The sequence below is a fragment of the Cetorhinus maximus genome, chromosome 12 (genome assembly GCF_964194155.1).
Source record: "Cetorhinus maximus chromosome 12, sCetMax3.hap1.1, whole genome shotgun sequence".
Taxonomy (NCBI): Eukaryota; Metazoa; Chordata; class Chondrichthyes; order Lamniformes; family Cetorhinidae; genus Cetorhinus; species Cetorhinus maximus.
Genome location: NC_135890.1, coordinates 27,314,434 through 28,467,866, shown reverse-complemented (window position 1 = coordinate 28,467,866; position 1,153,433 = coordinate 27,314,434). Strand labels below are relative to the sequence as shown.

Genomic DNA, 1,153,433 nt, shown 5'->3' with positions numbered 1-1,153,433 from the left:
TAGGGAGGAGGTGCATACTCCGGGGCCATCCACCCAGGTCACTCCAAGTGTGTCCAGCTGATCCGAAACCCCTCTTCCTGTGACCTCAGCAGCTCCAGCTCCACAGCCTGAGGAGGGTGTCATTGCCATACAGCAGGGCCCCAAAAGCAGGCAGGGGCCCTCCAAGTCTTTGCCCACCAAAGGACGCCCGCCAAGGTCATCACAGACAGGGTGTCGCAGTCATCAGGCTGCCCTCACCTCCGCTGTGGAAGTCTGGAAAGCACCAAGGTGTAGCAGCAGGGTTAGGAAAGTTAAGAATTAGTTGCACAGCCTGGGCACAGGCGTTAATCACTTGTACATACTGTTCACTATTGTCAATAAACTCTCAAGAATGTCTCCCTGCCTATGGCTCCTTATTCTGATGAGCAGTGTTCTTGTCACTCAGATGTGAAATCTTTCTGCACAAGACAAAGACAGGTGTCTCAGTCCAGGGTCTCTTCCCTGTGCTCTGTACAGCCTGCAGACCAAAGTGATAGTCCAGCCTCACACTCCCTGGAAACATTACTGATGCCTGCACCTTGGCATTGCTTGTCATTGCTGCCAGAATGTAGTGGGCAGGCACCACAGAGTTCTCTCATTCTCTCTGTGTGCTCTCAGCACCTTAAAGATGGGGCTGACCCCCATCCCTTCAGCATCTGTGACCACTGATGCTATGCTCCTGAAGGGTTCAAGTGCTGAAGGCGGACAAAAGATCAAATGCTTCTAAAGTTTCATGCCTGCGTCTTGGAGATGGCCCTGATCACAGAGCGCAAGCGAGCTGGCCTCGGCCAGACAGGAGTCAGACATTCTCAGAGGCTATGTGAAGACCTATGGTGTGTCCTCTCTGCATGTCATCATCATCCTCATACAATCGAGCGGCTATTAGGGCCTCCACTGCGTCTCCATGATAGAAGCATTCTCACAGAGGGTATTTGCGCTGCCGTAAGCCAGACTGGAGTCAAACATTCACAACTGCGATGTGAGGATCTGTGGGGGCACCTCACTGCATGTCATCATCATCCTCCACAAATCTAGCAGCTATGAGGGTCTCCCGAGCAAGCCTGCCTCATCTATGCAGTGTGAGGGCCTCATTCCCATCATCGCCTCCTCCGTGGATCTCCTCACCCTCATCCCCGTCAGCGTCCTCCTCATCAGAGGAGACGGGCAGCTCCTTCAGCTCCTCCTCAATGGTCACTCTCACTTTCCTCCATGACCCCATGGCACCAAATCCTGCAGCCAGTGGCTGATGTGACCGACCAGTTCCCTAGACATGCACAGTCCTCGGTGACACTGGTTCTCGGTCATCTGCAGGAATGACAGGCGGCATCTATAGAAACTGGGTGTCACTAGGTGCCGACCAGCAATGGCTCGCTGTGGCTCTTCAGCGGTGCGTGCGGGAGCCCCAGCTGCCACTTCTTCCTGAGGTTTCTGCTCCTGCCTCTGCACAGCCAGGAGCCTCAGTCGCTCTCTCCTCCATCGTCTTCGCTCTCTGTAGACCATCAGGCATACAGCTAGTTCACCAAGCTCCATGATCCTGATGTAGTCCTCCTGCAGGATGGAAGAGAGAGAGACATATGGTTAGCAAAGGTATACTAAGAACCTGGCTAGATTTTAATGAACTGTAATCCCATTAAGACAATGGAGGCTACACTAGAGCTGGTTAAGTGTGAATGCCCCTTAACACATCACGGAGAGTGCTGGCCAACACTTGGATGGCCAGAGATTAGTGCGTTGTATGGATGCCCGAAACCTCGCCCACCTCCGCCCCTCTCCACCCAACCGATCAGCTCAGTCACAGACATTCTCCTAACCTACGCTGCAAGGCTGCACCGTTAGCATGAACCATGGGGAAGACTGGTCCAAACCAGAATGCTAATATTGCAAGCGGCTGTGAGCTGCTCTAGCAGTGACTGTTCCACGTCTAGCTTTAGCGAGGAGATTGTACAACATGTGCAGTCATCCAACTATTCTGCCATCCACTAAAATGCTCATGACTTTGCAGTCTGTGCCCAGTTGTTGCGGGGGGTGGGGGGGGTGGGGGGGGGGGGGGGGGGGGGGGGGGTGGGGGGGGGGGGGTGGAGGGAGAGGGGCAGGGGTGGGGGAATGAAAAGCTTTGAAGCACTTGGTGGCTCTTTGCTGCCTCTGCATTGCTCAAGTGGGCAGATAAGCTAGAAGCCTGACTCCAATCATATCAATGTGGCTGCTTCTGAACTGTCTGAGTTGCAGAGGAATAGTCACTTTATATAAGTTTCCCTAATGCGTGGCCAATTCCCTCACCCACCCTACCCTCCACCCCAAATGCTTGTGCACTATATACAATGGCAGCGCTGCCCTTGTCCCCCCGCCCCCTGCCCCCCCCACAAGTCGCCTCAATGGCAGGGTTGCCCTTACCCCGACCTCCCAGCGCCCCTCAAGCTTGAAGTCCAACAGGCGACCCTGCCAAGTGCTGCACAACATTACTCTGTACTCCCCTCCGAGTTCCCCTTAAAGGGCAGCCCGCCAAGTGTACGTCGCCTATATGCTGTTGTGCAACACGTCGGCGTGCTTTCCCACCAACGTGGATGAACGATCTGGTGGGGGGGGGTGGGACGATTCTGGCGGGCAGGCCTAATAATGATACGCTGACGTATTACAATGAGGCTCCTGACATCTGATGGCAGGAAACGAGGACCAGGCTGAGCAGACGATAGTGAACTGGTTTCATGCCGTCGTAAAACCGATCGCGCCATATTGTCCACTCACACCAGCAAACACACCAGGCGCCAGTGGCACGGAAAATTCCAGCCAACGTCAACAAAATCTCGAGGTGAATACATTAAAGCCTTTGAAGTAATTGAAATAGCTCAATTGAAAGATCTGTTCATGTTTTGAAGCAGTGTAACAGATGTATGAGCTGTCAAGCCATGAAAGGATTAAATCATAGGGGATAATTGACACAGTCTAATCAGAATATTGTTATGAGGATGTGCTTTTTTTTAAACCGTAAGATACAATTTCTAATGCCTCTTTTTCTGGCTAGATTTTAATAAACTGTAATCCCATTAAGACAATGAAGGGATTGCCAGCCAGCTACACTATACTACCTCACATTCCTCTCAATCAGGATGAAAAGGAACTGACTCTCAAACCCCCTGACGAACATGAAAGATCCCATCTCCTGTTGGCTTTTACACTATTCAGAAACTCTTCAAAGGCTTCTGAGATGAGATATCAAAATGTAATTTTGGTCAACATGGTTTTGTGAAAGGGATATCAATTTATTGGAGTTCCTTGAAGGAGTCACATATGCTGTGAGTAAAGAGGGACTGGCAGATGAACTGCACTTAGATTTCCAGAAGGCATTTGATAAGGTGCCATATCAAAGGTTATTGTACAAAACAAAAGGTCATGGTGTAGGGGGTAACATATTGGCATGGATAGAAGATTGGCTAATTTATATAAATGACTTTGATGAAGGGGCCGAAAGCATGGTTGCTAAATTTGCTGAAGACACAAAGATAGGTCAGAAGGTAAGTTATGAGGAAGACATAAGGAGGATACAAAGGGACATAGATAGGTTAGCGAGTGGGAAAAGATCTGGCAAATGGAGTATAATGTGGGCAACTATTAAATTATCCATTTTGGTAGGAAGAATAAAAAAAGAAGCTTATGATCTAAATGGTAGGAGATTGCAGAGCTCTGAGATTCAGAGGGAGCTGGGTGGCCTAATACATGAATCGCAAAAGGCTAGTATGCAGATACAGCAAGTAATTAGGAAAGCTAATAGAATTTCATTGTCTATTGCATGGGAATTGAATACAAAAGGTTATGCTTCTGTTGTATAGGGCACTGGTGAGGCCACATCTAGAGTACTGCGTATCTCATTGGTCTCCTTATGTAAGGAAAGATATCAATGGTTTAAAAGCAGCTCGGTGAAGGTTTACTAAACTAATACCAGGAATGGGCGAGTTGTCTTATAAGGAAAGGTTGGACAGGCTAGGCTTGTATCCACTGGAGTTTTGAAGACTAAGAGATGACTTGATTGAAACCTTTAAGACCTTAAGAGGTCTTGACAGGGTGGGATTGGAGAGGATGTTTCCTCTTGTGGGACAATCTGAAACTAGGGGTCGATGTTTTAAAAAAAGGGGTTGCTTATTTAAGACAGAGATGAGGAGAATTTTTTTCCCAAAGAGTTGTGAGTCTTTGGAAGTCTCTTCGTCAAAAGACAGTGGAAGCAGAGTCATTGAATATTTTTAAGGCAGAGGTAGATAGATTCTTGATAAGCAAGGGGGTGAAAGGTTATCAGGGGTAGGTAGGAGGTTACAATCAGATCAACCATGACCTTAGTGAATGGTGGAGCAGGCTCGAAGGGCCAAATGGCCCACTCCTTCTCCTAATTCATATGTTCATGGGAAATTACTTGTTCTACATAACAATGACAACAGAGAACATGGTAATCAAATTCCTCTGGAATATACAGCCAGTAGGACTTTTAAGAACTGTTTATCAAGCCAGAGAGCAGAGGTCTGAAGGCAATGCTGAAAGGCTGCAAAGAGCCTTCTCTCTCTCTCTCTCTCTCCCTTGGAATAATTGCACACAGATGTGCAAAGTAACCATCCTGAGAAGAAAAATCTATTGCAAACCAAGATTAATAAACATATCCTGATCTTTATTTTAAACTCAGAACACCTGTCTGATGAATTCTTTATGATCTGAAAACATACATAATGGGTCTTCTGCAGTATTAGCAAAGCATGTCCTCACTAAATTCACAACAAAACCCTGTTACTGTCAGATCTGGAGTGGTAAACTAGGGGAGCAATTTTTTACCCTTCTTTATATGGTCATAACAATATCAAGATTGTTTAATGCAGAAAAGCACTTTATCCATGAATAATGTACTCTAATACATTTGAAGACTTTTCCACTTTCACAATGCTGGTCAATTTAATGGTCACTTACCTTTTCAGAACAAAGTCCTATAATCACTGTATTAAAGACATATTTACCTTTGCATACACCATTTTATTATGACAGTGAAATTGGTTACGCCTTTTGAACTTACCTGTCAAAAGCTTCCCGACTCAGGAACACGATTCCCATGGTTCAGGACACCTCAATGTATGAATCACATCACCTTCAGAAGCAACCTAACTCCATCAATATTGTGGGGGTCTGACATGCCCAATGCCACAATGAAGCCAGCAAGGTAAAGGCTGCTACGTGTAGTCTTGCTACCCGCACCCTTATCCTGCACCACTGAAAATTGGCGGTGACGGGAATGGAAGTGGGAATCCTGGAATCAGGTCCTGTCTGCCATATTTTTTGCCGGCAATGTGGAAAAGCATGAAATAATGCACTTTGGGCTGATGAGTATGGAAAGATAAAATACTACATATGGTGCAATTTGGAAAAGTGTAAATGAGCAGAGAAACCTTGAACTTAGGTTTTACTTTGGTTGAGTTTAAGCATATATTGACATAGACCAGAAGTTTTAGCTTGGCGGGTGGGCATGCGCCCAACCCAACCAAGCTTGAAGTGATGGGTATTGACATCAGCCGAGTGTGCCAACCTCAACATGCAATCGTGTGATAGTTCGGTCGGCTGGCGCATGCCGGAGTTGGCACCGCGCCTGTCGACAATTAAAAGGCCTATTAAGACCATTAAATAATCAATTGTCCTGAATTTTTCACTGCCCGTTCAACCTAATGGTTGACGGGCAGGCGAAAAGGCCAAGCGGTCTTTGCATTTTTTTGGAAACCTCATCCATGGGCAGGATGAGGTTTCCAAAAGCAAATACCAATGAAACAAAAACTTTAAATTTTAATTAAAAACATGTCCCTGCACATGTGACAGAGTCACATGAGCGGACATGTTTTATTAAATTTTTCTGATATTTAATGACGTTTTGAATATTTTCTTCATCTCCCTGAGGCAGCTTCGTGCCTCAGGGAGATTACTCAGCGCTCTTACGCGCATGCGCAAAGTGTGCCCTAGGCCTGCTCACCCTCCTCCCTCCACCCGCACAGGCAGTGCTGAGCGCTGCCACTCGTGTATCACTCTGGGCAGACTTTAATTGGCCCACCAGTGCAAAATCGCAGCGCACTGTGGATTGCGGGCAGTGGTCGGTTTCCTGACCGCCCCCGCTGATCCCACAAGCCAAGGGCAAAACTCTGCCCATAAAGAACCTTACAAAGGGCAAATAGAAGACCCAAAGAGAGTTTCGTATTACTTCTAGAGTATTGTCTATTCCTTCACATTTATATGCCATGCATTTCAAAAACACTGCCACAAATTTCATTTTAATTTTGTTTAATGCTAAAAACAAACTTATAGCCTTACATTATTTTTCTCCAATATCTCTTACTAATTTGTTCATTTCATTGAACATAAATCAATTAAATTAAAATATTAATGAAATATCAGTAAATTAAAAATGACCATTTTCATATGCAGTCTATTCATTTGCTACATACTTTATGTCTTGTTCAAGTTTATTTTTGCAGAATATCAATTTAAGATTAAAAATGGTAGAATGAAGTGTAATAAAAGTAAAATACTGCCGATGCTGAAAATCTGATATAAAAGCAGAAAATGCTGGAAAAACTCAGCAGCATCTGTGGAAAGAGAAACAGTTAACATTCCGAGTCTAATATAACTCCTCTTACAAGGACCTGAATTTTTCGCTTACCCGGCACTTGCGATCAGCGGATCGGGAGCAGATGGGAAACGGGCCCCCGACCACAAAAGGCCCCAACCACAGTTTCACGCTGGTTGGCCAATTAAAAGCTAGCCAGCGTGAAACGCGCACTGAGAAAGGATCAGCATTGCCAATGGGGCCGGGAAGAGGGTAGGCGCCGACATCACCGTGGGTGCTGGTGGGCGTTTCCAGTGAGCTCCCTGAAGGCAGACAGCTGCCCAAGGGAGCTGCAGACTTCCACAGAATAAACGAAACAACAAAGATGCTGCGAAATATGTCCACACAGCACAATCAGGCACCTGAAAGCATACCTCATACCCAAGATATCACTTTTTATTTTATTTCCCCACAGGGATTTCATCCCACCCTGGATTGATGTTTGAGCAAAAATGTAAAGGCCGCCTGGCTGACTGGCCCCTCTGCCAACCGTAAAAATGGACAGGCCACTAAAAACCGTATTCAAGTGTCTCCTTAATGGGCTTAATTGCCCGATTAATTGTTGGCAGGCGCGCTTCCGACTGCCGCGCGCACCCACCCAGCAAGATATCGCGCAAGTGCACGATGACACTGGGACGTTCGCCCAGCATCATCTCGCGCTATTTCGCGGCCGGACGAATCAGGCATACGCCCACCCGCGGGACGTAAAACTCTGGCCAAGGTTCCAAAGGAGCGTCATATTGGATTCAAAACGTTAACTCTGTTTCTCTCTCCACAGATGCTGCCAGACCTGCTGCAATTTTCCAGCATTTGCAGTACAAAGAAGTATGTTCTGTAGTATTTAAAGGATTAAATGGGAAAATGGGCCTAGTATAGTTATTCTACTGAATTGCCTTATGATGCAAAATGGTCTTGACTTCCTAAAGTTTGCCAGTCCATTGTTATTGCCCCTCCATCTTTTCAACTGTTGATCTTATATAAAGTCTTTGAGCTAATCTCAGTGCAAACTTTAGGAATAGCACCCTTCTCAGCAGTCTGCAGCCCTCTGCTCTGAACTTTGAAGTTACCAACTTCAGACTTTAGCGATTTACACAAATTAGCTTTCTTTTTTATTTTCTCTTTTTTTGGAGCCTTTTTACGAGCCTTTTGTCTCTCTAACCCGTTATCCCGACTGTGAGGATTATCATATAGCATCAACAACAAGTTATCGCCATTTTCCAGGATAGTTGAGTGGGTGAAGAATGAGCGGTGAATGATTTGATTGAAGTATGCAAGACCCTGAACGGCCTTGACAAGGTGGATGTGGAAAGGATGTTTCCTATTGTGGGTGAATCCAGAACTAGGGGGGCACTGTTTTAAAATTAGGGGTCGCCCTTTTAGGGCAGAGTGAGGAGAATTTTTTTTCTCTCAGGGGGTTGTGCAACCTTGGAACTCTCTGCCTCAGAAGGCGGTGGAGGTGGGATCATTGAATATTTTTAAGGCGGAGGTAGATAGATTCTTGTTAGGCAAGGAAATCAAAGGTTATTGGGGGTAGATGGGAATGTGGAATTCAAGACACAAGCACATCAGCCATGATCTTTTTGAATGGCAGATCAAGGGGCCGAATGATCTACTCCTGTTCCAAGTTCTTATGTTGCTTACGAGGGGATGAGTAGGTGAGTGGGTGAAGGGATGGAGGGGTGAGTGGGTTAATGGGTGAAGGGGTGAATGGATGAATGGGTGAGTGGGTGAGTGGGGGAGAAGATGGGTGGATAGTTGGATCGGGTCAGCGGTAGTCTGGTCAGGTCTGGGGGGTTAGTTGGGTTGGGTCCAGGGTTGGTTGGGGTGTAGTCAGGTGGCCAGGGTGTAGTCGGATGGGGGTGGGCAGTCAGGTCAGATATGGGAGATAGTTGCTTTGGGGGGAGCCATGTCAGGTCGGGAGGTAGCAGGGGTGGTTGTTGATCAGGGGAGTAGTCGGCTAGGGTGAAGGGGTCATCGGGTTGATGGGGTAGTCGGGTTGGGTTGGTTTGGTGGGGGGTGATTGGGAGAGCTGGTTGTGGCATTAATCACTGAGTTAGACCAGGTGTTAACTGACAAAATATTTCCAAGGTAAGTACGCAGGTAAGTGCTGCATATTTGGCTAAGCCTCTGACCCTGAACTCAGTATTGGAGACATTTGCAGACACTCCAGGGCAGCAGAAATCAATCCAGCTGAAGTTTAAACTTCCTGGGCTATCCCAGCACATTTGTGAGTCAGGACTTCCATGAGGTCCTGACACACATCTCCCAACTTAAATTCAATCTCCGATGATCTTAGATATCAGAAAATTTGGGCCATAATTTATATTTATAACTCCAAATCCTTTAAAATGCTCGTTACACTGAAGCATATTAAATCCTGGAACTCCTTACTGAACAGCACAGTGGGGGCACCTTCACTGGGGGAAATCTGCCATCCTTATCCAGTCGGGCCTATATGTGATTCCAGGTCCGCAGCAATGTGGTTGACTCTTAACTGCCCTCTGAAATGGCCTAGCAAGCCACTCAGTTCAAGGGCAATTAGGGATGAGCAACAAATGCCAGCAAGACCCACATGCCATGAAAGAATAAAAAAACCACAAACTGCAGCAGTTCAAGAAGGCAGCTCACCACCACCTTCTCAAGGGCAATTAGGGATAGGCAATAAATGCTGACCCGGCCAGCAACATGCACATCCTGTGACTGTGTGAATAAATAAATAAAAATAACATTATTTGTTATGATGACTGAGGCCTGAGAAGATGCAGCTGCGTTGTTTTCAGGTTCATGAATTTGTAGCTTCCATTAACTTGTGCAGCAGTGCAAGGAAGCAGAAGTATTTATTTGATTCATTATATCTGAGCAAAGGCAGCTGAGTCAAGCTTGGTTTTCTATATCGACAGGATTGCTTCCGACGTGGAGCGTGGACTGATCAAGCAGTACGGCTAACTCCGATCAATAGGCTGCTTTTATGTCTCAATAAATTGTTTCAGGTTTTATGAAGTCTATTTGAACTTTTCAACAAAGAAAGGGTCAGGGCGCCTTGTAGCAGAGACATAGGATAGAATTTTACCCCTGTCGGGAGCGGGCGCGGGCGCGGGCGGGCGTGGAGCTGATCGCTGCCCGCGATCAGCTTCGCACCGCCATTTTGCGTGAGTGAGCCAATTAAGGCCCACCCAGTGTGACCTGCACCCCGATGCGCTGTGCGCTGCCTGTACGGGTGGGGGGAGGAGGGAGAGTCGGGGCCTGGGCTCTTTCTTGCGTGCGCGCGAAAGAGCGCAGAAATCTTCCTGAGGCACGGAGCTGCCTCAGGGAAATTAATTTCATAATGTGAGTTTTAAATAAAGAAGCTAAAAAATCATTTACACATGTCCCCCCATGTGACAGCATCACGTGAGCTGGAACATGTTTTTGAAATATTCGAAAAATAGTTATTAACGTTATAAACCCTTCATGAAACCTCATCCCGCCCGCGGATGAGGCTTCATGAAAAATGTGAAGGTTGCTTGGGCTCTTCGCCTGCCCGCCGACCTTAAGGTTGAAGCAAAAAAGATAAAAGCAAAAAACTGCGGATGCTGGAAATCCAAAACAAAAACAAAAATACCTGGAAAAACTCAGCAGGTCTGGCAGCATCTGTGGAGAGGAACACAGTTAACGTTTCGAGTCCGAATGACCCTTCAACAGAACTATGTAAAAATAGAAGAAAGGTGAAATATAAGCTGGTTTAGGGGGGGGCGGGTGGGACAAGTACAGCTGGATAGAGGGCCAGTGATAGGTGGAGATAACCAAAAGATGTCACAGACAAAAGGACAAAGAGCTGTTGAAGGTGGTGATATTATCTAAAGGAATGTGCTAATTAAGGGTAGAAAGCAGGACGAGCAAGGTACAGATAGCCCTAGTGGGGGTGGGGTGGGGGGAAGGGATCGATGTAATTCTAAATTAAATTAAATCTTGGCCCTTATCAAAGCAATACTGTTGTCTCCTGGGACAACCTTGCTTTGTAACAATGATCGTGATACAAAATTGAGTGAAGATGTTAACAAGGATCTTTGCATAATTAGGAAAGTAGAATCGCTGACTTTAGAATCACAGGGCAGAATCTTGCCCTCGGATGGCGTGCGGGCCCCACCAGCTCGGCGGCAGGCGGACAGCCGACCCCCGCCACTGAAACGGGGCCCACCGCCATTTTGAATGGGTGGGCCAATTAAGGCCCACCCAGCGGCATCCCCAACAGTGCTGGGGTTGGGGGGGTAGGGTTTCCCCATCTGTCAACGTGTGCTCTTTCGCGCATGCGCGTGAAACAGCGCACTTCTCCCTGAGGCAAAGTCCTGTCTCAGGGAGAATACTGACAGTGGAAAAAACTTTAAAAATAGAAACATTAAAAAATTATTAACGTGTCCCCCTCATGTGACAATGTCACACGAGATGGGACATGTTAATAAAGACCACATAAACTTTATTAATTTTGTACAAAACGAACATGAAAATTCATCCCGCCATTGGATGAGGTTTCATGTATTATCAGAAGCCCGCTGGGGCTCCTGGCCTGCCCGCCAGCCTTAAGGTTGGACGGGCAGGTCTTTAATTACTTTAACTAGCCTGTCAGTGGCCTCAATTGGCCATTGACAGGTCGGTGGGAGGACAGCTGATTTCACTGTCCGCCCGCCTTCCTAAAAATTTAAAGGGACCGGGATGACGTCGGGGGTTCCTCACGATGTCATCCCGCATCACTTTCCCCTCGGTGACCGGGCCCCGCCCCCAAATCGCCGAAGGGAAAATCCTGGCCACAGAATGGTCACAGCACAGAAGGAGGCCATTTGGCCCATCATATCTGCGCTGACTGTCCGAAGAAGGAATCTCTTCTATCATACAGTGAATTAATAATTGATTTAATTATATGGTGGACTGGAACTTATCAGTAAACCAATACAGCTTGGGATTATTAGAATAATTTGTGGTGAAAATACAATGAAATAGAGACATTATTCAACCCTGTGGGAAAGCTGAGTAATTGTAAGATTACAGTTTCTTTTCAGAAAGCCCTAAATTATCCTTAATAACGCTAGGAGCGAAGCAGCTCAGCACAGAAATATCTATCTGGAGGTCAGATACTATAAGAGCCAAAAATTGCAGTGAGATGGGCCTGAATTTTCAGCTGGGTGGGCGCGCGTGATCGGTGGAACCCCCGATTGGCCCCCCCGACCACGATTTCACACTGGCTGGCCAATTAACAGGCAGCCAGCATGAAACGCGCGCTGAAAAGCCCAGCGCTCCCGGACTGGCAGTGGGAAGAGGGTGGCGGACAGCATCTACGCGGGTGCGGGCCAGCACGGACAGAAAGCTGCCTGAAGGCAGAGAGCTGCCTCAGGGAGCCGAAGACCTGAAACAGCAAAAATAAAGGTTTCAAAAGCTGAAAAAAAAGTGTCCTTGCATCATAATCAGTCACCTAAACATTTAGCTAATGAAAATGCTGTCCAACGAAATTTATTTATATTTCATTTCATCGTGGGAATCTCTCCGGCCTGTGGATGAGGTTTGATGGAAAATGCAAAAACCGCCTGGCCGATTCACCCGTCCGCCAACTGCTAGGTTGGACGGTCTATGTGAAATGATAGGCAATTGCATCGTGAACGGGCTTAATTGCCCTCTTAATTGTCGGTGATCGAGCTTCTGACTTTTGCACGTTCCCACCATCCAAAATATCGCGCGAGCGCAGGATGATGTCGGGACACTTGCCCGACATCACCTCACGCGATTTCACGCCCCCGCCCATCAGCATAAAATTTAGCCCAAGGTTGCAGTAAGTTACAGTAAACGCAATATTGAAAGCTTCTATCAGTGAATTGCTTCTTTGTATCAGGAATTCCATAAGTTACAAGCCAGTTATTTAAGAGAGAAATGCTACTTCAAGATTATTGGCCTATAGACCCTGAATATATTATTGTTTGGAATTATACCAACGTTACTTGTATGTCAGTATGAGTATACACTTGTTTTCTCACTTGGAAGGAACATTGCAATGTCTTTCCAATAAGCACAAAAAAAACCCGTTGCTTTTTTCCAAAGTGTGCAAAGTGCTCAAGGTGCAGAGAATAAATGTCATTTCAGTCCTGACTGACTAAATGTGCCAGCTTTATTTTAGAACCTAATGCAATTGCTGTTTGCAATTCTATGCTATCAGTGCATTATTTGTCAACCTATACAGTACATAATACAGAGGACAAGGAATTTCAGAACTGGTCAGAAAGGCAATTAAACTACAGAAGTGTGTGTATTTGTCACTAAACCCTCCATTGGATTGGAATTCACAGTAGGTAGCTGAAAACTTGCTACTGATTTAGTGTGGAGACATGTGATTCTGGGGTGGTAAACAAATATTTGGCAGGGATCATGATTATGCCAAACTGGAAATGTGCATTAAATATTTCATAAGAAGTTATGGAGAAGGATTTCTTCTGTTTGTTGTTTGTAGTAAAACTGTAAACACAAAGAGGAAGAATGTGCTTACAATTTCAATTCACATACTAAACATAGGCCTGAATTTTTCCCACGTTGGGCGGGCTCGGCGAGAGCGGGCGGGGGTGGTCGCAGAACCGACAGCCTTCCGCGATCGGCTCCACGCGGCCATTTTACGTGGGCAGGCCAATTAAGACCCGCCCAGTGTAATATGCGAGTGGTAGCGCTGAGCGCTACCTGTGCAGGCAGGGGGGAGGAGGGAGAGTCGGGTCCAGCGCATGCGTGAAAGAGCACTTCAATCTCCCTGAGGCACGGAGCTGCCTCAGGGAGATTGAAGCGATTGCTAAAAAAAATCTGAAAACACTAAAAAATTAATGAAACATGTCCCCTCATGTGACTGTGTCACATGAGGTGGGACATGTTTTGATTTTTCAAATAAACATTTTCTTTAAGTTGTAAAAGCTTTAGGAAACCTCATCCTGCTCGTGGATGGGGTTTCCTAAAAACCATAAAGGCTGCTTGGCCTTTGCGCCTGCCCACCAACCGTAAGGTTGGACAGGCAGCATAAACTTGAAATTAATTACTTCGCTAATGGCCTTAACAGGCCTTTCAAATATCGGCGGGTGCGCAGCCGACTCCAGCGCGCGCCCACCGAGTGAAATATCGCGAGGCAGCGTGGTGACGTCAGGATGCACGCCTGACATCATCACGTGTCATTTTACATTCCAGCGTGTCAGGCCCACCCCCGCACGCCAAATGTAAAATCCTGGCCATAGAAATTTGTTCCCCAATGTCATATTTATGAAAGTCACCCAGTTTGTAGCTAATATCCCAGATTATTTGTGTAAACCAGTAGAGATCATCAGTTGAAAACATAGCAGTGATTACTTCATGACCAATAACCCTTCCACCAATAAATCCTTACATAACAATGGTATGATGTATCGTATCATGAGTCACTAATTACAGAGAAAAACAGGCATTGTCCCATTTTTCATTAAAGGAAGAACTTCAGGTCCCTTGTAATTCCCTTGCAATATATTCAATACCCGCCTAGAAGCAAAATTCAGCTGGTTTGCAGAAGAAGGATAAACTATACAAGATGACAAGATCAACTGGTAACACTTTATTCAGTGTGTGGCCCCCAGCAAGCCCCTGATGAGTCTCCAGGCAAAAGGAAGCAGCTGCTGAGGGACCTGTGCTTGATTTAATTTCAGCATATACTCAATCTTTTCTGACAGCGCTAGGGCCCGATGATAGAACTATATTCTATACAGGTGCAGTGTCTCAAATCCGTCTGTCCAAAAACAGGAGTTGACTGAAAACTGGACACTTCGATAGTGTTCCACGCATCGATTTTAATTGAGCAAATTTTTTTTTAAAAGCTGGACAATCCACTAGGTGCTGCTTTGGCACGGTATGGCCCCAGACTAATTATCAGCTTTGCCTCTTCACGCGCCACTCTATCCCGGGCTCCAGGCGACCCTTGATCCCATCCGACCCAGCTTGCCCATGGCCCAAACCACCTTATCTGAAATCTGGCAATATCCAAAATCTGGCATGGCCTTGGTCCTGAGGTTGCTGGATTTGTGGTACTGCACCTGTAATATGTTACTGTCGAAATGAGAGGTGGAAGTGTGGCACCAGTTTAGTGCTGTGCACCCATACGATATAGGCAGAAAAAACACAGCATTCCCTTCAAACTTTGGTTAAAAGAGATAGTAAATAATTATCCCAAAATGCCTGCAATTATTCCCAATTATTCTGCAAAGGCCTTTCCTAAAACAAATGAAGCTGAGCAATGTTTCCATTCTCTGTAAGTAATTGGCTCCAAAGGTTGTATTCCTAGATTCTCTCAAAAGATGTGTAAAATAGAAACAACTTGCCCAAACTTCCACCAGGAACAATTTGGCACAGCAGCAAGGTTCCAACTGTTCAACAGTGCGATAGAAGAGGGGGTTCTTTGTGGTATCCATGCTTTTCATTCTACCTAGCAGGATTAGTAACACAATACATTACAAAATGTTAAAAGAAAGCTGTCCATGAAAACTCCAATGATGATTTTGCTGCCTTAAATATGGTTCCACCCTACTAGGGTTGTCTTCATGCTGAAAATAAACTGCAGCTGTTAATAACCATCACCTATTGACTATCTGAGAGGAACACCTCCATAATCATTGTTGTGGTCATTTTCACTTTACATTTGAGTGTGTTTCACATAATTATATAGAGAATTTGTTCCAACTGTACAAACTCTGGAAAGACTGTGGGCAGAATTTTCTGCTCGTTGTTTGGGCAGGCCTGTGCCAGACCTAAATGAGTGTAAAATGATGCACGATGACATCGGGCGAGCGTCCCAGCGTCATCGCGCACTCACGTGATATTTCGGTCGGCAGGCACGCACAGGAGTCAGCAGCACGTCCACCAACAATTAACAGGCCTATTAAGGCCATTAAAGTTCTAATTAAATGAAATTTTCCGCTGCCCATCCAACCTTACGGTTGGTGGGCAGGCGAAAAGGCCAAGCGGCTTTTGGATTTTTTGCGAAACCTCATCCACGGGTGGGATGAGGTTTCGTTCAGTGATTTTTAAAAAATTTAAAATTTCCAACCTAATTTCTAACATGTCCCTGCTCATGTGACAGTCATGGGCAGCGAAAAATTTCATTTCAGAGTCACACGAGGGAACATGTTATTAATATTTTTAATTAATTTAGTTTTTATTTTCAAAATTCTTCAGCTCCCTGAGGCAGTTCTGTGCGCACCGAGGCGCATGCGCGAACTCAGCGCTCGCGCTCCTCTTGCTCCTACCCCAGCAGCGCTGCAGCGTGCATTTCACACTGGCTGGCCATTAATTGGCCAGCGTGAAATCCATGTCGGGGCCCAATCATGGGTGGTGGGCAACTTCGCAACTGCTCCTGTGCCCGCCTGCCATACCCGCCTGACGAGGACACAATTTTGTCCTATATGTGGGTGATTTTCAACTGCCACCCACCCATTTCTTGCCTGATAAATGGGCGACTGGCAGCGGAAGATTGGTGGACATCTTCAACGCCCCTTTGACACCTAAAGTGCACCTGATGCAATTTTCAGGCAGGTCTTTAATGGACGGCCAGCACTCCCACACAATTCAAATATTCCAACTGGCATCCTATGCTAGTTATAGGCCTCCGATTGACCTCTTTATATACAAATGGGCAGAATGAGTTTTGTGCACACTGGGCCCAGTTGTAAGGCATTGAGTGGCAAAACTAATGGTATTTAATGGCTTCAATCAGGCACTGAATTCAGAAAATGAACATTGTACAAACAGCTTTCAGAATTGGACAGATTGACACCAGTGCTTTGCATTCAATAGATATTAACTTATCAAACAATCTCTTTTAAAATAATATTATGATTTTGTAAGTGACCTGTTACCACATTCCTAATGACATATTCCGACATTTTCCAGAATTCCCTAGATTTTAGAATCATCCCAACGGATTGGAAAGTAACGAATGTAATCCCACATGGCAAGAAAGAAAGGAGAGAGTAAACAGGAATTATAGGCCAAGTAGCCGGACAACTGAGTAGGGAAAATGCCAGAATATAATGAGGGGTGTGGTAACAGGGCATGTACAAAATTATAATATTGTCGGGCAGAGTCAACATGGATGTCAAATCTGTTACAGTTTTGTGACTTGTAGCTAACCGGGTAGATAATGGGGAGCCAGTGGATGCAATGTATTGGACTTTCAAAAAAACATTTGATAAGGTGCCATGAGCTCATTACACAAAAATAGGGTTCATGGGATTAGGTTAATGTATTAGCTTGGATTGAGGATTGGTTCACAGTCAGAAAACAGAGTCTAGAATTAGGGGTCACAATCTCAGATTAAGGGGTCAGCCATTTAGGACTTAAATGAGAAATTTCTTTAGTCAGAGGGTTGTGAATCTTTGGAATAATCTACCCAAGAGAGCTGTGGATGCTCAGTTGTCGAATATATTCAAAACCAAGATTGCTAAAGTTTAAATACTATGGGAATCAAGGAATATGGGGGTAATACGGGACTGAACTCTACAAGCTCTACGGCCTGTAAAAACAGCACAAACCAATTTTAATTCTGTGTTTGCTGTGCTCAGTGACAAAGGAAACACATCGAACATGAACAAGTGCATCTTAACTCAGTGACCTAAGTTTTTGACAAATTTGAATAAACATCCATTTAACCAAAACTGGATAAGGGTGGTAAAAGGAGGAGTAGGGCCGACTTGGGACCTAAAAGGGAGTTTACACATGGACGAAGGGGCATCCGTCTTTACCAAGGAGGTAGATGCTGCCCAGGCTATGATGACAGATGAGGAAACTCTGTCACATTTGCTTCTTTTGCAAATCACTTTAAATCTGTGCCCTCTCATTCTTGATCCTTTCACGAGCATGAACAGCTTCTCCCTATCTACTCCGTCCAGCCCCCTCATGATTTTGAACACCTCTATCAAATCTCCTCAGCCTTCTTCTCTCCAAGGAGAACAGTCCAAACTTCTCCAATCTATCTTCGTGACTGAAGTTTCTCATCCCTGGAACCATTCTTGTAAACCTCTTCTGCACTCTCTCCAATGTGTTCCTACACTGCAGCACCCAGAACTGCACACAATACTCCAGCTGAGGTCTAACGAGTGTCTTATATAAATTCAGCATAACCTCCTTGCTCTTGTACTCTATCCCCCTATTAATAAAACCGAGGATACTATATGCTTTGTTAACTGCTCTCTCTACCTGTCCTGCCACCTTTAATGATCTATGCACATATACACCCAGGTCTTTTTGCTCCTGCACCCCTTCAAAATTTCACCCCTTATTTTGTATTGTCTGTCCATGTTCTTCCTACCAAAATGCATCACCTCACACTTCTCCGCATTGAGCTTCATCTGCCACCTATCTGCCTATTCCACCAATTTGTCTATGTCCTTTTGAAGTTCTACACTGTTCTCCTCGCAGTTTACAACACTCTCAAGCTTCATATCATTTGCAAACTTTGAAATTGCCCCCTGCACACCAAGATCTAGGTCATTAATATATATCAAGAAAAGCAAGGGTCCCAATACCAACCTTGGGAAGCTCCACTACAAACCTTCCTCCAGCCTGAAAAATATCCATTGACCATTACTTTCTGCTTCCGATTTTTCAGCCAATTTTGTATCCATGTTGCTACTGTCCCTTTCATTCCATGAGCAATAACTTTTTTCACATGTCTGTTGTGTGGCATGTGTCAAATGCCTTTTTAAAGTCCATGTACATCACATCGACAGCATTACCCTCATTGACCTTTTCTGTTACCTCTTAAAAAAACTTCAGCAAGTTAGCTAAACATGATTTCCCCTTTAGAAATCCATGCTGGCTCATCCTTATCAACCCATATTTTCCCATGTGACTACTAATTCTATCCCAGATAATTGTTTCCAGAATCTTGCCAACCACTGAAGTTAAACTGATTGATCTGTAATTGCTAGGCTTATCCTTATAAGCTTTTTTGAACAAGGGCGTAATGTTTGCAATTCTCCAGTCCTCTGAGTCTAGGGAAGACTGAAAAATTATGGTCAGTGCCCCTGCAATTTCTACTCTCACTTCCTTCAATATCCTTGGATGCATTTTGTCCGGTCCCGGTACCTTGTCAACTTTAAGTACCGAAAGTCTATTCAACAGTTCCTCCTTATCAATTTTGAACCCTTCTAGTGACAGAGTTTCCTCGTCTGTCACCATAGCCTGGATAGCATCTACCTCCTTGGTAAAGACGGATGCAAAGTATTCACTTAGTACCTCAGCCATGGCCCCTTCATCCATGTGTAAACTCCCTTTTAGGTCCCAAGTCGGTCCTACTCCTCCTTTTACCACCGTTTTGCCGATAGAAGACTATGGGATGCCCCTTTATGTTGGCTGCCAGTCTTTTCTCGTAATCCCTTTTCGCTTCTCTAATATGCTTTTTCACCTCCCTTCTGTATTCCTTTTGGTTCTCAATTGTATTTTCTACCTGACACCTGTCATAAGCGCACTTTTTCTTCTTTATCTTAATTTCTATCTCCTTTTTCATCCAGGGAGCTCTGGATTTGTTTGCCCTACCTTTCCCTTTCGATGGAATATACCTTGACTGTGCCCGAACCAATTCTTATTTGAAATTAGCCCATTGTTCAGCTACGGTTTTTCCTGCCAATCTTCTGTTCCAGTCTATCTGGCCCAGCTCTGTTCTTGCCCTATCAAAGTTGGCTCTTGTCCAGTTAATTATTCTTACTCTGGACTGCCTATCATCCTTTTCGATCATCATCCTAAAACATACAATACAATGACTGCTGTCTCCTAACTGTTCCCCCTCTGACACTTGATCTACTTGGCCCACCTCATTTCCAAGAACCAAGTCCAACAATGCATCTTTTCTTGTTGGATTGAACACATTCTGCTGTAGAGAATTCTCCTGAACACAACCTAGGAACTTTTGCCCCTCTCCACCCTTTATACTACCACTGTCCCAGTCTACATTCGGGTAATTAAAGTCCCCCATTATAATAACTACTCTATAATGCTTGCATCTCTCTGCAATTTCCCTGCAGATTTGTTCTTCTACATCCTTCCCACTAGTTGGCAGTCTATAGACTACACCGAGCAATGTAATTGCACCCTTTTTATTCCTTAGCTCTAGCCAAATTGATTCTGTCCTTGAACCCTCTGGGGCATCCTCTTTCTCCAGCACTGCAATGCTCTCCTTAACCAATACCGTCATCCCTCCTCCTTTTCTACCTTTTCTATATTTTCTGAACACCTGGTACCCAGGAATATTTAACACCTAGTTCTGCCCTTCCTTGAGCCAGGTCTCTGTTATTGCCACAACATCATGAGCTGAATTTTCCCCCCGTTGGGGGTTGAAGGTCGGGCACGCACAGGCGCGCTTCCGATCTGCGCCCTCCCATTGGGGGCGCAGCACCATTTTACGTGGGCGGGCCAATTAAGGCCCGCCCAGCGTGACGTCCACACAGAAGCGCTATGCACTCCCTGTGCAGGCGGGGGGGAATCCCAAAATTGAGAGTACGCTCTTTCGCGCATGTGCATGAAAGAGCGCACTCATCTCCCTGAGGCTAAGTGCAGGCTCAGGGAGATCGGCTCAAAAGGTAAAAAACCTAAAAATAGAAAAGTAAAATTTCCCTAACATGTCCCCTTATGTGACAATGTGACATGAGTTGGGACATGTCCATAATTTTCACAAAAACTTTATTAAAATTTTTAAAAACCTACATGAAACCCCATCCCGCCCTTGAATGAGGTTTCATGCTTTTTCTAATTCGCAACGGGGCTCCTGGCCTGCCCGCAACCTTAAGGTTGGCCGGACAGGTCCTTTAATTATATAATTGACTCTGTCAATGGCCTCAATTGGCCATCGACAGGTCGGCAGGCACGCAGCTGATTTCGCTGCGTCCCCGCCTTCCTGAAAATTTAAATGGGGCGCGGTGATGTCAGAAGTTCCCACCGATGTCACCGCGCGTCATTTTATGCGTCGGCGAGCGGGCCACATCCCTGCTTGCCAACGCGTAAAATCCTGCCCCCCATATTTCCACATGGCAATCTGCGCCTATAACTCCCCAATCTTATTTACTATACTCCATGCATTCGCATACATGTATAGTAACCCTGATTTAGATTTTGTTACTTTCTCCCTCGCCCCAACTCCACCTAATAATTCTCTATTCTAGTGTTATCTGTCTCTTCCAGTATTTTGTGCACCCTGGTATTCCTCTCTAATATCCTCTCCTGGTTCCCACACCCCTGCCATGTTAGTTTAAAGCCCTCCCAACAGCACTAGCAAAACGTCCCACAAGGAACTCAGTCCCAGGTCTGTTCAGGTGCAATCCGTCTGGCTTGTACAGGTGCCATCTCCCCCAGAGGCAGTCCCAGTGCCCCAGGAATATAAAGCCCTCCCTCCTGCACCATCTTTCCAGCCACGCATTCATCTGCCTTATCCTCCTATTTCTGTACTCATTAGCATATGCCACCTCTGTAAAAAAACCAAATTACATTTACTTCAGCTATTATGAAGCGTCCAATAGATCTATGGAAGGATTCTGTGCTACATCAACAATGATAAGATTAGCATTCTTCAGACAACTCTTCACGTATTCCCTTTTTAAAAACATAGAACTATTTTTCATGGACTTGTGTTATTATAGATCTAACATTTCGCTAACACTTAAATGATTATAAATGGTTGAGAAAATAAAATTAAGGCTTGGATTTTCATCCTAGAGACAGGTAGCGGGAGTCAGGGAAGTTCTCAGCTCGGCCCGTCCATCTCGGTGGGAAGTGTCTGCAACGGCGAGATTTTCATTGCCAGGATTGGGAGGGGTGGGGGCAGCATGGTTGTGGCTGGGGTCTGGCCTGCTAATCTGGGAAAATGTTTGAAGGCAGACACAGGAACTGCCGGATGTGGAGGTGCGCTGTTTAAAAGGCCTGCCTCAGTGCTTTGGGACTTTGTCCAAGTTGAAAGGAAAACACAAAGGCCCTCCACCCCTCAGGCATCATACCCCTCACCCTCCAAACACTCGCTCGTCCATGCCACCTCATGCTCCCAACTCACCCCTCATGGCCCTTCACGCCAAGCTTTGCCTTTCCATCCATCTCCCATGGTCCCTCATGCCCCTATGTCAAGCCCTGCCCTTCCACCCACCCCCTTTGGCCCCTCATGCCCGCTATGCCAAGCCCTGCCCTTCCACCCACTCCCTTTGGCCCCTCATGCCCCCTATGCCAAGCCCTGCCCTTCCACCCACTCCCTTTGGCCCCTCATGCCCCCTATACCAAGCTCTGCCTTTCCACCCACCCCCTTTGGCCCCTCATGCCCCCTATGCCAAGCCCTGCCCTTCCACCCACCCCCTTTGGCCCCTCATGCCCCCTATACCAAGCCCTACCCTTCCACCCATCCCCTTGGGCCCCTCATGCCCCCTATACCAAGCTCTGCCCTTCTTCCCACCCCCTTTGGCCCCTCATGCCCCCTGTGCCAAGTCCTGTACTTCCACCCACCCCCTTTGGCCCCTCATGCCCCCTGTGCCAAGCCCTGTACTTCCACCCACCCCCTTTGGCCCCTCATGCCCCCTGTGCCAAGCCCTGCCCTTCCACCCATCCCCTTTGGCCCCTCATGCCCCCTATGCCAAGCTAGGGCACTTCTACACCCACTGACCCAATACACACCATCTAGAACCAATGAACCCAATAGCATTTAGTTGCATGGATATAATTTTACCCTTGGCAGGGGTGCTAGGCGGGGGTGGGCGGGGGCAGCGGGAAGCCAACCGCCGCCCGCGATCAGCTCCGCACCGTGATCTCACACAGGTGGGCCAGTTAGGGATCACGGGCAGTAGCACTGAACGCTACCTGTGCGAGCGGGGGGAGGAGGGCAAGCCGGACCCAGCGCACAGTTCACGCATGCACAAGAAAGAGCTGCCTCAGGGAAATTGAAGCTCTGTGTAAAATAAATAATGAAGAGAATAAAAGTTTAATAAAACATGTCCCCTCATGTGACTCTATTACATGAGCTGGGACATGTTTATAATTCAAAACGAAGATTTTAGTTTAATGTTTATTTGCTTTAGGGAACCTCATCCTGCCCGTGGATGAGGTTTCCTAAAAAATGTAAAGGCCACTTGGCCTTTTCGCCTGCCCGCCAACCATAAGGTTGGACAGGCAGCATAAATTTTAATTCAATTCGATTGTTAATGGCCTTAAAAGGCCTTTTAATTATCGGCGGGTGCACAGCTGACTCTGATGCGCGCCCGCCGAACGAAATATCAGACATCATTTCACATTGGGCACGTGCCTGCATACCAAGTGTAATATTCTGCCCCATGTGTTAAATAAGGGGCCAAGAAGGCACAAAGTGGGTGGGTAAAAGGGCAGAGCTCAGCATAGTGGTCATGAGAAGGACCCTTTGAACTTATCTTTCAAAAGGTTCCCTCATGGGAACTAGGGTTCACCACTCCTCTGAGGGACCATGGACCACAATTTTTTAAAAACCTGGCCCAACGCCATGAAAATTGCGGAGGAGTTTAGGACATTCCTATCTCCGCAAAGGAGCCAGGCTGGGAGCACCAGCTGTGGGCTTTTGACAGGAACCAGTCACACCCTTTAAAAGTACTCCCAAAAATCAGACAGCCTAGGAATGGGGTTGGGAATCTCAGAATCGGGATCAGCCCACTATTTTTAAAGGGCTCCCGAGTCATCCCAACTCGGTGAAAATCCAGGCCTAAATGGATTTCGCTAGAAATTAAATCTAGGAGATCCAGGTGTGGCCATCAAAATTAGAAACACAGTTGAGAAGATTGAAGTGTCAGCCTCTAGAAAACACTCAGATTTGCAGCTGCTTCACTTTGAAGGAAGATGTTGTCTTTTAGGACACTTACGTACACAGTTTTTGGCAATTGCATCTTCGCAAATTGAAGATGTAAACAAAGCACTATTCCTCACTCATAAAGATGAGTTTGGCTGTGCCTCCAACAGCACCATAAATGCCAAGTGACGTGAGGCATAATACTAAAGAGAACACCAGGAAATTGCACTGTGGTCATTACTTAAAACTTTAAAATATTAGATAGACTAAAGTTGTTTCTTTGGAACAGAGAAGGCTGAATGAAAACCGAATTGAAGTGTATAAAATTATGAGTGCTCTAGATAGAGTCAATGGAAGGCCCTGTTTCCTTTCATTGAGGGGTCCATAACAATGGGCATAGATTTAGGGTAAGGGGCAGGAGGGTTAGAGGGGATTTGAGGGGATTCAAGGGGTTTTTTTTTACCCAGAGGCTGGCAGGGATCTGGAACTCACTGCCTGAAAGGTTGAAAGAGGCAGAAACCCTCATAACATTTAAAAAGCACTTGGAAATTCACTTGCAGTGCCGTAACATACAAGATTATGGACCAAGAGTTGGAAAGTGGGATTGGGATGGATAGCTCCTTGCTGGCAGGCATGGGCATGATGGGCCAAATGGCTTCCTTCTATGCTTGAATTTTCAATGATTCTTGAGTTGTGTGCATTTGCTTTGAACCTGTTGGGGCTTCAGTTGAAATTGTCCAGTAATAAAAGATGTTGTTATTTTACAGTGGGGGTATTGATTCTTCATACACAGGCTCATTCAGTTAATAGGAGTCCTTTGTGTAAATCACTGACTTGAACTTATTATGACACACTGACAATCCACTTTTTCATTCGTCTCCAGATGTGCCTTTGGAACCACCTCCTCCATGGATATAAACAGCCTACAGGAAATCAGTTGCAGGCGTCATACATAATAAGAATGCACAAAACCTGTTTTTACATTGCCCTTGCAAGACCTGAGCTGCACCAAGCAACAATATAAAAGTACCTATATTTCTACAGCAGCAAGGCTAAGTACTGCTATTAGAGAGCAGCTTCAGGATAAAAGTACTCCAATGTAAACTCAGAAATTATATAACTAATTGAATGTAAGTCTTTGAAATATCTGGTAACCAGGCTTAGTATTCTAATAACTCGTGTGCATATTTATTAATATTCCATTCACAGCACCCAGCTTTCCTTGGTCAACAGCATTATAATGACAGGCTCCCAGTGCTATTAACACTCACCATTGAGATTGAGGATCAGGAAAGCTGCATTGGTGTTTAACTGGATTCAGCAACCTGAAAGAGCAGGCCAACATTAATACATCAGGGCCAAAGAGCAGCTGCAAGTGTGTACATGTGCTGCAACAGAGCCCAGGACCCTCAAATTTACAGACTCTACCTTTGAGCTTTTATTGGACCAAATAAGAGAAAAGAAGCATCATTTGGGACCTAGAGAAGGAAGCCCACCAAAGGTCCTGGCACAATGGGAGGACACAGCCTCACTAGCACCAGCCAGTACAAAATTACATTACAAAAACATCATCACTGTGTGAATTACTGGCTACAACTTACTAGATTTTTTTTTCCATTCATTCATGTGGGCATCACTGGCTAGGCCAGCATTTATTGCCCATCCCTAATTGGAATTGTGACTTAGAGTTTAAGAGTCAACCACATTGCTGTGGGTCTGGAGTTGCGTGTAGGCCAGACCAGGTAAGGACAGCAGATTTCCTTCCCTAAAGGTCATTAGTGAGCCAGATGGGTTTTTAGAACAATCATGGTCATCATTAGACTTTTAATTCCAGATTTTTATTGAATTCAAATTCCACCATCTGCCGTGGTGGGGTTCAAACCTGGATCCCTAGAGCATTACCCTGGGACTCTGGAATACTAGTCCAGCGACAATACCACTAATCCATCGCCGCCTCCCCTATGGGTATGAAATAACATGATATCCTTCATACTCCTTTTCCCCCCTTGAACGTATTCTTCCACTCTCAGTTTGGCATAAACAGCAAGTAATAAAAGCTTCACATGATGCATATTTGCTAATTTCCTGCACCTGCTATCACTCCTCTAAAGAAGATTTATTGACCCGTGGGTTGCATGCTATATGTTGGCAAGTATCTACCTGAACAGTCCTTGTGAATCCTGAAAAATTAAATGCTTGCACATGCTCAAATTGCACAATTCAAATTCAACTCAAAGGCATCGTTCTGGCAAAAATATAAACTCCAGGCCCATCCTTTGTGATAAACAAAAAGGTCTTCAAGTGACAGTACTTAAAACATTAAAACACAGAAGACAATTCCGTGGATAAACTTAAACAGTTGTAAAATTTGTAATGTTGATTTCAAAATGTTGTTCAAATTCTCATTTTGGACATTACCAGTAAGATTTTCTTTGTACCATTCGTTTTTGGGGTGTGTTGAGGCAGTAAAACCAGTGTGGCCAATGGCCTCAATACCTCCCCATAAAGGTTTCAGCAAAATTCTCCTCATGGAAACCTGACAGTCTCCAGTACTGCACATCAAAAAACCTGCATCATCTCAAATGCTTGAGGGAGACATTTGGCCTAATTTCCAACCCAAACCCAACCTTGGGAATGCCACCACCATATGTGGTAATACAAACAATACAGCAGGATCCCTGAGGCAGGCACTGCACTGAGGAAGCTATTTTTGATTTCCAGACTGTAGCTTGCAGAAACCCTGACGACCTAATGCTTTTTGTTTTTTATTTTCTCCGGAACTTAAAAGTCTATGGTGAATAAATGCATTCCAGTGAACTAAGTTACCATAATTTGCAAAAGAGCAGCTTTAATAGTTTACAAGAGGCATTCAAATCCTGAGAGTGCTTTGAGCATCCTATTTCTGTGTTACTTATACCATATACAGAATTTATTTCTGAAGTAGCCTTCCACCAACTCAATTATGTTTTTGCGACTTAAAGAACTGACAGGTATGCTTCAGCAAAGAAAAATCACCCACACATCCAGACACCTGGACATTATTCATCTCAGTCATCCGACATGATATTGATAGTTAATTAGCACAGAAAAATTATTATCCACTGACATGTGTTCAATATAGGTAAATCAGTTGTATTAATCATTGTTCACAGGTTAGAATCTCAGCAAAGATCAAGCTCAACCTCAAGCAAGTGTAGAGCATGTGTCAGAACTCTGCGTCAGATACACGGCCAGACGCCCACTTGTATTAAATTAATAACAATGGATTTGGCAACCTAAGCAAAGGGTGAATGCCCACACATTCATAACCACCCAGCAGATTGGAATCCTGATACATATGCTCAAGAGAGTCCTGATATAGTTGTCTGTAACACCACTGGGCATAGTCCCTGTTGAAAAAGCACCAGTGCAACTGCTCATTATATTCAAAGGAACACAAAATCATGATTTTATTATTTGGCAAAAATATGCCACAGTGCTCCTGCTGTATAAATGTCGGTAGAGCAGTTCTTATCTTGAACGGGTAGAACTGTAGGAAAGCGAACGACAGTACACTACTAAATATTAATTTAATAATATAGTTATAAGGCTATTGTATACAATTTTACATATAAACTAAGAAAATCAAGTGGTGTAATCATTCCAAGGTTTTAGTGGATATAAAATCACAACTGATGGTATTCTAAGAATAATTTGTGAAAAATCTATCATGATCTATGTCATGAACACTTTAATCACAGGAAATAGTTCATCTACAAGGACTAAGGATATTCTGGAAGAATCTGTGTTTTAAAAGACACTGGCCAGAATTTTCCGGCTGATGTGCAGATGGCGTAGCCCGCACGACTGTGCGTAAAATGACGCGCGCTGATGTCGTGCGAGCGTGCCGATGTCAGCACGCGCCATCGCGATATTTTGGTGGGCGGGCGCGATCAGTTCGCCCGCCATTAATTGAAGGGCTCGTTAAGCCCCTTAACTTGCCAATTGTGTACAATTTTGAGGGGCCCGTGCAAATTTCGGGTCGGCGCACGGGCCCAATGGGAAGGCGGGTAGGAGATTATTTAAGAAAACTTTTGCAATGTCAGGATATGTGGACTCAGAGGGGTTGTTCATGTTTTTCACGAAGTTATAATTGATTAAGTGTTTAAAACTTGCCTGTGTGATTGTTAGTAGTTCTCATCGACGTCCAAGAGGTTTTTGTGTAAAGTGAAAGCATTCTGCAGACAGCATTCTTTCTTGGGCCTGCAGCTTTCCAGAGGCCTCCAGTTAGCCTGGGGCTATGGGTTCTGACCTCTCCAGTGGAGGCAGCTCCCCTGAGGAGGAAGAGAGGGATAGAATCAGGAGGAGGCCAGGACTGGACAATCAGCCTCCAAGGGAGGCACCTTTGGGTGTCCAGGCACAGGCACAAGGGGCGCAGGGCCAAGAGGTTGTCCAAGGTGCAAGGGGCCACAGACGATGCCACTATCTTGCTGCCAGGGTATACAGGTGGTGAAGCAGCTACCTCAATATGACTGAGGTGCAGTGCCGGAGGAGACTCCGACTCTCAAGGGAGACAGTCAACTATATCTGTCAGATGATTGACCCTGAGATCTCCCCTAACTGTGTGGGCGGATACCCCATCCCAGCGGCTCTGAAGCTCACAGTTGCCCTCCACTTCTATGCCTCTAGCTCCTTCCAGTGCTTGGTGAGTGATCTTTGCGGTGTCTCCCAATCAGCTGTCCACGCTTGTGTCAAGCAGGTTACAGACGCTCTGTTCAGACAGGTATTGACCTTCATCCACTTCCACTGCGACCAGGCAAGTCAGACACAGCGAGCCAGAGGCTTTGCGGCCATTGCTGGCTTCCCCCGTGTCCAGGGTGCAATAGATTGCACACATGTGGCCATCAAGGCGCCAGCAGGTGAGCCCAGTGCCTTTGTCAACAGGAAGGGCTTCCACTCCATGAACGTGCAGATAGTGTGTGATCACAGGATGCAGATTTTACAAGTCTGTGCAAGGTTCCCAGGCAGCTCCCACGACGCCTACATCCTCAGACACTCCCAGGTGCTGGGGCTCTTCAGTGCTCCGGCTCAGCTGGATGGTTGGCTGCTGGGTGACAAGGGCTATACCCTGCGAAGGTGGCTCATGACGCCTCTCCGCCATCCAGGAACAGAAGCTGAGCAGTGCTACAATAGGAGCCAGGGCACCACAAGGGCTGTGGTGGAGAGAGCCATTGGTCTTCTCAAGATGCGCTTCCATTGCCTGGACCGCTCAGGGGGCGCACTCCAGTACCCCCCAGATCGCGTCTCTCTGATCGTGGTAGTTTGCTGCGCCCTGCACAATCTTGCGCTGGAAAGGGGGGATGGAATTGACGATGAAGACCTTGAAGCCCTGGGTGAGGTTGCGCATGATGAATCCAGCACTGCCTCAGAGGATGAGGAAGCACAGGGCGATGATGAGGGGTAGCACACCGACCCGCTATTACACCAAGGAGGCAGGGACACCCGGGACAATTTAATCCAAAGAACATTCAGCTAGTTCCACACACATGGATCAGCAGGAACCGCATTGCCTGGAACTTCCACACGTGGCACTTAGGTGCTACATCTTCCACCTGTTCAGCTGCAAATAAGGCCTTAGGACAGAAACATCAATCTCCACTATAGCACTCATAATTATGTGAAAATGAAAAAAGCACCACAATGAAAAGACGCTCAGCCATGGTAACAAAGGTGGACTTTATTCTGTCCACAATTAAAGCCCACATTATTATTTGACAATGTTACAAAAAGCGGTCTCTATTCTAAGGCCAATACAAAATTACCAGTGACATACCCGGGGAATGCCTAAGGTGCCTTATGCTTACGTTTTCGGGTGCTACATCTAGGTGCCGCCCCATCGCTCGGAGTGGCTTGAGACACAGCCTGCTGACTCTGCTGTCCTGTTGGCCTCGATGACCTTGGCGGGCGTCCTCTGGCCCGTGGAGCCTGTGATGGCTCCGCCTGGGAGGGAGTGGCCAGTTCCTGAACTGGCACCTCCCCAGTTGTCGCAGCCTCAACGGAAGAAACGTTGACTGGCAGAGGGGCGGAGGAGCTGCTGCCCTCATCCGGAGCGCCCTAGAGGAGCTCACAGCGACGACAGGCAGCTGCTGCACCGACGTGAGATCCCTTTCGACCTCCCAGCTCACTGCAGATGCATGGGCACCGAGCGCCAACGCTTGGTGTCCACAACATCTCCCACATTGGGAATGACCACCCGTGGCCAGTACCGCTGAGCAGGCTTGCAGATCAGAGCGTATCCCAATCATGAAATATTCCATTCTATTGAAGCCCCTCTCTATGAGAGTCGCCAATCTCTCATTGGAGGAAGCCAATGCTCTGCCCTGAGGGCCAAACCTTCATGTGCACTCTGCCTGGACTCCTCCATCGCAGAGAGCAACTGGATCATTCCCTCATGCAACCCTGCCAGATGCAAACGCACTTCTTGCCACCTGTCCTGCAGCTGCTGCATTGAGGACAACTCCAGAGGCATGTCATCAGTGCCGGACTCAGCATGTGCCTCGTCCCCTGCAGCCCTCCGGCTGCTGGCGCCATCGGCACTCTCTGCCCCTACCATCTCCTCCAGCGATCGTGATGTGCCCTCTCCACTGTGACCCGGGACACTAGCCAACGGTAAAGTCCCCACCCACACCAGTGTGTGTCTGCCCTGGTGCCTGGCTGGCTGAAATGATGTGCCGCAAGTTGCACTTGTTGGCCCTCAGGTGTGGACGGGGGGGCCGCGGGGTCAAGGTGCAGGTCACTCTGGTGGTGATGCTGAAATTAGCAACAAGGACAGTGCATCAGTTAGCATAGATTCAGTTCAACCTTTCATCCCTTTCCCCCCCAGCCTCATAAGTCGCTCACCCTTCAAGACCCTAAGCAGAAGAACATTGGTGAGGTGAAAAAGAGTCAAGATGAGTCCTAAACATGAAACGCACATGCAGACAGGCTGGTCAGATGGCCTCAGGAATGCCACATGGCATGTTATGAACCATAGGAGTGGGGAGAGTGCAGAGGTACCTGACCTGGATGCATTGTGGCCTGGATAGTTGTGGTGCTGAGGAAACATCGCAAACAGTAGCGACATTTGCCATTGATCACAGGAGATTGAGAGGTCACATTATTGGCCTTCATTCCATTAGGAGGGGCATAGACCGGGTGGGCAGAAGGCAACATTTCCCATTGGAGCAGGGATGAGTAACATGGTGGCATTCATCTAAGTTGAGTGCCATGAGGTTCACAGCTGAGGTGCTGAGGACCTTTTGGACAAAGTAATATGGGGCACACTGGCTGAAAGGGTGCTGGAGGTCCCAAACCCCCTTAGATGCAATAACTCTTTGGCTGTGCAGCAGTGATCCAATGGCATGTTAGACCATGGTGATAGTGGTCACAAATGGGATAAGGTGACTTTGGAAGGTGGTGGAGACGCGATTCTTCAAGGGGACGAGGGTCCCTTCTGTATGACCCACACGTCAGAATGCCTCAGTCTGTGAATGAGCAGTGTTTCAGCATTAACAATTGCAGCAACCATCAGTGGTTTGGATGGTGGGCAGACAGAATGGATGGGATTGTGGACCTCAAATACCTGGCCACTGGACCCCAGCCTCGCCGCCCCCAGCCGCCCTGGCCTCCTGCCTCCTGCCCAGCTCCATGGCCTGCTCCTCAAAAGGCGTGAGGCGCTGCAGGAGGATGAGCCCACCTCCAGTCCTCTGGTGCTCCCGGGCACTGTGGTGACTTTTTGCTTGCAAAACAGAGAAGAGGATTTATTGGGGCTGATCGCTCATGTACTCTGCACACGCACGCCGCACCCCAACCACAGTGGCCCAACTGAGGCCTCCAGCGGCTCCTGTCCACACTAATGGTGATCGGTCACCAAAAGATAGCACGGCTGGTCCCAACCCCCTCCCCCAACGGCCACCTTGGACACATTCGGCGTCCATCACTTTGAATATCACATGGCCCTTAGTGCCCATGGCAAGGAGGTGCAACTAGGTGCGGCACGATGCCAGCAGATGGCACTTGCCCAAAACACCTTGAGGCACCCCTTGCACCATCTCATTACCATCAATATGACATGTGTTGGAGTTCTGATTATGTGTCTAGCGGCCTCCCCTACAGGTTACCCCCAGACTACTCAAATGCCACAAACACCAACATATCCTTCGGGGAGAACCCTTCTTCACCTCAACCACTAAGGCTGATGTAAGCATGGTCAGTACCCGTTTGCCCACCCAGCGTGCGACAGATGCCCGATGCAGTAACAACAGCAAGACATGGTGAGGGCGGGGGGTCAAAGGTTAAGGCTGCCTTCTGGGTCGAATGGCCAAGACAGACATGGTACTCACCCTTCCAGAGCACAGAAAATCATTGAATCTTTTTCTGCACTGGGTGCCAGTGTGCCACATATCATCATGGGCACATACAGCTTCACCCACCTCCTCCCACACCTGGCTGGTGACATGGGGGGCCCTCCTCCTCCCATCCTCAGGATACAGAAGGTGCCGATGGATAGACACCTCTTGGAGGAGGACAGCAAGGCATGCATCTGAAAATTGGGGGGCACAATGGTCCCCCCGCTGGCCTCTCCCGCAGCCTACCACCCTCCTCCTGCTCATGCTGCTGTCCAATCGGTCCTCCCTCCCTCTCTCCACGAGTGGCCATGGTGCACTGCCTCAAGCAGGCTGCCCGGCCACTCTTTATACAGGCTGCCGGTTCTCCATTGGTACCGGCAGTCTGAGGCCGCCCGCCCCTGCGACTATTTTCCCTTTCTCCACGGGAGTCGCTTACCCTCTGGGCGGGCCTTAATTGGCCGGCCCACGGAAACTGGCGGCACGGCCCATTTCTCCAGCGGCAATCGGCCGCTCGCCCACCACTGAGTCAGTCGGGCCCGCCCGACCGACAAACGTAAAATTCTGCCCACTGTCCCTTAAAGGGTTAATGCAGGACTCTGATTGCTAATCCTGGAGCAGAAATTTCCACCCATTGTGGGGGGGGTTGTGCGGGGGTGGGTGGGGCCGGGCACGAACCCGATTGGCGCCCCCGATTGGGGACGCACCGCCATTTTACGCAAGCGGACCAATTAAGGCCCGCCCATCGTGACACGTGTCCGCATGCGCGCGAAATAGCGCAGAGATCTCCCTGGGGTGTGGAGGTGCCTCAGGGAGATCAGTTTAAGGTTTTAAAATTTAAATAAAGGACAAAAAAGACTTTTAAAACATGTCCCCTCATGTGACAGTGTCACATGAGCTGGGACATGTCAATTAATTTTTTCAAAAGTTTCAATTTAACTAATAAATCCTTCATGAATCCTTATCCTGCCTGTGGATGAGGTTTCATGAAAAATGCGAAGGCCGCCTGGGTTCTTCGCCTGCCCCCCGCCAACCTTAAGGTTGGACGGGCAGCTCAGTTAAGGAATTTAATTAGTTTTTAAATGATCTTAATAGGCCTTTGACAGTTTAGCGGATGCGCAGCCGACTCTGCTGCCCGCCCGCTGAACCGAGGATCAGAATGACGCGCAGTGACATTGGGATGCCCGCCCAACATCACCACGCATCATTTTACATGTCAGCAAGCGGGCCCCCCCCCCCCCACCCCACCTCCGCTCACGGACAGAAAAACGCTGCCCCTGGAAAAAGCTTCCTTGTACAAGTAAGGGTAATTATGCAGTTGAAAAAAACTGCAAACCTTTTGACCCTGGTGAACTGTGTACAAAAGAGGTCACATGTGTTTTATGGCTCTGGAAAAAAAACCATGCCTGGAAGACTGTGTTTTAAAAGTGGGTTTTGGTTTTGCTTCAAGAAGAGAAGGACCAACTGCTTGAGAAGGAAGACAGCAGCCTTTTTGCAGTCCCAAGCCCATCCACAGCCAGGAGTGAAGATAAACTGCCCCTGATTCACTCTACATGCTGGAATAGAGTACCCACGAGTATTTCATGAGTCTGCCTGAAAGGCAGTGCCAGCGTCATATATTTGTTTTGCAGATCAGTGCTAAGAGATCAACCATATAACCTGGATGCCATTTCAAGAACTCCACCATCTATCCATTGCCTTTGAACCATTTAACCTTTAGCTGAATTCACCATTCCCATTTTTATTTAATTGTTGTGTGTGTGTGTGACTTAGGGCATCTCGAACGAGTAAGAAGTATAATTTCGTATTCCTTGCTGTGTGTTGATAATCTTTGCCTTTCAATTCAACAAGTCTGGTTTCATAATAAACTAATAAGTTTGTTGCTTATTGAAAGGATCCTGATTAAAGTCTCTTTTACTCTGGGTAACAGTAGTGAAGGTAAATAATTGGCCATTTTGCTGAGTGAATTGAACTTTTAAACTAATGGTACGACCTGTGGAGTAGTGGGGCTAGATCAGCTGTGCACTCCTCTATCCCAGTTGTAATGTCTTGATATAAACATGGTACAGAAGAGATGCTTCGTTATTTAGGATAAATTAAAATGTTGATTCTTTTTTGCAATGCAAGGATGAAGAATAAACAGAATGTAAATGATATATTAATTCATCACTGTTCCCTGATTGAGGTAGATCAATGATTAACATATTATCAAGAAGTATACATTTGGCACTGTTTTGTTGTGTTGCTGTCATAAGGTTTTATCTCCAGCTACACAGACACAGTCAAATCCAATTTATTATGGGTAAGGAAAGGCTCCCTTTGGGGATAATTAAAGTGGTAACATCAGAAATAGGTTGCAGTTAGAATGTTGCTCACTACGCCTTAATTCTCCATATTCTATAGTAGCTTTCCTCTAGCCACATGACCCAGATTAATAAATCTTTTCTGACTAGGCTAGCGAGAGAGATCACATTACTTACCATATATGATAATAGGTGAATTTGTTCCAATAGTTGGCACTATCGTAAGAAGAGGTAACTGAGGGTAACAGCACTGTACAGTAAATTAACTGCTTTCCATCACCCTGTGTCTATACAAAAGATCTCGCTGTGACGTGCTGTGGTTTTGTGAAGCTTTATTGAAGTTTTATTTTTAACTTCCAATTAATTGGATAAAATTCCCTCATGAGTAGGGTTCAGAAAACTCTTATCAACAAATTTTATTTGATGCTATAAAGAAATGTTAAACTTGCACGAATATATCTTAACAGAATAAATGGACTGGAAATTTCCAACAAAATTTCAATCAATCTTGGTGACATCTTGGTCTCCGTGATGTATGCCGAGAAATGTTTTATTATAGAAATTAATATATTAAATTATAAAGTTGAATGGAAATGATTTTTAACTTATTACCAAATATGTCAGCGTGTGCGGGAACAATGTCACATCTTATACTTACAAGGTCAGGTTCCAGTTTAATCCATTTGCACAAGAACTGAACCTTACTGCACTAGCACACCTCTTCCATTTAATACAGCTGTTTATGAACTTGCCTGAATTATGTTGCATTTGTTTTTCAATTTTTCTAAATGCAGCTAAGAAACTCTTACAAGAATTGTAAGTTGCTTACAATAAACTATGATTTTACACTTTGACAAGTTAACCATGGTAGTGACCTGATCTGCCTAGGGAAATAACTAAGCAACCACGGTTAATCAGTCTAACTCCAGCAAAGTCAGTAGTGCTGTAATTGGTTCTTAATATAAATACATTGCATCGTGAGTTCACAAAATAAAGAGCTAACACAAAGGGTAGCCTATGGCAACCAGCAGTGTACCAAAGCCTGGAGCAGAACAATGTGATTTTCCACCGGAAAAGTTTCTGATCTGTGTTGGACTATCAGGTGGTGGTATCTTTGTGCAACTCCCAATAGATAAGTGTAGAATAACATAGGCAAAGGCTAGGGGTAATCATTATAGACAAAATTTTTAGCTTGGTGGGTGGGCACACGCCCAACCCACTCGAGCATAAAATGACGCACGTTGATGTCAGGCAAGCGTCCAATATTTCATTTGGCGGGCATAAAGGCCACTAAATTATCAATTAAGTTGGTTGACGGGCAGGCAAAAAGACTAAGCAGCCTTTGTACTTTCTAGGAAACCTCATCCATAGGCGGGATGAGGTTTTCTAAAGCAAATTAAAATAAAATAAAAATTTTAAAACTTAATAAAGAAAATAAAAATGTAATGAACACTGGAGCAGGGGCTTGTTCTTAATTATTTTATTTTTACAATGCTTCCATCTCCCCACCCACACGCATGCGCGAAGTTTGTGCTCACCCCACTCGCACCACCATCACCACCACGCCCGCACAGGCAGCACTGAGCGCTGCCACTCGCCTTAATTGGCCCGCCAGCGTGAAACCGCCTTCCGGCCTTGGTCGCAGGTGGCGGTAGTATTCCCGCCCACCCCCGTCGAACCCAACCAACATGGGTGAAATTCTGCCCTATGTTTTTTTTTCTCAAGCAAGGCATGAGATGTGGGGTTGGAAAGAACCAGAGACAAGAGAAGTATAACTTTCAACTGCAGGATAGAATAATGAATTGTTACTGTGTTTTTTTTGTGAGAAAAAGATGAAGAAAATGTGCAGAAGCTTTGACATGGCACAATGTAAGGTAGTCCAAAACCTCACAACACAGAGTTATAGGATTTGGATTTTAACCTTGAATTCATGATGAAATAGGTTCCCAGTTTTAGTGTTGCCAATAGGGAGTCTACTAAGCAGATAATCAGAGCTACCCCACATCAAGGGTTGTAAAATTGGAGGTTGAAGCACCCCGGGCTGCCTTCCTAGCAGCCAATAGCATTGGGATAGTTTTGGGAACATGTTACATGTTCACCCTCTTAACTGGGTTATGGTAGCAGGCTCAGGAAAACCTAAAATAGAATTTCAAGAAACAAAAATTGCACTTGACAGCACCTCTTCACGTTGAAAGGAAACCAACTGATAAAAAAACAATGGTTCCAGCTGTGGTTTTGCATGTGTAATCATCCACATTATAGATGGTGCAAAAACAATCTTGTGGACAGTTATATCCTGTCACACCTTAATACTACAGTGAAGTATTGAGATGGGAAACTGAATTTGAATTCAATCAAGTCTAAAATTTGCATAAGAGTTTTGTATCTTCACAGATCTATTAGAAAATTACCTAGGTGAAGGGTACAACTGCAATGCAGACACGGTATAAAAATCACCAGCCAAACTTGCGAAAACCTCTAAAGTAGTGACGCAGGTAAGTAAGGCCATAAACAAAGCACTGTGGTTCATTTCTAGAGGGATAGAATTAAAAAGTGGAGAATTTATGTTAAACTTGTATAAAACATTGGTTAGATCACACTTGGAGTGCTGTGAACAGTTTTGGTCTCCAAAGGGCATGCAGACACTGGAGAAGGTGAATTACAAGAATGATCCCAGGGCTGAGAGGTTATATCTATCAGAAAAGACTGAACAAAAAAGAGAAAACTGAGGGGTGACTTGGTAGAGGGCTTTAAGATTATGAAAGAGTATGGTAGGGTAGACAAAGAGGGGAGAGCACAGAATAGGGACCATAAATCTAAGATAGACACTGAAAAAACCAAAGGAAGTTCAGGAAAAAACTTCTCTAGCCCGGGAGTGGTTAGAATGTGAAACCTTGCTAACACAAGGAGTAGATGCTGTGACTAGCATGGATGTATTTAAGAGGAAGCTAGATAAACATGTGAGGGTGAAAAGAATAGAAGGATATGTTGTTAGGATTAGATAAAGAAGGGTTGGAGGAGGCTGGTGTGAACTTGTCTGGTCGGATGCCTGTTTCTGTGCTGCAAATGTTATCTAAGAATATATCAGCTAGAAAATTCGAGCAAATGGCCAAACAATATAGTTAATTTGGGGTCAAGAAAAAATCCAATGGTGTCTCCTCTCTTCAAACTCCATCCAGCTGTACTGGTGATATCCCTGAACCTGAACTCATTCAACCTAGTATTGACAAATCTCTAGACCTACAACCTTCACATCTACATGGCTGTAAGTGAAGCAGCAAATCAACAGATTTCATAGAGGATTGTTGCAATGTCCCTATGGCAAAAAATACACAAAATGACTGACTTCTTACTGTGTACCACTTTGCATTCTGTGAAAAGTTCAAATAAAACTCTACTGGAGACATACTTCATTTTAACTGCAAACAATATTATGGATATATTGGACACACAAGTGCTGAAATTGAAATGCAAGATCATACCAAACAGAACTTGGAACTTTAACAAGAATTTTAACAAAAGTGATTCACAGAATCACAGAGTCACACAGTGCAGAAGAGGCCCTTCGGCCCATCGAGTCTGCACCGACACGTGAGAAACACCTGACCTACCTACCTAATCCCATTTACCAGCACTTGGCCCATAGGCTTGAATGTTATGACGTGCCAAATGCTCATCCAGGTGCTTTTTAAAGATGTGAGGCAACCCGCCTCCACCACCCTGCCAGGCAGTGCATTCCAGGCCATTACCACCCTCTGGGTAAAAATGTTTTTCCTCACATCCCCTCCAAACCTCCTGCACCTCACCTTGAACTTGTGTCCCCTTGTGACTGACCCTTCAACTAAGGGGAACAGCTGCTCTCTATCCACCCTGTCCATGCCCCTCATAATCTTGTACATCTCGATTAGGTTGCCCCTCAGTCTTCTCTGCTCCAACGAAAACAATCCAAGTCTATCCAACCTCTCTTCATAACTTAAACGTTTCATCCCAGGCAACATCCTGGTGAATCTCCTCTGCACCCACTCCAGTGCAATCACATCCTTCCTATAATGTGGCAACCAGAACTGCACACAGTACTCCAGCTGTGGCCTCACCAAGGTTCTATACAACTCCAACATGACTTCCCTATTTTTGTAATCTATTCCTCGGTTGATAAAGGCAAGTGTCCCATATGCCTTTTTCACCACCCCACTAACATGTCCCTCCGCCTTCAGAGGTCTATGGATACACATGCCAAGGTCCCTTTGTTCCTCAGAACTTCCTAGTGTCATGCCGTTCATTGAATACTTCCTTGTCAAATTACTCCTTCCAAAGTATGTATCACCTCACACTTTTCAGGGTTAAATTCCATCTGCCACTTATCTGCCCATTTGATCATCCCGTCTATATGTTCCTGTAGCCCAGGACACTCAACCTCACTGTTAACCACCCGGCCAATCTTTGTGTCATCTGCAAACCTACTAATCCTACCCCCCACATAGTCATCTATGTCGTTTATATAAATGACGAATAATAGGGGACCCAGCACAGATCCCTGTGGTACGCCACTGGACACTGGCTTCCAGTCACTAAAGCATCCTTCTGTCATCACCCTCTATCTCCTACAACTAAGCCATTTTGAATCCACATTATCAAATTTGTTTGAGGTCAGAACAGATTAAGAACTTAAAACTTATACCAATGTCTGCTTGTACATGGTAAGATCAATTGTAAATCGTTCATCTTGCAGGTAGAAACTATTTTTAATTATTGTTTCATATCCTTTTTAAAACAAGGTGGAATAGCTGACAAATTTTAAAATCATCAACATATCTTGTGGAAATAAATTAATATTGTAGATATGAAGAATTAGTCAATGCATGAAAATGAGAGTAGAGTGTTGAGGTAATTGATACACATACTTGATTATAATAAGCATAAATTCTCTTCGAATTTCCAGAACAAATTACCTTGAACAACAATTGTTTGCATAATTGGCAAAAGTGGAAGCATGTTTTTTCTGAATTTATAATTTTCTACAGGAACAAAACAAAGTTAAGCAGCAAATCAAACACATGTTTGTCTTTGTGCCAGCTATTCCCTTCTGAAAATTAATATTTTTCCAATAAAAATAGTTGTTTGGTTGTACAGAACTTGAGTATTGCTGTAAAAGAGCCTCTTGATTAACAATTAAAATTCAAAAAGAGTCTCTTTGTCAATAATTTTTCCAATACTAATTGAGCTTCAATCCATTTATCCCCAGCTTCAGCCAAAATTCACCATTCTGTTGGCAGTCCTCTATATAGTTTCTCCTAGAGGCTTAAACTAACATAAAATTAAGGTTGCATTTCTTGCCAATGCCATGCATGCTTCGTGCATGCACAGTTTGAGCGTGTTGCTTTGTGACATCATTTGAAGCAATGAAGTAGGCAGCAGCCAGGGCCAAAGATGGTGTGGCTGAAATCATCAGTTGGGCAGCAGTGTCCTATTAACGTACATTCGGAGCAGAATTGTGAAACGTGTGAATTTGTAATCATCCAGAACAAATTTGGTTTTGCAATAAATCCTCATTCTCCTTGATACTCTTTCGAGTTATCAACAGTCACAGATTGCAACTCTTTTCGAGTACAATCACAGTTCTTGGTTTCCGGGAGTGGGACATGAACCCATAACCCTCTGATTCAAAGGCAAGGGTGCTATGAACTGAGCCACAGCTGACACCTCCCTCATTCTCCTTGATCCTCTTTCGAGTTATCAACAGTCACAGATTGCAACTCTGTCGAGTACAATCACAGTTCTTGGTTTTCCAGGAGTGGGACATGAACCCACAACCCTCTGATTCAAAGGCGAGGGTGCTATGAACTGAGCCACAGCTGACACCTCCCTCATTCTCCTTGATCCTCTTTCGAGTTATCAACAGTCACAGATTGCAACTCTGTCGAGTACAATCACAGTTCTTGGTTTTCCAGGAGTGGGACATGAACCCACAACCCTCTGATTCAAAGGCGAGGGTGCTATGAACTGAGCCACAGCTGACACCTCCCTCATTCTCCTTGATACTCTTTCAAGTTATCAACAGTCACAGATTGCAACTCTGTCGAGTACAATCACAGTTCTTGGTTTCCAGGAGTGGGACATGAACCCACAACCCTCTGATTCAAAGGCAAGGGTACTATGAACTGAGCCACAGCTGACACCTCCCTCATTCTCCTTGATACTCTTTCGAGTTATCAACAGTCACAGATTGCAACTCTGTCGAGTACAATTACAGTTCTTGGTTTCCGGGAGTGGGACATGAACCCACAACCCTCTGATTCAAAGGTGAGGGTGCTATGAACTGAGCCACAGCTAGAGTAAGTCTTGGAAGCAAGAGTTAATGAGCATGAAATATTTAGCAGCTGAAAACACAGGCTCCAATTTAGGAGCAATGAAGAATGCTAAAGAGGCCAGAATTGTCGTAACACACAAATCACAGGTGGTTGCAGGAGTTGGAGGAGGTCACAGATATAGGGAAGGTTGTGGGGTCTGGGGCAGTTTAGTGATGCTTGTAGGGCTGGAGAAAGTATCAGTGATGGGGAGGAACAAGAGGACTCCCCATGGAGTGTGTCAGATTTCATGGTGGCTGTGTGTGGTGCCCATTGTCAGCTCGGTTGCACCATTCGGTGGCCTTTTCTGTCGTGGACTTGCAGGGAGCCTGCCGGTGAAGAAACAAAGAGAGACAGCAGGCCACTGTCTCTCCACAGCTAAAAAACTGCCAAATTTTGAAATTCGCACATGCATGATCTTTCTGCCATTAGCACGCCTGTGCACAGTGACGTCATCGGTGCATGCGCAAAGTGCTCCAGGCAGGCTGGGCGCAGCAACGACAACATTGGGTTTCCACGCACGCGCGAAGCAGTCTGCATGCGCAGAAGTGCTATCAGCAGCCATCTTGCATGGCTCACTTCTTCCAGCAGTTTCCTGTGGGGTAGATATGAAAGGCTCCATGTCCCGGGCCCCGGGCAGCACTGATACCACCATCGGAGGGGTTACCTCTCTGATCAGCCCCAGGACAGAAATACATTTTTCTATTTTTCTGCTTGCCTGCACATTGCCTTAGTATGGAGGTGCCTCTCCTTCCCTTTGCAGCCTCAGTAGTGGCCATTTCAATCAGTGGTTCTGCCAAGGCTGCAGACCTGTTGGCTGTCTGATTGAGTAGAGCGGAGAAATGCAGCCCACTGTCCTTAATTGTATCCTTGTAATTAGCCACAGCCAGGAAGATCGCTGCCGCAATCCCACTGACCTCCCGTGCCGGCTCAGGACCCAGTATTGTGTCCCATCAGGACTTACCTCACTTACCGGCAAAACCCTGGCCTCTGTTTTTCTCTCTCCACAGATACTGCCAGACCTGCTGAACATTTACAGCATTCCTCAATCCTAGTAATTTGTTGCAGAACAGATTTCTGGCCCAGTTATGACACCCTAGTGGCCCCTTTGAACACTGGTTTCCAGAGGCATGATGGCAGCATTCTGAGCTTCCTTTGCAACATTTCAGACATGGGGGACTCATGGAGTAATTGTGGCTGCCAGTTTTCCCTTGGTACAACAATGGACGTTATTACAAAATTTTCAGTGCTAAATCTCAACAATTGCGGCTGAAAAAATATAAAATGATTTTTGCGCCCCCCCCCGTTACATTTTTCCAAATCTTGGAGAGCAACTTTAATTCCAAATTGCATTCCATTTGAAATGAGTTTCATCAGGTGGCCCAAGGAGACAGAAAGGAAAAAGTGAAAGGGAATTAAAGGAACTTACCTTAAAAATAAATTAAGTTAACTTTAAGACCACGTTGGATGGTTTATTTCCTAGCATTCTGCCGTTCATCCGAGTGGATGATCCATCTCGGCCTCCTCCGGAGGTCCCCAGCATCACAGATGCCAGTTTTCAGCTAATTCAATTCACTCCACGTGATATCAAGAAATGGCTGAAGGCTATGGGCCCTGACAATATTCCAGCAATAGTACTGAAGAGTTGTGCTCCAGAACTTGCCACACCCCTAGCCAAGCTGTTCCAGTACAGCTTCAGCACTGGCATCTATCCGGCTATGTGGAAAATTGCCCAGCTATGTCCTGTACACAAAAAAGCAGGACAAATCCAACCCAACGAATTACCGCCCCATCAGTCTACTCTCCATCATCAGTAAAGTCATGGAAAAGGTCATCAACAGTGCTATCAAGTGTGGCACTTGCTTAGCAATAACCCCCTGCTCACTGATGCCCAGTTTAGGTTCCGCCAGGGCCACTCAGCTCCTGATTTAATTACAGCCTTGGTTCAAACATGGGCAAAAGAGCTGAACTCCTGAGGTGAGGTGAGAGTGACTGCCCTTGACATCAAGGCAGCATTTGACAGAGTGTGGCATCAAGGAGCCCTAGCAAAACTGGAGTCAATGGGAATCAAGGGGAAAACTCTCCGCTGGTTTCAGTCATACCTAGCACAAAGGAAGATGGTTATGGTGTTGGAGGACAGTCATCTCAGCTCCAGGACATCACTGCAGGAGTTCCTCAGGGAAGTGTCCTCAGCCCAGCCATCTTCAGCTGCTTCATCAATGACCTTCCTTCCATCATAAGGTCAGAAGTGGGGATGTTCGCTGATGATTACACAATGTTCAGCACCATTTGCGACTCCTCAGATTCTGAAGCAGTCTATGTCCGAATGCAGCAAGACTTGGACAATATCCAGGCTTGGGCTGACAAGTGGTAAGTAACATTCGCGCCACACAAGTGTCAGGCAATGACCATCTCCAACAAGAGAGAATCCAACCATCGCCCCTTGATGTTCATAGAACGATAGAACCATAGAAAAGTTACAGCACAGAAGAAGGCCATTTGGCCCATCTTGTCCATGCCAGCCTGAGGACACCCAGGTGCCCTTTCTAACCCCACCATCCTGCACCCGGCCCATAGCCCTGCAGCTTACAGCACTTTAGGTGCAGATCCAGGTACTTTTTAAAAGAGTTTAGAGTTTCTGCCTCTACCACCAACTTGGGCAGCGAATTCCAGATACCCACTACCCTCTGCGTAAAAAAGTTCTTCCTCATGTCCCCCTTACACCTTCTGCCATCTTGAATCTATATCCCCTGGTTCTAGAATTCTGCACCAAGGGAAACAATTTTATCCTGTCCACTCTATCTATTCCCCTCATAATTTTGTACCCCTCAATCAAGTCACCTCTCAGCCTTCTTTGTTCCAAGGAAAATAACCCCAACCCATCCAATCTCTCCTCGTAGCTACACTTTTCTAACCCTGGCAACATTCTTGTAAACCTTCTCTGCACTCTCTCCAGAGCTATTACGTCCTTCCTGTAATGTGGTGACCAGAACTGCACACAATACTCCAGTTGTGGCCTCACCAGTGTTTTATACAATTCCAACATTATATCCTTACTTTTATATTCTATACCTCTGCCAATGAAGGAGAGCATTCCATATGCCTTCTTTACAACCTTGTCTCCTTGAACTGCTGCCTTCAGCGGCCGGTGTACTTGTACGCCAAGATCTCTCACTTCATCTACCCCTCTTAGTATATTCCCATTTATTGTGTAATCCCTGTAACTGTTTGACCTCCCGAAATGTATGACCTCACACTTCTCTATGTTAAAATCCATCTGCCACTTTACTGCCCACTCCACCAGCCCATCTATATCATGTTGGAGATTATGGCTATCCTCTACACTATCCACTACTCGGCCAATCTTTGTGTCATCTGCAAATTTCCCAATCGTGCCCCCCACGTTCACGTCCAAATCGTTAATATATAATACAAACAGCAAGGGTCCCAACACCGAGCCCTGTGGAACACCACTTGAGATAACTTTCCATTCGCAAGGGCGTCCATCGACCATTACCCTTTGTTTCCTGTTACAAAGCCAACCTTTTATCCAGTTTGCCAAATTACCCTGAATCCCATGGGCTTTTCCTTTCCTGACCAATCTGCCATGTGGGACCTTATCAAATGCCTTGCTAAAATCCACGTACACAACATCCACTGCACTACCTTCATCAACCCTTCTTGTCACTTCCTAAAAGAATTCAATCAAATTTGTGAGGCAAGACCTTCCTTTAACAAATCCATGCTGACCATCCCTGACTAGTCCATGCCTTTCCACATGACAGTTAATCCTATCTCTCACGATTGATTCTACTAATTTTCTCACCACCGATGTAAGATTAACTGGCCTATAATTGTTTGGCATTTCCTTTGATCCTTTTTTAAACAATGGAACTACATTTGCATTTCTCCAGTCCTCTGGTACCTCCCTTGGATCTAGTGAAGATTGGAAAATCATCCTCAGAGCATCTGCTATCTCCTCCCTGACTTCCTTCAGCAGCCTCAGAAACAATCCATCTGGCCCTGGTGTCTTGTTGACTTTAAAGGATTTCAGCCCTTCAAGCACTTCCTCTCTCTTTATGACTATCCCTTCCAATATCTTGCAGTGTTCCTCCTAGACTACTATATCTACATCCTCCCTTTCCTTTGTAAACACGGAGACAAAATATTCATTTAAAACCCTTCCCACAGCCTCCGCATCTACACACAAGTTTCCATCTTCATCTCTGATAGGTCCCACTTTTTCCTTAACTAACCTTTTAGCATTAATGTATTGGTAAAACATCTTTAACTTTACTTGCTAATCTTTTTTCATGCCCTCTCTTTGATTTCCTTATTTCCTTTTTTACTTTGTATCGGTTATCTACAGTGCTTAGTTCTTTGTGCCTATCGTATGCTTTCTTTTTCTGTTTGATCTTCCCCTGTATTCCTCTAGACAACCAGAGGAGTCTAGATTTGGCAGTACCACTCTTATCTTTGTAGGGGGCATGTCTACTTTGTACAATTAGGATCTCGCTTTTTAGTGCTTCCCACTGGTTTTCCACTGTTTTATCCTCCAGCAGTGCTGTCCAGTCCACCTCAGCCAAGTTCCTTCTCATTTCTGCAAGATTTGCCTTCCCCCAATTCAAGGCTTTTACTCCTGCCTTATCTCTGTCCTTTTCCATGGTAATGCTAAATCTAACTGAATTGTGATCGCTGTCCCCGATATGGTCGCCAACTGTCACTTCACCCACTTGCCCTTCTTCGTTCCCCAAGACTAGGTCTAGAATTGCATCTCTTCTCGTTGGGTTTCAATGGCATTACCATCATTGAATCCCCCCATTATCAATATCCTGGGGGTTACCATTGACTAGAGACTGAACTGGACCAGTCATACAAATACTATGGCTACAAGAGCAGGTCAAAGGCTAGGAATCATGTGACGAGTAACTCACATCCTGACTCCCCAAAGTCTGTTCACCACCTACAAGGCACAATACAGGACTCTGATGGAATACTCCCCACTTGCCTGGATGAGTGCAGCTCCCACAACACTCAAGAAGCTTGACATCATCCAGGACAAAGCAGCCCGCTTAATTGGCACCACATCCACAAACATTCACTCCCTCCATCACCAACGCACCGTAGCAGCAGCTTGTACCATCTACAAGATCCACTGCAGGAATTCGCCAAGCCTCCTTCAACAGCACCTTCCAAACCCATGACTACTACCACCTAGAAGGATAAGGGCAGCAGATAGATGGGGACACCACCACCTGGAAATTCCCCTCCAAGTCAGTCATCATCCTCACTTGGAAATACTGTTCGTTCACTGTCATTAGGTCAAAATCTTGGGAATCCCTTCCGAACAGCACTGTGGGTGTACCTACACCACATGCACTGCAGTGGTCCAAGAAGGCAGCTCACCACCACCCTCTCAAGGGCAACCAGGGATGGGCAATAAATGCTGGCCCAGCCAGCGAAGCCCATGTTCCATGAATCAATATTTTAAAAAATTAAATTTTATTTATTTATATTTTCATAATTACATGAAAAGTGTACTGGACTGGAAGATACACAAGTAACTAGGGTAGTGTACCATTTCTATTAATTAATATAATGTGCAGCAATTAATTTATTGTATATAGTAACTGTTTAACTATGAGCAGATTTAATATTTTACGAAATGGATAAAACATCTCCATTAATATTCAGCTTCTGAAAGTTCAGGATAATCTCCTGACACATTGTTGAACTGTCAGACATTTATTTATGTAAAGCCAAGCTCACTGCATAAGCCTCATGTTTTAAATATGATGCCAAATTCAAGATGGATTAAAAAATTCTTCTTTTTTGATAGTCAAGCACGTTTGAAAATTTTGCAAGTAACATGCCAATTATTCATGCACTTCAGATATCTGATAGGTGAGCTGGTATCAGAATACAATGAAAAAGAAGTAATTTACAATTAAATATGCAGGAGACTGCTGCACTGTATCACCAGCAAGGAGACCCAAGTTTAACTTTGAAGTCTTGGTTGACATTTATATTCAAGCTTCCTCCATATGGTGAGTTATCAGTATCAATAAGGTTAATTTACACAGCAATAAGCACAAAGCATGATGAAAAACCAGTTTTATAGCAAAATACAATTTGATCAGCACTTTTATTCACACTGAAATAAAACAATATTAAATTGCAGGTAGAATTATTTGTATACCTCATATTCAATTGGACAAGTTATCTCAGATTATTTTGGAGAAAAAATCTGGACTATTTTTCTGCTAAATGATGAGCATTAATATGGAGGGTATCCAACATCGGCCTATACTTAAAAAGCTTCTTGTAAAAATTCCTGGTATGGAGCATTGCACTGTACGTGTGCAAGAGCTGGACCCTCAGTAAGGCTGTTTAGAAGAGGATTACAGCTTTTGAAATCTGGCTCTGGCAAAGGGTCCTTAGAACCAGCAGGAAATGAGGAGAACCTATGAATTTGTCCGCAGTAAAATCTGAATCCGAATATCTCAGGCTTTTAGCTGAATGAAGAAGCAGAAATTGAGAAAGTATAACCACTGGTAAAGGCGGGATGAGAGCCTGGTGTTGGTGACAATAGGATGTGAAACATCAGGAAAGAACAGGCTAGGTCAGAGAAGGACTGGATAGATGGAAAAGATCAGAAACTGGACAGAGGAAGGAATGACAGTGGCACGCAGAATGGCAGTGAACAGAGACATATACCTATGGCCTACATGGACTATAATTGTGGATGGATGGATTAGTATTTTATATACCTGTAATATGGTCAAACTAATTTATAATGGCCCAGATCTTCTGTTCTCTGGGGGGTTCGTACCCTGGAGATACCCCAGAAGACCTTTCAGAGGTCCCCTAGCAAGGATTGCATGGGAATTGCCCAGGAAGTTTAAACTTCTGTTGGGTAATTACTCTGCTCCTGGAACCATCCAATACTCTGATTTAAATCAGAGACGTCGAATGATTCCGGCTCTCTTAGCAAAATAGTTACCCAAGAAAGGTTAGAAGGATTAAAACCAGCTCTAACTCCTGGGTAACTTTCATTCTGACAGCATCCCCCTCCACCCCCCCACCCCCACCCCCCACTGGCCCACTCCCGGCTATTTTCCAGACTGCCTCCACATCACCCCTAACTACCACCCAACCACCTCCCTACCCCTAGACCACCCAAACCTCCCCACCCTCCAACTACCTCCCCACCCCCTGGCCCCCGACTGACCCCCACCCCCTCACCCCCGACGATCCCCCCCGACTACCACCTAACCCTCTGACTACTCCACCGACTACAACCCAACTACTTGACACCCCTCCCACCACCGTCCATGCAACCCATCCCCTGAAACCCCCCAACCCATCACACCCTCATCTTACACACTTACTTTATCTCCTGTCAAAGTGGCTGGGACCTTTAATCTTACCAGTTTACAAAAGGGGGCATGGCTTCACAGCCCCCCCCTTGAAACAGTTGCCCTGCACAGAAAGGATTCCAGAGCTGCTGCGCTGCACATTTCTTACCAGGACCAGGTCAGAAGATTGGGTGAGGAATGTGCAGCTCCCAACCTGGGTAAGTGAAAGGGGCAGCGTTGGCGATCCAACAGCGATTGCCACTCCACAGAAGTTCTGGGTCAATGTCTTCACACTAACATCATCAGTGTCTTCTTTTCTGTTCTTGGAAACCCAGATTACATGTTGATACAAACTCTTTAGTATGAATGGCTGTTAACCATCCTAATTAGAATAGTACATATTCATTTGTGGAATGTTTCATTCAATATGGTGGCCTTCTCTCCTTTAGTCCTGAGAATATATTTTTTTTATTCATTCATGGGATGTGGGCTTCGCTGGCTGGGCCAGCACTTATTGCCCATCCCTAGTTGCCCTTGAGAAGATGGTGGTGAGCTGCCTTCTTGAACCGCTGCAGTCCATGTGGTGTAGGTACACCCACAGTGCTGTTAGGAGGGAGTTCCAGGATTTTGATCCAGCAACAGTGAATGTTTATTGAAGGTGTCCTGCTGATACTAATTGCTAAAATAAAATTTACTTGTACCACATAGATGTGTGTGCATTCATTTATGGTGTGAACAAAAAATAATGCACTCCAATACAATGAGCAAATAGATATGAACAAAAAACCATATTCAACTGTGTTAACCATTGAGCACACAGAGACATTCTGTATCAGTTGAGCATATCAATTTCTTTTCACTAAGATATCTTGCAGGATAATAAAAATCAATTTTCATCTTGTCAATTTTGCACCATGAGCATTAAACTGAAACCTGGTACAAATGTGATTTATTACTCCAAATAAGTGTATAATTTGAGTATAATTTGGTAGCACCAGCACTAATAATGTTTATTGGACCAGCCTCCAAATGAATAACTTCAGGACGTTTTAATTTTCATTTTATTTTACTTTTATTTTTCTTTCCAATTTTTTCTAATATGCTTATTCAGAAAGCTGTGTGTATTTAATAAAACTTTGTTCTTAGGTTATTCAGAGTCCTCTAATACCTCAGCCAAGTAACCATTATTTATGAATGATCTTTGACCATAAGTGGTCAAAGCTGTTCAAATGGTGATAGCATTAATGCCAGTTCAGATTCTGTCCACGTACATGCATTTCCAGCAGAAATTAATAGTCACAAGTGGGATCCCTAGCAAATTTTCTGCTCTCTGACACATTGGCATTGAGGCCACATGTTCTTCAACACAAACCATATGCTAAGCTTCCTGGTCTGTATGGCTCAGGTACCCACAAGATAAACTAAATGACCAGACAGCATTCTGGGTGATTTTTTAATCCTCTGTCTTTATATTTTAAAAAATGCTGAATTTAAACTATGCCATAAAATGCAGATTTTAATTTTATCCATCCTGCTCTACTTTTACACCTAGCCGGATGTTATCGGCCAGGGTCTTTGTTGCAGTTAAAACTGTCACCCTTCAAATTACAAGAAAATATGGTTAACATTCTGTTGTTTAATCCAATGAATTTTTGCATGACATTTGATTCAATGGTGAGTACTCAACAACAAGAACTTGCATTTATATAGTGCATTCAATTAGTAAAATGCCCCAAGGTTCTTCACTGTTGTCAACCAAAATTTGGCACTAAGCCACATAAGGAGCCACATAAACCACATTAGGACATGTGAACAAAAGTTTGGTCAAAGAGGTTTTAAGGAGTGAAACAGACAGTCAAATAGGTTTAATAAGGGAATTCCAGAACTCATGGCTGAGGCAGTTGAAAGGACAGCTACTAATGATGGACCGATGAAAATTGTGGGCAGAATTTTGCCCTTGATGAACGGGTGGGCCCCGCTGCCATTTTAAGTAGGCGGGCCAATTAAGGCTCACCCAGCAGGCCGCCCGATGCGAAGTGCTATGTGCTTCCTGTGCGGGGGGGGGGAGGGATTCCCCAACTGCCAGAGTGCGCTCTTTCGTGCATGCACGCGAAAGAGCGCACATCTCCCTGAGACTAAGTGCTGCCTCAGGGAGAGCGCTGAAAGTTTTTGAAAGTTTAAAAATAGAAAAATGTCACACAAGATGGGACATGTTAATAAATATCACAGAAACTTTATTAAAGTTTTTTAAAACCGACATGAAACCTCATCCCGCCGGTGGATGAGGTTTCATGTATTATCAGAAGCTCGCTGGGGCTCCTGGCCTGCCCGCCAGCCTTAAGGTTGGACGGGCAGGGCCTTTAATTGATTTAACTACCCTGTCAATGGCCTCAATTGGCCATTGACAGGTTGGTGGGCGGACAGCTGATTTCGCTGTGCCCCCGCCTTCCTGAATATTTAAATGGGGCTGGTGACGTTGGAGATTTCCCCCAACATCATCCCGCGTCATTTTTGCGTCGGCGAGCGGGCCCCGCCCCCAACTCGCCGACGGAAAAATTCTGCCCTGTGGGTATGCAAAGAGCTAGAATTAGGGGACAGTATTGTAATAAATTTGGACATGTTGGCTGAACAGTTACTAAACCTGGCTATGGAGGAGCAGAATTAAGAGTCACAGAGATACAATCAATAATGCAGTGCTGATTTAGCATTAGCCATGATGCTGAATCATCACTAGATTTATGACTGTAGCTGTCAGTGGGAATCAGCTTTTTCATACTAGAAGGAATAATAGCCTTCATAAACTAATATTCACAATAGGGATATCAGCTTTTAATTTAAATACACATAATTTTGAAAACTATCAACGATGAGGAATTCAGAATTAAGAATGTTAATTTTTTTTTTAGCTGATCTTTGAAAGGATCAGGATGGTTAAATTCCCTCTTTAAATGTCAGTCCTGGTGCTTACTTAGTATTTTATTGAGTAACTACTTTTGATATCTTCTCAATGGAGCAGTGCAGTACATTTTTGGCCAGTAACAAGCTTTCAAGGTATATATACTGTAGTTGTTTCCCAGGAAACGGATCAAATGATTAGTTTGCACATTCTTGGCATCTCTGAAAGGATTTTAATTACCCCTGACCATATCAGTAACATTTTGTCATATTCCCACTGCTTATGGAAGATTGATACTTGGCTTTTCATTAACCTTCAGCACATTTGCAGCTTGTCTACATTTCAGCTAGCCTGCATAATCCTCTCATATATTAAACAGTGTAAGCAAAGCCGCCCATGAAAGTTAAGGCACAGTCTTAACCCTGTTCGTCAGACAGAAATGCAACATTTTGTATTGATATAGCGCCTTTAATATAAAAAAAAAGGTCCAAGGAACTTCACGGGAGCATTATCAAATAAAATTTGACACCAGACCACAAAAGCACACATTAGGGAAGGTGACCAAAAGCTTGGTCAAAGTGGTAGGTTTAAGGAGCATCTGAAAGGAGGAAAAAGAGTGTAGAGAGGGAATTCCAGAGCATAGGGCCTAAACAGCTCAAAGTGTGACCACTAAAGGTGGAATGTTTAAAATTGGAGATATTCAAGAGACCAGAATTAGATAAAACAGATATCTCAGAGGGTTGTGGGTCTGGAGGAGATTATAGAGATAGAGAGGGATGAGGTCATGGAGCGATTTGAACACAAGGATGAGGATTTAAAAATTGAGGCATTGCTCAAATGGGAAACAGTGTAGATCAGCAAACAGAAGAGTGAGGAGTGAATGGGACTAGATGCGAGTTAGGACACAGCCTGTAGCAGGATTTTGGATGCCCTCAAGTTTACAGAAGGTAGAATATGAGGTTCTGGCCAGGAGACTTCGATGCAAGTTTCAGCAGGGCTCAACTGAGGCAGGTGAAGAGTAGGATAATGTTATGGAGGTGGAAATAGATGATCTTAATGATTGCACAGAATGTGGCCGGGAGCTCATCTTCCCTTGGCTCTTTTACCAATTATCTTCAATCTATGTCCCTGATTATCAACTAATCTTCCAGTGGAAACAGTTTCTCCCATATATGCTCCATCCAAACTCTTCAATGTTTTGAAACCTCTGTTACATCTGTACAAAATTTTTTCTGCACTCAGCAATGTGTGGTACTCCTGATGTGTGGTGCTTCTGATGTGTGGTGCTCCTCACGTGTAGTGCACAACACGTGTGGTGCACCTCATATGTGGTGCTCCTGATGTGTGATATTTCTGATACCCCTGATATGCGTTATTCCTGATATGTGGTACTCGAAGTACAGTGGCACTTAGATTAACTCAAGGCAATCGGGAAGAGTGAGCATGGTTTTGTGAAAGGGAAATCACGGGCAGAATCTTGCCCTTGTCGGGCGGGCTTGGCCGAGGGCAGATGGGAGCGGCCGGGAAGCCGACTGCCGCCTGCAATCGAGGCTGGAATGCGAGTTCACGCTGGTGGGCCATTTAAGACCCGCCCAGCGTGAAGTGTGAGCAGCAGCGCTCAGCACTGCCTGTGCAGGTGGGGGGAGGAGGGCGAGCGTAAACTTCACCCATGTGCACGAGTGAGCACTTCAGAATCTCCCTGAGGCATGGAGCTGCCCCAGGGAGATGAAGCATTTTCAATAAAAAAATAATCATGTAATAAAACATGTCCCCTCATATGACTCTGTCACATGAGTAGGGACATGTTATTAGTTAAATTTTAAAATTTTATTTTATTTTGATTTCGCCTGCCCGCCAACCGTTAGGTTGGACGGGCAGCAAAAAATGTAACTTAATGAATTCTTTAATGGCTTTAACAGGCCTTTGAATTGTTGGTGGGCGCGCTGCCGACTCCGGCATTCCCGCCGACTGAACTATCGCATGACTGCGTGCTGAAGTCAGGAAGCTCACCCTACGTCACGTGCCCGCCCGCCAAGCTGAAAATTTTGCTCCATGTTTAACCAGTTGATTGGAGTTCTTTGAAGGAGTAACAAACGCTGTGGATAAAAGGGAGCCTGTAGACATGCTGTACTTGGATTTCCAGAAGGCATTTGATAACATGCCACATCAAAGGTTATTGCGGAAAATAGATGGTGTCGGGAGTAAAATATTAGCATGGATAGAAGATGGCTAGCTAACAGCAAACAGAGGCCATCATCTTCCGGTCGGCGAGCGGGAGAGGGGCCCACTCACTAACACGTAAAATGGCACAGGGTGACATTGGGCATACGTCCAGACGTCACCCCGCGTCATTTATATTGTCAGTTCGGCGGGTGTGCGTCCGAGTCGGCTGCACGCCACACAACCTGTCAACGGCCTATTGAGGCCATTAAAAAACCAATTGAACTCATTAATGGACCTGCCCGTCCAACCTTAAGCCCTGGCGGGCTTCTGAAAACACATGAAACCTCATCCACGGGCAGGATGAGGTTTCATGAGTGATTTTAAAAATGCAGAATATTTTACAATAAAAGTTATGGGCATGTCCCAACTCATCTGTCAGTGTCACATGAGGGGACATGGCAGGGAATTTTTTTCTAATCTTTATTCAAAGTTTTAAATCGGAGTCGATCTCCCTGAGGCAGCACTTTGCCTCTGAGAGATCTGTGCGCTTTTTCGCTGAAGGAATCCGCACCCCTCTCCCCCCCCACCCCCACCTCCCGCCCACACAGGGAGCACATAGTGCTTCCTGGAGCATGTCACGCTGGGCAGGCCTTAATTGGCCCTCCCACGTAAAATGGCAGTGTGCCTCCGACCGGGGGCGCCGAACGGAAGCTTGCCCACTTGCGTCCGCTCCTGCAATTCCCCCCCAACAGGGGGAAAATGTTGCCCAGAGGTAAGGCATAAATGGGTCTTTTTCTGACTGGCAGGACATGATGAGTGGAGTCCCGCAGGGGTCTGTGCTGGCACCTCAACGTTTCACAATTTATATCAATGACTTAGATGAGCGGAGTAAAGCCATGGTAACTATATTTGCAGATGACTTGAAGGTAGATGGGAAAGTATGTTGTGAAGAGGACATAAGGATGTCCTCAGGCAGATATACATAGGTTGAGTGAGTGGACAAAAATCTGGCAGATGGGGTATAATGTAGGAACACGTGAAGTTGTTCAGTTTGGTAGGAAAAATAAAAAAGCAGAATATTACTTAAATGGAGAACTGCTGTCAGTTTTGGTCTCCTTATTTAAGCATGGGAGATGGTTCAGAGGAGGTGTACTAGATTGGTTTACTAGATGTGACTCTGTCACATGAGCAGGGACATGTCATTAATGAAATTTTAAAATTTTATTTTATTTTTATTTGCTTTTGGAAACCTCATCCCGCCAGTGGATGATAGTCGTGTGATAGTTCGGTCTGCGGGCACGCACGAAGTCAACAATTAAAAGACCTGTTAAGGCCATTAAAGAATCAATTAAGTTAAATTTTTCACTGCCCTGGAATGAGCATGTTGTCTTATGAGGAAAGTTTAGACAAATTGGGCTTGTTTCCATTGGCGTTTAGAAGAGTGAGCTGTGGCTTGATTGAATTATGTAAGATCCTGAACGGTATTGACAAGGTGGTCATGAGAAGGATATTTCCTCTTGTGGGTGAGTCCAGAACTAGGGGGCACTATTTTAAAATTAGGGGTCACCCTTTTAGGGCAGAGATGAGTAGAAGTTTTTTCTCTCAGATGGTTGTGCGATTTTCCAGCTCTGCCTCAGAAGGCAGTCGAGGTGGGTGTCATTGAATATTTTTAAGGCCAAGGTAGATAGATTCTTGTCAAGCAATTGAATCAAAGGTTATCAGAGGTGGATGGGAATGTGGAATTCAAAACACAAACAAATCAGCCATTGAATGGCAGAGCAGGCTCAAGGGGCCGAATGGCCTACTTCTGCTCCTATTTCATATGTTTGTATGTGTAAGAGAGGGGTTGCATCTCTCACAGGCGGGTTCACTGCACTCTTTAGAGTGACTCATCCTGTATTGTTTGTCATGACTGCAGATCACAGCCACAAATTACTTACGGACATATTGAACTTTTCAAGTAAGACATGTGTTTTTAGAAAAAGACCTACAAGCAAAAGCTGGCTGAAAATGTAAAGTAACCAGTTTCTGGAAAATTCCTATGTAGATTATACTTGACTGACAAGCCCAGGCAGAACATGGAATGTCGCACCTAAAAACGGTGTCAAGGCCTACTTCAGACAGAGACACTAGAAAAGGAGAGATGCAATCTCCTGTAGTTGCAGAGACAATGGTGACTGATTACCACATCTAAGCAGAAACCATCTCTTGTTGAGTTATATCTCAGAATGTGGAAATGGTCTGAGTTGAAAGAAAGCAGATTCTGGGTGAAAGACATGATTGCTTTTCCCTTCCAGGGATACAATTGAAAATGGGTTAAAAAGCCGGTTGCAAACCTGTGTGTTCTCGTCCTAGTGTGCTAGCGTGTGCTGTGAACGTCACAGCAGAAGAATATCAAAAGACATCCCTGCAGCTTCAGGTAAAAGTCTAACTCTCTTTCTGGCTGGAGACAAGTCAGCAAAGCCACAGTCAAAAAGGAAACAGGGCAACTCCTTCAGCTAACCTGCAGAACCAAGTGTCTCCAAACCAACTACTCAATTGCCAAAGTCAGCTCTACCAGAATCACCCAACATAACGGTCGTAACATTTCACCATCCACTCCTCATGGACAAGCCAAAGACTGATTAGTATATAATTTTTAACTTTTATTTTTGGACTCATCTTCTCACTTTTGATCTCTGTGTATGTGTGCTGCAGTTTTACTATTTTTTCTCGGGTTTTTAGTAACTAATAATCTTACTCTTTCTTTGACTCAAGAAATCCTGGGTAAATTGGCTCCTTCTAAAACATAAATACATTTGGACTGGGAAAAGATATCCACGAGGGAAGGGATCCCTTTTAAATTAAACCTTGTTACGACCAACGAGGGGTTGAATAAAGAAAGGGAGCCAGCTCATTCCTCCTCACCAGGGAGCATAACAGAATTGGGGTCCCGTTTGGGAAGTTAAAAATTTGGGGTCTCTCGTCTGGGATCATAACAAATTAGAGACCTCACCCGGGATCTGGTCATAACATGGTCCTCACCTTCACCCAGCTCTCAGCTGCGGCTCTGAGTAGTTGTTAGCATGCGATATCAACCACACCCCAAGAAACCTCTATGACGGGCAGGCCAACCCAGGGTAATGGAGAAATTTGGCAGCCCTGAGAAATTCATCACAATGGTTCAACAGTTCCATGATGGGACACTAGCTTATGTCTTGGCTGATAGTGAGTCTTCTGACTCGTTCCGGTCACTGAAGAAGTTAAGCAGGGCTGCATGCTAGTACCAACCCTCTTCAGCATGTTTTTCTCTGCCATGCTCTCCAATGCCTTCCATGATGATGATCCTGGCATCAAAATCAGATATTGCATGGATGGGAAGCTGTTCGATCTGGGACGACTCCAGACAAAGACCAAGGTCTCCAAGGACACACTTTGCAATTTCCTGTTTGCCAATGATTGTGTGCTAGTTGCTGGCTCAGAGCTGGACATGCAACATAGCACGGACTTGATCTCCAATGCATGCAATAACTTCGGCCTTACGATCAGGGTGAGGAAAACTGAAGTAATATACCAGCCTGCTCCAGGAAAGCCCTATCTTGAACCCAAGGTTTCAGTCCATGACCAGAATATGTCGGCAGTAGATAAGCTCATTTATCTCAGCAGCACTCTCTCTCGAACTGTCTTTATTGACAACAAGCCACAGGTAAGAATTATGAAACCAAGTGTAGCCTTCAGAAGACTTCAAACATCAGTCTGGGGGGAAGTCTGCCTACCAAACTGAAAGTCTATAGAGCAATAGTCCTGCCCACTATGCTCTATGCATGCAAGACTTGGACTGTGTACCAGCATCATACCAATAAACTCAACCGCTTTCACTTGAGCTACCTTTGGAAGCTTCTGAAGGTCAGATGGAAGGATAATATACCAGACACTGAGGTGCTCACCCAAGCTGGCATGCCAAGCATCCACACCATACTGAGACAGTCACAACTTGCTGGTCATGTAGCTAGAACACCTGACACTCACTTACCAAAGTGAATCTTCTATGGAGATCTTGAGTCTGGGTTGCGCTCTCATGGTGGTCAAAGGAAGTGCTACAAGGACATTCTGAAGGCTTTACTTAGGAGTTTTGATATTGACTTCAAGTCCTGGGAGAAACTCACCCAAGATTACTGCACCTGGCACCAATAAAAAATGGTGCAACCTCCTTCAAAAGCAAGCACATATCAGAGACAGAGAGAAAACACAAGGAAAGGAAATCCTGTGCCAGTAATTTGTCCGAAACTCAATTGTCTTCATATCCTTTCCTATTTGTAGGAGAATCTTCCAGGTGCAGATCAGCCTTAGCATTCACTTATGTACTCACCAGAACCATATCAAAACCCCAGAGGATGAACATAGTCACCTGCACTTAAAGGACGAACAAAACTCAAAGTAATGGTTTTCAAGTTAGAATGCATTTCACTGAGTGTCAGCTTCCATCATAGTCCCAATGATAGGCAGCTATGACATTTCTCAAAAAATAAGACATGCCAGTTGACTATAGTTAGGTCAGTGATACAGACACTGTCTACTTTTTCTCCTTTATGTTTTGCCTCTCCGGTTAACAAAGCTAGAGATAAGGCCTAATAGAAACTGGTTTGATTTCTTCCACCACTCCCTGTGACTGTCTAATCTGTAATAGAATCATCAAAGTTCATAAATCATAACATTTTACAACACAGAACAATGTCATTTTGCCCAGTACATCTGCACAGGATCTCTGAAAGAAGCACCCACTCTCCGAATCCCTGCCCTTCTAATTTTCAGTTTTTCAAATACTTTTACAGTCCCTTTAAAACCTTTCATAGATTCCGTTCCGACCATTGTTTCTGGTGGGGCATTCCAGCACAAACTCCATGAACATTTTTTTTTTATCTCTCCCTTCATTCTTTTCACAATGATCTTGAATTTGTTCCTCTGGCTCTCTTTTGAAAGATATAAAATTCTGAGAGGGCTTAACAGAGTAGGTGCTGAGAGGCTGTTTTTCCTGGATGGAGAGAATAGAACTAAGGGGCATAGTTGTAAAATGTATTACCTCACAGTTCACAGTTAACCAAACCCCATAACTATGTAAAATTTCCCGGGTTTGGGGGCCACAGATACCTAAATAGGCAGTCGACTAGTCATAAGTAATTTTAAGATGGTTTATTAAGTCTATTAAGAACCAACTGTTTAGATATGATATATTAACTAATTAGACAGAAAAAAGTATACGACCTGTAACAGCTTGTGATAACAGCATTCTGCTCTCTTGTTGAAGTGGTCAGAAACTCTTTCCTCGATTTTTCAATCTTCTTCCTCCTCCTCTGGTCCATCTTCCATCTGAAGAAGGCAGCTGCCCAATGAGCGCTGCCACCTTACCAGCACCTCAGCCCAAGACCTCACCAGTATACAACCCCACCAGGACATGGCCCCTGTGCCAGAACATTTGTTAATATACTCTTTTTTTGGGGGTCAGGGGGCTTACCAGTGTCAATCACCTATTCAAACTATTCTGACCAATGGACACAGGACAGGTACTCAAAACGTCAGGGTGGCTACCACCGCCTTGTGTGTCACCCTGCTCGAGGTCACCTTTTTAGTTTATATCCTACTGAGGGTCATATCATGGTTCTTTCTAAACAAGTGCATAGATAAGGGGGTACACAAGACGCCACCTTAACAATTGAAGAATATCAACTTGAACTAAGCGACCTTGCTTGTTTCCATACACTGCTTAAAAATTGTTGCCTTTTTAGAAAGCTTTTTAGGGGGTGTTATATTATGCAGAAAATATCTGTTTATTCAAGACCCCAATTTCTTACAGCTGTGTTAGCTGAAATATGGATATCATACTTTCTATGTCATGCTTTCCATATTTGAATCCAGATCATTTATTTACAGTCATGTTGTGGTTGAAACAATACAACAGTCAAATCAGATGGGCAATTTTGCTTCTAAGTATAAACTTCTTTTATATAATAAAATCCCTTACTTCATTGGTAGGATTACTAGCTGAGAATAAATAAGAAGAGACTTTTACACTGAAAACGTTACTTGGTAGATCTTTGCATGTTTAGGCTTATGTTTACTGTTGCAGTCCTGAATGACATTTATGAACAGAGGGTTGCCACTGATAAAACTGGAGGTAAACTCCTCTTTTGACCATTCATTTTGTGGCCTTTCCTGGCTTGTCAGTCAAATCCATTTACACATTCTTTCCAAATGTTGAGTGGTGGCCAGATTTGATCAAGTACATTTGGACTTCTCCACCTAGTACAAAAGGAACAATGTGTCAGGGGAGGAATAGGACAACCTGAGGTTCAGCTCTTTCATCTATAACCTCTGAAATCTAAAACCCCGCATGGCATGAACAGTTGTTCTTGGCCAGCCTGTTTCCTGATGGAATTCAGTATCTACCTTGGCACATTAATTAAAAGTTTGAGAGTTCATCCATTTTTGGATATACATGTAATATTTCACTATTTTTCCTTCTTATTGGAAAATAAGTTTGTGAAACAATTTCTCCACACAATCTGATTACAGGGCTCAAGTTGTTGTAACTTGGTTTGCTGCTCTCCTTCAGTGATCTCTTGCAGTAAGGCATCAATTCGATCTAAACTTGCTTCTGTTGTTCTGGGTGGTCTGTTTAGCTAGCTAATTGATTTCTCTCTAGATATTTTAATCTTCATTTATCCTCTTGACACTAGTCCACTCTTTTCTACGGTCTGAACCTATTCTCTTTTGCTGATTTTTTAAAATTCATTTACCGGATGCGGGCTTCACTGGCTGGGCCAGCATTTATTGCACATCCCTAGTTGCCCTTGAAAAGGTGGTGGTGAGCTGCCTTCTTGGACCTCTGCATGTGGTGTAGGTACATCCACAGTTCTGTTAGGAAGGAAGTTCCTGGATTTTGACATAGCAACAGTGAAGGAACAGTGATATATTTCCAAGTCAGGATGGTGACTACCTGACTTGGAGGGGAACTTCCAGGTGGTGGCGTTCCCATTTATCTGCTGCCCTCGTCCTTCTAGATGGTAGTGGTCATGGGTTTGGAAGGTGCTGTCTAAGGAGCTTTAGTGAATTCCTGCAGTGCATCTTGTAGATGGTATACACTGCTGCTATCGTGCGTCGGCGGTAGAGGGAGTGAATGTTTGTGGATGTGGCGCCAATCAAGCGAGCTGCTTTGTTCTGGATAGTGTCAAGCTTCTTGAGTGTTGTGAGAGCTGCACTCATCCAGGAAAGTGGGTAGTATTCCATGACACTCCTGACTTGTGCCTTGTAGATAGTGGACAGGCTTTGGGGAATCAGGAGGTGAGTTACTCATCACAGGATTCCTAGCCTCTGACCTGCTCTTGTAGCCATAGTATTTATATGGCTAGTCCAGTTCAGTTTCTGGTCAATGGTAAGCCCCAGGATGTTGATAGTGGGGAATTCAGTGATGGTAATGCCATTGAATGTCAAGAGACGATGGTTAGATTCTCTCTTGTTGGAGATGGTCATTGCCTGGCACTTGAGTGGCACAAATGTTACTTGCCACTTGTCAGCCCAAGCCTGGATATTGTCCAGGTCTTCTGCATTTGGATACGGACTGCTTCAGTGACTGAGGAGTTGCAAATGGTGCTGAACATTGTGCAATCATCAGTGAACAACCCCGCTTCTGACCTTAGGATGGAAGGAAGTCATTGATGAAGCAGCTGAAGATGGCTGGGCCGAGGCCACTACCCTGAGGACCTCCTGCCATGATAGCCTGGAGCTGAGATGACTGACCTCCAACAGCCACAGCCATCTTCCTTTCTGCTAGGTATGACTCCAACCAGTGGAGGGATTTCCCCTTGATTCCCAATGACTCCAGTTTTGCTAGGGTTCCTTGATGCCACACTCAGCCAAATGCAGCTTTGATGTCAAGGGCATTCACTCTGCTCTTTAACTCAGCACTACTTTTATTAACATCATTTTTACACCCTCCTTCACATCATATCACATTTTTTCTACAGTCACATACTGTCTGTTTTTGTGCAAGACAATGCCAAAATTTAAGGTTATTTAAAGACTTGCACATGCCAGTGAGGAAGCAGCTGCATTAGCTGGGGCAAAGTGAGTTTATTTCATGCAGCAAACTGTTTTTCCTGTTTTGAAGCATTTTTTTGGAAGAGGAAGATAACTTATTTATCGAATGAAATCATGTTCCAGAACTTCTCTGGTCCTTATTCTGCCAACAAAGTTTCTACTATACTTGCAGCTTTTTTGTTTTTTCAACCAGTATTGCATTACATTTCAGATAATTTAAAAGAATATATGGCACACATTATAAAATGGCTAGAATTGTTACAGCAAACCTAATTATTCTGTCTGAGCCTGAATATAATATTGACAATATTGTGGTTACAGTTGGGAATAACCCTATTTTGTTGCATAAGTCTATTAGCGGTTAACGATCGTCAAATAAGAGAAATAAGTTTAATTCCCATTCCCCGATTTTAGTACATATTTTAGGCTGACATTTCAGGAAAGCACAGTAGGACTTCTGCTTTGTTGGAGATGCCACCTTTTGGATGAGATGTTAAATGTATACACCATCTGCCATTTCAAGGGATGTTAAAGATGCCATTTTCTCATGAACATCTCTTGTTCAACCCAACAAATTAGCTGACGATTCATCATGTTGCTGTTTGTTGGGATTTTGCTGTGTAAAAATTATTTATCACCTTTAACTGCATTAGCAGCCGACATCAGACTCTAAATTAATCCATTCCCTATGAAACACTGTGGGGATATCTCCGAGATGACCTGGAAGGCTTTCAAATCATGGGAACATATTTCTGATTTAATCAGAGAATAGAAATTCTGGAATGAGCCCGAATTTTCCTGGATGTTCAATAATGACTACATAGATTTCCCCTCCCACATGAGTGTTGTAATTTGTGTAGCAAATCAATTTCGGGCAGAATTATTACCTCCTTGCATTTTGCAGTGTAGATTAATGGCTGGGAATAACAATTACCACCCAATCAATAAAAAGATAAAATGCCAAGATAGTACTTTCATTAAAGAGCGCTTTTCCCATAACACAAAAAATGCTTTTGAAAAATCATCACATAAAAAATGTGTACTTACAGTATTCATTTCTTCTCCCATTGTAGTTCAATGCTTCAAGTCTCTCTCTCTCCTCTCTCTGCAGGAAACTATTTAGCTGACATCAGTTATTAGGATGTCAGGGACAAGCTCTGTAAGAAATCTCACACAGCATAATCAAAAAGCATCTAATCTAGGAACCTTTAGGACAAACCAAGGACACAGCAGAACCAGCATAAGATTGAATATTCTCAGGCACGCAGGAGTGAAAATCTTACATGTTCATGTCTTCTGTTTTTTCTTAATATATACATAAGAACATTTCTGGCAAGTAGGGATGTTGCAAGGACCAAAGCACTCAATTCTACCTCTCTGCCACCTCCATCAACCTCACAAATGTTGCCACCTTTTCCACCTAGCTGTCCAATGTTAAGACTCAATGAACAAAAACTTCCTGCAAAGCTATTGTCTTCAGCTCCCAAAAACATCTGAGTGCCAGCATGCCATCATCTACCTCCATTTCAGACTAAGGCCAAGGTTCAATACCTTGATATACTATCGCTTGACCTCTAGTTCAGTTTTCTTCACCACATTCAATCCATCATCAGCACCACTTTAGTTCACCTGTTAAATATTTCCCATTTCAATACCTATGGGTCTCCCTCTGCCGTCAAATTCCTAACCACGTATCGCCAAAATTCTCCATTGCTCTTCCCATTTGCCTCCCCATATCGATAAATGTCAAGTCAATCAGAATACAATGGTCCGCAATCTCACCAGTATGAAGGTCTGCATCGTCATTATCAACAGCAGCTCGAGCCACTGTGACCAGCCCCTGGAAACTCCCTTCCTCAGTATTTCCATATTACCACCTCCCTTTCTGCCTCCAAAACTCTAATTTAAACCTTTCTCTTTAAACATGCTTGTTTGTACTCTTCCTTTTCTCCACATGCTCGCTGAGCTCAGGGGAAGCACTCTCACCTCCGAGTCAGAGTGGTTGTGGGTTCAAGCCCCACTCCAGATTCAAGATGATGATTCCATGCAATGCTGAGGGAGTGCTGCATTGCTGGTGACAGCATTTTTCAATTGAGATATTAAAACATTTGCCTGTTAGATGGATGTAAAAAAATCTTACAGTGCCATTTTGAAAAAAAAGCAGTGAGTTCTCCAGGTATCCTGGCCAACATTAATCTTCAATTAATGCCCCCTGCAAAATAGGTTTCCTGATCATCTATCACAAATACTCTTTGTGAAACTTAACATATGCAAACTGGCTGGTGTGTTTGACAATGAAATAGTGCTCAGACTTCAAAAATAATTAATTTACTTTGAAGTGCTTTGGGATATCTTGAGGACATGAGGAGCACTGCAAAAATGTTAGACTTTCATTCCATTCCTTTCCGTCTTTCTTTGATCCTGCATTAATTCTATTTTAGTAAATAGCTTTACACCCTGGAAAATTAACCAAATGCAACTAGAAAGAATAGGACTTCAGATACATTTAATCTAATATTCTTGACATTTGGATAAAACGAGGAACAGAGTTGGATAAAATAGAAACAATTTATTAAGACACAGATAACAGCTTGGTAATCAATGCTGCAAATCACACAAATCATGGTCAGTTCTTAATGAACTTTGATTACTGACAGAAACTGCTGGAAATACTCAGCATGCCTAGCAGCATCTGTGGAGAAAGAAATAGAGCAAACAAGTGGAATTTTGCCGATTGAGTGATGATCCCAGCATCAGGGCCAAATGCAGGTCCCGAGCCCACACTAGCTGGCAGTGTGCCCATCAGTGAAACTTTATGGGAGGCAACTAATTAAGAAACCACCTCTGTCTTCACTGTCCTACTAAGTGTGGCAGGGGAAGTTTACTGAGGCAGTAGCCAATCAGAGGGCGCACAGCACAGGATGACTGACTGTCCCACCAGGAGAGGTGAGCACTGCTGCAGCAGGAAGGTGAGTGTGAAGCTGTCACAAAACGGAGGCACTTTTGGGCACCTTCCGAAAAGTCGAAAATGGAGAGGTCCACAGCTGGTAGGACTATGGGTGTGAAGGGAGAACCCCTCCACAGGTTTGACTTTGGCCACATTTGCATCTTTTCCTCTCTGAAATTTCTTCACTGGTGCATGGGGCCACTGGTTCTGATGGCCTCCACAGCCTGTCATCGAGAGGCTACCTCCAAATTGGAGCTGCTAGGCTCAACAACAGCAGAGAGCTGTTCCAATGGCAGGAAACTGCTGTTGCATTGGGAAAATGGCCTTTAAGTGGGGCCTTAATTAACCTAATTGGTTTCCAGTTTCTGTCGAGCAGGCTGCCGACTTTATTCCCAGTCCACTCCTGGGAAATGCTCTCAGATGCAAGGCATAAGGAAGATGTCCTGCGCAACTCTGCCACCACCCTGCCCTGCCGCCCTCCCCTCCCCCCCATTTTCCTGGCCCTCCACCTCCAAATAGATCTCCACAAGACCAGGAAAATCCCTCAACTTTTCTGGCTGATGATCTTCTGTCAGATTTGGAAGAAGAGAGATGTAACAAATTTTAAGCAAGCAAAGAAACAGAGTGAGGGGGATGAAGAAAAGAGTAAATTAAACAGCTGGATTCCCTTCAGAAAAGTGAATCAGGTGAGTCTTTTGAACTTCAAGTACAGCCAGCTTGGGTAAAGGGGCCTACCCACTCAAGCGTGAAATGACGCATGTTGATGTCAGCCGAGTGTGCCGACATCAACGCGCAGTCACACGATAGTTCGGTCGGCTGCTGCTGACTCTGGCACGTGCCTGCCGGCAATTAAAAGGCCTGTTAAGGCCATTAAATAATCAATTAACCTAAATTTTTTGCTGCCCATCCAACCTCACAGTTGGTGGGCAGGCGAAAAGGCCAAGCAGCCTTTGCATTTTTTGGAAACCTCATCCACAGGCGGGGTGAGGTTTCCAAAAGCAAATAAAAATAAAATGAAAGTTTTACAATTGAATTAATAACATGTCCCTTCATTACATGTTTATTTATTTTTTTTAAACAGCGCTTCATCTCCCTGAGGCAGCTCTGTGCCTCAGAGAGATTATGAAGCACAAACCCATGTGCATGCGCGAAGTTCGCACTCAGCCCGCTTGCCCTCCTCTGCCCCGTCAGCACAGGCAGCGCTCAGCGCTGCCGCTCGTGTTTCACGCTGGGCGGGCCTTAATTGGCCCACCAGATGAAACCACAATCTGGTGCCAATCGCGGACGACAGTCGGCTTCCTGACTGCCCCTGCCCGCCCCCACCAACCCCCACCGATGCTGCCCGCCAAGGGCAAAATTCTGCCCTATGTATTGGATGAATCATTGCACCTCTAAATTTAGTGCCACATACGAATATACGAATTAGGAGAAGAAGTGGACCATTTGGCCCCTCAAACTGGCTCTGCTATTTAATAAGATCATGGCTGATCTGTTTGTGTTTCTAATTCCACATTTCCTTCCACCCTCAATAACCTTTGCCTAAAAATAATTTATCTACCTCCACCTTAAAAATATTCAATGACCCCGCTTCCACCGCCCTCTGAGGCAGAGTTCCAAAGTCGCACAACCCTCAGTGAAAAAAATTCTCCTCTCTCTGCCCTAAAAGGGAGACTCCTAATTTTAAAACAGTGCCGCCTAGTTCTGGACTTGCCCACAAGAGGAAACATCCTTTCCACATCCACCTTGTCAAGACCATTCAGGGTTTTATATACTTCAATCAAGTTGCCCCTCACTCTTCGAAACTCAAGTGGTAACAAGCCCAGACTGTCTAACCTTTCCTCATAAGACAACCCTCTCATTCCAGGTATCAATCAAGTAAACCTCCTCTGAACCACCTCAAATGCATTTACATCCTTCCCTAAATAAGGGGACCAAAACTGCACACATTATTTGAGATGTGATCTCACCAATGCCCTGTATAACTGAAACATAACATCCTTACTTTTATGTTTAATTGCTCTGGTAATAAAGGATAGCTTTGCATTAGCCTTCCTAATGACTTGCTGTATCTGCATTCTAATTTTTTGTGACTCGTGCACTAGGTCATCTAGATCCCTCTGCACCTCGGACTTCTACAGTCATTCTCCATTTAAGTAATATTCTGCTTTTTATTCTTCCTGCCAAAGTGAACAACTTCACATTTTCCCACATTATACTCTCCATCTGCCAAATATTTGCCTACTCACTCAACCTATCTTTATCTGTTTGCAATCTCCTTTTATCATCTTCACAAAATACTTTCCTACCTATCCAACCAAGAGAAATGCGTCACTGGGATAGAATACATACTGCAATGCTAAATGGAGTTTTTGTGCAATTACATTCAGGAGTCAGAGAAAAATGTCACAGTTTTTAATGCAGTTGAAATAGCCATTTTCCTGCCTTAGGAGATTAGCTCTTTAGGTTAGGTATTGGCTCAGAATTTTCTGAAAAAAAGAACAGTGTGTGAATGATGCACATTATTAACGTGTAAATCAGCCAATAACATGTGGTGAGGAAAGGATACTTGTGAAGTGCAAATTCCCACAAGTTGCTGGACGATTTGCACCACTTCGACATTAACTTCATGAAAACGGCATCACAAGCCAACCTCCCCGTGAATTTCATGAAGATGCTGCATTTGCACATTAACTGCTCATCAAACTCTTCACAGAGACCCAATTCTAGTCATTAATGGAATAAAATGCCTTTCAAATGATTTGTTAATTGTGAACAACTGCCAATCAACCTCTTTGGCCCAAAGTGGAAAAATTAAAGGTGTCATCCCTCATTCCTTCAGGTAATACATTTTTATGAAAGAAATTGTAAAATGTCGCATTGTAATTTTTTTCTTTTTTTTGCCTCATTTCTCTGTCTTAATCCAGCCTTTCTTTTCATCTCTTTATTTCTCTTTCTGTACCCGATTTGAGATTGGATTCACCCACTTTAATTCACCCTCCTTCTCAGAACTTCCTCTGTTTGTTCTCAATCCTTCTATCCCATTAACAAAGGAGATACACTGTTGGACCTGTCATTCCCCAAAGTTCAAGATGCCCTGTCGCTCTCACTGCACTGTTATCAGCTCACACTTGCAGCAATTTACATGGCAAAACAATTTTGAGCTGAAGGGTGCAGAGAACTGTTTAACTAACTGGGCATGCTGTGAGATATCCTACTCCAACAAATTCTGGGCCATTATAATGCTCCAAATTGTAAACATCTCTTGGATAGTTTGGATCTAATCAACCAAATGGCCTTTTCTCCTTTAACTTTGTTCTTGAGTTCCTCAAATACAGAAAAAAAGGTTTACTTTAAAGGAACAAAATTCAATATTCAAAAATTGTAGGTTTGCACCATAGAGCTGCATTTAATGTCATTTTCTACTCTTTCCCACCTGTGCTAGCTGAAAACTGCAGTACAACTTGCAATTAGCCATTCATTAAACGTACTACAGCAATGATGAGAGAGAGTTTCCCCAGTGCCATTCTATTATCAGTCCTAAACTGGAGTGGACTGCTCCTGCTACACTTTCAACAGCAATGGGGTTTGTCATGCATCTCAAATTATTCACTGACCAGGGGCCATGCGTCATGATGTCATTACTTCAACCTGTCAATCTCTAAATTCATTCTCCGGTGTCATTCTCTCTGGCGATTTTTTTTTTGACAGAAATTATTTGAAATTCTGAATCAACAGCAGAATAATAACCAATTATTATGCCTGTTATCCAAAATAAAAAAGAAAGTTCTATTGCGCTATAAACATTTGCTACTGCTGGTCAGAATTAATTAGGAAAATAGAATGCTGTCTACAAAATAAATGGGAAACAGATGCTTGATAATTAAGAATACCCAGGTCATGAAAAGACAGTGCTAACAGCGTATATGTCATTAAGCTATTACATGCTGTGGTACTCTGTGTTCCTGTGGTACAATATAACATTTCCTAAATTAATTTAAAGTAAGGCACTGTAAAAAGAGTATAGGTAGCAGAACACAAACTGAGTTCTTCATATTCTTTTTGTGGTAGCTGAAACGCATAAAACAGCTCACACATAAGTTGTAGATGATAAAAACTAGAAGATGTGCAGCCAGTGTTGCAAAGTACGTCCTCAAGGACAAATGCTGCTGAATTGCCAACTAATGTATCACAAAAAATTATATTAGCAGGGGTGCTCACCTGTATGTTTTCACCAGAGTAATTTTGGCTATTCCATAACTAGAGAACGTATCAACTGAACTGATAAAAACAGAGACAAAAATTATTTGCTTTACCATATTGACATTTTCACAGTGTAATGCACATATATTTTACATGCACATTATACCCTTGGGGAAAACTAAAAAGCTTTCTTTGTTTTATCCTGTCAGACATGTCCCTTGCACCCCATTACTGATAAAGCATTAGGATAAGCTGCTCTCAGAATGTATTAGCATTCAATATCCTGTCTTCAAGGGCAGCAAAGTAAAACGATGCAGAATGCTTCAGAATATCACATAGGAAATCATTTCAAGGTATGACGGGGAAAAATGCAGTGGCTTTGTGCAAGGAATATTTATTCCATACCTGTGCATTTGGAAGTCAGAAAAAACAGCAGATCAAATCGGTGTCACATTCTAGCTGTGCAGGAAGCATAATTAAGATGGAGTTCTTGAGTAAAGTGAAAACACTGTGCTGCTGCTCCCATTTCACAATGTGCATATTTAGAACTAACTTGACAGGATATAGACTCCAGCCTGAGATGGGTTTGATATTTATTTTTGTACATATGCAATGAATTTCTTATTTCAACTTCTAATTGGAGCACACTACACAAATTCAGGTGACTGTGTGTCACTTTCATTGTTTCACCATCTGTAATATTTCCTTCCACATCTGGAAACAGGATGTAAAAATAAAGTTTGGTGACAAGTAGTCAGAATTTAGCTCAAACAGGCAGCTGCCATAGGTCACGAGTATAATGAGTTGCTGCCGGTATCGGTCAGCATTCCAGATGGCATGACTCCTTGAACCCAAATGTCTTTTAATTTGTGTAAACAAATGGTGCAGTATATGCTTTGTCATCTATACTGTGGCTTGTGAAATGGGTAATGCTGTACTGATTCAACTTCGAGAAGGTATAATGTATGCGCAAATGGAAACGGTCCAGGGGTACTCCTATGCAGCAGCTTGTACTAATCTGATTTTGTGATCAAAAGAAAAATGCAGTCACGACATATAATGGCAAGTAGGAATCGGTTTAGTGCAGATCTGCACAAATGAAGCTGTGAATAAATCCAGATGTATAGCACATAGATTTCCTCAATCTCCAATAGATTTAATTTTTTGATAACATATACATTTAATCAGCTGAGAATGTCTCAGGGAGTATTTCCAATAGAAAGTAAGTCCTCTCTCTGTAACATTGAAAAATATTTGAGGAATTTACAGGCAGCTTGAATTTATATAATGCTGCTCACATAATGCCTGAGAACACTGAATGGGTGGGAATGTTGAGTAGAAGGAAGGAATTTGGGTGGTAGCAATTTAGGGAAGGCATTCTAGAAAGCAGGTGGATACTGATTGAATGATTGGCTCTGTAATGATACTCTTTTGAGTTATCAACAGTCACAGATTGCAACTCTTTTCGAGTACAATCACAGTTCTTGGTTTCCAGGAGTGGGACATGAACCCACAACCCTCTGATTCAAAGGCGAGGGTGCTATGAACTGAGCCACAGCTGACACCTCTTGGCTCTGTAATGATGGAGTAGAAGGAGCGAGGAACAACTAATAATTCAATCAGATGTGAAACAGTGTGGGTAGAAACAAATGGCTGAAGGAGATTACTCAGTCGAGTGCAACGAGGTCATAGAGAGATTTGCAGATGAGAGTGAGGATCTTCAAGTCAAGCTGTTGCAGTAGAGGAGGCTAATGAAGCACGGCAAGGACAAGGTGGTGCTGTGGGGCACCTAGATGCAGAAGGAAGGCGTCCCAGATCTGCTGAAGCTTGTGATGACTAGAAATGAGAAGAAAAGGCATGAGAGTGTTGGAACAAAACCTCAAGGTGGTGAAGATATGGACTCAGGCTTCAGCAATGGTGGATGAGAGGGAAGGACATGACCAGATAATGTTATAAAGGTGGAAGAATGAAGTGTTGGATATGGAGTAAAGGACACAGCTCAGGGTCAACAGAACAGTAGGCTGCATTGAGCTGGGGCCAGGGTATCTTAGGTAACAGTGAGACAATTTTGGATAGGCAGTCAGAAAGTATAGTCAATGATATTGGCAGTGAAAAAGAGTTTTATATTTTCTGCATACTTATGGAAGGTGAACACATGTTTTCAGGTGATGTTATTAATGGGTGCCATGTAATGATGAATGGGAAAGGATGAAAGATGGAGTTCTACAGCATAATGGAGGTAATAGTGTGAATATGGGAAGACAGACTGCTTAAGAAGAAATAATGGTTGTCTTGGCATAAATATGAGTGTAACCGTGAAGGTGCGAAATCATGGGGACAGGCCATGAATGAGAATAAAATGGTTACTGTTATGACGTGGCAGGTGATGTATGCCAGGTGGACCACATCCACAAGGGAAATCTGGTCACGCTATCACAGGTTTTGCAATTTGTATTTATTATGAGAAGATGTGTGCATTGAATTTAGAATTAACGAGTCCACTAAGACTTTTAGAGATTTAAAAAATTAACTTAAATATTTATTAACAAATGAAAATATTTCAAACACATACATAAGAATACAGTTACTTAGTACTATAATCCTTAAATTCTTAATTAATCTAATTCCCAACTTCACACCCCCTTTAAGGCAACAGTCCAAAATAGATTTTAAATTTAAAAAGCAAGCCAGCAAGTTACCACAGCACCCTCTCAACAGTGGAATTCCAAAAGCTTTACTCCAACTTTAGTTACTGGACACAACATACTTTTTCAAACATGGCTGGAGGATTCCCCAAGGCTGTTTCACACACTCCTGTTAGATCTTACAGGATATTTCCCCCCCAAAAAGCCTTTCATTCCTCTTTATCTATGTTTCTCCCTCTTTAATCTGTAAATTCCATTGTTCTATACGTCTTTGCAAATTTACTTTTCCCATAATATAAAAAATCTTTCATGTTGCCAATATGACCTCTTTCCTTTTGGGAAAAATAAACACACTGATTGGCCTTGCTCATCTTGCCAGTTGTAAACATCCTGCCATCCTTTTAAATCCAAACAACTCCTTCATTTATCTAAAAATGCAAATGTCCTTCAAATCTTATATGCATCCATGTTTACTCATTAGCATTTCAAGTATCCTTCTACATCTAACTCCTTTTGCTAATTTCAAGCTTGCAGTCTACCTGACTCCAATTCAATTAAATCACATAGAGAGAGAATCATCCATACTAACATTTATAAATCTATTTTACAATAACCCACAATAATATTATGAAAATTATCATAGTTTTGTAACATTACCAACAGTGAAGGCACCAGAGAGGCTGAGGAGAAAATGGAAGGGAATAGCCTGACGGAGTGTAGGAGATGAGTACGTGGTAAAGGCTAGGAGAGTCAAAAGTAGCTGCATAGGTGGCCTAACCTTTAGAATCCTTTGTTCCATGTAATAAAAAGTGATCTCCTCATATTTAGAGCAAGAGTATGGATGACAGTTGCAGGGTCATAAGGTTCGAGAAGGGAGATTTTGGAGGTTCTGGGCAAAAAATTGGGTTCAGTAGCACCTATTGTTGTGGTGCTATGAGTGTCACTTGGGGACCAAAATTGTGTAAGCTGTACATGGGCTCATTTCTGCTGTAAATTATGCCAGATGCCATATTGGTAAGTGTGCACATGATGAACATCTGCCAGACTTATGCAGAGCAAGCAGATCATGACATCAACAAAGTGCAACACTGATTTGATTCCAGTGGTGCCATTTTGCAACTCAATGCTTCACTTATGGCTGTATCTTCCAGTCGGTGAGCAGGGGCAGGGCCCGCTCACCGATGCATTAAATGACGCAGGGTGACGTCGGGCGTGCATCCCGATGTCACGGCGCGTCATTCAGACTTTCAGTTCGGCGCGCGCGCACCCAAGTCGGCTGCGCGCCCACCAATCTGTCAACGGCCTATTAAGGCCATTAACAAAGTAGTTGAAGTCATTAATGGACCTGCCCATCCAACCTTAAGGTCTGGCAGGCCGGGAGCCCTGGCGGGCTTCTGAAAAAGCATGAAACCTCACCCACGGGCGGCATGAGGTTTCGTGAGGATTTAAAAATCTCACAATATTTTAAAATAAAAGTTATGGACATGTCCCAACTCATGTGACAGTGTCACATATGAGGGAACATAGCAGGGAAATTTTTTTCTCAGCTTTATTTAAAGTTTAAAATGTGAGCCAATCTCCCTGAGGCAGCACGTTACCTCAAGGAGATCTGTGTGCACTTCCACGAAAGAGCGCACTCCCAGCTGAGGGAATTCACCCCCCCCCACCCACACAGGGAGCGCATAGCGCTTCCTGGCGGACTTCACGCTGGGCGGGCCTTAATTGTCCCACCCACGTAAAATGGCATCCGGGGGCGTCGATCAGAAGCCCGCCGACCCACGCCCACTCCCGCACTTACACACCGACAGGGGGAAAATGTTGCCCTTAAGTTAAACATATATTAAGCAGCAATGTACCTTGCCCCCAACCCCCAGCCAGGTCCATTTAATGGGATCATCAACTTCTTCCAAGTTAGTTGCTGGTTGATTTCTTCTGGCTATTTGTATGATTGTACTCATGTTTGGTGCTTTGAAAAGCCCTTTCAAGTTGTATAAGTCTATAGGGAGTTGTGCAGCAGGTACTGAAGGATTTTTGCTGATTAGGCTTCTGCACAAACCTGTTGCTCCTACACATGGGTGCATTAGTATGCATTCTCCTTCAAATAGCATGACTTGGACAATGACCAAAGGAAATTCAGAATGTAATTATTTTAACACTTCAATTTCTCTCCATCACCACCATCACAATGTCTGCATGGTTACGATGCAAAAAAGAAAGCCACCACAAAATAAACATCCCAAATTAAATGCCATAATACATTCAGATATCAACCACTCTTGTAATCTAGCATGACAGAATCAGAGTTCCATTCCAGCACTCAGATGTTGGGTGACACAGCTTGTGCTGTCATGGAAGTTGCAACATTAGTCACCATTATGCTGCATTATGGTGCAAGTGTGCAAATGGAGTTGGCTGTCACTTCCACACTGAAAGGTCTCCATGTTGTGTGCAAAGCCCTGTACAAAATTGGTGCCAGGCTACCTCATATTCCTTGATATTGAGCAGAAGATCACCCTTCAGCATTCTTCTGTAGGCTTCCCCTATCTAAGTCCTCAACTTTGCAGCGGAACCTGTGTACCACCTTGTCCCTTGGTGAGCTGGTACCCACAATCTCCTTGCCTCCTGTCCTGGCCGCAGTCCACTCATGCCCAGTGTCTCATCACATTCAGATCTCACCTCCAATCTATTCTCTAAGATATGCACAGTGTCAGTATCTGAGCTGGTGGCTGTGAGTGTGAAATCAATTAATGACTGCGCTCTGTTTTCATCATTCTTGCTGTTCCTCAACTAGGTTGCACCTCTAGGGTATCTGAAAGGAAAAAAAAGCACAAGAGTAAGGATGTGATGAGGGGAGGTGGGAAGGAAGTAAGAGGTGCATATTTACACAATTTGTACCTTGTAAATCGGAAGAGATGGTGGGATGAGGGATAAGTGGGACATGAGAAGATGGATAAGTTATGGGGATGCTGTCATCTTCACTGGTTTCAGCCCCACCATTGTCCAGGATCTCAGCAATTGCCATTCCAATAATGGCCAGCACTGTCACCTCTACTGGCATCATGGCCTGCAGGGCCTTTTGAAACCCTCTGATTAGCTCCTGCTACCTATGCACCACCTTACCCAGCAAGAGAGGGAAGTGTGTTGGTGAGTCCAATCTGTTTGGCTTATGTGGCTGCCATGGTTGAACTGCTGGAAGTGTGTGCATGCAAGCTGTGAGATGTGGGCGTGAAGCTTGCAGCAGTGCTAAGTGTATGAGGGTGAGGTGAGGCATCAATGTTAAGCATGACTGGTGATTTATAGAGTTTGCTGGTAGATTGAGTTATCGGGATGTGGTGAATTGAGCAGTGCCTGAGGCTAGTGGTTCAGTTGGAAGTTGCAGGTCCAGTGGTGTAAATAATGTCTAAAGAGTAAATTAGTATTTTATCTGTAATTTATCTGTAATTTAATTGTGTTTTCCCTCCATTATTCTGTTTGTTCCAATAAAAATTGAAACTTAGGCCAGGATTTTCCCGTTGGCGTGCGGGGGCGGGCCCCACATGCCCGCGTGTAAAATGACGCCCGGTGACGTCCCGAAGTCACCGCGCGCCATCGCAATATTTGGGAAGGCGGGCGTGCTATAAGTTCGGACTCGCGCCCTCCATCAATTAACGGGCCAGTTAAGGCCTTTGAGGCAGCAATTGATCTCAATTTTTCACAGCCCGTGCGATCTTCAGGACGTCACACGAGCACAACAGGCAGGCAGGTAGGAGACATGTGTATAAACCTCATCCACAGGCGGGATAAGAGGGGCGAATGGGGTCACGAATCTGATGTTTTGAGGGGTTTAAGTATGAAAGTAACTTTTACTTGCCTGAGTGAGCAGGAAGACTTCAAAACTCATAGCAGCTGCTTGGACAGGAGTAAAAGCCTTCGGGTCAGGACTCTACAGCAGAAATCATTTCTGGGGGCTGCAGCTTTCAGGGAGCCTTCCCTTAGCCTGGGAATGGGAGGCACTGAAGGCACCTCCTCTGAGGAGGAAAGGAGGGCTAAAAGGGGGAGGAGGCCAGGAGTCCACATTCAGCCTCCAGGGAAGACACCTGTGGGAGGAGAGGCGCAGGCACATGGGGTGCAGGGTCAACAGGAAGTGCAAGGCGGAAGGGGATGCAGAAGACGCCAACATCCTGCTGCCAGGGTATACAGGCAGCGAAGCAGCTACCTCAATATGCCTGAGGTCCAGTGCTGAAGGAGGCCCCATTTCTCAAGGGAGACAGTCACCTCCATCTGTCAGATGATAGGCCCTGAGATCTCTGCAAACTGTGTGGGTGGGCACCCCATGCCAGTGGCTCTAAAGGTCATAGCTGCCCTCAACTTCTATACTTCTGGCTCTTTCCAAAGGTCAGTGGGTGATCTCTGCAGAGTCTCCCAGTCAGCTGTCCACACTTGTGTCAAGTAGGTGACAGATGCTCTGTTCAGGTGTGCATTGACTTTCATCCACTTCCGCTGGGACAATGCCAGTCAGAAACAGTGAGCCAGAGGCTTCGCGGCCACTGCTGGCTTCCCCTGCATCCAGGGTGCAATAGACTGTACACATGTGGCCATCAAGGCGCCAGCAGGTGAGCCTGGTGCCTTCGTCAACAGGAAGAGCTTCCACTCCATGAACGTGCAGATAGTGTGTGATCACAGGATGCTGATTCTACAAGTCTGTGCAAGGTACCCAGGCAACTCCCACGACGTTTACATCCTCAGACACTCCCAGGTGCCTGGGCTCTTCAGTGCTCCAGCCCGGCTGGATGGATGTCTGCTGGGTGACAAAGGCTATGCCCTCAAAAGGTGGCTCATGACGCCTCTCCGCCATCCAAGAACAGAGGCTGAGCAGCGGTACAATAGGAGCCACACCTCCACAAGGGCTGTGGTGGAAAGAACCATCAGTCTTCTCAAGATGCACTACCAATGCCTGGACCGCACTCCAGTACCCCCCAGATGTTGTGTCGCTGATAGTGGTTGCATGCTGCACTCTCCACAACCTGGCGCTGGAAAGGGGCGACGCAGTGGACAAGGAAGACATCGACGCAGTGGCTGTGGCTGCACACGATGAGTCCAGCAGTGAGTCCAAGGATAAGCATGCACAGGAGAATGCTGAGGGGGTAATCGCTGACCCGGGCACACTCCAGGGAGGCAAGGACACCTGGGAGGCTTTAATCCAAAGAACCTTCAGCTAGCACAGCACAGATGGACCTTCAACACATGTCAGGGCTGCAGGCTCCACACTTGATACCTGAGTGCTAAATAAGCCTGGATAATAACATTAACTAAAGCCCTTGTCAATAAAGCTCAATGTCAAACAACTCACTCATAACATCATGGCTTCCCATACACCTGCAAAAGTAATGAATCACCCTGAGGCATGGCAACATGTCAAAATTTATTGAGCAAACAAAAGTAAATTCATAAAGCAAAACAAAAATGGTGTTGGACATCACACCAAGTCTTTGACTAAGTACTATGGGCCAACATAAAAGCGCCAGTGAGAAACCCATGGTGTGCCTAAGGCGCCTTAAACTTACGCTTACAAGTGCTACGTCTAGGTGTTGTCCCCTGGCTGGCACTGGCATCTGAGGCAGCCTGTTCACTGTGCTGTCCTGTTGGCCTCGATGACCTTGGCGGACATCCTCTGGCCCACAGAGCATTTGATGACCCCGCCTGGGAGGGAGCTCCACAGCTGGCTTCTCCTCAATCGTCACAGCCTCAACAGATGCCACGGTCACTGACAGGGCAGGCGGAAGAGCTGCTGTCCTCATCCGGAGCGCCCTGAGAGGAGCCCGCAGAGATGATAGGCAGCTGCTGCGCCGACGTGAGGTCGCTTCGGACCTCCCTGCTCACCGTAGATGGATAGGCAACGAGCTGGGATACTTGGTGCCCAGACCATCTCCCACACTGGCACTGATCAGCTGCAGCCAATGCCCCTGTGAGGGCTTGCAGATTCGAGCGCAACCCCAGGAGGACCTGATTGTTCTCCTGGAGGTGCCTCTCCCTGAGAGTCGCCACTCTCTCCATGGAGGAAGCATGGCGTTCATCCATGAGGCTCATTGCATCAGTGATGCTCCATGTGGACTCCTCCAGCATGGGCACCATGCCATGCATAGCCTCATGTATCTCTGCCAGGTTGTCCCGCATACCCTGCCGCACTTCCAGCGTTCGCTGCCTCATAGATGACTCCAGAGGTACATCATCAGCTACCGGCCGAGCAAGTACCTGGTCCCCAGCAGTGATGGCGCCCTGGGCACTCTCTGTCTCTGCCCACACCTCAAGCAATTGTACAGTGCCGTCACCATCATGCCCCGGGACACGAGCCAAAGATCTAATTCCCACCGAGGTGCTAGTATCTGCACTGCTGCCTGCAGATGTTTGAGATGGTGTGACGCTGGAGAGTGCATTTACTCGGGGGCTTCAGGGGTGAGAGGTGGGCCCTCTGTCTCCTCCTCCCGGCCCTGCTCCGGTGATGCTGAAAGGAAGAAAAAGGACATTTGATTAGTTACAGTGCAGACAATGTCAACTTGCTTGCCGCTCCCCCAGATCATTATACGCTCATCTTTCCACAATCAAGGGTAAACCTATGTTGCTAACTTCAATCATGGAGCATTCAGCAGTGCCATGGCTTCTGGGACACACATGGTGACCTGAGTGCTTACCAAACATACCTCCCCGTGGCACCCCAGCCTCACCATCACCAGTGGACCTGGGGGCATGGCACCTCTCAAGGTCCATGGCCTGCTGCTCGAAAGCCGTAAGAATGGCAAACTGGGCCTGCCCTCCGCCAATCCGCATTCGTTCCGAAGCATTGTGCACTGTCTTTTCCTGAAAAGGAGAGAGGATCATTGAGTAGTCCAACCTGCACCTGAATTCCCATCACATCCCTGCCAAACCAGCCAGAGTGGGACATTGCAGGACTCCAGCAATTTGTCACCCCTCAGCTGCCGCATACTCACCCAAACAAGCCAGGGCTGACCCCACCATTGCCCAAATGCTGCCTCCTTCACATGTGGCACCACAAGGTGCTACTTTGCTAAGCAAGGAGATACAAGCACGTGGAGTGCCAACACCAGAAGATGGATTGGTCCCCCGCCAACTGGAAGCTCCCCTCCCAGCATGTTAGCACCCTGACTTTGACATGCTTCGCAGTTCCAGCACTCTGCCTAGGTGCAGACCCTTGAATTTCAACCCCATTCTATACTCTGGGTGTCAGTGTCACACATGCTGCATATGCACAACTCATCCTAGCTCAACCCTCTCAAGGTGAACTGGGTATGGGCAATCTCTGCTGTCACACCCAGCGAGGGATACATGCCATGAGGGATTCAATGATGTTACTGTGCTCAGAGTTGACGGGGGTGTGGGTGGTGGTTTGGGGGAAAGGGGGATGGCTGTATTAAGTGACCTGAGGCAACATGCTACTCACCCTTCCTGAGCGCAGGAGGTCGTTGAATCTTTTGCGGCACTGGACCCATGTGCGCCGCACCACATCATGGGAGCTGATACTCTCGGCCACCTCCTCCCATACACGTTTGGTCAGGTGGGGGGGCCTCCACCTCCTGTCCTTCGGAAGAAGGACCTCCTGCCATGCTGCCACCTCCTCCAGGAGGGCAGCTAGGCACTCGTCTGAAAAACAAAGGGCACGCTGCCCCGCTGGCCTACCCTCCGGCCTGGCCTGCCCCGATGGCCTACCCTCCGGCCTGGCCTGCCCCAATGGCCTACCCTCCGGCCTGGCCTGCCCCGATGGCCTACCCTCTGGACTTGCTTCACCAACATTGCCCCTCTGCAGAGCCCTTCGCCCAGCCAATGCGAGCAGCCTTTCCAAGGCTGTCAGGCCATCCTTTATACAGGCCGCCGGGTCACCATTGGACCCGGCAGGCTTAGCATGCCCGCCGCCGCCCGCCCACTCCCACTATGCACAGGAGCTGTGAAGTATGCTGGGCAGGGCAATTAAGGCCCACCCACGTAAAATGGTAGCGCGGACCTGATCGCAGGGAGCAATCATGTCCACACCCGCCTACGCCCACTCCCGACCGACCTACCTGACATGGGGAAAACTCTCCCCTTACAACTACAGTCAAACTTTCTCTTTCAGTTTTTAGGGCGTTTTAGTTTTTGGACAATTGGACAATTGACCAAGATTACACTTGACCCACCCAAACTACCTTTCATCGCACATACAGACAAGTAATTTTGTTTTTACTTGAGTACACATCGTATCATGCTGGTGCCCATGAATAATACTTAGACCGAAATGAATAAAATGGAGTGGATCAATTATGTTCTAAATTTCCCCTTACACACATTTTGGATTAGAATCAAACTTCAGATGCCTCAACTTGAACCAGTTGACATGGTTTCTGGAACCTGTACTAAGCTGGTAATTTTTACCAGGTTAAGTGGTCTCAACTGAAACAAGTTGAATTAGTCTCAAACTGGAACCAGTTGACCAAGAACCCGTTGTCTCAATTATCTGCCTTCAGTCGTTGTCTTCTATCCTTAAGCCCCTCTGCTTCTCCACCTCTCTTTCCTCCCTGCTCTTCACATACAACTCTTTGGCCAAGCTTTTAGTTACTCATCCTAATATCTCCTTCATTTGCTCAAGTCCAATTTTACCCCTTACACATCTAAAATACATCAAATTTTTTTTAAACATTAAAATATATATAGTTGTTTTCTGACTATCTGATGAGTTTTCCCAGCAGATCTCAAACAGACTTACGTTATTCTTAAATTATTCATACAGAACACAAGTAAATCAACATTTACATTGTACAGGATCAACAAAGAGGTTCAGTTGTAACTGAAGTGGATGTGGAATCAGAGAATGATTCAGCACAGATGAAGGCCATTTGGCCTATCATCCCCGTGTTGGTTCTTTGGCAGAGCTCTTTTCCAATAGTCCTGTTATATCCCAGAGCGCCAGTTGGTGAAGGATGATACTGGAGCCAATCTTTCCTCAGTCTACGTTATTTGCACAATGAAATATTACAAGCATACACCTCCTAACGCAACCACATCAGCTTCAGTAACTGTCTATTCATACATGCTCAAGCGAAACCCCATACCCTACACCTGCATAGAATTAAACATAATTAATATACAATTAATAGCCCTGTAATCTTTCCCTCCAAGTATTTATCCAATTCCAATTTGAATGTGTGTATTGAATGTCATTAAGCACCATGATATTAAAAAAGATAGCTCACTAAGGAGACCAAATGGAGAAGGTTATTTATCATATGCAGGACACAGCCTACATTAAACAATACTTAAGGAGTGGTGTATGATCATTAAGTGCAACATTAAGGTGATCTACCATTTCGTGGAACCTGTTACATTTAATATAAGACAGTTGAGCCTTGTTGCTGAAGATAACAATATAACCAATGCCAAAAAGCAAACTCCCTTATTTATTTTAGCCAGCCTAGTTGTATTCAATTAAATGAAGACCTTCAATCTGCTCAGAATTCGCTGAGTTTTTATACACTGGAAAATATGCAGGGCACAGTATGAGGCTTATAATACAGTTCTAACGCAGCAATGTCAGGAGCATAATGAATTGTGTGCTGCCAGTGTCCGTGCCTGACTGAGCTGACTTCATCCAATAATGCTATTCAAATACTTTTGTGATACACAATGTAGCTAGCACATAGCACACTTGGAGCGCAGTGGACATCAGGGACAGGGTGTTGGGCACGTGCAGTTGTACAAAGACTTGTCAGCCTATATTGTAAAAAAAACCTTGGAATAAACAAATGCTTTACAGAATTACCCTCAAATGAGATCAATTAACTCAGCATAGAACCGTGTTTGACAGGAAAATTCCTCTGTAAACTTCTTTCGTTCTTTTCCGAGTTCCATTAATTCTATAAACAGGGAGCACATACAAGTGGGATCAGTTCCTGAATGCTAACATAAAGCTAGCACAAACATAATGCACCAAATGCCCCCCTTCTTGCTTTAACCTTCCTTGGTGGTGCCATTCTACAAATATTTAAAATAGGAGCAATATAAATCCTTGTAAAACTGCATTTTTAATGCTTGAAAAATAATTAACTAAACATCAAGAACTTGAATAACAATTAACAAGGAAGGAAATAGATACCTTAAGATTTTGTTTTAAGGTGCTTAGGAGTGAAATTGGTATTTGGCTGTTCTTCACTCAGAAGGTTATGAACCTTTAGGATTGTCTATCCCAAAGGGTTGTGGATGCTCCATCATTGAATATATTGTGATGACCTTTGACCCAGGAGCAGCATAGTAAGGAAAACTTGTAATTTCTTTAAAATGTCTGTGTAATTGTTTTTTAAATGCTTGAAAAGGACTTTAAAGAGTTTGCATCAATTGTAAAGGGATCAATTGCAATTTTCTTGCATAATAAGAAATACTGGTCCATGTGAGCAGGCAACTCTTGAGCTGGAAGCAAGTTAAGAAACAAGCTGTGTGGCTGGCAGACACAAAGGAGAACTACAAGCAGAGGAGCTGGATAATGAAGGCAATCAGCACACAGATGCAGACATAAAGAGAAAACAGACAGAGGCAAAAAGGGGAAGACAGAATTTTAGCAAGGAGAAAAATCACTTTTGGGGAAAGGTCAGTTTTTCTGTTTGGCAGAAAAGGAGACAGGAGCTCTTGCAGGTACTGTGCAAGCTGGCTAAAATGGTCTAAAACCTGTAAAGCTGTGTGAATAGCTCAGAGCCACTAAAGAGCTAGGTGTTTTCCCAAAAGTGGCCAAACCACAAACTGGGGTATTATTGGTTAGTCCATTGAAAAGGGATTCTGGAAAGCTACACCATCAGGACTGTCGTGATCTGAGGGAGAGCGGGTCATAGAAATGGGCCCTGCTGATGATAATCATACCCATGAAACTTGGAGGTGATAGCTGTAGTCAGATAGGACTCCTGATCTACGCTGTGTGAATAAAGAACAGAATATTGTGGAACTGTGTAGCTACATAGTGCCACATTTGTGCATGGAGTGATATGAATGCTTGTGGTTGGGTCTGATGTTTCTTTGCTGTATCGACTATTTAAAGTGAAATTTACCTTTTTATTTCAAGTATCATTTTCCTGCTAATTCATGTGTAATTTGAACTGGTTCTGATTTGTGTCAAAGTAAAAAGTTACAAAAAGTGGAATCTTGTTCATTTCTTCATTTGGGAGTCACTCAGTAAATTTGGTTATTTTGGTTTACGGTTTCCCCACAGAGACTGTAATAATATTTATGGCTGAGATAGACAGATTTTTGGTCTCTCAGGGAGTCGAGCGTTATGGGGAGTGGCTGAGAAAGTGGAGATAAGGTAGAAGGGAGAATGAGGAAGATGAGATTTTGTCTACACCTGCTCCTATTTCTTATGCTTTGACATTCTTATGCTGGCAGAGGCACAAAACACGCGATAGCAAATCAGCAGCCTTTTACATCCTGACTGATTTTGTTTTCCACAATGGAAAGGAAAAATCAGGCGGCGTGTGAGCAGGCTTCCAATTTGTTACTGCCCATTTTATGCAACTGCCAAATACCAATTTCACTCCCATTATCTCATGTTGTAAGTTATAAGGTTATTATTTGCAGTTATGTCAAGTAGTTAATGCTAAGCTACTTCCCTTAAGGATTCTTGGGGAAATGGCTTTGAGAAGTGGATCAAAGATTTAAGTGATAAGGTACAAAGAAAATGCTAAACATTCAAACGAAACAAGTTGCGATATCAAACAACCAACTTTGTAAACAAGTTAGAAAGACAGGAAGACATTCTATAATTAGATTGGAAAACAGTGCAGCAAGGTTATTTTTTACAGAAAGCTGGATTAATGTCCAAAACAATCTTCCTTTGATTTATCAAACTTGGCCTTTTCAATATATGAAACATTCAGATCAATTATCTGAAATCTACCTCATATTACATTTGGAATCTGCCAATTAAATGGAATTATGTCTCAACCTTCTTTGATATTCTAGGGCTTGCATTGTTACTGGAATCTTAGTGCATTTCATGATTGCTCAATGTGAATTTCACAAGAACACAAGAACGAGGAGCAGGAGTAGACCATATGGCCCGTCAAGCCTGCTCCACCATTCAATATTCATCTCCATTTTCCCACCCACTTCCCATATCCCTTAATTCCCTGAGAGACCTAAAATCTGTCTATCTCAGCCTTAAATATGTTCAACGATTGAGCATCCGCAACCCTCTGAGGCAGAGAATTCCAAACATTCACAATCCATCGAGCGAAGAAATTTCTCCTCATCTCAGTCCTAAATGCTCAGCCCCTTATCCTGAAATTGTGCCCCCTTGTTCTAGATTCCCCAGCCAGGGGAAACAACCTCTCAGAATCTACCCTGTCAAGCCCCTGTATAATCTTGAGTGTTTCAATGAGATTACCTCTGATTCTTCTAAATTCCAGGGAATATAGACCCAATTTACAAAGCCTCCCAACCCTCTCATTCCAGGGACTAATATAGCGAGCCTTTGTGGTACTGCTCCAATGTAAGTATATATCTATCCTTCCTTTAAATAAGGAGACCAAATTACACACGCTATTCTAGGTGTGGTCTCACCAAAGCCCCATACAATTGTAGAAAGACTTCTTTATTCTTGTATTCCAATCCCCTTGCAATAAAGGCCAACATATCATTTGCTTTCTTAATTGCTAGATGCTTTCTTACATTCCTTGTACAAGTGCACCCAAGTCTCTCTGAACATCAATATTTATGGGCAGAATTTTGCCCTTGACGTGCGGGGTCAGCGGGCAGGGGCAGTCAGGGAGCCAACTGCCTCCCGCGATTGGCAGCGCACAGCAATTTTACGCCTGTTAAGGCTGTGGAATGAGGGCAAAGGGGCAGGCGGGGGCGGGTGCTCAATGTCCGCCGGCTCCAATAGCGACTGGCGGCTGATTCAAGTGCGGCCTCAGCAGCCCTTGGAAGGCTACCACCGAAGGACGCGGAGGTCGTGATGGAGGGTGTTGCGGGTGGACACGGCAGGCGGGAGGGCAGGTCGGCGGGGCATTTGGCCCCATATTCCTCCGATGAGTGCCTCGCTGCCCTCCTGGAGGAGGTGGCAGTGCAGAGAGAAACCCTTGTCCCCAGGGACGGAAGGAGGAGCCCCAGCCCCCACTTCATCCAAAAGGCCTGGGAGGGATCCAGGGTCAGCAGCCACGACATGGTGAGGCGCACATGGGTGCAGTGCCAGAAGCGCTTCAACGATCTCCTCCAATCAGGAAGGGTGAGTATGGTGTTGGCATGGGTCACTTTGCAGGGCAGTTAAGAGCTGCCCATCCCCCTGTGGACCTCAGAGGTGTTAGAGTGTGAGTGGCAAATGTCAATGAGGCAGCATCTGGCCAAGGGGGTTGAGCCCTGGCTGCTTGGACTGAGCGTCCTGCAGCTCCAGGGTCACGAATCGGCTGAGCCCTGTGAGGTGTTCCTCAGGTGGGGTTGGCCAGGCTGCAATGGCGCTGCAGGTACAGGGTGGACTAATCAATGCTCCTCTATCCTTTCAGGAGAAAACATCCCATAACAATGCAGAGAGGTCGCGTACTGGTGGGGGACCCCACATCTACTAATCCTTACTTGCTATGAGCAGGAGGCCCTGGAGCTGGAGAGGCGCCATGCGCCAAGGTCAACCGTCCGCGGTGAGGTTGGGGTGTCACAGGGAGGTAAGGGTGCAGTGCACTGAGGTGAGAATGTCGGTAATTGCAAGCATTCGACCGTAGTCTCTATATTGATGTGAGCTTCGAACATGGAATCCCCACTGATATTGGAAAGATGAGGGCCCCCTGATGTATATCTCTGTCTCATCCAGGTGCCAGGCATGCACAGTAACAGTGTAATGACTACAACTAATGACATGTCCTTGTTCTTCCTTTCAGGCTCACCAGCAGCCCATCGGGATGAGGAGCCTGAAGACCCACCCCTGACCCCTGAGGACCACACTGATCAGAGCGCACCTGCGTCACACCCACTCTCTCAAACAGACACCAGTGCAGACAACAGCACCTCAGTGGACATTATATCACTGGCTCCTATCTCGGTGCACATTGGTGAGGGCATTTCACACTCACTTGAGGTGCAGGCGCAGGCAGAGAGTTTCCGGGGCACCGGCAGTCGGAGGACAGCTGGGAACCAAGACAATGCTGAGTCAATGGCTAATGATGGGCCTCTGGAGTTGTCCATGAGGCAGCAGGTGCTGGACATCCAGCAGGGTGTGTGGGAGCATCTGGCGGAGATACACAAGGGAATGTGTGCCATGGTCTCCATTGTGGAGGAGTCCTTGCGGAGTGTGAGCAATGCTTTGACCCTCATGGCCAAGCACAATGCCTCCTCCATGGAGAGTGGTGACTCTCATGGAGGCTCCTCCAGGAGCTGAATCAGGGGTTCCTGGGGATGCGCTCAGACCTGCAAGCCCTCACACCGGCAATGACCTCAGGTGGTCAGTGTCAGTGTGGGAGATGGATTGGGCACCCAGTATCCCAGCTAGGTGCCCGTCCATCAATGGTGAGCAGGGAGGTTCAGAGCAACCTCATATTGGTGCACGAGCTGCCTGTTGTCTCTGCAGGCTCCCCTCAGGGCGCTCCAGATGAGGGCAGCAGCTCCTGTACCCCTCTGCCAGTGACCATGGTATCCAATGAGGCTGCGGCAACTGGGGAGATGCCAGCCATGGCACTGGCCACTCCCTCCCTGGCGGGGCCAGCACAGGCTACATGGGCCAGAGGACATCAAGGCCAACAGGACAGAAAAGTGAGCAGGCTGTCTCCAATAATGGTGCCAGCGAGGGGGAGCACCTAGACGCAATCAAAAACTTAAAGCACCTTAATCACAACACGGCCTGATCATGAGTGATATTTGGTTTCCCCATTTTTCCGTTCAGTGTTTATTGGTACGATGGAAAACACCTGTCAATGTTAACTTATAGGATGTTTGCCAGGCACCAATTAATTAAATGTGTTTTTGTGTAAATGGCCTCTGGATGCTTCATTTGTTCTGCAGGTGCAGGGTAAGCCATGATGTTATGATGGACGTGTTTCTCCTCACACTCTGTGCCATTTCAATAAAGTTTATGTTGTTGACCAAGGAACTGGTCCTTTCAGGGATGGAGTATGGAGCCTGCAGCACTGTCATGTGGTGGTGGCTCTTATTTGGTAGGCTCGCTGAAGGAGCATTGGATCAAAGTGTCCCGGGTGTCCCTGCCTCCCTGGAGGTTTCCCAGCTCAGTGTCTACCCCCTCAGCGTTCTCCTGACCGTGCTTGTCCTCGGACTCACTACTGGACTCATCGTCTGTTGCCTGTGCAGCTGCATCAAGATCTTCCTCCTCCACTGGGTCCCCCCTTTCCAGTGCCAGATTGTGGAGAGTGCAGCATGCAACCACTATCAGTGACACATAATCCAGGGGGTATTGGAGTGTGTCCCCTGAACGGTCCAGGCATCGGAAGCGCATCTTGAGAACACCTATGGTTCTCTTTACCACCGCCCTTGTGGAGACATCACTCCTATTGTACCACTGCTGGGCCTCCGTCCTTGGGTGGTGGAGATGTGTCATGAGCCTCCTTTTGAGGGGATAGCCCTTGTAACCCAGCAGCCATCCATCCAGCCGGGCTGGAGCACTGAACAGCCCCGGCACCTGGGAGTGCCTGAGGATAAAGGCCATGGGAGCTGCCTGGATACCTTGCACAGACTTGTAAAATCTGCATCCTGTGATCACACACTATCTGCACGTTCATGGAGTGGAAGCCCTTCCTGTTGACGAAGGCACTGGGCTCACTTGCTGGAGCCTTGATGGCCACATGTGTGCAGTCTATTGCACCCTGGACATGGGGGAAGCCAGCAATGGCCGTGAAGCCTCTGGCTCGCTCTGCCTGGCTGGCCTCGAACGTACGGTAATGAATGAAAGTCAATGCACACCTGAACAGAGCGTCTGTCACCAGCTTGACACAAGTGTGGACAGCTGATTGGGAGACTCCACACAGATCCCCCACTCAGCCTTGGAAAGAGCCGGAGGCATAAAAGTTGAGGGCCACTGTGACCTTCAGCACCACTGGCATGGGGTGTCCACCCACACAGCCGGAGCTGATCTCAGGGCCGATCCTCTGACAAAAGAAGGTTATTGTCTACCTTGAGAGGCGGAGCCTCCTTCAGCATTGCACTTCAGACATATTGAAGTAGCTGCGTTGTCACCTGTAAACCCTGGCAGCAGGATAGTGATGTCTTCTGGGGCCCCATTCACCTTGGACTTCCTGTTGGTCCTGCACCCCATATGCCTGCACCTCCCCTCCCACAGGTCGCTCCCCTGGAAGCTGCATTAAAACACCTGGGCTCCTCCCACTTCTGGCCTTCTCTTACTCCTCAGAGGAGGTGCCTTTAGCAGAGACCACAATCCCCATTCCCAGGGTAAGGGAAAGTTCTCTGATATCTGGAAGGCCCCAAGTGATATGAATCCTCCAGGGCCTGGAAAACAACACTGAGTCCTGAACTGAAGCCTCTTATTTCTGTCAATGCAGCTCTGAAGCGAAATGAAGATGTCCTGTTCACACAAGCAACCAGCAGCAAGTTATATCCTAAACTACAAACTACTCACATTTACAAGCCTCCTGACCCCTCTTATTCCACCCGTGGACAAGGTTTTTGAAATTGTGGCCTGCCCGTCTGCCCGTTTGGCCCTTGTGATGGCCTGAAAATTGAACGGTTTACGTAAAATCTGAGACAATTGGTGTCTCAAGGGCCTTAACTGGCCACTTAACTAATGGCGGGCGCGCCTCTGTCTCCATTGTGCACCCGCCTACCAGAATTTCGCAAGAGTGCGGGTTGATGTTGGCACGTTCGGCCGACATCAATGCACTTTATTTCATGCCCAGGCACGTCCGGCGCGCGCCCACACACCGAGCTAAAAATATTCTGCTTTTCTATCTTAGGACCAAAGTGAATAACCGCACGCTTCCCCACATTATATTCCATGGGCAGAATTTGCAGGTGAGGCACCCATAATATTTCTCAGGTGGCCTTCCGCACACCCTGATCTGTCCACAATTTTATGTGCGACGGGCAAGGCTTACGGTGGCTCACCTTCCCTCACCCCAACTGAGACCCTCAAGTGGTCAATTGTTGTCCACTTAAGGCTACTTCCTGCCCAGCCTAGAAGGAGTTCAGGTGCATGGGAGAAGCTTGGCAGATCACTCTGTTTGGGCCTCAGGAGGGAAGGGAGGCCCCCTTTCCACATTGGGTGATACCCTCCCTCCAGCACCCCCCTCCCCACAATGGATTCTTCCTTCCCTCCTGGCCTCTCCATCAAGATCCCTACTTCCCTCTCCCACCCCACCCCCACTCCCACCACCCCGGGCCTCACCTCCCCTCGCTGCCAGGAGATCCCCTGCACTTATCTCCAGCTGAACTCCGGGACTTAGAAACTGGTGGTCCTTATAGTCCCAGCCCTGGCCACTGCTGGTACTGGCGCTGCTGGGACTACAAAGCTGCTGGCCAATCTGCTTGGCTGGTGGCTCTCTGAGGCAGGACTTCAGCCTGAGTGAGAGGCGTAAGCCCTGTCTCCAGCCAATAAACACTCCATCGAGCGGAGGGGCTGTTGTAATTGGTGGGGATGTGTTCCCCACTGACTCTTTGGCAGGGTGGGAAATCCTCCCATCTGAAAAATCCTGCCCCATCTGCCACCTTGTTGCCCACTCACTTAACCTGTTTGTATCTCTTTGCGTCCTCATCACAGCTTGCATTTCCACCTAGCTTTGTAATGTCCACAAACTTAGATATGTTACTCTCCTCCTTTTCATAATAATTCACTAGGCACCCTCCTACTGGCATTAATTTGAAACAACCTAAATTACATTGAGGTTCTATACCCTCAAGCAAAAGGAACGTAATTCATATTTTCAAGATGTTCATGAGTCTTGTATTTTGAATTCTACCTTAACAATATCAAAGCGGTCTCCGAGGATTTTTTAGTTATTAAGTTCATTTTAGAAGTTTTAAAAGTACATAGGCCAGGATTTTCCATTGGTCAGGCAGGCACGATGGGCGGGCTCGGGAGCAGCGGGGAAACAGTCTGCCACGTACGATTGGGCCCCAACCGCGATTTCACGCTGGCTGGCCAATTAACGGACAGCGGCATGAAAGGCGCGCTGAAATGCTCAGCGCTTCCGAGGTGGGGGCGGGAGGAGCGCGAGCGCTAAACTCTGCACATGTGCGGTGGAGCGCGCATTGAAAGATTCCTGGAGGCACATAGCTGCCTCAGGGAGCTGAAGAATTTTACAATTAAAAATAAAGATTTTAAAAATGAGGGAAACATGTTCCCACGTGTGACTCAGTCACATGAACAGGCACATATTAAAAATAATATTTACATTTTTTTTTCTGATTACTGTTGGAAATTTCACCACGTCCGTGGATGAGGTTTCCTAAAATATCCAAAGGCCGCTTGGCTGATTCGCACACCTGCCAACCATAAGGTTGGACGGGCAGCGAAGAATACCGCTGAATTAATTGATTAATGGGCTTAATAGCCCTCTTAGTTGTGCTTCCAACTCTTGTGTGCGCCCACCAACCAAAATATCGCGCAAGGGCGCGATGATATCGCGACACTCGCCTGAAGTCATCGCGCACTATTTTGCGCCCAATCGGGTTAGGCACACGCCTGCCCGATGAATGTAAAATCCTGCCCATAAACTCACAAGGACAAGCAGATAAGTGATTCTTAGTTTGTGTTTCATGAATTTGTTCCAGACTATTATGGTGTATTGATTCAAATCAGTTTTTCTCTAAGAACAAACTGGGAGTGATGGCATTAATAATGATGAATGCATTCTATTATTTTTTTCAGGCTGTTATATTTGTCTATGTAAGTGGTGTGTGCCATAATGGATGTCAAAGACAGAGGTGATCCATGGTATTGGAGATGCAATGACAAAACATGGATCATTCGTGACTTAAGGTTCCCCCAATACATTGTATCTGAAGCTCACCTGCTGCTGACTGTTCTTCTGTTATGCCTTCATATGTTTCACCTGTGTTCAATGCTTCCAGCCACTCCCTACTTTCTTCCTTGGGAGTATCTATTTGCAGGCCTTTTTGCAGAAAAAATTATGGAGCATACAACAAATTCTGAATATTCTGGACACGGTGTTAGCAGTATCCTGTAATGAACATATGCTCTGGTTAAGCACCTGAGCAGTCCTTTCAGCATGCCAACAGTTAACTGTAGATCAGACATGAGCTGCATTATAATGCTTTCCTGCTTCTTTGACGTTCTAATGCAGTAGGGTCATGAGCCAGTGCAGTTCTGGATATTTCTTGTCAACAAGTAGCCATTTGGGACCTTACCTTTTAATAGTGAAGAAAAGCTACTGAAGGGACACTAGACTACCTCAGACAAAATAGGGGCAGTAGCTCCCCACAAATTGGCACCAACTTAAAGGAACTTGCCTATTGTTAAACAGTAGTCAGACTCAGATCACATACAGTTATTGAAATGGTTAGGGATCACATTTGGTGCATATATGGGTATGTTTGTGCAGTTAATTGCATCAACAATTTTAGGGAAGACTGAAATTCTAAAAAGGCTAATGTGCGCTCATTCGTTTGTCTGGAGGGTAAAAGATATGTAATGAGGTGCTGGGGTCTGAGGTAACCTGCCTAATGCAGCAATGCACCATAAATGAAACTTGGTGAAAATCTCAAGTAGCTTCCTAGAATGGCCAAGTAGCAAAATAATTAAGAGCTGCTACTTTCTCTTGTACTATAAGCAACACTTCACTTTTGATGTGGTCCTCAAGTCACTCTGAAGGATGAACCAGAAAGCCTCCTGCAACAGAAGAGACATTGATAGAGGACCCTGGTAGTTTTTAAGCGCTAGTGGTAGAGTATCTCTGTGATGGTTGAGCTATCTTTCGATGCTACTCAATCTTATTTGCTTTCGTGGCTGCTGCTCATTCATCTTCCTCTACCACACACAAGCAGTGGGATGCCCATTGAGAAACCAGTCATAGTTTAGATGGATTGAGTCAAGGGCGTAAATGGCATTCTGCCCTCCTGAATAGTTAATCATAAATATGAATATTGCACTATAATCTTTAAAAAGCATATGACGAACCATTCCATGTATATTTCAAATGGAGTCTACTGGTGTGGAGAGTACCTGATTTGGATCATTGGGCGGAATCATCCAGTCCAATTGGCAGCAGGTGTCATGGTGGGCGTGAGCGGACAATATGGTGAGAGGGCCAAAAATCAGTTTCACGCCGTCGTGAAACCAGTTTACAGTCATCTGCTCTGTTCAGCCCATCAATGGTGGGCTGCATTTCCTGCCGTCCAACATTGGGAACTTAATTCTAATGCATTTGTCTCTCCACATTGTGCCCTCACGCCGGAATCATCCCCTCACGTCAAATTTACCACCCACGTCGGCAGGATCATCGAACAGTGTGCTTCACAACTGCCTTTAAAAGGCATGCACCTGGTGAACTGAACTTCGAGGAGAACTCAAAGGTGAGCGTACACAACCTTGCACAGTGCTTGCGAGCATCACCCGTAGGACATCAAGGAAGCCTCTCATTCGGTGGAGGCACAGGCAAGTTGCTTTTTCTAAGCTGGCTTTCAGTGTGGTGCCAGGCCAAGTGCCCCTGTGTGGGTGAGGCCGTGGGTGGTGGTGGGGTGCAAGGCATCACAGACTGAAGGGAACACACAATCACATGCCAGGGGATGGGGGAGAGAGGCTGAGGGAAGCGGCCAGGCACTTGGAAACTCTTCTCAAAGGTGAGCATTCTTCTGCAGCTGAGACCATTCAGTAGCAGCTCCATTGACATGCTTAGAGTAGGGTCTCTGAAGCTTTAGTTCCCACTCAAGCAACGCAAAAGCATGGAAGTGCCACCAAATGCTCCAGAACTGTTTAACCCCCTCAGGCGCAGACTGCAAATTAATGTCTGTTTTAAGGACAGCAGAACAACTGGCCAGCTGGGAAAGTTGTAGAAACCCCTTGCAAAAGGTGGCCATGGCGCAGTCACTGTTGGAGGTGCTCAGAGCCCCTTTCAATGTCTTTATTAAGGTTTGGACTAGTATCCCTCATAGTTTTACATCTGAGTGTCACTCTGGAGCGCCAAGACCTGGAGAGCCCCGGCCTGCTTTGGGTGTCCTGCTGTGGGCAAGCTGCACTGTCCTCGGTCTGTGAAGCTGTAGCTGCAGTGGTCACAGCAAGAGGGGGTTTGAATCACCGGACATTCCCGGAATCACCTGGGTGAATGGCCCCAGGATGTCGAGCTGCTGATCCTCCTCCCTATGGGTGCCCAACAGCCCCTGGCTGATTTCTTAAGGGGAGGAGGGAGCTGGAGTGAGATTGAACTGCCCAGCACCCTTCTCACCTTGATACTGTTGGAGGCCAACTACAGCATCAGCAATGGAGTTCAGCCCATGCAGCACCGATGTCCTGGACCAAGGTCTCCATAGCAGCCACCATCCTGACAGTGTTGACCTCGGTGCATCGGCAATCACCTTGGACTGAAGGCAGACAGACTCCTCCATTGTCCCTTGCAATCCGAGGAGTGCACCAGACATCCCTTCCTGATGTTCCCGTGATTGTCTTTGCAGCTCCACCAACTGATTGAGGACCGAGTACCCCAAGGCTCATCATCTGACTCGGACTCAGCAGATTCCTTGCCTCCAGCGCTCCTCTGAGTGCCGACGACAAAGGATGTCCTACCTCTGCCAGCTGTGGAACAGATTGTGTGCTGTGCTCACCAGATTGTGATCCTGAGGCTGCTCTACATCTAGGTCCCACTGAGGTGCATGTTGCTGTGCTGGTGGAGGGCGTGGGTGAGCGCCGTGACAGGTGTTCAACGGTGCTGCCCTCAGGGTCCTGATCTGAGGTGCTCTCGGTGCTGGGGTCGGGGTCAAGGTTGCCTGAGAGGGAAGTGCCATCCGTACCTAGGACAGAAATTGGCGATTATTAGTGCTTGGCAACTGTGTTGAACAGAGAACAGGGGACTCAGAATAGTGGTGAGAGAGCAATGATGTGGTGCAGGATCCTCACATGGGTGTTCACCGCTGACCTCACCATCGCCGTGGGAACGAATCACGTCCTCTCTGCCCAACTCCAACACGCGACTCTCGAACAGAGTGAGGAACTTGATGTTCAGCACTCCACCCCCGGTCTGGGACCTGTCCCGTTGACTGTGTGCAATCTTGTCCTGCATAAAGACAGATGGAGAGACCATGAGCAAGGCACATGCCAGGCCAAATGAGGAGAATGCCAGGTGTGTGCATGTGCTGAGTAGTGCCAATATTAGGATGAGGAGGCTATCTCCAGAGGTTTGAGGCCAGATGGAGATGTGAGGGTTTGTGTGAGAGAGTAGGTGGTGACGTCCCTTGAGCTGACAGTAAGTGAGATGCCAGTGAATGTGTGATGGGCTTGTGAGTGGGTGAGCTGAGGTTGATGAGACGGTTGACCTACCCTGGCGGCACGGGTGAGATCATTCATCCGTTTTCTGCACAGTTGGCCAACCTCTTGTGTGCAGCATTGGCACTGACCACCTCTGCCACCACCTCCCAAGCCAGAGTGACGAGACTGATGGGCCTCCTGTGGCCAGAGTGAGAGTAGAGGGCATTACAGCGGACCTCCACGGCATCCAGGACGCATCCCAGGGATGCATCATTGAATCGGGGGGGCTGCAGTCTTCTTGGATTTTGGGGCCATGTCTTCACTGGAGCAGTCCTGGGCTGCATCGAGAACTATGCGCGTGACTGTGGCTTAACTATGACGCCCAGCGTGAGGAAGCGGCGAGGTAATGGCATGGCAGGCAAATCAGAGGCCGCCCACCAGCGATCTGACGTGTTTCCTGTGACTGTATAATTTATGAGGTAGGAAGCAGACGATACAGTGTGAAAACCCACCATTGCGGCCGGTGGGTAAAACATCTTTTTTCACACCAGTTACCACACCTAGTGCAATTCTGGGACAATTCCATCCAATGTTTCATAGCCCACAATGCTGTGAAACATGCACAGTACAGGTTCAGACAGTGGATCATGAACAGCAGGCACTTCCACTGCAGCAACAGAGGTTCAATTCCTTATCATTACTGAATGCCAATCCAGAACTGCCATTCATTTCATAATCCATCACAGACTGAATGCACAGCAACATTAAATCTGAATGAATGGCAGTCCTGTGACAGTATTCAGCATGCAGAGGATTTACTAATTTTTGTTCTGTCAGTGCAGATATTTGCTAAGTTTCTGCTGAGCATGAGCTGAAAGCTTAAATTTTTCAAGGGTTTGAGGCACTGGTTTGAATCAGAATTTTCCTTTAACAAACAAGAGTATGAGTGAGGCATAAAAAAGTGAAATATTTTGGAGGTCGTATTGAGGAAGGGGTGAAAACAGGGTGAAATGGGTACTGTGCTAACAAGATGGGCCTGGCTAAAAGTCTGATTTTAACCCAGAATTTATGGCTAGTTGCTGATTGCCATGATCTGAACATGCCTGGAGGCTCTAGACTGGAGACATAATCAAAAGCACTCAACTGCTGATTAGGAATGATTTTCCTGCAGTGGTATGTGTCGCCTCCATGCACACACTTTCAGCTTGGCATACACTGGCTGACAGACAACAGCACATATCAGGATGGCCTAGGGACAAAGGGAGAGGGCTCACAAGTTCTCAGAGGTGGTCCTGGAAGTCCGAGTGGAGGGGGTACAGTGGAGGATGGATATCCCATGCCTACAGGGGGAAGGATGCCACAGAGTCAGCTAATACAGCAGATGAAAGAGGAACTTGCCATGGAGGTCACAGCCAAGAGCACTGTCCCTCAGAGATGGCTCCAATGCCACAAAATTTTCCAAAATTCCCTAGATTGGCAGGATGTGACAAGTGGTGTGCCACAGGGATCAATGCTGGGGTCTCCATTTTTACAATTTATATAAATGACTTGGATGAAGGGACCGAAGGAATGGTTGCTAAATTTGCTGACAACACAAAGATAGGTAGGAAAGTAAGTTGTGAAGAGGACATAAGAAGGCTACAAAGGGACATAGATAGGTTAAGTAAGTGGGCAAAGATCTGGTAAATGGAGTATAATGTGAGCAGGTGTGACATTGTCTATTTTGGCAGTAAGAATAAAAAAGAGGCATATTATCTAAATAGTGAGGGATTGTAGAGCTCTGAGTTTCAGAATGATCTGGGTGTTCTAGTGCATGAATCACAAAAGGTGAGTATGCAGTACTGCAAGTGATTAAGCAAGATAATAGAATGTTATTGTTTATTGTGAGGGGAATTGATTACAAAAGTAGGGAGGTTATGCTTCAGTTGTACAAGGCATTGGTGAGACCACATCTGTGTATGGTACTGGTCTCCTTATTTAAGGAGAGATGTAAGTGCATTAGAAGCCATTCAGAGAAGGTTTACTAGACTAATACCGGGAGTAGGCTGGTTGTTGTATGAGGAAAGGTTGGATAGGTTAGGCTTGTATCGCTGGAGTTTAGAAGAATAAGAGGCGACTTGATCAAAACCTTTAAGATCCTGAGGGGTCTTGACAGGGTGGATGAGGAGAGGATGTTTCATCTTATGGGAGAATCTAAAACTAGGGGTCACAGTTTAAAAATAAGGGGTTGCTCATTTAATACCGAGATGAGGGCAAATTTTTTTCTGAGGTTCGTGAGTCTTTGGAACTCTCTTCCTCAAAAGGTGGTGGAAGCAGAGTCTTTGAATATTTTTAAGGCAGGGCTAGGTGGATTCTTGATTAACAAGAGGGTGAAAGGTTATCAGGGGTCGGCAGGAATGTGGGGATGAGGTTACAATCAGATCAGCCATGATCTTATTGAATGGCAGAATAGGCTTGAGGGGCCAAGTGGCCTACTCCCCCTAATTTGTATGTTCGTATGTAAGAAATTTAACTATTTGACACAAGTGGTCAAGGCAAGGCCCCATCTCACATGCTTCTCAATAATTGCACCACCTGCAGCATCACAACATCAACACAACCCCAACTAACTATACACTGACATTCACACAACCCCCACTACTGCATTATTCACAGTCACTGCTCACACCACAGGCACATCTCAGAGCTTTTCAACCATCTGAGGCATCACACATACATGTAAATACACTTGCCAATACACTCATTCACAATCACCAATCTTACTTTACCAAGCCAAGATGGTCCATAACGTGCTGCAACAAGGGCCGTGATTTTCACTGAGATGGGATGGGTTGGGAACCCGTTAAAAATGGCTGGCGGGACCTAATTCCAGGATTCCCGGCCCCATTCCCAGGCTGTCTGATTTTCGGGAGTGCCTTTAAAGGATGCAGGCTGGTTTCTGTCAAAAGTCCCCTTCCGGCACTCCTGAGCTGGCTGGCTCCATTGTGGAGATAGGTATGTCCTACTCCTCTGCAATTTTAATGGAGTTAGGCCAGGTTTTTAAGGTGTTCACACCTTAGAGGAGTCATGAACCCTTGTCTCCATAAGGGAACTTTTTAAAAAGTAAGTTCAAAAGGTCCTCCTCATGCCCTTTAATGCTAAACTCTGCACCCCCATCCACCTCCCATAGGCCCTCATGCCCCCATGCCAAGCACTGTCCTTCCATCCACTCCCATGGCCTCTATGCCAAACTATGATGCTTACATGTCCACTAACCCACCATACACTGTCTAGAATCAATGAACCCTATAGTGTATACTGATATCTGTTAAAAAAAATCAAAAAGTAATTTATTCATAATTTTTTCCTATGTTAAAAAAGTAATTTTACTACTAGCTATTAAAGGATCAATCAACCAGACCCTTTAAAGTATCAATAACAAAAATCACAAACCCTTGAAAACACTTAACTTGAGTAAACAAACATTGTGAAATTGACAGCAGAGATCAGGAAGCCTGAGCTGTCAATCAAACAATGCTTCTCCAGTGCATAAGTATTTTAATACTCTAATGGTTATCTGGGCTCTCAGTCAAGCATACATAATGAAGTTGAGGCCAATGCATAATATTGTAAATTTACTCCTTAATGATCAGCTTTCTAATTTTGTAACTAATCGTGCACAGGAAATTTTACCCTCACATTGGCTTTGTTGTGGGCAAATTAAGCCTATGGATTTCTTCACAAGGCTGGCACATTCTGCCAAACTAAAGAATTTAACTTGTTGAAGCATTACAATTTATGCTATGCTTTCTAATGTAATCTAAAAAGCTACTAACATAAAAACGCTGACAAAATTGGAAGCTCTTAAGCGCATTCTTCCAAAAAACATTTTCACCATTCAAATTTTAATGATTTAAAAGAATGGAATAGCTGCTTAGTTTTCTATCATGAAAAATCTCACTGGCAGAGGTAGATGAGCAGTGTGCTGTGCCTACATTAAAGTGCATGAATGCAGAGCTCTGGCTCTTTACAACTACAGTGTTGCTGGAAAAGAGACAGTGCAAATAAGGCTCATAATACTCATATCACTGAAATAAATATTGTGCCACTTGATTCATTATCAAAAGTAGCATTAATGTCCTTCCATCTGATTTTTGTTTGGTTTCATGCCAGTTTGCAGTACTGTTTCCTTAGTGTTTATTTCTTTCAATATTTAGGCATTCATTTTGCTCCCTTGATCTTCCCAGTGCAAAAAAAAGCATTTTTACAACTCTCTGACATCTACAAGATATTCCAAAGCACTTCACAAGAAGTTAGTTTTGGTGCAGTTCCTGGGGTTTGGTGCTGCAGTTTCAAGAATGCATGTGAGCCAGGACACTTGGAGAACTCCTTGCCCTTTTACTGATGGCGCATTATCTTTTACATCCACCCAGATAGACAGTTTAACATCACATTTGAAAGATGGAACATCTGACAATATAGTACTCTCAGAGTTACACTGAAGTTTCAGCCTAGGTTTTGTGATCAAGTCTTCAGTCAGTCTTGAACCCACAAGCTTCTAATTCATAGGTGTCAGCCATGGCTCAGTCAGTTGCACTCTTGCTCCTGAGTCAAAAGGTTTCTAGTACTTCTTGGAAACTCTTTCGAGTTATCAACAGTCACAGATTGCAACTCTTTTGAGTACAATCACAGTTCTTGGTTTCCAGGAGTGGGACATGAACCCACAACCCTCTGATTCAAAGGCGAGGGTGCTATGAACTGAGCCACAGCTGACACCTCAGTACTTCTTGGAAACTCTTTCGAGTTATCAACAGTCACAGATTGCAACTCTTTCGAGTACAATCACAGTTCTTGGTTTCCGGGAGTGGGACATGAACCCACAACCCTCTGATTCAAAGGCGAGGGTGCTATGAACTGAGCCACAGCTGACACCTCAGTACTTCTTGGAAACTCTTTCGAGTTATCAACAGTCACAGATTGCAACTCTTTCGAGTACAATCACAGTTCTTGGTTTCCAGGAGTGGGACATGAACCCACAACCCTCTGATTCAAAGGCGAGGGTGCTATGAACTGAGCCACAGCTGACACCTCCAAAATTCTTTAGAGTTATCAACAGATCGCATGTAACTCTTTTCAAGTACATTCATAGTTCTTGGTTTCCAGGAGTGGGACATGAACCCACAACCCTCTGATTCAAAGGCGAGGGTGCTATGAACTGAACCACAGCTGACACCTCGGAAAGCAATGAAACTCTTTTGAGTTATCAACAGTCACAGATTGCAACTCTTTCGAGTACAATCACAGTTCTTGGTTTCCGGGAGTGGGACATGAACCCACAACCCTCTGATTCAAAGGCGAGGGTGCTATGAACTGAGCCACAGCTGACACCTCAGTACTTCTCGGAAACTCTTTCGAGTTATCAACAGTCACAGATTGCAACTCTTTCGAGTACAATCACAGTTCTTGGTTTTTCCGGGAGTGGGACATGAACCCACAACCCTCTGATTCAAAGGCGAGGGTGCTATGAACTGAGCCATAGCTGACACCTCAGTACTTCTTGGAAGGTGAACTTATAAGCATATCATATGAGATGAGACCAATTATAAACCAATAAAGTGGTCTATTTAACATGAAATACATGAATGAACAGAATGCTGTCTTCTGGTGAAGTACAATCTATTACACATTACTTCTTGCAATATGGAAAACGCAAAGTACACGATTTACCTTTATTAACAGGCTCAATGTACTTTTCATGCTAGCTACCTTTCTAAAGTGGCCAACCCTTACAATTATAAACTGCATGCGTTCTTGTAAATTATACTAATTTTGGTAAATGCCAGGTCATTGAAAGTCAGTTTTTGCCTTGCACACTGTTTTCAAAAATTGGTAACATTTTACTTAAATAAAGAAGTCACCTGACATTGCTGCTGGATGGGTGTCAGAATCTCTAAGCACCTATTTCAATAGCTGCATTGTTAAAATCTTGGAAGACAGTTGGCTGCTCATTCTCTGAGCTTGGAAATTGCAGTATAAAAGAAAGCTATGTTTCTGTTCTACCTATATGTTAGCTTTTCAATTGGAACTATCAACACTAATCCCATTTCCATGCTCATTCCTCATACCCTTTTGTATTCTTTGTCTTCAGGTAAAGAATTATAAAAAAATCTAGACGGCTGTAGACATGCATTAAATTAACAAATGAAAACTGACAATCCAATAATTATAAATTTCACTGCACTTGGAGACCTGAGAGGGCTAAAAATTAAGACCCCGAAACTTTGTCAGTAGGCAATACAATGCCTTCCTCCAGGTGCAAAGCAAATCTCCCGCTAAACTGCACAGCCATCTATCAACCTAAAAGATCCCCCACAGGCTGAGCACATTAGCTTCTTTAAGTTACTATGTGTGCAGAGCAGCAAAAAAAATGTAAAGGTCCCACCCACTCAATTAAATAGGTCATGCACAACCACAAAAAAAAATGAGATGGGACATTGGTGCTAAGTGGGTTGATTACCCAATGGAGGCAAGAGCTGCGCAATATGTGACAGAACCTAGATCTGACAGGTTTTGTGCATGCATCATTAGCTGAAATCGTGGTTGAGGGAGCAGGAGGCAGGTGGCTATTCTATTTAACACAAACAAAAACAGAAAATGCTGGAAAAACTCAGCAGGTCTGACAGCGTCTATGGAGAGAGAAACAGAGTTGGCGTTTCAAGTCCATATTCATTTTCTGTTTTTGTTACAGATTTCCAACATCCACAGTATTTCAATTTTACCTTATATCTTATAAGATAAGATCTTATCAAGTGGCTATTCTATTCACCCTCTTAAGGTCCATTGTCTTAGGAGTGTTCATGGGTTACTCCAGGAAGTCCTCTCCATTGCTCTTCCTCAACTCAAATGAGGCCACATCTGCAGGAGCAGGAGTAGATTCCATTGACCTTCAATAGGCCCTAAATTAGCAGAGGAAGGAATGGTAATCATTCAGCCTCCAAGTACGTATATTGCCTACTATGACCACAATTTTCCCCTTTGGAGAAGAATATTTCTAGAAAAGTCCTCTTCAGCCCATTTTGGCAACCCCAGTCAGAGCAACAGGTTGGCACTTCAAATCCCAGCATTCATTGAGGCAAACACTTTTATAGGTGCAAGACACATCCTTTGCTGTTAGTGGTTGGGAGTTTTGCTCTGCCACTACCGTGGCTTCAGTCAATTTGAAGAAGAGTACACAGAGAGGATTTCCTGGGGTAACCCATAATGACCCTAGACACATTCCCAATTGTTCAAAGGAACTTGCGAGGCTGAAAGGAATAACTTCCTTCCTCACCCTTCCTCGATCAGGATTTGAGACATGGGATGCAGGTGCAAAACCTATTTTTGGAGACGAAACATCTATTCAAACAAAGAAAAATGTTTTTTTTAATAGAGCATTAATCTCTCTCTCATAGACATTGAAGCTTCCAGTTAATACAATACTTCAGTGGATATTGTTGCCGGTCACTGAGCCACTTAATTATTTATGCTCTAACCTTTTCAGGAAATGTCAAAATCCAGTTAGGATACAGTAGAGCAAATCAAAGAAAATACAGCCAGTCAGGCAAGAGGAATAATAAGATGGCCAGAAGGTTTTACTGAATTTGATTGACATTCTATCTCTACCTACTCATTCTTTATATTCCTTTTACGGAGCAATGCTCTGTGGAGCTTTGTCATGGTTACTAGTACATCTTGACAAGTAACTTCTGGGAGTACAGAAAGCAAACAGCTGCTATCAAAAGAAATGTCAGTGCTTTCCTTAGAAGAAAATACAGAGGATGTGCAGGCTGTCGTGAAAATATTATCTTATACATGAACAATGCTGATAGAAGAGGTAGTTTTCAAGTTTGGAAAGTTAGTTCAAATCAAAATATTACCTCAACAAAGTCAGCGAACAAAAGGTGAATTATTCTTTCCTGATGTTCAAAATACTACTGACAAGTGATTTAATTGAAAATAGACAAGAACTATTAGAAAAATGCCTGCCTGGATCACTGCTGAGTGGTAGGAAGCAAAGCTCATCTTTACTCTGATACATGTAGAATGGAGCTAAATGCATTGATTTCTGACAGCATATCTGATGAAAAATAATGATCAAATAGTTGGTTTTTTATCATTGATAACTTAAAGACAAGTCAGAAAGCAACCAAAGTTATTCTTAAATATTAATCCCTTTCTTTTAAGTTGGAGAAGGCAACAATATACTGAATATAATAATGCAGCAGCCAATCTAGTCTGGTTGTCATGCTAGGCTATTTTTTTTTGTAAATGAAGTTATAATCAGAAACATTAGATACAAATCTTGAAGAGAGTGGGTGGGCAAGAGGCGGACGTGGAAGATGTGCTCTATCAACTGGTTGATAGAATTGAAGCAAAAGATCTTTTAAAAAGTGCTATCTGCTGAAGAGGTCAAAAATTGAAAACAGGTAGAAATAAATAGAAGATGAGGGATCAGCTAGAGTTGAACCAGTAGTCGAACCAAACCATTTCACGGACATAAGTCTGAGGAACTGACAAAGGAATTTAACTATATGGTGGCCAAGTGTAAAAGGAAGTGAAACAAGGCAAGCCAGAAGTTGTCTTCATTGGACCGCCACCCCTTGGTGTGCCAAATATGACCTTGTGGCTAGACTTTTAGTCTGAATAAAGTGTTCTGCACAAAACATACAAGACTTTGGCCAGAATTTTCCATGCCAGCCAGCATCGGGTGTGCTTGGTGGCATGAGCAGACATTATGGCACAATCGGTTTCACAACGGCGTGAAACCACTTCGCGATCATCCGCACAGCCCACCAATGGGGGGCCACATTCTCTACCATCGAACGTCAGGAACCTCATTGTAATACATCAGCATATCATTATTAGGCCTTCCCACTAAAATCGTCCCTCCCATTGGATCGTCCGCCCACGTCAACAGGAAAACACGCCGGCTTGTTTCACAACAGCACAGAAGCAACGTGCACCTGGCAGGTTGCACTTCACTCGGGACGTCAAGGTTTGTTTGCCTACCCTGTTACCTTGCCTAACTTGCACTCGCAGTTATCAGCGCCAGGCTTTACAGCCAGCACCACATCACTTTTAGGGGGCCTCACAGCAGGTCTCTACCCACCAGATCAGCCATAAAGGGTGGCTTTTCAATGGCTGCAAGGCTGAAGGGGGAGAAGTGGCCTCAGGCAAGGGAAGAGGCTGCAGGACGAGGGCTGTACTGGGGAAGGGGGATTAACCAGAGTGTGTGTGGGGGCACATGTTGATCTGTGCAAGTGGCCTCAAGATGGTGATGGCTGTGGAGGCAGTCTCCAGAGGAGGTGAGGCCAGATGGCCATGGGAGGGTATGTGTGTGAGAATGGGTGGTGATGTCCCTTGAGCTGGCAGTGAATGAGATGCCAGTGAATGTGTGATGGGTTTGAGTGTGTGAGTTTTGATGATGAGATGGTTGCCATACCTGGGCTGCATGGATGCGATCATTCATCCTCTATCTGCAGTGGATGGCCAACCTCTTCTGTGCAGCATTGACACTGATCACTACTGCCACCACCTCCCAAGCCTGGTTGGTCACGCCGCAGCCCATCCTGCGGGCAGAGCAGGGGTAGAGGACATTGTGGCAGGCTCCCACGGCATCCAAAAGGTGTCCCAATGACGCGTCACCAAACCTGGGGCTAGAGTGTTTTTGTCTTTTGTGGGCATCTTGCCTGCAGTAGTTGTGGGCTGGAAGCACCGTGATGTATACTCGCGGCTGGACTTTAAATATGGCGCCCAGCTGGATAAAGCGACGAGGTGATGGTGTGGCGGGTGAATGAGATCCCGCCCGCCATGGAAATAGCGTGTTTCCCAGGAATGCATAAATAATGTAGCGGGTTTGGGACGACATAGCGTGAAAACCCACCATCACCTGCCCGCTACCGCACCTAGTGCAAATCTGGAAAGATTCCGCCCTTTATTTCAATATGAAAATGAATGGGTAATCAGCACTGGCACATTTTTGTGGGCATTTAGATTACCCATTTGAAACTATTATGCTGGTATATTCTGGGCTGACAGAAAGTCAATGCTTGAAGGGGAAATTAACTGTCTTTTTATTTAAAGCATATACAAAAGTTCACTTTAACTTTTTGATCTACACATTTTTATTCCTGGCTTTCCTTCACTTAAATAATCTGTCATAGGAATTACAATGGATATTCCTCTGGGTTAGTTGGAGGAGGATGAGGATTTAGGGAAGAATGGCAAGGTAGGCTTGTTTGCAGCAGAGGCAGACCGCCCAGCACTCATACCTATGCATCAATGTCCATAACACAAAGCATAACTTCTCAAGAACATCAAAGAAAACTATCTTCTCAGGCTTTGCTTAATCAGGAATGCAGCAAAAGTGTTTCTAGTATCTGACCTAGGGATAATATCCACCATAGGGACAATGCTACCAGTAGTAGAAGAGGCCACCACAACACTGTTCTCTATACAGTTTATTTCCATTCCAAGCTGCCACAGGAGACATCAGAAAAATCAGTCAACACTGTAGTGTGCAGTTGCATTGATTAAGATGCAACAGTTAAATAAAACAGTTTGTCAGTACTGGACTAAAGCCATGAAAATGGAAAACACATTCCCAAGAGCAAAGAAGATGAGTGCAAAACATGTCTAGCCTCTTATCCTCCTGAGAAATGAGTCCTTTCCTATAGATAGTAAAGCTGGCAATGGAATTAGGAGAGAAGCAAGTGAGATTAAGAATTTTCAAAATGGGAATTTGGAGACAGTGGGGGTTCAGTGTAGGAGGTGAAGAAAATGCCGGGTAGACCAGTTGATATTATATGCAAGTAGTATAAACTTTAAATTATAACAAACTAAACACGTCAGCACAAGTTGGGAGAGTGGGATGTAATTCTTGCAAGATATAAAAGTTTTAAGCATTAGATAATGATTAATAATGTGTTGTTTGCTTAGAAACCCAGGAGCAGAATAAGAGGTGACCGAAACATTTTTGCCAGCATTCAGGACATTGTTAGCATTGTGTGGCCATCTAGGCCCCTGCATGCAATCTCATGGCCTTCAATCAGTCACTCAGTTTTGGGAGTTGTGGAGGGAAAGGAGTTACATAAACCAGTTGTGCAGAGAATATGTCATTAAGGCAAAGGTAACAGAAGTAACACTACTTCAGGTTAAGTATGGGACGCAGTTCAGGAGGTGACTTAATGGGAATTTTAATTCCTTTGCAAAGCAAGTTAACAGCAATCTGGAAAAAAATATGACCAAAAATTTGGTGCTCAAGATAGAAGAGGGATTAATCCCATTTTGTTTAATTTTTTAAAGCATCATTATGTGACTAAGATCTTAATGCAAATTATGGCATTTTTAACTGCCTGGAAAATCAATTGCAATTTTATTTAAGCAAAACCTTCTCTAGATTTACAACTGGATTACAATTTTGAATTGCCAAAATATTAATTTATCATAATCCTCTAAATGTGATAAAATATATTTAACTAGCAATGTAGTATTAATACTAGAGAAATGAGCCATTATTTTTTATCAAAAAGCATGAAAGCATTAAAATAGAACATCTACAGAAGAGAATTTATTTCAGATATCATTGTGTTAAATAAAATACTTTGTCAGTATTGGACTAAAGCCATGAAAATAGAAAACACTTTCCCAAGGGCAAAGAAGATCTGAGTACAAAATATGTCCGGCCTCTTTATCCTCCTGGGAAATTAGTCCTTCTTTCCTATATATAGTAAAGCTGGCAATGGAATTAGGAGAGAAGCAAATGAGATTAAGAATTATCAAAATTGGGAATTTGGAGACAGTGGGGGTTCTGCATAGGAGATGTCAGGTTGACCAGCTGATACTATATGCAAGTCAAATAAACTTTAAATTATAACAAATTAAACGTGTCAGCAATAAAAGGGAGAGCGAGAAGTAATTCCTGCAAGATATAAGAGTTTCTTGCACCAGATATTGATTCAGATAAACACACCTGTGGGAAGTGTCGCTAACTCATATTGCTCAAAATCGCAGAGAAAGAGATGGTGACTATTCAACACCCCGAGGATAGATGGCGTTCCTTGGAATCAAAATTTCAGAAGGTAGTCAGTCGCACTGATGAACATGCACTGGAGGAGTAGAAATTAGTGACTATCCCGATGGCAAGGAAACATAGGCAGGAAAAGCTGTAATAGGAACGCCTAGAGCAACTTGTGTCTCAAACAGATTTGAAGCTTTAGCTTCCTGTGGTGAAGATAAGGCTCCTGATACTCTGTTCATTATTTTAGGCTGACTGAAAGTAAGACTAATGGGTCTGTAGTGTCTGTGTTTGTTTTGTCAACATTTTTATTAGCCTGTTTCCAGTCGACTGCTTCCTCCTTAATAGGCTCTGACTTTCTCATAATGATCACCATTGCATCATAATGCTTTTTTGCCGTTCTGAGATAAATGCCCTATATGCCAGGGATGGTTTTGTTTCAAATTCTTTTAAATTGACTGAGGATTTCATTCTATTTGTATCTATGTCAATTATTCCACTTAGGACATGTTTGGGGAAGAAGGGTTGCTCCTGGTTTGCCTTGTTAATACTTGAAAGAAGTGATTATGTAGATTATTACTATTTTTTGCTCATCCTAAGTTTCAAGCCAGTTTGTACTTTTTAAGGTTTCTGCCTCTGCACTGATTGTACTCTTGCTGCTATAGTACTGAAGTATTTTTACTGTTATGTTTAACCTTCCACTGCTCCCATTGCCCCTCAGATCATCCTTTAATGTGTTTCTATGTTTTCTTAAATTCATCCTGGTGAACTCCTAACTGTTTCTTCTGGTTTTATGGAATTATTTTTATCATTTTTTATTTCACCTTTGACTCTGTTAATCAACTTAAGCTCACATTTGTTTAGCGGAGTTTATTTATTTTAGGTATGTGTAATTCTGCATGCTCAGCATTATGCCTTTAAGGGTTTCTATTTTGTCCCCTGCTATTTGTTCTTATTTCTCCTCCACAGTTTCTGCTAATTTAGTCTTTTTAACTTTATGCACCTGTCCACCTGTCTTAGGTATATCTGACTCACAAAAGATGTTAAATTTGATCAATCTGTGGCTGTGAAGGAATTCCCTATATATGGAGTTATAAGATTAAAAACAGTGGTTCTCCTATGACGTAGGGATAAAAATTAAAAGCAGAGTTCACCTGCTGGACAAAGGTTCAGAAGTTTATAAACATGCCTGGGCATAACTGTGTGCTCAAGGACACCAACATCCTGTGGCATAGGATATAGTATATCCTCTAACACAAGGCAGTTCCTGAAAAAACAGGAACTGGCCTCTACATCACCTCAGCATGGCATTGATAAATTGTAAAATACCACAATCTAACAATGGATAACCTCAAGGATGCCCCTAAGTCACTTGTCAACTGAATCCTGGAAACTGTGTGTAGCAAAATATTGACAACCATCTGCACCTCTCAGTATCCTAATTACAAGAAGCATGTTGACTAAAACAAAGAGTATTGTCCAGCATGTGTGTTCAACATGCTTCCTGCTGGTTCAGCTCTTTTATGGTATAATTATTGAATCACACAGTAGGATTTTTAAATTCATTGGACTCACTCCAGCACCTCTCAAGGTAAAAGTATAGCTGCTGTAGTGTAGCGATGATAGTTCTCCCCTTAATTGGGATAGAGGTATGTCGCTAGACTGTAAATTTCTACTCGGGGATTTAAGGTAAATACTACTTTAAGTATTGATGGATATCTTAAATATTACTCTGCTACATTATTTACACTTAAGACTTGGATGCTCTAATAGAAACAAGATTACACTTTCTTTTCCTAGAACTATCAATGTTGCAATCAATTTACCATCAAATGTGAATTACATATTTGGCTCTTTTATAAACTTTTATATAATTTAGAACATATATTGTCTCATCCAGTCTTCTGTATCCAAATTTAAGAACCCATCTCCATACAGTAAAGTCCCGCCGTTCACAAGGATTAAGTTCTTGTGAAATTTCGCAAACGGCAAAATCGTGAACAGGGAACATGCTTCTGACTGGGACTCAATTAGATAGGTTCCAGCCATGTGAGGGCAGTACTGGGTGGGGCAGTTACTCTCCAGAAAAATTGTGGAGCAGTATCTGTATAGAACAGACAGGGGAGCCTCTGAGAAATACATCAGTGAAGATTCAAAATTGAACAGAGCCGTTATTGCAGCTACGGACAACAGCAATTCAGACATTTCCGGGTTAATCCCTTCATTCAGGCTGCACTTCAGCTGAAACCATTCCAGTCTCTGCTCCATCATGGCTGCCATCCCCCCCATGGAAAGAAGAGAGAGGGAGAAATATACATTCCTCTAAGGCACAAAAACCCAACAGGAAAGGTGAATCAACCATGGCTAAGAAAAGAAGTTAAAGATTGCATTAGGTCAAAGAAAGTAGTCTTTAAGGTTGCCAGAAACAGTGGTAAACCTGAGGATTGGGAACAATTTAGAATCCAGCAAAGGATGATCAACAGCAGGATTTTTCAACCAGCGTGTGGGGGCGGGACCGACATGCCAATGCATAAAATGACGCGCGATGACATTGGGCATGTATCCCAACGTCATCACGTTGAGTTGTGATGTTTAGTTCGGCGGGCGCATGCCAGAGTTGGCTGCACGCCCGCCAATATGTAAATGGCCTACTAAGGCCATTAAGGAACTAATTAAGGTAATTGTAAACGCTGCCCGTCCAACCTTAAGGTTGGCGGGCAGGCGAAAAGACCAAGCGGCCTTCACGTATTTTAGGAAACCTCATCCACGAACGGGATGGGGTTTCCTAAAGCTTTTATTTTAAAAATTTAAAAATTTTCATAAATATAAAAACATGCCCCAACTCATGTGGGGATATGTTTAAATACATTTCTAAACGTTTTATTTAATAATTTCAAAAGCCGTTCAATCTCCCTGAAGCAGCTGTGTGCCTCAGGGAGATTGCTGCGCTCTTTCGTGCACATGCGCGAAAGAGCACAGGCCCGCTCTCCCTCCTCCCCTCGCCCGCACAGGTAGCGCTGAGTGCTACCACTCGCGTCTTACAGTGCACGGGCCTTGATTGGTCCGCCTGCGTAAAATAGCGTCACGGAGCCAATCGCGGACAGTGATTGGCTCTGTGACCACCCCTGTCTGCTCCCGTCAAGCCCACCCACCACCTGAAAAATTCAGGCTCGAGAAATTGATAAAGGGAAAAGAATGCAAGCTAGAGAGTAACATAAAGGCAGACTGTAAAAGCTTCTTTAGGTATGTGAAAAGGAAAAGATTAGCAAGGGCAAATGTGGCTCCATTACAGGTGGAGACAGGAGAATTTATATTGGAGAATAGGGAAATGGCAGAGAAACTAAACAATTACTTGTGTCTGTCTTCACAGAGGAAGATATAGAAAATCTCCCAGCAATATTAGGTAACCAAGGGACTTGTGAAAATTGAGGAACTAAAAGAAATCAGTTACGAAAGAAGTAGTATTCAAAAAATTAATTGGATTGAAGGCTGATTAACCCACTGGACCAGATGAGCTATATCCCAGAGTATTGAAGGAGGTGGCTATAGAGTTAGTGGATGCATTGGTGGTCATCTTTCAAATTCTATAGATTCTGGAAGGGTTCCTGCAGACTGGAAAGTAACAAATATAACCCCATTGTATAAGAAGGGAGGGAGAGAAAATAAGGAGAACTACAGACCTGTTAGTTTCGCATCAGTAGTATAGGGACAATGTTAGAATATATTATAAAGGATGTGATAACTGGACACTTAGGAAATAATGATATGGTTGGACAGAGTCAACATAGGTTTATGAACGGGAAGTCATGTTTGACAAACCTGTTGGAATTTTTTGAGGATATTACTTGCAGCATAGATAAAGGAGAACCAGTGGACATGGTGTACTTGGATTTTCAGAAGGCTTTTGATAAGGTCCCACACAGGAGATTAGTAAACATAATTAGGGCACAGGGGATTGAGGGTAATATACTAGCATGGATTGAGGATTGGTTAACAGACAGAAAACAGAGAGTAGGGATAAACAGGTCATTCTCAGGATGGCACGCTTTTACTGGTGGGGTACCACAAGGATCAGTGCTTGAGCCACAGTTGTTCACAACCTATATAAGTGATTTGGATGTGGGGACTAAATGTAATATTTCCAAATTTGCTGATGACACAAAAATAGGTGGAAATGTGAGTTGTGAGGAGACTGCAAGGCAGCTTCAAGGGGATTTGGACAGGCTAAATGAATGAGCAGATGGAATAAAATGTGAATAAGTGTGAAGTCACCCACTTTGGTAGAAAAAACAAAAATGCAGAGTATTTCTTAAATGGTGAGAGGCTGAGAAGTGTTGATGTCAAAAGAGACCTGAGTGTCCTTGTTCATGAGTCAGTAAAAGCTAGCATTCATGTGCTGCAAGCAATTAGGAAGGCAAATGGTATGTTGGCCTTCAATGCAACAGAATTTGAGTACAGGAGTAAAGATATCTTGCTGCAATTGCATAAAGCCTAGGTGAGAACACACCTGGAGTATTGTGTACAGTTTTGGTCTCCTTATCTAAGGATGGGTGTCCCTGCCATAGAAGGAGTGCAGTGGATGTTCACCAGACTAATCCCTGGGATTTCAGGATTGTTTTATGAGGACAGATTGGGAAAACTGGACCTGTTTTCTCTAGAGTTTAGAAGAATGAGAGGTGATCTTATTGAAAATTATAAAATTCTTACAGGGTGTGACAGGTTAGATGTGGATAGGATGTTTCCCCCGACTGGTGAGTCTACAACCAGGAGACACAGTTTCAAAATAAGAGACAGGCCATTTAAGACTGAGATGAAGAGGAGCTTCTTCACTCAGAGGGTGGTGAATCTTTGGAATTTTCCACCTCAGAGGGCTGTGGAAGCTGAATCATTGAGCATGTTCAAGTCAGAAATTGACAGATTTCTGGATACTGACAACCTCAAGGAATATGAGGGTAGTGGTGTAAAATGCTGTAGAGGTAGATGATTTGTTCGAATGGTGGAGCAGGCTCGACAAGCCGAATGGCCTACTCCTGCTCATATGTTCCTATGTTAAGTGAGAGCGATTATCCAAGGAGCATGCCTGATCCAGAATAGTCCCAAAAAGGAGCTAGGATTATAATCCACATCATGGTCACTGCTCCCCTGGGCTGCTATGACTCCCATTTTCTGTACATTCCCAGATTTGGATTCAACCATTAAGGGTGTAAGTAATTCCTTGAACTTCAACCCTATCACAAGATATGATAATTCAGGATACAAGTGGTATCCTATGCAAGTTTTTAATGGCTTATGTGGAGTCCTGTGATTTATTCACAAATACGATCTATAGATTTTTCCAGTTCTTGTATAAAACTGGATCTGTAAATTTTACACAAATGCATTGAATACTTTAAATTTTACAATACGTTCACTAAATACAAGTAATGAGCAGTTACATCTTTGGTAAAAACAGATACATGTGAAAAAATTATTACACAATGCACAGCCTCTCAAATCTGGAGTTTGTAGGTGTGAAGAAGCCTAGATTCAGACATTATTGCTGCGCTTTTCCTCCTTTTTTACAAAGAAAACAGGACATTTATTAATACTGTGACATGTTTCTGCTTTGGGAGACGTCAGTCCTTGAACAATTAGAAAGAGTTTTAGCCAAATTATGAACCTGCCAATTACAGAGCCGACAAGTACACTGTAACAAAGGGATTGCCTCTCAAGTCCAGGATATAACAACCCCCCACAATATTCAGATAAAATGCAAAATACAATTTTGATTGTAGGAAAAACAGTTAATTGAAATACAGGGCAGGATTTTCCCTTCATCGAGCCAGCGCGGCAAGTGGGCTCAGGATCAGCCGCAAAATGGATCAGCCCCCAACTGCAATTTCATGCCAGTGGGCCAATTAAGGCCCGTCCAGCGTGAAATATGGCTCCTTAATGGCAGGGAAGGGGCAGGCGGGGGTGGGGGCCTGATGGCCTCTGGGTCCAATGGCGACCCGGCAGCCAGTTTAAAAGCAGACCAGGCAGCCCATGGAAGGCTGCCAAGGAGGACATTCCCTCAGCTGGCACGATGGACCCGAATGCAGCTGGGCACAGCAAGCGGGACAGCAGGTCGGGTGGGCACTCGGCCCCCTGCTTTTCTGATGAGTGCCTCGTTGTCCTCCTGGAGGAGGTGGCCATCAGGAGGGACACCCTTGTCCCCAGGGATGGGAGGAGGAGGCCACCGCACCTCACCAAGAGGGCATGGGAGGAGGTGGCAGCACTGGTCAGCAGCCATGACATGGTGCGGTGCTCCTGGGTGCAGTGCCAGGAGTTCTTCTATGATCTGCTGCGCTCAGGAAGAGTGAGTACCATGTTGGCATGGGTCAGTGTGCAGATGTGTTAAGGTCTGGCCATCCCCCCCATGGACCTCAGGGGTGCAAGAGTCTGAGTGCCAACTGTCAATCACACCAGGGCTGCCAAGGGGGTGAGCCCTCACTGCTTGGACTGAGTGCTTTGCGGCTCGAGGGCCATGACTTGGTTGTGCCCTGCCAGGTGCTCCTCAGGAGGGCTTGGCCAGGCTGCAATGGTGCTGCAGGTACAGAGTGGACTAAACAATGCTTCTCTGTTGTTTCAGGAGAAGACTGTCCACAACAATGGAGAGAGCTGGCACACACCACATGCAACCGGGCATGGAGAGGGGGAGTGCCAGATGAAGGTAGGAGTGCGGTGCACAGGAGTGAAGGTTTCGGTTTGTGTAATCATTCATTGATGTGAGCCTTGAGCCTGGAGTCCCCATTGGTCATTGGAACATAAGGGCACCATGATGCAGATCTCATCAGTGTGCCTAGCACGCACAGTGACAGTGTGATGACTTTAACTAATGACATGTCCTTCTTCTCCCTTTTAGGTTCACCAGCAGGCGTTTGATCTCCAGACCCCGAAGGGGCACCCCTGATACCAGAGGATCACCAGGCATCATTTGCACCTGCAACACACCCGCTTTCTGAAGCAGGAACCAGCGCAGATACCAGCACCTCATTGGGCATTAGATCGGTGGCTACTATCTCGGTGCATATTGGTGAGGGCACTTTACAATCGCTTGAGGTACAGTCAGAGGCAGAGAGTGCCCAGGGCGATGGCAGTCGGAGGACTGCTGGGGACCGGGATGATGCTGAGTCGAAGGCTGATGATGAGCCTCTGGAGTCATCCATTTGGCAGCAGATGCTGGATGTCCAGCGAGATGTGCAGAAGGATCTGGTGGAGATCCATGATGGTCTGCGTGCCATGGTCTCTGTGATGGAGGAGTCCATTCGGAGCATGAGCACTATGTTAACAATCATGACCAAGCACACTGCCTCCTCCATTGAGAGAGTGCCGTCTCTCATGGAGAGGCAGCTACAGGAACAGAAATAGAGGTTCCTGGGGTTGCGCTCAGACCTGCAAGCCCTCATACAGGCACTGAGTTCAGGTGGTCTGTGTCAGTGCAGAAGAGGGATGAAGCACCCAGTATCCAAGTTAGGTGCCATCCATCTATGGTGTGCAGGGAGGTCCACAGTGACCTAATGTTAGCGCATGAGCTGCCTGTCGTCTTCGCAGGCTCCTCTCAGGGTGCTCTGGATGACAGCAGCAGCTCCTCCGCCCCCCTGCCTGTGACCGTGGCATCTGATGAGGCTGCAGCAACTGGGGAGATGCCAGCCATGGCACTGGCCGCTCCCTCCCAGGCGGGGCCAGCACAGGCTCCACTGATAAAGGGCAACCGCCAATGTCATCAAGACCAACAAAGCAGCAGAGTCAGCAGGCTGTCTGCAATGCCGGTACCAGCGAGGGGGGAGCACCTAGACATAGCACCCGCAAATGTAAGTTAAAGGCACCATGAGAACAAGAGGGACAGGTCACGGGTGATTTTATGTTCATTTTTGTTAACTTTATGTATACTGGTCTGATTTGAATACCAGAAACGTTTCTGTTAACATTATTGAATAGACAGGATGACATAAATTGTGTTTTTGTCATCATGGCCTGAGTAAGCTTCACCTTCTTATTTCTTTGGCACGGGCAACACCAGTATGTAATGCTGGATGTAGGTGGCTCTGAACTTTATTGCACAGGCACTGAGTGTTCTTTGTGTTCAAATGAAAGGGTCCTTTCGGACATCCGGGATGGAGGCAACAGCCCTGTCATGTGTTTGGAGCTGATCTTTGGTAACCTAGCTGAAGGAGCAATGGATCAAGGCATCCCTGGTGTCCCTGCCTCCCTGCAGCTTACCGAGGTCTGGCTCCACGCCCTCAGCATCCTCCTCATCGTGCTCCTCTTTGGACTCACCACTGGACTCACCATCTGTGACCTGTGCAGCTGCCTGAAGTTCCTCTCCCTCCAGCGGGTCCCCCCTTGCCAGTGCCAGATTGTGGAGAGCGCAACATGCAACAACTGTCAGTGACACCCACTCTGGGGGGTGTTGTAGTGCTCCCCCTGAACAGTCCAGGCGTCGGAAGCGCATCTTGAGAAGACCAATGGTTCTCTCTACCACCGCCCCTGTGGAGGCATGACTCATATTGTAACACTTCTCTGCCCCTGTCCTTGAGTGGCAGAGAGATGTCATGAGCCACCTCTTCAATGGACAGCCCTTGTCACAGCAGCCATCCATCCAGTCGGACTGGGGCACTGAACAACTTCGGCACCCGGGAGTGTCTCAGGATGTAAGCGTCATGGGAGCTGCCAAGGGCATCTGCATCCTGTAGTCACACACTATCTGCACGTTCATGAAGTGGAACCCTTCCTGTTGACAAAGGCACCCGGCTGATCCGCTAGCGCCTTGATGGCCACATATGTGCAGTCGATGGTACCCTGCACGCGGGGGAACCTAGCAATCACTGCAAAGCCTCTGGCTCGCTCAGCCTCGCTGACCTCATCCGTACGGTAAAGAATAAAGGTCAGTGCCCGCCTGAACAGAGCTTCTGCCACCAGCTTGACACAACTGTGGACAGCTGATTGGGAGACTCCACACAGATCCCCCACTGACTCCCGGAAAGAGGTGGAGGCATAGAAGTTGAGGGCCACTGTGACCTTCAGAGCCACTGGCATGGGGTGTCCACCCACATAGTCAGAACTGATCTCGGGCCCAATCATCTGGCAAATGGAGGTCATGCTCTCCCTTGAGAGGTGGAGCCTCCTTCGGCATTGCACCTCAGACATATCGAGGTAGCCGCATCACCGCCTGTAAACCCTGGCAGCAGGATAGTGACGTCTTCTGCTGCCCCTTCCACCTTGGACTACCTGCTGGCCCTGCGCCCCTTGTGCCTGTACGTCTCCTCCCACAGGTCCCTCCCCTGGAAGCTGCACTGGGACACCTGGCCTCCATCCCTTCTGCCCCTCTCTACCTCCTCAGAGGAGTAGAGACCACAATCCCCATTACCAGGGTTACAGAAGGCTGTCTGATACCTGGGAGGGCCCACAATGTCTGAATCCTCTGGGGGCCTGGCAGAGAGCAATGAGTCCTGAAATTAAGCCTGGAAATGCTAAGAATGAAGCCCCGAACCGAGATGAAGCTGCCAAGTACCAATGAGCCACCAGTTGCAAACTATCTTCAAAACTCCTGACTACTCACACTGGTAATGCTGCTGACTCTTATATCCTAGTCTTGGATGAGGTTTGTGAAAATATCGGCTGGCCACCTGCCCATTTTGCCCAAGCGACGAACAGAAAATCGCAAGGAAAAATCACAGTCGATTGGGCTGTTAAGGGCTTTAAGTGATCTGCGTGTGCCCGCTGAGCGAAATATCGTGCGAGTGCACAATGACGTTGTGATGCTCACCCGACTTCATCACGCACTATTTTACTCCAGTTCGGGTCAGGCATGGACTGGCCCACGGGACGAAAAATTCTGCCCGCGAGGTAAACAGATAATTCATTCAGAATCCATGATAGGCATATTTCAGATGAGCTGTGCTGACCACCAATGAGAATAAAATGCTTCTCTAATCTATTTCATAGCTGGATTTTCATGAACACGGGGCAGAATTGTCCCCGATATGCACAAAGTGTGGTAGCGAGAGGAAGAAAGGACATTTTGCCTGCAGGCCGCAATGGCAGCTTTTCACGCCTTATCACCAATTCCCAGCGCATCCTGCTTCATTAATAATGCATTCCTGGGGTATTTGGTGGGGTAGCCTCTGATTCACCCGCCCACCCCACCGTCACCTCAGTCCGTCAGTAATCTGGGCGCCATATTTAAAGGGTGCCAGTAAACAGAGATAGCACTCCCTCAGGGATCGGAAGCTGCTGCAAACTCGTGGCTGCTAAAGGGAGGAAATATGCTGCCCCCAAATTTATCAATCCCTCCCTCAGGCTCCTACTGGACGGAGCAGAGGCTCGCTGTGAAGTCCTCTACCCCTGCTCCGGGCGAAGGCCAGCAAGCAAGGTCACCAATCCAGCATTGGAGGCGATGGCAGCAATGGTCAGCGCCAACACCCTGCAAAAGAGGACAGCCACACAGTGCTGAAAGAGAATGAACGATCTCTTCCATTCCACCGGGGTAAGTCACTCTTCTCATCGCTCTCAACTCACCCACTCACAAACCCATCACACATCCACAGGGATCTCACTCACTGCCAGTTCAAGGGCCATCACATAGAAACATAGACAATAGGAGCAGGAGTAGGTCTTTTGGCCCTCACTATTATCATGGCTGATCCTCTATCTCAACGCCATGCTCCTTCTCTCTCCCCATACCCCTTGATGCCTTTGGAGCCTAGAAATCGATCTACTTTCATCTTAAATATATTCAGTGACTTGGCCTCCACAGCCTTCTGTGGTAGAGAATTCCACAGGTTCACCGCCCTCTGTATGAAGAAGTTTCTCCTCATGTCAATCCTAAATGGCCTACCCTGTATCCTGAGACTGTGACCACTTGTTCTAGACACCCCAGCCAGAGGAAACATCATCCCTGCATTCAGTCTGTCCAGTCCTGTCAGAATTTTCTATGTTTCAATGAGATTCCCTCTCATTCTTCCAAACGCCAGTGTATACAGGCCAAGTCAACCCAATCCCTCATCATTTGACAATCCAGCCTTTGTTGAATCTTTGCTGCACTCACCCTAAGGCAAGTATATCCTTTCTTAGGTAAGGAGACCAAAACTGCATACAATACTCCAGGTGTAGTTTCACCAGGGCCCTATACAGCTGTAGTAAGACATCCTTGCTGCTGTACTCAAGTCCTCTCGTAATGAAGGCCAACAACATACCATTTGCCTTCTTAACTTCTTGCTGCACCTGCAAGCTTGCTTTCAGTGATGGGGTGTGCAAGGGCACCCAGGTCCCTTTGTACATCAGAATTTCCCAATCTATCACCATTTAAGTAATACTCTGTCATTCTGTTTTCCCTACCGAAGTGGATGACTGTTACGACACTGTTACATGCTGCTAGACCTGCTGAAGTTTTTCCAGCATTTTCTGTTTGTGCTCCCTTTACAGATGTTTAAATATGAAAAATACAGTAATATCACACAAGGCAAACTGCTGTAGCTTCAATAAAGGTGTTTCACATGACCTTTACCCTGTTCCACTTTATGGTATGGAATCCACTTCAGAGTAAAACTGCTTGCTGCAGCCCAAGACTTCTCAACAACTCAGACAGCTCTAGTTATATCCAGCCATCTCCAGTTTAACAGCTATACAGCCATCTCTCAGGCCCAATAGCTAAAAACCAGCTATCCACAGTAACTCTAATACACCTTTTGTCCCTTTCATCTCATTTCCATTGTTCTCACACCCCTTTGAAACTCAAACCCTTCCAAATATAAGATCTTTCATGTTTCTATCTTGTCTTTGCTTTTGAGTCAATTAAAATATAATATTCCCACTGCTATTTACCTATGGATAACAGCAGGCTGCCTCCACCTCCATTGTGGATATCGGGGATGCACCAAGACGAAGCTGTAGGGTCAAGAAGATCAAGAAATACTAGGAGTATTACTAAAATAATAGTGCTGGAAAAATTAATGGGATGGAAAGCCGATAAATCCCCAGGGCTGATATTCTACATCCCTGGATACTAACAGAGGTGGCCATGGAAATAATGGATTAATTGGTTGTCATCTTCCAAAATTCTGTAGATTCTGGAACAGTCCCAGCAGATTGGAGGGTAGTAAATGCAACACCACTATTTAAAAGAGGAGGGAAGAGAGAAAACAGCAAATTACAGGCTGTTTAGCCTAACATCAGTAGTAGGGAAAATGCTGGAGACTATTATAAAGGAAGTGATGACAGGGCAAGGATTAGATAAAGTCAACATGGATTTATGAAAGGAGAATCACGATTGACAAACCTACTGGAGTTTTTAAAGACATAACTAGCAGAATATATAAGGGAGAACCAGTGTATGTGGTATATTTAGATTTTCAGAAAGCTTTTGATGAAGTCCCACACAAAATGTTAATGTGCAAAATAAAAGCACATGAGATTGGGGGTAATATATTGGCATGGATTGAGAATTGGTTAGCTGACAGGAAACAGAGAGTAGGAATAACCGGGTCTTTTGCGGAGTGGCAGGCAGTGACTTGTGGGGGTACCGCAGGCATCAGTGCTTGGGCCCCAGCTATTCACAATATATATCAATGATTTGGATGAGGGAACCAAATGTAATATTTCCAAGTTTGCTGACGACATGAAACTTGGTGGGAATGTGAATGATGGGGAGGGTGTTAAGTGGCTTCAAAGCAATTTATACAGGTTGAGTGAGTGGGCAAATCCATGGCAGATGCAGTGTAACTTGGATAAGTGTGAAGTTATCCACTTTGGTAGGAAAAACAGAATGACAGAGTATTATTTAAATGGTGATAGATTGTGAAATGTTGATGTACAAAGGAATCTGGATGTCTTTGTACACCAATCACTAAAAGCAAACATGCATGTGCAGCAAGCAGTTAAGAACGCAAATGGTATGTTGGCCTTCATTGCAAGATGACTTGAGTACAGGAGCAAGGATGTCTTACTGCAGCTGTACAGGGCCTTGGTGAGACCACATCTGGAGTATTGTGTGCAGTTTTGGTCTCCTTGCCTAAGAAAGGATATACTTGCCACAGAGTAAGTGCAGCAAAGGTTCACCAGACTGATTCCTGTGATGGCAGGATTACCGAACAAGGAGAGATTGTGCTGACTGAGCCTGTATTCACTGGAGTTTAGGAGAATGAGAGGGAATCTCATTGAAATGTATAAAATTCTGACAGGGATGGACAGACCGGATGCAGGGATGATATTTCCTCTGGCTGGGGTGTCTAGAACAAGAGGTTACAGTCTCACGATACGGGGTAGGCCATTTAGGACTGAGATGAGGAGAAACTTGTTCACTCACAGGGCGGTGAACCTATGGAGTCCTCTACCACAGAGGGCCGTAGAGGCAAGTCACTGAATATATTTAAGAAGGAAATCGATAGATTTCTAGATTCTAAGGCATCAAGGGGTCGCAACAGAGCACAAGACTATGGCTTTGAGATAGAGGATCAGCCATCATCATATTGAATGGCGGAACAGGCTCGAAGGGCTGAATATCCTACTGCTGCTCCTATTTTCTATGTCTCTATGGGCAGAATTTTACGTCCTGCAGGCAGGTGCGCGCCTGACCCGATCGGGGATAAAACAGCACAAGATGATGTCGGGTGAGCGTCCCGACGTCATCGCGCACTCACACGATATTTCAGTTGGCGGGTGCGCACGAGAGTCGGCAGTGTGCCCACCGACAATTAAGAGGCATATTAAGGCCATTAAAGTATTAATTAACAGTGATTTTTCACTGCCTGTCCAATCTTACGGTTGGCAGGCAGGTGAATCAGCCAGGCGGTATTTGCATTTTTCTGGAAACCTCATTCAAGGGCGGGATGAGGATTCCATAATTAAGTTTTTTAAAAATGTTTGGGCAGAATTTTTATAATGCATATGTTTAGGTGAGTGAGTCCAATGTGTGGACATTTTTTTCTGCATTTATAAATCTTTATTTGATGGTTTTATATTCTTCAGCTCCCCGAGGCGGCTCTCTGCCTTCAGGGAGCTTTCATTGCGCACTCCCCCGTGCCTGCGCTGACTTCAGCGCTCACCCTCCTCCCGCCCCCACCCTGGTAGCGCTGGGCCTTTCAGCGCGCATTTCACGCTGGCTGCCCGTTAATTGGCCAGCCAGCCTCAAATCATGTTTCGGAGCCATCGCGGGCAGCGGGCTGTTTCCCGGCTGCTCCCAGGCCTGCCCGCCCCGACCTCCAAATTCAGCCCGATGTTTCTAGGAGCACAACAGTTGCAAGGGTGTTCACCAGATGTACATAATTTCCAACAACGTAAATAGAATTGCACCCATTCCGCATCTCTTGTCTACGCCTCCTCTGTATGTTGAGCTGGTGGTCGTCAATCAGGTCTCACAACATTTTCCCTCCCCCCACTTATTGCAGATGTCACATCATGTGGTTCAAGTCACTGTTCTATGCAGCCATCTCATAACAGTGAGTGCCAGTTCTCAACTCATTCCAGACATCAATGAAGTGTCACCCTCAATGTAATGTGAGCTTGTGCAAGGCATCTCTTAGACATGCTTTGCAGATTCAAGTGATGTTTATTCCTGGCTGTGTAAGATGGAGGTTCATATAGTCGCCTGACTCATCTACATTGTGGAAAAGTAAAGGTGTAGTGTTGAAGGAGAGATTTAGATGCATTTGGAGATGGATAATCTTTCCTTGATCTCCATGAATTCTCCATCAGCCGTGAAGGTGTACAATCTATTAGCCCACACTCTGAGTTCCTGTGTGTTCATGTCTGCCTTCATGGTATCAACTCTGAGTGAAAATCTTCACAGCTCCCCAATATTTGTGCGTATCATCCCACCTCAATGTTCCTGAGCTCTGACCCTCACCGCCCCTATTTCGTCCTGATGTTCAAAGCTGCAGCATTTACCATTAGCAACGTTGGAGTTGTCCACATTGCACCCACAAGGCTATCATGGACATGTAAGGATTCAGCACTGGGCCATAAGTTCTGGAATGCGTCTCCTCACCTAAACCCTTGGCGAGCTCAGTGATGGTCTGTCTATATTTTTGGACTAGCTAGGGGCATGGCTGGCAATCAGGGGAAATTTACTGTATTAAAGAGGAGGCATGTTCCTGTGTGAAGATAGGCCTCATGAGGTCCTCTGTGCCCAGTGAATGGTAAGGCTGACTGCAGTCCTGCATCCCTCACTGAGAGTGCTGGATGTCAATGTTATGTGGATTGAAGTAACACCGAGGACTCAGTATGATTAACAGGCATGAGCACTTAGAGCATGTCGTCAGCTGGCTTGGCCCAAATTTCACCTTGCATTTTCACCATCAAAGTCACACAGTGTGCGCTATGCTGTCCCATAGCTGGAGATTGCTCTCCTTGAGGTGTCTTGTCAGGCTGAAGGCTGACAGCCACGAGTGCATTGAGGATTGTATTCCAGCTTCTGTCTCTTGTAGGCTGCCATAGTGACTGGGATGCTGGAGAGATGCTTGAAGAGGCTGCACCATCTGACATGTGATGCCGAGACGCCTTCCTGAAGTTAGTACCACCTTTCATCACGACAACATTCTCCCGAGGGTTCATCATCCTTCAAAGAATGGGGACATGGTGACCCTAATGAAATGGATGGTTGAAATGAGAAGGATAGCAACACAGGTGGTTATGTGGGCCCAGAATGGAGGCCAGTGACCTGAGAGCATAATCACTGCATCTCGTCATAATCTTCCTGGAACCTGAAGGCTATTAGTACCTCACATGCATGCCTGTCTCATCTGGCCCATGCTATGGCCTCTTCCCCTGCAGCTCAACTTCCTCGCCCTCATCGCCCTCAACCCTCTCAATGTCCTCACCTTCAGAGGAGACGTGCAGCTCCTCCATCTCATCATCTGGCAAGTCCTTCCCCCTTTGCAGCACCAGGTTGTACATGGCGCAGCAAGCCACCATGGTCCATGAGACCCTCTGGGGAGTGTACTGGAGTGGGCCGCCAGATCTGTCGAGACATCGGAATCGCATCTTCAATGTGCCAATGGTTTGCTCTACCAATGTTCGTGTGGTGGCATGAGCATCGTTGTACCTTTCCTCAGATGGAGTTTGTGGCCGCCAGACGGGTGTCATCAGCCACGTCCTTTGCGGGTAGCCTTTGTCGCTGAGGAGACAACCCAGGATGTGGTTTGAGTGCTCAAAGATGTCCAGTAACTGCGATTTACTCAAAATGTAGGAGTGGTGGCAGCTTTCTGCGTATCCTGCATATGCCTGCATAATGTGCATAATGTGTTTCTGGCAGTCGCAGACCAGCTGTACATTGAGCGAATTGAACCCTTTCCTGTTAATGTATTACATTGGCTCTTGCCAGGGAGTTCTTATAGCCACTTGAGTGTAGTCGATGGCACCTTCCACCTGTGGGAATCCTGAAACAACAGCAAATCCCATTGCTCAAGCTGCTTGACTAGCTTGATCTCTAGTGAGGTGCATGTAATTGTGTGCCTTGGCAAAGGAGGTGTCTGTCACCTCCTGATTGCACCTGTGAGTGGAAGCTTGAGAGATCCTGCATAGGTCCCCAGTGGAGCCCTGGAGGGAGCCACTTGTGTAGAAGTTAAGAGCTGTGGTGACTTAATTTGCAAAACCCCATTCGCAGGCAGGTTAAGAAGTCAGCAGCATTGTCAATGTGAGTAGTGAGGAGTTTTGGAGATAACTTGCGCTGGTGGCTTATTGAGATTTGGTAGTTTAATCTCTGCTCGGGCTTCATCTTAACATTTCCAGGCTTCATTTCTGAAATTAGTGTCTTCCAGGCCCCCTGAGGATTCGGACCATTTGGACCCTTCCAGGTATGAGACAGCCTTCCCTTATCCTGGTTGTGGTCTCTGCTGGAGACACCTCTCCTGAGGAGGAACTGAGGGGCATAAGGGAGAGGAGACCAGGTGTCCCAATGCAACTTCCAGGGGAATAACCTGTGGGAGGATAGGTGCAGGCACAAGGGACACAGGGCCAGCAGGAGGTCCAAGGCAGAAAGGGCCACAGAATGATTGGGCTTGAGATCAGCTCCAACTGTGTGGGTGGACAGCCCATGCCAGTGGCTCTGAAGGGCACAGTGGCCCTCAACTTCTATGCCTCCGGTTCTTTCCAGGGCTCAGTGGGGGATCTGTGTGGAGTCTCCCAATCAGCTGTCCAAGGCTGCATCAACTGATGACAGAAGCTCTGTTCAGGCATGAATTGACTTTCCTTCATTTCCATACGGATGTGCCAGCCAGGCTGAGTGAGCCAGAGGCTTTGCAGCGAGTGCTGGGTTCCCCCATGTCCAGGGTGCCATTGACTGCACACATGGCCATGAAGGCGCCAGCAGGTCAGCCGGGTGCCTTTGTCAACAGGAAAGTATTCCAGCCCATAAACGTGCAGATAGTGTGTGACCACAGGATGCAGATTCTGCCAGTCTGTGCAAGGTACCCAGGCAGCTCCCATGACACATACATCCTGAGGCACTCCCAGATGCTGAGGCTCTTCAGTGCTCCAGCCCATTGGATGAATGGCTGCTGTGTGATAAGGGCTATCCTTTGAAAAGGTGGCTTTAAGCTTACATTCACAGGTGCTACTTCTAGGTGCTCCCCCCTCACTGGCACTGGCATTGGAGACAACCTGCTCACTCTTCTGTCCTGTTGGCCTTGATGACCTTGGCGGTTGGCCAGTGGAGCCCATGCTGGCCCCGTCTGGGAGGGATCGACCAGTGCCATGGCTGGCATCTCCCCAGTCATCGCAGCCTCTTCAGATGCCACGGTCACTGGCAGGAGGGCGGAGGAGCTGCTGCCGTCATCCAGAGCACCCTGAGAGGAACCCGCAGAGACGATAAGCAGCTCATGTGCCAACATGAGGTCGCTGTGGACCTCCCTACTCATCATTGATGGAAGGGCATCTAGCTGGGATACTGAGTGCCCAGTCTATCTCACACACGGACACTGACTGCCTGAGGTTAGTGCCTGTGTGAGGGCTTGCAGGTCTTGCACATCCCCTGGAACCTCTGATTCTGTTCCTGGAGTAGCCTCTCCATGAGAGTCGCCACTCTCTCCATGGAGGAGGCATTGCGCTCGGCCATGTGGATCAACGCAGTGCTCACACTCCGCAGGGACTCCTCCACAACGGAGACCATTGCACGCATAATCTCTTGGATCTCCACCAGATCCTCCTGTACATCCCGCTGGACATCGAGCATCTGCGGCCTCAAGGTCAACTCCAGAGGTCCATCATCAGCCTTTGACTGAGCATCACCCTGGTCTTCAGCAGTCCTCAGACTGCCGGTGCCCTGGGCACTCTCTGCCTGCAGCCCAAGCAAGTGTGAAGTGCCTTCACCAATATGCACCAAAATAATAGCCGCCAAACTAATCCCCACTGAAGTGCTGGTATCTGCGCTGGTGCCTGGTTCAGAGAGTGGGTGTGATGCAGGTGCTTGGGGAGCATGGCGGTCCTCTGGTGTCAGAGGTGGCCCTTCAGAGTCCGGAGAGCAATCGCCTGTTGAAGAACCTAAAAGGGAGAAGAAGGACATGTCATTAGTTAAAGTCATCACACTGTCACTGTGCATGCCAAGCACCCTGGTGAGACAACGGAGATCTGCATCATGATCGTCTTTCAATGATCAATGGGAACTCCAGGTTTGAGCTCACATCAGTGAAGGGACTACACTAGAATGGTTGTACAAGTCGAAATTACCCACCTCAGTGCACTGCACTCTTACCTGCGTCTGAAAGCCCAACCTCACTGCGGCTGGTTGATCGAGGTGCATGGCGCCTCTCGAGCTCCAAGGCCTCCTGCTTGTATCGGGAGAGGATGAGGTGGTGTAGGGGTCTTCTGCCAGTCCGCAGCCTCTCAATCATGTTATGGGATGTCTTCTCCTGAAAGGATAGAGGAGCATTGATTAGTCCACTCTCTACCTGCAGTGCCATTGCATCCTTGCCAACCCCAGCTGAGGAACACCTTGCAGGGCACATCCAGGCCATGTCCCTCGAGCCGCAAGGCACTCAGTCTAAGCAGCCAGGGCTCACCCCCTTGGCCAGTGCGGCGTGATTGACAGTTGGCACTCAGACTCTAACACCCCTGAGCTCCATGGGGGGATGACCAGCCCAAAGCAATTCAACACACTGACCCATACCAACACAGTACTCACCCTTCCTGAGCGCAGCAGGTCATTGAAGTGCTTCTGGCACTGCACCCAGGTGTGCTGCACTACGTCATGGCTGCTCACCTAGGCTGCCACCTCCTCCCATGCCTTTTTTGTTAGGTATGGTGGCCTCCTCCTCCCATCTCTGGGGACAAAGGTGTCCTTTCTGGCAGTCACCTTCTCCAGGTGGGGAACGAGGCAGGTGGTCGGAAAAACGGGGGTGCTGACCTGTCCTCCTGCCTGGCGTTTGCTGCCACACTCAAGTCCATCTTTACAACGGCAGACAGACGTCCTTCCCTGGTAACCTGGGCCGTTTTTAAACCAGCCGCCGGGTCGCCTTTGGACCCTGCGGCCAACAGGGTCCCACCCCCGCTCGGCCCTTCCCGGCCAGTGACGAGCTGCATTTCACGTTGGGCGGGTATTAATTGGCCCGCCAGTGTGAAATCGCAGTCGGGCCCCGATCACGGGCGGCAGTTGGCTTCCCAACCGCCCCTGCTCACCCCTGCCGAGCCCGTCCGCTCAGCGAAAAATCCTGCCCATAATTTCATTTTCTGCTGTGCCATAGTTCGAGTTTGCAAGATGGTGCTGCTGAGGTCCCACTACTAGACCAGCTTCAACCCTCCCTGCATGACTGTGGAAATCCCTCCCGTCATCCTGGAGAAGCAAGTACAGGTTTCCCTCCCTCCAATAACTCTCAGTCTTCCCCCTGTAATCCTTGATCCCATTGTCACTGTGGTGGATATCCCTGTCTTACCCCCTGAATCGTTTGAGGTGGATGTGCCTATGCCCCATGTGGACCTTACCCCTCCCCATCTTGAGACCTACTGCACAGTGACATATAGAGACACCCCCCATGAGACCATTGAGTGCCCGTCCCTACATTACCTGTTCCAGATCTATAGGCTGCAGATGTCTCCCCTGACTGTAACTGTGCCACTTGTAGCCCAGTATTATGCCCAAAACCCCCGAGCCAACGTGGAAGAGGTGGTGACCAGGCCCTGCACACCTTGTTGGGTACAACTGACAATGGACTGTCGTGCCTTCCCCCTCCCTGGACTGGGACAAGGGTAGTCTTAACATGCTCAGCAATCCAAACGGAAGCGCTTCTGCATTCAGCTCTCCGTCCATTCTGGATTCAACTCACTTTTGGACTTCTGGCCTAGACTCACTTCCTATTTTGACCCCAAGGATGTTCCCATCATCCCCCCGCCACCCAATGTGTCTGAGTTCACCCTTCCCGAGTATACCCCACCCCCGAACCCAGTCAGACCTTTGCCCTCCAGCCCCTTCCCTTGTCTCTGTCCTGCCTTCCCCACCACCCCATTCAAGCCTTTGCCCTCCAGCTCATTTCAACCCCCATCCTCCCACTTTACCACTGGTCTGAAGCGCAGAGCCTTGGCTCTGAAAGCACCCTGAAATCACTGTGTGCCTACACAGGTTGGAAGAGCCGCGAGCAATGCGCAATGTAACATAGGTGAACATACCTCAAAGTCACGAGTGAAGTGCAGTTCGCCAGGTGCACGTTCCTTATACCTGATCGTGAGTGATGTCGGTCTAATTAGACGCCAGCGTGGCCTTTTGATCCAGCATGAGGGCGTGATCCCGGCAAGCCGCCTTCATGATGAGCATTCATTCGTGATATTCAAATGTATTCAAATGAAATTCCCAATAAGGTGCAGCAGGAAACACGCACCACCATTAAAGTCTGGAGCGGCTGCTCACAACCTGTTTTCACGCCAACATAAACCTGACTTTTACACTCCTACGATATTTTCCACCCTGCCACCGTTATACTGAAGGGACCAGAAAATCTTGCCCATAGTGATGTGACAGACCAGGTTTCTGGCCAGTTTAATCTTTTTCTTCCACTGCTACATCTAGTCACAGACCTAGGAGACAGAGCATGGGTTTTACCGGCCCCGCCCACCACCGGGATCGTCCAGTCCCGCCAAAGGTCAATGGACTTTTAGTTGGGCTGCCGAATCTCTCACATTGGGTCCCAGTATGATGGGACTGGAAAATCCCGGCCTCTTTGTTGGATTCATATCATACAGTGAATCAGTTATCCATTAAGCTTCACAAAGAATCATTTCCAAAATGATTTGGCAAAAGGCTTTGCCAACACAGATGAAGTTGCATCGTTATTTCCCCAGAGCTCTTCCAATATTTGGTATGCAATTTTAAATTGGCTTTCTTTCTGCCTGCTACATATTGTTTGCTTATGTGAAAAAGGGCTTATTCTTTCTTTTTATTCTTATATACAAAGCCTCCTAGGTTATTATTTCATATGTGATGATTACTAACCTTGTTTTTCTTGTTGGCATAACAAAGCAATAATACTTGAATAGGGCTGTAATACTACAGTTAACTTCTCTGTGATTACATATTTCTATCCAATAGGGCAGGGGTGAGTAACCAACGTTTTAATAACTTCTTGAGATGAGGCAGTAAAGATTTGAAAAAAAATGATTATTACAGTTGCGATAAATGAAGCATCTTGTTTCATAAGGAATGAATTTTGCATTTTACAGTATCCTTCACATCAGCAGCACATGCAAAAGCATTTCATGGCTGATTAATTACTTTTGAAATATTGTCACTTTTTTTTCCGCAAACGCTGCAGCCTTTTTATTTACAGCTATTTTCCAATAGCAACTTGTGAGACAAACAGCCAGGGTAATTTATTTCATCCTATTCATCTTCAAATAGTGCCAAGGACCTTCTCCGCACTCTTGAAAAGACAGACTTGTCCTATGTTTTATATCTCACCTCAGATAATGCAATCTCCAACCACATAGCAATCGTTTACTATTGCACCTGAATGCAAGCCTAGAGTGGAGGCTTAAATTCTGGAGCAAGTGTTGAACTAATAATTTTCTGACTCAGAAGCCAGAGTACTACCAACTGAAGTAAATTAACGCTTTGTAACAAAATGCAGTCTCTACTAATTTTCTTCCTTTGGATTTGAGATATTGAGGGTAACTTTCAACTTTGCCGCCTGGATGATAACCTGCTGGAGTTGACTGTCCCCTCATTATACAGCCCACATGACAATTCATCCCAGGGAAATTAATGGACTGAAAGTTAAGTGGGTTCTCCCATGGGCAGGCAAACTACTCTGCCAGATTACTACCCAGGTGACAAAGTTAAATATTACCCTTGTTAATTCAGGACTTCAAGCACTATTGATTTTCATTTTTCAAAATCATCACCTCACACCCCTGAACAGGATCCCTAGTTGGTGAATTTCCTTGTTTTTTGATTCTTCATTGTCTGTGAATTTTTTTTTCTTCAAGGGAAGAATAATAAATATTAATAATGAATATATTCAATTAATTTACTTAGAACTAACACATATTGCAAGATTCAGACTAACTGTATGAGGATATGCTGTAGTTAATAAATACACGTGCTATTAGTTCTGTTAAATATGAATTTCAATAAATATTTATGTATGCTTCCACAATCTATTTTTACTAGTGCCATAAGTATATATATATATACATGTTAACTAATATTAATTAAGTAATATTAACTCCTGAATGCTCAATTGATTAATGAATATGGGATTTCTGGCTTCACGTTAATATGTCATTAGAAATGCATTATGATCCAGCTTGATTAATTTATTGAACATTAAAATAAGTCTTTAAGTTCCTAGATTTGCTGACCCAGAAAAATAAACAATATCTTGCCTCAATGAACACTTTGCAAATAAATAATTAATTGGGTGCTCTAGATAAACAGCTTCAACAGTTAGGATTTATTGTTGTTGATCTCAAACTATTAGGTGATGAAGAAGAATCAGTAATGTTGGATTCAGTACTCCTTTTGAAGAAACCTTTTTATCTACCCTAAACTTCCACCTTGATTATCCACTTCATAAACTCTTGCTCCCCCTATTCCCACTCATTTTATTGCAGAAAAGAATTACTATATATGAACTTCACCAAATTTGATAATATAACTTCATATGAAAGGTAATAAATCAATTTTAAGTTGCTTTGACATCACCTTCCAAACCCATGACCTAAACCACCTCAGAAGACAGGAACAGCAGTTACATGGGAAGACCACCACCTGCAAGTTCCCCTCCACACTACACACCATCCTGATTTGGAACTATATCACTGTTACTTTGTTGTCCCTGGGTTGAAATCTTGGAGCTCCCTTCCTAACAGCATTGTGGGTGTACCTGCAGTGGTTCAAGAAGGTGGCTCAACAACACTTTCTCAAGGACAGTTAGGAATAGGCAACAAATGTTGGCCTAGCCAGCAATGCCCACAGCCTGTGAAAGAATAAATATTGAAAAATTCAGTGTAACCAGGTTCCAGACACATTCCACTATATTCCCAACAGAGAAACTAAGAAATATTGTACCCTATTAGAATCACAATGAATGATGATAATTATTGGATGGAATTTTAAGGGAGACAGTTCATTTGCTAGCATATTTTCTGTTGGCAATATTGTGTTTTTGTTGATGTATGTTCTTAGGATTATTAATCCCTTATGTGGATATTAGTGTTATTCGTAGCTGGCAGCAACTGCTACCTATTTGTACCAAAATTTTTGTACCTTTTCCTGCATTGCATGAAAGAAAATAGCTGGAAAAGGGGGCACCATGACTTGCTTAGGTGCATGATAAGGCCATACACACATACATCTGAAACAATCCCCCTGTATACCTTACCATTAACTGTTTTGCTTCCAAAGCTGATACTTCCAAATTATGAAATAAGATCATACTGATAAACCAGCCTAAATATACAGCAATAAATAGATGTTGCTGGCAAAAGAATAATCAAGTGATCCTATAAAATGTTTAAAATTCATTAATTTCAATCAAGGACAACCTTTCTGTTGCAATTAATGTATATAGAATATTGCTCTCATTTGGAGAATTCCAAAATAATTCAAACCTACACTTATGTTAATTCACCCTAATAACCTATCTGGAATGTGACTCATTGCTGAGAATTAGCAGAGTTTCCTGTTTTACTTTTATCTTGTATCCGGGTTATTTTTTGTAATAACACTTACCAATATAAAATTGTCCTCATACTATTTAAACATATTAAGTCTCCTTCCAGGATTTTTGAAGAATTGTGGAGACTGCAGAGCTTCCAAAATGGCAGGCGAGACCCAGATGTGGAAGTCCAACCCTTATTTCTGACAGATCCAATTTTTGCCAGTAGGAGAAAGGGAAACTCTGTGCTGAGTTCAAAAAGACCCCATTTTGCCTGTTTAAAGGGACTTGACCCACAATGTGGGAGTCACAAATTGATGGAGTAGATGTAAAGGCTCTTGAAGGGCACATAAAGTCTGTATAACTGTCATGTTGTGAAAATACTTAAATACACAGCCCTTTCAAAATAAAAAAAAGGCCGCAAGCGTCAATGAGAGTTAAAAAAATCTCTGTTCCAGCGGTTTTAATAGCTGTTTGCTGACATTCCCCCCACAGCCCCTTATGAATGCTAGGTTGATTTCCAAAAGCTACAATTATCTCAACAGGGTGTTCTGAGTTCACAATTTTATTGACAGCTTAATGAGGTTCTTAAAGGGTTAGCTGTCTTTGATGTTGGGTATGAAAAGAAGATTGTTTTTATAAGAGATTAAACAATGGAAATTTTAAAAATGGCTTTGAATGGGTTTTCATGAATGAGATTTTTTTAAACTATCAAGTCTTTATAAAGAAATCTGTATTAGATTTTTAGAACTTTATTTTATTTAATCTACACATGGCTGCTGAGGTCTGCCCAGGGTCAATAATGGGTGAATTGACATAAATTGGCATGGAGTTATAGGGGCCATGGGGCTGGGGTTGGGACATGAATTTGCATGAGGTGGCATGAGTTGTCATGAGTTGACATGGAAGTTGTAAAGGCCATGGCGGGTGGGGTGAGGGGGTGTGAGGTATGAGGGCTAGCAGGCCTAAAATCTCATAACAGAATGGGGACGAAGTCCCAGAGGACTGAGGCGGGCCTTCTAACCAGCCCATCTTGGCAGTCAGCCACCCCCATGGTCGCCTACGCTTTGCTTCCGAGATCAGTGTGCCTGAATCTATCCCACACCCAGACCCTCCAGAGTGAAGAGTGCGACATTCAGAGGCCTTTCCCCTAGCTTGGAAATTTCCGAACTCAAGCTACCTGCCTCAATAACGAAAATCAGAGCCTTTATTACGAGCGTAAGCATAAATTAATAGTCGAATTCTAGGCATCAATTATATCTATAACCCATATTAGCAGAATTGTGTTAATTGTACTGAACTGTCGAGACCAATTAAGTTTTAGGCTCAATCCATGGCCTGCATTAATTTGGTGATCTGGGTACAGGAGCGGGGGAGGGAAGTAAGAGTTACAATTAGGGTCAGAATTCCTGAAAGAAGTGGAAAGGTCAGGGTTCCTGTTCCTGATTGTTCTCCATCTGCCCCAGGTTCTAATATGTATGCATACATGGCAAAGAAGAAAGACAGAAATTACTTTGGCTATAATGGCCTCCCCTACAATTTATTGACACTCATTGTCTGCACCAGCAGAAGGGAGACTTGCTAGAAGGCCATAGTTTCCAATGGAACAATATCGTAGCATAATTCACCACCATTTGGAGAGATGGAATTAATGGGATAAAAAGTCTATTAATGTACTGAATGGGTCAAAACATTTCATCTCAAAGAATACTTAAAAGCTCTATATCAGTTTCTGTTAGCATTTCACCTGCCCTGAGAATGGTATTTATAATGTTAAAGAGCTGTCACATGATACTAGGTTCAAACCAAGATATTCTGCAACATCTGGGAAAAGATGAAAATTAATATAACATAAAAATGTAGTCTGTGACATAATGTTGGGTTATAGGTTAAAATCCCCGTTCCATTAAGTTCCTGACTTCAATCATGTTGCCTTGAAAAAAAGTTTAGAAGAATAAAACACTAGAACAAGAGGGTCAGTTATCAGGAAGCATATAGTTATTTGTATATAAAATGGGGATCGGATGGTTGCTCATTAATCTTGACATTTTTGCAGGGAATTAACTCCTTTAAAATTTACAAGTCAATCAAAGTCCATTTGATTGCTGGAACAAACTCATTATTTGACTGCTGATGTGCAGGGCCTTTCTGAAATCCATGCTTCTGAGTAATTCCAAAATTATTTAAATTTTATTTATAAAGCACCATGCTCAGAACTCAAAAAATGGAAAGGCTCGTTAAAAAATTAGTCAGTTCTATAGCCTTCACATTTATTACTAGAAGTGCATTCCAGAAATTAGGTTGCACACTGTGCACAATTTTTCAACTATTAATTTAAATGAGTGAAAAATATGCACAGCAAAATGCAGATTTCTGAAATGAACTCCTGCTAGGCAAAGCTTCTCACAGGAATCATAAGGTTGCAGAGTTACCTTTGATTTCTTAAAACAGAAACCGTGAATGGGGGAGAAATTAAAATTGTGCCCAAAACTGGTGGGAAGTTAATAACTGACTGCTCCATGCTTCTGATCCAGGCTGATCTGAGGCCTGAGCCAAATCCAGTTTCGGGCTTCATTTAAATGCCACCAGTGAGCTGCAAATACTAAGCGGGTGCCGTGCTGCAGCTTGCCAGTTGGGAAATCAGGCAGCAGTCCTTGGAACTAGGCACTAGGAAGTGATGGGGGAGGGGAGGAGGAAGAGATGGACACAAGAACAAAAGAAATTTGAGCAGGAGTAGACTATATGGCCAATCAAGCCTGCTTCGCTATTCAAGACGAATATGACTGATCTTGGGCTTCAACTCCATTTTCCCGCCTGCTCCACGTATCCCTTAATTCCCTGCGAGGCCAAAAATCTGTCTATCCCAGCCTTAAGTATATTCAATGATGGAGCATCCACAACCCTTTGGTGTAGAGAATTCCAAAGAATTATTTCCAGGCAGAGCCTGGAATGCACCAGCAGCTGGCTGGAGCCCTTCTATGTTTTTTTTATTCTCTCACAGGATGTTGGCATCACTGGCCAGGCCAACATTTATTGCCCATCCCTAATTACCATTGAGAAGGTGGTGGTGAGCTGCCTTCTTGAACCACTGCAGTCCTTGTGGTATAGGTACACCCGCGGTGCATAGGGCTGGTGTTCCAGGATTTTGACCCAGCAATAGTAAATGAATGGCAATATATTTCCAAATCAGTTTGGTGTGTGGCTTGGAGGGGATCTTGCAGGTGGCGGTGTTCCCATGCATCTACTGCCCTTGTCCTTCTAGGCGGTAGGGGTCACGAGTTTGGAAAGTACTGTCAAAGGAAGTGAGTTGCTGCAGTACATCTTGTAGATGGTACACACTGCTGCCACTGTGCATCAGTGGTGGAGGGATTGAATGTTTAAGGTGGTGGTCCAAGGAGGAGGCTTGGTTTTTCTCTGTGGCAGAAGGTTTCACCCCTGCAAATTTGTTCACAACCCCTCCACCAAATCTGAAAGCCTAGACAGTGATCTTTAATCATCTGTAACAAAGCTCAACAAAATTACACTTATGATATAAGTTTGTGACCTTCAATTGCCCTCAAGAGAAATTCACATCAGTTGTCAACCAAAATGAGTTCTACTGAGGTCTTTCAAGAGTGTAAATAAAGAAATTCCAATGAAAATGACCATGATGAGGATGGGGAACATGTGAGGAGGATCCAGACACATGTCCCATCCAACAGGAATTTAATATTCCAGTCTAAATGGAATGGGATCCTGGTCTATTCAGACATGTTCCAAGTTCCACAAGAACTTATTCCAGGAATTTTCATACAATAATAAGTCTATAGATGGCTACAGTAGATCTATCCCATGGTGCCCATCTCAATTTCTAATCACCTAAAGTATATTTGGATATGCAAGATTATCCAGTAGGTAAGTAGAGGTAAGTAGTTGGGGCGGGGTGGGGTGGAGGTGGAGGGGTAGTTGCAAAATATGCAAAATTCAATTCTATATAATCACTAATTCAGTGTTTCCAAATGCTTTTCACTTAGACACTTAAAAGTGTGGAGTCTTACAGCACAGAAGAGGATCATTGGCCCATCACGCCTACATCAGCTGTTTGAAAGAACTACGCAATTAGTTCCACTTACCTGCTCTTTCTCCATAGCCTTGAAATTGTTTTCCTTCTCTAATATATATCCAATTCCCTTTTGAAAATGGCTATTGAATTTGTTTCCACCACCCTTTCAGATACAGCATTCCAGATTATAATAGCTCTTTACATATAAGAATTTTCCCTCTTTCCCCTCTGGTTCGTTTGTCAATCATCTTAATTTTGTATATTCAATGAAACATTTTTCTTTAGTTATTGAATCTCAACCCCTCATAATTTTGAACACGTCTATTAAACAGCTCCTTAACCCTTCTGTTCTAAGAAGAACAATCCCAGTCTTTCTAGTCTCTTCACATAACTGAAGACCCTCATTCCTTAACATTCTGATAAATCTTTTTTGTATCCTCTCCTGTGACCTAACATCCCTCCTAAAGTATGGTGCCCAGAGTTGCGCACAATATTCAGCTGAGGCCTAACCAGTGATCTACAAAGATCCATGATTTTGTAGTCAATGTCTCTATTTATAAAACCAAGGATCCTGTATGCTTTTTAACAGGATTATCAATGTCCTTTCACCTTCAAAGATATTTGTGTCTCTGTTCCTTGTGTCCCTTTTAAAATTATACCAATTAATTTATATTGCCTTTCCTCATTTTTCCGCTAAAGTATAACCTTTCACATTTCTCTGTATTAAATTTATTCTGCCATGTGCCTGCTCATTTCACCAAGACAAAAAAGGAGATAAAGCAAATCAATGTCAATAGCTCATGAAGATTCTTTTTACTATGATGGAAACAAATGATCAGGCTTCACTGTTTTACAAGGCCATCTAACTATTCTGTAAGCAAGTGTTTCAATATGTAGGGCAGAACTTTCGAGATGTCGGGCAGGCGCAGTGGGTGGGCCTGGCAGCGGCCGGGAAATGGTCCACTGCCCGCGATTGGCTCCTGACCGCGATTTCAGGCTGGCTGACCAATTATTGTCCAGCCAACGTGAAATGCGCACTGAAAGGCTCAGCGCTGCTGGGGTGGGGCGGGAGGAGGGCTGGTGCTGAAGTCAGCACAGGCACGGGGGAGCGTGCAGAGAGCTGCCTCAGGGAGCTGAAGAATTTTAAAATCAAAAATAAAGATTTGGAAAGTCTGAAAAAAATGCCTCCACATAGGACTCACTCACATGAACATATACATAATAAAAATTATGTCAAAACATTTTCATTTTTTAAAATTAATGTCAGAAGCCGCTTACCTCCTGTGGATAAGGTTTCCTCAAAAATGCAAAGGCCGCCTGGCCGATTCACCCGTCCGCCAACTATAACATTGGACGGGCAGCGAAAACCTCCCTTACGTAATAAATTAATGGCCTTAATAGGCCTCTTAATTGTCAGCGGACGCACTGCTAACTCTCGCACGCACCCGCCGACCAAAATATCACACAAGTGCATGATGATGTTGGGACGCTTGCCCGAAGTTATCACGCACAATTTGACGCCCGATCGGGTTGGGCACGCACCCACCTGCAGGTGTAAAATTCTGCCTGTGGGGTTTGTTTGCATTGGTTAATCTAGTTGATGCCTGGTTAGGAAACAGCAGGCTTACATTTTATGAGCATTCGCTATTTATTTTGTTGTCAAAACAATACAGATTATATTCAGTCAAGATAAAAGTTGATATGCAAGTAATTTCTAACAAATACTGTATTAAGTTAAGTCAAAAATAATGTGTCCAATGATGTATTAAAGCAGTAATACAAAGTGTAAACAAATTAAATTCAATGAATGTTATACATATGGAATTTCAGAAGGCCTTCAATAAGATGCCACATAAAAGATCTATGACAAAGATCAGGCCATGTGGAATCAGGTAGCAGAATTGATTGAAAGATCACAAGAAAATAGAAAACAGAGGGCAGAAGTAAAAGAAAGTTGCTCTGTCTGGCAGAAAATGGGAAATCCCACCCGACGTGGGAAAAATTAAGGCCATACATACCTGAATGCGAAACTAACAGGTGGTCACTACATGCCTCTCTTCCAATCTCATTTTCGACACTGAATTCACTGGATTCTCACTGACCAATATTTGTCCTCTTCAGGTTTGGCATACTCTCTTGGATAGCCACTGAAAGATCAAATAAAGAATTTAGCACAGAGGACGGTGAGAATACAGAAATTACTACCATGTGGAATGGTTGAAGCAGATAGTAGTGATGCACTTAAGTAGATGTTTGATGACTTGAAGGGGATGATAATAGAGATTCTGGGACAGACTGAGAAGTGACAATTAGAATGGGAGGAGGGTCGTGTAATGTGTAAACAGTGACAAAGACCAATTTGGCCTGTAATTAATCATTTTAAAAAAGAATTGCCTGCTTCTGTGCTGTATTGTCTATGTAATTGTGTGATTTGATAATCAACCACATTCCCAATCACAACATTAAGGCTACTTTAAATTTAAAGGATCATTATTTGCAACGGAACCAACAAGCAGTGGCGGTAAGTTCCAGATGTTCATTCGCTCAAGTGAGAGACTACAATAATTCATTCACACTAGCAATTCTTCTGAGTTATGGATCTTTCACACTGAGGAAAGAACAGCAGTATCTCACTGTCAAAGGCAAAAAAAAATCCCTCAATTTATCTAATGATCTACATTTGCAGGAGGTCACCTCTTCTCACTAGGCCATCATTTATTTGTTTTCAAGCTGATTTTCACCTTCTTTCCAATTTATTTATTTGTTCATGGGATGTGGGCATCACTGGCTAGGTGAGCATTTATAGCCCACCCCTAATTGTACTTGAGAAGATGGTGGTGAGTCAAGAGCTGCCGCCCATGTGCTGTAGGTACATCCACAGTGCTGTGAGAAAGGGAGTTCCAGGATTTTGACCCAATGACAGTGGAGGAACGGTGATATAGTTCTAAGTCAGCTTGGTGTGTAGCTTGAAGGGTAATTTACAGATGGTGGTGTTCCCATGCATCTGTTGCCCTTATCCTTCTAGCTGCTGGAGATCATGGGTTTGGAAGGTGCTGTCTAAGGAGCCTTGGTGAATTCCTGCAGTGCATCTTGTAGATGGTACACATTGCTGCTACTGTGCGTTGGTGGTGGAGTGAGTGAATGTTTGTGGATGGGGTGCCAATCAAGGGGACTGCTTTGTCCTGACAATGTCAAGCTTCTTGAGTGTTTTGGGGGCTGCACTCATCTAGGCAAGTGGGGAGTATTCCATCACACTCCTGACTTGTGGCTTGTAGATGGTGGACAGGCTTTGGGGAGTCAGGAGGTGAGTCACTCGCTGCAGGATTCCTAGCCTCTGACCTGCTCTTGTAGCCACAATGTTTATATATCTAGTCTAGTTCAGTTTCTGGTCAATGGTAACCCCCAGGATGTTGATAGTGGGGGATTCAGTGATGATAAAGCCATTGAATATTAAGGGGAGATGGTTAGATTCTCATTTGTTGCAGATGGTCATTGCCTAGCACTTGTGTGGCATAAATGTTACTTGCCACTTATTAGCCCCAGCCCTGAATATTGTCCAGGTCTTGCTGCACATAGACACTGACTGCTTCAGTATCTGAGGAGTCGTGAAGGTGCTGGACAGTGTGCAATCACCAGCATGTTATGACGTGGCAGATGATGTGTGCCAGGAGGACCAAATCCACAAGGGAAATTTGGCCATGTTATCACAACGGTTTTGTGATTTGTATTTATTACGAGAAGGTGAATGCACTGAATTTAGAAGCAATGAGTCCACTAAGACCTTTAGAGATTTTAAAAATTAAGTTGAAATATTTATTAACAAAAGAAAATATTTCAAGCACACACATAAGACTACAATTACTTACTACTTTAACAAATCCTAAAATTCCTAATTAACCTGACTCCCAATTACACACCCTTTTAAGGCAGCAAAATTGATTTTAAATTTAAAAAGCAAGCCACAGTTCCCACTTGACAGTGGAATTCCAAAAACTTGTCTCCAACTTTAGTTACCGGACATAGCAGACTTATGCACAAATGGTTGGAGGCTTCCCAAAGGCTGTTTTACACACTCCTGTTAGATCTTACATGGCCTTCCCAACATAGCCTTTCATTCCCCTTTATACATGTTTCTCTCTATTTAATCTGTCAAATCCATTGTTCCATATGTCTTTGGAAATGTACCTTTCCCATAATATAAAAAACTTTCATGTTGCCAATATTGTCAGTAACTTTTGGGAAAAATGAACACACTGCTTGGCCTTGCTTATCTGGCTAGTTGTAAATATCATAACACCCCTTTGAAATCTAACCAACTCCTCCCCTTATCTAATATGCAAATTCCCTTCACATGCTAAGACCCCATCCATGTTTACTCATTAGCATTTCAAGTACATTTCTACACCTAACTTCTTTTGATAATTTCAATCTACCTGACTCCAAGGTAATTAAATCACACAGACCGAACCATCTATACTCACCCATAGACCTACTTTACAACAAACCAGAATAATATTATGAAAATTATTATACTTTCATAACAAGCGAATATCCCCACTTCTGACCTATGATGGAGGGAAGGTCATTGATGAAACAACTGAAGATGGTTGGGTCTAGGACTCCTGCAATGATGTCCTTGGACTCAGATGATTGACCTCCACCAACAACAACCATTTTCCTTTGGGCTAGGTATGACTACAAACAGTGGAGTGTTTTCCTCCTGGTTCCCATTGACTCCAGTTTTTCTAGGAATCCTTGGTGCCACACTTAGTCAAATGCTGCCTTGAAAGCAGTCACTCTCATCTCACCACTGGAGTTCAGCTCTTTTATCCATGTTTGGACCAAGGCAGTAATAAGATCAGGAGCTTAGTGGCCCTGGCAGAACCCAAACTGAGTGTCAATGAGCAGGTTATTGCTGAATAAGTGCTGATTGACAGCACTGTCGACAAACCCTTCAGTCAAACCCTGATGATCGAGCGTAGACTAATGGGGCGATAATTGACTGGATTGGATTTGTCCTGCCTTTTGTGTACAGGACATAGCTGGGCAATTCTCCACATTGCTGGGTAGATGCCAGTATTGTAGCTGAACTGGAACAGCTTGGCTAGGGGTACAGTTAGTTGTGGAGCACAAGTCCTCAGTACTATTGCCAGAATGTTGTCAGGGCCCATAGTCTTTGCAGTATCCAGTGCCTTCAGCCATTCCTTGATATCACGTGGGGTGCATCAAATTGGCTGAAGTATCTGTGATGCTGGGGACCTCAGGAGGCTGAGATGGATCATCCACCCGGCACTTCTGGCTAAAGATGGTTTCAAATGTTTCAGCCTTGTCTTTTGCACTGATGTTCTGGGCTCCCCATCATTGAGGATGGGGATATTTGTGGAGCCTCCTCCTTCTGTTAGTTGTTTAATTGTCCAACACTTTTCACAACTAGTTGCATCTAGAGCTTAGATCTGATCCATTGGTTGTGGGATTGCTTAGCTTTGTGTATTGCCTGTTGCTTCCGTTGTTTGGCACACAATTAGTCCTTTGTTGTAGCTTCACAAGGTTCAACACCTCATTTTTAGGTATACCTGGTGCTGCTCCTGGCATGCCCTCCTGCACTCTTCATTGAACCAGTGTCGATCCCCTGGCTTTGTGGTAGTGATAGAGTGAGGGATATGCCAGGTCATGAGGTTACAGATTGTGGTTAAATACAATTTTGCTACTGCTGATGGCCCACAGCGCCTCATGGATGCCAAGTCTTGAGATCCTAGGTCTGTTCAAAATTTATCCCATTTAGCACGGTAGTGACACACAACACGCTGGAGGGTAGCCTCAGTGAGAAGGCAGGACTTTGTCTTTAAAAGGACTGTGCAGTAGTCACTCTTACCGATCCGGTCATGGACAAATGCATCTGCAACAGGTAGATTGGTGAGACGAAGTCAAGTAGGGTTCTTCCCTCTTGTTGGTTCCCTCACCACCTGCCACAGACCCAGTCTAGCATTTATGTCCTTTAGGACTTGGCCAGCTCAGTCAGTAGTGGTGCTACCAAGCCATTCTTGGGGATGGGCATTGAAATTCTCCACCCAGAGTATATTCTGTGCCCTTGACACCCTCAACGCTTCTTCCAATTGGTTTTCAACATGGAAGAGTACTGATTCATTGGCTGCATGAGAGCGGTAGGTGGTATCAGCAGGAGGTTTCTGTTGGGATGGTGTTGGTTAGAAAACGTTTGTGTTAAAGAAGTCTTTGTAGTCTTCTGTATGTTAACAGCAAGTCTTTATTAACTATTTGTAACTATATACATTAATACAGTAAAAGGTACACATCTCTGTGCAACACCTCACTAACCCTAGGTCTGGGTCTTGTGCCTTCTTGCATCACTGTGTGGATGCTGTACTCAGTCCTACATTACACTAAATGTGCCAGACTCTTATACTACACCGCCTCAAGTCTTTATCCCACGTATATGGAGCTATGTTAGATTACTTCAAATCTTACATTGTTATACATCTTATGCATTTACCTTGTTGTTAGTGCCTTAATGAAATTCCTACATTATTGCGATTACTGTATTAGCATTATTACAAAATTCTGACTATCCCATCTCCCCTCTTCAAGTCCTTGAAGTTAGAGGTTCAGGCAGACTTATAACTCTTCCACATCTTGTTGACCATTCTGTCGGAGGAGTGGTAGGCTCTGTTGATTCTGGTTCTTGCCGTTGGCTTGGAGGCTGGACTGGCATTTGGGTATTCTTTCATTCTTTTTCTCCAGTACTTTATGTTGAACCACGTCGGTTTGCTTGGCTGTTGCATTGATCCATGGTTGCTGTACTCTCAATCGTGTCTTGTGGGCTAGATGAACATGGTAGTCATCCCCTTGGCACTACTCTTTCTTCTTCTTTCTCCATGTGGGCCATCTCGAAGCCCTCTGAGGCTGAGGAAGACCATTCCTCAGTGGTCCAGGATCATGCCGATGACCAAGATTTGGGCTCCCCCTGCCCTGTAAAAGTGGAGTGTCCGTTGTTTGAAGACAGAGGCCTTTGAGCCATGGTGCGTGTCTGACAGGACTCTCATACTGGCACCTGAATCTAGTTTAAAATTTATTAGATGACCAATTACCAGGATGTCAGCATTCCAAAATGAAGAACTACAATCTTTTACCTCACCCAAGAAGCATGGATGTGTGTCTTCTGTGTTCTTGTGGATTTGGGCTGTCTGTGCAGTGCAGGTTGCACAATTTTGCCAAAGTGTCCCTTTCTGTTGCAGTGGAAGCATTGGGCTGTACTCGCAGGACACTGGTCTCTCCTGTGAAGGCGCTTCTCACCACAGCATGGCAAGGTCACTCTGCTTTCCCTGTCTTGGATTGTCCCTACGTCTTTGTGACCCGTTAAGCTTATGCCCCATTGGTATTTTCTACCCTTAGTATTGTCTTGTGTTACTCACATAGCTCAGACAGTCCAATTATCTGAATTGCCTTGTCTAGGGTAAGGTCATCTTTAGCTTGTAGGAGGTCAGAGAGTGAATCATTTGCAATACTCACCACTATTCTGTCTCTGATGAGTTCAGACTTTAAATCTCCATCTTGCAGAGATCATTTATGAAGGAATTGACAGGATCCTCAGGCAGTTGGACTTTCTTATTGAATTTGACTCTCTTGTTAAATTTAGCTCTCTCCAATATTTTGTTGGATCATAAGTTAAAATAAATGTCAAAGGGTTTTAAAACCTCATCAAATTTGACAGATAACTCATTAATATCCTGCCGTGTAGTTATGTTGTCTGCAATTGGCTCTATTGAGTGAAGAAGTGTGTTTATTTGCTCTTCTTCTGACTTTTTATTAAAACCAGAAGCGATGTTGTATCTTAAAAATCTTTTCCTCCAAAGTCCTCAATTTAGTGACTGGCCTGGGCCTTGGGTTGGTCCAGATGGAATTGGAAGTATGGAATTGTGATCCATGTGAAAGATGTTTGAAGTGTGATTACAGCTTTAAGAGCTTACAGGTTTTCAAGATGGTGTCACCGTTCGCTGCAGAATAAAGGATTTCCTGCGCTTGCCAGTTTTGGTGGGCTCTGCAAAGTGGTGGCTGCGTACTTTTGGAAAAAAATTTTAACAATGGCTGTGTGGGTTGGCTGTTTGCTGATTTATTTCATTCAGCAATTTACTGTTGTGAGTAGCTAGATGTTCAAATTTAACACATGCTCGCTGTTTTAAAAACCATAAGGTTGCGACCTTCCCAAGAGGCTGAGTAGTTTAATTAATAATACTTTTCCCTTTTCGATCTCGGAAGCCACGTGTTGAGGCTCGGAGTTGGGGATCGGGTTCCGTAATGGGAATCGTACAAACGGCGCTTCTGGCTCTGGATTAGTAAAAACGGTTCCCATGACTAGCTGCAGCCTGGGACTTAAAAGGATTTAGCTCACACTAGCAGGCCCTGGATTCTGCCTGTTGAAACTGGACTTCCAAGGGAGATTCTATGGAGTCTTCTGCTGCAATAAAATCTCTACCTTTAGTTTCCAGGCTTTTTTCTCTGGAACCTTTGCTGGTAAGTTTTCTCTGCATCTTCAGCTCCATTTGGGAGCTCCTTTCATATCAGAATTCCCATCAAAAGTTTTTATCTTTTCTTTTTCTTTCAGTTATTTTTTGAAGTTAAAGGTTTTGATCCTGAGCTGCCACCATGTTGGGATGGTGTTGGTTATAGAATGTGTCTATTAAAGAAGCCTTCATAGTCTTCTGTATGTTAACAGTAAGTCTTTAGTAATTACTTGTAACCATATACCTACATACAGTAAAGGGTACAGGGAAGGGAGTATCTCCATGTCTAGGCCTTAACATGTCTCTGTCCAGCACCAAACTGACCCTAGGGGCAGAATTCTCCCATTGGCATGCGGGGGCGGGCCTCGCATGTCCGTGCATAAAATGATGCGTGGTGACATCAAGCGAGCATCCCAACGTCACTACGCGCCATTGTGATATTTCATTGGGCGGACGCGCAATGATCTCTGATATGCGCCCGCCATTAATTAACAGACCACTTAAGGCCCTTAACTCACCAATCGACGCCGATTTTTCGGCACCCGTGTAATCTTTGGGTCGGCGCAACAGGCAGGCGTATAAACCTCATCCACGGGCAGGATAAGAGGGTTCACTGAGGTCACAAGTGTGCTCTCTCAAGTATTGATTTTTCAAAGTTTTTTAAACTTGCCTGTGTGATCTGCAATACTTCAAAATGCATACCAGCTGCTTTGTCTGGACTCTTAACCCTCAGGTCAGTACTCTGCAGTGAGAAATCTTTTTTGGGCCTGCAGGCTTCTGGAAGCCTTCCCATAGCCTGGGAATGGGAGCTGAACTCTCCACTGGAGGCACCTCCTCTGAGGAGGAAGGGAGGGCTAGAAGGGGGAGCAGGCCAGGAATGCACATTCAGCCTCCAGGGGAGCCACCTTTGGGAGGACAGGCGCAGGCACAAGGGGCACAGGGCCAAGAGTTAGACCAAGGCGGAAGGGGCCGCAGAAGATGCCACTATCCTGCTGCCAGGGTACACAGGCGGCGAAGCAGCCACTTTAATATGTCTGAGGTGCAGTGCCGAAGGAGGCTCCATCTCTCAAGGGAGACAGTGAACTATATCTGTCAGATGATTGGGCCTGAGATCTCCGCTAACTGTGTGGGTGGACACCCCATGCCAGTGGATCTAAAGGTCACAGCTGCCCTCAACTTCTATGCCTCCAGCTCCTTCCAGGGGTCGGTGGGTGATCTTTGCGGTGTCTCCCAATCAGATGTCCACACTTGTGTCAAGCAGGTTACAGACACACTGTTCAGGCATGCATTGACCTTCATCCACTTCCTTTGGGACCAGGCAAACCAGATGCAGCGAGCCAGAGGCTTTGCGGCCATTGCTGGCTTCCCCCGCGTCCAGGGTGCAATAGACTGCACGCATGTGGCCATCAAGATGCCAGAGGTGAGCCCGGTGCCTTCGTCAACAGGAAGGGCTTCCACTCCATGAACGTGCAAATAGTGTGTGATCACAGGATGTTGATTTTACAAGTTTGTGCAAGTACCCAGGCAGCTCCCACGACACCTACATCCTCAGACACTCCCAGGTGCCAGGGCTCTTCAGTGCTCCAGCCCGGCTGGATAGATGTCTGCTGGGTGACAAGGGCTATCCCCTCAGAAGGTGGCTCATGTTGCCTCTCCGCCATCCAAGAACAGAAGCTGAGCAGCGGTACAGTAGGAGTCACGGCACCACAAGTGCTGAGGTGGAGAGAAGCATCGGTCTTCTCAAGATGCGCTTCCGATGCCTGGACCCCCCTCCAGTACTCCCCAAATCATGCGTCCGTGATAGTGGTTGCATGCTGCACTCTCCACAATCTTGCGCTGGAAAGGGGGGACGCAGTGGACAATGAGGACGTCGACGCAGTGGCTGTAGCTGCACACGATGAGTCCAGCAGTGAGTTTGAGGATGAGCATGCACAGGGAAAGTGCTGAGGGGGTAGACGCTGACCCAGGCATACTGCAGGGAGGCAGGGACACCCGGGAAGCTTCAATCCAACGAACCTTTAGCTAGCACACCACAGGTGGACCTCCAGGATAAGCCTGGGCTGTAGGCTCCATACTCGATACCTAAGTGCCAAATCTTCCAGGTTAGGAGCAGTAACTAAGGGCCTTGTTAATAAAGCTGAATGTCCCATAAAGCACTCCTAACATTTTTGGAAACCATACATATGCAAAAGAAAAGAGGCAGCCTCAGTCATGGTCACATGTCTGAATTTTATATCACAGGCAAAGAAACGTAATGAAACAAAATGACAAGGGTGTTCCAATTCAAAGCACCTCATCTTGGGCCAACACAAACGCACCAGTGATAAACCCCTGCTGTGCCTAAGGTGCCTTATGTTTACGTTTCTGGGTGCTATGTCTTGGTGCTGCCTCATCGCTGGGAGTAGCATCTGAGACAGCCTGCTGACTCTGCTGTCCTGTTGGCTTCGATGACCTCGGCAGTCGTCCTCTGACCCATTGAGCCTGTCCTGGCCGCACCTAGGAGGGAGCTGCCAGCTCTACAGCTGGCATATCCCCAGTTGTCGCAGCCTCAGCAGACCCTACAGTCACAGGGAGAGCAGCGGAGGAGCTGCCACACTCATCCAGAGCACCCTGAGAGGTGCCCGCAGAGGCAACAGGCAGCTGCTGTGCCGATGTGAGGTCGCTTCGGACCTCCTTGCTCACCATGGATGGATGGGCACCAAGCTGTGAAACTTGGTGCCCACACCATCTCCCACACACTGACCAGCTGAGATCAATGCCGATGTGAGGGCTTGCTGGTCAGATCACATCCCCAGGAAGCCCTGATGGGTCTCCTGGAGGAGGCTCTCTTCGAGAGTCACCACTCTCTCCATGAAGGACGCATGGCACTTGAACATGAGGCTCATTGCTTCGGCGATCGTCCGCGTAGACTCCTCCACCACGGAGACCAAGCCAAGCATAGCCTCATGTATCTCACCCAGATGCTCCTGCACACCCGGCCGCATTTCATGCCCCTGCTTCGTTGCGGATGACTCCAGAGGCACAACATCAGGCACCAACTGAGCATATGCCTAGTCCCCTGCAGTCCTCCAACTGCTGGCACCATGGGCACTCTCTGTCTCTGCCAACTCCTCCAGTGACTGTGAAGTGCCCTCACCGCTGTGCCCCAGGACACTAGCCGATGTTCTAACTCCCACCGAGGTGCTAGTACTTGCGCTGTTGCCTGCCTGGCAGAGATGGTGTGACGCTGGTGAGACTTCAGGGCCCTCAGGTGTGAGAGGGGGCCTCTGCTGCTCCTCCTCCCAGTCCTGCTCCGCTGATGCTGAAAGGAAGAACAAGGACATTGGGTCAGTTAACGTGGAGACAATGACAAAATACATCCCTGTCCCCCGGATTATTATGCGTTCATCCTTCCATAACCAATGGTCAAGCCATGTTGCAAAATTAAATCACTTAACATTCAGCACTGCTACGGCTGTTGGGAGAGCAATGCTGACCTCACTGCTGGGCAAACATACCTGGCTGTGGGACCCCAGCCTCACCGACACCAGTGGACCTGGGCGCATGGCGCCTCTCCAAATCCAGAGCCTCCTGCTCAAAGCGGCTGAGAATGGCAATCTGCACCTGGCCTCCGCCAGTCCTCACACGCTCTGCCGCGTTATGAGCATTCTTCTCCTGAAAATGAGAGAAGAGCATTGATTTGTGTAAATTGTACATGGACTCTCTTCGCACACAGCCCACCCCAACCAGAGTGGGACATATCAGGGCTCCAGTGCCTCCTCACCCCGCTGCTGCCGAACACTCACACAAAGGTGCTAAGGCCTGCACCCCACCCCTCCACTCCCCACCCCCCCGGACACATGTTGCCTACATCACATTAGGCATCACACGGTATATCCTTCCATCGCAAGAAGGCACAAGCATGTGGAGCGTAGAGGGCAGCAGTTGATTCGTTGCCACGCCACCTTGAAGCTCCCCTCCCAGCATCTCATCACCCTGATGTGGACATGTCCTGCAGTTTAAGCACAGCATCTAGGTGCAGCTCCTCCAGGTTGCTCCCAAAACAGTCATGTGGGTCTCAGTTTACACATGCTGCGGGCGCAGAACCCATCTCATCACCACCCTCTCAGGCTGACCTTGGCATGGGCAATATCTGCTGGCCCATCCAGCAAAGGACACATGCTGTCAATGATCCAATGCAGTCATTACACTCAGACTTGGGGAGGGTGGGGGCAGCAGAGAGGAAAGCCGACCTGCTGGGTTAAGTGACCAATGCCAACATTGTCCTCACCCTTCCAAAGTGCAACAAGTCATTGAAACACTTGAGACACTGGATCCATGTGCGCCACGTCATAGGAGGTCACCACCTCTGCCACCTCCTTCCAGGTACATGGGGGGGGCCTCCTCCTCTTGTCCTGGGGAACTAGCACCTCCTGCCGTGCTGCCACCTCCTTGAGGAGGGCAGCAAGGCAATCATTGGAAAAACGAGGGGCACACTGGCTACCTACCTACCTACCTTCCGGCCTGGCCTGCCCCACTGGCCTACCCTCCAGCCTGGCCTACTCTGATGGACTTGCATAACCTCCATTGCCCCTCTGCAGAGTCCTTCGCCCAGCCATTGTGAGCAGCATTTCCAAGGCTGCTAGGCCTTCCTTTATACAGGCTGTCGGGTTGCCATTGGGCCTGGCAGGCTGAGTGTGCCCGCCGCCGCCCGCCCACTCCCGCTATGCACAGGAGTCGTGAAGTACGCTGGGCGGGCCTTAATAGGCCCACCTGCGTAAATTGGCGGTGCAAACCCGATCGCGAGCGGCGATTGGGTCCACGCCCGCTCCCACTCTGCCCCCCGCCATCCAGAAAATTTTGCTCTCGGTCTGGGTTATGTGCCTTCTCACATCACTGTGTGGGCAGTACTGTATGCAGTCCCACATTAACCCTGTACATGCCAGGCTCTTACGCTGCAGTTTCTTTGCCCATGTTCAACCTGATATCATGTGACTTCAGGGGATCCAGGATTATTGCTGAGGATTATGAGGCAACTCCCTTCCGGCTGTATACCAATGTGCCACCAGCTCTGGTGAATCTGTATTGCCAGTGGGACAGGACATACCCAGGGATGGCGATTATCTTCTTTTAAAGCCAAAACAATTAACTAAATTAACAATAACAAGGGATAAATCAGGCACAGCCCCTAAGTCAGGTCAGCTGTAAAACCAAGGACAAAGTTTAAAGGAACCTTACAAACATTAAACCAAAATGTGATTAAAGGGGTCAACAAAACACCCCAGTCCCCGCGGTGCCCACCGGGCACGGAAGGCCTCGATGGTGCCAGCAGACACCGCGTGCTCCCTCTCCAGGGACACCCGGCCGCGAACGTAGCCCCGGAAGAGGGACAAACAATCGGGCGGGACTCCCCCCTCGATCACCCGCTGCCTGGACTTTTTAATGGCCAACCTGGCCAAGCCCAGGAGCAGGTTCACGAGAAGGTCCTCCTCCTTCCCGACCCCCTTCCGCACCGGGTGTCCGTAGATCAGGAGCGTGGGACTGAAGTGCAACCAAAATAGTAACAAAAGGTTTTTTAAATAACTAAAAATGGAGTGCAACCTACAACACCCTATATACACGTGGTCCACGGACTCCACAAGACCACAAAAAGAGCAGGTGTCTTGGGAGTCCGTGAACCTACACATTTTACGGTTATAGGGGACTGCTGCATGCAACACCCTCCAACCCAGGTCCCCGATAGAAAGAGGGAGAACACCTCCGTAGAGGGCCTCCCATCGGGGGCCTCCGCCGCCGGACGGCAACAAGGCACGCCAGGGCGTGTCCGGGCGGCGGACCAGGGCAAGAAAATGGAAGGTGTGCAGCAGCAGTCCATACAGAAAACCCCTCCGCACCGTGCCAAATGGCACGGAGGGCATGTCCCCGAGGCGGCTCATATTATTGCGGGGCAGGATGGCGATTATGGTGTCTGGGACATTGTCTGTAAGGTATTATAATATATCTATAATTTTACAGAGCAGTTCCACCTGATCATTGAAGTTCAATTAATTAAATGCAAAATTGCTGTTAACTGATTATGGGCATCATTCTCCATTGCTCTGTAAGTTTCTTTACATCACTACCCGCAGAAAGACTAAGCAACTAACAAAACTGTTTCCAAGGAACACTACAGGGTAAAGTTCTAGATGATTTTTATCTTTCAGTTCTCATCCTTAAGTTTTCTACAATTAGTTTCTAAAGGGGAATGTGTTTATGGCAGTGTTGCAAAGCAAGGGTTAATACAATCCATGTGATAATGTCTTATAACACTCCTTTTCAATGCAAATTGCAGCTCATCAAGGGTTTTTTTGTAGCTTTTCTAATTTTTTCCCAACACCATGCATTTAAAAATTTCTTAAACATTTCACTAGTTCACCTTCCAATCAAAATCCATTGATGTTTTGCAGGGGAATCTAGATAGGTACATGAGGGTGAAAGGAGTAGAAGAATATGTTGATAGCATGTAATGAAATAAGCTGGGAGGAGGATCATGCAGAACATAAACAGCCACATAGATCTTTTGGGCCAAATGGCCTGTTTCTGTGCTGCTAAGTTCCATGTAATTCTGTGTATAACTGCCATCTTTGCCACAGTTCCAAGTCTCAAATGTAGAACATGTTCAGTTGTCAAACCTCAACCACCCCACCCTTCAGTGTAGGCTGAAAACAATTGGAAACAAAGAATGCTGGGAGCCAAGGTTTATTGGGTGGTCACAATTATCTGGAATACCCATAAGGATAAGCAATATAAGTGTTTCCAGCCATTTACGCTGTTATCTGTCACATTAGTGCACCTACTATCCAGACTACTGCAGGAGATGCGGAAAGCTCCTGTGGATTTTTAGGGCCTATATTTCCAGACTCAAAATTCAGAAAGATTGTAAGGATGACAGTTTCCTTGGAAAATCAGTGGCTTATAATGATTTGGTAAAATATATTGGCCCTGAGTTTCTGGTGTGGTTGTCCTGATGTCCCAGTGTAACTTTGGCAAGGATCAGCAGAACCTTATCACTCCCTCCCCTGCCCCAGAATTTCAGGGTTGTTGATTTTAATTAACTGGGGCCTTTGTGGTCCATAGTTTAGTTTGCAAGCTTTTCTTTTCGTACTTTAAACATACAATTTACTGCTGTTAGTACAGATGTGAGACTACAATTACAGCCTCAACCCCACAGCAAATGATTTAGTGATCAATTAAGTAACAACCACAATCACTTTGACTTGTTTATCAACTTAGCTGAAATATTATATAAGGCAGCTTACTGGTAATCCTTTCCAATACTAAAACAGAGTTTGAGAATCAACATATTTGTAACCACACAGGATTGGGATAAGAATGGAATCAAATGCAGTTACCTAGTGGTACTCATTTTCCTTGATGTACTGCCCAATGGGAGAGTGTTTTACTTGGCAAAGTATTGGGCACATTTCAGATGCCTTTTGTGTATTGGTGGTACAAGGTTTGGTCTCTCAGACCCTACCTATTGACTCTTGCTGCCTAAGTTATTTGTTGGTCAAGGAAGTTTTGGTCTCATTGTCAAGTTTTCTTGGTTCTTCTCCTGTCTTTTTTTCTCCTGCCTGTTCTATGGTTACTTTGTATGACAAAGTTTTACAAAGCATGGTAGGGCACAGTAATCTTTGAGACTTTGACCAGTTTGTTCAGTAGAATTCCCATTGATCTGAATCAGTGGCTGAGGATGGTGTGCATGACCCATTTGTTCATCCTTCAATATTGAAGAAGACAGCAAAAATAGTATTTCATTTTCTGCAGCCAGATTTTTGCTGAGATCCAGGATACACCAGGTTGAGGATTTTGATATTTTGGGCAAAGCTCCGTCAGCTGGAGTTGACATTTAGTGTCAGCAAATTGTTAGATCTAGAAAGTGCCTCTAAGGATGGTTTTACACCATGCTTTCTTATCTTCAGCAAATTGTTCCCATTTATAGATCTCTATTTCACACTGGTTCTGAATTGCCTTTAAGTAGTTATTATCTCTCACTGTCCACCATGGGATCGCTTCACAGTAGTCAATATGCCATAAGAGATCTTCTTCCTTTTTCATTCATCAGATGTTCGCCTCAGATGTCCTGATCAGCTTAGCTGTGCCTTCAAGATCAGAGCATACTTGGCATGTTTGCTTTAAGAGTTTCTGTGTCGGGGATTTTGTCTGGCTGTTGATCATCATTAGTCACCTCAGCAAGGTGAAAGTAATTCAATTTTTTTTTAATTGGGTGTGCATACATTGTCCAAGTTGCACAGACATAAAGAGGTGTCAGCTGTGGCTCAGTTCATAGCACCCTTGCCTTTGAATCAGAGGGTTGTGGGTTCATGTCCCACTCCTGGAAAACCAAGAACTGTGATTGTACTTGAGAGTTGCAATCTGTGACTGTTGATAACTCAAAAGAGTTTTCACAAATATAAAGCAACTTGTTAGAATGACAGCCCTTTATACTTTGAGCTTGGCCTGCCAGTTAATTCCTCTTTTGTCCCTAAGGGGCTCACAAAGTTTGCCAAAGGTTAAACTGGTTTTGGGGTGCAGCTCAAATGGTTGTATCTGTCCATAACCTGAAGCTTGTGATCACCTATTCTGATGATAGGTTAAGTATAATCCTTGCCTGGGGCTAGTTGGAAGATTACCACCATCTTTTTAAAGCAGATAATCATGCCAAATTGCAGGCAAGCTGTTGCAAAGTGATTCATGTTTGTTTGCTTTTCATCTTGGGTGTGGGCCATGAGAACAAAGTCATCAGTAAACAAGAATTCACAAATAACTTCCTCAAGCACCTTTTGTTTTGACTTGTAGTCCTAAATTGAAGAATTACCACCTGTCCTGAATTTAATTGGGGCTGGTGAGCGGAACTAGCTAAATTGCTCTTGCAGAAATTTGGCACAAGACATGACAGGCTGAATGGCCTCCATTTGTATTGTAAGCATTCTATGATTCTGTGATCTTGACTCTGATTGAGAATATTACAAGCCACATAAAGCAGAGCAGCAAACAAAATGCTGAAGAGTGATGGTGCAAGGATGCATCCTTGCTTAACAGCATTAGTAATGAGGAAGGAGATAGAATTGTCCCCATTTTCATTATGCTAGCCATCATGGAGTTGTTTGACCATTTCAATGAATTTGTCTGGACACCCAAATTTGGAGACTCTTCTGACAGTGTTGAATATCTTTTCCAGGTCAACAAAGACAAAGTAGAGCTCTATATTTTGTTCACCACATTTTTCTTGGAGCTGTCTACCTGCAAAGATCATATCAGTTCCCTTCGTAACCCAACATTGATTGTTCAGTGGGATTTTTTTTTCAGAAACGTATAGATTAAAGTGATTGAGCATCACTCTTGCAAGGTAGTTATCACAAAGAGGTAGGTAGTACCTCTTGTTATCACAAAGAGGTAGGTAGTACCTCTTGCAATGTAGTAATCACAAATAAAACAATTTCTCATTTCCTTATACAGTAGAAGCATTTTTGAACTTCAAGGGGATTTTTTCCGAGCACTATATATATTATAATAGTCCATTGAGGAGCTGGACTAAGTAGATCATACCAACTTTGTATATCTCAGCTAGGATAGTGACAGAGCTAGGTGCATCCCATTTGAGACCCACCAGATTGCCTTTTCAGTCTCTAAGTTAGTAGAATCTATTTCAAAAATATAATTGATTGCACACTGAGGTAACTGGTCAATAACCTTATCGTTAATAGCTGAATTCTTCAAATGTACTTTTTTTATTTGTTCATCAGATGTGGGCATCACTGGCAAGGCAACATTTATTGCCCAGTCCTAATTGACCTTGAGTAGGTGGCAATGAGCTGCATTCTTAAACTGATTCAGTTCATGTGGTACATCAACAAGTGTCGATGTAGGAATGGCAATTCTTCAGAATGATTTGGGACTTGGAGGGGATCTTCCAGGTAGTGCCTTTCCTAAGTGCCTGCTGATCTTGTTGTTCTAGGTGGTAGACGTTGCGGGTTTTGGAAGATGTTGTCGAAGAAGCCTCGGAGAGTTGGAGCCCTGCATCTTGTAGATGGTACACACTGTAGTCACAGTGTGCCAGTGGAGGAGGGAGTGAATGTTTAACATAGTGGATGGAGTGACAATCAAGTGGTTTGCTTTGAGCTCAGTGTCGAGCTTCTTGAGTGTTCGAGCTGGACTCATCTAGGAAACTGGGGAGTATTCCATCACGCTCCAGACCTGTGCCTTGTAAGGGTGAAGAGGTTGTGGGAAGTCAGGAGGTGAGTTACCTGCCACAGAATGCGCAGACACTGGCCTGCTTTATTTATGTGGCTGGACCAGTTAGGTTTCTGGTCAATGATGAATCAGCTCCCCCTCCCCAACCAGATTACTGACAGTGGGGAAGATTGCAATGGAATGCTGTTGAATGTCAAGGACAGATGGTTAGACTCTCCCTTGTTATAGATGGTCATTGCCTTGTACATGTGACACAAATGTTATGTACCATTTAATAGCCCAAGACACAATTTTGTCCATGCCTTACTGCATGGGACATGGATTGATTCATGAACTGAGGAATTGCTAATGGAGTGGAACACTGTGTAATCATCAGTGAACATCCACATTTCTGCCCTTATGATGGAGGAAAGGTTATTTATGAAACTGCTAAAGATGGTTGGGCTTAGGGCACTCCTGATGAATTCCTGCAGCAATGGCCTGAGGTCTCCAACAACCATAGCCATCCTTTGTGCTAGGTATGACTCTCACCAGTGAAGGGTTTTCCCCCTTTACTCCCATGAATTTTCATTGGTTGTGAAGTGGTTTGGGATGTCCGGAGGTCATGAAGGACATTTTATAAATGCAAGTTCCTTCTTTATCTTTTCAAATGATAAAGCATTTTATTATGTGGATTAAAATATAGTTTGTTTAACAACACTAAAAGATGCTGCCAGACCTGCTGAGTTTTCCAGCGCTTTTTGTTTTTATGACAAAAGAAATTCAGGTTGGCTCCTTACACTCTAAATGCAGTAAACTGTCAGAATTTACTAAACTAGGTTACAACAGTGATGAACTCTAAAATTCACAGAATCGCAGAATCACACAGTGCAGAAGAGGCCCTTCGGCCCATCGAGTCTGCACCGATGTGTGAGAGACACCTGACCTACTTACCTAATCCCATTTACCAGCACTTGGCCCATAACCTTTATTGTTCTGACGTGCCAAGTGCTCATCCAGGTACTTTTTAAAAGATGTGAGGCAACCTGCCTCCACCACCCTCCCAGGCAGTGCATTCCAGACCGTCACCACCCTCTGGGTAAAAAGGTTTTTCCTCACATCCCCCCTAAACCTCCTGTCCCTCACCTTGAACTTATGTCCCCTTGTGACTGACCCTTCAACTAAGGGGAACAGCTGCTCCCTATCCACCCTGTCCATTCCCCTCATAATCTTGTACACCTCGATCAGGTTGCCCCTCAGTCTTCTCTGCTCCAACAAAAACAACCCAAGTCTATCCAACTTCTCTTCATAACTTAAATGTTTCATCCCAGGCAACATCCTGGTGAATCTCCTCTGCACCCCCTCCAGTGCAATCACATCCTTCCTATAAAATTCTTTTAACATTTTTTGTATGTGGTGTAATGTCAGGGTTAGCCAGAAATAATTTAATGATATTTAATGTTCATTAAATAAAATTTCATAAAATAAACCAGTTGGTCTGTTTGGCCTGCTTCTGTGATGTAAATATAAACTGAAAGCTAATGGCAGCTAAGAGAATTGGGATTTCCCAGAGGCTGGATATTTTAAAAGATATTCTACTTTCATTTCAGCCAAGTTGCAATTTGAAAAGAAATGTTGCCTTGCAGCATGATAGGTTGCACTGACTGTTGTGATCCACCCTAATATCTCTGGAAAAGTATTGGAATAGCTGATTTTCATTTTAATTGATTCAAGCAGTGCTGAAAATATCTAAAATATGAGTATTAAGCTTAATGATGCGTAGGTCCTTTCTTTTCCCACAGTAGTCTGTATCTCACCAAATCAGCTTTAATGTATCAGAAAATATAAGTGTGAGCCAATCAGTGAGATATTTTATAGGCCATTTATAAACCAAAAACAATTGACATAATTTACAATTACTTACATAGCCTTTTGTCAATCTACCCCCCGCCAAGGGCGGAATTGTCCATGCCCGCTGGCATTGGGCGTGCTCAGCAGCTTGAGTGGACAATATGGCGAGAAGGCCACAAATCGGTTTCACAATGTCGTAAAACCAGTTTGTGATCATCCGCTCAGCCCGTAGAAGCGGGCCGCATTGCCTGCCATCGGACATCGGGAACCTTATTGTAATACAACTGCTTATCATTATAAGGCCAGCCCGCCATAATCACCACCCCTCTGCCGGATCATCCATCCAAGTCGGCATGATTGCACACCACACCGCTGCAGAACACATCTTGACAAGTGTGACGTGCAGAATTCATGACTTACTGCCAGGGTCTTGCTCACATTGCGGACATCTGAGGAGCAGAAGATGCTGGAGCCTGACATCAATGGCATACTGGAGGAACGTCCATGGCATGCTGGGTGGATTCTCATGAGCATAGTTCTGCTGCCTACGCAAGTTGGAAAGTTACTCTTGAGGGTCTGCTCACAACGGATGATGGTCGAGGGGGTGGAGAGGAAGGGCCATCTCTGTTTGGGAGAGGAAGAGGTACCAGAGGTTGGGAGAGGAAGGTCTAGGATCGACTGGGAGAGGAAGAGGTGTCAGGATGGGGTGAGGTTGGGAGAGGGGGAATGAAGGTCTCAGGATGAGGTGAGGGTCGGAGGGAGGGAATGAAGGTGTCAGGATGGGGTGAGGTTCGGGGGGTGGAATTAAGGTGTCGGGGGGAGGTTGGGGGCAGAGGGAGTATGGAGGGAGGAGGGGGTAGTAGGGGAGAAGATGACAACTGGGGAGGTGTAAGGGGATTGGAAGGTGTAAGGGAAGGAGTTCAGAGGGGGGAAGGAATGTGAAGAGGGGAGGCAGTCCATGGGGAGGAAGGAGTGCGGAAAGGGGAGGGCGCAAGGGTGCTGGAAGAAGGGTGGAGGAAAGAATCGGAAAGGGGGAAGGACTAAGGGTGGAGGCAGCAGTAAGGCTGGAGGAAGCAAGGGTGTCTGAAGGAGTCAGGGAAGGGGAAGGACTAAGCGGGGCTGAAGTCCGGTGGGGGGCAGGATCAAGGGTGGGGTGGAAGGGGTTCCAAGCAGGGAAGGGGTTCCAAGGTGGGGAGAGGTTCCAAGGGGAGAAGGGGTCCGAAAGGGGGGATGTCCAGGTGAGTGTGCAAGGGAGGGCTCTGATGAATGAGTCCATGACTGCCTCCTGGGGAGCAAACTGAGGGTGGGTGTGTAACAAGGGATTGACGAGAATGACCAAGGGCAGAGTGAGGCAGTAGAGTGGGAGGATGAGGATTTGACAATAGTGGTAGAAAGGACAGCAAGGGCGGCTGGTGGGGACCCGGAGGCAGACAAGAACCCTGGGGGTGGGAATGAGGAGGTCAGGGAGGTGAATGTGGACATGGGTGGGATTTTCAGGAAGGAAGGGAACGTGCATGTTCACCTGGACATCCCTGAAGGAAAAGGATTGTGGCTGGTAGGTCACGGAGGGGAGGTGGAAGGTGAAGCTAGGGAGGTCAACAGTGATGGGGGAAATGAAATGAGTGAATGGCAGAGGGGAGATGATGGGGGAGTTTACAAAAAACTGAGTCAAGACCATGTTGTCTAAATCGAAAGTAAAACGACAGTCATGGTGGGCAAGATCAGGTGCTGCACAGGGGTTTGATAATTGGGTGTGTGGAGATGCAGGTCAGCTCAGATGGACAACTGAAAATGAACCCCAGCAGGCAATATTCAAAAGGTTCAGGACATTGAGGTGAGTATGATACGTGAAGGGTCCAAGTGCGTGGGAGAGTGCCTGCATGGGGCTCCAAAAGGCCCCGCCACACACAATTCTCCCTCTAGAATCACTCATTGATCAGCTGCTCCCTCTGCAGTGATGGAGGACGAGGTTGAGGGGCTCACAGGCAAAGGCGACTCAGAGGCAGAGGACAGCCTCTGAGATTCCAGTGTGGATGACCCAGGGATGTCCAGCTGCCACTCCTCCTCCCTTCGGATGGCTGGGGACCCCAGCCTGACTCCTTGAGGGGAATGAACAACTGGAGGGATGACAAGGTGCCCCATTTCCCTCTTGCATTGCTGCCACAGGAACTCACCCAAGGCTCCCACGATAGAGTGCATGTCTGCACACATCTCCATGTTCTGCTGGACCAGGATCTCCATGGTGTCTGCCACCCTCCCCATGAGACCTCCATACACGCACATGTGGGCACCACTTCATCAGAGGGCGAGCAGATGCATTCCTTCGATTCATGTGCCACTCTTTTGAGAGCTTCCATCAGCTCTGCTTGATGTTCCCATGCCTTCTCCTGACTCTCCAGGATGAGCCGAAAGGCCAAATCCAGAGGCTAGTCATCTGACTCGGACCTCACAGATGCCTGATCGCCAACAGTCCTCCAAGTGCCGGGGAGCTCGGCCGAACCTGCCTTTTCCTGCTGCAGACATGTGTCCGTGCGGTGACCACCAGATTGTGAACCCGAGCTTGCTCTAAATCTAGCTCCCACCGAGGTGTGTGTCTCTGTGCTGATGCAGGGTGTGGGTAAGCGCTGCAACTGGCCTTCCAGGCTGCTTATTTTCAGCTCTTCAATGGAGGAGGTGACCTCTTGGCTGGAGGTGAGGACCTGGGTGGAGCTGAGGGACTGGCTGGCTGAGCGTGTCAATTGCTTGGCAGAGCTCCCTGTGAACCAAAGTAGAGATAAGTAGTGTGTTACAGCAGAGTCAAAAGCAGGAGAGAGCACTCACATTTGCGTTGAGAGAGGGATGATGTGGTGCAGGATCCTCACAAGGGTGTTCGCCACTGACCTCACCGTCACCGCAGGCACGGTCCACATCCTCACTAGTCAGCGCGATGGCGCACTCCTCAGTGTGAGGGGCCTAATTTGGCCCCGGTCTGGGACCTCTTCCTGCTGATGTGAGCAGGCTTCTCCTGCATCAAAACGGATGGAGAGGATATGAGCAGAACACATCGCACTGCGTGAAATGTTTGTGTGGTGAGCAGAGCCATGAACAGGATAAGAAGGCGAGTGTGAGAGGGTATGAGCCTGATGGAGATGTGAGGGTGTGTGTGAGTTAGTGGTGTTACCCCTTATGGTGTGAGATCCCTGTGGATGTGTGATGGATTTGTTAGTGTGTGAGTTGAGAGTGATGAGAAGAGTGACTTACCCTGGTGGAACGGATGAGACCATTCATCCTTTAGCAGTACTGGATGGCTGTTCTCTTTTGCAGAGCATTGACACTGACCACCACTGTCATCACCTCCCATGCTGGAATGGTAATGCAACTGCCCAACCTGCGGCTGGAGTGGGGGTAGAGGGCATCACGGCGGGCCTCCACACCATTCAAAAGGCGCTCGAGGGACACGTCACTGAAACAGGGGGGGGTGCAGTCTTTTTGCATTTCGGGTCTATCCGATCTTCCATGCACAGCCCTGGGCTGGAAGCACTGAGAGACAACTGCGCGCGGTTGTCCTTTTAATGTGGCGCCCGGCGTGATGAAACAGGCGAGGTGAAGGCGTGGTAGGCGAATGAGAGCCCGCTGTCATGGAAACGGCGTGTTTCCCAGGAATGCATAATTAATGTGGGGGGGGTTTGGAACGATATGGAGTGAAAAGCCGCCATTGTATTTGGCAGGTAAAAAAGTCATTCTACCCACCCGCTACCACACTTAAGTGTAAATCCGGGATGATTCCGCCCAAAATCTAAATGCAATGGCAAAGGTTACCAATTGAGGGACTTAATTTGCTTAAGATGTTTATTAAATAATACTTCAGGATATAAAATATTTTGAATTTTATAAAGCCAAGATAATTTTGATTAAACTAAAAAAATACAAGCACTCTATATAGTCTGAAAAAGATTATTGTAATTTGCAATGATTCATGTTTTTATAAACCCATTCATACTACCTAAATCACAAACATTTAGTTGGTACAAAAAAACGTCAATTGAATTCATGAGAAATGGTGTATTATCTACCTACACTACAGCATTAGTCATCAATAGGGTTATAATAATAGAGCTTTATCACAGAATGATGCTGCTAACCCTGAAAGTAGATGTTCAAAGCAAATTTTCAAGTTTGTCTTTTCTTCAGAATTTAATGTCGTAGCTTGAGCCTCATCCATCAAACAGACACTATAATCTGAAATGCCAAGATTTTTACAACCTCAGGATACCAACTAATTTGACGATATTGATAGCCTTGCAGACTACACATTGTTCGTTCAACTAGGAAATGTTTTAGTAAAGATAACAGCTTGTAAAAAATATGTCTTTCATGAGTACTGAAATGAACACCAGAGAAAATACATTTCTTCACATGCACTGTATCCCTCACCTTACCAAGAAGATAATAAACCAGAGTGTGAAAGTTCAGGATTAAAGCATCTAAATAACCTGTTTAACATAGGTTTATACTGCAATGCTAATGTGGGCTATTTAATTTATCAATGATAATTCTGCAGTACTACGACATGCAGTCTAACCTTATTCATGAAAATCCTGATGTTAAAAATGCAGTATAAGATGCATTACAGTCTCTGACCAGCATGTCTGAAGGAAGATGTTGTTCTGGCCACAGACCCTCCAGCAGATTTTGACCTAATAACGACGCAGGGACAGTAATACTTTTCCAAGTCAGAATGGCATGTAACTTGGGGGGGAAATTAGATGTTTCCATGTGTCCACCTTCTATATTCTTCTAGCTCTTAGATGTTGCTGGTTTCAAGGTGTTGTTGAAGAAGCCTTTGCGAATTGCTGCACTGCATCTTGTACAGACTGCAGCCATGTTGGTGGAGAGAGTGGATGTTTAAGGTGTTGCAAAGGACTGTACAGTGGTCACTCCTACCCAGGCTGTTATGGACAAATGCATCTGTGATGAGTAGCTTACTGAGGACAAGGTTTTTCACTTGTGATTGTTTTCTCACCACTTGCTGCAAGCCCAGTTAGTAGCTATGTCTTTCAGGACTCTGCCAGTTGTGCTGCTAACTGAGCACTTATGCTAATGGACATTTAAATCTCTCATCTAGCGTATACTCTGTGCCCTTGTTACTTCAGTGCTTCTCCCAACTTGTGTTGAACATGGAGGAGTACTGATTCATCAACTGAGGGAGGGAAGTAAGCAGCAGGAGGTTTTTTTGCCCTGATGCCATGAGACTTCATGAGTTCTACAGTCGATGTTGACAACACTTCCAGTGCCACTTCCTCTTGACTTTTTACCACGGTGCCACCATCACCTCTGGTATATCTGTCCTGTTGGCGGGACAGGACATACCCAGGATTGGTGGTGGAGGAGAGTGAAACACTAGCTGATAGAATGCTTCGGCGAGTATGACTATGTCAGGTTCTTTCTTGGCTAGTCTGTGGGACAGCTTCTCCCAATTTTGGCACAAGGCCCCAGGCGTTAGTGAGGGGGACTTTGCAAGGGCAACTGGGCTGTGTATACCTTTGATGTGTCTGAATTGATGTCTAGGTCAATGTCAGTGGTCCATCCATTTTATTCTTGTACATTTTGTAGCAATTTGAAACAACTGCTAGACAATTTAAAGGGAAGTTAAGAATCAGCCACATTGCTGTGGGTCTGGACTCTTATATAGGCCAAGTCAGGTAAGGGCAACAGGTTTCCTTCCCATAAAGCAGTGGTTCTCAAATGTTTTAGTTGTCGGACCCTTTTTCAAATGGATTAGTTATCAATGACCCCTAATCTAAATTTTATCCTATATAATACTCATAATATGATAGTAAAAGATTGTTTTAATAATGCTTTTAAGAAAACAGGTAATGATTTAGAGCAACAATTTGAGGACTGTTACAGAGACATGCTTGCAAAATGACCACGCCTGGTATCTGAATATTAAAGGGAATTTAACATTTCAGAAGGACAGGAAGAAAGGAAAAGGAGGTTGGGGGTGGCTCTGTTAATAAAGGATGAGTTAAGTACAGTAGTGAGAAATTATCTTGGTTTAGCGGATCAAATGTAGAGTCAGTTTGGATGGAGATAAGAAATAGCAAAGGAAAGAGTGGTTTATAGACCCCCTGACAGCAGTTACACTGTAGGACAGAGTGTAAATCAAGAAATAATGGGGACTTGTAAGTAATGTATTGCAATAATCGTGTGAGATTTTAATCTTCATATAAATTGGATGAATCAAATTTGCAAAAATAGCCTGGCATGAGTTCATAGAGTGTATTCTCAGTTTCTTAGAACAATAAGTTCTGGAGCCAACAAGGGAGGAGACTATTTTAGACCTGGCAATGTGTAAAGAGGGAGAATTAATTAATGACCCCATAGTAAACAATTCCCGAGGTAAGAGTGATCATAACATGAAACAATGTCACATTCACTTTGAGGATGAGAAATGTGGGTCTGAAACCACTGTCTTAAATTTAAATAAAGGCAATTGCAAGGGTATGAAGACAAAGTTGGCTAAAGTGGAATAAGTTAAAGGTAATACGGGAGAGAAGTGGTGGCAGACATCTAAGGAGATAAATCATACTACCAAATTGAAAGAAAACAAATACAATGTTGCAAAGGTTAGTGATAGCCCAGAAGATTGGGAAAAGTTTAGAAACCAGCAAAAGATATCGAAAATTATAATAATTAATCCAGATGTACTGTCAAAAACTTCAAAGACAAAGTTGAAACCAACAGAAAGAAATGTTCTAATGACACTGGATGCTGATTTTAGAAGAGATACAGTTCAATGGGCAACAATATTCAGTTCTGAAACACAACCAATATTCATATCTAAGAAAACAATTCTCAGAGGTCACCAGTCTGATGCATCTTTTGTAAAACCTGGCAACAGGCCATTTAAAGATTTTACCATGTCAGATAAAATAAAAGTTAAAGCTGATAATCATCATGAACTTTATACATAATCATATAACTGAGGAAAGCGTTTCTTGTAAAAGCTATACTACTTTCCCATCAAATGTTCTCAATTCCCTACTAATTTATAAGATTCACATAACCCCTACTCATATTGATAACAGCTACAACTTGTCAACTTGATAGAGCAATCACTGTTGTATGGGTGAAAACCATCCCTGCCACTAATGTTTTTATACTCTGGCCAAATATTTGCAGTTCTTCACAAACTTTAATTAGCTGACACAAATTCAATTAACTGGATGTGCTACAGGAATTTTAATTGATGGTGATTTATGTATGTTATTTAACAATAATCATGGGAAAATATGTACAAATATAACACAATATGAAAAGAAAAATCTTCAATTTTTAATACTGGAAAAATGCACCACTCTGAAAACACTGCTGCTACATGTTACGGCAGTTATTCAAACACTAAGTAATGTGACCTTCACTTGACATATTTAACTTAATTGATCAGAATTGAAAATGCACAAGGGAATCCATCTAGAATCCTTCCTGGAAAGGTCAACAGTTCAAACTTTTCTTTATCTAGTTAACCTCTTCTTCACCTTTGTTGACTCAGTTGTTTAGGGTTTTGCTATTTTATTGAAGTATTTAGGATGTTTCCTATATAGATTACAATTTTAGATAATAGCAATACCAAGGAAAACCATATGAATTTTGGTTAGAACAACTTTTCATTTGCTAAATTTCATTAGAATTCTTAGTCTGCCAGGTTGCCAAAAATATGCTGTATAACTAGAGCCATGTATTCTCAGCTTTTATTTTTGAAAAAAATTCCAGGGGCAGAATTTTACATTTGGTGCGTGGGTGTGCACCCAACACGCCGGAATGTAAAATGACGTGCAATGATGTCGGGTGTGCATCCCAACATCATCGTGCTGTTTTGCAATATTTCATTCAGCGGGCGCACGCCGGAGTCGGCTGCACACCCGCCGATAATTGAAAGGCCTGTTAAGACCATTAACAAGGTAATTAGCCTGAATTTTACGCTGCCCGACCAACCTTACGGATGGTGGGCAGGTGAAGAGACCGAGCGGCCTTTACATTTTTTAGGAAACCTCATCCACGATCGGGATGAGGTTTCCTAAAGCTCTACTACAAATTAAATAAAAACCTTCCATTGAAATTAAAAACATGTCCCATCTCTTGTGACACATATTTCATTGAATTTTTATTGTATTTAATAATTTTTTCAAAAAGCGCTTTAATCTCCCTGAGGCCGCTCCGTGCCTCAGGGAGGTTGAAGTGCTCTTTCGCACCATGCATGAACTATGTGCCCGGCCCACTCTCCCCCCCTCCCCCACCCGCACAGGTAGCTCCACAACCGCCCCCACCTGCTCCCGCCAAGGCCTGCCCAACGACTGGAAAATCCTGGCCCAGGGAAATTTCTATGGTTTATTTTGGTTTATTTTACTTCTCGTTAACATGAAATAAATTGGGCAACTTAAAACAAGTCAAAATTTCATTGTAAATCAGAGGAATATTGAAAAATAATTGTTCCACTATTCATAAGAACATAAGAAAAGAAATAGGAGCAGGAGTAGGCTATTTGGCCCCTCAAGCCTGACCTGCCATTCAGTAAGATCATGGCTGATCTGCCCCAGGTCTCAACTCCCTTATCGTGTCAGTTCTTCATAGCCCTCAACTCCCCGATATTTCAAAAATCTACCTACCTCCTCTTTAAATACTTTCAGTGATCTAGCCTCCACAATTCTCTGAGATAGAGAATTCCAGACATTCACTACCCTTTGGGAGAAGAAATTCCTTTGCATCTCAGTTTTAAATGAGTGTCCCCTTATTCTATATCTATGTCCCCTAGTTCGAGATTACCCCACTAGTGGAAACATCTACTCAACATCTACCCTGTCAAGCCCCCTCAGAATCTTGTACATTTCAATAAGATCACCCCTCAATCTTCTGAACTCTAATGAATAAAGGCTTAACCTGTTTAGCCGTTCTTTATAAGTCAACCCCTTCACCCCAGGAATCAGCCTAATGAATCTCTTCTGAACTGTCTCCAATGCCAGTGTATCCTTTCTTAAATACGATGACCAAAACTGTACACAATATTCCAGGTGAGGCCTCACCAACACCCTGTACAGTTGTAACAAGACTTCCTTATTTTTAAACTCCAACCCCCTAGCAATACAGGCCAAAATTCCATTGGCCTTCTTGATTACTTACTGCAGCTGCATGCTAACTTTTTGTGTTTCATGCACAAGAACGCCCAGATCCCACTGTGCTGCACTTTTTTGGAGTCTTTCTCCATTTAAATAATAGCCTGCCTTTTGATTTTTCCTATCAAAGTGCATGACCTCACACTTTCCTACATTAAACTCCATCTGCCAAGTTTTTGCCCACTCACTCAACCTGTCTATATCCCCTTACAGATTCCTTATGTCCTCATCACAACATGCCCTCCCACCTATTTTTGTATCAGCAGCAAATCTGGATACATTACACTTTGTCCCCTCCTCCAAGTCATTAATACAAATAGCAAATAATTGATGCCCTAGGACTGATCCTTGTGGGACTCCACTAGTTACGTCTTTCCAACCTGAAAAAGACCCATTAATCCCGACTCTCTGTCTTCTGTGTGTTAACCAATCCTCAATCCATGCTAATGCATTACCCCTAATACCATGAGCTCTTATCTTGTGCAATAACCTTTTATGTGGCACCTTATTGAATGCCTTCTGGAAATCCAAATACACTACATCTACTGGTTCCCCTTTATCAACTCTGCTTGTTATATCCTCAAAGAACTCTAGCAAATTTGTCAAACATGATTTCCCTTTCACAAAACCATGTTGACTCTGTTTGATTGTGTTAAGCTTTCCTAAATGTCCTGCTATTTCTTCCTTAATAATGGACTCCAGCATTTTCCCAATGACAAATGTTAGGCTGACTGGCCTATAGTTTCCTGCTTTTTATCTCCCCCCACTTCTTGAACAGGGGCGTCATATTAGCGGTTTTCCAGTCTGCTGGGACCCTCCCGGAATCCAGTGAATCGACCAATGCCTCCACAATCTCTGCAGCCACTTCTTTCAAAACCCTTAGATGCAGGCCTTCCCGTCCTGGCGACTTGTCTGGCTTTAGTCCCATTAGTTTCTCAAATACTTTGTCCCTCATGATAGAGACAGTTACAAGATCTGTCTTCCCATTAGCTCCTCACTTATTGAATATCTTTGGAATGTTTATATTGTGTCCTCCACCGTGAAGACCGATGCAAAATATTGATTTAAATTATCTGCCATTTCCCTGTTTCCCGTTATCAATTCTCCAGTCACATCCTCCAAGGGTCCCAACCTCACTTTAGCTACTCTCTTTTTATATACCAGTAGAAGCTCTTGCTGTTTGTTTTTATACTTCTTGCCAATTTACTTTCATAATCAATTTTCTCCCTCTTTATTAGCTTTTTAGTCATCCACTGCTGGTTCCTAAAAAATTCCCAATCATCTGGCCTACCACTAGTTTTCGTCACTTTGTATGCCTTAATTTTTGATTGGATACTCTCCTTGACCGCCTTTGTTAACCACAGTTGGTTCATCCTTCTCATCGAGTCCTTCTTTTTGACCGGGATAAATTTTTGCTGAGCGTTATGAAATATCTGCTTAAATCTCTGCCTCTGCTCATCCACTGACTTTCCCCTTAGTCTATTTTCCCAGCCCGCTTTAGTCAACTCTTCCTTCATACCTCTGTAATTGCCCTTATTTAAGTTGAGGACACTGATTTGAGATCCGAGTTGCTCGCCCTAAAACTGAATTTGAAATTCTACCATGTTATAATCGCTACCCCCTAGAGGATCCTTAACTATGAGATCTCTTAATAATCCTACCCCATTACACATTACTAGATATAAATTAGCCTGTTCCCAGGTAGGTTCTGCAACGTATTGCTCTAAGAAACAATCCCTGATGCACTCTACAAATTTGTCTTCCATGTTACCCCTGCCGATCTGATTCGTCCAGTCAATATGCAGATTAAAATCACCCATGACAATTATAGCACCCTTCTTACACGCCTCCATTAGCTCCTGATTTATACTTTGTCCTACAGTGAGGCAACACTTCGGGGGCCTATAGCCAACTCCCACTCGTGACTTCTTTCCCTCCCTATTCCTTATTTCCACCCAAACTGATTCCACATCACGATCTATTGCACCTATATCACTATTCACCACCGCACCACAAAGCCACCCCACCTCCTTTTCCTTTTTGCCTATTTTTCTGGAACGTCAAATACCCTTGAATATTGAGTTCCCAGTCTTGGTCATCCTGCAACCACGTCTCTGTAATAGCTATCAAGTCATGTCCATTTATTTCTATTCATGCCGTCAACTTATCTGACTTGTTACAAATGCTAGATACATTCAGATAAAGAGCCTTAAGCTTTGCCTTTTTACCATTATTACTCATTCTGGTTCTAGTTTCTGCTGCACTCTTCTGCTTATATTTTCTGCCCCCTCCTGTCACACTTTGATTATCGTTCACCTCTTCACTACCCTGCACCTCTGCTTATTTTTGATTTTCTAAACTTCCCTTCAATTGAACCTTCCCCCCACTAATTAGTTTAAAGCCCTATCTACAATCCTAGTTATACAATTCGCCAGGACACTGGTCTCAGCATAGTTCAAATGAAGCTAGTCCCAATGGAATAGCCCTCTCCTTCCCCAGTATTGGTGCCAGTGCCCCATGAATCGGAACACATTTCTCCCACACCAATCCCTGAGCCACGCATTTACCTCTCTCATCTTATTTACCCTACTCCAACTTGCACGTGACTCAGGTAGTAATCCGGAGATTATTACCTTTGTGGTTACCTTTTAAATTTAGCCCCAAGCTGCTCGTAGTCCTCAGCGGAACCTCCTTCCTAGTCCTATCTATGTTGATGGTACTTACATGGACCACAACAACTGGATCCTTCCCCTCCCACTTCAAGTTCATCCTCAGCCCATAAGAGATGTCCTTAACCTTGGCACCAAGTAGGCAACACAGCCTTCAGGACTGTCTGTCTTTTCTGCAGAGAACAGTATCTATTCCCCTAACTATGCTATCCCCTATTACTACTACATTTCTCTTTTCTCTCCCCACTTGAATGGCGCTCTGTACCACAGCGCTCTGGTCAGTTCGCTCATCCTCCCTGCAGTCTGTGCTCTCGTCCACATCGGGAGCAAGAACCTCATACCCGTTGGACAAGGGCAGTGGCTGAGGCTCCTCCAAAGCTAATTTCTGGATCCCCATATCTGCCTCCGTGGTCCCTGACCATGGACCAAATTTGGTGTAATTAATCTAAGGGATGTGATTACCTCCTGGAACACAGTGTCCAGGTAACTCTCCCCCTCCCTGATGTGTCACAGTGTCCGCAGCTCGGGCTCCAGCTCATCAACTCAGAGCCGAAGTTCCTCAAGCAGCGAATACTTGCTGCAGATGTGGTCACTGTGGATTGCACCAGTGTCCACCAGCCCCCACATACTACAGTTGCAACACATCGCCTGCACAGCCATCTCTATTATATTTAATTAATTAATTTTGATGTTAAATATTTTTAAAGTGAATTTCTTAACTGTACTCTACAGCTGTAATAACGTCTCCTGATTTAAACCATTTGGCCAATCAAAAGAGACAGGGAAAAGATACCCACCAATCACCTACCTGTTTTCCTGTGATGTCACACTTCGGCTCTGACAGGTAGAAACAGCTTGAAGGGGCTCTCTGCCGTCGGTTTTTATCTCCCACAGCTGCTGTGCTTTTTGCTCAGGTCCACTCTCCGTGTGCTCCCGTCTCTCCTCTCGCTGTTTTAAACCATGAAAATCCCGGCTCTCCTCTGGCTGTTTTAAACTGTAAAAATCCAGACTCTCCTCTCATTGTTTTAAACTGTGAAACTCCAAGCTCTCCTTTCACTGTTTGAAACTGGCATATTCGGCATAGTCTCTACATTTGAATATGTAAATGGCAGAAGAGTTACACTAACAATCATAATGCAGGGCAGAAATAAAATTGCAGTGTTTTAGGAAAATATAAGCCACATTTGCAATTCAAACTGGGATAAAACAGCAGGAAATATATTTTCATTGAAAGATAATGGAATACCAGAATAGGTAAAAAAACAATTGGAGAAAAGGGGAAATATTTTAGAAAAAGCAATAAAACTGCAGAGCCATAAATTATAGAAATCATTAAAATGAACGAGTAGGACAAGAACAAATTCTGTCTCTCATTTGTGTACTTATTTTCTATTTTTTTCACACATATATTTCTTTTGTTCTATGCACAATCTTAATCATACTTCAACAGTATGTTTTCTTCCGTACACATAAGCTAATTATTAATTATTAAAGTAGATGCATACACTTTAACTTGAATCATCCAACTATTGCAATGCCACAACAACCTGTCCCATTCTACTGATACAATGGAGTTCGCTTACGGGAAATTCAATCTTGTCTTCTTATATTAACTTTGTTAGAAATTATTTTCACTTTATTTAAAACTTACTTTAAGCTTCTCCCCTCTTTTATGCTTTCCCCTGCGCAATGTACATTCCATAGCCTAAGAATGTGTTACGTTGATGGCACGGAGCCAAACACAGACCACTGGGGCAGAATTTTTCGGTGGGGATGGGGCTGTAAAATGTGGCGAGACATTCTACACCTCATTGGCTTCGATGGGAACGTAAAGTCCCGCTACCGTAAAATTTCGCCCCTGTGATGCGAGTGCTGCTCTCCCTGTTTGTTTTTGTTAGAATGCTGCCTAGCGGCTCTCTGGAAAATCAATATGATGGAGACATTCTAGTTGCAGCTTTATTATCACTGGGGTAGAATCTTCGGCTCAGCGAGTGGAGGCGGGGCCTGCTTGCCGAGGCTTAAAATGACGCGTGGTGACGTCGGTCCCGACATCACCGCGCGTCATTTAGGTTTTCAGTTCGGCGGGTGCGCCCGCCAAACTGTCAAAGGCCTATTAAGGCCATTCAAAAAGCCAATAAAGCAATTAGCTGAGCTGCCCGTCCTACCTTAAGGCTGGCGGGCAGGCGAAGAGCCCAGGCAGCCTTCGCATTTTTCATGGAGCCTCATCCACAGGCGGTTTTTAAAATATTTGAAAAAATTGCAATAAAATTAATGGGCATGTCCCAGCTCATGTGACAGTTTCACATGAGGGGACATGTCCTTAAATTTTTTTTCACCTTTATTCAATGTTTTATAAGTGAAAGGTGCCTCAGGGGGTGCCGATCAGCTGTGCGTCCACCCCCGCAACGGGAAGAAAATTCTCCCCCTAGATCCATTTAAATATAGAGCAAATTCTCTGTTCTATTATAATATACCCTCAACAACAGAAGCAATACAGAACCAGGACCAATAGTACATAATCAATATAGAATAACTGTTAGAGTGTCTAAGCAGGGGTTGGCAACTTTTTTTACCTAAAGGGATTTTAAAAAAATATTCCAAAAAGAGAAACTATTGGAAGCTGCAAGATGAAAATTTGACAATTCTAAACCAAATACTTGGTAAATTGCAAATGTCTCTTGTAGAATGCATAAGTTGCATATGTAATAAATAAAATGCATATGGTGAATGTATGTACCAATAGAAAAATAATCAAAATTAAAAATACCTAACTCTGAATTAATGCATGTTTTGACTTTTTTTACTATAATTTTGTCAGTAAAGTCATTTTTCAAACAAACATTAACTTAAGATACGAAGAATTAAGAAAATCTTTTCGGCTATTGGTTCTCGTTATAAAAATGGCTTCCAGTATCACATTTAGAATACTTTATAATCTCATCTATATTAGAAACAATAATGGTAACAACCATAAAACCTGTTCCTCGAATCAAAGGCATCATCTTTAACCACAGTGTATCTAAAGCACTCAACAGGTTTATTTAGAGCACAATGATGTTTTTCATTAAAATAATAATTTGAAACCATAAAGTAATGCTTAACCCTTTATCACTACAATAAAAACACAGATTTTACTATTCTTCACTCAATTTTTTAGGCTTTTTTCATGTTGATGAAATCCAACTGGAAAAGATCGGGAGCCGTAAACAAAATGTCAAAGAGCCTTGTGTGACACTGGAGCCACAATTTACAGACCCCTGGTCTAAGGTCTGCTTCCAGAATTCTGTTAGCACTGGAAATGTATAGGATGTCAATTGGCATCTGAAAGAGAAAACAACAATTAATATTACAGGTTAATCTCTTCATCAAAGATGGCACTGTCAGGCTAAGAAACTCCTTGAATATGGCTGACAAGGGAAAGCAAGCCAGTAAGTTCTCAACAGCAACTTAAGGATAAGTATTAGATCCAAATAAGAGTCATATAAAGTTGCTAGGAAAAGTAGCAAGCCTGAGGATTGGGAGCAGTTTAGAATTCAGCAAAAGAGGACCAAGAGATTGATTAAGAGGGGAAAAATAGAGTATGAGAGTAAATTTGCAAGGAACATAAAAGTGGACTGTAAAAGCTTCTCTAAGTATGTAAAAAGAAAAAGATTACAGTCCAAAATGGGAGAATTTATGATAGAGAATAAGGAAATGGCAGAGCAATTAAACAACTACTTTAGTTGTGTCCTCACGGAGGACGACACAAGTAACTTCCCAGAAATACTAGGGAACCAAGGGTCTAGTGAGAAGGAGGAATTGAAGGAATTTAGTATTACCAAAACAATAATGATGGAGAAATTAATGGGACTGAAAGCCGGTAAATCTCCAGGGCCCGATAATCTACATCCCAGAGTACTAAAGGAGGTCGCCATGGAAATAGTGGATGCATTGGTTGTCATCTTCCAAAGTCCAAAGTTCTGTAGATTCTGGAACACTCCCAGCAGATTGGAGGGTAGCAAATGTAACCCCACTATTTAAATAAGGAGGGAGGGGGAAAACAGGAAATTACAGATCGGTTAGCCTAACATCAGTAATAGGGAACATGCTAGAGTCTATTATAAAGGATGTGATAACAGGACACAGAAAATATCAACGGGGTTAGACAAAGTCAACATGCTTTTATGAAAGGGAGAAAGGGAAATCATGTTTGACAAACCTACTGGAGTTTTCTGAGGACATATATATATATAAGGGAGAAACAGTGGATGTGGTATATTTCGATTTTCAGAAAGCTTTTGATAAAGTCCCACATAAAAGGCAAATGTGTAAAATTAATGCACATAGGATTGGGGGTAGTAAATAGGCATGGACTGTGAATTGATTAGCAGACAGGAAACAGTGAGTAGGAATAAATGGGTCTTTTTTGGAGTGGCAGGCGGTGATTAGTGGGGTACTGCAGTGATCAGTACTTGGGGCCCAGCTATTCACAATATATATCAACGATTTGGATGAGGGAACCAAATGTAATATCTCCAAGTTTGCCGATGACACGAAACTTGGTGGGAATGTGAGCAATGAGGAGGTTGCTAAGAAACTATAAGGCGATTTAGATAGGTTGAGTGAGTGGGCAAATACATGGCAGATGCAGTATAACATGGTTAAGTATGAAGTTATCCATTTTGGTAGGAAAAACAGGATGGCAGAGTATTACTTAAATGGTGATAGATTGGGAAATTTCGATGTACAAAGGGATCTGGGTGTCTGAAAGCAAGCATGCAGGTGCAGCAAGCAGTTAAGGAGGCAAATGGTGTGTTGGTCTTCATTGCAAGATGACTTGAGTACAGGAGCTGTACAGGGCCTTGGTGGGACCACACCTGGAGTATTGTGTGCAGTTTTGGTCTCCTTACCTAAGAAAGTATATACTTGCCATAGAGGGAGTGCAGCGAAGGTTCATCAGGCTGATTCCTGGGATGGCAGGATAGTCGTATGAGGAGAGTTTGTGCCAACTAGGCCTGTATTCACTGGTGTTTAGAAGGATGAGAGGGGATCTCATTGAAACATTTAAATTCTGACAGCGAAGGACAGACTGAATGCAGGAATGATATTTCCTCTGGCTGGGGTGCCTAGAACATGGGGTCACAGTTTCAGGATATGGGGTAGACCATTTAGGATTGAGATGAGGAGAAACTTCTTCACTCAGAGGGTGGTGAACCTATGGAATTCTATGCCACAGAAGGCTGTGGAGGCCAAGTCACTGAATATATTTAAGAAGGAAATAGATAGATTTCTGGACTCTAAAGGTGTCAAGGGGTACAGGGAATGCGCAGGAGCACGGGGTTGAGATAGAGGATCAGCCGTGATCATATTGAATGGCAGAGCAGGCTCGAAGGGCTGAATGAAATCACCTACTCCTGCTCCTACTTTCTATATTTCTATGTAACTTGTCTTTATATCTTGCCTTTAACATAGGAAAAACACTTTACGGGGGCATTATCTGACAAAATTTGGTATCAAACCAAGGAAACAAATATTAGGGCAGGCAACTAAAAGCTTTGTAAAAGAAGTAGATTTTGAGGAAGAGATAGCGATGTGGAGAAGTTTAGGATGGAATTCCAGAATGTTTCGCCTGGGCAGCTGAATACACAACTGCTAATGCTGGGGCAGTAGAAATCAGAGGTGGACAGGAAACCAGAACTGGAGCAGCACAGAAATCTCAGAGCATTGTAATAAAAGAAAAACGAAGAGGAGGCCACATCTTCAGATTTACCAATTACTTCCATAAAAAAGCAGCTGATATTAAAAGAGCCATCACTTGAAAATCAGATCAAAGTGTTCAGGTGGTCTTATTATCAATGCTAATACATGTCGGAATTGCGCAAATTTAAGCTGGAGCCATTGTCTGGTGTGCGGATGGAGGAGGGGCAAGTGGGGAGATGAGAGTTGGACTTGCACATGGCTGACAGAATTTTCCAGGCTATATTGTGGTACAAATAACACCCAAGGAGAAATGGCCAAAGTGCATGAGTTAATTTTTGACACCATGCACCACAGGTATTTGTACATATTCAGTTTGTTATGCTACTATGCAATCTATGACACAGTCCCCCATAACATTCTTCACTATGTTACCACCAAGCCATCAACACACTTTATGCCTACCTATTTCTAAATTGGCAGCCAAACCACAGGCAACATAAATATAATTTACACGCCCTTCCCTAGGACCTCTAGTTCCAGTCTGAACAGTTGGTTGAAATGGTTGCCATTTAAAATTTACAAAATTTACTAGTATTAATTCCAATGGCATTACACATACTGAGTTAAAGAATTTTGTAACAATGAAAAAAATTAACTATCGCATGTGGGCATTACTGGCCAGACCAATATTTACTGTTCATCCCTAATTGCTCTTGATAAGATGGTGGTGAGCCACCTTCTTGAACAGCTGCAGTCCATGTGGTAAAGGTACTTCCACAGTGCAGTTAAGAAGGCGATTCCAGGAATTTAACACAGCAATGATAAAGGAAAAGTGATATATTTCCACATCAGGTGCTGTTTGAATTGGAGGGGAACTTGGAGATGATGGTGTTCCCAGGTACTTGGTGCCCTTATTCTAAATGGTAGAGGTCTTAAGCTTTATTAGTAGAACCATTGAGTACAAGAGTAAGGAGGTCATGTTAAACTTGTATAAGACACTAGTTAGGCCTCATCTGGAGTACTGTGTCCAGTTCTGGGTGCCATACTTGAGGAAGGATGTGAAGGCATTGGAGAGAGTACAAAAGAGATTCACAAGAATGATTCCCGGGATGAAGAATTGTAGTTATGAGGATAGATTGGAGAGGTTGGGACTCTTTTCCTTGGAGAAAAGAAGGCTGAGAGGAGACTTGATAGAGGTATTCAAGATCCTGAGGGGTATGGAAAGGGTTAATAGTGAGAAACTGTTCTCACTCAAGAAAACATCAAGAACTAGAGGGCACAGATTCAAAGTAATTGGCAAAAAGTGATGTGATAAATGTGAGGAAAAGATTTTTCATCCAGAGTATGGTTGGAGTCTGGAACAAACTTCCTGAAAGGGTGGTGGAGGCAGATTCGATCGCGGAATTGAAAAGATTGCTACCTGATAAGAGAGAATGTGCAAGGTTATGGGGATAAGGCAGGGGAGTGGGACTAGGTGGAATGCTCTTTCAGGGAGCCAGCGTGGACTCAACGGGCGGAATGGCCTCCTTCTGCACTGTAAAGATACCGTAATACTGTCAGGTCGCAGGTTTGGGAGATGCTATCAAAGGAGCCTTGGCAAATTGCTGCAGTGTGTTGTTTGGATGGTACACATGACAGCCACGATCCCCCAATGATAGAGGGAGTGAATGTTTAATGTGGTGGATGATCTGTCAGTCAAGCTTTGTCCTGGATGGTGTGAAGCTTCTTAAGTGTTATTAAAGCTGCACTAAACTAATGGCAAATGGAGAGTAGTCCATCACACTCCAGACTTGTGCCCTGTATGGGGTGGAAATAGTCAGGAGGTGAGTCACTTGCCACAGAATTCTCAGACTTTAACCTGCTCTTGTATCCACAATGTTTATGTAGCTGGTCCAGTTGAGTTTCTGGTCAATTGCAGTGCTCAAACCATATAGGGGATAACATTTAGGCCAGCGATTCACAGCAACTGAATAAGTCAAATATTAATTTTATTATTTATTCTTAGGTTTTTGAGTGTATCATTTTAGAACGCTCTCCACCGTCATTGTGAAAGCTGAAAATGAGTGGCCTTTATATTATCTCGTTTACTTAGGTATTTCAGTTTTATTGCTTAGCATTTTAATGTTGAGAATACATAGGAAGATGGTATGTGAAAGGCACCAATGGAGGTATTAGCAGTAGTGGTGAAGAGAAATGCAGATTAGCTGCACCTGTGGAAATCCTGAACTGTGTACCAGTGAGGGCAATCATCGGCTTCAATTGGACTGGGTATGTTCCTGGGCTTTGGTAGCACTGGAAAATTGTCGTGAGGATTGGCAGAATTGATATGGGGGCCCCTAGAGTTTGACTGTACTGCAGTGGAGTTGCTGAAGTTTGGAAGCATGTTAGAGATCTTTATCTGTTACCACTATGAGGTGGAGGGTACTTTTCTTTAAGGCAGGTGGAAGGCAGAGTTAAGGTTTAATCCACCTGGGGGTTAAATGTGAGGTTTGGCTCTGGTGAATTTGTGGTGTCTGCTAGCAGTTAATATGGCATGGAGCTCACAGCTCTGGTTGTTCTGATGATAGATCATTGAACTAAAAGGTTAGCTCTATTTCTCATTCCACAAATGCTGCCTGACCTACTGAGTATTTTCAGCACTTTCTCTTTTTAATTCAGATTTCTAGCATCCACAGTATTTTGTTTTTGTCTCCTGGGGATTCCGTCAATGTTACAACCAGAACCACCACAATAGTTTCAGGGTCTCGGTCTCTGACAGCTGTAAGCAATGAGAATGTTTACATTTTCCGTCAACACAACACAGATGATAATTAGGTTGTTCTGTCTACACAAGTGATAATGAAGCTTCAATATTCAACTATTTGTTTCAGTAAAATTATTTCAATTGCAATGACAAAAAGATACTGGGGTCAATTTTAACTATTGGGTAATCGACTGGTGAAGTGTGGCTGCTTTCCATGAGCCCCAGCAGTGAAGATGCAGCTGTTGTTTTGAGACCATACCTCATTTGTATTAAAAAGAGAGATGACTAATTATATATTTGTTGTTACTTTTTGTTGTGAGTTTTTTAGACTTCAGAATGCGCATTAAGCTTAGAGACAGATAGTGGGGTCAATTTTAACTTGTCGTGGTTTCTACACATAAGGCAATAACACATTTAAAATGGTGCTTACTGTGCTGAGAACCACGCTGCCACTTTAAAATGACCCTGCTGCTGAGCATTCAAAGCGTCTGCATGTTTTAGGTGGTAGACCTCTTTTAAGATGCAAATCAGGATCCTATGATATACATAAAACCCTGGTTGCCATTTTAGCTGAGAACTGTTTGGAAATTTCTAAAGTGCAAATTATAGTTTGCAACACAAAAACAACATTAAAAATTAAATCTTTTGCATAACATGAATACACATAACTTTAACATTTTACTGGAGTGCCTTCTTGATGCTTTGACTTGAAGGCTTCAACTGTTCAAAAGCTCAAATTTCCGATCAGATCCTACTGCCTCAGCATGTGTATGGTGCTCAATTTCCCAACAAACATTTTGTCAGTCCAATAATTGAGATGCTTCTTCAGCTTCTAACAGTGTCTGCTTGTTTTCAACGTGATTAAAAAAAAACTAGACTAAAAAAAAGATTCAAAAGCATTATTCAGGTATATTTCATTATGAGTATTTCTAAAGCAGACAAACTGCCATTTTGTGTGATTGAGAAATAAACAGAAATAGAGATCCACATTAAAACGTGACAGAAAGTACTAACTACACACGTGTGCCACTACCAAGACCTGGTTCAGGCTATTTGATTTGTAATAACACTGACCAATAGTACTTCTGAACCTGTGGGCTGCAAGGACTAAGCATAATTTCTACAAAGAGCACTGACCCTGATACCATAAAAATCCTTTCAATACTTGCATGTCAGAGAGATAGAAACCCAGCCCACTGCAAAAAAAAAGGCTACCAGAAGTTAGTTCATCTGGGATGGCTGCTACTCTGAGACTTCTCGAGCTCCAAGGGTTCCACCACACTTTATCTCACTCAGGGAGAACTTTGTAGAAGTGGTAGACAATGAACTCGAAAAAATTAGCTTGCACAAAGGGCAGACTTGTTTATGATGAATGGATTTTCTGGCACCTTTCAATGAACTTTATTATGGAAATTAAACATGGCTTAAATACATAGATACAAAAGCAAAATACTGCAGGCTGAAAATCTGAAATGAAACAGAAAATGTTGAAAATGCTGAATAGGCCTGACTGCATCTGTGGCAAGATAAACATAGTTAATAGCCGGAATTTTACAGCCCCATCACAGCAGGAACAGCACCGTAAAATGCAACAAGCTATTCTAAATTTCATTGGCGTCGGCGTGACTGTAAAATCCCACTGGTATAAAATTCCACCCAATGTTTCATCAGAACATCAATACATAAGAGTTTGAAGTTTATTTCGGTGTATGCTTGCAGCTTTTGGGGATAAGATGTGAGGGACTTTGTGAAGATGTGAGGGGAGTAAAGGCATATGTGAAGTGCCTTTATTTGTTACATCATCCTTTATTCACTGATCTACAAGTTGTGCATTCTTCTTTGGCTGTTGGGTGCCCTGATCCATCTACTCTTTCCCATGCATGTTCCTTGTGCCATGGGGAAGGAGGTACTTTTCTCCATCTTTATGATCAACCTCATGAGCTTCTGAAAGAAGCATACCATATTTGTGATATTATGTAGGACACAGCAACTGATGATGATTTTGGAGATTTTTGGTGGACTATACTACAGGACTATACACCATGGTTATTCTGGCACCCTAAATGGGATTTAAGACTGCCTAATTTGCTCAATGACACTGGTTGTAGTTTGGCTCTCAATGTATCTACTGTCTCCCTCTGTTTACAGAAGTCTTATTGATGTAATTAGCCATTACTGTAGGGGATAGCCCTGATCATCAAGCAACCTTCCTGATCTACTGTTCCATGTCATGAGAACTGGCATGGGAGATTGTTGCATGATGAAAGAGTCGTGACAGCTTCCTGGTTATCAGACATGTACAGAATAAGGTGGGTGGCATTACACGCCAGCTTAACATTAATAGAATGAAATAAAGCCTTTACTATTCACAAAATGGGAGCTTTGAGTGCCACATGCAGAGACCCTCTCCATCAACTGGTCCTCTGAGAACCCTTCCAGTTTGTAGAACTGGAAAGTACTATCTATTTGATTAATTGGAAAGGATGTGAATTATGCAGCCTTTTTAAATAGAGCTTGCATGATCTTTTGATGCAATGGCGATAATTTAAATTATTCCACAAAGATCACAGTTAACATAGGATATAGCTTTCAGTATGAAACTTCAAAAAAAAACCAAAGGCACTTTAATGCATTTACTGGATTTTATACTGAATTGAGTAAAGAATCATTCAGCTTTGAAGAGATATCTCATGTGGACTGAAATGGAAGAAGGAAATGAAAAGCAGGTGTATAAACTGTCTTATCCGTTTTATTTTTCCTTCCTTCTTTTCCTGAGTTGTTTATTCCTTTCATTCTTTTCATTTCATTCTTACATTACAACTGTGACTACACTTCAAAAATACTTCATTGTCTGTAAATCATTTGAGCTGTCATAAAAGGCACTATATAAATGCAAGTCTTTTTATTTGGGAAGACCTTCTAGTATGATGTCTGGAAAATGCTTCCTAATATTAATTAGTATACATGTTGTTTAGTCATTTATTATAACAGCATTTGAAGGCCATTTTTCCTGTCTTATTCTGGACCCTCTGTAACAAACAATTCATTTGGTTGAAAAGGCTCGCAGTTCTGTCTACCACATTTGGAAGGCACACAGCAATACCTTTTTGATTTGCTACATGATTCCTGCTTGTACCTCCACAAAATTGCAAATCTAAGATTAAAAACTCTCCTGTGCTATTGTGGCACAAGATACTCATTAATATTTCATGGAGCAATTCACCATTCATCTTTCTTAAACAAAATGAAATATTAATGTACCATAATTTTTCAGAAGTATAAGGTTTTTTTTAAAAGAAAGTAGGAATTAAAATATTTAGGGCATCAATTTCCTAATCAAATCAACTTCTTCTCCCTCAGCCTATGTCCAAGTCAGCTAATAGAATTAACAATGATCTTATCATATCAGTTACTGTACTGCTAGAAAAATTGGATGAGTGATAGGAAAATAGGAAATGATCCATCTTCAAAATGGTTACTCTGCTGGGTGGTAGTACTACTTCATTTCTAACTAGTTTTTGTAAAAATGCTTTAATTTCTGAATAATATGTATATTTGTAGGAAATGTTTATTTGGTTTCACACTAGAAGGCAACCAAAGTACTAGGATCTACTATGTAATCTTGTTCATTTAATGCTTTTTACAATTTCCCCTCTCTGCCCTTTGGGGCAAGAGTCCAGCGATGGGCAGAAGATAGTGGGAATGGTGATGGGGGGGTGGATGTGATAAGTTCCACGTTCCTGTAAGACTTTGCGTAAGATGAGCCAGAACCATTCAAAATTGGGAACACTGGACACTTTCTTTGACCACATGCATGGACAGTGCATGGTTGGACTGAATAAATAGACTGAATAAAGAAGTCACCATACCAAGGGCAGAATATCGAGCTCAGTAGTCGGGCATGCGCCCGACCCGGCCGAGCGTAAAATGACACGAGATGACGTCGGGCGAGCGTCCCGACATCATCACGTAGTCCCGCAATATTTCTTTCGGTGGGCACGCGCCAGAGTCGGCAGTGCACCTGCCAACAATTAAAAGGCCTATCAAAGTCATTAAAAAGTCATTAAATTCAAATTTATCCACAGGCTGGATGAGGTTACCTAAAGCAAATAAAATTAAAATAAAAATTTTACACTTGAATTAAAAACATGTCCCTGCTCATGTGACACGGTCACATAAGAGGACATGTTTTATTACATTTTTATTTTCTTAATTAGTTTTATCTTCTGTGCCCCAGGGAGATTGAACTGGTCTTTTGCGTGCATGCGTGAAGATCGTGCTAGGCCCGCTCACCCTCCTCCCCCCACCCACACAGGCAGCGCTGAGTGCTGCTGCTCGTGTTCCATCTGGGCGGGCCTTAATTGGCCCATCAGCATGAAATCGCAGTGTGGTGCTGATAGCGGGTGGCAGTCAGTTTCCTGACTGCCCCCACCCAGCCCCGCCGAGCATCCCCGCCAAAGGCAAAATTCTGCCCCAAATAAGGATTGACATCAACATCAACATTCATACGTTTAAATGAGTTTGTGCACCCAAAAGATGACAGGATTACACATTAATTTCAGCAAGGTATATGCAGAAACAAAGAATGTAGGGCATTTTCAATATACTATATTAGAATATTTCCAATATATCTTTAGTGAGAGCACACTAAAGTACCAGCAGATTTATATAGCTTTATGGAATCAGACAGCACAGATGTCCATTTGGCCCAATACGTTTGTGCCAGCTCTTGAAACAGTTATACTTTGAAACAGATCCACTCCCCTGTTCCCTCGAGCCCTGCATAATTGTCCTTTTCACGTATATACAGTATCCAAATTCCCTTTTGAGAGGCATTATTGAAACTGTTTCTACCATCGTTACAGATTCCAAATCACAATAAATGGGCTGCATTAAAAAAAACTTTCTCCCCAATTATTTTGTCAATTGTTCCAGGGAGCTTTTGCCAATTATTCCAGGGTTCACGTGGGGTTGACTACAGTACTGCCCATACAGTGATGTAAGAGGCACATGACCCACACCCAGAGTCAGTCTAGTGTTGGCCAGAGCCGTGTGTACTGTGTCACAACTCACTGGGGATAGTGTGTTGTAATATCGAGCCCCATTCTTTCCTGAGCCGTGACAAATGTGAAAGGTTTGACCAAACCACCAGATTTCCCCATTTCTACCTAACTGTCTAACTTAGGTTAATAGAATACGAGCACCAGGTTTATAAACTTAATAAGTAAATAACTGTTTATTGAACAAACTGTCGTTAACCAGCAGCAAAAGAAAGGAATATGAACTGCTAATTTCTACCTCTATAACCTAAATTCTACTCCTTCTTAAATCCCTATACACACACATACAAGACACATAAGACACACAAAAACATGGATTTTAAGGGTGGGATAAAACAATTCAATGCACCAATTCCTGAGTACAGGATTTGATGGCCAGAAATTTACCCCCGTTGAGGGGGGGGGTTGTGCGGGGGCAGGCGTGAACTCGATAGGTGCTCCCAATCGTGGCTGCGCCGCCATTTTATGTGGGCAGGCTAATTAAGGCCCGCCCATCGTGACGAGCACCCAGAAACCCTGTGCAGGGGGGGGGATGCGTGCAAAAGAGCACACAGATCTCCCTGAGGCACGGAAGTGCCTCAGGGAGATTTGTTTCAGTCTTAAACTTTAAAATAAAGGATTTTAAACTTTAAAAACATGTCCCCTCACCTGACACTATTACATGAGTTGGGACATGTCAAAGAATAAATGTATAAATTTTTATTAGATTTTAAAACAGTTCATGAAACCTTATCCTGCCCGTGGATGAGGTTTCATGGAAAATGCAAAGGCCGCCTGGGCTCTTCACCTGCCCACCAACCTTAAGGTGGATGGGTAGCTCATTAAAGTGAGTTAATTAGTTTTTAACAGGCCCTAATAGGCCTTTGACAGTCTCTACATGACACACAGTGATGTTGGGATGCATGCCCGATGTCCCCCGTGCGTCATTTTTTGCATCGGCAAGTGGGCCCTGCCCCCCGCTCGCTGTAGGGGAAATGCTGCCCGATGTGTTGATTTTGATCAATGTCTTCCAAATTATTTTCAGTTCTTGTTGATGATAAGAAGTGGTCTTCCAGCACTTTCAATATTTAGTTCACTGGCTGAGCACCTGCCTTTCAAAGTCTCTAACAGTGATTTTCCCCTTTGCCTCTTGACAGGGATTTTCAGAGAGAGAGCAAGTTATAGAGATGTGAGGCGAAAAATCCAGCTAGATATTATTGTGGAATTACTGGAATCTTCCACACACAGGAAAGGGAGATTTTAGGTCTTTTTCCTTTCAGGCTAAGAGCTATTCAGCTGCACTGCTCTCACAAAACCCTGGTCACTTGGTCAGGAGCCAATTAAAATACTGTTGTCAGGCAGCTCCCTTGGTCCAAGACTCCTTTCTGGCACCATCCTGTCTTTCATGGCTCACCCTGCACCAGGACTGCAACATTGCATATATCTCTCATCCTGTTCCAGTGGACATGTCTTTCAAGCTGCAGCCATTGTAATTTTAATCCATAGTCCAACAGAAAATAAAAAAAAATCTTCTTTACAACAGTCCAAAATAAATAAAAAGATATGTTCCTTACAACTGGTAACAATGGAGACAGCTCCTAGCTTGTAGCCTTTACTGTATATTTGTAAAAAGTTCCAAGGGCAGGATTCTCCCTTTGGCGAGCGGAGGGCAGGGCCCGCTTGCCGATGCGTAAAATGACACGCGGTGACATCGGACAGAACTCCCGATGTCACCGCGCCCCATTTAAATTTTCAGGTAGGCGGGGGCTCAGCAAAATCAGCTGTGCACCCGCCAACCTGTCAATGGCTAATTGAGGCCATTGACAGAGTCATTAAAATAATTAATGGACCTGCCCATCCAACCTTAAGGTTGGTGGGCAGGCCAGGAGCACTGGTGGACTTCAGAAAAAGCATGAAATCTCATCCACGGGCGGGATGAGGTTTCATGTAGGTTTTAAAAAATTAAATTAAAGTTTTTAAAAAAGTTATGGACATGTCCCAACTCATGTGACAGTGTCACATGAGGGGACATGTCAGGGATTGTTTTTTATTCTATTTTTAATATTTTTGACAGTAGAGCTGATCTCCCTGAGGCAGCACTTAGCCTCAGGGAGATGAGTATGCTCTTTTGTGCGCATGCGTGAAAGTGTGCACTCTTGGGTTTAGGGATTTGCCCCCGCCCGCATAGGGACCGCATAGCGCTTCTGTGTGGACGTCACGCTGGGCGGGCCTTAATTGGCCCGTCCATGTAAAATGGCGGCACTCCCCCGATCAGGGGCGCCGATCGGAGGAGCACCTTTGTGCGCCCGCACTTTAACTTGCCCCCTGAAGGGGGGAAAATCCTGCCCTAAGAGTCAATAAAGACTTACAGTTAACCCATGTATGACTTCAAAGGCTTCTTCAGACCTACTGAACTGTAACCAACACCCTACAACATAGCAGCAGCTTGGGGGAAAACCCAAGACCTTGCGGAAAATGCAGACAAAAACTAAAATGCAGGAAGACTGAGAAAAAATTCAGCAAAGCAGTGTGACCTAGAAAGCAGCTCCAGAAGCAGGGGCGCAAAAGAAAAATCACCAGGAAAAAATTCCAACGAAAGGTTTGGAAGCTGGAGACAGAAATTTAAAATTCCTTTCTGTAGCAGAAGACTCCATTGAATCTCCTTTGCAAGTCCAGCTTCTAATCCCAATGACCTATCAGGGTGAGCTAAATTTTTTAAAACTTCAGGCTACAGCAAGTGCTGAGAAATCTTTAAATAATTCAGAGTCAGAAGTGCAGTTTAAAAAAACCCAATCCCTAAGTCAGTGCTGACCTCACTCCGAAATGGAAAAAAATAATTAACTAAAAAATCCGGGAGAATTGTGACTTCTAAGCTCAGCTGAGAGGAACCAAAAGCTAAGATTCAACAAATTTGTGACTTTAAAGTAAAATGCTGAGCAAGAGAACTCTGCAGGCAGTTGATCCAGGCAGCCATTGTTGAATTTTTTATTTTAAGCTGGGTGTGATCGCCATTGTAGCAGAGCCCGCCAAAACTGGCAAGTGCATAAAATTCCTTTGTCGCCAAAGACGCCATCTTGAAATTCAGAAAGCTCTTACAACAGAGCCTACATTTTTAAAAATGTAACGATGGATCAGAATTTCACACTTCCAAATCAATTCAGACTATCCAAGGCCCAGGTCATTCACATAATTGCAGACTTTGGAAGAAGAGATTAAGCATCACTTCAGGCTTGGCTTAGACAAAAAGTCAGAAGCAGAGCAGGTTAACACACTGCTTTACTTGGAAGGCCCAATTGCAGACAACATTATTGCAAGACTTGGAATCAATGAATTATCTGCTAAATTTGAAGAAGTACTAAAACCTTTTGACATTTATTTCAATCTAAGAAAAATAAAATACTCGAAAGAGCTAAATTTAACAAGTGAGTCCAGCAGCCAGGAGAGCCAGTCGATTGATTCATCAATGACCTATACAGGGTGGCAGAAGTTACGAATACAGAGATTTAAAATCTGAAATCATAGAGACAGAATAGCGATAGGACTAGTGGACAATGCATTCTCTGACCTCATGCAAGCAAAGGAAGATCTAACCTTGGAAAAGGCAATCCAGATAGTTAGGCAGTCAGAACTTCACAAGCAGCACAGAGTCCTTTTAAGGGGAGAAAATAAACTGTGGTGCAGAGGGCAACCCACAGTTCAGCCCGTTAAGCAACAAAGACACAGGGACACCTCAGGCCAGGAAAAGCAATACCCAAACTGACCAACAGAGAGGCCATACCAATGCTGTGGAGCAAAGTGCCCCCACAAGCGAGATCAGTGTCCTGCAATTTCAGCCCAATGTTTTCAGTGCAACAGAATTGTATACTATGGCATGCTGTGCAAGACAAAAATTCTGAAACACACAGAAGGCCCAAAGATCATCCATGTTGCCAAGACTTTAAGCTCAGAAGGCACACAGCCATGCTTCATGGGTGAGGTCAAAGATCTTGGTTTCTCATTTTCGAATACAGACATTTCAGTCAAGGGCCATTTAACAAATTTTAAAATAGACACAGGAGCCAGTGTAACAGTCCTGTCAGACCAAGAGCCATGGCTAAAAGACCTCTGGCTTTGAACAACAGACACATCCCTCTATGGGCCCGGAGGAATCCGATTTCCTGTCATATTCATGATTCTGGAACCACTAAAGTATGGCGGCAAACAAATTTTTGAGCAGATGTACGTCATCCGTAACCAGCCTTTCTCTCTCCTGAGCAGAGATGACTTTGTAGCCTTGGATCTCTGAAAAATGGCAGAAGAGGTCAAGACAACCACTGATGTCAATCATACAGAACTGCAAGTTCCCAAGTACTCAAACAAAATAAAGAGTATCCTGCCTGGGTCTTCAGCTCTGAACTGTCTTCTCTCTTTGTGGAACAGGTTTTCCAATTCTCATTATAGATGCTGGAAACCTTCAATGGTCAGACCAGCCAACCACCTAGGAGGTAACCACGACGCCTCCAGTAGAAGATGTAAGAGTGACCAGCAGTCCGATGAGCCTCAACCTCTGGCTCCGATGGCAGTACAGCAGGTCAACATTGCAACCACCAAACATACGTTGCAACTTCCAGCCAGCATGTCAAAGCCACAAAAGAATCTGGAACCTAGGCGCAGCCATCCATTACTGACAGCAAAAGGCAGAGGTGAACATACCACTAAACCTCATTCTAGTTACAGGAATGCTCATCCTCCGTCACAGAGGACATCGCCACGACGCACACAGCGATGGAAGAAGTGAAATAAACAACAAGGAGACAAATAATATGGTTGTCCATCCTGCAAGAAATGAGTTAGGGTAGCAACCACCGACCAGCTGAACCAACCAAGTGCAGTTCAACGTGAAACAATGGAAGAAAAGGATGGAAACATACCCAGGTGTCAGATCAACCTTCAAACCTTAACATTCAATGGCATTACCATCACTAAATCCCCCACTATAAACATTCTGCGAGGTTACCATTGACAGAAACTGAACTGGACTAGACATATAAATATTATGGCTACAAGAGCACGTAGGAGATCAGGAATCCTGTGGCAAGTAACTCACCTCCTGACTCCCCAAAGCCTGTCCAGCATCTACAAGGCACAAGTCAGAAGTGTGATGGAATAATCTCCACTTGCCTGGATGAGTGCAGCTCCAACCACGCTCAAGAATCACACCATCTAGGGCAAAGCAGCCGCTTGCTTGGCACCCCATCCACAAATATTCAGTCCCTCCAGAACCGACACACAGTGCAGCAGTGCGTACCATCTACAAGATGCTCTGCAGGAACTCACCAAGGCTCCTTAGATAGCACCTTCCAAGTTCATCACCGTTACCTTTTAGAAGGACAAGGGCAGCAGACACATTGGAACACCACCACCTGGAAGTCCCCTTCAAGCCACTCACCATCCCGAATTGGAAATATATCGCCATTCCTTCAGTGTTGCTGGGTCAAAATCCTAGGACTCCCTAACAGCACTGTGTGACCACATGGACTGCAGCGGTTCAAGAAGGCAGCTCACCACCACTTTCTCAAGGGCAAATTGGGATGGACAATAAATGCTGGCCTAGCCAGCGATGTCCACATCCCGTGAAAGAATAAAAAACCTACTCGAAATACCAGCAGCTACTTAGCATACCACACTTACGACAGTAGTGAGAACGAGTTATGGGAGGGATATGAGGCCTCCAGATCACCTGAAACTTTGAATTCAAAGACAAAGACTTGAAGGGTGGCGGGTGGGGGAATGGGTTGGTGATAATGTAGTAATGCCAATGTAAGTGTATGATAGTAATAACAATGTAAGACATAAGGTAAACTACAATCACTTAAAATACATTGGATAAAGACTGGGTGAGGTGTAGTATATGGGTCTGGCATATAGGTTGATGTGGCACTGAACACAGTACTGCCCACACAGTGATATAAGAGAGCACATGACCTACACCCAAAGTCAGTTGTGTTGGACACAGCTGTGTACCAGCAAGCATGGAGACGGTTCCTAACTTGTACCCTTTACTGTGCATTTGTAACTAGTCGTGAGTCAATAAAGACTTATAGTTGACTTGGATATGACTATGAAGACTCCCTCAGACCTACTGAACTGTAATCAACACCCTACAACAATCCTGTCATGAAAACAGTTTCTCCCTATCTACTAAAGACCCCTCATAAAATTGAACCACTCTATATTAATTAGCCCTTCAACCTTCTGTCCTGTAAGGAAAACAATCCCAGGTAACTTAAGTGTCTCATTCCTGGTACCCTGTTTTCGACAAAGGCAATGGCAAAATGTCCCAAAAGAATACGGCGCGGTGTAAGACACTAACTCAGCAATTCCCTCTTTTGCACCAATCGGGTGTCCCTGTAACGCAGATAAGGCAGGAAATTCTGAGTGGTTATTGGTACGTGACCGGCAGCAAAAATTGAGGGAATCCGCAGTTTTAAAAAAAGTAACTGAGGAGACGCCATTGACGCTTTATGTATTGAGAAGGGGGCGGGGGCAGTTGATTTGACCCTGGGAAAAGGGGACTAAGTTGGCAGACCTGATGTTGCTGCTGAGACTGATGCCGGCACTGAAATCACGCGAGGCCGCCCCTGCCTTTCCAGTACTTTCGGCCGTCGTCGGTTTAACGGTCTCTGCGGGAGGCTGCGCGTGCGCAGTGCGCGTGCCTCTGGGGTTGTTGTTGGCGATTGGAGCGAGTCTGCAGCGCGAACGCGAATGAAGTTGGAGCAACTTGGAAGCAGATTCAGTTGCCGTGTGTGGATGGAAGTGAGTGCTTGTGAGACGGACAAATCCGGGGAATACACACACACATATACATAGTGCTTCCCTGGGCCAGCCTTTCACCCATACTTGTTCTTTTTTTCCCCTCCTCTAAATTTTGTAAAAGATGGGGGAGGATCCCCGCCGTCATTCCCAGCCGTTGTCAGCTGTTTACCCCGTGAAGAGATTGAAATGCGTGTTTGCAGAGGACGACGGCGCGGGAGGGGGGAAAGACATTGTCGCCTTGAGTGTTTGTGAAGAATGTGCATTTTAAAAGCAAGCTGATACAGGCCTCTTTTTCTTCTCACACTTCGACTCTTCCACCATCATCACCATCATTAAACCGGGCTCTATGGATATGTCAAGGAAAGTTGTATGTTCCGCTGTCACCTCCAAGTCTCCGGGCTGTTCTTCTGACAACTCTACTGGGCTTCGGATCTAGTTTTGCACCCGCCCCTGTTATCACACGCTTTCCTCTTTGGAAGCGTTGGCTCTGCAGGCTGCTTGCCGCAACGATGTCCAAGGTATTAAAAAAGAAAAGTCACTGGACGAGTAAAGTCCACGAAACTGTGATATGTAGAGATAAAGATGGGGAACTAAATGTGGAGATCAAAGGTGGCGCAGAGAATGGTCTCTTCTCGTATCTGGGAGAAATGAAACAGAACAAAATTATCTACCAGGATGGAAAACTGCATTCTGATGAGTTGTTGTTGGAAGTCAATGATACAGCAGTGTCTGGGCTCACGATCAGAGACGTATTGGCTGTGATCAAACATTGTAAGGACCCAATTCGTTTGAAGTGTGTCAAACAAGGTACAGTAATCTTCCAATAATGTTATGTATTTGCCAGTGTTATAATATGTAAATATCCCAGTTTTTGTTCGTAATAAGACGGGTTGAAAATTGCGTTCCTGTGAGCCTGATATAGGACAATAATTGCAAAAGTCAAAATTGTACAAATATAAAGTTTAGGATCTATGGTCCGAACAGTTACAGTTAAATATTGTATTTTGGAGGATCTGTATTAGTATCATGTTGTTATTAAGGAAATATAGTTGGAATATTGCAAAGTTAGGAGGCAATGTTTACTTCCTTCTTGCAAATGAACAGTACCCTTAACTATTATAAAATTGCCGACACTGGTTATCCCTTCCAGTAGAAAAATCAAGTATGTTAGCATGGTGTACGGAAAGTCCTACAGGATTGGTTTGCCCAATGCTAGTGCTGTAGGGATGAGTACATTTCTTTGAAGTAAATCCAACTAGGTAATGGACTGAAATATTTGACCGATTTTAAAACGAAAATCTTGACCTATTTTCTGCACAGAAAATTACTAAAGTTATTTGATGAATAATTGTTGTCCCACTGACTAGCAATTGTTCTCAGAATATCCTGGAATAGGGCCATGCAGAGTTCATTTTCATGTGGGTGCAATGACATTGTTTACTTTCTGGTTTGTTGTAGAATGAAAATGATATTAATTTCCGTGGAACAATTGTAATCATCGGGCACCTGAAATAGTCAAATATTTCATTAATTACATTGTCAGGAATTCTAAGAAGAAACAACTGCAGATTAACAACGAATTGCATTCATAAAGTTATGCTGTACATTGAAATGACTACCGGTCTTGTATGAAATTGTTTAGATGGCAATGCTATGGAAAAATAGGTAATATATTTCAGATTATTAGTTCTAAACCAGAATATTTTCTATTTACTGACTTTCTTAATCTAAACTTTCAACTTTATTTTATAAATACATTTTATAATGAATTTATAATATTTATTTGTAAATCTGTATTCATTTATAAATAAATATTGTTATTCACATAAATAGCAAAATAGGCTATACTTGGATGCTTTCACTGGTGTTAGTTCTAAGAATTGTTTTTCCACATATATATCAGGCAATCTTTGCAAGAAGAAATTGTAAATAAAAACGTTACTTAAACTTAATGTAGATAAACCACAGAAACATGATTGTTTGCATTGAGGATCCTGACAAAATCTAGGAAAGAAATAGTAGGGTCTCTGACTACAATTTTCTAAAACTTTGTGGAAGCAAAAATTGTACTAGAGCAGTTTAAGGTGGTAATTGTGATGCCTACTTCAAGAAAAGAAGATAAGGATAATCTAGAAAACTATACAAAATTATTTGAATAGATGATTGAAGATAGATAAGAAATACTGTTTATGTGGTGTATGTGGATTTTTATAAGATTTTTGAAAAGGTATGACATAAATTGTAAAATGATATTAAGGGGACTTTGGCCACATGGCTGAGAAAGATGGTTGAACTGCAGAAGACAAACCATATAGGTAAGTAAAGTCATGTTTCTCAGGCACAAAATTTGGTGAGTGACATTCCATGGGACTCTCTGCTGAGACTATTGTTATTTATTATATATGTAAATAACCTGGACTTAGGAAGTGAAGCAACAACATTGAAATTGCTGATGACATTAATCAGGCGAGTATTGTAAATTGTGATGAGGACTGTGAAAGACCGCAGGAAAACTTAGGCTGGGAAATTGGGCAGTTTAGGATGGAGTTCTATATGGAAAAACCCAAAGTCCCGTGCATTTTGTAAATCATAGTACGGGATGGAAATATATCTCAGAATTGTTAGAACTTAATTGAAGCACAGGAACACAGATCATTAAAGATGGAAATATAAGTGGAGATGGATATTAAAAAGCCAAATAATTATTGATCTTGAATGGAGAATGAGCAAGTGAGTTGGGTTAGAATAAATGGTTCAAGGGGAAAAGTACATATGTTGAAAGCTGAATGACCAGTTTATATTGCATAACATTCTTGACCTTCATGTTTATGATTCTATGTGCTAGAAAAAGTAGGATGCTGTATTTTTTCAACTTATTGGAATTTTACATGATTAGTTTTGCTGTCAATTACAAATGCAAATTGAGTAAACAGATTGAGTAGTTAGCTGTGGTTAGCAGTTAGCTGCTGCCTGTCTTTTATCATTTCAAAGAGGTGAGCGGCTTTTACTCAGAAGACAGCAACGTGTCTGTTTATAATCATATCCAATGCTGGCCTAAATTTTGAGTAATGGTGAAGAATTTTCGATGGTCTTGGAAAGTTCAACATTACTTCTTTGCTTTTATATTCTGTGCCACTAGACAGAAAAAGAATCTATTCTGTTTGACTTTTAATCATCTTTATTTTCTTGTACTACCCTTTAATTCTTTCTTCAAAGAATTCTTTAGTACCAATTTTCTTTGAATATAAGTCTCTCCTGTTCTACATCTACACCCAACTCTGGTGGTTCTACAATTCCAATATCCATCTCCTCTTCGAAATTTAAGACAAAGTACTTATTGTGTGTGTAGCCAGAATCTTCTGCCCTCCCCCATGCTGTGTTTGGTGGCAGGGGGACATTTAATCAGGTGGGAGGTTGGTGGGTGGGGACCCTGCCATGTTCCCTCCTCCATCCTGATTAAGTCCATGATGAGAAGACCTGTGGAGGGCCTCTCTGCCCTACTGCCAATTGTCCAACTAATGCTCGCTTAAGGGCATCATCCTGCCACCGCTCGCTTTAACCTAGTGGCAGACAGGGGCCTCACCATGCGGGGAGCAAGACAAGCAAACCCTTGCGGAGTTGCTTGTGGGCTCCCAGGGGTCATAAGGTCATAGAGTTATACAGCACAGAAACAGGTCCTTTGGCCCATCATGTCTGTGCCGGCCCGCAAGCACTTATCTATTCTAACCCCATTTTCCAGTACTTGGCCCGTGGCCCTGTATGTGTTCTTCATTCAAAGGCACTCGGTGCCTGATCAAGGGACTCAGCATTGGGAGGGGGGGACTAGCTGAAAACCACCACCCAGCCCTCGCTGCTGACTTCCCTTCCTCTATCCTGCCTCCCCTCCTCCATGACCCCCCTTCTGCCATCACTCACCTGTGGCCCAGAATCCAGCAACGATCTGAGGCCTCAGGTGGGTGTCGTACTGGCAGCAGCCACTGCCTCCCTGGTGGCACTGCCATTCAGTTGAACTGCCAATCTTTGATTGGCCGGCAGCTCTCAGTGGGCGGGACTTCTGCCCTGGGGTCTTGAGTAGCACATGATGCAGTGGGCCTTCCTGGAAAGAGGCAATGCAGGCTCCTGTTACCCCCATAAGATTACAACCTGTATCTCAGGCCTTCCCCACTCTCTACTACATCCTCCTTCACTTTCTGCAATACAATATCACCTTCAAGCGCATGACAATAATATTCCCGGTTCAATTAAGAATATATGTTCGCAATTAAAATCTTGCCTTGCAGTGGCTGGCTTTCTGAAAGGGATTTCATCTCATGTCACTGTCATGGTTGATGTTAAAGGTCATGTATGCATTCCCACACCAGTGTTACCTGCCATATGCCTTTGCAGTTGCTGGTCAAACTGGCATTCAACTGGTTATTTTTATCATACAGCTAACTTTTTCATGATTTCCCCCTCTTTGTCTCTGGTCTTTCATTGTTCCTAACCCAGTTATCCTAATTAGATGGTCCCATCCTTCTGGCAAACTATTGGCTTTCCTTTGGCTTCATTAGCATCCATTCACTTGGTCTTCAAACACTTGGTGCATTAAATTATACCAAATTTGAAGGTGTGACAGATAGTGAGGATGATAGCAGTTGACTGCAACAGGACATAGGCTAGCAGAGAGCAGACAAGTGGTAATGGAATTTAATGCAGAGAAGTGTGAGGTGATGCATTTTGACAAAAGGGATAGGAAGAGGCAATATAGACATAATGGCACACTTCTAAAGTGTGTGCAGGAATAGAAGAACCCTGGGGGTTCATGTGCAGATATATTTGAAGGTGGCAGGACATAGTGAGAGAGTAGTTAGCAAAGCATATAGGATCTTGTGCTTCATAAACAGAGGCATTGAGTACAAAAGGAAGGAATTTATGCTGAACCTTTATAAAGTTCTTGTTAGCCCACAATTAGAGAATTACATACCTCTCTGGTCACCACTCTTTAGGAAGATTGAGAGGGTGTAGAGGAGATTTACTGGAATGGTCCCAGAGATGAGAGATTTCAGCTACAAGGTTGGTTTGGAGAAGCTGGGGTTGTTCTCCTTGGAACAAAGGAGATTGAGGGGAGATTTGATTGTGGTGTTCAAGATTATGACAGGTTTATATAAGATAGACAAAAAAAAGCTGTTCCTATTAGCTGATAGCACAAAGATTGGGGGACACAGATTTAAGGATTTGGGCAAGACATACAGTGGGGATGTGAGGAAAAACTTTATTGCACAGTGAATGGTGAAGACCTGGAACTTGCAGCCTATGTGGGTGGTGGAAGTGGAGATGATCAATGATTTCAGAAGGAACTTGGATGGGTGCTCGAGGGAGATAAACTTGCAGGGCTTTGGGATAGAGTAGAGGAGTGGGACTGACTGGATTGATCTAGTGGGAGCTGGCATGGACAGGATGGGTCGAATGGCCTCCTTATGTGCCATAATGACTTCATGACTCTAGCCCTTTTTGCAGTCTATGAGACTTTGATGATTTTTCTGTATTCCACATCTTGAGGTTTGCAAATTTGTATGGTCATCTATTAAAGTGCAAATGTATCACATCCATGAAAAATTAATGTTCATATTGTAGTTTCCAGTAGTGTCCTCTTTATTCTGCAAGAAATGGTTCAATCCTGACACATTTTATTCAATCTATTGGTTATTTTTCTCACTAGGGCCAGTTAGTATTACTGATTATAAACAAGTAAAATATTTGAGAGCATTGGGCCTGAACTTCCTAATGGATAGTTTTTTTCATAAGTAAAGCTCTGTTAATCATAGGAACAGAGACTTTTAAACATTGATTTTGTAAGTAGATCGTTGTTTACAGGGAGAGTTAGATATTTCTTTTCGGAGGAATTTCATTCCAGTGAACCTTTTAAAAGCATTAATTCGGATTTGAGAATACAGATGCAATTCAATGATCGAGCAGATAGTATTACGTTTGGGCAGTCAGATATGAGAATTTAAGTGCAAATGATTCACATTTCATACTTCTACGGTGGAATTATGACTTCAAATTTTAACTTTACATATGTAATGTATTTGCTGTGTTGATGTAGAGATGCAGTTTACAAGGAGATGTTATGAATATTTATATTTTTAAAAATGTCTAACAAATTTCACAGTACATTTCATTATCCATATGTAGTTATTGAGATTAATAGATCAGATATTACAATGATAAAGTTGGGAAGCTTTGCAGTTTGGGAAATTCATCATTGTTAGACTTGGAACGTGCTACCTGAAAGGGTACCTGAAAGGGTGGTCAAATCAGATTTGACAGGAACTTTCAAAAGCCAATTTGACATGTAGTTGAAGAAGACTAATTTGTGGGGTTATGAGGAAACAAAGATGAAGTGTGGGACTAAACTGAACAGCTCTTTCAAAGAGTTGGCATGGGCATGACAGGAAGAATGGCCTCCTTCTGCTGTAAGATGCTATATATACTATCCTAATTTAGTACCTGAAAATTTTTGCTCAGAGTAAACAATTTTTGTAACCTTATTGTGCCATGTAATAACAAGATGTTGCAATGACCTCTCCATCCTGCTAAAGTCACAGTGATGACCACGTTGTTGGGAAGACCTTGAGAGACCCAAGAGTCAGAGAGGTACAGTTATATATCTCAGTTGCCAGTTCAAAACAGCATTGGAAGTGGCTTATGAATGAACCTGCCACTTAACTTTTGGTTCCAGTTGGTGCTTATTCCAAGGAGATAGAGAAAAAAAATCAAATTTCCTCTTATTTTAAAAACCTTTCACAACTTGTGCCAATTATGATTTGTTCACTGTTTTGGTAAGCACTGGTTGAGAGGAATGACGAAGAAGTGACCATCTCTCAGTAGCATCATTAATCTAGAGTCTAATAATTAAGCTTTATGAGATTACTCTAGGTGAACCTTGAATTTAAATGCTTTGAGAGGTTGTATATCTGCCTGCCTTCTTAGTTATTTTCCTCTCAAGCCTAGCTAACATTTCTAACCTTCATGCACATTGCAACCCGATTATGTATAACTTGGGTATAACTTTGATAATGCACTGAGTCCGCATCTATCTGAAAGATATCAATGACCCAGATTTTCCTGCATCAGTGATGTATATAAATAGAAATAAAAATAGAGGCCCCAATTCTCCTTTATCTTGGAAGTAAATGGACAGTTTACAGCACAACTGTTTACAACCCAGTATTCTCAATAACTTCTTGGGACTTTAGAGACTAGCAGTCTAACCATTGTAAGACAAATGCTGCTGCCATTGTCTCAAAGTGTGAACAGTTTACACCTTCTTCCCAGCAAAACAATCTGGGCCTCCCTTTAATCTTTAACAGCCCCCTCACCCAGGACGGTTGTCAGGCAGACTTCAGAACAGACTTCATCATTTTGCCCTAAGTTAAAGACACAGACCCAAAACATAATGATGTTGTAAATCGCATAATTGTAACACCTCGTCCCCATAGAAATGAAAAGCATCACTGAAGTGATGAGTTTTGAAAAATTCTATCCAAAATGTCACAACTTATAGGGATGGGAAATTTCCATCATTTGGTTTAATTACGATTTTGGGATCATGAAATCCTGCCCTTTTAATTTTTTTCAACCTCTGCTTCTGCAGCGGTGTATTTGAGACATATCACACTTCAAATATTTTAAAAAGAACACAATGTGACTCTGAGCTTACAGATGGTAGGAGGAGGTGGGCCTCCTTTGGTCTAGGCCTCTGTTTGGTCCAGAGACAGATCAGTCGCAACCCATCCTCATCTAATCGATTGCAGCTGACATCGATTGGGATGCTTGGCCGATTAGTTGTGCCTAATCATCCGGGTCAGTTTGATTTGAAGTGGGAGCTGGTAGAGTGGAGCAGCTGGTCCGGGTTTAGAGGGCCTGGTCCTTATACTAACTGCAACATGAGCTGATGACCAGGAAACTTGCCTAGAAGCACAAAATGAGGTACAGAGGCTAAGAGAATGTGGTGGATTTGATAGAATTTAGAAGCAGCTTTGGATAGCGGAGCTCCTGGCATAAAATTGGAGGAGACTTTGCAAGCTGGCAATCAGAACTGAAATAAAGAAACTGGAAATATTCATTACTATCTATAAAAGGGAATACAATAATTTTTGTCTTTATTCCTTCATGGGAAATGTCGCTGGCAAAGCCAGCATTTGTAGTCCATCCCTAAGTGCCATTGAACTGAACATTTCAGAGGACAGTTAAGAGTCAAACACATTGCTGTGGGCCTGGAGTCACATGCAGGCCAGACCAGATAAGGATGGCCGATTACCTTCCCCAGAGGGCATTAGGTGAGCCAGATGGGTCTTTACGACAATCGATGATAGTTTCATTATCACCATTACTGCGACTAGTGTTAGGAACTAGAGATAGTTTAAGTTGTATCTATTTGTGGGTGCTAGGAATGAGTTTTAGCTTTAATGTCTAAGTTTGATTTGTATTTGTGTATTTATGGGTTAAAAAGATGCCTACATATTTAATGAGTTTTATGACCCTTGAAGTGGAGGGCTGTGTTATCGAGTTGGGTAGTGGTTTAGAGAAGTTAAAACAAAGTAGAAAAAACTGTGCTGTTGGCTAGCACCACACACACACACACAGACACACACCCCCGAAAGCAGTTTGAGTTCAGTTGGTCAGTGTGCTCTAAAGTTGAAAGGAGTTGCCACCAGAAGCAGTATAGGAGAGGGGCAGATAGCGGCGGCATAGTGGTATTGTCACTGGACTGGTATTCCAGAGACCCAGGGTAATGTTCTGGAATCCGGGTTTGAATATCACCACGGCAGATGGTGAAATTTGAATTCAATAAAAATCTGGAATTAAAAGTGAAACAATTGTCAATTGTTGTAAAAATCCATCTGGTTCACTAATGTTCTTTAGGGAAGGAAATCTGCTGTCCTTACCTGGTTTGGCCTACATGTGACTCCAGACCCACAGCAATGTGGTTGACTCTTAACTGCCCTCTGAACAATAAATGCTGGCCTATCTAGCGATGCCCACATCCCATGAACGAATAAAAGAAAACAAAAGTTGAATCTAGTTGCCAGGAGAAGCTGCATAGGAGGGAGCTGCAGGATGCAGGGTTCCCCAAAGAAAAAAATAGCTTCTAGTCAAAAGGAATGGACAGGAATCTGGAAAATGCCCTGCCAAGTGAAGTGAAGAGTGCGGAGCAGAGAAAGCCACCAAGCTTAAAGGGAAAAGTTGCAGGATGCAGATTTAGAGCAATTTAGGCTTGCAAGGAGCCAGAAGATTCAGCATGTGAAGCGGTGGCGTTCTGTTGGCACGGCTGAGTACATGAGCGCGAGTGTGTGGAAGAAAGCACATGGCAACCCAGGGGAGAGGAACATCGGAAGGAGAGTGCGAAACCGTGGACCCTTGCAGAAGGTGTCTGAGGAGAAAGCGTCGTCTGGGAGAAGATTCCAAAGCAAGTTCTTCGAGAATGGAGATTGGAAACCCTTGTGTGACAGGCATCTGTCATTTGGTTTCAGAGTATGCCTGACCACGGGTTGCCTATTGGTTTACATGGACTGTGTACTTACTGTGAATATTAGAGTATAAGATAGCTTTTGTAACTTGGGTAATCCTTATAACTCTGTAAATATGTGTGAAGGTATTGGTGTGGGTGAAGGAGTACTGTAATATAATTCATCTTTTCTTGTTTAATAAATGTTTTATTCTCTGTTAAAAGCTCATCAGCTGACTCCTGTGACTCTGTTCAGTAGCCACTTTCCATGTTTCTGAACAAAAAATAAAAGTTAGGAGCTATCAAGCCAGGTTCCACTCTGGGATCTGTAACATCAGCTGGGATCATAACACCAACTTTATATTCCAGATTTATTAATTGAATTTAAATTCCACCAACTGCCATGGTGGGATTTGAACCCATGTCCCAGAGCATTAGCTTGGGCCTCTGAATTGCTAGTCCAGCAATATTACCACTATGCCACCAGCTTGCCATGGGAAGATCAGAAAACTGGGAGATAAAGCTGTTTAGTTGAGTTGGATAAATAGTACTAATATAACCCTTGCCCCATAAACTACAAAATGTCCGCTAACTTTTCAGTATTCAATTTTGATCAAGGGTTATATCTGAAATGTGAATCGCTTCTCTTTAAAACTTGCTTACTGACCTGAAGTGTGTTTCCAGTATTTTCTAGTTTCCGAAATGCAACGGTGGTACACATGCCAACCATAAATACTTCAAACAATTAATGCCAGCTTGTTGGTACTTCATGAGAAAGATCATACTTTCTTTCCAGCACAACCACCACCTCCCCCATTGGTTTCTTGCTACTTTTGTCAGAACAGATTGATGGCAGGATTGGAGCCTGTTGGAACCAATATATTTCTATACTCTATATTTACATCAGTGACTTAGATGAAGGAACTGAGTGTAACATCCAAGTTTGCTGATGATACAAAGCTAAGTGGGATAATCTGTGAGAATGGTCTAAATTGGCTGCAAAATGATACAGGCTGGTTAAGTGGGCATCAAGGTGACAGATGGAGTATAATGTGGGAATCCAAAACAAAAACAGAATTACCTGGAAAAACTCAGCAGGTCTGGCAGCATCGGCGGAGAAGAAAAGAGTTGACGTTTCGAGTCCTCATGACCCTTCAACAGAACTAACAGTTCATGAGGACTCGAAACGTCAACTCTTTTCTTCTCTGCCAATACTGCCAGACCTGCTGAGTTTTTCCAGGTAACTCTGTTTTTGTTTTGGATTTCCAGCATCCGCGGTTTTTTGTTTTTATATCTATAATGTGGGGATGTCTGAAATTGCCTACTTTGGCAGGAAGAGTAGAAATGCAGAGTATTATTGAAATAGAGAGAAACTTCCAGGAAGGCCCATGTTACAGCTGTGCCTTCATCTCCTAAAGGGAAAACCAAAGCAATCAGTTACCAATATTTGTAGAACTTTGACACAGATTTACGAATAACTTTTCTAGGTCAGGTTCTGGTATTAGAATTTACTTTATCCTGTATTGCATGTACTAACTGCATTAAATCTGGAATGTTGAAATACTGAGGTCGCTTCGGTGACTTGATACAAATGTATTGGTCCACAGTCTTGAAGGTAATAGATGGTAAACAAAGGGAAAACTAATGCTTCTATCCACATGAAGCGTAATTATTACACCTATTTGAAGTGGCCTAGAAGCATTTGCATTCAGTACATTTTATTAAAAGTGCTATAATTACATAATTCGTCATCACAAAAAAAATTCAGATATTTTTGCCTTTGGCCACTCTCAGCCCTGAGCTTTTAACATTTTAACAACTAACTTACTACATACAGTACAAGCAACATTCTCCATCCGTGCTGTCACATTTTCCCATCTAAAAGTCCCTCTTGGCAGCATCAGAATATTTAACCTGTATCAACGAAATGCATGTAACAGTTAGGAGTTAAAGTCCACTTTATATCGGGCTTTAAAGTTCTTCCTCTCATAGACATTTGAATTTGTTCCGCTGCTAGTGGCTTCACCTTGCATGAAGCATTATAGTAAATTACCTTTCTCCTGTCAAGTAAATTTCACAGCGTTTCCATGCCCTTGTTTGGACAATTGTATTCTTGGTCTGGTTTGGTTAATCTTGTCAAGAACAACATTTCTGACTTCTGATGGTCCCTCTGGCTTTGAAATAGTGGCAGGTATGAATTGTAGATGCAGAAGAAGTTCTGTCATATTGCTTTTTACCACCTGGATTCAGCATTTCCTTTGGATTTTCATTAAAATCAGAACTCTCATTGTCATGAGGGTATTGACTTTTTAGCTTAGGCTGGGATTTTCTGGCCCCGCCCATGATAGGATTTGGCGTGTGCGGGACCGGAAAATTTGGAGAGCAGCCAAAAGTCCGTTGACTTTGGGCGGGAACCTCTGGTCTAGCCAGTCCTCAGTCTTTGGATCACCCTTCTCTTTCAGAGCTCTAGGTTCTTTAATGACTACATTTAAAAAGCAGCCTCAGCTAGCCAAACATCTGAGTCGTCTTATGGTTCTCCTCCGCTGCTTTGAGAATCTCATCGCGGTTACGCCAATGTTCTGATTTTTAAAAAATCTTGATATTCTTTGTCAATCAGCTCTCAGATTCTTTTACATTCTTTCTGTTTTTTGTCTTCCCACTCAGCACAAGCTTTGCTCAACTCCTTTTGAGCCAGAGCCATAGATTCCTCATTTTGAAGTTTTATTTTCTGCTCTAGGACTCGAATCTGTCCTTATAGTTCTGTAGTAACAGCATTAGTTAGAACTAAGAAATTACGGTTTAAAGCACTGTCTGTCTTTGTTTTTCCATTAAACCTGGCATTCTACTGCTGTATACTGTTTTGACACCTGTGGTTCAAGGTCTGTAGGCAAGTTTAATTGAGACAGATCCAATTCATTTCCAGCTGGTTTAACTCATTGCTGTCAATCTGAGGTTTCACTGTCTCCTTATTCTCAGAGGTCTGATTCTTTGGACACATCTTTAGTTGAAACATTACTTTCTACAGCAGGATTACAAATAGTCCATAATTTCTTTGGTATACTGTCAGTTTCAATGGATTTGAATACTATGCTTGGAGATGGCAGCAGTTTACCTCCCCCAAGTCATTTCCTAGTATGAAATTGACATAATTAATAGGCAACTTTGATACCACTCACAACAACAGATCAATTGAGTAAAGCACTGTTTACATAGTTCAACAGATAAATAATTTCCATCAATACACCCTATCAATGTATTTTTAGTTAGTGAACTGTCTGGAAAGAAATTCATGTCTTTTATTAACATCAAGCTTTGAGATGACCCCTTATCCCAAAAGATAACCTTTTTGGCTCCTTTATCAGACAAAAATGGAGTTACTTCACCCTCAAACATAAAACTTCCAAATCTTTTATGTTCTGATTTACACCCACATTAAATACATTGGATGGTATTTGGTTTGCCATATACTTCACTCACTGGTACAGCATTTTCTGGATAAACACTAGAGACTCCCACAAAAGTTACCGGCTCAGCTTTCAGCTGCCCGCAGTCTGCCTTTACGGCTCTGTCATATGGCCAACGTAACACGTTGGTTTCCTTGAATTATATTTAACCTCCCTATTGCCTTTCTTATTACTCCGCAAAGCATCTGTCCTTTCATTTCTGCTAGCCCCTTCATTGTAATCAGTGTTCTGTTCACAATCAACTGATTTATCTCTGTGGGCTTGCAAGTAAAGGTTTGCTGCCACCTATATGTTTGTGGGATAATTCGTAACTATCAGCCATAACAACTTATTTTAGAAATTTTATGGTCTTCTAGATGGGGCCTGATTCCTAAAGGAATACTGCTTTTAAATTCTTTTAAACCTCTCTTTGGTTTTCAAAATCTTGCTCCAGCCTCATGGCCCTATACCATCGATCAAACACCATTTATTTTTCTCTAGCAAATTCAACAAAAGTCTGATTCTGTGTCTTCCTCAGATTTCTACATTTTTGCCTATAAGCTTCTGGGGCTAACTCATATGCATTAAGCATTGCAATCTTAACCGTATCATAATTTGCAAACTGTTCATCTGAAAGGGTTGAATAAACCTCCAAAGCTTTCCCTATCAAAACACTTCGTAATAGAATTTTGCACATTTCCCTTTGCATTGTAACTTTGTACCAATTTTCTCAAACAAGACAAAAATACATTTCAGCTCCTCCCTCACTGAATTTAGGCACCAGGCCATTCCTTGATAAATCCAAACCAGGAGCTAAATTTGACATATCGTCAAATTTGCCTGCTTTTCCCTGTTCACCTTTCTCTAATTGAATTGAATTAAAGTATTTTGCTATCCTGTTCAAATTGCCTGGCTTTCCCCTTCTCATTTCAATTCAAGGCCTTTTATTTTCTCTTACTCTTTGAAATCTGAGTGCAAATTTTTGCATTTCCTTTTTTTTCTCAATTTTTGAAAAGCAAATTTTTGCTTACCTCTAATTGTTTTGAATTCAAGTTTTTTCATTTCTCCTCTTTGCTGTTCCTCTTTTTCGAGTTCAAGGTGCTTCATTTTAAACTGAACCCTAGCCAACTCAGTCTGTGTTTTATCTGGATTACCTTTTTCTTCCTCAAGTTTTAATTGTTGAGTCAAAATACTCAACTATTTCTAATTTCTTAGCGCTACTTTCTGCCACCTCTTTTAAATTAACCATTGTTACCTGTCAAAGACAAACCCTTTCTTTTGAAGAATGCTTCAACGATAGACATAGCCATTTGAATTTGTCGGTAAATACAGCAGAAGTCACTGTGAAATGTTGTTTGTTTAAACTCTGGCGAAACCTAGTGCACTTGTCTCAGCCTGTGGATTCAAAATCCTGGATGAGCCCCAATTTGTTACGATTTCTGTAGAGATGGTTAACTTTTTAAAAAACTTGAACTTCCAGTTGGTAGCTGAAAAGACAACAAAAATTTTCACATGTAAGGACTTTTACTGAACAAGTAGACTAAACCCTATTTTTGTAGGCAACTTCTACTTTAAATTATAGAATAGAACTTTCCCTTTTTTACTTTTAACACAGCCAAAAAAAACACTTTGCAGGTCTATATCACACTGCCCTTTAAGTAGACATTTAATTCTCCCAGACCCAGTCCAACGGGATTCTTAGCTCCCGAGGGTTTACTTCCGTTCTTTTCCTTTCTCAGCCTGGTAATTTTTAACCCCAGAACCGTTCTTCACTGTGAGAATTTTCATGGAAATTTTCTCTCCAGTGCAAGCTAGGTGAATCTTCCAGCTTCCTTTTAGCTCCTCATGGATTTGATTTTCAATCTGAGCACGAGCTCCCACCTGCATTCCTATACAGTGAACCACCAAGATTTTCGGCCTCCAGTTACTCTCTGTCTCTTCTGGACTCTGTCAGACTGAGTGTGTTCAGGGATATCTTGGAAACATTTCCCCTCTAGAAGCCCATCATCACAGCAATGAGAGTCACATGGGCCTTGTACCCCTGTAGAAATGTTGATTAGCTATCTTTGAGACCCCAGCTCTTCTTTATCTTTGAAGTAGATGGAAAGTTTAAAGCAAAACTGTTTACAACCCAATATTCTCAAAACAAAAACAGAATTACCTGGAAAAACTCAGCAGGTCTGGCAGCATCGGTGGAGAAGAAATCAGTTGACGTTTCGAGTCCTCACGACCCAATATTCTCAATACCTTCCTGAGACTTTAAAAGTAGCAACCTAACTACTGTAAACACAGATGCTGCTGCCATTGTCTCCATATATGAATAGTTTACACCTCCTACGCAGCAGAACAATATGGGCCATCCTTTAATTTTTAACAGCTCCCTCACCCAGATCTGTTGTCAGGCATACTTCAGAACAGGTTTCATGTTTCCCTTCATTTTACCCTAAATAAAGGAGTCCCAAAACATCATAATCTTATAAATCTCATAATTGTAACATAATGTGGTCTGGGATAGTAATATCTTAAAGGGCAGAGAGGGGCAAGACTTCCTGAAATGCGTTCAGAAGAATTTTCTAGATCAGTATATTCGTAGCCCAGTGAGGAATGAGGCATTGTTGGATCTGGTTCTGGGGAATGAGTTGGATCAAATGTCCATCCAGGAACAATTAGGGGACAGTATCATAATATCAAGACATAGTATCATAAGTGCTTGGATTCCATTCTTGACAACTTACACGTTATTTTGTTGGTTTTCCTTTTGCAATATAACATTGCAGCATAATAGAGAATTGGAAGCAATGCAGCCAATGGCCTTGAATGACAATGTTCACACCTGTAAGGGTTATTTTAGTCACTTTTCTGTCAAATACGGTGTCGAAGCTATTAAGAATAGTAAAACAGTATTGTGTAAACAAAATGCTATACCTAAAAAGCTGCAATAATCAAACTAAACCTTCTAGCAGTTATAAAAAGGTATACATTTTAAATTTGTTTTTAACCAGCACCAGGCATGACTGCAGTAACAGCAAGCAGTACCATTCATGGGCCTTAATTAGGAGGCTTAATTAGGATTTTAAATCAAGCTCATAGTGGAAGTTCACAACGCACCAAATAAAGGAGTGCTTTTGACCAGGAGATATATAATTTCATGGACAGTAACTGCCTTCCAAAGCATAACAAAGACAAAAAAATTAAGTATTTTTCTAGATTCGGTAATGATTTTGGCTGAGGAATTTTGTGACATGTAACAGGTGCCATTTTCTTCTGGGGAAATGTGAAAACTGACTCCCTTACACAGGTCCAATTAATTTTAGAAGTAGTTTCACATTGTACTGTTAAGTGATAACAATGTTTGCTAGTCATTTATTTTAAGTTGTAATATTACATTTCGAGGTTTGATTTTTTAAAAATCATTTTCACAGCTGGATCCTTTAAGTCAACAAATGATGCTGCTGCTAGGCAAACAATGGCATTATTTTTAAATTTGTGGAAATAGGTTAAAAACGGGCATAACTGTAGGAAAATGGAGGTCACATTGATTTTTATGGACAGGGGTCAGAGCCATGATTTCCTTTAAACTGATTTTGGCAAGGGTAATGGCAGAATGGCATACAAGTCCTCGGAAAAATATGGAACGGCAATATTGATGGAGTAAGTCATTTACTCTGTAATTTACTTTTTTTCCCCTGAAGTTCAAGGGCCTCTATGTTGTAGATATGCCAATACAATGGTGCAAGTCCCCAGGAAAATATAGACCAATGTATTAAGTATTGTGTGAGTATAAAGCAAAATGAGTGAGCTTGCATGTTAAAGTTAACAAGACGGAAAATAAATTGCACATTTATTGACAGCATCATTACCCCAGGGAACAATTTTCATGGCTTTTAATATACTTGTCACATTGGAAACATTTTCCTTCACTGAAAGAATGAAATAGAATCTGCAGTTTTCCTGTGGATTACGAATCACCAAAGATTGATTTTTTTGACAGTAAGTAGGTACCTGGGAAATGACACCAACATTCTTTGTTTTTGTTATATAACTTGTGTCTTAATGCATTTTCATTTACCTAACAATGAATTAGTTAGTATATTTCATAATACACATAAAGCAAAAACTACATTTACTTTGTATGTGCAAGATTGTTGAAACATGTATAAGACTTCTGATTGTCTGCTGATGTTCTAGTATAAATTACTTGTCACTCTATGCTTCCAGCAAATATTTTGGTCAAATGTCTGAGACGTTTGCTCTACTGTATTTACCTTTGGCTAGGTTCAGAAAAGTACATATTTTCAGGAAAACTAAAGTTGATAACTAAAATCAAGTTTCTGATTGTTGATGTAAATTGTCATCCAATATGGATTTCTCCAGATGTTGTCTGGAGGCTTTAGGGGTCTCCTTAATTTTCTCAATACTGCATTAATTTACTGGAATAATTCAACAGATTTCATACAGAAACACGCAATGCCCCAAGGATTATTCAATCTATGACTTCAAACAAGGAGATTTGTCAAGAACAATTTACTGGGAAAAAAAGTATACAGTAGCCTAATGATTTTGGTATTTGTCTAGCAACCCAGAGATCATGATTCCAAATTGAACCATGACAGATGATGAAATTCAGCTCAGTAAGTCTGGTAATTTTCAGGCTAGCACTAGAAAATGATGGTGATAAGTTGCTGGATAAAAATCCAACTGGTTCACGAATATATTTCATGGTTGAGAACTTGCCACTCCAACCTGGTCTGACCTACATGTGGCTCCGGTCTAATATGTCAGAATATATACAGGTCCCAATTTGATTATATTTATAGTATGTTCCAATTTCTCAAACAAATATGTTCTGATATTTAAAGAATAAAGAGATCCTAATTAAAAAAACAAATGCCTACCTCTGCTAGCAAGAGTTCACGTCTGAACAGTGCCAGTGTGAGTCGTTTTGGAGATAGTTTGCAGCTGGTTGCTTATTGGTACTTGGCAGCTTCATCTCTGTTTGGCGCTTCATACTTAGCATTTCCAGGCCTTATTTCAGGACTCCTTGGTTTCTGCCAAGCCCCCCTGGAGAATTTACACCGCCTGGGGCCTTCCAGGTACCAGACAGCCTTCCCTTATCCTTGTAATGGGGATTGTGGTCTTTGCTGGAGGCACCTCCTCTGAGGAGGAAGAGAGGGGCAGAAGGGAGAGTGGTCCCTATGCAGCTTCCTGGGGAGGGACCTGTGGGAGGAGAGGCGCAGGCAGAAGGGGCGCAGGGCCAGAATGTAGTTCAAGGTGGAAGGGGCTTCAGAAGACACCACTGTCCTGCTGCCAGGGTTTACAGGCAGCAATTCAGCACCGTCAATATGTCTGAGGTACAATGCCGAAGGAGGTTCCACCTTTCAAGAGACAGCGTGACCTCCATTTGCCAGATGATTGGGCCTGAGATCAGTTCCGACTGTGTGGGTGCATACCCATGCCAATGGCTCTGAAGGTTACAGTTGCCCTCAACTTCTATGCCTCCGACTCTTTCCAGGGGTCACTGGGGGATCTGTGTGGAGTCTCCCAATCAGCTGTCCACAGTTACGTCAAGCTGCTGGCAGAAGCTCTGTTCAGGTGCGCAATGACCTTTATTCTTTACCGTACAGACGAGACCAACCAGGTTGAGCGAGCCAGAGGCTTTGCCGCAATTGCACCCTGAATGGGGGGGAGTCAAGCAATCGATTGCACACCTGTGGCCATCAAGGTGCCAGCGGGTCAGCCGGGTTCCTTCGTCAACAGGAAGGGATTCCATTTCATGAACATGCAGATAGTGTGTGACCACAGGATACAGATTCTGCAAGTCTGTGCAAGGTACCCTGGCAGCCCCCATGACGCATACATCCTGAGACACTCCCAGGTGCCGGGGCTCTTCAGTGCTCCAGCCCGACTGGATGGATGGCTGCTAGGTGACAAGGGCTATCCGTTGAAGAGGTGGCTCATGACGTCTCTCTGCCACTCAAGAACAGAGGCAGAGAAGCATTACAGTATGAGTCATGCCTTCACAAAGGTGGTGGTAGAGAGGACCATAGGTCTTCTGAAGATGCGCTTCCAATGCCTGGACCGTTCAGAGGGAGCACTACAATACCCACTGATCGTGGTTGCATGCTGCACTCTCCACAATCTGGCACTGACAAGGGGGGACCCGCTGAAGGAAGAGGATCTTGACGTAGCCCCACAGACCACAGATGATGAGTCCAGTAGTGAGTCCAAAGATGAGCATGATGAGGAGAATGCTGAGGGCTTGGAGCCAGAACCCGGTAACCTACAGGGAGGCAGAGACACCAGGGACAACTATGCTCCTTCAGCAATTTTCCAAAGATCAGCTTCAAACGCATGCCAGGGCTGCCACCTCCATCCTGGATGTCTGAAAGGACCCTTTCAATTGAACACAAGGAGCACTTAGTGCCTTTTTTTTATTCATTCATGGGATGTGGGCTTCGCTGGCTGGGCCAGCGTTTATTGCCCATCCCTAGTTGCCCTTGAGAAGGTGGTCGTAAGCTGCCTTCTTGAACCGCTGCAGTCCATGTGATGTAGGTACACCCACAGTGCTGTTAGGAAGGGAGTTCCAGGATTTTGACCCAGCGACAGTGAAGGAACAGTGATATATTTCCAAGTCAGGATGGTGAGTTACTTGGAAGGGAACCTCCAGGTGGTCGTGTTCCCATCTATTTGCTGCTCTTGTCCTTCTAGGTGGTAGTGGTCATGGGTTTGGAAGGTGCTGTCTAAGGAGCCATGGTGAATCCCTGCAGTGCATCGTGTAGATGGTACACACTGCTGCTACTGTGTGTCGGTGGTGGAGGGAGTGAATGTTTGTGGATGTAGTGCCAATCAAGCGTGCTGCTCTGTCTTGGACGGTGTCCATTTTCTTAAGTGTTGTGAGAGCTGCACTCATCCAGGCAAGTGGGTGTATTTCATCACACTCCTCACTTGTGCCATATAGATGGTGGACAGGCTTTGGGGAGTCAGGAGGTGAGTTACTCGTCGCAGGATTCCTAGCTTCTGACCTGCTGTTGTAGACACAGTATTTATATGGCTGGTCCAGATCAGTTTCTGGTCAATGGTAATCCCCAGGATGTTGACAGCGGGGGATTCAGTGATGGTAATGCCATTGAACATCAAGGGGTGAAGGTTGGATTCTTTCTTGTTGGAGATGGTCACTGCCTGACACTTGTGTGGAGCGAATGTTACTTGCCACTTGTCAGCCCAAGCCTGGATATTGTCCAGGTCTTGCTGCATTTGGACATAGACTGCTTTAGTATCTGAGGAGTCGCGAATGGTGCTGAACATTGTGCGATCATCAGCGAACAAGCCCACTTCTGACCTTATGATGGAAGGAAGGTCTTCCATGAAGCAGCTGAAGATAGTTGGGCATAGGACACGACCCTGAGGAACTCCTGCAGTGATGTCCTGGAGCTGAGATGACTGACCTCCAACAACCACAACCATCTTCCTTTGTGCTAGGTATGACTCCAACCAGCAGAGAGTTTTCCCCCTGATTCCCATTGACTCCTAGTTTTGTTAGGGCTCCTTGATGCTATACTCTATCAAATGCGGCCTTGATGTCAAGGGCAGTCACTCTCACCTCACCTCAGGAGTTCAGCTCTTTTGTCCATGCTTGAACCAAGTCTGTAATGAGGTCAGGAGCTGAGTGGCCCTGGCGAAACCCAAACTGGGCGCCAGTGAGCAGTTTATTGCTAAGTAAGTGCCGCTTGATAGCACGGTTGATGACCCCTTCCATTACTTTACTGATGATGGAGAGCAGACTGATGGTGCGGTAATTGGCCGGGTTGGATTTGTCTTGTTTTTTGTGTACAGGACATACTTGGGCAATTTTCTGCATAGACGGGTAGATGCCAGTGTTGTAACTGTATTGGAACAGCTTGGCTAGGGGCGTGGCAAGTTCTGGAGAACAAGCCTTCAGTACTATTGCTGGAACATTATCAGGGCCCATAGGCCTTGCAGTATCTAGTGCCTTCAGTTGGTTCTTGATATCACGTGGAGCGAATCGAATTGGCTGAAGACTGGCATCTGTGATGCTGGGGACCTCTGTAGGAGGCTGAGATGGATCATCCACTCGGCACTTCTGACTGAAGATTGTTGCGAATGCTTCTGCCTTATCTTTTGCATTGTTGTGCTGGGCTCCTCCATCATTGAGGCTGGGGTTATTTATGGAGCCTCCTCCTCCAGTGAGTTGTTTAATTGTCCACCACCATTCACAACTGGATGTGGCAGGACTGCAGAGCTTAGATTTGATTCATTGGTTGTGGGATTGCTTAGCTCTGTCTATCACTTGCTACTTATACTGTTTGGCACGCAAGTAGTCCTGTGTCATAGCTTCACTAGATTGACACCTCATTTTTAGGCATGCCTGGTGCTGCTCCTGGCATGCCCTCCTGCACTCTTCATTGAACCAGGGTTGATCACCTGGCTTGATGGTAATGGTAGAGTTGGGGATATGCTGGGCCATGAGGTAACAGATTGGGTTCAAGTATAATTCTGCTGCTGATTGCCCACAGCGCCTTATGGATGCTCAGTCTTGAGTTGCCAGATTTGTTCAAAATCTAGCATGGTGGTAGTGCCACACAACACGATGGAGGGTAGCCTCAATGTGAAGGCGGGATGTCATCTCCATAATGGCTGTGCGGTGGTCACTGCTACCGATACTGTAATGGACAGATGCATCTGTGACAGGCAGGTTGGTGAGGATGAGGTCAAGTATGTTTTTCCCTCTTGTTGTTTCCCTCACCACCTGCCACGGACCCAGTCTAGCAGCTATGTCACTTAGGAATCGGCCAGCTTGGTCAGTAGTGGTGCTGTCGAGCCACTCTTGGTGATGGACATTGAAGTCCCCCACCCAGAATACATTCTGCACCCTTGCCACCCTCATCAGTTGAGGGAGGGCGGTACTTGGTAATCAGCAGGAGAATTCCTTGCCCATGTTTGACCTGACGCCATCAGACTTCATGGGGTCCAGAGTTGATGTTGATGACTCCCAGGGCAACTCACTCCCAATTGTATACCACTGTGCAGCCACCTCTGCTTGGTCTGTCCTGCCGGTAGGACAGGACATACCAAGGGATGGTGATGCTGGAGTCTGGGACATTATCTATAAGGTATGATTCTGTGAGGATGACTATGTCAGGCTGTTGCTTGACTAGTCTGTGAGACAATTTTAGCACTAGCCCCCAGATGGGGGACTTTGCAGGGTCGACAGGGCTGCGATTGCCATTGTTGTTTCTGGTGCCGATGTCGATTCCGGATGGTCCATCCGGTTTCACTCCTTTTTTCGTGACTTTGTAGCAGTTTGTAACAACTGAGTGGCTTGCTAGGCCATTTCAGAGGGCATTTTTAAGAATCAACCACATTGCTGTGGGTCTGGAGTCACATGTAGGCCCGACCAGGTGAGGACAACAGATTTCCTTCCCTAAAGGACATTAGTGAACCAGATGGGTATTTACAAGAAACGACATTGGTTTCATGGTCGTCGTTAGACTTTTAGTTCCAGGTTTTTATTGAATTAAAATTCTATCATCTGCCATGGCGGGATTCGAACCTGGGTCCCCAGAGCATTACCCTGGGTCTCTGGATTACTCGTCCAGTGACCATACCAGTACGCCATCGCCTCCCTTCATACTGGCATTGGAGGCAGTCCAGAGAAGATCCACTAGGTTGATACCAGGTATGGAGGGATTTCCCTATGAGAAGAGGTTGAGTAGGTTGGGCCTTAGGTCTCTGGATTACGAGTCCAGTGACAATACCACTAATTATTGGGGGAGGCTATCGCCTCCCCCAGTAACGCCTGTGCAATAAAGTTCAGGGGCACCTACGTCCAGCACTACATACTAGTGTTCCCCGCACCAATGTGATAAAATGTGAAGCATACTCAGGCCATGACGACAAAACACAACCTATGTCATTCTGACAGTTCAATAATCTTAACAGAAATGTTTCTGGTATTCAGCATCAGACCAGTATGCATAAAATAAACAAAAATGAACACAAAATCACCCGTGACCTCTCCCTCTTGTTCTTATGGTGCCATTAACTTACGTTTGCGAGTGCTAAGTCTAGGTGCTCCCCCCTCGCTGGCACCGGCATAGACGACAGCCTGCTGACTCTGCTGTCTTGTTGGCCTTGATGACCTTGGCGGTTGTCCTCTGGCCAGTGGAGCCTGTGCTGGCCCCTCCTGGGAGGGAGTGGCCAGTGCCACGGCTGGTTATCTCCCCAGTCTCCACAGCCTCATGAAATGCCACAGTCACTGGTGGAGGGGTGGAGGAACTGCTGCTGTTGTCCAGAGCACCCTGAGAGGAGCTTGCAGAGATGACAGGCAGCTCGTGCACCAATGTGAGGTTGCACTGGACCTCCCTGCACACCATTGATGGACGGGCACCTAGCTGGGATCCTGGGTGCCAATCCATCTCCCACACTGACACTGACCACCTGAGGTCAGTGCCTGTGTGAGGACTTGCAGGTCCAGGTGCAATCCTAGGAACCCCTCTTTCTATCCCTGGAGCTGCCTCTCTATGAGAGTTGCCACTTTCTCAATGAAGGTGGCATTGCGCTCGGCCATGACAGTCAATGCAATGCTCATGCTCCGCATGGACTCCTCCATCACGGAGACAATGAACGCACATGGATCTCCGCCAGATCCTCCCACATTTCTCGCGGGACATCCAGCATCTGCCGTCTAATGGACTACTACAGAGGCTCATCAGCTTTCAACTGAGCATCATCCTGGTCCCCAGCAGTCCTCCGACTGCTGGCACCCTGGGTACTCTCTGCCTCCGCCCGCATGTCAAGAGATTGTGAAGTGCCCTCACCAATGTGCACCGAGATACTATCCACTGACCTAATGCCCACAGAGGTGCTCGCTTCAGAGAGCGGGTGTGACGCGGGTGCAAATGATATCCCGTGGTCCACCGGTGTCAAGGGTGGCCCTTTGGGGTCTGGAGATCGAACACCTGCTGGCGAACCTTAAAGGGAAGGACATGTCGTTAGTTGAAGTCATCACACTGTCGCTGTGCATGCCAGGCGCCCTGGTGAGACAACGGAGATCTGCATCATGGTGCCCTCATCTTCCAGTGATCAATGAGGACTCCAGGTTTGAGGCTCACATCAATGAATGGTTGCACAAACCGAAATCTTCACCTCTGTGCACTGCATTCTTACCTTCAGCTGGCACCCCCGCCTCTCCATGCCCGGTTGCATGTGGGGCGTGCTGGCTTTCGAGCTCTAGGGTGCCTTGATCATACCTTGAGAGGATTAGGAGGCTGGCAGGGCCTCCACCAGTCCGCAACCTTTCTATGTTATTGTGGACCATCTTCTCTTGAAATAACAGAAGAGCATTGATTAGTCCACTCTCTACATTCAGCGCCATTGCAGCCTGGCCAACCCCTTCTGGGGAGGACCTGGCAGGGCACATCCAAGTCATGGCCCTCGAGCTTCAAGGCACTCATTCCAAGCAGCCGGGGCTCACCCCCTTGGCCAGCTCCGTTGTTGGCACTCTGACTCCAGCACCCCTGAGGTCCATGGGGGGGATGGCCAGACCTTAACAGGTTTGCATACTAACCCATGCCAATGTGGTACTCACCCACCCTGAGCACTGCTGATCATTGAAGCGCTTCTGGTGCTGCACCTTGTCACGGCTGCTGACCTGCATTGCCACCTCCTCCCATGCCCACTTGGTGAGATGCAGTGGCCTCCTCCTTCCATTCCTGGGGACAAGGGTGTCTCTCCTGCAGCCACCTCCTCCAGAAGGACGGCGAGGCACTCATCAGAGAAGTGGGGAGCTGAGTGCCCTCCTGACCTGCCCGCCCGCCTACCTTGTCCAGCCGCAGTTGGATCCTTGGTGTCGGTTCAGGGAACGTCCTTCGTGCCAGCACTCCAGGGGCTGCCTGGGCCGCTTTTAATCCGGCCGCCAGGTCACCAATGGACCTGGTGGCCGACAGGCGCCTGCCCCCGCACGGCCCTTTCCGGCCAGTGCAGAGCCGAGCTTCATGCTGGGCGGGCCTTAATTGGTCCGCCAGCGTGAAATCGCAGTCGGGGCCTGATCGTGGGTGGTGGTCCGTTTTGCGGCCGCTCCCATTCCTGCCCACCCGATAAGGGGAAGATCCTGCCCCTGGAGATTTGAATTACTTGCATTGAAAACTTGCAATTAACAGGTATAATTTCACATTGTGAAAATCCACAAATGATCTTCATTCAAAAGTTTTGCAGCTCACTATCTCTATGACTTTGATATTCTGAAAAGGATACCTGAACCCTCTGTGGACTGATTCTGTTTTAATTGCGTTGAATAGTACACTTTCATTAACTTTTGGCGTTGTTTATTTGACCTGTAAATGCATCAGACTGTTGGTGTTAGTCTGTAGCTTTGGTTTAATATCAATGGAATTTTCAACTTTTAAAAGATTAAGGAGTATATAGTGCTATCTGCTGTGATCTTCTTTGGGTATTTGTAATCATGTGCAAGTTATCTCATTCGCTTCAAGCATGGGTTTGGTTTATTGGAAACTCTTTGGCTATAGAAGCCACGTTTTTAATGTGTTGGGTGAAAGTTGCTGGACAGAATCCCAAAATGTAAAAGGTAGTAAGGATTAATTTTTTAAAAAGACTCGGAAACCCATGCTAATATAAATGCATCATTGAGTATTTCCTCACCCCATTGCACCATTCTTTGCTGAGCCCTGAATGTGCATTGCCTTTGGAGATCTACTTGCATCTCAACTTGTTGCAACAAATGAATTTATTGCTTCTAGAATTCTCTTCTAGTTTGTCTCCCTTCAGTTTTATTGTATTACCATATTCAACTATCTTGGGGACCTCTTCTGTTTACATATTTGTGCAATATTTAGCTTGTATGTTCAACATGATTACACTTTTAAAAGTGTTCTATTTTTTCTTGCTTGAGATATCATTCATTAGTACTCATTTTATTTTTTAACAATTTCCTCATTCATTTCCCTTTTTGAAATAAGACATTGTTGTCCTGTTCAATAATGGTGCTGATTGTCAGGGAACTTTAATCGTAATGATCAATCACCATCAAAGGCTGCACTGCTGTACCCTGAGCTTTATGCCAGATGACTCTAAGAACAAGGCCTGGATGCCCGCTTCTACCTCCTACCCAAAATCCACAAACAGAACTGTCCTGGCAGACCGATCGTGTCAGCCTGTTCCTGCCCCACGGAACTCATTTCTCGTTATCTTGACTCCCTTCTCTCTCCCCTTGTCCAGTCCCTTCCCACCTACATCCGTGATTCCTCTGACACCTTACGTCACATCAACAATTTCCAGTTCCCTGGCCCCAACCGCTTCCTCTTCACCATGGATGTCCAATCCCTCTACACCTCCATCCCCCACCAGGATGGTCTGAGGGCCCTTAGCTTCTTCCTTGAACAGAGGCCCGAACAATCCCCATCCACCACTACTCTCCTCCGTCTGGCTGAACTTGTTCTCACACTGAACAATTTCTCCTTTAACTCCTCTCACTTCCTCCAAATAAAAGGTGTGGCTATGGGTACCCGCATGGGCCCCAGTTATGCCTGTCTCTTTATGGGGTATGTGGAACATTCCTTGTTCCAGTCCTACTCCGGCCCCCTCCCACAACTCTTTCTCCGGTACATCGATGATTACTTCGGTGCTGCTTCATGCTCTCGTCGGGACCTGGAAAAATTTATTAATTTTGCTTCCAATCTCCACCCCTCCATCATTTTCACATGGTCCATCTCTGACACTTCTCTTCCCTTCCTTGACCTCTCTGTCTCAATTTCTGATGATAGACTGTCCACCAATATCCACTACAAGCCTACCGACTCCCACAGCTACCTCGACTACAGCTCCTCACACCCCGCTTCCTGTAAGGACTCCATCCCATTCTCTCAGTTCCTTCGCCTCCGTCGCATCTGTTCGGATGACGCTACCTTCAAAAACAGCTCCTCTGACATGTCCTCCTTCTTCCTTAACCGAGGTTTTCCACCCACGGTCGTTGACAGGGCCCTCAACCGTGTCCGGCCCATATCCCGCGCATCCTCCCTCACGCCTTCTCCTCCTTCCCAGAAACATGATAGGGTCCCCCTTGTCCTCACTTATCACCCCACCAGCCTCCGCATTCAAAGGATCATCCTCCGCCATTTCTGCCAACTCCAGCATGATGCCACCACCAAACACATCTTCCCTTCACCCCCCCGACGGCATTCCGTAGAGACCGTTCCCTCCGGGACACCCTGGTCCACTCCTCCATCACCCCCTACTCCTCAACCCCCACCTATGGCACCTCCCCATGCCCACGCAGAAGATGCAACACCTGCCCCTTCACTTCCTCTCTCCTCACCGTCCAAGGGCCCAAACACTCCTTTCAAGTGAAGCAGCATTTCACTTGCATTTCCCCTAACTTAGTCTACTGCATTCGTTGCTCCCAATGCGGTCTCCTCTACATTGGAGAGACCAAATGCAAACTGGGCGACCGCTTTGCAGAACACCTGCGGTCTGTCCGCAAGAAAGACCCAAACCTCCCTGTCGCTTGCCATTTTAACACTCCACCCTGTTCTCTTGCCCACATGTCTGTCCTTGGCTTGCTGCATTGTTCCAGTGAAGCCCAACGCAAACTGGAGGAACAGCACCTCATCTTCCGACTAGGCACTTTACAGCCTTCCGGGCTGAATATTGAATTCAACAACTTTAGATCTTAAACTCCCCCTCCCCCATCCCCACCCCGTTTCTCCCCCCTCCCTTTTTTTTCAATAATTTATATAGATTCTTCTTTTCCCACCTATTTCCATTATTTTTAAATCTAAAACTAAAACTTTGTTAGTCTTTCCACCCCACCCCCACTAGAGCTGTACCTTGAGTATCCTGTCTTCCATTCTTAATTAGCACTTTTCTCAGACAATATCACCACCTTCAACACCTCTTTGATCCTTTTGTCTGTGACATCTTTTGATTATCTGCTCCTATCACTGCTTGCTTATCTCCACAATCACCACACCCTCAACTTCTCTCTCCCCCCCGCCCCCCCACCTTAGACCAGCTTATATTTTACTTTTCTCCTAACTATACTCAGTTCTGCCGAAGGGTCATGAAGACCCGAAACGTTAACTGATTTCTTCTCCACCGATGCTGCCAGACCTGCTGAGTTTTTCCAGGTAATTCTGTTTTTGTTCCGGATGCAAGTTACTCAGTTAGAGATGTGAGGGAGATCAGTATAAAATACAAGATATCAAATTTAGATTTGCTGCCAGAAAGTATTTCTTTTTGCATGGTTGTTGTGCTTTGGAATTATATCACTCAAAATTGAATGTAGATTCACTGGACTAATTTCTGAGAGTTGAGAAGGATAATTTATAAAAGGTAGGTGAAGGGTCCTCTGGAGCTTTCTTGATTGTTTTTGAAGGTTGGATAGAACAGTCCCCAGAAGTTTTGTCTGAAGTTGGCCATAGATTTTTCTTATTCTCCAAGGAAAGGCAAGAAAGAAGTTAATGTGGCTGGCAAGGGGGATTTATGGTACATGTAGGTCATTCCATGTTTGAATGGGACAGACTGGATAGACCATTTAGTCTTTTCACGTTCTTTTTCCTACATTCGTCAAATCTTTGAGGGGTATGTTAACACATTGGGCCAAAATGCAATCCTTTGTCACATTCATTAGCTCTAATTCTGTTGCCTTAATTCCTACTGGTCATTTCTCAGTTGATTTTATGTTGATCGACAGCAACAACCTGTGACTTCAATGTATCAGTAATTACATTGTCAAGGTCCAGTAACAATCTTCTTGTTGACTGGCAGTTACATTGTTAAGACAATTACATTGTTAAAACAGGTGACAGATATTGGCTCGCCTTTCAGTGGGTACAGCTGTAACACTGCATTAAAAATGTGCTGTAAAATGCAAGATCTTTTTATATCTGCATGGATATACGCAAAAAAACTTGTGTAGGAAGAACAGTGGACTAAGGGCATAAAATATTGCTCTGTGTTTCAAAAAATAATAACTACTTTGATCTGTGAAATTATTATTTTAAAATTTTATATTATTTGTTATTTACAACTGCCATGAATTATTTCTATTTTTACAAATTACAAAATACTTTGTATAATAAAAATGTGCCTATAATCTTGTCATTTGCCACATATGATCCAGATAAGCCTGAGGTCCAGAAGCCAAGTGGCATCTAGTGAGAAACAAGGGCCAGAATTTTCAGGGGGCGCGGGCGAGAACTGAGGCAGGCAGACATGTAATTTTGAGCTGCTGGTTTCTGGCACCATACCACCCCCAAGCCATTTTTCTGATTTTTTGAAATTTTGAGAGTGCAGAGTTTGCATGTTCCTGTCAGGATTAAAGGCAAAGTTAACAGGCATAGGGAACCTTGGTTTTCAAGGGATATTGGCGATCTAGTTAAGAAGAAGAGAGAGGTGTATAGCAGGTATAGGCAACAAGGAGCAAATGAAGTACTTGTAGAGTATAGAAAATGTAAGAAAATACTAAAAAAGGAAATCAGGAAGGCAAAAAGAAGACATGAGGTTGCTTTGGCAGATAATGTGAAGGTAAACCCGAAGGGTTTCTACAAGTTTATTAAGAGTAAAAGGATAGTAAGGGACACAGTTGGTCCCCTTGAAGATCAGAGTGGTCATCTATGTGTGGAGCCTCACGAGATGGGGGAGATCTTAAACAGTTTTTTTGCATCAGTATTTACTCAGGAAACTGGCATAGTGTATAAGGAAGGAAGGGAAACAAGCAGTAGTGTCATGGAACATATAGAGATTAAAGAGGAGGAGGTGCTTGCTGCCTTACAGCGAATAAAGGTAGATAAATCCCCCGGGCCTGACATGATATACCCTCGGACCTTGAGGGAGACTAGTGTAGAAATTGCAGGGGCCCTGGCAGAAATATTTAAAATGTCCTTAGCCACAGGTGAGGTGCCGGAGGATTGGAGGGTAGCTCATGTTGTTCCTATGTTTAAAAAAGGCTCCAAAAGTAAACCAGGTAATTACAGGCCAGTGAGCCTGATGTCAGTAGTAGGTAAATTATTGGAAGGTGTTCTGAGAGATCGGATATACAATTATTTGGACAGCCAAGGGCTGATTAAGGACAGTCAGCATGGCTTTGTGCGTGGTAGGTCGTGTTTAGCGAAACTTGTAGAGTTTTTCGAGGAGGTTACACAGAAAGTAGATGAAGAAAAGGCTGTGGACGTTGTCTACATGGACTTTAGTAAGGCCTTTGACAAGGTCCCACATGGGAGGTTAGTTCAGACACTTGGTATCCATGGAGAGGTTGTAAACTGGATTCGAAATTGGCTGTGTGGGAGAAGACAGAGAGTGGTAGTGGATGATTGCTTCTCAGACTGGAGGTCTGTGACTAGTGGTGTGCCTCAGGGATCTGTGCTGGGACCATTGTTGTTTGTTGTCTATATCAATGATTTGGATGATAATGTGATAAATTGGATCAGCAAGTTTGCTGATGACACTAAGATTGGAGGCGTTGTGGACAGCGAGGAAGGCTTTCAAAGCTTGCAGAGGGATCTGGACCAACTGGAAAATTGGGTCAGAAAATGGCAGATGGAATTTAATGCAGATAAGTGTGAGGTGTTGCATTTTGGAAGGACAAACCAAGGTAGGACATACACAGTAAATGGTAGGGCACTGAGGAGTGTGGAGGAACAAAGGGATCTGGGAGTTCAGATACATAATTCCCTGAAAGTGGCGTCACAGGTAGACAGTGTTGTAAAGAAAGCTTTTGGCATACTGGCCTTCATAAATCAAAGTATTGAGTATAGGAGTTGGGATGTTATGGTGAGGTTGTATAAGACATTGGTGAGGCCAACTTTGGAGTATTGTGTGCAGTTCTGGTCGCCTAACTACAGGAAGGATATCAGTAAGATTGAGAGAGTGCAGAGAAGATTTACTAGGATGTTGCCGGGTCTTAAGGAGTTGAGTTACAAGGAAAGATTAAACAGGTTAGGACTTTATTCCTTGGAGCGTAGAAGAATGAGGGGAGATTTGATAGAAGTTTACAAAATTATAAGGGGTATAGACAGAGTAAATGCGAGTAGGCTCTTTCCACTTAGATTAGGAGAGATAAACACGAGAGGATATGGCTTTAGGGTGAAAGGGGAAAGGTTTAGGGGGAACATTAGGGGGAACTTCTTCACTCAGAGTGGTGAGAGTGTGGAACGAGCTACCATCTGACGTGGTAAATGCGGGCTCACTCTTAGGTTTTAAGAATAAGTTGGATAGATACATGGATGGGAGAGGTCTGGAGGGTTATGGACTAGGTGCAGGTCAATGGGACTAGCGGAATAATATTTTGGCACAGACTAGAAGGGCCGAATGGCCTGTTTTCTGTGCTGTAGTGTTCTATGGTTCTATGGAGGCCTGCAAGCAGTAGGTATCCAACTGAGGTAAGATTAAGGCCTAGTATCAGAGTCCAACTGGAATTTTCCAAAGGACCTGTGGGCCCCCTGTGACATAGAGAACAGTCTAGTTGTCTGCAGATGGTCTCCTGGAGGCAGACCAGTTGGCCAGTACTCCAGGCAGACTCTGAGACCATCTAATTCCACCCCCTGCCCTGACCAAAGCTGCAGCCACAGGCCACGATGGTGGCCATTTTTTATTATCTGTCTATTATATATCTCTCCCTGTAGGCCCTTCCATGCTAGATGGCTTCCTACTGGCCTCCTAGCTTTGGAAGCCCACCCACCATCCATAATTGGATAACAAGTGTGCCCCCTGGCCACTAGTTTACCAATTTGGGGTTAAACATTGCTGTGTGACTGCTCCTGACACAGTGCTTGTTTGAGACCCTCATTTGACTCCAACGATGAGGTCCCCACCCAAAGTACAAAATCATGCCCATGGTCCTTTTTGTCACATGCAAACTTAAAGTTTACACACAACATCAGAAAGAATTGTGATGGATCAAACATAGATTGAGATAACCTGACAAAAATCCCATAGTTGAAGAAATAGATACATTATAAATAATCAGTGCACATTATACATATTTATTGCTCAAGATTTGTGTAACAAAATCCTAGATTGGCAAGTGCAAATTTCAACATTAGTTTCAGATTCAGAGGTTGATTATGTAAATCTCTCCAACTTATCCCGAGGCTCATTAAAATGACAAGTCCTTGTGTTTCCAAAAGTTCCTGGAACAATAGCATTCATTGTTTTTTTGTTGTTGTTGTGGTTCTATGGAAGCTAGTTTCCTTTTTCTTATTTGCTCCTTGGGATATGATATGGCAGATAATTATGCAGTATGTATTGTTCATATCTACTTGTCCTGAGGACATTAAGAATTAGTTTTATATTACCTCTCATTGAAGGGTAATAGGGAAAATAGCCTTTACCACCTCACCGTTTATATGGTTTGTGTCTGGCATGTTTATAGGGAAATTGAACAGGCTAAAGTTGAATTGAATGAGACAAATTGTTTCAGAATATCTTTGTCTTTTGTCTGTTGTAAATAACGTTTATCTGTATTTGATTTTGTTTACTCTGATGTTACCCAGCATCACTATGGGTATTAAGTAAAAATGAGTCGATACCTAATATTCCATTCCCTTCCATTTCATGAGTGCTCATTGTCTCATGGTCTGCTGGTGCTTCAGCTTGTGCTGTTTTTCCCTTGGCAGCCTTTGTCAGTGGTGGTTTGCCATTCTAGTCTCGGAGGCAGGCCTCAAGTCTACCTCAGCTGGAATGGGAATCGACTGTTGGCGTTATTCTGATCCATATGCTAGCCATCCAGCCATCTGAGCCAACCAGCCCCTGTAATACCCTATGTTAACAGAATCGTAACCAGTTGGTGAAGTCAAACCCAAGTCACGGAGCTTTTCTTTACCAAAAAAGTTTATTGACTTTGTTCAGTCTCATACCTCTCCTCTCCCCTCATTGTCCAAGCTGTCGCCTATTTATATGTGATCAGAGTTCTTTATTAAACAATGCCCTTCACCTGTGCATCTTAACAATATAATTAACATACTATTAACATTGTAAACTGTATACTTGTGTAAAAGTCGAATTTTTGAGACCAATTTTTTTAGGCCAAGCCAAGGGGTCGACTTTTGCACGTGTAATGTTTTTGAGAGATTGACATGTGTGCTTGATTTGTGACAAAGTGAAATCCAATAAAGACTGTTACCATGGAATAAAGTAAAAACCAACCAACCAAGAGTCTATTTTAAGTATCCAATATTTATTTATTTATTTATAGTGTTACAAACTGTGTACTTTTTATCCAAATTAATTATCTAACGTATTTATTTTATAATTTTATGAACTATATACATTTCATCCATGCAATATATGTATAATGAATTAATTCATGTTGAAATCCTTCGAAATACGGTCACCATCTGAATCACTGAACAATTTGTCCCAATAGTCTGGTCGTATAGCACCAATCTATGTATCTTCCTCGTCTTCATTATCGTCATCACGTTGGTAACTTTGGCATCATCATTCGACAAATAATTGCTCTTGATATGGTTGGGCATATTCGGTCTTCCACATTTAGAAATAATTTTTTGACAATTTTGGGGTCTATAGGCGGTTGACACAATGTTGCTAGCGAGGGTGCTTGCACATTTCTGCTCTTGGTGAATGTTTATTATTTTCCAACATCCAATTCTGACATGGCCTTTGGATGGTGTCTTTGAGAGGTTTATTTATACTCACATCCAAGGACACAACAGTACTTCTAAGACCACTGACAATAATTGTTATGTTGGTGTTAGTTGATTTCACATCATAAGCACTTAAGAAATCGGAGCAGGAGTTGACCACACGCCTGCTCCACCATTCAGTATAACCATGGCTGATCTTGGGCTTCAACTCCATATTCCCACCTGCCCCCCATATCCCTTAATTCCCTGAGAGACCTAAAATCTGTATATCACGCCGTTAAATGTATTCAACAATGGAGCATCCACAATGCTGTAGGGTAGAGAATTCCAAAGATTCACAACACTTTGAGTGAACAAATTTCTCCTCATCTCAGACCTAAATGATCAGTCCCTTAGCCTGAGACTGTGCCCCCGTGTTTTAGATTCCCTGACCAATGGAAACAATCCCTTATCATGCACCCTTTCAACCCCCTTCAGAATTTTGTAGGTTTCAATGAGACCGCCTCTCATTCTCCTAAACTCCAGGGAATAGAAGCCCAATTTACTTAAGCCTCTCTTCACTGACTATATTATTGATGTGGTGAGCTTTGAACATGTCCCAGATGAGCAAACTTTTTTCTTTGTGTTGTCTTCCTGGTCTCAAGTTCTACATTTCTTTGATCCACTTCTTGCAGCTGCCTTCATCCATCCAGCCTTTCTCGTAAACATGGATGACAATGCCTTTCTGAAATTTTCTTCTTGAGAGTTTTTCACTTGAATATCAACAACAGCTTTAATTTTATGCTATCTGCCATACAAGGAGGAACTCACTGTGAACTGTGTCTTTTCATGGCTGTAAATTGTCTTTACAAGGAGGGTTTTTATTTCACCAATTTTGGTAACAAGGTTTTTGGCTTATCAAGGTTCGTCGATGTTTTGCCCATATTTCCAAATTAGGCCAATCAAAATGCATTCTTCCCTCTACGTTGGATGACAAATAGGTGGAATTTAGTGAATGTATCATCGAGTTCAAGTGGTATACACTGTAAAACTTTTGTTTTTTGACTAAATTGTGCCTTTCCATGAAACTTGTGCACCACCTGGCGCTGGCCTTGAATTCTGGAATACTATCTTCGCTTCTCTGAGAGCATAGAATCAGATGGCTCCAGTGGGGATACTGTGATTATTTTGTCAACGCTTCTTAACCCATACTGCAATTTTTTTTCCAGTTTATATTGAGCTGTGTACTTGCTATTGTTATGATCCCTGTAGAGACTGATAACTTTTTTAAAAAAAAAGAAATTTGAACTTGTAGTTGATAGCTGAAAGGATGAGAGGACAAGATTTCATGTGTTAAGACTTCTACTGTAACAAACAGACTAAAAACATTATTGACAAAACCATATTTTTGTAGACAATTTATAACTTAAGCTAGAGAGCAGAACTTTCCCTTTTTACTTTTAACACAACCAAAAAACCCACTTCACCGATATATTTTAAATTTTTCCCTTAAGTAGTCATTCAATATTTCCAGACCCAGTCTAAAGTGATTCTTAGCTTCCAAGTTTATACTTCCATTCCTATCCTTTCCCAGCCTGGTAACTTTGAATCCTCCTCCTACTGCAAGCTAGGCAAATCTTCCAGCTTCGTTCCAAATCCTCATGAATTTGGTCTTTTCATCCAAGCATGAACTCCAACCTGCATTCCTGCGTGGTGAACCAGAGAGGCTTTGGCCTCTAGCTGCTCCCCCTCTCCTGGATCCTGGCTGAGTGCCAGTGTCTGAGTTATCAGGGATATCTTAGAAACCCTTCCCCTCTCAAAGCCCATCACTGTGGCAACATGATTCACGTGGGTCTTGTATCTATGAAGAAAACTGATCAGCTATTCTTGATCAACTTTCCATTCGTCTTCTTTGGAATTTGTTGTTACTGCATCAACGAAAATCTCAGTTTCAGTGTCTGTGTCAATTGTGTGCACTTTCTTTGATTTACACATCTTAGCGAAATGATTTAGTTTATCACGGTTCTTATACTGCTTTCCGTAGGTTGGACAACTATGTGGTAAATGCTCTGTTCTGCATCGACTGCATTTAAATGTGTTAATAGCAGCTTTGTTCTTTTTGCATTCGGACTGTCTATTTGTTCCATCCTGGGGCTGTTTCTGTTTAAATGCATCTAACTGCTTGGCTGTGTGCGGATTATCATCTTCTGTCATCTGTTTAATCTGGAATTTCGTTGGTCTCCGCCACTGTGCAGATATTTATTGCTTTCTCCAGCATGAGATCAACTTCTCTCAAAAGCCCTTCTCTCAGAGTGTCATTTGCAGTTCCACAAATTATTCTGTCTCGGAGGAGTGATTCTTCAAGCCCTCCAAATTTTCACATGATTTAGCTCATTTTCTTAGCTCAGTTACGTACCGACTAATGTTGTCATTGCCTTGAGTGCATGTGAAAAATCGGTATCTTTCATACATGATGTTTTTCTTAGGGCTGCAGTAAGCTTTGAATTTTTCCATTATTTCTTTCAGGTCATTTCATTTCTCATCACTTTCAAACTTTAATATGTTATAGAATTCAAGGGATTCTTCCCTTGTTACATGAAGAAAGATGGAAGACTGTACCCAAGGGTCTTTTTTATCACTGCCCATTGTTGTGAGGTACAGTTCGAATCACTGCTGGAACCTCCTGCAGTTTTTGGCAAGATTTCCCTCCAAATTGAGTTCCTTTAGTGGTTTCAGAACCTCCATTGTTGTGTTTAGTTTCTTTCTGACACAATGTCTTGTTATTTGTTTCAATGATGCACACAGGCCGTTGACAACTAGCTGAGTTAGCTTTATTGATAACACATTTTCCTAACATAAACATATATCTGCAGTAACTGAACTCCATCTAGACAGTCTCCAACATTTGCTATCTGACCTTCAATCCCAGGTTAGGTGACCCCATCTCTAGTAGAGAGTACCGTATAATATCCAATACTGGAGGCCTACCACAATCAACTATTATCATGACAATTATCAACCTGTAAATCCTTCCAATAGTCCTATGGCAGGCAGTAAGAGTGGCAGAGTCTCCTGGCCAGCCATGCTTGATGTGTAGTGGCATCCCTCAAATTATAGCCTCTGGTGACAGGCCAGTGACTGTTCCAGGAAAATCAAGTGTGTGATTTGTTTGCCTCATGTGTCACTTGACGTGGGAAGCTCCAAAGTCTAAGAAGAGTTGGGGAGGGAGCTGGGTTGTAGTATTCCACACTGCCCATTGAATTGTGGTAATCATTGAAACTCATTAAAGCTGAAAGGTATCATTAATGAATCATTAATCATACTTTTATGCCTGCTCTGCAGTCCTCTGTACAATAATGCAAGATTAATAGTGGCTCTGATTTTCCGTGCTCGCTGGTGTCGGGCGTGTTCGGTGAGCAGGCAATATGGCGAGAAGGCCAAAAATCGGTTTCATGACGCCGTGAAACTAGTTTGCGATTGTCCGCTCTGCCCACCGATGGTGGGCCACGTTTCCCGCCATTGGACGTTGGGAACCTCATTGTAATATATCTGCATATCATTATAAGTCCAGTCTGCCGGAATCGTTGTTGCCCCCACCCGCTGGATTGCACGCCGATGTGTTTCACAACAGCATATAAAAGGCTGCATTTTTGAGTGTGTCAAGAAGATATAATGTCTATAATGTTATTGGAAATTATTTTAAAATAGGGTTTAGTGGTGTTTCTGTCTATGTATGTGTGTATGTCTTAATTGGATTAAAGCCAGTTGGTCTAGAGGCTTTGATGTATAGAAGGGAAGTAGGTTTGAAATGGTAATTAGATAAACAGGGAAATAAAAGGTGAGATGTAAAGGAGGCAATTTGTATTTTTAAACAGACCAAAAGGGCGCGTGAATATTATACCTAACTAGGTGAAGTTCAGAAACAATGTGTTTATTTTTTTTAAAGCTCACTAACAAAGTGGATATTATGAAAGGGTTTTATTGTTAGAAGATTTAAAGGTTAAAAAAAACCTAGTGACAATGAGAATTTGCATTCAAAGAGAAAAATATGTATAAAGGAAAGGCTGTTGGTAAAAGGAAAGGGGGATTCTAAGATCTAAAGCCTCCAGCCTGTAAGCCTCAAGTCTGCCTGCAAGGACCCAGAGCTGAAAGAAACTCATTTTGAATGCGACTGTCCAGGTTGTGCTTTGCCAGGGTTCTGTTTAAACCTTTCTGTTTTACTGTTGCCATAGCGGGAGTCTAACTGAGGGTCAGATTAATTAGGGGATTTTTGTAGTTATTATAGTAGTAATTTTGTAGACCCACGTATGTGCCTACAATCTTACTTGTATTAATAAATGTTTAACTTAGTTTTATAAAAAAACATCTTGAGACTTGTTAGTCTGATGACTACTGAATTCAAAGCCTGCATCTCAAAACATGCAAACTGCAAAAATGGGTTATGACAATTGTTTCATGTTTCCCTCTGGGATTTGAACAACACAGCCTTTACCATCGGCTGTGTCATAATCGAGGGGAATTCAAAGGTGAGTACGCAGTAACATTGCGGAATGTTTGCTCAGGTTGCCTGTTGGACTTAAAGGTTGAGATGCGTTTTGGGGGGGTGTGCAAGGGCTGCCCTGCGTTTGAGGCAACTTGGTGGAGGTGGGGCAAGGGCTGTGCTATGATTGAAGTTAGCACACAAGCACATGCGGGATAAGGGAAGCAGGCAGGCAAGGGAAGCGGCCATGCAGGGCAGCCTTTGCACTCCCCCCAAATCAACGTGCCTCAACCTTGAAGTCCAACAGGCGACCTGGGTGAGCACTCCACAACGTTACTGTATACTCACCCCCGAGTTTCCCTCAAAGTGCATCCCGTCAAGTGCATGCCTTTTATAAACTATTGTGAAACACATCTGTGGGCAATCCAGTGGTTGGGGGGGGGGACGATTCCTGCGGGCTGGGCTTATAATGATATGCAGATATATTACAATGAGGTTACCAATGTCTTTTGGCGGGAAACATGGCCCACCATTGGTGAACGGAACGGATGATCACAAAACTGGTTTCACGACGCCGGGAAACCAATTTTTGACCTTGGCGCCATATTGTCCGCTCTTGCCACCACCCACGCCCGACGCCCGTGGGTGTGGAAAATCCCGGAAACTATTAATCTTGCATTATTGTATAAAGTGACTATTCCTCTGCAGCTGAGAGAGTTCAGCTGTAGCCACATTGATATGATTGGAGTCGGACCTCTAGCTTCTCTGCCCACTCAAGTAACGCAGAGGCATCAAAGTGCCACCAAGCGCTCCCGAGCTTTTCAGCCCTCAGGCACAGACTACAAAGTAGTGAGCATTTTAGTGTACTGCAGAACAGTTGGACGACTGGGCACGTCATACAATCTCGTTGTTAAAGCAGGCCGTGGAGCAGTCACTGGTGGAGGCACTCACAGCCCCTTGCAATGCTTGGACCAGTCTCCCACATGGTTCTGAGTGACACGAACACTGCTCATCAGAACAAGGACCCATAGGCAGGGGAATAATCTGGGGAGTTTATTTACAATAGTGAACAGTATGTACAAGTGATTAACACCCACGTCCAGGCTGAGCAACTACATCTTCACGGACTGGATGCTACCACAGGAGTTGGCGCAACGCGCGTCCGTGGACGTCTGGCTCACGGCCTATGCTATCCAAGACCTTAGAACGGTCATGCTCGGTCCCGACGTCATACTGGGACTCGAGGTGGCACAGGTACGTGGTGGTCTTCTGTCCCAGCGTACCCCTGTTCGGACGGAATTCCACATTGACCCCAAGCCTTAAACCCTCCCTCGGGAGCCGGTGCCCCACAACCTGAGTAGCCTCACGGAAATGCCCTCCGTGCCCTTTAGCACGGTGTGGAGGGGTTTCCTGTATGGGCTGCTGCTGCACACCCGTCACTTTGCTGCCCTCGCCTGCCGCCTGGATATGCCTTGGCATGACTTGTTGCCATCCAGCGACGGTGGTCCCCAGTGGGGGTCCCTCTATGGAGGTGTCCTCTGACTTTCCATCAGGGACCTAGCGTGGAGGGTGCTGCACACAGCAGCCTCATACAACTATAGGTTGTGTCAGTTCACGGACTCCCAAGATACCTGCGTCTTTTGCAGCCTTGTGGAATCCGTGGACCATCTATACAGGGTGTTGATAGGTTGCACTCCCTTTTCAGTTATCTGAAAAACCTTTTACTGTTGTTTTTGTTTGCACTTCAGTCCCACGCTCCTGATCTACGGGTACCTGGTGCGGAGGGGGGCCGGGAGGGAGGAGGACCTCCTCGTGACCCTGCTCTTGGGCCTGGCCAAGTTGGCCATTAGCAGGTCCAGGCAGCGGGCGATCAAGGGGGTCGTCCAACCCGACTGCCTGCCCTTCTTCGCAACTATGTTCGTGGCTGGGTGCCCTTGAAGAGGGAGCATGCGGTGTCTGCCAGCACTGTCGAGGTCTTCCATGCTGTTGGGCACTGTGGGGATTGGGATGCTTTATGGGCCCTGTTAATCACATTTTGGTTTAATGTTTGCAAGTTTCCTTTAAATTTTGTCTTTGTTTTTGCAGTTTCCCTTTAAGGGGCTGCCTTTCACTTTGTCCCAATTTTGTTAATTTGGTTTACTTGGTTGACTGAAAAGAGTTACATTTTCGTATCTTTCCTAAACCTGCTGCTATGTCTTGGTGCTCCCCGGCCATCCAAAGAGGAAGCGGAGGCAGTCTGCTGACTGCAATACCCTGTCTGTGATGACCTTGGTGGGTGTCCTCTGGAGAGCCGAGACCTGGAGGCCCCCAGCCTGCTTTCGGGGTCTTGCTGTGTGGCAGTGGCACCCTCCTCAGCCTGTGGAGCTGGAGCTGCTGAGGTCACAAGAAGAGGGGTTTGGATGGGCCGGACACTCCCAGAGCCACCTGGATGAGTGGCGCTGGGGGTTACACCTCCTCCTCCACGATATCTGTGCCCAAGGGCCCCTGGTTGACTCCTTGAGGAGTCTGCGCAGCATTGCAGGAGTGACGTCCTGGACCAAGGTCTGTATGGTAGCCGTCACGCTACCAGTGTTGACCTCGGTGCATTGGCATGATGATGCTATCACGACAGCCTGAAGGAGGATGGACTCCTCCATAAGACCATAAGATGTAGGAGCAGAAGTAGGCCATTCAGCCCATCGAGTCTGTTCCGCCATTCAATGAGATCATGGCTAATCTGATAATCCTCAACTTCACTTTCCTGCCTTTTCCCCATAACCCTTGATTCATTACTGATTAAAAACCTGTCTATCTCAGCCTTGAACATACTTAATGACCCAGCCTTTACAGCCTTCTGTGGTAAAGAATTCCACAGATTCACTCCTATCTGTGAAAAGAAATTCCTCCTCACCTCTGTCTTAAATGGGCGACCGCTTACTCTGAGGTTATGCCTTCTGATCCTAGGCTCTCCCACAAGGGGAAACAAACTCTTAACATCTACTCTGTCAAGCCCCCTAAGAATCTTACATGTTTCAATAAAGTCGCCTCTCATTCTTCTAATTTCCAATGAGTACAGGGCCAACCTACTCAACCACTTCTCATAGGGAAATCCCTCCATACCTGGGATCAACCTAGTGGATCTTCTCTGGACTGCCTCCAATGCCAGAATGAGGGGAGGCGATGGCGTACTGGTAAGGTTGCTGGACGAGTAATATAGAGACCCAGGGTAATGCTCTGGGAACCTGGGTTCGAATCCCTCCATGGTAGATGGTGGAACTTGAATTCGATAAAAACCTGGAATTAAAAGTCTAACGATGACCACGAAACTATTGTCGATTGTTATAAAAAAAAAACCCAGCTGATTCACTAATGTTCTTTAGGGGAGGAAATCTGTCATCCTTACCTGGTCTGGCCTACATGCCACAGCGATGTGGTTGCCTCTTAAATGCTCTCTGAAATGGCCTAGCAAGCCACTCAGCTGTATCAAACCACTACGAAGTCACAAAAAAGGAATGAAACCTGACAGACCACCCAACATCGACCTAGGCACCAGAAATGACAACAACCTTGTTGGCCCTGCGAAGTCCTCCTTATTAACATCTTGGGGCCAGTGCCAAAATTGGGAGAGCTGTCACACAGACTAGTCCAGCACTAGCCTGACATAGTCATCCTCACTGGATCATATCTTACAGATAATGTCCCAGACACCACCATCATCATCCCTGAGCAGAGGTGGCGGCACAGTGGTATACAGTTCGGAGAGAGTTGCCCTGGGAGTCCTCAACGTCAACTCCGGACCCCATGAAATCTCATGGCATCAGGTCAAACATGGGCAAGGAAACCTCCTGCTGATTACCACCAACTGCCCTCCCTCAGTTGATGAATCAGTGCTCCTCCATGCTGAACACCACTTGGAGGAAGCACTGAAGCTGGTAATGTTGCAGAATGTACTCTGGGTGGGGGACTTCAATGTCCATCACCAACAGTGGCTCGGGAGCACCATGACTGACCAAGCTGGCTGAGCTTGAAATTACATAGTTACTAGACTGGGTCTGCGGCAGGTGGTGAGGGAACTAACAAGAGGGAAAAACAAACTTGACCTCATCCTCACCAACCTGCCTCCGCAGATGCATCTGTCCATGATAGTATCGGTAAGAGGGACCACCGCATAGTCCTTGTGGAGACAAAGTCCCGCCTTCACATTGAAGATATCCTCCGTTGTGTTGTTTGGCACTACCACTGTGCTAAATGGGATAGATTTTGAACAGGTCTAGCAACTCAAGACCGGGCATCCATGAGGTACTGTGGGCCATCAGCAGCAGCAGAATCTGTAACCTCATGGCCCGGCATATCTCCCACTCTACCATCACCTTCAAGACAGGGGATCAACCCTGGTTCAATGAAGAGTGCAGGAGGGCATGCCAGGAGCAGCACCAGGCATACCTAAAAATGAGGTGTCAACCTGGTGAAGCTATAAGACAGGACTACTTGCGTGCCAAATAGCAAGTGATAGACAGGGCCAAGCAGTCTCACAACCAGCAGATCAGATCTAAGCTCTGCAGTCCTGCCACATCCAGTTGTGAATGGTGGTGGACAATTAAACAACTCACTGGAGGGGGAGGCTCTACAAATATCCCCGTCCTCAATGATGGAGGAGCCCAGCACATTAGTGCAAAAGGTAAGGCTGAAGCATTTGCTACAATCTTCAGCCAGAAGTGCCGAGTGGATGATCCATGTCACCCTCCTCCGGAGGTCCCCAACATCACAGATGCCAGTCTTCGGCCAATTCGATTCACTCCTCATGATATCAAGAGCCAGCTGAAAGCACTGGATACGGCAAAGGCTATGGGCCCTGACAATATTCCGGCAATAGTACTGAAGACTTGTGCTCCAGAACTTGCTACGTCCCAAGTCAAGCTGTTCCAGTACAGTGACAACACTGGCGTCCACCTGGCCATGTGGAAAATTGCCCAGGTATGTCCTGTACACCAAAAGCAAGACAAATCCAACCTGGCCAATTACCACCCCATCAGTCTACTCTCGATCATCAGTAAAATAATGGAAGGGGTCAACAACAATGCTATTAGTCAGCACTTGCTTAACAATAACCTGCTCATTGATGCCCAGGAGTTTTGCCAGGGCCACTCAGCTCCTGACCTCATTACAGCCTTGGTTCAAACATGGACACAAGAGATGAACTCCTGAAGTGAGGTGAGAGTGACTGCCCTTGACATCAAGGCAACGTTTGGCCGAGTGTGGCATCAAGGAACCCTAGCAAAACTGGAATCAATGGGAATCACGAGGAAAATTCTCCATTGATTGGAGCCATACCTAGCACAAAGGAAGATGGTTGTGGTTGCTGAGAGGTCAGTCATCTCAGTTCCAGAACATCACTGCAGGAGTTCCTCAGGGTAGTGTCCTATGCCCAACCATCTTAGCTGCTTCATCAATGACCTTCCTTCCATCATAAGGTCAGAAGTGGGCTTGTTCGCTGATACTCGCACGATGTTCAGCACCATTCGCGACTCCTCAGATACTGAAGCAGTCCATGTCCAAATGCAGCAAGACCTGGACAATATCCAGGCTTGGGCTGACAAGTGGCAAGTAACATTCGTGCCACACAAGTGTATGAAAATGACCATCTCCGACAATAGAGAGTACAACCATCACCCCTTGATGTTCAATGGCATTACCATCACTGAATCCCCCAGTATCAACATCCTGGGGGTTACCATTGACCAGAAACTGAACTGGACTAGCCATATAAATACTGTGGCGACAAGAGCAGGTCAGAGGCTAGGAACCATGCGACGAGTAACTCACCTCATGACTCTCCAAAGCCTGCCCAGCATCTACAAGGCACAAGTGAAGAGTGTGATGGAATGCTCCCCACTTTCCTGGATGAGTGTAGCTCTCACAACACTCAAGAAGCTTGACACCATCCAGGACAAAGCAGTCCTTGATTGGCACCCCATCCACAAACATTCACTCTCTCCACCACCGACGCACAGTAGCAGCAGTGTATGCTATTTAAAGTTTGTACTGCAGGAATGCACCAAGGCTCCATCAACAGCACCTTCCAAACCCATGATCACTACCATCTAGAAGGACAAGGGCAGCAGATAGATGGGAACATCGCCACATGGAAGTTCCCCTCCAAGTTACTCACCACCCCGACTTGGAAATGTATCGTCGTTCCTTCACTGTCGCTGGGTCAAAATCCTGGAATTCTCTTCCTAACAGAACTGTGGGTATACCTACACCACGTAGACTGCAGCGGTTCAAGAAGGCAGCTCACCACCACCTTCTCGGGGAGAACCAGAGATGGGCAATAAATGCTGACCTAGCCAGCGAAGCCCACATCCTGTGAATGAATTTTTAAAAAAGTATAACTTTCCTTTGATAAGGGGACCAAAACTGTTCACAGTTTTCTAGGCGTGGTCTAACTTGTGCCTTGTACAGTTTTAGTAAGACTTCCAAAATTTTACACACCATTCCATTTGAAATAAAGGCCAGCGTTCCATTTTCCTTCCCTATTACCTGCTGAACTTGTATGTTACATTTTGTGATTCATGCACGAGGTCCCCTAAATCCCTCTGTGCTGCAGCTTTCTGCAGTCTTTCTCCATTTAAATAATATTCAGCTCCTCTATTCTTCTTACCAATTGCATAACCTCACATTTTCCGACATTATATTCCAGTTTTTTGCCCACCCACTTAACCTGTCCATGTCCCTCTGTAGACTCTTTGGGTGGAATTTTCCATGCTGCTGGTAGCAGGCGTCATAGGTGGTATGATCGGACAATATGGCGTGATCGGCTTCACAATGGCAGGAAGGCAGGTCGCGATTGTCTGTTTAGCCCGCCAACAACGGGCCACATTTCCCGCCATCGGTCGTAGGGAACCTCATTGTAATACGTCAGCATATCATTATCAAGCCATCCCGCCAGGCTCTTGCACCCCCGCTGGATCGTCTCTCCATGTCGGCGGGAAAGCACGCCGATGTGTTTCACAACATCACAGAGGCGACGTGCATTTGGCGGCCAACACTTTGGGTGAACTGGAGGTGAGTGCACAGCAATGTTCTGCAGAGCTTGCCAGCGTTGCCTGTTGCTTTTCAAGTTTCAGGAGTGCTGGGGGGTCGGGGTTAAGTGCCGCTCTGCCTCGGAGGTGACTATTGAGAGTGAGTGGGAGCAGGGGGCAAGTGTAGCCTTGCCGCTGAGGTGACTTGTGGGGGTGACGGGGAATGGGGGACAGATGTAGCTCTGCCTCTGAGGTGACTTTTGAGGGGGAGCGGGGAGGAAAGTGCAGCCTTGTGGTTGAGGTGACTGGTCGCGGGCAGGAGGGGGGAAACAAGTGCAGCCCTGCCGTTGATTATAACGCATAAGCATTCGGGGTGGGGGAGGTTGGGTGGGCGAGGGAAGTGGCCACGCATTCGGGAAACCTGTAGAAAATGACCATTCCACTGCATCTGAGACAATTTAGGCGCAGCCACATTGATATGATTGAGGCCAGGCTCCTAGCTTTCTGCCCACTCAAGCAACGCAGAGGCATCAAAGTGCCACCAAGTTCTCCAGAGCTCCCACACCCTCCGGCACAGACTGCAAATGCATGAGCACTTCATTGGTCTGCAGAGCAGTTGGACTGCGCACATTGTACAATCTCCTCACCAAAGCTGGTCATGTAGCAGTCAGTGCTGGAGGCGTACACAATCCCTTGCAATGTCAGCATCCCGGTTTGGACCAGTCTCAGTCCCACGGGTGCAGGGTGTGATTGACTGCACTCATGTGATGCTCAGATCTCCATCGCAACACACGGTGAACTATATCAACCACAAGGGCTTCCATTTGCTGAATGTGCAGTTGGTGCGCGACCACCAGAAACGCATCCCAGAGGTGTTTGCACAGTTTCCAGGGAATGTACCCGACCACCTACATTCTCAGTCGGTCATAGATCCCTGGATTCTTCCAGGGTCCACAGGAGCTGCACCGGATGGCTCCTCGGGGACAAGGGCTACCCATGTGGCGGGCTCAGACTGCACGTCTCCTCCGATGAGGACGCCGACAGGGATAAGGCTGAGGGGGTCCTCAGAGGCGATGATGACAGGGATGAGGCCCTCACACTGGCCAGACGAGGCAGGCGCTCGGGAGGCCCTCATTGCTGCTAGATTTGTGAAGGACAATGACTACATGCAGTGAGGTGACCCCATAGTTCCTCACATCGCATTTGTGAACGTTTGACTCCAGTCTGGCTTATGGCAGCACGAATACCTTCTGTGAGAATGCTCCTGTCATGGAGAGATGGTTGAGGCCCTAATAGTCGCTCAGTTGCAGGAGGATGATGATGACAAACATTGAGCACACTCAATAAATCATCTCACAGCCTCTGAGAACGTCTGACTCTTGTCTGGCCGAGGGCAGCTTGCTTGTGCTCCCTGATCAGGGTCATATCATTAGAGACGCAGCCATGAAACTTTAGAAGCACCTGACGCTTTGTTCGTCTTCAGCACCTGAGCCCTTCAGGAGCTGGAGCACAGATTAGTGGTCACAGATGCTGGTGTGATGGGGGCCAGCCCCTTCTTAAAGATGCTGAGACCACACTAAGAACAAGAGAACCCTGTGGCGCCTCCCCACCAAATTCTGGCAGCAGTGACAAGCACCAGAGAGCAGCAGGCATCAGTAATGTCTCCGGTGAGTGTGAGGCCGAACCATCACTGGTCTGAAGGCTGCACAGAGCACAGGGAAGAGACCCTGGACTGAGACACCTGTCTTATCTTGTGCAGAATGATTTCACATCTGAGTGACAAGAACACTGCTCATCAGAACAAGGAGCCTAGGCTGGAGATACTTCTGGGAGTTTATTGACAATTGTGAACAGCATGTATAAGTGAATAACACCTGTGCCCAGGCTGTGCAAATAATTTTCCTTAACTGCCCTAACCCTGTCGCTTTGTCTAGGTGCTCCCCGGACATCCACAGTGGAGGTGGAGGCAGCCTGCTGACTGTGGGCGTCCTCTGGAGGGCCGAGACTTGGAGGGTCCTGGCCTGCTTTGAGGGTCCTGTTTTGTGGCAGTGCACCTTACTCAGACTGTGGAGCTAGAGCTGCTGAGGTCACAGGAAGAGGGGAGTTGGATGGGCCGGACACTCTTACCTGGATGGATGGGCCCGGAGTGCGGATACTCCTAGCTATGGGTGCCCGGGGGCCCCAGGCTGACTCCTTGAGGAGCAGGGAAAGCTGGAGTGAGATCGAGCTGCCTGGCACCCCTCTCGCCTGCAGAGTGTTGGAGGCCAACTCTGGCATCAGCGATGGAGTTGAGCCCGCACAGAAGTGCAGGAGTGAAGTCCTGGTCCAAGGTCTTCATGGCGGCCGCCATCCTACCAGTGTTGGCCTCGGTGCTTTGACATGCCGACGCTATCACCTCAGACTGAAGGCGGACGGACTCCTCCATCGTGCCTTGCTTTCTGAGGAGTGCAGTGGGCATCCCTTCCTGATGTTCCCAAGCTTGCCTTTGCAGCTCAGCAACTGTGACATGAACGAGTTCAGAGGCTCGTCATCTGACTTGGACTCAGCAAATTTCTGGTCTCCAACGGTCCTTTGAGTGCCGGACACCTGGGAAGTCCCTGTCGCTGCCTGCAGTGGATCAGAGAGTCTGATGTGCTCACCAGATTGTGATCCCAGGACTACTCTAAAGCTAGGTCCCACTGAGGTGTGTGACTCTGCGCTGGTGGAGGGTGTGGGTGAGTGCTGTGATGGTACTTAAGGGAGGATGCCTCCAGACTCCTTCAGAGGTTTTTTCTGGGCTTGATTGGATGCCCTGGGTCATGGATTCTCTGTTGGCTGTTTGGCAGATATGCCTGCAAAAGCAAGGAGAGATAATTAATGCATGGCCGTGGCCTGTGTAAGAGGACACATCACTCACAGCATGGTTGTCTGATAGATGTTGCACTGTTGGATTCTCACTTGGTAGTGCAGCGCCGACCTCACCATCAGCACAGGACTGGTCCAGATCGTGGTCGGCCAGCTGGATAGCTCTGTTGTCAAAGTCCATGAGAGCCTTGATTTTGGGCATTCCGCCCTTGGTCTGCGACCTCACTCTCTAGTGTGCCAGCTTGTCCTGCATGGATAGAGATGGAGAAAGTGGAAGCAGGACGCCTGCTGGGCTCGATGATAAACGTGCCTGGCCTGCGCGGATGGTGAGTGTCCCATGGACGGGATGAGGAGAATAACGGTGAGTGTGAGAAAGTGAATGGTGATGTCCCTTGAACTGGCAGTGAGTGAGGGCCCTGTTGATGTGTGCTGGGTTTATGAGTGTGTGCATTGAGAGTAATGAGAAGAGTGACTTACCTTGGTGGAACGGAGCAGATCATTTATCCTCTTGCAGCACTGGGTGACTGTCCTCTTCTGAAGGGTGTTGGCGCTGACCACTGCTGTCATGCCTCCCAAGCTGGATTGGTGACATTGCTGCCCATCCTTCAGCCAGAACAGGGTACAGGACATCCTGGTGGGCCTCCATGGCATCCAGCAGTTGTTCGAGGGACCCCTCATTAAACTGGGGGGGCTGCAATCTTCTTGCCTTTGAGGGCCATGTCTCCTGAGCAGCAGTGGTGAGCTAGAAGCATTGAGTGCTGGGCTTGCGGCTGGCCTTTAAACGTGGCGTCTGGCGTGATGCAATGGTAAATGTGGAGCCCGCCTGCCATGGAAACAGCGTGATGCAATGGCGAATGCGGAGCCTGCCCGCCATGGAAACGGCATTTCCCGGGAGTGCATAAATAATGAGGTGGGCTTGGGACGATACGGCATGAAAACCCACCATCGCCATTGGCGGGCAGCATGCTGTTTTACCCGCCCGCTAGTGCACTTAGTGCAAATTTGGGAAAATTCCACCCTTTGTGTCATCCTCCCCACCTATTTTTGTGTCATCCGCAAACTTGGCAATAGCACATTCACTTCCCTCATCCAAGTCCTTAATTTATGTTGTAAATAATTGTGGCCCCAGCACTGATCCCTGTTGCACTCCACTAGTTACAGGTTGGCATGCTGAAAATGCCCCCCCTTATCCCAACTCTCTGTCTTCTGTTAGTTAGCCAATCCTCTATCCATGCTAATATACTACCCCCAACACCATGGGCTCTTATCTTATTTAGTAACCTTAAGTCTGGTGCCTTATCAAACACCTTTTGGAAATCCAAATATATTACATCTACTGGTTCCCCTTTATCTATCCTGCTTGTTACCTCCTCAAAGAATGCTAATAACTTTGTCAGGCATGATTTCCCCTTCATGAAGTCATGCTGATGCTGCTTGATTATATTGTGCATTTCTAATTGCTCTGCTATTACATCCTTTATAATAGACTCTAACATTTGCCAATGACAGATGTTAAGCTAACTGGCCTATAGTTACCTGTAGTTTGTCTCCCTCCGTTTTTGAATAAGGGTGTTACATTGGCAGCTTTTTAATCCTCTGGGACTTTTCCAGAGTCGAAGGATTCTTGGAAGATTGCACGGAGTATAGTTAATAAAATTGGGGAGTTACATACACAGATTGCCTTGTGGGATTATGATGTTGTGGCAATAATGGAGACCTGGCTTAAGGAAGGGCAGATGTGGGTGTTAAATATTCCTGGTTACAAAGTGTTCAAAAAAGATAGGAAAGGGAAACAAGGAGGAGGTTGTGGCGTTTTTGGTTAAGGAGAGCATTGCAGTACTGGAGAAATAGGGTGTGTCAGAGGATTCAAGGACAGAATCGATTTGGCTAGAGCTAAGGAATAAGAAAGGTGCAATTACATTGCTCAGTGTAATATATAGACTGCCAGCTAGTGGGGAGTATATAGAGGAACAAATCTGCAGGGAAATTAGAGAGAGGTGTAAACGTCGTAGAGTAGTTATAATGGGGGACTTTAATTACCTGTATGTAGACTGGAATAGTGGTAGTGTAAGTGGCAGTGAGGGCAAACGTTCCTAGATTGTGTTCAGGAGAATTTCCTACAGCAGTATGTGTCCAGTGTTCACCTTTCAATGTTCCCTGGATTCAGGGGAGGTGCCGGAGGGTTGGAGAATTACAAACATTATGCCTTTGTTCAAAAAAGGTTGTAAAGATTTCCCCTGCAATTACAGACCAGTCAGTTCAACTTCGGTGGTGGGGAAATGTCTAGAAACAATTATTCGGGATAGAATTAATAGTCACTTGGAAAAATATGGATTGCTTAAGAAGAGTCAACATGGATTTGTTAAAGGAAAATCGTGTCTAACAACTTGCTGGAGTTTTTTTGAGGAGGTAACAGAGATGGTTGATGAGGGCAAGGCCCTTGATGTGGTGTATATGGACCTCCAAAAGGCATTCGATACAGTGCCACACAACTGACTTGTGAGGAAAGTTATAGATCATGGAATAAAAGAGACAGTAGCAATGTGGATACAAAATTGGCTGAGGGATAGAAACAGAGAGTAATAGTTAATGGGTATTTTTTGGGCTGGAAAAAAATTTGTAGTGGAGTTCCCTAGGAGTCGGTATTGGCACCCTTGCTTTTCCTGATATATATAAATGATCTAGATCTTGGTGTGCAGGGGACAATTTCAAAGCTTGTGGACGACAAAACTTGGCAGAATTGTAAACTGTGAGGAGGACAGTGTAGAACTTCAGAAGGACATTGACATATTAGTGAAGTGGACAGCTAGGTGGCAGATGAAGTTCAATGCGGAGAAGTGTGAGGTGACACACTTTGGTACAAAGAACATGGAGAGACAGTATAAAATAATGGATAATATTCTAAAGGGTGTGCAGGAGCATAGAGAGACCTGGGTGTATATGTATATAAGCCATTAAAGATGGCAGGACAGATAGAGAGAATTGTTTCTAAAGCATACAGTATTCTAGACTTCATTATTAGGGGCATAGAGCACAAGAGCAGGGAGGTTTTGATGAACTTATATAAGGCACTGGTTAGACCTCAACTGGAGTATTTGCACAGTTCTGGGTGTCATACTATAGGAAGGATGTGAACGCGTTGGAGAGAGTGCAGAAGAGGTTTACAAGAATAGTTTCAGGGATGAGACACTTCAGTTATGAGGAAACATTGGAGAAGTTGGGACTGTTTTCCTTGGAGAGGAGAAGGCTAAGAGGAGACCTGATAGAAGCTTTCAAAATCATGAGGGGTCTGGACAGAGTAGATAGGGGAGAAACTGTTCATGCTTGTAAACAGATTGAGAACCAGAGGGCATGGTTTTGAAGGGTTTTGCAAAGGAAGCAAGTGCAAGGTGAGAAAAAACGTTTTCACACATCGAGTAGTTAGGGTTAAGAATGCACCGCCTGGAAGTGTGGTGGAGGCAGTTTCAATTAAGGCATTCAAGAGGCCATTGGATGATTATTTAAATAGAAACAACGTGCAGGGTTACGGGGAAAAGGGAGGAGATTGGCGCTAAGTTAAAATGCTCAGAGAGCTGGTGTAGCCACAATGGGCTGAATGGCCCCCTTCAGCACCATAACAATTCCATGATTTTGTGATTGCTACCAGTGCACCCACTATCTCTGTACCTACTTCCTTTAATATCCTAGGATGCAACCCATCAGGCCCAGGGGACTTATTGGCCATTAGCCCCATTAGTTTCCCTAGTACTTTTTCTCTAGTGATAGTTATTGTATTTATTTCCCCCCTCCTTTTCCCCCTTGATTATTTAATATTTTTGGAATTCTATTGGTGTCTTCTACCCTGAAGACTGATGCAAAGTGTTTATTCAATTCCTCTCCCATTTCCTCATTCCCCATTATTATTTCCCCAGCCTCATTCTCTGAGAGGCCTATGTTCACTTTGGCCCCTCTCTTCCTTTTTATATATTTAAGGAAGCTCTTACTGTCTGTTTTATATCACTTGCTAGTTTGCCCATAAATTTGTTTTCTCCTTCTTTATTTTTTTTGGTCATCTCTTGTTGGTTTTTAAAACTTTCCCAATCCTCTGGTTTATTACTAATCTTTGCCACATTGTATGTTTTTTCTTTCAATCTGATACTAACCTTAACTTCCTTGCTTAACCATGGTTGGTTTATCCCCTTCCTAGAATCTTTCTTCCTCACTGGGATACATCTTTGTTGTGAGTCATGAACTATTTTCTTAAATGTCTGTCATTGTTCATCACCCGCTTTTTCTGCTAAACTCCTTTCCAGTCCACTCCAACCAACTCTGCCCTCATTCCTTTGTAATTATCCTTATTTGAGTTTAGCACAGTTGTTTCTGACCCAGGTTTCTCACACTCAAACTGAATGGTAAATTCTACCATGTTATGGTCACTGTTTCCTCGAGGGTCTTTTACTCTGAGATCATTTATTAAACTTGCCTCATTACACATTACCAGATCCAAAATAGCCTGATCCCTGGTTGGATCCTCAACATATTGTTCTAGGAAACTGTCCCCAATACACTCAATGAATTCTTGCTTGTGGCTATCTCTGCCAATTTGATTTTCCAATCTAATGAAGATTAAAGTCACCCTTGATTAATGTACTGCCTTTTTTACATGTTCTCATATCTCCTGATTTGTTCTCTGATCTACAGTATAGCTACTGTTAGGGGGCCGATAGACTGCTCCCACCAGTGTCGTCTTCCCCTTGTTATTTCTTACCTCCACCTATAGCCTCCATTATGCCTTGCAATCTGAGGAGAGCAGTGGACATCCTGATGCTCCTGAGCCTGCCTTTGCAGTTTCAGCAACTGTGACATGACCAAGTCCAGATGCTCGTCATCTGATTCAGAATCAGTAAATTTCTGACCTCCAGTAGTCCTCCAAGTGCCGGGCACCTGGGAAGTCCCTGTTGCCGCTTGCTGCAGATCAGACAGTGCGATGAGCTCACGAGATTGTGATTCCAAGGCTACTGTAAAGCTATGTCCCACTGAGGTGCGTCTCTCTGCGCTGGTGAAGGTTGTGGGGTGAGTGCTGTGACTAGTCTTCAAGGAGGGTGCCTCCAGCTTCCTCTTCAGAGGTTTCTTTGGGACTTGATTGGAGATCCTGGGTCATGGACTCCTTTCGCTGTTTCCCAGATGTGCCTGCGGAATCAAGGGGAGATAATTAGTGCATGGCTGTGGCCTGTGAAACAGGGCACATTCACTTGCAGCATAGTTATCTGATGGGTGTTGCACTGCTGGATCCTCAGTTGGTAGAGCACTGCCGACCTCACCGTTAGCACAGGAACAGTTCAGATCCTCACCGGCCAGCTAAGTTCTGTTTTCAAAGTCTGAAGGACCTTGATTTCAGACATTCCTCCACTGGTCTGTGACCTCTCCCTCTTGTGTGTGCTTGTCCTGCATGAATAGAGATGGAGAGAGTGTAAGCAGGACTACTGCCAGGCTAGATGATAAGTATGCCTGGCATGTGTGGGTGGTGAGTGGTCCCATGGACATAATGAGGACAATGACAGTGTGTGTGAGAAAGAGTGAATGGTGAAATCCCTTGCACCAGCAGTGAGTAAGGGCCCTGTGGATGTGTGCTCGGTTATTAGCGTGTGAGTTGAGAATGCTGAGAAGAGTGACTTACCCTGGCGGAATGGAGCAGATCTTTCATCCTCTTTCAGCACTGGGTGGCAGTCCTCTTTTGAAGGGTGTTGGCGCTGACCACTGCTGCCGTTACTTCCCAAGCCAGATTAGTGAGGCTGCTGCCCATCCTGCGGCCAGAGCAGGGGTAGAGAATATCACCTCTATCACGGTGAGCCTCCACTGCGTCCAAAAGGTGCACGAGGGATGCATTGAATTTGGGGTCTGCTGTCTTTTTGCCTTTCAAGGCCATGTCTTCTTTGCAGCAGTCGTGGGCTGGATGCACTGAGATGTATGCATGCAGCTGGACTTTCAATATGGTGCTTGGTGTGCTGAAGCAGTGAGTTGATGGCGTGACAGGTGAATGAGAGCCCGCCCGCCATAGAAGCAGCGTGTTTCCTAGGTATGCATAATTAAAGTGGAGGGTTTGGGATGATACGGCATCATTTTACCCACCCACTACCACACGGTGCAAATCTGGGACGATTCAGCCCAGTATTTCTGTAACTCTTCTGTCCCAGCAGCAAGCCCATGCAGTATTTTCGGACAACATTGTCATACAGGCTAAAAATTATACTTTAAAGCAGTTGATTTGACATGATGCTGCTTCTCACAACAAATCGTTCTGATGAAAGATCACTGACTTGAGACGTTTTCTGTATTTTTCTCTCCACAGTTGGTGCCAGACTTGCTGAGTATTTCTAGCATTTTCTGTTTTTAAATCTTCCATTTGGCATTGTATCAAAAGGTACTTAACATCTCCAAGAGGTAGAAAGGAGGCACTTGAGTTTGTGAACGCAGTATCAATGTGCTCAATGTGCAGCCAGCATCTGTGGCTATGTGGAATAAAAAAAGGCTGACATGGAGAGGGTGAGGGTACATTGAGTGCGGAAAGGTGGAGAGACATTGACACAGTGAAACAAAGCCTGAAATATCACAACTTCCCATGATTTTTTTGTGTTTTATGTTGTAAGTCACTTAGCCTAATGTCTTCCCAAGTAATTAGTTAATGTAGTTAATGAATAGAATTTTGTTTAATATGGGAACAGGGATGAAAACAATGCATCACTTTGATCAGCACAGATGAAATTTAATCTCATGATCGTGCTGTCGCAAAGTGAATTAAAACTTCATACATACAACCATAGAATTTTACACAATAGGAGGCCATTTATCTCATCACACCTGTGCTGACTCCCTGAAAGAACCCTACTTATTTTTAATAAAGGAGAGGACAAAGTAATGGAATTATTTATCAACTTTCTTCTTAAAGGCTATGATGGATTCTGCTTTCTGCAGTTCCTGGTCTTTTCCTATCCCGATGACCTCCTTTGTGTAAAATTAAATATAAGTTTTCCTAACCTCTCTCCTTTTCCTCTTGGTGATAAATTTATGCCCTCCAGCTACCGACTAACTGACAGATGATAGTTTTCCTGATTTTACCCCATCAAAATCTTTCAAATTCTAAACACTTCTGCTCAATGTCTCCTTAATTCACTCTGTTTGGATGAAAATAGGCCCAGTTTGTTTAGTCTGTTCTCATAACTAAAACCTCTAATCATTATAGTGAATCTCTTCTGAAACCTCTAATCATCATCGTGAACCTCTTCTATCACATCTCTGATCTTTAGTATCTTTCCTAAGATAAGGCAATCAAAATTCTAACTGCTGCCTAAGCAATGATTTGATTGGGTTTAGCATTATCTCATCGCAGCTGCATTCTACACCTATATTAATAAAATCTAGGATGCCATGTATTTTTTTTTTGTAGCTTCAGTAATTTTAAATTTATGCATTTGAGCCTCAAAATAACTTTATTCTCTGCTCCTTACAGCACTTAACTCTGTACCCTATTTTGTATAATCTGCAAATATTGATGTCTCTATAATGAATTGCAAATCTGTAGCGTGTATGATAATCCCAGAACCGACCCCAGGTTTGCAATTCTCCGTTAATCATTAGACTTTTTCTGCCTTTTTAATCAAATTCCTATCCACACTGGTATACCTTTTTTAATATTGTGGGCCTTAATTTTATCAACAAACTTCCTACATGACGTGACACCTCTTCAAACACCTTTTCAAGATCCATCAATAATGCATTGCTGGCATTTCCTTTATCAATAATCACTGTTATTCCCTCAAAGAACTTTGCTGAATTTTTCAGGTATGATTGGCCTTTTACAAATCCATTGACTATCTTTAATTAACCCATGTCTTTCGTTGGAACATAAAAATAGAAAGCCTGTAATTTGAGATTCTTATTTAGTTTCACCTGTGCAACTGGAGTGAAACTGCCAAAAGTTATTAGTCTGGATTTTGCAGTCAGCAACAAAGCTGCAGAGCTCGCTGCTGACTTCAAAGAAAGCTCCCCACAAAGATCCAGCCAATCCTGCGGTGGGGATTTCACCTTTGCTGACATTAATTTGAACCTGCATCCTAGTCAAGGGTACAAGAGTGTCTCTAGGTATCTAGCAAAAGTGATGTCATCAAAAAGGGTAAGCAGCCAATCACATTGAAGAATTCTCAGACAAAAAAAAAGAAAGTATAATACACTGATTACCTTTTACATTTTATAATTGTTACAGAGGGCAAAATCAAGATTGATGTATATGCATTGGCAGATGAAATATTAGAAGTTTTAAATATAATAAAAATATATCCATTTTAAAAGCTATGAATTTTTTATCAGAATGGAAAAACGTGACATTACACAAATACAAAATTAGTTTTTCAAGGCTGGAGAGGATGCTCACTCAACACCAGATATGACTTGGTATTCCATTAAAAACCCAATTACACATCATTAACACTTTTGGGGGTGTTTTAACGGTGACATTATAGTGCAAAAGGGAACGTTTTTATCAGATCAGTGATCTCTAAATATTGCTGTCTGCAGGACCTTCAGCAGCAAACCCTGTGAAGGAACAGGAAATCACTGACAGCACCTTCTAGAATTCTGTGTTTAACTGCACATGTGCGATGCCAGGTTTTGCTCGCTGTTTCACAGGGTAATGGCTTAAAAAATATTTTCTTATGAATCATTTTAGTACCATTAATTTTGTTCCCTAATAAATTGTGTCCTTTTAAGGTCAACTGTAGTAATGTGAGCAGATTAGCCTTGCATAAATGGGATATCAACAAATTCTGAGCCAGTAGCTTTGAAATGTTTTCTTCTGCAGTTTTCTTCTTTCTCTCTTTGCCTGCAACCATTGCCCAAATGGCAATTCTTCAATAGGCTATATAGGGAGGGTGAATATGTTATGATATGGCAGATATAATTAACAATTAACCAAAATCCAAAGGAAGACTTGGTCAAACTATCACAAATTTTGCAATTTATATTACGAGAAGGTATGTACACTGAAGTCAGAAGTAAAGAGTCCACCATCACCTTTGGAGATTATAAAGATTAAATTAAAACATTTATTAACAAAAGAAAAGAAAAGTTAAACACACAAGATTACAGTTGCACAGTTAGACTGAGTCTTATAACAGTTCCCAAAAGATTTCTACTTAACTAGACTCCCAACTACATACCCCTTTCAGGCAACAGCCCAAATAGATTCAGCAATATTACCACAAGCACCCACTGTTGCTATAAAGGAGATAGATCACAGCTTTCTCTCCCTCTCACTTGACAATGGAACGCCAAGAGTTTGAACAAAACCTTGCACTCTGGACCAAACCAGCATTTCTCTGGGGTGGCTAGGGGCTGCTACTTCTCAGTACAATCTTCAAGATCTCACATGTTGACATCTCATAAAGCTTTAAATCTTTCCTTAAATATATTTTGTCCCTTTTGATTCTTTAAATCTGTTGTTTCAAACTTTCTTTGAAACTCAAATTCTTCCACATATAAGATGTTTCATGTTTCCATCTTGTCTTTGCTTTTGGGTCAATAAGACATGATATCCCCACTACTTGTTTAATTATGAACTCCTGCAAGATGCAACTATTTTCCTTGTCACGTTCTAATTCCCCTTTGAAATTCAAACAATCTCTCAATTTATCTAAAAATGCAAATGTTGGCTTGCCCATTTCCAATTCAAAACACCTGCTTACACCTAACCCCTTTGATGATTCAGACTTTGCAGTCTGACTATCTTTAGTTTAATTAAATTAATCTCTCATATATATATATATATATATATATATATACACACACACTCTCACACACACACACACACACACAAACACGAGCCTGCTTCAGTATCCCACAGTAATATTCGGAAATAGCAACCTGTATTGATGCTGCCCTCACTGGATGTCCACGTGCACTTTCAAGGGGTGCTCAGGTTAACTATAATGTCACTGTTTATTTCTTTAGGCCTTTTAACAAAGAAAAATATTACAGTGCACTTTAAAGAAGGGGAGAAAAGTACCAAGCCAATGAAGGCCGTGGGGGATGACCACCTTGTGAGTGCTATGATGTGACAGGTGATATGTGCCAAGCAGATCAAATCCACAAGAGAAACCTGGCCACGCTATCACAACAATTTTGCAAATTGTATTTATTACGAGAAGATTTGTGCACTGAATTTGGAAGTAGTCCACTAATAACTTTAGAGATTTTAAAAATTAAATTAAACAAGTACTAACAAAAGAAAATAATTCAAACACAGACACAAGATTACAGTTACTTGACATTATGACAAATCCCAAAAACTCCTAATTAACCTGACTCCGAACTACACACCCCCTTTAAGGCAACAATCCAAAATAGAATTTAAATTTAAATAGGCAATCCAGGAAGGTTACCACACACCCACTTGACAATAGAATTCCAAAAGCTTTTAACACATCTTTAGTTACTGGACACAGCAAACTTCTGCAAAAGTGACAAGATGTTTTTCCCCAAGGCTGCTTTATACAGTATACCTTCCAAGATGTTACACAGCCGCACCTTATGTAACCTTTCATCCTTCTTTATATATGTATCTCTCTCTTTAATGTGTAAATCCAATTGTTCTACATGTCTTCGGAAATGTACTTTTCCTATAATATGAAAATCTTTCATGTTGTCAATATGGCCTCTTTCCTTTTGTGAAAAATAAACATGTTGCTTGGCCTTGCTTATCTTCTTAACTGTGAACATCCAACTATCCCATTGAAAATCAAACAACCCCTCCAATTATCGAAAAATGCAAATTTCATTCACACCTTATCTGTGGAACCCTCATCCTCGCTTGTCCATCTCCATTTCAAAAGTCTGCTTTACACCTAACTCTTTTTATAATTTCAACCTTAATCATAGAGGTCTACAGCACAGAAAAATGCCCTTCAGCCCATCGAGTCTGCGCCGGTCAAACAAGTACCTAACTATTCTAGTCCCATTTTCCAGCGCTAGGCCCATATCCTTGTGTGCCATGGCTTTGCAAGTGCACAACCACATACTTTTTAAATGTTCTGAGGGTTTCTGCCTCTACCCCTTTTCAGGCAGTGTGTTCCAGATTCCCACCAGCCTCTGGGTGAAAAACTCTTCCTCACATTCCCTCTAAACCTCCTGCCCCTTAACTTAAATCTATGCCCCCGGTTATTGATCCCTTCACCAAAGAGAAGAGTTCCTTCCTATCTACCGTATCTATGCCCCTCATAATTTTATACACCTCAATCATGTCCCGCCTTAATCTTCTCTGCTTCAGGGAAAATAACCCCAGTCTATCCAATCTTTCCTAATAACTAAAACTCTCCAGCCCAGGCAACATACTGGTAAATCTCCTCTGCACTCTCTCTACTGCAATCACATCCTTCCTATAATGCGGATTCTAGAACTGCACGCAATACTCTAGCTGTGGCCTAATCAGCGTTTTATACAGTTCCAGCATAACCTCCCTGCTCTTTTATTCTATCCCTCGGCTAATAAAGGCAAATATCCCATATGCCTAATTAACCACCTTATCTACCTGTCCTGCTACCTTAAGGGACAGGTGAACGTGCATACCAAAGTCCCTCTGATCCTCGGTACTTCCCAGGGTCCTACCATTCATCGTCTATTTCCGTGCCTCATTTGTCCTGCCCAAGTGCATCACTTCACACTTATCCGGATTAAATTCCATTTGCCACTGATCAGCCCATCTGACTAGCCATCTATATCCTCCTGTAATCTAAGGCTACCCTCCTCACTATTTACCACCCCACCAATTTTTGTGTCATCCGCAACCTTACTGATCAACCCTCCTATATTCCTTGCAGTCTATCTGACTCTAATTCAATTCAACCAGTCACACAGACAGAACCCCCCACACTCACACCCGTAAACCTACAATAATAATATGAAAAATATTATAGTTTTGTGACTTGAGCCAGGTTTCAGTTAAAGCCTGTATACCAATACAGTCACCTTCAGTAAAGTCATGGCCATCAGGATCTTTTGCTAGTGAGTGAACACACATCTTGGTGCGAAATGCAAAGAGGGATGGTGATAGTTAATGGGCAGAATTCAATCCAGCCTGTCATGGCGGGAAACATGATCTCGGCCCCACTTAGTCGCAGGAGAGGCCGTGCATCAGTCTCCTGGCAGGAAATCTCCCGCAATTAAGTTGGAGGCAGGAAGGGGCCCATGCGCGAAACTCACTTACATGTGGTGGGATGTCTAATAAGCTCATTAATTAGCCCATTGACACCAATTATCCCTGAGCCAACAGGAATTTAGTAATGGCTTGGGGATTAAATGGGGGCCACACTGCTTTCCTGTGCCTCCCAAAGGTCGCCCAGCAAACAAGTTTGCCAGCAGCTTACTGAGGGTGGGAAAGCTTTCATTTGCCCCCCCCCCCCCCCCCCCACTTCCTCACCCTATCCTGCCCTTACTTACCTGAGTCCAGGGATTCAGCAATGATCCCTTTTGAGGTCAGCAGTACAACCAGCAGCAACTACTGCTCCAGGTAGTGGTCAGCTCCTGGCTTCTGACTGGCCGGCAGCTCTTGGTGAGCAGGATTTCCACCACCAGGCTGATGATAGCCAGTTTTGGTTGAGCCGCCCCCGCCCCCACAAACTCCCCGCATGGAAGCGGCACGGGTTTCCCATCGGTCCTCTTATGGGTAGAGGAGACCTGTGTTGGGGCCATTAAGTTCCACCTGATCTATCAGCAGAGTCCAAGGGGTCCATGTGGAGTGTTTGGGATGTGGGGTGGTGATGGCATAGTGATATTGTCGCTGGCTAGTAATCCAGAGACCCAGGGTAATGCTCTGAGGACCTGGATTAGAATCCCACCACAGCAGATGGTGGAATTCGGATTGAATAAAAACCTTGAATTAAAATTCTGATGATGACCATGAAACCATTGTCGATTGTTGTAAAAACCCATCTGGTTCACTAATATCCTTTAGGGAAGGAAATCTGCTGTGCTTACTTCGTCTGGCCTACACGTCGCTCCAATGTGTTTGACTCATAAAATTCCCCTCAGTTGTAACAAACCACTGTAAAGTCACAAAAAAGGAATGAAACCGGATGGGTCAGCTGGCATCGACCTAGGCACCAGAAACAACAACGGCAATCTCAGCCCTATTGACCCTAACATCAGTGCCACAATTGGGAGAGCTATCTCACAGACTAGTCATCCTCACGGAATCATACCTTACAGATAATGTCCCAGCCACCACCATCACCATCCCTGAGTATGTCCTGTCCCACCAGAAGGACAGGCCCAGCAGAGGTGGTGGCACAGTAGTATACAGTCAGGAGGGAGTTGCCCTGGGAGTGCTCAACATTGACTCGGGACCCCATGAAGTCTCATGGCATCAGGTCAAACATGGGCAAGAAAACTTCCTGCTGATTACCACTTACCGCCCTCCCTCAGCTGATGAATCAGTGCTCCTCCATATTGAACGCCACTTGGCGGAAGCACTTGAGGGGGGCAAGGGTGCAGAACGTACTCTGGGTTGGGGACTTCAATGTCCATCCCCAAGAGTGCTCGATAGTATCACAACTGACAAAGCTGGCCGAGTCCTAAATTACATAGCTGCTAGACTGGTTGTGCAGCAGAAGGAACCAACAAGCGGGGAAAACATACTTGACCTCATCCTCGCCAGCCTGCCTGCTGAAGATGCATCCGTCCATGACAGTATCGGTAGGAGTGACCACTGCACAGTCATTGTGGAGATGAAGTCCCGCCTTCACTTTGAGGATACTCTCCATCATGTTGTGTGGCACTACCACTGTGCTCAATGGGATAGATTTTGAACAGATCTAGCAACTCAATACTGGGCATCCATGAGATGCTGTGGGCCACCAGCAGCAGCAGAATTGTATGCGAACACAATCTGTGACCTCATGGCCCGGCATATTTCCCACTTTACCATTACAATCAAGCCAGGGGATCAACCCTGGATCAATGAAGAGCATAGGAGGGCATGTCAGGAGCAGCACCAGGCATACCTAAAAATGAGGTGTCATCTTAGTGAAGGTATAACACAGGACTACTTGCGTGCCAAACAGCATAAACAGTAAGTGATAGAGCTAAGTGAACCCACAACCAACAGATCAGATCTAAGCTCTGCAGTCTCGCCACATCCAGTTGCGAATGCTGGTGGACAATTAAACAATTCATTGGAGAAGGAGGCCCCACAAATATCCCCATCCTCTGATGAAGTAGCCCAACATATCAGTGCAGAAGATAAGGCTGAAGCATTTGTACAATCTTCAACCAGAAGTGCCAAGTGGATGATACATCTCGGCCTTCTCTAGACCTCCGCGAAGGTCCCCAACATCACAAATGCCAGTCTCCAGTCAATTCGATTCACTCCACGTGATATCAAGAACCGGCTGAAGGCACTGGATGCTGCAAAGCCTATGGGCCCTGACAATATTCCAGCAATAGTATTGAAGACTTGTGCTCCAGAACTTGCCGCGCCCCTAGCCAAGCTGTTCCAGTACAGCTACAACACTGGCATCTACCCGGCTATGTGAAAAATTGCCCAGGTATGTCCTGTACACAAAAAACAAGACAAATCCAACCTGGCCAATTACCGCCCCATCAGTCTACTCTCCATCATCAATTAAGTAATGGAAGGGGTCATCAACCATGCTATCAAGTGGCACTTACTTAGCAATAACCTACTCACTGACGCCCAGTTTGGGTTCCGCCATGGCCACTCAGCTCCTGACCTAATTACAGCCTTGGTTCAAACATGGACAAAAGAGCTGAACTCCCAAGGTGAGGTGAGAGTGACTGCCCTTGATATCAAGGCCGCATTGGATAGAGTGTAGCAGCAAGAAGCCCTAGCAAAACTGGAATCAATGGGAATCGGGGAGAAATCTCTCCGCTGGTTGGAGTTATACCTAGCACAAAGGAAGATTGTTGTGGTTGTTGGAGGTCAGTTGTCTCAGCTCCAGGACATCAATGCAGGAGTTCCTCAGGGTAGTGTCCCAGGCCCGAGCATTTTCAGCTGCTTCATCAATGACCTTCCTTCCATCATAAGGTCAGAAATTGAGATGTTCACTGATGATTGCACAATTTTTAGCACCATTCGCGACTCCTCAGATACTGATGCAGCAAGACCTGGATAATATCCAGGCTTGGGCTGACAAGTGGCAAGTAACATTTGCACCACACAAGTGTCAGGCAATGACTACCCCCCAACAAGAGAGAATCCAACCATGACCCCTTGATGTTTAATGGCATTACCATCACTGAATCCCTCACTATCAACATCCTGGGGGTTACCATTGACCAGAAACTGAACTGGACTAGCCATATAAATACTGTGGCTACAAGAGAAGGTCTGAGGCTAGGAATCGTGTGATGAGTAACTCACCACCTGACTCCCCAAAGCCTGTCCACCATCTACAAGGCACAAGTCAAGAATGTGATGGAATACTCCCCACTTGCCTGGATGAGTGCAGCTCCCGCAACACTCAAGAAGCTTGACACCATCCAGGACAAAGCAGCCCACTTGATTGGCACCATATCCACAAACATTCACTCATTCAACCACCGATGCACAGTAGCAGCAGTGTGTACCATCTACAAGATGCACTGCAGGAATTCACCAAGGCTCCTTCAACAGCACCTTCCAAACCCATGACCACTACCACCTAGAAGGACAAGGGCAGCAGATAGATGGGAACACCACTGGCTGGAAGTTCACCTCCAAGTCACACACCATCCTGACTTCAAAATATATTGCCATTCCTTCACTGTCGCTGGGTCAAAATCCTGGAACTTGCTTCCTAACAGCACTGTGGGTGTACCTACACTACATGGACTGCAGCGGCTCAAGAAGGCAGTTCACCACTACCACCTCCTTAATAGCAATTAGGGATGGCCAATCAATGCTGGCCTAGCCAGCGAAGCCCACATCCCATGAATGAATAAAAAAATGCATCCTGGCTGAGATTACCTAACATCTTAAATTTAAGACTCTATGAAATTCATGGTTCAACACGTTCATTTATCCACTATAAGGGAAGCTTTCTGAGATTGCTACATTTTTCAATTTTTACCACATGTATTTCCTCGTGTTTCTTCGCACCCTCCTCCTTAATTCATTTGCCCATTTAATCTCATAGCCTAATTTCTTCCTTTTTTAAAAAAAAGTCATCCTTTATTAGTCTATAATGTTCCCAATATTCTGGACTATCACCAATGTGTGCAGCATTGTGCATGTTTTCTACCTTTTAACCTTTTTCCCAGTCTATTTTAGCAAACTCCATGTTCATAACTTTGTAATTGCTTTTATTCAAGTTTAAGACACTAGTTTCAGACTCAAGCTTCTCACCGACCGTGAAATTCTATTATGCAATGCTCACTCTTGCCTAGAGGATCCTTTACTATCAGGCCATTAATTAATCGTGTCTCATTGAACATTACCAGATCCAAAATAGCCTGTGCCCTTGTTGGTTCCAGAGCATATTGCTCTGAGCGACTGTCCCGAATGCAATCTATGAACATGTCCGCAAGGCTACGTTTTCCAACTTGATTTGTCCAATCTATATGAAGATTAAAATCACCCACAATTATTGCAGTGCCTTTCTTACAAGCCCCATTATTTCTTGATTTATACTCTATCTGAAGTCCCAGGATACTGTTACCGCCATCAAGGTGCATGCTTACAACCTTGGTGGCACAGAAGCCCCAGAGACTCTCTTCTCCGATCCCCTTAAATGGTCTCTGACAACAATGCAACAGTGGCAGAGAGTCTGTCTAATCCACAATCCATTGCCCTTCCTGTCTTCAACTCTCCTGCTTTCCAACTGCATAACACACACCATAACATAGTATGTGCTTTATTCTCAGAGACCTGCTTCAACACCAGGAGCTGTTTGAACTCTGACAAATAGAAAACTATTCCATTCGGAGACTACCTTACTTGTTTCTTCTTTTAACTAATTCTCATGTGTTCTGAACGGCCAAACAGAAAATATTGGCTGACCTAACCTCACTGCAGTTAGATTTCTATTTACTCATTGTTTAGCTGTTCATCCCGATGACAACTTCAAGACATATGGGCATTTCTTGGAACCCAATGATGTGACAGTCAGGAAACCAATCAACTCTTTTTTGGGCTGGGGGGATGGGGGGATTGCGATTGTGGGATGGTGTCAGGCCCACCACTTCTGGAAGCAGTAGAGATACGGAGGTGGGTCCTGCATGGGGAACATGTCTCAGGTGGACTATAAAAGGCCACCCTGTGGTGAGTCCTTGGTGTGAACCAATAAGTTGATAGAAGAGCTGCAGGGTGTTGGAGGAAACATCTATCAGAAGTTAGGTGAGCGTTAATTGTAATAGTTCTCCAACTGGTTGCTGGCACTGGAAAAGATGGCCCTTGATGGGCCTTCCATAGGAAAATATGGAGATTACTGTGCCTATTCTCCTTGTAATGAAGGAGCGCACTGTGAGAAATTGAGATTGGCAAAGCTTCACAAGTCAGGTCCATGGAGATGGCAGCATCCTAGCAGCATCTCAGCTGCTCATAACACACTGCATTGACTCTGATTAGCATAATACTTCAGGGTATGGTTGTTAGATACTTATTCAGAACCTTTGCCCCTCCGCTTGCCCTCTTTTTTTCCCCATCTTTCAGGGTGTAGCATGTGATTTGAGTCTTGCCCGACCCTCAAGGCATCACACTGTCATGGCAGCTGAGGGTGACTCAGGGATAACAGGCCAGCAGGGTAGTTTATGCTTGAGAGCACAACACGCCATCCTTGTGTGACAGGAACAGATGCCAGGCCACCCTACACTCTCACAGCCCACCGTCCCTCCACCACCAACATCAAGCATTGCTAAACTAGAAAACATAGCTCCTACACATAAGCTGACATTGATTATGTGTGGCACCAACTGAAGCTAAGTTTTTTCATTGTCATGCCAGAATATCACAGAGGAGGCCAGTTGGTGACGGAGCAGGAGGGGCGGCACCCCACTTTAGTGAGCAGGACATCAGGATGCTAGTGGAGGAGGTGCAGAGATGCCTGAACATATTTTTACCCCAGTGGATGGTGGAACCTGCCCTCAGTGACCAAGTAGCCATGGCAGGTGATTGCCACCACCGTGAATGCAGCAAGCGATCTTATAAAATCTTGGATCCAGTGCCGTAAGAGGTTCCACAACCTTTTGTACTCAGGCAAATTGAGTTGTTCGGCAGAAGCATACAGAAATCCCTGTAATGATGACATCTGAATGCTGCACCTATGGTGGCGGACTTGGCACATACAAGCATTCGTGCTGTATAGGAGGGTATGTCCAAGACTTTCCAGTAGGCCCGTGCAAATTTGGGTTGAAATGTGAGTGGACAAAGTGATGCACTGGCATATTCAAGAGCTTTGTCCCTGGCAGCACACTATAATAGGCTAACATCACCCTGTACGTTGTATTTGCAGGACAAGAGGGCTTGCAATTTCAGGAGAATGGCCTGGACTAGGGGTGGCTCCGTGAGGCGATTTGAAATGTTGAGGCAGCCATGGAGGTAGCAAGGGTTCTTTCACAGCTCATTGTCAGGGATGGAGAATCATCCATAGCAGGTACCAAAGGCGGCGTTAGAGGCACACTGGAACATGTTGCTAATGGTGGAAGTGATCCTGTGAGTGCGCAAAGCAGAAGGAATGAGGAGTGTGAAGGTTGGGTTGCATGATGAGCGCACCACAATTATAGTTAAAGTCAATGGCATGGATCACGTTCTATTTCCCAACAATGGTCTCTGCAATCTTTGCTGAACACACTCATAAGTGCCAGCTTTCTCTCGCCCTCCTGCACTCCAGTGACTGTTGACATTAGGGGTGGGGGGAAAGCCAATGAACATGATGCCAACCTGACCTGCCATAGGATTGTTCCTTTTGCTCCCCTCTCCTTAAGACTGCAGGTAGTTTCTCATTTTTGTTTGTACAGTATCTTACAATTTTTCAGCACGTAACTTAAACTTGCAGATAGTAAAGATGCCTGGACATGTCAGCTCCATTGATCTCAGACTGTGATGTTCCCCTTGGATCGAATAGTTGAAATTCAATCAGCAGGAATTACTTAATAACTGTATTATAAAATCCGTGTGTGATGAGATTGAAACCTTCCACAAGCCTGATCTCTTTCAGAATGTCAAGGGCTAACCATAATTACTTGCCTTTGTGTCTCACATATGCCCCAGCAGCACTTAACCACACACCCTCCTTCCACCCGGACTGCTTCGTCCCTCAGGCATCAGAAGGGAGAGATGTTTGAGGATGTGCCATCACATTTGACCAGCCCATGCTCCACCAACACAGATACTAGCACATCAGAGTGATATAGCGCAAGTTTAGAGTCGGTGGCATGTGGTTAGAGTAAGACATCTGTGCGCAGCCCCCCTTGGAGGAGGGAGGGCAATCACAATAATACTCCACTAGGCATTGAGGTAGGGCCGCAGGAGTAACCTTATGGGGCACAGTACTTGGAGCATCAGCAGATGTGTGGACATCTGGCAAAGTTCTCTGAGGCATTGTGAATTCACAGACTTCGAGTGGAGAAATCCATTGCATTAATGAGCTCTATCTGTCTTGGGTGCTTGAACATATGAGCTCCAACCATGAGAGAATCTCATGAAGCATCCCACAGAGTGCATGGAAGAGCAGCATGATGCCCTGCAAAGGATTCAATGCTAACTCAGTAGCCTGGAGGAGTCCGTTCACAGCATGAGCACTGATCTCCATGGAATACATGACGACCTGCGTAACCATAACAAGACGTTTACATTGGTGGCACAGCGGTTGCTGGAATGAGTGACTGCTGTTCCTCAGCAGCCAGCCCCAGCTAACCTGCCTGAAACCCAACCCCAGGCTGTAGAGCTTGGTAAGAAAAATGAGGGCTCTGAGAGCTGATCTTCTACTGCTTTCTCAGCCCCTCCGCCAGAGCCCTTGTCTGTGGTACATATCCTAGTGACAATGGCTACCCCTGCAGAATTGCAGAGCTCGCAGTCTCAGGTAGGTCCGCAACGGGTTATTGCACGGCGAGGCTGGCTACCACACTCCTTAATACCATTTATAGCAGGAGAAATGAGCAGCCTGCCTCCACCTCCTCCCAGGCAACACAAGCACAATGTAGGAGTGTTCGCGAGTACATGGCGCCATGGTGACTCGATCACAGATGGGTTTGCCGTGATTTTATTTAAGAGCACCATGTTAAGGTCAGAATAATTCACTTTGGAAATACACCTATCTTGTGCAATTAATGTATTGATCTGTCTTTGTAACTAATGCCTTCAATTAGGCTGTTAACAGAAAACATGAGGTTCTTACCTTTGGCACTGGAGACTGCATCCAGAAGTTCATCTCTCAGTGACACCATCAGGAGCAAGGGTGTGCCCATGTATGCCTGGCAGTGGAAGGCTGGTTCGTTATCCAGACATTCAGAGAAGGTAGTAGTACACAAAGGGTTGCGGACTGAGGTGTTCCTTGCAGCATTTGTTGTTCATCAATGATTGCTTTTGAGGGAGGGTCAATAACCCGACTGATAAAATGCAGTGAATCTGGTCTACTTCAAACATGAGTGCTGTGTGGAAGGCAGTCATATGCAGATGATTGTTACACGGTGATGAAAGTGGATGCCACACGTGTCAAGATGCCATGTTTGCTACAGGGTAGCATGCTGGTGAGGTATCTCCCCTGCATCTAAATCTTTGTCTTCTACGTGGTATCGGTCATGCATTCACAGGGAGCCTAGGTGTTTGGCAGCACTCATATTGCAGATGTCACACACTACTGACACTGGGAGCCAGTGGCAGACAGATATTGTGGAAGGTAGTTAATGGCATTATGGCCACATGTGGCACCACCCTGCGCAATGTATATTCACTGCAGTACAGCTGGCACATATAATCATCACTGCAGGTCATGATTCTTATATACTTCCTACTGGCACTCTTGGCATAGTGGGCATGGTTGGCTAGGCACAAGGTGAAGTTTTCTCTTTTTTTGACAGCCTTAAACATAAATGTGCATGGCCCAGTTCTAAAGGACTTTTGGAGGTTATCTGTGGAGTATGTTGAGGCCAAGGGTGATGGTTTCAGCCATGCTGATGACACTGACTTTCAGTATGTCCTGTTGGTATCCCCTCTTGTTGGAGCTGGGCATTTCCTTGAAAATGTGTGGCTTCCATATAAAAGGCCAATATGTAGAATCTGCTCACCTGGCACTGGCTGATGGACTTGGTTTGCTATTATAGTGTGCAGTTAGTTAATGCAGTTAACTCTGCATTAAGAGATTTCTGGCGTAATCACCTTCTGTAATGAAATGGCCATGGGTACATGGGCCTGCCCCTCAGGTGGTCTCCCATTGCCACCCTTCTCGCCCTGTGTGCCATCTTCATTGCCTTAGATAGGAACCTTCTTCACCTCTTCCTTATTGTCGTCTTCCTCAAATGAACTAACTCTGGCACCGGCTTCTGTCCTCTCTGTAAGGCACTCCACTGCGCCACATTGTGGAGCATGTTGCAAACCATCGTTATTCTTCAGACCCTTGCGGGCGAATACTGGAGTGCTCCTCCGGAGGGGTCAAAGAAGTGCATCTTCAAAATGCCAATAGCCTGCTCCATGCTGTCTCTGGTCTGCACGTGTTTGTTATTGTATTGGATACATAGAAACATATGAATTAGGAGCAGAAGTAGGCCACTCGGCCCCTCGAGCCTGCTCTGCCATTCAATAAGATCATGGCTGATCTGATTGTGGTCTCAACTCCACGTTCTGCCTACCTCCGATAACCTTAGACTCCCTTGTTAGTCAAGAACCTTTCTACCTCTGCCTTTAAAATATTCAATGACCCTGTCTCCACCGCTCTCTGGGGAAAAGAGTTCCAACGACTCAATGCCCGGCATAACCTCATTAATAATAGATTCCAGCAATTTCCCTATGACAGATTTTAAGCTAACCTTTCTGTAGTTTCCTGCTTTCTGTCTCCCTCCTTTCTTGCATAGGAGTCGCATTTGTTATTTCCCAAACAGACCTTTCCAGAATCTAGGACATTTTGGAAAATTAAAACCAATGCATCTACTATTTCAGCTGCCACTTGTTTTAAAATGCTGGATGAAGTCCATCAGGTCCTGGGGACTTGTCAGCTTTTAGTTCTAATAATTTTCTCAGTACCCTCTCCCTGATGATGTAAATGTTTTAAGTTCCTCCCTCCTGTTTACCTTCTGTTTCACAATTACTTCTGGGATGTTATTTGTTTCCTCGGCAATGAAGGCAGACGCAAAATATCTATTCAATTCATTCACCATTTCCTTATTTTCCATTATTAATTCCCCAGACACTCTCTCTAGAGGGCCAGCACTCACTTTAGTTACTCTTTTCCTTTCTAATTACCTGCAGAAACTCTTATTATCTGTTTTTATATTTCTAGCTTGCTTTCTCTCATAATCTAATTCCTCTCTCCTTATTACTCTTTTAGTCATTCTTTGCTGTTCTTTATATTTTGTCCAGTCATTTGATCTGGCACTTATCTTTGTGGAATTATGCACTTTTTCTTTCAGTTTGCTACTATCTTTAACTTCCTTAGTTAGTCACGGATGGTGCATCCTCCCATTAGCGTATTTCTTTCTCACTGGAATGTATTTCCTTAAATATCTGCCATTGCATCTCTACTGACCCTTAACCTAATTTTCCAGTTCATTTTAGCCAGCTTTGTCTTTATTCCCTCATAATTGCTCTTATTTAAGTTTAAAACACAAGTCTTAGATCTACTTTCTCCATCAAACTGAATGTGAAATTCAATCATATTATGATCACTGCTACCTAGGGGCACTTTCACTATGAGTTTATTAATTAATCCTGTCTCATTGCACATTACCAGATCTAATATAGCCTGCTGTCTGGTTGGCTCTAGCATATGAGAAACTGTCCCAAAAACACTCTATGAACTCATCGTCCAGACCACTTTGCCAATCTGATTCATCTAATCTATATGTAGATTAAAATCACCCATGTTTATTGCTGTATCTTTCTCACAAGCCCTCATTATTTCATCCTGTATACCCCATCCTTCAGTGTGGGACTCTCAGAGGGCCTATAAACCACTCACAAGTGACTTCTTAGCTTTACTGTTTCTCATCTCTACCCAAACTGATTCTACATTTTGATCTCCAAAACTAAGATCACCTCTCATCCTTAATTAACAGAGCTACCCCTCCACCTTTTCCAAGCTTCCTTCCAGACTCTGTCTGCTGCCTCCTAAAGGGGTACCCCTTGACCCCAGAAGCCAACCATGGACCTGTGTTGGAAACTGGATAAGTTGAAGCAGCTGTGAATTCCTTAGTTAAATGCTTCATGGCAGCTTCCTGGAAAACAAGTACATACATGCAGGAACACCTTGTGGTCACACACTAACTGGACCTTCAGTGAGTGGAACAGTTTTCTCTTCGAGAAACTATCTGGCTGATGAACTGGTGTCCTTGTAACAATGTGCTAACTGAGTGAAGAATTGAAATTTGATGAGTGGGGAGTTTTAAGTGTTAATTTTGCTCTTAAATTTTGCTCTTAAAATCTAATCTAATCTTAAAATCTAATCTAGTCTGTAATTATCAGTAACTGGAAAGTACTGTGTAAGCAGGCTAAGTTCTTTCTTGCAGTTTGGATGGAGTAAACTCACTCTCAGCTGTAGGAGCTGAATAGTTAATTAGCTAACTAATTGAATCTGGTTACTGTAGCCCCAGTTAAGTTTACTAAAAATTCAGGGTTCTTTAGTGCAGCCTTGGCAAATGGAGTGCAGCTGACTAATTGAGTGAAGACTTGGAGTTTGGTGAGAGGGAAGTTCAGTGAAGTGGGGTGGGGGTGGGGTGGGGTGGGGTGGGGTAGGGGGGTGAAGAAGCACATGTTCGTTTCCTTTTTCTATCTTTCTCGCCCCATAGAAATCTGTTATTGTTCTACTGCAGGGAAAGGAGTTAGCTGCCTGGTGAGTATCTGGAAGTGACTAAGTTCTATCCTTAAGATTTATAATTGTACACAAATTGATGGTAAAGTTAATAAAAAATATCAGAAAGCAACATGATTAATACAATTAATTATGTAAAACACATTACGGATGGCAGGACAGGTGATATGTCAAGACTGCAGCATGTGTGAGCTCCTGGATAGCATTGTGATCCAGGGAAAATACATCTGCAGCAACTGTTTGCAGCTTCAGGAACTTCGGCTCAGAGTCAATGAGCTGAAGACTCTGCGACACACCAGGGAGGGGGAAAGTTACCTTGATGCTTTATACCAGGAGGCAGTCACACCACTTAGGATAGGTCTTCTGATTTGGCCAGTGGCCAGGGACAGGAGGGTGTCACTGCGAGTGAGGCAGGTATGGGGACCCAGAGGGCAGGAGTGTGAGCATCTGAAATTGTCCAATATGTTTGATGTTCTTGGATGAGAACAAGGACTGCAGGGTGGATGAACAAACTGACTGTGGCATTGTGGTACAGGATGCTAGCCAAGTGGGGGGAGCAAAAAGGAATGTATGCTAGTAGGGGACAGTATAGTGAGTGGGATTGACACTCTTCTCTGTAGCAAAGAGTGAGAGTCCAGGCAGCTCTGTTGCCTGCCTGGTGCCAGGGTTTGGGACACTTGCTCGGGGCTGGAGAGGAACTTGCAGTGGGAGGGCGAGGATCCAGTGGTCGTGGTCCATGTAGGTACCAATGACATAGGCAGGATGAGGAAGGAGGCTCAGCAGATTCAGTATGATAAGATAGGCATTATTAAGAAAATTAAGAAGCAGAACCTCAAAGGTAATAATTTCTGGATTATTAGCTGAGCCAAGTGCAAATTGGCGTAGGACAAATAAGATTAGAGAAATGAATGCATGGCTTAAAGATGAGAAGTAGGTTCTGGTCGATGGGGCACTGGCACTAGTATTGGGGAAAGTAGGATCTGTACTGTTGGGACGGTCTAGACCTGAACCATGCTGGGACTAGTGTCCTCGTGAGCCGCATACTCGGGAAGTAAAGAGAGTTTTAAACTGAATAATGGGGGCAAGGGATCAAATTTGGTAGATGTGGTAAACCAAAGAGTAGAGACAAGGCAAGAGAGAAAAATATTAATATGGGAAATGATAGACTGTGACAAGGAGGGACAGAGAGTACAATTCTAAGCATAAATCAGCAGATAAGGCTAGATGCTACAAAAATAACAATAGGACAAAACTAAAGGCTCTGTATCTAAATGCACGTAGCATTCGAAACAAAACAGATGAACAGATAACGCAAATAGAAATAAATAAGTACGATCTGTTCTGATGAAAGGTCATCAACCTGAAATGTTAGCTCTGTTTCTCTCCATAGATGCTGCCTGGCCTGCTGAGTTTTTCTGGCAATTTTTATTTTTATTTCAGATATTTCAGCATCTGCACAATTTTGCTTTTGTGAAACTTTAGATTAGTATTGATACAAGAAGCAACTTTTCTGAAACAAGTTTTACAAAGATTAACAACTAATAGAAAAAATATTTAATGTCATTTTTATGCTTGGTATATTTGTTAAATTTTAGCAATACCAATCTATTTTGTCAATTGTTTAAATATCTAACGAATTGATTATTCTTGCCTTTTTCGATAACATTTGAATAGCCCTTTGTAGGTCAGAAGATATTCAGGTTAATGGAATTAAAACAAGTTATTTCTAAGTCTGTAGTTGGCATCCTTTTATAAATAAAGAACAATAAAAGTTTTGTTTGAAAATCAGTTTTGGTTTTCATTTGAATTTCTCCTGTCTGACATTCATTTAAAGAAGTTTGGTGTTAAAAGAAAATACATTAAGATTAAAAGTTGCATCACAGTTTGGGAAGGGATGGAAAAATAAATATTTCAAACCATTTCAGCAGTTGGATAAATTGATTAAAGAACCTCCCTGTGTTGCATAAATGTCCTATCCCGAAGGATGTTATTTATTAATTGTCAGCAACTAGAGATTTGGCATATGATGAGTATTGTTTTGTGTCCTTAAAATGCTGGCAGCTGCCCTAGAAGCGGAATTGACAGATTGTCATTATGTGAGCGGAGCAAACAATAAAAAGTGCATAATAATTGACAGAAGTTAAAAAATGCCTTTCTGTTAGATGATGCACTCTGATGCAAATAAAAATTCTTCGGGGTTTTAGTGCACATGGTTGGTGGAACAAAATAATTGGGCAGACTCTTCTGCTCCTGTTTGTGGCGGGTGTCATGGGGGACGGTAGGGGAGAATTCAGCAGGAGGGGCAGAAATTGGTTTCACACCAGCGTGAAATCACAGTGGGATCATCGAATGGTGTCTGCCATGGCGGATTTCGAACCCCGCTGGAGGCCAGTGTGAACCCAACATGCATCCCACGAATGGGATGCAAAGTAAAGCCCAACTGGAATCGTCCCCCCCACTCCCGCTTTACCATTATGCCAGCGGGAAAAGACGCCAGCCCAGAACACGTCTGGATGTGCAGAAGTCAGGACTTACCTTTAGGGCTGTGCTCAGATCGCGGACATCCGAGAAGAAGATGATAATGGAGGCCTACAGCTACCAGACCCTGGAGGAACACGTGCATCACATGCTGGGTGGATCCACATCATATGGCTCCACCACAAAGCAGTTCTCGGAAGGGGGGAGGTCTACACACAGCAGGTTCGACTTTGCTGAGGCTTCGCAACTTCACGGACTTTGCCGTGGGCTCACATCATCTTCCTTGATCTTAGTTGATGCTTCAAACCTGCTTCCAAGTTCACAGACTTCGCCATGGGCACCACAATATCTTCCAAAGGCTCCATTAATGCTTCGGAACAGCTTCAGAACTTCATAGACTTTGTCATAGGCTGGTATGAATGATCGGCAAGGAGGGGAAGCTGGGGAGGAAGGTCTTGATGTGAGTTTGAGAGGAAGGTGTACCGGCGTTGGGGGGGAAACAAAGGTATCGGTGGGGGGGTGGGGGGGTGAAGTTGGCGAAGATGTCAGGCAGTGGTGAGGTTGGGAGGGGGAAGGGCAAAGGTGTTGGGGGGCAGGAGGGAGTATGGGCGGAGGAGGGTGTAAGGGGGGAGGAAGATGTAAGGGCAGCAGTTCAGAGTGGGTATGGTGTCCGGGGGGAGGAGTGAGCCCAGGCGGGGTGGGGGTGGGGGGGGCGGGGAGGGGAGTGAGTCTGGAGGAGGGGAAGGTGCCTGGGGAGGAGGAGTGAGTCCGGAGGGGAAAGGTGTCTGCGGGGGAGAGTGTGTCTGGAGAGGGGAAGGTTTCCAAGGCTGAGAAGGGAGTTCAAAGAGGGGAAAGTGTCTGGCGGGAGGTGGGAAAAAGGGTAGAGGAAGATGTTGAGGGGGGGTGGTGAAATGTCCAGGTGAACATGCAAGGGAGGGGTCCATGGAATCAATGACTGCCTCCTGGGGAGTGAACTTCGTGGGCATGGTGAATGTGAGAGGGGGCAGAGGGAGCCAATAGGGTGGGAGGGTGAAGGTGCGTTGATACTGGTAGAAGACCATAAAATGTAGGAGCAGAAGTATGCCATTCGGCCCATTGAGTCTGCTCCGCCATTCAATGAGATCATGGCTGATAATCCTCAACTCCACTTTCCTGCCTTTTCCCCATAACCCTTGATTCCCTTACTGTTTAAAAATCTGTCTATTTCAGCCTTGAATATACTTAAGGACCCAGCCTCAACAGCCCCCCTGTGGTAACGAATTCCACAGATTCACTACCCTCTGAGAGAAGCAACTCCTCCTTATCTCTGTTTTAAATGGGCACCCTTTTACTCTGAGATTATGCCCTCTGGTCCTAGACATCCCACAAGGGGAAACAACCTCTCAGCATCTACCCTGTCAAGCCCCCTAACAATGTTATATGTTTCAATAAGGTTGCCTCTCATTCTTCTAAACTCCAATGAGTACAGGCCCAACCTACTCAACCTCTCCTCGTAAGAAAATCCCTCCATATCTGAGATCAACTTAGCTGGACCTGGACTGCCTCCAATGCCAGTATATCTTTCCTTGGATAAGAGGACCAAAACTGTTCACAGTATTCTAGGTATGGTCTAACTAATGCCTTGTATAGTTTTAGCAAGACTTCCCTATTTTTATGCTCCATTCCTTTTGAAATCAAGGCCAACTTTCTATTTGCCTTAGATAAAAGTAAAGTACAACGGATGCTAGAAACCTGAAACAAAAACAAAATGCTGGAAAAACTCAGCAGGTCTAACAGCATCTGTGGAGAGAAAGACAGAGTTAACGTTTCGAATCCGTATGACTCTTCATCAGAGCTAAAGAGAAGTAAAAATGTGATGAAATTTACACTGTTTAAGGGGGATGGAGCAGGTAAAGCTGGATAGCAATCTTGCTATTACCACTTTCTGCTTTCTGATCTTAATGCCACCATCAGCACCCTTTTAGCCAGTACCACTACTATTAACACCCCTTTGTCCTTTTATTCATTACATCTTTGTCAATCTCTCCTTTGCCTTCTATCCAGCTTCACCTGCTCCACCCCCCTTAAACAGTATAAATTTCATTGCATTTTTACTTCTCTTTAGCTCTGAAGAAGAGTCATACAGACTCGAAACGTTAACTCTGTCTTTCTCTCCACAGATGCTGTTAGACCTGCTGAGTTTTTCCAGCATTTTCTGTTTTTATTCCTTTCGCCTTCCCTATTACCTGTTGAACTTGTATGTTAGCTTTTTGGGATTCATGCACAAAGACTCCCTTTGTGCTGCAGCCTTCTGCAGTCTTCCTCAATTTAAATAATATTCAGTTCCTCTATTCTTCCTGCCAAAGTGCATAATCTCACATTTTCCCACATTATATTCCATCTGCCAAGTTTTTGCCCACTCACTTAATCTGTCTATACCCCTCTGTAGACTCCTGTGTCATCCTCATCACTTGCCTTCCCACCTATTTTTGTGTCACCCAAACTTGGCGATAGCGCATTCTCTTCCCTCAGCTAAGTCATTAATATATACTGTAAATAATTGAGGCCCCAGCACTGATCCCTGTGGCACTCCACTAGTTACAGGTTGCCATCCCGAAAATGCCCCTCTTATCCAAACTCTCCGCCTTCTATTAGTTATCCAATCTCCTATCCATGCTAATATACTACCCCCAACACCATGGGCCCTTATCGTATTAAGCAACCTTATGTGCGGTACCTTATCGAGCACCTTTTAGAAATCCAAATATATTACATCTACTGGTTCCCCTTTATCTATCCTGCTTGTTACCTCCTTAAAGAATTCTAATAAATTTGTTAGGCGTGATTTCCCCTTCATTAAGTCATGCTGACTCTGCTTGATTAGATTATGTATTTCTAAACGTTCTGCTATTACACCCTTTATAATAGACTCCAACATTTTCCTAATGACAGATATTACCTGTTTCTTGCCTCTCTCTCTTTTTGAATAAGGGTGCTACATTGGCCGTTCTCCAGTGCTCTGGGGCTTTTCCAGAATCTGAGGATTCTTGGAAGATTACTACCAGTGCATCCACTATATCTGTAGCTACTTCCTTTAATATCCTAGGATGCAACCCATCAGGTCCAGGGGACTTATCGGCCTTTTGTCCCATTAATTTTCTGAGTACTTTCTAGTCCTGTCAATGTTGTTGGTACCAACATGGATGATAACAACTGGATCCCTCCCCTCCCACTCCAAGTTCCTCTCTAGCCCTGAGAAGATGTCCATAACCCTGGCACTGGGCAGGCAATACAGCCTTTGGGACTGACACTCACAGCTGCAGAGAACAGTATCCATCCCCCTAATTATAATGTCCCCTACCACTACTATGCTCCCATTTCCTCCCCCCCACATGAATGGCTCCCTGTACCACGGTGCCGTGGTCAGTTCACTCATCCTCCCTGCAGTCCCCGCTCTCATCCACACAGCTTGCAAGAACCTTGTTAACTGTTGGACAGTTGCAGGGAACAAGGCTCCTTGAACATCACCCCCTGTGTCCCCACTCCTGCTTCACCTGCAGTCACACCCTCCTGTCCCTGATCACAGACCAAATTTGAATTACCTAATCTGAGAGGTGTGACTGCCTCCTGGAGCAAATTGTCCAGGTAGCTTTCCCCCTCTCTGATGTGGCGCAATGTCTGTAGCTCGGACTCCAGCTCCTTAAACTGGATCTGAAGTTCCTCAAGCTGCAAACACTTGGTACAGATGTGTTCGCTCTGGATCACCTTGGTGCTGCAGCAGCAACGCATCACCTGTCCTGCCATCGCTATTGTATTTTATTCAATTTATTAATTAATTACTCTAGTATCCCCACTCTTTACACTTTATTATAATTATTTTTTATACACACCAGTATCAATCTTATACTTAACAAGTTATCTTTAAGAAAAAGGGAAAAAAAGACTAGCGATCTAAACACAAACTAAAGACCTTACTTTTACTTTAAAGAGTAGAAATACTCACCAATCCTATTCGCCAATCAGCTGCTCGCTGCACTCTTCCCCTCTTGCGCTCTTTAATGGTCTCTCACTCTTCTCTCACTCTCTCACTGTTAAAGGCCCCACTGCTCTCTCACTCTCTCGCTATAAATGACCATGCTGTTTCTCTCACACTCTGTAGCTGTAAATGAGCATGCTGTTTCTCTCTCTCTCTCTCGCTGTAAATGACCACACTGTTTCAGGAGCAAGTCGAGGAGGTCAATGTGAATGGGGATGGGATATTCAGGAAGGTAGAGAACATGCACGTTCACCTGGACATTCGTGAAGGAGAAGGGTTCCGGCTGTGGGGTAATGGTGGGGAGGTGGAAGGTGATGCCTGGAGTGTGGACTGTGATGGGGGGAAAGGACATGGGTGACTGGGGGAGGGGAAAGGATGAGGGAGCTTACCTCATACCTTACAATTACTATTTTGTAGAAAATGAAAGTGAGCGGAGCCTCATGTTGGACGGGCACAGGTGCTGCATGGGAGTGTGATCAGTGGGTGAGCAGAGATGAAGGTCAGATCAAATGGACAGCTGAAAGAGAACCCCAGCAGGCAGCATTGAAAATGCTTGGGACAGTGAGATGAGTGTGATGGATACAGGCTCCGCATGTGTGGGAGAGTGCATGGACGAGGCTCCGAAAGGCCCTGCCCTGCACACATTTCTCCCCCCAGATTCACTTTTGGTTCAGCTGTGTGCAGCTGAACTGCTAGTGGAGTTTGGATTGGGGGGTTGGAGGGTGTGGTTGTTGTGGAGGATGCAAGTGGAGGACTCGTGAAGCCTGTAAATGAAGCTGAAAGACAACAGTACTCACTATTCAATAAAAGTGAATATATTTTCAGTTTATTAAGTGACAAAAGTGTTCACCCTTGGGTCCACTTGTGATCAGAATTTCTTAACCTTTCTAGGCTTACCACTTCTTCTAGGTGCTGCCCTGACATCTGCAGCAGGGATGGAGACAGCCTGTGAAATGATTGACCTTATTGCTCTGATGACATCGGCATGGGTTCTCTGGAGAGCCGAGGCTTGAGGGCCCCAGCTTGCTTTGGCTGTCCTGTGGGCCAGCTGCTCCCTCCTGGTGACAGAGGATGAGGTTGAGGGGGCCACAGGCAAAGGGGACTTGGAGGGAGAGGAGAGCCTTTGAGATTCCTGAGTGGATGACACAGGGGTGTGCAGCTGCCGCTCCTCCTCCCTTTGGGTGCCCGAGGGCCCTGGCCTGACTTCTCGAGGGGAAAGAGCCCCTTGGGGGGCGGGGGGGCGGATGTCTCCAGTTTCCCCCTTGTGTTGCCACTGTAGGAACCCACCCATGGCTACCTCGATGGAGTGCAGGCCTGTGCGCATCTCCTCATTTTGCTGGACCAGGGTCTTCATGGCGCCCACCGTCCTTGCCATGGAGACCTCCACGCGCGTACATGTGGGCATTGCTTCATCAGAGAGCAGGCGGACGTACTCCACTTTGCCACTTTGTTGTGGACTCCCAACACTTCTTTCAATTTAATCTATTGCATTTACTGCTCACAACGCAGTCTTCTGCACATTGGGGAGACCAAATGCAGATTGGGTGACCACTTTATGGAACACCTCCATTGAGTCTACAAGCATGACCCCGAGTTTCCGGTGGCCTGTCATTTTAATTCTCTGCCTTGCTCTCGTGCTGGCATGTCTGTCCTTGGCCTACTGCACTGTTCCAGTGAAGTTTAACGTAGGTTTGAGGAACAGCACCTCATCTTTCAGTTAATCACTTTTGCAGCCTTCTGGACTCAACATTAAATTCAACAGTTTCAGACCATAACCCCTGCCCCATTTTGTTTTCTTTGTTTCCTTTGGTTTTTCTCTTATTATTTTTGCTTTCGGTCAGCAACACACCTGCTCATGGCACATCTTTTGTTTCTTTGTTTCTTTTCTTGCCCCACCACCATTCCTTTTGGCCCTGTAAGACTAACTCTCCTGTCATTGATTCTCTCCTGTCTTTCACCTCATCACAGACCTCCCTTTTGTCCTTGTCCTACCCACCCTTGCTCAAAATCCATTTAATTTCTAACTTTTCCCAGTTCGATAGAAAGTCCAAGATCTGAAACATTAAATCTGTCCCTCTCTCCACAGATGCTGCCTGATCTGCTGAGTACTTCTAGCATTTTCTGTTTTATTTCCATTTTAAAGCCCAGCTAGCACAGGAAGGTGACAGAAACTAATACTTGGTTGGAGATTGTAAGAGGACCAGGTTAGATCAAACATGGGTGAGAGATAAACTGAAAGGTGGAACTGTATCTGTCTTTGTGAAAAGTGAAGCTCAGTGGACCGTGGTTTAGCACTGGAAGAGAGTAAGAATTTGGTTTATAGCTGATATAATAGATTGTATATAGCTAGCAGAATTGTTTTTTTGTAGTTATTTTAATGAATGAGAATTAATTCCATCTGGTGTGCACTTTATACAACAGAATATATATTATGGTATTTACATAAACTGTTGTAAAGTTTGTTCAGTTAATTTTGCCTATAGTATATCTAATGTACATAATTTATTTGACACGCATTTAATGCATTGTCTTTAAACAGGTGTAATTAAATCAAAATAAGTTGAAATTTTGAATGTGTCAATTAATGTATCAGGACATTTGAAAAAGATTTTATATTTTTGATCTGAGGTTTATTAATTTCTAATTACCAATTAATTGTGGCTGCTACCTGAATCACTTGATTGCTTGTTGTAGTACATCGGATTTATATTCACTGGTTGAAAATTCACTTTCTGTCCTGGCAAAGACAAAATCATGCCACATCAGTGCAGTCTGTGATACTCAAAAGTTAACATCTTTGGAGCAAAATTTGCAGGCTACATTTTACTGGCCTTGAACATCCCAAGTATTTGCTCCTAGAAGCGTATATAATTGGGGTGCAAATTAAATACACTGCTTAAAATATTGTTGAATTTTGGGTGTAAGTGGGATACATGTATACATATGATATATCCAAATAACTTTGAACTGTTATTGTTATCAGTCGATTCTTTCACTTGAAAGACTGTCCGCACGACTGTCCATAAAATTGGCCAAGCCCCCAAGTTTCAAAAAGAAACTTCCTGCAGTTACGCTTGTTCAGAGGGGCAACCAAGTCATCCTACACACCCACAGGGCTAGAGACCTGATGGAAGAATGGGAACAATGGCATCATGGTAATGTTACTGAACTAGCAATCTAGAGGTCTGGACTAATGGGTTGAAGATGTGACTTCAAATCCCACCATGGCAACTAGTGGAATTTAAATTCAATTAATTAATAAATCTGAATAAAAAGTTAGTTTCGATAGTGATGATCATGAAATTACCAGATTGTCGTAAAAACCCATTTAATTCATTGATGTTATTTAGGGAAGGAAGTCTGCCATCCTTACCTTGTCTGACCTACATGTCACTCAAACCCACAGTGATGTGGTTGACTCTTAATTGCCCTCTGTAATGGCCCAGCAAGCCACTCAGTTGCATCGAACTGCTATGGGAAAAGAATAAAACTGGACAGACCACTCAGCATAGACTTCGGTTCTAGAATGACAAAGGCACATTCTGACTTGTCGACCCTGCAAAGTCCACCTCACTAACTGCTACGAAAGTATAATAATTTTCGTAGTATTATTCTGGTTTATTCTAAAGTAGCTTTATGGATATGAGTGTAGTTGGTCTGTCTGTGTTGTTTAGTTACCTTGGAGTCAGATGGACTACAAGCTTAAAATTATCAAAAGAAGTTGGGTGTAGAAGTGTACTTGAAATGCTAATGAGTAAACATGGATGGGGTCTTAGCATGTAAAGCGTGAAGAGAATTTGCAGTTTTAGATAAGTAAAAGGGTTGTTTGGATTTCAAAGGGAGGTTAGTATGTTTACAGCTAGCCAGATAAGCAAGGCTCAGCAGCATGTTTATTTTTTTCCAAAGGTTACTGACAATATTGGCAACATGAAAAATTTTTATATTATGCGAAAGGTAAAGTTCCAAAGACACACAGAACAATGGAATTTACATATTAAAGAGAGAGAAACATATATCAAGGAGAAGGAAAGGCTATGTTGGGGGACCTGTAAGATCTAACGGGAGTGTGAAACTGCCTTCCGGAAGCCTCCAGCCATTTGAGCATAAACTTGCTGTGCCCAGTAACTAAAGTTGGAAACAAGCTTTTGGGAATTCCACTGTCAAGTGGGTACTGTGGTAACTTGTTGGCTTGTTTTTTTTTAAAATTTAAAATCTATTTTGGACTGTTCCCTTAAAGGGGATGTGTAATTGGGAGTCAGGTTAATTAGGAGTTTTAGGACTTGTTATAATCGTAAGCAATTGTGGCCTTATGTATTTGCTTGAAATCTTTTATTTTGTAATAAATACTTTAATTTAACTTTTAAAATATCTAAAGGTCTTAGTGGACTCATTGCTTCTGAATTCAGTGCACACATCTCGTAATAAATACAATTGCAAAACCATTGTGATAGCGTGGCCAAGTTTCCCTTGTGGATTTGGCCCGTCTGACACATATCATTTGCCACATCATAACAAAATTGGGGACTCTTTGTGGGATTTTTGAAATTCCTTGACTGGTTTGGAGTTAGTGAATCTTAAGGCTTCAAGTATGAGAAGCACATTGAACTCAGGAGTTGGCGTGAGGGATTTTAAAGTGGTGAGATTGCGAAAATGGCTTTATCCATGGCTAAAACCTTTATGGAAATGGAAGAGATAATTCTGATTGGGTTACAAAAATATCTAAGGATAAGTTAACAGAATTGGCAGGTAAGTTGCAGCCGAGGTTAACTGTAGGGGAAAAGAAAGCAGATATAGTTGAAGTGATAGCACAGCATTTGACGTTGGAAGGGATACCTGAAATTAGTGAGTCACAGCTGGAGGTAGGGAGACTTCAGTTACAAATGAAGAAGCTTGAACATGAGCAAGCAATGGAAATGAAAAAAACTGGAATTGGAGGCAACAGAAAAAGAATAGGAAAAAGAGAAAGCATTTCAAAGAGAAATGTAAATGTGAAAACCTGACCTCCAGAGGGAAAAATTAGCAGTGAAGGAAAGAGAGAAGAGAGAGAGGGAATATCAGCTTAAAAAGCTGCAAGTTAAAAAAGAGATCTCAGGTGCTGAGGAAGGTTCTGATGTGGAAACAACCACTTCCAGTCCAAAGCCCAGCGGGGAGATGTTTAAATTTGCACAAGCTCTTCCCAAGTTTGAAGGAAGGATGTGGAGGCATTCTTTATTTCGCTTGAGAAGATAGCTAAGCAAATGAAATGGCCACAAGAAATCTGGACATTGCTTTTACAGTCTAGGTTAGTGGGTAGAGCTCATGAGGTTTATGCTTCACCAAAAGAAGTATCGGTGAATTATGATGCAGTAAAAAAGGCTATTTTGGGTGCACATGAGTTGGTTCCTGAGGCGTACAGGCAGGAATTTAGGAATATAAGGAAACAGCCTGGTCAAACATATACTGAGTTTGGGAAAGTTAAACAAAGTAATTTTGACTGGTGGGTACAGGTATTAAAAGTAGAGACAACATATGCAGCTCTTAAAGAAGTAATTCTTTGGGAAGAATTTAAACGTTCAATTCTTTCGGCAGTCAGAACTCATGTGGAAGGAACAGAGGGTTAAAATGGCAAGTCAAGCAGCAGAGATAGCTGATTATTATGAGTTAGTTCATAGATCTAAACTTTTTTTTGTCACCCTTTTAAATCCGAGAAGGATAGAAAGTAGGAAGATGAAAGGAAGGTAGGTAATCAAGGAAGAGAAGGAGTAGTTGGAAATTCTCAGGAAGTTTTTTCTCAAGCCAAAAAGGAAGGTGCTGGGGGTAGAAATGACACTCGAAAACTGAGGTGTTTTCATTATAATAAGGTTAGACACACACAGTCAATGTGTTGGAGGTTACAGGGAAAATCTGTTGCAGTAATTGGAATGCAAAAACGCTCTGGAAGTAAGAGTACTGTGGGTTCTGAGGTCCAGGCACAGGAAGAACTAGTGGTTTTTGTGTACAGGTAAAGCAGGAAGAATCGCTGATAGGTAAAGAAGTGGGAATGTGTTCATAATTTACCCAAGGGAGTTCTGAAGAGCAGGTTGCAGAAATGTTTAAAGATTTTGTATGTGGAGGGAAGTCTTTCCATGTGTATAGGGTGGAGCAGGTAAAGGTATTAAATTTTTAAGAGACACAGGGGCTAGTCAATCCCTAATGTTATAGGATAGTGATATTTGATGTTTAGGGGGAGTATTGCAGGAAAACGTGATAAGTGGGGTTGAGATGCTTAACCTATTCCATTGTGGAAGGCACATTTAATGAGTAAATGGAAAACACGTGAGGCGATTGTTGGAGTAGTGGAAAAGTTGCCCATTGCAGGGTTCGATTTATTCTGGGTAATGATATAACTGGGTCACAGATGTGGGTGATGCTTACGGTAGTCAAGCAAGTTGTGGAGGTGCAATCAACGGAGGTGTTGCAGAAAGAGCATCCTGGATTGTTTCCAGATTGTGTAGTAACGAGATCACAAACTCACAGGTTAAAACAGGAAGAAGAGTAAGTTAAAAGACAGGAAAAATATGCTGAGGTTCAATTAGCTGATACTACCGTTGATAAGATTGTTCAGAGAGAGAGAATGGAGGAGAATGAAGCTGAAGTGTTCATCTCAAGGAAGTTGTTGGAATAACAACAAAAGGATCCAGTAATAAAAGAGTTATATCAGACAGCTTACTCAGAAACAGAGGCAGAATGTAGTCCAGAATGTTGTTACCTTATAAGATAATGTGTTAATGAGAAAGTAGAGGCTGTATCATGTTTCAGCAGGTGAAAAATGGTTGGCAGTGCATCAGATTGTTATACCAACTGGATACAGTAATGAGACATTGAGAGTAGCTCATGAAATTCCAATAGGGGGACATTTAGGAATTAGGAAGACTCAGGCAAAAATACAAAACATTTCTATTGGCCTGGATTGCATAAAGATGTAGTCAAATTCTGTAGAACATGTCACACATGTCAGGTAACAGGGAAACAACAAGCAGTGATTAAACTAGCACCTTTAATTCCAATTCAAGCATTTGAGGAACCTTTTACTAGGGTCCTGATTGATTGTATAGGACCCCTCCCTAAGACTAAAAGTGGAAATCAGAACTTGCTGACAATATTGGATGTGTCTACAGAAATAATACCTTTGAAAAATATTACAGCAAATAGAACTGTGGAAGAGTTGACTAAATTGTTTTACAAGATATGGTGTGCCAAAAGGAATACAATTGGATTAGGGTTCAAATTTCATGTCACAGCTATTTAAGGAAATTATGAACAGTTTGAGGATAAAACTGTTTAAGTCAACAGCTTACCATCCTGAATCACAAGGTGCTTTGGGAAGGTGGCATCAAACTTTAAGAAGGATGATGAGGGCTTATAGTCAAGACTATCCACAAGATCGGCATAGGGGAGTTCCATTCTTGTTATTTGCTATTAGGGATGCTCCTAATGCATCGACCGGATTTAATCCTTTTGAATTAGTTTATGGTCATGAGGTAAGGGGATCGGTGAAACTGATTCATGAGAAATTGGTAGGTCAAAATTCTGAAACTACCCTCCTGGATTATGTGACAAACTTCAGAGAAATATTGAACAGACCATGTGAGTTAGCTAGGGAACATTTAAAGATATCACAGCGAGTGATGAAATTGAAGGCGGATAGGAGAGCCACAGCTCATAGTTTGGTTCCTGGGGAAAAAGTGTTAGTTTTATTACCAGTACTGGGTGAATCATTACCAGTACTGGATGAATCATTAAAGGAAAGGTTTAGTGGGCCTTACAGGATTGAAAATAAACTGAATGAAGTAAATTATTTAATAAATATTCCAGATAGAAGAAGGAAGCAGAGGGTGTTTCATATAAATATGCTGAAAAAGTACTTTGATAGGAAAGATGACCAAAAGGAGGTATTAGTGGCGGTAGATAAGGAGAAAGAGGTAGAAATGAAGGATTCTGAAATTGATTTTCCTCTAATCAAATTGGATCATGAAGGGGTACTTGAAAATTTTTACGTAATATTGAGTTACCCTCCAGACAAGTGTCAAAGTAATTTGGAGAAGCTATTGCAGTCACACAAAGCTATTTGTGGGGATAAGCTGGGGAGGACAAATTTAACTATACATGGTGTAAATGTGGAGGATTCAGTTTCGATAAGGCAACATTCTTATAGATTAAGTCCAGCAAAATGATCACAAGTACAGAAAGAAATTGAATTCATGCTTCAAAATGACATAATTGAGTCTAGTTGCAGTAATTGGAGTTCACCTATTGTGATGGCACCGAAACTGGATGGAACCCAAATCTGTGTGTTATTGAAAGGTGAATGCAGTGACAAAAGTGGATTCAATTCCTAGACCATGGTTGGAAGATTGCATTGAGAGGGTGGGATAATCAAAGTTTATCACAAAGATTGACTTGCTGAGAGGATATTGGCAAGTACCGTTATCGGAGAGAGTGAAGCAGATATCGGCTTTTGTGATGCCAGATGGACTGTATCAGTTTAAAGTTATGCCATTTGGTATAAAAAATTCAATGCCTGATAAACACATTAATTGTAAGGCTGAGCAATTGTGCTGTTTATATTGACGACTTGGTAGTTTTCAGTAAAACATGGGAGGAGCATTTACAGCATCTGGAAGAACCATTTAATCGACTGCAAGAAGCTAATTTGGTGATGCACTTGTCTAAGAGTGAGTTTGCAAAAGCACAAGTTACATATCTAGGCCATACCATTGGCCATGGTAAGGTGTACGGAGAGATGTGATTGTCAAAGCCATCGTGAGTTTCCCCTGCCTGCAACAAAACGAGAGGTTTGCGATTTCTGGGCATGAGTGAGTTTTACCAGAACTTCGTACCAAATTTTAACGGTGTGGTGGCTCTATTGACTGAACTGTTAAGAAAAAAACAAGAAGTTTCAATGGACACAGGAGTTTCAGAAGGCATTTGATGGTTTTAAAACTGAATTGACTACAACACCAGTTTTGACAGTACTTAATTATGCCAAACAGTTTAAGTTGGCAGTTGACGCAAGTTATGTAGGCATTGGTGCTTTACTGTTGCAAGAAGATGATACTGGAATCGAGAAACTGATAGGGTATTTTTCATGAAAGCTGAATGTACAACAGAGAAGATATTCAACGATTGAAAAGGAGACTCTGGGTCTGGTGTTAGCATTGCAGCATTTCGAGGTTTATGTTACAAGCAATTCATCGGAAACAATTGTTTATACAGACCACCATCCTTTAAAATTTCTGGACAAATTTCGAGACCAAAGTGCAAGACTGTTCAGATGGAGTTTATTAATGCAACCATTTAATTTACAGATTATACATGTGGCAGGACAAGAAAATCTAACTGCAGATGCGTTATCAAGAATTTAAAGCTCAAAGGAAATTTGACGTTTAAAACCTGGACACTGGATTGAAATGACTTCAGTTGATACAAAGGATTTGTAGATATATTATGTTAGCGTATGAACCTGGTAATGTAATAATTTGGGTATTTAGGTAACTATAGTAAGTAGTGTAAGATGGATTGAGAAAATTAAACCAAATTTTTTAAACTATGACTATTCATTTTTCCAAAAGGATGGAGGTGTCACGAATGTTTAGTAATTTTCATAGTATTATTCTGGTTTATTGTAAAGTAGGTTTATGGGTGTGAGTGTAATTGGTTCTGTCTGTGTAATTTAATTACCTTGGAGTCAGGTTGACTGCAAGCTTGAAATTATCAAAAGAAGTTAGGGGTAGAAATGTACTTGAAATGCTAATGCATAAACATGGATGGAGTGTTAGCATGTAAAGTATGAAGGGAATTTGCAGTTTTAAATAAATAAAGGGGCTGTTTGGATTTCAAAGGGATGTTAATATGTTTACAGCTAGCCAGATAAGCAAGGCTAAGCAGTGTGTTTATTTTTCCCAAAGGTTACTGACAATATTGGCAACATGAAAAATTTTTATATTATGGGAAAGGTAAAGTTCAAAAGACATATGGAACAATGGAATTTACATATTAAAGAGAGAGAAACGTACATCAAGGAGAAGGAAAGACTATGTTGGGAGACCTGTAAGATCTAACAGGAGTGTGTGAAACTGCCTTCGGGAAGCCTCCATCCATTTGTGCATAAGTCTGCTGTATCCAGTAACTAAAGTTGGAAACAAGCTTTTGGAAATTCCACTGTCAAGTGGGTACTGTGGTAACTTGTTGGCTTGTTTTTTTTAAATTTAAAATCTATTTTGGACTGTTGCCTTAAAGGGTGTGTGTAATTGGAAGTCAGGTTAATTAGGAGTTTTAGGATTTATTATGGTCGTAAATAATTGTAGCCTTATGTATTTGCTTGAAATCTTTTATTTTGTTAATAAATACTTTAATTTGATTCTTAAAAACTCTAAAGGTCTTATTGGACTCTTTGCTTCTGAATCCAGTGCACATATCTTCTAATAGTAAATACAAATTGCAAAACCATTGTGATAGCGTGGCCAAGTTTCCCTTGTGGATCATCTGTCACCTCATCATCTGTCACCTCATAACACTAACATATCAGGACTTGTGCCAAAAATGGGAGAGCTGTCCCACAGACCAATGAAGATGCAGCCTGATATACTCATATTATCTGAAACATATCTTACAATGGTTCAGTCTCCTCCATCACCATCCCTGGGAATATCTTGTCCAACTGGCAGGACAGACGCATCAGAGGTGATGGCACAGCAGTATATAGTCAGAAGAGACTGGGAGTCCAGATCATTGACTCCAGACCCCATGAAGTTTCATGACAGTAGGTCAAATATGGGAAAAGGAAATCTCCCACTGAGTAGCACCTAGTGCACTCCCTCAGCTGGTGAATTGGTGTTCTTCCATGTTAAACAGTACTTGGGAGAAGCACTGAGAGTTACAAGGGCTGAGGATGTACTCTAGGTGGGGAACTTGAATGTTCACCACCGAGAGTGACCCAGAGCACCTGTACAGATCGAGTTGGCTGTGTCCTGAAGGAGATATCTGCCAGATTGGTCTCATGGCAGGTGGTGAGAGAATCAACAAGAGGGAAAAGCCAAGTTGTTTAAGTACAGCTACAACACTGACATCTACACAGCAATGTGGAAAATTGATAAAAACAAAAAACTACTGCGGATGCTGGAAAGCCAAAACAAAAACAGAATTACCTGGAAAAACTCAGCAGGTCTGGCAGCATTGTTGGAGAAGAAAAGAGTCGACGTTTCGAGTCCACATGACCCTTCAACAGTTCTGTTAAAAGGTCACGTGGACTCGAAACGTCGACTCTTTTCTTCACCACTAATGTGGAAAATTGCTCAGGTATGTCCTGTCCACAAAAAACAGGACAAATCCAATCCAGCCCATTACTACCTAATCAGCCTACTCAATCATCAACAAAATAATGGAATGTGTCATTGACAGAACTATCTAGGGGCACTTACTCAGCCATGATCTGCTGACGGATGTTCAGTTTGGGTTCCACGAGGGCCACGCCTTCAGACCTCATTACAGCCCTGGTCCAAACAAAGAGGTGAGGTGAGAGTGACTGCCCTTGATATCAAGGAAGCACTTGATGAGTCTGGCATCAAGAAGCTGTACCAAAATGAAAGTCGATGTGAATCGGGGAAGAATCGGGGGGAACTCTCCACTGGTTGTAGTCATACTGAGCACAAAGGATAATGGTTGTGGTTGTTGGAAGCCAATCATCTCAGCTCGAGGACATTACTTCAGGAGTCCCTCAGGGCAATGCCCTAGGCTGAATCATGTTCAACAGTTTCATCAATGATCTCCCAGTTTAGCGTCAGAAGTGGGGATACTCGCTGATGATTGCGCAGTGGTCAGTACCATTCACATCTCTTCAGCTACTGTGCTTGCTTGCATCAACATTCTGATGTGTGGTGTGTATGTTACTTGCTGGGCAATGAACATCTGCAACAAGAGAGAATCTAACCATTTCTCCTTGACATTCAAGAGCATTACCATTGCTGAATACCCCACCGTAAACATCCTGAATTTGCCATTAACCAGAAACTTCTCTGGACTAGCCATATAAATACTGTTGCTACAAGAGCGGGTCAGGGCTGGGAATTTTGCAATGAGTAAATCACCACCTGACTTCTTAAAGCCTGTCCTCCATCTACAAGGCACAAGTCAGGAATGCGATGGAATGCTCTCCACTTGCCTGATTGGGTGCAGCTCCAACAACACTCAAGAAGCTTGACATGATCCAGGACCCCATGAGCGGCATGACATGAGCGGCACCCCATCCACCACCTTAAACATTCATTCCCTGCACCACCAGCGCACAGCTGCTGCAGTGTGAACCAACTACTATGTGCACTGCAGCAACTTGCCAAGGTGCCTTTCGCAGCACCTTCCAAACCCGTGACCTCAACCACCAGGAAGGACAAGGGCAGCAGATGTATGGGAACACTACCTTAGCAAGTTTCCCACAAAGCCACACACCATCCTGGCTTGGAACTATATTGTCGATCCTTCACTGTTGCTGGGTCAAAATCGTGGAACTCCTGTCCCAACAGCACTTGGGTGCACCTACACCAGATGGACTGCAGTAATTAAAGAAAGTGGCTCACCACCACCCTCTCGAGCAATTAGGCATGCGCAACAAGTACTAACCTTGCTATTGTCTCTCATATCCCATGAACAAATAAAAAAAAAGTCACAAATAGGCATACACCCTGCTGCCATGGCTTTTGATACCTTTTCACTTCCCACTGACTGAAGTGCAGGAATCAAATTTCTTTTTTTTTCCTCCAAGGGCTCTTATGATTTTCTCAAGAGCTACTTTTTGATTTTTGGGCACTTTTTTTGGGCTTTCAGGGGCACCTTTTTCATTCTCACCAACTCTGTTATTAGGTGATGCAGCCATGTAGCAACATTACCATCTGTATTTGGTGCTATTTGGTGTATTTGGACTCTCACAGAAACAGAATTTAAAAAATGAATTAATATTTTCAATCACCACACCTCCACAAGGAAAGTATTAACTTCCTGGACATGACAATATTTAAATTGGCACACAAAAACAACAGGCATAAGTTAGCAACAAAAGCTTTTTTAAAGATAAGTGACACACACTTCTATATACAGAAAGCCAACACACCTTCCATGGTCTGGTGAAGCCATAGCCAATGTGTTTTCATTGCATAGGCACAAAGTTGGAAAATTTTAATAAGGCTGTTACTACCCTTTTTACTACATTTCAGATCTTAATGTCAGATTTAAATTTAGCAATTGATCTAGCATCAATTGTTGTTTGTGAAAGAGAGTTCCAAACTTCTACCCCCATTTGTATAGTAAAAGTGTTTCCTAATTTCATTCCTTAAAAATCTGGTTCTAATTTTTAGATTATGCTCCCTGGTCCTGAACTCCCCTAAATGAATTGATTATATACCTCATTGCATTTTATTCATTACAACAGTGACAACACTTCTAAAGTATTTCATGGGCTGCAAAGCACTTTGGGAGATCCTAAGATCATAAAAAGCACTGTAAAAATGCAAGTAGTTCATTGGCCAGCATATTCTGGTCGGTGAGCAGGGGCAGGGCCCGCTTGCCGACACGTAAAATGACGCAGGGTGACGTTGGGCGTGCGTCCCGGCATCACCCTGCATTATTTAGATTGTCAGTTCGGCAGGCACGCATCTGAGTCGGATGTGTGCCTGCCAACCTGTCAACGGTCTATTAAGGCCATTAAAAAACCAATTGAACTCAAGGTTGGACGAGCACGCCAAGAGACCAGGCGGGCTTGTGAAAAACCATGAAACCTCATCCACGGGTGGATGAGGTTTCATGAGTGATTTTAAAAATGCAGAATATTTTACAATAAAGGTTATGGACCTTCCCAACTCATGAGGGGACATGGCAGGGAAATTTTTTTCTAATCTTTATTATTTAAAGTTTTAAATTGGAGCCGATCTCCCTGAGGTAGCACTTTGCTGAGGGAATCCCCCTGCCCGCACAGGGAGCACATAGTGCTTCCTGGCGCATCTTACGCTGGGTGGGCCTTAATTGGTCCGTCCACGTAAAATGGTGGCATGCTCCCATTTGGGGGCGCCGATCAGAAGCCCGCCCGCTACTGCACTTCCTCCCCTGATGGGAGGAAAATGTTGCCGATTTTTTTTTTTATTCATTCATGGGATGTGGACATTGCTGGCTAGACCAGAATTTATTGCCCATTCCTGATTGTCCTTGAGAAGGTGGTGGTGTGCTGCCTTCTTGAACTGCTGCAGTCCATGTGGTGTAGGCACACTCACAGTGCTCTTAGGGACGGAATTCCAGGATTTTGACCCAGCAACAGTGAAGGAACGGCAATATATTTCGAAGTCAGTGTGACGTGTGGCTTACAGGGGAACCTCCAGCTGGTGGTGTTCCCATGCATCTGCTGCCCTGGCCCTTTTAGATGGTAGCAGTCGTGGGTTTGGAAGGTGCTATCTAAGGAACCTTGGTGAGTTCCTGCAGTGCATCTTACAGATAGTACACACTGCTGCCACTGTGCGTCGGTGGTAGAGGGAATGAACGTTTCTGGGTGGGGTGCTAATTAAGCAGGCTGCTTTGTCCTGGTGTTGTCGAGCTTCTTGACTGTGGCTGGATCTGTACTCATCCAGGCAAGTGGAGAAGATTCCATCACATTCCTGACCTCTGTCTTGTAGATGGTGAACAAGCTTTGGGAGTCAGGAGATGAGTTATTTGCCACAGGATTCCTAACCTCTGACCTTCTCTTGTAGTCACAGTATTTATATGGCTAGTCAAGGGGCGGTGGTTAGATTCTCTCTTGTTGGAAATGATCATTGCCTGGCACTTGTGTGGCACTAATGTTACTTGCCACTTGTCAGCCCAAGCCTGGATATTGTCTAGGTCTGGTTGCATTTGGACATGGACTGCTTCAGTATCTGAGGAGTCGCAAATGGTGCTTAACATTGAGCAATCATCAGCGAACATCCCCACTTCTGGCCTTATGACGGAAGGAAGGTCATTTTTGAAACAGCTAAAGGTGGTTGGGCCGAGGACACTACCCTGAGGAACACCTGCAGTGATGTCCTGGAACTGAGATGATTGACCTCCAACAACCACAACCATCTTCCTTTGTGCTATGTATGACTCCCACCAGCGAGAGCTTTCCCCTGATTCCCATTGACTCCAGTTTTGCTAGGGCTCTTTGATGCCACATTCAGTCAAAAGTTGCCTTGATGTCAAAGGCAGTTACTCTCACCTCACCTCGGGAGTTCAGCTCTTTTGTCCTTGCTTGAACCAATGCTGTAATGAGGTCAGTAGCTGAGTGATCCTGGTGGAACCCAAACTGAGTGTCAGTGAGCAGGTTATTTATAAGCAAACACCACTTGATAGCACTATTGATGACCCCCCTTCTGTCATTTTACTGATGATCGAGTGTAGACTGATGGGGTGGTAATTGACCGGGTTGAATTCGTCCTGACCAGGACATAAGTGGGCAATTTTCTACATTGCTGGGTAGATGCCAGTATTGTAGCTGCACTGGAATAACTTGGCTAGGGGCGCGGCATGTTCTGGAGCACAAATCTTCAGTACTATTGCCGCAATATTGTCAGGGTATACAGCCTTTGCTTCAGCCATTTCTTGCTATCACTTGGAGTGAATCGAATTGGCTGAAGACTAGTATCTGTGATGCTGGGGACCTCCGGAGGAAGCTGAGGTGGATCATCCACTCGGCACTATTGGCTGAAGATTGTTGAAAATGCATCAGCCTTATCTTTTGCTGTTGTGCTGGGCTCCCCCATCATTGAGGATGGGGATATGTGTGGAGCCTCCTCCTCCAATGAGTTCTCAATTGTCCGCCACCATTCATGACTGGATGTGGCAAGACTGCAGGGCCTAGATCTTATCAGTTCGTTGTGGGATCGCTTAGCTCTGCTTATTGCATGCTGCTTGCCCTTTTTGGCACGCAGGTACGCCTGTGTTACAGCTTCACCGGGTTGACACCTCATTTTTAGGTATGCTTGGTGCTGCTCCTGGATGCCCAGTTTTAAGTTGCTAGATCTGTTCGAAATCTCTCCCACTTAGCTCACTGCTAGTGTCACACAACATGATGGATGGTATCCTCAACGTGAAGACGGGACTTCGTCTCCACAAGGACTATGTGGTGGTAACTCTTATCGATTCTGTCATGAACAGATGCATCTGTGGCAGGCAGAATGGTGAGGCTGAGGTCAAGTATATTTTTCCCTCTTGTTGGTTCCCTCACTATCTGCCGCAGACCCAGCCTAGCAGCTATATCCTTTAGAATTCAGCAGGCTTGGTCAGTAGTGGTGCTACCGAGCCACTCTTTGATGGACATTGAAATCCTGCACCTAGAGTACATTCTGCACCCTTCCTATCCTCAGTGCTTCCTCCAAGTGGTGTTAAGCATGGAGGAGTACTGACTTGTTGGCTGAGGGGGTAGTGATGATATGTGGTAATTAGCAGGAAGTTTCCTTGCCCATGAGACTTCATGGTGCCTGGAGTTGATGTTGAGGACTCCCAGGGCAACTCCCCCAAGACAATGCTGAGTGATCCATCCAGTTTAATTTCTTTTTGTAGCCTTCATAGTGGTTTGATACAACTAAATGGCTTGCTAGGCCATTTCAGAGGTATTAAGAGTCAACAGCATTGCTGTGGGTCTGGAGTCACATGTAGGCCAGACCAGGGAGGAGCAGCAGATCTCCTTCCCCAAAGGACATTAGTGAACCATATGGGTTTTTACGACAGTGGTCATCATGAGACTTTTAATTCCAGATTTTTTTTATTGAATTCATATTCCACCATCTACTGTGTACATTTGAATCTGGGTTCCCAGAGCATTACCTTGGGTCCCTCGATTACCAGTCTGGTGGCAATACCACTATTCCACCACCATTCACTGTTTAGGATCTTAGTATGTGCAAAATGGTTGCATGCTTATCTCTAACACAGCCAATGTAACCCAAGTAATTCACACTCTGAAATGTTTTGAGATGATAACATATAAATGCAAATCTTTCTGATGAAATTAAACTGCTTAGTATTAAATTATCCAATTAAAGCAGTGTTTATTACAACAGCATCTACTGCATTTTACCCGTCCAGTAGCTGCTGAACTTATGCAGGCTTAAACTAGAGACTCCACATTCGTTTACAAGGAATTCATTACCTCAGTGACTTCAAGTTTACCTGGCTCCCAGTTAGCTGAGTATTTCTGTTGACAGGTTTAAAACTGTATTCTCTCACTTACAGCTGCTCCCTCCCCATCGCAGCCTTTCTCTTCCCATTGCAGCCTTTCTCTTCCCAGCACAGCCTCTCTCTCCCCTCGCAGCCTCTTTTTCCCCTCGCAGTGTCTCTCTCTCCTCGCAGTGCCCCTCTCTCCCCTTGCAGCCTCTCTCACCGCCAGTGCTCAGGCTGATGTGCCATCTCTCATTTCCCCGCAACTATTCCAATTATAGGCTGCGTCCCTCCCACCTTTCCTGCTGATAGTGAGCCTATTAGCAGCAAGCATGGGGAGAAACAGTCTAAGATTGGAGGAGCAGCTTCTCACAGATCCTGTCACTTCCACGTGTTGGGGCGACTTTTCTCTCACCAGTTGTCCCTGTGATTGAATTTTCCTGGGTTTCTGGGGGGGCTTTTGAGGGCAAATTCGCCCACCGGTCTTGTGTATTTTGAACCCTGCTGAAGTGGAGAATAAGTGTAATGTCAGACCTGCTGAGTTTTTCCGGCATTTTTTGTTTTTGTTTCAGATTGCCTTTATAATAAATATGAATTGTTGGAAACCTGAGTTCAAGCACATTCCCTCACAAAGACAAAATAAAGAAAGATTAGATTTACAGTCCTTTGAGTGAGTGGAATAATTGAAGGAACTATTGGTCTACACCAAATGATTTCGTTGAAAGGTCACTTTATTGATCACTTAGTTTCTTCTTAGATACTTAAATGTGGTTACCAAAGTGCATGAGGGAGAAAAGTGGAACATAACAAATTTCTTTATTTCCCTTCTTTAGTTGGGTCACTGAATATCTTGCAATACTGCTTTGTCATCCTAGGCATCATGGATATGCCTCTCCCACCTCTGTCCTCACATACCCCATGATAACATATGAGGGCTGGAATAAGGGAGAGCGGAGTAGCTGGTTATGCCTTCCCTCTGTCATGTTCAGAAGTGCCTGTGGGTCTTGTCAGCAAAGTTGAAAACCATGTTCCTGGCATCCTTCTCCTATAATTGAGTCACCTGTGAGATGAGTAAAGTTTAAACCTCTCTACCAGGCAATTTAAATGAATGAATTAAAAAATCTTCATGACTGAGAGCTGCTTGCACTCCCCAGCCTCACTCTGGAAAAAAAACATTTTCTTCCTCTCACTTTTATATTAATCCACCTCAGCACCTTGTGGCCCTATATCTTTGTTCCAACTGTGTTTCAACCATGCAGCTAAAGTTTATAAAATTATGTTTTGGGACTGTCTCTTTAATTCAGGGTAAAATGGGGGAATGAAGGAGGTTATGTGATCTGTTCGGAATTCTGCCCGACAACAAGCTTGTGTGGCTTGGTTGTTAAAGGTAAAAGGGGGGCCCAGGTTGCTTTACTGGGAAGATGGTCCAAGATGTTCACACCTGTAGACGATGCTAAGATCATCTGAGATGACTATGAGTAGGCTGTTAGTCTCCAGGTCTCTCAGGGGGGGTGTTAAGAATGCCAAGTTTTATAAATGGTTATACTTTAAACTGTCTATTTAATTCCAAAATAGGATAGATTTAGGGGACTAGATGATAGCTAATTAGCATTTCCACCTGCATACAAGGCCCACGTGATTCTTGTTGCCATGGGGAAAGGCTTTAGAAGGGAATAGTCCATAGGAAGCCATTATAGGATCGGGTTGCAAGTTCTTCTAAGATATTCCTGAACATCATATATACAGTCAGGCGACGAGATTTTGAGAGAGAAAGAAGCAACCAGCCTCTGTTCAATAAGCAGAATACGGGTGGGAGCTCGGACTCGGATTGAAGAAGTTCATGAGGATTTAAACAAGGCTGGAAGCTTTGTCCAGCTTTGACTAGAGGGAGGAATCTCCAGGGTAACCCTCATTGTAAAAGTCAGTTTGGGGATTAGAAGTGATTCAGTGAGAAAAGGAGATGGAAGCAAGCCATCAGGAGCTGAAAATAGCTTTGCACTGGTTCCTGGAGAACTAAGTATCCACTTCAGAGACAGAGTAAAGTATAACTGTGAAGGGGTATTTTCAGTCATTTTAAAAGTTAAATTGTAATCTTTTCCGTGGTTTAGAGTATAAGTCGCCTACTGAATTGTGTTTAGACAATGTTGCTTTCATCTTGTTTATTACAGTAAAAGTTTTAAAACTTGAAATCTTGTCGTGTGATCCTTCCAGTAGGTCACTGGAAATTCATATACCTTTTTAAAAATTTTTGGTTCTATTGGGAGGCGTAACACTGCACAATGGCACAAATTTGCATCCATTTTACATTCTGGCTTTCTCTAAAGAAGATTAGCAGGAAATTTGAGAGTGATTTCACATTGACAAAATTGGTGCAGGGTAGGGTCCTTTTAAGGTCTAACCTCTGGGATGCACCAATGCAAGAAATTCCACACCATTATGTGTTTAAGTCACGTAAGAAATAAAGAGCTTCACGTGGCAAACAGTAATTTTTGATTCCACGTTTTAAAAAATGCAGAAAGCATCCGTGAGAAAATCCTGCCAACAACAGGAACAATAACTTGCGTTTATGTAACACCTTTAATGTAGTAAAGTATCCCAAGGTTATCAATAAAATATCCTGACATTGAGCACAGAAGGAGATGTCAGGGGAGTTGAGGGTTATGGGGGGCTGGCAGGAAAGTAGAGGTCAGTCCACAATCAGATTGGCCATGATCTTATTGAATGGCGGATGGCCTACTCCTGATCCTATTTTTTATGTTCTTATCAATATAGATAGCCAAAAGTTAGGTCAAAGAGAGAGGTTTTAAGGAACTTCCTAATGGACAAGAGAGAAGGAGAGAGGTGGGGAGAGGTGTAGGGAGCTAATTCCAGAGCCTAGGGCCAAGGCAGCTAAAAGCATGGCTGCTAGTCACGGAACAATTAAATTCAGGGATGCACAAGACTCTCAAATTGGAGGAGCTTAGAGATCACCATAGCCCGTCAGGCTAGAGGCGGTTATAGAGAAAAGAACAAGGCCATGGAGAGATTTGAAACCAAGGATGATGATGTTTAAGTTGAGGCATTGTTGGACCCGGAGACAGTAAGTCAGCACACAGAGGGGTGATGGGTGAATGAGATGGTGCGCGTTAAGATATGGGCGGCAGTAGGAAGAGAAGCCATTGCAGGTGATTCTTTGGCTACTCTTCGATAGATCTTTTTGAAACATTTTAATAATAAACATAATAATCTGTGAAATTGTTCAAGACTGAAAAACCTCTGTGTTGGTGTATTAGTACTTTGTCTTAATATTTTTGTGCAATTCATTTTGCATATAATGTATCAATTTTGTTTTAATTTGCATCCAACGAACTGTAAAGTTACAATCTGTTTGCTTATGGATTAAACATTTGGTGAAGTTAGGTTTTTCATTTAGTTTTGGGATATTAATTTTAAACTGTACTATTCAAGCCTGGTATTGTGGTATGTACAGTATCCATAATACTCCAGGCTCTTCTCATTCTCTAGTATTCTGGGCATGAAACTTAGTGCAGATGCTGCCAATAAATTCTTAGAAGTGCTTTTTTATAGGAGGATGGAGGAGTGGCAGAGTAGGTTCCTTTTCAGCAGAAATTGAGGAATGACCCCTGCAAATTAAGAAGAGAAAAACATATGATTCAACTGTTTTAATATAAGAATTACGTATTTTCCTCTTGCCACATTAAAAAAAAACTATATAGTAAGTCAAATTCTATAAGTAATAGCATTGAATTTGCACTTTCATTCCATACATCTTTTGTGCTATAAAGTCCTAGAAATTCGGGCTGACTGAAACTTGTTTTCAGTTATTGCTGTCGTGGTTAATTGCTTAGGTATGTGGTCTTGAAGTGCTGGCACTAAAATATTTTGTTTGTGGTATAATAAGGTGAATGTATTATTCAGAATTGGCCTTGTTTCATTCTGCTGAAAGCAGAGATTGATAATGCAGTCTTCCTTATACATCATTATTTTCATGGGCAATTTGGTCACAATGACTCCTCTCCCTTTTTTTTTAAATAAAGGAGATCACTTACATTGTGGTCCAAGCAAACTTTGTTTATGGTCACTTTCACTAACACAGGTACTAGCTTTTATTCCTTATGTTCTTCCAGATTTGTAAAAACTGAATTCAAATTATTAAACTGCCATGATGGGATTTGAGCACACATATATTCTATGGATATTTAGTCCAGTGATATATCTCCAACATTACCATATCTGATAAGTTTAATTTTAATACATTTATTTTTCAGAATGTGTAAAAATTGATCCCAAAAGGACAAATACACAAAATCATATTCATAATTTCAGATATGTTGGAAAAAAAACTAATAAAACAGGATTAAAAAGGTACTGCACTGTAAACATTGCAGCAGAAAAACACCCAGTCCCTTTAAGAGCCCTACATGTAGCTTCTTTTGCACTCATGGAAGTAAAAACACAAGCTTGTGTAAAAACATGCATTCCAAGACTTTAATTAAGTTATGAGACAAAATGTGCAAACACTCTTTTAATTGTTTGCAAAATATAGTCATAAAGTAAATCATGCTTAAAGGGAATTAATTGCAAAGATGGCTAGCTTCCTCAGTCGCCCTGCATCTGCACAACATCCTTTTCAAATGATCTGAAAATCTATTCCATTGCCTTTTTCTGTAAGTATCATTAAATTGCTCCATCCTACCTGACTTTATCTCATTCCTGCCATTTTTTGTCAAGAATGTAGTTTTTTGGAAAGTTCCAGTAGATTGCATTATTTTACAGTAACATACCAACTGCATTTATTTTCACACTTCCAATATTTAATTAACTGTATCTTTTACCATTTTTTTCCTACAATTTAAACTAATTATGTTCCCCTTCCATAACGGTGCTGTCTTCAGTCTGCACTGTAGAAGTGTACCAATGTCAAGTTGTATTATCTATCAATGACACTTGGGATGGTATTAATGTGGGTAGAACAAATCATATTTGTACCTCATTGTTGCTTAGTTTGAATTATCTGCTAATATGAATAGAAATTCTACAAAAAAGTGTCGTGAACTTGATTAGCTTTTGCATAAATAAACCATGTATGATTTGTCTTTTAGTTCAAATGACCATAGCAGATTGATTAAGTGATTTAAGAGACATTTTATGAATTTGAAAACAGTAAAGTTCACGTGCCAGAATTTATCCATGAGGCTGCAGTGTATTTTGCCTGTAATTTGACATTAATGTATTTATGGTAGTTAACAAATATATTCTCTTTCTTGCTCATATGCTCTCTGTCTCACACACAAACACAATCACTTACAAACTGAATGATTTTGCGAGCTTAATATTCATTATGACCCTTTTTCTGCATAGTTATAGATAGGCAAGCTGAAGATAAACATTTCACACAAGTGTATCACATGAAAATGACATTTCAATTCTTTTTTCACTGGTACTATTTTTTTCAATGTTAGAATAAATTGAAACCACTATATGGACTAATGTTATTGTATCCACTTCACAGAAAATAATAGTTCAATGAAAATGAAAGCCAGCATTTTGTCTGAGATCCTTCATCAGATCACCTTTATTAATACTGGTCTAAAGTGGATGCCAAGAAGTGAGCAGGAGTGCCTACAAGTTGACTGTCCCTCTGGCTTTCCTTTGTTGGGGAGTAAGATTGCATGGCATTATATAGAAATTGAAGCATGGAAACAGACTATTCACCCATGTTAGTATTTATCTTTCAAGCGAACAGTAGTCCTAATCCTATGTCCTAATCTTGTTCTCATAGCACTGTATTCAGTTTTTCTTCAACAACCCTTTTAAACTATTCATAAATGTTGACATGGTCTTTGCTTCAATTACTAGTATTACATTCTAGTAGTACATTCCATGCCCTCATAACCCCTGTGTGAAAAGAATCTTCACTTGTTCTGTGTCCTAAATCTCAAACATATTAATCTTTTATCGATATCCTCTTGTTCTAGATCCCTCAGTCACTGAAAACAATCTGTTTTTGTCTGTTTCTGTCTACTATGTCTCAGAGGAAGAGGAATGTCTGTGTGTTGTCTTAATGGTGCCACCAGCATCCATTTCTCAGTTTTGCTAATTGACATTTATCTTGAGTTTGTTGTGTGTGGAGGGTGTGGAATGTACTACTAGAATGTACTACTAATAATTGAAGCAAAGACCATGTCGACACTTATGAATAGTTTAAAAGGATTGTTGAAGAAAAACTGAATACGGTGGTATGAGAACAAGATAGGAACACAGGATGAGGACTACTGTTCACAAACATGGGTGAATAGTCTGTTTGTTGAGTTTGTTATGATCCTACAACAGACCCCCAAGTTTTTGCTAACATCTGGTTAGGAACCAATAACTTGTTGTTTAAATTGGACAGCACTTGAGATTCTAGACACTTGCTAAGTGAATAAAGCCACAAGATTCCACTGGTTGTTAACAAACAAAAATAAATGTTACTATACAAGGTCATAAAGATAAAACAATTTACAATATCTGTCTTATTCTAATATTCATGGTTAAATGAGGTACAAGTGAATTAGCAGAACAACTGTGGTCGAAAACACACACTGCACAATAAATGACAGATGCGACCAAGACAGATTCCAAGGATTTCTCAACAATGCACCCAGATGTCAGTAAACTCTGTGAAATTCACTGAAACTCAACTGAAACTCACTGTCCTTCTCATGAGGGATTCCAGTCTTCATCTTCAAAAATCTCACCTTAGAATTCTCTCCAAACATCCTTCCAACTTGGACTGCCTCAATGACTACACACCTCACAGGCATTCTTTTTTTTTAAACATTCGCTGATGGGATGTTAGCATCACTGCCTGCATTTATTGCCCATCCCAAATTGCATTTAAGAGTCAACCACATTGCTATGGGTCTGGAGTTACATGTAGGTCAGACCAGACCAGACAAGGATGGCAGATTTCCTTCCCTTTAGAGCATTATTGAATCAGATAGGTTTTTACAACAATCAACAATGATTTCATGCTCATCATTAGATTTTTAATTCCAGATTTTTATTGAATTCAAATTCTACCATCTGCTGTGGTGGGATTCGAACCCGGGACCCAACAATGCTCAGGCCTTTTTCATATGATCTAAACTAGTTTTGGGTCATAATGATAATGGCTCAGGATCACCTGTTATTTAAAAAAATGAATTGTAGAAAGAGCACCCGGCCTCTCAAAAAACTCCATATCTGTGCAGCAGTTGACAAGAAATTGCATTGAAAGAGCAGATGAAAACAATGCAGATTTGTTTTGCTCAGATCTTTGTGCTGTATGAAAAATCCTCTGAATGTTTGATTTAAAACTATTTGTGACTCGGATTTATATCAGTAATGAATAAATGTCTAAAGTGTGAATTTCCTATCATTTACTACCACGAATCAAAATGCAACACATATCAGCTTGATGATTTATTATTGCCTAGCACGTAAACTAAATCAGAAAAGTACAGTGGAAACCTGAGTTTTTGCTGTCCCAAGTACCCCTTCTCTGAAGCAAAAATAGTACTTTGCGCCTTTTTTTTTGTAGACCTCACAATGTTTAGTTAATAGCAACATTGGTGGTGACCGCTTCCTCCTCTTTACACACATGCAAGAATATGACATTTATTACTGTACATACCTGTGTGTAATTTAGTTTCTTGTTGGCTTTCAGTCAGAAACTGGAGTATTAGGTGCTAGTTGTTAGGAACACAATCTTTTGCAATTATAAATTTGGTTGAACTTCATATATTTTCTCTTCAGTAAAATTAACAAGCACAGTGGTATAACTAATGTTTTATGTGTTACAAGTAGTGAAAACTTTATTACCCTGATTTAAAAAAGCCACGCTTTGCTGCTATCTAAATGACTGAAGGTTTGAAATTGAAATTTAGTAAAATAAGTTTGTTAATGAAGGTGTGTGTACTAAGATGGTCAGTGATATGGACTAACCTGTATTTCTGATCATGACATGCCCCATTATGCCACATAATGGGAATATGTGCTGATGGCCAATGTGGTGGAGCTTGAATAGAGTTTTCAGAGCAGGTTACTCTTAATTGTTCCAGGTTCTTTATTTCTGACTTGGAAACTTACTTAAATGACACCATTATTGCTTTTAAGCAGCTTGGAACTGTTGCATGATCATGAGTATCTTGCAATCAAGTTCCAATTGATACCATATGCATGGCTGGTAAATATTGATGCTTAGATTTGGCACTTTATTAAGGCTTGGATTAATCTTTGGCAAATTGATCCTTTCAGTTGATGTTGCAGTTGCTACGCAGGAAGCCCCCTTCGAAGTTTATACTAGTTTGGCATGTTCCTAAGTTGTATGTGGGGGATATGGAATGAACAAGACAAATTAAGTACCTCGTAGTTCTGTCTTCATTCTTTGAATGATTAAAAAAAAGGAAAGATTTGCTTTTATTTCGTGCTTTTTACAACCACTGGACATCTCAAAGCTCTTTACGGCCAATGAAGTACTTTTGATGTGTAGTCACTCTTGTAGTGTGGGAAACATGACAACCAATTTGCGCACCGCATACTTCCACAAACAGCAATATGATAATGTCCGGTAATCTGTTTTTGTGATGTTGACTGGGGGATAACTATAGGCCAGGACACCAGGGATAATTCCCCTGCTCGTCTTCAAAATAGTGCCATGGGATCTTTTGCATCCACTCAAGCAGGCAGATGGGGCCTTGGTTTGACATCTCATCCTATAGTCAGCACCTCTAACAGTGCAGCATTTCCTCAGTATTGCACTGGAGTGTCAGCCTTGATTTTTATGCCCAAACCCTGGAGTGGGACTTGAACCTGGAACTTTGTGACTCAAAGGTGAGAGTGCTACCAACTGATCCACAGTTGACAATCAACAGAGTTGTAGTTTTGGAGTGGGGGGTTAAGTGGGGCGGGAGGGGGGGTGCGATGCGGTGGGCGGTGGTGGGCAGAGGGTTTTAATGCAAAATAGTTCATTTCAGTTCCTAGCTCCAGGTCAAAACAAATCAGCACTGATGCAGTTCTTGGGGACGTTCCGTGAGTAGGAGATCATGTGCTTCTGCTCAATCTATTGGCAAGTTTCTCATGGTACTTGTGTATGCATGCTCATCAGAAAATCATCAACCTAGGTTATTTTTCTTAGGTGTTTGGAAGATGCATATCATTGGAAGAATGAAGAAGACCCTCCTAGGTAAGTCGTCCATATTTTTCACCTACCATTCAAAAAACACAGGTATTGAACCCTCCTACTGCAGCTGAAATGCTCTGATACTGTGTGCTTGGTATGTGCTGTAGGAAAATTATTTCTTTTTAATCCTAGTTTCAATGTAACTTCAAAAATTTTAGCTGACATTTTTACATTATAACCAGTAGATCCTTGACAAACTTACTACATGTGAATGTAGTACATTCCATAGTCTCAAATTTTAGTCTTGAGTATGTTTAACTGGATCAACTTATATATTTGAATGATTATGTATCCTTCAGAATATGTAGCCTTTGCCAACTTCTGATGTCCAAGAAGGGAACAGGTGTGCTGTGTTTGAGAACTAGACCCAGTCTCCAATTAAATCTATATATACAGGTCACGATTTCTAAAGAGTAGACCAAACATTTGTAGTGGTAAATTCAGGATATAAAGCAAGTGATTTTTCAGAAAGAAATTTGATACACAGGTTTTGAAAATGCTCCATGAAGTTGTTAAATTCTGTTCATTGGACATCAGGGCATGCCACGCACAATGCTTCGTGTCTTGAGAATTCTCTTCTATGTTTTTACATATTTTTTGAGTTCTGTTGCTATATTAATCACAAAGTTTTATAGAATGATAACACTGTATTCCCTTGGTTAGCTGATGAAATCTTTTGACATTTGGGTGGGAGAAGTTGTGACAGCTATGCAAGTATTGGTAGGGATTTTGCAGTTTCATTTGTGTTTTGACACAGAGTGGCGGGAGACGTACATGTCTGTGGCTCCTTATGAAGTACAGTCCCAGTGTCTGTTGGAATATTAAGGCAAGTGTCATGCATTGCCTACTTTTTTGCAGGAAGGTTGGCATTGCTGGCCCAAATCTTGCATTAAGAATAACGATGTGGCTAACAGCACACACTGTTATAATGGACAACAATTTCCAGAGCCTGCACATATGCAGCTAAACATGGAAACCTGGAAGTTGCTGACTGATTTTCCCTGCTCTTCCCTTCTCTTCCACAAGCAACATTATACTAGTACCTTCATGATAAATTTGGCATTGAAATCCATGTAGAAATCCATCTAGTGGGGAGGTGATGGCGTAGTGGTATCGTCACTGGATTAGTAATCCAGAGACCCAAGGAAATGCCCTGTGGACCAGCGTTCGAATCCCACCACGGCAGATGGTGGAATTTGAATTCAATTAAAACCTGGAATTAGACGTTTACTGATGACCGTGGAACCATTGTTGATCGTTGTAAAAACCCACCTGGTTCACTAATGTCCTTTAGGGAAGCAAATCTGCTGGCCTCCAAGTGACTCTTCTTAAAAATGCCCTCTGAACAAGGGATGGGCAGCGACACCCACATCCCATGAATGAATAAAAAAAGAGGTGTGAGTTGCTGTACTTACCCACTAAACATGCCAGAAAAAGTTATGGTATGTTCATGTGTAAGTGGATTTTTAACAGCGTGATAACACTGAAAATGTAATTTTACATGTTGTGGAGACTTATTCCTCTAGCATTTAATTATTGTTTGAGATTTTAATCAAAATTTTTAAACTTTTTCCTTTGTGGCTCTTTCATTCTTACCTGTCTTTCTCAACCTTTATTTTGCTTTTTGTACAATTTTAGATTTTAGATTTAAATCTAATTTATACTTTCTGTTTTATATATCTGGTTTAGGCTCTGTCTGCCTCAGTGAAGACTCTTCAGTTTGATTGGTTAAAGAACTGCACTATTGTTTGCTCTGCTCTCACAGGTCTCAGATCACCGTAGAGGGCGCAGCACTGGAAATGATCTCCATGGGCTGAATTTTATATTTCCCTGCCAATGTGCTTGAAGGCGGGGAGGCTTGTAAAGTGCTGCACGTGGCCTGCCCGCCACCACCCAGCCCGCCCCCAACCTGTCTCCCATTTTACAGGGCCGATGGAGACATCAGGCAGCCTGCCTGACCTTGGGCCTTCTAAGGTCTTTAAGTGGCCAATCAATGCCCACTTAAGCATCTCATCCTGCCCCCTGTTATGACCGATGCAGTTAGTAAAGCTGAGTTATTTAAAAATCCCAGAGGGAAACTTTAAACAACTGTCATAACCTATAATTTTAAGTGTTATGTCTGAAATGCGATTCTAAATTCAGGAATCAGACCAGCAGTTCTTGAGGTTTTACATTAAACTAAATGAAACATTTTATTAATTTACACAGGTTAAAATAATATATACGTATGGTTTCAAATTACTACTATCAGAGCTTTTAACAAATTCCCAAACTAATCTCCGTGAAGGCAACATCAACCCATAGGCTTAACTAAACACGAGGCAAAACATTTTCATCGTCACGAATTCAAAATGAGGTACTTTTCACTTTGATTCCTGTGGAGACAGTTGGAGGCTTACAGCTACCTTTTGATCTCACATTGCCTCTGCTCTACACACACAACACTGCTGAAGTTATACCTAGCACAGCCCATTGAATGTAAATTCTCATTGTATCAACAACCTCTGAATTAAACCGCTCTAACTAATTAAACCCCTTTCATAGTACCAATTTTATTAGTAATATAAACATAAATGGTATCTGCTAGATAGGTGTCAGTTTTCACCCCACTTCTTGAATGCCCTATTCAAAAAATGCAAATGCACTCAACCTCTCTGTTTACATCTCAAAACTAGTACATATCAAAGCACCCAGACTAGCTGGCTTTAATCCACAGCCTAAACCTCTATTTTAAAAGAAAAATATTTTCCAATAACATTATATATATTAATAGCTTCATGACATCCCCCTCCTTATCGGAAAATGAACCGTCATAATTCTAAAAGATAGCTTCATTTTAATAACCCATCTCACACAATCTCCTATACTTATTACATTATTAGATTACCAGATACATGCATTGACATAAATATATATATATATTATGTCCTTGGTATCAACAGAAATCACTCCAGTTCAGTGTCGAGGTTTTTTTTTAAATGTCCCATTTTCCTTTAAGCTTCAAACTCTTGATAACGCATCTGTGAACAGATTTCCTCTTCCAGCAATATGTATAATATGTAGATTCAATGGTTGTGATAATAGATTCCATCTGAAAAGCCTTGCACTTTTGTCTCGAAATTAGTCCAAAAACTTCAAAGGATTATGGCCTGTATAAACAATTGTTTCTGATGAATTGTTTGCAACATAAATTTCGAAATGTTGCAATGCTAACACTAAGCTGAAAGTCTCTTTTTCGATCGTTGAATACCTTCTCTGTTGTGCATTCAGCTTCCGTGAAAAACACCCTATCGGTTTTTCAATTCCAGTGTCACCTTCTTGTAACAGTACAGCCCCAATGCCTATATTGATTGCGTCAACGGCAAACTTGAATTGCTTGGCATAATTGGATACTGCCAATACTGGTGTCATAGTTAATAGAGTTTTCAAACTATCGAATGACTTCTGACACTCGTGTCCATTGAAACTTGGTCTTTTTCAATAGTTCAGTCAGTGGAGCAACCACTTGGCTAGAATTTGGTACAAATTTCCGGTTAAACCCACTCATGCCCAGAAATCTCAAAACTTCTCGTTTTGTTGTAGACACTGGGAAATCCACGATAGCCTTGACTTTCACATCTCTCGGAGCCATCTTACCATGTCCAATCTATGGCCTAGGTATGTAACTTGCGCTTTTGCAAATTCACTTTTAGCCAAGTTCATCACCAAATTAGCTTCTTGTAGTGAGTAAATAATTCATCCAGATGCTGTAAATGCTCCTCCTGTGTCTGACTGAAAACAATTAGATAATCGATATAAACTGCACAATTGCTTAGACCCGCAATTGCTTTGTTTGTCAGTCTTTGAAATGTCGCAGGTGCATTCTTCATATCAAATGACATGACTTTAAACAGATATAGTCCACTTGGCATTACTAAAGCTGATTTCCCCTTTGCTCTCTCCGATAACGGTACCTGCCACTATCCTTTTAGCAAGTCAATCTTTGTGATAAATTTCGATTGTCCCATTTTCTCAATGCAATCTTCCAACCATGGTGTGGGTTCTGAATCCGCTTTTGTCACTGCATTCACCTTTCGATAGTCCACACACAGTCTTTGTGTTCCATCCAGTTTCCCATCCAGTATCAGTACCAGTACAAGGGGGAGGTGATGGCGTAGTGGTATTGTCACTGGACTAGTCATCCAGAGACCGAGGGTAATGCTCTGGGGACCTGGGGTGGAATCCAGCACGGGCAGATGGTGGAATTTGAATTCAATAAAAATCTGGAATTAAAAGTCTAATGATGACCATTGTCGATTATTGTAAAAAACCCATCTGGCTCACTAATGTATTTTAGGAAAGGAAATCTGCTGCCCTTACCTGGTCTGGCCTACATGTGACTCCAGACCCATGTGGTTGACTCTTAATTGCCCTCTGAAATGGCCTAGCAAGCTGTAACAAACTGCTACAAAGTCAAAAAAAAGGAATGAAACCAGACAGATTACTCGGCATTGACCTAGGCACCGGAAACGACAATGGCAATCTCAGCCCTGTCAACCCTGCAAAGTTCTCCTTACTAACATCTGGGGGCTAGTGCCAAAGTTGGGAGAGCTGTCTCACAGATTAGTCAAGCAACAGCCTGACTTAGTCATCCTCACGGAATCATACCTTACAAATAATGTCCCAGACACCATCATCATCATCCCTGGGTATGTCCTGTCCCACTGGCAGGACATACCCAGCAGAGGTGGAGGCACAGTGGTATACAGTCGGGTGGGAGTTGCCCTGGGAGTCCTCAACATCGACTCTGGAGCCCATGAAGTCTCATGGCATCAGGTTAAACATGGGCAAGGAAACCTCCTGTTGATTACCATGTACCCCGCCTCCCTCAGCTGATGAATCAGTGCTCCTCCATGTTTAACACCACTTGGAAGAAGCACTGAGGGTGGCAAGGGCGCAGAATGTATTTTGAGTGGGAGACTTCAAGAGTGGCTCGGTAGCACCACTACTGACTGAGCTGGCCGAGTCCTAAAGGACATAGCTGCTAGATTGGGTCTGCAGCAGGTGGGGAGGAAACCAACAAGAGGGGAAAACATACTTGACCTCATCCTCACCAACCTATCTGCTGAAAATGCATCTGTCCATGACAGTACCGGTAGGAGTGATCATCGCACAGTCGTTATGGACACGAAGTCCTGGTTTCACATTGAGGATACCCTCCATCGTGTTGTGTGGCACTACCACTGTGCTAAATGGGATAGATTTTGAACAAATCTAGCACCTCAAGACAGGGCATTCATGAGGCGCTGTGGGCCATCAGCAGCAGAATTGTCCTTGAACACAATCTGTAACCTCATGACCTGGCATATTCCCCACTCTACCATTTCCATCAAGCCATGGGATCGACCCTGGATCAATGAAGAGTGCAGGAGGGCATGCCAGGAGCAGCACCAGGCATACCTAAAAATGAGGTGTCAACCTGGTGAACCTATAACACAGAACTAATTGTGTGCCAAACAGCATAAGCAGCAAGTGATAGACAGGGGCTAAGCGATCCTACAACCAATGGATCAGATCTAAGCTCTACAGTCCTGTCACATCCAGTCATGAATGCTGGTGGACAATTAAACAACTCAGTGGAGGAGGAGGCGCCACGAATATCACCATCCTCAATGATGGGAGAGCCCAGCACATCAGTGCAAAAGATAAGGCTGAAGCATTTGCTACAATCTTCAGCCAGAAGAGTGGATGATCCATCTTGACCTCCTCCGGAGGGCCCCAGCATCAGCGATGCCAGTCTTCAACCAATTTGATTCAATCCACATGATAACAAGAAACAGCTGAAGGCACTGGATACTGCAATTTTCAAATTTCACTTCTACCTTCAGCACCTTCCTTTTTATTCTGAGAAAAAAACTTCCTGGGAACTTCCAGCTCCTCCTCTTCCCCTGGCTACCTGCCTTCCTTTCACCATCCCACTTTTTATCTTTTTCCAATTTGAAAGGGTGATGGAGAAAAGGTTTAGCTGTACGAACTAACTCATAATCATCAACTATCTCTGCTGCTTGTCTCTCAGAATCAACCCTTTATTCTTCCACATGAGTTCTCACGACTGATGGGATTGAATCTTTAAATTCTTCCAGAAGAACTTCCCTAGGAGCTGCATAGATTGTCTTTATTTTTAACGCCCATATCCACTGGTCAAAATTACTTTGTTTTACTCTTTCAAACTCAGTATAAACTTGCCCAGGCTGTTCTTTCATATTCCTGAATTTCTGCCTGTATGCTATAGGAACCAACTCATATGCACTCAAAATGGCTTTTGTCACCATATCATAATTCACCGACATTTCTTCTGAAAGCGAAGCATATACCTCAAGTGCCCTACCTAACAACTTAGACTGTAATAATAATATCCAGTTTTCCTTTATCCATTTCATCTGTTTAGCTAGCTTCTCAAATGAAATAAAGAATGCTTCGATGTATTTTTCCTCAAACTTTGGAAGAGCTTGTAAAAATTTAAACATATCCCCACTGGGTTCTACTCGAGAGATAAATCTTTCCTCACCTACTGGCATCTCTTTTCTAACTGCCAGCATTTTCAGTTGGAATTTTCTCTCTCTCTCTTTTTCTCTTCCCTCCTCCAGCTTCACAGAATCACAGAATCAGACAGTGCAGAAGAGGCCCTTCGGTCCATCGAGTCTGCACCGACATGTGGGAAACACCTGACCTACCTACCTAATCCCATTTACCAGCACTTGGCCCATAGCCTTGAATGTTATGACGTGCCAAGTGCTCATCCAGGTACTTTTTAAAGGATGTGAGGCAACCTGCCTCCACCACCCTCCCAAGCAGCACATTCCAGACCATCACCACCCTCTGGATAAAAATGTTTTTCCTCACATCCCCCCTAAACCTCCTGCCCCTCACGTTGAACTTATGTCCCCTTGTGACTGACCCTTCAACTAAGGGGAACAGCTGCTCCCTATCCATCCTGTTCATGCCCCTCATAATCCTGTACACCTCGATCAGGTCGCCCCTCAGTCTTCTCTGCTCCAGCGAAAACAACCCAAGTCTATCCAACCTCTCTTCATAACTTAAATGTTTCATCCCAGGCAACATCCTGGTGAATCTCCTCTGCACCCACTCCAGTGCAATCACATCCTTCCTATAATGTGGCGACCAGAACTGTACACAGTACTCCAGCTGTGGCCTAACCAAGGTTCTATACAACTCCAACATGACCTCCCTACTTTTGTAATGTATGCCTCGATTGATAAAGGCAAGTGTCCCATATGCTTTTTTCACCACCCCACTAACATGCCCCTTCACCTGAAGATTGTAGCAAATGCTTCAGCTTTATCTTTTGCGCTGGGCTCCCTCATCGTTAAGAATGGAGATATTTGTGGAGCCTCTTTCTCCAGTGAGTTGTTTAATTGTCCACCACCTTTCATGGCTGGATGTGGCAGGACTGCAGAGCTTAGATCTGATCCGTTGGTTGTGGAATCGCTTAGCTCTGTCTATCACTTGCTGCTTATGCTGTTTGGCAGGCAAGTAATCCTGTGTTGTAGCTTCACCAGGTTGATATTCCGGGCCATGAGGTTACAGATTGTAGCTGAGTACAGTTCTGCTCTTGCTGATGGCCCACAGCGCCTCATGGTTGCCCAGTCTTGAATTGCTAGATCTGTTCGAAATCTATCCCATTTAGCACAGTGGTAGTGCTGCACAACACGATGGCAGGGTATTCTCAAAGTGAAGAAGGGACTTAGACACCACAAGGACAGTGCAGTGGTCACTCCTACCAATACTGATGCATCTGTGGCAGGCAGGTTGGTGAGGTCAAGTCTGTTTTCCCTCTTGTTGGTTCTGTGCCCTTGCCACCCTCAGTGCTTCCTCAAAGTGGTGTTCAACATGGAGGAGTACTGATTCATCAGTTGTGGGTGAGCGGTATATGGTAATCAGCAGGAGGTTTCCTTGTCCATGTTTGACCTTGTGCCATGAAACTACATGGGGTCTGGAGTCGACGTTGATGGCTCCCAGGGCAACTCCCTCCTGACTGTATACCACTGTGCCGCCACCTCTCCTGGGTCTGTCCTGCCAGTGGGACAGGGCATACTCAGGGATGGTGATGGAGGTGTCATTGCCTGTAAGTCTTTGCAGGGTCGACAGGGCTGAGTTTGCCATTGTCGTTTCCGGTGCCTGGGTCGATACTGGGTGGTCCGTCCAGTTTCATTCCTTTTAGATTTTTTAAAAGGTTTCTTACAACTGAGTGGCTTGCTAGGCTATTTCAGATGGTGTTTAAGAGTCAGCCACATTGCTGTGGGTCTGGAGTCACATGTCGGCCAGACCAAGTAAGGATGGCAGATTTCCTTCCCTAAAGGATATTAGTGAACCAGATAGGTTTTTACGACAGTCGACAACATTAGACTTGTAATTTTAGACTTCTAATTCCAAATTTTTTGTTGAATTCAGATCTCACCATCTGCCATGATAGGATTCGATGCCCCAGAGAATTATCCTGGATTACTAGTCCAGTGACAATACCACTACACCACCGCCTCCCCCTTAAATGTAAAATGAACAATTTAATTACTGTTGATAACTTTTGGCTCAGCAATATATTCATTTATATATTATTAACAATACCGAATTCAAGAAATGGCAATTAGCCACGCTGCTGATTTTGTACATGTTACCATTTATTTTTTACATGTTGTGATTCTGTTTCGGTATCTTTTAACGTCTTGAAATCAGTGCAGGTTTCCCCTGATCATTAAGGGAGTTCCGTCATACAGATGCATCATAGTAATGGAACCCAAACATGTTCCCTTTTTCACACCCTCTCGACTTAATCTGAACAATGCAGTCTGCCACCCCTTTGTGCAATGACATTAAAGTCTGGTGTCATTCTTGTTGTGGAAATATGTAGTAAGGAGCTGAGATGCTAGTCACTTAACTGGAATGTGTAGTAAGGTTTGTTGTATTTTAGAAGGGAAAATTTTTGTTCGCTCACATAGGTGGAGCCAAACAAAACAAGGATTTTTTGTGCCACCTCACTGATGTTTGAGAAACTAAGGGAAGAATTTTCCCCCCGTTAGGTGGGGAAGTTCAGGAGCGGGTGTGTGAGGGCACGCTTCTGATCGGGGGCGCGCCACCATTTTACATGGGTGGGCCAATTAAGGCCTGACCAGCGACACGTCCCCCAGGAAGTGCTACGTGCTCCCTGGGGGGTGGGGGGGGGGGATTCCCTAAGCCGAGAGTGCGCTCTTTCGCGCACTTATCTCCCTGAGGCTAAGTGCTGTCTCAGGGAGATCAGCACCAAATTCAAAAATGTGAAATATAAAAAAATAAAATTTCCCTGACATGTCCCCTCATGTGACACTAACCCTAACCCATCACTTTTAATTAAACTTTTATTAAAGTTTTAAAAACCTTCATGAAACCTGATGCCGCCCGTGGATGAGATTTCATGCTTTTTCTGAAGCCCGCCAGGGCTTCCGGCCTGCCTGCCAACAGTTGGACAGGCAGATCGTTTAAATAGTTCAATTAGTTTTTAAATGGCCTCAACTGGCTGTTGACAGGTTGGCGAGCACACAGCTGATTCGGCTGCGCCCCTGCCAACCTGAAAATTGAAATGACGCGGGGTGACATCATCCTGTGTCATTTTACGCGTCGGTGAGCGGGCCCCGTCCCCTGCTTGCCGAGCTCAATATCCTGCCCTAAAACACCTCAAAGTGATTGCACATCAAATTTAAGTTTTAAATCACCTTATAAATTGACCCATTTAGATGTTATCGTCAATCAGAACCAGATTTTGACCTTTACGTCTAAAATTGTATGTCTGTGGTAAACCCTTAACCTCACCAAATAATTGCCAATGAGATCAGACTAAATTATCATCTTCACATCCAGTCCAGCCCTCAGTCACCTCCTGGTCAACAATATGCCCTTCCTTTGGGCCACTATCCTCTACAAACTGCACCATGTCAGCAGAAATTGGAGGGTTTGCTTAGACATTGTGCTGCTCTCAGCGCTCCCTCCACTCCTCTCACATGGTGACTGCACTCCTCAAGAAAAGCTTGATAAGTTAACCACAAAAACCACTGAAAAGTGCAGGTCAGAATCTAGTACAACTTTATACTGTTACCTTGGAAGCTATACAAGAATTGTAAAAGGATTTATTATAATGGATATTAGAGAACTCATACCCTCTGCCAATTCCTGTCAAGCTAATCATGAGGTCCAAAAGAGCAGCGCAAGGTAATTAACCAGGTAGGTATTCCCTCTTCCCTTCTACATCCCAATAAGCAAAACTCCTCTTTCCATGAGCTAGGCATAGGACTAGAGGTGAATAGAAATTATACTACAATCATTGGCACAGTGATCTCAATAGCTTCTTCATCCCTGCCTTCCCCTTATGCTAGTCTACCTTTGCATCCTAAAGTCCAAACAACAGACCTGAATCTATCAACATGGCTGTTCTCGTCAGCCAAACCTGGCAGGACTGTCAAACATTATTGAGAGGGTTTATTACATTGTGTTGGTCTCCGTACTTCTCCATGTGCGCTCCTGTCCTATCGCGTGGTGGTCGTACTCCACAAGAAGCAATTGCTTCTGGCCACTGATCGTTGGCTAACTTACCTTAAACTACTTCCTGTAGTCGTTGGACAACCTAGCACGGCCATGGGCCAGAACAAATGCTTCTGAAGGCTGGGTGTTGCCGCAAGGCTATAGTTTGCCCACCTTCGGTCTACAGGGAGTGTTCATTGTGGCTGTTTTCGGGGGTTACCTAATTTAACCCCCAGAGTATTTCCAGCAAAACTCAAGGGTGCAGTTACTTTTTTTAATATCTTCGTATCTTCCAAATGTGACAGCAGAACCAAGAAAATTCTGCCTACACATTGCATGGTGTTCAGTGACAGAGGAGTTCTGTAAACATGTGCTTTCCCTTCCCCACTCCCCTTCACCTCTCTGCTATACTCCCCCTCCTCTCTCCTTTACCCGTAATCCCCCTCCACCTCCTATCCCTCGCTTCCTCCTATCCCCCAACTCTCATCCGCACTCTTTGCCCCTCATCCCTCCAATTTCTATTCCCACGTTGCTCCAATTCCTTTCATCCCCAACTCTTTGCCGTTGACCCACCACCTTCCCTGTTCCTATTGGAAGCCTGGGAACTCGTTCACCAGAAGGGTTATGGATGCTGGGTCAACTGAAATCTTTAAGATAAATACAGTTATATTTTTGTTTTGTAAATGTATCAAATGTTATTTTGCAAAGGTGGGTAAATTAAGTGAGGTACAGATCACCTATGATACAATTGAATGGCAGAACAGGCTTGAGGGACCGAATGACCTACTCACTACTTGTTCCTATGTTCTGGAAAATGCATTGTTTTTCTGGGACAAATTTTTTTATTTGCATTAGGTGACTAGAAGATTGCTATTTTAGAGAAGATATGATTGACTTGCTTTGTATCATGATCAGAAGATAACTTTCCTATTAACATTTTGGATTTGTCGCACTTTTCAATTGAGAAGTTAACTTGAATGATGAATCCTACTACAGTCTGATATTACTAATTGTGGTTGAAGGTATATATTTGCATTCGTCATTTTTGTATATCTTGCATTTACAAAAGCCTTGCACTTTATAATTCATGCCACATGAACTTCAGTGCTTCTGGATGGATTTTTAAAATTGTGGATTTTAATTTTGTTGATGTCGGAAAACTGTGCTGTGTGGCTCTGGTGATGGATATTGGACAAGTTTGTGTCCTTGGCATATATTGGAGAAGCTGCTTTATAATTATAAGATCAATTATGATATTCAGTGTTAATGAACTTCATTATGATTCATTGTCATTAAGATACATGTTAGAATTAAAGTGAATAGTAGGTAGAATGCATTTTAAAATATTGAGGAAAGAGGCTAATGTGGATTTAGCACTGTTGGGAAGAGGGTCTAGAAATATGGAGCAGTGTTAGGAGCTCATTGTTTGTGGGATACGTTGAGGAGGGCTGGATAAAATTGAATCATACTTAGACCTGCTTTTTCCTGGTTTAAGCCACCTGTTTTCAGATGTCCTGGCAAGGAAAACTTCTGAACAAACATTGCCCCATAAGTTAGTTCTCATGACTTCCCTCACATGACCTCTCTTTAACCGTGATCCCCCGACTCTGATGAAAACAGATGAAGGTAGAGAGGGAAGAATGGCTTTGTTATGCAGGGAATTTTCTGACTTTTTGCCCCTGCAAATCATTATAAATATGGGTTTGGACCTGAATTGTGCCTAGAATGTGCTGCACAAGATAGTGATCTTGCTATAAAATCAGAAAATGCTGGAAATACTCAGCAGGTGAGGCAGATCAGTGGAGAGAAAAATAAAATTAATATTTCAGGTCTGTGGCCTTTCATCAGAACTGAGAAAAAGTAGAAATGTAATAGGTTTTGAGCAAGTGAAAGCGAGTGGAAGGAGGGATGAAGAACAAAAGGGAAGGTCTGTGATAGGGTGGTGGGTTTCATAGTACAAAAGCCAAAGGGAGTGGTAAAGGGACAAGTAAAGAAACAGAAGATGTTTCTAGATGAAGTGTGAATGGCAAGATAGCAGCCATCCAAATGCAAAGTAAAAGGATGAAGAAAGAAACAAGAGAAAAAAAGGAACCAGCAATAAAACATGGAACAAGATGAGAGCAGAGACCTTACACTGCTTTGCCCAAAAATGACTTGCAATGTTTAAAAGGTACAAAATTTTGGTATTGGAAAGCATAGGGATTGCATTGTTCTTGTGCAGTCAGGAGACAGGTGCTGAGGACATGGAGGAGAAGCCAGAACCGAAAGCCATCATGTTTGCAGGCAACATTGAACCATTCTACAGGTTCTGCAAACATAAAGGTTTCATACAGATACCATCCAAAAAGGCTGTGGTTTCCCCTAGATACAGTAACTGAGACATACAAATTGAGGGAGCCCAAATTGCCTTCTCTATCTGCCAGGCACATAGTCTGGCCAGTGACTGGAAAGGTGATGACAGCAGTACATTTGGATAATTCCCAAATGGCCTCTTAATCACCTCAGCCAATCAGCAGTGCATACTTCATTGCAGTATCAAGTTTAATAATTTATTCGTGGACCCAGCAAAGATAAAGAGAAACATATGTGAAAAGCTGAGGACAGAAGCTGAAAGCAGGTAAAATGAAGCATTGATTACTACACAATTGTTAGCTGAGCAGACCATCAGAATTATTAAGTCCTTTTTCTATTACCTGGACAGATCAGATAGAGCTAGTTCTGCAGATGTATCCAGAATTTTAGTGACTTGCTGAATCTTCCATAAATTGGCCATTATAAAAGGATTTAGCCTTCCTTCCAGAAATGTGGAGGATGAAATATAGAAACCCAATCCCCCAACAAACTTGATACGCCACAAGGGAAAGATAACAGAAAGCCAGCCAATGAAATAATACACATGCACACTGAAATGCCAAATATTTACATATTTACTTCCATATTGTCCCTTCATTATGTCCCAAAACTACTTATTCTTATGCCTACTTCTTATTGCATGAGAATATGTGAGTATTCAAAAGAGAATGCAAGAGATACTGTGATAAAAGTTAAAATTATCCTCAAAAAGTGAAAGACATGAAAAAACATACTTAGTCACATCTTCTGGTCCACATTCAGAATGGGCCTAACCTCTCATTCCTGTTTCATGCTACCTTCTGATGGAGGTTCTGAAGTTATGGCAGAGACTGTACTTGAGGACTCCGTGACATTTTGTTTTAGTTATGCTGATGTCCTTATGAAACCTGCTTCCTTTGTGTTATGCCCCTCGCGTGCCCAATGCCTAGCATATCTAGACCAGAAGCTCCCTTTTGTGTTGATATTGGAAAGATTGCACTGTCATTATTAATGGTGACTAGTCCTTGTAGCCCAGGTATGCTATGTATAGACTCAGTTGGGCTAATGATATGTGAGATTGGGCCAAATGGTTCACAATTAAACCCTGATAACCATTACCTACAATGATCTTCAGGGCATCCACGGAAACAGTTGTTGCTTTCTCTCCAGAAACAACAATTGTCCTTAATATCTCTTAATAATGTCTCGGTACTGCAGAGATTTCTTGTACTGGCACATTCGCCAAGATATTTTTCACATCATGCCATCCTTTCTTCAGCATGCTGAATATGTGGTTCATGGACCTCCAACTTATGCACCATCTGCAGTACATGAGAGGAGACAGTGTCTATTGCCAGTGCCAGATCTATCACCTAAAATGTAGATCTTTTAAAAATTGGATTTTTGAGATCATGGACCTTGAGCTCCTCAGCTGAAGATAGTTGTTTCTGCCCCCTATGAGGAGAAATGGCTGTTTGCCCTCCCAACGTCTGCTCTCGGGTATTCTGATTCATCCTGTATCCCTCTGCCTCAATATTTATCTTGTCTTGATTGTGTGTATCTGGACTGGTGGTTCAATAAGTAAGATGGTACAACACTTGGTGAATTGGGAACACTGTAACACTGTGAAGTCAGTTATCCCTTTTGCAAAGCCCAACAGCTGTGGGGGAAAACAAGAGGCCATTCATTTTGGGAGGGTGCGTTCTGAATGTAGACCAGAAGATATAACTTTGTAATAATATGTTTTTTTGAGTCCTTCTCTTTCTGCGGGTAATTTTAACTTTTATCATAGTATCTCTTCAACTCTTTCCTTTGAACAATCATGTACTCTCACTGAATAGGCTGAGTTTAATGGCCACAGCGGTGGCCCCGTCCACTGGCTGAAAAGCCAGGGGCAATGTCCTGTGGTCGTTCTCGGAAGCCCTGACATGATTCAGTGACCATCGGGCAGATAACTACCTGCCGTCAGGGCTTCCACCCCTTTTAGGGCAGAGGCCATGCCTTCAAAAGCCATCAGCCAAACAGGCAGGTGGGAGGAGGTGGTGCTGGGATTGTTGTGTCAGGCACCGGGGGGGTGGGGGGGGGGGGGGCTCTTTCAATTGGGATCAGCCCTTGCTGCTGGGTGGGGGGAGGGGGGGGGTGGGGGACACGGGCCACAGGGTGCCTGATTAGGAGGGCCCCCACCCATCCCAGGTCACCTGGAGGCCACCGCTTTCCCTGGGTGGTCTCTCCAATGGCATACAGAACCCCCCCAACCAACACTACCCACACCGCTTGTCAAATATAAGCAGTAGCAGGATGAGGCTCTTATGTATCTCTTAATTCGCCACTTAAGGACCTCAATTGGCCTCAAGCTGGGAAGGTCGTCCTCAACCATCCCTGCTCCTGACTTAATCGGAGGGAGTCGGGAAGGCAACGTACTCCAACTGCCGCCTTCCATCCTGATTCTATTACTACCCACACCCTAGCCCGCTCCTGAGGGTAGAATTAAATTCTGCCAAATATTTCTCCTCGTCCCCCATACCACACTCCCTCACCTGCAGTCGAGCTGCTGTGCTTCTAGCCCTTTAAAAGTCTAGTGTTTAAACTGCTACTTTGAGGTATAGAGGTATAGAAATGGGAATCCCATCGTGAATACTGAATTTCCCTCCTAAGAAAAACGTGTTCATGATTATATATGTTTTATGTCACAAACAGAATTTATGTGTTTCTTTTTTCTTCCCATGATCAGTATTTTTGTAAGCAGTGTGTGTTTTCTTACTCTCAGAGTGATTGTTCCAATTAAATATTTCCAGCAGCAAGCTTTTTGTGAATTTTAAAATAAAGGTTATTCATCATCATACACTTACCCTGGATGTTTAAAACATGACGTTTCACTTACACATAACAATTAGATACATATGAAGGTAAAACAATAGTGTTGCAACTTGTAATTATCTCAGTCTCTTTTATGGCAAGCCTGTAGTTTCTCAGATAAGCTGATGCTTTGGTTGAAGTTGAGGTCTTGTAAAGCAGAGGATTCTCAGTAAGCTGCTTCTTGTAGTTGACTTTACAGGAGGTTGGTTCTCAGTTGAACTTGAAATTGGAACAGATTGGAGGGAGTCCTTCACCGACTTTCAAGCTATTGCTGTTTATTACCTTGGATGACTTGCAGTGGGTTTGGTGGCTTTCAGTGGAACTCTGTCTGCAGAACAGCTTCCTGCTGTTATTTTAAAAGCAAACAGCAAGTATCGCTGTCTCATCATGTGACTTGTACAAGTTCAAAGTCCTTTTCCAAATAACATGGGTGGTTAGGTCCATTATACATCCTGTGTTGTAGATTTCACACCTTGAGAGTTTGAGACAACCAATGCCTTTGTATTTGAAAGACCCATTCAATTGATTTAGTTTTGAATTAGTTTCAGGAAAGGCATTGATACAATATCAGTCAGGAAGGTTCCTTTTTTTTTCCCTCTTGAAACAGGGGATTGCTTTCAATCCACAAGAGAAGTCAAGTGATCCTTGGCCTGCCATCCTTTTGCAGCCTTTTGTGGTCAGCTTTTAAAACATAAATATTACTGTGAAGTTCAGAGTATACTGGGACATGACACTTAGCTCTCTATGAGTCTTCCTGGGCAGGTAGCTATTCTTAACACTTGCTCCCTGCCATGCAAAAGTCACATTTTGAGCTGCAATTGGAAATGGATTTTAGGCTCTGGTATATCATTTGAACCCTCATCATTGCTTTACAGAGCCTAATTCCTAATAAGTAGTGAAACTTTGTGACCTCTTTCTTTCCCCCACACTCTGCTGTTCTGTATTTTCTTATATCTATTTTGATATTTTCTTGCATTATAATATGGAGAACTAATATTTAATAAATATAAAATTCCCTTTTTGTGATTTCAATTATGCTGTTCATTTGACATTTCAATTTAAGTGTGGGTTGGTTTTTAAAATCTACCCACTTTCCAACTTTTGGAAACTATCTTACTGTCCTTAACTATTTAATAGCTGGGTTGAAAGAAAAAGGTTATTGGGTAGCATGAATATATGTAATTCATAGAAATGGATAGTCGGCATTCCCTGGGCTCTGTCTTTGAAGAGTTGCTGATGAAAATTAATGCAAAATTTAACTTCGTATCCTGTCTTGCTAAACCCAAAATTATTCCAGAATGCTTACTAATTTCTTCACCAACATGCATCCATTTACTTTGTTGACTCCTCTGTTGACACGCAGCAACTAAGGGTGTTTGTATGACCTTAAATTTGAAATATTCCTGTTTATGCTTGTGTAACTCACATTTTGTTTATTAATGTAATATAAAACTCTGTAGAACCGCAAACAATTGAATTGCTACAGGATTAAATGAAAGCACCAGTTTTATCATTTTCTTGATAAAAGTGAATGACATACTAGTTTCTGTTCCTGCTTAATGAGTAACGATACATACCTATTGAACAATTATTAATCAAAACCTATGATTTTGAAATTGATTCACGAATTTGAAAATAAAAGCAAAACTATCATCCAACTGTGCCACAAATTTGTTGATTATCTTGGCTAACATCTTTGCCCATCTATAGTGTGAGAGAGGATGAAATGAGTGCTAAATGGCTTCTGTGTAAATCTTTGCACAAACTGTTAACAGAAGATTCCCTTTATGAAAAGCCACAGAATTAGTAAATCTTATTGGAATAAAATATTTTAATTTCAACCTGTGTGCCATATGTTGTGCTAATACACATACTAAACATTGCAAAGATTAATCCAAATAACATATCCTATGAGTTGTGCATCTACTTTGAATTTATTTGCGTCTTTTATCTCTCAATATATTTATGGATGGGTTTCTTTCAGCATATTTTTCCTTCTTTGTCTGAAGGTGCTGATAGCATTGCTGAGTTACAGCTGTAAATATGGCATTAGTTATTAGGCATTTTTTCTTGATTCCAGTTACTCATGTCTGAATTTTGAACATGAGTTTTGGAAGCCCATGTACCAATGGAATGCATGATCATAGTCTAACTCTATACTGCAAGGCAGTGTCGGCTTGTGAAGGTGGATGTAAAAGATCCCAGGTCACTATTCAGAGAAAGGCATGGGATATCTCCCAGTGTTTTGCTCAGCCTTTATCCCTAAATCAACACCATCAAACACAGATTAACTAATCAATTATTCCATTGCTGTTTGTGGGATCTTGCTATGTGTAAATCGGTTGCAAGTTTGCCTATGAAACAATAGTGACTGCCCTCAAAAAATAAATAAGTTGCTGTAAAGCATGAGGGCATGAAAGATGCTATATAAAAGCAAGTTTGTTCTTTTTTCCACAATTAAGTGTCAATTATCATGTGCAACAACTACTTTATTTCAATATGTAATGCTTTTAGGATAAATTGTTGTTCTTGAAGATGGGATTACAATAGATTCCAAAATGCAGCAAACTGCCCTATAAAATAACTCTTACATCTTCAATGTTCACACCCTTTTCAGAAATTTTTGAAAGTGGAGTTGAGGATTTTCAGATCAGCCATGATCCATTGAGTGGTGGAACAGACTTGATGGGCTGAATGGCCTACTTCTGCTCTTACGCCTTATGATATTACCATTGCAAAAAGGTTTTAGGTCATTGATTTTATAGATATTAGGAGATGACCCCTGTGTACTCTCTGAACTTCAGATATTTTGAATACATCGGAGGCATTGAATCAATCTTTGTCCTGGCTTGTTTATACATTCTAGATTGCATTTCTACCATATGCATCTTTATAAGATTTCAAAAAGCTTGCCACACAAGCATTTTACATTACCAATGCGGGGTAAATTACTTATTATACCCTGAACCAATTAACATAGACTTAAATCCAAGGTAAATGTGATGAAAGTATAATAATTTTCATAATATTTTTCTGGTTTATTGTGAAATAGGTTTATGGGAGTAAGTTTGGTTGGGTCTGTGTGTGATTTGATTACATTTGGAGTCAAGTAGACTGCAAGCTTTAAATCGTCAAAAGAAGCCAAGTGCGTGACATGCTAATGAGTAAGCATGGATGCTGGTTTAGCATGTAAGGTGTGAAGGGATTTTGCATTTTTAGATAAATGAAGGGATATTTGGATTTTAAAGGGATCTTAGTCTGTTTACGACTAGCCAGATTAGCAAAGCTAAGGAATGGTTTTATTTCTCCCAAAGGTTACTGACAATATGTAGTGGCAACATGAAAGTTTTTTTATTATGGGGAAAATACAGTTTCAAAGACATATGGAACAATAGAATTTATCTATTAAAAAGAGAGAAACATATACAAAAGAAAATGAAAGGTTATGTGCGAGAAGGCCATGTAAGATCTAACAGAAGTGTGTGAAATAGCCTTCATGAAGCCTCCAGCATTTATGCATACATCTGCTCTATAATGAAGCTGGAGTTGGGGAAAAGCCATTTGGAATTCCACTGTCTGGGGTATTGTGTTAACTTGCTGAGTTTGTTTTAAATCTAAAATCTATTGTGGACCGTTGCCTTAAAGGCAGTGCAATTGGTAGTCAGGTTAATTAGGGATTTTAGGAGTAATTGTAGTCTTATGTATGTGCTTGAAATCTTTTATTTTTATAATAAATATTTTAATTTAATTTTTAAAATCTCTAAAGGTCTTGATGGACTTATTACTTCTGAATTCAGTGCACACATCTTGTAATAAATACAAATTGCAAAACTGTTGTGATAGCGCAACCAAGTTTCCCTTATGGATTTGGTCCGCCTGGCACACATCATCTGCCATGTCACAACATAAATCCCACATGCCAGAGTAAGGGGACTCACAAAGAGGAGTCTACATCAGAGTGTGATGTAGACCAAATGCAAAGTTGGGAATTTGGTTCACGTGGTAAGTTCTGGTAAGTTTTTCTCAAGTTTAAATTTAGAATTAGAGTCAGACTCTAACATAGAACTTCAAGCTGCTAAGTTAGTTAAGTAGGCTAGCTAAATAGGAGCTGCCTGCCAGTGGCAGCTATCTGCCAATCAATTGAAAGTGGTTATTTTGAAAAGGTGCTTATTATTGTAGCAGGAAGCATAGCTAGCATTGTAACTTAGGAGTGGGCCATCAGTGCTTTATAAAAGTAGACAGGTTTCCAAACCCCATTTAGTAAGGGGACATGGAGAGGAGCCTACGCCCAAGTGTGATGTAGACAGAGTGTAAAGTCGAGAATTTGGTTCACGTAGAGAATTATAATTGGAGTAAATATAACAATTGGAATAAACAATATAAGCACAAGCAGGACTGGAGGCATTGAAATGTAATTAAGAAAATAATTAATTAGTTAATTAAAACACAATAAGGATGACAGGGCAGGTGATGCATTGCAGCTGTAATTTGACGGGCTGGTGTCATTGTGATCCACGGCAAACACATCCGCAGTAAGTGTCTGCAGCTTGAAGAACTTCGGCTCAGAGTTATTGAACTGGAGACCGAACTTTGGACACTGTGATGCATCAGGAAGGGGGAGAGTTACCTGGACATTTTTTTTCAGAAAGCTGTCACACCCCTTTAGGCTAAGATCTTCTAATTTGGTCAGTAGTTAGGGATCACTGAGAGTCCAGAGGCTGTGTTGCCTGCCTGCTGCCAGGGTTCAGGATAGCCATTTCAGAGACATGTTTGCATAGCCTGTCTAAATCCCCTTGAAGCCTCTTTGCATCTTCCTCACAACTCTCATTCCTGCTTAGTTTTGTGTCATCAGCAAACTTGGAAATAATACATTTGGTCCCCAAATCATTGATATAGATTGTGAATAGTTGGGGTCCAAGCACTGATACTTGCAGTACCCCACTAGTCACAGCCTGCCAACCTGAATGACCTGTTTATTCCTACTCTGCTTTCTGTCTGTTAACCAATTCTCAATCCATGCCAGTATATTACTCCTGATCCCATGTACGCCAATTTTGTTTACTAATCTGTTGTGAGGGATGTTATCGAAAACCTTCTGAAAATCCAAATACACCACATCCACCAATTCCCCCTCATCTATTCCACTCGTTACATCCTCAAAAAACTGCCAACAGGCTTGTCAAACATGATTTCCCTTTCATAAATCCATGCTGGCTATGCCCAATCTTACCATTATTTTCTAAGTGTCCAATTATCACATACTTTATAATAGATTCTAGGTCAGAAGATTGGACAGATCTTAGGAACCAGCAAAGAATGATCTTCTAAAATTCCCAAGATTCTGGAGACCCCAGCAGATGGAAAATCACTAAAGTAACACCTCTGTTCAAGAAAGGAGGAAGACACAAAAACAGAAGACAACAGACCAGTTAGCCTAACATCTTAGAGCAGTATGTTCTATTTCCAACCATGGAGCAGGCTATTTTAGGCCTGGTCCTGTGCAACGAGACAGGATTAATTACTGATCTCATCGCAAAGGACCCTCTCGGCAACATTGATCGTAACATGATCGAATTTCACACTCAGTTTTGTTAATTACATTGTTAAGGTTTGTTAATGTTGTTAAGGTGAAGAGAAACAGGTGATGGGTATTAATTTTCTTTGAGCACATATAAATAGGGTATAGCAAGGACACTGGGTTATGGAGGAGGAGAGGTGGGAGACTGAACAAGTCAGTAAACTCTCTCTATACAGAAAGGCTCTGTGTATTGGTTTCGGCTTCACCAATTAGTTCCGACCCTATTAACAAGTTTGAGGGTGAGAGGTATGGGTCTAAGACTGATGTCTTAAATGTAAGTAAAGGCAATTAAAAGGTTTGAGGACAGAATTGGCTGAATTGTTCTAGAAAAATAGATTAAAAAGTAAGCCTGTAGAGAAGCCATGGCAAATGTTTAAGGAGATATTTCATAACTCTGAGTCTTTTTCACAATGGAATATATATTTGCTATGAGAAGGGTGCAACATCCGTGCCTAACTAATGAAATTAAGGATAGTATTAAATTGAAAGAGAATGCAGACAATACTGCAAAGATCAGTAGGAAGTCAGAAGATTGGACAGATTTTAGAAATCAGCAAAGAATGAAAATTCCCTAGATTCTGGAAAGGTCCCAGTGGATTGGAAAACTGTTAGTGTAACATCTCTATTCAAGAAAGGAGGGAGACAGAAAGCAAGAAACTATAGACTAGGAAAATGCTAGAATCCATTATTAATGTGGTAATAACAGGACATTTAGAAAATCATAATACAATCAGGCAGAGTCAACATGGTTTTGTGAAAGGGGCATTGTGTTTGACTAATTTATCAGAGTTCTTTGAGAAAGTAATGGGCAAGGTGGTTAAAGGGGAACCTGTAGATGTGATGTACTTGGATTTCCAAAAGGCATTTGATGAGGTACCACATCAAAGGTTATTACACAAAATAAGAAGTCATGGTGTAGGAAGTAGTATTGGTTAGCTGACAGGAAACAGAGGGTAGGGATAAACAGGTCATTTTCAGGTTGGCACATTGTTATTAGTGGACTGCCACAACGATCTGTGCTGGGGCCTCAACCATTTACGATCTATATCAATGCTTAGATGAAGGGACCAAATGTATAGTTGCTAAATTTGCTGATGACACAAGGATAGGTAAGGCAGTAAGTTGTCAGGAGGAGGTAAAGAGGCTACAAAGGGATTTTGGGAGGTTAAGTGTGTGGGAAAACATTTGGCAGATGGAATATAATGTGTGAAAATGTGAACGTGTCCACTTTGGCAGAAAGAATAGAAAAACAGTATATTATTTGAATGGTGAGAGATAGCAGAACTCCACAGTACAGAAGGACCTGGGTGTCCTGGTGCATGAATCGTAAAAAGTTAGTACGCAGGTACAGCAAGTAATTAGGAAGGCAAATGGAATGTTGTCATTTATTGCGAGGGGAATAGAATATTCCAAGTAGGGAAGTTTTGCTACAGTTTTACAGCGTATTGGTGAGACCACATTTGGCGTACTGTGTACAGTTTTGATCTGCTTACTGAAGAAAGGATGTAATTGCATTAGAAGCAGTTTAAAGAAGGTTCATTTGACTGATTCCTGGGACAAAGGGGTTATCTTATGAGGAAAGGTTGACCAAGTTGGGGCTATACCTATTGAAGGTTAGAAAAATGAGAGGTGATCTTATTGAAGCATATCATGATCCTGAAGGGACTTGATAGGGTGGATGCTGAGAGGATGTTTCAGCTTGTTGGAGAATCCAGAAGTAGGGAAGAGTTTAAAACTAAGGGGTCTCTCATTTAAGACTCAGATGAGGAGAATTTCTTTCTCTCAGTGGGTCATTAGTCTATGACATTCTCTGCCTCAGAGAACAGTGGGGATAGGGCATTAAATATATTCATATGAACATACAAACCAGGGGTAGGCCATTCAGCCCCTTGAGCCCGCTCTGCCATTTAATAAGATCATGGCTGACTTGATAATAACCTGAAATCTGCATCCCGCTTAGCCCCGATATCCTATCACCCACTTGCTTACCAGAATCTATTCATCTCTGCCTTAAAAATATTCAAAGGCCCTGCTTCCACCGTCTTTTGAGGAAGAGAGTTCCAAGGACTCACGACCCTCTGAGAGAAAAAATTTCACCCCATCTCTGTTTTAAATGGGCGACCCCTTATTTTTAAAGAGTGATCCCTAGTTCTAGATCCTCCCGCTAGAGGAAACATCTTCTCCAAATCCGCCCTGCCAGGACCCCTCAGAATCTTACATGTTTCAATCAAATCGCCTCTTACTCTTCTAAACTCCAGTGGATACAAGCCTAGCCTGTCTAACCTTTCCTTGTAAGACAACCCTCCCATTCAGGTATTAGTCTGGTAAACTTTCTCTGAACTGCTTCAAACACATTTACACATTTCCTTAAATAAGGTGACCAATACTGTACACAGTACTCAAGATGTGGTCTCACTAGTGCTCTGTATAACTGAAACATAACCTCCTATTTTTGTATTCAATTACCCTCACAATAAATGATAACATTCTATTAGCTATCCTAATTACATGCTGTACCTACATTCTAGCCTTTTGTAACTCATGCACCAAGACATTCAGATCCCTCTGCATCTCAGAGCTCTCATCTCTCACCATTTAGATAATATGCTTCTCTTTTATTCTTCCTGCCAAAATGGACAATTTCACATTTTCCCACATTACACTCCATTTGCCAGATCTTTGCCCACTCACTTAACCTATCTACACCATTTTGTAGCCTCCTTATGTCTTCTTCATAACCTACTTTCCTGCCTATATTTGTGTCAGCAGCAAATTTGGCAACCATCCCATCCATCTCTTCATCCAAGTCATTTATATAAATTGTAAACAGCTGAGGTCCCAGCACTGATCCCTGTGGCATACCACTTGTTTTGCCAACCTGAAAAAGACCTATTTATGCCTATTCTCTGATTCCTGTTAGCTAACCAATCCTCTGTCATGCCAATATGTTACCCCCTATATCATGAGCTTTGATTTTCCGCAATAACATTTGATGTGGCACTTTATCAAATGCTTTCTGGAAATCTTAGTACAGTACATCTACCGTTTATCCACAGCACATGTTACTTCCTCAAAGAACTCCACTAGCTATTTCTTCCATCAGGACCCGGGCACATGTCAGTCCGTAGCTCCAACAATTTACTCAGTACCACTACTGTGGTTCTGTAATTTTCCTGAGTTCCTCCCTCCCTTCCGTTTCTTGATTTATAGCTGCTTCTGGGATGTTACTTGTATCCACTATAGTGAAGACTGATGCAAAATACCTGTTCAATCCATCTGCCATTTCCTTTTTTTCCATTATCAATTCTCCATATTCACTTTCTATAGGACCAGTGCTCACTTGTTAACTTGTTTCTTTTTAAAATATTTATAAAAATTCCTACTATCTGTTTTTATATTTCTGGCTAGCTTTCTCTCATTCTCTATTTTTTCCCTCCTTACTACAGATGGTGTGTCTGTCCCTTGGACTTATTCTTACTTGTTGGATGTATCTTGTGTATTCTGAAATATCCCCTTAAATGTTTGCCACTGCACCTCTATTGACCTATCCCTTAACCTAATTTGCCAATTCACTTTAGCCAGCTCTGCTTTCATGCCTTCATAATTGCCCTTATTTAAGTTTAAAACATAATCTTGGACCCACTCCTCTCTCCCTCAAACTGAATGTAAAATTCAATCATATTATGGTTGCTGCTACCTACAGGCGCCTTCACTATGAGATCATTAATTAATCCCATCTCATTGCACAATACCAGGTCTAGTATAGCCTGCTCTCTGGTTGGCTCCAGAAAGTGCTGTTCTAAGAAACTAAGCCGGAAGCATTCTATGAACTCCTCATCTAGGCTACCTTTGCCCATCCGACTTTTCCAGTCTATATGTAGATTAAAATCTCCCATGATTATTGCCGTACCTTTCTGACAAGCTCCCTTTATTACTTCCTTTATGCTGCTTTCCACCATGTGGTTACTATAAGGGGGCTGTACACGACTCCCACAATTGACTTCTTGCCATTACCATTTCTCATCTCTACCCAAACCGTTTCCACATCCTGGTTTCCTGAACTTAGGTCATTCCTCTCTATTGTGTTAATACCATCATTAACTAATAGAGTCACCCCTCCACCTTTTCCTCAATTCCTGTTCTCCCTAAATGTCCTATACCCTTTAATACTCAGGTCCCGATCCATGTCCTTCTGCAGTCATGTCTCTGTAATGTCCATCAAATTATACTTATTTATTTCTATGTGTGCTCTCAGTTCATCTGTTTTGTTTTGAATGTTTCGTGCATTTAGATACGGAGGCTTTAGTTTTATCCTTTTATTCTTTTTATAACCTCTAGTCTCATCTGTTGATTTACTGTTAGATTTGTATTCTCTATCCCTTCCTTTCACCGTCTTTTTTTTCATTTCCCATAATAATGCCTTTCTCTTTTGTTTTGTCTCTACTCTTTGATTTACCATAAGACACAGGAGCAGAAATTAGGCCATTCGGCCCATCGAGTCTGCTCCGCCATTCAATCATGGCTGATAAGTTTCTCAACCCCATTCTCCCGCCTTCTCCCCATAACCTTTGATCCCCTTACCAATGAAGAACCTATCTATCTCGGTCTTAAATACACTCAATGACCTGGCCTCCACAGCCTTCTGTGGCAATGAATTCCATAGATTCACCACTCTCTGGCTAAAGAAGTTTCTCCTCATCTCTGTTCTAAAAGGTCTTCCCTTTACTCTGAGGCTGTGCCCTCGGGTCCTAGTCTCTCCTACTAATGGAAACATCTTCCCCACGTCCACTCTATCCAGGCCTTGCAGTATTCTGTAAGTTTCAATCAGATCCCCCCTCATCCTTCTAAACTCCATCGAGTATAGACCCAGAGTCCTCAAACGTTCCTCATATGTTAAGCCTTTCATTCCTGGGATCATTCTCGTGAACCTCCTCTGGACCCTCTCCAGGGCCAGCACATCCTTCCTGAGATACGGGGCCCAAAATTGCTCCCAATATTCTAAATGTGGCCTGACCAGAGCCTTATAAAGCCTCAGCAGCACATCCCTGCTTTTATATTCTAGTCCTATCGAAATAAATGCCAACATTGCATTTGCCTTCCTAACTACCAACTCAACCTGCAAGTTAACCTTAAGAGAATCCTGGACTAGGACTCCCAAGTCCCTTTGCACTCCAGATTTCTGAATTCTCTCCCCATTTAGAAAATAGTCTATGCCTCTATTCTTCCTACCAAAGTGCATGACCTCACACTTCCCCACGCTGTATTCCATCTACCACTTCTTTGCCCATTCTCCTAACCTGTCCAAATCCTTCTGCAGCCTCCCCGCCTCCTCAATACTACCTGTCCCTCTACCTATCTTTGTATCATCTGCAAACTTAGCCAGGATGCCCTCAGTTCCTTCATCTAGATCATTAACGTATAAAGTGAAAAGTTGTGGTCCCAACACTTACCCCTGCAGAACTCCACTAGTCACCGGCCGCCATCCTGAGAAGGACACCCTTATCCCCACTCTCTGCCTCCTGCCAGACAGCCAATCTTCTATCCATGCTAGTACCTTGCCTCTAACACCATGGGCTCTTATCTTACTGAGCAGCCTCCTGTGTGGCACCTTGACAAAGGCCTTCTGGAAGTCCAAGTAGATAACATCCATTGGCACTCCTTTGTCTAACCTACTCGTTACCTCCTCAAAGAATTCTAACAGATTTGTCAGGCATAACCTTCCCTTGATGAAACCATGCTGACTTTGCCCTATTTTATCATGCACTTCCAAGTATTCTGAAATCTCATCCTTAATAATGGGCTCTAAAATCTTACCAATGACCGAGGTCAGGCTAATTGGCCTGTAATTTCCTGTCTTTTGCCTCACTCCCTTCTTAAACAAGGGGGTTACATTAGTGATTTTCCAGTCCTCTGGGCCCTCCCTGACTCCAGTGATTCCTGAAAGATTACCACTAACGCCTCCACTATCTCTTCAGCTATATCCTTCAGAACTCTGGGGTGTAATCCATCTGGTCCAGGTGATTTATCCACCTTCAGACCTTTCAGTTTTCCTAGCACCTTCTCCTTGGTAATGGCCACCATACTCACCTCTGCCCCTCGACTCTCTTGAACTTTGGGGCTGTTACTCGTGTCTTCCACCGTGAAGACTGACGCAAAGTACCTATTTAGTTCCTCCGCCATTTCTTTGTTCCCCACTACTACTTCTTCAGCGTCATTTTCCAGCGGCCCAATGTCCACTTTTGCCTCTCTCTTACCCTTTATATATCTTAAAAAAAACTCTTGCAATCTTCTTTTATATTGCTGGCTAGTTTACCCTCATATTTAATCTTCTCCCTCCTTATTTCTTTTTTAGTTATCCTCTGTTGGTCTTTGTCGGCTTTCCAGTCCCCTGGTTTCCCACTGCTCTTCGCCGCATTGTATGCTTTCTCTTTAGCTTTTATGCTGTCCCTGACTTCCCTTGTCAGCCATGGTTGCCTCGTCCTTCCTTTAGTATGCTTCTTCTTCCTAGGGATGAATTTTTGCTGTGTCTCCTAAATTACTATCAGAAACTCCTGCCATTGCTGTTCCACTGTCTTTCCTGCTAGGCTCATCTCCCAATCAATTCTGGCCAGCTCCTCCCTCATGCCTCTGTAGTTGCCTTTATTCAACTGTAATACTGTTATATCTGATTCCAGCTTTTTCCTCTCAAATTGCAGGGTAAATTCTATCATATTATGGTCACTTCCTCCTAAGGGTTCCTTCACCTTAAGCTCCCTTATCAAATCTGCCTCATTACACATCACTAAATCTAGAATTACCTGTTCCCTAGTGGGCTCCACCACAAGCAGCTCCAAAAAGCCATCTTGTAGACATTCTACAAATTCCTTTTCTTGGGATCCACTACCAACATGATTTTCCCAGTCTACCTGCATATTGAAATCCCCCATGATCACTGTAACCTTGCCTTTCTTACACGCCTTTTCTATCTCCTGGTGTATCTTGTGCCCCACATCCTGACTACTGTTCAGAGGCCTGTACATAACTCCCATTATGGTTTTTTTTACCTTTGCGGTTCCTCAACTCTACCCACGCAGATTCTACATCATCTGTCATTTCTTAGTATAGATTTAATTTCATTTCTTACTAACAAAGCAACCCCACCCCCTCTGCCTACCTGCCTATCTTTTCGATAGGATGTATATCCTTGGATATTTAGCTCCCAGTCCTGATCCCCTTGCAGCCATGTCTCCGTGATGCCCACCACATCATACCTGCCAATTTCAATCTGCGCCACAAGCTCATTTACCTTATTTCATATACTGCATGCATTCAGATACAACACCTTCAGTCCTGTATTTCCCGTCCCCTTTCTCATTGTTGTCCCTTTATCTGATGTGCTTGAAGTTAGATTCCTAGCCCTTTCCAAACACTCTGTCCTATTTTGTGTTCTGGGGACGTTAATAGCCTCTCCTGGGCTCTCCTTTCTTTTCAGTTTTTTCATAATTTTCCATGAAGTTGAATCCACCCCCCCCCCCCCCCACCACGCTCACCTGCTGCTTTGTTTCCCATTAGTCATATTTCTTGGAGTTTTACCCTTCCCTCCCCCCAACTTTCTAGTTTTTACCACGTCTTCCCAAATTTGTACTCTTGCCCCCACTACTTAGTTTAAAACCTTCTCTACTTCTCTAGTTATGCAGCTTGCAAGAACACCGGTCCCAGCATGGTTCAGGTGTAGACAGTCCCAACGGTACAGATCGTACTTTTCCCAGTATTGGTGTCAGTGCCCCATGAACCAGAACCCACTTCTCCCACACCAGGCTTTGAGCCACGCATTCATCTCCTTAATCTGATCTGTCCTGTGCCATTTTGCACATGGCTTGGGCAATAATCCAGAGATTATGACCTTTGAGGTTCTGCTTCTTAATTTGGTGCCAAGCTCCTCATACTAACTATGCAGAACCTCCTCCTTTGTCCTGTCTATGTCGTTGGTATCAACGTGGGCCACAACAACAGGGTCCTTCGCCCCTCCCCCACTGCAAGTTCCTCTCCAGCCTCGAGCAGATGTCCCAAACCCTGACACCGGACAGGCAACACAGACGTCTGGACTCACACTCTTTGCTGCACGGAACGGTCCCTCTGACTATACTGACCGCTACTACCACCACATTCCTTGTAACTCCCCCCGCTGGAATGGCTTCTTGTGTCATGGTGCCATGGCCAATTAGCTCAGCCATCCTGCAGCCCCCACTCTCATCCGAACAAGCTGAAAAACCTCAAACCAGTTGGACAATTGCAAGGGCAAGGCTCCTGCCCTCTGGGTCCCTTTACCTGCCTCATTTGCAGTCACTCCCTCCTGTCCCTGACCACTGATCAAATTAAAAGACTCCATCCTAAGGAGCAAAAGACACCTCCTGGAATAAAGTGTCCAGAGATGGACCATGTGAAAGTGATGGAGGGGTGGAAATTGGAAACAAAATTGATAAATTTTTCCAGGTCCAGGCGAGAGAATGAAGCGGCACTGAAACAGTCATCGATATACCGAAAGAAGATTTGTGGGAGGGGGCCTGAGTATGACTGGAACAAGGAATGTTCCACATACCCCATAAAGAGACAAGGGGTCTGAAGTGGGTGTGAAGTTAGTGGTAGAGATATGGAGTTTATAGCAAGTGCCAGAAACAGATTACTGGAGGTAATTATGGCTTGTTCATTAATTTGGACAAGCAGTTTGACAGTGAAGGGAATGTTAAGGATGTAACATGGGAGGTAGAGCGGTGCAGTTTGGTCAAGCATGTGGAATCTAACCTACTAATGATGTTACCAAGGAAATGAAAAGGGCAAAGGACAAACTCTTTGGGAACTCTGGAAGTTGTGCTGTGGTGGTCAGAAGAGAAGACATTGCTAGATATGCTGTAGCTACAATCAGATAGACAAAATGGAACCAAGTGTATAATATATTTTCATGTTATATGTAAGAGTGGACCTAAATATACAATGTAGTCTGGCATAGATCCCTCCATTTCTAGTTCTGATGAGATGGAAGTGGCAAGTAGCGTTCGTGCCACACAAATGCCAGGCAATGACTATCTCCAACAAGAGAGAATCTAACCATTACCACTTGACGTTCATTGGCATTACCATCCTGAATCTCCCACTGTCAACATCCTGAGGATTACCATTGACCAGAAACTGAACTGGACTAGCCATATAAATACTGTTGCTACAAGAGACGGTCAGAGGCTAGGTATCCAGCGACAAGTAACTCACCTCTTGACTCCCCGAAGTCTGTCCACCATCTAAAAGGCACAAGTCAGGAGTGTGTTGGAATACTCCCAACTTGCCTGGATGAGTGCAGCTCCTACAACACTCAAGAAGCTCGACACCATCCAGGACAAAGTAGCCCGTTTGATTGGCACCCCATCCACAAACATTCATTCCCTCCACCGCCAACACACAGTAGCAGCAGTGTGTACCATCTACAAGATGCACTGTAGGAATTCTCCAAGGCTCCTTAGACAGCACCTTCCAAACCCACTTCCACTACCATCTAGAAGGACAAAGGCTGCAGATAGATGGGAACACCACCACCTGGAAATTCTCCTCCAAGTCATTCACCATCCTGACTTGGAAATATACCACCGTTCCTTCACTGTCGCTGGGTCAAAATGCTGGAACTTCCTGCCCAACAACACCTGTGGGTGTACCTACAGCACATGGACTTTAGTGGTTCAAGAAGGTTGCTCACCACCGCCTTCCTAAGGGCAATTAGGGATGGGCAATAAATGCTGGCCTCGCCAGCGAAGCCCACATCCCATGAATGAATAAAAAAAGTAAGTTCTCAGTACAGCGTTTTGTCCTGTTTGTTGCAAATTATATTTGAATGCTGTTATTTTCTCTCAATTACTGATTATTTTGGATTTATAGCTTGAACTGTTTTATGGTCAGTAATTAACTGCTGATGAAAATCCATTCATCCTCTTGTTTGTGTCTTCTGCATCAAATAGGCTTTATAAATAAAGCAGTTTGCTTCCTTCCTCTCTTGAAAGTGCTGATTCATGCTGATATACAATTGCTTGACCGCCATATCTTCCTTAAGATCTAATCTTTGTGAAACTTGGCAGTGTCAACAGGCTAATTGACTATAGAAGGCATCACAGTCAAGTCCAGTCCTCACTGAGGTTCCATGTGCACTTTGCAGTTATGGTTACTTAATGGTGTTATGATATGGCAGGTGGTAATTGCTGGGCTGACCAAATTCTAAAGGGAAACTTGGCCAGTTTATCACAATGATTTGCAATTTGTATTTTTATTATGAGAAGGTATGTGCACTGAAGTCAGAAGTAATGATTCTGTTACTATTTTTGGAGATTTTAAATATTAAAACATTTATTAACAAAAGAAAAAAAAGCTTAAACACAAGATTACAGCTACATGGTTAAATTTAGTCTTACAATATTTCTCAAAAGATTTCTACTTAACTAAACTCCCAAATAAACAGCCTTTTTGCAGGCAGCAGTCCAATTAGATTCTTAATCTATAAAACATCCAGTAATATTACCACAAGGCACCCACTGTTGCTATAAGGGAGGTATTTCACAGGGCTTCCCTCTCCCAGTCACTCGACAATGGAAATCCAAGGCTTTTAACAAAACCGTGCTTTCTGGAACAAAGAAGTACTTCTCTGGGGTGGATAGAGGCTGCTTTTCCCAGGTCTGTCTTCTCAAAAGGCCACTCATCATACAGGTTTCAACCTTTCCTTAAATATATTTTCTCCATTTTCATCTTTAAAACCCATTGTTTAAACTTTCTTTGGAAGTTACCTTTTCCAGAATATAAAAAATGTTCATGTTGTCATTCTGGCCAGCACTTCCAGGAAAAATAAACTTAATAACTTTGCCTTATTTATTTACAATTTTGCCAGTTGTAAAACTTCTGGTCATGTCTCTTTGAAATTCAAACAGCTAACACTTCACTCCTCACTTATTTCCTAATGCAAATTCCCATTCACACTGCATCTACTGGGATCTCATCTGAGTTTGCTCATCTGAGTTTGCCCATCTCCATTTCAAAATGCCTGCTTTTACACCTAACCTCTTTGATGATTTAAACCTTGAAGTCTGACTGTCTTCTGTTTCATTAAATTAGTCTCTCTTTCTCTCTCTCACACACACACACACACACACACACACATACACACACAAACACCCCACAAGCCTGCTTCAGTAACCCACAGTAATATTAAGAAAAATTATGCTCCCTTTACAATAGACACAGAGAGAGGAAACCCTGGAAGATTTTTCTCCTCTCTGTGTTGATGCTAAATGGCAATACTGCAACTGCTGCTTTTCTTCATATGTTAGATTAGACAATCAATGACAGGAAGCTACTCGCAACTGTGCAATTTCAATTTATATAAATACATTCGTCTCAAGGGGATTTTACATGTTGGTTGTGAGGATTGCTATACACTTGTATTGAGGAACAAGGTGAAATAAAGTATTTCTGTGGCAATAAACCCAGACAGCTTCTGCAATAAACCCACATAGCTAATGCTGGAAGACGGGAGTTTCATTGTACTTAACCGTTTAGTGAATGACCCTGAACTAATGGTTTGGGGTAAGTAATATAATGCCTGTGCTGAAGTTAATTCAAAAATGTAATTATCATCTGTTCATAGTGACCTATTGACACCTAATACAATTACTGTACTACACCATTTGTTGGAAACTCCCTATTCAATCAGCTATGTAGTCTTTTTATACAAATATGCTTTCAGGCTGAGTGATTCTATGTTAATACAATTCTCCTAAGATATTACCTTAAATTGATCACAATTGTGTGCCTATGCATCAAAACTTAACAATGCATTATTATCTCATTAAAGCATTAACCATTGTATAATAGTACTAGACCCTCAATTATGAATTAAAATGTTGGAAATACATAACAGGCAGTCAGCACTTCTAAAGAGAAAAGACTTATTTTGATATTCCAAGCACATTCCCTTTTTCAGATCTGATGCAGAGTACACATTCCTGAATATCATTTCTGCCATTTACAAAGTATTACAAAATATTTACAGCACTGAAACAAGTAATTCGACCAAACAGGCCCATACTAATGTTTATGCTTCATGCAGCCTCCTCCCGCCCATTTTCATCTAAACATTGTCATCAACACATCTTCTATTCCTTTCTCCATCATTTGCTTATCTAGCTTTCCTTTAAATGTGTCCATGCTATTTGACTGAATCACTCCCTTTGGTGGTAAGTTCCAGACTCTAACTTCTCTTTCTGGGTAAAGAGGTTTCTCCTGACTTTGTATTGGACTTATTAGTGACTACCTTATATTTGTGGCCTCTGGTTCTGGTATCCCCACAAGTGGAAACATCCTCTCTACATCTACCCCATCAGACCCTTTCATAATCATAAAGATCTCCATCAGGTCACTGCCCTGCCTTCTCATTTCGAGAGTAAAGACCCTCTATTCTGGTAGCATTGTAGTAAATCTTTTTTGAATGTTCTCCAGTGCCTTTATATCTTTCTTATAATTTGGAGACTAGAACTGTACACAATACCCCCAAGTGTAGTTTAACCAAAGTTTATTACAAACTTAAGATAAAAGCAATATACTGCGGATGCTAGAAATCTGAAACAAAAACAAAAATTGCTGGAAAAACTCAGCAGGCCTGACAGCATCTGTGGAGAGGAAGATGGAGTTAACGTTTCGAGTCCGTATGACTCTTCATCAGAACTAAAGAGAAATAGAAATGTGGTGAAATATAAGCTGTTTAAGAGGGGTTGGTTCAGTGCTCAGCAAAGGACTCAGTTTCATGCCCTTATGCCCTGACCTCAATGAATTCTGGGCTTGGCACGATGCAGAACTCTACTTCCACTGCCTTCGTCTCCATGCTCACTTCTTTGGGCAGGAGTTGTCCTTCCGTTCAACGGATCCTTTCACCCGCCTCCAATATTCTCCCTCCACCTGGACCCCTCCCTCTGGATTCTTACCTGCTCTTGATCTTTTCATTGAGAACTGACGGCGCGACAGCAGTCATCTCAATTTCTCTGCTCCTCTCACCCACTCTAACCTGTCTCCTTCTGAACTTGCCGCACTCAGTTCTATCAGGTCCAACCCTGACTTTGTCATCAAACCTGCTGACAAGGGTGGTGCTGTTGTTGTCTGGCATACTGACCTCTACCTCGCAGAGGCTGAGCGCCAGCTCGCAGACACTTCCTCCTACCTCCCCTGGATCATGACCCCATCACTGAACATCAAACCATTGTTTCCAGGACTGTCACTGACCTCATCGCCTCCGGAGATCTTCCCTCCACAGCTTCCAACCTCATAGTCTCCCAACCTCGGACGGCCCGCTTCTACCGCCTACCCAAAATCCACAAACAGGACTGTCCCGGCAGACTGAGCGTGACAGCCTGTTCCTGCCCCACGGAACTCATTTCTTGCTATCTTGACTCCATTCTCTCTCCCCTTGTCCAGTCTCTTCCCACCTACATCCGCGATTCCTCTCACGCCCTACATCATATCAACAATTTCCAGTTCCCTGGCCCCAACCGTCTCCTCTTCACCATGGATGCCCAATCCCTCCACACCTCCATCCCCCACCGGGATGTTCTGAGGGCTCTCCGCTTCTTCCTTGAACAGAGGCCCGACTAATCCCCATCTACCACACTCTCCTCCGTCTGGCTGAACTTATTCTCTCACTGAACAATTTCTCCTTAACTCGTCTCACTACCTCCAAATAAAAGTTGTGGCCATGGGTACCCACATGGGCCCCAGTTATGGCTGTCTCTTTATGGGGTATGTGGAACATTCCTTGTTCCAGTCCTACTCAGGCCCCCTCCCACAACTCTTTCTCCGGTTCATCGATGACTGCTTCAGTGTCACTTCATGCTCCCTTCTGGACCTGGAAAAATTTATTAATTTTGCTTCCAATTTCCACCTCTCCATCACTTTCACATGGTCCATCGCTGACACTTCCCTTCCCTTCCTTGACCTCTCTGTCTCAATTTCTGGTGATAGACTATCCACCAATATTCATTATAAGCCCACCGACTCCCACAGCTACCTTGACTACAGCTCCTCACACCCTGCTTCCTGTAAAGACTCCATCCCATTCTCACAGTTCTTTTGCCTCCATCACATCTGTTCCGATGATGCCACTTTCCAAAACAGTTCTTCTGACATCTCTTCCTTCTTCTATAACCGAGGTTTTCCACCCACACTGGTTGACAAAACCCTCAACCGTGTTCAACCTATCTCCCACGCATCTATCCTCTCACCTTCCTCTCCCTCCCAGAACCATGATACGGTCCCCCTTGTCCTCACGTATTACTCCAGAAGCCCCCGCATTAAAAGGATCATCCTCCGCCTTTTCCGCCAACTCCAGCATGATGCCACCACCAAACACATCTTCCCTTCACCCCCCCTGTCGGCATTCCGTAGAGACCATTCCCTCCAGGACACCCTACACCTCAACCCCCTCCCATGGCACCTTCCCATGCAACCGCAGAAGGTGCAACACCTGCACCTTTACTTCCCCCCCTCCTCACCGTCCAAGGGCCCAAACACTCCTTTCAAGTGAAGCAGCACTTCGCTTGCACTTCCCTCAATTTAGTCTACTGCATTCACTGCTCCCAATGCGGTCTCCTCTACATTGCAGAGACCAAATGCAGACTGGGTGACCACTTTGCAGAACACCATCGGTCTGTCCACAAACATGACCCAGACCTTCCTGTCGCTTGCCATTTCAACACTCCACTCTGCTCCCATGCCCACATCTCTGTCCTTGGCCTGCTGCAATGTTCCAGGGAAGCTCAACGCAAACTGGAGGAACAGCACCTCATCTTCCGATTAGGCACTTTACAGCCTTCCAGACTTAACCTTGAGTTCAACAACTTCAGACTATGAACTCTCTTTGCCATCCTCACCCCTTTTTTATCCCCTTTTTTCTAATAACTGTTATATTTTTTTATATATATTTTTCTTTTCCCACCTATTTCCATTATTATTTTTACAACTTATTTCCATATTGTTTTATCCACACCTTTTAGTCTCTTTCGATCCCCTCCCCCCACCCCACCCCCACTAGGGCCATCTGTCACTTGCTCATCCTGCTTTCTACCCTTAATGTCACCATTAGCACATCCTTTAGCTAATATCACCATCGTCAACACCCCTTTGACCTTTTGTTTATGACATCTTTGGCAATCTCTCCTTTACCTCCACCTATCATTGGCCCTCTATCCAGCTTCACCCGTCCAACCCCCCTTAAACAGCTTATATTTCATAACCTTTCTATTTCTCTTTAGTTCTGATGAAGAGTCATATGGACTCGAAACATTAACTCTGTCTTCCTCTCCACACATGCTGTCAGGCCTGCTGAGTTTTTCCAGCAATTTTTGTTTTTGTTTATTACAAACTTTCTCTTTACAAATGTTGACTGGCCTGCTGTTTGTTTCCATCATTTACAGTCTTCACTTATTACTCAAATATTTTATTTTTTTAATATGAATGTAACTAGTGTGTACACAAAATAAATTTAGAAGGACAGTTCAAATATCTGAAACAAAAAAGGCTAAGAAGTTGCGTAAGAGTAGATTATACTTTTTGACACTGGTGAGGAATAATAAAGTCAGATGAGATCTGAACTGACAGCAGAACAAAGTAACAATGGAGAAATGATAGGATGCGAAGTTGTTGATCATCACTTATTTCACAACTGAAGAAAACCCGTGTAGCTATGGGCAGAATGCTCTGTTCAGCGTGCGGGAGCGGGCCCCACATGCCGACACATAAAATGACAGCTCCGTGCCTCAGGGAGATTTCTGTGCTCCTTTACGCACATGCGCAAAAGAGTGCAGGCCCCGGCTCTCCCTCTTCCCCCCGTCTGCACAGGTAGTGCTGAGCGCTACCAGGGCGCGTCACGCTGGGTGGGCCTTAATTGGCCTGCCCACGTAAAATGGCAGTGCACAGCCGATTGCAGGTGGCAATCGGCTCCGCACCCGCCCACTCCCGACCAGCCCGCCCAACGGGGAGAAAATTCTCCCCTATATTACAAAAACAAAATGCTGCAGATGCAGGGGATCTGAAATAAAAACAAAATGCTGAAAATACTTAGCAGGTCTGGCAGCATCTGTGGAGAGAGATACACAAGCACAGATCTTACGTTCCCGGGGGGGTCTTACCCTGGAGGTACCCCAGAAGATGCGCTGGGGTCCCCTGGAGGTTCCCACGCAAGGACTGCATGGGAAAAGCCCAGGAAGTTTCAACTTCTGATGGGCAGTTACCCTACGCCTGGAACCCTCTGAAATGCTGATTTAAATCAGAGACTTCAGTGGTTCTGACTCTCTAAGCAGAACAGTTACCCAGAAGAAGTTAGAAGGATTAAAGCCACTTCTAACTTTTGGGTAACTATGGTACTGAATCCCCCTCTGGACCCCCTGACTACACTCCCCAGCCCTCCCGACCCCCAACTACCTCACCCCCAACCACCCAACCCCCCCAACACCCCCTCAACCTATCCTATCCGCTTACTTTACACACTTACGTCCTCTCCTGTCAAAGTGTGCTAGGACCTTTAAACTTACTGGTTTACAGCAGCAAGTGACATAAATGGGGGCATGGCTCCACTTCCCCCGATGGTGTTGCACTGCACAGATGGGACTCCTGGAGCAGCTATGCTGCACGTTTCACAGCAGGCCCGATTCGGATGTCCGTGCGAGAAATGTGCAGCTCCAGTCTAGGGTAAGTAAAAAGGAGCAGAGTGGCAATCTGATGGAGGTTGCAACTTCACGGAAGATTCGGCCCAGAGTTAACATTTCAGGTCTGTGACCTTTCATCAGAATAGAAACATCAGACGGAATCTTGTGTCCTCCCCCATGGGGGCGGGGTGCATTTAATTGAGTTGGAGGGTGATGGATGGGATCTCCACCACCTTCTCATTTCCACCTCAATTAAGTCCAGGGCAGGAAGGCCCATGGACAGTCTTCCTGCCCCTCTGCTAATTGAGGCCCTTAAGTGGGCAATTAATACCTTGTCCCACTGCTGCTGGTAGGGCTCCCAGTGGTGATCCCTCATTCAAAGACACTCAGTGCCTGATTGAGGGACTCAGAATCGGAAAAGGGGGTCCAGCTGAGAGCCAGCCATTTTCCTGTCCTTGCTGCCAAACCCCTCACCCCCACAACCCCCACTCCATGACCTCCCTCGCCCCATCGCTCACATGCCAGGGTCCCTCCTCATTCCATAGCCTTGGCAGCCACTGCCTCCTTCCTGGTGGTGCTGAGTACAGAAGAGCTGCCTGACATCTGATTGGCCAGCAGCTATTGGTGGTTGGGACTTTGGACCCAGGGTCCTTGATCCCAAGGGAAGGCCTGCTACTGGCCTGTTGTGCCTGACTAGCACAACGTGCAGCAGGCCTTCTTGAAAAGAGGTGATGCAGGGGTCTTGTGGCTCTTGAACCAGTGGCTGGGACCCCCATTATTTCCAGAAGATTCCACCCATTAGCTCCACAGATGCTGCTAAACCTGCTGAGTATTTCCAGCATTTTCTGTTTTTCTTTCTGTCTAACTCTATTTTGAGTTGCTATCCGGCTTCCTTTTAAGTAGTAATTATTGTATTAAATAGTTTCGTGTATGATATGTCTAAACATTTTTATTTCAGAATATTAAGTACAAATGTAAATGAAAGAATTTGCCTTTGTACAGCACCTTTCACATCCTCAGGATGCCCCAGATTGCTTCAGTCAACGAAGTGCTTTTGAAGTGTAGTCACTTGCATGTAGAGAACAGAAGGTAACAATTTAGGAAATTTTATCTAACTGCATAAATTTGTGCTTTATAACTATATATAAGGTACAACAAAAAGATTAAAGTTTTTGTTTATCTTCACTGACTTGGACATCAGCATTCTTTTATCTTCACTGGATCCATATCCTTGAATTCCCTACCTAACTAACATCTGTAAGGAAATTGCTCTGTAAATTGCTTGGCATGCTTAAAATAGAGTTCACTTTAAAAGATGCCCATAGAATTAAGCTGTTGAACTAAATGCTAGCCAGTTGACTGGAAAGCAGGCTAATTGAAACCGTAAGATCTAACTAACATACCTTTTCAGCAAGTCAGGCACATGCCATAAAAGCTTTTAAGCTAATTAAGCTATAAAGCTTTTAACTTAATTACACTATATGGGGGATCCTTTGTTAACGACAAGGCTGGAAATTATGAGGGATTATAAAGTGGAGTTGATCTGTTTTATAAAAATTCTGAATTTTAGTGGCTCAAAGCATCCTTACCAGTAGGGCAGATGTTCAGGGATTGGAAATTAACCTGACTCAACGAGTCTGTCACAGGCAGAAATAAGCATGCTAATTAACTGTACACAGGTTTAAGATAAGAAAGTTAAGAGGGTGAGCCAGCTAGCTCATTCATTGCTGCTGGACTGTAAACTGGGTTCTGTTGAAACCAAATATCCAAACGGAACACAATCCTGTTGCTGAACGGATTCACTGATTCATGATCCAGAAGTTAACGTCTGTGTCTCGGAGATGGAAAGGGATCGACTGCATCATGCCGTTCATAGGGTTGAGGTCATATAAACTCTGAAACAATGTTAATCACTGGCATCTAAATGTTAATCTATTCAATAGATTGGTTGTGCTGTTAACTTGTCAGCTCGCTAAGGATTTAACACGAAAATAACCTTACCAATCATAATAACCTTTGACACCTTTAAGAGTGTCCTTCTTGAATTAGACTTTGCTTCAGCTGCTTTTTTCCTTGAGTCTATTACGTTTTCTCTGGTTCTTCACTTGCTATCTAAATCCAATCGCCTGTATACATCTGTATCACCTGTGGCTTAGAGTTTAAAGATGTGGATCAGGACTCCTTTCAATCTTCATTTCAGTGAAAAAGGTGAATGCCTGAGGATGCTGTTATATTGTGACTGTTATGCTTTGAATGACATAAAATGCCAGGAAAATTCTACAGCCAGTGAACCATTTAGACCCTCTAATGTAATTCAGAGAATGCAAGAGAATTAACACTATCTCCCCTCAACTTGACCTGATACTGTTCCTTTGTCCTCTGTTACATGTTGTGGCAGAATTTCTGACCTGCACGATATAGGTAATCACCTGGCCCTGACTTTGGTTCTATTGCAAATTTTTCCATTTTAGGTCAGGGTCACATTTGATCGAATGTAAACATCTGTGAAATTCCAGGATATAGAGCTCAAAGCTTAAAGGAATGCTTCCATAAACAATGAATCCCATGGAAAATATCTATTTCTCAGCCACCAAATGTTAACATTGAAAACCTCTGCTTTGGGATAAAGCATGTGAGCTGAAATTTTATAAGCCCACACTAATGCTGCTAACATTTTACTTGTGATATGACAGTATAGTTATTGTAGTAATCTTATTTCGGTACTGTTTGGTGACTAATCTGTTTCATCATGTTCACTATGTGTGAATACTGCAAATTATGCAAATAATTTGACACAAAATAATTTTGATAATGAATTTTGTTGGCATTTTGCATTCAACAATGACAAAAATTATCCTTTCAATAATGTGAAGGAAAATTCTTAGTGAATCATATCTTCAAAAAAACAGATTTCACAAAAAAACTTTTTTTGTCATTCACTGTGTGCGCATTATCCCTTCTCAACCTTCTTGATATCTCAAGTCTTCCAGTGCCCTTTCTTATCTATCCGATCATAATCGAACATCTCTTGCAATGTCTTTTCTTCTAACCCCTGCAGGATCATCCAATGAATCCTTCATCCATTCATTTTGCTTATTGACATAGTTCCCCTTGGCAACATCGTCTGCAGATATGTGATCAGTTTCCACATGTAGGACCATTACATCCAGTTCTATCCATTATCTCACTCCCTCTTTTGTCCACTCCAGTAACTCTATCTCATCATGTTGCTTGTCAGACATTCTCTGCATCCCCCCCCACCCCCCACTTCCTATCCCTACCCATGACCACTGTATTGGGCTGAATCAGACTGTTCACAATCCCAGTTCACGAATCAGCTTCTGACCCATAACTTCTGCATCACAAAGGATCACCTACTTCTACCTCCATAACATTACACACCTCTGCCACTACCTCAGCCCATCTGCAGTTGCATTCTCATCTGTGCCTTTGTCACCTCCAAATTCGACCCTAAAACTCTCCTGACCAGCCTTTCATCCTTCACACCAACCAAAAATTTGGAATGTGCAAGTGATTTGTTTAAGAGTTTTTGTCCACCCCCCTTTTTTTTCCAGAGGTCCTGGTCTCCCAATGCCTAAATTTTCAGATTTTCATGCTTGTGTTTGAAGCTACCATGACTTCACCCCCTCCTTATTTCATTAACCTGCTACAATGCTCCATTCCTAAAACTCTTCCTTCTTCTGATTCTATAGCATACCCTGCAAGCCCCTTCCTTTTACCTCACCACTGGCAACTCCACTGGAATTTCCTCCCTATACCACGGTTTTTCCAGTTCCCCCTCTTCAAGATCCTCCTTAAAACCCACCTCGTTGAATAAGCTTTTGATCACCTTGCTAATATCTCCTCCATCATCTTGGTATCCATTTTCCTTATAGTTTGTAAAATATTTTGAAGTATTTTACTATATTAATAACAATACTTAATTGTTATGTGGCTTTATATTGCTGCGGCTCTCAATTTGCAATATTATCCATATTTGCAATATAATTTGGACCTATATGGTTAGTTTGTACTGCATATTGCTATAAAATAAAACATTGGTCAAAAACAGTGAAAAATTAAGATGGAAAATCCATGGCATGCATTGAATTTTGTTTCCATTTCACCCACTGGAAACTAATTTGATGAATTAAAATAACATTAACTGAACATTCCAGGGTTCCTGTTCAAAGAACATGTCCAGAGAAGACCAGTTAAAGTAGAGACTGTAGAAATGGATAATGATGTGCTGGCTCCATGAAGCACTTTAAGGTCATAACTCAGACGCACACTTCATCATGTTACCAGCTACTACTATGTCCCATTATAATCTAGCAAAAATTCTAGATTGATGCAGGCATAGTCAACAGTATCTTTGCAGGTTTGAGAACACTAGCAACATTTTAGACTAGTTGTAGCACTAATGCCAATTTACATGACAACAGATCAAAGAATCACTTTTAGAACTGGTGCCAGACGTACTGTGCATAACCAGCCCCAGCGACAGGACCATTAATCACAAAGTATTCTTGATTTTACTATACTTTGGGGAGTTGTAAAGCTGTTTTCAGACCACCGATGTTCTGCCTTTCATTCAAATGTTCAAAATTATATAGAACGTTATGATTAAAAACGAGAACAATTTTTAGTTGCAGTATATGCTACAATAACCTATTATGCGTTTACATAAATAGCTGTCTCAAATTATGACATTAGTGTTGGTTTACTTTTAAAAGTATGGAATAAAGCTAGTTTATAACTAGTTAAAGATTAAATTAAGAAAATTTACACCTTTCTATGTTTCTAATTACTAAAGTGATCATAAATTGGGAACATTAGTTCTCATGACAATTCCTTACTTTAAATGTGAAATTTTGTATCCTGCAATATATAAGAAACTTAGGCATCTGAAAATATTTTTAGAAAGAGACCCTTTGGTTTGATGTCAGCAGAATGAAGTGTGACAAATGCAGACATTTGGTCTAATTAGGTTTGCCTGCATGTTTAAAGTTGTGATAATCTAAATAGAAGATGGATCCTATTCACATCATAAAATCTAAATTGGTTACTCTGTCACCCTTTCTTTGTGTTTTACCCCTAATTCTTTTATCCAAGTGTGATCTGAGGAGTTGTGCCAAGAACTGAATGGAATCTGACCCAAGACTCAGTAGAGCTGAAGCATCAATTCTTCACTGTGTCCCAACTCCCTTGAGACAACGCGCAACATTTCATTTGTTCTTTTTCAAAAACATTTTGTAACTGTGCACTAACTTTTAGTGATTTGTGCACATCTAAATTGCTATGCTGCTCAACACCTCTTAGTTTCTTGCCATTAAATATATATTCCAATTTGTCTGTCTTGGATCCAAAGTGGATAATCTCACATTTCCTTAAATTGAACTCCATTTGTAATAGGTTTGCTGATTTATCTGTCAATATCCCTTTGTAATTGTCTGCTCCCGCCTACACAATGTCCTAAACTCCTAACTGTATTAGTATTGTAAATTACTATGCTGCTTCCCTTGCCTCTACTTCACAAGCAGAGGCAGAGATTTTGCGACTTTCTAATTTTTCTTCCTAACCTCCTCCACCTGGCTTTTTGTGTCTCTATCTTCAAAAGTGTGCTCAAAATCATCTGAGTATTTCATCTGTCACCTCTTTAAAATCTTTTGGGTAGTGAATTCAGATCTGTAGCACAGTCGGAGATAGTATTACATAAAGTGGAAGCCCTTTGAGTGAGGCATGCAATACTTCCACCTCTGTTTGGCCTTTATTTCAAGATAGTTTGAGTACAAGAGTAGAGGTCTTGCTGCAGTTGTATAGCGCCTTGGTGAGACCGCACCTAGAGTATTGTGTACAGTTTTGGTTCCCTTACCTAAGGAAGGATATACCTGCCATAGAAGGAATGCAGCAAAGATTCACCAGACGGATTCCTGGGATGGCGGGTTTGTCCTATGGGGAGAGATTGAGGTGATTGGGCCTGTATTCTCTAAAAATCAGAAGAATGAGAGGTGATCTCATTCAAATATACAAAATTCAACAGGGTAGCCGCAGGAAGGATGTTTCCCCTGGCTGGGAGTCTAGAACCAGAGGGGCACACGGTCTCAAAATCATGGGTAGGCCATTTAGGACTGAGATGAGGAGGACTTTCTTCACTCAGGCTGATGAATCTTTGGAATCCTCTAGCCCTGAGCCTCTGTGGAGGCTCAGTTATTGAGTGTGTTCAAGTCCGAGATCTGTCTTAGATTTTTTTTGATATTAAAGGCATCAAGGGGTTAGTGCAGAAAAATAGCATTGAGATAGAAGATCAGTCATGATCTAGTTGAATGGCGGAGTAGGGTCAAGGGGCCAAATGGCCTACACCTCCTATTTCTTATGTTCATATGTTCCATCACTTTTGACCTCAACGGTGTGTTGTGCATGTGCTGAAATCTCTCAGTTGGTGCTGTTGTGACATTAAACAACTGTACTAGTTAATTTGATTCCATTCAATATATTCACTCAACACTCACCAAGGAAAATGGCTCAGCTGCAAGAGTGGCCAAGCACTAGCACTATTTAAAGGGCCAGACATCCAATTTATAGGTAATTTAGAATAACTTTTGCTACCGCGGTTCTTTGGAAATGCTGTGGAGTATTTTTGGGGGTGTTGTAATGAGTTCCTGGATTTGACAGGGAGTTTCTCTGAATCCTCACGAGGAGAGAAGGTTTGGTCACCTGTCTGCACAAAGGCTGCAATAGGTTTGGGGACTGCAGTTGCCTCTGGGTCTGCAACACAAGGGAGATAGAGCAAAGGCTCTGGGGAGGGGAAGCTTTGGGTGATGCCCTCTGCCAAGTTAGAGCTGGGTACATGCGTGACCCTTGATGGTAATAGGCAGCCCAGGCAATGCGGCCAGCTTCTTGGTGTGCATCCTCATCAACGTTCAACTGTATGCTGTCTCACTGAGGTCCTCATCAGAGTTACCTGTAGCAGAATGCATCTACTTTGCCCTATGGTGAGCTGGCAAACAATCCTTTCCCCTGGCTTAGCTACAGCCTACTTGTGCTCGGTGACTCACACACAGATCCCAACTCTGTACTATTCTCTAATGTATGCACACTGCCAGTATCTGCGCTGGTGGCTGTAAGCATCCAAACAAATGACAAACCCCTTCATCATTGTGTTGTTCTTTCTCCTCCTCCTGGCTGTAACTGGACAGGCACCCTTGTCCCCCGCCGGTTCTTTTCTGTTTCCTTCTATTGTGTGCCGTCTTGTCCTGCAAGAAAGAGGGAATAATGTCTGTGATTGTGTTGCAATATGTTTGGGTGGTGTGCCTGCTACCAGTGAATAGTTGGAGGTGTGAATGTGGAAGCAGCAGGAGCTAGGTGTGAGGCTGATATCACTGGATTTTCTGAGAGGGTGAGATGGAGCATCTGGATATCAGACCTGACTCTTGAGTGCTAGGGACTGTTGATGGGTGAGTAATTGGGATGTGATGCGTTGAACAGCATGAGAAGTTGGTGGAGCAGTGGGTAGGAAATGTCATGTGAAGATGAATTCACTAACCTTTACAACCCACATGAGGTCATTAAACTTGTTGTGGCGCTGCTGCCAGGTCATTGGGGTGGCCTTTGGGAAATGACCTCCTTGGCCACATCTTCTCAATCCCTCTGAGGGTGGTGCTTGAGAGCCTCCTGGCCCACTGCAGAAATGTACCATCTTTCCTCCTGTCCACCTCCACCATTAAGGCCTCCATTACCACATTTGTGAACCTAGGGACCCTCCCTCTTTCCTGGTGCTCTAACTTGCAGCTCCTACATTCAGTCAGTGTCAGTGCAAGCAGGCAACAGCAGCTCCCTTCCACTGAGTGCAGCTGTCTTTCAAGAAGGGCAGATTTGCCTTTTAAAAGGAACAGGCACCACATGAGATGAGTTAATGCTGCGGAGCCTCCTGCTAAGTGCTGAGCCAGCTAGCAGCGCAGGCCCTGCACTAAATCTGGTGCAGCTAACGAAGCCCACATCCCATGAATGAATAAAAAAAAATTTGATAAATGAGGAAGTAGTACCAAATTTGCATGCTGCCTATCTACATGGCAACGGGCGTGGGTAGATCACAAATTACGACACCAATGCCCAAAACAAAAACATTTTTAGCCATTGAAGACAGCTTAGTGTTTGTTTTTCTCTTTTCTGAAGCATTTTTGGATGTCTCACTTGCTTATTATCTCTTTTTGATGTTGTACATTGATTAAAGTGCAAGTAAAATTATTTTGACTTGTGTGGTGATAGATTTGGTGGGAATCCAACATAAAGGAGGATTTCAATTTATTATATTCAAGGTTCAATGTTAGACCTAAGGTGTTATCTCAAGGAAGAAAGTGAAGAATGTAGATTTTGAATCAAAAGGGATAGGGTTTCTATAGAAAGTATCAGGCATAGAAAATAGCTGAAAAATCCCTTGAGATTAAATTGAAGACTGATGTAAGAATTGATTCATATGAACCCTTAGTTGTGCAAATGTAAGAACAGGGCTGAAGTGTTATGGGACACTAATCACATCATCTGCATATAGTATAAAACATATAGTGTGAACATATAATATGAATCCAGGTAGGTATATTGCCTCCCTAGTACCAGGATCAAGGATGTCACTGAACGGCTGCAGAGTACCATGAAGGGTGAGGGTGAATAGCCAGCAGTTATGATACACATTGGTACTGATGACAAAAGCAGAAAGAGGGATGTGGATGTGCGGAATTTAAGGAGCTTGGTAGGAAATGAGCAAACAGGACCTCAAAAGCAGTAATCTCAGGATTACCCCTGGTACCACATGAAAGTGAGCATAGAAGTAGGAATATAAAGCAGATGAATGTGTGGCTGGAATGATTATGCAGGAGGGAGTGCTTTAGATTCCTGGGACATAGGAACATAGGAGCAGGAGTAGGTCATTCAGCCCATTGAGCCAGCTTCACTATCCAATACGACCATGACTGATTATCCACTTCAATGCCTTTTTCCCACATTATCCCCATATCCCTTTATGTCATTGGTATTTAGAAATTTGTAAATACCTGCTTTAAACATACTCAATGACTGAGCTTCCATTGGGACCAGCCCTGGGGGAGATGGACCTTTGCTGGATGGGGTTGCAGCTAAACAGAGCTGAGACCAATTTTCTTGAGGGGTGATTTGCTGGTGCTATTGGGGAGGGTTTAAACTAACTTGACAGTGGTGTAGGAACCAGTAAGTAATATCACAGAGGAAACCAAGGTGCACAGAATACTGGGAGAGACAGATACCACTAAAATAGGAAATGGTAAGTTATTGGGTGGGTTCAGAGTAAGTGGGGGAAATAATAAAGTCTAAATTAAGGTAATTGTGCATGTTCGTGATACTCAGATTGTGGTAAATAAGATTGAGTTACAGGTGCCAACTGGAACCTGGAAATATGATGTGGCTATAACAGAGACCTGACTCGGAAGAGCAGGACTGGGTATTAAATAGTTTTGGATATCAGATGTTCAGGAAAGATTGGAACGAGATGGGGGAGAAAGTTGCAGTGCTGAAGAGAGATGATGTCCCAAAGGGATCAAAAACAGAATCTACCTGGCTCGAGCTAAGAAACAGAAAAAGGTGCAATTACATTGCTTGGGGCAGTATATAGGCCACCAAATAGAGAGAAAGATGTAGTGGAAACAATTTGCAAGGAAATTATAGAGGTCCAAGAATTATAGGGTTGTTATAATGGGGTCTTTAATTATTTGAATATAGACTGGGTTAGTTGTAGTGTAAAGCAGCATGTTTCCAGTCCAACATGAAAGGAGGTATTGCCTGGACTTGGTTATTGGGAATGAGGTGGGCAAAATGGATCAAGTGTCAGTAAAGGGAACATTTAGGGGACAGTGATCATTGTATCATAAGGTTTAGGCTGGTTATGGCAAAGGACAAAACACAGTCTAGAATAAGAATAATTGACTGGGGAAAGCCAACTTCAATGGGGTAAGAACAGACCTGACCCAGATAAACTGGAATCCAAGGTTGGCAGGCAAAACTATAACTGAACAATGGGCTGCATTTAAAGAAGAGAGAGTTTGGGCACGTTCAAGGTATATTCCCATGAAGGGAAAAAGTACGGCAAATTAATCCAGAGCCTGACACGAGATAGAAATTAAGATAGAGAAGAAAAATTGTGCTTATGTTATGTCAAGTAGAAAATACATTTGAGATGTGGTCACCACATTACAGGAAGGACGTAATAGCTCTGGAGAGAGTGCAAAGGAGATTTACAAGAATGTTGCCAGGGTTAGAAAAGTGTAGCTACAAGGAGAGATTGGATAGGTTGGGGTTATTTTCCTTAGAACAAAGAAGGCTGAGAGGTGACTTGATTGAGGTGTACAAAATTATGAGGGGAATAGATAGAGTGGACAGGATAAACTTATTTCCCTTGATGGAGAATTCTAGAACCAGGGGACATAGATTCAAGATAAGTGGCAGAAGGTGTAGGGGGGACATGAGGAAGAACTTTTTTACGCAGAGGGTAGTGGGTGTCTGGAATTCGCTGCCCAAGTTGGTGGTAGAGGCAGAAATTTTAAACTCTTTTAAAAAGTACCTGGATCTGCACCTAAAGTACTGTAAGCTGCAGGGCTATGGGCCGGGTGCAGGAAGTTGGGATTAGAAAGGGCACCTGGGTGTCCTCGGGCTGGCATGGACAAGATGGGCTGAATGGCCTCCTTCTGTGCTGTAACTTTTCTATGGTTCTATGCTTCCAGCAGCAAACAGCAGCAAACAGAACCAGGCTGAATATAGAAGATTCAGAGGGCAATTGAAAAAAGAAAGAGAGAGTATGAAAAGAGACTGGCAGCCCATATAAAAGGGAATCTCAAGTTCTTCTTTAGGCATATAAATAGTAAAAGGGAGGAGTGGGGCTGATTAAGAACCAAAAAGGGGATTTACACATGGAGGCAGGGGCATGTCTGAAGTATTAAATGAATACTTTTACTGCATTTTACCATGGAAGATGCTGCTGTGCAAGTCATGATGAAAGAAGAGGTAATTCAGACACTTGAAGAGTTTAAAATTGATGATGAGGAGGTATTGGATAGGCTGTCTGTAATTAAAGTTAATCAGGCACCCAAGACAGAATGAGATGCATCCAAGGGAAGTGAGAGTGGAAATTGCAGAGGCACTGACCATAATTTTCTAGTCTTCCTTTGACCCGGGTGATGCCAGAAGACAGGAAAATTGCAAATGTTGTACCCTTGTTCAAAAAGGGCGTAAAGAGATAAGCCCAAAAACTACAGGCTAGTCAGTTTAACCTCGGTGGGAAGCCTCTAGAAACAATAATTAGGGACAAAATCCATAGTCATTTTGGTAAATGTGAGTTAGTTAAGGAAAGCCAGCATGGATTTGTTCAAGGCAAATTATGTTTAACTAACTTGCTGGAGTTTTTTTGATGAGTTAACAGAGAGGATTGATGGGGGTAATGGTGTTGATGTGGTGCGCACAGACTTCCAAAAGGCATTTGATAAAGTGCTGCAAAACAGACTAAAGAGAAAATTTAGATCTCATGGAATAAAAGGGACAGTAGCAACATGGGTACAAAATTTGCAAAGTGAGAGGAAACAGAGTAATGGTTAATGGATGTTTTTCAGACTGGAGTAAGGTTTATAGCAAAATTCCCCAGGGGTCAGTGTTAGGATCCCTCCTCTTCCTGAAGTATATTAATGACCGAGAACTTGGTCAATTTCAAAATTTGCAGATGGCACAAAGCTTTGTAAGTATTTCGAACTATAAGGAGGATAGCATAGAAAAAGGGACATAGGCAGGTTGGTGGGATGGGCAGACAACTGGCAGATGAAATTTAATGCGGAGAAGTGTGAAGAGATTCATTTTGGTAGGAAGAACATGGAGAGGCAATATAAAACAAAGAGTTTGATTCTAAGGGGATGCAGAGCAGAGGGATCTGGTTGTATATGTGCATAAACCATTGAAGCTGGTAGGATAGGTTGAAAGAGTGGTAATATAGTATACAGCATCCCAGGCTTTATTAATAGGGACATAAAGTACAAAAGTAAGGAAGTTATGTTAAACTTGTGTAGAATGCTAGTTTGGCCTCAACTGGAGTGGTATGTCCAGTCCTTGGGGGCACATTCCAGGAAGGATGTGAAGGCATTAAAGAGAGTGCAGAAAAGATTCATGAGAACGGTTCCAGGGATGAGGAACTTCAGTTACGTAGATAGATTGGAGAAGTTGGGACTATTTTCCTTGAAGAATAGAAATGAAGGGGGTTTGATAAAGGTGCTCAAAATCATGAGGAGCTTAAACAGAGCAAATAGGGAAAAATTGTTCCTATTTCCCATTAGTGGAAGGATCGAGAACAAGAGGACGCAGATTTAAGGTAAGTAGCAAAAGAAGCAATGGTGACATGAGGAAATTTTTTTTCACGCAGCGAATCGTTGAGATCTGGAATGCACTTCCTGAGTGTGGTGGAGGCAGGTTTAACCAAAGCAATCAATAGGGAATTGAGTTATTATCTGAAAAGGAACAATGCGCAGGGCTACAGGGTGAAGGCTGGAGAGTGGCATTAGGTGAATTGCTTTTTCAGAGAGCCAGCACAGATATGATGGGCTGAAAGGCCTTTTGTGCTGTAACCATTCTATGATTGTGATTGTTGTTTCTTCCCCTCTGCAACTAGTTCCAATGGAGTTTTCATTATTACATCTGCCCACACGTACCAGATACATTTGTATTTAACCTTTTTTGGTACTGGATTAAGATTTTTCCAGCTTGGTAGATTTGGTTGTCATGAAACCCAGTAATGCTCTATAGTTTGAACGTTAAAAGAACCTTGTGTCTGCATGCAGTTGCAGGCTCTTGCCACTGGATGGCACTGCCAAGCAAATTTTTCAACTTTGCCCTCCAGCTCCAATGCCATCTTGATTTTTTCCCCTCAAGGTAAGTTTCCCCTCAGAGGAGATCCTGTGGCGCAGTGGGTAGCATACCTGCTTCTGAGCCAGAAGCTCTGAGTTCAAGTCCCATTCCAGGACTTGATGGCCAAGGAAGGTGCATTCATAATGCAGCCAAATAGGTTGGGTGGCAACTTATAAACCCACAAGAAGTAGGAGCAGGGGTAGGTCATATAGTCTGTTGAGCCTGCTGTGCTATTCAATATGATCATGGCTGATCTTGGGCTTCAACTCATATTCCCACCTGCTCCCCATCTCCCTTAATTCTGAGCGACCAAAATTCTGTCTATGCCAGCCTTTAAATGTATTCAATGATGGAGCATCCATAACCCTTGGGTAGAGCATTCCAAAGATTCACAACCCTTTGAGTGAAGTAATTTCTCCTCTTATCAGTCCTAAATGATCGGCTCCTTATCCTGAGACTGTGCCCCTATGTTTTAGACTCCCCAACCAGTGGAAACAATCTCGCAGCTTCTACCCTATCAAGCTCCTTCAGGCTTTAATGAGATCGCCTCCCATTCTTCTAAACTCCAGAGAATATAAGCCCAATTTACTTAGTCTCTCATCATAGGACAACCCCTCATTCCAGGGACCAATTTAGTGCACCTTTGCTGTACCACCTCCAATGCAAGTATAGCCTTTCTTAAATGTGGAGACCAAAACTGTACACAGTATTCCAGATGTGGTCTCACCAAAATCCTGTAGAATTGCAGCAACACTTCTTTATTCTTATACGCCAATATCCTTGCAATAAAAGCCAACATGTAATTTGCCTTCCTAATTGCTTGCTGCACCTGCATGCTAACTTCCTGCATTCCTTTACAAGCACACCCAAGTCCCTTTGAACACCAACACTTTAAAGTTTCATACCTTTTTTAAAAAAAATTCTCCTTTTCTATTCTTATGACCAAAGTGAATAACATCACACTTCTCTACATTATACTCCACCTGCCATCTTGTTGCCCACTCACTTAACCTGTATATAACTCTTTTCAGCTTCTGTGTCCTCCCCTCCGCTTACTTTCCCACCTAGCTCTTTGTAATCAGCAAAGATATATTACTCTCTGCCTCTTTGTCTAAGCCATTAATATAGATTGTAAATATCTGAGGCTGCAGCATTGATCCTTGTGGCATTCTATTATGCACTGTCTTCCAACTTGAAAAGACTCCATTTATGCCCACTCTTTGCTTTCTAACCGTTAAACAACCCTCTATCAATGCTAAAATATTACCCCTAGCTCCATTAGTCCTTGTTTTGCCTATTAACCTTTTGTGGCACCTTATCAAATGCCTTTTGGAAATCCATACTACATCTACTGGTTCCCCTCTATCTACCCTATTAGTTACACCCTCAAAAAATGCTAATAAATTTGTCAAACAGGATTTCCCATTAGTAAAACCATGTTGACTTGTTCTAATCATAATATGCTTTTCTAAATGCAGTGTTAAGACTTCCTTAACAATAAATTCCAGCACTTTGGCAACAACTAATGTTAGGCTGACTGTCCTGTATTTCACTGTTTTCTCTCTTTTCCCCCCACCACCTCCTTGAAAAGTGGTGTAATGTTTGTCACCTTCCAATCCAATGGGACCTCTCCTGAATCTAAGGAATTTTGGAAAATCATAGCCATCCACTATCTCTGTAGCTATCTTTTTGAGCCATTAGGTCGTGGGGATTTGTAGAATGTTAGTCCCTTAAGTTTTGCCAATACTTTATCTCTGCTGATATTAATTTCCCTAATTTCCTCACTTTTTATCCCCTAGATTACTATCTCTATTTCTGGTATAAAACCTTTGTCTTCTAATGTGAAGACAGACACAAAATATTTGTTCAATGCCTCTGCCATTTCCTCATTCCCCATGATAATTTCCCCTGTCTCTGCTTCTAAGGGCCTAGCATTTAATTTAGTTAGTGTCTTGCTCTTTATGCACTTATAAAAACACATTAAGAACCTTTATATTTCTGGCTAGCTTAGTTTTCATATTCTATTTTTTCTCTTTTTATCAACTTTTAGTGGCCCTTTGCTGGTTTCTAAAATACTCCCAATCCTCAGACTTGCTACTGTTTTTTGCAACATTGTAAGCCTCTTCTTTTAATCTGATACTATCCTTAACATCCTGAGTGAGTCACGAATGGGGTTTTGTTTTTCAATGGCATGTACTTTATTGAAGATTTTGAGTTATTTCTTTAAATGTTTCCCACTGTTTATTTATCTCCATGCCTTGTACCAATTAAGCTTAACCAGTTCTCCCCTCTTGCCTATGCGATTGGCTTTGTTTAAATTTAAGATTTTTGTTTGCGATTGGAATATGTCACTTTCAAACTTAACATGGAATCGAATGGCCTGATGATCACTATTTCCCAGTGGACCTTCCACTACAACATTACTACATTAACCCTGCTTCCTTACACAATACTAGATCTAAGATAGCTTTATCCCTAGTCTGTTCCACAATGTATTGCTCCACGAAACTGTCAAAAAATCATTCTGCAAACTCATCATCTTTTCTTGTCAATTTGATTGTCGCAGTCTATATGAAGATTAAAGTCCCCCACAATTATTACATCTCCTTTGTTACAAGCTCCAATAATTTCTTGTTTAATGCTCTGCACAATGGTATAACTATACTGTTAGGGGGCCTATAAACTACTCCCAACAATGTTTTCTGATTCTTGCTATTCCTAATTTCCACCCATACTGATTCTACTTGATGATCTTCAGTCACCAGATCCTTTCTCACTAATGTCCTAATGTCATCTTCTACTATCATGGCTACCCCTCCTCCTTTGCCATTCTGTCTGTCTTTCCAAAATATTGTGTATCCTGGAATATTAACTTCCTACCCTTGATCATCTTGTAACCATGTCTCTAATGGCGATTAAATCCAAATCATTTACCTCTATTTGTGCCACTGGTTCATCTATCTTATTGCAGTTGCTCGTGCATTCAGGTAAAAAATCTTTAATTTCAATTTTTTACTTCTGTTCCCTGCAATGTCCTTATTTGCCGATGTACATTTTTTGTTAAAATCTCTGACCCTTCCTGTCCCACTCTGTTTGTCTTTACTCACATTGCTTCACCGTTCTCGACCTCGACATTTCTCTTTAGATTCCTAATTCTCCCTTCACCCGAATCCTTCCAACAAACGCCAATGGCAAGTGGAAAGAGCGGGAGAGATTCCTGGTCAGCCATGTGATGGAAAGAAATTGGAGCCTCTACCATCGTCCAGGCTACAACATGCCTGTAAAAGTGCATGTTTCCACAGCAACTCAGACCCCTTGGGTTGGCTCAGTTGGCTAGATAGCTGGTGTGGATAAGATTAATTCCAAACAGCATGGGATTCGATCCTCATGTCAGCTGGGATGAATTCTGGAAGTGCCTCCTTGCCCTACCCATGGCGGAGGTTGTAGCATTGCAGGTTGCACCTGCCTTCGGGTAGAGAATTCAGGAAGAAGGTTTCCCCTCTTGGTAAGTTTAGTATAAGCTTGTTCTCTGGCTTTTAAATTTTTGAATAATTATTTATGTTTTATGTTTCTCTCACCCCCTCCACCCTTGTTTCTTTGTTTCAATATCATGCCTGTCACCTTGACTATCTCTCACCTGTATCATTTGACTCATGGCTGTATACTTGAAGGTTTTAGTTATTTTAATAGACTACATTAATGTAACTAAAATGACACAGTTTGGCATTCCTTGGCTGTCCCGCTTTCCCTCATGCAGCACTTATTCCACAACAAGTATTTGTGCTTCAGCTTCCTTCTGCTAGATCCTTGCCTTGGTATGGCTCTCCTCTGATATTTCCCCATTCCCCTTTGTCATCTTCCCAGTTCTCTGTCCCTGGTTCTCTGTGCCCTAAAATTAAAAAGGCAGAGCCCTTCAGATTTTGAAGTCTCTTAAAAAAAAATGTAGTTATAGTAAATAGTATGTTTTTTGAAAGGGACTTCCAAAGCCACTAAATATACACATTTTAATAGCCAAATGTTTCCTTTCTTCCAATTCTTCTGCCTACTAATGCCTTCCATCCTGTTCCTTTCAACTGATTTCCCTTCCTGTGTAGCAGTCCTACCTACTTTCCTCTTCCACTCCCTCTGACTTCTTCCTCTCTCCTCTCCTATCTTGATTCCCACATTAGTTCCATCTTCTGTTTCCCCTTAAGTTTAGCGTACTGTTGTCACCAAGTACAACAATGCAACCCATTTTTTTAGACTCCTAACCCAGCATTGGCACCCCTTGAATTCCCCTCCACGAACAGTTTTCAAACTCTCCTCTGATCAGCTGCTATTTCTCTACCTTTGTTTTCTAATACTTTTGTACATTTTCTCTTGAGCTCAATCTCTAATTGCAAGCTAGTTTTTCCCTTGTTGCGCCCCACTCCATAGCCCTTCGCCACTTTGCATTCAGTATCTAACTTTGCTGTATCTTCCCTGTTTCATGCTCCAAACTCTCTTTTTCTCCAATTGGCCTCGGTGTTGCAATCTCCCCTAGACCGTGGTCTAATTATCCCTTGGGCCTTTAACTGCTTTGACCCTTAGACAGCATTGCTTTTGACTCCCCGTGTATCATGTTACAGGAGACTGATTTTTAATATATTAAAAGTTTTGAGTTCAGCATCCAATTTTTAAAATCATTTCTATTTCCTCTGTTACAATTTTGTCATGCCTCTGATTACTTTCAACTTGCCTTTTGGTCCTCCAGCATTAACTGGTAACATTGCTGGCCTTTGGCTCCAAGCTCCATCTCCCAGATCTATTTCACTAGGTGGCACTGCAGATAGGTTTATTTACTATGAGCCATCGTGTTTACTGCAGGTAAATGTTATTTTAAATTCATAACCTTTGAACTGAAAATATTAAAATGTTTTACTCAGTCTGCTGCTTATGTGGACCTGTACTCCTGCCTCTCTCAGGTGTTTCCTGTGATTTGCCTATTGCAGAGCCTCTGTTTGCAGGCTTCTTACCATGTTTCTTTCTGTTGCTGACTCTTGGGATCACTATCATTGTCCTCCTTTGCTGGTTTCCCAGCACTTGTACTTTTTTAAACTGCAGATTGGTGCTGTAGATTGGTAGAGCAAGACAGGAGGATAATGCAATTAGGGATTGGCACCATTCGTGACTTCTCAGAATCTGAAGCAGTCCATATCCAAATGCAGCAAGACCTGGACAATATCCAGGTGTGACAAGTGGCAAGTAACTTTTGAACCACACAAGTGCCAGCAAATGACCATCTCTAACAAGAGAGAATCTAACCATTGCCCCTGGACATTCAATGCCATTACCATCACTGGACCTCCACTATCAACATCCTAGGGGTTACCATTGACCAGAAACTGAACTGATTAGCCATATAAATACAAAAGCAGGTCAGAGGCTCGGAATCCTGCAGCGAGTAACTCACCTCCAGACTTCCCGAAGCTTGTCCACCATCTACAAGGCACAAGTCAGGAGTGTGATGGAATACTCACCACCAACCTGGATGACCAACAACACTCAAGAAGCTGGACACCATCCAGGACAAAGCAGCACGCTTGATTGGCACCCCATCCACAAACATTCGCTCCCTCCATCATTGATGCATGGTGGCAGCAGTGTGTGTCATCTACAAGACGCACTGCAGGAATTCACCAAGACTTCTTAGACAGCACCTTGAACCCCATGAGCACTACCATCTAGAAGGACAAGGGCAGCAGACACATGGGAACACCACCACCTGGAAGTTCCCTTCCAAGCCATTCAACATTCCGATTTGGAAATACATTGCTGTTCCTTCACTGTCGCTAGATCAAAATCCAGGAACTCCCGCCCTAACATCAGTATGGGTATACCTACATGGATGCAGCGGTTCAAGAAGGCAGCTCATAATCACCTACTTAAGCGCAATTAGGGATGGGCAATAAATGCCGGCCTAGCTAGCAATGTCCACATCCCACAAATGAATAAAAAAAGGGAGAGGAGGCAATGAAAGTGAGGCGTGGTGAAAAGGAGAGGAGCACATGGCATAAAGGGAAGTGGAAAGGATTGCATGAAGGAGAAGTGACTGGTGAGTGATGGCCTTTTTTCCATCAATAGGTTGAGTTTTTTCAATTTTAAAAATTCTTTTCACTTGGGAAAGCAAAAAATGTATTTGCTGAAGTAAATATACAATTTGGTCATATGGTACCTGAGTTCTCCGTGTGCACACACTGTTCGGAGTAAAAGTATTTCAGCAGTGATCTCTGGGCTTTGCCTGATCAGTGGTATCAGAGGTCCTACCTACAGGAATCATAAAATCATGTCTGGAGCGTAGCAGCCTCTGACCTGAAGGTCTGGATGGGATAGAGGACTGTCGTGGGGGACAGGCATCATAGCTGCTGCCGGGAAATCGGGCAAGATCTGTATTATGCACTGCTTGTGGTCGCAAGTAAACTGGACATTGATAGTGATAGCCCTTGTTGTTCAGGATAATGCCAGATTGATGATGGAGAGCAGGCAGGGTGATTTGAGTGCAGCCCTTGCACCCTGCAGGGTTGCCAGCTATGATTAAATGTATTCCTGGAGGTTTTATCATGTGACTTGTCCCCATGCTCCAGCTATTAGTCGGCCATCCTTATGATGCACTGCCTTCCTACACAAATTGGAAAGCAAAAAGACTGATTACCCAATTAGTTGATGCCTTAGCTGTCAGCCAAATATTCACTGCCCCTCCACCTGCCACACCCCACCATTTTCAATACTTTTATATCTGGTAAAGGGAAGTGTTCAAAGAAAATGGGGAGGGGGGTGGTGGGGAAACAATGTTTTTTAATGTTCCAATGATTTTTCTCTAGGGTTGCACACAGCAATGTTCTGGAGATTGATCCTCAGTTCCTGGAGACTCTAGGCTAATCCTGGAGGGTTGGCAACCCTTGCACCCTGGGGAATTTGCAATGCATTCAAAGCGTTTTAACCTTGTCCTGTTTCACTCAACTCGTGATGAGGGAGATGTAAGTGTTCTTCTTCCAGTAGAGAGCCTCAATCACCTCCCTGCTGTTGCAGTGAACTGCAAGGTGCTGCTGATGCCAGCTTGAACAATCTGGTTGCATAAAGTTAAGGATCTTTTTGTGGCAGCCACAGGCAGTGTTATCCAGGAGACAGAGCTCTTTCACAGCCTCCTTGAAGTGCAGACGCTTCACAGAATACAGCTAAATCATGTTTAAGTGTGAAACTTGTTTTCTGAACGCACACCATGGGCAGGGCTTCCTGCATTACGCTCTTCTTTCTGTTGTCTTTATTGGTGCTTTCCCTTCTCCCGCCTCAAAAAGCAGATCTACCAGACCACCCAATAGCGAAATAAAATGGGCCGTAACTTCAGAGCTCCTCTACGTCGGATTGGGGATGTACCTCAAAGAAGCACTGGGAAATCCCTCTTTGAACTTCACAGGTAAGCACTTGCACGGCAATTGCCCAGAAGTGCAAACTCCTTCTGGGCAATTGCCCTGTGCTGTGAACTGTCTGAAAATGCGATTTAAAACGCAAACTTTGGATGGTTCTGACAGGATTACACCAATAGGTATTCAGAAAAAATTAGAAGAATTAAAACCTCTTTTGACTTCTGGGTAACTATTGTAAAGACCCAGACCGGTCCCCCACTGGACTGGATTCCCCCAACCCCCCCCATGGGATTTCCCCACCCGCACGGGAATCTTCACCTGATCTCCCCACCCCCTTGAGCCTGACTGACCCCCCCGACCCAAATGGACACCCACACCCCGCAGGCCCAACACGATACCGCCCCGTCTCACCTCCCCCCCCACCCCCACAGGACTGACCAGACCTCTGCCCCAACCCCCAAATGTCCACCCCATCCCCATGCCCCTCAAATGTCCGGCCCACTCCATCCCCTCCTGATGTTCGAACCCCCACAAATGTCCGACCCCCTTCCCCATCTCCACCTGACCTCCAATCTTCCTCACTGCCCAAATCCTATCCACTTACCTTAGGCACTTAGATTCTCCCTGGCCTGTCAATTTCAATTGGACCTTTTAAACTTACCTTGTTTGCAGCAGCTAGTGCTGTAAGAATGTGGCGTGTTCTCCTTCAATTCAACTTTGCTGGACTGTGACGCTGGGCTTCGGAGACAGCTGCACTGCCTGGATCTCGCCCGGATTGAGTCAGAAGGTCGGGAGAGATAGGCACTGAATAAACTTGGCATAAGTAAGTGAGCAATGAGTGGCAATCTGATGCTGATTGCCACTCCAAGAAAGTTACAGCCCAATGTGTACACAGCAGGCAAGCATTTCAGTACTGACACAAAGTCGTCCCTGGAACTCTGAGTCAATAGTGTAACACCATGTTTCTAGTACAGTACTAGGTTTTTAGGACCTTGATTTTATTTTTGTCACTTTGGAACTGAAGCATCTTATTGGAAATAACTGATAGCTTTTATCTATTCTGAGCTGATCGCTAATGCTTTTTACAAAAAGAATCACAGAAAATCATAGGTGTTGATGGCACAATCTGGAGTTTGCAAGGAAAGGATGAGGAGGAACCAGGTTAAACACAAAACAAAAAAAAATACACCTAAAATGTGTTGTTTTCCAGCTGTCAAGTGTAACAATACTAACAAAATGCCATTTTTTCCCCTGGAAGGAATCCTTGCATCTGAATTGGAAAACGGTGGTTGCCTAGCAACAACTCCAATGCTTTTTAGAACTTGTAATCTTTGTTCTAGTGTGTGTACTGTAGGCAACCATGAACCCATTAAACCACCATTATTAAGTCAATTTATTCACAATGCAGGTTTTGATGAACTGCTTCTGTCTATGAATGTATTTCACATTTTAGTCTTTGGTGGTATTTAGGAACCTATTACAGTTTCTGTGTTCATAGAACAAATTCATTGAGATTTCTCTTGGAATTGCTGTGAAAGCTGACTCATTCAGAATCGCAGAATCACAGTGCACCGACATGTGACAAACACCTGACCTACCTACCTAATCCCATTTACCTGCACTTGGCCCATAGCCTTGAATGTTATGACGTGCCAAGTGCTCATCCCCAGGTGTTTTTTAAAGGATGTGAAGCAACCCGCTTTCACCACCCTGCCAGGCAGTGCATTCCAGACCGTCACCACCCTCTGGGTAAAAATGTTTTTCCTCATATCCCCCTAAACCTCCTGCCCCTCACCTTGAACTTATGCCCCCTTGTGACTGATCCTTCAACTAAGGGGAACAGCTGCTTCCCATCCACCCTGTCCATGCCCCTCATAATCCTGTACACCTCAATCAGGTCGCCCCTCAGTCTTCTGTGCTCCAACGAAAACAACCCAAGTCTATCCAACCTCTCTTCATAACTTAAATGTTTCATCCCAGGCAACATCCTGGTGAATCTCCTCTGCACCCCCTCCAGCGCAATCACATCGTTCGCAAAATGTGGCGACCAGAACTGCACACAGTACTCCAGCTGTGGCCTCACCAAGGTTCTATAAAACTCCAACATGACCCCCCTACTTTTGTAATCTATGCCTCGATTGATAAAGTGTCCCATAAGCCTTTTTTACCACCCCACTAACATGCGCCTCTGCCTTCAGAGATCTATGGACACACACGCCAAGGTCGCTTTGTTCCTCAGAACTTCCTAGTGCCATGCCATTCATTGAATGCTTCCTTGTCAAATTACTCTGTCCAAAGTATCACCTCACACTTTTCAGGGTTAAACTCCATCTGCCACTTATCTGCCCATTTGACCATCCCGTCTATATCTTCCTGTAGCCCAAGACACTCAACCTCACTGTTAACCACCCCGCCAATCTTTGTGTCATCCGCAAACTTACTAATCCTACCCCCCACACAGTCATCTATGTCGTTTATATAAATGACAAATAATAGGGGACCGAGCACAGATCCCTGTGGTACACCACTGGAAACTGGCTTCCAGTCACTAAAGCATCCTTCTGTCATCACCCTCCGCCTCCTGCAACTAAGCCAATTTTGAATCCACCTTATCAATTTACCCTGTATCCCATGTGTCTTTGCCTTCTTTATAAGTGAGACCTTGTCAAAGGCTTTGCTGAAATCCATATAAACTACATCAACTGCACTACCCTCATCTACACACCTGGTCACCTCCTCAAAAAATTCAATCAAATTTGTTAGGCATGACCTCCCTCTGACAAAGCCATGCTGACCATCCCTGATCAAACCTTGCCTCTTCAAGTGGAGATGGATTCCTTCAGAAATTTCTCCAATAGTTTCCCTACCTCTGACGTAAGACTCACAGGCCTGTAGTTCCCTGGCTTATCTCTACAACCCTTCTTAAATAGGGGAAGCACATTAGCTGTTCTCCAATCCTCTGGCACCTCCCCCGTGGCGAGACAGGAATTAAAAATTTGGGTCAGAGCCCCTGCGATCTCCTCCCTTGCCTCCCTCAGCAGTCTGGGACACAAATCATCCGGACCTGGAGATTTGTTCACTTTTAAGCCTGCCAACACCTCCAATACCTTGCCACTCCCTATATCAATTTGCTTAAGAACCTTTCAGTCACTCTCCCCGAGTTCGATACCTTCATCCTCATTCTCTTGGGTGAAGACAGACGTGAAGTATTCATTCAACACTCTAGCGATGTCCTCTGGCTCCACACATAGATTGCCCCCTTGGTCCTTTATGGGCCCTACTCTTTCCCTGGTTATCCTCTTCCCATTGATATACTTATAGAATATCTTGAGATTTTCCCTACTTTTACCAGCCAGAGTTTTCTCATATCCCCTCTTTGCTTTCCTAATTGCTTTCTTAAGCTCCACCCTGCACTTTCTGTACTCCACTAATGGCTCTGCTGATTTGTTTCCCTTGTACCTGCTAAAACCTCTCTTCTCCTTTTCATCGTACCCTGAATATCTCTGGCCATCCATGGTTCTCTGGGCTTGTTACTCCTTCCTATTACCCTAGAGGGAACATGTTGTGCCTGTACCCTCCCCATTTCCTTTTTGAACACCCCCCACTGTTCCTCTGTAGATTTCCCCACAAGTAACTGTTCCAGTCTACCTTGGCCAGATCCTGCCTTATTTTGCTAAAATCCACTCTCCCCGAATCCAAAACATTTTTTTGCAACTTGTCGATTTCTTTCTCCATAACAAACATAAACTGTACCATTTTGTGGTCGCCATCGCCAGAATGGTCGCCCACCACCACCTCAGCCACCTGTCCGGCTTCATTCCCCAGAATTAGGTCCAGCAATGCACCGTCCCTTGTTGGACCCTCTACATATTGACCTAAAATGTTCTCCTGTACACATTTCAAGAAGTCCACTCCATCCAAGCCCTTAACACTATGTCTATCCCAGTTAATGTTGGGAAAGTTGAAATCACCTAATATAATTACCCTATTGTTATTATTTTTACACACCTCCACAAATTGTGCACATATTTGCTCCTCAATTTCCCGCTGACTATCTGGGGGTCTATAATAAACACCTAACAATGTGGCTGCCTCTTTTTTATTCCTAAGCTCTACCCACAAAGCTTTATTCGATGCCCCCTCCAAGATATCATCTCTCCTTACTGCAGTAACTGACTCCTTAACTAATAATGCAATGCCTCCTCCTCTTTTACCCCCTCCCCTGTCTTGCCTGAAGATTCTATATCCCGGAATGTTGAGCTGCCAATCCTGCCCTTCCCTCAACCATGTCTCAGTGATGGCTACTATATCACAATTCCACATGCCAATCCTCACCCTTAACTCATGCGATTTACCTGTAATACTCCTGGCATTAAAGTAGAGGCCATCCAGCCATGCCTTACTCCCTTGAAGCTTATTGCAGCTGTACTGCCTCTGACTTGATTGTTTTACTGTATTATGATGTGTTCCTATTCTGCTAACATTCTGTGTCCCCTCCCCCTGTCGAATTAGTTTAAACTCCTCCCAACAGCACCAGCAAACCCGCCCGCAAGGATGTTGGTCCCGCTCTGGTTCAGAAATAGACCGACCCGCTTGTAGAGGTCCCACCTTCCCCAGAAACGTTCCCAGTGATCCAGGAATCTAAAACCCTCCCTCCTGCACCAACTCTTAAGCTACGTATTCACCTGTGCTATTCTCCTATTTCTGAGCTCGCTAGCACGTTGCATTGGGAGTAATCCAGAGATTATAACCCAAGAGGTCTTGCTTTTTAGTCTACTGCCTAACTCCCTGAATTCTTGATGCAAGACCTCATCCCTCTTTCAACCTATGACATTGGTACCAACATGTACCATGACCTCTGCCTTATCGCCCTCCCCCTTCAGGATGCCCTGCAGCCATTCAGTGACATCCCAGACCCTGGCACTAGGGAGGCAACATTCCATCCTGGAGTCACGTTGATGGCCACAGTAGCGCCTATCTGTTCCCCTGACTATAGAATCCCCTATTACTATTGCTCTTCCTCCCTTCTCCCCTCCTTTACAGACAGGCTGCTTATGGTGCCAGAAGCTTGGCTCAGTCCGCACTCCCTGGAGGAACCAGCGCCCTCATCAGCCTCCAAAATGGAATACCAATTTGAGAGCGGGACCCCAGGGGACTCCTGAACTACCTGCCTGTTTCTCTTGGCCTGCCTGGTGGTCACCCATTCCCTTCCTTCCTCAAGTCCCTTCATCTGCGGTGTGACCACCTTCCTAAGTGTGCTGTCCACGATGCTCTCAGACTCAAGGATGCTCCACAATGTCCCCAGCCGCCGTTCCAGCTCTGAAAGCCGAGCTTCCAGAAGTTGCAGCTGGACACACTTCCTGCACACATGCTGGTTCCGGGCACTAGAAATGTCCCCGGCTTCCCACATGGAGCACGAGGAGCACACCACGGCTTTGAGCACTCCTGCCATGACTTATCCCTTTAAATTAAACCTTTTAAGTCGATTACTCTAGGGCCCTTCTTTCCTGATCCTCGTTACTGTAGAGTATACAAACTGTAAACCACAAAAAAACCTAAAACTATAAGCGATTAGAGTAGTAAATACCTTACCCACTACTTACCAGTGATTCCTTTCCCTTGTAGCCTCTCCTGCTGCAGCACGCTCAGTTCAATTCCCGCTTTGCACCAAATTCCGAATACCCACTCTGGCTGTGCCCCACTCAGGATGTGCTCACTCTCCTGTTCCTGTGCAAGCACACTGTAGCGTGCTTCTAGATAGTCCTTTTCTTAAATAGAGCTGACTTGACTCACCACTAGTTAAGCTTCAAATAGTAATTAACACCTATTCAGCTCAATACTTGGTCCTCTGGTGCATGACATTCTTTGAGTTTGTGACTCTGTTCCTTAACCCTCTGAGTCCTTTGACATTGTTGACCACACTATTTCCCTCAATCACTTCTCTATGGAATTGTTTCTCACGCTTCATTCTTACCTATTCCAATATTGTCAGCACATCTTCTGCAATTTTTTCTCCTTCCGTATCTACATGGCCACTTCTGCTTTGCCTCAAGGTGTCATCCTTGGTCACTTCTTTCCCTCAGCTATATGTCTTCCCTTAATTACATTATCCATAAGTATGGGGTCAGCTTTGTCTCCATTTCCACTCCAGATTCCATTGCTGTTGCCATACTGTCTGATGCCTCCTTGACACCAAATTGTGGTTGAATTAAATTTTTTTGGAACTCAACATCAGCAAGACCAAAGCCATCCCTAAAGGCTCCTACCAATAACTTTGTATCCTAGCCTGAATCACATCCCTCTCCCTGGAGCTCAGTCTGATGGGGCACAATTTTGGCATCCAGGGCCCAGCTCGACCCTAGATTGAGTTTGAAAAGCCACACTCAATCCAGTTCATCACCAAGGCTAAAACAGAATTACCTGGAAAAACTCAGCAGGTCTGGCAGCATCGGTGGAGAAGAAAAGAGTCAACGTTTCGAGTCCTCACTCGAAACGTCGACTCTTTTCTTCTCCACCGATGCTACCAGACCTGCTGAGTTTTTCCAGGTAATTCTGTTTTTGTTTTGGATTTCCAGCATCCGCAGTAGTTTTTTGTTTTTATCACCAAGGCTACCTACTGCTAACCCTGAAACATTGCTTGTATCCATGTCTACATCACACTCACTCCTTTGGCACCTCCAGACTAAATGCTTCCATTGAGCTCCTCATCAGCCTTCTGAACCTTTGTAATCCCTTCTGACACAGAACTTTGCCTTGTGCAATAAAAACAGAAAGTTCCGGAAAAACCAGCAGCTCTGGCAGCATCTGTGGAGAGAGAAATAGAGTTAACATTTTGAGTCCAATATGACTTCTTCAGAACTGAAGAGAAGTAAAAATGTGATCGGTTTTATGCTACTGAAAAAGGTGGAGGGGAGGGATGTCAGGTGGAATAATGGAACAAAAGGGAAGGTCAGGGATAGGTTAGAGGATGGGGGGAGATGGAATACCAAAGATATAATGGCAAAAGGCAAAGGGAGTGCTAATGGTTGGACTAAAGAAACAAAACATTGGTCCAGAATAGGTTAGGGTATCCAGCTGTGATTTAAATATATTCCTGGTGGTTTCATCATGTGATTTGCCCCACGCTCCAGCCATTAGCCAGCCAACACACCCATCCTTGTGATGCACTGCCTTCCTATGCCAATTGGAAAGCAAAATGACTCATTATCCCGCCCAATTGTATAACGCTTGACTGTTGGCTAAACAGCCGTTTTTCACCATTTTTAATATTTTTATACCTGGTAAAGAGAAATGTTCAAAGAAAATGAGAAAAAAATAATTATTTTTAATGTTCTGATGATTTTTCTCCAGAGTTGCACACAGCAGTGCCCTGGAGATTGATGCTCAATTCCTGGAGACTCCAGGCCAACCCTGGAGGGTTGACAACCCTAGAGTAGGTGTTAATAGCAGAATAAAGGAGGACAGAGTTCATGGTCTGAAGTTGTTGAACTCAATGTTGAGTCCAGGAGGCTGTAAAGTGCCTAATTTGAAGATGAGGTGCTCTTTCTCCAGCTTCCATTGGGCTTCAATGGAACATTTTAGCAGGCCAAGGACAGAAATGTGAGCATGAGAGCAAGATGATGAATTAAAATGGCAAGCATCCGGAAGGTTTGAGTCATGCTTGCGGACTGAGCAGAGGTGTTCTGTAAAGCGGTCCAGCAGTCTGCGTTTGGTCTCCCCAGTATAGAGGGGATTACATTGTGAGCTGAGAATACAATAGACTAAATTGAAAGATGTACAAGTAAATCGCTGCCTTACCTGAGAAGAGTGTTTGGGGCCTTGGACAGTGAGGAGAATGGAACTAAAGAGGCAGGTGTTACATCTCCTGTGATTGCATGGGAAGGTGCTGTTAGAAGAGGATGAGGTGTTGGGGGTAATAGAGCAGTGGACCAGGATGTTGTGAAGGGAATGGTCCCTTAAGAATTCTGACAGGGGAGGGGAAGATGGTAATGGCAGTATGCTGTATGTGGCAGAAATGGCGGAGGATGATCCTTTGAATACGGAGGCAGGTGGGACGGAAATTGAGGACAAGGGGAATCCTATTGTAATTCTGGTGTAAAGGGCAGAAATGCAGGAAATGGGTTGGACACAGTTGAGGGCCCTGTCAACCACAGTTGGGGGTAGGTGGGGGGACAGTTCTCAGTTCAGGAAAAAGAAGGACATGTTGAAAGCATCATTGTGGAAGCTAGCACCATCAGAACAGATGCAATGGAAAGGGAGAAACTGGGAGAATGGAATGGAGTCCTTACAGGAAGCAGGATGTGAGGAGGTGTATTCAAGGTAGCCGTGGGTCAGTGGGCCTGTACATACGAACATATGAAAGAGAAGCAGGAGTAGACCACTCGATTCCTCGAGCCTATTCCGCCATTCAGTAAGATCATGGCTAATGCTAAGCCCGATAACCTTTCACCCCCTTGCTTATCAAGAATTTATCTAGCTCTGCCATAAAAATATTCAAAGGGAATATTGAGGAATAGAGTTCCAAAGACTGACTACCCTCTGAGAGAAAAATAAATCTCTTCATCTCTCTCTTAAATGGGTGACCCCTTATTTTTACACAGTGATCCCTAGTTCTAGATTCTCCCACAAGAGGAAACATCCTTTCCACATCCACCCTGTCTTCCTCTTATTGTCTATGGACAGTCTATACATGGCCCAGCCAGAACTGGACTCATTTTTGCACCTTGTTGTTGAATTCGGCAAGATCTGCAACAGTGCAGGGTTCCTCTAGCGATAGACATTGCAGGAGATGTTGCATGGTCTGTGGCTCAGTTCCACATTCACAAGTTGTCGGGCAGGTTGTATATCCCCATTTGCTTAGTGACACCTTTGAACGACCTACACCAGTCCTAAGTCAGTTAAGGCACTTCCAGGTTGCCCGGTTGCAATTAGCTCCTGGGGGAAGAGTTTCATCCGGTAGAATTTCCATCGCTGGGGGTTGCTCGAGACTGGCGAGCCGGTCTTTCCACAAGGCGATGCGGGCTTTAGATGGGGTTGATTGTAATGGAACAACACTGTTCATGAAGCTCTTTCTTGACTTTAGGCGGCTGGGTGTAGGTGTATGACCATGTAGAGGGTGCCTCTCATCTGATGTTTGACGGAGTCACTCTTTCTTGCTGGCTACTGTTCTTCTTATATCAGGGGGAGCGATACCCGCCAGATATATAGGCTGTTGGTGTTTGTTGGTTTTAAACAACCTCTGATAAGTCGGCAGCTTGCATTCAGAACGGCATCCATCTTCTTAGCATGAGTAGATCTTTCCCATGCAGGGCAGGCATATTCGGCAGTGGAATAGCAAAGAGCAAGTGCACTGGTTCGCAATGTTTTCCAGCTTGCTCCCCATTTTGTGTTAGTGAGCTTATTCAGGATGTTGTTTCGTGCGCTCACTTTTGCCTTTGTCTTTTCGACGTAATTCTTGAAGGTGAGGCATCTGTCAAGGGAGACTCCTAAGTAGATAGGGTGCTCGCAATGTGTCAGTGTTGCTCCACACCAGGTTACTTTAAGCTGGCGTTTGGCTTCACGGTTTCTGAGGTGGAATGCACAAACTTGCGTCCTTGATGGGTTTGCGCGAAGGTGGTTTTCTTCATAGTAGGATATTAGTCCCTCCAAGGCCTCAGAAAGTGTTTTCTCCACGGTGTTAAAATCAGTGCTTTGGGCAGTGATACATAAGTCATCAGCATATATAAAACGGCGTGTAACGCCGTCTATATGTTGGTCATTCATGTAGATGTTGTACAGCAGCGGTGCAAGCACTCCCTGAGGAAGACCATTCTTCTGAATACGCCACCTGCTGCGCTTCCCACCTAGTTCAACATAGAACCGGCGATTCTGGAGCATGCTTTCTAACAGCTCTATTAAGTGAATATCTTTTGTCATCTCTAGGATCTTGCAGAGGAGATGTCTATGGTTCACTGTATTGTATGCTGCTGACAGGTCTACAAAAACAGCACCTGTTATCATCCCTTGCTCAAAACCATCTTCGATATGTTGTGTGAGGTTGAGCAGTTGGCTTGTTGTTGATTTGCCGGGGTGGAAACCTGCTTGCTCTGGAATGATCTTCTCATCTACAGTTGGTGCTATCCTATTGAGTATCAGGCGTTCATACAGCTTATTGGTGTGGCAAAGCAGTGAAATTGCCCGAAACTCTTAGGATCTGAGGGATCTTTTCCGGGCTTTAATAGTGCTATTACATGTGCCTTCTGCCAAATATTAGGTAGCTTGTGCGTTGCCACCCTGTCAAGACCTCTCAGGATCTTATATGTTTCAATCAAGTCACCTCTTACTCTTCTACTCCAGTGGATACAAGCCTAGCCTGTCCAACCTTTCCTCATAAGACAACCCTCCCATTCCAGGTATTAGTCTAGTAAACCTTCTCTGAACTGCTTCCAATGCATTTACCTCCATCCTTAAATAAGGAGATCAATACTGTACACAGTTCCAGATGTGGTCTCCCCAATGCCCTGTATAACTGAAGCAAAACCTCCCTATTTCTGTATGCAGTCCCCCTCACAATAAACTATAATGTCCGATTAGCTTTCCTAATTACTTGCTGTACCTGCATACTAACTTTATTCAATTCAAATACTATGACACCCAGATCCGGCTGCATCTCAGAGCTCTACAAGCATTCACCATTTAGATAAATTTTTTATTCTTCCTGCCAAAATGGATATCCACGTTTTCCCACATTAAACTCTATTTGTCAGATCTTTGCCCACTCAACCTACCTATAACTTTTTGTAGCCTCCTTATGTCCTCTTCACAACTTACTTTCCTACTATCTTTGTATAATCAGCAAATTTAGCAACAATTTAGGTCCCTTCATCCAAGTCATTTATATAAATTGTAAAAAGTTGAGGTCCTAGCACTGATCCCTTTGCCACACCACTTGTTACATCTTGCCAACCAGAAAATGACTCATTTATGCCTACTGTTTCCTGTTATCTAGCCAATCTTCCATCTGTGCCAATATGTTAACCCCTACACCATGAGCTTTTATTTTCTGCAATAACCTTTGATGTGGCACCTTATCAAATGCCTTCTGAAAATCTAAGTACAGTACATCCACCAGTTCACCTTTATCAACAGCACATGTCACTTCTTCAAAGAACTCCAATAAATTGAACAAAGAACAAAGAAAAGTACAGCACAGGAACAGGCCCTTCGGCCCTCCAAGCCTGCGCCGATCATATTGCCTGTCAACTAAAACATTTTGCACTTCCGGGGTCCATATCCCTCTATTCCCATCCTATTCATGTATTTGTCAAGCTGCCTCTTAAACACCACTATCATACCTGCTTCCACCACCTCCTCTGGCAGCGAGTTCCAGACACTCACTATCCTCTGCGTAAAAAACTTGCCCTGCACATCTCCTCTATGGTTTTCTCCTCTCACCTTAAATCTATGTCCTCTAGTAATTGACTCTTCCACCCTGGGAAAAAGCTTCTGACTATCTACTCTGTCCATGCCACTCATAATTTTGTAAACTTCTATCAAGTCGCCCCTCAATCTCTGTCGCTGTAGTAAGAACAATCCGAGTTTCTCCAACCTCTCCTCATAGCTAATAACCTCCAGACCAGGCAGCATCCTGGTAAACATCCTCTGCACCCTCTCCAACGCCTCCATATCCTTCTGGTAATGTGACGCAATATTCCAAGTGTGGCCTAACCAAGGTGTTATACAGCTGCAGCATGACTTCCCAGCTTTTATACTCAATACCCCTGCCCATGAAGACAAGCATGCCATATGCCTTCCTGACTACCTTATCCACCTGCGTTGTCACTTTCAGTGACCTGTGGACCTGTACACCCAGATCCATCTGCCCGTCAATGCACTTAAGGGTTCTGCCATTTACTGTATAATTCCTGCCTGTATTAGACCTTCCAAAATGCATTACCTCGCAAATTGGTTAAACATGATTTCTCTCTCTTAAAACCATGTTGATGCTGCCTGATTTCCTTGAACTTATCTAAGTGCCCTGCTATAGCTTCTTTAATAATAGCTTCTAACATTTTCCCTATGACAGATGTTAAGCCAACTTGACTGTAGTTTCCTGCTCCATCTCCCTCCCTTTCTGAATAAAGGAGCTACATTTCTAATTTTCCACTCTAATGGAACCTTCCCTGAATCTAGGGAATTTTGGAAAATTAAAACCAACGCATCAACTACCTCACTAGCCACTTCATTTAAGACCCTAGGATGAAGTCCATCAGGACCCAGCGACTTGTCAGCTCGCAGTTCCAACAATTTACTCACTACCACTTCCCTGGTGATTATAATTTTCTTGAGTTCCTCCCTCCCTTCCATTTCTGGATTTTACAGCTACTTTTGGGATGTTACTTGTATCCTCTATAGTGAAGACTGATGCAAAATATCTGTTTATTTCCTCAGACTCACTTTCTATAGGACTAACACTCACTTTATTGACTCTTTTCTCTTTTAAATATCTATAGAAACTCTTGGTATCTGTTTTTATATTTATAGCTAGCTTTCTCTGTACTCTAATTTTTCCCTCCTTATTAATCTTTTAGTCATTCTTTGCTGTTTTTTATATTCTGTCCAATCTTCTGATCTGTTGCCCATCCTTGCATAGTTATATGCTTTTTCTTTAAGTGTGACACTATCTTAAACTTTTTCAGGTAGCCATGGATGGTGGGTCCTCCCCTTGGAATTCTCATTTCTCATTGGAATGTATCTATTCTGTGTATTCTGAAGTATCCCTTTAAATGCCTGCCACTGCACCTCTATTGACCTATCCCTTAACCTAATTTGCCAGTTCACTTTAGCTAGCTCTGTTTTCATGCCCTCATAATTGCCCTTATTTAATTTTAAAATACTAGGCTTGGACCCACTCTTCTCTCCCTCAAACTGAATGTAAAATTCAGTCATATTATGATTGCTGCTACCGAGGGATGCCTTCACTATGTGGTCATTAATTAATCCTATCTTGTTACGCAATACCAGGCCTAATATAGCCTGCTCTGTAGTTGGTTCTAAACGTGCTGTTCTAGGAAACTATCCTGAAAACATTCTATGAAATCCTCATCTAGGCTACCATCTGATTTTTCCAGTGTATATGTAGATTAAAATCCCCCATGATTATCGCCATACCTTTCTGAGAAGCTCCCATTATTTCTTCTTTTATACCCCGTCCTACCATGTGGGTACTATTAGGGAACCTGTACACCACTCCCATAAGTGACTTCTTGCCTCATCTCTACCCAAACCGCTTCTACGTCCTGGTTTCCTGAATTTAGGTCATCCCTCCCTGTTGTGCTAATACCATAATTAATTAACAGAGCCATCCCTAAAGCTTTTCCTAGCTTCCTGTCCTTCCTAAATGCCATGTAATCTTCAGTATGTCCAAATCTGTCATCCTGCAGCTAAATCTCTGTAATGGCTATCAGATCGTACTTATTTGTTTCTATTGAGCTATCAGTTCATATATTTTATTTAAAATGCTATATGAATTCAGATACAGAACCTTTAGTTTCATCCTTTTTATTATTTTTGTAACCTCTAGCTTTTTCTGCTGATTTACTCTTAGATTTGTACTCTCTATCCCTTCCTGTCACAGTCTGTTTATCATTTCCCATAATACTTTTCTCTCTTGCCTTGTCTCCACTCTTTGATTTACCACATCTTCCTAAATTTGATCCATTTCCCCCACTATTTAGTTCAAAATCCTCTCTATTTCCCTAGTTTTGCGGCTTGCTATAACATTTGTCCAAGCACAGTTCAGGGGCAGACCATCCCAATGGTACAGCCCCCATTTTCCCCAGTCCTGGAGCCAGTGCCCCATGAATTGGAATCTACTTCTTCAACGCCAGTCTTTGAGCCACACATCAATTTCTCTCATTTTCCCTATGCCAATTTGCATGTGGCTCAGGTAATAATCCAGGGATCATTACCTTTGAGGTTCTGCTTCTTAATATGGTGCCTAGCTCCTCGTACTGACTATGCAGAACCTCTTTCCTTATCCTGCCTATGTCGTTGGCACTTACATGAATCATGATGACTAGATCTTCCCCCTCCCACTCCAAGCTCTTCTCCAGCCCTGAGCAGATATACCAAACTCTGGCACCCGGCAAGCAACAGGGCCTTCTGGACTCAAATAAAAACAAAAAATGCTTGAAAAACTCAGCACGTCTAGCAACATTTGTGGAAAGACAGAAACAGAGTTAACGTTTCGAGTCCATATGACTCTTCTTCAGAATGTTAACTTTGTTTCTCTCTTCACAGATGCTGCCAGACCAGCTGAGTTTTTAGAATATTTTCTCTTTTTATTTCAGATTTCCAGCATCTGCAGTATTTTGCTTTTACCTTCTGGACTCCCTCTCTTTGTTGCAGTGAACAGATCCCCCTCACTATACTGTCCTCTACTATCACTACATTTCTTTTTGCTCCCCTCACTTGAATGGCTTCCTGTACCACAGTGTCATGGCCAGCCAGCTCATCTACCCGGCAGCCCCCACTCTCATCCAAACAAGCTGAAAGAACCACAAACCTGTTGGACAATTGCAAAGGCTGAGGCTCCTGCACTGCTGCCCTCCGAATCCTTACTGATAGTCACACCCTCCTGTCCCTGACCACTAACCAAATCAGGTGACCCAATCCTGAGGGGTGTGACTGCCTCCTCGTACAAAGTGTGCAGGTAACTTTACCCCTCCATGATGCATTGCAGTGTCCGCAGCTCGGCCTCCAGCTTAATGACTCTGAGCTGAAGCTGCTTGAGCCGCAAACAATAATTGCAGATGTGTTTGCCCTGGATCACATTGTTATCCAGGAGCTCCCACATACTGCAGTCGTGGCACATTGCCTGTCCTGCCATCTTTAATGTGTTGTAATAAAATGATTAAGTAGCTAATTAAATTAGTTACTTTACTTTTTAAATATATTTTTATTAACCTTGCCACCAGTCCGTATACTATTTTAAACCTTAGGAAAAGAATAGATCTTAACCACTTGCCAGATACTCCCAGATACTCGTCAAACAGCTAGCTTCTTCCCCTATGTTAGAGTAAGAAACAATTCCTACAGGGTGAAAAAGTTAGAAAAGCAAAGGAGCACCTCCTTCCCCACTCCAACTAACTCCCTCACTTGCTCAACTCCCAGTGGCACTGATAGTCATCAATGTACCAGAAAAAGAGTTGTGGGAGGGGGCCTGAATAGCACTGGAGCAAGGAATGTTCCACATCCCCCACAAAAGGACAGGCATAATTAGGGCCCATGTGAGTACCCATAGCCCCACATTTTATCAGGAGGAAGTGAGACAGGTTAAAGGAGAAATCCTGCAGTGATAGAACAAGTTCAGAAAAGTGGAGGAGGGTGGTGGTGGATGGGAACTGTTTGGATCTCCATTCTTGAAAGAGGCAGAGAGCCCTCAGACTGTCCTGGTGGGGGATCGAAGTCCATAGTGAAGAGGAGGCGGTTAGGGGCAGGAAACTGGAAATTGTTAAAATGAAGTCGGGTGTCAGAAGAATCACAAATGTAGGTAGAAAGAGACTGGACAAGGAGAGAAAAGAGTCAAGAAAGGAAAGAAATAAGTTCAGTGGTGCAGGAACAGGCTGAAACAATAGGTTACCAACACAGTTCTGTTTGCCTTCTGCAATTTACCTCACACACAGTCCCATACACCTATTAACCTAATTTTTCACAGTCTCCAGTCTTCATGTTCTGCAGTGCATTGATTTCAAAATCCTTATTCCTGTTATTCAAAACATAGTTCTGATGAAAGGTCAACTCTGTTTCTCTTTCCACAGATGCTGCCTGACCTGCTGAGTACTTCCAGCATTTTCTGTTTTTACTCCTAGTTGTGTAATTTAACCTTTAGAGCCCAAGTATAATTCTGGTAAACCTACGCTGCCTCCAAGGCCAATATATCCATCCTAAGGTGTGCTGCCGAGAACTGCTCTCTCAGTACTCCAGGTGTGGTCTAACCAGGGCTTTGCATAGCAGAAGCATAACTTCTAACCCTTTGCATTCTAGTCCTCTAGATATAAAGGCCAGCATTCCATAGCCTTTTTTTGTTAGTTCTTGTTTGTTACATTTTAATCCAAGTACCTGGACCTCCACTGTTTCTAGCTTTTCACCCATTTAGAACATATTGTGTATATCCTTTTCAGGTCCGAACCAGATGTTAGCATGTTTGACGATATTGAAATCCATTTGCCACAGTTTTGTCCATTCACTTAATCTATTAAATATTTTATAATTTTATGTTTCCATCTTCACTGCTTATAATCCTGTCTATCTTTGTGTCATCAGTAAATTTGGACATGTAATTTGCTGTTCCATCATTAAGTCATTAATAAATGCAGTAAATAGTTGATTCACAGATCCTTGTGGGACACCACTAATCACACCTTGTCAATTAAGAATACCAACCCATTACCCCTTCTGTCTCCTAAATTCATCCAATTTTATAACAGGTAAATAATTCACTTTCAATTCCATGAACTTCAACTTTAGATAGCAATCTCTTAGGAGATACTTTATCAAATGCTTTTTGGAAATTCTTGTAAAAATCCATAGACTTTATCCTGTCCACTGCTTTAGTCACCTCTTCAAAAAAATGCAGTCACCTTCATCAAGCATGACCTACAACTCCATAACAAAAACAAAAAGTGCTGGAAAAACTCAGCAGGTCTGACAGCATCTGCAGCGAGAGAGACAGAGATAATGGGCAGAATTTAGCCTTCGGTGGGCGGGTGGGCCCCACCGGCTCAGCGAAGGGCGGGCAGCCGAACTCTGTCGCCGAAACGGGTCCCGCCGCCATTTTGAGTGGGCGGGCCAATTAAGGCCTGCCCAGCAGGCTGCCCAATGGGAAGCGCTATGCACTTCCTGTGGGGGTGGGGTGGGATGGTGGGTTTCCCCAACTGTCATGCGCGAAAGAGTGCACTGCTCCCTGAGACTAAGTGCTGTCTCAGAGAGATTGGTGACAGTTTTAAAAAACCTCAAAAATAGAAAAATAAAAAAATTATTAACATATTCCCCTCATGTGACAATGTCACATGAGATGGGACATGTTAATAAATATGACATAAAGTTTATTAAAGATTTTTAAAACGGACATGAAACCTCATCGCACCAGTGGATGAGGTTTCATGTTCTTTCTACTGCCTGCCGGGCCTCTTGGACTGCCTGCCAGTCTTAAGGTTGGACGGGCAGGGCCTTTAATTGGGTTAATTATCCTGTCAAAGGCTTCAATTGACCATTGACAGGTCAGCGGGCGGACAGCTGATTTCGCTGTCCGCCTGCCTTCCTGAATATTTAAATGGGGCGGGATGACGTCGGGGGTTCCTCCCGATGTCATCCCGCGTCATTTTCTCGTCGGTGAGTGGGCCCCGCCCCCAACTCGGTGACAGAAAAATTCTAGCCAATGTTTCGAGTCCGTATGAAGAGTCATACGGATTCGAACATTATCTCTGTCTCTCCCTCTGCAGATGCTATCAGGCCTGCTGAGTTTTTCCAGCATTTTTTGTTTTCATTTCAGATTTCCAGCATCTGTAGTATTTTACAAATCCATGTTGGCTATCTCTGATCAGCTGAAAATGTTCAAGGTGTTCAGTCATTCTATCCTTAATTATAGACTCCAGTAATTTCCCGACAGCAGATGTTAGATTAACTTGTCTATAATTCCCTGGTTACCCCCTCCACCCTTCTTAAATAGCAGAGTATCTCCAAAAAATTATATCAGCAAGACCTCCCATGGCATTACATGTGGTGAGTCAGGGGAAGTGCTGTTATGCCATGTAATACATTCCATGCTATGAAATACAATCTGAGGACCAGTGATTTCAATAAGTCAGATTATAGTTTTATTACAGTGTTATGACAACGTTAGTGGTATTCTGAAATTATCTGAATATTTACAAATCATCCATTGCTTAATAAGGAGAAGGCGAATATTTGGTGGGAAGATAATTGCAAAAAATCAAATTGAATTGGTCTTGGCTGGGGTTGTCACAATGCAACTTGCATTAATGACGGAGCTTAAAAAAAACTCAATTTAAGGTAAGTATAAGAAATAGTTAAGTTTAATAGTGAGGTTGCAATTTAACTGGAGGAGATAATTAAGAGTAACCAAATGATGGAAGTATGGAGGTATGCACTATATGCAAGAATTTTATTTGTATCTTGATGTACCAATAGATATCTATCCACATACATCACTTTGCTAATTATTATTTGTGGGTCTTATTTGTGAAGTGTGGATTGTTATTTTTTTTCTTAACTTATCAGCAGTGTACATTTATTTGGAGCTATTTGAATATTTCGGCCCAGATATTGCAGTGGTAATGACAGTGTAATCATCAGGGTTCGGCGTCATCACACCACTGAAACTGAAAGCAACTTCCTGAAGTTCAGACATGCACAGAATAATGTAGATACCTAGAAGTTGCTGTCAGTGAGTTTATGTTCCTCCATAGGGTGTGCTGTAGAGGTCCCACAGACTGCAATCTCTCTTTCAATCATGATTTGGGAAAACTTCCATTTCCGCTTCTTCCACGGTTAGTCGCAATGTAAAAAGCCCTTGATAAAGTGTTGAATGAGATGCAATTTGATTTTTAATGATGTACTAACTTCGGAGTTGCTATTAAACACCCTTTTTGGCCCTGAAAAACTAGTTTCATATTTGTGGAATTGGATAGGGTTGGATAGACGAGTTATTCGGAGGTTTGTGCACTCTCTCTGATGTTCCTGACAAAGCCCCTCGATGTGATTGCTGTGTTCCTGAATGAACCTCCTCCATGTTGGTTGGTCAGAAGTCAGGGACTGCCATGAGTTGACAGGGATGTTTGACCTATTGCAGGCTGCTTTGAGGGCATCCATAAAGCGTTTCCACTGTCCTCTTGGGAGTCTCATGCCGCGACTGAGTTCTGAGCAGAACAGTAGCTTCAGGAGTCTGATATCAGACATACGACCAACATTTCTGCCCAGCAGAGCTGGTTTTGAGTGATTAGCACCTCGATGCTGGGCATGTTCGTTTGGTAGAGGATGCTGCTGTTGGACCGCCTTTCCTGGCACCGGATTTGGAGGATCTTGTGAAGGCATCACAAGATTGGTTGCTGACCTACTTGCTGATACCACTGCTGCTGCACACCAAGACATCCCTTCACTTGGCACCAGATTTAAATTACTGTCAGAAAAGGGAGAATTCTTACCACTGACAGCAATAGATCTCTGTTGACAGATTTCTTTGAGGTTACCAGCGAGGGCTCTTGCTTCACCACTGACCCCAAAATCTGGATCGTTTACTTTCTTCCCATTAAACAATTAAGAATATAGTGTAATGCTAATTTGCAACCTTCAATTTTTTTTTGCATTTAATTATTCTTGTCTTTACTTGCTCTACAACTAGAAAGCAAAAAAAAAAAGTTTTACCAAGGATCCAAAATCCTTAGGATGGAAAGTTTTATTTTCTTGAATATTTTAAGAATATTTATTAAAGTATGATGCAGTAACTTATGGTGCATTTAGATTAAGTCAGATTAAATCTTGCAAAAATTGTAAATAATAAAATATTGTCATATATTAGTATAGCATGTCACTTATGTATAATGCCAGGTCAAAGCTTTCTGGTTTAAGCGATTTAATGTGTTTGGATAAATGTATGGTGTCCATGTACTTTAATATTTTTCATGGCAGCCTGCTGGAAGTATGGCAATTTTTATTCCCAGGAAATTCAACGGCCAGAAATATCTGTGAATTTGCAGAACCAAACTTCGAATTCCTCTTCTTATTGTTGTGATAAGAAAAATAGTGAACATTATACACTAAAATCTCTGTATAACTTTCTGTGGGTAGAACAACTGGCACATTCTTCACCAGAAGAATGGTGACTGAATAACACTGATCTTTATTGCTCATAATGATGTAAGACAGAAATTTATATAATTGTCAGCTGGCATTCCAGTTATTGCTCTCCAGGCTCAAACGTATTGAAATGTACTCCATTTAAAAATAGCAAGCTGTAGCATGCCTTGGCCTTGCAGGCTTTCACACTGTGTGAATTTAAGGAACTTTCCTTAAATGAGGATGAAAGTGCAAAATGAATGTTAAATCCAAACTAATAAATTAAAACTAAGTGTTTAAAACAATAAAATCAACTTTATGGGTATTAACTTGCTTCATCTGTCAATCTATCAAAATAAATGGCTTGTATATTTCATGAATTTCCTGTAATTATCATACTTCCTGTAATGTTTATTTTTGCCACGCTTGTCTGTTGTATTTCAAAATTTACCTACTTAACCCAATAACAAATTACAAGTAATGTCAATAGGAACAATAACATCTAAAAATCATGCAGGATGAATGAAGGCGTTCACTGAAATGAATGAGAAAATGCAGAAACATGCTTAAAAAAAAATTCTAAAGAGTAACAGAATTATAAGAATTGGAGCAAAGGCTAAGCATAACAGTAAAAATTCTTTCAGTATTACAATAAGAGGGCACTTAGGAGAATAGTTCAAAGGTAATTTGCTCAAGTCAAATTAGATGGCTTGCTAATTTGGAAAGGGTGACATGTTTTTGTATTATTATGCAACGACAAGTTGTACTAAGTTAGTCGAATCATAGTAAATAACAGTTGTGAAATAAATCAATTTAACAGTTGTATCTAGCCTCCTCTTATTAAATGTTTGCTCGGTCTACCTATGGATAAAGTGAAGCATGTGTAAAAGTCACAAATATCCAGTTTAGATCATATGGGGATGTTATTGTTAAATTGTTGGATCGCGCTTCTGTAGTTATGTATAGTTAAATATGAGTAGTATAGCACACTAAAACTTGAGACCTTCAGAATGCTTGCAAGAATAATTAGCACTGCTGTAACTAATAGGAAATCTAAGGGAAGACTCGAATTCTTAATAGGAAATGATCTGTGACATGCTGATAACCATTATGTGAATACACTAATAAATTATTGTTAGATTAGAAACCTGCTAATGGTGGTGCCCATAATCAAAAAGCATGACAAAACTGGCACAGGCAACTACAAATCGGCTCGTCTTGCTTATGTCGTGGAACATATTTAACAGATTGCGGAAAGCTGTATAGCATGGTGTACCTAAGGCAGAATTTTTTGGATGACAGAGTTTCCCATTCCGCCACCCGAGTTGGTGAACACATCCCACCCCCCCTTACTGGCTGTCCTGCAGCCATTTAATGTTTGGCAGGGCATTAATTGGCTCATGGTGAGAAAGGCCCTTCTGGGAAGCAAGTCCCACCTTGGAGAGCTGCCGGGAGCTTATAGTCCAGCAGTGCCAGGTTCAAATGTTCACCGGTGCTGGGACTACAGCCAGTCCCTGAAGAAGTGGAGGTTAATGGAGGCCATACTGAAGGTAAGTCCAGCTATTGGCTCCCATGAGGCTGGTGAGAGGGTTGAGCAATGGGTTTGAGATGCATGGTTGGGGGGGGCAGAGTTAAAGGGACCTTGGAGGGGGGTGTGGGGTGTGCTTCCGATTGACATGGGGAATCCCCAAAGGAGGCCACACCCCCCGCCCCCCCCCCCCCACCTGACACTGACCCACCCGCACAACTAAAGCTGCCGGGCTACCTGTTTGATGTGGGCCTACCCCAGCCTTGGATAAAATAGCAAGGGGGTGGGATGAGACACTTAAGTGACCAGTTAGGCCTCAATAGGCCCAAGGGCAGGTAAGCTGCCCCCCAGTAAAATGGGAGCCAGGGGCAGATGGGAGGACAGTGGGCAGACCCCATGCTGTATTTTACGAGCCCTCTAATTTCAATCCTGCCAGCAGGCTACTGTAAAATCCACCCCTAGATTTACAAAAGGAATGTGACAGAGTTCCACATGAAAGGATATTAATGGTGCTTGAGCCTTTGGGAATTCAGGAGAAGTGCTGCACTGTTGGAACTGCCACTTTTAGAATGGAAAGTTAAACTGAGACCTTGTCTGTCCTCTCCGAGGACAAAAGATACCTGTTCGAAGAAGAACAGAGAGTTTTCGTACATAATCTGGTCATGTATCCCATTGCTGTTTATGAAACCTTGCTGTGTTCAGCATGACAGCTGCATTTCCCTACATTACACCAATAAATCTCTCATAAACTGGTTTCACAAGGGCATTCCTACAGAATTGTGAAGACTTGGAAAGAAAATAAGAGGATGAGGTTGCAGTGATGATGAATTTTTACTTACTTAAAAAAAATAGATATTTTCATTTTTAGGATTATATTAGTGATACACATTTTATCTAGAACCTTTAAATTAGAAAAACTCCTCAAGACACTTCACAGATATGGATTTTTGACCAGTATTGTAGGCGATTTGTAGTAGTTGATCACGTTCTGTAACTTGTGGAAGGTATTTTCATTTTGTTTACGTGGAGGTATCTTTGTCCATATTAGATCAGTCAGCATTCATAGGAAAATGTAAGGAATGACATTGATAATCAACAAGACTATAACAGATGGTTAACCCTTGACTGGAATCAATCACATGGTTCCACCTGGGAGCATAAAATTCAACTCTGTGCCTAATTTGCAACTATGTGTTTGTGCGCTTCAGCTTTTATTTCAAACGATTGCAGCCTATGATCATTTTCAGTTAGTACATGAAAATAACTTCTGGGTTGCTACAGTGTCCATGACAGGACAGATGCTGTATTAATCCAAGTTTGTCCTGTGGATATAAAATGAAATCCTGGTTGGGATTACTGTAAATACATTTCAGTTCACAAATTATTGGGCCAAATTTTCCTGGGGACTTTGCACCATTGTAATGGCCTGCCCCCAGCGTAAGGACTCTGGAGTAGTGTAAAAGAAAGAGGAAATGGTGGATTAAGTGGCTGGCACCATTATTTATGCTATTCTGCTTTTTTGGGAATTTAGCTTTTTTGCAATAGCTTTGCTGAAAACAGTTATTAGGTCATTATCATAGCACCACTGACATTGCAACCAATGTGATTGCCATTTTCTTACAATTGAGCCAGTTTTATGCACTGCCCCTTAGACTTAAGTAATGGCATTCTTGGTCAGGCTGTGACATGATATTGACTAAATCAGACTTTAACTTTTAAATTACTTATAAATTACACTTAAAAATTTTGAGTTTCCAACAATTTTGAGTTTCCAAAGAAGTTGCTTCTTTTCAGAGTACAAATAACACAACTACTGTGTCAAAAGAAGACAAAAGAAAGATGTTTCAGCAAAATGTATAATTCTCGAGCATAAAAATTGTTTTGTTCTGGGTAAAAATAAATTATCATAAAACACCAGCAAGCCTTTTGGAATTCAAAACTTAAAGCTAGCTTCAAAGAAAATCATTTAATGACCATTTTGTATAAGCTTGCTAGTTTTTCAAAACTGAGATTTCATAGACTTTGGGTGGGATTTTCTGGTCCCACCCGCCACCGGGATCGTCCGGTCCTGTCAAAAGTCAAGGGACTTTTGGCTGGGCTGCCGCATCGCCTGCGGCAGCTCCCGCCATAACCGGCCGGAAAATCCAGGTCTTTCTAGCTGAAATGAAACGTGATTACTTAATGAAAAATAGATGAAATTGTGAAGATTAATGCTATTTTTAAAAGTATTTTTGGGAATATGGTGGCATTCTGTAAGAAAGGCTGTGAGAGTGTGTGTGTGTGTGTGTAGTTAAACTGGGGAAAGGTTAGTAAAGACAGCTTGTCTGTTGGAACATAGAAGAAAGGTAAAGGTGACAAATGCATGCATTTATATTGAGAGGCTATGGTGAAGTTGAATGTATGAGTAAATAGGTTGGGTTTTAAAATTTGCATTAGGTAATAAGTAAGGACTTTGTTTTTCAGCTGTTAAATTTCAACAGGAGCTTAGAAGTGACAAGGGACTTTTTCAACTTTTAACGGTTTCATAAGTAAACAAGGGAAGGTTATTAAATTTTATTTTACCTGAGGTGGGGGCGATCAGAAAACATGAAAGATTCTTATATTTTGGAAAAATTGAACTCATAAAGGTGCTTAGAACAATGGAGCCTAAGATCAAAGGGAAAAGGATATTTAAGATATTGAGTTATATTGAGAGATATTAAAGATGTTGAGTTGTGTTGGCTGTGTGGGGGAGATGGCCTGAGACCAGCTCTGTGCAAATAAAAGTTGTGAATTTGAAACAGCCATCCAGTTTCAAGCCAGAGAAGTCTCTGCTGCATTTGCTGCAGGGGATGACAGTGGGCTGACACGATTCACTGGCCTCTGTTTTCTCTGGGCCCTCTTTGACAGCTGATCTTTTTGCTTCTGCTCACCACTTCAAATGTCTTTCCAAATCATCAGCCACCAGAGGTCACAATCATCAGTAACGGTCTCCCAGTTATCAGTGTCATTGTCTGCCATCTTCATAATTCACCTGCATGTGTCCTTGTAGCAGAGATATGGATGCCAGGGCGTCGTGACCCAGTGGGCAGTTCATTATACATAAGGTCTTTGGGTATGAGGCCGTAATCAATCCGATGAATATGGCCAAGCCAGCGCATACATCTTTGACTCAGCAATGAGTGTATGCTGGTGGAATTAGGACCGAGTCAGTGGCCTTGTTCTGCCAAGAGTTGGCAAGCATACATCTGAGACAACAAAGGTGAAAACTGTTCAGCCTTTTCTCCTGCCAGCATATGTTGTCCAGGTCTCACCACTAGAGGAGCATGCTGAGGATGCAGGCTTAGTAGACTTGCAGTTTGGTGTTCACAATGTTATTGTTCCATACTCACTTACACAGCTTGGATATACTGCTGCAGCTTTTGTGGTAGGTGTGTTGATTTCGGCATCAAGTGACATTGCTGGTGATTGTAGAGCCTAGATATTTGAAGCTACCAACAACCTCCAGCAGCACATTCACATTTGTGTTTTTTGATGCTGACGATCAAACTAAATTCTTCACAGGCATGAGAATGTCTGTCTGTCCATTTGCTACTGAAGATGTTCTTCAGTATGGAATGTTAGTGTGGCATCATCTATGTAGAGCAACTCCCTGATGAGGACTGGGCAACCTTTGTCTTCGATGTCAGGCAGGCAATGCTGAATAGCTTTCTGTCATTTCTCCCACTTCTGCTGGACTGAGACGATCATGTCAGTTGTAGATCTTCGAGTTCTGAAACCACACTGGGAATCAGGGTGGATGTGTTCAGCCAGGATCTGCAGTCTGACTAAGGCAACACTGGCAAATACTTTTCCCATGATTCTCTGCAGGGCGATGCCTCAATAGTTGTTGCAATTGCTGAAGTCACCCTTATTGTTGTACAGGGACACAATCTTTGTATCATGCAAAAGGGAGGTGGTGGTGTAGTGGTATTGCCACTGGACTAGTAATTCAGAAACCCAGGGTAATGCTCCAGGGACTCAGGTTCAAATCCCACCATAGCAGATCATGGAACTTGAATTCAATAAAAACCTGGAATTAAAATTCTAATGACTATAAGTGAACCAGATGGGTTTTTACAACAATCACCAGTGGTTTCATGCATTCTTTTAGGGAAAGAAATCTGCTTACCTGGTCTGGCTTACATGTGACTCCAATCCTAAGGTTGACTCTTAAATGCCCTCTGAAATGGCCTTGCAAGCCAATCAGTTGTATCACAATCATTAGAAAGTCTATAAGGAATGAAACTGGGCGGAGCACCTGGCACTGGAAACGACAATAGCAAACTCAGCCCTGTTGATCTTACAAAGTCCTCCTCACTAACATCTGAGGGCTTGTGCCAATATTGGGAGAGCGGTCCCGCAAACTAGTCAAGCAACAGCCTGACATAGTCATATTCACGGAATCATACCTTACAGATAATGTCCCAGACACCACCATCACCACCCCTGTCTTGCTGGTGGGACAGGACATACCTAGCTGACATGGTGGCACAGGTATTATACAGTTGGGAGGGAGTTGCCCTGGGAGTCCTCAACATCAACTGGGGACCCCATGAAGTCTTATGGCATCAGGTCAAACATGGTCAAGGAAACCTTCTGCTGATTACCACCGCCCCCACCCCCCCTTCAGCTGATGAATCAGTACTCCTCCTCCATGTTGAATACCACATGGAGGAGGAGGAAGAACTGAGGGTGTCAAGGGTGCAGAATGTACCCTGGATGGGGGACTTCAAGATCCATCACCAAGAGTGGCTTGGTAGCACCAGTACAGACTGAGCTGGCAGAGTCCTAGAGGATATAGCTCGACTAGGTCTAGGGCAGGTGGTGAGGGAACCAAGAAGAGGGAAAAACATACTTGACCACATCCTCACCAACCTGCTGCATGCCGCAGGTGCTTTTGTCCATGATAGTATTGGTAGGAATGACCAGCGCACAGTCCATGTGGAGATACCCTCTATCCTGTTGTGTGGCACTACCATCATGCTAAATGGGACGGATTTTGAACAGATCTAGCAACTCGAGGCTGGGCAACCATGAGGCGCTGTGGGCCATCAGCAGCAGCAGTAGAATTGTACTCGACCACAATCTGTAACCTCATGGCTCGGCATATTCCTCACTCTACCATTACCACCAAGCCAGGGGATCAACCCCGGTTCAACGAAGAGTGCAGGAGGGCATACCACGAGGAGCACCAGGCATACCTAAAAATGAGGTGTCAACCTGGTGAAGCTATAACACAGGACTACTTGCGGGCCAAACAGTATAAGCAGCAAGTGTTAGACAGAGCTAAGTTATCCCACAACCAATGTATCAGATCTAAGCTCTGCAATCATGAATGGTGGTGGACAATTAAACAACTCACTGGAGGAGGAGGCTCCACAAGTGTCCCCTTGCTCAATGATAGAGGAGCCCTGCATGTCAGTGCAAAATATAAGGCTGAAGCAATTGCAGCAATCTTCAGCCAAAAGTGCCAAGTGGATGATCCATCTTGGCCTCCTCCAGAATTCCGTGGCATCACAGATGTCAGTCTTCAGCCAATTGGATTCACTCCGTGATATCAAGAAATGGCTGAAGGCACTGGATACAGCAAAGGCTATGGGCCCTGACAACATTCCGGCACTAGTATTGAAGACTTGTGCTCCAGAACTTGCCACGCCCCTAGCCAAGCTGTTCCAGTACAGCTACAACACTGGTACCTACCCAGCAATGTGGAAGGTTGTTCAGGTATGTCCTCCACATAAAGCAGGACATATCCAACGCAGCCAATTACTGCCCCGTTAGTCTACACTCGATCAATGGTAAAATGATGGAAAAGGATCATCAGTGGCATTTGTTTAGTAATAACCTGCTGACTGACACTCAGTTTGTGTTCTGCCAGGGTCATCAGCTCCTGACCTCATTACAGCCTTGGTCCGAACATGGACAAAAGAGCTGAACTCCAGAGGAAAGGTGAGACTGACAGCCCTTGACATCAAGGCAGCATTTGACTGAGGGTGACAACAAGGAGCCCTAGCAAAACCAGTGTCAATGGGAATCAGGGTGAAACTCTCCACCGGTTGGAGTCATACCTAGAACAAAGGAAGATGATTGTGGTTGTTGGAGGTCAATCATCTTGGTTCCAGGACATCAATGCAGGAGTTTCCTTAGGGTAGTGTCCTCGGTCCAACCACCTTCAACTACTTCATCAATGACCTTTCTTCCATCATAAGGTCAGAAGTGGGAATGCTTTCTGATGATTGCAAATTGTTTAGCATTTTTCATGATGACTCAGAAACTGAAGCAGCCCATGTTCAAATGCAGCAAGACCTGGACAATATCGAGGCCTGGGCTGACAAGTGGCAATTAACATTCATGCCAGACAATGACCGTCTCCAATAAGAGAAAATCTAACCTCGCCCTTTGACATTCAACGGCATTACCATTGCTGAATCCCCCACTATCAAAATCCTGTGGGTTACCATTAACCAGAAACTGAATTGGACGAGCCAAATAAATACTGTGGCTACAAGAGCAGCTCAGAAGCTAGGAATCCTGTGGTGAGTAACTCGCCTCCTGACTCCCCAAAGCCTGTCCATCATCGACAAGGCACAAGTCAGGAATGTGATGGACTACTCTCCACTTGCCTGTATGAGTGCAGCTCCAACAACACTCATGAAGCTTGACACCATCCAGAACAAAGCAGCCTGCTTGATTGGCACCCCATCCAGAAACATTCATTTCCTCCACCACTGACGCACAGTGGCAGCAGTCTGCACTCACCATCCTGACTTGGAAAAACATTGGCTTTCCTTCACTGTCACTGGGTCAAAATCCTGGAACTCCCTAGCAGCACTGTGGGTGTACCTACACCACATGGAATGCAATAGTTCAAGAAGGCAGTTCACCACCACCACCTTCTCAAGGGCAATTAGGAATGAACAATAACAGTACATGAATAAAAAAATAAAATCCTGGGGCTCTGCCCCATCCTTCCAACAGAGAGAGAAGTTCTTGCAGATGCTGCAGGAGTGCTGATTTTGTTTGAGCTCAGGCAGTATAGAGATTGGCCATGAGTCAATAGCTTTGCTAAACTCCTCAGCTTTGGGTTCAATATCCAACTCTGCCATGACAGGCAGACTTTCTCTGGTGTTTAGAGCTTCCTCGGTGACAACGTTTTCTCTAGACTACAACTCAAGGTACTGTTACACCCATCTCTTCAACTGTTAATTGCAGTCGGTGATTACCTCCTTGGCCTTTGTTTCCAGTGGAGCCGTTTTCTTTGCTGATGGATCTGTTGCCTTTTTTTGATCCCTTTAAACATGTCCCCAGCATTCCCTGTGTCAAAGGACATTGGGATAATCTGCACAGTTTTAACCCATAGTCATTGATGCACCGCCTTGCAATCTGTTGAATTTTACTTGGAGCAGCTCTTGGTGCTTTTAGAGTCTTCTCACTTGGATCTCTCTTGTAATTAATGAGAGCTGGCTTCAATGACCAGTTCCATCACAGTGATGTTAGCCTCGAACCAGTCAACATTTTTTCGCTTTTGCTTCTTGTTGAGAGTGTGATATTGTAAATGCATCACAGTATCTTTACAGTGCAGAAGGAGGCCCACCGAGTCTGCACTAGCTCTCTAAAAGAGCATTCCACCTAGTCCCACTCCCCTGCCTTATCCCTGTAACCTTGCACATTCTTTCTTTTCAGGTAGCAATCCAATTTCCTTTTGAATACTTCGATCAATCCTGCATCCACCAACCTTTTCAGGAAGCTTGTAGATAAGAACGTAGGACTTAGGAGCATTAGTAGGCCATCCAGCCCTTCGAGGCTGCTCCACCATTCAATAAGATTATGACTAATCTGGTTTGGTCTCAACTCCATTTCCTGTCTTCCCCCCCATAATCCTTGACTCCCTTATCTATCAAAAATCTATCCAACTCAGCCTTGCATAAATTCAATGATCCATCCTCCATTGCTTTCTGGGGAAGAGAATTCCACAGACTAATCACCCTCAGAGAAAAAAAAATCTCCTCATCTCCATCTTAAAAGTGAGAACTCATATTCTTAAACTGTGCCCCCTAGTTCTAGTCTCCCCCACAAGAGCAAACATCCTCCTGGTATCCACCCTATAAAGTTCCCTCAGGATCTTATGTTTCATTAAGATCACCTCTCATTCTTCTAGACTCCAGTAGGCATAGGCCCAATTTGTTCAACCTTTCTTCATAAAAATGCCCTTCATCCGAGGAATGAGTTGAGTGAATCATCTTGAACAGCTTTTAAGGCAGTTATATCTTTTTCATGGAAGGAGACCAAAACTGTATGCTGTACTCCGATGTGATCTCCCAAGGCCCCTCTACAGCTGTAGTAAAACTTTCCCACTTTTATATTCGATTCCTTTCGCAGTAAGCAGCAACATTCCATTTGCCTTCCTAATCACTTGTTGTACCTGCATACTAACTTATTGCGATTCATGTACCAGGACACCCAGATCCCTCTGTACCACCTAGTTCTGTAATGTCTTTCCATTTAAATAGTGTACCACTGCTCTATTCTTCCTGCCAAAGTGGACAAGTTCACATTTTCTCAGATTATACCCCATCTGCCAAATTTTTGCCCACTCACTTAGCCTATCTATATCCCCATGTAGACCTCCTCTTGACAACTTACTTTCCTACCTATCTTAATATCATTAGCAAATTTAGCTACCATACATTCAGTTCCTTCATCCAAATTATTGATAGATTGTAAATAGTTACAGCTTGCCAACCTGAAAACGCCCATTTATGCCTACCTACTCTCTGCTTACTGTTAGCTAACCAGTCTTTTATCCATGCTAATATATTGCCCCCTACATCATGTGCTCTGATGTTGTAACCTTTGATGTGGAAATCCAAGTATACCACACCTGCAGGTTCCCCAGAGACCCCCGTCACCCCACAGAAGTTCTCAGGTAAGGATTGCATGGCAATTGCCTAGGAAGTTCAAACTTCCGATGGGCAATTGCCCTGCACTGGGAACCATCTGACAATGTGATTTAAATTGCAAACTTAAGGGGTAGAATTTTATGGCTGATGCGCGGGTGGCGGAGCCCCCATGTCAGCGCTTAAAATATCATGCGAGCATCCCGACGTCAGCGCGCGGCATCGCGATATTGAGGTGGGTGGGCGCTATGAAGCGCGACACGCGCCCTCCATTAATTAAAGGCCTTGTTAAGGCCCTTAACTCAGCAATTGAAGCCGATTTTGAGGAGCCCGTGTGATCTTCGGCTTGGTGCACGGGCCCAACGGGCAGGCGGGTAACTGATTTTTTAACAAACCTCATCCACGGGCGGGATATGTGGGCTCAGAGGGGTTGTTCGTGTTTTTTCTGAAGTATTTAATGCAGAAAGTGTTTTAAACTTGCCTGTGTGATTGTTAGCAGTTCAGATCATTTTCCAATAGCTTTCTCTGTACTTTGAAGCTTCAGCTTACCAGTCTGTAGACAGTAATCTTTATCGGGCCTGCAGCTTTCCAGAGGCCTCCATTTAGCCTGGGTATGGGTTCTGATATCTCCACTGGAGGCAGCTCCTCTGTGGAGGAAGGGAGAGATAGAATAAGGAGGAGGCTAGGAGTGGACAATCTGCCTCCAGGGAAGCCACCTTTGGGAGGCCAGGCGCAGGCACAAGGGGTCAAGAAGTTGCCCAAGGTCGAAGGGGCCACAGAAGACGCCACTATCCTGCTGCCAGGGTATACAGGTAGCGAAGCAGCTATCTCAAAATGACGAGGTGCAGTGCCGAAGGAGGCTCTGTCTATCAAGGGAGACAGTCAACTATATCTGTCAGATGATTGGCCCTGAAATCTCCCCTAACTGTGTGGGTGGACACCCCATGCCAGTGGCTCTGAAGGTCATAGTTGCCCTCCACGTCTATGCATCTGGCTCCTTCCAGGGCTCGGTGGGTGATCTTTGCGGTGTCATCCAATCAGCTGTACACACTTGTGTCAAGCAGGTTACAGATGCTCTGTTCAGACGGGCATTGACTTTCATCCACTTCGGCTGCGACCAGGCAAGTCAGATACAGCGAGCCAGAGGCTTTGCGGCCATTGCTGGCTTCCCCCGCGTCCAGGGTGTAATAGACTGCACACATGTGGCCATTAAGGCGCCAGCAGGTAAGCCCGGTTCCTTCGTCAACAGGAAGGGCTGGCCAGGAAGGCTAGGAAGGCACTCCATGAACGTGCAGATAGTGTGTGATCACAGGATGCAGATTCTGCAGGTTTGTGCAGGTACCCAGGCAGCTCCCACGACACCTACATCCTCAGACACTCCCAGGTGCCGGCACTTTTCGGTGCTTTGGCTCGGCTGGATCATTGGCTGGTGGGTGATAAGGGCCATCGCCTCAGAAGGTGGCTCATGACGCCTCTCCGCCATCCAGGAACAGAAGCTGAGGAGCGTTACAATAGGAGCCACTGCACCACAAGGGCTGTGGTGGAGAGAGCCATCGGTCTTCTCAAGATGCGCTTCCGTTGCCTGGACCGCTCAGGGAGCGCACTCCAGTACCCCCCAGATTGCGTCTCTGTGATAGTGGTAGCATGCTGCACTCTGCACAATCTTGCGCTGGAAAGGAGGAATGCAGTTGACGATGAAGACCTTGACGCACTGGATGAGACTGCACATGATGAATCCAGCAGTGCCTCAGAGGATGAGGAAGCACAGGGCAATGATGAGGGGCAGCACGCTGACCTACTACACCAAGGAGGCAGGGACACCCAGGACACCTTAATCCAACGAACCTTCAGCTAGCTCCACACACATGGATCAGCAGGACCAGCATTGCCTGGTGCTTCCACATGTGACATTGAGGTGCTACATCTTCCACCTCATCAGCTGCAACTAAGGGCTTAGTACAGAAACATCAATGTCCACTCAAACACTCATAAGATGTCTGTGAAACATACAAATGCAGCACAAAGGAAACACTCTCAGCCATGGTCAGAAAAGTGGACTTTATTCCGTCTAAAATAAAACACAAATGTTGCTCAGACGTACATAATTATATTTTCCCTAATCTAGGGCCAACACAAAATCACCAGTGACAAAACCGTGGAATGCCTAACGTGCCTTATGCTTACGTTTGAGAGTGCTACGTCTAGGTGCCGCACCATCGCTTGGAGTGGCTTGTGAGACAGCCTGCTGACTCTGCTGTCCTGTTGGCCTCGATGACCTTGGTGGCCGTCCTCTGGCCCATGGAGCCTATGATGGCCCTGCCTGGGAGGGACTGGCCAGTTCCAGAACTGGCACCTTCCCAGTTGTCGCAGCCTCAACAGGTGCAACGGTCACTGGCAGAGGGCCAGAGGAGCTGCTGCCCTCATCCAGAGCGCCCTGAGAGAAGCTCGCAGCGACGACAGGCAGCTGCTGCGCCGACGTGAGGTCACATTGCACCTCTCTGCTCACCACAGATGGATGGGCACCGAGCGGCGACACTTGGTGCCCAGAACATCTCCCACATTGCGAATGACCACCTGTGGCCATTAGCGCTGAGAGGGCTTGCAGGTCAGAGCGTAACCCAAACAGAGGAGTCTTAATCCGATTGAAGCCCCTCTCCATGAGAGCCAATCTCTCAGTGGTGTAAGCCTGAAGCTCTGTCCTGAGGTTCATGCCTTCACTGATGCTCTGCCTGGACTCCTCCGCCACAGAGACCAACTGAAGCACACCCTCATGCAACCCTGCCAGATGCTTGTCCTGCAGCTGCTGCATTGCTGACATCTCCAGAGGCACATCATCGCTGCCAGACTCAGCATGTGCTGGTACCATCGGCACTCTCTGTCCGTGCCATTTCCTCCAGCGATTGTGAAGTGCCCTCTCCACTGTGCCCTGGGACACTAGCCGATATTATATTCCCCACCGAAGTGTTTGTCGCTGCACTGGTGCCTGGCTGGCTGAAAGGATGTGACTCAAGTTGCAGGTCTTGGCCCTCAGGTGTGGAGGGGGGCTCTGGACGTGTTGGTGGCAGCCATGCGATGGTGATGCTGAAATTAACAACAAGGATAGTGCATCAATTAGCGTTCAGTCAGTAACACCTTTCATCCCTTTCCCCCCCAGCCTCATAATGCACTCACCCTTCAAGAATCTAAGGACACGAACATTGGTGGAGTGGTAAATAGTCAAGAGGAGGCTCAAACATTACACGCACATACAGACAGGATGGTCAGATGGCCTAAGGAATGCCACATGGAATGTTATGTGGATAAGTGTTCGGTTAAGTACTTAGGCAAGACAAGCAAGGTACAGGAACACATGAGTAATGGAAGGACCGTGGGAAGTCACGACGATTACAGGGACCTTGCTGGGCAGACCCGGTAAGGTAGCTGAACAGGAACATAAGGCGTTTAACAAGGTTGAAGCCAGACGTGCCTTTATTAGCCGAGGAATAGAATGTAGGAAAAGGGAGGTCATGTTGCAACTGCAGAAAACGCTGTTGAGGCCACATCTACACTTCTGTGTTGAACTGTGACCTGCGCTTCATGGGAGGGATGGCATTGGAATGGGGAGAGTGCAGAGTTCCTGACCTGGATGCATGCTGGCCTGGAGAGTTGGAATGATGAGGAAACATTGCATACACTTGTGACATTTGCCGTGGAGCACAGGAGATTGACAGGTCACATTATTGACCTTCATACCGTTATGGGGCATAGAACGGGTGGACAGAAGGCAACTTTTCCCCTTCGCGCAAGGATGACTAACATGGTGGCATTTATTTAAGTTGAGTGCCATGAGGTTGACAGGTGAGGTGCTGAGGACCTTTTGGACAGAGTAATATGGAACGCACTGGCTGAAAGGGTGGTGGAGGTACAAACCCTCCTAAGATGCAGTAAGTCTTTGGATGTGCAGCAGCGATGCCATGGCATGTTAGGACATGGGGATAGTGGTCACAAATGGGATAAAGTGACTTTGGAAGGTGCTAGAGACATGCATCCTGAAGGGGCCAAGAGACCTTTTTGTATGACCTACACATCTGACTGTATCAGTCTGTGAATGAGCAGTGTTGCAGCATTAACGATTGCAGCAACCATCAGTGCTTTGGATGGTGGCTAGACAGAGTGGATGGAACTGTGGCCCTCAAATACCTGGCCGCTGCACCCCAGCCTCACCGACACCTGCTGACCTGGCCGCCTGCCTCCTCCCCAGCTCCATGGCCTGCTCCTCATAGGTGGTGAGGCGCTGCAGCACGGCGTGCCCACCACCAGTCCGCTGCCGCTCCCTTATATTGCTCTCAGCTTTTGCCTGCAGAACACAGTGGCCCATCTGAAGCCTCCAATGGCTCCAGTCCAAACTACTGGTGATCAGTCCCCAGAAGATAGTACGGCTGGTCCCAACCCCCTCCCCCAAAGGACACCTCGGACACATTTGGCATCCATCACTTTGAATAACACACGGGTCTTAGCGCCCTTGGCAAGGAGGTGCAACTAGGTGCGGCGCCGAGGCTAGCAGAAGGCTCTTGGCCACGACACCTTGAGGCTCCCCTTCCACCATCTCATCACCACCAATAAGACATGTGTTGGAGTTCTGAGTATGTGTCTAGCTGCCTCCCCTGCAGGTTGCCCGACTACTCAAATGCGACAAACACCAACATATGCTGCAGGGAGAACCCATCTTCTCCTCAATCACTAAGGCTGATGTAAGCATGGTCACTATTTGTTTGCACACCCAGCGTGCGCCAAATGCCCAATGCAGTGACGACACTAAGATGTGGGTGGGTGGGGGGGGGCCTCAAAGGCTAAGGCTACCTGCTGGGTCAAATGGCCAAGGCTGACATGGTACTCATCCTTTCAGAGCGCAATAAATCATTGAAGCGCTTGCGGCTCTGCGTTCCGGTGCGCCACACAGCATCATGGGAGCTTACAGTGTCCGCCACCTCCTGCCACGCCTGCCTGGTGACATGGGGGTCCCTGCTCCTCCCATCCTCCGGAAACAAGACATCCCGATGGTTGGACACCTCTTCGAGGAGGACAGCAAGGCAGGCATCTGAGAACCAAGGGGCACAGTAGCCCTCCGCTGGCCTATCCTGCAGCTTGCCTCCCTCCTCCTCCTCTGCCCTTAAATCTTATCCTGCCCTATGACTGGCCATGGTGAACAGCCTAAAGGAAGCTGCCTGGCCACTCTTTATACAGACTGCCGGTTCCCCATTGAAACCAGCGGTCTGAACACGCCCACCTCCGATTTAATTTTCCCGATGTACACGGGAGTCGCAACCCCACTGGGCAGGCCTTAATTGGCCTGCCCGTGCAAAATGGCGCTGCGGCCCGTTTTAGCGGCGGCGATCGGCTGCCTGCCCGCCGCCGAGTCGGTCGGGCCCGTCAAGCGCAACATTCAGCCCCAGATGGTTCCAACTGTCTTACAGCAATAGTTATGCAGAAAAATTTAAAAGAATGCAAAACACTTTTAGCTACTGGCTAATGATAGCACTGATCACCTACCCCCCCCCCCCCCCACCCAAGAACCCCCATGGGCCACAGGACCCCCCCACCCCCAACCTCGACTGAATATACCCCCACACCCCGAACACATGCAGATCCCCCGACTCCCCCCCCCCCCTGCCAAGAGACCCCGAACTGCCCCATCGATCCTCCAACAACCACCCCGACACCCCTAAGGGACCCCTGACTACTCCCCAAACTCCCCCCCCCCCCCCCCGCCAAGAGACCCCGAACTGCCCCATCGATCCTCCAACAACCACCCCGACACCCCTAAGGGACCCCTGACTACTCCCCAAACTCCCCCCCCACCCCCAACTGCCTCTGCAACTCCTCCGACTGCCCTCCCCAGCCCCCGACTACACTCCAAGCTCCCCCCCCCCCCTGCCACTTGTGACAAAAGTCTAATAATTTTCATAATATTTTTCTGGTTTATTGTGAAGTAGATTTATGGGGGAAGTATAGGTGGTTCTGTCCATGTGATTTAATTACATTTAGCATCAAGCAGACTGCAAGCTTGAAATCATCAAAAGAAGTTAGCTGTAGAAATGTGCTTGAGATGCTAATGAGTAAACATGGATGCTAGCTTAGCATGTAAGGTATGAAGGGAATTTGCAGTTTTAGATAAATGAAGGGATTGTTGGATTTCAAAGGGATGTTAGTCTGTCTACAATTAGTCAGATAAGCAAGGCTAAGGAGTGTTTATTTTTCCCAACAGTTACTAACAATATTGGCAACATGAAAGGCTTTATATTATGAGGAAGATACAGTTTCAAAGACATATGAAACAATAGAATTTGCGTATTAAAAAGAGAAAAACATATATAAAGGAGAATGAAAGGCTATGTAGAGAAGGGCATGTAAGATCTAACAGGAGTCCGTGAAACAGCCTTCAAGAAGCCTCCAGCTATTTGTGTATAAGCCTGTTATGTAAAATGACTGAAGTTGGGGAAAACAAGTTGGAACTCCACTATCAAGTGGGTACTGTGTTAACTTGCTGGGTTTGTTTTAAATCTAAAGTCTATTTTGGACTGTTGCCTTAAAGTGGGTGTATAATTGGCAGTCGGGTTAATTAGGGCCTGAATTTTACCTTTGACGGGCGCACCGGATCGGCGGGCCCAGGAGTGGTCAGGAAATGGGTCTCTGACCACGATTTCATGCTGGCTGGCCAATTAACAGACAGCCAGCGTGAAATGCATGTTGAAATGCCCAGTGCTGTTGGGGTGGGGGCAGGAAGAGGACGGGCAGTGACATTTCCGCAGGTGCAGGTGAGCACTGCGAGAAAGCTCCCTGAAGACAGACAGCTGCCTCAGAGAGCTTACACCTGAAGAAGCTAAAATAAAGGTTTTAAAAGCTGAAAAAAGTGTCTATGCATCACAATCAATCATCTGAAAATATAGCTGATAAAAATGCTGTCCACAGATATTTATTTTTATTTTATTTCATCACACAAATGTCATCCTGCCCTTGGATGAAGTTTGATGAAAAATGCAAAGGCCGCTTGGCTGATTCACCTGTCCGCCAACCGTAAGGTTGGATGGGCAACAAAAAATTGGAGTCAATTGTGCCGTTAATGGGCTTAATTGCCCTCTTAATTGTCGAGGGCACTTTCGACTTTTGCAGCGCTCTTTGAGTGAAATATCGCACAGTGCATGATGACATCAGGATGCATGCCTGACGTCTTCTCTCACGATTTTACACCCAATCGGGTCAGACGCGCACCCGCCTGCAAGACGTTAAATTCTGTCCAAGGAATTTTAGGATTTGTTATAGTAGTAATTAATTGTAGTTTTATGTATGTGCTTGAAATCTTTTATTTTGTTAATAAATATTTTATTTAATTTTTAAAAAGTTTCTAAAGGTCTTGGTGGGTTCATTATTCCTGAATTCAGTGACATGCCTTCTCGTAATAAATACAAATTACAATAACTGCTGTGATAGCGCAACCAAGTTTCCCTTGTGGATTTGGTCTGCCTGGCATACATCATCTGCCACCTCCTAACACACTAACCACCCCCACTGTCCGCCACCACCTCCTTCTCCCCATGACCCATCCCATCTGCCCACTACTCCCCCACTCCAATACTGCCCTCTTACCTTCTCCCTGGCTTCTCAGTGGCTGGATCTCTAAACTTACCTGCTTTATGGCAGCTGCTAGTGGTGTAAAAAAGAGGCATGTGCTCCTTACCTCCGACACTGAAGCCCTGGACTGAAGGCCCTGGAAGCCCACTGTACTACACAGGTTTTGCCTGGCCTGAGTCGCAAGGTCGGGCAAGATAGGAGCAGCTGGATTTCCAGGTAAGGAGTTATGAGCAGAGAGGCAATCCGACACAATTGCCACTCCACTGGCAGCTACGGCCCATAATTTTCCCAGCACCTTTTGCCTGGTGGTGGTGATTGTTTTAAGTTCCTCCCTCCCTTTCACCTCTTGATTTTCAAGTATCAATAGGAAGTTTTCAAAGTCTTCTACAGTGAAGACAGACACAAAATAACTGTTCAAAATAATTGTCTTGAAGTATGTTCCTGTTAACCTTTGTATTCTGTGTGGAAATGCTCGTGAGTCCCTGCTCAATCAAGTTGGGGGGGTGTTAGTTTTTTTTGGTAGGCAGTATGGCTGATGTTGATGCAAGGACATTATTCCTGCTCAAGGGTTGCACCCTAATCCTGGTTAGGCACACCAGGGAGTGACCTGTATCACAGTCAGTGTTGCAGTAGATGTGTATTGTGAGAATGCTGTTCTGAGAGTTATGTCTGGTGATGATTAGATCCAACTGATGCCAATGCCCTCATTTTGAATGTCATCTGAACAATTGTGGCATGATGGGTTCTGAAAGAAGCAGCAAAGCTCATGTAGTGTTGGTCCATTCTCATTTATCTTTCCCAGACCCTGATGTCTGAGGCAGGAGGGCCATGCCTCATGATCCACACCCACCCTTGCTTTGAAATTCCCCAATAGGTAAAGATGTTCTGAGTTAGGGATGTGCTGATTGCAGTGTCAAGTTCCTCATAGAACTTATCTTTCACCTCTGTAGAAGAGCACAATATTGGGGAGAATAGATACTCATGAGGTTAACTAGCCCTGGTGAATTGAGTGGTGGATGGAGAAATACATTTTGAACCATTTGCGCGGAAGTATCATTGAGAGCAGCGAGTTCCTTCACAGTGAAGCCTGCACTCTGTTCATGTTTTTTCTCTGAACTCTTCTCCTGCCAGATGAATACGTAATGCTTTTCTTTCAGTGATCCACTCTCGGTAAGTCTGGTCTCTGGAATTTTTGTCAGTGTTTAGCCTATCAAGTTCCATGTCGATCACTGCTACCTTGTGCGCGTCATCGACTAGGTGCAAGCTATCTGTCAATTCCATGCATATGGTGCTGATGTTCCAGCTTGCCAATCATAGAGATGGCATCGCTTTTCTTTTAATCTGTTTTGTTTGTTTACCTGGTGCGACAGATCCCGTCATTCCGTCCATTTGTTGAGCAGCGACTCTAAGCTCCAAGTACCCACTGAACCAGAAGGACCGTGGCAGGTCAGCACCTTATGAATTGATTTGAGAGTGGGCAGTGGCTGATCAGTGGGACACGATGGTCCTTCCCACCATCAAAGACAGCCCATAGTTTCCATTCTCTGTGCCAATCAAGTTAGGCTTATCACTCATAACTGCTGCCTCCCGTGTTGTGTTTAATGTTCTGCAGCGAAACTGAAGTGTCCTCTCCAGTGCGCAAGCCTGGGCAAAATTTATGGAGAACGTCTGCCCAAATGTCAGGACCCCGAGTCCAAAAGAATGCAAAGCACTATGTTTGGTGCCGGATTAGTTGCAGGAGTTGCCAGAAAGATGATATATTTGGACATCAGTCTATATTTATATTCTATATTATATTATATTAATCTATATTCCAGGTTTTTTGTCAGGGTTTACTCCCTTAGCCTTCAACGCAAACCAAAATAGCTTGCTTTTTAAAAAGAATGAATATTATGAATTTCTTCAGCTTTCAGTGTATACCTTTTAGATTATAGTTCCGCACCAATTAAATTCAGCCCACATGATTTTTTTAAAAATCAAATCAATTTGAAATGAATATGGCCATTATCAGCTCTCTTTGGGAAAATTAAGTGCTCTGCTGCCAAGACAAGATGACTGCTGATACCTGCCTGCGCATGCACACCTGTCTGCTCATGTGCAGGACCAATGATGTCATTGGCCAGAGACGGTGCTAGCAAAAACCATCTTTAAAAATAACTTCTGTGATAGAGGGATGGGGAATATTAAAACAATCAGAGAAACTTTATTTTCCCTTCCTAATAAGAAAACAGTTTTTTTAAAACCCTGAATGACGGGAGCTGTGTATATAACTGCTGTGTCAAGCCTGTTGCATTGAACTGAGTTGGTGGTCGAGGGGAAAGCGGTACACGCGCCTAGTTTATGGCTCACGTAACTTTGTGAAGTTGTTTTTGGAAACTTATTTCTGTTAAACTGCATGAATTTTTTTTATTTTGGAAAGCTGGTTTAACTTCTTTTTGGTTTTGATTCTGATCTCCGTCATTCTCAATGACATCACGGAGTAAAACAGCACAACTGCGCATGCACCTTGTTGGCAGCAAACGCAACCAAAATCAAATTCCTTTATCGGTCATTTGCTGGCCATATCTGATTCACCACTATCGTCATTGTGGAGTATTCAAATTGTTTTTTCATTAAAATCTGGTGTCAATTCTCCACTGAAGGATTTAGACACACGTGATCTAATTTGTGGCTTTCTTCATTAAAATCAGTGATGAAGGAATATCTGGGCCATAATGCGAGATTCACAATGAAAAGAAATGACTCCCCTATATAATTAGTTCATTTTCATATTTAAAATATCTATAATTTGTCCACTAGGAATTATTTTTGACTTAACAGACAGAATTAGGTCCCAAAATACTACAAATGAAATGTCACGTTGTCAAAAATCTAAATTTTCTGACAGTGGGGGGAGAGCAAACTACTAGACCACCTGGGAAGTAAATTTCTTGTCTTTGCCCTCAATAATCTCTAAATGTATTAATGCTGCAGGCTGCACTCTCGTGTCCTGCTGCATGTTCATGCTTGCTTCCATTACAAACCCTATATCAGGGTTGTTTTGAATTACTGACTGAGAAGAGGTGGTGGACTTCAGTTAGTTTTTCTCAGACTTTGGTGAACTTTTGTTGCTATGGAAAATGTAATAACGATAAAAATTAATTAGAATAAAAAACCCCACTGTAGTGGTTGTGTTGCAAAATTTAGTAGAAAAAAAATGACACAGCATTGGCAATATTCTTTGTAAAGTCAAGCAAAATGCACATCCAGTGTACCACTATTACGTATGTAGAGCACAGTTCAGTGCAAAAAAGACTGTGATCTCTTGTGAAGACATATTTCTGGAAGCAGCTCAATATAGATAGCATGCATGGCACCTTGTATATAGGTATACCTTGAAATGGTAGAGAAAAAAGAAAGAAAACAAACATGCCCTTATTGACAACCTTGGAATGTTCCATAACCCATGAGTTACTTTTAAAATGCAGCCACCTTTTGTGATGTATGGTAACATGACATCCACTAACTGCAATGAGAAGGCTAAATAATCTGTGACATAGTGAGATCTCCTCTGCTATTCTTGTGTCTACCTGAGAGCATAAATGGGACTTCAGTTTAATCTCTCATCCAAAAGACATCACCACAGATAGTGCAGCACTCTCAGTACTGTGGTGTGGTGTCAAGCTAGATTATGACCATGAATCTACAACTTCCTGACTCCGAGGCAAGTATGCTACAGTTGAACCAAGGATGGCCTATTTCAAATGATTGCTGCATTAGTTCTCTATACTTTTAGGTCCCAGTTGCCACTCACTAGAAGGGCACGAGAGTGACATGATGAAGATTTGCAGTAGAGTTTCAACATCCGTGCCGCAAAGTAGCTGAGAAGGTTATGGGACTGAACTCACAACCTTCCATTGTATGATGTTATACTGCTCCAAAACACTGTGTTGCAATGTTTTAAATCAACCAATTGATGTACAAATAGAAAGCTGAGTTCAGATGTGTGTTTGAAAGTCTTCTTGGGAAAACCAATAATTCTTTTGAAACATTCTAATTTTTAGTGTTGATTGTAGATGATGCACTTGTAGATGTATCACAGTGATTATGCTATCTCTTAAAATAAGTTGGGAATTGGCAATAACTGCTGACCTTGCCAGTGATGGCCACCTCCTGTGAACGAATAAAAACAAGTAATTTCCTTTTTGATGTACAAAAAATACTTTGTAAAAAAATGTGAGACTTTTGAGGTAAAACAGTAGATTGCCAAGGTGAGATAAGTTAAATTTGGAGTAAACCCATAAAACTCAATGGGACTCGGGAGGCAACAGCTGACTGACAGAGGGTGGCTATTCACAGGCAGCGGCTGAAATCATAATTGTTCATCATCACTAGTTCCGGCCATTAAAAACTGTTATTTCATCTGCAACCTTGCTTGAAGAAAAGTTAGTTCATGTATTTGGTTTCTGTACAATTCTTTACCTGCTAATAGTCTAATTCTTTTAACACTTATTAATAATGACAAAACTATCAAAAGTGCTATTGGTAGTATAAGGGTCCAGCATAGAAAGGGTTATGTGGGATTGGGTACAGTACTGCCCACAGTGTGATGTAAAGGAACATATGACCTGAGTCTAGAGGGTAGTCTTGTACTGGACAGAGATGTTTCTAGAGGCAAGCATGGAGGCAGCTCCTAGCTTAGACCTTACACTGTATAGGTGTATATAGTTACTAGTAGTTAATAAATACTTAAACTATACAAAATTCAGAACCTCTTACTAAGACCTACAGAACTACACACAACATGGTGGGCATGAAGGATGGATCCCAAAATCCCAAGGAAGAGCAGCATTCTGACCTAACAAAGCACCAGAAGCGAAGAGGCAGAGGGAGACTGCCAAAGAAAAGATCCGAAGTGGGATTGGAAGCAGAAGGCAGAAATAAAACTCCACATTGCAGCAGAAGACTCCATTGAATCCTATGTAGGACCTTCTTCAAAATCCCAAGTGTAGAGTCAGAAGACCTGGCAGGGGTGAGCTAAATAAGTTCTTGGCCAGAATCAGTTAAAAAAAGCTTTTAAGCCAGCAGCGGTCAGAATTGCCACCAACTCGGGGTTTGGGCTGTTCACGCCTGGCCACATGGTGGCTCAGCTCGCTCCAAACAAAAAAAAGTAAATTTTAAAATAGGCATTTTAAACCCAGCAAAAGCCAGGAATTGATGTTGTCGAGACCCGAGAATCCTTGATGCGGGGAAGACCCAGAACCATAGGTCCAAGGAGTCGCTGCTAAAAAATAGAAATTGCAAATTGCCAATTCATTGGGAGGCCGCCAAAACAGACGAGCACGGGAAATCTCGTTGAGAAGAAGCGTACGGCAGTACCATCTTGGATTTCCTAACAGCATTTAAGGTTGAACACACTTTTAATTTGAAATGACCATGGATCAAAAATCTACCTTACCAGACCAGTTTGGCCTCATACAAGGCCTAGACCAGTCATAAAATTGGGGGCATTAGAGAAAGAGATTTCTTAGGTACATGATTGCTTCTAGCAGCAAAAACAGCTTCAGTGAGGCAGGGAAGCAAACCAATGAGAATGTTGTTGCACCGAAAGCTAAACTGCAAGGTGAGCCCATTGATAAGTCACACCCATATAATAGGAAGAAACATCTTCCATCCCAATGTGTATGACGGCAAACTGCACGTAGAAAGAAAAACAGAATGAGCACTATAGATGAGCTGCGAGTTCATTCTCACCAGAAGGAACAGGATAAACCAATGACCATCAATAACACTAGATGGGGAGTTAGAAGGAGCAGTTTGGCTCCAAAGAACAGAGAATTAAGATCAACCAACCAAAAACCAGAGCAACTAATCTAAAACAACCTCCTGTTAAACAAGGTTTGCTGAGTACAACAGTCTACCACTCCTCCAACTGTTAAAAAGACAAGATCTGGAAGAATTATAAAACCTACAGGTTGCCTAAACCTGTAAACATGGAGACTCGAGGAGTAGGGAGAAGAGAAGGGGGAGACTTGAGGTGGAGGTGGGGGAAGAGAAGTATTAGCAGAAGTAATGTAAATATGTTGGATAAAGACTTGGCGGGGGGGGGGGAGTGGGGAGTGTAATATAAGGGTCTGGCATAGAAAGGGTTAACATGGGACTAGGTACAGTACTGCCCACATGATATAAAGGAACACATGACCTGAGTCTAGCAGACAGCCTTGTACTGGACAGTCTTGTATGTAGAGGTAAGCATGGAGTCAGCTGCTATCTCAGACCTTATACTGTAAAGGTGTAAATGGTTACGAATAGTTAATCAACACTTATGTTGAACTATACAAGACTTTTTCTTCTAAATCCGTAGAATAAGTGCATGGAATCTTGATGTGCGCAAAAGCCCACCAGTTTTGAAGACCATAGCTGGAATATCATTGGGGCCGCAGGCTTTGTTGTTTTTCATCTGTTTGATTGCTTGTTGCAGCTCTCCTATTGATGGTGGTTCACCCTTGGATTTTACCACAGGGTGCTGGGGTATCAGTTGCCACTGTAGATTCACAGTTGAGGAGTTGTTGAAAATGTTCTTTCCAGCACTGACAGGTGGCATTGTCATCCTTTAGAAGAGAGACACCATCCCATGAGCAAAGGGGGTTTTGTCCAATTGGCCTTGGTCTATGGATGGCATGAGCTGTTGTAAGGCAGGTAAGTTTAAAGGTCCAGCCACTTTCAGAAACCAGGGAGAAGGTAGGTTTGTAAGGTAAGTGGGTAGGATTGGGGTGGGTCGGGTGGGGGGCGGTGGAGGGTGTGTGGTTGGGTGGTCAGTGGTGGGTGTGGGATCTGGTAGTCAGTTGGGTGGGGGGGGAGAGTCTGTCAGGGGGGTCCTGTGATCCTTGGCAAGTGGGGGTTGTTAGGTGGTCAGTGGGGGGTAGTGGGTTGGTCAATGGGGGGGCGTGGTTGGTCAGGTGGTCAGTGGGGTGAGAGGTCGGTCGGGGAAAATTGGTTGTTCAGTGGGGGGGTTGGGGGTGTGCCATGGGTGGAGGTGTTGGGGGTGGGTCAGTACTGCAGTTAACCAGGACTTAGAAGTGGTTTTAATTTTTCCAACTTTTCCTGGATAACTACCCTGATAAGACAGCCAGAACCAAACAAAGTTTGCAATTTAAATCGTACTTTTGGATGGTTCTGATTGTACAGTACTTGACTAATGGAAGCTTGAGCTTCCAGGGCAATTGCTGCACAATCCTTACCTGGGAACCCATTGGGGGAGGGGTGAGGGGATGGAGGGGGAAGGCATTCCCCAATGCATTGTTGGCATACCTCCACCCCCCCGCTCCCCCCCCCCCCCATAAATTACAGGCCTGTAATATTCTGTCAAAGGCTGAAATGACGAAATAAATAATAATAACAGTTGATGTGATAGTTTGGAGGCACCATCCTTAAGAAAATGCTGACTGATGCTACAGCATTTCAAAAACAACTTGCATTAAATAATGCCTTTAAAGTAGTAAAACATGGCAAAACTAACTGCCACAGAAGCATTATTCAACAAAATTTGACACTGAGCCACATAAGAAGAAACTACAATAAGTAGTCAGATCTAGATGTAACAGAGGAACAGATGAGGGTTTCAGTTGAAAATGGGTTGAAGCAGGGATAGAAATGGAAGATGTTATGGAAGAGGAAGTAGGCGGTCACGTGTGAATGTGATCCTCTTCAAATACAGAGAAAGCAACTCTGTGCAGCAATCACAAATCTAAATAATATCAAAAATATCATAATGGCTTTGACAACATTTATCATAGGATTTCCTAAACTATCTCTGTCATCAATGGGTTGTCACAATAAAGAAGTCCACAAAGTAGCAATGTGGTTGTCCCTTGGTTTGACTCCCAGCAGCTTAGTTTTTAGTATTGACACCTATGAATATCATATCCTGTTTCAGTCTCTCTTTTGAATCCCTTGTAAGCTCTGAATTTTTCAAATCATTTTTTCAAAGTTTTTAAGACTACTTTATTACCTTCTGCGGTTCAGTGACCCTCAAATAATTGAGGATGCTACATGGAGAAGACTCTGGCATTAAAGTCCCCCAGTAGGATCACCTATTCTTCTTTTGCAATGGCAGTAAGAACTTCAAGGTCAGAATAGAACTTTTCCTTAACATCTTCATCTGAGTTCAGGGTTGGAGCATAAACGCTGATGACAGTGGCATATTGATTACTGTTGAGCTGTATGTGAAGTGTCATGAGTCTTTCATTTATACAACTGGGGAGTTCTGCCAGTGCATCCGAGACCCTATTCTGGATGGTAAAACCAACTCTGTGGACACAAGGGTCACTATCAGTCTTTCCTTTCCAGTAGAAGATGTATCGCCCTGCTTGTTTCTTCAGCTGCCCCTCCCCAGCAAGGCGGGTCAGTTGCATATCAAGAAAAATCTAAACTCTCCCTTCGTTCTTTCAATGATGATCTGAAATGTATACCTTGCTAACAATTCCCCAAGCAATGCGTATAGTATTTCTCTAGTTATCTTATGAATACTACCTCATAATTTTGAACACCTATATGGGTTTCCCAATTAGCCTCAGTGCCCCAGCATTATGGAGAGGAAAATTGACCAGACTCCCAATGTTGCCCAATAACCCATTAATGAACTGTGTACAATTGGCTATTGGGCCAAGAGCAGGATTTAGTTGGCTGTGATGCATCTTTAAACCACAAAACACTGAAATTCAAGATCATCCCTTAAACTTCTGATCTGGTTAAAAAGTAATAACTTCTCAGTTTCTCATAGTTGTAATCCTTCATTCCCCTGGTAATATTCTGAATTAATGATTCATTGCTGATTATATGGAAATGAAGTGGGGTTTTTATTGTTTTGGATATTTCAGTCAATCATCACAAATGAACTGCCATTTTAATCACTCATGATTTGTTCATCCATGGATACTTGAAGTGGGCTACTTTATGATACCCTGCTGTACACAAAATTGTTATAAAATTCAGGTCCTGAGAAACTTAGTCCTTACCAAAAATTAATTTTCTTCTTAAATACTTGCTGTTCACATCAAGTTAAATATTGTGCTAGTATGTGTGATTTTTAAAATTATATAATTGGCTAAAGATAACGGTAGGGTTGTCACCGGATTGTTTTCGGTAAAGGTATTTTAAATACAGTTGATGACTTATTTTTCATTGGATCTGATGTTTTGCTGGGTGTTTTTTTTTCTTGCAGATATCACAACTCTTCTTCCATGTTCAAGCGAAAAAATTTAATATTTAAAACTTTGTCTCAAATGGCAATTTTACTGTTATAAGAAAAAAACATGTAAAAGTAAAACTATTTAAAGCAAAAAATGTACACCAGTATGCAACACAATTTCAACACTAGTACTAGTAATTGAATTGATATTTGAATGATTTCCAAATTCTCTAATATCACCTTTCCAGCATGGTTAATATTTCAACCTCTTTGAACACTGCATGATTTCAGGAGGTGAGCAATCTGAATGCAACAAAACATTCAAAGCGGTTTAGGAGCTTACTTTTGTATACTTCTGTTCATTTAGTTTACACATTACTTTGAACTGAATGAAAATAATTCCTATAATACTATTTTTCAGCTGGTCATTTAAGTTGTTAGCACAGTTAAATGTTTTTGTGTATTCATAAACCTTAAAAGGAGCTTACTTTAGAGGTAACTGTCAGTTATTTAGGATTAGCAAGAATTCCTGTTGCAAAAATACCAAACTGTACCAAAGCACATTTAAATTTGTAACGTACTGTGATTATTGAGAAATATTTTTGCAGTTATAATTTGCATTCATTCACATTGATTCATAGCAACTTATTTTCACTAGTCTTGGTTGCCATTCTCTACAAAGTGTGAGCTTTGAAAGTTTGTTTAAGGTGTTAGTTACTTTGAAAGTAAATATTTTTTAGAAGTTAAATATAGTTCCGAGGAAATTGGGATGAAATTGTGCAGTTTCCATATCTACATAATGACATTGCGCTTTCATCAAACTTCTGCTTACCTCAAGATAATTACTATTTGACACTTTATTGAGTCATATAAATGAAGAAGATCCCAGATAAATGATTTGATGTTGAAAGCCATTGTTGCACAATAGGGGGTGGATGGTAGCTATTCGCACCTACTTATAATGAACTGGTTCCTCTGCAACTCAAAGACATGGAGGCTGTACTTTGAGTTTTGGGTAAGTGCACAGACAATAGGAAGTGTGAATTTCATAGATGATTTCCTCTCACCATGCCCACCCAAGGGAGGGCACCCCACCCAGTATCATTTAATTAAGAACTCTACAGAGACTTAAGATAATTCTGAGTCCCTGCAGAAATTACAAAAGTTAGCTGATGCTCAGTGGCCATATTAACAGCTTGTTGTTTTAGTCCGACTAAAACTCAGGCCAGAAATTTCCCCCTCGTTGGGGGAGTTGTGCGGGGGCAGGCGCGAACCCGATCGGTGCCCGTGATCAGGGCGGTGCCGCCATTTTACCTGAGTGGGCCAAATAAGGGGATTAGCTGAGTGGTTCCCTGTGCTCTTTCACGCATGCGCGTGAAAGAGCACAGAGATCTCCCTGAGGCACCTCTGTGCCTCAGGGAGATTTGTTTCAGACTTAAACTTTAAAATAAAGGATTTTTTAACTTTTAAAACATGTCCCCTCATGTGACACTATCACATGAGCTGGGACATGTCAAATAATAAATGTATAAATTTTTATTAGATTTTAAAACAGTTCATGAAACCTCATCCCGCCCGTGGATGAGGTTTCATGAAAAATGCGAAGGCCGCCTGGGCTCTTCGCCTGCCCGCCAACCTTAAAGTTGGATGGGCAGCTCATTAAATTGAGTTAATTAGTTTAAACAGGCCTTAATAGACCTTTGACAGTTCGGCGGGTTGCCGAACTGACAATCTAAATGACGCGCGGTGATGTCGAGACTCCTGCCGACGTCACCGCGCGTCATTTTACGCGTCGGCGAGCAAACCCCTCTCGCCGACAGGAAAATGCTGCCCTTAGTGATTTTCAGCCAATCATTTGTACTTCTGCTGTAGAGTCTTTTTGACAGCTGAATACAATGCACCCATATGGGCCTCAGGTTGTCACATACACTCATTGACACAATCTCTGGAACCCTTGAGATCAACTCCAGTTCAGTGGTTACCAGTCCTCTCAAATATTGTCCCTCGCTCCATTTGACAGGACGCAGCAACACGCAGAGAAATAACTTGTATCAGCAGCAAACTGGACCTCTCTTTCCATAGAGAGCTTCAAGACCTCCCAAGTTGACAAATGGCTCTACGAAACCCCCTCTGGACATGAATTGAACATTTCCAACTCCATAACATGAATGAAACCTGGGGAAAAGCTTGGGCAGCAAACACCTTCCTAAATAAACACTGTCTCTGATGCAACATCTCAACAACCAGGCTTCAATCTCCCCTGGAGCACATGGACCACCCTCAATACTTTGGACATTGGCAATGTGGCCACCTGATATACAAGTCACATATCCAAACCTCAGCTGGCTGCGCCTTCCGAAACCCTGACCATACCATACCCCAACTCAAGTTTGAGGGTGACATCCTGGAATTACATTTGTTCTCCAGCAGGGCTTGGACTGGTTAGGGAACTTGACTTCAAAATTATGATGACAACTTCTGCCCCTAAAGCCATATGAAAGAAGAAATAGAAGCCTGTAAATACATAGTCCTTTTTTTAATGAAGCATGGCTTCATAACAGTGAAATTTTGTAGCCTGGTTTCATTCCAGGAAGCAACACCTAAGCTGTATAGTCAGTACTCCAGCAAATGGGAGGCAGTGGTGAAAGTGAAAATATTTGTACTGACAGCAACTTCTGGAGTCTGCACATGTGCAGTTAAATGTGAAAATCCAGAAGTACTGTCATTGATTGTACGGTTCTCCATAGGGTGCATTGTCGAAATTCCCATCCCAGTGTGCGATCAATTGGAAATCATGGAACTGATAGACTTTCCTTTTAACATTATTAGGCTCACTGTAAAAACCCTTGTTGAATGAGGTGTAACTAGGATTTTAACAGTGTACTAACTTCTTCATAATTACTTTTGAACAGCCTTAACGGTTCTGAAAGACTAATTTTATAAATAAAGCATATGAAATTTCTCCATTATGATAATGTATGCACAGAGGGCTATGGGATATTTTTACCCAACCCTGAAATATTATTGGCATCTGTTGTGAATAGTGGAATGAACGATGAAAACCCATGCATAAGGTTAACAGAGATGGGATTTAAGTACAATCCAATTATAATTAAGTACAATAAAATTACAATTATTATTTAGAAACATAGAAAATAGGAGCAGGAGTAGGCCATTCAGCCCTTCGAGCCTGCTCTGCCATTAATTATGATCATGGCTGACCATCTAACTCAATAGCCTGCTCCTGCTTTCTCCCCATATCCTTTGATCCCTTTCATCCCAAGAGCTATATCTAACTCCTTCTTGAAAACATACAATGTTTTGGCCTCAACTATTTTCTGTGGTAGCGAATTCCACAGGCTCACCACTCTCTGGGTGAAGAAATTTCCCCTCATCTCAGTCCTAAGTGGTCTACCGCATATCCTCAGACTGTGACCCCTGGTTCTGGACTCCCTCACTATTGGAACATCCTTCCTGCATCTACCCTGTCTAGTCCTGTTAGAATTTTATAGGTTTCTATGAGATCCACCCTCATTCTTCTGAATCCAGCGAATATATTCCTAATCGACTCAATCTCTCCTCATATGTCAGTCCCGCCATCCGAGGAATCAGTCTGGTAAACCTTCGCTGCATTCCCTCAATAGCAAGAACATCCTTCCTCAGATAAGGAGACCAAAACTGCACACAATATTCTAGGTGTGGTCTCACCAAGGCCCTGTATAATTGCAGCAAGACATCCTTGTTCTGATGAAGGGTCATATGGACTCGAAACGTCAACTGTGTCCCTCTCCGCAGATGCTGTCAGACCTGCTGAGTTTTTCCAGGTATTTTTGTTTTAATCCCTGTTCCTGTACTTGAATCCTCTGGCTATGAAGGCCAACATGCCATTTGCCTTCTTTACCGCCTGTTGCACCTGCATGCTTACCTTCAGCGACTGGTGTACAAGGACACCCAGGTCTCGTTGTACATTCCCCTCTCTCAATTTATAGCCATTCAGATAATAATCTGCCTTCCTGTTTTTGCTACCAAATTGGATAACCTCACATTTATCCATATTATACTGCATCTGCCATGCATTTGCCCACTCACTCAGCTTGTCCAAATCACACTGAAGCATCTCTGCATCCTCCTCACAGCTCACCCTCCCACCCAGCTTTGTGTCATCTGCAAATTTGGAGATATTACATTTAATTCCCTCATCTAACTCATTAATATATATTGTGAATAACTGGGGGTCCCAGCACCGATCCCTGCAGTAGCCACTGCCTGCCATTCGGAAAAAGACCCGTTTATCCCTATTCTTTGTTTCCTGTCTGCCAACCAGTTTTCTATCCATCTCAATACACTACCCCCAATCCCATGCGCTTTAATTTTACCTGCCAATCTCTTATGTGGGACTTTGTCGAAAGCCTTCTGAAAGTCCAAATAAACCACATCCACTGGCTCCCCCTCATCAACTGTACTAGTTACATCCTTGAAAAATTCCAGTAACTTTGTCAAGCATGATTTCCCTTTCATTTTCTTGGGCAGTAAAGTTGACTTCTGCATGCATTCCTGGGGTGTGCATTGTGACCACATCTCGTATAAAGTTTTGTCCTATGAACATCATATTGAATAATTAGAAAGATGAAATGTTGACAATGGAACTTTTGTAATAAGACTTTTTTTCCAAGAATGCTAACCATTGTTTGGCCTTGTGCATTCCTCTGATCCACCATTATTGTGAGGAACATCAGTTTTGTAGATACTGCATGAATGAAAAGTTCAGAAGTGTTTCTGCCTTGAATGGTTAATAGTAGTTGCTCGAATGACAAATAATTCATTTTAAATGTCTCCCAGTTATTTTGCTGAAAGATTAAAATGGCTATCCGCCTTACTTTATATTTTTCTTACAATGGATTAGTATCATCCACTGTATTAAAATAGAAAATGGTAATGATCTTGGCCTTTCATGTGCATTTTTAATACCAATTTAGTTATGCCAACTAGACCCTTCAAAGGAAAAGGCATTGTCAAAAATTCTTTGAAATACTGTAACTTTGAAGTATTGAAGAGCTTATTAGTGAGGACAGACTTTCCAAAACATCTGTGGGGGGGGAAATGAGGAATTATTGTAAAATTAATTGTTCTTGAAAAAGATGAAGTAGAAATTCATTGATGAAAGGATGTTTTTGAAGCTTTAGAATGAGGTTAACCTAGTGTAAATAGTGTCAATGCTTTTGTTGTGCATCCTCTCTGAGAATATCTGTCAGAGTTTCACAATATCCTGCCCAGTATTCACTTGGGCAGAAAGTTAAAAATAACAAAGATTGGCTTCAAGCAATTTTGCATTCTGCTGTTTGAATCTGTCATCTTTATTCTCTTGAGACCATCAACCGATGGTATTATAACAAAGGCCCGGTTTACAGCTCCGTAAGGAAATGTGTTGTGGTACTGTTGCTCCAATAGATGCTACAATTGGGTCAATATGGTATTTCAAACATACTTTTAACTTCACTCACAGTAGACTTAAATGATTTGGATTTATTAACCACAGGCATCCTTATTTCACACTTGTCTTTCTGTGTAATGCATTTATTAATATTTTAATAATATATATTTAATAACATACTTTATTACTACTTTGCTAACTATGTTACTTTTGCACTTAAAAATAAAACTGGCCCAGATTTTCCTGGAGAAGGTCATCATGTGGCTGTCCTGTTTGTTAGACTTGTTTGTGCATGTTTAGGTTTTTAAATTTTTACCCACAAAACTACTGGTAATGGCACAACAAGAGCAACAGAGCATCTGAGACTTTGGCGAACAAGACAAATAATGTATATTTTTAACCAATGAGATTTAAGTATTGAGAAATAAACAGGAAGGACTGTGAAGGAGGATAAATTAGAAGAGTGAATTCAATGTCAAATTAGATCCAGAAAATAAATAGTGAGAGAGGAAGATTGGATTAAGGGAGAAACAAAAATTAACGTTTTAAAATTCACACCTGAAGGCATGAAACTTTTAAATGTTCACTTTTTGGGCAGGAAAAAATGATAACGGTTGTTAATTATCACGTGGTTAAAAGAGTAATTATGCTGTTAAATACTTGATTTAACTTTCTGTCGTGAGTTTCATGGACAATGAATTTGCAAATACAGCAATTCCCTGGAAATTATGGGGAGGTGAATGGTGAGGTGTTGTTTTTGCAAGCTAAAGATGGTACAGTGCAAATTGGCCAGCACTTTAAGCCAACTGGCAATTCATGGGGTATGTCTTCATTGCCATATGTTACTGGCCAATTTGAACATTAGTAACACTGAGCGTTGTTCACATGCCTTTATATTTTTCTGCAAGTTCTGGGCAATAGTATAATTACTAATTGGGATATTGTTATGATCCAAACTGAGGTTACCCCTGGACAAGCCTGATCCCAGAGTGGAACCCAGCTTGACAGATCCTAACTTTTATTTTTGTTTGTTTAGATATGTGGAGAGTAGCTACTGAACAGAGGCATAGGAGTCAACTGATGAACTTTTAACAAAAGAATAAAACATTTATTCAATAAGAGATGAACTATATTACAATACTCCTTCACCCACAACTATACCTTTACAGATGCATTCAGATTTGTAAGGATAACACAAGTTACAAAAGCTATCTTATACTCTAATGTCCACAGTAAGTACACAGTCAATGTAAACCTATGGCCCCTGTGGTCAGACACACCACACTCTGAAACCAAGTGACAGATGCCACCTCAAACAGATGCTATGGATCTCTGCTCAAATCCCCCCAGACACCTGTCACACCGTGAGCCAACTAGTCTCACTGAATTCTGTCCTTCACACGTGGGATTCCAATCTCCACTCTCCAGGACCTCACCTTGAAATCTTCTCCCAAACTGACGTTTTCGCTCAGATACCTTTCACAAGGGTTCACCTCCAGGGTTTTGAACTCTCCTCCTGATGTTCCTCTTCCCTGGGTCACCACATGCACTCAAGCTGTCTTCCATGCACTCTCTCTCTCTCTCTCTCTCACCAACTCAGCCATAACAGTACTTCACTGTTTCACATGTCCATAGCAAAGAAATAGAGATCTTCAGTTGTCTCTTTGAACCTTCTTGCTTCTTGCAAGCTATTCTCACTTCAAATCTGAAGCATGGAGCCTTTCTCTCTGCCCCTCGCTCTTAACTTCACTTAACAGGACCTTTTCCCAGGTATTTGCAAATTCATTGTCCTTCCTTTAACTAGAAGGTCTTCTTTGAACTTTCTCTTCTTCCACCCCCCTGGGCTTTTGGGGTTTTTCTTAACTTGGGACTTGCTATCTGTCCCTTTTTAGGCTGCTTCTGATTCACAGCTGCCTTCAAACCAACTGAACTCAAACAGCTTCCAAAACTAAACTGCTGTCTTTCTTCTTCTAGGCAACAGCATTGTTCTTCGTACTCTTGTGTGTTTACTTTCACTTTATAGGGGTCGTAAACATCTCATTAGAAATGCAAGCAGCCTTTTAAAGTCAAACTAAAACTCCATTTGACCTTTCTTAACACACAGATACAGAAATACAAATCAAACTTAAAGTTTAAAGCTAAAACTCATTCCTAACACCCACAAAAACAAGTATAACTTACTAAAGCTATCTTTATTTCCTAATAGATATATATGTACAGTAATTTCTCACTTAATATCATAGTTGCATTCTTGAAAAGTGTCACTTTAAGCAAAACAATGGTAAGCAAATCATGTTTTCTCATAAGAATTAATATATAAACTAGTGTTAGGTTCTTTTGGACATTTCTCGTCAGGAAAAAACCAACATAAGTTGAAATACTGCACATGTACAGTACACATTCCTAAATGAAGTAACTTTAAAATGTTTAAATACAAAAGAAATATAAATTTAAATAAGCTAACATTCACTGGTGATCATTGTGGAGCTTTACTGTGGAGGGTGTGTGGTGTGAAGGGGCGAGTGGTGGAGGGGCGAGTGGCAGAGTTAATGGGATAAAGGGGCAGGATCATCAACAATCTTAAAAGAAAATATCCAAAGGGTGTTGGACAGCTATTTTTCTTTTATTGGTAAAGTTCCTTGTAACAGTTAATGTCATCATTGATTTCCCTATTCATTTTAGAACTGCATGCATTTTCTGTTAAGGTGGTCTTGGTCAAGATTTCTATTGCCAAAACTGTTTCAGCTTATTGAAGAAACAATTGTTCTGTTGTTAACAAATGACGTAATAGCAAATGTTGCGACATTAAAGGGGTATATATTCCCTATTGTGTCAGCGACGTTATGACAAAACAACGTTGACCAAATCAACATTAAGTAAGAAATTGCGATATTTTATGCACTTTGATGGATATGCTGATCTTTTTCATTGCAAATTGTCTTGAATTTTTTTTCCTTGAAAATTCCCTACATAAGTTTTTGAAAACAGATTAAGTAGTAGATTGAAATATTTTCTACCATGTTGGTCTTTATAATTGTGAGTAAAACAGGTGACATTATCTGTTTCTGTTATAAACAATGTAGAAAAATACCAGTTGTGGCATTTTTGTAATGAGATAAGTACATGTTACGATGGACTAAGTTTGTGGTAATTCTGGATAACTATCATAGCGTACATATGTATATATTCCACCATATTGCAACATAATATCAATGATGCAACGTAAACCTCTGGTACTTTAAAAGGAGTCATTTGCCTGATATTACATTGTTACAACAATTTTGTCTTTTCCTGAAAAGAATAAACTGAATGATGATGGCCACTGCTGCTATGAGACACATTGGCAATTTATAGTTTTTGAAGAATACCAATCTGCCATATTATTCCTGAAAGAAAATTGAGACAAGTGAAACAGATAGCAATCTGGAAATTGTGAAACCATTTAAGTGAGTGTTGATTTGTTTCAGGGAGAGTGAATAATTTTTTTAAAAGTCTCTAACGGTTCCTGTGCAGGTTGCCTTGTGATTATATTGTGATTTAGAATGTCACTTCACCACAAAACCTGCTTTAATCCTACATAATGTGGCATAAATGTTAGGTGTCTCACTGAGCTTTGAGAGTGTAGGATATACTGTTATATATAAAATGACCTGGACTTGGGTATAGGAGCACAATTTGATGTTTGTGAATGATAATACTTACTACATTGGGAAGTTTTGTGAGTATGATAGTCATCGGCAATCTCTCATGTTAAGGATGTTCCTTCCTTGTGGATGGCTAGGTTTAAATGGGATGTTGGTGTTGGCTGTAGGTTTGCAGATGGCTTATGAGCCCTATCTTAGACTTACAGGCTCTCCCACAATGAGGACATTGGATGTCAGCCGGAAAAGGTGGTGGCAAATCGTTGGCTTGAGCAGCTGCCCTCTCCTTCCATCTCATCATCCTTTCTCAGTGGCTGTTCTTGTTGATTGGAAGGTCTTGATACCATTTTTGATGATGGATCACCATGGGCATCTGCTTCCCATGTGTTGATAATAAGACAGACCTTTTGTGGACTCTGAAATTTTCTTTTAAATGTTTCCATTGGCCTCTGGGTGAACAGGCTCTCTGGTATACCTCTGAGTAGAGCACCTTGGGCAGTCTTCAGTCAGGCGTTCTGCTGAAGGGTCATGAGGACTCGAAACGTCAACTCTTTTCTTCTCCGCCGATGCTGCCAGACCTGCTGAGTTTTTCCAGGTAATTCTGTTTTTATTCTGATGACATGTCCTGTTCATCTCAGCTGATGTGAGATTATCATGGCCTCTATACTTGGCATGTCTGCGACTTGGAAGACACTTGGGTTCCTTATTTTGTCCTCTCACTTGATATGCAAGATCCTTCAAAGACAGTGTGATGATGCTGCTCTTTGGCCTTTATATTGCATCCATAAGCTGTCCCAATTTCAGCACCATAGAGAAATGTGGGAGAACCACTGCCTCATAGACTGAGTTGAATGTAAGGTCAGATATCTTAATTTACCACAGGCTGAGCTAACACATAGTGTGTAGCACTTCATTAAATGTCAGCTTTTTGGGATTGTAGCTTCCAAGATATGGAAAGTGAGGGACATTTTTAATACTTAACCATGTATTGAAGGCATTGGCTTTGATACACTTGGTGTGGGTTGGTAGAGGACTTTGGTCTTCCTGGTGTACAGGGCACATTCTATGCTCATGTTGGCTTCGGTGAATATGTCAAACATCTGCTGTAGTTCTTCTTCAGAGTGAATACTAACTGATATGAACATAAGGAACATATGAATTAAGAGCAGGAGTAAACCATTCGGTCCTTCAAGCCTGCTCCGCCATATGATAAGACCATGGCTTATCTGTTTGTGGTCTCAACGTTACTTTCCTATCTACCCCCTTTACCCTTTGACACCCTTGTCAATCAAGAATTTAGAACTAGAATCTAGATAAGAATCTAGACTTGGTGCGTTATCAGCATATTGTTGAACTATTATAAGAGTGTTGATGTCTTGATTTTGACAGGCAAGGGATCTGAGGTGGCGCTGTTGAATAGACCTATTTTTTTATTCTTTAACATGATGCGGGCATCGTTGTAGGCTAGGCCAGCATTTATTGAACATCCCTAATTGTCCTGGAGAAAGTGATGGTGAGCCACCGCCTTGAACCGCTGTCCATGTCATGTAGGTACACCCAGAGTGCTATTAGGAAGGGAGTTCCAGTATTTTGACCCAGCGACAGTGAAGAAATAGCGAATATGGTTCCAAGTCAGGAATGTTTGGCTTGGAGGGGAACCTGCAGGTGGTGGTGTTCCCATGCATCTGCTGCCCTTGTCCTTCTTGGTGGTGCAGGTCATGAGCTTTGGAAGGTGCTGTTTTAGGAACCTTGGTGAATTGCTGCAGTGCATCTTGTACATTGTACACACTGCTGCCACTGTGCGCCTGTGGTGAAGGGAGTAAATGTTTAAGGCGGTGGATAGGGTGCCAATCAAGTGGGCTGCTTTGTCCTGGATGGTGTCAATCTTCTTGAGTGTTGTTGGAACTGCATTCATACAGCAAGTGGAGAGTATTCCATCACACTGCTGATTTTTGCTTTGTTGATGGTGGACAGGCTATTGGGGGTCAGGAGGTGAGTTATACTCACAGCAGAATTCCCAGCCTCTGACCTGCTCTTGTAGCTACAGTGTTTATTTGGCTGGTCCAGTTCAGTTTCTGGTCAATGGTAACCTCCAGGATGTTGTTCGTGGGGAATTTAGCAATGGTAATGCCATTGAATGTCAAGGGGCGATGGTTAGATCCTCCCTTGCTGAAGATGGTCATTGCCTGGCACTTATGTGGCATGAATGTTACTTGCCACGTCAGCCCAAGCCTGAATGCTGTCCAGGTGTTGCTGCATATGGACATGGGCTACATATTTGCATATTGTCCTGTAGGAGGCGGATGATGTTTGTGAACTTAGTGGGGCACCTATTTGCTGTAGCACCTTTCAAAGGGCAATTTGATTCACCGAGTTGAAGGCTTTTATGAGATCAAAGAAAGTCATGTACAAAGGGATATTCTGTTGTCAACACTTTTCCTAAAGCTATTCTGCTCTTAAAGATCATGTTAGTTGTTCTGCTGGTGGGTCGGAAGCCATTCTGGGATACTGGAAGGACCCTCTGCAATTGGCAAAAGGCAATTTAGAAGTAAGCTATGAAACATAAGATCCTGAGGGGCCTTGACAAGGTGGATGTGGGGAGGATGTGGAAAGGATGTTTCCTCTTGTGGAAGAATCTATAATTAGGGGTCACTGTAAAAATAAGGTGTTGCCCATTTAAAACAGATGTGATGAAATTTTTTAACTGAGGGTCGTGAGTCTTTGGAACTCTCTCCCTGAAAAGGTGGTGGAAGCAGAGTCTTTGAATATTTTTAAGGCGGAGGTGGATAGATTCTTGGTAAGCAAGGGGGTGATAGGTTATCGGTGGTAGGTGGGATGCAGATTTCAGGTTACTATCAAATCAGCCATGATCTTATTGGATGGTGGAGCAGGCTCAAGGGGCTGAATGGCCTCCTTCTGCTTCTTGTTCATATGTTCGTAACCTTTGCCAACAGTTGAGAACAATGCTATGCCCTGTAGTGGCCACTGTACGTTTTCTCTTTTTTTGAAGATTGTAATCATCATGGCATCCCTAAGGTCACTTGGAATTTCTTCATTCCTTCAGAGCTTCACAAATAGTGCATGTACCCAAGAGATCAGTTTTCTGTATTTCAGGATTTTCTAAATCCATACTTTCCAATGGTGTTTAGCCAAAAGGTGTGGTTGACCCCCAACACTGGTATTACTGAGAAGTATGATCTTTGACTGTGATGGTACAGCTGCCAGTGTTGCATCTAGCTTGGAAAAGATTTCTTTCACTTTGTTCTTGGAGTCCAAGGTAGGTTCATAACCACCGATGAGGGTGGCAGAGTGACTGTTGTTGACCAGAAGCTTTTGTTCTGGTTGACAGCAGTTGCCACTTCATCAAGCATTGGATCATCATCTAACGCACTTCTGCTTGTACGTTGTGGGAGGTTCTCTATGAGGTGCATGTGGAGTTTTGATTGAGTAGTTCTACAAAGTACTCTTTCTAGCGAGTGTTGATTACAGTCTGTCTTTGAAGTGAGTCTTCCTATCTTTGGATTTTACTGGTGTTGGTCCAGGTGTTGAGGGTCCATAGATCTCTTTGGTTGCCTTGAAAAAGGTGGCATAGCATGCATGTTCACAAGAAGTTGAATCTCCTCAGCCTTCTCTGTCCACCATTTTTTACTTCAAATCATGAGTTATTCTTTGAACTTCAGCATTGGCTGTGGAGTTTGTATACTGTTGCCAGGTTTGAAGTGCTGTCCATTTACAATCAATGAATTTGCACATTTTTATATTGCTCTCATCAAACAGTCTTGATGTCCTTTAGTGGTGTGTCCGGGGATTTCTTGACAAGTATGAGTGATGATGGATTTCAACGATTGCCAGTCATTTGGATGTGCTTGATGGTGTGACCGTCCATTCCTGAAACTTCCAATTGATTTGCTCTTGAAATTCCTTGTGCTTGGTGTCATTTGACAGGCCAGAGGCCAGGCCAACACGTGAGTGAGTGAGTTGGTGGTCTGTCCAGCATTTGCCAAACATAACCATACCATGTATAATGTGCATTTCTTTTCAGTCCCTGATCCTGACTATCACATAGTCTATTAAGTGCCGGTGCTTTGGCCTTGGATGTTGCCAGGATATCTTGAAATTTTTTTTAAGTGGAAAAGGGTGTTAATGACCCCAACATCATGTTCAGCACATAGGGTAAGGAGGCGTACACCATATTGGCCTTGATGGAAGTGCAGCATAGGTTTACCAGATGATAACTGGACTCTTAAGGGTTAAATTACAAGGAGTGATAATCTAGAATTTTATTCCCTGGAATTTAGAAGATTATTAGAAGAAGATAGTGTGGGACCTGCTGTGCAGCTGACCCCCCACTCTGAAAGACACCTCGCATAGGTCCTTCTACGATGGCAAATTTCCTCAAGTCCTTAGGGGAGGCAGGATTGTGATATCTGGGAACTTCTAATTACAACCTGACACAAAAGCAGCAGTTACCAATTAACTGCTCCACGGTTCAGTGTTTGTAGCTGTATCTGAGAAGCCCTCTTCGGGTTTGCTCTGCTCACTCTACTAGGGGAAGGGGCTAGTAAAAGTGCCCTAAAGATAGCCTGCCTCATTCCACCCTGCTGGATTACCCATTTGCGGCTGCAACTCACAAAAACAATCAATATAGGATCTCGGAGTATCAGATCGTTAATGGATAACTCCGAACAACCTGAGAGGAGTACCGCAATATAGTAGCCTGAGAGTTCCAATGCCTAGACATTGAATAGCAACCCTTAGCAAGACCCGTAGAGCAGATGAGGGTCACATCAAAGAACTTGGAAGGTGGCTATATTCCCTTCTGGGAAGGGAAATTGTGAGAACAATGCAGAATTCATGGAGTTGGCTTTGCCATCAAAAATAAACTCATGAAAAGACTCCATGAACCCCCTGTTGGAATCAGTGAGGATCTTATGACACTCTTAAATCTTAAGCTCAAAGGCAATCAACAGATGAGACAAGAGGTTATAAAAAGAATAAAAGAAAACTAAAGGCTATGTATCTGAATGCACAAAGCATTTGAAACAAACAAGATGAACTGACAGCGCACATAGACCAGAAACTTACCTATGTCGGGCGGGCTGGGCGGGGGTGGGCGCGGATCCGATTGCCACCCGCGATTGGCAGCGAGCTGCCATTTTTACGTGGGCAGGCCAACGCATGGCCGATAGCCCACGGCATGGAGCTGCCTCGGGGATTAAGTTGAGCGTGAAGCTTTTTAATAAAGGAGGAAAAAAATTATTTAAACATGTCCCATCATGTGAGATGTTTGTGAATTGTGCAAAAATTAATTAATAATTTTATAATACCTTCAGGAAACTTCATCCTGCCCGTGGAAGAGGTTTCTTGAAAAGTGTGAAAGCCGCTTGGGCTCTTCGCCTACCCGCCAGCCAACCTTAAAGTTGGACGGGCAGCATTGCTAACAACTTTGATTGTTTTTTTTAATGGCCTTAATAGGCCGTTGACAGTTCAGCGGGTGCGCAGCAGCCTCCGGCGCACGCCTGCTGAACGAAATATCTAAATGATGCGTGATGATGTTGGTGCGCACGCCTGACGTCATCGCACGTCATTTTGCGCGTCGGTGTGTCGGTCCTGCCCCCGCACACCGATGGCAATATTCTGGCCTATAGAAATAAATCAGTACAATTTGATAGCCATTACAGAGACATGGCTGCAGGAGGACATGCATTAGGACCTGAATATTAAAGGGTATAGGACATTTAGAAAGGACAGGAAATGAGGAAAAGGTGGAGGGGTGGCTTTGTTAGTTACTGATGGTATTAGCACAACAGAGAGGGATGACCTAAGTTCAGGAAACCAGGGTGTGGAAACAGTTTGGGTAGAGATAAGAAATGGTAAAGGCAAGAAGTCACTTGTGGCTTGTACAGGCCCCCTAATAGTAACTACATGGTAGGATGGAGTTTTGTAGGCAGGATTGGAGCTTGTCAGAAATGCATGGGAGATTTTAATCTACATATAGACTGGAAAAGTCAGATGGGCGAAGGTAGCCTAAATGAGGAGTTCATAGAATGTTTCCGGCTTAGTTTCTTGGAACAGCATGTTCTGGGCCACGAGAGACCATGCTATACTAGGCCTGTATTGTGCAACAAAATGGGATTAATTAATGTTTTCTTAGTGAAGGCGCCCCTAGGTAGCAGTGACCATGATTGAATTTTACATTCAGTTTGAGGGAGAGAGAAGTGGGCCCAAGACTATGGGGAGGATTTTTCCCTCATCGGGTAGCCAATCGGGGCCGGACCGCGATTTCACGCTGGCAAGCCAATTAAGGCCCACCCAGTGAGCGTGAGTGGCAGCGCTCAGCCCTGCCTGTGTCAGGGGGTAGGGAGGAGGACGAGCATGAACTTTGCAAGCTCCCTGAGGCGCAGAGCTGCCTCATTAAAAATAAAGATTTTAAAAATGTTATAAAACGTCCCCTCATGTGACTCTGTCACAAGAGCAGGGACATGTTATAAATGAAATGTTAAAATTCTGGCCTGTGTTTTTAAACTTAAATAAGGGCAATTATGAGGGCATGAAAGCAGAGCTGGCTAAAGTGAATTTGCAAATTAGGTTAAGGGATAGGCCATTAGAGATGCAGTGATAAACATTTAAGGGGATATTTCAGAATACACAGAATAGATGCATTCCAACGAGTAAGAATGAGTCCAAGGGACAGATACACTACCTGTGGTTAACTAGAAAAGTTAAAGATAATATCAAGCTTAAAGAAAAAGTATATAATTGTGCAAAGATAGGTGGAAGGCCAAAAGATTGGACACAATATAAGGAACAGCAAAGGATGACTAAAAGATTAATAAGGAAGAAAAGATTAGAGTACAATTAAAAATTTAAATATTTAAAAAAGAAATGAGTGAACAAAGTGAGCGTTAGTCCTATAGAAAGTGAGTCTGGAGAATTGATAATGGAAAACAAGGAAATGGCAGATGAAAGGGACTGGTACTTTGCATCAGTCTTCACTATAGAGGATACAAGTACCACCCCAGAAACAGCTATAAATCAGGAAATGGAAGGGAGGGAGGAATTCGGGAAAATTACCATCACCAGAGAAATGGCACTGAGTAAATTGTTAGAGCTGTGGGCTGATAAATGCCCGGGTCTTGATGAACTTCACCCTAGGCTCTTAAAAGAAGTTGCTAATGAGATGGTTGATACATTGGTTTTAATTTTCCAAAACTCCCTAGATTCGGGGACGGTCCCATTAGATTGGAAGATAGCAAATTTAACCTCATCATACAAAAAGGGAGAGAGACAGAAAGCGGGAAACTACAGCCCAGTTAGCTTAATATCTGTCATAGGGAAAATGTTAGAAGCTATTATTAAAGAAGCTATAGCAGGGCCCTTGGACAAGTTCAAGGTAATCAGGCAGTGTCAACATGGTTTTGTGAAAGGGAAATCATGTTTAACCAACTTATTGGAGTTTTTTGAGGAAGTAACCATGTGCATGGATAAAGGGGTACTGGTGGATGTACTGTACTTAGGTTTCCAGAAAGCAATTAATAATGTGCCACATCAAAAAGTTATTGCGGAAAATAAAAGCTCATGGTATCGGGGGTAATATATTGGCATGGATAGAAGATTGGCCGGCTAACAAGAAGCAGAGAGTAGGCATAAATGGGTCTTTTTCAGGTTGCAAAGATGTAACGAGTGGTGTGCCACAAGGATCAGTGTTGGGACCTCAACTGCTTACAGTTTATATAAAGGACTTGGATGAACGGATGGATGGGATGGTTGCCAAATTTGCTAATGACACAAAGATAGGTAGGAAAGTAAGTTGTGAAGAGGACATAAGGAAGCTACAAAAAAACATAGATAGGTTAAATGAATGGGGAAAGATCTGGCAAATGGAGTATAATGTGGGAAAATGTGAAATTGTCCATTTTGGCAGGAAGAATAAAAGAGTAGCATATTATGTAAATGCTGAGAGATTGCAGAGACGTAGATGTAGAGGGAACTGGGTGCCTGAGTGCATGAATCGCAAAAGGCAGGTACAACAAGTAATTATGTAAGCTAATAGAATGTGATCATTTATTGCGAGAGGAATTAAATACAAAAGTAGGGAGGTTATGCTTCAGTTATACAGAGCACTAATGAGACCACATCTTGAGCACTGTGTACAGAATTGGTCATCTTATTTAAGGAAGGGTGTAAATTTGTTGGAAGCAATTCAGAGAAGGTTTACCAGACTAATACATGGAATGGGCAGGTTGCCTTACGAGGAAAGGTTGGACAGGCTAGGCTACGCTTGTATCTGCTGGAGTTTAGAAGAGTAAGAGGGGACTTGATTGAAACATATAAGATCCTGAGGGGACTTGACAGGTAAGATGTGGAGACGATGTTTCCTCTTATGGGAGAATCTAGAACTAGGGATCACTGTCTTTTTTTTAAAAAGGGGGTCGCCCACTTAAAACGGAGACAAGGCAAATTATTTTCTCTGATGATCGTGACTCTTTGGAACTCTTTCCTTAAAAGGCGGTGGAAGCAGAGTCTTTGACAATTTTTAAGGCAGAGGCTGATAGATTCTTGGTAAGCAAGTGAGTGATAGGTTATCAGGGGTAGGTGGGATGCAGATTTGTGGTTGCTTTCAGATCAGCCATGATCTTATTAAATGGCAGAACACACTCGAGGGGCTGAATGGCCTACTCCAGCTCCTTGTTCGCATGTTCGTAATATAAGGTGTGGTGTCCACAACTGCTCACAGTACTCCAAGTGTGGTCTAACTAGGGTTTTTTATAGCTATAGCATGACTTCTAGACGACTGGAATACAAGCGGATCGATGTAAAGGTCAATATTTGATTAACCTTTTTGAGTATTTTCTTTGTGTTTTCAACATTAACAATATGTACATGGACCCCAAGTCTTTTTGGATTTACTTTGTTTCTCGCATTTTACCATTCAGAAAGTACTATGATCTATCCTTTTAGAGTGCAAAGTGCATGGTGTCATACCTGCCTATTTTGAAATCCATTTGACACAGTTTTGTTATCGCTCAGAACTTGGAACTGCAGACCCAAGGATATTCTTTTCAGCTGACACTTCAGGTCTCTATGCAGAAATTTTAATGAAGTTGCTGATGAACACAAGAATTTTGTTTAAGAATAATCAAGTTGTGATTTTTTAATGTTTTATTATGTTAAAAACATATTTTGAAACTATAGCTGAGACAAACCATGGAGTGAAATAATTTGTAAAAGCTATATTAAGATACTTGATTTTCTTTCTCCATTATTTTACTGTTTTTGTTCTGACTGGTCATTTCAGAATGGTTGTTTTCATAGATCTTCACTAATTTCTGGTGGTTTTCTAGCCAGTTTCTTTGTATTTGATTCATATATTTGTATCTCCTCAGTTCTGATTTGCTGTGTTACCTTGAGTCAGTCAATAACTTGTGGTTTTGGAGAGTCAGCTGAAGTGAGACAGAAAGTGTACATAAATGTACCAATTTTATACAATTTTTCTGAAGCTCACCACAGTCGGGGAATATTCTGTTCTGTGAGGACAGAAACATTATACTGTGCAAAGCATATTGCACTATTCTTCAGCTGATCAGTGGTATGTGTCCCTTTAAGGCTACAAAGTGTAATTAATAAGTAAACACTAGCTAATTGTGGATCAGACTGTAAATATGAAACTTGGCTTTGAAACTGAATCAATTTAAGGGCTTGCAGATATTGGGACAGAACATGTCAGCAAAATAACAGTGAGCCAAAGGCACATGCCACTACAGGTATTGGTGTGTGTTTAAAAAAAAATCCAATAATTTGTGGCAAGGAAGACAGACATTACAAATTACTGGGTGATTTGTGGTGCTCTGCCATTTACTTTGTGAAAAAAACAGGGTCTCACCATCTATCTCCCCACATGTTTCAATAAATTGCTGATTTTTGTCATAAATGCGAAATAAAACTCCCATGTAAAGTTAGAGCTGGTATTTCATGATGCAAGGACCCTATAAATCATGAGATTTATGTACCTGCAATGTCACTCAACCTCAAAGGCCCTGAAAAGGAACAACTGAAATGATGTTATCACATTGCTGCTCTTCATAAATTGTTTCTTGAGGTGTTTAAAATTTTACTTTTTCTTTCTTTTCCATTCATATAATAGTACAGCACAGAAGCTGTTTGTTTCTCTCTCTTGCTCTGAACACAATCCTCCTTCCCTGTCATTATTTCTCCTTCTGTATCTAATTTGACTTTAATTCACCGTATTTCCTTCTCACGATGTTCACTTTGTTTTTTTATTATTAGATTTCATTGGTTAATGCAATATTGGTCCCTTGTTCACCAAGGCCCCAGATGTCCTGTAACACACTTCCAGCAATTTGCCCTTGGGGAAGGATTTCTTTATATTCTAACATTTAAAACTCAAGTCACATCCTTTTTGTTCCACTAAACAAACTGAGCAATGAAAGAGAGGAGAGATTGCTGACCGTAATAATGTTTTTATAACTATTTACACCTGTAGGCTAGTTTGTGATTTTGTGCTTTAGGTTACATTGTTTTACATTTATCTGAACCTTACATATTTCCAAAATTATGACCATAGTCCCTAATATAGAAATATATTAGATATCAACAAAAGTAGGCTTTAAAAAAATAATAATGCCTTGGTAGAATATAGCGTGGATGTGTTTTTCACCAACCTTCATTTTTTTTTAAATAATGAGAAACATCGCACTCCATGCTGCCCCGAAGCTACACCAGTGAGAATATGTTCCCTTTAATGTGTCAAAATTACTTTAACTGTGTCTGAAAGGTATGGGGTATACATACATGATCTGATGGTGAGCCTTAATAACTTGTAACCTTGAATTGGAGATTAGAACAGAGGGCACATTTGACAGGTTTTATTTGCAGTGTGCTTAAACCTCAATCTTACATGAAAAACAGACTGCAAGAGAAAGTGTTGCAATACCTGTCGTAAAACACGATTTTCCTGCTATTCGCTCTAATAGTAAATTGATGTTTTGTTTCCTTCTGTGTTCTAGTTATTTACATTTGTTGACCGTCCAATTCGCAAATATTTCTCAGAAGTCCACAAATCCCAACAAAGTGGGAGTCCAATCCATTCAACTGACTTGATGATTGGTGTCTTGGAGCAATGATTCTCAAACTTTGGTCCGCGGACCCTGGAGGTCTGTAGAGACTTTCCAGGGGATGTGCAATGCAGGGCTGACCTTACAGGTATGCGACCACCCAGGACTCTGATCAAATTGTTACAAAAACCGTACTTAACCATGTCGAGCTTGGAAGTCGGGAACTTCAACTCCTGGTGGACCTCAGTCTTTCTGTCCATGCGCAGGCCGGGAGAGGACTACACAATATGCAGTTCTGCAATTTGTAAGCTCTGCGGGCCCAGAACAAGCCCAGCACACTATAAAAAAAGAAAGAAGGCACAAAAAGCCGGGCGAGGTGAGAGCGGACAGGGAGAGGACCCAAAAGGAAGTCCCAGGCAGAGGACAGAGACGGGTCAGAAACGGGTCCCAGTTAACTTGAGGAAAAAAAGAGGAGCAAAGAAACTAGTTCCAAACAGGAAAAGGGCTGTGGAGAGCAGACTTTACATGAAGGCAGCCAAAGGTTTGTGTGGGCCACTGGGGTAGAGGCACCCCTTTGGAACAGTATTGTTCTGCGTGGCGAGGCCGAAGGTCTGAAATTGTGCTTGTCACTTGGTGCTTGTGTGTGTACTCAGGAATCCAGGTGAATGGAATCTTGGAAGACGGATTGAAACCCTGCGAGGTGGGCCTTGATGATATTGTCTGAGTTGGAGTAACTTTTGGGAGAATTCCAAGGTGAGATCTTTGAAGGTGAACACTGAAATCCCTCATGAGAGAGAGACAGAATTCAGTGAGATTGGTAGACCCACAGTATTACTGACCCTGGGTGGATTGTTGAGAAATCCGTGGAATCTGTTTTGGTCGCATTTGGCATTTATTGTGCAGTATGGAGTGTTCAACAACACTTTGCCTGTTAATTCACATGTACCTCACACTTACTCTGAATGTTAGAGTATATTAAAGATATTGTAAATAGTTTTATCTCTCTGACCTTGTATAGTAAAGTTTGTTTTTCTTTGTTCAAAACCCGTGGAATCGTGTAGCTTTATTCACTTAATAATTATGTTGAATCTCAACCTTTTCTTTACTTTAAACAAAATGTTCTTGGTCCCTAACCAACAGTGCAGAAGAGGCCCTTCGGCCCATCAGGCCTGCACCGACACGTGAGAAACACCTGACCTACCTACCTAATCCCATTTACCAGCACTTGGCCTATACCCTTTAATGATATGACGTGCCAAGCACTCATCCAGGTACTTTTTAAAGGATGTGAGGCAACCGGCCTCCACCACCCTCCCAGGCAGCCTATTCCAGATCTTCACCACCCTCTGGGTAAAAATGTTTTTCCTCATATCCCCCCCAAACCTCCTGCCCCTCACCTTGAACTTATGTCCCCTCGTGACTGACCCTTCAACTAAGGGGAACAGCTGCTCCCTATCCACCCTATCCATGCCTCTCATAATCTTGTACACCTCGATCAGGTCGCCCCTCAGTCTTCTCTGCTCCAACAAAAACAACCCAAGTCTATCCAACCTCACTTCATAACTTAAATGTTTCACCAGGCAACAACCTGGTGAATCTCCTCTGCACCCCCTCCAGTGCAGTCACATCCTTCCTAAAATGTGGCGACCAGAACTGCACACAGTACTCCAGCTGTGGCCTCACCAAGGTTCTATACAACTCCAACATGACCTCCCTACTTTTGTAATCTATGCCTCGATTGATAAAGACAAGTGTCCCATATGCCTTTTACACCACCCCACTAACATACCCCTCCGCCTTCAGAGATCTATAGACACACGCGCCGAGGTCTCTTTGTTCATCAGAACTTCCTAGTGTCATGCCGTTCATTGAATATTTCTTGTCAAATCACTCCTTCCAAAGTGTATCACCTCTCACTTTTCAGGGTTAAATTCCATTTGCTACTTATCTGCCCATTTGACCATCCCGTCTATATCTTCCTGTAGCCCAAGACACTCAACCTCACTGCTAACCACCCGGCCAATCTTTGTGTCATCCGCAAACTTACTAATCCTACTCCCCACATAGTCATCTAAATATAAATGACGAATAATAGGACCCAATACAGATCCCTGTGGTACACCACTGGAAACTGGCTTCCAGTCACTAAAGCATCCTTCTGTCATCACCTTCTATCTGCTCCAACTAAGCCAATTTTGAATCCACCTTATCAAATTACCCTGTATCCCATGTGTATTTGCCTTCTTTATAAGTCTCCCATGTGGGACCTTGTCAAAGGCTTTCCTGAAATCCATATAAATTACATCAACTGCACTGCCCTCATCTGCACATCTGGTCACCTCCTCAAAAAATTCAATCAAATTTGTTAGGCATGACCTCCCTCTGACAAAGCCATGCTGACTATCCCTGATCAAACCTTGCCTCTCCAAGTGGAGATAGATTCTCTCCTTCAGAATTTTCTCCAATAGTTTCCCTACCACTGATGTGAGACTCACTGGCCTGTAGTTCCCTGGCTTATCTCTACAACCCTTCTTAAATAGTGGAACCACATTAGCTGTTCTCTAGTCCTCTGGCACTTCCCCCGTGGCCAGAGAGGAATTAAAAATTTGGGTCAGAGCCCGTGCGATCTCCTCCCTTGCCTCCCTCAGCAGTCTGGGACACAAATCATCTGGACCTGGAGATTTGTCCACTTTTAAGCCTGCTAACACCTCCAATACCTTGTCACTCCCTATATCAATTTGCTCAAGAACCTCACAGTCTCTCTCCCCGAGTTCAATATCTTCATCCCCATTCTCTTGCGTGAAGACGGATGTGAAGTATTCGTTCAACACTCTGCCGATGTCCTCTGGCTCCACCCATAGATTGCCCCCTTGGTCCCTAATGGACCCTACTCTTTCCCTGGTTATCCTCTTCCCATTGATATACTTATGGAATATCTTAGGATTTTCCCTACTTTTGCCAGCCAGAGCTTTCTCATACCCCCTCTTTGCTCTCCTAATTGCTTTCATAAGCCCCACCCTGCACTTTCAGTACTCCACTAATGCTTCCGCTGATTTGCTTCCCTTGTACCTGCTAAAAACATCTCTTTTCCTTCTCATCGTATCCTGAATATCTCTGGCCATCCATGGTTCTCTGGGCTTGTTACTCCTTCCTATTACCCTAGAGGGAACATGTTGAGCCTGTACCCTCCCCATTTCCTTTTTGAACGCCCCCCACTGCTCCTCTGTAGATTTCCCCACAGTTCCCAGTCTACCTTGGCCAGATCCTGCCTTATTTTACTAAAATCCGCTCTCCCCGAATCCAAAAATTTTTTTTGCAACTTGTCAATATCTTTGTCCATAACAAGCTTAAATTGTACTATGTTGTGGTCGCTATCACTAAAATGGTCCCCCACCAGCACCTCAGCCACCTGTCCAGCTTCATTCCCCAGAATTAGGTCCAGCACTGCGCCGTCCCTTGTTGGACACTCAACATATTGACCTAAAAAGTTCTCCTGTACACATTTCAAGAAATCCACTCCATCCAAGCACTTAACACTATGTCTATCCCAATTAATGTTGGGAAAGTTGAAATCACCTAATATAATTACCCTATTGTTATTGTTTTTACACACCTCCGCAAATTGTGCACATATTTACTCCTCAATTTCCTGCTGACTATCTGGGGGTCTATAATAAACACCTAACAATGTGGCTGCCCCTTTTTTATTCCTAAGCTCTACCTACAAAGCTTCATTCGATTCCCCCTCCAAGATATCATTTCTCCTTACTGCAGTAACTGACTTCTTAACTAATAATGCAATGCCTCCTCCTCTTTTACCCCCTCCCCTGTCTTGCCTGAAGATTCTATATCCCGGAATGTTGAGCTGCCAATCCTGCCCCTCCCTCAACCATGTCTCAGTGATGGCTACTATAATCACAATTCCACGTGTCAATCCTCACCCTTAACTCATCCGTTTTACCTGTAAATCTTACCAAAAACTTGGGGGTCTCGCCTAGGATCGTAACAAAATGTAAACAAATATAAGTGGCCGGACGTGTGCTTCACTCCCACCGTGTGCCTGTTCTCCCAGTGCTCCTCTAGCCCTTTCTCCGTGCTGTGCTCTCCCCATGCTCCTGTTCTTTCTGGCTGCCTGACTCTACTGTGACAAGCAGACACATTCATCTCACTGACATAACTAAGTAAATACTTGTTTTCTTAAAAGTATTATTAAAACACAATACATACAGCACTTTCATATAATTTAGCATTATAATTTAGATGGGGAGTCCAAAGCTTGATTCCCACCAGGCCCATTTCTTCTCCACTTAAAAATTGTGACATTGTATCCCAAAGCCAGCCTGCTTCCCAAGAGACCGTGTGGAATTTGAGTATCCAGATTCTACATGAACATGGTGCATAGTCTTAGTAAAAATCTACATCAGTAATTAATATTTGTAATTATATTCTTGATTATGTGACTTTTATGAGCAAGACTATCTGAATATTTGCCTTTTTGTTATTTGCAAAGTGTATGCAAAAGGATTGCACAGTAATGTGACATTTTGTAGTAAAATTCATCATTGGAGAATGGATATAACATGCAATGGCATTTTCTATCTTAAAATGCTCTTTGAAGTTTCACTGGCATATTCATTACAATTATAAAGAGTTTACTAAGCACGTGCAAATATATATTACTATACACAGTGCTACATATTTCCAACAGAGATTTCATCAAAGCAAATACGATGCATACTGGCAATTAAAGTCAAAGTATTTCCAAATTTGTTTGCATCATTGCTGTAATGCATGTAATTTTCTTGAAGTAAATTGTGTGTTTTTGTGCTGCGTGCTCTTTGATGCTTAACTATGGAACATTGCCATATTGTGCCTTCTCTTAATGTTATTAAAACATTCCAAATGCTGCAGTGATCAGCTGCACTCCTAACAGTGCACTCATTGTACCAATGTAGAATGTTTTGTTGTCTTCTTTTTTACTTACAGTGGTTTGGATCAGTTTCTCAGTTCACCAAAAACGTTATTCCATTTCCTGACCATCTGTCATCATAGTTGTCAACAGTTTTGTATAAATAAAAAAAAATTGTTTTTCGATTTTAAGTATGAAACAGTATTGGTAGCTAATGGTTTTAATTCCATGTCCCCTCTTTGTTTTCTCTTCTTGCCTTAAGATAGTAACTCAAAATATTTAGATATCTATTTAAAAAACCAGGGCACATCAGAGGAGCAAGTGGGGGTAAAATAAACTCATGCTTGGATGTGGTTTCACAAGTGTCTATTTTGCAGAGGCACACAGAGTAGCCAGAGTATGAAACTGCTGTGTCTCATTAATGGGAGAATCCTATTAAAATTTGACCAAGAATGTGAGATTGTGTCCATTAAAAGAATTAATACCATTTTTATTTCACACTTCACTAGAATGCTCTCTGTAATAAATTTAGAGATTTAGCAGTGGGCGTGAAGGTAAAAATGAGCAAGTTAGAGTTGCAATATGTGTAAGAGAACAGTAACTCCTTGTGAAGGATTACATTTTTTGATAATTTTGAAAGAATTGAGTAATTGTCAAAATAGAATTGAATGACTTTTGATGGCAAACCTTATGAATAATGTTAGATTAGGTTTATATTGGAATTAACTCCTTTGTGCTTAGTTTACAGTAATGGCTGATGTCCAATCTGAATATTAAGATTTCCTGCAGACTTTTCACATTCTGCTTTTAACAGGATACTGGTGGAAGAGTTTTGTTTGAGCTGGTTTTTGGAGGGTGAAGGATGTGAGGTTAGCCAGGGAGCCCTAATGAGTCTGGATAGTGATATGAATGAAGATTATTAGTTGCAGATGGACTGGGGTCGAAGCAGAGGTGGGCAGTGTTACAGTGGTGGAATGTGGCAGTTTTTGTGGTGGGGAGGATATAAGGGTCAGAAACTTAGCTTTGAGTCAAGTTAAAATGCTGAGGCTGCAAACCACCTATAACCAGAAACTACTACAAAACAAACTCATAAAATCAAAGAATCGTAGAATGGTTACAGCACAGGAGGAGGCCATTTGGCCAGTCATGTCCATGTCAACTCTGCAAGAGCAGCTCACCTTGGCCCACCCACCCTTTTTCACCAGAGTTCTGGACATTTTTTCTCTTCAGATAATTATCCAATTTCCTTTTGAAAGCCTCGATTGAATTTACCTCTATCACACTCTTGGGCAGTGCATTTTAGATCACTAGCTGTGAATTTTTTTTTTTCCTTGTGCCCCTGTTGCTTCTTTTACCAATCACTTTAAAGCAGTTGTGAGTTGGGATGTTCCAATCAGAATTATAAACCAATTATCTTTTACCTTCAAAACAACCCATTTGATTCTGTGACCCATATGAATAATGTATATCTCTAATGGAGTTAACAGCCCTTTTCTCCAGCCTTGCTGGTGCCACCAAAGAACTCCCTTGCTTAAAAGCTGCTTTTAGCTTCTTTTCATCTGGGAACTACATAAATAATTTAATCCTTTATTGAGATAAGTGTAGGCCTCCTGGCTCTACCAAAAGCTCAGAGACAGGCCATCCTTTGTTTAAATTTTCTCACATCTAACCCTGACCTTATTAACTAAATACAGGTCACCCTTTGAACTGCCACCACGTGTGATATTCTGGCAATTTCTAAAGTCCAGAATTTTAACAACCTTACCAATTTTTAATTTAATCTTCCCAAAACTAAAAGTTACTAGATGATTATGACAACTCAGCGCTCAGACATCTAACGGGGTTATCAGCCCTGGCATCACAGGAGCAGGGGACAAGGCTACCAATCACAATAGAACTGCCACCTGTCCATAAGGAAAGCTGCAGCTGGCATTGGGGATACAACTATCAGATTTTGGACCTAGTGATGATGAGGGCAACACCATCCACAGGAAAAATGGAACCCTGGGCATCTGAAAGGCATGGAAGAGGAAGAGGGGCAGGAAGACAATAAAGACCATACCCTTAAAACAGAATCTCCTGCTGAAGATGAAGCTACTTGGAGATGATGGAGCTAAAATGATCGAGACCAAATGCCACAAGAGACTGTGACTCTCCAGGAAGATGATCGCTGATTCTGTGTCCTTGTCGCCAAAGACCTTGTACCTCACAGCACTGGTCACTGGGTCCTGCCAGTAGCCATCAAAGTCACTGTGGTGTTGAATGTCTTTTCTTCTGGCTCCTTCCAAGGATCAGCTGCGGACCTTGGTGGCATCTCACAAATAGCTGCACACCAATGCATCTTGCTGGTCAATGATGCCCTATTTGCCAGAGCTGGACAGCACAATCATTTCACAATGGTCACAGCCTTGCCAAGACCGAGGGCATTGGGTTCCACTTCCACCATTGGATTCCCCCAAGTGTAGGGCATCATCAGTTGCACCTATGTGATCCAAGGCACCCAGCAACTGGACAGAGAGATCTATCAACAGGGCTTCCATTCCTTTAACTATCCAACTGGTCTGTAACCACAACAAGAACTTGCACCATGTATGTGCTCACTTTTCTGGTAGTTGCCATGGCTCCTTCATCCTTTGTCGGTCCAGGCTGCCTCAGATCTTCACTCCAACCCCCAAAATATGTGGATGGATCCTAGGGGACAAGGATATCCCTTGAAGAGATGACTACTTACCCCTCTACTGAAGCCCCAGACAAGAGGTGCCACCTGCTCAGTAGGTCAACCATTGAGCAGCCCATTAAGCTGCTGAAGTTGTGATTCTGGTGGCTGGACCAGGTTTCTGACCCAAAACTGGCCCAATTTTTTTTTGTACCTGACCTCTGTGGTGAAAACTAAGTTTGTCTGTTTTTAAAAAATGCAACTCCCCTCTTCTGGCATATTTTGGACCTGAATTGTTGCTTAATTATAAGAACAGAGGAATTGCAAATATGTTTCATTACTACTCTGTCAATTGTCATTCCAAATAATCTATTTTTAATAAGGTTAGATTTATGCATGTATTTCTGAATATTCTTGGCACAGGCCACATATGTCTTATTCCTGGGGCAGAATTTTCTGCCTGTTGGGTGGGGTGGGCTGGATGGGAGTGGACCCGATTGGTGCCCCCGATCGGGTCCACGCCGCCATTTTACATGGGCGGGCCAATTAAGGCCCGTCCAGCGTGACACGCACCGGGCGGGCAGGGTGGTTGCCTGAGTCAGGAGTGTGCTCTTTGCGCATGCACACGAAAGAGCGCAGAAATCTTCCTGAGGCACCTATGTGCCTCAGGGAGATTAGTTTTAAGTCCAAAAAGTTTAATAAAGTGGTGAGAAAATTTTTATGACTGTCCCCTCATGTGAAACTGTCACATGAGCTGGGACATGTGCATTAATTTCAATAAAAAATTTTGTCAAAATTTTAAAATCATTCATTAAACCTCATCCCGCCCGTACATGAAAAATGCGAAGGCCGCCTGGGCTCTTCGCCTGCCCACTAACCTTAAGGTTGGACGGGCAGCTCCGTTAATTATTTTAATTGAGAGTTAAATGGCCTTAATAGGCCTTTGGCAGTTCGGCGGGCACACAGCTGACTCTGGTGCGCGCCCGCCGAACTGAAAGTTTGAATAACACATCGTGTTGTTGGGATGCACACCCGACGTCACCATGCGTCTTTTTACGCCTCGGCCAGCGGGCTGTGCTCACTGAGCCGAAGATTCAGCCCCTGATGTTTTAACTTTGCTTGCTGTAGTCAAATGTCATGTTATCAAGTGTCAGACTGGGAAAAAAAAACAAGATAATATCTGGCACCATTGCGAAATGATTCTTTCTCAGCGAATGTGAGAAGAAACTTAAACAGGGAACACTGCTGTGAAGTTTCACATGCACAGTGATACAATCTATTGAAACCACAAAGCCATCAAAGATGCAATTATGAAAACAAAACATTTGATTAGTTGAAAAATATAAGTCCAACATATGCTCATCTATTAAGTGATTTACTAAGTTGGAGCTCTGTTCAACTTAGTCACTGCAACAGTTTCAATTAAGTTACTCATGAAGTAAAGACTGATTTGAAAACCTGCAATACAAATTAATGTTTTGAATTTTTTTTGCATTTAGTTGATATATTTTTCCTGGGCTATTGTGCACTTGTCAATCTTAATTATGGATCTTCCACATTTTTGAGTGCTTTTTCAGGTGAGATGGTAGCACCGATTGCTGACTACGTAACCAACTGCTAATCTGCCGCGGATATAGAAGGCCTTTATTTTGGAAAAGTAGTGATGGATTTTCATTAAAGATCTTTGTTCATATAGTCATTATGGGTTTAAGACATTAAGAGATGGCACCTACTGTCACTTACGCAATACTATTGGCACAACTGCTATTCACTTGGGAGACCTTAATTCATGAAACTCTGTCTCATTTGTACCCATATGCAGTCCATTTTGACTGTATGAAACTGTGCTGAACTGGATAAACTTACAGATAAATAGTAGGAAATGCTCAAACAAATACCTGGTGCTATATAAAACAGGATATGATATCTAAAAGGCAAATGCTCCATTTAACTCTGAGCAAGAAATGAGGTAAGAAGCAGTAGCAGCTAAAAGCAAAAGTTTGCACAAATGCAAGGAAACGTGGAAATCCAGCAGACTCTGAAAGCTACAGAAAGCAACAGGAATACAAAAAAGTAATGGAAGATGCAAAAAGGAATATAACAAAATATATATGAAGAAAAAGTGGGTGATATAGAGAGTCAGCATAGATTTGTTAAGGGTTGGTCATGTCTGACTAATCTCATTGAAGTTTTTGAGGAGTCAGCTGTCATAGTGAAAAGAGAAGAGTATATGAGTGTTGTCTGTATTGACTTTGAGAAGGCATTTGATAAGGTTCCACACAACAGATTATAATCAAAAACCAGAGCGGACTGAATTAGAGGTTACTATGTGATATTGGTTGGGAGAAGAAGATAGTAGGGATAAAAGGAATGTTCTGTTACCTGCAGGGTGTGACAAATAGTTTTCTGCAAGGATCCATACTGGGGCTTTAGCTTTTCAGCATCTTGATTAATGACCTGAATGGTTTAATAGAATTGTATACTCAGGTTTGCAGACGGTCTTTCTTAGGAGGCATAGTAAGTTGTGTAGATGGTAGCAGAAAGTTACAGACAGGTTAAATGAGTGGTCAAAACAATGGCATATAGAGTTCAATGTCAGGAAGACAGATTTTTGGTGTCTCAGGGAATTGAGGGTTATGGGGAGTGGGTGGAAAAGTGGAGTTAAGGCAGAAGATCAGCCACAATCGTATTGAATGGTGGAACAGGCTCGAGGATAAACTCCTGTTCCTATTTCTTAGGATATATTCAAAGTGTGAGAAAGACAAATGGAATACTTTCTGAGGAGGAGACGTGGAGGAGAAAGGGATAATAGAATACTGGGTCTTAAAGAGTTATATTTTAAGGTCAGGCTGTGCAGACTTGTATTTCCTTGAGTTTAAACAGTTGAGGGATGACCTAATTGGGATGGTTAAAAGAATAAACGAGTTTGATACAGTGAAACCATTTCCTCTGCTGGGGGAATCCACAACAAGGGGGCATAATCTTAAAATTAGAGTTTGGCCATTACGAATGAATCAGGGAGCAATTTTACACACACAGCAAAATATGGAACTTTTCCAGTGGATGTTAGGTCAGTTGGAGTTTTCAAAACATTGTTAAATTTTTATTTGGTAATGGATTCAAGGGATAGCCTACTCTTGTTCCTAAGATGTAGTGTTCATAGCCAGAATGTATCATCTCACTATCATCATGATATAAAGTTACTGTATAATTCCTATGACTGGACGGCATCTCATGATGCCCACTCATCTGTATATACATAATATACATGAAACTTTGGGGGATATCAGAAATTTCAGAATCCCTCAGGGAATGATGCAAAAATAACAATTTATTTTCTGAATCTTGAGGATTTTATTAACTTCCAATTTATTTGGTGTCACATACTATCGTAAATGATCATGACTCATAAACTTCACCTACTTTGTTTATGTCATCATTAGGCAGCATAAAATGAATTTAATTCATTTGTTTAAGAGTAGTAATAAATCAGGAATTTTATCTGCAAAATGATGAGCATTTGAGCATAGGAATTAGGAGCAGGAGTAAGCCATTCGGCCCCTCGAGCCTGCTCTGCCATTCAGTAAGATCATGGCTGATCCGATTGTGGCCATCAGCAGCAGCAGCAGAATTGTACTCAACTACAATCTGTAACCTCATGGCCCTGCATATCTCCCACTCTACTGTTACCATCAAGCTAGGGGATAAACCCTGTGAAGAGTGCAGGAGGGCATGCCAGGAGCAGCATAAGGCACACCTAAAAATGTGGTGCCAACCTAGTGAAGCAAGGACTACTTGCATGCCAAACAGCATAAACAGCAAGTGATAGACAGAGCTAAGCGATTCCACAACCAACGGATTGGATCTAAGCTCTGCAGTCCTGCCACATCCAGTCATGAATGCTGGTGGACAATTAAACAACTCACTAGAGGAGGAGGCTCCACAAATATCCCCATCCTCAATGATGAAGGAGACTAGAACATCAGTGCGAAAGACAAGGCTGAAGCATTCGCAACAATCTTCAGCCAGAAGTGCCAAGTGGACAATCTATCTCGGTCTCGTCCCGAGGTCACCAGCTTCACAGATGTCAGTCTTCAGCCAATTCAATTCACTCCAAGTGATATCAAGATATGGCTGAAGGCACTGGATACTGCAAAGGCTATGGGCCCTGACAATATTCCGGCAATAGTACTAAAGACTTGTGCTCCAGAACTTGCTGCGCCCCTAGCCAAGCTGTTCTAGTACAGCTACAACACTGGCATCTACCCAGCAATGTGAAAATTGCCCAGGTGTGTCTTGTACAAAAAAACAGAACAAATCCAACCCAGCCAATTACTGCCCCATCAGTCTACTCTTGATCATCAGTAAAGTGATGGAAGGGGTCATCAACAGTGCTGTCAAGTGGCACTTGCTCACTGATGCTCAGTTTGGGTTCTACCAGGATCACTCAGCTTCTGATATCGTTACAGCCTTTGTTCAAACATGGACAAAAGAGCTGAACTCCAAAGGTGAGGTGACAGTGAATGCCCTTGACATCAAGGTTGCATTTGTCCGAGTGCGGCATCAAGGAGCCCTAGCAAAACTGGAGTCAATGGGAATCAGGGGGAAACTCTCCACTGGTTGGAGTCATGCCTATCACAAAGGAAGGTGGTTGTGGTTGTTGGAGGTCAGTCATCTCAGTTCCAGGACATCATTGCAGGAGTTCCTCAGGGTAGTATCCTAGGCCCAACCATTTCAGCTGTTTCCTTAATGACCTTCCTTCCATAATGTCAGAAGTGGGGATGTTCGCTGATGATTGTTCAGTACCATTCACGACTCCTCAGATACTGAAGCAGTCCACGTCCAAATGCAGCAAGACCTGGACAATATCCAGGCTTGGATGGACAAGTGGCAAGTAACATTCGTGCCACACAAGTGCCAGGCAATGACCATCTCCAACAAGAGAGAATCTAACCATCGCTCCTGACATTCAATACCGTTACCATCATTGAATCCCCCACTATCAATATCCTGGGGGTTACCATTGACAAGAAACTGAACAGGACTAGCCGTATATATGTTGTGGCTACAAGAGCCGGTCAGAGGCTAGGGACCCTGTGGCAAGTAACTCCCCTCCTGACTCCCCAGTTAAAGCCTGTCCACCATCTACAAGGCACGTCAGGAGTGTGATGGAATACTCTCCACTCGCTTGGATATTGCTCCAATAACACTCAAGAAGCTTGACACCATCCAGGACAAAGCAACCCACTTGATTGGCACCCCTTTCACAAACATTCACTCTCTCCACCACCGATGAATAGTGGCAGCAATGTGTACCATCTACAATATGCACTGCAGAAACTCACGAACACTCCTTATGCAGCATTTTCCAAACTCCCAACCACTACCACCTAGAAGGACAAGGGCAGCAGATAAATGGGAACACCACCACCTTGGACCTCCCCTCCAAGCCACTCACCACCCTGACTTGGAGATATATCGCCCTGAATGCCCAGTTTGAGTTGCTAGATCTGTTAGAAATCTATCCCATTTAGCATGGTGGTAGTGCCACGCAACACAATGGAGGGTATCCTCAGTGTGAAGATGGGACTTTGCCTCCACAAGGCCTGTGCGGCGGTCACTCCTATCGATACTATCATGGACAGATGTATCTGCAACAGGCAGGTTGATGAGGATGAGGTCAAGTATGTTTTTCCATCTTGTTGGTTCCCTTACCACCTGCCGCAGACCAAGTCTAGCAGCTATGTTCTTTAGGACTCGGCCAGCTTGGTCTATGGTGGTGCTACCAAGCTACCCTTGGTGATGGACATTGAAGTCCCCCAACCAGAATACATTCTGCGCCCTTGCCACCCTCAGTGCTTCCTCCAAGTGGTGTTCAACATGGAGGAGTACTGATTCATCAGCTGAGAGGGAGCAGTACATGGAATCAGCAGGAGGTTTCCTTGCCTATGTTTGACATGATGCCATAAGACTTCATGGGGTCCTGAGTCGATATTGAGGACTCCCAGGTCTACTCCCTCCCGACTGTATACCGCCACCTCTGTTGGGTCTGTCCAGCCGATGGGACAGACCCAGCAGGTGGGACAGAACATACCCAGGAATGGTGATGATGGTGTCTGGGACATGATCTGTTTGGCATGATGTAATTATTCTAGTCGCCCAAAGTGGACAAGTTCACATTTTCCCACATTATACTACAACTGCCAAATTTTTGCCCACCCTCTTAAGAAGCCTGCAAAGGGACATAGAAAGGTTAAGTCCTCTTCACAGCCTACCTTCCTGCCTATCAGCAAATTTAGTGACCATACAATTGGTCCCTTTATCCAAGTCATTGATATAAATTGTTGAGGCCTCAGCACTTGACCCACTTCACATCTTGCCAACCTATTCATGCCTCCTCTCTATTTCCTGTTAGCTAACCAATCTTCTATCCATGCTAATATGTTACCCCTACACCATGAGCTCTTAATTTGCATAGTAATCTTTGGTATGGCACCTGGAAATCTAAGTATAGCACATCCATGGGTTCCTCTTTATCCACATTGCTTAATTGTTACTTCCTCAAAGAACACTAATAAATTCATCAAACATGATTTCCATTTCACAAAACTATGTTGACTCTGCCTCATTGCATTGAAATTTTCTAAGCGCCCCGCTATAACCTCCTTAATAATAGATCGTAGCAATTTCCCAAGACAGATGTTAAGCTAACTGTCCTATAGTCTCCTGTTTTCTGTCTCCCTCCTTTCTTGAATAGAGGAATCACATTCACTAGTTTCCAATCTGATGGGACCTTTCCAGAATCTAGGGAATTTTGGAAAATGAGAAAACACTTGTCTGGGTCAATAAAATTAATAGGCCTTAAACTTTGTTTATTGAGTCATTGAATCGGAGAATGAAGTCGACAAACATTAATGACTTTTATTCAAAACTTTCAAAGTTTTTGTCATTTTACTCAAATACCCACTTTCGTCACAATGTAAGAAGAATCCAATATTGGAGACTCTTACAAGTTTCTCTGGAATACAAAGGTTTGCTTTTAACTTTATTGAATGAATCCCAACATTCAATATGCTAAATGAAGATTGGTATAAAAGAAAATGCATGTTATTTGTCACTGATCAAGAAATGTCACATAAAAGTCATGCTATTTGAAACTACATGTTTTGACTTTATTGCTTGATGAGACAAATTGTTACCTCCAAGCAGTTTCTAAAGAATATTCACACCTTTAAGGAAAAATATACTCTTGAGCAACACTATCCACAGTAACAAAAACAGAATTACCTGGAAAAACTCGGTCTTGACTTCCTTACTTTATATGGAGCTTAGCGTGAAGCTTCTTAATTGGGCAAATACGTTTATCACCCTGAATGGACAATTTCTTATAGTTGAATAAAATTTACAACTGTCACTCCATGTTTTGCTCTGATTTTTGCTTTCAGCCAGTTGAACTTTTGCATTAACAATTATTTGAATCTAAAATGACAGGATTAGTTGGCTTATGCAGAAGCGACCTCAGGGTTAATGACTGTTTTATAATTTTACAGAAATACACACAGGAAATCAATACCCAGACAATTCTAGGCAGGGAAATATTTAATTTTAATAGTTCACACACTTTATCATTGAAGGAATGAAGACATGGCAGTTAATTTCTTTTCGCACACATTAATGGATAGTGTTGAATATTATACTGGTAGATATCTAGGGTCATGGCTCATGCATTAAAGTTAAAAGTAAACCTACAGTCTGTTGTGATGAGAACAAGCTGAACTCTTAATGGGGAAACCTATAAACAAACAGTGGGAAGTATTCAGAGATGCTTTTGCTACAATATGAAACTAACTTTGTTTGTTTGTCATCTTCTTGCAAGTGGCACGACTCACTGGGGATAGTGCGCTGAAATATCAAGCCGCACTGCTCCCTGAGCCATGACAAATGTGAAAAGTTTGATCAAACCACCTAATTGTTTAATTTAGGCTAACAGAACACACGCACCAGGTTTGAAAACTTAATAAGTAAATAGCTGTTTATTGAACAAATTGTCTTTAACCAGTGGCAATATAAATAAATATGAACTGCTAATTTCTAACTTTATAAACCTAAATGCTACCCCTTCTTAAATCCCTATAAACACACATATACGACACATAAGACACACAAAAACATTGATTTTAAGGGTGGAATAAAACAGTTCAATAGCACAAATTCCAGAGTACAGGATTCTACGGGTTGATTTTGATCAATGTCTTCCAAATTCCTTTCAGTTCTTTGTTGCTGACACGAGGTGGTCTTCCCAGCATTTTCAGTCTTTAGTTCACTGGTTGAGCACTTGCTTTTCAATGTCTCTAAGGTGATTTTCCCCTTTTCCTCTTGACAAGGGTTTTTCAGGGACAGAGCAGGTTATAGAGATAGGAGGATAAAAAAACCAGTTAGCTATTATTGTAGAATAACTGGAACCTTACAAAGGAGAAAGAGGTTTTAGGTATTTTCTCTTTTCAGGCTGGGAGCTTTTCTCTGCTGTACTGCTCTCACACAAAACTCTGGTCACCTGGTTAGGAGCCAATTAAAATGTTGCCAGGCAGTTCCCCATTAGACTGGACTCCTTCTCGGCATCATCCTGTCTTTCATGGCACACTCTGTTCCAGGACAGCAACATTGTATATATCTCTCACGCTGTTCCAGTAGACATGTCTTTCAAACTGCAGCCATTGTAATTTTAATCCACAGTCCAACAGAAATAAAAAGATATGTTCTTTAAACAAGAAAGTTGACTGCCAAGGATCTCCACCTGTGTCTGTCCTGTGCTGCCCTTACACATTCCACAGAGGTCAACTGCATCCAGTCTATCATAACTGTCATTCATTTTCTCCTTTGCTTTACACTATGTTTTCCGTCAATCTTTTCTTCCAATAATTGTCTCTGTGTACCGTCTGCTCTAATGATGTGACCAAAATATTGTGTCTTTCTCTCTTTGATGTTATGCACTAATTTCCTTTATTCTCCAGCGATTTCCAGCACTTCTTCACTAGCCTTTCTGTCTGTGCAGGACATGCAGAACATCCCCCTATATGTCTACATTTCTAATGCATTCAGCTTGTCAATAGCCTCTTTGTTAGTTGTCCATCTCTCTGAGGCGTATAACCTAGATGACAAAATGTAGCACCTCAGTATTCTTTTCCTAAGGTTCAGATTCAATTTCTTTGATGTTAACACATCCTTCATTCTGACAAAGCTGGTCTTGGCTATCTCAATTCTCCTTCAGATCTCACAATCATATCTCCCATCATCTGTGATAATCTGCCTAAGGTATGTGAAACTTTTCACTTGTTCCAGGACTTGTCCATTTACTTCGGTTTTCACTTCCGGGGTTAGGTCTCTGCTATCACCATTGTCTTGGTTGTCTTCACATTCATTCTTAATCCATGTTCCACATTCCATGCTTTCACTTTGTTTACAATTTCCTGTAGTGACTCTTCTGATGCTGCAATCTGTGCAGTGTCATCTCTGCATTTCAAATTGATAATGTTCAACTCACTAGTGTTGTAACCTGGTAGATCATCTACAGGCCGAATAGTTTTGGGGACATGAAATATCCCTGACATACTTCTCTTTTGACTGGGAGGTTGTTTGACAAGACACTATCATGTCTCATCACTGTTAATTGATTCCAATATAGATTCTGAATTATCCTTTTATCATTTCTGTCAATTGCTAGTTTAAGTACTCCATTCTTTTCTGATAGTAGACTTTATCAAATGCCTTCTCATGGTCCATACAGCACACACACACAGATTTTTGCACTTTCCGTTACCTTTCAATGATTATGCTCAAATTAAAGATGCCCTTGCCTTTTCCTTTCTTTGGTCTGAATCCTGACTGGCTATTATCTATCTCTGCTTCTGTAGACTGGTCATTTCTTTCCAAGATGATTATTAAAATCATTTTCATCACATGGGTCATGAGGGAATGTTTTTACACAAGTGAGTTGCTGTAACCTGGAATGTACTGTGTGAAAGGGTGGTGGAGATGAATTAATTGGTAACAGTCAAAAGAGAATTGGATAAATACTCAAAGGTGAAAGATTTACAGGGTGATGGAAACGAGCAGGGCAGTGGGATTAATTGGGAAAACCCTACCAAAGAGCTGACATGAGCACGATGGGCTGAATGGCCCCTGAGTTGTATCATGCTATGCTTTTATGACTTAATTGAAAGAATGAAGAGTTGTATCTCTAAATTTGTAGCCAACACCAAGTTAAACAGCACATTAAGTTGGGAAGGAGAGATTTCATTAAGTTTGCATCTCATTACTGGCAGTGACATACACTGTTTCACATACTGCTTGTGTGGCCTGTCTTGTCCAGAGAGACTGTAGTCTGACACGGGTAGTTACTTCAGAGTCTCTAGCATATGACTGTTGATGTCACTGTTACATCATGGTCTACATCACTCATTAACATAACTATTCTATTACCAGTATACCACACACATACTTGGGTAAATTTATTCATGCAGATTGGGTGATGTGCAAATTTGTTCATTGTGATTCCCTTATAAAATATGTAGAAGAGCCAAATGCTGCTGAATGTTATTATTCTAGTCGCCCAAAAATAATCCTAAATTATTAGCCTGCCATTTTTTTCCTCAAAATGAAATTTCTAATGTGTATAAGTTTTAAACCAAATAGATTTTAAAAAGACCTCTTTTATAATAACACAATTTAACATGTATAATTACTTTAAATAGAGTCATACCTACAGGGTCATCATTTGAAACAAATTCTGAGTTTTTTAATGTTTCCAAATTATTTGAAATAAGCCACAGAATTTATTACAACAACAGCAGAAACAGAAGATGCTGCAAAAACTCAGCAAGTCTAACTGCATCTGTGGAGAGAAAAACAGAGTTAACGTCTCGAGTCTGTATGACTCTTCTTCTGAATATAAAATCCATCACGTTTCTACCTCTCTTTAGCTCTGAAGAAGAGTCATACGGACTTGAAACATTAAGTTTGTTTTTCTCTCCACAGATGCTGTTAGACCTGCTGAGTTTTCCCAGCATTTTCTGTTTTTGTTTCAGATTTCCAGCATCTGTAGTATTTTGCTTTTACCACAGAATTTATTTTTGGGTGAAATGTCATACTTTAATAACTAAATATACAGCATGAGATCAAACCAAATAGCTAGAGAAAAAGAGTGTCTGAAACAGTAAGCTTTTTAGTCATCTGCTGCAATTGTAGTGGTGCAACATGGAGGCAGGAAGAACAGATCCATTTTGTATTCTGTTCTTTTTGTCCAAGATTTTGCACCCAGCTGCATTTTGTATGTCAAATGGTTGCATCCATTTCACGTCATTGTAATTAAATGAACACTTGCAATTTTCTGGCTTTTGCTCCAAGATTGCTCTTCTGGCCCAGAAAAACCTAAATAGGTGTAAAAAAAAGCAGCAATAAAAACATTAAAAAGCTGGAAAAACTCAGCAGGTCTGGCAGCATCTGTGGAGAGAGGAGCAGAGTTAACGTTTCGAGCCCATGTGACTCCTCTTCAGAGCTAAAGAGAGGTAGAAATGCGATGGATTTTATAATGTTTAAAAGGGGTGGAGCAGGCGGAGCAAGATAGAAGGTCAGGGATAGGTGGGATCTAAGAGATTGATAAAGATGTCTTGGATACAATACAATGGGAGTGTTAATTGGTAGTGGTAAAGTCTAAAGAAAGTGCTGATAGTGGCATAAAGGTAAGAGCGGAATGTGTTAATAGCAGAACAAGAGTCAGCGCTCTGCGAAAGCACAACATAGAAACCAGTGACAGGTGGCCCTGTGGGTGTGGGGTGGGAAGGATAAAAAAATGAATAAATAAAAAAAAAGTACCTGGAGGAGAGTGCAAGAGGAGAACCCTGGGACAGGCAGTCAGCAGCACCTGGGGGAAACTGCGAGAGGAGGATCCCGAGCCAGGCGGTCAACAGCACATAGAGGAGAGTGAGAGAGGAGGACCCTGGGACAGGCAGTCAGCAGCACCTAGCACCTAATATCACTGGAGAAACATAAGTTCATTGGTGAGAAACTGCTGTTAGGTAGTGTCATCAAGTAGCTGAGAATTAGAAAAACACATTTTTAAAAGAAGGGGCTACTTACTGAAGTGGGAAACACAAACAATAGGGAAATAAAGTTCAGTCAAGGCCAGGTAAAATAAAGTTGCAGAAGTAAATCAAAGAAAAATAAAGTTAATGCAAGGGAAGTAAATTGAAGCCATGGTAGGACAGCTTAATATCCCTGGATATAGAGTTTTCAGGCAGGACAGGGAGGGGACCTAGAATTATTGGTTAAGGAATCAATTACAGCTGTGAGGAGGGATAATATACTAAATGAAGCATCAAATGAGGCCATATGGGTTGAACTCAGAAATAAAAAAGGGGCAGCCGTACTGCTAGGAGTGTACTATAGACCTTAAATAGTGGAAGGGAGTTAGAAGAGCAAATATGTAGACAGATTTCTGAGTGCAAAAACAATAGTAATCACTGGGGACTTCAACTACCCGAATATCAATTGGGATATGCACATTTTGAAGGGCACAGAGGGCGCAAAATCCTTGAACTGCATTCAAGAAAACTTTTTTAGCCAGCATGTAACAAGCTCAATGAGAAGAGATGCAATTCTAGATTTAGTCTTAGGAAATGAAGCTAGGTAAGTGGATGAAGTAGCAGTGGTGGACCATTTTGGAGATAGTGGACCATAATGTAGTTAGACTTAGCATCATTATGGAAAAGGACAAAGATAGAATAGGGTCAAAAGATCTAAATTGTGGGAAGACAAATTTTACAAAGCTGAGAGGTCAGCTGGCAAGAGTGGACTGGATACAGCTATTAGAAGGAAAAACTGTGTCAAATTAGTGGGAGGCATTCAAAGGCAAGATTTTACAGTGTAGACATATCCCCACAAAGAAAAAGGGTGGTACTGCCAAATCTAGAGCCCCCTGGTTCTACATGGATTTCAGTAGGCATTTGACAAGATCCCACATGGCAGACTGGTCAAGAAAGTGAGATCTCATGGGATACAGGGGAAGGTGACTGGTTGGATCCAAAATTGGCTCCTTGACAGGAAACAAAGGGTAATGGTCAATGGATGTTTTTGCGAATATTTCCAGTGGTGTTCCATAGGGTTCAGTGTTGGGGTCCTTGCTGTTTGTTTTATATATTAAAGATTTAGAATTAAATTTGGGTGGCAAGATTGGGAAATTTGCAGATGACACAAAAACTGGCTGTGTAGTTGATAATGACGAGGATAGCTGTCAACTCCAGAATGATATCAATGGTTTGGTTGAGTGGGCAGAGAAGTGGCAAATGGAATTCAATCTGGAAAAGTGCGAGATAATGCATGTGGGGAGGGCAAACAAGGCAAGGGAATACACAATAAATGGGAAGTTTTTGAGAGGGGTTGGGAAAGTGAGAGACCTTGGAGTGCATCCCTACCTGAAAACTGACAGAGCTCTGCATGCAACAGTGTTAACTTGCACTCGTTTGCGAAATTCTATTTTCGAGAGTGATTTTTAAATGATCATTTGATATCTGAAAGTAATCAAGTGAAGGAACTGACCTGAAAGCACATCAATTGCAAACATTTATTTGCTTGGAATCATAGAAACCACATTAATTGCGAACAGCAACTGTTCACCTGACATCATTGGTGTTAAACCCTCATGGATCAGCTATCGGCTAGCTCTAAAGTGTGCTCAGAGCAAGTGCTGGCTTGTTTAAGTGCACACAGATAAAATTTTGTTGGAAATTAACTATGTCCCTCATGCAGTCTATACTTGGAAATTTGTCCCTGTCAAGTGCACATACCAATAACGAGTATTGGCCAGCCTGGTAGTCCGTCCCCCAATTTCCAGTATCATGGAGTATAGATATATAGTTAGGTGGAATATAGATATTTGGTAGAATTCATATAAAAATAGAATATTATACTTTAAAATTTACAATTTGTTAACGGGCAGAACGGGACTAAAAACTTTTTTTTAACTTATTTGCGCACACACACGGACAGCTCTGAATTTAAAGACAGCTGAAGTACTTCTGTGTGTAGAATTAAAACAGAATTTTAAAAAGCCTTTTTCAGACAGAGGTACCAGATATGGACGAGTATCAAGACTACTGGGGCACCTCACCCCTCCACCTACACCCAACCCCCTCTAGTCCCCAAGCCCCACTGCCCACCCCCTCCAAACCCCATACCCACTCTAAGCCCATAATTCCTCCTACACCCCCACCCCCGATCCTAGCCCCAACCCATACCGCACAAACACCCAAAACCCACTACTCCCAACCACTTCTCCCAAACTCCCCCACCCTCTACAACTCCAGCCCCCACTAACCCACTCCAGCCTCCCACCCAACTCTAAACCCCCTCGCCTCTCTACACCTTCCACCCCCTTTACACATCTGCCTTTACAACCCCCACTTCCCCCTTACAGTCCACATCCCCCTCTACAACCTTCACCCCCCACTAGAGTCCCAAACCCCTCTACACTCACACCAACCCCCCCCACTACACCTAACCACCTTTACAACCCCCACCCCAGCTACACCCATTGCAGCACCCAACCCCCCCACCTGTCTACACTCCAGGCCCCCCTACACCATTCCAGCCACCCCTAGCCCCTACCCACACCCTACAACACCAACCCCCCCACCTCCCCACATACCCACACCTCTTTACAACCCCTCTACCCTTCTGCAAATCACACTCCACACCCATCCTCTACAACCCCACTCCCATATGCACACTCCGAGGGTGGGGGGAAGGGGGGGGGGGGGGGGGGGGGTTGGAGAGAAAGAGCGGGCAGGAGTGGGTGGAGAGGGAGAGAGGGGGTTGAGGGAGGGGGGAGAGAAAGAGAGGGCTGAGAGGAAGAGGGAGGAGATAGAGGGGGGGGATAGAGGGAGAGGGATGGGGTAGACGGGGCGGGGGAGGGATGGGGTAGAGAGAGAGGAGGGAGGGGGGAGAGAGAGAGGAGGGAGGGGGGGAGAGAGAGAGGAGGGAGGGGGGAGAGAGAGAGGAGGGAGGGGGGAGAGAGGGAGGAGGGAGGGGGGAGAGAGGGAGGAGGGAGGGGGGAGAGAGAGAGGAGGGAGGGGGAGAGAGAGAGGAGGGAGGGGGGAGAGAGAGAGAGGAGGGAGGGGGGAGAGAGAGAGAGGAGGGAGGGGGAGAGAGAGAGGAGGGAGGGGGGAGAGAGAGAGAGGAGGGAGGGGGGAGAGAGAGAGAGGAGGGAGGGGGGAGAGAGAGAGAGGAGGGAGGGGGGAGAGAGAGAGAGGAGGGAGGGGGGAGAGAGAGAGAGGAGGGAGGGGGGAGAGAGAGAGAGGAGGGAGGGGGGAGAGAGAGAGAGGCGGGAGGGGGGAGAGAGAGAGAGGAGGGAGGGGGGAGAGAGAGAGAGGAGGGAGGGGGGAGAGAGAGAGAGGAGGGAGGGGGGAGAGAGAGAGAGGAGGGAGGGGGGAGAGAGAGAGAGGAGGGAGGGGGGGAGAGAGAGAGAAGGGAGGTGGGGGAGAGAGAGAAGGGAGTTGGGGGAGAGAGAGAGGAGGGAGGGGGAGAGAGAGAGGAGGGAGGTGGGGGAGAGAGAGAGGAGGGAGGGGGAGAGAGAGAGGAGGGAGGTGGGGGAGAGAGAGAGGAGGGAGGGGGAGGAGAGAGAGAGGAGGGAGGGGGAGGAGAGAGAGAGGAGGGAGGGGGGAGAGAGAGAGAGGAGGGAGGGGGGAGAGAGAGAGGGGGAGAGAGAGAGGAGGGAGGTGGGGGAGAGAGGAGGGAGGGAGCGAGAGAGAGGAGGGGGGAGGGAGAGGAGGGGGGAGGGAGAGGAGGGGGGAGGGAGAGGAGGGGGGAGGGAGAGGAGGGGGGAGAGAGAGGAGGGGGGAGAGAGAGGAGGGGGGAGAGAGAGGAGGGGGGAGAGAGGAGGAAGGGGAGGGAGGAGGGGAGTGAGAAAGGGGGGAGGGGTGGGTAGGGGCCTGAGAGAGGGTGAGATTAAGGAGGAGGGGGAGAGGCAGGAATGGATGTGGAGAGGGAGGGAGAGAAAGGAGGAGTGAGAGGGAGAGGGGAAGGCAGGGATGGGGAGGGGAGGGGAAGGCAGGGAGGGGGAGGGAGGGAGGTGAATAGGAGGGGTGAGGGAGGGGAGAGGGAGAGGGCAAGGGGCAGTGAGTAGAGAAAGTGGGAGGAAGAGGGGTGGGGGAGAGAGGCAGAGAGAGGGGAGGGAGGTGGATCGAGAGCAGGGGAGGGAAAGTTGGGGGAAGGGGGACGGGGGGAGGAAAAGTTGGGGTAAGAAGGAGGGGGAGTGGGAGGGGAAGGGGGGAAAGCGAGGGGAGGGTGGGGAGGAAGGGGGGAAAGAGAGGGTGAGCGAAGGGGGAAGGAGGGGGAGGGACGGAGCAGGAGAGAGAGGGGAGGAAGTGGGAGAGAGACGGGAAGGGTGGTGCAGAGAGGGGAGAATGGGAGCGTGGGGGGAGGGTGAGAGAGAGGGAGAGCATTGGAGTGAGGGGCTGAGGCAGGGACGGGGGGGAGGGGAGAGAGAGGGGGGTAGAACCCTCCATCCCTTCCCAGCCCTCTGATTTCATCCCTTCTAATCCCAGCCCTTGCCGTGTATTCACCATAACTTCTGACCTCCCCCTCCCTGATGCTGAACGTTCTGTACTTAGCAAAGATTCAGTCTCATCCCCTTGTGCCCTCACCTCAATGAATTTCAGGCTTGACCTAAAGTTTTCTTCCGTCACCTTCATCTTGTGCTCACTTCTTTGGGCAGGAGTCCTTTCCCCGTTCAGCGAATCCTTTCAGCTGTTCAGCGAATCCTTTCACCCGCCTCCAGTATTCTCCCTCTACCTGGACCCCTCCCTCTGGCCTCTTACCTGCTCTTGATCTTTTCATTGAGAACTGTCAGCGTGACATTGGCCGTCTTAATTTCTCTGCTCCTCTCACCTACTGCAACCTCTTTCCTTCTGAACTTGCTGCACTACGTTCTCTCAGGTCCAACCCTGACTTTGCAATCAAGCCTGCTGGCAAGGGTGGTTCTGTTGTTACCTGGCGCATTGACCTCTACCTTGCAGAGGCTGAGCGCCCACTCTCAGACACTTCCTCCTACCTCCCCCTTGACCATGACCGCACCGAACATCAAGCCTTTGTTTCCAGGACCGTCACTCATCTCCTCTGGAGATCCTCCCTCCACAACTTCCAACCCCGCAGTCTCCCTCCCTGCCCTGGCCAGCCCGGGAGTCTCCCTCCCTGCCCCCCTGGTGATAGACTGAATACCAATATTCATTATAAGCCCACCTCCTTCCCAAAATCCACAAACAGAACTGTCCCGATAGACCCATCGTGTCAGCCTGTTCCTGCTCCATGGAACTCTTTTCTTCCTATCTTGACACCATTCTCTCCCCCTTTGTTCAGTCTCTTCCCACCTACATTCATGATTCCTCTGATACCCTATGTCATATCAACAACGCCTGGCCCTAACCGCCGCCTCTTCACCATGGATATCCAATCCCTCTACACCTTCATCCCCCACCAGGATGGCCTGAGGGCTTTCCGCTTCTTCCTTGAACAGTGGCCTGAACAATCCCCATCCACCACCACTCTCCTCCGCCTGGCTGAACTTGTTCTCTCACTGAACAATTGCTTCTTTCTCCAAATAGAAGGTGTGGCTATGGATACCTGCATGGGCCCTGGTTATACTTATCTTTTAGTGGGGTATGTGGAACATTCCCACTCAGGCCCCCTCCCGCAACTCTTTTTGGTACATCGATGATTGCATCAGTGCCGCTTCATGCTCTTGTCAGGATCTGGAAACATTTCTCAATTTTGCTTCCAATTTCCACCTTTCTCTCATCTTCACATGGTCCACCTCCAACACTTCCCTTCCCTTCCTTGACCTCTCTGTCTTCAATACTGGTGATAGACTGTATACCAATATTCATTATAAGCCCACCGACTCCTACAGCTACCTTGACCACAGCTCCACATGCCTGTTTCCTATTCTCAATCCCTCCGCCTCTGTTGCTTCTGTTCAGATGATGCCACCTTCCAAAACGGCTTCTGACATGTCTTCCTTTTTCCATAACCGAAGGCTCCCCCAAACTGTGGTTGACAGGGTCCTCAACTGTCCGACCCATTTCCCGCATCTCTGCTCTCACCCCTTCCCCTCCCTCCCAGAACTATGATAGGGTCCCAGTTTTCCTCATTTTTCACCCCATCAGCCTCCACATTCAAAGGATCATCCTTCATCATTTCCACCAACTCCAGCATGATGTCACCACCAAACACATCTTCCCCTCACCTCCGTCAGCATTCCATAGGTGACTGTATGACTAAAAAACACAGTTGAATGCCATTTTGACCAGAAATTGCAATAGCATATGATATAACACCAGTGTGATAATGTATACATGGCCATTTAACATCAAGAATGGCAGTGATAGAGGATGAAACCTCTTGCAGAATAGTAGCCACTGCATAGCAACATTTTTTACTTATAAATATATATTCTTATATTATTGTCATGTGCTATTGTATCCCAGTGTGTTCCTTTAGGCAACGTGATACTTTGTGAGCTGCAAAGGCCGAAGAAGGATGTAGTATTATAGAGAACAGGGAAGGACAGAGATAAGCACAGATAACGTTGTCTGTTTCAGGAATGAGATGGATATTGGAATTGTAGAACCACTAGAGGTGGGTGTAGAACAGCATTTTTCAAAGAAAAATAGTACTAAAAAACTCTTTGAAGAAAAATTAAAGAATAGAAGTTCAAGAAAAGGATATAATTTAAAATATCCTCTTGTTCTCAACCCCTCATTCACTGGAAACAATCTGTTTCTATTTACTTTATCTTATCCTTCATAATTTTAAGCAGTTCTATCAAATCACCCTTTTATCTCCTGTTCTAATGAAAATAGCCACAATTTGTCAAATCTTTCTTAGTGTTTGTATTTCCTAATAACCATTCAGCATCTGTGTGAATCAGCGCTATACCCTCTAATTGTCTCAACTTCCTTTCTACAGTCTAGAGCCAGAAATGTGCACAGTGCTCCAACTGTGATTTTTTGAAGGTTTTATATAGATTTACAGTTATTGACCTTTATATTCTATACTTCATATCATGAAACCCAGAATTTAATTAGCTTTTTTAAGGATGTATCCACTTGACATGTTGCTTTTAATGTCTTGTGAACTTGAGCCTCATATCCCTTTTGCTCTTCTACATTCCCCTATTCAAAGTCTAGTTACTACTTATTTAACTGAAATGTATCACCCCAAATTTACTATCTTTAAATTCCAACTGCCACTTTTTTGCCCATTCCACCATCTTATCCTCTTTCTTTCTTTGTTCTTCAGAATAATGCTTTCCACTTTAGTACATTCTGCACATTTGGGTGCAGTTTCCTCTAGCCCTGTGTTGAAATCATCAATGTATACAATGGACAGAAGCATTGCTGTGAACAGAATCTTGTGCACTGCCATCCATCCTGAGAAACTGCCCTTAACACTCTGTTTCCTCCCTTCTCACAAACTTTTAATCCAATTTGTTATCTTCCCCCTAATTCCATACTCTTTAATATTCTCCAGTAGTGTCCACTACCTTGTCAAAGGCTTTTTAAAAATCTATGTATACCATATTCACTGCGCTTCCCGCATCCATCCCGTCAGTCATTTTCTCAAAGAACTCTATCAGGTTTATCAAAAACTAACGTCCTTTCTGAAATCTATATCCCCTGCTTCTAATTATTCTTTTTCATCTATATATTTAGTAATTTTATGTTTAATTAAAGATAGGTGTTGTATTAGACATTTGAAACACATCCTCTCTCAATGGAATGCTAAAATAGACTTTCTATGGGCCTGCACTGTTCCTCCTCAATTTCCTTTGGATTCTTTCAGATCCCAGCATTTCTTCTTCCTTTAGCTTAAGAAAGTTTTCCAATACTTTTGTTTCATTTATTAACTAATTCACTATCTTCTCCTTTTGGTGGGGATAGGGGATGGGGGGCTCACATTACATCACATTGAATCAGAACGTTGTGGATTCAAGTCTCACTGCTGTCTTTCTGATGAGATGTTAAATCAAGGCCCCATTTGTCATCTGAGATGGACGTAAAAGATCCCATGGCACTATTCAAATTTGACATTCTGGTAATATTGATCCTTCAAGTGACATCACTGAAACCATAATATTATCTCATTGCTGTTTGTGTGACCTTGCTGTATGCAAATTGGCTGCTGTGTTTCCTGCGTTAAAAGTGACTTCAGTACTTCAGAAGAACTTAATTGACTGAAAAGCATCATTATAAACGCATAACAAAAACAGAATTACCTGGAAAAACTCAGCAAGTCTGGCAGCATCGGCGGAGAAGAAATCAGTTAACGTTTCGAGCCTTCATGGCCCTTCGGCAGAACTGGAGCATAGTTAGAAGAAAGGAGAAATATAAATTGGTTTAAGGTTGGGGGGGGGGGGGTGAAGAGACACATTGAGGGTGTGGTGTGATGATTGTGGAGATGAGCAGATAATCAAAAGATGTCACCGACAAAAGGGTCAAAGAGGTGTTGAAGGTGGTGGTCTTTGTCTGAATCCTGGGTGGGTTCGAAACAAGAGGGATGGAATTTCAGTTGAAATCCACGTGGGGCATGTCTTTTTAGTGACAAAATACAAAATGTAAGAATGCATGATTGTTGAAAGCAGTCCTTTAATCATACGTTCTTTCACCTTAGTATAGGGTAATTTTATAGTTTTTGAGAAATGAACCATTTTCAAATGTATGACTTTTCCTAAAGAGGAAGGCACTGATTTGATACATCTGATGGTAATAAATATCTCTGTATGTTGTGATAGAAAGATCATACATAACAGATCAATACAAGTCTCTTGAAAGTATTTTGCAGCGTGATGTAGTGAAGGGCTCACTCTAAGTATTTTCTTGAGCAAAATGGAGCACTTATTTAAAACTTGAAGGGCACATTTATACTGCACTTAAGTAAACACTAAGCAAATCACTCCTGGACTTGCCTGGGTTGGAGAACTGATTTACACTAGTGCTTCCAAAATCTGCTTTTGACTTGCCGTTTCAAAATAACTTGAAACCTCTAGGCATTGTAATGGCCATGAAGTCGGGTTACTTGAGCTCAGAAAGGGAAAATTAATAGTTTAAAAGCTTTGTCAGTCATCTGAGGAAGATCTGTATGCTATTACTGCCAGTAGATGAAGAATATCCGAACATGTGAATGTATGATGTCATTGTGTATTACATTCCCTTTCTCACCTGCGCAATCTCTAGCCTGAACTATAGAAAACTGCTTTTACACTGCAGTCTGGAATTTAGCATTTGGAGCTTTCACTTCAGCTATGATAGTGCAACCTGCTCTCAGATCAGTACTGTCTGTCTTTGTTTACACATCAGCTTTAGTGTCACGGCAAAGCATTTTCCACTTTGTTACAATGCCAAAGCTGATGTATAATTTCAGCCTTTGTGTGCCATAATATACATGCCCACAATACACTGTGAAAATACTTTTGCAATCATTGAATAGTTTACATAGAATTCCATAAAATACATAGCCCAAAAACAGGCCGTTCAGCTCAACCAGTTCATGGTAGTGTTAATGTTCCACTTGAACTTCCTCCATCCTTCCTCCTCTAATTCTATCAGCGTAAACATCTATTCCCTTCTCCTTTGTATGATTATCTATCTTCCCTTTAAATAGCTTAAATAGCAGCTTTCTGTCTCGTGAGACAATAGTTTGTGTCGTGATGGTCAACTCTGGAGCGGAAGACAATGGGCTTAGATGGTACAGGATTTGCTGGCCTCTTTGTTGGCAATTGTCCCCCATTTGTCAGTGTAAATGTCTGCAGGGCCATGGACGCCCAGCAGGCCAGTTCATCATACAGAAGGTCTTTGGGTATACAACCATTATCTATCCGATGAAAGTGGCCGAACCAGTGCAGATGTAGGCGACTTGGCAATGAGTGTATACTGATGGAATGAGCACGCTCCAGGACTTTTGAGTTGGTGACAGCGAAGGTGGAAAATGTTCAGCTTTTCTCCTGCCTACCACACTAAGGAATGCACTGAGGACGCAGGCTTGGCAGACTCGCACTTCAGTGCTCTTGGTCAGCTTGCTGTTGTTCCACACTCTTCTACTCAGTTTGAACGTAACAGCTGTAGCTTTTGCAATGTGTGTGTTGATTTCAGCATCAAGTGACAGATTGCTGGTGATTGTAGAGCGTAGATATGTGAAGCTGTCAACAATCTCCAGCATCACATTGTCAATGATGATTGATGGCAGTATGGTTACGTCCTCAACCATGATATTTGTCACCCTGATGCTGATGGTCAAAGCAAACTCTTTACAGGCATGAGTGAATCTGTCCATCTTTCCATTTACTGCTGAAAATGTTCCTTGGTATGGAATGCTACTGTGGCATCATCAGCATAGACCAACTCTCTGATGAGGATATGACGCACTTTTGCCTTGGATGTCAAGTGGACAAGGCCAGAATAGCTTCCCATCAGTTCAGGTATGCAAGTAGTGTCACAGACAATTTTTAAGGTGTTAGCTTTTATTGTCCATGATCAAATATGTTTGTATGTGGATGTGTATTTCTTACCCTCGAAGTGATTGACTTAATTTTAAGTAACCCAGGAACTAACTTTTATATTTGAAAAGGAAAAGGCTAGTTTATTTTTCCACACCCTTTGCCCTGGAGGTTAATAAAACATTCTCTCTCTCACACACAAAATTAGTTACGGACAAAGATAAAATCAGTTATTATAAAAATGAAATTTAACCCAGTCTTTGTTTCGATGCAGGCCTGTTGTTTTGTAGTCGCATTGTTATTATGTCTGAAGTGAAGGCTTTGAAATTGCAGAGATATCTCAGCAGTTGTGATGGCTCCTAAAGTTGATCTGCTGGCATCTGGTTTTTCAGTTAGGCTTGAAAAGTGGAACAGGGTAGAGGAGAGAGGGGTTCTTGGTTTGTTTTTCAAGGTACTGTGGTGTAACCCTGCAATAGCCTGGTTGATTACAGCAGTCCGATGGCTTTGCTTCTCGGTCTCCCTCCCTCTCTCTCTGAAGTCAATTTGAGCTCTGTTATTACCTGTTAGTAGGGAGCAAAGGTGGCCGCTGTATCATGTGACCTCACATCAGCGTCAAGTCATGGTCCAAATAAGGTATTGGGGTAATCCCATTTGGCAGTTTGATTCTTCTCGCCTGTGGTTTCAGTACACCAAAACCTTTTGAAACCTCTTGAAAAGGCAAATGTGCATATTTACAATGAAGTTTCGTTTATCTCCTGGTCTGACAAACATTGAGTCAATATCAGAAAAGGTATCCTTTTGTCCTCTATGAGACAGGAGCCCCATCTTGAGTTTTCAGTCTTTTAAGAAGTAGATTTTAAGAATATTGTTTTTTTTAATGAGTCACAGTATACCAAGCCAGTAAGGCCATGACAGTAGACAGCCTCCATAGATGACCTGAAGGCATATGACAACAGCTAAAAGAAAAATATGCCAATGAGTGTCTGTGACAGAACACAATCCTGTTTGACCCCACTGCGGATCTCGAAGTGTTCCTATGTTGCCCTGTTATAGCTGACTTTACCAATCATGTTGTCATCATGGAAAGTGGAGATCACATTGAGCAACATTGGAGGCAACCAGTTTTCTCCAGCAGCTTAAATAGACTGCCTCTGCTCATAGGGTCGAATGCCTTGGTGAGATCGATGAAGGCAACATATGTTGTGATTTCCTTTGTTCACGGCATTTCTCTTACAGCTGCCAGACTGAGATCAATTGTGGATCTTCTATTCTGAATCTGAGTGTGGTTTCAGAACTGGATGCGTTCAGTCAAGATCTGCAGTCTGACAAGGGCAACATGGACAAATACTTTTCCCACGATGCTCAGTAGGGAGCTGCTTTGATAGTTGTTGCAGTCGCTGCTGTCACCCTTGTACAAGGACCAACTGTCGCGTATTTTACGGGACCATCCTCTAATTTCACCAAATGCCCCGTGACATCATTTGTCCCGTATTTCCATTGCATTTCTTGTGCAGAAATCTTAGTGTGCTGGGAGCCTCCTCTCGACATTGCCTGTGTATTTGTCATTTGCATAGCCACACTATGCTCCCAGCATTGGCCACGAGGTGGAGAAGGAGCCTCGGAGAGCTGAACTAGAAGATCACAGCCATGCAATTAACTTAATGCTAGCCCACTCAATAAAATAATTAAGGAACCCTAACCCCATTCTACCAGCACAGCCCCAATCTCACCAGCCCCACCCCCCCCCCGCTCTCCAAAGCACCCCTGCTTTCACCAGCATCCTCTCCAATCTCAGCATTCGGAAGTGACACTGAACTATGTTGCAGAAGAATTATTCCATAGAAGTAATGACAGAACTATGCCGAGGAAGACTCTGGAGTTTCAACTTTTATCCTTAATTCCAAGGGTTCCTCGTCCATTATTAGAAAATACTCTGAATTAACCCCTTTCATTAGCTAAGGGTGAGGGTCACCTGGTGTCACACTACCTCCGTAACTAAAGTCATGTAGGCTGAGACAAATGTCCATCTCTTATTTCCTGGGCCCTAGAGGTTACATTCCATTGTGAACAAATTACACATCCTTTTTGATACAGTTTGCAGCTGTACAAACAATGCAACAACATCTTATCAATAATACAAACTGTCGTAGACAATTCACATAAATATGCTAACCTATTCCCATGGATACAAAGGAAAATTAAGAACAAATGTTAGCAGTGATTGCTAGTAAGCTACCTTCATGAAATATAGGTATTATTAAGGTATTAATAAACCGAAGTCTAATTCAAAAACAGGGTTTTGTCCAGCAAATATCAAGATAAAGATGCCATGTTGAGGTCAAATTGTTGGCCAAAATTTTGCTTATTCCTTTAAATCTGACAAAGAGGCTTCAATTGCACACAGTGTAATAAAAACAAACATGGCTGTTTTGAGCCTGATAAACTTTGACACCTTTGCTTATCAGAAAGAGCAAATTTTCACAGAGACAGCTGCTTCTCAGGCTTGCTTTTAACTGTTTAATTGTCTCACTCAGCAGACAGAAATTCAAACTGGACTATTCAAAAAATGGCTAAGATAAAATCCTAAACTATTAATTCAAACTGGTATAGAACCCTAAAGATTAGTAGTATTATCAAAATCTTATAGTTCTCTATTGTGCCTAGAGATTCCTCTTCCTCAGTGACCATGTTCTTCTTAGAGTACAACTCAAGGTAATGTTCTATCCATCTCTTCAATAGTTTATTACTGCTACGGTTTTCAACGGCGCTGTTTTCCTTGCTGATGGACCTGTTGCCTTTTGATCGCTTCATACATGCCCCTAAGATTCCCTGTGTCAAAAGACAGCTGGATATTCTGGCAAAGTTGCAACCATTAGTCATTGCCCCGCCGCTTAGCAGTCTGTTGAACTTTACTTAGAGCAGTTCTTAATGCATTCAAGGATCTTCTCACTCAGATCTCTCATAATTAATGAGAACTGACCACTTGGATTCAATAACATGTTCCATTATAGTGAAGGGTCCGTTGAAGGGTCATTGGACTCGAAACATCAACTCTTTTTCTCCACCGATGCTGCCAGACCTGCTGAGTTTTTCCAGGTAATTCTGTTTTTGTTTTGTCCATTATAGTGATGTTTGCTCAAAACCCCTCCAGTCACCTTTTTCCCACTCTTGCTTCCCATATGTTGAGAGTGGGGTATTGAAATGATGTCGCGAAGTATGTTCCATTTCGTGTCTGCACTGTGTGGAAATGTCAGACAGCGCCTGTTCAAATGAGTCACGGAACTGTTGGTTCTTATCTGGGTAGGCAGTAAGGCTGATGTTGATATGTGGATGGCATTTCTGCTTTGAATGAAAAAGCTCCAAGGGTTGCATCCTAACCCTAGTGCACAACAGGGAGTGAACTGTATCGAGGTCAGTGCTGTGGCAGCTGCGTGTGTTGAAAATGCTGTTGAGAGTCATGCCTGTTGATAATCAGGTCCAGTTGCTGCCAACGCCGTCATCTTGGATGTCTCCAGGACACATTGTAGCATGGTTCGTTCTGAAAGAAAGTGTTAGTTACACAAAACTCATGGTAACAACAAAGCTCAAGTAGTCTTTGTCCACTGTCATTTATCTTTCCCAAGCCAAGATGTCTGAGGCAGGAGGGCCATGCCTCATGGTACATGCCCACTTTTGCATTGAAATCGACCAGTAAGTAAAGGTGTTCTGACTTAAGGATTCTGTGGATAGCATTGTCAAGCTTCTCATGGAACAGTTTTTTTGCCTCTATAATGGAGCACATTGTTGGAGCATAGATACTCATGAGGTTAACTGGCCCTATTGAGTTGAGAGGCGGATACAGAGGACACGTTCTGAACCATTTGTGGCGGTGGTGGGGTTCTATCATTTGAGTGCAATGAGTTCCTTACTGTATTGAATTAACGCTCTGCAGTGAAACTGGAGGGTCCTCTCCTTGGCTTATGTCTGGGCAAGATTTATGGATACCCTGGGCTACTTAAACATCAGGGTACCCCCAGTTAGGTCCAATGGAATACAAAGCACTATGTTTCACTCTGGCTTGAGTGCAGGAACTTCTGGAAAGATGACGTATTTAGTCCACCTTTGGACTCCACTCCAGATTTTTTTTTTATTTGTTCACGGGATGTGGGTGTCGCTGGCTAAGCCAGCGTTTATTGCCCATCCCTAATTGCCCTTGAGAAGGTGAGCTGCCTTCTCGAACCGCTGCAGTCCACGTGGTGTAGGCACTGGTGAGGGAGGGAGTTCCAGGATTTTGACCCAATAATAATGAAGGAACAGCGATATATTCTCAAGTCAGGTTGGTGAGTGGCTTGGAGGGGAACTTGCAGGTGCAGGTGTTCCAATGTGTCTGCTGCCCTTGTGATTCTAGATGGTAGTGGTCACGGGTTTGGAAGGTGCTTTCTAAGGAGTCTTGGCGAGTTCCTGCAGTGCACCTTGTAGATGGTACACATTGCTGCCATGATGCATCAGTGGTGGAAGGAGTGAATGTTTGTGGAAGGGATGCCAATCAATTAGGCTGTTTTGTCTTAGATGGTGTCAAGCATCTTGAGTGTTGTTGGAGCTGCACTCATCCAAGCAAGTGGAGAGTATTCCATCACACTCCTGACTTGTGCCTTGTAGATGGTGGACAGGATTTAGGGAGTCAGGAGGGGAGTTACTGGTCGTAGGATTCCTAGCCTCTGACCTATTCTTGGAGCCACATATTTATTTGGCTAGTCCAATTCAGTTTCTGGTCAATAGTAACCCCCAAGATGTTGATAGTGGGGGATTCTGTGATGGTAATGCCATTGAATTTCAAGGGGCGATGGTTAGATTCTCTTTTGTCGGAGATGGTCATTGCCTGGCTCTTGTGTGGTGCAAATGTTACTTGCCACTTGTCAGCCCAGCCTAGATATTGTCAAGGTCTTGCTGCATTTGGACATGGACTGCATCAATATCTGAGGAGTCGCAAATGTTGCGCAACAACATTGTGCAGTTTTGGTCTCCTTATCTGAGGAAGGATGTTCTTGCTATTGAGGGAGTGCAGCGAAGGTTTACCAGACTGATTCCTGGGATGGCGGGACTGACATATAAGGAGAGATTGAGTCGATTAGGTTTATATTCGCTGAGGTTCAGAAGAATGAGGGGGGATCTCATAGAAACCTATAAAATTCTAACAGGACTAGACAGGGTAGATGCAGGAAGGATGTTCCTGATGGTGGGGAAGTCCAGAACTAGGGGTCACAGTCTGAGGATACGGGGTAGACCATTTAGGACTGAGATGAGGAGAAATTTCTTCACCCAGAGAGTGGTGAGCCTGTGGAATTCGCTACCCTAGAAAGTAGTTGAGGCCAAAACATTGTATGTTTTCAAGAAGGAGTTAGATATAGCTCTTGGGGTGAAAGGGATCAAAGGATATGGGGAGAAAACGGGAGCAGGCTATTGAGTTGGATGATCAGCCATAATCATAATGAGTGGCACAGCAGGCTCGAAGGGCCAAATGGCCTACTCTTGCTCCTATTTTCTGTTTCTATGAACATCCCCACTTCTGACCTTATGATGGAAGGAAGGTCTTTGATGAAGCAGTTGAAGATCTAGTTGGGCCTAGGACACTATCCTGAGGGACTCCTGCAGTGACTGAGTGCTGGGACTGAGATGATTGACCTCCAACAACCACAACCATCTTCCTTTGTGCTGGTTAGACTCCAACCAGTGTCGAATTTTCCCGATTTCCACTTGCTCCAGTTTTGTTAGGGCTCCTTGATGCCACACTCAGTCAAATACTGCCTTGATGTCAAGGGCAGTCACTCTCACCCCACCTCCGGAGTTCAGCTCTTTTGTCCATGTTTAGACTAAGGCTGTACTGGGGTCTGGAGCTGAGTGACTCTGGTGGAAACTCTTTCGAGTTACCAACAGTCACAGATTGCAACTTCTTTCGAGTACAATCACAGTTCTTGGTTTTCCGGGAGTGGGACATGAACCCACAACCCTCTGATTCAAAGGCGAGAGTGCTATGAACTGAGCCGCAGCTGACACCTCGTGACTCTGGTGGAAACTCTTTCGAGTTGTCAACAGTCACAGATTGCAACTCTTTCGAGTACAATCACAGTTCTTGGTTTCCGGGAGTGGGACATGAACCCACAACCCTCTGATTCAAAGGCGAGGGTGCTATGAACTGAGCCACAGCTGACACCTCGTGACTCTGGTGGAACCCAAACTGAGCGTCAGTGAGCAGGTTATTGCTGAGTAAGTGCCACTTGATGGCACTGTTGATGACCCCTTCCACCACTTTGCTGGTGATTAAGAGTAGATTGATAATTGGCTGGGTTGGATTTGTCCTACTTTTTGTGGACAAAACATACCTGGGCAGTTTTCCACCTTGCCGGGTAGTGTCATGACTCACTAGGGATAGTGGGCTGTAATATCAAGCCCCACTATTCCCCGAGCCGCGACAAATGTGGAAAAGTTTGATCAAACCACCAGATTGCCCCAATTTTACCTAACTGTTTAATTTAGGTTAACAGAATACAAGCATCAGGTTTGAAAACTTAGTAAGTAAATAACTGTTTATTGAACAAACTGTTGCTAACCAGTGGTAAAAAAAAGAAGAATGAACTGCTAATTTCTAACACTATAACTTAAACTCTATCCCCTTCTTAAATCCCTATACACACACATACAAGACACACAAAAACATGGATTTTAAGGTTGAGATAAAACAGTTCAATAGCACCAATTCTGGAGTACAGGATTGGATGGGTTGATTTTAATCACTGTCTTCCAAATTCCTTCCAGTTCTTGTGGATGACATGAGGTGGTCTTCCAGCACTTTCAGTATTTAGTTCACTGGCTGAGCATTTGCCTTTCATTGTGAATCAAGGATGGTATGTTGCCTCCCTGGTGCCAGGGTCCAGGATGTCACGGAGCGGCTGCAGGACATTCTGGGGAGGGAAGGTAAACAGCTGGTGGTCGTGGTACACATTGGTACCAACGACATAGGAAAACTTAGGGATGAGGACCTGCAAGCTCTGTGCAGGAAGTAAGGAGATAAATTAAATGCAGGACCTGAAATGTAGTAATCTCAGGATTACTCCCAGTTCCACGTGGTAGCGAGAGCAGGACTAAGAGGATAGACCAAATTAACACGTGGCTGGAGAGATTGTGTAGCCAGGAGGGATTCAGATTCTTGAGGCACTGAGACCGGTTCTGAAGAAGGTGGGACCTGTACAAACCAGACGGGCTGCACCCAGCATAGCTGGGACCAGTATCCTGCGGGGGCTTTTGCTAGTTCTGTTGGGGAGTATTTAAACTAGTGTGGCAGGGGGATGGGATCCCAGGAGTAGGATCAGATAGGTCAGATTCAGATCAGGAAAATGGAGGTAGAACATTAGCTAGGGACGTTGTGATAGACATGGAGTTACAGGGGAAGCTAAATTTACAAAGTGTCCACCAAGGGAAATTGATGGGGTTAAACCGTTTATGCTTCAATGCAAGGAGTATTACAAACAAGGTAGATGAGTTAAAGGCACAGGTAGACACATGGCAGCAGGATGTCATTGCTATAACGGAGACCTGGCTAAAGGAGGGACAAAACTGGCAGCTTAATATCCCTGGTTATAGAGTCATCAGACATGATAGAGTAGGAGATAGAAAAGGATGGGGGGGGGGAGGGCGCGGTAGCACTAATGGTTAAAGAATCAATTCCAGTTGTGAGAAGGGATGATATACTAAATGGGTCAACAAACGAGGCTTTATGGATTGAGCTTAGAAATAAAAAAGGGGCAGTCACACTACTGGGAGTATACTACAGACCCCCAATAATGAAAGGGAGATATAAGAACAAATATGTAGGCAAATTTCTGCTTGTAAGAACAAGAGGGCAATCATAATAGGAGACTTCAACTATCCTAATATCAACTGGGATTCAAACAATATAAGGGGCATTGAGGGAGAAAAATTCATGCAGTGTAACTAGGAAAATTTTTTAAAGCAATTAGTGACAAACCCAATGAGAGGAGATGCAATTCTAGACCTAGTCTTGGGGAACGAAGAAGGGCAAGTGGGTGAAGTGACAGTTGGCGACCATATCGGGGACAGTGATCACAGTTCAGTTAGATTTAGCATTACCATGGAAAAGGACAGAGATAAGGCAGGAGTAAAAATCTTGAACTGGGGGAAGGCAAATTTTGCAGAAATGAGAAGGGACTTGGCTGAAGTGGACTGACAGCACTGCTGGAGGATAAAACAGTGGAAAACCAGTGGGAAGCACTAAAAAGCGAGATCCTAATTGTACAAAGTAGACATGTCCCCTACAAAAATAAGACTGGTACTGCCAAATCTAGACCCCCCTGGTTGTCCAGAGGAACACAGGGGAAGATCAAACAGAAAAAGAAAGCATGCGATAGGCACAAAGAAATAAGCACTGCAGATAGCCAAGACGAATATAGGAAGTGCAGGGATGAACTAAAAAAGGAAATAAGGAAATCAAAGAGAGGGCATGAAAAAAGATTAGCAAGTTAAAGATATTTTACCAATACATTAATGCTAAAAGGTTAGTTAAGGAAAAAGTGGGACCTATCAGAGATGAAGATGGAAACTTGTGTGTAGATGCAGAGGCTGTTGGAAGGGTTTTAAATGAATATTTTGTCTCCGTGTTTACAAAGGAAAGGGAGGATGTAGATATAGTAGTCCAGGAGGAACACTGCGAGACATAGGACGGGATAGTCATAAAGAGAGAGGAAGTACTTGAAGGGTTGAAATCCTTGAAAGTTGACAAGACGCCAGGGCCAGATGGATTGTTTCCGAGGCTGCTGAAGGAAGTCAGGGAGGAGATAGCAGATGCTCTGAGGATGATTTTCCAATCTTCACTAGATACAGGGGAGGTACCGGAGGACTGGAGAAATGCAAACGTAGTTCCATTGTTTAAAAAGGGATCAAAGGAAATGCCAAACAATTATAGGCCAGTTAGACTTACACTGGTGGTGAGCAAATTAGTAGAATCAATCGTGAGAGATAGGATTAACTGTCATGTGGAAAGGCATGGACTACTCAGGGATGGTCAGCATGGATTTGTTAAAGGAAGGTCTTGCCTCACAAATTTGATTGAATTCTTTGAGTAAGTGGCAAGAAAGGTTGATGAAGGTAGTGCAGTGGATGTTGTGTACATGGATTTTAGCAAGGCATTTGACAAGGTCCCACATGGCAGATTGGTCAGGAAAGGAAAAGCCCATGGGATTCAGGGTAATGTGGCAAACTGGATAAAAGGTTGGCTTTGTAACAGGAAACAAAGGGTAATGGTCAATGGATGCCCTTGCGAATGGAAAGTTGTCTCAAGTGGTGTTCCACAGGGCTTGGTGTTGGGACCCTTGCTGTTTGTGTTATATATTAACGATTTAGATGTGAACGTAGGGGGCACGATTGGGAAATTTGCAGATGACACAAAGATTGGTCGAGTAGTGGATAGTGTAGAGGATAGCCATAATCTCCAAAACGATATAAATGGGTTGGTGGAGTGGGCGGTAAAGTGGCAGATGGATTTTAACATAGAGAAGTATGAGGTCATACATTTTGGGAGGTCAAACAGTTACAGGGATGACACAATAATTGGGAATATACTAAGACGGGTAGATGAAGTGAGAGATCTTGGCGTACAAGTACACAGGTCCCTGAAGGCAGCAGTTCAGGTAGACAAGGTTGTAAAGAAGGCATATGGAATGCTCTCCTTCGTTGGCAGAGGTATAGAATATAAAAGAAAGGATATAATGTTGGAATTGTATAAAACACTGGTGAGACCACAACTGGAGTATTGTGTGCAGTTCTGGTCACCACATTATAGGAAGGACATAATAGCTCTGGAGAGAGTGCAGAGGAGGTTTACAAGAATGTTGCCAGGGTTAGAAAAATGTAGCTACAAGGAGAGATTGGATAGGTTGGGGTTATTTTCCTTAGAACAAAGAAGGCTGAGAGGTGACTTGATTGAGGGGTACAAAATTATGAGGGGAATAGATGGAGTGGACAGGATAAAATTGTTTCCCTTGGTGGAGAATTCTAGAACCAGGGGACATAGATTCAAGATAAGTGGCAAAAGGTGTAGGGGGGACATGAGGAAGAACTTTTTTATGCAGCGGGTAATGGGTGTCTGGAATTCGCTGCCCAAGTTGGTGGTAGAAGCAGAAACTCTAAACTCTTTTAAAAAGTACCCGGATCTGCACCTTAAGTGCTCTAAGCTGCAGGGCTATGGGCCAGGTGCAGGAAGGTGGGATTAGAAAGGGCACCTGGGCGTCCTCGGTCTGGCATGGACAAGATGGGCCAAATGGTCTCCTTCTGTGCTGTAACTTTTCTATGGTTCTATGGTCTCACACAGTGATTTTCCCCTTTGCCTCTTGACAGGGGTTTTCAGAGAGAGAGCAGGTTATACAGCTATGAGCAGAAAAAGCCAGCTAGCTTATTGTGGAATTACTGGAATCTTCCACACACAGGAGAAAGAGCTTTTAGGTCTTGTTCCTTTAATGCTAGGAGCTATTCAGCTGCACGGTTTCTCACACAAAAACCTGGTCACCTGGTCAGGAGTCAATTAAAATTCTGTTGTCAGGCAGCTCCCTTGGTCCAGGACTCCTTTCCAGCACCATCCTGTCTTTCATGGCACACACAGTTCCAGGACTTCAACATTGCATATATCTCTTATCCTGTTCAAGTAGACATATCTTTCAACCTGCAGCCATTGTAATTCTAATCCACAGTCTAACAGAAAATAAAAAGATATTTTCTTTACAACAGTCCAACAGAAATATAAAGATATGTTCCTTACAGTAGATGCTAGTGTTGTAGCTGTAGTGAAATAGCTTGGCTAAGCGCATAGCTAGTTGAGGAGCACAACTCTTTAGTACTGTTGGTGGAATGTTGTCAGGGCCCATAGCCTTTGCAGTATCCAGTGGCTTCAGCCATTTCTCAATATCAAGTGCTAGGAATTAAACTGGCTGAAGACTGGCATCTGTGATACTGGTGATTTCAGGAGGAGACCAAGATGGATCATCCACTCAGCACTTCTGGCTGAAGATTGTTGCAAATGCTTCAGCCTTGTCTTTTGCACTGATGTTTTGGGCTTCTCCATCATGATGATATTTGTGGAGCCGCCTCCTTCAGTTAGTTGTTGATCTGTTCAGCACCATTCACAACTGGATGTGGCAGTACTGCAGAGCTTAGATCTGATCTGTTGATTATGGGATCGCTTAGCTCTGTCTATTGCATGCTCCTTTTGCTTTTTAGCGTGCAGGTAGTCCTGTGTTGTAGCTTCGCCAAGTTGACACCTCATTTTTAGATATGGCTGGTGCTGCTCCTGGAACACCCTGCTGCAGTCTCTGTTGAACCAAGGTTGATCCCCTGAAAGAACATACCCCACCAGTGATGGTGGCACAATGGCATATAGTCGGAAGGAGTTGCCCTGGGAATTCTCAACAACACCCTATGAAGTCCCCTGGCGTCAGGTCAAACATGGGCAGGGAAATCTCTTGCTGATTACCACCTACCGCCCAACCACCCCCCACCCTCAGCTGATAAATCAGTGGTACTCTATGTTGAACATTATCTGGAGGAAGCAGATGGCAATGGCAGAGCAGGGGAGATATTGTTCCAGGAGGTTACAGATAGTGATTGTCTCCAATTCTGCTGTTGCTGATGGCATACACTGCCTCATGGATGGCCAGTTTTGAGTTGCTAGATCTGTTTGAAATCTATCCCATTTAGCACAGTGGTAGTGCCACACAACACGTTGGAGGGTGTCCTCAGTGTGAAGATGGGACTTCATCTCTACAAGGACTGTGCAGTGGTTATTCCTATCAATACTATCATGGACAGATGCATATGCAACAGGTAGATTGATGAGGACCAAGTCAAGTAGGTTTTTCCTTCTTGTTGCTTCGCTCACCACCTGCCGCAGACCCAGTCTAGCAGCTGTATCCTTTAGGACTCGGTCAGTAGTGATGCTACTGAGCCACTCTTGGTGATGGGCATTGAAAGCCCCACCCAGAGTACGTTCTGTGCCCTTGCCACCCTCAGTGCTTCCTCCAGATAATGTTTAACATAAGAGGAGTACCGATTCATCAGCTGAGGGTGGGGGGTGGGGATGGGTGGGTGGTAGGTGGTAATCAGTAAGAGATTTCCCTGCCCATGTTTGACCTGACGCCATGAGACTTCATGGGGTGTTGTTGAGAATTCCCAGAACAATTCCTTCCGACAATATATCACTGTGCCACCACCTCTGGTGGGTCTGTCCTTTCGGTGGGACAGGACATACTCAGGGACGGTGATGGTGGTGTCAGGTATGATTCCGTGAGTATGTCAGGTTGTTGCTTGACTAGCCTTGAACAGCTCTCCCAATTTTGGCACAAGCCCCCAAATGTTAGTAAGGAGGAATTTTTCAATAGAATGTGTTTTTGTTGAACACTTTGAATTGTTTCTTTAAATGTTTCCCACTATTCATTTATCACATACCTTTTAGTCTATTTACCTGATCAACAGTAACCGGTTCCCCCCTCATACCCATGTAATTGGCTTTGTTCAAGCGTAACATTCTTGTTTGTGTTTGGAGTATGTCACTTTCAAGCTTAACATGGAATTCAATGGTATAATGATCGATATTTCCCAATGGATCTTTTACTATGACATTAATAATTAACCCTGCCTCGTTACACAAAATTAGATCCAAGATAGCTTTATCCCTAGTTAGTTCCACAATGTATTGCTCCAGAAAACTGTTCTACAAACTTATCTTCTAGACCACTTTTGCCAATTTGATTGTCCCAGTCTACATGAAGATTAAAATCATCCACAATTACAACTTTGCCTTTGTTACAAGCTCCAATAATTTCTTGTTTAATGCTCTGTCCAATGCTGGTTCCCATACCTGCCTGACTTGCAGTCGCACCCTCCTCTCCCTGACCATTGACCAAATCTAAAATTCTGCCTAACCTAAGAGGTGTGACTGCCTACTGGAACAAAACATCCAGGTAATTCTCTCCCTCCCTGATGCTCTGCAATGTCTGCAACTCGTACTCCAGCTCAGCGACTGTACTGAAGTTGCACAAGCTGCAGCTGTAGATATGATTGTTTGCGATTGCAGTGCATTCCACAGATTCCCACTGTTGCAGTCATGATGGCACAGCACCATCCCTGCCATGTCTGTCTAACCTTATTTATTTAGTCAATTAGTTGTTAATTTACACAGCTAAAGTAATAGAAAGTGATACTCTCCTAACTTAGAGACAAAGGAAGATGATTCACCAGCTATGGGAGACAGGAAAAAGGAGCACCTCCTCCCCCACCCATTACCGAATTCCCACGAGAACCAAGTTCCGGACTTCATACTCGGTTAATGTCATGCTCAAGTGTAGTCTCCTCTCTGTGTGCCCCTTACTCTGTGGAGTTTGCAAAGCTGTCAGAAATTCCCATGTGAACCAAATTCCCGACTTTGCACTCGGTCTATGTAGCACTTAGGTGTTGTAGTCTTCTCGATGTGTGTCCCCTTACTCCTGCCCCTTAATGGTCCAATTCCCACCTCATCTTTCCTTTTATTATTTCTGTAACTGTAGAATATTCAATAATTTTGTTTTATATTCCTTGACAGTTTAATTTCATCAGTCCTTTTGTAATTGTTTTTTGACTTCTCTCCTAATCATTTTGTATTGTCCGTTGTCTTGCTCTGCCCTTCTGTCCATGTAGTTCACAGAATCTCACAGTGCAGAAGAGACCCTTCAGCCCATCGAGTCTGCACTGACACGTGAGAAACACCTGACCTACCTACCTAAATCCCATTTATCAGCACTTGGCCCATAGCCTTCAATGTTATGACGTGCTCATCCAGGTACTTTTTAAAGGATGTGAGGCAACCGGCCTCCACCACCCTCCCAGGCAGCGCATTCCGGACTGTCACCACCCTCTGGGTAAAAAAGTTTACTTAGTTTATGTCTCTTTCTTTACCCTTAATTTTCCCCTTATGTCTTTATTTGTCCATGCTGTGTCATTGGTTTTCAGCTTGTTCTTATTTTTATTTTAGCTGTGGTCCGTTGAATAGAGTTTTAAATGTTTCATATTACTGTTCCACATTATTGTTTGCCAATATTGTTGTCTATTTTATCGTCCCAAGTTGCATTCTCAATCCCTCAAAATCAGCTTTTCTCCTATATATTGCCCAGGTCCTTTTCTTGTAATCATTCTTGCCATATGGGCATTGCTGGCAAAGGTCAACATTTATTGCCCATCCCTAATTGCCTTTGAGAATATGGTGATGAGCGGCCTGCTTGAACTGCTGCTGTCCATGTGGTGTAGGTACACTCACAATGCTGCTAGGGAGGGAGTTCCAGGATTTTGACCCAGCGACAGTGAAGGAACTTTGTCAGGATGCTGAGTGACAAGGAAGGGAACCCATATGTCCGCTGCCCTTCTCAGTTATTATCCTAAACTGTATTATATTATGGTCACTGTTACTTAGATGTTCCTCCCCTATTTTTTTCTTACCTTGTCTGGTTCATACTCCCTTACCAGATCCAGTCACAAATTCTCCCTGTTTGGGCTTTTTACATATTGGGCTAGAAAGGAGTCCTGCACACACTAAGCTGGATTTAATGTTGGCAAAAGGAGTCTCATTGGGCCTTCCCCAAGATTTAGGACTCTGGATAGTGGAATACCTCCCCGCTGAGAGCTGCATGCCACTCACTGGGAGCAGTGGCTCCTGCCAGCAATTCACTAAGGACAGGGGAACTGAAGGTACCAAGGACATCACCATGGATCATCGCTGGATCCCTGGACACAGTCAGTGAGGACAGAATGGGTTCGTGGGGAGGGGATCGCAGGAGGGGACAGCACGGGGGTCGGAAGCATGTGGTGGCTTTCAGAGGGCCCCTCTCCCAGAGGCTGGGACCCTCAATCAGGTAGTGAGTGCATGACAATGAGGGCTCCCCCTCCCTCCACCTCAGCTTAGAGAGCTCAGGGATAATTGGTGTCATTTTGCTCATTAATGAGTCTCACATTCCTTCTATGTGTAGTTGAGTTTTTCCCTTCCTACCTATGATTTAGTCATGGGAGGTTTTCCTGCCGTTGGCAGACTGATGTATGGCTTCTCCCTTGATTAAGTGGGCCTGGCTGTCATGTTTCCTCCTATGATGGGCTAGATTAAATTCTGCCCATTATAGGAACTCCATTCCCTTATTCCCTTTACCTACCTCATTTAGCCATGTAATTTCAGGGTAGTTGAAACCCCATGATTATTATTCAATGTTAATCAATTCCATAATTTGTTTGCATATTTCTTCCTTCACCTCACTTCTAATATTAGGAGTATGCCATTCGGCCTCTTGAGCCTGCGCGGCTGCCATTCAGTAGGATCATGGCTGATCTGATTGCGGCCTCAGCTCCATATTCCGCCTACCCCTGATAACCTTTGACTTCCTTGTTAGTCAAGAATCTATCTACCTCTGTCTTAAAAATATTTATTGACCATGCCTCCATCACTGTCTGGGGAAGAAAATTCCAAAGGTTCACGACCCTCAGAGAAAAAAATTCTTATATCCGTCTTAAATGAGAGATCCCTTATTTTTAAAACTGTGTCCCCTGGTTCTAATCTCTCCTACAAGGGGAAACATCCTTTCAGCATCTCTATCCAAATGGATTCTGTCTGTCTGGCTGATTTCTGTGCTACTTTTTCTCTACTGTCACTATGTTATCTCCAATAAATACAGTTAATCCACCTTACTTTTTCTCTCTCTGTCTTTTATTGAATGTGTTATAACCTATAATGTTTAATTCCCAGTCCTAATTTTTTTTGTTGCAATGTGTCAGTAATCTCGACTGTATCTGGTTCCTGGCAACTATTACTGCCTTCAGTTCCCCTGTTTCATCACAGACACTACATGATCAGGATTTTGTCAACAGTGTGCTGTTCCCGACGTCGTAACCGGAACTGTGCACCACTTACACTCTCTTTCCTGTTTCCCATTCGATTACAATTGAAATTTTAAGTGCAGGCAGCATGCTTGAAAAATATGTGCAATTCAGGGTGAGGGGAAGCTTTCCATTGGTGAAACCCGCCATCAGCTGACAATGTAGCAGATACAGGTAGGCTATAAAAGAGCCTCCTGTTCAAACAGGGAGGCTCTGCATCATGGCCACAACTTTCCTGTCCAACTACATTGCCATTAACCTAAAACTTGAAAGCACAAGGATGGCATGGGTGTTCTTCAAACTTAAGTTTCACTTGTAAATATTTCACATTACATTGGTTTCAATGACATAATTTTAAAAAAATGTTTTATGCTAATGGTGTATTCATGGCATGTAAATGTAATACATGTATGAACCTGCCACAGGCCAGCATAATGCTCGACACACTGAAAACATGCCACTGACTTTATCTCTGCATCTCAACCCACCGTCGTAAAATAGAAATTTCACAAACTGCACGTTACCTTTCTCGCTTTTGTGGGCTCCATAAAATCCCCACACTGTGTGCATGACTATACAGACAATTTAATTCATTTCTAACAACAATTCCTCTCACTTTATTCTTAACCATCTTTTTACACTGCTGTTCTATAACTCGTTATTTTTTGGCCATTTATACCTTCCCTTAGTTTAATCTGTTCTGTGCTATATTTTCCTGATTCATTTATATTTAAGCTTATTTCATTTCTTGTAGATACCTCCCCCACCTTATTAGTTTAAAGCCTTTGTAACCTCCTCATTTACCCTTTCTGTTAGGATACTGTCCCTTTATGATTCTGGTGGAGCACATTACATCAATATAACTTTTTCCTGTCCCAGTACTGTGCCAGTGCCCAATGAAAAGAAACCTCTCTTTTCCACACCAGCCCTTTTAACATGTGTTAACTCACCCGATCTGTCCTATTTATGCTAATTTGCACATGTCTCAGGTAATAACCTACAGATAATTATTACCCTTGAGGTCCTGCTTTTTAATTAGTTCCTAATTCCTGATACTCTTTCAGCTGGATCTCCTCCCTGTTCCTACCTATGTTGTTTTACCAACATAGACCATTACAACAGGATTTACTCTCTCCTTTTCCAAATTACTCTCCAGTCGCCTCAGGGTATCGCTTAACCTGTCACCAGATAGGCATCACACCTTTTGGGACGTCCGGACAGCCTTCTGAAGTTAGGGTGGAACTGGAAGAAATCAGTATTAGTAGGGAAATGGTGTTGGAGAAATTGATGGGATTGAAGGTCGATAAATCCCCAAGGCCTGATAATCTACATCCCAGAGTACTTAAGGAAGTGGCCCTAGAAATAGTGGATACTTTGGTGGTCATCTTTCTAGATTCTATAGACTCTGAAACAGTTCCTACAGATTGGAGGGTAGCTAATGTAACCCCACTTTTTAAAAAAGGGAGGTAGAGAACAGGGAATTATAGACCAGTCAGTCTGATGTCGGTAGTGGGGAAAATTCTAGAGTCCATTATAAAAGATTTAATGGCTGAGCACTTGGAAAACAGTTGCAGAATCGGACAGAGTCAGCATGGATTTACGAAAGGGAAATCATACTTGACAAATCCACTGGAATTTTGCGAGGATGTAACTAGTACAGTTGATGAGGGGGAGCCAGTGGATGTGGTTTATTTGGACTTTCAGAAGGCTTTCGACAAAGTCCCACATAAGAGATTAGCATGTAAAATTAAAGCGCATGGGATTGGGGGTAGTGTATTGAGATGGATAGAAAACCGGTTGGCAGACAGGAAACAAAGAGTAGGAACAAACGGGTCTTTTTCCGAATGGCAGGCAGTAACTAGTGGGGTACCGCAGGGATCGGTGCTGGGATCCCAGCTATTCACAATATATATTAATGATTTAGTGAGGGAACTAAACGTAATATCTCCAAATTTGCAGATGACACAAAGCAGGGTGGGAGGGTGAGCTGTGAGGAGGATGCAGAGATGCTTTGGTGTGATTTGGACAAGCTGAGTGAGTGGGCAAATGCATGGCAGATGCAGTATAAAGTGGTTATGTGAGGTTAGCCACTTTGGTAGCAAAAACAGGAAGGCAGATTATTGTCTAAATGGCTATAAATTGAGAGAGGGGAATGTACAGTGAGACCTGGATGTCCTCGTACACCAGTCTCTGAAGGTAAGCATGCAGGTGCAGCAGGTGGTAAAGAAGGCAAATGGTATATTGGCCTTCATCGTGAGAGGATTTGAGTACAGGAACAAGAATGTCTTTCTGCAATTATACAGGGCCTCGGTGAGACCATACCTGGAATAGTGTGTGCAGTTTTGGTCTCCTTATCTTGAGGAAGGATGTTCTTGCTATAGAGGGAGTGCAGTGAAGGTTTACCAGACTGATTCCTGGGATGGCGGGACTGACATATGAGGAGAGATTGAGTCGGTTAGGATTATATTCCCTGGAGTTCAGAAGAATGAGGGGGGATCTCATAGAAACCTTTAAAATTCTAACAGGACTAGACAGGGTAGATGCAGGAAGGATGTTCCCGATGGTGAGGGAGTCCAAAACTAGGGGTCACAGTCTGAGATACGGGGTAGACCATTTAAGACTGAGATGAGGAAAACTTTCTTCACCCAGAGAGTGGTGAGCCTGTGGAATTCGCTACCACAGGAAGTAATTGAGGCCAAAACATTGTATGTTTTCAAGAAGGAGTTAGATATAGCTCTTGGGGCGAAAGGGATCAAAGGATTTGGGGTGAAAGTGGGAGCAGGCTATTGAGTTGGATGATCAGCCATGATCATAAGGAATGGTGGAGCAGGCTCGAAGGGTAGCCTACTAGAGGTAGCATCATTAGCTAACCCAAGTGATTTATATTATTTATGTTCTTGAAGAAGTTTTACAGTACAATTTACAATTTTCATAAAGTAAACTCTTACACTAACTTATTGTGTTTCATGGCATATTATATTGGGAAATCATAATATTTGGCCTACATTTGTGGAAGAAAGTCCTATAGCACCAACTTCACCTATGGACATCAAAGAATTTCTAGGGTTTCATATGCAATGCTTGCATTAACATTTTCTGGATGCCTTTTGTAGCCCAGTTTAAAAAGCATGGAGTTTTGGTCAAACCAGATCAATTGACAGCAGAGTACAGTACTGTGCAACATAGAAACAGGGGTAGACAGAAACAGAGCTCTGAAAAAGAGTCATATGGACTCAAAACATTAACTCAGTTTCTCTCTCCACAGATGCTGCCAGACCTGCTGAGTTTTTCCAGCACTTTTTGTTTGAATTTCAGATTTCCAGCATCCGTAGTATTTTGCTTTCATATAATTGTTGATGGTGTTTTTGCAACTGAAAGACTGTTCCAATTGGGGTTCCGCAGGGCTCAATCCTAGGTCCTCTGCACTTTTGTGGTATATATTAATGATATGGACTTAAATGTAGGGGGAATGATCAAGAGGTTTGCAGAAAACACAAAAATTGGCCACATGGTTAATAGCGAGGAGGATAGCTGTGAACTGTAGGAAGATAGCAATGGACTGGTCAGGCCGGCAGAAAAGTGGCAAATGGAGTTCAAACTAGAGAAGTGAGAGGTGATGCATACGGGGAGGTCAAACAAATCAAGGGAATACACAATAAATGGGAAGATACTGAGAGGTGTAGGGGAAGTGAGGGACCTTTGACTGAATGTCTACAGATCCCTGAAGGTAGCAGGACAGATCAATAAGGAGGTTAAGAAGGCATGTGGAATCCTTTCCTTTATTAGATGAGGCATAGAATATAAGAGCAGGAGGTTATGCTGGAGCTGTATAAAATGTTTGTTAGGCCATAACTTGAGTGTGTGCAGTTTTGGTCACCTCATTAAAGAAAGGAAGTAATTACACTAGAAGGGGTACAGAGGACTAGATTTACAAGGATGTTGCTGGGACTGGAAAATTACAGCTATGAGGAAAGATTGGATAGGCTGGGGCTATTCTCCTTGGAACAGAGTAGGCTGAGGGGAGATTTAATTGAGATGTAAAAAATTGCGAGGATCCTGGATAGAGTGGATGGGAAGGGCCTATTTACTTTGGTAGAGAGGTCAGTGACTAGGGGACATAGATTTAAAGTGATTGTTGGAAGGATTAGAGGGAAGATGAAAAAAAACTTTTTTACCAGAGTGTGGCAGAAGTCTGGAACTCACTGCCTGAAAGGGCAATAGAGGTAGAAATCCTCAACTCATTTAATTGACCCTCAACTCATTTAATTAACAGGAATTCACCAAGGCTCCTTCGACAGCACCTTCCAAACCCACGACCACTACCACCTAGAAGGATAAGGGCAGCAGGTAGATGGGAACACCACCACCTGGAAGTTCCCCTCCAAGTCACTTACCATCCTGACTTGGAAATGTATCGACGTTCCTTCATTGTCGCTGGGTCAAAATCCTGGAACTCCCTTCCTAACAGCACTGTAGGTGTACCTACACGACATGGACTGCAGCGGTTCAAGAAGGCAGCTTACCACCACTTTCTCAAGGGCAACTAGGGATGAGCAATTAATGCTGGCCTGGCCAGGGAAGCCCACATCCCGTGAATGAATAAAAAAAAAGGTGCCGTAACCTGCAGGGCTATGGACCATAAGCTGGAAAGTGAGATTAGGCTAGGTGGTTTGTTTTCAGCCAGTGCAGACACAATGGGCCAAGTGGCCTCTCTGTGCCATAAACTTTCTATGATTCTATCCTTGTATCATTGGCAAACCTGGATATGTGGCTTTCTATCCCATCATGTCAGTCATTAAGAAGTATAGTATTTGTATATCATATTTGCGGTCCCGGCACACATCTTTGCAGGACACCACTGGTCACATCCTGCCAATTAGAATACCTGCCATAATTCCTGCTCTCTGTCTCTTGTCACTCAGCCAATTTCCTAACCAGGTCAATAATTTGCAATGTACCACTTATTTACCATAAACATCAAATACTTAGATGGACACAGATGCAATCCTGTGCTATGTCAATAATCTCAACTGCAGTGATCAGGATAGAGCTATCATAAGGTTACATATTGATGAATACAATAAAGGTAAGTTGATGTTGAACAACAAATAGAACTAAATGGTTCTAACTGAAACAGTAACTTTGTCTGAGCATTAACTGGACTTTGTTTAATAATGCTTGATTTTAGTTTAAGTTCAAAATAAATAGTTTATTTCTGGCAGGCCTCCAGTATTAAGGTTATTTCATAGTAAGTAAGCTTAAATTATAAAGCCCCTTTCTCTAAAGCACCTACTCAATGTATTGGACAGAGCTGCCTTCATTAAGGATGCTCTTGAGTGACTTGTCAGATGTGTGTGTGACAAGTAGTTCTCTTCAAGGTTTTTCCCTCCAAGTTAGCTAACTTGGTGCATGTTGCAACTTTTTCTAATGACCATTATACTCTAATACTCAGAAGTTTATGATACTAATATGTTACATTCTTAAACCCTCAACTTTATAAAACTTTCTAAACCTTTGTCTCAATAACTTTTAAAAACCTTCTTCTGAAAACCATCTGCCAACCTTCCTGGCTGAGGTGAATAGAATCTGACCTTAAAATATTCTAAATTACTATAATATAGAGGTAACCCAATTCTAAGGTATCAGTCAAATAAAGCCCCATATTATACAGTTATAAATGCCAACATGTAGAACTTCAGCATGATGGTACCTTGTAGTGATAAGAGTCAAAATGCATCAACACATTGTTTATAAGATAGCCTAGTTCCCCCTTGTTATTCTGAGAACCAATGTGATGTGATTCAAAGAAGGGAAGGTCAACAAATTAGTCTTAAATTACTATGTAGTAAACCATAATTTAGTTTAAACACTAAAATCATTTAGTGGAATTAACCCCTTGGACTGGACTACAGGTTTCCTATGGGATGTTGATGGTGATAATGGCTTTTTATATGTCACCCTGGGCTCCATAATGAATGACTGAGTGATCCACACTGAGAAAAAAAAGCTCTTGCACATATTAATGTGATTTGAAGAGAAGGGGACAAAAATTGGAGCTTCACAATATATATTTAAAAGGCTGTACAGAATAGTTTATATTGTGGTCACAAACCTCTTGTGTTTTTGGCATTATGGAAATAATTCAACACTACAGTGGAGTTATCACATTTTTATGAAACATTTTTATACATCGGTACTTTCTACTCAGTTGTTTATGGTTCTATTGTATGGCTGGAATATTTTTGATTTCTCCTATTTTCATACACAGAAGGGCATAGTCACAAATGCATCACAAATAGTGATCTAACTGTCAATTACCACACATATGCAGTGACACTAAGCTGTTTCACACCACATCCATAGTTACAAACAGACAACAACAATTTACATAAAGCCTTTAATGTTGCTACTCATTAAAAAAATTCTGTGGACAATGTGGTCCTGGCATGTAGAATCATTATAGCACAAATAGCAAAAATATTCCAGCCATGCAGTAAAACCATAAACTACTGAGTAGAAATTACTAATGCATAAATATGTTTCATAAAAACTTCATTGTAGTGTTGAATTATTTCCATAATAGCAAAAACACAAGAAGTTTGTGACCATAATATAAACTATTGCATACAGCCTTTTATATATATATATTGTGAAGCTCCAATTTTGTCCCCTTCCCTTCAAATCACACTAATATATGCAAGGGCATTTTTTTTCTCCATGTGGATCACTCAGTTGTTCATTATGGAGCCCATGGCTGACATAAAAAGCCATTATCACCACCAACACCCCTAAGGAAACCTGTAGTCCAGTACAAGGGGTTAATTCCCCTAAATGATTTTAGTGTTTAAACTAAATGATAGTTTACTACATAGTAACTTACAACTAATTTGTTGACCTTCCCTTCTTTGAATAATGTCACATTGGTTCTCAGAACAACTAGGTGGAACCAGGCCATCTTATAACCAAGGCCTTTGTGTGTTGATGCGTCTTGACTCTGTTATCAGTACAAGACACCATCATGCTGAGGTTCTACACGTTGACATTTATAACTGTATAATGTAGGACTTTATTTGAGCAATACCTTAGAATTGGGTTACCTCTTTATTATAGTAATTCAGAATATTTTAAGGTCAGATTCTAGTCACCACAACCAGGAAGGTTGGCAGATGGTTGACCTGTTGAGCCCATGGCAGCTTTATGCAAGAGCAGTATGGCTAATCAAACTCCCTGGCCTTTTCTTTTCAGGTGCTTATCCAATCCCCTCTTGAAAGTCACAATTGAGTCTGCCTCCATTACACTCTCAGGCAGCGCATTCAAACTCATAACAATTAGCTGAAGGCAAAAAAAAACGTATTTTCTCATGTCCCCTTTAGTTCTTTTGCTAACACTTTAAATCTAGGTCCTCTGGTTCTCGTCCCTGCCACCAATGGGAACAGTTTCTCTCTATCTACTCTTAGATGCCTCATGATTTTGAATACCTCTATCAATTCTCCTCTCGACCCTCTCTCCTCAACTTCTCCAATCCTTCCATGTAATTGAAATATTTCATCCCTGGATCCATTCTTGTAAATATTTTCCACATCCTCTCTAAAGCCTTCACTTCCTTCCTGAAGTGCATTGCTCAGAATTGGACACAATACTCTAGTTGGTGCCCAACTGGTGTTCTATAAAGTTTCATCATAACATCCTTGTTTTTGTATACTGTGGGTAAGATTTTAACACACTCAAGACACATTCACTTACACACAGTTAAAATTGGGCTCCCTACCTCTATTTATAAAGCCAAGAATCCCATATGCCTTTCTAACCACTTTCTCAATCTGCCCTACCACCTTCAGTTATGTGTGCTGTGACGAATATCTAAATCATGATTCATGTTAATATTTTAGAGGTAATGTTTCGTTCTGGGAAGATTGTTGTTGTGAAGGTAAAGTAATCAACATTCTAGGCTTTAGAAACTGCCAGAACACAAAAGAAAATGGCAGTTCAGAAGATTACCCTTGTTTGTTTAATATAGTCAGAATAGAAGAGAGGGAGCAATAAAACAGCAGGTGGGCTTACTTAGCTGGAGAACTGGAGATTAAATGTCTACACTGCTTGCAAAGAAGTGCAGTCCAGAGAGCTGTTTTGTTTTGGGAGTTAGAGCTAAATTAGTTTAAAAGCATTCAGTGAACCCTGAAAGGCTGCATCATCATAGAGATGGGTGGAGCTTATCTGTGTGTTTGCTGGGAGAGGGTGTTAGTTGCAGTTTGGATCTCCTGTGGTTTGAAGCTCACTGAGAAGCCCTGGAAGCTGTTAGGCGGCTCCAGGCAGTAAGGATTCGCAAAGTCCTAGGGAGCCGAGAAGGTGGCTGAAGGTCGTTGGTTCTTTACTGAGGCAGTTAGGGCTCAGAGAAGCCCTGAGAGCCATTAGCAACTTGGTGCAGATGGGAGACTGGAGTTCGGACAAACCCAGTGGCCGTGCCAGCTTAATGAAATCCATGGACCTGTCTTGGTCAAATCTGCCATTTAATGTGCAGTGTGGTGTGTTCGACCATAGTTTGCCTGTTAATTCATATTTGTCTCATGTTAATTCTGAATGTTAGTATACAAGATAGATACTGTAGATTATTATATAAAATTAGAAAAGTAAAACAAAGTTTATATTGCATGTTTAAAACTGGAATCTTGTGGCTTTCTTCTTCTAGTGAGTAACTGGGATTTCAAACTTTTGTCTACTTTAAAAAAAAAAGTTACTGGTCCCTTACTGGATTGCATCAGTGCATATATACCCCAGGTGTCTCAGTTTTGCACTCCCTTTACAATTGTAACTTTTAGGTTATATTGCCTCTCCTTGGTCTTCCTACCAAAATATATTACTTCCCACTTCTCTGGGTTAAATTTCATCAACCATCTGTCTGCCCATTCCACCAGCCTGTCTGTGGCCTCTTGAAATATATCACCATCCTCCTCATTATCCTGTTATCTTCAAATTTTATATTGTGCCTTGTACATCTAAATGATTAATATGTATCAAGAATAGCAGTAGTCCTATTACCAACTCCAGGGGAATGCCACTGTATACCTTCTTCCAGTCTGAAAAACAACCATTCACCATTACTTTGTTTCCTGCCTGTCAGGAAGATATAATAATTCTCATAATATTATTGGAATTTATTGTAAAATAGTGGTGTCTGTGTCTGTATGTGTGTGTGTGTGTGCATGTGTGTGTGAGACTTAATTGGATTAAAGGCAGGTGGTCTGAAGGCTTTCATGTAAACATGGGGGGATGTTTAGAATGTAAGATGTAAAAGGACATTTGCATTTTTAAATAAACCAGACTAGATTGTTTTCAAAGGAGGGGTGAAATATGTCACCTAGCCAAGTGAAGTTTAGAAACAGCATGTTTATTTTTCCCAAAGATTACTGATAAAACTTAGTGCTATGAGAGATTTTTATTATCAGAAAGATGAAGTCCAAAGACACAGTGAAACAATGGGAGTTTGCATTCAGAGGGGAAAATATGTATAAAGGAGCAAAGGCTGTGTGTAAGGGTAGGCATTTTTAAGATCTAACTAGTGTGAAAAGCCTTCAGCATCTATGCCTCAAGCTGCTGTCTTCAAAGAGCTGAAGTTAAGAAAACTCACTTTGAATTCAACTGGTTCAGGGTATTGTGTCTTACTGTTGCCTTAACAAAAGTGTAACTGGGAGTCAGATTAAGTAGGGGATTTAGAAGTTATTATTGTGTAATTTGTAGATCTACGTATGTTTAAAATCATTTCTCTTATTAATAAATGTTTAATCTAGTTTTGTAAAAACCTATAAGACTCGGTGGTCTTATTACTACTGAACTCTCGAAATTTATACAAATTGCAAAACAAGTTGTGGCAGTTGTTTCAAGTTTCCCTTTGGGATTTGAACAACTCAGCACTTACCATCGGTTGTGCCATAACACTGCCACTTGGCTAACTTTCATATCCATGCTGCCACTGTTCCAGTTATTCAATGGGCTTCATCTTTGCTGGCAAGCCTATTATGTGGCATTTTATCAGACATCTTTTGAAGGTCATATATGCCACATCGACTGAATGACCCTCATCAATCCGCTGTGTTACCTCATCAAAAAACTCAATCAAATTAGTTAAACACGGTTTACATTTAGTAACTTCATGCTGGCTTTCCTTAATTTGTCCACACTTGTCCAAGTGAATGTTAATTTTGTCCCGGATTATTATTTCTGAAAGCTTTCCCACCACTGAGATTACACTGATTGGTCTGTAGTCACTGGGTTAATCCTTACATCCTTTTTTTGAACACAGGTGTAACATTTGCAATTCTCCAGTCCTTTGGCACTATGCCCGTAGCGAAGGAGGATTGGAAGATTATATTGGAATTAAAATGCTTTAAAAAATGTCATAAGCATAAAGTGAGACGTTTGAACTAGTGAAAATACAGATATTACAAATTGTATAATTCTTGACAGGATTCCAAGTAAAAATTTACCAAAGAATGATTGACTCAAACTATTCAAATCCCTAAAAATAAGATGACTATGCCTTCTGGATTGTTAAACACAATTCCAATGATCCTGGATCCAGTGAACCATCTTCAGCTGCTTCATTAATGACCTTCCTTCAATCATAAGGTCAGAAGTGGGTATATTCGCTGACGATTGCATACCGTTCAGCACCATTCATGACTCTTCAGATACCAAAGCAGTCCATGTCCAAATGCAGCAAGACCTGGACAAGATCCAGGCTTAGACTGACAAGTGGCAAGTAACATTCATGCCACACAAGTGCCAGATAATGACCACCTCCAACAAGAGAGAATCTAACCATCGCCCCTGACATTCAATGCCGTTACCATCACTGAATCCCCCACTATCAATATCCTGGGGATTACCATTGACAAGAAACTGAACAGGACTAGCCATATAAATACTGTGACTACAAGAACACGTCAGAGACTAAGAATCCCATGGCCAGTAACTCACTTTCTGACTCCTCAAAGCCTGTCCACCATCTACAAGGCACAAGTCAGGAGTTTGATGGAATACTCTCTACTTGCCTGGATAAATCCAGCTCCAACAACACTCAACAAGCTTGACACCATCCAGGACAAAGCAGTCCGCCTGATTGGCACCCCACCTACAAACATTCACTCCCTCCACCACCGATACACAGTAGCAGCAGTGTGTTCCATCTACAAGATGCACTGCAAAAACCTACCAAGGTTCCTTAGACAGCACCTTCCAAATCCACGACTGTTACCATCTAGAAAGACAAGGGCAGCAGACACATGGGAACACCACCACCTGGAAGTTTCCCCCCAAGCCACTTACTATCCTGACTTGGAAATATATTGCTGTTCCTTCACTGTTGCTGGGTCAAAATCCTGGAACTTCCTGCCTAACAGCACTGTGGGTGTATGTACACCACATGGATTGCAGCTGTTCAAGAAGGCAGCTCACCAGCACCTTCTCAAGGGTAATTAAGGATGGGCAATAAATGCTGGTCTAGCCATTGATGCCCACATCCCATGAACGAAAAAACCCATCAGCCATAAAATAAATAAAAATACATTTCAATTTCTCCAGTTTCCTTTCAAGCAAGAGGAAACAGTTGGAAATATGGAAAACCAAAGTTATTCATAATTTTCTTTTCCATTTGAAAGCATAATCAAGCTGGTACAAAAATACAGAATGTATTTCACTCAAGTCAGTTGCACCAGAAAGCGTTCAAAAATGGCAATATTGAAGTCATTAATGAAGTGACAATTGTGGAACCTAAGAGAATAAAAGAAAAAAGCAAAGCTTTTGAAGGCGTGAGGGAAGGGAAGTGAAAGTCCTGACTTTTGAGGGAAAGAGGATAGAGAGAGGAGGGGAGATATAACCAACACATATTTGGGGAGAGGGAGGAGAAAAGCCTGGAGCAATAGCAATTGGGAGAGGTAAGACCCAGAATAGAGAGAAGCCAGCAATGCTTGTCATTTTTTTATAAAAAGGAGCCAATGACAGTGCATAAGATAAAGACAAGCCAATAGCAACTGAGCGGGAGAGAGAAGCCAGCAATAATTGAGGGAGGAAGAAAGACATCAGAAATGACATTTGTAGGGGTAGTTGACCAGGATCCATGCTATTTCTGGTTGGTCTACTGAAAGGCTGCGTTTATTTGTGCTGCAGCATTAGGGGGGTACTTCTTGCATATGTGCAGATGCATTGTCAAAGACTATTTAGAGTGAGAGATGCTTTCCATCACTGAATTATGCATTTTTTGCAAGCTGGTGTCTTATAACTGTCCTTTCCAAAAAATCAGCTTTTGGACAAAAATTTCAACTACTCAGAGGGCAACCATTTTAACAGTTAGGTTCTGGTAATGGCAAAAATAATGGTTGTAAATTTTTTAATGGGTTTGTTTCAACATTGCTTCACCTAATTATTAAATAAAACAATACTGTATTTCAAATGGTTTTCACAGAAAGAAGTTATTTTGAATAAAATATTCGCCTGAATCTTCCACAAAGTGGCAAGCATCATCAGATTGCCCCTTCGCTCGAACTTTTCCACACCTAGGCGCTGCTCTGCCTTTCTTGCCAGGTCTTCCAAATCTGACTTTTTCAGAAATGCAGAGTGCAGCATCCACTGGAGAACTCCAGTGTTAGGGGTGGACAAGACACGCCCCCTTTTTACAGCACGAGCTGCCGTATGGTTAAGTTTAAACATCCAGTGAGAACATTAGTGAACGGGTGAGTGGGTGGGTGGATGAGGTAAGTGGGTAGAATGGCAGGTGGGTGAGGTGCCAGGTGGGTTGGGGGTAGTCGGGTCCGAAAGGTAGTCAGATCAGGGCTAGTCAGACCTGCTCCGGGCCGGTTCAGTGGGGGGTGGTGTTCGGGAGAATAGTCGGGGTGTGGGGTTCAGGGGAACTAGTCGGGGGATCGAGAGGGGAGTCAGGTGGGTCAGTGAGAGTGATGAAGGAGGGGGGGGTGGGGTCAGTTATGTAGTTACCCAGGAGTTAGACTAGGATTTTTCTGTCTGACATTTCCTGGATAACTATTCAGATACGTTCCACGGAACTGTCAGAATCATCCGATTCCAGCTCAGAGTCGGACACATTTGCGGAAGGTCCTGGGGAGCAGGAGAATTCCCTGATGCAAATTCAAACGCCCTGGGCAATTCTCATGGAGATCAGTGCGTTGGGACTTCCACAGAAGTCCCAACGTGAATCTTGGGTAGTACGTCCGGTCTCCAGTGATCCAGAGACCAGAAGATCTGGGCCATTAAAATAAAAAAAAATCATTGCTCAACACTTAATGTGGGGCTCAAAACTATGCCCCTTGGATTAAGAGTCCCATTATCTACCAATGGAGCTAGCCATTCTGTGCAGGAGCTCCCTGCACAAAGCCTTTCCAACCTTTTCTCCCACCATTTCGGCAAGAGAATCTGCACATGCGCATGGTGGCTGCAGTGGGGACAAGTGCGCGTGCATATGCATAGCTATTCCTGACGCCTTTCCGATTGGCAGTAGGATTTAGAGCGGTACTGAAAGCCCCCAAAAAGCTTTAAAAAAGAGGAAGTCCAGTCAGCCTACTTTCGAGTGCTTTTATGGTTAATAAGGTCCACCATTTGCTATCAGGCGTTTTCCCCAGTAAACAGAGAAAGAGGTTTGTAAGTATTAAGAAAAATAATTCATTTCCAAAAATATAGAATAGCTCAATACAATTGAGCAATGATTCCTTCCTTTTGAGATGACGCAAAATGTAACAGTGTAATTGGAAAATGTAGCCATCAAATGCCAAAATCAAAATTTTCCTAAGAGTGGAACCCAAACCACACCTCCTCCCTCATTCACTGAAAATAAATCTTGTATTCCTTTCAATCCTTTGTGTTACTTAAAATGAACAAAATTTGGGTGTACCCACAACTTACTTTTAAGAGCCTATGTTCCATTGAACATTCAATCCAGTTACTTGCTTTCACATGTCATAGGCTATTATTCAGGGCCAATGTTGAATTATCAGCTGTTTTTGAAACTTGGTCAGCTGATAGTAGCTTTCTAGGTTTGTAAGTAAGGGGTTGGGTAAAGCCACTAGATAAAGTTCAGGTATAGATGTTCACAGGTCTTCTGAATCCAGGAAAATAAAATGCTACTTGTATCTGCCAAATTTGAATCCTTCATGTAATTTAGGATTAGATTACCTTGTTGGAGTGATTAACTAGAATTTCTAAACATATGATTGCAAAACAATTTCTCTCATTGTTTTCCAGAAAGTAATTCTAGTTTAAGGAAATTTGCTTTAAAATTATTTTTATTACTGAGTCTCTGTCCTGAGGATAGTTAAAACATTGTTTCCCAAAGATCTTTTTTTCTGAAGATTATAAGTGCCAAACAGTTTCTCTATTCAAAACCCTGCCTGGCAATTTAAACAATCACTATTCCAAATGGGTAGTTAGTGACAATGTTTTATGCTTTGAAAGGGCTTTCCAGATTCTTCTTGTGCCAAAGTAAAATCCTGACTACTTTTCTTATGATGTTCAAATCTTAGAGCGTAGCAGTATAGCATTTATCTGAAATGGGTTGCACTTTAAACAGTGGAATATCACAAACAATAATTTCTAGGGTTAGGTCATTTAAATTAATTTGTCTATACTCTGAAAAAAAAATAGATGTAACTCTTTGCTTCTGCAACATTTTCTATCCAGGGGTGGAGAGATTTTAAATTGATTGGACTTCTTCCACAATCACTTTCCAAGATGAAAAATCAGTCAAAATAGCAGTGGTGTACAAGTTTAGAATTATCTGCCTTAGCTGCAGGAAGATGATTGGTGTTGGGTGACATCCTGGGGGAATAGGAAATACAGTTTAGCGTACTGGTGGTGTATACCGAATCACTAGAGTCCTTCAGGTATCTTTCAAGTAGATTGAGCCAATATCTGTTTGGTGAAAACAATTTGATATTTAAATATTGATACCTTATTACAATTATATGAAACTTGTTGGCATAGAAAAAATCTTCTAGGATGATTATTGATGTTCCCTGGGATTTACATTTTAAATAAAAACTTTTAATATAAATTAATCTAATGACGCAGAGCTGTATGAGAAAATACATATTATTACTTCTGCAATATTAGTTAGAAAATTGTTAAAGTTACAGAAAATTGCAAGTGTGTTTACTTTTTGAGGTCAAGATAATTGGAAGGTTAATGTGAAAGTGAAATGCACGTTCATTTATTTATTTTGATTTATTTGAAGAAAACACTAAGTTACCACACTGCTACAGAATTTCAGATTGTGTGTTTTGTTCCATATTTAGCTGTTTGCCCTTTCTTGCAAGATGCATACATTATTTTGGCTTTTTGGATAATAAGCTATTAGATAACAGGATGCAGGTTTGTGCCTGCAGTTTTCTATATGATGACTTATTGAATCAAGTGAAAGCATATAGTCTCCACAAGGAAGGAGAGTCACCTCAGATTTCTTCTGCATACCACCTAGCTGCCTATATTACAGCAACTGTGTCAAGGTTTTTGGGAGGCTATCCAGCTGGTACTGAAGGTCAAAATGAAAGTGCAGGGAAACCCAAGAGAGACTTTCCTTTATTTTTGGTTCTTCCTTCTTTCCTGCTTCCATCACCAACAGCGCCTACTTAATTTCTATTGAGGAATTCCTGAATCAAACATCGTGGCATGGACTTTGCAGTAAAAATAATGGCGAGACTAACAAAGCTCACAGTTATTCAAGTGTAAATCAGATAGAAACTTCGAACAAATGCGAAACACGAAAATCAGGAAGTTGCTGTCTGAGTTGCCCTGATCCTCCAGAAGCTGCGTTATCATAATATCCTGCTGCGTGAAATGGCATTGAGACATATGGAACAATGTGAAGTGGAAGTACTTTAAAGACAGATATCAACTAAATTAATCAGAAAAAGTTAGGGTTTACCTTACAATGTAAGTATACAGTTATTGACATATTAAGGTTTCATTACTGCAAGATAATGTCTCTAGCACTGAAAGCATGGAGTCTCATTCCTTCAGATTTCAGTTATTGTTGGAGGTTTAAAGAAAAGGTTTTAAACTTTGTTTCTTATTTCTATCTCTTAAATACCTTTCTTTCACTCTCTCTATTTCACTTGCCGGATGTGATGTAACATCGAATTAACTTGACATATTAGGGTTTCTTGCACTTCCTGATTTTGATTCTGCTTATCCCAGTCGGGATTCTTCATTCTGATTCGTTAAGGATGCAGATAATTGCTTGCCCTCTTCACACAGGTCCCAGATCCTCCATAGAGGGAGTTGCACTGCTTAGCTCTCTAATCAAAGCAAGTCCCAGTGCAAAATCCCAGAGAGAGTCTGTGGTTGCACGTAAGGATATTGAATGGTTGATATTGTTCATTTGCTGCTGACTGCAAAACACTTTTGAAAACAATATTTTCAACCTCATCATTGTCAGCTTTGCCATGATACATTGTTATATCCACATTTACAATAAAAACTGTGCATATAAACTTGTCATAATTTAATTACTCTCCTGTCGTGGAGGCCATGTAGTGCACCACTGGCGGGAACATATAAATACAGCATGACAAGTTACATAGGAAATTTCAATTATAAACATGGATGAATTTATTAATGAAAATGTAAGGACAAAATTTATGAACCTTAAATGAGGATTGAATTAAATGTGTACAGCCTGGTTGATTTATCTCAAAGCCTCATAATCCCACTTTACCTGAACTACGCTTGGTGTTGATTTCCCAAGTGCAATATCCCTGAATATCGACTATTGAATAATTCTTTTTGGTTCACTACACTTACTGAGGCTATAATTTTGGAGCACACTTCAGTTCATTACTTTGTAGATCTTCCAAATGCAAGGGGATTGTTGGGATGGGGAAGCAGCATTTAAGAAAGATCATAAGAAATAGGACGTCACGTCCATAAGACATGTAAGAGATCATAAACTGTAAATCAAACCTTTTTCAGCTTAGTTAGAAATGGACTGTCCTGGACCAAAAACATAGTTGCTGCAGGTTACATGATTTGCAGGTTAGCTACAGTACTGAAAACTTCCAACAGGAATTACAGGATAAAGCTCAACCCTTATCCTTGTGGAATCTCACAGCTATCATTGTGTGGACCCATTACAATCAATGAAACAAGGGAGCAGCAGATTGTCCATCTCCCAAGCCTGGACTTACACCAAAAAGAGAGCCATCATTATACCTGTGGAGGTGCTAATAGCCACCATTTATCTCCTAAGGTGAACAATGGATTTTGACCAGACATGGAAACTGATTGTTAACTTAAAACTGACTCATCAACGGCCAACACCACATGCCCTAAGCTCCTTTGGCCTTTGGAAAGTTTTAATGTTACATTCCTGGACTCCCAGGGCAGTCTACTGTTAAGATCCAGCCTGTCAACGCAGGACTCCAGGCTGACAACATAGCCTGCCTCAAGTCTAAACCTCCTTGAAGCCTGGCTCTCTGGAAGATTCCTGCCATTGCCTGTAGAGCGGACCAAGTCTCTGTATACCAACCTCATCTTGCTGTATCATCGCCAACTTTTAAGGAACTTGGCAACTCCTGCTTTCAGCTAGCTGAGCCTGCCTGAACTTTGACTCCTATGTAAGGAACCCTGAAGAATCTTGGCTGGACTCTGACGTTCATGTGAATTAATATTTTTTTTTGTTTAAGTTATTCCTAGTTGTAAAACTCTTTTCTTTCCCATCTCCTTGTGTGCTTGTGTGTGCATATAATTGCGATGACCATTCCTGGGTTTGAATGTATGAATAAACAATACTTCTGATTTAACCCTAAAGAGTTTGCTGTGAATACTTAAAAGCTATTTCACAAACAGATGGTTTGGGGCAACATGTCACAACCTATTTGAAAAATTAAAACACCTCTGCTTACCGACAGTCAGCAAGAAAAATAAAGGAGTTCAGTTTGCCTCTCTCCTCTGTCCGTAACAAGGAGCAGGAATCGGCTACTTGGCCCATCAAGCCTGCTCTACCATTCAATAAAATCATGGCTGATCTGATTGTGGTCTTAACTCCACTTTCCTGTCTGGCCCTCAAAACCCTTGACTCCCTTGTCAATCAAAAGTCTGTCTAACTGAGCCTTTGATATATTCAGTGACTCAAACTGAATTGCTGTCTGTGGAAAAGAATTCCAAAGACTAACAACCCTCAGAGAGATTCTCATCTGCCTTACATGGGAGACCCTAGTTCTAGATTCCCTGACAAGATGATTCCTCTCAGTATTTACCCTGTCAAACCCCCTCAGAACCTTATGTTTCAATAAGATCACCTCTTATTCTTATAGACTCTAATGGATATAAGCTCAACCTACTCACCTTTCCCTTCATCTCAGGCTTCAGCATAGTGAATCTTCTCTGGACTGCTTCCAATGCATGTATATCCCTCCCTAAATAAGGAAACCAGAACTGTGCATAGTGCTACAGGTGTGGTCTTACCAACGTCCTGTACAATTGTTGTAAGACTTCCCTACTTCTATAATTCTATCCCCTTTACAATAAAAGGACAACATTCCATTTGTCTTCCTAACTACTTGCTGTACCTGTATGCTAACATTTTGTGATACATGTACAAGGACACCCAGATCCCTGAGTACTGCACCATTCAGTTAACACTCTGCTTTTCTATTTCCCCTGCCAAAGTGAACAACCTTATATTTTCCTACAATATACTCCATCTGTCAAATTTTTGTCCATTCAATTAACCCAACTATATTATTTTGTTGACTCTTTGTATGCTCCTCACAACTTGCTTTCCAGCTATCTTTGTATCAACAACAAATTTGGTTACATCCAAGTCATTAATATGGATTGTAAATCGTTGAGGCACCAGCAGTGATCTCCATGGCACTCCACTAGTTACAGTTTGCCAATCTGAAAATGATCCATTTATCCCAACTCTGTGTTTACTGTTAGTTAGTCAATCTTCTACCCATGCTAATATATCACCCCAAAACACCATGAACTCCTATCTTCTGCAACTAACCTTTTATATGGCACCTTATTGAAATCCAAATACACTGTATCTACTGGCTCCTCTTTATCCATTTGCTTGTTAAATCCTCAAAGAACTCCAATAAATTTGTGAAACCCTATTTTCCTTTCATAAAATCATATGACTCTGCCTGATTGTTATGACCCAGTGGCTGGTAAAACTGAGTTATTTAAAAATCCGAGAGGGAAACATTAATCAACTGTCATAACCTATATTTTATTTTTTTGTATGTTTGAGATGCAGCTCTAAATTCAGGAATCAGGCCACCAGTTCTTGAGAAGTGTTATATCAAAATACATGAGACATTGATTAATTTACACAAGTTAGATATATACACATGTCTACAAATTACTATCATAACTTTTAACAAATTCCCAAACTAATCTCCACTAAGGCAACAGCAAGCCATAGATTTTCAGCAGACGCCAGGCAAAGCATTTTCACCTTACAAATGCAAAATGAGGTTCCTTTCACTTTGGTCCCTGTAGGCTGACAGCTGCTTTGATATTATATTGCCTCTGCCCTGCACACACAAAAATGCTGTTATACATAGCACAGCTCATTGAATGTAAATTCTCATTGTATCACCAGCCCCTTTGAACTCCACTTCATCTAACAATAAAACCCCTTTCATAGTATCAATTTTATTAGTAATATAAACATATTACTTGGTCTCTGCTAGCTAGATGCCAGATTTCACCCCCACTTTTTGAATGCTCTATTCAAAAAAATGCAAACGCACTCCACCTCTCTCACATCACAAAACTAGTACACATCAATGCACCCAGACTATCTGGCTTTAATCCAGTTAAGACACACCCACAGATTAACCCTCTATTTTAAAAAAAATTCAATAATGTTATATACATTAATAGCTTCTTGACATTGATGGTATTATGATTTTCTAAATGTCCTGCTACTAGCTCCATAATAATGGTTCTAGCATTTTCCCAATGCCAGTTGTTAGACTAGCTGGCCTAGTTTCCTGCTTTCTGGCTCCTTTCTTGAATAGGGGCATTACATTCCAATCTGCTGGGATCTTTCCAGAAACAGAAGAATTTTGAGCGATTGCAACCTATGCATCCGCTATCACTGAAGCCATTTCCTTTAAGACCCTAACATGCAGGCCATCAGGTCCAGAGGACTTGGCAGCCTTTAGTCCCATTAGTTTTCCTAATACCCTTTCTCTAGTGATAGTAATTGTTTTAAGTTCCTCCCTCCCTATTGCCCCCTGCTTTTCTACTATTTTTGGATTGCTTTTTGTGTCTTCCAGAGTGAAGACAGATATAAAATACTTGTTCAAATCCTCAGCCGTTTCCTGTTTCTCATTATTAATTCCCCAGTCTCACCCTCCAAGGGACCAACTCTCATTTTCGCTACACTTTTCCTTTTTATATACTTGTAGAAATGTTATAAATTATAGAATGTTTTTTTTTTTAAAATCACTTCGTTGCTGGTTTCTAAAATATTCCCAATGTTCTGGCCTACCACTAATCTTTGCAGCATTGTACATATTTTCTTTTAATTTGATACTATCCTTAACTTCACAAGTTAACCAAGGATGGTGCAACCTTATAGTCTTTATTTCTCAATGGAATATATCTTTGTTGAGAGTTATATAATATCTCCTTAAACGTTGGTATCTGTTTTTCTACTGTCTTACTGTTTCACCTATATTCCTATTCCACTTCAGCCAAGTCTGTCTTCACAACCTTGTAATTGCTTTTAATTAAGTTTAAGACAGTTGCAGACCAAAATTTGTCACCCTCAAACTGAAAATGAAATTCTATCATGTTGGAATCAGTTACACCTAGAGGGTCCTTTACTATGAGGTAATTAATTAAAATAGCTTGTTCCCTGGTTGGTTTCAGAATGTATTGTTCTAAGAAACTGTCATGAATACACTTTATGAACTCATCCTCCAAGCTACCTTTGCCAATTTGATTTTTCCAATCTATATGAAGATTAATATTTCCCATGATTACTGCAGTATCTTTCTTACAAACCCCCATTATTTCTTGATTTATACATGCCCTAGAATGTAGCCACTGTCAGGGATCCTATAAACCATTCCCACCAGTGATTTATTTCCTTTGCTATTTCTTATCTCCAACCAGACTGATTCTACATTTTGATCCTCTGAACCAAGATCATTTCTCACTACTGTACTGAACTCATCCTTTATTAACAGAGCCACCCCATCTCTTTTTCTTCTTGTCCTTACAAAATATCAAACACCCTTGAATATTCAGGCCCCAAACATGGTCACTTTGCAACCATGTCTCGAAAATAGCTAATATATCATTTTAATTGATTTCTATTTGTATTATCAATTCATCCTTATTGTTACAAATTCTGTCTGCATTCAGGTAAGGAGCCTTTAATTCTGTCTATTTGCCATTTTTCCTTACTCTGACATTTTTTTCTTGGTGTACTGCTACGTTTGTACAGTCTGTTAACTCCTGTCATTACCCGCATTACTACCCTGCACTATTGCCTTGTCCTTTCTCTTGAACTTTCCAGATCTTCCCTCGTATGCATGCCACGCCTCCCCCCACCTACCGCATCATTTAGTTTAAAGTCCACTCTATAGCCCTAGTTGTACAATTCACCATTACGCTGGCCCCAGTACGGTTCAGGTAAAGGCCATCCCAATGACACAGCACCCTCTTTCCCCAGTATTGGTGCCAGTGACCCATGAATTAAAACCCATTTCTCCCACACCAATCTTTGAGCCACACATTTAACTCTCTGGTCTTATTTAACCTATGCCAATTTGCTTGTGGCTCAGGTAGTAATCCAGAGATTATTACCTTTATGGTCCATCTTTTTAATTTGGTCCCTAGCTGTTCATAATCCCTCAGCAGAACCTCTTTTCTTAATCCTACCTATGCTGTTGGTACCCTGGTGGACCATAACAACTGGATCCCTCCCCTCCCACCCCAAGTTCCTCTGCAGCCCTGAGGAGATGCCTTTAACCCTAGCACCAGTTATGCAACACAGCCTTCTGGACTTGTGCTCTTGGCAGCAGAAAACAGTGTCTTTCTCCCTAACTATATTGTCCATTACTACAACTACATTGTTTTTTGCTCCCCACACTTGAATGGCTCTCTGCACCATGCTGCTATGGTCAGTTTTCTCATCCTCCCTAGCCCTGTCCACACAAACCGCAAGAACATTGAACTTATTGGACAATTGCAAGAGCTGAGGTTCCTCCATTGCTACCTTCTAGATCCCCATACATGCCTCTTTTATAGTCACACCCTCCTGATCCTACCACCCACCAAATCTGAAGTACCTTGATTAAGAGGTGTGATTGCCTCCTGGAATAAAATGTCCAGGTAACTTTCCCCCTCCCTGATGCATCGCAGTGTCCAAAGTTCAAACTCCAGCTCAACTCTGATTCGAAGATCCTCAGCTGCAGTCTAGCTGTGGATCTCACAGGTGTCCACCCGATCCCATGTGCTACAGTTGAAACACATCACCTGCCCTGCCATCTTCATTTTGTTTTTATTCAATTAGTTTTCAAGTTTAGAATATCACTTAATGATTATCTATAGTTATATTTTGGAGTTGACTAGTTAATGCTATAAATTTAATAAATTACTTGTATCTCCCCAGTATGGATTTAAATTACTGTCCCAGTTTAGGAGGGGGGAGCTCAAAACTCACCAATCATCTACCTGCATAGCTAATTAATCCTTCTGGGTCTCAGCTCTTGGGTCTCACTGTCTCTGGCTCCCTCTCTTGGACCACTCCTTTTTGTGAAGGCCAGAACAGCACCTTGTCCCTCACTGCACTGAATTCCCTCACTTACCAAATTCCCGGATTTAAACACTCAGTCTCACTGCACTGAGTCTACACTGCCACCTGTGTAAGACTAAAAATCAATCCATCAGAAATACAAAGAGGGTGGCGACATTCCATCTTAATATATTGAAAACTCTTATACAGACCTTTGTCAATTGGAAAACCCCATTTTTAAAATGTCAATGTTTATGTGTTGTACGTGTGCCTATAGGCGCCATTACGATTGAAATTTGTCATATTAAATGCATATGACATAATGTTAGATTCAAAGCTCATTATCTTTACTGCCTTTTGGTCTGAATTCCAACGCAAAGATACCAGTTAGGATTGCAAGACCAAAGGTAAATGTAATATTGACAGATAAATATGCAGACAAGAGTAACTTAAAAGTGGTCATTTTAACTGAAGTTAGCAATCACACCTCCAAATCCAGTTTCTGGGCATTTGTAATGCTTCAAAATATCTCCTCAGCTCTTAACTTCCACCCGCCCTGTCATGTGGAACACAGAAACAGAACAATGGTACAAGGAGTGTATTTGAGCTTGCCATTAGCATTCAATTTCTCCAGCTTGCCTTCAGCTAAGAAATACACAGAATATTAACTGCAAAAATAACTGAGTTCACAGTGCTCGCTATTATTAATCTGTGAAAGAAACCCTGCAATTTGTGGCATGGAAGAAATAATGGCATGAGATGCAAATCATCAGAAATTGCTGAATGATTTAGACTGCTCCATAATTAGCCTCACCAAAACAGGATCTTGCTGTTAGTCTCTCTCTGAGTGTCAAGAAATTGACACTGTAAATATGAATCATACTTACTGCGGAAAGATAGGGCTGCTATTTCAAGGCATAAGGACCCTTGTTATGAAATTTATGTTCTTCCAACACCACTAAACTTACAAAGGGAATAGTTAAAATGTGGAGTCTTATTCATCTCAGGCAGTAAATTGTTTCCAGAGGAATTTGAAATTTAAATTTTTTTTTCTGCCTCTTCTCACTCTTTCCAATCTTTCTTCCCCTCTGTTTATTTCCTTGTTTCTAATTTGACTCTAATTTGCCCCATTTTCTTCTCCGTCGTTCAATCTGTTGCTTTCTGTACGATTAAATTTAATTGAGTAAGGCATTACACTATTTTGTTGCCATCATTCACCCTTGTTGATTCCAGTATCAATTTGCAATTCCAGCAATTTGTGGCGTAAAAATAATTCAAGGTGAAAAGTGAGGAAAAACATCCGACTCAGGATGCAGGATGTGAGATATTTAGCTCCAGCAAGTTGTGGGCTATTGGTTTTTTGAAATTTCTTCATGCCATGACTTCAAACCCACAGTGAAGGCTTTATGAACACCAATTAAGTCTTTCCTCACAGAAGTATTTATTCCCACATGCATGAACTTTCCAAATACATGCAGGGACTTGCATACATTAATCTAGGCTGAAGTAAACCTAAGGTTTAAGTGAAAAAAGTGAAGATGAAACTTCCTTTCACTTCCTATGGGCATATTATTCATATTGAGAAAAGCTAACATCTTTTGTAAGGATCCTTTATTAGACATGTGAGCAGCAATCTGTTGCTCAAGAGTAAAGTTCAGTAATTTTGACCTATTCAAAGGTCTCACCATCTATATAAAGAAAATAAACACTGCATGAATAAATAGCAGTATTCTTCTATCTCACTCAAATTTAAATTCTCAGTTTTGTCAGTGAATTTTGATTAACCCATTCCACGAAGATCGCAAGATTTTGTAAGGTTGAAATTCATAGAACCCATCACACCCTGCACCTTCTCAGGTTGAAAAGGGGCGGGCAAAAGATGCCAACCTTGCCATTGACTCTCCTATCCTAAGAATGAATAAAAGGGAGTGCAGTAAAGTTAGGCACTATAGGAGAATGACCATCAATACTTGCTAATACTGGAGGTAGCATGTCTATTCCAAATTACATAGCTACATCAATGTCAGCAAGGAATCCTGTGTGATAAGGCTATGTCTGTTCAATCCTTCTTAAATTAGTTGTGCCATCTCCTTGAAACTGTCTTTCAACCAAGAAACATCAGCATTCTGCTCCCAGTAGAGATTAAAGTGATGAAGGCACTCAACTTTTAATTAACCCCTGCCAGGTATGACACAAGACGAAGCAAGAATTGATGAGTTAATAGTTCACTGCTATATAATTGAGGCCTCTGTTCTGAGATTCTGATGACTACATTAATTGCAGCATTGCGGTGTAGTAGAGGGGCTACACAAGGTTTTATGAAAGCTATGACACTCCTAGGATAAACCATATATTAAGATGTGCAACAGGCCACCAATACAACATTTCTTGGCATTTATCAACAGAAGATGATATTGTTGTATGATGGTACGCAGACAATATCTTGCTTTGCAATGCACCATTTCCAGACAATGTACATAATGCAATTATCTTAAGGGAATTATTTCTGTAGGAAGTGACTCACCCTATGTTTTCTCCTCTTCATGATTAAACTCCTGCCTTATACACCTGGGCTGGTGACCACAAAGTCATAATGAGGATGCTGTTTTGCAGTGGTGTTTTTGCTGATCAGTATTCAAAGAGTGCAACCTGCATATCTTTCCAATAAGTTGAGAAAAAGATAATTGTTAGTCTTGTGGTATGCAAACTAATTCATTCCACACGCAAGGTCAGAAAGTTTTGGACAACACGAGGTATGTTTTGTTACTGTGAACATGAATAAAGTGTTGGTAGAGGCTCAAAGCTTTCTCAAAAGAATTTTTTTAATAGGGAAATGCATCACCATTTATCACACATTGGCACACAGTCCCTAGCTGGTTCAGATTGACGGTCTGTAGTGTATTTGGGGGAAGGGCAAGGAAATCTGAATGGCAGTACATGGCCCTCTTTCCATATGTTAACTGGACCTTATTCTGTGGATATGCCAAGTCAGGTTTATTTTCTTCACATATCTCTTTATTTTGTTATTTCTCATATTTGAAAATATAGCTATTTTCAGTCATTTCATTCTTTTTCTCATAGCTAATCAATTTTCTGTGTGCGTGCACGCATGGATAATCTGATTTGAAAGCTAAAGGAAAATTATTTATTTGAGTAATTCCTGTTATTCAAAGAGATGTTCTACGGAAATAGAATGCAATCTCAGAATCCCTCCTGCCAGGAAGCATACAACTCAAAAAGAACTGCCAAGTAATTACTAAGCACAGTGCGTATAGTTACTTGATACATATCCATCTGATTGCATTAGCAAAAAGACATTTGAAATTTCAAAATCATGTTAAATATTGATGATGTACACTACCTCTATCAGAAAACAAGAACTATTGTGATAAATATTCATTTTAAATTTAGTACAGATAAATCAATTTAAAGATCAATTATTTTATTAAAATATAAACAGAAAATTCTGGAAATAGTGAGCAGTTCAGGCAGAATTTATGGAAACAGAATATCGCTGATCCTTCAGTGTCACTGGGTCAAAATCCTGGATCTCCCTCCCTTACAGCACTGTGGGTGTACCTACACCACATGGATTGCAGCAAGGTAGTTCACCGCCACCTTCTCAAGGGCAATAAATGCTGGACTAGCCAGGAATGCCCACATCCCATGAAAAAATTTTTTAAAAAGAAACAGAGTTAGGAGCATAAGAACAGGAGTAGACCGTTTAGTCCCTCAAGTCTGTTCCACCATTCAATGAGATCATGGCTTTCCTGTGACCTAATTCCATATATCCATCTTTGCCCCATATCCCTTAATGCCTTTGGCTAACAAAAATCTCTTAATCTCAGATTTAAATTAACAATTGATCTAATATCAGTTCCAAAGAAGTTACATTGGACTCAAAACATTAACTCTTTCTTTCTCCGCAGATGCTGCCAGACCTGCTGAGTTTTTCCAGCATTTTCTGTTTTTATTTCAGATCTCCAGCATCCACAGTATTTTGCTTTTACTTTAAAAATCCATTGTTGGCTCTCTCTGATCAACTGAAAATTTTCAAGGTGTTCAGTCACCTATCCATAATTATTGATTCTGTTAGTTTCTTGACAACAGGTATTGGGCTAACTTGTCTATAATGCCATGGTTTCCCCCTCCCACCTTTCTTAAATAGCAGAGTGACATGCCCAATTTTCCAATCTAAAGGAGCGTTTCACAAATTGAGAGAATTTTGGAAGATTATGGTTAGGACATCTACAATGTTCTCAGTTATTTCTCTAAAATGCTAAAATGGGGGCTCTCTGATCCTGGGAGTTTGTTAATCTTTAGTGCCATTATTTTCTTCATTATTGTTGTTCTGCTTGGTGAGTTCCTGTCCCTGATTCAATAACAGTTTCTTTGGGATGTCTGGCTTGCTGATCTCTTCCTCAACCGTAAATACTGATACAAACTAATTATTCAACATGTCTGTCATTTCCTTATTTTCATTGACAATATCAATATTTGCTTTTTTTTTGTATCTTTCCAATTTGCCAGGTTCTGTGATGTTTTCTGCATTTTTGTATGCTATTTCTTTTAGTTTTATGTTGACTCTCATTTCTTTAGGCAGCCATGGCTTTTTTGGGGACGAGTAGAGTTCTTGCTCATAGTAATTAGCAACTATTCATGCAATCACTTACAGCTAATTGACGGATAACTGCCACTGACAGGCAGTTTTTATTAACTAACTTACAGTTTCTTCTATAAAAACAAAAAGTGCTAGAAATACTCCAAGTCTGGCAGCATCTGTGGAAAGGGAAACAGAGTTAACATTTCGAGTCGCATATGACTCTTCTTCAGAACTCAACTCTTCGGAAGAAGTCATATTCAACATGAAACATTAACTCTATTTCTCTCTCCACAGATGCTGCCAGGTCTACTGAATATTTCAAGCACTTGTTTTTACTTGAGATTTCCAGCATCTGCAGTATTTTGCTTTTACATTATTGCAGTTTCTTTTACAGTTTTTAAATGTTTGAGTTAAATTCATTTATATTCCATTTATGCTGCACTGCTTTTACGACCACTCTTTGCATCAGCAGACACTCTTTACTTTAATTATACACCTTTTTGAGCCACTCCCAAGTTACAAGTGCTCCCTCAGCTTACTGCTCACAATAATTATGACCTGTTTGGGTAATTACTTACAGCTAACAGTTAACTGCACTGACAGGCAGTTTCTGTTATAGTTTTCAAAGTTCTCAGTTAAATTTCAATTGTTAAACTAAATTCAGTTTGAGATATACTATTATAATATGCCTTTAAGGGATAGCAGCATGCCATCACTGGAAGGGGTATGTGTCATAGCGTTTTAGTTTCACTTTGGCTTGTGAGTAGAAACAGCACACACAGCTTTGCTGCTGATGTCTTCAAGCTTTCTACCTTTGTATAAATGTTCCTATGTGCCTAGTCTTAATAATGAACCCACAACATGTTTACCCAATCCCTTGTAAGTGATTGGTACATTTATATCATTATAAAAACACAACATGGTGTTCAGTGGTGGTCAAACAACCTGGCAGCAAGATTAAGTACAGGCACAACATGGTGAACAGCCTTAGAATGTGCTACATGGCATGAGACGACCCTCGGCATTTTGATCAGACTGCAACGAGTTTGCAGCGTTGGTGAGTTTTGAAATCGCAGCATCATGACTGCACAGAAAAGTTTTGAAGACACAGGACTGAGATAGTGATTAAGTAAAGAGCTAGTAAGCAGATGGATTCATTGCAGTGAGATTGCAGTGCATAGCCTGTTAATTCCGTGAGTGGAACAGAGTGTTGAGAGGACCAGCACCAGGTTAGCTCAGTCAGGAAAGGCTGGATCAATAGCAAGCAAGGGAGAGTCAAACAAAAAAATAACAAACAACCCATCATTAAATTGGGCCAGAGAAGGTTGCAATTATAACGGGTGGCTTCGGGAGTTGTTGAAGAATAAATTGAATAAAATAAGGAGGAAGACCAAAGGGATATTGTCAAAATTCCCTAGTTTGAATTGCGATGCAGCTGACCTACTATCAGAATTCAGAATGTTCACCAGCATACAGGCTATGGTTTCTGATTCAGGTGTGTCTGAACCAGACAAGCAAGCCAAAATAATTTGCCTAGCAATTGGGAATGAAGGTCTACACAGGCTGCACGTGTCAAGATTAACAGAACAGCGAAAGGGTCCCCAAAAGATAGGAACTACGTTGGAAGACTGGTTTCATATCAGGTTAAACTTTCACTTTCATCAACTACAGCTCATGGTATTTCAGAAACAGCCTACAGAACACTTCATCAGCAGATACAGAGAAAAGAATATGTACTGTGATTTTCAAACGCAGAGCTAGCAGACAGGATTGTTGAGTTGATGATCGTATCCACACCCATGGAGGCATTCTAGCAAGATCTGCTTGACGAGCCCTAAATGTATAGCATTGAAGAGCTACTCAAGGATAAGTACGAAGTGATCCTCACAGGTCGGTAAAGCTCACAAGTCCTAAGTACAACCCTAATTGTCGATGAATTCACTAGAACACCCACACCTAGCATGCCATGTGGAAGGTTTGGCCTTCTGCATGAATCAACAAAATGCCCAGCTCTCTGTCAATTCTACAAAGCATGTGGCAGAAAGCCATCGGTAGCATCAATGCACTAGAGCAAAGGCTGATGCAGCTATAAAAAGCCATGCACTGATCCAAACAGACCATACACAACAGGTAGCTTCAAGCAATAAGAATGACCATCCGGTATCCTGTAAGAAACATATACATGAGGCAATTGACAAACCAGAAAATGACAATGATGTGCACGACAAGTTGAAGAGCGGTGAATACGTTTCACACTGTCAATCTCATGGAAAACAGACAGCATCGTTCTGCCGAAGGGCCATGAAGGCTCGAAACGTTAACTGATTTCTTCTCCGCCGATGCTGCCAGACCTGCTGAGTTTTTCCAGGTAATTCTGTTTTTGTTCAGCATCCAAAGTGTTTGCCAAGATTTAAATTATCTACCCTAAGAAAGTTGATGACTAATCGTTAATGGCCAAGATTGACATAAGGACAAGTGTCAACATTCTACCCCTGCGTACTCTAAAAGACATGTATCCACAGACATGGAAGCCCATGGTGAAACTTACTACTGTACAACTTTTGGGGTACAACAGTTCATTTGTTTCATGTGCAGGATCCATAGTTCTGGAGTGCAAGTACAATCAACCCTCCTGGGTGTTACAGACGTTCTACATCGTGAAGACTAAAGGCCTGGCAATTGCAGGTCTACCGGCATGATGTGACCCCACATTAGTGACAATCAATGGAATCAATCATACCCATATGGCAGATCAGTGTCAGAAACTACTCCTGTCACCTTAGTTCACAATCTAACATCGAAATATCCAGAATTTTTAACCAAATTGACAGTTTCAAGGGAGCTGCAATCTTATGCTTGCAGGAGAATGAAAGCCCTTCAACTGATCTAGTACAAATGCCAGCGGCTACAAGAAGAAACAGCGAAAGATTCCACGCTACAGAAACCATGGAAAACCATCATGGAAGGATGGTCTGATTCAATTCAGCATACCCATGGACATGAGAGACCATTTTGGCCTTACCGGAATGAGCTAGGCTTTTCCTGGGGAGGCATTTTTACAGGCAGCCAGGTAATAGTCATACTGGAATCTTTGCAACCTGATATGCTTCAACAACTTCAACACTCATATATGGGCATAGATCGGACAAGAAGACTTCCAAGAGAGACAGCCTATTGGCCAGATATGAACAAGGACATTGAAGTCGTTGTCAAGTGTGAGACAAGTCAAGAGCATATACTAAGTCAGCACGAGGAACCATTCATTCCACATAATGTTTCTATCCATCCTTGGTCCAAAATTGCATCTGACCTCTTTCATGTCCGTGGCACTGACTTCAACATCATTGTTGTCTGCTTTACCAAGTAACCCACTATTCGACAATTGCATAATACGTCAAGCACAACTACCACGCACATTCTTAAGTGATATTTTCAGGCCATTTGGCTTGCCCAGAGAGATCATTACAGATAGCGGTCCACAAGTTATTGGTAAGCCGTTTCAGGGTATGTTGAGAAGTGGAATATTAATCACACTACTTCTTCTCCTCATTGCCCCAGATCTAATGGCCTAACAAATAATTCACATGGTGAAATCCGTAATTCTCAGATGTAGACAGAACAAGCTAGATCTACACGTTGCAATATTACATCTGAGAACGACACCTTTAAGTGCAACTATACCATCATAGGCAGAGCTCATATTTGGCAGACCAGTGTGTACAATTTACCAACTCTTACCCTTTTTAAAATGCATTTACAGGATCTGGGCGTCACTTGCTAGGCCAGTATTTATTGTTCATCCAGAATTGCCCTTAAGAAGATGGTAGTGAGCTGCCTTCCTTCAACTGCTGCAGTTGCTATGGTGTAGGTACACTCATGGTGCTATTAGGGAGGGCGTCCCAGGATTTTGACTCAGCCACAGTGAAGGAATAGCAATATATTTCCAAGTCCGGATAGTGGGTGGATTGGAGGGGAACTTCAAGGTGATGGTGCTCCCATGTATCTGCTGCCCTTGTCCTTCTAGGTAGTAGTGGTCGTGGGTTTAGAAGGTGCTGCCTAAAGAGCCTTGGTGAGTTTCTGCAGTGCATCTTGTAGATGGTACACACTGCTGCCACTGTTCATTGGTGGTGGAGGGAGTGAATGTTTGTGGAAGGGGTGCTAATCAAGTGGGCTGCTTTTCCTGTATGGTGTCAAGCTTTTAGAGTGTCGTTGGAGCTACACTCATCAGGCAAGTGGAGAGTATTCCATCACACTCCTGACTTGTGCCTTGTAGATGGTGGGTGGCCTAAGGGGAGTCAATGAGTTACTCATCGCAGGATTCCTGTTCAGTTTCTGGTAAATGATAACCCCTAGGACGTTGATAGTGGGAGATTCACCAATGGTAATGCCATTGAATGTTAAGGGGCAATGGATAAATTCTCTCTTGTTGGAGATGGTCATTGCCTGGCACCTGTGTGGTCCGTTTGTTACTTGTAATTTGTCAGCCCAACCTGGATATTGTCCAGGTTTTGCTGCATTTGGACGTGGACTGCTTCACTATCTGAGGAGTCACAAATGATGCTGAACATTGTGCAATCATCAGAGATCATCCCCATTTCTGACCTTATGATGGAAGGAAGGTCATTGATGAAGCTGCTGAAGGTGGTTACTTAGGACACTACCCTGAGGAACTCCTGCAGTGATGTCCTGTAACTGAGATGATTGACCTCCAACAACCACAACCATCTTCCTGCTAGGTATGACTTTCACCAGCAGAGAGTTTTCCCCGGTTCCCATTGACTCCAGTTTTGCTAGGGCTCCTTGATGCCACACTCAGTCAAATGCAGCCTTGGTGTCAAGGGCAGTCACTCTCATCACACTTTGGGAGTTCAGCTCTTATGTCCATTTTTGAACAAAGGCTGTAATGAGGTCAGAAGCTGAGTGATCCTGGCGGAAACCAAACTGAGTGTCAGTGAGCAGGTTATTGCTAAACAAGTGCCTCTTGATAGCACTGTTGATGACCCCTTCCATCACTTTACTGATGATTGAGAGTAGACTGATGGGGTGGTAATTGGCCTGGTTGAATTTGTCCTGGTTTTCATGTACAGGACATACCTGGGCAATTTTCCATGTTGCTAGGTAAATGCCAGTGTTGTAGTTGTATTCAAAGAGGTTGGCTAGGTGCGGCAAGTTCTTGAGCTCTGGTCTTCAATACTTTTGCCGGGATATTGTCAGGGCCCATAGCCTTTGCAGTATCCAGTGCCTTCAGCTGTTTTTTGATATCACGTGGAGAGAATCAAATTGGCCGAAGACTGGCATCTGTGATGCTGGGGACCTCCAAAGGAGGCCGAGATGCATCATCCACTTGGCACTTTCAGCTGAAGATTGTTGCGAATGCGTCAGCCTTATATTTTGCACTTATGTGCTGCGCTCTTCCATCATTGAGGATTGGGACACTTGTGGAGCCAACTCCCCCAGTGAGTTGTTTAATAGTCCACCACCATTCACGACTGGATGTGGCAGGACTGCAGAGCTTAGATCTGATCGTTGGTTGTGGAATCGCTCAACTGTGTCTATCACTGGCTGCTTATGATGTTTAGGACGCAAGTAGTCCTGTGTTATAGCTTCGCCAGGTTGACACCTCATTTTTAGGTATAGCTGGTGCTACTCCTGGCATGTCCTCCTGCACTCTTCGTTGGGTTGATCCCTTGGTTTGGTGGTAATGGTACAATGGGGGATATGCCAGGCCATGAGGTTACAGATTGTGATCGAGTACAGTTTTTCTGCTGCTGACGGCCCACAGCTCCTCATGGTTGCCCAGTCTTCAGTTGCTCGATCTGTTTGAAATCTATCCCATTTGGTGTGGTGGTAGTGCCACACAGCACAATGGAGGGTATCCTCATTGTGAAGGCGGGACTTCGTCTCCACAAGGATGGTGCGGTGGTCACTCTTACTGATACTGTCATGGACAGATGCGTCTGTGGCAGGTAGGTTAGTGAGGATAAGGTCAAATATGTATTTCTCTCTTGTTCCCTCACCACCTGCCGCAGACCCAGTCTAAGTGTAATTTAGGACTCGGCCAGCTCAATCTGTGGTGGTGCTACCGAGCCACTCTTGGTGATGGATATTGAAGTCCCCCATCCAGAGTGCATTCTGTGCCCTTGCCACTCTCAAAGCTTCCTCTATGTGATGTTTAACATGGAGGAGTACTGATTCATCAGCTGGGGGGGAAAGGAGCGGTGTGTGGTAATCAGCAGGAGGTTTCCTTGCCCATGTTTGACCTGATGCCATGAGACTCCCTGGTGGTTGGAGACGATGCTGAGGGCAACTCTCTCCTGACTGTATACTACTGTGCCGCCACCTCTGCTGGGTCTGTCCTGCTGGTGGGACAGGACACCCACGGATGGTGATGGTGGTGTCTGGGACATGATTTGTAAGCTATGATTTGTGAGCATGACTATATTAGGCTGTTGTTTGAATAGTCTGTGAGACAACTCTCCCGATTTTGCGACAAGCCCCCACATGTTGTTAAGGAGGACTTTGCAGGGTCATCAGGGCTGGTTTTACCATTATCCTTTCCGGTGCCTGGGTCGATGCCGGCTGGTCCGTCTGGTTTTATTCCTTTTTAGTGGTTTGATACAACTGAATGGCTTGATGGGCCATTTCGGAAGGCATTTAAGAGTCAACCACATTACATGTAGGCCAGACCAGGTGAGGGCAGCAGATTTCCTTCCCTGAAGGTAACCAGATGGGATTAGTGAACCAGATGGGTTTTTGCGACAATTGAATCATGATCATCATTAGACTTTTAATTCCAGAATGAATTTAGATTCCACCATCTGCCACAGCAGGATTCGAACCCGGGTACCTAAAGCATTGCCCTGGGACTACCAGCCCAGCGACAATTCCACCTACGCCACCGCCTCAGAAAGTAGGCAGCAACTTTTAGAACTGCAAGAAAAGATGGCCAATGTGCACGATAAAAATGGAGGTACAGAATTGCCAAGTTTACAGTTGGAACAAGAAGTTCCCACAGAACGTAAGTGGCAACCAGCCGATGATTTGTTCAGACCCAAGGTTTTATGAAATCGTTACACACAAAGGAGCAATGGTGAGGCGTAACTGAGGATACATCAGATCCATTCCAGCTCCTCAACCACCATGCAGCCCTATTGCATCAAGGACTAGATCCCAAATGCAACCAGGAACAATATCCAAGAAGGACAACCGCATTGATCACAGTGAGCAATTAAAGAACAAGATCCAGACAAGGTTATCATTACAAGATCTGGATGTACCAGCAGATTACCTTTACGCTTTAGAGACTCATAAATTCATCTGTCCTTATGTAATAGTAACTAAACATGAACATGTATTGTAAATAGCTACACTTCTTTGGAAGGGGGAACGTGTCTTTAAAAAGAAAGGGGGTGTTGTAATATGCCTTTAAGGGATACCGGCATGCTATCACTAGGAGGGAAGTGTGTCATGTGATCCAGTTTAGTTTCACTTTGACCGGTGAGCAGAACACAGCTCTGCTGCTGATGTCTTCAAGCTTTCTAGCTTTGTATAAATGTTCCAATGTGCCTAGTCTTAATTAATGAACCCTCAACATATTTTTTCCAAATCCTTATGAGTGATGGGTGCCTTTATATCAATATAAAAACACAATACTCATTCAATACTTAGCAGAGAATTCCCACTATCACCAAATTCACTCCTGTATTTACACTGCACTTGTATTATGACCATTCTGTAACCACAAAGTTTCATGCTGATGACCTCTAAAGAAATTCAGAGCTAGGGAAGAGGGGGGTCAGGTAAAGAACAAAAGAGGGAAGTCTGTGATAGGGTTGAGAGCATGAGTGATTAACTGACAAAAAGGGATGACGAAAGGCAAATGCAGGTGATAATGGAACAAGTATAGAAACAGAAAATGTGTCCAGAAGTGAAAATGGTTACAGCAGAATAGCAGAGAAGGAAAGAAGCATGGAATATCTGATAAAGTGGAGAGGGTTTCCATTGTCTGGAAACATGGCAAAGAAAGGCAGGAGACCCCAAATGTGTGGGCCACTCTGCGCAGCCATGTGTCAATTGATGTTTCCCACCCGAAGCATCAGCCCACACCTCCAGTAGCTCTGGAGCAGCCATCCTCCATTACCAGCACTTGCTATCTTGAGACTAAATGGAAGCAGAGGTAAGTAAAATTTAAAGTTGTTAAACTCAGGTTAAGGCAGAAAGATAGAAAGATATGGTGCTGTTCCTGAAACTTGCATTGAGCTTCATTGGAACATTGTAAGAGGCTGAGGACAGAATGGGGACACAATGGGGAATTAAAGTGGCAAGCCACTGGCAGTTTAGAGTCATACTTAACAGACTGAGCTGCAAGATGATCACCCAATCTGCTTTCCTCTCCTCACTGTAGAGACGACCACATTGGGAGTAGTGAATACATTATACTAAATTGGAAGAAGTACAAGTAAATTACTGTTTCATCCATAAGATGTGCTTGGGGCCTTGGTGAGAAAGGAGGAAATGAAATGTCAGATGTTGCATCTCCAGCATGGGAAGGGGAACAAATGTTGGTTGTAATGGAAGAGTAGACCAGAGTGCTGAAAGGGTATGGTGGAAGATATTTGGTAGTGGTATTTTATGGAAGGATTGTGATGAGCTGACCTGTTCCTTCCTATATTACAACAGTTACACTTCAAAAGTACTTCTTCATTGATCGCAATGTGTTTTGGGACCTTTTGAGGTCTTGAAAGGCACCATAAAATGTAAGTTCTTTACTTTTTCTTGTTTGAACTGGACTTTTATCAGTCATTCAAATTATCCATAATAATGTAAGAAATTCATTTCATAAAAATAACCACCTGCAGCCAGATGAAAGTTGAATGTCTCCAGTTTTCATGACAGAAAGAGAAGTTTAAAGAGCCTATTAGAATACAAAGATATTATAGTACCAGATATCATTAGAGGGTATCTGTACTTGATTATATGAATTCATAAAAATACTGTAGTTTATTTTGATGCTATATATTTCTACAAGTGGCAATATACGAAACAAAAGAGCTAACCCATATAGCAAATTGCACGTTTTCACATTTTTCATCTTTCAGAACTCGGTAAAAGTAAGGAACGTCAAGCCAAGATCTTAACCACACCCAAGTCAATGGGGCGTTATCTCGGAAGTCCTACCCGAATTCGGAGGACGCGTTAGGTTAAAATCCGGGTTTACCTACCCCTTTGTTGTATATTTTAAACACAGCCTGGTTTGGTTGCGCACATTTCATGAGTTATCGTGAAAAATCGTCTCTGCACAAGTACATCATAGATTGTCCCGTGCCCGTATGTCATTGCATTCTCCATAATGTGGGTGATTCGAGCTTATGTCAGTCGTCACAGTACATCAGTTGTTGTTCGGACGGTATATTCACAGGCTGCCAGAAAGCTTCTGCATCAGTCGGCGGGTTTCACGTCTTAGAGGAGCCCTTTGGTTTCACAGCCAATAGGAATGGGCGTGTTGCCGTGAGCTGTTTCCCTCCGGATCTGTCTTGGTGTGTCTCTGGTGCCTGCCCGGACACTGACATTAGCGACAGACAGGGTAAGGGAGAGAGTGGGGCAGCAGCGCTGCTTGGTGCTCCCGGGATCAGGGCTTCCAGGAGAAAATGCAACGAGAATGAGTGCAAGTGGAACAGTGGTGTCCTGGTGAGACAGCGGCAGGAGATGGGGCTGAGGAGTGGGGTCTTCCAGGCTTTCCTCGTGTCCATCGAACCTGCAGCAACGGGCGCTTCTGGTCGATGGGCTGGAGAGTGCCCTGTGGGCGTGGAGCTGACCGACCACTGACAGCAGGTTCGAGCTACTCGGTCTTGTGAGCATAAAAATATAGGAATTTCTAAGGAAACTAGAAGCACATTTTGCTTAAATCACAGCAGATCTGAGGGCGTGAAATACAACAAAGAGTAAAACGAATTCATTTCCATTTCACACCATGTAGATGTGGTTCTCGCAGAGCTGGGCACACGAGTGAGGTAGAGTATAATAGACTGAAGCCTCTGGTGCGTTCAAACTAACCCAGCAAGTACATCGGGGTTTGGTTAGCTATTGAGCCTTGTATTGTTTGTGTGAGTGACTTATTTGATGACGAAGTAAAGGCAAGGAATATACCGATACGGACCTGGGTGGTGATCAAACCCGCCTCCCAGTGCCGAGCGTTCGGCAAACGCTCGAGTCTCTACCCTCGGTTGTGCTGTGTATCCAGGAGTACGAAATGTAACTCTTATTCTGTTTTGCAGGGGGCACTGTTGACAAGGACCTTCGTCACTACCTCAATTTACGGTTCCAAAAAGGTTCGGTTGACCACGAGCTTCAGCAGATTATCCGCGATAACCTGTACCTACGGACAGTACCTTGTAAGTATTCGTGCTCTTACTGGAGTTTAGACAGGAATTGAGCAGAAATGATTAAACAGCAGTGTATTTCTCTTGTCATTGAAAATTAGTTCGTTTATAAAAATAACGTAAAATCAGTTACGTTGATTTGTACCTTTTAAAACAGTAGTCTGTGCGCATCAGGTCCTTAACGTTAATTGCATTCGATGCCCTTCTGCAATTGATTACTGTAAAGTCTTGATTTTATGGTATATCACGACTAATGGTCAAGGTTGGGGGAGCAGTACAATCAAAAAGGACCTTCATTTTCTCGGAGTCATTTATTTTCCAAAATATGTAATATTAGTGCGTCTATTTTGCTCACATAGGGTAGTTAACTGTTAAAAGTACACTGTTTTTGAAAATGAATGTTTAAAGGTTAAAGAAGAATGAAACGTTTTAATATGGCAAAGCATTAGGAATCGGGTATGTAATTATTTGAAAGATTCTTTATATTATAGAGTAAACATGGGACAGCTATTTATTAAATTAAAATAGTGTAAGTTATAAGTAATGGCTTTGAAATTAGTTGAAGAATTGAATGACAAACCATGAATTCCAAACCAACAAGTCTGATTCACAGAAAACTGTAACAATCATGGAGAATGGGCACATTTGGTGAGTCTGCATGCAGATCCTGTTATGATGTTAAAATAAATTATCTCAAAATAGCTTCAGCTATTTTCCTTTTTAATTTGGCAGTTTGTTGAAGGTGACCTAAACTTTCATGTTATCAAAATAAAGTTGAATTGTTTGTGATATAATAAGATTGAAAATGTTGTAGTTGCATACAGTTAAACTTGTTTCTTTAAGGATTTGAGTCAGCAGCACATTCCAAATAATGCAAAATACCAGTAAACCATTTGATTGAAGTTATTTATGCATGTTTCTTGAGAAATGATTTCAGGTCTGAATATTTGGACAGGTTTTTTAGGTGAACAAAAAGGTATTGGAAAATGATTTACAAAAGAAGCACTCTGTTATAAGGGTATTCATTATTTAAACTCATTTTTACTTGCCTGAAGAATGAATTCTTGCACGCAATTCTAAATGTTGTGAATTTCTATTCTTTGTTTATGGGGACACTTTGGAAGAAGTGCAGAATGGATGGGAGGTATACCTTCAAAAAAGGCAGGAAGGGAAAATAGAGAGTGAGTCAACCCATGCTACATTTATTTTTCTCCAGTGGCTTGTTTTTGAACAGCACAGGCGTAACACTTAGCGTCTGCTCTTGGGAAATGCAACAGCTCAAGATAAATGCAGGGAAATGGAATGAATTATAAATTTTAGACCCCTTGAACTCTGTGACATATTAAGAATTACTAGCAGTTTCAACCTGTGATTTTAAGTGTATTTGTTTCTTTAGGGTGAGTAATGGTGCTGTGAAATTTTAACACACTAATGTGATTACATCTTGTTGAAGTATTAAAGCATAAGAAGTAAAAATAAACTATGAAAAATTGAAGTCATAAAAGCTTTCTGCTGCTATGCTTTTAGTGAAATTTTCACAAGGTTTTTTTCCTCTGAAAACGAAATTACAGTTGCATTTTGCAGAACAGAATGTTTGCTATTGCATAATATTCACAAAATTATATTTTATAGCTTGAAACAAAGAATAATGTTAACCACTGCACAACAGACAAGTATTTTGATAAGCTGAAATTCTTAAACCAGAATTTAGTGCATTTGTGATCAGGTAGTACAGTGGATGAACCATTTCTTTTCACCTTGGGATCAGGGTTTGAAATGTAACCAGCTTGTTAAAATGGAAGTTTTCTCTGTGCCTGTTGTAAAATTATTATTTCAAATGAGTTTGGACCATCTTTACTGGGTTCCCTTTTTATGCAAGGGCCAACACAGCCATGACAAAGCATGTCCATGCTAACAATCTTACACAAGTTTACATTAAGTGGGCTTAAAAGCAAGGTACAAAGTAAGGATTTGCACCTGGCCACTCCATACTTCATGTGGAAGGGCTTGTTTTTGATGTAATAAACAAAGTGGAAAAATGTTTAATTCTTTGCAATAACGTCTCCCCTTGACCAGCACTCATTCACACCATCAAACACATGAATTCCAGAAAAATGAAAATACTCTACCATACACCTTGAAGGGATAATAAATAGGAGTGAAAGATAAGATCAATGCTTTGAATATTCCTATATAAGATAACTCAATTTGTTGAGCACCAGCAGATTATGAATTTGAAATTTAAGAATGCCCATCAGTTATCTTGCTTAGCTGAGGTGGGTGATTTCTGCTATGCAGAAGTAAAATATTTCATATCTTTGAGTGGAGGTGTGAGAAGTAATATTGTCTGACTGACCTAGGTTGAATTATTCTTTCAGTTACAGAGCAGTATTATTGGTGGATTATTAAGGTTAGCTCAGTTGGATAGATGGCTAGAATGTGATGCAGAGTGATGGCAATAGCATGGGGGGGTGGGGGAGGGGGCACAGAGAATCCTTTTTGTTTATCATTAACTTTAAATATACCAAAGGGACCTCTGACATATTATTACTGCCTGAACAAAGCTGCTTCTAAATTGTATTACAAATAAAGATGCATACAATGAAATGTCTCTTTCAAAATCATGTTCAAATTATGCAATATTTAGATTATTTTCCACGGAAGGTTAACTCTTTCATCCAAGCTATTTAATTTTTCTTTCAAAAATTCATTTTTAATCTTTTGGTCACTTTTGTGGTTTCTGGTATTAATGCAGTCATTAATTTCATCATCCATTTTGGATATTGCAATAATGCTCGTCTTTAATTCAGAATGACACCCCTTTTAAAAAAAAATGAGAAATTACTAATAAATATATTTTAAGAATGGTCCTGCATTCTGTGTCCTTCGTGGTAAGGTATGCTGATGCTACAACATTGGATATTTTTCTTAGCTGAATACTCCAATGTTATCATCAAGCAAACCATCAGCTAACTGCATGAGTGGCTTTCTGCAGGGTTACCCTGCTATGTTGTAGCAGTTAACCTTTAGCCTCAGCCTTGGAAGAACTTTACCTACTGCATCAGCATGATATGTCCATGTCTAACTCCAGGCATTCTTGTGGCTTATTTGAGTAAGACTGCAACTTGGTGCTGAATTGTGAGAAGTCATGAGCTGTGGCCTCCAGCTTACAAAGAACTATATCAGGATTGCTCCAAACTCATTTTGATTAGGGTTCTTGCAAACAGCAGAGGCAGTTTTCAGCCCTTAAGGCTGAGCTTGATTCAAAGTGAAACTCTAGAGGTGAAAATACATATGCCACCAGTCCTTTTTGTCAGTGGTGTGTTAATTGTATTATTAAAGTCAAGGATACACAGGTAAAGGTCATTGATTAAGTATTTGAGCACATATAAAGAGAGAAACCTCTGGGACACTGGGTGTTGGTTAGGGCGGAGGCAGACATATGCAACATTGCATTCTGCAAATAAATCCAGTGTTCAGTAAAAGATTGGCATCTGGTTTCCTACTTCTCCCAACATCTGGCTTCAGAATGTGTTTACATGGTAGCAGAGGATGGTTGCCTAAAGGTGAAGGCTGGAAACAAAGAATTTTTCAGACAGAAGATTGGAATCTGAGTTGTTTTAGTGAAGAATGGCTAAAAGCAACTGTAAATTGTCAGTGTATGATTACCTACCAGTGTTCTCTGAATCTGAACATTATGGTCAGTGGAAAAATGAAGTGGGTATGTGGACGTGGGTTATGTCTTTACTGAAGAGAAAACAAGATATGGCTTTGGCGTTGCCACTTCCTAACAAGTAAAATCAGAAGCAAAGCATTTTGTGAACCAGATGCCCATCAATTGAATACTGATGAAGGTTTAGATCTTCTATTATGCTTCATGGATGAAATTTAAAAGAAAGATGATCTATTAGATGCTTACGAGGTATGGTCCGACTTTGGTAGACTTTGAAAGATGGACAGTCATTCCATAGAGGAAGATATCAATGGACTTCAACAGGCTGCATAAAAGATTGCAAATATTCAACTTGGAGATTCCTTATTCAGTGCTCACAGTTAAATTGTTGGATTGTGCTAAGGCCACGTAATGGATAGGTCCCTGGTCGTAACTGATGTTTGTTTCTCAGAAAAATACATCCTTTGGATCAAATGTCTGCTGCTTTTTTAAAAATAATCCTGGGGAAACAGTCATTCCAGCAACCTGAAAGCACAAGTGGGAAGTTCTGCGGTGTCACAAAGGATGGAGGCCTCATTGATTATGGCATTTTGAGATTATTCAGATATAGGGCAAAGACCTCAGTACAACAGGAGAGGTACAGACAGAAGGAATGAGGATGAAGGCATTTTTTAGCAGACCTGGCAGACAACAGGATTGGAGTAGCAGTAATAGATGAATGAACCCCAGGACTGGCTAGTGAGCAATTAACAGGTGCTTCAGATGTGACTCAAAGTATCATTATGCAATGAACTGTCCAAAGCAGAACAGCAAAGTTTTTGAAGCGACACATATCAGAGAATTTAGAAGTTGAAGATAATGGTCAGTCTGAAGGAATTATACTAGTCACAAGAAGCTTTATTTGGGTAATGTGTACTAGTTGCATATTCGTTTAATTGTGTCATGTTAGACGGTGGTCCTGCCTCGACAGTGCGTGCCACTTCGATCCTTACTACTGAATAAATCTAAATGTGGCCAGGGAGTATGAAAATTCTACTTGATTCAGGATGACAACACATTTGAGGTTACTAAAAAGAGTGGTGATTCCATGCAAAATACTCTTAGTACAGATGTAGTTAACCTTGCATGAAAAAGGCACAAATAAAACTGGACATGGAATACGATAAAGCATTTGTTTTTCGAAAGTCAGTAGATCTGTAGTTTAGCCAATCGGGACATTATTGCATTCCCTTATCAAAACCTAACATTTCTAATGAGAATGTTAAAGAAGTGTTAATAGCATCAGGTGATAAGAATTTGAGAGAACAAAGCCAATTGTCTTAAAGTTGCACAGACAATTTGCTCACCCTTCTTGTCACAAATCAAAAATCCTACTAAAGGCGCAAGTATGGTTGAAGATGTGTGTGAGGCTCATTGAAGAGATTAATGTGAAATGTATCCGATGTCCCAATGCATGTATTCCATTGGCATGAGACTTTAATGAAATAATAACTATGGATTTAAAGGTGTATCTCTAAGACAAATATTTTCATTTGACATTTTATAGGCAACCAGATTAAGTCTTTCTACAGTAATACATGGTAAGGGTGAATGTAGATAAAGTCATAGGAAAATGGATAGGGACCAGACTGGGAGCACCAATTAAATTTCTGGTTGGCAGTGGTGAGGAATTTGCTGATGACTAGTTTGGAGAACTCGTTTAGAGAATGTGAAAATTTGAACATTGTGGTCGTTAACACCACAGCTGAAAGATGCTCTATAAGATCTTAGCCAATTAACCAAATTGCAAGTTAACATGTGGAACATTTACTTCAAATGGTTGGGGGTTATTGCCTGTGAGGAATCCCAAAATACCTTCTACGCCGTGCGATAGTTCCCTGGCCTGAGAAAGGATTACAATTAGTTTCATGTTTTCCTTTGCACTTGAACATCCTACCTGCAGTGAGAATGACATTCATCAAGGCAGAAGTCTTGGAGAAAATTTGGCGAGCTTTATGGCATCACATAAGACCATTCAAGATAAACTTTAATCCTGGGAATTTAATGTAATATAAATGAGAGGGGCATAAAGAGTGGTGATAAGATGGTGGTTCTCCAACATGGCAGTCCAAAGTATTAAGGTCCATTCGTCTGGGTTAATCAGGGTGGATTACAAACTTTTAGAATCTGAGCAATTGATAGGTGATGAGGCACCTTGATATTACATACTCACATGTTTACAGTTTGAGGAACAGAATACGGTCGATAAGGGGCCTGATGGCAATAGGCAGAATGATACTTATGCACAGAACAGGGCTACAGTTTCTAAAGGACAACTGCCTAACGTGGTTACTCATGTGATGTGCCTACTGGAAGGGTCCAGTGAATGGAAGATTGTAACAATTGTAGGGAGAGCAGGCAAAGCTACTGTTTTTTCCTTCTCCGCCGATGCTGCCAGACCTGCTGAGTTTTTCCAGGTAATTCTGTTTTTGTTTTGGCAAATTCAAATACTGGCTACATTTTAAGATGATGGACAACAAGTAAGACCCATGGACTGGCAAAATGGGGTGCAACAATGGAAAGCAAGAAAGTGCAGTGTGAGTTCTCACGGCTGATAGAACTTCTAATCATGGCAGGAGAGATCCTATAGTAGTCCAGAAAGACAAAGAAGGGCAAGTAAAGGCCATAGCTTGACTATATTGTGGCAATAAAACAAGACTTACTGAACAACCTAGGAATGGTACTGGAGGTAGAAGCCTTATGACTAGGAAGTTTTGGTGGCTGCCAAGGAAGTAGAAGATAAATGAATAGGAGGCAAAACTAAAGAATGGGAAGGAACGTAGTATCTATTCTGAAGTGTCAGATAGGGCTGGCTGCCCCCGATCACATAGATGGATATGTACGGAAAAAGTCCTCCCAGATGGGACCTATAAGGCAAGACAAGTGGCTCGGGTTCAAGAGAGACTTGGAGATCAAGATGTTAGAGTGGCTGCAAGGTGCTAGGCTGTAGTTTCCTTAGGGGGTGTGAGGGTATCTTTGTTGCCAGCCCTGCTTCCCTGGTACTCAGCACTCTTGCTGCTTGTGTTTCGGTGCCCACAGCTCTGGGGAGGGAGAGCAATGCTGTCGCTCTCTGGCAGCATCTCAACTCAGCCCCTTTCTTACCCTTGGTGCGAGGCCAGCTCACCCTTCCACTCATGCCTTGATTTTAAAGCCATAGTGGAGGCTGAATAAGCAAGGCTGCTGCCTCTCTGACATTACCATAGCAGAGAGGAATTGTGTCCCAGCCCTGTCTGGTGTCCTGAACATATTCAATCCATTGAGTAAAATGCCTCATAGTCAGGATCAGGGATCTGTTGCCAGGAGATTTCTCCTGGAGGGAGAGGTGGTGTCATAGTGGCATTGTCACTGAACTTGTATTCCAGAGGCCAAGGTTCGAATCCTACCATGGCAGATGGTGACATTTGAATTCAATAAAAATCTGGAATTAAAAGGCTGACCATGAAACATTTGCCGATTGTTGTAAAAATCCATCAGGTTCACTAATGTCCTTCAGGAAGGACACTGCTGTCCTTACCTGGCCTGACCTACATGTGATTACAGATCCACAGAAACGTAGTTAACTCTTAATTGCTCTTGTTCAGAGAGCATTTAGGAATGGGCAATAAATGTTGGCCTAGTCAACGACGCCTACATTCCATAAACAAATAAAAATTCTGATCAAAAAGGTGTGAAGCTGATCACAAATCTACTTGAAGAGAACTTGCCCTCTGTAAATTGAAGCTGCTCCTCCTGCCTCTCGCTGCTCATCTCCAGAGCACGGGCTCAGGTGAGTTAAGTGAGAGGCTCAGCAAGAGGAAGGATCACCAAGAGGGTGGGTCAGGGAGTGGGAGAGGCCGCAAATCAGAGGATCAGCAAGTAGAAGGGTCCACAGCAACCAGGAGGGTCAGATCAGGATGTGTGGCGACTGGGAAGTTTGGGAAGCAGGATCGGCAGCCAGCATATTTCTTTTATATTTTTTAATTATTATTTTTTAAAGTTATTGAATTTAGCAATGTAAAGTATTTCAACTTACAGGGTATAATTTTTTTTCTGATGAGAAAGGTCCTACGGAACCTAACTACAGTGTTTACATTGGTTTTAATGGGAAAATGGGACTCGCTTAAAGTCGCAATTTCCAGGAATGTAGTAAGACTTTAAGTGAAGACTTGCTGTAAACAAATATGTTTATGGATTGAATGATGCATCAAGGGTATGGTATTTCTCGGTTAGGTCTGTCTTGCTGAAAGTAGTTCGTACAAGCAGATCCAACAATGTTCTACTTGTACCACAAAGGGAAACTCTCAGCATCTTTATGATGCACGTCAATGATCATCTATGGGGAGGCTCTGCGGAATTTGAGCAATTTGTTATAAATAATATTAAGAGGGAATTTAAGATTGGAAGTTAGGCTTCGGAGCCTTTAAATAAGCAGAATAGGTCTGGAGTAATCTTGAATCAACAATCTTATCTAGAAAGTGTTACTCGTATCCCAACAAATCATGCTAGGTCGCCACAAAGATGATGTTACACCTAAAGAAGAAAAAGCAGTTTAGAAGCTTGATTGGACAGTTGAATTGGCTATGAACCCAGACAAGGCCAGATACCAGTTTTGATGTCTTGGAACTAAGTACTATGATAAAATATGTTGCAGTTGAGGATGTTTTAAGAGCAAATAAAATGTAAAAAATTAAGGAGAAATGCTTATCCAGCTTGAAGGACAAGAAATTAGTCCTTTTTAGTGATGCTTTTCATGCTAATCTTCTGAATGGGTATTCAAGTACAACTGGTTTTATAATATTCTTGGTGGATGAAAATGGAAAATGTTGTCCCTTGGCCTGGGAAGCTAAGAAAATAAAAAGGCTGTTTAAAAGTACATTAACTGTGGAACCCTGGCTCTTGCAGAAGCAAGAGTTGGAGTTTTACTTATCAAATATTTTAGGAGAAATTCTATACATGAGGTGTTCTGAGAATTGTTTGCCTATTGAATGTTATATAGCTGATTGTGTTCCTTGTGGAATAATGTATATTTGACAAAATGTTTGACTGAAAAAATGTTAAGGATTGATCTTGCTAGTGTAAAAGGCTAGAAAGAAAATAAATCTCCCAAGTTAAAATGGGTCAACACAAGTCATCAATTATCAGATTGCTTTGTGAAAGGAATGCTTGGAAAAAGACTACTGGAGGTCCTAGAAGAGGGACTTCTTGTATGTAGGATGCAGAATATGGAAATTCACTTTTCTTCCATTAGTTTTGAAATATTGTGTGTTATAAAGTTTTGTGATTTAAAGAAAAGAGGGAAATATGTTAATTGTATAGTTCAGGTTAAGGATACACAGGTGAAGGCCATTGATTAAGTACCTTGAGCACATATAAAGAGAGACTTCTGGGACACTTGGTTAGGGAGGAGGCAGACATATGTAATGTTTCATTTTGTAAATAATATAGTATTAAGTAAAAATTTTGGCATCTGGTTTCCTATTTCACCTTCTGACTTCAGAATGAATTAACACTTATTTATATAGAATATATAGACAGAAGTAGAACCTCTAGCCCAACTGCCTGTGGATTTTTTTATTCTGTCAAGTAATTACTGGAGAGTTTGTTTTAGTTGGTAATCCACACTCTTAATGTGTTCGTTGTAAGCGAAATTTACTTAGAAACCTAAGAGGGGTGAAAATTATGTCAAACTAATCAGTACAGTCTAACTTTTACTCCAAAGCTAGAAACACAGTTATACAGCATATTAACTAGCGGGGGAGGAGGAGCGATTTAGTTATATCGGTAGAATTCTCTGCAGATGTCTGTTTGCTGAGATAAATTGTAGCTTGAGTGCTTAAAGCACAATATAATGTACTGTAATTACCTAAAGGATGTAATTTTGTCACCTTTTGAAGATGTGTACTTGTCAACAATATTGACCTCCACCTTTTATTTTAGATTAATTACCTTATGAAAAGTAATGTTAATTGTTAGCACTTGTCCTGGATGATTAGAGGTCATATAAGACCATTAGGAGGAAATTACACCCTACTGCAGCTCTTAGGTGATAGCCATAGTGCAAGGCAGGATATCTGAAACCCTACAATAAATAAGTTTCACATTTGTAAGTGTAAAAGTTGAAAAAATATTTATGAACCCTAACACTGCCTGTTACCATAGGAACTGCAGCTCCCTGAACTGATTGATGTTTTAAAAAGATTTCGGCTCATTCATGCGATGCTGGAAAAGCTTTAATATTAATTATGTTGCAATTGAGATGTCAAGAACAGCTTTAATGTTGTGATAATGTTATCTTACTAAAATATGCTATTGTTAGTGATGATGTTAAAAAGAAGGTTGAAAAATTATGCTACTACTCTCCCTCTTTACTTCAATTTCCATCTATTCTCTTTTACCCAATTCTCACCTTTTTTATTTATGCAAATAACTTTTACATTGTTTTAGTTAATTTCTCAAGTTTTACTTTTAACATTAGCTTTTATGAGTCTGCATGAGGAAATCTGTAGAATTTCCCGCTTAAGTTTAAATAACATTCCACCTGATTTAAGATGCATTGTCTTTCCATCTGTTTGATAAGAAGGTGGGGATTCACATAAGTTTAAGTCGGTTCTTGACTGGCTAAACTAAGCTCTGAAGGCCATATTTTTGACATGGCAAAGTCGGAAAATTGTAATGCAATTTGGTCAAGTCATTTGAGTGATCAAATCAAACCATGATGCAAAAGTTAGACAAGCATTTGGCAGTCCAAATTTGAATTCAAATGAGGTAGTTTATCAGCACAAGGAACTGAATGAAATGGTGCTTAACTGAATTGTTTTTATTAATTCATGGGATGTAGGTGTCACTGACAAAGCCAGCGTTTATTGCTCATCCTTATTGGGAGGTGGTAGTGAGCCACCTTCTTGAACCGCTGCAATCCATGTGGTGTCAGCACCTCCACGATGTTCTCCACAGAATTTTAATGGCACAGAAGGAGGCCATTCGGCCCGTCATCTCTGCATCGGCTCTCCAAATGAGCAATATAACCTAGTGCCATTGCCCTGCTTTTTCCCCATACTCCACTTTGTTTCTATTCAAATAACTATTGCCTCGATTGAACCTGCCTCCACCACACTTCCAGGCAGTGCATTCCAGACCCGAACCATTCGTGTGAAAGTTTTTTCTTATGTCACATTGCTTCTTTTGCAAATCACTTTAAATCTGTGCCCTCTCGTTCTTGATCCTTTAATGAGTGGGAACAGCTTCTTCCTATCTACTCTGTCAAGCCCCCTCATGATTTTGAAAACTTCTATCAAGTCTCCTCTCTGCCTTCTCCCCTCCAAGGAAAACAGTCCCAACTTCTCTAATCTATCCTCATAGTTGAAGTTTCTCATGCCACGAACCATTCTTAGAAACCTCTTCTGCACTCTCTTCAATGTGTTCACATCCTTCCTATAATATGGTGCCCAGAATTGTACACAATATTCCAGCTGAGAGTCTTGTATAAATTCAGCATAACCTCCCTGCTCTTGTACTCTATGCTCCTATTAATAAAGCCCAGGATACTATATGCTTTATTAACTGCTCTCTCCATCTGCCCTGCCACCTTCAATGATCTATGCACATATATATCCAAGCCTTTCTGCTCCTGCACCCCTTCAAAATTCCACCTCAGTTTTAGATTGTCCATGTTCTTCCTACCAAAATGCATCACCTCACACTTCTCTGCATTGAGTTTCATCTGCCACCTATCTGCCCAATCCACTAACTTGTCTATGTCCTCTTGACGTTCCGCACGGTCCTCCTCGCAGTTCACAACACTCCCAAAACTTTGTATCTTCCTCAAACTTTGAAATTGTCCCCTGCACACCAAGGTCTAGATCATTAACATATATCAGGAAAAGCAAGGGTCCCAGTACCAACCACAGGGGAACTCCACTACAAACCTTCTCCAGCCCTAAAAATATCCATTGACCATTACTCTCTGCTTCCTATTTTTCAGCCAATTTTGTATCCATGTTGCTGCTGTCCCTGTTATTCCATGAGCAATAACTTTTCTCACAAGTCGGTTGTGTGGCACTGTGTCAAATGCCTTTTCAAATTCCACGTACACCACATCAACAGCATTACCCTCATCGACCTTTTCCGTTACCTCTTCAAAAATCTCCCAAGTTAGTTAAGTACTATTTTCCCTTTAGAAATCCATGCTGGCTCTTTCATATCAACCCATATTTTTCCATGTGACTACCAATTCTATCCCAAATAATTGTTTCTAGAATCTTGCCCACCACTGAAGTTAAACTGACTGGTCTGTAATTGCTGGGCTTATTCTTACAACCTTTTTTGAACAAAGGCGTAATGTTTGCAATTCCCCAGTCCTCTAAGTCTAGTGAAGACAAAGATTATGGCCAGTGCCCCTGCAGTTTCTACACTCAGTTCCTTCAATATCCTTGGGTGCATCTCATCCGGTTCTGGTTCCTTGTACCGACAGTCTATTCACCACTTTCCCCTTATCAATTTTCAACCCTTCTAGTGACAGAGTTTCCTCGTCTGTCGCCATGGCCTGGGTAACATCTACCTCCTTGGTAAAGATGGATAAAGTATTCATTTAATACCTCAGCCATGGCCCCTTCTTCCGTGTGTAAATTCCCTTTTAGGTCCCTAATCGGCCCTACTCCTCCTTTTACCACCTTTTACTATTTATATGCCTTTAGAAGACTTTGGGATTCCCCTTTATGTTGGCTGCTAACCTTTTCTCATAATCCCTCCTCACTTCTCTAATATGCTTTCTCACCTCCACTTTGAACCTTCTGTATTCCTCTTGGTTCCCGATTGTATTTTCTACCTGACACCTGCCATAAGCATACTTTTTCTTCCTTATCTTAATTTCAATCTCCTTTTTCATCCAGGGAGCTCTGGATTTGTTTGCCCTGTCTTTCCCGTTCGATGGAATATACCTTGACTGTGCCCAAACCAATTCTTTTTTGAAAGTAGCCCATTGTTGAGCTACAGTTTTTCCTGCCAATCTTTCGTTCCAGTCTATCTGGCCCAGCTCCGTTCTTGCCCAATCAGCGTTTGCTCTTGTCCAGTTAATTATTTTTACTCTGGATTGCCTAGCCCTTTTCTGTCATCATCCTAAGACGTACAATAGAATGATCAGTGTCTCCAAAATGTTCCCCCACTGACACTTGGAAATGAGGCGGGCCAAGTAGATCAAGAGCCAGGTCCAACAGCGTGTTTTTTCTTGGATTGGACACATACTGCTGTAGAAAATTCTCCTGAACACAATCTAGGAACTTATGACCCTTTCCGCCCTTTACACTATCACTGTCCCAGTCTACATTTGGGTAATTGATGTCCCCCACTATAACTACTCTATAATGCCTGGATCTCTTTGTAATCTCTTGTGGGGCAAATCCAGAATTTTGAATAGGTGACATTAAAGGAATAGCTATTGAGCATGACTTGGAGGAAACCTGAAACTTGTGTTCATTGGTATTCCCATGTATCTGCTGCCTTTGTTCTTCTAGGTGTCAGAGGTTACAGGTTTGGAACTTGGTGTTGAAGGAGGCTTATTGAGTTGTTGCATCCTCTGTAATGCACACAACTGCTATCATGTGCTGGTGATTGGGGGGAGTGAATATTTGAGGTGATGGATGGGGTGTCAATCAAGCTAACTCTTTGTCCTGGATGGTGTCAAGCTTCTTGAACGTTGTTGGAGCTGCACTCATCCAGGCAATTTGTATCTTCGTAAGTAGGAAGTGTGCCATCACACTAGTGCCGTATAGATGGTGGACAGGTCTGTCAGAATGTGAACTACACACCACAGGATATCCAGTCTCTGACCTACTCTTGTAGTTGAGGTGGCTGTTATGTGGTTGGGCCAGTTAAGTTTCTCGTCAGTGGTGGCCCCCAGGAGGTCGTTAGTGGGGGATTCAGCAAAGTTGATCCCATTGAATGTCAAGAGGAGGTGTTTAGATTCTCTCTTGTTATAGATGGTCATTGACTGGCATAAATATTACTTGTCACTTATCAGCCCAAGCCTGATTGTTGACCAGATCTTACTGCTTCATTACCTGGGGAGTGAGGTGTCAGCTGTGGCTCAGTTTATAGCACCCTCGCCTTTGAATCAGAGGGTTGTGGGTTCATGTCCCACTCCCGGAAAACCAAGAACTGTGATTGTACTCGAAAGAGTTGCAATCTGTGACTGTTGATAACTCGAAAGAGTTTCATTACCTGGGGAGGTGTGAATGGAACTAAACAACCATTAGTGACCATCCCTAACTGCGACCTTGATGTTGGAGGGAAGGTAATTGATGAAGCAGCTGAAGATAGTTGGATTAGGATATTACCCTGAGGAACACCTGGCGTGATGTCCTGGGCTGAAATTGGCCTCTAACAACCACAACTATTTTAGTTTGTGCTAGGCATGACTCCAACCAGTGGAGAGTTTGCCTCAATTCCCATTAACTTCAGGTTTACTAGGGCTCCTTGTTGCCACACTCAGTGGAATGCTGCCTTGATGTCAAAGGGGGTCACTCTCATCTCTCCTGCTGAGTTCAGTGTTTCAGCTCATGTTTGAACCAAGACTGTAATGAGGTCTGGGGCAAGTTGTTGGTGAGTTGGTGCCACTTGATGGAGCTATTGATGATATCTGCCATCACTTTGATGATGATTGAGAGTAGACTGATTTGGGTGGTAATTGGCCTGATTGGATCTGTCCTGTTTTTTTGTTGGCAGGAAACACCAGGGCAATTTTTCACTTTGTCAGGTGGGTGCCAGTGTTGTAGTGGGTTAAAGTCCTGGAACTCCCTTCCTCACAGCACTGTGGGTGTACCTACACCACATGGACTGCAGATGAATCCATTCCCAGGCTGCGCCAAGGCCTCGAGGAAAAGCGGAAGGTGCCAATGGCTCGCCCTGCTGTTGGCTACTCACTGCACATGCAAAGCAATTCACAATTAACTCTTCAATGGAGTGACTGATGCCTGGCTGCCAAACTGAAAGTTGAGTCAAAGTGTTTTAGGGATGACTAGTCAGTTGTTTAAAACTAAGAAATCACTGACGATTGAGAGATGTTTTCTTTCCTCTAAATATTGATGAAGTACTGGGTTGATAGGAGTTACGTGGCCTTCCATTCTGGCAATACTCTTATTTTGATGCACTTGTCATCCTGTTGTTGTGCTTGCAATCTCTTAGTGGCTGGTAAGTGTTTGGCAATGAGTAAAGTATATGCTTCCACTTCCTCAATAAAATTTAAATCTTCCAGCATGACTCCTTCCACTGATTTTCTAAACGTTGAATCGGCATTTTTGTGATTTCCTTTAGGTTAAGAAGAGTAACCAAAGGTCTGTGGTCAGTTTAAGTTATAAACCTTAAGCCCATGACATAATCAGAGAGCTTCTCATAGGCTGTGGCTGCTAATGTTTCTTTCTCAATGGTTGCATACTGCTTCGCTCTGTTCATGAGAGATCTTGAGGTGTAACAAGCTGGTCGTCTTTGCCCATTATTTTTGAACTTGAAATAACACTGCCATGAAGCCTGCAGATGATGCCTCCCATGCTACAGTTCTTGACAAATCTGGATTGTTCTGTGCTAGAATTTCTGGTGAAATTAGAAGATTTTGAACTTGTAAAAAGCATTTTGCTGGCCCAGGTCCAGCACCACTGTTGACCTTATATCAACAGCTGTCCCATCCGCATGGCATTTTTTTTCAATTCATTCAGGGTATGTGGGCTTCACTGGTTGGTCCAGCATTTATTATTCAACCCTAGTTGCCCTTGAGAAGGTGGTGATGAGCTGCTTTCTTGAAGAAGTGGAATTACTGAGTACGTTCAAGAGAAGTACCAGATAACAGAAGTTCATTGTCAAGAAAACCAGTGGAAGGAGTCATGCTGGAAGATTTAAATTTTATTGAGGAAGTGGAAGCATATACTTTACTCATTGCCAAACACTTACCAGCCACTAAGAGATTGCAAGCACAACAACAGGATGACAAGTGCATCAAAATAAGAGCATTGCCAGAATGGAAGGCCACGTATACTCCTATCAACCGAGTACTTCGCCAATATTTAGAGGAAAGAAAACATCTCTCAATTGTCGATGATTTCTTAGTTATAAACAACTGACTAGTCATCCCTAAAACACTTCGACTCAACTTTCAGTTTGGCGGCCAGGCATCAGTCACTCCATTGAAGAGTTAATTGTGAATTGCTTTGCATGTGCAGTGAGTAGCCAACAGCAGGGCGAGCCATTGGCACCTTCTGCCTTTCCTCGAGGCCTTAGTGCAGCCTGGGAATGGATTCACCTGAGTTTAAAGGCAAAATTCCATCATCGTCATTGCCTACTGTAGTTGGTTTGAAGTGAGTAGACTGCATAATACCACAGCGGAGGCAGTATTACATCACTAAGAAGAATCTTCACAACCCATGACGTCCTCGACATTTGTGGTGTCAGACAACAGTCCTCGGTTTGCTAACAAGCTGTTCTACAACTTTGTGCAGGAATAAGGTTTCATGCACGTGACTAGTTAACCTAGAATTGATGAAAAAGAACCAAGACGTTAACTTAGCCTTTCTTAACCACAGAACTTCACCACTAAAAAACGGGTTCTTGCCATCTGAACTATTGATGGGAAGAAGGCTGCGAACTCAACTTCCAGCTGTACAACAACCACTACAACCTAACATTCCCAGCTTTCTGACGATTGAGGTAAGCATGAGGAGCAACAAAGAGACAGCCAAGCTCTTAATTTCAGCTTCAGGCACAGAGCATGAAACTTGAAAGTACTACAGTCTGGCAAGAGAGTAAGGATATAGGATCAACAGAAAGAAGGTACTGTAACAGAGCTCCACAGCTGAGACCTTTTAGAATTGAGACGGATCAGGGAAATATCAGAAGAAACCAAAGAGCCTCTATCATTGGGAAGGAAACCAATAGAACCTTGGACATACTATTTAGATCCCGATGGAGGCGAGGGACCAGAAACAAATAGAAACTCTACAACCACCCAGGTGGAAGACACTCCTCTCTCATCATTCGATACGGGTGCAGTTTGTCCTTGACCTCAAAACGAAATCAGGACCAGATCAGGGAGATTGGTCAAGACACTATGGAGACCAACCTTGTGAAGTCTGTGACTTTGGTGTGAAATGTAAGAGTGTGTAAATAGTTGGAATAAAGACCTTGAGGGGAGATGTAGATTAAGGGTGAACATCAGGAGCACCTGATGTGACTATGGTGCAATGACACATGACTAAGGTACTGAGATCTGGTTGGAAGCAGAAATGCAGCCTCGTGTAGAGTACTGAGATGTACATAGATCTGTAAATAAACAAGAATGGTTTTTACAAATAACAGTCTATGTTAGCAGTCTTATGGTAATGGGGAGACCTGAAAGAAGCCCCATCCTGACCCCGAACCCAAGGCGAAACAGAGAGAGGGGGGCCTGGGGTTCAAGTGCATAGAATTCTGTCAGGTGTCTTGAGGAAGGAACCGAGTTATTAAATTTAAATACAAACACTTGTATTTTGTTTGAATATATATATATTTGATTGGCAGCTCTATTTAAGTTTGAGGCACGTAGTTAAATTTTGTTTGTCTTAGTTACATTTTGAAGACTATTTCTCACCCTGAATCCCTCATTCGATTTTGAGCAGCTTGTCCGAGGCAAATAGAGTTGACGATCAAACATGTATTTAAACAAGTACAAAGTGTGCATGTATTTAAACTCATGACATGGTTCCTTCCTCAGAGAGAGATAAGCCAGAAAAACTATGTTGACAACCAAGTACAATGACTATTTATTTTTAATCTAACCTTTTGTAGAGTAATGGGTTAATGGATATGTTAATGAGATCATGATATCAATGTAACTGTGACATCAGTAGTCAAATGACCGTGAGGATCCAAGAGCTAGGCACAGCAGACTGTCCTGAATGCTATGTGCTTACCTTGATGTCTCTGTAAATAGTTCTTAATAAATTGTTTGAAGTTAAGCTATATTGACTATCTCAAGTCTGTCAAGGGGAAGCAAAGCCTCCTCAAGGTTCGGTAGACAAAAAAGCACGGTATTAGTGAAACCTCACTAATGCTTGGCAGTAACATTGAAAGACGCCAAAACATGGTGGCAGCGCTGGAGGCCACAGTCTAGTGAACTGAAGCCACAGATCAATAGCCCACAAGTGATGACCAGTGAAAGAATAAAATTGACTTTGCAGAGACGAAGATCAGACCTGAAAATTACCGTGGTGAGTGGACTGTGAGAGATACAAGATGTCGCTAGCCACTACCCCTTCCACAGCTTTTCCAACACATTGAAGGTCCACAGCGACAGGAACTCTGGAAGAAACAGTTCAAAAGGCTTCGGTTGCAAGGGATACTTCATAAACATCAGGTCTGTACACTTTTTTATATGCTGTGGGAGCCATTGTTGCTGATGACCTCACATGACAAGGTATTGAGGAAGCCTGGGCATCAAACGAAGAGGTGATGGATGCCTTTGAGAAATACCTCAGCCCCAAAACGAATTTGGTTGTAGAGAGAGCAAAATTTAAATGGAGAGCCCAAAGGCCAGGGGTGTCCATCAAGTCTTTCATTTAATGATCTGTATCGGTTAGTAAATACTTGCAGTTACAGAACATGAAAACATAATTCATTTGCAACTGCATTATTGATGACGTGCTTGACGGCGAGCTGTTGGTATATTTACAGTTAAAATGGGATTTGTTCTGGAGAAGGCTGAAAGTTAGGCAGGTTGAGTTGGGACGCCAAAATTGGGGTGTAATTTGGGGCAATGTCAAGGCTTGGGAGGGGTCAGTCCATTATGAAAGCCCAAGAGCGGGAGCTCTGCCCACCGAAAAGCCTGCCAAAACCAGCAAGGAGGCAGGGAGAACTCTTCCATCTGCAGTCGGGCTGCGGTGCAAACAGACAGCACTGCTGTGAAGATTGAACAGCAATGGGAACTGAATGCTTACTCTGTGGCAGTTTAAACAGTTTTGTAAATCAGGAACAACATTCAAGGGAAGAAAATTAGAACATGTTCCGAGTCAGTTTGAGATCCGAGAAATAGAAGCTATATCTTTCCAACATGATGATTTCCGTGGAGTTAGAAGCCCAAGGCTACAGAATGGAATTTAAACTCGACAGTAGTGCAGAGTCTCTGATTATTGTACAAATTGGACTGGCTTCCAAATTGGCTTAAAAAAGCCAAAATTCAACCATCTGATTTAAAGCTACAAGAGCCTGGAGGCCCAAACCTCCAAACGAAGGATCAGTTCACCACCACCCTTTGTCATGAAGAAAAAGAAATTAATGAAACGCGCCATATTTTACGGAATCAGCCAATTTCTGTGCGTAGCAGGTCAGCGTGTTTAAAACATGGTCTTTTACAGAAGCTCAATGAGGTCTCAGTACAGGACAGTGAGATAGCAATTAAGGAGGAATCTCCAAAGTTGGTTGGAGAACTGACAGACTTCGATTCAGCAGCAGCACGTGAAGTTCATTCATCAAACGGTGAGTCATTCTTATATTATAGAAGCACCATCCACTGCACCACAAGAGGAAATTGCAGATCTCTCGATTCTTTTTGCAGGTTAAAAGGCTCGGAAATAGAAGGCACTGTAAAATATGGTGACCATCCGCTGGAGGAGCTTCTAGACCTATGTTGGCCCTTTCCTGACAAAGGTCAGGAGAAGGAGGCTGTTGCAGAAATGTGTGATCCGTTGGAGGACGAGGTCCTAAAGATCGTTACGCTCTTTGACTCCACTGCCAAGTTGGATGAAGCCTGGGATTTTCCAGCCCCGTTGCGGCGGGATTTGTCACAGAAGATTTGGTGGCCCAGCCAAAAGCCCATTGACTTGCGGCAAAACTAGACAATCTTGGCAGGCGGGGCTGGAAGATCCCACTGAAGTCTTTTTTTTGAGGGGTTAACTGCAACAGCTGCTGAAGACCTGAACTTGTATATTTGTCCCACTAAACCCACCAATTAGATGCATTGTAAATCGTTGGCTGACCACAGTGAGCTACCCTGAGAGAAAGAAATGCTTGATTCCAAGTTGGATCAAACTACAAGAGGAAATGTAGAGCTTACTCGTTTGTGTGAGTAAAGTGCAGTCCACACTTGAATCTCATCAGCAAGTTATCCTTATACTTAAGTCATCCTTCAGTGCAGATGCAGAGGCCAAAAGCACAGAGCTTTTATGCCTGAAGAGTCCTATACAGGAGTTTCGTCTAGATTCATTCTGGAAATTCATTCCATTGTTGGAGATGGTGCAGACTTTGCTGCCTTATACTGATACTGTCATCCATTGCCTGCAGCAAAGCAGCCTCACGCTGAAACAAGCATGGCAATGTTACCACTAGCTACAAAAACTGCAAGTAGTACCCTAAGTGGTAATAGGGAAGTCTTATTTACTTCATATCCTGCAATGTCTCAGGATGTTCACCATTTTTCTTGTCTTCCAGATTAATTCAAATCTCAGAAATTGAATACTTTTTTTCATCGTCCATGCAGCAGTGAAGGATACCGCTTTGAAATTCTTCATCAAAGTTGAAGATGCATAATCTTCTCGGGCCTTGCCCCAGTGTGCTAAGAGGGAGCAGAATATTCCAGAGAGAATAATAAAAACAAAGTGCTGGAAAAGCTCCATAGGTTTGGCAGCATCCGTGGAGAGCGAAACGGAGTTAAATTTCGTCTTTGAAACTGGTTCGGAACTTATTCCAGAGAGATTGTTAGTTTGTCCACTTCCTACTCAAGAGAGTGCGACTGTCCATGTCCTGAAGTCTCCCCTCTTGAATCAGTTTTTATTTAAAGGGTTTCAAAACCCTTACAGCTCAGTTGTCGTAGAGATCACAGCCCAGTTACCAGCAGTTGTGGAAAGCTGCTAGCCCACTCCGCCATGTTTGCCTTCCAAGAAAAAGACAAGCGAATGTATATGTCCATTATGTCCTTCAAAGGAGCCAAGAACACTGGAGATTGAAGCTCTGTGACAGTCTTGGAGGGTAGGAGGGGGATAGAATTTGTAATATTACTGGAGGTTTACAAGTGTTGGAAAGTATAATGTAAATAGTTTAACAAAGGAATGTAACCGTTTGAGATTATACTTGGTGGGGGCGGGGTGGGGGGAGATGTGGAGTTGTGGGTTAATGGATATGTTAACGAGACCATGATATCAATGATGTAACTGTGACATAAGTAGTCAATGCCTGAGAGGCTCCAAGAGAGCTAGGCTCAGCACAGACTGTGACCTGAATACCATGTGCTTACCCTGACGTCTTTGTAAATAGTTCTTAATAAATTGTTTGAAGTTAAACTATACTGACCATCTCACATCTGTCAAAGGGAAACATCCTCATCAAGATTCAGTAGACCAAGAAGCAGGAATTTGGTGAAACTTCACTAACGCTCAGCAACAACATTGAAAGACACTGAAACACCTGTAACTACTTTAACCCTAAATTGTGTCAATACTATTCAGTATTAATTTAATATTTCATAAGTCAGTTTGGCAATGTGTACTTCAAGCCACAAACTAGTAGAGTGTTTATTCTCTGCCTTCTGAAGCTAAGTGAGGGTGATGACATAACCAGGATGCTGAAACACCATATCTGTTCAATACCTGGGCTAGCTACAAATTACCTAGATGCCGACTATGTAAAAGCACATGCCAAATGATAGGAAGCAAAGCTCATTGACAGAAGTGGTCCGAGCTTTTGAATCCAAGGAAAATATCTCTTGTAAAAACCCCAAATTTGGCCGAAATAGATTAGATAGCATATCATCCACAGGCCTAAAAGAAAATTAGGCAGTGTATGGTCAAAAATATCTACAAGTGTTCAGAAACACTTAGGCAGAAAATAGTGAAAGAATGTACTTTACTGAGAATGCGCAGGAACAGAGAGATCTTAAGGTGTATATCCAAAAATCTTTGAAGGTGGAAGAAGACATTGAGAAGGCAGGCTGTTAAAAAGTATGTAGAATCATCATTGGCCTTAATTAATAGAGGGAAAGAGTATAAAATCACTAAGATTTGCTAAACTTTTATAAAACTCTGACTGGGCCTCAGCTTGAGTGTTGGGTTCAGCTCTGGGCACAACACTTTAGAATGGATGTCTAGGCCTCAGGGTGCAGAAGAGATTTAGCAGAATGGTGCAAACAATGAAAGACTTAAGTTTATGTGCAGAGACTGGAGAAGCTAGGGTTGTTCTCCATAGAGTGGAGAAGCTTAAGAGGATATTTTGATAGTGGTGTTCAAAATCATGAATGGTTTTGTGTAGATTTAAATGAAGAGAAACGGTTTCCAGTGGCAAAAGTGTCAGTAACCAGAAACCACAGATCCAGAGTGATTCCTCATGTCAACTCTGGTTCTCTTGACAAATTTTTTTTTTTGCACATTGAGTTGCTGTGACCTGGAATGCACTACCTGAAAAAATGATTGAAGCAGATGCAATAGTAAGATTCAAAGAGAATTAGGGATATACTTGAAGGGAAAAAAAGAAAGGGTTATAAGGGAAGAGCAGGGCAGTGGGATTAATTTGTTAGGAAATAGAGATAGCTTAAGTTATATTGATATTTGTAGGTGTTAGGAATGGGTTTTAGCTTTAAAGTTTAAGTTTGATTTGTATTTCTGTATCTGTGTTAAGAAAAGGTCAAATTGAGTTTTAGTTTCACTTTAAAAGGTGCCTGCATTTCTAATGAGAGGTTTACAACTGTTGCAGCTAAGTTAAACAAACAAAAGTAGAGAAACTAGGCTGTTGCCTAACAACAGGGGTCTAGATAGGCAGATCCCTTCCACAGACACACACACACAAAAAACTAGAAACAGCAGTTTTGAGTTCAGTTTGAAGCCAGGACTCCAGAGAGACTGTACACAGGGAGAGGGAACTGCAGAGTGAGAGCAGATTTCCCAAAATATCCAAAAGGTCCCAAGGCCAAAGGAGTGAGACAGAAACAGGGGAAAGTCCCAAGGAGACCTAGTCAAAGGAAGGACAGGAACCTGGAAAAGGTCCTGTTAAGTGAAGTTAAGAGTGAGGGGCAGAGAAGCTCCAAGCTTCAGATATAAAGAGGCAAAAGCTGCAGGAAGCAGATTTAAAGTGAGAACAGCTTGCAAGAAGGTCCAAAGAGACAATTGAAGGTCTGTAACTCTTTTTGTTATGGGCATGTGAAGCAGTTGTGTACTGTTGACGGCTGAGCCAGTGAGAGAGTGTGCTTGGAAGACAACAGCTTGAATGCGTGTGGTGACCCAGGGGAGAGGAACATCAGGAGGAGAGTTCAAAACCTTGGAGGTGAACCCTTGCAGAAGGTGTCTGAGAGAAAGTGTCAGTTTGGGAGAAGATTCCAAGGTGAGTTCTTGGAGAGTGGAGATTGGAAACCCTTGTGTGAAAGACGGAGTGCATTGAGACTGGTTGGCTCACAGTGTGACAAGCATCTGGGGGGAGTTGAGAGATCCATAGTATCTGGTTGAGGAAACATCTGTCATTCGTTTTCAGTGTGGTGTGTCTGACCACAGGGTGCCATAGGTTTACATGGACTGTGTACTTACTGTGGACATTAGAATATAAGATAGCTTTTGTAACTTGTGTTATGCTTACAAATCTGTATATATCTGCAAAGGTATAGTTGTGGAAGGAATATTGTAATATAGTTCATCTTTTCTTGTTAAATTAACATTTTATTCTTAAGTTCATTAGCTGATTCCGGTGACTCTGTTCAGTGGCCACTTCCACGTATCTAAACAAACAAAAATAAAAGTTGTGATCTATCAAGCTGGGTTCCACCCTGGGATCAGGCTTGTCCAGTGGTAACCTCAGTTGGGGATCATAACAAATTGCATAGCCTACCAAATGGCTGGGACAGACATGATGGGCTGAATGACTCTTTCTGTGCTGTGTGATTCTATGATTTAGAAGTATGGAAACTCAGGTGGATAAGATGTGCTGCAAATTCAAGGCTGACGAGAAGCAGCACCTGTGCATACTTGAGGTGGAGGAACTGTAGAAGTAGCAACAAGATGTAAAGTTGCTACACAAACATGAGGCAGAGGAAAAAGATGCATTTTTCTTTGCATCATGGTTTGGTTTCTTTCTTTCTGTCACAGTAGATATGGGATTTAAAAACAAGTTTGTTCTTCAGATAGCCAATTTTCTGTCTATTTATTCGATGTATGGTAAAACAATGTATTTCCTGCAACTTGTGTTTTTTTTTGGTTTCCTTTAACTTGCAAGTGCTTTTTTAACGAATTAAACATGGAAGCTTATGTAATTGCAAATTCAAATGTCTCCTAAAAATTAAAAGTAAATGACAATTGAAGTTTCCATGAGTAGATAATTGATCACTCTCACTCCTTAAATTATTTTGCTTCTAATTGTAAATTTATTTTGTTCATTACAGACAATTAATGTGGATTTATAGTTCATTTTGAGGCCTTATTGGACTCATCACCTGCCATCTAATTACAATTAATTTAAACTGATCTAGATCTAATTTCAGTAGCCATGCAATTATATGCTAGCCATTGTTTTTCTTTTTGTAAACTATGCAATGTGGAACTTTCTTATGCATTGAACAGTAGGCAAGCAGTTCTAACTTTTGCGGTCAGCTCCTACTTATGTATATATACTTGGGTACGGAGGAATGGGCATTTTATTTTCTGAACAGCTTGTCTGTTAGCTACAGCATCTGTATGAATGACATTCAACTGCAGGATGTAATACTATACATTTTTTCTCCAGCTGATATATAAAAATGTTTTTTTTGGGGTTAATGGGGGCTGGGCAGGAAAATGGAGTTGAGGCCATAATCGGCTCAGCCATGATCTTGAATGGCAGAAAAGATTCAATGGGCTGAATGGTCTTTTCCTGCTGTTATTTCTTATAATCGTATGAGAATGTGATGTGGATAGTGAGTTATGGTATTAAAAGTGGCTTCTGACACTTCAGGTTAAGCAGTCAGGAGCCTGCACTGTCCCATCGGTTGTGCCAAAGTATAAAAGAAAGTGAAATTACAAAAAAAGACTAATATTTTACGTATAGTCCTGTGGGATCCACATACATTGCATACTTCAGATCTGTTTGCTGAGCTGTTTACATATTCCTGTTGTCCTTTGATATTATTATATATACATGGTAAAATACAGAGTTGGCAACTAAAAAAGTTTTATCTACATAACATGATTGAGATCATATAGTACCTGGGTCATGGCTTTTTCATCACTAATACGAAACCAGGGTGCAATATGCAATCACAACTGCAACTATTCCATACACACAGACATTGGTGAGTTCAAAATCATGAGGGGTCTTGTGAAAGGATTGAGAATGTGAGGGCAGAGAGTTAAAATAATTTGCAAAAGCGATATGAGAAAATGCTTTTTCACGCAGCAAGTGATTAAGGTCTGAATCCACTGTCTCAGGGTGTGGTTTGGGTAGGTTCAATCAAAGCATTCAAAATGGAATTTGACTGTTATCTGAAGAGGAAGAATTTGGAGGGTTATGGGGAAGTGGTGAGAGATGGCACTAAGTAAATTGCTCATTTGGAGAGCTGGTGCAGACATGATGGGCTGAATGGACGTCTCCTGCACTATAACAATTCTGAGATTACCAATCTTTGACAAAATAAATGATCAAACTAAATGATATGTTATCAAAATAAATGAATATTTTCAACTTGAACTTCGGGTTTTCAGCTTAGAAGTGGGACACCATTCAGTTGTGGATTTCTTTATGATTAATTGGCTCAGATCTTCCAATCAGGATCGGAAACACCCTATTTCCAACACTGATCAGATAAAAAATTGCATACTTGCCCTCCACCGATATTTCAGGGCAGTCTCCTGATGGGGAATCCTTCGTATCCGACACAATGCAACAAATCTCATAGGGAGCAGTGCATAGAATCCGCGCAGAAACCACACCCCCTTTTTACAGCACTAGCTGCCATATTCCAATAAGTGAAGTGTTTAAATGTCTCAAAGCTGCTTTGAAAACAGCCATGGAGAAAAGGTAAGTGGATAAGCATTTGGAACGTCATAACATACTGTTGACATTTGAGCACTTGGCACGTCATAACATTCAAGGCTATGGGCCAAGTGCTGGTAAATGGGATTAGGTAGGTAAGTCAGGTGTTTCTCACGTGTCGGTGCAGACTCGATGGGCCGAAAGGCCTCTTCTGCACTCTGTGATTCTGTGATAAGGGAGTTGGTTAGGTTACGGGGTAAGGTGAGTGAGGTAAGGGGGTAGGATGTGTGAGGTGGGTAGCTTGGCAAGTGGGTGAGGTGGGTGCGTGTGTAGGTGTGTTGGGGGCTAGTCTGGTTGGGACTGAGTCGACTCTAGGGAGCCGGGGGATAGCCCATTGGAAGCTAGGGACTATGCAGCTCAGTCTTGGATATTTTTTTCTAGTGCGCACTCATCTGAAATTTACCTGAGATCTCATCTGCTGGATAGCAGACAACAAAATGAGCTTCTGCACTTGACTTAAAGTAAGTATTAAGCAACTATAATTAACAGTTCTAGAAATTATTCTTCAAATGCAGGTGCTCCCAGTATTGTACTGGAAATAAAGCTAATGTGGAACCTTGTAAAAAGCTTTTATAAAAGTCATGAGTGAAGGTAAAAACATACACTGAGTGGGGGGTAAAGCATGGCAGTGCATAGTGCTGTGACTTAACAGGAAATATAAGGCTACTCATAAATTATGACTTTTCTGACTGGGTAGCGATTTTGACTGGGTTAACACAATAACCGAGGGTTATAATGAAAATCCTTCAATCCACAATAATGCTGCTTGTAATATGAAGTAAAAACAAAGTGCTGAAAATACTCAGCAGGTCTGGCAGCATCTGTGGAGAGGGAAACGGGATTAACATTGAGTCGAATAAAATTCTCCTTCAGATGCTTTTAGACCTGCTGAGCATTTCCAGCACTTTGTTTTTATTTCAGATTTCTAGCATCCACAGTATGTTGCTTTCATTTTAATGCTTGTGTTGTATTACTGGAATGAGGTTTCACAAAATGATAAACATCATATTTCAGGAAATTTATCTGCTTGCATTGCTAGAATGCATTTTCCCTAAAGTTCAGTGTAGTTTGTACGAAACGTTAATTAAATGGTTCAAACATAACTAGGTTCTGCAGAGAAAAATTATTGAATAATCAGGAAGACTGATGATGTAAACATGTAAGCAATTTCAAAAAGTGAATCAGACACTTGTGCTTATGTTCTAATAGGGAATATCTCAACAAACAAAGCCTTCTAGACTATAAGGCGTGGATTTTAGGCTGGAAGTGAGTTCTGTATATAGGAAGGTACTGTTGTGAGGTTAGGAAACCCAGAAGAATGGGTCACTTTAATGTTTTTCTGTGGGTTTCCTGCCTACAGGCAGTTTACTTCATCCTTTCAGGTGAAACGGGTTACAGTAGAGGGAAGTTCTGGATTTCAGGGGGAAGATCCAGATAGGTGTGGGGAACGGATAGATCGCAAGGCTTTATTAAGTGAATTATTGAGCCTAGGGGAAGCATTCCTGTTCCTTCCGGCCTATGATGAGTTGTGCTGTAGCTGCTTGGACTCAGCCCTTCTCATCTTCAAATTACCTATTTTCCTGAGGCCTGGGAAACCCAGAGACCTGTGGTTAAAAATAGAATGACTATTAAAATAAAGGCAGGCAGCCTTTTGAAGTGTACCACTGATGCAATATAGGAGACGTGGCATTCAATTTGAGCATTGCAAGCTCCCAAACAACAATGTGATAATGACCAGATTAACAGGCTGGATTTTACAGTTATTGGTGAAGTAAACTGGCTGCTAAGATCTAGCAATATTTTCGACATGGATTTCACGTTTCTTCATGGCAGTTTAAATCTGGTGCCAAGTCAAGATATCTCCAGGGACCAACAGCAGTAATGTCATCAAAAGGGGTAACCAGCCAATCACTTTAAAGTATTCTCACTGACAGCAAACCAAGAAATTAAAAGCACTGATTTATATTTCAATTTCAATTTAACATTTTAGATAGCCAGATAAGTATTATTAGCTTAAGGTAGAAGCTAAAATATCTTCAAACTTTAAAAAATCTATTATTTTAGAAATGTGAATGTTTTTACAATCTTGGATCTATTTGACTTTCCATAAATATAAAATTAGCTTTACAGACCAATGAGGATGTTTAACTGTAGTTATGAAGTTAGTCACTCTTTTTAAAAAAAAAAATCCAGTTACACCTCATTTAACAAGCTGTGACTTTTTCAAGGTTTTTACAGAAACATAGACATGGAAGTTTTGTCAATTTCCTGAATGCTTAGGGGTTGCACTCTGGGAGGACCTCAGCATCGCACCTTCTGAAAAAACATGGAAATCCAGAAGTTGTTGTCAGTGACTCCACGTTATCCTGCGCATGTGCAGACTCCTGAAGTTGCTCTCAGTTTCAGTGGAGTAATGACACTGCAAATTACGGACCATTCTGTTTTAGTGATAGTGATTTGAGGGATAAAAATTGGCCAGGATGCTGGCAATGACTTCCTGCTCTTTTTCAAAATAATACCACAGGATCTTTTACGTCCACCTGAGAGACACCAAAAGACACCAACCTCCCCCAGTGTTTTGTGCTCAAGTCTCTGAGGAGAGAGTTGCAATTATAAAAGATCATGTGATCCATCAAGTCTCTTCCTATATGTGGAGGTTGAATAAATAAGGAACAGTTTTAGATTACCTGGCATATGTATTATTTTATATATTCTTTTAAAAGAAGTTTAGCCTCCACTTGCTGCAAATCTCCTTGCCAGTCTAGTTGTATTTATCCTCCTGATGTAGTATGGCTTGAAGGTAACTTTGATGTCTTGCTGTATTATATTCAGAACTTTTGCTGTTATTTGAAATCTCACTGCTGCCATCTCCAACAAAGAACTGAAATCATTGTCCAAATGAGGCATGCTATACAACAGTGTGAGGGGAAGGTCACTTGACCCTTCAGGGCACAATATTTGCGAAGAGTGCCCCATGATTTTTGTCTGTAATATGGCATTAAATCCTATTTCTAGTTGGAGATTGAACCTTTTCAAAGAATATGTGTACCTAATCTAGTGTTATGGCTTGGTTGAGACTTGCATGTCTATGGATGATAAATGTGAGTGAGTTGTCAAATGTATTGTTGAAAGAAATTATCTTCACCCCCAAAAATCTAGGAGGATCAATGCTACCATCTAAAGTAAAGATTAATGCTGTAAGCCTGTTGTTATAGTTTTCAAATCTATTAAGCATTTATTACTGGCATCGGCATTTCATATTTGTGAAATAACCATCAGACTTGGAACAATATAACCTCACATTCTTATATGTTAATGCTTCATTGCCTAGTGCATGCATGCTTATGTACTGTGAAACAAGACACACCCTGGGTTGAGGAATCTGTTGGCAAATCAAAAAAATTGTGAAAAAAAATGCTTTGCTCAGAATCTCATTTAGTGCAGAATTAAACTGTTAAAGTTATTTTGGTTCTTGCTGCTAAGTATTACAAAAAATAGTGACATATTAAACTAAATAATAAGAATATAGACATTTAAGATGAAAGGAGAAAAATACTAATAACATTCCAGTTGGTTCTGTTCCACTGCATGGTACCAAATTATTTCAGACATATACAATCGAGGTTGTCTCCTTTTTGTAAGTGCTGGCCATGCTTTGTCTCATTTAAAATGTGCTTTCTTCTTTCAAACACTTCTCGAGAATTATTTCTTCCTTAGAAAGTTCCTTAGGAAAAGTGCTTTATTGAGGCTTGAGTAAGCATGCTCAGTTCCTTTTTATTTTCTGCAGGAAGGTGATTGGCAGATTGCCAATTCTGAAGCTGAGGGAAGAGCCAGTTCCAAGAGATGCTTCTGCATGAGCTTTGTGACATCTATGTTTTGGCCAAGAATCTCCTCTGGCAGTTGGACTGGAAGTTCATGATGTGCAATCATGTACGCTTAAGTGCACTTCTTTGAGTGGACTTTACCCCTCACTTTCACTATTGATAATTTGTCAAACTTGCTACGGAAACATGAATTCAGATTTGATTAGGGTTAGATTTAGGAATAGAATTCAATTTACATTAGATTTCCACTTTTTTTCTGAATTTTAGGACGAAAATTAGATTTAGAATGAACTTAATGTTTAGTGTGCCTTTATTTGCAGCTGAAATATTTTATTGAAATGGAGCATTTATTTAAGAGCTTGAGGAGACTCCATATTGGATGGATTTGCTGGATGACCATTATGTCCATCACCACTCTATAACATAAGTGATGACACGAGACATCACTAAATATAAATTTGCATTGTGATGGTTGTATACTCAGAACATGTGAAGAAAATTTCACAACAAGGGCATTTTGAGGGAAGAAAGTGATTCTGAAGTAAATAGGAATCTCTTTTGCTAATTTACATACTTTATGTTAGATATGTGCGCTGAGTGCAACCGAGGACAAATATGGAAGTTGAACAGTACATTGATGCATTTTCCATAAAACTTTGGCGGAAGTCAAAAATTATTATAAAAATTGATTAAATTAGATTTTCTTTATTCATTCATAGGATGTGGGCTTCGCTGGCTGGGCCAGCATTTATTGCCCATCCCTAATTGCCCTTGAGAAGGTGGTGATGAGCTGCCTTCTTGAACCGCTGCAGTCTGTGTGGTGTAGGTACACCCACAGTGCTGTTAGGAAGGGAGTTCCAGGATTTTGACTCAGCGATAGTGAAGGAATGGCAAAAAATTTCCAAGTCAGGATGGTGAGTGACTTGGAAGGGAACTTGCAGTTGGTGGTGTTTCCATGCATCTGCTGCCCTTGTCCTGCTAGATGGTAGAGAGTGGTTGTGGGTTTGGAAGGTGCTGTCAAAGGAGCCTTGGTGAATTCCTGCAATGCATCTTGTAGATGGTACGCACTGCTGCTACTGTGCACCGGTGGTGAAGGGAGTGAAAGTTTGTGGATGTGGTGCCAATCAAGCGGGCTGCTTTGTCCTGGATGGTGTCCAGCTTCTTGAACGTTGTGGGGGCTGTGCTCATCCAGGCAAGTGGGGAGTATACCATCACACTCCCGACTTGTGCCTTCAACCTATCTAAATCCACCTGCAAACTCCTTATGTTTTCTTCACAACATACTGCCCTATCTTTGTGTCATCTGCAAATTTAGCTGCCATGCCTTCGCTCCCTTCATTTAAGTCATTGATGTAAATTGAAAAAATTTGAGGTCCCAGCACAGACCCCTGTCGGACTCCACTCGTCACATCCTGCCAATCAGATAAAGTCTCATTTATGCATACTGTGTTTTCTGCCAGCCAGCCAGCCAATCTTCTGTCCAGGATAATAGGTTACCCACTGCATCATGAGCTTTTATTTTCTGCAATAACCTTTGATGTGGCACCTTATCAAATACCTTCTGAAAATCCAAATACAGTGCGTCTGCAGGCTCCCCTCTATCCACCCCATAAGTTACTCCTTCAAAGAACTCTAATAAATTGGTTAAACACGATTTCCCTTTCATAAAACCATGCTGACTCTTCCAGATTACCTTGTTTTTATAAGTGCTCAACTATAACCTCTAATGACCAACTCTAACACCTTTCCCATGGCCAATGTCAAGCTAACTGGCCTATAGTTCCCTGTTTTCTGCCTCTCTCCCTTCTTGAATAGAGGTGTCATATTTGCTATTTTCCATTCTGATGGAACCTTTCCAGAATCTAGGGGATTTTGGAAGATTAACACCAATGCATCTACTACCTCAGTAGCCACCTCTTTTAAGACCCTAGAATGAAGTCCATCTGGACCTGGAGACTTGTCAGCCTGCATCTCCATCAATTTGCTCAGTTTTGCTTCCCTAGTGATTGTAATTTTACCAAGTTCCCCTCTCCCCTCCGCCTCCCGATATATAACTATTACAGGAATGTTTTTTGTATCCTCTAGTGAAGACAGAAGCAAAGTATTTTTTCATTTCAGCTGCCATTTCCTTATTATCTACTATTAACTCCTCATTCTCACTGTCTGGAGGACCAACAGTCACTTTACTTTTTTTCCTTTTTAAATACCTGTAGAAAGTTTTTACGTTTCTAGCTAGCTTCCTCTCATACTCTAATTTATATTTCCTGATTAACCTTCTAATCATTTTCTGCTATTCTTTATATTCTGTCCAATCATCTGACCTGCCACTCATCTTTGCAGTTATATGCTTTTACCTTAAGTCTGATACTTTCCCTAACCTCTTTAGTTAACCAAACCAGAACACCCTATCCTAAGTGATGTGACTGTTTCCTGGTACAAAGCATCCAGGTAACTTTTCCTCCTCCCTGATGTGTTGCAGAGCCTGCAGCTCAATGACACTGAGCCAAAGTTTCTCACATTGTAAACACTTACTGCAGACGTGTTTGCCCTAGATCACAATGTTATCCAGGAGCTCCCACTTGCTGCAATCTTGATACATCACCTGTCCTGCAATCCTTGATATATTTTAAATAATTACTTAATTATATTAATCCCTTATTTATGTTGCTTTTTAATTTTTTTTAAATTAACTTTACCACCAACTTGTGTACTATTTTAAACCTTAGGGATTGATTAGAAGTTACCCATTTACCAGATACTCACCAAATAGCTAGCTACTTTCCCTGTAGTAGAGCAAGAACCAATTGCTACAGAATTAGGAAGGAAGAAAAAGGGACACAAACACCACCTTCTACCACCGCGCCCGCACGCGCGTGCGCCTCCCCCCTCTCACTGAAGACCTCCACTCGCCAAACTTCAAGTCTTCACTCAGTTTCCTTAGCTGCACTCTGTTTCCCTTGGCTTCACTAAAGAACCCTGAATTTATACCCATTTTGATATTTTTGAATCATGCAAATATCATGGGGCGGGGCCACCTTGCTATTCATATCTGTACTCTGTTAACTACACAATCCCATTTCATTGTTCTTTCACCATACACTTCAATTTTATTTGCATTTGCCTGTTTCTGTCTTGAGGATCATGTCTGACTCTGGTTCAGTAGTTGCCGACAAGAGTGACATGCACAATTTAATAGCCATCTGTGTGTAAAAATAATCCTCCAACCTCTTGTTTTAAGCTTTTATTGCTAACCCCAAATTTATGCACATTTATTACAGATTCATCAACCAGTAGCAATAATCGCTCCATTTGATGTCACCTTAACCTTCTCTGCTTCAATGAATAGAGCACAAATTTAATCATAACTGCATTCTCCTGGCTTTGGTATTTTCCCAATAAATCTACTATATACTTTTTCAAAAGCTCCCATATCCATTCTATAATGAAATACCAAAGACTGCCTGCAAGGCTCCAACTCGGTCTCATCAATATCTTATTGCAGATTTACCATCACCTCCTATTTTATATTCAATACCCCAAATTCCCATTTCCCATTTGGCTTTTTCCACATCCAATTTCCCCGTTTAAAGATCTATGCTTCTGTAGCATTATATTTTTTCTTCATCTTTATTGGGAATCTTCTAATTTTCAATATATTTCCATTCCCTTTTTAAAATTTGCATTTAAGGCGCTCTTATGCCTCAAATTAGCACTCTAATTCAAAAATCATGGTGCTAAAATCCCATTCTATAACTTGCACACACAATCTATGCTGACTCAGTAGTGCAATAACTGAAGGAGCAGTGTGTTAATAGTATATTAATTCTGTTTAATTGTATGAAGGATGTGCTCCAATTAAATAGAAACAAACTGCAACTGCGGTTGTTAGGTTAGGAAGTGCATGCTTGAAATGTGTCTCTGTAAATAAATGCTTATAAAAGTGTTTAGAGATTGACTCTTGTTCTATTATTTATCACCTGACCTTCTGGATTAAAACATGGTAGCAGAAAATGGTTACCTAAAGGTGCAGTTTAGAAACTAAAAAGATTTTCAGACAGAAAATTAAAATTCTAGTGGCTGTTTTGGAAAATGGCAGAAAGCAAGTGTAAATTGTCGAGGTATGATTACCTTCTGATGCTCTCGGACTCTGAACAATATGATCAACAGAAGAATGAAGTGAAAATATGGACACGGGTTATGTCCCCACCATAAAGAAAACAAGGTATGGCTTTGGTTTTGTCACTTCCTACAAGAAGTAAAATCAGAAATAATTATTTTGTGAAATGGATGCCCATCAGATGGAGATGAAGGTTTGCACTTTTTATTAGAGTTCTTGGATGAAATATAAAAGAAGGATGAGCTGTTAAAGCACGGTAAGAATTTGATCAATTTCGGAACACAGGTGGTCATTCCATGAAAGAATATATCACAGATTGTATAAAAGATTGATGAAATTCAATTTGGGAATTCTTGGATTGCTAGTAGCCTTTAAATTACTGAATTGTGCTAAAATATCTCGTATAAATGGGCAACTGGTTCTAAATGATGTTTGTTTCTTGGAGAAGGACCAGATGTCTGCTGTCTTAAAAAAACAGCGGAAACAGGAGGCAGTGATGTAGTGGTATTGTCACTGGACTGGTAATTCAGAGACCCAGGGCAATGCTCTGGGGGCCTGGGTTCGAATCCCACCATGGCAGATGGTGGAATTTGAATTCAATAATAATTGTTGTACAAACCCACCTGGTTTACTAACGCTGTCCTTACCTGGCCTTCATGTGACTTCAGATCCACAGTAATATGGTTGACTCTTAAATGCCCTCTGAAATGGCCTAGCAAGCCACTTAGTTGTATCAAAGATAATAAAAAAGAATGAAACCGGACCTAGGCGCCAGAAAAGACAATAGCAAACATAGCCCTGTCGATCCTGCAAAATCCTCCTTACGAACAGCTGGGGGCTTGTGCCAAAATTGGGACAGTTGTTCTACAGACTAGTCAAACCTGAGAATCATACTCACAGAATGATACCTTACAGATGCACCAACATCACCATCCCTGAGTCTGCCCTGCCGAGGTGGCAGCACAGTCGTATACAGTGAAGAGGGAGTTGCCTTGGCAGTGCACAACATCGACTCTGGTCCTGTCTCATGGCATCAGGCCAAACCTCCTGCTGATTACCATGTACTGCCCCCACCCCACCCCCTCATCTGATCAGTACTCCTCCATGTTGAACACCCCTTGGAGGAAGCACTGAGGGTGGCAAGGGTGCAGAATGTACTCTGGATGGGGGACTTCAATGTCCATCACCAAGAATGGCTCGGTAGCACCACCACTGACGGACCTGGCCAAGGTCATTGCTGCAGACCAGTCTAGCAGCTGGTGATGACAGAACCAACAAGAGGGAAAAACATACTTGACCTCATCCTCACCAACCTGCCTGCAGCAGATGCATCTGTCCATGGCAGTATTGGTAGAAGTGACCACTGCACAGTTCCTGTGGAGACGAAGTCCCGTCATCACATTGAGGAAACCCTCCGTCGTTTTGTGTGGCACTACCGCCATGCTAAGTGATTTCAAACAGATCTAGCAACTCAAGACTGGGCGTCCATGAGGCACTGTGGGCCATCAGCAGCAGAATTGCACTCAACCACAGTCCATAACCTCATGGCCTGGCATGTCTCCCACTCTACCATTACCACCAAGCTAGGGGATCAACCCTACTTCAATGAAGAGTGCAGGTAGGCATGCACCAGGCATACCTAAAAATGAGGTGTCAACCTGGTGAGGCTACAACACAGGACTACTTGCGTGCCAAACAGCATAAGCAGCAAGTGATAGACAGAGCTAAGCGATTCCTCAACCAATGGATCAGATCTAAACTCTTCAGTCCTACCACATCTAGCCGTGAATGGTGGTGGACAATTAAACAACTCACTGGAGGGGGAGGCTCCACAAATCCCCCCACCCTCAATGATGGAGGAGCCCAGCACATCAGTACACAAGATGAGGCATTTGCAACAATCTTCAGCCAGAAGTGCCGAGTTGATGACCCATCTCAGCCTCCTCCAGGGGTCCCCAACATCACAGATGCCAGTCTTCGGCCAGTTTGGTCCACGTGATATCAAGAAAGGGCTGAAGGCACTGGATGTTGCAAAGGCTCTGGGCCCTGACAATATCCCGGCAATAGTACTGAAGACTTATGCTCCAGAACTAACATGCCCCCAGCCAAACTGTTCCAGTACAGCTACAACACTGGCATCTACCAGGCAATGTGGAAAATTGCCTAGGTATGCCCTGTGCACAGAGCAGGACACATCCAATCTGGCCAATTACTGTCCCATCAGTGTACTCTCGATCATCAGTAAAGTGATGGAAGGGGCCATCAACAGGGCTATCAAGTAGCCTGCTCACTGATGCTCAGTTTGGGTTCCACCAGAGTCATGCAGCTTCTGACCTCATTATAGCCTTGGTTCAAACATGGACAAGACAGCTGAACACCAGAAGTAAGGTGAGACATTGGGCAGTATTTGACCGAGTGTTGCATCAAGGAGCCCGAGCAAGACTGGAGCAAGTGGGAATTGGGGAAATCTCTCTTCTGGTTTCTGCTCATACCTAGCACAAAGAAAGATGGTTGTGGTTGTTGGAGGTCAATCATCTCAGTTCCTGGTCATCACTGCAGGAGTTCCTCAGGGTAGTGTTCTAGGCCCAACCATCTTCAGCTGCTTCATCAATGACCTTCCTGCCATGACAAGGAGTAGGGATGTTCGCTGATGATTGCATAATGTTCAGTACCATTCGTGACAACTCGGGTACTGAAGCAGTCCATGTCCAAATGCAGTGAGAACTGGACAATATCCAGGCTTGGGCTACCAGTAGCAAGTAACGTTCGCACCACACAAATACCACGCAATCACCATCTCCGAGAGAATCTAACCATCGCCCCTGACATTCAGTGCCGTTACCATCACTGAATCCCCCACTATCAACATCCTGAGGGTTACCATTGACGAGAAACTGAACAGGGCTAGCCATATAAATACTGTGGCTACAAAAGCAAGTCAGAGGCTAGGAATCCTCCAGTGAGTAACTCACCATCTGACTTCCCAAAGCCTGTCCACCATCTACAAGCCAGTAATGTGATGGAATACTCTCCACTTGCCTGGATGAGTGCAGCTCCAACAACACTCAAGAAGATTGACACCACCCAAGACAAAGCAGCCCGCTTGATTGGCACCCCTTCCAGAAACATTCACTTCCTCCTCCACAGACGAAAAGTGGCAGCAGTGTGTACCAACTGCAAGCCTCTTTAGGCAGCACCTGCCAAAACCACGACCACTACCATCTAGAAGGACAAGGACAGCAGATATCTGGGAACATCACCACCTGGAAGTTCCCCTCCAAGCCATTTACCATCCTGACTTGGAAATATACCACCGTTCCTTCACTGTCGCTGGGTCAAAGTCCTGGAACCACCCCCCCAACAACACTGTGGGTGTACCTATACCACAGGGACTGTAACGGCTCACCTTCTCAGGATAATTAGGAATGGGCAATAAATGCTGGCCTAGCCAGTGATGCCCACATCCCATGAATGAATTTAAAAAATCCCTTCAGCCATCATGAAATAAATGAAGCATTCAGTGGTGACAGAAAGAATAGAAGACTTGATGCCAGATTTTGAAATAGTCCAGATACCAGATGTGGGTTTCAATACGATGGAAACAAAAGGAGGAAAGAAAAACTTACATTCATATGGTGCCTTTTATGGCCACCAGATGTCTCAAAGCACTTTGCAGCCAATGATGTATTTTTGAAGTGTAGTCACTGCTGTCATGTGGGAAACACAGCAGCCAATTTGCGACAGCAAGCAGCCACAGACAGCGATGCGATAATGACTTAATAATCTGTTTTGTGATGTTGATGATTGAGAGAGAAATTTTGGCCAGGACACCAGGGATAACTTTCCTGCTCTTCTCAAAACAGTGCCATGGGATCTTTTGCATCCCCCGAGAGGGCAGATGCAATATACCAGATGGAGTATAAAGAGCACAATAAAAGTAGATGAGGAAAAGTTAAATTTAAAAAGGCTCAGTTGGTTAAAAGGGAGTGTTACAATTAGGAGGCAAAGGGCTGAATATAAATTTTCTCCTGTTTTGAGGTGAAGGTGTCATGGTTCGTGACCTGTTGAAACAGGAAGCACACAAACTTGGTGCTGCCTCATATTTGCATCATTTCAGCATGCAACCCAACATGACCTGAGCTGTTGGCTGGCTGCATACACAATAGGAGACCAAATGGCTTGCACGTGTCCCAGTCAGCATCCAGCTGTTAAAAGCAAATTTTCCTGCTTAAAGGGAACCTGCACTGAATCAGAGGGTGCTGCTGTTTGCTGCTGCTGCTATTCAACACAAGGGACCTGGAACACCAGGACAGAAAGAAGACTCCCAGGTTTAGTGATGCAACACTGGAAGCCTTAGTCATGGGGTTGGATTGAAGGAAAGAGGCCATATTTCCTTGGGGACCTGGAGGCCCTCAAAACAAATCCACCAGAGGGAATGAGAGCATGTGGCAAGGGAATTCAGCCCCTAAAGTCTGGGGACCTGGTAGCACTCGACTAGATGACCCTAGAAGCTCTGGGCCATGAGAGCCCAACGTCACACTGCACCACCTCGCCATGGACAGTAGCATTCGGGGCTGGCTGCCTGGCTGAGCGACAACAGCAAGAATATTGGCGGGGTGACAGTGGTGGGAGCACAAATGTTGTCATCCTCAAAAAGGTCCACAGGTTCATGTACCACTGTGCCATTGCCACTCACAAGGGATGGCACCCTGCCAATTCTAGTAATCTCTTGGATTTGATTGCTGGACTTCTGAAAGAGCCTGCATGCTCCTTTAAGCACTGAGAACTGCAGCCATGATGGCAGTAGTCTGATCCTGCATGGCAGCAAACATGAGTCACATGACCTATGTCTGAACTTCCTCTGCAATACTGCTACATTGGATGGCTTTTGCCTGTGCTGTAGAGTAAGTTGAGAAAGTAGCCACCAGATGTTCAATCATGGTTGGGTCTGTCATGGGGTTGGCCACCATTTACAGAGTGATTTGTGTGATGCCTTGTGCTAAGTTAGAGCCAGACTCTTCTACGCTCCTTGACAATACTGCAAGAGATGCTTGCAAGAAATGGGTGTCTGTGGTACCACTCAAATGGTACCATTGCCCTTGGTCAGTATTGAAGCATGCCTGTAAAGGAGGTAGATCTAAGTTTCAAGCCACAGCTGATGTTAATGTTCTTCTTCTGGCAACCTGATGTTTCCTTGCAGCGGATGGCAGTGCTCTGCATTGTCTCTGTGGCCCATTTGGAGAAGGATACATGGTACGCCTGCTACAAATGGATGGGCACAGGTAAATGCAGGAATGAAGTGTGTTATTCCTACATTTCCCTTTAGCACTATTGAGTGAAAGAATTGTTGGTGAGTTCCTGATGTCCAACATTGTTCAGGATATCAAAGACTTTTACATTTACATTGTGAAAATCAGGTTACGCACAGAGCAATTCCTCAATTAAGCAATCAAATTGAGCAATCAAACAAAGCAACTAAAGTAAATATTTTGTTTTATTTAATTTCTTTGGACTGGCCCACTATCACTCCAATGGGCTCCAGCTCTGAGTAACACCCCCCTCCCCCACCCCCAAAATACTTTCATACTTACTGCACTGCAAGAATTTCTTCCGGAAGAATATTTGAGAATTTATTATATATGGATTGAATAATTGGAACAGAAGCTTATTCTCTACACACATGCTTCCTTTGAATTCAAACAGCAAGGTTTAATATATCGCAGTGTTTTCATCACTTTTGACACTTTCAAATGCCTTAGATATCGGTTTTTGTAGCTTACAGATTGAAAACAGTATTTTAAGCATTTCAAAACAATATATTTCTTTGCAAATTTGTCTTCAGAATCTAAACTCCGTTCAAACCAGATGGTCTGATCAGGATTTATATGTCTTCAGTGATCTTCCTAAAAGAAAAGCACCCTTTTATTCTAGACAACTTCCTCCAATTTTTTTTCCCCTGTGTTCCTAAAAGAAGTAACTTGTGATAAAGCTTAACAGTAAATTTACTGCTACCATGCATTCAGGGAGTACTGCTCTGACTGAGCAGAGGTTGGCGATTGGCATACAACAGTATGCTCCCTTGATGTGTGGCTCCCCATTCTGGGTGTGCAGGATCAGTGGATTTACATGTCATTCCACACATTTTCAAAACCTTTTGGCAGCTGTCTCAAATTAGAGTTCTGCTTCTGTGTGCTTGATGCCGGGCTCTTTAATTGTGAACGGTAATACAGCTGAACCTTATCCTGTTTTACTTAATATCCACATGCACACTTGCAAGCAGAAATTCTAATTCTGATCACATGAATAATTACCCCTGGCTATTTCTTTGTTCCCCTCCTAGTCCAGCATTGAAGAGACCTCGTGTAAAACTTCTCCGCTATCCTAGATGAGATCACTTAACTACTGATATTGTTCTTATTAAAAGAGAAAAGACAGTTAAGGGTAATGTCAGCCCTTTAAAAACAGTTCCAAGCAATATTGCAAATGAAAATAAGGAAATGGCAGACTCGTTGAACAATTACTTTGGTTCAGTCTTTAGAGTAGAGGAAGAAGATAGTATACTAGAGAAAATGAATCAAGGACTGGAACTCACTGCAATTAATCTAAGCAAGAAAACAGTATTAGAAAAAATGATAGCAGGCAAAAAAAAAAACCCAGGACCTAATGGTTTCCACCTCTGCTATTTAAATGGAGTAGATGAGGAAATTGCAAATGCTTTAGCCATAATCTTCCAAAGCTCTCTCGATTGAGGAATTGTCCCTTTAGATTAGAAAATTGCAAACGTAATTCCATCACTTAGGAAAGTTGAAAATTTGACACCAAGAGATTATAGACCCGATAGTCTAAAATCAGTTGTGGGGAAGTTTTTGAAGTCTACAGTTAAGAACAGAGTGACTGAGTATGTAGAGGTTTTGAGCTGATTAGAGAGAATCTATGTGGATTATAAAGAGTGTGTCATATTTAACAAATTTAATTGAATTTTTTGAGTATGTAACTAAATTAGTACATAGGGAATATGTATGTAGGAAGTTTTATATGGACTTCTAGAAGGCATTCATTAAGGTTCCAAAAGATTTTGCTAAAATTAAAGCTCATGGAATTAATGACCTGGGATAATTATTGACCTGGTTCAGAAATTGGTTAGGCGGCACTAGACAGAAAGTAGAGATAATGGGTGTGAACTCAAATTAGAAAGAAGCGATTAGTGGTGTGTCACAAGGATCTGTGCTGGAGCCTCAGCTATTCATTGGCCCAGATCTTCTGGCCTCCAGATAGCCAGTCAGAGGCTAGACCCCTTGGAAGTCCCAAAGCAAAGACTCCATGGTAATTGCCTGGGTAGTTTGAACTTCTGATGGACAATTCCCCTGCTCCCTGGGACCGTCTGAAAAATTCTCCAACTCTTGAGTTAGAGTCAGAGACTTTGGACGGTTCTGACTTACATACCAGAATAATTACCATAAAAAATCTCGTATAACACCTGGGTAACTATACAACTGATGCCCCAATCACTCACACTGAACCCCTAACTGCCTCCCCTGACCCTCTGACTCCTCTCCCTACCCGACCTGACTAGCCCCCACCACCCGACTCCTTCCCCCTCACATCCCAACCTGACCCACCTACCCTCTTACCCACCTGCCACTCTACCCACTCCACCCACCTCATCCACCGACCGACCTACCCACCTGTCACCCTACCCCCTTGCCAATATACCTGCCCCTACCTCCTTACCCCGCACTACCCACGCCCACTTATCCCGCACTACCCAAGCCACCTTTTGGACATTTAAAACTCCTTACTTACCGGAATACTAGTGCTGTGAAAAAATGAATCATGTGATTCTCTGCGCTAGTCCCTACAAGGTTTGCTGCAATGGGTCGGACTTGAAGGATCCTCCATTGGAAGACTACCCTGAAATATCGGTGGAAGGTAAGTGTGCATTTTTTTTTTGTCTGATCAGGGTCTGAAATGGACTTTCTAATCCTGACCGGAAGATCTGGGCCATTGTATTTATTAATGGCTTAGATAACATAATAGAGAGGCATATATCTAAATTTGCTGATGATACAAAGATTTGGTGGCATATTAAGTACTGTAGTAAGAGGATTGGCTAACTAATAGGCGACAGAGTTGGGGGCATTTTCAGGATGGCATCCTGTAACTAGTGGAATACCACAGGGATCAGTGCTGGGGCCCCAATTATTTACAATATAAATAACTTGGATGAGGGAAGTGGATGTACTATCGCCAAGTTTGCGGATGACACACAAATAGGTTGGAAGGCAAGTGGTGAGGATGACACAGCTGACAGAGAGATATAGACAGGTTAAGTGAGTGGGCAAAAACTTGGCAGATGGAATATAATGTGGGAAAATGTGAGGTTATGCACTTTGGCGGGAAGAATAGAAGAGCTGAATATTATTTAAATGGAGAAAGACTGCAGAAAGCTGCAACACAGAGGGATTTGGGGGTCCTCGTGCATGAATCCCAAAAAGCTAGTTTACAAGTTCAGCAGGTAATAGGGAAGGCAAATGGAATGCTGGCTTTTATTTCAAACGGAATTGAGTATAAAATTTGGGAAGTCATGCTAAAACTATACAAGGCACTAGTGAGACCACACCTAGAATACTGTGAACAGTTTTAGTCCCCTTATCTAAGGAAAGATATACTGGCAACGGAGGCAGCCCAGATAAAGTTTACTGGTTGATCGTGAGTATGGAGGGATTTTCTTATGAGAAGAGGTTGAGTAGGTTGGGCCTTTGCTCATTGGAGTTCAGAAGAATGAGGTGACCTTACTGAAACATATAAGATTCTTAAGGTGTTTGACAGGGTAGATGCTGAGAGGTTGTTTCCCCTGGTGGGAGAGTCTAAGGCCAGAGGGCATAATCTCAGAGTAAGGGGTTGTCCATTTAAGATAGAGATGAGCAGGAATTTATTCTGAGGGTAGTTAACCTATGGAATTCTTTACCACAGAGGGGTGTAGAGGCTGGGTCGTTAAGTATATTCAAGACTGAGATAGACATTTTTAATCAGTAAGGGAATCAAGGGTTATGGGGGGAAAGGCAGGAAAGTGGAGTTGAGGATTATAAAATCAGCCATGATCTTATTGAATGGTGGAGCAGACTTGATGGGCCAAATGGCCTACTTCTGCTCCTAAATCTTATGGGAACATTAAATTACAAGAAGACATTGATAGATTAAGGAAATAGGCAAATCTGGTAGATGGATTTGAACATTGTTAAGTCTGAGGTGATCTATTTTGGACCAAAAAGTATAGATCCATGTATTTTTTTAAATGATGCAGAGTTAGGAACAGTAAAGGTCCAAATAATATAGGGGTCCACATATAGACGTCACTGAAATGTAGTGGTCATGTACAAAAACAATGCAAAAAAAGGTTAATGGAATGTTAGCCTTTATAGCTAGAAGGCTCAAATATATAGAGGCAGAAATTTTGCTGCATCTACACAAAGTCCTGGTGAGATCACATCTGGTGTGCTGTACACTGTTCTGGACATGGCATGTTTGAAGGGATATATTGGCCTTGAAAGGAGTGTATTGGAGGGCTCTAAGGGTTAGATTACACAAACTGCACTTGTGTTCCCTGGAATATAGAAGGTAAAGAGGTGATTTGATTGAGGTTTTAGGATTTTGAAAGGAATTGATTGGATAGGTAGAATCTTTTTGCTGCTGATGTGGAAGTCTAGGACAAGGGGGCATTACCTAAAATCAGAGCCAGGCCATTCAGGAGATAAGTTAGGAAACATTTCTATGAATGTTTCCCACAAAAAAGCAAGACATGCTAGCTCACTTAATAATTAAAATACTATTTCAGTAGAAAATGAAAGAATGCTTCAGTAGAAGAAAATACAAAATTTCCTTTGAGGATTTTTTTTTAAGCTGGGATCTTCCATGGGTGTATTTTTGTGTATTGTACTAAAGTAATGCTGCAGCATGACAAGCATGGAATTGTATTTTTATCAATGTATAAAGTGGGTGCTGTATGTCAAAAATTGATAACGAGAGTTTCATCAAACTTAACAAGTGGATTGTCTTGTATTAAATTCTCACTACATTTGATACCTGAGTGAGTTCAATCAGACTTTCCTTCTTTGTTAATATAAATTTTGTAAGTTGTCCATAGAATTGAGTAATCAAGGTAATTCAAAACAGTGATACTGATTATTGATAAATATTGAATGTATTTATCACAAAAATACAAAATATGAAATGCATATTTAAAAACTGCAAAATCTGATCCACCAGAGCCAGAATGATGTAGCATTTTAGCTCCAACAGAAGACAAATAAGAATTTATTTTTCCAAAATTAATACTTGCATGTATTGGCAGAAAATTGGCTCTCTGGGGTTGAAGGTCTCTGTGCCCAACAGCATATTATAAAGAGAGATTAAGCCTATTTCTAATTTTTAATATCATACAGCATAGAGGTAAAATAATGAAAAACAAAGAAATTAATAATAAATAAAAACATTTTAAACAGTTGATACCACAATATATTTTGTGTTCAAAATAAAATAGATAAACTGGAGCCAATAATTTGTAGAGGGGATCAAGATATAGTAGGGATAACTGAAATATAGCTATGTAGAGAACAGGATTGGCAACTGAATATTGCCTGACACAACATACTTGGGAAGGAAATCTTTGTAAACTGCTCTAGACCCACAACCCTCTGAAATATCTGTGCTCCACTTGTGCATCCTTGATTTTAATTGCTCCACCATTAGTGGCTGTGCCTTCAGTTGCCTGGGCCTCAAGCTCTAGAATACCTTTCCTACACCTGTCTGCCACTCTACCTCACTTCCCTCCTTAAAGACACTCCTTAAGACCAAGCTTTTGATCATCTAGCCTCATAGCTCCTTATGTGCCTTGGTGTTATACTTGTTTGATAATGCTCTTGTGAATTCCTTGAAAATGCGTATAATTGTTATTTTTTGTTGAAAATGAAGGAGGGGTGGTGGAGTAGCTGTACTAGCTAAAGATAACACAATGGTAGTTGGGGAAAAAAAAGGATGGAACTAGCAGTAAAATAAATACAAAATCCATACGGAATGAGGTTAAAGGAAGGCATCCACCACCCTAATTATTTTTTTAATTCATTCATGGGATGTGGGCGTCACCGGCTAGGCCAGCATTTATTGCCCTTGTTCAGAGGGCAGTTAAGAGTCAGCCACATTGCTGTGGGCCTGGAGTCACATGTAGGCCAGACCAGGTAAGGATGGCAGATTTCCTTCCCTAAAGGGGATTAGTGAACCAGATGGGTTTTTACAACAATCAACAATGGTTTCATGGTCATCATCAGTCTTTTAATTCCAGATTTTTATTGAATTCAAATTTCACCATCTGCCATAGCGGGATTCAAACCCGGGCCCCCAGAGCATTACCCTGGGTCTCTGGAATATCAGTCCAGTAACAATACCACTGTGCCACCACCTCCCCTAATAGGGGTATGTTCACCAATTAGTGGAACGGAATTGGAGGAAAAAGTATATAGGCTTATCTATGAGGCGAGCAGCCGTCTTAGATTAATCATCATAGGAAATTTCCACTACCCCTAAAAGAACTTTTTAGCAATAAGTGAAAAAAGAACAGGGAGTTTAGTTTTTCCATTTTTGCTCAGGGCTTCTTTTTCACTTCATACATAAGAATTGCAAAAAGAAAAAAAAAACCTCCCTGCTGGTACCTGTAACGGGCAATGAACCAGAATAGAAGTGAGAGGGCTGGTAGTAGTGATCAAAACATAGTCACTTTCAGGATTAGGAGGGAGTTATTAACTTGATCTTTGTCCTACTTCTGTCACCCTCCCTGCTAAGAAGAACTGATAGTGGAACTAAATAAGGTAAACTGGGAAAAAATCTTGGAAAACAAAAAGTGATAAATCTTTGAAAGGCTAATCCATTAAAGCCAAAAACAATAAAACTAAACACATGACACCATAGACGAATAAAGAACTATAAGGAAAAATGAATTTTAAGAAAGAGACATACAAGAAATACTTAGATACTAAAGGAGATGACGAAAGGGAATCTTAGGAAAGAATTTAAAAAAAACAAGAAGGGAAAGATAAATTACAAAATCAAATTATTAAATAGCAAATAAAGTATTTTATAGATGCATAGAAAGCAAATGGAAATTAAAGAAGGAATAGGGCTGCTAAAAGATAAGCTAGATAAACTTAAAGGCAATGAAAGAGAAATGTTGGAAGCATTAAATAATTCCTTTGCCTCTGTTTTAACTAAAGAAGATAATGAAATAGACACCACTAGAGAATGAGTTTAAAATACTTGGGGAAAGATAGGCAGAAAATAATTGATAAACTAGCCAAACTAAAAGAGAATAAGCCCCAGGTTCTGATGGTATACACCCACACGTACTCAAGGCAACAGGGCAAGAAATAGAGCACTAGTTTATTTATACAAAAGCTCTGTAGAGGATAGTGTCAGAGGACTGGAGGCAGTTGATGATCATATATTCAGAGAGAGAGATAGAACAAAACCTAAGAATTCCAGTCAAATCAGCTTAATGTCAGGAAATAAATTAAACAGAGTGAATAGAATAGACACTCAAATGGAGTATAAACAACAACACAGACTAATTGGGCCAAGTGGCCTGTTTCTGTATTGTGTTCTATGTAAGATGGTTCTAAGCAACATTGAGCAAGGAGCTACCAAAGGACCTGAAGCAGATACACTACAAGAATCTGTGAGCAGTACTAGTATGGTTATATAGTCAAGGGTCTCAAATACTATTTTGCCTTTCTGGTGCTAAACATTATGTATTATGGAAGGGTGGAAAAAGCAGTTCAGGAATAGAAGGGGAAGCAGCCAAAACACATGATCCACTTTGGAACCATTGATAGATGTGGTAATCTGATGTGTAATATACCTTTAAGAAGAATGTTATAATAGAAGACCACATGGTCTTAGTATCCAGTAGCAAAGTAGTGCAGGCTACCCCTGTAGTTAGTAGTCTGTAGCCAATAATTAGCTGTTGCATTAGTGTAGAGATAGAGTTTGAAGTGTAAGCACATGTTTAGTTGCTGCTTAGTGCCTCTAAATAAACACAAGAGTTTCTACCTATGAAGTGTCTGCTACTCAACTCTATCATTAGCACCAAATTGGCCACCCCTTACAACAAGCGTGTGAACAGGATCCAACGAACTGGCGATGAGTATTAAACAAGTTAAACAGAAGCAAACAAGAAAAATGAAATTGGCACTGTACCTCGCACAGCAATTGTAAATAGAAGTTCCATTCAAGTTGTCGCAGTAACTCCTGCATAGCATGCAGCAATTCGGAAGAATAGATCCTTTTGATCCAGCAATGAACAATTGGTCCCACTATACTTGGCGTCTCTCGTTCTTTTTCCAAGCAAATGAGATTTCGTGGGAAGAGAAGAGGCGGGCGATCCTCTTAAGTACAAGTGGAAATAAGACTTATGGCTTGATTCGAAGTTTAACGCCACCCAGTGCTCCAGACTCGAGAAATTTTGATGAATTAGTGGACCTGGTGAAGGGCCATTACCAACCAAGGCCCTCAGTAACGATGAAAAGGTTCAAGTTTAATTCAAGAATTAAAGGGGGAGATGGCTTGCAACTATGTGGCATGTTTGAAGCAATTAATGGAGCATTGTGAGTTTGGTGCATCCTTACACGATATGTTTAGAGATTGCTTAGTGTGCAGTGTGAATGAGGACACGATTCAGAAACGAGTTGTTATCCAAAACGAGTTGTTATCCGAAACAAGTTTGGATTTTAAGAAGGCGCTAGAGATTGCACTGCCAATGGAAAGTGTAGTAAGAGATTCGAAAACCATACAGGGTGCGCAAAATAACGTCATTCTCCACATCAGGTGGAAAGCCCCAGCCAAAAAGGGTGTGAAAATGCAATACCCTACTAAGCCTCTCAGGGAAACTAGCAGGAAAATGAGGAAAAAATGACTTAGCAGCGAAAACGAGGGGTAATATCAACAGAGGTAGAAACAAACAATTTTTTAACGATTGGCACTTTTATAAAAAAAAACAACTTTTATTGTCATAAAAACGGTCACATAATGAGACAATGTAAGGAAAGAATCAAGCAGACTTTTAAACAAAAGAAAAAAATGAGTGAGATCTACAATGTAGAAGAGCCTGAAGCAACAGATTCCGATATTTATTCATTGTACAACTTGAAGGTTGGAAGAACAGAACCAATCTATGTAACAGTGAAAATGAATGGCAGACCTGTTTGAATGGAAGTGGACACGGGAGCTTCCACTACAGTAATTGGGGAACATACCTTCAAATCTGGGTAATGGTGAACATGAATTAACATGGAAGAAACAACTACCCAATTAAAAACATACATGGGTGAAGACATCCAAGTCAAAGGCATAAGTCCTGTAGCTGTTAGTTATGGGAGCAAATCGGTAAAGCTATCCTTGATGATAGTAGCAGGTGAGGGACCAAGTCTCCTAGGGCGAAACTGGCTAAAGGCAATCAAGTTGGAATGGACTGAAATTCTCCAATTAAGAGCAAATAGGTTATCAGAGCTACCACAAAAGTATGCCACAGTCTTCAGGGGCGAACTTGGGAAGATCCAGGGGCTGCAGGCAAAAATTCATATGGATCCAGAGGCCATTCCCCGATTCACCGTACCACCCTACCTCAAATGGACTGGCTGAAAGGGTGGTTCAAACATTCAAGGCTGGTATGAATAAATTAACTGGAGATTCCTTAACAACCAAGCTAGCACGCTTTTTTTTCCATTATAGGACCAAGCAAGGGATGTAATCTGTTTGGGTCACCGGGTAGATTCACAAGGCTTCCACCCGGTTGAGGAGCAAGTAAGAGCCATAAGAGAGGCACCTGCACCAAAGAACACTACAGAACTTATCATTCCTAGGAATGATCAATTATTATGGATGGTTCTTACCAAATTTGTCTACAGAACTAGCACCCCTACATTATCTACTCAAAAAGAACCAATGTTGGTCTTGGGAGGCACCCCAGAAAGAAGATTTCAAGAAGGTCAAATAATTGTTGTACTCACCCAACCTATTAGTACATTATGACCAGAGGAAAGAATGTGTTGACATGTGACGCATCCCCCTATGGAGTGGGAGCAGTGTTCTCCCATTGAATGGATGAAGGCTCAGAACGACCTATTGGTTACGTATCAAGAACACTCACCAAAGTGGAAAAGGGTTATTCGCAGATAGAAAAAGAAGGCCTGTCAATCAACTTTGGTGTTAAGAAATTTCATCAATATGTACACGGCTGCCATTTCACAATCATTTTAGACCTCAAGCCATTGTTAGGATTGTTCAGCAAAGACAGGGCTATGCCACCCGTCCTGACAGCAAACATAGGCATACATAGGCCTGGTAGTCAAATTGCAAACGCCAATGCACTTAGTTGTTTGCCTTTACAAAAAAAGGATGTGGAAGTCCCAGTTTCACGAGAACTTATTTTGTTACATTTTTTAGATTCATCACCAGTATGTGCTCGACAGATCAGAGACTGGACAAGTAGGAACCCAGTCCTATCGCAAGTATGAGAACAAGTATTTCATGGTTGGTCACAATAGCCTGTGTCTGACAAAATGAAATCATACTTTAACAGAAATAACCAGCCAGGATGGTATCTTATTGTGGGGAGCACAAGCGATAGTACCTTCAAAGGGTAGAGAGCCACTGCTAATTGAACTACACAGCGCACATCCAGGAATATCCCTAATGAAGACCATAGCATGCAGCTACCTAATGGTGGCCTGAGATGGATGGTGAAATAGAGAGTTCAGTGAAGAATTGTGTGCAATGTCAACTGCAAAAGTTACCTTCAACAGCTCCATTACACACTTGGTAATGGCCAGGAAGACCATGGGTGCGGTTAAACATTGTTCCCATGAAAGGTTCTACGAAGTCAATGTTTCTGCTCAATGTTAATGCCCACTCAAAATGGATGAACATATATGAGGTGAAATCACCAATGTCTCCTGCTAAGTTGAGAAGGTATGTCTAAGTTTTGCCATTAATGGACTACCAGAAGTAGTCATTTCTAATAATGGCACAGCATTTACGAGTGCTGAGTTTCAGCAGTTTACCAGCCTCAACGGTACCACTCATGTAAAAACTTCGGTACCATCCTTCCTCAAATGGACTGGCCGAAAGGCTGGTTCAAACATTCAAGGCTGGCGTGAAGAAATTAACTGGGGATTCCTTAACAACCAAGCTAGCACACTTTCTTTTCCATTATAGGACCACCCCTCACACAACAACATCTGTCACACTATGGAACTATTGATGAAATGCTGTCTGAGGGCCAGATTGAGCACAATAATGCCAAATTTAGGGGGAAGGTGGAGAGGAGTCAGGGTGGCCAGAAAACTGGACACGACTGGCATAGACACAAGAGGACATTTACCGTGGAAGAAACGGTATACATGAAGAACTGTGGAGAAGGACCAAAGTAGTTACTGGGTGAAGTAAGTGCAGTGACTGAACCTCTATCTTGCCATGTGGAGGTGGGAAGGCCAAGTCATACAGAGACATGTGGATCATCTAAGGAAGAGAGAAACTATGCACCAAGAAATTATTCTGCCAGTGTTCGCGACCAGGTCAGCATTTCCTGTTGAGAGAACTCAACCCATTTCAGACACATCTGTTCTTCCTTGAAGAGTGGAGGATAAAGAGCTGCAGGAGCCCACTGAAGCACCTGATGTTCAGGCAAATCTAGAAAAGAAGATTCCTGACAAGGCATCTGAAGTTGTAGAGCTAAGACACTCTGCATGCATAAGGAAACCCCCAGAAAGACTGAATTTGTAAATTACTTATCAGTGTAAATATTTTGAGAAAATTGTAATTGTCAATATAAAATGTATTGAGTAAAGGGGAAGAATGTGGTAATCTGATGTGTAGTATATATTTAAGAAGAATGTTATGATGGAAGATCATATGATCTTAGTATGTAATAGCAGAGCTGCATGGGCTACCTCTGTAGTTAGTAGTCAATAGTTAATGCTGCAGTAGTGTAGAGATAGAGTTTGAAGTGTAAGCACGCGTTTAGTTGCTGCTGAGTGCCTTTGTAAATAAACTCAATAGTTTCTACCTATGACATGTCTGCTACTATTCAAGTCTATCATTAGTACCAAATCAGCCACCCCTTAACAACAAGCAGGATGTGAACAGGATCCAACAAACTGGTGACTAGGATCCAACTAGAAATTGAAGTACACCTGAGTTCTTGCAGAAGGGAATTTAGAGAGTCTGACACTGGAGTGGAAAACAAGACTTCAATTGGGTAATCCCTAAATATATCATGTGCCAAATGCTGAACGGATTAAGAAGAGGAAAATTCAAAATGTCAGTGGATAACTGGTAAAGGGCTGATGCACAATGGAAAGAATGTTATTAATATGCTATGGGATTAGCTGAAATAAATAGTGAGAAAATACTACTATCAGAAAAGAATGGAAAATAAGTGGGCTCTCAGATGGTAAGAGGGAAAAGCACTGAAGAAGGGGCAATGGATATAAAAAAAAAGTAAGAAAATCGAGAGAGAATGTGGACCAACGTTCCAAACATTAGTCAGCATTGACTGATGTGTATTTTGAATGAACATGCACAGAAACATTAGTTAATATGGAAGGATAGGAGTTATAGAGGTGTGGTTTATGTTTGGTAGGATTCAGAAGTTAATCTTCCTGGTTATAATTTTTGATGCGAGTTTGGAAGAATAAGGTAAACCTGGGGGTTGTTACCATCATAATATTAGAGACCATAAGAATGTCCTAGTAACTGATGTTAAGGCAAAATCCATATAAATAAAAAGTTAAAAGAAAAATGACGATGTGGCTCAGAAAAAAAGATAAATGGGCAGCTGTCCAAATTAACTGCAAAAAAAAGTCTGCAAATTAGCAAGCAGATCATCAGATCAACTGCTGAAAATTCTCATATGAACTGGATAGAGTATAAAATGTATGTATTCCTACTTGGTGAAAAGTGGGGAGACCCAAATATAGCATTTGTGGATAAGTAGCAAGAAAACTGAAACTTGAAAGGAAAGCATGTGATGAAGTTATAGCCAACATTACGAAAAATATGAAGAATGTAAGGCGGAGCTGTCAACTTCAGCAAGGTAATGTACATGCAGTATCAGATTGGCTGCTGGTCATATTCCGTTCCACTAACATTGAATAGATAAAGAGAATGCAATAGGTGTGCTGTAGATTTTCAGCAGGTTTTTAATAAGGTGCTACGGCATAAAAGGTAATGAAGCGGCATGGGATTGAAAATTGTTTTTTTTAAATTCATTCATGGGATGTGACGTCACTGGCTAGGCTGGCATTTTTTGCCCATCTTTAATTGCTCTTGAGGAAGTGGTGGTGAGCTGCCTTCTTGAACCGCTGCAGTCCATGTTGTATAGGTACACCCACAGTGTTGTTGGGGTTGGTGAATAGAAAACAAAGGGCAGAATCGTCCCAGATTTGCATGAAGTGCGGTAGTGAGTGGGAAAAAGATTGTTTTACCCGCCGGCCGCAATGGCAGCATTTCATGTTGTATCGTCCCAATCCCCCCCCCCCTCATTAATCATGCGTTCCCGAGAAACACCATTTCACTGACGGGCGGCCTACGATTTGCCCGCCATGCCATCACGTTGCCACTTCCTCATGCTGGGCACCTTATCTAAAGTGCAGCTACATGCACACCTCTCAGTTCTTACAGCCCAGGACTGCTGCACAAAAGACATGGCCCTGAAAGGCAAGAAGACTGCAGCCCCATGATTCAGTGATGTGTTCCTGGAACACCTTTTGGACACCGTGGAGGCCCGCCGTGAGGTCCTCTACCCCCGCTCTGGGCGAAACCCAGCAAGCATGATGACCAATCTAGCATGGGAGGTGTTTGAAGCAGTGGTCAGTGCCAATGCCCTGCAAAAGAGGACTGCAACCCAGTACCGAAAGACGATCAATGGTCTCATCCGTTCCGCCAAGGTAAGTCACTCTTCTCATCATTCTCGACTCTCACAATCACAAACCCATCACGCACATCCACAGGGATCTTGCACCTCAAGGGACAGCGCTACTAACTTTCTCGCACACCTTCCCATCTCCATCAGGCTCATATCCTCTGGAGCTCATGTCCTCGTGCCGCCCATGGCTCCACTCATCACACAAACATTCAATGTAGTGCCATGTGTGCTGCTTGTACTCACTCCATCTGTTTTCATGCAGGAGAAGCTGGCTGACAATAGCAGGGGAGTCCCAGGTGGAGTGGCCTACATTAGGCCCCTCACTAACTTTGAGGAGCGTGCCATCATGCTAACTGGTGAGGATATGGAGTGTGCCTGTGGCGATGGTGAGGTTGGTGGGGAACACCCACATTTGGATCCTGCACCACATCATCCCTCTCTCAATCCCTCTCTCTACTGCTTTTGAATTTGCTGCAATGCAGTAATTATTTCTACTTTGGTTCACAGGGAGAGCTCCCAAGAGCTGCCAAGTGACCGACACCCTCAGCCAGTCCCTTAGCTCCATCCAGGTTCTCGTCTCCAGCGAAGAGAACTCCTCCATTGAAGAGCTGGAAATACACAGCCAGGAAGATCCAAATCCGCATGTCATTCACTAACTTAAACAGCCATTCTCTCCATTGTGTTGTACCCTGGCTATGATTTGTATTATCTAGAGGATGCTCTGCAGCAATTTGCCAAGGGTTTTCTGAAACGCCACCCAAATCTGCCACCACTTAGAAGGACATGGGCAATAGGTACACCATCCCCTCCAAGTTCCCTTCCAAGTTGACTTGGTCATGTATCCCTGTTCTTTCATTGTCACTTGGTCAAAATCCTGGAACTCCCTATCTAACAGCATTGTGGGGATATCTTTACCACATGCACTTAAGTAGATCAATAAGATCCACTACCACCTTTTTCAAGGACAGGTTGGGATGTGCACTAACTGCCAGCCTTGTTAGTGACTCTCATGTATCGAAGAATGATTTAAAAAAAAAGAATGATTAAAAAAAAAATACCATGGTGGCTGGCCCATATGAGCTCTAAACTCTCTAGAGGCTCTTAAAATGTTCTTGAGTCTCTTCCTCACAAAGGCTGATTGACATTTGGTAAAGGAAGGGGAAGTTTATTGAGGTTCTGCTTCAGGCGTCAAGGGAGCCAAGCAGACCTCAAGGTTCAGAGATGCTGTCACAGAACAAAGCCCGGTAAACAGCTACTGGATGTTCTATCATGTTTAATATGATGTATATAATATTGTTTCTTCTATCTGAAAAGCTCCTTTATAAAAGTTATTTGAATTTCTGAATCATAAATCGCACTTGTGGCGAATATCCAGTTCATGTTAAAATAATTTAGAGAGAAAGGTAAGTAAAATGCTGGGTTTTAGAGATTGCTGGAACACCTAACAATGGCAGTTTAGAAGGTTTGTTTAATTGAGTCAGAATAGAAGAGACGGAGGTATAAAGCAGCAGATTTGCTTACTTAGCTCTAGATATGATGTCTACACTGCTTGCAAAGAATTGTAGCCTAGAGAGATGTTTTGTTTTGGGAGTTGTAGCTAAATTAGTTTTAAAGCATTCAGTGAACCCTGAAAGGTTACATCATCATGGAGATGGATGGAGCTTAAGAAGGTTCTCTGGTTTGTTTATCTGAGTGTTCTGCAGCAGAGGAAGAGGCTTTACTGAAAGGGTGCTGTTGTTAGCAGACTCCATGCAGTTAGGGCTTGAAGAATCCCTAGAAGCCACTGGTGCAGCTGAAGGTTACAGTTTGGACCTTGTGTGGTTTGCAGCTCACAGGGAAGACTTAGGAGCTGTTCACAAGCTCCAGGCACTTAGGGCTCAGAGAAGCTCTGTTAAGCTGAGAAGGTGGCGTAAGGTCCTGGTTCTGTGCCAGGAATTTAGGGCTCAGAGAAGTCCTGAGAGCCATTTATAGCTTGGTGCAGCCAGGAGACTGAGTTTAGAGAAATGAAGGGACATTGTCAGCTTAGTAAAGTTAGCAGTCTGTGAAAGAGTTGGAAATGTGCTGGTAATTGGAGGCAGGAGTGCAGCTTTGTGAATCCATGGAACACAGTCTCAGGTGAAGAGATTGAACTATCGGGGGGTGAACACTATTGAGGCAGTCCGAGTCAAAGTGGCTTTTGGGGAAATTCAAAAGGCTAGATCTTTGAAAGTGAAGAGTTGCAATCCCTCATGAGGGGAACAGAATTTTAACGAGATATGCGACTCTCGGTGGTCACCGACATCTGGGTGAGAAATCCATGGGATCTGTCTTGGTTGCATCTGCCATTTAATGTGCAATGTGGTGTATTCAACCACAGTTGAATTCATGTTTACCCCATGTTAATTCTGAATGTTAAGAGTATAAGATAGATATTGTAGATGGTTTTACTTTCCTTACTTTGTAAAGTTTACATTGTTTGTTTAAAACTGTGGAATCTTGTGGCTTTATTCTCCTAGTGGGTAACTGGGATTTCCAACTTTATCTACTTTAAGTAAGAAAGTTTGGTCCCTGACTGGATTGTCACATTCTGCACTTAAGAGCCCACTGCAACTGAGTGCTGTGACTATCAGCATGATCATGTAAGTGGTTTCTATTTTTGTTTGATACTATACATGCTTTGGTGATTATATTTCACCAGCCCAGAATGAGACTGTGTAGGTCATGCACAACAATAATTCCCAAGTTATTAGCTGTTGGGCTGCTTCAATAGTACCCATTTACTGGTAATGGGCACGTGCAGCATAGTTTGAAACTCTGTACTACCATGCAATGCAGTAACAGCTGTTATTGTAACAATGTTAGTGGTGTTTAATGTGTAATGAAAAAAAGCAAGAAAAAAGCTATACAAATTATGTACTTTAAATAACATAGGCGTAAAGAATTTTCTTTGACAGTTCCATTCTGTTTTAAACTGAATTCTCAGTGCATAATGCTTTAGATATAATGTACACTGCTTAAAGGCAAATGTCATACGTGTTTGACATGCATATCATACAGGATATAATTTATGTTGGAGATGTGCAGAATTTGCATGGCAGCTGGTTGTTACTATATCTATATGGCTGCTGGAGCTGTCAATGTTGCCAGAGAGATTAATACTGGCTTGTTCATCACTGCAATCACCTGCCCTTCTTAAAAATAACTGTCTCTGATTTCTTTTGCTACAGCAGGCAAAACAGCATATACTCAGTTTACAGCATTCATGTACAGATGTTAGCATTGCACGTATGTCACACAGTGCTGAATATAGCAAACCATATGCTTCTGCTGGGTGTGTACTGCATCTATCGTTAATGAAATTTGTTAATTTGACTGCAGTCAATAAGGACCAAGTTTGTGGCTATTTTTTTCTTAAACCTCATTATGTGTACTCCTATGAAGCCATTCATAATTTATTTTTGGTGACAGTAGTACACACCTTCTGGAGTGCAGATAAAAGCAAAATACTGCTGGAAATCTGAATAAAAAACAGAAAATGCTGGAAAAACTCAGCAGGTCTAACAGCATCTGTGGAGAGAAAAAGAGTTAACATTTCGCGTGTCCGTATGATGACTTCAGAGCTCTGAAGTGCAGTGTTGGACTGTTTTAGCTAGGATTCAGAAGGCATGTGAAAGTAGCTTGATAGTACAAACAAGACTTAAATACATTTATGCATTGTGCCTCAGGCTCTGGCAATATCTCTGAACTTCAAGGTTTTATTAATCTCTTCTATACTCTAAAGCTGCTGCAAAAATAGCCCTTTTTCTCTTTTCCCCCTCCCTGCCCAGAAATATTGATTAGTAGTGATGAAAACACTCAAATTTACCTTAACAGATGTGATCAATGCTCAGTCATCTAAAGAACAAATTGGATGCTATCTATTTGATTTTTAGAGAGGTTTCATAAAATTAATTATAAATTAACTAATTGGATTGAAATCTGGTTTAGCAATAAGATAGAGAAATCAGGAAGTGGGAAAAGATGGGGGCAATGATGAATCTAGGTCTGCATGGATCTGTTCCAGTTCTCTGCTTTTCGTGCTATTGATATTTATATGTAAGTGGTACTTCTCGCAATCAAAAAATTAATTAGAAATGGTAATGACACTTGTGGGTCTTCTAAAAGAAAGGAAGATTTGCATTAATAATGCACCTATCACCACATCAGGGCACCCCAAAGTGATTTATAACAAGTACTTTTAGAAGTGTAGTCACTGTTGTTGTGTAGGAACTGTCATAATGAGGATTTAAGTGATGAGGATTACTTGGAAAGATTAAATGGTCTTCTCTAGTTACTACTTGTGATCTTGTGTTGAGCCCAATATTAATATTTGTGTAACATTTTTATCCCAAATTAGCTAGTATATTTTGGCATTCAACTGTACGTGTTCCAAACCTCAAAGTGGACTGTTACGCAAATCCACCTACTTTAATCAAATAGGTATAATCTCTTTTTAGTTATAATCTCTTTCTAGGTGCAGTTGTGAACCATGCACCCAGCTATAAGTTAAATATTATCAAAGAGAAAAAAATGGTGTAATGACTTGACAGAGCAGACAGGTTTCAACAGGAAACAACTAAATTTTATTACAGAGAACTTTTCAGGTGCCACATGCTTGATCAGGACTCTCGTCAGGAAGCTTCTTCGCTCCTGATTTCCCGCACTTGGGGCTCATTGGGTGGAGCTTCCCAGAACGTCACGTGACTCCTGATAAACAGCAGGAGCGGATATACCCACATTACTACATTTCTTCCCCCTTTAGTTTCCTTTTTACAATTTCTGTTTACAGGGAAATATTGGATATCCAACAACAAATGTATATATAGAACCCCAGGTGATTAAAGATCAAGTCTCTAAGGTGCTCTCCTTATATAGCTCTACCACTTGAGGTTACTCAACAGGATCTGGAACTGCAGCACGAGGCAGTTCTGGATTTGGCAACTCTACAGAGACATCGGGCATATCTATCCTAGGTCGATCTGTCGCTTCAGGAATTGACGTTTTGACGTTAATCACAGGCAGAATAGTTGGCTGTAAAAATGTTTCTCTAACACGAACATGATCTATGTGCTTACAAATGATTTTAACTTCCACTTGTACTTGGAAAGATAATGGACCAGTCTCTGAGACAGTGGTCCCAGGAACCCGAGACAGTCCACTTATGAAATTTTGCATGAATACTGTGTCACCTACACTGTGAGGGTTTTGCTGTGCATATCGTGATTCAATTTTTGATTATTCTGATTCCGCTGTAATTTCCCCTCTAAATTTGGAAACACCAGGCTTAATCATGTATGCAGGTGGTGTTTCATCAATAATTCAGATGTGTTGAACCTGCCGTCGAATGTGACATTGTACAATAACTAAGAAGAAAGCGGGAAAGTTGAGATTCTAGAGTACCTTCTGATATTTTCATACCAGACTTGAAAGTTTGTACAGCTCTGTCAGCTAAACCATTCAGTGATGGATGGTAAGGGGCTGTTTTAATATGTCTGATTCCATTCAGATTCATGAATTTCTGAAACTCTGTGCTGGTAAAGGCTGTACTGTTATCAGAAATGACAATTTCAGGTAGGTCATGTATGCTAAAACAGTGATGCAGCTTCTCAATGGTTGCACTCGATGTTGGCGATTTGACTTCATATACATCCATCCATTTAGAATGTGCATCTATGATCATCAAGAACTTGGTACCTAAGAATGGTCCGACATAATCGATATGTAGCCTAACTCAGGGTCAACTTGGCCACTCCCACGGATGTAGTGGAGCTGAAATGAGCAACTTCTGTTGTTGCTGACAATGGAGACAGTGATTGAACATTCTTTCAATGTCACTGTCAATGCCTGGGCACCAGACATAGCGTCACGCAAGCATTTTCATCTTTGATATGCCTAGATGTGCACTGTGAAGCTCTATCAAGGGTGGTTCTCTCCCTTGTGATGAGACGACAACTCTTGATCCCCACAACAAAATTCCATCTTGACAGCTTAACTCTGTTTCCGGCATGAAATGGTCTTAAATCTTCAGATACTGGCGAATTTGACCATCCTTGCAAAACAAAGCCCCTGACTTTCAACAATATTGGATCTCTGTTCGTCCAATTTCTAATTTGCTTCGCGCACACAGGTGAAGAATCCAGGAAATTCAGTAATAACACAACTTGTGGAACAGGAGAATGTACCATGCTATCTGGTAACTGGAGACGACTGAGTGCCTCTGCATTTACAATGTGTAAGCCAGGGCAGTACATGAAAGTATACTCGTACACAGGTAATGTCAAAACCCAACCTTGTGTTCTTGCTGAGCCTATTGGTGGAATGGCCTTATTCTCACTGAATAAACCCATTAATGGTTTACGGTCCGACACAATGGCGAAATGTCATCCATGTAGGTACTAGTGGAATTTCTTCACTCTGAATACCACCGATAAACTTTCCTTCTCTAGCTAGGAGGGGGCTCTCGAGACATAGCCAATGGGCCTTTATGATCCATTTTCCATTCTGCCCCTATACCATAAGGAGATGTATCGTATGTTAATACCAACTCTTTCGGTGGGTTGTAGTGCACCAATAAACATGATGAATGCAACAGTTTCTTTACTTTTACAAAGGCTTCTTCCTGTTGTGAATTCCACGACCAACGGTGATTCTTTTTTAAACAACAAGTGTAATGGTACTATAACACAGATGATAAGTTAGGCAAGAAGCAGCTCCAGTAGTTTATCTTGCCCAGAAAGGACTTTAGTTTGGTTACATTGGATGGTGAGGGCGCATACTTTATTACCTGAACTTTCTCTTCTTCCAAATGCAAACCCATGGTGTCCACCCTGTGACCCAGGTAAGGAATTCCAGGTGCTCTTGTGCATTTCTCCTCCTTTAACCATACGGCGGCTTCCACGAACCTTCTTAGCACCTCCTCCAGGCTAGCCAAGTGTTTGGTCTCGGTTGACCCTATGATCAGAATATCATCTGGGAAGTCCTTGCAAAAGACTCTCCATTGTTCTGTGGAAAATGGCGTATGTGATGATACTCCAAAGGGTAGGCGATTGTACTGATAAAGACCCTTGCGTATGTTTATAGTCACGTATTCTCTCAACGTGCTATCCAGTTCTAATTGTTAGTAGCCACGGCTAACATCTAATTTTGTATAGGACTTGCCTCCAGCCAGCTTTGCATATAAGTCGTATATCCTTGGAATGGGGTATTTGTCTAGTTTTGCTGCCTTACAGTCAATTTATTTCCCAACAAATGTGTATGGTATGGTTTGGTTAGGCTTAACTATTGAAACTATGGGTGCTGTCCATTCCTAGAATTGGACAAGTTGGATGATGCCCAGTTTTTTCCAACTGGCACAGTTCTGCATCCACCTTCTCCTTACATAAGGCACAGGTCTGGTAAGAAACATGGTGTTGCCTGAGGATCCACATATATCTTGGTCTGCAGGCCTTTTAACTTACCTCGTGGTATTTCAGGATGAATTAGGTTATTTCCGTAGTGGTTCAGGAACTCCTCCTGTTTGATAGTGGAATATCTCAGACCAGTCAAGCTTGATCTCCTGTAACCAGTCTCGTCTTAAAAGACTGCGTCCTTCCCCTTTCACTATTATCACAGGCAGCTGGGCTGTTTGTTGCCTGTAAGATACTGGTACTGTAGCGATGCTCTTTACCTGAATCAATTCTCTATTGTATGTCTTTAATTTAGCGGTTGTCCACTCCAGGTTTACTGGCTTTCCACCTTTGTTAAGATATTTGAAAGTGTGCTCTCCCACCACTGAAGTTGAGGCACCCGTCTCAACCTCCATTATTAGTGGCTTCTCATTAACTTGGATTGTGACAGTGATAGGTTCAATTTTTACAGCGATTACGTTATACAGGGTATAAACGTCGGTATTGGCAGCTTCAGGTTCTGCTGTACTCTTTAGTTCAGTCAGGTTGGTTTGCTGTTCTGTGGGCTGTTTAGATTTTGCCCTACATTGCCTTGATTATGTGAGCTTTCTTCTGACAGTAATGGCATTCTGCCTCCTTAAACTTAAGGTGTCCGGTCCATAGTCACCTCCACATCTATTAGAACTTACTCTTGGAGTCACTGCTTAAGTGTTTCTAGTAGACCTTTTCATGTTTCTACCAGCAGACATTGCGTCGCGCTTCAATGCCATGAGTCTGGTTTTCGTGCCATGCTTGGCAGCAGGTTCCTGCCCCAAATGAAGAACAGTGCCATGTTGTATGTGCTGCAAAGCCTGCGAGTCTCTCGCAGCGCTTTCTATGGTGAGGGAGATTCCTAGGGCGTGCTTAAAGTCGACGTCGACCTCAGCAAGTAAACGGTGCTGTATGGCATCGCCCTGAACTCCACAAATTAGTCAGTCCCGCAGCTTATCATTAACGTGTCCCCAAAGTCAGTGTTCTGTCAACTGCTTTAGTTTTGCTACATAGGTTGCAGTGGACTCTCCTGGGGCCCTAACTCTAGAATTAAATTAAAATGCTGCATTATTACAGATGGCTTCGGCTGGAAATGCATTTTCACGAGGTCCACCAATTCATTATAGGACTTAGAATTGGGCACTCTTGGGGCCGTCAGGTTGCGAATGAGATTGTATGCCTTACTGCCACATACACTCAAAAGGATAGCTTTCTGCTTTTCCTCCGCAACCCAAGACGCTCTGCTTACTGGCTCCAGTCTTCCATAGTTGCATCATAAGGGTCAACTCTGCTGAAGAGTTTCATGACTGGTGCGTAGTCTTTTATTTTTCTTAAGATTCGATGTGCTCACGGTAACCAGGCGAGGTGCAGCGTCAGAGCTATTTTTACCCTTGTCGCCAAATGTAATGGCTTGACGGAGTGGACAGATTTCAACAAGAAACAGATAAACTTTGTTACAGAGAGCTTTTAAGGTGCTAGATGCTCGATCAGGACTCTCATCAGGAAGCCCCACCCCGTGGATTGCCCGCGCTTGGGGCTCATTGGCTGGATCTTCCCAGAACATCACATGATCCCGATAGACAGCAGGAGAGGCTATACCCACATTTACTACAAAAGGGATAAAAATTGACGTTTTGCATAGCTTCATGAAACTGTATATTTTGTCGGACAGTTACAGATAGGCATCGATGACCGTTTAGTAATGCATGACTCAACTTCCTTTCCCTTCCTTCCCAACTTAAAGAAACAGCTTAGCCATTTGTGACTTACGTGAGAAGACGAAAAATTATTGTGCATGATTTGGAGTGCAGTGTCACATTAATCTCAATTGTGAACAAGGTCTTCACATTGCTTGTGACTTATTTAGGATTTGTTCAGTCATGGAATAAATGTGGGATCTCACTGCTCAACATTTGGCACTATCTAAAAGTTTTGCTATTATTTTTCTAAATAAATCTCTTCATCTGCACCTAATAACTACAAGGTAATAGTAATGGCAAAGTAATTTCAGATGAACATAAAGTACTTTGTCATTGCTGTCAGCTTTCCACTACTGCAGTATGGTGTTGAAAATACTATAGAAGGCTCACTATTTTTTCCATTAGCAGGCAATCTATCTGTTTCCATCAAATCTGCTAACAATTTGAATGTTAGAAGGGCGGTCAGGGTGATGACTGAAGAAGAATGATAATGGTAAATAGTACTGATTGTTGAACTTCAAAAGATGCTATAAATCTTTCACTTTCGCTTCATTTTTTTCATGTGTTTTAAGCATTCCCTTTCACATTGATTTCCCAAATGCTGGTTGTTTCATTACTAAACATTTTGAAATTTAAGACTTTTGTTGAAATTATTTTGGAATGTAATACATAATTTGAAATCAACATTATTTGCACTGACATGAAAGTGTTCGGGTTATCACATTTTTCTCTTATTTCCTTTTAGGCAGCATTAATAAGTATGGGGTTGAGTTCCCTTTCACAATTAAGACTCTCTCTACATACTGGCTTTGAATAGCTTTGGTTTAATTTTGACCTGTCTTCATGGTCACTGTAGCTGCCCTCACAATTGAATACTGTGCATTGTGTAGAATATTAGCTAGCTGCTGATCTTTGTTGTACAAAAAAAATGTTTCATCAGTTTTATGATAGCCTAATGGGAAAGCAGTGGCCTATAGAGAGCTTCTATTCTCAATATAGTTGTGTAAGGGAGCAGTTTTCCTATAGGGAGAGAAGAAGAAGCTAGTGATTGAATAAATCTGCACTTCTGTTGTCTACATGACAATGAACATGTGAAATCTTTCAAGAACTCTAATGGCAGAGATATTCTGTCTTCCTCTCCTCTCTCTTGAGAATAGTTTGTGGATTTAAAATAATCTTACAACTGAAATTTCCTAAAGGAAGAAGGATGTTCAGAACATAAAAGCCAGGGATTTGTGCTTAGAAAACAAAACAAAATGGTGTAGAATGCATAACACACAAACACCTTGGAAACACCAATAACTATGGAAATCAGTTGCAACATTTAATGCTGTTTGGCATTTCAGTAACATATCTTGGCTTTCTGTGTTCTTAAAAATTGAGACTGGCATCTGAGATTAAGAATTAATATAGCATTACATCTATTGCATCATATTTTGGCAGTAAGAATCTGTAAAGTCTTTTCATATATTCTATAAGAAATTCTAGATGTAATTTTAATTTTACTGGATTTCAGAAAGGGAAAATGCAGTTTAACATGTAGAATGTTATTAAATGTCTTCTGATAACCCAAGTATTTAGCTGCAACCGTTGGATATGGGCCTCAACAGTTGGTTTTCTGAGGAACTTGGGTGGGTTAGTGAGATTTTACTGACTAGTTCTAAATCCTTCGCACATTCAGACCTTTACATTGTGCATATTTCATGTTTCATTATCTCCACTGGAGGCTTTCCTTTCTTTGTGCCAAAATATTCACTTGGGTTAGATGAATTGTGTTATGGGTAGCTAGCAAAATATGGGTAGCACAGGTAATAAAAATAGATACCAGGTGTGCCCTCTGTAGTTTCTTGTAAATAGTGGGCCTGATATCAGAATTGATACTGTGCAAGATGTTAGAAATAACTCATTTGTAGCACTTAAAAGCAACAGAGACCCAACTAGCTGCTTGCAGTTCAAGCCTCAACCTCAAAGGTTTAATGTGACAGCATTCAAACAGAAACTCCAAAGGTATATGCAATTACTGTTAACCTGTATTACACATAGGGCAGAATTTCACAGTTGGCGTGCGGGGGCAGGCCTGACACACATGCACGTAAAATGACGCGCAATGACGTCAGACGTGTCCTGACGACACTGCGCGCCATTGCGATATTTCGGAAGACGGGCACTATGAGTTCAGAGACGCGCCTGCCATTAATTAACGGGCCACTTAAGGCCCTTGAGGCAGTAATTGACATCGATTTAGCGCAGCCCGTGCGATTTATAGGGCGTCACACGAGCGCAACGGGCAGGCGGGTAGGCCACATTTTTAAAAACCTTATCCACAGGCGGGATAAGAGGGGTGAGTGGGCTTGCTATTGCGAGTTGTTAGAACTTTAGTTTATTACTTACTGCTACTTGCTTGTGTGAACAGGACAACTTCATTTCGCCCCAGAACTGCTTTGACAGAAATAACAGGCTTCAGTTCAGGACTCTGGAGGAATCATAACACTTGGGGCCTTGCAGGTATCAGACAGCCTTCCCTTACCCTGGGAGTGAGGATTGTGGTCTCTGCTGGAGGCACCTCCTCTGAGGAGGAAGAGAGGGCCAGAAGGGGGAGGAGGCCAGGAGTCCATATTCAGCCTCCAGGGGAGCCATCTATGGGAGTACAGGCGCAGGGCCAACAGGTAGTCCAAGGCGGAAGGGGCCGCAGAAGATGCCACTATCCTGCTGCCAGGGTTTACAGGTGGCGATGCAGCTACCTCAATATGTCTGAGGTGCAATGCCGAAGGAGACTCCATCTATGATCGGCACTGAGATCAGCTGCGACTGTGTGGGTGGACACCCTGTGCCAGTGGTGCTGAAGGTCACGGTGGCCCTCAACTTCGATGCCTCTGGCTCTTTTCAGGGGTCAGTGAGTGACCTTTGTTGGGTCTCCCAATCTGCTGCTCACAGTTGTGTCAAGCTGGTGACAGACACTCTGTTCAGGCGTGCATTGGCTTTCTTTCACTACCGCACAGATGAGGCCAGCCAGACAGCGCGAGCCAGAGGCTTTGCCGCGATTGCTGGGTTCCCCCACGTCCAAGGTGTAATCGACTGCCCACATCTGGCCATCAAAGTGCCAGCAGGTGAGCTGGGAGCCTTCGTCGATAGGAAGGGATTCAACTCCATGAATGTGCAGATAGTGTGTGTGACCATAGGATGCAGATTCTGTAAGCCTGTGTAAGGTACCCAGGCAGCTCCCATAATGCATACATCCTGAGACACTGCCAGGTGCCGGGGCTCTTCAGTGCTCCGGCCCGGCTAGATGGGTGGCTGCTGGGTGACAAGGGCTATCTTCTCATGCCTCTCATGTGGCTCATGTCACCCTCCGCCATCCAAGAACAGAGGCTGAGCAGCAGTACAATAGGAGCCATGCTTGTACAAGGGCGGTGGTAAAGAGAACCATTGGACTTCTCAAGATGTGCTTCCGATCCCTGGACCGTTCAGGGGACGCACTCCAATACCCCCCAGATCGTATGTCACTGATAGCAGTTGCATGCTGTGCTCTTCACAATCTGGCTCTGGAAAGGGGGGATGCAGTGGAGGAAGATGATGGTGATGCAGCTGCTCTGGCAACAGACGATGAGTCCAGTAGTGAGTCTGAGGGCGAGCACGCTCAGGAGAACGCTGAGGGGATAGACCTGGACAACCTCCAGGGAGGCAGGGACACCTGGGAGGCTTTGATCCAATGCTCCTTCAGCTAACCCACCAAAGATGAACCACCACCACCACATGCCAGGGCTACAGGCGCCACATGATACCTGAGAGCAACATTTGCTTGATCAACAACATGAACTATGTGCCATTTCAATAAAGCTCAATGGCAAACAAGTCACTCATAACATCATGGGTTCCCCTTCACCTGCAGAACTAATGAAGCACTCAGAGGCTTGTTGAGAACCAACACATTTAATGATTTGCAGCTTGGCATACAGAATTCAAACTAAATGAAAAGGTGTTGAACATCGCACCAACTTCACAATAACTTAAAAATGTGGCAAAAGAAAACCATTAGTGACAAGCCCGTGTTGTGTTTATATTTACGCTTGTGGGTGCTATATCTAGGTGCTCCCCCTCGCTGGCACTGGCATTGGAGACAGCCTGCTCAGGCTGCTCACTCTGCTGCCCTGTTGGCCTTGATGACCTTGGGCGTCCTCTGGCCTGTGGACCCTGTGCTGGCCCCGCCTAGGAGGGAGCGGCCAGCTGGCATCTCCCCAGTCGCTGCAGCCTCATCGGATGCCAGTCATTTACAGAGGGGCGGAGGAGCTGCTGCCGTCATCCCGGAGCGCCCTGAGAGGAGTCCGCAGAGACGACAGGCAGCTCGTGCGCCAACATGAGATCACTTTGGACCTCCCTGCTCACCATAGATGGAAGGACACCTAGCTGGGATACTGGGTGCCCAATCCATCTCCCACACTGACAGTGACCACCTGAGGTCATTGCCGGTGTGAGGGCTTGCAGGTCCGAGCGCATCCCCAGGAAGCCCTGACTGTCCTCCTGGAGGAGCCTTTCCATGAGAGTCGCTACTCTCTCTGTGGAGGAGGCAGTGCGCTCGGCCATGAGGGTCATTGTATTGCTCATGCTCCACATGGACTCCTCCATCATGGAGACCATGGTACGCATTCCCTCATGTATCTCTGCCAGATCCTCCCGCACACCCTGCTGGACTTCCAGCATCTGCTGCCTCAGGAACGACTGCAGAGACACATCATCTGCCACCAACTGAGCATGTTCCTGGTCCCCAGCATTCCTCTGACTGCTGGCGCCCTGGTACTCTCTGCCTCCGCCTGCACTTCAAGTGAGTGTGAAGTGCCCTCACCACTGTGCACTGAGATACTATCCGACGCTGTTATTCCCACCGAGGTGCTGGTATCTGCGTGGGTACCTGCCTGGCTGAGATGGTGTGGTGCTGGTGCATTCATGTCTTCTGTGCCCTTAAGGGCCAGCAGCGGTCCCTCAGGTTCCTGAGACCGGGCGTGCTCTGGTGAGGCTGAAAGGAAGAAAACGGACATTTGATTAGTTGAAATAGTTAGACTGTTACTGTGCATGCCTGGCACCCAGATCAGCATGTGCTTGCCTCTCTGTTATCAATGGGGACCCCATGTTGGAGGCTGAAATCAATACAGTCAACAGTGGATTGGTTGCAATGACAGTCTTTGTGACCTTAGTGCATGGCACTCTTACCTCCCAGTGGCATCCTATCCCCACTACCGGTTGACCTAGGCGCATGGCGCCTCTCCAACCCCTGTGCCTCCTGCTCGTATCTGGTGAGGATCAGAAGGTGGGGCTACCCTCCACCAGTCCGCAGCCTCTCAGCATTATTGTGTGCTGTCTTCTCCTGAAAGGAGAGAGGAGCATTGAATAGTCCACCTTTACCTGCATTGCCATTGCAGCCTTGCCACCCCCACCTGAGGGAAACCTTGCAGGGCTCATCCGATTCGTGACCTTGGAGCTGGAATACACTCAGTCCAAGCAGCCAGGGATCATCCACTTGCCCAGATGCTGCCTCCATGACATTTTCCACTCGCACTCTAAGAACTTCCAAACCCACGACCACTACCACGTAGAAGGACAAAGGCAGCAGATAGATGGGAACACTGCCACCTGGAGGTTCCCCTCCAAGTCACTCAGCATCCTGACTTGGGAATGTTTCACCGATCTTCCACTGTTGCTGAGTCCAAATCCTGGAACTCGCCCCTAACAGCACTGTGGGTGTACCTGTACCATGTAGACTGCGGCGGTTCAAGAAGGCAGCTCACCATCACCTTCTCACGGGCAACTAGGGATGGGCAATAAATGCTCGCCCAGCCAGCGAAGCCCACATCCTGTGAATGAATGAATGAATAAAAAAAACAGAATTCTGAGGTCTGGGGTGGGGACAACCTAACTGCTATGCTAAGTGACCCATGCCAACACTGTACTCACCCTTTGCGATCGCAGAAGGGTATTAAACTGCTTGTGGCATTGTACCCATGTGCGTCTCACCACATCGTGGGAGCTGCCCCGTGATGCCACCTCCTCCCAGGCATGTTTAGTTAGGTTTGGGGGGGGGGGCTCCTCCTCCTCCTCCTCCCCCTCCCATCACTTGGGACTCACTCGTCGGAGAACCTTGGGGCCGGCCTGCCCTCCGAAGACGTTCTCCATATTGCGACTAACCGAAATCAGTGGCAGCCTTAGGATGGCTGCCTGCGCTGTTTTTGAATAGGCTGCCGGGTTGCCATTGGAAACGGCGGACATTGGCCTCCTGCTGCCACCTGCCCTTTCCTGCTGATCTTGGGAGTCCTGAATTATGCTGGGTGGGCCCTAATTGGCCCATCTGTGTAAAATCGCGCTGCGCACCCAATCGCGGGTGGTGATCAGGTTCCCGACTGCTGCCACCGAGCCTGCTTGCCAATTGAAAAATTCTGGCCATAAAGTCCTGGAAATTTGAGTACAGAAGGAGACCACTTAACCTGTCCTGGAGCTAACTCCGTGCTCTTTTCCCTGCTCTTTTTCCATACCCTTTAATATGTTTGTTCAACTGTGTATCATTGTGTATCGAACTTTGAAAATGCACGTCCTGAGCTATGTGGGAACTCCAGGACGCTTCACGTGTCCTGGATAACCACTTGTGTAGGAAGTGTCGTCAGTTGCAGCAACTTGAACTCTGGGTTGCAGAACTTGAGCAGCAGCTAGCGTCACTACGATGCATCTGCTTCACGGATAACATGTTTATAGATGTAGTCACCCCGCAGCTTAAGAGTATGCAGGGATAGGGGGAATGGGTGACCACGAGACAGTCAAAATGGAGCAGGCAGATTGAGCAGGAGTCCCCTGAATGCATCCCACTCTCCAACCAGTATTTAATTCTGAATACTGATGAGTGTGATGGTTTATCAGGGGAGTGCAGCCAGAGCTAAGTCCATGGCACCATGATGGCTAAGCTGTACAGTGGGGTACAAGAAAATCTGGAAGAGAGATAGAGGAATAGATAGGCATTTCTGTGGCCGCAGATGTGAATCCAGGATGGTGTGTTGCCTTCCTGGTGCCAGGGTCAAGGATGTCAGAGTGGCTGCAGAGCACCCTGAGGGGGGGAGGGTGAACAGCCAGCAGTTGTGGTCCACATCCAGTGACATAGGTAGAAAGAGGGATGTGGTCCTGCGGTCTGAATTTAGGGAACTAGGTAGAAAATTAGTAAGCAGGACCTCAAAAGTAACCTCTGGATTACTCCCAGTGCCACGCCCAGTTGCCCACACCAAACACTTTATGGCACGGGCAGCATATTATCAGGGTGAATTGGCTTGGTAGCAAGCTGTTATGACACGGCAGATGATGTATGCTTGGCGAATCAAATCCACAAGGGAAACTTGATCCCGCTATCACAAAAGTTTTGCAATTTGTAATTATTTCGAGATGCATGCAAAATTTGACAGTCACATTGGGAAATATTGAACAGGAGACGAAAAGCTTGGTCAAAGATGTAGCTTTTAAGGAGCATCTTAAGAGGTAGAGAAGCAGAGAGGTTTAAACACCAACCCTAACTTTCTTTGGGGAGTTTATTTCATTTAGACAATGCAAATGTAACAACTTCTTCAAACTTTTTGGGTAGTTGATACAAGCTCCATTATTTTTGCAATTTATTGGTAATCAGCTCAATTCATCCAGCAATTTATAGTGATTCGCAGCTCATGGTGTATCTCCTCCTTGTGACAATTTTGGGCTTTTACTGGCCCTACTTAAGAGACTTGAACATGTAATCAAGGCTGACATTTAAATGCAGTACTGAGGAAGTGCTATACTGACAGAGGAGCCATCTTTCAGCTGAGACATTTATCTCATTGCTGTTTGTGAGATTTTAGTGTGTGCAAATTGGCTGGCAGATTTCCCTACATTGCCACAGGCAAAAAAGGCTTAATTGGCATTTGAGGTTCTAAAAGGTGCAAATATGAAGTCTTTCTGTGTATAATACAAAAACAACTTGCTGCTTCTCTCCATGGAATTTAACTGACCAGGTATGAATTTCCAGGTGTTTCATTGAAATAGTGTTAGTGTTTTTTGATTAGTTTCTGGGGACTATGAGCATATCATTTTTATGCATGGCATTTTGACCATATACGAATAAGGGTAGACATTGTATCCTCAGCTTCTTCAAAGAAGAACACAAGGAATAGGAGCTGGAGTAGACCATATGGCCCGTTGAGCTCCACCATTCAGTACGATCATGGCTGATCTTGCGCTTCAACTCCATTTTCTCACCATTCTCAATATCCCTTAATTCCCTGAAAGACCAAAAATCTGTCTATCCCAGTCTTAAATGTATTCAACATTGGAGCATCCACAACCCTCTGGGTTACAGAATTCCAATAGGCAGCTGTTTTTGTAAGTGATTTATTAAATGTGAAGCAAAAACAGAAAATGCTGGAAAAACTCAGCGGGCCTAACAGTATCTGTGGAGAGAGAAACAGAGTTAACATTTCGAGTCCGTAACTAAAACAGAAAATGCTGGAAAAACTCAGTGGGCCTAACAGCATCTGTGTAGAGAGAAACAGAGTTAACATTTCGAATCCGCATGACTCTCCTTCAGAGCTGTTAGACCCGTGGAGTTTTTCCAGCATTTTCTGTTTTTGTTTCAGATTTCCAGCATACGCAGTATTTTGCTTCCATATTAATAATGAAGCTTATTTTCCAATTTAAACTATGAACTAATTAACTGATCATGCACTGAGAAAATAAGCCAAACTAACTCTACATCAATTCAATATCAGATTTGAAATTCTATAAAGCTGACAAAGCCATAATCATTGAAGCTGCTATCAGCAAACACAATGGGCTAACCTTTCTTTCTCTTTTTCTTTTATTATTGATATATAATTTTACATGGCAGGCACTAAACCTGCACCTTGGGATATCTTGCAGTGCATTGTGGTCTGTTGAAAATAGAAATAAGATTATTTATGCAATTGCTTCATTAAATCTCTTCAATTCCAGAGAAAATCAGAACTGCTGATTTATTTTTTTTTGTGCCTCTTTGTGGTAACACAACTAGTTGCTGGTTCTGCAGGTATTATAACTGTAGTGCAGCCTTGTGGGGCTGCATTGAACCTCATCAAACAGTTGGCAATTACATTCTGGGAAGATGCTAAAATCACATTTATACTACCAGCATGCATCCAATTTTGATTCTGTTGATCAAAATGATTTCATCTGTTACAAATTATTCACTGCTTGCAGCCAGCAGTAGAGTTGGTAAAAATTAGATTTTGTTCAGAGGTGTCTGGTATACCAGACCTTCAAGCACTTCAATATTTCCAGAGGCAGTCTGTGCCATCCTTCATTTTGTGTATATAATGTTTGTTTTCAAATGTATCTCCAGTATAACAAAAACAGAAAATGCTGGAAAAAATCAGGTCTAGTAGCATCTGTGGAGAGAGAAACAGAGTTAATGTTTCGAGCCCATATGACCCTTCTTCAGAGCCCTACGGATTCAGGGTCACACAGACTCAAAACGTTAACTCTGTTTCTCTCTCCGCAGATGCTACTAGACCTGCTGAGCTTTTCTAGCATTTTCTGTTTTTGCTTTAGATTTCCAATATCTGCAGTATTTTGCTTTTATCTTAGTATCCCCAGTATAAGTAGGTGTTTCCTCAAATGTTTTTGCGAAGAGACCATTTGAGTTGAACTGAAAGATTGATTTGTATTTTTGTGTTTGCCTCTTCACAATCCTGGCATTCTGCAACTGCTGAAGCAGCAATTAGTTAATAGCAACAGGATCTCCACAATTTTGCAAGATGTATAACTGAGTGCTAACAACATGAATTGCATGGTAAGGGCTAAAGAGAGTCAGAACAATGCTCACCGTTCATCACACTGACAGCTGCCCACAAACTTTATGTAGATTTGAGTGGCAACTTGTGATATTTGGAGAGCCTTTTCAGTGCAGCATCCTCTCCCAGGGATCTGTGGCGTCTGTGAGCAGGACAAGTAACAGCATGACTCTTCAATAAATCTAGTTGAAAACTTAGCACTGATAATACAGAGATAATATCAGAAATAACACCAAGGCCAGAAATTTCCCCCTGTTGTGGGGGTGGGCGCGAACCCGATCGGCGCCCCTCCAATCGGGGATGCGCTGCCATTTTACGTGGGCGGGCCAATTAAGGCCCGCCCAGCGTGACGCTCGCCTGGAAGCATGCGCGTGAAAGAGCGCAGAGATCTCCCCGAGGCACGGAGGTGCCTCAGGGAAATTTGTTTCAGTGCTAAAGTTTTAAATAAAGGTTTTTAACACTTTTAAAACATGTCTCTCCATGTGACACTATCACATGAGCTGGGACATGTCAAAGAATAAATGTGTAAACTTTTATTAGATTTTAAAACACTTCATGGAACCTCATCCCGCCCGTGGATGAGGTTTCACGAAGGCCGCCTGGGCTCTTCACCTGCCCGCCAACCTTAAGGTTGGACGGGCAGCTCATTAAATTGAATTAATTAGGTTTTAAATAGCCTTAAAGACTTGGCTGCGCGTCTGCCGAACTGAAAGTCTAAATGACGTGCGGTAACATTGGGACGCCCGCCTGACGTCACTGCACGTCACTTTACGTGTCAGTGAACGGGCCCCGCCCCCGCTCGCCAACAGGAAAGACGGGAAAATTCTTTCCATGGGTTTGGTAGCATAATGATAATGTTACCAGAGACTGACACTAATGCTTTGGAGACATGAGTTCAAATCCCAACACAGCAGCTGAGGATTTTAAGAACGTAAGAAGTAAGAGCTGGAGTAGACCATACTTGTTGAACCTGGTCCGCCATTCAGTATGATCATGGCTGATCTTTGGCTTCAAATCCACTTTCTCTCCCGCTACTCATATCTCTTGATTCCCTGGGGAACTAAAAATCTGTCTATCTCAGCTTTAAGTATATTCACTAATGGAGCACCCTAAATCCTTTGGGTTAGAGAATTGCAATGATTCACAACCCATTGAGTGAAGGAATTTCTCCCCTACTCAGTCCTAAATGATCAACCCCTCACACTGAAACTGCACCCCTTTGTTCTAGATTCCCTAGCCAGTGGAAACAGTCTCTCAGTGCCTACTCCATCAACCCCTTCAGAATCTTGCATGTTTCAGTGAAGTTAATTCTCATTCTTCTAAACTCCAGCGAATATAGACCCAATTTGCTCAGCCTTTCATCATAGGACAACCCTGTCATCACAGGGACCAATCTAATAAACCTTCACTCTACTGTCTTTAATGCAACTATATCCTTCCTTAAATATGGAGAACAAAGCTGCACACAGTATTCCACGTATGGTGTCACCAAACCCCTGTACAATTTTTAGCAAGATTTCTTTATTCTTGTACTCCAATCCCCTTGCAATAAAGGCCAGCATGCCATTTGCCTTCCTAATTGCTTTCTGTTCCTGCATATGCCAACTTTGTGTTCCTTGTGCATGTATGCCCAAGTCCCTCCTAACATCTGTTCCGTTAAACCATGTTGACTTTGTTCATGCTTTGACTTTTTCAGTGCATTGTTAAGACTTCCTTAATGATAGATTCTAGCATTTTCCAGATGACTGATGTTAGGCTAACCAGCCTGTAGTTCCCTGTTTGTGCTCTCCCCTCTTCTTGAATAGCGATGTTACATTTACAAGCTTCCAATCTTCTGGGACCATTCCAGAATCTAGGGAATTTAGGAAAATTTTAGAAAAATTAAATTCAATTAATTAAATAAATCTGAAATAAAAAACTTGTATCAGTGTTGGTGACCATAGAATGACCAATTTGTCATAAAAACGCAGTGGCTTATGAATGCCCTTTAGGAAAGGAAATCTGCCATTCTTTACCAGTATGGTCCACATATTACTCCAGACCCTTAACTGCCCTCTGAAATGGCTCAGTAAGCACCTTAGTTGTATAGGGATGGAGTTTCTCCCTTACCAGTGCTGCCCATATCCCATGAAAGAATAATATAAAAAAGTATAAATCAGGAAGTATAAATTAGATTTAATTCATTGTAAAATAATGTACACAAAGCAAACTAACAAGTTGAAAAGAAAGATGGGATTAAGCGAGAGATAAGAGACAAAGAAAAAGTAAAAACAAATTACATCTCCAATACTAAGTAAATTCTGAAGGAATGAAGCTCAGTTTGTAAAATAAATGTTTAATGTCATATGGGTGGTTTGTCAGCTATTGTGACTTATCATGCAGTTAAAAGTTAAACCTGAATGCACTTACTTTTTCTGGCATGTTTAGTGGACTACTAATGGACAAGTACAGCTACTTCACGTCCTCACATGGATTTCAATGCCAAGTCCATCAGTAAGGTATCTGTGATGCAGCCTGTGGAGAAGTAGGGTAACTTGGGCAACAGCATACAGATTTCATTTAGCTGCAGCTGAATGAACCCCAGAAGTTTTAGTGGTTAATATTGGCGAGCCCTGAGAGCCTCACTGTTATTTTCAACACAAAATCCACAAGAAAAAAATGTTCTTTATGTAACCAGTAAATTGATTTTGAAGTCCAAGCCTTTTCCACCAAATTCCCTTCATGACTTTGGCCCACCTTAGCTTTGAGCTGCTGAACCCTGTACTTCTTCCTGTACACCCTCTATGCCAGTTTTTATTCATCCTTCCAGCTCCATTAGTAGCCAATTTTTCAGCTGCTATGGAGCTCCTTCCTTTAAAATCTCTACATTGTTATCTACTTCCCTGCTTTCAAGACCTGACTAATGTATCAGCTTGGTTCATTTGTAGCAGTCTCAACTCCAAGTGAGAATGCCACAGGTTCAAGCAGCACTTGAGATAAGGTAATTAGCCATAGTTCATGAAGGGCTTAGGCATCTCTCTCCATTAGAGAGAGACAATGGTTATATAACTTGAGGGGCACCACTCTCCATCAAGTGTAGCACAAGGTAAGGAGATAAACCTCCATGAACTAGCACAGTAGTTACGCAGGTTGAACCAGCGCCATTGGCATTATTCTGCGCCACGCTAGCCGCCTAGCCAACTGAGCTAGCCAACCCCCACTTGAGCAGAAAATCAAGGCTGGCACTTAGTACATTATTAAAGGAATGCTGCACAGTGGGCATTCATTCCATCAGGGGTGCAAAACAGAGGACCTGTCTGACAATTTGGCGGACTTAAAAGGTCCTATGACACAACTGTAAAATCAGGACCATTTTTCTGGTGTCATGATCAACATTTATCCCTTAATGCTACCAAAATGGATTATCTGATTTTTTTTTCTCATTCTTTATTTGTGGAACCTTGCTGCACATGAATTGGTTGCAACATTTGCCTACATGCTAACAGTGATTACACTTCAAAATTAATTCATTAGCAGTGGCATACTTTGGAACATCCTGAGATTGTTAAAGAATCTTTATTTATAACTAACCTTCTCTATTACATGTATTTCCCGCTCTTCCTTGAATCTTTATTTTTGCTTTCTCCTCCTGGATAGTGTCCGTTATTTTTCCTGGAAAGCACTCTCATATATTTTTCTATATATAAAGAACAGAGTGAAAAGTTATTGGGTACCTTACTCCACTTAACATGGATTTTACATTGTGCAAGCAACAGAAGAAATGAATGGAGGTGAGCAGTAGCATTCTTGCTAAAGGGAGTTCCAAAATTTCATCAGAAGAGGAAATTTAGCTTTGGATCATGGGACACATGGATTGATTTAGATGGAGCTCAATTATACTGAAGGAAATTAATAATTGGGAGTAGTTACGGAATCATTGTAAATTATAGTACATAAGGAAAAATTGGTAACTTGCAAAATTTCTGTCCAAATGCATTGGAGGAAGGTTTCCTCCAAAAACTTCTCTTGATCAAGGGAATCAATTTCAGCAGTGGCCAACATGTGACTCATGAGTTACATGCTGTTCTTTTATTAATCATTGTTGCTGTTTGACCTTTGAATGTGACTGGCATCTAAGCAGCCACAGCAATCATGCATCCTGCAGTTAGGAAGTGGTATGTGAATTTATTTTTTCAAGGCAACATTTTTAAAGAAGTAGATTCAGTGCTCGGTGGAGAGCACAGTGGAGTTTTTATAAAAAGAATTGGAGTACGGGACTTCAAAAGTCAGGCCAGAACTGAAGCACCGGGATCAGTTGGCTGATCGGGGGACCCAGAGGGCAGAGGAAACCTATTGGTGAATGAAAGTTGATGACACTATTGCTCTTCAAGGTCAAGATCATTTTGGCTTCAGAAGCCTTTCTTGGTATGCATTGAGCATTTCCCAAACCAAAACATAAAAGGGCTAGTGGTTGTTTTCAGATATAATTTCTTTTTCCAGCTCTTGAGCTTTTAAAGGGTCGTCACCCTGTCTTAGTGAGACCATGAAACTATGATTGTGACTCTTGTGGTAACTGCACTATAAAAAATGATGCTGAAGAGCTGAAATGGCATCAGAGAAGAGCAACAAAGATGATTCCGAATTTTAGATCATTGAGCTGTGAAGGCAAAGAAGAGCAACACCAAGTTTTCAGAATGATAGAGAAAATTAACATAATTACGTAGATGTAATGTGAATCTAGAGGGAGGGGGAATAAGATAATTAAGGAGACAGTAGCATAATGGTAATGTTACTAGATTAATAATCCAGAGGCCTGGACTAATGCTCCGGAGACATGTTCAAATCCCACTACGGTAGCTAGAGAAATTTAAATGCAATTAATTAATACATCTGGAATAAAATGTTGTAATAATGATCACAAAACTACGGGATTGCCGGAAAAGCTCATCGGTTCAATATTGTCCTTCAGGGGATGAAATCTTGTGTTCCTACTCAGTTTGGCCTACATGTGACTCCAGGCCCACGGCAATGTGGTTGGCTCTTAACTGCCCTCTGAAATGACCTTGCAAGTCATTCAGTTGTATCAAACCAATACAGGAAAGTTGATTACCTAAACCACATGGACTGCAGAAGTTCAAGAAGGTGGCTCACTGCCACTTTCTCAAGGGCAATTAGGGATGGACAGTAAATGCTGGCCTTTTAGCGACACCCACATCCTAAGAACAAATACAAAAAAAATTAAACAAACCGCAGACTAAATTTGAGGAAAAATGTCTTTGTACTTGGAGTTGTTTATTGGCCTGTCACCATTTGGAATGACTACTGATTCTACATTCAGAAAATAATTAGATTAATTTGTGATTCAGCAAAGAATGAAGCACAAAAAAATGGAGCATGAAAAAACATGGGGAAAAAGGGTGAAGTAAGCTTAGGTTTGGAGCAAGCATGGTCAAGTAAATGACTTTTCACCTTGCATTCTTTTCTATTTGCTAGATGACACACAAAATGACAAATTGAAATCGTTGCATGATTTGACTTATACTTTTTCTTGTTATACATAAATGGTGTGATCTTGGATGTAGGGAGTACAATTTCAAAGTTTGTAGATGATACAAAACTTTGCCACATAATAAATTATAGTTTTATAGTAGCAGACTTCAGAAGGACATAGACAAACTAGTGAAATGGTCAAACACATGGAAGATTCAATTTAATGTGGATAAGCATGAAATGATGTAAGTGGGAGGAATAACATGGACAAGCAATATATTCTAAAGGAGTCTATTTTGAAGAGGGTGCAAATGCAGAAGGACCTAGAGGTATATGTTCACAACTTTTTGGAGGTGGGGAAGTTCATAAGGCAATTAAGAAAGCATATGGAATATGTGGCTTTGTAAATAGGGACATTGAATACAAAAACAAGAAAATCATGCTAAACCTTTACAAATCACAGATTAGGCCTCAGCTGTTGTGTACAATTCTGGACACCACACTTAAGTAGGCATAGAGGAGATTTATCAGGATTATATCAAGGATGAGGGTGTTCAGTTATACAAAGAGATTGGAGAAGCTGACAACAGAGAAGGTTAAGGGGAGAATTAATGATTAAAAATTACAAGGGGTTTTGATAGAGCTAGAGGGGATAAACTGTTCCTTTGACAAGTGAGTTGGGGAAATGAGAAGTTTTTCTCACACACAGTTGTTAAGACCTGGAATGTGTTACTTAAAAGGATGGTGCAATCAGATTTCATAAGAACTTGCAAAAGGTGCTTGATCATGCACTTGAAGAGGTTTGCAAAATTATGGGGAAATAAAACTGGGTTGAGGACTAAATTGGAAAGCACTTCCAAAGAGCCAGCAGGCATGATGGGCTGAATGGCCTTCTGCTGAAATGTAAGATTCTATGATTCTATAAATATCCTGGGATACCAAAATGGCTTGGATATCCTTTCAAAAGTAAAAGTTGTTGGATTTTTATGGCCCCCTTCTTGCTTTGAATTTTACACCTCTCGCTGGAGCCTCTTATTGGGACAATACTGACTATTAAAGCTGCCCCTTTTAGTCCCTCCCTTGCAGTCAGATTCTCCCTTTTTTGGTCCTGTAATTCAGCTTGTGATTTCTTTGTCGTATTATAATGCCTTCTTTGAGGTGGGAACATCTGCTATAGCTTCACTTGAAGCAGAAATGCCTACCGCTACTTCATTGGGTTTTGCTGGCTTCAGCTCCTTAACGTGTTCTTCAAGGTGCTAGCATTTCACTGAGGTCATGTTTGCTGCTGTTTTAGTTTGGTTCCTGAGCATGCTCAGTGAAAATCTGCAAAAATTTACTGCTAATGCTGATTACTGATTAAATACTGATTAATATCTCAAGGGTCAGCAACAAGACATCAGAAATTTTCTGGGATTAATAAGGTGGTTTTATGTGAATCACCCTGTAATCATTAGGTGGCTTTTCACGTTTGTGGATATGGGACAAGGCACATTGTTAGAGCAGCGTAAAGGGAATTTAATTTCAAAATTGGCTGTACTATTTCTGACATGGAATGATTAATACATTACAATAATTTAGGATCTAGATTATTCTGTGTCATAATATTTGCCTTCAAACCAGGACATATAACTAATCCTGTAATTACTGTAATGAAGTGACACACTGTTATTTGAAACTCTTGAATAAGAAAACAGTAAATAAAGTAATTTTTTTTTTGCTTTTGGCCAAGTTAAATGAGTGTGTCGCAGTTAAGGCAATAGTTAGAATCTGATGTAGTTAGGATGAGGTTGCAGAAAAACAAGAAGACAGCAGCAAATTAAGGACTATTTAATTAAAAAAAGGGCATTGTGTTCCATTTTATTTAATCTAACCTATCCTATCTTTTCTAACCTTTGTTCCAATTAAAAGTTAATTTTTAAACTTTTACACACCTCACAATTAAATTAGATTTTATAAGTTTTTATTGCCTGAAATCCAGTTTCAGAGGTAGTGCCTAGATAAGTAAGCTCATCTATTCTAGTTAGGGCTTAATATTGAGACAGCTAATTCCCACGTTCTGCATTTAAGTGGCTTTTATTTTCTATTTGTGTCATATATAATTAACATTTTGTTTGACATGAAAAGATCAACCTCTTAGGAACATACATTTTATAGTAGTTTATTTTTAAAATAAAAAATAATTTATCCACACATTATAGATACTGTATAAATCCAACCATTAGTCTGAAATATGCAGTATAGTCTTGATCTCAAAGCTTTCTGATAGTGCATCAACAGTTGAATATTGCCCTTGCTAGAACCAGCCCTTTTTGGCTAAGTGAGCAATGACAAAATTATTTTAATAGTAGTCAGAAATTCCTAATTAAGGTATTTAATATTTTCATGATTATGCCTGAGACGATATGTATTCTAGCATTCACCTGTGCAATCATATTACTTTGAGATCTGAGTTAAGGTTTAAAGCTCCCATTGATTCCTAATAAATAGAATTTAAGGTTTCTCTTGGATTAGGGTTGGTATACACAAGTTATTTTTTTACAATTTTTTTACAATTTGTGGTATTTGTGTTTGTAGCAATTATATTACAAATGGATGTAAATGTAAAAATGAAATATGGTGTTAAGCTAGTTGTTACATTCTGGACTGATGCTTTTCAAGGAACTGAATGTATAACCGCTATTTTTTGTGCAGTTTAAACATGGACAAGATGGGTGGTTAGACGTATTGTATGGATTTTGATGGTGAAGGGGGCATGGGCATGCACTCTTGCACAGGGTGGTTACATGTTTACTGTAATTTCAAAAATAAAGCAGCTAGATTTTAATAATGAAAATTAACTGTGTTCACTCTTTAAACTTAACTGTCCAGGTCAAGACCAATGGATTTGTTGCTCCAGCTTAGTAATGCAAATAATCACAGAATTCTTCTGCTCCTCCATGGCTCACTGAGAAGCGATTGAACTGGGTGAGAAAGGGGAAAATCAGTTTGGGTTTGCACTTCTCATTGTTATTCAATGATCATTGTTTCGTTTATGCATCCTGTGATGACACGGCAAGGCTAAGGTGTGATTTTCTCATTTTTAAATGCTTGTTGACATTCTCTATCTGGATTATCTGATGAAGAATCATCACTGGGAGGAAAGCACTACAAAATGTAGTGCTTGGATGAAGCAGAAACCTCGAATGGGAATTTTGTATGACGGGAAGTGATGTTATACAATGGAAGTCTGTGAATTTTGCACTGTCATTGTAGCCTTGTCAAATGCTTATTTATCAAATGCACCAAGCCCTGGCCTTTTACTTCATTTACTTGTTTCATTTAAATACTTAAACATTTCAAATTAAATTTGCTAAATACAAACTGAGGCAGATTGAAAAAGATATGAACTATAAAAAAGTATGACAAAATGAAGAAATTGAAGTTTCCTTCTGGTCAATGTTCTCCCCTCTTTTTTTAACCTCATGCAAAGCCATTGATTCCTTTTTGGGGTGAGTTGCACAGATGCTAATCACGTAGCAGCTTTCCTCCCGGTGACAATTCTTCATCAGATAATCCAGACGGAGAATGTCAACAGGCATTTAAAAATGAGAAAATCACACCTTAGCCTTGCCGTGTCATCACAGGATGCGTAAACAGAACAATGATCATTGAATAATAATGAGAAGTGCAAACCCAAACTAATTTTCCCCTTTCTTACCCAGCTCAATCGCTTCTCAGTGAGCCATGGAGGAGCAGAGGAATTGGAATTAAAAATTTACTTTCAATTATGCAAAATAATCTGACCCAATACTGATATTTTAGGAGACTACATTGAAAAATGATTCACAAATTGGGTCTTCCAAAACATAGTTTTAGATGAAAGTTTATTTAAAAATATTTAAATCAAGGCTGACGATCAATTCTTGGTCCCCTCCAATTTCTCATCTACATGGTGCCTTTTAGTGACATCATCCTATCCGACACCCAGTGCTGGATGAACAGAAATTTCTCCAAGAAAATATTAGGAAGACTGAAGCCATTGCTTTTGATCCCTGCCCCACTCTGTTTCCTAACTATTGACTCCATCCCTGGCAACAGTCTGAGATTAAGCCAGTCTGTGTATAACCTTGGTGTCACATTTGAACCTGAAATGAGCTTTCGAGCTCTCATTTTCTATGACTGTCTATTCCTACCTTGATAACATTGTTCTACTTCGCCCCTGTCTGCTGCGGAAACTCTCAACCATGCCTTTCTTACCTCTAGACTTGATTATTCCAATGCGCTCCTTTACTGATCTCCCACATTCTACACTCTGTAAACTTGAGGCCATCAAAATCCCTGCTGCCCATGTCATAACTCGCAGCAATTCCCGTTCCCCTATCACCCCTGTGCTTGCTGACCTGTATTGGCTCCCCATCAAGCAACAACTTGAATTTAAAATTCTCATCCTTGTTTTCAAATCCCTGCATGGCCCTATCTCTGTAATCTCCAGCCCCACAACCTTAGGTGATGTCTGTGCTCCTCTAATTCTAGCCTCTTGTGCATTCCCAATCATTATTGTTCTACTATTGGTGACCTTCAGTTGTCCAGGACCCAAGACCTGAATTCCCTCTCTGCACCTCTTTGCCTCTCTTCCTTGCTTTCCTCCTTTAAGGCACTTCTTAAAACCTACCTCTTTGACTAAGCTTTTAGTCATCTGACCAAATATCTCCATATGTGGCTCAGTGTCATACTTTGTTTTATAATGCTCCTGTGAAGCTCCTTGGGATGTTTCATTATGTTAAAGGTACTATATAAATATCAATTGTTGCAGTTTGTTGACATGTCTTTCTGCTCTGATAATGTAGTTCCATTGTAAATATAATTGTGCCATTATCACGCTGTTCAACTGTTTTTAAAAAACGTATTGCTTAACGCAATTTTAGGCATCGGGGATGAACCTAATGGCATGTCGAGGCTGATAATTTGCCAATTACACCAAAATGCATCGGGTGTTGACTCCCTTATTTATCAAGCATGGGGGCTTCAGGTTTACCATGTATTCTCCCAAACAGCTAGCCAGCATGTAGTATTCTGGAAGCCTGTGCATATTATGAGCCCCACAGCTCATCGAGGCTACACAATGGAATGACCAAGGAACACCCATTCAAAGAAGCAGCTTTGTGGAGGCTTACAAGGACAAGACGAAAATTCATTGCTGGGTGCCCCTCTACCTAGAACAAGAAGGTTGCGAAGTTTGTGGCTGTGGACTGCGTTTTTTTTATTTGTTTATGGGATCCCTGCTCTTGTTATCGAAAGAATTGGGGAAAAGTTCGTCGTGCCTGAGTCGCAAACTCCAGAGGCAATATAGCCAGAGCTCGCTCTTTGACTTCAAAATTTGGGTACAGTTGGCCACTTCTCACATAACTTCATAAATTAAAAGCAAAATCATGTTATGATACAATACAGAATATTTTCTCAGGGTAGCTGTCGTTGGAGGTAAGCTCCAATTTAGAATAGACTATGATTTCTGTCCTTACTTAACATGATTAAACTGTTATGGCCGGAATTGGAGGAGCGGGCAGTTGATCTAGCTCACTACTCCACAGGTCACACAATTAGTTTAAAAGTTTGATTCACTCACTAAAATGGCCAATCATTTATCTTCGCTACTGATTCTTTGAGGAGGTAACAAGCAGGACAGATAAAGGGGAGCCAGTTGATGTAATATATTTGGATTTCCAAAAGGTGTTCGATAATGTACCACATATAAGGCTACTTAATAAGATAAGAGCTCATGGTGTTGGGGGTAGTATATTAGCATGGTTAGAGGACTGGCTAACTAATAAAAGACAGAGTTGGGATACGGTGGGGGGTGCGTTTTCAGAATGGCAACCTGTAACTAATGGAGTGACACAGGGGTCAGTGTTGGGACCATAATTATTTACAATATATATTAATGACTTGGATGAGGGAAATGAATGTCATATCGCCAAGTTTGCGGATGACACAAAAATAGGTGGGAAGGCAAGTGGTGAGAATGACAAAGAGTCTACAGAGGGACATAGACAGGTTAAGTGAGTGGGCAAAAATGTGGCAGATGGTAATATAATGTGGGAAAAAGTGAGGTTATGCATTTTGGCAGGAAGAATAGAGGAGCTGAATATTACTTCAATGGAGAAACACTGAAGAAAGCTGCAGCACAGAGGGATTTGGGGGTCATCGTGCATGAATCACAAAAAGCTAATATACAAGTTCAACAGGTAATAGGTAAGGCAAATGGAACGTTGGCCTTTATTTCAAAGAGAATGGGAATATAAAAATATAAAGCTGTACAAGGCACTAGTTGGACCACACCTAGAATACTATGAACAGTTTTGGTCCCCTTATCTAAGGAAAGATATACTGGCATTGGAGGCAGTCCAGAGGAGGTTCACTAGGTTGATCCCGGGGATGGAGGGATTTTCTTATGGGGAGAGGTTGAGTAGGTTGGGCCTGTACTCATTGGAGTTCAGAAGAATGAGATGCGACCTTATTGAAACATGTAGGCCTGGATTTTTTACTGCGTTGGGCGGCCGTGGAGCCGACTGCCGCCCGCGATCGGCTCTACAACGCCATTTTACCCAGGCGGACCAATTTTACCCAGGCGGACCAGCGTAATACGTGAGTGGTAGCAGCGCTACCTGTGCGGGTGGGGGGAGGAGGGAGAGTCGGGTCCAGTGCTCTTTCGCGCATGTGAATGTGTCACATGAGATGGGACATGTTTTTATTTTTCATAGAAACTTCTTATCCCGCTTGTGGATGAGGTTTCCTAACCTTTTCGCCTGCCTGCCAACCGTAAGGTTGGACGGGCAGCATAAAGTTGAACTTAATTACTTCGTTAATGGCCTTAATAGGCCTTTTAATTATCAGCGGGCACACAGCCGACTCCGTGCCCAACGAACGAAATATTATGAGACAGCGTGATGACGTTGGAACGCACGCCCGATGTCATCGTGCGTCATTTTACGTGCTGGCATGTCGGGCCTGCCCCCACACGCCGACTGAAAAGCCCTGGCCATAAGATTCTTAGGGGGTTTGACAGAGTAGATGCTGAGAGGTTTTTTCCCCTTGTGGGAGAGTCTAGGACCAGAGGGCATAATCTCAGAATAATGGGGCGCCCATTTAAAACAGAGATGAGAAGGAATTTCTTCTCTCTGAGGGTAGTCAATCTATGGAATTCTTTACCACAGGGGGGCTGTAGAGGCTGGGTTGTTAAGTATATTCAAGGCTGAGATAGACAGACAGAGTAAGGGAATCAAGGGTTACAGGGAAAGGCAGGAAAGTGGAGTTGAGGATTATCAGGTCAGCCATGATCTCATTGAATGGTGGAGCAGACCCGATGAGCTGAATGGCCTACTTCTGTTCCTGCTTCTTAAGGTCTTATGTTATCCAGAATAAAAGAGACTTCAACCAGCTTCTTTCAATAAACAACAAACATTAGTTTATTACAAAACCCGTCTTGTCAAATAGAAAGGCAAAGTTTTTACCATAGAGTATGGAATATAAAAGTACACTAATCACTCTTTCGAGGTACCCTAAGACACACGCGCACACCAAAAAATAAAAGTAGATTACTTCTGCCAAAGGTTAAAAGTCAATGTCTCAAGGGAAAAAGGAAAGATGGTGGAGTCCATGAAATGGCATCTGGGTTATACGGCTGGTGTCTCAGCGCTGATCTGAGAAACGATGACTTTTGTGCTGCTTTTCAGGCAGACTTGAGGAACGCTTGCAGGTACTTTATTCCAGCATATAGTAATTTAGGAGCAGCTTATGCTCATTTCCAGCTGTGGACTGGCTCTGGACTGCAAAAAAGCTGCTGTCTTTCTTTCACAAACACTTGATCCTTTTTCTTCTCAAAGCAAAGCCAACTTTTAAACAGTTATTCCAGGCATGATTTTTTTTTCAGGGCCACATGTGACCCTTTTTGTCCACAGTCCACCAGGGTCAGGAGATTTCCAGCTTCTTTAAAACTGCTTGATTATCTTTCCTTGTAAGAGGATGTTTTCTTCCAGGAATAACAATGAGTCCTGTATTAACCCTTTATCGGACAATGTCTTTTAAAACACAAACTTTTCCAGAATGTTCTTAGTCCTTGAAAATTAACCATTTTCTATGATTAATGGTTCTTGATACTTCCGCCTTGGAAAAATGAAACGCCATATTTGGATATGTTTAATTGCAAAGTGTGATAAAACATAAACAAAAATACTAAAACACACCCACACACTCACTCATTCACTTTTCATGCAAAGCCAATACTGTTATTCTCTATCATTTTGGCCCTTAGCAAATTTAAGGCAAAGTTAAACTCTTGACAAAGCATCAACAAGTGCATTGTTTTTCCCTGCAATGCGGACAATCTTTAAGTGATGAGGCTGGAATAATAAACTCCATTGAAATAGTCTGACATTCTGGTTTTTAAATTTGTCCACAATGGCTTAGGGGTTGTGATTAGTAGATCCCAGTGTCCATGGCAGACATACACATCAGAATGTTCAAGAGTCAATAGCAAGCCCAGGGTTTCCTTTTCCACCATAGAGTATTTTTTTGGTGCTGATTCAGCTTCTTGGAAAAATATCCCACTGGCTTTTCTATGCCCAATTCATCATTTTGTAACAGGACTGCACCTACCCCCAGATCACTAGCATCAATTGCTACTTCAAAGGGTTTAATGAAATTTGGAGCAGTCAACACTGGTTCATTAATCAAAATTGCTTTCAGCCTTTCAAAAGATGCCAGGCACTCTCCCGACCACACTACCTTGGTTTTCTTTTGTCACAAGTCCGCTAATGGAGCAGCTATAGTACTGAAATTTGGTTCAAATTTGTGGTAAAACCCACACATCCCCAAAAACTTAATGATTTCTCGTTTAGTTTTAGGGACAGGGATCTCCACTAATGCCTGTACTTTCGCTGTTCTTGGCAACAATTGTCCTTGCCCTAAGATATGCCCTAGATAATTTACTCTTCGCAAATTCACTTTTGGCAAGGTTATTACCAAATCAGCTGACTAATATTTTTTAAACAGGGCTTCTAGCTGTTTCAGGTGGTGTTTCCAAGTGTCACTATATATCAGTACATCATTAAGGCAAAGCATGCATTTAGGAATGTTTGCCACCACTTGGTTCATTAACCTCTGAAAAGCTGGGGTGTTTTTTTTTTGCCCGAATGGCATTGCTCACCATTGGAAAATACTGTTTGGCATAACAAAGTCTGCCATCTCTTTAGCTTGGGGTGCTAAAGGAACCTGCCAATATCCCTTTAACAGATCTATTTTGGTATGAAACATGGCACTTTCAACTCTGTCAATACAGCCTTCCAAGCGAGAAATTGGGTAGGATTCTGCTTTTGTTACTGCATTGACCTTTCTGTAGACTATACAGAATCTGGTTGTACCACCTGGTTTAGGCACTAACACAACAGGGGAACTCCAGCTGTTTGGCTGGGTTTAAAGAGGTGGTTTCCAACATATTTTGGATCTCTGCTTTCACCTGAGCCTGTTTCTCTGCCTTAAACGATAATGATGCTGTTTTTATAGGTGGGGATTTTCCTACATCCTCATCATGTATGGCTAAGGATGTACATACTCGTTTGTCCCTACAGATTCCTTTAAATTCTGTAAGCAACCTCACTAGATGATCTTGTTGTCCTGTCCCCAAGAATGAAAATATGGTGTCTAACTGTCCTAAATTTCAGTGTTAGCTAACTGGATAGTAGGAGCTTCAATTTGTGAACTGTCTAAATCGCCCCCTGCCTCACTTTCACTGTTTCTTTTGTCCTCCACTAAGCTTATTACCTGACGTGCCTGCTCCTTCTTATCCTCCGCTCAAGGGTGGTATTGTTTCAACATATTTATATGACAGCGTCGATTCTTTTTCCTATGATCTGGGGTGTCTATCAAAGAATTTACTTTATCAACCCTCTTAATTACCTTGTATGGGCCACTGAATTATGCTTTCAGAGGTCCCTCGTGTAAAGGCAGTAACACTAATTCTTCATCCCCTGGTTGTAATTTTCAGGTCATAGCTCGCATACCTGCCCATTCCTTCATCTTTGCTTGTGAAACTTTAAGATGTTCTTGAGCCACTTTGCAGGCTCCTGTGAACCCTTATTTCTCTAAGAGCTTCATACGTTGTCTCTACCTTTAATGAACATATGTAATGGTCAAAATTACTTTGCTTTACCCTCTCAAATTCAATATAGGTCTGCCCAGACTGTTTCCTTATGTTTTGAAATTTCTGCCTGTATGCCTCAGGGGCCAACTCATAAGCACTAAGAATAGCCTTTTCTAATCACAATCCACAGAAACCGCTCCTGAAAGTGATGCATAAAGCTCTACGCACCAACCTACTCTGTAGGAGCAATGTCCACATCTCTCTTGGCCACTTCTTTTGCTTGGCTATCTTCTCAAACAAAATAAAGAATGCCTCTACATCCTTTTCCTCAAACTTTGGGAGGGCTTGCACAAATTTTAACATCTCTCCACTGGGCTTTGGAGGTGTTTTTTTCATCATCAGAACCTTATCAGCATTGGAGATATATTTTTAAAATTCTAGCCTTTTAAGCTGGTATTCCCTTCCTCGTTTGTTCTCTCTTACCTCCTTTGTTAACTTCTCACTCTGGAGGTCAAGTTTACGCATTCCCAATTCTCTCTTCTTTTTCTTTTGCCTCCAATTCAACGTTTTTCAGTTCCTTTTCATGTTCAAGCCACTTCATTTGCAACTGAATTCTAGCTAACTCAATTGACCCTCACCCTGGAGAATGTGGTCTCTCGTGTATCCCTTCCAATTTCAAATGCTGCGCTAATACCTCAACTACATCCACTTTCTTCGCCCCTATGGCTAATTCCAACTACAATTTATCCACCAATCCCGTTAGCTTAGTTTTGGTTACTTTATGTAAACCTCTATGTCTTCCATCTCTAGAAAAGTTTTAGCAATTTCCAAAGCCATTTTGGCTTACTAATGTATAAGAAACCTGGTCCCCATCTTTTTATCCTTTTTTTACCAATTATTATTATCCCGTGTCCAATCACCTGGTGCCCCAGTTTCAAATCCTTCAAGAGCCCCTAGTCTGTGTGACAATCGGGATGGGAGCAGTGCGCAGTTGATCGAGCCCTACTACTCCACAGGTCGCACCATTAGTTTAAAAGTTTGATTCGCCCACCAAAATGACCAATCTTTTACCTTCGCTACTGTTACCTGGAATAAAAGCGACTTTAACTAGGCTCCTTTCAATAAATAACAAACTTATTAGTTTATTATAAAACCAGTCTTGTCAAGTAGAAAGGCAAAGCTTATTACCATACAGTATAGAAAATGAAAGTATACTAGTTACTCTTTCGAGATACCCTAAGTCTTCCCCACCACCACATGGAAAAAAAAGTATCATCTAAACTTTTGTTTCTTAATAACCCTCTTAAAATTACTTATGACTAGCTGACTGCCTATTTAGGTATCTGTGGCCCAAAACCGCAAAATATTACACTTTCACAAGTGTATTTCTATCAGGATAGAAAGAGATTGTACACAACATTTTTCCCCCCCCAAACACACACACCCCGAAATAAATAATGAAATAAAAATAGAGGAACTCTGCCAAAGGTTAAAAGACGATGGTTCAAGGGAAAAGGGAAAGATGGTGGAGTCCTTGAAATGGCATCTGGGTTATACAGTTAGTCTCTTAGGACTGATTTGCAAAACAGTTGATGACTCTTGCGGACTTGAGGAACACTTGCAGGTACTCTATTCCAGCATGTAGCAACTTAGGAGCAGCTTATGTTCACTTCCGGCTGTGGACTGGCTCTGGACTGCAAAAAAGCTGCTGTCTTCCTTTCACAAGCAGTTGGCCCTTTTTTTTTCCCTCGAAGCAAAACCAAAACCAGCTTTTAAACAGTTTTTCCGGGTATTTTTTTTTCAGAGCCATAAATTACCATGTGACCCCTTTTGTCCACAGTCATCCAGGGTCAAGAGGTTTCCAGCGGCTTTAAATCTGCTTAATTACCTTTTCTTGTAAGAGGTTGTTTTTTTTCCAGGAATAGCAATCAGCGTCCTGCATTAACCCTTTAACGGACAGTGGTCTTTTAAAACACACCTTCTTCCAGAATGCTCTTAATCCTTGAAGATGAACCATTTTCTGTGATTGAAATGTTCATGACATAACGCATTGTTCCGTGTAAGAGTGAGCAGAAGGAAAAAAGCATCATTTTTCTTTGACTTCAGTACATTAGTGTACATTCAATCCTGCACTGTTCCAACTGGAATAAATAATTACCCTGAAGTCAATAATATTTATTGCTAATCTGACTGTTAGTCACTTTATTATGGCACAGTGTGGGAAAGGAATTTATTGACAGTATCGTAGTGAACAGGCAAAATGTTGTGTACAATCACTTTCTATCCTGATAGAAATACACTTGTGAAAGTGTAATATTTCGGGGTTTGGGGCCACAGATACCTAAATAGGCAGTCAGCTAGTCGTAAGTAATTTTAGGAGGGTTATTAAGAAACAAAAGTTTAGATATACTTTTTTTTCTGTCTAATTTGTTAATGTATGCGATCTGTAACAGCTTGCGATAATAGCATTCCGCTCTCTAGTCGAAGTGTTAGGAAACCCTTCCCTTGATCTTCCTCCTCCTCCTCTGGTCCGTCTTGCATCTGAAGAAGGTGGCTGCTCAACGAGCGCTGCCACCTCACCAGCGTCTCAGCCTCCCCTTCCCCCTCAGCACCTCAACAGTATACAATCTCTCAGTAGGACCTCTCCAATGCCTCCACCCGACCTCAGCCCCAGAACTCAGCAGCCCCATACCACCAGTATGACACATATATATAGCTTACTCAATGTCAATCATCTATCTAACTATCCTGACCAATGGATACAGGGCAGATACTCAAAATGCCAGGGTGGTTACCACCCACCTTGTGATTCACTCTACTAGAGGTCAGCTTTTTAGTTTACATCTTGCTGAGGGTCATATCAGAAGACACCATTCTATCAGCTTGGGAATGTCAACATCATTTTTCCAGAGAGAGAATCAATGCTGTTTAGCTAAGCTCATAAAATGCAGAAAATATCCATTTATTAAAGACCCCAATTTCTTACAAAAGTACTGTATCACTATTCAAGCGAATTTTGAATACAAATCCTAAATTTAATACTTTCGAAGCATAGTCATCACTGGCTTTGTAGGCACATTTAGTAGGCAATAAATGGGATAGATGAATGACTAGTTAATCTGTTTTGCTGATGTTAGTTGAAAGAGAAATTCTGGGTAGTCATTAGTGAAACTCCGTGTTCTTTAAACATTATCATGGGATCTTTTATGTCCATCTGAACAAGCCACTGGGGTGGGTGTCCATTGAATGCCCTATTTGTAAAATGACATCTCTGACAATGCAGTACTACACTGAAGTGTCACTATAAATTATGTGCTGAAATACTGGAATAGGGTTTGAATTAGAAATCACCTGACAAAGAGACAGCAATGTTACCAATGTGCCAAGTTAGCCCTGCAACTTGGGGAGAAAACTTGGCCATGTTTCTCCCAGCTTTGCGAAACAAGTGAGAAACATAAACCATATTAGCGGGAGCACATGTGGAAATTGGCAGGAATTCTTAAAAGCTACTTTGTTTATTGCTTCCAAAGGAAGGATATTGGGAAGTAGATAAATCCTGATTTAGTTACAGCAAGGTCCTTTTTATTTATTATATCATGGATCTCTCTATAAGCTTTTTGCTTTATTAGGATGATGTGCTGTATCTTTCTCTTTTCAAAAGTAGCTGGTTGTAATGCTCTTTTCCTTTCAGGGATTCACTGGTGCTTTTTCTTGCATTCACTTCTATCTAAAGCTTGTTCACAAAACGCAACTTCTCCTTTTGTATTCTACAATGATTTGCTAATATCTTGCAATGAGTAATCATGCTTCCACCCACACCTCCAGTAACATGCTCTTCTTTCTCCTCAGGACTTGATGCCACACTCCTGATGCTGTAGTTTCCTACTATAATGATTCACATTTTGTAGCAGTTTATGAAGACATTCCCATATATTGCATAGTCATTTCTCATACCAATTTACTGTGACACTATTGGCTTGCTAGGTACCTTTTGCCATGACAGCAGGATCCTGTAATTCCTTACATCAACTCCATTTGACACTCGGCTTCTAGATGCAATCACTTCTCACCATGTCTCTACAAACTCATTTCCTGCAAGGGCTTACTGTGATATGCTCAATTTCTTTCTTTTTACAGTCGTGTGGGATTTGGTGGTGATTTTCTGATGTGGTATCATTTCTTGTTAAAATTTGCTATATTTTCAGTTCAGATGGAACTTCATTTAAGGATAAAAGCGAAATACTGCGGATGCTGGAAATCTGAAACAAAAACAGAAATACTGGAAAAACTCAGCAGGTCTAGCAGCATCTCTGGAGAGAGAGTTAACCTTTCGAGTCCGTATGACCCTTCTTCAGACCTCTGAAGAAGGGTCTTACGGGCTCGAAACGTTATCTCTGTTTCTGTCTCCACAGATGTTGCTAGACCTGCTTGATTTTTCCAGCGTTTTCTGTTTTTGTTTATTATTTATGTGTATGTGGCTTTTCATACCAAACTGCAATGATGGTTTTGTTTTGCGGTGAACATTGCTTGCAGGTTTCTCATTTTACTGTGATATATTTCCTTATAGTAATTCACCACTACAGTGTGATTTCTCCACCAAACTCTAACTTCCTACAATTATCAACTATCGGTGGTTACTCTGTATTCATAACAGTCCTATTTCTCACAATGATTGTCAATCACATTCTGACTACTTATGGTATGGTTCTTCCGAATAGCCTAAAAGAGTAATTAATTTTTCAAATCATTTGGAGACATTTGATATTAGGCACTATGTAATTCTTTGTCCTCTTTAATCTACATATTTTATAGTTCTGAAGAAGCCAAAAGGTCTCAGTCCAATATTGCACATCAAGGTTCTGATCATGTTCTTAATGCCAGGTACAAAATGGTCACTGCCTCAGATTATTGCTGAGAAGATTAGCTAGTTTTCATATTACCATACAGGATTATCATGCCATGTTTCTTAGCTTTGCAGCTGAAAATTAAGTGTGGTGATATCAATACAGTCCTCTCCAATAACAGTACAGAAGGATTTTTTTTTGGTGCAGGCATTAGATATTCAGGCAAAATAGCCTTTGAAGCAGATCTTTCAAGCATTCCAGTTTTGCTGAGTCAAGGGCCACCGCAGTCCTCGAGGACTCCATTAGTAACATTTTGCACCACACAACTGCTAGGCAATGACCATCTCCAGCGAGAGAGAATCTAACCACCTGCCCTTGACATTCAATGGTATTACCATCACGGAGCCCCCACTATCAACATCCAGGGCGGGTTGGGGTGGCCATCAACAACACCCAAGAAACTCAACGCCATTCAGGACAAAGCAGCCCACTTGATTGGCATCCCATATACCACCTTAAGCATTCACTCCCTCCATCACTGGTGCATAGTGACAGGAATGTGTACCATCTACAAGATGCACAGCAGCAACTTGCCAAAACTCCTTCAACAGTTTCTTCCAAGCCTGCGACTTCTAAGACATAGAAGAACAAGGGCAGCAGGCACATGGGAACACCACCACCTGCAAGTTCCTTCAATGCCACAACATCCTGACTTAGAAAATCACCGTTCTTTCATTGCCACTTGGTCAAAATCCTGAAACTCCATCCCTAACAACGCTGTGGGTGTACTTACACCACAAGACCTGGAGCTGTTCAAGAAGGTGGCTCACCACTACCTTAAAGGCAATTAGAGTTGGGTAACAAATGCTGGCCTTGCCAGCATCACTCATCCCATGTATGAAGAAAAAGTAAATTGCTTCAAATAGGATAAATGCAATTTGAAGATAGTTTCACTAAATTGTGTCTTTTAAGAGTTATTTTTTCTCTGTGATAAAGAGGTGGCCAATGCATATAATTGATTAAACCTACGAAATACATTAATAAATTAGTAGGCCTCATTTATTTTGCTGTTTGCATGTTTTTGCACACATTCAAAAATCATTTCTACGAAAGATTAACCAGACTGTTTAGAGATCTAGGTATGTGCAAGATTACAGACTGCAGGAATAGGTAAGCTCATTGGGGCTGATATTCACAATTTCACTCAATGACAATGGGGCTGTAAGTAACAGTGCACCACTTTTTGCCTTGTTCCTATTCCAAAATGGCTATCACCATTTTAATTGGAACCTTCACATGGGCATCCCAGACAGGAGCCATTCACTTTAGTAATCAAGCAGGTACATAAAACCCAAGCATAATTTTGAGGTATGAATGAGTGGACCGTGTGCCATGTAAACTGCACCCATTGACACGAGGTCGGCCTGACCAGTAGCCCTTAAAGGGATTACTGTATACAACTCCAGAAAAGCCAAGTGCATGTAATATGTAAGAGCCTTTGTGCGGATGCTGCTCCTGTCTGCCCTGCCATTTCCTGGAATTGGCTTCCCCTTTAACTAAATTTTTTTCTGACTTGGATCCTAAAAGAGCTCCCTGATTTCCTGCTCAACCCAATCAGCAAGTTGAACTTTCACAGCTTATCATCATAATGTTAATATAATAAAAGCAAAATACCACAGATGCTGGAAATCTGAAACAAAAACAAAAAATGCTGGAAAAACTCAGCAGGTCTGACAGCATCTGTGGAGAGAAAGACAGAGTTAACGTTTCGAGTCCATATGATATGGATTTGAAACGTTAACTCTGTCCTTCTCTCCACAGATGCTGTCAGACCTGCTGAGTTTTTCCAGCATTTTTTGTGTTTGTTGGGCTTCTAGTGAGTTCATCATGGTCAGGATGTTACATTTGTCCAGAGTTAAAATCAATGTTGTCATCTCTGATTACCAAACAATAAAAGGGATATTTGAAAACAAATATTTTTCTCTGCCTTATCCTTGAGAATCAGAATTTTTCTGACATGTAGCAGAGCAAAAAGTGGAACAAACTTTTTGATTACAGATTTTAAGGTTACATCAGGTCTCTCTCCCAATTTTTGGGTCCCTCATCCGGAATTAAAATGAAGTGAGAAGATGGTTCCCAGCCATCTATTCATTTTCCTTTAGTTTTGACCTTGTTGAATAAAGAATTGAAGGGCAGATCAGCTAATAGATTAATGGAACGATCTTGGGCTGAATGGCCTATTTGTGTTCCTGTGTAATATTAGGTCAACCAAATTGACCTCTGGTTAGAATCACATCATTAACACACAACTTTGCATAATGGGATTCTGTAACTGTTTCAACAACAAGTACTTATATTTATATAGCACTGTTGACATACTAAAATGTGCCAAGGTGCTTCATAGAAACTTTATAAAGCAGAACATGATATAAGGCGATATTATTTCAGATGAAACCCTAATTCATACCTCCTTCACCTCTAGAATTAATTATTCCAATACAGTTCTGGCTGGTCTCCCACATTCTACTCTCTGTAACCTTGAGGTTATCTAAAATTCTGCATCACATGTCTTGACTTGAATCAAATCCCCTGCACCTATCTACCTTTTGACCTATATTTGCTCCCTGTCACCCAATGTCTAGGTTTAAAAATTCTCATCCTTATTTTCAATCAGATGACCAAAAGCTTGGTCAGCAGGTAGGTTTTAAGGAGTGTCTTAGAGGGAGTAAATCAAGGTAGAGAGGCAGAAAGATGTACGAAGGGAATTTCAGAGTTTGGGACCTAGGTAACTGAAGGCATGGCCAACAGTGGTGGAGCAATTAAAATCGGCATGCTCAACAGGCCAAAATTAGAAGAGTACATATATCTTGGAGGGTTGTGAGGCTGGAGAAGAATACAGAGATAAGGAGGGATTTGAAAACCAAGATATTGCATGACCGGGAGCCAATATAGGTCAGGTAGCGAACAAATAGATTAAAGCAAAATACTGTGGATGCTGGGAATCTGAAATAAAAACAAAAAGTGCTGGAAAAACTCAACAGGTCTGACAGCATCTGTGGAGAGAGAAACAGAGTTAATGTTTCAAGTCCATATGACTCTTCTTCAGAGCTCTGAGTGAAATGTTAGCTCTGTTTCTCTCTCCACAGATGCTGTCAGACCTTTTATTGCTAAAAGATTGGTTTATTCTCAGATTGTTGCCAGTGAGAAGGATGGAATCAGTAGCTAGGGAACGGAGCTTGAAGCAGGGACTGAAAACAATGGCCTCAGTTTTCCGAATATTTAATTGGAGGATATTTCTGCTCACCCAGTACTGGATATCAGATAAGCAGTCTGATAGTTTAGCAACAGTGAAGGAGTTGAGAGAAGTGGTGCTGAGGTTGAGCTGGATGTCGCCCGTGTACACGTACAAACTAATGCTGTGTTTTTGGATGAAGTCACCGAGAGGCAGCATGTAGATAAGAAATAGGAGGGGGCCATGGAAAGATCTTTGTGGGAAACATCAGACGTAATTGTGCAGGAGCAGGAAGAGAAACCATTGAAAGTGATTCTTTGGCTACAATTAGATGGATAAGAGCGGAACCAGGTGAGAGCAGTCCCACCGATCTGGACTACATTGGAGAAATGTTGGAGAGAGATGGTGTGGACAACCATGCCAAAGGTTGCAGACAGGTCAAGAAGGACCAGGAGGGATAGTTTATCTTTATCACAGTCATACAGGATGTCATTTGTGACTTCGATAAGAGCTGTTGTGAATCTCATTGTAGGGTTTCAAACATGTAGTTCTGGGAAAGATGGGAACAGCTCTAGGAGGCAACAGCAGGTTCGAGGATTTTGGAGAAGGAAAAGAGGTTGCGGATGGGATGGTTTTGCCCAAAACCTAGTTGCATAACAATCTGATAGAAGTACAATCTAGAAAAGGAAATTTAGCTATTTAATGCCTAATTCTATCTTCATTGTTTTAAATAGTATACTTTTGCTTTCTTGCTATACCTGAGAGTTTTTGTGTATTGTATTACTTAATAAATAAATGCTTAAATTAATAAATAAATGTTTAAATTAATATTGGTCAGTACACATTGCTCTAATGGCGTGGAATTTATTGGATTTTGAAGATGACAGGGGAATGTCATGGGCAACCAATGTATTCTGTGGGCAATATCTCAATGAAAGAGTAATCATTAGTGCTTGCCATTCTATTTGTGGTAGAGTATAAGGACACAGGTCTTGGTTCTTTAGAGAGTTGTTCTGCTTATGGAAGCTGTCTTTTTGTTGTGAAGCCAAAATTTTAAAAGTTCAACCTATTAACACTGTTTACGGACAGGGAGGAGAGATAAGGAATAATTTCTCCCTTTTGATGATGCAGACTATGTATTTACATATTCAATATTAATCTTTTATACTGCATGTCCCCTCAAGTCTCTGACTGAATAAATGCTATTTACATTATCCTAAATCTCCCCCCAAAGACTCTGCCTTCATCTCTGATTTACAGAGATGAGCATTGTAGTGGTTTCAGCAATCTTCCCAACCTTGTTCAGATTTCTCTGTGAGGTTGCATAGGATTCAGGTTCTCCATGTTCTCTCTTGAACTCTGTTGAGCAGCTTGTGAATCTTCAGAGACTATTTGGTTCTCTGTTCAGGTTGTCTTCCTGATGGTATCAATAGTTAGTCCATTCAATTGATGGTCTTCTCCTTGTTGATGTGAGTGTACTTCTATTCCTTCTCACTCTCCCATTCTCTGTTTCAACCAGATAAGATCTCAGACTTGGTGTCTCTTCCAATACTTCACCTTCTCTATTCTGGTCTCTAATCCAGACTGGTTCACCTGATTGGAGTTCTGGTAACTCATGCACTCTATGACATTGGTTGTACATCTTTCTCTGATTTGCACAATGCTCATCCTCTTCCTCCCTTTACTCTCTCAATGTCAGAGGTTTTTAGACATGGTATGAGCATAGGTGGAAGAACAGGAAATTGTGTGCGTAATCATCTTCCTATCAGGAGCTAACCCACTCTGTAGTGGTGTGGAGCAGTAGTTCAACAATTCAATCATTCTTTCTCAACAAAGCTTTGACTGTTCTTACTTCACTCTTGGCCTCACAATTTGCTTGTGAGTACCTGGGCAAACTGGTTGTATGGACAAATCCATAGTTTTCTGTAAATTTCTTGAACCCTTCATTTGAAGATTGATGTCCATTATCTGAAATGACAAGACCTGGAATGTCATGTGTGGCAAAATTTTCTTCAGTGAATTGATGACTCTGAGGAATGTCTTCTTGAGCTCAAATAAGTCCATTCCAAGACATTCACAGGGTCTGGATGAAAATGATGATACCATCAAAGGGTCTTTCTGCTCTTGGTGATGGATTGTGCAGGTGATGCAGCTCAAAATCATGTCCTGTAGTGATTTTGAAATTCCTGACCACCAAACTGAACTTCATGCCCTGTCTGGCACTTTGTAATGCCTAGGTGTCCCTGGTTTTATTCTTTGAAATATTTTGAGTCCAGGGCTGTTGGTATGTCTAACTTCTCAATGTAGCCCACAATATTAAGCATTGCTCGAAGTACTATTTTAGTATGATATTGTTAGGAACATATTCTGGCCATCCATTTTCACAGAATTCTCTGATTTTAGCACATTCTTTATCTGTTGTCTGTGCTGGGGGTATTTCATTCAGCTTCCTTGTGGTTGCTATTAATAATTTTGCTATGAGTGAGCTTTATGATTCTACCTCTTCAATAAGATTTTTGTCATCCTGTTCTGGCTTTCCAACAGGAATGTGTGACAATACATCTGCTGTTATTTGCTGCTTTCTTTGTACATATGCGTAGGTTCCTTCACCTGCTGTTCCACGGAAATTTTCTGTCTGGTTTCCTCTAGGTTTTCCAATTCATCTCCTTTAAAGGGAAGTTGTAAATCTGTGCAAGTCTCCTGGCTTAATAGTGAGCATTCTTGATTGTGAATAACATACAAACTTCTGTGATTTCTCTTCCTTTATGTTGGAGTTTTACAGTCAACTGCCCTCGACTTTCAGCTGAATGCCACGGACCATGGAGTCTTATGGTTGATGCCTGCAGTGCCTATGGTTTTAACTACTTCTCTGTATCTGACAGAATTGAAACTCCTGCTCCATTGTCTAACTTCAAGTTTGTTTTATGTCTGTTGACCATAATACCATCGCTCTAATAATTTCCATTTGATCCTGTGAGTTCTCCCAAGAATGGTACTTTTGGGTCTTTTTATTCTTCAATCTCTAGGATATCTTCAATTTTTTGAATGGCACATGATCATGGCTACTTCTCCTTTGATTGTTTAAAAGCTGTTTTGCTGTGGCAAACTGATTTAAAATGGCCTCTCTTGCAGGAATGGCACTCCGCATTTTTGGCAGGGCATTCTTCACGCCAATGCAGCCTTTTCCTGCCACACCACGAAGACTGAATGATCCCAGCTATTCCTCTGTTTTTTGTTTGTGTTTGGGTGCACTGCAATTTTTTCATTTATTAGCCTGTTTTCTCCACAAGATTTCCTTCTCGCCTTGAATAAAACTTTTTGTTTTGCTCTCTCTCTTCTGCATACCTCATTATCTGTACCACTTTCAGTCAAGCCTTTCTGTGACTGCAAAAAATTGGAGAGTGTCTCTTCTAAGACTCCCGTAATAATTCAATCTCTAATTAGTTCATCCTTCATACCTCTGTATTCACAATTTTCTGCTGATCTATATAGCTCATTAATAAATGAATCTATGCTCTCTCCTGGTCTTTGGGTACAGCTGTTAAATTGTGCCTGCTCTATAATGGCGTTTTGTAAAGATTATAATAAGTATTGAAGGCTTTAATGACTTCTTCATTTGATGACATGTCTTGGTGTACGACCTGTCTTGTCAGTGCTATTGCGGATGGCGCATAGTAAGCTACTGACCTTCTCTTTGCTAGTCTTATCTGATAGTCGTGATGGTGTTCTATACCTGGTGAACACGCAGCGCTAATTCTGCCACTTCTTGGCTTAATCCAGGTTTTCCTCGTGGTCAAAGCATTCTGGCAGAGGTAGGATTTTTTGCCCATTTCTTCCTTTCACTATTGGTTTTCCTCTGTTCTTGACCTGCAAATTGTTCCCTCGCTGCCCCTGCCAGTCACTGGGCTCTTCACTTGTTGCTCCTTTTGTCATGTTTAACCGTTGCCACCATCTTTTATTATTGTTTATGGTCCAGTACAGATAAGGCTGGAGGCGATATTATTAGCAAACTCTATCTTTTATTTAACTTCATGCTAACTATTTACAAAGTAGTCTGTATACAATGCTGTACATGGAATTAACTCTCTCCATGCTCTGTTCTCATGTGATCTTGCATCACTGATGATGTAGACCATATAATGACATATTCAATATTCAACCTTCATACTACACCCTTGTCGATTAATAAGGCATTTGCTATTATAAGCCAGTTTTTGACATATGACAACAGTATTGATTTTTTTCAGTTGTCCACACAATAGGTTGATGGCTAAGCAGTTCATCACACAATGGAGGCTAAAAACAAAAAACTGCGGATGCTGGAAATCCAAAACAAAAACAGAATTACCTGGAAAAACTCAGCAGGTCTGGCAGCATTGGCGGAGAAGAACAAAGTTGACGTTTCGAGTCCTCATGACCCTTCAACAGAACTGGTTCTGTTCTGTTGAAGGGTCATGAGGACTCGAAACGTCAACTTTGTTCTTCTTTGCCATTGCTGCCAGACACAATGGAGGCTGTTTGCTATCTAATCAACATTCTACCAATAATTAGCTTCTGAAATGTCTTTATTTGAAATTCCATTTTCATAAGATCAGCAGCCATTGTCATTTTAAATCTCTTCCATAGAAATGGTGAAGTGCAGTCAATCAGCATTTTAAGTAACTTCCCAGAGATATGTCTAGACATGTCTGTCTCTGTACTGAAACCACAAAATGAGTCACCCGACTCCCTTGGCGTCTATTTTGTTAAGGTAAATTGTCTATTCCTTGTTGCTGTTTTATATAAAGTGTCCATCTTCCTAATGAGTTTTACGGGCATACAACGTGACCATGGCAACACCCTTGTGCTTTGTGACCTCTGACAATTTTATCCATACGGTTCAGTGTTGCAGTTTTGTGCTCACTGGCACCTTCCCTACCTATTAGGAAAAGTACGGTAGCCAGAAATAACATGATAATATTGACATGACCCTCTGCCCAGAACTATTCATTTTTGCTGTTATGTTTTTCTAATGTTCTGGAATCTTCAAGCTATGCACAGTACCAGCTTTCCCAAACAATGTGGCGTATTCAAGATAGAGTTGAGTAACTTTTTTTAAAAAATAGAAGCAATATGAAATCCCAATTATTTACTAAAGGAATGAAGCCATGAGATTCCACAGTTTAAGACAGAAGAATTTTTACTATACAAGAGCGAACAAAGCAAAGACTAAATACTGTCTATCCTAAACTCTAACATCCAGAATTAACATGAGTCAAACGTGAATTCACAGGCAAATTGTGGTCAAATATAAACTATAAATTGCAAATTAAATGGCAGATACAACTAAGACAGATCTTACAAATTGGCTAAGCAGTTCACCTAGATATTAGTGATTACAGTGAGTCACAAACTTCAAACTCGGTCTTCCTCATAAGGAATTTCAGCTCTGATACTTCTAGGAGCTAGTCTGAAACCCAGTCGACAGCAGTGCACAGCCAACCCAAAGTCCACGGACATGGTCTTCATCTCAAATGGCAGAATCTGCAGAACCTGCTCAACTCAGTTGCATGGCATAGATCCACCACTCTTATCTTTAAGTAACAGAAACAGCTGCAGCGGCCTTTTCTCTGTTTATACTCAGCATCTGGATCTAGCCTTTTCTCGAGTCTTCAGCTTGTCTGTTCTGCTACAGTGAACTCAACAACTGCTACTGCAGCTTGGACTGATCTGTGTCCTTTTATATCTTTCAACTAGGTTTCAGTTTTGATTTCCCGACCTGAGCTTGCACCTGATTTCCTTAAAGCCTGGGAAGTTCAGTTTCATTTCTAGGTTTATCTTTTTTTGCTTTCCTTTCAGTTTGATTTTCAGTTCAGTTTCTGCTTTGAGGTAGGGTCTGCCTCCAAAACATACAAATTGAATTTTAAAATATAGATCCCCTCACACTTGTAGCAGTTCCGCATTATAAATGGTTTTCTTTTGAAACTTTTGCTTTTATAGAGAACTTTTTATGAACTTGGTCGAGCCCAGTACCACCTTTTTAAAGGAAGAAGAAATCTGAAATCCCAGTTATTTACTAAAAGATTGAAAACACAAGATTCCAGGGTTTAAAGCAAAATTCTTTTTACTATATGAGAGTTAAACACTAAATACTATCTTGGGTAATCACCTATCCTTAAAACCTATAATCAACTTAAGTTAAACATGAATTACAGGCTGATTATAAGCTATACATTTCACATTAATAGCAGATACAACTAAGACAGACCTTACAAATTGACTTGGCAGTCCACATAGCTAATGTGTCATCAGTCTTAGTCACAAAGTCCTTCAAAACTCTGCCTTCCTAACAAAGAATTTCAGCTCTTTTTAGGATTTAGCTTGATCCCCTGCTGACAGCAGCACACAATGAACCTGAGTTCCATGGGCATGGTCTTCACCAAAAATGGCATATGTCTGCAGAACCTTCTCATTTGGCTTTTGATGGCCTGGATGGTGTGGATCCACCAGTATTATCTTCTAGTGACATAAATAATTGCAGCAACTGTATATTTACCTATTCTCAGTATCTGGATCTAGACTCATCTTCTTCATCCTGCCTGTACTGTACTATTGGGTTCATCATCATCATCTGAGTTCTGATGGCTCTGTGTCCTTTTTATATGGTTTCAACCAGTTTCAGTCTCCCCATTAGTTTTGGCTTTCAATCTAAGTTTCAGTCTTGGTTTCCTTAGAAATTGGGCTGGTCAGTTTCCTGTCTCAGCTTTCCTTTTCAATTAAGGTCTGCCTCAAAACATACAAGCTTTGAAAATACGGATTCCATCACAATGCTTTATATCTATTTATAACAATGTGCCTTAACAGAATGTTTTGATTCTAAATCAAGGTGATCCAAATTGTGTGCTATTCCAGAATTTAAGCACTCCTGTCCTTGTACAGCCTTGAATTATTAAATCAATAACACAAGCATGGTGACAGTTCCTTTTCCTTGCAACAACCTGTAACAGTTTCATATTAGACATTTATCCTAGCCTCATTGAATTTCCTGGTATGCAAGAATCTGCATGTTTAGTTTTAGAAGTTTTACTTTGAAATAATGTCTTTATCATAATATGGGACAGTGCTGACAGATGCTGCATGTCACGCTGTGTCCTTCATTTCACTTCCTGCTAAAACAGTACCAGATACATGCCCAACTAGTTACGAATTGTCAGTGCAGTTATACCAGGAATTTTACATGATGGTCGAAGCAGTTTCCCAAAGACCTTTCTAATAAGAATTGAGGATTTTAAATAACTATACATCATGCATGATGAATTGTATTATGGCTCAACTGTGCTGGCTGCAGGGCTTGTGCAAATAATGTTTTTGATGGCATATTTTATTGTCTAATTTCACACAGATAGCATAATATGAATTATGAACAAAAGTTTAATGTGACATAGTTATAGGTTTTTTCTGACTATTTTTATTTACACATATTCAATAATGTTATTTTTCTTGTTCTCTGCCCAAAGGCAGGCCAGTAATATTAGATAAGAAATAGGAGCAGGAGTAGGTCATTAAGCCCATCAAACCTGCGCCGCCATTCAATAAGATCATGGCTGATATGTTTGTAGCTTTAACTCCACTTTCCTGCCTGTCCCCTGTAACACCATTGCTGACCAAAGATCTGTCTGACTCAGCCTGGAAGACACTCAGTGACCCAGCCTCCACTGCTCTCTGTGGAAGAGAATTCCAAAGACTAATGACCCTCGGAGAGAAGAAATTCCTCCTTATCTCCCTCTTAAATGGGAGACCCCTTATTTTTAAACTGTGTCCCCAGTTCTAGATTCCTCAAGAGAAGAAGCATTGTTCCACCCTCTGAGGGACCAATGCTTACGTTAGCTACACTCTCTTTTTATATACTTACAGAAGCTTTTATCTATTTTTCTGTTTCTTGCTGGATTTCTCTCATACTCCAATTTCTCTCTCTTTGTTACTTTTTTCATCATCCTTTGCTGGTTTCTAAAATTTTCTCAATCTTCTGGGCTATCACTAATGTTTGCTGCATTGTAAATCTTTTTCTTCAATTTGTTATCGTCCTTAATTTCCTTAGTTGGCCACGAATTGTACATCCTTCTCATATTGGTCTTTTTTTCTCAATGGGTGCAATTTTCCCAGATTTGCACTATGTGCAGCAGTGGGCGGGACAAATGACATTTTACCCGCCAGCTGCAATGGCGGCTCCTCATGCCGTACAGTTCTAGTCCCGCCGCATTAATTATGCAGTCCTGGAAACACGCAGTTTCCATGAGGACTGCTGGAGGCCAGTAATCTGCTGAGTTTGAGTCAGATGATGAGCCTCTGGACTCAGTCACACCTTAGTTGCTAGAACTGCAAAGGCAAGCTCGGGAACATGAGGAAGGGATGTCAGCTGTACTTCTCAGGTTGCAAGACGAAATGGAAGAGCCCATCCACCTTCAGGCTGAGTTGAGAGCGCCGGCATGCCAATGCACCAATGTCAACATTGGTAGGATGGAGGCAGCCATGGAGACCTTGGTCCAGGACATGGCTCCTGCACTGCTGCAGGGGATGAACTCCATCGCTAACACCATAGTTGGCCTCCAACAGTGTAAACGCGAGAGGGGTGCAGGGTAGCTCGATCTCACTCCAACTACCCCTTCTCAAGGAGTCAGCCATCGGCCATCCATTGGGAGGAGAATCAGCAGGTGCACACCCCGGGGCCATCCATCCGGGTCACTCCGGCAGTGTCTGGCCCATCCAAATCCCCTCTTCCTGTAACCCCAGCAGCTCCAGCTCCACAGGCCGAGGAGCGTGCCACTGCCACGTAGCAGGACCCCGAAAGCAGGCTGGAGCCCTCCAGGTCTCAGTCCTCCAGAAGACGCCCACCTAGTCATCACAGGGTGTAGCAGTCAGCAGGCTACCTCCATCTCTGCTGTGGATGTCCGAAGAGCATCAAGACGTAACGGCAGGGTTAGGAGGGTTAAGAAGATGTAGTTGCACAGCCTGGGCACGGGTGTTAACCACTTATATACAATGTTCACTGTTGTAAACAAACTTCCTGCAATGGCTGCTTGTTCTGATGAGCAGTGTTTGTGTCACTCAGATGTGAAACCTTGGGTCCCACTCAAGATAAAGGCAGGTTTCTCAGTTCAGGACCTCTTCCCCATGCTGTGTGTAGCCTTCAGACCAAAGTGATGGTCGGGCCTCACACTCTCTGAACACATTACTGATGCCTGCACCTTGATGCTTGTTGTTGCTGCCAGAATGTCGTGGGCAGGCGTCTCAGAGTTCCATCATTCTCTCTGTGTGCTCTCAGCACTTTTAAGATGGGGCTAACACCCATTTCGTCAGGATCTGTGACCAGTGATGCTGTGCTCCTGAAGGGGTCAGGTGCTGAAGGCTGACAAAGGATCTGGTGCATTTGAAGTTTCATAGCTGAGTCTCCATGACATGACCCTGATCACAGATCACAAGCGAGCTGCCATTGGCCAGACAGGAGTCAGACATTCACAGGGACTATGTGAAGATCTGTGGAGTGCCCTCACTGCATGTCGTTATCATCCTCCTGGAATCTAGTGACTATTAGGGCCTCTGCTGCGTCTTCGTGACAGGAGCCTTTTCACAAAGGGTATGTGTGCTGCCATCAGCCAGACTGGAGTCAAACATTCACAGATACAATGTGAGGATCTATGGTGCCTCCTCACTGCATGTTGCCATCATTGTCCACAAATCTAGCATCTATGAGGGCCTCCTGAGTGCCCCTGCCTCGTCTGGCCAGTGCAATAGCCTCATTGCTGCCTTCATCGCCTTTGAGGACCTCCTCACCCTCATTCTCGTTGATATTCTCCTCATCGAAGGAGACCTCCAGCTCCTCCACCTCCTCTTCAGCCAGCTGCTCTCCCCATTGCAGTGCCAGGTTGTAAATGGCACAGCAGACGACAACGATGCGTGGTACCCTCTGTGGGTGATATTGCAGGGCTCTACCAGACTGGTCCAGGCACCGGAACCTCAGTTTCTGCATCCCAATGGTATGCTCTACCAAAGTGAGAGCCGCACAGGTGTCATTAGCTACGTCCTCAGCGGGTAGCCCTTTTCCCCGAGGAGCCACCCCTGCAGCCTCTGTGGACCCTGGAAGATGTCAGGGATCTGTGACCAACTGAGAATGTAGGAATCATGAATACTCCCTAAAAACCTTGTGCATAGTTACAGGATGCATTTGTAGTGGTCGCACACCAGCTGCATATTCAGTGAATGGAAGCCCTTGCGGTTGACATAATTGACTGCTTGTTTCAACGGAGATCTGAGTGCCATGTGACTGCAGTCGATGGTACCTTGCACCTGTGGGAAACCTGAGATCTGGGAAAATCCCAGCACCCTTGCATCCTGGCTTTCCTCATCCTGGGTGAAATGCACAAAGTTGAGTGCCTTCGCAAAGATGGGATTTGTGACCTCGTGGATGCATTTGTGGGTAGAGGCTTGCGATATCCCACAGATGTCACCTGTGGAGCCCTGAAAGGAGCCACTGGCATAGAAATTGAGCACCACGGTCACTTTCACAGCCACTAGCAGTGGATGTCCTCCATGTCCACGTGGCGCCAAATCCTGCAGCAGCTGGCTGGTGTGACCGACCAGTTCCCTAGACATGTGCAGTCTTCGGTGACACTGGTTCTCAGTCATTTGTAGGAATGAAACACGGTGTCTATATAGATGCGTCTAGCTAGGCACCAACCGGTGACAGCTCACTGTGGCTCTTCAGTGGCGTGTGCAGGTGCCCTAGCTGCCCCTTCTTTCAGAGGGTGCTGCTTCTCCTGCCCATCATGTGCCTCCGTCGCTATCTTCTCCATTGTCTCCACTCCCTGTATACACCACGAGTCATACAGCTAGTTCACCAGGCTCCATGCTCCTGATGTACTACTCCTGCAGGATGAAGGAGAGAAACACATGGGTTAGCTTGGGTGTTCCAACAACCTCTCTTGGTTAAGTCTGAAAGCCCCTTAATGCATCCCAGAAGGTGCTGGCTACCACTTGGATGGTCAGAGTTTAGTGCGCTACATGAATGCCCTAAACCTCACCCTCCTCCGCCCCACTCCACCTGACTGATTGGCAGCAGCTTTGCCCACTGGACTGAATGCCGTGCTCTCAGCTCAGACACAGGCACACTACTAATCTACATTGCAAGGCTGTACTGTTGGCTTGAACCATGGGGTGACTGGTCCAAACTGGAATGATAACTTTGCAAGGGGCTGTGAGCGCCTCCACCAGTTTTTGCAAGGAGATTGTACAACGTGCCCAGTCATCCAACTGTTCTGCAGTCTGCTAAAATGTTCATTTGTTTGCAGTCTGTGTCCAAGGGATGAAAAGCTCTGGAGCATTTGGTGGCACTTTTAGGCCTCTGCATTGCTTGAGTGGGATAATAAGTTAGAGGCCCGATTCCAAGCATGTTACTCTGGCTGCGTCTGAACTGTCTCAGCTGCGGAGGAATGGTCGCTTTATACAAGGTTTCCCTGGTGCATGGCCACTTCCCCCTTTCCCAGTCTGCATGTACTTGTGCACTACCATCAATCGCAGTGCAGCCCTTACCGCCTCCAACTCGTCTCAACCTTGAAGTCCAACAGGCGAACCTCATGAGTACTGCGCAACATTAATGTGCACTCACCTCTGAGTTCCCCTCAAAGTGCAGCCCACCAAGTGCATGCCTTATATTTGTTGTTGTGAAACACATCGGCAGGCAATCACGCCGACGTGCTCGGACGATCCAGCATGGAGGGATTATTCTGGCAGGCTGGGCTTATAATGAGATGCAGATGTATTACAATTGCTTCCCGATGTCCAACGGCGGGAAACAAGACCCGCTATTGACTGGCAGAGCGGACAATTGCAAACTGATTTCATGACATCGTGAAACTGATTTTTGGCCTTCTCGACATATTGTCCACTCGCCACTGAACACGCCTGATGCCAGCAGGCATGGAAAATCCCGTCCAATGGAATATACCTTAAAAGGTTATGAAATATCTTCTTTCATGTCTGGCACTGCTTCTCTACCATCTTACCTTTTAACCTATTTTCCCATTCCATTTTAGCCAACTCTGTCTTAATTTCCTTGTAGTTGCCTCTATTTAAATTTAAGTCACTAGTTTCAGACTGAAATTTCTCACCATCAAGCTGAATGCGAAATTTTATCATGCTGGGATCACTCATACCTAGAGGGTCCTTTTCTATGAGGTCATTAATTAATCCTGTCTCATTACACATTACCAGGTCTAAAATAGCCTGTTCCAGAATGTATTGTTCTAAGAAAATGTCTTGAATGCACTGTAGGAACTCATCCTCCAGGCTACTTTTGCCAATTTGATTCATCCAACCTATATGAAAATTAAAATCTCCCACAATTATTGTAGTACCTTACTTACACGCCCCCATTATTTCTTGATTTGTGCTCTGTCCTACACTGTAGTTACTGTCAGTGGGCCTATAAACCACTCCCACCAGTGATTTCTCTCCTTTGCTTTTCTTACCTACACCCAAACTGACTCCACATTTTGATCCTCTGAACGAAGATCATTTCTCACTACTGTACTGATCTGATACTTTATTAACAGAGCCACCTCACCTCCTTTTCCCTTCTTCTGAAATATCACATACGCTTGAATAGTCAGGTCCCAGCCACGATCACTTTTCAACCATGCCTCTATTAGCTATCCTCATTTATTCCTATTTGTACTACCATTTCATCCATCTTGTTATAAATGCTGTGTGCATTCGGAAGAAGAGCCTTTAATTCTTTTTTTACCATTTTCCCTCCTCTGACCTTATTTGCTGTGGCACTCATATGTTTGTATGCTCAGTCTCTGCCTGTCGCATTCTGGTTATCGTTACCTGCATTGCTACCCTCCACTATTGCCTTGTCCTTTATAGTTTTCCAAATCTCCCCTGACTTTAACCTTTCCCCCAACTATTTAGTTGTAAGCCCTCTCTACAGCCATAGTTATATGATAGGCCAGGAAACTGGCCCAGCATGGTTCAGGTGGAGGCCATCACAGCAATACAGCTCCCTCCTTCCCCAGTACTGGTGCCAGTGCACCATGAATCAAAACCCATTTCTCCCATACCAATCTTTGAACCACACATTAATTTCTGATCTTATGCCGATTTGCTCATGACTCGCGAGACTATTACCTTTGTGGTTCTCCTTTTTAATTTTGCCTCTAGCTTCTCATACTCCCTCAGCAGAACCTCTTTCTTAGTCTTACCTATGTCATAGTACCCACATGGACCACAATAACTGGATCTTTCCCCTCCCTCTCCAAGCCTGAAGAGATGTCCTTAACCTTGGCATCGGACAGACAACACAGCTTTCAGGACTCATACCCTCAGCTGCAGAGATCAGAATCTACCTCCCTAACTATACTGCTTTCTACTGCAGCTACATTCCTTTTTAACTTCCCCAGCTTGAATGGCTCCCTGCGCCACAGTGCCATGGTCAATTTGCTTATCCTCACTGCAGTCCCTGCTCTCATCCAGACAAATTGCAAGACCCTCAAACCTGATTGGACAATTGCAAAGGATGAGACTCCTTCATTATGATCTTCTGGCTCCCCATACAGGCCTCACTCTTAGCCACACCCTTCTGTCCCTGATCAGAGACCAAATCTGAAGTACCCAGCCTAAGGGGTGTGATTTCCTCGTGGAACAAAGTGTCCAGGTTACTTTGCCCCTCCCTGATGTATCGCAGTGTCCAAAGCTCAAACTACAGCTCATCAGCTTGGAGCCAAAGCACTTTAAGCTGCAGATACTTATTGCAAATCATACTTACATCCACCAGTACCCATATGCTACAATTGCAACATATCACTTGTCCTGCCATCTTTTATTGCGTTTAATTTAACTAAATTGTTTCAAGTTTAGAAGAAGCATTCAACTGTTGTCTGTAATTATTCCAAGCAGCTTAACTAGTTAAGCTATATATTTAATTCAGCACTTATATCTCCCCCATACCAGTTTAAATTACTACCCATGTTTAGAGGGATAAGCATCATAAAAGCTTACCAATCACCTACCTGCTCACCTAATTAGGCTTTGAATACTCAGAAGCTTTTGGAGGATAAAAAAATATATAAAAAAGCAGAACTTTCTTCCCCTTGCACCAAATTCCCAAGTTAGCACTTGTATCTCATCGTACTCAGGCTTCGACACATTCTGTGCGATAGCAAAACCTGTTTACTTTTATAGAGAGCTGAGGACTCACACCCAAGTTGCAACTGCTAACTAGGCTCCTTAACTAGCTTTCAGTTTTAAAGTTCTAAGTAGGAATCTGACTACTAATCTAAATTATATGCTGAGAAAAACTTATCAGGGAGATTCTCACCTGCACCAAATTGGCATATGTACCTCGCCGCACTCGGGCCTTGCCACACTCTTGTGCTCCCACACTCCTTGGCGATTATTCGCCTAACCATGGCAATGTGCCATAATTTTTTACTATGGGAAGAATTTTCCCCCTGCCGGGAGGGAAGTCCAAGAGCGGGCGCGTGCAAGTGCGCCTCTGATTGGCGCCCCCCGATTGGGGGTGCGCTGTCATTTTACGTGGGTGGGCCAATTAATGCCCGCCCAGCGTGACGTCCGCCAGGAAGCGCCATGCACTCCCTGTGCGGGCAGGGGGGGATTCCCTCAGCCGAGTGCGCACTCTTTCGCACGTGCGCATGAAAGAGCACACTCATCTTCCTGAGGCTAAGTGCTGCCTCAGGGAGATTGGTGCCAAATTGAAAAATGGTCAATGTACAAAAATAAAATTTCCTTGACATGTCCCCATATGTGACACTGTCACATGATTTGGGACATGTCCATCACTTTTAATCAAACTTTTATTAAATTTTTTAAAACCCTCATGAAACCTCATCTCGCCCGTGGATGAGGTTTCATGCTTTTTCAGAAGTCTGCCAGGGCTCCCGGCCTGCCCGCCAACCTTAAGGTTGAACGGGCAGGTCCATTAATTACTTGAATTAGTTCTAAAATGGCCTCAATAGGCCATTGACGGGTCGGCGGGCACACAGCTGATTTGGCTGCGCCCCCGCTGACCTGAAAATTGAAATGACGCGGGGTGACGTCGAGAGTTCTGTCCGATGTCATCCCACGTCATTTCGGCCCTTGCTCACTGACCTCAATATCCTGGCCTATGAGCAGGGTGAGGAGGCAGCCTCTGAGTATACCTGTCAGAAATGGGATAGAACCCCATGCTGTTAGTTTAATCTGATCCACACGCTGGCCACCTAATCAACTGAACTAACTGGGCCCCTTTAATAATATTATCTGTGCGTATTTATGAAAATGATGGACTTTCATTTTAAGCACAACTATTTGATGCTGTATTCTCAATCTAAATTGCATTTAAGAAATCAAAAAAAACATGGGTGATGAGAGATTATGCAAGGCCACATTTGCTGATTTTAAGAAATAAGTTTACCGTATTTTTTTTTATCTGTATTTACACTTCAATTTTGAAGCCTAATGCATTGTGATTTTTAATCTACTGTTTGAACCTTATAATCTTGTCAGATATGTAGGTGTTCTACAAATCTCTGTTGTTAATGCAGAATACATATTTTTTTTGCCCCTACACAGCTAACTGCACCCTGCTGACTATCCATCAACACCTGGTTTATCAAGGATAATTCTATAACAGCTTTCATGCAAAAGCATAGATACTGCAAATTAGCACATTGAACAATTTCTTTACAACTTGTCAGTGTTTTCATAGTGAAAAGCAAAAGAAAAAGATCGCAGTTCTTCCATAGGCAATGTTCTTATTATTTAAATAGCCTTGATTAGTGTGGACATATTTACAATTTTGCAAAAATAATCACCAAAAATATTGCTGTTAAGCAGGAAGCAGCAGCTCATGAACTTACTTTAGCTACTGACTGGTTGACTTCTAACCATGAAGTGCGAAGTAAATGGTCCCAAACTACCTATCACTCCTAGATGCCCTTGGCTGAGTGAATCTTGGTATCTCTGTGTAGAGCCATTATATTGAATACCACACAGAAACAAATTATTTTCTGATTTGAGAAAGGAAGGGAAATTTAATTTAAAGCTTTGGTCACCTCAATACCCTTTATGCTTGCCAATCCAAGAGAAACTATGCATAGCAACCTGTCATTCTTTTCCTTTCCATGTATCCAATTATCCAATTCCATTTCGAAAGTTATTAAATCTGTTCCCACCACCCTTCAGGAGTTTTTCCTGGATCATAAACTCACTACATGTTTTTCCCCCATGTCAAGTCCGGTTCTTTTGCCATGTACTTTGTGTCTTGTGGCTACTGACTCTTCTGAGCTTGAAAGCAGTTTCTCCTTTTTTATTGTTACGAAAACCCTTCAAGACTTTGAATGCCTCTCTCAAGTCCCCCTTGAACCTTCCCTGCTGTAAGGAGAGCAGCGCCAGTTTCCCTAACTTCAGCATGGAACTGAAACATTTAATCTCTCATTCTAATAAATCTCCTCTGCATCCTCTCTAAGTAGTTGACATTCTTCCTAAAGTGTGGTGTCCAAAATTAGCCACAATACTTCAAAGGACAATGTTTTTTAAAAAGTGTTTTATAAAGGTTTATTATAATGTTCTTTTGTAACCCATGCCACTACTTATAAAGCCAAGAATCCCATTATAAAGGATCCTCCAGGTAAGAGTGATCATAACATGATAGAATTTCACATTCAGTTTGAGGATGAGAAACTTGGGTATGAAAATAATGTCTTAAATAAAGACATTTACAAGGGTGTGAAGACAGTGTTGGCTACAGTGGACTGGGCAAATATGTTAAAAGGTAAGATAGTAGATAAACAGTGTCAGACATTTCTGGAGATATTCCATAATTCTCAACAAATATATTGAATTGAGAAAGAAAGACTTTAGAAGAAGGATGCACCCATTGGTGGCTAACTAAGGAAATTAAGGATGATATCAAATTGAAAGAAAAGTCATACAATGTTGTGAAGATTAATGGCAGGCCAAAAGATTGGGAAAATTTTAGAAACCAGCAAAGAATGGCTTAAAAAAATACAGGGAGAAATTAGAATATGAGAGTAAACTTATAAGAAATATACATACAGACAGTAGGAGCTTCTGCAAGTATATAAAGAAGGGAGGAAAGTAGCTAAAGTAAATGTTGATTGCTTAGAGATGATACTGGGGAATTAATAATGGGAAAAGAGAAAGTAGCAGATCCTTTGAACAAGGATTTGGTACCTGTCATGGTAGAAAACATAAAAGCATCCCAAGAGTAGTAGAAAATCAAGAGGCAAAATGGAGGGTGGAACTCAAAACAATTACGATCACTAGAGAAAATGTACTCAGAAACTAATGCGACTAAGGGTGGACAAGTCCCTGGACCTGTTCGCCTGCACCCTAGGGTCTTAAAAGAAGTGGCCACAGAGATAGTGGATGCATTAGTTGTAACGTTCCAAAATTCCCTAGATCCTGGAAAAATCCCAGCAGATTGGAAAGCAGCAAATGTAACACCTCTATTCAAGAAAGGGAGGTGACAGAAAGCCAGAAACTCTAGGCCAGTTAGCCTAACACCTGGCATCGAGAAAATACTGGAATTCATTATGAAGGAAGTAGTGGCAGGACATTTAGAAAATCATAATATAAGCAAGCAGAGTCAACGTGGTTTTGTGAAAGGAAAATTGTGTTTGACAAATTTATTAGAGCTTTTTGATAACAGTGTGGATAAAGGGGAGTCAGTAGATGTAATGTATTTCGATTTCCAAAAAGCATTCAATAAAAGGTTACACAGGATAAGAGCTCGTGGTGTTGGGGTGATATCGTGGCAAGGATAGAGGATTGGCTAACAGCAAACAGAGAGTCAGAATAAATGGGTAATTTTCAGCTTGTGGAGTGCCATAGGAATCTGCTGTGGCTTCAGCTATTTACAATCTATATTAATGACTTGGATGAAGGGATCAAGGGTAATGTAGCCAAATTTGATACAAAGATAGGTATGGAAGCAAGTAGTGAGGAGGACACAAGGACAGCATTTTAACCATTGCACGCCGTTCCTGATGGTGGAGCAGGAAGTGGGTGCCACTTCCACTCTTGCTTTTTGCTGGTTCCCACGTAATAACAATATTTAATGTGCCAGCAGTGTGCACCTACGATCATGTGGCAAGGGAAACCATTCAGTGGTGACAATGCAGCAGGTATGGGCAGGCTGTACAAGAGCCCCTGGACAAACAAAGGAGGCTTTTCATCGTTATTGAGAGCACAAAGGTGACATGGATGCTTTTCAAATTTAAATTTAACATTTAAGTATTTCATATTACATCGGTTTCACTTTATTCATGTGTGCATCATCGGTATTTCTTGAGACTAGCTTAGAGAGCTAAACGTTATGACACGCCTCCTGCTTAACAGACATGGATGGTTACAGGAGAGTTGGGGACATTTCTTTATTGTGAGAGGAAAATAGTATTGTATTTTTTGTGTTCACTCTTTCGAATTTTCATATTAGTGTCCAGTGTTGTACCCGACACTCTGTGGGACATGGCTGAACTTGCAGGCTCAGCTGGTTCTCTTTTCTACACATGATGAAGGACATTGTCTGCGATCATTCTCAGTGGAAATAATTGAAATGTTGTCGATGAACTCAAAGCCCTGTAAGGACTCTGCCAGCCAACACTGTGAGTTGGACCCATATGTGAACAGTACTGACACTGACCTTTAGGCCCTTGATTTTCTTAACTCTTTTTATTGTTCCCAGCACTCCCCACCATACAAAAGATCCCCGTCCCACTTCACTCCTCCATGCCCTCCATCCCACCCTGTGTCCTTCCTTGGATCCCTCTTCCACTCCTGCAAGTCCTGGACCCCAGTCCACACTCCCCTCACCACTGACTCACCCTTGCCAGTCCCAGGCTTCCATGCAAGCTACCATTCTCCAGCTCCTCTCCCTTGTGCCGCAGAGATCAAGAAGGAAAACCGCTGACCTCAGACACAACTGCACAAAGCTGATTGTTGCATGCCAGCTTTGAACAAATGTGAACTAGGTTTCATGAGATTCTCGTGCATCTCTGACTTTATCATAAAGGTAGGGCACAATTACAAAAAGCTTCAATATAGTAAGTATTCATGCCCTGTACATGTATTACAAGTAGGAAATCGTCACGGGACAACGTGAGACCCGACCTGCCACAAACATGCAATTGAGCTAATCTCTAAATTTGAACCCACTGTTAGGAAAACAAAGTTTCAGCACCTGGCTAATTAAGTCACCCTGCCCACCATGTTTTCCGCTCTTGCAGGTCCCATAAAATCCTCTGCCAAAAAACTGCAAAGGGATGTAGCTAGCTTATGTGATAATAGCAAAATACTGCGGATGCTGGAAATCTGAAACAAAAACAAAAATAGCTGGAAAAACTCAGCAGGTCTGATAGCATCTGTGGAGAGGAAGACAGAGTTAGTGTTTCGAGTCCGTATGACTCTTCATCAGAACTGAAGAGAAAAGATAGATAGATAGCTTATGTGAATGGGCAAAAAATTGGCAGATGGAGTATAATTTGGGAAAATGTGAGGTTGTCCACTTTGGTGGCAGATGAAGTTCAAAGCATAGAAATCTGAAGTGATTCATTTTGGTAGGAAGAACATGGAGACACGATATGAAATAAGGGGTACAACTCTAAAGGGAATGCAGGAGCAGAGGGACTGGGTGTAGATGTGCATAAATCATTGAAAGTGGCAGGGCAGCTTGAGAGAGCAGTTAATAAAGCACACAGTATCCTGGGCTTTATTAATGGGGGCATAGAGTACAAGAGCAAGGATGCTACGTTGAATTTGTATAAGTCACAAGTTCGGCTTCAGCTAGAGTATGTCATCCAGTTTTTGACGCCGCATTTTAGGAAGGATGTGAAGGCATTAGAGAGGGTGTAGAAAAGATTCACGAGAATGGTTCCAGGGATGAGGAACTTCAGCTATGAAGATAGATTGGATAAGTTAGGACAGTTTTCTTTCAAGAAAAGGAGGCTGAGCAGCGATTTGATAGGTGTTAAAAATCATGAGGGGTCTGGAGAGAGTAGACAGAAATAAACTGTTACCACTCATGAAAGGATCGAGAATGAGAGGGCACAGATTTAAAGCAATTAGTAAAAGAAGCAAAAGTGATATGAGGAGAAACTTTTTCATGCAGCAAGTGGTCGGGGTTGGGAATGCACTGCCTGAGGGTGTGGTGGAGGCAGGTTCAACTGAAGCATTCAAAAGGGAATTAGACTGTTACCTGAAAAGGAAGAATGTGCAGGGTTACGGGGAGAAAGTGAAGGAATGGCACTAGATGAGTTGCTCATTCGGAGAGCCAGTGCAGACCCACTGGGCCAAATGGCCTCCTTCTGCACCGTAACAATTCTGTGATTCTGTGGTGGGAAGAATAGAAAAGTGAAATATTATTTAAATGGAGAGAGACTACAGTATGCTGCGGTACAGAGGGATCTGGATGTCCTCATGCATCAATCAAAAAAAGTTGTCATACAGGTACACCAAGTAACTCTGAAGGCAAACAGAATGTTGGCCTTTAGTGCAAGAGTGATGGAGTATAAAAGTAAGGAAGTCTGGTTACAACAGTACAGTGCATTGGTGAGACCGCATTTAGAGTGCTGTGTGCAGTTTTGGTCTCCTTATTCAAGGAGGGATACTGGAGGCAGTTCAGAGAAGGTTCACTAGGTTGATTACTTGGGATAAAGGGGTTGTCTTATGAGGAAAAGTTGAGCAGGTTGTGCCTATACTCATTGGAGCTGAGAAGAATGAGAGGTGATCTTATTGAAACATGTAAGATTCTGATGGGAACTTGATAGGGTAGATGCTGAGAGGATGTTTCCACTTATGGGGGAATGGCCAAGGCCATACAAGAGAATCATCCAGAACCCTCATCCCCACCACTTGTGCGGCGTCATACAATCAGACTGACTCCTGCGTATACAGCACGAGCCGTCATAAGTGTGAGCGAAAGCAATGTAGTTTCATGTTAAGGATTTCTGTTACTGTTATAACATACAACTACAGGTTACATTTTTGACACTTGTCGGGCTGATACTAAAGAATAGTAACCAACTTGGAACCATGGCAGACATCACCTCATTGCCATCTCAACAAAAGCATTGCCATTCTTCCCAGTAATTCTGATGGGTTTTTTTCAGAGGTAATCGATAGCAGGTGTGGTGTAGGTGGTTTGCAGGGTCACCTATGCGGTCTGCAGATGAAAATGTTTGAGAACACTGATTTACCCAATAATCCACTAGTTGTATTATGTCTGAAAGCTTAAGTGATAAATTTTGTCCCAGTGCCCTTGTAATAGCTTGTTTTCATGTCACAAGTAAGGCTTTATGCTTTCAGACAAAAATAAAATGAATTGTGGAATTTGATTCTTGAAACATTAGTAAAAGTCCTGGGCCTGGATTTTCCCATTTGAGACAGGAATCGAGAGACAGGACCGATCCTGCCTCTGTCATCAGCCTGCCGGGAGGTGGGATTATCATGGGTTTAGGGTCTCAATGACCCTAGAGGTAGACCTGCTGCCCAATCAGGGGGTGGAGGCTGGAATGGAGGCGGGGCACCAAGGAAGCAGGCAACTTTCTGGTCCTACTTGGTTGCCATTTCTGTGCCTGCTGACTGTGCTTGGTCCAAGAAAAGTTAGAGAATCTTCACCTTCAAAGTGGCCAGGGCAATTGGAGAGCTGGGACCCGGGAAAGGTTAGTTATTAAAATTTCATTGCTGCGCAGTAATTTATTTTTTTGTCCAAACTTGCTGTTCCATTAAATAAAGCTGTTTCAGCACTGCAGTCTCTGTTCCAACAAGCTGGAGCTGGTCAGCTTCACAGAGCTCCTAATGGCCACCCACTACCATGAAAATCTTAGAAAGCTAGTGGTGTGTTCTTTATTGAGTTCCCTAATGACCTCAACATGTTCAATTAATAAGTGAAGCAACTTCACTTTACCACCTGCTCCCCCTACTGTTCTGGCCCACTCCATCATCCTCGGGACAGTCAGCAAAATCAGGAACAGAGCAGCAGACCAGCACGTAGGCTGCCAGCACCATTTTTTTACTGTCTTGCCTCTGTTCCATCCTAATTCAGAACGGGAAAATCCGGCCCCTGGCATAGGAACAGGAGCAGGCCATTTAGTTCCTTGAGCTTGTTGCGCAGCATTCAATAAGATCATGGCTGACCTGTGACCTAACTGCCTGCCTTTGTGTCATATCCTTAAGATTTTTGATGGCTAAAGATATTATCAATCTCAGGCTTAAAATGACCAATTGTTTGAATACAATTGCTATTTGGCAGAGAGGGTTCCAAACTTTTACCAGCCTTCTCCCAATCTTCCCTATCTGCCCCCCTTAAAATCTTGAAAACTTCATTAAAATCATTCCGTAACCTTCTTAATTCCAGGAAATGTAAACCTAGTTGTTTAATCTCTACTTGTAGACTAACCCTTGGATGTCTGGGGATCATTTAGGTAAATCTATACTACTCTGTCAAAGGGTAATATATCCTTCCTCAAGTGTGGGCCCAAACTGCTCACTGTACTCCAGGTGTCACCCAACCAGGGTTTTGTATAATTGAAGCATGAGTTCTACCTCCTTCTATTCACCTAGCAAAAAAGGCCACCATTTCATTATCCCTCTTGATTATTTTCTGTACTTGTTCATGACATTTTACTGATCTATGTACTTGGGCTGATCTATGTACTTGGGCCGCCCAAGTCTTTTTAGTTCCAATATTTTTAGGTTTTCACCATTTAGAAAGAACACTTTTCTATCCGTTTTAGCTCAAAAGTGGATGACCTCACATTTTCCTACTTTGAAGTTTTGCCCATCTACTTAATCTATCAATATCTATTTGTAAATTTATGCTTCCATCTACACTGCTTACAATATTGCCTATCTTTGTGTCATTGGCAAATTTGGATATGTGGCTTTCCATCCCATCACCTAAGTCATTAATGAATACAGTGAAAAAGTGATGCCCCAGATCTATGCAGGGCATTACTAGTTACATGCTGCCAATTAGAGAACTGCCTAAGGAGACTATGTCTTTTTCCACTAACCAGGTCAATAATTTGACTTCAATTCCATGGCCTTCAACTCCAGTCTTTTAGGAGGGATTTCTTTAAATGTCTTCTGGGAGTTCATATAAATAACATCCTTGGACATTCCCCTGTCTACTACTTTAGTCACATCTTCAAAAAAATTCAATCAAATTAATCTGGCATAACCTGCCCTTTACAGATCTGTGCTGGCTGTCTCTGATCAGCTGAACATTTCAGGGTGTTCTATCATCCTATCTTTAATTATTGAGCAATTTCCCAGCAATTTCCTGACCCAGATGTTAGGCTAACTTGTCTATACTTCCATGGTTTTCCTCTCACCTTTGTAAGATAGCAAAGTGACGTACAGAATTTTCCAATCTAAAGGAACAGTTCCTGAATCAAGAGAACTTTGAGAGAATATGATGCAATGTTCTCTGCATTGTTATCACCTTTTAAAACCCTGGATGGAAATGATCTGGTCCTGAGAATTTGTCAATCTTTAGTGCCATTTATTTCTCCAGTAGTGTAATCTTGCTTATGTTATTTTTTTTGAGTCCCTGCCCCTGATTCAATAATAGTTTCCTTGGGATGTCTGGCATGATGACCCCTTCCTTTACTGTAAATACAGACGCAAATTAATTATTCATCATGCCTACCATTTCCTTATTTTCATTGACAATATCCCCAATATCAGTTTTCAAGGGACCCCATTGCTTCAGACCACCCTCTTTCCAATGGAAAGTGATTGCCATATACTATCAACAGATGAGATTTTCCAGTTACTTCATTCTCATGGTTGTAGTTGGACTTCATTTCATGGCTCTGATGGCTGTTTTATCATTATGAAGATTGCATATTTATGTTTTTTTGGTTTCATATAGGTTATGTGTAGATTAAGAAGTGGCTAGAGATAGTTGATGCATTGGTTTTAATTTTCCTAAATTCCCTAGATTTGGGGAAGGTTCAATTAACTTGGAAAATAACAAAGGTAATTCCTTTATTCAAAAAGGGAGGGAGACATAAAGCAGGAAACTGCAGGCAGTTAGCTTAACATCTATCATAGGGAAAATGTTAGAATCTATTATTAAAGATGTTATAGTAGGGCACTTAGAAAAATGCAAGGCAATCAGGCAGAGTCAATATGGTTTTGTGTAAGGGAAATCATGTTTAACCAATTCTTTGAAGGAGTCATATGTGTTGTGGATAAAGGAGAACCGGTGGATGTACTGTATTTAGATTTCCAGAATGCATTTGATAAAATGCTCATGAAGGGTTATTGCAGAAAATAAAAGCTCATAGTGTAGGGAGTAACATATTGGCATGGATAGAAGATTGGCTAACTAACAGGAAACAGAGTTGGCATAACTGGGTCTTTTTCTGGTTAGCAGGATGTGACGAGTGGTGTGCTACAGGGATCAGTGCTGGGACCTTAACTTTTTACAATTTATATAAATGACTTGGATGAAGGGACCGACGGAATGGTTGCTAAATTTGCTGACAACGCAAAGATAGGTAGGAAAGTAAATTGTGAGGAGGACGTATGGAGGCTACAAAGATAGTGGGATAGATAAGTGACATAGATAAGTGAGTTGGCAAAGATCTGGCAAATGGAGTACAATGTGGGAAAATGTGAAATTGTTCATTTTGGCAGGAAGAATAAAAAAAGAAGCTTATTATCTAAATGGTGAGAGATTGCAGAGCTCTGAGATTTGGAGGGATCTAGGTGTCCTCATGCATGAAGCACAAAATGCTATTATGCAGGTACAGCAGGTAATTAGGAAAGCTAAGAATGTTATCATTTTTTGTGAGGGAAATTGATTACAAAAGTAGGGAGGTTATGCTTCAGTTGCACAGGGCATTGGTGAGACCACATCTGGAGAATTGTGTACAGTACTGGTCTCCTTGTTTAGAGAAAGATGTAAATGCTTTAGCAGTTTACAGAAGGTTTACTAGACTAATACCAAGAATGAGTGGGTTGTCTTATGAAGAAATGCTGGACAGGTTAGGCTTGTATCCACTGGACTTTAGAAGAGCAAGAGGCGACTTAATTGAAATCTTTAAGATCCTGAGGGGTCTTGACAGGGCAGATGTGGGAGAATCTAGAACTAGGGGTCAATGTTTAAAATAAGGGGTCACTCATTTAAAACAGAGATGAGGAGAAATCTTTTCTCTGAGGGTTGAAAGTCTTTGGAACTGTCTTCCTCAAAAGGCGGTGGAAGATAAGTCTTTGAATATTCTTAAGGCAGAGCTAGATAGATTCTTGATTAACAGGTGGTTGAAAGGTTATCGGGGGTGGGCAGGAATGTGGGGTTTAAGTTACATTCAGATCAGCCATGATTTTATTGAATGGCGGAGCAGACTCGAGGAGCCGAGTCACCTATTCCTAATCCTAACTTGTATATTCATATATATGTATATTTATATATATAACTGTTTAAACTGTAAATTTACACAAAATAGTCCTAGCAAAATTACTTCACTGATTATGCTAATCAAACTACTTGCCTGAATCAAGAATAATCAGTGAAGCATTGTCAGTAAGAATAAAAAACAATTCATTTTGTTGGTGATGCTTCAAAAAATGTATACAAAGGTACTCTTTGTAAAATACTGCTAACATCAGTGGATCTTATGAACACAATTAAGACTTCCAAACATAAATTCTGTAGTATGAGACTGAAAGGTTCAAAAGGTATCACCAATCCCTACAATAAAAGCAAAAATGTAAGTAGATAATTTAGCAATACATATGAGATGAGGCGTTTTACCCACAGCTCTTCAGAGCAATGTCCATTTTATTCTTATGCTGCAAATTGGAAATTAATGCTATCCAAGTGTAACAGGATGTATGTTAGCTCGTCCAGCTCTTTGTGAATGTTTGCTGAATCACTTATCAGGCTTTGCCAGGACACACAAGACAAAGGTATGGCCAGGTTATTTTCTATCTTTTTATTTCAGGAGTGGAGAGATGCAGAAATGTATGTTTACTTCTCGTTCTGCAGCAATGATTCCATAAATTAACTGGGAGGCTCACATTTCATAATTCGCTTGACAGTCTGCAATGCTCGCAGCTTAGACAAAAAATAAACTCAACAGCTTCCAAGCAGCAGTGTTATCAGCAAGTTAACACTTATACTCTCACTTAGATCTCCTCTTTAAAGAAGTGTTCATACTGTCCAGTCAACCCAGCACTCTCTTCTTTGGGTATTTATATCCAGAAAGTCTGCTAAAGTTATATGTAAAAATTACAAAAGCTTTTCATTTTGATTCAGGATTTTACATACATAGGCCCTGTGTTAGAAATTGACAGTGGATTTTATTAATTTTCTATTCATTTATAGCAATCAAAAATAGATGTTAGATTTGTTGTAAGATATGTATAGTTCAATAGGTCTCATGAAGCGGTTCTGAGTATTGTATAGTTTAACAGTAAGTGTTTATTATTATGATGTGGCAGGTGATGTGTACCAGGTGGACCAAATTCACAAGGGAAACTTGGCCACGCTATCACAATAGTTTTGCAATTTGTATTTATTACGTGAAGATTTGTGCACTGAATTCAGATGTAATGAGCCCACTAACACTTTTAGTGATTTTAAAACAAAATTGAAGCATCTATTAACAAAAGAACAGAATTTAAATACAAATATAAGATTACAGTTACTTTATAATATAACAAATCCAAAAATTCCTAAATGACCTCACTCCCAACTACACACCCCCTTTAAGGCAACAGTCCAAAATAGATTTTAAACTTAAATGAACAATCCAACAAGGTTACCACAGCACCCACTCGACAGTAGAATTCCAAAGGCTTTTAACGCAACTTTAGTTACTGGAACAGCACTCCTTCAGAGTGGCTAGGGCTCCTTCCAAGTCTATGTCACATGGTATACCTTTTAAGATATTACACGGCCACTCCCACATAGCCTTCCATCCTTCATTATATATGTTTCTCTGTCATAATGTGTAAAATCCCATTGTTCTGCATATCTTTGGAAATTTACTTTTCCATAATAAAATCTTTCATGCCATCATTATGGTCAGCATTTCTGGTAAAAAAAAATAAATGTATTGCTTTACCTCACTTATCTTGTTAGTTGTAAATGTTACACCAAAGCTTTGAACATGAAACAACCTCTTCACTTATCTAAAAATGCGCATTTTTGTTATGGCACAGCCGATGGTAAGTGCCAAATTGATCAAATTCCAAAGGGAAACTTGGAAACAACCGCCACAACTTGTTTTGCAATTTGCATAAATTTTGAGTTGCATGCCCTGAATTTAGTAGTAATAAGACCAGCAAGTCTTATAGGTTTTTACAAAACTAGATTAAACATGTATTAATAGAAGTAATGACTTTAAATAAATGCATAGATCTATAAATTACTACGATGATAATTTCTAAATCCCCTAATCACTCTAACTCCCAGTTACACTTTCATTAAGGCAACAGTAAGACACAGATTTTGAAAGACCCAGGCAAAGAAACATGATACTCTGAACAAGTTGACTTCCAAGTGAGTTTTCTCAACTTCAGTCCTTTGAAAACAGCAGCTTGAGGCATAGATGCTGAAGGCTTTTTCACACACTTGTAAGATCTTAAAAATGCCTTCCCTACACACAGCCTTTGCTCCTTCTTTATACATATCTTTCTCTTTGAATGCAAATACCCATTGGGCAACATTTTCCCCCTGTCGGAGGGGATGTGCGGGCACAGGCGAGTGTGTTCCTGATCGGTGCTCCGCCATTTTACGTGGGTGGGCCAATAAAGGCTCGCCCAGCGTGAGTCCGCTCGGAAGCGCTGTGCGCTCCATGTGCGGGTTGGGGGGTTCCCTGAGCCGGCAGTGCGCTCTTTCATGCAAAGTGCTGCCTCAGGGAGGTGGGCTCAAATGTGAAAAGCAGTTTAAAAAATAGAAATAATTTTACCGACATGTCCCCTCATGTGACACTATCACATGAGTTGTGACACGTCCATAACTTTTATTATAAAATATTCTGAAATTTTTAAATCCTTCATGAAACCTCATCCTGCCCGTGGATGAGGTTTCATGTTTTTTTCAGAAGCCTGCCTGGCTCCCGGCCTGCCCACCAACCTTAAGGCTGGACGGCCAGGTCTATTAATATAAACTTGTCCCATAATATAAAAATCTTTACAACTAACAAGATAAGTGAGACAAAGCAATACATTTATTTTTCCCAGAAATGCTGACCATAATGATGGCATGAAAGATTTTTATATTATGGGAAAAGTAAATTTCCAAAGACATGCAGAACAATGGGATTTTACACATTAATGAGAGAGAAACATATATAATGAAGGATGGAAGGCTATGTGGGGGTGGCTGGGTAAAATCTTGAAAGGTACACTGTGTGACATAGGGCTGAATTTTATGGCTGACACGCGGGTGGCAGAGCCTGTATGTCAACGCTTAAAATGTCACGCGAGCATCCCGACGCCAGCGCGCGGAATCGCGATATTAAGGTGGGCGGGCGTGCTATGCAGTGCGCACACCATTAATTAAAGGCCTTGTTAAGGCCCTTAACTCAGCAATTGAAGCCGATTTTGAGGAGCCCATGCGAACTTCAGCTCGGTGCATGGGCCCAACGGGCAGGTGGGTAAGTGATTTTTTAACAAACCTCATCCATGGGCGGGATATGTGGGCTCAGAGGGGTTGTTCATGTTTTTTCTGAAGTATTTAATGGAGAAAGTGTTTTAAACTTGCCTGTGTGCTTGTTAGCAGTTCAGATCGATTTCCAATAGCTTTCTCTGTACTTTGAAGCTTCAGCTCACCAGTCTGCAGACAGTAACCTCCATCGGGTCTGCAGCTTTCAGGAAGCCTCTCTTTAGCCTGGGTATGCGTTCTGACATCTCCACTGGAGGCAGCTCCTCTGAGGAGGAAGGGAGGGATAGAATAAGGAGGAGGCCAGGAGTGGACAATCAGCCTCCAGGAGAGCCACCTTTGGGAGGCCAGGCACAGGCACAGGCACAAGGGGCGCAGGGCCAAGACGTTGTCCAAGGTGGAAGGGGCCGCAGAAGGTGCCAATATCCTGCTGCCAGGGTATACAGGTGGCGAAGCAGCTACCTCAATATGACTGCGGTGCAGTGCCAAAGGAGGCTCCGACTGTCAAGGGAGACAGTCAACTATATCTGTCAGATGATTGGCCCTGAGATCTCCCCTAACTGTGTGGGTGGACACCCCTGCCAGTGGCTCTGAAGGTCACAGTTGCCCTCCACTTCTATGCATCTGGTTCCTTCCAGGGCTTGGTGGGTGATCTTTGCGGTGTCTTCCAATCAGCTGTACACACTTGTGTCAAGCAGGTTACAGATGCTCTGTTCAGACGGGCATTGACTTTCATCCACTTCTGCTGCGACCAGGTAAGTCAGATACAGCGAGTCAGAGGCTTTGCAGCCATTGGTGGCTACCCCCACGTCCAGGGTGCAATAGACTGCACAGATGTGGCCATCAAGGCGCCAGCAGGTAAGCCTGATGCCTTCGTCAACAGGAAGGGCTTCCACTCCATGAACGTGCAGATTGTGTGTGATCACAGGATGCAGATTCTGCAAGTTTGTGCAAGGTACCCAGGCAGCTCCCACGACACCTACATTGTCAGACACTCCCAGGTGCCGGTGCTCTTCAGTGCTCCGGCTTGGCTGGATAGTTGGCTAGTGGGGATAAGGGCTATCCCTTCAGAAGGTGGCTCCTGGTGCCTCTCCGCCATCCAAGAACAGAAAATGAGGAGCGCTACAATAGGAGCCACGGCACCACAAGGGCTGTGGTGAAGAGAGCCATCGGCCTTCTCAAGATGCGCTTCCGTTGCCTGGACCGCTCGGGGCGCACTCTAGTACTCCCCAGATCGCATCTCTGTGATAGTGGTAGCATGCTACGCTCTGGTTAGTCTTGCGCTGGAAAGGGGGATACAGTTGATGATGAAGACCTTGACGCACTGGATGAGGCTGCACATGATGAATCCAGCAGTGCCTCAGAGGATGAGGAAGCACAGGGCAATGATGAGGGGCAGCACGCCGACCCGCTACTACACCAAGGAGGCATGGACTCCCGGGACACTTTAATCCAACGAACCTTCAGCTAGCTCCACGTACATGGATCAGCAGGACCAGCATTGCCTGGCGCTTCCACACCGTGGCACTTAGGTGCTACATCTTCCATCTCATCAGCTGCAACTAAGGGCTTAGTACAGAAACATCCATGTCCACTCAAACACTCATGAGATGTCTGTGAAACATACAAATTCAGCACAAAGGAAACACTCTCAGCCATGGTCAGAAAAGTGGACTTTATTCCGTCCAAAATAAAACACAAACGTCGCTCAGACGTACGTAATTATATTGTCCCTAATCTAGAGCCAACACAAAATCACTAGTGATGTACCCATGGAGTGCCTAACATGCCTTATAATTTCGTTTGTGGGTGCTACGTCTAGGTGCCGCCCCATCGCTCGGAGGTGCTTGTGAGACAGCCTGCTGACTCTGCTGTCCTGTTGGCCTCGATGACCTTGGCGGCCGTCCTCTGGCCCATGGAGCCTGTGATGGCTCCGCCTGGGAGGGAGTGGCCAGTTCCTGAACTGGCATCTCCCCAGTTGTCGCAGCCTCAACGGATGCAATAGTCACTGGCAGAGGGGCGGAGGAGCTGCCCTCATCCGGAGTGACCTGAGAGGAGCTCACAGCGACGACAGGCAGCTGCTGCGCCGATGTGAGGTCACATTGGAACTCCCTGCTCACCGCAGATGGATGGGCACCGAGCGGCGACACTTGGTGCCCAGAACATCTCCCACATTGCGAATGACCACCTGTGGCCATTACCGCTGTGAGGGCTTGCAGGTCAGAGCATAACCCAATCAGAAGAGTCTCAATCCGATTGAAGCCCCTCTCCATGAGAGTCAATCTCTCAGTGGAGGAAGCCTGAAGCTCTGTCCTGAGGTTCATGCCTTCACTGACACTCTGCCTGGACACCTCCACCACAGAGACCAACTAAGCATGCCCTCATGCAACCCTGCCAGATGCTCCCATGCATCCTGCTGCTTGTCCTGCAGCTGCTGCATGGCTGACCTCACCAGAGGCACATCATCACGGCTTGACTCAGCATGTGCCTGGTCCCCTGCAGTCCTCCGGCTGCTGGCGCCATCGGCACTCTCTGTCCGTGCCATCTCTTTCAGCGATTTATGTAGTGCACTCTCTACTGTGCCCTGGGACACTAGCCGACATTAAATTCCCCACCGAAGTGTTTGTCATTGCGCTGGTGCCTGGCTGGCTGAAATGATGTGCCCTCAGGTGTGGAGGGGGGGGTCTGCAGACGTGTGGGGGCGGCCATGCAGTGGTGAGGCAGAAAACGCTGTCGAGGCCACATCTACACTGCTGCATCCAGTTGTGACCTGCGCTTCATGGGAGGGATGGCATTGGAGTGGGGAGAATGCAGAGGTACCTGACCTGGATGCATGCTGGCCTGGAGAGTTGGAGTGATGAGGAAACATTGCATACACTTGCAACATTTGCCGTGGAGCACAGAAGATTGACAGGTCACATTATTGACCTTCATACCGTTATGAGGGGCATAGAACGTGTAGACAAAGGCAACTTTTCCCCTTGGTGCAGGGATGAGTAACGTGGTGGCATTTATTTAAGTTGAGTGCCATGAGGTTGACAGGTGAGGTGCCGAGGACCTTTTAGACAGAGTAATGTGGGACGCACTGGCTGAAAGGGTGGTGGAAGTACAAACCCTCCTAAGATGCAATAAGTCTTTGGATGTGCAGCAGCAATGCCATGGCATGTTAGGCCATGGGGATAGTGGTCACAAATGGGATAAGGCGACTTTGGAAGGTGCTAGAGACGCGCATCCTCAAGGGGCCGAGGGACCTTTTTGTATGACCCACACATCTGACTATATCAGTCTGTGAATGAGCAGTGTTGCAGCATTAACAATTGCAGCAACCATCAGTGCTTTGGATGGTGGGGAGACAGAGTGGATGGGACTGTGACCTTCAAATACCTGGCCGCTGCACCCCAGCCTCGCCGACACCTGCCGCCCTGGCCGCCTGCCTCCTCCCCAGCTCCATGGCCTGCTCCTCATAGGTGGTGAGGTGCTGCAGCACGGCATGCCCACCACCAGTCCGCTGCCGCTCCCTCAGATTGTGCCCCGTTTTTGCCTGCTGAACAGAGAAGATGATTTGGGGCTGATCGCTCATGTGCTCTGCACGCGCACGCTGCACCCCAACCACAGTGGCCCCTCTGAGGCCTCCAGCGGCTCCTGTCCACACTACTGGCGATCAGACCCCAGAAGATAGTATGGCCGGTCCCAACCCCCTCCCCCAACGGACACCTTGGACACATTCGGCGTCCATTACTTTGAATAACACACGGGTCTTAGCACCCATGGCAGAGGCGCAACTAGGTGCGGCGGCGAGGCCAGCAGATGGTTTTTGGCCACGACACCTTGAGGCTCCCCTTCCACCATCTCATCACCATCAATAAGACATGTGTTGGAGTTCTGAGTATGTGTCTAGCTGCCTCCCCTGCAGGTTGCCCCCAGACTACTTAAATGCGACAAACACCAACATATGCTACAGGGAGAACCCATTTTCTCCTCAACTACTAAGGCTGATGTAAGCATGGTCACTACCTGTTTACAACCTGGGTCAAATGGCCAAGGCTGACATGGTACTCACCCTTCTAGAGTGCAAGAAATCATTGAAGCGCTTGCGGCACTGCATTCTGGTGCGCTGCACATTGTCATGAGAGCTTACAGCCACCGCCATCTCCTGCCATGCCTGCCTGGTGACGTGGAGGGCCCTCCTCCTCCCCTTCTCTGGAAACAAAACATCCCGATGGTTGGACACCTCTTGGAGGAGGACAGCAAGGCAGGCATCTGAGAACCGAGGGACACGGTGGACCCCCGCTGGCCTATCCTGCAGCCTGCCCCCCTCCTCCTCCTCTGCCCTCAAATCATGTCCTTCCCTATGAGTGGCCATGGTGAACTGCCTCAAGGAGGCTGCCTGCCCACTCTTTATACTGACTGCCGGTTCCCCATTGGAACCAGTGGTCTGAACATGCCCGCTGCTGATTTGATTTTCCCGTTGTACATGGGAGTCGCAAACCCGCAGGGCAGGCCTTAATTGGCCTGCCTGCGCAAAATGGCAGCGCGGCCCGTTTTGGCGGTGGCGATCGGCTGCCCGCCTGCCGCCGAGTAGGTTGGGCCCGCCCGTGCATCAAGGGCAAAATTCAGCCCATAGACTTGGAAGGAGCCCTAGCCACCCTGAAGAAGTGCTGTTCCTGTAACTAAAGTCGCGTGAAAAGCCTTTAGAATTCCACTGTTGAGTGGGTGCTTTATCTCCCTGATAATAAAACCCTCTCATAGCACTAAGTTTTTCCAGTAATCTTTGGGAAAAATAAACGCCCTGTTTCTAAACTTCACCTGGCTAGGTGACACATTTCCCCCCTCAATTGAAAACAATCTAGTCTGGTTTATTTCAAAATACAAATGTTCCCTTGACACCTATGTTTCTAAACTTCCCTGTGGGAAGAAATTTTCATTCGGCAGGTAGGCGCGCACCCGACCTGCTTGAGCACGAAATGATGTACATTGACATCGGCCAAGCGTGCCGACGTCAATGCGCAGTCGCGCAATAGTTGGTTGGCGGGCACACGCCGAAGCTGGCAGCGCACCCGCCGACAATTAAAAGGCCTGTTAAGGCCATTAAGTAACCAATTAAATCAGACTTTTTGCTGCCTGCCCAACCTAATGGTTGGCGGGTAGGCAAAAAGGGCAAGTGGCCTTTGCATTTTTTTGGAAACCTCATCCACTGGTGGGATGATGTTTTCAAAAGCAAATAAAAATAAAGTAAAAACTTTAATTTTTTATTGACAACATGTCCCTGTTCATGGAACAGCGTCACATGAGGGGACATGTTTTAATACATTTTGATTTTTTAAATATATCTCACTTGGCGCATGCGTGAAGTTCATGCTCGGCCGGCTTGCACTCCGCCCTCCCCCCCCACACAGGCAGTGCAAAGTGCTGCCGCTCGCGTTTCATGCTGGGTGGGCCTTAATTGGTTTGCCAGTGTGAAATCACGGTGTGGTGCTGATTGCGGGCAACGGGCAGCTTCCTGACCGCCCCTGCTGAGCACCCCTGCCAAGGGCAAAATTCTGCCCTATGTTTATCCAATTAACATTTCAATCCTCACCTCTCTTCTTAGATCAAAGCACCCAGACTAGCTGCCTCTAATTCAATTAAATCTCTCTCTCTCACTCACACACACACACACACACACACACACACACACATATAGTCACATAGACATATCCCATTATTACTCTATTTTACAATAAATTCCAATAACATTATGAGAATTATTACATCTTCTAGACATTTCCTTCACACCCTATCGTGGAGCCCTCACCCTAACTCTTCCATTTCCATTTCAAAAGTCTGCTTTACACCTAACTCTTTTGATAATTTTAATCTTGTCGTCTAAACGTCTCTAGTCTAATTCAATCAGTCACACAGAACCATCCACACTCACCCATAAGCCTCCAATAATATTATGAAAAATATGAGTTTCGTGACATATAACTATGCACTTATATACAGTACAAGGTGTAAGCTAGGAATTGTCTTCATGCTTGCCTTTACCTATGTTTCTGTCCATTACAAGACTGCCCTCTGGACTCGGGCCATGAGTCCCTTTACATCACACCGTGGGGCAGTGCTGTACCCAGTTCCACGTTAACCCTTTCTATGCCAGACCCATAAGATTCACTAATATTATTTAGAAATCCCTTTTAGTTGTGAAGGAAGAAGAGCTAAAGGTATATCATTTTAGCTCCAGTGACATCGAGTGTACAATGTGAGTGGTGTCTATACTTTCAAACAAATGGAATAAGTCTTGCTAATCCCATTTTTATGAAGATAGTGTCTTTAACATATTTGTACTAATTATGGAGTTGAGAGTTAACACTTTGATTCTCCAAATAGTTATTTCCTGATCTCAGTTGCACCATTAGTGGCAAGTACTACTTAGAATTGTTCTGTCTCCCTAGGTGAAGAAAGAAACAATCAAGGCAAATCTGCTGGTCTGCTGTTGCTCACCTCCTTGTGAAATATTATAAAGTTAAAAGAATGCCTCTGAATTATTTGTCTGCAGTTATTTAATTGGTATGTCATGCATTTCCCTATCCACCACCTTAAATATTCATTCCCTCCACCACCGATGCACAGAGGCAACAGTGTGTACCATATACAAGGTGCACTGCAGCGACTCACTAAGGTTCCCACGACAGCACCTTCCAAACCTGCGACCATCTATCACCTAGAAGGACAAAGTCAGAAGAGACATGGAAACACCACCACCTGCAAGTTCCCCTTCAAGTTGCACATCATCCTGACATGGAACTATACCACTGTTCCCTCACTGTTGCTGGGTCAAAATCCAGGAACTCCCTTCCTAACAGCACTATACCTACACCAGATAGACTGCAGCAGTTCAAGAAGTTGGCTAACCACAGCCTTCTCATGTTCAATTAGGGAGGACCATCAAATGCTGGCCTTGACAGCAACGCTCATATCCCATAAAAAAAATTTAAAATGTGGTGAGGGAATGTGAAAAGGATGTGGTGAGGGAATGTGAAAAGGGACAGAAAGTGAATTTAAAAGGAAAATTTACATAATAGAACTGAGAAAATAAGGCTATGTTTATATTTCTTTGGTCACAGTTTTCTCAAATGCAAGATTTATGTGCATTACTGTTTATGTTTAGCTCGATATTCCATCTGCAAATAAGTTTAAAATTCTAAACAAGCTTTCAGAGATTTAGACACACTAAATAGAAAGGATGGACATTATTTTCTTCCAATCTTTAGCTTCACAGCTCTACAGGTTACTCTGGACCCGAACCACTTTAGGGCAGCAGCTAATGGGGAGGCATCCCTTAATCTCATTACTGGAAAATATGGATGCAACACCGCTGTTGTTGGGTCCAGATGTCACCACAATATCAGACATGGTGGAAGTAAACTGATTTACCAGTGGCTTAATGTTCTTTAACCATTTATTTGGGCAAGCTCCAAAATTAATTAGTTTCTTTTAAAAATTGAGATTAATGTGATTTCCCAGCAACGGCATCTTGAATTTCAACAAAACAGATGATTGAAATTTACAGATCTTTAGCAAAGTTTTTTTTTCAGGTGAGCTTAATAAAGGATAGACTATTTTTCATTTTTAAAATGCTTTGTCTTCTAAACTCATGATACAATTTGAAATATCACCGTGTAGTTCTATTGTAACCGTGTAGCATTTATTCTACAGATTGCCATTTCATTGCTGACGTGCATTTTATATTAGTAGTCCGGATTCTGCATTTGTGACTATGTGGGTGTGATGGATGCCTTTTTTGTTTGTAATTTTTTTTAAAAAGCTAGTAAATTAATGGCTTCCTGAAAACTGAGCAGAAAGTATAGAGAACAAGAGTATGGAGTATAAAACGAAATACCACTATATACTGTGGATAGTTAACAGTTTTACAGCATTATTTCATGCCATTTCCCAAATCTATTTCTGTGAGGTTTGATTTTTCATTCTCTTTAAGGGTTGTGCAGCTTTCCAAAAGCATTAGCACATGGAACAAGTATTTCAGCAATCTCTAGCATAGGAGACATTTTAAATTTGTTCCTCTTGATTTTCTTTCATGCTCTTTTAACAGTACTGGATTTATTTTTATTTCCTTCAAGAGTGGTAATTGACAAAATGTTTAAGCAATGCAATTTATGTATTTATGAATGACTGTACTGAGCATATTTGTATTAACTTTCAAATCATATGTGTTTTTAAAGATACATTTAATTGATGTTCATGAAGCAACCACTAATAGGTTGTAATAAAACCTCTGATTTTGCTCTACCCATAGGAAAACAGCTGGGCTGTGCTCAGACATTCTATAACAGTATTGGCTAAGACCAAGAATTATTTGGAGTGTGGATATTACAGGTGCAAACTGCATTTTACTTCCACATGAAAAAACATTTAGTTAACATATAATTACCTGAATGTGATTTACGAAATTAAATTTCAGGCCAGACCTAGAAACTTTTATAGTCTTTTCCTAAAATTTATTTTAAGCTGCAAATTTTTTGAAGGGGTTAGGTTTCATTTTTCCTTTGGTATCCCTTAGTTCCTTGGCCTAGAAAAATGTGCAGAGAAATTAGCAGATCTCTATTTTCTAGAATTCATTTGGATTTTCCAAATTCTGACAAATGCCAGTGAAACGTCGAATTCAAGATCTTTATCATGCTGTTGCCTCTCCTTAAACTCTTTCACCCACCCCCTCATTTCCAATAAGTATGAGGAGCTTGTGGACTTCTTTGCTATGACAATTGAGTTCATACATTCAACTGTATCAGCTGTCCTCCACCCCACCCCCCCAATTCCATTTGTTTACCAAGCCAAACCTCCCCTTGCCCTACCTCAATTCCAAGGGCAGAATTTTCTGCCTGTCGGGTGGGCGGTGCGGGCGTGGACGGGCGAGAACCCGATCGCACCCCTGACTGGGTCTGCGCCACCATTTTACGTGGGCGGGCCAATTAAAGCTAACCCAGTGTGACGTGCACCCGGAAGCACTGTGCACTCCCTGTGCAGGTGGGAGGAGGTGGGGTTGCCTGAGACGGGAGTGTGCTCTTTCGCGCACGTGTGCAAAAGAGTGCAGAAATCTCCCTGAGGCACAGAGCTGCCTCAGGGATATTAATTTGCGTGAAAAAAGGATTTTTAAAAAATATTCGGACATGTCCCCTCATGTGAAACTGTCACATGAGCTGGGATGTGTGCATTAATTTCAATAAAAATTTTTGTGAAAATTTAAAATCATTCATGAAACCTCATCCTGCCGTGGGTGAGGTTCCATGAAAAATGTGAAGGCCACCTGGGCTCTTTGCCTGCCCGCCAACTTTAAGGTTGGACGGGCAGCTCCATGAATTATTTTAATTGACAGTTAAATGCCCTTTTTTTAATAGGCCTTTGACAGTTCGGGTGCGCAGCCGACTTGAGTGCGCGCCCACCGAACTGAAAGTCTGAATGATGCGCCATGACGTCGGGACACACGCCTGACATCACCGCCCATCATTTTACGCCTCGGCGAGAGGGTTCTGCCCCCGCTCACCGAACCGAAGATTCAGCCTCATTTCTGTCTCTAGTTTCTCTCCTATGTCCATTCATTGCCTCACCGAGATCATCTTTTCTATGAGACCTATTCCTCACTTAAACCCTTTTCCAAAACTACTGACTCAGTTGCTGCAATTGGTTTCCTCTGATATTGTTCCTCTACCTTCAAAACGACCGTCTTCAACCCCGCCTTAAAAAAATCTATTCTTGCATTTCTGCACTTGCAAACTATCACCCGCCCTCCAAGCTACTTTTCCTTTTTAAGGTCCTTGAAAATTTTGCTGCCTTCCAAATGTGCACCAATCTTTCATGTAACTCCATTTTACCCCTCACCACAACACTGAAATGTTCTCATCAAAGTACCAAATCACATGCTATTTGGCACTCCTTGTCCTCCTGGACCTCTTCCAATTTGGACATGGTTGACCACACCATCTTTCTCCCACATCTCTTCTCTCTTGCCTATTTCAGTGGAACTACCCTTGCTTGGTTCCATACTTATCTGTTGAATCATAGTGAGGCTATCCCGCCTCACACAATTACCTCAAGTGTCCCAACTATTTGTTCTTGTCTCCCTTCCATTCTCATCCTCGTGCTGCCCCTTGGGGCATCATACAGTCAGCCTCAACATGCATAATGCTGATATCCAGTTCTCTTAGACCCTCCCTGCATCTATGCAGCCAGACTGCTTGTCCGATGTACAGTCTTATATGAGCTGCAGTTTCCTCGAATTAAACAAGCCATCATCTTTGTCCTCACCACAAACCCTATACCCTTGCCACTGGATCCGCCCTCTACCCAGCCGAAGCCTCAGATTGAATTAGACTGTTTACCCCAAGCTCAGATTCCAACCCACATTCTCCCCATCACAAAGACTGCTCACTGGCACCTCTGTAATATCACCCTTTTCTGCCCCTGCTTCAGCCATATGCTGTTGAAATTCATTCATACCTTTGTAACCTCCTGACTCAACTGTTCCAATGGTGTCATTGCCCCCATTCTATGCTTTATAAACTTCCAATTTTTTTTCCCTGTATCCTATCCGAACACCAAAAGCTGCTCTCAGATTACTGTTATCCTTGCTGACCTCTAGTGGTTTCCAGTTCCCAATGCCTCCAATTTAAAATTCTCATCCTTGAGTTTAAATCCCTTCATGGCGTCACCCCATACTAAGTCTGTAACCTCCTCAGCCCTATAACTCCCACCCAGAGCTCTCCATTCCTCCAGTTCTAGCATTTTTCATTCCTTTGCCTTATCATAGGCAATCATGCCTTCAGCCATCTCAGCCCATGCTCTGGAATTCCCCTTTAACCTCTCCATCTTCCTCTCCTCAAAAATCACATCTTTGATCTAGCTTTTGATTACTCTTCCTAACATCTCCACCTTTGCTCAGCATTTATTTCTGTCCGATTGCACCTCTGTAAAGCACAGCACCTTGTAACTACAAGCTGTTGTTTCTATGCCCCAGACACAAGGATGATACATTCGAATGAATTTGATTTTTAAAAATAATTCGTTTCACATTGTAAATAAATATAAGATTAAAGTGAAAAACTGGAATATGACATTCATGACTAATGCAATAGAACTGTCTATGTAATCAAGTAATGGAACGCATCCACACTTTTCATTCTGAAATATGTACTGAGGCATTTGACTGCTGTATTATAAAAGTGAAACAATGAAAAATCAGGGACGGACTGCATATAAATTGATGCTGCCAACAGAACAATTTCTTCTTCCGTGATACAAATGTTGTATCTATAAAATTGGTTAAAAATACATTGTGTGAAAATTGCAAGAGACTGTCTTTGTTCTATGTAATTTGGCAGCCGCATTTCCTACATTACAACAGTGACTACACTTCAATAAAATACTTCAATGGCTGTTATGCATTTTGGGATGCCCTGAAGTCATGAAAGCTGCTATATAAATGTAACTTGTTTTTTTTTGATGGTTTAAATGCCAAAAAGTACTGACTAAAGTAACACTACTTGAAGGATGTTGATTATATTTAGCTTCTTAGTTAGCACAGGCCTCTAAGCAACTATTAGGGGCAAGCTTTATCAGTTGTTGTGTAGAAGATCTAACCAACACAAGAAAAAACTCATTCTCTCTCTCTCTCTCACAGTTCCTTGTGTTGGTCCATGTTATGCCTGCCAATGTAAGGCAGTGGTTTGCCATTGGCTTCTGCGGGTTCTGACCAAGAGACTCTCCTGCTCTTGTCACCTGCTATAGGTGTATTGAAGGATTTGCTGGTTGATATTCAACCTGTTTGGCCATGTTATGAATGTACCTTCCATGGCAATCAAATCCTGGAACTTAAACACAGAGCTTCTGGTCCAGAGGTAGGGGAACTACCAATGTGCCACAAGACCCCCTGCAACAAGGCACTGTGTTACATTAAGTTTGATGAGAGACAAGTTTCTTTTTGAGGCCAATGCTGTAAATATCCTGTGTCTTCGTATCATTCAGCTCCTTTTACAGTTGATGATATAATTGTTCCAATTTTTGTACCTGTGTTTTTAAGTCTCATCAACAGCAAATAGATTTAATGTATTTACTTATTTTAATTTCTAATGAGAAAATTGGGTTAATATTGATACATTTCCTGATGGTGCAATTCCTCTTGGAATGCTGGATTGCAGAATCATCTTTTCTATATCATTCAATATCCCCAGTTTGCCAGTGCTGATTATAAATAATTAATGCTCAACATCTGATGAATATGAGGCATTCTTTCATTTTAATGTAGCTTATATGAGAGAGTTCCTTAATGAGTTTTTAATATTGCTGATGCTTGCATTGAATTTGATTATCTTCTGGCTCTTCTTTAGATCCAGTACTCTAAAAGGTCAGGTCAAGGTGGCTATTTTACCTTTTAAGTAGAATGCTTTATAATGATGAGCCTTGTTTGTTGCTTGCAGATTTTGAGATTATCTACCTGGTGTCTGATTTTTCTGATTGGCCTGTTAAAGGTGGAGAAGGACATGTAGTTATATTTCATTTTACTGACTTGCTATTGAAGTGTTGTAATTGTTACACAGACAAATAGAGTAGCCATTTTACATACAGTAAGGCCCCACAACATTGAATCTATATTTGATGGCACTGTTTGAAAAATATGGGTACCACTATTATTTGATTACTGAGTTTTTGATATTCACCTGAACCACCAGAACATGTAAACAGAGCTGCTGTTTAACAGTTTAATATTTCATGTGGTGAACAATATCTCCAACAATGCATCACAACCTTAGTAGTATACTAGTTACAAACTCAATTGAAAGAATGGGGTTTGACCCCACAGCTGTCAGATTCAAATGGAGGATGCTACCAATTGGGCCAAACTGCCATTTAGCTGCCAAAATAAAAAAATTGAGCTATCTAATAAGTAATTTATAAGAAATCAGTCTCCACAAATTTTCCTGATCATGGCATGGATTTGGAGCATATTGTTTTAATAGACAGTTCAATTATAGATGGGAAAGTTTGGCTTTCCAGCTAAGTCCCCTTTGAATTCCTGATATTGATATCATTAACAAGTCATAAATGAGTATTTAAGGGTTTATACTTGTTGATCTTTTGAGCTAAGTAAGCAGCTTACGGGCCTCATCGAGGAGTTTTACAGGGTTGCTACACATGATGAACTTTGCAGTTCAAAGAACAGTTTCTCTCTTTTCATTACTTTTCCATCTTATTGCTATCTTCCGACCAACAGTAAAATTTTCTGTGCATCTGTGTTGGGTTTTGAAATGCAACTGTACTACATGTCTTGTGTGGTTTACTGTAATTATGTGACCTTTGGCATGCAAGAAGCTCTATAAGCTGCCACCTTACAATCAGTTCAGGAAAGACACTCACCTGGAAAGCACCGTTGCCTTTGAACACAAAACATGGTGTCACGAAGTGGCGATTCAAAAGAGTTTTGAAATCCTGGAAATTCTGCAGCAAAGAAGCAACTCAAAAAGACACACAGAAATGTTCCAATCTACTAAAGCTGCTAAAAAAGGACAAGGAGGAGCAAACACATACTGAAGACAAAGCTGAAAGTAAAAGACTGGGTGAGTGAACTTGGCAACAAACTTTTCCCTCCCAGCATTTGTTGAAATGAAAGGTGAAATGTGGCAGAACTAGCTGTTTTTCCATTTAGCAATGGCAAAACTACGAGCTGGCAACAGATTTAATTAACAAGTCAGAACCAACAAGAGTACCCACACTTCTAATGCTGCTGGGGAGGGACTACTACAAATTGTATACAACCCTAAATCAAACTGATGAATAAAGAAAACAGACAGAGATTTTGAAAACCTTGACTGAATGCTTTGAACCCCAAGTGAATATAACTTATGAACACTATGTATTTAACACTAAAGCTCAAGTGGAAAAAAATCCATTGAGCAGTATGTGACTGCAGTAATGCAACTTGCAGAATCATGTGAATTCAGATAGCTAAAAGATGATCTGATTAAAGATAGAATACTCGATAGAATACTAGAGACCCCTCAGTGAGAGAAAGTCTACTGAAGGAGGAGAAACTTGCGCTCAAGAAAGCGATAGACCTATGTAGAAATGCGGAGCTTGTAAAACGTCAGTTAAAGCACATGTATGGCAGAGCAGACCAGGAGATATGCTGAGAGACTGTGAGGAAGAGATATTAATACATATAATGTTATTGGATTTTTTAAAAAATATAGAGGTTTAGTCTGTGTGTGTATTAATTGGATTAAAGCCAGCCAGTCTGGGTGCTTTTATGTATAGTAGTTTTTGAGATGTAAATGGTAGGTGGAGGGGACATTGCATTTTGTTGAATAGAGCATTCAAGAGTGGGAGTGAAATCTTGCACCTAGCTAGGAGACACCAAGCAATGGTTATATTACTAATAAAATTGGTACTATGAAGGGGGTTCTAAGGGCCTTGTGATACAATAAAAATTTACATTCATTTGGAAGGCTGGGTATAACAGAAAGGAGTTTTATGTGTGCTGGTCAGAGGCATGTAAGCCTACAACTGTCTGCAAAGGAATCAAATTGAAAGGAACCTTGTTTTGAAATCATAAGGTGAAAATGCTTTGCCTGGTGTCTAAGTCTACTGGTTATTGTCTTAATGGAGATTAATTTGGGAATTTGTTAAAAAGCTATGGTAGTAGTGATGTGTCATGCATTATAATGACCTTCACACACCTGTGCGAAGTAGCCTAACATGCCGGTCCAAAAGTGAAGCATTGAAAAGTGAGGTTGAGGTTATGTAATAACATGATACTCCTACTGAGAGGACAAATTAGGCTGAGAGCCCAATGCAAGAAGGAAGATTTGGAGTTCCGGATCATATATAGGATGCAACAGCCACTCATCTCAACTGGAGTAGGTCTAAAGCTTGGGCTGGTAACCCTAAACGTGCCAACAGAGATTCAACGTGAAGCAGCAACTCAACATGATCTGGAAGTCATCAACTCAGTAGAGATGTTAAATCTGAAAAGGGCCTTGTTCAAATCAAGCAAACTACCCAGCAAGGTGCAACTCTCTAAGCACAACAAGAAGTAGTGATGAAAGGTTGGCCTGAGACCTGTGGTCACAAGAACATATTGGACATACTGAGATGAATTGACAGCCCAAGATGGCATCTTGTACAAAGGAAATAGAGTCACCATCCCTAAGAGGAGAGATGCTGAAGCACATCCATGCAAGCCATCAAGGAATTGAATCGAGTCTGAGAAAGTAAGAGAAGTGCCCTACTGCCCAAACGTAAACAACAAAATTAAAGACAACGTAGGGCAGTGCGGTGCTTATAATGAGTACCAAGCTAAACAAGCTAGAGAGCCATTGACACATGACATCTCCCAGACCACGGATGACATCTCACAGACCATAGAGGAATCTGGGAGTGGACCTCTTCACTCTAGCAGGAACTGATTATCTTATCATTGTCGACTACTATTCTGCCTACTTGGAGTTAGACCAGCTGACTTCAACAACGACAGGAGAAATAGTAGAAATTCTGGAAGCACACTTCAGTTGTTACGGCATTCCAGACATTGTGATGAGTAACAATGGCCTTCAGTTCATGAGCAAAGAATTCAACCGATTCACAAAGAATTGGGAAATTCAACACTACACATTATCATCGCACTATCCCCAGTCGAATGGGAAGGCTGAAGTGGCAGTGAAAATCGCTAAAAGAATCATCAAAAAGTTGAGCAAAAAGCACACAGATATAGACGAGCCAATCCTCGAGTGGAGAAACACACCAACTGAAGGCATGGAAAGTAGTCCAGTCCAAAGACTAATGTCACGCTGCATGCAAACTACTCTTCCAATAGCAAAAAAAGCTACTGAAACCAGAAGTAGTAACAGGCATGAGTGAAAAAATCAAGATGAAACAGCAGAGAGCCAAATTTCATTCTGACAAGACTTGCCAAGCCATGCCAGAGCTGAGCATTGGAGGGCCAGGGAGGGTTCAGACCTTCAAAGCTCTCAATAGGAGCAAGCCCACGTGGAAACTTGGGACATGCATAGAGAAATTGTCACCTCGATCATACGCGATGGAAGCGAGCAACCAAATATACTGGCGCAACCGCAGGCATATGCAACAGTCTCTGGGTGCTGCAGACCTGCACATATTGAAATAAAGCTCTAAAAAGCTGCAAAAGAAATGTCCATGTATCTCAATCAAGCACCTGAACACATACCTCATAAAAATGCTGTCCCCAGATATTTTTATTTTGTTTCCCAATGGAGATTTCATCACGCCCTTGGATGAGGTTTCATGAAAGATATAAAGGCCGCCTGGCGGATTCGCCCGTCCACCAACCATAAGGTTGTACAGGCCACGAAAAATCGCAGACTGTTGCACCATTAACGGGCTTAATTGCCTGCTTAAGTGTAGGCGGGTGCGCTTCCGACTTTTGCAATTGCACGATGATGTAGGGATGCTTACCTGACATCATCTCGCGCGATTTTACGCCCAATTGGATCAGGTGCACGCCTGCCCGCAGGACGTAAAATTCTGCCCTATGTATGCAATGCAAGTGCAGAGACTGACTAGTAGAATAAACAGTTGTTAATGCATGAGAACAGTGGGTATATAGTGTGTAACTTGGGTAACTCACAGTTGCACATGATTTAGCATGCAAATGTGCCCTCTGTTAGGAAAAGAGGATGTTTGGGTTTTGAAGTGCAGCAGTACTGCATGTCCTCTCTGGCTTGGTGTAGTCATGTGACCCCTGCCATGAGGGAAGCTATGTAAGCTGCCGCCTTACAATCAGTTCAATAAAGACACTCACCAAGAAAGCATTGCTGCCTTTGAACATGTAACAACCTGTTAACCTCCATGATATCATAATGCTACTGACTGTGACATTTGCATCAGACTAGCAATTGGGAAACCACAAAGTGAGCATTACTATAACATTTCTTTCCTTTGTGTTCCTCGCTTGTACATTCTGCCTGTTTGGTGCTTTCTTGTCTAATCTTCCTATTTTCCTATTTGTGCCTACATTTAAAACTTACTTTAATATTGACAGCTAATGTCACAAAACTTTTAGAAATAGGACTATATCGTTGCCAACCTAAACTGTTAAAGTAGTCCACACACTCTAAGAGGAATAGCTCAATATCCAGGATTGCAAACAACAGGCCCACAAATTATACAAGAAGTATATGTAGACAGACAATAATTTGAAGCCCCTTTGGCAATGCAGGTCAGGAAGAATAAGATCATCGTGTGGGGAAAGAGACATGGAGGCAGATTGATTTGAAAAAGTAGACATGAAGGACATTGGTCATTAAAAGGATAACAATTCACCATTTTGAGCATTAGGCATCAAAGGAATAAACAACATTGGCATCAAGTATTGGTTATCAAAACAGAAAAAGAAACCCAAACAGTAGTGATGAAACTAATATTCAGAAAGAAAAAAGGACAATTTGAAGACTGGAAGATAAAAACAGGAGACTCAGCAAGGGATAATAAAAATACTATGAAATTAGCGCAAGCATGTGAAGAGTTGTAATGTGTATTGCTTTTATTTCCTCATATATCTGCACGTTATTGGGATGAATGTAATGTGGGAGGTTGATGACTACCACCCACAAGCGACGGATAGCCAGTTAAGGCCCGAGGGAGACCCGACTGAAATTTTCCAGTCAGCAGCTGGACCCCTTGCAGCAGGCAAAACATATCTGGGGATGGAGGTGGGTTCCTGTTGGCAGACTGGAGGGCCAGTGCTCCATCCGACTTGGGAAAACCCCACCACACTCACCCTGGCCGTCAGGCCACAGTTGCAGCCACTGGCCTCACAGTGGAGGGTTTACATCTCCATGATAGCCTGGAAGCTGTGGCATTTTTAATTTCAAATTTTCATACCTTGTCTTCAGAGGGCGACTCCATTGTGAGGTGGCACTTTGCCATTTCTGGAGAACCTCTTATTGGCCCACTAGCCTCAGGACCTCACCTGCAATTCTTTCTGATATGACGAGCACACTGTCTGCCACTAATTGGCCATCCCCACGAAGACCACGTCAGGCATTAAACGGCTGTTGTGGGATTGAGATCTGTAAGTTCACCGGATGTCAGAGTCCGACCCCCAGAACAAAAATTCTTTCCATACTGTCAATAGTTAGCATAATGGAGCAAATGTGGTGATCAGGATGCTTGTTATGGTTACAGTGAATGATGTACTACACCACCAATGTTCAGATTCCCTATTAGATTTGGACTATACACTTCAAGTACATTTTTTCAAATTTATGTAGCTATTGTAGGTATTGCTATACAGCTGGACTACTGACCACTGTACATTAATTTAAATTTCTCCCTTTTTGAAAATGCGCATAGCCATGACTTAAAAAGAAAGTGCGGGGTGAATGCTAAAGTAACCTAATTTATATTATTGAGTCTGAATATTGAGTTACAAATACGCTTTAAAACTTGAAAAAATGTTCAGTTTTTTTTTAATATCCAGCAGAATGTAAAAGGTTGTTATATCTGAGAGTCCAGGGTAGGTGTCAGTAGTGATTGAGTTGGTAGCACTCTTGCCTCCAAGTAAGAAAGTTGTGGGTTAATTTCCACTCCAGAATTAGAGCACAAAAGTCAAGGTTGACACTCCAGTGCAGTGCAGTGCTGAGGTGCCAAATCCCAGTCTTCCCTCTCAGATGGATGTAAAAATCCCATGGCACTATTTTGAAGAGGAGAGGTGTTATCCCTAAGGTCCTGGCCAACATTTATCCTTCAATCAGCATCACAAATAAAACAGATTATCTGGATATCATCACATTGCTGTTTGTGGCAGTTTACTGTGTACAAGTTGGTGCTGTGTTTCCTGTAAGTAACTACACTTCAAAATTACTTCATTGGCTGTAAAGCACTTTGGGACATGCTGTGGTCATGAAAGGTGCAGTATAATTGCAAGTCTTTTTTTTATTTCCCTAATAGGGCAATTTAAAAATAAGTAAGTTCATCAGCAAACATCTATTTTCCCTTACATACACATCTGAATGCATCTTGCGTTTCATTTGAAACACAGTTTAAAAATAATTTACTGCAATTTCACAGACTTCCAGTATAGGTTACAACCTAACAAGCCAATGCCTCAGTTCACTTTCACTCTAACCGCTTATCTTCACGCTTTGACTAAATTCAGGGCTTTTCAGGACTATGTCACCTTTCTTGGTCAGCTTTTGCTAGTTTTCTAGGTTTACTCTAGCCATTTACTCTTTGTTTTATCCCTGTAACTAGAATTGGGCAACAAATCAAAGATATTGCAGTCAGTTACACTTGACAGGATGTGAGAAAAATACAGCTTTAGAAGTTTGATGATCAGTGACCTAAAATCACTGAGGATAGAAATAGAAGCTGTAATCCTAGATGACTAGAAAACAGGAACTGGCCGGTCACTGGTAGTTGCTCAAATAGGTTACACTGAGTGAAATTTTAGTCTCAATAAAAACATTAAATTGGATGGACTTGTGGAAAACAGTCAGAATCTTGTACCACAAAGTTGAATTGCCTAGTAGAACTAGGCTTGGATTAAATTACAAATTCAGTATTATTTGCTTTAAAAACATTTTAAAATATATAATTTATATGGTGTCAAATTTCCATCCATTTATCCAGCAAGTAGTTGAACCACAAAGATTAGAAAGGTTCAAATACTGTTTTATACTAAGTTTGTTCATTGCAGCTAGGCCAATGTTAGTGGACTTAAATTGGTTAGGATTGGCCTAGGACATGGAGGGCAAATCAGCCTTGGGGCAGAATTTTGGCTGACCTGACCTGGAGGGAGACAGCTGGTCAGAAAATCATGGGGAATGCCTTAATCCGGGTTGGTGGGTGTGGGTCTGAAGGTCAGCAGCCTCTTGGTGTTGGGGATTTGGGCCTGGTGGTAATGGTGGCATGGTCAGAGGCCTCACAGTGAGATCAAAGGGCTCAGTGGGAAGGTTGTTAGAAGAGGGGGTGTCCAGTCGTGGAGGCTTCACAGGAGGTAGGTTTGAAGGAACTGACCTACTGAATCCACCAAGTTCTCTCCTCAAGGAAGATGTCAGGTTCCCTAGTGTTCAGGAAACTTGGCCAGCAGCAGTTAGAGTTTAAAACCTGCACGACAGTGAGGCACACAACCTCATTATCATATTTAAAGTTGCAGCCGCTTCCTTGGATTAAATTGGTTTCCCGCCCAACTCCCAATCTCAGTTACAGCTGGAAATGGATGAATTGGAGATGGGTTTGGGTCGGTAAATGGATTTCTGAGACTTCAGCACCTCCATTCAACTCAAACTCCCCATTTTTTTAGGTTAATATTCAGCCCATGGTTCCTAAATCTGATCACTATCCAATGACCCTTCCTCCAAAGAGTATGTCTGTGAATGTTGAGTGACAACAAAATCAGGATCAGCTGCCTTGTGACTGAATATCACATGGATATTACATGAGGATAGTATTGGTCTTACAACCTGCTGAGAATGTGAAAACTAAACTGTTTAAAATTTGGTTTTTATTTTCAGTTAAAAGTTTTGGTCTTGCTATTCTTCAGTTATCATTAGGTTAGGTATTCCAAAACATTAAAGTGGCAGAGGTCCAATTCAGATTTACAAGACTGTGCCTTTTGGAATAAGTAATACAGACCATTTGATTGGATATTCCACAATATCAGGGAAAAAGAGCGGCTTTCCCTAATGCTTCAGCCTATTATTAATTCAAATTATCTGTTAAGTTGAATTGCAATTGCCAAACTGCCCCCCATTGAAAATACCCAACTTTTGTTGCTTAATACAAATCTCCTTGTTCAAATTATTAGTTAAGTTGAATTCTCGCCTCCAAATTTGTACTGACTAGTGAATTCTGCTGCTTAATTTGAACTAACCTTGATTCATGCAAGCCAAGCAACAAATGTCCCTGAATTTTACCTTTGCCTTGCTGGAAAAGACAAGTGAATTTGGGAAAATATTTTGATCCAATAACAGCTTCAAGATAGTTTTTGAAGGCAGAGGGGGGAGAGAGATGGCAAGGTAGCTATTTTAATTAAGGCATTTGTAAGCCATAGGAGCAAATGGCTGTAGCAATGTCTGTCGATGGCAAAGCTGAGAAACAGGGAAAAGAAAAGTCAGTCAGTATTGGAGACCCAGAATGTGTGCCCAGGACATATAGCTGAAGCATTTCACAGAAATCATAAGGCTATCGAGCAATTTTAAGGAGAGGATGAGAATCATCTGGGGTACGATAAGCTGGTGGAATTTTTGAGAACAGAAATGACAGACATAAGCCTATAGATGGTTAAGGATATGGCACACAGTATTCTGGATGATTTGTTTTTTATGAATGATAGATTCAGGAAAGCTGGAATGGAGAATATTGAAGAAGTTCAGCTGCAAGCATATAATAGCATAAATTAGGGTTTTGGTGAGGAAGGAGAAAAGGTATGGCAGAAGCAGGTGATCTGGTAAACTACCCAAAAGTATGTATTCCTGGGTTAGGTGATAGTGAGAGAGAGAAATTGACCAGGGGTCAGAGGTGTGTTCATGCCTGCGTGTGTATGTACAGAAATCCTGTCATGTCTGCAGGTGGGCTCCTGGGCTAAGGCGGAAGTTGGGGAGAGCCCCTTGTTCAAAGGTATAGTACCTGAATGAGAGACCTGGCACCGGGAAGTGGGCGTCACTTAAAGCCATTCCCTGCCCCTCCCAGCCAGCGACCCCCTGCCTGCGATCCTGTCCTGTGGCCTGGATCCCAAGGTGATTCTGGGCCTCGGGTGGGTGCATTACCAGCAACTACTATGATTCTCTCCCCCCCCACCCCCCAGTGGCACTGACAGCAAAGAGGAGCTGCTGGCATCTGATTTGTTGGCAGCTCTTGGGAGGGAACAGGATTTCCTCATGTGCCTTGATCTTGGGGAAGACCTGCCTCTGGCCATTTAAGCGCCCGACAGGCACTTAAAATGGCAAGCCTTCCCCAAAAGAGGCCCTTGTTGGCTCTCCAGCTGGTGGGTGGGAGCCCCATTGCCTGGATTAAATTCCACCCATTATCTCCATTTTTCACCTCGGATGCTAGTTGTATTTATTCACTCAGTTTCAGTTTGTGAGCATTCCACAATGTAAAGGCTAAATGAACTCCTTGGTTACCAATCTATTCCTGGCCTTTTGAACCTATTTATTCTTTTGAAGCAAACTGGTTGAAAGAATATCTTCTCACCACTGTGATTCTGGCTTTAGTCCCTGATTATTCCTTTGTATAAACATCAGGAAATAAAATGGTTCTGAAACCTTGTTTGAAGCTTAATAAAAATTTATTTTGTAATTCCTCTTGATCAGTCATCTTACAGTGGGTTTTGCCCTACATTCAGCAAGTTGAGGTAGCCATTTCTACTGATACATAATTTACATTCCTTACAGATGTTTTGTTCTGTAGATTTGTTTGGATTTAATTGTCAGTTTTTATGCTCAGTCTCCTCCTGGCACGTACTTTGGTAGTCAAGCAACTGTATGTGTAAAGGACTTAATTTGAATGAGAAAAGAAAATTACTTAATTCCTTTTGTGTAAAAGAGTGCACTTCACACACAAACAAAACTCATTCTTCCTACTCATAAAGAAACAAACAGATCATAGATTAAGCTACCTAACAGTCTAGGAGGTACTGTATTTATAGAGGAGTTGATATTTATCATGTAACCAGGTTCACAAGAGGGCTTTGTCAGTGCTTAAACAATACAATGTGGAAACTTAAGGGCCTGATTTTTAGGTTCCACCAGGGGGCGGGAAGGCATTGAAAATAGTGGTGCAGCTAGCGTGCTAGTTTTCCATCGCCATTTCTGCCACTGGCGAGTTTCATCCAGCCCCAGAAACCTGCTGGATTTGGCAATAGGGCCAATTAATCTAGTTAACAAGCTCATTGAAAGTTCATAGAGTGCCAGGATGGGATTTTGGTGGGGGTGCACTGGTTGCATGCTGGGTCAGGTGCGTCGAGGCAGCAACACAGCAGGGAGCCAGTCATGACTGCCCCCTGAAATTAGGTGGGCTCGTAAAAGGGAGCACGGTGAGAGGGGCACACAGCTTTCGGCACACAGATGCCAACAGATGTCCACAGTCTGTGGGGAGAATGTTACAAACGTGGTTGAGCAGTGCAGGGAGTCATCACCCTCCTAGCATTGTGAAGGCATAAGAGGAGTGGAGGGGACAAGCCATTGTTACGATCTTCGTAGAAACTAATAACTTTTAAGAAGAGATTTGAATTCTCAGTGACTGACTCAAATGATCACATGACAAGATTTCATTTTTTAAGTCTTCTGAAAATCCCTGAACCACCTACCAGCAGCAAGGCCCACTATGGTGACTCCTTCTGGCCACACCAGGGCAAACCTTATGATGTCCTTAAATCTTTACAGGCCTCGTCCCTTTGACAAAGAACAAGCCCCCACCAGCATCCTGCCGAGGCATATGAACACAGTAGTTAAAGGGTTGTAAAAGGAGGAGTAGTGCCAATTAGAGACCAAACATTTACACATGGAGGCAGGAGGCATAGCTGAGGTATTAAATGAATACTTTGCATCTGCCTTTATCAAGGCAGAAGATGCCGCGAAGGTCATGCTGAAAGAGGAGATGATTCAGACGCTGAAAGTTTAAAGTCGATAAGGAAGTGGTATTAGATAGGCTGTCTGTAATTAAAGTTGATTAGGCACCAAGACCTAGGATGCTGATGAAGTTAGAGTGGAAATTATATAGGAACTGGTCATAATTTTCTAGTCTTCCTTAGACTCGGGTGGTGCCAGAGGATTGGAGAATTGCAAATGTTACACCATTGTTCAAAAGATATAAGCCCAGCAACTACAGGCCAGTTGGGTAAGTCCGTGATGGGGAAGCTTCTACAAATGATAATTCGGGAAAAAAATTAATAGTTACATGAGTGAATGTGAGTTAATTAAGGAAAGCCAACATGGATTTGTTAAGGACAGATCATGTTTAACCAACTTGCTGGAGTTTTTTTGATGAAGTAATAGAGAGGGTTGATGAGGGTAATGCTGTTGATGTGGTGTACATGAACTTCCAAAAGGCATTTGATAAAGTGCCACACAACAGACATGTAAGCAAAGTTATAACATGGAATAAAAGGGACAGTAGTGACGGATACAAAAGTGGCTGAGTAACAGTGAACAGAAAGTAGTGGTTAATGATGTTTTTCGGACTGGACGAAAGTTTGTACTGGAGTTCCCCAGGGTCAGTTGGGACCCTTGCTCTTCCGAATATATATTAATGACCTAGATCTTGGTGTATAGGGCACAGTTTCAAAATTTGCAAATGATACAAAACTTGGAAGCATTGTGGATAGTGAGGAGGATAGTGTAGAACTTCAAAAGGACACAGATAGATTGGTGGAATGGGCAGGCAAGTAACAGATGAAATGTAATGCAGAGAAGTGTGAAGTGATTCATTTTGGCAAGAAGAACGCAGACAGCCAATATGAAATATAGGGTACAAGTACAATTCCAAAGCGGGTACAGATGCAGGTATCTGGGTGCACTTGTGCATAAATAATTGAAGGCGGCAGGACAGATTAAGAGCAGTATTAATAAAGCACCCTAGACTTTATTAATAGTGGCATGGAGTACAAAAGCAAGAAGGTTCTGTTAAACTTGTGTAGAACACTGGTTTGGCCTCAACTAGAATATTGCGTCCAGTTCTGGATGCCACATTTTAGGAAAGATGTGAAGGTATTAGAGCTCAGAAAAGATTCACGAGAATGGTTCCAGGGGTGAGGAACTTCAGGTACGTAGATAGGTTCAAAAGGTTGGGACTTCTGCAGTTCTGGCTTCCTTGGAGAATAAAAGGTTGAGATGAGATTTGGCAGAGGTATACAAAATAATGAAGGATCTGGACAGAGTAGATAGTGATAAACTGTTCCCGTTGGTTGAAGGATCGAGAAAAATAGAGCACAGATTTAAGGTAATTGGAAAGGAAGCAATAAAGACATGAGGAAAAACTTTTTCATCGAGCGAGCATTTGGGTACTGAAATGCACTGCCTGAGAGCGTGGTGAAGGCAGGTTCAATCGAGGCAATTATCTGAAAAGGAAGAGTTACAGTGCTACAGGGAGAATGCTGGTTGTGGCACAAGGTAAATTGCTCCTTCAGAGGGCCAGCACAGGCACAACAGGCTAAATGGCCTCCTGTGCTGTAACCATTATGATTCTCCCTGGCGGCTAACAGCTGCATTTTCCTCTGCTGTTTTCCTGTTTATCTCTCCGGAACACACTTTCTCTGTTCAGGGTCTCTGAGTCAGTAAGTCTGCATTCAGCAAAAACAACAGCCTCTCCGTTTGTGATCAGGTATTAAATATGGCACTTGACATGGGTCCCTGCCCCCTTTTCAACCAGGTCACATGGGCTCATTGCCAAGCAAAACTGGTAGAAGATCAAATGCCCCCCTCACTTTGAATTAAAGGAAACGGTTTAAACATAACCATCATATAAAGCCTCATATTTGTAACACCTCCCTAAAAAGTGAAAATTATTATTGTAGCATTTTTTCTACAACACTATCAAAATATAACATTGTAAACACCTAAACAACTAACTTACAACATACAGTGCATGTAATTTTTTTCCCCTTGTTATTACATTCCACCATTAAACAGTCTGCTTTGACAATATTATAAAGCTTAGTTTGTATCAACCAACTGCATGTGAGAGTTAGGATTTAAAGTTCAGTACGTGTGAATTCTTAGAATTCTAACTCTCTTGCAAACAAGTTTCCTACTTATCATTCACTTATCACCCCACCAGCCTCCGCATTCAAAGGATCATCCTCCGCCATTTCCGCCAACTCCAGCATGATGCCACCACCAAACACATCTTCCCTTCACCCCCCCTGACGGCATTCCGTAGGGATCGTTCCCTCCGGGACACCCTGGTCCACTCCTCCATCACCCCCTACTCCTCAACCCCCACTTATGGCACCTCCCCATGCCCACGCAGAAGATGCAACACCTGCCCCTTCACTTCCTCTCTCCTCACCGTCCAAGGGCCCAAACACTCCTTTCAAGTGAAGCAGCATTTCACTTGCATTTCCCCTAACTTAGTCTACTGCATTCGTTGCTCCCAATGTGGTCTCCTCTACATTGGAGAGACCAAACGCAAACTGGGCGACCGTTTTGCGGAACACCTGCGGTCTGTCCGCAAGAAAGACCCAAACCTCCCTGTCGCTTGCCATTTTAACACTCTACCCTGTTCTCTTGCCCACATGTCTGTCCTTGGCTTGCTGCATTGTTCCAGTGAAGCCCAACGCAAACTGGAGGAACAGCACCTCATCTTCCGACTAGGCACTTTACAGCCTTCTGGGCTGAATATTGAATTCAACAACTTTAGATCTTAAACTCCCCCTCCCCCCATCCCCACCCCGTTTCTTTCCACCCCCCCCCCCTCCTTTTTTTTCAATAATTTATATAGATTCTTCTTTCCCCACCTATTTCCATTATTTTTAAATCTAAACTAAAACCTTGTTAGTCTTTCCACCCCACTCCCACTAGAGCTGTACTTTGAATATCCTGTCTTCCATTCTTAATTAGCACTTTTCTCAGACAAATGTCACCACCTTCGACACCTCTTTGACCCTTTTGTCTGTGACATCTTTTGATTATCTGCTCATCTCCACAATCACCACACCCTCAATGTGTCTCTCTCTCCCCCCCACCCCCACCCACCTTAAACCAATTTATATTTCTTCCTTCTTCCAACTATGCTTCAGTTCTGCCGAAGGGCCATGAAGGCTCGAAACGTTAACTGATTTCTTCTCCGCCGATGCTGCCAGACCTGCTGAGTTTTTCCAGGTAATTCTGTTTTTGTTTTGGATTTCCAGCATCCGCAGTAGCTTTTAGCTTTTTGTTTTTTCCTACTGGTGGCTTCGCTCTGTCACCCATTGCAACAAATCTCCTTTATCATTTAGAGTAGAATTTATAGCTTTTGTGTGTCCTGGATTAAAAACTATACACTTGTTACTTGTTTGGTCCGGTTAGCTTTGTCAAGAAAAGCATTGCTGATTTCTGACACTCCCTCTGGCTTTCAGATACCAGCAGGTGTGAATTATAAACCAAGAAAAAATCCTCTGACATACCACTTCTTACCCTCTGGGTTCAGAATTCCTTTTGTTCTTCTTTAAAAGCAGACACACATTGTCATCAGGGTGTTAACCTTTCAACACAGCCTTTGATCTACCCTGTTTAGCTTTTACCTCCTGAACTCCATTGTCTTCCATATGCAAATCTGTAAAGAAAATCTAAACCAGTCACACATCCAAATTGCCCTCACCCTGTTTTAAATGCAGGATTACTTCTATCTTTAAGTTTATTTTCATGCTTTAAACTTTCAGGAGACGCAGGTTTAACACTGCCTTCTTTTGTGCAAGCAGTTTGTTCTCCTGTTGAGTAAAATCCTCCATAACTGCTTTAACAACTTCATTAAGATTATGTTAGTGATCAGACAAAAAGTCCTGATACTGCTTTCTGGTCAATTCACAAATTCTTTTAAATTATTTTTCTTTCTCATTTTCCCATTCAGTACAATCCTGTCCAATTCATCCAATTCTTTTCTGGCAAGAGCGATAGCTTCATCAATCTGAAGTTTTAATTTACTTTCAAGAACACAAGTCCTTCGTCACAGCTCCAAGGTATCATTATTGGTTGTAGCTGAGCCTTTCAGTTTCAAAGCAATGCTTTCCTTTGTTCCAATGTTCAGTTTTGAGTACTGCTGCTATCTGCTTTGAAACCTCTTGCTCAGGTTCTGCCTAATTCAGACAGCTTTAATTAATCTCCGGTTGATATTAACACCTTGTTGTCAACCTGATGCTCCACTGTCCTTTTAACATTAGCAATCTGAGCTTCTGACATTTTGGACACATCTTTAGTTGAAACAATAATTATTGTAGCAGAATTACAGAAAGGCATGGATATTTGTACATCACTTGGTGGTTCTTGTACATTTTCAGTTCCAACAACTTTGCTGGGCTTTTTTGACATCACTGGAGATGGCAACACTTTGTATCCAGCTCGGTCATTTCCTAATAGAAAATCAACATCTTTAGCAGGTAGCTAAGACACAATCCCCACAATTACAATCCTGAAAATTAAACTACATTTTAAGTTAACTCTATACAACAAAGTGGATAAACAACCTCCATTAATACCCTGTTTCAATATATTTTGATGTAGTGAATTTTCTGGAGGGAAATTCTCATCATCTGCCACCATCAGCCTTTGAGCTGACCCCCTATCTTTAAGAATATTAATTTGCTTGTCTGCTTTACCAAAAATGAGGTCACTTCATCCTTGGATGTACAATTTTTTATAATCTACTAAACTCTGATCTATTCCAACATTCAAAGCTATCAGTTTGCCACAAGCTCCATCTGTTGATAAAACATTTTCTGAAGACGCACTGTGCAATCCCACAAATGCTACAGCCTTGTTTTAAAATTTCCAACAATCTGCCTTCATATGTCCTCTCTTGTGGCAAAAATAACAATGTCAATTGAATTATATTTATCCTCCATATTGTCTCTTTTGCTACTCTGAAAGTATCTGCCTTTTAATTTCTGCTGTCTTGTCACTGTAACCTGTGTTATGCTCATTATCAGAATTCATATATTTCCAGTTTCCGTGTGGGCCTACAAACAAAGGCTTCCTGCTACTCACATGCAAATGAGACAATTCATATTCATGAACCATTACAGCAGCTGTGCTTCTGTTAGAAACTTTATGGTCTTCTAGATGGGTCTTTATTCCAAAAAGTACACTTTTAAAATTCTTCCGTTAGCATTGTGTTTCTAAGGTTTTGAAAATCTTGTTCAATCTTCATAGATTTTTACCACCTATAGAATACCATTTCCTTTTTTCTAGAAAATTCCACGGAAGTCTGATTCTGTTTCTTCTTAACTTTCTAAACTTTTGTTTGTAAGCTTCCACAGCTAACTCATATGCATAACTTCACTGTATCATAATCACTAGCCTCTATGTCTGAAGAGATGAGTACAATTCCGCATGAGCACACTCTGCAATAAAACCCTTCAACTTTCTTTTGACCATTGCAGCTTTGTAGCAATTTCCTCAAATGACACAAAACACATTTCAACTCCTTCCTCAGTGAATTTAGGCACTAAGCGAATATTCCTTGCCAGACTAAACCCAGGAGTTAAATCTGAGTCATGATCAAGTTTTGCTGCTGTTAATGGTTGGTTGATTATGTTGTTTGATTATGTTGTTAAAGATACACAAGTGATGGGCATGGTTCGATTAAGGACTGAGAACACATAAAACGAGTCAGCTGGAATACTGGGTTAGTAGTTAGGAAGCAGCGATCTGTAATGCTGCATCCTGTGATGCTGCAACTAACAAGGAAAAGATCTGTGTCCTTTTTTCGTACTCACTACCTGGCTTGGATCCATTAAACACGGTAGCAGAGAATGGTTGCCTAAAAGTGAAGATTGGAAACTAAAGCTTTTTTTTTCAGACAAAAGATCATAATCGGAATTACTTTTAAGAAACGGCTGAAACCAAATGTTAATTGTCAGGGTATGGTTACCCACCAATGTTCCCTGATTATTAACCTTATGACCAATGGAAAAATGAAGTAGATATATGGACACGGGTTACGTCATTACCAAAGAGAAAACGAGCTATGGCCTTGGCACTGTTGCTTCCTAACAAAAACAGGATGAGGTGCAACGTATTTTCAGAGCTAGAGGCTCATAGTTGGACAAGCAGGAAGATTTGGGTAATCTGTTAAGCTTTATGGATAAAATTTATGAGAAAGATGATCTATTAAATGCACATGAGGCATGGTCAGCCTTTGATAAATTTAGAAGATGGACGGTAGTTCCATAGAAGAATATATATCATTGAATATGAAGAGACTGGATACAAGAATTCAGAAATTCTATTTGGAAATTCCTGGTTCAGTGCTTGTTTTCAAATTGTTGTATTGTGCTAAAGTGTTGCAAGTGGATAGGTTCCCAGTCTAAACTGGAGTTAAATTCTCAGAAAGAGACAGACTTTAATGTTCACAGAGTTTCGAGACTACTCAGATATGGGGTACAGGCATCAATAAAACAGAGGAATTGCAGACAAAAGAAATGAGGATGGAGACCTTTTTAGCAGATCTGGCAGACAACAGGAATGGAGTAATAATAGCAGAAGGATGAACCCAGGAATGCCAGGGAATTATTAACAGTTGATTGTAAATATCATTATGAAGTATGTTGTCCAAAACAGAACAACAGGGTTTCAAGGTGACTCACAACACGGAAAGTTCAGAAGGGAAAGATGACAATATTCATCAGTGTGAGGGAATTATACTAGTCACAAGAAGCTTCAGTCCAGTAATGATTGTACTAGTCGTGGATTCATTTAATTGCGCCATCTTGGGCAGTGGTTGCCCATCCATGGTATGTGGAATGGATCAGTTGAAATGTTATTTGGATTCACTCGATAGTAAGGATCGAAGTAAGATCAAGGAGTATGAAAGATCTACTTCAGGTTTGGGGATGACGACAGGTTAAAATCGCTATAAAGAGTGGTGATCCCATGTAGAAAAGCTAGGGTAAGCCAGTTTATTAGTACAGATGTAGTATCTGGTGTGATACCCTTCCTGCTGAGCAAACCATCAATGAGAAAGGCACAAATGAAATTAGACATGGAACATGATAAAGCAATTGTCTTTGGAAACTCAGTAGATTTGCCATTTATCCAATGAGGACATCATTGCATCTCAAATCAGAATGTTAAAGAAGCGTTAATGGCATCAAGTGATAGGAATTTGAGAGGAAAAAAGCAAATTGTCTTAAAGTTACATCGACAATTTGCTCATCCTTCTTGCCAACAGATTAAAAATCCTTCTAAAGCGTGCAAGGGTAGTTGATGATGAGTACAGAAAGCTCATTGAAGAGCTCAGTGAAAAATGTAATATATGGAAAAAGTATCAGAGGATACCACCACGGCTTGCTGTAAGTCTCTCATGAGCATGAGACTTTAAATCCTTAGCTACTACTTCATTTAAGGTGTGGGACGAGGATAGAAACATTTTCGTTTTACATTTCATAGACATGACAACAAGATCCAGTCTGCCTACGTAATACATGGTAAAGACAAGAGTGATTGTGATTAAAATTATGAAAAAATGGATAAGGATTGGACTGGGGGCACTGGCTAAATTCCTAACTCTCAGTGGGGGTGAGGAATTTGTCAATGATGAATTTAGATACGTGAAAATATGAACATTGTAGTGATCAACACTGCAGCTGAAAGTCCCTTCAGTAATGGGATTTGTGAAAGGAATCTCACAATGATTGATAAGATGCTCCATAAGAATTTAGCTGATCAACCAAATTGTAAGCTAACATTTGCCGATGTGAAGAATTTGCTTCAAATGATTGTCCATATCAGTTGGTCTACAGGAGAAGTCCAAAATATCTTCTGTGATATGTGATCATCCCCTGGCCTTGGAAGGGATTACAATCAGTTCCACCTTTTTCTGCACACTTGAGTGCTCTACATGTATGGAGAAGGGCAGTCATCAAGGCAGAAGACTCAGTGAATCATAGAATGGATATAGCACAGAAGGAAACCATCTAACCCATTATGCTTGTGCCAGCTTTCTGCAAGACCAATGCACCTAGTGCTACTTCCCTGAAATTCAGCGAGCCTTACGGCATCACATAAGACCATCAGAGATAAACTTTAATCCTGGGGAGTTAGTATAATATAAAGAGAGGCAGAAAAAATGGAAAGGCCAGGAGAAGTGACAGGGCGGTTGGGAAGATAGTAATTCTCGACATGGTAATCAAACTGTTAGGGTATCTCGAGATTGATAATAAGCTTCCAGAATCTGAACAATTACTAGATGGTGATGAGGCACCCTGTACATCACATGCTTATATGTTCGACATTTAGGAAGAGCAGAATACAGTAGGTAAGGGGGATGGATGACGATAGACAAAGTGATACCAATGCAAAGGATAGGGCTATTTTTCTTAAAAAACGATAATCGAAAATCGATACAAGAGTAACATACGTATGAGCAAGGTAGTGAAGCATTCTGGGGGAAGTCATCGCAGCCACCGCGACTCAGGAGGGAATCGAGGAGGACCCACTGTCAAAGAACGGAATAGCCCCAAACATTACATTGCTGTAGTGTTTCCATCCCTCCCTCCCTCCCTCCTCAAACCTAAAAAAAGAGAGAGGAAGAGGCAGTGCCTTCAGGAGTGCACCAGACCTGTGAGGGACACTCTTCTGAAAGTGGATTTTATAGAAAAAGCAGCTAATTGGTGAGTAATCCTGGGAGCAGACTCAGAGGGAGGAGCACCGGAGCAGTGAGTATAAATCTAGCTTACCTCGGGGATTCGCAGCCTTGTCTCTAGGGAGCAGACTCAGAGGGAGGAGCACCGGAGCGGTGACCTCAGGGCACAGAATAACTGAAGCCAAAACTGAAAAAGTGACATCACAGGAAAGCTGTGACCTGATTGGTTGGTAGGAAATCTGCACCAAATTTGAAAAAAAATAACACTGCAAAGCTAATTAATAAATTAATTATCTAAGTAGAGATGGCTGGGCAGGTGATGTGCTGTAGTTGTATGATGTGGGAGCTGGCAGATCCCATTGCGAGCTGCAGTGACCACATCTGCAGCAAGTGTTGGTTGCTGGAGGAACTCTGGCTCAGAATTGATGAGCCGGAGTCCGAGCTCCGGACGCTGCGGTACATCCGGGAGGGGGAGAGTTACCTGGGCGTTTTGTATCAGGAGGCGGTCACACACAGTAGATTAAGTACCTCAAGTCTGGTCAATGGTCAGGGTCAGCAGGGTGTGACTGCAAGTGAGGCAGGTAGAGGGATCCTGTGTTCAGGAACAGAGGAGCCTCAGCTCTTGACCTTGTCCAACAGGTACGAGGTACTTGCTCCCTGTGTGGATGAGGAAGAGGGCTGTAGGGAGGATGAGGCAGCTGACCACGGCACCGTGGCACAGGAGGCCATTCAAGAGGGGGGAGCAAAAAGACAAGTGGTAGTTGTAGGGGATTCTATAATTAGGGGAATTGATAGCTTCCTTTGTAAGCAGGATCGAGAGTCCCGCATGGTATGTTGCCTGCCCGGTGCCAGGGTGAGGGACATCTCTGACCGGCTTGAAAGGATATTGGAGAGAGAGGGGGAGGATCCAGTTGTTGTGGTCCACGTCGGGACAAATAACATAGGTAAGACTGGGAAAGGGGACCTGTTTGGGGATTATCAGGAACTAGGAACTAAATTAAAGAACAGGTCCTCAAGGGTTATAATCTTCGGATTACTACCCGAGCCACGTGCAAATTGGCATAGAGTCGTGAGAATAAGGGAAGTAAACACGTGGCTAAAGGAGTGGTGCAGGAAAGAGGGGTTCCATTTTGTGGGGCACTGGCATCAGTATTGGAACAGGAGGGATCTGTACCGTTGGGACGGTCTCCACCTGAACCGATCTGGGACCAATGTTCTAGCGAACAGGGTAAATAGGGTGGTCAACAGGACTTTAAACTAGAAAGTGGGGGGGGGGGGGGGGGGGGGAACTCCAAGAAGCATGACTAATGGGAAACAAAGCAGCAGGTTAGCGTGTGGGGGGTGGATTCAACTTCATGGGAAATTATGAAAAAACTGAAAAGAAAGGAGAGCCCAGGAGAGGCTATTGAAGTCTCCAGAACACAAAATAGGACAGACTGTTTGGAAAGGGCTAGGAATCTAACTTCAAGCACATCAGATAAAGGGATCACAATGAGAAAGGGTGTGGGAAATACAGGACTGAAGGTGTTGTATCTGAATGCACGCAGTATACGTGGCGCAGATTGAAATTGGCAGGTATGATGTGGTGGGCATTACGGAGACATGGCTGCAAGGGGATCAGGACTGGGAGCTAAATATCCAAGGATATACATCCTATCGAAAAGATAGGCAGGTTGGCAGAGGGGGTGGGGTTGCTTTGTTAGTAAGAAATGAAATTAAATCGATAGCAAGAAATGATGTAGAGTCAGATGATGTAGAATCTGTGTGGGTAGAGTTGGGGAACCGCAAAGGTAAAAAAACCATAATGGGAGTTATGTACAGGCCTCCGAACAGTAGTCAGGATGTGGGGCACAAGATACACCAGGAGATAGAAAAGGCGTGTAAGAAAGGCAACGTTACAGTGATCATGGGGGATTTCAATATGCAGGTAGACTGGGAAAATCAGGTTGGTAGTGGATCCCAAGAAAAGGAATTTGTGGAATGTCTATGAGATGGCTTTTTGGAGCAGCTTGTGGTGGAGCCCACTAGGGAACAGGTAATTTTAGATTTGGTGATGTGTAATGAGGCAGATTTGATAAGGGATCTTAAGGTGAAGGAACCCTTAGGAGGAAGTGACCATAATATGATAGAATTTACCCTGCAATTTGAGAGGAAAAAGCTGGAATCAGATGTAACGGTATTACAGTTGAATAAAGGCAACTACAGAGGTATGAGGGAGGAGCTGGCCAGAATTGACTGGCAGATGAGCCTGGCAGGAAAGACAGCGGAACAGCAATGGCAGGAGTTTCTGGGAGTAATTTGGGAGACACAGCAAAAATTCATCCCTAGGAAGAAGAAGCATACTAAAGGGAGGACGAGGCAACCTTGGCTGACAAGGGAAGTCAGGGACAGCATAAAAGCTAAAGAAAAAGCATACAATGCGGCAAAGAGCAGGGGGAAACCAGGGGATTGGGAAGCCTACAAAGACCAACAGAGGACAACTAAAAAAGAAATATGGAGGGAGAAGATTAAATGTGAGGGTAAACTAGCCAGTAATATAAAAGAAGATTGCAAGAGTTTTTTTAGATATATAAAGGGTAAGAGAGAGGCAAAAGTGGACATTGGGCCGCTGGAAAATAACGCTGGAGAAGTAGTAGTGGGGAACAAAGAAATGGCGGAGGAACTGAATAGGTACTTTCAGTCTTCACAGTGGGAGACACGAGTAACATCCTCAAAGTTCAAGAGAGTCGGGGGACAAAGGTGAGTATGGTGGCCATTACCAAGCAGTAGGTGCTAGGAAAATTGAAAGGTCTGAAGGTGGATAAATCACCTGGACCAGATGGATTACACCCCAGAGTTTTGAAGGAGATAGCTGAAGAGATAGTGGAGGCGTCAGTGGTGATCTTTCAGGAATCACTGGAGTCAGGGAGAGTCCCAGAGGACTGGAAAATCGCTAATGTAACCCCCCTGTTTAAGAAGGGAGTGAGGCAAAAGACGGGAAATTACAGGCCAATTAGCCTGACGTCGGTCGTTGGTAAGATTTTAGAGTCCATTATTAAGGATGAGATTTCAGAATACTTGGAAGTACATGGTAAAATCGGGCAAAGTCAGCATGGTTTCATCAAGGGGAGGTCATGCCTGACAAATCTGTTAGAATTCTTTGAGGAGGTAACGAGTAGGTTAGACAAAGGAGAGCCAATGGATGTTATCTACTTGGACTTCCAGAAGGCCTTTGACAAGATGCCTTACTGAGGCTGCTCAGTAAGATAAGAGCCCATGGTGTTAGAGGCAAGGTATTAGCATGGATAGAAGATTGGCTGTCTGGCAGGAGGCAGAGAGTGGGGATAAGGGGGTCCTCCTCAGGATGGCGGCCGGTGACTAGTGGAGTTCCGCAGGGGTCAGTGTTGGGACCACAGCTTTTCACTTTATACATTAATGATCTAGATGAAGGAACTGAGGGCATCCTGGCTAAGTTTGCAGATGATACAAAGATAGGTGGAGGGACAGGTAGTATTGAGGAGGCAGGGAGGCTGCAGAAGGATTTGGACAGGTTAGGAGAATGGGCAAAGAAGTGGCAGATGGAATACAACGTGGGGAAGTGTGAGGTCATGCACTTTGGTAGGAAGAATAGAGGCATGGACTATTTTCTAAATGGGGAGAGAATTCAGAAATCTGGAGTGCAAAGGGACTTGGGAGTCCTAGTCTAGGTTAACTTGCAGGTTAAGTCAGTAGTTAGGAAGGCAAATGCAATGTTGGCATTTATTTTGAGAGGACTAGAATATAAAAGCAGGGATGTGCTGCTGAGGCTTTATAAGGCTCTGGTCAGACCACATTTAGAATATTGGGAGCAATTTTGGGCCCCGTATCTCAGGAAGGATGTGCTGCCCCTGGAGAGGGTCCAGAGGAGGTTCACGAGAACGATCCCAGGAATGAAAGGCTTAACATATGAGGAACGTTTGAGGACTCTGGGTCTATACTCGATGGAGTTTAGAAGGATGAGGGGGGATCTGATTGAAACTTACAGGATACTGAAAGGCCTGGATAGAGTGGACATGGAGAAGATGTTTCCATTAGTAGGAGAGACTAGGACCCGAGGGCACAACCTCAGAGTAAAGGGAAGATCTTTTAGAACAGAGATGAGGAGAAACTTATTTAGCCAGAGAGTGGTGAATCTATGGAATTCATTGCCACAGAAGGCTGTGGAGGCCAGGTCATTGAGTGTATTTAAGACCGAGATAGATTGGTATGGGGATCAAAGGTTACGGGGAGAAGGCAGGAGAATGGGGTTGAGAAACTCATCAGCCATGATTGAATGGCGGAGCAGACTCGATGGGCTGATTGGCCTAATTTCTGCTCCTATGTCTTATGAATAGAGGGATGCGACCATTGTAGGGAGAGCTGGGACAGCTACCAGCAAATTCAATTATTGGCTAACTGTCCAAGATGATGGACAAGGGATAAGAGCAAACTGTGGAAATCTAGAAAATGCAGTGCGAATTCCCATTGTGGATCTGGGAGCGACTGAGGCCCTCGGAAACGACCATGTACTTGCAACAGAACCTCTGATGGTGGGAGAGAAAGGTTGTGTAGCAGTAGTCCAGAAATAGGAGGGAAAGTAGAGACATAGTTTGACTAGAACAAGGACTGTAGAACAATAAGGAACACTACTAGAAGTAGAAGCCCTTATGATTGGGAGGTTTTGGCGGCTACAAACAAATTAGAAGATAAATTGATAAAAGAGGCAAAACAAAAGGAGTTGCACAGTTGGAAAGAATTTGGTGTCTTACTCTGAAGTAGCAAATAGGGGAGAGCCAGCCTTTTCACACAGGTGGATATGTACAGAAAAAAGTACTTTCTGATGGGATATAAAAGGCTAAAGCAAGACTAATGGCTTGGGATTTCGAAGGGACACTTGGTGATCAAGATGTTAAAGTGAACTTCCCCATGGCAGGAAAAGTGATCTTGAAGATATTCTTAGCCACATATTTGTGGAAATTCTGGTCAATCGGTTTAAAAGCTGCATCTTTGCAGGGTGAAAAATTTCAGAGAAGTGCTTTTTGAAACCACCTTAAAGAAGCAAATGATGTAGAGGGGAAGCTGTGGAAATTAGACAAATGTGTATATGGATTAAATGATGCGTCTAGGTAATGGTATTTCTTGGTTTGGTCTGCCTTGCTATAAATAGATTGTTTTCAGCTTAAAGCAGACCCAGTAATGTTTTACTGAAAGAGAAACTCACAGGCATCTTTATGATGCACGTCGATGATTTTCTATGGAGGGGTTCTGCGGAATTTGAGCATTTTGTTACAAGTGAAATAAAAGGGGAATTAATGATTGGAAGTCGGACTTCAGAGGCCTTCAGCTATATAGGGTTAGACAAGCAGAACAGGTCAAGAGTAACCTTGAATCAGTAATCATATTTAGAAAGTGTTAATTGTATCCCACAGAAAGATAATCTTGCATCTGTTACGGACAGAAAGGGGGTTAATTTAAACAGCTCTGATTTTTCCTCTCACCATCTGTCTGTAAACAAAAGGGTGTTTTGATTGCTTCCCCCTTTATAAGTGGAGGTGTATTTCCCAACCCCTCAGTTTTGGTGTGATCCAATTTTCCATTAACCCCACAGCAAACTTGAGGTAGAATGAACCCTAAAGCTTGTCTTATTTGCACACTCTCAAACCATGGGAGGGAGGGTCACCATGTTGCATCCTGTGCACTCATGCAGTAAAAGAGGGATAGGGAAAAAAATATAGGGCAAAGACCGCAGAGAAACAAATTATTTTTTCACGCAGGTTCCAGAGTCCAGAATCAAAGTCCAATTAAGTATTCCCTCACAGTGGTCGACAGGTTGAAAACCAGTATTGTGTAATTCACTTTTCCTGTGGGGTTTACAAGGTGAGATAGGCACACAGAGATGAATCAGTCTTTTAGGCAATGGTACAGAAGCCCCCGCAGTAGCAGTGTAGATGGAGCCAGATATTCACCTGGGCAGAGCCTCTTTCTAAGGCTGCTTGTAGATGGTAAAATAGCAGACTGAGTTTGCAGTACAGCAAGGCAGTATAACTGGTTACACCAGCTAGAGGTTCATGTCACATGACTCCACATTGTCTTTGACAAGGGTTGTGTATCCCTTGTCTGGGTTCCCGAAATGGCTAAATGTCCCAGCCATCAAGAATTTAAAGGAATGTTGCATAGCCCTTTCTCCTAGTAGACAAATAAATTCTGATTGGCCAACCTGGCTTAGGAAATGCAGATGGCCTTTGTACAGTTCTCTTTGAATTTGGCTTCTGCAGTTCACAGTGTGTCGTTAGTGTCTTTTCAGAGATAATGAGGTTTAAGTTTTTTTGAAACTGCCAGATTGTTCCTTTTGTTCAGCCATTTTAAAAGATTTTTGTCCAATTTTTAAAATTTTAGAAATAGCCATGAGGATATCTGTCTCTATTTTCTAAAAAATAGGGTCTTAATCCCTCACACATCTAAAGAAGAAATAGAGGAGTTAAGCTTGATTGAACAGTTAAACTGGCTATGCACTCAGACAAGACCAAATGCCAGTTATGAGGTATTTCAACTTAGTACTATGACGAAACACGCTGCAGTTGAGGAGGTTCTGAGGGCAAATAAAACATTTTTAAAATTCAATTCTCAAAAATGCACACTGAAGTTTCCAGCCTTGGGTGATCCAAAAGATATGAAGTTAGTGCTTTTTAGTGATGGAACTCGCAGATGGGTATTTGGGTACAGTTGGGTTTATCATATTCTTGGTGGCTGAAAATGGAAAATATTGTCCCTTAGCCTGGGAAGCCAAGAAAATAAAAAGAGTGGTTAAAAGTACGCTTGCAGCAGAAATACTGGCAAGGTGGAAGCAACATATGTGGGATTATACTTATCTAACATTCTACTTACCTTGGGAGTCGAAGATGTGGTGGACTTCCAGGGGAGCATTCTGGAGCAGGAGAATATAAATTAGGACCAAGGCTTGAAGCCTAGACTTATCTTGGGAGCTGGAGAGGCACACCAGTCAGCTGGTTGGAACCAGTCCACACCGAGTTCAAAAGGAGAGTGAGAAAAAACAAAATGTGACATCATAGGAAAACCGTACGTTCATTGGTGGTCAGAAACTGCTCTTAGGGACTGTTTTTAAATTGCTATAAATTAGTTAAGTGCATTATTTTTAAAGAAGTAGATATACTTGGATTTAAGTGAGAAAACGCCATGAATAAGGGAATGTCAGGGCCAGTTTAATAAAGTAATACAAGTGAGCCAAAGTAAAATAAAGCTAAAGCACTGCAGGACAGCTCGGTCAAGTGGAAGTCGTGGACTCTACTGGTGTCCCAGATGACCACATGTGCAGGAAGTGCTGCCAGCTGCAAAACTTTGAGCAGGTTTCAAGCCTCGAGCGGCAGATGGAGGCACTGTGGCGCATCCGCGGGGCTGAGAACTATGTGGATAGCCCATTCAGAGAGATGGTCACACTGCAGCTTATGATCCTGGAGGCAGAAAGGGAATGGGTGACCACCAGGCAGTCCAAGAGAACTAAGAAGGTCATCCAAAAGTCCCCTGGGGTCCCGCTCACAAACTGGTTTTCCATTTTAGAAGCTGGTGAGGGCGCTGGTCCTTCTGAGGAGTGCAGTCAGAGCCAAGTTTGAGATACCACGAGCGGCTCAGCTGTACAGAAGAGGAGGAAGAAGAAAGGAAGAGCAATAGTAATAGGGGATTCATTAGTTAGGGGAACAGACAGGCATTTCTGTGGCCGTAGATGTGACTCCAAGATGGTATGTTGCCTCCCTGCTGCCAGAGTCCTGGATATCACCGAGCGCTGCAGGACATTCTTCTAGGGTAAGGTGAACAGCCAGAGGTCGTAGTCCACATTGATACCAATGACTTAGGTAAGAAGGGGGATGTGGTCCTGTGATCAGAATTTAGGGAGCTAGGTCGAAAATTAACAAACAGGACCTCAAATGTAGTAATCTCCGGATTACTCCCAGTGCCATGTGCAAGTGAGTACAGAAGTAGGGAGATAAGGCAGATTAATGTGTGGCTGGAAAGATGATGCAGGAGGGAGAGCTTTAGATTCCTGGGATTGGCTCTGGGGAAGATGGCACTTGTACAAGCCAGATGCATTGCACCTGAACAGAGCTGGGACGGAGTTCCTTGCGGGGTGTTTTGTTAGTGCTGTTGGGAGAGCTTTAAACTAACTCAGCAGGGCTGTGGGAACCAGGAGAGAATATTAGAGGGGAATACCAGGGTACACAAAATACTGGGAGAGACAGATAACATTAGTATAGAGAATAGTAAGTTAATAAATGGTGGAGTCAGAGTAAGGGAGAAAGTCATGAAATCTAAATCAGGGCTACTGTGCATGTATGTGAATGCACAGGGTAAAGTAAATAAGATTGGGGAGTTACAGGTGCAGATTGCATTTGGAAATATGATGTTGTGGCAATAACAGAGACCTGGCTCAAGAAAGGGCAGGACATATTCCTGGGTACAATGTGTACAGAAAAGATAGGGTAGGAAGAAAATGAGGGGTGGCTGTATTAGTTAAGGAGAGCATTGCAGTGATGGAGAAACAGGATGTCCCAGAGGGTTCAAGGATAGAATCAATTTGGCTAGAGCCAAGGAACAAAAAGGGTGAAATTACATTGCTCGGTGTAGTCTATGGATCGCCAACTGGGAAGGATGTAGAGGAACATTACAGAAAGGTGCAAACACTATAGAGTAGTTATAATGGGGGTCTTCAGTTACCCAAATGTAGCCTGGGACAATGGTAAGGTAAAGGGCGGAGACGGGTAGAAGTTCCTAGATTGCGTTCAGGAGAATTTTCTACAGCAGTATGTGCCCAGTCCAACATGAAAGGATGTGCTTTTGGACCTGGTTCTTGGAAATGAGGTGGGCCAAGTAGATCAAGTGTCAGTGGGGAAACATTTAGGAGACAGTGATCATTGTATCGTAAAGTTTAGTTTGACAGTAGAGAAGGACAATGTGCAATCCAGAATAAGAATAATTAACTGGGGGAATGCCAACTTCAATGGGGCAAGAACGGAGATGGGCTAGAACCAAGGTTGGTGGGAAAAACTGTAGCTGAACAATGAGCTACCTTCAAAGAAGACATGGTTCGGGCACAGTCAAGGTATATTCCCTCAAAAGGGAAAGGTAGAGCAAACAAATCCAGAGCTCCCTGGATGACAAAAGAGCAGACAGAAATTAGGATAAAGAAGAAAAAGTGTGCTAATGACAGGTGTCAGGTTGAAAATACAATTGAGAACCAAGAGGAGTACAAAAGATTCAGAGGGGAGGTGAAAAAGCAAGTAAGAGAAGCAAGAGGGATTATGAGAGAGGGCTGGCAGGCAACACAAAGGGGAATCCATATCGGCACATAAATAGTAAGAGAGTGGTAAAAAGAGGACTAGGGCCGATTAGGGACCCAAAAGAGGATCTACACATGGAGGCAGGGGACATGGCTGAGGTGTTAAATAAAATACTTTGCATCTGTCTTTACCAAGGAAGCAGATGCTACCATGGCCACAGCGACAGAGGAGGAAACTTTGTCACTACAAGGGTTCAAAATTGAGCAGGAGGAAGTGTTGGATAAACTGTCGATATTCAAAGTTGACAAGGCACCAGGACTGGATGAGATGCATCCAAGGATATTGAAGGAAGTAAGAGTGGAAATTGCAGGGGCACTGGCGATAATCTTTCAGTCTTCTCTAGACTCAGTGGAGGTGCCAGAGGACTGGAAAATTGCAAACATTACACCCTTGTTCAAAAAAGGTTGTAAAAATAAGCACAGCAATTACAGACCAGCCTGTTTAACTTTAGTGGTGGGAAAGCTTCTAGAAATAATTATTTGGAATAGAATTAGTAGTCACATGGAAAAATGTGGGTTGATTAGGAAGAGCCAGCATGGATTTCTCAAGGGGAAATTGCATTTAACTAACTTGCTGGAGTTTTTTTGAAGAGGTAATGGAGAGGGCAGATGAGGGTAATGCTATTGATGTGGTGTACGTGGACTTTCAGAAGGCATTCAATACAGTGCCACACTTGTGAGAAAAGTTATAGCTCATGGAATAAAAGGGACAGTAGTGATGTGGATACAAAATCGGCTGAGTAATAGGAAACAGCAAATAATGGTTAATGGATATTTTCCGGGCTGGAGGAAGGTTTGTAATGGAGTTCCCCAGGGGTCGGTATTGGGACCCTTGCTTTTCCTGATGTATATTAATGATCTAGATCTTGATGTGCAGGGGACAATTTCAAAGTTTGCGGATGATATGAAACTTGGAAGCATGTAAACTGTGAGGACAGTATAGAACTTCAAAAGTGCATAGTCAAGTTGGTGGAGTGGACAGATAGGTGGCAGGTGAAGTTTAATACAGAAAAGTGCAAGGTGATGCATTTTGATAGGAAGAACATGGAGAGACAATATAAAATAAGGGGTATAATTCTTAAGGGGGTGCAGGAGCAGAAGGACCTGGATATATATGTGCATAGATCATTGAAGATGGCAGGACTGGTGAAGAGAGCAGTTAATAAAGCATCCAGTATCCTGGGCTTTATTAATAGGGGCAAAGAGTACAAGAGCAAGCAGATTATACTGAGCTTGTATAACACACTGGTTAGACCTTAGCTGGAGTATTGCGCACAGTTCTGGGCGCCACACTATAGGAAGAATGTGAATGCATTGGAGGGAATGCAGAAAAGTTTTTTGAGAATGGTTCCAGGGATGAGCCACTTTAGTTATGAAGAGAGATTGGAGAAGTTGTGACTGTTTTTCTTGGAGAGGAGAAGGCTAAGAAGAGACTTGATAGAAGTTTTCAAAATCATGAGGGGTCTGGACAGAGTAGATAGGGAGCAACTGTTCCTGCTTGTAAACGGATTGAGAACCAGAGGGCACAGTTTTAAAGTGTTTTGCAAAAGAAGCAAATGCGAGGTGAGAAAAAACTTTTTCACACAGCAAGTGGTTCAAGACTGGAATGCACAGCCTGGAAGTGTGGAGGAGGCAGGTTCAATTGAAGTATTCAAGAGGGCATTAGCTGATTATTTGAATAGAAACAATGTGCAAGGGCATGGGGAAAAGGCAGGAGAATGATACTAAGTCATAATGTTCATTTGGAGAGCCAATGCAGGCACGATGGGCTGAATGGCCTCCTTTTGCGCCATAACAATTCTGTGATTCTGAAGGAAATCCTATACAAGGGACATTCTGTGAAAAGTTTGCCGATTGAATGCTAAGTGGATAACCATTCTTTTTGGGATAACGTTCATTTGACAAAGAGTGACAATGAGAAAAGGTTGAGGATTAACCTTGCTAGTAGAAATGAAATGTTCGAGAGAAAAAGGATCTCTAAAATAAAATTGGTAGACGCAAGTCACCAATTATCAGACTGTTTTACAAAGAGAAATACTTGCTCCAAGAAATTGTTGGAGGTCCTAGACGAGGGTCATCTTGTATTATGATGAGTTGTAAGAAATATGGAAAAGCACTATTTTTTCTCTTCGATTACTTTGTAATTATTTAAATATGTTACAAAGCTTTTTGTTTAAAGAAAGATAGGGGAACCTGTTAATGGTTGGATGATTATGTTGTTGAAGGTACATAGGTGACGGGCATTGTTTGATTAAGGACTGAGAATGAGTTAACTGGAACACTGGGTTAGTACTCAGGGAGCAGAAATCGGAAATGCTGCGTCCTGTGAATAAACTTACTAACAAGGAGCAGATTTGTGTCCTCTTTTTCATACTTCACCATCTGGCTTGGATCCATTAACACCTGCCACCCCCAGTTCACATAATCAAAATTAAATTTTCTCTGTCCAGTTTAAATTTCTCGCCTTTCCTCTCTCTTTGCAATTCAAGGTCCTTCTTTTCTTGTCCTCTTTAAAACTCTAATTCAAGCTTTTTCATTTCTCTCTTTTTCAAATTCCAGTTGTTTCATTTGCAGCTGAATTCCAGCCAACTCAGTGTGAGTGCTATGGGGATTACGCTTTTCTTTTTCAAAGTTTAGGTGTTAAGCCAATACTTAACAATCTCTGTCTTTTAACCCTTACTTTTAAATCTACTCCTAACTCCTCTGCCACCACCTTCAAATTAAGGCCCACTCCAGCGACTCCTTCTCCTGGCCATTCAAGGGTGAATCTTCCTTAAATTTCCACACTGAGAACAAGCTCCCATCAACATCTTGCCTGGTAGCTAACTAAAAACAGCCTTTGCCTCTGCTATTTCCCTGTCTTTCTCTGTGTGGGACACACTCTCTCTTTTCAGAGTCCATGGGCAGGATCTTCCGGTCAGCGAGCGGGGGCAGGGTCCCGATTCATAAAATGATGCAGGATAATGTTGGGTGGAACTCCTGACGTCATCCCGCGTCATTTCCATTTTCAGGTTGGCGGGGGCACAGCCGAGTCAGCTGCGTGCCCGCCGACCTGTCAACGGCCTATTGAGTCCATTGAAAAGCTAATTAAACTAATTAATTAATCATGGGCGAGATGAGGTTTCATGAGGGTGTTTAAATTTTTATTAAAGGTTTCAATAAAAGTTATGGACATGTCCCAACTCATGACAGTGTCACATGAAGGGACATGTTTGGGAAATATTTTTATCATTGATATAACAAATTTTAAATCTGAGCTGATCTCCCTGAGGCATCACTTAGCCTCAGCGAGATCTGCGCACTATTTTGCGCACACTCCCGGCTGAGGGAATACCCCACCAGCCCACACAGGGAGCGCATAGCACTTCCAAGTGGATATCACGCTGGGCGGGCCTTAATTGGGCCACCCACGTAAAATGGCGGCGTCCCCCCCCCCCCCCAACCAATGGGGGGAAAATTTTTCCCCGTGAGTCAGTAATTATACAAGCAGCAAGAACAGCTGCCTCTCCCTTTGCTTCAAGCATTGAATATGGCACTTGACCTGGATTCCTGTTTGCATAGCAATGTCACATGGGCTTATCGCCAGGCAGACGAGTAGATCACATGTCCCTCTCTACTACTCCATTTTACCTTATATTAAAGGAGACAGTTTAAACATAACTAACCTGTAAACCCTACATTCATAACTGCTTTCCCACTGTGGCAAGATCAGGACCTGCAAATGGCCCCGACATCTGTTTCCCAATCACGGAAGGGAAATTAGGCCCCAAGTGTGGACATGGATGACACATTCACTAAAATTAAAAAAAAACATTTTTTCTCAGCTTTCTGTTTCATAAACAGCCAGAAAAAGGTCAATAATTTTCCAACACAGAGGGTGTGAGGTGCCTATATATTATTGAAACAGGTTAATTAATTGCTAATTATTTACAGTTTATGGGGAACTTACATTAAAGATAGTTCATTGCCATCTTAACTACAGTAGCCTTGGAACACTTTAACTTGACCTGGACATGAATTATCTCTCAAACTTGGCTTCAAATTCTTGGATATTGATTATCTTTCTGCGCTGTTGTACACTGGAATAAACCATAAGACTCTGCCTCTGTTTATAATCTGCTGCTCTTTTTTGCTCTGAGAGCTGACGAAAATATCTGGAAGAATCTAGATTTGGACCTTCTCTCAACTTTGACTTCAAATTCCTGGACTTCGCTCAACGTCAAGAACATGCTTCTGCTCTGGACTACGCTGGTATATCATAAGACCCAATTTCTGTCTTTAATCTGCTGTTCTTTTGCAATAGTTAAGTAGCTTTGTTCAGTTTACTGCCCTTCCATCACCACCTGCTGAGTTTGTGACTGCCCAAAGGTTATATTGACTTTTCAACTCAATCTGTTGCAGCCAGAAAATCACTCACTTATGCAAAGAATAAATCTCTGCTGCTTCTGGATTTTATGGTGTCTTCCAGTTTTGCTATCATCTTTCTGATCCTGCAGCTGACTCTGTACACCTGGACCTTCATTCCCATATAAGTACCTCCATCAGTGTGTCCTCCGGCACTCTACCATCAAATACCTTGTGGACTTCACTCACTACACCTCTCTCCAAACTCAAATAACAGTTCATTGATGCTCCAGTCCCCCTATCTAAATTATCCTCATTCCACCACGGGATCTCCGATTTTAATTCTGGACTCCTCCTTATTATCTCCAATCTATTCTTACTTTCCATTTACTGTTGGGTTTTTATATACCCTGATTTTTACCGGATGCAACTTGATCTTTCCCTGAGTCCATTTGTATGCACATTTTAGCTGCTGCTCTAGACCCAAACCCATCGCTCTATTTCCACTTTTGCTCTTTCTCTTTAACTTCTTTTCCCTCTTAGACCCGTCTGTTATCATCGTGCCTCCTTTCATTTTTTCACTCTCATGTACTCTGCCCACCCAGTTCCCTCCCCAATCCTTAAGTGCTCCTCGGTTTTACAGTGCTCTTCATCCCAGGCTTGACTCTCTCTTAAGAAGCCTCTGTGGCTCTCTTGGCATCATCTGAAAAGCTCATCGAGGCACACAGTGCTGGCTCATTATGAGCAACAACGGCAGTTGCTCCTGTTAACTCTGTGATTGACCTTCCCGCCCAGTATGCCTGCTGGTGGCTATTCTTGCCAATCTCCTTCCTCTTCAACTCACCCTTCCTACAGGTGATTCTGTGTACTCTGCTGGTGGACCAGCTCTCATCATCCCCTATACACCTCCGTCCAGAATGTCCATTCGCTTTTGAACAAGGCCCTTGCCATTCGCAAACTTAATTTGGATGATTGCATTGATATCATGGCCTTAACAGAAACTTAGCTCAGGGGTAATGCCACCTTTCCCCTTCATGAAGCCTCCCCACCTGTCTATGCCTTCTACTGTTTGTCCTGCCAAGATCATTGCAGTGGTGGTGTGGAATTTATAACCAGATTACAGCTGGAACTGTCCACATATTTCTCTGGCACTTTCTCCCCCTTTGAGCATCTCACCTTGTTCCACCCCTCTCATCTCATTCAAAATCATCATTTTACTATCCTCCCAAGTATGTAAAAAATGTTCTCATTGAGCGAGGAAAGCAGTGACGATTTCTCAGCCTCTGCACCGAGTGACTTCTCATCCTCAGTGATTTTAACTTTAATCTCAATTCATGTTCTCTGTCCCCTGACTTCACTGTCCTCTTATCCTCCCTAAATCTCTCCCGCCATGTAAACGCCTCAATACATATTGATGGCCATCTCCTAGACCTTGCAGTCTCAGGTGATCTTGCTAGTCCATCGTATCAATCGCAGGTAAAGCCATTTCTGATCAATTGCTTATACCACTCACCCATATTCTCTTCCATGTTCCAACCCTACTGTATCTGTCCTTGGAAAAAACTATCCCCAATTCACCTACAATTGCACATTCAAAATCCCAACTGTCTAATCTTTGACGCTCCATTCTCTACAGCATTTATGCATCTTCTGGTTTGCTGAACCATGCCCTCATCTCCACCTTTAATGCCCTAGTCTCTAATAAAACCATTACTCTCTCTCACCCTGGTTGTTCACCTTGCTGCAGCCCTTATTTCCGTTCCCTTATGTCCTAGGAATGCAAATTTGAAAGGATATGGCAGACAATGGGTTTATCCATCCAACACCAAAACACTATTGGGTCCTGGCCTCATCTAATAAAACTGTTCACTAATCCAGGATCATCCTGGAATGCAAAGATAACCCCCAGCTTCTTTACTCTAATGCAGATTGCCTTCTTAAACCCCTCTCCCCTGTCCCTGACACTCTCAATACCAACAATAAATGCAAAGAGCTCATGGACTTCTTTGACATTAGGATCAAGACCATTTGAAGAACTACCTTTGCCTTGTCTCTCCCTTTCATTAGAACATTGGGCCAAACTTTCTCCCTGAACTCATATCTTTCTCTAATTTCTCTCCTATCTCCCCTAATGCCCTCTGCGAGTTCATATTATCCATGAGACTTACGGCCTGCTTCCCAGTCCTACTCCCAGTAAACTACTGACCACCCAACTTCCCCTCCTGGTCCCCATGTTAGCAGGTATTGTAAACCCTTCTCTCACTTAAGGTGTTTTGTCTCCCTCCTTTAAATCTGCCTTCATCACCCTTCTCAAAAATCAAACCCTTGATTGGACCCTCCTTGCAAACTACCAACCCATGTCCAACCTCCTTTTCCTCTTGAAAGTCCTTGAACGTGTTGTTGCCTCCCAAATCTATGCTCATCTTTCCTGGAACTCCAAGGTTGAATACATCTAATTTAGATTTCCCCCACCACAGTACCAAAACAGCTCTTATCAAACTCTCAAATGATATCCTACGTGACTGAGACAAAGGTGAACTATCCTTTGTCCTTCTCAACCTGTCAGTGGTCTTTGACATAGTTGACCACACCACCCTCATCCAATGCCTCTTTATTGCTGTCCACTTGAATGGGGCTACTCTCAGTTGGCTCCCTTCTTATCTATCTAATCATATCCTGAGTATCATTTGCAATGTCTTCACTTCCTGCTTCCGCAACATTAACTCTGGTGACCTATCCTTAGCGCCGTTCTATTTCTCATCTACATGCTGTCTCTCTGCGACATCATCCAAAAACATAGTGTTAATTTTCATATGTACGTTGACAACATCTGGCTCTACCTCACCGTCACCTCTCTTGACTCCTTTACTGTTGCTAAATTACTAGCCAACCTATCTGACGTCTAGAAACTTTCTGCAGTTAAATATTGGGAAGACTGGAGCCATTGTTTTTGGTCCCTGCTCCAAGCTCCATTTCCTAGCTACTGATTTCATCCATATCTCTGCAAACAGCCTCAGATTAAACTAGCCTGTTTGCAACCTTGGTGTCAGTTTTGACCCCGAAATGAGTTTCCAGCCACATATTTGTGCCATTACTAAGACCGCCTATTTACCTGAGTATCATCAGCTAACTTCAGCCCTATCATAGCTCACCTGCTGCTGAAACCCTCATTCGTGCCTTTGCTACTTCTAGACTTGATTATTCCCACGCACTCCTGGCTGGTCCCAACTCCAATAAACTTGACATCATCTAAACTCTGCTGCCCATGCCTTAACTTGCAACAAATTCCATTCGCCTATCACCACTTTGCCCTCTTTGGGTCCCACCACATTGGGTCCCAGTCAAGTAATGTCTTAATTTTAGACTTCTCATACTTGTTTTCAATCTCTCCATGACCTTACCCCTCCCTATCTCTATAATCTCCTCCAGCTCCAAAACCTTCTGAGATATCTGTGCTCCTCTAACTCTGGCCTCTTGCGCATCCTCAATTATAATTGCTCCATCATTGATGGCCACACCTTCAGTTGTCTAGGCTCCAAGCTCTGGAATTCATTCCCTACACCTCTCCGCCTCTGAACCTCACTTTCATCATTTAAGACATTGCTTAAAATCTACTTCTTTGATCAAACTTTTGGTGATCTGACCTAACTTCTCCTTATGTGGTTCAGTTTCATATTTTGATTCATTAAGGTCCTCTAAAGGGTCTTACAATATTCTACTACAGCAAAGACTATATAAATATAAGTTGTGCGAATACTGTCACGACTCACAGGGGATATTGAGCTGCAATATCAAGTCTCACTGCTCCCCAAGCTGCGACAAATGTAAAAAGTTTGATCAACCCACCTATTGTTTAATTTAGGTTAACAGAATACAAGCACCAGGTTTGTAAACTTAATAAGTAAATAACTGTTTACTGAACAAATTGTCTTTAACTAGTAGCAAAAGAAAGAAACACGAACTGCTAACTTCTAACACTATAACCTAAGTTCTACCCCTTCTTAAATCCCAATACACATACGTACAAGACACATAAGACACACAAAAACATGGATTTGAAGGTTGGGATAAAACAGTTCAATAGTACCAATTCCGGTGTACGGGATTCAATGGGTTGATTTTGATCAATGTCTTCCAAGTTCCTTTCAGTTCTTTGTTGTTGACACAAGGTGGTCTTTCAGCCTTTAGCTCACAGGTTGCGCACTTGCCTTTCAATGCCTTTAACGGTAATTTTCCCCTTTTCCTCTTGACAGGGGTTTTCAGAGAGAGAGAGCAGGTTATAGAGATATAAGGAGAAAAAGCCAGCTAGCTATTCTTGTAGAATTACTGGAAGCTGACACACACAGGAGGCAGAGGTTTTAGGTCTTTTTCCTTTCAGGCTAGGAGCTATTCTGCTGCACTGTTCTCTCATAAACCCTGGTCACCTGGCTAGGAGCCAATTAAAATGTTGTTGCCAGGCAGTTCTCCGTTAGACCAAACTCCTCTTTGACACCATCATCCTGTCTTTCATGGCACACTCTATTACAGGACAGCAACATTGTATATATCCCTCACACTGTTTCAGTAGACATAAACTGCAGCCAGTGTAATTTTAATCCACAGGCCAACAGAAATAAAAAGATATTTTCTTTACTACAGTCCAACAGAAGATATGTTCTTTAAAATACACTGTGCTTTAAAACACATTTTAAGGTAACTCTTTTTGTTAAAAGCTTTCAGTGATTGAATGGTCAAAAGATCCTAAAATGTAATGGTGCTTCAGGAGATTTCTTCATCCCAACTAAACTTATGAGTCATTCTTTCATAGTGAATGTTGCCAGCAATTCAACTTGAGGGGAGAGTGAAACAGTGGTTGGGATTTTCCAGAGGCACTGGGGCTGAATTGGGGGCAACACCACTTCGGTAGGTGGTGGAACCCGGGGCTGCATTTTACTGACAGCAGCCCTGGCAAGCTGCTGACCCTCTCAAAGGACTGGTAGCTCAGCATGCTCAGCAGCGCCACCACAAACAGTGGCCATTGTTGGGGCTGTATCTGGAGGATACTTCGATGGATGTGCGCTTTCTAAGTAAGGTAACTAGGGGCTGGGGGTGGTAGAGCCAGTCAGGCAGGCCCCGGCAAGGGGTGAGTTTTACTGAGGGCAGACAGCGCCAGTGCTGCTAAGGGTTCCCGTTGTCATCAGGGGTGTCCCTTCATGGGCCAAGGCATGCCCAAAAAGGTCTCCTCTCTACCCCTGGAGCCTCCAGGGTTTATCTGGCAATCGGCCCAAATTATGGAGGGCCCCCGTCACTTTTAAAATGTGACCAGAAGTAGGAAGAGGCTCTTAATTGGCTACTTAAGTGGCTCAATAGGGTCTGGGGGGCAGGGGGGAAGTGGTGGTGAGGTGCCTGCCACCTTTTCCACCACTGGCAAAATGGCCCCTTAAAATTCTGGCCAATATCACAAAAACACATCAAAGTGATTTTAATTGTATGTCTATACATACACACCTATCAGAAAGAGTCATTGGGCACTGCCTGTGTCAGAGTTAGATTTCTTTGCCCTTCACTTGTCCAGGATTACTGTTCATTGATTACAGTTTCCTTGGCAACAGCACAGTGGCTATTAGCTGTTGCAGCATAATGCACTGATTAAATCAGATTGTCATTCCTCTATTTAGCTTTGTGCCATGATGGAGCTCAGAATTTCAAAAGACGTTCTGCCACTACCACTAGTGAAATGTATTCACACCATAATGTAGATTAATCTTGTGTTCTTGTACCAAAGCAATAAGCTTCATGTTACTATAATTACTGAATAAAAATTAGTGGGTGAGATGATATTTGCATGCCTATATAGAATTCTTTCTCCCTTTATTATAGAAACAAAGTAATCTTTTTGGCCTATGCTCTGCAATCTGACATTACTGTACCTTACCATGACCTCTCTATCGTTTGCCTTGCATATTTGGAAAAAGCTGCCTACTCTAATGCTTCATAGTGTTGATTGCACATTGCAACAGTTCCATATTCCTTTCTAGAGCTAAGAAGAAATGCGCTTGATTATGATTGAAAAAGCATTCCTAGTTAACATTCATGAATTTCTGAGTGAGTCTACACAAGTGCTTTTGTGGGTAGAGTCAGCTGCATAACTTTCAGGAGTATACCCTAGCAGTGTGGTTCACTTACGCATTCTAGAAGCCACATATATTCACATACACAGCCGTGTCCTTTGCAGACAGAGAAACACGTCCGCACATTGTGCTTTTTCAACTAAACAAAAGCTTGGGGAACAGTCATTCCCCAGGGCAATGCCTTGACCAATCATAGTCGACCTGCCTGGTTTGAATTTGAACAAAGCTGGGCAGTTAACTGTTCCATGTTGCATTCTTCATGGCAACACCTCCAACAATCAGAGTCCACTTGCCAACCAATTTATACTGCTCATGCAGTATAAATTGTTGTTCCCCCTTTATTGTTGGTAATTTCTTGTGAGCTGTCCTGATGAGTGCAAGATGAAAAGCTTTGATACTTTCACACTTCCCCACATTATACTCCATCTGCCACCTTGTTGTCCACTCATTTAACCTTCCCATAACTCTTTGCAGCCTCTCTGTGTTCTCCTATTATGACACAGCTGATGGTAAAGGCATTGACATGTTTTTCTTCCTATCTTCTTCTCAAACAACATCTTATTGCCTCAAAACTAACCCGCTAAATTATGTCTAATTTTTTTTAGCATTATCCCAGATTCATTAATTCGGCCAAAAATTGGATTTCTGCCAATCTTTGTCAAGGTCTTGAGCTTAACTTCACATTTTGGGAACAGACTTACAAATACAAAAGCTTGCAGCATTTGAATTAGTGCCAATTGTTGTCAAAAGCCTTTCAAAATGAAAATACCCTTTTGCAAACTTTATCAAGAACCAAACCTCAAAATTTTAAACTTTGTAAGAACTGTAATTTACACTATCAAAACTAAAACAACCTTTTTTCATGTGTAATGATTTGTATCTAGATTAGAAGTTCCATATGTTTATCGACACATTCTTTATCTTTGGATAGCATCCTCGTTATTCAAAAGTAACCTGTTAAATTACACTGCACTTTACATTTCAAGATTGTCCCAAATTCAAAATACAGTGCTTTTGGAATGCAGATTTCCTTTAATATTTAATTCATCTCTTCAAAAGAAACCCCTTTTTATCCATTGAAACCACCTAGACCGTATGTTTATGTCTTTCGGTTTTCCTAGAATCCTTCTGAATTTCAGGTAATTTTTTTTTTCCTCAGAATTTTAGAATACCAACTGGTATGTATTAATCCCAATCAGTTTGGAAGCTGGTGATGAGGGTTATTCCCTACTAGTCTGCAAGGGGGTGGTACAAGGGTTGGTTCATCTCAGACAAAGGCAAGCTCTGTTTTATCTTTACAATACCTTCAAATTGCGATTTTTGCCAGAAAACTCAACTCAAACCTTATACTCAAAACTTTGGAATGTTTGATTATACTTTTCCTTTAATCTAATATGGGACTTTTGACTCTAAAGTGCTGAACTACACATACAAATGACAATTTAGGGACGAAAACACACTAAAGCTCACATACAAATGCTTCCTTGCACACAAACAAACACATATATAAAGGTATGTATTTATATTCCATAATATTGAACTTAACTCTAAACGAAACTGCAAGTAGCTGTGGGGGGATAAAGGGATCTTGAAGCCTCCATCTATAGGGACAATCAAACTGACTGAAGCTCATACTTTCTCTGCTGCTGCCTTTCACTGCTCACTAACACCCCTAGGGGTACCCCCTCTCTCTCTCCTCAGCACAAACAGCTCTTGAAACTTAGATCAATTCCTTTCTTTTAAGTTATAAAAATTCAGTAGGGGACCTTTAAGGACAAGCTGCGACCGGTGCATCTCGACCGAGATATTTCGGTATTAGTTTAGTTTGTTGCAGATACAGACTCAAAATGAGTACTGTAGCTTTGTCAGTTTTATCGTTAGCCTGAGCTTCCACCACTCCTTGGAGCATAATGGTGGGTTGCTCGGCTGCCACCCTTGTTTCATTTTGCTGATCAGCTTTCTATGCTTCCTGGCAAGGTGAAGGGACATGGTCCCTCCCCGTTCCGCAACAAACTCGAGTTCATCCTTCTCAGTCATACTCACATTCACACATTAAACAGGGACCCACAGTTCCCCCGAGACACTCCGTCTCAACTGTCCATCTGAGTCTCCCTGGCCGAAACATTCGGATCCACCCTATCAGACCTCTGTTCTAGTCTGACGCGAACAACTGGAGAGTATCTTTCAAACTGAAAATGCTCACCAGATCATTGTTCCGCCTTCACAGAGGTCTGGGCGAATCCTGCCGACTACGCCACTGAAGAAGGGTACACCCTCCAATCCCGCAACTACTACATTGGCCAGTTGAAGAGGAGAAGTTACACTCTCCGATCACACAGCGACCACAGAGACTCAGGCTTCCTTTAACCGGTTTTATTCAAGCATGAGCAAGGGAGCCACAATCATTCCTGAGAATGAAGACCCAGCTCCCAGATTGATTACATTTCATTACTTTTGTACTTTTTCTTATCATAGTACATTTGAATACATCCAATTGGTAACTGACACACCGGTCTCAAGCTAACTCTATCCTATTGAGTACATAAACATGTGATTTTGCTAACCAATTATTCTAAAGGCGGTATACATAATTATATTATCCAATCAAAATTAGAACACGTATTCAAAGGCCTTGGTTCTCACAGCTCAAGACTGTTTGTGTTTCATCAAAGCCCCCTCTTTGTCCATTGTATGTCTTCCCATATCTAAGCTAAAACCGTCTGCCCCTTCCCTGTGTGAGAGGGGAGTGCACTTAATCTATTTTATGTCCTGCTTGTGTCTTCAGCCTGACTCTCAAGGCTGTGCAGGTTTCATCTGGTAATCGTCAACTTTTAACATGCTTAGCAGCCATGTCTGCCTGGAGATTTTAAGTGTTCTTCAGTAAATTCTTACAGTGTTCTCTTTTAGTATTTTTAATTTTCCCCTAACAGCCCCCTTTACACCTCACCTTCTATTTCCCTATGTTAATTTCAAACCTACTTCTCTTCTATACATCAAAGCATCTAGACCAACTGGCTTTAATCCAATTAAGACACACACGCACACACACATGCACACTGACACATAGATACAGACACCACTAAACTCTATTTTAAAATAATTTCCAATAACATTATAGACATTATTATATCTTCTTGACACCTCCTCAAGCGTACCTTCCCAACTAACTTTGTATTGTCAGCATACTTAGATATGTCACTCTCAGTCTCTTCATCTAAGCTGTTAGTATCGATTGTAAATATCTGAGGCCCCAGCACTGATCTTAGTGGTTCTCCACTAGTTACAGCCTTACAAATGGAAATTGCTCCCTTTATCCTTACTCTCTGCTTCCTGCCTGTTAACCAAATTGCTGGAGTTCTTTTGATAAAGTAACAGAGGGGGTTGATGAGGGCAGTGAACTTCCAAAAGGCATTTAATGAAGTGCCACACAACAGACTTGTGAGCCAAGTTATAATTCATGGAATAAAAGGGACAGTAGCGACATCGATACGAAATTGGCTGAGTGACAGGAAACAGAAAGTAGAGGTTAGTGGATGTTTTTCGGCTAGAGGAAGCTTCATACTGGAGTTCCCCAGGGTTGATGTTTAGACCCTTGCTCTTCCTGATGTACATTGATGTCCTAGTCTGTGGTGCAAATGTTACAAAACTTGGAAGCATTGTGAACAGTGAGGAGGATAATGTAGAACTTCAAAAGGACATAGGCAGATTGGTGGAATGAGCGGAAAGTGACAAATTAAATTTAATGCAGAGAAGTGTGAAGTGATTCATTTTGGCAGGAAGAGCGCAGAGAGGCAATATGAAAGAAAGGGTACAATTCTAAAGGTGGGTACAGGTGCAGAGGGACTTTGGCGCATAAGCCATTGAAGGTGGCAGGACAGCACAGGAGAGTGAGGTTAATAAAGCATACAGCATCCTGGGCTTTATTAATAGGGGGCATGGAGCACTAAAGCAAGGAGGTTATGTTAAACTTGTATAAAACACTGGTTTGGCCTCAACAGGAGTATTGTATCCAGTTCTGGGTGCCACACTTTAGGAAAGATATGAAGACGTTCGAGACATTGCAGAAAAGATTCAGGAGAATGATTCCAGGGAAGAGAAACTTCAGTTACGTAGATAAATTTGAGAGGTTGAGACTCTTTTCCTTGGTGGGGAGGAGATTTGATAGAAGTATTCAAAATCATGAGGAATCTGAACATAGGGAAGATCTGTCTCCATTGATCAAGGCAGAACAGGCATAGATTTAAGGTAATTGGCAAAGGAAGCAATACAGATGTGAGGAAAAGCTTTTTCACGCAGTGAGTGGTTGGGATCTGGAATGCATTGGTGGAAGATGGTTCAGTCCGGGCATTTAAGAAGGAATTGATTGTTATCTGAAAAGGAAGAATGCGAAGGGCTATGGGTAGAAGGCTGGGGTGTGGCACTAGATAATTGCTTCTTTAGAGAGCCAGCATAGATGCAACGTGCTGAATGACCTCCTCCTGTGCCTTAACCATTCTGTTAACCAATCCTTCATCTGTGCTAATATATTAACCCCATCTTTGGAAGCCCTTATTTTGCATATTTCCACAAGATGTAAAAGGATCAGATATTGAACAGCATACAAAACCACCGATATCAGATCAGCCGCCAATTATACACCCATCCAGTGTTTCCCTCCAATTACCATTTCTGACACCCATTTACCGTAACTCTGTTTCCTCTCCCCTATCAAATTTCTATCCATGCTGCGACATTTTCTTTTATACCATATACCTGAATATCCCTTCTAAGCTTTTTGTGAGATACCTAATTAAATGATTGTGGAAAATCCATATGTACAACATCTACCAAGTTTCCTTTATACATTGAAATGAAAGGAAAATCAGTTGGATTTGGGATAGGATTTGTTTTGTTACAATCTTGGTGGAGACTAGTAACTTTAAAAATAATTTGAACTCCCAGCTATCAACTGAAAGAATGATGCAACAAGATTTCATGTTTCAAACCAAAAAAAACATATTACACAAGAGTTAAACAAAGCAAGTACTACTAATTTAACACTATATTTTGTAAACATATACTTTAAATCCAACAATCTCAACAAACCACTTTCCATTCTACTTTCATTTCCACCCAAGAGTTCCCTTATATTTCACAGGAACGTTCCTTAACTTCTCCTGGGATCAAATCAAGGTGTGCCACAGCTTTCAGGAATTCACTTCGATTCTCCTCAGTGTTCTCTTATTCTCAAAGGTATGAAACTTTTGGGGTCCTGCCATTAGCATCCAGCTAGGCAACCCATCCAGCTCTCAACAATTGTAGACTCCCCAGCTTAAGCATGGGCCTCAATGCATTTTTGCTTTGTGACTCCAAATCAGAAACATCCCTGGTTTCTTATAACCCTCTGCTCCTGGTCTACAGCTCCTGGCAGATTCTCTCTCTGTCTCAAAGCTTCTCCCAAGCAGACTGCCTGTTTCTGTGAGAAATCACATAGATAAACGACCCTAAAACCAAAAATCAACCTCTCTGAAATCTATCCCCACAGAATGTGGCACACTTGGGATGTCCTGGATAGCGATATAGACTAATTAATTTTGCCTTCGAAGCATCCCTTTGCTTCTGGGACCAATGTCCTTTAGGGAAGGAATTCTGCTGTCCATAACTGGTCTGGCCTACATGTGACTCCAGACCCTCAGCGATATGGTTTCCTCTTAAATGCTCTCTAAGATGGCATAGTAAGTCAATCAGTTGTATCAAACCGCTACAAAGTTTACAAAAAATTGAATAAAACCAGACAGACCACCCGGCATCAACCTAGGCACCGGAAACAACAACAGCAAACCCAGGCCTGTTGACCCTGCAAAGTCCTCCTTACTAACATCTGGTGGCTTGTGCCAAAATTGGGAAAGCTGTCCCACAGATTAGCCAAGCAACAGCCTGATATAGTTGTACGCTCGGAATCATACCTTAGGGACAATGTCCCACATATCACCATCACCACCCTGGGTATGCCCTGTCCCACTGACAGGACAGACCCCCCCAGAGGTGGTGGCATAGTGGTACACACTCAAGAGGGAATTGTCCTGGGAGTTCTTAAGATCGACTCTGGACCCCATGAAGTCCCATGGCATTAGGCCAAACATAGGCAAGGAAACCTCCTACCGATTACCACCTATCGCCCACCACCACCTCCTCCAGCTGATGAATCAGTACACCTCCGTGTTGAACACCACTTGGAGGAAGGCGATGTGTGTGGCAAGGGCACAGAATGTACTCTGGGTGGGGGACTTCAGTCATCACGACTGACCGAGCTGGCCGAGTCCTAAAGAGCATAGCTGCATCTGCGGCAGGTGGAGCAAAAAATAGAGAAAAACTGACTTGACCAAACGTAGTGCAGCTGAGCTAACTGAGTGAAGACTTGGAGTTTGGTGAGACAGGAGTTTGAAGTGTTAATTTTGTTCTTAAATTTTGCTCTTACGCATCTAATCTAGTCTGTAATTAGCAGTAACTGAAAAGTATTGTGTAAGCAGGCTAAGTTCTTTCTTTCTTGCAGTTTAGACAGGGTAAACTCACTATCAACTGTAGGAGCTGATTAGTTAATTAGCTAACTGGTTAAATCTGGTTACTGTAGCCCCTGTTCAATTTACTATAAATCCAGGGTTCTTTAGTGCAGTCTTCACAAACAGAGTGCAGCTGACAAACTGAGTGAAGCCTTGGAGTTTGGTGAGAAGGGATTTCAGGGGGTGAGAGTTGGGGGGGGGTGGATGGGAAGGGTGTGTTCATTTCCTCCTCCTGTCTTTCTCACCCCATAGAAATTGGTGCTTGCTCTACTTCAGGGAAAGGAGATAGCTGTTTGGTGAGTATCTAGGAAGTGGTTAAGTTCTGTTCTATCCCTAAGGTTTAAAATAGTACACAAATTGGTGGTAAAATTAATAAGATACATAAGAAAGCAACATAAGTAAGTGATTAATATAATTAAGTAATCATTTAAAACACATTAAGGATGGCAGGACAGGTGATGTGTCAACGCTGCAGCACGTGGGAGTTCCTGGATAACATCGTGATCCAGGACAAACACTTCTGCAGTAAATGTTTGCGGCTTGAGGAACTTTGACTCAGAGTCATTGAGCTTGAGGCTGAGCTGCAGACTCTGTGACACGTCAGGAAGGAGGAAAGTTACCTTGATGCGTTATACCAGGAGGCAGTCAGACTACTATGGATAGGGTCTTTTGATTTGGCCATTGGCCAGGGACAGGAGGGTATGACTGCAAGTGAGGCAGGTAAGGGGACCCAGAGGGAAGGAAGGCAAGAGTGTGAGCCTCTGCAATTGTCCAATAGGTTTGAGGTTGCCTCTGCTTGTTTGGATGAGAGCAGGGGCTGCAGGGTGGATCACAAACCGTGGTACAGGACGCCATCCAAGTGGAGGGATTAAAAAGGAACGTAGTGGTAGTAGGGGACAGTACAGTGACGGGAATTGACACTGTTCTCTGTAGCAAGGAGCAAGAGTCCAGACTGTTTGTCGCCTGCCTGGTGCCAGGGTTTAGGACATCTGCTCAAGGCTGGAGAGGAACTTGCAGTGGGAGGGCGAGGATCCAGTGGTCATGGTCCATGTAAGTACCAATGATATAATCAGGATGAGGAATGAGACTCTGCATAGTTAGTATGACAAGCTAGGCACCAAATTAAGAAGCAGAACCTCAAAGGTAATCATTTCTGGATTATTACCTGAGCCACATGCAAATTGGCATAGGACAAATAAGATTAGAGAAATGAAAGTGTGGCTCAAAGACTGATGTGGGAGAAGTGGGTTCCGGTTCGTGGGGCACTGGCACCAGTATTGGGGAATGTGGGACCTGTACCGTTGGGACGGTCTAAACCTGAACCGTGCTGGGGTTGGTGTTATCGTGAGCCACATAACTAGGGGAGTAGAGAGGGTGTTAAACTGAATATTGTGGGCAAAGGATCAAATTTGGGAAGATGTGGTAAACCAAAGAGTAGAGACAAGGCAAGAGAGAAAGGTATTAATATGTGAAGTGATAAACAGACTGTGACAGGAAGGAACAGAGAGTACAATTCTAAGGGTAGAATTTTTCCCTCATCGGGCAGGCAGGCACGGGAGCAGCCGCGAAACTGACTGCTGCTTGGGAAGGGCCGAGTGGGGGCGGAGGCCTGTTGGCCGCTGAGTCCAATGGTACCCCACCAGCAGGTGTAAAAATGGCCCAGGCAGCCCCAGAAAGGCTGCCAGGGAAAGACGTCTGTCTGCCGTTGCAATGATGGAGTAGAATGCAGCTGCAAATGCAGGCAGGAGGGCAGGTCGGGCAGGCACTCAGCCACCCGCTTCTCTGATGAATGCCTCGCTGTCCTCCTGCAGGAGATGGCTGCCAGGAGGGACACCCTTGTCCCCAGGAATGGGAGGAGGAGGCCACCGCACAAAGAGGGCATGGGAGGGGGTGGCAGCCCTGGTTAGCAGCCATGACGTGTTGCGGTGCATATGGGTGTAGTGCCGAAAGGACTTCAATGACCTGCGCTCAGGAAGGGTGAGTACCGTGTTGGCATGGGTCAGTGTGCAGATGTATTAAGGTGTGGCCGTCCACCCTGTGGACCTCAGATATGCTAGAGTCTGAGTGCCAACTGTCAATCACGCCAGTGCTGGCCAAGGTGGTGAGCCCTGGCTGCTTGGACTGAGTGCCTTGCAGCTCGAGGGCCATGACTCAGATGTGCTCTGGGAATTGGTTCTCAGCTGGAGTTGGCCAGGTTACAGTGGTGCTGCATGTAGAGAGTAGACTAATCAATGCTCCTCTGTCCTTTCAGGAGAAGACAAGCCACAACCAAGCTGGGAAGGCATGTACAGGCAGAGGCCCGCCCAACCTGTTGCTGCTCACCAGGTTCGAGCAGGATACGCTAGAGCTGGAGAACGGGCACGCTCCCCCTGCAACCGGGTGTGGAGAGGTGGGAGTGCCAGACGAAGGTAAGAATACAGTGCGCAAAGGTGAGACTTTCGGATTGTGCAACCATTCTAGCCTCCTTACTGATGGGAGCCTCAAAGCTGGAGTCCCCATTGATCATTGAAATACGATGGCACCGTGATGCAGATCTCCATTGTCTCATCCGTGTGCCTGGCATGCACAGTGACAGCATGATGACTTTAACTAATGACATGTCCTTCTTCTCCCTTTTAGGTTTGCAAGCAAGCGTCTGATCTGCAGACCCCGAAGGGCCACCCCTGACACCACAGGACCACCGGGCATCACTTTCAACTGTTTCACATCCGCTCTTGGAAGCAGGCACCAGCGCAGATACCAGCACCTCAATGGGCGTTAGAGTGGGGCTTTATATCTCAGAGCATATTGGTGAGGGTACTTCAAGTTGCTGGAGGTGCAGGCGGAGGCAGAGAGTGCCCAGGGCGCTGGCAGTCAGAGGACTTCTGGGGACCAGGACGATGCTCCGTCGAAGGCTGATGGTGAGCCTCTGGAGTCGTCTGTTAGGCGGCAGATGCTGGATGTCCTGCAAGATGTGCGTGAGGATCTGGCGGAGATCCATGAGGGTCTACTCGCCATGGACTCTGTGATGGAGGAGTCCATGCAGAGCGTGAGCACTGTGTTGACCATTATGGGCGAACACACTGCCTCCCCCATTGAGAGTGTTGGGACTCTCATGGAGAGGCAGCTCCAGGGATAGAATGAGGTGTCCCTGGGGTTGTGCTCAGACCTGCAAGCCCTCACACAGGCACTGACCTCAGGCAGTCAGTGTCAGTGTAGGAGATGGATGAGGCACCCAGTATCTCAGTTAGGTGCCCGGCAATCAATGCTGTGCAGGTGGGTCCAGAGCGACCTCATGTTGGTGCATGAGCTGCCTGTCATCTCTGCGGGCCCCTATCTGGGTGCTCCAGATGACGGCAGCAGCTCCTCTGCCCCTCCGCCAGTGACTGTTGCATTTGATGAGGCTGCGATGACTGGGGAGATGCCAGGTGTGGCACTGGCTGCTCCCTCCCAGGCGGGGCCAGCATAGGTTCCACTGACCAGAGGACAACCGCCAGTTTCATCAAGGCCAACAAGACAGCAAGAGTCTGCAGGCAGTCTCCAATGCAGGTGCCAGCGAGAGGGGAGCACCAAGACATAGCACTTGCAAACATAAGTTAAAGGCACCATGAACACGAGGGACAGGTCATGGGTGATTTTATGTCCATTTTTGTTTATCTTATGTATACCAGTCAGGGAATGAAGACCAGAGAAGTCTATGTAAATAGTTTGGAATTGTCCACATGGGATAACTTTTATTTTTGTAGTTATGGCCTGAGTATGCTTCACCTTTTTATTTTATTGATGCAGGGTACACCTATATGTAATGCTGGGCATAAGTGCCACTGAACTTGATTGCACAGGCACTAAGTGTTCTTTGTGCTCAAATGAAAGGACCCTTTCAGACATCCAGGATGGAGGTGGCAGTCCTGGCGTGTGTTTGAAGCTGATATTTGGTAGCCCAGCTGAAGGAGCATCGAATCAAGGCGTCCCTGGTGTCCCTGCCTCCCTGGACGTTACAGAGGTCTGGCTTCACGCCCTCAGCGTTCTCCTCACTGTGCTCATCTTCGGACTCACTACTGGGCTCATCGCCTGTGGCTTGTGCAGCTGCGTCAAGATCCCATTCCTCCAATGGGTCCCCCCTTGCCAGTGCCAGATTGTGGAGAGCGCAGCATGCAACCATAATTAGTGACATCCACTCTGGGGGGTAGTGTAGTGCTCCCCCTGAACGGTCCAGGCATCGGAAGCGCATCTTGAGAAGACCAGTGGTTCTCTCTACCGCCGCCCTTGTGGAAGCATGACTCGTATTGTAACGCTTCTCTGCCTCTTCTTGGGTGGCAGAGAGGCGTCATGAGCCACCTCTTCAACGAATAGCCCTTGTTACCCAGCAGCCACCCATCCAGTCGGGCTGGAGCACTGAAGAGTCTCAGCACCTGGGCGTGTCTCAGGATGTAAGCGTCATGGGAGCTGCCTGGGTACCTTGCACAGACTTGCAGAATCTGCATCCTATGGTCTCACACTATCTGCACGTTCATGGAGCGGGATCCCTTCCTGTTGACGAAGGCACCCAACTGACCCCTGGCGCCTTGATGGCCACATGTGTGCAGTTGATGGCACCCTGGATGCGGGGGAACCGAGCAATTGCTGCAAATCCTCTGGCTCACTCAGCCTGGCTGGCCTCGTCCGTCCAGTAAAGAATGAAGGTCAGTACCCACCTGAACAGAGCTTCTGTCACCAGCTTGATGCAACTGTGGACAGCTGCTAGGGAGACTCCATAAAGATCCCCCACTGAGCCCTGGGAAGAGCCAGGGGCATAGAAGTTGAGGGCCACTGTGACCTTCAGAGCCACTGGCATGGGGTGTCCTCCCTTACAGTTGGAGGTGATCTCAGGCCCAATCATATGACAAATGGAGGTCACTGTCTCCCTTGAGAGGCAGAGCCTCCTTCAGCTTTGCACCACGGACATATTGAGGTAGCTGCACCACCGCCTGTAAACCCTGGCAACAGGATAGTGGTGTCTTCTGTGGCCCCTTCCGCCTTGGACTTCCTGTTGGCCCTGCACCCCTTGTGCCTGCGCCTCCCTTCCCCTCCCCCCACAGGTCCTTCCACTAGAAGCTGCATTGGGACACATGGCCTCCTCTCCTCCCTTCTGCCCCTCTGTTCCACCTCAGGGGAAGTGCCACCAGCAGAGACCACAATCACCATTACTAAGGTAAAATAAGGCAGTTTGATACCTGGAAGGGCCCACACAATCTGAATCCTCAGAGGGCCTGGCCGACAACAATGAGTTCTGAAATGAGGCTTGGAAATGCTAAGAATTAAGCCCCGAACAGAGATGAAGCTGCCAAGTACCAATAAGCAACCAGCTGCAAACTATCTCAAACAGCTCACTACTCACACTGGCAATGCTGCTGACCTTTTGATCCTGCCCTTGGATAAAGTTTGTGAAAATGTTGGTTGGCTGGCCGCCTGCCCGTTTTGCCTGTACGATGAGCAGAAAATCTCATGAACAAGGAAAAATCACAGTTAATTGGACTGTTAAGGGCCCTAAATGGCCTGTTAATTAATGGTGGCCCGCCCCGGCACCCATGCACACCCGCCGAGTGAAATATCACGCGAGTGTGTGATGACGTCAGGATGCTCATCCAATGTCATCGCGCACTACTTTACTCCTGTTCAGGTCGGGCGCGTGCCCATTCGCAGGATGAAAATTTCTGCCCTAAAAGTAAACCAGCAGATAAGATTAGACACTACAAAAATAATAATAGGACAAATCTAAAGGCTCTGTATCTAAATGCATGTAGTATTCAAAACAAAACAGATGAACTGGTAGCGCAAATAGAAATAAATAAGTATGATCTGATAGCCATGACAGAGACGTGGCTAGAAGATCACATAGATTGAAACCTGAATGTTGAAGGATACATGATATTTAGGAATGATAGGAAGTTAGGAAAAGGTGGAGGAGTGGCTCTGTTAATCAGTGATGGTGTTTGCACATTAGAGAGGGATGACCTAAGTTCAGGAAACCAGGATGTAGAAGCAGTTGAGATGAGGAATGATAAAGCCAAGAAGTCACTTGTGGGAGTGGTGTACAGGCCCCCTAATTAGGACAGAGTATAAATGAAGAGATAATGGGAGCTTGCCGGAACAGTACAGCAATAATCATGTGGGATTTTAATTTACAGATAGACTGGAAAAATCAGATGGACAAAGGCAGCGTAGATGAGTTCGTAGAATGTTTTCAAGATAGTTTCTTAGAACAGCACATTCTGGAGCCAACCAGCGAGCAAGCTATACTAGACCTGGTGTTGAGCAATGAGATAGGATTAATTGATAACCTCATAGTGAAGGCACCCCTAGATAGCAGCGATCGTAATATGAGTGCGTCCAAAACTAGCATTTTGAACTTAAATAAGGGCAATTATGGTGGCATGAAAGTGAAGCTGACTAAAACGAACTGGCAAATGAGATTAAGGGATAGGTCCATAGAGGTTCATTGGCAGACATTTAAAGGGATATTTCATAATATACAGAATATATACATTCCAATGAAAAAGAAAATTTCCAAGGGCAGGGCCCACCATCCGTGGTTAACTGAAAAAGTTAAAGACAGTATTAAGCTTGAAGAATAAGCATATAATTACGCAAAGACGGGTGGCAGGTCAGAAGATTGGAAAGAATATAAAGAACAGCAAAGTCTGACAAAAAGATTAATAAGAACGAAAAATTAGAGTATGAGAGAAAGCTAGCTAGTATAAAGGCGAATAGTAAGAGTTTCTATAGATATTTAAATAAGAAAAGAGCTAACAAAGAGCGTTGGTCCTATGGAGAGTGCATCTGGGGAATTGATAATAGAAAGTAGGGAGATGGTGGATGAATTATACATATATTTTGCTTCAATGTTCATTACAGAGGACGCAAGTAACATCCCAGAAATAGCTGAAAATCAGGAACTGGAAAGGGAGGGATGAACTCGGGAAAATTACAATCACCAGGGAGGTGGTATTAAGCAAATTCTTGGAGCTGCAGGCTGACAAACTCCCAGGTCTGGATGGACTTCACCCTAAGGTCTTGAAAGAAGTGGCTAGTGAGATAGTTGATACATTGGTTTTAATATTCCAAAATTCCCTAGATTTGGGAAAGATTCCATTAGATTGGAAAATAGCAAATGTAACTCCTTTATTCAAAAAGGAAGACAGAAAGCAGGAAACTACAGGCCAGTTAGCCTAACATCTGTCATAGGGAAAATGTTAGAAGCTATTATTAAAGATGTTATAGCAGGGTACTTAGAAAAATTCAAGGCAATCAGGCAGAGTCAACATGGCTTTGTAAATGGAAAATCATGTTTAACAAATTTATTGGAGTTCTTTGAAGGAGTCACATGTGCTGTGGATAAAGGGGAACAGGTGGATGTACTATACTTCGATTTCCAAAAGGCATTTGATAAAATGCCACATCAAAGGTTATTGCAGAAAATAAAAGCTAATGCTGTAAGGGGTAACATGTTGGCATGAATGAGAGATTGGCTAGCTATACAGGAAGCAGAGAGTTGGCATAAATGGGTCTTTTTCTGATTGGCAGGGTGTGACAAGTGGTGTGCCACAGGGATCAGTGCTGGGGCCTCAAAACTTTACAATTTATGTAAATGACTTGGATGAAGGGACCAAAGGAATGGTTGCTAAATTTGTTGATGAACAAAGGTAGGAAAGTGAATTATGAAGAGGACGTGAGGAGGCTACAAAGTGACATAGATAGGTTAAGTGAGTGCGCAAAGATCTGGCAAATGGAGTATAATGTGGGCAAATGTGAAATCATTCATTTTGGCAGGAAGAATAAAAAATGAGCTTACTATCTAAATGGTGAGAGATTGCAGAGCTCTGAGATTCAAAGGGATCTGGGTGTCTAGTGCATGAATCACAAAAGGTTAGTATGCAGGTACAGAAGGTAATTAGGAAAGTTAATAGAATGTTATCATTTATTGTGAGAGGAATTGATCACAAAAGTAGGAAGGCTATGCTTCAGTTGTACAGGGCATTGGTGAGACCACATCTAGAGTATTAGGTACAGTACTCGTCTCCTTATTTAAAGAAAAAAGTAAATGCATTAGAAGCAGTTCAGAGAAGGTTTACTAGACTAATACCAGGAATGGGTGGGTTGTCTTATGAGGAAAGGCTGGACAGGTTAGGCTTGTTGTATCCACTGGAATTTAGAAGAGGAAGAGGCGACTTAATTGAAACCTTTAAGATCCTGAGGAGTCTTGGCAAGGTGTATGTGGAGAGGATGTTTCCTCTTGTGGGAGAATCTAGAATTCGGGGGTCACTGTTTAAAAATAAGGGATCGCTCATTTAAGACAGGGATGAGGAGAATTTTTTTTCTCTGAGGGTTGAGACTTTGGAACACTCTCTCCCCCAAAAGTTGGTGGAACTAGAATCTTAGAATATTTTTAAGGCAGAGCTAGATAGATTATTGATTAACAGGGAAGGTGACAGGTCATCGGGGTTGAGCAGGAATGCAGGGTTAAGTTTCCATTCAGATCAGCCATGATCTTACTGAATGGCGGAACAGGCTCGGGGGACTTAGTGGCATACTCCTGCTCCTAATTCGTATGTTCATATGACTTCGTCCTCACTAATCTACCTGTCGCAGATGCATCTGTCCATGAAAGTATCGGTAGGAGTGACCACCGCACAGTCCTTGTGGAGATGAAATACGCCTTCACATTGAGGAAGCCCTCCATCTTGTTTTATAGCACTACCACTATGCTGCATGGGATAGATTCTAAATAGATCTAGCAATTCAAGACTGGGCATCCACGAGGCGCTGTGGGCCACCAACAGTAGCGGAACTGTACACAACCATAATCTGTAATCTCATGACCCAGCAGATCCCCCACTCTACTGGGAGTCAACCCTAGTTCAGTGAAGAGTGCATGAGGGCATGTCAGGAGCAGCACTAGGCATACCTAAAAATGAGGTGTCAACATGCTGAAGCTACATCACAGGACCACTTGCATTCCAAGCAGCATGTGATAGACAGAACTAAGCGATCCCACAACCAACGGATCAGATCTAAGCTCTGCAGTCCTGCCACATTGAGCCCTGAATAGTGGTGGACAATTAAACAACTAACTGGTGGAGGAGGCTCCACTAATATCCCCGTACTCAATGATGGGGGAGGTCAGCCCATCAGTGCAAAAGACAATGCTGAAGCACTTGCAACAGCCTTCAGCCAGAAGTGCCGAGTGGATGATCCATCTTGGCCTCTTCCTGAGATCCCCAGCACCACAGATGCTAGTCTCCAGTCAATTCGATTCACTCCACATGATATCAAGGATTGACTGAAGGCACTGGATACTGCAAAGGCTATGGGCCCTAACAACATACCAGCAATAGTACTGAAGACTTGTGCTCCAGAACAAATAGCCACCCTTAGCCAAGCTTTTCTGGTACAGCTACAACACTGGCATCTACCCAGCAATGTGGAAAACTGCCCAGACATGTCCTGTTCACAAAAAGCAGGACAAATCTAAAACAAAAACAGAAATACCTGGAAAAACTCAGCAGGTCTGGCAGCATCAGTGGAGAAGAGCACAGTTGATGTTTCGAGTCCTCATGACCCTTCAACAGAACTAAGTAAAAATAGGAGAGGGATGAAATATAAGCTGGTTTAAGGTGGGGCGGGGGGGCAGAGAAGGGGGTGGTGGTTGTAGGGACAAGCAAGCAGTGATAGGAGGAGATAACCAAAAGATGTCACAGACAAAAGAACAAAGAGATGTTGAAGGTGGTGATATTATCTAAAAGAATGTGCTAATTAAGAATGGATAGCAGGACAAGCAAGGTACAGATAGCTCTAGTGGGGGTGGGGTGAAATAAGACTAAAAGGGCATAAAAGGTATAGATTTAAAAATAATGGAAATAGGTGGGAAAAGAAAAAACTATATAAATTATTGGAAAAAACAAAAGGGAGGGGGAAGAAACGGAAATTGGGTGGGGATGGAGGAGGGAGTTCAAGATCTAAAGTTGTCGAACTCAATATTCAGTCCGGAAGGCTGTAAAGTGCCTAGTCGGAAGATGAGGTGCTGTTCCTCCAGTTTGCGTTGAGCTTCACTGGAACAATGCAGCAAGCCAAGGACAGACATGTGGGCAAGAGAGCAGGGTGGAGTGTTAAAATGGCAAGCGACAGGGAGGTCTGGGTAATGCTTGCGGACAGACCAAAGGTTCTGCAAAGCGGTCACCCAGTCTGCGTTTGGTCTCTCCAATGTAGAGGAAAACAAATTGGGAGCAATGAATGCAGTAGACTAAGTTGGGGGAAATGCAAGTGAAATGCTGCTTCACTTGAAAGGAGTGTTTGGGCCCTTGGACGGTGAGGAGAGAGGAAGTGAAGGGGCAGGTGTTGCATATTTTGCGTTTGCATGGGGAGGTGCCGTAGGTGGGGGTTGAGGAGTAGGGGGTGATGGAGGAGTGGACCAGGGTGTCACGGAGGGAACGATCCTTATGGAATGCTGCCAGGGAGGGTGAAGGGAAGATGTGTTTGGTGGTGGCATCATGCTGGAGTTGGCGGAAATGGCAGAGGATGATCCTTTGAATGCGGAGGCTGGTGGGGTGATGTGAGGACAAGGGGGACCCTATCATGTTTCTGGGAGGGAGGAGAAGGCGTGAGGGCGGAGGGCAAAGCTACAGGGAAATAATTCACCCCTGGTCCTGCTTATTTATGGCAAAGAGAACCTGTGGCCTTGCATATAGTTTCACTTTAACAGTAGAACAATACATTTATGTGTTACACAGTATTACAATCCCAAAAAAAGTAATTGGAGCTCTAGATTCTAATCTCTATTTAACATGTAATATAACACCTAAGAGCATTAAAATATATAGATTGGAATGGGTATAAACTCCTTCATAACTATACAATATTAAATCATGTTAATTCACCTGTGTCTTTAAAAAAGAACTCCCAAGCATAGAGTTACACAGCACAGAAACAGGCCCTTTTTCCCATCGTGTCCATGCCAGCCATCAAGCACCTATCTATTCTAATCCCATTTTCCAGCACTTGGCCCATAGCTCTGTATGCTTTGGCGTTTCAAGTGCTCATCTAAATACTACTAAAATGTTGTGAGGATAATCTACACATTCTGGCAGTTTAAGGATTCTAGATTTTTACTATCAGGTGACTGATCAATAGTAAAATTGAGAGGCCTAGTCCATTTTGAAGACTGGGGCTAATTACCAAACTCCTGGTGGACTGCAGGTAGAAAGTGGATACCCTGGGCAGTCAGCTAGCTCCAGGCCAGCAGAGTATCGGACAGCTCAAGCTGCCGACTCCCATGTTTCTACCTAAGGATTTGAGATATTTAGGATTGATAGCAAACTGCTCCTGAAGATTTTGGATGGGATTGGTCTAACAGCTCTGGTGATTATAAAACTCCTGTTTAATTCTGACCATTTGCTTCAAGCATAGCTAGAACGGTTGCCACATGAAGATAAAAAACACCTACAGCTTTTGCAAGAATTCACAGAGGTACTGCACCACAATTACAGTATCTGCTAGCAATGGCAGCAACATTAGGAAGAAATAAACCTCTGGATGGGATTTTTCAGTCCTGCCAGCAACAGGCATCATGGTGAGTGGGAGTGGAAAATTCAGAGAGAGGCCAATAGTTGGATTCCCGCCAGCAGGAAAACAAGTTGGAATTTTACGCTCACCACTTTCATGGTGGGCTGATGGCGGGTCAGATTTCCCACTGACCCATGGCAGGAACCCCATCTGATGCATTAGCATGTCATGAATTTGTTTTTTATTCGTCCAGGGGATGTGAACATTGCTGGCTAGGCCAGCATTTATTGCCCCTTTTTCGGAGGGGCATTAAAGAATCAACCACCACATGGCTGATGGGTCTGGAGTCACATGTAGGCCAGGCCAGGTAAGGACAGCAGATTTCCGTCCCAAGAGGATATTAGTGAACCATGTGGATTTTTATGTCAATCGGCAATGGTTCTATTGAAATCAAATTCCACCATCTGCTGTGGTGGGATTCAAACCCAGGTCCTCAGAGCATTGCTCTGGGTCTCTGGAACACTAATCCAGTGACAATACCACTATGCCACCTCCTCCCCTTAATGCTCATTAAAAATGCAACTTGCCGATATCACGTTTGCCCTCCTAATTACATATCACTCCAGCGGAAAATTAGACTGGTCAGATTCACGACCAGATGTAAGTGGTGTGCAGCAGTCCACCTCACTTAGCTTGTGACTTTGAGGTGAGTGCGACATTCGGTGCCTACAGCGTTGCTCTAGGTCATCAGTAATGCCAGTGTTAGCCCACACTGGTGGGGTTTTTTGCTTGAGCCTTGGTGTTGAGCTGGGCTGCTCACGGTGGCTGCCTCGGGCGTTGAGCTAAGCTGCTCACGGTGGCTACCTCAGGGATTGAGCTGGGCCGCTCAAGGTGGGTGCCTCAGGTGTTAAGCTGGGCGATTCATGGTGGCTGCCTTGTTGATTAAGCTGAGCTGCTCACGGTGGCTGCCTCAGGGATTGAGCTGGGCTGCTCATAGTGGCTGCTGGGCTACTCTGGGACAACAGCATTGTGTGCTGTAGGCTCAGGCAGGGCTGCACTCTAAAACTGAGACCAGCATGACGACCCGGGTTTTTGTGGCCGGTGATGGATGACAGAGACATTAAGGTGAAGGGGGTATGGTGGGGATGGAGGGTGGGGACACAATGGCAGGCAGAGGGAAGATTGGGGGTGGAGAAACTGGAGCCTGACATGGAACATTGGAAAGCTGACACAGTGCTGGGGGTGGATGGGATTCTGATTGCATGAATGCAAGAGAATGCACACACACTCTGGAGTAGGAAAAGGGAGAAGGCATTTGTGCGGCGTGAAAGGGAAGGGTTGTACATCGATTCATGAGTGGTGCCAGGGCTCAAGACTTGCACAAGAGGGATGGGTTGCACAGAGACTTATGGAGGGGAAATAGCCTTATGGTCATAAACATAAGAACATAAGAACTAGAAGCAGGAGTAGGCCATTCAGCCCCTCAAGCCTGCCCCGCCATTCAATAAGATCATGGCTGATCTGCCCCAGGCCTCAACTCCTCTTTCGTGCCAGCTCCTCATAACCCTCAATTTCCCAATATTTCAAAAATCTATCTACCTCCTCTTTAAATACTTCCAGTGATTCAGCCTCTACAACTCTCTGAGGTAGAGAATTCCAGACATTCACTGCCCTCTGAGAGAAGAAATTCCTTAGCATCTCAGTTTTAAATGAGTGTCCCCTTGTTCTATAATTATGTCCCCTAGTTTGAGATTCCCCCACTAGTGGAAACATCTTTTCAACATCTACCCTGTCAAGCCCCCTCAGAATCTTGTACGTTTAAATAAGATCACCCCTCATTCTTCTAAACTCTAATGAATAAAATGTTTAGCTGTTCTTGATAAGTCAACTCCTTCATCCCAGAAATCAGTCTTTTGAACTGCCTCCAATGCCAGTATATCCTTTCTTAAATACGGTGACCAAAACTGTACACAGTACTCCAGGTGTGGCCTCACCAGCACCCTGTACAGTTGTGACAAGACTTCCCTATTTTTAAACTCCAACCCCCTAGCAATACAGGCCAAAATTCCATTTGCCTTCTTAATTACTTGTTGCACCTGCATGCTAATTTTTTGTGTTTCATGCACAAGAACACCCAGATCCCTCTGTGCTGCAATTTTGTTGAGTCTCTCTCCATTTAACTAATAGTCTGCCGTTTGATTTTTTCCTACCAAAGTGCATGACTTCACACTTTCTTACATTAAACTCCATCTGCCAAGTTTTTGCCCACTCACTCAAACTGTCTATATCCCCTTGCAGATTCTCTATGTCCTCATCACAACATGCCTTCCCATCTATTACTGTATCAGCAGCAAATTTGGATACATTACACTCTGCCCCCTCCTCCAAGCCATTAACATAGATAGTGAATAATTGAGGCCTTAGGACCGATCCTTGTGGCACTCCACTAGTTACTTCTTTCTAACCTGAAAAAGACCCATTAATCCCGACTCTCTGTCTTCTGTGTGTTAACCAATCCTTAATCCCTGTTAATACATTACCCCTAATACCATGAGCTCTTATCTTGTACAATAACCTTTTATGTGGCACCTTATCAAATGCCTTCTCGAAATCCAAATACACTGCATCTACTGGTTCCCATCTATCAACTCTGCTTGTATATCCTCAAAGAACTCTAGCAAATTTGTCAAACAGGATTTCCCTTTCACAAAACCATGTTGACTGTTTGATTGTGTTAAGCTTTTCTAAATGACCTGCTATTTCTTCCTTAATAATGGACTCTAGCATTATCCCAACGACAGATGTTAGGTTGACCGGCCTATAGTTTCCTGCTTTTTGTCCCCCTTAGTTCTTGAACAGGGGCGTCACATTAGCAGTTTTCCAATCTGCTGGGACCCTCCCGGAATCCAGTGAGTTCTGGAATATTTCGACCAATGCCTCTACTATCTCTGCAGCCACTTCCTTTAAAACCCTTGGATGCAGGCCATCAGACCCTGGTGACTTGTGTGCCTTTAGTCCCATTAGTTTGTCAAATACTTTGTTCCTCGTGATAGAGACTGTTACAAGATCTTCCCCCCCATTAGCTCCTTGCTTATCTGATATCTTTGGGGTGTTTATAGTGTCCTCAACTGTGAAGACAGATGCAAAATATTGGTTTAAGTTATCTCCCATTTCCCTATTCTCCATTATCAGTTCTCCAGTCACATCCTCCAAGGGTCCTACGCTCACTTTAGCTACTCTCTTTTTATATACCCGTAGAAGCTCTTGCAGTTTGTTTTTATATTTCTTGTCAATTTACTTTCATAATCAATTATCTTTATTAGCTTTTTAATCATCCGTTGCTGATCCCTAAAAAAAAATGCCCTATCCTCTGGCCTACTACTGGTTTTCACCGCTTTGTACGCCTTAGTTTTTGATTGGATACTCTCCTTGACCACCTTTGTTCACCATGGGTGGTTTATCCTTCTCATCAAGCCCTTTTTGGCCGGGATAAATTTTTGCTGAGCTTTTTGAAATATCTGCATAAGTGTCTACCTCTGCTCATCCACTAACCTTCCCTTTAGTCCATTTTCCCAGCCCGCTTTAGACAACTCTTTCTTCATACCTCTGTATTTTCCCTTATTTAAGTTGAAGACACTGGTTTGAGACCTGAGTTGCTCTCCCTTAAATTAAATTTGAAATTCTACCATGTTGTGATCACTACCCCCTAGAGGATTCTTAACTACGAGATCTCTTATTAATCCTATCTCATTACACATTACTAGATCTAAAATAGCCTGTTCCTGGGTAGATTCTGCAACATATTGCTCTAAGAAACAACCCCTGATACACTCTACAAATTCATCTTCCATGTTACCCCTGCCAATCTGATTTGTCCAGTCAATATGCAGATTAAAATCACCCATGACACTTGTAGCGCCCTTCTTACACACCTCCATAATTTCCTAATTTATACTTTGTCCTACAGTGAAGCAACTCTTCGGGGGCCTATAGACGACTCCCACCCATGACTTCTTTCCCTTGCTATTCCTTATTTCCACTCAAACTGATTCCATATCACAATCTATTGCACCCATATCACTACTCACCACCTCACTGATACCTTCCTTTATTAATAAAGCTACCCCACCTCTTTTCCTTTTAGCCTATTTTTCCGGAACGTCGAATACCCTTGAATGTTGAGTTCCTAGTTTTGGCCACCCGGCAACCATGTCTCTGTAATATCTATCAAGACATATTCATTTATTTCTATTTTTTGCTGTCAACTCATCTATCTTGTTACAAATGCTGCATGCATTCAGATAAAGAGCTTTGATTTTTTACCATTATTCCATTATTACTCATTCTGGTTCTAATTTTTGCTGCACCTTTCTGCTTAAGTTTCCTGTCACACTTTGATTATCATTCACCTCTTCACTACGCTGCACTTCTGCTCCCTCGTTTCTTTTTGATTTTTTAAACTTCCCTACAATTGAAGCTTCCCCTGACTAATTAGTTTAAAGTCCTGTCTAAACCCTAGTTATATGAGTCACCAGGACAATGGTCCCAGCCTAGTTCAAATGAAGCCCATCCCAATGGAACAGCTCTCTCCTGCCCCATGAATCGGAACCCATTTCTCTCACGCTGATCTTTGAGCCGTGCATTTACCTCTCTAATCTTATTATGCTACACCAATTTGCACATGGCTTAGTTGGTAACCTGGAAATTATTACCTTTGTGGTCCTGCTTTTTAATTAAACCCCAGGCTGCTCGTAGTCCTTCAGCAGAACCTCTTTCCTAGTCCTACCTATGTTGTTTGTACCTACGTGGACCACGACAACTGGATCCTTCCTCTCCCACTCTAAGTTTCTCTCCAGCCCAGAAGAGATGACCTTAACCTGGGCACCAAGTAGGCAACACAGCCTTTGGGACCCTGGTCTTTGTTGCAGAGAGCAGTATCTATTCCCCTAACTATGCTATCCCCTATTACTACTACGTTTCTCTTTTCTAACCCCACTTGAATGGCGCTCTGTAGCATGGTGCTGTGATCAGTTCGCTCATCCTCCCTGCAGTCTGTGCCCTCGTCCACACTGGGAGCAAGAACCACGTACACACTGGGAGCAAGAACCTCGTACTTATTGGACAAGGACACTGGCTGAGACTCCTCCAAAGCTAAGTTCTGGATCCCCATACCCACCACACTCACAGTCATTACCTCCTGTCCCTGACCACGGTCCAAATTTGACGTAAATAATCTCAGAGGTGTGACAGTCTCCTGAAACACACTGTCCTGGTAACTCTCCCCCTCCTTGATGTGTCGCAGTGTCCACAGCTTGGACTCCAACTCATCAATTCTGAGCAGAAGTTCCTCGAACAGCCAACACTTGCTGTACTGCTGTTCACCGTGGATCGCACCGACGTCCACCAGCTCCCACATACTACAACTACAACACATCGCATGCCCAGCTATCTCTTCTATTTAATTAATTAATTTGGGTGTTAAATATTTTAAACGTGAATTTCTTAACTGTACTCTTCAGCTGTAATAATGTCTCGTGATTTAGGCCACTTGGCCAATCAAAAGAGACACAGAAGAGATGCCCATCAATCACCTACCTGTTTTCCTGTGACATCACACTTTGGCTCCGACAGGTAGAAAGAGGTTGATGGAGCTCTCAGCTGCCGGTATTTATCTCCCTCCGCCGCTGCCCTTCTCTTGCAGGTCTCCTCTCCTCATGCTCTTTTATCCTGTGTCTCCACCGCTCTCCTCGCGCTTTTTTATCCTGTGTCTCCGCTGTCCTCGCGGTCTTTTATCCTGTGTCTCCGCCACTCTCTTCACGCTCTTTTGTCCTGTGTCTCCACTCTCCTCAGCACTCTTTTACCCTGTGTCTGCACCACTCTCCTTGCACTCTTTTTTCCTGTGTCTCCGCCACCCTCCTCACACTTTTTTATCCTGTGTCTCCGCTCTCCTCGTACTCTTTTATCCTGTGTCTCCGCTCTCCTCTCACTCTTTTATCCTGCGTCTCTACCGCTCTCCTTGCGCTCTTTTACCCTGTCTCCACTGTTCTCCTTGCGCGCTTTTATCTATTTTCTGAAGGAACCCAGAGAGCTGAGTGAAAGACACTCATTGTCCCTGGACTGAGGCAAAAAGATCTGCTTGAGATTGAAGACAGTTGTGAGGCTTTGCGGACCACTGAAGAGATTAAAGGCAGTCCTGGGGTTTTGCAGTCCATGCTACAGGGCCATGCATAGCACGCACATTGTCTTCCCACTCCAGGAAAGGGCAAGGCCCCTATGCTGATTGGGGACCAGGTACAGCTTGGTGTGTAGGGCATGGTTGTAGCCTCACACTCCGTGGTGATGGGGGTGTCTGGCTCAGTACTGAGCTGCAGATGGGATGGTCTTGATCAGGGGAGGCATCTGCAGCCTGTAAATGGGGAAAACATAATTAAGGTTGGGGGGGAGATACTCAAAGCTCCTTTGGGGGGTGGGGTGTCGCCTCTGTATGTCACAGTGCAAGCAGCCTCATAATAGGGAGGAGTGAGGTTCACATGGGCATGGGGACATCAACAGTGATGGGTTCAGGGAGTAGGACAGGAATGTCCACCACAATGGCAATGGGATCCAGGGTTGGGGAGGCTGGAGGGAGTTCTACCTGCACATTGTGAGGTTTGAGGAAGATCAGGTAGACCCGGATACTGACAGGGAGAGGGTCGAAGCTGGCCTTGAAGTAGAAAAGTAGCATCGCAATCTTGAGACCTCAAAGTTATGACACAGTTTAAAATTGAAACTGGACAAAAATCTGCACAGGAGGGGTCTGAGGCAGCGTGGGAGGAGCCCATGGCTGGACTTGGAGGTTGAGGGGGGGGTGCCTCTCAGGGGGCACCCTCAAAACTGCTTAGAGTAACAGCATGGAAATGAACTCAGCTGACAGAAGTCTGGAAGAGTGTTTTGAGAAGCAATTGGAACCACTGATGTTTGGAGTGCTTTATCTTGAGAGTGCAGAACTCATTGAGTCACAATATGTAGATCAGTTTGAGCACTAACAGAGGAATGTGAGAATGGAAGATGCATCCAACCATTAAGCTGCTGGATATCTGCAAGATCATCAATTAAAGCCTGGCGTGGCTAACAGGCCAAAGGGCATCCAGTCATTCCAAAAGTACTAGTTAGGCATAATCAGTATACCAAAGCAGGCTTACCAGGAGTGCCTTTGGTAAGGTTGAACATATCATGGATGCTCTGAAGCCGCTTCCAACCTCTCAGGGATTGAGGCGTCAAGCTTCTGGAGCGGCATCTTGGTCATCTAGATCTGTGAGGTAGCGCCTCAGCTGGAATGCTGGATCTGGGAAAGGGGAGCAGTGCAGATGCAGCTCTAGGGCATGACAGTGGTGCTCTGGTTGTGAATGGAAGGTCGACGATAGTTGCCCATCATTCATCAATCTGTTGCATCTATCTGTCCACATGGAGGAGGAGGAGTGAATAATGGAGCCTGTGAACAATGCTGCCTTCTTGATGGCTGTGTCCCAGTGGAGGAGGAGAAGAAGGGCCTGGCACAAGCTTCGAGAGGAGGCCATGCCTGAGGTCCGTGGTCCAAGGGAGCCCCAACAACACCCAGAGGATGAGGAGATCTGACCTCATCTCACAGAGGCGACTCGAACCACCAAGGGCCTACAGAATATGCCTTTCCGATCTGGAGATGAGCAAGAGACAATGCTGCGCACGTCTAGGCTCGTCAAGCGATGTGGTGGTTCATACCTGCCACATTCTGCAGGAGGATCTGATGACGCATGAACTGGGAGGTCATCCCCGGCCAGTGCCCCTGATGATCACCACTGCAATCAATTTTTATGCCAGCAGTGGTTCCAGGGATCCACAGGGGACCTATGTGGTGTATCTCAGTCCTCAACCCATAAATGTATCAAGGAGGTGGTGAATGCCCTCTACAATGAGGCTCATAATTATGTGAGGTTCACACTGGATGAAGCCAGCCAGGCTGCTAGATTCCTGGGCTTCGCAGCTATCTCGGGCCTCCCTAGAGTACAGGGTGCAATCGATTGCACACATGTGGCTTTGAGAGCTCCACAGCAGCAGCCCCTAATGTTCATTAACAGGACAGGGTTCTACTCCAAAAATGTTCAGCTAGTATGCAATCATCAGAACCACATAATGCATGTTAGTGCCAGATACCTTGGTAGTTCCCATGACGCCTACACCCTCACTCAGGTGCATCATATATTTGAAGGGGTGCAGTGCTTACAGAGCTGGCTGCTGGGTGATAAGGTGTACCCACTGAAAAGTTGGCTTGTGACACCCCGTGCGTCGTTCTCAGAGTGCCTGGGAGGAGAGATACAACGCAGCGCATAGCTCAAACAGATCCATCATTGAGCAGACCATCAGCATCCTAAAGATGCGCTTCCGATGCTTGGACCGCTCAGGTGGAGCTCTGCAGTACTGTCCACAGAGGGTATCCCACATAATAGTGGTGTGTTGCGCCCTGCACAACCTGGCACTTCAAAAGGAAGATAACTTGCCTGACGGTGACATTGAGGAGGCTGAGAACTCCTCAGGCAGTGAAGACCTGGAAGAGCAGGAAGCTGAGAAGGAAGATGATGATTGAAGTGGTTCGATGTGCAAGACATACCCCCGTGAGACACCATTGCCGCAAGGTTCCAGGAGGAGTAAGGTATAGACAAGGGGGTCCGAGCGCGTTTCTCCTGTCCCTTAGTGGCATGCCAGTGATTGAAAGGCCTTCAAGAAGGTCAGCAGCCAGAGCTGTAGTTAGCTACTCTGGGAAATGAAAGGCAGCACACCAGTGCAAAACCTGTGTCAACTGGACACGGTGCAGTCATGGCCTCCTGTATGAGACGCTCCTTGCGGCCACAAAGATGCGCACATGGCTGGAGATACCATCATAGCTGTAGGTCTTTTGCATTGGCACTAACAATGAAGGCAGCTATTTGATAGTGTGGCAATATTACTGGTGGTCCTTCAAGGTAGTTGAGCACGCATAACTCCATGGTGTCTTACAAAGCATAAAAGTTCATAATGCAATTTGCAGTCACTTTCAATAAAGAGCTTGACACATCTCGCTGACATTGCACATCGGGCAAGTAACTTAAATGAGTCAGCTAGACATCACATGAGTGTGAGGCTGACAAAAGGAGGCAATCATGGTGTGGGAGCTTAGGTGACCCTCGCAATAAGAGGACACATAGATGCATATGAACAACACGTTCAAATGACGAGACCATTGTCAGGAACAACAAATGTATTTGCAAAGGTGCATGATATAAACTGAATGAACACCCATGACCCAGAAATGATATCAATGTTTCTTAATCTTTCTCAACCTAGCGCTACTACATGGTGCATCCCTGACATTCGCTGCAGAGGTGAGGGCAACCTGCTGAATTCTGCGCCCTGTTGTCTTTGATGACTTTGACAGGTGTCCTCTGGAGGGCCCTGTCCTGCTTTGGGTATCCTGCTTTGGGTATCCTGCTTTGGGTATCCTGCTGTGAGGCACGTGCACCCTCCTCGGCCTATGCAGCTGGAGATGAGGGGGTCAGAGGCAGAGGGATTTGGGCTCGGCTGGACACACTCGGAATCATCTGAGGGGTTGGCCCCAGGGTGTCCAGCTGCTGGTCATCCTCCGTTTGTTTGCCTGAGGGCCCCTGTCTGGCTCTTTGAGGAGAAGGGGCACCTGGAGTGAGGTGAGGTGCCCAGCCCCCCTCTCACATGGCTACTGATGGATCCCACCAATGCCTATAGCGATGAATGCAGGCCCAAGTGCAAATCTGGCAGAATCTGCTAGACCAAGGTCTCCAAGGCAGCCGCCTCCCTTCCCATGGAGACCTTGAGATGCCCTCATGTCAGAGCCATGACATCAGACAGAACATGCACGGACTCATCCATCCTTCACTCTAGTCTGTTGACTGCTTCGCGCAACTCTGTCTGATGTTCCGCCACCACCTGTCTTTGCATCTCTAGCACGTTTGCCGTTGCCGTTTCCAGAGGCTAACTCTGACTCAGAACAGAACTCCTGTTTTCCAGCAGTCCTCCAAGTGCCAGAGGCTCGGCCTGTCACTATCTCCAACTGCTATGGAGATGTGTCAGTGAGGTGTTTCCCAGAATGTAACCCTGAGCCTGGCCTAGATATGTGACCCACTGGGGTGTCTGCCTGTGAACTGATGGCGAGTGCAGGTGAATGCAGTGACAGGTCTTCTTCAAATTGATCCTCATCAGCCTCCTCTGAGGTGGCCCAGGGCTGGGGCTTTTGTTGCAGGATCATAGATGAGATGCTGATACATAGGCTTTCAATGCTGATATCTCCCCTGCTAGTATTGTGTGAGATACCTGAGCTATTTTGCTCCACCTGCTCCACACCCCTCTTAAACAGTATAAAATCCATCACATTCCTACTTCTCTTTAGCTTTGAAGAAGAGTTATACAGTCTCGAAATGCTAACTCTGTTTCTCTCTCCAGAGGTGCTGCCAAACCTGCTGAGCTTTTCCAGTATTTTTTGTTTTTATTTCAGATTTCCAGCATCTGCAGTATTTTGCTTTTATTTTAAAGAACATGGATTGGATTTCTGAAAGAAAGGTTATGCATGACTAACTACAGGGCTTTTTTGAGAAATTAATGGAAAGTATAGGCAGGGGAATATAGTTGCTGTAGATTTTATGGACCTTTAAAATGAATTAGGTGAAATACTACATGTAAAATTGTTTGAGAAAACTAGGGCTCATGGCATAAAAGAGAAAGTGGAGCTATGAATAGAGAAATGGCAATAAGGCAGACAAGAAAAATTGCAGTAACTATGTTTCTTAGATCAAGAAGCAAGGGCTGATGGTGTGCTCCAACTCTGAGTTGGGATCACAACTGTTAACCAGATGTATAAATGCTGTGAATTATTTTGAATTTTTGACTTTAAGACTCTCCCTGAAACCTGCCTCTTTGACCAATCTTTGGGTCATCTCACCTAATATCTCCTTATGTGGCTTGGTGTCATATTTCCTGTGAAGCACCTTGGGACATTTCATTACATTAAGGGTACTGTATAAATATAAGCCGTTGTTGCTTTTTGCCCAAGGAATTATTGTAATATGAAAGAGCTCTGTGCAAGTCGATGATATAAAAAATTACATCTTTTAAAAATGTATTTAATAATTACTTAAAAATATAAAAGGGCATGAGGAGAAACTGGAAAAATGGGATTTGATCGAGGAAGAAGCTGAAAAGTAGAACTGTGTGGAAGCAGGTTAGTAGGATTGTATGAAATCAGCTCCCAAGTTGGGGCCAAAATTGAGCAGAGGCCAGAAGGGCAAAAAGACATTCACTTATGCAAAAACTTTTCTGTTCCTATGTCATTACCATCCACTTGATTGTGAGTGATTCAGAGCAGAATCAATGTAAGCCTCAGAGCAAGTCAGCTTCTCTTTCAGGTGGATTGGCATGTGCCCCAAAAGTGGAGAAGCAGGTGACATAAAGGAGTAACACTAAGATAAAAGCAAAATACTACACATGCTGGAAATCTAGAACAAAAACAAAAATACCTGGAAAAACTCAGCAGGTCTGACAGCATCTGCAGAGAGGAACACAGTTAGCGTTTCGAGTCCGAATGACTTCATCAGAACACTTCTTCTGATGAAGAGTCATTTGGACTCGAAATGTTAACTGTGTTCCTCTCCGCAGATGCTGTCAGACTGCTGAGTTTTTCCAGGTATTTTTGTTTTTGTTAAAGGAGTAACAACCGCACAAAGAATTAAACAACCAGTTGCGCTGTTCAAATGAGAAAATTTAGCAAGCGCCCAAATATGGAATTGAAGCGAGGCCATAAGGATGGCTGATTGTGGGATGTTGCGTAAAGTAATCACCTGGCAGGCTAGAGCATTAAAACAGTGTGGAGAGAGGTGTTTGGTGCCAGGAATGGGGATGTGGTTGAATATTTTCCACTTTTAGAAAGCAGGGCGTTAATCTTGCCATTTTTGTTGTTTTAACAACCCAAAAGAAATGCTAATTACTCCAGTTTACCAGTGAGTGAGTTCATTCGATACAATTTTGTTAGGTCAAGCTTTTGCTGGTAAAGCTATCAGGACTACAGTAATACTCATTGTGTGCCTCAAGTGGCTTAACAGCCACTTAACACATCAAATCACAGCCAAGGACATTAATCCAGTTCCAGAGAGTGGAAAACTATAGGAATTAAGCAGAGCATTAAATTTATACATCTCTGTTCAAAGACATGGTCATTGTTGTATTTTGAAAGACTGATTTGCAGATTTACAGCCTTGGAATCAAAGTATATACTTACATATTCAGGCGATCAGCCTGAGTTTTGAAATTTGAAACAAAGAGTAAACACCAATTTCCAAGTTTTAAAACTATCTACTTAATTTGTAGTAGTGATTATATTTATTAGTTTGTTCTTTATATTAGAATTTCTTTAAACTTCTAAAACTTTGAGATTCTTTGAGAAAAAAGTTGCTCAGTTGATTAAAATGCGCCGAGTTTTAATAAGCCCAAATGTTGGGGTGAGTATTTAGTTTCTGGTACACTCTATGTTGCTAGGCAACCAACAGCGACATGAAGCTATTATTGTAATAACTACAGCAGAATCAATGTTGAACAAATACTCTGCCTAAAAGTTTAACTGTTCCATCATTGAATTAACACAGTAGGTGAGCTAATTTCAAACTTGTTATTTTAATTTCCCCTCAGCAGTTAACTGCTGTGGTTTATTTCTGAAGGGTCAATAACAAGGTTTTATTGGGTATAAAAGAGAAAACAGGTTTTTCAAGCAAATTTTATTGCAAATATTTCTTCCTTTTAATGAACAAAAACAGGAAAGCTTGCATAAAAAGAAAACATCTGGCAATACAATCTTATCTCCCAGTTTTCCACCCACTTTGAAGTCGGTCTGTTATCATTACCGTTAAATAGCATGTAATGCACCAATTAATGCACCAATTTAAAACAAAAACAACTGAGGTGAATTGGAATGCCATTTCTTTCTTTTGTTACACTACTCTCTAATTCAAAAGTTCAATTCCACAGTATTAGCATTCTTCTCCCTGGTTAGCAAAATATTTACCAACCAGATCTTTGTTTGTTAATGTGTCTATGATTTTGTACTGTGTTCATGCAGGGTACGTTCACCATGTATGTCCATTATCTAAGTGAAACAGTTCTGGTGAATTTGGCAATTGATGTGCTATCATTTACTGCTTCACCACCATACCATTCTGGAGACTGAAAAGAAAGTGCAGGCCAAAATTCAGTTGATTCAAGTTTTTTGAAGTTTGCTTATAATAATGATAGTTGTACATCGCCCACTCTGTAAAATGCAAGTAAATATGAGGATGTGGAAACTTAGATGCCATTTGATCTTGAATTTCCTGGTGGCCTACTGTTATGATCTTGGGAGAGGCCAGCTATGTTTCTTTTGTTTGGAAATCCGTAAACCTAGGACATTTACGAAAAGAATTAAGCTAATAAGGTTCATGGTTTAAATCAAAATACTTTTGCTACACAAAAATCAAAGAATTTGAATACTAATACTTAAATATAGGTACCGGACCCCTCATCCAGTGTCCCAAAAACTGGCAATTTGAAATTGGCGTGCAAACCCTTTTATTCTTTATTTGATTCTCCTCATTCTGTGATATTTTGTTATTTTGATTTCAGGAAAGGCTCTCCTGTATCTCTTCCTCCAGCTGTCCACTTCCTATGAAGCGTAACTGAGAGATGACCTTGTCTATGTCTGGGAGTGTTAGTTCTTACTGGTGATGCTGGGAAAATACTGGGAGAATGTGTCTGGATGGCTCCCTGATTTCTTCCCATCACTGGTCAAATTTCTCAGGGATAGCTAGGGAGCAGGAACAGGAGCCTTCAGCCCAGTGGCAGATATCCAATTCAGACTATGGGGGTTATTAACTGTGATTTTCTTCAGTGATTTGAATTTTGTAGGAGACACATGGTTTCCGTGGAGCTTCAGCAGCTCACCAACTGTAATGAGATGGAAGCACAATGGGAGGAGGCTGTTTGTAACTTTATTTTTCATACTTTATTTTATGTATTATAAGTATTTTATGTATTCTAAGTGCAGGACCCAAAACCCCCAAATCCGGCACACGTCCGGTCCCGAACTTCCCAGATACCGGGACGGTACCTGTAGTCAGTTACATTGAAGATATTAAAAGTACAATGAACATGGTTACTTATACTCTAAATTAAACACTTAACTCAAATTTCCTTCTTCACCCATTTGACTTGCACCTGCAAAAAGTCAAGTCAGATACTTATCAGAAATTAGAAGATTAACCCCTTGGCCTAAGTATTGTTTCAAAGATTTGTTTAAGGGTTGAGAATTCTTGGGCCTTCTGCTTACTTCCGGCAAGGTTGTCACTTCAGATCTCCTCCAACTGTTCCACAGTGTAGACTCCCAGTTCAACACAAGCATCGCTAGCGTCTTAAGTGTAGCCTCCTCAGGACAGAACGCTCCTGATTCTAATGTTCTTTAACTCTGGAGTCTTATATCAGTGAACTCTCTCGCTGTCTTATATTGGCTATCCCCAGAAGTTCAATTCACTGTTAGTAAAGTCCTTCAGCTATCAACGTTTTTAAAACCCTTTTAGCCAGCACATGTAGAATTTCAGTTGAATCTTGCTTGAAAGAATTGTCCTCTCTTGCCAGCTTGTTCAAAACTAAACCCAAACTACTTGAAAACATAACCACACCCAGGAACCTACTCACCTCTATAATTAACTTCTGGTTTACACTTTTTTTTGCTATTTTTAACCTCCCAGGTGGCTTGGTCACATAATCATTTACAGGAAGCAAGCTGTTTTTCCAAGAAATTATCTTTTTGAGAAACATAATTCTTAAAGGGACATCACCCCCACCATAAGGGCTATCGTACAATCAACAAGATTAGCGGAGGTATTTGAAGCAGGTCCTCTAGGCAGCAATTTCTGGTGTTTCCCAATGCACAGTTAAAGGTAGAAATCTGGAAGTTGCTGTCAGAGAGAACCTGCTCCACAGAGTATGATTTTGCAGTCTTCACCAATGGATTCAGCATCGAAATGACTATTGTAGCATGCACTTGCTGTACTTGCCCACTAGTTCTGCATTAAAAATGACTGACAAAAGTTAGGTCTGATACATTCAGGAGTAAGTGAGTTTGTTAATGGGTAATAAGTGATCATTGCTGCTGAACAAGTTCTCTGACTCTGAAAATTTAATTTTACAAATGTGGAGTCCAGTTTCCTCAGAAGAAAATTGAAATTGAAGTTTTCTTTTAAAATAAAGATTTCTTTTTCTTTTTCTGTCTGTGTCTCCTGTTTCTCCCCCTTAATCCCGCCTGCATTTACTCATCTTAATTTCACTTTTGGTACATCATGTAAATCTAATTTATATTTCCTGGTTTAAATTTCCTGGTTTAAACATTGAGGGGGGAATTTTGTGGATCCCACAAGAGCGGGAAAAGTGGCGTTAATTAGGCAGGATGTGAAATTCCAATATCCCAACAGCGGTTTGAGATGCAGTAATAAAGACATGTTGAAAATTATGCTGGCCTGTGGCAGGTTCGTACTTGTAATACATTTGCATGTCAAATAGGTAGAATGTACAGAATCGGGTTTCGAATGTAACATGCACCACTGCCTAGGGCTCACTGAAAACACACGTTCAGTTGCAAGGACCACATATCAAAGTGGGAGGAGGGTCATTTTGGGTGGGTGGAGTTCATGTTGCACACAACTGGCTGATTAAAGGGACTCCCTAATAATTAGTTAAATGAATGAGAACCATGGACGAACATGCTCTCACATGTCTGCCCTATCACCTAGTACAATTACTGCCATAATCATGGGTTTCATTCACCCCATTTTCTTACAACCTTGGGAGCAGGTGGCGAGAAGGCGAAGAAGGAAATCTCTTGCTATCCAACAACAGAGGCCTCAAGGCTAACAGCAGGCAGCACCAGACGGAAAGGCTGGTTTTGACAGAGGTACAGGGAAGGCATCTGAGAAGATGGGCACTGGCGTGTCAACATAACCAGAGGACAAGATTAAACTACCTTCAGATGTCAGAGGCGGTGTCAGATGTCTGAGGATGTCCCAGAAAATGGTCACCGAGGTATGTTGGATTGTTCATCAATATGTGCAGCCACTTGGATTTGGCCCTCAATTTCTACACCGGTGGTGGCTTACAGGGCACAACAAGTGACATGTGGCATCTCAGGCTGCCACACATAGGTACTTAAAGGAGGTGATTGATGCCCTATTTAGTTGTGCCAATGATCTTATCCACCAAACCGCCAATGAAGACAGCCAGGCTGCAAGGTCAGCCATATTTGGTGTAACCGCTGGGTTTCCTTTAGTGCAAGGTGTCATCGGCTGCATTCATGGGGTCATAAAAGCTCACTGGGAACAGACAGCTGCATTTGTAAATCGTAAAGGGTTTTACTCCATGAAAGTGCAAATTGGTGCACTGGTGCAGGGTCATCCCCCTTGGCCTTGCCTGCTGGATCTGTTGAGGTCAATGGTTGAGGAGATGCCACTAACCCTGTGGCTATCCAGAGATGAAGGCCTTTTCATGTCAGTGTGGCTGACATGCACTCCTCCTACCTTTGGGTGTGCAGTGGCACCTTCCTGTCTCACTGAGGGTAAGGGACTCCTGTAGAGAGGTCCAGGGGCCTTGTTCCCCTCTCGCCTAGCTACTGTTGCACTAGCCCATGGCTAGAATGATGGAATGCAGATCAAAGAGCATATGGATCGAATGCTGTACCTGGCTCTCCAAAGTAGTTGCCTTCCTCTCCATGAATGAAGCCATGAGACATGCTGAGACATGACAGAACTCACGGCTAGCATGGATTCCTCCATACCCCACGCAAAGCTGTGCATAATCCCTGGCATCTCTGCCATATTTTCCCCTAGCCTCTGCTGCATGTCCAGCAAACTTTATGTGGCAGCGACCAGAGGCCTGTCATCTGCATGGGGCTCAGCAAGGGCCTGGGCCCTAGCAGTCCTCCAGTCATCTAGGGACCCAGCTGTCACATCCTCCCTGAACTGCTGGGTCATGTCTGTGATTTGCTCACCAGACTGTGCTCCTGAATCTACACGCAAGCCCTCCGCGGACCATGGGGGTCTAACTGTGCTGGCGGAGGTGGATGATGAAGCAGATAACATTGCACTCTCTGGGGCGTTGGCTGCTTCTTCTCCAGACTTGGAGTCTTCTGGCTCCTTCCTTGGCTGCGGCCTGGTCCTTGGATGATAATGACTTGTAGTGGAGAATCATCACAGTTTGAGCACTTCACATTTCATTGCTTCCATCCTGTGTGCCTATATGCCTCTTCCTCCTTATTCCTGGCTGGTCCAGCCTTGCTGTCTGCCACCAATCGCGTTCCCTCCTCGCCGGCGATCTCATCGCCTCCTCCTCGGCAGCTGTGAGGAGCCTGAGCTCTGGAGCTACTTCTCCTGTGTGTCTCCTTTTTCAGGAATTGTGGGCATGCTTGCCCTGCCTGACAAAGTTCAGAGGTTAGTGACATATCAAGTGACACCTAACCCCTTTGTCTGCATGCATCCCCATCACATGTTGCATCCAAGTGAAACAAAAGACAAACTTCCAGATGCTTTGGCTTCAATTGCCAGGTGGCACGAAGGCTGATCACCCTTTCACTCTTCTGGCATAGCTGCCCACAAACACATATATATTATTGATGACCACACAAGAGACTCCTGTTGAAGATGCGACACTGGCACTTACCCTTGCTGAATCAGATCAGGTCATTGACCCATTTCCTGCACTGGACCCAGGTTCAGTGAGTGACCCCATGGTTGCTCACCACCTCTGCCACTTCCGTCCAGGTCTGGCGGGAGGGCCTTCTTATGTCATCTTCAGGAAAGAGCACCTCCTGCCTTTCCCTGATGGCCTGGAGGATTATGTACAGGGAGGCATCGCTGAACTATGGGGCTGGTCTGCTTTGGCAGTCACTCATCTCTCCAAAGAATATGGCACTCTCAATCAGAGGAGCGTCCTGGCACAGTCTCCCTGTTTGGACAGGAGGCTCTTTCATGCTGCATCTACATGCGGCCTTTTATCAGCTGACAGTGGGTTTCAGCAAAGAAAAGCTTCCCCCACTGCTAAATCGCATGTGTTTCATGTGCACGGTGCTAGAACTTAGAATTTTAATTATAATCATGTGGGAAAAGGTAAAAAGAGAGGAAGCTCAGTTCTGGTTACAACATCAGGAAAGACACACTGTTAACAAAATCCCAGCCTGAATGTCTAAGTGTGGTTTCTTCAATCTGAGCCTTGCTGTTTCTTGGCCACAGATCCCCTATAGAGGGTGCTGCACTGGATTACAGGAAATTTACACTGAGAAGCCCATGGAAACTATGTGGCAGCTGTCAGCAAGATAAACAACAAGCGCTGTTCCTTTGCTACCAAGAGAAAGATCCAACCATTTTTTGTGCCTAACTGAGACGTCCTGTATCCCCTGGTACTTCAAGAAGCGTAGCAAACTTTGGGATCACTTACCATTTCTGTACCTGGCCTCAAACTCCCCTTTGAGAGGCCAGCCACTATGTGATAAACTAGTAAAAATAATAATTTGCTGAAAAATATTCTTAAAATTAAATGCTAGACATATGTCATGAGGACTCGAAACGTTAACTGATTTCCTCTCCACCGATGCTGCCAGACCTGCTGAGTTTTTCCAGGTAATTCTGTTTTTTTTTTGGAATTCCAGCACCCGCAGTAGCTTTTAGCTTTTTGTTTTTATCTCTGTGTTTTTAACCACTGTCACGAAACTATCATATCTTTCATAATCTTATTGTGGGTTTATGGTTGTCTGTGTGGCTGATTTAATAGAATTAGAGTTAGATAGGCTGCAAAGTTAAAATTAGCTAGAATTAGGTGTAAGAAAGGTATTTGAAATGCTAATCGTGAGGGCTTCGCATATAGGGGTGAATGAAATTTGCATTTTTAGATAAGGGGAAAAGTTGTTGGATTTTCGAAGGAGACATGATAATGTTTTACGACTGCCAAGATGAATAGGGCAAGGTTATTACATTGATTTCTCCCAAAAATACTGGCCATATTGACAACCTGAAAGATTTTTATATTATGGGAAAAGTAAATTTCCAAAGACACACAGAACAATAGAATTGTACACATTAAAGAGAGAGAAACATATATAAAGAAGATGGAAGATTATGTGGGGGGTGGCCGTGTAACATCTTGAAACATACACCATGGGCAGAATCTTCTGGCTGGCATGCGGGTGGCAGAGTCCGCACGCCAGTGCTTAAAATGTCGCGCGTGCGCCCCGACGTCAGCATGCAGCATTGCGATATTTTGGTCGGCGGGTGTGCTATGCAGAGGGACGCGAGCCTGCTATTAATTAAAGGCCTTGTTAAGGCCATTAACTCTCCAATCGACCAGCATTTTGAGGGGCCCGTGCGAACTTCGGGTCAGCGCACAGGCCCAACGGGCAGGCAGGTAAGTGATTTTTTTACAAACCTCATCCAGTGGCGGGATGAGGTTTGATATCAGCTTTATAAACTTTTAATAAAGTGTTTGTGTTCTTCACTAACATGTCCCATCTCGTGTGACATTTTTACATGAGGGGGACATGTTAATGATTTTTAAATTTTTCTATTTTTAGAGTTTCACAGAGTTTCAGCGATTTTCCTGAGGCACACTCTGGCAGTTGGGCATAGCGCTTCCCATCGGGCGACATGCTGGGCGGGCCAATTGGGGCCCGTTTCGGCGGCGGCGATCGGCTGCCCGCCCGCCGCCAAGTCGGTCGGGCCCACCCGCCCATCAAGGGCAAAATTCTGCCCATGTAAAGCAGCCTTAGGGAAAAGCCCTAGCCACTTTTGCAGAAGTCAGCTGTGTCCAGTAACTAAAGTTGTGTTAAAAGCCTTTGGAATTCCATTGTTGAGTGGGTGCTGTGGTAACCTTGCTGGATTGGTTAATTAAATTTAAAATCTATTTTGGACTATTGCCTTAAAGAGGATGTGTAGTTGGGAGTCAGGCAAATTAGGAATTTTGGGAATTGTTATAATATCAAGTATCTGTGTCTGTGTCTATAATATCAAGTAACATGCCTGTGTTTGAATTTTTTTTTCTTTTGTTAATAAATGTTTTAATTTTTAAAATCTCTAAAGTTGTTACTGGACTCACTACTTCCAAATTCAGTGCACAAATCTTCTCGAAATGAATATAAATTCGTTGTGATAGCGTGACCAAGTTTTTCTTGTGGATTTGGTCCGCCTGGCACACATCACGTGCCACATCATAACATCACCCTGAGATGAGAGGACCATTGTCAGCATTTCTAGCCTGCAGTCTACTAAGACATCCACACTGAAGTCTGAGGATTCAGTTATTATATTTATGAAGCGAGAAAAATGGATGCTGCTCTACTTCCCAGCTACTCGAGTGTTTTATAGTGTGTTCTTTATATGCGCTCCATCGTCATTATGCCAATCCTAGGGAGGGACACATTTTGTGAGTTATGTACCGTAGCTACTAGCTTTAGGCTAATGAGATCTTGACAGTTACAAGCCAGTTACACTAGGCCAGTTGCATACTTGCAAACTGTGGAAAGCAAAGCTTTGTGCATGCACACTAAAGCACAAACAGAAAACTGAGACCCTACTTGCCGATATTTTCTATCATGAATAGTCAGGCGGCCTGTCGGATTAGCTTAATTTTATCAATTTAAGTTTAAATTTATGATACCTACTTTAAAAAAAATTGCATTGTTAGTAAAACTTAATTGTATAGAGTGAACAACATATGTATATATACAGTACAGTGTGTGTATTAACTTCCATTCATAATTTTGCATGTGTTAACAGTGTAATGGATGTCTATTATAGCCTGGCACGATTAGATTCTGCCTCTTGGTTTTATTACTAGATTGTCTGATGTAGAAATGTATGACTATCTTTTTCATACCAGTACATCAAAAGACAAACTTCTATGGCATAAGAAAAATACCAACTCTTCACTTCAGACTCTGTGTGAAACCAACAGCTGGAATGTTTGGATTCAGGACAGTATATAGCTCTGAGATATTATTTATTTTCTTGAATATTGTTGAAAAGAGAGACATGTTGCTGAATTTTTTTGTTCTGCACATATCTGGATAAAGCAAGAATGCCAAATTTCAAACAATCACAACAATTTATGCGACAGGAGAAAGGGGTGCTGATAGGTTGGCAAGTTGACTCTGATTGGCCAAGACATTGCCATGGAGAAAGCCACAGGGAACCATAGGCTCCTCAAACTCCTAGGAATTCTTTTTTCTGTTTGAATTTGATCATTTAAGAAAAAAATGATCTTTGGATTTAGGGAGTAGAACAGGGGGAAAGTGTCTGGTTGAGAAAAAAGGCAGCTGATATACAGTGTTTATTGTAATTATGCTTTGGCCTGTTGGATATTTGACTGCGATTTTCTGAATTCTAATCTAAAGCATTGTTTGAGATTAAAAATTAAAGCTTTGTTATTGACACAATACCCTCTTTATAATCTAACTAATTATTTCACAAATTATTTTAAATACAAACATTCTTGAGATCGCAAATCGCTTAGTGTCTTTGCGTGTATGTACGTGGAGTGGTCACGTGACTAGTATCTAACTCTGCCCTTTTATAAGGAAATCCTGAGGTGATAGATGGGGGTGGATAGAGGGGTCATGGTGCTGGCAAATGTAAATGACCTTGATTAAATTGTAGCTGACTAGAAATAGCCTGTTTCCTCAACTGGGGTGGGGGGTTGGGGTATGGAGTGGTGATTGAGGGGGGGGCGGTGGTGGTGGAGGCAGGGGAACAAAGAACTCAGCTGCAGTTATTGCATGCTGGATCTGGTTGAAGTGGAAATTTCTGAATGTGTGTGCTGCAACTCCACAGCACAGCTGAGGCTAATGCTGTCAGAATGATTTTTTATTCATCCAAAATGGACTTTAACATTGCAGGTGATGAAAGGCAGACAAATTGAACATCTTATGCAGGTAGGCAAGCCTCTTTCTACAACAATGTACCTTTACCAGAAATTGTACATGCCGATAAGTCACTATTTTAATTGTAACTAAAATTTGGCTAGAAGGGTAACTAGATGGGGTCTTATACAATGGCAATATGCTCTCAGCAGCATGCTGATGATTTTTGAAGAAAACAGATGAAAAATGGCTCCGTACAGCTACTGATACTGTATACAGACAGTCATTTCTTTCAATACTGTTATCACTGTTGAACATGGTGTTGACAGTGGCAGCTCGTGGTTAATTTCCCCCGTGATGTGATTTATAGTTTATCTTTTTACAGTTGAAATATTTATCCTGTAGTTTCAACCTCTCTTATTGATGTGGGTATTCTTTTGGTGTCTAAAAACTAAGCACAGGTTTTATATATGAATTTATGAAACCAACAGAGAACAGTTTTAACCTTTAAGAATAGGCTATTCTAATAAAAGCCTTGCTTGCTGTATTATATCATAAAGAGTATAAATAGATAATATAAAATAAAGAAAATTCTTAAGAATAACTTACCTTGATAGTGCTGTATGTGATGAACATATTCATTGTGTAGCAAAATTATAAACTATATATATAGGAACAGGAAAACATTTTCCAAGATAAATTAATTCAATGAAGTGCTGCTGAGGAAGAAATTGTTAATAAGAAAAAGAATTACTGCAGCATGATCATTTCCACAATAGATAATGGCAGTTTTGGACTGTTCCAGGAACTAAAACAACCCACAATCACAGCATAAGTTAAAAACAAATTAAAAGTATTGATATTTTTGTCATGTCTGATGTATTCCAAACAACCCACAAAATAATGTAAGTATTTGTGATTAAAAACTTGTCTTCAGGATAGTACTAATGGTCAAAATACTTCTACAGATGATTTTGCCAGAGGTTGAGGAAACATTATATAAGTACATGGGAGTTAATACTGTATTAATAATACATTGCTGTCAATGTTTATGTTCCATGAAAAAGTCAATTTAAGGGACAAGCATTTGGAAGTGAACCTTAGATTCCAAGGGCGAGTATTTTTTCAGAAAATTTACAGTCGCTCCATATTGATGTTAGTCCAATTAAGTACGATTCATTCATAGGGCAATAACAGCATGCCCCATTTGAAACACTGATATAGTTCTAGAAAGTTACAACACTGCATACTGTAACAATCACATTAAAACCAGAACAAATGAAAAGGGAATAAACACTATGCATCCTGAAAATCTGAAACAAAAGACAGCAGAAGTTGGAAAATAAACAGCAAGTCAGCCAACATCTGAAATGAAAGCTTAACATTTTGGGTCTAGCCCTTGATCAGTTTCCAATTCTCCCATCCTTCTCCTCCTGCCAAACATACACGCATTCACTTAGTCCATCCAAAATTTTGTGTGCCTTTGGATACATCCCATAGGCTAGGATTTTACATTCAATGTGCGGGGGCGGGCCTGACACACCGGAACATAAAATGACGCGCGATGACATTGGGCGTGCGTCCCGACATCATCGCAATATTTTGTTCGGCTGCGCGCCTGCCGATAATTGAAAGGCCTATTAAGGTCATTAATGAAGTAATTAATTTCAAATTTACGCTGCCCATCCAACCTTACGGTTGGCGGGCAGGCGAAAAGGCCAAGCGGCCTTTACATTTTTTAGGAAACCTCATCCACGAGCGGGATGAGGTTTCCTAAAACTTTTACAAATTAAATAAAAACTTTTTCTGAAAAATATAAACATCATGATGGGACATGTTTCATTAAATTTTTGTTGCAGTTATTTATTTTTTTCAAAAGCACTTCAATCTCCGAGGCACGGAACTGCCTCAGGGAGATTTAAGCGCTCTTTCGCGCGCATGCGTGAAAGAGCACTGGACCCAACTCTCCTGCGTCCGACATCACACAACTAAACTACAGTTCCAAACTGTCGTACACCCACATCCAGCTCAACTAAAATAAACTTTTCACAGTTAGTTGATGCTGCCTCTAGCTAGTAAAAATTGAAACAATGGCATGATCCACTGGAAAAGGCAGACAGAAATTCAGTAAATAAAATTAGAAAAGCATGACTTATCATGAACAGATAAAGCTGAGTGAGAATGACTTGGATAGAATTGAACAGTGGGAAGAAAATTGAAAATGGTACAAAAGGAGGCCTAAAGTTGAGATTAGAACAGAAGGAACGGAGTGGCAAGAGAGAAGAAAATCCAAATTAATTACTAGTGAAGGAAAAGGCACAAACAGAAAATTAAAACAGAGAGCCCTGCCAAATAATGAGAACAAATTGAGCTGCGGTAAAGCCTGAGAAATGTTTCCAGTGCAGAAAGGATCACAAAGTATTACATGCTGCCAAAGCTTTGGACTCAGTTCTCACTCTCTCAGTTTTCAGATGGCGCCTTGCCTGGTATTATCAAGTATGTTTAAAAATACATGGTAGAAACAAACTCAAAAGGTAGCTATGATGTGAAGATGTTATTGTGATGAATGATATTTCTATCTGTTTCATTAAGGTGGCATTTTTCATTTCCTTTTATTTTGCTGATTTTAAGCAGAATGTATTCAAATTTTAATTGTTTTTTTTCCTTTGAATATATTTCCATTTGATATATATTTCTTGATGCATAATATTTTCAGTTTTGGAACCTTGATTCTCTTGCTATATTTCAATCTATCAGCAACTCCTAAAAAAAACCCCTTCAGGATACATTTCCCTTTTTTTGCAATTAAGGGATTAAAAAAGGAAATACACAGGAAATAACTGAACGTAATGCTTTGCGGAAAGCAAACTCTCTGAATTTGCAGTGCTGTTATGCTTCATGGCCAAAATCAGGTGGAAGATTGTATCTGCTTCTGAATTGTCTTAATAGCGCACAACTACAAATAATGCAAGGGAGTGATTCTCTCTGAAGTTCTGGTTCTCAATTATATACATTACTTAGTAATGTAGATAAAAGCAGTAAAGGGTGAAGCAGAGTTAACTGGTGTTGAAGGATTAGTGAAGATGTAGCTGCTAGGGTATTAGCAGGCACATGGAGAGATGGAATAGCTTGCTTAATGGCCCTCCTAAGTTGTCTTACAATAAATACCTCAGTAAGACTACTTTCCAACAGAGAGCTCATGAATTGGAAGACTATGTTGAGCAAACACACTACAGTGATACACCAACAGCAATAACTGTAGCAACATAAGACATAGATGAAGCAATTACAGCCTCGCTCTTAAATACTGCCACTTCATATAGTTTGGTGTCCTGAATCCAAAAATAGCCTAGGTCAGCTTCGACTTGCTTAGATAATACTTCAAGACAACAGTCAAGTAGGCATGATTGTAAGAAATGGCCTCCAGCATGCATGGGGCACAGGGCAATCGAGTGACAATAATGTTAATAATTTTAGGCTGCCACATACTAAGTGGTTGCAGGCTTTGTCTTTGAAAGTTTTATCTTTCTCAGCTTGATTTTTTTTTCCAAAAGTGTTGTTTCAAACTAAAGTTGCTAATATTTGCATATGCAGTGTTATTAACCATTTATTTCGCAAAGAGAGTGGAGCACATGCACAGGCAATATGCAGTGGTACACTAATCACAAGCAGTAACCACAGCTAGGAAACATGTTAAACAATTATAACAAATGTACTCAAAGACCATAAGCATTCAATCATTAAGTAAAATTATGTAATTTTTAATTTACCTTGCAGTTGGTCATTCTGTTATTGCATTGAAAATGAAGTGCATTTTTTTCAAAAGTAAGCCAAACTGAATGTATGCAATTCTTTGTCAAAATGAAACAGTGAAAGGCAGAAGATGCTAGAAATACTTAGCAAGTCGGGCATCTGTGGAGAGAAAACAGAGTTAATGGAAGCATTAACTGTGTTTCTCTCTCCTCAGATGCTGCCTGACCTGCTGAGTATTTTCAGCATTTTCTGTTTTTGTTTCAGGTTTCCAGTATCCGCAGTATTTGGTTCTTGTTGAAGGAGTTTGCAGTTTCATAATTGTGAATATGTTGATAGGAAAAATCTGCAGGTTAATTGCAAAACACATTAGAATCATTGTGCATTTGAACCCTTCTATGCCTTACACCAGGCTGCAGTGTTTAGTCGATACAAGTGGTTTCAGTGGATGATCCAGTCCAGTCTTCTATGCCTTGTTGCTGCTCCTCATTCATGTTCATAATACTGTACAGGAAATTGTTAGCATTTTGCCCACCTTCACTGGAGTATTGTTGTGTTTTCTCCTGATCATTAAACACAATTACTACTGTACTGAAAATACCAACCAGAGAAAATTTCCCATATGGGCATATGGTATTGTTACACATAGTGATCAGAGGAAATCATTCCAACTGATGTGTTTCTTTCACACCTTAAATGTCTGATTAATTAGGGCCCTGGTTTCCCTATTTTCTTGTATCAGAAGATCCCTCACCTCTATTGAACAGGAATGGTATCAGCCCTGGTTGCCCATATTTCAGAAGAGCCAGCCTTCCTTCCCTCACTGCCCTTCAAAAAGCTGTGAAATTTTTGTTTGCGTCAGATTGAAGCATAGTGGCCCAGATTTTGCATTAAGAACAACAGTGAGGCTATCCAAGCCTGTCATTAAAGAGTAAATTGGACAGCAACTTCTGGTATTCACATTTGCACATGGAAATCGGGAAGATGCCGTACATCTTTCCCTGCTTCTTCACAAACTTCAATACGCTAGTACCTTGCGGAGAGATTTGGTATTTAAACACATGAAGGACATGAAGTTATGGTACTTAGTGGATATGTTCTTACTGGCAGAACAAGTTAGGATTTATCCATCCAAATGCTTATCAGTGTAATACGTTTTAATTGCTATAAAACAACTTCTGGCATTTAAAATTTACTTTTACAAGCGTAGAGTCTCATTCTTTCTGATTTTGGAGGCTTAAAACAATTAAAAACAACTCTTTCTGTTTTTCTTTCTGTTTTTCTTTCTATTTCTCCAATTTCTCTCAATCCCATCTTTTAGTTCCTCTATTTTGCTTTCTGTACGTGATTGTATATTGGAATTAAATATTCTAACTTACATTTCGTGGCTGAGACTCTGTGGGGGTTAAATTGGATGGCACCAGAATTATGATGCACAGTTATCCCACGCTCAACTGAAATGATGAAGGCAGCACGCAAACCCCATGTTGCCTGCTCATTTCCATTATTGTGGCGTGCAGCCCAGCACTGAATATGTTGCAGGGGAGCTGCACACTTCATTGGGTGTCCAAGCTTGTTTGGGCTAGAACCACTTAAATCTAGCCTGGACTACTTAAAGCCAGACTGCCCTTCTTAAAGGTGAGGTGCATTCTGGCTGAAGCAGGAGCTGGAAGGGACTGGAATACATTGGAAGAGCTTCAGGAAGGACTCAGAATGGTGCAACAGGCAAAAGAGAGTGCCAAACATTTTCTGCTGGGTCGCTGGTGTAGGAGATGGACTGGAGAGAGAGGCTCTCTTCCCTCAGGGGACCAAAAGGTCCCAGACAAGTGCACAAAAGGCAGCGGGAGCAGCTGGTCATGGCAGTCAATGCCAATAACCTGGTGCTGAGAACATGGATCTAGTGCTGCATAAAGTTTAATGATCTCACACGTGATCAGCGTCAGTGAATGCATTCTTACATGCCAAATCCTACCAACTGCACCACTACACATGTGCACTGCTCCAATCACCACACCCCCTTCAATTGCCTCCCAGCAATCTATATCAACCATGATTCAAACCTCGCATTTTTAGGCTTCATCTCAGCTTCACACTCTTTGCACTGCTGGAAGCTGTGCACTCATACCTCAAAGCTTGCATATACTGCCAGTTAGTAAACTGTGGCAGACAAATCACCCAAGCATGTTACAACACACTCACTGACACATTTCCCTTTCTTATGAAAGCCAAGGTGTCTCATAATAGACGGCAGCAGCAACAAACCAGTGGTAGCAGGCACAGTTGTATGTGCCGACTCCCATGTACTGGGGATAATTGAAGGGGCCAGCACTGAGAGCATGGCCAGCAACGTCACTGAAACCATTGAGAATGATGGTATATTCCTGCCTAATGCACTTTTCAAATTCCACTGCACTCTCATTCTGCAATCTGGTATGAAGTACAATCATGTACCTCTTTCTTTCCACCCACCCTCCCCTTGTGCATTTATGCTTCCAGATACTCAGGAACTGCCACTTAGCCAGCCAATGGTGCCTCAGGCTGAAAGCCCAAAGGAAGAGCAGACTTTGCAGAAAGAAACAACACCACTTGATCTCACACTCTCAGCCACCAGCTTAGATACTGACACTCTGTGTACTTTAGAAGGTGGTTTAGAGATGAATCTACATATGGTGAGTCACTGGGCATGACTAAGCAATAGTGAGGCCAGAAGGAAAGAATACCACATGTGCCAGTTCACTGGAGAGCAAGGTTGCAGATGAATCCTGCTGCATTGGACTCAGGTGAGAACTTCAGTGAGGTGGCATACAGGAAAAGGCTGATGGATTGTCCACAGTAATGCTTGGTGCCTGGTGCTTTGGCAGGCCTGCCAGAGAGCCGTTGTCACCGTCAAGGAGCATGGAAGAATTCAGCTCCAACTTGGCACAAGGATTTGCAGCTTCCTTTCCAGCTTGGAAGTGGCGGCCAACACCATGAGAACATTTGCAGACCCAACTGTAATGCAGCGTCTGATGGCTGATGTCTCAGCTTCCATTGAGCTATACAAAGTCGTGAGTGCTACAGTGGAAGGTCAGACTGAGGCCATGAGAATCTCCGCTTTGTGCCATGCAGGCTCAGAATGCAGCCATAAAGGCTATTGAAACCGGTGCTCAAAGGTGCTTGCATGGTCTCTCAGCAGCCCAGCAATCTGCTCTAGTAGACTGATTGCTGAGGCGCCACCCTGGAGAAGTGGCAGTGCCTTGTGTTCTATGATCCTCCTTTTTGACTCAATGACACCTTTTGCGCTGCCACCACTGCCCTTCACCAGTGCTTTTATTTTAATCTTTCATGGGATGTGGGCATCACTGGCAAGGCCAGCATTTGTTACCCATCCCTTACTCTTGAACTGAGTGGTTGCTCCACCAAGTGGGAAGAGCATAATTTTAAATACCTCTGTCAGGTCACCCCTCAGCCTTCTCTTTTTAAGCTTGTTCATCCTTTCTTGATGGGTGGAACAGGAAACAACAGTAGTTGCATTCTGCATGATGGCTGAGGCAGTGTTCCTGTAACTCACTCAATTCAGCGCTCCCAGCAATGTTGGATAGCACTCTCTACAAAGTCCTGCCCAGATATTCAACAATGGCTACAGTGGTTTTGCAAACCCCGCTATGCAATGTTATTGCGCTAAAATTTAGAAAAGTTGTCCTTTTGTTGTATAACTAACTTAGAGGTCTGAATATAATTAACTCAATAGTTTCCTCAGCCTCAACCTGAGGTCCCCACCATTGTAAATGCCAGTCATCAACCAATTTGATTAATTCCACTTGATATCATGAAACAGCTGAAGGTACTGGATACAGTTGAAACTATAGGACATAACATGCCGGATTAGTACTGATGACTTGTACTCCAGAACTAGCCATGCCCTTAGTCAAGCTGTTCCAGTACAGCTTCAACACTGACATCCACCCAACAATGTGGCAGATGCCCAGGTATGCCCTGTCCACAAAAAGCAGGACAAATCCAATTTGGCCAGTTGTGCTCCCATCAGTCTACTATCAAAACACCAGCATAGTGATGGAAGGTGTGATCAACAGTGCTATCAAGCATCACTTACACAGCAATAACCTGCTTACAGGTGCCTAGTTTGGTTTTCACCAGGGCTTTTGACTCCTGACCTCATTACAGCCTTGGTCCAAACATGCAAAAGAGCTGAATTCCAGAGGTGAGGTGAGAGTGAATGCCCTTGACATCAAGGCAGCATTTAATCAAACATGTGTTCAAAGAGCCCTAGCAAAGTTGAAGTAAATGGGAACCAGGGGAAAACTCTGCACTGGTTGGACTTATACCTAGCATAAAGGAATATGGTTATGATTGTTGGCGGTGAATCCTTCTGCAGCGAGTAACCCACCTCCTGACTCCCCAAAGTCTCTCCACCATATACAAGGCACAAGTCAGGAGACTGATGGAATACTCTCCACTTGCCTGGAAGAGTGTAGTTCCGACAACGCTCTAGAAACTCTACTCCATCCAAGACAAAGCAGCCTGTTTGATCAGCACTCCATCCACCACCATAAACATAAATTCTGTCCGCCATCAATGCACAGTGGCAGCAGAGTGTACTACCTACAAGATGCACTGCAGCAACTCACCAAGACTTCTTTGACAGCAGCTACCAGACACACAACCTCTACCACCTGGAAGAATAAGGACAGTAGACACATGGGACCTGCAAGTCCCCACCCCCCCCAATCACACACCATCCTGACTTGGAACTATATTAATGTTCCTTCACAGTCACTGGGTCAAAATCCTGGAAATCCCTCCCTAACAGCACTGTGGGTGTACCTACACACATGGACTGCAGCAATTCAAGAAGGTGACTTACCACCACCTTCTCGAGGACAATTAGGGATGAGCAATAAATGCTGACCTTGCCAGTGACACTCATCCTAAGAACAAATGAGAAAAAGTCATGATAACTACCCTGAAATAATGAAGCTCTCGTGAGGCAAGGTAATTTATAAAGACAATTTCAGAACAATTTACAATCACCATGCCCCTTTATTATTACACACTAAACAATAAAAGTTGAGACCAGTTGTTTAATATTTATTAATACAGTAAGAGATTGGTTCAATTGGACTGCTCATTAGGTTGCAGAAAACATAGGAATAAAACATCACAGCAGGCCCATCAGGCTTATTAATAGGTTTACTGTGCTAGATATCACAACATCTTCACAGAAATGAATTTTTCCACCAGAATATAATGATGGTAAAGAAACTCAGTGTAAAAGTAGCATGATGACCCTGTGTTAGCAAGAAATAGTGTTCTACCTGATGATGTATACTTAATTATTGCTTGTGTTGAATTGGGTAACTGATTATAAATTAATTTTACATCATTATCTACTTGTCCCAGTGTACCAAGCTATCTTGCATTCACTCCCATTCGGTAAAATACATTAAGAATCTCAACTATAGCTATTAAGAAAGGGAGACCTGGCTTTATGTAGAATCATTCATTCCCAGAGGACACCCCAAAACACCTTACAGCTAATGAAGTACTTTGGAAATGAACCATTGTTGTAATATTGGAAATAGCAGCAAATTTGTGCACAGCAAGGTCCCAAATACAGCAACATGAAAATGGTCAGATGATCTGTTATATAGTGATGATGGTTAAGGGGTAAATATTGGTTAAGACACTGTGAGCCCTGCTATTCTTCGAAATGGTGCCAAGCGATCTTTTATATCCACAAAAGGCAGACAAGACCTTGGTTTAACCTCTTATCGGAAAACCAATACCTCAGACAGTGGAGCACTTCCTCAGTATTGTACTTGAGTGTCAGCCTATATTTTGTGCTTAAGTATGAAGTAGGGCTTGAACCCTGAACTTGGACACAAGAGTGATACCACAGAGCCACAGCTGAAACCTAAATTTGACCTCTAATACAAGCATTTTTAAAATATCCCAAATCCAAGTGTAAATATTCTCCAATTATCTGAATTATAAAGCTCAGCAGGTGAATAGTCTAATGATATACACTAGTAGACATTGGTGACTGCACTGAATTCAGCCGGTAACAATCCATTCCACAGTTTACTGCCCAAGTGGTGAAGGTGCAAGCTAAGATAAAAGCAAAAAACTGCGGATGCTGGAAATCCAAAACCAAAACAAAAATACCTGGAAAAACTCAGCAGGTCTGACAGCATCTGCGGAGAGGAACACAGTTAACGTTTCGAGTCCATCTGACTCTTCAACAAAACTAAGGAAAAATAGAAAAGAGGTGAAATATAAGCTGATTTAAGGGGGGGTGGGACAAATAGAGCTGGATAGAGGGCCAGTGATAGGTGGAGATAACCAAAAGATGTCATAAACAAAAGGACAAAAAGGTGTTGAAGCTGGTGATATTACCTAAGGAATGTGATAATAAAGGTACAGATAGCCCTAGTGGGGGTGGGGTGGGGGGAAGGGATCGAAATAGGCTAAAAGGCAAAGATAAAACAATGGATGGAAATACATTTAAAAATAATGGAAATAGGTGGGAAAAGAAAAATCTATATAAATTATTGGAAAAAAGGGGGATCGGAAGGGGGGTGAGGATGGAGGAGAGAGTTCATGATCTAAAATTGTTGAACTCAATATTCAGTCCGGAAGGCTGTAAAGTGCCTAGTCGGAAGATGAGGTGCTGTTCCTCCAGTTTGCGTTGAGTTTCACTGGAACGCTTGCCATTTCAACACTCCACCCTGCTCTCATGCCCACATGTCCGTCCTTGGCCTGCTGCATTGTTCCAGTGAAGCTCAACGCAAACTGGAGGAACAGCACCTCATCTTCTGACTAGGCACTTTACAGCCTTCTGGACTGAATATTAAGTTCAACAATTTTAGATCATGAACTCTCTCCTCCATCCCCACCCCCTTTCCGATCCCCCTTTTTTCCAATAATTTATATAGATTTTTCTTTTCCCACCTATTTCCATTATTTTTAAATGTATTTCCATCCATTGTTTTATCTTTGCCTTTTAGCCTATTTCGATCCCTTCCTCCCACCCCACCCCCACTAAGGCTATCTGTACCTTTATTATCACATTCCTTAGATAATATCACCAGCTTCAACACCTCTTTGTCCTTTTGTCTATGACATCTTTTGGTTATCTCCACCTATCACTGGCCCTCTATCCAGCTCTACTTGTCCCACCCCCCCCCCCCCCCCCCCCCACCACCTTAAACCAGCTTATATTTCACCTTGTTTCTATTTTTCCTTAGTTCTGTTGAAGAGTCAGACGGACTCGAAACGTTAACTGTGCTTCTCTCCGCAGATGCTGTCAGACCTGCTGAGTTTTTCCAGGTATTTTTGTTTTTGTTTTTGTTTTGGTGAAGGTGCAAGTCGCTCCCAGTATGTCCATCTCAGTGTACTATCCAAACATGGTCTTGTATGCTAATATTACTGCAGAAAAGTTGAATTAAATTATCTAGTATAAATTTTCTTCTCTCAGAGTTTGTTTCTATCAGCACCCTAAGTAACAGCAATATATTTTACCTCAAAGGCTTGGCTTAGTGGCAAAGAAATAGCTGAGTACGTCCAGTAACTGACTGGAGACTGGGAAGAGCTGAGAAGAGTGGTGGGCTATGATTGGAATTGGGATTTGGGAACGAGCAGGCAACTTTTGAACAAAATGAGTTGGCTTATTTTTGGCCTGTTAAAGGCGAACATTTTGTGGCCAGTTTGAGGCCTAGATAAAAGAGGTTGCATTAGACGGTTGCATTAGACTGGAGTAATTTAGACTGAGAGACAAGAGCAGTGGCAGTATGTTGAGTTTTGCGATGCTCTGCATTTATGAGGTGCTTACCTTGCAAGTGGGAAGACTTGTGGGATTAATCTGCATTGTCAAAGTATTTGCTGTCATTTGATCAAGAACTAGCTGACGACAGCTGTGTAGCATCTCTAGATCATATCCTTCTCAAATTGTAGGACCATAGTGTATTGATAGGATGAAGAAAGATGTGAAACAGGTGAAAAAGAAAATGATTTAATTATTTTCTCTTTCATTCCCCTCCCATTTATAGTACCAGTTTTTTCCCCTCCCTTCCTGATGCCCTTAAAGTGTTGACTTCATTTTAGGGTATGGTTCCACTGGCTCAAGTTGCCCTCTGGCACCACACTGAAGTGCTCATTTTCCTATTTTCTGCCCATGAGTACCATACAGTAGGAATTAGTGGTAGCAATCAGAAATAGCAATAATGACTGCTTCTCCTCTTCCTTATCTGGGTTGCTTGGCCAATTAAAACATGTCATGTGCTCTCCCAACTGAGATCAGCTAGATCAGCTGAGGACCTGGAATGTTCTGATTCTGAATAGCTTAGATGCACACTATTTTAACCAGCTGAGTCTTTGAGGAATAGATTGCTTTTTTCTTAAATCAGTTTTCCCAATTGAAATCAGGGGGAGTGATAAATTTGTACAAGGCATTGATTAAACCACATTTAGAGTACATGCTCAGTTCTGTGTACCCCATTATAAAATGGATATTAAAGCCATAGATAACATACAGGATAGAGTCACTGTTTAATTCAAAATGTTGGAATTCAAAGTTTGCAACTAAAATTTCCGAGTGTCATCGGTGCACCTATTTAAATTTACCACATTACTAATGAAAAAAATAATGTTTAGATGTCATTGGAAACTAGTTTCATAGGAGTGCACTGAAATACATTTTCTCTGTTACCTTTCTTAGTTGGATGAGTATGAACATTTAGAAGAGATTGAAAGCCAGTTGTAAAATGATGTGGGATCTAACTACTTAAATATCATTTCATTATAGTTATACAGCAAAAATAACAGCATAACTCCATGGAATCCAAATAGTTTTGCATCACTCATGTATGCTTCATTTTAAAAGCAATCAGTCCAGTCTTCCAAATTGTAACTCTACTTAATTTTTCTAAAAGTGTTTTATTTTCAATGGCATGCAGAAGATTAAACCACTGGAATGAACCAATAATTGTAAGATTCATTTAGTTTTAATTTGTAAGTAACTAATATATTTTAGAACATCACGGTTATATATTACTTATAAAGTCTTTATCTTTGCTCCCAAGCTTGTTACTGTCCAAATAGCGGATGATTGAATCATCAGCCAAAAGTTCACCTGCAATGTTGAGAGTGTTTGTGACATAGCATTAATAAAAATGACAAAAGGTAGAGGATCCAGCCATAAGCCCTAGGGATAAATAGGAGCTCGAGATGGAACTGTCAGTGTAAATTTGCTCAACTTGGAATTGTTGTGCGAGATATGACTTTGGTACACCAAGGATCTGAATCAATACCAATACATCTAAACTTTTCAAACTGTATTGATCGATTAATAGTTTCAAAAACACAAAACAAACCTTGGAATTGTGTTTTTCCCTGATTCTATTACATTGAATCATGTAATGGCCTTTACAACAGAACTGTAGTTAACAGTAACCTGGTCTAAGACTAAGTTAACACCATGAGAAACAAATGCCCAATAATCCTCAAAAACCTTGAATGCCATTGGAAATACAGCTTACTTTAGTGACACAAGATAGAAGTTGTAGTAATTTAATATGGCAAACAAATATCACTGTTCCAAAAGTCCATTGAAAGCAAGCAAAGCCAGTAGATGAATCCTAACATAGATTTCTATGAAGTTATCTGCGAAGCTTTTGAAAAAAATAAGAACAACCAAAAGTCACGCTTCAGTGCACAAAGCAAACAAGGAAGGATAGGAAGATTATAGGTAGTCTTAATGAAAATAAGTTGTAAAGTATATATTTAACTGTCTAGCACTAAAGTTAGCTTACAAATAATGAAACCACATTCTAATTATTTGCTTGCACTAAGCAAATACTAATATTTAGTATTCCTTTTCCTTGCCATCTAATTCAGAACAGCATAACTAAAGTAATGGTTCAAATTAGTGGTCAGCAAAGTAATGGCGCTCTTCACTGACCTTTAATTGAAGTACAAATTTGCCTAATGCTATGGTGGGGGCAATGAGGGTGAGCATTTCACTCTCAAGAGGGGAGGGTTCCCTCATGGCATAGGCCTCAGCATAACCTATGTAGCGCGGGGAAGAAAAACAGATCACATGGTGCAACGAATGAAAGCCGGACCCACAGAATCTGTAAAAACTAAGCAATTGCAGTAGCTGTCATAATGGATTTATATTCAAAAGTCATTGGAGCAAAAAATTATGTCAGACAAATTTGATCATAATCATTTTAAAATGTCATGAATTAAAATATTTAAAAAGTTAGGTAAATCATGTTATAAGTCATATACATTTAAAGAGTCTGCTAAATCTTGTTTAAAAAGTCATATGAATTTAAAGAGTCTGATAATTCTTGTTTAAAAAGTCATACTCTAAAAATTTTAAAAAGAAAGTTGAAATCAGTACCATCAGTGCCCTTATTAAGTATTTGCAAATTGTCTCTGGAGGCTCTTTCTACCTGGAAACATCAGCATGTTGCATGAAAATACTTCGTTATTAGTAGGCAATCAACCCAAATTGTCAAGTTGATAGTGAACTGCTGATGTTGTAGGGCTTCTTAACAGTGCAATGACAATGAATGCCGACAGCTTTGCCGTCATTAGCACAGCAAAATATTTTTTAAAAATCCACAATACTCTGTTAATAATTTGGTAACATTTAAACATCATGATGGGGTGAGACATCCAGTCCCTTATATTTAGTCAATTTTGACTATGCCAGAATGGAATGCTCCATATTTTTTTTCCCAGTTGCCCTAGCTGCCCTCTTCGGAAGCCAGTAACTCATGTTAAGCCATCAGAGAGCACTATATTTTTCCAGTTTCTTCCACGTAGCAATACATTTGTGAATGTTGATGAGCTATTTCACTGTAGGAAAATACAACTTACCTGATCTGGTTTTGACCAGATGTCTACATATGAACTCACAGCAAGAGTTAATGATCAGGAATATGAACCCTGACTCTATTTATTCTCCTTAGGTAGATAAGGGCCACTGAGATTGAATCATCCTCGCTCTTGGTTGAAACTGGCTCACAATAGATCAGCAATTAAACCAGATTTTGCTGGCTTAGTTCAGTGCTACATCGAATGATACATTTCATAGGGTAGAGTATTCTGAAAGGATAACATTAAATGTAGTGTTCACACAAAAGAAGAGAGCTATGGGAATATCTTACCGATGTTTTCAAGATTCTAAGTTGTACAGGCAAACAGAACCCCAATAAATTATTTGGCACAGGGACAGCCTCTGTAACTAGGGGCAAAGATTGAAACTCAGTACAGGAGAGATGAATGGACAGTTAAGAATTAACTACTTCAAACTGAAAGCTTTGAATGGACAGGGCAGGCTGCCCAGGGAGACGGTGAAAGCAAATCGTGTTAGTTAATTCATAAAAGAGTTTGTCAAAATAATTTATTATGGGGTATAGCAGATAAGACACAGGATGATTCCTTTTTAACTTCTCACCAGCCTAGATGGATTGCATTGGTCTTTTCTAATCCTGTAAGATGTTGCTAAATGTGTTATCTGAATCTATATAGTGATTTATTCAATGATGTACCTACTGCTGTGATTGCTTTTTTTTTCCTTTATAAAAGGAAATTGAATCACATTTTTATTTAAACTGCTTGGTGCTAATATGCCATAAGGTATATGAAATAAGGGATTCAGAGATTATGTGGATATCATTTGTAGTTTTATTCCTAAAAATAATATGCTTTTAAATGTATACCAAACGGCAAAAATTAGAAGTTACATATTACTCGATTCCAAGATTCACATTAGTTTGGATGGTTCCATTGAACAATGAAGTCCTTTAAGAGACAAGAAACAGGAAGGCTATTTTAAAAACAAACTGCAGCCTTTGAGTCTTTTTTAGACGTTTTATAATAAGGCATTGATCATTCAGTTTATTTTTCTTTAGGTTCAAGCGAGCAGCTTGCTTTTTTTAAAAATGGTATCTATGGGGGAGGAGGGAGTATCTATGTTGTGGAGCTTTGGTTCCTACATATTCATTAGTTTTCTTTCATTCATGTTACATTATCAGAGAGCTCATATTGAAAAAGGGTATGCTAGGTATCATCATTCTGGGCCACTTAGTATCTCTTTAAAAGCTGTTTAAGTCAAAATAGTACTAGATTTTCACAAAATAATGAATTGATCCTGATCCTAATATTGACAGTGGAGGTTATACTTTAACCTAACTCGCCAGACTGAAAATCCACGGGAGTGGATGGAACATTGATTTTACTGTCTTGGTACATCTGTGGATTAAATTTGGGTGGGGTGTAAAACCAACATTGCAGTCAATCCCATCAGTGTCCCAATGGGCAGGTTAAAATTGCCCCCATTATCTCTGCATAAAACTTTTTTTCTTGCACAGTAATTTGAGGCTTCCTTTGTTAAAAGATATATTATTCTTTCTCTTTATTCGTCTTCTCTGGTCTCATTAGCCATCTTGCTTCCTGCTACTGAAGGGTAGGCAGGAAGTCTGTGCTCAGACTTTTTCTAGTGCCACTCTTGAGACCATGGGTGGAAATGCATAAGAACAGCTTAATGACAACTCTCTATCTGCAGTAAGAACAAAAAATGTTGGAAAAACTCAGCAGGTCAGGCAGCATCTGTGGAGAGAAACAGAGTTAACGTTTCAGGTCGATGACCTTTCATCAGGACTGAAGAAAGATAAAAATATAAGAGTTTTTAAGCTCGTGGAAGGAGGGAGAGGGCAGTAAGAACAAAGCAAAAGTGATAGGGTGGAAGCCAGGAGATTAAATAACAAAAGATTTAATGATGCAGCAGCCAAATGGATATAGTAAAAAAAAACAAAGGCTGTGTCCAAATGAGGCATGAATGGCTACATAAAAAACATCTGAATGCAACATGGTGGGTAAAAGAAAGAAATAAGACAAGACCGACCCAGCGAAAAATGGAAAAAACACATAGAACAGGATGAAGGCAGAGGTTATGGTCATAAGTTGTTGAACTCAATGTTGGAATCCAGAAGGCTGTAGAGTGCCGAGTCGAAAGGTAAGGTGCTGTTCCTCAAACTTAAGTTGAGCCTCACTGGAACACTGTATCAGGCCACAGACAGAAAGGTCAGCATGGGAGCAAGGTCGAGAATTAAAATGACAAGCAACTCAGAAGCTCGTTTCGGACTCAATGAAGTGTTCACAAAATGGTCATCCAATCTCCATTTCTTCTCCCCAGTGTGGAGGTGACCATATCATGAGCAGCAAACACAGTATACTAAATTGAAAGAAGTACAAGTAAATCACTTTTCACTTGGAAGGAGCGTTTGGGGCCTTGGACAGTGAGAAGGGAAGAGGTAAAATAACAGGTGTTTCATCTCCTACGTTTGCACGGAAAGGTGCCATTGGGAAGGGAGGGGGTGTTAGGGGTGACTGAGGTGTGGACGAGGGTATCTATCGGCAGTTTGCCCCTCTTTGGACAGGGAAGTGCCTGACTTATAGTTTGTGACTGCCCACAGTAGCATAGTTGAGATTGGGAATGTGGCTGAGTGGGCAACAAAATTGTTTTCCACTGCTCGGTGGCACCAATCCAATGAGAGATGCCGTGATTGAAACTTTTTTATTTTTTGAATTTCTTCAGTGAACTTGGTGCTCAAGGGGCATTAGTCCTGGCAAATTGTAATTCTTATCAGCATCATGCAGTTCCAGGCATCTCTTCTAGGGCTTGAGCACATTCAGTGGACTTCAACGAGGTGGCTCATTTGGAGAAAAACATTGAGACAGATTTGAAGGGCAGTGCGTAGGTATTGCATAAGAGCAGCCTGTTTCTGTGCTGTAACATTCAATGATTCTTTGAAGTTAGATGCAATGTACAGATCCTTCTAGGCTATAGGGGAGATTTTACTGGTTCCCAGGTGCACTTGATCACCTGGATGCAACAAATATCCTAAATCAGGAAGGTCAAAGCTCTCTCAGCTTTAGGAAGTATGACAACCGAATGAGACCAGAGAAAATAAAACACAAGCAAAAGTGTAACATACCTGTAATTTAAATAGAAATAAAACTGTGCCAGCCACAGACATGCAGCCCAATGTGCCTGATTTTCAAGTATCAAATGCATCCAGGAGACACAGTTTCCCTTGAGCACAGACTGAGAAATATCCCCTCTTCTATTTCTTAATCTTAACTTTAATAGAATATCTTCTACTGTACCAGTTTCACACACAAGCTATCTTTATTATCTTTGAGTGAGACTGCCAAATTTTAATGCAGACAGTGCTGGATTTTGAATAGATTTCCTGGTGTGGCGTCACACTGAATGAATGGTTGAAACCATGCAAATATATTTCATTCACACCCTGAAATGTCTTAGAGATGTCTTTCATTCTGTAAATTTGACCTGAATTTACACCTCAGAACCAGAGATACAGGGGCTGACCAACACACTGAGTTGCCCATTCATTCCCCATGTAATTTGCAACTGCAATATATTACAATTTCTTAGCTCTTTGCAAAATTTGTTCAGATCTTGCGTGCATCAGATTTGTTCCTTTAACAAATAATCGCACTCAAAAAATATGTGCATGTTTATATTTGCACCTAAATACTGACTTGTTATCTCACCAATTTAAAATAGCTTTGTGGTGCTATATTTTTATGAAACTTGAGAAACCTCTGATAACAAGCTGGAATACTGGCAGATGCACTGCTGGTTCCAAAAGCAGTAAAATATAATGGACCCATGTAGTCTTTTTAAGCTATTTCCTGCAGTCAAACTTTGCTGAATATTAGATACATAACTATAGGAAACCTATTGTATTTTCCAATGTGACGTAATTGTCTCAGTACTTTCATTTAAATTGCTATGGACGCATTTTTCAGTTCAAAATGTTGTTTAAATGTGTGGCCTTGAAAAATAATTTATCTATTGATGTCAATCAGGGTCCTCTATAGTTTCTGGCATTTTTGCTCTGGCTTTCAAAACTGATGTAGAGTGGAGAGCCTCACTGTTAATCATCAGTGCACACACTCAAAGTTCTGATTTTAAGCTACATAATATGAAATTCTCTGAATTGGATTCTATTTCAAGAAACATTGCCTAGGATTTAATTAAGAAAAAATAATCTACATGTAATGTACCTCCTTATCCCATCCAATAAACAACAAGAGCTTGTTTTATTAAGTTGAAGGCACATTATAAATACATCACATGGCACTTCACAGTAGTGTTATAAAGTAAAATTTGACACCAAGCCACTTAAAGTGATAATAGGCTAGATAGCCAAAAGCATTGTCATGTAGGTAGGTTTTGAGCAGAATCTTAAAGGAACAAAGAGAAGTAGAGAGGGCGAGAGATTTAGGGAAAGAACTCCAGAGTTTAGGGCCTAGGCAGCTGAAGGAACCGCCGCCAATGGTGGAGCAGTTAAAATCCGGGATGCTCAAGAGGCCAGAATTAAATGAATGCAGTGTCTCAGAGGGTTTTGAGGCTGAAGAAGTTGACAGAGATAAGGAGGCATGAGGCCATGGAGGGACTTGAAAACAAGGATGATAATTTTAAAATCGAGACGTTCCTTGATGGTTAACCAATATAGGGCAACGAGCACAGGGTTGATAGGTGAATGAGAGTTTGGTACAAGTAAGGACACTGGCAGAAGAGTTTTGGATTACCTCAAGCTTACGAACAGTAGAATGTGGGAGGCTAGCTAAGAGTGCATTGGAATAGTCAAGTCTAGAGGTAACAAAGGCATAGATGAGCATTTCAGTTGCAGAAATTCATTTTTGGGATGTGAGCATCACTGGCAAGAGCAGCATTTATTGCTTTATCCTTAATTGTCCTTTAGAAGATGATAAGCTGAAGCAAGGGCAAAGTAGGGAGACGTTAAAAAGGGGGAAAGAGGCAGACTTATTGATGGTGCGAATATGTGATTGAAGTTCATCTTGGGGTCAAAAGTAACACTAAGACTGTGAACAATCTAGTTCAGCCCAGATAGTTACCAGGGAGAGGGATGAAGTCAGTAGCTAGGGGGTGGAGTTTGTAGTGGAGACCGAAATAATTGGGCTGAATTTTATGTGCTATGGGGCGGAGGGAGGGCATGTAAAATGGGGCAGGCGCCCATCCCACCACTTCCCACTCACCCCCATAATATTGGGGGCAAGCGGGCACTGAAATTGGCAGCCCGCCTGCCATATTTAAATGAACAGTTAAGGGTCAATTAGGCTTGTTATCAAGCCAATTGACTCTGATAATAGGCTGTCCACACCATAAAACATTTGGTGTGGGCAGCAGGGCGGGAGCGGGTAGCCCGATTTTGTTTACCTCAATGCTTATAGGGCAGGCAGGAAGGAAGGGTTCACTCTTCAGGGGCTGACCTATGTCGATTGTGGGGTGGGTTCCCTTAGGTTGAAACCTGCTCTTCCTTCCTACCTGCTTCCTCCCTTAAACCCACTCCCCTCAACAGTGCCCCTCTCCCTAACCTACCTAAATCCTCCCAGCCCAAGACCCTAGACTTAACTGCTCTTGGGGTCCAAGGCTTTAGGGTCCTTTCTTCTCCTGCAGACCCAGCAGCGGCCATTGACGCCTTCCTTGCTCTGATGGAACTGCCAGCCAGTCTGATTGCACTTCATGGCTGTGGGGTGGGTTGGCGTGGAGCATTGTGGCTCCTCCGCTATTGGATGCCAGACAAGCAATCTAATGATTTAGCAACAGCAGAGGAGTCAATTAAGGTAGTGGTGAGGTAGAGCTGGGTGTCATCAGTATACAAGTGAAAACTATTTTCGATGATGTCACCGAGGGGCAGTCTGTAAATGAGAATTAGGAGAGAGACCAAGAATAGATCCATGTGGGACTCAGAAGATGATGGGGCATCAGGAAACAACTTACTATTAAACAAATTTAATAATTTTAATTGTTTCAATTAAAGCTATATTGGCTACTTGTGACACATTTTCATTCTGCGCACTGAAAATGTTATTTCTAGTGAATAAGCTGTTCATTATTAAGTGGAATACTAGCATAGCACTTTAGAGCACTAACTCACTGACTTCTCAATACACCAAACCAAACTAGTGGGTAAATAATTCACACTATAGTCATTTCAATGTCAAGTTAATTGGTGAGGGTCACTGCACCACTCCCTGTGGAGGAATGGTGCACCTCAAACAGCAAATTCTGGATTTTCACATTTAACTGCGCATGTGTGGACCCAGAACATGTTGTCCAATTTAGCCCATTCTAACGGTAAGTGCCGATAGCCTCATCACAAAATCTGGGCAATCATATTGACAATTATACTACCAACCTCATCAGATTTGCACAAGTTATTGGTGACACCTGCTTCAACAGTACCCTGCGGTATTTTTCTGGAGCCCAGGGGAGCAGTCCTGCTTGTTGATCCTCAGTTTGAGTCTCACCAGGACCATTTGGCTCTAGACTTCATTCCAGCCTTTGTCCAGAATGGACAAAGAGCTGAATTCCAGAGGTGAGTTGAGCGTGACTGCCCTTGACATCAGGCAGCATTTGACCGAGTGTGGCAGCAAGGAGCCAAGTAAAATTAAAGTCAGGGGAAAAACTCTCCGCCAGCTGGAGTCATATCTAGCATAATGGAATATGGCTGTGGTTGTTGAAGGCCAGTCAGCTCAGCCCCAGGACATTGCTGCAGGAGCCCCTCAGGACAGTGTCCTAGATGCAACCATTTTCAGCTACTTCATCAATGATCCTCCCTCCATCATAAGATCAGAAGTGGGGATGTTTGCTGAGGATTGCACTGTATTCAGTTCCAATCATAATTCCACAGATAATGAAACAAGACCTGGACAACATTCTGGCATGGTCAGATAAGTGGCAAGAAACATTAATGGCCAAGACCATCTCCAACAAAAGAGAATCTAACTATCTGCACTTGAAATTCAACAGCCTTACGAATGCTGAATCCCTGAGCATCAACATCTTGAGGTTTCCCATTGACCAGAAACTTAACTGGACTGGCCACATAAATACTGTGGCTATAAGAGCAGGTAAGTGACTGGGAAATCTGTGGCAAGTAACACACCTCCTGGCTCCCCAAAGCCTCTCCACAGTATAAGTCAGGAGTGTGATGGAATACTGCACACTTGCCTGGATGAGTGCATCTTCAACAACACTCAAGACATTTGACACCATCCAAGACAAAGCAGCTCATCTGATTTGCACACCCTCCACCGCCAAAGCATAGTGGCCACAGTGTGTGCCATCTACGAGATGCAATGCAGCAACACACCAAGGCTCCTTTAAAAGCAGCTTCCAAACCTACAACCTCTACCACCTAAAAGGACAAGAACAGCAGGCATATGGGAACATCACCACCTACAAGTTCCCCTCCAAGTCACACACCATCCTAACTTGGAATAAAACACCATTCCTTAAATGCTGGGTTAAAATCCTGGCACTCCCTCTCCCTCTGCAACAGCACTGTGGGGGTACCTACACTACATGGAGTGCAGTTGTTCTAGAAGTCAACTCACCACCACTTTCCCAAGAGAAATTAGGAATGGAAAATAAATACTGGCCTTGTCAGTGATGCTCACATCCCTTGCATCTGATGTAACTTGAACGGAATTATTCCAGATACGACTTAGATAAAACTTTGAGTTTCCTTGATTCCAAGAAACAAGAAAGAAAACAACTTAAGAGCATAAGCTCTTAACAACTTCACAACTCTTAACTCTTAACAACTTAAGCACAGAGCAATAAAGTCCAGAGAAAAAATGTGTTATACAAATGATATATAATACGTTATGATGGAAATTTGTATGATTTCCTGACAAACCAAGTTACAGGATAATTATTGCAGTGCTGAAAAGTTGAGATTACGGGCAGAATTTTACGCCTCACAGGCGGGTGCGTGCCCAACCCGAGCGGACATGAAGTAGTGCGTAATTATGTCAGGCAAGCATCCCAACGTCATCCCTCATGCGAGGAATCTTCAGGTCGGCGGGTGAGCGCAGGTGTCAGAGCCACACCTGCCATCATTTAAAAGGCCGCTTAAGGCAATTGTTCACGATTTTACGTTGCCCATGCGATCTTGCGCTCGTCACATGGGTAAAAAGGGCAGGTGGGCAGCCCACTTTTAACAAAACCTCATCCAAGGGTGGGATAAACAGAGTAAGTAGCATTACCATTGTGAGTAGTGAGGAGTTTCGGAGGTAGTTTGCTGCTTCTTGCTTATTTGAACTTGACAGCTTCATCTCTGCTCTGAGCTTCATTCTTAGCATTTCCAGGCTTCATTTCAGGATTCATTGGTGTCTCCAAGGCCCCCGGAGAATTTTGACCATGTGGACCCTTCCAGGTATCAGGCAGGCTTCTGTAACCGTGGTAATGGGGATTGTGCTCTCCTCTGGTGGCACCTCTTCTCAGGAGGAGGAAATGGGCAGAAGAGATAGGATGCCAGGTGTCCCTAGGCAGCTTCCAGGGCAGTGACCTGTGGGAGGAAAGATTTGCTTTCACCTCATGCCAGGGTGCCGCCTCCATCCCTGATGTCTGAAGTAGCCCTTTCATTTGAATCCAAAGTCCACTCGGTGCTGTGCAATGAAGTTTAGAGGGACTCACGTCCAACACCAGACACTGGCGTGCCCTGCATTCTCAGGCTATTAAGACAAAAGCAAAATTTATATCATTTTGACACTCACAACAAACGAATATAACTATATCTGGTGTTAATGGCCATACCAGTAAACATATCAACAAAACATGGCGGAACAAAAGATCACCCGTGAACAGGTCTCTCTTGTGCTCATGGTATCCTAAACCTATGTTTGCGTGTGCTGCGCCTTGTTGTCCCTCCCCTCGCTGGCAGCGACATTGGAGGCAGGCTGCTGTCTGGGCTATCTTGTTGGCCTTGATGACCTTGGCGGTCGTCCTCTGGCCAGTGGAGCCTGTTCTGGCCCTGCCTGGGAGGGAGCAGCCAGTGCCACAGCTGACATCTCCCCAGTCATCGCAGCCTCATCAGATGCCACAGTCACTGGCAGAGGGGCGGAGGAGCTGCTGCCATCATCCAGAGCGCACTTAGAGGAGTCCGCAAAGACAGCAAGCGGGCTGTGTGCCAACGTGAGGTCGCTGTGGACCTCCCTGCTCGCCAATAATGGATGGACATCTATCTGGGATACTGGGTGCCTCATCCATCTTCCACACTGGCAATGACCACCTGAGGTCAATGCCTGTGTGAGGGCTTGCAGGTTTGAGCGCAATCCCAGGAACCCCTGATTCTGTCCCTGGAGCTACCTCTCATTGAGAGTCTCAATGGGGGAGGCAGTGCGCTCGGTGATGAGGGTCAACACACTGCTCATGCTCCGCATGGACTCCTCCACAACAGAGACCATGGCACACAGACCCTCATGGATCTCTGCCAGAGCCTCCCGCACATCCCGCTGGAATTCCAGCATCTGTCACCTAATGGATGACTCCAGAGACTCATCATCTGCCTTCAACTCAGTGTTGTCCTGGTCTCCAGCAGTTCTCTGACTGCTGGCACACTGGGCACTCTCTGCCTCTGCCTGCTCCTCAGTACTCTCACCGCTGTGCACCAACATTCCAGCCAATGATTTAATGCCCACCGAGGTGCTGGTATCTGCACTGGTGCCTGGTTCAGAGAGTGGGTGTGATGCAGGTGCATCTGAAACCCGGTGGTCCTCTGGCGTAAAGGGTGGCTCTTCAGGGTCCTGCATTCGAGTGGGTGCTGGCGAATCTAAGGGAGAACAACGACATGTCATTAGTTTAAGTCATGATGCTGTCACTGTATATGCCAGGCACCCTGGTGAGACAATGGAGGTGTGCCTCATGGTGCCATCGCCTTTCAGTGATCAATGGAAACTCCAGGTTTGAGGCTACCATTAATGATGAGACTACACAAGAATGCTTGCACAATCCGACACTCTCACCTTTGTACACTGCAGTCTTATTTTCGTCAGGGACCCCTGCCTCTCCACGACCAGCTGACCAAGGTGGGTGGTGGTTCTCCAGCTCCAAAGCATCCATTTCATACGTCCTCGAGATTAGGACAGTTGGGGGGCCTCTGCCTGTCCTTAACCTCTTGATGGTGTTACGGCTTCTCTCCTGAAAGGACAGAGGGACGTTGATTAGTCCACTCTCTACCTGTAGCACCATTGCAGCTTGGCCAACCCCACCTGAAGAGCACCTTGCGGGGTACATCCGAGTTACGGCCCTTGAGATGCAAGGCACTCATGCCAAGCAGTCGGGGGTCATCCCCTTGGCCAGCTCCAGCCTCAGTGACAGTTGGCACTCAGACTCTAACACCCCTGAGCTCTATGGGGGGGGCGGCCAGCCCTTAACGCTTCTCGACACTGATCCATGCCAACACGGTACTCACCCTTGCCAAGCGCAGCAGGTCATTGAACCTTTTGCGGCACTGCACCCATGTGCACCTCACAACATGGCTGACATCTCCTCCCAAGCTTTTTTGGTCTAGTGTGGTGGCCTCCTCCTGCCATCCCTGGATACAAGGGTGTCCCGCCTGACATTGACCTCCTCCACGAGGACCGCGAAACACCCCTCTGAGAAATGGGAGGCCAAGTGCCCACCTGACCTGCCCTTCTGCCTGATGTTTCCTGCCGCTGGTGAAGTCATCGTTCCAGTCTCTGGACTGAGTCTAATGATTCTCCCCTTGAAGCTTTCAGGGAGCTGCCTCTGCTGGTTTTAACGCGCTCACCGAGTCGCTATTGGACTTGGTGCCTGACAGGCCTTCGCCCACTCCTTCCCGACTATTCAGAAGAAGCGTTTCACGCTGGGCGGACCTTAATTGGCCATCCAGCGTGAAATCGTAGTTGGGGGCCTGTTTCCCGGCCGCTCCCGGATCCACTGATTGTGCACGCCCGGCATGGGAAAAATTCAGGTCATACTTGTTCTGGTTGAAATTCATTGGTGCAGTTTCTGAGATGGACTGTACTCAATTTACAGTGCAATGAAATGGCGGTATTTAATAACAATCTGTATTGCTTTTACCCTCCAATAAAGTAACCAATGTAGGCAGAAGTTTTTAAAAGTGTTCATAATGTGTTCCTCTTGACATGGTTTTGAATTGTTTGTGTAGGAAACAGCCACAACAAAAAACATGTGAACTTAGCGACTGAAACATTGTGTAAATCTGGAATGTTATTATCCAAGGAATATCACCTCAACTCCACCTCATTGCAATCATGGATGTTAAAACTTTAAAACTGTTGAGCCTAGAAAGTATCAATTTAATTGATGTGAGAGGTTCTTAGAGATGAAGTTATTCCCTAATTCAACAGTCAGATGAAATAATCTCTATTAGTCCAATCCAAGTCAAGTGCAGAATTTTACCATCCAGCAGACAAACTGATAGTAATTACATGAAAATCCTGATATTAGCACTTCTAAAAAGCTTTCGGGCAACAACACTGTTACACTTTAGGGTGTATATTGTTTCAGTTCTGCATTTTTCTGAGAGTTCAAGTAATTAGAATATTTTTCTGCTTCAAAAAATGTATCATGTAGTTATGATCCCCTTAGAGACCAATAACTTTAAAAAGAAATTGACTTTTCAGTGACCAACTAAAAGGAACTGTTATGATCTCAGCTGATGTTACAACTGAACAAGCCTGATCCCAGGGTGGAACCCAACTTGATAGCTCCTAACTTTTATTTGTTCGTTTAGATATGTAGAGAGTGGCTGCGAAACGGAGTGCCAAAGTCAACTAATGAACTTTTAACAAAAGAATAAAACATTTATTAAACAAGGAAAGATGATCTATATCACAATACTTCTTCACCCACATCTATACCTTTACAGATATATACAGATTTGTAAGGATAACATAAGTTACAAAAGCTATCTTATACTCTAATGTTTGCAGTAAGTACAGTCCATGTAAACCAATAGGCGACCTGCGGTCAGGCACAGCACACTCTGAAACCAAGTGACAGATGCCACCTCAAACAAATGCTATGGATCTCTCCTCAGCTTCCCCACCCCCAGACACTTGTCACACCATGAGCCAATCAGTATCACTGAACTCCGTCTTTCACATGAGGGTTTCCAATCTCCACTCTCCAAGAACTCGCTTTGGAATCTTCTCCCAAATCGATGCTTTCTCTCGGACACCTCCTGCAAGGGTCCACCTCCAGGATTTCGAACTCTCCTTCAAATATTCCTCTCCCCTGGGTCACCACATGCATTCAAGCTTTCTTCCACGCACTGTCTCTCTCTCACCAACTCAGCCGTCACCAACTCAGCCGTCAACAGTACACCACTGCTTCACATGCCCATAGTAAAGAGTTACAGATCTTCAGCCATCTCTTTGGACCTTCTGGCCAATCCAGAACCTTTCATAGCCTGAATTCCTTCACCAGTAATCAAAGAAGAATTCTCTGGACTACCTTGAACCATATCCCCCTTTCCTGTATGTTCTGACAGAACATGTTTCACCTTTACTACAGCTACAGTTTTAGCAACCATTTCCTCTTCTGATGCAACCTTTCCTGAGGATTCCTTAGACATTCCTACTACTGCAAAAGGTCTATCATTTAATCACCAGCAATCTGCCTGAACATGTCCCATCTTGTTACAACAGAAATATTTAGGCTTCCAAATGTCACTGCCACCCCAGCACCATCCTTTCTGGTCTGAGGAGAAATTTCCTGGGAATTCCCAACTGTCCCTTCCCCTCCCTGGCTACTTGCCTCCCTTTCACCTTCATACCTTCTGTCCTTCTCGGGTTTATGAGGATGATGGAAAAAGGGTTTGGGTTTATGGGGATGATGGAAAAAGGGTTTAGATTTATAGACCAGTTCATAATTGTCAGCAATCTTCACTGTCTGACTAGCTGTTTTAACCCTCAGATCTTCAACATGGGTTTTAATTACAGGAGGAAGTGAATTTTTAAATTCTTCCCAGAGGATTATTTCTCTAAGAGTTTCATACATTGTCTCTACCTTTAATGCCCGTATCCAACAGTCAAAATTACTTTGCTTTACCCTCTCAAACTCAATAAAGGTCTGCCCAGACTGTTTCCTTACATTCCAAAATTTCAGCCTATATACCTCAGGGATTAATTCATACGCACTTGGAATAGTCTTTTATACTGCATCATAATTCACCGATACCTCTTCTGAAAGTGAAGCATAAACCTCATGAGCTCTACCCACCAACCTAGACTGTAAAAGTAATGTCCAGATTTCTTTTGGCCACTTCATTTGTTCAGCCACCTTCTCAAACGAGATAAAGAGAGCCTCAGCATCCCTGTCTTCAAATTTGGAAGAGCTTGCATAAACTTAAACATCTCACCACTGGGCTTTGGGTTTGAGGTTTTTTCATCATCGGAACCTTCCTCGGTATCTGAGGCCTCTTTTTTAACTTCCAGCCTTCTAAACTGGTATTCCCTTTCTTGTTCCTTCACTCTTTCCCTTGCCGCTCTTTCTTTATCCTTCTCCCTTGCCTGAAATTCCAGATTCTCTCTCCTGACTTTCCCTTTGAAATGCCCTTTCTGTTTCCTTTTCTCTTTCTTTTTCTTTCGCCTCTTATTCAAGTTTTTTCAGTTCCTTTTCATGATCAAGGTGTTTATTCACAACTGGATCCTAGCTAACTCAATTGACTCATGCCCTGGAGAATGTGGTTTCTCTCTTCCAGTTTCAAATGCTATACTATTATCTCAACCATGTCTGCTTTTCTCGCCTCTTTGGGTAATTCCAACTCCAGCTTGTCAGCCAATTCATTAGCATAATCTTGGTTAATTTCTGTAAACCAGTCAGAGTTACATCCTCCATCTGTAGAAAAGCTTTAGCAACTTCCAACGCCATTTTGAATCCCAATCTGTATAATATAGCTCACAACAACTCCAATTCCTTTGTCCAGTACCTCTGTACCTCCATGTATTCGTTTTAAAAGAATTCACAGATCCCACCAATATCGAGGATTTCCAATCCCATTTTATAATGATAAACCCAGACTAATCATCATTCCATGTCCAATCACCTGTTGTCCATCCTATTTCCTCCAAGTTCAACAAAGGCATCGCTAGTATCTTAAGCATAGATACTTTGGATCAGAACTGTCCTGTTTCTAATATTCTTTCACTTTAGAACTCACATCTAGAACTGTCTTCTCAGCTTGGCTGTGAATTTGGATGTTATCTTTTTTAATCTTTTTGGGAATATTCTGTGAAGAAGGCTGTGTGTGTGTGTGCATGTGTGTCCGTCTATGGGTAATTCAACTGGGGAAATGTTAGTGAGGACAGTTTGTCTGTGGGAACTGAGAGATGAAAGGTGAAGGAGTGAGATGCATGCATTTGTAATGAGAGGCTATGGTGAAGTTGGAATTACAAGTAAATAAGTTGGGTTTTAAAACTTGCATTAGGTTATAGGTAAGGACTTGACTTTTTGGCTGCTCAATTTCAAAGGGAGTTTAAGAGACTTTTACAACTTACAAAGGTTTCATAAGTAGACAAGGAAAGCTATTAAGTTTTATTTGACTCGAAAGTGGAGGCAATAAGAAGACATGAAAGATTTTGATATTTTGGAAAAATTGAGTTCAAAGAGGTGTTTTGGACAATATGGGCAGAAATTTTCACTCGGTGGGCCCGCTTGCGCGTGAAATAACGTGCAGTAACGTCAGCCGAGCGTGCCAATGTCAATGCGCACTCTCGCAATATTTCGCTAGGCAGGTGCGCAATGGAGACGGAGGTGCACCCCCATTAATCAAGAGGCCAGTTAAGGCCCTTGACACACCAATTGTCCCCAAGTTTACATAGCCCATGTCATTTCTTGGCCATCACATGGGCAAAATGGGTAGGCAGGCAGGCCACAATTTGCAAAAGCTCATCTACAGGCGGGATAAGAAGGGTCAGTAACATTGTCAATGTGGGTAGTGAGGAGTTTTAGATATAACTTACTGCTGGTTGCTTCTGTGAACTAGACAGCTTCATCTTGCTTCAGAGCTACATTCTGAGCATCTCTAGGCTTCATTTCAGATTCATTGTTGTCTTCCAGGCCCTCGGAGGATTAAGACCATGTGGGCCCTTCCAGGTATCAGGCAGCCTTCCATAACCCTGATAATGGGGATTGTAGCCTTCGCTGGAGGCACCTCTTCTGAGGATGAAGAGGGGTAGGGGGGGTGGGGGGGTTGGTGGGGGCAGAAAGGAGAGGAGGCCAGGTGTCCCAATGCAGCTTCCAGGGGAGTGACCTGTGGGAGGAGAGGTGCAAGCACAAGGGGGGGCAGGGCCAGCAGGAAGTACAAGGTGGAAGGGGCCACAGAAGAAGCCACTACCCTTCTGCCAGGGTGTACAAGTGGCAATGCAGCTACTTCAACATGTCCAAAGTGCAATGCCAAAGGAGGCTCCATCTCTCAAGGGAGACAGTGACCTCCATCTGTCAGAGGATCGGGCCTGACATCAGCTCCGACTGTGTGGGTGGACACCTCATGCCAGTTGCACTGAAGGTCACAGTGACCCTCAAATTCTATGCCTCTGGCTCTTTCCAGGGCTCAGTGAGGGATCTTTGTGGAGTCTCAAAATCAGCTGTCCACAGTTGCGTCAAGCTGGTGACAGAAGTTCTGTTCAGGCGGGTATTGACTTTCACTCATTACCGTACGGATGAGGCCAGCCAGGCAGAGCGAGCCAGAGACTTTGCAGCGATTGCTGGGTTCTCCCACATCCAGGGTGCCATCGACTGCACACATGTGGCCATCAATGTGTCCGTGGGTGAGCCGGGTGCCTTTGTCAACAGGAAGGGATTCCACTTCATGAATGTGCAGATAGTGTCTGATCACAGGATGCAGATTCTGCAAGTCTATGCAAAGTACCCTGGCAGCTCCCATGACACTTACATGCTGAGTCACCTCCAGGTGCCGAGGCTCTTCAGTGCTCCAGCCGACAGGATGGATGGCTGCTGGGTGACAAGGGCTAACCCCTCACAAGGTGGCTCATGACGCCTCTCCGCCACCCAAGAACAGAGGCCGAGCAGCGGTACAACAGGAGCCATGCCTCCACAAGGGCGGTGGTAGAGAGAGCCATAGGTCTTCTCAAGATGCGCTTCCAATGCCTGGACAGTTCAGGGGGAGCACTGCAATACCCCACTGGGCGGGTATCACTGATAGTGGTTGCATGCTGTGCTCTGCACAATCTGACACTGGCAAAGGGGGGACCCAGTTGAGGAAGAAGATCTTGGTGCAGTTGCACAGGCAACAGATGATGACTCCAGTAGTGAGTCTGAGGGCGAGCACGGTGAGGAGAACACCGAAGGCATGGACGCTGACCTAGGTAACCCCCACCGGGACGCTTTGATCCAACGCTCCTTCAGCCAGCCAAGCAAATAAAAACCACCACCACATGCCAGGGCTGCAAGTTCCATACACGATCCCTAACAGGTCCATTTCCTTGGCCAACAACATACACTCTGTGCCTGTGCAATTAAGTTTCAGGAGACACACGTCCATCATTACATAATGAAGCATACAGAGGCCAATAGCACAAAATAACATCCCATTTAATTGTGAATGTGAAACATAGCTGAAATAAACATTAACTCGTGTTTTTAATCACACCATTAAAAAATGTAAAGCAAAATGGGGGAACAAAATATCACCCGTGATAATGCCGTCTTGTGCTTAAGGTGCTTTAAATTTGCGGGTGTTACATCTAGGTGCTCCTCCCTCACTGGCACCAGCATTGGAGACAGTCTGCTGTCTTGTTGGCCCTAATTACTTTGCAGTCGTCCTCAGTTCCGTGGAGCCTGTGCTGGCCCCGCCTGGGAGACAGTGGCCAGTACTACAGCTGGTATCTCCCCAGTCGCTGCAGCTTCATCAGATGCCATAGTCACTGGCAGAGGGGCGAGGGAGCTGCTGCTGTCATCCAGAGAACCCTGAGAGGAGCCCGCAGAGACGACAGGCAGCTCATGCACCAACGTGAGGTCGCGTTGAACCTCCCTGCTCACCATTGATGGACGGGCTCCTAGCTGGGATGCTGGGTGCCCAATCCATCTCCCAAACTGACACTGACCAGCGAGGCCATTGCCAGTGTGTGGGCCTGTAGTTCCCAGTGCATCCCCAGGGACCCCTGATTGAGTTCCTGGAGGAGCCTCTCCATGAGAGTCACCACTGTCTCCATGGAGGAGGCATTGTGCTCGGCCATGAGGGTCAACGCTGTGCTCATGCTCCGTTGGGACTCCACCATAACGGAGACCATGGCATGCATTCCCTCATGTATCTCTGCCAGATCCTCCCGCACACCCCGCTGGACTCCCAGCATCTGCCATCTAATGGACGACTCCAGGTGCCCATCATCAGCTATCGACTGAGCATTGTCCTGATCCCCAGCAGTCCTCCGACTGCTGGCGCCCTGGGCACTCTCTGCCTCCGCCTGCACCTCAAGCGAATGTGAAGTGCACCAAGATACTAGACGGTGATCTTATGCCCAACAAGGTGCTGGTATCTGTGTTGGTGCCTGCTTGACAGAGACAGTGTGACGCAGGTGCGTGCTCAGCATGGTGGTCCTCCGGGGTCGGGTGGGCTTTAAAACTCCTCATTGTGACCGCCTGCTGGTGAGCCTAAAAGGGACAAGAAGGACATGTCATTTGTTTAAGTCATGACACTGTCACTGTGCATGCCAGACACCCTGGTGAGACGGAGTTATGCATCATGGTGCCCCCGTCTTTCGATTATCAATGGGGAATTCCAGTTTCAAGGTTCACATCAATATAGGGACTACACTAGAATGGTTGCAATAACCGACATTCTCACCTCCCTGCACTGCGTTCTTACCTTCGTCTGGCACCCCAACCTCACTGCGGCTGGTTGACCGAAGTGCATGGCGCCTTTCCAGCTCTAAAGTCTCCTCATACCGCATGAGGATTAGGAGGTGTGGGGGTCCCCTGCCAATCCGCGACCTCTCAATGTTATGAGATTTCTTTTACTGAAAGGATAGAGGAGCATTGATTAGTCCACTCTCTACCTGCAGTGCCATTGCAGGCTGGCCAACCCCACCTGTGGAACATCTCGCATGTCTCAGCCTATTCGTGACCCTGAAGCCGCAAGGCACTCAGTCCAAGCAGCCAGGGCTCACCCCCTTGGCCAGCTCCTGCGTCATTGACATTTGTCACGCACACTGTAAGACGCCTGAGGCGCACGGGGGGATGGCCAGCTCTTAACTGTTCTGCATACTGACTCATGCCAACACGGTACGCACCATTCCCGATCGCAGGAGGTCGTTGAAGCACTTCCAGCACTGCACCCATGTGCGCCTCACCCCTTGGCTGCTGACCCTGGATGCCACCTCTTTCCAGGCCTTTTTGGTGAGGTGTGGGGGCCTCCTCCTCCTGTCTCTGGGAACAAGGGTTTCCCTCCTGGCTGCCACCTCCTTCAGGAGGGCTGTGAGGCACTCATCCGAGAAAGGCGGGGCACACTGCCCCACCGACCTGCCCTCCCGCCTGCTGAGTCCAGCCGCAACAGGATCCATGGAGACTTCAGTGTCCTTCCGTGGCAGCTTTCCAGGGGCTGCCTGGGCTGCCATTGGACCTGGCAGACATCATGCCCCCGCCCACCACTTCTCGCAGATTCCCCAGCCGCCTTTCACGCTGGGCGGGCCTTAATTTAGCGGCTTGTCTGGAATTTAAATTTCCTACTGTTAGGAGTCCTTCAGTTAACAAGAGTTTTAAACCTGGATTTTCAGTTGAATTCTGCTGGAAAGAGATGTTCCTTGCTCTGCGGCTAGCTTTTTCTAAACTAAAACTAGAACCCTGCTTGAGACCAGTACCACCCACACAATCTCCTTGCCTTATAATTAACATCTTTTTCACCCTTTTCCTATTGTTTGTCTCCCTGGCAACTTGGTCACATGATCAGTTACTGAAATCAAGCTACTTTACAAGAAATCATCTCCCAGAGAAAGCTAATTCTTAAAGGGACAATCACCCCAACATAAAATATAGGTATTCCACCAAAAGCACATGGGCTATCACACAACTTATACTATTAAACTACAGAAAATAGATACCACATGTAATTTTTAATATACCCAAAAATTCCACACCAAGATTATGCTTTACACTGATCCTTAAGTGGACACTTTTCTACAGAAATCAGACCAAAGTTATTCCCTGCTCCCAATGGCTTGCTTCCTTTTCTTTCCCAGCCTTGTAACTTTTAATCCCTGAACTGACTTTCACTGAGGGTTACACTGGATATTCCTTCGCTCTAGTCCAAGCTAAGTGAATCTTCCAGCCTTGTTAAGCAGGTATAAATAAGCTCTCTACTAGAGAGCAGCTGTTATTAGTTAATTAGTTAGCGAGCTTAATCGGGTTTCTAGCAGCATTGACTCACCTGAATCTCAGCTAGTGTAAATACAGGAGTCTCAGTGCAGCTCGCCAACAGAGTGCGGCTTGGACAGATTGAGCAACTGGGAGTTTGCTGAATGAGGGAGTCTGATGAATAGGGGTGGTGCTCCTTTTTTCTTTGCCTTTTGCAGGTTCTTACTTTGGTACAGAGGAAGAAGCTGATTGATGAGTAGCTGATAAGTTATTCTATTTATAATAAATAGTTTGTAAAGTTAAGGTATGGCAGAACAGCTTGGTCAAGTGGAATGTGCATCCTGTGGCATGTGGAAAGTCATGGATGTACCATGTATCCTAGACAAAAACATCTGCGGGATGTGTCACTGGCTGCAGGGGCCTGAGCTCCGGGCTTCGGAACTCAAGTGGCAGCTGTGGGGCATCCACGAGGCAGAGAATTGTGTGGATGGCATGTTTAGAGATGTGGTCACACTGCAGGTTATGAGCATGCAGACAGAGAGGGAATGATGTCCGCCAGGCAGGCTAAGAGGATTAGGCAGGATGTGCAGGAGTCCCCTGAGCCGATCTCGCTCACTAACCAGTTTTCCATTTTGGATACTGGTGAGGGTGATGGTTCCTCAGATTAGTGCAGCAAGAGCCTATTCCGTGGCACTACAGGTTGCTCAGCTGCACACAAGGGGAGAAAGAAGAGTGGAAGGGCAATGGTGATAGGGGATTCATTAGGTGTGGGAACAGATAGGCATTTCTATTTTTTTTATTCATTCATGGGATATGGGCTTCGCTGGCTGGGCTAGCATTATTTGCCCATCTCTAATTGCCCTTGAGAAAGTGGTGGTGAGCTGCCTTCTTGCACTGCTGCAGTCCATGTGGTGTAGGTAGAACCCACAGTGCTGTTAGGAAGAGAGTGCCAGGATTTTGACCCAGCGACAATGAAGGAACGGTGATATATTTCCAAGTCAGGATGGTGAGTGACTTGGAGGAGAACTTATAGGTGGTAATGTTCCCATCTATCTGCTACCCTTGTCATTCTAAATGGTCGTGGTTGTGGGTTTGGAAGGTGTTGTTGAAGGAGCCTTAGTGAATTCCTGCAGTACATCCTGTAGATGGTACACGCTGCTGCTACTGTGCGTCGGTGGTGGTGGAAGTGAATGTTTGTGGATGTGGTGCCAATCAAGCGGGCTGCTTTGTCCTGGATGGTGTCAAGCTTCTTGAGGGTTGTGAGGGCCGCACTCATTCAGGCAAGTGTGGAGTATTCCATCACACTCCTGACTTGTGCCTTGTAGATGGTGGACAGGCTTTGGGGAATCAGGAGGTGGGTTACTCATCTCACTATTCCTAACCTCTGACCTGCTCTTGTAGTCACAGTATTTATATGGCTAGTTCAGTTCAGTTTCTGATCAATGGTAACCACCAGGATGATGATAGTGGGGAATTCAATGATGGTAATGCCATTAAACATCAAGGGGCAATGGTTGGATTCACTCTTGTTGGAGATGGTCATCGCCTGACACTTCTGTGGCACGAATGTTACTTGCCACTTGTCAGCCCAAGCCTGGACGTCTTTCCTAAAGTATAGTGCCCAGAATTGCACACAATACACCAGCTGAGGCCTATGCAGTGATTTGTAAAGGTTTAACAGGACTTTCTTAGTTTTATATTCAGTGTCCTTATTTACAAAGCCAAGTACCCCATGCACTTTCTTATTCACCTTTCAGCTTTCCCTCCCACCTTCAAAGATTTGTGAATGTATTCTCCCATGTTCCTCTGCTCCTACACCCCCTTAAAAATAATATAATTTTGATTATAATGCCTCTCCATATTGTACCTTTCAAAGTGGTTCACATCACACTTAAGAATGGTAACATTATGCCAAATAAGTGATACATGCCAGAACTTGCCAATTATGTTTGTACTTGAGAGAAATTAAATACAGGCTAAAATGGAGATTCTGCCAGCTCTTGTCCCATCTCCATATCATTTAAATTCTGGGAATTCCACTAAGTAGGGCTGTGAGGATAGAGCTCATTTGCAGTTCAGAAGCTGCAATATGTTACAAATGTGGATCTGAGCTTTTTCCCATTACACTAGGCAAACCATTTTTTGTTGGTGGAGTTGAATTCCAGGAACACTACTGTGCCTATTTGCACCTTAGCTGTTGTCAATGTGCCTAAAGTCATAGGACATAGGTAAGCAGAATTTGCCCTTAAAGCCTCCTTATCAGGCAAACAGAAACTCTACACATGTGAGTTTTTCAGTAGCTTGGTTTGGAGACACTTTGAGCAAAATTGGGCAATGTTGGGCTATTCGATTACCGTGACCCCCAAAAATCATTTGATGCCAGGGTGCAATCTTGTGGCAGGCAAAATTCCATCCCACCGAAAGTTGACTGAGATGAGCTTCAATGGAAAAGCCAAGCTGTTGTATCTTCAGCATTTGATCATGGTTATAAGAGATCATGTCACCATAAATGTTTGAGGATGAGGTCATTTTACAGCATTATCTTGGGTTATTTCATTAAAATTGGTTTGTTGAGCAATTCAGGATGTACCTGGTGATATTGGACCATAATTTGCTATAGGAGTGAATCTAACAGCATCTGTCATTAGTTAGACTTGCATTTGCCTTTGTAACCTCAACAATATTTTGTACTGCATTGCTAGAAATGTGAGCTGAATAACTTGCTGCAAGAGAAATTTGGCATCTGGGACCTGAGTGAAACAGAGCAACCAAATGTGTACCTCCTTAACCAATCAGATTAAAGGTTTGTAAAATAAACAACACAATGATTGTGAAAAAAAAAAAATTAGACTGGATGAACTCAATATCAAATCAAGAGAAATAATGATGGAACGAATGATTGGATTATGAGAGAGAGCAAGTGGAAAAAGAGACAGAAAGGAAAATTTTAGAATAAAACTAACTAAAATTCCACATTCTTAAAGTAACCAACAACAATTAAAACCTTAAAGAATGAGACTTCACTCTAGTTATAGTTGATTTTCATTGTCAGAGAGGTTCATTGACTGTAATTAGCATATTATTGAAAGAATCTCTTATTAGCTAATCCAGGCTTAATTCAATATGCTCAGACCATAAATAACTCCAAAAAAGGCTTTTGTGCCACTTCAGATTAGCTCTAAATTTCTGTGCCATGTTCAGTTTTTATATGCTATGCAAATGTAACAACTTGTTCACTGTTGAAAAACATTGAATGGTGCAAAGACAGAATGATGCCATGATTGCAAAGTTAACAGCAGAATAGTGCATCTCGGCCAGAAACTTTTTGCTTTCCACGTTTAATTACACATTTTCCCTCATCTGAAGTTGAAACTGAGCTTTTTGACAGCAAATTATGGGTCAATGTTATTAGTGAAAAATATTATTATTGAGAGTCTGGCTCAATATTGAGTGCTTTTAAACAACGGTAAGGTTTATTTTGTTTTAACAGGTAGCAATTGTATAACAATTTTATGTAGTAGAAAACTGAAATGGTTATTAAATCATAACTTATCTTTCTATATCACCTAGTAAGGAATGGGCTTTCATTACTCGTAAATTAATCATGCAGGCCTTCAATTTCTCAATTGGGTTAACTGTTTTATTAATGGTCTTAACAGGCCTTTGACAGTTTGGGCGCGCAGCTGACTCCGGTGCATGTCCGCCGAATGGATGATCAGAATGATGTGCAGTGATGTCGGGACGCAATGCCGACGTCACTGCGCGTCATTTTATGCATCAGTGAGGGGCCCGCCCCCACACGCTGAACAGAAGATTCTACCTATGGTTCAGAATTGCAAAAGGTCACGGGGAGGAAGGGAGACAGAGGCCATTGATGAGAATTTTAATTTTATGTTCTTCTATTACCTGTTCGCAACCAACAAATGGATATAAAGTATGAAAAGGGAACTTCAAACTCCTACATTATCACATGATGCCAACAAGGTATTTGCTTGACATACGTTAAATTTGCATATTATTTAGCGAAAGAAATTTCAGACATTATCAGAGCATTTAGACAAGGGCTTTTTACCTCTTCCATCAAACTTACTAGGCTTCACATGGAATTCTACTTCAGTTTTGTCTTTTTGAGGTATCAGTAAAACTTTCTTGGGTTGCCAATTCACCAGGATTGGCCTAGAGTCTCCAGGAATTGAAGATCAATCTCCAGGACAATGCTGTGTCCAACCCTGGAGAAAAATCATCGGGACATTAAAGAAGATTGGATTTTTTTCGTAATTTTCTTTGAACATTTCTCTTTACCACATATAAAAATATTAAAAACGGGAGAAAAGCTATTTGGCTAACAGTCAAGCATCATACAAATGGGCAATGAGTCTTTTTGCTTTCCAATTGGTGTAGGAAGGCAGTGTGTCAGAAGGATGGATGTGTTGGCTAACAAATGGCAAGAGTGTGTGGGCAAGTCTTGTGATGAAACCTCCAGGAATACATTTAGCACAGTTGACAACCCTAGTGACTCTGCCTAATGCTTTCCTTCGATCTGCATTCTTGGCCAATTTTTGTCTTCGTAATTCTTTCTCTCTCCATGGATACTGAGGCCAGTTGCAGCCCTCCATTGTAAGCATTCAAACCTGCTGAAATTGCAGCTTCATACCCAAGGGACAAGAAAAGAACCATGTAGAGGAAAATTATTATAGAAATGTTGAATATAAAATAAATAGGTGCAGTGATTTCTTTGGGAATTTGGTTCATTATGTTATAAATTCAATTTCTGATCTGTGGACTCAAATGAATTGAGAAACAACAGGGTTGATGAAAAAAGGTGTAGAAAAGTTGTTGAACAGTAAGTGGACAATTTGTGCTTTTTGCTAGTCAAAGAATGGGTATTTTGAAAGTAGAATTGATTGGAATTGCAGGTGATTGTCAATTAGTAGCTTTTCCTTCCTGCCAAGTGAATGGAGTTAACTTTTCTTTCATTGACATTTATGCAATTGTACATTTGAACAGATCAACATAGTAAATTTAAGTCATAAGGTTATTTAATCCAATCACAATGTTAGTCCTATAGATGCATGATACCTTTGAAGGTTATAGCAACACTTAATTTTTCTTAAGCTAAGCAAAAGATAGACAGTAATGTCTGAAGTATTAGGGAAGGTGACTTCCTGAGATGGAACCAGAACATGGATGCTGATTCAGAGCAGGAACAGAAGTTCCAGGACCTAATGGGAGAGTTGAGGTCATGGTAAAAAATCAAGAATCATGTTCCAGGTTCTAGATGCTCTCATGAATCATCTTGCGATGCTTTACTACATTACAGGCACTATATAAATGCATGATGTTGGTGTGGACAGCCAGTGAATAACGTCATACTAGGACTAACATTTTGTGTTGTAAGTGTATTCAAATTTCCTCATTCTGAATCAGTCCGTGAACACCACCCCCACTTCACTGCCCATCCTGTGTCTCCACCCTGGTGTAGGTGATCATTTACTGCTTAATGGATCTCAGAGGCCCTCTTTTCTCCTTTGAATGCTGTGGGCCTTGCTGCCAACAGTATAAAAGACCATGGCCCGGATCTTCCAAGGCACAGGAATCACTGTCAGTTTGCTGCTCCGCCCCTTCTTTTCTGTGTCACGACGGAGCTCCACAATCTGCCCGGGTCTTCCAATCTCAGCTTCTTCAGAAATGTGGAGTGGACTTCCATCAAACTGCTTCCTCGCACAGGATCGCTAGGGGGAGAAGACAAGCCGTGCCCCCTTTACGGCATTGGCTGTCGTTTTCTGATAAGTGTTCAGTAACACACTGAAAAACTTTGGGACATTTAACAGTTTTTCAGTGTGTTAGTGAATGAGTAAATGAGTGAATGGTTGGATGTATAGTTGTGTGAGTGAGTAGGGTGGGTGAAATAACTCAGTAGAGTGGGTGAGGTAAGTGGTTGAGTGGGTAGGGTGATAGGAAGAGAATATCTAGCATGAAGAATCCACTACAATAAACTATTGCCAGTAGGTAAATGATCTGCTCCCAGTGGCCTTTGTTCAGCAATGGCACAGCACATTGGTTTTCAAGTACATTCTGTCATTCAAATCTAATGCATTCTGCTTACCTTGATTTTGTTAAAGTAAACAAGATGTTCGATGTTATGACACAGCAGATGGTAAATGCTGAGCTGTTCAAATCCCAGAGGGAAACTTGAAACAACTTTCACAACTAATTTTCAATTTGTGTGTTTCGAGGTGCGGGCTTTGAATTCAGTAATAAGACCGCTGAGTCTTAAGAAGTTTTTATAAATCTAAATTAAACATTTATTAATAAAAGAAAAGATTGTAAATGCATACATATGTCTACAAATTACTACTATAAAAACTTCTAAATCCCCTAATTTAACTACCAGTTACACTTTTGTTAAGGTAACAGTAAGACACATAGATTTTAAAAGACCCAGGCAAAGTAAACGATACCCTGAACAGTAGATTCAAAGTGAGTTCTCTTTACTTCAGCCCCTGGAGGCAGCAGTTTGGTACATACAGGCTGCAGGCTTTTCACACTTGTTGGATCTTAAACTGCCTTCCTTATAAACAGTCCACAAGACCATAAGATGTAGGAGCAGAAGTAGGCCATTCAGCCCACCGAGTCTGTTCCGCCATTCAGTGAGATCATGGCAGATCTGATCTTCTCTCCTTTATACATATTTTCTTCTTTGAATGAAAATTCCCATTGTTTCACTATGTCTTTTGAACTTTGCCTCTCTACTAATAAAAAAATCTATCCTGGTACCAATGCCACCAGCAATCTTTGGGGAAAATAAATAAACACACAATTTCTTACTACCTCTGCTGGCTAGGTATACATTTCACCCCCTCCTTTGAATTCAAGCCACTATAGTTTGCTTAAAAATGCAAATGTTCCCATTACACTTCACATTCTCAAACTTCCCATGTTTACCTAATCAACATTTTAAACCTAACTTCTCTTCTTACATCAAAGCACCCAGACTAGCTGCCTCTAATTCAATTAAGTCACACACACACATTCCACTATTACTCTATTTGACAAAAAAATCCAATAACATTATGCAAATTATTCTATCTTCCTGACATTAGAACTCATCTGTTAGGCCACAGGTGACGTTATATGCGTAATAGAGAAATAGGGGGCTGGTTGAGCAATGAGTCATTGCTGTGCAAATATCAAACTTGCATTTGCTGAATTCTGAGTTTCTGTTAGTATAGGCTTATATGGATCACATGGGGAACCATGTTTAGATGAATTTTCTTTTCTCAAGTGAGATGACTATAAAATTCATAAGAGCTAAAATTATGTTCTTAATATAATAATATCTGCAAAGCCAACCTGCCCCATGAACCGCAAATCTCCTGACACCTTTTCTCTCCCCTTGTTTTCAGAAGGTGTTGACTTTTGCTGGGCTACAGCTCCATGGTGCAATGCCTAAGTGGCTATTAATGACTGGCAGAGCGTTTGACTGTGAAGAGCATCACAAGATGCCGGATAGACGAGGAAATTACAGGCCAGTCAGTCTAACCACGGTGGGTGGGGAAGTTACTAGAAAGAATTCTGAGGGACACAATATATCTGCACTTGAAGAGACATGGATTAATCAGGGATAGTCAGCATGGATTTGTTAAGGGAAGGTCATATTTGACAAATTTGGTCAAATTTTTTGAGGAGGCAACCAGGAGTGTTGATGAAGGTAATGCATTTGATGTGGTCTACAAGGACTTTAGCAAGGCTTTTGATAAGGTCCCTCATGGCAGACTGGTCAAGAAAGTAAGAGCCCATGAGATCCAAGGCAAAGTTGAATCCAAAATTGGCTGAAAAGCAAGAAGCAGAGGGTGATGGCAGAGGGATGTTTCTATGACTGGAAATCTGTTTACAGTGGGGTTCCGCAGGGCTCGGTGCTGGGGCCCTTGCTGTTTGTGGTGTACATAAATGATTTGGTATGATATATGATTTGGTAGGGAGTATGATCAAGAAGATGGGGTGGATAGGAAGGCACTTCTTTCATTAGTAGAGGGGCGATAACCGGGGGGCATAGATTTAAGATAAGGGGTAGAAGGCTAAGGGGGGAGTTGAGGAGAAATATTGTCACCCAGAGAGTGGTAGGAGTCTAGAGCTCACTGCCTGAAAGGATGGTTGAGTCAGAAACTCTTGTAACATTTAAGAAGCATTTAGATATTCACTTGAGTTGCCATGGTCTCCAGGGCTATGGGCCAAGCGCTGGAAAATTGGATTAGTGAAGTGAGATCTTTGTTGACCGGCATGGACATGATGGGCTGAATGGCCCCTTCTGTGCAATAAACATCTATGAGTCTCTATAAGTCTTTAACAACTTCATTAGAGGCTCAGAAATGAATTTTTGTAGGATTAGGAGTAGAAATCTTGCTGATGTTTGCTTTACTTGCAAAGCAAACAGTCAGGTCAATTGCCAGCTGCCCTCCATTTACTGCCCTAACAGTATCAACCTGGGAGCAGACTTGAGAGTTTCTGATCCTTAAGATTTGGTGTTAGAATGTTTGAAGTCTTTACCTATTTTGTTATGCCAGAAGTTAAAATTGAGCCTTTATTGGATAATGTGGCTCTTCATAAAGGATAACTTGTATGAAAAATTTCTGAGGAAACCTGAAATTGTTAAATTTGTTTTGATTGATTGAATTGATAATGGGACTTTATAGCTTTGTGTGAAAGTCGTATCATTGTTTTAAATATGTTCCCCTAATTTGAGTAGAATAGCAGCAAGAGAAACAGTAGGCTGGATTATACGCTGAGGGCGGGCTCCCACACTGCAGCTTAAATTTCTGGGTCAAGTCCACCTCCGCTTGGCCAGCTCATCCTGCTTTAATTTTTCGGATGACGGCCCTTTAATTAACATGAGGCAGGACTTCTGTCCATCTCCAGGATGTTCCATCTCATAGAGATGCTGACCAGTTAGAGGCCAGAAGCTCTGCGTCACACTAGGATTGGTGGCCACTGCCGGTATTGCAGGAGGCCTGGGAGGAAAGGAACCATAGATGCCCCCAAATTCAGGTAAGTCCACAACCTCACCGAGGCCAGGTTGGCAGGCACCTGCGAGGGACGGTGGAAGGGCATGTTAGACAGGGCAGGAGGGAGGGTGGATGCAAGGAGGCAAAATTGTTGGGGGAAGGAGGCCCCTGAGTTGCTCAGAGGGCCCAGGAAGGAGGTAGCCCCTTATCACTGACCAGCAGCCCACAAAGTTAAACCTCTCCTACTGCCCATTAAATTGCAGCGAAGGCAGGTTGAGGCCCTTATTGGCACTAATTGCCCACTAAAGGGCTTCAATTGGCCCACGGACAGGTGGCCCACCCAATGGCTCCCCTGTCGCCCATAAAGTTGTGGCGGAGGTGGGTCAGCTAATGGCAGGCATGCTACCAATGGCACAACACCCTAAGTTATTGGTCCACCCACCTGTTTTCCTGCCTCCAGGTGGCCCATAAAACTCAGCCCAATTAACATTTTACCATTGATCCTCAATTAGATTTACGCCTCTATATAAAAAGTATGCTGTTGATCCAACCACAGTTAGTTAGCAGGGTTAATTTATTTTGTATGCAGACATCCATCTGAGAAAAAATGGGATTATTATATATTTAAGCATCTAAAGCTTGTTAAGTTTCTTTTATGAGAGCTTTTGAAGACAATAATAACTTGCATTGTTTGTATCCCAGCCATCAAAGCCTTTATGATTACTTACCATTGCCTTGCAATCAAGGTTTTTCTATTTTTCACTGCTGATAAGTAGTATTGAATGCAATCACTCCTTTTAGAGTATAAACAAAAAGAAGCAACTGCACATTTCAGTAAAGCAGTGAGTAAACATCAGTCATGATTTTATTGATTGTGTTTTGTCTGTAGCTGGTCACTAATCCCTCTCATTTTTTGATTCATTGACACTTATTCACCATACTAATATTTCCATATTTGTTAGCAGCTAAGTGTGGCAGTGTTGCCGCTTTGGATGCAGTCTGAAATTGCCCTGGCTAGGATGCAGCTCAATTTCTAATAAAATTCATTTGCATGATCACAAACATAAAAGCTCCAATGAATCAGCACAATCTGGCAGTGTAATAGAACTTAATTGTTTCTATTATTCTTTCTATAAAATGTATTCCTTGATGTATTTAAGAGGGGTAACCTGGTACAGTTTTGTTAAATATTCTGAAATAGGTTTATCACCAAAAATATGCATTTTTGATAAGAGTCCAGCCCTCCAAGTGCAAGTAACCTGATTTAAAATCGCTAAAGTTACAAAAGGATAAAATTATACCAAACCATTTCTGGGTTTCGTTAAGGTACACTAGTAAGCAAGTTCTTAGTAAGGTAAGTATTTTTAGGCCTTGAAAAGGTGCTCATTAATGTCTGTGCACCTAAGAAAATGAACATTATTTGTAGAGCCTCCCGAATCCAGCACAATCAGTGGAATCTGGCATCAAGCTTGCATGCTGAAATAGGGCACATCAAAAACATCCTGCAGGATGATAGCCACCCTGATCAGATCATTTCATGCTGTATGTCATGCAAACTCATGAATGGGCCTAAGGCTGTCACTTTCGGCCCTGAAAAGTGTACACTCTACTTCAGATTACCCTGGAAGGGCAAGGTATTTCAAAAATTTGAGCAACAGGTGAAGCTAGCTGCTTCATGCTGCTACTATGCATTAGCAACATGAGTGGTATTCGCTACCTACAGGATGCTGCCGTCAAGCCAAAAAGACACTCTGCCTAACGCACAAATGAGTAATAAGGTGTATGAATTCGGTGGGACGCTAGGTATGTAGGCAATACATCCCAAAGACCAGCGGATCATATCAAGCAGCGTGTCCCTGCCGATTTTCACAACGGGCAAGGTACCCAATCAGCCCAAGCTTTCGAAACTCAAAACACAGTGTCCAACATTCCATAATTGGGCAACATTTGCTAAATAATCCTCATTGTGCTAAGAACTACACTGACAGCCAATTTAAGAATGTCAGTCAGGCTCGCAATGTGGTGCATTAACATTTATTGGAAGCTACATATATTAATACACAGTGTCTTGCTCTTTGCAGACAGAAAGAACACGTACACATATTGCGGCTGTTCAGCTGAACAAAATAAGTGACATCCATTTGCTAGCTCATTCTCCAGGGCAATGTCTTGACCAATCAGAGTCAAGCTGCCTGGTTTAAATTTCAAACAATGCTAGGCAGTTAACTGTCAGCCACCATCAACTATTTCCCCATGGAAACGCCTCTACCAATCAGAGTCCACTTGCCAACCAATCAGCACTTTCTTCTTATACTGTATAAATATGTTGTCAAGTGCAAGACGAAAAGCTTTGACAAAAAATCTTTTTTTCAGCAATACTTAAGATTTATTTCATGATTTAATGGCATGCTTAGAGATAAAAACAATTATTAGTACTATTATATAAAGAATAAAGCCCATCATCTACTTATAAAAATTCAAGATCTCCCTGTCCCAGGCTTAGTTCTGTGGGTGAAAGCATACACAAGTGAACTGGTTTCAGTCTTTCGTTACAACCGTTTGGACATATGTAAGCCCAGCCCAAGCTGGGTTAATATTCAGAGTTAATATTTCAGGTCAATGACCTTTAATCAGAACCCTGCTCTGAGTTCTGGTACCTCTGGTGTTCCCAAGGACCAGTGGCCTCAAGCATCCCCACGATTAGTGACCATGCCTTCAGTTGCCTCGGCTCTGAACTCTGGAATTTCCACCCTAAACCCCTCTACCTTTGTTCCTTTAAGACACCCATTAAAATCTACCTCTTTGAACAAGCCTTTTCCCTGACATCACCGTATGTGGCTTGGTGTCAAATTTTGCTTTATAAGGCACCTGTGAATCATCTTGGATGTTTTATTACATTAAAGGTACTATACAAATACAAGTGGTTATTGGAAGAAACAGCGAACCTGAAGCCCTTAAAGTGGTGCAAACATGCAGGATCCACTTTTGCCAGCCTTGCACCTTTTTAGACATTCACACCCTATATTTTTTTTTAAATTATAGAATTGTTTTTAAGTTAATAAATCAGCGCTATCAAGTGCCTCTCCTGTCCTATAAATAAGCTTGTTGGTCAAAGCAAATTTGGGAAACAAACACTTCTTACACACAAACACAAAAACAGGCTTCTTGCATTGTGCTAATATGATTTCTACTGCCATGAAGTACAAGGCAGGTGGATAGGAATACCATCCCTGAAAATTTCCCTACCAAATCACACACCATCCTGATATGGAAGTATATTGTCGTTTCTTCATCATTGCTGGATTAAAAACCTAAAGTTCCCTCCCTAACAACAACTTTGAAGTACCTTCACCACACAGATTGCAGCAGTTCAAAAAGGCAGCTTGTCACCACCAACGAGTTGGGGATGGGTAATAAATTACTGACCTTTCCAGTGATTCTCACATCCCATGATTGAATATATTAAGAATTTATCATGGACTCGGGGTAACCCAATTTAGTGTCTGAAATTCCGGTAATATTTAGTCTAGTTTTTAACTGGTACCTGACTTTCTTTTGAAGTACTTGCAAAGGATTCCTTTGTTAAATTGGAGCCTTATGATCTTGTTACATTTTTAAATATTGTGTCATGATCACAGTCATGCCCAGTACAAGCATTATAATTATAAATATTATAAATTTAAAAGCTATATTTTTAAAAAGTAGACACCAAAAACTGTTTAAGATGGCTGTGGTATATCATGTGACTTGGCAGTATTCAGCTCCAGACAGTCCTGAAACTCAAGCAAATATATGGACAATCACAGCAACTTGTGAAATCCACACATACCTTTGTTAAGGATGGACCACCGACAGAAAGGACCATAAACATACCAGCCGACTCATCTTTCGGACAAGGAGGGAAAGGGCGGCATCTACAGAAGAAGCGGCAAAGCTCTAGGGAGTTGGAGGACGAGACACCCAAGCTCCAGAACATTGGAGACAATGAGGAGACCAGCGCACCCCAACTTTGCCCACAACCCGAAGAGGCCAGTGCACACCAGCCCCAGGAATCTGGGAGCAGTGAAGCGCTCAGCGCACCCCAGCTCCGGGAAGCTGGGAGCAGAAACGCCCCAGAGGGGGAGAGGATTGGAGAAACTTCTCCAACAGAGGACATTTCAAATCCCGTTCTCTGCACGAACCCCCAGATGCCACCTGAGCAGAACATTGCCAATGGGGAGGTTTAGGACAGTTTCCTCAGCCCCTCCAAAGTGAGGTAATTTATGAACACTGTTGGTATGCAGGAGCAGACCAAAGGACTGGGACTCTCAGAGACAACAGATTTGGTAAGAGACTAAATGCTTTAAAATGGGTGTAAAGATTGTATCCATAAATGTGCGTAACATTAAATCTACTACGCGATGTGTTGCGACCTTGGACTACCTTGCCAAGGTCAAAGCTGACCTGTTGTTTCTGCAGGAGTGTGCGATACCGCACCTCAGCTCCTGCAGGCAGTGGTCACAATGGTGGTCCCATGGGCCATCGATCTGGTCGGGAGGAAACGACTCTCGTTCCTCCAGCCTGGGTATTCTGCTGCGGGGAGGCAACTTCACCGTCTCCGAGGTTAAGGAAGTGGTGGGCGGGCGCCTCCTCGTAGCAGACGTAATGTACAAGAATGCTCCACTCCGGTTAATTAACGTGTACGCCCCGGCACAAAAGGGCGAGCGGCTGGTCATTGTTCAGCAGCTCCCAGTGCTGCTGGTGACCTCCAGGCCGGTCATTCTGGGCAGTGACTTCAACTGCATCATTGATGCGGCTGGACGATCCGGTACGACCGATAGCAGATTGGACGCTACGTCCAGATCCCTGATGGAAACAGTTAAGGATGCCAAGCTGCACGACGTCTTCAGCAACCCTGCAGACGGAGCGCAGCGTAGATACACCTGGTCGCGGCCAGACGGGTCCATCCGTTCCAGGATAGACTTCCTCTTTGTGTACCGTGCGTTTGCTGTCAGATCCACCGACATCAAGCCGGTGTTCTTCTCTGACCACTGCTTTCTACTGGCTGACTGTCACTTAGAGGAAGACCAGAGGGTGGACAGGGGGAAATGGAAGCTAAACGTGCAACTGCTGACCCCAGAGAACATTGAGGAGCTCAAGAGAGATTACAAAGGTTGGAGAACTGTGAAACCCCTCTTTGAGTCCCTGACACACTGGTGGGAAACGATCAAGGGAAACATCAAGAGGTTTTTCATCCTCAAAGGCGCCCAGAAAGCTAGAAAGGAACAGAGGGAAATGTCCCGACTCCAGAAAAACATGCAGGACCTGCTGCGGCTGCAGTCGATGGGGGTCGATGTCAAGGAGGAACTCCAAGAAGAGCCAGCAAGCCTCGCTCTTTGCCTCAGAGGCCTCCAAGATCATCTTCCATTTCAGAGTCCGCTCCGTGGAGCAGGATGAGACGTGCTCACGTTTCTTCTTCCAAAAGGTACACAGAGAGAGCTCTGTGATCAGCAGCCTGAAGGAAGAAGACGGCTCAGTAAAGTCATCGCAGTCCGACATTTTGAGGATCAGCAAATCCTTTTATGCCGGATTGTATGACGTGAAGCCCATAGACAGCATGGCCTCCCAGTCCTTCCTGTCCTCTATCACGGAGGTGTTAGACGACAGTACACGGGAGAGCCTGGACAAACCACTAACTCCTGACGAACTGACTAAGGCCTTTGAGTCCTTCGAGAAGAGTAAAACTCCCGGAAGCGACGGCTTGCCGGCGGAGTTGTATTCGGCTCTGTGGGACTGGTTGGGCCCAGACCTGTTAGAAGTATACGAGAGTATGCTTCTGGCTGGCAGCATGTCAGAATCCATGAGGAAAGGCATCATCACCCTCATCTACAAGCACAAGGGGGAAAGGGAGGAAATTAGAAATTGGCGACCCATTTCACTGTTGAATGTGGACTATAAGTTCTGTCCAAGGTCATCGCCAATCGGGTCAAGTCCGCTCTGGAATTGGTGATCCACCCTGACCAGACCTGCACTGTGCCGGGCAGGAAGATCTCTGACAGCCTCGCGCTGCTCAGGGATACGATTGCCTATGTGCAGGATAGGGGTGTGGACACCTGCCTCATCAGCCTGGATCAGGAGAAGGCCTGTGACAGAATATCGCACACCTACATGGGGGATGTGCTCTCCAAAATGGGGTTTGGGGAGGGAATTCGCAATTGGATCCAACTGCTCTACGCTAACATCAGTAGCGCAGTCTCAATCAATGGGTGGGAATCAGATAGCTTTCCTATTAAATCTGGAGTCAGGCAGGGCTGCCCTCTCTCCCCTGTCCTTTTTGTGTGTTGCATAGAACCCTTTGCTGAGTCTATCAGGAAGGATCCGGGCATAAGAGGAGTGACAATCCCAGGCAGTAGAGGCACTCAGGTCAAAGCCTCCCTGTACATGGACGACGTCGCCGTCTTCTGCTCGGATCTGCTGTCGGTGCGCAGACTGATCCACATCTGCGACCAGTTCGAACTGGCCTCCGGAGCCAAGGTAAATCGTGGAAAGAGCGAGGCCATGTTCTTTGGGAACGGGCTGACCGATCCTTTGTCCCCTTCACCGTCAGGGCTGACAGCCTGAGGGTGCTGGGGATATGGGTCGGAGGTACCGGGGCATGTGTTAGAAACTGGAAGGAGCGAGTGTCTATGGCGAAAAGAAAACTGGGCATGTGGGAGCGACGCTCTCTCTCCATTGCGGGTAAGAAGCTGGTCATCAGGTGTGAGGCACTCTCGCTGTTGCTGTACATGGTGCAGGTCTGGCCCATTCCAGACTCCTGCACGATGGCGATCACCCAAGCCATCTTTCGCTTTATCTGGAGGTCAAAAATGGATCGTGTCCGCAGGGACACGATGTACAAGCCTTTAGATAAAGGGGGAAAAAAGTGCCCAACATCGCCCTCATACTGATGGCCACCTTTGTGTGCGGCTGCATCAAGCTGTGCGTAGACCCTCAGTACGCAAACACTAAGTGTCACTACGTGCTGAGGATCTACCTGTCCCCGGTGTTGTGAAGGATGGGTCTGGCCACTCTGCCGCGGAACGCTCCAAGTAGTTGGACCGTGCCGTACCACCTGTCCCTGGTGGAAAAATTTATGCAGAAAAACACCTTTGACCACAAGTCCATCAGGCAGTGGTTGGCACGTAACGTCTTAGAGGCCCTGCGGGAAAAGGAGAGGGTGGATCCTGTGGGACGATTCCCCGAGCAGACTGTCAAAGTTATTTGGCAGAATGCCTCATCGCCAGAACTTTCCAACAAGCACCAAGACGTAGCTTGGCTGGTGGTGAGAAAGGCCCACCCCATCAGATCCTTCCAACACGCCAGGAGTCTCACCCCCTCTGCACGTTGCCCTCGAGGTGGCTGTGGTGGGGATGAGACCGTTGTTCACCTCCTTGTGGATCGTGTCTTTGCAAAGAAGGTCTGGAGAGAGATGCAGTGGTTTCTGTCAAGGTTCATCCCGAGCAGTTCTGTGACACAGGATTCTGTGACACAGGACTCTGTGCTCTACGGGCTGTTCCCAGGGACACACACCGAGACAAACATCAACTGCAGCTGGAGGATCATCAGCTCAGTGAAAGACGCTCTTTGGTCTGCCCAAAACTTGTTGGTCTTCCAGCACAAAGAGTTGTCCCCGACCAAGTGTTGCAGACTGGTACATTCCAAGGTCCAGGACTACGTGCTGAGGGACGCACTAAAGCTTGGGGCAGCCGCCGCAAAGGCGCAATGGGGAAAGGTCGCTGTCTAAGACCTTTCTGCCACAGTGCACTGAGGGCTGGGAACTGTTGAGAGCCCCTCGGGCTGTACAGCTCAAAATGAATGTATGCAGTGAATACTAATTGTATTATAAATGTATTGAAGCACCTCAGAGTGCAACATGTTGTATGTTGATAACTCCAATACCTTTGTCTGATTGTCTGCATTGACCATATTGAAATGATTGTAATATTCATTGATTGTATTGATGCACCTTGTGAAACATGTGTAAAAGTTGAATCTGATTGTACTTTTGTGATGGTGATTTTGAAATGTTTTGGAATGTTCTTCCAGATATTTTATGAATAAAGTATATTTTTCAAAAAAAAAATCTATACTCGTAAGGGTAAAATAAAAGCAAGGGTCCATATTATATTTAGTTAAGATATGTCAGGGGAGCTCAGTCCTGTGATTTCCACATCCCGTGCTATGTGGGAAATTATAAATGCTCCTGGCGGTCTGGATACCCATATATACAGGAGGTGCCTCCAAATGGAGCAACTCGAGCTCTGGATTTTGGAGCTTGAGCGGCAGCTGGGGGCAGTACAGCGCATTCATGAGGCTGAGAGGTTCATGGATAGCACGTTTCAGAAAGTGGTCATCCCGCAGCTTAAGAAAGTGCAAGCAGAGAGGGAATGGGTGACCGCCAGACAGGAGAAGAGGATCAGGCAGTTAGTGAGGGAATCTCTCGAATGCATCTAGCTCACGAACCATTTTCGGCCTTGGAAAATAGTGAGAGTGACGGTTCCTCTGTGGAGGCCAACCAGAGCCAAGGTCATGGCACTGTGGGTGGTCCAGCTGATCAGGGAAGAGGAAGAAGTGTGGAAGGTCAATAGTGGTAGGGGATTCGTTAGTGAGGGGAGTAGATAGGCGCATCTCCAGTCGTAGACGTGACTCCAGGATGATATGTTGTCTCCCGAGTGCCAAGGTCAAGGGTGTCATGGAATGACTGCAGGGCATTCTGAAGGAGGGGGGGGGTGAACAACCAGAGGCTGTGGTCCATGTTGGGACCAATGACATAAGAAGAAAGAGAAATAAGGTCCTACAAGCAGACTTTAGGGAGTTAGGAAATTGAAAAGCAGGACTTCAAAGGTAGTAATCTCCAAATTACTCTCGGTGCCACGCAGTAGTGAATATCGGAACAGAAGGATAGAGCAGATAAACACGTGGCTGGAGAGATGGTGCAGGAGGGAAGGTTTTAGATTCCTGGGGCAGTGGCATCGCTTCTGGGGGAGGTGGGACCTGTACAAGTTGGATGGGTTACATATGAACAGGAAAGGGACTAACATCCTTGCGGGGAGGTTGGCTAAAGCTGCTGGGGCAGATTTAAACTAAATTGCCAGGGGGTTGTGATCCTGAAAAGTAATTCAGAGGGGAGAGAAGCTGAGATGGAATTAGAAGTTAAAACGCTAGTATGTGAGCCTTGAAGGCAGAGGAAACATAGGCTAGATAAGAAAAAAGTGAGTTTAGCAAGGCTAAATGAAATATATTTTAATGCAAGGAGCTTGAGGAATAAGACGGACGAGCTGAGGGCACAGATAGGCATGCGGGAGTATGATATCATAGCTATGACCGAGACTTGGCTAAAAGAAGGGCAGGATTCCTGGTTATAGGGTATTCAGATGAGATAGAGAGCCCCCCCTGATCAAGGAATCAATTATAGCAGTGAGATGGGGTAAGGATCATCAAATGAGGCTTTATGGGTAGAAGTAAAAAAACACAAAAGGGGAAAACACGCTGTTGTGTGTACTTAGCTCCCCCAAACAGTCAGAGAGAGCTAGAGGATCAAATATGTAATCAAATTTCAGAGAAGTGTAAGAACAATAAGGCAGTAATAGTAGGGGATTTTAACCACCCAAATATTAACTGGGATAGTTTTAGTGTGCAAGGTAGGGAGGGAGCAAAATTCTTAAGTTGCATCCAGGAGAACTTTTTTAGCCAGTACGTAGAAAGCCCAACAAGGGAGGGGGCAGTTCTGGACCTAATATTCGGAAATGAGCCTGGGCAGATGGAAGATGTATCAGTAGGGGAGCATTTTGGAGATAGTGACCATAGCTCAGTTAGACTTAGGATAGTTATGGAAAAGGATAAGATTGGGCCGGGAATAAAAGTTCTAAACTGGGGAAAAGCTAATTTTACTAAGATGAGATACAATTTGGCCCAAGTGGACTGGGAGCAGCTACTTGTAGATAAAACTGTGTCAGAGCAGTGGGAGGCATACAAGGAGGAAATAGCAAGAGTACAGGACAAATATGTTCCCGTAAAGACAAAGTGGGGGGACCAAGTCCAGAGAACCCTGGATGACAAGGGACATAAAGGTTAGGATTAAGAAAAAAAGAGAAGCTTATGGCAGATACTGAGGGCTCAATATGGCAGAGTCCTTAGAGGAATATAAAAAGTAGGGGAGACTTTAAAAAGGAAATTAGGAAAGGTAAGAGAGTGCATGAGAAAGCATTGGTGTGTAAAATAAAGCAAAACACAAAGGGGTTTTTTAAATATATAAGGAGCAAGAGAATAACCAGGAAAAGAGTAGGGCCAAATAGGGATCATAGAGGTAATCTGTGTGTGGACCCGGAAGACATGGGTACAGTCCTCAATGAATACTTTGCATCGGTCTTCACAATGGAAAAGGATGACGCAGGTATAGACATCAGGGTGGAGGACTGTGAAATATCAGAGGAAATTAACATGGGGGAGAATCTTCAGCTCAGGGGCGGGGCCCGCTCACCAAGGCGTAAAATGACGCGGGCTGACGTCGAGCGTGCGTTCCGACTGCGCACCTGCCGAACTGTCAAAGACCTGTTAAGACCATTAATTAACTAATTAACCCTATTGGGAAAGCTGCACGTCCAACCTTAAGGTTGGCGAGTAGACGAAGAGCCCAGGTGGCCTTCGCATTTTTAATGGAACCTCTTCCACAGGCGGGATGAGGTTTCATGAAGGGTTTGTAAATTAAATAAATTTTTCCATTAAAGTTCATTGACGTGTCCCAGCTCATGTGACACTGTCACATGAGGGGACAAGTCTTAAATTTTTTTTTCTCTTTTTTTAAGTTTTAAAAATTTTAATACTTATCCCCCTGAGGCACCTCTGTGCCTCAGGGAGCTATCCACGCTCACGCGAAAGACCACACTCCCGACTCAGGGAACCCCCACCCGCACAGGAAGCGCACAGTTTTTCCGGGTGCGTGTCATGCTGGGAAGGCCTCAATTAGCCCGCCGACTTAAAATGACGGCGCAGACCCGATCGGGGTCACCGATCGGGTCTGCGCCCACACCCACACAACCCCCCCGACGGGGAAAATTCTTTCCATAGAGAGAGAGGAGGTACTAACGGGTTTAGTGGCCTTAAAAGTGGATAAATCCGCAGGCCCGGATGAGATATATCGCAGGCTGTTGAGGGAGGCAAGGGAAGTGATATCAGGGGCCCAGGCAGTGATTTTCAAATCCTCTCTGGCCACAGGTGAGGTGCCAGAGGACTGTTAATGTTGTCCCATTATTAAAAAAGGGAGGAAGGGATAGACCAGGAAATTACAGGCCAGTAAGTCTAACGTCGGTGGTGGGGAAGTTACTAGAAAGAATTCTGAGGCACAGAATATATCTGCACTTGGAGACACACAAATTAATCAGGGATAGTCAGCATGGATTAGTTAAGGGAAGGTCGTGTTTGACAAATTTGATTGAATTTTTATGGGATTAGTGTAGTCAGATCTTTGTTGATCGGCAGACATGATGGGCCGAATGGCATTCTCCTGTGCTGTAAACGTCTATGAGTATGATATCTTTTTAGCGAATATGCATCATTCTCCATTGCCTGGACCTCCTCCCTAATGTAAAGATCCAAAATTACACATAGATTTCCAGTGATTTCTGAATGTTTAGCATTATCTCTTTGCTTTTATACTCTGTCCTATTTATAAAATGTAAGATTTTTTTTGCAGTTTTATTAACTGGACATCAGTTTAAAAAAAAAGTCTGTATCTTTGTGCTCTTCTATTCATTTTAAATTCTCACCATTTAATGCATATAACCTCTCCTTATTCTTCCTACAAAAATGTATCACAAATCACATGCTGCATCCAAAACTTGCCTGTGTCCTCCTGAAGTCCCTCATACTCCCTTCAGAATCAACATTATTCATCAGTTAGATATGTTATAATGAACAAACCATTACTTAATATTTTTAAATTTATTCATGGGATGTGGGCATTACTGGCTTGGCCAGCATTTATTGCCCATCCCTAATTGCCCTTGATCAGGGGGCATTTAGGAGCCAACCACACATTGTTGTGGGCCTGGAGTCGCATGTAGGTCAGATTGGTAAGGACGATAGATTTCCTTCCCTAAAGGACATTAGTGAACCAGATGGGTTTTTACAACAATCAACAATGGTTTCATGGTCATCATTAGACTTTTAGTTCAAATTATTGAATTATCCTGCCGTGGCAGGTTTTGAACCCAGATCCCCAGAGCGTTACCATGGATATCTTGATTACTAGTCCAGCAACAATACTACTATGCCATCGCATAGATACAAAACAGTTAACATCTTTTCATTGATAGTGGATTTGTTAAACGTGCACATGTTTAAGCCATAATTTTTGGGAGAAGTATGTCTAGTTTGATTCTATATCTGTCATTCCTTTAAATTACAATGTTTTAATTGAACAGTGTCGATTTATACTTAATTGAGGCTGCCCAGTCTGTTTGAGGATCCCTGAAGCCATGAAAGTCTGATAGAGTTACAGCCAATCATTTTTTCAACATATCAGTGTTAATAGAGCATTCTCTGCCTTGGTTTTATGTCCAGTCAGCACAGAAGCAAGGCAGCACTTCCAACAGTAGCAGGAACTTCGATAAAATATTCTTCAAGGATTCTGCCTATACTAGGCCAGCAGTGAGGGAAATAGCCTGATTCAGGGATTTAATATGCAGTGAGTTTCAATGCAATTATTTAATTGTGGGCATTTTTTAATGTCATAAACTATAAAGATTAAACTTAAACACTTTATTAAAGCCATCTGAACTCGGAGCATCCATCATCTTATGCAATATCCAGTGGTTGAGTGGTTAATTCTTGCAAGGGGGAGAAAATACTGGTGAAGTTGAGAAGTGTGTTAATAGAGGAATATGACTAACTGAAGTGATGATATTTTGTTTTTTCAACCGACATTACCTTGAACGTGTTTCAGGGTAATCAAAGTTTCCAATATTTGACATTACAAGTATGATGTTTATAAGATTGTTATGTCTTGGGACTGTGTCTTTAATTTACGATAAAATAAAGGGAGTCATTTGACCTGTTCTGTGGTCTGCCTAACAATAGATCTGGGTGACATGGCTGTTAAAGATTAAAGGGAGGCGCGGGTTGTTTTGCTGAAAAAAGGAGTAAGGTGGAGACACTTGGAGACGATGGCAGCAATATTCGGTATTTACAGTGGTTAGACTGCTGGTCTTCAAAGTCCCAGGAAAGTGTTGAGAATGTCAGGTTGTAAACAGTTACACTTTAAACTGTCCATTTAATTTCAAGATAAAAGACAGTTTGGGTTTCAAGGATAGCTGGTCAGCATTTCTACCTGGATACAAGGCCTATGTGATTCGTGTTGCCATGGAAATGGGCTTTGAGAGGGGAAGGGTTTCTAAAATATCCCTGAAAACTCATGGACACAGGTAGTTTGCCAGGATCTGAGAGAGAGCGAGCAGCTAGAGGCCCAAAATCTCTATGGTTCACCATGCAGGAATGCGGGTGGGAGCTCACGCTTAGAATGAAAAGACTAAATTTGTGAGGATTTTAAATAAGGCTGGAAGATTCTAAGCTTCTAAGCTTAGATTCTAAGCGGGGTGACCTAGCTTATGCTAGAGGGAGAATCATTAGTAAAACCCCTCACCATGAAAGGCAGTTTTATGGTTAAAAGTTACCAGGTTGGGAAATGGAATGAATGGAAGTAAACCCTTGGGAGCTAAGAATTACGTTAGACTGGATCCAGGAATATTGAATGACTACTGAGGGACAGTGTAAAGCAAACTTGTGAAGTGGATTTTTGGTTGTGTTCGAAGTAAAAGGGGAAAGCTCTGTCCTCTAGTTTAAAGTATAAGTTGTCTACAAAATACTGTTTATTCAATAGTGTTTTTAGTCTGTTTGTTACAGTAAAAATATTAAAACATGAAATCTTGTCATATCATCCTTTCAGCTATCAACTGGACGTTCAAGTTTATTTTTTTTAAAAGTTAATGGTCTCTACAAACATTGTAACAATAACCCCTTGTTTATTCATCTTTTATCTTTGGTCATCTTGGGACATGTATTGTCTTTTGTTGAGATCGATGGTGAGTCATATGACCTCCTAACCAAATCTGTGCTGATTCCTGCTCTTGAACTGACCACTAATTGGTACGCAAGAGTGGCCAAGGTTACTTATTTTTTTCCTTTCTGCTGTTACCATCCCTGTGGGGGAATCATAAACCAAAATAACAAATTTACCAAGCGAACCCCCAGATGAAGAAATTACCATCAAGATGTCACCTTTTGTAACTTTTACTTTAAAACAAATCAGAACCAAAGCAAATTAAACATGAATTAACAGGCAAATGATGGTTCAAATAAAAAAGGTCAATTTCACGTTAATCTTACATAACCACAACCACCCGTATCACTTGCAGCACACATGTGGCATCACGTGAAGTTCCAAAGTTCTCTAACTTGGCCTTTGGTACGTAGGACCTCTCACTTTCCCACTTAATCGATTTGGACCCTGAGTCATGTTCACCGTCAGCCATATTCCATCTGAAGTCCCCAGAGATGGTCGTCACCCGAACAGCACACTCCTTGCAGAGCCTCCTCAGCTAGATTCACAACAGCCTTGATGGCACAGATTCCCCAGAGAGCCATTTACCCAATTCCTTTATTTTGTTTTGATTCATTCATGGGATGTGGGCATCACTGGTTGGCCAGCATTTATTGCCCATCCCTAATTGTCCTTGAGAAGGTGACACTGAGCTGCCATCTTGAACCACTGCAGTCCATGTGGTGTAGGTACACCCATAGTGCTGTTAGGGAAGGAGTTCCAGGATTTTGACCCAGAGACAATGAAGGAACGGCGATATATTTCCAAGTCAGGATGGTGAGTGGTTTGGAGGGAAGCTTCCAGGTGGTGGTGTTCCCATGTGTCTGCTGCCCTTGTCCTTCTAGATGTTAGCAGTCGTGGGTTTGAAAGGTGCTGTCTAAGGAGCCTTGATGAGTTTCTGCAGTGTATCTTGTAGATGGTACACACTACTGCCATTGTGTGTCAATGGTGGAGGGAGTGAATGTTTGTGAATGGGGTGCCAATCAAGTGGGCTGCTTTGTCCTGGATGGTGTCAAATTTCTTGAGTGTTGTTGGAACTGCACTCATCCAGGCAAGTGGAAAGTATTCCATCACACTCCTGACTTGTGCCTTGTAGATGACAGACAGGCTTTCTGGAGTCAGGAGGTCAGCTACTTACTGCAGGATTCCTAGCCTCTGACCTGCTTTTGTAGCCACAGTATTTATATAACTAGTCCAGTTTCTGACCAATGGTAACCCCAGGATGTTGATAGTGGGGGATTCAGCAACGGTAATGCCATTAAATGTCAAGGGGCGATTTTTAGATTCTCTCTTGTTGGAGATGGCCATTGCCTGGCACATGTGTGGTGTGAATGTAACATGCCACTTGACAGTCCAAGCCTGGATATTGTCCAGGTCTTGCTGCATTTGGACATGGACTGCTTCAGTATCTGAGGAGTTGCGAAGGATGCTGAACATTGTGCAATCATCAGCGAACATCCCTACTTCTGACCTTATGATAGAAGGAAGTTCATTGATGAAGCAGCTGAAGATGGTTGGGCCGAGGACACTATCCTGAGGAACTCCTTCCGTGATGTCCTGGAACTCAGATGATTGACATCCAACAACCACAACTATCTTCCTTTGTGTTAGGTATGACTCCAGTCAGCAGAATTTTCCCCCGATTCCCATTGTTACCAGTTTTGCTAGGGCTCCTTGATGCCACACTCAGTCAAATATTGCCTTGATGTCAAGAGCAGTCACTCTCACCGCAACTCAGGAGTTCAGCTCTTTTGTTCATTTTGAACCAAGGATAATGAGGTCAGGAGCTGAGTGACCCTGGCGGAACACAAACTGAACGTCAGTGAGCTGGTTATTGCTAACCAAGTGCCACATGATGGCATTGTTAATGACCCCTTCCATCACTCTACTGATGATCGAGAGTGGACTGATGGGGCAGTAATTGGCTGGGTTGGATTTGTCCTGCTTTTTGTGTACAGGGTATACCTGGGCAATTTTCCACATTGCCAGGTAGATGCCAGTGTTATAGCTGCATTGGAACAGCCTGTTGAGGCGCTAGGGCCGTTAAACAGTCCGGTTGGCTCTGACAAAACTCAATCTACAGGAGTAAAATTATTCAATTCACAATCTGTGCTCTAACCTTATCTTTGGCTTTTTGTACTGTTTAGCTGTATTACACACACACTTCTCCTTTGTCTGCAGCTCTTCTTTGTGTCTGGCTAATATGGCTTCTGTCTTAATTTCCTTCATGCTAGTACTGCTTCCAGGTCACATAGACCAGTATTTCTTATTATCTAAGAGAATTACAATTGCTGCCTTTACAATTGATGCAAACTCTTAAATGTCCTTTTCAAGCATTCTTAAAAACAATTACAGATTCCACAGATATTTTTCTTATCGTACTACTTCTGGGTCAGAAGTTGTCACACTACTATGACAAAATCCATGATAGGAACATGTTAATTTGTGAATCACATATATAAAGCCTAGCCATACCACATAGTGTCCAAAGCAGAAATATCTTCCTTTCCACTGTTTTGACATGATTTGCCTAGAACGGAGAATATCCAATCCTATTGGACTAGATAACGATATTCATCTGAAAACAAGAATATTCATACACACTGATTATATGATCCCATTGACAAAAAGATTGAGGCAGCCCATACACAAAAAAGCAATCTCACACCCAAGGCAAAAAAACACCATGGCCATCCACTCTCCCATCCTCATTCTTCTTCCTCCCCCTCCCCTTGTGTTACCTGCCTCCCCCTCTTCACAGAATCACAAAATTGTTACGGTGCAGAAGGAGGCTATTCGGCCCATTGTGTCTGCACCGGTTCTCCAAATGAGCATCATGACTTAGTGCCATTCTCCTCCTTTTTACCCATACACTTGCAAATTGTTTCTATTCAAATAATTATCTAATGCCCCCTTGAATGCCTCAATTGAACCTGCCTCCACCACATATCCAGGCTGTGCATTCTAGACTCGAACCACTCGCTGAGTGAAAAAGTTTTTTCTCACATCACAATTGCTTCTTTTTAAAATCACAAATTTCTTGTACTGTCTCCCTCCTTATGTGTGTGTGTATATATATTTCAATGTTGTGAAGCTCTACTGTAAGAATACTGATCCAAACAGCCTAATTCCATATGTATCATGCAGTTCCACATTAGGTTATCTGGTACTGATATCTAAAACAGAGGCAAGATTAAATGACAATTTACATTTTAATTTAAGTATTACGGTAGAACATTTTGAATAAAATATTGTTTTACCAACATCCTGGGGGTAATTTTAACCTAACCCACCCAGCAGGAAGCTGACACAACTGGATTAGCTGCCTGTTATACACCAAGTCCTATTTTGCTTCTAATGAAGTCGATGTCCTAAAATAAACATTTTTCTGTGCAGAGGAATTTAGATGAAGTTTTCACCTGTTAACATGGGACTTAAAAATATATTTCCAACCTGTGTGACTGTACATGATGGAGAAAATGTTTTCAGATTACATTTTTTAAATTTCATGCTTATAATGAGGGAAGCAGCAGCATTTTGTTATCTCTTTATTCATTAATACTTACAGAACATAGGCAGCTGCAGCTGAACGGTTGACAGTAATTGTTGTCTTTTGAAAACTGCAGAATATTTAAAGGAGCATTGTTGCCATGGTGAAATGCCTGAAAGACATGTTATCAAGCATACACACAGGGTAGAGTGTAGTGATGCAGCAGCATTGTGGTGTACTTGTCTCATCGCTAATCATGTCTTTTGTTTCAAAACAAATTTGAAGTATTTGCTATCTGATTTGTTCAATCCTTTTCTTCTCTCTGGCCTTCCTGTTCCCCACATTTTTACAGCCAGGGAGAAGACCAAATGGTCTGTTTACAGCCTTTCGCTGGTGGGAAAATGACCCAGTGATAACCTGCCTTTAGTTTTCCCTCCCAGTCTGAGGTAGTGATTGGACTCCTTTCAGTTCATGCCCATAGCAGTGCTGCTGAGAAGGAATTTTAGAGGAGAAAATTGAATCAACACTCTATCAGTTCATGGAACCACGTGTTGATTCTCTATTTCACTATACCATTGTAGTGCTTCAATTTCCACTTTAGAATTAATAATGTAAACGTAACCAGCATTGAGAAGGCCTATGCTGCTTCAGAAGTAACAGGCAACATGATAGATCTGCGGTGTTTCCAGAGCATGCTGTTGAAAAGGTTGAGTTCATCCGAAATCTCCGAAATGTTCAATGACTTTTATCACTTTAATGATTTTGCCTGTACGAACATCTTTTAGCCTTTTTTTCTTTTTCGATCTTCTCTTATGATATATGTGATTTTTTTTTATCTATATAAGAGAGAAAGAGGGAATCTCATCACAAGGAAAGATAGCTTTTCATTGCACATTCAGAATAATTTTTCTAAAATTATATGTAGTCATCTGACTCATTTTTTTGTATAACCCTCTAGGGACAGTTATAAGCGCAGTGAGGTATGATTTTCGTGTTAATCTGCAGATGTCTGTCTTGCAATGACTGACTGCCAGCAGTAAATGCATGTGGAGAAATGATTCCTTTCCAATTAAAGAGGCAGCATACATTTCAAGTAATCTTCATTACTTTTGCAAAATTTCAATTGTTTAACATAATATGTCCTGAGGTTTTTTTCAGGAAGAAAATCTTCTAGTACAATTACTTATTTTGGGATATGCTGCACATTATGAAATTATATTTACAATAGTAGAGAGAGCTTATTCCTTCAGCTTATATGTTTCTTCTGAAATATTTTCATTTTCCTACAAATAGAAAGGAGAGAAAAATGTTCTAAAGTATGTACTGTTATTTTTCAGGCAGGAACTAGTGGTAACTAATACATAAAACAATAGTGCAGGATGCTGAGTGTGCTGGGTGTTCCAGAACAGTGGCTTAGTTCATTCTCCACACCACATTTTGTATACTAATTAGAGTCTTTCTTGGCTCTTATAAGAGAGGACTAGCCTCAGGATTCAAACTAGTTTGCGCTTCAAATCTTACATTAAATTCATACCTAGAATTGTGATTTTTTTTTTTCTGCTACAAAACCAGTATTGTATCATAATCCCAGATTCTATGGCTGCAAGATTTGTTAAATGGAGATGTTGAAAGATTTTCACCACTGGATGTCTTATGCACATTTAAATCCTGGACTGAGCAACTAGGATCAATAACTCTGTTCATCCCAGTTCTATCCACCGCCCTTGTGCCTGATCTCTGTATTTCAAAGCATTGAGAGTACTGCCAGTTTAAAAATAGAACACTAGCACACTCGTGATTTTAACAAGATTGAAAGAGATATACTGTACTGTTATGATCAGGTTCTGGGAAGCAATTGGCTTTGTGGGTTTAAATATAATCAGTTATGCCCCAACAGTCTCGCATTACTGAAGATGTGCTTAATCCACTTATTAGAAACAGACCAAACATTTCCTGAAAATGAACTCCTAATAGTCCAAAATGCACCTATCAGCCAATTTATTTCTGATAGAGTTTATAAGTATTTGTGTTTTTTAAGATGTCAACAAAATTCATACTTTGAAGCCTTATACCATAATTCTGCTGCTGGTATATATGATTTATATGGTTTATTGGTTTAGTAGCAGCTTTCTTGTAATTAGTCCAAAATGCTTTACAGGCAGTCAGGAAATCTGAGCAGGAAAAGGGAGAAAACTAGTGGAGGTGTTGAAAGATAGCCATAAAGATGGATTTTGAGTAGGCCTTTGAAGTTGAGATAGGCATAACAGTTAGGAAGATAATTCCAGGGTGGTGGCTGGAGGCTCTGCCAGTAATGGTGAAGCAGAAGAAGGAGATAGTAGTCAAATGGTCAAAGAATGAACCCTGTGGGCGGAATCATCCCAGATTTGCACTAAATGCGGTAGCAGGCAGGTAAAACAATGTTTTACCCACAGCCACAATTGTCCCAAACCTGCCACATTATTTATGCATTACCGGGAAACACGCTGTTTCGATGGCAGGCAGGCTCTCATTTGCCTGTCCAGCATCACCTCAATGCTTCATCACGCTGGGCACCATATTTAAAGTGCAGCTGTGCACACACATTCCAGTGCTTCCAGGCCATGACTACTGCAGGGAAGATGTCTACGAAAGGCAAGAAGACTGCAGCCCCAGGTTTACCGACGCATCACTGGAACGTCTTTTGGATGCCATGATGTCCTGTATCCCCGTTCTGGCCACAGGATGGGCAGTGGCATGACCAACCAGGCTTGGGAGGCAGTGGCAGCAGTGGTCAGCATCAATGCCCTGCAAAAGAGGACAGCTATCCAGTGCCACTACAAGATGAATGGTCTCATCCATTCCGCCAGTGGAACTCTCTCTTTTCATCACTCAACTCTCAGACTCACAAACCTATCACACGTCCACAGGGATCTCACAACTCAAGGGACAACACCACTAACTCTCACACACACCCTCACACCTCCATCAGCCTCATATCCTCTCGAGTTCACATCCTAATTCCTGTCCATGTCTCCACTCGCCACACAAACATTCCATGCAGTTCCATGTGTCCTGCTCACACTCTATCCATCTGTTTTCACGCAGGAGAAGCCTGCTAACATCAGCAGGGAGAGGTCCCAGACCGGGGATGGAGCGGCCCACATTAGGCCCCTCACTGACTTTGAGGAGCATGGCCATCGTGCTGACTGGTGAGGATGAGGACCCTGCCTGTGGCTATGGTGAGGTCGGCAGCGAACACCCACCTGAGGATCCTGCACCACATCCCTCCCTCAATGCCACTGTGAGTGCTCTCCCTCCTGCTTTTGACTCTGCTACTATGCACTACTTACCTCTACTTTGGTTCACAAGGAGCTCTGCCAAGGGACCAACACCCTCAGGTAACCAGTCCCTCAGCTCCATCCACAACCTCATCAGCAGCCAAGAGGACTCCTCCTCCAGCGAAGAGATGGAAATAAGCAGCCCGGAAGACCCGTAACTGCAGAGGGGGTAGCCGGCCCACAAGTGATTCTGGAGGGAAAACTGCGTATGTGGCAGGGCCATTCGGAGCCTCGTGCAAGCACTCTCACACGCATGCGGATCCTTCACGTTTCACACATCTCAATGTCCTGAACATTTTGAATGCTGCCTGCTAGGGTTCACTTTATTGTCCATCTGAGCTGACCCGCATCTCTGCCCACCTATTGATCACATTCCTATGCAGCACATGATCTCGCCCACCACGACACTCGTTTCACTTTTGATTTGGACAGCATGGTGCTAATTTGGTTTTACTTTCACTCCCCTGTCCTTTGCCCTTCCCGAGTCACCCAATTCCTTTCCCCCATCACAGTTGACACCCCCAGCAAGGCATTCCACCTCCCCTCCATTACCTACTAGCCCCAACCCTTTTCATTCATGGATGTCCAGGTGAACATGCACGTTCCTTTCCTTCCTGAAATTCCCACCCCCATCCACATTCACCTCCCCGACCTCCTCCTTCCTATCCCCAGGGTCCGTTTCTGTCTCCAGGTCCCCACCAACCACCCTTGCCATCCTTTCTATGGCTACTGTCGAACCCTCACCCTCCCACCATACTGCCTCACTCTGCCGCCAGTCATCCTCACCCTTCTTCCATACCACGCCTACCCTCAGTTCGCTCCCCAGGAGGCAGACATGGACCTATCCGTACCCTCCCATGCACGTTCACCTACACATGCCCCCACACCTCTTTCCCCCCCACCTCCGCACCCCTTCCACACAGGAACCCCTTCCCCCTCCCCCACCCCAGCCCTCCCCCCACCCGAACCGCACCCCCTCCCCTTCCCGACTCCATCCTCCACCCTAACCTCTTCCACCACCCTTAGTCCTGCCCCCCTCCTCCAGCCTTACCTCTATGCCCTTCCTGACTCCTTCCTCCACTCTTACTTCTTCTTCCATTCTTACTCCCTCCCCTCCCTGCACTCCTTCCTTCTTCTGGGCACCCTCCCCTCTCCACCCCCTTACAACGACCTCCCCAGTTGCCGTCTCCTCCCATGTTACCTCCTCCTCCAGCCCGTTCCCTCTCCCCCGCCAACACCTTCATTCCCTTCCTCCCAAGCTCACCCTATCTTAAAACCTTCATTACCCACCCCCCCACCACCCAGCCTCACCCTCCCCAGCACCTCTTCCTTCTCCCAGCCAATCCTAGCCCTTCTTCTCCCACCTCCTCCACTATCATCCATTGTGAGCATTAACGGTGACTATCCAACTTCTCTGCGTGGCTTCGTGGCAGAACTATGTCGATGAGAATCCACCCAGCATGCCATAGACGTTCCTTCAGTGTGCTATTGTGGCATTCCTGGGTCAGCTCGCTTAGTGTAGGCAATAACCTATTTATTTTAAATGGGTCGATGTTTCCGTTTACATGGCTGGCAAGGTAACGTTATGCACGTTGAGAGGTGGTGTACTAATATTAATGAGTAATTTCTAGGTAAGTTAACATTCTTTTGAAGAAATGTTTTAATATCTCTAATTCTATTGAAAAGGAATATTGAAGGTATATAGAATAATAGATATTCTTAAAAAGTTCATTTTTAAATGTAGCTATTGACCCTGAATCAACTACATTCCCTGACACTGCATTCCATGTCCACTATCCTGTGATAGGCACTGAGTTTTTTCTAATCATTAACACAAGTTGGGCTAAAAATCAGCCCGTGTTATTCAAAATTAATTAAAGTGGGTTTTTAAGTTCATTAATGAGACATTTGACCTGAATAATGCATAGTGTCTGCAATAAAACATTTGCAGAGTCTGTTTCACGCCAGGATGGGTTCCGTTTTTTAATGTTGCAGCTTGTTAGGGTGGGTTTAAAGGCTTCAGCTGAGGCCTGAGTTTCAGCTTAGCAGTTCAGAGTTCTGTGATTGCTGGAAGTGCATCATACAAGAAGCAGAGTTTGCATTTAAAACTTATCTTAATTAGAGGCCTCTTCCTTCTGCTGAGAGGTCCATTTAGACCTTGTCCATCACCCTAGGCTTTAAACTAGCCCAAAAATGGGGATTGTGGTCTCTGTGGGACACAACCTCCAGTGAGGAGGATGGGAGAAGGAGGAGAGTGAGAGGAAGAAGGGAAGATTGGAGGTTAAGGATGCATTGGTGATACATGAAGGTGCCAGAGCTGCGCCAGACCCAGAAGGTGATGAAGCCATCACACATCCTCAGCAGAGGCATAGAAGGGCTTATGCAGTCCCTCGAGTAAAAAGGCAGAGACTGAGCTATCTGCAGATGTCTGAAACACAATGCAAGAGGAGGCTCAGGCTCTCAAGAGCCACAGTCACATCACTCTGTGACATGCTACCAGTGGAGATCTCCTCCAACTGTATTGGGTGTCACCTGATGCCTGTAGCTCTAAAGGTCACTGTTGTGCTCAGCCTCTTCGCAACAGGGTCCATTCAGTGCAGCAGCTGCTGCACCCCATTGCATCAAGGTTTTCACAGATGTGATGTTTCAAAGGGCAGGGAAGTGCAACTCCTTCACATTGGATGAGCAGAGTCAACTTGATAGAGCCAGAGGGCTTGCAGTGATTGTAGGTTTCCCCAGGGTACAGAGAGCTATTGACTGTACATATATGGCCATAAAGGCTCCTGCTGGACATCCAGCCCTGCACCTTTAGTAACAGGAAGGACATCCACTTGTTGAATGTCCAGCTGGTCTGGACATTGATGGATCATGCAGGTATGCGCCAGGTACCCGGGCAGCAGCCATGACTCCTTCATTCTGTGAAACTCACAGGTGCCAGAACTATTCAGCGGCCCTGATACCCTGGATGGATGGCTTCTAGGTGACAAGGGTTACTCATTGAAGAGATAGCTAACGACACCAGTGAGGGCACCCAAAACAGAAGTGGAGAGGAGATGTAATGACAGCCACAAAAGCACCAAGGCACAATGGTCAAGCAGACCATCGGCCTAATGAAAATGAGGTTCAGATGCCTTGACAGATCAAGAGGGGCATTGCAGTACGCTTCTTGACATGTGTCCCTCATAGTCATGATGTGCTGCGGCCTCCATAACCTTGCTATCCAAAGAGGGGTTGCCTTTCATCCGAGGATGATGGCAAGAATGAGGTGAGGGACCACGGCGACGTTCTGGTGGAAGGTCTTGGATGTGATCACATGGATGGCCGTAACGCCAAGGATGTCCTGATAAGGCAGAGGGTTCAATAGTTTCAAAAGTCCAAACCTCAGAGATGCATGCATAGTGTGTGTCCCAACCTTTTTCCATTTGCAATGTGAGACTCATGTCACTCTTGTCAACACGCTTAACCCTGTCCAAATATTGACACTCAAAACAATCTGCCCTGCATCAAACTATTAAAACTATCACCTATCTCCCAAATAAAAACCTCTGCATAAGGGACAATGAAGTTAGGCTTTATTTACTTATTGTGGCACTTAACCTTCAAAAGCATAAGGAACACACACATGTGACCCACTTGATGACTACTGTGGAGTTTTTGACACATTTCTGTGTGCTGTGGCTATGACATGTAGTTCATATCTTCCCTTGAAGTAGCAGTCTCGCCTTTGAGTCAGAAGATTGTGAATTCACCAACTCCAGAGACTTGGGCACAAAATCTAGGCTGATACTCCAATACAGTACTGAAGGAATGCTGCACTGTAGGGGGTGCCGTCTTTTGGTTGAGACATTAAACTGAGGCCATCCCTACCCTTTCAGGTAAAAATATGCCATGACACTATTTCGAAGAAGAGCAGGGGGACTGCCACCCAGTGTCCTGGCCAATATTTATCCTTCAATCAACATCACTGAAAACAGAATATCTGGTCAATATCACATTGCTGTTTGTGGGACCTTGCTGTGCACAATTTGGCTGCCACGTTTCCTACATTACAATGGTGACTACACCTCTAAAGTACTTAATTGGTTGTAAAGTGCTTTGAGACATCCCGAAGTTGTGAAAGATGCCATAGAAATACAAGTTCTTTCTTAAAGGAATCATTCAGAATACTTACTATCTTATGCTTATCCTAGCTTTAAGCCCATTTGCAACATTTGATGTTTCCATCTCTTCTCTGACAGTCTACTTGATATTGTAATCTTAAAATAATTTGTCATTTTTGTTTGCCTTTGTAACTTGATTTTTAATTTGTTCATCAGTTATTTGGTCTTAGCTTGTTCAAAGTATGTCTTCTGTTGCATGGCCAGAATTATTATTTTAAAGGTGTTCCATTTGTTTTCTTAAGTATTATCAATCATCCACCATTAATGCATTTATTTCCAATCTTCTCTCATCTCTATGAATTTAGACCTTTAAAGTTCATTGTTTTATATTTAACATGGCATCAGATTATATTAAACTTGATCATTCAACACTATGACTTCTATCTCCTGTCAGTCTCTAATGTGAATTGCAGATCAACATGAACACTGCCTTTCATGGATTCTCTCACATACTAAATCATGAAGCAATCATGCATTAAATTTACCAATCCTGAGTTTTGACCACTTGAATTTTCCCAATTTATATTTGCTTGATTGAAATCCTCCATTAAAATAGCATCCTTGATCTTGCGTGCCCTTCTGATCTCTTCATAGAACAAACTTACTTTCTTCATGTAACTGGAAATAGAAGGTAGAACATTTAGAAAGAGAGTACTAAAGGTCAAGGAAACAAAGGCTAGAAATCAAAGGAGTTATTCAGTGTTTAGTGGTTTTTCCTTCAATGCGAGAAGTCTAGTGAATAAGGCAGATGACCTGAAGGCACGTATAGACACTTGGAAGCATGATATCATAGTTATTACTGAAACATAGCTTAAAGAGGGGTTTCCACACTAGATAGATTGGAGGTCAATAAAGAAGGGATGGGGGGAGGGGGTGCTATTTTGATTAAAAATAGCAAGCACAGCTGTGAAGGGATGAGATATTAGAAGGAACATCAAAGGAAGCCAAATGGATTGAATTGAGGAACAAGAAGGAGGCAGTTGCACTGCTGAGTGTATACTATAGACCACCAGTCAGAAGGAGATAGAAAGGCAATTTTGTCAGTAAAATTGCAGAGAAGTGCAGAAAGAAAAAGGCAGTAATAGTAGGGGATTTCAACTACCCTAATATCAACTGGGATAAATTCAGTTTAAAAGACTCAGAGAGTGCAGAATTCTTAACATGCATTCAGGAAAACTTTTTTAGCCAGTAGGTAGCAAACCCAACAAGAGGAGAGCCAGTTCAGGATACATTTTTAGAGAGTGAAACTGGGCAGGTGTAAAGTGTATAACTGGAGAACATTTTAGTGGTAGTGATCATAATTTAGTTAGGCTTAGCCTAGTTATGGTAAAGGGTACAGATAGACCAAGAGTAAAAGTTTTAAGTAGAAGAAAGGACAATTTTATTAAGCTAAGATATGATTTTGTTTCTTTTTATTCATTCATGGGATGTGGGCTTCGCTGGCTGGGCCAGCATTTATTGCCCATCCCTAGTTGCCTTTGAGAACAGCTGTAGTCCAAGTGGTGTTAGGAAGGGAGATCCAGGATTTTGACCCAGCAACACTGAACAAACGGCGATATATTTCCAAATCAGGATGATGAGTGACTTGGAGAGGAAGTTACAGGTGGTGGTGTTCCCATCTCTGGTGCCTTTGTCCTTCTAGATGGTAGTGGTCGTGGGTTTGGAAGAAGGTGCTGTTGAAGGAGCCTTGGTGAATTCCTGTAGTTCATCTTGAAGAAGGTACATACTGCTGCTACTGTGCATTGGTGGTGGAGGGAGTGAATGTTTGTGTTTGGGTTGCCAATCAAGCGGGCTGCTTTGTGGTCTGGATTCAGCTACTTTAAGGTAAATCAGTGGGAGGCGTTCAAGGAAGAACTAAAGAGGGTTCAGAACAAAATGTTCCCACAAAGAATAAGAGTGAAACTCACAAATGTAGACTCCCCTTACCCCCCAACCAGATGTGAAAGAGCATACAGAGTACGATAAGGTGAAATAAGAAAGTGTATGGCAGATGCCAAGAGCTTAAAATTGCAGAAAGCTTAGAGGAATGTAGGAAGTGCTGGGGTGAAATTTATAAGGACATTAGGAAAGCAAAGAGAAGGCATGAAAAAATATTGACAAATAAAATCAAGGAAAATCCAAAGATGTTTTATAATTAAATAGAAAGCAAGAACTAAGGAAAGTGTATGGCCAATTGAAGACCAAAAATGTGACTTGTCATGGAGGCGGAAGACGTGGACATGGTTATTAATGAATACTTTGCATGTGTTTTCACAAGGGGTGAAGCAGACATTCTAGGTAAGGAGCAGGAGCAAGAAATATTGTATTGGATAAGCACAGTGAGAGAGAAAATATTAAGGTGCTTCACTTCCCTGAAACTAGATTAATCACCTGGTTTGGATTGAAGGTATCCCAGGCTGCTAAGGGAAGTAAGGGAAGAATTAGCAGAGGCTCTGACCATTATTTTCCTATCCTCTCTGGCTGCAGGTATGGTACTGGAGGATTGCTAATGTTGTACTGTTGTTTAAAAAGGGAGGAAGGTATTCCATGAGTATTTATAAGCCAGTCAGCCTCACTTCAGTGGTGGGAAAATGATTTTTAAAAACCCTGGGAGACAGAATAAACCATAGTTTATAAAAAGGCGCGGATTAATCAAGGACAATCAGCATGGATTTGTTAAGAGACGGTCGTGTCTGGCTAACTTGACTGAATTTTTTGAGGAAGTAACAAGGGTAGGCGATGAGGGAAGAGTGTTTGTTGCAGTCTGCATGGATTTTAGAAAGACTTTTGACAAGATCCCAAATGGCAGACTCATCAGAAAATTAAAAGCCCATGGGATCCAAGAGAAAGTGGCAAGTTGGATCCAAAATTGGCTCAAAAAGTGTTGTGGTTAATGGGTGTTTTTATGACTGGAAGGCTGTTACCAGTGGTGTTCTGCACGTGACAGTACTAGGTTCATTGCTGTTCGTGGTATATATCAATAATTTGGATTGCATTTGGGGGCATGATTGACAAGTTTGCAATTGATACAAAAATTGGTTGTGTGGGTTGGTAGTGAGAAAGAAAGTTATAGACTGCAGTAAGATATCAATGGACTGGTCAGGTGAGCAGAAAAGTGGCAAATAAAATTTAATCTTGAGAAGTGTGAGAAATGCATTTCGGGAGGACAAACAAGGCAGGGGAATACACTATAAATGGTAGGATATCAAAAACATTGAGGTGCATGTCCACAGATCTCTGAAGATTGCAGGACACATAGAAAAGGTAGTAACGAAAGCATATGGAATACTTTACTTTGTTAGACGAGGCATTAAATGTAAGAGCAGAGAGGATGTGCTAGAACTGTGTAAAACGCAAGTTAGACTGCAGCTTTGGGCACCACATTAAAGTAAGGATGTAATTACCCCAAAATGGGTACAGAGGAGGATAATGAAGATGTTGCCAGGAATGGAGAATTACAGCCATGAGAAACAATTGAATAGAGTTTTTTTCTTTGGAACAGAGGTGACCGAAGAGAGATTTCATTTTGGTGTAAAGAATTAGGAGAAGTATAGATGGAGTGAATAGGAAGGACCTATTTTTGTTACCAGAGCGATCAATAACCAGGGGACATAGACTTAAAGTTATTGGTAGAAGGTTAAGAGGGGAGTTGAAGAGTGTTTTCTTTTTCATGCAGAGGGTCCTGGGATTCTGGAGCTCATTGCCTGAAAGGGATGGTAAAGTAGAAACCCTCATTACATAAAAGAAATACTTGGATATGCATTTGTGCCATAACCTACAGGACTACAGACCAAAAGCTGGAAAGTGGGATTTGACAGGATTGTTCTTTTTCGGCTGATATGGACAGTAGGGCCAAATTGCTTCCTTTTTTACCATAAATTTTCTATGTTTCTATGGTGCTGTCTGGAAGACGGTAGCATATTCTTAGTTTTAAGTTTGATTTTTATTCACATTAGCAATTTCTGTTCAAAGTAGCTTACTTTGTGCATCAGGATCAACTTTATCTTCCAGTTGTTCATGACTTATATAGCTACATTGTCTCTTTTTTGTCCATTCTGTATATTCTATACCCCAAAATAAATAAATTTTCAGCTTGTGGGCTTAGCCATATTTCCAATATTCTTGCCACATTGTAGTTCTGCCCACCTTCAGAACTGTTATCTTGGCTGGAATTTTCCATGCCTGCCGGCAGCATTTTTTCAATCATCCACGCAGCCTGCCGACTGCATTTCCCACCATTGGTCGGTGGGGTGCTCATTGTAATACATCAACATCTCATTAAAAGGCCATCCAGCCAGGCTCTTCACTCCTGCCAAATTGTCCGTCCACATCGGCGGGAAAGCACGTTTACGTGCTTCACAACGGCACACAGGCGACGTGCACTTGGCGGCCTTCACTTTTGGGGAACTGAGGTGAGTGAACAGCATCGTTTTCCACAGCTCGCAGGGTCGCTTGTTGCTTTGCAGGCTTCAGGGGTGCTGGGGACCTGAGTGAAGTGCCACCCTGCCTCAGAAGTAACTGTTTTTGGGATGGGGGAAGTTTGTCCAGGGGCAACTGCTGCCCTACCAAGGAGGCGACTGCTTTTGGGATGGGGGGTGCGGGGTGGTGTCCAGGGGCAACTGCTGCCTGGCTCCAGAGGTGACCGTACTCGGGGTGGGGGTGTCTGGGGGCAACTGCTGCCCTGGCATTGAATCCCGCGCACAAGCAATTGAGGTGGGGGGCAGGGTTGGCGAGGGAAGTGGCCACGCAGTAGGGACACCTGTATCAAATGACCATCCCTCTGCAACTGAGACAGTTCAGGCGCAGCCACAGTGATATGATTAGAGCTGGGCTCCTCGCCTGCGGCCCATGCAATGTGGAGACACCAATGTGCCACCAAGCCCTCCAGACCTTATCTCCCACCGCCAGTCTGCAATCACTTTACTATACCGCGCAGCAGTTGGACTGCACACGTTGTACAATCTCTTTGCCAATGCTGGCCATGTAGCAGTCACTGCTGGAGGCGCTCACAGCCCTTGCAATCTCAGCATCCCAATTTGGACCAGTGGCCCCCATGTCACAGGTTGACAGGGCAGCCATGCAGCGTACTCATCTGTGCCATCCGAGGGGTGGCCAGCACTTCCCGGGAAGCGTTAAGGCACAGTCAAACAGGGCCAGGAAAGGATGCTAAGTACACTGATGCTAACCATATCCCTCTATCTTTCTTTCATGCTGCAGGAGGACAACATCAGGATCATGGACCCTGGTCACCTAGCTGTATGCCTGATGGTCCACAGAGAGTGAAGAAGACAGAAGAGAGAGTGACTGAGGCTCCTGGCCACACAAAGGCAGGAGCAGCAATCTCATGAAGAAGGGGCTGCTGGGGCTCCTGCACACGCTGCCCAGGAGCGACAGCAAGTCATGACTGGTCGGCGCCTAGCAACACCCAGGGTCTATAGACACAGCCGTCATTCTTGCAGATGACTGAGAACCAGTGTCGCTGATGACTGCGCATGTCTAGGGACCTGGTCGCTCTTATCTGCCACTTACGGCAGGACTTGGCGCCAAGGGGACATGGAGGGCATCCACTGCCAGTGGCTGTGAAAGTGACTGCAGAGCTCAATTTCTATGCAAATGGCTCCTCTCAGGGTTCCACAGGTGACCTCTGTGGGATCTCACAAGCCGCCATCCACAAGTGCATCCATGAGGTCACAGATGCCATCCCTTCGAGGGCACACAACTTTGTGCATTTTCCCAGGACCTGGACAGCCAAGCTGCAAGGGCCATTGGATTCGTCCAGATCTCGGGATTCCCACAGATGCAGGGTGCGATCGACTGCACCCATGTGGTGCTCAGGTCTCTGTCGCTACACACGGTGGACTACATCAACTGCAAGGACTTCCACTCACTGAGCGTGCAGCTGGTATGTGACCACCAGAAGCACATGCTGCAGGTGTGCGCATGCTTTCCAGGGAGTGTGCACAATGCCTACATCCTCAGTTGTTCGCAGATTGCTGCAGCCTTCCAGAGTCCACAGAGGCTGCAGGGTTGGCTCCTTGGGGACCATGTGGTGGCCTCAGACTGCAGCAGTGTGACGTTTTATTAGGAGCTCATTATTGGAAGTTTATTGACAATAATGAACACTATGTACAAGTGATCAACACCCATGCCCAGGCTGTGCAGCTACTTTTCCTGAACTGTCCTAACCCTGCCGCTATGTCTTGGTGCTCCCTGGACATCCACAGCAGAGGTAGAACAGCCTGCTGAGTGCGATGCCCTGTCTGTGATGATTTTGGTGGGTGTCCTCTGGAGGGCCAAGACTTGGAGGGCCCCTGCCTGCTTTCGGGGTCCTGCTGTGTGACAGTGTTACCCTCCTTGGCCTGTGAAGCTGGAGCACGGAGGTCACAGGAAGAGAGGATTCGGATGGGCCAGCCACTCCTGGAATCACCTGAGTGGATGACCCTGGGGTGTGCATATGCTGATCCTCCTCCCTATGGGTGCCCAAGGGCCCCTGGCTGCCTCCATAAGGGGAAGGGGTAGCTGGAGTGAGATTTAGCTGTCCGGCAGCCCTCTTGTTTAGACACTGTTGGAGGCCAACTATGGCATCAGCAATGGAGTTAAGCCTGTGCAGCAGTACAGGAGCGGCGCCCTGGACCAAGATCTCCATGGCGGTCGCCATCCTGCCAGTGTTGACCTCGGTGCGTTGCAATGCTGGCACTATCACCTCAGCCTGAAAACTGATGGAGTCCTCCATCATGCCTTGCAATCTGAGGAGTGCAGTGAACATGCCTTTTTGATGTACCCTAGCTTGCCTTTGCAGCTCCAGCAACTGTGACATGACCGAGTCCAGAGGCTCGTCATCTGATTCGGACTCAACAGGATCCTGGCCTCCAGCAGCCATCCAAATGCCAGGGACCTGGGAAGTCCCTGCCGCCATCAGCTGTGGATCAGACTGTGCACTATACTCACCAGTATGTGATGCCATGCCTATTGTAGAGCTAGGTCCCACCGAGGTGTGTGTCTCTGAGCTGGTGGAGGGTGTGGGTGAGCGTTGTGATGGAACTTCGAAGAGGGTGCCTTCAGATTCCCCTTCGGAGGTTTCTTCAGGGCTTGATTGGAGGCCCTGGGTCATGGACTCTGTCAGCTGTTTGGCAGATGTGCCTGTGAAAGCAAGGAGAGAGAACTAGAGCATGGCAGTAGCCTGTGAAAGAGAACACATCATTCACGGCATGGTTGTCTGATGGATGTTGCACTGCTGGATCCTCACTTGGTAGAGCAGCTCCGACCTCACCGTCAGCACAGGACCGGTCCAGATCGTGGCCGGCCAGTTGGATGGCTCTGTTTTCAAAGTCTGTGAGGACCTTGATTTCAGGCATTCCGCCACCAGACTGCGACCTCTCTCTTTTGTTGTGTGCCAGCTTGTCCTGCATGGATAGAGATGGAGAAAGTGTAAGCAAGACGCCTGCTGGGCCAGATGATAGATGTGCCTGGCCTCTGCGGGAGGTGAGTGGTCCCATGGATGGTCTGAGGACAATAAAGGTGTGTGTGAGAGAGTGAATGGTGATGTCCCTTGAACTGACAGTGAGCGTGATCCCTGTGGATGTGTGCTGGGTTTGTGAGTGTATGAGTTGAGAGTGATGAAAAGAGTGACTTACCCTGGCAGAACGGAGGGGATCATTCATCCTCTTGGGGCACTAGGTGGCTGTCCTCTTCTGAAGGGCATTGGTGCTGACCACCACTGCCACCGCCTCCCAAACCGGATTGGTCACGTTGCTGACCATCCTGCGGCCAGAGCGGGGGTACAGGACATCCCGACAGGCCTCCACAGTGTCCAGCAATCGCTCAAGGGACCCGTAATTAAAACGGGGGGCTGTGGTCTTTTTTCCTTCTCTGGTCATGTCTCCCGGGCAGCGATGAGCAATGTGTTGGCGGCTGCCTTTTAAACATGGCGGCCGGTGTGATGCAACGGCAGGGTGATTGGCGGGGGGGGCAAATGAGAGCCCACCCACCATGGAAACGGCATGTTTCCTGGGAATGCATAAATAATGAGGCGGGTTTGGGATAATACGGCGTGAAAACCCACCATCTCGGCCGGAGGATAAAACATCATTTTACCCGCCCGCTACCGCACTTAGTGCAAATCTGGGAAAATTCCACCCCTTATTTCTAATGCTGTTTGTACGGTCTTCGATAGGCATCTTAATATAGAATTGCATTAAGATGCAAATAAATATACGTATATATATGTATAGAAATTATAGCCCTGTAGTTCCATAAAATCCAGACCAAGGGAATGCAAGAGACAGTTTTTAAAAAATGACACCGTATCTGAAATCTTGCATAATATGAACCATTGGAATCTGTGTTTAAAAGAACATTGTGATTGTATAGTTTTCAATAATAGAAAATGTGCCATAAAGTGTGCCAACCTGTTAAGAAGACATGTCAAGAATGTGTAGCAGGGGAAGGTGTAGGCGAAAAGGAATTAATTTGTTTCAATTTTGTGAGTCATCTCTGTAAAAATAATGAACAATCTATAAATTAATGTTTTATTCATAGTTAACCTGTTTCTTCCCTAGCTTTTATAACACATTACAGTACTTGCTTATTTAGAACTTTGAATCAATGCATCTAGGAGTAATATCTCCAGTAAACCAATTACCCATTGTTGTTACTCTTTTAGGCACTACAAGGCCACCTAAAGAGGGAGAGGTCCCTGGAGTTGACTACAATTTTGTGACCGTGGAAGAATTTATGGAACTTGAGAAAAGTGGTTCACTATTAGAAAGTGGGACTTATGAAGGTAATTAAATTTGTTATGGATAGTCCTAACAGAGGTACTGCATTTGCAATTCTGAGTTCATGGGTACAGACAATATATCCTACTGATACTATCTGCTATAAACATCAGATTGCAATGCAGCTGATATAGTGCCTTAGTTAACAGCGCAATCAGGCTTGAGATTCTCATTAGATTCTCAGCAACAATTGTTTGCGCATCTTGCAATTATAGCAAAGCATTGTTTTTTATGGATGGTGGTTCTGTTTATTTTATTAATAAATGATCAATTCACTTTGCCAGAACCATAATTAGAGGAACACAGAATAATAAAAAGCCTGATAGGAAACCCTGCAGCAGGTTCCAGTTTAGATTAACTCTTAAATGTATTTGAAATATGTGGTAGGAGGAGGAAATAGGCCTTCTAATTGGACAAGAGTTTGTGCTTCCAACATTAGCACTGATGATCCTGAGATTACTCTCGGATATGTAATGGACCACATTTCCAGAACCAAAATATTCCAGCCTTCAAGTATGTTTTTGCTGAAAAATTTTGAATGAAGAGAAAACAATATTTTTACAATAATGGTCCAGATCTTGAAGTTATTAATGTGCAAGACAGTCAAGTTCAAGGGATTAAGAAGTATACCATGAATTGTGAATATCTAGAACTTGCTGGGTGATTTACACAACCTGACCTTTTGCTTCGCAGGAACAGCGTCTCACTCTCAGCCTCCACATTATTTTTAAGAACTTTTTGGATTTGTACATTATTGTCCATTAAAGTTGTCACTGCAATTTAAATCCAATAATTAAAGACCAGCATTTTACACCTACGAAACAGATGGCAGAGGCAGAGGGCGTAAAATTACGTGGGATGGCATTGAGTCAGATCCCCTACGTTTACATGCCCGGACCTAATTTTACGAGCGACGGACAGCAAGCTACATGTAAAGCCGCTCGTGTTCTCAAAATCAGTAATTGAAAAGCATTTAAACTCGTAATGAGGCAATGGAATGTGATTTTATGGGCCCCTTTAGATTTTATGGTGATCACATGGAAGATAGGGGATGGAGCCTCGGCAGCTTTTAAGGGTGGGGCAACGGATGGCAGCAGCTGTTATTGCTTCACTTGGCACCATGGAGTGGGGCTGTTTTTCTTTCTTTGTTTGAAAGGAGTTGGGAAGCTATCATTTTAAGGTCAAGATCCCCTTGATGAGATTGTGCTTCTGGCAGGGGAATCACTAGAAAGGGGCGTGATTTGGACAGTGTTTCAGCAGCTACTGCAGGGTGTCTGTCCTTGTCAGACCAGTGGTGCCCAAGTGCCATTGACACGATACATCCTGGAGGAGAATCCTCCAGCTAGGAGACAAACCTGAAGGGAGGGGTGAGGTGCATCCACACAGATCAGGAAGACAGCAACCTCCTGGCCTACTGCAGGGGAACATTGTGATTGAAAAACAGCAAAAGGGGGGACTGCGAGCAAGCGTCAGTGCAGAAAAGAAGGTACCCTGTGACCAGGATATACAAAGGATGAGGAATCTCCAGATGTTGGCATGTCAGTGTTGCAGAAGACTGTGCCTCTCCCAAGAAGCTGTGACCAATCTGTGTGCCATGATAGTGGCAGAGGTTGTATTGGCGGGCATCTAATGCCAGTGGCTGTCAAGGTCACAGTGGCCCTGCATTTCTATGTCTCTAGGATCCCACTGGAGACGTGTGCAGTATCTCCCAATTAACCACACATCACTGCCTCAAGGTGATGATGGATGTCCTCTTCAGGAGGGCCAACCAGTGCATAAGTTACCAAACTGATGCAGTCAGGCCAAGAAAGCCAGAGGTTTCCATGCCATCACAGGATTTCCCCAGGTGCAAGGTCTCCGTGTTGCCATCAAGTCTCCCGCCAGCCAACCAACAGCCTTTATTAACCAAAGGGAATTAATCCCGTTAATATGCAGCTGGTCTGTGAGCACCGCCAACGAATCTTCCAGGTTGTACTCTTTACCCTGGGAGCAACCAAGATACTTATGTTCTCCAGCACTCTCAAGTACCACAGCTATTCACCACCTCCACCCTGGCCCTACAGGCCCCTCCAAGGATGGATACTTGCTCTCAAAGGATACCCACTGAAGAGTTGATTGCTGAGGCTGGCGAGGAACTCTAGAACGGAGGCAGAGGAACACAATAACCCGAGCCACTCTGCGACCAGAGTGACCATTGAGCAGACCAGCAGTCTCATCAAAATGAGATTCAGGTGCCTTAAACAATTGGGTGAAGCTTTTCAATATGTCTCAACAAGGCACTATTAAATAATGGTGTTTTTCTGCACTTTACACAACCTGGTGCTGCAGAGTGGGAATGCCCTGGCTGCTAAAGAGTTAGTGTAGCACGAGGCATCCTAGATGAGGAGAAAAATCAGAAAGCTGATGATGAGCCGCAGCATCTTGATAGTCATGAAGGGTCGCTTGGAAGTCACCAAGATATAGGTGCAAAGGAGGCTTGGGCGGCCTTTATATGCACTCGTCTCGGCTAACCTATACCACTGCAGCCAACCAGCCAAATAAAGATTCACATTTTACCTACACTAATGCCACTCACTTCAGCTCTAAGCCTAGACCCTCTCGGCCACTAGCAACTGGTGTTTCTGCAATGTGCAAATGCTGAACACAGCCAGCCCTTGGGTCACCCCAAGGCATTTTTTATATATATTATATACAATTAATTATTTTAACTTGGAATCTATAAATAAAATGTTTTTGTTAACTTAATATAAAGCCCCATAGTCCATTTCCAAAATAAAAATTCTAACTACTTGGCATAGGGTAACTTATTGGGAATGGGTCGCATATCTGCAGTCCCTTTTAAAAATTAATTGCAGCAATTAGCACTCTCCAGCTCCAACTGTGCAACACGCAGAATACACACAGATTAATTCTGTAGCACCAAGCTAACCATCAGATAACGAATGGTTTAATTCACATATATTTCAAATTTCAGTGATTTTTTTTTCCAAGCTAATGCACCTCCTCGCATGTTCATCTGTGCTTTAATGAGACAGATTGGAACCTCTTAGCACAGAAGCACCCTAGTTAGATTAAAAACACATATCACTTTATTGATGTTAATAGAACCCAAACCAGTTGGTGAAGTAAAAACCAAGACACAAAACTTTTCTTTACTAAGAAAGATCATTGACTTTGTTCAGTCTTATATCTCTCCTCTCCTCTCCTCCCAGTGTCCCAGCTGTCACCTATTTATATGTAAACAAAGTACTTTATTAAACAATGCCCTTGACCTGTGTATCTTAACAATATAATTAACATACTGTTAACAATTGAGGTGGTTAACTCAATAACCATACCGTCCAATGCCATACTTTTCATAATGGACATTGAAAGTCTGTACACAAGTATACAAAACAAGTATGTTGTCTGTCCAAAATCATAGAATGTCACAGCATAGAAGGAAGCCATTTGATCCATCATGCCTGTGCCAGCTCTTTGAGAGAAAACTATCGAATTAGACCCCACTCCTGGCTACCCTTTCCCCATGTACCTGCAAAATAGTTTCCCTTTGAGTATTTATCCAACTCTTCACACCTTGCTGCAAAGTATAATTATTAATGATTTATTAACATCAACTCCCTTTGCAGGAAAATTTTACAATCAATTGCTCAGTGCAGAACTTGAATATTGCTGAAAAGAGAGACATGTTGCCAAACTTTTTCTCTTTCACCGATCAGAACAAGCACAGAATCTCAGTATGTTACAGTGCAAGAGGAGGCATTTTGGCCCATCATGCCTGCAACATCTCTCCAAATGAGCATTATGACTTAGTGCCATTCTCCTGCCTTTTCCCTGTATCCTTGCACATTGTTTCTATTCAAAAAATCATCTAAAGCTCTCTTGAATGCCTCAATTAAACCTGTCTCCACCACACTTCCAGGCAGTGAATTCCAGACTCAAACCACTCACTGTGTGAAAAAGCTTTTTCTCAGATCACATTTGTTACTGTTGCAAATCACTTTAAATCTGTGCACTCTTGTTCTCGATCCTTTTATGAGCAGGAGTAGTTTCTCCGTATCTACTCTATCCATCCCCCTCATGATTTTGAACAGCTCTATTAAATCTCCTCTTAGGCCTCTCCTCTCCAAGAAGAACAGTCCTAATCTCTCTAATCTATCTTCATAGCTGAAGTTTCTCATCCCTGGCGCCATTCTTGTAAACCTCTTCTGCACTCTCTCTAATGTGTTCATATCCTCCCTATAGTGTGACACCCAGAACAACACATAGTACTCCAGCTGAGGTCTAATTAGTGTCAGCATAATCTCCCTGCTCTTATACGCTATGCCCCTATTAATAAAGCCCAGGACACTGTAAGCTCTATTAACTGTTCTCTCCACCTGTCCTGCCACCTTCAATGATGTAAGCACATAAACACTCAGGTCCCTGTCCTCCTGCACCCCCTTAAGAATTGTACCCCTTATTTTATATTGTGTCTCCATGTTCTTCCTACCAAAATTCATCACCTCACACTTCTCCACATTGAATTTCATCTGCCACCTATCTGCCCAGTCCACCAACTTGTCTATTTCCTTTTGAAGTTCTATACTGTCCTCCTCATAGTTTATAGTGCTTCCAAGTTTTGTATCACCCGCAAGCTTTGAAATGTCCCCGAACATCAAAACACAAGAATGCCAAATTTCAAATGACCATAGCAATTTATATTGCAGGAGAAAAGGATGCTGATTAGTTGGCAAGTCAACTCTGATTTGCTGAGGCATTGCCATAGAGAAATCAATGGGGAACAATAGGCACCCAAGCTCCTAGGTAATTCAAAATAGGCACAAGGCTTGAACATATTCCTTTTGTTTTCAGAGAATGGGTCCTTGCATTTGAATGTATGTTGCTTCTAGCAAGAGTAAATGAGCCACATTACGAGCTTAACTGATTATCTGAAATTGGTTGCTATTGTAGCTATTAATGCACTCAGCATTGGTTAGCAAGCGCTGCCCGATCACAGAATCACATCTAACACTAGATGTTTTATTTTGCAAGCACAGGCTGCTTGAATACGGTCTGTACTCTGCCTATTACAAACACCCAAAGGAACATGTTGTTTGATTCGATCAGCCAAATGTTGGGACCTAAGGCCTACATATTTGGCATCGAAACCGGCAATCTTGCAAATAGGGCCCTAGTCATTTGCTCACTTTACAAGCTTAATGCAGAAATAGAGATCATCAAAGCTATTCTGCGGAACAATGGCTATCCTGATTAGATCATTATTTGCTGTGCATTGTGCACACTCACAAATGGGCCAAAGGCCGCCACTTTCAAACCTGAAAAGTGCCCGATCTACCACAAATTACCCTGAAAAAGCAAATTATCTCAAAAATTTGAACAACAGTCTAAGCAAGCTGTTTTACGCTGCTACTATGCTACATAAGTTGTATGTTCCACTAACGGGATGCTGCCATCAGTCCATAAAGATGTTATGCCTATCACACAATTGAGCAATGTCATGTATGAATTTCAGTGCTGGTGTGATGCCAAGTCCATAGACCATACACTAACCTTGGATGAGTATCGCTGAGTGAGGCCTCCTGCTGCTTGTTGCTATCCTGCTCTCCCTCGTCTTGGTTTCAGGCTTAGCATCAGGCCATCGATGGAGACTACCTGCCAGATGAAGCTGCTGGCCAAGCCTGAGTTAAATGTTACATGTGAATGTGTAGACTGCATGATGGATTTTTATTACCGCACAAAAAAAAAGCAATCTGTTTTTTTCATAATTTAATAATGTGAAATCTCCCGAGCAGGGTCTGTACCGGGTAATATCAGCTTTAAGAAAACAGGCATGAAGACTAACGTAATTAGTTGACAATCAGCCCAATTACCAATCTCTGTCGTGTCACAAAGTGGCCCCTTGGACCTGCTTACAAAGTGAATCTTTGGCTGTGTTCACATTCCCTCATTGAATCAAGTCTGGAACATCGCTGAGGGACTGGTGTAGAGGAGAAGCCACTGCAGCCCTGAGCAAGTGCAACTGTAAAACACGCACAGCCATTAATCCACACTCCAAAGCCTCCAATCCAGGGTCACCTGTCACGCACTGTACCGCAGGGAAGATTCATTCCACCTGCCCCCAATCCCATAAATCCTACTCTAATTTATCTAAAACAAAAACAGAATTACCTGGAAAAACTCAGCAGGTCTGGCAGCATCGGCGGAGAAGAAATCAGTTAACGTTTCGAGCCTTCATGGCCCTTTAGCAGAACTGAAGCAGTAGAAGCAGTAGCTTTTAGCTTTTTGTTTTTATCTAATTTATCTAGGTTATCCAAGCCTAACAGCAGAAGCCATTTCTTACCTCACTTCAAAACGACCTCCTGTTGAAGCGATTGATGATGGCGGCAGTGTGACCAGCTAGAATAACTGCTCCAGCTCCCTCTTTCCCACCCTTGCTGTTCCTCTAATCATTGAGGAGCAGCAAGAGTGGGAGAGAGGGAACCTGTGATTGGAGGAGCTGGAGCAGTAAGCATGGGAAACTCAGAATCTGTCATTGGAGCAGTAGCTTTTCACAGATTCTGTCTGTCCCACATGCAGGGGCAATTTTTCTCTAATTTTTGCCCCCGTCATTGATTTTTACACAGGCTTTCTGGGGGTTTTCGAGGACCAATTTTCCGGCTGTCCCCATGCATTTTGAACCCTGGGTGAAAGTAATCTAGTATCGTGATAAAAATATTCACATAATGACAGCAAGTAATCAGCCAATTTGGTGATATTTGAAAGTTACTAGCATTTTCATGTATTGATGGCCTGGAGGTACTACACTGTGGTTCTCTGAATACTCACCTCTGATTATCGCTTTGCCATTTGATTATGTGAGAAATTAATTTTGTGGCTAAGAAGATAGATTTGATTGGGGCAATTGAGTTTTGAGCTGTGAGCTTTCTAAGCTATGAAGCCTATGTGCAAAAGTAAGGATGCTGCTACTTCAGGGGCAGGTTTTTACCGTCGGCCAGTGGGGGCATGGCCCGCTCGCCAACGTGTAAAATGACACGGGATGACGTCGGGCGGAACTCCCGACGTCACCCCGCCCCATTTAAATTTTCAGGAAGGCGGGGGCGCAGCAAAATCAGCTGAGCACCCGCTGACCTGATAATGGCTAATTGAGGCCATTGACAGATCAATTAAAGTAATTAGTGGACCTGCCCGTCCAACCTTACGGTTGGTGGGCAGGCCAGGAGCCCCAGCGGCAACTAGAAAAAACATGAAACCTCATCCACCGGCGGGATGAGGTTTCATGTAGGGTTTTAAAAATTTTAATAAATTTTTTATGAAAATTATGGACATGTCCCAACTCATGTGACATTGTTACATGAGGGGACATGTAAGGGTATTTTTTTTTCTATTTTTAATATTGTTGACACTAGAGGCAATCTCCCTGAGGCAGCACTTAGACTCAGGGAGATGAGTGCGCTCTTTCATGCACGAAAGATTGCACTCTTAATTTTAGGGATTCCCCCGCCCACACAGGGAGCGCATAGCACTTCCCTGCGGACGTCACTCTGGGTGGGCCTTAATTGGTCCGCCCATGTAAAATGGTGCTGCGCCTCCAATCGGGGGCGCCAATTGGAGGCACGCCTTCACGCGCCCGCCCATCAAAATTCTGCCCCAGGTTTCAATCTTTCAATATGTACCTTTGGTCATGTTTAGCACAACAAAGTTCAAAAAATTTCACAGTAAATTGTAAAATTCATATCTCCCTCTGAGAGAGGATGTTTGAAATGTTTATGTATTTGCAAAATATAGTAATTCAATTAAAACACAACCACAAAAAATTACAGACATGATTTGCAAAACTATGTTATTTAATGTAACATGAACACTTTGCATGTTTGCGTATGAATGATATTCATTGATTAAACTATTAAACCAAATTCCTGTCAGATTATGACTTAAGGGTATGTAAACTGCAGGTATGCTGTGCACGTATTACTTTTGGTTCAACTGAATTGCTTATTTATAGTTACTGAATATCAGTAGCCTTGACTATGTAGGGCAATGTTAGTTTTGTACCTAATCTTTGGGTTTTTCTGTAAGCTTAATATTTAATAAGAGATCACATCCCTCACAAATTATTTGAGTCACCATGTTGGAGGGGTAACTTGCTAGCCAATAAAAATCTAACTTCCAACAATGCCTCAGGACGGTGTGCTATGAGTAACTGAACCATGGAGATACATGATTCATTACTTGGTAACCCAGAATTGGTAACAGTATTACAGTCTTCCTCAGCAATCCTGAACTGTAAGGCCAGTATTTATTGCCCATTGGCACCAAGTCAATGGGATCTCCAGAAGTCCAGCAACAGTAATGTAGTTAAACATGGTAAGCAGCCAATCACATTTAAGTATTCTCACAGCAAATGAAGAAGTAAGAACTGACTCATTTTACTTCTAATATTTAAACTTTACAGATAGTGAAATAAATTATTGGGACAAACACAAGGGCCAGGATTTTACGGCCCCTCCTGTCCGGTGGGATATTACGGTCCCGCCGAACTGAATGGAGATTTAAATGGCTTGCCACATCCGCTGAGGGGAGAGACACTGTGGTGGGGCTATAAAATCCTGGCCATGGGATTAAGAGTAGAGGCTAAGATATCATAAGCAAACTTTTTTTAAAATGCAAAATTTCTTATAGTGGACAAATTTGACATTCAATAAAGATAAAATTACTCTTTCAGGGCCATTGAGGTAGCTTAGCAGGAATTGTGAACTTAGTACATTGTTAAAAATCCAATTATCCTTCATTCAACAAAAGGTAACCTTTTCAAAGGTTTTTAGAGCAAAGCTAAGAGAGTAAGAATGAAAGTTTTCATCAATTCATTGATTTTGAATTAACTAAAGTTTGGACTCTTTAACAGTGAAACCTCTGGAGAAGCAGAGAGTCACTCTCAGAGACTTCTGGATTTCTACATTTAACTGTCTGGACCCCAGAAATTGCTGTTAGTTTCAAAGGAGTATTGACAGCAAACAGTAACAGTTTAATCATCATTACTACAACAAATCCTGCCCACTTTGTTAAGGCCTGCACATGAATGATATGAACAAAAGAAATGGGAGCAGGAATAGGCCATTTGCCCCCAGATCTGCTCCACCATTCAATAAGATCATGACTGATCTGATTGTGGCCTTATGTCCGCTTTCCTGCCTGTCCCCTCCATTACCCTTGACTGCCTTGTCAGTTAAAAATCTGTCTAACTCAACCTTGAATATATTCAATGACCCAACCTTTACTGCTCTCTGGGGTAGAGAATTCCAGGGATTCAAGAACCTCTGAGAGAAGAAACTCCTCCCCATCTCAATCTTAAATGGGACACCCCTTATTCTAGGGGTGACTAGATAGACTAGATTCTCCCCCACCCCCGAGGGGAAACATCCTCTCAGCATCTATCCTGTCAAGCCCCCTCAGAATTTTACAAGTTTCAATAAGATCACCTCTCATTTTTCTAAACTCGAATGAGTATCAGCCCAACCTGCTCAGCATTTCCTCATTAGACAAGCCCCTCATCTAAGTAATTAGCCTAGCGAACTTTCTCTGAACTGCTTCCAATGAAAGTAAATACCACCTCAAGTAAGGTGACCAAAATGTACACAATACTCCAGGCGTGGTCTCGACAATGCCCTGTACAGTTTTAGCAAGACTTCCCTACTTTTGTACTCCATCCCCCTTGCAACGAAGGCCAACATCCTGTTTTCCTTCCTAATTACTTTGTTACGATTAGGTGAGGAGGGGCCAAATGACTCCCCTCTTTTCCCACTCCTCGCCTGACTGTAAGAGGGTTTTTTGTGAAAAAGATATACTTGCCAATTCAGCAAGTGGTTAACTGTTTATGTGCTGATATCGTAAAAGAAACAATCGGACAGATTTTCTTGAGCTTAACAAAGAAAGAGGTTGACTTTATTGTCCTTAACCCAGCTTAGGGAAAATAATAAAACATCCTTGACTTTAGCACGCGTGCACGCACTCAAAGTTCACACACGAATAGATTACAGAGTGGGAGGATAGATTGAGTAAGTTAGAGTTCATAAAAATATAAGGGGTATAGTCTATGGAGGTAGGTGACTTGGTTAGCTTCAGAATGAAGTCAGCAGTGCTGCTATTTCCCTCATTTATGTGATTTAAAGATGTGGGTGGCTATTTTGGCTGTACTTCTGGAGATAATTGTGTGGGGTTGATTTCCTTCAATGAGTCTCTGTCTGCAGCAAGGGTGTCACTGGGTGGTCACAGTCAGCAAACAGGGTTCAGAAGCTTGGAAGTTGAGTTGGAGAGGGAGGGAGGAAGGAAGAAGGGACCCCACTCATGTCTTCTCTCATCAGCATCTCAGCTACTTGTCCCCTTGCTGCAGAGAAAGCAGAGGCTTAAACATACAAAGGATGGGCCTGCCACATGACCATTACCCAATGATTCAAACATGTTCGTTACTAGTGTATTCTCCCTCATAACTTAAACAGTTCATGTCTGGGAATCCCCCTTCTCAGCCAAGGCCCCATTGCCCAAGCAATTAGGTTTAATGGTTTGTCTGCACCAGTTGAATACCTCAGGTGATTACCTTGATGCTTTGCTAATGGGGACAGGGTATGTGGTTCACTCATATTCCCCTGCTCATTGTTCTTGTTACGTCTTTGCAGACATGGTGTCTCCATCACAATGAATTAGAATGTAGATGGTACAGTGATGCAAATTGGATAGCCATCTTTGGCTGCGAGCTCAAGTCACCTTTAGTCTCTGTTTTAAAAAGTCTCTGTTTTATAAGTTCAAGTTTTATAAGTACAAACTTTTATAAGTTTCCACTTCGTAAATTAAAAATCATTATTTGATTTAAAGCATGTTTTCGTGACAACTTGTGTTACCTGCAAGCTTTTTTTGATTTGTGTACAAGGACACCCAGATCATTATATACTGTAGAATTCTGCAGTCAGTCTCCATTTAAATAATGTTCTACTTTTCTATTCTTCCTGTCAAAGTAGACAACCTCACATGTTCCACATTATGCTACATCTGCCATTTTTCCCCACTCATTTAATCTGGGTTATCACTTTGCAGACTTTGTATCTTCCTCACTTTTCTACCTATTTTTGCATCATAAGCAAATTTGGCTAGAATACAGTTTGTCCCTTCATCCAAGTCATTAATATAGATTGTATAACTGTTCAGGCCCCAGCATTGATCCCTGTGGCACTCCACTGGTTGCAGTTTGCCGTCCTGAAAATAACTCATTTATCCCAACTCTCTGTTTTCAATTAGTTAGCCAGTTCTCTGTCCACGCTAATATATCACCCCCAACAGCATAATCTCTTATCTTGTGTAGTAACCTTTTATATGGTACCTTATTGAATGCCTTTTGGAAATTGAAATACACTGTATTTAATGGTTTCCCTTTATCCACCCTGTTTGTTACATCCTCCAAGAACACTGATAAATTTGTCAAACACAATTCCCTTTCACAAAACCATGTGGAGTCTGCCTGATAGTATTATGATTTACTAAATGTCCTACTACTATCTCTTTAATAATGGATTCTAGCATTTTCCCAGTGACAGACATTGGGCTAATTGGCCTATAGTTCCCTACTTTCTGTCTCCCTCCTTTCTTGAACAGAGGTATTACATTTGCAGTTTTTCAATCCTCTAGGACCTTTCCAGAATCTGGGGAAGTTGGAAGATTACAACAAATGCATCCACTACCTCTGCAGCCATTTCCTTTAAGATGCGAGGATGCAGGCCATCAAGTCCAGGGATTTGTCAGCCTTAAGCTCCATTAGTTTCCCATTATTTTTTCTCTAGTGATAGCGATTGTTTTTACCTCTCGATTTTCTACTAATCTTGGGATACTGGTTATATTTTCTAATGTGAAGACGGATACAAAATACTTGTTCAAAGTCTCTTCCATTTCTTTGTTTCCCATTATTAATTTCCCAGTCTCACCATCTAAGGGACTAATGCTCACTCTAGCTAATCTATTCCTTTTTATATACTCAAAGAAGATTTTTCTGTCTGTTCTTATATTTCTTGCTCATTTTCTCTCATTCTCCAATTTCTCCCTCTTTAATTTTTTTTTTTGTAATCCTTTGCTTTTTTCTAAAACTTTCCCAATCTTCTGGCCTATCACTAATCTTCTCAACGTTGTAAGCTTTTTCTTTCAATTTGATAACCATCCTTAACTTTCTTAGTTAGTCATTGTTGGTGCATCTTTTGTCAATGAAATATATCTTTGAGAGTTATGAAGTAACTCCTTAAATGTCTGCTACTGCTTCTATACCATCTACTTAAAGTGATCCCAATTCACTTAAGCCAATTCTGTTTTCATATCCTTGTAGTTGCATTTATTGCCACTTGTTATGGCGCCATATTTCTGACCCGCAAACTGAATGTGAAATTCCATCATGTTATGATCACTCTTAATTAGAGTCTGCTTTACTATGAGGTCATTAATTAATCCTGTCTCATTACACATTACCAGGTCCAAAATAGCCTGTTCCCTGGTAGGTTCCAGAATATATTGTTCTAGGAAACTGTCCCAAATACAGTCTATGAATTCATCCTTCTGGCTACCTTTCCCAATTTGATTTGCCCAATTGATGTGAAGATTAAAGCCACCCATGATTATTGCAGTACCTTTCTTGCAAGCCCCCATTATTTCTTGATGTATATTCTGTCCCACTGTGTAGCTACTCTTAGGGGGCCTATAAACTACTCCCACCAGTGACTTTTTTCCTTTGCTATTTCTTATCTCCGCCCAAACTGATTCTACATTTTGATCTTCTGAACCAAGATCATTTCACACTATTGTACTGATCTCATCCTTTATTAACAGAGCTACCCCATGTCCTTTTCCTTTCCTCCTGTCCTTCCGAAATGCCTAATACCCTCGAATATTCAGGTCCCAGCCTTGGTCACCTTACAACCACATCTCTATTATGACTATTTTATCAATATCAGGAAGATGGTGGCATAGTGATAATGTCACTGGACTTGTAATCCAGTGACCCAGGCTAATGTTCTGGGGACAAGGGTTCAAATCCTACCATGGTAGCTGGTGGAATTTAAGTTCAATTTATAATCTGAAATTGAAAAACTAGTCTCAGTGATGGTGACCATGAAACCATTGTCAAATGTCGTAAATATCCATCTAGTTCACTAATGTCCTTTAGGGAAGGAAATTGTCCCTACCTGGTTTGACCTATGTGTGACTCCAGACCAACAGCAATGTGGTTGATTCTTAACTGCCCTCTGAAATGGTGTGGCAATCCACTCAGTTCAAGGGCAATTCAGGATGGGCAACAAATACCGGCCTTGCCAGTGATGCTCACATCCCATGAAAGAATAAAATAAATAAATAATCATATTCATTTTTTTTATTTGTGCTGTCAATTCATCCACATAGTTATGAATGCTGCAAACATTAAGATAAAGAGTCTTTAATTCTGTCTTTTTATTGTTTTTGCCTACTCTGACCTTATTTGTTGGTGCACTCTTAATTTGTAAGCTCTGTCTCTCCCCATCACACTCTGGTTATCATTACCCATATCATTACTCTGCAACATTGCCTTGTCCTTTCACTTTAACTTTCCAAATTTTCTCTCAAGTGAACCTGCCCCTCCACTATTTTGCTTAAAACCCTCTCTATAGGCTGTATGATTCACCAGTACTCTGATCCCAGCACACTTCATCTGCAGGCCATCTCAATGATACAGCTTCCTCTTTCCCCAGTAGTAGTCCCAGCACCCCTTGAATCAAAATCTTTTTTTCCCACACATATCTTTGAGCCATGCGTTCAACTCTCTGATCTTATTTACCCTATGCCAATTGCTCATGGCTCAGGTAGTAATGGAGAGGTTCTGCTTTTTAATTTAGTGCCTAGTTGCTCATAATCCCTAAGCAGAACCTATTTCTTAGTCCTACCTGTGTCATGGTCCGAGGGTTGGTGCCTCTTCTGGGTGAGGTTTGGGGCTGGGAAACCACCATCTCGGAGGCGCCCCTCTCCTCACTTTCCTCCCCCTGGCGCCCTGTCCTCTGGGAACCGGGTATTCTGACCCGGTGTAGCACCACCACTGGCTCGGGGACGCTTGCACCTCCATCGCTGGACCCGGGTTCGTGCGTGGGTATGCCGTCGGGCCCTGCACTCAACATTGAAGCACTTATGGACCCGTGATCACGCGCAAGATCGCCACCGGGCCCGGAATTGTCAATACTCCCCTAGCTAGTGGAAGAAGGGGTCTCAGGTCGAGTTAGGGTCTGGAATAGGGACTGGGCTGGTGGGGTGCTGCCTCGGAATTCTTAGCCTTCTGCCGTGCCTTATTCTTGCGGGCCGCTCCTCCCCCACCTCTCTGGTGGACGGGGTGACTTCCGCCGCCAGCGTCACTCACCTTTGCAGGGGAGCAGATGGAGCAGTGGTGGTGTGGGGTGGGGTTGCGACAGTGCCAGCCGTGGCCGCCAGGGTGTGCTGGTGACCATGGAGGTGGGGCAGTTCTTCTGCACATGCCCTACCTCCTTGCAGGCATGGCATCACACGCCGTCCACGAAGATGCAGTGGGCAGTGTTATGACACAGCAGTTGGTAAAGCTGAGTTATTTAAAAATCCTAGAGGGAAACTTTAAACAACTGTCATAACCTATATTTTCATTTGGTGTGTTTGAGACGCAGCTCTGAATTCAGGCATAAAATCACCAGTTCTCGAGAGGTTTTATATCAAACTACATGAGAGAGAGGGGAATGTGCAATGAGACCTGGGTGTCCTCGTACACCAGTCACTGAAGGTAAGCATGCAGGTGCAGCAGGCGGTAAAGAAGGCAAATGGTATGTTGGCCTTCATAGCCAGAAGATTCGATTATAGGAGCAGGGATGTCTTGCTGCAATTATACAGGGCCTTGCTGAGACCACACGTGGAATATTGTGTGCAGTTTTGATCTCCTTATCTGAGGAAGGATGTTCTCGCTATGGAGCGGCAAAGGTTTGCCAGACTGATTTCTGGGATGGTAGGACTGACATATGAGGAGAGATTGAGTCGGTTAGGATTATATTCTGAGGGGGGATCTCATAGAAACCTATAAAATTCTAACAGAACTAGACAGGGTAGATGCAGGAAGGATGTTCCCGATGGTGAGGGAGTCCAGAACCAGGGGTCACAGTCTGGGAAATGGGGCAGACCATTTAGGACTGAGATGTGGAGAAATTTCTTCACCCAGAGAGTGGTGAGCCTGTGGAATTTGCTACCACAGAAAGTAGTTGAGGCCAAAACATTTTATGTTTTCAAGAAGGAGTTAGATATAGCTCTTGGGCTGAAAGGGATCAAAGGATATGAGGAGAAAGCGGGAGCAGGCTATTGAGTTGGATAATCAGCCATGATCGTAATGAATGGCGGAGCAGGCTCGAGGGGCCGAATGGCCCACTCCTGCTCCTATTTTCTATGTCTCTATGAGACATTTATTAAGTTACAAAGTTAAATATATACATATGGCTACAAATTACTACTAACATAACTTTTAACAAATTCCTAAACTAATCTCCACTAACGCAACAGCAACCTATAGGCATTAAGCAGACACCAGGCAAAGCATTTTCACCTTACAAATTCAAAATGAGGTTCCTTTGCAGACACAGTGGTAGGCTTACATGCTTTAATGTGAAATCCTCTGCCCTGTACACACAAAACTGCTATCTGTTATACCCAGCACATCTCATTGAATGTAAGTTCTCATTGTATCACCAGCCCCTTTGAAATTCAACTCTTCTAACAATAAAACACCTTTCATAGTACCGATTTTATTAGTAATATAAACATTGCTTGGTGTCTGCTAGCTAGGTGCCAGATTTCACTCCCCTTCTTGAATGCTCTATTCAACAAAATGTAAGTGCACTCTACCTCTCTTACATCTAAAAACTAGTATACATCAAAGCACCCAGACTAGCTGGCTTTAATCCAATTAAGACAAACACAGGCACACCCACAGACTAAACTTCTATTTAAAAAAAATAATTTCCAACATTATACACATTAATAGCTTCATGACAGGCAGCCCCGTCAAAGGTGTGGACCATGACAAGTAGATCCATCCCCCCTCCCACTCAAGTTTCTTTCCAGCCCTGCGGAGATGTCCTTAACTCTGGTGCCTGGCAGGCAACACAGCCTTCGGGACTCTCACTCTTGGCTGCAGAGAACCATATCTCTGCCCCTAACTATACTTTCCCACTTCCCCTATTTATAACCACATTTCTTTTAAAGCCCCCCCCCAACCCCCGCCGGCCACTTGAATGGCCCCGTGCACCACGGTGCCGTTTTCAGTTCGCTCATCCTCCCTACAATCCCTGCTCTAGTCCACACAAGCTGTAAGAACCTAGAACCTGTTGAATAATTGCAAGGGCTGAGGCTCTTTCAGTGTTATCTTCTGGATCTCCATACTTGCCTCTCTCGCAAACGCACTCTGCTGCCCCTGACCACCGGCCAAATTTAAAGTGCCAAGCCGAAAGGGTGTGAATGCCTCCTGGAACAATGTGTCCAGGTAACTTTCCCCCTCCCTGATGTATCTCAGTGTCCAAAGCTCAGACTCAAGCTAATCAACTCTGAGCTGAGGTTCCTCAAGCTGCAGACGTTTACTGCAGGTGTCCACCAGTCCCACATGCTACCGCTGCTTCCCATCACCTGCTCTGCCACCTTTACTGTGTTTTATTTAACAGATTAGGTTTAGAAATATCACTCAATGATTATCTGTGGTTATACCAAGTGGTTTAATTAATTAAGCTATAAATTTAATACAATACCTGTATCTCCCCAATATCAGTTTAAACAACTTCCCTGTTGATATAGAGAAAAAAGACTTAAAACTCACCAATCACACTCACCTACCTACTCACCTAATTAATGCTTCCGAACTCCAGCTCTCATGTCCTGCTGCTGGTCTCTGGCTCCCCTCTCTCAGACCACTCCTTTTTTTGCAACAGGCCAGAACAGACCTTCTCCCTCACTGCACCAAATTCCTTCACTTAGTAAATACCTGAGCTTATATCTATCTTGAGCTGCACTTAGTCAGAAGCTGCTAACTTTGTGCTTGCAAAATATTGGAGAACGCAAAGCACTTGTGGCACGTCAAGGTGTTGATACCTTCAGGAGATCAATGGGGAAGTATTGGTGCGGAAGAAATTAAAGTAAACAACACAGCTAAAACTGCAACTCTGACTCTCTATGTAGCCCAACGAAGGGCTGGAATTTTCCTCTGTTTTGCTTCTAGTCAGATTGATAATGTCTGTGATATCAACAATTTCTAGTTTCCTGGTCCTAATTGCCTCCTCTTCACCAATGGATGTCCAATCTCTCTATACCTCCATCCCCCACCTGGATGGTCTGAGGGCGCTCCGCTTCTTCCTTGAACAGAGGCTCGAACAATCCTCATTCACTACCACTCTCCTCCGCCTGGCTGAACTTGTTCCCCCTATGAACAATTTCTTCTTTAACTTATCTTGTTTCCTCCAAATAAAAGGTGTGGCTATGGGTACCTGCATGGGCCCCAGTTATGCCTGTCTTTTTGTGGGGTATCTGGAACATTCCTTGTTCTAGTGCTATTCAGGCCTCCACCCACAACTCATGCAATCGCAGAAGGTGCAACACCTGCTCCCTCCTCTTCATCCAAGGCTCCAAACACTCCTCTCAGGTGAAACAGCGCTTCACTTGCAGCTCCTTCGATGTGGTCCACTGTATTCGCTGCTCCCAGTGCAGTCTCCTCTACACTGGTGAGTCTAAACGCAGACTGGGTTTGCGGAACACCTTCACTCAATCTGCAAGCATGACCCAAACCTTCCTGTTGCTCGCCATTTCAGCACATCATCTTGAACTCATGCCCACATGTCCATCCTTGACCTGCTGCAATGTTCCAGTGAAGCCCAACGCAAACTGGAGGAACAGCACCTCATCTTTCAATAAGGCACTTCACAGTATTCCAGATTTAACATTGAGTTTAATAACTTCAGACCATGAACTCCCTCCTCCATCTTTACCCCTTTCTTAATCCAGTTTTTATTTATTCATTTATATTTTTATCTATTTATTCATTTTCAAACATTTTTTTAAACCCCTTTTCCCCAACCCCCACCCCCCACAGAGCCATCTGTCACTTGTTTCTATGTTGTGCTTTCACAGAGCGCTGACCCTTGTGCTGCTATTAACACATTCTGCTATCTTACCTTTATGCCACTATCAGCACCTTATAACACTACCATTAACACGCCCTTTGTCTTTTGTCCATCTTTGTCAATCTCTCTTGAGCTCCCACCTATCCCCTATCTTTTATTTTACTCCACCTTCTCTTAAACAGTATAAAATCCATCACATTTCTACTTCTCTTTAGATTTGAAGAAGAGTCATAAGGACTTGAAACGTTAACGCTTGTTTCTTTCTCCACAGATGCTGCTAAACCTGCTGGGTTTTTCCAGCATTTTCTGTTTTTATTTTATATTGATAATGTCTTACAGTGGCCTCTTTAAGATGACACGGAATATATGTCCATTAGAAGCTATCTTATTATTGTCTTTCCTAACTGACCGGCAAAAAAATTAGACCCCAACTTCATTAGCTAACACAGACAAAGACAAATTGCTGAAGACTTCTAAAGACAAATAATTATGACCTAATTTTCAAAGATTGTGTTTCCAGAAAAAAGCAGCATTATGCAACTGTACAGCAACAAAATTTGACCATAATGTTCAGTGACATTTCAGTTCACATACAGTTAGAACACAGATTTGTATGCCCTTTAAAGAGAAAACTATATATCAATCTGATGAATAATGTATAAGTTAATCTTTATTGTGGTTCATCTTCAGTTTGATTGTCAAAATATTACTTCAAATAGGTTTTGAACAGATTTTTGTGAGACTTTTTAAAAAATTACTATAAAGCAAAAATGTGTGGGTTTTTTTGCTGTTTCTCAGCTTGCATTAGAAATGTTTTTACATTAGAAGCTCTGTGATCTAAATTAAGTGCACTTGTCTGGATGTTATTATCAGGTGAAATAGTAATTTTTTTAAATGATGCTGTCTATAGAGAGTTGGAGTAAATATCAGAGGATCTGAGTTGAGGTTTTAGCTGTTAAGTACTATTTAAACTTCACTCCGTCAGTATTACCAAGCCCCAAAGTACAAGCATTATGAGATTTTAATGACACACCTCTATATAGTAGCCAGATGCCCTTTGAATTCAGTTTCATTTTAGTATAAAGGTTCTATTCTTTCCCACTATGAAAGATTTATGTTGAGCCTACTGTATTTCTCAGTTCTTTTATTTTTTATTTTTTTAAATGGATTGATCCTCAGGAGAGAAGGTAGTAAAAATGAAATATTTATTGTCACTTATTCCTTTTGGATTTTGGGGAATGCTAATCTGTACTGATATGGCAGTTGTTAACTAGTTTATTGTACAAAATGGGCAAAATAGCTAATGGGAACAATGTCAAGTACAATGTGAGAATTAACTGTAAGCTACAGAATATTTTTTATGAATAGAATTTAGCAAATAAAGATATACATAATTACTGCTATGTCAGGTTTATTATATTAATGAGCTCTGAATCCAAAGGAAATGGCTTCTCATTGCAAACATGATACTCCTGCAAGACTCAGCCTGATATTAGTTTTAAAACTGCTAGATATTGGGGTAATTTATAAATTAGTTCCTGCTGATGACCTGGCAGATTTTGCACTTCGGTGTTGAGTGTGGATGCGCCAGGCAAGGCTGGTCCTGCTGATCCATTTGTGTTGTGCTAGCTGAAGGTTCATTGGATTAAAGCCTCCCGGGTGTCCCTGCCTCCTTGGTGCAGTTCCGGGTCAGCGTCTACTCTCTCAGCATTCCTCTGTGCATGCTCACCCTCAGAATCAGTGCTGGACTCATTGTGTGCAGCCGCAGACACTGCGTCAACACCTTCATCGTCCACTGCGTCCCCCCTTTCCAGCACAAGATTGTGTAGAGCGCAGCATGCAACCACTATCACCGACACACGATCTGGGGGGTACTGGAGTGCACCCCCTGAGTGGTCCAGGCATGTGATTCTCTCCACCACAGCCCTTGTGGTGCCGTGGCTCCTATTGTACCGCTGCTCAGCTTCTGATCTTGGATGGCGGAGAGGCGTCATGAGCCACCTTCTGAGGGGATAGCCCTTGTCACCCAGCAGCCATCCATCGAGCCGGGCCAGAGCACTGAAGAGACCCAGCACCTGGGAGTGTCTGAGGATGTAGGCGTCATGGGAGCTGCCTGGGTACCTTGCACAGACTTGTAAAATCTGCATCCTGTGATCACACACTATCTGCACGTTCATGGAGTGGAAGCCCTTCCTGTTGACCAAGGCACTGGGCTCACCTGCTGGCGCCTTGATGGCCACATGTGTACAGTCTATTGCACCCTGGACGAGGGGGAAGCCAGCAATGGCCGCGAAGCCTCTGGCTCGCTGTGCCTGGTCCCAGCGGAAGTGGATGGAGGTCAATGCATGCCTGAACAGAGCGTCTGTGATCTGCTTGACACAAGTGTGGACAGCTGATTGGGAGACATCGCAAAGATCATCCACCGAGCCCTGGAAGGAGCCAGAGGCATAGAGGTTAAGGGCAACTGTGACCTTCAGAGCCACTGGCATGGGGTGTCCGCCCACACAGTTAGGGGAGATCTCAGGGCCAATCATCTGACAGATATAGTTCACTGTTTCCCTTGACAGTCGGAGCCTCCTTCGGCACTGCACCTCAGACATATTGAGGTAACTGCTTCTCTGCCTGTATACCCTGGCAACAGGATAGAGGCATCATCTGCGGCTCCTTCCACCTTGGACTCCCTCTTGGCCCTGCGCCCCTTGTGCCTGTGCCTGCCCTCCCAGAGATGACTCCCCTGGATGCTGAATGTGCACTCCTGGCCGCCTCCTCCTTCTAGCCCTCCATTCCTCCTCAGTGGAGCTGTGTGCAAAACTATAATTGAAAAATTGAAAACAGTTAACTAGTTTGAACAATTTTGTGCTGAACATGTATCTACATAGCTTAATCATGAGGCATCATTTTCAGCTGTTTGCATTTACGTAGTATCTTTAACATAAGCAATGCCCAAATAAGAAGTGGCATTGACGCATAGACTTTTCCATACTTGTGGCTGAAAGAAGATAAGCGAACAGGAAGCAACACAGGAGCAAACCACATTGAGGTTTAAATATACATCAAACAAAACAAAACAAAAGTCCCGAAATATTAGTGGTATTAACCAAAAAACTTTGGAACAGAGGGAATCAAAGTTCAGGGTGCAAAGACAAAACTTGGTGAACAGATGGACTTCAAGTGTTTCTATTGAAGAAAAATGAATACATCAAGCTTTGTCGTACTCAGTAAGGACTAGGCAAGGCACTTACAATTCCTCAAAAGTACTGTCATGTGCAGGACATAGTATACAATCAGGAGAGACTCTTAGGCCCAAATTTTCACTACTGAGGCGAGTAGCTCGAGTCGGGAAATTTCCAGCTTGCCATACCCACCTCGGTAGAAAGGCATCCAAATAGTGGGATCTTTGCTCGGGGTGAGGGTGCAGGGGGGTAGTGGGGGCAGGATAGAGTTGGGCCTTCCACCCCTAGAATCAGATCAGGGGCAGCCGAGTGCCAAGGTGGCTGGTTAAACTGGGTCAATTGGTTAAATAGAGCTTGTTGGTTCTATACGTAGTGTATACTGGGTGAATAGGCATGAAGGGGTCATGAGGTGGCATGGAGGACATGAGGGGCCATTGGGGATGGGTGGGGGCTCATGAGTTAGCATTGAGCTGGCATTGGAGCTATAAGGGGCCATGGGGTTGCGGGGGCTCATGAGTTAGCATTGAGCTGGCATGGATTAGATCTTTTGAACTTACCTTTTAAAAGGTTCCCGAATCCAGACGATGGTTCACGTCTCCTATGAGATCAATGAACCACGAGTCATGAAGAAGCTGGCCTGACTCCATGAAAAGTGCCGTGGGCTAGGAGATGTGTACGCCCGCAATGGAGCCAGTCAGGTCGGGAGTGCAGGGTGCAGGCTCGCTACCCACAAAATTACCAGCAAAAATTGGAAGCCCTGGGAATGGGGGCAGGAAACCCAGAATTGGGTCCTGCCCACTATTTTTAAATGGCTCTGGAGTCCTGTCAACCCTTCAAAAATCCAGTCCTTAGTTTTGCATCACAAAGTAAATTGCATCGAGATTGAATCTGTGCAATGGGATGCTAAGAGCGATGGTTTGTTTCTTCACGGTGTTTAAAATTCAAGGCTCAAAATAACTGGAGATTGTTCAGTTAAAATCAAGTAAATCATCTCTAAAAACGCAGCCATGGATCAAAATTATTTCCTATATTTTAACATAATCATAGAAAGGAATTTAAATTCTGTACCATTTCACCAATTCTCAGAGCTGAAACTAATTAAAGGTAATCATCCATCAAAAATAGTAATTATATTCTTATATTTCCTAAAAGATTAAACAGTAACCAATGTAATATAAGAAAATGTTGTTCACTATAACACTATTTAAGGATATAACTTTTGGCTTGCATCAACTGTATTTTATAATTGAATAATAGATTAAGCATTAGACAAAATTGTTTCAGTGTGGTGGTGACTTGTCTGACATTTGTTAATGTAGCTGGTGTGATAATCAAATTCATTCTCATGCCAATTTCATTGCATTTTTGAAATGAGAATTGTAGAATGAAATTTTAGTGGTGAATTGTAGAATGAAATTTTAGTGGTTAAGATACATTTCCACTGTTCGCATCAGTCTACTCTCGATCATCAGCAATGTGAAGGAAGGGATCATCAACAGTGCTATCAAGCAGTACTTACTCAGAAATAATCTGCTCACTGACACACAGTTCAGGTTCAACCAGGGCCTCTCAGATCCTGACCTCATTACAGCCTTTGTCCAAACATGGACAAAAGAGCTGAACTCATTGGGTGAGTTGAGAATGACTGCCTTTGACATCAGGGCAGCATTTAACCAAGTGTGGCATCAAGGAGCCCTAGCAAAACTGGAGTCAATGGGAATCAGGGGCTAAACTGTCCACTGATTGGAGTCATAACTAGCGCAAAGGAAGATGGTTGTGGTTGTTGGAGGTCAATCATCTCAGTTCCAGGACATTACTGCAGGACTTCGTCGGGGTAGTGTCCAAGGCCCAACCATCTTCAGCTGCTTCATCAATGACCTTCCCTACATTATAAGGTAAGAAGCAGGGATGTTCGCTGATGATTGCACAATGTTCAGCACCATTCCCGACTCCTCAGATACTGAAGCAGTCCATGTTCACATGCAGCAAGACCTGGACAACATTCAGGTTTGGGCTGATAAGTGCAAGTAACATTTGCGCCACAAAAGTGCCAGGCAATGGCCATCTCCAACAAGAGAGATTATATCCATCTCTCCTTGCCTTTCAATGGCATTACCATCACTGAATTTCCCACTATCAACATCTTGGGGATTACCATTGATCAGAAACTGAACTGGACTAGCCATATAAATACTGTGGCTACAAGAGCAGATCAGAGATTGGGAATTCTGCGGCGGATAACTCATCTCCTGACTCCTCAAAAGCCTGTCCAGCATCTACAAGGCACAAGTTAGGATTGTGATGAAATACTCTGCACTTGCCTGGATGAGTGTAGTGCCAACAACACTCAAGTAGCTCCACACCATCCACGACAAAGCAGCCCACTTGATCGGCACCCCATCACCACCTTACACATGCACTCCCTCCACCTTCGACGCACAGTGGCAGCAGTGTGTACCATCTACAAGATGCACTGCAGCAACTCACCAAGGCTCCTTCAACAGCACCTTTCAAGTCCATGATCTCTACCGCCTAGAAAGGCTAGGGCAGCAGATGCATGGGAACACCACCACCTGCAAGTTTCCCTCCATGGCATTCCCCATCTTGACTTGGAACTATATCGTCATTCCTTCATTGTTGCTGAGTCAAAGTGCTGGAACCCCATTCCTAACAGCACTATGGGTGTACCTTCACCACATAGACTGTGCTCACCACCACCTTCTCAAGGCCAATATAGGATGGGCAATAAATGCTGGCCTAGTCAGTGATGCCCACAAGCTGTGAAGGACTTAAAAAAAATATATACTTCTGTAATAAGATGCCACTGACCACTTAGGTTGTCTATTGTAGCTCAGGGTTGTTGCATTTTTTTAGATATGAGAAAAATGAAAATAACCTGGATAAAACAAATATGACTCAAAGGCTACATAGCTGAAGTATTTTTTCCTGAGTTAATTTTTCCGCTCTAAATGGGGTCAGTAAACCAAAACTATCTCATAAACCCAATTACTACTATCTCATTTATCCGGCGAATGAACTCTTGCGGCATAATGAAGACCTAGAATATGTCCACTTTACTGGAAAGCACTAACGCGAAAAGAATGAAATATGGTTCCTTAAGGTCTTTTGCATATGCACGTGGGCATTTTTTTTAAACATATGGTAGTTTCTTTTAAATACTTTTTCTATTCAAATGCTTGCAAAGTAATATGTTTGATTTTATAAGGCAGTAGTGGGGCGATCAGTTTCCTCCTTTAACCAATCCTCCATTATTAGCATTTGGTTCTTAGCTGAACCCCATATAAATTGCTCATTTAATGATTTAGATTTGAAACCAATATTATTTGTACCAGGAGTTCATCTTTTGCCAACAGAACAATCAGGATCTATGGGGAAAGAAAATAAGGCAAGGGAGGCTTGAAAGGTTAGGTCCTATCATTCTTTTCCAGCCTCCCATGGATGTATGGGTCTAGGGGCTTTCTTATCGCTGTTTTCTGACAACAATGAGCAGCCCCCAACAGAGCTGTCTTAGGTCACACCAGACTGTTCACAACCTGTGTGTCTTATTCGGCTCCCATATCTTCTCCATCACTAAGACCATCTACTTTTACTTCCTTAATATCACCCATCTTCAACCCTAGCTGAGATATCTGCTGTTAAAGTTGTCATTCATGTCTTTGTCACCTCCAGACACTACTATCTCAATGGCCTCCTATTCACCATCCTGGATAAACTAACTCGTTGAAACACCGCTGCCCATATCCTATCTTACATCAAGCCCTGTTTGTCTCAGCATGCTGTGTACCCATTCTGTGGCTAGCATAAAACCTTATTCCATATTTATATGCAGCACCTATTTCACTACCTGAAGAGGCTGTTTCTCAACTTTTGATTACATCTCTGCCCCACACTGCCTATGTAGAGTCATCTGGTTCACAGGATACAGGTTGGATGACCTTCTGGCGGGTCTGCTTTTGAGACTGACAAAATACAAAATGCTCTGGACTAGGGTATGTAAGATCACCGATAACTGTTTCTCCAGTTGCTTATCCATGCTTTTCCATCCTCCAGAGGCTCATTGCCAGTTTTTGTACTACTTTGTTTTAATCCTGATAATATGTGAAGGTTTGACTTCTGTCATCTGCTTCCTCCAAAACACAAATCTCAACCCTGCCATCTTCTACAACAGTCATCCCATCTCTAACCTTCTACCGTTTCTGAAGTCATGAAATGTGCCATTGATTCTCAACTACATCCCTCAAATCCCAGCGACATAACTGTTGTCTGTTTGGTGTGTGAGCTCCTGCACTTTGCCTCAGCATTTTCTGAGACATTGGCACTTCCTGAATCTTAGCATTTCCCCTTTTGCTTTTTCCGGATTTTACTAGTATGATTTGTAGAGCTACTTTCTTACAATAATTTCTATTTTTGTCCTGCGAATTGAAAGAAAGATTAGAGATCAAAATTACATTTTAGAACCAAAGACAGGTTTTCTTGCGTATGTTCTTTGTAATTGGCTACTTAGCTTAATTCTCTAAATAACCAGTCATTTAATGCCACATATTACCCACAGCTACTACATTTTTTAATAGCTTTAAATATTTTATTTGCCAAGCTCCACCTATTATTCCTTGGCGTGACTACTTTTCCAGCTGATCGTGTGAATAACTATTAAATATTCTTTTTTTGCACTGCTCTTAAGTAGTCTAATAAAGTATTGTAATATAAACTTTCTGATTTAGTTTTGGAAGTATTCGGAAGGAAGAATCCGATCTTTGCCCTAGAGCAAGGGTTCAGAATGTGGGTCCACAGGAGCCTACAATAAGGTAGATGGGGCAAGATGTGGTGGAGGGAGAGTAGGAGCCATTACTCACCAAATGCTGTTTGCAAAGGTTCCACTTATTGAATCCAGACTACCTCTTCACCTGCAACGGTGACACTGCTTTAGCTTGGCCTTGTATCTGCAATGTGCCACTGAACCAAACCACACACTGGGGGCCAGCCTGCTCTGCGCCTCCCTCTCTTATTCAACCACTATTGGCCATTCATTCCCTCCTTGACTGTAGTTCCAGGTGTTCAGAGGGGAAGGAGTACTGCTGGGACATCACCAACCACCACCAATAACATCCTTCCTGCTGCGGCTGGCAGCGGAGAGGATTAAAAATAACACTGCAAGAACAAGCTTCGAGTGAAGTTGAGCATATTTTGCAATTAAAATGACCCCAAAGTGGTTTTAAACATAAACAGGGCTGGTGCAGAACAAAAATTAAGCCTAAATAGAAAGGGGAGAGAGGCTGAAAGGTCCAACCTTCCCTTTGATAGGCAGAAATGTTGTTCAATCAGAACACACAATGTGACACAGAGGTGTACTGTGAGCAATCAAGCACCTGGTAGGTGCTGTTGCTTTATTTAGTAAATGGATTTGCTGCGAGCAGGGCTCGAACCTTTGCGGAGAAATCCCATTGGATTTCAAATCCAACACCTTAACCACTCGGCCACCACAGCTGTGCCTGGTAGTTGCTGTTGTTGCACAGATATCTGATACAGGTTAAACATTGGAGTTCCCATGAATTCTTCATGTTCTGTCACAAGGCAAAGACAGCAATGGCTTGCCAGAAAAAACAATCAGTACTTTGTACTCAGCTGCGCACACAAGGGTGCCCTCTTTCCAGTGTATTTTCTGATCCAGCAGGTTTATAATGGGCTGGTTGTGGACATTGGCACTGTATTTTCAAATAATGGAAGTGTTGGTCGCATTTAGCACAACCTACTAATGCAAAGCTGGATTTTCAGCAATCAAAACAATGTACCGATCTAGGATGAACATTGACCATGGCATATGCTTGTCAGAGATACCGCCACAGCTTCATAGATTTGTTGCTTAGCACCAAGAAAAAGGTCCACAGTAAGGAGGTAAAATAAAAATAATTCTAAATATTTTTAATTGTATAACTAATTTTATACAGAAAATATACGTGTGTTGCATTACAGTGTGGTGCAAAGAATTTTTATAACAGGGAGGGTGGCCTCAGAGCACAAAGGTTGAGAATGCTTGCTCGAGGGCTCTAAGCAGAATAGCTTAATCATGGAACAGGAACTTCAGAGTCAAATCAGTTTCAGATTTTTGTTGCTGTATAAAATTGAGAAGATTGGTGGACTGTACTTGATATTAATGTAAATGGGAATGGGCTGGAGATTTACCAGCGTTTACTCACAATTACAATTACATCTGTGTCACATGTGTCTTGCTTAATAGTACACAAGGGAAATATCTCATCATGACAGGCTGATAAGTTCATTAAGTATAATCCCATGACACAGATTTATTTGGAGATTACAGCGCTACAACTAAGTCTTGTTGCACAGATCTTATTTTTAAAATACTGTAATGACCTAAGAATATTGAGTTCCAGAGCAGGACCGAGAGATAGTGCGAGAGGAGCAGCGGCCTTGGAAAGATTTAAAAAGAGCGGGAGCTGAGAGTCAGAGCAGAGATCTAAAAAGAGCAGGAACTAAGAGTAAGAGCAGAGATTTAAAAAGAGTGGGAGCAGAGATCTAAAAAGAGTGAGAACTGAGAGAGCAGAGATTTAAAAAGAGCGGGAGCTGGACTAGGGGCTGAAAGCGGCACGAGGACAGAGCAAGAGTTCCAGGGCTAACCGGGGGAGGAGAGGCCAGTGAAAGCGGTATAAAAGGGAGCGCGAAACAGAGGCCGAGACCAGAGAGGAGAGCCATACCCTCAGGACCTTCAGGCGGTGGAATTCGAAGTGACGTCACAATTCAAGAAGTGACGCAATGCAGGGGAGGCAGCTGATTGGTAAGTAGGGTCAGGTGAGTACTTCTACTTCTACTAATTAAACTGCTGCAGTCCATCAGCTTAGACAAAATAAGGTGAGGAATTCGAACTTTAGTGGGAGTGTTTGAGGTAGAATAAGGCTTCTGGCATAATTAGTATTCTTTAAAGGGAGTAACTAACGAGCTTAATCTAAAAGGAAGTCATGGCAGCAGACCTCGCACCCATGCTATGCTCCTCCTGCACTATGTGGGAAGTCATGGACACTGCCAGTGTCCCTGATGACCATGTGTGCAGGAAGTGTGTCCAGCTGCAGCTACTGGCTAACCGCATTTCAGAGCTGGAGCTGCGGATGGATTCACTGTGGAGCATCCGCGATGCTGAGATTATCGTAGACAGCATGTTCAGTGAGGTGGTCATACCACAGGTGAGGACTGAACAGGCAGAAAGGGGATGGGTGACCACCAAGCAGAGTAGAGGAAAGCAGGCAGTACAGGAGTCCCCTGTGGCCGCCCCCTTCTCTAACAGATATACTGTTTTGGATACTGTTGCGGGAGACGACTTCTCAGGGGAAAGCAGCAGGAGCCTTCCATGGCACCACGGGTGGCTCTGCTGCACAAGAGGAGAGGAAGAAAAGTGGCAGGGCTATAGTGATAGGGAATTCAATGGTAAGGGGGACAGACTGGCATTTCTGCGGCTGCAAAAGAGACTCCAGGATGGTATGTTGCCTCCCTGGTGCCAGGGTCAAGGATGCCTCGGAGAAGCTGCAGGGCATTCTGAAGGGGAGGGGTACATATGGCATAGATTAAAAAAGGGATGAGGTCCTACAAGCTGAATATAGGGAGTTAGGACATAAATTAAAAAGTAGGACCTCAAAGGTAGTAATCTCAGGATTACTACCTGTGCCACGTGCTAGCGAGAGTAGAAATAACAGGATATATCAGATGAATACGTGGCTGAAGAAATGGTGTAGGGGACAGGGATTCAGATTCCTGGGACATTGGGACCAATTCTAGGGAAGGCGGGACCAGTACAAACAGGACAGGTTACATCTGGGCAGGACTGGAACCAGTGTCCTTGGAGGGGTTGGGGGGGTATGTTTGCTAGTGTGGCTAGGGAGGATTTAAGCTAAAATGGCAGGGGGATGAGAACCTAAGCAGGGAGACAGAGGAGAGGGAAACAAGGATAGAAACAAAAGACAGAAAAGTAAGAAGCAAAAGTGGAAGGCAGAAAAAACAAGGACGATAAACAAACGGGGCCATAGTGCAAAATAATGCTAAGATGACTATAAAGGTTAAAAAGACAAGTCTAAAGGCATTGTATCTTAATGCGCGGAGCATTCGCAATAAGGTAGAAGAATTAACAGCACAATAAGATATAAACCATTATGATATAGTTGCAATTACAGAGACATGGCTGTAGGGTGACCAAGGATGGGAACTGAACATCCAGGGGTATTCAATATTTAGAAAGGACAGGCAAATAGGGAAAGGAAGTGGGGTAGCATTGTTAGTAAAGGAGGAAATCAATTCAATAGTGAGGAAGGATATTGGCTTGGAAAATCATGATGTGGAATCTGTTTGGGTGGAAGTAAGAAACACCAAGGGGCAGAAAACATTGGTGGGGGTTGTCTATAGGCCCCCAAACAGTAATGGAGATGTAAGGGAAGGCATTAAGCAGGAAATTAGAGATACATGCAATAAGGGTACAGCTGTAATCATGGGTGACTTTAATCTACATATAGATTGGACAAAGCAAACTAGCAATGATACTGTGGAGGAGGATTTCCTGGAGTGTGTACATGATGGTTTCTTAGACCAATACATTGAGAAACCAACTAGAGAACAGGCTATCCTAGACTGGATATTGTGCAATGAGAAGGGATTAATAAACAATCTTGTTGTGTGGGATCCCTTGGGGAAGAGCAACCATAAAATGATAGAATTGTTCATTAGGATGGAGAGTGAAGAAGTTGAATCTGAAACTAAGGTCCTGAATCTAAATAAAGGGAACTGCAAGGGTATGAGACGTGAGTTGGCAATGATGGATTGGGGAACCTTACTAAAAGGGTTGACAGTGGATAGGCAATAGCTAATATTTAATGAACATATGCATGAATTACAACAATTATTCATTCCTGTCTGGTGCAAAATTAAAACAGGAAAGGTGGCTCAATCATGGCTTACAAAAGAAATTAGGGATAATATTAGATCCAAAGAGGAGATATATAAAATTGCCAGAAAAAGCAACAAGCCTGAGGATTGGGAGCCGTTTAGAATTCAGCAAAAGTGGACAAAAAGATTGCTCAAGAAGGGGAAAATGGAGTATGAGAGTAAACTTGCAAGGAACATAAAACTGACTAAAAGCTTCTATGAATATGTGAAGAGAAAAAGATTAGCGAAGAAAAACGTAGGTCCCTTACAGTCAGAAACGGGGGAAATTATAATGGGGAACAAAGAAATGGCAGAAGAATTGAACACACATTTTGGTTTTATCTTCACAAAAGAGGACACAAATAATTTCCCAGAAATGTTAGGGAACCAAGGGTCTAGTGAGAGGGAGGAATTGAAGAAAATCAGTATTAGTGAAAAAATGGTGTCAGGGAAATTAATGGAGTGAAAGGCTGAAAAATCCCCAGGGCCTGATAATCTACATCCCAGAGTACTAAAGGAAGTGGCCCTGGAAATATTAGATGCATTGTGGTCACCTTCCAAAATTCTATAGACTCTGGAGCAGTTCCTACAGATTGGAGGGTGGCAAATGTAATCCCACTATTTAAAAAAGGAGGGAGAGAAAAAACAGAGAATTACAGACCAGTTAGCCTAACATCAGTAATGGGGAAAATGCTAGAATTTATTATAAAAGACATGGTAACAGAGCACTTGGAAAGCATCAACAGGATTAGACAAAGTCAGCATGGGTTTATGAAAGGGAAATCATGCTTAACTAATCCACTGGAGTTTTTTGAGGATGTAACTAGTAAAATAGATAAGGGAGAACCAGTGGATGTGGTGTATTTGGATTTCTAGAAGGCTTTTGATAAGGTCCCACATAAGAGGCTAGTGGGAAAAATTAAATCACATGGGATTGGAGGTAATTTACTGGCATGGATTGAGAATTGGTTGACAGACTGGAAACAGAGACCAGAATTTTATGTTGGGCGTGCACGCCCAAGCGTAATGACGCACGATGACTTCGGTCGTGCATCCCGACATCACCGCGCATGCTCGCAATATTTCGCTAGAGGGGCGCGTGATGAACACACAGGCGCACCCGCCATTAATTAATGGGCCAGTTAAGGCCCTTGAGACACCAATTGTCTCGGAGTTTATGTAGTCCGTGCAATTTTTAGGGTGTCGCACGGGCGCAACAGGCAGGCGGGTGGGCCACATTTTCAAAAATCTCATCCATGGGTGGGATAGGAGGGGTGAGTGGGGTTGCAAATGCGAGTTGTTTGTCTTCTAGCTTACAAGTTGCTGCTGCTTGCTTGTGTGAACAGGACATCTTCATTTTGCTTCAGAGCTGCTTTGACAGAAATAAGAGGCTTCAGTTCAGGACTCCAGAGGAGTCATACCACTTGGGTCCTTCCAGGTATCAGACAGCCAGTGGCGCTGAAATTCACAGTGGCCCTCAACTTCTTTGTCTCCGGCTCTTTCCAGGGCTCGGTGGGTGGTCTTTGTGGAGTCTCCCAATCAGCAGTCCACAGTTGTGTCAAGCTGGTGACAGACGCTCTATTCAGGCGTGCATTGACTTTCATTCACTACCGCATGGACGAGGCCAGCCAGGCAGAGCGAGCCAGAGGCTTTGCAGCAATTGCTGGGTTCCCACACGTCCAGGGTGCAGTCAACTGCACACACGTGGCCATCAAGGTGCCAGCGGGTGAGCCGGGTGCCTTCGTCAACAGGAAGGGATCCCACTCCACGAACATGCAGATAGCGTGTGACCATAGGATGCAGATTCTGCAAGTCTGTGCAAGGTACCCAAGCAGCCCTCATGACACTCCCAGGTGCCGAGGCTCTTCAGTGCTCCAGCTCGACTGGATGGATGACTGCTGGGTGATAAGGGCTATCCCTTCAAAATGTGGCTCATGCTGCCTCTCCGCCATCCAAGAACAGAGGCCGAGCAGCGGTACAACAGATGCCATGCCTCTTCAAGGGCGGTGGTAGAGAGAGCCTTAGGTCTTCTCAAAATGTGCTTCCGATGCCTGGACCGTTCAGGGGGCACACTCCAATACCCCCCAAATCGTGTGTCACTGATAGTGGTTGCATGCTGCACTCTCCACAATCTGGCACTGGAAAGGGGAGACCCAGTGGAGGAAGAAGATGTTCATGCAGCTGCTCTGGCAACAGACGATGAGTCCAGTAGTGAGTCCGAGGACGAGCACGGTGAGGAGAACGCTGAGGGGGTAGACGCTGACCTGGGCAACCTCCAGGGAGGCAGGGACACCCGGGACGCTTCAATCCAATGCTCCTTCAGCTAGCCTACCAAATAAGAATCACCACCACCACATGCCAGGGCTGCGGGCTCCATACTTGATACCTGACAGGAACATTTGTTTGGTGAACAACATGCACCATGTGCCATTTCAATAAAGTTCAATGACAAACAAATCATTCATAACGTCATGGGCTACCCTGCAGCTGCAGAACTAATGAAGCATCCAGAGGCTTATTGAACAGAAACACATTTGATGCTGTGGTGCTTGGCATGCATAATAGAAATGAAATTCATAGGTGTTATCCATCACACCAAATAACATTTAACGTAAAAGTGGGGGGGGAAAATATCGCCAGTGATAAGCCCGTGTTGTGCTTAAGGTGCTTTAAGTTTTCGCTTGAGGGTGCTACGTCTAGGTGCTCCCCCCACTCGCTGGCACTGGCGTTGGAGACAGTCTGCTCACTCTGCTGTCCTGCTGGCCTTGATGACCTTGGCGGGCGTCCTCTGGCCGTGGAGCCTGTGCTGGCCCCATGTGGGAGGGAGCAGCCAGTGCCACGGCTGGCATCTCCCCAGTCACCGCAGCCTCATCGGATGTCACGGTCACTGGCAAAGGGGCGGAGGAGCTGCTGCCATTATCCAGAGCGCCCTGAGAGGAGCCCGCAGAGACAACAAGCAGCTCGTGCACCAACATGAGGTCACTTTGGATCTCCCTGCTCACCATTGATGGACGGGCACCTTGCTGGGATATAGGGTGCCCAATCCATCTTCCACACTGACAGTGACCACCTGAGGTCATTGCTGGTGTGAGGGTTTGCAGGTCTGAGCACATCCCCAGGATTCCCTGATTCAGCCCCTGGAGGAGCCTCTCCATGAGAGTTGCCACTGTCTCCATGGAGGAGGCAGCGCGCTCGGCCATGAGGGTCATTGCATTGCTCGTGCTCTGCAAGGACTCCTCCACAATGGAGACCATGGCACGCATCCCCTCGTGTCTCCGCCAGATCCTCCCGCACACCATGCTGGACTTCCAGCATCTGCTGCCTCAGGGCCGACTGCAGAGGCACATCATCAGCCACCAACTGAGCATGTTCCTGGTCCCCAGCAGTCCTCCGACTGCTGGTGCCGTGGGCACTCTCTGCCTCCGCCTGCACCTCAAGCGAGCATGAAGTGCCCTCACCGATGTGCACCGAGATGCTAGCCACCGATGTAATGCCCACAGAGGTGCTGGTGTCTGCACTGGTGCCTGCTTGGCTGGGAGGGTGTGACGCAGTTGCATCTTGATGGTTGCTGTCCTCTGGGGTCAGGGGTGGGCCTTCAGGCTCCTCACCCCGATAGGCTGCTGGTGAGCCTGAAAGAAGAACAAGGACATGTCATTAGCTGAAGTCATTACACTGTTACTGTGCATGGCTGGCACCCGAATCTGGGTGCCCTCGTCTTTCCATTATCAATGGGGATTCCATGTTCGAGGCTCTCATCAATATAGAGACTACAGTGGAATGGTTGCTATTACAGACATTCTGACCTCAATGCACTGCACTCTTACCTCCCTGTGGCACCACAACCTCACCTTGGCCGGTTGACCTAGGCACATGGTGCCTCTTGGCCTCCTGCTCATATCGATTTTGGATGAGTAGGTGGGGCGGTCCTCCACCAGTCCTCAACCTCTCGGCATTGTTATGGGATGTCTTCTCCTGAAAAAACAGAAGAGCATTGATTAGTCCACCCTTTACCTGCATTGCCATTGCAGCCTGGCTAACCCCACCTGAGGAATACCTCGCAGGGCTCAGCCGATTTGTGACCCTGGAGCCGTAAGACACGCATTCCAAGCAGCCAGGGCTTACCCCCTTGCCCAGATGCTTTCTCATTGACATTTTCCATTCACATTCTAAGACTCCTGAGGTCCAATGGTGGTGGGGGGTGGGTAAGAGTTTGGGGGGGGTGGGGGGTGTGTGTGGCTAGCTCCTAACTGCTGTGCTAAGTGACCCGTGCCAACACAGTACTCACCCTTCCCGATCACAGGACATCATTGAACAGCTTACGGCACTGAACCCATGTGCGCCTCACCACATCATGGGAGCTCACCCTGGATGGCACCTCCTCCCAGGCATTTTTAGTGAGGTGGGGGGGGCCTCCTCCCTGGGGACAAGGATCTCTCTCTGTGCTGCCATCCCCTCCAGGAGGGCAGCGAGACACTCACCAGAAAAACGCGGGGCCAACTGCCCCACCGACCTGCCTTCCCGCCTGCCGTGTTCACCAGTAACAAGCTCCATGATTAGGTCCGTGTGCTTCACTGGCAGCCTTTGCAAGGCTGCCACGGCTGCTTTTGAATCGGCTGCTGGGCTGCCATTGGACCTAGCGGACATTGAGCAGCCACCCCCGCCTGCCCCTTCTCTCTGTTGCCGCTGTCGTGCCTTACGTGGGTGGGCCTTAATTGGCCCGCCTGCGTAAATTCGCAGTGCAGAGCCGATTGCGGGCGGTGGTCGGCTTCCTGACCGCCCCCGCCCACTCCCACCAAGCCTGCACGCCAAACGTAAAATCCTGGCCAGAGAGTGGCAATGAATAGGTCTTTTTCCAGGTGGCAGGCAGTGACTAGTAGTGGTACCAAAGGGATCAGCGCTTTGGCCCCAGCTATTCACAATATACATAAGTGACTTGGATGAGGGAACCAAATGCAATATTTTCAAGTTTGCTGACGACACAAATCTGGGCAGGGTTGTGAGGAGGATGCAAGTTGTGTGTTTGGGAAAATACATGGCAGATGCAGAATAACGTGGATAAATGAAGTTATTTCAGTGTAAAAAACAGAAAGGCAGAGTGCTATTTAAATGGTAATACACTGAGAAATGTGGATGTACAAAGGGATGTGGGTGTCCTTGTACACCAGTCAATGAAAGTAAATAGGTAGGTGCAGCAAGCAATTAGGAAGGCAAATGGTATGTTGGCCTTCATTGCAAGAGGATTTAAGTTCAGAAGTAGGGATGTGTTACTGCAGTTATACAGGGCCTTGTTGAGACCACACCTGGAGTATTGCGTGCAGTTTTGGCCTCCCTACCTAAGAAAGGATATACTTGCCATACAGGGAGTGCAGCGAAGGTTCACTAGGCTGATACCAGGATGGCAGGACTGTCGCATGAGGAGAGATTGGTTCAACTGTATTCACTAGAGTTTAGAAGAATGAGAGGGGATCTGATTGAGATGTATAAAATTCTAACAGGGCTAGACAGACTGGATGCAGGGAGGATGTTTCCCCTGGTTGGAGAGTCTAGAACTAGGGACCACAGTCTCAGGATATGAGGCCGACTATTTAGGACTGAGATGAGAAAATATTTCAACCTGTGGAATTCTCTACCGCAGAAGACTGTGGTATTAGGGGCGTTAAGGGGTATGGAGAGAAAGCGGGAATTGAGATAGAGGTTCAGCCATGATCATATTGAATGGCAGAGCAGGCTCGAAGGGCCAAATGGCCTACTCCTGCTCCTAGTTTCTGTGTCTTCTATTCTATGTGTCTATTATATTAACATAACCTAACATCCTTCGTGTCATTCTTGCATCAAAACGTCTTTTGCGAAATTTGTGCTCAAGTTTCTTTACAAACTTTTGAGATTCTTTTCAATATTTTGTTTTTGTATTTGTGCCAAACTGTTGTAGGTAGGTGAACCCACACCGCCCCTCTGATGTTCCAATCCCAGAGACCTACCTGAACCTGTCTGGGGTGATAAAATGATCAAGGTCCACAACTCAGTATTTTTTTAACTGTTTATTGTACTGTGACTATCATATACACTGATGTGTACTCTTCAATTTAATTTCAAACAGTACTCACATAGCACTGTTCTCGAACTCCCTTCAATTTCAAACAGTACCCACGCATGGGGCTGGATTTTAGGCACCCCTGCCAATGTGGGGGCACATAAAATCTAGCAGGTGGCCTTCCCGCCACCTACCCAATGCCCCCCAGTCAGTCTCAGATTTTACGGGAAAAAGTGGTACTCCGCCCGCCCTTGGGCCTATTGAGGCCCTTATGTGGCCAATTAATGGCCACTTAAGAACCTCAGCCTCCCTCGCCAGTATTTTACCCACAGCGGGAGGGAGACCTGTGTAATGTGGAAAGCCCAGCAACTTTGGCTTCAAGCAAAGTGGGGGACCTTCTTTGTGGTTCTCCTGGCCCATCGGAGGCACCCCTTCACAAGGTCTTCTCCACCTTTAACCCTCCATCTTGAAGCTGGCCCCCCAGCCCCCTCAACCACCTCGCTGAGACCCTCAACTTAGGGACCAAGGGGGCAATCTACGGGTGGAGCCAGAGGACATCGATAGAGTGTTGAACGAATATTTCAACGCAGTTACTTTGCAAGTTGCAAAAACTGTCTCTAAACTCACACCTCTTATAGCACAAAGATAACATCCATGACCATGATTGACACAACCCTGCAACTTTTGATTCCAACACCTTAATCTTGTCTGTTTCTGCAAAAAATGCTACCTGTTCTGCTAAGTATTTTCAGAATTTTTGTTTATATTACAGAGCAGTTGATTTGTTCCCTTCTATATCCTGAATTAGTGAATAGCCCATTATCACACAAGGAAACGGCCTCATTTTGTTCGATGTTTTAACCATTATCACACAAAGGTGTTTTGATGGGGAAAAGTCTAGGCGTATGGCAACACCAGTTTCATGAATGGTTTCATTCCAGTGACAATATTGATATAAAATTTATGAAGGATGAGGGCACCAATCCAGATTCGGTGGAACCATGGTCATGATTTGTCTTGTTGATTTGTAAATCCTGTTAACAGGTTGACCATAGGGGTTCAGTGAACAGGGCTATCAGTTAAATTTAAACAAACAAATGACATTGTGTGATCTGATTGTTCCAGCTATTTCTTGATTAGCATATGTATGAAGTCAATCTATTGTGCCTATTCCTGTATGAATAATTTCCTTATAGCTCACAGCTTCTTTTAAAAGTTCAGTTAAAAGTCCCGTTGGTTCCTGAGATATGAAACTTGGCCAATTTCTTATGAGTCAGTTTTACTGCCTTTACAGTTCAACTACTTGTCTCTTTCATAAAAACAAAAAGCTAAAAGCTACTGCGGATGCTGGAAATCCAAAACAAAAACAGAATTACCTGGAAAAACTCAGCAGGTCTGGCAGCATCGGTGGAGAAGAAATCAGTTAATCAGAAATCTGCCGAAGGGTCATGAGGACTCCAAACGTTAACTGATTTCTTCTCCACTTGTCTCTTTCATGTTGGTTTACTTTACGTTAAATGCATTCTTGTTGCAGAATTGGCTACAGTGTTAACTATTTTTCTTCATTTTTCCTTTCTGCTACTTATTAACCTTCATTATTTTTCAGGATATTTTCCTTTGTTTCAGTTATGGACCATTTATAATTACATGCTTGCTGTTCAAACCATTAATAATTTATTTGTAAATAAAAAGGAGTCACTTCATTTCAATAAGAAAATACTTGATTTGTTCTTTTTATTTTAACAAAGATGATGGGCTAGATTTAATGGAGGTGACGGGAGTCTCACCTGCTGGCTGGAGAGTTGGCGAGAGCCCCACATTCACTCTTTCGACAAGGACCACCACATAATGTGCCACTCAGGCACTTAACTGGACAGCGGCGAGCCTATCCCAGGATCAAGGACCCTGGGGGTGTAAGTCCAGCTTGCCAAGAGCTACCAGCCAATCATAGACTGACAGCTCTATTGAACGGCAGCTGGTGGTGGTACGACACCCACCTGAGGCCAAAGATTGTCATGGACTCAGGCCATGGATGAGTGATGGTGGGATGGTGGTTGCAGGGTATGGAATACAGGGGGTTGGCAGCATGGATAGGGGGTGGCTCTCAGCAGGCATCCCCACTTCCTGATGCCAAGTCACTCAATCAGGCACTGAGCACCTTTGAACAAGGGATCCGCCTGAAAGCCCGCAAGCAACCCCGCACGGTTTGTTGTCATGCTGCCCACATGGTGACTGCCCTGCCTGCTGCTGGGTTAATTCTAGCAACACCCTTAAGTGGGCATTAATTGCCCACTTAAGGGCCTCAGCTGGTGACACATAGGTGGGAAGCGATCAAATAGAACATAAAGAGGTTTTTCATCCTCAAAGGTGTCCAGAAAACTAGAAAGGAACAGAGGGAAATGTCCAGACTCCAGAAAAACAAGCAGAACCTGCTCCAGCTGCAGTCGATGAGGGTCGATGTCAAGGAGGAACTCCAAGAGGTGAAGAGCCAGCAAGCCTCGCTCTTTAGGATAAAAGCAAAATACTGCGGATGCTGGAAATCTTAAACAAAAACAAAAATTGCTGGAAAAACTCAGCAGGTCTGACAGCATCTGTGGAGAGAAAGATGGAGTTGACGTTTCAAATCCATGTGACTCTTCTTCAGAACTAAAGAGGAGTAAAAATGTGATGAAATATATACTGTTTAAGAGGAGGTGGGACAGGTGAAGCTGGATAGAAGGCCAGTGATTGGTAGAGGCAAAGGAGACATTGCAAATGATGTCATAAACAAAAGGTCGAAGGGGTTGATGATGCTAATACTGGCTAAAGGAAATGCTAAATGGTGACATTAAGATTAGAAAGCAGAATGAGCAAGTGACAGATGGCCCTAGTGGGGGTGGGGGAAGGGGACGGAGTGGGAAAAAGATCGAAATAGACTATCATGGTCTCCTCTTGACCTGAAAAATGTGTTAATTTTGCTTCCAATTTCCACCCCTCCATCATTTTCACATGGTCCATCACTGATACTTGCCTTTCCTTCCAAGACCTCTCTGTCTCAATTTCTGGTGATAGACTGTCCACCAATATTCATTACAAGCCCACCAACTCCCAAAGCCACCACGACTACAACTCCGCACACCCTGCTTCCTGTAAGGACCCCATCCCGTCTCTCAGTTCCTTCGCCTCGGTCGCATCTGTTCCGATGATGCCACTTTTCAAAACAGTGCTTCTGACATATCTTCCTCCTTCCTTAACTGAGGTTTCCCACCCACAGTGATTGACAGGGCCCTCAACCATGTTCGACCCATATCCCGCGCCTCTGCCTTCACACCTTCCTCTCCCTCCCAGAACCATGATAGGATCCCCCTTGTCCTCACTTTTCACTCCACCAGCTTCTGCATTCAAAGGATCATCCTGCACCATTTCTGCCAACTCCAGCATGATGCCACCACCAAACGCATCTTCCCTTCACCCCCCTGTCGGCATTCCGTAGGGACCGTTCCCTCCGGGACACCCTGGTCCACTCCTCCATCACCCCCAACACCTCAACCCCCTGCCACAGCACCTTCCCGTGCAATCACAGAAGGTGCAACACCTGCCCCTTTACTTCCACCCCTCCCCATCGTTCAAGGGCCCAAACACTCCTTTCAAGTGAACGCTTCACTTGCACTTCCCTCAATTTGGTCTACTGCATTCGCTGCTCCCAATGCGGTCTCCTTTACATTGGAGAGACCAAATACAGACTGGGTGACCGCTTTGCAGAACACTTTTGGTCTGTATGCAAGCATGACCCAGACCTCCCTGTCGCTTGCCATTTCAACACTCCACCCTGCTCTCATGCCCACATGTCCGTCCTCGGTCTGCTGAAAAATTCTAGTGAAGCTCAACGCAAACTGGAGGAACAGCACCTCATCTTCCGATTAGGCACTTTACAGCCTTCCGGACATAACATTGAGTTCAACAACATCAGATCATGAACTCTCTCCTCCATCCTCACCCCTTTTTGATCCCCTTTTTTCAAATATTTATTTTTTAATTTTTATACATATATTTTTTCCCACCTATTTCTATTATTATTTTTTAAAATTTATTTTCGTTTATTGTTTTATCCTCACCTTTTAGCCTATTTCGATCTTTTTTCCACACCGTTCCCTCCCCCCACCCCCATAGGACCATCTGTCACTAGTGTTGAAGAAGAGTCATATGGACTCTAAACGTTAACTCTGTCTTTCTCTCCACAGATGCTGTCAGAGCTGCTGAGTTTTTCCAGCAATTTTTGTTTTGGCCTCGATCTTAGTCTCAGAGGCCTTCAAGATCATCTTCCGGTCCAGAGTCTGCTCCGTGGAGCAGGGTGAGATGTGTTGAAGTTTCTTCTTCCAAAAGGTACACAGGGAGAGCTCTGTGATCAGCAGCCTGAAGGAAGAAGATGGCTCAGTAAAGTCATCGCAGTCCGACATTATCAGCAAATCCTTTTATGCCAAACTGTATGACATGAAACCCACAGACAGCACGGCCTCCCAGTCCTTCCTGTCTTCTATCATGGAGGTCTTAGACGACAGTACATGGGAGAGTCTAGACAAACTGCTAACTCCTGATGAACTGACTAAGGCCCTTGAGTCCTTCGAGAAGATTAAAACTCCAGGAAGCGACGGCTTACCGGCTGAGTTGTATTTGGCTCTATGGGACTGGATCAGCCCAGACCCGCTAGAAGTATACGAGAGTATGCTTCTGGCCGGCTGCATGTCAGAATCCATGAGGAAAGGCATCATCACCCTCATCTGCAAGCGGAAGGGGGAAAGGGAAGAACTTAGAAATTGGTGACCCATTCACTGTTGAATGTGGACTATAAGATTCTGTCCAAGGTCATCGCTAATCGGGTCAGGTCTGCTCTGGAGTTGGTGATCCACCCTGACCAGACCTGCGCTGTGCCCGGCAGGAAGATCCCTGACAGCTTCGCGCTACTCAGGGATACGATTGCCTATGTATGGGACAGGGATGTGGACACCTACCTCATCAGCCTGGACCAGGGGAAGGCTTTTGACAGAGTATTGCACACCTACGGTGGATGTGCTCTCCAAAATGGTGTTTGGGGAGGGAATCCGCAACTGGATCCAACTGCCCTACACAAACATCTGTAGTGCAGTTTCAATCAATGGGTGGGAATCAGAAAGCTTTCCAATTAAATCTGGAGTCAGGCAGGGCTGCCCTCTCTCCCCTGTCCTGTTTGTGTGTGCATAGAGCCCTTTGCTGAGTCCATCAGGAAGGATCCAGGCATAAGAGGAGTGATGATCCCAGGCAGTGGAGGCACTCAGGTCAAAGCCCCCTGTCACCGCCTTCTGCTCGAATCCTCTGTAGGTGCGCAGACTGATCAACATCTGCAACCAGTTTGAACTGGCCTCGGGAGCCAAGGTAAATCATGGCAAGAGCGAAGCCATGTTCTTTGGGAACTGGGCTGACCAATCCATTATCCCCTTCACCATCAGGCCAGACTGCCTGAAGATGCTGGGGATATGGTTCGGAGGCACCAGGGCATGGTTAGAAACTGGAAGGAGTGAGTGGCTATGGTGAAAAGAGAACTGGGCATGTGGGAGCGATGCTCCATCTCCACTGTGGGTAAGAACCTGGTCATCAGGTGTGAGGCACTCTCGGTGTTGCTGTACGTGGCGCAGGTCAGGCCCATTCCTCACTCCTACGCTGTAGCGATCACCCGAGCCATCTTTTGCTTTATCTGGAGGTCGAAAATGGATTGTGTTCGCAGGGACGCAATGTACAAATCTCTAGATAAAGGAGGAAAAAACGTGCCCAACATCGCCCTCATACTGATTGCCATCTTTGTGTGTGGCTACATCAGCTGTGAGTAGACCGTCAGTATACAAATACCAAGTGTTATTATGTACTGAGGTTCTACCTGTCCCCAGTGTTGCGAAGGATGGGTCTGACCATGCTGCCGCAGAACATTGCAAGTAGTTGGACCAGTACCGCCTGTCCCTCATGGAAAAATTTATGCAGAGAAGCACCTTTGACCACAAGTCCATCAGGCAGTGGTCAGCATGTAATGTCCTAGAGGCCCTGCGGGAAAAGGCGATAGTGGATCCTGTCGGATGGTTCCCCGAGCAGACTGTCAAAGTCATTTGGCAGAATGCCTTATCAACAAGCACCAAGACATGGCTTGGCTGGTGGTGAGAAAGGCCCTCCCCGTCAGATCCTTCCTTCACCCCAAGAGTCTCACCTATCTTCGCACGCTGTCCTCGAGGGGCTGCGGCGGGGAAGAGACCATTGTTCACCTCCTTGTGGAATGTGCCTTTGCAAAGAAGGTCTGGGGCGAGAGATGCAGTGGTTTTTGTCAAGGTTCATCCCGAGCAGTTCCGTGACACTGGACTCTGTGCTCTATGGGCTGTTCCCAGAGACACACACTGAGACAAACATCAACTACAGCTGGATTTCATCAACTCGATGAAAGATGCTCTTTGGTCTGCCCGAAACTTGTTGGTCTTCCAGTGCAAAGAGTTGTCCCCGACAGAGTGTTGCAGACTGGCACATTCCAAGGTCCAGGACCACGTGCTGAGGGATGCACTAAAGTTTGGGTCAGCCGCTGCAAAGGCGCAATGAGGAAAGGTCGCTATCTAAGGCCTTTCTGTATAGTGCACCGAGGGGCTGGGAATTGTTTAGACCCCTCGGGCTGTATGACTCACATTGAATGTATGCAGTGAATACTGCATGTATCACAATTGTATTGAAGCACCGCGGAATGCAACATAATCTATGTCAATAACTTGAATACCATTGCACTGCCTAACTGACTGTAATGACCATGTTGAACTGTCTGTAATGTTCATTGATTGTATTGAAGCGCCTCATGATCCACGTGGAAAACTGGAATTTGATTGCACTTTTTGTGATGGCCATTTTGAAATGTTTTGTAATGTTCTTTCAGATATTTTACAAATAAAGTATATTTTTCCAAAACAAAAGCTGTGCAAAGGCTAGACATGGGAGGCAGGCTAAGGGTGAAAGGGTGGAGCAGAGGCTGGACATGGGAGGCAAACTAAGGGTGAAAAGGTGGAGCAGAGGCTGGACCTGGGAGGCATTCTTAGGGTGGAAGGTTGAAGCGGAGGCACAACATGGGAGACAGGCAAAAGGGTGGAGCGGGGGCTGGACATGGGAGGCAGGCTCAGAGTGGCAGGGAGAAAGGCTGTCTGGAAAAGGAATACAGACTGTCCGGGGTAGGGAGGGAGACAGCGAGGGAATCCAAGGGTGCAGGGCCATGGGTTGGAGGGAGGGCCTGGATTGTTGTGTCTGGGAGTCCTGTGGTTGGGTGGGGGAGGGGGTTTCTGGGAAGGGATGGCAGGAGAGATGGATGATCCTAGAGGGCAGGGCCTGTGCTGTCTATGGTGGAGTCCTAGTAGTTGAACTAAGGGGACTGGGAAACAGAAGGAACAGTGAGATGGGTGAGTGGGATGTGGTAAGGTGACAGGTCCAGGGTGATAGTCAGAATGTTTCATGGTGTGGGGGTTGGGGGGGTGGCAGGTGGTCACGGAAACGGACAAAACAGGTGGCTCAGATAACGGGAGGGGTCAGGGAGGGCATGGATTGGTAACATACGTAGGTTAAGAGGAGAGAGCAGGCACGTAGTGTTGCAGACTGGTGATGGTTATAGGTGCAAGGGTAACAGGGAGATTTAAAGGTGACAGAGGGGAGAGTAATGATTAAATTGAGTGGAAAAAGGTGATGGGGGGGATATTGGTAGGTCATAGTGGGGGAGAGAGGAAGGTGATGGAGTGAGTCTTGAATGTCACGCGCACCATTTGGGATTCTCAGCTATGCAGTACTGTCATTCTGAAAACTGCGATCTCTCGAAGGGGAAGGAAGGTCTTTTCGGGTGTGTGGAGTTTGAGGTCAACATAATTGGCCGACTAAAATGACACCCTAATAATCATGAAACAACTGGATGAGAGCTGTGCTTAGTTGTGTTCTCCTCTCTATGGTGAAGCCCACACTGCAGCAGGTTTGCTCACTGGCTCATGGGTCTCATAACATTGAAATCCCAGCAAGGTCTGGAGTTGCCGTTCATTCTGTGCGATTTGCTGCTGTCAGAGGCAGGGATGAAGAGAGAGAGGGAGGTGGATGCTTCCAAGGAGCACAGCTGGTGGACGGCAGCCAACTCCCGACTCCAAACCTCCATCCTCCTGAGTGAATAGTCATAGCTGACAAGGGCTCGTGGTGTCTTCCTATGCTGCCAAGACAATGGTCTCTCCATAGAGTCTCGAGAATAATAGAGGTAAGGTGAATAGTGTCTGAGGGAAGGTTCTCTTGTCATCACCCTGGTCAAAGAGCAATGCCTCCCTGCACAGTCATGTATGAACAGGAGGAACACTCATCTCTGTTTCTCCAGGATGTCCTTCACCCGGATGTGGTGGGGTAGGGACGCAATGTCTAGCTGGAAGCCAGGCTCAGGGCTTAGTACCTGCTTGGTGGCTCTGAGATGAAGGCAAAGTTGAAAGGAATATGCTCAGTAGATAGATTACTGCAATTCATTCACAGATCCACTGAGGCTTAGATGATGCAGGCTGTAGGCAATTATCCTGCCTTTCTGCTGTCTCTTATCCAGATGAGGAGGAGAAGGGATGGGCACAGGATGGTACAGCGCCAGGAGGAGCAATGGCTTGAGCAACAAGAGGCAGCAGGGCCTGAAGAAGACCAGAATGCTGGCAACCAGTGACCTGTGCAACAGCAAGAATTGGTCCGACCGCGGGTATATGGTATACGGTACAGCTATCTCTAGATGAATGAAAGGCAAAGCTACAGGCGCCTTAGAATGTTCCGGAATGTAGTTGCGCATATCTGCCAGCTTCTCTATGAAGACCTGTGGCCGCAAGGACTTGGAGACAATCCCATGGTGGTGGCATTAAGGTCACCGCTGCCTTAAACTTCTTTGTCAGTGGCTCTTTCCAGGGCTCCACTGGGGACCTGTGCAGCAACTCCCAGTCAGCGACACACAAGTGCATCTGGGAGGTGACAGATGCCCTGTTCAGGAGAGCGCACCAATTTATCCAACTCCGCCTGGATCCCAAAAACCAGGCTGCAAGAGTATTGGGTTTTGCAGCAATCTCCGGCTTCCCACAAGTGCAAGGGCTATCTACTTGCACACATGTGGCTTTGAGTGCTCCATGGAGACGGCCAGTCACATTGATCAGTAGGAAAGGTTTGCACTCTTTGAACATGCAGCTGATATGTGATCACAGAAGGCAAGTCCTGCATGTTTGTTCTTGGTTCCCTGGGAGCTCTCACAACGCCTGGATTCTCACCTATTCCCAGGTGCCACAGGTTTTTGAAGGACCTTGGCAATAGAAGTGCTGGCTCCTTGGGTAAAAGGGATATTCAAGAAGAACACTGCTCTTGAACAGAGATACAATGTCGCACATGCCTCCACTAGGTCCCTGACTGAGCAGACGATAGGCCTCCTAAAGTTGATGTTCAGATCTTTGGACCGCTCAGTTGGGGTTTTCCAATACTCACCACAGAGTGTGTCCCAGATCATAGCTTTCTGCTGCACCCTGCACAACCTTGCGCTACAAAGGTGGTATGTCCCAAGATGCCTCCTCTGACAATGAGGACTGGGGAGGGGATGGTGCTGATGAGGGCCAGGATGTTGTGGAGCCACATGCAGAGGCCATTGCAAGGGTACGACACAGCAGACAGGCATCAAACTGATAACTAACAGATTCCAGGCAGAGTAAGCTACAGAGACATTTTCTCTACTATCCTCTGCTGGCTGGAAAGCCCCAGCTCCTTTTTGATTTCAGACATTGTATTTTGCTCTAATGTACCTTGATTTATGACAGTTGAATTAAATTGTGCTACTTAATGTCTGCCTTGCTGGTGGTTTGATCCTTTGCATGTGCCAAACTGTGCTGATATACAGAGCCCTGGCGCTAAATACCCACATTAGAACCTGCAGAGCACTCTTCACCCACAACCTTGGACATCTGTAAGTAGAAGCGAGATTTTTCCCATGCCCTCACAAAGTCTGTGTGCATAGCAACTTGGAAGCAATATCAAACCTTACCTCAGCAGGGATGCATTCATGTCACCTTCACACTTGCTCCCAATATGGGGCAGACCTTGCAGAGAGCTCTTTCAGGTGGAACGAGATGTATGGGTCCACAGGGTTTGAGCAGCATGAGAACACAATTTGGCCCCTTGAGATTGATCCTCCATGCAGATTGGTCAGGGAAGATCATGTTCCTGCCCCGCAGTCGCCACTCATCCATAGTAAACCCATACCCCTTGACATCTTTATCATGCCGAAAAATTTCAGGGTTACTTTCGAGTCCACTCACTGAGAGTGCCTCACCTGCACTATGGGTTGCTGAGTAGCAAGCACCCTGGACCCTACAATCTCAGAGATTACTAAAAGTCTCAGTCCTAGATGGCCTTAGTATTAGTGCGAGACTGTGATCAGTTATTTTGGACACATCTTTCCTACATGGACCCTGCAGAGCCCTGTTAGAGCTGCTGATGCTTCACATGGATAGCCTTACAGTCCTCGGCACGGTCCAGCACTCAGGCCCATACTCTCTCTCATCTCATGGACGAAGACCTCAATCCTTCAATGAGGTCCGATTCACTTCGGTTGCAAACTCTTTATGGGAGTTCTAGTGCAACCCTTGATAAGGAGAAGAGTAGGCCAAACAATCTCCATGTGAGGTCTGACAAAGGCTTCAGTCAACTGCACATGCACACCTCTAATCCTACACTCAATCCATCTTGCAATCAAAGTTAACTTCCCCATTGCCCACTTGCAGCCTTCACCTGCATGTTAGCTCAAAATGACAAATCAACAAGGAAGGTGATTAACGATTGGATATGCCCACCACAACTTTCTCCAAACGTGCAGGGAAGCCTCTGGCTTTCTACAGTTAATAAGACAGTTGTAGAGGTTCACTCTTTCAACCCTGAAACTGCACCCAAAGTGTTCCTTGCCACTCACAAAGCATGGTTAACTCCCTCCGAGTGCTCCTTACATCCACCCACGTCTCACATCGGGGCAACAGCAGCAGGAGATGCAGTGATCTCGCGGAACACATTTTCAGAACTCAGAGCATGGTGAGCTGCAAGTAGTGGCTTACACGATGCATGCTCAGGCCACACACTCACAAATGATGGCCAGTGCTTAATTATGCACATGTGGATTATTGAGTAATCACTATGCTGATAATGAGGGAGAACTGAATCAATAGGGGTTCATTCTTGGGCTCTGATGGGGACCCAAATTCCACACCCTTAAATTCCCACTACCATTGAAGCAACTAGCAGCAAGATGGAATCCAGGACTCTTCCAAACTGTGCAAGTGAACACATATTCACAAAGTGTCAAAACTTTTTACAATGGTGGTCCACCTGTGTGACTTGAAAACTTCTTTATCTTTTTCTATCATTTACGTCCAGCTGCAGCCCTGACATCCACATCTGAGGTGGAGGCAACCTGCTGACTGCTATTCCCTGTTGACTGATTACTTTGGCAGGAGTCCTCTGATGGCCTGTAGCCAAGAAGGCCCTGGCCTGCTAAGGGTCTCCTGCTCAGGTGTGGGTGCACCCTCCTCAGCGTGACTCTACTGGAGGCAATGGGGTCACTGGCAGGGGAGAGGTGGAGTGGCAGGGCACCCTTGGCTAAGATGAAGCCCCGGGGTGCCTGGCTGGCGTGCCTCCTTCCTGTGGCACCTCCCTGACCTCTTGAGGAGAAGGGGCACTTGGAGGGAGGCCAAGGTTCCTCATCCCCCTCTCACCTAGCCACTGCTACACCGTACCTGTGGCTAGAGTGATGGAGTGCAGGTCAGAGCATAGATCCAACGCCCACTGTCTGCTGGACCTGGGTCTCCAAGGCAGCAGCCACCCTTCCCTTGGAGGCAGCAAAACGCTCGCATGCTGAGCCACAACAGCAGAAAGAACATGATGGACTTTTCTGGCTTTCGGTTCTATCTGCATATGGCCTCTGACATCTCTGCCTGATGGTCCCCTGCCTGCCTGTGCATCACCAATAGGTCTCTTAAGGCCGAGTCCGGACTCTTGTCATCTGCAAGGGGCTGAGCAGGAGCCTGGTCTCCAGCAGTCCTTCGAGTGTCAGAGACATTGGCTGTCACTTCCTCTGCCAGCTGTGTACCCACGTCTGTGATGTGCTTACCAGATTGTAACCTTGAGCCTACTCTAAAACGTGCAACCACCAAGGTGAATGTCTCTGTGCTGGTGGTGGTTGCAGGTGAACGCCGTGACAGTGCATCTTCTGAGGCACCCTCTCAGAGGTGGGGCGGAAGATGGAACTGTGACTGGTCTCCTTTGTGGGCCTCCCCCTTTTCTTGTTGGCACTTGGAACGACAAACAGATTTAGTGGATGCCTAAGCAGGCTCCTTAATTAAAGCAATGCGTCACTCTGTAGGCACCTCTGACAATTGAAGACCGGAGGCATCCTCACTGGCTTCCTGGAGGGGAAGTCCTATCTCACCTTCAGCACAGTCCCTGCCCTGCTTCTCAGTGGGCTCTCCTCAAAAGGACTTGAATGTCCAGAATGTCGCCTCCGGATTTGGCCTGCTCCCTCTTATTGTGAGCGATTTTGTCCTGCAGAAAAACAGAAAGATGGAGTGTCATCCCAATGGGTGCATGAGCAGTTTAGGAGCTGCCTTTGGCAGTAAGTGATTTTTAAAAATTTATTCTTTCACAGAATGTGGGCATTGCTGGCATAGCCAGCACTTGTTGCCTATCCCGAACAAGGGCATTTAAGAGTCAACCACATTGCTGTGGGCCTGGAGTCACATGTAGGCCAGGACAGCAGATTTCCTTCCCTAAAGGGCGTTAGTGAACCAGATGGGTTTTTACAACAATCAACAAAGATTTCATGATCATCATTAGACTTTTAATTCTGGATTTTTATTGAACTCAAATTCCACCATCTGCTGTGGCGGGATTTGAACCCGGGTCCCCAGAACATTACCCTCAGTTCCTGGATTACTAGTCCAGCGCCAACACAACTATGCCATTGCCTCCCCCTTACACTGCCTGATGCCCTTATAAGTGTCAGTTTGCAGTGAATAGGGATGCCAATTACACTGGTGGAGCACAGCAAATCATTCATCCTCTTCCTGCACTGCTGGGTGGCTCTTTGGTGGGCTCCCAGGGCCCTAACTTCCACTGCAACCTCCATCCAGGCATTTGTGGTCAGAGGGGAGGGCCCCCTGCTGCCAACCCTGAGAAACAGCATCTCCCGCATTTCCTGGATGGCCTGGAAGAGAATCTCCAGGGAGGCTTTGCTGAACCGTGGGGCCACACATTGTGTAGCCTGTAACATCCTGGTCTCGGCAGAATCTGGAGCTCCTGGCTTGCAGTGAGTGAATGGCTGTCCAGGTGCCCTTTAAAAACGGCACCCAGATCTTCGACCCCATGAGGTAACGGCAGGGACGATGACTTCCTGCCCACCCCTGCTGTTAGATTCGGCAAGCTCCTCACAGATGTATATGTAATGAGCTGAACAGCTCAAGATTGCACATGGTCAGCCGTCCAGCCCCACCATGGGATTAATTTCTGCATCCGCACCTTAGACTTCAGAACATAAGATGCCGGCCTATATTCGTGGAATGTTAGATTTATCTATATGATAATAAAATATTTGTTTGTTTCATACTTTACACACTTTTTTACCTATGGGCAACAGTGGGGGAGTGTGGGAAGAATTAGGAGGCTGATCATCCCTGTCGAACCACATCATGGATGTTCCTTCCATGGCCAACAAGTCCTGGAGTGGAACTTCAACTAGAGCTCCTGGCTCAGAGACAAGGGTGCTACCTACTGAGCCACAAGACCTCCCCTTGATAACAAAATTCAACATATTTTTAAAACATTCTTTGTTTTTTTTATAATACTTTAGCTTCTATCTTAACGTAGCCATAATTATTTATTTCACTATCTGAAAGTTTCAGTTAAAAGTGAAGACGTTCAATACTTTTAACTCCCTGCCTTGCTGAATCTGAGAATAACTTCAATGTGATTGCTGTCATCACTGCTGTTGAGCGTCTGCCCCCTTGACTTGGCACCAGTTTTAAACTGCCATTGGGATAGGGGAAGTCCGTGCCACAGAGATCCTTAGTTCTTTATGGGCAGCTTTCTTCAACGTCAGCGGCGAGCCCATTATATTCAGGAATTATTCTGATGGCATGCATGAACTATTAATAACTGCTATGCTAATCCTTGGCATAAAGTAATTTGTACACAAAGCCAAATATATATTGGGTAATTTTCTGTAGATGTGCCATCAAAATGTTGCTATGCTCTCAATTGTCTGCACTTATTTTCCCCTATATTGTTCATAGTAGAGGTAACTTTTTCAATAGAATTTTTTTGACCTGATGTATTTTTTGACTGTAGTTCAATTCTGTAGGAGTCAATATGAACACAGTCACACAGATACTTCTGGTAGAACAGTCCTTTTGTACATAATGCCCAAGAGATGCAAAATATCAAAGCTTATGAGAAAAGGAAACTACTCCTACTCTTGCTTCTAATTTGTATGTTCATATGTACAGTTTATATGTGAAACAAAACTGGACATATGTTTAATTCAAAATTGTTACTGTATGTGAAGCAAAAGAGAGGTCAGTACCAGCTATATAAAAGTAAACCACTGCCTGGACCGCCTCAAAAATCTGAGGAGATGAAAAATTATTTTGTAAACAATGGGATTTACAAATCAAAAAGGATAAAATATATTTAAAGGAGGATGGAAGACTGTGTGAGGTGTAGCCGTGTGAGATCTGGAAAGGTGACTGTGTAAAACAGAATTGAGGAAAAAACCTCTAGCCACCCTGCAGAAGTTTGCTCTTCTAGTAACCAAAGTTGTGTTAAAAGCCTTTGGAAGACTATTATCCAGTGGGTGATTGTGATAAAACTGCTGGATGACGTTATAAATTTAGAATCTATTTGGACTGTTGCCTTAAAGGCGATGTGTAGTTGGGAGTCTGGTTAAGCAAAAATTTTTGGAACTGTTATAACTGTGTAACTGTAATCTTGTGTGTGTGTTTAAGTTTTTTCTTCTTTTGTTAATAAATGTTTTAATCTTTAAAATCTCTAAAGGTGGTAACGGGCTGATTACCTCTGATTTCAGTGCACAAACTTTCTCATAATAAATACAAATTGCAAAATCATTGTAATAGTATGGCCAAGTTACCCTTGTGGACTTGGTCAGTCTGGAAAATACCACCTGCTGTATCATAACAAAATTCGGGGCTTGTCCACGATTTTTTAAATTCTTTGATTGGCTTGGAGTTGGTGAATCTTAAGGCGACGAGTAGAAGAAGAACATTGAACTGTTGAAGGATTTTAAAATGGTTAGACTGCAAAAATGGCTTTAACCATTGTTAAGACTTTTTGGGGTCTAGAAGATGTAACCCTGAATTGTTTACAAAAAGTAACTAAGGCATAGTTAACAGAATTGGCGGATAAGTTGCAGTTAGGATTGACCACTGGGGCAAAGAAAGTGGACATAATTGAAGTTATAACGCAACATTTGAAATTGGATGGGATACCTGAAGCTAGTGAGTCAGTTGAATTGGCTAAGATTCAGTTGCAAATGCAGAAACTTGAATTAGAGGCAAAAGAAAAAGAAAGAGATTTGGGATTGAAAAGGAAAGAGAACGTGCATTTCAAAGGGAAATGGAGAAGTTAGCCAGGGAGGAAAGAGAAAAGGAAAGGGAAATATAATATCAGCTTAAAAAACTGGAAGTTAAAAAATAAATCTCAGATGCTGAGGAATGTTCTGATGTGGAAACAACCACTTTTAACCCAAAGTCCAATGGGGTGATGTTTAAATTTGTACAGGCTCTTCTGAAGTTTGAAGAAAGGGATGTAGAGGCATTCTTTATTTTGTTTAAGAAGATAACTAAGCAAATAAAATGGCCACAAGAAATCTGGACATTGCTTTCACAGCCTAGGTTAATAGGTAGAACTCATGACGTATATGCATCACTGTCAGAGGAAGTTTTTGTGGATTATGATTCAGTAAAAAAGACTATTTTGAGTGCATGTGAGTTGGTTTCTGAGGCATGCAGGCAGAAATTTCAGAATGTATGGAAACAGCCTGGTTAGACTTATACTGAATTTGAGAGAATAAAACAAAGTAATTTTGACTGGTGGATACGGATATTAAAGGTGGGGACAACATATGCAGCTCTTAGAGAAGTAATTCTTTTGGAAGAATTTAAAGATTCAATTCTTTCGGTAGTTAGAACTCATGTGGAAGAAGAGGGTTAAAATGACTAGGCAAGCAGCAGAGAAAGCTGATGATTATGCGCTAGTCCATAGATCTAAATCTTTTTGTCACCCTTTTAAATCTGAGAAAGATAGAAAGTGGGAAGGTGAAAGGAAGGTAGGTAGTCAGGGAAGAGAAGGAGCTGTTGGAAATTTTTGAGAAGTTTCTCCTCAGACCAGAAAAGAAGGTGCTGAGGGTAGAAGTGACATTTGAAGACTTAAATGTTTTCATTGTAATAAGGTGGGGCACATAAAGTCAACTTGGAGTTTACAGGGAAAACCTATTGCAGTAGTTGGAATGCAGAAAAGTTCTGGAACTAAGATTACTGTGGGTTCTGAGATCCAGAGGCAAGAGAAACCAATGGTTTGTGTACAAGTGAAGCAGGAAAATCAGTGGTAGGTAAAAAAGGTGGGAATGTGTTCACAATTTACCCAAGGGAGTTCTGAAGGGCAGGTTACAGAAATGTTTAAAGATTTTGTGTATGAAGGGAAAGCCTTTCCATGTGTACAGGGTGGAGCAGGCAAATATGTTAACATTTTAAGGGATATAGGGGCTAGATAGACCTTAATATTATGGAATAGAGCCATTTATTGTCCAGAGGGACTATTGCAGGAAAGAGTGGTGATAAGTGGAATTCATGGAGATGCTAAACCTATTCCATTGTGGAAGGTAAATTTAAAGGGTAAGTTGAAAACAGGTGAGATGATTGTTGGAGTAATGGAAGAATTGCCCATTGCAGGGGTTCAGTTTATATTGGGTAATGATACAGCTGGGTCACTGATGTAGGTGATGTCTACTGTAGTCGAGCAGCCTGTGGTGGTGCATTCAACAGAGATGATGCAGAAAGAGAATCCTGGATTGTTTCCAGATTGTGTAGTAACGAGATCACAAACTCACAGGTTGAAATCCGAGGAGGAGGAGTCTAAAAGGCAGCAGAAGGGTGCTGACGTCCAATTAGCTGTGTCTGACTTTAAGAGGATTGTGCAGGAAGAGAAGGTTGAAAAGAATGAGGTTGAAGTGTTTAGCTCAGTGAAATTGGTAGAGTTACAGCAGAAGGATCCACGAATAAAGACATTATATCAGGCAGCTTATTCAGAAACAGTGCAGAACATATTGTAGAATGTTATTACCTTAAAGGTAATGTGTTAATGAGGAGATGGAGGTCGTCTCATATTCCAGCAGATGAGAAGTGGGCGGTAGTTCATCAAATAATTTTACCATCTGGATACAGAAATGAAATTTTGAGAGTAGCTGGGCATTTAGAAATTAAGAAAACTCAACAGAAAATACAAAAACATTTTTATCGGCCAGTACTGCATGAAAATGTAGACAAATTCTGTAGATCATGTCACACATGTCAGGTGACAGGAAAACCTCAAGCAGTGATTAAACCACCTTTAATTCCGATTCAAGCATTTAAGGAACCTTTTACCAGGGTCCTAAGTGATTGTGTAGGGCCCCTCCCTAAGACCAAAAGTGGAAATCAGTACTTGCTGACAAACATGGATGTCCCTACAAGATTTCTGGAAGCAATACCTTTGCGAAATATTACAGCAAAGAGAATTATAGAGGAAGTTGACCAATTTTTTTTTACAAGATATAGGTTACCAAAAGAAATACAGTTGGATCAGAGTTCGAATTTCATGTCACTGCTGTTTAAGGAAGTAATGAACATCCTGGGGATAACAATTTAAGTCGTCAGCTCATCATCCTAAATCACAAGGTGCTTTAGAGAGATGGCATCAAACTTTAAAAATAATGATGAGGGCTTATAGTCAAGACTATCCACAGGACTGGGATCGGGAAATTCCATTCTTGTTATTTGCTATTAGGGTGCCCCTAATGAATCAACAGGATTTAGTCCTTTTGAATTATTCTATGGTCATAAGGTAAGGGGACCACTTAAGTTGATTCAGGAGAAACTAGTGGGTCTGAGTTCAGAAACGACTCCCCTGGATTATGTTACAAAATTCAGAGAAAGATGGAACACAGCATGTGGATTAGCTAAGGGGCATTTAAAGATATCAAAGCAGGCGATGAAGACAAATGCAGATAAGAAGGCAAAAGCTCATACTTTTGGTTGCTGGGGAAAAAGTGTTAGTTTTGTTACCAGTACTGGGTGAATCATTAAAGGCAAGGTTGACAGGGCCTTACAGGATTGAAAAGAGACTGAGTGAAGTAAAATACTTAATAAATACCCCAGATAGAAGAACGAAGCAGAGGGTGTGTCATGTAAATATGCTTAAAAGGTACTATGACAGGGAGGATGACCAAAAGGAGGTAATAGTGGTGGTAGAGAAAGAGGTAGAAATGAAGGATTCTGAAATTGAATTTCCACTAATCAAATTGGACAACGAGGGGGTACTTAAAAGATTTAAATGTAATATTGAGTTACCTTCCAGCCAAGTGTCAAAGTGAGTTGAAAAAGCTATTGCAGTCACACAAAGCTATTGGTGGAAATAAGCTGGGGAAAACAAATTTAGCTACACATGACATAGATGTGGGAGATTCAGTTTCAATAAGGCAACATCCTAATTGATTAAATCCAGTAAAATTTGCTCAAGCACAGAAAGAAATCAAATTCATGCTTCAGAATGACATCATAGAGTCTAGCTGCAGTAACTGGAGTTCACCTATTGTGATGTTTCTGAAGCCAGATGGAACACACAGATTGTATGGATTATCGAAAAGTAAACGCAGTGACAAAAGTGGATTAATATCCTATTCCACAATTGGAAGATTGTATTGAGAAACTGGGACAATCAGTGTTTATCACAAAGAATGACTTGCTGCGAGAGTGTTGGCAAGTACCGCTATCGGAAAGAGCAAAAGAGATATCGGTTTTTATAATGCCAGATGGACTACATCAATTTAAAGTTATGCTATTTAGTATGAAGAATGCGCCAACAACATTTCAAAGATTGACAAACAAAGTAATTACAGAACTAAGCAATTGTGCTGTTTAAATTGATGACTTAGTAGTTTTCAGTCAAACGTGGAAGGAGCATTTAAAACATCTGAAAGAACTGATCGACTGCAAGAAGCTAATTTGGTGGTGAACTTGGCTAGGAGTGAATTTGCAAAAGCGCAAGTTACATATCTAGGCCATGACATTGGGCATGGTCAGGTGGCTCCAAGAGATGTGAAAGTAAAAGCCGTTGTGAATTTCCCTGTGCCTACAGCAAAATGAGAAGTTTTGAGATTTCTGGGCATAACTGGATTTTACCGGAAGTTTGTACCAAATTTTAGCAGTGTGGTCTTTCCATTGACTGAACTGCTAAAAAAACCCAAGAAATTTCAATAGATACAGGAGTATCAGAATGCATTTGACAGTTTAAAAGCTGCGTTGACTACTATGCCAGTTTGGGCAGTATGTAATTATGCCAAGCAGTTTCAGTTGGCAATTGATGCAAGTGATTTGGTAATTGGTGCTGTGTTGTTACAAGAAGATGAAACAGGAATTGAAAAACCTGTAGGATATTTTTCATGGAACTGAATGTACATCAGAAAAGATATTCAACCATCGAAAAAGGGACTCTGGCCTGGGTTTCCCGTGCCTGCCAGCATTGGATGTGTTCAGACAATATTGCGTGATCAGCTACACAACAGTGTGAAACCAGTTTGCGATCGTCCGCTCAGTCTACTGATGGTGGGCTGCGTTCTCTGCCATCAGACATCAGGAACCTCATTATAATGCATTAGCCTATCATTATTAGGCCTGCCCGCCGGAATTGTTCCACCCCGCTGGATCGCCCACCCACATCAGCAGGAAAACACGCCGATGTGTTTCACAACAACACATAAGTGACGTGCACCTGGCGAGCTGCACTTTGCTTGGGGCTTCAAGTTTGCTTGCCTACCTTGCTTCAGTCAGCGCTTACAGTCATCAGCTTCAGGCTTCACAGATAGCACCACATCACTTTAGCGGGGCTCATGGCAGGTCTCTACCTACCAGATCAGCCATATGTGGGTGGTTTTTCAATGGCTGCAGGGTGAGGGCTTGCTTGGTGAAGGGGGAGAAGTGGCCTCAGGTAAGGGAAGAGGCTGCAGGACAAGGGCTGTACTGGGGAAGGAGGGTAATCCAGGGTGTGTGTGGGTGCTGACCTGTGAAAGCGGCCTCAAGATAGTGATGCCTGAGGAGGCAGTCTCCAGAGGAGATGAGGCCAGATGGACATGTGAGCGTATGTGTGTGAGAATGGGGTGGTGATGTCCCTTGAGCTGGCAGTGAGTGAGATGCCAGTGAATGTGTGATGGGTTTGAGTGTGTGAGTTTTGATGATGAGATGGTTGCAATTCTCTGGCTGCACAGATAAGATCATTCAGCCTCTATCTGCATTGGATGGCCAACCTCTTCTGTGCAGCATTGGCACTGGTCAACACTGTCACCGCCCCCCAAGCCTGGTTGTTCACGCTGCTGCCCATCCTGCGGGCAGAGTGATGGTAGAGGACAACGCGACTGGCCTCAATGGCGTCCAAAATGCTTTCCAGTGATGCATCACTAAGCCTGGGGGCTGAAGTCTTTTTGCCTTTCGTGGACATCTTTCCTGCAGTAGTCGTGGGCTGGAAGCACTGAGATCTGTGCGCGTGACTGCCATTTAAATATGGCACCAGGCTTGGTGAAGCAGCAAGATGATGGCATGGCGGGCAAATAAGAGCCAGCCCGCCATGGAAACGGCATGTTTCCCAGGAATGCATAACTAATGTAGCAGGTTTGGGATGATACAGCTTGAAAACCCACCATTGCGGCTAGTGTTTTACCCGCCTGCTTCTGCACTTAGTGTAAATCTGAGATGATTCCACCCTCTAAGTCTGGTGTTCGTGTTGCAACATTTCAAGGTTTATGTTGCAAGCAATTCTTTGGAAACAATTGTTTACACAGACGACAATACTTTAAAATTTCTGGACAAATTTCAAGACCGAAGTACAAGAATGTTCAGATGGAGTTTATTACTGCGACCGTTTAATTTACAGATTATACTTGTGGCTGGACAATAAAATTTAATTGCGGATGCATCGTCAAGAATCTAAAGTTCAGAGGAAATTGGACATTTGAAACGTGGACACTGAACTGAAATGACCTCTGTTGACACAAAGGATTTGTATATATTGTTATGCTAATGCATGTACCTGGAGGGGTAATACTTTTGTGTATATAGATAAGTACAGTAAACAATGTAAGATGGGTTGAGAAAATGAAACCGTCTTTTAAAATTATGACAATTCATTTTTCCATAAGGATGCACGTGTCAAGAAATTATCATATTTTTCATATTATTGCGGGATATCTTAAAGCAGGCTTATGTGTGTTTGTGTATGGTTCTGCATTTGGGGCTAATTTAATTAAGCTAGAGACAATTAGACTGCAAGGTTTAAATTGTCAAAGAAATGAGGTGTAAAATAGGTGTTTGAAATGGAGATGACTAAAGCCAAGTTGAGGTCAGCAGACAGGGTGTGAATGAAATTTGCAATTTTAAATAAGTGGAGAAGTGTTTGATTTTCAAAGTGATGTGAAAGATTTTACAACTGACAAGCTCTGTTGAGGTACAACCCATCCTGCTCATACAAGCTCCACCTCCCCCAGAACCATTTATAAGGTGTGCACCTGGCGAGCTGCACTTCGAAGGTGACTTGGATATGAGTGCGCAGTAACGTTATGCAGCACTCGTGAAGGTTGCCTGTTGGACCTCAAGGTTGAGGTGCCATGCATTCAGGCGAAGGCGCAGGCAAGTCGCATTTTCCTAGCTGGCTGACAGTGTGGTGCCGGAGCTAGGACTGCCCTGTGGTTGAGGCGACTTCGGCGGAGGGCAAGGGCTGTACTGCGGTTGAGGCGACTTCGGGGGGATGGCCAGGGCTGCATTGCGGTTGAGGCAAGTTGGGCGGGGTGGGGGGCAAGGGTTGCACAGCAGTTGATGGTAGTGCACAAGCACATGCAGGGGATGGGGGTGTGGAAGCGGCCACAATTTGGGAAACCTCGTATAAAGTGACCATTCCTCTACAGCTGAGACAGTTCAGGTGCAGCCACATTGACGTGCTTGGAGCTGGGCCTCTAACTTACCTGCCCACTCAAGCAATGTGGAGGCCTGAAAGTGCCACCAAAAACTCCAGAGCTTTTCACCCCTCAGGCACAGACTGCAAACTAATGAGCGTTTTAGTGGACTGCAGAACAATTGGACGACTGGGCATGTTGCACAATCTCCTTGCTAAAGCTGGCCATGGAATAGTCACTGATGGAGGCGCTCACAGCCCCTTGTAATGTCATCATTCTGGTTTGGACCAGTCTGCCCCTTGGTTCAAGCTAACAGCGCAGCCTTGCAGTGTAGGTTAGGAGAATGCCTACACCTGAGCTGAGAGCAGAGCATGGAGCCCATGGGCAAAGCTGTCGCTAATTGATCAGGCGGAGTGGGGTGGAGGTGGGTGAGGTTTCAGGCAGCCATGCAGCACACTAAACTCTGGCCATCCAAGTGGTGGCCAGTACTCTGGGATGCATAAAGGGCTTTCAGACTTAACCAAGAGAGGTTCTTAGTACACCTATGCTAACCCACGCATCTCTCTCTTCCATCCTGCAGGAAGAGTACAATAGGAGCATGGAGCCTGGTGACCTGGCTGTATGCCTCATGACTTACAGAGTGTGCAGATGAAGGAGAAGGGAGCTATGGAGATGCCTAGCTGGGCAAAGGGAGGAGCAGCACCCTCAGGAAGAAGGGGTGGTTGAGGCTCCCGCGCATGCTGCTGGAGAGCCACAGCAAGCCTTTGCTGGTCAGCACCTAGCTGGACCCAGGGTCTACAGATGGCACTTATCATTCCTGCAGATGACCAAGAACCAGTGTTGTCGAAGACTGGGCATGTCCATGGAACTGGTTGGTCACATCTGCCATGCCCTGCAGAATTTGGCACCATGGGGACATGGAGGGCATCCACTGCCAGTGGCTGTGAAAGTGACCGCGGTGCTCAATTTTTTTGCCAGTGGCTCCTTTCAGGGCTCCACGGGTGACCTCTGTGGGATATTGCAAGCCTCCATGCACAAATGCACCCAAGTGTTCACAGATGCCATCTCGCGAAGGCACACAACTTTGTGCGTTTCACCTAGGATCAGGAAAGCCAGGATGCAAGAATGCTGGGATTTGCCCACATCTTAGGTTTTCCACAGGTGCAGGGTGCCTTCGACTGCATCCATGTGACATTCAGACCTCCATGACAATAGCGGTCAACTACACCATCCGCAAGGCTTCCACTCGCTGAATGTTAAGCTGGTGTGCAATCACCACAAATGGATCCTGCAGGTCTGCGCATTGTTCCCAGGGAGTGTCCACGACTCCTACATTCTCAGTAGGTCTCAAATCCGTGACATCTTCCAGGGTCCACAGAGGCTACAAGGTTGGCTCCTCGGGGACAAAGGTTACCCTGGCTGATGACACCTGTGCGGCGGCCTCACAGTGCAGCAGAGAGAAGGTGCAACGTGGCTCATGCTGTAACTTGCACCTTGGTGGAGCAAACCATCAAAATGTTGAAAATGAGATCCTGGTGCCTCGGCTGGTCTGGTGGAGCCTGCAATATAGTCCACAGAGGGTGCCATACATTGTCGTCACCTGCTACGCCCTTTATAACCTGGCACTACAACGGGGAGAGGAGCTGGCCGAGGAGCAGATGGAGGAGCTGCACGGCTCCTCCGATGAGGAGGATGTTGACGGGAATGAGGGTGAGGAGGTCCTAGAAGGTGAGGATGATGGCGATGAGGCCATCGCACTGGTCAGACGAGGCAGGCATGCTCAGGAGGCCCTGATAGCCGCTAGATTCGTGGAGGATGATGACAGTGACGTGCAGTGAGAAGACTCCAGTCTGGCTGATGGCAGCACATAAGGCTGTGATAAGGCTGCTGTCATGGAAACACCGTGGATGTCCATAGTCCCTACATTCCAGGAGGATGATGACAACATGCAATGGGGACACTCCATGGATCTTCACGTAACTAATGTGAATGTCTGACTCCTGTCTGGCTGATGGCACCTAACTTGCGCTCTGTGAACAGGTTCATGTCATGGAGATGTAGCAGAGAAACTTTCACTTCTCCTGATCCTGTGGCATCCTTCATGAGCTGAACCCTTCAGGACCACAATGTCACCAAACACAGATGCTGATGGGATGGGGGGGCCAGCCGCACCTCAAGGGTACTGGGAGCAACAGAGAGAATGCCGGAACTCTGTGCCGCAAGCCCAGGACATTCTGGAAGCAATAGTAAGCCCCATCAAGGTGAAGGCATGACTGATGTGACCAGTGACAGTGAAGGCACGCGGTCAGTGTGCCAGGAAGGTTGCACAAAGCACAGGGAAGAGGCCCTAGACTGAGATGCTTGCCTTTATCTTGTGCAGGGACCAAGGTTTCACATCTAAGTGACACGAACACTGCTTATCAGAACAAGGAGTCATAGGCAAGGAGACATTCTTGGGAGTTTATTAACAAAGTGAACATTATGTGCAAGTGATAACGCCCGTGCCCAGGCTGTGCAATACATTTTCTTAACCTTTCTAACCCTACCACTACACCTTGGTGTTCCCCGATATCCACAGTGGAGGTGGAGGCAGCCTGCTGACTGCTGTGTCCTGTCTGTGGTGATCTTGACAGGTGTCCTCTGGAGGACCAAGACCTGGAGGGCCCTGGCCTGCTTTCGGGGTCTTCTTGTGTGGCAGTGGCACCCTCCTTGGCCTGTGAAGCTGGAGCTATTGGGGTCACAGGAAGAGGGGATTCAGATGGGCCGGACACTCCCGGAGTCACATGGGTGGATGACCCTGGGGCGTGCACCTGCTGATCCTCCTCCCCATGGGTGACTGAGGGCCCCTGGCTGAGTCCTTGAGGAGAAGGGGAAGTTAGAGCGAGATCAAGCTGCTCTGCACCCCTCGGGCGTCGACACTGCCAGAGGCCGACTATGGCGTCAGTGATGGAGTTCAGCCCACGTAGCAGTGCAAGAACGATGTCCTGGACCAAGGTCTCCATGGTGGCCTCCATCCTATCAGTGTTGACCTCAGTGCATTGGCATGCCGGCACTATCACCTCAGACTAAAGACAGACGGACTCCTCCATTGTGCCTTGTAATCTGAGGAATGCAGCAGACATCCCTTCCTGATGTCCCCAAGCTTGCCTTTGCAGCTCCAGCAACTGTGACATGACCTAGTCCATAGGTTCGTCATCTGACTCGAACTCAGCAGATTTCTGGCTTCCAGCAGTCCTCCGTGTGCTGGAAATCTGGGAGGACCCTGCAGCTGCCTGATGTAGGTCCGACAGTGCGATGTGCTCACCAGATTGTGACCCCAAGGCTACTCTAAAGCTTAGTCCCACTGAGGTGTGTCTCTCTCTGCACTGGTGGAGGGTTTGGGTGAGCACTGTGATGGGTCTTCAATGAGGGTTTCATCAGATTCCTCTTCTGAGTTGTCTCCGGAGTTTGACTCGAAGCCCTGGGTCATGAACTCCCTCGGCTGTTTCCCAGATGGGCCCGCAAAAGCAAGGAGAAATAATTAGTGCATGGCAGTGGCCTGTGAAACAGGACACATCACTCACAGCATGGTTGTCTGATGGATGTCGCACTGCTGGATCCTCACTTGGTTGAGCACAGCTGACCTCACCATCAGCACAGGAATGGTCCAGATCTTCGCCGGCCAGGTGTATGACTCTATTTTCAGAACCTGTGAGGACCTTGATGCCAGGCATTCCTCCACCAGTGGGTGACCTCTCCCTCTTGTGTACCAGCGTGTCCTGCATGAATATAGATGGAGAGCGTATAGGCAGGATGCTAGCTAGGCCAGATGATAAATATGCCTTGCATGTGTGGTTGGTGAGTAGTCCCATGGATGGGATGAGGACAGTGAAAGCCTGTGTGAGAGAGTGAATGATGATGGCCCTTGAACTGGCAGCGAGTGAGGGCCCTGCAGGTGTGTGATGAGTTCATGAGTGTGTGAGTTGAGAGTGATGAGAAGAGTGACTTACCCTGACGGAACAGAGGAGATCATTCATCTTCTTGCAGGGTGGCTGTTGTCTTTTGCAGGGCATTGGCACTGACCGACGGTCCCACTGCCTCCCAAGCCAGATTGGTGATGTTGCTGCCCCTACTGCAGCCAGAGCTTGGGTAGAGGTCATCATGGCGAGCCTCCACAACATCCAAAAAGTGTTCCATGGACGCATCACTGAATTGGGGGGCTGCAGTCTTCTTCCATCTCAGGGCCATGTCTTCTGTGCAGCAGCCAGCATGAGGATGCTGCAAGGTGACGATGTGACAGGTGATTGAGAGGCCGCCCGCCAGTGACCTGGTGTGTTTCCCGGGACTGCATGTCTAATGAGTTGGGATTGGGACGATACAGCGTAAAAAGCCGCCACTGTGGCCGGCGGGTAAAATGTTCTTTTTCCTGCACTTATTGCAAAGCTGGGACGATTCTGCCCAATGATACTGATATGTACTATGGCCTCTGGCAGTTCATCCTTCCCCATCAGAATGTTCTGCCGCCGCTCAGTGACTTCCTGGACCCTGGCACCAGGGAGGCAATATACCTTCCTGAAATTACACCGGCAACCGCAGAAACAATTGTCTGCTCTCCTAATACTAGAATCACCTTTCTGTATTGCTTTCCCAATCTTCCTCATCGCCCAACCCTGCATAGCTGAACTATCCATGATACCAGGGCTTGGCTCTGGCTATACTCCCAGAGGAACCATTATCGTCACCAGTTTTCAAACCAGATATCAGTTAGAGAGCGAAATACACACAAGAGGATGAGTGTTTCACTAAGTCAAATTTATTTTCCTCAACTTAGTTAAGAGTCTAATAAGTAAGGGCAGGTAGGGCACCTCAGTCCTGTAAAATGTGTATCCTGTTCTGTGTCAGAACTCCAGGACGTTTTGTGTCCCACACAACTACAGGAAACAGAAGGCTTCATCAGCTCAAGCTCCTGGTGTCAGAACTTCAGCAGCAGCTGGCATCACTCCGGCACATCTGCGAGGTTGGGGGTATGTGGATAGCATGTTTCTGGAGATGGTCATCCTGCAGTTTAAGAGTGTGCAAGCAGAGAGGGAATGGGTGACCATCAAATCATACAGAAGGAATCTTTAATGGGATGGCCCTCTTCTTTAAACTGTGTCCCTTAGCTCTAGATTTCCCCATGAGAGGAAACATCCTCTCAGCATTTAGCCTGTCAAGCCTCTTCAGAATCTTATATGTTTTGATGAGATCACCTCTCATTCTTCTAAATTCCAATGACTATAGATCCAACTTGCTCACCATTTCCTCATAAGACAACTCTCTTCATCCCAGGAATCTGCCTAGTGAACTGAACTGCTTCCCTGAACTGCTTCCAATGCAAGTATATCCTTCCTTATATGTATGGATCTGTGCTTGGAGTCCCTCCAGAAATTGTGTGCCTTGCTGTGCTGATTGGCATGGGCAGCAGCAGTCAGGGCTGCCCGGCAGGTAACAGCAAGGGCGCTGGCAGACTGTCAATGCATGGAGTACAAATGCTGTCATCCTGAGAGAGGACATCAGGCTTATGCATCATGGGGCACTGCCACTCCCCCGGCATGACACCTCAACAACCCTAGCAATCTACTGGAACACTGATTACCAGACTGCTTTGAGAGCCTGTAAACACCCTTGAGCGCTAATATCTGTAGCCATGATGGCAGCAAGTATGAATCTCAAGACCCCAGTTTGAGCTTCCACTGCAACAATCTGAGATGTTAGGTGGCTGTTGCCTGTACTGCAATGGAATTTGAGGCATTGGTCACCAAACACTGCACCACTGTTGGATCCGCAAATGTCGTCATGGAGGTGGCCTCCACTTCCATGCCGGAAAGGATGGTCTTCAAGCTCTGTGCAAAGCTTTGTGCCACGTTAGAAGTGGACCCCTCTATGTTCTTTGTCAGTGACAACTGGCTCAGTGGTAGACCTACCAATGCACCAAGCATCTCTGTGTGCATACCCATCAGCCTTTTCCTGTATACCACCCCATCAGAGCCCTCATCTGATCCTCTGCAGTAGAACTCATTTGTGGCCCTGCCCTCTAGTCAGCTAGCGCACACGCTGTCATTTTTTGCCCCATCCTGGCTCTTGTGCTTAGTGACTCGCCATGTGCTGATCCTGCCTCTATACTACCCTCTAAAGTATGCACAGTGCAATATCTGAGCTGGTGTCTTCAAGTGTCAGACAAAGCGATGGTGATTCTTCATAAAACTTCTGATGTTATCCACACCCTTCATCGTGAGGCTGCACTGACTGGCCAGCCAAGTGGTAGATCTTGTGTATCTGACAGCATAATTGCAGAAAGAGAGAGTTAGGATTGGGAAAGGGAGTTCGGTAGAAAGCAAGAGTTCTACAGTCACACCATGTACAATTTGCACTTCATGCTAAATACAGGATGAGGGTTAAGTGACATTGGAGAAGCTGCATAAGACAGGAACATAACCATCATCCTGGATGGCCTTGGCGACATCAGTTTCAACTGCCTCAGCTACTGTTGGACCAATGATTCACCACACTGTCTCCTCCAAAGAGCTCAGCAGATGCAGGTGTGCCTGTCATCTACAGGTTCTCTGCTTTTGCTTCCTGTTGGTGCGACCTTATCCCCCAAGAGAGAGAGAATACTGTCAGTGATTGTGTGGCAAGGTGGTTGAGTGATGTGTCTGCCATAACTGAATGGATAGATACAGGTATGTGAAGATGTGAGGGTGAGGCTTGGAGCATTGGTAAGTGTGGGTACGGTGAAGGATCTGAATTTTAGGGATGAGTCCTGGTTGATTCAGATTGCTGATGTTTGAGTAATGGAGATGCATTGAGCTTTGTGTGACGGTGGTGCAGTAGGTAGGAAATGGCATTTGAAAAGGTATTCAGTGACCTTGACCACTCATAAGGTCATTGAAATTTTTGCCACAAAAATTTGAGAGCTTAGAGCCTTTGCAGCTGAAGACATGGCCACAAATGGCGAAGAGATTACCACCGGGAATGCGCAAGTGGGCAGAATTAAAGGAGTGAAGATATGTTAGAAAGTTGTGGGGTTGGGGGAGATTACAGAGGTTGGAGGGGAAAGGCCTAGGAGGGATTTGAAACAAGGATGACAATTTTAAAATCAAGGCGTTGCTTAACCGGGAGCCGTTGTAGGCCAGCAAGCACAGGAGTAATGGACAAACAGGGCATCTTGTAAGTTAAGACACGAGCAGCGGAGCTTTAGATGACCTTAAATTTATAGAAGGTAGAATTTGGCAGACCATCCAGGGATGTATTAGAATAGTCAAATCTAGAGGGAATAAAGGCATCGATGAGCTGAGTTGGGGACAGAGTAGGCTGGTGTTACGGAGGTGAAAATATGAGGTCTTAATAATGGCATGCCTATATGGTTGAATGCTGGTCTTGGAGTCAAACATGACACCAAGATTGTGAACCATCTGATTCAAACTCAGTTATGAAGGAGAGGGAACAAAGTTTTTGGTGGGGACCAAAGACAATGGGCAGAATTATCCCCCCGCTGGGGGGGAAGTTGATGTGCTGGAGTGTGCAGGCGTGCTTCCGATCGGCGCCCCCAATCGGGGGTGTGGCGCCATTTTACGTAGGCGGGCCAGTTAAGGCCTGCCCAGCGTGACGTCCACAGGGAAGCACTATGCGCTCCCTGTGTGGGCGGGAGGAATCCCTAAAATCGAGAGTGCGCTCTTTCGCACATGCGCACGATAGAGCGCACTCATCTCCCTGAGGCTAAGTGCTGCCTCAGGAAGATCAGCTCTACTTTCAACAACATTAAAAATAGAGAAAAAAAAATCCCTTACATGCCCCCTCATGTGACAATGTCACATGAGTTGGAACATGTTCATAATTTCCATAACAACTTTATTAAAATTTTTAAAACCCTTCATGAAACCTCATCCCGCTGGTGGATGAGGTTTCATGTACTTTCTAGTTGCCGTTGGGGATCCTGGCCTGGCAGCCAATCTTAAGGTTGGAAGGACAGGTCCTTTAATTGCTTAATTGATCCTGTCAATGGCCTCAATTGGCCATTGACAGGTCGGCAGGCGCGCAGCTGATTTTGCTGCGCCCCTGCCTTCCTGAAAATTTAAATGGGGCGGGAGTTCCCCCTGACGTCATCCCGCGTCATTTTATGTGTCAGCATGCGGGCCCCGCCCCCACGCGCCGACGGTAAAATCCTGCCCAATGTCTTCAGTCTTCCCAATACTTAATTGTAAGAAATTTCTTCTCTTCAAACCCTAGATGTCAGACAATGGAGGGGTCAATAGGGATAGTGGTGGTGTGGTAGAGATAGGTATTGTCATCTTAAAAGATAAAAACTGACAAGATTTAGTATTTTTGGCTACAGTAAAGCAGTGGCCTTGGTCATAGGCTTGTCAATGTTCAGGGCAGCTTGAGTTGTTTGTTGATTTCTCAGTTGTTGGCTTTTTGCAAGCTATTCAGATATTTCTAGTTTTCTAGTTGTCATGCATGAGAACTTATATTAGCCAGTGACACTAAAATTAATGGATGGAATCTTATGGGTTGTGAATCAGGCATGTTGACCTCCATGTTTGAACTCCCAAAATGCACTCCTGTCAAAATAAGCTCTGAGTCAGGACTACTAAATCATAAAATTTACCATTAAATGTTTCAGTCACATATATCCAGTCAGTTACGATATAGATTTTCTGTCATTTAATAGTACTATACATTTTATAACTACAGTACAAAGGCAGCTGATGATATCAAATAGTGCAGACCAAAGTAGCGCACAAGCTTTGCCACTGGTTTGTTAAAACTGGCACAGAGGTTCTGTTTTAGTATTTTCTACATAGCGTCTACCAAGATTAATGAATATATAACTGTGGGTTCTGTCTTGGTACCGCCTCTAAAGTTTCTGTTCACTATAGGTACAGCTTCAACCTACCTTCAACTTCCATTTGAAAATCATTTAACTCTGAAGTTAGAGATTAAACATTTCATTTTATAATCTATGATTTATTCTTCTTTACAAGTGACTTAAAGACAATAATAAGATCTGTATTGCTGAAAAAAGAGACGTCTAAGCTTTTCGTCTTATAATCATCAGGACACTCGCAAGAATACCAATATAAGGAGGAAAACAACAATTTATACTGGATGTGAAGAGAGTGCTGATTGGTTAGCAAATGGCTTTGCCATGGAGAATGCACCACTGATGGTGACTGACAGTTAACTGCCAAACATTGTTTGAAATTTAAACCAGGCAGCTTGATTGGGCAAGGCATTGCCCTGAGGAATGAGTCAGCGAATGGCTATCACTTATTTTGTTTAGCTGAAACAGGCGCAGTGTATTTACAAGTTCTTTCTGTCTGCAAAGATCAGGACCCTGTGTATTAATATATGTAGCTTCTAGTACACGCAAATGCGCCACATTGCAAGCCCGACTGACAATCTTAAATCGGCTGTCAGTGTATTTTTTAGCACATTGAGGATTATTTAGCAATTGTTGACCAATCGCGGAATCACATCTAATGTTGGACACTGTGTTTTGAGTTTTGCAAGCATGGGTTGGTTGAGTACAGTCTGTACCCTGTCTATTGTGAACAGCAGCTGAGACATGCTGTTTGATATGATCCGCCAGTCTTTGGGACATACCTGGCATCACACTGGCACTGAAATTCATACACCACATTACTCATTTGTGTGATAGGCAGAACATCTTTTTGGCTTGATGGCAGTGTCCTGTTAGTGGTGAATACCACTTGTGTTGCTACTGCATAGTAGCAGTGTGAAACAACTAGCTTCACCTGTTGCTCAAATTTTTGAGATACCTTGCCCTTCCAGGGTAATCTGAGGTAGACTGGGCATTTTTCAGGGCCGAAAGTGATGGCCTGTTTGCGTGACATACAGCGCAAAATGACCTGATAAGGGTAGCCATTATCCTGCAGGATTCCTTTGATGCACATATTTCAGCATTAAGCTTGCACTGTGAGCAAATGGCTTGGGGCCCTATTTACAAGGCTGCTGATAAGACCAATCTTATAGCATGTGGAACTGTAAGAATTCCAACGTGTATATTGACTAGTGAAGGTAGGCTTGCAGTAGACCGTGGTAGGGAATCCCCTGGCAGATTTGTGGGCATTTAACCATGATAGTATTTGGTTAGTTCTCAGCTTCATCTCCTTGCACACATCACTGGGGATAATAAATGCATGTTTTCTTGTTATTGTTTAATTAATTGATCCGTCACTAGGATCACAAGCATTCAATAATCCTGTGTATTCCATGTGAAAAATAATTTGAATCTCAGTATATTCCAGAAAATAGTTCTAAGAATTAAGAGTACTGTTTGATATGAAGTTGTTTTCATGGATGGCCACCTCAGTTACAAGTTCACATGTATAGCCAGTGTTATGACCGATGCAGTTGGTAAAGCGGAGTTATTTAAAAATCCCAGAGGGAAATTCTAAACAAGTATCATAATCTATAATTTTAAGTGTTAGGTTTGAGATGCGACTCTAAATTCAGGAATCAGACCACCAGTTCTCGAGGTTTTACATTAAACTAAATGAAACATTTTATTAATTTACACAGGTTAAAATATATATACACATGGCTACAAGTTACTACTATCATAACTTTTAACAAATTCTCAAACTAATCTCCATTAAGGCAACAGTAACCCATAGACTTAACCAAACACCAGGCAAAGCATTTTCACCTTACAAATTCAAAATGAGGTTCTTTTCACTTTGATTCCTGTGGAGCCAGTTGGAGGCTTGCAGCTGCCTTTTGATCTTACATTGCCTCTGCTCTGCACACCCAAAACAGTTGTCTTTTTATGCCTACCACGGCCCATTGAATGTTAATTCTCATTGTATCAATAACCTCTGAACTAAACCTCTCTAACAATAAAACCCCTTTCATAGTACCAATTTTATTAGTAATATAAACATATTGCTTGATAGCTGCTACATAGGTGTCCATTTTCACCCTACTTCTTGAATGACTATTCAAAAAATGCAAATGCATGCTATCTCTCTCACATATCAAAACTAGTACACATCAAAGCACCCAATCTAGTTGTCTTTAATCCAATTAAGACACGCCCACAGACTAAAGCTCTACTTTAAAAGGAAAATATTTTCCAAAATATTATATACATTAATAGCTTCATGACACCAGCAACTTTCACAAGATGTCTCAACTTTATTCCTCATTTCTGCTAAACTTATGGGCAGAATTTTGCCCTAGGTTGGTGGGCGGGCCCCACCAGCTCGGTGGCGGGCGGGCAGCCGAACTCCACCGCTGAAGCGGGCCCCGCCGCCATTTTAACTGGGCGGGCCAATTAAGGCCCGCCACAGCGGTCTGCCCGACAGGATGCGCTATGCGCTTCCTGTGCGGGGTGGAGGGATTCCCCAACTTCAAAGTGCACTCTTTGCGCATGTGCGCGAAAGAGCGCACTACTCCCTGAGACTAAGTGCTGTCTCAGGGAGATCACTGAAAGTGTCAAAATAGAAAAATAAAAAACATATTAACATGTCCCCCTCATGTGACAATGTCACACGAGATGGGACATGTTAATAAATCTCACATAAAGTTTATTTTTAAATTGTTAAAACGGACATGAAACCTCATCCCACCAGTGGATGAGGTTTCATGTTTTATCAGAAGCCCGCTGGGGCTCCTGGCCTGCCACCCAGCCTTAAGGTTGGATGGGCAGGTCTTTAATTACCTTAATTATCTTGTCAATGGCCTCAATTGGCCATTGACAGGTCGGTGGGCGGACAGCTGATTTTGCTGTCCGCCCGCCTTCCTGAATATTTAAATGGAGCGGGCCCCACCCCCAAATCGCTGATGGGAAAATTCAAGCCTGTAGGTTGCAAGTCTGGTTTAACATCCTATTCATAAAAATACTAACGTCAACAAAAATTTTAAATGCGCCAACTCTGGTGATGATATTGCATTGTGAAAAAAAATCTCATACATCAGGTCCAATAAAAATGTAGACAAAACAAAACCTCCTTAGTAGCAGTGAACTCTAGAATGCAATAGCACTCTTAATACTGGGTGTTGCTTAGACAACATATTTCCTTCATTAATACAAAGTTTGCTGAGGTCCGGCCTAAGACACATGGGCCAGAATTTTGGGCTCAGCAAGCAGGAGTGGGGCCCACTCACCGAGGCGTAAAATGATGCGGGGTGATGTCAGGCGTGCGTCCCAACATCACCGCGCGTCATTTAGATTTTTAGATCGGCAGGCGCGCAGCCAACTTGGCTGTGCACCCGCCGACCTGTCAAAGGCCTATCAAAGCCATTTAAAAACTAATTAAACTAATAAACTGAGCTGCCCATCCAACCTTAAGGTTGGCGGGCAGGCAAAGAGCCCAGGCGGCCTTCGCATTTATCATGGAACCTCATCCACGGGCGGGATGAGGTTTCATGAAGTGTTTATAAATTGAATAAAAATTTTTATAAGAATTCATTGACATGTCCCAGCTCATGTGACACTGTCACACGAGGGGACATGTCTCAAAAGTTTTTCTTTTCTTTATTTAAAATTTTAAAACTGAAAGGTGCCTCAGGTAGATTTCTGCGCTCTTTCGCGTGCATGCGCAAAAGAGCACAGGCCCCGACTCAGGGAATCCGCCACCGGCACAGGGAGCACTCAGTGTGCCCGGGCACGCGTCATGCTGGGCGGGCCTTAATTGGCCCACCCACGTAAAATGGCGGCACGCACCCGTTCGGGGGCGTCAATCGGGTCCACACATTGGTGACATTCACCAATGCCACACTTAAAAATTTAACAACATACGGTAGTACAAGTCTGACAGGTTGCACCTGAACCGAAACGGGACCAACATCCTTGTGGGAGGGGGGTTTTTTAATGCAGTTGGTGGGGAGTTAAACTAATTTGGCAGCGGGATGAGATACGGAGTGGAGGTATAGTAGGGGGTGATGTACAAACAAGTATAGAAGAAAAACCAAGTCAACCTGGAAGGTAGGACATATGTAGTCAAGTTAAGGCACAAGGGAGCATGGCAAGGCTAAATGGCATTCATTTAGAGTCTTGCTTGTTATCATGGAGACATGGTTGAGAGAGGAGCAGGACTGGCAGTTAAATGTTCTGGGGTATAGAATCTTCAAGCGAGACGTGGGGGGACGTGTAAAAGAGGAGGTGGTGTTGCAATATTGATCAAGTTGTCAATTATTGCAATAAGGAGGGATATTTTAGAAGGTTCCTCAAATGAGGCCATATGGGTAGAACTTAAAAACAAAAAGGGGGCAATCACATTGCTTAGAGTGTACTGTAGACCCCCAAACAGGGAGAGATAGAAGGGCAGATATGTAGGCAAATCTCAGAGAAGTGTAAAAATAATAGGGTAATAATTGTAGGATATTTCAACTTCCCCAATATTAACTGGGATAGACAAAGTGTGAAAGGCTTAGAGGGAGCGGAATTCTTAAAATATATCCAGGAGAACTTTTTAAGCCAGCATGTAGAAAGTCCTACGAGAGAGGGGGCGATGCTAGACCTAGTTTTAGGGAACAAACCAGGGCAAGTGGTAGAAGTATCAGAGGGGGAGCATTTTGGTGTTAGTGACCATAACTCAGTAAGATTTAAGGTAGTTATGGAAAAGGACAAAGGTGGAACACAAATAAAGGTTCTGAATTTGGGTAAGGCCAATTTTAATATGATAAGACAGGACCTGGCCAAAGTGGACTGGGAGCAGCTACTTGTAGGAAAATCCAGGGCCAACATGTTCCCGTAAAGGTGAAGGGTCGGACCAACAAGTCCAGAGAACCCTGGATGTTGAGGAATGTACAGGATTGGATAAGGAAAAAAAGGGAAGCTTATGGTAGATATCAAGGGCTCAAAACAGCGGAAGCCCTACAAGAGTGTAGAAAGTGCAGGGGGTTACTTAAAAAAGAAATTAGGAGAATGAAGAGCGGGCATGAAAAAACACCGGTGAGTAAAATAAAGGAAAACCCAAAGGCATTTTATAAGTATATTAGAGGCACGAGGATAACCAGGGAAAGAGTAAGGCCCATTAGGGCCCAAAGTGGCAATCTGTGTGAGGAGCAGAAGATGTAGGTGAAGTTTTAAATGAGTACTTTGATTCTGTATTCACTATAGAGAAGGATGATGTAGGTATAGAAATCAGGGATGGGGACTGTGATATACTTGAACAAATTAGCATTGAGAGGGAGGAGATACTAGCGGCTTTAGTGGGCTTAAAAGTGGATAAATCCCCAGGCTCAGATGAGATGTATCCCAGGCTGCTGTGGGAGGCAAGGGAGGAGATTGCAGGGGCCCTGACATTAATTTTCAAATCCTGTCTGGCCACAGGAGAGGTGCCAGGGGACTAGAGGACAGCTAATGTGGTACCATTATTCAAGAGGGTGGTAGGGATAAACTAGGGAACAATTGGCCAGTGACTGTAACATCCATGGTAGGGAAACTTTTGGAAAAAATTCTGAGGGACAGAATTAATCTCCACTTGGAGAGGCAAGGATTAATCAAGGATAGTCAGCATAGCTTTCTCAGGGGAAGATCATGTCTAACGAATTTGATTGAATTGTTCGAGGAGGTGACTAGGTGTGTAGATGAGGGTAGTGCAGTTGATGTAGTCTACATGGACTTCAGTAAGGCATTTGACAAGGTCTCACATGGGAGACTGGTCAAGAAGGTAAGAGCCCATGGGATCCAGGGCAATTTGGCAAATTGGATTCAAAATTTGTCTAGTGGCAGGAGGTAGAGGATGATGGTCAAAGGTTGTTTTTGCAACTGGAAGCCTGTCTCCAGTGGTTCACCGCAGGGCCTGGTGTTGGGTCCCTTACAATTTGTAGTGTTACATTAATGATCTAGACATGAATGTAGGAGGTATGATCAGTAAGTTCGCAGATGACACGAAAATTGGTGGTGTAGTAAATATCGAGGAGAAAAGCCTTAAACTACAGGATGATATAGGTAGGCTGGTCAGATGGGCAGAACAGCAACAAATGGAATTTAATCCTGAAAAGTGTGAGGTGATGCATTTTGGGAAGACTAACAAGGCAAGGGAGTACACGATGAATGGTAGGACCCTAGGAAGTACAGAGGATCAGAGGGACCTTGGTGTGCATGTCCTTAGATCCTTGAAGGCAGCAAGGACAGGTAGATAAGGTGGTTAAGAAGGCATATGGGATACCTGCCTTTATAAGTCAAGGCATTGAATACAAGAGCAGGGAAGTTATGATGGAGCTGTATAAAGTGTTAGTTAGGCCACATCTGCAGTACTGTATGCAGTTCTGGTCGCCACACTATAGGAAGGATGTGATTGCACTGGGGAGGGTGCAGAGAAGATTAATCAGGATGTTGCCTGGGCAGGAGGGTTTCAGCCATGAAGAGAGACTAGAGAGGCTGGGGTTGTTTTACTTAAGGCAGAGAAGGCTGAGGTGGGACCTGATTGAGGTGTATAAAGTTATGAGGGGCACAGATAGGGTAGATGGGAAGAAACCTTCCCCCTTAGTGGAGGGGGCAATAACAAGGGGTCATAGATTTAAGGTAAGGGGAAGGAGGTTTACAAGGAATTTGAGGAAAGATTTTTTCACGCGGGGGGGGGAGTATCTGGAACTCACTGTCTGAAAGGGTGGTAGAGGTGGGAACCCTCACGATATTTAAGAAGTATTTAGATGGATATTTGAAACGCCAAAGCACACAAGGCTACGGGCCAAGTGCTGGAAAATGGAATTAGAGTAGATAGGGGTTTGATGACCGGCGTGGACACAATGGGCTGAAGGGCCTCTTTGAGTGCTGTAAAACTCTTTGACTATGACTCTATGGCCAGTAACATACAAGTGGTGGGATGAGGCACATGGCTTCAATTTCTCACATGGTGAGCTGCTGATTTAAAATGTGCCATCATCGTGCATCTCCAAAGTACTGGATAAGAGTATCATAAAGAAAGCTATTATGATGTGGCAGGTGATATATGCTAGGTGGACCAAATCCACAAGGGAAACTTGGCCACACTATCACAACAGTTTTACAATTTTTATTTATTATGAGAAGATTTGTGCACTGAATTCAAAAGTAATGAGTCCACTAACAACTTTAGAGGTTTTAAAAATTAAGTTAAAACATTTAAACACATACATAAGATTACAGTTACTTAATGCTGTTAATTGTGTTCAAATACCAAAATTGCTAATTAACCTAGCTCCTAACTACACACCCCCTTTAAGGCAACAGTCCAAAATAGATTTTAAATGTAAATAAGCACTCCAACAAGTTTACCACAGCACCCATTCGATGGTGGAGTTCCAAAGACTTTTAACACAACTTTAGTTACTGAACACAGCAGACTTCTACTTAAGTGGCTAGAGGCTTTTCCCCAAGGTTGCTTTACATGGTGTACCTTTCAAGATGTTACACGGCCGCCCCCACATAGCCTTCCATCTTTCTTTATATATGTTTCTCTCTCTTTAATGTGCAAAATCCCATTTTTATACATGTTTTTGGAAATTTACTTTTTCCAAAATATAAAAATCTTTCATATTGTCAATATAGCCCTTTTTCCTTTTGGGAAAAATTAACGTAATAACCTTGCCCTATTCATCTTGTTAGTTGTAAACATCCTACCATCCTTTGGAAAATCAAACGACTCTCCATTTATCTTAAAATGCCAATTTCATTCACACCTTATCTACTGACTCTTATACTCTAACTCACTCATTAGCATTTCAAATACCCTTTTTACACCTGACTTCTGATAATTTGAACCTTGCAGTCTGCCTAACTCTAATTCAATTAAATCAGTCACACAGAAGAACCATTCCAAACTCACACCCATAAACATGCAATAAGATTATGAAAAATATAATAGTTTCGTGACAAAGCAGATAAATTGTAAATGGTATTTGAACACAATCTATCTAAGATCACATTTCAGCATGTCACTGAGAAAGTCCTGGAGTGTCAGAAATGCTGTTTTTTCTTCTGGATGGGAAATTAAGCTGGGTCTCCATCTGCAGACCTGGGTAAAAGTTCCATTGTCAAAGCTGCACCAATCAAAGAAAGTATATGAGGGTTCTTACAGAGCTCTGGCAGACATTTATCCCACAACCAACAATACTAAATAGATTTACTGGTTGTTTATCTTACTGGTATCTTTCAACCTTTTCAATGTGCAAATTAGCAACTACATTTGCCTACATAACAACAGTGACAAAAATTCAAATGTAATTAATCATGCAAAAGCCCTTTGGGGCATCTTGATGACATGATAAACGTTATATAAATGCAAGTCCTTCCTTTATTACTAAAATTGGGAGAAGTGTAAATAATGACACTATACATTCAGATTCAAAGACAATTGGACCTTTAACAAAACTCAGTTCCAGATACAGTTCCATTTATGAATATAACAATTTTTATAAGAACCAGAAATCAAAAGATTGAGTATATTTTAAATGGAACTGTCATATAGCATGCTACGCATAATGAAACCTAGGGTTGCCTCAAGCTAACTAATGGCCCAATGGCTGTTAAATGACTGCGGAGTAAGCCAGCCAGTTGCAGATGGGCTCGCGCCCACGACCTTTATGCCAGGCATAAAATTCAGCCTTCAGTTAATGTACTAAAAACCCTAACAATTTCTCCCAACTTACCAATCTCAAAATGTGAATAACAGCAGAACAATGAATTTCTAATGAGTAATTTGTTCTTAATAAGACCCTTATAAAAAAAAGCAAAATTTTTCTTGAGAAATATGCAGTGTTAAATTGATTATCATTGGTCCAGTAAGAATTGCACTGTGAAATAGGTAGACTAGTTATAATATCATTTTTCCTAGACATTCTCATTTCTATTGGTTTCATATTACAGAGATTTGACGTATCTATCCACATCTTTGAAATGTAATGCTAACTAGGAATTTACTATTGTCTATTGCAGACAATTACTATGGCACTCCAAAACCCCCGGCACATCCAACTCCACTGCTGCTAAATGTGACTGATCAAATTTTGCCTGGTGCTAGACCTAGTGCTGAGGGCAAAAGGAAAAGAAACAAGTCAGTAAGTAACATGGAGAAAGCTGGAATTGCCCCTCCTGAAGAAGAGGAGGAAGAAGAGGAGAGGCCTGTTGTCAGTGGAAATGGAGCCACGATAACACCAGGTCTGTATAGCAATGGATGCAAAATATTAAGTAGGACATTAATGTTTTAGTTGGAGGTGGGGGGCAATATTAATATTTCTAAGGACTCATTGCACTGTCATATATTTCATGAGATTTTGGGCCAGAATTTGCTGTGAGCACCGTTCATTCAACTTGCACTTGCCTATAGGTTTTACATGAATGTTGCACAGCAAGCTGCTGTCAGCAGGACATCCAAATGGCGTGGTGCCCTTTAAAGGGAATCTGGGACCTGCGTGAACAGGACAGGCATCTTAACCAGTCAAATTGAAGAATCATTAATAAGCATTGCAGAGTCTGAACCTGGAAGTATAAGTTAGAACAATGAATTTAATGTGAAATCAAGTACAGAAAGAGAAATGAAAAGAGAGAGAGAGAAAAAAAAACATTGGATTGAGAGGATTGGATTAAAAGAAACAGAAAAAAAGTTATTTAATTTTATTTTTCATTTTTTTAAAACTCCAACAATAATTAAAACCTGTAGGAATGAGACTGCATACTTTTCAATGTCAGCACGGTTGTTTGACAATATTTAGAAGTCACACAACATTAAATGGGTACTTAGATGTGATTGACTTGGCTTAACATTTTGTAGCTTGCTTATCCATATCTACAATGTCAGTACAGGAACTTCATGTTGTTAAATACCAGGAGCCAGATGGTGAGATGCCATTTTCACACAGCTTATGGAGGAGCCATATATCCAGGACAGCAACTTCTGGATTATCACATTTAATTGCGTATGTGCGCTCGCCAGAAGTTTTGTCCAAGTTGCCTGTAAAAAAGAGTGCCATTAGCCTCAGTTTTATTTTCACAGCAATATCTGGCCTCTTATGTTAACTTTAATTGATTTTGATCAAGAATAAGACTTTATATTATCAAATACAAGGTTCATTTCACAATTGGATGTGGTAAAATTTCTGTTTGCCTTGATTCTCACCAGTAAACAATTTGTCTCCTCAATAATATAAACAGCATGGTTTTCAGTAGTTCTCATTTCTTTGTATTTTATTCTTTTGTCAAACTGATGTATGGGAGCAAGTAATGATGGAGACTGAGAAAGAAACTTGGATTTATTGTTATGGATATTTACCTTTATTAACTTTTTGACACTTTTATTTAATTTTTGTAAGACAAGAACATAATGGGCCTTAACTTACGAGCTTCCCAGCGTCAGATTGCAGGGGTACACCAAAGATGTGCTGGGGAATTCCCTTCGAACCTTCCCAGGTAAAGTTTGCATTGCAATTGCCCAGAAGGGCAAACATGCCCTGGGCAATTGCCCTGCACTGGGAACCAACTGAAAATGCGATTTAAATCAGGCTGAGGAAAAAAAATCAGGTAAGAAATTGGGCACAGAGTTGCAATCCAATGCTGATTGCCTCTCCGAGGAAGTTCAGGCCCTATATTTGCACAAATAGCAATTTGGATGGATTACAAAGTTTTCCTGAAATAAGCAGTTTTTTTACAAAATTATTGCAGTTTCAGCTTTAAAAGGGTATTCCTTCATATCTGTTAAGATAAAGGGAAATTAACATTTATTTTGATGAATAATACATTCAATAACTTGTTGACATGCCAAATCCTCAGGCCAGCATCATTTGTGTGTAGAGAAATTCACCTCATGACCATGAGTGCTAACATGTTCTTCCTCTATTTACCTGCTGACATTATTGTTGACAAATTTCCGATTAAAGTTGTTCCCAGGTGGGAAATACTATTCAAATTACTTGAATGCAACAATGTTTTGCAGCCTGGTGCAACACTTAATTATTCTAGCTGGAATCATAAATTAATACTGCATGACATACTACTTCAACAGACATAATGAATGACCCTGAAAGATGGTTTGAACAAACTTCATTTAAGTACACTTATGCATATTTAGTATAGAAGCATCACAAACCTTCAGGAATAAATACAGGCCCTTCCAATTTTCTGTCCTTTCCTAATCCCCCATTGTAAACAAGAATGGATGCAGTGGCTGAAGCAATCTTCAGTAAGTACTTTCTCAAAGTGTACTTGAATGATAATAGTATAACAGGAGTTGCTTCTGTGCTGCTTTACTCAATGGAATATCTGGCAATGTTGGTTGCAAGGAAAGGTGAATTTTATTTGAGATACTATAAACATAGTAAGAGTATAACATGATTTGAGTGGCAAACTAGTCATGCTACACTTCGGTGTATCAATGTGTTAAGTGTTATGTACATGGTCAAACCCAAAATTCAAAACAAATTGAACTCTCACTCTCAACTATACTGTACAAAGAACGAGAATATCTTGAGGGAAGGAAGCTAGAGGATGGACAAACTGACACTTTTTCCGAGTATCTTCAAATCAGTGGTTCAACAATGGTCTAGGTGCAGATCTAGGAAACAGGTTCTCATTTCCATCTGCTTAACCGAAAGGTCCAAATAAAAATGGAAAAAAAACAGTAAATGAATGGATGTGAACATTTGTCATGTTATTTTCATGTGGTCTGCAGTAAAATTCATTGACTTACACCAATTACAAACCATTATAGAAGCTACTACTTCTTATAATGCCTTTATTACGTCATAACTATAACAAAAGGAAATTGCTCATTGTGAGTTGATTGGTTTAATAATGGATGATCCATATAATGGCATCTGCTAGGCATATTGTTCGCTAGCACCAGTCCAGTTCATGATGGCGTTTACAAACTTCCAATTTGCCTTATGAAGGTTGTTATAGCTTGGATTTATGTTCTTTCCTTTTTTATAGAGTGCTTAATTATCATTCCAGTATGTGCAAACTCTGAATATAGTTTCGACCCTTGTCAATGAACAGCTTGGCACTCGAGCAAAAAAGTTGCACCAACATTTTATTAAGAGAAAGGCCAAAAAAAATGACAGTTTCAGCAGATGCTATGTATTGTGAAACAAACTACACTGACTTAGTGGAGATGTGTTAGACTGATGTTTTAAATGGTCTAAAGGCAGTTTTTATGGGACTGGAACAAAAATTCAGTGATGGTGTCATTCCATGCTAGAGCAATTGTACAGAATGGAGCAGAAACTGTCAACCTCTTGAATATTAAAATGTAATGTGTAGACATTATGGCATCCTCCTGTTTTCAAGTAAAGTGACCCCAAAAGCTTAACTGTCCTAATTATTTTCCATTTCTAGCTAGTTTTCATAGTACACAAGTCACAATGTTGTCTACCATGACAATACCGTAAGCATAAAATAAATTTAGAAAGCAGTAAAACCAGCACAGAGAAAGTTAAAGATTTATATATGTTATATCTTGGATAATGCCCTTTCAGCAAGTATCTCCTTTGATCTAACATAGCTCTCATGAATTTCTGCTTCCGGGAGGTGTTCATAATGCTTGTATATTTATCTGTATTTGGCTGTCACTTGAAACATTTTAATACCTCTACAGTCAGCATCCCAAATGGATGACAGGTGTATGACTTGAAATGCCAGGCATGCTACAAGGGTAACAATAAGTGTCATTCTCCTACATGAAAAGTGAATTGAAAATAAATTGCTTTCTGACTGTAAGGACCACAGTTTAAGTTGAAAATACTTCTCTTTTCACTTAACTCCTGTTTTACTGACATTAGTAAATTGGAATTTTAAACATTGTGCATGTTAATAAACAAATTATATTATATAAGTTAAAAATCTTGCATTTGGCATGCATCTGTTGCAATCCCCTCTAAGGGCAAAAATTAGTGATGAATAAAAATAATTACTCTCTGTTATCCTTGCTGATTTCCTCAAATCTTTAATTATCTGAATACAATCTAATGCAAAGTAGTTTTATTCACTAGGAGATATGAAAAGCTACAAATGAAACAAGCAAACATGACAAAACCAAGCAATCAAATCCCTCGATATTTTTAATATAAAATAAGAACAGAAAATAGTGGAAATATTCAACAGGTCTGGCAGTATCTCGTGGAGAGAGAGAAACAGAGGCCGGAAGTTTCTGGCCCCGTCGCTGTCGAGCATCATGGCAGTGGTGGGGTGACAATACAGCGAGAAGGCCAAAAATCAGTTTCATGCCATCGTAAAACCAGTTTGCAATCATTGGCTCCACCCGTCAATGGCAGGCCGCATTGTCCGCCACTGCAAATCGGGAACCTAATTTCAATACTTTAGCATCTCATTATAAGCCCTACTTGCCAGCATTATCCCCCCACGTTGGATCACTGGGCATATCATGCCGACATATTTCACAACTATACATAAGCAATGTGCACCTGGCAAGCTGCACTTCACTCGGGACTTTGAGGTTTATTTGGCTATGTGGCTTCGGGCAGCACTCACGGTCATCAGCGCCAGGCTTCGCAGGCAGCACCACATCACTTTAAGGGACTCATGGGCAGGTCTCTACCTATCAGACCAGCCGTAAGGCGGGGGTGACTTTTCAACGACTACAGGGCTAGGGCTTGCTTGGGGAAGGGACAGAAGTGGCCTCAGGCAAGGGAAGAGGCTACAGGGTGAGGGCTGTACTGAGGAAGGGATGTGTATGCGAACACATGATGATCTGTGCAAGTGGCCTCAAGATCGTGAGGGCTGAGGCAACAGTCTCCAGATGAGATGAACCAGATGGAGATGTGAGGGTGTGTGTGAGAGAGTGAGTGGTGATATCCTTTGAGCTGGCAGTGAGTGAGATGTCAGTGAATGAGTGATGGGCTTGTGAGTGTATGAGTTTAGAGTGATAAGGTGGTTGCCTTACCCTTGCAGCACAGATGAGATCATTCATCATTTTCCTGCACTGGATGGCTGACCTTTTTTGTGCAGCATAGGCACTGACCAACTCTGCCACCGCCTCCCAAACCAGAATGGTGAGACTGATGGGCCTTCTGCGGCCAGAGCAGGGTAGAGGGCATCGGAGTAGTCCTCCACAGCATCCAGAAGGCGATTAGATGTTTTTCAAGATGTTGGGCAAAAATTAATACCTTCTCCCAAAGTGGGCTGGGAGAGTTGGTGGACTGTTTAATGGAGCGGGCAGATGCAGATAGAGAGCCTGTTGTGTTCCCAACACCCACCTCCAACTCCCTTCCCCCCATTAAGTCAGGGGTGTGAAGATTCTTGGGTGGCCTTGCCACCCCTAAGCTAATTGAGGCCCTTGAGGAGCCAATTAAGGGCCACTCAAGGACCTCAGCCTGCCCCCACTGGTATTTTACCAGTAGCGGGGGAGGGAAAGCACCACATCATGCGGGCAGACCACCAGGTAAACCCTGGCAGGCCTGCCTGTGCCCTCAGGGGTCCCTCCTGCTCGGTCACCCTGAGCCCAACAGACCTATGCAGCAAGGGCCGCCTTTGCGGGAAGATTCACCCCCACCCTCCCCAACACCATCACCCCCCTCAACCTTTCCCTCCCTTGACCAGAGCCTGTCTGTCTGGTCCCAGTGAGGCTCCCTCACTTACCTGTGTTCTAGGGCTCTTTGGCACCTCCTTCTCCCAAGGCCAACTGCATAACCGGCAGTGGCCCCTGCTCCTGGTGATGCTGCTGATACCGAAGTACTGCAGGCCTTAGATTTGCCAGCAGTTCTTGGAGGTGGGGCATTCATCATTTAGGTCACAGGAATCCAGGCCAACCAGGTATGTGCTTTATTGGCTTTTAATTCCATCAGTGTGCCCAGGAGTGGTTGTGATGGAGTTGCCACTGGCTCTTCAGCTGGTGGACGGGCCCACTGCCACAGCCATTACATCCAGCCCATTGACTGTATAACTTTTAGACATCTGTAATTATAGAATATTACAGCACAAAAATATAATTCAGTTTATTAGGTGTATGTGAGTGTTTATCTACGAGTCAGCCTGATTAAGCTTACTCATCTTACTTCCTTTAATATTACAAATTTTTTAAGCAACTAATTGACTTTCAAAAGAATATATGAAATCTATTTCAAAAATATTTTATTGCAGAGAATGCCATGTTTTAAACACAGGTGCATAGAATGATTTATAACTGGTCCTTTATTTCTTTTTATGCTTTATCTTAAATTTATGGTCTCAGTCACCAACAGGTGGAAACAATCACCATTTATCTCAGTGTGACTCTTCATTATTGTGAACATTTCTACTAGGTCACCAGATTTATAGACAACATCCTACACTGCACCTTTCCCACCAGCTTTATATGCTTGTTATAATGGAGTGCTCACAGTACTCTTACCTGTGGCCTAACTACAGCAATGTACAAGTTCAGTGCTATCCCTTTGATTTCATATTCCATATTCTCAGAAAACCAAGACAACCAACTCTCTTCCAAAATCGAAAACATGCATGTATCTATGTGTGTGTGTATATATATATATATAAAAGCCACCACACTGAGGATTCCTTTGGAACACTATTGACTGTACCTTTCCAGTCTAAGAACCATCCCTTTATCCCTTTGTTTTTTATCTTCAAACCATGTATCTATCCATATGGCCGCATTCACCTTAATTCTATATATGTTCATTTACATCATAAGTTTCTCAAATGGTATCTTAGAATCATGAAACCTTGAGCACAGTTGGAAGCCATTCAGCCTGTCATGCATGTGTCAGAACTGTCCAGTTTAGCTCCATATCCCAGCTTCTACTGCATAACCCTGTAAATTAGCGCTATTCATATATATGTCCAATTGCCTTTTGCAAGTTCCTATGGAACCTGATTCCACCATCCTTTCAGGGAGTGTGTTCCTGGTCGTAACAGCTCTCTATGAAGAAATTTCTCCTCATTTCCCCTCTGGTTCTTCTACCAATTATTTTAATCCATGACTCCTGGTCAGCAACCCACTAGCCAGAGGAAGTGCTTTCTCCCTACTTACACTATCAAAGACCCTCATAGTTTTGAAAATCTCTATTAGCTCTCCCTTTAATCTTGCCTGCTGTAAGCAGAACAATTCCAGCTTCCGCAACCTGTCCATGTAACTGAACCCCTTCATCTCTAGTATCATCCTGATAAACCTCCTTTCTTCCCTCTCCAGGGCCTTAACTTCCTTTCTAAAGTGTCTTGTCCAGAATTGTACACAATGTTCCAGCTGAGGTCTAACCAGAGATTTGTAAAAATTTAACATGACAGTTTCTTTCTGCACAGATGTTGCCAGAGCTGCTGAGTATTTGCAGCATTTTCGGTTTTATTATCATGATTTCCTTTCTTTTGTCTTCAGTGCTCCATTTAGAACACCAGGTATCCCATGTACTTTCTGAACTGCCTTATAAACTTTTCCTGCCACCTTTGAAAATGTGTAAATATACACTGCCTCCTAACTCTTAGCTACCTCTTAGCTCAAGTTACCGCTATCCCTTTCATACCACGTGCTTCTATTTTAGGAGTAAGTCTGTTATGCAGTACTTTATCAAATGCCTTTTGAAAGTCCATATATGTAACATCTATTGCAGTACCTTCTTCAGCCCTCTCTGCTACTTCATCAAAGAATTCAATTAGGTTAGTCAGACATGATTTCCATTAATAAATCCATGCTGGCCATCACTCACTTAACCTATGCTTCTCCAAGTGAGAATTAATTCTGCCCTCAATAGTGGCCTCTAATAATTTACCCACCACTAACATTAGACTGATTATTTTGTTTTCTGAACAATGTATAATTTTAAGTTGAATTTGTATATTTATATATTTGTGTGTTAAGAAAGGTTAAAATGGTTTCAGTTTCAGTTAGGTTTTGTTTATGAATCTTGGTGCCTGGGTGTCTGGATAGCCTTGCGACTGAAAGGTTTCAGATGTTTTGGGTTTGTTAGTATATATACATTTTTAATGAGGTCTTACAATCCTTGAGGTTAAAGAGATGGGTTAAAAGGGATTGAAAGTTCAATGATTTGGAAAACAAAGCACAAGGTAGAAAAACTTTGCTGTTGCCTAGCGACAGTGATCCAGGGACACAGACACAGGAAAGATGGGAGCTAAGAGAGGGGTGGTTTAGTGTGTGTCAGAGAGAGAAGACAGGAATTTTAAGCTCTCAGAGGAGGAGAAAAACTACAAGGATATTGGAGCAGTAGTTAACTGAATAATCAGTTATAGTATCCAGTAAAATGATCAGGTTAGCAGAGGCGCTACTGGAGGACTGAGTTTAGGGAACTTATTTGTTTGCTCTGCAGTTGAAAAAGCAGTGAGTTTAGAGTGCAGTTTTTGGGTGTCTCAGAGAGAGATATTTGTTGGATGAGAAGCATCAAATGAATGCTTAGGAATTCACTGGAAGAAAACTGTTTGCAACAGTGCCAGTCCAAAGCCAGAAGCCTTTGTATCAAGCTAGTGGTAACTCTTCACTGGCCTATGGGTGGAATCGTTTTACCCGCCGGCCACAATGGCGGCTTTTCATGCCATATCTCCCAAATCCGCCACATTAGTTATGCATTCCCAGGAAATATGCCGTTTCCATGGTGGGCAGGCTCTCATTTGCCTGCCATCGCCTCGCCGCTTGATCACACCAGGCGCCATATTTAAAGTCCAGCCGCGTGCACACCTCTCAGTGCTTCATGGCCAAGACTGCTGCAAAGAAGGCATGACGCTGAAAGGCAAAAAGACTGCAGCCTCCAGGTTCAATGACGCGTCCTTCGAGCACCTTTTGGACGCAGTGGGGGCTCGCCGTGATGTCCTCTACACCCCCCCCTGGCCGCAGAATGGGCAGCAACATCACTAATCCAGCTTGGGAGGCGGTGGCAGTGATGGTCAATGCCAATGCCCTGCAAAAGAGGACAGCCACCCAGTGCTGCTACAGGATGAATGGTCTCATCTGTTCCACCTAGGTAATTCACTCTTCTCATCACTCTCAGCTCACACACTCACAAACCATTCACACATCCACATGGATCTCACACCTCAAGGGACAACACCACTAACTCTCGCACACACCCTCACATCTCCATCAGGCTCATACCCTCTTGAGCTCATATCCTCATCCTGTCCGTGGCTCCACTCACCGCACAAACATTCCACGCAGTGACATGTGTCCTGCTCACACTCCCATCTGTTTTCATGCAGGAGAAGCCTGCTCTCGTCAGCAGGAAGAGGTCCCAGACCAGGGGTAAAGTGGCCCACATTAGGCCCCTTACTCACTTAGAGGAGTATGCCATCGCACTGACTGGTGAAGGCATGGACTGTGCCTGCAGTGACGGTGACGTCAGCGGCAAACACCTTCGTAAAGATCCTGCACCACATCGTCCCTCTCTCAGCGCAAATATGAGTGCTCTCTCTCCTGTTTTTGACTCAGCTACCATGCACTACTTATCTCAACTTTGGTTCACAGGAATCTCTGCCAAGCGACCGATACCCTCAGCCAGCCATTCCCTCAGCTCTATCCACATCCTCACCTCCAGTCAAGAGGACACCCCCACCATTGAAGAGCTGGAAATAAGCAACCTGGAAGACCCGTCACAGCGCTGACCCACAGCCTGCCCCAGCACAGAGACACACACCTCGGTGGAACCTAGATCTAGAGCAGCCACAGGTTCACAGTCTGGTGGTCACTGCACAGACACACATCCGCAGCAGCAGAAGGCAGATTCATCTGTGCTCCCCCGCATTTCTGGGAATCAGGCATCTGTCAGGTCCGAGTCAGTTGATGAGCCTCTATATTTGGCCTTTGAACTCATCCTGGAGAGTCAGTAGAAGGCGTGGGAACATCACACAGAGCTGTTGGAACCCCTCAGCAGGGTGGCACACAAGTCAGAGGAGTGCGCCCACCTGCTCTTTGATGAAGTGGTACCCACATGTGCGTGTATGGGCGTGTGAGGTTTCCATGGGGACGATGGTGGATGCCATGGAGACCGTGGTCCAGCAGAATGCAGAGGTGTGAGCAGACCAGAGGGAAACGGGGCACCTCAAGTCCCTCCAGGTGCTTCTTCCCCTCAAGGTGGCAGGCCGGGGCCCCTGGGCACCCGAAGGGAGGAGGAGCGGCAGCTGGACACCCCTTGGCCATCCACTCAGGAATCTCAGAGGCTGTCCTCTCCCTTTGAGTCCCCTTTGCCTGTGAGCCTCTGAACCTTGTTCTCAGTACCCACAGGTGGAGCAGCTGACCAACGAGTGATTCTGGAGGGAGATGTGTGCATGTGTGTGTGTGATGGCCTTTCAGAGCTTCGTACAAGCACTCTCCCACGCACGCAGATCCTCCACGTATCATAGTCACCTCAATGTCCGGAGCATTTTGAATGCTGCCTGCTGGGGTTCACTTTCAGTTGTCCATCTGAGCTGATCTGCACCTCCGCCCACTCATTGATCGCACTCCCATGCAGCACCTGGTCTTGCCCACAACAACTGTCGTTTCACTTTCAATTTGGACAGCATGTTCTGGATTTGCTTTTTCGTGCACTTCCCCATCTTTTCCCCTCCCCCATCTTTTCCCCTCCCCCAGTCACCCATTTCCTTTCCCCCATCACAGTTGACCCCCTGGCATCACTTTCCACCTCCCCTCCGTCACCTACCGACAACATCTCCTTCAGGGATGTCCAGGTGAATGTGCATGTTCCCTTCCTTCCCAAATATCCCACCCCCATCCACATTCATCTCTCCAACTCCCTCCTTCCCACTTCCAGGGTCCATGTCTGCCTCCAAGTCCCCACCAACCACCCTCGCAGTTGAACCCTCACCCTCAGTTTGCTCCCCAGGAGGCAGTCATGGACTTATCAGACCCCTCCCATGGATGTTCACCTGGACATCCCCCCCACTCTGGATCCCTTCCCTCCTGGAACTCCTTTCCCCCTCCAGACCCCTTCCACCCCGGAACCACTTCTCCCTTCCTTGATCCTTCCCCGCCCCCCGCTTAGTCCCCCCCCCTTCCTGACTCCATTAGATACCTTTACTTCTGCCACCCTTAGTCCTTCCCCCACCCGACTCCTTCCTCCAACCTCACTTCTTCCAGCCTTACTCCTTCCCCCTTCCCCCCTGTCTGACTCCCTCATGATGAGTCCTTCCTTTAACCTCACTTCTTCCTCCAGCTTTATTCCTTTACCCTTCCTGACTCCTTCCTCCACCCTTACTCCCTCCCCTCTCTGCACTCCTACCCCTGGACTCCCTCCCCTCTCCGCGCTCCTTCCTCCCCCTAGACTCCTTCTCCTCCCTGCACTCCTTCCCCCCTCCGAACTCCTTCACTTACACCTTCCATCCCCTTACACCTACCTCCCAGTTGCCATCTTCTCCCCCGTTCCCCCCTCCTCCCTGCACTCCCTTCCCACCTCCCAACCTCATCCCCCTGACACCTTCCTTCCCCACCTCCCAACTTCCCCCCCCCGACACCTTCAATTCCCCCCCTCCCAACCTCACTCCCTGACACCTCTTCCTCTCCCAGTTGATCCTAGAGCTTCCTCTCCCATTCCCTCACCGTAATCCATTGTGAGCATCAATGGTGACTTTCCAATTCCCTTGAGCTGCTTCGCAGCAGAGCCATGTCCACAAGAATCCATCCAGAATGCCGTGGACGTTCCTCCAGGCTCCCGTTGCTGTCAGACTATAGAATCTTCTGCTCCTCGGAAGTCCGTGATGGGAGCAAGGCCCTGGCAGTAAGTCCCAACTTTTGCAGGTCACAGTTGTCAAGATGTGTTCTGCACTGGCGTGTTTTCCTGCTGACATGGGTGGATGATCCAGCGAAGGGGGTTGGCCTTATAATGATATGCTGATGTATTAGAATGAGGTACCCGATATCCAATAGAGGGGAACGTGACCTGCCATCGACGGGCTGAGCAGATGATCGCAAATTGGTTTCAAAGCATCGTGAAATCGATTTTTGGCCTTTGCGTCATATTGTCCACGCACGCCACCAAACACGCCAGACACCAGCGGGCATGGAAAATCCTTGCCTATGTCTTTAAAAAAATTGCTGGGGTAAAGGAATAGTGAGAGCTTGAATCATCTTGTGTTTGTATTGAGATATTTCCAACCTTTTTACCTGGTGTAATATAGTTCATTTTTCTTGTTTTAATAAATGTTTCATTCTTTGTATTAAAAGTTCACCAGCAGATTCCTGTGAATTTGTTCAGTAACTTTCCACCACAGTTTCTAAAAAAATGTTAGGATCTATTGAGCCAGGTTTCACTCTGGGATCTGATTTGTGCAGTATTATCGTCAGATGGGATCATAACACTTGTATTACCAGGTTTATTCCACTCCCCTTTTTTTGGACAGGAGTGTAACATTTACAATTCTCCAGCCCTCTGGCACAGCTTCCATATCCAATGAGAATTGAAAGACAATCTTGCAAGCTTTTGTCATCTCCATCTTCAGCAAGCTAGGATGCATCCCATTCTAGAGGTGACTTATTAACTTTGAGTGATGCCAGCCTACTTAGCACTTCCTTTCATCTATTTTTATTCTATCCTTATCATTACTCCCCCTCATCTACTTTATTTATTAACTTCATCATATTTTGTGAAGAGAGCAAAATATTGATTCAATTCCTCAATCTCAACAAGATTTCCTTTCTTGTCCCTAATCAACACCACCATTTGTTTAACTATCTTTTTACTATTTATATGTTTAGGAAAAAAATTCGGGTTTTCTTTTATGTTGCCTATTAACCTTTTCTCATTTTCTTCTTTGCCTTTCTAATGTCCTGTATCAATTTCCCCTACATTATCTGTATTGTGCCTAATTTTTGATTATATTCTGTATGTGATATTTTTTTTAATTCTTTCATAGGATGTGGGCCTTGCTGGCTAAGCCAACATTTGTTGCCCATCCTTAATTGCCCTTGAGAAGGTAGTGGTGAGCTGCCTTCTTGAACCGCTGCAGTCCATGTGGTGTAGGTATGCCCTCAGTGCTACTAGGGAGGGAATTCTAGGATTTTGACCCAGCGACAGTGAATGAACAGCAATATATTTCCAAGTCAGGATGGTATGTGGCAGTGATCCTATGCATCTGCTGCCCTTGTCCTTCTAGTTGGTAGATGTTGCAGGTTTGGATGGTGCTGTTAAAGGTGAGCTGCTGCAGTGCATGTTGTATATGGTACACACTGCTGTCACTGTGCATGAGTGATGGAGGGAGCGAATGTTTGAGTGGTGGATGGGGTGCCAATTGATAAGACAGCTTTGTCCTAGATGTTGTCGAGCTCCTTGAGTGTTGTTGGAGCTGCACTCATCCAGCCAACTGGAGAGTATTCCATCACACTCCTGACTTGTAGCTTTTAGATGGTGGATAGACTCTGGGGAGTCAGGAGGAGAGTTACTCGCTGCAGAATTCCCAGCCTCTGACCAGCTTTTGTAGCCACAGTATTTATATGGGTGGTCTAGTTCAGTTCCTGGTCAATGGTACCCCCCCCCCCCCCCCCCCCCCCAGGATGTTGATAGTGGGGCATTCAGCGATGGTAATGCCATTGAATGGCAAGGGGAGATAGTTAGATTCTTGTTGGAGATGGTCATTGCCTGGCACTTGTGTGCTGCGATTGTTACTTGCCACTTATCAGCCCAAGCCTGCATATTGTCCAGGTCCTGCTACATATGGACAAGGACTACTTCAGTATCTGAGGAGTCACAAATGGTGCTGAACATTGTGCGATCATCAGCAAACATCCCCACTTCTGACCTTTGTCATAAACCTTTTTCAGTTTTATTTTAACCTCTGTTTCCTTCATAATCCAAGGAGCTGGAGCTTTGGATGACCCACCTTTTTAGTGACAAGACTTCCACCTCAAAGGTCTGTCATTACACATTTACTGCTTTCCAGGCTGATCTTTGATTCCAGTCCGCTATACTGGATCCCTTCTCAAATCACTGAAATTGGCTCTTTTCCAAATGGTTTTTGTCACTGTTGATTTTTTTTTTTGCCCCTTACCATAACTCATTCAACCTAACATATTATGATCACTATTACCTAGATCTTTTTCCACTAAAACACCCTTTACTTGCCCATTTGCAGTACCCAAAGCTAGATCCAATGCCACTTCAGTTCTCTTCAGGCTAGAAAGTTCTCCTGTCGACATATGAGGAATTCTTCACCTTCCTTGCCCTTTACTCTTTGTTTCTCTGGCCTATATAATGATAACGACAACCCTTACTATTACTGCTTTAATTGTTTGTACATTTCTCTGAGATTTGCTTAGGGATTTGTTCCTCTATCTCCTCCTCACTATTCGGGAGTCTATGGGAAACACCCTCAGCAATGTAACAGCCATTTTTCTGTTTTTTGTATTCATTCATGGGATGTGTTATTCGCTGGCTAGGCCAGCATTTATTGCCCAATCCTAATTGCCCTTGAGTAGCTTTCTTGAACCACTGCGGTCCATGTGGTGTAGGTACACCTACAGTGCTGTTAGGGAGGGAGTTCCAGGATTTTGACACAGCGACAGTGAAGGAATGGCAACATAGTTCCAAGTCAGGATGGTGAGTGGTTTGGAGAGGAACTTCCAGGTGGTGGTGTTCCCATGTACCTGCTGCACTTGTCTTTCTAAATTGTAGTTGTCGTGTGCTTGGAAAGTGTTTCTGCAGTGCATCTTGTAGATAGCACCAACTGTGTGTCGGTGGTAGAGAGAGTGAATGTCTGTGGACAGGGTACCAATCAAGCGGGCTATTTTGTCATAGATGGTGTCGAGCTTCTTGAGTGTAATCAGAGCTGCACTCGTCCAGGCAAGTGGAGAATATTCCATCAGACACCTGACCTGTGCCTTGTAGATGGTGGACAGGCTTTGTGGAGTCAGGAGGTGAGTTACTTGCCGCAGGATCCCTAGCCATGACCTGCTCTTGTAGCCACAGTATTTATTGGGCTAGTCCAGTTTAGTTTCTGGTCAATAGCAACCCCCAGGGTGTTGATAGTGGGGGATTCAGCAATGGTAATGCCATTGAATGTCCAGGGGCAATGGTTAGATTCTCTCTTGTTGGGGATGGTCATTGCCTGGCACTTAGATGGCATGAATGTTACTTGCCACTTGTCAGCCCAAATCTGGATATTGTCCAGGTCTTGCTGCATTTTGACATGGATTGTTTCAGTATCTGAGGAGTCGCCAATGGCGCTGAACATTGTGCAATCATCAGCCAACATCCCCATTTCGGATGTTATGATGGAAGGAAGGTGATTGATGAAGCAACTAAAGATGGTTGAGCCTAGGACACTACCCTAAGAGACCCCTGCAGTAAAGTCCTGGTACTGAGATGATTGATCTCCAACAGCCACAACTATCTTCCTTTGTGCTACATATGACTCCAACCAGTGGAGAGTTTTCCCTCTGATTCACATTGATTCGAGTTTTGCTAGGGCTCCTTGATGCCAAATGCTGTCTTGACGTCGTGGGCAGTCACTCTCACCTCATCTCTTTTGCCCATGTTTGAACCAAGGCCGTAACAAGGTCAAAAGCTGAGCGATCCTGGCGGAATCCAAAATGAGCGTCAGTGAGCAGGTTATTGTTAAGCAAGTGCCACTTGATAGCAATGTTGATGACCCCTTCCATCAATTTACTGATGATCGAGAGTAGGTTGATGCACGTTAATTGGCCAGGTTGAATTTCTCCTGCTTTTTGTGCACATGACATACCTAGGCAATATTCCACATTGCCGGGTAAATGCCAGTGGTGTAGCTGTACTGGAACAGTTTGGCTAGGGGCGCAGTAAGTTCTGGAACACAAGTCTTCAGTACAGTTATCAACGTATTGTCAGGGCCCATAGCCTTTGCAGTATCCAGTGTCTTCAGCCGTTTCCTGATATATGGAGTGAATCGAATTGGCTGAAGACTGGCATCTGTGAAGCTGGAGTTCTCTGAAGGGGGCTGAGATGGATCATCGACTTGGCACTTCTGGCTGAAGATTGCTGCAAATGTCTCGGCCTTATCTTTTGCACTGATGTCCTGGACTCCCCCATCATTGAGGATGGGGATGTTTGTGGAGCCTCCTCCTCCTCCAGCAAGTTGTTTAACTGTCCACCACCATTCACAACTGGATGTGGCAGAACTGCAGAGCTTAGATCTGATCCATTGGTTGTGGGATCACTTAGCCCTGTCTATCACTTGCTGCGTATGCTGTTTGGCACGCTAGTAGTTCTGTGTTATAGCTTCACCAGGTTGACAGCTCATTTTTAGATATGCCTGGTGCTGCTGTTCATTGAACCAGGGTTGAACCTCTGGCTTGGTAGTAATGATATATTGGGGGGTGTGCCAGGCCATGGAGTTGCAGATTGTGGTTGAGTACAACTCTGCTGCTGCTGATGGCACAGCCTTGAGTTGCTAGATCTGTTTGAAATCTATCCCATTTAGCATGGTGGTAGTGCCACACAACACGATGGAGGGTATCCCCAATGTGAAGACGGGACTTTCTGTCCACAAGGACTGTGCGGTGGCCACTTCTACCGATACTGTCATGGACAGATGCATCTGCGGCAAGCATGTTGGTGAGGATGAGATCAAGTATGTTTTTCCCTCTTGTTGGTTTCCTCACCACCTGCCCCATACTGAGTCTGGCAGCTATGTCCTTTAGGACTTGGACAGCTCGGTCAGTAATGGTGCTACCAAGCCACTCTTGGTGATGGACACTGAAGTTATCCAACCAGAGTTAATTCTGCGCCCTTGCCACCCTCAGTGCATCCTCCAAGTGATGTTCAACATGAAGGAGCACTGATTCATCAGCTGATGGGGGATGGTACATGGTAATCAGCAGGGGTTTCCTTGCCCATGGTTGATCTGGTGCCATGAGACTTCATGGGGTCTAGAGTCAATGTTGAAGATTCCCAGGGCAATTCCCTCCCGACTGTAAACCGCCACCTCTGCTGGGTTTGTCCTGCCTGTGAGACCAGACATAACCAGGGGTGGTGATGGTGGTGTCTGCAACATGATCTGTAAGGTATGATTCCGTGAGAATGACCATGTCAGGCTGTTGCTTGACTGTCTGTGAGGCAGCTCTCCCAATTTTGGAACAAGCCCCCAGATGATAGTAATGAGGACTTCGGGCTGAGGTTTTATTTTAATCACTCAGGGGATGTGGGCTTTGCTGGCTAGGCTGGCATTTATTGCCCATCCCTAATTGCCCTTGAGATGGTGGTGGTGAGCTGCCTTCTTGAACTGCTGCAGTCCATGTGGTGTAGGTACATCCACAGTGCTGTTAGGGAGGGAGTTCCAGGATTTTGACCCAATGACAGTGAAGGAACGATGATATATTTCCAAGTTAGGATGGTGAATGTCTTGGAGGGGAACTTCCATCTAGTGGTGCTCCCATGTATCTGCTGTCCTTCCCCTTCTAAATTTAAGTGGTCATGGGTTTGGAAGGTGCTGTCTAAGGAGCCTTGGTGTGTTTCTGCAATGCATCTTGTAGATGGTACACACTGCTGCCACTGTGCGTAGAGGGAGTGAATGTTTGTGGATGCGGTGCCAATCAAGCAGGCTGCTTTGTTCTGGACGCTGACGAGCTTCTTGAGTGTTGATGGAGCTGCACTCATCCAGCCAAGTGGAGAATATTCCATCAAACTCCTGACTTGTGCCTTGTAGATTGCGGACAGGCTTTGGGGAGTCAGGAGGCGAGTTGGTCGCCGCAGGATTCCTAGCCCCTGACCTGCTCTTGTAGCCATAGTATTTATATGGCTAGTCCAGTTCAGTTTCTGGTTAATGGTAAACCCCAGGACGTTGATAGTGGGGGATTCATCCATGGTAATGCCATTGAATGTTGAGGGGCGATGGTTAGATTCTCTCTTGTTGGAGATGGTCATTGCCTGGCCTTGGGTGGAACAAATGTTGCTTGCCACTTGTCAGCCTAAGCCTGGATGTTGTCCAGGTCTTGCTGCATTTCAACATGGACTGATTCAGTATCTGAGGAGTTGCAAATTGTGCTGAAAATTGAGCAACCATCAGTGAACAACCCCACTTCTGACCTTATGATGGAAGGAAGGTCATTGATGAAGCAGCTGAAAATGGTTGAGCCTAGGATACTACCCTGAGGAGCTCCTGTAGTGATGTTCTGGAGATGAGATGATGACCTCCAACAGCCACAACCATCTTTCTTTCTGCTAGGTATGACTCCAACCAGTGGAGAGTTTTCCCCCTGGTTCCCATTGACTCCAGTTTTGCTAGAGCTCCTTGATTCCACATTTGGTCACTCACCTCACCTCTGGAGTTCAGCTCTTTTGTCCATGTTTGAACCAATGCTGTAATGAGGTCAGGAGCTGAGTGGCCCTGGTGGAACCCAAACTGAGCGTCAGGGAGCAGGCTATTGCGAAGTAAGTACCGCTTGATAGCACTGTTGATGACCCCTTCCAACATTTTGCCATTGTCGTTTCCAGTGCCTAGGTTGATGCTGGGTGGTCTGTCCAGTTTGATTCCTTATTGACTTTTTTTAGCGGTTTGATACAACTGAGTGGCTTGCTCGGCCATTTCAGAGGGTATTGAAGAGTCAACCACATTGCTGTGAGTCTGGAGACGCATTTAGGCCAGACCAGGTAAGGACAGCAGATTTCCTTCTGTAAAGGATATTCGTGAACCAGATGGCTTTTTACAACAATCAATAATGGTTTCGTGGTAATCATTAGACTTTTAATTCCAGATATTTATTGAGTTCAAATTCCACCATCTGGGATTCGAACCCGAGTCCCCAGAGCATTACCCTGGGTATCTGGATTACCAGTCACCACTAAATCCACTGTTGCTTAAGTCTAACCAAATAGATTTAGCCTTTATTTACTTTAGTATATCATCCCCCTATAGAACTGTAATATTATCCTTAATCTGGCAAGGCCCCTCCTCCTGTCTTTTTACCTTCTCTATTCCTCCCAAATACTTTGTAGCCAGGAATGTTTGGCTCTCAGTCTCGCCCATGCTTAAGTCAGGTCTCTGTTATAGCCACTATATCATGACACCATGTGACAATTTATGCTTGTAGCTTGTCAATTTTATTTGTACTACTACTTGCGTTAATGCACATGCATTCCTGTACCAGGTTAGTCATCTTTGATTTTTTTCCTCAATCTACTTCCTGCTCTTTCTACTGTTTATTCTGTTGCTGTTTGTCCCTCCTCATTTTCCATGCACCTTGTCTCTCCTCTCAGCTGATGCACCCCGGTGTCCCTTCTCCACAAAGCTAGTTAACCTCACAGAGAGGACATTGGTCCCTGCCCTATTCAGGTGAAAACCATCTGGTTTGTATAGGTCTGTCCTGCCTCAACGTCCCAGGAATCTGAAGCCCTCCCTTCTGAATCACTTCTACAACCATGCATTCACCTGCACTTTTTTCCTGTTTCTGTATTGACTAGCACGTGGCACTGGGAGTAATCCAAAGCTAGAGCCAAAGATTACCACCTTTGAGGTCTTTTTCTTTAACTTTTTCCCCAGCTCTTGGAACTTTGGCTGTGGGACCTCAATAATTTTCCTATCTGTCATTGGTTTCAACGTAGACCATGACCTCTGACTGTTCCCCTTCCCCTTGCAGAATATACTGCACCCTTCAGCAATACCCTTTATCCTGGCACCCGGCAGGCAACACACAATTTGAGTTACATGTCTGCAGCTGCAGAAATGCCTGTCTATTCCCCCGACTATTGAAGCCCTATAGATACGATGGCCTGGATTCTCACCTAGTTGGAATGACTCGGGACCCCTTTAAAAATGGAGGGCAGGTCCCAATTCCTGGATTCTTGACCCCATTCCCAGCCTGTCTGATTTTCAGGAGTGTTTTTAAAGGGTGCGGGCTGGTTCCCGTCAAAAGCCCACAATCAGCTCTCCCGACCTGGCCAGCTCCATTGTGAAGATAGACATGCCCTACTTGTCTGCAATTTTCATGGAGTTGGGCCAGGTTTTTAAAGAGTTGCAGTTCAGGGCCCCAGTGGAGTCATGAACCTTAGTCTGCATGAGGGAACCTTTTAAAAGATAAGTTCAAAATGTCCTCCTCATACCCCCCACCCACCCTTGTCAGGGCCCCCATGCCAAGCTATGGCACTTTCATGCCCATTGACCCATAATACACTGTATAGAACCAATAAACCTTACTGTCACTAAGTCTTTAGTTTGAGCATTTAAATACAGACTTCTCAGTGTGACTTAGCACTGGAGTGCCACTTTGCATATGAGTGCTGGGAATTGGGTGAGTGAGGGAATCTTAATCTCTTTCTAAAAATCCAATTTTGTTTGTATTTAACATTTAGCATCTAACTGAAATTTATTGTTAAATTCTAAATTTCATCCAGGCTTAAGCTGGAGAGCAATTAAAATTAATTAAGGAAACTAGCTTAAATTCTTCTTTCCGGACCTGGAGCTGAGCTAACTCTTTGGTTTCAGAGCATAAAAATTCAGGCCTCTCAATGCAACTGCACTAGTGTGCAAATTTGAAGAGTGCTGGGAGTTGGGTGAGTGAGGGAGTTAGGTGGAGAGGGGAAAGGTGTCCTTTTGCTTGTCTAACTTTTTCACGCTGTAAAAATTGGTTATTACTCTACTACAGGGGAAGAAGCTAGCTGTTTGGTGAGTATCTGGTAAGTTGGTAAGGTTTATTCTATTCCTAAGGTTCACAGTACTATATGAACCTGGTGGTAAGGTAAATAAAATAAATAAAGAAAAGGAAAATAATTAATTGAATAAAATAATTGAGTAGTTAATTAAAACACATTAAGGATGGCAGGACAGTTGATGTGTCACGGCTGCAGCATGTGGGTACTCCTGGATGCCATTGTGAACCAGGACAAACACATCTGCAGTTAGTGTTTGCAGCTCGAGGAGCTTTGGCTCAGAGTCATTGAGCTGGAGGCCGAGCTGCAGACTGTGATGCATCAGTGAGGGGGTAAGTTACCTGGAGACTTTGTACCAGAAGGTGGTCACACCCCTAAGGATAGGGTCTTCTGAATTGGTCAGTGGTTAGGGACAGGGGGGTGTGACTGTGAGTGAGGAAAGTAAGGGGAATCAGAGGGCAGGAGTCTCAGCTTTTGCAATTGTCCGACAGGTTTGAGGTTCCTTCAGCTTGGATCAGAATGGTGGCCACAGGATGGATGAGCTGATTGGCCATGGCACTGTGGTACAGGAAACCATTCAAGTGGGTAGCAAAAAGGAATGTCATGGTAGTACGGGACCGAATAGTGAGGGGGATTGACACTCTTCTCTGCAGCAAAGAGCAAGAGTCCAGAAGGTTCTGTTGATTGCCTGGTGCCAGAGTTCGGGACATCTGTTCAGGGCTGGAGAGGAATTTGCAGTATGAGGGGAGGATCCAATCGTTGTGGCCCGTGCAGGCACCAATGGCATCAGTAGATCAAGGAAAGAGGTTCCGCATAGTCAGTATGAGGAGCTAAGCAAAAAATTAAGAAGCGAGGCCACATGCAAATTGGCATAGGGCAAATAAGGTCAGAGAAATTAATGCATGTCTCAAAGACTAGTTTGGGAGGAGTGGGTGCTGGTTCGTGGGGTACTGGCACCAACATCGGGGAAAATGGAGGCTGTGCCGTTGGAATGGTCTACACCTGAACCATGTTGGAACCATTGTTCTCACGAGCTGCATAACTAGGGAAGTAGAGAGGATTTTAAACTAAATAGTGGGGGCAAGGGATCAAATCTGGGAAGATGTGGTGAATCAAACAGGAGAGACAAGGCAAGAGAGAAAGGTACTAATATGGGAAACGATAAACGGACAAGAAGGGATAGAGAGTATAAATCCAAGAGTAAATTAACAGATAAGGTAAGACGTTACAAAAATAACGAAAGGACAAAACTAAAGGCTCTGGGCAGAATTTTCCCAGAATTGCATTAAGTGCTGTAACAGGCAGGTAAAATGGAGTCCTACCCGCTGACAAAAATGGTGGGTTTTCAAGCTGTATCATCCTGAGCCCGCCTCATTATTTATTCACTCCCGCGAAGCACGCCGTTTCCATGGCGAGTGGGCTCTCATTCGCCCGCCATCACCCTGCTGTTGCATCACGTCGGCCGCCATCTTTAAAAGGCAGCCAGTAAAGCGCTCATTGCCACCAGCTCACCACTGCTGCCCAGGAGACATGGCCAGCAATGGAAAAAGACTGCAACCCCCTGCTTCAACGACGGATCGTTTGAGCGACTGCTGGATGCCGGGGAGGCCCAACGGGATGTGCCCTACCCCAGCTCTGGCCACAGGATGGGCAGCAAAGTCATCAACCCGGCTTGGGAGGCGGTGGCAGCGGTGGTCAGTGCAAATGCCCTGCAGAGGAGGACAACCACCCAGTGCTGCAAAAGGATGAATGATCTCCTCCCATCCACCAGGGTAAGTCACTCTTTTCATCACTCCCAACACAAAAACTCATCACACATCCATAGGGCCCTCAATCACTGCCAGTGCAAGAGACATTGCCATTCACTCTTTCACACACACCATTATTGTCCTCATCCCGTCCATGGGACCACTCGCCACTCATACAGGCCAGGCATACTTATCATCTGACCCGCAGGCATACTGATATATTCTCCACATCTCTATCCATGCAGGACAAACTGGCTCACAGCAGGAGGGAAAGGCTGCAGACAGGTGGAGGGATGCCGGAGACCAAAGTTCTGACAGAATTCAAAAACAGAGCCATCCAGCTGGCCGGCGATGACCGGGACCGGTCCTGTGCTGACGGTGAGGTTGGCGCTGCTCTACCAAGTGAGGATCCATCAGTGCAACATCCATCAGGCAACCATGCCGGGAGTGATGTGTCCTCTTTCACAGGCCACTGCCATGCACTAATTATCTCTCCTTGCTTTTGCAGGCACATCTGCTAAACAGCTGACACAGTCCAAAACCCAGGCCTCCAGTCAAACCCTGAAGAAACCTCTGAAGAGGAATCTGGAGGCACCCTCCCTGAAGACCCGTCACAGCGCTCACCCACACCCTTCACAGCACAGACACACACACCTCGGTGGGACCTAACTTTAGAGTAGCCTCGGGATCACAATCTGGTGAGCACTTCGCACTTTCTGATCCACAGCAGGCGGAAGCAGGGACTTCCCAGGTCCCTGGCACTTGGAGAATTGCTGGAGGCCAGAAAGTTGCTGAGTCTGAGTCAGATGACGAGCCTCTGGACTCAGTCATGTCACAGTTGCTGGAGCTGCAGAGGCAAGCTCGGGAACATCAGGAAGGGATGTCCGCTGCACTCCTCAGATTGCTAGGCACGATGGAGGAGTCCATCCAACTTCAGGTTGAGGTGATAGCGCTGGCATTGCAACGCACCAAGGTCAACACTGGTAGGATGGCGGCCGCCACGGAGACCTTGGTCCAAGACGTCATTCCTGCACTGCTGTGCGGGCTTAACTCCATCACTGATGCCATAATTGGCCTCCAACAGTGTGTTCGCAAGAAGGGTGCTGGGCAGCTCGATTTCACTCCAGCTACCCCTTCTGCTCACGGAATCAGCCAGGGGCCCTCGTGCACCCATAGGGAGGAGGATCAGCAGGTGCACACTCCAGGCCCATCCACCCAGATGACTGGTAGTGACTGGCCCATCCGAATCCCCTCTTCCTGTTACCTCTGCAGCTTCACAGGCCGAGGAGGATGCCACTGCCACACAGCAGGGCAGTGTAATAGTCTCAGGTAATGACCCTGATGCTCTCTGGGTCTGAGACAAGGCATCCATTGTCGGCCAGCAGCGTAAGGAGCTGCTGACAGACCCTGTGCCACTTTTGCAGTGAGTAGAAGAAGGGGGAGCCGCAGTCCTGGTCCTGGAGAAACTGGATCCGTGACCTCACATACACGCCATGGGACCTGACGAGCTGCAGGTCCCGCAGCGCGCCCTTCTTCTCTTCGTGTGCCAGCCGCAGGGCCCGGTCCACATTGGGCTGACAGAGATGTGCCTCCAAGTTGCGCACCTCCTTCTCTAACTCCTCGACCCTGGATTTCCGCCTCTTTGTTGACCCCCTCATGTACTCCTGACAGAAGACGCAGACATGAGTCTTGCCCATGTCCCACCATAGCCTCAAGGAGGGGAAGCCTCCCTGCTTCCTTCTCCAGCCGCCCAGAAACGATGGAACGAGTACAGGAACAGCTCGCCTCCAGCAGCAGATTGTTAAAGTTCCAATATGCGGACCCGGTCCGAGCGCAGAATGGAACTGGTTCCGTCCACACCAGACGGTGGTCTGTGAATGGCACCTGCCGCACAGAAGCAGATGGGACGCAGGACACAAACGCCTTGGAAATGTAAAGGCGATTGAGTCTGGACGCTCCGACTCCAGGTTACACGAAAGTGAAAATGCTGAAGTCAGGATGGAGATGTCACCAGAGGTCCACCAAGTTGAAGAACCCGACCAGGTCCCTCAGCTTACTCACACCTAGCGAGCGGTGCTGGACACTGTGACGGTCCTTGGCCCCCAGGGTACAGTTGAAATCCCCCCCAAGGACAAAGCACTCGCCCACGTCGATGGAGCCGAGATGAGTGGACATTTCCTCAAAGAAGCCCGCTTGCTGTTGCACACCCAGGGAAGCGTACACATTCACAAAGTGAAGCGCCACACCCTGTAGGCTCACAGTAAGGTGCAGCAACTGGCCTGGCACTGGCTCCTTAACCCCCAAGATCTCCAGCTGAAAATGTGGAGCCAACAAGATAGCCACCCCGCCAGAATTGGAGGCTAGGTGACTCATGTAGACTCCCCCTCACCACTCCAGGAGCTTTGTCTCCCGGAACGGAATGGGTTTCCTGCAGGAAGAACACCGCATACATGCCGTCCCTGATGACTGAGATGTTCTGGAACTTGCGCTGTGTGTCCCTGGTGCCGTTGATGTTGAGGCTTGCTATGGTAGTCTTCATTGCCAGAAGTATGTGCTACCATCACCATGCCTCGTGTAAGAAGGAGAGGACTATTTTATTCCTTCCTCTCCTTCAGGCGCCCAGCGAGAAACGTGTGGACCCTCCTCCTAGCATTCCAGTCCAGGCCAGGGGCCTTGAGGGCTTCACGGATGGACCAGAACACAAGAGCTAAAGATTGCCACCAGTCCAGGACCAACTGGACCCTGTCTCGGCGACTGCGATTACTCACTAAAAAATCCTGAGCTCCCATAAAGGGATGAGGAGAGAATCGGTGGGGGGCACCAGGGGATCCACCACCTCGCCCAACAATGACTCTGTCGTCCCCGGTGCTCACCACCGAAACCCCACCATCCTCCAGGTCGTCACCTCCAACTTCCAACCCCTCCTGCGTATTGACTATGGGGGCTGGTTCGGAGCTGCCAGTTGGCTCCACCTCCACCTCAATCCCACCCCCAGGATCAAGGGCAGAGGAGTCCTCTCTGATCTCCTCTTGGGGATATGGGCCAAAGGGCGGTGGCGGTTCAGAACCCCGCTCTCACCCCACAGGCATAGGGTCGCCCGGTGAGTCCAGAAAAAGCTCAAGACCTAGGACGGAGGTGCCTGGCGCTGAAGGTTGGGAGAGAGCGGGGAAGCCTTCCTCGCCACTACCAACCGATGATCCAGCAGTCGGGGCCATGAAGGGACTGCCGCAGACCCTGGCAGGCCAGACGGCATCTCGGTGATACAAGGTGGATTGGAGTGGGGCACCACCTCAAGGGCGATACCCTCACTGACCCCCAAGGGGCCATGCTCAGGGGACTGCAGCCAGGGAACGGGGGTTTGGGCTCCCCCCCGGAGGGCACAGCAAGGACTTATGGGGCGGAGACGCCACCACCACTTCACTGGGGGAGGGGACACATCCGACCTGGCAAGTTGCGAGGTCCTCCCCCTTGAAGGGGTGCCATCTCTTCCGGGGTAGTCTGGGGTGACCTCCATCTGCGAGGCCCCCACCACCTCATCCGGCCCCTCCAGATGCTCCGCCCTCTGGCGTTTGGGCAGGTCCACCCTCTTTAGTAGGACCACCGTCTCGGGGTCACGCGCCCCACCCCTGCCAGACCTGAGAACCCACGCGGGGATGCCGCTGGGCCCAGCACATGGCGCTGAGGCACACACGGTCCTGAGAGCACGCGCGGACACGTCGCTGGGGCCAGATAATGTTTTTAACCCCTGAGCTGGTGTTTTCAGGTGTCTGGGGATCAGGGTGGACATGGAGGGGTCTGGGGGCCACCTCCAGGTGGCAGCTCTTCCTTCGTGCCTTCTTACTGCACGAGGTCTCTCCCCCCACCTCACTGGTAGCCGAGATGGCGGTGGCTGCCGGCGACACCTCCCCTTACGGGGAGGAAGATGGGGCAGTGGCGGGGGGTGGAGCGGCGATGTCAGCCACGGCCACCTGGATGGTATTGGTGGCCTTGGAGGTGGAGCAGTTCTTCTTCACATGTCCCACCCCCTTGCAGGCATGGCACCACATGCCATCCACCAACCAAAAAATGCGGTCGGCAGCCCCCTCAAAGGCGACATCAAATCCCACTTTGGTGCACTCCTCCCGGACCAGGCATACAAAAACCTGGCACCGAAATGAGTACACGTGACAGAGGCTGGCCTCCTTCAGGCCGAGCGGGATTGGTGCCATCCTTGACCTCACCTCCCCCAGATGACACAAGTGGGGGAGGAGGAACCCATCGGGGACGAAGGGCGGGACGTTTGATAATATTAGCCTCTGGGTGGTGGCCTCCAGAGGGTCCACCGCCAGGGACGTCCCACTCACCGTAAACCCATTTTCGAGGGCAAGGTTCACAGCCCACTCGGCCATTAGAAAGAATACGGCCTTCCCGTACATTTTCGACACTGCAACTATGGCCGAGGGGCCAATAACCCCGGCCACAGCCTTTAAGCAGGCCTCGATGGTCATTGTGGGGTGGATGTAGCTCTTCACCCCAAGCTGACGTGTCAGCAATTTGAATAGTGACAGGGCGTCAGGAGATGCAGGGGCCGATGAGACCACTACCCTTGCATAGGTGGCCTGAGAGGGCCCCACCACCGGTGAAGATGTTGTCACCGCCATCAGGGAGTGCTATACCCACCCCTATACAGGTAAAATATACACAACAAACAGAGCAAAGGGGAGTGGGAGTAAGGAGGATGAGGGGGGTGGAGGGGGAGACATAGAGGACTAAGGTGGGTGTGATTTCATAAGGTGTGGGGAGGGGTCCCAATGTTCCGCTGCAGGGGGAGGAAGAGTCTTCACCTGGGCAGCTAGCACTGCCCAGGCACAGTTCAGGAATGATGGTCTGTGGATGCAGCTGGCTCTGGGCAGTGCTAGCTAACCCAGGCAAGGCAAGGGAGGGCAGGGTAGGGTACAGGTCTTCTTCCCCTCAAAGCTCAATCTCTCGCTGCTTGGATGTTCTATTCCTCCCCCGGCAGACAACCAGACAGACAAAAGGCAGTTCTTTTCTCAGGTAGCCACCTCTTGCAGCAAAAGTCCTCCCCCTCTGGCTGGAATCGGGTCCTCTCCCATCCGGTTCTCTCCAAACTCACAGGCTCTTCAGGCCTTGCTAGGCCTTACAAGGCCCCGTACTGCAGTAGCAGGTTGTGATCACAACATCAGCAGCAGCCTTGTTGGCAGCAGTCTTCTTGCTCCAGTTGAAGACCAGAAGGAAATCCCACAGCAGCAGGAACAGCCACAGGAAATCCCACAGCAGCAGGGACAGCCACAGGAAATCGCACAGCAGCAGGAACAGCCACTGGAAATCCCACAGCAGCAGGAACAGCCGCAGGAGTACAGTAGCAGCAGGAACAGCCACTGAAAATCCCACAGCAGCAGCAACAGCCACAGGAACACGGCAGCAGCAGAAGCAGGAACTGCCACTGGAAATCCCACAGCAGCAGGAACAGCCACAAGAAATCCCACAGCAGCAGCAACAGCCACAGGAAATCCCACAGCAGCAGCAGCCACAGGAAATCCCACAGCAGTAGTAACAGCCACAGCCAGCACCAAGCACAACCACAGCAACAACACACAGGTCAGCAGTAACGAGCTGCAGCAGAGACCAATCAGGAAGCACAGCCTGGGCACTTGTACATACTGTTCACTATTGTCAATAAACTCCTAAGAATGTCTCCCTGCCTGTGGCTCCTTGTTCTGATGAGCAGTGTTCTTGTCACTCAGATGTGAAACCTTTCTGCACAAGATTAAAGGCAGATGTCTCAGTCCAGGGCCTCTTCCCTGTGCTCTGTGCAGCCTTCAGACGACATTAATGGTGCAGCCTCACATTCCCCGGCAACATTACTGATGCCTGCACATCGGCGGTGCTGGTCATTGCTGCCAGAGTGTAGTGGGTAGATGCCACCGAGTTCTCTCATTTACTCTGTGTGCTCTCAGCACCTTTAAGGTGGGGCTGGCCCTATCACACCAGCATCTGCGACCAGTGATGCTGTGCATCAGCTCCTGAAGGGCTAAGGTGCTGAAGTCGGACACAGCATCAGATGCGTCTGAAGTTTCATGGCTGTGTCTCTGAGATGGCCCTGATCATGGAGCGCAAGCGAGCTGCCCTTGGCCAGACAGGAGTCAGACATTCTCAGAGGCTATGCGAAGATCTATGGAGTGCCCTCACTGCATGTTGCCATCATCCGCCTGCGATCGAGTGACTATTAGCACCCCCACTGCATCTCCATGACAGGAACATTCCCCCAGAGGGCATTGGCGCTGCCATAAGCCACACTGGAATCAAACATTCACAACTGCGATGTGAGGATCTGTGGGGACACCTCACTGCATGTCGTCATCATCCTCCACGAATCTAGCAGCTATGAAGGCCTCCCGAGCGTGCCTGCCTCGTCTAGCCAGTGCGAGAGCCTCATCCCCATCATCGTCACCATCGAGGACCCCCACACCCTCATCTCCATCGGTGTCCTCCTCATCCGAGGAGACCTCCAGCTCCTCCATCCCCTCCTCAGCCAGCTCGTCTCCTCATTAGAGTGCCAAGTTTAAAAGGGCGCAGCAGATGACAACAATGCGTGACACCCTCTGCGGACTGTATTGCAAGGTTCCACCAGACCGGTCCAGGCAGTGGAACTGCATCTTCAGCATCCCAATGGTCTGCTCCGCCAAGTTGTGAGCTGCTGCATGAGCCTCATTATAACATCGCTCTGCTGCAGTCTGAGGCCGCCGCATGGGTGCCATCAGCCATGGCCGCTGTGGGTAACCCTTGTCCCCAAGGAGCCAACCCTGCAGCCTCTGTGGACCTTGGAAGACTGCAGGGGTCTGTGAGTGACTCAGGATGCAAGTGTCATGCACACTCTCCGGAAACCCTGCACACACCTACACGATGCATTTCTGGTGGTCACATACCAGCTGCGTGTTCAGTGAGTGGAAGCCCTTGCAGTTGATGAAGTCCACTGAGTGTAGTGACAGAGACCTGAGCGCCACATGAGTGCAGTCAATCACACTCTGCACCTGTGGGAATCTCAAAATCAGAGCGAATCAAATGGCCTTTGCTTCCTGGCTGTCCTAGTCCTGGGCGAAATGCACAAAGTTATGTGTGCCATGGAGATGATGGCTTCTGTGACCTCGTGGATGCATTTGTGGGTGGCAGATTGTGAAATCCCACAGAGGTCACCTGTGGAGCCCTGAAAGGAGCCACTGGCATAGAAATTGAGCGCTGCGGTCACTCTCACAGCCATTGACAGGTGCCAAGTTCTGCAGTAAGTGGCAGATGTGAGCCACCAGTTCCCTAGACATGCACAGTCATTGGCGACACTGGCTCTCAGTCATCTGCAGGAATGGCAGGAGGCTCTATAGACCTTGGGTGTCGCTAGGATCCGAGCAGCCACGGCTCGCTATCGCTCCTGGGCAGCGTGTGAGGGAGCTCCTGCTGCCCCTTCTTAATGAGGTTGCTGCTCCTGCCTTTGCACAGCCAGGAGCCTCAGTCAGTCTCTCTGTATTCTACGCTCTCTGTAGGTCATCAGGCATACAGCTAGGTCAGCAGGATCCATGATCCTGACGTGGTCCTCCTGCAGCATGAAAGAGAAAGAGACATGGTTATCATGGCTGCACTTAGCACCTTTCCTGGCCCTGTGTGACCCACCCTTAACGCTTCCCGGAGAGTGCTGGTCACCCTTCGGCTGGCCAGAGATGATTGCGCTGCATGGCTGCCCTGTCAACCTGCGACATGGGGGACACTGGTCCAAACCGGGATTCTGAGATTGCAAGGGGATGTGAACGCCTCCAGCAGTGACTGCTACATGGCCAGTGTTGGCGTGGAGATTGTACGTGTGCAGTCCATCTGCTCCGTAGTCCAACAAAGTGGTGGCAGACTCGAAGTCTGTGACACTGGGTGGAAGGCATGGGGTTAAGGTATGGAGCACTTGGTGGCCCTTTGGTGCCACCGTGTTGCTTACATGGGCGGGCAGGCTAGGAGCCCGACCCCAACCCCAATCATATCACTGTAGCTGTGCCTGATCTGTCTCAGATGCAGAGGCATGGTCAGTTTGTACAGGTGTCTCTAATGTGTGGCCGCTTCCCTCGTTCACCCTGACCCCCACCTCGATTGCTTATGCGCGGGATGCAGCTCCAGGGCAGCATTTGACCACCCCCTCCCCAACGCTTGTCTCCAAGGGCTGGCCAGCATTTGCCCCCGGAAGTGCCCCTCGCTCACAGTCGCCTCCAAGGCTGGGCAGCACTTGTCCCCAGACACACCCCCTCCTCAGCATTCGCCTCCGAGGCTGGCCAGCACTTGCCCCCGGCCCACCAGCAGCCGCCCCCGCCTCCCCCATGCCCCTGAGGCCTGTAAGCAACAAGCGATCTGTGGAGTAAGCTGCTGCTCACTCACCTCAGCTCACCCTAAGTGAAGGCAGCCAAGTGCACATCACCTGCGTGCTGTTGTGAAACACATTGGCGTGCTTTCCTGCCGACGTGGACGGATGATACGGCAGGGTTCCAAAAGCCTGGCAGGATGGCCTTTTAATTATATACTGATGTATTACAATTAGCTCCCGACTGACTGATGGTGGGAAACCCAACCTGCCTTCAGTGGGCTGAGTGGATGATCGTGACCTGCCTTCACGCCGTTTTGAAGCAGGTCGTGCTATATTTTCTGGGCACACCACCTATCACACCTGCCATCAGCAGGCTCAGAAAATTGCACCCTCTTTATTTGAATGCACAAAGCATTTGAAACAAAACCGATGAACTGATAGCTCAAATAGAAATAACCTAAGTACAATCTGAAAGCCATTACAGATACATGGCTACAAGATGACATAGATTGGGACTTGAATATTGAAGGTCACATAACATTTAGGAAGGACAGGAAGCTAGGAAAAGGTGGAGGGGTGACTCTTAATTAATAATGGTATTAGTACAATAGAGAGGGATGACCTAAGCTCAAGAAACCAGGATGTAGAAGCGGTTTGGGTGGAGATGAGAAACGATAAAAGCAAAAAGTCAAAAATAAAAAATACCTGGAAAAACTCAGCAGGTCTGGCAGCATCAGTGGAGAAGAGTACAGTTGACGTTTCGAGTCCTCATGACCCTTCAACAGAACTAAGTAAAAATAGGAGAGGGGTGAAATATAAGCTGGTTTGGGGGGGTGGGGAGGTGGTTGTTGGGACAAGCAAGCAGTGATAGAAGGAGATAACCAAAAGATGTCACAGACAAAAGAACAAAGAGGTGTTGAAGGTGGTGATATTATCTAAAAGAATGTGCTAATTAAGAATGGATAGCAGGACAAGCAAGGTAGCTCTAGTGGGGGTGGGGTGAAATAAAACTTAAAAGGTATAGATAAATGATTGGTGGAATACATTAAAAATAATGGAAATAGGTGGGAAAAGAAAAATCTATATAAATTATTGGAAAAAAACAAGGAGGAGAGGGAAGAAACGGAAAGGGGGTGGGGATGGAGGAGGGAGTTTAAGATCTAAAATTGTTGAACTCAATATTTAGTCCGGAAGGCTGTAAAGTGCCTAGTTGGAAGATGAGGTGCTGTTCCTCCAGTTTGCGTTGAGCTTCACTGGAACAATGCAGCAAGCCAAGGACAGACATGTGGGCAAGAGAGCAGGGTGGATTATTAAAATGGTAAGCGACAAGGAGGTCTGGGTGATCCTTGTGGACAGACCAAAGGTGTTCTGCAAAGCGGTCACCCAGCCTGCATTTGGTCTCTCCAATGTAGAGGAAACCGCATTGGGAGCAACGAATGCAGTAGACTAAGTTGAAGGAAATGCAAGTGAAATGCTGCTTCACTTGAAAGGAGTGTTTGGGCCCTTGGACGGTGAGGAGAGAGGAAGTGAAGGGGCAGGTGTTGCAAATCTTGTGTTCGCATGGGGAGGTGCTGTAGGAGGGGGTTGAGGAGTAGGGGGTGATGGAGGAGTGGACCAGGGTGTCCCGGAGGGAACGATCCCTACAGAATGCCGCCGGGGGGGTGAAGGGAAGATGTGTTTGGTGGTGGCATCATGCTGGAGTTGGCGGAAATGGCGGAGGATGATCCTTTGAATGCAGAGGCTGGTGGGGTGATAAGTGAGGACAAGGGGGACCCTATCATGTTTCTGGGAGGGAGGAGAAGGCGTGAGGGCGGATGCGCGGGAGATGGGCTGGACACAGTTGAGGGCCCTGTCATCTACCGTGGGTGGAAAATCTTGGTTAAGGAAGAAGGAGGACATGTCAGAGGAACTGCTTTTGAAGGTAGCATCATCAGAACAGATGCGACGGAGGCGAAGGAACTGAGAGAATGGGATGGAGTCCTTACAGGAAGTGGAGTGTGAGGAGCTGTAGTCGAGGTAGCTGTAGAGTCGGTAGGCTTGTAATGGATATTGGTGGACAGTCTATCACCAGAAATTGAGACAGAGAGGTCAAGGAAGGGAAGGGAAGTGTCAAAGATGGACCATGTGAAAATGATGGAGGGGTGGAGATTGGAAGCAAAATTAATAAATTTTTCCAGGTCCCGACGAGAGCATGAAGCAGCACCGAAGTAATCATCGATGTACCGGAGAAAGAGTTGTGGGAGGGGGCCGGAGTAGGACTGGAACAAGGAATGTTCCACATACCCCATAAAGAGACAGGCATAGCTGGGGCCCATGCGGGTACCCATAGCCACACCTTTTATTTGGAGGAAGTGAGAGGAGTTAAAGGAGAAATTGTTCAGTGTGAGAACAAGTTCAGCCAGACGGAGGAGAGTAGTGGTTGATGGGGATTGTTCGGGCCTCTGTTCGAGGAAGAAGCTGAGAGCAAAAAGTCACTTGTGGGAGTGGTAAATAGGCCTCCTAACAATAACCACATGGTAGGGCACAGTATAAAGAAAGAAATAATGAGAGCTTGTCAGAAAGGTACGGCGATAATAAAGAACAAAGAAAAATACAGCACAGGAACAGGCCTTTCGGCCCTCCAAGCCTGTGCCGATCATATTGCCTGTCAAATATAAATATAAAATATCTTGCACTTCCGGGGTCCGTATCCCTCTATTCCCATCCTATTCATGTATTTGTCAAGCTGCCTCACTAGGGGACATAGATTTAAGGTGAGAAGAGAAAACTTTAGAGGAGATGTGCGGGGCAAGTTTTTCTTACGCAGAGGGTAGTGAGTGTCTGGAATTCACTGCCAGAGGAGGTGGTGGAAGCAATCATGGGGGATTTTAATCATGGAAAAATCAGATGGGCAAAGGTAACCTCATAGAATGGTTTTGGGATAGTTTCTTAGAACAGTATGTCCTGGAGCCAACCAGAGAGCAGGCTATACTAGACCTGGATTGTGTAATGAGATAGTATTAATTAATGACCTCATAGTGAAGGCGCCCCTTACATTCAGTTTGAGGGAGAGAAAAGTGAGTCCAGGACTAGCATTTTAAACTTAAACAAGGGCAACTATGAGGACATGAAAACAGAAAGTAAAAGTGAACTGCCAAATTAGGCTAAGAGATAGGTCAATAGAGATGCAGTGGCAGACATTTAAAGGGATATTTCAGGATACACAGAATAGATATATTCCAACGAGAAAGAAAAATTCAAGGAGACAACCCACCATCAGTGGTTAACTAGAAAAGTTAAAGAAACTATCAAACTTAAAGAAAAAATATATAATTGCACAAAGGTGAGTGGCAGGACAGAAGATTGGACAGAATATAAAAAAACAACAGAGAATGACTAAAAGGAGGGAAAAATTAGAATTCTAGAGAAAGCTAACTAGAAATTTTTTAAAAAGATAGTAAGAATTTCTATAGATATTTAAAAAAGAGTTAACAAAGTGAGAGTTGGCCCTATAGAAAGTGAGTCTGGGGAATTAATAAAGGAAAGTAAGGAGACGGCAGATGAATTAAACATGTATTTTGTATCAGTATTCACTATAGAGGATGCAAGTAACACCCCAGAATTAGCTGTAAATCAGGAAATGGAATGGAAGGAAGAACGCAAGAAAATTACAATCACCAGGGAAATGGTATTTAGCAAATTGTTAGAGCTGCAGGTTGACAAGTCCCCGGATCCTGATGGACTCCATCCTTGGATCTCAAAAGAAGTGGCTAGTGAGATAGTTGATGTGTTGGTTTTAATTTTCCAAAATTCCCTAGATTTGGGGAAGGTTCTATTAGATCAGAAAATAGTGAATGTAACTCCTTTATTCAAAAAGGGGAGGGAGACAGAAAGCAGGAAACTACAGGTCAGTTAGCTTAACATTTGTCAAAGGGAAAGTGTTAGGATCTATTATTAAAGACATTATAGAAGGGCCCTTAGATAAATTCAAGGTAATCAGGCGGAGTCAACATGGTTTTGTGAAACAGAAATCATGTTTAACCAATTTAGTGGAGTTCTTTGAAAAAGTAACATGTGCTGTGGATAAAGGGGAACCAATGGATGCACTGTACTTAGATTTCCAGAAGGCATTTGATAAGGTGCCACATCAAAGGTTATGGTGAAAAATAAAAGCTCATGGTGTAGGGGGTAGCATATTGGCATAGATAGAAATTGGCTAGTTAACATCTGGTTCACTAATGTTCTTTAGGGAAGGAAATCTGCCATCTTTACCTGGCCTGGCCTACACGTCACTCCAGACCCACAGCAATATGGTTGACTCTTAAATGCCCTCTGAAATGGCCTAGCAAGCCACTCAGTTCTCAAGGCAATTAGGGATGGGCAATAAATGTTGGCCTAGCCAGCGATGCCCCCATCCATGAATGAATAAAAGAAAAACAGGAAACAGGGAGTAGGCATAAATGGGTCATTTTCTTGTTAGCAATATGTAATAAGTGGTATGCCATAGGAATCAGTGCTGGGGCCTCAACTTTTTACAATTTATATAGATGACTTGGATGAAGGGACCAAAGGTGTGGTTGCTAAATTTGCTGATGATACAAAGATAGGTAGGAAGGTAAGTTGTGAAGAGGACAATAGGAGCCTACAAAGCGATATAGATAGGTTAAGTGAGTGGGCAAAGATCTGAAAAATGGAGTATAATGTGAAATTGTCCATTTGCTAGGAAGAATAAAAAAGAAGCATATTATCTAAATGGTGAGAATTTGCAGAGCTCTGAGATGTAGAGGGATCTGGGTGTCCTAGTGCACGAATTGCAAAAGGTTAGAATGGAGGTACAGCAAGAAATTGGGAAAGCTAATAGAATGTTACAGTTTATTGTGAGGGAAATTGAATACAAAGTTAGAAATGCTTAAGCTATACAGGGCATTAGTGAGACCAGATCTGGAACACTGTGTACAGTATAGGTCTCCTTCTTTAAGGAAGGATATAACTGTGTTGGAAGGAGTTCAGAGAAGGTTTACTAGATTAATACATGGAATAGGAGGGTTGTCTTATGAGGAAAGGTTGGACAGGCAAGACCTGTATCCGCTGGAGCTTAGGAGAGTAAGAGGCGACTTGATTGAAATGTATAAGATCCTGAGGAGTCTTCACAGGGTGGAAGTGGAAAGGATGTTTCCTTTTGTGGGAGAATCTAGAACTAGGGGTCACTGTTTAAAGATAAGGGATTGCTCATTTATGACAGAGTCAAGGAGAAATTTTTTCTCTTAGAGGGTAATGAGTCTTTGGAACTCTCTTCCTCAAAAGGCGGTGGAAGCAGTCTTTGAATATTTTTAAGGCAGAGTAGATAGATCCTTGATAAGCAAGGGGGTGAAAGGTTATCAGGGGTATGCAGGAATGTGGAGTTGAGGTAACAATCAGAGCAGCTATGATCTTATTGAATGGTGGAGCAGGCTCAAGGGGCCAAGTGGCCTACTCCTCCTAATTCGTATGTGTAAAAAAAGCTTTAAAAAAGTGGTTCATTTATAACTATCTACTAATAACAATCTACTATGCTGAGAAAAAGTTATTTCACTTAGAAGGCAATAAGTGTGTCAACCATCCAAACCCTTTAAAGTTTCAATAACAAAAACCACAAGCTCTTGAAACCACTTAACGTTATGTAAATAAACATTGTGAAATTAACAGCAGAGATCAAAGAGCCTGAGCTGTCAATCAAGCAATGTTTTTTCTGGGGTGCAGATTACAAACGGAATGGATGTCCCGGCTCTCAGCCAAGCCTTGTTATGTGGGTGAAAGGGTAGAACTTGGCATGGGGGCATAAGGGGCCATAGGGGATGGGTTGGGGGTATTATGCGGCATGGGGAATGATTGCAGGGTGAGGGATGAAGAGCCTTATTGTTTATATTTCAACTGGATGAAGTGCCACTGCACCTTTTAAACAGCTCCTCTGCACCCAGTAGCCCCTGTGTGTGGCCGCCTCCAAACTTTTTCCCACGTCAGCTGGCCCTGCTGCAGCCCACAACCGCCATCCCCAGCAATGGATATCCTGCCTTTGCAAGCACTTTCTCCTAAGGCGAGCGGGCCGAGCCAGGAATTGCCCCGATTCCCACTACGCACCTCAAGGATGAAAATCCAGGCCTTTATTTCTACATTTGTGCCCTCCTGTGCAGCCAAGTCTCCCTAAGTGCTGTGGGTTTGCTTCTGACTGCATTCCCAAGGAGTCATCATCCTCATTAGAACTGGATTATGAGTGTCACGTACTCAGAGAATTCCAGCACCATCTGCCTGGTGGTCACTCACTCACTCTCTTTCTGAATGCAGTATAGGTGCAGGGCGATCAGCTCCTCAAACATGCCATGCACAAAACTCTATGACCTCCCTAGTGAGTTCAAGCAATTGGCAGTGTTTCCTGCATACCTTATCATGTGCTATTGGAAAATCAGTATAAATCACCAATTGCATTTCCTTTATCCACTCTCTTTGTTATTTGTTCAGGAATTCTGTAAGGTTTGTCAAACACAGTCTGCATTTTAGAAATCTATCCTGATTGGTGCTGATTATTTTTCTTCAACTATTTAATAATTTTATCCAGTAGATTCTATTAGTTTACCGACTGACGTAAGATTATCTGGCCTATAGATGTTGGTCTTATCCCTGCTTTATTTTTTTTAAAGAGCAGGCTCACGTTTGCTACCCTCCAGTCCCTGGTTCAATCATCCAGTTTGAAGAAATTTGAAAATTTAGGCACCAATACTAAAATGGCAGTGGAGAGAGAGAGAGAGAGAGGTGTAGCAGCTGAGAAATCTGGAAATACTGATTTCCTGGAGGTCCTACCAAATTGAAAGACTGGCCTGCTTTCGCAGCCGGGGGATACAAATGTTAAAACTCAACACAGCTAAACTTGAGGGCACACATCCACGTTAAAATGTTTAACATAGGAACCCATTTCTGGAGAGCAGGTTAATCACCAACCCCAACTCCCAACCCCCAGCCAAAATCATAAGTGGGCGGGTTGTGGTTGAGTTTCGCATTTTTGGCAGTTCTGCAATTTCAGTATCCACCTTTTCTGTCACAACCAAGGCAAAAGATTTATTTAGTATTTCATTCACAAGTTTGCTTCATTTTATCTCTTTGCATCTCACTTGTCTTGACTATGTTCAGTGGCCCAAATCACACAACATTCATCCAACTTGTCTCACATTAGAAATACTCTCTCTAAACCTGTTGTGCTACCTCTCTCTACTCCCCTACTGCCTCTTCAAAAGCCATCTCTTTGGCCACGTCTTCATTTGCTTGCTTGGTGTCTTGTACATGCCTGAGTGAAGTGCCTTGCATCAGTTTAGAATGAAAATGGTATTACATAAATACAAGTGAGTGGTTACTCCAGGGACACAAAATTGGAAATGCCATTGAGCCTGACAGTGGGAGACAGTTGAATATTTAGAGTTGCAGTATCTGAGATTAATCATTTTGCAGTAATATTAAATCAGCTCCCTCACATTTTATTGTAAATAGTAGTTCCTCCACCCAGCTAATTCTCCCGATAGCGTCAACAACATTTGCTATTTCAACTAAATTATTTTCTAAAAATGAATAGAATGTGCTTAAATTAATTCTTTAAATTGATTTTGAGGTTCAGCTGATGATATTAACATTCCCTCTATGTACCTATATAAAGTGAGAGCGCCTTCTACATCAAATCGGACAATTTTCTCCTCCATAATACCATGGATAATTAAAGTTTAAAAATCTGAGATCTTACTTCCATGCTTGCATCATAAGCACAGGCAATGAAAATCTGTTCTTTTTTCACAGCTTTTGCACCTTTGTAACCTTTTAATTTAACTTTGATCAAATCTCTGATTGACGCTATCAGTTTTCATTTTGATGGTGAATATGTCATGCTGACATTTCTGGCTTGCGTAAAATTGTAATAAAGATTACACTTGGAGGTAAGTCATGGCTCATTCTAACTATGTGATCTGCAGTCATGGTTTTAATAAACCGGTATTACAGCATAGACTATCTCATTAAATTAATTTTGCTTTTACTTTTTGTTTTGTAGATACACGTCTAAAAGCATCGACAGATTTATTTACATATATTTTGTAACCTCAGAGATAAACACTAGTAACATAGATTCTTAGATGTTTTACTGTGATAAACATGACAAGCTAGAATTATTGCAATTTCACATCCAGAATAATCAATGTGCCATTGCTGGTGCAAAATTATAAAATGGAGAGTATGCAAATATACAAGGAAGTGAATAGTTCTTTATATATCCTGTAAAGCTAAATCACTCCACAGTATGAATCTTCAAGGTGGGAGAGGAAGGAATTGAGCATGTTGGAACATTAAACAACTGTGGCTACAAAAGCAGGTCAGAGGCTGGCAGTTTTGTGGAGGGTAACTCACCTCCTGACTCCTCAAAGCCTGTCCACTGTCTACAAGGCACAAGTCAGGAGTGTGATGGAATACGCTGCACTTGCCTGGATGGGTGCAGCTCCAACAACACTCAAGAAGCTCAATACCATCCATGACAAAGCAGCCACTTGATTGACACCCCATGCACCATCTTAAACATTCACTCCCTCCACCGCCGATGCACAGTGGCAGCACTGTGTTGCATCTACAAGATGCCCTGAAACAACTCACCAAGGCTCCCTCAACAGCACCTTGCAAACCCGCGACCTCTACCACCTTGAATGACAAGGGCAGCAGATGCATGGGAACACTGCCACCTGCAGGTCCCACTCCAAGCCACACACCACCATAACTTGGAACTATATTGCCATTACTTCACTGCCGCTAGATCAAAATCCTGGAAATACCCTTCCTAACAGCTCTATGGATGTACCTACGTTACATGGACTGCAGTAGTTCAAGAAGGGAGCTCACAGCCACCTCCTCAATTAGGGATGGGCAATAAATGCTGGCCAGCCAGTGATGCCTGCAACCTGTGAACAAATAAATAAATGAAAAATAAACAAGTAAATAATTTGTTCACCTTCCTCCGAGTATCAGTAACCACTGGAGAAAAAAGAAACAACATGTGAAAACCTTAGATAAAAACTGATTAATTAGGATGTTTTTATCGATATATTTTATTAAGAAGATATAATACTGTTATTGGAGATTATTTTAAAATAGTTAGTGGTGTTTGTGTCTATGTATGTGTGTTTGTTTTATTTGGATTAAAGCCAGCTGGTCTAGAGGCTTTGATGTACAGAAGAGAAGTAGGTTTGAAATGGTAATTAAGTAAACATAGGGTAGAATTTGCCCCCCATCGGGGTGGGGGGTTGTGCGGAGGCGGGCACGGATGTGATTGGTGCCCCGATCGGCTGGGCGCCGCCATTTTATGTGGGCGGGTCAATTAAGGCCCGCCCAGTGTGACGTGCACCCGGAAGCACTGTGCGGGCAGGGGTGGGGGGGGGATGTGGGGGGCTCCCTGAGCTGGGAGTGAAATCTCCCTGAGGCACAGACAGAGTTTTAAGTTTTAACAGTTCTATAAAGTGTTGAAAAAATGTTTATGACATGTCCCCTCATGTGAAACTGTCACATGAGCTGGGATATGTGCATTAATTTCAATAAAAATTTTTGAGAAAATTTAAAATCATTCATGAAACCTCATCCCGCTGGTGGATGAGGTTCCATGAAAAATGCAAAGGCCACCTGGGCTCTTCACCTGCCTGGCGACCTTAAGGATGGTCAGCTCCGTTAATTATTTTAATTGTTAGTTAAATGGCCTTAATAGGCTTTTGACAGTTCGCGCCCTCTGAACTGAAAACCTAAATGACGCACGGTGACGTCGGGACGCACACCCGACGTCACCCCATGTAATTTTACGCCTCAGCGAGCGGGCCTCGGGAAGTTACAAGGTGAAGTGAAAAGGGGGAAATTTGCATTTTTTTATAAACCATTCAAAAGAATGGGTGAAATATCACACCTAGCCAGAAGTAACTAAACAATGGGTTTATTTTTTTCCCAAAGCGGCACTAATATAATTGGTGCCACGAAAGGGGTTTTATTGTTAGAAAAGGTTAAAAAAGCCTAGTAATTCAATGAGAATTTGTATTCAAAGAGGAAAATTTGTATAAAAGAAGAAAAGGCTGTTGGTAAAAGAGGAGGGATTCTAAAATCTAAAGCCTCCAGCCTGTAAGCCTCAAGTCGCTGTCTGCAAGGACCCAGAGCTGAAAGAAACTCATTTTGAATTTGACTGTCTAGGGTGTGCTTTGTCAGGGGTCTGTTTAAATCTATGTGTTTTACTGTTGCCTTAACGGAGGTGTAACTAGGGGTCAGATTAATTAGGGGATTTTTGTAGTTATTATAGTAGTAATTTTGTAGGCATATGTATGTGCTTACAATCTTTCTTGTTTTAATAAATGTTTTAATTTAGTTTTTATAAAAACCTCTTGAGACTCGATGGTCTTATTACTACTGAATTCAAAGCCTGCATCTCGAAACATACAAATTGTAAAATAGGTTATGACAGTTGTTTCAAGTTTCCCTCTGGAATTTGAACAACTCGGCATTTACCATCGGCTGTGTCATCATAATTTATTTATCCTTCTTGTATTAAATTGGATGAAAAGATAATTCACTGCATGGATTTGGTCATTATCCTGTATAAAATAAATTACTCTTATCTGTTGACCTACTATGTAATCTGGTGTATATATAAAACTGGTAAAAACATTTCAGATCTGCTTGTAGTTAAATGATTAACAGGATATTAAAAACTTGAATGAAGGCAGAACCTATCTTTACTATGGAGAAGTATGCTGTGAGTAAGTATCATTGGAGAAATGTTCATCTGCTTCTGTTCCACATGCAATGGTCCATATTACAAAATCCTGTTTGCATGGAATATGTGTGAACATTTTCTTTCCATGTTCCCCCAGAGATTAGTGTTCATGTCTATTCCATCTAAATGATATAAAGGCTCCTTTCACTGACAGAAGTAAATGATCAAGCGAAAGATGTTTTGGCAATCTGTCTAATTCCCAATTGACGTGAATGGAGTTTTATTGTCTTGTTTGGTAGCAGCATTACCATGCAGTAAAAAGCAACTACTGTTTTAGTGGCTAGAATAGGAAATATAGACTAGAAATAAAATGCTTATAACTGGAAAGATGCAAAGATATTGGTTTATGAATTAATATAGTACAGTAAATTCAAATACTGTCAAAGTAGCTGAAGATGAATTGATGTGAATACGGAGGTCCACCATGCACAATTTAGGAAACTGTATCTACTGATGTGCCATAACCATTCCAACTCATAAAATGATATTTGAAGTTATCTTATGGTAATTAATTTAGCGCATTTACTTTTATTTATTTGAAAATTGTTATGTAGAAAAGATAGGATTCAACTACAGTGGTTGTAATGAATTAAAATGATAAAAGCCAACATTTATTCCATCTTATTTGAATGGCTATGTTTCCAATATTAGTGTGAAGGTATTTGTTATTGGAAAAGTCTGAAAAAAACTATTACAATACCTCTCCTGTCTGCTTCTTTGTAGCTGTAATGGATCAACCAAAATTGTTTGATATTTTCTGAACCATGCCCTCCCTGAAAAACACATGGGACTAAACAAATATGCCTGTCTCTTGGAGAAAAAGTGAAAAGCTCTAGAAATTCCATCTGTGTGGAGTAATTATATGCATTATCTGTTAATTCCTTTCATTGTCCCCTGGTAGTTGTTTATTGTTTTATTTTAATGAAATAATGCCTATCGTTACTCGTTCCCATAAATTTACAACCTGAATCATTTCATGCCAATCTGTGTTAGTATTTATCTATCTTTATCCCAGTCATTGTTTTATAAAACTGTCCATTTCCTCTCAGTAATAAATTTACAAATGCAGTACTATTTAAACTGATCTCTCTAAATTAGTAATAATTTACAAAGCATTAATCTTCTCTTTGAATTGTTTTGATAATTTATATAAAAGAACCAAATTGCAGCACCAAACTGAATCTGTTGTCAGAGATGTCACCATCGATCTGCACCTAGTTTTGAATCCTCATGAGGCATCTAGAGCTGAAAACAGGCAAATAAATTAAACAGTGGAACTCTGCATCAAAACCCAGATGTTGAATAATGTACGGTGCCTTGTACCTCAAGTGGTAGGCACACAACTTTAAACAGAAGATTTTAAGGTTACCTATCATTTCAGCATGCTTAATTTGGTTGAACGAGCTTTGTTGTCAACTAAAATGGAGGTAAGTAATAGTCGATTCTGCAAAGAGAAAACACAGCTTCTCCTGTACTGCTCTCTTCTTGTCCATCTTGCTGCAGTTAAAAGTTAATCCCAATATGCCCTTCTAGTGTCCCACTACATGTGCATTACCTCACACCCAGGCCAGGCACATTTCACCCAGCTGTCCATTTATGTCAATTTTTCTAACTTCCTCCATTAATTAGCCTCATGATCCCTCTGAATTTGTGCTGAATTCTGAGCAGCTATGTTCTGTAGGTCAATGTCAGTTAGAAACTGGGCTACGATTGACCACCTATCAATATAAAAGCAAAATACTGTGGTTGCTGGAAATCTGAAACAAAAACAGAAAATATTGGACAAACTCAACGGGCAACATTTTCCCCCCCGTTGGGGGGGAAGTGCGGGAGTGGGCATGGGCGGGCGGCCTTCCGATCGGCGCAATTGGGGGCGCACTGCCATTTTTTTAGTGGGCGGGCCAATTAAGGCCGCCCAGCATGACATCCGCACGGAAACGCGTGCGCAAAGGGGCGTTCCGATCTCCCTGAGACTAAGTGCTGCCTCAGGGAGATCGGTTCCCAAAGTGAGAAAGTTATTCTTTCGAAATTTCATTTACCATCCATGTCCCCTCATGTGACAATGACACATGAGTTGGGGCATGGACATAACTTTAAGTAAAAGTTAATCTTCATTTTTTAATTCAGTCATGAAACCTCATCCCGCCCATGGATGAGGTTTCATGCTTTTTCAGGTGGCCACCAGCACTCCCAACCTGCCCGCCAACCTTAAGGAGTTCCGCCCGACGTCGTTCCACGTCATTTTACGCGTCGGCGAGCAAGCCTCGCACCGCTCGCCGACGGAAAAATTCTTGCCAACAGGTCTGACAGCATCTGTGGAGAGAAAAACAGAGTTAACGTTTCGAGTCCATATGACCCTTCTTCCCTCTGAAGAAGGGTCATATGGACTCAAAACATTAACTCTGTTTCTCTCCACAGGTGCTGTCAGACCTGCTGAGTTTTTCCAGCATTTTCTGTTTTTGTTTGACCTATCAATATCGTTTGATTTAAAATTAAAATTGACAATTAAAAATTAATTGAACAAAACAACAATTAGAAATAATACTATTGAATTGCATTGGGACCAGCCTAGACCTGTTTTACATAAGAAACCTATTGCTAGAAAACAGTAGACTTTTATGCCACCTGTGCATCTATGTATTTAAGAAAGGAAGAGGGGAGAAACAAAGAACTACAGAGGTGTCTAACTTCAGTTGTGAAGCTACTAGAATTTATCATCAACAACAGAGTGACTGAGTACTTGGGCAAGTAAGAGCTGGTTAAAGGGCATCAGCATGGACTTGCCTGACTAAAATGTTCTCCTTTTTCCTCGAGAGGATTTCAACTCACTGTGGTTAACTAGGCTCTCAACCGTGTCTGACCCATTTCCTGCACTTCTGCTCTCACCCTTGCCCCCTCTGTTGCAGAACCATGATAAGGTTCCCTTTTTCCTCACTTTCCACACCATCAGCATCCACGTTCAAAGGATCATCCGCCATTTCCGCCACCTCCAGCATGATGCCACTACTACCATGCCCTTGATATCAAGGCAGTATTTGACCGAGTGTGGCATCGAGGAATCCTAGAAAAACTGGAGTCAATGGGAATCAGGGGTAAAACTCTCCACTGGCTGGAGCATTCATCTCAGTCCCAGGAGATCACTACAGGAGTTCCTCAGGGTAGTGTCCAAGGCCCAACCATCTTCAGCTACTTCATCACTGACCTTCCCTCCATCATAAGATCAGAAGTGGAGATGTTTGCTGATGATTGCACAATGTTCAGTACCATTTGCGACACCTCAGATACTGAGGCAGTTCATGCCCATATGCAGCAAGATCTGGACAATATCCAGGCTTGGGCTGATAAGCGGCAAGTAACATATGCACCACACAAGTGCCAGGCAAAGACCATCTCCAACAAGAGAGAATCTAATCATCTCCCCTTGACATTCAATGGCACCACTATCACTGAATCCCCCATTATCAACATCCTGTGGGCTACCAGTGACAAGAAACTGAACTGGACTAGCCATATAAATACTGTAGCTACAAGAGCAGCTCAGAGGTTGGGAATTCTGTAGAGGATAACTCACCTCCTGTTTCTCCAAAGGCTGTCCACCACCTACAAGGCACAAATCAGGAGTGTGTTGGAATACTCTCCACTTGGCTGGGGAGTGCAGCTCCAACAACACTCAAGATACCATCCAGTACAAAGCAACCCACTTGATTGGCACCTCATCTACCACCTTCAACATACACTGCCTCTACTGCTGACACCCAGTGGCAGCCGTGTTTACCATTTACAAGATGCTCTGCAGCAACTCACCAAGGCTCCTTCAACAGCACCTTCCAAGTCCATGATCTCTACCACCTAGAAGGACAAGGGCAGCAAATATATGGGAACGTCACCATCTGAAAGTTTCCCTTCAAACCACACACCATCCTGACTTGGAGCTATGTCGCCATTCCCTCACCGTTGCTGGGTAAAAATCCTGGAACACACTCCCTAAAAGCACTGTGGGTCTAACTACACCACATAGACTGCAGCGGTTCAAGAAGGCAGCTCACCACCACCTTCTAAAGGGCAAGTGGGGATGGGCAATAAATGCTGGCCTAGCCAGCGACGCCCACATCCCATGAAAGACTAAAAAACACATCTTCCCTTCCCTTGAAAGCATTCCAAAGGGACCATTCCTTCCACAGCACCCTGGTCTAACCCACAATAACCCCCAAGATCTTGTTCCCTTCCCACGATATCGTCCCATGCAATAGCCGGAGGTGCCCTTTTACCTCCTCTTTCCTCACTGTCTAAAGCCCCAAACACTCCTTCCAGGTGAAGCAGCAATTTACGTATACTTTCGATTAGTATACTGTATTTGCTGCTCGCTGCTCACAATGTTGTCTCCACTACATTGGGGAGACCAAACACAGATTAGGTGACTGCTTTAGTTCACAAACACCTCTGCTCAGTGTGCAAGCCTGCTCAGTGTGCAAGCCTGCTCAGTGTGCAAGCATGACCCCGAGCTTCCGGTTGCTTACCATTTTAATTCTCCCTGCTCTCACGCTCACATTTCTGACCTCAGCTTGCTGCAATGTTCCAGTGAAACTCAATGCAGGCTCGAGGAACAGCACCTCATCTTCCTCTTAGGCATTTTATAGCCTTCTAGACTCAACATTGAGTTCAACACTTTCAGACCGTGAACTCTGTGATACTGTTTTTTTGCCATATGCCAGTCTGAATCTTGTTTTTCATGTTTTTGCTTTCAGACAGAGCTGTTTATTATTCTGCCATTTACACTCTGGACAAAGGCATTGTTTCTTTACTACAACCTTTACCACTCCCTTTGCCTTTTGTTCCATAATGGGAGGCGATGGTGTAGTGGTATTTTCACTGGACTAATAATCCAGAGACCTAGAGTAATACTCTTGGGACCTGGATTTGAATCCTGCCATGGTGGAATTTGAATTCAATAAAAATCTGGAATTAAAAGTCTAATGATAACGACAAAACCATTGTCGTAAAAACCCATCTGGTTCACTAATGCCCTTTAAGGAAGAAAATCTGCCATCCTTACCTGGTCTGGCCTACATGTGACTCCAGACCCCACAACAATGTGGTTGGCTTTTAAATGCCCTTTGAACAAGGGCAGTTAACGGGCAATAAATAAATAGCGATGTTCACATCCCATGAATGAATTTTAAAAACCTTTGTCCCATCTTCTACCCTATGCCAGACCTTCCCTTTTATTCTTCCTCCCCCCCACCAACCCCTTTAAACAGCATAAAACCCATCACATTTCTACCTTCCTACAGTTTTGAAGAAAAGTTCATATTCAACTCAAAATGTTAACCTGTTTCTCTCTCCGCACATGCTGCCAGATCTGTTGAATATTTGCAGCACTTCTGTTTTACTTTGGATTTCTAGCATCTGAAGTATTAATGTTGATAACTAACATCAATTTATCACTGGTGAAGACTTCCTGCGGTGCTGATAATAGCTGAGAATATTGCTGTTGCCTGTCTGAAGATAGACATTTAAGTATACATGCTGATTACAGAAAAGTTTGAACATCTAAGAATGTACTCTTAACTGAACATTCAGGAATGTATAAATGCACAGCCTTAAAGTTGGCATTTACAGTGAGAGATAAAGAGGATCACTTCCATGAGAAGTGGCAAGCTTTTCTAGACTCCTTTGTAAGTAGCTACTTCATTCTCTGACTTTCTTTTGACCATCTTTGCTAAACAGCAGCGTTTTAAGCTGACAGTCAGCATTTCAGCTGTAGTTTCAACTTGCTAGTATTTCACAAGCAAATTGGTTTTTCTCACTAAGGTTGTCACTATCAATCATTCAGATTGTGTGGAGGGCAGAACTGAAAGCTTTTAGAGTCAAGCAATCGGGTGTTACTTTCTTTCACTGTTGGTTGCACACAAACCTAAGGCAGAAAATTCTTTAGATAAACTGCTGGTTTTTGAGAGTGATTTTCAACCACTGGTCCCTGGTGTCTCACCTGAAAAATGGGCAGCCAACTGTTGAAATGGTGGGGGTGTGAGGACAGTGTATGCAGGGGGCACCTATTCGTGCCAGGCAGTGACCAGCCTTAATAGCAGTCCTTAAATAGACCACTAATGGCTACTCAAGAAAAGGCCTAGAATTGGTGAAGGAATTTTTGTGGATCCAGGATAAGCAAGAGTGCTCTATCTGGTCTGTGGAATTATTGCAGTCTGCTCTCAGGCCCACACTTGCCACATTCTGGGACCTCCCAGACCTGACATCCCTTTAATTGCATTCCTAAAATTGCCAAGATGCAGTGGGATGCTGATTGAGTATCAGCAGCATCCAACTGTGGCACACACCCAAAAATGATTCTAACATCCTGGCTGCTCTGCTGACTTTGTACTTGTTTTCAGAAGAAGTTAAATTTCCCCTCCACAGTCAAGGGTGTGTATTTTTTGTGCTGAAATAAGTTGCATGAAGCGAATAAGCCACTAAATACAGCTTTCAAAAGCTATTTCCCGCAAAAGGGCCATCTTTTTGATGCCTGGCACTTATCTTACATGAAAGTTTATTTTCCTCAAGTATGGCTGTGTCAGCATTTTTGAGTTAACATGAACACATTTGATCATTCTTTACAGAACTGCGCAGGATGGAAATCAAGAGGAGTGCATTTGAAGCATATGATGTTACTTCATTTTTAAAAATTACACTGAAATTCTCATGTTTCAAATTTTACTGCGGTGTACAATTGTACTGTGAATTATTGGCCTGTTTAATGGTGAATTGTAGCATCTAGTGTGTTCTGTAACTTCAGAATCCATTTTTAGTTTGTTGAAATGCTTGCATTGAGGTATCTTTGACCACATTAAAGCAGTCAACATCCATTGGGAAATGTGAGGTCCAACAAATCCCTAGGACCTGATGGCCTACATCTTAGGGTTCTAAAAGAGATAGTGGATTCATTGGCAATGATTTTCCAAAATTCCCAAGGTTCTGGATTGGTCCCAGCAGATTGGAAGTTATCAAATGTAACACCATATTCAAGAAAGGGAGGAGAGAGAAAACAGAACTCCAGGCCAGTTAGCTTGACATCAGTTATCGGGAAAGTGTTGGAATCTATTATTAAGAAAGTCTTAACAATGCACTTAGAAAAGCATAGTATGATTAGAATAAGTCAATATGGTTTTACAAGTGGGAAATCCTGTTTGACAACTTATTAGTTTTTTGAGGATGTAAGCTAGTAGGGTAGATAAAGGGGAACCAGTATATGTAGTATGCTTGGATTTCCAAAAGGCATTTGATAAGGTGCCACACAAAAGATTAAGACACAAGGGCTCACGGAGTTGGGGTGATATATTAGCATGGATAGAAGATTGGTTAATGGACAGGAAGCAGAGAGTATGGAGAAATGGGACATTTTCACATTGGCAGGCTCTGACTATTGGAGTGCCGCAAGAATCAGTGCTGCAGCCTTAACTATTTACAATCGATACTCATGTCTTAGGTGAAGAGACAGAGTAATGTATCTAAGTTTGCTATTGATACAAAGCTAAGTGGGAATACAAGCCGTGAGGAGGACACAAAGAGGCTACAAAGGGATATAGACAGGTTAACTGAGTGGGCAACATGGTGGCAGATGAAGTATAATGTGGAGAAGTATGAGGTTATTCACTTTGGTTATAAGAATAGAAAAGTAAAATATTTTTTAAAAAGCTTGAAACTTGTAAATTTTGATGTTCAGAGAGACTTGGCTGTACTTGTACAGGGAACACAAAAAATTAGCATGCAGGTACAGCAAGCAATTAGGAAGGCAAATGTTGGCCTTTATTGCAAGGGGATTGGAGTACAAGAATAAAGTAGTCATGCTACAATTGTACGTGGTTTTGGTGGGACCACACGTGGAATACTGTATGCAGTTTTGGTCTCCATGTTTAAAGAAGGATATAACTGCATTGGAGGCAGTGTAGCAAAGGTTCTCTAGATTGGTCCCTGGGATGAAAGGGTTGTCCTATGATGAGAGGCTGAGTAAATTGGGTTTATATTCTCTAAAGTTTAGAAGAACCTCACTGAAGCATACAAGATTATGAAGGAGCTTGACAGGATAGATACTGAGACATTTTTTCCCCTGGTTGCCGAATCTAGAACATGGGGCACAGTCTCAGGAAAGGTACCAATCATTTAGGACTAAGTTGAAGAGAAATTCCTTCATGAATAGGGTTGGGAATCTTTGGAATTCTCTACCTTAGAGGGTTGTAAATGTGCCATCATTGAATATGTTTAAGGCTGAGATAGACAGATTTTTGGTCTCTTAGGGAATCAAAGGATATGGGGAGCAGGTGGTTAACTGGAGTTGAAGCCCAAGATCAACAATGATCTTGTTGTATGTTGGAGCAGGCTCAATGGGCCATATGGTCTTCTCTTGCTGCTTTTTCTTATGTTCTTATGTAATAATGAGCGTATACATGGATGCTATATCATAAACTGGAGATGATTGAGTTCATCTTAGAGCACACAATTCAGTTCCCTTGTCTGTTTTGGGAAACCGTATTTCTTGTGCATGGTTTTGTTCTTTTAAAAATTGTAATGTATATCAAGTTGTATTTGCAGGACAGAAAATTACAGGGGCAAAACAGCAAATCAGCTAACAATTGGTGATAACCTACAAACACATTCTCATGGACTTTTTTTTGTTCATTCACAGGATGTGGGCATCTCTTACTAGGCCAGCATTTATTGCCCAAACCCTAATTGCCCTTGAGAAGGCGGTGGTGAGCTGCCTTCTTAAACCGTTGCAGCCCATGTGGTGTAGGTGCACCCACAGTGCTGTTAGGGAGGGAGTTGCAGGATTTTGACCCAACGACAGTGAAGGAAAGGCGATGTACTTCCCAATCAGGATGGTGTGTGGAGGGGAATTTTCAGGGGGCGGTGTTCCCATGTGTCTGCCGCCCTCGTCCTATTAGATGGTACTGGTCATGGGTTTGGAAGGAGGCTTGCTGAGTTCCTGCAGTGCATCTTGTAAGTGGTGTACACTGCTGCAACTGTGCGTCTGTGGTGGAGGGAATGAATGTTTGTGGAAAGGGTGCCAATCAAGTGGGCTGCTTTGTCATGGATGGTGTCAAGATTCTTGAGTATTGTTGGAGCTGCACTCAACCAGGCAAGTGGAGAGTATTCCATCACACTGCTGACTTGTGCCTTGAGGATGGTGGACAAGCTTTGGGGAGTAAATATAAGTTTAACATGCAATACTTTCAACCTTTAGGCTGTATACAAGACAGTGGTCAATGGATTTTTGGGTACTGAGGGAATTAAGGTACATGAGGATATTGTAGGAAGGTAGAGTTGAGGTCAAAGATCAGCCACGATCTTATTAAATGACAGAACAAGCTTGAAAGGCCAAATGGCTTAACCCAGCTCCTATTGTGTACATCAGAGCATTTTCTTTCAACCTTTAGGAGAAGTCTTAGTAGCCTCCTAGTTTGGATTTTCATTTTGCTGTATCACGGAGTGCTATCTTTCCATATGACACAATCCCATAAGCAGTTCCTAGCCACAGTCTCATTTGTCTGGTGTTCTTAACTTTGCATTGTAACAGTGACCACACTTCAAAAATACTTGGCAAATGGAGTATAATGTGGGGAAAATGTGAATTTGTCCACTTTGGCAGGAAAAAAAAAATGCAGTATAATATTTAAATGGAGAGAGATTGCAGAACCCTGAGGTACAGAGGGACCTGGGTGTCCTGGTACATGAATCACAAAAAGTTAGTATACAGCTACAGCAAGTGATTAGGAAGGCAAATGGAATGTTGGCATTTATTACAAGGGGAATGGAATATAAAAATAGGGGTGTTTTGCTATAGTTGTACAGGGTATTGGTGAGACCACATCTGTGTACTGTGTATAGTTTTGGTTTCCATATTTAAGAAAGGATATAATTGCATTAGAAGCAGTTCAGAGAAGGCTCACTTGACCGATTCCTGGGATGAGGGGGTTATCTTACGAGAAAAGGTTGGACAGATTGGGCCTGTATTGGTCTCCTTATTTAAGGAAGGGTGTACTTGCACTGAATGCAGTTCAGAGAAGGTTTACTAGACTAATACCTGGAATGAGCAGATTGGCTTATGAGGAAAGGTTGGACAGGCTAGGCTTGTATCCACTGGAGTTTAGAAGAGCAAGAGGCAACTTGATTGAAAGATATAAGATCCTGAGGGGTGTTGACAGAATGGGTGTGAAAAAGATTCTTCCTCTGGTTAGAGAATCTAGAAGTAGTAGTTAGAGAAATTCTCAATCTTGGTTGTGAAGAAGACACTGAAACTAGGTTGCTTTTGGTAGAGACTGTTTATTGCAGAGCTTACTTCTACACTGTAACACAATCCATGTCAGTACAGGCTGACTCTTTATATACACAATTGAGTATAATTAACTAATTCAATGCCTAACACCTGTTCACCTTATTATCTTATTACCTTAAGCGACTGGGTATTTAACATCCATCAACAGAACCTATTAAATACTAACACTAGGGGTTACTGTTTTAAAATAAGGTGTGGCCCATTTAAGACAGAGATGAGGAGAATTTTTTTCTCTGAGGGTCATGAGTCTTTGGAACTCTCGTCTTCAAAAGGTGGTGGAAGCAGAGCCTTTGAATATTTTTAAGGCAGAGCAAGATAGATTCTTGCTATCTGAAAGGTTATCGTGGGTAGGTGACAATGTGGAGTTGAGGTTACAATCAGATCAACCATGATCTTATTGAATGGCGGAATGGGCTTGAGGGACCAAGTGGCTTACTCCTGCTCCTAATTCATATGTTCGTATGTATTAGTATCCATTGGAATTTAGAAGGATGAGAAGCGATCTTATTGAAACATATAAGATCCTGAAAGAACTTGACAGGGTGTATGCTGAGAGGATGTTTCCCAAGTAGGGGAATCTAGAACTAGGAAGAACAGTTTAAAAATAAGGGGTCTCCCATTTACTACAGAGATGAGGAGAATTTTTTTCTCTCAGAGGGTCATGAGTCTGTGGAACTCTGTTCACCAGAGAGACCGGTGGAGGCAGGGTCATGGAATATTTTTAAGACAATGGTAGATAGATTGTTGATGAGGGGTATAATATTGAGGGGTTGACAAGGGAGTCAAGGGGTAGGCAGAAAAGTGGTGTTGAGGCCACAATCAGATCAACCAAGATCTTATCAAATGGCAGAGCAGGCTCGAGGGGCTGAATGGCTTACCCCTGCTCCTAATTTGTATGTTCATATGTTCATTGGCTGTAAAACACTTTGGGACACCCTGGGATTGTGAAACGTGCAGTATAAATGAAATTTCTTGCCTTTTCTTTTTCTTTCCTTTATTATATTATAGACACCCTTTTGCTATTTTAGTGTTTATTTTAAATGTGTTAACTCACTCGCAAACAGGTATCTGTTTAAATAAGAGGTAAAAGATTGTCGTATGAAACATTTGTTTGCTATTATCACCAATAGTAATTTCTAACCTCGTGAGCCAGGTTTTCATGAAGGAGACAGGTACCGGAGTCAGGAAAATTCCTGACTCTGCAAATCTGTCTCTGTTAAGTAGGCTCCCGCCACCATGTTTTTGTTCTGGGGAGGCGGGGGTGGGATAGATTTGAGTTCACCATCTCTGGAGGCAGGCCTGAGGCAATAACAGAAGCAGGTGGTTGACAGGTCCGGCAGGTTGGGAGGTCTGACTCCATTTACTAGACATCAGCCCTTTTGTAATCATGAATGTCAGGCTCTCAAGCTCTCATCCCTCACCCCGTCACCTACCCCCATGCCCTTTCATACCCTCACATCCCCTTAATGCCACCTCATGCCTCCCACATATCATCCATAACCAGACACCCAGTATCCACTATGGAAAGACCTCAGGTGCCATGTATAGCAATGGACATGGGTGTGAAAAAAATTAAACCTTTAAATCAAACTGTCACTCAAATTCACCACAATTCACACTGCATGGATAAAAAACCCCAGACTCATTGAAAAAAAAACACCATTTTTAAATGCCTCCAGACTGACTGGCCTGACTCAGCGAATATCCGAGCCCATGAATTTTAAAAATTGGAATGCACAGCAGGTTCATCACGATGGACAAGGGGCAAAGGCATTAATGTTTACTGTGGTTTCTCTTTACAGTAAATTCTGTAACTTTTAAAAAAAAAAATACCTTGCAGTTAAACAGCATCTTTCATGACTTCAGATCATCCCAAAGCCATGGGCATTTTTTCTGTCCATGTGATAAGGAAGAGGGGACTTCCACTTAAGTTCTCATCTAAAGATGACACTTTCAAAAGTGCAGTGCTTCCTCAGCACTACCCTGAAGACTCAGCCTTGATTATGTGCTTAAGTCTATAGACTAGGCCTTGAATCCTTGATCATCTGACTCAGAGGAAAGAATGCTAACATTGAGCCAAGGCTGACACCTTTAATTTGATATTATTGACCAATTCATAACCCTCCTGAAAATAAATATCATTCATTTGAATTAGTTTGATCCGTATGCTCTCATTGTAGGTAATCTGCCACATGCCTCAGGTAAATCATTAGTTGTGGTAAAGGACAGATGGAATAGTAAATTAGTTTTGTATTGTGAACAGGGCAGAATTTTTTGGCTGGCAGGGGAGCGGAGCGGGTCCACGCCGCCATTTTACGCAGGCAGGCCAATTAAGGCCCGCCCAGCATGAATCGCGGCTCCCGAGGACAGCGGGAGTGGGCAGCCGGCGGCAGGACTGCAATGACCGCTGGGTCCAATGACGACCCAGTGGCCTGTTTCAAAAAGCTATTGCGCGACGTGTTGCGGCGCACCTGGGTCCAGTGTCGCAAGCGCTTCAACGACCTGTTGCACTCAGGAAGGGTGAGTACCATGTTGGCATTGGTCACTTAACCCAGCAGGTAGGCTTTCCCCCCCTGGTGCCCACCCAAGTCTGAGTGTAGTGACTGCATTGAATCATTGATGGCATGTGTCCTTCGCTGGGTGGGCCTGTAGATTTTGCCCATGCCGAGGGTGATGAAGAGATGGGTTCTGCCCCCGCAGCATGCGGAACACTGAGACTCACATTACTGTTTTGGGGGCAATCTGGAGGATCTGCACCTAAGCGCAGTGCTGGAACTCCAGGACATGGGCTGAATTTTGCCGTCGGCAAGCAGGGGGCGGGGGCCGCTCGCCGACTCGCAAAATGACGCAGGATGACATTGGGGGGGACGTCATTTAAATTTTCAGGAAGGCGGGGGTACAGCGAAATCAGCTGTGCGCCCGCCGAACTGTCAATGGCCAATTGAGGCCATTGACAGGATAATTGAAACAATTAAAGGACCTGCCTGTCCAACCTCAAAGCTGGTGGGCAGGCCAGGAGCCCTGGCGGGCTTCTGAAAAAACATGAAACATCATCCACCAGCGGGATGAGGTTTCATGTAGGGTTTAAAAAACTTTTTAAAAGTTTTAGTGAAATTTATTAACACGTCTCATCACATGTGACATTGTCACATGAGGGGGACATGTTAAGGATTTTTTTATTTTTCTATTTTTAATAGTTGTGCAACTTTCAGCGATCTCCCTGAGGCAGCACTTAGCCTCAGGGAGATGTGTGCTCTTTTGTGCGCATGCGCGAAAGAGCGCACTCTTGCATTTGGGGAATCCCCCCTGCCCGCACAGGGAGCGCATAGCACTTCCCGCTGGGCGGGCCTTAATTGGCCCGCCCGCTTAAAATTGAGGCGGGGCCCGCTTCTCCAGTGGGAATCGGCACCCCGCCCACCGGAGATTGGGTCGGGCCCACCCACCCGGTAGGCAGAAAATTCTGCCCCATGTCAAAGTCAGGGTGATGACATGCTGGAAGGGGAGCTTCAAGGTGGCGTGGCACTGATCGATCTGCTGTCCTCCTCGCTCCACGTGTTTGTGCCTCCTTGCTATGGAAGGTTAGACCGTGTGGTGCCTAATGTGATGTAGACAGCATTTGGCCAAGGGGGTTGGCGGGCTGGGGGCATTGACAGCCCTAGCATCTTTGTGTGAGTGTTCGGCAGCAGCGGGGTGAAAAGACACTGGAGCCTGCAATGCCCCACTCTGGTTGGGGTTGGCCGTCCGCGAAGAGAGTGCAGGTACAATTAGCACTAATCAATGCTCTTCTCTCCTTTTCAGGTGAAGAATGCACATGGTGCAGCCGAGCGGGTGAGGACTGCTGGTGGGCTGGCATAGTTAGCGTTTCTCAGCCACTTCGAGCAGGAGGCCCTCGATTTGGAGAGGCGCCATGCACCCAGGTCCACTGGTGTTGGTGGTTGGTGAGGCTGGTGTGCCACAGGCAGGTATGTTTGCCCAGCAATGAGGTCACTATTGTTCTCCCAGCAGCCATGGCAGTGCTGAATGATCAGTGATCGAAGTTTGCAACATGGCTTGACCATTGCTTATGGAAGGATGAGCGCATAATGATCTGGGGACAGGGATGCATATTGACATTGTCTCCACGTTAACTGATCCAATGTCTTGTTCTTCCTTTCAGCATCACCGGAGCAGGGCTGGGAGGAGGCCCCGTCTCACACCTGAGGGCCCTGAAGTCTCACCAGCATCACACCATCTCTGCCAGGCAGGCACCAGCACAGATACTAGCACCTCGGTGGGAATTAGAACATTGATAGTGTACCGGGGCACAGCGGTGAAGGCACTTCACAGTCACTAGAGGAGCTGGCAGAGACAGAGAGTGCCCATGGCGCCAGCAGTCAGAGGACTACAGGGGACCAGGCACATGCTCAGTCGGAGCTTGATGCTGTGCCTCTGGAGTTTCATGCGATGCAGCAAGCGCAGGAAATGTGGCCGGGTGTGCGGGAGCATTGGGGGCGATACGTGAGGCTATGCTTGGCTTGGTCTCCGTGGTGGAGGAGTCTACACAGACGATCGCTGAAGCAATGAGCCTCATGTCCGAGCATCATGCGTCCTCCATGGAGAGAGTGGCGACTCTCATGGAGAGGCTGCTCCAGGAGACCCATCAGGGCTTACTGGGGATGCACTCGGACCAGCAAGCCCTCATATCGGCATTGACCTCAGCTAGTCAATGCCAGTGTGGGAGATGGTCTGGGCACCAAGTTTCCCAGCTCGGTGCCCATCCATCAACGGTGAGCACGGTTGCTTCGACTTCATGTCGGCGCAGTAGCTGCCTGTCGTCTCTGCAGGCTCCTTTCAGGGTGCTCCAGATGAGGGCGGCATTTCCTCCACCCTTCTGCCAGTGACCGTTGCATCAGGCAAGGCTGTGACAACTGGGGAGATGCCAGCTGTAGAACTGGCAGCTCCCTCCCAGGTGGGGCCAGCACAGGCTCCATGGGCCAGAGGATGACTGCCAAGGTCATGGAGGCCAACAGGACAGCAGAGTTAGCAGCCTGTCTCAGTTGCCACTCCCAGCAAGGGATCAGCATCAAGATGTAGCACCCAAAAACGTAAACATAAGGCACCTTAGGCACACCATGGGTTTATCACTGGTGCTTTTGTGTTGGCCGGAGATGAGGTCTTTATGAGTTGGTGTAATTTTTAACACCTTTTTCATTTTGTTTCATTAAGTTTCTTTGGTTGCAGTATTAAATTCAGACATGTCACCATGGCTGAGGTTGCCTCTTTTGTTCTGCAGGTGGTTGGTTTCCAATAATGTAATGAGTGTTTTGTGGGACATTCAACTTTATTAACAAGGACCTTAGTTAATGTTCCTAACCTGGCAGATTTTTCACTTAGGTCTCGAATATGGAGCATACAGCCCAGGCTTGTCCTGGAGTTCCATATGTGGTGTGCTAGCTGAAGGTTCATTGGACTAAAAGCCTCCCAGGTGTCCCTGCCTCCCTGGAGTATGCCCGGGTCAGCAACTACCCCCTCAGCGTTTTCCTGTGCATGCTCATCCTCGGACTCACTGCTGGACTCATCGTGTGCAGCCGCAGCCAATGCGTCTAACACAATCTGTGGGGTACTGGAGTGCGCCCCCTGAGCAGTCCAGGCATCGGAAGTGCATCTTGAGAAGACCAATGGCTCTCTCCACCACAGCCCTTGTGGAGGTGTGGCTCCTATTATATCGCTGCTCAGCTTCTGTTCTTGGATGGCGGAGAGGCATCATGAGCCACCTTCTGAGGGGATAGCCCTTGTCACCCAGCAGACATCTATCCAGCCGAGCCGGAGCACTGAAGAGCCCCGGCACCTGGGAGTGTCTGAGGATGTAGGCATCGTGGAAGCTGCCTGGGTGCCTTGCACAGACTTGAAGAATCAGCGTCCTGTGATCACACACTATCTGCACGTTCATGGAGTGGAAGCCCTTCCTGTTGACGAAGGCACCGGGCTCACCTGCTGGCGCCTTGATGGCCACATGTGTGCAGTCTATTGCACCCTAGACGCTGAGGAAGCCAGCAATGGCCGCGAAGCCTCTGGCTCGCTGTGCCTGGCTTGCCTGGTCCCAACGGTAGAGGATGAAGGTCAATGCACGCCTGGACAGAGCGTTTGTAACCTGCTTGACACAAGTGTGGACAGCTGATTGGGAGACACCGCAAAGATCACCCACCGACCCCTGGAAGGAGCCAGAGGCATAAATGTTGAGGGCAGCTGTGACCTTTAGAGCCACTGGCATGGGGTGTCCACTCACACAGTTGGCAGAGATCTCAGGCCCAATCATCTGACAGATATAGTTGATGGTCTCCCTTGAGAGACAGAGCCTCCTTTGGCACTGCACCTCAGACATATTGAGGTAGCTGCTTCTTGCTCTGTATACCCTGGCAGCAGGATAGTGCCATCTTCTGCAGCCCCTTCCGCCTTGGACTACCTCTTGGCCCTGCACCCCTTGTGCCTGCGCCTGACCTCCCAAAGGTGGCTTCCCTGAAGGCTGAATATGCACTCCTGGCCTCCTCCCCCTTCTAGCCCTCCCTTCCTCCTCAGAGGAGGTGCCTCCAGTGGAAAGTTCAGCTCCCATTCCCAGGCTAAGGGAAGGTTTCCTGAAACATGCAGACCCAAAAAAGATTCCTCACTGCAGAGTGCTGACCTGAAGTTTGAGAGTCCAGACCAAGCAGCAGGTATGCGTTTTGAAGTATTGCAGATCACACAGGCAAGCATCAGTAGCTTTGAAACATCAATATTTGACAGAGTACACTCGCGACCCCACTGAGCCTTCCTATCCCGCCTGTGGATGAAGTTTATACAAATGTGTCCTGCCCGTGCGCCGACCCGAAGATTGCACGGGCGCCGAAAAATTGCGGTCGATTGGCACCTGAAGGGCCTTAAGTGGCCCGTTAATTAATGGTGGGCACACATCAGTGAACATCGCGCGCCTGCCCAATGAAATATTGCGATGGCGCACGGTAATGTCGGGACGCTTGCCCGATGTAACCACGCGTCATTTTACGTGCGTGCGGGGCCCACTCCCAAAGACCAATGGGAAAATCTGCCCTAATGAACTCCAGGTTGGAAATATTATAGGTGCATGTTCTCAAATATTTCAGTTTAGAAATTGATGTTGGATTTTCAGTGAAAGGCCTAGAACCTGTAATATTGCATAGAAATCCATACAGCTGAATTCATTTATTTTCATAACTAAAATGGAGTAGCCCTTACAGAAGAATTTTTTTGACTGGAAAGGTAGAATTTCATAACACATCAAAATACTCACATCACCTTCAGTAACATTTGTGTATTTTGGATTTTAGCCCTGCAATAAAAATGATTAACTGTTGGGTGTCTCTGTAGTTTAAATTATGCAAAGTCCCTGTTCTGCTAAATTTCAGTTCATAACCCCTTGTTTTTATTTGCACCTTCAATATGGTTTATATTCTGGACTATTTTGAACTGTTACTCTTTTAGTTTTATACGTTGACATACATATCTGGCTTAAGGGCCTGGATTTTGCAATCAGCCGTGAAACGATGGTACTCATTGCTGACCCTGAAGAAAACTTGGCGTGGATTTCACCTTTCATGAGATTAATTTCATTCTGGCATCAGTTCAAAGAGCTCTCTGGCACCCAAAAACAGTCATCAAGCAGGGTAGGCAGCCAATTACACCAAGGGCAGAATTTTCCCGTCGGCGATTTGGGGGCGGGGCCCACTCGCCGACAGGAAAATGATGCGCGATGACGTCGGGAGGAACCCCCGACGTCATCCCACTCCATTTAAATTTTTAGGACGGTGGGCGGACAGCGAAATCTGCTGTTCGCCCACCGACCTGTCAATGGCCAATTGAGGCCATTGACAGGATCATTAAGCTCGTTGAAAGACATGCCTGTCCAACCTTAAGGCTGGCGGGCAGGTCAGGAGCCCCAGCGGGCTTCTGAAAAAAGATAAAACCTCATCCACCAGCAGGATGAGGTTTCATCTCAGTTTTTAAAAAGTTTATTAAAGCTTCACTCATATTTATTAACATGTCCCATCTCGTGTGACAGTGTCACATGAGGGGGACATGTTAATAATGTTTTTATTTCTCAATTTTTAAAGTTTTTTAAACATTCGGCGCTCTCCCTGAGACAGCACTTAGTCTCAGGGAGCAGTGTGCTCTTTCACACGCATGCGCAAAAGAATGCACTTTGATAGATGGGGAATCCCTCCCCCCCACACAGGATTCCTGTCGGGGAGGCCGCTGGGCGGGCGTTAATTGGCCCGCCCACGTAAAATGGCGGCTGGCCCCATTTCGGTGGCAGAGTTCGGCTGCCCGCCCGCCACCGAGCCAATGGGGCCCGCCCGCCCATCAAGGTCAAAATTCTGGCCCAAAAGTACTTTCACAGACAGCAAACTAGGAAGTAAAATGCACTGGCTATGCTTCACATTTAAATATACTTTACAGAGAAGTGGAATAAATGATTGGGACATACGCATGTGGCAGAATTTTGCCCTTGGCGAAGCAGGCGGAGACGGTCGGGAAGCCGATTGCTGCCCGCAATCGGCACTGGACCGCGATTTCACACTGGCGGGCCAATTAAGCCCCACCCAGCGTGAAACACGAATGGCAGCGCTGAGCACTGCCTGTGCAGGGGGGTTGGGAGGAGGGTGAGTGGGCCGAGCGTGAACTTCACGCATGGGAGGAGATGAAGAGATATGTTAAAAAAAAGTAATGAAACATCCCCTCATGTGACTCTGTCACATGAGCAGGGACATGTCATTAATGAAATATTAAAGTTTTTATTTTATTTTAATTTGCTTTTGGAAACCTAGTCACGCCTGTGGATGAGGTTTCCAAAAAAATGGAAAGGCCGCTTGGCCTTTTTGTCTGCCTGCCAACCATTAGGTTGGGCGGGCAGCAAAAAAATTTAACTTAATTGATTACTCAATGGCCTTAAGAGGCCCTTTAATTTTCGGCGGGCGTACTGCTGGCTCCAGCATGCACCTGCTGACTGAAGTATTTCGCAACTACGTGTTGACGTCTGCATGCTCAGCCAACGTCAACGCGTCTTATTTCATGCTCGAGCGCGCCGGGTGTGCGCCCAGCCGCCGAGCGGAAAATTTCTGCCCATGGGATTTAGAGGATAAATTATCATAAGTAAGCATTAAAAAAATTAAAAATGTGGATAATTTTTTTATTATAATGGAGAAATTTGACATTCCACTAATAAAAAATTAGTCTTTGAGGGTCAGAACGGTTTTTCAGCAGTAATTATTATGCTGTTAAAATCTCAGTTACACCTCTTTCAACAAGGTGTAACTTTTCACGGGCATTTACAGTGAGACTAATAGCATAAAAGGGTAAGTGCTCATGAGTTCAATAATATCTACTTGGTGCTGAATTTTATCCCCCCCCACCCCGGTCAGGTGTATTTTGGCAGGGGGGGCATAAAATCCAGCACACCACCATCTCGCCCATCCCGACCCATTTCCCTTAAAACCATAGGTGGGTGGGTGCCAAAATTGGCAGTCCACCTGACAATTTTTTTAAAATGGGCAATTGAGCTTGAATACTATGCTGCCCACGCCATAATACAGTGGGCAAAAGCGGGTAGGCCATTTTTTTAAAACAGACTGGTTAAAAGGCAGGAAGGAAGGTGAAGTATGTCCTTCTGAAGTGTCAGTGGTCTTCTCCCCAAAATGTTAACCCTCCCCCTCCCTTATCACTTCCTGCCTGGCCATCAAAACCTGCACCCCACCCCCTCACCCACCTTCCTAGGCCCACTGAACCCTCCCTGTCCAATACCCCTGACATACCTCCCTACAGAATATCCATGTTGTCTTCATCCAGGGGCCTAGTTGCATTTGCATCAGCGCCCACTACTGAGTTCTAATAGGACTGCTAGAGCTGCTAGCCAATCTGATTGGCTGGCAGCTCTCAAGAACTCTACTCTACTCTCACCTACTTAAGGCCGCCCGGAACACTTTATGTCTGTCAGGGGCCTTATTTAATGTCGATTGGCTCAGGACTGACATTTCTTCCAAGGTGGAGGGCATGGCACTAGCAGTACTTACCCCTCCATAAAATTCAGCCCTTGATTGCAGTGAGTGGGTACTTCATAATAAGGCCATAAGACATAGGAGCAGAAATTAGGCCATTCGGCCCATCGAGTCTGCTCCACCATTCAATCATGGCTGATAAGTTTCTCAACCCCATTCTCCCGCCTTCTCCCCATAACCTTTGATCCCCTTATCAATCAAGAACCTATCTATCTCGGTCTTAAATACACTCAATGACCTGGCCTCCACAGCCTTCTGTGGCAATGAATTCCATAGATTCACCACTCTCTGGCTAAAGAAGTTTCTCCTCATCTCTGTTCTAAAAGGTCTTCCCTTTACTCTGAGGCTGTGCCCTCGGGTCCTAGTCTCTCCTACTAATTGAAACATCTTCCCCATGTCCACTCTATCCAGGCCTTTCAGTATTCTGTAAGTTTCAATCAGATCCCCCCTCATCCTTCTAAACTCCATCGAGTATAGACCCAGAGTCCTCAAACGTTCCTCATATGTTAAGCCTTTCGTTCCTGGGATCGTTCTCGTGAACCCCCTCTGGACCCTGTCCAGGGCCAGAACATCCTTCCTGAGATACGGGACCCAAAATTGCTCACAATATTCTGTGAAATCACTGATAGCAACACCTGTACTCCCACGTTTAACTGTGCGTGTGCAGAGTCCAGAAGTTGCTGGAGTAGTGATGGAAAACGCTGACCGTTTTACTGTTATTACAGCTGCAAAATCCAAGCCAAGGAATCCATCCCCTTTTCCTTAGCTCCCTTTTTCCTTTTCCCTTCCTTTGTATCCAGGTTTGGGTGAATATATTGTTTAAATTTGGAGGCATGTTACTTGTGCACTTTATTTTTCTGTTAGGAATGGGTGGGCTGGTTTGAAAGGAAGCTAAGAGTCGCTGATGACAGTTTACCAAATTCATTAGAAACATATTGCAGAAATTTAAGGCACCTGATCAAGCAAATAAGCCCCAAATCCTCAAACCAATGGAAAGGTTCACACAGATAGGGAAAAAGAACAGCTAAATGGAATAGTGTCACCCACAGAGTTTTGTTTTACTTTATTTATTTTTAAGAGAAGGATCTGGGTAAACAGAAGCATGGAACACATCTTAATTATGAGTAATTTCCAAATGGAGCAAAAGAAGGTCCATGTTTCTTGTGGAGCATATTCCCAAAGAATTAAAGATAAAGTGGATTAGGACAAGTTTTGAACTACTGCAACATTTGGTAGTTTGAGAGCAGTAGCTTCTTAATTAATTTAATTTATTTCAAAGTGATTTTTTTTCCTACTGTCCAACGTCAAATCTACAAGATGCTTTCCAGCATACATTTGACACTAAAAATTATGTATAGTTTTATTTACATATTCTGGTTAAATATATTTTTTTTAATTGAATTCGTTCAGTTTTGAAGTACTGCTGTTCTTTGTTGTTACTGCCATTTTATTTAGTGAGCTCTATTTTAGACATGTTAATATTTTAAGTTGCTTTGTTGTATAAAGAGATGCTTGTTATATTCCGTTTTAAATTGAGATTATTTAACACTCTTGAATGTGCCAAATTTGTGGTTCTGTCTAACGAAAGATATCCAACAAAGCTGGATGAATACTTTGTTGATTACTTGTGGGTATTTCCTATTTCTGCTTGGGCTGATTATCTGTTTCCTGCAACAGAATCTGGTGAACATGAAGACAAAAGCACTGATGCCTCAGGTGAGATTTTTTCACATCCTTGTGCTGCGCCAGTCTATGGCCTTACAAAGGGAACAAGAGAAGATTCCGTTTCAGAAAAGCAGACCAAACTCGAGGATGGTGACGATTTGGGTCCATTGCCCGAGAACTGGGAGATGGCATACACAGAAAAAGGCGAAGTCTACTTTATCGAGTAAGGCATTTTAATCAAATTCTTATGAAATTTCTAGATGAACATTTTTAGTTAACTTGATTTGGAAATGTTCTATCCCAGTTTAACTTAAAATTATATAGCTGGTTAAAAAGGGCTGAACTTGCCAAAACTACAGCTGCCTTGAACAATTTCTGTTGCACCTCTTGTGTAGCTAATTAGATTGTGTAAGGAAATTAAATGTATTGATTGTAATTTGACTTGAACAACCAATTCTTTTAAAAAAAGGCTAGAGCTGTTTGTTTTATTCTTAGCCATAACACCAAAACAACATCCTGGCTTGATCCACGTTTAGGTAGAAAGGCAAAGCTCCCAGAAGAATGTAAAGATGATGGTAAGTAGATCTGCATTTCTTCGTTTAACATGTGTGCATATTCTTTTTAAAATTCAGCTACCTTTTTTTAGATTTGATAGTTGGAGAGTGCATCCTGCCGCTGAATGATAGTTAATGAGAGCAGCTAAGACTGGGACACAGGTGACCTTCACTGCTTGCTGCATATTTGTTCTTCTCCTGCCCAGTGATATCAGCTGCAGCAGTGTAGAAACTGAGCTTGTCTTTTTCTGTACCTTGGAGACTGTATGTTAACTTTGTATTTCTGATTTAAAATTGAAGGAGACAAGCTGCAATCTGGAAACACTGGACAGAAGCTAGGTACTGTAACTTTAAGTAATTTTCTTGTTTTATTCTCAAAATAATACATCTTTTCATATAGCCATCTTATTTGATTTTAGTGGAGAGTTTATACCATCGTATTTCTACATTTCCTCTAGTGTAATTTGTTTTAATTTCATGAAAACATTCACAAAAGCTGTTTTAAGTTAGTATTAGGAAAGGGATGTCAGTGTTATCTACTACTTGCATCTTATGTTCTGTTTTAGTTGAGAAACATGTCATCTAAAATATAAATATAGTTCATACAAATATGCAAAAATAATTTGTAAAATGATCAGCATTTACTTTTATCACAAAGCAAAGAAAAACTTAATTGAAGATGAATAATCTCCTACAGGAAAAAATAAATATTTGTAGGGAAAAGCACTTTTATCTGAGGTTGGTGCATACCAAATGAAGATATAATGTAGAATATTTTTTATGTGATCTTGGAATGGATTACTCTTAATTTTCAGAATTTTCAGAGAAATTTGTAAAATTCACCCTAACTTATTATATAAAGCATGCATAATATGTATAAACTGATAATTCTAAGGTAGGTTTTCACTGTGAAATTAAACTACTGTGCCCCTAGAAGAAGTGTTTGTAGCAAGCCTTAATTTGTTTTTGTTGTTCCACCATCAGAAAATCTTTAGCAGTTTTAGAAGAAAGGCTTGATTTAAAGCTATGCTCTCCACATTCATTTTTTAAACTTGTATTTTAGCATTTTTTGTGTTGATCTTTGGCATTTGAAACTGCACCAACTGCAAACATTTATTTTTTCAAATTATTGCTGTTCTTATCTGAGGTTGGTGCATACCAAATGAAGATATAATGCAGAATATTTTTTATGTGATCTTAGAATGGATTACTCAGAATTTTCAGGGAAATTTGTAAAATTCATCCTAACTTATTATATAAAGCATGCATAATATGTATAAACTGATAATTCTAAGGTAGGTTCTCACTGTGAAATTAAACTGCTGCGCCCCTAGAAGAACAGTGTTTGTAACAAGCCTTAATTTGTTTTTGTTGTTCCACCATCAGAAAATCTTTAGCAGTTTTAAAAGAAAGGCTTGATTTAAAGCTATGCTCTCTCATATTCATTTTTTAAACTTGTATTTTAGCATTTTTTGTGCTGATCTTTGGCATTTGAAACTGCACCAACTGCAAACATTTTTTTTTACAAATTATTGCTGTTGGTAAAATGTGCATAACAGAACACAGCAAATGTTTGAACTCCAGCAGTTGTCTCCTTTTTATCTGCCTGCTGCACTGAAACAAACGTTTCCTTAGCAACCACACTGCTACCAATGAGCAGGAGACCCAAAGTAATCAATTAAAACGGTCTCTGTAGTTACATCCATGGCAACAATGACAGAAACAATGATTTGTTTTTATTGCTCTAATAAGATGTCATTCTCAATGTCAGTATGTGCCGCACCACCTAAATCCATAGTGCACCCACCTCTTTTTATTCTCTTCTATTATTTCCTCTTTTTTTAAATTTATTTTAATTTTTACCCAATGCATCGAGAGAAATCACAGTGAGCGGTCGTTGCCTATGGTATTTATTCAAGAGAATAGACTAGTATAATTATTTGATTGGCCTGGCTGGATGTCTATTGTACCCAAAGATTCCCTGATGTGTATCCTACAAAAAGGATCAGCTTTTTGTTTCTAGAAAAAAATTCATCACATATAAAACTGGGGCCGATCTCTTAATCACAAAACAGAGAGCCATCAGCACAGGGAGCCGGATTCAACTCTAAGCAAGATTTACAGTAAAAGTTCTAAGTTTCAGCTACTGGATATATAAATAGAGGAGCAGGAGTAAGCCATTCGGCTCCTTGAGCCTGCTCTGCTATTCAGTAAGATTATGGCTGATTTGATTGTGCCCTCAACTCCACTTTCCTTCCTACCCCCAATAACTATTGAATTCTTTGTAGATGAAAAATATAAGAACATAAGAAATAGGAGGAGGGGTAGCTCATTCAGCCACTCGACAAACTGATTGTTATTAGAACACACGCTCACGCATACCCTATTAGAAGCATACATATTCACCTGCGGAAGAAAGCTACATCCATTTCTAGTTTAGCATTCATTTTTGGAAATAAGATTAACTTAACAGGCTTCATGAAATGTGAACTTTGTAGTAGGAACACAAATTCAGCAAATTAAAAATATTTTTTATGGTGAATTTGATAAAATTAATTGGTTAAAACATCTGGGCCTGAAATTTTCAATCACCGTGCGGGGGTGGGCCCGACACGACAGCTCATAAAATGACACGCGATGACATCGGGTATGCGTCCCGACGTCATCGCGCTGTCTCACGAAGTTTCATTCGGCAGGCACACGCCAGAGCCGGCTGTGTGCCTGCCAATATTTAAACGGCCTATTAAGGCCATTAAGGAAGTAATTGAGGTCAACTTTACGCTGCCCGTCCAACCTTAGGCCCAAGCGGCCTTTACGTTTTTTAGGAAACCTCATCCACAAGTGGGATGAGGTTCCCTAAAGCTTTTATTAATTAAATTTTAAAAGTTTCTGAAATATAAAAACATGTCCCATCTCATGTGAGACAGTCACATGAAGGGACATGTTTAATTAAATTTTTAACCCATTCATTTATTTATTTCTAAAGCGCTTCAATCTCCCTGAGGCAGCTCCATGCCTCGGGGAGATTGAAGCTCTCTTTCGCGAGCACGTGCGAAAGAGCGCTGGCCCCGACTCTCCCTCTTCTCCCCACCCGCATAGGTAGCGCTGAGCGCTGCTGCTCACGTCTTACACTGGGTGGGCTTTAATTGGCCGGCCTGCGTAAAATGACGGTGCGGAGCCAATCGTGGGCAGTGGTCGGCTCCACGACCGCCCGCTCCCGCCGAGCCTGCCCGCCGACTGAAAAATTCAGGCCCTGGGGTTTTGAGTATTGGTTGCCAAAGCAGGTGGTACAGTAGATAGGTCAATTGTTAAATGCTTCCTATACACACATTACAAATGTATGGTTTCAGTCAAATAACCGTCTTTCAGTAACCCAAAGGAAAACCAGTCCAGTGTCCACTCTGGACTTTTATTTAGCCTGTTTAACTACATTGAAAACATTTATCCACTTATTATTGCAGAGCTGGTTATTTTGGTGTGAAGATATTTTTGCAGCCTGCAGAAATCTTCTTTTCTGATTATTGTATACAAAGTCCACAAAGGCACAATATAATGTTGAATTTGTCATGAAAATCTCACCTCTACAAAATTAATAAGTTGTATTTAAGTAGTAGCACAGTAATAGTACTTGTTTTTGACTTTTTGATAGTCACGAAGTTCTAAAAGACGTTTTGTGTAAAGTGCAGTGCTTCTAATTATGGGGATCTTCCTCAATTTAAAAGCAAAAAGTATCTTTATTCTCCACTTGGTTAAATTCATGGTGGATTTTGGGATATATTAATTTTGTTGTTAACAGATCATTCTGTTAGAGTAATTCACAATGGATCCAGCCATCCCATATTTCATTATTCGAAACAGTGTGCACCAATAGGCTATCTAACTCTGGAAACAATCACAATTCAAGAAAGGAATGTTATGGCACAGCGGATGGTAAATGCTGAGTTGTTCAAATCCCAAAGGGAAACTTGAAACGACTACCACAGCTTGTTTTGCAATTTGTGTAAATTTCGAGATGCGTGCCTTGAATTCAGTAGTAATAAGACCACCAATTCTTATAGCAAGAAAAATGACTTTAAGCACATATATATGTCTACAAATTACTACTATAATAATAACTTCTAAATCCACTAATCAGTTTAACTCCCAGTTACACTTTCGTTAAGGCAACTGTAAGACATACAGATTTTAAAAGACCCAGGCAAAGTGACACACAATACCCTGAACCAGTCGAATTCAAAGTGAGTTTTCTTAACTTCAATTCTTTGACACAGCAGCTTGAGGCATAGATGTTGAAGGCTTTTCACACTTGTTAGATCTTTAAATTCCTACCCTTACACAGATTGTTTTCTCCTTTATACATATGTTCCCCTTTGAATGCAAATTCCCATTGTTTCACTATGTCTTTGGACTTTACCTTTCTGATAATAAAAATCTCTCATAGCACTACGTTTTATCAGTAATCGTTGGGCAAAATAAACACACTGGCCAGAAACTTACCATTGTTGGGCAGGCCAGGTGGGCAGGAGTGGGGGTGGGCGCGGAGCTGATTGCCGCCAGCAATTGGCTGCGCACCGCCATTTTATGTGGCTGAGCTGAAATTTGTTAATAAAGATAAAAATTATTTACACATGTCCCCTCATGTGACAGTGTACATGTGACATGTTTGTCAATGTAGCGAAAATTTATTTATTGATTTTATTAAACCTTCAGGAAACCTCATCCCGCCCATGGTTGAGGTTTCCTGAAAAATGTGAAGGCCGCTTGGGCTCTTCATCTGCCCGCCAATCTTAAGGTTGGACGGGCAGCGCTGTTACTTATCTAAATTACTTTCCTAATGGCCTTAATAGGCCCTTGACAGTTCTGTGGGCTCACAGCCGCCTCCTGCGTACGCCCACCAAACATAAGATCTAAATGATGTGCGATGACGTTGGGTCGCATGCCCAATGACATTGCGTGTCATTTTGCATGTCGGGCCTGCCCTCGCACGCCGATGGCAATATCCTGCCCACTGTTTCTAAACTTCACCAGGCTAGGTGACACATTTCACTCCTCCTTTGAAAACAATCTAATCTGGTTTATTTAAAAATGCAAATGTCCTTTTACATCTTACATTCTAAACTTCCCCCATGTTTACCATGTTTACATCAAAGCTTCAGACCAGCTGCCTTTAATCCAATTGTGTCTCACATACACACAGAGAGACACGTATAGACACAGACACCACTATTTTACAATAAATTCCAATAACATTATGAGAATTATTATACCTTCCTGACAAGGATGGTGACAGTAAGCAGGAAATGTAGGCCAGTTAGTCTAACACCCGTGAATGGGAAAATGCTAGAACCCATTATTCAGGAGGTAGTAGCTAGACACTTAGAAAATCACAATCAGGCAGAGTCAAAATGGTTCTGTGAAAGGGAAATCGTGTTTGACAAATTTATTAGAGTTCTTTGAGGATGTAATGAGCAGGGTGGATAAAGGGAAGCCAGTAGATGTACTGTATTGGGATTTCCAAAAAGCATTCAATAAGGTATCACATAAAAGGTTACTGCACAAGGTAATCTTGGTGTTGGGGGGTGCGATATATTAACATGGACAGAGGATTGGCTAAATAACAGGAAACAGAGAGTCATGATAAATGGGCAATTTTCAGGTTGGCAAACTGTAACTAGTGGAGTGCTGCATAGATCAGTGCTGGGGCCTCATGCATATTAATGACTTGGATGAAGGAACAGATTGTATTTGCCAAATTTGCTGATAGGTTAAATAGGTTAGGTGAGTGGGCAAACATTTGGCAGATGGAGTATAATTTGGGAAAATGTGAGGTTGTCCACTTCGGCAGGAATAGTAGAAAAGCAGGATATTATTTAAATGGAGAGAGGCTGCAGAATGCTGCACTACAAAGGGATCTGAGGGTCTTTGTACATGAATGTCAACATGTTAGCATGCAGGCACAGCAAGTAATTAAGAAAACAAATGGAATGTTGGCCTTTATTGCATTGGTTCCTGGTCATTTTCCCACATTATATTCCACCTGCCCACTCACTTAACCTATTTAACCTATCAGCAAATTTGGCAAATACAATCTGTTCCTTCATTCAAGTCATTAATATAGATTGTAAGTAGTTGAGGCCCCAGCACTGATCTATGCAGCACTCCACTACTCACAGTTTGCCAACCTGAAAATTGCCCATTTATCCTGACTCTCTGTTTCCTGTTATTTAGCCAATCAACTATCCATGTTAGTATATCACCCCCAATACCAAGAGCTCTTACCTTGTGCAGTAACCTTTTAGGTGACACCTTCTTGAATGCTGTTTGGAAATCCCAATACCCTACATCTACTGGCTTCTCTTTATCCGCCCTGTTCATTACATCCTCAAAGAGGGTGATAGAGTATAGAAGTAGGGAAGTATTGCTACAACTGTACAGGGCATTGGTGAGATCGCACCTGGAGTACTAAGTACAGTTTTGGTCTCCTTACTTAAGGAGGGATATACTTTCATTGCAAGCACTTCAGAGAAGGTTCACTAGGCTGATTGCTTGACCAGGAACCAATATAAGTCAGCGAGCCCAAGGTTGATAGGGGAATGGGACTTGCAACGAGTTAAGACACGGGCAGCAGAGTTGTGGATGACCTCAAGTTTAGGAAGGACAGAATGTGGGAGACCAGCCGGGAATGCATTGGAATAGTAAAGCCTAGAGGTAACAAAAGCATGAATGAGGTCAGCTATTTCTCAAAGCAATTATTTAACATTTTAGCTGTTTTTGTGACCCAGTACTTCATGGGAAAAGAAAACATCAAATCTCTCATCTTGCTAAATTTAAGCTTGTGTCTTTTAATTTTGTGTTGACAATTGAACTTAAATCACCTGTTTATATATTCATCTATACTTGGATCTATGCACACCCTGATAATATATTACATGTACAACCCAATCCTCCACAAATCTTCTCTAATGAAAACCCTGAAAATGTCTCTATATCTTGGAGCCAATTTCCAAAAAACACCTTTGCACCAATCAACTTACTAGATCACATTTTCTCCAAACCTAGTATGTGATTCTTTTTTGCCAAACTCTTAAGTTCACCTTAAAACAAACACCATAGAAAACCTTCATTGCATTTATTTGAGCGTTTGTAAAAATTAATATTCCCCCTGAGGGTAACTATGATAAACTGCCAAACAAAATTTTCTTCAATTAATAAAATGCAACATAAATATTTTAGAACAACTCAGAGGGTAGGTCACCTTTGTAGAGAGAGAAACAGAGTTAATGTTTCAACTTGATGACCTTTCATCAGAACAAAAAGATGTGACAGATGAACAGCAAATGCAGAGCCGGGGAAAGGGGAGAGCAGGAAAAGAACAAAATGGAGAGATCTGTGATTGCATGCAGGATATAAGTGGTTAAATGACAAAAGTGATAGTACAAGGCAAAATGAAGTGATAATGCGACAGGTATAGAGACAATAGATGAGTCCAGGGGATGGTTACAGCAGAATAGCAGAGGAGAAGGAAAACATGGATAATTTGACATAGAGAAGGCTCTTGTGGCCCAGGATTGTGACAGATAAACTACAGGGGCGTATGCAGTGTATCCAGGTGTGTCTGAGATCAGTTAACAGATTGAGGATCAAACTTAGAAGCTTTGTGGTCTGTATAGGTTCAAAGCATATAGAATGACTCATTGACCCATGGATAGCCTCAACTTTACTTCATCTGTAAGAATCTTAGAACTTTCCACAAAACTAAATCTATCAAATCTATTTATTTGATTTGAACAAAACAAAGTATAACTCAAGAAAAGCTGGCTTTTTACTTGTAGATTCTTAATTTTCAATGGCATTTGTACAGATGTAAGTACTTATTACATTTTTATTACTTCAAGTGTTGACTCAGTGGCAGACTTCTCACCTCTGAGTCAAATGGCGATGGGTTCAAATTCCACTGTAGGATTTGAGCACGTAATTTAGGCTGACATTTTAGTGCAGTGTTTTGGGAAATACTGCATTTTTGGTGCCATTTTGGATAAGGTATTAAACTTAGACACTGCCTCTCTGTGCAGATATCATGAGCTTCTAATTTAAAAGCTGTGGATCTCTTCCATATAGATGATGATAGTTAGCAGTCAAATGTGAAGTTTACAATATTCAATTTTGCTCTCTAAACATCCATGAAGAGTTTGAGATTTAAAGTACTATAGGCTAGAAGTAGAACAGTGCAAAAGTGTTGCTTCATTTCCTGGTGTGAGTGTCTGTTGTTTGACAGAATGTCTGACACATTTGTGTTTGATCAATCTAATGCCATGACAGATCATTACTTTCAATTAGTGCTTCAGTATCTTATTTGAGTCGAGAAAATTCTTTGTTTTTTAAAAAAATTCATTCAAGGGATGTGAGCATTGCTGACAAGGCCAGAATTTGTTGCCCATCCCTAATTGCCCTTGAGATGATGATAGTGAGTCACCTTCTTGAACTCCTGCAGTCCATCTAGTGTAGGTACATCCACAGTGTTGTTCCAGGGTGGGGGTACAAATTCCAGGATTTTGACCCAGCAATAGTGAAGGAACAGCAAAATTGTTCCAGTTCAGAATAATGTGTAACTTAGAGGGGAATTTGTAGGTGATGGCATTCCCATGTGTTTGCTGGCCTTGTTCTTCTAGGTGACAGAGGTGGGACACATTGCTGCCACAGTGCGCTAGTGGTGGAGGGACCGAGTGTTTAAGGTGGTGGGGCGGAATTTTCCATTCTGGAAACTAAGTGCGGTGGCGGGTAGGAAAGGCAGCGCTTGCTTGGATTTTTCTGCCCGATTTTCCATTTTTCAGCTTATTAATTATGCATCAACGAGGAGCTTGTCGAATCTCATGGCGGGGCAGGCAGGGATTCATTCACCCCGCTGTTATCTCATGTGGTCAAAGGTCCTGGTGTCATATTTAAATAGCACCCACACAGACATTCACTCACTGCAGGCCAGGTGTGGTGTGAAGTTGTGCTTCACCAAGACGCCCAAACAGACAAAACCCTCAGCGCCACGGTTCAGTGAGGCCTCCCTGGGGATTCTCCTGAAGGCCGTCCAGGAAAGGCGGGAGGTCCTCTTTCCGAAGGATGGACACAGAAGGTCCTCCCACCTGACTGCACCAGCTTGGGAGGAGGTTGCCAGCGAGGTCAATGCCCATGGCCAAGAAAAGGACCGCCCTGCAGTGCAAGAAAAGAATGGGTAAGTCAAACTTCTATTCACTCCAAACTCTCACTCTCACAAAGGCATCAAGCAGTGTAAGGGTTAGAGCCCACAGGGATGTCATACACGACCAGCATATGGGACATCAGCAATGCATGTCTGCCAGCCACTTTAAGCTCACCATCTCATGTAAGATCCTGCAGAAACGGTGTCTTAATACCTTACTTGGGAGGACTCAGCAGACAAACAGATAAAGTGAGCATGCATGCTTCTGAAATGTTCTTTCATCCATAGTGTTCACAAGCAATTCATTTGTCTTTATGCAGGACAAGATACATACATACAAACATATCTCTCACAACAGACGGTAGACATTCTCCATCCTCAAGGACCAGGCGGCAGAGCTTGCTGGCAAGGACAGTGATCATTTCTGGGTAGAAAGCAAGATCAGCCTTCCCCAACATAACAGTGAGAGTCAATCCAGTATACAGTAGCAGGATGTGGGCAATGACTGTGAGTGACCTGTAATATTGGAGCTTGCCTAGCCAGTTGCTAATTATCTCGTCTCTCTATTCCAGCTACCGGCAAGAAATGGCGGAGGAAGACCACCAGCCAGTGCCTCAGCCCCAGCCCCCAGAGCACCTCAGATGAGGAGGCAGAGGAATCATCTGATGAAGACCCATCACTGTGTTCACCTGCATCCTCCATCAGCGAAGGTACACCCACCTCAGTGGTTCCTAGTTCTGGAGTAGACTCCGGGTCACAATCTGGTGATCACCTCACGTATCCAGAGTAGGCGGAGGTAGTGACAGCCAAGGTCTCTGACACTAGGAGAATTGCTGAAGACCAGGCCACTGCAGAGTCTGAGTCTGATGCTGAGCCTCTGCAATCAGCCTTGAGACATGTTGAAGATGCAGAGACAGGCAGGGGAACATCAGACAGAGTTGTCAGAGGCCGTCACTAGACTGGAATGAAGGATGGAGGAGTCCATCCACATTCTGTCTGATGTCATGGCTCCAGCATGTGAACACATCAAAGTTTCCATGGGAAGGCTGTTGGCTATCTTGGAGACCTAGGTCCAGCAGTTTCTGCTGGATTTGCGCTCGGACCTACACACCGTCGCTCTATGGGTGCATTTCAGCACTGGCAAGGCAAGAGGGGGATAGGTCACCTCAACATCTCTCCAGGTGTGCCTTCTACTCAAGGAGTCAGGGATGGGCCCTCAGACACCCAAAGGGAGGAGGAACACCAGCCAGACACATTAGGGGCATCCACTCAGGATACTCCAAGGGCTCTCTGCCACTCCAATTCCCTCTGCCTGTGACCCCCATCAACTCCAGTAGGTCAGGCCAAGAAGGGTGCGCCTGCCTTGGAGCAGGGGACCCTTAGCAGACCAAGGCCCACCAAAGGATGTCTGCCAAAGTCATCTCAGATAACAAGGCATAGCAGTCAGCAGGCTGCCTCCACCTCTGCTGCAGATGTCGGGACTGCACCTAGATGCAGGGTAGGGTAGGGTTAGAAAAATTAAGAAGATTTGAATGCACAATAGTGGCCTGAATGATCCTTCACGATATATAATCTGCACTACTGTAAATATATTTCGCATTTATCCCTCTCCAACTGTCAGGTATTGAATGGCTAATCAATGTGAAGCAAGGTCCTGTGTTCATTCAAGGGTACCAAATGACCACCCCACCAACACCCCCCACCCCAGCCTCCAACCAGTTATCTCCCATCTGATCCCTCAGTTCCATAAAGTCATTCAATCTCATCACAGTGAATGGCCTTCAGTCCCATATCTGCGACATGAACAAAGGCACTTCACATGTGAAAATGATGGCTGGACAATACACATTACCCTTGCATCTCAGGTAGATATTTTTTAGCCTCGTGAGAATTGGTCATCAAGGTTAGATTATCCTGATGCTGTCACACTGAAGCCTGTTGTATCAAACCACTACAAAGCCACAAAAAAGGAATGAAACTGGACGGACCGCCCAACTTGGCACTGAAAACGACACCGGCGATCTCAGCCCTGTCAACTCTGCAAAGTCCTCCTTACTGACATCTGGGGGCTACTGCCAAGATTGGGAGATCTGTCTCATTGACTAGTCAAGCAACAGCCTGACATAGTCATCCTCACAGAATCATATCTTACAGATAATGTCCAAGACACCACCATCACCATCAAGCCAGGGGATGAACCCTGGCTCAATGAAGAGGGCAGTGCAGGAGCAGCACCAGGCATACCTAAAAATGAGTTGTCAACCTGGTGAAGCTATAACACAGGACTATTTGGGGTCCAAACAGCATAAGCAGCAAGTGATGGACAGAGCTAAGTGATCTCTCCACCAACGGATCAGATCTAAGCTCTGCAATCCTGCCACATCCAGTTGTAAATGGTCATGGACAATTAAACAGCTTATTGGAGGAGGAGGCTCCACAAATATCCCCATCCTCAATGATGGGGGAGCCCAATACATCAAAAGATAAGGCTGAAGAATTTGCATCAATCTTCAGCCGCAAGTGCCAAGTGGATGATCCATCCCGGCCTCCTCCGGAGGTCTCCAGCATCACAGATGCCAGTCTTCAGCCAATTTGATTTACTCCACATGATATCAAGAAATGGCTGAAGGCACTGGATACTGCAAAGGCTATGGGCCCTGACAATATTCTGGCTATAGTACTGAAGACTTGTCCTCCGAAACTTGCCACATCCCTAGCCAAGCTGTTCCAGTACAACTACAACACTGGCATCTACCCGGCTATGTGGAAAATTTCCCAATTATGTCCTGTACACAAGAAGGAGGACAAATCCATCCTGGCCAATTACCGCCTCATCAGTCTACTCTCGATCATCAGTAAAGTGATAGAAGTCAACAGTGCTCTCAAGTGACATTGTTTAGCAATAACCTGCTCACTGATGCCCAGTTTGGGTTCCGCCAGGGCCACTCAGCTCCTGACCTCATTACAGCCTTGGTTCAAACATGGACAAAAGACCTGAACGCCCGAGGTGAGGCGAGAATGACTGCCCTTGACATCAAGGCTGCATTTGACAAAGTGTGGCATCAAGGAGCCCTAGCAAAACTGGAGTCAATGGGATTCGGGGGAAAACTCTCCAATGGTTGGAGTGATACCTAGCACAAAGGAAGATGGTTGTGGTTGTTGGAGGTCCATCACCTCAGCTCCAGGACATCACTGCAGGAGTTCCTCAGGGTAGTGCCCTCGGCCCAACGCCTTCAGCTGCTTCATCAATGACCTTCCTTCCATCATAAGGACAGAAATGGGGATGTTCGCTGATGATTGCACAATGTTTAGCACCATTTGCGACTCCTTCAATTTTCATTCCCTTTCACTCTATAGGAAAGTGCCTGCTTTCTCTTCAACTATTTCCTAAATTAGCTGATTGCAATTCCTTCTCATCTCCTCTATTTTATGTTCTTTCTCCAAGCCCCTGTAATACTTTGGGCCCAGTTTTAACCCATTCACAACCTATCCAAGTAACCAGAGTTAAAATAGGACCGTTTGTTTCTCCTTGAAGTTGTTACAGATGTGCAACAAATAGTCTGCACTGATACAATATAATCCTTGAGCACTGGATTTGCTGCACAGTACAGATGACTGTTGCTTTGTTTAATGCATTCAGCCGCTCCTTAATGCCATGTAGAGTGAACCCAATTGGTTGGAAATTGGCTTCAATCATGGTGCAGACCTAGGAGGAAGACAAATGGGATTATCCACTTAGCATTTTTACCTAGAAAACATGTCAGTTTTGTCTCTTGCATTCATGTGTAGGACTCTTATAGCTGAGGATGGAAATATTCATGAAGCCTCCTGTTTCTGTGAGTTGCCTGATTTTCTACTGCCATTCATGATTTGATGCAGCACGGTTGTGGAGCTTTGGATATAGCAGTGGCTGTAGCATTGTCTATAGCTCTGCATACACTGCTTTTGGTATTTTATATTCAAGCAACCCTGTGCTGTAACTTCACTAGGTCGGAGTCCTATTCAAAAGTGCTCGTGATATTTACTTCTGCCTACTGATACAGGGCTGTGTGACAATCCCGGTAGAGACTGATAATGTTTGAAAAGAGATATGAATTTCCCAGTGACCAATGGAAATCATCGCATGGCAAGATTTCATGTTTTAAGTCTTTTACTGTAACAAAAACTAAATCAACAGCAACCAAACATTACTTAGTAGGCAATACAAAAAGTCCCAAGCTTCTCCTGGCTTTAACAGGATCTCTTCTTCCCTGACCCACCAGTGTGAATATTTCAGCACCCTTTATAAACAAAGTCCACTTTAATCAATCTTCTCTGCATATTCCAGTGGATTTCTAGGCACCCTTTGGCAAATCTTTGGTCTTTGACTCTCCATAAGCTTTGTTTCTTCGAATGGGGGATCTGTCCTCACCAGCACTCTGCTTGGTGGTTGACCTGAAAATAGTCTTATTTTCCTGCTTGGCATAGCAGTACCTGTTATGGGTCTCCTTCCTCAAATCTCTTAGTCTGACTGACTCTGAGAGCCTGTGACTCTGTACACAGCCAGGCCAGCTGCCTCTTTCTTTGTGTTCAGGTGTTAAATAATCTTGCACCTTACTTTCAAAGTTTCAATTTGAGTTTCTGTCTCCAAACCAAACAAGTTACATGGGTTTGTCTCTGGGCAGATTTAGTATGAGGATACATGGGTTTGTTTCCAGGCAAATGTTATGGGAGGTAACATCCCCCACTCCAAACCATTCCATTTTACCTTGAATTAACTGAATTAGTTAAAAATATAACCGTCTTATGAAGTCTAGCATTTTTAACAGCTTGTCTCTCAGCTTGATATGGATGAAGGAGTGAGGGATGTGACAGGCCACATGGTTACAGATTATGGGAGTATATAATTCTCTTATTGATGGCCCACTATGCCATCAGTTTGAGCTGCTGAATCTGCCCTTAATCTGTTGAAAATCACAGTGTTAGCGCCTGCTACACACATAAGGGTGTCATGACTTGGAGATGAGGCTTTGGCCTGAATTTTCATCCTCGAGGCTGGTAGCGGGAGTCGGGAAAATTCCGGTTTGGCCCACCTACCTTGAGAGAAAGTGCCCACAAAAGCGGGATCTTCTTTGCTCGGGGGCAGGGGTGGATGGGTGCAGGCTGGGGTGGGGCTAGCTGACCTGGGAAAGTGGTCGAGGCAGCCACAGTGGCTGCTGGGTGCCGAGGTGGGCTGTTTAAAAGGCCGACCTTGGTCTGTGGGACTTTGTCCCAGTTAAAATACAAAACACAAAGGACCTCCAGTCCTCAGCCCTCACACCCCCTCTCCCTTCACACACTCCCCATGCTCCATCCATGCAACTGCATGCCCCCCACCCACCCCCTATGGCCCCTGTTGCCAAGCTATGCCCCTCCACCCATCTGCCATGCCCCCTCATGCCCACTATGCTAAGCCATGGCACTTTCATGCCCATTGACTCACTATACACTATAAAGAATGCTATTGTGACAGTAGAATGTGTTAAAAAAGCTTTTAAAAAAGTGATACATTCTTAACTTTCCACAATGTTAAAAAAAGTCATTTCACTATAAGGCAATAAAAGTGTCAATCATCCAGATCCTTTGAAGTATCAATAACAAAATCCACAAGCCCTTGAAACCACTGAACCTTGAGTATATAAACATTGTGAAATTGACTGCAGAGAGCCTGTGCTGTCAATGAAGCAATGTTTTCTCTGGGTGCAGCTGCTTCAAAAAGAGTAATGGTTGGCTCAGCCAAGCATACAGAATAAGGCTTGGATGGTACAGTGATCAATCATACTAAGGCTTATGTGCACAGATGTGCCTACGATAGATGGGTTGGAGAGGACAAGGTGAAGTAGTAACTTTGTATTGGGTTCCTGTGCCACCTGACACAGGCCCAGTCTAGTAGCTATGTCCCTGATTTTCCACTGCTATTCTCAATTTGATGTGGTAGAGCTGTAAAGCTTTGTATGTAGCATTATGTCCATAGCCTGCTGCATTTGGTGTTTAGTGTATAAGGAGCACTGTGATGTAGCCAAAAACTGAAAATTTCCATTCGTAGTATTAACATTTGAAGAAAGTGTTAATGGATAATTTGCCTAATTACATTTGTAGCTGATCACATAAAAATGCACAATTTTGAAAACAGATAAGTTCTTCAAGTGCAAAAAGCATTTAAGTAACTTTCATTTTAGAAGTCAAACTGGTTATGTAAATGCTCTAAAATTATAAAATGGACTGAGAAGGAGTTTCCCCTACTTAAACATCTCCAGTGATGAGAATACAACATTTACTGAGGATTAGACCAGCTCTGGTGCAAACAGCTAATACAATTTCTAGAATTATGAAAGCTATGATACAATGTACCACAGCAATGACAGCTTAACATTAGGCATTAAATGAAAAAGGTTTTGTTTGTCCTTTATCAATTCTTTTTTTAGATGTTTTTGATTGAACACTACAATTATGAATGCTAATTGCAGTTCTCAAAAATTGCAATTCTCAACAGTGGTATAGGGAAACGATACAATAATTACAATCAAAAACAGGTTACAAAATAGCAACCACTGCAGCATAAAATGGCTTCCATTGTCTGTTTCTCCATACCTTTTGTACTTGGAAGATTAAAGACAAATAATCAAGGAAATCCCAGAGGTAGCCCTTTCTCTCTCTCAGCTTTTCTTCCTCCTTTTTAAAATAGAATTTTGCAGCACATAAACAAGCCATTCGGTCTAACAGATCTTTGCCAATAATCATGCTCTGAACAAGCTTCTTCTCACCTTACATCACCTCACCCTATCAATATGTCCTTCTATTTCTTTCTCCCTTATGTACTTATCCAGCTTCCCTTTAAATGCAACTATACTGGTTGGCTCAACCATTCCATGTGATAGAAAGTACCACATCTTAAAAAAAAATTGTTCTTGAGATGTGGGCATTGCTGGCAAGGCCAACATTAATTTCCCATCCCTAATTGCTCTTAAGATGATGATGGTGAACCGGCTTTTTTAACTGTTGTAGTCCATCTGGTGTAGGATCATCCACAATGCTATTTGGGAAGGAGTTCCAGGATTAGGGAGGGCAACAAATGCTGTGCTTGACAGCGATGCTCAGATCCCATGAAAGAATAGAAAATAAAGATGAATGCACAGTTGCTAGATCTCCTGTGTCTGCATGGGAAGGTGCAAGGCGTAAAGGCAGTAGGTGATGGAACACTGAACCGGGACTTTCTGGAGGAATTGCCTTCTCCGAAGGTGGAAGAGGAGAGACAAATGTTTTTCTTGGTAGAATGACCAAATAAAACAAAGGTGTGCGGAGTGGAAGGGAAGGCCGAGGGAGACCTTATGATGGTTGTGAGTGAGGGAAGATTCGAGAGCAGAAGCACAGGAAATGGGACAGAGTCAGTCTACTTCTACAATGCTGGTAGGTAGGAAGTTCCAGGACTTCGGCCCAGCAATAATGAAAGAATAGTGATAGATGTCCAAGTCAGAATGATGGATGTCTTGGAGAGACATTCGGGGTGGTGTTTTCAGATACCTGCTGTCCTTTTCCTTCCAGGTGGTGACGTCACTGGTTTGTGAGGTACTGCTAAAGAAGCCTTGACTGTTTGCTGTAGCATATACTGTAGATAGTACAGACTTCAGCCTTGGTAAGCTGGTGGTGGAGGGAGCAATCTGCTTTTTCCTGAATGATATGAAGATGGTGTGCACCAGATGATTTCCTGTGCTGCAAAGACCATGGCTGAGTCATTTGTAAAATGTATTGGTCAAATAGGTTCAAGAATTCCTGTACTTGGGTTGTATAGTATAATAATAGAATGTTAATCATTGTTCTATTCAATGCTTGTGATGTTCTTTCTTATGTTAGAATCATTATTACTGGGTATGGTATTAAAACAGACATAACTAAAACTATGAACTAATATATATGGCCCTTGAGTATAGTAGATTGAGAAGTGACCTGACCAAAGTATTTAAAATGTTGAAAGGATTCAATTGCAAACTGAGAAACTGTTTCCTCTGGTGGGAGAAACAAGAACAAGAGGATGTATAATCTTAAAATTAGAGCCAGACCATTGAGGAGGGAAATCAGAGAGCATGTTTTCACACAAAGGGTAATAGAAATCTGGAATTTTGTCCCCAAAAAGAATTGAAACTTTCATGACTAAGATCAATAGATTTTTGGTAAGGATATCAAGGAATATGGAGCAAAGGAAGGTAAATGGAGTTAATTACAGATCAACTTAGCAAAGCAGGCTCAAGGGGCTTAATACCCTTCCCCTGTTCCTGTGTTCCTATAAAGCAGACAGATTTACCCAAACAGAACTGTTGCATGTTAATATTAAATATATGGAAATCCTACATTTTTCACCATTTCATTGCCAAAGGCACCTTTGTGGTCTCAAGAAAGAGATACAAGTGAAAGCCTCTCCAAAGCCCTGCTTCCCATGGATAGAATGTTGTATCAAAGTAAGTACAATTCCCTGAGTGTGTTGGGTTTTTGCGACGTAGTTGCAGAAGGATTTTTATTAAAGTGTAGTTAAATGGTAGATTTGTGCACCAGTCACTAACAACTTGAACATATGAAATGCACTGCAATTAATAAAAATGGCCACTACATTGCCTTTGAACATTTGAATGAGGAAATGGAAAAACTGACTATGCCAATGAAGATGGTTAGGTGATAATCACATTTGAATGTTTATATAGTCTATGTAGTTGAAATAATTAAGTGTAGCTTCACCATTTATTGAATTAAATCAAACATGTAGTCATTTCTTTTTTATTCTTTAGCAATGGTCTGTTTCAAGAAGTATTGGAAATAACTTTATACTTCTTAAACATCCTACCCAATTATCCTTTTGTAACAAACTCCAATACTTACCTCAGGTTTAAATTGAATTTGCGGTTCAGGATCTACATTTCCTGGCAGGCCTCAGTACTTTGGCATATGCACCGGCCAGGAAGTAGCCAGACATGCACGGTTTGGTGTCTTTTACTGTCTTTAGGCTGGGAACTCAGGTTGCCTGTGCTTGTGCCTGCCAGGAAGTGGCTGAGCATGTGTAGTTTGTTTTTTCACACCTTCAGGCCAGGAACTGGCCTGCGCACATGCACAGAAAAAGAAAGAAGCGAAACAGCGCGAAAAGCAGATTAGTGGCCTGGAACCAGAGCACCATTAGAGAGGTGTTGCAGGGAGCAGGACACAGGGAGGGAGAAAGGGCGAAGGTCCCAAACCAAGAAGAAGGTCTTAAATCAGGAAGTGGGACAGAAAGAGGTCCCCAAAGAAAGTCACAGGCAGGGACAAAGACAGCGATCAGAGATAGATCCCACTGAGTCAAGATAAATGAGAGAAGCAGAGAAAAAGGCTCAGTTGAACTTCATGCAAAGGTAATTTTGCATGATGTTCAAAACTTTTAAAAGCAAGAATAAATAAGACGGAAAATGGAAAAGATTTCTAACATTTAAGACATAAAATGTGCTCGCTGAGTTTCTCTTGCTGACAGCCAGCACCAACATCACAGGTTGATTCTATGATTATGATTATGTAAAATGTAAAAATGATTGCTGAAAATAGATGTTCAGCCGTGACATAAATAAACCCACTTTCAGTGGGCTTGAAACTAGTAAAATTCTTTGATATCATTCTATTGTGCAAAGATTGCAATGCTTAAGTTTAACAATCAAAGTATATACTGTGGCTTTAGGGATAATATTTATGGAACTATGGGTGGAATAGTCCTAGATTTTCACTAAGTGCAATAGTGGGTAGGGAAAACGACAGTTTACCTGCTGGTCACAATGGTGACTTCTCACGCCGTATCGTCCGAAAACCACTGCGATAATTATGCATTCCCGGAAACACGCCATTTTGATGGCAAGCAGGCTCTCATTCACCCGCCACACCATCACCTCACTGCTTCATCACACCAGGCGCCACATTTAAAGTGCAGTTGCGCATACACCTCTCAGTGCTTCCAGCCCAGGAACTGCTGCACAGAAGACAGGATGGCCCAGAAAGGAAATAAGACAGCAGTTTAGTGACACATTCCTCAAGTGCCTTTTGGATGCTGTGGAGGCCCACCGTGATGTCCTCTACCCCACTCTGGCTGTAGGAGGGGCAGCAGTGGTCAGCGCCAATGCCCTGCAGAAGAGGACAGCCACCCAGTGCCACCACAGGCTGAATGGTCTCATCCGTTCCACCAGGGTAAGTCACTCTTCTCATCACTCTCAACTCACTCACTTACAAATCTATCACACATCCACAGGAATCTCACACCCCAAGGGACAACACCACTAACTCTCATACACACCCTCACATCTCCATCAGGCTTATATCCTCTGGAGCTCACATACTTATCTTGTTCATGGCTCCTCTCACCACACAAACACTCCATGCAGTGCCATGTGTCCTGCTCACACTCTCTCCATCTGTTTCCAGGCAGAAGAAGCCTGCCCACATCAACAGGGAGAGGTCCCAGACTGAGGGTGGAGTGGCCCACATTATGGCCCACACTCTCTTTGAGGAATGTGCCATCACGCTGACTGGTGAGGACATGGACCGTGCCTTCGGCGACGGCGAGGTCAGCAGCGAACACTCTCATAAGGATCCTGCACCACATCACCCCTCACTCAATGCAAATGCGAGTGCTCTCTCTCCTGCTTTTGACTGTGCTGACATGCACAAATTATCCCTACTTTGGTTCACAGGGAGCTGTGCCAAGCAACCGACACCCTCAGCCAGCCAGTCCCTCAACTCCAGCCAAGAGGACTCCTCTTCCATTTAAGAGCTGGAAATAAGAAGCCTAGAAGACCTTTCACAGTGCTTACACACACCCTCCACCAACGCAGGGACACACACCTTGGTGGGACCTAGATCTAGAGCAGACTCAGGTTCACAATCTGGTGGTCACCGCATGGACACATGTATGTAACAGGAGGGAGGCGGGTTCAGCCGAGCTCCCCAGCACTCGGCTGTGAGTTCAGAGTCAGGTGACGAGCCTCTGGATTTGGCCTTCCAACTCATCCTGGAGAGTTGGCAGGAGGCGTGGGAATATCACACACAACTGTTGGAAGCTCTCAATAGAGAGGCTCTCGAGTCAGAGGAGTGCATCTGCCTGCTCTCTGATGAAGTGGTACACACATGTGCACATATGGAGGTCTCCATGGGGAGGATGCCGGACACCATGGAGACACTGGTACAGCAGAATGTGGAGATGTGTGCAGACCTGCCATCCAGGGAGCCATGGGTGAGTTCCTGCAGTGGCAATGCAAGAAGGAGTCGGGGCACCTCGACATCCCACCCAGGTGCTGCTTCCCCTCAAGGAGTCAGGCCAGGGCCCCCTGGTACCCGAAAGGAGGAGAAGCGACAGCTGGATACCCCTGGGTCATCCACTCAGTAGTTTCAGAGGCTGTCTTCTGCCTCTGAGTCCCCTTTGCATGTGAGCCCCTCAACCTCGTCCTCTGTCACCACGGAAGGAGCAGCTGGCCAATGAGTCATTCTGGAGGGAGAAGTGTGTGTGGGGCAGGGCCTTTTGGAATCTCGTGCAAGCACTCTCCCACGCACTCGAATCCTTCCCGTATCACATTCACCACAATGTCCTGAGCATTTTGAATGCTGCCTGCTGGGATTTGTCTTCAGTTGTCCATCTGAACTGAACTGTGTCTCCACCCACTGTTCACACTCCCATGAAGCACCTGATCCCACCCACCACGACTCTTGTTTCACTTCCAATTTAGACAGCATGGTGGTGATTCAGTTTTGCATTGACCGCCCCCCCGCATCCTTTCCACTCCCCCAGTCACCCATTTCCTTTTCCCCATCACTGTTAACCCCCCCCCGGCATCACCTTCCACCTCCCCTCTATGACCTACCAGCCACAACCCTTTTCTTTCATTGATGTCCAGCTGAACATGCACATTCCCTTCCTTCCCAAAAATCCCATCCCCATCCACATTAATCTTCCCGCCTCCAGGGTCTATGTCTGTCCCTAAGTCCCCACCAACCACCCTCGCTGTCTCTTCTACTGCTACAGTTGAACCCTCACCCTCCCACCCTACCGCCTCACTCTGCCCTCGGTCATTCTCACCATTCTCTTGTTCCACGCTCACCCTCAGTTCGCTCCTCAGGAGACAGTCATAGACTCATCAGAGCCCTCTCTTGCATGTTCACCAGAGCATGCCCCCCACCAGACCCCTTCCCCCTCTGGAACCCCTCCACCCTCCACTCCCGGACCACCCCCCCGCTTTAGTTCTCACCCAACACTGAACTCCCCCCACCCCCGTTTAGTCCTTCCTCCTTCCTGACTCCTTCCAACACCCTTACTTCTTCTGCCACCCTTAACCCTTCACTCCTTCCGACCCTTTCCTCCAGCCTTACTTCTTCCTCCAGGCTTACTCCTTCCCCCTTTCTGACTCCTTCAGACACCCTTACTTCTTTGTCCAGTCTTACTCTTCCTCCAGCTTTACATCCTTCACCGTTCCCCCACCCATACTCTATCCCCCTCTCTGCACTCCTTTCTTCCCCCAGACCCCCTCCCCTCTCTGCACCCCTTCCTCCCACTAGACTCCCCCCCCACCTCCGCATTCCTCCCCTCCTCTGCATTCCTTCCCTCCTCCGAACTCCTTCCCTGACACCTTCCACCCCCCTTACACCTTCCTCCCCAGTTGCCATCTTCTCCCCCGTTACCCACTCCTCCCCCCGTACTCCTTCCCCCCTCCCAACTTCAACCTCCCCGACACCTTTGTTTCCCCCCCTCCCAACCTCAACCCCCCGACACTTCGTCCTCTCCTAGTTGATCCTAGACCTTCCTCTCCCACTCCCCCCAGGTACATCTTTCTCTCCCAAACACAGCTGGATCTTCTTCTCCACCCCCCTCAACCATCATCCGTTGTGAACAGACTCTCACCGGTGACTTTCCAAGTTCCATGGGCTGCTTTGCAGCACAGCCATGTCCATGAGAATCTACCCAGCATGCCATGGACGTTCCTCCAGTGTGCCGTTGCTGTCGGGCTCCAGCATCTTCTGCTCAAGACAAGTGGTCAAGATGTTCTGCACCGGCGTATTTTCCCACCGACGTGGGTGCACTATCCAGCAGGGCAGATGATTCCTGTGAGCTGGCCATATAATGACATGCAGATGTATTACAATAAGGTTCCCGACGTCCGATGGCAGGAAATGTGGCCCACCATTGATGGGCTGAGTGGATGACCGCAAGCTGGTTTCACAATGTCTTGAAACCGATTTTTGGCCTTCTCGCCATATTACCCGCTCCCGCCACCAAACACGCCCGATGCCAGCAAGCACAGAAAATTCTGCCGTATGATTCCATAAAGGTAAGGAAACCAGATTAATGTAGATGGCTCCAGTTGAAGATCTGGAATCTGATATAAATACAATTCATGTGGCCTCCTCTGTATAGTAATTTCTGCAGTCCATGGAGTGAATAATTTGCTGCTATTTCAACTGTGCCCTAGAAATACTAAGTTATCCCATCCAAGAGAAAGGATGATAATGCCCAATTGGTTTAGTTGATGCTTCAAGGCCTTGGGTATACTGGGTGGAATTTTCCTAGAATTGCACTAAGTGCAGCAGCGGACGGGTAAAATGGAGTCCTACCCGCCGATGAAAATGACGGGTTTTCATGCCATGCTTTCCTGAGCCCACCTCATTATATATTCGCTCCCGCCAAACATGCCATTTACATGGCAGACAGGCTCTCATTTGCCCGCTCACCATCACCCCGCTGTTTCATCACGCCGGCTGCCATCTTTAAAAGGTGGCCACCAGCAAAGTGCTTATTGCCACCAGCTCACCAACGCTGCCCGGGAGACATGGCCAGCAAAGGCAAAAAGACTGCAGCTCCCCACATCAACAACGGGTCCCTTGAGCGACTGCTGGATGCCGTGGAGGCCCGCCGGGATGTGCCCTACCCCCACCACGGCCGCAGGATGGGTAGCAATGTCACCAACCCAGCTTGGGAGGTGGTGGCAGCAGCGGTAAGCGCCAACGCCCTTGAAAAGAGGACATCCACCCAGTGCCACAAAAAGATGAATGATCTCCTCCGTTCCACCAGGGTAAGTAACTCTTTTCATCACTCCCAACTCACACACTCACGAACCTATCACACATACATAGGGTCCCCACTCACTGCCAGTGCAAGGGGCATCAACATTCACTCTTTCACACACACCGTCATTGTCCTCATCTCATCCATGGGACCACGCACCACCCACACAGGCCAGGCATACTTATCATCTGGCCCGACAGGCGTCCTGATACACTCTCCCCATCGCTATCCATGCAGGACAAACTGGCTCACAACAGGAGGGAAAGGTCACAGACAGGTGGAGGGATGTCAGAATTCAAAGTTCTGACAGAATTTGAAAACAGAGCCATCCAGCTGGCCGGCGATGACCGGGACCAGTCCTGTGCTGACAGATCGGCACTGCTCTACCAAGTGAGGATCTAACAGTGCAACATCCATCAGACAACCATGCCGTGCGTGATGTGTCCTCTTTCATAGGCCACTGCCATGCACTAATTATCTCCCCTTGCTTTCAAAGGTACATCTGGGAAGCAGCAGATGGAGTCCACGACCCAGGGCCTCCAAGCAAGCTCCGAAGAAACCTCCGAAGAGGAATCTGAAAGCACCCTTCCTGAAGCCCCATCACAGCGCTCACCCACACCCTCCACCAGCGCAGAGACAAACAACTCGGTGGGACCTAGGTTTAGAGTAACCATGGGATCACAATCTGGTGAGCGCATTGCACTTTCTGATCCACAGCAGGCGGAGGCAGGGACATCCTAGGTCCCTGGCACTCAGAGGACTGCTGGAGGCCAGAACATTGCTAAGTCCAAGTCAGATGACAAACCTCTGGACTGGGCCATGGCAAAATTGCTGGAGCTGCAAAGGCAAGCTCAGGAACATCAGTTAGGGATGGCCGCTGCACCCCTCAGATTGCAAGGCACGATGGAGGAGTCCATCCATCTTCAGGCTGAGGCAATCGCGTTGGCATTGCAACGCACCGAGGTCAAAACTGGCAGGATGGCAGCCGCTGTGGAGACCTTGGTCCAGGATGTCATTCCTGCGCTGTTGCGTGGACTTAACTCATTCGCTGATGCCATAGTTGGCCTCCAACAATGTGTACGCGAGAGGGATGCTGGGCAGCTCGATCTCACTCCAGCTACCCCTTCCGCTCACGGAGTCAGCCAGGGGCTCTGGGGAACCCATAGGGAGGAGGATCAGCAGGTGCACGCTCCGGGGCCATCCACCCAGGTGACTCTGGGTGACTGGCCCATCTGACAGCTATAAGGGCCTCCCGAGTGTGCCTACCTTGTCTAGCCAGTGCGAGAGCCTCATCCCCATCAGCATCCTCCTCGTGGGAGGACTCATGCAGCTCCTCCACCTCCTCCTCAGCGAGCTCCTCACCATGTTGCAGCACCAGGTTGTAAAGGGTGTATCAGATGACGACGATGCGTGACACCCTCTGCAGACTGTATTGCACGCTCCACCAGACCGGTCCAGGCACCAGAACCACATCTTTAGCATCGCGATGGTCTGCTCCACCAAGTTGTGAGCTGCTGCATGAGCCTCATTATAGCGTTGCTCTGCTGCAGTCTGAGGTTGCCGCACAGCTGTCATCAGCCTCGGCCTCTGTGGGTAACCCTTGTCCCCATAGAGCCAACCCTGCAGCCTCTGTGGACCCTGGAAGAATGCAGGGATCAGCGAGCGACTCAGGATGTAGGCGTCGTGCACACTCCCTGGAAACCGTGCGCACACCAGCAGGATGCATTTCTGATGGTCGCATACCAGCTGCACATTCAGTGAGTGGAATCCCTTGCAGTTGATGAAGTCCACCGAGTGTAGTGATGCAGATCTGAATGCCACATGAGTGCAGTCAATCACATCCTGCACCTGTGGGGATCCCGAGATCAGGGCAAATCCAATGGCCCTTGCATCCTAGCTGTCCTGGTCCAGGGCAAAATGCATAAAGTTGTGTGCCATGGAGATGGCATCCGTGACCTCATGGATGCATTTGTGGATGGTGGATTGTGAAATCCTACGGAGGTCACCTGTGGAGCCCTGAAAGGAGCCGCTGGCATAGAAATTGAGCGCCGCGGTCACTCTCACAGCCACTGGCAGTGAATGCCCTCCATGTCCCCTTGGTGCCAAGTGCTGCAGTAAGTGCAGATGTGACGGACCAGGTCCCTAGACATGCGCAGTCATCGGCGACACTGGTTCTGACACATCTGCAGGAATGGCAGGTGGCGTTTATATACCCTGGGTGTCACCAGGCGCTGACCTGCCACAGCTTGCTGTCGCTCCTGGGCAGTGTGTGCGGGAGCCCCTGCTGCCCCTTCTTAATGAGGTTGCTGCTCCTGCCTTTGCACAGCCAGGAGCCTCAGTCACTCTCTCCTCCATCTTCTATAGTCTCTGTAGGCCATCAGCTAGGTCACCAGGATCCATGATCCTGACGTGGTCCTCCTGCAGCATGAAAGAGAGCAAGAGACGTGGTTATCATGGCTGTACTTAGCACCTTTCCCGGCCCTGTGTGACCGTCCCTTAATGCTTCCCGGAGAGTGCTGGTCACCCCTCGGATGGCCAGAGTTGATTGCGCTGCATGGCTGCCCTGTCAACCTGCGACATGGGGGACACTGGTCCAAACCGGGATTCTGAGATTGCAAGGGGCTGTGAGCGCTTCCAGCAGTGACTGCCACATGGCCAGCGTTGGCGAGGAGATTGTACGACGTGTGGAGTCCAACTGCTTTCCGGTCCAATAAAGTGGTGGCGGACTTGAAGTCTGTGCCGGGGAATGGGGGAGGTGGCGGGGTTAAGGTATGCAGCGCTTGGTGGCCCTTTGGTGCCTCCACGATGCTTGAATGGGCAGGCAGGCTAGGAGCCTGACCCCAATCATATCACTGTGGCTGTGCCTGATCTGTCTTAGTTGCCGAGGCATGGTCAGTTTATACAGGTGTCCCTAATGCGTGGCCATTTCCCTCACTTACCCTGCCTCCCACCTCGATTGCCTGTGTGCGGGATGCAGTGCCAGGGCAGCACTTGACCCCCACCCCTCAGCAGTCGCCTTCCGAGGCTAACCAGCACTTGCCACCAGACACCCACCACCCCTCAGCAGTTACCTTCGAGGCTGGCCAGCACTTGCTCCCAGCCAGCCCCCACCCTCAGCAGACACCTGCGGGGTCAGGCATCAGTTTCCCCCGCCCCCCCAGTGCTCCTGAAACCTGTAAACAACAGGCGAGCTATGGAGAACGCTGCTGCTCATTCACCTCAGTTCTCCCAAAGTGAAGGCCGCCAAGTGCATGTCGCCTGCGTGCTGTTGTGAAACACGTCGCCGTGCTTTCGCGCCGATGTGGACGGATGATATGGCGGGGTTCCAAAAGCCTGGCGGGTTGGCCTTTTAATTATATGCTAATGTATTACAATTAGCTCCCCACCGATGGGAAAAGCCTTTGGCGGGCTGAGCGGAAGATCGTGACCTACCTTCTCGCCGTCGTGAAGTGGGTCCCGCCATACTTTATGCGCATGCCATCTATCACGCCCGCCAGCAGCGGGCTCGGAAACTTTCACCCACTGTTTAAGATCTATCAGTATCTGGTTCAACAATATTTATCAGAATATTCTTTAAAATTTGAATACCTCATTTACCTTATGGGGTACAATAGTATCGTGGTTCTCTAATGGGACTAGTGAAACAGAGAACTGGACTAATGATCAGGAGACATGAGTTCAAATCGCACCACAGCCGCTGGGGAATTTAAATTCAATTAATTAAATAAATTTGGAATAAAAAAGCTAATCTACCAGATTGTCATAAAAACCCCTCTGGTACATTAATGTCCTTCAGTGAAAAAAATCAGCTGTCCTTACCTGGGTCCAGTCTATATGCCACTCCAGAACCACAACAATGTGACTGACTCTTAACTGGCTTGTAAAATGTCTCAAGGGAAATTTGGGATGGACAATTAATGCTGGTCTTGCAATGCCTGCAACCATAATCCAGATTATGGCTAATCAATCTAAACCCAACACTATATTTGGAAGGGAACTATGAGAAACCACATGGTAAGGCAGCCATGTTGGTCTCCCTATTTAAATCTTCAAGTGCTGTAAGAGAAAGACACACAGCTGCAGAAACAGCAGCAACACCTATGCCTTAAGAGCTGGTGACTGTAACATCGTACAGCCCCAAGCCTATTCTTTTTCAAATCCACCAATATAGCAAACCTAGTAATAAAACTACAAGTAATAACTCCGTGACCTGAAGGAAGTCCATCTCTTTAAGAGAATCCCGCAACAACTCTGTATGCAACTTCAACTATTGCATTCACCTAACCACATATCAGGAGTGAAAACCTCTTCTTGATCACGCCTGCAATGTGTGTTTTCCAAGGTGAGCATTCACCTGTATTATGAGCTCATCTTTTGTTTGTAACTTGTTAAAGTGCACTATTCTCTTTAACTGTATTTTCCTTGAGAGAGAAAGTGGGTGAGTGAGTGATGTAGCATTAGATTTCCGGGTAATGAGTCAATAATAGTCCTCTCTATTTAAACCCACAAAAAGCTTTCTGCTGATTATTCATTTGTCCACACACTCGGGGGTTAAGAAACACACACCTCTTCCTTTTAAAAAAAAAGCACTGATTACAGACAATAAGGAAAGGGAATATGGGTTTCAGTTCTCTCTTATGCTGTTCATAACAATAATCTCAGATCTGAGCCAACCTCATGATATCCTCCAAACTTGTTTCCCAGATTTTGCTCCTCTAATATTGGTCTAATTTTTGTTCCCCATCCTCTGGTAGCTACACTTTCAGCCACCATGCCCCTGCATTCTGGAGCTTCCTACCAAAATCCCCCTGCTTTATCTCCTCCTTCTGTGTCTTCAATATCTTCTCAAAACTTTGTCTTCACCTCTTTGAGCTTTGTTTCTAATCCCATTGAACTAGTTTGCCATCTCAAACCATGTCCATTTTTTCTTCTTGACACTGAAGTGTTCTCTGAGACACCTTTCTGATACAAGAAATGTAACATAAATGCAAGGTGTTACATTACTGCAGGAAAAATGTCTACTGTGCTCTGTTTTCTAAACCATATTAATTAAAAAGCAAGAGATAAACTGTTGAGGAAAAAGCAATAGACTTATCACCAGAAACTAGCATATTTGTACTTGGGTAATTGTTTACCTTCCTTGTTGTTCCAGTATGCCTGGTTTGGGTTCAGATGGAGTCAACAGTTCAATCAAAAATGTCTAACTGCATTTAGTTGATGGACATCTGCACCTCTTGAAATAAATAGCCATGTGAATATGCATCTAGGTTAGGAGCTCATTGTCATAATGTTCTCACTTGACAGATTCCTATCATAGCATTTTTGAGTGAGTACATTGTGATTTTATTTTACTTGATGTCCTAAGGAGAATGTATTGATGTAAGTTTACTGATGTTAGTTAGCTCCCTGTTTTTAGCAGTCCTATAGACCGGTTCAAAAGTGGTCAGTTGTCGAGATGAATGTGAATGAGGTACAAGACTGCTTTGTGATCCTATTTAAGGATAATTAGGGATGGAAAACAAATGCTGGCCTTGCCAGTGATGTTCACATCCCATGAAAGAATAAAGAAAATAATTTTAATTCTGTGATACCCCGTGTTCAGTCATTTGATTGTTCCTCAATTTCCTTCCATTTTTCACTAAAATCAACATTTAAGTCTGTTTTGAAATTCTACCAATATTTCATAATTATCAGGTGCTTCTCACATCTTTGTCCAATTTTCCAAACTAAAACCATTTACTCAGCGACTCCTCAATTGTTCATTTGACCTCAAAAATCCATCAATAGTAACATTGCTACTCCATTATTTGAACACAGGTCATTGTAATGGTGTTATTTTCTGTCCGTACTTCTGCAACTACTTAGTTGTTCCATTCTATTGCCTTTCTGGCCGATCACTGCTTTTCTTTTTTCATGGTCATACAGCTCATTTCAACTGGTAATTTCTAAAGCTTTCTGATCAATTTGATCATTATTTCTCTTTTGTTTGTTCTCCTCCCACCTTGAGGATTTGGTTGCATTTGCTGAAGAGTTGAAAAATTTATTTAAAACAAAAAAAAATATTTTTATCATCTACAAAATGTAAATATCTGGGTAAATCATATTGCCAACAAGATCATATGGCCTTTACATGGACACAGTTTACATCTCTAGAGAGTCATTTGTTGTTGCATTTGCACTATGGTCATGTTCTTCTGGTGTTCTACTGTACTATTATTAAAATTGACCTTAGACCTGCATTGAATTCGTCTTCACCTCTCTGATTGCTTCAACTTCTTGCTTGTCAGTGACCTTTTATTCCTTCTACTCTATCAGCTACAGTAATTTCATGATCCTGTCACAAAAGCATTTATGTTTTACATATGAACATATGAACAAGGAGCTGGAGTAGGCCATTCAGCCCCTCGAGCCTGCTCCGCCACTTAATAAGATCATGGCTGATCTGATAATAACCTGAAATCTGATCCCACCTTCCATCGATAACCTATCACCCCCTTGCTTACCAAAAATCTATCCACCTCTGCCTTCAAAATATTCAAAGGGTAAAATTTTTACCTTGGCGGAGGGCACACACCCGAACCGCTCGAGCACACATCGAGCAGTCGCACAATATTTTGGTCGGCGGGCGCACGCAGGAATCGGCAGCGTGCTCACCGACAATTAAAAGGCCTGTTAAGGCCACGAAAGTCTCAATTAACTGGCAAAAAGGCCAAGCGGCCTTTTACACTTTTTAGGAAACCCCATCCACGGGTGGGATGAGGTTTCCTAAAGCAAATGAAAATTTTAAAATTTAATTAATAACATGTCCCTGCTCATATGACAGACACATGAGGGGACACGTTTTACAAGATTCTTAATTTCTTTATTTTTTTTTGAAAATTCTTCATCTCCCTGGAGCAACCCTTTGCCTCAGGGAAGATTCTCAAGTGCGCACTCACACGCATGCGCGCAGTTCGCGCTCGCCCTCCTCCTCCGCCCGCACAGGCAGCGCTGAGCGCTGCCGCTCATGTTTCACGTTGGGCAGACCTTAATTGGCCCACAAGCCTAAAATCGCCTTCCAGCCTCGATTGCGGGCGGCGGGCGGCTTCTCGCCCGCCCCCACCGAGCCCACCTGATAAGGGCTAAATTCTGCCCATAGAATCTTCTTCCACCACCTTTTCAGTAAGTGAGTTCCAAAGACTCATGACTCTCTGAGTGAAAACATTTCTCCTCATCTCTGTCTTAAAAGGGTGACCCCTTATTTTTAAACAGTGACATCTATTTCTAGATTCTCCCACAAGAGAAAACATCCTCTTCGCATCCACCCTGTCAAGACTTCTCAGGATCTTATATGTTTCAATCAAGTCTCCTCTTACTCTTCTAAACTCCAGTGGATACAAGCCATACTGTCCAGCCTTTCCTCTTAAGACAACCCACCCATTCTAGGTATTAGTCTGGTAAACCTTCTCTGAACTGCTTCCAACGCATTTACATCGTTCTTTAAATAAGGTGACCAATAATGTACACAATACTCCAAATGTGGCCTCACCAACGCCCTGTACAACCGAAGCATAACATCCCTACTTTTATATTCAATTCCCCTCGCAATAAATGATTACGGTCTATTAGCTTTCCTAATTACTTGCTGTACTTGCATACTAGCCTTTTGTGATTCATGCACTAGGACACCCATATCCCTTTGCACCTCAGAGCTCTGCAATCCCTCACCATTTAGATAATATGCATCTCTTTTATTCTTCCTGCCAAAATGGACAATTTTGCATTTTCCCACATTAAGCTCCATCTTCCAGGTCTTTGCCAACTTACTTAACATATCTATATTTGTTTGTAGCCTCCTTATGTCCACTTCTCAACTTACTTTCCTATCTATCTTTGTGTCATCAACAAATTTGGCAACTACCCCTTCATCCAAATCATTTATATAAATTGTAAACACTTGATGCCCTAGCACTGATCCCTCTGGCACACCACTCATTACATTTTGCCAACCTGAAAAAGACCCATTTATGCCTACTCTGCTTCCTGTTAGCCAGCCAATCTTCTATCTATGCCAATATGTTACCCCCTATACCATGAGCTTTTATTTTCTGCAATAACCTTTGATGTGGCACTTTATCAAATGCCTTCTAGAAATCTAAGTACAGTACATCCACCGGTTCCCCTTTATCCACAACATATGTTACTCACTCAAAGAACTCCAATAAGTTGGTTAAACACGATTTCCCTTTCACAAAACCATGTTGACTCTGCCTGATGACCTTGAGTTTATCCAAGTGCCTTGCCATAACTTCTTTAATAACAACAACTAACATTTTCCCTATGACAGATGTTAAGCTAACTGGCCCGTAGTTTCCCACTTTCTGTCTCCCTTGTTTTTTGAATAATTTGCCATCTTCCAATCTAATGGGACCTTCCCCAAATCTAGGGATTTTTGCAAAATTAAAACCAATGCATCAGTTAATTCCATCATTATCAGTTTCAAACTACTTCGAGCAGTGACTTTAATTAAATCTTTTTTTTTATTCATTCACGGGATGTAAGCTTCGCTGCCTGGGCCAGCATTTATTGCCCATCCCTAGTTGCCCTTGAGAAGGTGGTGGTGAGCTGCCTTCTTGAACCTCTGCAGTCCATGTGGTGTAGGTACACCCACAGTACTGTTCAGAAGGTAGTTCCAGGATTTTGACCCAGCGACAGTGAAGGAACAATGATATATTTCTAAGTCAGGCTGGTGAGTGACTTGGAGGGGAATTTCCAGGTGGTGGTGTTCCCATCTATCTGCTGCCCTTGTCCTTCTAGGCGGTAGTGGTCGTGAGTTTGGAAGGTGCTGTCTAAGGAGCCTTGGTGAATTCCTGCAGTGCATCTTGTAGATGGTACACGTTGCTGCTACTGTGCGTCAGTGGTGGAGGGAGTGAATGTTTGTGGATGTGGTGTCAATCAAGCGGACTGCTTTGTCCTGGACGGTGTCTGGCTTCTTCAGTTTTGTAGGAGCTGCACTCATCCAGGCAAGTGGGGAGTATTCCATCACATTCCTGACTTGTGCCTTGTAGATCGTGGACAGGCTTTGAGGAGTCAGGAGGTGAGTTACTCATCGCACGATTCCTAGCCTTTGACCTGCACTTGTAGCCACAGTATTTATATGGCTAGTCCAGTTCAGTTTCTGGTCAATGGTAACCCCCAAGATGTTGATAGTGGGGGATTCAGTGACGGTAATGCCATTGAACATCAAGGGGCGATGGTTGGATTGCCTCTTGTTGGAGATGGTCACTGCCTGACACTTGTGTGGTGCGAATGTTACTTACCGCTTGTCAGCCCAAGCCTGGATATTGTCCAGGTCTTGTTGTATTTGGACATGGACTGCTTCAGTATCTGAGTTGCGAATGGTGCTGAACATTGTGCAATCATCAGCGAACATCCCCACCTCTGACCTTATGATGGAAGGAAGGTCATTGATGAAGCAGCTGAAGATGGTTGGGCCTAGGACACTACCCTGAGGACCTCCTGCAGTGATGTCCTGGAGCTAAAATGACTGACCTCCAACAACCACAACCATCTTCCTTTGTGCTAGGTATGACTCTAATCAGCGGAGAGTTTTCCCCCTGATTCCCATTGACTCCAGTTTTGCTGGGGCTCTTTGATGCCACACTCGGTCAAATGCTGCCTTGATGTCAAGGGCAGCCACTCTCACCTCACCTCGGGAGTTCAGGTCTTTTGTCCATGTTTGAACCAAGGCTGTAATTAGGTCAGGAGCTGAGTGGCTCTGGCAAAACCCAAACTGGGCATCAGTGAGCAGGTTATTATGAAGTAAGTGCCGCTTAATAGCACTGTTGATGACCCCTTCCATTAATACCAAGGTATTACTGATGATCAAGAGTAGACTGATGTGGCGGTAATTGGCCGGGTTGGATTTGTCCTGCTTTTTGTGTACTGGACGTACCTGGGCAATTTTCCACATAGGTGGGTAAATGCCAGTGTTGTAGCTGTACTGGAACAGCTTGGCTCGGGGCGCGGCAAGTTCTGGAGCACAAGTCTTCAGTACTATTGCCGCAATGCTGTTAGGGCCCATAGCCTTTGTAGTATCCAGTGCCTTCAGCCGTTCCTTGATATCACGTGGAGTGAATCGAATTGGCTGAAGACTGGCATCTGTGATGCTGGAGACCTCCAGAGGAAGTCAAGATGGATCATCCACGTGGCACTTCTGGTTGAAGATTGTAGCAAATGTTTCAGCCTTATCTTTTGCACTGATATGCTGGGCTCCTCCATCATTCAGGATGGGGATATTTGTGAAGCCTCCTCCACCAGTGAGTTGTTTAATTGTCCACCACCATTCACAACCGGATGTGGCAGGACTGCAGAGCTTGGATGTGACCCGTTGGTTGTGAGATCGCTTATCTCTGTCTATCACTTGCTTCTTATGCTGTTTCTCATGCAAGTAGTCCTGTTTTATAGCTTCACCAGGTTGACACCTCATTGTTAGGTATGCCTGGTGCTGCTCCTGGCATGCCCTCCTGCACTCTTCATTGAACCAGGGTTGATCCCCTGGCTTGATGGTAATGGTAGAGTGAGGGATATGCCGGGCCATGAGGTTACAGATTGTGTTCGAGTACAATTCTGCCGCTGCTGATGGCCCACAGCGCCTCATGGATGCCCAGTCTTGTGTTACCAGATCTGTTCGAAATCTATCCCGTTTAGCACAGTGGTAGTGCCACACAACACGATAGAGAGTATCCTCAATGTGAAGGTGGGACTTCGTCTCCACAATGACTCTTAGAAATAATAAACAAATATCTTAATGTTTTTCAGAAACTGATATATAAATGTCAATTTAACCCCTAAGACAATAAGCTATTAAAACTTCCTGAGTACCATGCATGTGATGTATCCAGTCTGAAATGAGCAATGCTTGCTTCAGTTACAACTCCCAAAGTTAGCATAATTTGCTGTGATATTGTTGGAAAAGGTTGAATCCTTTTATTTGTGTTTGTCAATTGTGTACTGATAATGTGAACAGAGCTGTTGTCAGTTTATTGATCATCTGTCTCTGAAATACTTTTGTACACCATTCAAGGTTCTCCAAATTGTTTTGTGCTTTTTCTTCAAAGTCTTTCTGCTGACAATCTATCCAAATTGAAAAATAATTTTTGAATGTGACAGGTAGCTTCACAGAAGCTTCATAGAAGCTACCGGGCAATTCCCTTGCAGTCCTTGACTGGGGATTTCAGAGGGGACCCACAGCACATCTTCCAGGGTACCTCCGGGGAACGGAAGATCTGGGCTAATGTTATTCAATGTTTCAAGTTAAACCACAACTGTAGGACAGAAGAACAGACTGATGGCAGGCAGGATTTCTTCACGCAAAGTGTGAGGATAGTGGAGACAGTTAAGATGCTGTTGGACACTATGGCCTGAATTTTGTGTTTGTAATGCATGCACAATCGACGGGCCCGGAAGTGGACGCAATATGTGCTTCCGGCCACGATAGCAACTGACACACGATTCCAAACTGGCTGGCCAATGAAATGGCAGCCAGCGTGAAGCCTGCGCTGAGGGAGGCTTAGCACTGTGGGGGGTGGGGGGATGGGATGGGGGGTGGGGGGATGGGATGGGGGGTGCGCAGGAAGAGATCGGGCACCAAGACAAGCGTGGGTGCGGGTGGGCGGTTTACAATGAGCCCCCTGAAGGCTGACACCTGCTGTGGAGCTGCCTCAGGGAGCAGCAGAATTGCTCAAAAGATATTTGCACACACAAAAATGCCACAAACTATCTCTGATGCAACTACAAACAACTGACAGCAGTACTCTAAGCTCCTCAACCTTGAAACATCTTCTGGGCATTTTATTCCACACTGGATCGAGAATGATGCAAAAACACAAAGGCCACCTGGTTGATTGGCCTGTGCGCCAAGCCTAAAAGTGCATGAGCAACTAAAAATCCGTCGATTAGAGCTTTAGTTGGCCTAATTGAGACTTTGATGGAGTCGAAAGTGTGCCCGCTGACTGTGATGTGGTGCGATGTCACTATGGCGTTGGGATACCCGCCTGACTCTTTCTTGCGTGATTTCACGCTAGGTTGGGTCGACCATGTGTCCGGTTGCAGCACGTAAAATTCTGGCCCATGTTAGACTATCATTGGTTTCCATATTTTGTTTCGTAATCACAGCTGAATGTTTTATCCTGTCAATTTTATAAATTGGGTCTGCTAATTCCAATGCCTATTTGGAACATCTAACATTCCGAGCTCTACCAGTGCCTTGGCTGTCACCTGGGACCTTAATCTGAAACCAAATTGATTCCTCCATACAAAGTGAGTTTCCATACTCCACTACCTGAATCTCATGTGCTTGAAAAATGGCTATGATGTCATCCATTTCCCTGAAGCACATGTAAATCCCATCAAGTGGATTCTCCTACTTTGATAGCACAGACTTGCTGAATAAAGCTGGTTAAAAAGGGTTAATCAAAATAATAAAGGGGGTGGGAGTGTTGGGGTTTTCAGAGAGTACAGGATGTATGTCCTTTCTCTTTCTTTCTATCCCACTTACTTGCTGTAAAAACTACCCTTAATACCTGGCATGGATTTCTAAGTCAACAAGAACATGGATATTAAATTCAGAATATGATTTAATTTGGATCATGCACTAAGGGGTATTACACATATTTAGAGGGTTAAAATTGTAATCCCAGAGTCGAATTATTGTCTGGGCTCAGGAAAACCTGACTTGCGCACTTTTCCGGCGTGCAAAACACACAGTCGATCCATGTGTGATTTTACAAGGGATTTTCATCTCTTCACATGGGTTGGTTTCGCAGTGCATTTTGCGAGCCGCGATGGAGTGTGGGGGTGGAGACGGGACGGCCAGAAGGCCAGCCCCAGTTCTCCAACATAGCAGCCCAGCTCCCAACTTTGGTTAACGGCCCTTTAAACCTCACCTCCACCCATTCCCATGCTACCCATGCCACCTCACATTTCTCCACAAAACCCCATATTGCCTATCATTTCCCCATGCCAGCTCACATTCCCCAATGCCACCTCTGCCCCCCATGTATCCTCCTTGGTCACTCATCTAGTATGCACTATGTACAGTTCTCAGGAGCCATGCAATAACAATGGGAATAATTTTAAAATCATTGGAAAATCGGTAAACTTCTAACAGTGTAAGAAAACCCTGAATTGAAACTCTAAGTCATTGATACTGGGCCAAACAACCCAAGGGAAAAATGTTGTAAACCTTTAAGTGCCTAATAGGTTTTTAAACAAACAAGAAACCATACCAAAGACATAATCTGTAATTATCAGCTCATAAAGGTTTCAGTAGTTCTTAGAAAAATAAGACTACCTGCTAAGATAAAACTTTTGAAACTCAGCCAAGCATTCATAGTGAAACAACTGTCATAACACAAGCTTCCAACTCTACTGACAGAATAGATAACCATTTCAATTTCAAGACCATTTTTTCTATATTCAGAAGCAGGGTTTCTTTTAAACAGCGAGATCTGCCAGTCCAGTAAAATCAGAACATAAAAGCATGACAGCAGAGGACTTTTTAAAACATTTTTAAATACATTATGTTATTTTATTCATTAGAAAATGTACTGTAATTCATGTGGGCAATTACACAATGATGGTCAATGTAAGAGTCAACTTACCTTTACAGGACAGATCTCTATTATGAATCACTGCATGAAACATCTACATTACAATGTAGCATCTAATAGTGACATTTGATGATGTCAAAACATTTTACACTTACCTTTCAGAATGTACCCAATTCCTCAGCACGCTTTCCATTTTCTTCACAAACTTTCAAATTGGCAAGCTGTGACTAGTGGTGTGCTGCAAGGATCAGTGCTGGGCCTCAAGGATTTACAATCTACATTAATGAATTAGATGAAGAGACAGAGAGTAATGTATCTAAGTTTCCTGATGGTACAAAGCTACGTGTGAATGCAAACTGAGGAGGACACAAGGAGGCTGCAAAAAGATATAGACAGGTTAAGTGAGTAGGCAACAAGATTGCAGATGGAGTATAATGTGGAGAAATGTGAAGCTATTCGCTTTGGTCATAAGAAAAGAAAACCAGAATATTTTTTTAAAAGAGTGTAAATGTTGATGTTCAGAGAGACTTGGATGTACTCATACAAGAAACACAAACATTTAGCATGCAGGTCCAGCAAGCAGTTAGGAAAACAAATGGCATGTTGTCCTTTATTGCAATGGGTTTGGAGTACAAGAATAAAGAAGTCTTGTTACAATTTTATGGGGCTTTTGTGAAACCACACCTGGAATATTGTGTGCAATTTTGGTCTCCATATTTAAGGAAGGTATCATGCCCAGTGAAGAGATGTCCTAATCATAACTTTCAACATGGACTGCATTCAGCGTATAATTTTCTGGAACAGTCTTTTATTTAAAAATGGACACTAATGGACTGCGAATATGGCTGCCAACAGTCAAGTGGCTTTTGCAATTTCCACATAAATTACCACAAGTCTCCAGAAAGTTCCTCATTAAATGACCATGGGCAGCGGTTCCCTTTGAACGAACATACCAAGACAACACCCATCAGTGGAGTTTGCACCTGCTATTGCTTGTGGACTCACTCAAAACTCAAAATCTATAGATTCCAAAGTTCCCTGGCTCTAATTAAAGCAGATTAATTATTAACACAATCACCCCAAAAGTCTAATGATATATAAACTTAACAAAGGAAGCTGTCAATAAGCTAGTTCATCGCAAGTCAGTATGAAGAGACCCTCCATCCATTCCCCATTGTATAGCAATGGCTTCTAGCTTTTAACCATTCTGGGTGGATAATAGAAGTATTTGATCAGAAACTGTCTTCAGGTAACAAATTTATTATCCCAAGAACCAGAGAGAGACTGGTCAAACTACGCAGAGCATCAGTTGCAGGACATCAGCAGCAGAAAAAGGCAGTAGACCCATACTTTTTAAATCTGGATACTGATGCATCTTAAAAATGTCCCAGCCTGATTCTATTCAAAGTCCACCTGTACAGAAACATGACCTCCTGGTAAGAAAACCCCAAGTAAGCAACTTTGTGACCTGCTGAAAAAGCCATCTCTTTGAGGGAACCCTGCAATAATCCTGATATACGGCTCCAGTTATTGAAACCATCTACACAGCCCTTCAGGAGTGAAAACATCTTCTTCAACAGGCCCACAACGATTGCTTTTCTTATGACAAGCCAAACATGTGAACTATGAACTACGTTTTTCTTTACAACTTGTAAAAGTACACTATTGTCTCTAGCTGTAATTTCTCTCGTGTGTGTGTGTGTGTGTGTGTGTGTGTGTGTGTGCTGAGTGATTGGTGTAGCTTTAGACTTTCGGGGTGATTGCGTCAATAATTAATCTGCTTTATTTAAACCGACAAAAGCTTGCTGTTGATTATTCAAAACTGACCAGGGGTTAAGGAACAGATCTTCCTTTCCTAGAATATCACTGGCTATGGAAAGTAAGGGAAGAATATTGGGGCTTCCAGTCTGTCCCTCATTTCTGTCTATAACAAACGATATACTTGCACTGGAGGCAGTACAGCAAAGGTTCATTAGATTGATCCCTGTGATGAGAGGTTGAATAAATTGGATCTATATTCTCTGGAGTTTGATGAAAGGTTTAATGAAAGAATGAAAGGTGCTCTCATTGAAACATTCAACATAGTGAAGGAGCTTTCCCCTGGCTATGACATCTAGACACGGGGGCATAGTTTCAGGATAAGTGACTGATCATTTAAGACTGAGGTGATGTTATGACCATTGCCGTTGGTACATCTGAGTTATTTAAAAATCCCAGAGGGAAACTTTAAACAACTGTCATATCCTATAATTTTAAGTGTTATGTTTGAGATGCAACTCTAAATTCAGGAATCGGACCACCAGTTCTCGAGGTTTTACGTTAAACTAAATGAAACATTCTATTAATTTACACAGGTTAAAATAATATATATACATGGCTACAAATTATTACTATCATAACTTTTAACCAATTCCTAAATAATCTCCATTAAGGCAGCAGCAATCCATAGACTTAACCAGACACCAGGCAAAGCATTTGCACCTTACGAATTCAAAATGTAGAGCCAGTTGGAGGCTTGTAGCTGCCTTTTGATCTCACATTGCCTCTGCTCTGCACACCCGAAAACTGCGAAGGTTATACCAACCACTATTGATTAAATTAATTCTCATTGTACCAACAACCTCTGAACAATAAAACCCCTTTCATAGTACCATTGATATTAGTAATATGAACATATGGTTTGGTATCTGCTGGATAGGTGTCAGTTTTCACCCCACTTCTTGAATGCCCTATTCAAAAAATGCAAATGCACGCTATCTCTCCTACATATCAAAACTAGTGCACATCAAAGCATCCAGACTAGCTGTCTTTAACCCAATTAAGACACACCCACAAACCCTCTACTTTAAAAGAAAAATCTTTTCCAATAATATTATATACATTAATAGCTTCATGACAGGTGAGGAGAAATCTTTTCACTCAAAGGGTTGTGATTTTTTGGAACTCTCTACCCCAGAGGGCTGTGAGTGCACAATCATTGAATATATTTAAAGCTGAGATAGACAGATTTTTGGTCTCTCGGGAAATCAAGGTATATGGGAGCAGGCGGGTAAGTGGAATCAAAGCCCAAAATCAGCCATGATCATATTAAACGGTGGAGCAGGCTAGATGGGCCATATGGCCGTCTACTGCTCCTATTTCTTATGTTCTCAAACCTGGCATGCCTTTAGTGTGCTTCCAAAACCCCACACCACCAGACATAAAATGGTGTGCAGGAGGAAATCTGATTTTCTACCCCTGTTTAAAATGGGGAACCCGCCTCAGCAGGGGTGGGTATGCATTTTACACACTAGGCATTCCCAACCTGCAAAAATGCCAGAGGAAAATGGCAAGGAGTCAAGAATGCAGAAGAAATTTGGATTTCCTCCAAAAAGAACAGTGTGACCATTTGTGCACCGAAACGTGCTTCTTCATCCACACAAAATTTCAGCTCCCATTCTCAGTAGATATTCAATAGAAGAGAATTACGATACAAAAAAGTGCCTTAAATGTAGTTCAAGGTTAGTTTGTTAAAGAGAAAACAGATTCCTGCAGAAAACGGACTATCTTTTTCAGATGACAAAAATAATTCAATCTAAGAAATGGTAATGCACTAATGCTTAGCATTCCTTTGCACAAGTGCTTTAGGGAAATAAAGCTTAAATTAAAAATGCATGATCTATTTTCTAGCTAACCTAAAGAGTAATTTACTACCCCCATAATCTACTGCTCCTGCAGAATGTAAAATGTGCCTAAATGTTAATAGATATTAAATGTGGCACAGAATATTTATGAACCGAACTATATATTTTCAGTTTAAACCTGAACCAAATTCCTGGATTTCTATACGCACTTTTACACTGCCCTTTGTTTTTGGCTGACTACAGGAGGTCAGTGTCAGTAAGGCAGCTTCCAGCATTTGCCTGGATATATCCATCTCCCTAATTCTAGTAGTAGAATCACAGGCCAATGAAAAACTAGTTCCACACACAACAATAATATAAAGAATAGGATAATTTGTTTTGGTGGTATTGGTTTATTTGTAAATTTTGACCAGGACATTGTGGCTGCACTTTTTCAAAGGTTTTAAAAAAATAGGAGCAGGAGTGGGCCATTTGCCTCTATATACTATATACCAATATAGTGTCTCTTCTGTTCACAGCATTTCTCTTGCAGCTGCCGGACTGAGAAGATCACGTTAACTATAAATCTTCCAGTTCTACAACCACACTGGGTTGATGTATTAAACCAGGGCCTGTGGTCTAACAAGGGCAACATACTTTTCCCGTGATACTCAGCAAGGAGATGCCTTGATAGTTGTTGCAATGGCTGTGGTCATCCTTGTTTTTGTACAGGGTCACAATCTTAGCATTATGCATATCCTGGGACACTGCCCCCCCCACCCCCCCCCGCCCCCCCCACCTCCCTCCAGCAGGAACATCCTGCAGATGCTCCAGAAGTGCTGGTTTCCTGTGCATAATGCATGAAGCTCTTCCACTGTGGGTTCGATATCCATCTCTGCCATGACAGACAGGCTTTCTTTGGTATCTAGGGTTTTCTCAGTGACAGTGTACTCCCTAGAGTACAACTCAAGGTAGTGTTCCGCCCATCTCTAACTGTTTATTGCAGTCGATGGTGATGACCTCCCTTGCCTTTGTTTTAAGTGGAGCTGTTTTCTTCGTTAATGGACCTTTTTGATCCCTCTATACGTGCCCCTAGAATTGTTCAAAGGACATTTGGATATTCTGACAAAGTTGTAACCAGAAATCATTGGCACACTGCCATACAGTCTGTTGACCTTTACTTCTAGTGGCTCTTAGTGTATTCAGAGTCTCCTAGCTCAGATCTCTTTTGTAATTAATGAGAGCTGACCACTTGGCTTCAATGACAGGTTCCAACACAATGATGTTAGCCTCAAACTAGTCAGTATATTTCCGCTCTTGTTTCCCATATGTTGAGAGTGCGGTATTATAGATGCTGTCTCGAAGTATGTTCCATTTCATCTCTGCACTCTTGGAATGCCAGAGGTGCCTGTTCAATCGAATCTGGGTAGTCAGCATGGTTGACATTGATACAAGGCCAACATTATTGCTTTGAATGAAAAAACTTCAACGGTTGCATTATAACCTTGGTGCACATCAGGGAATGATCTGTATCACAGTCAGCGCCGTGGTAGCTGCATGTGTTGAGAATGCTATTCACAGAGACACACCTGGTGATAGAAACATAAAAAATAGAAGCAGGAGTAGGTCATTCGGCCCTTCGAGCCTGCTCCGCCATTCAATATGATCATAGCTGATCCTCTATCTCAACGCCATACTCCCGCTCTCTCCCCATACCCCTTGACGCCTTTAGAGTCTAGAAATCTATCTATTTCCTTCTTAAATATATAGAGTAACTTGGCCTCCACAGCCCTCTTTGGTAGAAAATTCCACAGGTTCACAATCCTGTGAGTGAAGAAGCTTCTCCTCACCTCAGTCCTAAATGGCCTACCCTGAATCCTGAGACTGTGACCCCTTGTTCTAGACACCCCAGCCAGGAAACATCATCTCTGCATCCAGTCTGTCCAGCCCTGTCAGACTTTTATACATTTCAATGAGATCCCCTCTCATTCTTCCAAACTTCAGTGAATATAGGCCTAGTTGGCCCAATCTCTGCTCCTATGACAATCCTGCCATCTCAGGAATCAGAATGGTGAACCTTTGCTGCACTCCCTCTATGCAAGCATACCCTTTCTTAGATAAGGAGACCAAAACTGCACACAATACTCCAGGTGTGGTCTCACCAAGGCCCTGTATAGCTACAGTAAGATATCCTGACTCCTGTACTCAAGTCCTCTTGCAATGAAGGCCAACATACCATCTGCCTTCTTAACTGCTTGCTGCACCTGCATGCTTGCTTTCGGTAATTGGTGTACAAGGACACCGAGGTCCCTTTGTACATCAGCATTTCCCAATCTATCACCATTTAAATAATACTCTGCCATTCTGTTTTTCCTACCAAAGTGGATAACTTCATACTTATTCATGTTATCCTGCATCTGCCATGTACTTGTCCACTCACACCTTGTCTAAATCATCTTGAAACCTCTTAACACCCTCCTCATCACTCACCTTCCCACCTAGTTTTGTGTCATCAGCAAACTTGGAAATATTACATTTGGTTCCCTCATCCAAATCATGAAATATCTTGTGAATAGCTGGGGCCCAAGTACTGATACCTGCGATACCCCACTAGTCACCGCCTGCCATTCCGAAAAAGACTCCTTTATTCCTACTCCCTGTTTTCTGTCTGCTAACCAATTGAGTTTTGCTGCTACCAAGACCTTTGCGTAACTAACACCTTCTTTCAAAACAAATTACGCCACAAGGTGTCCTGGAGCAGTCCAAGATCAGGACCCTCACTCCAGATCCAGATTCTTGCCCTGCCAGATGAATATGTAATGTCTTTCTTTCAGTGATATACTCACGACAGACCTGGTCTCTTGTAGGGAAGCTATGTCAATGTTCAGACTTGTCAATTTGCATGTCGACCATATCTGTCTTGAGCACATTATTGACCAGCTACATGTCGTCAGTCAATCCCGTGCACATGGTCCTGACATTACAGCTTGCTAGTTGAAGAGTTGCCACTTCTTTCTTTTTATTTGTTTCATTTGTTTAACAGTTGCAATGGATTCTGTGCACTTATTGGGCAGAGACTGTAAAGTTCCAAGCACCCATTGAAGCAGATGGACTGTGGCGGGTCAGCACCTTACTAGTCAGGGACGGCCCAACTTGAGATGGTTGGTGGCTGACCATTGGGAAATGATGTGGTCTCACCCACCATCGGTGACAGCCTGTAGCACCCATTCTCTATGCCAATTGAGTTGGGCTTATCACTCGTAACTGCTGGCTCCCAAGTTGTGTTAATGGTCTGCTGCGAAACTGGAGTGTTCTCTCCAAGGTGCAAGCCTAGGCAAAACTTATGGAAACCCTGGGCTGCCAAATGTCAGAGTCTCCCTTTAAACTTCCCTGGTTGAGTCCAAAGGAATGTAAAGTGCAGAAATCTCCCTGAGGCACAGAGGTCCATCAGGGAGATTACTTTCGCTTATAAAACATTGAATAAAGGTAAAAAAAAATTTAAGGACATGTCCCCTCATATGAAACTGTCATTTGAGCTGGGACATGTCCATTAATTTTTTTTAAAAATTCAAACACTTTAAAAACATTCGTGAAACCTCATCCCGCCTGTGGATGACGTTCCATGAAAAATGCAACGGCTGCCTGGGCTCTTCGCCTGCCCGCCAATCTTAAGGTTGGACGGGCAGCTCAGCTAATTGCTTTTTTGGCTTTTTAAATGGCCTTAATAGGCCTTTGACAGTTTGGTGGGCGTGCAGCCGACTTGGCTGCATGTCCGCCGAACTGAAAAGCTAAATAACACGCGGTGACGTTGGGACGCAGGCCCAACGTCACCGCGCGTCATTTTACACCTCGGCGAGCAGGCCCCAGCCCCCGCTCGCCAAGCCAAAGATTCTGCCCATGGTTCATCAGTCGGTTAATATTGGCTCTCAATATTATTTTCGATATTTATGATCTTATGCTTGTTTTATTCATGTCTTCATGACATCCTTATTCAAGATTTACCATTCTTTTTCTTAACTACCATTTATGTCACCTATATTTTTTAAACAGCCATCTGTATTATGCATCAATTTACAGTAAATTGGTTGCATCAAAGTGTTGATGTGCAGAATATCCCTATAATCATTACAAATTATGACTTGAAAACTAATAGAAACATTCTAAGATTTGGCTGCTGAACATTGTTTCTCAACACATACTCAGCATTTGTAGAAATATTTTACAAAACCTTAACAATTTCTCAACAAATGCTTATTTACTGCTGGCGATGTCAAGTAGTGCTTCCAGGTTGTCATACAACATATTCAGGCCAGGTTTAGATAGGTTTCAGCTAATAGAATAATATTTGTTAACTAGAAAAGCAGCTGATCCTGGAAATAATGATACTTCTCATTGTGTACAAATATTCAAAATAATAAGGGACATTATTCAGACATCAGTGTCACAACTCTAGTTGAGGGAGAGAGAAATCATAGGTTGCTGGTAAGTTTAGAGCTTGCTGTTACCAAAACTAAATGCTAATTAGATGATTTTATTTTCTCCATTTAATACTCCATTTTTGTCTATAAATTGTTAAAAATGTAATCTCAGTCTGCCAACTAATTTATTGCTTAGTTATGTATTCATGGTGGATAATGAGTTGTACATTCAAATAGTAAAGTCTTGATTTTAAAATTCTCATCCTTGTTTTCAAATGCCCCTGTGGCCTTGTCCTTCCCTAGCTCTCTAATCCCCTCCAACGCCACACCCCTCTGAGGTATCTGTGCTTCTCTAATTCTGGCCTCTTGTGCTTTCCCAATCATAATTGCTGCACCATTGGTGCATGCCTTCAGTTGCCTAGGTCCCAGATCTGGAATCCCCTCCCCACGCCTCTCTGTCTCGTCTTCCTGTTTTAAAAGACTTCTTAAAACCTATGGCCAGAAATATCCCCCATTGGGTTGTGCAGGGGCGGGCGCGAACCCGATTGGGTCTGTGCCGCCCTTTTACGTGGGCGGGCCAATTAAGGCCTTCCCGTCGTGATGCGCGCCCGGAAGCACTGAGCACTCCCTGTGGGCAGGGGGGATTCCCTAGGTGGTTCCCTGCGCTGTTTCGCCTGTGTGCCTCGGGGAGATTTGTTTAAGTTATGGAAATTTGAATAGAGGTGGGGAAAAAATTTAAGGACATGTCCTCTCATGTGAAGCTGTCACATGAGCTGGGACGTGTCCATTATTTATTTCAAAAGTTTTTATTTAAATAATAAACGCTTCATGAAATCTCATCCCGCTCGTGGATGAGGTTTCATGAAAAATACAAAAGCCGCCTGGGCTCTTCGCCTGCCCGCCAACCTTAAGAGCAGCTCAGTTAATTACTTTAATTACTTTTTAACAGGCCTTAATAAGCCTTTGACAGTTCGGCGGGTGTGCAGCCAACTCGGCCGCGTGCCCACTGAACTGAATATCTGAATGATGTGCGGTGACATCGGGACGCCTGCCCAACGTCACCGCGCGTCATTTTACACATTGGTGAGCAGGCCCCTCCCCACCCCGTTTGCTGACAGGAAAATGCTGCCCAGTCTTTGACCAAGCTTTTGGTTGTCTGACCTAACATCTCCTTACGTGGCTCAGTGCCATTCTTTGTTTTATAAAATTCCTGTGAAGCATCTTGGGTATTTCATTACATTAAAGGTGCTATATAAATATAAGTTTTTGATGCTATTAAAGCACGGTCTGAATCATTATGAGACATTCTGATGCTTTAAGTCTGTGGATAATCTAACTAAAGGAGTTGGGCTGTGAAATTGCACGTGGCCAGAAAACATGTTTGTGTATCACAATGCATATTTGAACCCCTGCTATTGCTTCTGATGCAGACAACAAGCAAACTTCATGCTGCCTGCTAATTTGCACGACACTAGCACTAAACATGCTGACAAGTGACTGTATTCCTTAGCAGATACCCAAGTTTGAGCAATGCTAGCACCACTTAAAGCTAGCCTGCACTACTTAAAGTCAGACTGTGCCTCTTAAAGAGGATGTGCATTCTAGCTGGAGCAGGTACTGGCTTTAGCTGCAGAAGAAAGTATAAGCACGTAGAACATTGAATTATGGCGCACCAGGGCAGAAAACATGCTGTAAAGTTCTCTGTCATGCACCGGATGCCTTGGTGGAGGAGGTGAACAGGAGGAGGGAGGCCCTCTGGGTGGAATTTTACAGCCCCTCTGCCGGCATGATCTCTGGTCCTGCCAAAGTCAGTAGACTTTGGAACAGCTGGTTGCATTTTACGGCTCTGCCCCCACCGCGACGGGGCCATAAAATTCTGCCCTCTGTTTCTGGAGAGCCTCCTGTGTGAGGCTAGGGTTGTACTTGGTGGGATATAGCATTTGAAGATGAATTCACGGACCTTGATCACTTGTGTGAGGTAATTGAGCTTCTTGCTGCATTGTATCCAGATCCTCAGGACTAAATGCTTGGCATTGCCATCGGTGCCATTTGCCTCCAGTTGCATAGTTTGTCTGCCCTCCAAACAAAAACAGATTATCTGGTCATTATCACATTGTGGCAGAATACAATATAATTAACTCTAGAATGGGTTGCAGAAAATATTTTTTCTTGTATTTCCAATGGCTACTCATGGTTAATTAGTGGGCTAGTGTTGGCTCTCAATATTATTTTGGATATTTATGATCTTTTACTTGTTTTATTCATGTCTTCATGATGTCCTTATCCAAGATTTACCATTCTTTTTCTCAACTACCATTTATGTCACCTGTATTTTTTAAACAGCCATCTGTATTATACATTAATTTATGGTAAATTGGTTGCGTCAAAGTGTTAATGTGCAGAATTTCCCTGCAATTATTACAAATTATGACTTGAAAAGTAATAGAAACATTTTTAAAGATTTGGCTGCTGAGCATTGTTTCTCAATACATGCTTAGTATTCGTAGAAATATTTTACACTTTAACATTTTTCTCAGCAAATGCTTATTTACTCCTAGTGATGCCAAATAGTGCTTCCAGATTGCTGTGCGAATTGCAGTTCCTACATACCACAATTATTTCTTGCTTTGTTTCTTTCTGAGACCCATATAATGCAATCTAGCCAGACTGCGGTGGAGAAGCAAAAACTGGAAGAACAGGAAGACGGTGATGAAGGGAAGAAAATACCCTCACTGTCTCCCAATACCCAGAGCCCTTGCTGTCACCATAGGTAGCTTCAAGATGCCTGATAAGATGGTGGATACAGACTCAATGGTAGCCTTCAAAAGAGAATGAGATAAACACTTGAAGGAGAAAAATATGGGGAAGAGCCAGGGAGTAGAGTAACAGGATTCATCTTTGAAAGAGCCGACACAAACTCGATGAGCTGAATGGCCTCATTCTTTGCTATACGGTTCTATTCTATTAGAAACAAGTGAGACCTTCGGGTATTAGCAGACAGTGTGGGCTCAGTTTTGAGAGATGTTGTGGGCTATGGGTATTAGGAGACAATGAGATCTCCAGGTATTAGGAGACGATGAAGCCGCCAAGTATTGAGAGACAATGAGGGCTCCAGGTATTTGGAGATGATAAGGTTTCTAGCTATTAGGAGATGATGAGGGCATTGAGTATTGGAAGACAGTGAGGGCCCCGGGTACTGGGAGACGATAAGAGCTTTAGATGTTGGAAATCAGTGAGGGCTCCGGATATTAGGAGATGACGAGGCTGCAGGTATTAGGAGACAATGAGGGCTCCAGGTACTGGGGAACAATGAGAGCTCTGGGTAATGGGAGATGATGAAGGCTTTGGGTATTGGGAGACGATGAGGGCACCAGGTTTTGGGAATGATGAGGGCTCCGGATATTGGGGAACATTGAGGGCTCTGCGTATTGGGAGACAATGAGGGCTCTGGGTATTGGGAATGATGAAGACTCTGGGTATTTGGAGATGGGGAGGGCTCCGGGTATTGGGAGATGGTGAGGGCTCAAGGTATTGGGAGACGGTGAAGGCTCTGAGTATTGGGAGGCGAAGAGGGCTTTGAGTATTGGGAGACGATGAGGGCTGTGGGTATTGGGAGACGATGAGGGCTCTGGGTATTGGGAGACGATGAGGGCTCTGAGTATCGAGAGATGATGAGGGCTCTGGGTATTGGGAGACGATGAGGGCTCTGGGTATTGGGAGACGATGAGGGCTCTGAGTATCGAGAGACGGTGAAGGCTCTGAGTATTGGGAGGCGAAGAGGGCTTTGAGTATTGGGAGACGATGAGGGCTCTGGGTATTGGGAGACGATGAGGGCTCTGAGTATTGGGAGACGATGAGGGCTCTGGGTATTGGGAGACGATGAGGGCTCTGGGTATTGGGAGACGATGAGGGCTCCGGGTATTGGGAGACAGTGACGGCTCCAGCTATTGGGAGATGGTGAGGGCTCTGAGTATTGGGAGACAGTGGGGGCTCTGGGTGTGAATGCTCCAATGAAAACAGCACTGCTTCTTCTATTACACCTGCCACCAGTTAGAACACCATAACCGTGCTAAGAGCAGTATTATTCAAACAGCCCCAAACTCTGGGGTGCCACCAATGCTCCTAACCCCACTCCAGCCCAACAGCAAGTCGGGAACAACTATTCACCATTTTCCTTTCCTCGCTTCAGTTTCCGCCCTTTCTATGTTTGTGTAGCTAGTCAATGCTTTTCTCAGAGACTGAATTTATGGACTGCCCCTGCCACTTCCCCCTAAATATTTATGCCTTTTTATAGCAACTCCAGTACAAGCATGTTCAGCACACAAAACTAATAAGGCCCATTTTTCGCATGCTTGGCGTCAAGCCACCTTTGCTTTTCTGGTTGTTTTGTGTCCTGTTTTTGCTGGGTTTTTCCTCTTGAGCAGGATCAAACCTGTAGACTCACCCCAGAACCTGCTTTCCTCTTTTCAAAACCTCCTGCTGCCTTTGATTGGCTACCGAAGTAATTCTTACCTGAACGTTTAATTCAGCTACAAGTTCTGGGTTTATTACTTCACTGCCTCAATACCTGGAGACTCCTCTCCATTGAAACTTCTATTCCAACACTCGCCGATAATTCAAATGAAATGGTTGGTTCATGACATCCAGAAACTAGGGGTGAGGGTAGGGAAGAACATTGGGAGAGAATGGTAATAAATCAAATATCACACCGTCATAAAATAACATTTTGTTATTGGATCTAAGTAGGGAAAATATATTAAAAACATGGTCAGCAATTTATTTTTTGATGTTGAACTTGTAAATTAATGACTGGCCTGTGAGAGAGAGGTGAGAGGTCAGGTGGGTCACATGACTGGTATGGTGCTAACTGTGATGGCTGCCAGTCAGCAGTGGGTAAGTGTTGAGCCAGTCCAAGGGCTAGACGGTGTTGAAACCATGGGAGTGAAGCCCCCTTGAAACCTTCTCATGGAATCTAGCGAGCCGCAGTTGAAAACCCCTGCTTTAAAGAATAGCTTAGAGGGGGATCTAGTGAGACCCAGACATAATTGGTCTGTAGCCAAGGGTGAGCTCTCACACAGAATCTCCTGCAGAGTACTCAGATAAGGACTTTGATGGACTGGCCTGCAGAAAAAGGCTGGCGGGTATGCACAACAATATGCTTGGTGCGTAGGCAGGCTTGCCAGAAAGCCTGTGGTCAATGTCAAGAAGCATGGATGAGTTGGATACCAACCTGGCGCAGGCCTTTTTGCAGAGCTTGGAGCTCATCCTTTCCAGCATGGAAGTGATGGCTAATTCCATTAACACAGCTGCCGACGCAACGTTTGATGACCAATGTCTTAGCTACCATTGCAGCACAAGGAGAAGCCATTCAACCTCAGGGTGCTGAAGTGGAGGCTTACACTGAATTCATGCAAATTTAGCTTATTACCATGCAAGCCCAGATTGCTGCCATGATGACTACAGATACGAATATTCAAAGGGGCTTGCAGGGTGCCACAGCAGTCCAGTAATCTGTTCTCCAAAAGATTACAAGGATTGCTGAGGCACTGCCCCAGGACTGTGGTAGTGCCTCCTTGGAGCACACACTTGTTGTCCTCTATCAACATGACTGCATCCAACCTCCCACGACTGCAACTCCATTGTACTCTGCTGTTTCTTGTCAGCCAAACAGCCTAAACGACTGCCATCCAAGCTGATTTGGTGCACTCTACAGCCAGGCCTACTAGGGCCAGAGCTGCTCAAGGTCATCCTGCAAGGCTTTCCTCTCCTCCACTGAAAGTCAGCAGCATTCACTAACCATGCTGCACCCACTAGTGCTGCATGGGAGCACTAGGATAGACCAAGGCTCATGAAAGACAGGCACTAAGGGAATGCACAATGGAAATCAGTTGATATTTGTATGCAATATGGCATGGTTTGATTCATAAATTTGGTTGGAATATTTATTTTGGGATGGCTTTTGTTTTTGTACTGTGACTAAGTGGATGCTGTGATGGTCAGTGACAGTGGAAGGTAAGAGGTGAGACTGTTGGCAAATAGGAAATTGGAATTGCATTCACTGGTTTTGGAGTTGGATGAGTTGATCACAGATAGCTTTTGCCAGAAAGGGGGCTGTGTTGGCTGCCTCCGCCCTTCCACTTGCTCCTTCTCCTCTTTCTTTTCAGCTGTTCACCATATAGCTGGTGGCAAGGGCTGTTCCCTCATGAAGGTGAGGTTGTGCGCCCCTGTTTCTGAGCCAGAAGCCCTGGGTTAAAGTCCCACTCTGAGACTTGTTGACAATGGATGGAACGTTCATGATGCAGTTCAAACAGGTTGATAATCCACCTGCTAATCCAACACTTCCCCACTATTCTCCAAAAGGAAGAAAATGTGTGTGAAGATACAAAACAAGTAGGCAAGCAAAGCAGACCACCACAAATCTTGACACGTACTCAGCCAAGTACTGCAGGCCTCCGTTAGAGTGGTCCATGCAGTGGAAGCATTGTTTAAACCTCAATGGTTTGCTGTATGGCATTTTGTGTGGTAGCATGACTTTTGTGTATGCATGCTGCCCTTGTGTGTATGTGTTACATACTGAAGTCATGAGCTATGTCATCAAAGATAGCCTTTGTCAACCGGTAGCTTTCTAGTTTGTTCACTTAGAGGTGGCACAGCAAACTGTCACAGAATGAAGGCATTATGACTGCTGCCAAGATACCAAGCATTGACCTGCATGATACCCTGTGTATGGTGACACACCAGCCATGCGTTCAGGGAGTGGAGTCCCTTCGGTTGTAGCTAGTGCATCTCAAAATTCCCATGTGGTGTCCACGAAGCAATGTACATACATAGGTCAAAAGACTCGGATAGTTTCATCCTATTTGGCATAAGTCCACATAATAAAAGAGCACATAATTCCATCTGATTTCACAGTTTTTTTCCTACTCATAGAGAGATTGTATTTGCATATTAGCAAACTCTATGAGGCTGCATTCCCATTATCTCTTGCAGATGGAAGGATGCCAATCAATCAATCTATGATGTATTTAATTGAATAATAACATTCCAAGGAGAGACTTAAAGAACATTTGAAAGACCAAATGATGGCATTTTTTTTTAAGGGAGATCCAGGAGCTGAAGGGAATGGGTCAGCTTCCTCCAGCGAGCAGGATAAATACAAGTTTTGAAATGTCATTAAGGAAACAATCATTGGAGGCAAGTTGACTAGGACCATTACAATAAGTTGTTGTCATGTGACATTTGACCAACACAACCATGTCACAATGGTACTTTCCAAAATTTGGATAACTTAACCTCATTTTATTTTGTTGACAATCATGCTTATTTGCTCTTAGTAATGAAAATCAATATTATTACTGTTGCATGAATAAAGTGGCTGTAAAAAAGTTGTAGATGACATTCAATTTTTTAAAATAAATTCAAGCAATATATTGCAATATAATATTGAATAATGGGTCAGAATTTCCTGTGTATTTGTACCCTGAGACACTTAAAATTGGGCGTAAAGCAAATACCCAACATAAAAGATGGAATTACTGCTCACAGCACAAGTGTGTTGGACACATAATTATGGTATGCTAGAAGTTCATCACCTTTTCTATGCCAGCCTATCGATCCCTGTGCCAGAATGCATCTCTTCAAATTATTAAGGCTCCGCTGCATGCTAAAGAGCTAAACAGGTGATTGTTCTGCACTTATACTGCTTCAAAATGGGCACAAAATTAAGCGGAGTTCTGTGCGCAGCAGGAAACAGAATAATTTTCTGGTGTTTTGTGATTTTTTTTGGAACAATTTTTAAAAATTTATCCTCAGTGAAATCAAGGGCTGCCTTGTGGTTGAGACGATTTGTTGGGGGGGGGGCAAAGAATGCCCTGTGGTTGAGGTGAGTTGGGGGGTGGCAAGGGCTGCCCTGCGGTTGAGGCATGTTTTACGGGGAGGGTGGGAGAAGAGCAAGGGCTGCCCTGCAGTTGAGGCGAGCTGGGGGTGGGGGAGCAAGAGCTACCCTACGGTTGATGGTAGTGCACAACACATGTGGGGTGGGAGGGAGGGAAGCAGCCATGTATCAGGGAAAGCTTGTATAAAATGACCATTCCTCCACAGCTGAGACAGTTCAGACGCAACCACATTGACATGCTTGAAGTCAGGCCTCTAGCTTATCTGCCCACTCAAGAAACGCAGAGGCATGAAAGTGCCACCAAGTGCTCCAGAGCTTCTCACCTCTCGGGCACAGACTGCAAACTAATAAGCGTTTTAGTGGACTGCAGATCAATTGGACGACTGCATACATTGTACAATTCCTTGCGAAAACTGGCCATGGAGCAGTCACTGGTGGAGGCGCTCACAGCCCCTTGCAATGTCATCATTCAGGTTTGGACCAGTCTCCCCCCATGGTTCAAGCTAACAGCGCAGCCTTGCAGCGCGGGTTAGGAGAATGCCTACACCTGAGCTGAGAGCACTGCATGCAGTCCAGTGGGCAAAGCTGCTGCCAATCAGTCAGGTGGAGTGGGGCAGAGGAAAGTGGGGTTTTGGGCAGCCATGCAGCGCACTAAACTCTGGCCATCCATGTGGTGGCCAGCACTGCCTGGGATGCATTAAGGGGCTTTCAGACTTAACTGAGAGGTTCTTAGAACACCCAAGCTAACTCACGCGTCTCTCTCTTTCATCCTGCAGGAGATGTACATCAGGATCATGGAGCCTGGTGACCTAGCTGCATGCCTCGTGGCTTACAGAGAGCGAGACGACAGAGAAGAGAATGATGGAGGTGCCTGGATGTGCAGAGGGAGGAGAAGCACCCTCAGAAAGAAGGGACAGCTTGGGCTCCCTCACACGCCGCTGAAGAGCCAGAGCGAGTCATTGCTGGTCGGCGCCTAGCTAGATCCAGGAACTCTTCATTCCTGCAGACGACCAAGAACCAGTGTTGCCGAAGACGGAGCATGTCTAGTGAACTGATCAGTCACACCTGCCAGCTGCTGCAGGATTTGGCACCAAGGGGACATGGAGGCATCCACTGCCAGTGGCTGTGAAATTGATCGTGGCACTCAATTTTTATAGCTCTTTTCAGGGCTCCACAGGTGACATCTGTGGGATATCACAAGCCTCCACCCACAAATGCATCTATGAGGTCACGGAGGCCACCTTCGCAAAGGCACACAACTTTGTGCATTTCACCCAGGATCAGGAAAGCCAGGGTGCAAGAGCAATTGGATTTGCCCAGCTCTCAGGTTTCCTACAGGGTGCCATTGACTGCACTCATGTGGCACTCAGCTCTCCATCACAACAAGTGGTCAACTACATTAACCGCAAGGGCTTCCATTCCCTGAATGTGCAGCTGCTGTGCAACCACCACAAATGTATCCAGCAGGTCTGCACTTGGTTTTGAGAGAGTGTGCACAACCCCTACATTCTTAGTCAGTCACAGATCCCTGACATCTTCCAGGGTCCACAGAGGCTGCAGAGATGGCTCCTCGGGGACAAGGGCTACCCGCAGAGGACGTGGCTGATGACAGCCGTGTGGCAGCCTCAGACTGCAGCAGAGCGAAGGTATAACAAAGCTCATGCTGCAACTTGCACCTTGGTGGTGCAAACCATCGGGATGCTGAAAATTAGGTTCCGGTGCCTGGACCAGTCTGGACCACCCTGCAATATATACCACAGAGGATGTTATGCATCGTCGTCATCTGCTGCACCCTTTACAACCTGGCGCTGCAACAGGGAGAGGTACTGGCTGAAGAGGAGTTGGAGGTCTCTTTCACTGAGGAGGACGTCAACGGGGATGAGAGTGACGAGGTCCTTGAATGCGGCGATGACGGTGATGAAGCCATCTCACTGGCCAGATGAGGCAGGCGAGCTCGGGAGGCCCTCATAGCTGCTAGATTTGTGGAGGATGATCGCGACGTGCAGCGAACAGACACCATAGATCCTCACATTACACCTATGAACGTTTGACTCAAGTCTGGCTTATGGCAGCGCACATAACCTCTGTGATAAGGCTCCTGTCATGGAGACGCAGCAGAGGCCTTAATAGTCACTCAATTCCAGGAGAATGACAACAACATGCAGTGAGGACACTCCATAGATCTTCACATACCCTCTGTAAATGTCTGACTCCTGTCTGGCCGAGGGCAGCTCACTTGTGCTCAGTGATCAAGGTCACATCATGGAAATGCAGCTATGAAACTTTAAATGCACCTGATCCTTTGCCAGCCTTCAGCACCTGACTCCTTCAGGAGCACAGCGTCACTAGTCACAGATGCAGATGAAGTGGGGGTCAGCCCCACCCTAACGGTGCTGAGAGTGCACAGAGAGAATGAGAGAACTTTGTGATGCCTGCCCTCGACATTCTGGCAGCAATGGCAAGCATTGCCGAGGTGCAGGCATCAGTAATGTGTTCAGGGAGTGTGAGGCCGGACCATCATTTTGGTCTGAAGGCTGCACAAAGCACAGGGAAGAGGCCCTGGACTGAGACACCTGCCTCTATCTTGTGCAGGAACCAAGATTTCACATCTGAGTGACACAAGTACTGCTCATCAGAACAAGGAGCCATAGGCAGGACGACATTCTTGGGAGTTTATTAACAATAGTGAACATTATGTACAAGTGATTAATATCTGTGCCCAGCCTGTGCAACTACATCTTAACCTCCTAACCCTGCCACAACATCTTGGTGCTCCCCGGACATCCACGGCAGAGATGGAGGCAGCCTGCTGACTGCTACGCCCTGTCTGTAAAGGCCTTGGCGAGCATCCTCTGGAGGGCCCCAGTCTACTTGTGACGTCCTGCTGTGTGTAAGTGGCACCCTCCTCGGCCTGTGGAGCTGGAACTGATGGCGTCACAGGAAGAGGGGATTCGGATGGGCCAGACACTCCCAGAATCTGGAATCACCTGGGTATTCTCCTCCTTAAGGGTGCCCGAGGGCCCCTGGCTGACTCCTTCATGAGAAGGGGTAGCTGGAGTGAGATCGAGCTGACACGCATTGCTCTCGTGTACACACTGTTGGAGGCTAACTATGGCATCAGCGATGGAGTTCAGCCCTTGCAGCAGCTCCAGCGACAGAGGTATGACCGAGTCCAGTGGTTCGTCATCTGATGTGGACTCAGCAAATTTCTGGCCTCCAGCAGTCCTCCCAGCGCCGGACACCTGGGAAGTCCCTGCCGCCACCTGCTGTGGATCAGACAATGTGAGGTGCTCACTGGATTGTGAACCCGAGTGTATTCTAAAGCTAGGTCCCACCAAGGTGTGTGTCTCTGCGCTGGTGGAGGGTGTAGGTGAGCGCTGTGACGGGTCTTCAACGAAGGTACCTTCAGATTCCTCTTCAGAGGTTTCTTCAGGGCTTGATTGGAGGCCCTGGGTCGTGGACTCCGTCGGCTGTTTCCCAGATGTGCCTACGAAAGCAAGAAGAGATAATTAGTGCATGGCAGGGGCCTGTGAAACAGGACACTTCACTCACAGCCTGGTTGTCTGGTGGATGTTGCACTGCTGGATCCTCACTTCGTCAAGCACCATCAACCTCCCTGTCAGCACAAGAACAGTCCAGATCCTCACCAGCCAGCTGCATGGCTCTATTTTCAAAGTGCGTGAGGAGCTTTATTTCAGACATTCCTCAGTCTGCGACCTTTCCCTCTTGTTGTGTGCAGCTTGTCTTGCATAAATAGAGCTGGAGAGAGGGTAAGCAGAACACCTCCCAGGCCAGATGATAACTATGCCTGGCATGTGTGGGTGGTGAGTGGTCCCACAGACTGGATGAGGACAATGAAGGTATGTATGTGAAAGTGAATGGTGATGTCCCTTGAACTGGCAGTGAGTGAGGCACCTGTGGATACGTGATGCGATTATCAGTGGGTGAGTTGAGAGTAATGGGAAGGGTGATTTACCCTGCCGGAACAGAGGAGATCATTCATCCATTTTCGTTATTGGGTCACTGTCCTCTTTTGTCGGAAGTTGGCGCTGACCACTGCTGGATTGGTGATGTTACTGCCCATCCTGCAGCCAAAGCCAGGGTAGAGGACAATATGGCAGGGCTCCACGGCGTCCAAAAGGTGCTCGAGGGACATGTCATTAACCCTTGGGGCTGCAATCTTTTTGCCTTTTGGGGCATGTCTTCCATGCAGCAGTCCTGGGCTGGAAGCACTGAGAGGTGTGTGCAGGCCTGCACTTCAAATATGGTGCCCGGCATAATGAAGTGGCGAGGTGATGGCCTGGTGGGCGAATGAGAGCCCACCTGCCAACGAAACAGTGTGTTTCCCTGGAATGTATAATTAACGCGACGAGATTGGGATGATACGGCGTGAGAAGCCACCATTGCGGTAGGCGGGTAAATGTCGCTTCTCTTGCCCGCTACTGCACTTAATGCAAATCTGGGACAATTCCGCCCAATGTGCATACTATCCCAATACCAGGATATTATGCTGGCGGTTGGACCCAGAGAGACATTTTCCCAGTGATGGCCAATTAAGTGGCCGCACCGGGGCTGCAATCCCTATCAAGGACGGCAGCCCTCCCCCTAGAGCTGCTGGCCCAATCACAGAACTGGCAGCTCAGCAGGCCAGTGCTGAGGCTGCAGCTGCAGGATGAGGGTGCATTGATGGCCAGGTGCCCTCAAAGTGGGCTGTGGGGTTGGAGGACGCTGGGGTCAGTAGGCAGGATCCAACAATCGGGAGTGGTGGAGTTGGGGGGGTGTGGGTGGTAGCAGGAAAGGATCCCTGAGAGCGGGCAACGCTGTTGCTACAAGGGTGGCTATTGTCCCTCTGTGAGCCATGGAGGCCCCAAAAATGCCCAAGTTTAACTGAATGGTGTCCCCATGTGTGGCGGACTGCTCCAATGCAGGCAAAATGGCCACAGAGGCAGGAAGAGGCCCTTAATTGGCCACTTAAGTGGGTCAATTAGGCTCCCAAATGTAGCAGACCCATCAGCTTTCCCACTGCTGGCAAAATGTAATAGTGGTGGGAAGACATTGGGCACAACCCCACCACCCCCCATGCCTTCCCGTGCCATTTTGCCAGCCTTCCTGCCTCCTATCCTATTGCCATGGGGCTAGTAAAATTCCAGCCAAGATCTATATGTGCTATGCAGTGTTTTGAACTCAAAGTTTTTGGATCAATTCCAAAGGCCTGTTACATTTCACCATTTTTATATATATATCTTACTGAGCTACTAATCATTTATTTAAATGTCCTCATAAGGTGTGCAGCTAGCTCACTAAACTACATATATGACCGATGGATTAAGTTGTACTATTGATTGACCTCGTGAAATGCCTTCATCCGATATTGCTATTTCTACTCACTTTCCTTACATGTTAACTTCTTCAACTGAGGTAATTTCATTCAGCTTGTTTCAAAAGCTATACTTGCCTTGTGAGATCAGAGGTTGGGAACTTCAACCCCCGACGAACCTCGGACTTTCTGAGCAGGTGCAGGAAGGGAGTGGGCTGCACATGTGCACTTCTGTAATTTGTAAATCCTTTGGGCCCAGGACAGGCCCAGTGCACCTGCGCACAAAGAGGAAAAAAAGAAAGAAGGCGTAAAAACCTCGGTCAGGTGATTGAGTGTGGAGCAAAATGGCTGCCAAGTGTCCCAGGCAGGGGACAGGGAGAAGGGAGAGAGGATAGGGAGAGGTCCAAAAGTAAAGTCCCAAGTAAGGGACAGAGACAGGGGACAGAAACAAGCCCAGTTAAGTTAAGGAAAAAGAAAGGAGCAGAGAAAGAGGCTATGATTAAAGAAAAGGCTGCAGGTAGCAGACTTTAAGTGAGGTGGGCTTAGGAGAAGCCCTGGTAATTGAAAAGGGGTCAAAAGAAGCCCTGAAGATCCAAGAAGGCAGCTGAAGGCTGGTGACTCCTTGCTACAGGCTGTTTGGGCAAAGGTACCTCTTTGGAGCGGTAGTGTTCTGCTCAGTGTAGCCAAAGAGCTGAACTTGTGCTTGTGAGTTGGCGCTTGAATAAGTACTCGAGAATCCAGGAGAATGGGAGACGAGATTGAAACCCAGCAAGGCAGGCCATTGTTGAAGCCATCCAAGTTGGAGTGACTTTTGGAGAGAATTCCAAGGCAAGATCTTCAAAAGGAAGATTGGAATCCCTTGTGCAAAAGATGTAGCTTCAGTGAGATTGGTTGACGCACAGTGTTACTGACATCTGGATGGTTTGTTGAAAAATCTGTGGAATCTGTTTTGGTTGCATCTGTCATTTATTGTGCAGTGTGGTGTGTTTGACCACAATTTGCCTGCTGATTCATTTGTACCTCATATTTACCCTTAATGTTGGAGTAAGATAGATATTGTAAATTATTTTTTCTTTCTGACCTTGTAAAGTAAAGAAGACTGGAAATTACAGGCCGATTAGCCAGACGTCGGTCGTTGGTAAGATTTTAGAGTCCGTTATTAAGGATGAGATTTCAGAATACTTGGAAGTGCATGGTAAAATCGGGCAAAGTCAGCATGGTTTCATCAAGGGGGGGTCATGCCTGACAAATCTGTTAGAATTCTTTGAGGAGGTAACGAGTAGGTTAGACAAAGGAGAGCCAATGGATGTTATCTACTTGGAATTCCAGAAGGCCTTTGACAAGGTGCCACACAGGAGGCTGCTCAGTAAGATAAGAGCCCATGGTGTTAGAGGCAAGGTATTAGCATGGATAGAAGATTGGCTGTCTGGCAGGAGGCAGAGAGTGGGGATAAGGGGGTCCTTCTCAGGATGGTGGCCGGTGACTAGTGGAGTTCTGCAGGAGTCAGTGTTGGGACCACAACTTTTCACTTTATACATTAATGATCTAGATGAAGGAACTGAGGGCATTCTGGCTAAGTTTGCAGATGATACAAAGATAGGTGAAGGGACAGGTAGTATTGAGGAGGCGGGGAGGCTGCAGAAGGATTTGGACAGGTTAGGTGAATGGGAAAAGAAGTGGCAGATGGAATACAACGTGGGGAAGTGTGAGGTCATGCACTTTGGTAGGAAGAATAGAGGCATGGACTATTTTCTAAATGGGGAGAGAATTCAGAAATCTGGAGTGCAAAGGGACTTGGGAGTCCTAGTCCAGGATTCTCTTAAGGTTAACTTGCAGGTTGAATCGGTAGTTAGGAAGGCAAATGCAATGTTGGCATTTATTTTGAGAGGACTAGAATATAAAAGCAGGGATGTGCTGCTGAGGCTTTATAAGGCTCTGGTCAGACCACATTTAGAATATTGTAAGCAATTTTGGGCCCCGTATCTCAGGAAGGATGTGCTGGCCCTGGAGAGGGTCCAGAGGAGGTTCACAAGAATGATCCCAGGAATGAAAGGCTTAACATATGAGGAAAGTTTGAGGACCCTGGGTCTATACTTGATGGAGTTTAGAAGGATGAGGGGGGATCTGATTGAAACTTACAGAATACTGAAAGGCCTGGATAGAGTGGACGTGGGGAAGATGTTTCCATTAGTAGGAGAGACTAGGACCCGAGGGCACAGCCTCAGAGTAAAGGGAAGACCTTTTAGAACAGAGATGAGGAGAAACTTCTTTAGCCAGAGAGTGGTGAATCTATGGAATTCATTGCCACAGAAGGCTGTAGAGGCCAGGTCATTGAGTGTATTTAAGACCGAGATAGATAGGTTCTTGATTGATAAGGGGATCAAAAGTTACGGGGAGAAGGCGGGAGAATGGGGTTGAGAAACTTATCAGCCATGATTGAATGGCGGCGCAGACTCGATGGGCCAATTGGCCTAATTTCTGCTCCTATGTCTTATGGTTTACATTTGTTTATTTAAAACCCGTGGAATCTTTTGGCTTTCTTTGCTGTGCAAGTGTCTTGAATCTCAAACTTTGTCTAAATAAAACATTATTGGTCCCTAGCTGACTCTTACCAAAGGCTTGGGGGTCTGGTCAAGGATCAAAACAAACCTCACACAATACCATGTACAGGCACATTTTTTTCATTTGGGACGGTAAGCATACAAATGCTTGATTTTTCTTAGGGCCCAGCCTTTAAATTTTAGCAGGGAAAGGAAAAGCATGAGATTCTGTGTTCAACTTCTGCTGTTCTTTATAATTTATTCCACCGTCTTTCTTCAAGGCACTGGCTTTTATCGGGGTGTGGTTCACTGGGTGGGGGGCAGCAGTTCCTCTGATCCTGCTCTCAAGTGCAAGTTCAGAGTGTGAGAAAACTATTTTTCCTTGGAGAACATCACAGCTGAGTCCAATCCTTTGTCTAAAAAAATCATGCATTTGCATTTTTCAACAGAAACCACGAGATATCAATTCAGAGTGGGAATCCCCCTGTTTTTTAATCTCCCTAGTACAAGGACATTGAGGCCACTTATGGTACTTCAACTGCTTCCCCTGCAGAAATCAACCCACTGAGTAGAAGCCTGAACCTCTGGTCTGTAACTCTGTGTAATGCATTATGCAGCATATTGACCCACTAAACTATTGAGGAAACTGGATTTTTAAGTTGAAGCTTTAAAACTAAAATCTGTGGACAGCAGTAATGTTTTATGAACTTTTTCCATTTGCAATGTGTGTGGGGAAGTAAAAGCATGAGATTCTGTGTTAACTCCCGCACTCATGTAATTTAATTTAAGTTTTAATTTAGGATTTTTTCACCATTAAGAATGCACGAACCAAACGGTTAAGTGTAACAAGGCTATTAATAGTTCCTCTACCCTCTTCCACAAATCCCTGTTGATATGATCCTTGTTACAAGCAATAAACATATCATGAAGCAGCTAATGAGAAGCTCAATGTTCTTTTCCTATTAAATGATTCCTTTCCACTCAGCAATTCATAAATCTCTAAAAGGACAAAATTCATGAAATACATGAATACTGTTGTCCCCTATCCAAGTTCCTTATTACATTTTTCTCATAATCCTGGACAAGATACAAGAAAAATTTGTAATTCAATAGGGAATCATTTCCAGAATCCAATCTTTATCCTATTCCATTACAATGTTTTTGTTTCTCTATTATATCAATGCTATAATTTCAGCGTTGCTCTAGACCTTCATCTAAATTCCAAATATATTGTGCTTCATGATCTTGTTTCATCGTATACCCCACTATATTAAAATCAAAACATGTCACACAGTTTCCTATGCTAACTTCTTAGGACCTTAAAATTGTGGAACATCTTACCTCTTTCAGTCTTTCCTTTCTCCAATAATCTTTAAGATCTTAAAACCCAAACTTGGCATTTCCTTATTATTACTTCCTGCTTTACTTTGCGTTCTCTTTTACTCTTCTCAGTCTTGATGGTGTTCTGCATTATGGGCCTTGGCACTTCACCTTAGTCACTCACTTTTTATTTTAGATCAGTTGATTGACATCTTCAGAAAGAACGCAGAGAAATGGCCTATGTATAAATCACTGTTTGCTTTCAATACATATTTTTATGTGTAATTACCTTCCTGTCATTTCAGAACTACCATATGGTTGGGAGAAAATAGATGATCCACTCTATGGCACCTATTATGTTGAGTAAGTTTGCTGAACAGTATCTTTTTACTAATAGTTCAGAAAAAATATAAGTGGATCACAGATTTACAGAAGAAATTTTCAAAGTATCTTCAAAGTGCTTGCATTGTGTGTGGCATTTATTACTTCATTCTACAATTTCATTGAATGTTCAGCTTTTCATCATGCTTTCATTTTTTCCTTTATGGTGAACTGTGGCATCAACCGTTTCATATAGAGATTCTTGTAAATGTGAATTATGATTACAAAATGATGAGCATCACAGGATAAATAACTTGTTCTCTTTATGATGCTAATACTATCAGACATACATACATATTGGTATCTTTAAGACCTGAACAATATAATGAGTATGTCTTTGTTTTTTGTCACCTCTCGCTGTCTCCTGGATTTTTTCTTCCTTGCATATTTCCTACTCTTGATTACTCTTATTTCAATGCTTTTTTTGTGCCATTCTTCTGCTCTTGCTATTTTTCTTTTTTCCATATGATGCTTTAGTCACATAAATCGAAAAACCCAGTTTGAAAATCCTGTTCTCGAAGCAAAGAAGAAGTTGCAGCAGCAACGTCCAATGCAGCAGGATCTAGTGCCCTACCCTATGCCAGCACCAGGTTTCCGAGGTAATATCGTTATGATACTGTATGTAAATGGCATAAAATTTGAAATGTTGTATGCTTTGTTATTGTGATGCCTTTTTTACGTGAAGTTTATTACTGTTAGTGTATCTTTATTAACTTTTAGAGGATTTTCAATATGTTTCAGGTCTAATGCATAAAGCAAATATAATGTAATTAAAGCATCAATCATAGCAGAAATGATGCTGTAGCTACAACTTAGGACATATTAGAATTGGTGGAGATTAATGTTCTTTTGAATTAAGTAGCATGGACTATCAATATTCTATAGAGTATAGTCATTATTCATAAGATCAAGGCCTAAGAATGAGGGTTTTTCTCCTTTATAACTGTAGAAGGCTCATCATCAACATTACCTAGACCCAAACATACCTGCCCAGGCTCTCTGCCTCAGCGGTCGCGCAGTACGAATGACCTGTCTCAGTATCGGAGTGACAGTGCTGGAATGTACAGGCTGTATGGTATGTCAAAGTGCAACTTCACAGTCAAGCTGCACTGTTGTAAAGCAGACATTTGTAGTGGGGAATTCTACATCACAGCTTATTATTTGTTGTCAAAGGCACTGGAAGTGGAATGTGGTCTTCTGTTACCTGCTTTAGCATGCTTACAGTAATTGTTTTTAACCCTTTCATTTTTACATTGTACAAAGTTTGCTTTTATTTGCTAAAATCTCCAATAAATGATGAGCTATGAAATTGGTAACAATTTTTTGTATTGATCATTGTAAAATTAATAAACCAGTTTTTTTTTACAGATTTGAGACTAAAAGGGTTAAAAATAAAAATAAAAACCGCACACTCTCAGTGCCTTTAGCACTGTGATGGCACAAGTCTCACAAATGCTTTTTTAAAATATGTTTTCTCTTTGCATTGTCAACATAGAAAAGCCACTCTTCACTCGAGATGTTTCACAGCTGAAGGGAACATTTCTTACAACATCACTGAAGAAAAGCAGCATGGGATTTGGATTCACCATTATTGGTGGAGATGAGCCTGATGAGTTTCTACAAGTAAAGAGTGTGATACCAGAAGGACCAGCAGCAGTGGATGGCAAAATGGAAATGGGTGAGTGAATCAGTAAAGACCAAACGTCCTCTTTTTGTGCTGTGACTATTCTCTGATTCTGAATGGGACCTTTAGTTGAGTAAATGTCCCAAGGTGCTCAAAAGGAACATTATAAAGCAAAATTAGACACTGAGTTCATAGCAGTATAAGAGCAGTTGGCCAAAACCTTGCTCAAAGTAGTAGTTTTTAAGGGGTATCTTAAAGGAATGAAGGTAGAGAGGTTAAGGGAGGAAATTCCACATGTTAGGGCCTGGGCAGCTGAAGCCACTAATTTTTTTTTAATTCATTTAAGGATGTGGGCTACCCTGGCTAGGCCAGCATTTATTGCCCATCCCTCATTTCCCTTGAGAAGGTGGTGGCGAGCTGCCTTCTTGAACCACTACAGTCCATGTGGTGTAGGTACATCCACAGTGCTGTTAGGGAGGGAGTACCAGAATTTTGACCCAGCAACAGTGAAGGAATGGCGATGTATTTCCAAGTCAGGATGCTGAGTGGCTTGGAGGGGAACATCCAGGTGGTGGTATTTCCATGTATCTGCTGCCCTTTCCTTCAAGATGGTAGGGGTCGTGGGCTTGGAAGGTGCTGTCTAAGGAGTCTTGGTGAGTTTCTGCAGTGCATCCTGTAAATGGTACACACTGCTGCTACTGTGCGTTGGTGGTGGAGGGAGTGAATGTTTATGGATGGGATCCCAATCAAGCGGACTGCTTTATACTGGATGGTGTCAAGCTTCTTGAGTGTTGTTGGAGCTGCACTCATCCAGGCAAGTGGGGAGTATTCCATTACACTCCTGACTTGTGCTTTGTAGATTGTGGACAGTCCTTGGGGAGTCAAGAGGTGAGTCGCTCGTCACGTGATTCCTAGCCTCTGACCAGCTCTTGTAGCCACAGTATTTATATAGCTAGTCCAGTTTAGATTCTGCTCAATGGTAACCCCCAGGATGCTGATAGTGGGGGATTCAGCGATGGTGATGCCATTGAATGTCATGGGGCAATGGTTATATTCTCTCTTGTTGGAGATGGTTATTGCCTGGCACTTGTGTGGCGCAAATGTTACTTGCCACTTGTCAGCCCAAGCCTGGATGTTGTCCAGGTCTTGCTGCATTTGGACATGGACTGGTTCAGTACCTGAGGAGCAATGGTGGAGCAATTAAAAATCAGGAATGCTCAGGAGGTCTGAATTGAATGAGCATAGATATCTCAGAGGATTGTGGGGCTGGAGGAGATCACAAAGATAGGCAGAGGTGAGGCCATGGAGGGATTTGGCCTGTCATGTCCATGCCAGCTCTCTGCAAGAGCAACTTAGCTAGGACCACTCCCCTCCTTTTCCCCATAGCTGTGCAATTTTTTCCTCTGCAAGTAATTATCCAATTCTGTTTTGAAAGCCACATTTGGAAACCATGATTGAATAGTCTCAGGTAATGCATTCCAGATCCCAACCACACACTGCATAAAATAGTTTTCCTTTTCTTTGGTTCTTTTGCCATTCACCTTAAATTGGTGACCTCTGGTTCTCGACCCTTCAACTAATGGGAACAATTCTCCCTATCTATCCTGACCAGACCCCTCATGATTTTGAACACCTCTAACAAATCTCCTCTCAACCTGCTCTCCTCTAAGGGAACAGCCCCAGGGAACAGCCCCAATTTCTCCAATCTATCCACGTAAATGAAGTCCCTTATCCCTGGAACCATTCTCATAAATCTTTTCTGTACCCTCTCTAATGCTTTTGCATCCTTCCCAACTATAGTACCCAGAATTGGGCACAATGTTTAAGTTGAGGCCGTACCAGTGTTATGTGCAGGTGCACTACAACTTCCTTGCTTTTGTATCTTTGCCCTTATTTATGAAGCCCAAGATCCCATATACCTTATTAACCACTTTCTCAACCTGCCTGCCACCTTCAATGATTTGTACCTGCACCCTATTTAGAATTGTCACTCCTTTATTTAATACTGCATCTCCTGGTTCTCCCTGCCAAAATAAGCCATTTCACAGTTCTCTGCATTACATTTCATCTGCCACATGTCTGCCCATTCCACCAGCCTGTCTATGTCCTCTTCAAGTCTGTCCCTATCCTTCTCACAGTTCACAATATTTCCAAGTTTTGTGTCATCCGCAAATTTTGATATTGTGTCTTGCGTAATCAAGTCTAGGTCATTAATATAGATCTAAAAAAGCAGTGATCCTAGTACTGAATCTGGGGAACCTTCCTCCAACCACCAAGGTACCTAATCACCAACACCTAATATTCCCCACCCAAGTCTGGTCCTGCCATGATGCGCCAATTGTAGGAGATTCAGCAACCAGACAATAAATCTTAGGCAAGGAGGCACTTGGTGCAGTGGAACCAGGACAATTTATTAAGCAACAAAAGCTTTACTTAGCAAATCAAGGCAATCAGTACCCTAGTTCAGATTTTGCCAGAAATAAGATATTGTGGCCGCTGTAACCTTATAATAAAAATGTCTGTTAACTGCATTTTTCTAAAATATAGCTGTTTAGGAAAAATAAATTACTTTTCCCATGTCAATTGTATTATTACTTACGAATTATTCATTGACAGGTAAATTCAGCAGCAGTATAGTGGTTCAGTATTAAAATAGAGATAAAGTAGTTGATTTTTTTGCATATGCTGTCAAAAATTGAAATATGTATCATGAAGTGAGCAGGAAATGTTGAGAAATTTGATTGTGTGGCTTGCTTTGTTTGATAACAACTGTGAGGCACATAAAATCACCTGTCATATTTGATTGCCACACCTGGGATCTATAGCGCCTGAATTCTTCACAAAAAACAATTATGGATTAAGAAGGCAATTCAGTCCATTTTAGTTTATCTATTCAGAATGACCCTAAGACCCCCACATTGCAGCATCCAATTGCTTCTTGTATTTGTCAGCTTTGCATAATATTCATTAAGTCTGTGATAAATCATTGATTTACTCTACACTAAAGAAGGAATACCCAGAACAAATGCTTAACTTCATGTAAGTTTTACCTTATTGTTCCATTTCATTCTCTCCCTCTAGGTGATGTGATTGTCTATATAAATGACATCTGTGTCCTAGGATATACTCATGCTGAAGTAGTCAAAATTTTCCAATCTGTCCCAATTGGTCAATGTGTCAATCTTGTATTATGCCGTGGGTACCTTTTACCCTTTGACCCTGATGATCCAAACAACAGCATGGTGCCTCCGTTAACATTAGTGGACCGACAACCAGTCCAAGTAAATGGACGAAATAATTATGACACATATGTGGAGTTTGGTTCCCGGACCTCTCGTTCAGCACCAGACATCTCTGACCAGCATTTACATTCCTTTAATCCAATACTCACTGATAGCCAGATGGATGGAACATTATCAGCAGTTCAGGAGGATAGCATCTCTATGGCCTCTTCTGGAGCCACTCAGTGTGAATTCAAGACGATTGCTATTGTGAAAGGAGCGCAGGGCTTTGGCTTTACCATAGCAGATAGTCCCAAAGGACAGCGAGTGAAACAAATCCTAGATATTCAAGGCTGTGGAGGCCTGAATGAAGGTGATCTAATCATAGAGATTAATCAGCAAAATGTGCAGACTCTCAGTCATACCCAAGTAGTGGAGATTTTAAAGGAATGTTCTGTTGGAACTGAAATCAATTTGGTCATCCAGAGGAGTGGTAAGTCAGACTTTTCAAATTTACATTATTGTTAAAGATGGCAATTAAAAAATATCTTGAGGTGTTTTGATCTGGCTGATATTTATTTAATGGCGGTGACTTAAATAAATAACAGTATTATGCAGTCATGATAACTTCAACCTAAAATGAACATATTGGCCCAGATTTTCCATTGAGAATGACAGTGAGGCTATCAACACACTGCTATCTGATTTGCTCGATAACAACTTCCTGACAACACGTGCATGCTGCATGCACACAACACAGTTAAACATGGAAATCTGGAAGCTGTGGTCTGAGTTACCCTGCTGTTCCACAGACTGTGCCATGGCATTAAAATCAATTTAAGGGCATGAAGTTGGTGTACTTAACTACTAAACATGACAGTAAAGGTTAGAGCTAGTATATTCAAGATAAAATAAACTTTTAATGGCATGATCCATCCTAGTTACTGCCAAACAACTGCTCTGTCCCTGAAAATAATTTTTATAACTTTACAAACGTGAGTCTAACTTCTTCAGAATTTAATTAGTGGTGAAGATTTTTAATTTTTTTTACTTTTTCTGTCACTTATCTCTTTCTCTCTCTTATCATTCATTTTGCTTTCTAGATGTGAATTAAATCTAATTTATAATTCTTGGTTTATAGCTCCTGATTTAAAATATGCATGGCTCAGTGAGGATTCTTCAGTCTGATTGATTGAAGAGCCTCGCTGTTGCTTGTCATGCTCATACACACCACAGATCCCCTGTAGAGGGTACCATCCTGGGATCAGACACCGAATGAGAGTGAGTCTATGCCAAAAAACATGCAAAATCTCTGGCCATCTGTCAACATAGAGAACAATGGGCTTTGTCGCTTCACTGCTGATGGCAAAATCCCTTATCTTTTGCTGGTTTAAGTTATTGTACATTTTTCAGAAATGGTGTACAAATTGATTGTCCTACACAATATTGTCATCATTCTGATATCTGGCATGGCAAGGTAGAACTCTTGTGACTGTTCCATTTTAAAAATAATTTCAGTAAGTTATTGTACTAGTATTCTAGCTATTGTAGGTTTGACTGTCAAGAGTATCCATAGTAACATAGTAGAATTGTTGGGATGTGAAAATACCTATCAGGACTTGTGTGGGTTCTAGAACTTCAAAACAATGGGCCCCTCAAATAATCAATTAATTAACCAATAGAAACAAACACGTGATCAGTTAGCATTCCAAACAAATTACACTGGGATGAAAGATAACTTCATTCTGTAAATGCAATATGTATGTTCCAATACACACATTAAATGCTTTAATCCACTTCTCTGGCATCCTTATACATGAATGAAATGTCAATACACTACTGACAAAGCAAACAACTGTATATTTTGCACCTGATTAATGTATATGCTGGAGTTTATTACTGTCTCTCCACACAATTAAAACTGTTGTAAAATGGCTTAACTAAATCATCCTTCAACCTCTAAACTCTTGGGACAGGGTTTTCCCTTCGTCGGGCGGGTGGGCCTGGGAACGGCTGTGAGACGGACTGTCACCTGCGATAAGACTCTGACCGCAATTTCACGCTGGCTGGCCAGCCAGCGTGAAACGGGTGCTAAGAGCTTTAGGGCTGCCAAGGTGGGACACGAGTAGCGCAAGTGCTGAAGTCTGCACATGTGCGGAGGAGCACGCACTGAAAGCTCCCTGAAGACTCAGAGCTGCCTCAGGGAGCTGAAGGATTTTAAATACAAAAGTAAACATTTTACAAATGATATAAATATTTCCCCACATGTGACTCAGTCACATGAAGAGGGACATGTAAAAACTAATGTTAAAATTTTTTTACACACAATGCTGGAAAAACTCAGCAGGTCTGACAGCATCTGTGGAGAGAAAGACAGAGTTAACGTTTCAAGTCCATATGAATCTTCTTCAGAGTAAAAGTGTTTTACTTTTTTTTAGTAACCCTTGGAAACCTCATCCCGCCCATGGATGAGGTTTCATAAAAATGCAAAGGCCGCCTGGCCTATTGGCCTGCCCGCCAACCGAAACGTTTGAGCGGGCAGCAAAAAATGCAAATTAATTAATTGCTTAAGGGCCTTAATAGGTCTCTTAATTGTCAGCGGGCACGCTACCGCCTCTCGTGCACACCCGCCGACTGAAAGATTGCGAGAGTATGCAATGACGCCAGGATGCTCACCCAATGTCATCGTGCACTATTTCACTCCCGTTTTGGTTGTGCGTGTGCTCACCCATGGGATGAAAAATTCTGCCCTTGGGAACACAAATCAAGTTTATGTAACTCACTCTCATAACTTAACCCATGAGCTATGGTATCAGTGTGGTATCATTCACATTCTGCTGAATCTGCATTGCACCCCTCTAAGGTCAATATATTCTTCCTGAGGTACAGCACCCAAATCAGAACACACTACTTTTGAGCTCTTAGGATGAATCTGTACAATTTAAAGATAACTTATTTCGCTAAAAGGCTATAATTTCATCAGCCTTTTTGATTAAATTTTGTACCCGTGCATAGTTTTTAATGATTTGTGTACATGGACACCCAGATCTCTTTGCTCCTTCCCAGTTCCTAGTCTCTCACCTTTAAGAAGTTACTTTCATTTTCTTACTTGGATCCAAAGTGGATGACCTCACACTTCCCTACATTGAACTCTACTCAGTTTTGCCCACTCGCTTAATCTCCCTGCTTCCTGCTCCCATCAACACAATTTAATGTGCCTCATGACTGCTTCAATATCTCAATTTCTTCATTCACAGTGATTCCATGTTATAAGGATTAATTTCACTATTTCATGCATGTTATTTCTAATATAAGAAGTTTATATCTTGCATTTCATACAATGTTTACAGTTTTCAAGGGTGATTTATTTATTTATTTGTTCATGGGATGCAGGCATCACTGGCTAGACCAGCATTTATTGCTCATCTCTAATTGCCCTTGAAATGTGGTAGTGAGCTGCCTTCTTGAACCACTGCAGTCCATATGTTGTGGGAACACTCAGAGTGCTGTTAACAAGGGAATTCCATGATTTTGACCTAGCGACAGTAAAGGAACGACGGTACAGTTCCAAGTCAGGATGATGTGTGGCTTGGAGGGGAACTTGAAGGTGGTGGTGTTCCCATGCATCTGCTGCCCATGTCCTTCTAGGTGGTACAGGTCGCAGGAGCTGTCAAGGAGCCTTGGTGAGTTGTTGCAGTGCATCTTGAAGATGGCACATAATACTGCTACAGTGCATCGATGGTGGAGGAAGTGAATGTTGAAGGTGTTGGATGGGGTGCGAATCAAGGCTGCTTTGTCCTGGATGGTGCCCAGCTTCTTGGATGTTGTTGGAGCTGCACTCATCCAGGCAAGTGGAGAGTATTCCATCACACTCCTGACTTGTGCCTTGTAAATGGTGGACTTGCTTTGGGAAGTCAGGAGGTGAGTTACTCACCACAGAATTCTCAGCTTCTGACCTGCTCTTGTAGCCACAGTATTTATAGTGCCGATCCAGTTCAATTTTTGGTCAATAGTAACCCCCAAGAAGTTGATAGTGGGGTATTCAGCAATTGTACTGCCATTGAATGTCATGGGGAGATGGTTAGATTCCCTCTTTTTGGAGATGGTCACTGCCTGGCACTTGTGTGGCGCAACTGCCATTTATCAGCCCAAGACTGAATATTGTCGTCTTGCTGCATACAGACAAGGACAGCTTCAGTATCTGAGGTTTTGTCAATAGTGATAGACATTGTGCAATCAGCGAACATCCCCACTTCTGAACTTATGATGGAGGAAAGGTCATTGATGACAGAGATGAAGATGGTTGGGCCTAGGACACTACCCTGAGGAACTCCTGCAGCAATGTCCAAGGCTGAGAGGATTGACCTCTAACAACCACAACCGTCTTCCTTTGTGCTATGTATGACTCCAACCAGTGGAGAGTTGTCCCCCTAATTCCCATTGACTCCAGTTTTATTGAGGCTCCTTGATGCTACACTTGGTCAAATGTAGCTTTGATGTCAAAGGCAATCACTCTCATCTCACCTCTTGAGTTCAGCTCATTTGTCCATGTTTGGACAAAGGCTTTAATGAGGTCAAGAGCTGAGTGGCTCTGGTGGAACCCAGACTGAGCATTAGGGAGCAGGTTATTGCTGTGTAAGTGCTGCTGGATAGCACTGTCAACGGCAGCTTCCATCACTTTGCTGATGATCGAGAGTAGACTGATGGGACGGTAATTGGCCGGGTTGGATTTGTTCTTCTTTTTGTGGACAGGACATACCTGGGCAATTTTTCACATTGCTGATAGATGCCAGTGTTTTAGCAGTACTGGAATAGTTTGACTAAGGGTGCGGCAAGTTCTGGAGAACAGGTCTTCAGTACTATTGCAGCATTGTTGTCAGGGTCCATACATTTTGCAGTATCCAGTGCCTTGAGCTGTTTTTTGATATCACATGGAGTAAATCGAATTGGTTGAAGACCAGCATCTGTGATGCTGGAGACCTCAGGGAAAAGCCAAGATGGATCATTCACCAGGCAATTATCCTACCGATACTGCCATAGACAGATGCATCAGTGACAGGTAGATTGGTGAAGAAGAGATCAAGTAAGTTTTCTCCCCCTTGTTGATTCCCTCACCACCTGCCGCAGACCCAGTCTAGCAGCTATGTCCTTTAGGACTCGGCTAGCTCGGTCAGTAGTAGACAGTGAAGTCCCATCACCCGAGTACATTTTGTGCCCTTGCCACCCTCAGTGCTTCTTCCAAGTGGTGTTCAACATGGACGAGTTGGGGGCAGTAGGTGGTAATTAGCAGGTTCCCGTGCCCATTTTTGATCTGATGCCATGAGACTTCAAGAGGTCCAGAGTCAACACTGAGGACTCCCAGGGCAACCCACTCCCGACTATATACCACTTTCCCCTCACATTTAGCGGGTCTGTCCGGCCAATGAGACAGGACATACCCAGGGATGGTGATGGTGGTGTCTGCAGCATTGTCTGTGAGGTATGATTTGGTGAGTCTGACTAGGTCAGGCTGTTGCTTCACTAGTCTGTGAGACAGCTTTCCCAATTTTGGCACAAGCCTCCAAATGTTAGTAAGGAAAACTTTACTGGGTCTACAGGGCTGGGTTTGCCGCTGTCATTCCTGGTGCCTAGGTCAATGTCGGATAGCCTGCCCGGTTTCATTCCTTTTACTCTTCATAGTGGTTTGGTACAACTGTGGCTTGCTAAGCCATTTCAGAGGTCATTTAAGAGTCAACCACATTGTTGTGGGTCTGGAGTCACATGTAGGCCAGACCAGGTAAGGACAGCAGATTTCCTTCCCTGAAGAGCATTAGTGAACCAGATGGATTCATGGTCAACAACTTTTTAATTCCAGTTTTTTTTATATAATTAAATTTAAATTTCACCAGCTGCCATGGTAGGATTTGAACCTATGTCCCCCAGAGTATTCACCCGTGCTTCTAGATTGCTAGTCCAGTGACATTACCTGTATACCGCTGCTTCCCCTGTGAAGACGTCATTTAGCAATTTGAATTTCATGTCCTCAGTAGTTTCAACAATTCCTGTTAACCAGCATCTTGTGTAGCCACACGATAGCCATTTGGAATCCATTTGATCATGGAACTGTGATTAGCTCACCTGAAATTAGCACAAGGAGGAGCAGATTAAACTTTTTTCTGCAAGACTTGAAAAAGGTTGTAAATTTTGGACTTATTTACATTGCAGTTGCAAGTTTAATAAAAGGTCGTAATTTTGGACTTATTTACAATAGTTTCAAATTTAATAAAAGTAACATTATGAGAAAAATAATACTTTTAGATGTGCACCTATCAAATGGATTAAATGTAATACTCTTGTTAATGTTTCTGTAATGAAACTATTAAGTATATAATAAAATCAGCTTTTTGCAAATAATATTTCAATTAAAGACAATTGACTTTTTATGCATTTCACTCCCAGCACTAAAGACAAAGGAAAGTAGTCAAAATTATCTGTTTTAAAAATGATTATAACTTCACAAGTAATTATAACTGGTCCAGTTTACCTGTTCTTTAACAAGTCCACAGTTCAAGACTGTTTCATGTTTGGAACTAATGGATTTAAGTGGCCAAGGATAACAAGTCTAGATGTAAATGTCACTTTGTGTACAGAGTATGTAGTTATTAGGCTGGGTTGGATTTGTGTGTCTTCATGGAAAGCCTAGCATTGCCAATCAGTGGTTTGTACCTTTTGCAAGTACAAACTCACATGGATTGACTGACAGATGGATGGTGGATGGATTCGGGATCTGTCAAGAGTTCAATTTGACAAATACGAGAAGCAAAAAATGTTGTTCTTACCAAGCATGATAAAAGCATAGAATGAATGCTACTTGTCACATTTATATGTTTCCAAGTAGCATTTGGGATGTCAGTCATGCGGTCTGCTTTGTCATGGATGGTGTCAAGCTTCTTGGTGGTGTTGGAGTTGCACTCATCCAGACAAGTGGGGAGTATTCAATCATACTGCTGACTTGTGCCTTGTAGATGGTGGACAGGCTTTGAGGAGTCAAGAGATGAGTTACTAGCCACAGAATTCTCAACCTCTGTCCTGCTCTTGTAGCAGCAGTATTTATATGGCTAGTCCAGTTAAATTTTTGGTCAATGGTAACACCAAGGATGTTGATAGTGGGGGATTCAACGATGGTAATGCCATTGAATGTAAGGGGAAATGGTTAGATTCTTGCTGGAGATGGTCATTGCTTGGCACTTGTGTGATGCAAATGTTACTTGCCACTTATCAGTCCAAGCCTAAATGTTGTCCACATCTAGCTGCATATGGACACGGGATTGCTTCAGTATCTGAGGAATTGTGACTAGTGCTGAACATTGTATAATCATTAGCGAACAAACCCATTCTTGATATTATGATAGAGGGAAGGTCATTGATGAAGTAGCTGAAGATGGACTCCTGTCCTGGGACTGAGATGATTGACCTCCAACAACCACAACCATCTTCCTTTGTGCTAAGTATGACTCCAACCAGTGGAGGGTTTTCCCCTGATTCCTGTTGACTTCAGATTTGCTAGGGCCCTTTGATGCCACACGCAGTGAAATGCGGCCTTGATGTCAAGTCACTTCCATATCACCTCAGCTCTTTTGTCCATGTTTAGACCAAGGCAGTAGTGAGGTCAGGAGCTGAGTGGCCATTGGCAGAACCCAAACTGAGTGTCAGTGAGCAGGTTATTGCTGTATAAGCGCTGCTTGATAGCACTGTCAATGATGCCTTCCATCATTTTGCCAATGATTGAGAGTAGACTGATAGAGCGGTAATTGGCTCGGTTGGAATGGTCATGCTTTTTGTGGACTAGACATACCTGGGCAATCTTCCACATTGCCTGGTAGATGCCAGTGTTGTAGCTGCGCTGGAACAGCTTCATTAGGGGCATGGCTAGTTCTTAAGCACAGTTCTTCACTGCTATTGCTGGAATGTTGTCAGGGCCCCTAGCTGTGAATGTGATAATGGCTTATGAAAGGTTTTCTCTCATGAATATACTGGAAGTTATTTTCTCTCATGAATATTCAGGGATAATCAGGAAAATTAAGAATTTTTGAGTACGGATGACAAAACTTTAATGTACAGTTCAAATTAAATGATTCCCCTTATTATAGGTACTAGAGTGCAAGTTAAAGTTTGTTACATACCTGTTCGTTGTGACTTTGCAGTATCATAATATAGGTCTAAGTCTGAGCCCAGTGGTAGCACTTTTGCTTCTAACTGAGAGGGTCATGAGTTCAAGACCCACTCCAAGTTGAAGACAAGGACATAATCTATGTTGGCACATCAGTGCAGTATTGAGGGAATGCTGCACTGTTTCAGATGAAATATTAAATCAAGGCACCATCTATGCTCTTAAGTGGATATAAAAGATCCCATTGCACTGTTCAAAGAAGAACAAGGAAATTCTCCTTGTGCCCTGGCAAACATTCTTTCCTTAAACAACACCATCAAAACTAAAAATGATCTCTTTGCTGTTTATGAGACTTTGTTTTTTGCAAATTGACTATTGTGTTTTCTAGATTTCAACCGTGAGTACATTTCAAAAGTAGACTGTGAAAGGCACTGCATAATTGCAAGTTCTTTTTCTGTTTTTCTTTAGAACGTGCAATGCCAGAAACATGGTATGTTTATGAGGTGCAATAATACCTCCAAACTTGATCATGCCAATACATCCCTAGCTGGCTTTCAATCCTCTGCCATCTGTAAACTTTAGCTCACCCAAGGGGTTTCCCTTCCCATCGGCTGAAGAGTCGGTAGGGAATCCCTGCTGAAATTGCCTGCCCCACAGCCTCCAACAAGCATTAATTGGCTGAAGGCAGGAATTCTGCCCCTCACTCGGGAGACAGTTCTACCTCAGAGAGCTGATGGCCAATCAGGTTGGCCAGCAGCTCTCTAGTCTCTGCAGTGCCAGAAGCTGCGGTGGATAAGGCTGGGACTGCAAGCAGTCACAGAATCACACAGTGCAGAAGAAGCCCTTCTGCCCATTGAGTCTGCACCGACACGTGAGAAACACCTGACCTACTACCTAATCCCATTTACCAGCACTCGGCCCATAGCCTTGAATGTTATGACGTGCCAGGTACTTTTTAAAGGATGTGAGGCAAACCGCCTCCACCACCCTCCCAGGCAGCACATTCCAGACCATCACCACCCTCTGGGTAAAAAAGTTTTTCCTCACACTCCCCCTAAACATCCTGCCCCTCACCTTGAACTTATGTCCCCTCGTGACTGGCCCTTCAACTAAGGGGAACAGCTGCTCCCTATCCATCCTGTCCATGCCCCTCATAATCTTGTACACCTCGATCAGGTCACGCCTCAGTCTTCTGTGCTCCAACGAAAACAACTCAAGTCTATCCAACCTCTCTTCATAACTTAAATGTTTCATCCCAGGTAACATCCTGGTGAATCTCCTCTGCACCCCCTCCAGTGCAATCACATCCTTCCTATAATGTGGCGACCAGAACTGCACACAGTACTCCAGCTGTGGCCTCACCAAGGCTCTATACAACTCCAACATGAGCTCCCTACTTTTGTAATCTATGCCTTAATTGATAAAGGTAAGTGTCTCATATGCCTTTTTCACCACCCCACTAACATGCAACTCCACCTTCAGAGATCTTTGGACACACACACCTAGGTCCCTTTGTTCCTCAGAACTTCCTAGTGTCATGCTGTTCATTGAATACTTCCTTGTCAAATTACTGCTTCCAAAGTGTATCACCTCACATTTTTCAGGGTTAAATTCCAACTGCCACTTATCTGCCCATTTGTCCCATCTATATCTTCCTGTAGCCCAAGACACTCAACATCACTGTCAACCACCTGGCCAATCTTTGTGTCATCCGCAAACTTACTAATCCTACCCCACACAGAGTCATCTATGTCATTTATATAAATGATGAATAATAGGGAACCCAGCACAGATCCCTGTGGTACGCCACTGGACACTGGCTTCCAGTCACTAAAGCATCCTTCTGTCATCACCCTCTGCCTCCTACAACTAAGCCAATTTTGAATCCACCTTATCAAATTACCCTGTATCCCATGTGCCTTTGCCTTCTTTATAAGTCTCCCATGTGGGACCTTGTCAAAGGCTTTGCTGAAATCCATATAAACTACATCAACTGCACTACCCCCATCTACACAACTGGTCACCTCCTCAAAAAATTCTATCAAATTTGTTAGGCATGATCTCCCTCTGACAAAGCCATGCTGACTATCCCTGATCAAATCTTGCCTCTCCAAGTGGAGATAGATTCTCTCCTTCAGAATTTTCTCCAACAGTTTCCCTACCACTGACGTGAGACTCACTGGTCTGTAGTTCCCTGGCTTATCTCTACAACCCTTCTTAAATAGCAGAACCTCATTAGCTGTTCTCCAGTCCTCTGGCACCTCCCCCGTGGCCAGAGAGGAATTAAAAATTTGGGTCAGAGCCCCTGCGATCTCCTCCCTTGCCTCCCTCAGCAGTCCGAGACATAAATCATCCGGACCTGGAGATTTGTCCACTTTTAAGTCTGCCAACACCTCCAATACCTTGTCACTCCCTATATCAATTTGCTCAAGAACCTCGCAGTCTCTCTTCCTGAGTTTGTTACTTTCATCCTCATCTTTTGGGTGAAGATGGATGTGAAGTACTCATTCAACTAGTCCCCAGAGCCTAAGTCCCAGGTGTCCAGGAGCAGGTACATTTTGGGGATCTTAGGGCAGAGAGGCTGTGTGAGGCCTGGGGCATGGACAGAGGGGGATTGGAGTCAGTGGACAGGCTGGGGGTGGGGAGGGAGGGCCTGCGGTGACTAGATCTAATGGGGGTGGGGGGGGCTGTGTGGCGCCTGATGTTAAAAGGGGGCTGCTGATGGAACTGCAGCCCCCTTCCCACCTAAGGCCTGAACCTGGTTTATTTCCCCCTGCACCTGAAAATTGAGGCTGGTTGGGAAACAGCCCTTAGGTGGTCAATAATTGGCCACTTAAGGGCCTTAATTGGGGCGCAGGCAGGCAAGCCGGCTTAGACCTCGCCTGTCTCAGCATAAACTTGCAGAGAGGCCAGGGCGGCTGGAACTCAGCAGGAAGCCCATCCGAGAAATTTTGTGTTCATCACCCCCCCCCTCCCCCTCCCCCTCCCACCCACAAACCCACCAGCTGAGGAAACATAAAATTCTGCCCAGTGTTTATTTGTGCCAGAACACTAGGGGAGCACAAATGCAGTGTCAGAATGTCAACTGCTGCATTAAAACAAAGAAGATTTAGGCTTTAGGGTGAAAGGGGAAAGGTTTAGGGGGAGCTTCTTCACTCGGAGAGTGGTGAGAGTGTGGAACGAGCTACCATCTGACGTGGTAAATGCAGGCTCACTCTTAAGTTTTAAGAATAAATTAGATACATGGATGGGAGAGGTCTGGAGGGTTATGGACTAGGTGCAGGTCAATGGGACTAGCGGAATAATATTTCGGCACAGACTAGAAGGGCCGAATGGCCTGTTTTCTGTGCTGTAGTGTTCTATGGTTCTATCTATGGTTCTAAGTTGGCTTGACACAGACTTTCAATACAATGCAGCCCTTAACCAATTGCAAGTTCTTGTATCCAAATTACCTATCATTTATCAGATCCCTCTTTGAAATATGCTTCTGACGATTCAGTGAATGAAGAAATATAATCAGGAAATTTCAGTAACTGAGATTCCCAACTTCCAATGAACTCAGATTATGGAGAATTGATTGTAATATTTTTGTTAAAAAGCAATAAAAATGTTTTTTGAATAAAATACTTAAGAAATTTATTATCTTGTGCAGAATTCAAAAATGTCCCTGGTATTAAGAGTCTGACTATTATCCAACTGAACTACTTTGACTGTGAGGGTTCCCTGCACAAAGTCTTAACAGTTTGGGGTAAAAGTAGCATTTAAGAAACTCATCTATTTTGTTTATTTTTGTGGTCTGATTTATCGTGGATTGTGCTAAGAAAATCGGTGTTGTGTGTGGGGTGTTTGATCCCTCTGCAGATGCCACTCTGATGTCAAAAAATTCCATCCTGCCACCGATGCCGATGTGATCCCACATTCTGAAACACCCTCCCGAGTCCACTCTACCTCTACGTTTTCTCCTTAAAATCCACCTCTTCAACCAAGTTGAAAGTCTGGAATTAAATGAAACCATTGTTGATTGTTGTAAAAGCCCATCTGGTTCACTAATGCCCTTTAGGGAAGGAAATCTGCCATCCTTACCTGGTCTGGCCTACAGCAATGTGGTTGACTCATAAATGCCCTTTGAACTAGGGTAACTAGGGATGGGTAATAAATGCTGGCCTGGTAGCCACACCCACATCCCATGAACGAATAAAAAAATAGGAATGCAGTGAGAGATTTTAGTTTTTTTGAACACTGGGGGCTGCACTTTCCGGTCGGGGGGGCGGAGCCTGCTCGCCGACTTGTAAAATGACACGTCATTTAGATTTTCAGTTCGGCAACTTAAGGCCTTTGAAAAACTAATTAAGCCAATTAATGGACCTGTCCGTCCAACCTTAAGATTGGCGGGCAGGCCGGGAGCCCAGGCAAGCTTCTGAAAAAACATGAAACCTCATCCACAGGTGGGATGAGGTTTCATGAGGGATTTTAAAATTTCAGAATATTTTAAAATAAAAGTTATGGACATGTCCCAACTCATGTGACAGTGTCACATGAGGGGACATGTCGGTAAAATTCTTTCTATTTTTTAAACTGCTTTTCACATTTGAGCCGATCTCCCTGAGGCAGCACTTTGCCTCAGGGAGATCTGTGTGCTCTTTCGCACGCATGCGCGAAAGAGCGCACTCCCGGCTCAGGGAATTCACCCCCACCTGCACAGGGAGCGCACAGCGCTTCCGAGCGGATGTCACGCTGGGCAGGCCTTAATTGGCCCGCCCACATAAAATGGCAGCGCGCCCCCAACTGGGGATGCCGATCAGGAACCTGCCCACCCATGCCTGCTCCCGCAGGGGGGAAAATGTTGCCCTAGGTTTCTGTGCTTTAGAAGCCTCAGGGAAACAGGGTCCTGTGGCTCAGTAGCAGTTGGGAAAGTGAAAACTGGATTTAACAGAATTGGCAGGGGTGAGCTTGTGATTTTACTCACTGGGAGAATCCTATTGTCTGGCAGGACAGTGATAGGATCCGTCTAGCAATACTGAGGAGGGCAAGATAAAAAGAGTAAATATAAAGCTTTTAATTTCCAGAGTGTCAGCCTGTGAGTTGAAGGCAGGACAGGGCTTACAGTAGAATTCACAGCAAACAGTCTATTTTACTGCAAACAAAGTCAGTTTGAAAGTTATTTTCTCAGCAAATGGAGTCTGCTTAAACAGCACACTACAGCAAACATTCTGTAGTGTCTATTTAGAAAGAGTATCTGAACTACAGTAAATAGATCTCATGACTGAAGCTACAGCAACATCTCCCAATAAAAGCAGAGTGATTTGACTTCTCCAGCAAAATGCAGTGAGTAAAGGATATTTATATATACATTATATGCATAAAATCAATCCCCATCATTTAATTACAGCAATGCAGTTTCCAGGTGTGATTAACAGGGGAATTACCCAATCGTCTTCATTCCTTCCAGGAATAACAATGTCACTATATGCAGCTGTTATTTCCCATGTCACTTTTTGTTCTGTGGATTTTTGATGCTTTAAAGGTGTGATACCTCTAAGCCACACTCTTAGCACTGATGCCGTTGAAAATTTGACCTGACAAAACATTTGCCGGATCCAAGTCATTGTACTGATAAAGCACAAGTCCAAGTAGTAGCATATTTAAAACAAAAATAAAAATACCTGGAAAAACTCAGCAGGTCTGGCAGCATCTGCGGATTTTTATTTTTGTTTTGGATTTCCAGCATCCGCAGTTTTTTGCTTTTATTATAGTAGCATATTTACCCAAGTTCTTTAGTCCAGGTTAAGCCATATAGAACAGATTGACTGATGTTAATTCACCTGGTTAGGAACTATTGCAAATTCGAATTGTGCAAATTGATAATTAGATTAAGGTTTGGGAAACATACAAGAACAACTTGCATTCATATGGCTCCTTTAATATACCAAATCTTCCCAAGGAGTTTCACAGGTATGTAATAGACAAAAATTGACACTTGCCAAAGAAGGAGATATTAGGACAAGTGACCAAAAACTTGCTTGAAGGGGTAGGCTTTGAGTACCATATTAAAGAAGTGAAAGGTGGAGAAGCAGATGGATTAGAGCCTTAACAGCTAAAGGCATGGATGTCAATGTGTGGGCAAAGGAAGTTGAAAATGCACAGGAGGTCAGAATTAGAGGAATGCTGAGGGTTACAGAGATAGGGAGGGGTGAGGCCATGAAGGGCTTGGCCACAAGGATGAGAACTCAGCAAGCACAGGTGTGGTGAGTTAGAAATTTTGTATAGGTTCAAGTCTATGAATGGTCAAAGATGGAATCCAAACACACACACTTGAACTCTGATCCAACACAATTGTTAGATTACGGAAGGAGATAGTTTTCCATGACACACAGGATGACTGAGAGTGGGCATGTTTGCAGGTGGTTCAACAATTAATTATTCTAAATTCTGTTTCAGCTGGCAGTTTATGGTAACTTATTCCATCAAATTATTGTCAGTTATTTTTCTCAGATAAAAGCAGTGCTGCCAGTAGTTTGTTGCTTTCCTTAAGTGACTAATGTGACAAGATTTCCATAACAATCGCAGCTTTTGCACAAAAATAGATCAGCTTCGTCTAAATATATATCTACATATGCATATATAGAGAATTTTAAATAATTTTGCCTCTGGAGAATTTAAAATTGCTTTCATTTATATGGCTGTTAAAAATTCTAATAAGTCTTGACAGCTTTGTAAGGATAATTGCATGTCATTCCCCATAATTACATTTCCTCATTAGTTCAACAGAATATCTATTTTCCTATTCAGCCTTTATGTTCAATCAGCTTCCAAAGACATTCTATTACTGCAGCATTAAAAATGTTCACTCTCTGCAGCTGTTGGTGTGTCAACTTTGAATTAAAATGCTGCAGCTTCAGTTTTGAAGCATACAGTACACTGAATTCTTTTTAATTATAGTTTTCAGATTTGACTAATTTTCTGATGAGAGCTCTTCCACTTCCATTAACATTCCCCTTGCCAATCTCATCAATGTGCATTTTTCCACATTAAATGATTTCTGCTATTTGTCTGTCCAATCCCTTGACAGCTTGGTATCACCAGAAAGCTTCGCACCTTTGTTACCATCTCCACTTCAAACTAATTTCTGTACATTGCGAACATTAACAGTATTCCCCTATTTGTCTATTTCTAATTCCACATGCATTCAGTCCTATATATAATACCCTTGCTTTGTTTCAGGCAATTTTTAAACACTTCAGAGGCATTTCCTTCCTTAATCCCTTGACTTCCAACTTTGAGGACCCGTCTTTTATGTAGTATTCTGTCAAAGACACCGTCAAAATCTAAATTATATAATAAAAATACAGGTACCGGACCCCGTATCTGGGAAGCCCAAGACTGGACGTGTGCTGACTTTTGGATTTTCCAGATTTTGGGTCCGTGTTGGGGGAAGTGGGGGGAATTAGATAGTAATTAATTAAAATTTAAACCTGGGTCGATTTCCCTACCCCAGGGAACGGATGAGGGATGGACCAGGCCAGCTTCCCTGCTGTTAATCCCGACATGGAGCAAATAAGGCTGGACCCAAAAAGCAGGGGATCAGTGCACCGCAACCCTAATGTAACAGACAGCAATGCCTGATGGGAATTGTAGTTTCCAGAGCGGGACCCGGTTTTCGGATCATTCTGGATTTTGGGGCACCAGATAAGGGACCCGGTACCTGTACTAGAAATACAAAGTGGGTCTGTCAGCATCTATAAAGAAAAAATATTCAATCAAGTTAACTAAGCGTGATTCGCCCTTAACAAATCCATGCTGGCTGTCTTTTATCCACATTTATCCAGTGACTGTTAATTTTGTCCCAGATTATTGTTTCTAAAAGCTTACCCACCGCTGAGGTTAAACTGGCTGGCCTGTAGTTGCTGAGTTTATCCTTACACCCGTTTTTTGAACAATGATGTAACATTTGCAATTTTCCAGTTCTCTGGCACCACACCTGTATCTGAGGGGGAGTGGAAGGTTATGGCCAGTACCTCTGCAATTTCCACCTTTTGTTACAATTATAAGGCTTATAAGATTGTTATGTTTTAGGACTCTGTCTTTAATTTAAGGTAAAATGAAGGAAGTCATGTGATCTGTTCTGAAATCTGCCTGACAATAGGCCTGGGTGATGGGGCTTTTAAAGATTAAAGCAAGACCCAGATTGTTTTACTGGAAAAGTGTAAGATCTTCACTCTAGGAGATAAATGCAGCAGCATTCTGTGTTTACATTGATCAGACCAGCACCTCATCTTCTGATTAGGCACTTTACAGCCTTCCGGACTTAACATTGAGTTCAACAACTTCAGACAATGAACCCTCTCCTCCATCCTCACCCCCTTTTTAATCCCCTTTCTCAGTATTCATTTTTATTTTTTATCCACTTATTTTTATTTTTATTTATTTTCATTTTTATTCATTTTTTTATCCCCACCTTGTATCTTATTTTCAATCTCCCCCCCGCCCCCCCCCCCTTCACTTGTTCATGTTGTTCTTTCCAGAGTGCTTACCCTTGTCCGGCTATTATCACATTCTACTTTCTGACCTTAATGCCACCATCAGCACCTCCTCTAGCCAGTACCACTATCATTAACACCCCTTTGTCCTTTTGTCCATGACATCTCTGGCAATCTCTCCCTTGCCTCCAGCTATCACTGGCCTTCTATCCAGCTTCACCTACTCCAACCCCCTTAAACAATATAAATTTAATCACATCTTTACTTCTCTTTAGCTCTGAATAAGAGTCATATGGACTCGAAACATTAACTGTTCTTTCTCTCTCCACAGATGCTGTTAGACCTACTGAGCTTTTCCAGCATTTTCTGTTTTTGTTTCTGATTTCCAGCATCCACAGCATTTTGCTTTTATCTTCCTAATGGTGTTCTGAATATAGTGATTTCTTGAGATCCCTCTGCCAAATGAACCGACCAATATCTATGTTTGGCATCCAACTTGGAGAAGAACTTTGCTTCTGTGAATTTGGGATTCAACTATTCGAATGTTGAAATCTTGAATGAGCACTTCTTTAGAGCAAGATTTAGACATCTTGGGTCCAAGCAGATTTGGATCATGTCACCATTTTTCAGAACACACGTGATAGAACTGCACCGTCGGTGCGCTGGTGCACACGATGAATAATGCTGTTACACTCCTTGATGTCGAATTCATTCTTAAGCTTCTCCTACTTGTGCACACTGTACTTTCCTGGAGGGTCGATCAATGGAATTGCACTTTCCCTGAGGTGTAGTGTAGCATTACCTCTGAAGTTTCCGATAGCTTTGAATCTGTCTGGGTATATCTGCTGTATGTCATGAATTGACTCAATACATTTTATTCTTGGTCTCTTCTGCTGCACTAGGTGTATTGGTGATCACGTGCATGATCGCAGTATTGAGTTCCATACATGCCGATAATCCTACTATTGGTAAATACTTGTGGTTTCCAGGCAGACTTGTCATAGCTGCATTTAAATGTGAATGTACCTTTTTTTATTCATTCATGGGATGAGGGCATCGCTGGCTAGGCCAGCATTTATTGCCGATCCCTAATTACTCTTGAGAAGGTGGTGGCAAGCTGCCTTCTTCCATGTGGTGTAGGTTCTGGGCACGGAGCCACATGTAGACCAGACCAGGTAGGGACAGCAGATTTCCTTCCCTAAAGGGAATTAGTGAACCAGATAAGTTTTTACAACAATCAACAATGGTTTCATGGTCATTAGACTTTTAATTCCAGATTTTTATTGAATTAAAATTCCATCATCTGCCATTTTGGGATTTGAACCTGGGTCCCCAGTGCATTACCCTGGGTCCCTGGATTACTAGTCCAGTGACAATACCACTGCCCACTCTGCCACCACCTCCCTTTGCATAAGCGGATGACCTATTAAACCCCGTTAGTTTGGCCATCGTAGGTTGTATCATTGACTTCCAACGAACCAGATACATATCCTTCAAGATTCTGATTGGTAAGATTTTTGTACTCGCTCCTGTGTCGACTTTGGCTGTGAGCATGTGTTTGCTGTTTTTTCTTTGAGCACATGATGCTGATAGTAGCAAAACCCTTTAACTGTTTGATCCATCCACACATTGTGACACATTCACATTGTGGAAAGCCTGTTTGCTTTCCAGTTGAAGATTTTTCCACTCTGAATCTTCACCCTGGTCTGTTTTGCTGCTAACCTCGTATATGGGCTTGAGCTTAAGTGGGTCTCTGGTGCACTTCCGGTTGTTGCTGCCAGTATGCTGCACATGCTTTTTGTTTGGTTGTATCTTACTGTAATCTTTGGTTGCACTTCCAGAACCAGATTTCCTACATAGGTGAGCCCAATGTCCTTTGGCACCGCATATCTTCCAAAGATCTTGGAATGCAGGACAGCTTCGTGGTGAGTGCAATAAACTGCACATTGCACGTGGCTTTCTTTCTTCTTGTGTCCTGGCTACTGCGCCAGTACTGGTAGCTGCACCTAATACTTGCAGGTGTTGTTGTCCAGCCATGATGGCTTCATGTTTTCTGCCATCTTTTAGCAGTTTGTCAACATTGTGACCTCTCTTTTTCTCCAAAAGATCAGCATCAAAGCTATAACCAGCTCCACAATCCATTCAGACAGCGCAGCTTCCAAAAATAACACAGTTCTTGTTCTTATCACGGCACCTGCTGATGAACTGATCAACTGATTCTTGTGGCTGCCGTCTCTGGGACACGAGCTCCAAACAATGAATTCTGAAGTTCACTTTTACATAAAGCTGATCCTCTAGCATGTCCCATAGCTTAACAGGCTCCTTCTGATCCTCCTCACACAGGCCTGAAGCGTCGACTGTATGCAGCCCCTCATTTCCAATGGCTATCTTTATTTTCACCACTTGTTTATCCAGTTCTGTGATGGATAAATCTAAAAAGCATAGCTCCATCCTTTGTCAGAAAAGCCTAAATTTGGATAGTACATCTGTGGCCTTCAAACTCATGCTGCGGAATTTGGTGGTCATCTTCCTGATGTGTAGGGGATTTGTAACCTCTCTACTCAATGGAGCGATTCACTAGCGCAGCTACTGGGTTTTTTCTCTTCCCTTTTGTTCTGCAGCTGAAGTTCAGGTTTCTTCCGTTTCGATTGCTTTTGTCTTTTGTGTGGGAATGGCACCGGAGGATGTTGCAAAGGACCTGCAGCTTTTCCTGCCCAGTTCAAAACCTATTGCACAGCACGACTCTGAACCGACTTGCTGCTCCCATTAACCATGATACGGTTAGTCCACAAATCGCGTATTCAATGTTCTGCAAAGCACTGTCTGTAGAGGGACTCTTCCTCCCGGGGTTTCGATGTACATACAGCCTCTGTATTGTGCCAGACCTTGTCTGTGGCTCATCCTGAGATCTTCAAATTCACATCGCTGCCATCATGTTGCGTTTCTATGGTTGCTTTATATAAACTTACCAGTCTCACACACAACTGGTAAACTAGACATAGGCTCGGTTTATTTGAATATTCAGTACAAGATGGCTCAGCAGATAGATCTACTTTATGAATTCAGCAGCTACTACTCACGAGGACAGCACAGCTGCAATTCCCACTGCACACTACATACACACTACTAGCTGCTGGTTACATGCTGCTCTACATCCTGGCTACTTGTCCTTTTGCATATTCCCTTAAAGTGATATCATAACACCAATGAGTGAATTGGGCCATTTCCCCAAGACATGTATGAGACAGATGCGAGCATGTGCTTCAGAATTAATTAAGTTGATGAATATGCTGAGGACATTATTAATGAATGAACAGAAATAAAAATGACACTGGAGTTATTTTCACCTTCGCTACCTGGGCAGTACTCTAGCTTAGCGAATCATCTATTTGTTTCTTCAGTTGTTCAACTGTTTCGGTGATCACAGTTGCTTTGACTGGGTATGGGGCTATGATTAACAAATCTTTGAGGTTTAAGCAAGACTATTGGCGGAGCAGCCCAAATATTTTAGGAAATTTGGCACAATGTCAGCATAACTCTAATATGCCATCATTTCCTGGGATTTTTACAATGCAAAATGAATCTAATGGTGCAGAACTCAAAGAAATTCTAGGTTGATTATATATATTTTTATTGCAGTTATTTGTAACACTTAGCTCTGTCAAGCAGCAAAATTTTTGCTAACAGCTGAGAACCTTAACATTAAAATCTAAACAAAGCTGCATTCATTATAGTAAGCCGCTTCAATCTCAGAGTGTTTCTTTTTTCTTCTTTGATCTTTTACAGGCTTTTTCTCACCCTGGAAGAGTTCAAAACAAGTAAGTGCTGCCTTTGGTTCCAGCAAATGTACTGATGCTGCTTTTAAATCGATCAAGTTTTTATTGTTGAATAAAGGAGAAAGTTGCTAGTATTCGTTAGAATGTACTTTTCCAGAAAGAAAATAATGTGTTCTTTTGAATGTTCAGTAATTCTATTTACAATAAACCTTGTTCTCATTCATGCAATGAATTTTACGAAATCTTAACAGTGCAGATCCTGTGTTATGTATTTGCTAATTTTCCATAGACACCATGGGGCAGAATTTTACGGCCCCGTTTCGGCGGGGACGGGACCGCAAAATGTGGCAGGCCGTTATAAATCCCATTGACGACAGCGGGAACATAAAATCCCGCTGTCGTAAAATTCTGCCCCATATGTGCACAGAAAAATTGCTTTTACTGGTGCATTTTATTTATAGAATGACATGGGACCTAGTGCTTTAGTTTCACTGTCTATAAAGAACTCATGTAGCATTAGCTTCAAATGCAATTCATTCAGGAAATATATGTTTGAAGCGTTTTCTGAAGATTTGACTCCATCCTAAACACCCTTATTAAAATATTTACCAATTTTTTTAATGATAAGTCATCTAGTTGAATGGCAGAGCAGGCTCAAGGGGCCTATTTCCTATTTACTAATGATAAAGAAATTAATGATTGTTTCAAATAGATTTTAGATCCAATTGTGTAGTGCTTGCTGGTGCCAAGAGTCTGCCTGCAGCCCATTCAAATCTGAAAATTATGCCATTGCCACAATTTTATAATACTGAGTGTACAGTTAAGGATGCAAAGTGCTTGTTAAAATTACATGGGAGGCAGAAAGGTTTGTTGCATTATTTCTACCTCAGTAACATTAGTAATTTTGTTTGATGCACATGAGTATACAAAGTAAAATAAAATGTAATTATGAAAGAAAGGTAGAAATATATGGTAAATGCTGGAAATGAAGAACAGGTTGATTAGTAAAAGAGGGTATTCTTGATTTTGAACACCTTTATCAAATCTCCCCTTAATCTCCTCTGCTCTAAGGAGAACAACTCCAGCTTCTCTATACGTAACTTCTCCAACGACATAACTGAAGTCAACCTGGTACTATTCAATTAAATCTGTTCTGCAGCCCCTTCCAAGGCCTTGAGATCCTTCCTAAAGTGTGCTGCCCAGAAATGAACAGAGTACTCCAGCTGAGATCAAAGCAGTGTTTCACAAAGGTTCAGCATTACTTCCTTGCTTTTGTACTCTATTCCTCCATTATTAAAGCCGAGGTTTTTTTTCTTTATTCTTGGTAGGTGGGCATCACTGGCAAAGCCAGAATTTGTTGCCCATCCCTTGAACTCCCTTCCTAATAGCACTGTGGGTGTACCTACACCACATGGACTGCAGCGGTTCAAGAAGGCAGCTTACCATCAGCTTCTCAAGGGCAACTAGGGATGTGCAATAAATGTCAGCCCAGCCAGCAAAGCCCACATCCTGTGAATGAATTAAAAAATACTGAGGGGCTTGCTAGGCCATTTCAGAGGGCACGTAAGAGTCAACCACATTGCTGTGGGTCTGGTGTCACACGTAGGCCAGACTGAGAAAGGACAGCAGATTTCCTTCCCTAAAGGAAGGAATGATGGGACTTATGACAATTGACAATTGTTGTCATGGTCACCATTACTGAGACTAGTTTTATATTTAGATTTACTAATTGAATTTAAATTCCACCGCTGCCATGGTAGGATTTGAACCTATACACCCAGAGCATTAGCCAGGGCTTCTGGATTGCTGGCTCAGTGATATTACCATATGTCACCATCTCCCCCAATCCAGATAAGATATTTAAGGGGCTCAGACTTGGTACCTATTGGTTACAGTTTATCCTAATTAGGATACAATAATATAGTATTATTGATCAATATTAGCAGTTTACAGTCCTGAATAGTTGTCACCTCTTCAGTCACTGGACAGAGTAGAGTGTGTCATCTTGTTCTTTAACTAGGTAGGTGTTAGGCTCCACCCACACAAGCCAGATGTCGTCTTCTTGTCTTCTATTTCTATATCTGACTGTCCAAAATCCCTCCTCTTTATTCTCCAAAGCGCCAGTCCTCTGACTCAATAGGGAAGGTTTTAACACATTCAAAACCCATCCACTTACACAGAGTTAAAATTGACCTTGTGGTTTAATCGTTTCTGTTCACGCCAGCTAAACTCTGGTTTTCTGCTTAACCAGCATTCTTGTACATAGGCACTTTCTGACCCTACCAACATCTTTCAGAGGTATCCTGCTTTTCTGCATTATTTGGTGTGGCCCAGCAGTCACCCATTGTTACAACCATCAGCTTAATTAATTGATCTTTTACAGATAATTACAATTACTGATATGGCTCAAAGACACTCCCAGGTTTCTCTGCTCCTGCACCCCCTTTAAAATTGTTTTATTTCATTCATATTGCTTCACCTCATTCAAAATATGTCACTTCATACTTCTTTGCATTAAGTTTTATCTGCTATGTGTCTGCCCATTTTACCAGTTTGTCGATGTCCTCCTGGGGTTGGATTTTACCGGTGCAGTGTTCCCCGCAGCCCCCCAATTAAAAGTCAGTTGGGAGCCCACCCATGAAAAAGCTAGCTGTTCTGTAGACATTTATGCTCAGCAGGGCACTAATTGGCTCAGAGCAAGACTTCCGATCAGACTGGCTGGCAGCTCTGTGGTCCCAGCAACGACAGCTTTGAACAGTGGTCACGGATGGGACTACAGCCAGCCCCCAAAGAAGAGGAAGTTAAGGAGGCCAGACTGAAGATAAGTTCAGGGTATCGGCGCCGAGAGGGGTGAGGGGGTTTGGGGGGCCGGGTTTGAGAGGCTGGTGAGAGGGTAAAGGAGGGGGGTGTGACCTTGGGGCTATTGCCTGCAATGGGCACAGGGGACCTCCAAATGATGTTTGCTCCCCACCCCCATGCCTGACACCAACCCAGTGAAAGTTGCCAGCCTACCCATTTGGCACAGGCCTCAGCCTGCCGTGGATAAAATAGCAGGATTGGGATGAAGCACTTAAGGGGGCATTAATTGGCCTCAATAGTCCCAAGGGCTGATGCCTCAACCATGCCCCCAAAAAATTTCAGGTCGATAGTGGACGGGATGGCGGCAGGCAGATCACATGGTGCAATTTATAAGCCCTCCCCTCCTTCAAACACACCAGCAGGGGTGCATCAATCTAGCCTCTGATGCCTGTTGCTATCCTCATTTTTTTGCTACATTTGCAAGTTTCATATCATCTGCAAACTTTGAAATTCTCCCCAAGTCTAGGTCATTAATCTAGATCGAAATGAGTAGTGGTCCTAATACTGACTCCTGGGAATCACCACTATACACTTCCCTTCAGTCTGAAAAATACCCTTTCACAACTATCTGCTTTCTACCTCTGAGCCAATTTTGTATTCATGCTGCCCATGTCCCTTTAATCCCATGGACTTTAATTTTGCTAACAAGTCCATTATGTAGCATTTTGATGCAAACACCACTTAAAGGTCCATTTACACATCAACTGGACTATCCTCGTCGACCCTCTCTGTTACTTCATCAAAGAACTTGGTCAAGTTTGTCACATAAGATGTGTCTTTAATAAATTTGTTCTGATTTTCATTTATTAGCACATACTTTTCCAAATGCCAATTAATTAGAGGAACATAGGGCCAGGAGTAGGCCATTTTCCCTGGCACTTGAATCGCTGTTTTGACCCAGCAGTTGGTAAAGCTGAGTTATTTAAAAATCCCAGAGGGAAACTTTAAACAACTGTCATAACCTATATTTTAAGTGGTATGTTTGAGATGCAGCTCTAAATTCAGGAATCAGACCACCAGTTCCCGAGAGGTTTTTATATTAAACTAAATGAAATATTTTATTAAGTTACAACACATTAAACACATACACATGGCTACAAATTACTACTATCATAACTTTTAACAAATTCCCAGACTTATCTCCATTAAGGCAACAGCAACCCATAGACTTTATCAGACACCAGGCAAAGCATTTTAACCTTACAAATTCAAAACGAGATTCCTCTTACTTTGGTTCCTGTGAAGACAGTTGTAGGCTTACAGCTACTTTGATCTTACATTGCCTGTGCCCTGCACACAGTGTTGTCTGTTATACCCAACGCAGCTCATTGAATGTAAATTCTCATTGTATTACCAGCCCCTTTGAACTCCACCTGTTCTAACAATAAAACCCCTTTCAAAGTACCAATTTTATTAGTAATATAAACATATTGCTTGGTCTCTGCTAGCTAGGTGCCAGATTTCGCCCCCACTTCTTGAATGCTCTATTCAACAAAATGCAAATGTACCTCTACCTCTCTTACATCTCAAAACTAGTACACATCAAATCACCCAGACTAGCTGGCTTTAATCCAATTAAGACACACCCACAGACTAAACCTCTTTTTTAAAATAAAAGTATTTTCCAATAACATTATATACATTAATAGTTTCATGACAATCGCTACCATTCAGTGAAATCATGGCTGATCTGCAACCTAACTTCATAAACCTATATTTTCTCACTATCTCTTAACACCTTTGATTAACAAAAATCCATTAATCTCAGATTTGAAATTAACAATTGATCTTGCATCAATGCTATTTGCCGAAGAGAGCTCCAAACTTCTACCACCCTTTATGTGTAGAAGTGTTTTCCAATTGCATTCCTGATAGGTCCTGCTCTAATTTCTAGACTATGCTTCCTAGTCTTATACTTCCCAACCAGCAGAAATAATTTCTCTCTATCTACTCTATTTGTTCCCTTTAATATCTTGGAAACTTCAATCAAATCATCCCTTAATCTTTTAAATTCCAGGGAATGCAGCCTAGTTTGTGTAATCTCTCCTCGTAATTTAACCTTTGGAGTCCAGATATTGTTCTAGTAAATCTACACTGCACTTCCTCTAAGGCGAATATATTCTTCCTAAGGTATGGTGCCCAGAACTGCTCATATGCTACAGATCTCTTTTGTTACCCTGGATTATTGTCTCTAAAAGTTTCGCCAATGGCATTAGGCTGACTGACCTGTAGTTGCTGGGTTTTATCTCTTTTTTTCAAACAGGCCCGTGACATTTACAATCCTCCAGTCCCCTGGCACCACCCCATAACCAAGGAGGATTGGAGGACTTCCACTCTTACTACCCTCAGCAACATAGGATGCATTCCATCCACACTGGGTAACTGTTCTACTTTAAGGACCATCAGCTTTTTAAGTACATCCTTTTTACCTATTTTTATCCTCTCATATATCACTACTGCCTCCTCCTTTCCAGCTGCTTTGGCAGCATCCTCTGCTGTAGTGAAGACAGATGCAAAGTGCTTATTTAGTACCTCACTCATTTCCTCTGCCTCCACTAGAAGGTCTCCTATTCTCAGTACTTATTTTTTTATAAACTACAATTTGACAGTTTTTACAAAACACTAGATTCAGAAACTTCCTGTTCAGTGCTATGTGAGGTGGGCATCCTGTCAAAAATTTGCACCTATTTTGCAAATTTGCTCATTTAGAATGCAAGTTTACCTGACTGTTCTAAAGTGCTGGCTTGTCCTTACTTCTGTTTGAACTGAATTTACCTGTACAATTTAGGATTATTCACCAGTACTAGCACAGGGTCCCCCCATTGATCCCTCAGGAAAAAACACAGAATTCAAACATCATCAGAAAGCATCAGAAATTTCAGCCAGATGATTTGATTTTCAACTGGGAGCCAGCAAGAGAGGAAGTTTCATTCACTTAAGATGAAGCTTCAGAGAGTCGCCAGTGAAAATGGGGAACTTCATCGACTAAGATAAGAAGTTCAGCCTGTGAATAATGAAAGAGGGATCTTTGTCTAGTGGGAGGTCTGTAAATGTGCTGAGTAAGGGAAAGGTAGGTAAGTGTGGCTAAGAGAGAAAAATAAATATAGCCAATGAGGAGGAAAGGAGTAAATTGACAAGGTCAGAAGGAGATAGATAAATGTGTCCAGCTCCAAGTGAGACAGGCAGTGAATTTACTCAGTAGGAAATGGGATGTCACCACCAACCTCTTCTTTGCTAGTACTGATTGTCAAGTCTGTTCTTTTGAAACAGAATATAAATTTGGAAAAGCCTGAGGCACTTTTGTCTTGGACTTTTCCTGGCTTATCCTATAATTTTCTATTAAAATGCACTCATAAGGTAGAAAATTAGAGAGAGTGAGGGAGAGTTGAGACAGCATGATGGGGCTAAGTTCAGATGCAGAAGTTCAACATACAGGAGGAAGAGAGAGAAAAGTTTAGAAGATAGAGAAATTTGGATGCAAAGGTAAGTCAGAAAAATTGGCAGTGAAAGAAATAGAATGAAGTTTAGATACACAGTGAGAGAGAGGACCAGACAAATGCACAGGAAGTACTATATATGAGAAAACAACAGTGAACATGAGCTAGAGATTGATTTTGCTCATTTATTTCTTGTGAGTGAACTACCAACGTGGATATGTTTACAAAGCATAAAATAAAATAATTTTCTTCCATAGCCTCAGGATTTTGCCCCAGCCTACTATGGCATCTGTTACAGCACATTAAGGCTTACCTGGTCTTCCAGATTGCAGATGGACTGAATGCATTTTGCAAACCCCAGCATTACTATTCAGCTGGATAAACCAAAATTGACTCTAAAGGCTAGTTTTGATCCCACCAGAGAGGATGAAGAAGGGAATATTTGCATTTGTTTGCATTAAAAGGTTAGGACTGCCTAAACTGTTAGCATAGTGACAACAATGCAAATCTGTGATTCTTTTTAGTGACATAATCATCTATACAGTCATTCCCCTGTTACATATCCAGATAATAAATTCGGTTACATTAGTTATTTTTAATTTATAAAAACAGAAATTTCTGATCACACTGCCTCTTCAAATTAATTCAAATTTGCTACACTGTGTTAAAGTAAAGCTTCAAAACCCCAATTTTACATTTGCACTGGTACCAACTTCTTATGGCATTGATAGTGCTGAAATAGTGTTTAATGCAGACACAAAAAAATTGGTTACAAGCAGGATATTATGCTTAATGCTTTGAGGAGGGCAGAGCTTTTTTACTGAATGTCAATTGTCACTCCTGGTGCTATTAATTATACATATTAAACATTTTAAAAATTGTATAATTGATGACCCCAGGAGTAACAATTAATGTTTCTTCTAACTATGTAAATAAGAAAACACAGCACCAAAGAATTTAAAAAGGAAAAGCAAGTCCTTGTCAAAACACAAAACCTTTAGGGAATGGTCACTCAACTGCCAATGCTCTTGATTTTTTTCCCCTCAGTGCTGTTGAATAAAATGGCAGTTACACGCGGCAGTGTGCCTGAAACCACATTATCTAGGAATTTAAATATTTAAAAGACAGCACTGACTAATATTGCCCATACTGATATGAAATTGTAATTTTTTACCATCACACAGAGACAGGCTTTTTTCAGTCAGTGAGCGTAGGGCCTGTTATTGCATATAACTTGTAGCCTAGCCACATTATTTTGAATTCTATTTCCTCAAGATCTTCTAATATGTCATATTGGAAATTTCCAACCTATTAAAATAGATGTACAGTGAGAAGACCATGTAAGGTCTATATAGATTGTTAGCTTGTTGAATATCTTGTATATAATTATTCTACAGTATAACAGTTACAAAAAATGCATTTTGGTGTGCTACATACTTAAATTTACAACACATTTAGCAAGGCATTTCATTGTATTCAATCATAAAGAGAAAATATTTCGTTAACTTTACTTTGTAAGAAAGTATATTTCATTTCCTGTTTACAGCAAATAGTGCAATGGACCTAAGATATGCACATGGAAGTCCATATCCATATCTTTTATATATTGGACTGTATTCTTCACAGGATCAGTCAAGTGTTAGCAAAGAAAATAAAGGGCTGAATTCTCCGGTTGGCTAGCAGAGGCGGGGCCCGCTCGCTAGCGCATAAAATGACGCACGTTGACATCGGATGGGCGTCCCGGCGTCACTGCACGTCATTTAGACTTCCTGTTTGGCGGGCACTCAGCTGAGTCAGCTGCGCACCCGCCGAACTGTCAAAGGCCTATTAAGGCCTGTTAAAAACTAATTTAAGCAATTAAATGAGCTGCCTGTCCAATCTTAAGGTTGGCGGGCAGGCGAAGAGCCCAGGCGGCCTTCACATTTTTCATGAAACCTCATCCACGCTGGGATGAGGTTTCATGAAGTATTTTAAGATTCAATAAAAAATTTTAAAATAATTATTTGACATGTCCCAGCTCATGTGATAGTGTCACATGAGGTGACATGTTTTAAAAGTTTTTAATTACTTTATTTCAGTTTTTAAATATCAAACTGATGGGTGCCTCAGGGAGATTTCTGCACCCATGAAAGAGTGCTGGCCCCGACTCACGGAATCCCCCCCCCACCACACAGAGAGCGCCCAACGCTTCTGGGCGAGCATCACGCTGGGCAGGCCTTAATTGGCCCGCCCACGTAAAATGGCAGCCCATCCCTGCACAAACCCCCAACAGGGGGAAAACTTTTCCCAAAATTACTCATCAAAAATCAGAAAGACACTACTTCCAGTTATTTACTTAGCTCAAAGGCACAATGCCAATTGATTTACTTTTAAGCTTCAAGACTCTGCACCAGCTTTGTGATCGTTCACACAATGCCTGACTGTCACATGGAGATGTCCTTCAAAGGTCGGACATGTCACACAAAGAGGGAGCAAAGGAAAAGAACTCAGGCTTAGTGTCAACTTAGGTCTGGACTGCTCTATCACATCACCAGAGACCCAGAAAGTAGCTTGCCCCAAGCTTAAGACTTGGGAAGTGGAAATATAATAACAAAATTTGCAGATGACACCAAATTGGGAATACAGTTCAGTTAATGCTGAAGAAGACTATTACAAAATACAAGATGATGATGCAGAATGGCCATGTAAATGGCAAAAGAACTTCAATATAGAGAATTGTGCAGTGTTACATTTTTTTTACAAGGAATAATGAGGCCACCTACTCCTTGGAAGTTAAGAATCTAAATGGGATGGAGGCGCAAAGGAATCTACTGGTACAGATTCATAAATCATTAAAAGGGGCGACGCAGGTTTACAAAGCATTAAGAAATGCATTTGGGTTCACTTCTAGAGGAATAGAATTCAGAAGCAGAGAAATATTTAAATGAAAACTTACATGAAACCTTGCTTTAGAGTGCACTTGGAGAACTGGGCCCAGTTGGCCTTCTTATTACAAAAAGCATATCGAAGCACTGGTGATAAAGCATAAAGGGTACAGCCATCGGGAAAGACTGAACAAGTTTGGGGCTCTTTTCTTTAGAAAAGAGAAAACTGAGATGTTGCCTAATAAAGACCTTTAAAATAATGATGAGGTTTCGTCAGATAAATATAAAGATGTTTCCACTTGTGGGGGAGTCCAGAACTAGAGGCCATTGATATAAAATAGTCACTGATAAATTCAATAAGGACTTCAGGAGAGACATCTTTACTCAGAGAGTGGTGAGAATGTGAAATTTACTACCACATGGAGTGGTTGAGGAAAACAGCATTGATGCATTTAAGAGGATGCAAGGTAAGTATATAAAGGAGAAAGGAATAGGAGGATGTGTTGATCAGGTAAGATAAAGTAAGGTGGCAGGAGCTTCATGTAGACTATAGATACCCACACGTCTGTTGGGCTGTATGTCCTATTTCTGTGTTGTAAAATTCTATGCAAATGATTTGACTTGAACAAGGTATTTGGGATGCCTGACATCATTGAACTATGTGCCAGCAAGAATCTGTATCCAGTTTGGAAGAAAATAGACAAAGAGCAGTTTAAACGTAAGCTGCAATTTTTTAAACATGTTTTTATTTGTTTCAGACTTTAGATAAATGGGAAAATCAGGGCAGCCCTCAGGCAAACTTCTCAGCACAACACCTACCACAGAGTCTCCCCTTCCCACCTAATGTCCACAGAGCTTCTTTTCCTGACTCTTCTGATGGATTTGATCAAAGGAAACCTGATCCGTATGAAGTGTATGAGAAGTCAAGAGCTATCTATGAGAGTAGGCGTAAGTAAAATCCTTGCCTTTTTCCCCCGCTGGAAAAATAGCTTTTAATGACTGACTCCCAGCTGTTTGACCACCCCTGATAACATTTTCTGTTGTCATATCTTCTTTAAATGGAGTAGACATACAATAACCTTTAAGAATTCAATTGATCTGCTGTCTGATGTACAATAACATATTTATGCAGCACAACAATTTGTATACTAATCTATTTCTTGACTAACTACCAACAAATGCACTGTGTCCTTTGAAAACAATGATGTAAAAGTAAGGTATTCCATTTTAATATATAACTTTACAATTATTATAAATAACAGAAATGTCAGAATCTTTTTATGAACCATCAGTATAGATGTATTGAACCATTTTCATAATATCTGAGTAGAGTGTAGAATAATTTTCTTACAAGCAGTGCACTGATACGTTTAGTAGCTCTTCCTGAACAATTTCTAAATAGTCCTCTGATGTTTAAAACTAATGCAGAGGGATACTTGAGTAACTATTGGCAACATGAAATGTCTCTACGTGAATGCATAGTTTTGCTTAATTCCACATTTTCCTGTACAGAGCAAATGCCACCAAGGACCACATATCGGACTGATTCTTCTGGCAAGTACTTTAGCATTCATCATTCTGCAGCTTAAATGTAGCTCCCATTTGTCTGGGTATTGTGATTGTCTAATCCGTCGTCTGGTTGCAGCCAACTATTTCTGCATGATCATTTACTTTCTCCTCCTGTCCTTTATTCTAACGACAGATCTAAAGCATTGTAAATAACAGCAGCTATAACAGAGAAGCCTTAACTAATCATTTTACTCATTGGTGCAAATTTCATATCCATTTGATGGAAAGCTTCAATTTTCCACAGTAACTTAATGAGGCAGGAGTAAAATTGCGCTCTGTGCACACAATTTATTAGTCACAAATTTGATGTCTGGCAGAGACCATGTTTAAACAGTAGTGAAATGTATGGGAATTATGCCAGTTCTCAACTGTTTATTTAGTGAGACAGCTAAAAGCATTACTCTACACTAATGGTCTAACACACGAAGACAATGGTAAACTTAACTTACTGGCTACACTATACAACATTTTTTGGGGTAAATGAACTTGTTGGATTATCATGGACCTGTAAAATTTTGCAGTGAGGTTAATGAAGATGTCAAACTTCAATGATGTTGCGGTTTAGCAGATTCACTCCAATACTATCAATGCACAATGAATGTGGTGCTGAATTGAGCACTAAATTCAGAGAGTAATGAAAATTGGCACAGCTGAATGCCTCAACACCCAACCAAATAGATGGCTTGACTTGGAGCAGTCATGCTTTGATCAACTCGGTGCAATATCCCAGAATCCAGTCCATGTATCATGAGATCGTGACCTGTCCTATATATTTACCAGCAGGCTTCGAGACATGTTTTCCCTTCTCGTTTTCTGAGCCAGCCTGTCTATTTTAGTGAGTGAATTGGATGTCAGATACTGCATGCTCCATAAATTTACACTACCATTCTGTACGCAGTGTCATGTTTTGCACATTTGTGCCTGCACAATACAATGGTGGTCAGTTTTTGGAGGATATTAGAGCATTTCTAATTTAGGTAAGTATGAAAGTGCCAGCACATAGAAAAGAAAGGCTTGCATTTATATAGTGCCTTTCATGACCACAGGACATCGCAAAGTGCTTTACAGCCAATGAAGTACTTTTGAAGTGTAGTCACTATTGTAATATAGGAAATCCAACAGCCTATTTGCACACAGCAAGCTCCCACAAACAGCAATGTAACAATGATCAGATAATCCTTTCTTTGTGATGATGATTAAGGGATAAATATTAATCAGGACACCGGCGATGACTCCCTTGCTCTTCTTTGAAATAGCCATGGATCTTTTATGTCCATCTGAGAGAACAGACAGGACCTCAGTTTAATATCTCATTTGAAAGGCAGCACCTCTGACAGTGCAGCACTCCTTCAGTATTGCACTGGAGTGTCAACATTGATTTTGCGCTCAAGTCCTGAAATGGGACTTGAATCCATGACTGCTTCCAACCCAGAGCTGCAAGTGCTACCAACTGAGCCATGGCTGACATATGCAAGGCAGTGTTGTTAAATGCTTTTACGATGCACTGACTTTAGTTCCCATGTGACTGGTCAGAAAAGTAAAAGCCCTCCCCACCATGGGATCCAAGGAAAAGTGGCAAGTTGGATCCAAAATTGACTCAAAAGACAGGAAGCAAATGGTAATTGTTGATGAGTGTTTTTGTGACCAGTAAGATGCTTCCAGTGGTGTTCTGCATGCCTCCAAACTCAAGGTCCCTTGCCCTTTGTACAATTATTTAGATTTAAATGAGGGGGCATGATTAAGAAGTTTGCAACTGACACAAAAATTTGCCATGTAGTCGATAGTGAGGAAGAAAGCTATGGACTGCAGAAAGATATCAATGGATTGGTCAGGTGGGCAGAAAAGTGGCAAATGGATTACAGTCTGGAGAATTGTGAGATGCATTGGGGAAGACAAACAAGGCAAGGGAATACACAATAAATGGCAGGATACTGAGAAATGTAGAGGAACAGAAGGACCGTGGAGTATATGTCCACAAGCCCCTGAAGGTAACAGGTCAGTTAAATAAGTTAGTTAAGAAGGAATGTGGGATATTTTCCTTTATAAGCCAAGGCATTGAATACAAGAGCAGGAAATTATGCTAGAACTGTAATAAGACGCTATTTAGGCTATATTCATAATACTGCATACAGCTCTAGTCACCACATCAGAGGAGAGATGTAATCCCACGAAAGATGGTAGAGAGATTTACTAGGATGTTGCCAGGACTGGAGAAATCTAAACACGAGGAAATATTGGTTAGGCTAGTTTGTTTTATTCGGCACAGAAGAGGCTGAGAGGAGATTTAATCAAGGTGTATAAAATTATATGAGGAGCCTAGATAGAGTGGACAGTAAGGACCTATTTACCTTGGCAGAGGTCAATAATCAGGGGACATGGATTTAAAATAATTGCTAGAAGGATTATAGGAGAGTTGAGAAGAGTTTCTTTCACCCAGAGGGTGGTAGGGATCTGGAACTCACCGCCTGTAGAAGCAGAAACCCTCATCACATTTTAAAAGTACGTGAAGTGCCGTAACATACAAAACCACGGACCAAGAGCTGGAAAGTGTGATTAGGCTGGATAATTCTTTTACAACTGGCAAGTTGAGGTGGGCCAAATGGTGGCCTCCTATATAGTAAATTTGTATGAAAACATAGAATGGAATGATGGAAACATAGTAGGTCATGTTTAGGAAAGGATTCAATTGCCATCACAATCTGCGGTCACAAAAAAGCTTACACAAGCATATCACCTGCAAAGTATTGGCATCATCTGCTGCCTGCAATATTTATAATGCCATCTACAGCTTAGATTTAACCTGTCTACACAACCAACTGGAGAACTGTCATGCCAATCCTTGAGTCTGTGAAATTATTTGAGTTACTACCTAAAGCACTCAATTTGCAAGAAAAATCCCATTTTTAGTACACGTGGTGACTGTAGCTTCCGTTAATTAAAGAACAAGAACACGGTTTTCACTGTGGATAAACCAAAGTGACTAGAAAAGGCTCCTTTGTATCACAACCTAATATTGGTAATATGTGTCCTACAAACTGATTGGTTAATCACAGATGTCAGCCACCTCAATCACAAATCATCTACTGCCCAAATAGCATCCTGCTTGCTGACTGCCCTTTTCTGAGAAAGCAACACAGTAGGGAGATCCTGAAAAAATATGTTTATTTCTAGCAGACTAACTAACTGACTAGAAAAGCCCTGCCAAATGCAAGTTATATAGCTCAAACCTTGCAGTTGATTAAAATGTTGTAGGAGGTGCTTGAGCAGATTTGATTCACCATCCTTCATAACATGTTGAGGTCATAAACTTGTCTTTTGCACTCATGCTGCTTGAATTATACATTTATAAATACATATTTAAAATGCCACCTCTGGAGTGCTCAAAATTGTAAGCCGCCTTTGCGCAATCAATGAATAGAAAATGGTGAATATTAAATCCTTGAATCAGGACATCAGTTCTATCTGGAGAAGTTACTGATTATATTTAGATGATTCGGAGGAGGGTTAGGATAAACCGATAATTATTCCAGAAGTTATGATAAATTTCCACATATACTTAGAGACTAAGGGCTAGATTTTACTAGCCCTCTAGGAATGGACTGGGAGGCTAGGAGGAAAGGCGGAGGTGTGAAGAGCCCGTTGTCTTCCCGCAGACATGGTGAAGAGCGGCCCTCCCACCCAGGGGCTGTGAGGGCCTCTTCCTTCCGCCACTGGTATTTTACCAGCAGTGGTTGGGTCCTTCGTCATGTGGGGAGACCCTGATGAACCTTAACGCCTTCCTATGGCTTGGTGGGAGCCCTCCTATTTGCACTTTGTGGCCCACAGAGGGAACCCCAGCAGTAATGGCCACCCATGCAGCAACTCGCACCATCCCCCCTGCCCTCATGAATCATCTCCCACTCCCCTCACTGTGGTCTGCCTTAGGCCTTGGCACTCCCAGACCCCGCTTACTTGATTAGGAGGTGGCCTGCTCCCATGGTTTCATCTTCTTCCAAGCACAGTCCCAGTAGTGGCGATGTTGCTGAGCTGCCAGACTTCTGATTAAAGGGCAGCCTGCCCTTTAAAAGGTCAGCAGCAGCAACAGCAGCCAATTCATTACTGCAGCCCCAAAAAATGTGGCTGCGTTCCCACAAATGGCTGAGCTGGGGTTGCCCCCAGCTTTCTGGCCCCCAGTTTCCAGCCATTCGGTGGGGTCGCTCCCAGCTTTCCACCCTCGGGACTCCCACCACAACAATAAAATTGAACCCTAAGCTTCTGTTTGTTGTCGGCTACTGTGAATTCAGAAAGATCACAACCAGCAACAGAACCCAAGTTCCATTACCACTTAATAACTCAGAATATTCGAATTTTTTTGAAGTGCTTCAATCTAACAAGCTATAGGTTACAGCTAGCAGGATCCTTGTTTGGTTCTTAAAATCCTTCTAACCATACAATCTTTCATTGTTGTAACTTGCAATTATTTCTCCCGTGTATTGTTCGTGTAATACCTGTGTAGTTGGTGCTTGAGTAAAACACATTTCCTTCTCTCATTTTATAATCACCTCAAGAGGACTAACAGGTGAAAACTTGCATTTTTCTCATACAGATTGTATGTTCTGTTCTGAATTAGGTCCAGACTACCGTGAGTTAGATGTTTATTTACGCAGACAAGAGTCTGGGTTTGGCTTCAGAATCCTGGGTGGAGATGAGCCCGGTCAACCAGTGAGTAAGCTATACTACTGCATTATATATAGCTGTTTTAGACTTACAAAAGTAAATCAAAGAACAAATTTCACTTTCCTTATAATGAAAAAGAAAATCCTGGAATTACATTGCAGGTCAGTCAGCAAGTTTTCAGTTGTTGGCCGACTACTGTGTATGCCCAACATTTCTATTTGATTTCAAATTTCCAGCCTTTAAAACTTTTTTTAATTTTCACATTGTTAAAATATTTCTTGATGGATTTTGCTTGAAATTAAAATACTTTAATTTTTACAAATTCTGGACTGTATGCTCATAATTAGTTGTGTCTGAAATGTGGAATGATATTCTCGAAAAGAATTTCATGAAGCTAGACCTATCAAACATTGTATGTGGTGCTTCAACCATAATGATACAATGCTATCCTTTGTAGTATTCCCCATCGCTAAACAAAACCTTTATTAAACGTATAGGGCAGAATACTATTCGTCTTTGCTGCCAAATACCATTTTCACCATTGGGGTTGTAATTGCACTGAGCACATATGTTAACACACTTAAATGTAAAATTCCTAAATGTATTATTTTAAAGAAGTTACTGACAGCAGCTTTCATTTGTATAACAACTATAATGTAGCAAAATATTTCAAGGGGTGGAATTTTACAACCCTGTTGCTGCAGGGTTGGGTCCCTAAAATGCGACGAGCTGTTCAAAAGTCCATTGACTTCAACAGGACCGTAAAATCCTGCCAGCATAAAAATTCCGCCCAAGGTCTTTTACAGAAGGTGCTGAGCCTTTGTGAGAAGTTGAAGAGTGGCACCCAAAAACATGGGTGAAGTTTTGAAACAGGGAGGTTAGCGAGGCAGATGAGTTTGGGAAGGGTGTTCCACAAAGATCAAATATGGATTGGCCATGAAGACTATTTTGTGAAAATAGCACAGATTAGTGTACCAGAATGATGTTTAGTGGATATTTCAATTCACAGGTGTGTTGCTAACACTTTAAACTGAGGCACAACTACAGCAATCTTTATTACCCTTCTTGCATTAATACAGCAAGGATTTCTATATAATTGCAAAGGGAGGACAGTAGGATTGTTAAATGGTTTGAAAAAAATGTTGGAGAATATACACTGACCTCAGCCATTACCAGAGCATTAAAACAGTAGCTTGACAACATGGTAATAATGGAGTTAAACACCATTAACAAGAAATCGCAACAAAGTAACTTCTTTTCCCCAATTGCGTTAGGTTTACAAATAATACCTTTATTCTCACCAATTGCATTTCAGGTGCGAGTGTCTTTTTAATCCTTTAAGCATTGGCATTTCCTCCTCATGCTCCATACAACAACGGGGGCATGAAAGTGTACAGAGGAATTCAAACTAGGATTTAAATATTCATCCAGCAGTGCATAATTACAAGTCATGCCATAAGATATTGTTCTTCCAGCATAGTGATAAAAGCTAACAGCGTGAAGTAAAATTACAGCCTCGGTCTTTAATAATTTACCAGCAAGTAAAATTCCCTCTTTTGAACATATTTTCATCCCTTTCCCTTTTGGGAATCCCCACAATGTTCACACATGAAAGGGCAGGCAGCTGACCTGCTTGCTGACCTCCACCAGTGCCACTCTTAATCTGATCACTGGGGATGTAGCAGACCCTACGGGGAATGGCCATCCTTCCAATTGTTCCTTTCTCTTGGGAGATGACTGGCATTTAGTCAAAACCTCCCAAAACTGGCATAGCTGAGATCTGTGGGGAAGAGATCAGCCTGCTTGCAGAGACAAAACCAGCTCCCTTTCTCTGACACAGTCTATTGGTGCTCAAGTATACTGCATCTCTACAAACATTTTATTTCTTTGACTAAGAGCAATGTCTGAGATAAATACAATTTTAATTAAAGCTAGCAATCACTAACCAGTTGTCAAAGGAAAAATGGCCCAAAGATTACTGAATACTATACTTCAGTACATCAATGTGGTTTTCCAAAGATTAGAAACTCTTCCAATAGAATCTTTTTTACTCTGCAAGATGTGGTAACTATTGAAAATTTGATTGGTTATTGTGTGAATATAGGATTTCTTGGCTACGTTTTTCAATCAGTGCAAAAAGGACACAAACAAGATGAATGGATAATGTGAATGTGTCTCACTTGACATATTCAAATTATTCAACTGCCTCAAGGAAAAAATGTTACTTTGACAGTCTCAGTTTGTATTGCTATTTTCAATTGTTGTCATGCAAAAAGATATAAAAAAAACTGCTCACATAGAAACTTTTACAAGAAAATCTTCATTGCTAAGCAACAACTTCAGTGGCAAACTGGTTTCAAAGTTAAATAGCATATTCATGAACTCATCAATGTCTGATCCATTTCAGAGAAAGCTATCTTCAGCATGCGATTTGTCTCCAGTAGAGAAATGTGAGATTTTGTCTTAATTTGCAACATAGAAAAGGACATGCAAGCTATTTAACACATTCCATCTGCATAAACTGAAACCTAGATACATTTTGTCAGGATAATCTAAGGTTGAGGAAAATTTGAGATGTTCATTAAAACAGTCATGGATTTATAAAGTGGCATGATTTGAGTAAAGAAATATACAATCAATTCAATTCTAAAATTGGGTCTGACCATAAGCCTTCCCATTAGAAAGAATTATGGGGGAGAATTTTCTCCCCGTCGGGCAGGCTGGTCAGGAGTGGGCGCGGGCGGGCACAGAGCCAGTCGCTGCCTGCGATCGGCTGCGCACCACCATTTTACATGGGCAGGCCAATTAAGGCCCGCCCAGCATGACACGCACCCGGAAGCGCTCAGCGCTACCCGTGCAGGCAGGGGGAGGAGGAAGAGTCGGGGCCGAGTCAGAGAAATCTCCCTGAGGCACGAAGCTGACTCAGGGAGATTAGCTTCAGTTTTAAACTTGGAAAAAGTAAAAAAAAAAATTCAGACATGTCCCCTCATGTGACAGTGTCACAAGAGCTGGGACATGTTTATGAATTTTTGTAAAATTTTTTATATAATTAATGAAACCTTCGTGAAACCTCATCCCACCCATGGATGAGATTTCATGAAAAATGCGAAGGCCACCTGGGCTCTTCACCTGCCCGCCAACCTTAAGGTTCTCAATAGGGCTAAATGTATAATTAATGGCCCTAACAAGCCTTTGACAGTTCAGCGGGCGCGCAGCCGACTCCTGTGCGCGCCCATCAAACGGAAGATCAGAATGACGCGCGGTGACATCAAGATACATGCCCGATGTAAAAGCGCCTCATTTTACACGCCAAACAGAAGATTCTGGCCCTGGTTAATTTTAACATTCTTATTTCTTCTTTAATAGTATTGGCTTTTTTGATGAAACACTAAATGCCAATCACATCACAGGCTGTCTGGGGGAAATAATAGTGCATGTTAATTAGTTAGCATTCATGATGTTACATTCAGTAATTCTTACAACTCAGTATCCTCAATATTTACTGTGAAACAAAGAAGTCAACAGAAATAAGCACAACAAAACAGGTATTCTAGGAATAGTCCAGATTGAAAATGTAAATAATATGTTACTGATTGGTAGAGCAGATGTTATGTGCTATGTTGCCCAATATTATGATAAATATTACATTAAGAGGTCCACATGTATAGAACATGCACTGATACTGTGATTAATCCCATCACATCTATTTTGTCTCTCGAATGGTGATTAGCTAAAAATAACTGCCAGTAAATTATTGTTGTTAATTCATTCAGGCAAAAAAAAGTAATGGCAGTGCCCACAATAGGTATACGGCTGCAGTGAAACAGAGAAGATGATTTTTTTTTGTGTAACAATGCTGTTGAAGCCTTCCTTTCTCCTTCATCACAATTATTTGCAATGGTGGAGTCCTAAACGGATACCAAATATAAAACTCATTTAAAATAAATGGATAAGTTGAAGTTTTGCTTTATCAAAATAAATCCACAATGATGCAGATTCTTTTAATTTTCTGAGCCCTATCATAACCATGTTTCCTAAATGTAAAATGACTAATACATAAATTTGAGTTCAACATTCTCAATCAGTTGCACATAAAAATCTCACGAACTTGTGCGTTGCCTTTGAATGTAAAATGGTTCAGAGAAATTTGCACCACAAATTGTGTAATTACCATCAGCTGTAGGTATGCCTTTGTTTTCAGAAATAAGTAGAGCTGCAATGAAAAACCTCCTTGTGGTAAATATAGCAATGGTTAATGATGCATTCTGATACATAATGTATCTTACAGGCTTAATGGTCAGCCTGAATTGGGGCCAATATTACACATTGCACTTACAGTCTAAAAGAGCGTCAAGAAAAATTAAACATTTATCAAGTGTTGTACACTCAGTAAGTAGCTACGGTGTTAAATGTGCATTGACGTTGGCAAAAGTAACCGTTGTAATTCATGTTTATAACTTGAATAAATGTGATACTATGTAGAAAACTTTGTTTCCCGTACTAATTAATATTTTTATTTTGATCATTGAAGATCCTTATCGGAGCAATAATTACAATGGGTGCTGCTGACAGAGATGGCCGTCTTCGTCCTGGGGATGAGTTAGTTTACGTGGATGGAATATTAGTTACTGGAAAAACTCACCGTTATGTGATAGATCTGATGCACAACGCAGCCCGAAATGGCCATGTCAGTCTGACTGTACGAAGGAAGGTTCTATGTCTAGGTATGTTCTGGATAAAGGTTTTAAAAGATAGGAAACCTAGTGTGCTGGGCGTAGTACATGAGCTACCCAAACCAGAACTTTATAGAATAAATCCCAGTTTTGAATAATGTTCAAATTCACCTACCATCATCAACGTACTTTGCTATTTCACTGAAACTTACATCACAGGAGGCCATTTGGTCCATTGCACCTGTGCCAGCTCTTTGAAAAAGTTACACCATTGTTCTTTGCCCATAGGGCTACATTTTTTTCAAATTCCTTTTTGAAAGTTCCTATGAATCTACTTTCACCATCCTTTTAGACAGTATTTTCAAGATCATTATATCTTACTGCATTAAAAAAAACTTTTCATTTCTTCTTGGTTCTTTTGCCAAATTCTGGAGCAAGTTGCTATTTCAAGCAGTGGAACAACATAAGCAGAATCCTTTTATATTGAGAGGCCTAAATGAAGAATTATTCTGATTTTGTGGGCCCAAGGTTGAAAATGGTGTGAAAAAAGAATAGGTAAATTAATAAGTACTAATTAGTGGCACCAAACTCTGATTTTAAATGCCTGAGGGCTGAAATTTCACAGCGTTGTTGCACCTGCAGAAATGTGCTAGAGTATAACACCACTGTGCCTCTTTGACCTGCCACTGACTCCATCCCTATTCCAGAGATAGGGCCATTTGAAAAATGATCTATTCACATTACCCACAAAACAGTGCTATGTTCTATGGAACTTTTCTTCTTTTACGGGATGTAAATGTCGCTGGCTAGACTAACATTTATTGCCCATCCCGAATTGCCTTTGAGAAGGTGGTGGTGAGCTGACTTCTTGAACAGCTGCAGTCCATGTGGTGTAATATACCCACAGTGCTGTTAGGGAGGGAGTTCCAGGATTTTGACCCAGCGACAGTGATATGATTCCACATTAGGATGGTGTGTGGCTTAGAGGGGAACTTGCAGGTGGTGGTATTCCATGTATCTGCTGCCCTTGTCCTTCTGGGTGATAGAGATCATGAGTTTGGAAGGTACTGTTGAGGAATCCCTGGTAAGTTGCTGCACAGCATTTTGCAAATGGTACACACTGCTGCCACTGTGCGTCGTTGGTGGAGGGAATGAATGGTGAAGGTGGTGAATGGGGTGCCAATCAAGTGGGCGGCATTTTCCTGGATGGTGTCGAGTTTCTTGAGTGTTGTTGGAGCTGCACTCAACCAAGCAAGTAGAGAGCATTCCATCACACTCCTGACTTGTGCCTTGTAGATGACAGACAGGCTTTGGGGAGTCAGGAGGTGAGTTACTCGCCACAGAATTCCCAGCCTCTGACGTGCTCTTGCAGCCACCATATTTATATGGCTGGTCCAGTTCAGTTTCTGGTCAATGGTATCTCCCAGAATATTGATAATGGGGGATTCAGCGATGTTAATGCCATTGAATGTCAGGGAGAGATTGTTGGATTCTCTCTTATTGGAGATAATCATAGCCTGGCACTTGTGTGGCACAAATGTAACTTGCCATTTATCAGCTTAAGCCTGAATGTTGTCCAGGTCTTGCTGCATATGTATCTGAGGAGTCACGAATAGTGCTGAACATTGTGCAATCATCAGTGAACATTCCCACTTCTGACCTTAGGGAAGCTCATTGATGAAGCAGTTGAAGATGGTTCAGCCTAGGACACTACCCTGAGGAACACCTGCAGTGATGTCCTGGGACTGAGATGATTGACCACCAACAACCACACCATCTTCTTTTGTGCTAGGTATGACTCCAACCAGTGGACAGTTTTCCCCCTTATTCCTATTGAATCCAGTTTTGCTAGGGCTCCTTGATCTCATATTCAGTCAAATGCTACATCGATGCCAAGGGCAGATACTTTCACCTCATATCTTGAGCTCAACTCTTTTGTCATGTTTGGACCAAGGCTGTATTGAGGTCAGGAGTCGATTGGCCCTGGCAAAACCCAAACTGAGAGTCAGTGAGCTGGATATTACTTACTGAGTGAGTGCTGCTTGTTAGCACTGTCGACGACAACTTCCACCGCTTGGGGCAGTAAATGATCAGGTTGGATATGTCCTGCTTTTTGTGGACAGGACATATCTGGGCAACTTACTACATCGCCAGGTAGATGCCAGTGTTGTAGCTGTACTGGAACAGCTTGGCTAGGGGCGCGGATAATTCTGGAGCATGAGTCTTCAGTACTATTGCCGGAATGTTGTCAGGGCCCGTTTATCTTATATTGCCACTGCTTATTCTCCTCCCTGTCCCATGAATTTTTTATTCATGCAAATTATAAACGCTTACCACTCATCAGGTGATTTGCCTCAATTTCAGATCCTGCATACTTGTTTAGCCTGTTCCCTGTTGTTTGCCATCTCTACTAGTTTGGCACCATCTACAAGAAGATAAGAAATAGAAGCAGGAGTAATCCAAACGGCCCCTTGAGCCTGCTCTGCCATTCAGTATGATCATGACTGATCGTTGACCTTAACTCACTTTCCTGCCCTCTCCCCATATCCCTTAATTCCCTAAGAGGCCAAAGGCCTATCTACTCAGCCTTATATGTGTTCAATGATGGAGCATCCACAAACTCCTGGGGCAGAGAATTTCAAAGATTCACATCTTTTGAGTAAATAAATTTATCTTCATCTCAATCCGCCCCATATTCTGTGGGTGTACCCCATGTTTTAGTTTCCCCAACCAAGGGGACAACTCAGTGTTTATCCTATCAAGCCCCTTCAGAATCTTGTATGTTTCAATGAGATCACCTCTCATTTTTCTAAACTCCAGAGAGTATAAATGAAATTTATTCAGTCTCTCATCATAGCACAACCCTCTCATTCCAGGAACCAATCTAGTGAACCTTCGCTGCACTGCCTCCAACGCAAGTGTTATAGGCAGGGATGGGAGAGAACTGAAATCCTTGTTTCCTTGCCTTACTAACAGTAATCAGTATGTTTTTGAAAAGCAAGATATTGATATTTCTTAATCCCTGAGTGTATGGTCAATTTGAATAACCAGCAGCATGCTTTTTGTGCGTTTAAATGAAGAGGATTATTTATTCACACGTTCACCCTGAGAATCTAACGGTACGTCACTCCTCACCCACCGCGCACACACACACATTGTAGGAAAACTACAGCTAAAGAGAATGGTTCACTTTTACAAGTTGCAAGTGAAGGATTAGTTCATAAGTCAAGTGATTGGCTTGTCTCAGTGCAGGCTTGGTGAAGAAGAGGTTCTTTTCCACTCTCGAAGTATAGCCAGGTGAATTCAATAACCAAACTCATGTATCAAAGTCATTGCAAGATTCCCTCAAAAAGGTGGATTTTCAGCAGCTCACAAAGTTAGTTGCTTGTAGTCTTATTACTAGGTCAGGAGGTCAGTTTTCTGCACTGGTGGATTGAAAAGGAACAGGCTTGGAGACCTTAAGATGTTGCAGTCCCCAGTCTTAAGTGTTACAGACAGGGATGAGAGAGAGCTGAAACTCCTGTTCCCTTCCTTAATTGTCCATAATCGCTTTGTTTTTTGAAAAAGAAGCTGTGTGTGTTTCTTAGCCCCTGACTGTATGGTCAATTTGAATAACCAGCGGTAAGCTTTCATGGGTTTAAATAAAGAGGGTCCTTTATTCACACGTTCCCCCAAAAATATAATGCCATGTCACTCACTCACCACTCTTGCACACATGCACACACAAACACATATACTTGAGGAAAATACAGTTAAAGAGGATAGTGGACTTCTACAAGTCATAAACAACAGAATAATTTGTAATTCACGTGTTTGACTCATCTTAGGAAAAAGCATGTGTTGCAGGCCCGGTGAAGAGGCATTTTTCACTCCTGAAGGGTAGCGTGGGTGGATTCAATAACCAGAGTTGTATTTCAGGATTATTGTAGGATTCCCTTGAAGAGATGGATTTTCAGCAGGTCACAAAGTTGGTTATTTGTAGTTTTCTTACCAAGAAGCCAAGTATCTGTACTGGTGGACTTGAAAAGGAACAGGTTGGGAGACCTTATGATGTTGCAGTTTCCAGCTTTAAGCCATATATGTTGCTACCTTCATTGCTGCTTTTTCTTGCCACATGGTTTGCAGACTGAGTGGTTTCTCCCTGGCTCTTGAAATCATCAGATTTGTTATCTGAGGACAATTTTGATCAGGTGACCAAATGATCAAAACTTCTATTGTCCACCGAGAACAAAGAACAAAGAAAAGTACAGCACAGGAACAGGCCCTTCGGCCCTCCAAGCCTGCGCCAATCATATTGCCCGTCAACTAAAATATTTTGCACATCCGGAGTCCGTATCCCTCTATTCCCATCCTATTCATGTATTTGTCAAGCTGCCTCTTAAACACCACTATCGCACCTACTTCCACCACCTCCTCTGGCAGAGAATTCCAGACACTCACTACCCTCTGCGTAAAAAACTTGCCCCGCACATCTCCTTTATAGTTTGCTCCTCTCACCTTAAATCTATGTCCCCTAGTAATTGACTCTTCCACCCTGGGAAAAAGCTTCTGACTATCTACTCTGTCCATGCCACTCATAATTTTGTAAACTTCTATCAAGTCGCCCCTCAATCTCTGTCACTCTAGTGAGAACAATCCGAGTTTCTCCAACCTCTCCTCATAGCTAATAACCTCCAGACCAGGCAGCATCCTGGTAACCCTCCTCTGCACCCTCTCCAATGCCTCCATATCCTTCTGGTAATGTGGTGACCAGAATTGCACGCAATATTCCAAGTGTGGCCTAACCAAGGTTTTATACAGCTGCAGCATGACTTCCCAGCTTTTATACTCAATACCCCTGCCAATGAAGGCAAGCATGCCATATGCCTTCCTGACTACCTTATCCACCTGCGTTGCCACTTTCAGTGACCTGTGGACCTGTACACCCAGATCCCTCTGCCCGTCGATGCACTTAATGATTTGAAGTTCGAAGCCTTTGCAACACAATGGGGGATGGGGGATGACTGTTCACATCTACTTATGATTAACTGATTTCTCTACAGCTCTCTTTGTTAAGTTTCGAGCTCAGCGGCAGTGAGTCTAAGGACAGAATTTTATGTTTCCCTGCTGGGTGAGGCCTAGGCTGGTCTGCCTGCCCTTGCCCCAATTGATGTCCTTAAATGACCAATTAATAACCACGTAAGGGCCATTTCCCACCTAACCTCAATTTTCAGGCTGGCGGGAAGAGTTCAAGGGCAGGAGCAGCCTACAATGTGACCCTGCTCAGGCCTCGGGTGGGAAAGGGGACACCTCCATCAACAGCCCCCTTTCAACATTGGTTGCCCCCATCCGCAAATGGTATGGTGCCTGTGGTTGCTCCCTCCCTCCCTGGCCTTTCCACCAACACCCCCACCCCCTCTGCACAAACGCCGGGCCTCATCTCCCCTCCCTGCCCTGAAACCCCCACACTTACCTGGTCCTGGACCTCCAGGACTTAGACTCTGCTTGCAGTCCCAGTCCTGTCCACTGCAGCTTCTGGCATTGCTGGGCCTGATTGGCCAGCAGCTCTCTGAGACAGGCTTCCTCCCTACTAAGGGGTGGAAGTCCCGCCTCCAGTCAAGTAACGCTCATTGGATCGTTAAATGGCTGTGAGGCGGCCAGTATCGGCAGTGATGCATTTGCTGCCAACTCCTCAACTAGTAGGAAGGGAAACCCCGCCATCCTGAAATCCTAGCCAAGGAGTCCATAGATTTTGAGTTTTGTGTAACTCCACAAACAGTGGGAGGTGTGAATTCCACAAATGGTTTTGTCTTGGTATGTTCATTCAAGGGAGCTAATCCACTCATGGTCATTCCAGAGACTTGAGGTCATTCTGAGGCTGTGCAGAAATTGCAGAGGTCACCTTACCCTCGGCAGCCACCTTAGCAGCCTTTTAATGTCCACTTTTTAAAAGAAAAGGCAGTTCCAGACAATTATATACTGAATGTGGACCATGTTTAAAGTTATGAATACAGCATGCCTTTACTGGGCACGACACATGTATATTCTTCCTTAAACATGGAGGCCAAAACTACACACTGTACTCAAGATGTTGTCTCAGCCAAGTCCTGTGCAAGCAAGGAATGTTGTTTCTGCCACTATTCCAAGTCATAAACATAAATTGTTAAAAGCAATTCTATGGCCGTTGTGGGAGACGATGGCAATGGCGTAGTGGCATTGTCCAGAGACCCAGGGTAATGCTAGGGACCCAGGTTCAAATCCCACGAAGGCAGATGGTGGAATTTGAATTCAATAAAAATCTGGAATTAGCAGTCTCATGATGACCTTGAAATCATTGTCCATTGTTGTAAAAACCCATCTGGTTCACTAATGCCCCTTTAGGGAAGGAAACCTGTCATCCTTACCGAGCCTACATGTGACTCCAGACCCATAACAATGTGGTTGACTCTTAAATGGCCTAGCAAGCCACTCAGTTGTAACAAACCGCTACAAAGTCACAAAAATAAGGAATGAAACCAGATGGACCACCTGGCATTGACCTAGGCATCAGAAATGACAATGGCAATCGCAGCCCTGTTAACACTGCAACGTCCTCCTTACTAATATCTGGGGGCTAGTGTTAAAATTGGGAGAGCTGTCTCACAGACTAGTCAGGTCATGATATAGTCATGCTTATGGAATCGTACCTTACAGATAATGTCCCAGACTCCACCATCTCCATCCCTGGGTATGTCCTGTCCCACCAGCAGGACAGGCTGGTGGCACAGTGGTATACAGTCGGAGGGAGTTGCCCTGGGAGTCCTCAACATCGGCTCTGGAGCCCATGAAGTCTTATGGCATCAGGTTAAACATGGGCAAGGAAACCTCCTGCTGATTACCACGTACCGCCCTCCCTCAGTGCTCCTCCATGTTGAACATCACTTGAATAGAAGCACTGAGGGTGGCAAGGATGCAGAATGTACTCTGGGTGGGGGACTTCAATCACCAAGAGTGGCTCGATAGCATCACTACTGACCGAGCTAGCCGAGTCCTAAATGACATAGCTGCTAGACTGGGGCCTGCGGTAGGTGGTGAGGGAATCAACAAGAGAGAAGAACATACTTGACCCCTTCCTCATCAACATGCCTGCCACAGATGTATCAGTAGGAGTGACCACCGCACAGTCATTGTGGAGATGACATCCCGCCTCCACATTGAGGATACCCTCCATCGTGTTGTGTGACACTACCACCGTACTAAATGGAACAGATTTCGAATGGATCTAGCAACTCAAGACTGGGCATCCATGAGTCATGTGTGCCATCAGCAGCAGCAGAATTGTACTCAAACACAACCTGTAACCTCATGGCCTAGCATATCCCCCACTCTACCATTACCATCAAGCCAGGGGATCAACCCTGGTTCAATGAAGAATGCAGGAGGGCATGCCAGGAGCAGCACCAGGCGCACCTAAAAATGAGGTGTCAACCTGTTGAAGCTGTAACACAGAACTACTCATGTGCCAAGTAGCATAAGCAGCGAGCAATAGACCGAGCTAAGCAATCCCACAACCAACAGATCAGATCTAAGCTCTGCTGTCCTGCCACATCCAGTCTTGAATGGTGGTGGACAATTAAACAATTCACTGGATGAGGAGGCTGCCCAAATATCCCCATCCTCAATGATAGAGGAGCCCAGCACAGCATAGCTGAGCTCTTGAGGTGAGGTGAGAGTGACTACCCTTGACATCAAGACAACATTTGACTGAGTGTGGCATCAAGGAGCCCTAACAAAACTAGAGTAAATGGGAATCAGGGGGAAAACTTTCTGCTGGTTGGAGTCATACTTGGCACAAAGGAAGAGGGTTGCGGTTGTTGGATGTCAGCACATCTCAGCAATGAAGCATTTCCAACAATCTGCAGCCAGAAGCGCCGAGTGGATGACCCATCTCGGCCTCCTCCAGAGATCCCCAGGATCACAGATGCCAGTCTTCAGCTAATTCGATTGAATCCACATGATATCAAGAAATGGCTGAAGGCACTGGATACTGCAAAGGCTATGGGCCCTGACAACACTCCGAAAATAGTACTGAAGACTTGTGCTCCAGAACTTGCCGTGCCCCTAGCCAAGCTGTTCCAGTACAGGTACAACACTGGCATCTACTCGGCTATGTGGAAAATTGCCCAGGTATGTCCTGTGCATAAAAAGCAGGACAAATCCAACCCGGCCAACTACCGCCTCATAAGTCGCCTCTCGATCATCAGTAAACTAATGGAAGGGGTCATCAACAGTGCTATCAAGCGGCACTTGCTTAACAATAACCTGCTCACTGATGCCCAGTTTGGGTTTCGCCAGGGCCACTCAGCTCCTGTCCTCATTACAGCCTTAGTTCAAACATGGACAAAAGAGCTGAACTCTCGAGATGAGGTGAGAGTGACTGCCCTTGACATCAAGGCAACATTTGACCAAGTGTGGCATCAAGGAGCCCTAGCAAAACTGGAGTCAATGGGAATCGGGGGGGAAACTTTCCGCTGGTTGGAGTCATACTTGGCCCAAAGGAAGATGGTTGTGGTTGGTGGATGTCAGTCATCTCAGCTCCAGGACATCACTGCAGGAGTTCCCGAGGGTAATGCCCTAGGCCCAACCATCTTCAGCTGCTTCATCAATGACCTTCCTTCCATCAAAAAGTCAGAAGTGGGGATGTTCGCTGATGATTGCTCAATATTCAGCACCATTCGCGACTCCTCAGATACTGAAGCAGTCCATGTCCAAATGCAGCAAGACCTGGACAATATCCAGGCTTGGGCTGACAAGTGGCAAGTAACATTCGCTCCACACAAGTGTCAGGCAGTGACCATCTCCAACAAGAGAGAATCCAACCATCGCCCCTTGATGTTCAATGGCATTACCGTCACTGAATCTCCCACTGTCAACATCCTGGGGGTTACCATTGACCAGAAACTGAACTGGACTAGCCATATAAATACTGTGGCCACAAGAGCAGGTCAGAGGCTAGGAATCGTGCGACGAGTAACTCACCTGACTCCCCAAAGCCTGTCCACCATCTACAAGGCACAAGTCAGGAGTGTGATGGAATACTCCCCACTTGCCTGGATGAGTGCAACTCCTGCAACACTCAGAAGCTGGACACCGTCCAGGACAAAGCAGCCCGCTTGATTGGAACCACATTCACAAACATTTTCTCCCTCCACCACCGACGCACAGTAACAGCAACGTGTACCATCTACAAGATGCATTGCAGGAATTCAGCAAGGCTCCTTAGACAGCACCACTGCCACCTAGAAGGACAAGTGCAGCAGATAGATGGGAACACCACCACCTGGAAGTTTCCCTCCAAGTCACTCACCATCCTGACTTGGAAATATATCACCATTCCTTCACTGTCGCTGGGTCAAAATCCTGGAACTCCCTTCCTAACAGCACTGTAAGTGTACCTACACCACATGGACTGCAGCAATTCAAGAAGGCAGCTCACTACCACCTTCTCAAGGGCAACTAGGGATGGGCAATAAATGCTGGCCCAGCCAACGAATCCCAATTCCCGTGAATGAATTAAGAAAAAACATGTACACTTCCCCTGGACCAGTGTTCCTTCTAAACTACACGAGTGCACAATTGTATCGCAATCAGGAATGTGCAGCGCAGGGTCTACTCCTCTTATATTCCATTAGACAGATCACACACAAACACTGTCCCTTTTAAGATGCGCAGGTGCAGCCACATATTAATCTTAAACCATGCAATACAACAAGACATCTGCAAATAGCAAACAGAAGTTAGGGGAAACATTGCCTTCGACTCACCTTTCATTCCCGTTATAGCCTCCTTTACCTTACACCATCATCCTTTTGTTATTTAATTATTCCTCCCCTCCACCCTCTCAAAGACCATTCCTTTATTTTTTTTTCCCGGTCCCCCCCACCCCCTTTTCCCAGACCCTATGTTTGCTTAAAGGCTGTTCACTGCCAGGATTTTCCAGTTCAGATAAGGGTCATTGGGCTCCAATTTCTCCACAGATGCTGAGTATTTCCAGTATTTTCTGTTTTTATTTCAGGTTTCCACCAGTCGCAATATTTTGCTTTAGTTAATAATAAGTGCCTACAATCTGTAGTTTGTGCAGAGTCTAAAGATGAAGCACTTGATTTGTAATGCAACCCAATCTGATTACGCTTCGGTTAAGGTCAGTTTGAATAATCAGTATTGATGTGTAAGTCCATAGATTTAGTGATGATTGTCAGTCTCTATAAGTTCAAAAGTAAAACCAATGAATGATCACACATCTCAAATGCTAAAAGACTGAACTTCTAATCCGATAAATCATTAATTTTAATTACAGTACAGCAAACCATAAATTGGGCTGGGAGGGATGAGAAAGTTAACGGTGAAAAGAACCAAATCACAATTTGTTCTCCAAGTCTCTCATTTTTGAGCTCTCCACAATCTACATGTACCATTTCCCAGCTGAAGGGATAGGCTCTTAGGCTGGGTCACCCTTCTGACTTACCTTCCTCAATAGCTTGGTTGAGACCAAAACATCACCATGTAAAGAATTGTGGATGCAAAGCTGCACCCTATCACAGTCCCAGCACTTAATGCCTCAACTTACTGTGCAACTGCGCAACCAATTTTTCAATTCACTTGCCAATTTTGCATTTGTTTTCTAATTCCTTACTTTCTAATCTATGAGCAATTATTTAAAACTACAGCACTGACATTTTTCTTAACACTCCTCACATACATGGCAGTGGAGAAAAAAATTATATAATAAGCAGGCAAGAGGCACAGTCCATCAATTAAAATGTTTTATAGATATGAACATATTTCAGATCAGAGAATTCTTAAAATGCTGTACCGTTTGACCAAATAATATTGGTGTTAAGCCCACAATCACATTTTTAAAGGGAGCAAATTTTGACAAAATAAAGCATTTTATCTATAACTAACATACTGTGGTATAGATTTCTTTCTATCCTGTTATGTATGGGTCAAAAAGCAGTTTCTATCGCAGGAAATGATCTGACTTATTTTGATGTAATAACATCATTAATTGGAATATCAATGGATATCACTATCAGCCAATGAGTTGGAGGTGGGCAAACACAGCAAACAAAGCAAACAGCAAAGCAAAGTTGACTTACAGACTTTATTCAGAGTCTTGACAAACTTCAGCAAACAACTCATGCATGGCCAAAACTGCAGCAACTTCTTGCAATAAAAGGACAGTGATTTCTCCAGCAAAATGCAGTGAGTGGAGGATAGCTACATATTACAAATTGATTATTTCTCCTGCAAATGGAATCTAACATGAGTTTCATCTGAAGACAAAATCTTTGATAAAATAAATGATTACTCCAATCAGAATATGGAGGATTGCCCTCTTAGTGTGTACCAGATAGTGTATGCCCAAATCTGCAGAAGTGTCGCAAGGCAGTTTATCCATATCTCCATTGCCACCAGAAATGTTCAATATTGTAACTCTTGAGAATCAAATGCAGTGAGTGGAGAATAGTTATGTTCAGACAATGTGTGTAAAATCGATCCCTGTCATTTACAGCAATGTGGTTCCTAAGCGTGATTGACGGGGAAGTTATGCAATCATTTTCATTCTGGTCAAGAATAGTGGTTTCACTATGTGGAGTTTCACAATACAGACACTGTGTCTGGCCAAGTCCAAAGGAGGAGCAAAGAATCTTATCGGTTTTACCCCTTCAAGTGTGGTTTCCCCACTGGGATCATTATGGAGTTAACACTATTGTTCTATCTGTACATTGTTTGCCATTTTTAAATTGCCCTTTTGTTTCCAATCTTTGAAGACTTGGATGTACAGTGTATATTTTGTTTTACAGGTGGGCCATGTTCTGAGAATGGACGAAGTCCAGGATCAGTATCTACACAACATAGTTCTCCTAGAAGTGATTTTGCTGGTTGCCCTAACAGCACACAAGCCCCTCCGAGTGGTTCTTCACCTGCAGAGAGCTTGGTCAGTCATGGTACGCAGGAAAATGACGTTGTTATCCATCGCAAAGAAAGTGAAGGCTTTGGCTTTGTGATCATTAGTTCACTAAATAGACCAGAAACAGGTGCATCAATGGGTAAGTAAAAGCAGTTTTAAGGAAAATTCTAATGTGATGCTTTCCTTTTGCCACCTTAATGCTGTAACTATAACCTCTTCCTGTGCATGTGCACTCACTCGGTTGTCTCTTTCTATCGCACCCAGACAACAAGAGAAAAAGCATCAAATTGCAAATCTGTGAGTAAAGTTGCAGTGACACAAATTGGTCAAATAGTGCTTTTCTCACCACTAGAATCTTCTTGTCACAATGATAGGGATAGAATAATCTTGATATAACAATAATTTGTATTTATATAAATAAATTGTGTCCGACCCATTTCCCGCACTGTGCCCTCACCCCTTCCCCTCCCTCCCAGAGCCATGATAGGGTTCTCCTTGACCTCACTATCTACCCCATCAGCTTCCATACTCAAAGGATCATCCTCCACCATTTTCACCAACATGATGTCACCACCACACCTTCCTCTCAGCCCCCTTGCCACATCAGCTTTTCGTAGGGACAGTTCCCTTCGTGACACCCTAGTCCACTCCTCTTTCACCCCCAACACCTCAACCCCTTCCCACGGCACCTTCCCTATGCAATCACAGAAGCTGTAACACCTACCACTTTACCACCTCACTCCTCACTGTCCGAGGCCCCAAACACTCCTTCCAGGTGAAGCAGCAGTTCACTTGCACTTCTTTCAATTTGGTCTACTGCATTCAATGCTCACAATGCAGTCTCCTCAACATTGAGGAGACTAAATGCAGATTGGGTGACTATAGAACACCTTCACTCAGTATACAAGCATGGCCCAGACCTCCTTGTCACTTGCCATTTCAATTCACCATCTTGCTCTCATGCTCACTGTCCTCTGTCCTCGGCCTGCAGCAATGTTCCAGTGAAACTCAACACAAACTGGAGGAACAGCACCTCATCTTCCAATTAGGCACTTTACAGCTTCCTAGACTTAACATTGAGTTCAACAACTTCAGAGCATGAACTCTGTTCTCCATTTTGATGTTTTTCCCACCCCCTTTTCCTTTCCCCCACTGCAAAGGCCAGTCTGTAATTTGTTCTCATGTTTTGCTTTCAGGAAGTGTTGACCCTTGTTCTGATATTAACTCATTCTGCTATCTGAAATTTACGCGACTATTAACACCTGCCTCAGTCTTTAACACTATCATTACCACTCCTTGGAGGTGTCAGCTGTGGCTCAGTTCATAGCACCCTTGCCTTTGAATCAGAGGGTTGTGGGTTCATGTCCCACTCCCGGAAACCAAGAACTGTGATTGTACTCAAAAGAGTTGCAATCTGTGACTGTTGATAACTCGAAAGAGTATCATTACCACTCCTCTTGTCTTGCGTCCATGACATCTTTGTCATTTTATCTCTCCTGAGCTCCAACCTATCCCTAACCTTCTATTTTGCTCCACCCCCTCTCTTCAACAGCATAAAACCCATTAGATTTCTACCTCTCTTCGGCTCTGAAGAAGAATCATACAGACTCAAAGCGTTAATTCTGTTTCTTTCTCTGCAGATGCTTCCAGATCTGCTGAGTCTTTCCAGCATTTCCTGTTTTTTTATTTCAGATTTCCAGCATCCACAGTATTTTGCTTTTATTGTATTTATATAGGGTCTCTAACATAACTAAACATCCCAAGGTCCTTTACAGGAGTGTTATAAAGCAAAATTTGACACCAAGCCATGTAAGACAGTATTAGGCAGATGTCCAATAGTTTGGTAAAAGAGGTAGGTTTTAAGAAACATCTTAAAGGAGGAAAGAGATGTAGATAGGCTGAGAGATTTAGATAAGTAGTTGCAGAGCTTAGGCAGTTGAAGGCATGGCCACAAATGGTGGAACAGTAGAAATCGGAGATGCTCGAGGCCAGAATTAGAGGAAAGCAGTTATGTCAGAAGCTTGTGAGGCTAGAAGAGATTACAGAAACACAGAGGATACAGGCCCTGGTGGGATTTGAACACAATGATGAGAATTTTAAAATCCAGCAATTGCTTGATCGAGAACCAATGTAGGTCAGCAAACACAGAGATGATGGGTAAACAGGACTTGGTACAAATAAGGACAGGACAGCAGAGTTTTGAATGATCTCAAATTTTACAGAAGGTAAAGTCATGTTATACTTTAATCAGGAAGAGTATCCAAGATTTAACTTGTCCTCTCATTTTCCCTCAAAAGGAACTATGTAGCTACCCCATCCCACCCTCTCAGTCAGAATTCCAGGACCGCCTTACTGCCACCAGTGCATCGCCATGCTACTTCTCAAGAAGCGCAAGCTAATTACTTTGCCCTAGGATGTAATTAAGTGACGAAACTGCAACTTTATGTGGTGAAATGCGAGATCCTTGCCTCTTTTGCTCCTAGCTGGGAAGTGATATGTGAAAAATACTCGACAGTGCAAATAGTATTAAAAAAACAAGTAGCTAATTTGAGAGTAACACAGAACTGCAGTGAACTTGAAAGCCCACTCCCAACCTGTAAACCGCACTGATTAAGAGAGAGTACTCTCTACTTTAGCAACAATAAAAACAGAAAATGCTGGAAATACTCAGCAAGTCCAGTAGCATGTGTGGAGGGAGAAACAGAGTTAACATTTCAGATCAGCCACCTTGCATCAGATTGACCTGAAACGTTAACTCTGTATCTCTTTCCACAGATCTGCTGAGTATTTCCATAATTTTCTGTTTTTATTTCAGATTTCCAGAATCTTCAGTATTTTCACAGAATCACACAGTGCAGAAGAGGCCCTTCGGCCCATCGAGTCTGCACCTACACGTGAGAGACACCTGACCTACCTATCTAATCCCATTTACCAGCACTTGGCCCATAACCTTGAATGTTATGACATGCCAAGTGCTCATCCAGGTATTTTTTAAAGGATGTGAGGCAACCTGACTCCATCACCCTCCCAGGCAGTGCATTCCAGCCTCTTGATAGCCGGAGACCAGACGTACTCCCCCAAGATGTGTTATGGGACCTCTCAGAAGTCCCAATGCAGTGACTCTAGGAATTGCCTGGGAAGTTTGAACTTCTGATGGGCAATTCCCGTGCTCCCTGGGACCCATCAAAAAAGTCTCCAACTCTGAGTTAGATGTTGGACAGTTCCAACTTACTTACCTGGATAGTTACCCAGGAAATGTTTGTTAGACAAGACCTGGTTTAACACCCAAGTGATTATACAACTGACCACCTCTTCCCAGTACACATCATTGCCACCACCCCCCACCGGCTCCAACGACCCAACCTGAATAGCCCCACATTACAACTACCTGCACCAACCTGACAACTCCCACCCCCCCCCCCCCCCCCCCCCCCCCCACCCCACTCCCCCTGTCCCCAGACCTGACTAGACCCCACCACCCGATTCCCCTTCCGACCTCCCAACGCACCAACACCCAACTACCCCCGTCTCGCCCCCAACCCTCTGACTATCCCCCCACTAACTCACTCCTCTCCAACCCCCTGACTTCCCCTCACCCTCCAACTAACCCCCAATCACCCAACTTCCCCCTGACCCGACCTCATCACCTACCCACTTACCTTACTCACCCTACCCCATCACCCGCCTCACCCTCTTACCTACCCTACCACCTTACCTCTTACCCAACCTACTCCCTTACCCACTTACCTTACCCACCCTCCCTCTTACCTTCTTGCCTTAACTACCTTACCCCTTACCCACACTACCCTCTTCCCCACCTTATCCCTTACCCACCCCGCCCCTTACCCACTTACCTTATCCACCCTACCCCATTATGTTACCCACCCTACTCCCTTACACACTCTGCTTCCTTACACACTTACCTTCTATCCATAACTTCTCTCCCTAACTTTTCAAAGAAGCTTTGGGACATTTAAACTCTATTTACCAGTGTATGGCAGCTAGTGCCGTAAAAAATGGGTGTGCGGATTCTCTCTGCTGCCCTCCCCAAAGTTCCCTGTGCTAAGTAAGTTCTGCAGGATCCACCATCAGAAGACTGCCCTAAAAAATCGGAGGAAATTAAATATATATATTTTGACTGATCAGGGTCAAAAATTGGGGTTCCAACCCTGAACAGAAGATTCAGGCCAGTATTTTGTTCTGTTGTGCAGCATGCAATCAGGACTGATGATCACAGTTCCCTGGATAATCCAAGCTGCAAGCTGAAAGAGAACTCAAATACTTACCTTACTCATGACTGCAGATTAAATTGCACCTTTGATTGAAGTCAAACCAAATCTATGAAGGAATAAACTAAGGAATCTATGCTTGTGACACTGAAAAAATTTTGAACACCTTACTGCTATTTTTCCAAGTGCTCCTTAACTCTGATTTGTTGTATGAATAATTTATTGCTGCTCATATGCAGTGTTAATGAGCTTTTTCCTTGTGGGTGAAGCGATGTGGATTAGTGTGATTTCATTTCATAGGTTTTCATGTTTTAAATGTCACTATTTTTATACCTCCTTTTCTTCTGCTCAATTTTTGTTCAATCTCTCATCTCCACATTACTTCTGTCAGTCAGAAGCACAAGCTGCCCTTGTGCAGGTGCTTCACTGTACCCATTATCAGTTAATAGAAGGTTCACTTTAGTGACTGCACAGTCATTATTAGTGTCCTTTGCTATGGCTATTGGAAAATCCTGCTTTCACAGGATATTGTTCCTTTACATACTGATACGATGTATAGCTAATGCTTCGGAGACTTAAAATACATGACTAGCTGATTTGCAATCATACTCTGCACTCTAAATTTAATTTTGTTTTTTTCGTAGTCTAACTAGTGTTAACATCAGGACTTGTGGTTTGAGCTTGTTGCATAGAATGCACACCTGGGGAAAGATTTCCACTGTTCATTATTTACAATGAAATTGTACATACATTCTCTATATTCATGTTTACTACAGATATGGAACAATGTTCGCAATTGCTGATTTGTTAGATTTGGGGATTTGCTGTTAGTATTATGTAATGCTTTAAGCCTCTCATGAATCTTAAACCAATGCTGCCATTCTGATTTGGCATAATAATGCCTTCAATCTTTTTAAAATTATTATTATGGATCCTTTATCCTAAGAAATGAAGGCAATGAATGTTTGGTAGTTCCAAGGGGCTCATTATTCACTTGAAAAAGATCAAGAGGAAGACTAAGTCAATAGCTGTTGCCATCTGTAGCCATTTCAAACTTTTCAGCTGAAATATGCCAACAAAAGTTTAGACCTATATTAGAAAATATAGAAGTTAGGAAAATAAATGGTTAACCTATGCTTCCAGCTACTGAATAAAACTGATTAAAATCTAGTCTTAACTATATTTTTTATAAGCCAGGGCTATCTTTAACATCTGAAAACATATCACATTTATCATTATTTTCTACAAATACAGAATAGAGTTTTTAAACCTGGAGAAAATATACATTTCTGGGAATGATAGAAGGCAACTAGTAAATAATTAAGTCACTTCTAGAACAACTTTTAAAAACTTGTTACCAGATTAAAATGAGTTTTCAGCTCACTTGTTCCTATAGACCTGCTTCAAGTTAAAGAATTCTAGAAAGTGCAAAACATATATAATCTAGAAGAAGGAAACTTTTGTATCTTTCTTATTCTTACCTGAAGCATTTTAAAAGTAGTTCCCTAGAGAAAATGAAGGACTCCAGCAAGAAAAGTCATCAGTTTATGACGGCTAAGGAAAAAGTGAAGTTTCAAATGTAAAAAAAATTGCGAGAATGGATCTAACAATGAAACCCCTCTAAAATTACACATGGCAGTGTTATTCTTCAGTAGAAATCATTATGCCGTCCTTGACAGTTAGACGAAGCCAGCTAGATTTACAACACCCAAAATAATCTAAATATCTCATTACCCTATGATGCCAAGCACATCCAAAGCCTAGTAATCATAGATATCAATTTGGTATAGGAAAAGTAGGTAAGACCTTATTTCTATTTGATATCAAATAATTTAATTGAACAAATTTGCTCTCTTCATTGGTGTCAGAACAGATCAGTTTATTAACTTGGGCATGCACTTGAAGTTTCATAAACTACAAGGCTACAAACCAAGAGCTGGAAAGTGGGATTAGGCTGGATAGCTTTTTTTTCAGTTGGCATGGGCACAATGGGCCAAAGGGCCTTCTCCTGTGCTATAATTTTCTATGATTCAAGAAGCTAGAGTGTCATTTGTATGTCTACCAAGGAGCTATAATTTGATTATTGATCATCAGTCTAATTTAGGTATTAAAAGTCTTTCATTATGCACCTGTACAGAAGGGCATCTGATATCTAATGCAACCTCCATGTCAGCTTGTCTGTAGTTGGCACAGTCAGCATTTTAAGGGCATTATCCGCATTGGCAAATTTTTTAAAACGCATAATCAGCCCATTTCCCCTAGTCCCCTAGCAAACCAGAAACATCATCTGTGGGAGAAAAGATAGGGAGAATTGTGAACGGCACTTTGAGGAGAGAGAGGGGGGAAAGGATGGAAACTGCGATTTGGAGAAGAAACCAGGCGCAGTGCTTTGAGGGAAGGGGAGCTTGTTGGAATGCTAGGACAAATGGAGAGCGGAAGCCTAGAATAGTTTTTTGGACGGAGCTGAGGAAAGGGGGAAAACTGGTAGCAGGATTTAAGAGGAGACAAAGCTGAGTGCAGCGCTGTTAAGGCAGAAAGACAGGGAGAGGCCTCAAGTAGTTTAGAGAAAAAAGTAATTGAGAGCAGCACTTTGAGGGATCAAGGGAAGCACCAGTAATTCTTAACTGAGGAAAGAAAACAGACTACAAATATTGATTGTAGAGGTTACTGGAAGGGCAAGGCAGCATAAACTGGAATGGAACAAGTGACACTTGATATTGGGTGAGAAGGTGAGTAACTGTTTAAACTGGGGTTGGGATGCTGGTGGTGTAAGACCCTCCTCCTGATCTAAGGTTCTTCTGTCCCTACTCTGGATATCAATGACACACAACAACTTGGATGAGGTTCTACCAAATGTGTTACACCTTTATTAAAATACTAAGCAATAGTACACACTCATGATAATACCGGATGCTTAGCTTCCCTGAGTGCCAGAGTCTGTCTCAGTGGTCAGCCCGGTGACAAATTCTCCATGTGCGACTTCTGAGTGTCTGACCAAATCGCTCTAATCAATTGCAGCAGAGATGTGTTTGTGGATCGTTTATACCTTTTTTTGCTATGGCCCTGTGCTATATAAGATAATATCTGTTGTTAGCCATATTGACCATCATGTTTTGCATTTTGAGCCCACAGTGCAGTTCAGTACAGTTCTTCAGATATCTTCGGTCTGGGTTCTTCTTTCGCCTCGATGTGCCATGTTACCACCATGATACAAACTCCACACACATGGTTACACTACAACCAGTCAACATTAATTATTATAAAAGAAATAAAGGAACAATTACATAGTTAAAAAGTGATTGCACATTAAAAAGGTAAATAATAGGTTGGCTTACAAGAGGATCAAGCAAACTATCTTAAATTGAGGATTGGGCAAAGAGTGATGCCAGCTAAAGGTCGACAAGGTAGATGGAGGAGTACCAAGTTGGATTGAGAGGAAGGAGAAAGAAATGTTTCAGCATGAACTTAAAGGGTTAAAGAGGGAAAGAATGCATTGTATTTTCCTTTGAATTCCTACTTGTTTTCAAGCAATTTTGCATTGCCAAAAATGGAATATTAAGGCCTGCTGCCAGTTAACAATTAAATAAATTTTTCCTCTGAAAAAGCCCTATTCTTCATTAACACTGGCCTGGAGCACACCAAAGTGCACTTCGATGGGGATGGGGATGGGCATGAGTGGCCAACATTCCTGCTCCATTTCTTCCGCCTTCTGCTTCAAACCAACCTAAATTAAAACTGCCATAATTTTAAGTGGAGATATAAGAAGCATAGTGGTATCCCTGAGACAGATACCGCATTGAGAAATTTTTGCAGATTTGCACTAAGTGCCATAGCCGGCGGGTAAAATGGAGCCCTACCCACCAACGAAAATGTTGGGTTTTCACGCTGTATCGTCCAGAGCCTGCCTTATTATTTATTCACTCCTGCAAAACACACCGTTTCCATGGCGGGCGGGCTCTCATTCACTCGCTCGCCATCACCACAGAAGCCCGGGAGACATGGCCAGCAAAGGAAAAAAGACTGCAGCCCCCCACTTCAACGATGGGTTCCTAGAGCGACTGTAGGATGCCATGGAGGCCCACTGGGATGTGCTGTACCCCGGCTCTGGCCGCAGGATGGGCAACAAAGTCACGAACCCGGCTTGGGAGATGGTGGCAGCGGTGGTCAGCACAAATGCCCTGCAGACGAGGACAGCCACCCAGTTCTACAAAAGGATGAATGATCTTCATTCCACCAGGGTAAGTCACTCTTTTCATCACTCCCAACCCTCTCACTCACAAACCCATCACACATCCACAGGGTCCGCACTCACTGCCACTACAAGGGACATCACCATTCATTCTTTCACACACACCATCATTGTCCTCATTCTGTCCATGGGACCACTCACCAACCACACAGGCCAGGCATGCTTATCATATGACCCAGCAGGCATCTTGAAACATTCTCCCCATCTCCATGCAGGACAAACTGGCACACAACAGGAGGGAAAGGTCGCAGACTGGTGGAGGGATGCGGGAGATCAAAATTCTGACAGAATTCAAAAACAGAGCCATCCAGCTGGCCGGCGATGACCGGGACCGGTCCTGTGCTGATGGTGAGGTTGGCACTGCTCTACCAAGTGAGGATCCAGCAGTGCAACATCCATCAGGTAACCATGCCGTGAGAGATGCGTCCTCTTTCATAGGCTGTTGCCATGCACCAATTATCTCCCCTTGCTTTCGCAGGCACACCTGCCAAACAGCCGACTGAATCCATGACTCAGGGCCTCCAATCAACCCCAAAGAAACCAGAGGAATCTAGAGGCACCCTCCCTGAAGCCCCATCATGGCGCTTACCCACATCCTCCACCAGCGCAAAGACACACACCTCAGTAGGACCTAGCTTTAGAGTGGCCTCGGGATCACAATCTGGTGAGCACATCGCACTTTCTGATCCACAGCAGGCGGAGGCAGGGACTTCCCAGGTCCCTGGCACTCGGAGGACTGCTGGAGGCCAGAACATTGCTGAGTCCGAGTCAGGTGATGAGCTTCTGGACTTGGTCATGTCACAGTTGTTGGAGCTGCAAAGGCAAGCTTGGGAACTTCAGTAAGGGATGTCCGCTGCACTCTTCAGATTGCAAGGCACGATGGAGGAATCTGTCCGTCTTCAGGCTGAGGTGATAGCATCGGCATTGTAAAGCACCGAGGTCAACACTGGCAGGATGGCGGCTGCCATGGAGACCTTGGTCCAGGATGTCACTCCTGCACTGCTGCACGGGGCTTAGCTCTATCACTGATGCCATAGTTGGCCTCCAACAGTCTGTACGTGAGAAGGGTGCTGGGCAGCTCCATCTCACTCCAGCTATCCCTACGGCTCAAGGAGTCAGCCAGGGGCCTTCGGGCACCGATAGGGAAGAGGATCAGCAGGTGCACACTCTGGGTCCTTCCACCCAAGTGACTCTGGGAGTGACCGGCCTGAATCCCCTCTTCCTGTGACCTCCACAGCTCCAGCTTCACAGGCCGAGAAGGGTGCCACTGCCACACAGCAGGACCCTGAAAGCAGGCTGGGGCCCACCAAGTCTTGGCCCTCCAGAGGATGCCCGCCAAAGTCGTCATAGACAGGGCTTCACAGTCAGCAGGCTGCCCCCACCTCTGCTGTGGATGTCCGGGGAGCACCAAGACGTAACGGCAGGGTTAGGAGAGTTAAGTAAAAGTAGTTGCACAGCCTGGGCACGGGTGTTGATCACTTGTACATACTGTTCACTGTTGTCAATAAACTCCTAAGAATGTTGCCCTGACTGTGGCTCCTTGTTGTGATGAGCAGTGTTCTTGTCACTCAGATGTGAAACCTTTCTGCACGAGATAAAAGGCTGGTCTCAGTCCAGGGTCTCTTCCCTGTGCTCTGTGCAGCCTTCAGACCACAGTGATGGTCCAGCCTCACACTCCCTGGAAACATTACTGATGCCTGCACCTCAGCAGTGCTGGTCATTTGCCAGTATGTAGTGGGCAGGTGCCACAGAGCTCTCTCATACTTTCTGTGTACTCTCAGCACCTTAAAGGTGGGGCTGGCCCCCATCACACCAGCATCTGCGGCTAGTGATGCTATGCTCCAGCTCCTGAAGAGCTGAGGTGCTGAAGGCAGACAGAGCATCAGATGCGTCTAAAGTTACATAGCTGCGTCTCTGAGATAGCCTTGATCATGGAGTGCAATTGAGCTGCCCTTGGCCAGGCAGGAGTCAGACATTCTCAGAGGCTATGTGAAGATCTATGGAGTGCCATCACTGCATGTTGCCATTGTCCTCCTGTGATCGAGCGACTATTAGGGCCCCCGCTGCATCGCCATGACAGGAGCATTCTCTCAGAGGGTATTGGCGCTGCCATAAGCCAGACTGGAGTCAAAAGTTCACAACTGCAATGTGAGGATCTATGGGGATACCTCACTGCATGTTGTCATCATCCTCCACAAATCTGGCAGCTACGAAGGCCTCCCGAGGACGCCTGCCTCATCTAGCCAGTGAGAGCCTCATCCCTGTCATCGTCACCACCGAGGACCCCCACACCCTCCTTCCCATCAGCGTCCTCCTCATGCAAGGAGACATCCAGCTCCTCCTCAGCCAGCTTGTCTCCCTGTTGGAGTGCCAGACTGTAAAGGGTGCAGCAGACAATGACGATGCATGACCCCCTGTGCAGACTGTATTGCAGGGCTCCACCAGACTGGTGGATCTGCTCCACCAAGTTGCGAGTTGCTGCATGAGCCTCATTATAGTGTCACCCTACTGCAGTCTGAGGTCGCCACACGATGTCATCAGCCACGACCTCTGCGGGTAGCCCTTGCCCCATGGATCCATGATCCTGACATGGTCCTGCTGCAGCATGAAAGAGAAAGAGACATGGTTATCATGGCTGTACTTAGCCCCTTTCCTAGCCCTGTGTGACCGCCCCTTAACGCTTCCCGGAGAGTGCTGGTCATCCCTCGGATGGCCAGAGATGATTGCGCTGCATGGTTGCCCTGTCAACCTGCGACATGGGGGACACTGGTCCAAAGCAGGATGTTGAGATTGCAAGAGGCTGTGAGCATCTCCAGCAGTGACTGCTACATGGCCAGCATTGGTGAGGAGATTGTACAACATGTGCAGTCCAACTGCTCTGCAGTCCAACAAACTGGTGGCGGACTCTAAGTCTGTGCTGGGAGGGTGGGGGTAAGGTACGGAGCGCTTGGTGGCCCTTTAGTGCCACCATGTTGTTTGCATGGGTGGGCAGGCTAGGAGCCCAAGCCTAATCATATCACTGAGGCTGCGCCTGATCTGTCTCAATTGCAAGACATGGTCAGTTTATACAGGTGTCCCTAATGTGTGGCCACTTCCCTCGCTTACCTTGACCCCTGCCTCAATTGCCTGTGCGTGGGATGCCATGCTAGAGCAGGACGACCAACCCCCAGCCAGCAGTTGCCCCCGGACACCTTCACCCTGCCCCTAGCAGTTGCCTCCAAGGCTGGCCAGCATTTCCCCCAGACAGCCCCCCACCTCAGCTGTCACCTCTGGGGCCAGGCATCAGTTGTCCCCGATGCCCCTGATGTGTGTAAACAACAGGAGAGCTGTGGAGAACGCTGCTGCTCACTCAGCTCAGTTCCCCAAAATGAAGGCCGCCAAGTGCACGTCGCCTGCGTGCTGTTGTGAAACAGTTTGGCGTGCTTTCCTGCCAACGTGGACAGACGACACAGCAGGGTTCCAAGAGCCTAGTGGGATGGCCTTTTAATTATATGCTGATGTATTATAATTAGCTCCCTGCCGACCCATGGCGGGAAACGAGGCCCGCCATCGGAGGGCTGAGCAGACAATTGTGACCTGCCTTCACGCCAACGTGCAGCATGTTGCGCCATATTTTCCGTGCACACCACCTATCATGCCCACCACGAGCGGGTTCGGAAAATTCCGCCCATTCTGCCCATTGAAGATTTCTAATTACTTTGCATTTCTATTTTAACAACTTTTGTTCCACAGATGTTAGGACCGATTTAGTTAGCCCTACAGTAGGTGTAGGTTTGGACGGGGTTCATGGATTTCTCAATAGGAACTCCTGTATTCCTATTATGGTAAATGCTAAGCTGTTCAAATCCCAGGGGGGAAAGCACACACACACACACACACACACACACAAGCATATACACAGGGCAGAATTTTACATTCGGCGTGCGGGGGCGGGCCCAACACACCGGAACGTAAAATGACACGCGACGACGTTGGGCGTGCATCCCGACATCATCGTGCTGTCTCACAATATTTCACTCGGTGGACGCACGCCGGAGTCGGCAGCTCGCCCGCCGATAATTGAGAAGTCTATTTAGGCCATTAACGAGCTAATTAATTTCAAATTTACACTGCCTGTCCAGCCTAATGGTTAGTGGGGCAGGCAAAAAGGCCAAACGGCCTTGATGTTTTTTAGGAAACCTCATCCATGAAGGGACATGTTTCATTAAATTTTTATTGTATTTATTTATTTTTTAACAATCACTTCAATCTCCCTGAGGCAGCTTTGTGCCTCAGGGAGATTGAAGCGCAGAGCGCTGGACCCAACTCTCCCTCCTCCCCCTGCCCACACAGATAGTGCTCAGCGCTTCCGCTCATGTTCCATGCTGGGTGGGCCTTAATTGGCCCGCCTGTGTGAAATCGCGGTGCAGAGCTGATTGCGGGCAGCAGTCAGCTCCACGAACGCCCCCGCCCACTCCTGCTGAGCCCGCCCAACCAATGAAAAATCCTGAACATAGACACAGGCACCACTAGAACTCTATTTTAAGATAATTTCCAATAACAGTATAGACATTATTATATCTTCTTGACAATTCCTATGTTTTGAAAGAGGATACATAGGAAACTACATTAGAGTCACTCAAAGCGAAGTATCACAGAAGCTGTTTGTTTCCTAGACATAGATTGGACTTTTCCCTGAATTACACTAAGGCCAGGAGTTTTTATTGATCAGGTAGGCTCGGTGGGGGCGGGAGCAGAGCCAACTACCACCCGCGATCGGCTCCGCGCCACAATTTCACGTGGGTGGGCCAATTAAGTGTGGCATGCGAGCGTTAGTGCTGAATGCTACCTGTGCGTGTTGGGGGGGAGGGGGGTAGGGAGAGTCGGGTCCAGCACTCATACGCACACATGCACACAAAAAAGCGCTTCAATCTCCCTGAGGCACGGAGCTGCCTAAGGGAGATTGAAGCAATTGTTAGAAAAATAAATAAATACAATAAAAATTTAATGAAACATACATGAGATGGGACATGTTTTCATTTTTCAAAGAAAATTTTTATTTAGTTGTAATAACTTTAGGAAACCTCATCCCGCTCATGGATGAGGTTTCCTAAAAATCGTAAAGGCTACTTGGCTTTTTCGCCTGCCTGCCAACAGTTAGGTTGGACGGGCAGTGTAAATTTGAAATTAATTAGTTCATTTATGGCCTTAATAGACCTTTCAATTATCGGCAGCGCGCAGCCAACTCCAGCTCAGGCGCCCACCGAACGAAATATCACGAGACAGCGCGATGACATCGGGATGCACACCCGACGTCATCGTGCGTCATTTTACATTCCGGCATGTCGGGCCCACCCCTGCACGCCGAATGTAAAATTCTTCCCTAAGTGCGGGGGCAGATGTGAAAAAAGATGTTTTTCCCACCAGCTGCAATGGCAGCTTTTAACGCCATATCATCCGCTTCCTGCCTCATTAATAATGCATGCACGGGAAACATGCTGGATTGCTGGTGGGTGGGCTTAGATTTACCCGCCACATCGTGACCTCAGCACTTCCCCTGGCACACAGCCTACTTCATGTCTACAGAGCAGGACTGCTGCAGGTGACTGATGGCCCTGATGGCAAAGAAGACAGCAACCCCCAAATTTAGTGACACCTCTCGGGGCACCTGCTGGACGCAGTGGAAACCTGCAGCAAACTCCTCTATCCCCGCTTTGGGCAAAGACCAGCCAGCAAGCTCACCAATCCAGCATGGGAGGCGGTGGCACCAGTGGTGAGCACCAACACCCTCCAAAAGAGGACAGGCACCCAGTGCCGCAAGACGATGAATGATCTCCTCTGTTCCGCCAGGGTAAGTCATTCTTCTCATCACTCCCGATCCACACACTCTCAAATCCATCACACATCCATAGGGCTCATGCTCACTGCCAGCTCAAGGCACTCTGTCAACACCCTTATCTCCTCTGTCCACCGTATCCTCATGCCTTTCACGGCACCACTCACAGTCCACACATGCCAGACATCCTCATCTGGCCTGGCTCTCTCCATCTGACTTCATGCAAAATAAGCTAGCCTACAGCAAGAGGGAGACGCCCCAGACGAGGGGAGGAATGCCCGACATCAAGGTCCTCATGGCCATGAAAATAGAGCCTTCCAGCTGGCTGGCGAGAATGTGGACTGTTCCTTCACAGACAGTGAGGTCGGCGGCTCTCAACTAAGTGAGGATCCTGCACTGCAACATCCATTAGACAACCATACTATGAGTAATTTCCCCTGTTTCACAGTCCCCTGCCATGCACTAATTATCCCTCTTTTCTCTCACAGGCACATCCGGGAAGCAGCCAAGGACGGCTATGAGCCAGGTCATCGACTGCAGCCCTGAGGACATCTCAGAAGAGGAATCCGCAGATGCACCAATGAAAGACCCACCACAGTGCTCACTCACACCCTTTACCAGTGCAGACAAACACCTCGGTGGGACTTAGTTCAAGATTAGAATTGGGCTCATAATCTGGCATGCACACTGCACTGTCTGATCCACAGCAGGCAGAGGCAGGGAAATCCAAGGGTGTCAGCACTTGGAGGACAGTTGGAGGCCAGGAATCTGCTGATTCCAAGTCAGATGACGAGCCTCTGTACTCAGTCCTACCTCAGGTGCTGGACCAGCAACGACAAGCTCGGGAACATCAGGAAGGGCTAGCTGCTGCATTCCTCAGATTGTAAGGCACAATGGAGAAGTCCATCCGCATTCAGCCTGAGCTGATAGCGCCGGAATGCCCACGCACTGAGGTCAACACTGGTAGGATGGCAGCCGCCATGGAGACCTTGGTCCAGGACATTGGTCCTGCACTGCTGCAGGAGCTGCACTCCATCGCTGAGGTATTTGTTGGCATCCATCAGTGTCAACCCAAGAGCGGGGATGGGATATCTCAAACTCATTCCAGCTGCCCCTTCCTCTCAAGGAGTCAGCCGGGCACCTTCGGACACCCTTGGGAGGATAATCAGAAGGTGCATACCCCAGGGCTATCCATCCAGGTAACTTCAGGGGTATTCAGCCCATCCGATTCCCCTCTTCCTGTGACCCCTGCAGCTCCAGCTCCGCAGGCTGAGAAAGGTGCCACTGCCACACCGTAGTACCACGAAATCAGTCCGGGTCCCTCCAGATCTCGACCCTCCAGAGCATGCCCGCCAAAGTCATCACAGACAGGGTGTAGCAGTCAAGCAGGCTGCATCCACTTCCGTGGTGGATGTCGGGAGAGCACCAAGACATAGCGGCAGGGTTAGGAAGGTTAAAAAGATGTAGTTGCACAGCGTGGGCACAATGTTAATCACATGTACATCATGTTTACTATTGTAAATAAACTTCCAAGAATGTCTCCCTGTATGTCTGCTTGTTGTGATAAGCAGTGTTTGTGCCATTCAGATATGAAACCTTGGTTCCTGCACAAGATGAAGGCAGGTGTCTCAGTCCAACGCCTCTTCCCTGTACAGCGTGCAACTTTCAGAACAAAATGATTGCCTGGCTCCATGCACCTTGATGTGGCTTGTCATTCCTGCCAGAAAATCATGGTCAGGCATCACAAAGTTCCATTATTTTCTCTGTATGCTCTCAGCGCCTTTGAGTTGGGGCTGGCCCCCCATTTCTTCAGCATCTGTGTCCAATGTGGTCCTGAAGGGGACAGGTGATGAAGGCTGCCAAAGGATCAGGTGCTGTTAAAGTATCACCACTGCACCTCCATGATATGACTCTGTCCACAGAGCACAGCGAGCTGCCCTCTGCCAGACAGGAGTCAGACGCTCACAGAGGCAATGTGAAGATCTATGGAGTGTCCTCAGTGTATGTCGCCATCATCCTCCTGCAATCTTGTGACTATTAGGGTCTCTGCTGCATTTCCATGACATGAGCCTGATCACAGAGGATATGTGCACTGCTATCAGCCAGACAGGTGTCAGACGTTCACAAATGCAATGTAAGGAGTGTCCTCACTGCATCTCACTATCATCCTCGATGAATCTTGTGGCTATTAGAGCTTCACGAGCGCACCTGCCTTTTCTGGCCAGTATGATGCCCTCATCGCCGGCATCCTTGCCTTCCAGGACCTCAACCCCTTCGACATCCTCCTCACCGGAGGAGACATGCAGCTCTTCCATCTCCTCCTCAGCCAGGCCCTCCCCCCCGTTGCAGCGCCAGGTTGTGCAGCGCACAGCAAGCTATGATGATGCGTGACACCCTCTGGGGACTGTACTGGAGTGCTTCACCAGACCTGTCGAGGCACCAGAACCTTATTTTCAAGATGCCAATCATGTGCTCCGCCAAAGTCCGGGTTGTGGCATGAGCCTCGTTATATCGTCTCCCTGCTGCAGTGTAAGGCCGCTGCACAGGCGTCATCAGCCACCTCCTCTCTGGGTAACCCTTGGAGCCAACCCTGCAGCCTCTGTGGACCCTGGAGGATGTCAGGGATCGGAGACCTGCTGAGCATATATGAGTCATGGATGCTTCCAGGGTATCGTACGCAGACCTGCAGGATGCATTTGGTGTGGTCACAAACCAGCTGAACATTTAGCGAGTCAACACCCTCGCGGTTGACATACTGGCTATCTTGTTGCCTCCGAGATCTAAGCGCCACATGAGTGCAGTCAATGGTTCCCTGCACCTGTAGTAAACCAAAGATCTTCACAAATCCCAGTGCTCCTGCTTCCTAGCTTGCCTGATTCTGGTCGAAATGCACAAATTTCTGTACTTTCGCAAAGTTGGCATCCGTGGCCTCCTGGATGCAATTATTGTGGGTGGAGGCTTGCGAAATCCCGCACAAGTTACCTGTGGAGCCACTGGCATAAAAATTGAGTGCTGTGGTCACTTTCACTGACAGTGGGCACCCTCCAAGTCCGTGTGGCACCAAATCCTGCAGAAGGGGGCACATGTGACTGACCAGTTCCTTGACAAAGTCAGTCTTCGGCAACACTGATTCTCCCTCATCTGCAGGAATGACGAGCGCCATCTATGGACCCTGTGTCTAGCCAGATGTCTATGAGCGACAGCTCGATGTGGATCTTCAACTGTGTCCAGAGGAGGCCCTTGAGGGTGGTGTTCCTCCCTTTCCTGAGCCAAGCGCCTCCGTCGCAATCTTCTCCTTCTTCTCTGCTCCCTGTATGCAATGAGGCACACAGCGTGATCACCAGGCTCCATGATCCTGATGTTGTCCTGCTTCAGTAGCAAAGAAAGAGACCCGAAGGTTAGCATATAGGAACATAGAAAATAGGAGCAGGAGTAGGTCATTCGGCCCTTCAAGCTTGCTCCGTCATTCAATATGATCATGGCTGATCATCTATCTCAATGCTGTACTCTTGTACCCCTCCATACCCCTTGACGCCTTTAGAGTCTAGAAATCTATTTCCTTCTTAAATATATTCAGTGACTTGGGCTCCACAGCCTTCTGTGGTAGAGAATTCCACAGGTTCACCACCCTCTGAGTGAAGGCATTTCTCCTCATCTGAGTCCTAAATGATCTACCACGTATCCTGAGACTGTGACCCCTTGTTCTAGATCCCCCAGCCAGAGGAAATATCATCCCTGCATCCAGTCTGTCTATCCCTGTCAGAATTTTATATGTTTCAATGAGATCTACTCCCATTCTTCTAAACCCTAGTGAATACAGGCCTAGTCGGCCCAATCTCTCCTCATATGACAACCCTGCCGTCCCAGGAGTCAGTCTGGTGGATCTTTGCTGCACTCCCTCTATGCCAAGTGAATTCTTTCTTAGGTAAGGAGAGCAAAACTGCACATAATACTCCAGGTGTGGTCTCACCAAAGCCCTGTACAGCTGCAATAAGACATCCTTGCTCCTGTACTCAAGTCATCTTGCAATGAAGGCCAACATACCATCTGCCTTCTTAACTGCTTGCTGCACCTGCATGTTTGCTTTCAGTGATTGGTGTACAAGGACACCTAGGCTCCTTTGTACATCAACATTTCCCAATCTATCACCATTTAAATAGTACTCTGCCATTCAGTTTTTCCTACCAAAGTGGATAACTTCGCACTTATCCATGTTATACTGCATCTGCCGTGTATTTGCCCACTCACTGAACATGTCTAGGTCACCTTGAAGCCTCTTAACACCCTCCACATAGCTCACATTTCCACCAAGTTTCGTGTCGCCAGCTGACTTGAAAATATTACAATTGGTTCCCTCATCCAAATCATTGATATATATTGTGAATAGCTGGGGCCCAAGCACTACTCCCTGCGGTACCCCACTAGTCACCGTCTGCCACTCCGAAAAAAGATCCATTTATTCCTGCTGTCTGTTTCCTGTCTGCTAACCAATTCTCAATCCATGCCATTATATTAACCACAATCCCATGTGCTTTAATTTTACACACTAACTTCTTATATGGGACTTTATCAAAATCTCTCTGAAAATCCAACTACACCATATCCAGACTGAACCAGAGTGGGACTAACATCCTTGTGGGCGGGTTTGCTAGTGCTGTTGCGAGGAGTTTAAACTAATTCGGCAGGGGTAGGGGCAGGGGACACAGAATGTTAGCAGAATAGGGACACATCATAATACAGTAAAACAATCAAGTCAGAGGGAGTACAGCTGCATTAAGTTTCAAGGGAGTAAGGCAAGGCTGGATGGCCTCTACTTTAATGCCAGGAGTATTACAGGTAAAACGGATGAGTTAAGGGTGAGGATTGACACGTGGAATTGTGATATAATAGCCATCACTGAGATGTGGTTGAGGGAGGGGCAGGATTGGCAGCTCAACATTCCGGGGTATCGAATCTTCAGGCGAGACAGGGGAGGGGGTAAAAAAGGAGGAGGCATTGCATTATCAGTTAAGGAGTCGGTTACTGCAGTAAGGAGAGATGATATCTTGGAGGGGGCATCGAATGAAGCTTTGTGGGTAGAGCTTTGTTAGGTGTTTATTATAGACCCCCAGATAGTCAGCAGGAAATTGAGGAACAAATATGTGCACAATTTGCAGAGGTGTGTAAAAACAATAACAATAGGGTAATTATATTAGGTGATTTCAACTTTCCCAACATTAATTGGGATAGACATAATGTTAAGGGCTTGGATGGAGTGGATTTCTTGAAATGTGTAGAGGAGAACTTTTTAGGTCAATATGTAGAGGGTCCAACAAGGGACGGCGCAGTGCTGGACCTTATTCTGGGGAATGAAGCCGGACAGGTGGCTGAGGTGGTGGTGGGGGAGCATTTTAGTGATAGCGACCACAACATAGTACAATTTAAGCTTGATATGGACAAAGAAGTTGCAAAAAAATGTTTTGGATTGGGGGACAGTGGACTTTAGTAAAATAAGGCAGGATCTGGCCAAGGTAGACTGGGAACAGCTACTTGTGGGGAAATCTACAGAGGAGCAGTAGGAGGTGTTCAAAGAGGAAATGGGGAGGGCACAGGCTCAACATGTTCCCTCTAGGGTGATAGGAAGGAGTAACAAAGAGAACCATGGATGACCAGAGATATTCAGGATACGATGAGAAGGAAAAGAGAGGCTTTTAGCAGGTACAAGAGGAGCAAATCAGTGGAGGCATTAGTGGACTACAGAAAGTGCAGGGTGGAGCTTAAGAAAGCAATTAGGAGAGCAAAGAGAGGATATGAGAAAGCTATGGCTGGTAAAAGTAGGGAAAATCCCAAGATATTCTCTGAGTATATCAATGGGAAGAGGATAACCAGGGAAAGAGTGGGGCACATTAGGGACCAAGGGGGCAATCTATGGGTGGAGCCAGATGACATCGATAGACTGTTGAATGAACACTTCACATCCGTCTTCACCCAAGAGAATGAGGATGAAGGTATCGAATTCGGGGAGAGAGACTGCGAGGTTCTTGAGCAAATTGATATAGGGAGTGACAAGGTATTGGAGCTGTTGGCAGGCTTAAAAGTGGACAATTCTACAGGTCTGGATGATTTGTGTCCCAGACTGCTGAGAGAGGCAAGGGAGGAGATCGCAGGGGCTCTGACCCAAATTTTTAATTCCTCTCTGGCCACGGGGGAGGTGCCAGAGGACTGGGGAACAGCTAATGTGCTTCCGCTATTTAAGAATAGTTGTAAAGAGAAGCCAGGGAACTACAGGCCAGTGAGTCTCACGTCAGTGGTAGGGAAACTATTGGAGAAAATTCTGAAGGAGAGAATCTATCTCCACTTGGAGAGGCAAGGTTTGATCAGGGATAGTCAGCATGGCTTTATCAGGTGGAAGTCATGCCAAACAAATTTGATTGAATTTTTTGAGGAGGTGACCAGGTGTGTAGATGAGGGTAGTGCAGTTGATGTAGTTTGCATGGATTTCAGCAAAGCCTTTGACAAGGTCCCACATGGGAGACTTATAAAGAAGGCAAATGCTCATGGAATACAGGGTAATTTGATAAGGTGGATTCAAAATTGGCTTAGTTGTAGGAGACAGGGGGTGATGACAGAAGGGTGCTTTAGTGACTGGAAGCCAGTGTCCAGTGGCATACCACAGGAATCTGTGCTGGGTCCCCTATTATTCATCATTTATATAAATGACATAGATGACTATGTGTGGGGTAGGATTAGTAAGTTTGCGGATGACACAAAGATTGGCCAGGTGGTTAAACAGTGAGGTTGAGTGTCTTTGGCTACAGGAAGATATAGACGGGATGGTCAAATGGGCAGATAAGTGGCAGATGGGATTTAACCCTGAAAAGTGTGAGGTGATACACTTTGGAAGGAGTAATTTGACAAGGAAGTATTCAATGAATGGCATGACACTAGGAAGTTCTGAGGGACAAAGGGACCTTGGCATGTGTGTCCATAGACCTCTGAAGGCAGAGGGGCATGTTAGTGGGGTGGTGAAAAAGGCATATGAGACACTTGCCTTTATCAATCGAGGCATAGATTACAAAAGTAGGGAGATCATGTTGGAGTTGTATAGTGCCTTGGTGAGGCCACAGCTGGAGTACTGTGTGCAGTTCTGGTCGCCACATTATAGGAAGGATGTGATTGCACTGGAGGGGGTGCAGAGGAGATTCACCAGGATGTTACCTGGGATGAAACATTTAAGTTATGAAGAGAGGTTGGATAGCCTTGGGTTGTTTTCGTTGGAGCAGAGAAGACTGAGGGGAGACCTGATCGAGGTGTACAAGATTATGAGGGGTATGGACAGGGTGGATAGGGAGCAGCTGTTCCCCTTAGTTGAAGGGTCAGTCACGAGGGGACATAAGTTCAAGGTGAGGGGCAGGAGGTTTAAGGGGGATGTGAGGAAAAACTTTTTTACCCAGAGGGTGGCAACGGTCTGAAATGCATTGCCTGGAAGGGTGGTAGAGGCAGGTTGCCTCACATCCTTTAAAAAGTACCTGGATGAGCACTTGGCATGTCATAATATTCAAGGCTATGGGCCAAGTGCTGGTAAATGGGATTAGGTAGGTAGGTCAGGTGTTTCTCACGTGACGGTGCACACTCGATGGACTGAATGGCCTTTTCTGCACTGTGTGATTCTGTGATATCCACTGGTTCTCCCTTATCGCTTCTGCTAGTCACATCCTCAAAGAACTCCAGTAGGTTTGTCAAACATGATTTCCCTTTCATAAATCCATGTTGACTTTGTCTAATCCCGTTGATATTTTCTCAGTTTCCAGTTATCACATCCTTTATAGGAGACATTAGCATTTTCCCTACTACTGAGGTTAGCCTAACTGGCCTGCAATTCCCTGTTTTCTTTTTTAAAAGTGGGGTTACATTTGCCACCCTCCATCTGCTGGGACTGTTCCACAATCTACAGTATTTTGGAAGGTAACAACCAACGCATCCACTATTTCCATGGCCATCTCCTTTACTACCCCAGGATGTAGATGATTGGGTCCTGGGCATTTATCGGATTTCAGTTCCATTAATTTCTCCAGCGCTATTGTTTTAGTAATACTAATTTCCTTCAATTCCTCCTTTCCACAAGACCCTTGGTTCCCTAGTATTTCTGGGAAGTTATTTGTGTCTTCTTCCCTGAAGACAGAACTAAAGTAGTTGTTTAATTGCTCTGCCATTTCCTTGTTTTCTATTATAGATTCTCGCATTTCAGACTCTAAAGGACCTATATTTGCCTTCACTAATCCTTTTCTTTTTACATACTTATGGAAGCCTTTACAGTTTGCTTTTATGTTCCTTGCACGTTTACTCTCATACTCTATTTTTCCCCTCTTAATCAACCTCTTGATCCTCCTTTACTGAATTCGAAACTGCTCCCAGTCTTCATGCTTGCTACTTTTCCAGCAACTTTATATGACTCCTATTTGGATTTAATACTATCCTTAATTTCTTTAGTTAGCCATGATTGGGTAGCTTTTCCTGTTGTGTTTTTGAGCCAGAAAGGAATGTATAACTGTTGCAATGCATACATTCATTCCTTAAATATTAGCCATTGTCTATCCACCGTCATGCCTCCTAATGAATTTCCCCAATCTATCTTAGCCAACTCACACCTCATACTTTTGTAGTTTCCTTTGTTAAGATTTAGGCCCTAGTTTCAGATTGGACTACTTCATTTTCCATCCTAATGAAGAATTTTATCATGTTATGGTCACTGTTCCTTAAAGGAAGCTGCACAACGAGATTATTAATTAAACATTCTTATAGCACAATATCAAATCTAGGATAGCCTGTTCCCTAGTCAGTTCCTGGCATACTAGTCTAAAAAAAAATCTCGTACACACTCCAGGAATTCATTCGCCACAGTATTGTTGCTAATTTGGTTTGCCCAGTCTATATGTAGATTAAAGTCACCCATGATTACTGTAGCACCCTTGTTACATGCATCTCTAATTTCCTGTTTAATGCCACCCCCTACCTTATCACTGCAGTTTGGTGGCCTTTGGATAACTCCCACCAATGTTTTCTGCCCCTTGTTGCCTCTTAGCCCCACTCAGACTGATTCTAGACCTAGATTTTCTGATCCAATATCCCCTCTCACTATTGCACTGATTTCACCCTTAACTAATAACGCCACCCCACCTCCTTTTCCTTTTTGCCTGCCCATCCTAAATATCGAGTACCCTTGGATATTCAGTTCCCAGCCTTGGTCACCTGCAGCCATGTCTCCATAACCACAATCATATCGGTCCCATTTACATCTATTTGCACTGTTAATTTGTCTACCTTATTGTGAATACTCTGTGCAATCAGATACAATGCCTTTAGACTTGCTTTTTTAACATTTTTACACATTCTATTGTACTATGGCCCTATATGCTGCTAGCCCTTGTTTTCTCTGCCTTCCACTTTTGGGAAGATTTCTGCTTTTCTGTCTTTCATTTGTTGCCCTCTCTTGTTTCTCCCCACTCAGGTTTCCATCCTCCTGCCAACCTAGCTTAAACCCTCCCCCACAGTACTAGCGAATACCTCTGCAAGAATATTGGCCCCGGTCCTGCTGGGGTACAACCCATCCAGTTTGTACAGGTCCCATCTTCCCCAGAATCAGCTCCAATGCCTCAGAAATCTAAATTCCTCCCTCCTACACCATCTCTCCAGCCACGCATTCATCTGATCTATTCTCCTATTCCTGATCTGTTAGCATGTGGCACTGGGAATAATCCTGAGATTACTACCTTTGTGGTCCTGCTTTTTAATTTATTTCCTAGTTCCCAATATTCTGCTTTGAGGACCTCACCCCTCTTTTTACCTATGTCGTTGGTACCGATATGGACCACAGCCTCCGGCTGTTCACCCTCCCCCTTCAGAATGTCCTGCAGCCGCTAAGTGACATCCTTGACCCTGGCACCAAGGAGGCAACATACCATCCTGGTGTCATGTCTGCAGCTGCAGAATCATCTATCTGTGCCCCTTATGATAGAATCCCCTATCACTATTGCTCTCCCACTCTTTCCCTGCACCCCTCTGCAGCTGAGCCACTCGTGGTGCCACGGACCTGGTTCTTTCTGCATTTGCCTGAGAAACCACCTGCCCCAGCAGTATCCAAAGTGAAGAATCTGTTGGAGAGGGAGATAGACCCAGGAGACTCCTACACTACCTGCCTAGTGCTTTTACTCTGTCTGGCAGTCACCCATTCCCTTTCTGCCAGTGCATTCCTTACCTGCAGTGTGATCACCTCACTGTACGTGCTATCCATGAAGATCTCATCCTTGTTGATGCTCCACAGTGACTCCAGGTGCAGCTGCAGCTCTGAAACATGGATTTCAAATAGCTGCAGTTGGAGGCACTTCCTGCACACACGGTCGCCCTGGACACTGGAAGTATCCCTGACTTCCCACTTCGCACAGGAGGAGCATTCCATTTGGCCCTGCCATGACTTACCCTTAAATTATTCCATTTACTTTTACTTCCTCTAGTTTAGAGAATATTAAGGACAGAAGAAATACTTACTAGGTCCTACTTACCAAGACTGCGGCTCTTCTTACTGAGGGAAGGTAAAAAAATGAAAGGATCACCTCCTTTCCTCTTCGCCTAACTCCCTCTCTCACCAAATTCCAACTGAAGCACTGTAATGCAGCCCAAAGCAACACTGTGGTGCAGAAAAAAGCAGCACAGTGGATGGCTTGCTTTTATGCTGTCTGAATCTAGCTTCTGAAAACCTGTTTAAGCCAGGTAACTAATTTATTAGCTGCAGCTGCAAGCAAAGCCCGTATAACCTCTGTTTTAAAGCTGGACTAAAACTCACCTTCTCACAACCCAAATAGGAACTTTTAGTTAGTTGCTAAATTAAAGAAAGATTAGACTTTAGATAGAAATTAACCCTTAAAAGTCCCTCTCTCACCAGACTCCAACTGAAGCACTCTAATGCAGCCCAAAGCAGCGCTCCAGTATCTCCTAAGGACCTCTCTTGATTAAGCCTCTGGCACCGGCTGCATCTCAAGGCCCCTTCACGCATGCTAGAGAGTACTGGCCACCACTTGGATGGCCAGTGTTTAGTGCGCTTCATGGCTATCCAAAGCCCCGCCCACCTTCACCCCACTCCATTTGACCGTTTGGTGGCAGCTTCGGCCACTTGACTGCATGATGTGCTCTCAGCTCAGGCGCAGGCATTATCCAAACCTGCACTGCAAGCTGTGCTGTTAGCTTGAACCATGATGTATACTGGTCCAAACTTTAATAAAGACATTGCAGGGGCTCTGAGCAGCTCCATCAGTGACTGTTCCCTGCCCACTTTTCACAAGGGGATTCTACAACTTGCACAGCCATCTAATTGTTCCACAGCCCCCTAAAACTGACATTAATTTGCAGTCTACGTCCAAGGAATGAAAAGTTCTGGAGCATTTGGCGGCACATTGATGCTTCCTGTGCTGCTTGAGCAGGCAGAAATGCTTCAGAGACCCTACTCCAAGCAAGCCAATGGAGCTGCTGGTGAATGGCCTGAGGAGTGGAAAAATGCTCACTGTTGACAAGCTTTTCCAATTGCATGGCTGCTTGCCTCACTCCCCCCGGCATGTGCTTGTGTACTTCCATCAGTCTGTGCTACCTTACCGCAACCCCCCCACCTCCCTGCACTGGAGCTCTTGCCCGGCACCACACTGAAAGCCAGCCTGGAAAAAGCGACTTCCTTGTGCCTCCCACTGAATGCGTGGTGCCACTTCCTTGATGCCCTATGAGCAATCCTCGTGAGCACTGCACAAGGTTGCTTGCACTCATCTCCGAGTTCCCCTCGAAGTTCAGCTCGCCAGGTGCACGCCTTTTAAAGGCAGTCGTAAATCACGCCATTTTGAAGTCATGCCGACGTGGGAGGTAAATTTGACATGGGAGAATGATTCTGGTGTGTGGGCCCAATAATGAGATGCAAATGCATTAAAATTAAGATCCCAACGTTAGATGACAGGAAACACGCCTGCCACTGACAAGGGGAGGAGACAGTCATGTCCTGGAATTACATTGCCAGGAAACATGACTAGAGCCATCTCACGATATTTTCCACTCACCGCCAAACACACCTGCTGCAAACGAAAGCAGAAAATTCTACCTATTGAGTTTATAATTGCTTACGTTTCTCCATATGCCACAGGCAGAGAAAGGCTGTGTTTCCCCCAGGGCTGCTGACAACTGCTGACTGAAGTGTTTCAGCCCATTTCCACCAGGAGAACAACACTGAAGCATTCAAAGTAACTAGTCCCTTGAATTTCTTCGAAATTAGATTCTTCTAGGCAGCATATGTTGCTCTTTGTCATGTTAGTCAGACCACATCACATCATGTATAAAGAAGGTGGTGGATTTTCTATTCAGGCAGACATTTCATACAGTTCATAATGAAACAGACTAAACAAGCGAGAGACTGACAGGATTCCTGCAAGTGCTAGAAACAATTGACAGAAGGCATGTGGAACTCAAAATCCCATATGAACATCCGCTTGATTTTATGAACGTGAAAGACTGTCATCTCATTAATAGGCAGCTACCATGAAATGATAGCCACCTTCTCTTGCACATTGTAGATAACATGTGGTCCAAGTGATCTTCTGGAATGGTTTTGATCACCTGTGAGAATCAGAGAAGAATTTCACAAAGTACCTTTTCCCTTATTGGTCCTGTTTTGTTTTCTGTTTTTTGCTTCTCCCAGAAGATTACATGGCCGCAGCAGGGGGTGGGTATGAGAGGGGAGAGAATGAGTATCCATGATGATTGAGCCTTTGTAATGTGTTAAGCTTGAGGGACGAGCTGGTCTTTCTCTGCCCATCATAATTGCATGTTTCTAACAATGCTTACTACTGAAGAACTTCACCGTGTGATCATCTATCATATCAGACCTGCTGACAACATATTTCTGTACGTTGATTGCTTATCAAGACTATCCCTTGCTGTCATGGCTTATGACTCCAGTGAGGATTCTATAGGCATAAGAAGTGAAAAGACATAAAGCAGCCTGTGGGACTATTAAAAGTGTGTAAACAGAATATAGGCGTTCTAATATGTCATAAACCTAGTGGAGCTTAGCAATACTAAACAGTTAGAGACTCCAGAATTATTGTAGCTGTTACTTACTATGTATTATTACTGTGAAAGGGGACTTTATGCTCATGGAAGCTGAAGGAAATGATGATGAAGATAGTAGGGAAGGACCCTGTTTCCTTCAGAGTGATGGTGATGCACAGGAAGAAGAGGACATGGAACAGAAGAACCAGAGAAAGGAGACAGTTTACAGCTAGTGCTTTCAATAATAAAAGTTAATAATCAAATTAGGTGAGGTGTGAATGACTGGCCTTGACATCAAGGAAGTATTGACCAAGTGTGGCACCAAGGAGCCCTCATAAAATCGGCAGTGGGAATCGGGGTAGGGGAGGAGGGGGAATCTGCACTGCCTGGAGTTATACCCAACACAAATAAAGGATGGTTGTGGCTGTTGGTGGACAGTCATCTCAGCCACAGAACCTCACTGTAGGAGTTCTTCAGGATAGTGTCCTAGGTCCAACCATCCTTAGCTGCATCATTATGACCTTCCTTCCATCTTAAGGTTAGAAGTAGAGATGTTTGCTGATGATTACACAATGTTCAATACTACTCTCAACCCCTCAGATGCTGAAGCAACCTATGCCCACATGCAGCAAGAACAAAGAGGAACAAAGAATACATGTGGCAAGCAATTGGTACCTATTTCACATATGCTTCCTGTGTCTCTCTCAATCAAGATTCAATTGACACCAAATGCACAGTTCCATAGGAAACAAGCCTCATACTTTGTGGTGTAATGCCTCCTACAAAGGAGTCTTTCACTCCTGAATTTATACTAACCTGCTCCTATAGTATATGGTGGATGAAGAATAAAGAAGATAGACTACCAACAGGCAGAATCATTTCAATTTTTGAATGATATGAACCTTCATATACCAGGCTCCTACCCATATATTCCCACACGAATTAAAGGGAGTTTTTTTTGATGCTAGGGTTTGGTATGAGTTAGTTTCAGCTTAGTTTCGGTTGAAAATAAACTGGTGCAATGGTGCAGATAGTGGAACTTTGCACAGTGCGGGAATAGAGCATGTGTAAAGCATTGTCTAATTGTAATGGCATAATGACGTTTTCTTTTGTATGCTGAGCACATGATTTTGCCTATCAGCTAAAATATAATCCTACAATATGTAGTAGAGGATGCATATCATTCAAATAATGGAGTAGACCTACCTGGCAAGTTATCTAGCCTGGGTCATCACAAGTATTTCATTCAAGTAACACTGGAATGTCATATTAGGTATGCACGGGACTGGTTTTTACTTTTATTTGAGCATATGCTCACAAGGAGCTAGAACTGTTAGTAGGAAGTGTTCTTTGTTAGCAAAAGCAACCTGAATTGAAATAGTGCACTCTGAAAATGTGCAACTGATTGTTGAATAATGGGAATAGGACTGTGAACTTTTAAGTGGCCTCTGTAAAACAGAATGGGGTGAAAATTAGCATGGGTCCATTTTCAGGCCCATCTACATATTTAGGACTAGCTGTTGGTGCATGGAGACTTCCACAAGTAGCACACTCACGACAAAAAAACTTGCACCTCCAACACAGGCCCTCCAATAAGTTCCATAAGGATGTGTGAAAAGGGCAATATGAGGCCAATCACCAAGACTATGGAATTTAAACAATAATACAAAAGCAAAATGCTGTCGATGCTGAAAATCTGAAATTTAAAAAAAAACCCAAACCTCCTTCTATAGCAATGTAAAATCAAAAAGTACCTTAATTTCTAGTATTAACCAGGGATCTCCAATCTTTATTGTAAGTTTCTATGCTTCAAAAGAAAGGTTATTTTTTCCTGTTCTTCAGATGAGTAGACTTTTGTGGTGGAACATACATTGGAGCTCAAATAATCAGGGTTTTTCAACACTGCCTGAGCCACTGCAGTTATATTTAGTGATCTGTCTCGTCACACTGCTTTTTCCTCTAAATGCTCACAGATACCTTCAAACTTCCGTGGATTTTTTCTTTCAAGAAGCACCTAACAGGTACTGCCTTGGGTACCCCATGGAACGCTGAAGAATCTACAGTACAAGACTCCTGCCATGCTCATTGTAGACTAATTTCTCAAGTGGCCCATAAAAGGCCTTAGGCTGCTAATTTAAATATTCTGCTTGGTTTACCTAAAAATATGAACCCCACAAATTTGGCAGTGGGACTTATACCTATGCAGATTGATTGCAGGCCCTCCCACTGCTAAATAATTTATACCCCAAATCAGGTAACAACACGTACCAATTTCTACCACAATAGGCTGGAAATTAGCCTGGCCTCAGAGCCTACACTACATGGGTAGCATTTTCCCAAACTAAGACCCCTGAGCTTCAATGGAAATGGGTCCTGGGCCCCATTAACTTATTCAAGGTGAACTGTCAACATTGGTGTAATGAGACTAAGACATCACACTCTATATTTTTATAAGATATATATAAAATTTTAAAGCTGGACAATGATCCTTTTAAATTGGCTGAAGCTATACCTGGCTATCACCCTTGAATAATAAGAGCTATTTGGCAGTATCGCAGAAACTTGCACCTCATTATCTCTGAAGAGACACTAATGACCCCTGTGGGCTGCAGAGACTAAATTCAAGGGGAATTAGACAAAGGCCATCTACATTTCATAAGTCAGACCTGGCCAACCGGAGTCGATTTGTCTGCTAGGACAAAGGACCCTGCAACCTTTAAGACTTAATGGATAGAACATTAACAATCCCAGGAGCCCAGACAAAGGGGTATACACCCTTTGTCAAAGCCAAAGTGGGGAGGTGGGAGTCACAAGTCATGTGACATGACCCCCCCCCTTAGCTGGTGGAACCCTGTAATATTGCTTTGTGGAGCTGTAAAGTTCAGTCTGCCACCTTTTCATCTACCAAGCAGCAGCACAGAAAAGTGACTGTCCAGGTTTGAATGCCTGGCCCAGCTACACTGTTTCTACTGGAGCTTCTGTACCATCACCCACAAGACTGATTCATCTCTGCATGCCTATCTCATCGTGGAAGTCAACTCCACTGGAAAAGTGAATTAACCAGCATCAGTTCAGCCTGCCCACCTTTGTGAAGGAATACACCATGGGTCTTTGATTCTAGACTCACGTGAAACAATAATTCTTTTCTCTGTGGCCTTTGCCCTGTAAATCTTTCTTTCTCTATTCCCCCCTTTTATTTTATAAGTGAAAAGGAGGCAACGTTGCCACCCTTCTCCCACATTTGATTGTGTGCAAATAAACTACCCCTCTGAGTTCATCCTGTAACAAGTTTGCTGTGGGGTTATTAATAGAAATTGGATCACACTGAAACCGAGGGGTTAGGAAATACACCACCGCTTATTAAAGGGGGAAGCAAATCAAAAACACATTTCTGTTTACAGATGAGTGGTGAGAGGAGAAATCAGGGCTGTTTAAATTAAGCGCCCCCCTGTCCGTAACAATTGGTCTCAGCTCCACAGGCAGCTGGCCAAGGGAAGATGTCTATTTCAGGTCTGTCTCACCTGAATACCTAACAATAGAAGGATGAGGGGAGATTTGATAGAAGTTTACAAAATTATGAGGGGTATAGACAGAGTAAATGCGAGTAGGCTCTTTCCACTTAGATTAGGAGAGATAAACATGAGAGGACATGGCTTTAGGGTGAAAGGGGAAAAGTTTAGGGGGAACATTAGGGGGAACTTCTTCACTCAGAGAGTGGTGAGAGTGTGGAACGAGCTGCCATCTGACGTGGTAAATGCAGGCTCACTCTTAAGTTTTAAGAATAAATTGGATAGATACAAGGATGGGAGAGGTCTGGAGGGTTATTGACTGGGTGCAGGTCAATGGGATTAGTGGAATAATATTTTGGCACAGACTAGAAGGGCTGAATGGCCTATTTTCTGTGCTGTAGTGTTCTATGGTTCTAATTTCTACCCTAATATTTTGTGATGATGAAAAATCTTTGTGACCTCCGAGTAAAACCTGCTGAGTTATTGCCACTTTATGGGCAGAATTTTTCATGCCCACTGGAAGCAGGCATGAAAGGTGGCTTGCGCAGACAATATGGTGCAATCGGTTTCATGACGGCGAGAAGGCAGGCGCGATTGTCCACTGTAACACGTTGTCCATTGTAATACATCAGCATGTCATTAAAAGGCCAGCCCGCCAGGCTCTTGGACCCATGCCAGATCGTCCACCCATGTCGGCGAGAAAACACGTCGATGTGTTTCACAACAGCACACAGGCGACATGCACTTGGCGGTCTTCACTTTGGGGTAGCTGGAGGTAAGTGAACAGCATCATTCTGCAGGGTCGCCCTGTCTTGCAGGCTTCAGGGGAACCGGTGGGAGAGGAGGCAGGGTGCCAGGGTGAAGTGTCGCCCTGCTACGCAGGCGACTGTTGGCGGGGGAGGGCGGGGGGGGGGAGGCAACTGCTGCCCTGGCATTGGATTCCACACACAAGAAATCATGGTGGGGGGCAGGATAGGCAAAGGAAGTGGCCATGCATTAGGGACACCTGTATAAACTGACCACTCCTCTGCAACTGAGACAGTTCAGGCGTAGTCACAGTGATGATTGGGGTCGGGCTCCTAGACTGCCCGTCCACACAAGCAACGCGGAGGCACCAAAGTGCCAGCAAGTGCTCCAGACCTTACCATCCACTGCCCCCCCCAATGCACAGACTGTGAGTCCGCGAACACTTTACAGGACCGCGGAGCAGTTGGACTGCATATGTTGTACAATCTGCCCGCCAATGCTGGCCATGTAGCAGTAACTGCTGGAGGTGCTCACGGCCCCATGCAATCTCAGCACCCCAGTTAGGAGCAGTCTCCCCCATGTCGCAGGCTGACAGGGCAGCCAAGCAGTGTACTCATCTCTGGCCATCTGCGGGTGGCCAGCACTCTCCAGGAAGCGTTAAGGGGCCATCACACAGGGCTAGGAAAGGTGCTAAGTACACCCATGCTAACCACGTCTCTCTCTCATGCTGCAGAGGGATCACATAAGGAGCATAGAGCCTGGTGACCTAGCTGTATGCCTGATGGCCAACAGAGAGCGGAGAAGATGGAGGAGAGAGTGACTCAGGCTCCTGGCCGCGCAAAGACAGGAGCAGCAACCTAAGGAAGAAGGGCTGCTGGGGCACTCACTGCCCAGGAGCAACAGCAAGCCATGGCTGGTCAGCCTCGAGCAACACCCAGGATCTATAGACATCGCCTGTCATTCCTGCAGATAACCGAGGACCAATGTCGCCGACAACTGCACATGCCTACGGACGTGGTTGCTCACATCTGCCACATACTGCAGGACTTGGCGTCAAGGGCACATGGAGGGCATTCACTTCCAGTGGCTGTGAAAGTAACCACGGTGCTCAATTTTTATGCCAGTGGCTCCTTTCAGGGCTCCATAGGTGACCTCTGTGGGATATCATAAGCCACCCACAAATGCATCCATGAGATTACAAATGCCATCTTCTCGAGGGCACACAACCTTGTGCATTTCGCCCGGGACCGTGACAGCCAGGATACAAGGGCCATTTGGATTCTCCCAGATATCGGGATTCCCACAGGTGCAGGGTGCGATTGACTGCACCCATGTGGCACTCAGGTCTCCATCGCTACACATGGTGGACTGCATCAACCACAAGGGATTCCACTTACTGAGTGTGCAGCTGGTATGCGACCACCAGAAATGCATCCTGCCGGTATGTGCACGGTTTCCAGGGAGTGTGCACAACGCCTACATCCTCTGTCGGTCACAGGTCCCTGGGGTCTTCCAGGCTCCACAGAGGCTGCAGGGATGGCTCCTCGGGGATAAGGACTACCTGTAGAGGCTGTGGCTGATGACACCCATACGGCGGCCTCAGACTGCAGCAGAGCAGTGGATAATTTATACATGAGGCTCATGCTGCAGCTCGCAACTTGGTAGAGCAGACCATCAGGATGCTGAAGGTGAGGCTCCGGTGCCTGAACCGGTCTGGTGGAGCCCTGCAATACAGTCCTCAGAGGGTGCCACACATCGTCATCACCTGCTGCGCCCTTTACAAGCTGAAGTCCCAGTGGGGAGACAGGCTGGCTGAGGAGGAAATGGAGGCTCTGCACATCTCCTCCAATGAGGAGGACTCTGATGGGTTGAGGTTGAGGAGCTCTTCGGAGGCAACGATGACGGGGGTGAGGCCTTCGCACTGGCTAGACAAGGCAGGCGCGCTCAGGGAGCCCTCATAGCTGCTAGATTTGTGGAGGATGATGACGACATGCAGTGAGGTGACCCCATAGATCCTCATATCGCATTTGTGAACGTTTGATTCCAGCCTGGCTTATGGCAAGATGAATACCCTCTGTGAGAATGCTCCTGTCATGAAGAGGCAGTGGAAGCCCTAATAGTCACTCGATTGCAGGAAGATGAGAATGTTTGACTCCTGTCTGGCCGAGGGCACTTCGCTTGCGCTCCGTGATCAGGATCATATCATAGGGACGCAGCCATGAAACTTTAGAAGTTCTGATGCTGTGTCCATCTTCAGCACCTGAGCCTTTCAGGAGCTGGAGCACAGCATCAGTGGTCACAGATGCTGAAGAGATGGGGGTCAGCTCCTTTTTAAAGGTGCTGAGAGCGCACCGAGAGAATGAGAGAACTCTGTGATGCCTGCCCACTACATTCTGACAACAATGGCAAGCACTGCCGAGGTGCAGGCATCAGTAATGTCTCCAGGCAGTGTGAGGCTGGACCATCACTTTGGTCTGAAGGCTGCACAGAGCACAGGGGAAGAGGCCCTGGACTGAGACACCTGTCTTTATCATGTGCAGAAAGGTTTGACTTCTGAGTGACAAGAACACTGCTCATCAGAGCAAAGAGCCATAGGCAGGGAGACATTCTTGGGAGTTTATTGACAATAGTTAACAATATGTACAAATGATTAACACCAGTGCCAAGATTGTGCAACTAATCCTCCTTAACTTTCCTAACCCTACTGCTACGTCTTGTTGCTCCCCGATCATCCACAGCAGAGATGGAGGCAGCCTACTGACTCCGACGCCCTGTCTGAGATGACTTAGGCAGGCGCCCTCTGGAGGGCCGAGACCTGGAGGGCCCCGGCCTGTTTTCGGGGTCATGCTGTGAGGCAGAGCTGGTACTGCTGAGGTCACGGGAAGGGGGAGTCAGATTGGCCGGACACTCTTGGAGTCACCAGGATGGATGGCCCTGGGGTGTGCACCTGCTGATCCTCCTCGCTATGGGTGCACAAGGATCCCTGGCTGACTCCTTCAGGAGCCGGGGTAGCTGGATTGAGATCGAGCTGCCTGGCACCCCTTTCACGTACACACTGTTGGAGGCCAACTGTGGCATCAGCGATGGAGTTGAGCCCTTGCAGCAGTGCAGGAGTGAAGTCCTGGACCAAGGCCTCCATGGCGGCCACCACCCTACCAGTGTCGACCTCAGTGTGTTGGCATGCCGGCACTATCACCTCAGACTGAAGACGGACGGACTCCTCCATCGTGCCTTGCAATCTGAGGTGTGCAGCGGACATCCCTTCCTGATGTTCCCAAGCGTGCCTTTGCAGTTCCAACAACTGTGGCATGACCGAGTCCAGAGGCTCGTCATCTGACTTGGACTCAGCAATGTTCTAGCCTCCAGCAGTCCTCCGAGTGTTGGACACCTGGGAAGTCCCTGCCACTGCCTGCTTTGGATTAGCCAGTGAAATGTGTTCACCAGATTGTGATCTACTCTAAAGCTAGGTCCGACTGAGGTGTGTGCCTCTGCGCTGGTGGAGGGTGTGGGTGAGCACTGTGACAGGACTTCAGGGAGGTTCCTCTCCAGAGGTTTCTTCAGGGCTTGATTGGAGGCCCTGGGTCATGGCCTCTATTAGCTGTTTCCCAGATGTGCCTGCGAAAGCAAGGAGAGATAATTAGCACGTGACAGTGGCCTGTGAAACAGGGCACATCATTCAAGGCATGGTTGTCTGATGGATGTTGCACTGCTGGATCCTCACTTGGTAGAGCAGCGGCGACCTCACCGCCAGCACAGGACCAGCCCAGATCATGGCCGGCCAGCTGGATGGCTCTGTTTTCAAAGTCCGTGAACACCTTGATTTCGGGCATTCCACCACCGGTCTGCAACCTCTCTCTTTTGTTGTGTACCAGCTTGTCCTGCATGGATAGTAATGGAGAAAGAGTAAGCAAGACGCCTGCCAGGCCAGATGATAAGTATGCCTGGCCTGTGTGGGCAGTGAATGGTCCCGTGTATGGGATGAGGACAATGATGGTGTGTGTGGGAGAGTAAATGGTGATGTCCCTTGAACTGGCAGTGAGTGAGGGCCCTGTGGATGTGTAATGGGTTTGTGGACGTATAATGGGTTTTGAGTGTGTGAGTTGAGAGTGATGAGAAGAGTGACTTACCTGGCGGAAGGGAGGAGATCATTCACCTTCTTGCAGCACTGAGTGGCTGTCCTCTTTTGAAGGGCATTGGCACTGACCACCGCTGCCACCACCTCCCAAGCTGGATTGGTCATGTTGCTGCCTATCCTGCGGCCAGAGCGGGGGTACAGGACCTGGTGGGCCTCCATGGCATCTAGCAGTTGCTTGTGGGACCCGTCGTTGAAGCAGGGGGGCGGGGACTGCAGTCTTTTTTCCTTTGCTGGCCATGTCTTCCGTGCAGCAGTGGTGAGCTGGAAGCAATAAGCGCTGTGCTTGCAGCTGCACTTTAAACATGGCGCCCGGCCTGATGCGGCAGCCGGGTGATGGCGAGCGGGCAAATGAGAGCCCGCCCACCATGGAAACAGCATGTTTCCTGGGAGTGCATAAATAATGAGGCAGGTTTGGGATGATACAAGTGAAAACCCACCATCGTGACCGGCGGATCCACCCCCGACCTTAGTGCAAATTTGGGAAAATTCCTTTTTCAAATTATGATTAACAATTTTTGATGATTTAAATTATTTCTCTTTATGAAACAGCGATTATGATGTTCCCCCAAATTTTCCCAGATGTCATGAGATGCCTGTGTAGTCAACTATATTTGCATTGTGCAAGTTGCTGGAATCCAACATGGTTAATGTGTATATGTGGAAGTTGAGCTCCTCAGCTCATTAAACTGCATGCTTTCATGTCATCACACTGAGTCTCAAAGCTTTCTGGCTACATTGTGCAAGTGACTGAAAAGCTGAACAGCAAAACTGAAAAATTCCACCAACATTTTTCTGTCAGCTAGGATTAGATTTGAGTCTCGACCAGATATATAGAAGCTGAAGATAGCTGGAAGCATGGGTTGAAAAAATGGCATCAGATGGAAAACTGTTAAAGCTAAAGTTAGAAACTCAAAAAATTAGCCAGATTTTTTTTACCAATTTTAACATCACTGTGAATTGGTGTTTATAGTGATAAAAACAATACATTCCAGGTATTTTTTTCAACACCTGCTCACCAATAAGTGAAAATTTTTTAAAATTGCTGCACTCTTCAAGTTGTTAATAAAGTTAGATAGTTATATAAATCTTAATATATTCAGTAAGATGACATAAAGTTGAAGTAAAAAGATGGTGTTTGGGAATACTCTTAGGTCACTGCTTTTACTTTTCCATATACATTAATGTTCGTACTTCATTCTAATTGAGGTCATATTGAATCATCCATCAGAGTTCCTCATTATACACAATCCTTACAGTACACATGATTTATCGGCTATTGGTGACGCAAAAATAATGAGTGACTATTAATCCAGCCGCAACAACCTAGCAAGTCATTTTAATGGTTTTCATTCCTCAAATTATTGGTTTCCAAAAATAACATCATGTTCCTCCAGCAAAATTTCTTCTGCTGTTGATCATTCTGTGGAACAAGGATTTATTGCATGCACTTTGAGCTGATGATGCACTTTTGAGCCTGACACTAATCGAGTGAATGATTAGTCGATAGTGTACAAGCCAAACTCAACTTTAGCTGTTTCCACTGGCTGGAGAGTCTAGAAATAGGGGACATAGTCTCAGGATAAGAGGTCAGCCATTTCGGCCTGAGATAAAGAGAAATCTCTTTACCCAGCGAATTGCAAATCTTTAGAATTCTCTATCCCAGGAGGCTGTGGACACTCAGCCATTGAGTATATTCAAGCTGAGAACAATAAACTTTTAGATAAGAAATCCAGGGATATGGATATCGGACAGGAAAGTGGATATTAGAAAATTAGCCAAGTTCTTTTTGAATGGCAGAGCAGGATCAAGGGGCCATATGGCCAACTACTGTCCCTGCTACTTAAGTTCTTTATATATTCCAGCATTAACTTTTGAAATATGTAAACTTTTTATAGAGACCTGTGGTGCTGACTATCCACATTGACACTGTCAGCAATTTGGGCATAAGACATAAGACATAGGAGCAGAAATTAGGCCATTCGGCCCATCGAGTCTGCTCCGCCATTCAATCATGGCTGATAAGTTTTTCAGCCCCATTCTCCCTGAAACCTTTGATCCCCTTACCAATCAAGAACCTATCTACCTTGGTCTTAAATACACTCAATGGTCTGGCCTCCACAGCCTTCTGTGGCAATGAATTCCATAGATTCACCACTCTCTGGCTAAAGAAGTTTCTCCTCATCTCTGTTCTAAAAGGTCTTCCCTTTACTCTGAGGCTGTGCCCTCGGGTCCTAGTCTCTCCTACTAATGGAAACATCTTCCCCACGTCCACTCTATCCAGGCCTTTCAGTATTCTGTAAGTTTCAATCAGATCCCCCCTCATCCTTCTAAACTCCATCGAGTATAGACTCAGAGTCCTCAAACGTTCCTCATATGTTAAGCCTTTCGTTCCTGGGATCGTTCTCGTGAACCTCCTCTGGACCCTCTCCAGGGCCAGAACATCCTTCCTGCGATACGGGGCCCAAAATTGCTCACAATATCCTAAATGTGGTCTGACCAGAGCATTGTAAAACCTCAGTAGCACATCCTTGCTTTTATATTCTAGTCCTCTCAAAATAAATGCCAACATTGCATTTGCCTTCCTAACTACCGACTCAACCTGCAAGTTAACCTTAAGAGAATCCTGGACTAGGACTCCCAAGTCCCTTTGCACTCCAGATTTCTGAACTCTCTCCCCATTTAGAAAATAGTCTATGCCTCTATTCTTCCTACCAAAGTGCATGACCTCACACTTCCCCACGTTATATTCCATCTGCCACTTCTTTGCCCATTCTCCTAACCTGTCCAAATCCTTCTGCAGCTTCTCCGCCTCCTCAATACTACCTGTCCCTCCAGCTATCTTTGTATCATCTGCAAACTTAGCCAGGATGCCCTCAGTTCCTTCATCTAGATCATTAATGTATAAAGTGAAAAGTTGTGGTCCCAACACTGATCCCTGCGGAACTCCACTAGTCACCGGCCGCCATCCTGAGAAGGACCCCCTTATCCCCACTCTCTGCCTCCTGCCAGACAGCCAATCTTCTATCCATGCTAGTACCTTGCCTCTAACACCATGGGCTCTTCTCTTACTGAGCAGCCTCCTGTGCGGCACCTTGTCAAAGGCCTTCTGGAAGTCCAAGTAGATAACATCCATTGGCTCTCCTTTGTCTAACCTACTCGTTACCTCCTCAAAGAATTCTAACAGATTTGTCAGGCATGACCTCCCCTTGATGAAACCATGCTGACTTTGCCCGATTTTACCATGCACTTCCAAGTATTCTGAAATCTTATCCTTAATAATGAACTCTAAAATCTTACCAACGACCGAGGTCACGCTAATCGGCCTGTAATTTCCCGCCTTTTGCCTCACTCCCTTCTTAAACAGGGGGGTGACATTAGCGATTTTCCAGTCCTCTGGGACCCTCCCTGACTCCAGTGATTCCTGAAAGATTACCACCAACGCCTCCACTATCTCTTCAGCTATCTCCTTCAGAACTCTGGGGTGTAATCCATCTGGTCCAGGTGATTTATCCACCTTCAGACTTTTCAGTTTTCCTAGCACCTTCTCCTTGGTAATAGCCACCATACTCACCTCTTCCCCCCGACTCTCTTGAACTTTGGGGTTGTTACTCGTGTCTTCCACCGTGAAGACTGACGCAAAGTACCTATTCAGTTCCTCCGCCATTTCTTTGTTCCCCACTACTACTTCTCCAGCGTCATTTTCCAGTGGCCCAATGTCCACTTTTGCCTCTCTCTTACCCTTTATATATCTAAAAAAAAACTCTTGCAATTTTCTTTTATATTACTGGCTAGTTTACCCTCATATTTAATCTTCTCCCTCATTTCTTTTTTAGTTGTCCTCTGTTGGTCTTTGTAGGCTTCCCAATCCCCTGGTTTCCCACTGCTCTTCGCTGCATTGTATGCTTTCTCTTTTGCTTTTATGCTGTCCCTGACTTCCTTTGTCAGCCATGGTTGCCTCGTCCTTCCTTTAGTATGCTTCTTCTTCCTATGGATGAATTTTTGCTGTGTCTCCCAAATTACTCCCAGAAACTCCTGCCATTGCTGTTCCACTGTCTTTCCTGCTAGGTTCATCTCCCAGTCAATTCTGGCCAGCTCCTCCCTCACGCCTCTGTAGTTGCCTTTATTCAACTGTAATACCGTTACATCTGATTCCAGCTTTTTCCTCTCAAATTGCAGGGTAAATTCTATCATATTATGGTCACTTCCTCCTAAGGGTTCCTTCACCTTAAGCTCCCTTATCAAATCTGCCTCATTACACATCACCAAATCTAGAATCGCCTGTTCCCTAGTGGGCTCCACTACAAGCTGCTCCAAAAAGCCATCTCATAGACATTCTATAAATTCCTTTTCTTGGGATCCACTACCAACTTGATTTTCCCAGTCTACCTGCATATTGAAATCCCCCATGATCACTGTAACCTTGCCTTTCTTACACGCCTTTTCTATCTCCTGGTGTATCTTGTGCTCCACATCCTGACTACTGTTCGGAGGCCTGTACGTAACTCCCATTATGGTTTTTTTACCTTTGCGGTTCCTCAACTCTACCCACACAGATTCTACATCATCTGACTCTACGTCATTTCTTGCTATCGATTTAATTTCATTTCTTACTAACAAAGCAACCCCACCCCCTCTGCCAACCTGCCTATCTTTTCGATAGGATGTATATCCTTGGATATTTTGTTCCCAGTCCTGATCCCCTTGCAGCCATGTCTCCGTGATGCCCACCACATCATACCTGCCAATTTCAATCTGCGCCACAAGCTCATTTACCTTATTTCATATACTGCGTGCATTCAGATACAACACCTTCAGTCCTGTATTTCCAGTCCCCTTTCTCATTGTCGTCCCTTTATCTGATGTGCTTGAAGTTAGATTCCTAGCCCTTTCCAAACACTCTGTCCTATTTCGTGTTCTGGGGACTTTAATAGCCTCTCCTTTCTTATCAGTTTTTTCATAATTTTCCATGAAGTTGAATCCACCCCCCACATGCTAACCTGCTGCTTTGTTTCCCATTAGTCATACTTCTTGGAGTTTTACCCTTCCCTCCCCCCCCCCCGACTTTCTAGTTTAAAGTCCTGTTGACCACCCTATTTACCCTTTTCGCTAGAACATTGGTCCCAGATCGGTTCAGGTGGAGACCATCCCAACGGTACAGATCCCTCCTGTTCCAATACTAATGCCAGTGCCCCACGAAATGGAACCCCTCTTTCCCGCACCACTCCTTTAGCCACGTGTTTACTTCCCTTATTCTCGCATCCCTATGCCAATTTGCACGTGGCACCCAGTCAGTGCATCACCAGATCAGTCTCTCTCTTCAGTCCTGCCGCTGGAACTAATTGCAGGGTTTGCTACCTCTCTGCACAGAAATAAGGAGGTCTCACAAGAGCAAAAGTTCCTACTGAAAGTTTGCAGAGGCCACACTGTCTGCTGTTACAGAGAACAGTGTTAATGAGAGGATAGTAGGACCCAGTCCAGTGTACTTGCTGCTGGACTTAGATAGCAACAAGACTAAATAGTCAGGGGTTAAAAGTATGGTAACACGCGAATAAGTACTAGTGAAAGGGGAATATGGATGGCAATGAAAGAAGACCATGGGTAAATGGATTTCAAGGAGCAGGGTAGTGAGGAAATGGAGGGCAATAGAAAGAAGGAAATACATGGCAATTATAGTGGGAAATGGATGGCAATGTAAGGGAGAGAGATTGAGGAAGTAAATGGCAATGAAGGAGACAAAAATGAGTGGCAAAAGAAGGAAGGACAAATGGGTGAGAATGCAGGAGCAAAAGCTGAAAGCAGTACAGGAGTAGGTAGGAAGAAATGTACCAGCAGCAACTAAAAGGGATTGTGCAGTCAGAGTGCCAGCATGAACTACGGTTGGGGAAGAGTGCCAGCATCAACTCTAGGAAGAAGGAAGAGTGTCACTCTGCTGAGAGTGCAAGCGAGTGCCAGGCGAATTAGGTTGGAAGGGGAGAAGCACCGCATGAAATTAAAGTGCACAGTGAACTAACCCCAAACAAGAGAGTGGTAGCTTGGAAGTGGGAGAATGACCGCTGAATAATGTTCCCTTTAAACTTTAGTTGTTGTTTGGGGCCAGTTTTTTCTTTTGTGTGCAATCTCTTCAGGCCAGTTTTTTCCAGTGTGCAATCTGTTTACATTTTTTGCACATCCGCACAGGGCATGCACATTTATCATGGACCAAGGCCTGCATGGTAGCTTCCAGGATGCTACGCGGCCGGCACACATGCATTTTAGTGGGAGCATTGTTGCTGATGGCCTGGTTGGTCTGTTGAAAATAATAATGTCACTTTAATTTTTTTAAAAGATTAATCACATACTTATGAAGTAAAAGTGCATAAAATTAACCAGAATTGTTTCTTTTTAATGCAAAAATTCAAAGACTTCTTCAGCATCTGCCCTTGAACAATCCAGTTTGATTTTTTCCACCAATTTTGTGCTTTCATTAGATTTTCCCTTCAGACATTCATGTACTTACATTGTTTTGCTTCCAATATAAGTAAAGGAATTTTTGGTATACTTCCAGCTTAAGTTGCAAAGCTTTTGTAACCACTTGTTATCACAAAGCAAGACTGTTCTTGAGTTGTCAGCTTTCTGAAGACTTTATCAGCAATTCTGAAAATGTTGCTATATTTCTCTTTTGGCATGTATTGTGATATAAGGAATAGTAATGGTTCTATAGTATTCAGAATTTCTGAAGTACAATGATAAACCCTCTCAAATAATCAAGGATTGTAATTCCAACTGAATTTGGAGACTAATAGACTAACATCATCACAAAGTTATCCATTACGTGTTGATTCAGCATTGCTGTTTTACTATGCCAAAAATATATTATTCTGTTAAATCCAATGAGAATTCTATAGGTTGAAACCCACTTGTATGTATCTCTGACAAATGCTTAGACCACAGCTACGTAAGAATTCTGAACAAAGTAGAGCCAATGCATGCCCCAATGACTACATACCTGTTTCAGCCAGGGAACCTAAAATAGACATTCAATCTTTCATTTACATATACCTGATTTTGGCGAACCCAAAATTTTGGCCGTTTTGTATAAATGGCCACAACGGGGTTCAATTTCTACCCTGTGAAGTACATCCTTCTGGAAAAAAAAATTACTAGTGCCAAATAGAGCACTACCATTTATGACTTTTTATGAAAAGCAGTGGCAGTAATCTTTGAGCATGGATTCACTTACTTCTTGTCTGCATTTTTGCATATTCTGTACATTGAGCAGTCTATGGCATCACACTAATGTTTGCCCTTTATCTCTTGCTGTCCTTCAACATTTCTGTCAAATACTGCTTTTATGGAAATTCCAAATTAGTGGCAGTGCCTCACAAAATTGGACGTATCATTGAAGGTAGCCCAGCAGATCGTTGTGGAAAACTCAAGGTTGGCGACCGCATCCTAGCAGTGAATGGGCAGTCCATCATTAACATGCCTCATGCAGAAATTGTGAAGCTAATCAAAGATGCAGGCCTTAGTGTTACTCTACGCATCGTCCCTCAAGAGGGTAAGTCACCACCTCGCAAGTCTGTTTATTTCAAGAAGGTTTTTTACAAAGTAGCAGTTTGAGATAAAGTATGTTGGCAGAAAACAGAAATTAACAATATTGTGCAGTGAAATAATACCTTTTTGATTTTTGCACTTATCACAGACATGAGTAGTCCTGCTTCTGCACCAGGCTCAGAAAAACAAAGTCCTATGGCACAGCAGCACAGTCCAATGGCACAACAGAGTCCCACAGCACAGCAAAGCCCTTTAGCACAACACAGTCCTGCAGCACAACCACCTCCTCTTCAGTCACAAGGACATAATGGCAGGTAAGGAGAACTGTCCCATTTTTTTTCAATGAGTGATTATGTGTCAGACATATTATCTTTTCCTTCTCCTGGCAACACCTAAACTTGTTTTCAGACTGCATGTTGTCAAATTGAAATATTAATGTCAACAACAGGAAGGGTTTTTACTAAAATATATATAAATATTTAAAATGCAGTAAAACATGTAAGATTAGTAATGAGATGTCTGAAACTCCCAATTTAGTATGAATTGTTTAATCCTTTTAGTACAGAATGAACTTTCAACCTTTAAGTATCCATCTCTCTCCATTTAAATTATTTTCCTGAAGTAATTAAAGGATAAGCATTCATAGATACATGATTTAAGAGGAATAAAATGTTAGATGTTGAAAGATTGATGTACACATCACATTTATATTTCACCTCTGCCCACCCACTAGGATTCTGTTTCAGCAATAAAAAAGGGAATTGTCTTCAACAGGCTGCTGTTGAGACCCCTTGTAGTTAGCTAAAGAGCACCATCAGACACTGAGGAGAAAGTCAGCCTTAAAAAGAATGGGATAGACTTTCCTCCACCAATAAGGCATCTGCCTGACATGGAGGAACGTTCTGCAGAGGAATACAATGAGTTAGCCATCTTGACTTTCTAGGCTCAATGTCAGCCCCTCCACTACCATGCACTGTGACTGCAGTATATATATCCAGAGATACACTACAATTCATCACGTTAACTTCAAGAGTCCTGAAACCTCTACCACCAAAAAGGATGAGAGCAACAATGATTTCAAATGCTTTCATCTCCAGGTTATCCTCTAAGGTGCATACCATCATGACTTGGACATGTACTACTGCTCGCTCACCATTACCTGCAGAAAATCTTACAATTCACTGCCATCACGTCAATGCCATCAACAGAAGGACTGCGGAGGTTCAAGGGGATGATCCACCACTGAACCTCCTCAGGATAATATGCAGCCATGCCTGCATTTCCCACATCCTGAGAATAAATCAAGAACATTGCACATGCAGTTCTGCATATCAAGCTTGCTTGGCATCAACCACTCAATTCACCAGAAGAAGTGCTCTGAGGTTCAGGTTCTTTTAAATTATTGGAATAGTGCAGAACACTCTAAGAATACTGGACCTTGAACTGTTTAACGCTAATGCTGGATGAGAAATACCTCTCACCTTACAGAGTACAGTGCTCTGAGGAACTCCTGCAGCAATGCCCTGGAGCTGAGATGATTGATCTCCCACAACCACAACCATCTTCTTTTGTGTTAGGTATGACTCCAGCCAGGGTAGAGTATTTCCCCTGAGTCCTATTGACTTCAGTGTTACCAGAGCTCCTTGCTGCCACACTTAGTCAAATGCTGTCTTATTGTCAAGGGCAGTCACTTTAACCTCGCTTTTGAAATTCGACCCTTTTGACCATGTTTGGACCAAAGCTGTAATGAGATCCCAAGCAAGTTTTCCTGGCGGAACCCAAACTGAGCACCGATGAGCAGGTTATTGGTGAGTAAGTGCCGTTTGAAAGCAGTCAATGACATCTTCCATCACTTTGCACATGATTGAAGATAGACTGATCAGAGAGTGGTAATTAGACGGATTGAATTTGTCCTGCTTTTTGTAAACAGGACATACTGGACAATTTTTCACTTTGTCGAGTAGATGCCAGTGTTGTAGCTTAGTTGGTGTTGCGACTAATTCTGGAGCGCAAGTCTGCAGCACCACAGCTGGATGTTCTTGGAGCCCCTTTGCTGTATCCAGTATGTTCAAATGTTTCTTGATATCACATGAAGTGAATCAGCCTGGCTGAAGACTGGCATCTGTAATGCTGGGGACCTCAGAAGGAGACCGAGATGGATTATCCACCTGGAGCTTCAAGTTGAAGGTAGTTTATTCAGCCTTGTATTTTGCACTCACATGCTGGGCTCTGCCATCATCAAGGATAGGGATGTTCTTGGAACTTAGCTGTTTAATTTTCAACCACCATTCACTACTGAATGTAGCAGGACTGCAAAGCTTTGGTTTGATCTGTTGGTTGTGAGACCACTTCACTCTGCCTTTAGCATGCTGCTTCCGCTGATTAGCGTGCATGTAGTCCTGTATTACAGCTTCATGAAGGTTATCACCTCAATTTTAGTTATGCCTGGTGCTACTCCTGGCATGCTCTCCTACACTCCTCATGAGCCAGGGTTTATCCCTTGGCTTGATGGTGATGTTGGAGTGAGGGGTATGCTGTGCAATGAGGTTACAGATTGTGGTGGAATACAAGTCTTCTGCTGCTGGTGGCCCACACTGCCTCATAGATGCCCACTTTTGAGCTGCTGGATCTGTCCTGAATATATCCCAATTCGCACTGTTGTGCTGCCACACAACACAATATATGATGTCCTTAGCGTGAAGCTGAGACTTTGTCTCTACAGGGACTGTGCAGTGGTCACTCCTGTCAGTACTGTCAAGGAGAGTTGCATCTGTGAAAGGCAAGTAAACTTTTCCCTTGTGTTGGTTCTCTTAACATCTGCTGCAAGCCCTGGCTGCCAGCTTTGTCCCTCAGGACTCAGGCCAACTCAGTCAGTAGTGGTGCCTCTTAGCAACTCTTGTGATGAATGTTGATATCTCCTACCTAGGGTACATTCTGTGCCCTTGCTATCCTCAGTCCTTCTTCCAGGTGGTGTTCAATGTGGAGGATACTGATTCATCAGCTGAGGGAGGAGGGCAATAGGTGGTAAACACCCAGAGGTATCCTTGCCCACATTTGGCCTGATACCATGAGACTTCATGAGGTCCAGAGTCAAAGTTGAGGACTCCCAGGGCCACTCCTTTCTGACAGTATGCCAATGTGCTGCCACCTCTGGTGGGTCTGTCCTGTTGGTGGGACAGCTCATACCAAGGGATGGTGATGGAGGAGTCTGGGACATTGGCTGAAAGGTCTGATTTTGTTAGTATGACTGTGTCAGGCTATCACTTGATTAGTCTGTTGTTACAAGGATGTACTCAGATGTTAGTGAGAGGGATTTTGCAGGGTTGACTGGGCTTTGTTTGCCTTTGTCATGTCCTGTGCCTGGGTCAATGCAGGGCAGTCCATCTGGTTTTATTGTTGTTGTTTTTCATAGCACTTTTATGCAACTGAGTGGCTTGCTAGGCTAGTTGAGAGGGTAGTAAGACTCAAGCACATTGCTATGGCCTGGAGTCACACACAAGCCAGAGCAGGATGGCAAATCCCCTTCCCTAAAAGACATTAGTGAATGAGATGGGTGTTTATGACAATCCAATTATTTTATGGTGACTATTACTGACACCAGCTTTTTATCCCAGAACTTATTTAATTAACTGAATTTAAATTCTCTAGCTGACCTGAAGGGATTTGAACTCATGTCTCTGGATCATTAGTCCAGGCATCTGAATTATTAGGCCAACAACAGCTTGTACTTAGACGACTTTAACATGATAAAATTTCCCAAAGTGCTCCAAAAAAGCATTAAAAGTAATATTTGGCATCAAGCCACATAAGGAGAAACTAGGGCAGGTGACCAAACTCTTGGTCATAGAGTTAGGTTTTAATGAGCACCTTAAAGAAGATTAGAGAGGAGGAGAGGTTTAGGGAAGAAATTACAGAGCGCAGGGTCTTGACAGCTGAAGGCAATATTTAGTTGCGAGAATGTTTGGTTTATCCAGTACTGGATGTCAGACAAGCAGTCTGACAATTTAGAAACACTGGTAGGCTCGAGAGAGAGGGGGTGGTTAGGTAAAGCTGAATGCTATCAGTGTATATCTGGAGTCTGACACTGTTGGGGATTTTAAGGCATGGTCGGCAGGGACAACCCCTCCTCAGCCCCGACTCAATTTTACATTCATCAGGCAGCTTATCTGAAGGCTAATGAGCTGCCTTCAGAGCTCTTGTCCCTTTAAGGTCAATATCCCACCTCCAGGTATGCAGCACCCTTATGCCACGCCAGAAGAAATTGGGGGGTGCCGGAAATAAGGGCAGGAATCCCAGAATCTGGTCCCACCCACCATTTTTAAATGGCTCCAGAGTCCTTCCAACTCCATGAAAACCCAGGCCTCAGGGTCTACTCATGGTATACTATTGCCATTGTCTCTAAGCATAAATATCTTGCACCTTCTTCTCAGCAAAACAATCCAAGCCTTCCTTTGATCCCTAACAATCAAACCACCCAGGCTTAATGTTAGGTAGACTGCAGAATGGGTCACATAACCCCTTTCATTTACCCTAAATTTAAAGCTACAATCCCAAAATACAATAATCTTACAAATCTAATACTTGTAATGGTAACAGTTAATATGGGAGCCAGGAAGAGAAGTTGGGTGGTGGTCAGCCATTTAGTGGAAATAGGGTTGAGGGAGTAGGACAAGATGGACAAGTCCAGTGACATAACTACAATGCTTCTGTACTCTAAACAGTTGTTATGTAGACAAACACAGAGTTTGATCTGTGTACATTAAGGTCCCAGACAGCAAATGAAATATGTGACCAGTTTTAGTGGGTGCTTGTGGAGGAATAAATGTTGGCCATGACACAGGAAGAACTTGCCTGCTCCTTTTCAAATAGCACTGTGTTCATACGCACCTGAACAGGCAGATAGGCATCAGATTAAAGGCATTTGTGATACCAGCGCAAACAACAAACAGGAAACATTCCCCAGTGTTGTATCAGGCTTTGGAAATAACAGCCTTCGAAACAACAAAAGTATGTAGCTTTAGTACTGACTGTACTGGCTGGTGTAAGTGTTTGATGAAGAAGAGTGCCATCTAGCAGAAAGGGTCACAATATCCAGGTAGGAGCAAAATAGCAGGAGAATTTATACAAGAACAGAGTTTATACTGTTGTATTTTTAGTGTTCAGTGTAGTTAAGGTTATTTTATTTTAACTGTTGTACATAGTGCTTTTGTAAATAAATGCATGTCAAAATAACAATTTCACATCTGAATTAAGAATATGTTTATAATTTTATGTGTGGTATTCCTGCGGCTGGTTAGCTCATTTGGCTAGGTGGCTTGTGTGTGGTTCAGAATAACACCAACAGCACGGATTTGATTCCTGTTCCAGCTGAGGGAAGCTTGGGACCTGCTTCCTTGCCCTGCACCTGAGAGTGGAAGGCAATGGCAAAGCACTACTGACAAAGACTGCCAAGAAAACAGCTCAGGATGAAGCATCAGCAGACAATGAGCTAAGGACCTGCCTTTGGGCAGAGCACACGGAATGGAATAGAATTCCTTTTAATGTTTGAAACAGGAAAAGACATTTAGCAAATTGCTGAGGTCTCCGAATTCCTTGAACTATTCCCAAGCCAAGGGGGGAAATGATTGACTTGCTTGCAGGCCTCTGTTAATGGCGCTCTGCAATTTGCTGCTATTATTTTTTATTTGCTTTTGTTTTCAGGTTTACTTATTAATGTAACTAATTGAGTCAAATTTTCTTTTAAAAGTTTTTCAAGATAAATCATATTAATGATAGTATTTAAAGTATTTTTATGTAGTTACAGGTCAGAAGTGAAAGCAAGACAGGATGTCAAACCAGACATTAGACAACCACCATTTTCAGAGTATAGACAACCCCCAGCATCAGATTACCGACAGCCACCATCGCTGGACTACAGACAGCCACCTCTAATAGATTACAGGCAGCAGCCTCCTGACAATAGACAGTATGCAGTGCCTGATTACAGACAACCACAGGTATGAAACTTCAAACGTCCTGGCTTGTTGGCCATGTTTTTCCATCAGTGAATACATTAACAATATTCAAGAGCACCTTAGGGCCAGGATTTTCCGGCTCCATTGCTGGCGGGACCCGCCACGAGCGACGCAGCGCCCCAGCCAGAAGTCCATTGACTTGCCATGGGACCGGGAGATCACGGCAGTGGGCAGGTGTGGAAAATCCCGCCGTAGGAATCTGGACGCCACAGTTCAGCATAACTTGTAAGATGTGTGTAATGTTATTGTAGAATGTAGATGGTATATCAATGGCCTGAACTTGACTGTAGGAAGCATAATTTAAAAGTTGTGGAAACTTGGAAATGTTGAATAGTGAGGAAGATACTAGCAGACTTCAGCAAGACATCAACAGATTGGGGAAACGGCAGATGAAATTTCATGCAATTTAGTGAAGTAATGCATTTTGGAATGAAAATTATAAACTAAGTGGTAAAATTTTAAAAGGTAGTGTAGGAACAGAGTTGCTTGGGCATTCATATACACAAAGCTTTGAAGATGGCAGGACAAGTTGACAAGGTTGTTTAAAAGGCATACTGAATCCTTGACTTTATCATTGAGGAATAGAGCATAACCTCAAGGAAATTTAGCTAAACATTGTCCTCGATTGTCCTCAATTCATTAGATAGTATTTCTGGTTCCGCTGGTTTTGGGAGAAAACAGTTGCAATTAATTTAAAATTAGCCTGAAAGTTTTATATAGAAAGACTAAAAATGAAATCTATTACTTTAATGTCTGATTGGAAAATTTTGCTTTTGAAGAATGCTGCCAAGATGGTCCAGCAAATTTTTAACATGAGTGAAATATTTAGTTTGTTACATTTGATTTAGGAATTCCACTGCACTCATTATGCTGTACTACTTACATGATTAACCAGTGGGAAATATAAGAAACCAAGGACCGTACATCATCCACATTTCAAAACGTCAAGCAGGAAATATGTGCTGGAATATTTTAAATTGTATTTATGATGCGTAAGTGACTTGTAATTATACCTGCCATACACTTACTTCATGAATTATCACTGCTGGCATGGAATCTGCCATATGTACTGAAAGATGTAAATAAGTCCATGGAGAACCATACATGGTTGACAGTTCTGCTTTAATGCGGTTATTCTGTGAGTTATGACATAGATGCTTTATCATGTAACCTTTACGTCCTGGCATTTTTTGAGGAAAGGAGATATAATTTTTGTTTAGCATAATTATGTTCTTGCAAGGAATGGCAACTTACTGACCATATAGATTGATTAAAGCAAAAATTAAAGACCTGATTAATGGTGCATACGCAGTAGGATTCTAACAACATTCATACTGAGTTGTCCTGTTGTTAGCCTAAACATTAGCCCTGCACTGATGCTTTTTCAAAACTGTCAGGAATTAAATCATCTGGTTTTTGAGATTTGATGTTTTAATTTAGGTAGAATACTGTTAATGTATGTTGGGTTAGTAAAACCTAGAAGCAATGGGGCTTGTATATAGTTTATTGTTCCTTTATATTTACATATAGGACTTTGATTACTTTACGGTTGATCTGGAGAAAGGTGCCAAAGGATTTGGATTTAGTATTCGTGGAGGCCGAGAATATAAAATGGATCTCTATGTGCTGCGCTTGGCAGAAGATGGTCCAGCGATCAGAAATGGGAGAATGAGGGTAAGCCAACAATTTCTTTTTGATTCAGTTCCTCTAGTCACTTCTGCTGCAGCGATCAAAACATCTTGGCTTATGTTTTCACTGTAGTGTGAATTTTACAGAAGAGGCTTTCAGAAGATATAAAATCAATCAAGACTCAGCTATTGCTCCTAGGCATAATTTTTGAGTGTCACTGCTGGCATGAAATCTGCTCTATGGACTGAAAGGTGTAAATGGAAAGCACAGCATTTCTTATTTTCAGGTGCAATAACTGCTATTTTGAACACATCATCATTGATGCAGCAGCCTGTGTGATGTCAAACCTGACAATGTTAGCAGTACTCACTAAGCAACCTGATTTCTCCACTCTCTTCCTGTCAATACCAAGGAAAATATTAGAACCCTTTATTCTGCCCCATTAAGAACAGCTAATTTACACAGACTATGGGTGGAATTTTCCCAGATTTGCATCAAGTGCGGTAGTGGGTGGGAAAAAAAACGTTTTACCCGCCGGCCGCAATGGTGGCTTTTCACGCAGTATCATCCCAATCCTGCCTCATTAATCATGCATTCCCAGGAAACATGCTACTGGGCAGCCCCCAATTCACCCGCCACACCATCACCTCGCCGCTTCCTCACACTGGTGCTCCATGTTTAAAGTTCAGCCGCGCACGCACCTCTCAGTGCTTCCAGCCCAGGACTGCTGCACAGAAGGCATGGCCCCAAAAGACAGAAGACTGCAGGCCCCCGATTCAGTGATGCGTCCCTGGAATGCCTTTTGGATGCATGGTGGCCCACCATGATGTCCTCTACCCCTGCTCTGAGCGAAGACCAGCAAGCAAGGCGACAAATCCAGCATGGGAGGCATTGACAGCAGTAGTCAGTGCCAATGCCCTGCTAAAGAGGACAGCCACCCTGTGCCCAAAAGAGAATGAATGGCCTCATCCGTTCCGCCAGGGTAAGTCACTCTTCTCATCACTCTCAACTCACACACTCACAAATCATCACACACCCACAGGGATCTCACACCTCAAGAGACAACACACTAACTCTCACCCACACCCTCACATCTCCATCAGGCTCATATCCTCTTGAGCTCGTGTCCTCATCCCGCCCATGACTCCGCTCACCACACAAACATTCCACGCAGTGCCATGTGTCCTGCTCACACTCTCGCCATCTGTTTAATGCAGAAGAAGCTGGATGACAACAGCAGGGAGAGGTCCTGGACCACGGGTGGAGTGGCCTACATTAGGCCCCTCACTCACTTTGAGGAGTGTGCTATCGCACTGACTGGTGAGGACTCCGTGCCTGCGCAATGGTGAGGTCGGCAGCAAACGCCCACGTGACGATCCTACACCACATCATCCCTCTCTTAACGCAACTGTGAGTGCTGTCTCTCTTGCTTTTAACTCTGCTGCCATGCGCTAATTATCTCGACTTTGCTTCACAGTGAGCTCTACCAAGCGACAAACACCCTCAGCCAACCAGTCCCTCAGCTTCATCCAGGTCCTCACCTCCAGCCAAGAGGATACTTCCTCCATTTAAGAGCTGGAAATAAGCAGCCTAGAAGACCCATCACAGCACTTACCACACCCTCCACCAGCAAAGAGACATACACAGGCTCTGGTTCACAATCTGGTGGACATGCGTCTGCAGCAGAAGGAGACAGGTTCATCTGAGCTCCCCAGCACTTGGAGTACTGCTGGGGAAGAGGCATCTGTGAGGTCTAAGTCAGACAACAAGCCTCTGAATTCGGCCTTCCAATTCACCGTGGAGAGTCAGCAGAAGGCGGGAGAACATCACGCAGAGCTGTTGGAAGCCTACAACTGAGTGGCATGCAAGTCGGAGTGTGTCTGCCTGCTTTCTGATGAAGTGGTGCCCACATGTGCGCACATGGAGTTCTTCATGGGAAGGATGGCGGACGCCATCCCTGGTCCAGCAGAATGCGGAGATGCATACAGACCTGCACTCCATCGCTGTAGCGATGGGCGAGTTCCTACAGTGGCAATGCGAGAGGGAAACAGGGCACCTCAACATCCCAGTGTTCTGCACTGGCGTGTTTTCCCGCCGACGTGAGTGGTAAATTTGACGTGGAGGGACGATTCCGGCAAGCTGGGCTTATAAGGATATGCAGATGAATTACAATTCATGGCGGCGGGAAATGCAGCCCGCCATTAATGGGCGGAGTGGATGATTGAAAACTGGTTTCACAACATCATGAAACCGATTTTTGGCCTTCTGCCATATTGTCTGCTCACACCCGCCATGACGGCCGATGCCAGCAGGCACGGAAAATTCCGCCCTATGGATCAGTCCCAAGAATCAAAAATTTACTATAGTTCAGTATCGCACGCAGGGCTGAATTTTCACCTCGACGTGGAGACGTGCCCCCGACATGCACGAGCATGAAATAGCATGCGGTGAGGTCAGGCGAACATCGCACACTCGCACGATATTTTGGTTGGCGGGCGTGCACAGGAGTCAGCAGCATGCCTGCCAACAATTAAGAGGGCTGTTAAAGCCCATTAATTGATCAATTAAATAGAATTTTTCCCTGCATGTCTAACCTTACGGTTGGCAAGCATATGAATAGGCCAAGCAGCCTTTCGATTTTGAGAAAACCTCATCCACAGGCATGATGAGGTTTCCGATGTTAATTGAAAATAAAATAAAAGTTCTCAGAACTCATTTGCAACGTGCCGCTGCTCATGTGACACCTGAGGACATGTTTTCCTTATTTTTTAAATCTTTATTTTTAATGTTATAAATCTTCAGCTTCCTGAGGCAGCTTTGTGTCTTCTGTGAGCGCACCCGCACGCATGCGCAAACTTCCACGGTCACCCTCCCCTCCCCCACCCAGGCAGTGTGGAGCGTTGCAGTGCGCGATTCACGCTGGCTGACCGTTAATTGGCCAGTGTAGGCAGGATTCAACTTCCTTCTCCGAGACCCCAGGTGGATCTGGCTTTCACGTGGGACAACTGCCCTCTTAACTATGGCTCAGACCGGGACTCAGGTCAGGACAAACAACTCAGGATGTCCGTTGTTTGGATTCTCAAACGAGACGGTTTATTCAAGCTCGTTACCGGCATATGCAGGAAGAGCCCTCTGAGTCCGTCCAGAGGTACTCTGCCGTAATTACAAAGTCTCGTAACTTATATACTTTCTTTTATCACAATACATTTGAGTATATTTGAATATATCCACTCGGTAACCGACACACAGGTACCATGTTAAAACTATCCTATTGTGTACATAAACATGTGATTTTGCTAACCAATTATTCTAAAGGGGGGATACATAATTATATTATCCAATCAAAATTAAAAGACATACGCAAAGACCTTGGTTCTCACAACTCAAGACTGCTTGTGTTTCATCAAAGACACCTCTGTCCATTGTATGTCTTCCCATATCTAAGCTAAACCATCCACCCCGTCCCTATCTGAGAGAGGAGTACACCTCATCTAATTTGTGTCTTCCAGTCTGACTCTCAAGGCTGTGCAATGTTCATCTGGTAATCTTCAACTCTTAATATGTTTAGCAGCCATGTCTGCCTGGAGATTTTAGAGTTTTTAAGTAAATTCTTAGTGTTCTCTTTTAGCATTTTTAATTTCCCCCTAACAGCCAACCAGGGTGAAATTGCGGTCGGGCGGACCGTGACAGGACTGTTTCCAGGGCCCGCCCGCCCATCCGACGAGGGGAAAATCCTCCCCGTGGTGGTGCATTTACCAACCGAGCTATCAGGGCTGGTCAACGTTTACCTTTAATCAAATTCTCAATCATCATTCAAGGACCTTTGTAGAGACTGTGGGCAGGATTTTCCCCTTGGCCGGTGGGGTGGGGGTGGCGGGGGGGGGGATGTTGGGAAGTCGACTGCCGCCTGCGGTTGGCTCCGCACCGTGATTTCACACAGCCGGGCCAATTAAGGGCCTCCCTGCGTGAATTGCGAGCGGCAGCACTGAGTGCTACCTGTGCGGATGGGGGGAGGAGGGAGAGCGGGCCTGGCGTACAGTTCACGCGTATGCGTGAAAGATCGCTTCAATCTACCTGAGGCACGGAGCTGCCTCAGGGAGATTGAAGCGCTTTTTTAAAAAATTAATGGAGACAATTAAAATTTAATAAAACATGTGACTCTGTCACATGAGATGGGCCATGTTTTTAATTCCAGAATAAAGCTTTTATTTAATGTGTATTAGCTTTAGGAAACCTCATTCCATTTGTGGATGAGGTTTCCTGAAGAAATGTAAAAGCCGCTTGGCCTTTTCGCCTGCTCGCCTACTGTAAGATTGGAGGGCAGCGTAAATTTGAATTTAATTAGCTTGTTAATGGCCTTAATAGGCGTTTTAATTATTGGGGGGCAAGCTGCCGACTCCGGCATGTACCCGCTGAACGAAATATCGCGCAAGTGCGCAATGACCTCGGGATGCACACCCGATGTCATCGCGTGTCATATTACGCTCTTGCATGTCGGACACACGCCTGCACACCGCACGTAAAATTCTGGCTATGTATAATTGATACTGTGAGTATTGCACTTGTTGTAGAACTGCAGAGGACTAACTTTAAGACAGTTGTATTAAGAACTTTCCCTCCTTCATAATTTAAATCAGTATTGTGAAAATGGATTTTTTTTATATTTTGGGGAATATTGTGTAATTCTGTACAGAAGGCTGGGTGTCTGTGTGTGTGTGAATTAATTAAGCTGGGCAATAGTGAGGGGTGCAGACAGGTGCTTCTGTGGCCGTAGACGTGACTCCAGGATGGTGTGTTGCCTCCCTGGTGCCAGGGTCAAAGATGTCACAGAATGGCTGCAGGGCATTCTGAAGGGGGAGGGCAAACAGTCAGAGGTCGTGGTTTACATTGGTACCAACAACAGAGGTGGAAAGAGGGATGAGGTCCGGCAACAAGAATTCAGGGAGCTAGGTAGCAGATTAAAAAGCAGGACCTCAAAAGTGTAATCTCTGGAACTCCCTGTGCCACATGCTAAAGAGTATAGGAATAGAAGGATAGAGAGGATGAATGCGTGGCTGAAGAGATGGTGCAGGATGGAGGGCTTTAGTTTCCTGGATCACTAGGTCTGTTTCTGGTGAATGTGGGGCATGTACAAGTCTGACGGGTTGCACCTGAACCAGAACAGGACCAACATCCTTGTGGGGAGGTTTGCTAATGCTGCTGGGGGCGGGGGGTTTAAACTAATTTGGCAGCGGGATTGGATACAGAGTGGAGGTACAGTAGAGGGTGATGCACAGCCAAATATAGAAGAGAAACTAAGTCAGTCTGGAAGGCAGAGCAAATATAGACCTTTTAAGGCACAAGGGAATAGCGCAAGGCTGGATTGCATCTATTTTAATGCAAGGAGTCTTACAAGTAAGACAGATGAATTGATTAACACATGGGAATATGATATTGTTGCTATCACAGAGACATGGTTGAGGGAAGGACAGGACTGGCAGGTCAATATTCCAGGGTATAGAATCGTCAGACACTCGTGATAATGGTTGGGGGCGGGGTGGGGGGGAGGTGTAAAAGAAGAGGTGGCATTGCACTATTGATCAAGGAGTCAATTACTGCAGTAAGGAGGGATGGTATCTTAGAAGGTTCCTCAAACGAGTTCAGGGCCAACATGTTCCTGTAAAGGTGAAGGGTATGATCAACAAGTCCAGGGAACCCTGGATATCAAGGGATGTAGAGGATTGGATAAGGAAATAAAAGGAGGCTTATGGCAAATACAGAGGGCTAAAAACAGCGAAAGCCCTAGAGGAGTATCGAAAGTGTAGAGGGGTACTTGAAAAGGTATTTAGGAGAGCGAAAAGGGGGCATGAAAAAACACTGGCAGGCAAGATAAAGGAAAATCCCAAAGCATTTTATAACTATATTAAGGGCAAGCGGGTAACCAGGCAAAGAGTAGGGCCAATTAGGGACAAAAGTGGCAATTTGTGCGTGGAGGCGGAGGACGTAGGTGGGATTTTAAATGATTACTGTTCATCTGTGTTCACTATGGAGAAGGACGAGGTAGGTGTAGAAATCAGGGAGGGGGATTGTGATATACTTGAATAAATTAGCATTGAAAGGGAGGAGGTATTAGCGGTTTTAACGGGCTTAAAAGTGGATAAATCTCCAAGCCCAGATGAGATGTATCCCAGGCTGCTATGTGAGGCAAGGGAGGAGATTGCAGGGGCTCTGACATTAATTTTAAAATCCTCTCTGGCTACAGGAGAGGTGCCAGAGGACTGGAGGACAGCGAATGTGGTACCATTATTCAAGAAGGGTATTGGGATAAACAAGATAATTAGAAGCCAGTGAGTCTAACATCAGTCGTAGGGAAACTATTGAAAAAAATTCTGAGGGACAAGATTAATCTCCACTTGGAGAGGCAGGGATTAATCAAGGATAGTCAGCATGGCTTTGTCAGGAGGAGATCGTGTCTTAACGAATTTGATTGAATTGTTCGAGGAGGTGACTAGGTGTGTAGATGAGGGTAGTGCAGTTGATGTAGTCTACATGGACTTCAGTAAGGCTTTTGACAAAATCCCACATGGGAGAATGTTCAAGAAGTTAAGAGCCCATGGGATCCAGGGCAATTTGGCAAATTGGATCCAAAATTGGCTTTGTGGCAGGAGGCAGAGGGTGATGATCGAAGGTTGTTTTTGCGATTGGAAGCCTGTGATGAGTGGTGTACCACAGGGATAGGTGCTGGGACCCTTGCTGTTTGTCATGTACATTAATGATTTAGACGTGAATATGGGAGGTATGATCAGTAAGTTCGCAGATGCCTCAAAAATTGGTTGTGTCGTAAATAGTGTGGAGGAAAGCCTTAGATTACAGGACGATATAGATGGGCTGGTAAGGTGGGCAGAGCAGTGGCAAATGGAATTTAATCCTGAGAAGTATGAGGTGATGCATTTTGGGAGGACTAATACAGCAAGGGAATACACAATGAATGGGAGGACCCTCAGGAGTACAGAGGATCAAAGGGGCCTTGGTGTACATGTCCATAGATCCCTGAAGGCAGCAGCACAGATAGATAAGGTGGTTAAGAAGACATATGGGATACTTGCCTTTATTAGCCGAGACATAGAATACAAGAGCAGGGAGGTTATGTTGGAGCCACATAAAATGCTAGTTAGGCCACAGCTGGAGTACTGTGTGCAGTTCTGGTCGCCGCACTATAGGAAGGATGTGATTGCACTGGAGAGGGTGCAGAGGAGATTCACCAGGATCTTGCCTGGGCTGGAGTGTTTCAGCTATGAAGAGAGACTGGATAGGCTAGGGTTGTTTTCCTTAGAACAGAGAAGGCTGAGGGGGGACCTGATAGAGGTATACAAAATTATGAGGGGCATAGATAGGGTAGATAGGAAGAAACTTTTCACCTTAGCGGAGGTATCAATAACCAGGGGGCATAGATTTAAGGTAAGGAGCAGGAGGTTTAGAGGGGATTTGAGGAAATATTTTTTCACCCAGAGGGTGGTTGGAATCCGGAACACACTACCTGAGGGGGTGGTAGAGGCAGGAATCCTCACAACATTTAAGAAGTATTTAGATGAGCACTTGAAACACCATAGCACTGGGTGTGGGCCAAGTGATGGAAAATGGGATTAGAATGGATAGGTGCTTGATGGCCGGCATGGACACGATGGGCCGAAGAGCCTGTTTCTGTGCTGTATAACTCTATGACTCTATGGGCAAAAGTTTGATAGGAGTCAGGTCAGGTCTGGGGGTTTGGAAACATGAAAACGATGGAAGTGTTAAGTTTGAGATACAAGTAAATAGGTTAGATCTAACATTTGCATTTTTACATAGGTTGAGAATTTGTTTGAATATCAAAGGGAAGTCAGTGGCAACGATGAAAATGTTTGTATCTTGCAGGAATTCATAGGTAAACAATTAGTGGGGATATGATGTTTTATTGACCCAAAAGGAAAGACAAGATGGAGACATGAAAGATCTTATACTTAAAAGGGTTTGAGTTTCAAAGAGGGGTGTGAGAACAATAGAAAGAATACAAAAGGAAAAGACACATTAGAGCTACTGTGGATAGCTGTTGAGCTGGAGAGAGAACTAGAGATGGCTGGAGATAACTGGAGCGGTTTGAGCTGTTGAGATAGCTGAAGTGCTGGGCTGGAGGAGGATGCAGTTTGAATCACACATTCAGTCAAGCCAGAAAAGTCTTGGGCTGCAGCAAATAGTTTATTCTGAAGTGAATTCCACGGCAGAGTGGAAGAGGGTAAAGGTCATGTGGTACACCTTTACTGAAGCTACAGCAGTTTGCCTTGTGTAATATTACTGGATTTAATAATTAACATCTATAAAGAAGTATTGCCTGGAAGGTGTTTACTTGTGGGTTTGACCAAATAGAGAGTTTTGGGGAATGTTTCGTAAGACTAACCTTAATTGTGAAACTGTAATTTTGTGTGCTTAAATTTTCTTATATTTTTTTGTTAAAAAAACTTTTCACTTTTATTGTTTAAAATCCTAAAAGTGCTATTGCACCTCTTACTGCTGAGATCCATACGTTGTCTTCTCGGTTTCAGAATATAAAAGAAAGGCTGTGGCCTGTAAGCCAAGTTTCTCTCTGGGATTTGGTTAGCGCAGCAATTAACACCAGCTGTGGTTATAACAGTATCCACATTATAATGATCTTTCTGTGAGGTGACTGCAAACTTACAATATAAACATTGCAAAGTAGCATGTTCACACAGGATTAAAGCACCCAGAAACACCTCAATGCAAAGTATATATATGGTTCTTAAAATTCAGCTCTGTAGTACCACTGTACCAGATGCTACAGAAGCCTGAAACTCAAAAAATGTTGGTCAAAATGCTTCTCCCCAACTGCAAGGGTGCTAGCACAGCCATGCCATGTGTACATTGGAAGCAAACAGAGTGGGCAAATTGTGACGTCAGTCAACGTCTAATGGTGGCCAATCTGCCTCACAGGTTCTGCTAATTCCCTCTCCTAATTTCTCCCAGCTCCCAGCCCATGGATTCAGCTGCACAGGGACCCCCTGCCACGCCCACCACCCTCCCACCACCCACCTCCCCCGCGCCCCCCTGTGCTGTTTGAAGATATATTGATTCAACTTTCAAGTGAGATGCTTTTGACTTACTTTTGTTGCAGCAGAGTGAGTGGAATTGTTTTGAGTGTTATTGGAGGGGTTGACAGAAGTTTTTGGGTTCACAAAGGAGTGGTGCTGGTCTCTGACAGGGAGGTCAGAGGAGCTGGAGGGCTTGTCAGGAGAATGCCTGCTTTCAGTTATGGGGGCAATAGTTGCAGTTCCTCTTAGGCTGCTGCCTGAATTGAAGATGATGCACAGACAACAGAGAGGAGAAGCTGTGTGCAGAGGGAGGAGAAGGGTAGAATGTTGAAGGCTGACCAGGATTGGAATAGTCCAATCTCGAGGTAAACTTATATGATAGATACCTACCAAGCGTTACAGAAAAAATTAAGGTTTGTCTATTCCATTGTAAATACATTTTTAACAGTGCAATTAGTCTTAATTACTGCCAAACAACCTATCTGCCACTAAAATTTAACTTTCACAAGTGTGAAGTCTCATTCCTTCAGATTTTAATTACCTCTTTCTCAATTGAATCTTTCTTTCTCTCCTTAATTTCATTTTCTGAACATGATTTGGCATTGGATTCAAATCCTCACACTTCCTGATTCATACCCGGAAAATCTCATTAAGAATTCTTCAATCTGATTGGTTAAGAAGATACATGGTTGTTTGCCCTTTTCACATAGGTCCCAGTTCCCTGTAAATGATGCCACATAGATTTGGATTTCCAATCACCACAAGTTCCAATGCAAAACCCCATTGAAAACTTGTGGACGAATGTTAAGTGTAATGAATGACTGGGGCCCTTTGTTCGCCTCTGTCTGCAAAATCTGGGCCGATATGTTGAAAAACTCAAATCTTTAAATTGAATTATTACTGCCTTGTATAGTTAATGGACCTTCCATGGCATTGTTCATAGTAAGTCATGTCATAAAAGCTTTATAAAAACAGAATTGTTTTCTTTTATTTTTCTTAACTAGTGCTAAAAGTCAAATTGTTGTTATTAAGCTGTGTTGGAAATTAGGCTACTGAAATACATGACCTGGTTGTGATTCTTAATTATAAAAGACACCACCTGGTATGCTTAAAAAAAAAACTATTGATTCACTGTAAATAGCAGTTCTTAAAGACCAGAGTATAGCTAACTTGAAAGTTGAGAAGTTGAACTCTAAATGTTCTAGTTCAAATCCCACTAATCAAAGTTTACATTATCCTTTATAGCATTTTATCGGAACAGTGTGACAACTACAATGTCCTCTTCCCTCAAGCTGTACAGATATGATTCAATACTATATGATTCAAAGAAGCTCCACATGTTGCCATTTCCCCATAACATATTTACTGTTTATGTCTGAAAACTATGTTCTTCTCCTTTCCCACTCCTGTATTCAAGCATCATTCTTAGTGATCTGTCACTTTAATTGTTTGCAAGCGGAGATAAACTTTGACATACTCCTACCATGCCAAACACTGTTGTCTCACTGCCACCTCCTGTTGACTGTTATTTCTTCCTTTCATCTTGTAGCAGCTTCTGATCAATTGAACAAAGTTCCAATCTATCTGATGGTTCTTTATTCTGTAGTTACATCTTTAATTCCTTTCTTACCACAATGTACATTGTCAACAATTGGGAGAAGTTTCCAGATTGGATTTTGTCTATGATTTTCAGGATCCATATCAGAAAATCCCAGCAGTATGTGACTGCATTTGTTTCTCAATGTATAAGATCATTTTGCATTAGTAGCAAAGTGTGACTATTTGAAATATGTGTTACAAGCAAAACATTTTTTAATGCTACTGGATTTTCAATCTTGCCCTTGGCTAGTCTCAAGGCTGAAATGCAGTTAAGAAGCTGGACTGTGCCTTTAAGCTGACAGTGTAAATTGCAGATATCTATAAACTACTTGGTCAATCAGAGGCAGCTTTTTTTAAAATTCCTTTTTTTAAGATTCCCTGTTCTGTGCTTTGTCAGATCCCTTTTGCCTGCTTTTTAAGAGAGAATAAAAGTGAGGAAACAAAGGATGACCAAGAGGGAGTAGATAATAAAAAAGCAAATCATTGAAAGATGAGTAAAGGAAAACAGAAGTGAAGGAAGTAAACAAGATAGCATTTGAACAGCAAAAGGAGAGAGAACAAAAAAAAATGAACATGAAGAGTGAAAACATGATTAGAAACACGCAAAGGTTTTTCTTTCGGTGAGGCCCAAGCTGAAAAGATTAAAAACCACTGAATTGGTTACTTTTTTTGGTAAAGAACAATTAGCTTGAACAAGCTTTGAGCAAAAGACATGTGGACAAGTCATAGATATGAGCAATCTAGCATCACTTTGTCAGTGGTTTTGCATATGTAAAACATTAACGTTTGTGCATGCCGCTACCATCTCATACATTGCGATCATCATGTTATACAAGTGATTTGTTGCAGGCCGCTAATATTAACCCTGTCTTCTGCATGCTTTTATACTCAATTTTTGTCACTGTATAGCCTCCTGGGCTATCAAATATGCTTCTTTAATTTCCAAATTTGCCTCAAACCTCCTCTGGAAACATCCATTGTTTCTTTACTTATTCCATTATGACACTGTTTGGCCCTGCACCACTAACTCTTTTGTCATGTAATCTCTCCTGTCTGCCACCTGATTACAACTTTCCCTTTTGTTCTTTTTCCACCCTCCCCACTTTTACTGGCTTAAAACCTATTACATTTCTAACTTTTCTCAGTTCCAATGAAAGGTCATCAACCTGAAACATGGGGCGGAATTTTCCAATAATGAGACTAAGTGCAGTGGCGGGCAGTTTCAGCAGTGCTCACGCTGGCCGGAATGAGGGGAACTCATGCCTGATTCTGCACTTGGACGGTCATTAATTATGCAAAGGCATGTTTCGGTCCAAATCGCCGAATCAGGTTGGGAGCTGATTCGTCTGCCTGCCATCAGCTGGCAGGTCCAAAGGTCCGGTCGCCATATTTAAAGGCCAATCCAAATACAATCTCACTCCCTCCAGCCCACCAGAGATCTCTTGCAACCAGAAGCAGAAGACCAGGAGCCTCAAGAAGAAGGCTTCACCTCTAGGCCCTCCAGGCCTTGATCAAGGGGCGATGGTTGGATTCTCTCTTGTTGGAGATGGTCATTGCCTGACACTTGTGTGGCGCGAATGTTACTTGCCACTTGTTAGCCCAAGCCTGGATATTGTCCAGGTCTTGCTGCATTTGGACATAGACTGCTTCAGAATCTGAGGAGTTCCGAATAGTGCTGAACATTGTGCAATCATCAGCGAACATCCCCACTTCTGACTTTATGATGGAAGGACGGTCATTGATGAAGCAGCTGAAGATGGTTGGGCCGAGGACGCTACCCTGAGGAACTCCTGCAGTGATGTCCTGGAGCTGAAATGACTGACCTCCAACAACCACAACCATCTTCCTTTGTGCTAGGTATTACTCCAACCGGCGGAGAGTTTTCTCCCTAATTCCCATTGACTCCAGTTTTGCTAGGGCTCCTTGATGCCACACTCGGTCAAATGCTGCCTTGATGTCAAGGGCAGTCACTCTCACCTCGAGAGTTCAGCTCTTTTGTCCATGTTTGAACCAAGGCTGTAATGAGGTCAGGAGCTGAGTGACCCTGGCAGAACCCAAACTGGGCATCAGTGAGCAGGTTATTGCTAAGCAAATGCCATTTGATAGCACTATTGAGGACCCCTTCCATTAGTTTACTGATAATCGAGAATAGACTGATGGGGTGGTAATTGGCCAGGTTGGATTTGTCCTGCTTTTTGTGTACAGGACATACCTGGGCAATTTTCCACATAGCCGGGTAGGTGCCAGTGTTGTAGCTATACTGGAACAACTTGGCTAGGGGCGCAGCAAGTTCTGGAGCACAAGTCTTCAGTACTATTTTCGGAGTGTTGTCAGGGCCCATAGCCTTTGCAGTATCCAGTGCCTTCAGCCGTTTCTTGATATCACGTGGAGTGAATCGAATTAGCTGAAGACTGACATCTGTGATGCTGGGGACCTCCAGAGGATCATCCACTCAGCACTTCTGGCTGAAGATTGTTGCGAATGCTTTAGCCTTATCTTTTGCACTGCTGTGCTGGGCTCCTCCATCATTGAGGATGGGGATATTTGTGGAGCCACCTCCACAAGGTGCAACACACTTTGATGATGCGGGAAACCCTGTCGGAAGTGTATTGTAGTGAGTCACCTGAGCGATCCAAGAATCTGAAGCACATCTTCAGAAGCCCTATGGCCTGCTCTATAAGGGAGCATGTGGAGCTGTGAGCAGTGTTGTACCTCTCCTCGGACGGACTCTGAGGGTGATACACCGGTATCATCAGCCAGCATTTCAGTGGGTACCCCTTATACCCAAGCAGCCATCCATATAGACTTAGTGGCCCTTTGAAAATCTCAGGCACCTGGGAGTGACTCAGGATGTAGGAGTCATGGCAACTCCCAGGATATCATGCACAAACATGCAATATATGCTTCCGGTGATCACACATCAGCTGTACATGAATGGAATGATAGCCCTTGCGGTTTATAAACATTAGGGCCTGCTGCCATGGAGCCCAAATAGCCACATGGGTGCACTCTATCGCACCCTGCACTCTTGAGAAGCCTGAGATGGCAGTGAAGCTGCTCAATATCTCAGCCTGGCTATCCTCATCCAGAGCAAACCTGACATAATGTTGGGCTTTCCTGTAAAGGACATCTGTGACCACCTTTATGCATCAGTGTGTTCCGGAATGAGAGATGCCACACCAGGTCCCTTCTTGATCCTTGGAAGAACCAGAGGCCAAGAAATTAAGTGCTGTGGCCACCTTCAAAGCCGGGGATACCCTCCAACTCCATGTGGCATCATATCTTCACAAAGAACGTGGCATATGTGATGCACCAGAGCTTGGGACAAGTGCAGACGTGCACAGCATTGCCTCTCACTCATTTGTAAATAGGAGACTCTTCTATGATAAACCCTAGGTCTGGCGAATCGCTCCCATTGCCTAGGTCTCTCCTGACCTTTCAGTTCATGCTCTGGCTCCACTTGACCATGTCCCTCCTTCTGGAGCTACACACGGAGTCACTTCTCCCTCCTTCTCCATTTTCATTGCATTAGGATCCTGACAAAGGCAGTTCTGAGCCCTGGATCCATATGTGCTTTTGCCTTCATTCTGAAAGGAAACATTGAAGATATTAATGATTCAAGGGCCAAGAAAGTGAAGTTCAGACGATGACACATTTGGAAACTGTAAGGGTCCATAGCTTTTCCTGACCTATTTGCATGGTGGCTGATGTTGCCTTGTCCCTGAGACACTAACACGCACATCGAGGTGACCAAGGTGGCATCGCAGATATGTAACATCTTGAGCCTGCGTGGGATGCTAAAGTTTAATTGAGATGAGTGACCCAACCTAGCTCTATGCTCCAATCTCTGATGTGGCATATTAATGACCAATCATTTGCTCATGGTCAATGAGTGGATGTCCTTTGGCCCATTAGGAGTGTCAAATCTGGTGAACACGTGACAGGCCTTCATTGATAGAATGTCACATATGATACAGCTGTGTCTCCTTCACTATTGCCTGCATTCCCAAATTCTACATTGCTTATGCGTTCCTCTTGAGATGCAGCAACTGGGATGTGAAGCCAAAGTTGTGAGTAGCCCCCCAACAGTACTAATGAAGCATTTGGCTTTCAGTGGCTTTCGTCGCAAGGATATCTTCCTCCTTTCTTTCTAAACAGATTCCTGTTCACTTCTGCGGCAGCAAGAGGTTATAGGGCGATCCCAGAAAGGCCCCCCCTCGTGTTTGCCCTTCTCCCTGACTGCCATTCCACAGCCTTCCCTCCCCGTTGCCCCCCTCGTGTTCATCAACCCCATCCCCGCCTCACAGCCCACCCCCGGTTGAAGTGTTTCTGAAAATGAGCACCACAGCACAATGGTGTACTTCAGGACAATGTAGAGAAAGAGCAGGAGCAGACCAACCCAACAGCCCAGCAGTGTGGCATTCATCGCAACAAGATCGGCGCTGCACTATGGCAGGTATGCTATGTATGTTCAACTCACCTCGAAGTTACCAGCAAACTGAGGTCCACTTTGCGCTCACCACCCCTTTTCAAATGGGTTTGAGGCTGACGTAATTTCCTGCTGGCATGACGCAAGATTGGAAGGCCTGGCAGGATTCCGGTGAACAGCTGTTTTAATGAACATTCATGACATAATGCAAAATAAATGCAAATGGCGTTCACGCCACTAGTCAGCGGGATAACCGACCTGCCATAAACCCATCATCAGGAGATTTGCAAACTGTTTTTACGCAGATTTCTGACTTTTCGCCTGCCGCTGGATTCTTTGCTCCCGCCCGTCACAGGCGAGATGGGAAAATTCCACCCATTCTCTCTATTTCTCTTTTCATAGATACTGCCTGATCTGCTGAATATTTTAAGCATTTTCTGTTTTTACTTCAGGTCTACAGCATCTGCAGCACTTTGCCTATATATTAATGTTCATTTTCAGTTAGTAGTTTATGCTGAGTTTCCCTATCTCAAATAGACTGGCAGTAGGGGTCAGTACAGTTGGAACAGCTGAGGATTGGAGACAAAAATTAGCCAGGCTTGTCACTCCTGATGGAAATCCAACAGACTCTATTTAAAGTGTCCCTCTATAGATGTGCTGAGGATAGGGTTGGAGTGTGGAGAGGGTCGGGATTGCTATAATGTCCCAACAGTTGAATATACTGCCAACATCTAGTATCAAGGGTCACACATGAGTAATAGCCACTGGATGAGGAACCCGAGGGCAACTGTGCCCTTGGAACCATAACCCAGCAAGGAATACAATACCTTCAGGCAAGGAAAGGGGGAAACATTGACAAAAAATAAGAAACTCTTCTCTATTATTTGACTCATTCAGGCTCCTTGCAGGCATGAGCTCACAGAGGCTACAATTTGGAAAAAATTTAAACTAAATTAGCAACTCCATTCAGAGAGCATAAGAATTGTTGGTGTCGAAAATTGCTAATTCATAAAGGTCAATTAATTTGAAGCTGGGTGTATAAGCAAAGATAGCTTCAGTACAAGACCTGATCGGTTTTAATGATACACTGGTTAATTTTCTTAATCTGTCTACTTTGATAACACCAAAAGTTTTCATTTTCCAATAATTCCTTATATTAGGGAGTCAATAAAAATCTCCTCTTCCTCATGAAGAAAAAATGAAAAAGAATCAAGTTTATTTTAAATAGTGTTTTTTCAAAAATAGGAAAAGGTTCCTAAAACAGATGTTTTGGACAACTTGAAATTTGTCTTGAAGATTGCTTTTGTATCTTCACAAGCATCTCATGGAGAATAGTGCAAAGTACTAGAAGGACTTGTAAATTGATTAACAATCATGACGTGAATGATTCTTCCATGGCCATTGCCATTCTACAAGGCTGTTAGTCCAATACAGCAGCAGGGCTCCTTCAACACATATGATGGGGAGGAGGCTGACATCCACATCCACACACACTGCATTCAAATATCTCATTGGGTATCAACCCAGATCGATTCATAATTTGAGGTAGGATTTGAACTCTGCCCATTCTGACTCAGAAGCGGCAATGCTAATATTAAACAAAACAAAAATAGAATTACCTATATATTAAGCCTAAGGCTCACTCCCGCAAAAGAAGATGTACAATGGTAACATTTACATCATTTTAATTTTACATTGATTGAATCAAAAGCTGTCTGCTAGGTCAAATTCTGACTTTGTTCTCCAAGTTTAGATGGATTTACAGGATAAGAAATGGTTCATGAGACACAGAAAGTAACTTATCAGTCTGTACAGCCAGTACATACTATGCTGGAGTCATACTAGATGGTACGTATATATTAGGTCTAGTTCAGCATGCTCCACTCCAGAGACAGCTCCTCAGCAATACAACGTGAATCAAATAAGTTATCCCTAGTAATATCTTAACTTTACTGGCAGATATTTGCTGTAGAGTTGTCACCTGAATGAACCTTGATAATATAGTTATTATAATGCTTGTTACAGACTAATAGCTAGAGAGAAAATTGATAACAAGAGAATTCCAATGTAAACACAATTATACTTAGCAGAATGCCTTGCAGGTTATCCCAAAATAATTTCAGGTTAGAAAGGCCACTTTGGCCATATTGAACCTATGGTGGAGACTCGGTTGATAGCATTCTCACCTCTGAGTCAGAAGATTGTAGGTGCAAGTTCCACTCTAGAGACTTAAGCACAAAATTTAGGCTATGACATCAGACCAGTACTGATGCAGTGCTACACTGCCAAAGGAGCTTTTTTTTGGATGAGACATTAGACTGAGGACACATCTGCCCTTTTAGGTAGATATATCAGATTCCATGGAATTATTTCAAAGAGCCGGGGTGGTCACCCAGGTGCCCTGGACAATATTTATCCCTCCATCTGTTGGAATCATATCTCTCAAGACTGAAATTTTCTTTTACAAAATTGAAGGACTTGGCATTATCTTACATTTGGATGCTGACCTGGAATTTTTTTTATAAAGGTCACAAGCTCACCTTGAAACTGTCAACAAGCAGGCCTCTTTCAAGAAATCACCTGACCTTTATGGTATTTGAGGTTGTTTATTTTGAACTGCAATCACTTTAATTGATGGGGGAAAAACTGAAGAAAAGCAAAGGCTTGCTGGAGACCACATGGCAGAGAGAAAAAAACTTCAGTTTTGAACCTGCTGGTTTTGAAGGCAGTCTTGTTGGTGAACAAGCTGAGGAAGGAAGGCTACCCTACCTGGCTCTCTCTCTCTCTCTCTCTATACCTTGCTTAAAATTGTGTGTGATTGTCAACCTGTAGCCAGAGAACCCACATCTGAGCGTAACAGGACTGCATTTGGACCTGCAAAGCTGAGACCAGTTGGTAAGAACTTCCAGAAGCCCACTGGGACCAGCTACCTGACCTCACATGAGGGAACTCCAGGTCAACAGCATCGAGACGCTGCGAACTTTATCCTATATTTTATAACGCCCATCCTCTAAAGCACATCTCCGCAGAGAGACTCTCTGTTTGTCCTTCGTGTGTGTGTGTGCGTGCTGGGGGATTTCTTTAGGAAGAATTAGATGGTTATACTTACTGATTACAATTGTGTGTTAACTAGTACTTGCAACTTGCTAAAAATAAGTTTTGTTTTATAATAAACAATTGTTCTGAGTTCATTGAAAGAAGCCTAGTTGAAGACTCCTTTATTCTGGACACCAGTAGTAGAAATAGACAATTGACTATTTTGGTGACTTTTCAATTAATGGTATAGTCTGCAGAGCAGTGGGGCTGGATCATACTCGCACTCCTCCCATCCCGGTCATAACACATCAACATCATTAAAACAGATTAGCTGGTCAGTATCAAATATTTAAAGTAACAAGATGAGTTAGAATAATTATCAGAGTAAAGTCAAATACAGAATCAGGTCTTTAATGAGATATCACACTTCTCAATCCAATTGTGTGCTCAGATACATAACACTTCACAATTCTAGTTATGAATACAGCTCACAATTCTTACACTAATTCTATCTTTGACTTCTAGATTCCATGCATATTACCACTAAATCATAGAACATTAACGGTACATACAAGTGACATAAAATAACAACATGGAGCCAGCAAAACGCACTTAACCCTTCTTCATCTCTTCCAATATTCTGATACCATGGTTATATTGCCTTCTTAAGCTCCACGGTTATAATGCCCTCACAAACTCCTACAATCCTTTTATTGCAATAAACACAGGTAACCAAATTAATATCTTCCAGACCATCAGAGACAGGGAAGAGTGAATTACACACATTCATCAGCTCATCATCTGTGAAAACATCCTTGTGGTAGGCCCACTTTCAAAATGCATACATTCTCAGTAGAAAGCTGTTTTAAGTTAGCATGTGCTGATCCCACAGATAGCCCAGGACAGCAAGGTAGTATGAACACACTCCCACAAGCCATCACATCACTGTGGGTCCCTACAGTGCAACAGTGACTACATTTTAAAAGTATTTTATTGGCTAAAAGCTTTTAGATGACCTGAGGCTGTGAAGGACACATAGAAATGCAAGTCCGTGGAAGGAGCATTCACATCACAGCTAGTCATTTGCTCATGGGATGTGAGCATGGCTGGCTGTGCCAGCATTTATTGCCATCCCTAATTGTATTTGAGAAGGCGGTGGTGTGCTGCAGTCCACGTGTTGTAGTAACACCCACAGTGCTGTTAGGAAGGGGGTTCCAGGCTTATGACCCAGCTACAGTGAAGGAGTGGCAATATAGTTCCAAGTCAGGATGATGTGTGACTTGGAGGGGAACTTACAGGTGGTGGTCTACCCATGCATCTGTTGCCCTTGTTCTTCTAGGTAGTAGAGGTCACAGGTTTGGAAGGTTAATCAGCCGGCAAATCTTTTCAGTACAGTATTCTCCGAGGGAAGAGTGTGAAGATACTAAGCAACAATAACCTGATCTTAAGGAAAATACTTCAGATACTTGAAGTCTGCTGGAAATACTCAACAGGTTTGGCAGCATCTATGAAGAGAGAGACAGTTAATGATTCAGATTGATGATATTTCATCAGAACCTGATCTTAACTATGTCCGTCAATCTGCATATGTTAAATTTCAAATAAATTGAGGTGTAAAAGTAATTTTAATTTAATTAGTTTCTGAACATAGGCATTTGTCTATTTCTGATGGTCCGATTGGGCTGTATTTTGCAGTCAGCATCAAAACAATGACATTTACCGTTGACATCCAGAAAAATCCTGGAAGGTTAGCAATCCCAACTGGCATCCTAATGACAGCATCCATTTTAACTTCAGCTATTTAAAAAATCCTCATAAAATAAAGATAGGAGCATTTCAATGACAGGAACTTAACAACAATTTACTGATAGCTATGGATTAGTGCTCTTCAGTGCTTCATTGTATCCTCACCTGATTTTAATTTTTGTTCTTAACAGGTTGGGGATCAAATCATTGAAATCAATGGAGAAAACACAAGAGAAATGACCCATGCCAGAGCAATAGAGCTGATAAAATCTGGAGGGAGAAGAGTGCGTCTTCTTCTTAAACGGGGGACAGGTCAAGTACCTGAGTATGGTGGGTTTCATGTTCTAGACCAGCTCACTTTTCATGTAGCTAATAACAAATAAAGCAGTATTTGAACAGCCTTTTCAGGTACTAGTACAATGTGTTATATTGGCAACTAGCTACCAATCAAATTATAGCAAAACTATAGCTTATAAGGCTGCAGTTGGACTCTTAAACATATGTTGTGTGCTGGCATAAAAAATTAATTGCAAGCTCCATTAATTTCTACTCACCTAACATAACTGACAATGTGTTGCCCTCTGTTTCAGCCAACAGAAAGTTTACTAATCAAACCACCTTTTCTCTTCCTCTAGCTAGGCATAGATCAACATGCTTCAAAACATTGGTACGAGAAACAGTAGATGAAGAAATTATTTAAAATGTCATTACAACGTTAAAGGTTAATTGATAGCTGGTTGCCAATTGTGATTTATTAGAAGCACTATTGATTAAAATTATACATAGCTAAAAAAAAATTACAACTAGTAACTAGGGCTAAATAATCTATATTTAAACGTCTCACTAATAATTTAACTGTCTGCATGTCTTACTGTCTTGAAGTTTGTTTTAACTTGACTCTTTCCTGATTTAAATTTTCTACTTTACTATGCTAAACAGCTTACTAGATATCTTTGTGCTAACAGTCGTGTTAATATCTGTCACTGGTTCTGTTAATTCTAATGATTGGTCCTAGGCTGTTCCTCCCCTTCCTTTAGGAATGGTACCTTCCAGTCTCTCCATGTGCATGAAAAGTGACAAGCATGGGTCCCCATATTTCTTCCTATTGGGCCACCCTAAAGACACGGTTTGTAAATCTGCATGCGTATTACGATTCTTAAAACATTAGATGTCATTTCACACAATTGTATTTTAACATGTTTTGTAGTTGAGCTAATTATGGTTTCCTCTGTGAAACATTTTATTAACACAAGTAGTTGTCATCAAAAAATAACAGTGACAATAGTTCAAAAGCCAATAACTGTAGAATTAAATAGTAAATGCTAATTTGCAGAACATATTTTATAAATTTAATCTTTTCAAGTTGTTTCATTTTTAACTATTCTACATATTACCAAATGCCCCATGGTTCTAAGATGTACAAAATATTATACCTCTCTGATTTGTCTTTCTTATATTCCTTGTCAATAAGTTGAAATTAAAATTATATTTTTTGAATTGGCATCCTACTGCATACCCGCCGTTAATCATTTGTCTTTGCTAAAATAGAAAATGCTGTCAATGTCACAGTAAATGAGATTTAGAGAAATTGGATTGGTAAAATAGATAAAGAGGAGTATCTTGGAAGGTTGGCAGCACTTAAAGTGGAAAAGTCACTCTGTTCAGATGGGATGCATTCTAGGTTGCTGAGGAAAGCAAGAGTGGAAATTGCAGAGACTTTGGTCACAATCATCCAGTCCTCCTTAGATAGGGTAGTGGTACCAGAGGACGGAGGGTTGCAAACGTTACGGCCCTGTTCAAAAAAATGGGAGAGGAACAAATCCAGTAACTGCTGACGTCAGTGATGGGGAGACTTTTAGATACAATAATCCAGGACACAATTATCACTTGGAAAAATATGAATTGGTAAATTAAACCTGTTAAAGGCAAATTGTGTTTGACTAACTCGATTGAGTTCTTTGATGAAGTAATGTTGAGGGTTAATGAGACTATCACAATTGTATGTATAAACCTTAAAAAGGCATTTTATAAAATCCACATAATAAACTTGCTAACAAATGCCTATGAATTAAAGGGGCAGTGAATTTGGCTACAGAACATAAAGCAGTGAGTAGTGGTGAACAGTTGCTTTTCAGGTTGGACGTATGCAGTGGTCTCCCCAAGGGGTCGGTGTTAGGACCGCTGTTCTTTTTGGTATACAGTAATGACCTGGACTTGGGTACACAGAGCTTAATTTCAAAGTTTGTAGATGGCACAAAATGCAGAAATGTAGTAAACAGCTTTGGTGAGGGCAGAGAAGAGATTTACTCGAATGGTACCAGGGATAATGGACTTCATTTCCATGGAGAGGCTGCAGAAGCTGCAGGCATTCTCCTTAGAGCAGAGTAGGTTAAAGGAAGATCTGATAAATGGTTCAAAAGCATAAAAGCTTTTGATCGAGTAAATAAGGATAAACTATTTCTAATGCCGGGGTCCATAACCAAGGGCACAGATTTAAAGTAAATGGCAAAAGAACCAGAGATGACGCTGTGATCATGACTTTATTCAGAAAGGGAGACACGTCCGATTGTGCTAACTACAGAGGAGTCTCCCTGCTGTCTGTTACAAGGAAGATCATTGCAAGGATCATCCTCGACCACCTCCTCCCAGTGGCTGAGGAACTCTTCTGGAGGCATAATGCCGTTTTTTCCCATTGAGAGGCACCACAAACATGATCTTCACTGCGTGGCAAATTGAAGTAAAGTGCAAGGAACAGCACCAACTTCATATATGGCCTTTTTCAACCTCACATAAGCTTTTGATTCTGTCAACCGCAAAGGGTTATGGAGTCTCCTCCTCAAATCTGGCTGCCCTCAGAAATTTGTCACCATCCTCCAGCTATCCACAATGAGATGCAAACTGTAACCCTCACTAACAGAACCACCACAAATCCTATCTCAGTGAAAACTGGGGTCAAACAAGGCTGTGTCATCGCACCAACTCTCTTCTCCATTTTCCTCGCTGCAATACTGCACCTCACCTCCAGTAAATTACCCATAAAGATAATCAATAGAACATATGGGAAACTGTTCAACCTGCACCACCTTCAATCCAAAACCAAAACCACTCCAATCTCAGCCATAGGGCTTCAGTATGCAGAGGACGCTTGCATGTGCACTCACTCAGAAACTGAGGTCCGTGTCATTATTGACTCCTTCTCCAAAACATATGAGAAAATAGGCCTTTCACTAAACACCCAGAAAACTAAGGTCCTCTTCCAACCAGCTCCCACAACAAAACCTCTCCCCCACCCCCCGCCAATTAAGACAAGATCCTGGAAAATGTGGACCATTTACTATATTTTGGGAGTCTTCTCTCGATGAAGGCAGACATAGACAACAAAATTCATCATTGCTTCCAACATGTCAGCTCAGCCTTCGGCCAACTGAGGCAAAAAGCATTTGAGAACCAGGATCCCAAACCCGAGACTGTGGTCATGACTTATTGGGCAACAGTGATCCCCGTGCTCCAATATGCTTCGGAGACTTGGACAACCTAAGCAGATACATCAAAGCACTGGAGAAGTACCAACAGCGGTGCATTCATAAGATCTTCTGAATCCAGGGGCAAGAAAGGCATTAGCCCCATCCTCTCTCAAGCCAACATGTCTAGCATTGAGGTACTAATCACTCAAACCTAGCTCCAATAGGCTGGACATATCATTTGTATGCCTGGCACCAGATTCCTGAAGGAGTTGCTCAACTCTGAACAAGGTTATGGAAGGAAACTCGCAGGGGAAGAATGGAAGCACTTTAGAGATCTCCTCAAAGCATCCCTAAAGAGGCCAAACATATCCTCTGGCAGAGTCTGCAGATAGCATATTGGATTTTTCAGCCACCTCAGAACCCATCAAATCAGAGTAGAAGCAAGTCACCCTCAGGCCCAAGGAACTGCCTAAGAAAAAGATTAGGGATAATGGACTGCATTTCTGTGGAGATATTGCAAAAGCTGGAGTTGTTCTTCTTAGAGCAGAGAAGGTTAAAGGGAGATGTGATAGATCTGTTCAAAATCATGAATGGTCCTGATAGACTAAATAAGAAGAAACTGTTTCCAGTGATGGGTTGGTAACCAAGGACACAGGTTTAAGGAAATCCACAAAAAAACCAGAGGTGACATAAGGGGAAAAAAACTTGTGCAGCTAGTTATAATGATCTGGAATAGACTGCCTGAAATGCTGGTGCAATCAGAAGCTATGGACTAGATTTTATACTCCACGCTGGTGGATTTGAAGGTGGGGTATTTCACAATATCTACCGTGTGGCCTTCCTGCCACCTACCTGCTTGACCGCGACTGTATGAAATTTTATGATAGGCGATGGAAGCGTGGGGAGGCTGCCTGCCCTTGAGCCTATTGAGGCCCTTGACTGGCTAATCAAAGGTCACTTAAGGGGTTCATCCCACCCTCACTGCTATTTTACCCGCAGCAATGGAGACCCATGCCAAGCAGGTAGCCCAGCAGCTGTAGCTGTGCGGATGGGTATCGTGCAAGGGGTGGGGTCCTCATTTTCAGGGTTCTGTGCCCATCAGAGGCAGATCCCACCCCTCCCCCAAGATCACACCACCCCTTTACCCTCCCTCCTGGCCTCTCAAACCTGGCCCCTCAAACCCTCACCAGTGCCTGCCAGCCTGATCCAGCAAAATCCCCTCATTTACCTTGGTGTCCAGCTCCAGCAACCATCTTCATTGGGGATTGCCCGTAGACCCAGCAGTGGCCACTGCTCACTCCTGGCGCTGCTGGGACTACAGAGCTGTCAGCTATCAAATTGGCTGGCAACTCTCTGAGGTGGGACTTCTTGTCCCTGAGGGGCAGAAATCCTACCATTAACAGCCAAATGGTCATTTAATGATAACGGACAGCAGATCTTCCCGGAGGGGCAGCTTTTTAACTTGGGGGAGTGGCTGGGACCATGGCACCCCATAAAATCCAGCCCTATAGTAATTTTCAAAATTGAATTGCATAAATATTTAAAGGGAATGAAGTTACAAGGCTGTGGGGATTGAGCAGGGGAGTGAAACTAATTGTCTAGCTCTTTCAAAGAGCCAGCACAGCCATGATGGGCCAAATGGCCTCCTTCTGTGCTGTATGATCAATAGAGAAGCAGTGGCAGACATTTAAGGGGATATTTCAGAGTATTCAGAATAAAGACACTCCTACTATAAAGAAAAATTCTAAGAGGAGGACCCACCATCCGTGGTTAACTAAAGAAGTTAAGGAAAGCGTCAAACTTAAGGAAAAAGCAGAGAACTCCGCAAAGATACGTGACAGGATAGACGATTGGACAAAATATAAAGAATGGCAGAGAATGGCTGAAAGATTAATCAAAAGAAAGAAATTAGAGTATGAGAGGAAGCTAGCTAGAAATGTAAAAACAGATAGCAAGAATTTCTACAGTACTTAAAAAGGAAAAGAGTAAGTAAAGTGAGGGTTGGTCCTCTAGAGAGTAACAGTGGGGAGCTAATAATAGATAATAAGGAAATGGCGGAAGAAATGAACAAATATTTTGCTTCTGTGTTCACTATAGAGGATACAAAAAACATTCCAGTAATAGCTGCAAATCAGGAGGTGAACGGGAGAAAGGAACCTGGTGAAATTGAAATCGCTAGGGAAATGGTGCTGAGAAAATTGATGGAGCTGTGGGCTGGCAAGCCTCCTGGTCCCAATGGACTACACCCTAGGATCTTAAAAGAGGTGGCTAATGAGGTAGTTGATGCACTGGTGTTAATTTTCCATAATTCACTAGATTCTGGAAAGGTTCCAACAGATTGGAAAGTAGCAAATATAACCCCTCTATTCAAGAAGGGAAGGAAATTATAGGCCACTTAGCTTGACATCTGTCGTGGGGAAGTTATTAGAATCAATCATTAAGGAGGTTATAGCTGGGCACTTAGAAGAACCCAAGGAAATAGAGAAGAGTCAGCATGGTTTTGTAAAAGGAAAATCATGTTTAACCAATTTATTGGAGTTTTTTGAAGGAGAAACATGCACAGTGGATAAAGGGGAGCTTAGACGTACTGCACTTGGATTTTCAGAAGGCATTTGATAAGGTGCCACATCAAAGATTATTACGGAAAATAAAAGCGCATGGTGACATATTAGCATGGGTAGAAGATTGGCTGGCTGGCAGAAAGCAGAAAGTATGCATAAATGGGTCTTTTTCTGATTGGCAGGATGTGATGAGTGGAGTCCCACAGGGATCAGTACTGGGGTCTCAACATCCTATGATTTACATCAATGACTTAGATGAGGGGAGTGAAGATATGGAGCTAAATTTGCAGATAACACGAAGATAGGTAGGAAAGTAGTGAGGAGGTTGCAGATGGATATAGATAGGTTGAGTGAGTGGGCAAAGATCTGGCAAATGGAGTTTAATGTGGGAAAATGCAAAGTTGTTCACTTTGGCAGAAAGAACAAAAAAGCAGAGTATTACTTAAATGGAGAATAGCTACATAATTCTGAGGTGCAGAGGGATCTAGGTGTTCTAGTACATGAGTCACAAAAAGTTAGTATGCAGGTACAGCAAGTAATTAAGAAGGCTAAGGAATGCTATCCTTTATTATGAGTGGGATTGAACATAAAAGTAAAGATGATATGCTTCAGTTATACAGGGCATTGGTGAGACCGCACCTCGAATACTGTGTGCAGTTTTGGTCTCCTTATTTAAGGAAGGATGTAAATCCATTGGAGGCGGTTCAAAGGAGGTTTACTAGACTAATACCTGGAATGAGTGGGTTGGCTTATGAGGAAGGATTGGAGAGACTGGGCTTGTTTGCACTGGAGTTTAGAAGAGTGAAGGTTGGTTTGATCAAAGTATACAAGATCCTGAACGGCCTTGACGAGGTAGACGTCGAAAGGATGTTTCTTCTTGTGAGTGAGTCTAGAACTAGGGGGCAGTTTTAAAATTAGGGGTCGCCCTTTTAGGACAGAGATGAGGAGAATTTTTTTCCCCTCAGAGGGCTGTGCGACTTTAGAACTCTCTGCTTCAGAAGGTGGTGGAGGAGGGGTCATTGAATATTTTTAAGGCAGAGGTAGATAGATTCTTGTTAGACAAGGGAAGGTTATCGGGGTTAGATGGGAATGTGGAAATCGAAACACAAGAAGATCAGCAACGATCTTATTGAATGGCAGAGCAGGCTCGAGGGGCCGAATGGTCTACTCCTGTCCCATTTCTTATATTCTTATGAAAAGATTATTCCTTTCATTTCATGTCAAGCATATCGTCAAGATTTAAGAATTTCAGTATTTTTAACAAATATATACCTATAATATCATGAAGTGCTTTTATTGTGAATTTTAGATTTTTTTTAAAGTAATGGGCGATCTAAAACCTGCCATTCTAAATTCTTACATCATGTCTCCATATCAGCTGGTAGGGCAATGAAATTGTGAGCCTCTGACATTTCTGTCTGTACAAGCCATCATCTAGACGATGAATGGGGATGAATTTCCAGCAGGGCTTCTGCTGCTCGTCTGCCTTAACTTTGTCACAAAAGCTACAGAAACCCGGGAAAAACAGTATGAGAACTGGTTATGCCATTTTTCTAAGTTTTCATGGGTCTTCGGTCAAAGTTAAGACAGGCAAGTAGGAGAACCTCTGTGGAAATTTAATTTCAACGTTTTAGTCTACTAAACCACAGACAACATTACAGCAAAACCCCTAATGTCCACATGTGCATACTTTTCAGCAGAGATCACTAGGTAATGATAAGGAATGGGATTTTTCTTCTCCTTTTCTTTGGAATGCTGTTTTATGGAGTACCTAAAGTGTTATCCCTGCAAGATCAAAAAACCCATCTGTTCTCTATAATTCTCATCCTTTTTCAAAATTCCACAAGTATTTTCAGCCAATTGAATGAATTTTAAAAAAAATTAAAAACATGTTATCTTATGTCAGGTATAATTCAATCTCCAAAACAGCTTAAAATTCTGAGGCCCCAACTCAAATCCAATATCCCATGCTGTTCCAGTTCACCAACCTAATACTCTATGATTACCTTGTCATTTTGCTTGACTAACGCAATGACATTTTGTGAAGTCCCATAATACTTTATGCCACTAACTCAATATTTTCTGAGATCTACTGTCAGTTTGTATCACTGTCCTGAGAATTTCTACTATCACACGTCACTTTGCAATACTAACCCAATATTTTGCAATACCCCATGTCTCTTTGCATTGCCTACATAATCATCTGTAGGGCTCTCTGTCACTTTTCATCATTGACATGGCTTTCTGTGAAGTCTCCATCATTTTTACACCACTCACACAACACTCTTGAGTTCCCTTCTTATTTTGAATCACAAATAGGACAGTCCTTTTCTGGCACACACGTAGAACCTTCAAGCTCTGCAATACAGCAAGTCCTCAGTGGACCCCTTAGGAAATATTTCAGACCCGTTCCTTCCAGTGACACACATGTAGAAGCAGCCAAGTAGAAATGTGATCAGATCTCCCTCCTTCCCTCCAGCAGTTTGTGTTGCTGTTTCTTTTTCCTCCCTCCCCTACTTTTTCTCTTTTCTTCCCCACTCTGTTTTTATCACTCTCTCCTTTCCCCAGTTTGCATAACTCTTGCACTCCACTATGTCTCCTGCCAATGCAAGATGACCATCGATAGCCATCTGTACATGCGCAGAAACCAATGATGTAATTTGCAGGAGACACAGCACCAGCAAAAGCCTGACTATGTTATGAGCTTCCTCGTAGTGGTTCCACCAGCGGTAAAAACGTAAAGCTGTGGAATTTTGCAGTAAATAATTTTGCGAGTTTTTTATTAATCAGCTCTCCAGCTGCCTGACATAATTTTCCAAAAATTAGTGTGGCAATTGAATAGCTAGTTGATTTCTCAGATTTACACTTCTTGAAATTAGCAAAACACAAATAAAAATAAAAACTGAGCGCGACGCTGAAAGATTAACAATGAAACAAGCAAAAGAGAAAAGGGTAAAATACAGAAAGAATAACCGAGATGACCACGAATCAACCTTGTTGCTCATTGCCCCCTATAAAGATGGCAGCCACGCATGTGCTGCTACCCTGGGCCTACCATCAACATACAACTGTGCATACATGGTGTTGGCAGCAAACACCGCACTCTTACTCTATTGCACCCCTAAGGTTGTGTTAGTCTCTCGAGACACACAGCTGTTTGGGGCTCTCTTTTCATTGACCCTGAAGCTGCCATGCTCATAACTGGCAATGAGGTGGTACATTCCAAATAGCAGGGCAACCAACTGGACTCATTATTAAGCTTGGTTCCAAGTCACGGCAGCCAGGCTGCAACGTATATGCAAACCACATACAAGGACCATTTCTCCCAAGTCACCAGCAGCAACGCTGGGGAGACCAATCACCCATTCTAGTAAAACCCCGTTGAAAGCGGGTACTGGGAACCTCATTATAAGCTAACTTGGTGTGATCCAATCATTAAAACCAATGGGTTGAATTTTCCCAGCCCCATTATGGCGGACTTGGAGACGAAGTAACCGGGATAAGGGAGGAGCCACATCAGGGCAGCTGCCCAAAGCTTTCCCACCACCAGAGTCCTTTACCTGTGGTGGACTGTGAATCGGGTTGGCTGCCTGCTCCACGGAGGCAGGCTGCCAATTGCATTTATTAAAGTCCCATTCAGGGATGATTTTGTGGCCTTGTTACATGTGGAGGCTATTCAGTCCAATGGAGGCAGCATCCCTATGGTAGGCCTGGGAGGTCATTATAGTCAGAGGCTCTATATCCCATTGATGGGTCCAGAAACATGAAAGGCCACAATCATGGCCAAAGATGATCCAACGGCAGGGTTTCCCTTCCACTCTGAGAGGCCTACCGACTACCGGCTCATCATTTTTGCATTTCATTGATGCCTGCAGGGGCTTCTCCATGTTGAGGCAGCTTCGATCTCCAAACAGCATCAGCAGTGCCCGCATCTCCCAGTGGTACTTCTGAGTCTCCAGAGTTTCTAGCCCTCTGGGCTTGCAGTATTGAGAGCCTTCCCTCCATCCTTGTGGGAGGAGGTTATGGACAATAGGTACTTGTGGGGCCCAAAGTAGCTTTCATTCTTGTCCTTGCCCAACGTTTTTTTTAAACAGGCTACCTTTTCAGGCGTGGTCTGCAACACCCCCTTTTAATAGGGTAAGACCTAGTGAATAGGTGTGAATGCAGCAGTGGGATGCCCACATTCCATGAAAGAATAAATTAAAAAAGGAGACAGCAACTTATGCTTGTGCCGGGAACAATATGCAACGCGTCAGCTCCAGACCACGTTAGTAGATTCCAGTGGGCAGAGCATGTCCCATGCACATCACATCCATTGGTACCTCAAAATTGCAACCATATGCTATGAACATCACACAACAGCAAAAAGGCAGAAGCCTGAAAAAACCATTTGGAAGCCCCAAGCAAAATGATATACACATAAATACACTGCCCAAGCAGCAATTGAGCAGGATGAAATTTTATCTTTTATGATGGTAGTATTTTGTCTTTTTTAAAAATGCCTTATGAAACAAAATATTGTACCATGTTAGAAACAAGGCCAGCTCCATGCAGATTAGATGCACCTTGCATACTCTGGCAGAGTCAGCACTGCAGGGACAGAATTTTACATCCCGTGGGCAGGCACGCGCCTAACCCGATCGGGAGTAAAATAGTGTATGATGACATCAGGCGAGCGTCCCAACGTCATCGTACACTCGCGCGATATTTTGCTCGACAGGCACATGCAGGTACCGGAGCAACGCCCGCCGTTAATTAAGCGGCCACTTAACAGTCCAATTGACTGTGAGTTTTCCTTGCCTGTGCGATTTTCTATTTGTCGCACAGGCAAAACGGGCAAGCAGCCAGCTGACATTTTCACAAACCTCATATAAGGGTGGGATAAAAAGGGTCAGCAGCATTGCCTTTGTGAGTAGTGAGTTTTGGAGATAGTTTGCAGCTGGTGGCTATTTGGTACTTGGCAGCTTCATCTTTATTCAGGGCTTCATTCTTAGCATTTCCAGGCTTCATTTCAGGACTCATTGCTGTCTTCCAGGCCCCTGGAGGATTCAGACCATGTGGACCCTTCCAGGTATCAGACAGCCTTTCCTTACCCTAGCAATAGGGATTGTGGTCTCCGCTGGAGGCACCTCTTCTGAGGAGGAAGAGAGGGGCAGAAGGGAGAGGAGGCCAGGTATCCCTATGAAGCTTCCAGGGGAGGGACCTGAGGGAGGAGAAGCACAAGGCGCGCAGGGCCAGCAGGTGGTCCAAGGCGGAAGGGGCCGCAGAAGACGCCACTGTCCTGCTGCCAGCGCTTACAGGTGACGATGCAGCTACCTTGGTATGTCTGAGGTGCAATGCTGAAGGAGGCTCTGCCTCTCAAGGGAGAGCGTGACCTCCATTTGCCAGATGATTGGGCCCCGAGATCAGCTCTGATTGTATGGGTGGACACCTCATGCCAGTGGCTCTGAAGGTCACAGTGGCCCTCAACTTCTATGCCTCCGGCTCTTTCCAGCAGTCAGTGAGGGACAGTGAGTCACAGTTGCGTTAAGCTGGTGACAGAAGCTCTGTTCAGGCTGGTACTGACCTTTATTCTTCACCATATGGAGGAGGCCAGCCAGGTTGAGCAAGCCAGAGCCTTTGCTGGGTTCTCCACGTCCAGGGTGCAATTGACTGCACACATGTGGCCATCAAGGCGCCAGCGGGTGAGCCGGGTGCCTTCATCAACAGGAAGGGATTCCACTCCGTGAACGTGCAGATAGTGTGTGACCACAGGATGCAGATTCGGCAAGTCTGTGCAAGGGAGCCTGGCAGCCCCCCTGATGTATACATCCTGAGACACTCCCAGGTGCCGAGGCTCTTCAGTGCTCCAGCCCGACTAGATTGATGGCTGCTGGGTGACAAAGGCTATCCATTGAAGAAGTGGCTCATGATACCTCTCTGCCGCCCAAGAACAGGGGCAGGGAAGCGTTAGAATACGAGTCATACTTCCACAGGGGCAGTGATAGGGAGGACCAAGATGTGCTTCTCATACCTGGAACATTCAGGGGGAGCACTACAATACCCCCTAGAGTGGGTGTCACTGATTGCAGTTGCATTCTACGCTCTCCACAATCTGGCACTGGCAAGGGGGAACCCACTGGAGGAAGAGGATCTTGACGCAGCTCCACAGGCCAGAGATGGTGAGTCCAGTAGTGAGTCCGAAGAGAAGCACGGTGAGGAGAACACTGAGGGCATGGAGCCAGGCCTCAGTAACCTGCAAGGAGGCAGGGACACCAGGGAAGTCTTGATCCAGCTCTCCTTCAAGTAGGCTACCAAAGATCAGCTTCAAACACATGACAGGGCTGCTGCCTCCATCCCGGGTGTCTGAAAGGACCCTTTCATTTGAACACAAAGAACACTCAGTGCCTGTGCAATATAGTTTAGAGCCACCTACATCCAGCACTAGATACTGGCATTCCCTGCACCAAGGAAATAAAAAGGTGAAGCATACTCAGGTCATGCCGACAAAAACACAATTTATGTAATTCTGACAATTCAATAACCTTAACAGAAACGTTTCTGGTATTCAACATCAGATCAGTATACATGAACAAAAATGAACATAAAATCACCCGTGACCTGTCCCTCTTTTGCTCATGGTGCCTTTAACTTACGTTTGCAAATGCTACATCTAGGTGCTGCCCCCTCACTGGCACCGGCATTGGAGACAACCTGTTGACTCTGCTGTCTTGTTGGCCTTGGTGACCTTGGCAGTCGTCCTCTGGCCTGTGCTGGCCCTGCCTGGGAGGGAGCAGCCAGTGCCACGACTGGTATCTCCCTAGTCTCCGCAGCCTCATCAGTTGCCACGGTCACTGACAGAGGGGTGGAGGAGCTGCTACCGTCATCCAGAGCACCTTGAGAGGACCCATAGAGACAACAGGCAGCTCGTATGCCAATGTGAAGTCACTCTGGACCTCCCTGCACACCATTGATGGACACCTAGTTGGGATTCTGGGTACCTCATCCATCTCCCACACTGACACTGACCACCTGAGGTCAGTGCCTTTGTGAGGGCTTGCAGGTCTGAGCGCAACCCCAGGAACCCCTCGTTCTGTCTCTGGAGCTGCCTCTCCATGAGAGTCGCCACTCTCTCAATGGAGGAGGCAGTGTGCTCGGTCAACACACTGCTCACACTCCACATGGACTCCTCCATCACAGAGACCATGGCAAGCATACCGTCATGGATCTCTGCCAGATCTTCCCACACATTTCGCTGGACATCCAGCATCTGCTGCCTAATTGACGACTCCAGAGGCTCATCATCAGCCTTGGACTGAGCATCGTCCTGGTCTACAGTAGTCCTCCGACTGCCAGCGCCCTGGGCACACTCTGCCTCCGCCTGCGCCTCAAGCGATTGTGATGTGCCCTCACCAATGTGCACAGAGATACAAGCTGATGCTTTAATGCCCACCGAGGTGCTGGTATCTGCACTGGTGCCTGCTTCAGAGAGCGGGTGTGACGCAGGTACAAATGATGCCTGGTAGTCCTCCAGTGTCAGAGGTGGCCCTTCAGAGAGTGAACGCCTGCTGGCGAACCTAAATGGGAGAAGAAAGACATGTCATTAGTTAAAATCATCACACTGTCACTGTGCATGCCAGGCACCCTGGTGAGACAACGGAGATCTGGATCATGCTGCCCCTGTCGTCCAGTGATCAATGGGGGACTCCAGGCTCAAGACTCACATCAATGAACAGACTGCACAAGAATGTTTGCACAAACCAAAATTCTCACCTCTGTGCACTGCACTCTCATCTTCCTCTGGCACTCCCACCTCTCATGTCCGGTTGCACGTGTGTCATGGCAGCTCCCGAGCTCCAGGGCGTCTTACTCATATCTCGAGGGGATTAGGAGGCTAGCAGGGTCTGCAATCTTTCTATATTGTTGTGGGCTGTCTTCTCCTGGAACAACAGAGGAGCATTGATTAGTCCACTCTGTACCTGCAGCGCCATTGCAGCCTGGCCAACCCCAGCTAAGGGACGCCTCGCAGGGCACATCCAAGTTGTGGCCCTCAAGCCGCAAGGCACTCAGTCCAAGCAGCCAGGGCTCACCCCCCTGGGCCAGCTCCAGCACCATTGACAGTTGACACTCAGACTTTTGCACCCCTGAGGTCCATGGGGGTACGGCCAGACCTTAACACATCTGCACACCTACCCATGCCAACATGGTACCCTTCCTGAATGCAGCAGGTCATTGAAGTGCTTCTGGCACTGCACCCAGGAGCGCCACACCATGTCACAACTGCTGAGTGGCTCTGTCACCTCCTCCCATGCCTTCTTGGTGAGGTACAGTGGCCTCCTCCTCCCATCCCTGGGGACAGAGGTGTCCCTCCTGGCAGCCACCTCCTCCAAAAGGACGATGAGGTACTCATCAGAGAAGCTGGAGGGGGGTGGGGGGGCAGTGACCACCCGATCTGCCCTTCAGCCAGCCACGTCCAGCTGCACTCAGGTCCATAGTGTCGGCTCAGGGGATGTCCTCCGTGGCATCCTTCCAGGGGCTTCCTAGGCTGCTTTTAAACCAGCTGTCGGGTTGCCATTGGACCCGGAGGCCGACAGGCCCCTCTCCCTGCTCGTTTCACGTTCGGTGGGCCTTAATTGGCCCACCAGCGTGAAATCGTGGTCGGGGCCTAACCACGGACAGCAGTCTGTTTCGCAGCCCGCCCGCCCAACAAAGGGAAAATCCTGCCCCAGGCCCCAAGTTAGTTCTGATCTTTGTGTAAGTGCTAAAATCAAGCAGCCCATGCAATTTTGGGGCCCAACGTGCAAATGCAAGAATTGATATACACATATATGTACTGCCAATTTAGCAGTTTTGAGTTATTCTCAAAAATATATTTTATAAATGCCTTATTGATGAAACAAAATATTGTACATATTAGAAATGAAGCATTAAGTGAATTGCTGCTACCTTGGGAGCGCTGTTCCCACCAGACAGAATTTAAAATCACTCCCATGATATTCTGGATAACCTATTGTATTTAAATTTAAATTGTACTGATTGAACATGTGCTGTGTCCAAAGACAGGTCCTTTGCTCATTGTATGCTCATGCTTCATCCTGAGCCATTTTTCTTGGCAGTCTTTGTCAGCGGTGGTTTGCCGTTGCTTTGCACTCTCAGGAACAGGGTGAGGAGATCCCAAGTCTACGTCAGCCAGAACAGGAATTAAACCTGTGCTGTTGGCATTATTCTGAACAACACACTAACCGACCGAACAAACCAGCCCCCAAGTTTACATTACCTTCTGTGAAATATTTAAGGAGAATTTGATAACCTCATAATAATTAGAAGTGTTGTAGTTACATATATCAAACTTCAGATCAGTTCTGTTCACTTGCCAGGGTGAGGTATACCAATAATTTAGTAACACTTTCAGAAGGCAATTAACATAAAGGCATGTCACTAGCTTATACTTATTCATTTTCCACATCTCTGGTTGCGTTTTCTATAGGAGAATGCCTGCCTCGTGTTGCATGCCATGATGTTAAGTTGCTTCATGAGTGTTTCTTGGAATTCATCATCACATTTATGCTTCACCTAGCACCTATTCTTGTTGATGTTTGCCCTGTAACTCTTACACCAGATCTTACAACAAGATCAGAACTAACTTGGGACCTGGGGCAGGATTTTCCCTTTGTTAGGTGAGCGTGGCGGGCGGGCCTGGTAGTGGCCGCGAAATAGGCCGCCCGCAATCAGGCCCTGACCACGATTTCACACTGGCGGGCCAATTAAGGCCCACCCAGCGTGAAACAAGTGGGGGCCGGGGGCTTGTCAGCTGCCGGGTCCAATAGTGACACGATGGCTGGGTTATGTCTGAAAACTAATTTAAATACGGAAGGATTTTGGGGAATCACATCAACACATATGTACCACAACTTATGAATTTGAAACATGATGTCGACTAATAAATAACAAAGTATATATTTTTACTGAAAACTGATTACCCAGTTTTGTCCTGTTCAAGTGCCTGTGCTGATTCCCCCCCTTTCCCTTGGTCACCAAGATAACCTACTCAGCAACATCTGCACGCCACTTTGGAACAGGAGTTCTGGGATTGTGAGATGTGCCCCTAATTGCATGCGTGCCTGCCAAAGCAGCAATTGAGCAGAATGAAAATTTATCAGTTTTCTTTGAAGAATGTAATATTTTGCTTTTTTTAAAATTCCTAATTTGTGAAACAAAACATTGTATATGTTAAAAAGCAGCCCTCCAGAGAAGCATCAGTCATGTCACATTTATATTCAGTATGGCCTATAGGCACAGGAAGGAAAATAATTTATCAAGTGCAGTGTTAGAATCTAGATTTATCCGTAACACAGCAGCATGTTTTGGAAACTTGCAACAGTGATCTTTGTGTTACTTATTATTATCTTATTAACAATGTTAATAAGCAAACTATTAAAAAGCACCATGATTTTAAAGTAACATGGAGTTCATTTTTTAAAACAATTATCCCAAGCATCTGCTTCCAACATTATTTTTGCAGTACAGCGTATGAACACTAACAGCATCAGATAACATGACGACCAGGAGGGGAAGTTGGATGGGCAGCAGTTTATTGGGGATAGTGTTGAGGGAGCAGGCACTGGATGTCATAGACAAACAAGATTAAGATTAAAGCAGGTATGAGGGGAGATTGGAAAGAAACTAGGGGAAAACATGAATTCAAAGCTAGGGCAGAGGAGAATTTTAGAGGAAGTTTGGCTCAGTGGGCTAAGCAAAAGGAGGGAAGCAACAGTGGCAGCTGATTGGGTGGTTTCAATCTTAGTGATAAGAAAAGTTCATGAACTTCTCACAGGTGAGGGTGGAGAGGACAGAGAAGAGCAGTTTAAGAAAATATTTTGCTACAGAGAAAAGAAGCCGGTGGTTATCTCTGCATTCCAGGATGACCACGGAACAGTGAGAAGTTTTGGGAGAAGAGTGCAGCTTCGTATTGCCCAGCCAGATCTGGCGGTGATTGGTTAAGCCAGCTGTCTACCATATCCATTCAAGTTTAGATGCCCTAAACTTAAGGGAGTGGTGATGAGGACCTTACCAAGGGGATGTCCAGTGTGAGAGAGAGTAAAGATCCTAATAGGAACTAGGTCATCAAAGCTGGAGGTAAGTGTAGTTGAGCCAGCTCAGAGCTGCCGAAAGGAGTGCCAAAGGCTAGACGGTTTTGATTTTGAAAATATCATTGTGAGTGAATTGGCAGAGAATTTAACTCTAGGAGTGGACACGGCAGGAAATAGGATGGGGATGGGGAAAGGAGATGTGTATGGTGAGCAATACAAGTAGGAGATCAGAGATGGCCTTATCTGTGATTGATGCTATTGGAGTAGTGAGGCCATGTGAGAGGGAAGGTCAAGAGGGTGGCCAAGAATATAGCTTCTATTGAAGTTAATTTGGGGAGATTAAGGGAGGATAGGAGGACAGTGAGCTCAGATGAGAGAGAGCATGATGAATTGAGGTAGAAGTTAAAATCACCAAGGATGAGAAGGTGCAGAGGCTGAGGGAGGAAAACAGTGAAGATATCCCAATGGGAATTTTTTTTATGGTACTTGGATGGGCAGTAGAGAACAAGGATTTTGAATGAGAGGTGAGAATGGTGGAACAAAGTGAGATGCTCAAAGGAGGGCATGGTACCAGAAGTATAGGGGGACAGACCAAGAACTAATTGGTGGTAAGTGCTGCACCACCACAGTCTGGTCAGGGCAAGTGGTGGAAAGTATAGGCTGCAGGGAGACTTGATTTAGGGGAAGGTTTCATCATCCCTCAGCCAGGTTTCCAACATGGCCATGATGTCAATACATTCATCCACTATAAACTCATGGATGGCAAAGGCCTTGTTCACAAGTTAAGGGACATCTTGTGGGAGGTGCAGAGGTGGGTGGTAATAGCTGAGCTGTTGGCAGAGTTCACAGGGATGAATTGGGTAGGAAGAAGATTGGCAAGATTAACCACCAATGGATCCGCTGGGTGGGGAGATCAGAGAGGGAAGAATGGAACATTTGGGGTTGCAGCTCATAAGGAGGCAACAACAAGTGCCTCAATGAGCCCTTCAGAGGATGAATGGTGGAGCCAGGAATAAAAAGAGGGTGAGGAAATTTTTTACAAGAATTAAGATTAAAAACGTCAACTGTAAATAAAAAGATAGATCGAAGGAAATGGGAAAAGATAAGGTGCGCAAAATTATGTAGTTTTTAAATTAATTATTTTTTGTAGATTAGGGTTAATGTTACAACGTTAAACCACAGATGATAGTTGACTATTATTGTATGAATAGTGTTTGTTTAACATTAGTTTGTATGGGCTGAAAACACACACATAAACTGGCTGACACAGGGACACTCATTTCTCTGGTCCTGGTGCAAGGCTAAGGACTAAAATAATTTTGTAAATCTTACTCATATGGTGTGCACTCCTTGTTGGCTGGATTTTCCTCTTACTACTGTTAGACTTGAAATTCTGACCTTTAGCAATAGTTCTAAAGTTCAACAAGGCTGCAACCATTACTTTAAATGAATATGTATAAATTATATTTGTGAATATATAATAAAGGACAGTGACTCACACTGATTTCCATTATGCAGCGTCATCATGCTAGCTGGCGGAATGTACCTTTAAATATAAAAGCTATTTGAGAATATCAGACAAATTTAGGGGTGTAGATTAGGGGTGGATACATTTTTAATTTTTTTGTGTAGTTTTACAGCCAAAGCAAAGGTGTATTATTATTCTGATTTAAAAGTGCAAAATTGTAGCAAAAGTCAGCAATCCTTGGAATATTGTCCATAAGTGAAACTTTTAGGAAATTAGAGCTTTAAAATAGGCATTTTCACCTATTTTGCATGTCATTAAATATTTCATCAAAATGGTGGCAATTCATGCAATTTTTCTCATTCCTACTTTTGAATTTTTACATGTCCTATTACATTATAAGGATTATTCCCAACTTCAGGACATTCTGTACTAAGTACTAAAAGAAGAATTTTTGGTTGCAAATAGACAATAACCATATATTTTAATGAGGAATTGTAACTGTAAATTAAATGCAAATTACAGAAAAAAAAGAACTAAAGTAATGATAAGTAATTTGACATTCGGCCAGATTTAGATCCATAACAAGGTCATTTATTGAAAACATTTTCTTTTCTTTTACTTGTTCATGTGATTTGAGTATTGCTGGCAAAGCCAGAATTTATTGTCCATCCCTGACTTTATTTCAGAATTCCTAGGCTGACTCTTTTTAATTATTGTTTCAGCAGACAACCACAGCTCCTGGAATGCTTCCTCTGCAGGCTCCCCAAGCTTGTCGGAAATAACCACAATCCCTGATGATCTGATACCACCATCATCGTCATCGCATTCTGCCCCAACCTGTGATTCCATTCACCAGCTAGCCCCAGAGACATTAAGGGACATCAAGAAAGAACGTGATATCGTGAGAAGGGAGCACTCTGCAGATTACCACGAGAGAAGAAGAAGGGACAGATCGGAGAGCCCAGGAAAAGTGGATAAGTTGAAGCAACATCAAACCTATAAGAAGAACCTTCCTAGGCTTTCTAAAGAAAATAGCAAAAAGACATATGGTGGCAGGACCACCTCTGAGAACAGAGCAACTGGGAGGAAATGTTTTACAGAGACTAAATCAGAGGAGGACAAGTTTGATGAGACGAGCAATGAAAAGCATAAACGTGGTAGATCCATGTCCCCAGCTTCCAGGAGGGGAAGATCTCCTGGAATAAAAGTGGATCATAAAGTTGAGAATACCACTGGGAGAACATTGCTGAAAACACATAAACATAAGGTGAAATCAGCAGATTTTGGCCTATGGACAAATAGTGGTGATGTTGGTAACTTCCACAAAAATGCCTTAGAACAGGTCAACAAAGACCTTGAACGAGATCCCAAAAAGATCCCCAGTGAAGAGCATACACGTTCAAATCTTGCTATTCAAAGTAATAACACTTTAACTCGGAAGTCAACTGTCTCGCCTGGGCCATGGAAAATCCCTGGTTCCGATAAGTATCCCAGTACACTGAAATCTGGTGCTGCCACCATGGGCAGATAAAGTAATAATATGTTATTCTCCCTATTGTAGGATAGATGCAGGACATTCTCCCAGCATTTCCTCTTATCACGTTATTTATCTAACTTAATTTGAACAGTCACTCAGCCTTATAAACTGGAAGCATTTGCATTAACAATATAATGGGAATAATATTCAATGGGGCAATGATGTGTTTGGGTACGAAAGACTTTAAAGAAAGCAACCAGCAGTATTTTGAACCTTCAATAAACTGAAGTTTCACCACTATGCTGTTGGGCCAGGGGCAGCATCCATGAGTCAAACCTGTGAACTATACCGATCAGTGCAGTGCAATTATGTTGGTAAACTAAACAGAGAGCAAGAACGTTATTGGTGCTTCAGTTGAAAAAAATGTTTAATGTATGAAGGATTTGCTTCATCTGTATGCTGCAGTCATAGACATTGTATCAGTAATCTTTGTATTAGTGGGAACATCAGTTGTTAAGAGTCTGGCCTTAAGTAAAACTGCACTGAGGAATGAGGCACTGAAGAAAAATGGAAGTCTACGTGAAGCTGAATTTTTGTAAATATTCAACTTACAAAACAAATGCCTAGCCCAGGGGTTAAAGTTGTTTTAAATCATACTAGGGCCTTGTCACTGAGTAACACAAGCTAACATATTTAATTTAAATTGCATCTTGTATCAAAGCAACCCAACCTTTATATCCATATCAGTGAACCAAGCACAAAAATAGTGTAATAGTAATAAAATAATGGAGTTGATTTTCACATTGAAGTTTACTTAACAATGAGCGTGAGCAAAGTTCACCTACTTTATCCTCTGGCCTAGCCATAATCTGATTTCTACCATTAAAGGTACATTATTGTCAGGTTTTGGACAATGCTTCTGTATTGTAGTGCACGTACCTGTATTACCCTCTGATTTTAGATTTATGAAAGACTGGGATTACGATTGCAGAAGCAAACTATATTTTGCACAGTTCACAGCTCTTACTTGTGCAGTAATTGCTGTATGCCGTCTGTAATCAAAATAATCTGTGAACATGGCACGTCACTTACCCTTTGGAGAAATATTGCTGTGTAGTGTTAGCTGTGAATTTACCTTGTACAGTATCTCTATAAATATGATTCCATGTATTATTAGTCACAAAGACTGTAAGTGAGCAACTATTTTTATGAAATGCACCACTATGGATAAATTAACTTTTACAAAAATCTTGTTTATGATATTCTATCTGAAACACTGTCAAATAAAGTGCATAATCTGAAATTAGCGTTTGCCTGGGTGTTTCAATGTTTTCCAGCTCAGGCAAAAAATTACTGAACTTGTAGATCGACATTTGAAGCTATCAAAAGTTAATTTTCTGCATGTTCTTTACTTATGCAAGTCATCTTTTAAGTGTGTCTATGAAACTAGCCTTGTTATGTTCTATCAACACCTTTTATTCAAAAGTCAGTGCCGTTGGTGTTTTACGTTTGCCTTTAGATACCATAATACCGCTACTATCAAAAGTCTCATTAATCTCTTTGGAAAGAGGCTTTATGAATGTTTTATAAAGGTGCTCAACTTCTTTCACGGCAGAAAAGGTTTTAATCAGGACAGAACCAGAATAGGCACAGCAAAGGGTTCTTTGAAAATTTCATTTCAACTGCTACAATAGAATCTCCCCTATTCTGCAAATTCATGAGGGCAGTCAAAAAGGCCTTTGCCTGCTGTTAAGACTAAAGTTTTAGATACTGTCATTCTATGATACTGATCAGTGGTCTCAAAAGAGAATACATAAAGTGACTTTAGTAGTGTGTTTTTTTAATAAAACCTTATAGGTTTTTATTTTAAAAGATTATGGGCAGAATCGTCCCAGATTTGCACTAAGTGCAGTAGCGGGCGGGGAAAACGACATTTTACCCACCGGCCGCAATGGCGGTTTCTCACACCACATTGTTCCAACCCGCTGAATTAATCATGCCTTCCCGGGAAACAAGCTGTTTCCATGGCGGGCGGGCTCTCATTCGCCCGCCATGCCATCACCTCGCCGCTTCATCACGCCAGGTGCCACATTTAAAGTGCAGCCATGCGCACACCTCTCAGTGCTTCCAGCCCAGGACTGCTGCACAGAAGACAGGATGGCCCCGAAAGGCAAAAAGACTGCAGCCCACCGGTTTAGTGATGTATCCCTCGAGTGCCTTTTGGATGACTCCGTGATGTCCTCTACCCCGCTCTGGCCGCAGGAGGGACAGTGGCATCACGAATCCAGCATGGGTGGCAGTGGTGGTCAGCACCAATGCCCTGCAAAAGAGGACAGCCACCCAGTACTGTAAGAGGATGAGTGATCCGTTCCACCAGGATAAGACACTGTTCTCACCGCTCTCATCTGACACACCCACAAACCTATCACACATCCGCAGAGACCTCACTTACTGCCACTTCAAGGGACATCAGTACTCACCCTCTCACACACACACCTTCATTGTCCTCATCCCGTCCATGGGACCACTCACCACACACACATTGCCAGGCATACTTATCATCTGATCTGGCAGGTGTCCCGTTTAAACTCTCTCCATCTCTATTCATGCAGGACAAGCTGGTGCACAACAACAGGGAGAGCCCGCTTACTGGTGGAGGAATGCCTGACATTAAGGTCCTCACGGACTTTGAAAACAGAGCCATCCAGCTGGCCGGTGAGGATCTGGAATGTCCTGCACTGACAGTGAGGTCAGAGCTGCTCTACCAAGTGAAGATCCAGCAGTGCAACATCCATCAGACAACCAGGCTGTAAGTGATGTGTCCTCTTTCACAGGCCACTGCCATGCACTAATTATCTCTCCTTGCTTTTACAGGCAAATCTGCCAAACAACCAAGAGAGTCCACGACCCAGGGCCTCCAATTAAGCCCCGAGGGAAGCTCGGAAGAGGAAACTGCTGAAACCCTCCCTGAAGACCCATCACAGCGTTCACACACATCCTCCCCAGAGCAGAGACACGCACCTCGGTGGCACCTTCGTTTAGAATAGCCTCAGGATCACAATCTGGTGAGCACATCACACTTCCTGATCCACATCAGGCAGCGGCAGGGACTGCCCAGGTCCCCGGCACTCGGAGGACTGCTGGAGATTAGGAATTTGTTGAGTCCGAGCCAGATGACGAGTCTCTGGACTCTGTCATGTCTCAGTTGCTGGAGCTGAAAAGGCAAGCTCAGGAACATCAGGAAGGGATTTCTACTGCAATCCTCAGGTTGCAAGGCACAATGGAGGAGTCGTCCACTTTCAGGCTGAGGTGATTGCGCTGGCATGCCAATGCACCAAGGTCAGCACTGATAGGATGGCAGCTGCCACGGAGAACTTGGTCGAAAACGTCACTCCTGCTCTACTGCGTGGGCTCAACTCCATTGGTGACACCATAGTTGGCCTCCAACTGTGTGTACAGGAGACGGGTGCGGGGCAGCTCGATCTCACTCCAGCTACCCCTGCTCCTCAAGGAGTCAGCCAGGTATCCAGGGGCACCCGTAGGGAGGAGGAATAGCAGGTGGACCCCCCAGGGCCATCCAGCCAGGTAACTCCAGGAGTGTCCGGCTCACCCAAATCTCCTCTTCCTGTGACCTCAGCAGCTCCAGCTCCACCAGCCAAGGAGGGTGACACTGCCACAGAGCAGGATCCCAAAAGCAGGAAGGGGTCCTCTAGGTCTCGGCCTCCAGAGGATGCCCATCAAGGTCATCACAGACAGGGCATAGCAGTCAGGAGGCTGCCTCCACCTCCGCTGTGTATATCTGGGGAGCACTAAGACATAGCGGCTGAGTTAGGAAGGTTAAGAAGATGTAGTTGCACAGTCTGGGGCAAGGGTGTTAACCATTTGTGCATAATGTTTACTACTGTAAATAAACCCTCAACAATGTCTGTCTGTCTATGGCTTCTTGTTCTGATGAGCAATGTTTGTGTCACTCAGATGTGAAACCTTTCTGCATAAGATAAAGGCAGGTGTCTCTGTCCAGGGTCTCTTCCCTGTGTTTTGTGTAGCCTTCAGACCAAAGTGATGATCCAGCCTCACACTCCCTGGACACATTACTGATGCCTGCACCTTGATGGTGCTTGTCATTGCTGCCAGAATGTCGTGGGCAGACATCACCGAGTTCTGTCATTCTCTCTGTGTGCTCTCAGCATACTTAAGTGGGGCTCGCCCCCATCCCTTCAGCATCTGTGACCGGTGACGCTGTGCTCCTGAAGGGGTCAGGTGCTGAAGGCGAACAAAGGATCAGGTGCTTTTAAAGTTTCATGGCTGTGTCTCCATATGACCCTGATCACAGAACGCAAGTGAGCTGCCCTCGGCCAGTCAGGAGTCAGACATTCTCAGAGATATATGAAAATCTATGGAATGTCCTCACTGCATGTCGTCATCATCTTCCTGCAATCGAGCAGCTATTAGGGCCCCTACTGCATCTCCATGAAGGGAGCATTGTCACAGAGAGTATTCGTGCTGCCATAAGCCAGACTGGAGTCAAACGTTCATAGAAGCATTGTGAGGATCTATGGTGTCTCCTCACTGCATGTCGTCAACAATCCTCCACAAATCTAGCAACTATGAGAGCCTCCCAAGCCTCATCGCCGTCATCATCGCCTTCAAAGGCCTTCTCACCCTCATCATCGTTGAAGGCCTCCTCATTAGAGGAGACCTCCAGCTCCTGCATCTCCTCCTTAGCCAGCGTTGCAGCGCCAGGTTGTAAAGGTTGCAGCAGGCAATGACGATGCGTAACACACTCTGTGAACTATATTGCAGGGCTACACCAGACCAGTCCAGACACCGGAACCTCATTTTCAGCATTCCAATAGTTTGCTCCACCAAGTTGCAGCCTCGTTATACCTTCGCTGTGCTGCAGTCTGAAGCCACCACATGGATTTCATCAGCCAAGTCCTCTGTGGGTAGCCCTTGTCCCCGGAGAGCCAAACTTGCAGCCTCTGTGGACCCTGCAAGACATCAGGGACCTGTGACCGACTGAGAATGTAGGAGTCACGGATATTCCCTGGAAACCATGCATAGACCTGCAGGATGTGTTTGTGGTGGTCGTACACCAGCTGCACATTCAGCGAATGGAAGCCCTTGCAGTTGACATAGTTGACCACTTGTTGTGACAGAGATCTGAGCTCAATGTGCATGCAGTCGATGGCACCCAGCACCTTTGGAAAACCCGAGATCTGGGCAAATCCAATCGCTCTTGGTCCCAGGTGAAATGCATAAACTTGTGTGCCCGCACTAAGATGGCATCCTTGACCTCATGGATGCATTTGTGGTTGGAGGTTTGTGATATCTCACAGAGGTCACCTCTGGAGTCCTGAAAGGAGCCGTTGGCATAAAAATTGAATGTCATGATCATTTGTATGGCCACTGGCAGTGGATGCCCTCCATGTCCCCATGGCACCAAATCCTGCAGCAGGTGGCAGATGTGACCGACCAGTTTCCTAGACATGTGCAGCCCTCGGTGGCACTAGTTCTCAGTCATCTGCAGGAATGAAAGGCGGCATCTATAGATCCTAGGTCTAGCTAGGTGCCAACCAACTGCAGCTCGCTGTGGCTCTTCAGCAGCGTGTGAGGGAGCCCAAGCTGCCTTCCTGAGGGTGCAGCTCCTCCCTCTGCGCAGCCAGGTGTCTCCATCATTCTCTCCTCTGTTGTCTCCGTTCTCTGTATGCCACGAGGCATAGAGCTAGCTCACTAGGCTCCATGCTCCTGATGTACTTCTCCTGCAGGATGAAAGACAGAGACACGTGGGTTAGCTTGGGTATACAAAGAATCTCTCTTGGTTAAGTCTGAAGGCCCCTTAATGCACCCTGGAGAGTTCTGGCCACCATTTGGAGTGCTGGCCAGAGATTAGTGCACTGCATGGCTGCCCAAAACCCCAACCGCCTCTGCCCCACTCCACCTGACGGATTAGTGGCAGCTTTGTCCGTTGGACTGCACGCTGTGCTCTCAGCTCAGGCACAGACATTCTTCTAACTACGCTGCAAGGCTGCACTGTTAGCTTGAACCATGGGGGAGACTGGTCCAAATCGGGATGGTGACATTGCAAGACGCTGTGAGCGCCTCCATCAGTGACTGCTCCATGGCCTGCTTTAGCAAAAAGATTGTACAACGTGCCCAGTCGTCCAACTGTTCTGCAGTCCACTAAAACACTCATTAGTTTGCAGTCTATGCCTGAGGGGTGAAAAGCTCTGGAGCACTTGGTGGCACTTTCATGCCTCTGTGTTGCTTGAGTGGGCAGATAAGCTAGAGGCCCAACTCCACGCATGTCAATGTGGCTATGTCTGAATTATCTCAGCTGCAGAGGAATGGTCACTTTATACAAGGCTTCCCTCTCCCCCACCACACACGTGCTTGTCCACTACCTTCAACTGCAGGGCAGCCCTTGCCCCCACCCCCAAGTCACCTCAAACATAGGGCAGCCCCTGCCCCCCCCACCCCCAGCCAACGCGCCTCAACCTTGAAGTCCCAACAGGCGACCCAAGCAAGTGCTGCACGGTGTTACTGTGCACTCACTTCCGAGTTCCCTCAAAGTGCAGCCCACCAAGTGCATGCCTTATATATTCTATTGTGAAAAACGTCGGCATAATTGACGGACAATCCAGCCGGAGAGGCAATGATTCCAGTGGGCTGGCCTTATAATAATATGCAGGTGGAATGAGGTTCCCAGTGTCCGATGGAGTGAAACACGGCCCACCATCCACAGGCAGAGCAGACGATTGCAGACTTCACAATGCTGTGAAACTGATATCTGATCTTCTTGCCCTATTGTCTGCTCATGCCTCTGAGCACGCCCAATGCCAGTGGGCACAGAAAATTCCACTCTATATTGTAACAGTTAAAAGTTTCAGTCTTAGGCCCAGTGAGCTTAGTCTATAAATTGGAAGCAATGTATCAAAGAAGTTTACAAATAATTGTTAGAGAAAGATCAACCCCAAACCATTTTTTTATTCATTCATGGGATGTGGGCATTGCTGGTTAGGCCAGCATTTATTGTCCATCCCTCATTGTCCTTGAGAAAGCAGTGGTGAGCTGCAATTAGGGATGGACAATAAATGATGGTCTAGCCAGCGATGCCCACATCCCATGAATGAATTAAAAAATGATTTGGGGTCGATCTTTCTCTGCTTATCCTTGAACTTGTAGCCTCATATCCTATGAACCAAATGAACCAGAGTAACAATACCGCAGCAGCAACACGAAACACCATGAAGCGCAGCAACGCCACTTAAATCTTCGGCTTGACTGAGTTCCAATCACAGACTTATTGTAGGAGGTGTGAGGTGGAGACCAGGCATCTCCCCTTATGGAAAGGAAAGTGTAGGTGAGCCATAACAGGACCACCACATCGCCTGGCAGATTGGTCAATCGTGACATTGCTGGATGCCAGAAATTACATTATTCACCCGTGACTCAGCTTCAGACACAAGCAGCCCAGGAGACCAAAAGGGAGAAAAATTAGTTTTTTTTTAACTGCAAATATTTTTTGCAAATAAATAAAAAAAAAACAAAAGAATCAAGTAAGATTACTGGAAGAAGTTTGGAAGTTATTTTCAAAGTTGCAGATAGAAAATAGTTTTTGATTGTTGTCAATGGTGGCTCAGTTGGTAGCACTTCTCACATTTGAGTCACAAGGTTCCAGGTTCAAGTCCCATGCCAGGGGATGAGTACAAACATCAAAGCTGACAATCCAGTGCAGTACTGAGGGAGTGCTGCACTGCTGGAAGTACCATCCTTCAAATGAGACATTAAAGAGAGACCCCAGCCAGGATATTCTTGTCCTGCCTGAAGTTGGCTGGTCCGTCAAATTTTCCATCCCACTCATGATGATTCCCAATGCAGGTGGGACCAGAAAATTCTGGTCCCCATCTTGCCTGCTCAGGTGGATGTAAAAGATCCTCACCAATATTTATCCCTCAATCAACATCACAAAAGAAAATTATCTACCTATTATCACATTGCTATCTATGGGAGTTTACTATGCACAAATTGACTGCCCCATATCCTACAATAGTGACTGCACTTCAAAGAGTACTTAATTGGCCACAAACTGCTCAAGATATTTAGTGCTCATGAAAAGTGCTAAATAAATGCAAGTCTTTTCAGTCATCCTAAAGAAATAGACTCAGAGGAGAATTTTCTCCCTGTTGGGGTGGAGGGGGTATGTGCGGGGGCGGGCGTGGGCAAGTGCACAGCTGATTGGCACCCCCGATCGGCTGGGCGCCACCTTTTATGTCGGCGGGCCAATTAAGGCCCGCCCAGCATGATGCGCGCCTGGAAGCGCTGAGCTCTCCCTGTGTGGGCAAGGGATGTTGCCTGAATCGGGGAGTGCGCTCTTTCATGCATACGAATTACTTTCACTTATAAAACGTTGAATAAAGTTAAAAAAAAAATTTTAAGGACATGTCCCTTCATGTGAAACTGTCACATGAGCTGGAACATGTCCATTAATTTTATTTTAAAATTTTGAAACACTTTAAAAATTTCATGAAACCTCATCCTGCCTGTGGACGAGGTTCCATAAAAAATGCGAAGGCCACCTGGGCTCTTCGCCCGCCTGCCAACCTTAAGGTTGGACGGGCAGCTCAGCTAATTGCTTTATTGGCTTTTTAAATGGCCTTAATACCCTTTGACAGTTCAGCAGGCGTGCAGACAAGTCAGCTGTGCGCCCGCTGAGCTGAAAATTAAAATGACACACAATGACATTGGGACGAATGCCCGACGTCACCACGCGTCATTTTACGGCCCGGCAAGCGGGCCCCGCTCCCACTCACCGAGCCAAAGATTCTACCCTCAGTATTCTCTGCTGAATCCAATAGCATGAATACAGATTTGAAGAGCTGAATCACCACTCCTGTACCTATATAAAACATATTTTCTGTTGACAAAGATAATACCACAAATGATCACAGTTTCAGTGTCACAGGAAGCCGAAAAGTGAGCCTCTTGATACATATAGAAAATATACAGATATTTTCTGTTAGTATTATCAGAAAATTGTGAGAATGTCTTAAGCAATGAAGAAATCATAACTGTCAGAAAACTGCAATGTTTTGCACCAACAGAAAGCTATGGAATTCCATAGGAGCCAATTACCTATTAAATGCAATATAGCTACCATAAAAAGACATCAGCAAGATATCTTCAAACAATTTGTGCAGTTAAAAAGATAGACAAGCAGAAAGTGTTCTTCAACAAAATAATTCAAAAGCAAGCTAAGGTAGGAGCGCCAAACATAACAATAGAGGACAGAGTCCTGAAGCATTAAAACTTTGCTTGGTGTTGGAAATATTGAGAAGGTAATTATCTTCGCAGATTGTGATAAATGTATCATCATTTATAATTTCTGTATGTTGAAGAGTGACCAACTGCAACCAATTGTTGAAATCATGGGCAGATTTTTTCGATCAGCGGGCAGGCACAATCAGCAGGCCCGGGATTGGCCGGGGAATGGACCATGGTCAGCCCCAATCGCGATTTCATGCTGGCTGGCCAATTAACGGCCAATTAATGGCCATCCAGCGTGAAACACGCACTGAGAAGCTCAGCGCTGCCAGGATGGGGGGGGTGGGTGGGAAGAGGGCGGGCACTGACATCAGCGCGGGCGAACGCTGACAGAAAGCTCCCTGAGAGAGCTGCCTCAGGGAGCTGGAGTCCTGAAAAGCAAAAAATAACATTTTTAAACTCAGGAAAAAAATGTGCAAGCATCACAATCAGTCACCTGAAGATATACATGATAAAAATGCTGTCCATAGGTTTTTCTTTTTCTTTCATTTAATAATGGAAACCTCAACCCTTGGATCAGGTTTCATGAA

At 43.6% G+C, this 1,153,433-nt stretch overlaps 1 protein-coding gene and 1 non-coding gene across 14 annotated transcripts; one reads left to right on the top strand and one right to left on the bottom strand.

Moving 5' to 3' along the window:
- The first annotated feature begins 185,634 nt into the window (after positions 1-185,634).
- magi2a (membrane associated guanylate kinase, WW and PDZ domain containing 2a) lies at positions 185,635-1,144,882 on the top strand. Of its 13 annotated transcripts, none has more exons than XM_078553291.1 (26): positions 185,635-186,709; positions 290,582-290,629; positions 499,811-499,927; positions 792,583-792,702; positions 869,172-869,393; positions 932,649-932,859; positions 933,132-933,211; positions 933,491-933,529; positions 995,437-995,494; positions 995,990-996,111; positions 996,462-996,587; positions 997,008-997,190; positions 1,000,218-1,000,850; positions 1,020,770-1,020,801; positions 1,030,678-1,030,867; positions 1,031,432-1,031,473; positions 1,036,098-1,036,189; positions 1,040,676-1,040,868; positions 1,052,643-1,052,888; positions 1,095,841-1,096,029; positions 1,096,174-1,096,339; positions 1,101,823-1,102,021; positions 1,103,570-1,103,713; positions 1,123,732-1,123,870; positions 1,124,578-1,124,666; positions 1,142,825-1,144,882. In XM_078553291.1, the coding sequence occupies exons 1-26, from the start codon at positions 186,412-186,414 to the stop codon at positions 1,142,882-1,142,884; spliced, it is 4,038 nt and encodes a 1,345-aa protein (XP_078409417.1). In that variant the 5' UTR covers positions 185,635-186,411; the 3' UTR covers positions 1,142,885-1,144,882. The 13 variants fall into 13 exon arrangements, with proteins under 13 accessions (XP_078409417.1, XP_078409419.1, XP_078409421.1 ...); XM_078553293.1 differs by having other exon boundaries at positions 1,142,828-1,143,126; XM_078553295.1 differs by lacking the exon at positions 996,462-996,587.
- trnas-uga (transfer RNA serine (anticodon UGA)) lies at positions 819,461-819,542 on the bottom strand. Its single transcript has one exon. It is a non-coding gene; the product is annotated as a tRNA-Ser (tRNA).
- Positions 1,144,883-1,153,433: the final 8,551 nt, after the last annotated feature.

Coding starts and splice junctions, on each gene's coding strand:
- magi2a (XM_078553286.1), top strand. CDS start 186,412: ATGTCCAAGGTATTAAAAAAGAAAAGTCACTGGACGAGTAAAGTCCAC. Junction 186,710..290,581: donor TTTGAAGTGTGTCAAACAAG/GTACAGTAATCT, acceptor TATTTTTCTTAG/GTGTTTGGAAGATGCATATC. Junction 933,530..995,436: donor AAACACTGGACAGAAGCTAG/GTACTGTAACTT, acceptor CTGTCATTTCAG/AACTACCATATGGTTGGGAG.